This window comes from Myotis daubentonii, chromosome 3 (assembly GCF_963259705.1).
Source record: "Myotis daubentonii chromosome 3, mMyoDau2.1, whole genome shotgun sequence".
NCBI lineage: Eukaryota > Metazoa > Chordata > Mammalia > Chiroptera > Vespertilionidae > Myotis > Myotis daubentonii.
In genome coordinates, this window is record NC_081842.1 from 65548116 (window position 1) to 66681523 (window position 1133408).

The 1133408-nt window shown below is 40.4% G+C and overlaps 4 protein-coding genes and 1 non-coding gene across 17 annotated transcripts; 2 read left to right on the forward strand and 3 right to left on the reverse strand.

Annotated features, from left to right (window-relative positions):
• Window positions 1-19161: 19161 nt before the first annotated feature.
• On the forward strand, window positions 19162-938545 carry ZBTB20 (zinc finger and BTB domain containing 20). Of its 12 annotated transcripts, XM_059687788.1 has the most exons (14): window positions 19162-19296; window positions 21327-21421; window positions 95917-95971; window positions 212242-212292; window positions 292083-292125; window positions 398749-398821; window positions 525669-525718; window positions 648651-648750; window positions 738718-738757; window positions 856425-856525; window positions 865732-865895; window positions 866273-866460; window positions 901933-903537; window positions 914543-938545. In XM_059687788.1, the coding sequence occupies exons 11-14, from the start codon at window positions 865885-865887 to the stop codon at window positions 914962-914964; spliced, it is 2226 nt and encodes a 741-aa protein (XP_059543771.1). In that variant the 5' UTR covers window positions 19162-19296; window positions 21327-21421; window positions 95917-95971; window positions 212242-212292; window positions 292083-292125; window positions 398749-398821; window positions 525669-525718; window positions 648651-648750; window positions 738718-738757; window positions 856425-856525; window positions 865732-865884; the 3' UTR covers window positions 914965-938545. The 12 variants fall into 12 exon arrangements, with proteins under 12 accessions (XP_059543771.1, XP_059543769.1, XP_059543770.1 ...); XM_059687786.1 differs by lacking the exon at window positions 95917-95971; XM_059687787.1 differs by lacking the exons at window positions 95917-95971; window positions 648651-648750.
• A 4298-nt stretch (window positions 938546-942843) lies between these two features.
• TIGIT (T cell immunoreceptor with Ig and ITIM domains) lies at window positions 942844-956055 on the reverse strand. The gene is made up of 4 exons (XM_059687799.1): window positions 955812-956055; window positions 954589-954918; window positions 950006-950106; window positions 942844-945151 (listed from the first exon to the last, which is right to left on the reverse strand). The coding sequence occupies exons 1-4, from the start codon at window positions 955873-955875 to the stop codon at window positions 944915-944917; spliced, it is 732 nt and encodes a 243-aa protein (XP_059543782.1). The 5' UTR covers window positions 955876-956055; the 3' UTR covers window positions 942844-944914.
• Window positions 956056-984548: 28493 nt separating this feature from the next.
• LOC132232084 (U6 spliceosomal RNA) lies at window positions 984549-984654 on the reverse strand. The gene has a single exon (XR_009452244.1). It is a non-coding gene; the product is annotated as a U6 spliceosomal RNA (small nuclear RNA).
• A 68473-nt stretch (window positions 984655-1053127) lies between these two features.
• On the forward strand, window positions 1053128-1087433 carry DRD3 (dopamine receptor D3). Of its 2 annotated transcripts, XM_059686000.1 has the most exons (7): window positions 1053128-1053397; window positions 1064778-1064890; window positions 1072689-1072831; window positions 1080200-1080396; window positions 1083860-1083995; window positions 1084095-1084142; window positions 1087237-1087433. In XM_059686000.1, exons 1-7 carry the CDS (start codon window positions 1053128-1053130, stop codon window positions 1087431-1087433), a joined length of 1104 nt encoding a protein of 367 aa, XP_059541983.1. The 2 variants fall into 2 exon arrangements, with proteins under 2 accessions (XP_059541983.1, XP_059541982.1); XM_059685999.1 differs by having other exon boundaries at window positions 1083860-1084142.
• Window positions 1087434-1113385: 25952 nt separating this feature from the next.
• Window positions 1113386-1132647, reverse strand: QTRT2 (queuine tRNA-ribosyltransferase accessory subunit 2). The gene is made up of 8 exons (XM_059687800.1): window positions 1132431-1132647; window positions 1131482-1131537; window positions 1129489-1129565; window positions 1127103-1127315; window positions 1122439-1122638; window positions 1119945-1120096; window positions 1117422-1117539; window positions 1113386-1115796 (listed from the first exon to the last, which is right to left on the reverse strand). Exons 1-8 carry the CDS (start codon window positions 1132628-1132630, stop codon window positions 1115565-1115567), a joined length of 1248 nt encoding a protein of 415 aa, XP_059543783.1. The 5' UTR covers window positions 1132631-1132647; the 3' UTR covers window positions 1113386-1115564.
• Between the last annotated feature and the right edge of the window lie 761 nt (window positions 1132648-1133408).

Below are 1133408 nucleotides of genomic sequence, written 5' to 3' on the forward strand. Positions count from 1 at the left end.
TTTTAACATTAAACACATTCGTCCTTGGACTTGAAAATGCTAATGCTTTCTTATGCCCATATGCTGAATAAAATTGAAAGTAAACAGAGCTAGCATATTTTAGGAGTTGCTACTATAGTTATCAAACCAATTAAAAACTCATTTAAGGTAGTTATTATAGTAATAGTTATTATTTATATGTCTGAAAAAGAGACACTTCTGTAGTGATACATTATATTACATATATTAACAGTATAAAATAATCAAGAAAACTTATCTATTTCATAAATGCCAGAATTGATTCTAAATTTTTCAAAATCAACATCTTAAGAATTAAGTTCTTTCTGAGCTATCATGAGTTTAACATTTTCATGTAAAACTACATGTATGTCATAAAAGCATGGTAGATTAAGAATAATAATGTTAGAAACCAAGATGGCGGCATAGGTAAACACCGGAGATTGGTGCCTCGCACAACCACTTCAAAAATACAACTAAAAGACAGAACGGACATCACCAGAACCACAGGAAGGCTGGCTGAGTGGAAATTCTACAACTAGAAAGAAAGAGAAAAGCATACCAAGACTCAGAGGATGCGCAGTGCGGAAGTAAAATACTAAGGTGAGGTGAGTGCGGAGTTAATAATCATTCTTATATGCAGAATTTCATCTCCTCAACCACAGAGTAAACACGGAGGATGGAGAAAAAGTTGAACATTGTTCTTTATACCTCTTCCTGTCACATACTTCTCATGTTTGCCCAATACCTTAAGCCTGAGAAAATCTCATTCTACATTTCAGGAAGCTTCTCATGCATGCCTCTCATTTATTTGAAAACACATTAACCATAGAGTACCAGCAGACATTATTTAAATAAAATAAAGCTAAATTTATTAAATAGCTTGTGAGAGGCAAATTGCAATAGTGGCTATCATACTCACAAATGACCCAAACATATTAATTGTGGTCATTCTTGCCCTATGCCATGAGAAGTGGTGGATGTGAAAAGTCTCTGTGTAGTCTTAGCCTTCTTCAAGATACTGTGACAACTGTACTGACATTCCTGGCCCATTTCAGAAAGCTAAGATCCCTCCCTAGAAAAAATCCTGCTGCTGGATCCTGAGTTTCTGGCTCAAGTCTCACTTGAAACTCCATGTGCACTTCCTTATCCTATCAAATATCTGTGTTGTCCTGCATTATCTACAGCTCTCCATGAGTGTTGCTTAACTTGATGAAAAGGCATGAAAACATCTCTATTTCCAATAGATTTGCCATTCCAATAGATGCATGGGACTCAGTCCCTAATGGATATACTGCTTGGTTTTATGACATCACATTTGATTTATCAGCCACATTCAGAGCCTAGAACACCAAGGATTGAGATTTTGTATATGTACTCACAAAAGGAGACACATTCTTCCTTAACAGAGTTTTTTGTGTTATCAGTCTTTTGAGTTGTTTGCAGTCTCTTTGTCTTGAGCTTTGAGGGAACCACCTCGTTGCTGCAGGGAAGTCTGTGCCATTTTGTGTGACTCTCATTCCCTTATGTAACCCCATTTTAGTTAAAGCTATCCCATCTACAGACTTATGTTGGAGAAATCTGTCTGTCAGTTAGCTCTTGCTGTGTGAAAAGGACCTCTAAACCTGAATGACATCTATTTAGCTCATGCATCAGTGGGTTGACTAGGGAGGGGTTGGGTAATCTAGAAGGGACCAAGAGTAACCCACTTGGAGCACCTATACTCTGCACGTCTCTCATTCTTTTCCTGGGGCTGGCCCAGGTCTTGTCTTCCCATAGCAATAAGTGCACAAAGATAAGAAAAAACATGCAAGTCTTTTTGACCTCAGCTCAGCACTGGCATTTTGCCATTTCTGCCTCATTCTATTGGACATGTGTCACTTGGCCAAGCCCTAAATGTGACATTATATTCTGCCTCTTCAGCAGGAAAAAATGTGTATCTCGTGGTAAACAGCATGGATACAGGGAAGGGTAAAGAACTAGAGCCACTAATGCAATTTACTACACTGCCACAGCTTTACCTTACACATAAATTACCTTGCCATAACCCCCAGGATCACACTATCTTTGCATCACTAAGTTAGGAATTAGCATCTGATCAACAGCAGCCATCTTTTGGGTTTATCAACTTATGGTACAAGACTTCTGATCAACGAGAGAACTTTTTGTTGAATGATAATTAGCTAATACAATTAGATATTTTCCCTGGGGGAATTTTTGAAACATACATAAAGGGACACGGATAGCTGAATAGCACAGAAACTGAATGATACAGTGAATGAAGGCAATGAGGGGAGATATTAGGTGTTAGAAGCTGTGGTAAGCTGAACAATGGCCCAAAAGGATGTCCACATCCTAATCCCTGAAACCTGTGTGTGTTATTTTATCTGACAAAAGGGACTTTGCAGGTGTGATTAAATTAAGGATTTTAAGAAGGGAGGATCATCCTGGATTATCCAGGTAGGCCTGATGTTATCATGATGGTCCTTATAAGGAGGACTCAGAAGTTAGAGTCAGAGGAGAAGGCAATTTGATGACATAAGCAAAGATTAGCTTGATGTACTTTGAAGATGAAAGAAATACAGGCAGCCACTAGAAGCTGAAAAAGCCAAGGAAAAGTATTCTCCTCTCAGAGTCTCCAGAAGGAGCCAGCCAATACCTTGAATTAGCCTACTGATTTCTGACTTCTGACCTCCAGAACTGTAAGAGAATACATTTGTTTTGTTGTAAGCTATTAAATGTATGATAATTTGCTACAGCAGCAATAGAAAACTAATGCAGAATCTGTGAGTAAAAAATGCCATACAGTAGAAGGTGTACAGATGAGGGGAACCCGTTAATTGACGCCAGTAGTCACCACAGAAATGGCAGTAGCTGAGAGAGGAAGTAGTTGAGTGTCCTTTATAATGGACCATTGAAGTTGGGAGGAATAGGCTTCTGCTTCTAGTAGAAATACTCTGTACTCTAAAGGATCTTCCACTTCTCAAAAACCTATCTCTTTAGCCACCAACATTACTTTCACTTTTTTCTAATTTTGCTGTGTTCCCTATATGTCAATTACCTGAGGTAAACATAGGGAGTCAATGTTTATTATAAGTCAAAAGGGCTGAATCTGCCTTATGATTAGAGTATATCAGGAGTCCTCAGTGAAATTATTGACATTTCGAGCCAGATAATTCTTAGTTCTCCTGTGTATTGTAGGATGTTTTGCTATATCTCTGGCCTCTACCCTCTAGATGCCAATAGTGTTGGCCTCCCTAGTTGAGACAACCAAAAATGTCTGTAGACATCACCAAATGTCCAGAAGTCAAAATGCCCCTGGCTGAGAACGAATGAACTTTACCAACCTGAGCCCTCATTACCTTACTAATGTTAACATTAGGATTTTGATGTACATTAGCTGACACTCTGAGAAGACAGCACTCACTAGCTATGTGACCTTGGGGAAGTTTTCAACCTTTCTCTGCTTCAGTTTTCTCATCTGTAAAACAGCAATGAAGAAAATAGTAATTACCTCATGAGATGGTTGTGAGAATTAGATTAGATACACATCATGTGCTTAAAACAGGTCAGCAAACTTTTTCTAAAAAGGGCCACATAGTAAATTTTTTAGACTTTTCTAGGACATGGGGCCTCTGTTGCAACTTCTCAGCTCTAGGGCAAAAGCAGTGGAGGACAGTACTATGTAAACAAATAGTACTGGCTCTGTTTCAGTAAAACTTTATTTACAAAAACAGGTAGCAGGCTGAATTTGACCTGGGCCAATCTGTAGTAGTTTGCTCAGCATGTGATTAGAAGATGCCTGGCACATAATAAGTACTCAATAGTATTATCTATTTTTAATATTATTACTCTTACGTGGTTTCACAGCAGGTAGATCCACAAATGAGGAACAAAGGTTCTCAAGGAAACCTTAATGTTTGGTTTGGATCACTTTCTTTTTGAAGAGCCCATGGTTCTCTCTAGTAAACTATAAAGACCAAAGAAGAAAATGGGAATCTATACAGATAATAGGTCCCTTTCCTCATATTACAAGTCATGCCTCCCTTGAAGAAATGCCCAGGAATGGTACAAAATGTTGCCCAGTTTCCCATATTTATCGGAGATCATTGAAAGATATTTTGAAAAGAAACTATACAGTAGTTCTTTATGGTGCCTAAGGGATCCTACAATCTGACTAATGTGGAATATCAACAAGAATTAGAGTCTAAGTTTCCTCACAAACTTTCTTTAGTCTAGATAACTGTAGCTAATCAATTACATCAGTAGTTCTGATTTTGAAGGAAGGAAAGTCATAATGAAGCCCCATAGGAAAGGGGAGTCTTGATTTCATTAGTGTGAAATAGATCACTAAATTAACAATTTTTGTTGTGTCTGCTCAGCACCCCTTTTCCAAGTATTGCTTCATTCAACTCCCCAACCATAAGTTTGCAGAGAGAGATGGCTCATTTCTAAAAATGTGACCCATCTCAAGGCCACAGATGATTTGCTCTGGGGTGGACACTAGTTCTAGTTGAGCAAATCAGTTCTTGTCCTTAAAATTTTGTATTAGGGATACAAAGAGAATGGTTTTCTACCTAGGGGCTTAGAGTACCAATAATAGGCAAGTACAAAAGCTAATGACAAATATGGTTTTTACCAGCGGATGGGGAAACAAAGAACATTGATCCATACCTTTCCTGGAATGGTTACAAACTGTACTTCCTAATGCTTTGTCTTTGCTAAGGATTCTCCCCTTTTTTCCCTTCTAGTTCATGTGAAGATCCTGTGTATGCTTATTTCCACTTTGAGATCACATCTCTGCATTAAAGAACTATTTGATTGTTGTGTTGGCTATTTTCATTTTTTTTAATTTGACAATCTAAGGTAAAAGAGGTCAGTGCCCTTGACTAAATAGTCAGATATTGTGTTTTAAAAATTCTTGTGGCACACCAGTGTGCCATGGGCACAATGGTTGAACATCACTGTCCCGGAGCATTTACTAGCAATATGCTTACTGCCATGTTCATATTGGTTATGGTGCCATCTGCCACATAGTCACAAAGCCTTGTAGAAGAGGCAGCCCAAGGGAGCAGTGTCCTTCTTCACAGATTATTCACCACCACCTTCTGTCCCATCTCCAATAGCCAGGTTATCTACTTTTCCACTAATGGCTAGGTGAGAAAAGCTCAGGCTAAATGAGGCTTGAATAATAAGTCAAACAGACTCTCAGAATTTGAACTTGAACTTTAGAAAAGAGAGGGGCAGAAATTAAGACAGAGAAAAATAAACCCAGAGAGAACCATTATCATATTAATGTAGAACATTGGAGCAGGGGTCCTACCAGCTGCCTTGAATCCAGATCAAGCCTCCACTCTTATCTTTCTATAATGCCATGGCATGGATCTTTATCCTAGAGCTCCATCACATCCCACATCTCTTATTATTACATGAATTCTAATGAACCCTCCTCCCCTCCCCACCGTGAGTCTCTATGGCTAGAAATGAAAATAACTATTTTCAATAAAAACACTAGCCATTTATTATATCCTCTGTTGTCTTTTGTTGCATGTTGCATGCCTATTTACTGAGATTATCAGCTCTTTGAAGGCAGAGATATTATGTATCTTCCCAAAGGAACTAACACAGTCTTCCCACACATTGAGATCCTCAGGAAGAACATATTAAATTGTAGTGACATCCAATCCCAATATTCTTTCTAAAACCAATTTAAAAATTATCCCAAATGTATTTGTTATATGCTATTTTAAATAATGACAGTTGAATTCCTTCTTTCAGATGTAGGATGTCCTACAAGATTTCTTCCCAGAGAGCAAAAAGAACAGAACACTTTATCTAATCTATTATTTTCTCCTGCATTTAATTTACCTCCACTAGAGATAGAGAATGAGCTAGCAACATCCTTAAATCACTACTGTGTATTCACAGAACCAAATGTCTGCTGGCAAAACTTTTGTCCCTGGATTCTCTGCAGAAGTAAAAATCATACTTGGAGGTGAAAAAATACTATGGACAGAGTGAGAAATGATAGTGAGCCAGAAACTATCAGGTAAGTGTACTGCCAGCTGTTTGAAGTCTCCATCACTAGCTATACTCACCTTGGGAAATAGAAGTAGGCAGTAGAGTATTTTCTCTCAGCCTTCATCTCCACAATGCATTCTGACAGCACACTGGGGGCTCATCATATATAAGTATACAGAGTAATTCTATGAGGCTTAAGTTTTTCTCAAGTCTGTGATGTTCTGACATTTCAAATGATTAATCTTTGATAGAAAAGATAAATCAAAGGCAGGTTACCTTGGAAGTATTTTATTTAGCAATATTTTTAAATTACATCTCATAACTTTGATCCTTCCCTAGAAGTCTATAGTTAAATCTGAAACTTTTACAGAGTTTTAAAGCTTCAACTTTTAAAATACTCAATAAAGATGCAAGGAAGGCAATAATATATTTTTAAAATGTATTCAGGATCAAATTACTTGTTCCATTTTTTTTCCTAGTAAAGAAAAAGAAAAAATTGCATAAATAATTCTTCCTAATACTGGAGACTATCTGTGTCTCCTTTCATTAGAATTAAGTTCCTGTATCAGCCACACATTTCTGTCCTCTGAAAGCCATGCTAATTCTTACATTTTAGGAAAGAATTAGGAGAAACTTTTTCTACCAATTTCTCCTAAAACATGATTCATTCTCTTGCAGCTTTCATTTCCAGAAAAACAGATATTGCTTCTTTCTGTGTAAAAAACGCTATTGCTATAAATCTCAATTTTCCTCTCCCATTGGAAAGTATTATCTAATCTTTTCATATTCTAAATAAAAATTCAGCTGTTAGTGTTCAAGAATTCTAAAATGTAATTTTTCTAGTCTGTGTGTCCACGGCAGCAGACAAGACTAACTTCTATCCAGAATATAAAATAGAGCAATTGGGGATGTGATCTAAAATATGTTATATTGCACAACTGTTGCTTGGCTTGCTCCCAAAACTCTTTTCTGCCTATGGAGACCCTTTCATTCTCCACTTTTAGTCCAATGAGGCCTAGAGGATCCTGAGACTTACATCAGCCAATGGAATTCTCCCAATGGGAACTTCTCCCTCCCCCAGGACTTTTGCTGGAATCATAGAGAAATATGATTCTGTCCTTCTGTGAATGTGGGCACTATTTTATCTGGTATCCATCTCACCTTATATGGAAGCCTTTTGGCTTGGGTTGGACTGATACAACCCCCAACTCCAGAAGTGTGTTCTGATTAGGATAAGCCAATCAGTGGAGTTCCTATCCGCTTTGCCCTAGAAATTGGTTCCAGCATGGACAAATACCTAAGTTGGTCCTCCACAGAATGAAATTCAGAACTTCTGTCCTATAATCAAGGAGAAAGATTTGTTCTCTTGCTCTCATTGGCATGGCGTACATCTGTGAGGCCTAGGACCAGTTGACATACAAAGAAGGGCTAAGAGAGTCCAGAGAGTTTGATCAAATTGCCTCCAAGTGAATTCAAATCACTGTACCACATCTGGACTTCTATCTCTTATGGAAGCTGGTACATTTATTATTTAAACCAGTTTGTGTTGGAGATTATGTATGGCTGATGTTTTTGTTACCATCTTTGCCATACATAATCTCCTGAGACATAGTCCACCTGAGCATAAAGTTAAAGTGGAGAAAAGCAGAGCCAGGAAAGTGAGGAGCAGATACTGATTGCTGGTAACACCACTTGTGGTTCTTTCTTCAGATGCAAATTAATACAGTATCCTTTCTTATTTAAATCAATTTGAGTTGTGCTTCTTCCACCCTTAAATGTGAAATCCTGACTAATTCAGTACTGTTTCTGGTTTGTACAGTTTATGTTTCCAAGCCTGGATTATTCTCCCATTGAAAGAAGCATTATAAGAACCAGATTTCAAAACAACACAAAGACGAAAATATCATAATCTTTCAGAACTAAGTTGAGTATAATAGAACCAATAGTCAGAAAACCGTAATTTATTATTCAGACAGATCACCAATTTGCTACTTTAAAGGATAGTTCGGGCTAAAAAATAAAATTAGAGAAAAATGGCTTAGATAAATTCCATCATCTTCCTAATACCTAGTTAAGTGCCCATTCTATATGCTCCTATTGCATGATTATTGTTATCTACATTACATTCCAGGCTCCAAAGAAGATTCAAAGCTCTCTCTCTCTAATGCTACTATCACAACTAAAGAAATATTGTATGGATCAAGACCAGAGCACTGCTAGGCAACAGTGCTAATACTTCCAATCTGACACAAGAGGTTTGACATCCCTATGGCTTCATTCTTCTCTCTACAGTCATCAAAAACTCTCTTTTGGTGCTGTCTTGATGGGGTGGGGTCCTCTATTGGGCTTTTTCTTCTCCCATGCAACTGTTATTGTCAGAGGAGGTTAGCCCCTTCTTTCCAAGCATTTTTCTACTCCCATTACTTATAGGCCCTGATAAATGTACAGAATATCAGGGAAGTCAAATAAGCAGGACAGAAGTTTGATGGTTAAAAGAGGGGTTGAAAGAGAAAGCAGCTATATTAGTTAATATTGTAATCAGCTTATCAAAAAAAAAAAAACACTCATAAGTCAATTCTATCCCAAAATGAGGAATACCTCAACTATAACCTAGCTGTCAGTCACCGTAAACTACTTAACATTCCCTGATTTTACTATATTTTTAACTTTTCTAAGCCTCAATTCCTCATCTGTATTAATGGATATAATAATTATACTTAACTCATAAAACTATTGAAAAAATTAACTATACATATAGTCCCTAGGCACAGAGTTAGCATTAGGTATTAAAACATATCTCTACCAAGGCTTGTATTAGATTGTGATAGAATTATCATGTTTTTTTTTAGTAGACTATGTGATTTGTGAGGGTAGGACAGCAGAACCTTGACCGATTTGTATTGATACATGCAATATTTAGCAAAATTAGGAAGTTCTCAATAAACATATGTCCAATACATAAATAACTGAATGTTTAGAGTTCAAGACTTCCATTGGCCACGAGGGAGAATGGGAAAATGACTTTTCCTAAAAATATTTAAGCCATATACAAATCATGTTTAAATCACCATATATAAATGCAAATAATAATGTAATAATGTGATAATTTTTAAAAGATGTGCTTTGCATTCCTTCCAAATTTAAATTTTATAGTATCTCTGAATTTGAAGGATAGATAGTAGAGGCTACAAAGAAAGCAAGCACTGATCTAGCACATACAGATTAAAGTAAATCAGGGTGTTCATAATGAGAATCAGGAAATAGGTCTGATGTCTTTTCTTCCCTTTCACTTGTTCTTCCTCTTCTCTAGGAAGGAACTCAAATTAACCTTAGGCATATGCACCACTTCTCTTAAACTACTGATTTAGGGAAGCATTAAAATGTTTAAGGATTGACAGGAAGTAGAAGAGTTAGCAAGGTGTTCAGCGAAAAGGCTGTGTATGCAAAAGCAGTCCCCAAATGCTAAAGGAGGCCAGAGACCAAAGAACCAGGAAGCCAAGTCCAACTTGTCTGTTAATGGATTCTTTTGTTTAGTTTTTGTTAATCTTCACCCGATGATATTTTTTTTCCCCATTGATTTTTTAGGGAGAGTACAAGAGGTAAAGATAGAGAGAAACATGATGTGAGAGAAACACATCCATTGGTTGCCTTGGGCACAAGCCCCTGACCAGGGCCGGGGCCAAGATGGAGCCTGCAACAAGGTGCATGCCCTTGACAGAAATCGAACCCTGGACCCTTTGGTCCACATGCTAATGCTCTATACACTGAGCCAAACCAGCTAGGGCTGTTAATGGGTTTAATAGGGAACTTAGGATGGGTCCTAGGCGGCCCTGGACCTTCAGGTCTCTGCATCTTTCACCCTCTGTTAGCCCCCCTTAGGGATGGGCCTACGTGCTAGAAAAGGAGTGCATGGGTAGTCAGAGGAGACCAAGAAGCCAGAAACTGACAAGCCTGGGTGCCAGGGAGAGCTAAGAGATAGATAATAACTAGGGCTCCTTGCCCCAGAGGATGGAGTAATGGAAATGTCATGACTAGCCTTAAATCTCTGTACACATCTCAGAGTCCACTGAGGCGGGAGAAGAAGAGGTTAAAGGTCCAGGCTCTTTCACACAGAAGTTAAGCCAAAGATTTGCTTCAAAGATGGAGTTAGCTTTTTAAGATGGGATCAGCTCTGTCCACACACAAGGGTTGTAATTATATGCTCTTGGACCTCTTTATAATGAACCTTTGCTTGTCCCCCAAATTTAAATCATCCCAATTTCCCAAGAATATAACCACCTGTTGTAAGTGCTGAGTCCTGATATGCTTTCAATAGTATCCATCTTTCAACAAAATCCTTGCACGTTTTTAAAGCTCTTGGCTCCCAAACCAGCCTTTTGCCTTATAGTGAGCATATCAGTACCAGCCATAATGACAGATGTGTATGGATCCAATGAAGAAATTTCATTCAGAATGACAGTACTGCCATCTCACAGTTTTGAACATTATTTTCAAAGTACATAGTCTATGAAGGTTTGAAGAAAATGCTAAACTTAGAAGGTAAGGAAACCATTTTTCATGATGACTTGGTTAAAAACTAGGAAAAAAACACACACCCTTGTTTATATATTTACTAGTGGCCTGGTGCATCTTTTATTTTCCTTTAAAATATCCATCTTTTGAACTTAAAAGTTTATCATTATCCCTGTGACATATGTACTTTCCAATGATTTCTATGAGGATCATTTTTAAAATTTGAATCTCAAAAATGCATTCTGATTTGAAACTTAAAATGTCCCTGGCATTTAAAATATCATTTATTTAGGTGCATTTTTAAATCTAGAAATATTAAAATTCTAACTAAAATATTGAAGAGTTACTAAAAGAGGTTTTAAACAAATTTTCTCTGGAGATTTAATACAGAACAGATTAATTTTCTGCACAAATAGTTTAGGGATTCAGTTTGAGGAGAGAGAGAGAGAGAGAGAGAGAGAGAGAGAGAGAGAGAGAGAGATGCTGTGATTCTGGCTTTGAAGATAGAGGAGAGGACCATGAGCTAAGGAATGCAGGTGGCCACCAGAAACAAGAAAAGGCAAGGAAATGAGTTAATTCTCTCCCGGAACCTCCAGGAGGTACTCAGTCATGTGACACCTTGAATTTAGCTCACTGAGATTGACTTTGGACTTCTGATGTCAGGAACTGTGAGATAATAAATTTGTGTTAAGTCACTACATTTAGGCAATTTGTTACAACAGCAACAGTAAACTAATACATTTCCTCTATTAGCTTTCCAATGTATATCAGGTCTATGGACAATTCTTTAACACTAAAAGTGGTCCTCTTAGGCATTCAACGAACAACAGAGCCACAGAGAGGGAAAATCTTGCTGGGTAAATCACATTCAGATGATTGCTCTTTGGTATAATTGTAAATTTTTCCTTAGCTGAACTGTGATTGATCCAGTGACAGAAATTGCAACAGCCTTTAGGGCAATGAGGGAAAGAATTCCATCTTTACTTGAGGATTAGGAAACACAGTGTACATGAAAGGGCTTGTTCTGGTCCAGCATGTGATTAAGGCAAGAAATTCTTCTGATGCAACCACCCATCCATTACATGAATACCAGGAGTAAACTATTTCTCTGTCTTTTTTTTTTCCCTGAACAATCTCTATAATGAAATAACTGTAAGATTTGAAATCTAGGTTTGTGAGTCCATAAATTTTACTGAGACAGAGAAAGGGGGTTTCTTCACCAATCCTGACCTCTAGGAGATCAGGGTGGGACTATTTATAGTGACACAGGTGTCAGGCACTAGAGTACAATTTATTTTAGAGAGAGAGATCCATCAGTTTTCAAAGCAATCCTGAATGAAAGTAACAGCATCAATAGAAGTCCTGGTGAATAAACCAGATAGATACTCTGGTCATGATACAATAAGTAGAAATGACACCTTGCACTCAGTAAGCATCTCTGAGAATCTTAGACTTTCATTGGGACATCCTGAGTTGGGATGAAAGACATCTATGGCCCTATTTGATGATAGTTGGGAATTTTAATTTGAATATTAAAAGATATGTGACCTGGTTTTGTATGCTTTACTTGGTAAATTGATATATATTCATTCATCAAAGTTCCAGTCATGATGGAATGGCTTATTGCAGACTAATTTTATGCCAGAAACAACTATAAAAGCTGAATAAAATATAAGTATATAAAACATTTGTTTGAAGACAACTGATGTAGTGTTTGAGGAGCTATGATTCCTGAGAGAAGGAAAGCATAACAAGGAGAGCTTTACAGTCAATCTGGCCTTTTCTCTGAAGCATTTACTAATTCACAAAATGAGGAAATAAGTTCTGATTAAAAAGTTACAGGCTTGCCCTAGTCAGTTTGGCTCTGTGGATAGAGCACTGGTCTATGGACCGAAGGGTCCCGGGTTCAATTCCAGTCAAGGGCATATACCTCAGTTTCAGGCTCAATTCTGGCCCTGGTTGGGAGGCAACCAATCAATGTGTCTCTTCCATTGATATTTCCCTCTGTCTTTCCCTCTCTCTAAAAATCAATGGAAAAACAAAAATAAAAACAAAACAATAACACTTCACATCTGTAAAAAAAGAAAAAAAAAAAAGCTACAGGCTCACTGGGTAGAGGCAAGAGAGGATAGGGTTTGACTCTGCCAAAGTGGTTGACATTTGAGGGGCAAAATTTCAGAAAGAAATGACAGATAACTTGATTTTCTCTTGAGGAGTCTGTGAACTTTAAGATGTATATGCACAGAGTAACACCAACAAATCCATCAGGAAACAGCAGCTATGAGGCTAGAGCTGAGCAGGCATTTCTTGCTAGGGATACACAGGATGGAGTTCAGAGAATACTAAAATAGAGGAGAAATTGTAAATGCCCAGACTTTCATTTGAGACCCCAGAAAGGCGATGTCTATGGAAATAAATCTGCCTGGAACAGACTTGCCCAATTAAACATTAATGCCAACCTTCCTCAGGATTATTGTGATCTACCTGCATCCTATGTGCCTCCCAAAAGAAAACTTTTTGCCATAAATGTTCATTAAATATCCAGAATTCAGTAAAAAATTACGGGGCATGCTTAAGAACAGGATGACTGACTCAAAGAGAAAAGCAATAGAAACACATCCACAGGTATGGAGTTTTACTTAAATAAGTATTTTATACTAAACTAGAGGCTCGTTCACTCTCGGGTTGGGGGTGGGGGGGGAGAGGTCCCTCAGCCTGGCCTGTGCCCTCTCGCAGTCCAGGACCCCTCAGGGGATGTTCACCTGCCTGCTTAGGCCTGCTCCCCAAGGGATCAGGCCTAAGCTGCAGTCGGACATCCTTAGCGCTGCTGAGGAGGCAGGAGAGTCTCCTACCACCACCACTGCACTCACAGCTGTCAGCCCAGTGTGGCTGAGCAAAGCTCCCCCTGTGGGAGCACACTGACCACCAGGGGGCAGGTCCTTTGTTGAGCGTCTGCCCCATGGTGGTCAATGTGGCTCATAGCCACCAGTTGTTCCTCCCTTAGAGTCAACTTGCATATTACCCTTTTATTATATAGGATCAGAGGCCCAGTCCATGAATTCGTGCATGGGTAGGGTCCCTTGGGGTGGCCTGCGGCGATTGGGCAAAACCTGCAATCCAACACTCCCTGCAGCTCCTATCTGCCGCTCCCGCTCATCCCAGCCCCACTGTGCCTGCTGTGGGCTCACACTCAATCAGTCCTGATCAGGAGAGGCTCGCATCACCATAGCAGCGCTTGCCAGCCATAAGCCCTGCGTCTGGTGCCCTCCCGAGGGGAGTGGCCTGCGGGATGGGGCTGAAACTGGCTCTCCGACATCTGCCAAGGGGTCCCGGATTGAGAGAGGGTGCAGGCCAGGCTGAGAGACCCCACCAGTGCATGATCCGGGCTGGGGAGGGACCATGGGAGGGCTCCAGGGCATGTTCAGCCCAGTCTCTCCCAGTCCTGACCAGCTGGACCCCAGCAGCAAGCTAACCTACTAGTTGGAGCGTCTGACCCCTGGTGGTCAGTGCATATCATAGTGAGCGGTTGAGCAGCCTTAGCATATCATTAGCATATTACGCTTTGATTGGTTGAACAGTTGACTGGTCACCAGACAACCGGACACTTAGCATATTGGGCTTTTATTATATAGGATAAGCATATTTAGTATGTTTAGATTAAGAGGGAACGATGGAAAATTTCAGCATAGACGTGACTCCATCAACAGGAATCGAACAGAAATTCTACAACTGAGAAATACTGTATCTGAAATAAAAACTTTAGTATGTGAAAATTTTGCCTCCAGATAGGATGGAGAAGATAGCAATAGGCCATAATGCCACTTGAATTAAAAAAAAAATCGTCAGATAAATTACAAAAACTGTTAAAAACACCAGAGACTTGTGGACACAAAGAGGAATTAATGAATTAAAATACCAGAGAATCAGAAAATGCACAGACTCAACAGATACTTCCCCAGGAAAATGTAGTTGGCAAATTCAGCTCACCTCTGCAAATTCAGTAAGACATCAAGGGCTTTAGACTTCTGCCATATTGTGCATTTGGGGGTTCAAGGAAAATTTTGTATGTCTCCAGGGACAGAAAAACTTGTATCACAGGTGGATTTATGGAAATCTTCCTTTTGCTGCTTTAAAGGCAGTTGTCTAACCTTAATTATTGGCAAGTTGTCCTAACACATTTTTATGTTTAACTCAGTTTTACTTGACTCTGAAAGGCTCATTTTTCTCTTAATATCCTTTTACTGGGTATCATCTGTTCAAATTATTGGTGAGAACTTGTATAGAAAAGCCATACCTGTCTTTTGAGTAAATGGCAAAAAATATCAAGAAATGTGTAGTTCATATCTGTTGTGCGTGAGGAAGGGTGGCAAGTTCTCTAATACATCCTTCAAAGACCATCTCAAAAATTGTCTTCCATTAAGATTTTTCTGATTTCCTATCCTTTACTCCTCAAGATGTAAATAGTATTTCTTTTCTGATCTCCCATAACAGTTTATTTATAATGAAGACTCTTCTTGTCCTGGCTGGTTGCTCAGTGGTTAGAGCGTTGATCTACAGACCCAAGGGTCATGGGGTTGATTCCCAATGTATCTCTCTCATGTGGATGTTTCTTTCCCTTTCTCTACCTCCTCTCTCCCTTCTACTCTCTCTAAAATCAATGGAAAAAGTATCCTAGAATTAGGATTTACAAAAACCCACAAACTTCTTATGTTGGCTAGTAACACAGATTCCTTCCCCCCTCCCCCCAATATATGTCTAATTAGTGCCCTTATTAGAATCTAAGCCCCTTGAGAGCATGATCTAATTTGATTAACTTTTGAATTCACTCTAGTGATGAGTACAGTGTATTATACATATTCCCAAATTCTTAAGAGTTAGGCATTCTCTTTTCTACATTCCCACTTTGTACTAGTATATACCACATATGTACACAGCATATTTTATCCCTTTACTTCTCTCCCAGTACACAGTAAACTCTTTGCAGAAAAATGCCAAATCTTATCTTTAGTTCCTAAGTTCTTTGCACTTTTTAAAAAATATGTTTTTGACTTTTAGAGAGAGAGGGAGGGAGAGGGAGAGATGGAAACATTGGTGTGAAACAACATTGATCTGCTGCCTCCTGCACACCCCATACTGGGAATTGAGCCTGCAACCCATTCATGTGCCCTGACCAGAATAGAGCCAGTGACCTCTTGGTTCATGGGTCGATGCTCAACCACTAAGCCACACCGGCCTGGCAGTTTTTAGCACTTTTAAGCACTCAACAAATATATCTAATATGAATAATATGCACTTAATATTTTTAATGAATGAGTACATAGCATTTTGAAGAGAGGCAGACAACTTGAGTTTGAAAACAAGGTCCGCCACTTGTGACATGACATTTAAAGTCAAAGTGTCCTCATTTGTAACATAGGCAAAGCACATTTACTACTAGTTTGGCCTCTTTTGAAGCACTTTTGAAACTTTAGAGTATATTTAGGATCTGTAAAGGCACTAGGTTAGGGGACTAATGAGAATTCCTTGTAAAGTCTTTTCTTAAGCAATCATCACTTTTATTTTAATTTCTATCAATCATGCCTTCATCATTCTTCCAAGCTTCCTTATTACATCATCTGTATTGTAGCCTTTTCCTCAATTCTGCTAATTGCTAACCAAGAAAACATGTCTTTTGCCTCAACATAATTATGGAATTCTTGCTACAACTTTTGTGACATTTGTATTTCCGTATGTGTGGGATTGATGGCTGAGGTATATATGTATGTAATGTAAAGATAAAGACTGATATAGATAGAGCATTCTAACCCAGATTCTAGTATCAGGAGAATTGGACACAACCACCATCTCTTACAGGGGCAGTAATGTCCAAGGCTTCACATTAGAATATTTTACACTGATTTCTTAATGCCCTACTGTTATAATCCTAACAACTCTCATGGCAACACATTGAATACCTTTAAAAATTTGTTGGAAAGGATGAGTTTTAAGGAGTATTTAGAGTCACCAGTGCCCCTTGGAAAAATTATGGGAATAACTAAATTTTGTTAAATTTTACTTAACTTTCTAATTTGAAACTGATTATTATGGATGTAATACTTATTACAGTCACTACCTAAGTGATGTAGTGACATCAGTTTTTAGCTAAGATTTATACATAAATTCTAAAATGTTTCAGCTTACAGACTCAATAGAAATTTGCACACTTTACTGGACTTCAAATTTGACAGCTGATGCAATAATTTTGTAAATTCTGAGGCCCTCATACATATAGTCCACAAAAAATAGATCTAATAGCATTTATGAGGTTAAGGCCTTTTACATATTTTTTCACTAGAGCCAATTTATTTTAAGTTCTGCCAAAAATCCCCTAATCAAAGCCAGGCCTCTGGCACTTTCTTGTAAAACCCAATTTTAGCAAGAACCCTGCTAAGTCAGTTTAGCAAAACCATTCCCAACCCACCCCCACATCTGATCCCCTGGACGTATCATCAGGTTCCTCTTCCTCCACCTCCCTCAGGTGATGTCTGATCACTCTAATGTAACCTGTCCTCAGCAAGAATCCTGTTAGGTTGGTTTAGCTAGAATTCCATCCACTCCCTCCCTTACCTCTGTTTCCTTGGTAATTTTCCATTCACTGACCCCCCCACCCCGGCTCCTTGGCTAAAATTTCCACTTGCTCATACTGTCTTGGGAGTCCAGGACAATCTCTCTCCCGCACCGCAAAATTCTAGCGGCACTGGTCCCCATTGATGGCCCTGAATAGAGTCTGCCTAACCATTTTTTGACAAGTGCCATCAACAATTTTTTCCTTGAATGCACGCTGTGTCCAAGGAAGCCTAGGATAAAATTCAGAGGATTTAACACACGCCTATTGGAAACTATACATCAGATGCATATCCTATAATAATATTGTTTTAAAATGGCAAATACAGAGTATACTCTTTGCATGCGTGCTATCTTTTCAAATTTACTTTATTGGAGTGACACTGGTTCACAATACCCATACATGTTTCAAGTGCACAACTCAATAAAACGTTAGCTGCACACTGCACCTGCGTGCCCACCGCCCCAAGCAAAGCTCTTTCTGTCCCCATCCCCCCCCCCATCCCCTCTGCCCTCCTCCACCGGACCCCACCTCCCTTTCCTTGGGGCTATCACCACACCGATGGATGCCGTTTTTGATCAAGCCCCTTATTTTGTGATAAGTCATTGCTATCCGAGTTCCCCAAAATGTCCAACATCTTATTTTGGCAGGATTGTGTGTTTTTTCCTTGTAGAGTGAAAGAAGATCCCCCTTCTCCCCGCCCCCCCCACAACCTTTTTAGGAATCTTCCCTGAGCCTCATCCACCCACCCGCCCCCCCCCCCCCCCCCCGCCCCCGCATGTCTGAGGACTGGACCAACACTTGGTAAGAATCTGGCTCTGGGGAGTGCTGTGCTGAGTGACAAATGGACGAGGGAGAAGGTTTTAGGGAAGCATCTGAACCGCATTTAATTTTCCGTGTTGCTTTATTTGTTCCTTAGCCCCGAGGATATTGAATCTTGTGGGCTTCAGTTGGGTCGCTGGTGCTTCAGGCGTTTAGTAAAACGACACGGAATCTGCCTTTCCCGTTAGGTTAACATCCTCATTTACATGAAGGGCGGCTGGTTCGGAACTGTTGTCCATGGCATGTTTCTAAACCTCCGGAGCGAACACATTTTCCCCTTGGAGCGCTGGCTCCGCTTCCGCGGCCTCCGGTGACCTCCGGGCTTGGCAGCCCCGCTCCGCAGGAATCGAGCCTGACCCTGGACGGCCCCGGGCGCCGCCGCCTCGCCAGACCCCCCTCTCCTAGGTCCCGCCCACCGCCCGGGACCTAGCTTCCCTCCGGCTGCCTCCGCCGTGGGCGATGGCGACATCACCTCCTCCCCGGCCGGCTCCCCCCTGAGCCCGCCGCGCCAGACAGCGGGTAACCGCCGCCTCCGCTGGGGCACCCCGGCTCCACAGGCCTAGCGCGCTCCAGACACCTGTCTCTCACTGGTCACCGCCGCTGCCCCTCACCCCGCCGTCCCCTCGGCAATTGGACCCAGGCGGCCCTTCGTCATTCCCGGTCTCTTGTGGAGTCCCGCCTCCGTCGCCGGGTCATTTAAGTTTATCACAAATAAATAAATAAAGGAGGAAATAGAAATGCGTAGAAAGTAAAAGCAGCCGGGAGGGGGCGGGGGCGTGGAGGGAAAAGGGGGAGGCGGGGCGGAGGACAGCCAAACTTTATAGTGTCTGTTGTTGACCAATCACGGGTCAGTCCAGTCCGGTCCGATGGGCTTTCTCAACCAATAGCCTCCCACCTCTAGGATCACTGAACAACCAGATGCGACTGACCTCTCCAGACTGGGGGAAGGTGCGGCGAGGGGGGGGGGCGGAGTTGGGAGAGTGTTGACCAATTGCCTGTTAACAGTCTTCTGAGCGAAGTTTCGACGCCCCAATAGGTGTTTGAGATAGCGGATTGGGCTTCTTCTAGCCCAATCGACGGTGGTACAGATGAGGGGAAAGGAGGTGGGGCGGGGACAGAGAGGGGCGGAGAAGGAGCGCATTTTGTTTATGGGCGGCAACCTCACGAGGAGCGTCCCATTCTTATAGGCTCACTGAAGCTGAGAGTGGCAGCAGAATCACCCAATAGTGGGGGGGTAGAGAGGGTTCGCGGCGTGAGGCGCCCAATGTGGACCTTCTGCCGAAGAAGTAAGGGCGGGGAAGTTTAGGAGTTGAGGAAAGAAGATTAAAGAGCGCGAGGAGGTAACGCCAAAAACTCTAATTTGTTGCTGGGCGGGCGGGAGGGAGGGGTGTGTGCTTACGGTGGGGGATGAGGCGTCCGCGAGGCGCTGGGAGTCGGGGGCGGCGGGACGGGGAAGGAGGGGAGTGGGGTGAGGTCGGCAGGGGGAGCGAGCTGGCGCGGCGAGCCCGCGGGCCGTCGGCCGGCAGAGAGCGCGCGCCCCTGCGCTCCGCCCCGCTCGCGCCTCCTCTCCCCGGGCGCCCCTCCTCGCGTCCGGCTGTGGCGACGTCCTCACCCGACCCGGCTGGGAGGAAGGGAGCGCGGGAGGGTCTCCGGTTCCAGGAGCGGGCGGGGCGTCCTGCAGCTGGAAACGCGTGTTCTACCTACTTCTTTCCACTCCTTGCGCCTGGAGCTGCCGCTTCCAAGAAGAGGAGCCGAGGGCGACTAGCCTGGGCTCCGGAGCTGCTGCTAAAAGCGTCCGCTTGTCTTCCGCCCCCCTCCCTCCTGTCCCCCCCCCAATACCCCCGCCCCCCATTGCCTTGGCCCTTGCGGGCTCTGGAGCGTCTGCAGAGAACTGGGGAGCGGGACATGTCCTGGCCCCAGAGCCGCTGGACGCCTCTCCAGACCTCGGAGCTACCGGCCCCCGCCTGCTTCGCTACTGCGACTGGAGAGGAGGGGGCTTGGGGAAGGAATACACACCTTCCCTTTTCGGCTCCTTTGAAAACATTAAAACATGTTGACTCTTTTCCAGTAGCTGAGATAAAAACGGTTGGAAGCCTTGTGAGAGTTTAGAAGCAACGCACTCTGTTACCCTGTGGGATGCATGACTTTAAATCTGTGGGTTTCTGGTCCTCTCGCACCCCCCAGCCCACGCCCCCTACCTCTGCGAAGCGGTTAAACCGTTTGAAAGCGGTTGCAGAGGCAGGGATTTTCTCAAAGTTCTATTGATAAACACACTTGCACAGCATATGCCAGGCACACACACAAACTATAAACACCAGCTAAAAACACAATATGGCGAACAGCTACGCTCCCTCGCGCTGTTACCCGCTGATCTCGAGCGCTGAGCCAGTTGAATGGGGTCAGTGGTAGGATGATAGTCCTCCAGTTAAAAATCCGAATGAAAGCAAAAGTGATTTGGCAGCCTGTGGCTTAGGTGCTGTCCTCAGAATCAGCATCGGCCCAAGCTAAATTGAACATGTTGACTTTCTAGTCGTGTGAAAATTGTCTTCATCATTTACCATTAAAAATAACAAAATGTTGCTAAAGGCGAGAGTTTTTTGTTTGTTTTTTTTTTTTGTTTTTTTTTACTGTGTGGTCATATATGTGTGAATTTCAGCTCGTAAAAAGAGCCGAGGACAGTTGTTATCCCAATGTTTACGAGTGAACTCAAATCTAAAGTTACTATATAGTAACTCGTTGCTTTTGAAAATGTTGAAACCTAGATTATAACGACCATCTTGTAAATAAATTCTGTAGCTGTAAACACTAAGTTATTAACAAACTCATAAATGGTTTGCTCTCCTACCTGTTGCTCCTAATCCCAAGTAACCTTTGCTATCACGTGGGACTAGTTAACATGAACCCTCCTCCCTCCCCGCACCCTACACATGTAAATTTGACCAGGCCAGATTTGGCTGCTTTATGCATTTTATGCTTTATAATTAGGTGTTTCTAGGAAAAGAACAAAACCCTCAAAAACAATTTACATTGATTTTTCATCCCTTTGTTTTCTCTTTGTTATTTTTATTCAGACTGCATCCAAGTTGTCCATGCACATGTGGTGCTCCGGCATCATTGTGCCCTCTCAGGAATAGTCTTCTCTCAAGAAAGCTTTTGGAATTGTCTTTGAAGAATTGCTAATGTTACTCATTGTTTAGTGCTCAAGATTCAGTTCCCTAAAATCGGGGTGGTGAGTTCCATTGAGCTCAATTTTGGAGGGCTTTAGGCTTGAGAATACTCAACAGGAGAGAAGTAGAAATGTGAGTTTTATAGAAATTTATTAGCTGCTCAGTGAGTCCAGCAGTTCGGTTGTTTGGCTTTGTGATTTCAGATCTCACAGACCAGGGGAATACAGGCCTTTTGCATATGAAGATCAAGTGACAAGTTAACTGGCTACCAGTCTCCAAAGCAGTACACCCTTTCATGGTGAGGTCCTGATTTTAACAGACTAAAGAAACAAGTTTAAGGTTAAAATGGTCAAATTTTATTCACTTGCAGGAAGAAGTCTTTATGCTTAATGTCTAGTCCAGTTAAGATGCCAGTATTTTGAGATTCCCACTGCACCAAGAAAATACAGATATAATTCATGTGTACACTGACTAGCCACTGAAAGACAATATGAGTTTAGAAGGAATACTAGAGGAAAGAACTTTCATGTGAGGGTTCTAATTTGGGGTGTGTGTGTATGCTTAGAACTACTAGTTGATGTGATGCCAGAAAGTTTTTGAGACCCACAGATATACAACTACTTTTACTGTCAAATTAATACAAATTTGACTGCTTTGTATAGGAATAAAGTCTATGAAAAAAGTCATTTTAAATGAATTGCTTTTATCTCAGAAGTGAAAGTCTTCAGACTTTCTCTGACAAAATTGGAGTTCCTAGGAAAAAGAAAAAACTACACTGAACAATTCTATCATTTTAGAAGAGCAATAAAAGGTACAACTAAGTTCCTTTAGGATCTGACATTTGTAAATGAATTACAAATTCTGAATATTTTAGAATGAGTGGTAAATAGATACTTCTTTAAACATTTGGAGTAAAAAACGTGGAACTTGATGAGCTCTGCTTTATTCTGAAATAATCATGTTTTTCTGAAATGATTGTTTAAATTCAACAACTTGTTTTAGACAGTCTTGTAGACACTTGGGAGGTAAGGTGAACAAGAGATGAAATTATCTGCATTCTAGAGTTTACATTCTAATGTCACATATACTTTGTGTGCTTTAGATTGTTAGGAGGAGACATTTTTGAATGAAACTTTAAAACCTAGCTGTTTTCTCCATTTTGGGGAATACGTTCTGAAAGAGCTTACAGTTTGAGGGGCAAGGAAGTGTTTAGCAATTGCCAATGATAAAGGAAAAGCTTATTTTGTTTCTCATTTTTACCCTTTGTTATTGTTATGAAATGTCCTCCATATACTAGGGTAGATTAAAAAAAAACACACACACACCAGAATAGGGGATTTATTTTTTTCTTATTTTTAAGCATGCCTTTGAAATAAATAAAATGTTTATATATAGAGATATTTTAAATCTGTGGTTTGAAATTTACTGTAAAATTCTTGTGGAACTTTTGTTAGTAAATTGTGGTAGAACATCACCTAGAATATCTGAAATGTTTTAGTTAGAATGAATAGAAATAGGTGTGAAAATCAAGTGCCTAAGTTTTTTTCAGTTGGAAATTTGTTGTAATTAATTTACAGGTGACATTAAAGAGAGGCCTGCATTAAAAAAAAAGAGAAAGCTTTGTTATTTAAACCTTTCTTTCAAACTACAAGCATTTGATTGGCACTTCTCTTATTTAATAGACCATTTGTAATGCAAGAGGAACATTACAGAAGATTTTAGCATTACTTTAAATCTAATCATTTAGTCTGTAGGTGTAAAAATCCTAGGTTTCTAACAGAAGGAAAGTTGGTGCCTGGTTAAGGGTGTATATGATTTAACAGTGAGTTTGTTGCTTCAAGTAGTGGGTGTCTCACCTTTCCAAAAGCGAGTTTATAGTTCTCAAATAACAAGTTCTGATTTTCTTCATGTTTCTTTGTCATGGTGAGTCTTATATCGTTAGCCAAATGTGAGTTGTTTTCTCAAGTAGGATAACTCTTTTTATACAGCCCCTCCATCCCTGGTCTTCCCATCCCCTGCTGTGAAGGGTTTGTGTTTCTTTATACCTACATTAGACCTCTATCTTCTATGCTAACTTGTAGAATAATCGCCTCTTCCAAAAAGGGTGCATATTAATGAACTTTAGAGAAAGTTGAGGTTGCCTCTATTTGTGTACAGACTTGCCAGCATCTGAACATTATAAATAGGAAGATTTAGGAAAAAAAGCAGAGACTATAACTAACCGAATATGTTGTTTTAGCTGAAATCCTTTTTAAAGAGCAAAGTGGAAGAATGGTTGATAGAACGTTAAAAATGAAGAACTTTTCCTAATTTAGTGAGGATGGTTGATGTATGTGTGTTTATGTACATGTGAGTATATATTTTTATATGAGCAGTTTGTGAATAAAGACATATTTCAGTACTGGATAAATAATTCCAGTCCCGCCTGTGGTCCTTGACATGGAAGACATTCAAAGTTCCCAGGTGATATTGTTTAACTCACTTTGTTAGTTACCAGAAGTTTACTCTGAGCAACATGAAACACAAGCTAATTAAATCTTTGTAAATTTTGTAATAATTTTGGATTCAAATATATTTTGGAAGTTTTTTTTTTTTTAAAGCATGATTACCAAGCAGCTCATAAAATAAATGAAATCTAAAGTGAAGAGTTCTTAAGTCCTGGATCCATATAAGAAGACAATTGAGAGTTTCCAAAAGAGGTATTCATAGGGCAAAAATTAAAATCTTGACATCTATCAAATTTTTATAGTATTAAATAAGCATGACTAGTTCTATTAATATTCATATTTTTAGGTACATGTAAGTATGTGTACACTGCATTTTAAGTCAAAATTTGCGGTGTTATTGGCTACACACAGTTATTTCTTTGCCAGAGACACTAGGCTGTGTGAAGGCTAACCATCTGTCAAGTGATAGAGACAAAGAAAGGTTTAATATACTAGTCTAAAATTTCCACAAACTTGTTTTGAATTGTATTGTCATTTTGTTTTGGCCTTCATACTCTGTGTTGAATATGCACTGGGTCAGTCACCCCACTTTGTTTTATGAACAAACTATTCAAGGTCTGGATGAGGTTATTGTCACAGCTGATGTGATCTAGAGGCAAGATAAAATATGTTTTGATTTTGCTTTCATGTAAAGATAAAAATTCACAAGTGGGCCACCCACTAGCAGTTATACAAATGACTTCAAGCACACGTATTTCCACCCACTGATTCTGAATTTTGGGTGTCTTAATTCTTTTGCTTTATATATTCAAGCCTTGTATTTCAAACCCATGCCTGAGCTGGTAGGGGGAAGTAGCAACAGGAATCCAGATTGCCTGTTTTAGGTACAATATGGTGTGATGTGAAATTGAAATAGCAGATTGGTGAGAAACTTTAGTTTCAAACAAATATAAACTAGTTTGCTCAGTGAAGTCATACACAAAACAGTAGTCTCTATTGACAAGGCAAACTTTTTTTATTTCTATTTTTTTTCAGTAATTTCCACATCATGAGGTCACTGTTTCTTTAGGCCAGCAGTCTATTACCAAGGCATTATATAAGAAAAAGAAGCCCTAATATTTCTGACTGTAATGATATACTTAGTTATGGCAGACTGAGAAATTATTTATAGCAGTGCTAATTATATCAATAAAAATAGCAATATTAATGCTGTGAGTGTCAAAATCCATTTCTGACAGTATGTGGTAAACAGAACTATAGTCAAACAAAGCAGCCAGCTTGTCTCCACTGTCAGCTCATGAATATGTACTTCAGGAAAAAATATACACACAGTTTAGAGAATTGGGTGTACTGATTTAATCTTTTTCAATTTTAACTTTTTAAAAGATGTTCTTTATTTCTAATTCACACGATATTAAAATGACTTGGATTTTTAGTTTTAAAATTCTTGGTGTCTATTTTACTGTGAGTAGTAAGATTCTAGAGATTTATTTATAGTTAAGTGCACTAACAATTTAAAAAACAATGCAAGACAAAACAAAAACCATTACTACAGTTCACACACACACACACTAAATCTCTGGCTTCCTTTTTACACTAAAAAGTATCCTTTTCCATGGTTTTGATTTAAGGAAGTGCATACATTTCCTTTGATGTTTTTATTACTTTTGAATTTATGATATTTCATCCTTTTATTGAAATAAAGGAAAGGTGAGGGAGAGACAGATAGAAACATCAATGATTAGCTGCCTCCTGCCTGCCCACCACTGGGAATTGAGCCTGCAACTTAGGCATGTGCCCAGACCAGGAATCAAACTATGAACTCTTGATTCATAGGTCAGTGCTTAACCACTGAGCAACACTGGCTGGGCTGAATTTTATGATATTTTAAACTTACTTTCCTAGGAATATAAAATCAAGTTAGTAGAAATCATTAAATTTAAAGCTTTTTAACTTAAAGGGACAACATCTAAGTTTTCTATCACCCCCTCAATATATTATGTTTAACTTTCTCATTTTACTACACATTGTCAAAAGTCTCAGGTGTAGAGTTAGGAAGGATTATCCTAGGTCTAGTGCTCCCACTATCCTAGGTCTAGTTGTATGATCTTGGGCATGTCATATAATCTGTTTGGATCTCTCCCTGAGCTTCATCTTCAGGGTTCCTTTTAGTTTTAATAATATGAGTATGTTTCTTTCAACAATCAAATATTTTAGTTTCAGATCATGTTAGTGGAAGTGATGGTTAGGGTTCCAGAAAAGAGTATATGTAAAATATTTGACTTTGCTTTTGATTTTTAGTCCTTGATAAAACTTTTTAAAAATGATATTTTCTTTTAAATATGTCATAGTATTATAAGTACTATATAATATTAAGTATAGGTAGTTAACATTAAGTACTTACAATCTTTTATAATTGGTAATTATAATAAATTTATTAGTTTACATAAGTAAACTTTTTTACCAATCCTTCACTCATGAAGATATGTTGATAATAGAATTTATAAATATGACTAGAGGCCCGGTGCACAAAAATTTGTGCACTCGGGGGGGAGGGGGGGCGTCCCTCAGCCTGGCCTGTGCCCTCTCGAAGTCTGGGACCCCTCGGGGAGATAACGACCTGCTGGCTTAGGCCTGCTCCCGGGTGGCAGAGGGCAGGCCCAATCCCTAGGTGCAGCCCATGGTCGGGCTCAGAGCAGGGCCGATTGGGGAGTTGGGGCGCTGCCCCCTGTCATGCACAGAGCAGGGAGATTGGGAGGTTGTGATGCCACCCTCAGTCACACTCAGAGTAGGGCCGATTGGGGGGTTGGGGCACCGTCCCCTGTCACACTCAAGGCAGGGTCGATGGGGAGGTTGCGGCACCACCCTCGGTCTCGCACAGAGCAGGGCCCATCAGGGGGTTGGGGCACTGCCCCCTGTCACACACAGAGCAGGGCCCATCAGGGGGTTGGGGAGCCACCACTCTCACACTCAGGGCAGGGCCGATGGGGAGGTTATGGCTCTACCCCATCACACACAGAGCAGGGCCCGTGGGGGGGGTGGTTGGGGCACCGCACCCTGTCACACACAGAACCGCAGGGCGATCAGGGGGTTGGGGCGCCTTCCTCTCTCACGAACAGAGCAGGGTGGATAGGGAGGTCGTGGCCCCACCCCGTCACACACAGAGCCGCAGGGCGATCAGGGGGTTTGGGCGCTGCCCCCTGTCATGCTTATCCCGGTGCCGGGAGGCCTCATGGCTCCGCTGATCCCAGTGCTGGGAGGCATATTACCCTTTTACTATATAGGGTAGAGGCCTGGTGCAAGGGTGGGGCCGGCTCGTTTGCCCTGAAGAGTGTCCTGGATCAGGATGGGGGTCCCCACTGGGGTGCCTGGCCAGCCTGGGTGAGGGGATGATGGCTGTTTGCAGCTGGTCACACACCCTCCAGGGTGGGGGTCCCCACTGGGGTGCCTGGCCAGTCGGGGTGAGGGGCTGAGGGCTGTTTTCAGGCTGGGGGTGACTGACGCTCCCAACTGCTCCTTTTTTTCTTTTTCTTTATTTTTATTCTGGGCCAGCTTTAGCTTTGAGGCTTGGCTCCAGCTCTTAGGCCTCCGCAGCTAAAAGTAGGTTTCTGGCCTTTGCTTACAATGTTGCGAATCTGCTGGCTGAAGTCAGGCGGTATTTGTTACAGAGTTTCTTAAACTGCCCCCTCAGAGGTCTGCAGCCACAGGTGGGGAACGTTGGTTTCCTCCGTCACTGAGGCAACCAAGCCTCATGTTAGTTTCAAGCTGCCTGGCTGCCGGCCGCCATCTTGGCTGACAGTTAATTTGCATATCTCGCTGATTAGCCAATGAAAAGGGTAGCGGTCGTATGCCAATTACCATGTTTCTCTTTTATTAGTGTAGATATTTTTGCATTTCACTCTCCCTAAAGTTGATTAACTGGGGAAGGCAGGTAATACTAACTCAGTCATTTTCTAATTCCATAAAATAATATAGTCAGATAAATAGATATATTTCTTCAAAGTGAAAAGATAAACTTGGTTTTTGTGCCTCTCTAAGCAAAAAGTCAGGAGCCATCTCCATATAGATCTTATAAAATTGGTAATTTTTAACTACTGCTTGATTATTGATCAGTATAACATACCCATCTGGAGATAGATTTACATAAAAGGGTTGATAAGACAGACAAAAGAAGTTGACCATTTTGATGAAGAATAGTGGAAAGAATCTGTATTAGAAAAGACTTTACAAATATTTCACTGTTTTATATAGAAACAAACTGCACACAATTCTCACATCCCCACTTGATAGGTCTTTATTTAAACCTCAAAGTTTTCATTTAACATTGAAAATAAAAATCACTCTCAGTTTTGTTTTAATTGACTCATATTCCTTTTGCTGGTAGTGAGAGGCTCAAAACCATCAAATACTTTGCTGTTTCCATTTGTGAATAGGTAATGTGGAGAAAGCTATACTATCTGGGTCCCCCACCCCCTTCCCTACATCCACCCACAGCTCTAGATATTCCTGGTACTGGTCGTAACATTTTTATAAATCACCTCATAGACAGAATATACAGCACACTCTCTAATACAGGGTGGAAGAAAAGTAGGTTTACAGTTATGAGTTTATGAAAGTTTATTCTCCCATTATTACTTATTAATTATTGTATTATTTTCCATATGCACAACTGTAACTCACCCTGTATATTAGATAAGGGTAACTTATTCAGGCCTTCTTAATGTCTAGTTGACAGACATGGCAAGAAAATTTAGATCGATTGGACACAAAAGTGATAATGAGTGTTTTAATGCGTGCAAATAAAATAAAAATTATTCTAATGATATTTTGAAGGGAAGCTGAGTCCTGGCCAGTTTGGCTCAGTGGAAAGAGCATTGGCCCTCAGACTGAAGCGTTGCGAGTTCAATTCCTGTCAAGGGCACGTCCTTGGTTGCAGGCTCAATCCCCAGCTCTGGTCGGGAGTGTGTGCTGGAAGCAACCAATCTATGTGTCTCTCTCACGTTTCTCTCTCTGTCTCTCCCCCTCCCTTCCACTCCCTCTAAAAATTAATGGAAAAATATCCTCTGATGAGGATTAACAAAAATAAATAAATTAATAAAATAGAAGGGAAGCTGAGTTTAGTCTTACTTATTAGCTTTATATCCAGCACCTGTAATGAGGAATTAATATAGATTCTTTCTAAAGACAATGGTACAAAAAAGACTAGTTAAAAATATTGGTGGACAATGGACATAAGACACTGGGGGGTAGGGGAGGCCGGGGTAATGTCAAGGGGGCGGGGGGAGGGAAAGGAGACATATGTAATACTCTTTGTAATACCTTAAGCAATAAAACAAAAAAAAATATTGGTGGAAAACATAGTGAAAATAAAACAAATACATTCTGCCCTTGTACTAAACAACAATAATAACAATAGCAAGAGTATCCAATATTTATTAAGAATTTACTCTGTACCAGGCATTGGTTATATCTACATTTTCTCAGTTAATTCCATAATCCTATGAGACAGGTACTTTCATTGTGCCCTTTTAAAAGAGATACTAAGGCTCAGAAAGGTTAAGTAACTTGTTCAAAGTCACACAGCTAGTATATAACAGCTGGGAATGCAAACTCAAATTCAGCTTTAGAGAACCTAAAGCTTTTAATCACCATTCCATCATGCTTCTATTCTGGGACCATTTTCACTCAATGCTTGCCCATATTTGTACTGGTAATTTTATTTTAAGAAAGTTATAGTGGCTTTGGAGAAGGGAACAAGGTGAAAGGTATAAGTGGAAGAAATGGTTGCTATGATAGAGTCTGCTTTTAAAATTTAACTCTTCAGTTTAGAAGAACAAATGCTGAGAGAGAATTTGTCTAAAGGTTTTACAGTGGGTGGACTGGGTACTGCTGCACGATTTGGTTCAATGAACAACAGTATTTCCTAAGACTGTTAAAATAGAAGCAGTTCAAAGGAAGCATTAGATACTGGGAAGACTGGGAAGGTAAAGAAAAAAGAAGTAAACCTAAGTAGATTGAGTAACTAAGAACTAGGGATCATACAGGGAAAAAAAAAAGGTGAAGTAGGACAGAAATGCAATATATTAAAAACTGTGGCAGATCCTCAGACTGTGGAAAGTCCTTACATTTATTTGTTGTTTGTGCCCTTACATTTGTTTCAGAAACCAACAGCTGGCTTAAATAGGGACCACCTAAAGCATTGATGGCGAACCTATGACACACGTGTCAGAGGTGGCACACGAACTCATTTTTTTGGTTGATTTTTCTTTGTTAAATGGCATTTAAATATATAAAATAAATATCAAAAATGCAAGTCTTTGTTTTACTATGGTTGCAAATATCAAAAAATTTCTATATGTGACACGGCACCAGAGTTAAGTTAGGGTTTTTCAAAATGCTGACACGCCGAGCTCAAAAGGTTTACCATCACTGCCTAGAGCATTGGTTCTCAACCTTCCTAATGCCATGACCCTTTAATACAGTTCCTCATATTGTGGTGACCCCCAATTTCATTGTTACAAATTGAACATAATTAAAGCATAGTGATTAATCACAAAAACAATATGTAATTATATATGTGTTTTCGATGGTCTTAGGCAACCCCTGTGAAAGGGTCGTTCAACCCCCAAAGGGGTCGCGACCCACAGGTTGAGAACCGCTGGCCTAGAGTTTGGGATAGAAAGACTGCTCAGGTTTTGACACAAAACAGACATGATTACCAGTATTAATTAAGAATTATTCAATAAGTTGAGGTGCATTACAGAGAAATGCAATTTAGTACAAAAAATGTATGTGGTAAACCTGAGAATAGTTGTTACATATAAGTGCCTACTGTGTGCCACTCCATTATGAGATCACTGTTTCTGGGAAATTTATAAGTTGCTATTTGCTCTTCATTTGCCAAATATAAGAAAACACTTGTTAGCTTTTCTAGGGATTGGATAGGTGAAATAAATAGTACTTTAATTTTATTTCATTTCATTATGTAGTTTAACTTTTTATCTCCTCCTTAACATATTCATTGAGTTTTAAACCAGGCTATCCCAGGTTTAGGTGGAATAGAGCCTATTTCTCTTAGATAACTTTAACTTTTCCTTAATTTGTCACCATATTGAAAGAAAGGTTTACTTTTATGTGATAGGATAAATACATTTCTATCAGAGTTATAGGCTCAAATCATCAAAAGTCAGTTTATATGAGTTTGGGTTATATTTAGGATCGCCAGCATGAATTAATGGAAAGCGAATTATAGAAACTTTAAAATGAATTTTTATTTCAAATAATTTTAATGATATCAAATCAAGCATAAACTGATATGTATGCCATGTATACATATTAACTCACCCTTTTATATAAGGTATTGTAGACTTCAAAAGTTTTTAAGAGTTAATATTCATTGTTGATATATATATGCATATATATGAGTTAGATCATCTGAATGGAGTAAAAAAAAGAAAGTACTTATACCTTTACTTTTGTGACTACTTTTCCTAATGACAATATTTTTGATTTTTTAGACTTATTTTAGTGCATTAGGAAATATGGTGCAATAATCATTTTGTATGTTTCAAATGAATACATCATTAAGAAAAATATACTGTGATTTTAAAAAGGAGATCAGTGTTCAGTTTATGCATGATACCTTTTCCCTTTAAGTTCATTGTCATTGGAACTCTTTTGTTCTTGTTCTTTTGACATCTTATAGTACCTAGTCTTTTAAACAGCTATGTTGTTTGCACCTGACCCGTAGAGAAATACCTTTGAAAACTAGTGCTCTCAAGAATGTTTCTTGTTCTAGTAAAGGGTTGAGAACAAGGCAATACTATGTTCAGGAGTGATTTGAACTGAAAAGCAGTATGGAGAATAATGAGCAGAAGTCCAGACTCTTCTGATTCAGATATTCTACATTATAATCTCAACATTTGTTATAAAGTGAATTGCCAAGGTGTATAAAAGCCAAAAATAAAAGGTGTTTTTTTCCCTGTAATTTTCTTTTATGCATACCTCCACTTCTGTCTGTTATTTGTGTAATGGTGAGTTTTATTATGTAAAAATGGGTGCATTCAGTGTAAAGTGATTTGATTTGGTTTGATGTTTTATATGAAGTTTCACTCTTGACTCAAATTCTTTGACATTCATCACTCAGGAAAAGTAGTATTTAGAACTGCAGTTCCTTAAGGACAGATACCATGTTTTATTATCTTTAAAGCCTTGGTGCTTATTACCTATTACAGGCTTTCTCTGTACTTCTCTCAGTTACGAACATTTTTACACATGCTTATGATCTTTTCTCTTTTTATTTAATGAAATTCTATCATCACAGAGGTTCCAATAAAAAATTATATTTACCGTGATGCAGAAAAGAAATATATCAGATATCACCCATCAGCGGTAAAGCAAATCTACTACAATCAATTCAGGATATTGTGTTGACTAGAGTACACAGAATTATACTACCTAGTGATTCAAGGATGAAACCCAAATTTCATATCCTATATGATTCCTATCTGGATAATAGGACAAACAACCCATAGTATTTTTTACACTTAATAGATGGCCATTGGGATTTGAAACGTTCTGTATGATCTTTCTAATTCTTAACAAAACAAAAAAATAAAGTTCATAAAATTTCATGCAACTAAAAAGCAGAGGAGTTTTTGCTTATTTTAATTTATTATCTAAGTTGTTTAGAAGTCTGGTCTGGTGAAACATTTTAATATTGGGTGATATTATATCCTTAGCTCTTCTAAGGAGCAAAAAATGTAATTGGCTGTGAACAACATGGAGGGTGATGTCATGTAAACCACCATGTAGAATGTATGTTTAATTCCTATATAGTGGCTGACATTCTTTTTCATAATTATAAGACTTGCTAGTTAGACATTGGGAAAGTTACATGATTAGCTAAGGTCATAATTTGTCTTTCTACTAACTGAAGCTACAGTAAATTGATTTGAAGTTGTTTCCAAACAAAAGATAATTATGTCCTGAATAATTAAAACTGGGATTGCATTGAAGCTTACTGCAAGTGATTAATAGCTGTAGTATGTTTTGGGATCTGTATCTAAGCATAAAGAAAACATGTTATCATTTTCATATATTCAGGGATATGTTTTCTGAGAAAAGTATTGATTCTTGGGAATAATTATAATGAAGTCCCAGACACACCGCAGACTCATACCTCCCTTCCTCAATGTTTTTAAAATTAAGGATTCTGAAAACCAGATGACCTTTGTATGGCTACCTTCCCCTTCATTTTCAATTTCTGGCTGCTTTTCTGAATCAAATAACTGCTGAGATCTGTGAACAATTGTCACGACACCCTGGGCAGGAAAACACTGCTTTGAAACTTTTCTACTTTTCAGTTGGCAAGCAACTAGAGAACACTACTAGAGTCAAAAGGTAAAGATCAGAAAACAGGAGATATTGGGAAGAAGAGCTTGGGCTTCAGAAGTCTGTGAACCACCGTGGGAGAAGATCAGTGATCACCTATTTTAAGTTTCCAAGTCTCCTCAACTAGCTAAAAAGCCAAAGTAGCTAAATATGCTAGCTGAGTTTTCTTTGTTTCTGAGGATGCAAAGAAGTAACGAGAGAGGACAACAGAGATTCTCCTCCTCTTGCCTTGGCAGGGAACTGATTGGCTATCTACCTTTTCTTTTCACTAAGTGTGATACTTCTGCCATTTAGGATACTCCGACAACCAGACCTGTGTTGTCAATGAAAAAATAACAGTCCATTGAAAGGGATTTAGTGGAGGAGAGAGGAAGATCAGGTAGGAAAATCAGAGTAGACATTCCAAGCAACTAGTGTTATTGGCAAAATAAATGAAACCTGAATTTGAAAATAAGCATTTGAGGAAATTCAAATATAGAACAAAAAGAATTTTAGGTACTAAGAAAAATATATCAGCTAAACAACTCAGTGGAAAAATCAAAGGAGAACATCATCACTGTTGAAACATAAATCAGTGAAAGAACAAGTGCAAGAATTATATCAAAGCACATAGAACAAAAACATGATGAAAATATTGCATAAAAGGATGAGTCTTGAAGGATGGATTAGAAGTCAAAACGTGAATAATAGTTACAGAGGGAGAAATAAAAACAGAAGTATAATTTAATAAGAGAAAATTTCTATGAGATTCAGAAAGATCAGAGTCTGGATTGAAAGGGTTTGCTGATTTTTACATTTCAGGCCAAATAAACTTTTCCACAAATGATTTATAGTTTGAGGTCAAATCAAACTCTAGTCATACCCATGTCAAGGCTGACATGCAGCTTATATCCTTTGATAAAACTTAGGTGGTATATTTCAGTTCATTCAGTGTTTGTTTTCTTTGGTTGGTACCTTCTGTGTCAGTTTTTAAATATTTCTAATAATTAGCCCTGTTAATGTTACAAATCCTATCTAATAATAGACAAACATGGTAATTAACCGAACCTCCGACATGCTTCCCATTGGCTAATCAGGGCGATATGCAAATTAACTGCCAACCAAGATGGCGGCCAGCAGCCAGGAAGCTGAAGCAAAAGGAGGCTTGCTTGCTCCAGTGATGGAGGAAGCCAAGGTTCCTCGCCTGCTGCTGCCAGCCTCTGAGCTGCACTCTAAGAAACAATGTTGCAATTATAGAAGCTAAACAATCCCCAGAAATCTGGTTTCAGCCAGCTGGCCTCGGAGCTGGAGCTGCAACAGTGTTTCAATTATAGAAGCCAAACAAACCCAGATACCTGCTTTCAGCAGCCGAGGCCTCAGAGCTGGAGCCGAGCCTCAGAACTAAAGCCGGCTCTCAGCTCCAGTGACAGCCATAGAAGGTAAATAAATCCCAGAATAAAAGAAAGAAAAGCAAAAAAGGAGAGGTTGGGAGCTTCAGTCACCCGCCAACCTGAAAACGGCCCTCAGCACCTCACCCAGATTGGCCAGGCACCCCAGTGGGGACCCCACCCTGAAAGGGGTGTGACCAGCTGCAAACAGCCATCATCCCCTCATCCAGGCTGGCCAGGCACCCAAGTGGGACCCCCACCCTGATCCGGGACACCCTTCAGGGTAAACCAGCCGGCCCCCACCCGTGTACCAGGCCTCTATCCTATATAGTAAAAGGGTAATACGCAAACTGACCCTAACAGCAGAAGGACTGGGAATGACTGGTCGCTATGACACACACTGACCACCAGGGGGCAGACACTCAATGCAGGAGCTGCCCTCTGGTGTTCAGGGCACTCTCACATGGGAGGAGCTCTGCTCAGCCACAAGCCAGGCTGATGGCTGCCAGTACAGCGGTGGTGGTGGGAGCCTCTCCTGCCTCCTCAGCAGCGCTAAGGATGTCCAACTGCAGTTTAGGCCTGCTCCCCGCTGGCAAGTGGACATCCCCCGAGGGCTGCTGGGCTGCCAGAGAGATGTCTGATTGCCATCTTAGGCCCAATCCCTTGGGGAGCGGGCCTAAGCCAGCAGGTGGTCATCCCCTGAGGGGTCCCAGACTGCAAGAGGGCACAGGCCGGGCTGTGGGGCCCCCCCTCTCCCCCGAGTACACAAATTTTTGTGCCCCGGGCCTCTAGTTAATTATAACAACAGTTATGTATCAATTGAGGAATTGCATGTAGAAATTGCTTAATAAATACTTGCTATTTTTACATAATATATCTTAGGTACCGTAACGATTTTAACTAGGTAACAATATAGAAGTGAAAACATTTAATAATATTTAATAATGTAACTAGAAATCAGCATATAATATGATTTTACACTAACCCATTGACTTCTGTGTATCAGAATCTTCATCTTTAAAAGTATATTTTTTCTCATTTATTTCACACAATTCTTTGTGACGGTCAAGTGAAATAACAAGTGTCTAAGTGCTTTGAAAAACATAACACTTTGTGCAAAGGATGATAATGAAAATCTGAAGGCGGTCAAGTTTTACATTTAATGGTCAAGTATTTTTTTTATATATATCTATACTGTTTCAAGTTGCATGTTGGATATTAAGCCCCTTCACATTTTATAATATATTACTGATGAAGGTATCAAAGCTTCAAAAAGAAAAAACAGTGGGATCCATGGAAGGTGTGAATACATTTAATTGCTCAAAATCCAAAATTAGTCTGTAGAAATGTATATTTACCTGGTCATTGAGGGGAATTTCTTATTCAGGGATATCTCCTGATGACCTTTTGTTCTATAGAGATATTAATGTTTTATGTGAAATCTGGGCTTTTGTCACATCTGGATAAAATGATAATATTGACTTTTGTTTGGAATTACTAGTAAATGGCCTTGGACAGCTAAGCACAGCTGTGAAATCTGTTGTTATATTTCATTAGAAATTCTCCTTGTAATTTGTAGCTGCAGTTAATAGTGACTATAGCCTGAATACTTTAGTAAAATTTTTATTGTTTTTTGGTAACCAGACAGTAAATTTGCCATTGGGTAATTTGGGGTGTTGGTGCTAAAATAGGGAAATCCCTACATTAGATTTATTGGTTAAAAACAACACTACAGAAGAATTAAAACATTTACATTCTTTTATTATAATCTTCATATACTAGAGTCCATACTGTATTATTAAATACTTGCAGCCTAGGCTTCGTCTGGAAGGTCGTCCTGAAGGACGTCTGGTCTAATTAGCATATTATGCTTTTATTATTATAGATTATTATAGATGCCTAGATTTTGGTTTGGAGAATGGATGAATGTGTTTCTCTAAGTGTAAATCAGTTATTATATCTGACTCTTTTCAAGGATACATCCTCATTATATCTATATCTACCTATCTGTCTATCTACCCATTTAAAAATTTTCTTTTCCTTTATGTCTAAAATGGTACTTTATTTTCCAATTGAATATATTTAGAAGATATAAAGAAAGATCATTGTACTTGGTTCCATATTTTAAAGTACTTTTATCAATATATGTTAATAATAGAATTTTTTAATTGTTGCACAACTCCAAAGCCAAATAAAGTAAAGCTACCATTAAACCTTTTCAGTGGTTCTCTATGAAAAAAAAATTTTTCTTTCCCCAGTAGTTTTGTTTTTACTTTTTCCATAACTATTCTTGCAACTTCATTAGTCTAATTTTCTTCAGCTTCTTAACTATTCCTCCAGTAAGGGAGACAATGTTATAAGAACATTGAAAAGATAGATCTTAAAAGAGTTAATTTCTCCGCATTTCTTTCAATAGACATTACCCAAGGCTACCAGTAAAAACAACCTGAATTGATTTTCTTTGATATTATATATTTCACTTAATGAAATCATTTGGTCAGGCATATTTGCACTTATTATTTGTGTATTGATTATTGTTATTAAGTATTAAATTAACAGCAATATTGAAAGATATATCTTTTTTTTTTTTTTTTCGTTCAAGCACATAGTTTATCAAAGCAGATACTCTGGCCATCTGTCATTTTCGAAAGAGCTGACGAGATATGAGAATTTCTCCATAACCTTCCACTGGACAGAACTCGGCACCTGGCGAATCTAACTTTTTCTTCTTCTTCCTCTTCTTAAAGGATACCTTTCAGCATTTCATATAATACTGGTTGGGTGGTGATGAACTCCTTTAGCTTTTCCTTATCTGTGAAGCTCTTTATCTGACCTTCAGTTCTGAATGATAGCTTTGCTGGATAAAGTAATCTTGGTTGTAGGTTCTTGGTATTCATCACTTTGAATATTTCTTGCCATTCCCTTCTGGCCTGCAAAGTTTCTGTTGAGAAATCAGCTGACAGTCGTATGGGTACTCCCTTGTAGGTAACTGAGTTTCTTTCTCTTGCTGCTTTTAGGATTTTCTCTTTGTCTTTTGCTCTTGGCATTTTAATTATGATGTGTCTTGGTGTGGTCCTCTTTGGATTCCTTTTGTTTGGGGTTCTCTGTGCTTCCTGGACCTGTAAGTCTATTTCTTTCAACAGGTGGGGGAAGTTTTCTGTCATTATTTCTTCAAATAGGTTTTCAATATCTTGGTCTCTCTCATCTTCTGGCACCCCTATAATTCTGATGTTGGTACGCTTGAAGCTGTTTCAGAGGCTCCTTACACTATCTTCGTATTTTCGGATTCTTTTTTCATTTTGCTTTTCCAGTTGGGTGTTTTTGCTTCTTCACATTTCAAATCTTTGACTTGATTCTTGCGCTCCTCGGGTCTGCTGTTGGGAGTCTGTATAGTATTCTTTATTTTAGTCAGTGTATGCTTAATTTCTAGTTGGTTCTTTATCATAACATCGAGGGTCTCATTAGATTTCTTGTAGATCTCATTAAGTTTATCGGCAGCTTCTAGACAGTTCTTGAGAGACCTTAAAAGTGTGGTTCTGAACTCTATATCTTCCATTGACAATTTTGTCCTGTTTCTTTGTCTCTGCATTTTTTTTTTATGCTTTCTTGGTGCACCCCCTAGTGGTCTTTGTGCGCAGTCTTGTTGTAGTTAAGCCTTGATTGTTGTAGTTAATACTGGGGGGATTTGACCTCCAGGCCAACCGAAAGATATATCTTTTTAATATATCTCTTCACTCTTGCTTAGCAATACTAGTGTTACTACAGTAGTAGGACTTTTCCGAATATACTGTATGCATTCTTGGATGTATGTCATTGAAAGTCATCTTTTAATTCTGTTCTTTTTCTGCCTCCTTTCAAGAAAATTTCTCCTCACCAATGATTGCTCTCCCAAATGGAAGTTGCAGTTTGGTAGAGAACAGCAAGGAAATCTTTAAGTAATCTGTTTATTCTGATCCTTAAGAAACCTAAGTGATATTCCCTTAATTATTAATAGTCTTTAAGTCTCTTGTAACTCAGCAAAAGTTTCTTTCACTTCAAAGTAGACCCTGAATCCCAGAATCTTTCATCAATATCTTCAGGTTCACTTTGGAATGGGCTGAAACCAAATCATTATTTCTTAACACTGTAAGTAAACTTTCCAAAATAATGGCACCAGTCATCCCATTCAGTGGTCAGGCCAGTTTATATCCCAAGTCTTGAGTCATGGATGCTCAGACCATGGTTTCATTTTTTTCTGCTTAGTTTTTTTTTTCAAACTAAGTTTTAACTTGACTGAATGAAAATGTTTACCTGTTCCATTTACTATTTTTTATTTCATTCTTCTTTCATTTGTTATTTTTCATAAAAAAGTGATGATTGTATATGTGACATGGCATCAGAACTCAGGTCATATGTGATCTTTTATTTTCTCAGATGTCCAGAGCTTGTATAGTGGCATATTTATCAGAGGATTGACAAGTATTCTGCTTAATGTGTCTGGTAAAGATAGTCTTTGACAATTTAATCTGCCTCCATCCTTAATCCTTTGTGTTTCCAGAATACTTGCATTCTCTGTGTCTACTTTGATTTTTAAAATAAAATACATAATCAGATAGTAAATAATTGTTTTATTAATAATTTATATTAATACATTAAATGATAAATCTGCTATTCTAGGTATTTGTTAAATTACATGAAAAGCAAAGTTAAGAAAGAAGTTTCTGTGGGATGGAATGAAAATAGATGCCCACAAAAATATTAAAATAATATTTTTATATTAATAATATAAATAGCAAATAGTTGATTTATGAGACTCCAGTTATTTCTTACAGGTGAAGATATCTTAGGGGGATGTAGATCTGAGAAAGTAGAGGAAAGAACTTTCACTGACCTGGAGTGGATGCAATAGGGAGAGGTGTATGATGACACAGTCCACAGAACTAGCTTGTGATGGATCATTGGAAAGGCACAAGAGTTGGAAATTTATGGAAAACCATGTATGTTTTTCATAGTAATTGGAGGTATGAGGTAAATTACTAGGTCCTGACATATTTTTTTAATCTTCACCTGAGGATTGTGTGTGTGTGTGTGTGTGTATGTATGTTATTGATTTTAGAAATGGGGCGGGGGGAGAAAAACATCAATGTGAGTGAGAAACATTGATTCGTTGCCTCTTGGTACATACCTGACTGGGGATCGAACCCACAACCTAAGTATGTAACCTGACCAGGAATTGAACCCGCAACCTTTTGGTGTATGGGTCAGTTCCAAACAACTGAGCCACCTGACCAGAGCAACCCTGACTTTTTAGTTGATACATTTTTGCCTCAAGAGTGGATGTTTGCATCGCACCAAAAAAATTAAGCTACCTAGGAATAAACTTAACTAAAGAGGTAAAAGACCTTTACTCAGAAAACTACAGGACGTTGAAAAAAGAGATAGAGGAAGACATAAACAGATGGAAGAACATACCGTGTTCATGGATTGGTAGAATCAACATCATTAAAATGTCCATACTACCCAAAGCAATCTATAAATTCAACACACTTCCCATTAAAATACCAACGGCATACTTCACAGATCTAGAACAAACTCTCCAAAAATTCATCTGGAATAAAAAAAGACCCCGAATAGCTGTAGCAATCCTGAAAAAGAACAAAGTAGGTGGGATCTCAATACCAGATATCAAGATGTATTACAAAGCCACTGTTCTCAAAACTGCCTGGTACTGACACAAGAACAGGCATATAGATCAATGGAATAGAATAGAGAGCCCAGAAATCGGCCCGAGCCAATATGCTCAATTAATATTTGACAAAGGAGGCAAGAACATACAATGAAGCCAAGATAGTCTCTTCAATAAATGGTGTTGGGAAAATTGGACAGATTTATGCAAGAAAATGAAACTAGACCACCAACTTACACCATACACAAAAATAAACTCAAAATGGATAAAGGACTTAAATGTACGACAGGAAACCATAAAAATTCTAGAAGAATCCAAAGGCAACAAAATCTCAGAAATATGCCGAAGCAATTTCTTCACTGATACAGCTCCTAGGGCACTTGAAACTAAAGAGAAAATGAACAAATGGGACTACATCAAAATAAAAAGCTTCTGCACAGCAAAAGAAACCATCAACAAAACAACGAGAAAACCCACTGCGTGGGAAAACATATTTGCCAATGTCATACCTGATAAGGTCCTAATCTCCAAAATTTATAGGGAACTCATACAACTTAACAAAAGGAAGATAAACAATCCAATCAAAAAATGGGCAAAGGACCTAAATAGACACCTTTCAAAAGAGGACATTCAGAAAGCCAAGAGACATATGAAAACATGCTCAAAGTCACTAATCATCCGAGAGAGGCAAATCAAAACAACAATGAGGTACCATCTCACACCTGTCAGACTGGCTATCATCAACAAATCAACAAACGACAAGTGCTGGAGAGGATGTGGAGAAAAAGGAACACTCGTGCACTGCTGGTGGGAATGCAGACTGGTGCAGCCACTATGGAAGACAGTATGGTGTTTCCTCACAAAACTGAAAATGGAACTCCCATTTGACCCTGTGATTCCACTTCTAGGAGTATATCCCAAGAAACCAGAAACACCAATCAGAAAGGATATATGCACCCCTATGTTCATAGCAGCACAATTCACCATAGCTAAGATCTGGAAACAGCCTAAGTGCCCATCAGTAGATGAATGGATTAGAAAACTGTGGTACATCTACATGATGGAATACTATGCTGCTGTAAAAAGGAAGGAACTCTTACCATTTGCAACGGCATGTATGGAACTGGAGAGCATTATGCTAAGTGAAATAAGCCAGTCAATGAAGGAAAAATACCACATGATCTCACTCATTCATGGATAATAGAGACCAGTATAAACTTTTGAACAATAATAGATACAGAGGCAGAGCTGCCTCAAACAGATTGTCAAACTGCAGCGGGAAGGCCGGGGAGGGTTAGGGGGAAGGAGGGAGGGGGGAAAGAGATCAACCAAAGGACTTGTATGCATGCATATAAGCATAACCAATGGACATAAGACACTGGGGGATAAGGGAGGCTAGGGGACTGTCAAGGGCTGGGGGAAAAAAAGGACACATGTAATACCCTTTGTAATACTTTAAGCAATAAAAAAAAAAGAGTGGATGTTTGATATTGGAAATGAGAAGCTAGAGAAGGTAGAATTTGGAGTGGTAAACAATAGTTGGAAAGTGAGTTAGCTATGTGAATGTAGGCTTATGGAAAGGTGATTGTCTGGGGCAGCGGTTCTCAACCTGTGGGGGTCAAACGACCCTTTCACAGGGGTCGCCTAAGACCATCAGAAAACACATATATAATTACATATTGTTTTTGTGATCACTATGCTTTAATTATGTTCAATTTGTAACAATGAAAATACATTCTGCATATCAGATATTTACATTACGATTCATAACAGTAGCAAAATTACAGTTATGAAGTAGCAACAAAAATAATTTTATGGTTGGGGTCACCACAACATGAGGAACTGTATTAAAGGGTCGCGGCATTAGGAAGGTTGAGAACCACTGGCCTAGGGGATGGGCACTTATTAAAATGGGATATACCCTGCAAGGGATGGGAATATATTAGAATGTATAGCAATTGTAGGGATGTGTAGTCAGAAAGAACAAAGTGTGTAGACAATCTTTATGGACACGCATTAGAAATGCAAGAGATTAGACTTTAGGAGAAGCAGGGCACATAAAGGCATTATGGGATTGTGGTATCTTTTGAATGAATTAACTGTGGAGAACCAAGGCTCTCCTCAGAAGTATAAGATTGTACAGAGATATAATTTCACTGTATTTGCATGAAATATAAGAAGGAATAATTTTGATTGAGGACTTTTTTTAAAAAACATTTAAGGGAGAACGGAGAGCAGTAGACAACAATATACTAACGTTTTGCTAATGAAAATAGAGGAGAGAATTAGACAATCTCTGTTGTTTGGATTTGCAATCTAAATGCATAGCCCACTGACACAGACAACAGTGTGGTAAAGGCCAGGTGTAGGGCCTGGGTGGAAGTGGGCTAAGTGGGAAGAAATGAGGGACATCTGTAAAGGTGTCAACAATTTTTTAAAAAGTCAATTGGGAGGACCCAGATTTGAGGGGAAAAAACACATTTATTAGATATTTAGATCCATGCTTTAAAAATTCATTTGGGCCTTGTGATTTTATAATTTAAACTCCCTTCTCCCCATCACTTCCCATCTCTACCTAGTTTTTGCTTTTTGTTTCATGATTAAAATTGAGATAGTTTAGCATGATATTGTTCACATTTTCCTTTCAATTATGATGTTTTAGATATACTTATATTTGCCACATAGCCATCTTCTAATATTCTCTACCTTCAACATTTAGACAGGAAGATAAATTGAGATTCTAAATGCTCAGAAGAATCCTCCAAAGTTTACGAATAAAGTATTTTCATTAAGATTACAAGAAAGACCATTGGTCTTGATAAAGTCGCTTTATATTCTAATTTAAACTTTCAAAATAAGAAATGGAAACATTCTCAAATACATGAGACTTCATAGGAAATAAGTAATTTTACTTATACTGTAAAAATAAATCATTGAGCTGTAAAAATAAACTGATACTTAGTGATACTAAAATTTTGTAAATGCAAACTGTTCTTTCTTTAGGTGCTTATTGGACTATGGTTGGTTAGTGACTATGTGAATCTATAATAATAAAAGCATAATATGCAAATCGACCAAACAGCAGGGCAACCGTCTGGAAGACCATGCTATGACACGCATTGTCACCAGGCCAGCCAAGGCGGGTGCAATGCAATTGGTCAAGGGGTCCTGCCATCGCCCCACGATCACCCCGCAGAGGGAGGCCCAGGCCACCAGCCGGTGGGGCGATCAATGGGGGGTAGGGGGGTGGCAGTGATCGATTGCAGAGCCCCAGATGAGTGGTTATGGCCTTCCTCAACTGAGCGATCAATCTGGGAGCCCTGAGATCAATCACCCCACAGAGGGAGGCCCAGGCCAGCCAGGTGATTGCACCCCACACCTGTTGCCTGCAGAGGAAGGTGACCGGTGGCGGGGAAGGAGGGGGCAGTACTACACAGATGGCAAGCAGTGGCAGCAGCGGGGGCAGGCCCAGCTTCTGGCAGCCGGGGGAAGGAAAGCCCCAATAGGCCTTGATTGCCAGCCAGGCTTTGGGACCCTACCCGAGGGGTCCCGGATTGCAAGAGCACAGGCCGGGCTGAGGGACATACTCCTCCGCATCCCGTGCATGAATTTCATGCACCAGGCCTCTAGTTTAGAGATAATGAAAGAAATCTGCTGGGAGCCGGTCCATCCTTGCTGTTTCAAAGGACCTGGCATATATGGCATACTGTTCTTAAAATGTTTGCTCACCTTCTTGGCACTATTTGTTTTAACCAAGGTCTCCTCTCTGAGAAAGGTTGTTTCCCCAGGTAGGGATTTTCCCCTGAAGTTAGGGAGGGAATAAAACCCCTCAACTAAGTGCCAGGCGGGTAATTAATCACTTTAACTACAAACAATCATGCTTAAGCTACATAATCTTTACTCCCTGGAATGGAGATAAGAAACGCCCTAACCTTTGTAATAGAGATTGATAGGATTGAATCAACTGGTATAAATATAGATGTAACAAGACAGCAGAACACAGAACTTAGGAGACAGGACTTAGAAGAAAGAACCAAGAGAGACAGAACCTAGGCACAGAGCCTACACAGAACGTTCTCTAGAGACAGAAGAACTTCGCTGGAGAGAACATGGCAAAAGATCCTGGACAGAAACTGGCCTCAGAACCTAGAGACAGAACCTAGCGAGAGAACATGGCAAAAGATCCCGGACTGAACCTGACTACAGAAATTGCCAAGAGAACCTGACTAGAACCTGGTGACTGAACCTGGCTGGAGAACCCGGACAGAACCTGGCTGGAGAACCTAGCGAGGGAACATGGCGACCAAACCTGGCTGGAGAAGTCCCTGTGTCATTCCTTCTTTGCCGACTCCGTCCACACCTTTGGGGACCCCTGGACCTGCTGGGGTTGGACCCCGGCGGAAATCCTAATATTCCTCAAACATAAGCCAATGTTTAGAAACTATAACCTCAATGAAGCTTTATAATCTTTCTTGTCAAAATAAAAAAGGTTGGAAAATAATTCTTTAAAATGCTTTTCCTTATTATAGTCAAAAGTTCTATTTGTTGTCAAATAACATATCTAGACTATCTTCCTAACACACTTTTACTTTATTATTCCTGCCTTTTACATTTATTTGCTTCACAGTCTAGAATCTTTCTGGTTCAAGTATTAATGGATAACAGACTGAAAATATTCCTTCAATCCTTTCTTTTCCCTTTTCTCAAAGACGGTTCTATTCTTCATCTTAAATTAGTTCAGTCATCTAAATAAAGGGTGGTGGTGGCAATAGGTAAAATATGAAAAGTAAAATGTTGTGAATTATTGAAATTGGATAATGGATATAACACATTCAGTACACACTATTTTTGTATGTTTGAAAATTTTTATAAAAAAAATTTTAAATTGTAATCAGAAAAATAAAATGAAATAAATTAGCCCAATCAACAGATGGATTTATTGCCCAGTTGTAACTTGATATGAACTCACGAAATTTCAGGGCACAGACTTGAAAGTTGGCCTTATCTCAACAGGTTATAATTTTTTACTAGAGGCCTGCCCAGTGCACGAATTTGTGCATGGGTGGGGTCTAGCTGGCCTGCCCCGATGGGAGCCCATCAGGCTGGGCCAGCGGAGGGGAGGGGCCGCGAGCGGTTGGCTGGCCAGCCCCACCCCTGATCAGGGTGTTGGGGGCCGATCCGGGGCAGGGCCGTCCTGGGGGAGGGGCCGTAGGTGGTTGGCAGCTGGCCCCACCCCCAATCAGGGTGTTGGGGGCTGATTGGGGGCCAAGCCGGCTGCAGTGGGGCCAATCAGGGTCCAGATCAGGCTGGTTGGCTGTTGCAGTGCGTGTCATAGCCACTGGTTGGTCTAGTCGTTTTGCGGTTTTGGTTGCTGGGCTTTTATATCTCTAGATCATTTAGTGCTTTATGTTATTTTCTGTCATTTAGTCCAGGCTTGAAAGCACTTTGAATTATTATTTCAAAGGCAAAAACTCAGGTCTAAAACTACCAAAATTTCCACTAGTGAGTCTCTGTTCCTGGAAGGTATGACTCCCTGTATTTGTTTATCTCTTTCCCATCTTGGTTCAATGGTTTGCCCTATTTTCTGCCCTCTTATGGATCCAAGAAAATCTAGTTGATTTTTTGAATCTGTTCAGCTTTTTACTTGTTATTAGGACTTCCAAGTTCCTTACATGTGGAACCAGAAACCAGAAGTTCTTCTATTGAATTTTATTAGTTAAGTGACATATGAGAAATCTGATCCTTATTCATAACTGTAAATAAGTAATTCACAATTTAGTGCTCATGTTCTCTCTCTGGTTTTTTATCTCCCCCTTTCTTCCTTTTTTAGAATGAAGTTAAAATTTTTGGGAACTATTTTATTTTCTTTGGAACTATTAAATAAGAAGTTGACACGTAGGTAAAAGAGAATTAAACACAAAAAACATAAGCTGAGATTAATTAAGTACTTCCTGGGTGCCTGGCATGGAGCTTAATTGGTTAATACTCTTGAATTAGTCTGTTGGTTTTATTGATTTTGTTTATTTTTTAATTTTATTTTTTAAATTTATCTTTATTGTTGAGAATATTATAGGTGTCCACCTTTTTTCCTCCATTGTCCCCCTCCAACCAGTTCTCACTCCACCCCAGGCCTTCAACTCACTATTGTCTGTGTTAATCTGTTGGATTTAAATCCTGATGATGGCCTGTAGCTGTGGGACCTTGGGCCTCACTTTTCTCAACTGTAAAAAGGTATAATACTATAGTACTTAATAGAGTTTTGTGATGATTAAATGAGAAAATGTGTAAAATTTTTATCATAGTGTCCTCTATATGGTCAAGTGCTTGATAAATGCACTTATTTTCAGTACTTGAGTGATCACATTTAGTTATCACAAAAGCTCTGGTCTATAGGTACTTTTATTTCCTCCATTTTATAGATGAGGGAAAAAAACTTTTGATGATATTAAGGTCTTTGTCTAAAGCAGTTAGGTCAAGATTTGACTGAATCTAGAAACTACACACACACCTTTAACTTTTATGCTCTATTTCCTCCTAATTAGTAAGAAACAGATATAAGTTAAGGGCTCAAAGAAATATTTCTTTTTTTTAATTAAATGTATTTTATTTTCTAAAAAATATTTTTATTGATTTCAGAGAGGAAGGGATAAGGAGAGAGAGATAGATACATCAATGATGAGAGAGAATCAGATTGTCTGCCTCCTGGAGGTCCCCTACTTGGGAATGATCCTGCAACCCCGGCATGTGCTCTGACCAGGAATCAAAATGTGACCTCCTGGATCATAGGTTGAAGCTCAACTACTGTGCCACACTGACCGGGCCAAAGAAATATTTAGCAGTGGCCTTAAGATTCTTGTGCTCATGCAAGTGAGTAATCAGTTGTTCTCTCAGAGTTGGTTACATGAAATGGGAGTCTTATTTTAATGGACCGTTAAATATTTTAGACATACCTATTTTGCCAATATTAGTTTTTTTTATGATTAAGTAATTATTTTATTAAGATATTTTTTTAATTATAAAAATAATATATACTTTATACAGAAAATATTGAAAATTCAGAAAAGTACTCCAAAGTAATGGGTATGTTTCTAGTACTTAGAGACAGCTGTTTTTAAAAAAGGTTATGTACACTTTTTATCCTAAAAAGGTTTCCCCAGTTTTATTGAGGTATGATTGACAAAATTGTATACTTACATTTTACAATTTGATATTTTTAAGAAGTAACTACATGATTTCATGTACATACATATTGTGAAATGATTACCACAATTAATTAACACATCTGTATCATCTCACATAGTTACCATTTTTTTTTCCTTTGTGGTGAGAACTTAAGATCTATTCTCAGCATATTACAAGTATATAATACAGTATTATTAAGTATAATCACCACACTGTGTATTAAATCCCCAGAATTTACTCATTTTATAATGTCATTAAGAAATAAATAAATTGGTTACTGAGGAAATTTACTGCATTACTGAAGAATAAAAAATTACACTCTAAATTTTATTTGAAAGTTATTCCCTACCTTGAAGAACCGCACTAGATATTACACGTTTTCATATGGGAATATCTTCCTTAACTCAGTGTTCTCTCATAAAAACTATTTTCTAGGAAAGTGTTACAAAAACATTTGACTGTACCAACTAAATCTCAGGTCCTAGAACCACAAGTGATAATAATGTGAATATGCCTTTCCTTACTTCAATTTAGGGCTAGGTAAATAGTTTAATAATACTCATTATCATTAGATATCAGTTTCTTAGTATAAAACATTCTTCTTATTTAGTTCTGGATAGAACTATTTTTTAGTATTTGGGAAATCAAGTTTGATGGAATGGTAAGTGAAATTTCAATCTTTTAAATTTCTACTTGCAAAATCTTACAAAAATTATTTAATTTCTCTGAAGCTTAATTAACTATTGTGAATGAATAGAATAATGTCAAATTACTATATTGATAGTAAGGATTAAATTCAGTAGTTGCTGTGAAAAACTTTTGTAAGCTGTCATATGAAAGACAAATATAAACTGTTGATGAAGTCATCCATAAATTGAGAACCTCTTGTTTATGAAAAAAAGGAAGAAATGGATTATCATTTAGGGGATTTTTGCTATGGGTCAAACAAGACTTCATATCCATTTTCATTTAATACCTTTGTCCCATTTTTCCTAATGAGAAAACTGAAATTCAGGGGAAATGAGTAACTTGTTTCAGTTCATACCTTGTGAATGTGGAAGCTTGATTCATATCTGGGTTTGTTTGACATTCTGCTTCTCATCCACCTAGAGAAGGAGTGTACTGTCCATGAATAATTGAGAGTGAGATGAAAAGCTAATCTTTCAGGTTCTCATTAAGATACAGTGATGCCTTACATTTATTATTCCTCCTTTTACTATTTCTAAATATTTCAAAATGATTTGCTCATTTTTCTTTTTAACAGCAGTATTAGTTGGGTAGAAAACTGCGAGATTTCTGATGTGATTAAACAACTACATATTGTACATCACAAATGACCTCAGGTCATTTAGCTGAAAAGAGAGTCATGAAGAACATTTATGGTTTGTAATGCAGTTCACAAGTCAATAAAATACTTAAAAAAAATCAAAATTGTTAATTTTAGTGAAGCAGATGGTATATATCACAATACATTTCAACTGATTTTTTGGTAATACTTAGGTAATCAAGATTTCAAATTCATTGATTAGAATTGCCTACCTTATGCAGAAAATATCCCCACAGAAACCAACATTTAAACATTTCTTATCTTTGGGGAGGGTCTGGAAAAAGGCAAATTCCACATAGTTTGAGTATGTTACACAGAGGGGTTAAGAGGGAAAAAAAAATCACAGAAACTAAATTACATTCAATTTATTTCTAAGTCAGCTTTTCATAGTGCAGCTTATTTTGTTGGAAGTGCATTCTCTTTTATAGAACATTAGGCATATCTATACTCACATAAATATGAAACATTTAAAAATCCCCCCAAAATTATTTTTTGATTATCCATACCTTATTTTCCATCTGTTAGTACAAATAATCAAGGTTATTGTATTTTCAAAAGCTCTGGAGAGTGTTATGCTTCCTGCAAAGGTATAATAGAATATGTATCAAAACAGTAGTATGTTTTGCAATGCTTGTGCAATTAATTGATTATTCCTGCTGATAATGGAGTTGCCAGAAGTTATGGTGGCATCCTATGTACATTCATTAAAAAACATTTATTTAATTATACAGCACTTAATACATTCAAAACATTGTACTTTGCACTCTATTAAGATACAGGGATGGCTACAATATGACTTTCGCTCCAGGAACATTGAAGTTTCATGGAAGAGATAGGCCTGTAAACAACCAACTGTATTTGCCCTAATAAATGTTCCTGTTTTTGTACAATTACTCTTTCTCTTTCCTGGGAAAGAAACTAATTTTTATTGCGTATTCATTATTTGTAGACATTATACTCCAAAAATTAATACATTTTACTGTGCTTTGAATAGTACCTTACACTTTGTAAGCACTCAACAAAGATTATGTTATTATTACCAATTTAATATGATAATCAAAACAACTCTATGAGATAGCTCTTCTTATTCTCATTTTATAGATGAGCTATACAAGACTTGGATAAATAACTTGCTTAAGGATACATAGCTAATAAGTATTATTCAGATCTGAGTCCATGGCCCATGCTGCAGAATAGTGGTCTCAAAAGTAGTGTACATGCACTCTAGGAAATATGCAAGATGGTTTATTAGGGCTTGAGAAGATACCAGATCTTTTGTATATATTTTTTTATTTTAAAGAAATTATTGGTGACTAATATTTAATATGTAGATTGTTGCTGGCAATGTCAAAGTATTATTTACACACAATGTAAGTTATACAAAGCATCTTTGTTTTAAAATTGATTTCAGAGAAGAAGGGAGAGGGAGAGAGAGATAGAAACATAAATGAGAAGAGAGAATCACTGATCTACTTCTTCCTGCACGCCTTCTACTGGGGATCAAAACCTGGGACCCTTCCATCCGCAGGCTGACGCTCTATCCACTGAGGCAGACCTGCTAGGGCTATACAAAGCATCTTGAGGGGAGAGTGGGACTTGGTTTCTTTTAAGATTTGGAGGTAATGAATTTTATTTGTGCCTTGTTATAAGAAGTCACAGAGTACATTATCTGCTTTTAGCTAAACCAACACTTAGAAAACAGACAACTAAAAATATAGCAAAATAAAGATACTACTAATAATCCATGCACATTTGAACAAGAATATATCTCTCTAATACATATTATGAACACTTTGTCAGCTACATTACAAAGTAAAGGCAATGCCGATTTAATCATATTTGATAATAAATGAACCAAAAATAATGATCAAGAAGTCTATTTGAAATGTGGATATATATTCATTCTCATTAAGGATGAACCTCATCCTTAGTGTATGGTGTACCTTGAAGTATAGAAAACGAGATGGTGGAAGGCCTTCTCATTGGTAAGGCATTAAAATTTAAATATCTAGGTCATGAAGCAAGCAGTGTTTAATGTCACATGATTTTCAGTCCAGACTTTACAAAGTCATTAAGTTAATGTTTAAAATTCTTTTGGGGATTATTTTTAACTGATTAGGAAAAGACAAACACATATATCATTAGAAACACTGTGCTTCCCTCAATAGCAAAAATGGTTAAAGTTATGCATGAAAAATAATATAGTAACAAACTAGCACATTTATTTGTTAGCAAATGCTGTTAGAAGATTGTAGAAAACAGTCCTGAAGATTTAAAGAAATAATTACTTGAACATATGATACAGTTAGAAAGGTTTACTATATAGTTAAAGTACCAATATTTGTAAATATTTCAGCCAATGGTATTTGTTACATTTAATCTAAGTAATGTTAAGAACTGTATTTTTAGAAATCACTAAAAGAATTACTGGAGAAGATACCTAGCAAAGCATCAAAATTCTAAGTAAAACAATGCATTTCTACAAAAAATATCCTATATAATAAAACCCTAAAATGCAAATCGACCAAACTGCAGAATGACCGGTTGCTGTGATGCGCACTGACCACCAGGGGGCAGACAGTCGACCGGTCGACCAGTCATTATGACATGCACTGACCATCAGGGGGCAGATGCTCCGACTGGTAGGTTAGATTGCTGCTGGGGTCTGGCCAATTGGGACTTTACGAGACAGGCCGGACACGCCCTGGAGCCTTCCCGTTGTCCCTCCCCGGCTGGCCAACCTCCCGCGTCCCTCCCTGGCCCCAATTGTGCACCTGTGGGGGGCCTCGGCATGCCCTGCACCCTCTCAGAATCTAGGACCTCTTGGGGATGTCAGAGAGCCAGTTTCGGCTCAATCCCACAGGCCAGGCTGAGGGACCCCACTGGTGCACGAATTCTTGCACTGGGCCTCTAGTAATTTATAAGCAAGCTATTTTAACGAATCAGTTGAAGTTAAAAGTGCTGTAGGATGTCATTGATATGATTAATTTGTTGTGTTTTTCAAATAAAAGCTTTTAAATGGTAGAAAATAATAATAAAATTGGAAGAACAGTAATTTGTAATAAGATTGATAGTGGCCATGAATATTGTTTGCACCATATCAGGTTCACTGGTTAGTCAGTGGCAGACTATTGAGAAGCAATATCAAATTTATGCAGTCATGCATTTTTCTTTTACACACTGACAAAGAATTCTGTTTTACTGCCCTCTTCAATGATGACAGGTGGCTGACATTACTATACCTTATAACATATATGCATTTTCAAAAAAACAAACACTTTTCTCTATTTTTAAAGTAATAAGTACCTATAATGAATGAGAAGGTAACTACTTTTTGAAAAGCTCATGTTATGAATGTTTGTAATTATGTTCTTTTTTATGTTATTTTTATGGATTTATTGTGATGACATTGTTTAACAAAATTATACAGGTTTTAGGTGCCCAATTCTACAACATCTGTACACTGCAGTATGTGTTCACCACCCTAAGTCAAGTCTCAGTCCATCACTTTCTATCCCCCTTATACCCTCCTCCTCTTCTCCCACCCCTCCTTGTAATTATTTTCATTATAATGTAATTTTGTTGCTAAGACCAATGTTAATTGTAAAACTCTGGTTTCTATATAATTTAAAAACTATACAAAACTGTACCTGACTACCAGGAACCAAATTTTATAACTTGTTTTAAAAATCTTCTAAATGAAATCTTTAAATCAATTTAAAATTTTTTTTGTTGAAAAATAAAAATGCTAAAATACCCTGGTTAATAAGAATGACTGATTGACATCCGGGAAGATGGAAACTTACTAGCCAGATTTCAACAAAATCTTTTACATAATTGGTGGTTAGGAATGAAAATTGAATATTGTGATTTAATAATCACATTTGGATCTACTATTTTATGAAGCCACCCACCCCCACCATGGCAACCTGGATAGTTAAGTATCACAATAACCTGAACATAGTATCAGATTTTAAATGACTGTTTTACAAAGTGTAAAACCAAGCCAAGATATAAAGAGTGACAAATATTTAATCAAATTACTCTGTCTAAATATTTTGTTTTTTAGTAAGAGCAAAAATGTTTTCCAGTTGTTGATAAATACAACAAAATTAAAATTTGAGTATTGTTTAATTCTTATTTATCTCATCCTTTATTTATTTATTTAATATATTTTTATTGATTTCAGAGAGGAAGGGAGAGGTTGAGAGAGATAGAAATATCAATGATGAGAGAGAATCATTGATTGGCTGCCTCCTGCATGCCCCCTACTGGGAATTGAGCCTACAACCCGGGCATATGCCCCTGACCAGAATCGAACCCAGGACCCTTCAGTCTGCAGGCCGACAATCTCCACTGAGCCAAACCAGCTAGGGCTATCTCATCCTTTAGAATGCCTGCTACTTCATTCTATGTTTATAATATAGTAGTATATATCTATAACTATATATATATATATATATATATATATATATATATATATATGTATATATATATATATGTATATGTATATGTATATATGTATAACTATATATATATATATACTAGAGGCCCGGTGCACAAAAATTTGTGCACTCGGGGGAAAGGGGGTACCTCAGCCCGGCCTGTGCCCTCTCGCAGTCTGGGACCCCTCGGGAGATAACAACCTGCTGGCTTAGGCCCGCTCCCGGGTGGCAGAGGGCAGGCCTAATCCCTAGGTGCAGCCCCTGGTCGGGCTCAGAGCAGGGCCGACTGGGGAATTGGGGCGCCACCCCCTGTCATGCACAGAGCAGGGCGGATTGGGAGGTTGCGATGCCACCCTCAGTCACGCTCAGGGTAGGGCCAATTGGGGGGTTGGGGCACCGCCCCCTGTCACACTCAAGGCAGGGTCCATGGGGAGGTTGTGGCGCCACCCCCTGTCACGCACAGAGCAGGGCCAATCGGGGGTTGGGGCGCTGCCCCCTGTCACGCACAGAGCAGGGTCCATCAGGGGGTTGGGGAGCTCCCCCGTCACGCACAGAGCAGGGCGGATCAGGGGGTTGGGGCGCCGCCCTCTATCACCCACAGAGCAGGGCCGATCAGGGGGTTGGGGCGCGGCCACTGTCACACTCAGGGCAGGGCCGATGGGGAGGTTATGGCTCTACCCCATCAACACAGAGCAGGGCCCGTGGGGTGGGGGGATTGGGGCGCCGCCCTCTATCACCCACAGAGCCGCAGGGCGATCAGGGGTTTGGGGAGCTCCCTCCTATCAGGCACAGCGCAGGGCCAATCAGGGGGTTGGGGCGCCTTCCCCTGTCAGGAACAGAGCAGGGCCGATAGGGAGGTTTTGGCCCCACCCCCTGTCACACATAGAGCCACAGGGCGATCAGGGGGTTTGAGTGCTGCCCCCTGTTATGCTGATTCTGGTGCCGGGAGACCTCGTGGCTGCGCTGATCCCAGTGCTGGGAGTCATATTACCCTTTTACTATATAGAATAGAGGCCTGATGCATGGGTGGGGGCTGGCTGGTTTGCCCTGAAGGGTGTCCCGGATCAGGGTGAGGGTCCCCACTGGGGTGCCTGGCCAGCCTGGATGAGGGGATGATGGCTGTTTGCAGCTGGTCACACACCCTTCAGGGCGAGGGTCCCCACTGGGGTGCCTGGCCAGTCTGGGTGAGGGGCTGAGGGCTGTTTTCAGGCTGGGACTGAAGCTCCCAACTGCTCGTTTTTTTCTTTTTCTTTTTTTATTCTGAGCCAGCTTTAGCTCTGAGGCTCCAGCTCTTAGGCCTCTGCTCCTGAAAGCAGGTATCTGGTTTGTTTAGGTTCTACAGTCGAAACTCTGTTTCAACTCCAGCTCTGAGATCCCAGGCGGGCTCGCTGAAAGCTGGTTTCTGGGGTTTTGTTTAGCTTCTATTTTTGTAACTATGTTTCAAACTTCCAGCTCAGAGGCCTGCAGCGGTAGGCGGGGAATGTTGGAGTCCTCCGTCACTGAAGCAAGCAAGCCTCATGTTCGTTTCAAGCTGCCTAGCTGCCGGCCGCTATCTTGGCTGGCAGTTAATTTGCATATCGCCCTGATTAGCCAATGGGAAGGGTAGCGGTCATATGCCAATTACCATGTTTCTCTTTTATTAGATAGGATATATAACTATATATATATAACTATACATATTTAACTATATATATGTGTGTGTGTGTGTGTGTGTGTGTGTGTGTGTGTGTGTGTGTGTGTGTGAGCTTAAAGAAGCAGGGGCCGTCACATCTGAAACAACCAAACGGACCGAACAGGCTGAGTGGAGCGACAAGGCCAGCAGGGAGGTTAGTGAGGGACAACCAAACGACTGAACAGCAGGCTACGTAGGGCGACCAGGCTGTCGGGATGGGGGGCAGTGAGGGGTGACCAGGCTGGCAGAGCGGGGCAGTGAGGGGCAATGAGGCCGGCGGGGGGGGGGGCAGTTGGGGGCGACCAGGTCTGCAGGGGGGGCAGTTAGTGGTGTCCAGGCCGGCACAGGGGGGCAGGGAGGGGTGACCAGGCCTGCATGGGGGGCAGTTGGGAGCAACCAGGCTGGCAGGGGGGGAAGTTAGGGATGATCAGGCCAGCAGAGGGGGACAGTTGGGGGCAACCAGGCTAGCAGGAGGGCAGTAAGGGGTGGTCAGGCTGGCGTGGGGGGCAGTTGGGGGCGACCAGGCAGGCAGGGGGGCAGTTAGGGGAGGTCAGGCAGGCAGGCAGGAGAGGAGTTAGGAGCCAGCGGTCCTGGATTGTGAGAGGCAGTTGGACATCCCCTGAGGGTCCTAGAGTGGAGAGGGTACAGGCTGTGCTGAGGGGATCCCTCCCCCCCGTGCACGAATTTCTTGCAATGGGCCTCTAATGCCGCAACCCTTTAATACAGTTCCTCATGTTGTGGTGACCCCCAAGCATAAAATTATTTTCATTGCTACTTCATAAGTGTAATTTTGCTACTGTTATGAATCGTAATGTAAATATCTGATATGCAGGATGTATTTTCATTGTTACAAATTGAGCATAATTAAAGCATAGTGATTAATCACAAAAACTATATGTAATTATATATGTGTTTTCTGATGGTCTTAGGCGACCCCTGTGAAAGGGTCGTTCGACCCCAAAAGGGGTTGCGACCCACAGGTTGGCGACCCGGAGGTTGAGAACTGCTGATATATACACTTACATTAATCAGTGCCCAGTCAGTAAAACAGATATGATTCAAAACAGTGACTTTAATCTAGAGAATTGTTTACAAGTGTTGGAAAATCTGGTGGAAGGAATAAAAGGTGGCACTGTTATTTAGCTGAGTACCTGTAGAAGCAAGGGAAAGTTTTGTTACACAGAGCTTACAACAGCACTGTGATGCTCACTCAGGCAGCTGGAGCTCTGCTGCAGCTGTAGCTGTTGGAATCACCATTACCACTGCTTTTCAGGAAGCCAGGTGCCTGCATGCCTACTGACACCAAGAGCCCAGGAGTCTACTGTTCCACTGAAGCTGGTGGGATTTATCAAGGCTGCTAAAGCTTCCAGTCACCTGTGATGGCTGCTACTGTTCTACAACTGCAGTCCCATTGCTGCAATCAGCAGTCATGAGGGCCAGATCCCGAGTTCTGTGTCACAGAGGCTGCTGAAGCACCATTGCTGAGATTTCTAGTGTCAAAAGCCAAAGGGGGGGGGGGGGGGGAAATTCTCTCTGATTTTCTGCCAGTGCTTTCCATTCTGACAAAGCAATCTGGGAAATGTAGTTTTCAGGTTCCACCACAGAAGAGAGCTTGGAAAGGGTGGGATGTAGTTGAGAATCACAGACAAATGATCTACATAGAGTTCAAAATATTTTTACTGATGGATGTATAACTTTTGAAAATTGAAGAATCCATTGCTCTAGAGTACAAGGGTAGTAGCTCAATAGTAAAACTATGTGTAACTTCAAAGTTTATTAGCTTGTTAAAGAGTCAGATTCTGGTTGTTATTCAGGAAGCACACATTGGTAACATATCATTTATTTACAGTCACTATCTGTTTTAATTAGTTACTTTAACATTTCTTATTGGTCTATGCCCATGCCTTATCAACTATAAATATTTTACCTATTAACTATCACTGCCTAAAAACTGTGCTGATTTATTATTTATTTCTATATATTTATTAATTTAACTTTAAAAATAAAAATAATAGTGAAAATGTAGCCCTAGAAAAGTTCAGAATTTGCTTTATTTATAACATCTAATATTTTGTAATATAAAATATTTTATATTATTTTATTGTAAACATTTTAAACATATAATTAAATTGCTAAAGCACAAATTAATTATTGAATGGCATATTGAACTTAGTGGATTTATTGGTAGAGGGAGTTTAAGTAGAGAGGTTTAATTATTTTAGTCAAAATCATGAATTTTATTAAATTGCTTGCAGTTTATTTCAGTTGCAGACTTTTAGATAAGACAAAGTAAGAAGTGTGTAATATTATAGTCCAAGACCATTATATTTATAAAATGAAATCCACAATGATGATTTATTTCTTCCATAGCCCTTTTCATAATTAATACAAATTTAATTATGGGCAGTGTTCTTCTCTTATTGATTATTAATAAAACTGTTTCCTCAACTGGTGAAATACTTATGTTTATATTCTACATAGGTTTAAATGATGTTCAGAGCATATTTTTGTCTTGTGGAAGGACTGGTTATTACATTTTCATTTGTGAAATGTCATCAGTTTGAAGTAGAGTAGACATCTTACGTAATTAATGATGATAAGTTCAAGTTTATGGATATTCACCCTGAAGTTGAATTTGTTTATTTGATAATTTTAAAATACCCAATGTGATTATTGAAATAAAATTTAATTTAATGTAATTCATTTTAAATTTTCTATTTAAAAAGAATCCTGTAAAACATATCTGATACATTATAAATTGTGAATGCACATAATCTGATTAAAGAGGTTTTTCTGTATTTTTTATTAGTAGAAATGAAGATTAAAATTTTATGTAGATTCTTTTTAAAAAATTGGTATGACCATGTATATTTGAAAGGTTATGGTTGTGACCCTATAATGTATTGGGGTTAAATGAACTTTCTTAAACAAAATTAAAATATACTGTTTCTATCCATTTTGAATCATCCCAATGGCCTGTTGCCTCAGAGGAATTAGCAAGCTGCTATCCTGCTGACTCTATTATTAATAACTGGCTTCAAAATTACTGGACAGATTGTTATTAATGTTTCCAACCCTTTAATCAAACTGGTTCATGATATGTTTCTTTTGTCACTTTCGAAAATTATTTATTTATACGCTGCTTTTCTTCATTATCCTTTCTTTAAATTTTACTTTGAGACACAATATACATTAAAACACACACACACACACACACACACACATACACACACACACATATATTAGAAGCCTGTTGCACGAAGATTCGTGCAATAGGTCTTCCTTCCCCCTAGCTGCTGGCACCGGTTTTCCTCCGGCACCCAGGACCCCCGCCTTTGGTTCGGCCGCAGCGGAGAAGCCAAGCCTCTTCAGTCTTCAGTTTTCAGTCTTCACTCCTGGCCAGAGCTTTCAGTCTTTGCTCCGTGCCTGCATATGCAAATTGATCTCCATCTTTGTTGGGTTAATTTGCATAATCACTCTGATTGGCTGGTGGGTGTACTGGAGTGACATCAATTTGCATGTTTCTCTTTTATTAGTGTAGATATAATATATATATATATATATATATATGTATATATATATATATATATATATATATATATATATCTGCTTATATAAAAGTATTGAAATTATTTGGTGAATGCTTTCAAACCTGTTCCCCATTATTAGTCTTCTTCCTATATTTCTCCTTATTGTTACCAGTTGTTTATTCTAGAACATTTTTGGAGTAATTTTGTCAAGTCCCTTCCTCAATACCTTGCAATTTCATTTGGATTGAATTTAGGCCTGAACTCTACCACTTCTTAGTTATGTGACTTTGTACTTCAGTTTTCTTATAAATGAAAGCACTACCTTTTTAATAATGCTCTTGGGAAGATTAAATGAGATAGTGTATGTAGCACTACACACAATTTCTGACAGCTTTTGTAGATTGGAAGAACTGAAGACAGCTTTTTCATTTAGTCACCATGCAGGTTCTCACCAATCTGCTGGACATACAACAGCTACAATTAAGATGCCTCTTTTATATCTTCTGTGGGGCTTTTAACTTTCCTATATTATACACTGTAGTTTCTGTTTATTTCACAAAATTTAATATAACCTGTACATATGAATAAATTATTGTGTCAGCATTGAAACTTTAAAGACAGTTGCTAGCACACACTGTCTTAGATTGTTTAGCAGAGAGGATTGAGCAGGGAGCTGGAAGAATTCATGTAATATATGTCTAACATTATCTTAGAGCATAAGTACAATGACACTTATGTTTTTTAATTCTTTAATTCAAAATTTTTTTGTTGTGTCATGAAAGTACTTTCACCCCCTAAATTTCTGATGATATATCATTTAAGATTAGTTTATAGGTATAGTAACAACAATAACCATTATGTTATAATTCAGACAGTAATTTCTATGCCTCTTCTTCACTTGGCCATATTTGTCCCATATATTTGTGGGAAAAGGTGATTGACTAGTAGTAATATCTGAGTGATTCTATGCTAAACACACTTTTGACTTTTTACTATTCACTATTAGCCATTTACTGGTCACTCTTCACAATACCACTGGTTACTTCTTGGAACTCCTGGAGTATTTTCTCATTAGGGAGTTTCTATGTTTGCAAAGGTGTGGTAGTATGGCAGTACCTTCATTTTTTATCCTCTTATTTCTCATTACATTACTAAGCAAGGCTGTAGAATATATCAAGCTATCCATAGGTTTAGAGAGTAGAATATTTGCATTGCAAAATGTAAAATTCTTAGAATTTAATATTAGGCATCACTTTAATAAAATCTTTTGGCCATCTTGACATTGGGAATTTCTTACTGTCCACCTTTCCTGTCATTCTCCTCTCATTTCCTTTCATTTCTATGCTTCCCTTCCTTCAAATTGTTACTTCTTAGGCAGTTCACTTTAACCCCACAAAAATCATTATTCAAGCTTCACTCCCTGACCCCAGCTAGCTTACCTAGGTGTTCTCAAAGGAGATGCTTCCATTCCTATGAAGAATACTCAGGCCAACTTCATACTTACACTTGCATTCTTAACATTGTAGATGTGCAAGAAATAATGGGTAAATGAAATGTAAAAGCAAGCTGAATTTTCTTCTTAGAGATAATGTGAATTAAAATTCTGCTATCTATAGGGCAGTACTATTTTTTAGAATATATTTTATTGATTTTTTTGCAGAGAGGAAGGGAGAGGGATAGAGAGTTAGAAACATCGATGAGAGAGAAACATAGATCAGCTGCCTCCTACACACCCCCTATTGGGGATGTGCCTGCAACCGAGGTACATGCCCTTGACCGGAATCGAACCTGGGACCTTTCAGTCCGCAGGCCAACGCTCTATCCACTGAGCCAAATCAATTAGGGTGGGCAGTACCTTTTTATTCAAATTTTATTATGGCATTTTTCCAATGCACAGAAAATTTGAAGAGTATTACTTTACCACCCCCCACTATAACCATTTTTTCCCCACAAGATCTAAAAGTAAGAATGTTTTCTATATTATTTAACGTATTATTAAATGCTATTTACAAGGTGTTTATATAATCCTTAGAATTCAAATTTATTAAAGTTTTTAATTAATCAAGATTTATAATACCACTAGGGGCCCGGTGCATGAAATTCGTGCACTGGGTGTGTGTGTGGGGGGAGTGTCCCTCAGCCCAGCCTGCCCCCTCTCACATACTGGGAGCCCTCAGGCGTTGACCCCCCATCACCTTCCAATCGCAGGATCGGCCCCTTGCCCAGCCTGGGCAGGGGACCCTCATTTCCCCCCATCACTGGTTCTGCCCCCAGCCCAGGCCTGATGCCTCTGGCCCAGGCATCAGGCCTGGGCAGGGGACCCCCAGACCCCTCCGATTGCTAGCTCTGCCCCTTGCCCAGGCCTGATGCCTCAGCCAGAGGCGAAGACCCCCATCACCCTCAGATCGCCTGATCGGCCCCTTGCCCAGGCCTGATGCCTCCGCCAGAGGTGTCAGACTTGGACAGGGGACCCCCATCTACCCCCGATCACTGGTTCTGACCCCCGCCCAGGCCTGAGGCCTCTGGCCCAGGAATCATGCCTGGGCAGGGGACCCCCATCTCCCTCTGATCGCTTGCTCCACCCCCCGCCCAAGCCTGATGCCTCTGACCCAGGCTTCAGGCCTGAGCAAGGGGACCATCATATCCCCCCAATCCCCGGCTCCGCCCCCCACCCAGGCCTGATGCCTCTGGCCCAGGCATCAGTCCTGGGCAGGGGACCCCCAGCCCCCTGCCCAGGCCTGATGCCTCGACCAGAGGAGTTGACTCTCATCACCCTCAGATCACCAATCACCGGATCGGCCCCTTGACCAGGCCTGAGGTCTCGGGCAGAGATGTCAGGCCTGGGCAGGGGACCCCCAGCTCCCCGCGGTTGCAGGCTCCACCCCTGCCCAGGCCTAATGCCTCTGGCCTAGGCGTCCGGCCCGGGCAGTGGGGACCTGCAGCTGCAGCGGCCCTGTGATCGTGGGCTTCACTTTAGGCCCAGGCAAGGGACCCCTAGCTCCTGGGACTGCCAGCTTCGACCGTGCCCAGCTCCCATCGCTGGCTCCACCCCTACTTCCTGCTATCACTGGCCAGGGCGGAAAAGGCACCTTATTCTCCAATCATGGCTGAGGGGCAGGGCAAAGGCGGCCCCAGGGCCGCCTTTGCCCTGCCCCCCAGCTCTTAGCTCCCCCCTGGGTTTCTGATCACTGTCAGTGGCAGGGGGCCTCTTCCTGCTTTACCTTTCGCCTCCCTGCATTGTGCCTACATATGCAAATTAACTGCCATCTTGTTGGCAGTTAATTTGCATATAGCCCTGATTAGCCAATGAAAAGGGTAGCGCCGTACGCCAATTACCATTTTTCTCTTTTATTAGTGTAGATGTATTGTTGCTTTGTTCATTTGTTCTGTGATTCATTCATTCAAGAAAACTTTATGGAGCTTCAACTGTATTTCAGGTGTTTTGCCAGGTATTGGGTTGACAAAGCTTAATAAGTAGAGCCTCTTCCTCAGCCCAGTGGAGAAAGGAAAAATGACTACAGCACTGCAAAAGGCATAGTAGATGTACTCCCAGTGATATAGTTTACATGTAATACTTTGTTTTTGTCTTAAACTCAAATATTTGTTGACTAGAATTGAAATTAGAAATGCATCTCTTCTCACATAAGAATCATATTACTAGCCTACTGTTAGTAAACTACCATTTATCTATACTTTTTGTTTTGGGGGTTCTGATGGGATACAATTTTAAAAGAGATGACCAAGATTAGGGCTTATTATCTAACTAGAGGCCCAGTGCACGAAATTTGTGCATGGGTAAGGTCCCTAGGCCTGGCTGGCAATCAGGGCTGATCGGGGGCCTTGCCTGCCGGGGCCTTCCTTCGTTCCGCGCTGCCCCCTGGTGGCCAGCACATGTCATAGCAAGCAATCAAACTCCTGGTCTCCCAGTTGAATTCCCAAGGGGACACTTGGAATATTAGTTATATATATATATATATATATATATATATATATATATATATATATATATATATATATATATTAGGCCACATAAAATTGACTTTATGATGGTTACCTGAATGACAGCGCCAGTAATTCATTAGCATTTATTCATTTTGTTGCACTAATACCAGACTTGGCTTTTCCACTCATTTATTAGAGCTAAAAACTTTTGTTCTGTACATCATTGCAACATACTCTTATTTTTATGCCTCCTTTTAAACCCGACAATAAAAATACCTTTTGGGAATGTTCTTGTGAACAGTCTTAAACTATCAACATGTTTTCCAGTTTCCTCAGGTAATATAAAAACATTTATAATACCTGAGAAAGGATGTAGCAAAAGTATATTTGGGACAGTGGTAAATACTTCTGAAAATTAGTTGACTTTCCTTTAAAAAGGTAAAAAACAAATTCTTACCTGTTAAGTACTTTTGAAAGTACTTATTTGCCAAGACAACAATCTCTGATCAAAGTACAGTACATTATAACTTTTAAAATTAATGAAATTTTATGCTCCAGGGCAGTAGCTATCATTGATTTCTATACTCATGTAAGTACTGTGTACTTGTAGAAGACACTTTACTAGGCACCTTGGGGACTATGGATAAAATGTACTCAAGGGGTCTATAAACTGTTAGAGAATAACAATTTGTGGGAAAATCTATCTTTAATACCTCCCCCCTGCTCCAGGAATTGCTGGGGTCCAGCCCCAGCGGGTCCAGGGGTCCCCAAAGGTGTGGACAGAGTCGACGAAGAAGGAATGACACAGAGACAGCATTCAGTTGATCAGCAGCCTAGCCAGGATCTCCAGCCAAGTTCTGGTCAGGATCTCCAGTGAAGTTCTGGTTAGGATCTCCAGAGAGGTTCTGCTGTTTATTGTCTTGTTACATCCGTATTTATACCAGTTGATTTTAATCCTGTCAATTTCTATTACAAAGGTTAGGGCATTTCTTATCTCTATTCCAGGGAGTAAAGATTATGTAGCTTAAGCATGATTGTTTGTAGTTAAAGTGATTAACTACCCACCTGGCACTTAGTTAAGGAGTTTCATCCCCTCACTAACTTCAGGGAAAAATCCCTACCTGGGGAAACAACATTTCTCGGAGAGGTGACCTTGGTTAAAACACACAGCGCTAAGGGGAGCAAACATATTAAGAACAGTATGCTATATACGCCAGGTCCCTTGAAACATATGCTGTGCAGATGTTTCTATCCTGCAGCGACTGTGTCAAGCAGCAAGGATGGACCGGCTTCCGGCAAGGAATGAATGCATGTGAGCAAAAACACACACCTATTTCATAAGACATATTTTAAATTTAGGTATTTCTATTTGATTTGTTGAATTTTATTTTTAGCTTTTTGAGGGAAGAGCACAAAGTTGAAGGCACTGTATTACATGGGATATCACAGTATGTAGTTGGAAGATTATTTGCTTGCACTAATATTTACATGTCTGTCCCCCAGCAGCCTGTGAAGTTTGCAAAAGCAGAAAGTACATCACACATTTTATCTTCACTTTCTAAAGTGAAATGGCAGTGCACATAATGGGCATGCAATGTCTATTTAGTTAATGCACAACGATCAGAGCAAGGGTAAATTCTTTCTTGTAGAATGAATCTATCATAATCTTCAAAATACAACTATTAATAGTTCAAAGTTAAAACCAACTGTTTAAAGTCACATGTTGATATTATTCAGCATCTCTTACAAATAATTTATAATTGAATTCCTTGCTTTTTCTATGCCTGTTTCAGGCTATGGGCAAGACATTTTTATTGTATTTTATTTAATATTTAGTTTTTTAATAATTATTTGCATTAGTATTAGCTATTGTACTTGAACTAAGAAACTTTAAAAAAACTATATAGAGATGTGTGTTTTTTTCCCTTAACACAGCATTCAAAAGAAGAATCTGTGGGAACTATATATAATGCAAGTAGGCTTCATAAATTGAGTACTTTATTGATTATAGGTTATTTTCCAGTTAAAGCGAATGGAAGCACATACTTGGATATATTTGGTAATAAAAAAGGTGGTTAAATGTATAATTTAAACTTTTAAATATTGTTGCTAGACTCAAACCAAATGTATTGAGAGCTCTGGGTATAAATTTATAAGGGCAAATTTGCACTATGCTGTATTAGTAATTAAGGTAGGGTGAAGAATCATCAGGATATGTTATGTTGGGTTTTACTCATATCCACAGAATCTTATGGCTAGATGAGGCCTTAGTTATTATTAGATATTGGGAGATGGTATGACACAGGGATTAAATACATGAGCTCTAAACCAGACAGGTGAGTTCAAATCATATTACTGCTATACTGTGTGATCTTAGGCAAATCTTAACCTCTCTATCACCTGGGAAATGCAACAAAAACAATCTACGTTATAAGATTATTAGGATTTAATGAGTTAATAAATGGAAAGTACTTAGAAGAGTACCTGGCACATAGTAAGCACCTAAACACTAGCTATCATAGTAATTACTGTTATCCAGTTCTATTCCTTTAATTTTTTTTTTTATAATATAAAGAAATGGAAGCTGAGGACAGTTACATGCCTTGCCCAGGGCATGCAGACTACTCATGGCAATGCTGAGAACAAAACCAGTTTTTAACTTTCACTTTAGGATTGATTTTTCTACAGCATGAAATTTCTTCATGGCATATCAACATACTAAATTTAATAACTTTATAAGTTTCAGAATATGATAGTCATCTAAGATGATGATTTCACGTCATGCTGTGGTTAATTCAATACCTGGGTCTTCTGTCCCAGCAGGGAGAATGTATCTTGAACTCTAGAAAGTATTAAGAATGTGCCACTTACTGTGCTTGGAATCCAGTAGAGTGTGCAGATATGGAGAAAGTGTTGAGATGCTGTGCGTTTTTCAGCTAGCTGGTTCTTTAGAAAAGGTGAATAGCCTTATGGTCCTTAAATTCCTTTTGGCTCCTGCTGGTAAAAATAAAATACTCTCTTATTCTCCTTGGGTTAAAACAAAATGAAACTATCAAGAACCTTATTTTAAAAAGTTATGGCATACTAATTTGAATATCTAATTTGAATCAGTCTGTCAAACTATGAGACTTGTGTTCTTTTTTTTTTTTTAATATGTTTTCATTTATTTTATTTTATTTATTTATTTATTTATTTATTTAAGAATTTTGTGAGTTTATTTGAGCCAAACTGTAGACATATGCCGGGAAGCAGAACCTCAATGAATTGAGATAGTGCTCCCTGTTTTCATTGATTTTAGAGAGATAGGAAGAGGGAGGGAGGGAGGGAGGGAGGGAGGGAGAGAAAGAGAGAGAGAGAGAGAGAGAGAGAGAGAGAGAGAAAGAAACATCAGTGATGAGAGAGAATCATTGACTGGCTGCCTCCAGCACACCCCACACCGGGGTCAGCCCGCAACCTGGGCATATGCCCTGACTGGGAATCACACTGTGACTTCCTGGTTCATAGGTCAACAGTCAACCACTGAACCATGCCATTTGGGCTTGTATTATTTTATAAGTGGCATTTTTCTTCATACATTTCAATAAAGCTTCAGAGAAACAGTAGGAGAATAGTAGAAAACCAGAACTGCCAGGCTGAGCAGTAAAGGGAGGGGCAAGATGCCTGCTGGTCCCTTAGTCACACTAATTGTGTTTCAGAAAGTTGTTTTTTTAAAGACGTGACCAAAAGTAAGGATCAGTTACATCTCCTTTCCTGTGTGTCTGTACCTGGAGAGGGGAAAACACTACTGCAGCACCAGATAATTAGAATTGGTGGTTTACAACGAGAGTGGAGGTTCTGGACTCTTGGTTTGTTTGTTTTTTTCTTTCTTTCTTTTTCTTTTTTTAAATGTTTTTATTGATTTTAGAGAGGGACAAAGGGAGGCGAAACATCTATGGGCTGCCCCTTGGACGCCCTCTACTGGGGATGAGCCCACAACCTGGGCATGTGCTCTGACTGGGAATTGAACCAGCAACCTCTCAGTGCATGGGCTGATGCGCAACCAACTGAACACTGGCCAGGGCTGGACTCTTGATTTCTTGACAGAATTTTCCCAGGACAGTTTGCATAATGTTTGGCTGGCCACTGCCTTCTAATTTTTATGCTATACATTATCTACTCTTAAAATAGCTAAAACAAAATTGATCTCTGTTCTGAACATGACCCAAGATTTCACTGACATTCTAAAAACTTTTTGTGAATCAGGTGAAGATGTATAATTTATATATTGAAAAAATTAAGTTATTTACTTTATTAACTGAAAACATACTTTTAAACGAAGGAACTGATGCTTATATAGTAAAGTAGTTTTATTTATGCAAAGGAACACATTCTAATTTTGAAGCATGGTAAAACACTAAACAATATAAAAGGGTGCTTTTACAATTAATATATAATTAATTATTGATGTCCAAATGCAGGGTTTGAGTAGGTTAGATCCACTCATATTTTTTATTTAACTTTTTAAAATAATATTTAACCTCTAGTATAATGTTTCTAAGTCCCATCTAAGTGGCTCACAACCAAACTTCATAAAAATATTTTAAGGAAGGTGCTGTCTAGGCAAACAAGCAGAGTCTAGTCTCAAAATATTGGGGGACAGGGGGAAGGGCATTAAACTAATTCCATTTTCTGATATTTGTAATTCCATAGCTGCAAATAGATCACTTATGGGAGAAAATACACCTGGGAGTGGGGGAGAAGGGTGGGGAGCACGTGATGGAGTGAGGAGTGTAATACCATCATTATTTTGATTCTAACATATGAATAAAATTAGAGTTATCAGGCAAAGAAAAACACCTTTTTTTCCCTTTTAAGAATGGTTTTGAATATTTTTATTTTTCCTTCTTGATAAAAGAACAAGGGATTTCTGTTATGGTTCAGACCCATATTCTATTAAGTCTTATCCTGCTTGTGAGGGAAGCTCCTTATGGGATTTATTTCTGTTGTTATAACACTATGTACTATATGCATTGCACCTGTTCACACAGGGTACGTTGCATTGTGATGTTTGTACAGATAGGTGCTCCAAATAAGAATCTAGTCTGCCTTCTTCTAAAGCACTAGTCTATTAGGTACTTAATTAAACTTAATTCTGTTTTTATCTGCAATATTGCATATAGTCTTGACTTATTTACTGAGCATTGATTTCTTCTTTGCAGTTATCAGTTTTGTCTGGGATCAGTTTTCCTATTGTTTTGAATCTGTTTCTTTCAGAGCCTCCTTTAAGACTGCTCTGACTTTAAAATCATTACTAGGCTTTTGTCAGAGCAGATTTGTTGACACTCTTCTCACATTAAAAGAATAAATTTAAAAGATTGCACAAATAAGCTGTGCATTTCACTATTTCCTGCTAATATGCAAGAAATATATTTATGATAATTACATGTACTGTGTGCCAGAACTGAAACAATACATTCCTCATAATGGAGCATAAATAAAGAAGGTGGAGCCAGCTGCTCTTAAACTGTTTATTTGCAAGCTGTAATGATATAGAGAATATACCTTTTTTCACTCTGTTAGTCTGGCAATACTGAACCTGTTGCTGCATTAGACGAGTTGCATTTTGCTGGATAGGGGAAGGAAGGCTGTCTGCTGTCTGGTAGGAGGGCTTTGTCTGTGCCTTTCTCTCTGTTTCTTTCTGTTTTTCTTTCTCTCTCCTCTCTCTCTCTCTCTCTCTTTCTCACTCGCTTGCTCTGTCTCTCTCTCCCTCACTGACCCCCCTCTCCCTCCCTCTCTTGCTCTCTTTCTCTTCCCGTCTCTGTGGTTTGTAAGGTAGGTTGCAGTGTGTGTATATACACAACATCAAGAGCAGGAAAATGGACTCATTAGGGAGGCAGGCAGTCATTACCACTCACACTGTACTTCCAGGGAGACACCGATTATGAGAAGAGAAACTCAGCGCTGGGGAAGAAGGTAGGGCAGACAACTTTCATAAAAAAAATCCTGCTTCCTCAATTCCCCCCTCCACCTATCATCTCCTTTAGCCCCCAATGCTTTTATTCTTTCTCCCTTGGATTTTAATATCCAGATTTAAGTTTGACAGAGCTGTTGCTACCTTAAAATTTGGAACCTTTATAGGAGGCCTACCCTTTGCTAATTTTCTTCCTACTTATTTAAGGGTGTGCCCTTGTGATTCAGTTTAATTACTTTAAGAATAATTACAAACAAACCTATTTTTCTCACTAAAGTACCAAATAAATCAGTATCTTTCACTCTTTTAAAACAGACCCCTCCGTATGTTTGTTAGTCTCTTTGCTTTTCTTGTCTGTTTATGCACTTCCATCTGTCTGTCTATATATCATGTTGTCCTTATTTATTGCTAATTGGGTTTTGTCAGTTATGTGCCAATGAGTTTTAGCTGTAGTGCCAGTGTGGGTATTACCAAAGTGAGACTCTTGTTCTTTGTTTTACATTGAAGTTTAAAGTCCATATTTACAGTTTAAGTCCTTGAAGCAGGTTGAAGACTTTTTGCCCAGCATATTTATTTGATGGCATTGGCCATAAGATGAGGGGAGTCACCGAGGGTGGGTGAGAATCTAGTAATTATTTTTATCATCACACACTCTTCTGTATTACATCTGGGGGATGTATTTAGAAAGGAATAAGGTACTCTGTTTTGTAACTTTTATTTTGCAGATGGACTTTTATAGGGATATCACTGTGATTAGTAAGAATGCAAACTTTCTTAACAAGCAGTTTTTATCCTAGGACAGTTTCCTTTTAGTATGTTACTGTTTATTTATGCTTGGGGAGGGAGGAATGGGGGGGCTGGCCATCTTTTTACAAAGTGGAAGCTATGGAGTATTTCAGGCCATCTTGTGCAACAACTGTAAGTATTCTCTTAACATTTTGGGGACTATAAATAATGTATTTGTTATTTCAAACATAGTTTTGAGGTATTTTTCCCCCTTTATATTTTTTATTTTTTATGGTGGGAAAAGTTGCATTTCACAACTAGCTGACATTGTTGAAGAGTTTTCCCAGAACAGAGTTCTTCGAAACTCAAGAGTAGTTAAATAAGTCCATTTGAAATGGACTTCTCAATTGAGTTTTATTCTAATTTGTTCAAAAGTAAACTGCTATTCATTTGAGAAAAATTAAGTCAGCTAGTAAGATACAGAAATATTTTCAGCATGTATGTGTGCAACGATAGAAAATGGATGCTGATCTATAGAGATCTTTGCTAACAATCACCTTTTTCATAATACATTATTTATTTAATAGAAGTGGCAGACTTTTTTTTAATTCCATTAGGCCTCTCTGACAACACAAAGAAGTCCATAAAGCAATATTCTTAACCCACCTGGGACACCAGAGCAAATTCCCAAACACATTCTCAATGTTCAAACCTAGTAAAATGTTTATTAAAAATCCATTATTCCAAGTAGGTGGTGAACTTTTGCTGTTAAGTCTTTTTTCACTTTCTTCTAAAAAATTTATTCGGAGACCTTAAATTTGCTTATATTGCCTAAACTGTCTTCTCAGCTGGAAAGGCCAGCTTTGATCAAGAGTAGTACAAATAGCCCGTATACTCAGGTTCTAGCAGAGATTTTTTTCTTAAATGGGAACTTCTGGGGGAAGTCAGTCGAAAGTGCATGTTAACAGTGGGTACAAGGGGATTGTGTTTCATATATAATTTTCTTCATTTCAGATTCTTGATCCAAAATTTTGTTTTAAAACTAATATGTCAAAAGTGTGCATGTGTCATGCACCTGTTATTTTCTACATTAACATGAGTACTATCTAAAATTCTGTGCCTTTTTTCAAAAGGAAATTTTCACATGTCTCTTGATCAGTAATTCTCTTTTTCTGTACATATGTATGTGTGGAGATATCTGTGTGCTTATATGTGCCCTTATGTACAATATTCTCATACATGTATGAAGGAAGGAATCACAGATATTTTTTCACTTATGACATTTAAAAATTTTCATATGAAGCATATTAATTTAGCCTTCCCTTAAATGGAGAGGCTTTTAAGGGAAGATGAAAATGTCTTTTAGCTTTCTAGAAAGAATATAAAAGAAAGTTAAATTTTAATGATTTTTATGGTTGGCTTGATTTTTAGAATGTGTATATGTTTTCTTCTGAATTATAACTCAGCCTTCAGTAGATCTAAAATATTTTTAGTAGGAAAAATAATCTCGGCATTTTCTGGGAAGAACTGTCACAATCTAAATACAGCAGGACATTGTAAAATGTGTGTAAGTAAACTTAAAACCAGTGTGCTCTGCTGTATAGGGAGGGGTTTGGAAAGCTGAAAGGCTTGAGTCATAGGAAGGCTATAGAATGCCAGAAAAATTCATTAACCAGCCTTGCTGGTTACGGTGGGCTCTTTCTATCAGCACATAAGATTTGCCTATTGAGAACTCTGAAGTCTTGGTCCGATCACTGTGTGTTTCATTTTAATGTTGGAGCAGACAGTTATCTAACACACCCACATGAGGAAGTGCTCTAAAGCAGTTATTTCATGCTCTGCCATGCCCTGTAGCTAAAACAATTTGGTATTGAATGACGTGTGTGTGCTTTTTAACTCCTATCTTGATGAAAATCATCATTGGCTCCTCTAGAAGGACCGAAACAGTAGAATGCAGGACAGTATAATTCATGCTAAGTACATTGCTGGTTTAAACTTTTTTTTTTTTAAACTAAGGGGAGAATCACTATGATTATTTTAAATATAAAGACCATAGAGTAATTTCTTGGATTTTACTCATTAAGATTTCAAAAATTATGAATACTTTTCTTTTTCACATTTTTCTCCAGAAGCCATTCATCAAAAGGATAGCAGCTGCAGACTTTCCCCTGAAACGTGAACAAATAAATGGCATCCCTGTTTATCTATTTTTGAATTTTAATGATTAGTCCATGTGCTAATGAACAAATTCCTATATTCATAAAATTTGGCACTTCATAAATATCCAATTGTGTGATTATCTACACATGTTCTGGCCTTCTATGTAAATATAGAAATTATCAGTGGACGTGTTTATGGACTTGCCCAGCCTCAGTAGTGGCTGGTCATGCTGCCACATCAGAAGACAGGTTCAGGCTCTGAGCAAATGTGTTGCTCCAGGGTCTGGCAAGGTATATGGGAGCAGCATCTGGCTGATACTGCTAACTAGTGAGTGATCCTTCCGGCAAAGGAAGGACTGATGTTGACATTCTTTGAATGCCACTAGTTCCATGCTTCTTCAGTCCCAAGGGTAGCCTGTTTAGGTCTATAAGTTAATAATGAAGCATATTAATTTAGCCTTCCCTTAAATGGAGGCCACGTTAGAAATATATTTTAACAAATTACATTTTTCACTGGAAAATATACTTTACTAAGCTTCTACAAAAGAAGCAAAATAGTATGCCTATCCTAAGTTCCTTAATCAACGAGGATATAATTAGCATGAAAAGTCACATAGCACAAAAAATCTAAATATTTTCATTTGTACGGCTGTGTAACTATTGCAAGCAAATTATAGAAATCAAATATTACTTACATAGTACACCCTGCAGCAAAGATAATAAACAGTCATACATGCAGGAGTTATTATTAAATTGGAAAACAAACAATTTAAATTATTTTTTCATATTGTATAAGCCATTGGTTATCTTGTACAAGTACTAGATATTATTTACAATGTTAGTAGAGTCAGTATTGGTCAATTGATTCTTTGCTGTAAACTTTCAAATTACATACAGGATTCTTGGGCATTTGGCAAAACTTGAAACTTGTAATTTTCTTGAAAACCCATGTTTCATGCATTTGCATTGCTTAAGTATTTTCTAGCATTTTGTAGAATCCTTAGGGATTATAGCCAATGTCAAATAACTGGCAAAACCCATTTAATTCTCTACCAAAACCCCAAGGGGGTATATCTATATCCTAGAAATTCTAGGGAGTGCCTGAATTCATATGCTTTCCTGTAACATAGATACTATATATTTAATCATCAGAAAACATTGATGACATTATTTTAATGTATTAAAACATATATTTCTTGAGCTCTTGTAATTTCAACATAGGCAAACTTCTGAGGCTGTGGGAAGAAATAATGCTATCTATTATTACTATCATGTACATGTAAGTACTACAGCAGATGTTGGAAAAAACTTTCAAGGGCCTATAAGAAAAAGGGCTTTTCTGACGCTGTAGCTATATAACTGTAGTAATGAGTAAGTAGCATGCTATTTCTGCACTAAACTGTGGAAAAATTATGCTCAACTTTGGCTTCATAACCTCTCTTCTACTCCAAGATCAAACCTTTTGGTGATTCTACAGTTCACTTGAAAGTAATCAACTTGAGGACATGGAACTTATCTTTCTGGAATCTTTTGACACTCAACTGAAACTTCAGCCTGGGGTGTTTTGTAGTTCAGTTAACCAATGTAAACCTTATATAACTGCTTTGATTTAGGAAAAGTTAGCTACTAACTTCCAAGTGAGAATACTGAGGTAAGGAGCAAGAGTTGAGTTAGTTAACCCATGTAGTTACCAGATGGGAAATGAAGATATTGTTATTAATTTCTTAGTATTCAGTCTCACCTTTGAAACCTTGTTGGAGAGGGTGGTAATTATAGCATAATGTGTTTACCTTCTTGACATTAGAAGTCATTTTGGCACTGAATACTTCTGTGTCTCAAGGTAGGAATTTAACAAATATTACACAGTATACATTTAGAATATTAAGAATTTATTTTAAAACTTTTCATATTAAATAACTAATATAAGGATTCACATTTAATAAATAGAAAACTATATAATGAAGTTTGAGGTTTTTGAAAATTAAAAAGATGTTCAATAAATTGAAACTAAAATTGGCAATAATTATAACTCATACATAATAGTTTTATTTAGTTATTTGTAAATTCTTAATCTAAACTTTTTTTAAAGCCATGTTTGAATTTAAATTATTTAAATTTTATGTATTTCTAATCTTTAGAAGGCTTTAATTTGATTTTATTAAATGAGCCTGGTTATTTGCTATTTTTACCTTTTCTTTCAGAAATATTCTCTGAATTACTGTTGTAATCAAATTGTGATTTGTTATTGGCAAATTCCTTTTATAGTATGAGATTCTTTCCAGTAAATGAAATGCAACTTGGAGAAAATAAGGTATTATTGTCAGGTACCAAATTAAAAGTTATTAAAAAAACTGTTATTAGTAGAACACTATCAATGCTTTAGGCTATGTAATCTTTCTGGTAGATGTGTGTATGTATGTATGTATGTATATATATGGTAACTGTACTTTTTTATTATAAACAAACAATATCCCTTATTTAGACACCAAGACATTTAAACAGTGAGAATATGGTCCTCTCTGTTATTATTTAAATACTAAAGGCCCGGTGCATGATATTTGTGCACTCGCAGGCAGGGGTGGGGGGGGTGTCACTCGCCTGGCTGCGCCCTCTTGAAGTCTGGGAGCCCTTAGGGGATGTCCAACTGACGGCTTAGGTGGGCCTAAGTCGTCAGTTGGACATCCTTAGTGCTGCCGTGGAGGTGGGAGAGACTCCCGCCACCGCCACTGCACTCGCCAGCCTTGAGCCTGGCTTCTGGCTGAGCAGAACTCCCCTTGTGGGAGCGCACTGACCACGAGGGTGCAGCTCCTGCATTGAGCATCTGCCCCCTGGCCTGGTGGTCAGTGCATGTCATAGCAACCTGTCATTCTGCTGTTTGGTCTATTTGCATATTAGCCTTTTATTATATAGGATGAACTAGGCAAATATCTCAAGAGTGGCTTTATGCTGTTGGTTTTCTTTTTGTTGTTGGGTTTCTTTCTATTTCTATTTCTTTCTTTTTTTTAAACTCTGGACATAATAAAATTCATTTTGGCCCAGTAAATGTACTTTGGTTCTGCACATATTTACTAATGTCTTCATATTCTTGGTTATTTACACCCATGCCCAGGCTTTGGGCTGGGCAAAAAGAATTGGAATAATTCTTACTTTTTATAGTTCCCCAAATCAACAATGATCTTTTATCCCCTCACCTCATGTTTAGAGGGGAAAAGAATAGAGATGATTAAGCAAATGGAGATGAAAATATACATAAAGCTGAGGGTGGAAGGGGTGGGTGCTTTTGAAACTTCAAAATCCTATCTAATAAAAGAGAAACATGGTAATTGGCGTACGACCGATACCCTTTTCACTGGCTAATCAGCGAGATATGCAAATTAACTGTCAGCCAAGATGGCCGCCGGCAGCCAGGCAGCTTGAAACTAACATGAGGCTTGGTTGCCTCAGTGATGGAGGACGCCAACGTTCCCCGCCTGCGGCTGCAGGCCTCTGAGCGGGCAGTTTAAGAAACTCTGTAACAAATACGCCCAACTTCAGCCAGCAGATTCGCAACATTGTAAGCAAAGGCCAGAAACCTACTTTCAGCCAGAGGCCTAAGAGCTGGAGCCAAGCCTCAAGCTAAAGCTGGCCCAGAATAAAAAAAAAAAAAAAAAAAGGAAAAAAGGAGCGTTTGGGAGTTCAGTCACCCCCAGCCTGAAAACAGCCCTCAGCCCCTCACCCAGGCTGGCCAGGCACCCCAGTAGGGACCCCCACCCTGATCCAGGACACCCTTCAGGGCAAACCAGCCAGCCCCACCCATGCACCAGGCCTCAATCCTATATAGTAAAAGGGTAATATGCCTCCCAGAACCGGGATCAGCGGAGCCGTGAGACCTCCTGGCACTGGAATCAGCATGACAGGGGGCAGCACCCAAACCCCCTGATCGCCCTGCGGCTCTGTGTGTGACAGGGGGCGGGGCCACAACCTCCCTATCCACCCTGCTCTGTGCCTGATAGGGGGGAGCTCCCCCCCCCCCACGGGCCCTGCTCTGTGTGTGACGGGGTAGAGCCATAACCTCCCCATCAGCCCTGCCCTGAGTGTGAGAGTGGCGGTGCCCCAACCCCCTGATCCGCCCTGCTCTGTGGGTGATAGAGGGCAGCACCCCAACCCCCTGATGGGCCCTGCTCTGTGCGTGACAGGGTACAGAGCCCCAACCCCCCTGATGGGCCCTGCTCTGTGTGTGACAGGGGGTTGCTCCACAACCTCCCCATCGACCCTGCCTTGAGTGTGACAGGGGGCGGCGCCCCAACTCCCCAATTGGCCCTGCTCTGAGCCCGACCAGGGGCTGCACCTAGGGATTGGGCCTGCCCTCTGCCACCCGGGAGCAGGCCTAAGCCAGCAGGTCATTATCTCCCGAGGGGTCCTAGACTGCGAGAGGGCACAGGCCAGGCTGAGGGACCCCCCTCCCCCCCCCGAGTGCACAAATTTTTGTGCACCGGGCCTCTAGTGTATAAATATAATAAAAGAAAAAGACTTTCCTCAATAAAAGCCCTCTGACCTTTTTGACATGGAATTATCTTCTCCCTATGCCTGCCTAAATTTCTTCTCCACTTCAAGAGATTCCATTGGTACCACCAAAAGAAAATAGAAGAGAAAGTCCTAACATCTCACATTTCTACTGCAGATTTTAGTTGTTTTGATAAAATGCCTTCACAACAAGGCAGTCCCAAGGCATGTCACAAAACAGCATCATTAGTTTAATTAGAACAGGTGAAATGATTGACTGAATAAGTTTGTGTGTGTTTCTTCTCTTAAAGTAAAAATACCTTTTATATAAAACAAACAATTCTAAACTTCCGCAGTCCGAATGGATTCAGTTTTGTTTTTTTTACAAAATGGCTTTCTGAAACCATTTTTGTATAGTGGTTTTGACCAGCACATTCTACACCAGGGGTCCTCAAACTACGGCCCGCGGGCCACATGCAAATACAAATATTGTATTTGTTCCCGTTTTGTTTTTTTTATTTCAAAATAAGATATGTGCAGTGTGCATAGGAATTTGTTCATAGTTTTTTTTTTAAACTATAGTCCGGCCCTCCAACGATCTGAGTGACAGTGAATTGGCCCCCTGTTTAAAAAGTTTGAGGACCCCTGTTCTACACCTTACTTTGCCCACTGCTACTTTGCTTTCTAAATGTTGATGAATGTGAATAATTTGTTAGTTATAAAAAAAAAGAAGCATGTTTTTATTACAGGCTCAGAATATGGCCATAAATATGAAGATATGCTAGGATTTATATACAGTAGTTTCAATCTTATCAACTTAGCATGAAAAATGTGCATTACAGTTTTAGAAAATAATTATTTCTCTAATATGTTGAGGGAAGCCCTATGGTGTGGTAAGATAAAACAAAACAAACAAAAAGCACTGAAGTACTGCTTTGGAGAGCAGGCGGCATTAATTAATGCTAAAAGGAGTTTAAAGTGCTTAAATCCAGAGGCTTGGTTTTTAGTCTTAACTGACTATACGATTTTGAATAAATCATAATCTCTCTAGCCTCAGTTTCCTTGCCTGTAAATAAAGGGGAAAGTTCCTTATTAGATTTTCTTTTATTTTCAAGAATGTGTGATTTTATTTTAAATAGGCATATAGGTAGTTAATTCTGCTTGCATTTTCTACCTGTAAATCATTTTCTACCTATAAATCCTTTTTTGCCTGTATGGAGAAACATGTAGGTTGGTAGTGATGGAAGGACGAAGGGAAGTTGGGTGATCTGAGAAAGCAATGCATAATTTAATTTTTTTGTGGTGGTTGTTTTCGACCTAAGTAGATGTCACAATATATTATTGGGTCTATTTAATGATTCAATGAATGCAGTGTCCCCCAAATTCTCATTTGTCAGACTTAGTGACATATTTGCCTGTGGATGGTTTGATAAAAGCGTTGCTTTTAAGGGAGTGAAGCACAATGTGGTTGCTATGGCCACTAGATGTCCATGGTCTTACACAGGGTAAAGAGTTTACTTCTGAGTTTCTATTCACCAAGCTATACTATATGTCTTTGGACATTTCTATGAACAAATAAAATTTGCAGAAACCATCAGGTAATAATTCTCTTCTAGACCGGCCTGATGTGATATTCACAAAACGCAAAATGATTTGATCCTTCTTTAACTGCTATTAATGCTAGTAGAGCTAGGAGGAGGCCAGTGTTAAAACTCTGGTTTTAATTTTCAAAATAGGGCCTTTTGCCTCTTTCTAATTTGTCCATTTAGAAAGGACCCTGAAGTGAATGTCAGCACCACAGTGCCACCTTGTGTCCCTGTTGCTGTGAGATTAACTGATGCCTGAGCCAATGAAAAGGAAAGAACAGGACATTTGCAAAAATTTGTCAAATTGTTTCAAGTTCTGATTTTGTAATAGCTGCACAAAAATCTATGTCTTAGTGTGTTTGGCAATTTTCACTATACAAGGAGAAGTTATGATGTATGCATTTTACTCCTCTCATGCCAGGGTATATTAAAAATACTTTAAAAATTCCAGGCACAATTTAGAATTCGGGATGATGAAGGCAGGGATTATTGGAGATATTCACTTAATTCTTATCACTTATAAAGCCTCAGTTCAATCATTTCAGATAGTGAAGGGCTCTTTCCTGCATATTCTCAGAGCAACTTTTATATGCATACCTTGATACTACCACTTTTCACATTGTATTGCCATTGTTTATAAGCATATTGGGGATGGTGTCTGTGTCTTACTCATCCTTCTGCTTCCAGGACTTTCTATGGAATTTAGCCCAGAGGCATTCAAATGTTTGAGGTCTGAGTAAATGATTATGTTGCTTGGTTTATAATGTCTCATTTGCTTTATTTTTATTTCTGAGTTTTAAATAAATTTAGAGTCCTTTCTCTTCAGAAAAACACATTCTGATGTCACCTCCTTTCCAAGCATCCCTTTATAAATTTACTTTGCCTTATATGAAAACTAGCGGCTGCCTGCTGCTGGCTGGGACCTCCCTACCTTCCCCTGGTCGGCCCTGCCCCTGGTTGAATTCCTGGACAAACTCCCTTCGAGGGGACAATTTGCATAGTGCGCTTTTATTATATAGAATGACTATTTCTGTTTTTGATTATGAAAACAAGTTTATTGCCATTTTACTAGTGCATTATTGTAGTTAACTTTGGGGTAAAGATACATCATTTCTAGTTCTAGTACTACAAGAAATATACTATGTTATCTTGGGTAAGATATTTAACCTTTCTAGCTCTGTTTCCCATGTATGAAATGAGCAGGCTGGACTAGTAAATCTTAAAGTACTTTTTGTTGTTATTGTTAATCCTCACTCAAGGATATTTTTTCCCATTCATTTTTAGAGAGAGGGAAGGAGCAGAGAGAGAGAAAGGAAAGGAGAGAGAGATGTGAGAGAGATATATCAATTGGTTGCCTCCTGCACACCCCCTGATCTGGGCTGGGGATGGAACCTGCAACCTAGACTGGGAAATGAATCCACAACCAACTCTAACCACTTAGCCACACCAGGCAGGGCAATCTTAAAGTACTTTTCACTTTTTTTTTTTTTTTTTTAGGGATTGGGCACATGTTAATATTATTCTCGTTGTATATTTGTTTTAACAGTTTTTAAAGTACCATGATAACTGAAAAATAAATTGCTAGTTTTTGAAATTACTATTTGATATCCCATTTTTAGAGAAGGAAACTGAGGCACAGGGACTTTTCATATAGAGGGCTGAACTGCAGATGAACATGGTAAATAATATTTTAACTGATGGGTATTCCAATTTCTTGTTTTATTTTATTTTGTTTGTTTGATGGTGGTTAATTGATCTTCACTTTACCTCGTTCCTTTCGCCATAAAATAAATAAATGACAACACATTTAAACAGCAAGATAAACTCATCTTTGGTATAGGACAATAGACAACTTGTAATTTAGAGATTCTGAATTTTTAATTACACTTAAAAATGAGTTCTAAGTATTAAATTTCAGATTTTTTTTGCATAGAATTCACATCTGGAGTTTTCAGTTCATATATTGCCATCAAACACCACCAAATTACTTAAGCTTCTTAAACTCGGTTTTCCGATTTGCAGAAAAATGATAATAAATGTTACCCTTCTTGTCTACCTTGTGAGGGTTAAATGCGTTAATGTGTTTGGAATTTCTTTAAGATAGTAAAGCCCTATACTAATTTAATAGCATGTTGTTATTACTGCTCTAGTTAAAGAAGGACTACATAATAGAAGCCTCAGTCAAAGCAAAGCACACAGACACATTTAAAAAACACTGAAATTCATAGCATTTCTTAGTTGGATGCTTCTCAGTGGTGATAGGTTCTCTGGAGATCACTTGCTATGTTTGTCCCGTTTCCTATAGCTTTGGTTTAAAAAACTGTAATAATAATAATAATAATAATAATAATAATAATAATGAGCCTAAAGTTAGTGTTTCATTTAAATTACCCTTCATTCATAAATTCATTCTGGCAGTGATAACTGATAAAATAGAAGGTGATAAATTTAAAATAACAGAATATGAAGAAGTAAATTGTATATACCTTTAAAATTCTTTTTAAATTAATTTTTAAAAATTTATCTTTATTGTTGAAAGTATTACGGATGTTCCCTCCCCCCCACCCCCATTGGCTCCCTCTGACCCTGTACCTGCCCCATCCAAGTCTTTAATTTGTAGTATTGGATGCTAGTCCAGTAGTTCTTAAATTTTATTGTACTTAAAATTACCTAGGGAGTTTGTTACAATTCAAATTTCTGAGCTCCATCCCTAATATGTCTGGGGTTTCGGAACTCAGGCATCCTGAGTTCTAGTTGGTCTAAAACTGTTAGAAAATGCTACTTTTCTTGTCTGTTTTATATCATAATCAGCCAGGGGCTTTTAAAATGTAGATTTGTAGGTCCTACTCCCAGATATCTTAAATAAAAATATTTAGACACATGTTAGAGCATCTATATTTTCAAAAACTACTTCATAAATTCTAATACTGCTCTTGTTTTTAGGGTATATTGCTAAAATACATTTCCTATAGCACCTGAATTCATTTTCATTGTTCATATTATTTTTATTTTTTTTAAATATATTTTTACTAGAGACCTGGTGCACAAATTCGTGCACTGGTGGGGTCCGGCTGGCCCACCCTGATAGGGGCTGATAGGGGCCAGGCTGGCTGGAGGGAGGGGCCATGGGAGGTTGGCCACCAGCCCCGCCCCCTGATCTGGGTGGCGGGGCTGATTGGGGGCGGACCGGTGGGTTGAAGGGCTGCGGGAAGTTGGGGGGTGGGGTGATTGGGGCCCCAATTGGGTTGGTTGGCTGCTGCAGTGTGTGCCATAGTGGTCAGTTGTTCTGGTTGTTCCGGTGTTCCGGACACTTGGCTTTTATATACCAGTATATAGATTGATTTCAGAGAGGAAGGGAGAGGGAGAGATAGAAACATCGATGAGAGAGAATCATTGATTGGCTGCCTCCTGTACGCCCCCCACGGGGGATCGAGCCTGCAACCTGAGCATGTGTTCTTGACTGGAATTGTACCTGGAATCCTTCAAGTCCATAGGCCGATGCTCTATCCACTGAGCCAAACCAGCTAGATCCATATTATTTTTAAATTAAACACAAACTCACTTTATATAAAAGGGTAAAATTGAAACTGCTATGTATGAAAAGTTTAGGCTTGCCCTAGCCAGTTTGGTCAGTGGGTAGAGCATTGGCCCAAGGACTGAAGAGTCCTGGGTTTTGTCAAGGGTGTGTACCCCTATTGCAGGCCCAATCCCCAGCTCTGGTCGGGGTTCATGTGGGAGGCAACCAATCAATCAGTCTATCTCACATCGATATTTCTCTCTGTTTCTCCCCCTCTCTTCCACTCTCTCTCTCTCAAAAAAAAAAAATAAATAAATGGAAAAATATCCTGGGGTGAGGATTAACAACAGTAAAAGAAGAGTTTAGGCTTGAAAAACAGCAATTATCACTGTTACCCTATAAACCCAAAATTAAAGAAAAGTACTCAGCACCTTTTGATAATTGCTTAATTTATCTTTATAAAAACTATATTTTATCCCCTGGTTTTCTGCCTATGTTATAGAACAAAAACAAAAAAACTGAAGCTCATAAAGTAAATTGCTAAGTTTACATAGCTGTTAAATGTTAAAGCCAGGATTCAGAGCCTATACTCTTTCTATATCATATTATTTCCTCCCAAATTCAATAAAGCTTTACCAGGTTTCTATTATGTTAAATGGTAATGTCTAGCTTTAAGGGCTTCAAAGTGCATTACTGAGATGGTATAATAATTATTCTTACACCAGTAAAATAAATTGATATATTTTTCTATTGAGAAATAATTTTTAGCTGGAGGTAGAATTCAAGTTTTGTGAGCAGTCAGAAGTGTTCTAAGTAGTAATCCTATATAATAAAGAGCTAATATGCAAATTAACCCTCACACCCTCACAAGATGGCTGCCTACGACCAGGCCGGCAGGGGGGTTAGTGAGGGATGACCAAATGACTGAACAAGCAGGCTGTGTGGGGTGACCAGGCCGGCTGGAGGGTCAGTTGGGGGCAACCAGGCCAGCAGGGGGGCAATTGGGGGCAATTAGGCTGGCGGGGGGGGGCAGTTAGGGTCTATCAGGCTGGCATGCAGAGCAGTGAGGGGTGATCAAGCTGGTGGGGGGGGGGCAGTTAATTGCGACCAGGCAGGCAGGCAGGTGCGTGATTAGGAGCCAGCGGTCCAGGACTGTGAGAGGGATGTCTGACTGCTAGTTTAGGCCTGGCCCCTGGGATCGGGCCTAAACCAGCAGTTGGACATCCCCCGAGGGGTCCTGGATTGGAGAGGGTGCAGGCTGGACTGAGGGGACCCCCCCACCCCCCTGCACGAATTTTGTGCACTGGGCCTCTAGTAGTAATAATAATTATTGAACTGTTAAAGAACAATGTCTAATGGATCTTTTAATCCCCCCACCCCCACTCCTGTGCCTTTGCTGTGAGGTATTTCTTAACCCAGTTTACAGATAAAGCCAGAAGTGGGAGAGTGACTTACCCAAGATTGCAGATTTAGTAAGTGGTACAACCAGAATTGAACTCTGGTTCAGTCTAACTTTGATAGCTTTGAACTAGTATATCTAATTTCTGACTGCACTTTATAGTTATCCTCCAGAATCATTAGGCTGTTCCTCCATTTGATAAGTACAAGCCACTAAATACTAATTAAACTTTGTGGGATTTAAGTTCATTTCTTTTGTGGGGAACAAACTTGGTTTGGCACATTGAATCAGTCTAGTAAGTTCTTTTGTCTTGTAAAGTTTGGCATTAAGGTGAATAATGTCTTTGGGAAGTCACTTGACATGAACAATCTTTTGTTTATGTTTTTATTTGATATTTGAAATTCTTTGATAGGATAGATTATGTGAATGAAAAATTTCAATCTTATGTATTATGACACATCATGAAACACAATTTCATGACATAGCCATTGTTATTGGTCTTAAAATAATTGATTTGCATATAAAATCCAATGACAGTATTAGTAGATTCAGTGCAGCAGTGCTTCATAACATCTAAAAACTGAATCCTGTCCTAGCTGTTTTGGCTCTGTGGATTGAAGGGTCCCGGGTTCAATTCCAGTCAAGGGCATATGCTCAGGTTGCAGGCTCAATCCCCAGTAGGGGGCATGCAAGAGGCAGCTGATCAGTGATTCTCTCTCATCATTGATGTTTCTCTTTCTCCGCCTTTCCCTTCCTCTCTGAAATCAATAAAAATATATTTAAAAACACACACAATTCCTGAGCATTCCTGATGTTCTTATTTTTAAAAAGTGCCTCAAAGTATAAAATGACAGCTTGGGTACACAGTGTGGTGTGCAACCTAACACAATTTCTCATTTACCCATTACCTGAATTGTAAAAACATTGTTTGTACATTTTTATAGATTTAATACTACTTTATATAAAACAGGGTGTTGACAATTTAAAGGAGTCCTGAAATGTATAGTTTAATGTGAAGATAATCATCTATATATATAAAAAGCCAGCAACCATAACACTGTAACAACCAGAACAACCAGTTGCTATGACTCCCACTGCGGCCAGCCAACAGGCCTGTTTTGGGGGGTGGGGCTGGCATGTCAACCTCCTTCGGCCCTTCCCCCCAGCTGCCCTGCCCCAATCGGCCTCTCCCACCCCGATCAGGGGGCGGGGCCTGCGGCCCCTTCCCCCGACTGGCCCCACCTCCAATCAGCCACCCCACCCTGATAGGCCGGTGGCCCCTCCCCCCAGCCAGCCTGGGCCTGAACGCCCGGATCAGTGCGGGCCAACTGGCCAATCTCCCACTGTCTCTTCCTCCCGCCAGGCCCGGTACTGATCTGCCGATTGGGGCCAGGCCAGCCGGACCCCACCCATGCATGAATTCATGCACTGGTCCTCTAGTGGTTTTATAAATTTTGATATACATATATTATGCCTCTGTACTTATGAAAAAAGATACATTTTTAAAAAGACCCACAAAGTCACTAACCAGAGGATTTAGTGTTGTCATTAGCAGACTTTCAAGTTTATTGGAAATTTGGGTTCTGTTTCAACTTTCTTCTCAAAGGGTGGTCTTTTCCCAAATGGCATTCTTTTAAATTTTATCAAGTGAATGGATGCTACCATGAAGTGAGAAGGGTAAAAATATAAAGTGAAGAACTGTACCTTAATTCCTTTTTCAGATATAGAAATTAAAATATGATTTTAAAAATAAAGTTCCATTTAGTAGCAGAGCATAAATTGGAAAATTTGGTCAGTGATTTATTTAGGTTCCACAGGGAAAATCTTGTAGGGTGTTTTTGAATATCCTAAATTTATTTTGATTTGAGACCAACTTAAAGGGCATGTCTATCTTAAAACAGTTCTCCATTTTCCTGAGAAAAATTCCAGTAGGGCTAGTTGTGGGAGGTAGTATCCCAACAATGAACCTTTTGGGGCCAAATAAGCACTTTAACACAACTTACTCCATCCCTTTCCTTAAACCAAAGTCTGTCCTGACCACTGGGCTTGTTTAACTTTGACCGCTAATTTTATTTCTCTGGAGAGGCAAAGGAGACAGGAAAAAGGAGGGAAAATAACTGATGGCATGTTTGTGAGGTTTTGGTTCAGGAAATATATTTTAAAAGATCCTAGGCAGTGTAGGGATGCATAAAGCAATTGGTCTCTGAAACGTACCCCTGTTTTACAGATTAAGAAATAAAAGTCAATAGAGGTTGAATTACTTGCCTAAAGTTTCACCATAGATTACAGTGTTGGGATTGGTTGTAGGAACTAGGTTACTCATTATTTCAATAAGACAGTTGGACAGTACAGTCAGTTTCTTTTTTGATTAAGATGCCTTTCTAATATCCCTGACCTACTCCCTTTCCTTACCTTTTTTTTTTTTTTTTGCTACTTTCTTTCAATATCCAAAAAACTATTCTGCTTATAAATTCAGGTTTAGAAGCTGGTTGAATAAATATATTTTACTAGCAAGGCTGTTTAGAATTAGCTGAGTTGTGAGGACAGTATGCATCATGTTAAGCCTTCTACCTCTGTTTTATTGGGATTGTGTAAGTAATGAACATGGAAGCAGAAAATAAAGATGGCTTTGAATAAATTGGGTCTGAGCTCATAGCAGAGCTCTAAACATGAAAAATGTGATGGACATCTCATAAAGGATAGGCCATTTTTAAAAATTCTAATTACAATTGATCATAGGATTCTGAAATTAACCTATGCTGTTTTGATACTTTTTCTCCTAAGTGGCTGTCATTATATGGCATTAAGGTGGAAAAGGGACTATGATAGAAATGTGAATCAGAACTTTAGTCCTCCTTAAATGGTCTATAACTGTCCACAAATATCTCCTTTGTTTGGACTTTGTGGGAAGGTTGTTTCTTAGCCCTAGTATCACTCTGTCAGAGTTGTGAATATATATTGAGTCAATTTCTCACCGAAATAATAAATATTTGCTTTAAAAAAATTGGCAAAACATTTTGATGTTGGGTTGCTTGGTGAGTATTGCCATTCACCTCTTAGTGCCATTAGTGTGGTCCCAGATATCAGTCAAACTCAACTACAATATGAGTTTATTTGGTTACGAGCAACTAACTTAGAAGTGATGCCATTATATCAGACATGGTATGAACAGGCCACAGTGTACTAATGTACCCTCTACATTTTTATTAGGAAATATTTAAGAGTTTTTAAAGCTTCAAAACCCAAATGAAATCCAGGTATATATCCTCATGTTGACACATCTGCAGCCTTGATTTCTATTCTAAGAATTGCAGTTTGAATTAATTGAGGTCAGAAGCAGCTACATATTTGATTCACCAAATGTGTCCTATCTACTTGCAAATAGCAGTTCGTTTCCTTTTAGAGGAGGTGGTTGTTTTTTTTATGTAGCAGCACACACAGGCTAATTGTTAGAATATAAGGCTTTGATAGAAATGGAATATAGGCTTCTGGTAATACCAATTCACACCAATTGGCAGGAAATTAAATATGATTCTCTAAGAAATATATTGCAGAAGGCTTAAACTACAAATGGTTAAAAAAGAAACAACACCACACAAATCCTCTTCATGGGCATTTAGTTATTTCCTACCCCAAAAAAGTAATTTTAAAAAATCTATATTTTTACTAAATCTTTAAGATTAAAGAGGACAGCTGTAGAATGGCAGTGACCTAAAAGCGTTAGTGGACTTTGGGTAATCTTGAGGACAAATGTTATCCAGGGTATTTATCAGTGAGCTAAGAGAGGCAATACTACCTACAGCATTCTGCAAATAGAATGCTTCATTAAAATTCTCCTAAATAGTAACAACTTGGCCCTGGCCATGTGGCTCAGTTGATTGTAGCATTGTCCTGTACACCAAAAGGTTTCGGGTTTGATTCCCAGTCAAGACACATACCTAGGTTGCCTGTTCAATCTCCATTTGGGCTCATATGGGAGACAACCAATCTATGTTTCTCTCTCTTTCTCCCTTCCTGTCTTTCTAAAATCAATAAAAACAACCCCCCTGGTGATGATTAAAGAAATTACTTTGTTTTGAAGAAATTAAGATGTGGGGGGCAGCGGGGGAGGAAGGGGTAAGAAAAAAGAAACTAGTGGTTACAATTTTTTTTTTACATTTAGATACTTTTAAAAATTGTTTTTATTCTTAAATTTTAATATTAGGAAGATGGGATTAGATTAATTGTCATTTAAATAGGCAATTCCAGGGTTGTAAGCAACTTACTGAACCAGGATGGGAAGACCACAGAAAAGAATTTAGTGTGGAAATTATGTCTCATGTGGTGAACAAAAATTCAAGAAGTTTCCTGTTATAATAAGGTGACAGTGGTTACCAAAGGAACAAAAGTTTCTTATCATTCTGCCTGAGGCAAATATGGCATATTAAGCTTAAAATGAATCCTCCTCTCCTGAATGCACACAACTGTTATTAAGGTCTTGGAAATTATGCACAATAGGAAAAGAGGAATAAGAATTTCCGGATGCATTTGAATAAGCATCCTTTTGGGGTATAGGACCTATCTAATACCTATGGATACTTTAGTGCTGAGCTGGCCAAAAATCAGTTTTTGCTATTTTACCTTTTACTTGGGTTCAACTGTAAACGGAATGACTTGTTTTCATCTTAAAAGAGGACTTTCTTTTAGTGCAAGTTAGGTTCCCTGGTGGCCTGAAAGAGTTAATGCAGTTTCCAAGAGTGTCCAACTTACTTCCAGGGAGTACTGCTGTGCATGTGAGAGTCTGGCTCCAGGATATTTGTTCACATCCCAAAACCAATTTGGCACAACTTAAAATGTCTGCTAGGGAGAGGATTCAGAGTGTTGTTAGGCCACGCAATTAGTGCTTTATTTCATGAACACCAAATTCACCCAATAGTGTTTTGTTTTAAAGAAGAGCTTGAAATTCACAATAATAGGTTTCATTTATCAGAGCCATATGGGACTCACCATCTTTGGATATATTTGTAAGGCTTTCACAAAGAAGATTCCTTAGGCATCTCCGATTTCACGGATTGGAGGGCAATCTGGATGAATATCTTTTTTGGAAAGGATGAACTGTCTTTTTCATATGTAGCCTCCAATTTCAGCAATCCTTGAGAAGCCCCCACACCCCTTCAAACAGGAAAGAGTTAAGTAAACCTCAGCTTAATAGCTTTTAGTGGAAAACAAAGACTGATTTTTAGACTTGGTTCAAATGCCAAGTATACCACTGATAATGAAATTTGACCATCTAAGCATTACATTTTCTGATGTGGGACTTAGTAGAGGGAAGGTGGGTTCTAAGTCTCAACCTGTTTTTGTACTTTTTGCTGGTTCTGTCATTGTCATTTATCAGTGGATTGTTGGGAAGCTATCTGCAACACAGCAGACAGTAATATAGCATTGTGGTTATTTTGATGTTTGCCTAAGATTATTTATTTTCTGCCTTCTCCTTTTCCATACTTCTCTGATCATTAGAGATCTGTCTTTATGCACATATTCTTGAAAATGTTGTTAATTGATTTTTTGAGAAATATCTTTTTCCACTCATCTGTACATTTAGAGATTTAAAAATAAAATCAAAATGACCTTCATTCAACAGTGGTTGCTAATACTTTAATTTTTGGTACCTAGTTTCTCTTAAGCTATTATTGACCTACAAACAACTATTTAAGTGTTTATCATTGAAAAATGAATGTATTTTCAAAACAAAGTGGTATTGTAAGTCACTATTTTTTTTTCAGATTTTTGTTTTCTCATTTCTGTAGGCTTTCTTGTAAAGGGCACACTTAATTCTGTTGGATAAATCTGGTAAATCAGAATATTTACCAATATATATAAACTTCATAAGAAGGTAATTTCAGTTTTTTAAGAGGCGATTACTAAAAGTAACTTTTGCTTATTTTTAAATACCATTTTATTGTGTATTCAGCCTTATTTTATTATCCTCTAGTTTATTTTTTAAAAAAACCTTTAACACTTTATTTTCTAATGATGTTTACATTAATATGTTTTAGGTTTCCCAGAGAATGTCCATTATATTTTGTTCAGTTTTGAGCATGTTGAATAACATTACATTAAAATAAAATTCAGAGTATTATTGACTACCATTTAAACTTTATATTGATACCAGTGACATATATTTTAAATACTATTTCATAAAAACTCTAAATTCTACTCCCAACTGCTGGTATTTATTCTCTAAAAGACATTATACCCTATAGAGACAGCTCTTAGACCTTTGTTATATAGCAGTCCTGAAGGGTACGAACTTGTGTAGCTATATGTCATTGACCCCAAACTGTAGGCTGATGAGGCTGCTGGACAATAGGTAGAACATAGAATGAGCTATAATTGCTTAAATCAACTTGAGCATTAATTGTGCTGGATGGTTAACTGTCTTGTACTTTTCTACATTTTTTTTTTAAATTTTATTGATTTTTTACAGAGAGAAAGGGAGAGAGATAGATAGTTAGAAACATCGATGAGAGAGAAACATCGATCAGCTGCCTCCTGCACATCTCCCACTGGGGATGTGCCCGCAACCCAGGTACATGCCCTCGACCGGAATCGAACCCGGGACCCTTCGGTCCGCAGGCTGACGCTCTATCCACTGAGCCAAACCGGTTTCGGCAACTTTTCTACATTTTATTCTTTTATTCTTGTTTATACAAATATGGGCATTGGGACCCAATGAAGTTAAGTGTTTTTCTCACTGAAAAAGTTATTATGGAACTGAACATGAACTCTTTTTTTTTTTGGCTGATGCTCTGGTGTTTTCTATAGAAATTTTGAAATATTTTCTTCAAGAAAACAATATAGTAAGAATGTTGAAACAGTGGTCAATGACAAAAATTAAAGATGACAGACTCAGAATGTATAGATATAGATACAATGGTATTTCATAGGTCTTAGTTTTAGTATAAACCATAGCCTGTGAGGAGAAGATGGGATCAAATAAGAAAATGCGGATGTAAGGGCCAGTAGTTAATTACTTGTGAATATTCGTTTTAAAGGAAAGATGAGGATGGAGAGAAGGACATAATTTGATGGACTATATATATGAATGGTAAAATAGTTGGATGCTGAGTGAAGAAAAGAGATAAGGATTATACATATGAAGTTTTGTGCCTGTAACTGCCTAGTTTTTTACATTTACATTGAGTTTCATAGGATGAGTAATTCCTATATGTAATGTTGTTTGTATAAATAGAATCCATAAATCATTGGGATTGAGCAGGACAACCTGTTTGATTTTTAGGTGTTGTGTGCTATTATTTTTACCTTATGGCCAGAGTAAAGTTTGTATTATTCACATTATAATTTGAATATAATTATATGAAGCAAATGTGTATATGTGTTGTGTGTACATGCATATATACACATGTAAAGAGGGACCCTTTCATTTCTGTATATTTGTTTATCTGTCTCTTTCTACCTCTTCTGTGCTTGCTGCTTTTTGCTTGCCAGTTTTTCTTTGTCTATCATTTTTATCTTTGAACCCATTTGTGTAGGACAGAGAACGTTTGGTTTTCTAATTTTTAATGATTTTTTAAATTTATTTTTTTGTTACTTTCTTCTCCCAACTTGTTTTCACCTCAAAAATTAAGGCTCAAGTATAAAGCATTTTAGTTCTCACATTCACGAGATATTTCTGCTTTCTTTCCCATCCGTTTGTCCATATGTTTACTGGTTTCTGATAGGCTCTGCAGTGAGACAGCAGTTTACTCTGTGTGTGTGTGTGTGTGTGTGTGTGTGAAATTAGCTAATTGGTGTTAGCAGAAATATTTTCATATATTTTATAAGCAAAGTGCAGCAAGGTATATAAATGTAGATATGATCCAGACACGCGCACGCTCACAACTGTTACTGCTCATGCATAGGCGCTCAGAAGTAATTAATGTTAATAAGATTTTAATGTGCTTGTGAGATCATAATGAGGAGAAATGAATGCTCTGATTAGGAAAAGGTAACTGTGTGTGTGTTTTGGCTTAGAACAAGATTTCAATTTTTATAAACCGCAATTTTAGAACTTGTTTGTGATTGCACCAATTGGTTTTTATTTTCAAATTAGAGGTCTGTTTAGCCATTTGAATGATTAACCAAATAAATGGGTGAAACCCTGATCATAAGGAATAGTGCAGGTTTTCATTTGCAAAGCAATGTTGGCTTACAGCAAGGCTGTGATCATATCTTTTGCCAATGTACCATTTTTATGTTGTTTCTTAGAAAGCTTGTTCAGAAGCTACTTGTGGGGACACTATTCATTTTTATAAATGTAGATGTTATCTATATGTTCAGAGACACTAATCAGACACTGTAACTATTGTGTCTGAGATATATTCCTGCCAGTCAGTGATGGTGTATTCAGTGCGCAAAGAATGTATATATATCATGCTTGTTGAAATGTTTATTGGGAAAAACATAAAACAACCAAGATTTTTCTTCTTAAACATAATCTTTAAAAATTTTAGAGGCTGAACACTTTCAGGGTGAAGTACAATACCTCAAAGTAAGCAAAGATAACTGTCTTATCGTGGTGGACTCAAGTGCTATGCAATCAATAGCCACTGTAGACTGGCTTGAATCCAGCTGGACACCAGAGGTCCTTCTCCACAACAAATTTTTTGAAAATATTGTTTACAGAGCTTTTGCATACATTTGCATTATTATTATTTTTTAATTATAGGATAAATCTAAATATCTATTAAAGGCCCTTACCCTTTAGCACATAGAAATCCCTTTTGCATTTTTTAATATAAATAGTGGATTAAGATATTCAAAGATTGTAATCCCTTTTAAAGTAAGTATAGTCCAGAAATGCAATAAGAAGTCTTTGAAATGAAGAATTGGAATATGAGGTAGTGTACTTTATTTCTAACTAAGTCCTACAGATGTGGTTTAGGTTCTTGGAAGTTTGGGTCATATTACTACAATCTTTCTGCTGCTGTTTTAACATGATGGTGAAGAAGGTGAAGGTGTTAGAGTTTGTTCTACTGAATTAAGTCCATAGTTTCTGTGATTCCCAGAAGTATGTTGGATTTTGCTTTCCATAGAATCCATGAGAATGACAATTATCTGACCAAAAGAGGCATTGGCTTTTAATATTGTTTGGTTGACTTCATTGGGTCTTATGTAATTGAGGCATAATTGGGAAAAAATTTCCCACTTATAGTTTGTAAAAGGAATTCATTTATGTTTTCTTCCAGTACTTACATGGTTTCCTATTATACATTTTTCTAAACAGTAATACATGTTTTTATATTTTATGTTTTGTGCAATTAGTCTGTCTATTCATATGCAATTATCACATTATTTTAATTATAGAGGCTTTAGAATATGTTTTAGTATCTGAAGTGTTAACCTATCCCACCTCTGCCATTGTAGACCTTGAAGTAAAAAAAACCTGATAGTATTTTTATTGGAATTATGATAAAATATGAATTAACATAGGGACAATTAATATCTTTATGAGGTAGAATCTTCTTACCTAAGAACCTGCTTCTCCCCACCCCCATTTGCTCAGTAAGTTTTGTGTTCTTTAGAAATGTTTTATAGTTTTCCTTATTGAGGTTTTAAACATTTGTTACTGTTTGTTCCTTGGTGTTCTATTCATTTATGTATTTACCTGCTTGCTTACCTTTTTACATATATAATATTCTAAACAGACTCTTCTCTTCCATATATTTTCTAAGTGGCCTTTTGTTTCAGTATAGGGAAGCTGTTGATTTTTGTAGTTTAATTTTGCAAAATCCCACTTTGCAAAATTCTCTTATTGTTGGTGTTACATGAGGTGAGTTTGAGTACCCAGTCTAGCAGTGCTTGGTATCTGTGAGACCATGGACAAGTTATTCTGAACTATTTCTCATATGTAAAATGCAAATAAGAAAACCAAACTCCCAGAGTGATGGAGAGTAAATGAGATCATATAGTAAAGCACCTAATATTTTGCATAGCAGATAATAAGCACTTGACTACTGATATTTATTAAATAATGTGATATGAAATGATGTAATATAATGTTATCATTATTATTAAACTACTACTAACATGTTATTGGATTTTTGAAGGTTTGTTAAATCAAGATTTTTACTGTAAGAATGGAGTGAATTATAGAAATAAAAAAACTTTAACTTTCTGATAAAATTTTGATTTAAGACACTTGGACTGAAGATTAATTCTGAGATTAGGATATTTTTTAGCTGTGCACATATATTTCCGTTACTTATAATTATTGTATGCATGACTCTTTAATTCTGGAGAATAAGTAGAGGGAACTTCTTGATCACCTAATCCGTGGTCGGCAAACTGCGGCTCGCGAGCCACATGCGGCTTTTTGGCCCCTTGAGTGTGGCTCTTCCTAAGCCTTAGGAGTACCCTAATTAAGTTAATAACAATGTACTTACCTATATAGTTTAAATTTAAAAAATTTGGCTCTCAAAAGAAATTTCAGTTGTTGTACTGTTGATATTTGGCTCTGTTGACTAATGAGTTTGCCGACCACTGACCTAAACCAGTGGTCAGCAAACTGCGGCTCGTGAGCCACATGCAGCTCTTTGGCCCCTTGAGTGTGGCTCTTCCACAAAATACCATGTGCGGGCGCGCATGTACAGTGCGATTGAAACTTCGTGGCCCATGCTCAGAAGTTGGTATTTTGTGGAAGAGCCACACTCAAGGGGCCGAAGAGCCGCATGTGGCTCGTGAGCCACAGTTTGCTGACCACTGAATTACAGTGATTAGTCAGTTTACTTAATGTATTGATTCTAGCACTTGTTAACTATGTAAGTGAATGTGAGCATCTAATTTAAAGTCCTGTAACCATGATGTTCAACCTCAAGAATCTTGCAACTTTACTACATTTTATTAGTAAACAATGCACTGATTTGCAAATGAGCTCTTGTGCAGTAAATATTGAACATATATGAACTCATGATGATGGTATTGATGTAAGCAGAATAATAGTGCTTGCCAGCCCATTATGTAACTTTTTGATAAAGTTTATGAAAAACAATAATTGATTAAAAATGTAGTCCAAAGTGGTAGTCCTATGACCTTTAATAAAATGGATACTAACATTGCAAATTGCTCTTTTAATTCATCTGAAAAAATCTATTGTTAAAAATGGGAATGCTAGAATTTCAGGGCTCATCTTATTCCTCATTGTTGTTGTGAGGGTTAAGCAAAATAATGCACTGGCATTATGTAATGCCATTAACAATGATAATACAGGTGCTTGGCCTCGTGGTAAGTGCTGGGAAATTATAGTTGTTTTTATTGCTATTATTTTATTGTTACCTTTGTTAGTTCTTCACTCACACCCACACACATATTTTTCACTTATATGTATTTTTACTAGAACATTATTTTATGTTTATAATAACTGTATGAAATATGTCTCATAATGGTAGTTAAAAATAAACATACAAGTATATATCTGTTATTTGCCAATATTGAAACTAGTTAAGGGTGAAGTAAGACTCCATCATTGGAGCATGTAAGAGCTTTGATTGCTGTGGATGAAATTTCTGAGGAGCTGCAAGGATGAGAAATAATTTCTCAGAATTATAGGTACATTTTTGTCCATAGTTTAGTTTTCCCACATTCTGGTTTATTACTTAGTGTAAGTACTCCTCCACAGCTTCAAAGTGTCTCTTTGGTCACTCATTCATATGGAAAACAACATAGAGTATCTATTAGATATAAAATATTGCTTGGGTTGTATGAGATATATAAATAGCAAGATCAGTTAAATGAACTGTCTTTATTCAGGAAGTCCAGTAGACAGTAAAAAACTGGGTAATGTGTACTGATTTTGGAGCCAGATTATTTGGTTTGAATCCCTGCTCTGAAGCTTACTAGTTGTGTAACTTTAGGCAAGTTATTTTGTCTCTGTGTTTCAGTTTCAGTTTTCTTACCTACAAAATAATGCCTACTGCATAGGATTGTCCAGAGGATTAAATGATTTGGTATGTGTACAGCATTTATAGTAACAATGTAGTGAGCACTCAATAAATTTTAATTAATATTAGCATTATTATTAGATAAAGCAGAATAAAAGTAATTCCATAAAACAATAAAAATAAATAAACACAGTATTATAGAGGATGATAATACTAATTTTTACTGTGCCTACGTGCAATAGAATTGGCGGAGCTTTGTTGGGTGAAGTAATGTTTAAACTGAAACCTTGAAGCATAATTTCTATAGGGCAAGGAAGACTATTAGAGTAGGAGTGAGTTCATTGGTAGGCTGAGGTATGTATAGTCTATGCAAATATTTAAAGGTGGTAGGAAAGTAAAAATTGAAACTTCTGGGGACTTTGTAGTCACTCCTTCCTGAAGCCCAACTCTACTCCTTGTTAGCAGTGTGGCCCTGGGCAAGGCAGGCTGTTTGGTTCTCCCTCTCAGGGTACGTTAAAACAGTTGTAGGGCTGACCTTGTCATGTGCTGCCTCTTGTCCAATGCCTGTAAACCATTATTTGTCTACTTCTTAGTTGTTTAAGGCAGGAGGCTAAATCCTGTTTCTGTCACTCTTTCATTTTTGGAAGCAGAATACCATCATATTACTTTTACTTTTCTCATTGAGTTTAGGATTTACCATCTAATTCTGTTAGCACCATGTATTCAGTTACCCTTTGCAAGTGTTAGTTTTTATCTGCCTCCGCACTCCACTGGCATCTTTGGGAAGGAGGACTATGTCTGGTTCATCTTTATTTCCACTACCAGCCCACTACTCTGTTTAGAGTCTGGAACATAACAGGCAGTTGGTATCTTCTGAATTGAATGATAAGCTAGAGCTTGGATTTTAATCAGTAAAACACTCAGGGTTTTTAAGGGAAACTCCATGAACCCTCCAACCCCCCTTTTTGAAGCAGGTAACTAGAAGCATAAAGATGGATGGCAGAAGACAGTAGTTCAAAATAATTAAACTACATATTTAGGATTTGGGGCAGTACAAATGGGAACAGAAAGAGAACATTGACAGGATCTGGTGACTAATTAGATGGGTGCTACTAAAAAGGATTCTGAGAAAAATGCTGTCTGATTTTCACAAATAGTTGATCAATTCCTTTAGAATGAAAAAGAATTTTTTGTCTTTGAAGGATTTTAGTATAATAATTTGAAAATAAAATTTCATGTTATAAAGAAATAATTAATGGTAGAAATTTATCTAAAGCCCATTTTAGTGTTTTTATTAGACTAAAACTTGAATTTAAAATATTTTATATGAAATGAATTATGTATTTTATTTTACTGCGTATGGATAAATTTCTATTGTACTACAAATATCATTGTCTCTTTTTATATACATTTTTATTATAATCTCTTTATTTGAATACTATATATATATATACATATATTTTTTTTCTTTCCCTGTTGTTAGGTTTTTCTGAAAGATTGCATCTGTCCTTAGAATATGTTGGTAATGGGCTCAGGGTCAAAAGTTTATTTTGTGCAATTGAATGAGATGGTACCTGTAGAATGAAAGAGTGAGATTAATTTTTCGCAAATATATTTTAACTTTGGTTTTGTAGTATCAATTTCCATCCAAATTGTCTTCTCTTTTTGAAAGAAGTTATAAGAGCTACTGAAAGAGTAGAAGTGGTGGTAGAGTGGGGGAACAAGAAACATTAGAACAATTATGGATACCCTTCAATGCCAAACATTTCTGCATAGAATATAATAGTGGCTCTTTGAAAAGTTAAAACACTTGTACCAAGAACTTGTTTACAGTGGTCTGAAAGACATTAATTAGAACTAATGGATTGAATATGTGCAACGGAAATATTTCTCCAATGAGTTCTGTTCCCTTCGGCATAATCCTCAAGGAAGTAATGCTTCTTGTAAAGTGTGATCTAACCTGAGAAAAATGACACAATGTTTGAATCAACAATAGCGTGCTGACAAGGTAGGAGAATATTTTTTATATTATACCCCCTTTCTCAGTTCAGTTTCTTATGTGAACTATTTGTTACTCCTCTTGTAGACACAATGACTACTATTTATTGAATCACCCTTTGCACTGGTAACTGAACTACGAGGTAAATATTATCTTCTTACTCTTCACAACATTCTCATAAGACAGATATTTATTTATATTTTGTCAATAAGAAACCTAAGGCAGAATTAGATTAAGTAACTTCCAAAAGGCTACACATCTACTTATGACAGAGTTATTTGGAATCAGTGGTGTAAGAGGTAAAAATGGATTTCTGAGTCTAATGTGTGTACCATTATGTGCAACAAAAGGAATTTTTTACTTTAATTTAATAAACAGAGAAAGATGAATTTTTTGGAACAGGAGGGGGGAAGGACTAGGGAGGGAGAGCAAATGTTTATAGTTTGGGAAGGTGCAAGTAAATTCATTATGGGATAGAAGGCTGGTGTTTCCCCATATCTTTCCAAAGTCTTAGGAGCTGCTTTTGACTGGGCTTTAGACGCTGACGTTCAGGGAACCTGAAAAACTGCATTACATCTTGCTGGGACCAGTTGAGGGGCAGGAGCAATGGCGGCTGCAGGGAAGGTTCTGATAACTTTTAACTCTATTTGGAACACCTTTTGTGGGCAAACTCACTCTATACAACTATTCCACGCTATTAGAGCGCATTGGACCTGATGCCATATGATGAGTGTCCCTTCAGTTTCACTGCTGATCTGCCCTCAACATCTGTGGTCTTAACTACTGTGCTGTTTTGTATAACAAACGTATTATTTAGTGCACTTGAATCATTTGCAGAAAACAACATCTATTCCTGTATACATTTTTAAGCTCTGAAGTAGCATTGAGCTCTAATCCAGAGGGAAACAAATCAATTATATAATATGGTCTCTTACTATAAACGGGGAACCCCAAATGACTATAACCAATTAGAAAATTTTTAAGTTTCTTTTAATCACAAGAATATTTATACCTGGTGAATTGCAGAGATGAAAAAACCCCGACTCTCCAAGTTCTGTTATAAAGAAGTCTAGTTATTTGCCTTAGTTTCAAAAGAACAGTTTCCTAAGTATTTCAAAATGTCCAGTTGGCTGCCACAGCCATCCTCTTTGGAAGCTTCTTTCTCATCCTCATGGCACAACCCTCTGGCATGCATGACCAGCTGCAAGCTAAACCCTGTGGAATAAGAATTCTTTCATCCCTTTGTATGATGTGTTTCATTTTCAGAGTTTGGATGATCCTCTTCGGTAGCAGCAGCAGGCATTGTTAGTTTCAATAGGCGGCCTGGATGCACAAGAACAGTCATCATAGAGAGACAGGCTCTCAGGGTCTGTCCCTTCATGCCGTAGTGCTGTGTTAGATAATTTTCCCCTGCTGAATTAATGGCCAGAAAAAAAGGGAAACAAACTATACCCAAAGGAATCCAATTAAAGTGCTTGAACTTCACTGACGTCCATCCTATTGTTTTCTTAACTTCCTAACCTATGGGTAATTATTCTGACCAGGAGAAAGGAATAACATAAATAAGAGAATTATCTCAAGTTCATCACTTTTTTGTATTTTGAAAAGGCAACAAAATTTTATTGTGTAAGGTAAATAGTTATCTGTATTTGATATAGTTGAATTTTGTTGTTGTTGATGTTTTAAATCTCTTCTCTAATATCTTTACCACACTGCTAGGACTTATTGTATAAAACTGCTCAGCCTTTAACATTTTATCTCTGATGACAGTTTACACTGCAGCATTAGTTCATTCTGGGACTTCTGTTTCCTTGAATCTCCAATTGATCCCACTCCCTGGACTGTGATATTCTTTTCCTGGTTAATCAAGAATTCTCTATTTCTGCTCTATCATCCATGCTACTGTAAGTAGAAAAGGAATTTAAACTTTTGGCTATCAGCCTCGTCACTTGTGAAATGGCCTCCCCTGACTCTTAAGTTCTGTGTCCAAAATACAAAGTAGGATTTTCCAATAATAATAACTTATATGTGTATGATGGTTGATAGTTTCCTTATGTTTTATTTTATATAATTCTGATTATAATTCTGTGAGATGGGAAAGGTATTATTGTCTTCTTTTTAAGATAGGGTACTGTAGCTCTGGGAAAAGTAACTTACCCCACAGCAAACAAGTAGTACGTGGCTGAACCTGACCTTTCAATCTAGTTTTTTCCATTAGGTGATGGTTTCCTTTATTAGGAAGTTTATTTATTAAAGCCTAAGTTTCTTCATTTATTATAAGTTTTTGTGTGGTCTGGTTGGGGATGTTCATGCTTTGGGAAGTGGCTTTCTTATACTTAATTCAGTTTGGGATAAAAATTTGTGACTAGTTTTTATCAGTGAAGGAATCTCTGAGGATTTCTAATTGAGAAAGATAAGAAAAATGTTACCTTTTTAGTGTAGAATTTTGGTATTATTATAAACCCCTCTATCAAATCTGATTATATTTTTCAATTGTAAATTAATTCTGCGAGAAACATAATATACTTATTAAATAGTATTCTTTGAGAATTAGGGAAGCTATGAATAAGCAGTCCTCTTAGCGCCAATCCCTGCTTCAGACCAATAGAATACATTCTGAAAATGGTGCATTTCTGTTTATCTGCTTATCAGCTGGTATGGTTACCTATAGTTATTTGTGTGTGTTTTCAATTTTTTTAGTCCAATCAAATTTGCAATTATAATTTAATTATGCAAACCGATGAAATGTGAATAAAAAGTATAAAAGGTTGTTGATTTAATGACATTTAAGTTGAATGATATATAAAGACTTTTTAAAGGTGAATCACTAGCCGGTCCAGTATTGCTCAGTGGTTGAGCATGGACCTATGAATCAGCAGGTCACAGTTTGATTCCTGGTCAGGGCACATGCCTGGGCTGCGGGCTTGATGCCCAGGGGTCATCCAGGAGGCAGCCAATCAATGATTCTCATCACTGATGTTTCTATCTCTCTCTCTCCCTCTTCCTTCCTCTCTGAAATCAATAAAAATATATTTAAAAAATAAAGGTAAATTACTAAATAAATTATAGTCTAAATAGCTGTGCCCTAGACATCCAGGAAATATTGCCTAGGGTGGGGAAAAGGATTAAAGTAAAAACTCTGGAAGGATCCTGCATTCACTTGTAAGTTCCTTAAGCACTTCCTAACTTAAAAAACCTCAAAACCTTTAAACTCTCACTGACTTTAAATAGATGATACATTGTGTGATACAGTTTAAGCAAGAAGAACAATGAGACAGCAAATCTAGTGTCAGTGACAGCCCTTGGTCCTGCTACAAACAGTTGGCCAAACAGGTGTACATTTTGTTTCAACTTAAATAAGCTAAATATATTAAAATTGCTTTAACTAGCTTCTTTCTGTGTCTCAGAATCCTGTATAAAGTGAAGATGAAAATAATTTTACCTAAGAAGGACATTTTTTTAGAGTGTGAGGATTAAATGAGATAATACATACATAACATAACACCTAGAACAATGCTTGGCACAGGTACTAAAAGAGGTCGCTATCATCATCCTCAACATCATTGTCATCATCATCAGCATCAGCAGCATTTGAGATTATCTGCAGTGAGGCTTATGTACACTTATATAACAAACATAATCTTCCGGACCACTCCTACCAGCTATTGAAATATTTTATTAGCAAGATGTAATAGTTCTGATTGGATTGGCAGCAAAACTATCTTATTTCCTACCCCCACTCCACCTCTTTTTTCAGGATTTCTCAGAAGAGGAAGTTTGACTATTAACTACCTGCTCTCAGGAAATGCTGAGACTTGGAAATGTATTTGAGATATAAGTGAAAGGACTACATGGATGTAGTCTCAGCTGAAGACTATCAAAAGGATTGAGATATGGAGAGATTAAGGAGTATTGGTGGAGTTGTATGGACTTCCTACAGGGCACCTATCCACATTGAGCCTAGTTATCTAGCTACGGTGTCTCTCACTTCAGTAAAAACTAAGCTTCACATAGTTCTATCACAATTGTAAATAGAGAACAAACAAAGGAAATGAAAATGCAATCTTGACAAAAATTCCTGGCAGCTAAACTCCAACAGTTGTGGGGTAGTTGAATACTGATTGAAAGGGTAGGTATTGTACTGTTTCCATCAGTTTCTAAATGCTTATGCTGATTGGTAGGTGACAGGTTTTAATAATGAATCCACATTTCAGAACTGCTTTTCAGAGGAGAATTAAGCTTTTTCTTTCCTTCTTTCTGAATGTTGCCACACACATCTTCATATCATTTCACATCCTGTTTTCCTAACCTACACATGTGCTCTTCATAGAAAAGGGGCTCCAGTCCAACTTCAGGGTAAGAAACAATGCCAACCCTGCTCATCGTTTTCTCCTTGGTTTGAATGTTATAATAGTTGATTCAGTGTCAGTGGCATTATAAGAATGAATGTGCTATCAACTGTTTCTTTTATTATTATTTAGATAAGTGATACCATTCACCTTCTATAGATGACTTATATGGCACTTCCATAATTTTTTTAAAATATATTTTATTGATTTTTTACAGAGAGGAAGGGAGAGAGATAGAGAGTTAGAAACATCGATGAGAGAGAAACATCGATCAGCTGCCTCCTGCACACTCCCCAGTGGGGATGTGCCCGCAACCCAGGCACATGCCCTTGACCGGAATCGAACCTGGGACCCCCGAGTCCGCAAGCCGACGCTCTATCCACTGAGCCAAACCGGTTTTGGCCACTTCCATAATTTTTAAAAATAAAGCAAGTGGGTAGCAAAGTGGAATTTAAGATGTTTTCCACAGTTAAAAATTTTAAATGGTATGAAGTTATTAACTACCCTTTTGTGTTCCTAAATAAGTATCACTTTTTGTGCCTATTATGAAGGTTAGAACTATTTGTTTTGTATATTGTAGCCAATCCTTACCTGTCATAAAGCTTTTGGGTAAAAGAAATGTTGTCTTCCTATTTCATAGCTCATTATAACATTGGGATTATTCCTCAGCTCATAGAACATACATTTTCCTACCTATGATATTATTCAAATATCTCCTCTACTCTGTCTTTCCTGTGCTTTTCTTTAAATCATTACATGTCCTTTCAATTTTGCCTGTCCTCAGGCCTTGGCCTTCGGTGTGTCCTCATATATTTTTCTTTGCTCTTCTGTGTGTCAGCATTTGTTAACATGTATTTCTTTTTCTAACTTATACTTTTATTCCTTAATTTGTTGATTACTCATGTTTTTCTTTATCTACACAATTTTACATGAGGACAACAGTGGAACTTATAAAAACAAGGTAGTATTCCAGGAAATAGCTGTCTTTATACTGAAGTACAATAGGCTAGGTATTCAGGCTTTGAACCCAGTGAGGATCTACTCATTGTATCCTTTTGTTATACATGGTGTTTTTAAGGTGGTAGGATTCAAGGGAATTTTCCTCTTCATATTAAATTTCTGTTAGTCAACACAATATTCAGGACCCCTTGCTAAGGACATTTCCAGGCAGAGAAAAGAGCCAATCTCAGTTTGGATACTCAGAATGCTCTGTTCTTGACTCAAATCCCTGCAGCTCAGCCCCTTGATATTTTAAATTTCAGGTTGTGGATTAAGGCATTTCTATAACTGGCCTGGGATGCATTGCCAAACTTCAGGTGATGGGTTAATACTAGCAGAGTTTTGCTGCAACTAAAATTGAGGTAGGCAGGCAAGTTGGCTTTAATCCATAACAGTGGTCAGAATATCATGGAACCTGAGGTTGGTAAGATAGAAAAAATGATCAATTAGGTATATGTGCATATACAATGGTGCTGTTTCTATTTTGCTTAGAAGGCAGTTTGGATATAATTGCAATAATATGAAAGGCAGTAACTTAAAGTTCTAGCTAAGAAGATTCTCATTTCTCTGTATTGGATAAATGCGTGTTGGCCAATTTAAAGAGAAGAATACTAACAACGGGATCATCTTTCTTTTTTACTTGTTTTTCAAATAGTATGTTTTTTTTTATGTTGAAAATGTTTGCTGTTACTCATTGAAAGATTTAACAATTGCCCAAATAAAGATCAGACTAATGGTCCATATAAAGATCTGCTGAATAGATACACACACTTTAAAAAAAGATATATTCATGCCATTTTGATTAAGTTGATCAACTATAGTAATAAGTTCCATTGAATTATTTGGCTTATCATCTAGAGCAGTGGTCAGCAAACTGGCCCCTTGAATGTAGCTCTTCCAAAAAATACCATGTGCAGGCGCGCACATACAGTACGATTGAAACTTCGTAACCCGTACCACGGGGCCAAAGAGCTGCATGTGGCTCGCAAGCTGTGGTTTGCCGACCACTGACCTAGAAGATAAGATATTGCTGACTTTATTGCTGGGTCTGCTGGCCTGATGTTATCAATCATTTCATTTAATCATTCATTCATTCACTGAGCACCTATTATGTTGGGATAGTATTTGTCACTGTAGGGAATTAAAGGTGATTAATACATGGCCCTTATTTAAATTTGTAATTCTAGTGGCTATTGTATAAAATATCCTTAGATTTGGCCTGTACTATAATAATGTGTTGATCTCTTAATTATTTCACATCCAAAAGGTCCAGTTATTATTGTCATGTTCATATATGTAATTCGCATCTTCAGTGTTCTGGGTACTGAATTTAATGTACTTCCAATGCATTTAGACATTTTATAACCCCTAAAAGATAAAATATTATAAAAGTAAATATAAAATGTTATGGTAAACTGAACTTTATCAAATACTTTTTCTAGGATTACAATTGGGTTTTAATCATATCACCCTCTTTTCTTTCATCTGATTCCTTCTTTATTTGGGAGAGGAGATGGGAAAGGACAGTTGGCACTTAGTAATGAAAATCCATTGTGAGTAGAAAACCCAACAAAAGCCTTTTGGTTTTTACCTAGTTCCTACTTCAATAAAATGCAAGCTTAGAAGCTACAGGAGATGAAGATGGAAAGCTGCGCAGGTGCCTGATATATATATATCTTATATATGGCATGCTAAGGAAATGACTCCTTAGTTATATTGAGAAAAAAACATTTCAACAATTGAGTGAGGAAGAAAGGATATAAAGAGAAGAGACTGGTCTGTGAGACCAGTTGGAAGACAGTTAATAGTAATCAGAATTAAATACAGTGAAGGCTGGGACTGAAACAGTAGCTGTGAGGCTGTGAGAACCATCACCAGGAATGGATTCAAGAGATTTTTAGGAAGTAGAAATGATAAGATTTGGGGACTACCTAGATGGAGGAGTGGGGGGTGGGTACTATTAAGGGAAAAGAAGTTTAGGATGACTCTCAAGATTTTTCCTTGAGTACCTGGGTGTGCTATTCATGAGGGAAGGATTATTTTAGGAGAAGCAGGCTGCTGGCCAGGTTGAGGTCAGGGAGAATGTGAGAGGGAGAGATAAGAAAGGATATAAATAATTCAGTTGAATTTCAAACATTACTTTGCTTTGAGAAAACATGGTGGAATCCTGTGACCTGAAAGAATAAAAATTAGGGTAACTGGCATGTTGAAGCAGGCTAAGGAGAGTGAGTTTCATGGGACAGTACTGATTAGGAAATTTTAGTGGAAAATAAAGTCTAGAATCAGATACTTATTCTTGGAGTAATTTTTTCCCAAATTTTCTTTCATGGCATCCTTCCCCCATTTCGTTAACCAAAAAGTAGACTGGCTTATTCAAATGGTTTAACCTTATGATGTGTCTGAGAGTCCTTGGAGAGTAGCTGCTTTAAAGAGTTATCTATGTGATGAGGCAGTACGGTAATGAGGCAAGTTCAAGTACCAGCTGTATGAATTGCTAGTTAAATAACCTTGTGTAAACCACTTAACCTTTTAGGGTTTCCATTTGCTCTCCTCTAAAATAAGAAGTTGAATAGTATGATCTCTGAGAAGGCTTTTAAATAATAAAAACCCTATGATTTTATGACTGTGAATAACTTGATGATACCTGTAGGATTAACATCTTTAGAAACTTTAACAGAAGCCCTAACCGGTTTGGCTTAGTGGATAGAGCGTCGGCCTGTGGACTGAAGGGTTCCAGGTATTCTGGTCAAGGGCATGTACCTTGGTTGTGGGTACATCTCCAGTGGGGAGCATGAAGGAGGCAGCTGATTGATGTTTCTCTCTCATCGATGTTTCTAACTCTCTATTCCTCCTCCTTCTTCTCTGTAAAAAATCAATAAAATATATTTTAAAAAAAGAAACTTTAACAGCAGACTTCTAGTTAAACATGGTGATTTAAACATATGTTTTTTTCTCATTCCTTCCTAGGAAGGGATTAAAAGTGTGAGTAAAAGACTAATATATAGTCTTCACAAGGAAGAGGAAGCAACGTATGAAAGAGATACCATTTTTGGAAGATGTAAGATGGATGGAGGAATCAGTATAACTGAGAAAGCTGCATACAAATGCCTAGCGAGGATTGTGCCAATGAGAAAGCAGCCCAGTCATGTGCCAGGTCTGACTCAAGAACTGGAAGCAGTACTTTCTAGGGAATACAATAGGTGAAGTAAAATATAACTATTATACTCACAGAGATAAGATAAGATAGCACTTTTATGAAACATGTCAGGGTGGATTAAAAAAAGAATAATCAGAATAAGCACTCTTAAAATAGCTGAAATATTTTTAATAGAAGAATTGAATCTTTCCTAAAAATATAGCAAAAAGTGAAATAAATGGAAAATGGGAGAAAAAAACAAAATTAGACAAACAGTCTAACAATTCTGTAGATAGAGTGTTGGCACGTGGACTGAAGAGTAGCGGGTTCCATTCTGGCCAAGAGCATGTACCTAGGTTGCAGGCTCAATCCCAGCCTTGGTTGGGGTGTGCAGGAGGCAACCAATCAATGTGTCTCTCTCACATCAATGTTTCTCTCTCTGTCTTTCCACCTCCCTTTCACTCTCTCTAAAAATTAATGGAAAATATCCTTGGGTGAGGATTAACAACTACAAAAAATATGATTAATAAAAGTCCTAGAAAACAGGAGAGCAAAGAAAATGATAGGAAAGAGGTTATCCTAAAATTATATTGTAAAAATTTTCAGAACTGAAGAACATGAGTTCTGCTGGGTGCACGTTAAAATATATATAAAGCAGATCTATGACAAGTACATAACTGGACTGTTTTAGAATGCCAGCAATATAGAGATAATAATACTAGTTTCTAGAGAGAAAATATAAACCGTACATATACATGTGCTCAAGAAGCAGCATGGTATTTGCTCTCTTAATGGCAATAAAAGCCAGAAGACATGGCTAAAATTCTGAGGGAAATTACTTTTAACTTGTGCCCTATACCTAGCCAAACCACTAATCAGGTGTGAGGATAGGAAAAAAAGACATTTTTAGATGCATGATTCTCTAAATGTACCTTCCCTGGTTGCTTCCTCAGGGATCTTTTTACATGCAAATGAGGGTAATAGGAGAAAAGAGGAAAACAGTTTTTAGGAAATAAGTAATGAGGATGAGGTAAGGGTGAAGGGAATGGAAGTTCGTGGGCAGCAGCTGTGCATTGATCCTAAGAGTAATTAGTCTGCAGTTGAGCAGGAAGATGGAAAAATCCAGAAAGAGATATTTTTAAAAGGAAGAGTTGGAATTAATAGAATGCTTCATGCTTAAGAGTATGAAATAGAAGGGATTGGAAGTACTGATTCATAGTTATAAACTAGTTACAGGGACAACGGTTTAAAGCACAGGGAATATAGTCAACACTATTGTAATAACTCCGTATGGTGCCAGGTGGGTACCTGAAATATCGGGGGAGCACTTTGTACAGTAGATGTTTGTCTAACCACTATGCTGTACACCTGAAACTAATACAAAATAATGTTGAATGCAAACTGTAATTGAAAATAATAAATGAAATTTTAAAAAGAGTGTGAAATATATTCAGAGAGGTTTCACATTTCTGTTGCATAACTTGGGAGTTGGGGACAAAAGTGGCATTATTAACTCTAGGAAAACTTACTCAAGGAAGGAAATGTATTAAAAATATAGTAGTTCACTGAACATTAGGAGGATGAAAAGAAAGGAAGTGTGGGTGGTAGAAGAGCAAAAAACTAAGAATATAATCATATTATTTAGAGAGAAAGAGATAAATACTAGAAAGGTTATGGGCTGCTTTTTTTGTGTGTCTTTTTGTTTGTCTTTATGAGTTTATGTGAGCCAAACTGACGACATACATGCCAGGGAGCAAATATACATTTAAAATTAAGGAGGGAGACAGTAGGGGGGGCAAGGGCATGTGCTGGGGGGTGAGAGTGGCTGGAGAGAGGTCAATGGGAAAAAAAAGGAGACATATGTAATACTTTAAACAATAAAGAATTTAAATTAAAAAAATTAAATTAAGGAGGAAACTTAGGGAAAATTATGTGAAGATGGGCAAAAGCAAAGCGGGGATTGGATGCAGGGGTGGGGAACCTTTCTTTCTGCCAAGGGCCACTTAGATATTTATAACATCATTCCCGGGCCATACGAAATTATCAACTTAAAAATTAGCCTGCTATATTTGGTCAAACATTTAATTAATCACCCCTAATGCCTCGTCTGGGCCAGACCTAATGATTTCTTGGGCCTTATATGGCCGACAGGCTGGATGTTCCCACCCCTGGTCATTACAAAATAGTTAACAAGATTATGTGCTCTCTTGAGATTGGTTACAGTTTATTTCAACTGTGTGTTAACCTAGATGCACAGAAGCTAGGGACAGGGTTTGTGTAAGACAAAGATAAAACCTTTTACTAAAGAAATTATATGCCTGGGCATGACTGCCTGCCATGACTTGCCCAGTTAGGAATTTATGATCAGATTACACTGTGAGGTTACTTTTCATAGAACCCCCTTTTTTTGTTAATAATCCCCACTTGTAATCATAAATTGAGAGACCAGTCAGGAGCCGAAAACCAGGATTACAGGCTTTATTAGGGGAAAGAGACCTGCGGGCTGTCTCGCAATAGGAGAACAGCAAACTGTGCAGAGGTGAACACACCTTTTGAGGGGAGAAATGGGAAGGAATGGGGGCTTAGTGTACTTGGCGCGTGCTAATTGGTGGCTTAATGTATGGTCCATACAGGCACAAGGGCTTAGGGTATTTGGCAGGTATTGATTGGTGGTTCAATGTATAGTTCATATAAGGTACATGGTTAGTCACTCAGGTATTTCTGGGCTGCAGGGTACATCATACTCTGCCCACCAGTTGGGGGAAGGGAGGATCTATCATTCCAGGCTTTTCGTAATAGTGAAAAAAAATTGAGAGTCTGGGCAAGATGAGGGGGCTAAGGTCCGTCTTCTGTAGCTACTTCCTGCCGAGAGGGGATTTCGTCAGGGGCATCTACCCGGGGTCTCAAAGATTTCGGTGACATAGGTGTCTCTAGGTTCTGAATCCAAGGCCAGATAGATCTCTCCCACCTTCTGGTTGGTGAACGCCTGCATTCTGTTCTGCAAAAAACTAGTGAAACAGCACATGAGACAGGGGCCAAAGAGCAAAATTAAAAGAATAAATACCAGTGGGCCTAATAGTGGGAGGAGCTATGGGGTAAGTGAGCCCAAAATGGCATACCGTCCTTCCTGCTGGTTATGGTGTCTTTGGTCAATCCTGTCCCGGTGGGATTTAATGTGATCTTTGACAATTCCTGATTCATTTACAAAGTAGCATTCTTCCCCAAGAAAGACACAACTACCCCCTTTTTCTGCTGTCAAGAGATCTAAAGCACGCCAGTTCTGTAGGGCTACCACTGCTAAGGAGTCTACCTGCCTTTGAAGGGTTTCAAGGGAATTGCTAATGATGGAGAGATCCTCTGAAAATTCAGACAATTTGTGGTAGAAATGAACAGAGGAGGAAATGCCTCCTACTCCTGTCCCTACTGCAGTGAGGACTCCCATACCCACTAAGAGGGGAACAAGGGCCACCCTTTTGTGGCGAGGTCTGAGAAGACCAAGAGAGGATTCGAGTTCTCCCTCTGTTCTGCTAGAAAGATTGGGGTTAGGAAGAAATAAAGGCAGAGCGAGTGTGACAGGTCTTGGGGAACACAGGTGTAGGCCGTAGTCCCACAGAGGAGAAAAATACCCGGTGGAGGGCAGGCTAAGGGAGGGGGTAAATTTATAGATTGTGCACAGTAGTAAGGTGTAGGAGTAGTTGAGGTAGTGGTTTGAGAAGTATTTGTTAAACAGGTAGTGTTTTCCGTATTAAAGAGAGATGTTGTATAGGGTGCGTTGAGGTCTGGTATAGGTAAGAGTTAAGTTAGTTGTCCAATAGGTTGGGATTGGAGTGGCTGTGATGAGGGTTCCAGCCAGTGGCAAACAAATCCAGCAGGATGTAGAGAAGGAAGGATTGATGTTAGAGAGTAGATGGAAGGTTGTGTTGATGAGGTTGGGTAAAGGAGTAGGCACAGGGTTCATAGGGCGAGAGAGAATGTCCTTTAGTGGGGGAGGGATAGGTTGGGGATTAATATAGGTTTTGATAAAGACAGTTATACCCCCAGGGTTCCTACCTCCCCATCTATTCTAATTCCTGCTGGCTGAGCCTGGTTCCAGAGTGGGTCTGCTGGGTTTGATATGGTAAAGCTGACAGGATTACACGTTAGGGGGCCACAGTCCGAGGGGGGTCTGAAGTTTACTACCAGACTACGTAAAGCACCAGAGTGGTAGTGAGAACAATGCCAATATGGACAATAGAACTCCCCTACATCGTCACAGTCCCCTTTCTGGTGATATTTCATACATAGATATTTGTGGTTGGTGGCATAGCTCTGATACCACCACCGCAGCTAGACCACCCTGGGGTCATGGCTGCACAGGCATTGAAATAGAGAGTGACACTAGAGGATTTCCCATCCCAGACAGTAGAATTGATGACTTCCTCATCGTCCCATGTCCGTTTCACCTGAAAAGACCAAAAACCTTCATTGGTGCATTCATTGTTTGCTGACTGTAGGAGGATTATGGTGAGGAGTCGAGACATGTAAAAAGGAATTCGAAAACCTGAACTTCTTGGGCAGGGCCCAGGCGGGGGTCTTGGGTTTGAGCAGGACTTGGCTCAGTGTCCTTCCTTGTTGCATTTGAAGCATGGGCCCGGAGGAGGCTTAGCCCCTGACTTACCTGCAGTTGGAGGACCAGCACTTTGTTTGAGGTTTATGAGAGTGGTGGCTATGAGCTGGAAGGCCTCCTACTGGGCCTCAGCCTTGGCCTGATCTCCACTTTATTTTTTGGATTTCAGTTTCCTAGTCTCTATTATCAAAGACCTTAAAGGTTAGGTTAAGGAGGTCTTTTTGAGGGATTTGTGGACCTGTATCTATTTTTTGAAGTTTGCAGTGTATGTCGGGGAATAAAGGTGGTCAGGTCAGTGGAAAAAGACCTGAGATGCCTCTTAATCTGTGTGAGGCTGGACATAGAGAATGGGACATGGACTCAGACCATGCCCTCAGTTCCTGCTGCCTCTCTCAGGGGTAGAATGGACGCGGGAATAGAAGAGGCTGTTGAGGAAGGCAGTCTTTGGGTGGCCTGAGAATGAGTGTTAGATGGGAAAGGTTGTTTTGGAGCTCACGTTCTCAAGATCTGGGCTCTCAGGGACGTGGGAGAAGGCGGCTGCTGGTTAAGAGGGTCTGAAGAGAAAGAACCGAGGCGTTTTTCAATTTGAGAAAGATCAGAGAGTGAGAAGGGAATGGCAGCGAATAATACCCTCCCCCTTTCAACCTCGCGCAAAGGGAACTGGCCAGCCACCTGTGAATTCCGTTGCTGGCAGTCACAGGGGCAGAGATTAGGTGGAGAGCGCACAGGGAAAGGTAGGTGGTTAGAATTCTCAGAGGGAGTAGAGCATGGGGTGCAGGTTTCATGGTGGGGTTGTAAGGAGGTGGCGGGGGCTGGCAAGGTGGAGAGGAATGAGCAGCTGGGTCGAAAGAGTCAGAAGACAGAGAAAGGGGCTGAGGACCGGTTTGAGAGGGTGAAGGAGACTTTGCGAGGAGGATCTGATGGGTGGAACATGAGGAGTAAAGCGAGGGGCAGGAGTGGAGGGGAAAGAAAGCCTGTACATAGGGATCCCTGAGGCCTTTCTGTCCGGTAGCAAAAATTATCTATGTCTCGAAGGATATTGAAATCGAAAGTGCCGTTTTCGGGCCACTGAGAGCCATTGTCGAGTTTATATTGTGGCCAGGCAGTGTTACAGAAAAAAAAAAAAAAAAAAGAGCTTCTTTGGTTTGATGTAGCCAGAAAGACCAAGGGTCGAAAGATTGGCAAGGAGATACCCTGAAGGTGTGTTTCGAGGGGTTTGGATTGGGAGGTCCCCATGACTGGAGGGAAGGGCTATCGGAAGTTGGGGAAGGAGCAAGGAGCATCCTCCTGTTCCCTCAACCAACATGTAGAGAGAGGGGGCTGAGAAAAGGTTTCGAGATCGTCACCCCGAGACACCTTTCTCATGGAGTAGAAGAGAATTCCCTGGCCAGGCACCTGGGCTTTCATAGAACGAGTAGCCGAGTAGACGGGAAACTCTGTAGACCCTAATGCCCCTCCAGGTCACAGGGAGAGAGAGAAAAAAAGGGGGGGGGGTAAGTTGGGTCTGAAGGCCTACCAGAAGGCGGGAGGTGAAGATATCCTCACGGGTCCTGGTTCGGCAGGGTCCGAGGGAGGGTCCAGGGTGGACCAATCAACTCAGAACTGCACCTTCGAGCAGAGCCAGAGAAGCTTGGGGCTAGGTCTGAGGATCGTCCACGCTCCTATTCACCTCTCGCGAGTTTCGGCACCCGAATGAGAGACCAGTCCGGAGCCAAAAACCAGGATTACAGGCTTTATTAGGGGAAAGAGACCTGCTGGGCTGTCTTGCAATAGGAGAATAGCAAACTGTGCAGAGGTGAACACACCTTTTGAGGGGAGAAATGGGAAGGAATGGGGGCTTAGTGTACTTGGCGTGTGCTAATTGGTGGCTTAATGTATGGTCCATATAGGCACAAGGGCTTAGGGTATTTGGCAGGTATTAATTGGTGGTTCAGTGTATAGTCCATATAAGGTACATGTTTAGTCACTCAGGTATTTCCAGGCTGCAGGTTACCTCATATTCCGCCCACCAGTTGGGGGAAGGGAGGATATATCATAAATCACTTTGAAATATTAATTGATGACTAACATTTTGGTAGGATTGTATGGTCTCACAGTGCCAGGAAGGCTCATTTGTAGGGAGTCTCATTATAGACAGCATCTTATGACCATTGAGGATGGGGCCATACTGCAACCATGGCATTTGAGTTGAGACTGAATTTTCCCAAATCCTGAGGGGCAAGTAAAAAGAAGGAAGTCAGGTGTTACAACCTTCATTGTGAAAAAACACACTGGATTGTGCATGTCTATCCTGTGAACTGTCATGATCCCAGTTTTGCCTTCTGTCTCCTTTTTTTTTTTTTTTTTTGTATTTGGCATCAAATGTAACATTTACATAAGCCATAAAAAGAGTATTAAGTTATCTTATTTATGTTCAGTAATCATAAACAGTTGGGCTGTATAGAAAAACCCAAAGAACAAGTATAACTATTATAACTAACTAGGGGCCCGGTGCACGAAATTCGTGCACTGGGTGTGTGTGTGGCGGGGAGTGTCCCTCAGCCCAGCCTGCCCCCTCTCATATACTGGGATCCCTCAGGCATTGACCCCCATCACCCTCCAATCGCAGGATCGGCCCCTTGCCCAGGCCTGACGCCTCTGGCCTAGGCATCCGGCCCGGGCAGCGGGGACCTGCAGTGGCAGCGGGGGGCACCGTGATCGCACGGGCTCTGCCCCTGCCCCTGCAGGATGCCTCTGGCTGAGGCATCCGGCCTGGGCAGTGGGGACCCACAGCTGCAGTGGCCCCACGATTGTGGGCTTCGCTTTAGGCCCAGGCAAGGGACGCCTAGCTCCTGGGACTGCCAGCTTCGACCGTGCCCAGCTCCCATCGCTGGCTCCACCCCTACTTCCTGCTATCACTGGCCAGGGCGGAAAAGGCACCTGATTCTCCAATCATGGCTGGGGGGCAGGGCAAAGGCGGCCCCAGGGCCGCCTTTGCCCTGCCCCCCAGCTCTTAGCTCCCCCCTGGGTTTCCGATCACTGTCAGTGGCAGGGGGCTTCTTCCTGCTTTCCCTTTCACCTCCCTGCATTGTGCCTACATATGCAAATTAACCGCCATCTTGTTGGCAGTTAACTGCCAATCTTAGTTGGCAGTTAATTTGCATATAGCCCTGATTAGCCAATGAAAAGGGTATCGTCGTACGCCAATTACCATTTTTCTCTTTTATTAGTGTAGATACTATTAGCAGACAGGTAAAGATAAACAGTTTCTGAGTTCAATATCAATATACAGGCCTTGTCAATGTCTTTGTATAGCTGTTTACCTCTGAAGTTGGCAACTTCGCATCCTAGAGGACTTTGATGACCATTGTAGGCAGAGGCGAGTGTCAGAAATATTAGGTATCAATTTGTGGTTAGGTGCCTGACAGGATTCCTTCTAGTGAGTTTGGAGAGTATCTTTTATTTGATGTCCTTTCCACAAAAACAATATCTAAAGTCTGTCTCCTGGGAGCTTGCTGGGAAACTTTTTGTTTTTATTAAAAATAAATATTGTGGTACTATTTAACTAGTAAGCTATACAGATGTATTACTTGGAAAATTATGAGAACTGATCATTTAAAAATTATAACAGTAGGAATATAAGTATTTTGGCTTTTGATTTTTCAGATAGAAGGGTAATTATTGGTGAAGTGTACATATTTGACTTATCTGGAGGAATTAAATGGTTTATACCATGGTATTGCAGAAATTTGGACATTCTGTCTCTGGAGCATAAAATTTAGTTACAGGAGTTTCTTCTTATATAGTACACATGTCATTTCCTTGTTAAAAGTTATGGTGAGAAATCTAAAAGTTGTTGCTGCAATTCCCATACCCTAAATATGTGTTCCAAATAAAAGCAAGTTAACTACTGATGGCTAAGGAGAAATAGAAAACACATGAGTAAACTTTCATTTAACTTTGTAGGTACAGTCATATAAGACAAATTAAACAGTTCACTTGTTAAACAAAGAATAGTTTTCCCTTATTCTAAGTAATGTCTGAATACTTAAGATCAAAAACTTCACATGGCTAGTTTATGCATTCTCATGGAATGCTTTTAACTGTTCACTGACTCATTACCTATTCATCTATAGCTAATGTAAAACCACTTTTGTTGTGGTTTCAAAAATATGGAGGTTATGTGATTCAGTGCATGCAATTTAGAAGTTAGATTATCTTTCAGTAATCAAAAACATCCTTTGCCAAAAAATCCAGTATGAGTGTGCTCAAAATATCAAGTGCTTTTGAAGTTTTAAAATAAAAACTCCAACAAAAATCCAACAACAAACGAACAAAAAGCCCAGTACATGTCTTGTAAACAAAAGTGTTTAGCAGACACCCTTAAACCTCCTTGAGAAAATTTTTAGAACATAAGAGGGCAGAAACAGAGACTGAGGTAGAAAAGGAGGAAATTTCTCCTTGAATTTTTTTTTTTAAACCAAGGACATTTGGTGTTGAGAGGAGAAAAAGGAGAGGAAAAATGAATAAAGAACATGATTTATTTCAAAGATTTATTTTGTAATTGATTGTAGCTTATAAAGGTTTTCATTGATAGTTGTAATGGGAGGGAGAATTCTAAGTTTCAATGCTGACACTTTGAAGAGTTGCCCTGTTGTTGCAGCTGCTTGGGCAGCCTTGCTCAAACATCAATGGTGCATTGTGGCAGCTTGCTCCGCTTCCCTGTTTCTGATGGACGTTCTCCAGGCAGTGAAGGGCAAAGGGGCTGGCAATGCTGGTAACTGGCATAATAGAAGTTGTTGGACCAGTTTAGAGTGTATGTGTGTGAACTGAACACTTAATGACAGATTCTGTATTATGGTCAGTATAAGTTCAGGGTCAGAAAGTACTTAATAGGGATGAAATATATATTTTCTTTCTGTGGCACAGAGTGCATATTATTTTGTTTTTGTTTAGTGATTGGTAGAAGGGACTAATGCTTGTGGCCTGGCGGGGGGGGTGGGGGGGGCAGGAATCAGTGTATACTCAGATATAGCTACATTGAAATATTTTCATCATAAAAATAAATAATTAAATTTACTGTTCATAATATTTTATTACTGATTTTTAGGATATTCTAATTAAAGTTTTCTGCTATTTGTGAAAATCTGTTTCAGTTTTTAGCCCCATTCTATATGTCCAATGATACTCTAATATATTCTTTTAGATTCATAATCTTTTAGAAGGGATATGAAAAGTGGCCCCATTCTGAATAGATAGGGTCATTATTTGGAAGTATATGACATAATGTTAGGAGGTAATGCAGAGAAGGAAGAGATGATGGATATTTATTTTGCATATATATATATATTTTTTTTTTTGCTAAGAGGAATAACCTTCATATTGGAAGGAGGGAATGGAAATCAATGGTTTGTAGACGCTGATTTGTCAAAATTAAAATTTCACAAAGTTTGACACATTTTATTTTAGAATGATAATCATATTAAAAAAATCCTGCACATTTATGTAGTGTGTGTTTTTCAAAGCATTGTCAATATATGTTTTTACTGAATCCTTATAGTGATGCTGAGAAGTAATACATTGTGATAATTCCCATTTCATAGGGGTGAGGAAAGAGAAAAGCAATCAACTAAAGAATTTTGAATATCAGGCCGTAGGTCAGATCTTTGCACTTAATCTCATTTATTATTCACTGTACCCAGGAAGATGCTATCCATTTATAGATATGTTTATTAAAATTAAATAATATTTTCAAGCCACATAGCTGTCCATCAAAGCACCTGAAATCCAAACCTAAGGATTTTGGCTCTAAAGCCTATGCTTTTTCCACTGAAATTCATAACTTTCAGATATGATTACATTGGGGAGTTGGAAGATATATAATACTGTTTATAAGCAAATGTGTAAAGTCTTAAAGATAAAATAAAGACAAATTTTGTAATCTACACAAACTATTAACTTTGTTTATCTTTGGCAAAGTTATAAAATGAAATATTGAATACATTATTTGTAATCTATGTAGAAACCAAGGTGATTCCTAAGAGCCTCTTCATGATTTCACAAAGAGCAAGTCATGTCATTCTAATCTCATTTTCCTTTTTTGATAAAGTTAACTAGGTTATCAGATGAGAACAGTTTGCAGCCATACCTATCTTGGTATAAACATGGGATTTGACAAAATGATGGCAGTAGATTTAGGTAGATTCATAAGCTATTTGAAAAACTTTACTCAAGTAGTCATTTATTCTTGTTTATTTTTGGTAAATATTTATTAATGAAGAAAACATACTCTCAACTTGGATCTAGAATGGCATTTAAACTGTACCTTGAATTATAGGATTTGTATTAAAAAATAGGGAAAAGGTTTGCAAGTAATAGCATTAGCTAACCTTTACTGACTAAATGCTCTTCTATTTATTCTTCATGAGAATCCTTTTGAAGTAGGTTCTGTATTATCATTACTATTTTGATGATACTAAAAGTACAGAAAGTTTTAGTGTAACTTGCTCTGTAAACTGCTGGAGTCAGGATTTGAACTTCAGCAGTTTATCCTAGAGCCTGTACTCTTAAGAAATAAAATCAAGAAGATGGGTATTAAGAGGAGGTTGTTTAGGTAATGATACACAATTCAGTATGGTTAGAACATAGGTATGCCTAGAGCAGTGATGTTGAACCTATGACATGCGTGTCAGAAGTGACACGTGAACTCATTTTTTTGGTTGATTTTTCTTTGTTAAATGGCATTTAAATATATAAAATAAATATCAAAAATATAAATCTTTGTTTTACTATGGTTGCAAATATCAAAACATTTCTATATGTGACACGGCACCAGTGTTAAGAGGGTTTTTCAAAATGCTGACATGCCGAGCTCAAAAGGTTCGCCATCATTGGCCAAGATATCAGGTAATGTCTTTGACTTTCTTGTCATCAATGTTATTTTATATAGCAGTGATTTGGATGAAAGAATGAGAATTTCTATAAAATTTTAAAATTATTCAAAGATGAACTTTAATAGGAATGAATATAACTTCTGTATTTTTTGAAATATTTATAACATAAGTAGGTGTCACATAAAATATATGGTTCTTGAAAATAAACCCTGAAATTTAATGAGACGATAGGGAGAGGCAGATACTTAAAAAAAAAAAAAAACCCGAATGCCATCTTCTGCATTGAAATAATTATGTTTTACACCTGGATTTACGTTGCTGACCGTGATGCAGAGAAGGGGAACCAAAGAAGAGCACAATAATCACCTTGAGTTGAGAAGACAGAACTTGAAGGTCAGGGCGACTGTGGAAGTGGAAATAGCAGAGTGGTGAGAGTAATAGAGGGGAGGGAGGTATACTAGTAAAGAGAAAGAGCTGCAGCAATTTGCAAAGGCATTGCTGTGAGTCTGTTGCTAAATACTAAACTGCATACTTTGGGTGAACCTCCAGAAGGCTGGGCAAAGAGCAATCAGAGAACTGAGAGATAAACCAAGCCCAGACCTTATATAAGGATTGGAGATACCTCGTTTTGTTCAGCCAAAGTGAGAGATCTTGTTAATAGTGTGGGGAATGAGTACCCAAAAGAATCACCCTTTTGCCTTATCAGGTAATATTGACAGATTTCAGGAATTAGGATGTAGACATGTCTTTGGGGCTATCATTCAACCCACCATACCAGGGAAATTTAAAAATATTCTTAACTAGTGCTCGCTTTGGCAGCACATATACTAAAACTATTCTTAACTAAATTATAATGAAATCATTATTTTGAGATGCAGCTAATGCAATGGTTAGAAGCAAAAATTGTAGCTTTAAATTATTATATTAGAAATGAGAAAGATGTACAATCAATGATCTAAGCTTCTGCCTTAAGGAGTCAGACAAAAAATATCAATTTGACCACAAAGTAAGTAGCAGTGAGGAAATAATAAAGTAGAAATAAAATTAATAAAAATATATGAACAGAAGAAATAATAAAGGAAACATAGTTCTTACTTTGAAATTATGAATAAAATTGATAAACTTTTAGGAACTCTGATTTTGAAAAAAGAAGATACAGATTGTCAGTATTAGTAATGAAAGAGGGAAAATAACTACAAATCTTACAGATATTGCATGGATAATAATATTGTGATCAATTTTATGCTAGTAATTCAGTAACTTAAATGAAATGGAGAAATTCCCTAAAACACACAGCTAACTTAATACTTAGTGTTGAACAACTAAGTGCTTTCCTATGATTATCAATAACAAGGTAATCATACCCACTCAAACTACTTCTACTTGATATTTTTTGGAGATCTATAAGTGCAATAAAACAGGAAAAAGAAAGGCATAAATGTTGAAAGGAAGAAATAAACTTTATTTATTGACAAATGACATGATCTTGTTTTTCAAGATTCATATAAGTGCTATGAATCTACAAAAGCTAATAGAACTAATAAGATAATTTTTCATCCTTGCACAGTATAATATACAAAATCCATTATATTGCATGTTAACAGCAAACAATTAGAAAAAATATAAAATTCCATTTATCATAGCATAAAAATCAGGTATATTTAGGCATAAAATTAATTCTCTGTATAGATAGGTAGGATATAGATATAGATATATATGACTTATACATTGAAAACTAAAAAAATATTACTCAGGGAAAGTAAAGATGACCAAAATATAAGGAATGATAAACCATGTTCATGGATCCAGAAACTCAATATTGTTAATAATGTTGATTTTTCCTGATGCAATCTGTAGAATCAGTGCAGTCCCCATTAAAATTAAAGCAAGCTTTTTATAAAAATTGATAAGGTATTTCTAAAATTTATTTGGAAATGTAAATGACACAGAGTAGTTGAGATAATTTTTAAAAATGAAGAATAAAGTAGAAGGACTTGTATTACTTGATTTCAAAATTTATTCTAAAGCAACAGTAATCAATAGGCTGTTTTTCTGCATAAAGATAGATGTATAGGTGAATGCATAAAAATAGAGAACCCAGAAACTGACTCACATATACATGGCTAGTAGATTTTTGATAAAGGTACCAAGATAATTGAGCAGGGAGAGAAAAGTCACCCTAACCAATAATGCTAGTACAACTGGTTAAATCTAAATATTTTCTAGAACACAGGGGAAAATGTTTGCAACCTTGGAGTAGGCAAAACTTTCTGGAAAAGGATAACGAACCATGAAAGAAAATAAAAGATAAAATAAGCCTTATCACAATAAAAAGTGTAAAAATTGGCTCTTTGAAAAATGAGAATGTAAGTGATATATACTATAGGAAAATATTTACAGTATTCATCTGACAATTTATTTGTATTCAGAATGCTTAAAAACTTTTTCACCCAATAAATAAGACAACACTGCATAAGAAAGTGGACAAAATATTTGAATCCTTCACTAAATAAGATACAAGAATGGTCAATAAGTACATGAAAATATGCTCAGCATTTTTCATTATCAGGAAATTGAAAATAGAAGCTACAAGATTCCACTACATATCTCTCTATATAAAAGCCTAAGCAACCATCTGTTCGATAGCTATGATGTGGATTAACCATCAGGGGGCAGACGCTCAATGCAGGAGCTGCCGAGCTGTGGTGACTTGGCAGCTGCAGTTCTGAGTGATGCACCCAGAACCAGAGAGGAGGGTGCCTGATTCCGGGTTGCGTCACCCAAGAACTCTTGTCGCAATCCAGGACCCCTCCAGGGATGTCGGAGAGCTGGTTTTGGCCTGGTCCTCTCAGGCCAGGCTGAGGGACCCCACCAGTGCATGAACCTATGCACCAGGCCTCTAGTTTAATACAATAGCTGAAATTTAAAACTCTTTTTTTTTAAAATTAAATCTTTATTCAGATTATTACATTTGTTCCTCTTTTTTTCCCCCCATAACTCCCCTCCTCCCAGTTCCCACCCCACCCTCCGCCCTCACTGCCCACCCACTGTCCTCATCCATAGGTGCACGATTTTTGTCCAGTCTCTTCCCGCATCTCCCACACCCCTTTCCCCCCTAAGAATAGTCAGTCCATTCCCTTTCTATGTCTCTGATTCTATTATACTCACTATTTCATTCTGTTCATCAGATTATTTATTCACTTGATTCTTATATTCACTTGTTGATAGATGCATATTTGTTGTTCATAATTTGTATCTTTACCTTTTTCTTCTTCTTCCTCTTCTTAAAGGATATCTTTCAGCATTTCATATAATACTGGTTTGGTGGTGATGAACTCCTTTAGCTTTTCCTTATCTGTGAAGCTCTTTATCTGACCTTCAATTCTGAATGATAGCTTTGCTGGATAAAGTAATCTTGGTTGTAGGTTCTTGGTATTCATTACTTTGAATATTTCTTGCCACTCCCTTCTGGCCTGCAAAGTTTCTGTTGAGAAATCAGCTGACAGTCGTATGGGTACTCCCTTGTAGGTAACTGGGTTTCTTTCTCTTGCTGCTTTGAAGATTCTCTCTTTGTCTTTTGCTCTTGGCATTTTAATTATGATGTGTCTTGGTGTGGTCCTCTTTGGATTCCTTTTGTTTGGGGTTCTCTGCACTTCCTGGACTTGTAAGTCTATTTCTTTCACCAGGTAGGGGAAGTTTTCTGTCATTATTTCTTCAAAAAGGTTTTCAATATCTTGCTCTCTCTCATCTTCTGGCACCCCTATAATTCTGATGTTGGTACGCTTGAAGCTGTTACAGAGGCTCCTTACACTATCTTCGTATTTTCGGATTCTTTTTTCATTTTGCTTTTCCGGTTGGGTGTTTTTTGCTTCTTTGCATTTCAAATCTTTGACTTGATTCTTGCGCTCCTCTGGTCTGCTGTTGGGAGTCTGTGTAGTATTCTTTATTTCAGTCAGTGTATGCTTAATTTCTAGTTGGTTCTTTATCACAACATTGAGGGTCTCATTAGATTTCTTGCAGATCTCATTAAGTTTATTGGCAGTTTCTAGAAGATTTTTGAAAGACCTTAAAAGTGTTGTTCTGAATTCTATATCCTCCATCGACATTTGTGTCCTGTTTCTTTGTCTCCGCATTTTTTATGCTTTCTTGGTGCACCCCCTAGTGGTCTTTGTGCGCAGTCTTGTTGTAGTTAAGCCTTGATTGTTGTAGGAAATACTGGGGGTGATTTGACCTCCAGGCCAACTGGCTGTGAGAATCAGCTGTGTCTGCAGTGGGAGAACTTTTGTCCTCTATGGAGGTGCTAATCTAGCCCTTGCCTGAGGCTATCCGGCAAATGGCTCTGTGCAGGGCTTGGGCAGGGTGGGTCCCAGGGGATCAACAGGGCGGGTGGAGCGAGCAGTTATGGCTGCTCTCAGTCCTGTTCCCAAAGGCTCTGCCTCTCAGAGTCCCAGCAACCCCTGCAAACCTCGGAGAGAAAGCTGCCCTCGAGTTCCGACCGATGCCAGATAGTCCTGCTTCTCCTGTTTGAGTCTGGGTCCCTAGAGACTCGCCCAGAACTGGAGCTCAGAGCCTGAGACTCCCTCCCGATTGAAACAGACAACCGCGCCCTCAGCCACCAGCCCGCTCCACGCGCACCTCCGTGCCTTTGTATTTTCCGCACTGCGCCTCCTCTGAGTCTCGGTATGCTGTTCTCTTTCCTTCTAGTTGAAGAATTTCCCCTCAGCCAGCCTTCCTGTGGTTCTGGGTGATGTCCATTCTGTCTTTTAGTTGTATTTTTTCAAATTTAAAACTCTTGCTGATACTATCTATGGTAAGGATATGGAGCAACTAGAATTCTCATTCATTGCTGGTGAAAAATGTAAAAGAGTAGAACCACTTTGGAAAACTGTTTGACTCTTTTTTATAAAGTTTTACTATACAGTACATTCACCATATAGTCTAGCAATTCCTCTCCTAAAGTGTTTACCCAAGATAAATTAACATGTCCACCTGAAAGATTTGTAAATGAATGTTATTCATAGCTGCTTTATTCATAATAGTCTAAAATGTACATCAGCTCAAATATCCTACATCAGTCTATTGGACAAAAATTGTGGCATATTTATGTAATGGAATACTACTCAGCAATAAAAAATGAATAAACTGTATGTGTGGTTTTTATTTTTATTTTATTTATTTATTTTAATTTAAAATTTTTTTCTTTTTTATTGAATTTATTGGGGTGACACTGGTTAACAAAATTATATGGGTTTCAGGTGCACAAGTCCACAACACATCATCTGTATACTATATTCTGTGTTTACTACCCCAAGTCAAGTCTCTTTCCATCACTATTCATTTCTTTATACCTTCCTCCCTCACTCTCCTCCCCTTGGCAATCACCACACTTGTCCATGTCCATGGGGTTTTTTTAGCCTTTTTTTTCTTTTTTGCTCAATCCGTCCACACACACCCCCACCTAGCCCCCCTACCCTCCTTTCCCTAATAGTTGTCAGCCTGCTCTCTCTATATAAGTTGTCTCTGTTTTGCTTGCTAGTTCATTTTTTTTCCCATTGGATTCCACATATTAGTGAAATCATACTTGTTTTGCCTTTCTCTGACTGGATTATTTCACTTAGAATAGTGCTGTCCAGGTTCATCCATGCTGTCACAAAGGGTAAGATCTCTTTCTTTTTTACAGCCTAGTAGTATACCATTGTGTAAATGTATCACAGCTTTTTTACCCACTCATCTACTGACAGACACAGGTTGTTTCCAAATCTTGCCTATTGTAAATAGCGCTGCTGCAATGTCTATTGGCACCTGTATGCCATTTTTGGAGAAGTGTCTATTCAGATCCTTTGGCCATTTTTTAAATTGGATTGTTTTCTTTGTGTTTTGTTAACTTATTTATAAATTTTGGATATTAACCCATTATCAAATGTATCATTGGCAAATATGTTCTCCCAATCAGTGGATTGTCTTTTTATTTTGTTTATGGTTCCTTTGTTGTGCAAAAACTTTTTAGTTTGATGTAGTCCCATTTGTGTATTTTCTTTTGTTTCCCTTGCCTGAGGAGACATATCAGAAAACAATACTGCTACAAGAAATGTTTGAGATTTTACTGCCTATGTCTTCTTCTAGGATTTTTATGGTTTTGAGTCTTACATTTAAGTCTTTACTCCATTTGGAGTTTAGTCTTGTGTATGGTGTAAGAAGGTGGTCTAATTTTATTTTTTTTACATGTTATCTGTCCAATTTTCCCAACAACATTACCCTGTTGTATGTTCTTGCCTCCTTTGTCAAATACTAAATGAACATAAAGGCGTGGGTTTATTTCTGAGATCTCTATTCTGTTTCATTGATATACTAGTATATGTTTGTTTTTATGCCAGTACAATGCTATTTTGATTACTATGGCCTTGTAGTATAGTTTGATATCAGGCTGTGTGATTCCTCCAACTTCGTTCTTCTTTCTCAAGATTTCAGTGGCTATTCAGAGTCTTTTGTAGTTCCATATCTTTGGACTTTTTGTTCTAGTTCTGCAAAATATTGTTATCTTGATAGGAATAATCTATAGATTGCTTTGGGTAGCATGGGCATTTCAATGATGTTAATTTTTCCTATTCAAGAACATAGTATATGCTTCCACTTAGTAACTTTTTCAATTTATTTCTATGGTGTCTTATAATTTTCCCAGTACAGATATTTTAAATCCTTGGTTAAATTTATTCCAAAGTATTTTATTCTTTTGGAAGCATTGTGAATAGGATTGTTTTCTTAGTTTCCCTTTCTGATAGTTCATTATTGGTGTATAAAAATGCAGCTGATTTCTGGATATTTATTTTGTATCCTGCTACTTTATTGAATTCATTTTTTTGTTTTAGAATTTTCTTTTAGTGGAATCTTTAAGGTTCTCTGTATACAGTATCATGTCATCTGCAAATAATGACAGTTTTACTTTTTCCTTTCTAATTTGGATGCCTTTTATTTCTTCTTCCTGTCTGATTGCTTTGGCTAGGATTTCCAGTATTTACATGTATGGGTTTTAAAAACATTATACTGAGGAAAAGAAGCTCGACCTCAAAGAGTCCATACTGTATTAATTTAATCTACATGACATTTATAACAGGCAAAACTAATCTTTAGATGCAGGAAGCATATCAGTGTTTGCCTAGGGCCATGAAGGGATGGAGTATTGAATGGGAGGGGGCACATTAAGATGTTCTATGTCTTGGCTGTGCTGGAAGTTAAATGGGTGTACACATTCATCAAAATGCAGCAAATTGTGCACTCAAAGTATGTCCATTATATTGTATATAATTTATGCAGCAATAAAGTTGATTTAAAAATTATTCCAATCTTAGTGTGCATAAAAAGAAATATACTGTCCCAGTCAGGAAAGATGCTTGTTCTATTGAAGATGAATGAAGTTGCAATGGCCACTCATTCACTAGAGGCTTTGGAGAAGGCAGAAGGGTAATGAGATGATGTTTAATTCTGTGGCTTTATAATAATTTAAAAAATTACATGTGAGTAATTGGAATATGATGATTATTTTATTCTCAGTGGAGAATTTTTATGACCATATACTCTGGAATAGATAAGCGTAAAGATTGCTCCAAAACAATAAATCATACTCTTTGAAGTACTAATTGGATACAACCTATTGTTAAGCAGCTACTTTTAATCTTCAGTTGTATTGTAAAGTAAAAGAAGAAATATATTTCTTTTTCTATTTTTTCTCTTTCTCTTCTCATATTAAGCTCAAACATCCCCTAAATAAATAATTGATAGCGTATGTAAATGAAATGCCACAAAATTGAGAAGGAAATGCCACAAAATTGAGAAGGAAGGATTTGGCTGTGAAAAACTAGATAGCTGTATGATTTAATTATCTGAATATAAACTGGGAATCCTCTGAATACTCTCATTGGAGAATATTATTTATAGTTCTGTTTATCTTTTTTTATAAATTTGAAGAGAAGACACTTTAAAAAAATCAAAGTGACAACATGTAATACATATTCTATACATTAGTTTAAAAAATCTTAGCAATAGAAGAAACTTGTTTGTTTTTTAAGAATATACAGTATATATATATATATATATATATATATATATCCCACGTTCAAAGGCTCTTAAATCATGTTGTTTACCCATATCTTCAGAAAAAAATCACTTCTGTTGTGGTAAACAACATGCTTCCCTATTTATAATGGTCTGGCCCTCTAGCAACTTTAGCACGAAATTATATCTTATTTGCCTACAAACGTTAGGTGGTCATAATAATCTGGCCACTCAGTGTATTTGCATCGTTGTAGATGACTCTTGCATACTGTGTGATTTTTTTTTTTTATGATAAAATCATTGCCAGCTCCAATGGGAAGTGCACATACAAGATTGTGATATATATTGCAAGAGTGCTTTTCAGAAATTCTGGACCAGTTCACCCCCTCAAAATGTTGTGTTAATTTCTCCACTCCCTCAGAAATACTTAATAATTTTTATCTAACGATAGGTAAAAAGTGATACTCTCTGGCATTTTGATTTTATATTTTATTTTGTAGCATCTATTTTTGTTTATTAATAATTTGAACTTTTGCAGAATTCTTATTCACTTAACAGTTTTTTAAAAATATATTTTCATCCCTTTGTCACTTGACTTTAACTCTTGTATAAAATCAGTTATTTTACATGTAGTTTCAATTTTATGTAGTCCCATCTCTTAATATTTTCTTTTAAGGTTTTTTACCTTGGCATTATGCTAAGGAAAATTTTCCTACTTCAAGGGTATAAAAATATTCTTTATAGCTTCTTCCAAAACTTTTATTATTTCATTCTCTACAATTAATGTTAATTCTCTGTGTGTGAATTTTAACCACTTAGGTTTATGGAGTAAAAATGAGCTAACAAATGATTATGAAACACGATAAACTTTTGTGATTAATAATGGTATTATTTTATAATAATAATGAAAAACAATAAATAACATTTATGGAGCTTTTAGTGTCAGCTAGAAATGGTGTTTTTATATTTTTATATAGGTTTGGTATTAGTATGTCTATTATCTCTCAGGAGTGAAGAAATAGATTCAGAGAGCTAGGTAATTTACCTATTATCTCATTTTGGGTTTTAGCTTATCTATTGCAGTTTAACAGGTTACCCCAAACTTAGGGATATAAAACAACAAACATTCATTACATAATTATTTCTGTAATCAGGAATTAGAGAGCTACTTAGATGAGTGGTCCTAGCTCAGAGTTTCTTATGTGTTGTAGTTAAGATATTAGCAAGGCCCTGACTCAGTGGATAAAGCATCGGCCTATGGACTGAAGGTTCCCAGGTTCGATGCCAATTCAGTTGCAGGCTTGGTCCCCTGTCCTGGTCTGGGTGTGTTCGGGAGGCAATCAATGTGTCTGTCTCACATAGATGTTACTCTGTCTCTCCCCCTTCCTTCAACTCTCTAAAAATTAATGGAGAAATATCCTCTGGTGAGGATTAACAACAACAACAAAAAAGATATTAGCAAGGATAGCAGTCTGGGAGATCTGTTTCCACAATAGCTTACTCACATGATATTGGCAAGAGGCCTCAGTTCCCTGTTGACTGTTGATCAGAAGTCTCTCCATAGGGTTGCTTGGATGTCATGATGACATGGCAGCTGACTTCTTCCCAAGCAAGTTAGAGAGAGAGAGAGAGAGAGAGAGAGAGTTTGTGGTAGTTAAAATTGCTTCATGGGTGAACATATTTGTAATAACAAAAGGAAAGCCAAACATGGCTCTGATCTCAGGGAACCTCTGCAATGTTTGTGTTATCAGGAAAACATGAACTATAAAAATTCCGACTTCTACAACTCTGACTTGAGGCTAAAATCCTTAAACATGAACTAGCATGAGAACTGGAGGCAGGTCCTTAGAGTTATAATTAGTTTCTACATTTTTCTAATGCCTGTAAAGCACTGTAAGAGTAAAATTATTGAGTGTGCAAAGGATAAAGTGCTAAGAAAAGTCAAGATTGTGTTACTTTTAGGAATAATTGTAGTGACAACGCTAAGGATAATTTCCATACTTCAAGGGTATAAAAAATTCTTTACATTTTCTTCTAAAACTTTTATTATTTCATTCTCTGTACTTATTTTAGTGTATGAAGTTGAACCACCTGGGAGCTATTTCTAGTTGTTTTTTTGTTTGTTTTTATGTGTGTGCTTGTTTAGGTTTTGTGTAGATCAGAGTGTGAACTCAACCAATTATGTATTATCCAACTATTTGTTCTTGCATGATAGTGTGTAACTTAAAATACTATAAATTCCTGAATTATTCCTGTTTTGGAAAATAATTAATTATGCTTTGTTAATTGGTGCTTGAACTGTGTAGATTTACCTTAGAGAGACTTAACACAGAACATGATGTAGTGTTCTTTAGAACACTGAACTGGAAAAAGATTTGGGTTTGAGTTCTAAAGCAGCTACCAAGTAACTAAAAAATCTGAGGTGCAATTAATATCACCTCTCAACCTAAATTCTTTATTTTTAATAATAGGAAGTGGGTGAGAAATTTGCAAATTTGCTATGATTCCAATTGTTGAGCCTAAATTAGCAAAGCTTAAAGAAGAGTTAAATTGCATGACTCTTATAGGTTACTAGAGGCCTGGTACATGAATTAGTGCATGGGTAGGGTCCCTAGGCCTGGCCGATGATGAGGGCCAATCGGGGGCCCCCTGGTGGTCAGTGCACATCATAGCGAGCGATAGAACTCCCAGTCTCCTGGTTGAACTCCCTAGGGAACACTTCGCATATTAGCCTTTTATATATATAGATTTCAGTCCTTCCTAGGAAAGATGAATGAAAAAGAATGGCCTATACTGAAAGTTGAAATAGTGTCTTTTACTGCTCAGTATGAACAGATTATTTGATATTTTTATCTTAATAAGAAATGTTTTCATTCACAGCTATTTCTCTGTTGTTTACTCATCAGTTGAGTGATAGGCTTTCTGTCTTGGGTATATAAAAAGTGTAGTATATTTCAATGCCTCATATGTTAAAATTTTGATTTTTTATTTCTTCAAAGCAGATATTGACTAATGGGAGAGAATTGACTGTGATTGTGCCTACAGAGTAAATAATTTAAACAATTGAACATGAAAGCCCAATTTAATTGAAATTACAGTCATTAGTAGTTTTTATGCTAAAGATGGAGGTTTTATTTTCATTATAATGCCAAACTGACCACAAACTAAACCAAATAAAAACTTTGCAATATAGTCTGATAACTATACATTCTGTTACAGTTTTCATCCTTTTTTACATGTATTTCAGTGTTATCATATTGAACCTCTTATGTTTGATTCAGAATTTAAGTATAATGGACTGATACACAGGGCATTGAGATAATTTAAGAAGAAAAATGGCTCTCAGCTTTCATTATTGAAATTCCTGAATTATAGTCTGAATATACATATTACAATGCAAGTTAGAATAAGATACAGTAAAATCTCATTAATAAATATGTTAATATAAGCATATGTAATTTACATGAATTTAATCATGTGCATTAAGTAAAAGAAAAAATATCTAGTTATTGTGCAAGTACTTGATACATATTCTACTAAAATGAGCTCTTGCTTATTAGTGAGCTCATCACTCTCAGAATGAAACAGGTGAAATGGTTGAACCCTGTATCCTTTTCATGTGAGCATCTTTTCATTCTGAATTATTCTAATATTTCTAATATTTGATGACACTTAAATAAATTATGCATAGTCCCTGAAATCAATTCAACTATTTTCTATGGTGCTTAACCGAAAGAAAAATAAAAACAAACAAACAAGCAATACAACAGAAAAACAGTTCTAATGATGGAGGGAAAAAAAGGCTGGTTAGATTTATTGAAAGAGGTGTATATTTTCCAGTGTGCTACATCTTTTAAAGAGATATCTCAAATGATTTCGAAGAGTACTTCTCTTGTTTGGAGCTCACATTTTAAAAAACCATATAGGTTTTGTTTTGTACTTTTTTTATCTGTATTGACAATATTTATTTTAGGGAAAAATTACTATTCCTGAAAAGAGAGCGAAAGTGGCTACTCAAATGAGAGAATCATGGGCACTGATTTCAGCATTAAGTTTGCTCTGTATTGTAGATTTTACTACAGTGTAATAAAAATTAAATAACTAGTGATATTGATTAATTATAAAGATTTTAAATTTTAATAAAAAACCTGATTAAAAAGTGAAACTTATTGCTAATAGTAACTAAAAACAATTTAAATACCATTGCAGTGCTTGTTTTGCAGTAGTGGGATTCTGGACAGTTATTTCTTATGAAATTTCTACGTTTTTACATTTTAAAAAAGTCTTATAAAAGTATTTATAGTTTTATAATAGAAAATTAAATATACTTCAAAATTATAATAAAATAGAAATTTAAGTTTATGAATTTTTAAATTAAATTGTTTTTTTGTTTGTAGAGGATAATCAGTGGTAGAAATGAAAGCTTGCCAACTTCTTCTAAAGAGAGAGTTTGTCTTTCAGTTATAAACTTTGCAGGAGGAAAGATGATGAATTCCTGTTTAATAATACAACTTAATTCTAATTTTATCTAGTTGACTTCATGTTTTTTTCAAAAATTTATTCATTTGCTAATTCTTAACTGAGGATATTTTTTCCATTGATTTTTAAAGAGAGGGGGAAGGAGGGAGGGAGAGAGAGGAACAGGAAGAGAGAGAGAGAGAGAGAGAGAGAGAGAGAGAGAGAAATATCAAATGAGAGAGGCACATCCATTGGTTGGGGTCGAACTTGTAACTCAGGTATCTGCTGTTGACTGGTAATTGAACCTGCCACCCTTCAATGCATGGGCCAACACTCTATTAGCCACATCAGCCAGGGCTATTTATTTATTTACTAGAGGTCTGGTGCATGAAATTTGAGAACTTGGGGGGGGTCCCTTAGCCTAGCCGGTGCCCTCTTGCAGTCTGGGAGCCCTTGGGGGATGTCTGACTGATGGAGCGGGCGTAAACCGGCAGTTGGACATCCTTATCATTGCCGCAGAAGCAGGGGAGGCTTCTGCCACTGCTGTTATGCTTGCCAGCCTTGAGCCTGGCTTCTGACTGAGTGGTGCTCCCCTTGTGGGAGCGCTCTGACCATCAGGGGGCAGGTTCTGCATTGAGCGTCTGCCCCCTGGTAGTCAGTGCACATCATAGTGACTGGTCGACCGGTCGACTGTCTGCCCCCTGGTGGTCAGTGCATGTCATAGCGAGCGGTTGAGAGTCCTTAGCACAGCGGTTCTCAACCACAGGTTCTCTTTCACAGGGGTTGCCTAAGACCATCGGAAAACACATATATAATTACATATTGTTTTGTGATTAATCACTATGCTTTAATTATGTTCAATTTGTAACAATGAAAATACATCCTGCATATCAGATATTTACATTACGATTCATAACAGTAGCAAAATTGCAGTTATGAAGTAGCAACGAAAATAATTTTATGGTTGGGGGTCACCATAACATGAGGAACTGTATTAAAGGGTCGTGGCATTAGGAAGGTTGAGAACCACTGCCTTAGCATATCATTAGCATATTACACTTTGATTGGTTGAATGGACAACTGGATGATCGGACACTTAGCATAGTAGGCTTTTATTATATAGGATTTTAAAGAGAGAAAGGAAGGGAGAAAGTGAGGGAGAAACATCAGTTGTTCCACTTATTTTTGCATCTATTGGTTTAATTCTTGTATGTATCCTTGGATTGAACCCTCTATCTTGGCATAACGTAAGGTCTCTAACCAACTGAGCCTCCTGGCCTGGGCTTTCATATTTCTTTAGTACACAAGATAGATGATTAGGCCTCTTGCATTAAGATATTACTAATTTTAGACCTGTGATAATTGGAAAAAGAGTTTACAGAAATTTCTTAGGAAAATGGGCTGGTGAAGCACAGTGAGATTGTGACCAACATTACTAGAATAATTTCTAGCCTATTTAGGAGAATATATTATCTTTAAGATATTATTTTAGCACTATTAATTTCTATTCTAACAATCAAATAACTCTTATTAGCCTATATATTTCTTTAAGAAAAAAACAAAACCCTCTAAATCTTTATCCTGGCCCCTACCAGCTTTAGCTTACCAGCCTTCAAACTCCTACCCAACCATCATATCTCAGCTTAAACATCATTCAAGGGAATCTTCATGATCATATGTCAGATTCCTTTCTCAAATCATATCATAAAATCTCATTTTTTCCTTCTAAAATGTTCTCTCTACTGATAATTATTTAATTGTTTATATGATTTTTTATTAATATCTGGCTCCCACTGTGCATTAGTTAAATGAAAACAAATTGTGTCTATTTTTTCTTATTATTATTTTAGGAACTAACATAGTACCCCAAATATAATAGGATCACAATATTATTTATTGAATTAGTATTTTGTATTAAATGTTTTTGCTTCCATTTTCAACTATTCTATCAGAATGACCTGTAAGACCATCCAAAGCCAAGACTGATTGAAGTCATTTCAAGCTATTAGATCTTTCTCAAGTAGTACTTTGTTGTTTAAAATTAAGTAATTGTTAGTGTGCCCCAATACATGGAGCCTCTCTTCTGTGCAAAAATATTGAGTAAACTGCCTTATATTCTGAAATATACTATATTTGGTTAATACCTACTATTTGTCTAGTTGCTAGAGGCGTATAGGAGGGGCACCTAACTCAAGCCAGGGAAGCTTCCTGTAGGGCATGATGGCTAAGATGTTACTGAAAAGATGAGTAAGAATTAGCCAGAGGTAGAAGTCTTAAGGGTATTATACAAAGAGGAAATTACTTGTCCAAAAACTTGGATGTTAAAAAAATAAGTGTGTGACAGGTCCATGCTTATGCAAATACTTTAATAAGGCTGGAATGGAGTTTGCAGGCAAGAGTGTGTCTATTAAAGGTGAAGTTGTGCAGATAAACTAGAACATGCATGGATTATTATAAATGCCTCTTTATTTATTTATTTATTTTAATTTTTTTAATTTTTTTATTTCAGAGAGGAAAGGAGAGGGAAAGAGATAGAAACATCAATGATGAGAGAGAATCATTGATTGCCTACCTCCTGCACACCCCACACGGGGGATCAAGCCCCTAACCTGAGCATATGCCCTGACTGGGAATCTAACAGTGAACTCCTGGTTCATAGGTCAATACTCAACCACTGAGCCATGCCAGCCTGGTTAAATGCCCTTTTAGATAATAATCTTTAGTACATGATCTTTTGTAGATCATCCAAAAAGTACTGTTTTAAGACAGAAGTATTTAAGACATGCTCAACTAAAATGTAAATAAAAATTTAAAAGTAGTCACATCTTGCCCAACTGGTGTGGCATAATGGTTGAGCATTAATCCATGCACCGAGAGCAAATTGATATTTCATCAGTATTTCTATCTCTCTCTCCCTTTCTCTTCCCCCTTTCTAAAATCAATAAAAGCATTTTTTAGGAAGTCACATACTTATAAACAAAGGTTAAATCATGGTTTTTACTTCCTGTGTATGTGAGAAAAGACTGATGGATGACCCTTCAGAGCAGCCCTTAATATATAAGCTCTGTGAGAATAGCACTTGTGAGTTTAATTCATTTTGTGAAGCTCTGGTTGCTTTGAAAGATAAAAAGTAATAATTATCTCAACATTTGTTTTAATTCAGCCGAGATTATTTATCTTACCTGAAATGACAGACACTTCCGTTGACATATTATTATAATTATCGTTATTATTTACCAATATAAATCAGAATCCCAAGACCCTGACTTTAGCATAGGATTTAAACCCGCATTAAGTAGACAGGCCTTGAGATGATTTAGAAAAGGGATCTTGCACAGGCTTGTGCGGGAACTTTTCTCTCTTAGCTAGAGTAATTCAGGCATAAAAGACTAATTGCATTAAATAAAAATAGTAGATTTTTCTTGTGTGCATAGATGCACTTCAAGTGAAAAGATAGTTGGTATTTGATAGAGAAAAAAATGATCAGCTATTAGTAATTATTTGTGTTTTTTTTTCATGCCAACATCATGATCATATTATTTCTGGGGTCAAAACAGTGCCACAATTCCAGGTATCTTCATAAGGAACAAGCTTTGTAAACACTCTATTCCACCATGCATGAGGTACGTTTATGTATAGAGCAAGCTGTTTGCCATCAATTCAATTGTGATTTATTTGTGTTAAGTAAATTGTGACAACATTTTGACACAGCTTCAGAATATTTGTTTTTCTAAGTGTTTCCTGCAAAATATAATAATTCCAACCATATATCAAAAAACACTCAGAATTTAATAACTAGAGAAAAAAGTCAGAGTCTGTACTTTGAGTACATCTTTTTTCCTAAGGAAAATTTGTTTGTAATATGTGTAGAGTAAGCAAACTCAACAAAGAGTAAGAGGTAGCTTCTCCATGTCATATTTGAGCACCACATAAGCTTACAGAAAATCCATATTTGGAGCAGAAATGTCTGGTATCACCCCAAACAAAACCTCTTACACTGTCCCTTTAATGCTTAGAAACAAAGTTATTACCGCCCTAGCTGGTTTTGCTCAGTGGATAGAGCGTCAGCCTGCAGACTGAAGTGTTCTAGGTTGGATTCTGGTCAGGGGCACATGCTGGGGTTGTGGGCTTGATCCCCTAGTGTGGGGTGTGCAGGAGGCAGCCAGTCAATGGTTCTCTCTCATCAATGTTTCTGTCTCTCTCTCCATCTCCCTTCCTCTCTGAAATCAATAAAAGTGTATTAAAAAAGAAAAAAAAAACAAAGTTATTACCACTTCAGACATTATATCAATACTGCAAGAGAAAAATAATGAAGAATCAATGAAAGGTGATATCAAGGGAGAAAGGAAGTAACATTTGGCTTTGAAAGAACCTGCATTGCCTATCTATAATCATCATTGCTGTGATTCTATGGACATACCCTCTTGGCCTCTCATTTTGCAATATGTTTTTAGAAGTCGTGTTACTAAGACTGAAGTGTATGCCCATAAGAAGGTGGAAATTTACATAAGGATTTGTATCTTCATGTGCCACACACTATGCATGAGCTTGCTGTAAAAATAAAATGAACATTGAGAAAGAAAATCCACTGAAATTATATTTACAATGTGGTATTCTGCTCTGCTGTTTGAGCTGTTGCTCAAAAGAAGATCCTTTTCAGATGCCATCCAAGCCATTTCATACCAAGGAAGTTCACTTATATACAGACTAGACTGTTCATCTGAGTTTTATTACTCAAGAGATTCATTGAATGTGATTATGGCTGGTGTTTTCTTTCACAGTGATTTATAATAAAGTATTTAGATGAGCATATTTTTTAGTCTTGGGTGAAGGTTAGGAGGGTTGCTTATGATGTGGATGGGTTGCTATTCTTGAAAGTTGCTCAATTACTTAGAGTAGTTTTCTTATATGTAGTGAAGATCTGTCTTTGCTGCATTGCCTATCCTAATTCAGACTTCTGGTTTTTGTCCTTTATAGCAGTATTTCTCTAATTTGTTGCCTGGGCACCATGAATTTTGGTAGTCTTAGAGAAAAAGAAGAAATGAAATAATTTTGTTCACATTAATTTCACAACATAAATATTTTCACACGTTTGTACTTCAAGTTCACATACATATCGCAAAGACAGTTTGTCTCAACCAATACTCAGATAATCGGATACAGTATATGATATGTTTTAGATAGTATGTCTATATAACTTATAGATTGTTTACGTTTGCTAAATTTTGCATTGTTACTTTTCTGTTATAGTCCTAATTCATAAAAATGGATTTATAGTCAAAAATAGGTTCATTGAATATAAAAGTATTAATGAAAAATTTAAATAAAATTTCACAATATTATAAATATAAATAGTGAATATTCTGGAGCAATCTAGAACACATATTGAGTATATGCAGGGAAAAAGTGAATATGCAGTTGTGGCGATTTCATACAAACATTAAAAGTACAAATCGCCCTAACCGGTTTGGCTCAGTGGATAGAGTGTCGGCCTGCGGACTGAAAGGTCCCAGGTTCGATTATGGTCAAGGGCTTGGTGTGCAGGAGGCAGCTGATTGATGTTTCTCTCCCTTCGATGTTTCTAACTATCCCTCTCCCTTCCTCTCTGTAAAAAAATCAATAAAATATATTTAAAAAGAACGAAAGAAAGAAAGAAAGAAAGAAAGAAAGAAAGAAAGAAAGAAAGAAAGAAAGAAAGAAAGGAAGGAAAAGGAAGAGAAAGGAAGAGAAAGAAAGAAAAGACAAATCGAAAAGCCCAATGATGAATACCAGCAATTCTTTTTCCTCTTAGTTCTTAGTGCTATCTTTTCTTAAAATTTGTCAAATAATTAAAGGAAGCCATTGAAGATTTTTGTTTTTGGTCATTTACAAGCTTTCTGGTACAAAACTTGATGACTTTTATTGCCAAAAGTAGAAAGATCAAAACTACAAAGGCTTAATTCAGAGTTTTATTCCTCAAAGCAAAAATAGATACAAGTGATGCACAGGATTGTTTTAAAACTGGTAAATGAACCTTAAAGTTAGTGACAGATATGCTTACATATAAGGTACAAGAACCTATTGATAAAATTTCTTAAACAAGCTATATTGATTCATTTTGGATCATATCAACATAGAAATACATTATGGAAAATAGATATCATTGCATTTTAATATATACTCACTAAAGTTCACAAACCAACATCATTTGGTTTAGTTTTGTTTTAAAAAATATTTAAGAATTAAATTGTTTTTTTTTTTAGATTAACTAGGTAATAGGCCTGAGCCACATTAGGCTTTAACTTTTCATTTATGTCTGAAGCTTAGAGATAAGTATGTGTGGTGTGATATCAAGAAAGTAAATGACTTTACCTCTACAATGCAAATCAGATTTGTGGATTAAATGATTTTTTTCCTTACTACCGAATAAAAGAGGGTAAACCTAGGCTGGCTGTAAGCAACATGCTAATTTTAGTTTTATATGATTTGAAATATTTTGGAGAGTAATTCCTGATAATAGGACTTATAAATTCAAGGAAGTAAAAAATAATAAAGGAGGAATAAAGAAACAAAGAAAATATGAAGTAAGACAGTATCTCAAAACTACTCCATTGTAGTTGACCTCTTCTGGTTTCAACTACCTTTTTATAGTTCATTTAAGGATGCCATCAATTGTTTTAGAGAATATGTTTTCAGAGTTAAAATACATTTTTTAAACTTAACAAATATGAAATGTGCTAATTCCTTCTGATATCATGGGGAATTTATAACTTAATATTTGAAACATTGTCAATATGAGACTTTATGGGTAGAGACAATATTTTCAGGATAAGGCAAGAAAAGAATGTATGTTTCTAGAAAGATGTAGATAGAAACTGGGAAAACCAGACTTTCAGAAAAATTTATGAAACTTTCAGGAGTTTGTGAAAATTTTTCAAATGACATATATTTAATGAATTATTTTCTCCCTTTGTGTTAAAATGAAAAATTAGACTTCACTTTGGATCATAGATATTAATTTCTAATGTTGTTTGCATAACTTTGCGTGGTTGCAAAGATGGAGTATGATGGTAAGGCATGGGAAGGGTATGAATTCTTGGTAGAGATCCCACAGACATTTTTCAAATTTGCAAAAAAAAAAAAAAAAAAAAAAAAAAAAAAAAAAAGAAAGGAGTTACCTATCACTGTTGGAATAAACTCTCTGAAAAAAGAAAAACTCTTATAGGAGGACTTATAGCTTCTTTCCTTTAGGAAATAGAGGGAGACATCCCATACTACTAAAGTTAGAGACAGATATCCTTAGAGATAAGGTACAAGAACCTATTGCTAAAATTTCTTCAAATTAACTGGATAAAAAGACTGAGCCTATTTCATTGTTAAATCTTCAAACTTTTGTGTCTAATTCTAAAGGTATAATGCAGGGAGGCAGAACTAATTGCTACATAAGGAATTTGTAGTCATTTAAAAATTTTTAGGTACTAAATTACAAATTTATGTGTTTCTTGCTAATCACCTCATCCTATCTAATAAAACAGAAACATGGTAATTGGCGTACGACCGCTACCATTTTCATTGGCTAATCAGCGAGATATGCAAATTAGTCAACAGCCAAGATGGCGGCTAATTTGCATATGTCAGCCCCAATCCTCAGACTGAGGCTTTAGGCTGGGGCCTGGGCTGAGCCATCCAGCAATCATTGATGGCGGCAGCGGAGGGGAACCAGGCGGATCCAGCCAGCTATGCTTGATGGCAGCAGCCGCAGGAAGCTGGGGGTGCTCGGGCCCAAGCCTAAAGCCTCCGCCAGAAGCTTTAGGCTTGGGCCAGTCCAGCCAGCCAGGGATCCTTGATGGCAGTTGCAGGGGGGAACCAGGACGGAGCCAGCCAGCAATCGGTGGCGGCGGGTTGCTGGGGGTGCCCCAGTCCAGGCCTAAAGCCTTGGCCAGAGGCTTTAGGCTTGGGCTGGGGAGGAGCCAGCCAGCGATTGTTGATGGCTGCGGCTGCAGGGAGCTGGGGGTGCCCCGGCCCAGGCCTAAACCCTCAGCCTGAGGCGTTAGGCCTGGGTCAGGGAGGAGCCAGCCAGAGATCGTTGATGGTGGGGAGCATGGGGGGTCCGGCCCAGGCCTAACGCCTCAGCCAGAGGCTTTAGGCTTGGACTGGGGCGGAGCCAGCCAGCGTTCATTAATGGCGGCTTTGGCGGGGAACGGGGCGGAGCCAGCCGGCGATTGGCGGCGGAGAGCTGGTGGTGCCCAGGTCCAGGCCTAAAGCCTCAGCCTGAGGCTTTAGGCTTGGGCCGGGGAGGAGCCAACCAGCAATCATGAACCAGCGATCCTTGATGGCCGAGGCGGCTGCAGGGAGCTGGGGGTGCCTCAGCCCAGGCCTAAACCCTCGGCCTGAGGCTTTAGGCCAGGGCCTGGGCAGAGCCAGCCATCGATCACTGATGGCAGAGGTGGCGGTGGGGAGCTGGGGGTGCCCCGGCCCAGGCCTAAAACCTCGGCCTGAGGCTTTCGGTTTGGGCCGGGGAGTAGCCAGCCAGCGATCTTGATGGCGGGGAGCATGGCAGCGGGGGGGGGGGGGGGGTCCAGCCCAGGCCTAACACCTCAGCCAGAGGCTTTAGGCTTGGGCCGGGGAGGAGCCAACCAGCAATCATGAACCAGCGATCCTTGATGGCCGAGGCGGCTGCAGGGAGCTGGGGGTGCCTCAGCCCAGGCCTAAACCCTCGGCCTGAGGCTTTAGGCCAGGGCCGGGGCAGAGCCAGCCATCGATCACTGATGGCAGAGGTGGCGGTGGGGAGCTGGGGGTGCCCCGGCCCAGGCCTAAAACCTCGGCCTGAGGCTTTCGGTTTGGGCCGGGGAGTAGCCAGCCAGCGATCTTGATGGCGGGGAGCATGGCAGCGGGGGGGGGGGGGGGGTCCAGCCCAGGCCTAACACCTCAGCCAGAGGCTTTAGGCTTGGGCCGGGGAGGAGCCAGCCAGCGATCGTTGATGGCAGCAAAGATGGGGAGCATGGGGGTTGGGTCCCCGGCCCAGGCCTAACACCTCAGCCAGAGGCTTTAGGCTTGGACCGGGACGGAGCCAGCAAGTGATTCTCATGGCGACTTTGGCAGGGAACCGGGTCGGAGCTAGTCAGTGATTGGTGGCGGGGAGCTGGGGGTGCCCCGGTCCAGGTCTAAAGCCTCGGCCTGAGGCTTTAGGCCGGGGCCGGGGGGGAGCCAGCCAGCGATCAGCGGCAGGGAGCTGGGGGGGCAGGGGGTGCCGGCCCAGGCCCAGGCCTAGGCCTAACACCTCAACCAGAGGCTTTAGGCTTGGGCCGGGGAGGAGCCAGCCAGGGATCATTGATGGCTGCAGCGGCGGGAAATCAGGGCAGAGCCAGCCAGCGATCCTTGATGGCGGTGGCAGCTGCTGTGGGGAGCTGGGGGTGCCCCAGCCCAGGCCTAAAACCTCGGCCTGAGGCTTTCGGTTTGGGCCGGGGAGGAGCCAGCCAGCGATCATTGAGCCAGCGATCATTGATGGTGGCCCAGGCCTAACACCTCAGCCTGAGGCTTTAAGCTTGGGCCAAGGAGGAGCCAGCCAGCAATCGATGGTGGCAGCGGTGGGGAGCTGGGGGTGACCCAGCCCAGGGCTAATGACTCGCCAGAGGCGTTAGGCCCAGGCAGGGGCCATACTGGCAATTGGTGTGAACTACAGAGGAAACACCTTTTCTGACTGCTGATTGGCTAAGCTCCCTGTGGTCACTGGTAATATTCTTAGTAACTTGGGTAATGAGAGTCCAAATAAGTGATCTAGGGTTTTTTTTACTACACTCCTGGAGAAAAAAAGGAAGGTCTGCTGCTGGAGGGTTAAGAAATGTCATATCCTGCCCTAGCTGGTTTGGCTCAGTGGGTAATGCCTCAGCCTGCCCAACACAGATTCTGGGTTCAGTTCTGACCAAGGGCATGTACCTAGGTTGCAGGTTCCTCCCTGGCCCGGGGCCAAGGTCAGGGCTCATGCAGGAGGCAACCAATCAAAGTGTTCCTCTCACTTTGATGTTTCTCTCTGTCTTTCCCTTTCCCCTCCACATTCTCTAAAAATCAATGGAAACATATCCTCAGGTGAGGAGAAGGAAGGAAGAAGGAAGGAAGGAAGGAAGGAAGGAAGGAAGGAAGGAAGGAAGGAAGGAAGGAAGGAAGGAAGGATTTTTTCATGGTAAAGGGACTGGAGTCCGTGTTGATGAAAACATCTTGGTGGCTGCCCTGACTGGCAGTGGCTGCAACAGTGCGGTGATGGGGCTGCGGCCTTCCCCTGATCAGCCTGGTTGACTCCCACAAAGGGAGGCAAGACTGTGGCTTAGGCCCACTCCCCAAGGGGAGCAGGGAGCAGGTAGTAGGACATCCCCTAGGGCTCCCAGTATGTGATAGGGGGCAAGCTGGGCTGAGGGACCCCCCCCCCCCCGCCAGTGCACAAATTTTTGTGCACCGGGCCTCTAGTTAATAAATGAACATCTCCAACCAAAAACTGTAGATATTCTCCAATGTATATTCCCTAGTGGCACTAAATATTGGTCATCATACTCTTTGGCATGCAAATTCTCCCAAAATAATTCTCAGAAAAGTATGCAAGCTAATTCATAATATTTGCATTCTCTTTCTCATAATTTTTCCACAAAATTACAAAGAATCATTTGGTTCTGTCATCTCCTTGTCTTAACCTTGTCCTAGTTCTCAATTGTTTTCAGTTGTGAAATATGACAAAGGGAACCAAGGATTGAACTAGAGATTTGGTTTTGGCACTATCATTTTTTAATTGTAACATATGAACTGGGAAAGTAATTTAAGTTATATGAGCCTCAGGTTCATTTCTGCTAAAATGGGGGATAGTCATGTTGGTTCATATGGTCATGGTGGGATCAAGGCAGAGAGAGGAGATGATGAAAATAAAATGCCTTTAAAATTTTTATGTGGTATGGAAATACATGTATTAATATTATTTTAAGATAAATAGCAACTTCTGAAAGATAAATGTAAAAGCCCATTGAACTTAAGGTTTTACTTTTAATTTGATCTATTTTTATCCTCCTTGAGTTAATTGCCTTTTCCCTATTATGCACCAATATAATATGGTCTTTAATGCTTTAAAAATGATTATTTCCTATACAGTACTCTACTTTGTACCAATCAGTCCAAATAGTGTTCACTAATTTAATGGAACTTTTGAATAAAGGAATTATTTAAGTAAAACATACAGACTCAGAAATAATAACTGATATTATAAAGAATGGGTGCTCTGTGCTGCCATCTGGTGCCTATTAACTCATCCTTGGTGGTGCTAATAGTTGGAGGACTGAATCCATCCCCCCCCCCCCCAAAAAAAAATATTTCAAAGCAAAAACTAATCTTTGAAAAAAATGTATTTCTCACACTGATGCTCATAAATTTTCTAAAATGCAAATCTCATTATATCATCTTTCTACCTGGAAACATCTTCCCTTTGTGCTCAAGGTTAACCCAAATCCTTATATTGTCTTAGGTATTTAACCACAAACTATTTCGTCGATCTTTTTTTCAATTTTCTTTTTACTCTATGTCTTATACTTACTTTAGTCTTACCTTTATTTTTGTCACTTTCTACTACACACAACACTTAACTTGTGCCTCAGAGAACATGTTTCCTCTGCCTAAAATACCATTCTCTCCTCTTACTATCTAGTGCAGGGGTTCTCAACCTGTGGGTCACGACCCCTTTGGGGGTCAAACGACCCTTTCACAGGGGTTGCCTAAGACCATCTGAAAACACATATATAATTACATACCGTTTTTGGAATTAATCACTGTGCTTTAATTATGTTCAATTTGTAACAATGAAAATACATCCTGCATATCAGATGTTTACATTACGATTCATAACAGTAGCAAAATTACAGTTATGAAGTAGCAACGAAAATACTTTTATGGTTGGGGGTCATCACAGCATGAAGAACTGTATTAAAGGGTCACAGCATTAGGAAGGTTGAGAACCACTGATCTAGTGAAACCCTAGTCATCTTTTAAAACACAGCCTAAATATCACCTCCTCTGTGAAGTCTTCCCTGATTCTCCTGGGAAAAGCAAACATCATTTTAGTATGCTCTCAGAGCACACACTTCTAGAATAAGACCTATGAGTACTTTAGAAAGTGATCTGTGTGTGTGTCCACTTACCCCAATAGATTATCAATTGAGGCCTATCTTGTTCTCTCTTTTTATCTGCCACCATGCAGTTTTGGAATATATCAGACTCTGAATAAATATGTGTTAAATGAATGACTGAATGATTCATTCAGTCAGTCATTTAGCTCTTTGTCAGGCCATATGACTTGAAGTAAAAAACAGGCAATCACCATTGTAGAAACTACTTATTAAAGGGCAAAAACCCCAACTTTTTCATGTTTTGCTATTCAAAATCAAATAATAGTAGATTGGTAACTGCAGATTCCAGGCACCATCAGAAAAACATTTTCATCTTAGCAGAATTAAATATTTCAGTTCTTTGCTTTGAGAAGAATCTTTTTTTTTATTATTTTTTTAAAAATATATTTTATTGATTTTTTACAGAGAGGAAGGGAGAGAGACAGAGAGCTAGAAACATCGATGAGAGAGAAACATCGATCAGCCGCCTCCTGCACATCTCCTACTGGGGATGTGCCCGCAACCCAGGTACGTGCCCTTGACCGGAATCGAACCTAGGACCTTCCAGTCCACAGGCCGACGCTCTATCCACTGAGCCAAACCGGTTTCGGCTTGAGAAGAATCTTAAACTCATGTGGTAAATTTGCTCTTAAGAGTAATCTAGTCTGATTTCCTACATTTTTAACAAACACCTTCAGTCTCCTTATGCTCACTTATATCTTGGTGAGATATCATATAATCTGTGAACAATTCTAATTTTAAGATGTTCTTATTTACTTTGAATGGAAATCTATATCTAGTAGTCTCAATACGTTATTTTAGTATATCCTTTGAGACGATGCAGAGTAAAACTAATAGGAAGTTTTCAAACATTTGAAACCTTGCCTACTCTAATTATTTCCCTAATCCCATAAATAGTTGCCTGCAATGCCCTTGATTCTTTCAACTATTCCTCGCCTGTTATAATTTCAGTCTTGTACCTTTTTTTAGAATACTATAGTGATTCTGGGTCATTCTGTATCACAATATTGATCATGTCATCTGACCATTGCTGAAGAGAGTGGGACTCTTATCTCCTTCATTCTAGATACTGTTATTCGGTTAGTACAGTTTACGATTTAATCTGACTTCTCTTAATGTTCATATCACACAGTTGACTCATGCTGACCTAACTAGAGATACTATCTCTTCCTATCCAAGGATACAATAACAGGTCACCGAGATATTACCTAATAATGATTTCAGAGAAGGAGCCTTTAACACTTCAGTAGACAGAATTGACAAAAAGAAAGAAAATTTTAAATAGAATGGTAAAAAATGTGTGGATTAAATATAAATATCATACAATGACCTAAAGCTGCTAAAAATGCTAAATGTTTATATTTTGAAACTTTCATATTGTAGACGTGTAACACAAATGTTGAAAGTATTATAGCTTTAGAATTATAATAGGATATAAATTTCAATATTTTTTGCATTTCCCAAATATCATACAATGTGTTATATTGTCTTATATTGTGTAGATTTTATAATAAAATTCAAGAAAATATGATTTACATAGCAAAAAAATATAAAGAAAACTTCACTGGGATGAGTTTATCCATTGAACAAGTAATGTATATTATTTTCATCCCTTAACTTTCTTGAATACTTATTAATTTCCATCTATTTATTTGAGATTTTTAAACATTCTGTTTAGATTATAAAATCTGTAAAGCTAAGTCAGTTTTGTTTTATATTTGCTCTTACGGTGTTTTATGGTTTTACTATGCACACAAGGAACAAGGTCTGTTATTGAAGATTTTGAAGATTGTTAGCTGGGTTTGTGAGTATCTTTAGAATGTAGGATGTTGTATAGTACTCACCTTGCTTTTAACAAGTGCATTTTGGATTAAGCATGTACTGGTTAATTCACCTTAAAGCTTACATGATTTTCCTTTTAAGTCTTTGACCCCATGACATTTGTCATCTTGCATAGGCTTGGATGGTAGATTGGAAGTCTAATCCTGAACAGATGCTTATTTTTTGTGTGTACATTGACCAAAACTTGGTAATGGGTGCCTTATGCATATGGAAGTGGCACCTATGCAAAGCTTCATTTTTTTAATATAGCTAAGTTTTCTATAGTTAGGGTGAGTGATTTAATTAAGATTTTCAATTCATTTGTGCTGTTTAGAAAATAAAAGAGAACTCTCTGTATTAAAATGGCAAAGAATTAATGTTTTCTAGTGGATATATTTATTTAAAAACTAAAACCTAAAGGCAGCTTTAATGGAATAGCCACATCTAGATAGTTATGTTTTTGTGTTTGTTTGTTTTTTCAATTGATGAGAAAGAGAGAGAGATTGAGAGAGAGATTTGTTATTCCACTTATGCATTCATTGATTGATTCTTTTTTTTTAAAATTCTTTTTTTTTAATTAAATCTTTATTGTTCAGATTATTACATTTGTTCCTTTTTTTTCCCCCATAACTACCCTCCTCCCAGTTCCCGCCCCACCCTCCGCCCTCACTCCCCACCCACTGTCCTCATCCATAGATGCACGATTTTTGTCCAGTCTCTTCCCACATCTCCCACACCCCTTTCCCCCCCAAGAATAGTCAGTCCATTCCCTTTCTATGTCCCTGATTCTATTATAATCAACAGTTCATTCTGTTCATCAGATTATTTATTCACTTGATTCTTAGATTCACTTGTTGATAGATGCATATTTGTTGTTCATAATTTGTATCTTTACCTTTTTCTTCCTCTTCCTCTTCTTAAAGGATACCTTTCAGCATTTCATATAATCCTGGTTTGGTGGTGATGAACTCCTTTAGCTTTTCCTCATCTGTGAAGCTCTTTATCTGACCTTCAATTCTGAATGATAGCTTTGCTGGATAAAGTAATCTTGGTTGTAGGTTCTTGGTATTCATCACTTTGAATATTTCTTGCCACTCCCTTCTGGCCTGCAAAGTTTCTGTTGAGAAATCAGCTGACAGTCGTATGGGTATTCCCTTGTAGGTAACTGAGTTTCTTTCTCTTGCTGTTTTTAAGATTCTCTCTTTATCTTTTGCTCTTGGCATTTTAATGATGATGTGTCTTGGTGTGGTCCTCTTTGGATTCCTTTTGTTTGGGGTTCTCCGCGCTTCTTGGACCTGTAAGTCCATTTCTTTCACCAGGTGGGGGAAGTTTTCTGTCATTATTTCTTCAAATAGGTTTTCAACATCTTGCTCTCTCTCATCTTCTGGCACCCCTATAATTCTGATGTTGGTACGCTTGAAGCTGTCCCAGAGGCTCCTTACACTATCCTCGCATTTTTGGATTCTTTTTTCATTTTGCTTTTCCGGTTGGATGTTTTTTGCTTCCTCGCATTTCAAATCATTGACTTGATTCTTGCGCTCCTCTGGTCTGCTGTCGGGCGTCTGTATAATATTCGTTATTTCAGTCTGTGTGTGCTTAATTTCTAGTTGGTTCCCCAATATAAGATCGAGGGTCTTATTAGTTTTCGTGTAGATCTCATTAAGTTTATCGGCAGCTTCTAAACAGTTCTTGAGAGACCTTAAAAGTGTGGTTCTGAACTCTATTTCTTCCATTGACAATTTTGTCCTGTTTCTTTGTCTCCGCATTTTGTTATGCTTCCTTGGTGCACCCCCTAGTGGTCTTTGTTCGAAGTCTTATAGATAAATCTTGATTGTTGTAGCTAATTCCAGGGAGGATTTGACCTCCAGGCCAAGTGGCTATGAGAATCAGCTGTGTCAGCAGTGAGAGAACTTCTGTCCTCTAGGGAGGTGCTAATCTAGCCTTTGCCTGAGGCTATCCGGCAAATGGTTCTGCGCTGGGCTTGGGCGGGGCGGGTCGCACAGGATCAACAGGGTGGGCCAGAGAGAGCAGTTATGGCGGCTCTCAGTCCTGTCCCAAGGGGCTCTGCCTCTCTGAGTCCCAGCACCCGCTGCAAAGCTCGGAGAGAAAGCTGCACTCGCTCTGACCGAAGCCAGACAGTCCCGCTTCTCCCGTGTTTGAGTCTGGGTCCCTAAAGACTCGCCTGGATCTGGTGCTCAGAGTCTGCGACTCCCTCCCGATTGAAAACAACAACCGCGCCCTCTGCTGCCAGCCCGGTCCGAGCACTCCGCACCTCAGAATTTGACTTCAGCACTGCGCCTCCTCTGAGTGTCCGTGTGCGTTTCTCTTTCCTCCTAGTTGTAGGACTTCCACTCAGCCAGCGTTCCTGTGGTTCTGGGTGATGTCCCTTCCGTTTTTTGGTTACACTTTTGAAGTAGTTGTTCAAAGCAGCAAACTCCGGCGTTAACCTGTGCCGCCATCTTGGTTCTCCCCTTGATTGATTCTTTATGTGCCCTGACCAGGGACCAAACACACAACCCTGGCTTTCTGGACAACTCTTTAACTAGCTGAGCTATCTGGCCAAGGAACACTTGTGTGTTTTTTATACTAATAGTCTTCTATAAACCCACTTCCTCACACCCGATTGTCATCCAATGTATTCATATTTCTACTGAAAGCCTACTAGCTTGCATGCAGCTCAGCTCCAGTTGTGTTTTTTATATCAAGTGGGCTTTTATTTTAAATTACCAACTATGCCTCAGTTTTGAAAGTCCTATTTACTTAGTTAAATTCCTTGACTTTGGCTTGAGATATATGTAAGTTTCACAATCACTCTTTTTGTGTCTTTGGGTATTCTTGAGCTCACGATCTTTGTTTCTGAAATAGGTGAACCTTATCATGTTGTTAAGAGAAAAAAAATGATATTTCATTAAGAATGCTGAACATGTGCTTGCCATTAGTAAGAACTCAAATACTTATCATACCTATATATTACTATCCAATAAAATTTCTCTGTGTCATCTATTTAAATCATAAATTTCTCTGACCCTTTAGGTTTGTTCTGAATATAGTTCTAGTTTTATGGTAAACTTTCTACAGAGATGAAGCTGAATTTTATTTTGGATTACTTTCTGTTAATCCTAGGGAATGTTCTTAGTTTACTTTTTGTGCATTACTTATAAGTTCTTTGAGGGCTTAGAGTTCTTCCTGAGAACTTCTTTTTTTTCTCAGTCAAATTAGAAAAAAGAAAGTAATAACTGTTTTACTATTTTTTTATACCAATGCTTACTAGGTAAATTTTCCACACATTTATTTTTATTTTTTGTCTTTTTGTTTGGTAGGGGAAAGGGCAAGTAAAAAATTACAAAGCATTACTACCATTTCTTTCATTTTTAAAAGTTGTGATAAAATACCCATAACACAGTTATTAAACAGAGGCCTGGTGCATGAAAATTCATGAACTGGAGGGGGGGGGTCGCTCAGCCCAGCCTGCCCCTTCTCACAGTCTGGGAGCCCTCGGGCAGGAGGCGACTTGGCAATCAGGGGAAGGTGATGCCCCTATCAAACCTCTGTTGCTGCCATTGCCAGCAGTGCAAGCCTTGGTCAGCCCTGGTTACCTAAGCCTCGGGTGGAGGCTTGCCTGCACCTCGGGTGGCCCTGAGCAGCTGGGGGGCTGAGGGGACAGGGGGACTCCGGAGGCAGGTGCGCGGGCAAGGCCGGGCCCTCCAGCCGCCCCAGCAGGGCTGAGGGGACTAGGTGCCGTCATCTTGTGGCTGTGGGTGCTGCCATCTTTGCAACAGTGTGAGGGTCAATTAGCATATTCCCTCTTTATTAGATAGGATTTTTAAAATATATTCTATTGATTTTTTTACAGAGAGGAAGGGAGAGGGATAGAGAGTTAGAAACATTGATGAGAGTGAAACATCAATTAGCTGCCTCCTGCACACCCCCTGCTGGGGATGTGCCCACAACCAAGGTACATGCCCTTGACTGGAATCAAACCTGGGACCCTTCAGTCTGCAGGCCGACATTCTATCCACTGAGCCAAACCGGTTAGGGCTAGATAGGATTTTTAAGTGGCTCTCATATTGTTGTCCAACCACATAATCACCATTCTTCTCCAGAACTCTAGTATTTATGAAAAACTGAAATTCTGTATGCATTAAGCAATAACTCTCTATAGCTTGCTCCCTCCAGCTCCTGGAAACAACCATTTTACTTTCTGTCTATGATTTTGTCTAACCTATTTTCCTCATATAAGCACAATCATACAGTATTTGTCTTTTTGTGATTGAGTTATTTCATTTAGCATAATATCTTCAAGGTTCAATATGTAGCATATGTGAGAACTTCCTTTCCTTTTTAAGGCTGAATAATATTACATTGTATGTATATACTGCATATTGCTTATCCACTCATCCATCCATGGACACTAGGGTTGTTTCTGTGTTGAAGCTATTGTGAATAATGATGCTGTGAGCATGGGTGTACAAATATCTATTTGAGACCCAGTTTTCCATTTTATTTTATTTTTTTAGTAAATACCAAGAAATGGAATTGCTGGTTCATATAATAGTTCTATTTATACTTTTTTGAGGAATTGTCATAATGTTTTCCAAAGTGGCTACAACATTTTACATTCCCACCAATAGTATAGAAGTGCTCTTATTTCTCCACGTTCTTTCCTACACTTGTTATATATTTTGATATTAGTCATCCTAATTGGTGTGAAGTGGTATCTTATTGTAGTTTTGATTTGCATTTCCCTAGTGATTTGTGATGTTAAGTATGTTTTTGTGTGTTTCTTGGCCATTTGTAGACTTTCTTTTGAGAAATGCCTATTTTTGAATAAGGTGGTTGTTGTTGTTGAATTTTAGGTGCTCTTTATATATTCCAGATATTAATCCCTTATTTGATATATGATTTGCAAATATTTTATCCCATTCTGTGAGTTCCTTCTTTGCTCTGTTGATATTGTCTTTTGATGCAAGATATTTTTAAATTTCCATGAAGTCCAATTTGCCTCCTTTTTCTTTTGTTGTCTTGGTGCCATATACATAAATCATTGCCACATTCAATGGTATGGAAGCTTTCATGTTTTCTTTTAAGATTTTATAGTTCTAAGTCTTGCATTTAGGTTATGAATTCATTTTGAGTTATTTTTTGTATATAGTTGTTAGGTAAGGTCCAACTTTAGTCTTTTGTGTATGGATATCAAGTTTTCCTAGTACCATTTATTGAAAAGACTGTTTTTCCCCCCAATTGAATGATCTAGGCACCCTTGTTGAAAACCATTTGATATAAAAGCAAAGATTTATGTACTAATTATCTAGTCTATTTCATTATTCTATATAACTGTCTTTATGCCACTACAACACTGATTTGAATACTGTGGTTTTTTAGTAAGTTTTGAAACCAGGAGTTATAAGTACTCCAGCTTTATTTTTCCCCCAGGTCTATTTTGGCTATTTGTGGTCCCTTGATATCCCATATGAATTTTAGTTTAGGTTTTCCTATTTCTGTAAAAAACACCATTGGGACTTTGGGATTGCTTTAAATATATAGATCACTTTGAAGAATGTAGATATCTTAACAATTTTCATATCCATGAACATGGACTCTTTCCATTTATTTCTGTACTAGGGGCTCAGTGCATGACTTTGTGCACTTTGAAAGGAACTGTGGGCCACGAGGCTGCAGGGGACACAGGGGCAGGTCTTGGCCCTGTGCTCCACTCCCCCATCCGGCCCCTCCCACTGTGGCCCCCAGTCCCCTCTCTGCTGGCAGCCCCGCTCCTACTGCCATAGCTCCCATGTGCTGACAGTGCCAGCCCTGCTCACACCAGCTAACGGCGCCAGCAATGGGTGCGAGCCGTGTCTGCTGGCCTGATCGCCTCCTAAGAGCAGGGGGAGGTAGAAAAGCCCTCAGTGGCAATCAGGGCCAGCAACCATGGCTCTCATCCACTGATGGCGCCGAGCGATCGGGACAGGCGCCAGGCGCCGGTGGCGGGTGTGAGTGGCGGCTCCAGCACCGACAGTGGGTGCAGGCGGGGCTAGTGCTGGCAGCAGGTGAAAGCGCCGGCTGGGACCGTGATGCGTGGGAGCAAAGAATTTTCAGAAACCACCAGAGGCTTGCCTCAGTGACAGTGACCGGTGCCCTGCCTTGTCTGACACTGCTTACCTGCTCCACCATCCCACCACGGCTACGGCTGCCGCCCATCATGTTCTGTGCTCTGTTGCCTGCTGGAAATGCCCACCATGTTCCACGTGCGCCCCCTGGCAGTCAGTGCACATCATAGTGGCCAATTGTTCAGTTGTTCCTCCATTCAATCTATTTGCATATTAGGGTTTTATATATATAGATTTCTTTCTGAAATGTCTTGTAGTTTTCATTGTGCAAGTCTTTTACCTTCTTGGTTAAGTTAATTCCTAAGATTTTATCCTTGTTGATATTATTGTAAATGGAATTGTATTATTAATTTCTTTTTGGATTGTTCCTTCTTACTGTATAGAAATAAAACTTATTTTTATGGGTTGACTTTGTATCTTGCTACTTTGCTGAAATCATTTTTCATTTCTAACAGTTTCTTCGTATGAAATCTTCAGGGCTTTCTACATATAAGATTACATCATGGTGAGCATAGATAATTTTACTTCTTCCTTTCCAATTTAGATATTTAAATTTATTTTTCTTGACTAACTGTGCTGGCAAGGACTTCCAGGAGTGGCGAAAACATGCATCCTTACTAATCTTAGAGGAAAAAACTTTCAGTTTGTCAGTATTAGGATATTAATTGAGTTTTTGAGTTCTCTTGTATTATAAATTTGTTGATTTTTTAAAATCATGAAACGGTGTTGAATTTTATCAAATGCCTTTTTCACATCAACTGAGATGATCATGTGCTTCCTATCCCCCCCGCACTCCCCCCCCCCCCAACTTCATTCTGTTAATGTGGTGTAGTGCATCAATTGACTTCCATAAGTGAACCATCCTTGCATTCCAGGAATATATCACAACTTGGTCATGGTGTGTAATCCTTTTAATATACTGCTGAATTCAATTTGCTAGTCTTTGTTGAAGATTTTTGCATCAATCCTTTCCAGAAGCCGTTCCATCCTTACTGCTTGACACAGTCGCTGCAGGAAAGACACATCTGCACAGCATATGTTCCAAGGGACCTGGCGTATATGGCATACTGTTTTTAATATGTTTTCTCCCCTTCTTAGCGCTATGTGTTCTTACCAGGGCCACCTCTTCGGGAAAGGTTGTTTCCCTAGCTGGGAATGTTTCTGTAGAGTTAGGGATTAACGGGACTAGGGAAGGGAATGAATCAGTTAAACCCCCTAGTGTTACAGAAATACCGTGTACCACTTATGAGGAACTTAGACTAAGACTGTTAGCAATAAATTTAGGACTTGCTAGGCCCACATCCCTAGGATCTACCCACCAGAGAAAGTACCATAGCCTATACCCCTAAAAACTCGCCGACGCAGGGCAGTCCCAAGGAAGACCACCAGTAAGGCTAAAAGGACAGCTATCAAACAGCTAAAGAAATACCGCTGCAAACAATGCAGGCAGGCTCCTTATCTAAAAATCTTAGGCGAGCTATGCAAGCAGAAAGACTTAAACTAAGTGCCAGACAGGTAGTTAATCACCATAGCTAAGAATTATCACGCTTAAGCTACATAACCTTTACTTAGGCCATAGAATAGGAAAACCTCCTTCAGTTATTTCCTTATAGCTTAACAGTAGAGCAATAGAATAGTAACCTTAGACTAGAAATAACAAACTAGCCCTCATAATGGAACACAGAGACTAACCTTTAGAATAGAATGTAGAAACATAGAAAATAGATAAGATTAAAATCAGCAGAGCTAAATAGAAATAAGATTTTTAGCAAAGGTCAGATAAGAAACTGTAAACATAAAACAAGAAACTAAAAGGTCAAAGGAGGAACCAAAATATACCATGATGTAACTATATACGCATGCTTATAGAATCAAATAGTAAAATACAGTTGTAACAGGGCAATAAAAAAGAACCTGATTATGCTATGCTGATCATCTGAACGCTGTCTCCGTGTCCTTCATTCTTCGCCGACGCCATCCACACCTTTGGTGACCCCTGGACCGCTGGGGCTGGACCCCGGCAAATGCTCATATGAGATAATGGTCTGTGGTTCCTTTTTTATATTATCCTTGTCTGGCTTTGGTATTGGTAATTCTTGTTTCATAGAATGAGTTAGGGTGTGTTCCCTACTCATAAAACCTTTTTGAAAAGTTTGAGAAGGATTGGTGTTAGTTCTTTAAATGTTTGGTAGAATTCACCAGTGAAGCCATCAGATCCAGGGGTTTTCTTTGTCAGGAGATATTTTGTTACTGATTCAATCCTATATAATAAAGAGGTAATATGCAAATTAACCCTCACACCCTCACACGATGGCTACCTATGACCAGGCCAGCAGGGGAGTTAGTGAGGGACAACCAAACAACTGAACAAGCAGGCTGCATGGGGCGACCAGGCCGGAAAGGGAGCTAGTGAGGGACGACCAAATGACTGAACAAGCAGGCTGAGTGGGGTGACCAGACCGGCAGGGGGTCAGTTGGGGGCAACCAGGCCAGCCGGGGGGCAGTTGGGAGTGACCAGGCTGGCAGAGGGGGGCGGTAAGGGGTGACCAGGCCGGCGGAGGGGGTGCAGTTAGGAGCAACCAGACCAGCAGGGAGGGGGAAGTTGGGGGCAACCTGGCCACCAGGGGGGGCAGTTAGGGGTGATCAGGTCAGCTCACAGAGGCAGTGAGGGGTGATCAGGCTGGCAGGAGGGGCAGTTAAAGGCGACCAGGCAGGCAGACAGGTGAGCGGCTAGGAGCCAGCGGTCCAGGATTGTGAGAGGGATGTCCGACTGCCGATTTAGGCCCGATCTCTGAGATCGGGCCTTAACCGGCAGTCGGACATCCCCTGAGGGGTCCTGGATTGGAGAGGGTGCAAGCTGGGCTAAGGGGACCCCCTCCTATGCACGAAGTTTGTGTACCAGGCCTCTAGTCTTCTTAATAATTACAGTAGGTTCTATTCCTTCAAGGTAGGTTTTGTGTTTCTAGAAATTTGTGATTTTACCTAGGTTAGCTAATTTGTTGGCATACAATTGCTCATAGAGCTGTGTTATAATTCTTTTTATTTCTGTAGAATCAGTAGTAATGTCTCCACTTTGATGTCTGGTTTTAATAATCTGAGCCTTCTCTCTCTCTTTTTTTTTTCTTCTTAATCTGTCTGTCTAAACATTCATCAATTTTGTTGATTGTTTTAAAGAGCCAACTTTTGGTTTTGTTGATTTTTATCTATTATTTTTCTGTTCTCTATTTCATTTATTTTTCATCTTTATTACTTTCTTCCACTAATTTTAGGCTTAGTTTATTCTTCTATTTCTGGTTCTTTAAATTATAAAGTTATATATATATATATATTTTTTTTCTTTTTTTTAAATATATTTTATTGATTTTTTAACAGAGAGGAAGGGAGAGGGAGAGAGAACTAGAAACATCGATCAGCTGCCTCCTGCACACCCCCTACTGGGGATGTGCTCGTGACCAAGGTACATGCCCTTGACCGGAATCGAACCTCGGACCCTTCAGTTCGCAGGCCGACGCTCTGTCCACTGAGCCAAACCGGTTAGGGCAAGTTATATTGTTAATTTGATATTTTTCTTGGTTAATGTAAGCATTTGTAGCTATAAATTCTCTGTTAGCTTTTGGTATGTTATATTTTCATTTTCATTCATTTCTATGTAATTTCTAGATTTTCTATGCTTTATTCTTTGATTCATTTTTTTAAACAGTGTGTTTTTTAATTTCCAAAAATCTGTGAATTTTCTCATTTTCTTTCTGTTGTTGATTTCTAATTTTATTGTGTTGTGGCCAGATCTTTATCTTTTTAAATATATTGAGAATTAATTTATGGCCTAACAATTGGTCTGTCTTGGAAAAGGTACCATATGCCCTTGAGGAATATGCAATCTATTATGGTGGAATAGACTGTTCTGTCTAGGTCCATTACCCCATAATCGATTTTTGTGTTACTAATAACAAGTGATTTTTATAGTTTTTAATGATTTAAAAATCCCCATTTGTACCCCCAGGAAATATCTAAAATATTTAATGCAATTCTCTTTGTAATGATTATAACTTATCCCCTTCTGCTCCCCCCCCCCCCCTTCATATCTCCCATGTCTACACACTTCCCTTTCCCCATTACTCAGGTTAAAAAACAGACCTATAAAATTATTTCTTCATAATATCCAATGATACTACTAACTTAAACAATAAATTATTATGTGTTTACTGTACAGGTCATTATGTAGTAAGAAATCAGTCTTGATCATATCATATAAAAATATGCTATTATTTTGCCTTTTATTTCATCCTAAATATACGTATATGTTTATACTGAATATATATGAATTTTAAAGGATTGGGATAATCAAATAGGCCCAAGAAATAATTATTTTTACCACTGGTTAATTTATCTCATTTAAGCATTTAATTAGAATTTTCCTACTTCTCTTGAAAGCTCATAGGAAGAAAATTTTGTCTTGGTAATATGACATTAGCTTATTTTTTGATAAAGATGTTAAAAGCAACCAGTCTGATGTACTCAGGGTTGGATAGCCTGCCCTAATTTTTGTTGACTAGTGACCTCTAAAACTTATTACATTTGAGCCCACTTAATATCAAGTCACCTAATGGAAGCACATTCCTTTCCAGCAAATCATTTTCTACTAATTCAGTACAATTTTGCCCATTTAATATCAATTGACACTAAACGATTTCCTGTGCAATGTCAATTGAAAATCACTGATTTCCTGTTAATATAGCACTTAGTGTCAATTTCTGTGTGCAGCAAAAGCATTTTTTCAATTAACTACACCATATAATTTTTTGTTTTTAGTTATTTGCATGGCTTGTCTGATAATAATTTTGTGAAACAAAGACATAAGAAGGAGAAAAAGAGGACTTTTCCCCTTGGCATTAAATAATTTAAATCTAATGATTTTATTTTCAGTCTATAGGAGGTTAGGTAGTTCATTGGAAAACTTTGGAATATATTAAATAGTATGATAGAAAATTGACGTTAGCTGTAAATAGGGTGTGTGTTATGAGATATTGTATATACTAAGCTATATGTAGAACAAATGTTTTGACTAACAAGAAAATTCTTACTAATACCTGTCACGATCTAGCTCAAGAAGATCTACTGTTGAATCCTTAGTAATAATTTTTTTCTATTCATTGTGGAGAGATGAGCTCATTTAAAAATCCTCATATATTCTACTAGAAAGGGGTTGGTGCAACCTTATCTCCACTAATTCATGAAAATTAGGAAAGCTTTGTGGCCTGGCACAGTTAGCAGAAACATAGCCAAAGCTGTTCTGATTTAATACTGTCAGGTTTACTTAGCAAGTGTAAGTATTTCCATAATATTCAGTATATAACTACCATTTAGATGGTGATAGAGAAAGGATGAAATTGGAGTTGATCCTCCCTGTCCTAGAGAATTATGAAGAAAAGCATGTATATAAAAACATATAAATTATTCAAAGCTATATATCTGTATATATTGATTTTTATTAAAGTACTAAGCTGTCTAGATGAACACGTTGTAGGATACCTAACTAGAATAAGCTAAGGCCTTTTTCTATAGCAGAGCTCAAAATATGATGAGAAAGAAAAGATCCATAAGTGAGAAATAATTAAATAACAATAAACTTTAAACAATAAATTGTGGGACGCAATCTGTAAATAGTAAATGTCTTTAGATTTTTGAAAAGATCACTATATACCTGGAATACTCTAGGGTGAATCATTGAGTTGTACCCTGAAGGAAGCTACTGGTATGTCTTGGAAAGGAGTACAGAATGAATTCTCATTAAGTAGCTGACTCTTTTATTTTTATTTTCTCTCAGCCTTCTCATACTGTTTGATTCTTCTTATATTGTTTGGCTCCCTACTGACATTCATTTTGGAATAATCCTGATTAGAAGACATTTCAGCAATAATTCAAACTAATCTTTTTTGAATGTGTACTACCTAGGTATAGTAGTAGACACTCGTGATGCAGAGAGGAGTAAATAGAGTTTTTATTCTCTTGAGGAACTTTAATAATAAGAGTGGAGTGATATATAAATATATATAATGTTAATAGTATATAATGCTAATTTGATGGTGTGCAACATTGTGCTATGAGCAAACACACATATTTATTGCAGCCTAAAAATTCAGGCAAAAATTCTGAATGTCTGAAGAGATGTCTGAAATGATCCTTGAAAAATGAAGAGTAGCCATGGCCAGTTTCACTCAGTGGATAGAGCGCTGGCCCACGCACCTAAGGGTTGTGGGTTTGATTCCCAGTCAAGGGCACATATACCCGGTAAGGGTATCAGGGTACCTGCAGGAGGTAACCAGTCCATTTCTTTTCTCTCTCTCTCTCTCTCTCTCTCTCTCTCTCCCTTTCTCCCTTTCTCCCTCTCTCCCTCTCTTCCTCCTCTCTCCCTCTCTCCTCTTCCCTACCCTTCCCTCCCTCCCTCCCTTCCATTCTCTCTCAAAAGCAGGGTTAACAGTACCAACAACAAAAGAATAGTTGACTGAACAATGAGAGAGGAAAGATTTGTTTGGTCAGTGCTAACTGCATGAATAAAAGCATGGAGATTACAAACAACATGATGTGTATGGGAAGCCATTATACCCAAATGTGCATATATTTTACAAAGTTGGGATCAGGACATATACTGTTGTGTAATGCTTTCTTCATTTCTGTATTTGTTGATCATATTTCTCAGGTTCTTACTTATTTTTCATAGAAAAAATTAAATTGCTACACGGTATTCTGTCATGTTTCAAATAATTTTTCTGAATTTATTGTTGTCTTTTATTTTTGCTTATTTTTGTTATATAGATCTTTTTATTTCTTTATGTGTTTAAATCTACCATTTTAAAAAATCTTGTTACATTTTCTTTATATCTACTGCCTTTGCTTTTATGGTTAGAAAGAACTTCTTCAACTTTGATTAAAAATTCTTCTATATTTGCTTCTAGTTTTTTATGGTTTTATTGTTTGCACAATACTCTTTAAACCATCTGGAATTTTATTTTGATATACAGTGTGAGATAGGCTCTAAATTTACTCTGTTCTAAATATTTAACCAGTTGTCCCAGCATCATCAATAGAAAAAAATCTGTTTTCCCTGTTGATTTGAAATGCATTATTTATCATATGCTAAATACTTAATTTACAAATGGGTTTGTTTCATGCCTTTCTATTTGATTTCTAGCCTTTCTATTTTTTCTCTGCTGTTCTATCAGTTTCTTTATTCTTTACTTGGACTATGCTATTTTAATTATTGTGGCTTTTACAATACAGTTTAAACTTATTAATGAGAGTTTTGTTTTATTATTTTTATTTTAAAATATTACTATTTTTTCCAGTTAATCTTCTATAAGAACTTTAAAATAAATTAATCAATCCCATTTCCTGTCCCGCCTTCAATTTAATTGGTTCTCTGATAGGGTTTGAGTTAAATTTATGAATTATTTTGGGGAGAATTGACATGGGTTTATTAGCTTAAAATGCTGAAATTCAAAACTTTAGATGATGGGTTCAATTTAGTTATATGTAACTACATATTATACCTGGAAAGAAGTGCCTATACTTAATAATAGGTGTTTTGCCGTAGCCGGTTTTGCTCAGTGGACAGAGCTTCAGCCCTCAGACTGAAGGGCCTTGGGATAATTCTGGACAAGGACATGTACCTCGGTTTCAGACTGAATCCTGCAATTGATCAATGTGTCTCTCTCACATTGATGTGTCTTTCTCTCTTTCTCTCCTCCTCCCTTTCACTTTCTCTAAAAATCAATTGAAAAATATCATTGGGTGAGTTTTAACCGAAAAAACACACCAATAGTGTTTTATGTTATTGTGTTTTGCTATTGTTATTATTGCTTTCTGTTCTCTGTATTTTCCTTTTTAAAAACCCACATATGTTTTTCATACTGAAAAGTAAATCCTTTGAATTTTGTTGTTTGTTTATTCAAGGAACAGAGAAGAGGAGAGAGAATTCTTGCCTAAGGGAAGCACAGGGTCAAGTGAGATTTGTATTAGGATGAGGGTGATTTACATATTCTGAAAAATAAAGAGGCAGTAGAGAAGAAGGCATGAAGATAAGGAGAGAGACTTTATAATTGATAGAACAAAAACCTAGAGACTTTAGGAGATTATAAAAACCAAGTATATAAGTGGAAGGATTGGCCTTAAGTAGAACAATAATGATAGTGAGTTGGAAGATAAATGAATAAAACTATGACATGTAGTGAGTCTATCTGATTATCACAGTAATGCTGAAATATGGGTATTATTGTCCTACAGATAAGGAAATTTAGTTTTAAAGATGTTAGGTGAAGTATAAGTAATTTCCATAAAACTTTGGTAAGCTGAGACCTGGGATTTGTATTATCAAAGTAAGCAAGGCATTTATATATGGTAGATGAAGTGATTTCAGACTACCAGGAGTAATTTGGAATAGATTATTAGTAAGCACAGTAGAGTGAACAAACAGAAAGTAGATGAGGGGAAATGTCATAAACAATCCTAGTCAAAATGGACCTTATTTAACTTTAATTTTCTTAATTTTTTAATTTCTTGTTTTGCCTCCCACCCCAAACTGTTAATAATTTATTAAACTGTCCATAGAGCCTTTTACAGATGAGAAATCTGTAAAAATACCCAATCCTGAGTCTTTCGTGTGTCTCATTAAATGTCTTTAGATATTTAGATATGCCCCTGACTTTGCAACATTCATTTACATCAGTGTGGTTTTTGATTTATCTAATCTTCAGACTGTCCAGCTAAATTTTATTAAGCCTAGGCATTCAGTTAGTGTTTGGAGAAACAAATATAAAAGAGGTCTCTGTTATTTATGCAGACTCTTTAATTATGATATTATAGAATCAGTAAAAATTTCATGTCATAGGAGAATTGGGAAATATTTATGCAGACCATTCACATATGTATCAAGCCTGGAAGCAAACATAGATTTTATTCTAATTTAAGCCATTTGTTTTATAGTGGAGGAACCCAACTCCACAAATATTAAATTATTTTTATAGACATTATATTAAGTAATCTCTGTTTTCCTAAGTAGTTACACTTTTGATTATGTGATTCTATGAATCATATTCTTCATATATTTAAAAATATCTGATTTTGTTTTATTCTTATTATTGTGGGAATCATGATTTCCAATTAGAAAACAATTGGAAATTTTTGTGGGCTATTTTTGTGTCTCTGAGGTAAACCTTCATAATAACATCAAAGAATAAAGGCAAAGTTTTATAATTTTTAACCAATATAATATCTATTTTAGTAATAGTTCCTAACAGTAACAGTTGATTGAATTGCATTAGATTAACTTCAGTTGTATTTCCTAAGTGAATAAGTATAAAGCATGCTCTGTTGTTTAAAAAACAATAATGTCAAGACATATAAATGCAGTTTTATGTGGAAGAGTTAACTGCTCACTGTTGTGATTGAAGTGTATGAGGAGTTCTTACTAAAATTTCTCTCCTGACAGCTTATTTACTATACAGTTCTGGAAATCTCCACCATTAGCAACCAGTTTTTTTCAAATGGAGTGACTTGTTAAAATGCAAGAGAGATATAATGTACATGCTTTGCTCTTTTAATATATATATATATATATATATATATATATATATATAATGTATATATTAAAATACATTATACATATATATATATAAAATTAATTTGTAAGATTGTTTTCCCAAAACACCTAAGAGGTGTGCCTCGAGGGAATAAAGGTTTAACCAACAGTTGAGTTTTAATGAGGAGATAAAAGTACAGAGAAAACCCTAGAAATAAAGTAGAGGACTCTGAGTAGCCAAATTCATAATGAGGGGAGCAATCTGCTCTTACTTCCATTAAGGGCCATATCGAATTATATTACAGTATGTTCCTACCTCTCTGCCTAAGTTATAAACTTGTCCATGTCAGAGAAGGCCTAATTCATCTGGTTGTCAATAGCACTTACTCTAGTTCCTTACAAATAGGTAAGGGTCAGTAAATATTTATTGAATGAAAAAGGAAAAGGAGGGAATCTAGGAGATCAGGTATATCAAGGATGAAAAAGTGAGAGTCTGAAGACAAGCACTACCAGGTCCAATTTTTTTTTTTTTTTTTTTTTGCCTTGACCAACTTTGCCTTCTGCCAACAATGGCCTTTTGATTTAGACCTGCCAAAGTGCAGAGCTACAGAAACTTTCTGTATACTCAGATTAAACTGTGTAGCATAGTTGGCAAATAATATGTTGATAGCAAATATAAATGACAAATTTTCTTTAAAAATAATTTAATAAAATATGTTCATCTCCAAAATACTTGTCATTTAATATTTGATTTAGAAAAGAGATATAATTTTGAGTCATCATTAAAATCCTAACTTATGTGATTGAACTAGCAATGCTTGGAAGTATCATTTAGCAATGTTCTGATTAAAAAGACATTTGCTTTATTTTAGCACAATTTTTTCTTCTTATGTCCATCAGCAGTGTAATGTAAAAATCAGGAAGGAGAAAAAGGGAAAAAGTTTAAAATTTTTAGATAGTGCTAAGAAATGAAGTGAGAGAGAAGAAAAATTTAAAAAGACAGAAGTACAAAGAGAAAGGAGTTGTTGACAGTGCCATAATGTAAAGGTTAACCCAAGTTTGGGTATGCCAATGAGAAGTATTTTCAACTCTCAGGTAAAATGTATTCTTTCCCCCTTATCTCTATTTCCTGTCTAATGGCATTAAAGATAAATACCTAGTAAATTTTACTTATTGTAGACAACAATTAAATTTCAGTGCTAGAAACAAACCTTTTGGAAAATGATATAGATTTTAAAAAACTATAGAAAACATAACAAAATTATTTCTTCATTGTTATACTGACCCTAGCCTAAGGATTCAGATTATCTGTAAAATTTTTTTAAAAAATTTGTTTTTTTATCTAGGATTATGCTCACTTAAAAAATAATGCTGCTGCCCTAACCGGTTTGGCTCAGCGGATAGAGCGTCGGCCTGCAGACTCAAGGGTCCCAGGTTTGATCCAGTCAAGGGCGTGTACCTTGGTTGCGGGCACATACCCAGTAGGGAGTGTGCAGGAGGCAGCTGATCGATGGTTCTCTTTCATCGATGTTTCTAACTCTCTATCCCTCTCCCTTCCTCTCTGTAAAAAATCAATAAAATATATTTAAAAAAAATAATGCTGCTGATAAGATGAAGGAAAGAAACTCCAATAATTTTCAAGCAACCTGCTCTTGGGCTCTCTGCAGAATTTGGGTCTCTACTGTCATAAGAATTTGGGGGTTGAATATGTTCATAGGCTCTGTCTCCACTAGGCCAGCAGGAACTCTACTCTGTATTATTTCCCCAAACTAAAACTCAGTGTAGGTCATCTGCCTCGAAGCATGCATATTATTTCCTGAAAAGAGTATGGCAGACTATATTTATGTACCTAGCATTACCATGGTTTAAAATTACTAAAATGTGTCTTACCTACAATCTCTGTGTATGCAGACTGACCACTCCATTATATGGAAGTATTCTGTGATTGCCTTAAACTTTCTCTCACTCCTTCTTCGATCCCTCTCACTCCTCCTCATATCCTTCCCCTTTCTTTCCTCCTGTCCCTCTCTTTCAGGAAGCAGGGTATGTAGACTTCTTTAGAATATAGCTATTTGGAACTATTTCGCAAGATTTGACACTAACAAAAAAATTTTCTATGTAATGTAGTTTGTGCTTCCTTTCTTTTTTCAGTTTTATCCTATACTAGAAGCCCGGTGCACAAAAATTTGAGCACTCGGGAGGGAGGGAGGTCCCTCAGCCCGGCCTGTGCCCTCTCACAGTCTGGGACCCCTCGGGAGATAACGACCTGCTGGCTTAGGCCTGCTCCTGGGTGGCAGAGGGCAGGCCCAATCCCTAGGTGCAGCCCCTGGTCAGGCTCAGAGCAGGGCTGATTGGGGAGTTGGGGCGCCGCCCACTGTCATGCACAGAGCAGGGCGGATCAGGAGGTTGCGATGCCACCCTCAGTAACTCTCAGGGTAGGGCCGATTGGGGGGTTGGGGCGCCACACCCTGTCACACACAGAGCCGCAGGATGATCAGTGGGTTGGGGAGCTCCCCCCTATCAGGCACAGAGCAGGGTTGGGGCACCTTCCCCTGTCATGAACAGAGCAGGGCAGATAGGGAGGTTATGGCCCCACCCCCTGTCACACACAGAGCCGCAGGGCAATCAGGGGGTTTGGGTGCTGCCCCCTGTCACACTGATCCCAGTGGCGGGAAGCCTCACGGCTCCACTGATCCCGGTGCTGGGAGGTATATTACCCTTTTACTATATAGGATAGAGGCCTGGTGCTGGCTGGTTTGGGTGGGGCTGGCTGGTTTGCCCTGAAGGGTGTCCTGGATCAGGGTGGGAGTCCCCACTGGGGTGCCTGGCCAGCCTGGGTGAGGGGATGATGGCTGTTTGCAGCTGGTCATACACCCTTCAGGGTGGGGGTCCCCACTGGGGTGCCTGGCCAGTCTGGGTGAGGGGATGATGGCTGTTTGCAGCTGGTCACACACCCTTCAGGGTGGGGTCCCCACTGGGGTGCCTGGCCAGTCTGGCTGAGGGGCTGAGGGCCGTTTTCAGGCTGGCGGGTGACGGAAGCTCCCAACCGCTCCTTTTTTTCTTTTTTTTTTTTTTTATTCTGGGCCAGCTCTAACTTTGAGGCTTGGCTCCAGCTCTTAGGCCTCCACTGCTGAAAGTAGGTTTCTGGCCTTTGTTTACCTTCTGTATTTGAAACAATGTTGCGATCCTGCTGGGCTGAAGCCCGGCGGACTAAAGGGGGTTTCTGGGGTTTTGTTTAGCTTCTATATTTGTTACATAGCTGCTTAGAGTTGCAGGTCAGAGGCCTGCCGCGGCAGGCGGCAGGTGGGGAATGTTGGAGTCCTCCGTCACTGAAGTAAGCAAGCCTCATTTAAGTTTCAAGCTGCCTGGCTGCCGGCTGCCATCTTGGCTGGCAGTTAATTTGCATATCGCCCTGATTAGCCAATGGGAAGGGTAGCGGTCGTATGCCAATTACCATGTTTCTCTTTTATTAGATAGGATAATAAAAGCCTAATGTGCTAAGTGTTCGGTTGTCTGGTCGGCCATTCAACCAATCAAAGCTTAATATGCTAATGATATGCTAAGGCCGCTCAACTGCTCCCTATGACATGCACTGACCATCAGGGGTCAGACAGTCAACCGGTCAACCAGTCCCTATGATGTGCACTGACCACTAGGGGGCAGACACTCTGACCAGTGGGTTAGCTTGCTGCTGGGGTCCAGCCTATCGGGACTGAGCTAGATGGGCTGTATATGCCCTGGAGCTCTCCCACGGCCCTTCCCTGGCTGGCCAACCTCCCACATCACTTCCTGGCCCTGATCGTGCACCGGTGGGGTCCCTTGGCCTGGCCTGCGCCCTCTCTCAATCCAGGACCACTTGGGGGATGTTGGAGAGCCAGTTTTGGCCAGACTGCCAAACGACCAGTTGCTGTGACACGCACTGACCACCAGGGGCAGATGTTCAATGCAGGAGCTGCCTCCTGGTGGTCAGTGTGCTCCCACAGCGGGAGCACCGCTCAGCCAGAAGCCAGGCTCATGGCTGGCGAGTGCAGTGACGGTGGAAGGAGCCTGACTGATGGCTCCCTGTGGGGAGCTGTCCTAAGCCATCAGTCGGACATCCCCACAAGGGTTCCCGGACTGCAAGAGGGCGCAGGCCAGGCTGAGGGACACCCCCCCCCCCCCCCCCCCGTGCACGAGTGCACAAATTTCATGCTCCAGTCCTCTAGTACATACATAAAGGAAAGAAAAAACAAGAGCATCTTTCATTTGCAACAATGCTCTTCCTTGGGTGCCATCCCTTTCTTTGTTCAGAGATGAAGATTCTGGGTATTCTCAGACAGAACACAGCTGGTTTTTCTTTTGCTCTATTGTAAAGGGTGTAGTGTTTCTTCAACTGAAGGACACCTTGATATAATTTCAAAGTGAGATTTTATTTAGTTATTATTTTCATGGACGATTTCTCTAAATTTTTGGCAAGAAATAATTTGGCTATAATTGGTCACATTTATCTGTCTTCATTTCAAGGATCTCCATGGCACTGAAATTTCTGTTTAAGGAATTTGAAAAATGTTCAATTATATACAGCCCATGTAACGTATTTACTTATTCCTCTTATTTCGTGTCAGCTATTTGCAAATGTGAAACACTTGCTAAAGCTCTGTGTGTGTGTGTGCGCGCACATGCATGCATGCCTGTGTCTCTTGATAGGAGAAGCAGAAAGACGGAAAGTAGGTAGTCATTGCATTTGAGCCAATAGATGCATTTCTAGGATGAGATACTTTTTGTTGTAATAAATTGGACATTGAGTTAATATCTGTATAACTTTTGTATAATCACCAATATTTTATGAATAGAAATCTAAACATTTTCCTTTGTTATCTAAAAAATTAAAATATGTGTGTGAAAGCCAAATAGTTCATATTTGAGTGGATATTTAGTTGTTATTACTATTTCTAACTTGGAGTGAACATTATTTTTAAACTAGAGGCCTGGTGCACGAAATTCATACCTGGGGGTTGTCCCTCTGTCTAGCCTGCTCCCTCTCATAATCTGGGACTCCATGGGTAGGGTTCCTAGGCCTGGCTGGTGATTAGGGCCTGTTGGGGCTGTCCTTCCCCTGGCTGCCAGCAGATGGCCCTGCCCACGCCACTGCCACTACTTACTATTTTTGTGGCCTGTCCCTCTCCTCCCACCCCCCAACCACTGGTCGCCTCCCTCTGCAGGCGACAGGCATTGGGTGTGATCACTTGGCTGGTCTGGGCCTTCCTCTGAGGGGTGATCGCTGGCCGGCCCCACATACCCGCCACAGAGTCACTGGCCAGAGGCCTGGGCCTCCCTCTGTGGGGTGATCAATTGCGGGGCCCCAGATTGATCACCCCGTAGAGGAAGGCCCCACCCACTCACCACAGTGACACTAGATGGGTGGCCTGGGCCTCCCTCTGTGGTGGGCAGCCAGGTGGCCTGGGCCTCTGCCGGCCAGGTATTGCAGGGCTCTGCAATTGATCACCCAGCAGAGGGAGGCCCCGCCTATCCGGCTGGGGCTTCGCGATCGATTGCCATGCAGAGGGTGGCCTGGTCCTACCTTTTTGGGGCAATCGCAGAGCTCCCCCTGCCCCAATGACCCAATCAATCGTCCTACCAGCCGATGACCTGGGCCTCCCTCTTTGGTGTGATTGATCGTGGAGCCCCTCCATTGATTGCCCCATAGAGGGTGGCCTGGGCCTCCCTCTGCAGGGCTATCATGGGGCGATGGCAGGGCCCCGACCAATCGCATCACACCCACCTTGGCTGGCCTGGCGCCAGTGTGTGTCATAGCGTGGTCGTCCTGACAGTTGTTCGGTTGATTTGCATATTACGCTTTTATTATCCTATCTAATAAAAGACAAACATGGTAATCGGCGTACGACCGCTACCCTTCCCATTGGCTAATCAGGGCAATATGCAAATTAACTGTCAGCCAATATGGCTGCCGGCAGCCAGGCAGCTTGAAACTTAAATGAGGCTTGCTTGCTTCAGTGATGGAGGACTCCAATGTTCCCTGCCTGCCACTGCAGGCCTCTGAGCTGCAAGCAACTATGTAACAATCATAGAAGCTAAACAAAACCCCAGAAACCTGCTGGGCTTTAGCCAGCAGGATCGCAACATTGTAAGCAAAGGCCAGAAACCTACTTTTAGCAGCGGAGGCCTAAGAGCAGAAGCCAAGCCTCAGAGCTAAAGCTGGCCCAGAATAAAAAAGAAAAAAGAAAAAAAGGAGCAGTTGGGAGCTTCAGTCACCCCCAGCCTGAAAACAGCCCTCATCTCCTCACCCAGACTGGCCAGGCACCCAGTGGGGGACCCCCACCGTGATCCAGGACACCCTTCAGGGCAAACCAGCGGGCACACACTCATGCACCAGGCCTCTACCCTATATAGTAAAGGGGTAATATGCCTGCCGGCACCAGGATCAGTGTGACAGGGGGCAGCGCCCAAACCCCCTGATCGCCCTGCGTCTCTGTTTTGACAGGGTGCGGCGCCCCAACCCCCTGATCGGCCCTGCTCTGTGTGTGACAGGGTGAGGCGCCCCAATCCCCCCACCCCCACGGGCCCTGCTCTGTGTGTGACAGGGTAGAGCCATAACCTCACCATCAGTCCTGCCCTGAGTGTGAGAGTGGCGGCACCCCAACCCTCTTATCGGCCCTGCTCTTTGCGTGACAGGGGGCTGCGCCCCAACCCCCTGGTTGGCCCTGCTCTGTGCGTGACAGGGTACAGAGCCCAACCCCCTGATTGGCCCTGCTCTGTTCATGACGGGGTGGCGCCGCAACCTCCCCATCGACCCTGCCTTGAGTGTGACAGGGAGTGGTGCCCCAACCCCCCAATTGGCCCTACCCTGAGTGTGACTGAGGGTGGAATCACACCCTCCCGATCGCCCTGCTCTGTGTATGACAGGGGGCGGCGCCCCAACTCCCCAATCGGCCCTGCTCTGAACCCGACCAGGGGCTGCACCTAGGGATTGGGCCTGCCCTCTGCCACCCGGGAGCAGGCCTAAGCCAGCAGGTCGTTATCTCCCAAGGGGTCCCAGACTGCGAGAGGGCACAGGCCGGGCTGAGGGACCCTCCCTCCCCCCTAGTGCACAAATTTTTGTGCACCGGACCTCTAGTTATAGATAAGTATAAAGAACAGATTTATTGCACTATTTCTTATGCCAAGTACTTATCATTTCTGTCTCACATAATGCTCTGAAAATCTCTTTGCATTAATGTAATTAACCCCGGCCAGTGTGACTCAGTGGCTGAGCTTTGAGCCAGGAACCAAGAGGCCACAGGTTCAATTCCCAGTCAGGGCACAGGCCCGGGTTGTGGGTTGCTTGCTCGATCCCCTATTGAGGGTGTGCAGGAGACAGCGGATCGATGGTGTTTCTCTCTCATCTATGTTTCTAACTCACTATCCCCCTCCCTTCCTGTATTGCTAAAAAAACAATAAAATGTATTTATATATATATATGTAATTAACCCCAGTTTTTAGAAGATGAAGTTGAGGCTCAGAGAGAGTAGATAACAACTAAGGTGGTTCAGGACCTAACTACAGATTTCTGCTCACTTCTCTCCATCTTGACTGCTGCTTTCTTGATAGAGGTGACATGATCTCCATTCTAGACCAAAGCGTAAAATGCTAATGTATGTCCACCACCCACAGTCACATAATCTGTCACCATATATTTAGCCCCCTTTACCCTTTAGTACCCTCCCCCTTCCCTCTGGAGTTTCAGTTTTATAATCCCACATTCTCTTTACATCATCTCAAATCAACTTTCTTTTTAGCTCACAACACTAGCCACACCGATTTTTTTTCAGTCCATGTCTAGTGCTTTTCTTTTTTGGAGCATTCATACATACTGCTTGCTGCCCTACTTTCTGCATCATTGGATGCTTCCACCCTTGAAGTCTCAACTAAAATACAACTCCTAAAACAATTACCCTTTTCCCTTTACCTGAATTTTTGTTCATTATTGTCAGATGATCTTCTTATTTTGTAATTTTTTTTTTTTTGTCTATCCTTTTCCACTCTCCACATTATACTGAAATCTGTATGATACAGCACTGTAGGCACTCTGAATATTTGGTGGATGACAAAATGACTAAATAAATAAATAAATACCTTCTTCACTTTAATATGTTTTCATATTATTTAGGTGTACTCATAAAATTTATCCACTTGGCAATGTATATTTTGTTCTTTTACACAGCATTTCTGTTGTCCTTTAGTAAAGTTTGGAATATGGGAAATGATGGCACTTCTTTTATTCCTTTGGATATTATTCCTTGCTCAGTACATGTCATCTTACTGCCATCCCATAATATATTGTGGCTTTATGTTTTAGCAAAATATCTCAAAAAATCATAAAATCCTTAAGGAGCTGCAGTCCACCTTAAATCCCATTTATCCCATCACCTTCCTGAACCCCGAGCCTCCTCTAGAGACTGTCCACCAAGTGGCCTTGGAGACTATGCTTGGACATCACCAGGCTAAGGAACTAAGTACCTTTCAAGGCAACCCATATAAATCTTACTTTGTTTTAATAGTCTGATATCTATGTTTAGAGTTTTAGTTGTTAGTACATTCCAAGAGTCTCCTGTCTATTGAATTTTCACTATTTATGCCCTTAGATTCTTTTGACTTTTTCAGTTTAACCTTAGTTGCTTTTTTTAATTTAGAAACTCAGTTAAGGTAACTTTGTCCTGAATTAATACAGCAATTTTTAATGATGCAAGTAGTAGTATTTGGAATTTTTCTGGAAAACATTTCCATCTATGGTTGTTTTCATTTTTATCGTGACAGTTCTATTTTCTCAGTCACTGTAGTAATAGCTTCAATACAATAAACCACATCCATGAAAAATTATATTGAAGCAAATATAAAATATACAGTTTCATTCATGAAAGTGTCAGTATTTCAGATGCAGTTTTTAAACTTCTTTCTCAGTCCTAAAAAGATATTTCTAGAGAAATTCTTTTTCTTGGCTTTCTTTAAGTTAGATTACCATATGATTCATCTGTAGCCTATTTTATGACTTTATCTAATCAGAATACCCAGAAACATAGAGGCCCAGACAGCATTTATAGCTTTACACTGCTTGCCTCGTTTAGGCCCTGGTCTGTTGTATTTTTGTCATCAAAGTATGTATGCAAAGTAATCCAATTAAGTAAGTACTTCTAGAGGTTTCACTGTGAATCTTACAGTTTCCTAGGTATTGCAGTGAACCAAAAAAATGCTTTCATGGAGTGTACAGTTTAACTTTGAGAGGTGGCTCTAAAGTTCAGACTGTTTATCAGAGTGGTTCTCAGTGTATTTCTGTTTTTTTTGTTACCGTTTAATTTCTTTTCATTTGAGGCTTAAAACATTTCTTGTTAAAGCATTGGCTTAAGTATCTTGTCAAGGAGTCTGGTGAAACAAAAATGCTCTGTATTGTGTGGTATCACTTACAAACTTTTAAAGTCCATGTTACTTTATAAGAGACCGAGGAAACAGTTTCAATGAAAGCTTTATTGGCTGTTTTAGTGACATCGCATTTTGTAGTTCTACTAGAAACATAACACAGAGGAGTGGGGAGAAGTGTAGTTGGAACTATGTTTGTTTACATGCTGTGTGATGAGTCTCAGGTGCCCTATATGCTATTGTAGATAGAAAGCATTGCTTATTTTTTAAAATGTAAGTTTGATTGCAATGTGACTAATTGCATAAAAGAGTTATACAGGGAACAAAAACAGGATATTCTAGATCTGCTAATTAAGATAAGCAGTATGAAGTAAAAATAAAGTATGGTTTGTGCACAAATAAAGGAACATACTGTGTCTTTACTGTGTGATAAGGTTGATAAAGTTATTTTGGACTGAATTGCCAATAAACATCCCTAAGAAAAATTTATGGTATACATTAATAGTTTAAGATGGCAATCTTCATTGCAGTAGGCCAAGAAAAAGACAACAATGAGCTGTCACAGAGGAAAAACTACCTCTTGAGGAAATATGTTGTCACTATGCTTTCCCAGGATTTCTTTTATTAAGGACTTTAAAAATCTCACATTGTGTACTGTTGCATTCATGTTATTCCCTTCTTATAATTTCTTCAACAAATACATATTGAGTAAATATGTCATAGGCATTGTGCTGGAAATTTGTAGATACTGTGGTGATTAAATTAAGGATGGCTCATAGGTCTTACAGACTAACTGAGATAGATATATATTTACACACACAAACACACATATACTCACACACATAATCATATCAAATAATCACAGAAATACACAAATATTTACTTTCAGATAATGCTACTAAATTGTGGTTAGTCTGTGCTAGGAAGAAATATCTAGTATATAAAGATATATATAGTATTTCAAGGACTTTTAAAAAATTTAAACCTGTTTATGCCTAAAGTTTTTTTTCTCTTTGTCTTACAGTTTCAGTTACAAATTGAATCATTGCTGATTTGTATATGTGAATGTTACTAAGACTTCCTACTTTTTGGGAAGTTTTTATGTTATAATATTTTTCACTAGTACAACACATTGAAAGATGCCTTAGTTGCTTGGAATTTATTCAACCAATAGAAAACTTAATTAAAATAGTTTTTCTTGAGATATTAATGTTTATTGCATGTATTATTATATTTAAGATAGTTTTTCTTAAAATATAAATGTTTATTGCATGTTACATTAAAAAAAAAGAGAGAACAGTGAAAAGTGAGTTAAAAGCATTAGATCACTGGGTTAATCATGTTCTGCCAGAGTATCATTACTGTCCTTTAAATAAGAAAATAAATTCAGTTAGAAAATTTTTAACAAGTTAAAATTAACCAGGGACTGTAAAGGAAAACAATTTTAGCAGGGTTATTTATGTCCTCAATCAAAGTTTAAAACAAACAAAGAAAGCAAAAAAAAAATAAATAAATAAAGGTGTATATGTGGTAGCATCTTCTTATATTTGGAAGATGATTCTTTCCATTATTTGTTCTTTGATTTCTATATGAGCAGAAACACATGAAGTGGCAGTGGGGGCCAGGGTGCTAGCTGTCTTGGCACTCATTAACTATGGCAATTAGTACTGTTTAGATTGATTTATTTCCAAGATGAAAACAGACTTGGCCAAACAAAAGATGATGATAGCATTTGTGAAGGTGGAATGACATTGACCAACAAGAAGCAGAAAAGAAGCAGAGCTCACCTTAAAAGACTTGGAGTATTTGAAAAATTGATTACATGATAAGACTGTTTCGACATAACTACAATTCTCCCAGGACTTATTAATACTAGTACTTCGGTAGCATTAAAGTATAATGAAAAGACACCATGCCAGTCCGCTTTAATAGTTTGCTGGCTTGAACCCTGATACATAATGTTCTTGTAATAGTTTATGGGTGACTGCAGTAAATTGGTAGTGAATGTTTTCCAATTTTTGTCTGTTCATATCAGATCTACTCTTAGAGAACATTTTGTTCTGAGAATGTTATGAAGTCAATTGATCTAGTTTAGAAGTCGCTTGACAATTTCAGTATAGTGCTAACTTTTCTCCCCTCCAGATTGTCTGATTTTTGTCCTTTGAGCTGAAGTCAAATTAGAGTTAGTTGGATGTAAGCAATTTACTCATTTATATTTCACCTATCCTACCTAAATATTTTGTAAGTACTGCCACAAGGAAAGAAAAATTTAACTTTTCCCAATGCTTTTGTTTGTGATGTCTATTTAGATAGCAATTTAAATCCATTTTTCTCCTTGGCAGAAGAAACAATTTGAGATGGATTAATTTTGAACCTAAATATTTTGTTGATGAATCATTAATGATCTTATTCAGGGGTTGTATTTGAAATAAAAAGATAATTATAATGCACCAAAAGAAATGACTGTATTTTAAACAAAATAAAGGCTAAGAATTGCCTGGGTTATAATGAACTGAATTATGTAATATGGAGTGCCATGGGGCATTTAGTGCATACCCTAAATGTTTATTAGTTTTTCAAGCAGAAAATATTCATGCTCTATATACAATAAAAACATGTTACAGATTTACTAGAAATCAAAATGGTAACAATGTTAACATTAGATTCATGAAAAATTAGAGGATATCTTAGTAGCTTATTCATTGTTTTAGTCTTCATGTGTCTAGAAACATTTCTTTCATATAAAAGTTATACAAAGTTAATGTACTGAGAGTGGAAATGGAATTTGAAGGAATGTGAATTAGAGTCTGGACATATACTGAATACAAGTCGAAGATGTTTGAGGAACATTTTTTGGAAGAAAGTGCAATCTCTTTCTACTAAGGACTAGGCATTCAAAAGCAACAGGAAGAGTCAATGTGGTAATATAAAATTGCAAAAAAATTCTGGTCGGACAGAAAGTTCTGAAGAAGTGGCAATGAGGCAGTAAAAGGAAAAACTGAGCACATAAGAAAATGCAAAGAGGGGTTAGAAATAATTAGAGAAGAAATAAAATGCCTCAACAAAAATGGGAATAACAAAAATTCAGGGGATTTCAATACAGAGCAGTCTAGCTGACAGAAAAGAATTTTAAAATCGTATGTGCAACAAGCAGATAACATGATTGGAAATGAAATACTTGCTTTTTCCGGTAAGAGTTGCAGGGCAAGATATTCCTAAGCAGCACAACTCTGCACTAGAATTAGTTGCACGTTCTCAAAAGTATTTTGAAGTAAAAAGCTGAAAGCCAAATGGCTTCAGCCACCTGAAGCACCCCAAGTCTTACGTAATACATTGCCTTTAGTGTTTTATGGCTTATACAAGAAAGACAGATTATATTTTAAAATTGATATGTGTGTGAGCATGGTTTTGCTACACCTATGGATTACCAAAAGTAATACCAATAACAATCAACAGAGTCAACTCAGTCTCAGTATTAAAAAACAAAACAAAACCCTTAAAAATGTTTTGTTAAATCTTAAGAAAGTGGTTTCAATGACAAAGGTTTCAGATCTTTGCAAATGGTAATGACTTCGGAGACATAATGACAAACTCTATATTCAGGTCTAGACAGATTTAGATAAATAATGACCCACTAGTTGATGGCAGCCATAGTCTTTAACTTTGAGTAAAAGGATCTTAAAAGCAATTCAACTAAGAAACGTTTTCTTTCCTTTTTCTTTTTAAAACATTTAATTGTTTTTTTGAGGGTGATAAAGAAAAGATGAAATGTAGAGACTTCATCTTATATTATACTCACTAGAGTCCTGGTGCACAAATTCATGCACCAGTGGGGTCTCTCGGCCTGGCCTGCGGGGTCAGGCCAAAACCAGCTCTCTGACATCCCCCGAGGGGTCCTGGATTGTGAGAGGGCGTAGGCCAGGCCGAGGGACCCCACCAGTGCATGATTGGGGCCATGGAGAGACTTGGGAGGTTGGCCAGCCAGGGAGGGACCATGGGAGGGCTCCAGGGCATGTACAGGCCATCTCCCTCAGTCTTAATTGGCTGGACCCCAGCAGCAAGATAACCTACCTGTCAGAATGTATGCCCCCTGGTGGTAGTGCGCATTATAGCGGCTGGTCGACAGGTTAGCTGTCTGCCCCCTAGTGGTCAGTGCACATCATAGCTAGTGGTTGAGCAGCCTTAATGTATCATTAACATATTACACTTTGATTGGTTAAACGGCTAACTGGATGGGGGGACACTTAGCATATTAGGCTTTTATTATATAGGACTAGGGGCCCGGTGCACGAAATTCGTGCACTGGGTGTGTGTGGGGAGGGGAGTGTCCCTCAGCCCAGCCTGCCCCCTCTCACATACTGGGAGCCCTCAGGCGTTGACCCCCATCACCCTCCGATCGCCTGATCGGCCCCTTGCCCAGGCCTGACGCCTCCGCCAGAGGTGTCAGGCTTGGACAGGGGACCCCCATCTCCCCCTGATCACTGGCTCTGGCCCCCGCCCAGGCCTGAGGCCTCTGGCCCAGGAATCATGCCTGGGCAGGGACCCCCATCTCCCTCTGATCGCTTGCTCCACCCCCCACCCCCAAACCTGACGCCTCTGACCCAGGCTTCAGGCCTGGGCAAGGGGACCATCATATCCCCCCAATCGCCGGCCCCACCCCCCGCCCAGGCCTGATGCCTCGGCCAGAGGAGTTGACCCTCATCACCCTCCGATCACCAATCACCGGATCGACCCCTTGCCCAGGCCTGAGGCCTCCGGCAGAGGTGTCAGGCCTGGGCAGGGGACCCCCAGCTCCCCGCGGTTGCAGGCTCCGCCCCTGCCCAGGCCTAACGCCTCTGGCCTAGGCGTCCGGCTCGGGCAGCGGGGACCCGCAGCTGCAGCGGCCCCGTGATTGTGGGCTCCGCTTTAGGCCCAGGCAAGGGACCCCTAGCTCCTGGGACTGCCAGCTTCAACCGTGCCCAGCTCCCATCGCTGGCTCCACCCCTACTTCCTGCTATCACTGGCCAGGGCGGCAAAGGCGCCTGATTCTCTGATCATGGCTGGGGGGCAGGGCAAAGGCGGCCCCAGGGCCGCCTTTGCCCTGCCCCCCGGCTCTTAGCTCCCCCCTGCGTTTCCGATCCCACTGTCAGTGGCAGGGGGCTTCTTCCTGCTTTCCCTTTCGCCTCCCTGCATTGTGCCTACATATGCAAATTAACCTCCATCTTGTTGGTAGTTAATTTGCATATAGCCCTGATTAGCCAATGAAAAGGGTATCGTCGTACGCCAATTACCATTTTTCTCTTTTATTAGATAGGATTATATTCCCTCTGATGCTTTACACATAACTCTGTTTTGCATTTTTATGTTTATGTTTCTTTAAGTAAACATATTTTATATCCTATATAATAAAGTAGTAATATGCAAATTACCCCTCACGCCCTCACAAGATGGCTGCCTATGACAAGGCTGGCAGAGGGGTTAGTGAGGGACAACCAAATGACTGAACAAGCAGTCTGCATGGAGCGACCAGGGCAGCAGGGGGGTTAGTGAGGGACGACCAAACGACTGAACAAGCAGGCTGCGTGTGGCGACCAAGCCGACCGGGGGAGGGGGGGGCGCAGTTGGAGGCGATTAGGCTGACAGAGAAGGCAGTGACAGGCAACTAGGGCAGTGTGTGTGGGGTGGAAGTTGGGGGTGACTTGGCCGGTAGGGGAGCCAGTTAAGGGTGACCAGGCAGGCAGGCCGGTGAGTGATTAGGAGCCAATCAGTGGTCCAGGATTGTGAGAGGGATGTCCAACTTCCGAGGATGTCCGCAGGGATCGGGCCTAAACCAGCAGTTGGACATCCCCCAAGGGGTCCCAGGGGAGAATGCAGGCTGGGCTGAGGGGACCCCCCACCCTGTGCATGAATTTTGTGCACCAGGCCTCTAGTGTTATCTATACACCTATATATATATCACATATATATGGGTACACATATATATAGGTATGGGGTATATATATATGTACTATTTCCATATGTATATGGATGTGGATGCATATATACATATATATGTGTGTGTATATATATATATATATATATATATATATATATATACACATACACACACACACACACATAAATGCATATTCTCTTCCATTTAGGCTCATGTAGTCTTTTAAAACATTCACTGAAATAATAATTTTGGGTGGATTGGGTTTACATTAAGTAGTTTTATTACAAACTAGAGGCCCAGTACATGGATTCCTGCACTGGTGGGGTCCTTTGGCATGACCTATGGGGATTGGCTGAAACTTGCAGTCCTATATCCCTTGAGGGATGTAGTAGTGCCAAAGTGGCAGGCAGCCAGGGAGGAGCCTGAGCCCAGGCCCGGCGCCACGCTGCTCCTATTCATCCAGGTTATGCTGCGCCTGCCACTGCCACTGCTCGGTAGGCTCCCTGCCACTCCACTGAGGTCTCCGTGCACCTGTCCTAGGGCAATACTGGTGTGCCCATGACCAAGAAGGGGCTGTGGGCTAGCGCCACGTCAGTCCCGATGCTGGTCCGATTCCGGTCCTGGTCCAGTTGGGTGAGGGGCGCGCAGGGGGAGTGTCCACGGGAGAGGCTCATGCTGCCGCAGCTGTGCTCACCAGCCATGAGTCCGGTATCTGGCGCCCGTTGGTCAGTTGAGCGATGCTCCCGCTACAGGAGCGCACTGACCACCAGGGGCCAGCTCCTGTGTCTAGTGTCTGCCCCCTGGTGGTCAGTGTGCATCATAGCTACCAGTCGACCTGTTGCTTAGGCTTTTATATATATTTGTGTGTGTGTGTGTGTGTGTGTGTGTGTGTGTGTGTATATAAGACTTCCCTTTTATTAACCCCTTGCGGTCATTTATCTACTCTCAGCCACTAAACCTTTTTTACCGTTCCAGTCATATGTCTGCTCCCAGCCACCACAGCAAGGAACCGTACGAATCTTAACTCTATTCATTCATGTATCAGTTCATAATTTCTCTGAAAGCTTTTAAGTGTCTAAGCGACCTTGTCATGAACCAAAACATTGCCCCGACAAATCGGAGATATCGAAACTCAATATAAACAAATGCGGTCGTTCCACACTCGCCATGCAAAACACTGTGGCGAGTCAGTCGCCTTTTGAGAGTGAAGAAATCGACAAGTTTCGGAGATACTTCACAGAATTTCAAATAAAGCTTTACAAATTACATTTAACTGTAATTAGGCATTCTCGCTTTTTAATATATTTCAAAATAATACTACAAAATGACAAAAAGGAAGTTACCAAAAGAAGTGTACTGCGAATCTGAAAGTAACGATGAAGAGTTTTATTTTGGCACCTTGAATACTGACTCTGACGTAGAAAGTGATAACGTTTGTAGTGATTCTATTAGTAGTGATGTAGTTCCAAAAAAGAATTAATAAATCTTCTTTATCCTTCATAATCTTGCATGTTATGTATCACTCCTCTTTCAATGGAAATTAATTCCGACCAGTATGACACCCATGTCCAAATTTAATACGACCGCAAAGGGTTAAATGAAAGCTTCTTTTAATTCTAGAATGAGGCAGAACATTATTGCTACTGTATAACTTTGTATGGTTGGATGTCCTATTGGTTCTAGATCTCTTAGTTGAAAAATTTACAGGCTGTTAGATGGAGTTAAGGGCAAGATGCAGTCATGGACTGCAGGTTTTTATCCCTTCATTATTTCTATAGTTTGTACTTTACATTAATGGAAAATTTTTATCTTGTGACAAGAGTCAACTTATTATATTGTTTGCTATTTGATTTTCCCCTCATATTTTGAATTAATTTTGAGTTTTTTAAAGGCTATTCTTTATCTATTCTTTACCTGCATAATGGCTTGGATGGGTACATAGAACTTGACGTTTGAATTTTAGATATACTCATCTTAATTTCTCATTGAAATTAGGGATAAACCTAAGCAAGGACAAAAGCAGCCTCTTATCTACTAAAAAATCACTATCACTATCATTTTCTAACAATCTTACTGTAAAGATGGGGACAGTATATTTATATTTTCAGTGTTTTGTATATATTGTACTTATGTGTACATTCACACATACAGGGAAAGTTTGTTTGTAAAATATATAAACCAACAAACAAAATTGAAACAGACTTATAAACACAGAGAGTGGACTGGTATTTGCCAGAATGGAGGGAAGGTGAGGGGTTGAGTGAAAAAGGTGAGGGGATTAAGAAGTAAAAATTGGTAGTTACAAAATAGTCATGGAGATGAAAAGTACAGCATAGGGAATATAGTCAAAATTATGATAACTATCTCTGGTGCCAGATGGGTACTGGAAATATCTGAGGGAACACTTTGAAAGTATATGATTGTCTAACCACTATGCTGTACACCTGAAATTAATACAATCTTATATTGAGTGTAAACTGTAATTGAAAAATAAAATTTAAAGTTCTTTTAGAAATACTATACTTATGCAGCATGAAAATATCCTATCTAATAAAAGAGAAACATGGTAATTAGCGTATGACCGCTACCCTTCCCATTGGCTAATCAGGGCGATATGCAAATTAACTGCCAGCCAAGATGGTGGCCAGCAGCCAGGTAGCTTAAAACGAACATGAGGCTTGCTTGCTTCAGTGACGGAGGACTCCAACGTTCCCTGCCTGCTGCTGCAGGCCTCTGAGCTGCAACTCTAAGCAACTATGTTACAAATATAGAAGCTAAACAAAACCCCAGAAACTTGCTTTAGTCAGCGGGCTTCAGCCAGCAGGATCGCAACATTGTTTCAAATACAGAAGGTAAACAAAGGCCAGAAACCTGTTTTCAGCAGAGGAGGCCTAAGAGCTAGAGCCAAGCCTCAAAGCTAAAGCTGGCCCAGAATAAAAAAACAAATTTAAAAAAGAAAAAAAGGAGTGATTGGGAGCTTCAGTCACCCGCCAGCCTGAAAACAGCCCTCAGCCCATCAGCCAGACTGGCCAGGCACCCCAGTGGGGACCCCCACCCTGAAGGGTGTGTGACCAGCTGCAAACAGCCATCATCCCCTCACCCAGGCTGGCCAGGCACCCCAGTGGGGACCCCCACCCTGATCCGGGACACCCTTCAGGGCAAACCAGCTGGCCCCCACCCGTGCACCAAGCCTCTATCCCAGGGGTGGGCAAACTTTTTGACTCGAGGGCCACAATGGGTTCTTAAACTGGACCGGAGGGCTGGAACAAAAGCATGGATGGAGTGTTTGTGTGAACTAATATAAATTCAAAGTAAACATCATTACATAAAAGGGTAGGGTCTTTTTTTTTTTTAGTTTTATTCATTTCAAACAGGCCGGATCCGGCCCGTGGGCCGTAGTTTGCCCACGGCTGCTCTATCCTATATAGTAAAAGGGTAATATGCCCCCCAGCACCGGGATCAGCGGAGCCGCGAGGCCTCCCAGCACCGGGATCAGTGTGACAGGGGGCAGCGCCCAAACCCCCTGATCGCCCTGCGGCTCTGTGTGTGACGGGGGGCGGGGCCACAACCTCCCTATCGGCCCTGCTCTGTTCGTGACAGGAGAAGGTGCCCCACCCCCCTGATCAGCCCTGCTCTGTGCCTGATAGGGGGGAGCTCACCAACCCCCTGATCGCCCTGCGGCTCTGTGTGTGACAGGGTGCGGTGCCCCAAACCCCTGATCGGCCCTGCTCTGTGTGTGACAGGGTCCAGCGCCCCAACCTCCTCCACCACCCCACCCCCCACGGGCCCTGCTCTGTGTGTGAAGGGGTAGAGCCATAACCTCCCCATTGGCCCTGCCCTGAGTGTGACAGTGGCGGCGCCCCAACCCCCTGATCGGCCCTGCTCTGTGGGTGATAGAGGGCGATGCCCCAACCGCCCCCTACGGGCCTTGCTCTGTGTGTGACGGGGTAGAGCCATAACCTCCCCATCGGCCCTGCCCTGAGTGTGACAGGATGCGGCTCCCCAACCCCCTGATCCGTCCTGCTCTGTTTGTGACGGGGTGGTGCCCCAACTCCCCTATCGGCCCTACTCTGTGAGTGACAGGGGGGAGCTCCCCAATCCCCTGATGGGCCCTGCTGTGTGCGTGACAGGGGGGGGCTCCCCAACCCCCTGATCAACCCTGCTCTGTGCGTGACAGGGTACGGAGCCCCAACCTCCCTGATGGGCCCTGCTCTGTGAGTGACAGGGGGGAGCTCCCCAACCCCCTGATTGGCCCTGCACTTTGTGTGACAGGAGGTGCCGCCACAACCTGCCCATCGACCCTGCCTTGAGTGTGACAGGGGGCAGTGCCCCAACCCCCCAATCGGCCCTACCCTGAGGATGGCATTGCAACCTCCTGATCCGCCCTGCTCTGTGCATGACAGGGGCGGCGCCCCAACTCCCCAATCAGCCCTGCTCTGAGCCCGACCAAGGGCTGCACCTAGGGATTGGGCCTGCCCTCTGCCACCCGGGAGCAGGCCTAAGCCAGCAGTTCGTTATCTCCTGAGGGATCCCAGACTACAAAAGGGCACAGGCCGGGCTGAGGGACCCTCCGCTTCCCCCGAGTGCACATATTTTTGTGCACCGGGCCTCTAGTTATTAAATAAAGCTTTTGGGTTACAAAGCTGTTATGTACATTGATGTTCTATAGTGCAGAAATTTGTTTAAAAATTTTAATACAATTAATTCACTTGAGTCACTGTCCAAACATGAATCCCTATTAAAATAAACATATTTAGATTTGATGTTCTATACAAATTGAGATTTCTAAAAAAGATAATACCATTATATTTGTGTTCTGTCATGAAGAAGTTCTGCTTTTACAATTCATTCTATTCTCCTCCATACTCAAAAAAGTCACCATCACGTAACTGGTGTATTCTAACAGTAGAAAGTTGGTATCCTCATCTAATTAAATATTACCTTATAATACTTTACACATTTGCATGGAGAATGCTGTTCTCATAAAGAATATTAAATTTGAGTAGAGACATTTTGAAACTGGCTAGATTTTCAGTCCCCAGCATATATGCAATTTATACACTAGTATGCTTATTCAGTAATTCATTCCATTTTGAAACCTTTTTTTTTTTCCTGAATAATAGCAGTATTTTTGGTCATTAGGGCACATTGTTCAAAGTATTTTGAATAAAACTTAAGAGACATTTGTCACAAAGGTTAGAATCTGTCCACATAATAACTCAAGTGATCTCCATCTTTAAAAACCAAATTTATGGAAATTTAGGATTTGCCAAAGAGATAAATTAAGGAATGATGGTTTGATACATAGAAGAATTATGGTTTGCAAAATATTTTAAAAGTGTAACTTGTATACAAATTTGATTTATACCTATTTAATATATAAAAACAATCAACTTCATATTCTGAAACATTTAAAAAAACACAAATGCAACTGGCTATTATGGAATGGATTTCTATGCATCCGGATGAGTATTATTCTTTGCAAAGTAGTCACCTTGGGAGATATTTCTTCATTTAAATAGTATAGCTATTGTTCTAAACATTCTGCTATATTGGAGTTGCCTTCAGAACCAATGACATATCCTTTTGAGTATTTTCATTGACAACTACCCTTTAATTTGATTTGATTTTTAGAAAAAGTCAAGAATAATTTAGAGTAATGTTTACCAAATAGAAAGAAGTGTGCCCTTGCCAGTTTGGCCCAGTGGATAAAAGGAAAGGCCCCAGGTTCGATTCCTCTCAAGGGCATATGCCTGGGTTGCAGGCTCAATCTCCAGAGTGGGCAGTGCAGGAGGGAGCCCATCAATAATTCTCTCACATCAATGATGTTTCTGTCTCTCTCTCCCTCTCCCTCTCTGAAATCAATAAAAATATATTTAAAAGAAAAAGAAAGAAGTGTGTTGCCATAGCAAAATCTGGCCTATTCTGACTGGTACAGTTCTCTCAATACCTTATCTTCATTTCCTCACCTCCAACTCTGCAACCTACTCCACTTTAGTGCCCTTTGCCCTATCCACTTCATCCAGACAACTGTTTTTAAGTTTATTGCCTATTTTGGATGATCACAAGGGCATTTATTTTTTACAGTTGTCCATCTGAATTTGCTAGTATCCTAAACAATAAATTAAGACTAATCTTGAAATAATATGTTAGTTCTATTTTTAAATTTTTTAGGAACATCCATATGGTTTTTCATAGTGGCTGCACCAATTTACAATCTCACAACAGTGCACAGGGTTTCCTTTTCTTTGTATTCTTGCCAACCCTTGTTATTTATTCACTTATTTATAATAGCCATTCTGAAAGGTGTGAGGTGATATCTTATTGTGGTTTTTGATTTGCATTGCTGCTATAATTAGTGATGTTGAACATCTTTTCATGTGTCTGCTGGCCATCTGTATATCATCTTTACATGAAGCAAATAAAAATACTAACTTGAAAGATATTTACTTTGCTATGTTCATTGAGGCATTATTTAATACAATAGCCATGATAAGGAACTAACTTAAATGTCCATCAATAGATGAGTGGATAAAGAAGACAATTTTATTCAGTAATAAAATATTGAAATCTCAACATTTTTGCAAACGTGGCTGGACTAGAGGGTATTATGCTGTCTACAACAGACCCACCCCAGAAAAGGGACTCACACAGACTGAAAGTGAATGGATGGAAAAATATTTTTCAGGCAAATGGAAATGAAAAAAAAAAGCTGGGGTCGCAATAATTATATCTGACAAAATACACCTCAAAGTGAAGACCATAGCAAGAGATAAGGAAGGCATTTCATAATATTAAAGGGATCAATACAACAAGAGGATATAACTCTGATAAATATATATGCACCCAATGCATGAGCACCCAAACACACACACACACACACACACACACACACACACACACACACACAAAACAAAACAACAAAACTTCTGGAAGATATCAATAGAGAGATCCACAGCAATATAATCATAGTAGGGGACTTGAATACCCCACTGACATCACTGGATAAATCCTCTAGATAAAAAATCACTAAAGAAACAGCAATCTAAATGACTCACTAGATCAGATGAACTTAATCAACATCTTCAGAATATTTCACCCCGAAGCTACAGAATATATATTCTTCTCAAGTGCACATGGGACATTTTCAAATTACCACATATTGTTAAGCAGGCAAAGTCTCTTCAAATTCAAGAAGATTGAAATCATATCAAGCATCTTCTCAGACCACAATGGCATAAATTAGAAATCAACTACAATAAAAACACTAAAAAATATCAAACACTTGGAGGCTAAATAACATGTTATTAAACAATGATTGTGTTACCAAAGAGATCAAAGAAGAAATAAAAAAAATCACGGAAACAAAAGACAATGAAAACACAACCATCCAAAATTTATGGGACACAGTGAAAGCAGTCCTGAGAGGGAAGTTCGTAGCAGTACATGTCTACCTCAAAAAAACAAGAAAAACTGGTAATAAATTATCTAACTCTACAACTTAAAAAACTAGAAAGAGAGCAACAAGATAAGCCCAGAGTGAGAAAAAGGAAGGAAATAGTAAAGATCAGAGTGGAAATAAATAACATAGAGACCAAAAAAAAAAAAAAATACAAAAGATCAATGAAACCAAGAGCTGGTTCTTTGAAAGGATAAACAAGATTGATGAACCTCTAGCCAGGCTCACCAAGAAGCATAGAGAGAGGACCCAAATAAACAAAATCAGAAATGAAAGAGGTGAAGTAACAACAGAACCCACAGAAATGCAAAGAATTGTAAAAAAATACTATGAACAACTCTATTGCAACAAACTGGACAACCTAGATGAAATGGACCTATTCCTAGAAAAATACAATCTTCCAAAACTCAATCAGGAAGAATAAAAAAATTTGAATAGGTTGATAACTATGGAGGAAATTGGAGCAGTAATCAAAAAACTTCCAGCAAACAAACGCCCTGGTCTGGATGGCTTCATAGGGGAGTTTTACCAAACATTCAAAGAAGTACTAAAACTTATCCCAGACTGTTCCAGAAAATTCAAGAGGAGGTACACTTCCAAGCTCTTTCTATGAAGCCAGCATTACGCTAATCCCCAAACAGATAAAGACAATACAAAGATAGAGAATTACAGGCCAATATCCCTGATGAACATAGATGCTAAAATCCTCAACGAAGTTTTAGCAAATTGGATCCAGCATTACATTAGAAAGATCATACAACTTGATCAAGTGGGACTGATTCTGGGAATTCAAGGCTGGTACAATATCTGCAAATTAATAAACGTGATACATCATATAAACAAATTGAGAGACAAAATCACATAATCATATCAGTTGATGCAGAAAAAGCATTTGACAATATCCAACACCCTTTCTTGATAAAATCAGCAGTGTGGCAATAGAGGCATCATACCTCAACATATATAAAGCCTTGTATGCCAAACCTACAGCCAACATACTCAATGGGCAAAAAGTAAAACCATTTCTCCAAAGAACAGGAACAAGACAGGGATGCCCACTCTCACCACTTCTGCTCCATTTAGTAATGGAAGTGCTAGCCATAGAGATCAGACAAGAAGCATCGAAATTGGAAAAGAAGAGGTAAAACTGTCATTATTCACAGATGACATGATATTGTACATAACAAACCCTAAGGACTCCATCAAAAAACTACTAGACTTAATAAATGAATTTGGCAATATAGCAGGATACAAAATTAACACCCAGAAATCTAAGGCTTTTTTATACACCAACTAGAGACCCAGTGAACAGAATTCGTGTACTCGGGGTGGTCCCTCAGCCAGGCCTGCGCCCACTTGCAGTCCAGAAGCTCTCAGGGGAAGTCCAACTGATGACCAGCAGTCAGACATCCTTAGCGCTGCCACAGAGGCGGGAGGGCCTCCTGCAACCTCTTCTGCACTTGTCGGCTGTGAGCCTGGTTTCTAGCTGAATGGCGCTCTCCCCCTGTGGGAGCGCACTGACCACCAGGGGGCAGCTCCTGCATTGAGTGTCTGCCCCTTGGTGGTCAGTGCACGTCATAGTGACCAGTCTTTCTGCAATTCAGTCGATTTGTATATTAGCTTTTATTATATAGGACTAGAGGCCCGGTGCATGAATTTTGTGCACTGGGGGGTGGGGGGGTTGTCCCTCTGCCCAGCCTGCACCCTCTCCAATCTGGTACCCCTTGGGAGATGTCTGACTGCCAGGGGATGTCCACAGGGATCGGGCCTAAACCAGCAGTCGGACATCCCTCTCACCATCCGGGACTGCTGGCTCCCAACCGCTCACCTGCCTGCCAGCCTTATTACCCCCTAACCATTCCCCTGCCAGCCTGATTGACACCTAACTGCTCCCCTGCTGGCCCATTTGCTCCCAACTGCCTTCCCCTACCAGCCCGATTGCCTCCAACTGTCCTCCCCTGCCTGCCTGGTCACACCAACTGCCCTCCTCTGCTGGCCTGGTCGCCTCCAACTTGCCCTTCTCTGCCGGCCTGGTTGCCCCCAACTGCCCTCCCCTGCTCTCCTGGTCACCCCTAATTGCCCTCCCCTGCCGGCCGTCTTGTGGCTGTGGGCGCCACCATCTTTGAGGGTGGGGCAGTCAATTAGCATATTCCCTCCTTATTGGCTGTGGGCGCTGCCTTCTTTGAGGGTGGGACAGTCAATTAGCATATTCCCTCCTTATTGGCTGTGGGTATTGCCATCTTTTGTGATGGCACGAGGGTCAATTAGCATATTTCCTCTTTATTAGATAGGATAATGAACTCACAGAAATAGGTACAAACAAAAAACAAAGCAATCCCTATTACCATTGCATCAAAAAAAATATTAAGATATCTAGAAATAAACTTAACTAAGGAGTCAAAGACCTGTACTTGGAAAACTACAGGACATTGAAAAAAGAGATAGAGGAAGACATAAACAAATGGAAGAATATACCATGTTTAAGGATTGGTAGAATCAACATCATTAAAATGTCCATACTACCCAAAGCAATCTATATATTTAATGCAATCCCCATTAAAATACTAACGACATATTTCACAGACCTGGAACAAAACTCTGCAAAGATTTATATGAAACCAAAAAGACCCTGAATAGCCACAGCAGTCTGTAGAAAGAAGAACAAAGTTGGAGGGATCTCAATACCAGAATCAAGCTGTACTACAAAGACACTGTTGTGAAAACTGCCTCATACTGGCACAGGAACAAACACAAAGGAGGCAAGAGCATTCAATGGAGTCATGACAGTGTCTTCAGTAAGTGGTGTGGGAAAATTGGATAGATACATGCAAAAAAATGAAGCTACACCACCAACTTACACCATACACAAAAACAAACTCAAAATAGATGAGACTTAAATGTAAGACAGGAAACCGGAAAGACCTTTGAAGGCTCCATAGACAGCAGAATATCAGGCATATTTCATAGAAATATCTTTATCAATATATTTCCTAGGGCAATGGAAACTAAGGAGAAATTAAACAAATGGGACTACATTAAAATAAAAAGCTTCTGCATAGCAAAAGAAGCCATCAAACAAAAAAACAAGAAAGACCACTGCATGGGAGAACATATTTGCCAATTATCTGATAAGGTCCTAATTTCCAAAATTTATAGGGAACTCATACATCTTAACAAAAGGGAGATAAACAATCCAATCAAAAAATTGGCAAAGGATCTAAATAGACACTTTTTGAAATAGGACACACAGAAGGCTGAGAGACATATGAAAACATGCTCGAAGTCACTAATCATCTGAGAGATGAAAATCAAAACAATGAGGTACCATCTCACACCTGTCAGAATAGCTATCATCAACAAACCAACAACAATGAGTGCTGGGGAGGATGTGGAGAAAAAGGAACCCTCTTTCACTGCTGGTGGGAATGCAGATTCGTGCAGCCACTGTGGAAAACAGTATGACGTTTCCTCAAAAAATTAAAAATGGAACTGCCATTTGACCTAGTAATTCCACTTCTAGTAATATGTCCCAAGAAATCAGAAACACCAATCATAAAGGATATATGCACCCCTATGTTCATAGCAGCACAACTTACAATAGCTAAGATTTAGAAACAGCCTAAGTACCCATCAGCAGATGAGTGGATTAAAAAAACAGTGGTACATCTATACAATGGAATACTATGCTGCTGTAAAAAAGAAATAACTCTTACTATTCACAACAGCATGGATCACTTGGAGAGCATTATACTAAGTGAAACAAGCCAGTTGGAGAAAGATAAATATCACATGATCTCACTCATTTGTGGAATATAATGATCAACATAAACTGATGAACAAAAATAGAACCAGAGACAGAGAAGCAATGAACAGACTGTCCAACCTATGAGGGAAGGTGGGGCGAGGGGGTAAGAGATCAACCAAAGGATTTGTATGTATGCATGTAAGCATAACCACTGGACACAGACACTAGGCGGGGTGAGGGCATGTGCTGGAGAGTCAGGATGGCTGGGGAAAGGTCAATGGGGAAAAAGGAGACACATGTAATACTATATTTAACACTTTCAAAAATAAAGAATTTAAAAAAGAATTAAGCCATGGTATGTAAGGTACAGCCAGATAATCTATCTATCTATCGATCTGTCTATCTATTTACTATCTATCTATCTATCTATCTATCTATCTATCTATCTATCTATCATCATCTAAAAGCCTAACTGACCCAACGACCCAACGACCAGTCAATACGATGCACACTGACCACCAGGGGGCAGATGCTCAGTGCAGGAGCTTCCCCCTGGTGGTCAGTGCACTCCCACAGTAGGAGCACTGCTCAGCTGAGCGACGGGCAACAGATGCCGGGTTCATGGCTGGTAAGAGCCACTGCAGCAGCACAAGCCTCTCCCACCTCCATGGCAGTGCTACCGAGCTGTGGCAGCTGCAGGTGCAGTGGGGACTGGATGATCTGGAGTGGCTTGGTGCCCAGCCTGGGCTCAGGCTCCTCCCAGGCTGCCAGCTGATTTGCGTACTACTACCTCCCTCTAGGGATATCGGACTGTTGGTTTCAGCCTGATCCCAGGCCTGCGGGGATTAGACTGTAGCTGGCAGTCCGACATCCCCTGAGGGGTCCCTGATTGCGAGAGAGCGCAGGCTAGGCTGAGGACCCTACCAGTGCAAGAAATTGGGAAACCGGGTCTCTAGGTTAGTCAATAATATCATAATAACTTTGTATGGTGACAGGTGACAGATGATTTCTAGACGTGCCATAGTGTTTACATCATAAGGTATCTAAATTATATTAGTTTGTACACCTAAATCTAATATAATATTGCATGTCACCTATATTTTAGTATAATTTTTTAAAAAGTGACTAAGTTTGGAAATAGGTCTATATCTTGCAATGGGCCAGACATTTGTGTGGTTTGTGATAGCACTAAATGAATAAACGTTATGTTTTGATGTTATTTTCAACAAATAAAATGGGCAAGTAATTATATTTCTAAGGCAGAAGATAAAAAATGCTTATATCCCATTTCTGCTGAGAAATTTTCCAGAGTTACTAAATAAAAGCAAACATTTGTGATTTAGGGTGGAGCTAAGGAAATAGAGGTCTTTGCACTGAAATTTCTTTTCTTTCAGTGTTAGACTACTCCCAGCTGATAGTTTAATGATTCTAAATGGAAACTGTGGAAAAGCAGGTCTAACAGTAACCAGATGTTTTTGGATTTAGAATGGTATGCTAAAAGTAGCAGCCTGTATAAAGCTTTTGAAAACTTACAATCTTTGCCATTTCTTGTTTTCTTTTATAAAGTATTTCAAAAATATCATAAGGTCCAGAGTTAATATAAATACCAAACATCCATCCCTCATTTTAAGAATGTTAGCATTTACTATATTTGCTTAAGAAAATTCTTAAGAAATTAATCTTTACATTCTCCTTGTGTTCTATTTCTCTATTTTCCCCCCAGAGATAGCCACTCTCTCAAGGTTAATATATATGCATTCAGTCCATACTTTTAATAATTTTTACATTTTTTATGCACATTTTGTCCATGAACACTTGGTGTAGTTTTGTATAATCAAAAAGTTATATGAATCATATCTCAACTTAATGCCATGGTTTCCAATCTAGGTCCCAAGGTGCTTCTGGAGTGCACAGTTAACTCCCAGGTGCTGTGGGTTGTTTTAACATATTCTAGAAGAACATGGCAATAGTCAACATCTGTCATATGCCAGGTCAACCACTGGCTAGTGATATTTCACAGTCTCCACATTTAATTTTAGTACCTTCTTCTTCATGGTGTCATGTCTTTGAGAAGCTGGATTTTTGGCAGTTGCTATCATAGAAAGCAGTTACTGTGGGACAATCAGTAAATGACAGGAAATAAGGGTGGCCTGGTCCAATCTAATTTTCAGGTTTGAGAAATTTCATCATGCTCAATAGGCACACAGATTCCAATAATAAGTAATTTAAGAATCTATATATATATATATAAAACCCTAATATGCAAATAGACCAAACAGCAGAACAACCAAACAACCAGTTGCTATGACTTGCGCTGACCACCAGGTGGCGCACGTAGAACATGGTGGGCATTGGCCGTGGCGGGATGGTGGAGCAGGTGAGCTGGGGCACCAGTTGCTGTCATCACTGTGAGCCTCTGGTGGTTACTGAAAATTTGTTGCTCCCATGCACCGGGTCCCACCTGGCTCTCACACCTGCTGCCTGTGCCAGCCCCGCTCACACCCGCTGCTGGTGCCCGAGCCGCTGCTTGCACCCACTGCTGGCACCGGTCCTGATCACTCGGCGCCATCAGTAGGTGCTAATGGCGGCTGTGGGTCCTGATCACCCCTGAGGGCTTCTCCACCTCCCCCTGCTCCTGAGGGGTGATCATGGCAGCAGCCGCTGCTTGCACCCACAGGCGACACCAGCCTCGCTTGCACCTGCTGCTGATGCTGGCCTCAATTGCCCTACTCCTCAGTGGGTGTGAGCGAGGCTGGAGCCTTCAGTGCATGGGAGCACCAGAGGCAGGAGCAGGGCTGCTGCCAGACAGGGTACCGGGAGCCGTGATGGGAGGGGTTGGGCCGGAGGGCAGAGGATGGGCCAAGACCCACCCCTGTGCCCACCACAGCCTTGTAGCCCACAATTCCTTTCAAGATGCATGAATTAGTGCACTGGGCCTCTAGTGATTATATAAGAATGGAATGAAAATATTTCCATTGAACATATGTTTATTAATCCTATATAATAAAGAGGTTGTATGGAAATTGACCGTCACACCCTGACACAAAGATGACCGCCCCTATGTGGTCAAAGATGGCCACCCCCATGTGGCCACAAGATGGCCACCACAAGATGGCCAGCAGAGGAGGGCAGTTGTGGGTGATCAGGTTTTCAGGGGAGGGCAGTTGGGGGGGACCAGTCCTGCAGGGGCTGGCAGTTATGGGGGGACCAGTCCTGCAGGGGAGGGCAGTTGGGGGCGATCAGGCCAGCAGGGAAGTAGTTAGGTGTCGATCAGGCTGGCAGAGGAGTGGTTAGGGGGTGATCAGGCTGGCAGGCAGAAGCAGTTAGGGGCAATCAGGCAGGCAGGCAGGCAGGCGAGTGGTTGGAAGCCAGCATTCCGGATTGTGAGAGGGATGTTCGACTGCTGGTTTAGGCCCGATCCCTATGGCGTCGGACATCCCCTGAGGAGTCCCCAATTGGAGAGGGTGCAGGCTGGGCTGAGGGACACCTCCCCCTCCCTCAGTGCATGAATTTCATGTACCAGGCCTCTAGTTTTTATATAATTACCAAGTTTCTGGGACATAAAAATTTATTGAGTTGTTAGAACTAAACTACTCAATAAGTGGATCTGTTCAGTACTCTTTAGGCTACATTTGGTGTGAAAACTAGGGACTTTATAAAAAAAAGTACTAATGAGATGCTGGAAGCTCTTGTGAACTGAGAAATTTTGTGTCATTCTGGAACATATTTTAGTTTCACTTGCATTGTGCTCATTCATAGTTATCTATGTCAGTTCCTTCAGACCCAAGGCATTTTAGCCGCTGTATATAGTGCTGTTTATTATTTCATTGTATGACTGAGCCTCAATTTGTCCATTTCTTATTGATGTATGTTTGTGTTTCTTCCCTCGTCTTCACTTCACACCCCTCACCTTCACTCTCTTCTTTATACCCTCTCTCCCTTCCTCTCTTCTTTCCTTTAACTCTTCCCTCCCTCCCTCCCTCCCTCCCTCCCTCCCTCCCTCCCTCCCTCCCTCCCTCCCTCCCTCCCTTCCTTCCTTCCTTCCTTCCTTCCTTCCTTCCTTCCTTCCTTCCTTCTTTCATAAAAAAGAGCAGTAAAAGCATTTCTGTTTGCTGCTTTTGTTTCATTTCTTTTGAGTAAAGTTGAGCTTCTGTTCATATTTTTATTGGCCAATCAGATTTTATTTTCTCTTAATTTTTTGGATTATATTCCCAGCAGTTTAAAAATTATAATGTTTATGCTTTTTCTTATTGATTTGTTGTAGCTTGTTATATATACTGGTTAGAAATGCTTCATTGATTATGTATATTGCAAATATCTACTCAGTCTCTTTGTCCTTGTATCCATGTTTATAGTGTTTTGTGTTTTATTTTATTTTGTTTTCCTTATATTGGGAGAACAATAGTTTTTCTAATTTAATTTCTAAATATGGCATGTATCATGATGTATTTTCTGGTGTTGAATGAATCTTATATTCCTGATATAAATTCTCTGTAATTATTATGGATTTAATATGCACACACGCATTGCTTTATTTGTCTTGCTCTTATTTAGAATTTTGCATCTAAGTTCTGTTTTTTCTTTTTTTAATTATATATATTGGGTTGTCATTGGTTAATAAAATTATATGTGTTTCAAGTGTATAATTCTGTAATACATCATTTGTATATTGCATTGAGTTTTATCATCCCAAAGCAAATCTTTTTCTGTAACAGTATCTTTGACCCCCTTTCCCCATTGTTACCCACCTCTTCCCTCTAGTATCCACCATACTGTTGTCTGTGTCTATGAGTTTTTGTTTGTTTTTCTCCTTTGTTCATTTGTTGTTTTCAGTTTTATGTCCCACATATGTGTGAAGTCATATGGTTCTTGATTTTCTCTGAGACTTATTTCACTTTGCACGATATTTTCAAGATCCATCCATATTGTTACAAATGGTAATATTTCATCTTTTCTTATGGCTGAATAGCATTCCAGTGTGTGTGTGTGTGTGTGTGTGTGTGTGTGTGTGTGTGTGTGTGAGATATCTTCTCTATCCAGTTATCTATTGAGGGATACTTTGGTTGTTTCTGTAGCTTTGCCCACTGCAATGAATATAGGGTGCGTATATCTTTGTGAATAAGTGTTTTCAAAAATTTTAGGTAAATACCCAGAAGAGGGGCTGCTGTTTCAAACTGTATTCTCAATTTATTGAGGAACCTTCAAACCAACCAAAAAGTAAAAGCCCAGAACTAGATGATTTCACTAGTGAATTATACCCAACAGTCAAAGAAGATTTAATATCAGACCTTCTCAAACACTTCCAAAAAATTGAAGAGGCAATACTTCCTTACACATTTTATGAAGCCAACATAACTCTACCAAAACCCGGCAAGGATAACACAAAAAAGGAAAACTACAGACCAATATCTCTGATGAATACAGATGCAAAAATCCTAAAAAAATACTAGCAAATCGAATACAATAATACATTAAAAAATAATACATCATGATCAAATGGGGCTCATTCAAGGGTCACATCGATGCTTCAACATATGCAAATCAATCAATGTAACACATCACATTAACAAAATAAAAATCATATGATCATTGATAGATGCAGGAAAATCATTTGAAAATATACAATGTCCATTTATGATTAAATCACTCAATAAAATGGGTACAGAAGGAAAGTACCTTAACATAATAAAGACCACATATGACAACCCCTCAGCTAATATCATATTCAATGGTGAAAACTCAAAGCTTTTCCTCTAAGATGAGGAACAAGAGAAGGGCGCTCACTCTCATCACTGTTATTCAGCATAGTACTGTAAGTCCTAGCCAGAACTGTAAGGCAAGAGAAATATTTAAAGGATTTCAAACTGGGAATGAAGAAGTAAAATTGTCATTTTTTGCATCTATGTTCTTAAAACAAGATTGTATATACTTGTCCTTTCTCATGCTCTCTAGTTTTAGTATCAAGTTTGCTATCAATCATTGATCATAAAGTTATTCATTTTCCATTTTTTATTGTATTGATTTTTTATGTTATACTTTTCTAGGAAATTGCCCACTTTATTTGAGTTTGTAAGTTGATTGACATTTAGTTGTTTAGTATATTCTCTTATGATATTTAATGTGTCTTCTATCTTTAGAGATTCATTCTTTTCACTCCTGAAGTATTTAATTAGTGCCCTTTTTGCTCAATATTTAAAAAGTAATAATAATTTGATCAATATAGACTTTATTGTTAGGTTGAATATTGGCAATTTCATATGGTTTAATCTAACATTTTGTTTGTCTTTTAAAAAGACCAATTTTGTCTGTTGAACAACCAGTTTTGGCTCTCTGTTGTATATTCATTTTATACCACTGACTTTTCTTCTAATCTTATTAATTTCCTTCTCCCTTTTTTTGCCTTTTTCTGATATTATTTTTAACTTGCTAAATTAGATTCTCAACTAATTAATTTTACAACTTTTTTTTAAATATATTCTATTGATTTTCCACAGAGAGGAAGGGAGAGAGACAGAGAGCCAGAAACATCGATGAGAGAGAAACATCGATCAGCTGCCTCCTGCACATCTCCCACTGGGGATGTGCCCGCAACCCAGGTACATGCCCTTGACCGGAATCGAACCTGGGACCTTCCAGTCCGCAGGCTGACGCTCTATCCACTGAGCCAAACCGGTTCTGGCAATTTTACAACTTTTTAACATCTAATATATTCATTAAGGCCATAAAATTTCCACTAACTACCATTTTAGCTGTATCCCACAGGCTTTAATATATAATGTCTTTATTGTTGTGTCTTCATTTAATACTCCCATTATGATTTTTTCTTTGATTCATGTATTATTTATAAACTTTTTTGTTTGTTTTTTACTTTCCATATATATAGGGATTTAAAATCCATCTTGTGGTCCTAATTTCTGATCTTATTGCATTGTAGTCAGATAACATTTTTTGTATGATATAAATTCTTTGGTGTCTGTTGAGACTTCTTTTAATGGATCAATAATGTTGAATTTTATAAATTCTACATTAGGGTTGGAAAAAACATGAAATTCTTGAAATTCTTGAGATGAAAGTTCTATATTTCAGTTAGTTCAGAATTATTAATTATATTGAATAAATATTCTGTGTCTTTACTCATTTTTTAGTAAAAATTGAAGTATCTTCTGAAGATGTTGTTGAAGTATCTTCTGCTTCATGATTTACTCCTTTACTTTGTTTATTGTTCTACTGGAATTTTACCTTCTCAGGGAAACTTTCTGTCAACATTCCATCTAAAGTTTCTGCTTCTCCATATCATCTCCCTCTTTTCCCTTATTCTGCTTTTTCTGTGACATTTATTAGTACTGGACATTATATTTTTAATATATTTGTGTATGTTCATTCTCTTCCTTACAAGAACATAAACTTGCTGAAGACAGGAACTGTGTTTTATTCACTACTGTATCTTCTAAAATAGTGCCTACCTAAACAGGCACTTAGTATGTCGTTGTGGAATGAACGAACAAAATAATTGCAATTTTCAGTTGAAGGAGGTTGTTTTCTATGAGTGTTTTGTGTGTTCTTCCAAAGGGATTTAGCATTTCTTTCTGTCCTATGACCCAATCTTTGCCCATAAGAATTTAAGGAAATCCTGATCATTTGGGGTTAAATTTTAAATTTGGATTTTATATTCCCAAAATATAATGTAAATGCTGATTTCTAAGGTGCCCATGGAGCATATCTGGGTTTCATATTTTTGTGTGTGACTTTTTACCACCCTGAGCCCTAAGAATAATTCAGGTTTTCATACTACTTCTCCATGCTAATCTATAGAATTATTCTCAATCTTATGGGTAGGACATCCATTAATAAGCATGTCTCAGTTGTAATAAGCTCCGCCCATCTTACTGGCTTTAGGTATTGTCTGTTGTCTATACATTGCTGCTAATACTCTATACATCATCCCACATATCTAGGTATGCATGAGTACAATGCCCTAGGGCCGTGGTCAGCAAACTGCGGCTCACGAGCCACATGCAGCTCTTTGGCCCCTTGAGTGTGGCTCTTCCTAAGCCTTAGGAGTACCCTAATTAAGTTAATAACAATGTACCTACCTATATAGTTTAAGTTTAAAAAATGTGGCTCTCAAAAGAAATTTCAATCATTGTACTGTTGATATTTGGCTCTGTTGACTAATGAGTTTGCCGACCACTGCCCTAGGGCCCAACAAGTCTTCAGCCCCACCCTTGGCTCTAGATTTAAGTTCTCTCCTGACACTCAGAGATATTCCTTTCCAGCTTTCATTCTAACTTGGTTCAGTGAGTTGAACTATCAAAATTGTCCTAAATGTCTTGAGTATTTGAATTGAAAAAGATAAAATATGCCAAATTCACTGTAATTATTAGCATTTTACAATAACTTGTCTTTACTTCTAGTAGGTCATCCATTAGGATTTTTATAGTTTATTTATAGCACGGCAGTCCCCCTATAGAAGATGCACAATAAGTATGTTAATGTATTTAGTACTTGAATTGGATTTTATTGCCCTAATACTTCAATAGCTGATATACTTCTATACTGTCATATTAACATTCACATGTTATTTTTTTCAAAGAAAATATCCTTTAAGTTAACAGTTCACATCATGCAGTGAGTATTTCTGTGTGTGTGTGTGTGTGTGTGTGTGTGTGTGTGTGTGTGTGGTATGAAGGAGGGAGAGGGAGAGAAAGAGAGAGGTTAAGAGTTTAGGTGGAGAGACTATTATAGAGAAAAAGATAGTTTAGGAAAAGAGAAGAGAGATAGGGAGAGCATAAGGTGGATGAGATTGCATTGATAAGATACTTGTACCTAAACAAGACAAATCTTTGGCAAGGTTGGTTTAATTCTTTTCAGTGAGGCAGGTAACTGTAGCAGAAGCAGATAAATTATTCTAATTCCTTCTCATTCCAGTCTGTTCTCCCCTTCAACTCCTTGGCCCTGACTTCTTTTCATATGAATCTCAACTGGTGCTTTTTGCTGATACCTGAGTGAAGTTGAGAGGTTTGCATTTATACTCAATTTTTGGCACTTGATGATTTGTGCTGTACTCATGACTACAGGGGAAAATTGGTTCCTCTGAGTACAGAATAAGTGACTGACTGCTTGTTTGTATGTGAAAGCTTCTATTCTATTATGTGATATTAACAGAACTCAGGATCAGCAACCGGTGTTGTTTTGGAATGGCTTTTTTTCAATGTTCTCAATACAGAGCAAGAAAATAGGTGAAAAGGGTATTCAGATTTCACGAGTGAACCATGAACACTTCATCCTGTTTTGTAAACATTGCAGTTTTTTTTATTCTCCTTCATATCAGGAGAGAGAAAGAATTTTCCCAATTATTTTTTAATGAATCAGTTACTATTAGAGCTTTTGAAAATGTTATTCTTCAGATAGATTCAACAAGCTCACTCCAATTGTGTAATTTCTTGGTAAGCTTTCCACATTCATCTGACCTGGGAAGGTCAGGCATTTTATGACCTCAAAAAGCCTGATCCTTGTTTTGTACAGACAATTACCTAAATGTTCCCATTATTTAGAATGGCTATTTCAACTCTCTCAAGGTTTAATTTTACTAGGATTCTCAAATGTTTTCATTTATTGAATACTAAATCCAATTGAAGTGGCTTTTATAAGAGTATCTAAAATCTTATATTTTCTCATTTTATTTTAAAACTAGAGGCCTGGTGCATGAAAATTCATGCACAGGGTTGGGGGTAGTCCCTCAGCCCAGACTGCCCCCTCTCACAGTCCGGGAGCCCTCAGGGGCAGGAGGACACCCCGTGATTAGGGGAAGGCGACACCCCCATCACACCTCTGCTGCTGCCACTGCCAGCAGTGCAAGCCTCGGCCAGCCCTAGTTACCTGAGCCTCTGGCCAGCCCTGGGTGGCTGGGGGCTGAGGGGACTGGGGGATTCTGAGGGCACTGGGCACCACCATCTTGTGGCTGTGGGTGCCGCCATCTTTGAGGGCGTGACAGTCAATTAGCATATTCCCTCCTATTGGCTGTGGGCACCGCCATCTTTGAGGGTGGGGCAGTCAATTAGCATATCCCCTCCTTATTGGCTGTGGGCACCGCCATCTTTGCGATGGCATAAGGGTCAATTAGCATGTTCCCTCTTTATTAGATAGGATTTGTGTAAGTACCGTGCGCTAACCGATTGCGCCACTGGAGCTCCAGATAGGATTTGTGGTTGTATGACATGCTGATGTAACTTAATGTTAAACTTTACATTTAAATATTATAGTTTTAGTGTGTTTGCAAAAGCCTAATTGAGGCTAAAAAAATAATTTGACACCATAGGCTCTAGAGATTTATGTAGCCAGAACAGATAGAGCAGAATTGAGTGTCAGAAAAGTAGAGTACAGCTTATTGGTTATCACAAATAGAAGGGCTGATTACTTAATGAAAGCTGGTTGGCAATAGAATCCTATCTAATAAAGATGTAATATGCAAATTAACCATCATCCAACACACAAGATGGCCAGCAGGGGAGGGCTGTTGGGGGCAACCAGGCCAGCAGGGGAGGGCAGTTGTGGGCAACCAGGCCTGCAGGGGAGGGCAGTTGTGGGCAACCAGGCCTGCAGGGGAGGGCAGTTGGGGGCAACCAGGCCTGCAGGGGAGGGCAGTTAGGGGTGACCGGGCCAGCAGGGGAGGGCAGTTGGGGATGATCAGGCTTTCAGGGGAGGATAGTTAGGGGTGACTGGGCCAGCAGGGGAGGGCATTTAGGGGCAATTGGGCTGGCAGGGGAGCAATTAGGTGTCGATCAGGCTGGCAGGGGAGTGGTTAGGGGGTGATCAGGCTGGCAGGCAGAAGCAGTGAGCAGCAATCAGGCAGTCAAGCAGGCGAGCAGTTAGGAGCCTGCAGTCCTGGATTGTGAGAGGGATATCTGACTGCCCGTGTAGGCCCGATCCCACCGGGGTCCCTCGAGGGATCCCAGATTGGAGAGGGTGCAGGCTGGGCTGAGGGACACACACCACCCCCTTCTCCCCCCATGCATGAATTTTATGCACCGGGCCTCTAGTTTATTATACTATAAGTTGGAGAATAGAAAATGAAAAACACGTCTCATGACAACATGGATGAATGTACTGTTATTTAGAATTTTCACCAGCCAGGTTTTAATTTAATTTTTTATCTATTTTGGTGTTGGAATACAATTTTTAGAAGCATGAAATTAGTTTAAAATAGGTGAAAATAGTTATCAACTAGAATCCGATAAAGGAGTATTTAGTACTTTGGGTTATATGAAGATATATTCTAATTGGGAAATTTAGAAGATAAAAGATTTGAAGAACATTTTTATAATAGATGTAATGAAATGTAACTTAAAATGGCCTGACAACATTTTCAATAAAACACTGGAAGAAAAATCAGTAAACATTATGAAGACAAAGAAATCATGAATAACGAACAGGATGAGTTTATTACAAACAAATTATGTCTGACAAAATTAATAGTTGTTTAAAATAGAATTGCAGAATTAGTATGGAAAAAGGGAATGTACTTTTTAAGCTTCAACCTAGTATTTCTAGTAGCATTTTAAAAAATAATTTTAAAACAGGGATACACATAATCTGATAGATTGAATAATTATGGAAAGAAGATGCATCTACATAAGGCCAAATGTAATACCCAAAATATCCCAAAATTGATTGCAGGATTGGATGGCAGCACCAAGGGTGATCTCACGGGTTTGGATCTTCCATAATTTTCATCAATCCCTCAATCCTTGTACAATTTATGTGAAAGCAACATGCATATCATGCAAAGGAAGTTCTAACATAAGTTCGGCTAGCACCCCTTCTAATCAAATTTTGTTTCTAAGTCTCCCATATTGAAATTTTGTAGACTTCACTAGTGGGTTTAGGTCAATAAATATTCCACTCTCTCTCTCTCTCTCTCTCTCTCTTTATCCTATCTAATAAAAGAGAAACATGGTAATTGGTGTACGACCGCTACCCTTCCCATTGGCTAATCAGGGTGATATGCAAATTAACTGCCAGCCAAGATGGCGGCGGACAGCCAGGTAGCTTGAAACTAACATGAGGCTTGCTTGCTTCATTGATGGAGGAAACCAACGTTCCCCGCCTGCGGCGTTCCCCGCCTGCCTTGCCGGCCTCTGAGCTTGCAGTTTAAGAAACATTGTAACAAATATAGAAGCTAAACAAAACCCCAGAAACCTGCTTTCAGCGAGCCCGGGATCTCAGAGCTGGAGTTATACATTGTTTCAATTATAGAACCGAAACAAACCAGATACCTGCTTTCAGCAGCAGCAGAGGCCTCAGAGCTGGAGCCTCAGAGCTAAAGCTGGCCCAGAATAAAAAAAAAAGAAAAAAAGGAGCAGTTGGGAGCTTCAGCCCTCAGCCCCTCACCCAGACTGGCCAGGCACCCCAGTGGGGACCCCCACCCTGAAGGGTGTGTGACCAGCTGCAAACAGCCATCATCCCCTCACCCAGGCTGGCCAGGCACCCTAGTGGGGACCCCCACCCTGATCCAGGACACCCTTCAGGGCAAAACAGCCAGCCCCACCCATGCACCAGGCCTCTATCCTATATAGTAAAAGGGTAATATGCCTCCCAGCACCGGGATCAGCGTGACAGGGGGCAGCGCCCAAACCACCTGATCGCCCTGCGGCTCTGTGTGTGACAGGGGGCGGGGCCACAACCTCCCTATCAGCCCTGCTCTGTTCGTGACAGGGGAAGACGCCCCCCCCCCCCCCCACAGGCCCTGCTCTGTGTGTGACAGGGTAGAACCATAACCTCCCCATCGGCCCTGCCCTGAGTGTGAGAGTGGTGGTGCCCCAACCCCCTGATTGGCCCTGCTCTGTGGGTGATAGAGGGCGGCGCCCCAACCCCCCCCCCCCCATGGGCCCTGCTCTGTGTGTGATAGGGTAGAGCCATAACCTCCCCATCGGCCCTGCCCTGAGTGTGACAGTGGCGGCCCCCCAACCCCCTGATTCGCCCTGCTCTGTGGGTGATAGAGGGTGGCGCCCCAACCCCCTGATCCGCCCTGCTCTGTGTGTGACAGGGGGCGGTGCCCCAACTCCCCTATCGGCCCTACTCGGTGCGTGATGACAGAGGGGAGCTCCCCAACCCCCTGATGGGCTCTGCTCTGTGCGTGACAGGGAGGAGCTCCCCAACCCCCTGATGGGCCCTGCTCAGTGCATGACAGGGGGGAGCTCCCCAACCCCCTGATTGGCCCTGCTCTGTGCGTGACAGAGGGTGGCGCCGCAACCTCCCTATAGACCCTGCCTTGGGTGTGACAGGGGGCGGTGCCCCAACCCCCAATTGGCCCTACCCTGAGCGTGACTGAGGGTGGCATCGCAACCTCCCAATCTGCCCTGCTCTGTGCATGACAGGGGGTGGTGCCCCAACTCCCCAATCGGCCCTCCTCTGAGCCCAACCAGGGGCTGCACCTAGGGATTGGGCCTGCCCTCTGCCACCCGGGAGCAGGCTTAAGCCAGCAGGGCGTTATCTCCTGAGGGGTCCCAGACTGCAAGAGGGCACAGGCCGGGCTGAGTGACCCCCCCTTCCCGCCCGAGTGCACAAATTTTTGTTTACCGGGCCTCTAGTATATAACATTAAATAAGTTTCAGGTATACAACATAATTATTCAATTCATGTATATATGTATATGTATGTGTGTGTGTGTGTATATACATATACACACACACACACACACATATACATATATGTATACATATGTATATATATATTAGAATGATCACCACCATAACTGTAGTTAACTGGCATCACACATTGTTAAAAATGTTTTTATTGTAATGAGAACTTTTAAGATCTACTCTTTTAGCAATTTTCAAATATACAATACAGTATTATTACCTATAGTCACCATGACATATATTTCATTCCCAAGACTTATTTTATAACTGGAAGTTTGTATATTAGACTACCTTCCTCCATCCACCCCCACCACCAATCTATCTTCTATATATATGAGTTTAGTTTGTTTTTTGAATTTCATAAGATTCCATTAAGTAAAAATGATATTATATGGTATTTGTCTTTCTTTAACTGACTTATTTTATTTAGCTTAATGCCCTCACGGTCCATATGTTGTTGCAAATGGCAGGATTTTCTTTTCTTTTTTTTGTGGCTGGATAAGGTTCTGTTGTGTATATATGCACTATTTTTTCTTTATTCATTCATCCATTGGTGGATACTTAGATTGTTTAATGTCTTGACTATTGTAAACAATGCTACAGTGAATATGGGGGAACATATATCTTTTTAAAATTAAATTTATTGGGGTGACATTGGTTAATAAAATTACATAGGTTTCATGGAATACTACTCAGCCATAAGAAAAGGTAAAATACTGCCATTCATGACACATGAGTGGATCTTGAGAATATCATGCTAAGCTAAATAAGTCAGACAGAAAAAGTCAAGATTTCACTCATATGTGGAACATAAAACTGAAAGAAACAAATGAACAAACAAGAAAAACAAATAAGAAGATATCTTTTCGAGTTAGTGTTTTCATTTCTTTTGGATAAATGCCCAGAAGTAGAATTGCTGGGTCGTACAGTTCCTTAATTTTTTGAGGAACCTCCATACTGTTTTCCATAGTGGCTGTACCAATTTACATTCCCATCAACAGTGCACAAAGGTTCCCTTTCTCCACATTCTTGCCAAAACTTGTTAATTCTTCTTGTCTTTTTAAAAATAGTACTCATTTAAACAGGTGTGAAGTGAGATCACATTGTGGTTTTGGTTTGCAGTTCCCTTATGGTCACTCTATTTTTGTAAATAAATTTTTGTTGAAATACAAGCATGCTTTTTTGTTTATACATTTGTCTAAGGTTGCTTTCATGCCATAGTAGCAGAGTTGAATGGTTGAGTCAAAAAATATATGATTGACAAAGGCTAATGTATTTATAATTTGGCCTTTAACAGAAAGTTTGCTAATGCCTAGTTTAAATAAATAATTTATTATTTTTAAACCTTTATATGTATTATAATTATTGTCACATGTGGACATAGATACATTGACAATACATCTTGTTCTATGGAAAATAATACAATAATTAATAAATAATAATACAATATTAAACTTTTGCATACTCACAACTGTAAACCTACATTTGCCTCACCATTATAAAGAAGACCAGTGTGTCTGCATCCTGGTGAAAGAGTTAGTGTGTATGTGTTCATGTGTGTTATGTTAATTTAGGGTCCACTATGTTTGTGCTTGTGTGAGAGTACTGGGGACAGAGCATAAGTTTAGCCTTCTGTATTTTTTTCTAAAGTATCCAAATTGTCAGTATTTTCTAAAGAGAAATATAGGTGTCTGAGCTAAAATGAGAGTGATTGAATTGATTGTATCTGACTCAGTTTTTGCTGAATCCAAGAGAAAGCCATGAATAGATGTCTGCATAAGAATAAGACAAGAGTGAGAGGGAGAAAGCATAGATAGACTGAGTGTTTTAGAGAAACTGGAGATTAGTGCTTGACTCTTTAGCTCCAAGACTATGTAGATTTTAGTTATGTGAATACCCCTTTACACATTGTAAAGCTGAATAAATGTTTGTTGAATCAATGTATATTGGTTTAAAATTGTATATGATTGGATTAGAGGCTACAACTTCTGCATTTGAAGAAAAGTTACAAAATAGAATCAAGTTATGGAGGACTTTGAAAACTCAGCATGTAGGATTCCATATCATGATTAGAATCATTATAAGGAATAAGGTAATAACTAGTTGATTTCCAAATATTTGTTTTACTGTGGTATGTGGGATGATTTAGAGACAGAAGGAGCTGAGGATGGTATTTTTATTCCAGGCATACTTTCAGTTTTAACCAGGTTCTCATTTCCAGCTGGCTTAGCTGCATTGGAATCAATTACTCTGTAGAAGTCCCTGGGTCTAATGAAGAAAAGTTTCCTCAGTTACCAAGGTTCTTTCTTGTTATGAATTCTTTTAAAAATTTCATTATTGATTGATTGATTGATTGATTGATTTTAGAGAAAGGAAGGGAGAGGGAGAGAGAGAGAGAGAGAGAGAGAAAGAGAGAGAGAGAGAGAGAGAGAGAGAGAGAGAGAGAGAGAGAGAGAGAGAAAGAGAGAGAGAGAGAGAGAAAGGGATAGATAGAGATGTATTTGTTGTGCCACTTATTTATGCATTCATTGGTTGATTCTTATATGTACCCTGACTGGGGATCAAACCCAAAACCTTGTCTATTGGGATGATGCTCTAACCAACTGAGCTACCCAGCCAAGACTTCTTATGAATTCTTGCATCTGCATGTCTATCTGCCTTGTGCTGTACTTTTTTTTTAAAATTGGGTATTTAATGTTTGACCATGTTTCAGGACTCTGAATATTCTGCCTTATTTTGGCCTTAATGTTTGTGTCTCAAAGGTAACCTGCTTGATTGCATTTATATGTAGGAAATAATTCAATAAAAATAAAATGGAATAAATTTATCACTGAAAACTTTAAGGATAGGAACCTTTTCTGTCTTTTTTTTCCTCATCATTTGCTCTTTGTGGGATCACTCAAAATGCAAAGGTTGGTACACTAAAAGCAAACCCTGAGATACAAATTAGCTGTTATCTCTGGGAACACTCAATCTGTCAGTGAGAAGGATATGCCAAGACAATTTTTATGTTTTTGCAGCTTTAGCCACTGAAGCAACTTGCCTGCCCTCACTAAATATGCATTTTATTTTAATACTTTAATTCACAGACTCTATTTAAGACTACAAAGTAAAAATCAATTAATCTGGTTTGTTCCTCTCTTCTCAAGAACTAGGAATTACAGACAGTCTCACCTTTAGATGCTGTTAGGATAACATGGCCCATTTGTCTTGGTTGGCCCTTCAAATGCATAATTATTCAATTTTATATCCCATCAGAACTATTTCCCAAAAGGAAATGAGGGGTCTGCTTTTATTGTAGAGTTCCACATTTACTGAGATCATTGTGACTTATTTTTCAATCTTGGCATTTAACTCTGGGAAATTTACAGTGGCAGATTATTGCCAGCTTCACAATGGTGGTGCCAGTTTTGTCAACAACGTAAGAAAAACTCCCTAAATGGACATGTCTGAGCAAAGCAGTATGGATGTTTCTTGCATGGTAGTGAAGAGGTAGACTTGTGCTAAATATAAAATCACATAGGAAAACCCATCAGATCATGACATATTGGGACTGGAAATGTCGTATGGTTTGTAGGAGTGCAGATTCTGCAGCCAGATTGAATGGGTGTGCATCCTGGTTCTGTCACTTAGTAGAAAGATGATCTTTGGCAAATCACTTACTAGTAATCTCCTTGTGCCTTAGTTTACACAAAAATAAAGTAGGGATAGTGACATTTGATATCAAGGTATCTACTTCCTAGAGCTTTTGTGAGGTCTAAATAAGTAAATATACATAAAAGCATTTAGTGGAAAACCTGAATATAGGGAATGCTTATGTAGTTGCTATTATCTGATAATCTTTAGAAATAAAGAGGAAAGTTAAGAAGCTTTCTCTCTGACATTGCCTCCTCTGAGAGTTACAAAAGTATAAGAAAATTGTTGCCACTTCTCACATGTGGAATGATTTGAAAACAGCACTATTTTGTTTTAAAGCTCAAAATACTGACAATGCCATTGTCCTAAAAGGAGACTCACATTTAACCTTTTACCAAGACTACATTAAGCAGAATTGTTTTTACACTGCCCTTTCAGAAAGGATATATGCACTCCTATGTTCATAGCAGCACAATTTACAATAGTAAGATTTGGAAACAGCCTAATTGTCCATTATCAGATGAGTGGAGTAGAAAACTATGGTACATCTACACAATGGAATAGTATGCTGCTGTAAAAAGAAGGAATTCTTACCATTTGCAACAGCACGGATGGAACTGGAGAGCATTATGCTAAGCGAAATAAGCCAGTGAGAAAAAGAAAAATATTACATGATCTCAGTCATTTGTGGAATATAATGAACAACATAAATTGATGAACAAAAATAGAACCAGAGACATAGAAGCATAGAGCAGACTGTTCAACCTATGAGGGAAGGCATAGAAGCTTTGAACAGACTATTCAACCTATAAGGAAGTAAGAGATCAACCAAAGGACTTGTATGCATGCATATGAGCATAACCAATAGACACAGACAGTAGGGGGGTGAGGGCATGTGCTGGGGGCGCGGTGGGAGTGGTGGGGGAGAAGTCAATGGGGGAAAAAGGAGACTCATGTAATACTTTAAACAATAAAGGATTTAAATTTAAAAAATTAATAGGGAAAAATTAGTTTAAAAATGCACTCCCCTTTTAGAAAGAAGGAGACAACTCATAAGAAAATAGTTAACAAGTAGGGTTGTCTTTATAAGGCATCTTAAAAATCCTTGTTATGTCCTGGGGTCACTATGTAGTGAGTACAATCTCCTATGTGTACATATTTAGAAATTTGTAACATTAGAAGACAAGTGGTCTTTATGTGGGTCCCTGGCTTCTTGAAATATTATACAAAATTTCGTGAACAGGCCCTTGGTTTTTATTATCTCCACAGAGGGACTTATGACCCCCCAAAAGATTAAGAGCCATCCTCTAAAGTAGTATAACATTTTCATCTTTAATGAAGATAAAATTACAAGCCATTTACCAAGGCAGAACAAACCTACTAGTGTATCTTAGGTTTTTAGTTAAAATGATCAAAACATAAACTTTATTCACCCTTAGCTAGCCAAAAATTTTAATTAACCTGTATTCCAGGTAAGTGATGTTAAATTGCCTCAAGTACAATCATTCTTCAGTATATTAGCTGAACTGGTTTTTGGTCCAGAGGAAATGATGATTTTTGTCTGCTGTTCATTCTTTCTTTTTGTCCTTCTAGTTTCAGAGTTATTAACATTTTCCATAATTTCATAATTGTTTTTTTCATATGATATGCTTAGAAGTAAGAGCGTTCTATAAATGTTTGCTCCAAAACCATTACTATATCAATCTCAATTATATAATTTAGTACAGAGTATTTCAACTCATTCTGTTCAAAGGTATTGTGGAATAAAATATCTGAAAGAGGACAATGGGGCATTGGCATGAGTGAATTTTTTAAAATTTATCTTTATTGTTGAAATTTTATAGATGTCCCTTTTTATCCCCCATTCACCCCTGCTCCCTCTTTCCCACAGCCTTCACCACACTATTGTCTGTGTCCATGGGTTAGGGCATGAAGGGAATTTTACAGACCTCTGAAATCTTAATGTTTTGCATTTCTTATGTACTTGTGCAACTGCGTAAATTTACATTTGCTTTGGTGTTTTTTAATTATTTTTATTAAAACATTTTAATAGAATATTTAAGAGTAATTGTTTTATGGATCCTTAGCAAGAGCATACATTCCAGGCTCAAAAACTTTAAAGTTTTAGTTGAAGAAGATTAAGTAAATAATTTAGAAATACATTCTGCTTACCTGTTTTTTAATTTTTATTAGGCCAATTGGACTGTGTGCCTTTTATATAGTCAATGAGTTTTAATTTATTTATTTGTTGGTGTGTTGGTTTTTAATTAATTTATCTAAGGCATTCTGCTATTGGGAAATAAAAATAAACAGGGTAAAGCTGCACCGTGATAAAGGAATGGGCTTGGGTTACTTTTAAAGAGACAAGTGAGAAAAAAAGAAAATGATTGGATTTTCAGGTTAAATGCAGTATTTAGTACATAATCTTTCTGAACTTTTTCTCTCTGTTTGGAAGGGAAACTGAAATACCTAACATCAAGTATAATTGAGTCAAGTGAATGGTCTTTTGTTGTTGCCCTAGAGCTCTGCTCAGTGGAATTTGATTTTAAATGGCTTTAGTATGGGGTTTCTGAATCACTATTACAGATTCTTGGAGGATGTCTGCCATAGAACTTGTTAGATTTGTCTGGTGTTTTAAAAACTATAATAATATCCAAAGCCAGAATGAATACCTCCACTAGAACTAAATTAGTCTTTTCCAGACTTAGAGGGAATGCATCTTGTTCTCTTGACCATGTATGTACACTTTTTCTGACATTGTTTAATGATTATAAATTGGTTTTCATTTGCCAGTTTTGATGAAATACACCAAACTTAGTATTTAAATTTTTATTTAATAAGAAGACTTCATTTTACCTAACAATTGATAGAGAAGGAACAGTCTTTAGGAGTTTCCATTTATTTTGTCCTAATGTGTCATTTGCTTACCGTACTTTGAATTTTTACTTATTTGAAATTATACTCCTCCTACTTTCAAAACTGATTTGACATAGCTTCATCTGTTCTCTCTTATGGAATATATGGTTTGTCTCTTAATAGTGGTCCTACTATGTTTTATGTGGTTTCTCTTACAATAGTATGCTTACTATATAAATATAATCTCAAACTTCATATTTTCTACATTCTAGGTTGTGGCTTTAAAAAAATTAATTAAAATTAGCTTTTTAGGAATCTGATAAATACCATTATAGGTAGTTGATTTTAAAAATACTTACAAATCTTTTTTTTTTCTTTTTTTAAATTGATATTTCAAGAGAGGAAGGGAGAGAGAGAGAGAAGCATTTATGTGTGAGAGAAACATCTATCAGCCACCTCCACATGCTCCCTGACCAGAGATTGAAACCACAGCCTGTGTGTGTGCCCTGTCTGGTATCAGACCCACCACCTTTGTGGTGTACTGGATGAAGCTCCAACCAATGACACTACTGGCCAGGGTTCTTTTTCTTTTATTGTTGTTCTGTTTCTTCACCCATCTTCTTTTCTCAAATTTAACCTATGCAGTTAATAAAGGTGGCTTTTGCAGAAATAGGGACAGATAGACATTTTCAAATGGCTTTCTTAACTTTCAGGAAATCTAATAATATATCATCAATTTTTTTTCTTCTGAAACGTAGAGCAAGTGTCTTGTTAAAGTGCTTTTTTGTTTATAAAAGGGTGGCTCAGTTGGTTGGAGCATTGTCCTATATACCAAGAGATTGCAGGTTTGATTCCTGGTCAGAGCACATACCCAGGTTTTGGGTTCAATCCCTGGTCAAGGCACATACAGGAGGCAACCAATTGATGTTTCTCACAACGATGTTTCTTTCTCTCTTTCCCTTCCTCTCTAAATTCAATAAAAACATATCCTTGAGTGAGGATTTAAAAAAAAGGTAATTTGTGTTTATTGTAGAAACTTTGAAAATAAATTATAAGAAGAAAAATGTCTGCCATAGCCTTAGTGTCTGAGATAGGTATCAGGAATAATCTACACTAATAAAAGAGAAAGATGCAAATTGACCGTACCTTGGCGATGCCCACCAGCCAATCAGGAGTGAGCATGCAAATTAACCAAACAAAGATGGCAGGTTAATTTGCATATGCAGGCACCAAGCGACAGGGGGCAGAGCGGGGCGCTTGCGTCATTGTGATGGTGAAGATGCAGGTGTTTTGCACCGCCCCAGCTGCTCCGGGCCTCTGGGCAGCGTGGGAAGGCGGAAAGGAGGCTCTGGGCTGGAGCAAAGGCAGAAAGGCAGCTCTGTCCAGAGCGAAGGTGGTGCTGGCAGCCAGGGAAAGGAAAGCCTATTCTTGCATGAATCTTCGTGCATCGGGCCTCTAGTTTAGTCTATAAGTCCTTACATGCTTTTGCTAATACATACATGTTTTTTTCTAATACATACATACAAACACATACATACAGATCTGCATTTATATATACACTAGGGGCCCGGTGCATGAAATTTATGCACTGGGTGTGTGGGGGGGAGTGTCCCTCAGCCCAGTCTGCCCCCTCTCACATACTGGGAGCCCTCAGGCGTTGACCCCAATCACCCTCCAATCGCAGGATCGGCCCCTTGCCCAGGCCTGACGCCTCTGACAGAGGCGTCAGGCCTGGGCAGGGGACCCTCATTTCCCCCCATGACTGGTTCTGCCCCCAGCCCAGGCCTGATGCCTCTAGCCCAGGCATCAGGCCTGGGCAGGGGACCCCCAGACCCCTCCGATTGCTGGCTCTGCCCCTTGCCCAGGCCTGATGCCTCAGCCAGAGGCGTAGACCCCCATCACCCTCTGATCACCTGATCGGCCCCTTGCCCAGGCCTGACGCCTCCGCCAGAGGTGTCAGGCTTGGACAGGGGACCCCCATCTCCCCCCGATCACTGGCTCTGCCCCCCGCCCAGGCCTGAGGCCTCTGGCCCAGGAATCATGCCTGGGCAGGGGACCCCCATCTCCCTCTGATCGCTTGCTCCACCCCCCGCCCAAGCCTGACGCCTCTGACCCAGGCTTCAGGCCTGGGCAAGGGGACCATCATATCCCCCCAAACCCCGGCTCAGCCCCCCGCCCAGGCCTGATGCCTCGGCCAGAGGAGTTGACCCTCATCACCCTCCGATCACCAATCACCGGATCGGCCCCTTGACCAGGCCTGAGGCCTCCGGCAGAGGTGTCAGGCCTGGGTAGGGGACCCCCAGCTCCCCGCGGTTGCAGGCTCCGCCCCTGCCCAGGCCTAATGCCTCTGGCTGAGGCGTCCGGCTCGAGCAGCGGGGACCCGCAGCTGCAGCGGCCCCGCGATCGTGGGCTCCGCTTTAGGCCCATGCAAGGGACCCCTAGCTCCCGGGACTGCCAGCTTCGACTGTGTCCTGCTCCCATCGCTGGCTCCACCCCTACTTCCTGCTATCACTGGCCAGGGCGGCAAAGGCGCCTGATTCTCCGATCATGGCTGGGGGGCAGGGCAAAGGCGGCCCCAGGGCCGCCTTTGCCCTGCCCCCCAGCTCTTAGCTCCCCCCTGGGTTTCCGATCACTGTCAGTGGCAGGGGGCTTCTTCCTGCTTTCCCTTTCGCCTCCCTGCATTGTGCCTACATATGCAAATTAACCGCCATCTTGTTGGCAGTTAACTGCCAATCTTAGTTGGCAGTTAACTGCCAATCTTAGTTGGCAGTTAACTGCCAATCATAGTTGGCAGTTAATTTGCATATAGCCCTGATTAGCCAATGAAAAGGGTATCGTCATACGCCAATTACCATTTTTCTCTTTTATTAGTGTAGATATGACCAAATATTATCATAGTCTCTCTTTGTCTCTTCCCATATATTAAATATTAAAATTGGTATCTTATTATCATTTTATAACCTGCTTCTTAAGCTTAATGGCATATTGTAAATTTTCACTTAACACATTTAATGAAAGTTTATCATTATATCACATATAATTTATTTAACCAGCTCACTACTATGGAATTTTTAAGTTATTTTAATTTGCATTTCTTTCATTGGTATTACAAATTAATATTGCTTTATATATGTCTTAGCTTTTGATTCTTCTATTATGAAATACATGTTTATTTGAAAAAAAGATTCTTTTCATTTATTTATAGGTAAAAGTTATTAAACATGAATATCATATACATTAAAATATTTTTATTTGTTGTTGGCTTCTTAATTTTTTGAAAATACTTTTGGACTTGTAAAACATTTTTATTTTCAGTAGTTACATTCATAAATCTTTGTGCTTAGGTATATACTACTGTCATGTGCCTCAAAAGGTCTTCTCTCCTTGAAGTACATAAAATTATATACATATTTTTTCTTAAAGCTCTTGAGCTTTAGCTATACTAATCCAATTTATATTTTGATGTCTGATAGGAGCTAGAAGACAAAATTCCACCCCCCCCCCCCATAAATTAGTCTATTATTTCAAAACTGTGGAAATGCTAACTGTAGCATTTACCTCATACTAAGTCCCTATGGGCTGTTCTAATTATTTGTCTCTTCTACTGCCAATATTACAGTCATATATAATTCAATCTTTGTTAAAAACTAACCTTGTTCGCTATTCCTTTGCTACATTTAACAAAACCTAACACTTGATATTTTTTTTATTGTAATCTCCTATTTTGCTGTATTTTTAAAAATGTGAAATAACTTAAAAGCATCAGAAGTACTAAAGATCATTTTGGTTTAATTCAGTTCAACAAAGATGTATTGAATGTTTGCTATACAGTATCAGACACTGTGCTTGTAATAGGAACACATAAATACATCAGATACCTGTGTAGTAGATTCCTTAGCCTGATCGAGTCAGATGGAGTATGTAAATGGTCAAGAAGTGGACTAATGTTGAAAAATTCATTTTTTTCTGATTCTTCCTTATTACTTTCTTTAATCTATGATTTACTGGATGTAGATATATATATACACACATACACATACATATATATGGTTCATTTTTTTCTTTCTTTTTAATCCATATAGGATTAATTATTAAGCAACTTTGATTTAACAGAATTAAATTGACTCAAGCATATTAAATATGGTGACTTTTTCATGTTCGTATAGTCTGTTTACTTTTTCTAATTAATGAACTGGTAATGTGTAATTCTATTTTTAGTTCTATAAATGTTTACTGAATTCTTGCTAACCACTACTTAAGGAGTTGTAGGAAAATAAAAATGAATGTCTGACAAATTTATAATCTAGTGGGAGAATTTACCATTTATAAAAATAATAGCAACATAAAACAATAGTCATTGAGAATACTGTTTGCTGAGTACTAGCCATGTTATGAGAAAGGTAATATATGTCTTGTTTAATCCTTGTAAGAGCTAACATAGTCTACCAGATATTTTTTTACTGTATTCCTCACTTTACTGAGGTCTTTTCTTATTGTCATCTCCTCTGAGAAGTTTTTCTGTTCAAACCCATTTAAAAATGCTGTTACCTTGTGTTTTTTTTCCTTCATAGTACTAATTATATAACACTAGAGGCTGGGTACACAAAATTCCTGCACTGGGGGAGGGAGGTGTCTCTCAGCCCGGCCTGTACCCTCTCACAATCTGGGACCCCTCGGGGGGGGGGGGGGATGTAGCAGTGCTCTAAGCAGCAGGCAGCCAGGGAGGAGTCAGAACCAGGGCTGGGCACTGTGCTGCTCATACTCATCTCGGCCCGCTGTGCCTGCTTCCACCACCTGTAGTGCTGCTGCGGAGTCAGGAGAGGCTCCCGCTGCTGCAGCTGTGCTCACCAGCTGTAAGACTGGCTTTTGGCTGAGCGGTGCTCCCTTTGTGGGAGCGCGCTGACCACCAGGGGGCATCCTTGAGCATCCCCCCCCCCCACCCCGTTGGTTAGTGCTTATCATGGGTATTGGTTGACCGGTCATTCTGGTCGTTTCGGTCATTCCATCATAATGGTCGCTTAGGCTTTTATATATATAGATTATAAGCTTTGACATTATATATGCTTGTTTGTTTCCCTGCTAGAATGAATATTGAATGGAAGACTATAAACAATGGGTTGTAGCAATTTGGGGTTGCAAAGGGCAAAGTTTAATTTAATTCATAACATTTTACTTCCTTAAGCATAAATTTCTTCATCTGTAAATAGGTGTAGACTTAGTGTCTGTTTCATAGGTTGGTCAGGTTGTTCATTCTTTTATTCAATAAATATTCATTGATCTCCTACTCTGTAGCAAACACCATTTATGAAAATGGGGTAATACAGTGAAAAAGACAGTACTGACCTCATGACACTTTCATCCTAGTGGGAGAAACAGACAATAAATAAATAAAAATTAATTTCATAACATATCATGTAGTAGCCAAATTAGTTTTCTCCCAATTGTCCTTCCCTACTTCATCCCTACAATCTGAACATTTTTTTCTTTTCCATTCCTAGTTATCCCTTGTTTATCCATGAATAATGGTTCTTACCTCAGTCCTCCTAAGAAATTCTAATTCTCAGTGCCTCTTCTAAAGTTTGGTGTTGCAGAATAAGTGTGATATTACTCACATAGCCTGAATATAATAGGATCATCACCTTCCTTTTCTGGATCCTGTTTATATCTATCAGTAGAGTCTACACTCAGGATTCTTTTGATTTACTGGTGTGGTTTGTTGTTTGATTATTTGTTTTCCCTTTGTAAAATATTGTTTATGCATATTAAAGATCCCAGCAATTAAAATTCTTGACTTTTTTATTTTATTTTAATAGGTCTTTCAGTATAGATGCACTGTTTTATAGGATTGGGATATATATATACACATTTCCATTAGCAAAACTGCTTTTGAGACTTTATTTTTTAAAAAATATATTTTATTGATTTTCTACAGAGAGGAAGGGAGAGAGATAGAGAGCCAGAAACATAGATGAGAGAGAAACATTGATCAGCTGCCTCCTGCACATCTCCTACTGGGGATGTGCCCGCAACCCAGGTACATGCCCTTGACCGGAATCGAACCTGGGACCTTTCAGTCCGCAGGCTGACGCTCTATCCACTGAGCCAAACCGGTTTTGGCTGCTTTTTAGACTTTAAATGGCTGAGTCTCTGTGGAGATTATTAGTAAATATGACCTGAAGGTCATAACTGAGATTTCATAGCAAATTTGGATCACATTCCAAAGACATATAATATCAAACTGAATTTTTAATAGGAGAATTGCTTCTAGTTAACTTTTTTCAAGTTCAAATTCACTGAATTGGCTTCAAAGGCACCTCAACATCCTGCCTGCTTAACTGCTCCCAGTCCCAGCTTTGATTCTATACAATTCATTTATTTGACATCCCTCCCTCCAAATCTGGGTAGGATTTTAAGATTACCCTTACTTGCTAGGACAGGAAACATGACACCATGTTATCACTTCCATGCCTTAGGTGCTGTAGACCAGTTCCAGCTATTTTGAACATGTTACCCTCTGCTTCCTATTTCTTTCCACCCACTTATTTTTTTTATCCTTTCTGGATTGTCTTTTTTTGCACATCTCTCTGACTTCACTCACTATTTTGAGGATAGGGCCTGGGTCTTTCCTACTTGTATATTTTCTAACTCACCAGTAATTACCAGTATATTGTGTCTAGTAGATCAGAGAGTCTTTGCAAACTCTCTGATAATTAAGAATAAAAAAATAAATGGGGTAAAGACTATTTGGAATTCGTTTTTTAAAATTATCCTAATATATAAAGAGCCAGGGTCCGTCACGACCATCTGGATGAACAACCGAACGCCAGGCTAGGGTCCTGGCTGGTGCAGCAGAAGTCAGTCCTGGGTCCCAGCCTTGTGGCGGGAGTCAGTCCTGAGTCCTGGCTGCCTGCAGTGTGGCGGCGGGAGGGAGCTGTGGGCCGCAGCCGCCCTTGGCTTGGCGGCCTGAGAGAGCTGTGGGAAAGGAGACATGCTGCCATCAGACTGGCCTCTTGGTCCCCGCCCGCAGGCTCTGGGGAACTGGAGCCATGCTGAGATCAGATTGGCCTCTTGATCCCTCCCCACTGGCCTGCAGGCCCAGGGAACTAGAGCCTTGCTGCAATTGGACTGGCCTCTTAGTCCCTCCCCCCACCTGCAGGCTCTGGAGAACTGGAGTCATGCTGCGATCTGGGAATCTTGGTCCCTCCCCCCAACCACAGGCTCCAGGGAAACCAGAGCCATGCTGCAGTGGGACTGGACTATACCAATGGGTCCCAGATTGTGAGAGCATGCAGGCTGGGCTTAGAGACCCCCCCCCCCCACGAGTGCACGAATTTTTGTGCACCGGCCTCTAGTAGAAATATAAATGTAAAAGCCTTTATTTGTGTAGATTAAGAAATCTTTTAGTAATACTATAATAAGTAACCTATTCTCCATATAAACCCTGTATATATAGTGGTTTATATTATATATTTGTGCCACATTTTACTGAGTACTTGTTCTGCACATACACAAATGAACATGTTAGCCTATTTTATAAAAACTATAAATATTAATTGACATATACAAACTCAGCTATCTACTTTTTATAACTAGTAATAAAGATATTATGAAAATCTAAATTGTTTCCTTAGCAGACTTCTAATTCTAAGTTTTTCTTTTTACAGTCACACAAAAGAAGTGATAAGACTTGCCTTTTGAGACCCTGAAGGCTAAAGGTAATAGTCAATGAGATTTCCTTGAATGGGTTTTATCTTATTGAAAAGTTTTATAATATTTAAGTGTTTGGGTTTATAAGCTCAAGTCTTTCCTTTATTGCCCTTTAATGCAATAATATCCTTTTCTATGTCTGCTTAAAGAATAATCTGAAATTATAAGTCAAAAAAGAAGAAAGCTTGTGTCATCTGAGAATATGTCAGCCTAATTAGGTGTTGTTGTATCCTTTCTTCCTTCTATATGGGAATGTATTATGGCCCCTCCCCTTATTAAAATCAGTTTGGAATTCTTCTAATTCCATACCTTTTCCTTTTCTTAAATAGGCTTATTGACTCAAAACTAATAACTCAGCACCTATTCCTCATCAGAAAGAGCTTTATAACTAACTATAAAAAAATAAAAATGCATTTTTTGGGGAACAGCAAAACTGTTCAGATGAGATTTCATGGCTACCAAGTCCAGAATTGCAGGCAAGAAGTTTACAATCGACTTGTGTCCCTTCATTGTGTATAAAGAGCTCATAGGGATTAAAGAAGGTTTCTTAGACAAGAGGGGGCTATAATTACTTTGCTTCTTACATACATGGTTAGATCTTCCAATGAGAATAACATGGTAGGGTAATTTATTATAGAAGAGTAAATCATAGATTACATTGGAGGGATGGGGTGGTATGCTCCAACCATCAGTTTTGTGAATACATACACTTAAACATGTGTGATAGCTTGTTTTTCATTTCTTTACACCAGTGCACACCTCAAACATTCTATTTAGCAGTGGGATATGCAAATTGTTCCAAATGCAGCAGCAGTACTTTCACCTGAATGTCAAAACTGTCAGGGAGCTTTAAATCAAATCTTTATAACACTTAAAAAAAGTACCCAGCCCCAAGATTGAGGCATCAAACTAACTGCAAAAACTTGACTCCCATACTTTCAAACAGCTCTTATATGTCAACAGGGTAATGTCAAAGTTCTAATTCACCTGCTTTCTAATTTTAACCTTTTAAGGGCTTTAGTTTCTTTGGCTTAATTACGATATTTTCAACAAATTAATGATAAATGCCTTGATTAATAAAATCAAATGTCAGAGAAAATGACAACTTGATGAAAAATTAATACTCAGCAATATTTTAAGGTACAGAGTACTAAAGATGTATCTTAAACTTCATCAGCTCTTTTTGAAAGTGTGTAACTAGAATTTTTCTTGAGCCTAAGTTTTCATAACCACATGTGTAGATGCATTTTAGCAATATAATTTTCAGCTGTTGCTTTTACTATTAGCTGTTATAGATAGAAATGTATTCTTACATTCTCTCTCCTTGACCCCATAATCTTTTTTTAAATAATATTTTTATTGATTTTAGAGAGAAAGGGTGAAGGAGAGAGACAAAGAAACATCAACGATGAGAGAGAATCATTAATCGGCTGCCTCCTGCATACCCCCTAGTGGGGATTGAGCCTGCAACTAGGGCATGTACCCTTGACTGGAACCAAACCCAGGATCCTTCAGTCCACAGGCCAATGCTCTATCCACTGAGCCAAACCAGCTAGGGCCCCATAATATTTTTTTATTTCACAGAATCAAGGTAATATTTTCTATTTGCGTTAGTTCTAGAGATGAAGCTGTCATACCGAGTCTACATAGCAACATGTGTGTGTGTGTGTATTTCAAGAGATTTCATGGTGTAAAATGTAGTAATTAGTGATTGGATACCTGCTAGACTATTAATTAATTTGTTTATGAATATTTCAGCTGTTAGATTTTAAAATTATTCAGTAAAATAATATATACACAGAGAGAGCATAGCCTTTCAAAGAGAAATTGATTTTAACAAGGGGATTGCTTTTTTAAAATATCTCTTTTTCTAACATTTTATTAAAATACCTAAATAACAATAAAGAATTGTAACTTGCTTCCCCCCTATAAACTGTTGTTTAAATTAAAAACAAAACAGAACACTGAAGTATAAGAAATATGACTTTTATGTTTCTCCTTTAACTGGAGATCATGTAGTTGAAAGATTTTTAAAAACCTCATGTATTTTTTTTATCTTCACAAATACCAGGATGACTTTTTAATATGAATACTTAAATATTCTATTAAATGTTATGTGGAAATGGTAGTATGCAGGATTACAGTCCATGTTGTTTTTTTATTTTCATATATCAAAGATTAAGCTGCCAACCAAACGCAGGAAGGTATGACGGCTTCTTCTGTGTTGTACTTTTGTTTGGTTTGGTTGTTCAGGGATAAAAAGACCCACATAATATACTGTCAGTAAAATGAACTCACTTTGACCATCTGTTCGTGTAATGACATGATGGTTATACCCATCAACAGACATTTTTGCCAACTAATGATAAAGTCACTTTTTTCCTGTATATCCTGACAATTTCCAAGTAGTTGTTTCAGGTATGCTACTATGCATAGTAAGATAAATAGAGGTAAGTGCTGGCAACATTCTGTAAATACAGTATATGCCAATCACAAGGGGAAACATTATTGAAGAGAGATTTCTAGTACTATTAAAAACTGGAGTTGGATTGTGCTGACTCTTCCCTTAGCTGGCAATAGGCTTTATTGTTTTTGTGTCATGCCTGGTTCCAAGCCTCCAGTCTGTCCTGGCAAAGCTGCTTGATGAGGAGAAGCCACCAGCATAACTGCCCTGACTGCTTACATACCTGTCATGAATAATAGATTCATCAGCTAGTTAATCATTGCATTGTATCTGTCTCTGTTCCTTCTTAGCTGATCACTGCCCAGAGGAGTTTAAGTTCCATTGTAACACAAAGCTTTTATTATGTTTCTATACTTGCATTTATTTGTATGCAAAAGCATTCATTCTTTCATTTTTCATATACCAGTAATAAGATATGCCCCACTTCTTTGACAGGTCTCAAATTAGATATTAAACAAAGTGCATCCGCTAATCCCCTTTTCCCTGTTTATTCTATTTTTTTGGCCTTTCATCAATTTATTTTCTCATGTGAACCAATTAACTTTTATTTATTAGTTAAAAATTTAATTAAGGAAATACTAATATTTATCTCACAATCCACAACTTTATAAGTTTTTAGCTAAGATTCTAGTTATTTGGGATAAGTACTATAATTGAATGTCATCCTTTTCCCAAAATGTCTATAAATAAAGAAGTTAGACTGAAACAAAAAATAATCTCGAAAAGGCTTTTGCTTCATATTACATTTTTTTATTTTAGCAATGAGGACAATGGACTTGACTTTACTCAGAATTGTTAGTTTCAGGGAGTTGAGTTATAATAATTTATACTTGATGCTTGAATTAACACATATAACTATCAGTTGATGTTCTTTGAGGAATCTAAATCTCATGGAAAATTAAAGTTTTACACTCTCTCTTAAAAAAAACCCCCACATCGCCAGAACCGGTTTGGCTCAGTGGATAGAGCGTCGGCCTGTGGACTGAAAGGTCCCAGGTTCAATTCGGGCCAAGGGCATGTACCTTGGTTGTGGGCACATCCCTAGTAGGGGGCGTGCAGGAGGCAGCTGATCGATGTTTCTCTCTCATCGATGTTTCTGGCTCTCTATCCCTCTCCCTTCCTCTCTGTAAAAAATCAATAAAATGTATTAAAAAAACACACACACAAAGAAACCCCCACAAATATTATTTTAAAAAAGTTCTTTAATGGACTTACGATACCATAATTCCCAGTTTCAGTACTTAAGTTAGATAATATCTTCTCTCTAAATGACTTTTTAGCACCTTTGGAAACTGTGTTCTCTCCTTTAAGCCTACTGTATTTTATTACGGAGCACAACTGAATGAGACCTTACTAGCTTTCAAAGTTGCCTAATGTATATCTTAAGTATCAGAAGAACTATCAGTCCATTTAAGTAGGATTTATTTACCTTATTTGTTTTTTTGGAAGCTTGTGTTTATTAATTGAGTAAAGTATGCTCATGAAACACACTGATGAATAGAGCAATCAAAAGATATCAAGAGAAACCATGAACATTGTCTACCATGTGTAGGGGATTTGTGTTTCTTGCCTGAATGCTGCATTTATTCTTCCTCCCTATCTACTGTTTCCTCCAATATTCAGATCTCTCTTTATATCCTTTAATGATGACAAGATGTTTTTTTATTTCTCTAATGAAGTGGGAAGCAGATTAACATGCTTTCTTCCTGGGAATTAGACTACTTATTGTAGTACCGCTCAACATATCTTTGTAATACTCCCCAACCCCTACCCACAGCTAATTAGTGACTTTAAGAATTAGGGAAAATGTTGGTTGTGCGGTGGCTCTATATTTACCAGTGATCATGGAAGTGTTACTAATACACTTGTCAGTATTAAAAAAGAATTAAGTAAATAAAGAGCCAGATGGTGGAGCCCAGGACCTATGAAGAGCCCAGTACGTGTGGGCTGGTCCAATGGAATGACAGAAACATATTACCAGACTAAGTGGAATCAGAGTTAGGCTTTCACTTATAAGAAAAAGGCCATTTTTCAAATGTGTTTTCTTATGGTAGCATGACTTACATGTTCAGATCTCCCTTTTACTAGTAATATTTCCCTGTACATCAAAAGCCAGCAGTGTCTACATGTACCAGAAAAGTCTCTTGGAATTGGACGTAGTAGCATCAAAGTACAGCAATTACCACGTGAGCATTTTTTCTGGTTAAGAGAAGAATCCTGCTTTATTCTCTCACAAAAACCTATGTTATTACTATTATTTATTTATTACATTTTATTATAATTGAACATTTGTGTCCTCCAATAGACTCTTTGGCTCATGATATAAGGAATCTGGTTATATAGCAGCTGTAGTGCATCGCCATATGAGGAAGTAATAAATATTCTTAGTATTTTGTTATAATAAAAGCATTATAATAATGGTTATAATAAAATTAACCCAAAGAAACAAAGAAAGCAAACTTTCTTTCTTTCCTATGATTTGTCTTTACATGTATACATATATAAACATCTTGTTTCCCACTCTAATTTCCATCTTTTTCATTTTTCATCTATTTTAGTTTTAAATGTGTTTCAAATCTTCTCAGTTTCTAGGTTAAGTGGATGGCTCAGTGAATTACTGGGTACGTAAAATGCCTAAATAGACTGTACATTTAAAACAACTTTCCCCCCCATAATCACACAAATAATACTAGAGGATATTAAGTGCCGGAAGCCGGTCCATCCTTGCTGCCTGACACAGTCGCTGCAGGAAAGAAACATCTGCACAGCATATGTTTCAAGGGACCTGGCGTATATAGCATACTGTTCTTAATATGTTTGCTCCCCTTAGCGCTGTGTGTTTTAACCAAGGTCACCTCTCCGAGAAAGGTTGTTTCCCCAGGTAGGATTTTTTCCCTGAAGTCAGGGAGGGGATGAAACTCCTTAACTAAGTGCCAGGCGGGTAGTTAATCACTACAAACAATCATGCTTAAGCTACATAATCTTTACTCCCTGGAATGGAGATAAGAAACGCCCTAACCTTTGTAATAGAGATTGATAGGATTGAATCAACTGGTATAAATACAGATGTAACTAGACAGCAAGACACAGAACTTAGGAGACAGGACTTAGAAGACAGGACCAAGAGAGACAGAACCTAGGCACAGAACCTACACAGAACGTTCTCTAGAGACGGAAGGACTTCGCTGGAGAGAACATGGCAAAAGATCCTGGACTGAACCTGACTACAGAAATTGCCAAGAGAACCTGACTAGAACCTGGTGACTGAACCTGGCTGGAGAACCTGGACAGAACCTGGCTGGAGAACCTAGCGAGGGAACATGGCTACAGAACCTCGCTGGAGATCCAAAGCAGAACCTCTCTGGAGATCAAGACCAGAACTTGGCTGGAGATCCTGGCTAGGCTGCTGATCAACTGAACGCTGTCTCCGTGTCCTTCCTTCTTCGCCGACTCCATCCACACCTTTGGGGACCCCTGGACCTGCTGGGGCTGGACCCCGGCACTTAAGCTAAACATAGGTCTCCCACCTTGCATCGCTTCATCCATCTTTCAATCATACAGCAAGTATTTATTGAATTTCTGCTCTGTGCCAGGAACTTCCGAGGTGTTAGATATAACTGTTGAACATAAAAGTACATCGTCTTTAAACTTGTGGAGTTTACAGTCTAGTAGGAAAATATAATAAACACATAAATATTACACACATGGCTATATAATTAAATTAAAAATTTAAATTTTGCTGGACTTCTCAATTTTGGCACAGTTAGGGAATTTGGTCTGCAATGGGAGTATTAGCTTCAGTAGCCTGCCTTATTAATAGTAGATCACTTCTAGATTAAAAAATGCAGGCAGGCCAAATTAATTCAAATTGTATTTTAAGGTACAAGTGGCCTTGGGATGATAGGTGGAGCAATATTTGTTTTCAAGGTGAGTAATAAAGAAAAGCGTTGTAAACTTCGGCTTAATATATATCAATATATATATTTTCAAATCTCAAATTGAAAAATCAGAGGGATAATTTCTAACATTTTTTAATTACAAAAGATATTTATTTTAAGTATTGTTTATTGATAGTTCTGTGAATTGGGTTGTAGGAATAGTGATGGAGGAACAGGTGATGGAAATGTATATTTATTTATTCTTCTCTTCAGACATGTGTGTAGAATATTCTTGTGTTCTGATCAGATTGTTTATTATGCTCTCTTTGGATATGTGTCCTGTTTGGCCTTCCTGCCTTGCATGCTCATTCAGAGGCATACCAACTCATTATGCTGGACTTAGCCTTGTTCAGTAAAAAGGCCATTTTCTCCATCAGCTGTCCACTTGGACATACATTCTTTTTACTCTCAAAAAGATTTTATATTCATTCAGCATGTATTAGATGGATTTGTCAAATTACTCACAGATAATCAGTTTTTTAAAGTTATAATTTGAGCTATGACCTCTCAAACTGTGAATTATAAGGTTTGACCCTTTGGTTCACTGTTTGACACAGCAGCCATTAATTACAGTTTTTAAAGGACATTTTATTTCATTTAGAATTTGTATGATGAAAAAAGTTGGAGTATTTTCCATTTAACTTTCAAGAATAAGTTCTGAAATGTAAATATAAAAATGTGTACATTGGAATATAATAAATAGCTGGCTTGCATATGCATGCTATATTGAAATGTATTTATGCATATTTCTAGCAGCACATTAAGTCTGTTATACTACCTATAGAAATAAAAATTTCAGTATAATAAGCTGTGACTTACACAAAGATTATACTTATTTTATATAACTCTTGTTATCAGGATGAGACCGACTTTTAAATATGTTTATCATGGTGATAGAAACTTTACTACCATTTGAATCTAGTCTTTCTCTTTTCCTTGCGCAGGAATTCAGAAGTAGGTGCCTATGAATGCCCAGTGTCTGACAGTAATTTGGAAGTCCTCAGGGTGGTTCAGAGTAGCATGGTAGGGGAGACTATAAGTTTATAGTGATTTGAAGGACATAGCGGAAAGCTCAGTTTAGCTAAGTGCAGAAAGACTCTCAGATGTGTGGGTCTTTTTGATAGTTTGGGTTGCACTCTTTTCTTTTAGACCCATTAGTTTGTGGTTTTTAAGGAAATGTTTGCCTCTATTTTTTTTTTCTATAAGCAGTCAGGATATACTGACTAAAGGTAGAATTTTCAAAAGGCAAAAATGTTTCTGAAACTAACCGTAAACACTTTCTATTTAAAGAACATTGAATCATGTTTATATTTTCCAGAATGCCCTGAGATATGTATCTACCAGTTCCTCTCCCCGCTAGCTTCTCTTAATATGTAATCATCCAGTCTTTTAGGTGGGTAACATCTTAGGAATCTTATTTTCCTATTACAAAAAAACAATTCTTTGAACTAAATGTAAGGACTTGTAAATACATTATGGGGATTTTTAAATATGAAAACAGTTTTCAGAGATCAGTAGGCTCAGAAAAGTTCATTTCAATTTTCAGGGTTTATACTGGTCTCATTTTGTTTGGTAGATATTTTTTTGCCTTTTCCTATATCTCATATTAGTTAATAGCTAATACAGGATGACAGAATTTTTTTTAATTTAGTAATTTTTATTTTATTTTATATTTTTGGAGAGAGAGAGAGAAAGAGAAAGGGTGAAAAAGAGAAACATCAGTTTGTTGTTAACATCCACTTACAAATGCATTAGTTGTTTCTTGTTATGTTCCTTGATTGGAGATCAGACTTGCATCCTTGGCATATCAGGACAACACTCTAACCAAGGAGCTACCCAGCCAGGACCGACATTAAAATTTTAAAAAATTTTGTCCCAATCTACTTTCTGAGCACCTAACTTGAAAATTTCTCTTCCATCTCATCTCCTTTCCCTAAGCTCACAATTCGTTCTGCCTACACTGCACTACTAGCTGCCTCAACACACCATGGTCTGCCATGCTTTGCGCCTGTTCTCAATGCTCATTCAGCCTTTTGTGGCCTTCCTGTAACCCAGAAAAATGCTATGTCCCTAGAGGAGGCCTAATTTATCCTCTACTACAGAATCAACACATCTTTCTTAGTGCCTCCTTCACATTTATGCACATGAGTATAACACTTAACCCATTGTGTCATAGTTTTTACCTATGTACATCTCCTTTCCCAGAGGATAAGCTTCATTAGGGGAAGGAATATGCCTTCTTCATTTTTGTGATTAGTTCAGACCAGGTTCTCAATAAATGTTTTTTGAAAACTGGCCTGTCAGACTTAGAGGAACTATATCATCAGTTATACTAAGAATTTATCTACAACACAAACATGGCAAAAAAAGGATCCTTTAAAGATTGTGTGTACTAAATTTCCTTTGGGTCAACATGATTTCCTTAAAGTCTGGGTATTTGTTTTGGTGCTTATTTTTATAGCTTAGTAAGGAAACAGAAGTTTTCCCCTATCTATATATATAAAAGCCAAGAGACTGAACGGCACAAGGACCAGAATGACCAGAATGACCAAAACGACCAGTGGCTATGATGTGCACTGCGGTGGCCAACCTGCCCGATCGGGGGCGGGGCTAGCCAGCCAACCACCTGCGGCCCCTCCCCCCTGCCAGCCCCGCCCCTGATCAGACCCCCCCACCCTGATTGGGGCCAGGCGGCTGGACCTCACCTGTGCATGAAATTGTGCACTGGGCTTCTAGTATACTATAATAAGTTTAAATACAATTTTAAGACAAAAGACATTTTTAGTTAAAAAAAACCCAGTGACTTGTAAAAGTAGTTTTAGATCTTAACACTTGAAATGATAACATTAAAGGATTAATATGGAAAGTCTTAGGAGTGTTTGATACTCTAATTTTATACAAACCACTATTGATGATTGTACTTAGTTTGAGATAGCTTTTTATATGTAGACTTACCAAAGCTCTGAAATTTAGGCAATAATTAGCTTCTCAAATGGATCTGTTTGGAAAGCATTATAAAATAATAGCTCTCTTCCCAAAGAAAGATATAGTTTTGTGAAGGCTGCACTTACTTAATGGTGTCTCAGCTGAAACAGGTGCCTTACTTGCTTTGTTCCCTAGGAGCAGCTTTATAGGTTTAAGCACTAAGTATATCGCCCACAGTGGCCCTATTAACAAATCTGAATGAGGCCAAGGGAAAGCTCATCTAGGACCCACACACCTCAATGCAGTTAGTAAACAGAGAAACTAACTCTCATTAAGCATAATTAAACCTACTATTGACTGTAAACTGTTACTTACCTTAAACTTCTCTGTGGAGAGTGTGGAAAGGGATTAACCTAACAGATTGGGACATTAATTACTACCTCTTTCACATTAAAGTTACCATCAAGAATGGCTGTATTCATAAATAAAACATAGAAGGGATTGAGAGACTGAAAATATGTAAATTTACTTTATGGAAAGGAAAAAAAAGCCTAAATTTAAAAAGAGAAAAAGAGAGAGAGAGAGCTGTGAGCGATGCTAGCCCTAGCAAAATGGAACTCTTGCTAATTATTACAAAAAATAGGCCGAAATGATTGCAAAAATGTGTCCTTGCCTCTGACTGACATACCATTTCACAGGAGACTGTGGGTCAGCAAGTCCTCTTTTCTCATTAGAGCTTCCTCCCCTGCTCAACTAACCTGAGATGTTGAAGGGGCTTGTGAGAAAGAGAATTTCTTCCCCACCCCAGCTGCTAATAGCTCTTTATTTATGAAATTGATTTTAATGTTTGTACATATGTTTGATATGTCAGCAAGAAAGCACAGTGGTGTTTTTTGTTCAATTACAATGGTCTGGTAACTGGTCTCCTGTTACTCTTTAATAATCTCCTTCTTGGGTGCAATCTAAAGAGTATGTTGTGAAGGATATAAAAATATCAGCTACATTTAAGATCTATTGTTAAGTTTTCATATTATATTGCTGCCCTAAGGCAGGAGGCCAGGGTCCGGGAGATAAGAATCCTATTTAATAAAAGAGAATCATGTAAATTGACCGTCCCTCCACTACGCTCACCAGCCAATCAGGAGTGAGTATCCAAATTAACTCGACAAAGATGGTGGGCCTGTGGGCAGCACGCATGTGCACAGGTGCCGAGCGGCTGTGGGCAGGCATACCGCCTTGCCCTGCCCCAGCTGCTCTGGGCCTGTGCGCAGCACACAAAGGCAGGAGCGGTCAGGGCGGGGCAGGATGCCTGGCTTCCACCCCACCCTGGTCACTCCGAGCAGGTGAGCAGCGCATGCCAGCGTCCTGCCCTGCCCAGGCCACTCCAGGCCTGTGGGTAGCGCTTGCGGAGAGCCTCTGGGCAGGGGAGGTGGGCCGGCAGAGGGCGGCCTGTACTCCCAACATGGCGGCAGTGGTGGCTGTGAGAGCACCAAGCAGAGCCTGTGGGCTGAGCTGAAGTAGTGCCTGCAGGCCATCAGCGCCTAGGAGTGGCTGCGCAAGTTCCGCCTCCTGGCCCAAAAGGTGTGCAATTGCTGGGACAGCCACCGTGGCAGGCCAGATTGACACCCTCCTGGCCGCGCCACAGGGGTTTGCAAATCTGCGAAGCCACAGGCCTTCGGTGCGCACATCCTCTCCTCTCCCCCTGGCGTGTGAATGTCCCCCAGCATGCTGTCACTCTCGAGCGCCTGCAGCAGTCCCGGACCAAGGCAGGCGCAAGTTCTCCCCCGCCCCTCCACCACACTTCCATCAACCCCAGCATGCCTAAGTCCCCCTCCGGCACACTCATGCCCTTTGGAGAGTGTCTGGGTGTTCTGGGTGCTGAGGGTGGGCACCTGTGAGAGGGCGGAGTGGTGATGCCCTGTTCCCGCGGAGGCCAGTGCAGCTACGAGATCACCTCCCTGGGGCTAATGCAGGTGCTGAGGCAGGAGCAGGTGCAGACAGACATACCTGCTGGGCGTGGGCGGCCCTCACTGAGGTGCCTTCTGTCGGCGTTCAAGATCAAGAACCCAGGAATTCTGTCCTCTCAGTGAAATGGTGGGATAGTCGGGGGCAACTGCAGATGAGGAATGTGCACTTTGGGTGCCAGCACCCATGAGTGAAGGCTGTCCTGACTGAGCCTTGCTCACTTGGGGCGTAGCGCACTCCTGCCGGGCAGTGGGTGACAGGATGTGCTTTTCCAAGTTAATGAGAGAAAACTGATTCTCCTGCTGCCCGTGAAGGCGGAAAGTGGAGTGGGGAGACATGTGGGGAGTGAGCAAGATTCCCTGTCTGGGGGTTCCAAATCTGCTGTTGGTTCCTTTCACTGCTGATTAGAGATATACAGGGTGTCCCCCAAAATGTGTACACACTTTGAATACCTACTAATTCCAATGGGTTTAAGCATGAAAGAAAGAAACAGCAATGGAGCTGTCATCTGTTAAAAGTGTGGGCACAAACCTGCAGTCGGACATTTCCTGAGGGGTCCCGGATTGGAGAAGGTGCAGGCCAGACTGAGGGGCCTCCTTTCCCCCCACCCCCGTGCACAAGTTTCTTGCCCTGAGCCTGTAGTCTTATATAATAAAAGCCTAATAGGCTAAGTGTCCAGTCATCCGGTCATCTGTTCAACCAACCAAAGCGTAATATGCTAATGATATGCTAAGGCCGTTTAACCACTCGCTATGACATGCACTGACTACCAGGGTACAGTCAACCAGTCGACCAGTCGCTATGACGTGCACTGACCACCAGGGGTCAGACAGTCAGCTGGTCGACAAGTCGCTATGATGTGCACTGACCACCAGGGGAAAGATGCTCCAACTGGTAGGTTAGCTTGTTGCTGGGGTCCGGCTGATCGGGACTAGTGAGATGGACCGGACACGCCCTGGAGTCCTCCCATGGTCCCTCCCCAACTGGCCAACCCAACCCTCGCATCCCTCCCCAGCCCTGATCATGCACCGGGGGGGTGGGGGGGGGCGATCCCTCAGCCTGGCCTGCATCCTCTCGCAATCTGGGACTCCTTGAGGGATGTTGGAGAGCTGGTTTCGGCCCGATCCTGCCGGCCAGGCCAAAGGACCCCACTGGTGCACAAATTCGTGCACTGGGCCTCTATTCCTATATAATAAAAGGCTAACATGCAAATTGACCCCTCAGGAGTTCAACTGACCAGTTCAACTGCTCGCTGTCATGTGCAGTGACCACCAGGTGGTGGTGCAGAACAAAGGAAGGCCCTGGCCTGCAGCTGGCAGCCGGAGACACAAGGCTGGCAACCAGCAGCAGGGGGAAAGAAGTCCGCGATGGGCCCTGATCACCAGCCAAGTTTAGAGACCCTACCTGTGCAGAATTTCGTGCACCGGGCCTCTAGTTTAAAGGGAAAAGCAAAGTAATGACAGTACAAACTTATCTACCAGCTTTAGAATTGTGTTCAAAATCTATCAGCCTGTCTGTTAGCCCTGAATATATGTTGTTATCTATTACTTGTTTTCTATTTCCTTTCCAATAGGAGACTGCATACTCATTTCTGGATTTTCTTATTACTCCAGGGTGGGGTTCTAAGTTTTAGAACTGAACCCCACATACAACATGGCTTATGATTTGTTGAACTGAGCCATAGTTTTTACATGTTAGGCTTCTAACCAGGTCCTAGTGCTGTGATGCTAAATTTTATCTTTCAGGTGTTCATGAGCACCAGGGTAATATAGTAGTCATGCATGTGGAAAAGGGAGCCTAGAAATTAAGCTTGGAGTACGTATTTTTATTTAAAGAATGAGGTTTAATTTTAGAATAAAACCCTTAATTTCTCCCCCCTCCCCTTGGCCCCCAAATTTAAAGCTAGTTTCACAACTTTCTTGAGATGAACTAATGAAAAAGAAATAATTCATGGACAAAAATCTATCCTTCATTTCCCCAATTGAATAAAAATTTGAAAACTGGTTGGGTGACAGAGGATGAACAAAAACAGTGAGAGTAAGAGTACTTCTGTCCTCTGTTCTTGTAACAATGCTGACGTTACGAAATAACCATAACAATGGCACTCTTATTAATCAGACATATTTATACAGAATTAGTGTTGGCTTCTACTCTATATTACCTTTAGTTTTACATGAACTTTTATTATCTGTGCATATCAAAAGAGACATAAGTGAACAAAGAAGCCCTATTATGAGACAAGTATTTGACATTTTGGGAAGCTCTTATTATAGGGTTTCCTCTTAAGTGAGAATAACAGCAAGGTTGTCATTAGTTGCACTATTACAGACACTGGGTTTTTAAAAACAAAAATGGAGCTGACCTTTTTTCTTGAAGAAGGTTCATTAGAACAATTAGAATGATCTATTACCTCTAACCAGAGTTGTGTCCATAGTCTTCTTCTTTTATCATGTAAACCAATGATCCCATAAGGCATCTTTTAAGATAATTGTTTTTTCCCTTGGTTTACAGAGCTAGGTAGCTATAAGTTTATCTTATTCTTTTAAAGAGGTATAATCATCTTTAGACTTTTGGAAAGTCTCTAAACCAAAATCCCCCACCATAATATGAACTGAAGCAGGGGATATATATCATTTATAAGTTTACATCCTCCTTAGTGCTTTGGATATTATAGGTATGCAGTACATTTTTAAGGTTATTTTTGTTTTAAATTTGGACAAGATGAGGTCAGTGAGGAGAGTCACCAAATTGAAAGGTAGTTCAGTTAACTATATTTTACACTAGAATGTGATTCATCTTAATTTTGAAGTACATAAAATTTTCAAGGTAATAAATTCACCTGTGTCTCACAAATCACTAAGTTTCCCTTAGTAGCCATTTATGTGTATCCCACTTATTACCTATCCTAAAGCTAGTTATACTTTGGGTTTGTACCATGCTTTTAGTAACAAATCCATTCTTTCATTCACTTAAAAGACATTTATGAGTGCTAGCTATATGTGAAGCATAGAGATATACAAATGAAAATATAGGGTGTCTGCTCTCAAGAGACCAATGGACAGGTGGATTCTCAAACTCAAGAAGAATTCTATAAGTTTTAATATTTTAAGAGAGGCCTAAAATGTTATGATGGGAACATGAACTCTACTTTGGAAAGCAAGAAATAATTCATAAAGATAATACTTGAATGGAGATTTGAAAGATGAATAGGAGTTGATAGATGAAGGGGAGGTAGGGAAGATAATTGTATTGGGGAAGAACATTCTATAAAAAAGTAGCAGTATGCAAGAAGGCTTAGATGAATGAGAAAGCTTGGCTCATTCAGCCATGGTGACTGATTCAGTATAGCTGCATCTTAGGGTGGAAGTAAGAAGTAAAGTTAGATTGCTAATGCTGTTCAGACCAAAAGAGACCATGAATCCTGTACTAAAGATTTTACCCTATCATTGTTGGTAAGTCATCGAAAGGTGAATATAAGATGATATATTTGAGTGTGTAGCTATAACTTACACTGCATAATGATCAAATACGTATGAAGAATGATTGAAGAGTCTTGAATGAGTCAGCTTCATAGTGAGTTTTAGTCATTTATAAAAGTTAGAATAGGCTACTAGCTGCTGTCTTCTCTCTTTTTCCAGTCTACACTCAGATTTCTGCAAATACGTGTTTATTCTATGTTTTCATTTCTTCACCAGTGCATTCATCAATTTACTCCCTGTGCTTTTGAGGCCTTGCCAATTTACCAAACTAACTCTTATTGAGATCTCATTGAGCATTTTTTATCTTGCTGACAACTTCTTCCTTTTTGAAATGTTGTTTGCCCTTATCTTCCATGGCATCATGCTCTCCTGATTTTGTCCCTAAGTCCCTTGTTATTCCCCTGATATATTATTTGCCAGCATATTCTATCATATCCAGCTATTAAATGTTGGAGATCCTAAAGGCTGGATCCAAAGCACTTCTGTTGATCCCCAGCATTTTGGATATCTTTATAGCCACAATATGTTGACATGCTTTCAGAGAGTGTACTATAATTCTTTTAAGGTTCTTTTTTGGGGACCATGTTTCAAAGTGATATTTGAGTACCTAGTCTTATATTCTTTATTACTAGTGATTTTTAATACTCAACACATGCCTACAGGGGAACTCATATGATAACTTTGGTTCTAATTTGAACATCTTATAAATTATGTTCTGATATTTACGTTTTAACCTGGGGCAGTTATTGATTATCTTAAAATCTGTTTATTAATATTTAGTATATGGGTAGTCATCAAGCTCTTTAGGATTCCTTGATGCTGTGGTTTGGTATTTTACTATCTGAAGAGGGTAGTGAAATCTAAAGGATGTGCAGATGACACTTAGAATTCCATAGTCAAAGTTTATAAAAATGTTTACTTGTCTGCACTTCACACTTTGCTTCCTATATCTAAGACAACTCCATGCTGTGGAAATATATATTCCTAATTCCATGTTTACTTAAAATTTCTATGCACAATTTTTGCTATAAAATTTTATGAGAAAGAAATATTGTGTATTCTGGTTACTGCAATTACAGATGCTTATTTAACCCTACAAGAATCCCAGATGTAATTAACCAAATGGGGCTTAAGTTTTGCAGAAATCTTATTCTTTTGTACTAAATATTCCCTTATTTGTCTTTGGTTACCAAGCTGCTTCTAAACCTTTTTCTTTCTTTCTTTCTTTTTTTTTGTGATTGGGTCACATTGCCAATGTAATTTCAGTTCTCTGAAAATGGCCACTATTAAGGACAGGTTAATTAGATATTTGGGCACAGTTTTATTCTTAATAAACTCCAGTTTAATGCTAGTGATTCATCTACATCTAGCTTATTAATTTTAGAATGACTGTTGTCTTTGTCACTACTTTGAATTGACAGCCTCCTAATTTGTGTGCTTCAAAGTATATTTAATGCATGGGAATCTCCTAAAGTCTTCCTAGTATATGTGTGTGTGTGTGTACGTGTGTATGTTTACATACATGTTTTTTAATTGCTAGTTTAGTAAAGCTAAACTTTAAATTTTCCTTCTTATTGCTAATTGGTGTTCCCTTGGTATACAAAAGACAAACAAACAAACAAAACAACAATTAAAAAACTTGCTGTTGGTGTTTTTATCCCTTGCAAATTGGGCTTCATTGTTCTTATTTATTTAATTACTAGAGGCCTGACGCACAAAATTCATGCAAGAGGAGGCCTTCCTTCCCCTGGCTGCCAGTACCTGGCTTCCTTCTGACACCCGGGACCCGGGCTTTCCTCACAGCCCCGGCTTCATCCGGAACGTCGTCTGGTCTAATTAGCATATTACGTTTTTATTATTATAGATTGCTGGGGCTGACCAGCAGACCCTGAGCTATGGATGAATGGAATACTCAGATACAAAGTTTGCTGTAAAAGAGAGGGCTAAGGGACTGCCTGGCTAAAGTAACCAGACAACCTCAATTGCCTGCCTTGTTAGCCTTTACTGTAACAGCAATTTGAAATAAAGTTTATCTTTTAGATACAATCAGCAGGGTAAGTGATATTGGGAGGGCACATGTGTTTGTAATGTCCTTTAAGCAAGGACACCGAAAAGATTAAGCATAAGGATTCCAGTAAATACCCGGGGGTCTGCTTGTGCATGGACTTGTTTGGAAAGGTCAAATAATAATTAGGGGCACTGCCTTCGGCACTCCCCTCAGTCGGAATTCCGATAAAAAGGGTAGGCCGCCTTCCGCACACTTCCCTTTTATCAGAATGTCCTTCTTACAAACTTTCCAACCAAGTCTCATGCTTCCCCACAATTTATCTTACCCAATAGCTAATGGATTTCCTTTCCTCCTTTGGATAATATTTACTGAACACTTACAATGTATAACCTACCTGGATTTCCCCCTACTAACCCCCATGCCCCATGCCCCAGGTCTTCTACAAGGTGGCCTTCCTTTACTCATTTGAGCAATCTTTTTTTTTTTTTTTCATTTAAAAAATTAATGGGCCTTTCTCTCAGATTTCTTTGTTCATTTAAACCTATATGATATACTCCATTTCCACTTTTCTCTTCCTGTATGTTCATGTTTTTATTCTTTACATTTTATCAATGAAATGTTTGAAGGTAAGCCTTGAGCAACCTGTGTCATTTTCTGTCTTAAAAACACTCCTTTTGGATTGCTTATCCATTTTAATTGTCCGTTAGTGCTCATTAGGGGAAGTGAGAGGTTAGCTACTTCACTTCCTTTGGAGTTCTGGAAGGAAAATAGGTGAGTATTTGTGATTTTTAGTTTTTGGTCTCTTTAATTCTTGTTTCCGCATGATTTGATCCCATGCTAGTCAGATATGGGAGTTTGTGAAGAATTTAAGTGAAATGTTGTAATTTCTGGATTATTCAGACTATTTCTGTTTATATCTTTAAAATGTTTATTATTTCAATCTTGGAAAAGATATCTAAGTTTTAAAAATCTATAGGGTAAAGACTTCATTATTCTCTGAATAAGAAAAATTCCCCCACTCAAGTGCAAGTGTAAATACTGTCTTTCAATAGGAAGCTACCAGCTGATTTTAACTTCATTTAAAAAAAATTTATGTATTATACTGCTGCTTGGTTTTGTGGGTAAGGATGGCAGATGAAGCTTTATGAACTGTTTGTCACTATCACACAAAGTGAATCACAGGAAGTAAGAAATATCAGTTAAAAATATTATAAGTTCTTTAGACGAGAAGCTGTGGTTTTTCTTTATTCAGTTTTATCTGTAGAATACAGGATCCTCCAAACAGTAAATAATCAGTCAATATAAATTGATGGTGAAAATTCCTAATGGTGAAAAGCCTTGAAACAGTAGCTTTATAATTATATTTGAAGCTTTAAGGAAAAACCTCACTCCTGAAATGCTATTTATTGAAAAGCACAAATATTTGTGTGGAGACACTCAAGTAAAGATGAGTCAATTTTTAGTACATTGTGTGGGGTGTGACATGCCTGAAACTCCATTAATAGCAATGTATGTTGTGTTCTTTTCATTTTTCTAATGAATTTATTATCAGATTAATGGGTTCTCGGAACAGAAAACTTAATTTGCAGAATAAGTTAACAAAGAAGAGGAGTATATATACCAGACATAAGGGCCTAGAAAGCAATTTCTATTGCAGGTCAAGCTCTGGATACAAAGGATACTTGGAACCACTTGCTTCTCATTAGGTATGAATTGAGTTGGTGACCTTATATCTGTGGATTCATTTTCTTTATAGAGGGTGATGTCATCTCCCAGGTAGCATTAGAAAGTGTGTGGTTGTTATAGTGACTGAAAAGCACTATTGGAATGTAGTGGATAGGGGAAAGAGGTGACTTTAAGTTCTACCATAGGTGGGCAGATTACTTAGAAAGGGGACTTGACCAGTTTCCTAAGCCAATAGAATTATTGTTGAGAAATGCTATTTATGCAATATAGGTATCCTTTATGGCAGTGGTTTTTGAACACATTTTCATAATAACCCACAGAAAGAAATCTATTTAAATCATGGCTTAGTATACTCAACAGCTATATGAAATTGAAACAAAAATTTCATTTCATAAGACAATAATTACCCTTCCTATGTGTGATGTCTGCTGCTATTTTTATTCTATCCTGTCACATTCTATCCCATCTTATCCTATCCTACCTTATCTGTTTTTTTTCTTTTAAAGTCTACAACCCACTATCTTAATTTCAAGACCATTGTTCGTATACCCTACAGTTTGAAAAACAATGTTTTAGAGATCTTTAAATTTCCTGATGAGTACAGGATAAAAGGCAAAATAACTGAAGAGTTAGTTGCCTGTAATATGACTTAGTTTCCTTTTACCTTAAGCAGAGTTCAAAACCTCCATGTTTGACTATGGCTCAGTTTTTTTTTATTTATTCACTTTTTATTATTATCTATAAATTGCTTTGGGTAGTATGGACATTTTAATGATGTTGATTCTACCAATCCATGAACATGGTATGTTCTTCCATTTGTTTATGTCTTCCTCTATCTCTTTTTTCAATGCCCTATAGTTTTCTGAGTACAGGTCTTTTACCTCCTTAGTTAAGTTTATTCCTAGGTATCTTAATATTTTTGTTGCAATATAAATGGGATTGTTTTTTTTAGTCTCTCTTTCTGTGAGTTCATTATTGGTGTATAAAAAAGCTATAGATTTCTGGGTATTAATTTTGTATCCTGCTACATTACCAAATTCATTTATTAAGTCTGATAGTTTTTTTATGGAATCTTTAGGGTTTTCTATGTACAATATCATTTAATCTCTATATATAAAAGCCTAAGTGACCAAATGACCGAATGACCAGTCGACTGGTCACGATGATGTGCACTGACCACCAGGAAGCAGATGCTCAATGCAGGAGCTGCCCCCTGGTGGACAGTGTACTCCCACGCCAAAATCCCATGGCCGTCCAATCTCCCACAGTCCCTCCCCCTAGCCGGCTGTCCAGATGAGCCCTGATCGGGCCAGCTGGCCAACTTCCTGTGGTCCCTCCTCCTGGCTGCCGATGGCCATCGGCCTTGATCACCAGCCAGGCCAAGGGACCCCACCTGTGCACGAATTTGTGCACCAGGCCTCTAGTCTCTGAATAATGACAGTTTTACTTCTACTTTTCCAATTTGGATGCCTTTTATTTCTTCTTCTTGCCTGATTGCTATGGCTAGCACTTCCAGTATTTTGTCAAACAGGAGTGGTGAAAGTAGGCATCCTGTCATTTCCCCTGTTCGTAGGGGAAATGGTTTTTTTAGCTTTTAGCCATTGAGTATGTTAGTTGTAGGTTTGTTATATAAGGCTTTTATTGTGTTGAGGTATGATCCTTCTATTCCCACTTTGCTGAGAGTTTTTATCAAGAAAGGGTGTTGGATTTTGTCAAATGCTTTTTCTGCATCAATTGATATGATTATGTGATTTTTTGTCTCAATTTGTTTATACAATGTATCACATTTATTGATTTGTGGATATTGTACCAGCCTTGCATCCCCGGAATAAATCCCACTTGGTCATGGTGTATGATCTTTCTAATGTAATGCTGGATCCGATTTGCTAAAATTTTATTGAGGATTTTAGCATCTATGTTTATCAGGGATATTGGCCTGTAGTTCTCTTTCTTTGTGGTGTCTTTATCTGGGTTTGGAAGTAGGTAATGCTGGCTTCATAGAAAGAGCTTGGAAGTGTGCCTTCCTCTTGAATTTTTTGGAATAGCCTGAGGAGGACAGGTTTTAGTTCTTCTTTGAATGTTTGGTAGAACTCCCCTGTAAAGCCGTCTGGACCGGGGCTTTTTTTTGTTGGAAGATTTTTGATTATTGCTTTAATTTCATCAGTAGTTATCGGTCTGTTCAGATTTTTGATTCTTCCTGATTGAGCTTTGGAAGTTTGTATTTTTCTAAGAATATGTCCATTTAGTAGATTGTCCAGATTGTTGGAGTAGAGTTGTTAGTAGCATTTTTTAAAAATCCTTTGTATTTCTGTGGGGTCTGTTGTTACTTCACCTCTTTCATTTCTGATTTTATTTATTTGGGTCATCTCTCTTTGTTTCTTGGTGAGTCTGGCTAGAGGTTCATCAATCTTATTTATCCTTTCAAAGAACTAGCTCTTGGTTTTATTGACCTTTTGTATTGTTATTTTGGTCTCTATGTCATTTATTTTCGCTCTGATCTCTATTTCCTTCCTTCTGCTTACTCTGGGCTTTTCTTGACGCTCTCTTTCTAATTCTTTACGTTGTATGGTTAAATAATATATTACAATTTTTTCTTGTTTCTTTGAGGTAGTCCTGTAGAGCTTATGAATTTCCTTCTCAAGACTGCTTTCACTATGTCCCATAGATTTTGGATTGTTGCCAGGATGCTTTTTATTATTTCTTTGATCTCTTTAGTAACCCAGTCATTGTTTAGTAGCATGCTATTTCACCTCCAAGTGTTTGATTTTTTTTCTCATTGTTTTTTTATGGCCCAATTTCTTTTTGGGAGAGGCCTTGTCAGCAGTTCAGGTATAAAGCCTGACTGCACCCCTGCCCTCTGTTGTCATACCAGTGAGGTTAGAGAAGCAGAGAACACTATCCCAGCTCACTCACAGCACTTAGATCCAAAAATTCAAAGTTACCTTGTGGTACATATATTAGGAACCATGCGGTCTTACGTTAAAATGAAAAATTCCGAAAAGAATTAGGAATTAGGGTTTAGTGAAATGAGAATAAAACACTTTGCCCATCCTTGTCAAAGTGAGTAATTCCTACCAGTAAGCTGTGAGATAGTCACTTGGCATATTGGTCTCTCTCTTGCATGCTGTTGATTGAGGCAGATGAGGGTTAAGTAGTCTGCATATTTTGGTACAGTGTCCAATTTATCATGGTTGTTTAAATTTAACCAAGATTCTTGGCTTCTCAGAATATTGTCAAAATATTGGCTGTTCAGAGTACTTTTAAGGACATAGTTGCTGATGGGTAGCTTTCCATTATATCTTAACTTTCTTTATATCCTTCACTTGAAGTTCTTGTAACAATTGAATCAGTTCTAAGCTGAAGGAGGGAAAGGTTAATTTGAAAAAAAGCTTCCCTAGTGATTTCAGTATGTCTTCCTAGAAGAGGATCATTATTTGGACTGGGATACCTACCCTGCTATCTTAAGTCAGCAGACGACCTTCAGCAAATGGTTTAGTAACAGAGGTGAGCTGAGTATGGTCAATTTTCTGCTGTCATCTTCCTGGTCTATGCGTTATTTTCATGAATATATATCTACCCGTTTGACTCAAAAGGCCCAGATTTTCCTTCATTCCTTGCTTTAGTTTTGTTGGCCTAGTAACAATTGCAGAATACCTTGAGTAATTAATTAGAGATTTATATTTGGGGGATGAAAGATTACAACCATCTCTCCTTTCTAGCAGCTGAGTTTGATTACATTCAGGCACTCTTTTGTCAATATGCTGGTTGTTCAGAGATATTGGTCTTATTCCGGTAGTAGACCTCCTTTACTAGTAAACCTTTGGCATGATAAATGGATGTTTTAAATCTATCAATAAAATAAAACCAACACTATTTGCCACCAAACTTTAAAATGAATTTAAACAATTAGGTTTAGTGTGCCACAAAATTTTCCTTTTCCTATTTCACTTTACTAGAACCCTCTCCCAGTTATTTTCCATTCATGTTGTTTCATCTATGGAAATAGGCCCATTTCCTCACAAACAAAGCAAAATAAATGTATCCCCTCCCTCCATTTCTTTTGGTCCCACTTTACCCAGAAACACAGATTATCTAGAAAAGTTGAAGTCAGACTTGGGGTGATGGAGTGACATTTGTTTTCCTGTTTCTCTTTTAGAGCCATCATTTCTGACTTGAATATTTTGACTTATCAGGGCTTTGACCTTCCCTTATAGTGTAAAATACCTTACCTGGAAGACATCTTTGTCAATGATTTCAGACTTAAGTACAAGAGCTAAAACAATGAAGTCTTGTCCTACTTGAGTTGGACAGAGTGAAAAAGAAACACAGTGGTGTTTTGTTGTTTTGTTTTGTTTTGTTTTGTTTTGTTTTGTTTTGTCAGAGTTCTCGGAGAGTGATTTTCATTAAGTCCATGAGGCCAAGATCAAAAGACGTGCTCAAAGTACAATAGTGCAACACTTAGATTTCAAATCAAGAATTAGGAATGAAGCAAAGCCATGTGGAGGGGAAAAGAAATAAGGTTCTGGCTGGCTGAGCTCTATGAACAGAACTCAGGAAACTGTATCTTGTTTATATTGGCCCTCAATCACTTGGTACAAGGATAGATATGTCTGACTTTTAGTTAGAATGTGCAGGTAGGTAGGAGGAGGCACAGCTATCCTGTCTCTGGCTACTGCAATTTAGGAACTTGCCCAGGAGTCTCTGGAGCTGGAGTTGTTAGAATTATTTCACAGTCATGGGGTGGCTCATTGTGTTGGTTACCATGGCCTAGTGAGGGGCTGAATGCTTCATTTCCTAGTGGCACTAGCACTGTTCACATCAGGACCCACCTGATCTATGGGATAGTTGTGGGATGAAGTGGAGTCCCAGACTTCTACTTGGCAGCCATGGTAAAATTGGTTTTCTTAGGAATGACTATTAGACCTTCTGTGGCAGAGGAGGTTTGTCACCAGAAATGGCAGCTGCAAGTAAAGGAACTTTTGTTTTCCCTATTCTGCCATGTCAGCCTGGGCAGGGTCGAATCTACCTAGGTTCATAAGATATTGTTTCAGTCAGAACCCAGTGAAGTTTTCTCTTCCTCTGTTATTTCCTCCAGAGAGTGATTGGTTTCTAATGGTGTATTAGCTGAAGAGTGCACTTGAGGCACCACAAATCTTCTCTTACTTTGGAAGAGACCTTTGACTATTTCACTTTCTTTTATTAAAAAATATATTTTTATTGATTTCAGAGAGGTAGTAACTGGGAGAGAGAGATAGGAACATCAGTGATGAGAGAGAATCATTGATTGGCTGCCTCCTGAACACTCCCTACTGGGGATCGAACCTGAAACCCAGGCATGTGTCCTGAATAGGAATCGAGCTGTGCCTTCCTGGTTCATGGGCCTATGCTCAAAAACGGAGCCACCCAGGCCAGGCTATTTCACTTTCATTGTTCTCATTAAGTATGCTGGAACAGGCTCATAAACTCTCTGTTTGTGTGGGTCCTTGTTGACTATAGTCTCAGCTTAATTGATACCTCTCCAAAGCAGCTTTTTCAGATCATTCTATCTAAAATAGGACCCTCTTGCTAATCCATAGCACAGTATAGTGTTTACTTCTTTCTTAGCATACATGGCTCTAGGAACTTGTAAGTGTGTGTGTGTGTGTGTGTGTGTGTGTGTGTGTGTGTGTGTGTGTATCAATAATCGCATTTATATTAAATGCGATTATTGATACGTTTGGATTTGTCTACCATTTTATATTCTGTTCCCTGTTTTCCATTCCTCTGTTTCCCATTTCCTGCCTTGTTTTGAAGTTATTTGAAAAATTTTTAATTTGTGTATTGTGCTTTTGACTATATATTTTTGGGTAGTTTTTTTGTTTTTTTTTCTAATGTTTGCAATATACATACTTAACTTTTCATAGTATTTTCAGAATCAATATTTTATCACTTCAAGTAGAATGTAGAAATCTTGCCACAGTATAAACTTTTTTACTCTCAAAGTTTTGCATTATTGTTAATATCTATATACATTGAAAACCTACCAGATATTAAGTTTTTTGCTTTCAACTGTGAAACATCTATATATATAAAGAGCCAGGGGTTGTCACATCTGAAACAACTGAACAGACGACCGAACAGGCTGAGTGGGGCAACAAAGCTGGCAGGGGGGTTAGTGAGGGATGACCAAATGACTGAACAAGCAGGCTGCGTGGGGCGACCAGGCTGGCAGGGTATTAGTGAGGGACAACCAAACAACTGAGCAGCAGGCTGCGTGGGGTGACCAGGCCAGCAGGGGTGTTAGTGAGGGACGACCAAACGACTAAACAGCAGGCTGTGTGGGGCAACCAGGCTGGCAGGGGGTTAGTGAGGGACAACCAAACGACTAAACAGCAGGCTGTGTGGGGAGACCAGGCTGTCAGGGGGGGCATTGAGGGGCAACCAAATGACCAAACAGCAGGCTGCGTGGGGCGACCAGCCCGGCGGGGGCAGTGAGGGGCAACCAGGCCGGCAGGGAGCACAGTTTGTGGCAACCAGGCCGGTAGGGGGGGCAGTGAGGGGCGACCAGGCTGGCAGAGGGGGGCAGTGAGGGGTGACCAGGCCAGCAGGGGAGGATGTTGGGGGTGAGCAGGCCAGCGGGGGGGCCATGAGGGGTGACCAAGCCAGAAGGGGGGCAGTAAGGGGTGACCAGGCCAGCGGGGAGGGGACAGTTGGGGGCAACCAGGCTGGTGGGGGAGGCAGTTGGTGGCATTCAGGCTGGCAGGAGGGCAGTTAGGGGCATTCAGGTCAGCAGGCAGAGGCGGTTAGGGGCAATCAGACAGGTAGGCAGGCAGGTGAGCAGTTAGGAGCCGACAGTCCCAGATTGTGAGAGGGATGTCCGACTGCCAGTTTACGCCCAATCCTAAACCGGCAGTCGGACATCCCCCGAGCGGTCCCGGATTGGAGAGGGTGCAGGCTGGGCTGAGGGGACCCCTCGTGCACGAATTTCGTGCACTGAGCCTCTAGTCCAGTGGTTCTCAACCTTCTGGCCCTTTAAATACAGTTCCTCATGTTGTGACCCAACCATAAAGTTATTTTCATTGCTACTTCATAACTGTAATGTTGCTACTGTTATGAATCATAATGTAAATATCTGACATTCAGGATGGTCTTAGGTGACCCCTGTGAAAGGGTCGTTTTACTGCCAAAGGGTTTGCGACCCACAGGTTGAGAACCGCTGCTCTAGTCTATATAATAAAAGCCTAAGTGACCATTAGGGTGGGACAACCAGAATGACCGGTCGTTATGATGTACACTGACCATCAGGGGCAGACGCCCAATGCAGAAGCTGCCCCTTGATGGTCAGTGTGATCCACCAGGGGGAGTGCTGCTCAGCCAGAAACTGGGCTCATGGCTGGTGAGCTCAGCAGTGGTGGCGGGAGCCTCTCCCGCATCTGCGGCAGCACTAATGAGCAGCGAGCGGAGTGGTAAGGAACAGCGAGCAGGTGGGTGGTAAGGAGCAAGGGGTCCCATACTGTGAGAGGGCACAGGCCAGGCTGAAGGACCCCCCTTCCAGTGCATGAATTTTGTGCATCAGGCCTCTAGTATTTTTTAAAACTCTAAAGCAGAATATTTATTATGTTTACTCATGTTGTTACTGTTGTTTTTTCTTTATTTTTTTAAATTTATCTTTATTGTTCAAAGTATCACATATTATCCCCTTTTTACCTCATTGACCCACCTTCACCTGTCCCCAGTCCTACTGCACTATTCTCTGTGTCTGTGAGTTCTGCATATAATATGCATATAAGTTCTTTGGCTAATCTTCTTAATGTATAATGTTTCTTTCTGGTATCCTTTTCCTTCTATCTGTAGAACTTCCTTTAGCAATTCTTTTAGAGAACTTCTCCTGGCAACAGATTTTTATTTTTTAGTTCCTTTTTCTCTGACAAGGTGTTTATTTCACTTGGTTCTGTAAAGATATTTTAAGTGGGTATACGATTTTATGTTGACAGTTCTTTTCTCTCAGCACTTTAAAAAGAGTTGTGTCATTTCCTTTTGGCTTTTATGGATTCTGATGAGAAATCCACAGTTATTTGAATCATTGTTCCTCTAATGTGTGATTTCCTCTGAATGCTTTCAAGATATTACTTCTTACCTTTAGTTTCCACAGCTTCCTTTTGATGTATTTGGACTTGCTGTTTTTTTTTTTATTCTATTCGGAGTTTTCTATACTTCTTAAATCTATAGGTTAATGTATTTTACAAAATTTGGGATGTTTTCAGCCATTATTTCTTCAAAAATTTTTTCAGCACTGTACTTTTTCTCTTTTTCTTCTGATCCTCTGATAACATGAATGCTAGACTTCTTGTCCCACAAATCTTTGAACCCCTTTTTATTTTTCCTCTTTGTTCATATTGGATCATTTCAATTGATATAACTTAAAGCTCAGTGGCTCGTTTCTTTGTCATCTTCATTGTTATTGAGAGCATACAGTGATTTGTTGCTGTTGTTTATTTTATTTTTTTGTTTCAAGACTGTTCCTTGTTGGAAAAATTTTATAAGAGCGAATTTAAAATCTTTGCATATAATTTCAACATCTGTCTCATTTCAGTGTTTGTGAGTGTTAATTATCTTTTCTCATGTTTGTTGAGATTTTTCTGGTTCTTCATATGCCTAGTAATTTTGGTTGTTTTCTGGATATTTTAAATATTATGTTATGAGATTTTGAATCTTATTTAAATTCTGTGGAGAATGTTGGTATTTTTGTTTCGGCAGGCAATTGATTTGGTTAGATTTAGATCATAAGTTACAAGCTGCCTTCTGTGATTCCTGTGTCAGTTTTATTTTCAGTGCTTGTCAGATTTCTCCATGTGTACCAGTGGCCAGTCTTGGACCTGTGTGCTGGTCTTTTAATTTAGTACATAATTTCTTTTGCACACTGATTAAAAACAGATCCATGTATGTGCAGGTCAGGGTGAGCCCAGAATTTTATAACTTTATGGAGTTACTTTCTTAAGCTCTTTTCTCCCCATGATACAACTGATATTTTTTAGTTCCCTAGAGTTTTCCTTTGTGGTCCTCCAGTCAATAAGCTGAGGCTTAATTTACTCCACTCTGATGCACATTTCTGTTACTGCACCCATGGAATAAGTTGTGAGAGGACAGAGAGAGAAACATGAAAGTAATGATATTTCACCAACCCTCTTGTGACCACAACTATAGGATATATGCACCCCTATGTTCATAGCAGCACAATTTACTAAGATTTGGAAACAGCCTAAGTGCCCATCAGCAGATGAGTGGATTAAAAAACTGTGGTACATCTACACAATGAAATACTATGCTGCAGTAAAAAAGAAGGAATTCTTGCCATTTGCAACAGCATGGATGGAAATGGAGAGCATTATGCTAAGTGAAATAAGCCAATCAGAGGAAGATAAATACCACATGATCTCACTCATTTGTGGAATAGAGTGAACAACATAGATTGATGAACAGGAACAGATTCAGAGACAGAGAAGCAGCAATCAGACTGTCAAACTTCAGAGGGAAAGTAGGGGAGGGTGGGGGTAAGGGTGAGAGATCAACCAAAGGACTTGTATGCATGCATATAAGCCCAACCAATGGACACAGACAACAGTGGGATGAGAGCATGAGTGTGTGTGTGTGTGTGTGTGGGGGGGCAATGGGGGGGATAAGGACACATATGTAAGACCTTAACCAATAAAGAAATGAAAGATTAAAAAAAAGATTTTTATTGATTTCTGAGAGGAAGGAAGAGGGAGAGAGATAGAAACATTAATGATGAGAGAATCATTGGTTGGATTTTGGGGATCTAGCCTGCAACCCAGGCCTGTGCCCTGACTGGGAATTGAACTGTGACCTTCTGGTTCATAGGTCAATGCTTAACTACTGAGCAACACCAGCCAGGCTAAGCTGTTTTTAATGAAATGTTTTCCTGCAATAAAACATACATATAAAAATGGGCAGAAATCTTAAGTATATACCTAGGTGAATTGTCGAAAAGTCAACATACCCAAGTAAGCAATACCCAGATCGAGAAACAAAGCATTGCCATACCACAGAAGTCTTCTCATGTCTCCTTCCACTCCTATTCCCCCAGGATAACTTATCTATTACATATAATAGATAAGTTTTGACTTTTTGAGTAATATATAAATAAAATCATGTGATAAATCTTCTTTGCTTATGTTTGTGGAATTTATCCATGTTGTGTTACATCTATGTATAGTTACAGACTTTAAAATACATTTTTTTGCTTTGTAATATTCCTGTGTATGAATATATCACAATTTTGTTTTAAGCTATTCTTCAGTAGATGGACATTTGGTCATTTATAGTTTAGGGCCATTCTAAATAGTGGACATTCTAGTTCAGCAATCGCTTCATGGACCACCAGTCGTCTGTGGACCACTGGTTGGCGACCCTGTTAATTGCATGTTTTGTGGTATATGTCTAAGTATTTCTGTTGGATATATACCAAAGGATGATAATGACGATGTTCAGCTTTAGTCAATACTGACAAAAGTTTCCAGAATTATTATAGCTATTTCCTTTTTTAAAGTGTTTTTATTAATTTCATAGAGAGAAAGAGAGGAGAAAGAGATAGAAACATCAATGATGAGAGAGAAACATCCATCAGCTTCCTCCTGCAGGCCCCCTACTGGGGATCAAGCCCTCAATCTGGGCATGTGCCATGATTAGGAATTGAACAGTGACCTCCTGGTTCTTGTGATGATACTCAACCATGGAGCCACACCAACCAGGCAGATTATACCAATTTCTACTCTTATTATCAGTACCAGGTGTACTGGTTAATAATGTGGATTTTGCAATCAAAGAAAACATGATAATTTCAAGAGAAACATAAAAAGTGCTTTATTCAAAGTAATGTCCATCGCTAGCTACACATTTCCCCCATCTTTCAGGTAATTTGTGGATACCGTCCCTATAGAACTTTTCTTGTTTTGAGGCAGACCATTCAGAGGCCCAATTTTCCATTTCTTCGTACATTTTGAAGCGCTGCTCAGAAAGTGCATGTGCCATCGATCAGAACAAGTGATAATCTGAAGGAGCAAGGTCTGGTGAATACAGCGGGTGGGTTAATACTTCCCAGGCAAGATCTTTTAATGTGTCTTTAACTGGTTTTGAAGTGTACGATGGTGTGTCATCATGAAGCAAAATTACTTTGCTGTGTCTTCTGGCCCATTCTGGTTGTTTTACGATCAAAATGTTGTTCAAATTGATTATTTGTTGTCCGTAGCGATCATATTAACAGTTTCACCTGGTTTTAGACGCTCACAATATACCACACCTTCCTGATCCCACCAAACGCAGAGCATTGTCTTCCTTCCGAAGTGATTTGGTCTCACAGTTGATGTTGATGGTTGACCTGGATCAACCTATGATTTTGTGCATTTGGGATTCTCAAAATAAATCCACTTTTCATCACCAGTCACAATTCGATGCAAAGAAGACTTTCGTGCCGTTGAAGCAACATTTTACTGATGTCCATTTGTCTTTCGTTCAGTTGATGTGGCACCCATTTTCCTTCCTTTAAAATCTTTCCTATTGCATGTAAACAATTGGGAATAGTTTGCTGATTAATGTTTAATCTTTCTGTAAGTTGTTTTTGAGTTTGACACGCATCTTCATCCAGTACTGCTTGTAATTGTTGTCTTCAAACTTTTTTGGTTGACCTAGATGTTCTTTAACTTTCACATCGAAATCATTTCTTTTAAAGCGTTTAAACCAGCGTTCATAAGTATTGTGAGATGGAGGATGTTCATCATAAGCCTCCCGAGTATACGATAACTTTCAGCAGCACTTTGCTTCAAATAAAGTAATTAATTAAAACTTTCCGCAAATGCTCTTTTTTTGGGCACGAAATTCGACATTTTTAAGTGTAAAAATATCTATGATGTTAACACCTTCAGAAAATTTGACATAAGACATTTTGAAGCTTCCTGTCAATACAACAAAATAACATACATATCAAATTGCATGTATATCAACATATGTGTAACTCCATCTATTGAAAAAAATCCGCATTATTAACCGGTATACCTGGTATATGAGATTGTCAATTGCTTAGTATTAGCTGTCTTTTTAATTTTACTTTTCAATACTTGACAACACTTAGTATTAGCTGTCTTTTTAAGTTTAGTTTTTCTTGTATATGTGGCATGGTAGTCCAGTATGATTTTAGTTTGTATTTTTTAAGTCACTGATGAAATGAAATATCTTTTCATGTGTTTATTTTCTGTTTAGATATCCTTTACTATAATGCATGTGTTGAAATTTATTGCTCACGTTATAGTTGGATTTGTTACTATTTCTGTTATTGAGTTGTAGGTGTTTCTTTATATAATGTGAATATCAAATATGCATATTACTTCTGTCTTCTCTTACTCTGAGACTTATCTTTTCATTCTTGTACTAGAGGTCTGGTGCATGAAATTCATGCACAGGTAAGGGTTCCTAGGCCTAGGCCGGCGACCAGGGCCGATCAGGGCCTTCCTTCCCCCGGCTTCTGGCTTCTGTCTGGGGCCTTCCTTCATTCCGTGCTACCCCCTGGTGGACAGCACATGTCATAGCAAGTGGTCAAACTCTCGGTCGGTCAAATCCCTTAGGGGACATTTTGCATATTAGCCTTTTATTATATAGGATAATTCTTTCAATAAGCATTTTTTTTCCCATTCTTATTAACTTTAGTTTATCATTCTCTTATTTTATACTTAGTGCTTTTTATATTGTGGGGTTTTTTTTTGCTTATTTGCATTGTTTTTTTTTTTGTTTGTTTGTTTGTTTTTAATTCTTTATTAGTTAAGGTATTACAAATGTGTCCTCATCCCCTCCATTAAGCCCCCATCCCCCCCCCCCCACTTATGCTCTCATCCCCCTGTTGTCCATGTCCATTGGTTTGGCATATATGTATGCATACATATCCTTTATATTGTGTTTTAAAAAGAAAAACCTCTATCTACCACAAGATCATGAAGACATTTTTCTTTGTTATTTTCTTGAAATTTTATTGTTGGCATTAACATTTAGGTCTCCATTACATAGATTTCATTTCTTTTTGTGTGGGCGTCAACTGTGAGTTGAGGATTGGGGTGGATAGGATTCATTTTATTTATTTGTTTGTTTATTTTTGATGAGGTATCTAATTGATCTAGTAGCATTTGCTGACAATTGTCCTTTCCCCAGGTACTTCAGGAGTATCTTTATCATAATTCAAGTACTTACATATTTTTGGGTCTACTTCTGAACTCTGTTCAGTTGCATTGGTTTATTATTATACTTTTATTAATAATACATTGCTATTGCTAATTAATGTGTATTTAGAAGTGTTATACCTGGTTTTATAAATCACTCAGATTGGTTCTTTTTTTCTATAGTTTTGGTTATTCTTGGTATCATGTTTCGATCAAAATTTTGGAGTTTACTTGTCAGTATCCACAAAATAAAATTTTATGGAATTTTGATTGCAATTTTATTTTGGAAAAAATAGTATCCAATCTATAAATGCATTATATTTACCACTTATTTTAGTCTTCTGTAATTTTTCACAGGATTGTTTTATAGTTTTTTTATGCAGAGGATGTGCATACTTTTTGTTAGATTTATGCCTGGTATTCAATTTTATTTTATGATCTTGTAAAGGATATTGTTTTAAGCTTCATTTTTAAAATGGCTGTTGCTAGTGTATAAAAAACCAACTCATGTATATATATTTTTTCACCGTGTAGCCACAGATCTTGCTATATTCATTTATTATTTCTATTAGATTCTATGGTTTCTTTTAGAGTTTTTAGATGTGAATAATTACAATTTGATGTCTAACTTTCCATTCCATATGTCTTTATTTTTTATATCTTTATTGAGATATAATTGATATGTAAAACTGTAGAAGTATAATTGTACAATTAATGATTTAATATCTTTATATGTTTTGAAATTATTACTATAGTCGGGGTAGTTAATACCTTCATAACCTGCCGTAATTATCATTTCTTTATTTTTTATCTTTTTTAGTGAGAAAATTTATGATCTCTCTTAGCAACTTTCAAGTATACTATACAGTACTGTTATGTTAAACCCCTATAATTCATTTATTTACTTATTTTAAAATTAATCTTATTGTTGAGATTATTACAGATGTCCCTCTTTTTTCCCCCCATAGCTCCCCTCCACCTGGTTGCACTCCACGCCAGGCCAGGCCCTCACCACCCTATTGTCTGTGTCTATAGGTAATGCATACATGCATATAAGATCTTTCTCTAATCTCTTCTTACACCCTCCACACCCCTTTCCTTCTGAGAATTGTCAGTCTGTTCCATTTCCATGCCCCTGATTCTATTTCATTCATAAGTTTATTCTGTTCATCAGATTGTTTATTTGTTTGATTTTTAAATTCAATTGTTGGTAGATATGTATTTGTTGCCAATTTGTTGTTCATGTTTTTTATCTTTACCTTCTTTTAAAGAATACCCTTCAGCATCTTATCCTATCTAATAAAAGAGAAACATGGTAATTGGCGTACGACCGCTACCCTTCCCATTGGCTAATCAGGGCAATATGCAAATTAACTGTCAGCCAAGATGGCGGCCGGCAGCCAGGCAGCTTGAAACTAACATGAGGCTTGCTTGCTTCAGTGCCAGAGGACTCCAACATTCCCCGCCTGCCGCTGCAGACCTCTGAGCTGCAAGCAACTATGTAACAAACATAGAAGCTAAACAAAACCCCAGAAACCTGCATTAGTCCGCCGGGCTTCAGCCAGCAGGATCGCAACATTGTAAGCAAAGGCCAGAAACCTACTTTCAGCAGCCGAGGCCTAAGAGCTGGAGCCAAGCCTCAAAGCTAAAGCTGGCCCAGAATAAAAAAAAGAAAAAAAGGAGCGGTTGGGAGCTTCAGTCACCCCCAGCCTGAAAACAGCCCTCAGCTCCTCACCTAGACTGGCCAGGCACCCCAGTGGGAACCCCCACCCTGAAGGATGTGTGACCAGCTGCAAACAGCCATCATCCCCTCACCCAGGTTGGCCAGGCACCCCAGTGGGAACCCCCACCCTGAATGATGTGTGACCAGCTGCAAACAGCCATCATCCTCTCACCCAGGCTGGCCAGGCACCCCAGTGGGGACCACCACCCTGATCCAGGACACCCTTCAGGGCAAACCAGCCAGCACCCACCCATGCACCAGGCCTCTACCTTATATAGTAAAAGGGTAATATGCCTCCCAGCACTGGGATCAGCGGAGCCGCAAGGCCTCCCGGCACTGGGATCTGTGTGACAGGGGGCAGCGCCCAAACCCCCTGATCGCCCTGTGGCTCTTTGTGTGACAGGGTGTGGCGCCCCAACCGCCCCCCCCCCAACAGGCCCTGCTCTGTGAGTGACAGGGGGCTGCGCCCCAACCCCCTTATTGGCCCTGCTCTGTGCATGACAGGGTACAGAGCCCCAACCCCCCTGATGGGCCCTGCTCTGTGAGTGACAGGGGGAAATGCCCCAACCCCCTGATTGGCCCTGCTCTGTGCATGACAGGGGGTGGCGCCGCAACTTCCCCATTGACCCTGCCTTGAGTATGAAAGGGGATGGTGCCCCAACCCCCCAATCGGCCCTATCCTGAGCGTGACTGAGGGTGGCATCACAACCTCCCAATCGCCCTGCTCTGTGTATGACAGGGGGTGGCGCCCCAACTCCCCAATCGGCCCTGCTCTGAGCCCGACCAGGGGCTGCACCTAGGGATTGGGCCTGCCCTCTGCCACCCGGGAGCAGGCCTAAGCCAGCAGGTCGTTATCTCCCGAGGGGTCCCAGACTGCGAGAGGGCACAGTCCGGGTTGAGGGGGCCCCCCTCCCCTCCAAGTGCACAAATTTTTGTGCACCGGGCCTCTAGTAAATTTTATAATATTTGTTTGGTGGTGATGAACTCTTTTAGCTTTTTCTTGTCTGTGAAGTTCTTTATCTTACCTTCAATTCTTAATGGTAGCTTTGCTGGGTAGAGTAATTTTGGTTGTAGGTTCTTGCAATTCACTACTTTGAATGTTTCTTGCCGCTCAACTTCTGGCCTCCATATTTTCTGTTGAGAAATCAGTTGACAGTCGTATGGGCACTTCCCTGTAAGTAACTAACTGCTTTTCTCTTGCTGCTTTTAAGATTCACTCTTTGTCTTTTGTCCTTGGCATTTTAATTATGATGTGTCTTGGTGTGGTCCTCTTTGGGTTCCTCTTTCTTAGGGTTCTCTGTGCTTCTTGGACTTGGAAGTCTATTTCTTTTACCAGGTAGGGGGAATTTTCTGTCATTATTTCTTCAAATAGGTTTTCAATATCTTGCTCTCGCTTCCTCTGGCACCCCCATAATTCAGATGTTGGTATGTTTGAAGTTGTCCCAGAGGCTCCTTACACTATCTTCATATTTTTGGATTATTTTTTCTTTTAGCTTTTCTTGTTGGGTGTTTTTTGCTTCCTCATATTTCATGGAGATGAGTGAAATTAAACCTGGGCCCATTGTAATAGAACTATACAAGAAACCCACTGATTTTAAAAGAAAGAAATGATAATTACTGACCAAGAAACCACTTTATCTTCATCTACATCAAACTTTGCACAAGGAATGACCCTGCCATGAATAACATGGAACTTCTGTGAATTTTATCATTCGCTAGAAACATCGTAGCTCTGTGTAGAATCCTCTCCCTTTAGGCAGGAAGCAGGCTGTGCCAGGCCAGTGGGCCTAAGGGAGCCCACTGCAAAGCTGTAGCACAGAACCCATGTCCAGCACGTCACTGACATGTAAGACTCCTTTGGATACAGGCTTATTGTAGGTTTTGAAACATGTTTTTACTTTTCTATTGATTGTGCAGTTACTATTCTCTTTTCTAATTGACCACTACTGCCCTCTTTATGGAACAACACTGTTGTGGGTAGGATGTGTTCATCTTCAAACTTATTACAGCAATAAGAATGTACTAGAGTTTACATGTCTGTTCCCTTCTGCTCCACTATGCTCTTGGTTTTTTGAATTAATGTCAATCTTTTGGCTGATGTGGGTAGGATAGTATGAAACTGCTTTGGAGAGTCTGGACCAGTTATGCTGTCCAAGAAGTAAATTTCTAGGCTGCTCCTCGAAAGTGGCCTAAGTTCATCTGATCTCATCCTTTTCCTGCTTAGAGTGTGCCTTGGCCAGATCAGTATCCACATGGGAGTGTTCCCAGGTTGTAGCTGTGATTTTTCCATATGACAAGATTGTTTCTGAAAGTGAGCATATTTTTGGTCATGTTGATTTGCTGTTCTTCTACATCATATTGTTATTCTTTCTGATAGTGAATCTAGGGTTAACACAGAACCATCTCAGAATAATTACCAATTTTTAGATGGATTAATAATGTCTTCTAAATCATTTAATCTAAAAATAATTTGAGTCAGATGCTAATAAGATACTTCAGGAATAACTGCTGTTTTTCTGACAACTGATTGTGAGACCTGGAAACCTGCATACCTCTTATAGCGATGAGTATGCAAAATTTGGAGATACTCTATTTTTTTTTTTTACATAGGTAGATAGGATTGCCATTTATTTTCTGTTTAGATATATCACCATTCATCCATATGGAAATATGCAAGTCATTAACTTGTTATAATTTGACTATTTACATTATTTTTGACTTAATGGGGCATAAATAAAACTTTCGTAGTATACACAAGGTGCCTGTTTGATACACAGAACATTAAATCTGCAGTGGGCTTTCTATGCGTCAGATGTAGAGCTCACATATTTAATAGCACTACTTTCAATGACCAGTGCTAGCACGAGGGGAATGTAGTGCAGTACTTGGCTTGTTTTTAAACTAGTGTAATAACCTGTCATACTGTTCAATATATTTGCTTTTTAAAATAAGTAACCACAATTAAGTTGTCCTAGCCCTTGCACTTCAAGAGATCTAGTCTTTCATTTGTCTGTTGGGTCAATTCCGTTTACTGAGATGGATATCAGAAACTTTAGGAGCCTGAAAGAATTCTCAGCCAGATTTAGTCTGGTCTCTCATCTTGATTAGATTAATTTCAAAATGGTTCTGTCCACAATAGCTGGAGGGGATGAGGAATTGCCTTAAATAACTTTGTTATTCACTCAACTCTTAGACTGTGAGTTGTCAGCCCCTCAGACTGTAAGTTCCTCAAGGGGCAAGAACCACACTTTTCTCCACGTCATGTAAACTGAGGTGCAGGGCAGCACTCTGTACCCTGCGGGACTCAGGACTTTTGTTTGATGTCACAGACAAGACCCAAAAAATTCTCCCTCAAAAAACCTGTTAAAGTGTAGCAAAACTGACATTTTGTTCTTTCTCTTTTCTCATAGACCATAAGACATGTATATCAAAGTAGTAATTTATATGAAGCATCTGCTACTGTTCATTAAGTATGTTTTATTTGAACTACACATACCTTTCATCAGTATTAAAGAAGCTTAAAAAAACAACCTAATATGCAAATTGTCCCCCTGGCTGACTGTTGAACCATTTGACCATTCTACCTGTTGCTATGATGCACACTGACTACCAGGGGGAAGATGCTCAACACACAGGCATGGAAACATGGAACAGACAGATGAATCTCAGAGGGAAGAGATTAACCAAAGTTATTATATGCATACTAGAGGCCCGGTGCACAGATTTATGCACTGGTGGGTTCCCTCAGCCTGGCCTGCGGGGATCGGGCCGAAACCAGCTGTCCGACATCCCTTGAGGGGTCCTGGATTGCAAGAGGGCGCAGTTCCGGCTGAGGGACCCCACTGGTGGACGAATCTGTGCACCGGGCCTCTAGTATTGACTTAGTTCCTTTTGATTCTTCAGTTTGCTGAGTTGGTTGTGTGTTTGTGTGTGTGTGTGTGTGTGTGTGTGTGTGTGTGTGTGTGTGTTTAAATCATGAAGGGGCATTGAATTTTATCACAAATATTTATGGAGCTATTTGAAGTTGTAAAGATTTTTCCTTTAATATATTAATGTGGTAAATTCAATTATTTTTTTTAAAAATGTTAATCCACCCTTGCATTCCTAGAATCAACCCAACTTGCTGTTGATGTGCTATCCTTTTTTTAAAAAAAAACAAATCCACACACACAGGGAACTGAAATGAGTTTCCTCATTTTTTAAAATATATTTATTGATTTCAGAGAGGAAGGGAGAAGGAGAGAGAGATAGAAACGGCAATGATGAGAGAGAACCATTGATTGGCTGCCTCTTGCACACCCCCCACTGGAGACCAAGCCCACAACCCAGGCATATGCCATTGGCCAGAATCGAACCTGGGACTCTTCAAACCACAGGCTGACACTCTATCCACTGAGCCAAGCCGGCCAGGGCTCCTTATATTTTTTTAAAGATATTTCTGTGCAGTGAAGGCCTGGGGAGAAGGTGGGGGTAGAGAGGAGGGGTTTATTGAGGTGGGAAGGTGACATTTGAAATACTTTCAACAACAAAGATTGTAAAAAAATAAAATAAAGTATTTCTGGGTAGAAAAAAGATATGTGTACATTCAATAGATAGATTGGCTTGTAATATTATTTTTAATATCCTTATCAGGTTTTGTTTGCACAGTCCTACTATTTTCATACAATGAGTTGGAAAGTATTTGGGTTTTTTTGTTTGTTTGTTTGTTTTTCTACTCTTGGAGTAATTTGTGTAGGATTAGTGCTATCTTTTTTTTTTTTTTCCTTTAGGTACTTGCAAGAATTTACCTGATTGGGCCAGAGCTGGCTTTTGGCTTTATGGAAAGGTTTTAAATTAAATATTCAATTTGGGCCAGAAGTTTTTTCTTATGGAAAGGTTTAAAATTAAATATTCAATTTTTATTTTTGTTTTTAAATATATTTTACTGATTTTTTACAGAGAGGAAGGGAGAGGGATAGAGAGTTAGAAACATCGATGAGAGAGAAACATCAATCAGCTGCCTCCCGCACACTCCCCACAGGGTATGTGCCTGCAACTAAGGTACATGCCCTTGACCGGAATCGAACCTGGGACCTTTCAGTCCGCAGGCTGACGCTCTGTCCACTGATCCAAACCGGTCAGGGCTAAATATTCAGTTTTTAAAAAGATGTACAAAAAGATATACTGAAAGAGACATGCTAAAATTTCCTATTTTGATTGTGAATTTGTCTTTCTCCTTTTGTTCTACTAGAGGCCTGGTGCACAAAATTTTGTGCACTGGCTGGGGCGGGGGGTGTCCCTCAGCCCCACTTGTGCCCTCTCACAGTCTGGGACCCCTCGGGAGATAACGACCTACTGGCTTAGGCCCACTCCCGGGTGGCAGAGGACAGGCCCAATACCTAGGTGCCTGCCCCGCAGCTCCTTGTCGGGCTCAGAGCAGGGCCAACTGGAGAGTTGGGGCACCGCCCCCTGTCACGCACAGAGCAGGGTGGATCAGGAGGTTGTGATGCCATCCTCAGTCACGCTCAGGGTAGGGCCAATTGGGGGGTTGGTGGGCCGCCCCCTGTCACGCTCAAGGCAGGGTCGATGGGGAGATTGAGGCGCCACCCCCTGTCACACACAGACCAGGGCGGATCACGGGGTTGTGGTGCCACCCCTCTCACAGAGCCGGCCGATCAGGGGGTTGGGGTGCTGCCCCCTGTCATGAACAGAGCAGCGCCCATCGGGGGTTAGGGCTCCGTACCCTGTCACACACAGAGCAGGGCCGATCAGGGGGTTGGGGAGCCTCCCTCTGTCACGCACAAAGCAGGGCCAATCAGAGGGTTGGGGAACTCCCCCCTGTCACTCACAGAGCAGGGCCCATCAGGGGGTTGGGGAGCTCCCCGCTGTCAAGCACAGAGCAGGGCTGATCAGAAGGTTGTGATGCCACCCTCAGTCACGCTCAGGGTAGGACTGTTTGGGGGGTTGGGGCACCGCCCCCATGTCACACTCAGGGCAGGGCCGATGGGGAGGTTGTGGCTCCACCTTGTGACACAAGAGCAGGGCCCATGGCGGGGGGGGCGGGGGGGCGCCGCACCCTGTCACACACAGAGCAGGGCCAAACGGGGTTGGAGAGCTGCCCCATATCTGGAACACAGCAGGGCCGATCAGGGGGTTGGGGCGCCTTCCACTGTCACGAACAGAGCAGGGCAGATAGGGAGGTTGTGATCCCGTCCCCTGTCACACAAAGAGCCGCAGGGCAATCAGGGGGTTTGGGTGCTGCCCCCTGTCACGCTGCTCCAGGGGCCAGGAGGCCTTGCTGCTCCGCTGATCCCGGTGCTGGGCGGCCTCGCTGCTCCGCTGATCCCGGTGCTGGGAGGCATATTACCCTTTTACTATATAGGATAGAGGCCTGGTGCACGGGTGGGGGCCGGCTGGTTTGCCCTGAGGAGTGTCCCGGATCAAGGTGGGGGTCCCCACTGGGGTGCCTGGACAGTCTGGGTGAGGGGCTGAGGGCTGTTTTCAGGCTGGCGGGTGACTGAAGCTCCCAGCCTCTCCTTTTTTCCTTTTTTTTTATTCTTGGATTTACTTACCTTCTATAGCTGTCACTGGAGCTGAGAGCCGGCTTTAGGTCAGACCTTGGCTGCTAAAAGCAGGTTTCTGTGCCTTGTTTACCTTCTGTATTTGAAACTTTGTTGCGACTACAGCTCTGAGATCCTGACCGGCTGAAAGCAGGTTTCTGCGGTTTTGTTTAGCTTCTATATTTGTAACAATGTTTCTTAGAGAGCAGCTCAGAGCCCAGCAGCAGCAGGCAGGGAAGGTTGGCTTCCTCCATCACTGGAGCAAGCAATCCTCCTGTTTGTGTCAGTAGCCTGGCTGCTGGCCGCCTTCTTGGTTGGCAGTTAATTTGCATATCGCCCTGATTAGCCAATGGGAAGGGTAGCGAAGTTGTGGCTAATTACCATGTTTGTTTTTCCTTTGTAAGGTTATATTACTATGTTCAAATTTAGAATGGTAATATCTTCCTAGTAGATTAGTTAGTACCTCTTTTCATCCTATCTAATAAAAGATAGTAATTAGCGTACTCCCGCTACCCTTCCCATTGGCTAATCAGGGCTATATGCAAATTAACTGCCAGCCAAGATGGCGGCCGGCAGCCAGGCAGCTTGAAACTAACATGAGGCTTGCTTGCTTAAGTGACGGAGGAAACCAACGTTCCCCGCCTGCCTTGCCGGCCTCTGAGCGGGCAGTTTGAAACATTGTAATAAATATAAAAGCTAAACAAAACCCCAGAAACCTGCTTTCAGCGAGCCAGGATCTCAGAGCTGGAGTTATACACTGTTTCGATTATAGAACCCAAACAAACCAGATACCTGTTTTCAGCAGCAGAGGCCACAGAGCTGAAGCCAGAGCTAAAGCTGGCCCAGAATAAAAAAAGAAAAGAAATTAGGAGCAGTTGGGAGCTTCAGTCACCTGCGAGCCTGAAAACAGCCCTTAGCCCCTCACCCAGACTGGCCAGGCACACCAGTGGGGACCCCCACCGTGAAGGGTGTGTGACCAGCTGCAAACAGCCATCATCCCCTCACCCAGGCTGGCCAGGCACCCCAGTGGGGACCCCCTCCCTGGTCCAGGACACCCTTCAGGGCAAACCAGCCAACCCCACCCATGCGCCAGGCCTCTATCCTATATAGTAAAATGGTAATATGCCTCCCAGCACCAGGATCAGCGGAGCGGGAAGGCCTCCCAGCACCGGGATCAGCGGAGCCAAGAGGCCTCCCAGCACTGGGATCAGTGTGATGGGGCAGCGCCCAAACCCCCTGATTGCCCTGCGGCTCTGTGTGTGACACGGGGCGGGGCCACAACCTCCCTATCCATCCTGCTCTGTTCGTGACAGGGGAAGGCGCCCCAACCTCCTGATCAGCTCTGCTCTGTGCCTGAAACGGGGGAGCTCCCCAACCGCCTGATCGCCCTGTGGCTCTGTGAGTGACAGAGGCTGCGCCCAAGGCCCCTGATCAGCCCTGCTCTGTGTGTGACAGGGTGCGGCGCCCCAACACCCCCCCCCCATGTGCCCTGCTCTGTGTGTGACAGGGTAGAGACATAACCTCCCCATCAGCCCTGCCCTGAGTGTGAGAGTGGCGGCGCCCCAACTCCCTGATCGGCCCTGCTCTGTGGGTGGTAGAGGGCAGCGCCCCAACTCCCCCTCCCCCCACGGGCCCTGCTCTGTGTGTGATGGGATAGAGCCATAACCTCACCATCAGCCCTGCCCTGAGTGTGACAGTGGCGGCGCCTTAACCCCTGATCGGCCCTGCTCTGTGGGTGATAGAGGGCGGTGCCCCAACCCCCTGATGGGCCCTGCTCTCTGTGTGACAGGGGGGAGCTCCCCAACCGCCCTGATGGTCCCTGCTCTGTGCGTGACAGGGGGCAGCGCCCCAAACCCCTGATTGGCCCTGCTCTGTGCATGACAGGGGGCGGAGTCCCAACTCCCCAATTGGCCCTGCTCTGAGCCAGACCAGGAGCTGCACCTAGGGATTGGGCCTGCCCTCTGCCACCCAGGAGCAGGCCTAAGCCAGCAGGGGGTTATCTCCCTAGGGGTTCCAGACTGCGAGAGGGCACAGGCCAGGCTGAGGCACCCCCCTTTCCCCCCGAGTGCACAAATTTTTGTGCACCGGGCCTCTAGTTATTAAATAATCTTCTTGTTCTGTATCTTGTCTTAAATTCTACTTATGCTATTATATGTAGCTATACCAGCTTTCCAAAAGAAAGTGACATCCGACAAATAATTTTTTTATCCTTTTACTTTCAATTTTTCTGTATGCTTATATTTAAGACTAGAGGCCAGGCACATGAAATTTGTGCGTGGGTACGGTCCCTAGACCTGACCTGTGATCAGGGCCATCTTCCCCAGCTGCCCACAACCAGTCCCACCCCCTGCTGCCACCCACCCCCAGTTCCCTGTTCGCCATCGGGTAATTGGTGCCTGATAGCTTGGGGGAGGAACTGAGAGCTTGGCTGTTCCACCTGCTCGCCAGCCCCCGACCCTGCCGCGGGGTGCCCTTTGTGTGTGGGGCGACTGGTGTGGTGGGGCCCTTGGCCTGGCACCACAGGCATCCCCCGCCACCCATCCCTGGTTCCCTGTTCACCACTGAGCGATCGGAGCCTGCTGGCTGGGGAAAGGTACCGAGAGGTCGTCAGTGTGCCTCATAGTGACTGGTTGAGTGGTTGTTCTGGTCATTCCACCATTAGGGCCAATTTGCATATCACTCTTTTATTATATAGGATAGAGGCCCAGTGCATGGGTGGGGGCCAGTCCTCCTGCCCTGATCGGGGCCCAGGATCGGGGTGGGGGTCCCGCTGGGGGGTGGGGCCGGCTGGGGAAATGGGCCCCGGGCAGGTTGCATGCTGGCCACACCCCTGATCTGGTTGGGGATACCCACTGGGAGGTGGGGCTGGCTGGGGCAAGGGGCCAGGCGCGGTTTGCTGGCCGTACTCACCCCTGATCGGGATACGGTTCCCCGCTGGGGGGCAGGGCTGCCCGGGGCAATGGGCTGCAGGTCCTTTGCAGTATGTCCATGCCCCCGATCAGGGTTGGGGTCACCCCGGGGGATTGGGGCCAGCCAGGGCAAGTAGCAGCAGTCATTCTGGTCTCTGGGTGTTCTGGTTGTTACACCGTTTTGGTCACTGGGCTTTTATGATATAGGATGTGTTTCTTCTGAACAGCATATTGTGGTTGTTCTTAAATTGAAGTTTGACAGTATTTGTCTTTCAAGTACAATATTTAGTCAGTTTACATTAAATACAATTAGTAATGTTTGTGTATTTAATCTTATCATCTTATTATATTTTCCTACTTTTTCTATCTTTTTTGTTTCCCATTTCTTCCTCCTTTATTTCCTCATTATTAGTCAATATTTTTATTTCATTCCCCTTATTTTATCTTACTAAGCTATATTTTTAATTTTTTTCATGGTTATCCAAATAAAGCCTATTATAAATAACAAGAGGCCTGGTGCATGAATTCGTGCATGGGGGTGGGGGAAGGTCCATAGGAGGTTGGCCATGGGGGGGAGGGACAATGGGAGGTTGGCCGACTGGGGCAGGGGCCATGGGAGTTTGGCCGCTGACCCCGAGGAGGGAGCCGGCCCTCCGTCTCCCTGGGAAAGGGGCTACATCCACCACCACACACCCCTGGTTCCCTGTCCCAGCTCGGCCTGTGCCCTCTCGCAGTCTGGGACCCCTTGGGAGATAACGACCTGCTGGCTTAGGCCTGCTCCTGGGTGGCAGAGGGCAGGCCCAATCCCTAGGTGCAGCCCCTGGTCGGGTTCAGAGCAGGGCTGATTGGGGAGTTGGTGCACCACCCCCTGTCATTCACAGATCAGGGCGGATCGGGAGGTTGCGATACCACCCTCAGTCACACTCAGGGTAGGGCCGATTGGGGGGTTGGGGCACCGCCCCCTGTCACACTCAAGGCAGGGTCCATGGGCAGGTTGCGGCACCACCCCCTGTCAGGCACAGAGCAGGGCCAATAAGGGGGTTGGGGCGCTGCCCCCTGTCACTCACAGAGCAGGGCCCATCAGGGGGGTTGGGGCTCCATACCCTGTCACGCACAGAGCAGGGTCGATCAGGGGGTTGGGGAGCTCCCCTCTGTCACGCACAGAGCAGGGCCGATCAGGGGGTTGGGGAGCTCCCCCCTGTCACAGAGTAGGGCCGATAGGGGAGTTGGGGCACCACCCCCTTTCACACACAGAGCAGGGCTGTCAGGAACAGAGCAGGGCAGATAGGAAGGTTGTGGCCCCGCCCCTTGTCACACACAGAGCCGCAGGGCGATCCAGGGGTTTGGGTGCTGCCCCCTGTCACGCTGATCCCCGTGCTGGGAGGCCTCGCGGCTCCGCTGATCCCGGTGCTGGGAGGCATATTACCCTTTTACTATATAGGATAGACGTCTGGTGCATGGGTGGGGCCTGCTGGTTTGCCCTGAAGGGTTCCTGGATCAGGGTGGGGGTCCCCACTGGGGTGCCTGGCCAGCCTGGGTGAGGGGATGATGGCTGTTTGCAACTGGTCACACACCCTTCACGGTGGGGGTCCCCACTGTGGTGCCTGGCCAGTCTGGGTGAGGGGCTGAGGGCTGTTTTCAGGCTCGCGGGTGACTGAAGCTCCCAACCGCTCCTTTTTTTCTTTTTTTTTTATTCCGGGCCAGCTTTAGCTCTGAGGCTCCAGCTCTTAGGCCTCTGCTGCTGAAAGCAGGTTTCTGGCCTTTGTTTACCTTCTGTATTTGAAACAATGTTGCGATCCTGCTGGCTGAAGCCCAGCGGACTAAAGCAGGTTTCTGGGGTTTTGTTTAGCTCCTATATTTGTAACATAGTTGCTTAGAGTTGTAGCTCAGAGGCCGGCAGCGGCACACGGGGAACGTTGGAGTCCTCTGTCACTGAAGCAAGCAAGCCTCATGTTTGCTTTAATGTGCCTGGCTGTCGGCTGCCATCTTGGCTGGCAGTTAATTTGCATATCACCCTGATTAGCCAATGGGAAGGGTAGCGGTCATACGCTAATTACCATGTTTCTCTTTTATTAGATAGGATTCCTTTTATCTCTTTCCAGTAAGGAAAGTGTATTTGTTCCCCTCTCACAATTTCTGTTATTGTCCTGTATTCGAATCCTATATTATATATAGGAATTAGGTGATCTAATTCCTGTATATAATAACCTTACATTTCTTCCTGCATTTATTTTCTTAATCTTCACCCGAGGATATATTTTTATTGATTTAAAGAGAGAGGAAAGAAGAGAGAAAAAACATTGATGTGAGAGAGAAACATTGATTATTTGCCACACATATGCACTCTGAGTGGGAATCAAACCTGCAATCTAGGAGTGTGCCCTGACTGGGAATCGAACCCACAACCTTTTGGTGGATGGAATGATGCTCTAACCAACTGAGCTACTCAGCCAGAGCTCTTCCCAAATTTCTGTCTCATGGTCTAAGACAATTTTTTTTCTACCTGAAAGATATCCTTTAGTATTGTTAAAATTTTTTCTCAGTTTTGTTTTCCTGAAACTATTTCTTTTGGCCTTCATTTTGAAGGCTGGATTCATTTGTTACGGAATTCTAGGTTGGCAATTAGTTTTTAAAAGTACGTTAAAGTTATCATTGCTTTGTTTCTGATTTCCATTGTTTTTCATGAAAAATCAGCTATCAAATTTACTACTCCTTAGAAAGTAATGCATTTTATTTCTCTCACTTTTGAGATTTCTTCTTTGATTATTTTTATTTTAAGAAGTTTTGTTAGAAATGTATGTCCTTTTGTGTCGGTTTCTTTTTATCATGTTTGGAGTTCTTAGACATTCTTGAATATATGGATTGATAAGTTTTGTCAATTTGAAAAATTCTTGATTATTATTGTTTTGAATATTTTTCCACCTATTCTTTCTACCATTTCCTTCTGGAACTGGAATTATTTGTATGTTAGACATTTTTTCATTATAACCCTGTTCCATATATCTTTTTTCTTGACTTTCCCATTCTTATTTCTTTTTTGTTTTAGTCTGGCTTTTTTTAAATTGACCTATTTCAAGTTTATGACTCCCTTCTTTTTTGTGTGTCTAACCTGCTATTATTAAATCAAGTGATGGTAATCTTAATTTGTAATTTTATTTTTAAGGCTAGAATATCATTTGACATTTTTATAGATCCTCGTTCTTTGGTAATTCTGTTTTCTCCTTCATGTTTCTAACTATATTAATCATAGCTTTTAAATGTCTGTACCAGTTATTTTCTTGTGTCATCTTTTGAATTTGTGTTTATTTTTTTCTCTTAGTTTTTGGTTATTTGATCATAACTCCTGGCATCCCTGATGCTTTTGTATATGAAAAACTGAGAAGGCTTTGTGTGATACATTTTTCCAAGAAGGATTTCAGTTTCTTCTTGCAAATAGCTAGTGTAAAGGTAATTCACCTTAATCTAATCAGGAATTAAGATTAAAGATTGTGTTTCTACCATTGTGATAACTAATCTCTTTCCATTTTGCCTTTCCTCATATAAATAGCCATTTAGAGGTTCAAATAAAATTCTGGAATGATTTTTAAGTAGTTCGTAAACTCTACTTTTTTACTTCTTGGGAACAAAAGAACATAAAACCTTGGCACTGAACATTCTAACATTTTAGTATTCAGGTTGATGTTTTCTGCTTGATTTTGTGTTTTTAACCCCATGAAAAGGAATCTGAAAATGCCCCAGGGGTTAAAAGCGAAAAAAATGATAGAAGTTTCACCTCATTGCATTTACCTTCTGTCCAGGACCTTGGCTCCTCATGTTGTGGCTATCTTGACAGCTACAAAGTACACTTTTTGCCTTTCTCCTCTCCATTAGACTACTTAATGTTCTTATCAAGAGCTTTGTGCTCTATTAGTCCTATGCTACTTAGGAATCACTAAATGATTGAGTTTAAAAGTGGTAGATATCATATGGCTTACTTCAATGATTTCCCCTTTTTTTACTGGATCTTGAGTTTTAAGTTGAAACCACTTTGGTTGATTTCTGGTGCCTTCAAATAGGTTTTAAATTAGTTTATTTTATTCAACTTTTATGGTTTTGATCAGTAGGAGGGATGGTTTGATACTGGCCATGCTATCATGGTAGCTCTGGGTATTCTCTTTTCATGCTAATTTTATTAGCAGGTTATTTGGGGGTAGGTGGAAGTTAAGTACATTGTTTCTTTACTATCAACTACATAGATGATGGAAATTTATGGCTCTAAATGGCTTATATAAACTATAGAAAACCATTGCAAATCATGGATTATTTTTATTTGAAAGTACTGAAAAACAAACCCTGGAGTAGGAGTCAGGTGACCAATAACCTCGCACCAATTACATATTGCTATCAGACAAGCCTCTTTCCTTTTCTGATCTCTAATTTTCTTCTTATTAAAGTGAGATAATGTATACCATTTACCTTAGATTCTCAGAGAGTCATTATGAGGACAAATGAAATAATGTATATGAAGTTTTTTTCTCAAAGTTAAGACTATTATGTAAGTGTATGAGATTAATATCATCATTATTGGTGCTAATAAGACTGAATGACTAGAATGCTCAGTAGCTTAAACTAGTTTTGATATAGATTTCTCTCATTTTTCTGATAATAAATATGAAGTTTGTCTTCCTATCTGTAACTTATTAGTATCCTTTATATATATATTTTAAATAGCACCAAATTTGCTCTGTGGATTTTAGGAGATCAATCCAGTAACAAGCTTGGATTAATTTCTTTGTCAGTAACAGTGAGTTTTAAATTCAGTGAATTTAACAAACAGGAACAGGATTTTATCTTATTAAGAATAGGTCCCCTAAGGTCCCTGAGTGCATTTTACTCACTCTTGAGTGGAGAAGCAATAGGGTCCTCTGCAGCAAACTTACTGAATTACAAAGGGGAAGCAGTTTATCCTTGAACCATTATGAAATTCAAGGGATGGATGATATTCACTCATGGCCAATTTTGTAACATGATCAAGAAAAGATTAACTCCTTTAAAGGGGTATGTATTATTTTAATTCATGTAATCATTAATTATTTAAAAGTCACAGATCATTAAGTGATGGATTTTAAATGAAAAAAGAAACATGCACAAGCTGAATAAGAGGATAGGTATGCATTACATCAGAGATGTCATTCAAATAGACCTGGAAACCATGTTTTTCTAATTAGAGAGTATGACAACAATCTAGGCAACCAGTGCCTGTGAGTAAATAGAGTTCTACTCTGAGAGCATTTGGCACAATATAGCAGAATTCAGGATACTTTCCATGATCCAACGAGAGTCAGAAATGAATGGATAACATCCTCTGTTCTTCATTTGTGTGAGTTAGTCAAGTTGTAATCAGACTCGTTACTGATGTGCATATTGAAGACAGTGTGAAAAGCAATGAAATGTACTGTACTCAATGGACAGATAGTCCTAGGGCATAGACATATGTGGACTTCCTATAAATGATTTTAGAATACAGGGCTAAAGCATACATTTTATACTGTGACATTTTGTTTACTTGTATAGTGCCTGGCATGTGACTCTCAAAAGTTTGTTTAGTTGTATGTTGAAGAATGAATGCTCTATGGAATACACACACACACACACACACACACACACACACACACACACAGGGAAGACACTCCTTGGGGTGATGATAGAATAACAATACTGAATAGTCATAAAGGAGGGTTTGAAAGATCAATGAAACATCAATTTTCATTCAAAAACCTAATACCATGATTAAAATGAAAACACTTCCCCATCCTAGTTTTTGTTTTGTTTAACAATATGTTGGATTCATGAATTTTCCAAAATTCTTAAAGATACTAGTCTTTACATTTTTTGTCATTTTTTTTTCCTTTGGTTTTTCTACCATATCTCTATGTTGTACTTCCTTTCCATTCTAAATCATTTTAAATATTATGCATTTTTCTTTCACTTTTCTTTATTCCCCCAAATAAAAATTATATACTTTATTAAAGAAAAGTTAGAAAATTTAAAAAAGCAAGAAAAAGAAAATATTACTATTACTGTATTGGTTAACTTTTTTCCAGTCTCAAAATGTATCTTTTCAAAGGTTTTAATCTGTTGTATCTTAATTTTGAATTTTATTTCAAATATGATAACCTTTTCTATTTTAGTAGGTACAGTATATTCTATTGAGTATATAAGCTATAGTTAGATACTCAATCCTTATGCTTGGACATTTAAATTGTTTCCAGCTTTCAGTTATTTTTTTTTAAAAGACTACTAGAGGCCCAGTGCACAAAAATTTGTGCACTGGGGGTGGGGGGAGTGCCGGGAGCCGGTCCATCCTTGCTGTTTCAAGGGACCTGGCATATATGGCATACGGTTCTTAATATGTTTGCTCACCTTCTTGGCGCTGTGTTTTAACCAAGGTCACCTCTCCGAGAAAGGTTGAATCCCCAGGTAGGGATTTTCCCCTGAAGTTAGGGAGGGAATAAAACCCCTCAACTAAGTGCCAGGTGGGTAATTAATCCCTTTAACTACAAACAATCATGCTTAAACTACATAATCTTTTCTCCCTGGAATGGAGATAAGAAACACCCTAACCTTTGGAATAGAAATTGACAGGATTAAAATCAACTGGTATAAATACAGATGTAACAAGACAGCAAGACACAGAACTTATAAAACAGAATCAAGAACACAGGGCTTGGAAGACAGGACCAAGAGAGACAGAGCCTAGGCACAGAACCTACACAGAACGTTCTCTAGAGACAGAAGAACTTCGCTGGAGAGAGCATGGCAGGGGATCCTGGACTGAACCTGACTAGAACCTGGTGACTGAACCTGACTGGAGAACCTGGACAGAACCTCTCTGGAGATCCTAAGCAGAACCTCTCTGGAGATCGAGACCAGAACTTGGCTGGAGATCCTGGCTAGGCTGCTGATCAACTGAACACTGTCTCCGTGTCCTTCCTTTGCCGACTCCATCCACACCTTTGGGGACCCCTGGACCTGCTGGGGTTGGACCCCGGCAGGGGAGGTCCCTCAGCCCAACCTGTGCCCTCTTGCAGTCTGGGAGCCCTCGGGGGATGATCACTTGCTGGCTTAGGCCTGCTCCCCGGGGGATTGGGCCTAAGCTGGCAATCAGACATCCCTCTGGCAGCTCGAGAGCCCTCGAGGGATGTCCACTTGCCAGCGGGGAGCAGGCCTAAGCTGCAGTTGGACATCCTTAGTGCTGCTGAGGAGGCAGGAGAGGCTCCCACCACCACCGCTGTACTGGCAGCCATCAGCCTGGCTTGTGGCTGAGCAGAGCTCCCCCTGTGGGAGGGCACTGACCACCAGGGGGCAGCTCCTGCATTGAGCGTCTGCCCCTGGTGGTCAGTGTGTGTCATAGTGACCAGTCATTCCCAGTCTTTCTGCTGTTAGGGTCAATTTGCATATTACCCTTTTACTATATAGGATAGAGACCTGGTGAATGTGTGGGGGCTGGCTGGTTTGCCTTGAAGAGTGTCCTGGATCAGGGTGGGGGTCCTGCTGGGGTGCCTGGCCAGCCTGGGTGAGGGGCTGCTGGCTGTTTGCAGGCTGGTCACACCCCCTTCAGGGTGGGGTTCCCCACTGGGGTGCCTGGCCAGCCTGGGTGAGGGGCTGAAGGCTGTTTGCAGGCTTGGCAAGTCCCCCACCACCCAGTGGGGACCCCTCACCCCATGGAGGTTTGGCCAGCCTGGGTGAGGGGCTGATGGCTGTTTTCAGGCTGGCCACACCCCCTTTAGGGTGGGGGGTCCCCACTGGGGTGCCTGGCCAGTCTGGGTGAGGGGCTGAGGGCCGTTTTCAGGCTGGCCAAGCCTCCCGGCGACAGAAGCACCCAGCCTCTCCTTTTTTCTTTTCTTTTTTTTTATTCTGGGATTTATTTAGCTTCTATAATTGAAACTTTGTTGCCTTCAGTGGAGCTCAGAGCCAGCCAGGAAGCTTGGCTTCCTCCATCACTGGGACAACCAAGCCTCCTTCTCGCTCCAGCTCCATGGCTGCCGGCCGCCATCTTGGTTGGGTTAATTTGCATATAGTCTCTCTGATTGGCTGGTGAGCATGGCTTAAGGCATAGTGAAGGTACAGTCAATTTGCATGTTTGTCTTTTATTAGATTAGATTATGAGCTTCTTTGTGGTCAAAGCTTCCTTTTCCCCAGTATTTAGATTATTTCCTTGGGATAGATTCATAGGTTTGGAATAAAGCCATATATGTTGTCCGTTGAGGTCCCTTTCTTAGGTTTTCTTTCAAGAGAAGCTAATGTGGAGAGTATAGATGATTGGCAGCTTCCAGTTACTACACCTTTGGATCCATCATGGGATTCAGGCATTCACACCGCAGCTGTGCTTCTCTTGGGCTGCTCCCAGCCAGTGACTGAGCATGTTGAGGGTAGTAGAACCAACATGTTCCTGTACAACTCAAGATTATTCTAAGGGAAAACTTTGACACAAAGACTCCCCACCAGCTTGGCTGAGACTTTCTCAGAACTAATCTGTGTACAAATAAACTCTTCCTTTCCTATCTCCTTTCATATGTGTCAGACTTGCAATCATGGTCTGAGCACTCTTCCTGCCTAAACCTCTCCCCCTTCATCATTCATAGGTTATTCTTCCAATAAATAGCTCACACATCCAACTGCTCTTGTAACCTGAGGACTGAAACTGACACAACATATAGTCATTATTCAGGCTCTTGAAATATAGTGCTTGATTTTGTGTTGTTTTTTTAATATATTTTTATTTATTTCAGAGATGAAGAGAGAGAGAGGAGAGTTGATGAGAATCATTGATCAGCTGCCTCCTACATGCCTCCTACTGGGGATTGAACCTGCAACTCTGGCATGAGCTCTGACTGGGAATCAAACCCTGACCTCCTGGTTCATAGGTCAATGCTCAATCACTGAGCCAAGTTGGCAGATCAATGCTTGATTTTCTTTCAAAAAAAATTGTACCAATTTATACCCCCACTGCAGTGCAGGTTTTCAACATTGGATTTTTCTTTCCTTCTTTTACTCTCATTGATTTGATAGGTGAGAGAATGGTATTCTACTTTTTAAATTTCTGTTTCCTTTATGAGATTCAACATCTTTTATTTTCCATTTGACCTATGAAAATTTATTCATTTTTTTCACTAAGAAACTTTTCTTTTAATTTATAATTATAATTATAACTAGGGGCCCGGTGCACGAAATTCGTGCACTGGGTGTGGGGGGGGGAGTGTCCCTCAGCCCAGCCTGCCCCCTCTCACATACTGGGAGCCCTCAGGCGTTGACCCCCATCACCCTCCAATCGCAGGATCGGCCCCTTGCCCAGGCCTGACGCCTCTGACAGAGGTGTCAGGCCTGGGCAGGGGACCCTCATTTCCCCCCATGACTGGTTCTGCCCCCAGCCCAGGCCTGATGCCTCTGGCTCAGGCATCAGGCCTGGGCAGGGGACCCCCAGACCCCTCCGATTGCTGGCTCTGCCCCTTGCCCAGGCCTGATGCCTCAGCCAGAGGTGTAGACCCCCATCACCCTCTGATCACCTGATCGGCCCCTTGCCCAGGCCTGATGCCTCGGCCAGAGGTGGCAGGCTTGGACAGGGGACCCCCATCTCCCCCCGATCACTGGCTCTGGCCCCCGCCCAGGCCTGAGGCCTCTGGCCCAGGAATCATGCCTGGGCAGGGGACCCCCATCTCCCTCTGATCGCTTGCTCCACCCCCCGCCCATGCCTGACGCCTCTGACCCAGGCTTCAGGCCTGGGCAAGGGGACCATCATATCTCCCCAATCCCCGGCTCAGCCCCCCGCCCAGGCCTGATGCCTCGGCCAGAGGAGTTGACCCTCATCACCCTCCGATCACCAGTCACCGGATCTGCCCCTTGACCAGGCCTGAGGCCTCCGGCAGAGGTGTCAGGCCTGGGCAGAGGACCCCCTGCTCCCCGTGGCTGCAGGCTCCGCCCCTGCCCAGGCCTAATGCCTCTGGCTGAGGCTTCCGGCCCGGGCAGCGGGGACCCACAGCTGCAGTGGCCCCGCAACCATGGGCTCCGCTTTAGGCCCAGGCAAGGGACCCCTAGCTCCCAGGACTGCCAGCTTCGACCGTGTCCAGCTCCCATCGCTGGCTCCACCCCTACTTCCTGCTATCACTGGCCAGGGCAGCAAAGGCGCCTGATTCTCCGATCATGGCTGCGGGGCAGGGCAAAGGCGGCCCCAGGGCCACCTTTGCCCTGCCCCCCAGCTCTTAGCTCCCCCCTGGGTTTCCGATCACTGTCAGTGGCAGGGGGCTTCTTCCTGCTTTCCCTTTCGCCTCCCTGCATTGTGCCTACATATGCAAATTAACCGCCATCTTGTTGGCAGTTAACTGTCAATCTTAGTTGGCAGTTAATTTGCATATAGCCCTGATTAGCCAATGAAAAGGGTATCGTCGTACGCCAATTACCATTTTTCTCTTTTATTAGTCTAGATAATGCTTTTTTGTGGCCTTTTGATAGTGTATTTGAATAAAGGTCTCGTTCAGTATTCACTTACTAGTACTTGGGGTCAGTGAAGAATACAGGGCAACTATCATGATCCATCATTTAGTCAAGGATAAACTAAAACCATTGATACTATATAAGATTTGCCAGCAGCAATAGTAGTAGAATCCAGGCCTCCTGTATGTCTCTTAAGAAAGCCATATAGTAACATTTCTCTTATTAAAGTGTGTGTGTGTGTGTGTGTATGCCCACACCTGAGGTTGAGGATGTGTGTAAATGCAAAATTTTTTGAGTGAGAGGTAAGGCTTAAATGTCTTCATTTAGTTGTCTTATATTTTTTTCTGTTAGCATCTTGCTTTTCTCCTTTGTTTTTCCTTCATTATTTTTCTGTCATCTTTATTTTCAAGGTGTTCCTGATCATCTGATACTTCGATACTTTTTGGTGGTTAAATTATGCACGTGCCAATCTCTGTGTTCCCAAACTCACATAGCTAATCAAGAATAAAATCATTTATTGTAAATTTACCTCTAGCATGAGTCCTGCTTTCTCTGCTTTTGAGGATGGATAGATGCTCATTATGATCTGGTAGATGATTAAAACATGCACATTTAGAGTGTAGGTGGATAGAAAAGTACTGTGTTAGGTGTTAAGAGTTTTATTTTACTCATTTAAAGACAAAGATTTAAATGTGCTTGTTTAAATTCAACAAGCCCTTAAAGCCATGAGGCCTTGGGGGTAAGAGGTGCTTAAAACCAAATAGCACAGGAGCTGAAGAAGTAATTATATGCCAGACTGAAGACAGAACTGAACAAAGAGTGAGCTGATCTGGGAATAGGGGACGGAAAACTAAATTATGTCCTAGGTACCCACAGACCAAGAAAACAGACTGGGAAACATGCTTCTTCCTACATTTTACCAAATTTTGTAAGGTTTGCTATTCTGATTTTACACTTCTCTGCATTTTTACTTTAATCTACATTTTTAAGAATCTTAACTGAAATGACGCTTTTACTGAAAATTACAAAGACTTTGTAACATCGCATGTATATAGGATTTGAGGTAACAGAAATAAAAAATAATTGGAGTGGAATTTTATTGTCCTTATATCCCAGAAGACCAGCTTTTAAAAGCCACCTCGCCTCTCTCACCTCTTCCAAAGTGGGGAAGATGGAAGGTGGGAAGCACTCTGACTAGATTTTAGACATTCTAAGGCAGTAGGATTAATATTATATTAAATGCTTAAAATGTACTACATTCTCCAGTTGCAAGATTGTGGTAGGGAGGAGGCATATATATATTCTTTGTTCTAAATCCTTTCCAAGGAAATCTGGCCTATGGTTTAAGAAAAGACTCCAGACTGGGTAGCAGGGCTCAGAAGTGACCATAAGTCCCAAATGACTTTTTTCCCCCCATTTCTCTTAGGTTGATTCTCATTCTTTGTGAAAGTTAAAAATAATATCTATAAAATCTGATGTTGATAGGCCCATCATTCTAACTACAAAAAAGGGGATTGTTTTACAATTATAAAAAAAAATTCTTAAATAAGCTCACTGTGAATATATAAGTACACATTTTTTGCAATGGGAATCCTTTTAAAACTTAATAAATTCTCAATTTTTGGTGATGAGAAATAGAGAGTCCATTTTAGAAGCCAGTGTTGAAGTCTGTTTTGCCATAGCACTGTAACAGGACAAAAAGTTCAAGTTCACAATGAATTCCTGAGCTCCTAAGCACGTGCATTTTGCTCTGTTAGTTTTTGCTAAATTGTATGCAAACTGAAAAGGGACTTATGATACTTTATAGAAGACTGAAAGGAGAAAAACAAGAGAATGGAAAGAGGAAGGGCCACAGTATGCTATGTCTTGCATGTGGATTTTACTAAAGTTACTGGATGGTGAGGACAGGACCACATTTATTTATTTATTCAGTAAATATTTATTAGGCACCAACTGTGTTCCAGGCATAGAGACTGTAGTTCAAAATTTTATAAGATAAATACCTTATTTGGAGTGTCTTAAATTCAGTGGGAGAGAAAGGGGGAATATCAAGAAATGAAATGATGCAATTTCAATACAAAGCAAATTGCTGTGACAGGGCTAAGTATAGATTTGCCAAGTTAGAGAATACTTTCCTGAGAAAGTGATAGCTATTGAGAACTGAAGGTTGAAGAGGATTTTGCCAGGGAAGAGGCAGAGGGTGGCAAGGTGGATGAGGAAGAAAATAGTACATTTTAGGTAATAGGAACAGTATGTAGTATTTCAATAGACCAAATAGATCAATCCCTCCCTCAGGTTTATGTGTTCAGAGAGACAGCCAGGGGCAATCACACAGGAGGGGCAAAAGCCCTAAGGTGAGGGGTAGGTGTTTCCACTAATGGAGAGGTAGGTGCCTTTACTCTGGATTAAGGTTGATCCTTTTCCTGAGCTGTTAGTAGGGACTGAGGAATGGATGGGTGTAAGTGCAGTTGTTTGTAAGTGAGACTGTACAAAGTCCATCTAATGTCCTTAATTTTCTCATTGAGATAGCAGATTTCTTTGCAGATACTGAAGGGGGAGAGTAGAATAAATTTCAGGAAAGAGGGAAACTTGGAAGGCTTATTAAACAACATTTAGGGCCCAACTACATGTGGAGGCTATGGATGAGTAGTGTTTATAGTCTTTGAATTTGGGAGACTATGTTTAGTTTCTGAAATCTAGGAGTGGAGAAGGCAAGTAGCTGGATTGCTCCAAAATTGGGTTTTCACTGATGTTGGTGCCCTTTCCATTTCTCTCCAACACTCATCTCTTGTCACTGAAGATTTCTGGATGATACTCGAGACTCTCTGCTTGAAGGCTTCTCCCCCCACCCCCTCCACCCCCTCCACCCCCTTACCCACCCTGCCTCCAGGAAGGGGGGAGGGCAAATTTGGCTCAAGTGTTGGACTGGCTTCAAGCTCCAAAGAGTTCATGTCACTAGAAGAAGCCTTAAGCAAATAACTAGTGGCAAAGTTAGTGGATAAATAAATAGCCTAGCATTCTCATCCTTAAGCTGGGGTTTACTGTGAGGCATGTTCCACAGTTTCCCAGAATATCCTAGTAGGATTGAAGTCCAGTTTACCGTAGCAGGAAGTTGCTTAATAAACACATCCCCTATTGATTTTTCTACCTGTTTCATTTATGGCTGTATAACAAACTACCCTAAAACTTAGTTGCTTAAAACAACAAGGATTTATTATTTTTCACAATTCTGTGAGGTAGCTGGACTTAGTTGCGGAGTTCTGCTTCACCTAGAATGCCAGAGGTTAGTCATGTAGCTGCACTTGCCTGTCTGGGCCAGGAATGTCCTCAGGCTTTCCTTACTGATTTGGGGTCTCAGGGCGATGGGTGAAACGGCCAGGCACTGCCTTGGCTTCATTTCTCCGCATTGTTTCTTACTATTCACTAAGCTAGTTAAAGCTTCTTTACATGTTGTCTTGTATCCCGATAAAGCAAAATAGAAGGTTGCTAGGATCTTTCCGACCTTAACTCAGAAGTGTGACTTCTGTTGCAATTAGTTGTTCAAAACAAGGTACAGTAAAAGGCCAGCCCAGGTTCAAGATGGGGGGGATGCTGGGAGCCAATTCCAACATGACAGCAGGGCTGAATCATCTGGTGTGGCTGATGGCATTTCCCCAAACCTGAAAAGGATGCATTAAATTGATTGCTTGCTGCCAGACAGCTCAGGGCATCTTAATCTACATGTTATTGCCTCCTACTGGCCAAACACCTGAACAGCCGAAGGCATTTCCTCAAATCTGACAATGGACTGTGTATATGAAACCCTACCATTTGAAATGTATATCTTCACCTCACCTCAGGACAATTTGTGTTAATAAAAAGCATGGGGTCCTGAGAGGAGGAGATCTTAGTTTCTTTAGCTAGGCTCCTCTGACCCCCAAATGCCTTTCAAAATTATGCTTGTCTCTGGACTCTTTATTAAGTTACACACAGCCCTTCTCCAGATTGCTGAACCCTTCTTAATGCCAGAACAAGAACCCAGGCAAGGGGAAACAAACTCTGTCTCTTGATGGAAAAGGCAACAGGCAAGAACATGGATCTAGAAACATGGATGGTTATTTTTGCAGGCTATCTTATTTCCCTTTTCTGCCTTACTCCTTTCTCCCTTACCAGTGTTTCCTGGTGTCTTCTCCCAAATAAACTACTTAACATGCAAATTTTTGTCTCAAGATCTCAACCAAGAGGTCTAAGTAAGGTGACAGAGGAAAACCAGGTAGTGAATTGAGGATATTAGTAAAGGAATAAAGTAATAGGCCTTGGGGCTGGTTGAGAAAGACAGTGTACAAGGGATTAAAAGAGTAGAAAACTCTTGACAATATCTATATCAAACCTGATAAGTTTGGCAGGGAGGTAAGTCTGGAGAGAAAGGAGACTATGGTGGTAGGTCCTGCAGGGGCAGAGTATATCTTGGGGACTTCAAGGAGCAAATTTCAGTGGAGCAAAGACGAGATTTCATCCATTGGCCTCTGGACAGGCTGCTGCCACCACCTTGGGAGTAAGGCTTATCACTTTTGAGATACATTCTCTGGTTGTACATTAGGCAAATAGTCCTTCAGCTGTGTTACAGGTGACCCATGACACTAGATCTGGTGTCCATTAATACAATCAGTGTGCAACTGCTGGGAAGCGAGGTTGCCCAAAAGAGCTGAAGGGGAATCCCCTGCCTACTGAAGTTACAATCCTATGGAAGTATGCTACTTTTTAAAACTTGGTCTTGAACAAAAATACATATGGGAAAGAATAGAAGCTTCAGAGTCAGTTTGGGGTCACCAGTTAGGTGATAACATGGTGTTGCAAAAGTAACTTAGCCTTTTTTAACCTCAGCCTTTCTTGTATTGCATGGCATAAGTACCTCATTTGATTGTGATGATATTAAACAGTAAAACACTTGCTAAGTGCCTAGCTCAAAATAGGGTATAACTAAATATTAGTTCCCTTCCTTCTATTTTTTCTTCCCTCATCCTATAAACCAAGATTCACAGGAAAAATAGAACACACCTTTTACTGCTGTTGTTTTTGTTTCTGAAGGAGCACAGCCCATGTGGTTTACTATCTAGGACCCTAGTGGCCAAAGGGTTTACTCTGTCTCCTGTATTTCTTGTTTGCTACTAATCACTGTTAGGGAGACTGCATTTTACTGCCCAATCTGAGGAAATGTTTTCTTAGTTTAAATGGAAGACAAGAGGATTCATTTGACTAAGTATCCAAACAAACTGCTTGGAAGGTATTTGGCATTCATATAGATTTTGGCAAGAAATAAGCTTCATTTGAACTCTGTTGCACTTTCATTCAATTTGTTAAAAACAGATTACAGTTATATTCAAGTAAGAATAAGGGAAATTTTCACGATGTAATTTGTTTATGGATTTTTGTGAATTGTAAATTAAGCATGGTGGCTTTTGGCTGAAGTATGTGTCTCTTCATTTCAAAGGAAGGAGTTAAAATTCTGATTCTTGTCATTAGTGTAGTTATAGATTAATTCATTCTTACTGCCCTTTCAAAACTAAATGAAGCCTGGTGATATTGATCCAACCTTTTTACATTTAAGTAGAATGATTTAGAAAGGACAGTAACTCACTTGCACATATGAGATATATAAATAGCTTTTAGGGGATAGGAAATTGTAAACAGAAACTTGAAGGTAATTTTGTCCTTATCCGCTCATTTAATTTAGCCTGCCAGTATTTGCAAACTGATAGAAATCGTTACTTTTTCAGATACTTTCTGCATATGGTGAGGGGTTTATGAGGTAGAAAACAAAAACATTTCAAAATTCCTTCTCCCATGATAGCAATTTGCTCTTGATATTTCCTCAACTAGGAATACCCTTCTTCCCATAACAGAATACTTAACTCGATTGTTCTTTTTTCTCAACTCCCAGTTGCAGAGAATCATCCTTGATTCCGGCCTTCTGTCCAGGAATTAGATCCTATTTTCTAGGTGAGCAGCTGTTAGATCTTCAACTGATGGCTGGTCCTCTAGGTCCACATCTCTGCCCTGTTTATCCACGCCCCTCTAGCGACTCCATCATTGGCTTCCCTGGCCACCTCTAACTCTCCTGCATGCTGTGTGGTTGGCCACCTCCTGAAGTGTGATTCCTACTAGCCTAATTTCCTGCATGGAGTAAAGCCTGAGGCACAGGTTTCTCCCTATTTTTTGCTCATAGTATTTACTTCCTCCTGCTATGCACTATTATTATTTATGTATGAATGTCTTCTAGTATGTGTTGCTTCTGGTAGATCATAATCTCCCTAAAGACAAAACCAAAATTCTTTGTTATATGTATGTGTCTCGCAGGGGATAGTACAGCACCTTGTACTAACGAGGTGTTCAATATGTTTATTAAGGTTATTTGAATGAATGTAATCCAAACAGTTGTAAATAGCGTTGTAGTATTTATACTGTTTTCCTTTTTGATTCTAAGCAGTTTTTTTTATAAGGTGATAGATCTAAAGTTCTCAGAATCTTAATATTGCAGCATATTTTTCTTAAAATTCATAACAAATGTCCAATTACTTTATTTTCAAATTTAAAATTATTTTTAACACACCATTTACAAAATTATCTCATTCACCTGAAGTACTGAGGTAAATAACTGTAAGTATCACAACTTCAGATGCCAGTTCATGATTTACTTGAGATTGTATGTGGGTGCCTGCATTTCCACCCCTTCATTTTCTGCAAAGGATAATCAGTCTCTCCTGAATATTTTTTTCATAGGCCTGAGATTTGAGGACTTTGCCAGACCTGTTTCATAGAAATTCCACAAGACCTCAAAAATTTTAAGAATTCAGAACTAAGGCAATTTATAGTCATAGAATGGGTCAATTGCAAAGTAGAAACCATTTGTTCTAGCATCACATTTTACATGAGTAAACTAAAGCCTTAAGTGAAGGGACATGTCCAATGTCCCAAAGATGCTTAATGGTGAAGCCATATCCTCTCATGGCTGATGGAGAAGTGAGGCATAAACTTTTACTGTAATATAATAGAATTAGATCCAGAGGAATACCAAAAGAAAAAAAAAGTATAATAAAATTATTTGAAATGATAGCTCTCTTGCAGAGATTAGGTTCATGCGGAGTTTTAAATGAGATACTTTCTTCTACTACCTGATGTTACCATGTCCTATATTGCATCAAGTCTAAAAGCAGATCTTGTAATGATAGAGATGAATGGGCTCAATTTTCAGCTTATTTTTAAATATTTTTTATTGATTTCAGAGAGGGAACAGAGAGAGAAAGAGATAGAAACATCAATGATCAGAATCATTATGGGCTGCCTTCTGCACAGCACACACCAGGGATTGAGCCCTCAACTTGGGCCTGTGCCCTGACTGACAGGGAATCGATCCGCAACCTCCTGGTTCATTAGATCGATGCTCAATCACTGAGCCATGCTGACCAACCTTCAGGTTATTTTTAAAAATTTTTTTACACTTGAGTGTGTGCTTATTTTTAATTTAGAAAATATAATTTAGTTGGGAACTTAATCATTGCCAGTTCTTTAGATAATTTCTCAAGCTTTGAGATGTGTTGTGGGTTATTGTGAATCTTGACAAAGAAATTTCGGACAGGGATTCTTTTAATTAATTTATTCTCCTACTTTGGTTCTGGGATCTGGCAAGAGTATTGCGCTTAAAGCATTTGGCTGATATTTTTTCCATTTCCAAAACTTTTGAGAATTTTCTATATATAAATTTCATTTGCTTTCTTTCCTAATTTGTAACATATATTCCTCTAAGTTTATTTATTGCCCACTTCCTTGTCCATTTGCTTCATGTGTCATGCTTCTCTAAGAAGCAAGTGGCATGTGTCTAGCCCATTTACTCCAATTCTTTTCTGCATTTCTTTGTACCTTTTTAGAGCTTTCTATTCCCAGAATACATCATAATATAAGATTTTTAGTTCTGGTATGGAGAAATAAACTTATAATCAAACAGCCTAACTGCAAATAACAGCCATAAACTATGAACAAAAACAAAACAAAATATAATACAATAATCTGAAGGTTTTAATCTGAACAATAGTAGAAAGGTTTTAGAGAGGAAATGAAACTTGGATAAAGCAACTGACATGGGGTGAAGTGAATTCCTGAGAGTATCTGAAGTTGTAGTGGCAACATAGGAAAAGTAAACTTCAAAAGAAATCCCACTGCTTTCTGACTAGAGGAACCCTGGGTAAGAGCAGAGATACCAGAGAGTGAGGGGTAGCACAGGAAAGGAAAGAGACAGAGATGGGGAAACTCAAATACAGTATATAAATTCCGCCTAAGTCTTTGGCTAACCCCTGAATCACACATGTATAGGGCAGACTGAACACAGGGCAGAGATTAAAGTTTCAGACTGGTTAAGTTAATGGCCTGCTAAAACAAAAATTTCAGCACTGTCTGGATGTATATAATACAATCCATAATATCCACAATTATCACTGACAGTGTTCATTTAACCCCAAATTAGTTTTTTTTTTTAAACAAATGGCAAACTGTAACCCTTTCTCAAAGAAAAAGAAAATCAACAGATGACAATTATGAAATGACCCAAATGTTGGAAGTATCAGACAAGAAAATTAAAGCAGGTGTTACAACTATACCAAATGAGGTAGAAGAAAATATGGTTAACCCATTGCACGCCATAAGTGTCTGTAGATGCAAGCAGCAGACCTTCCCCACATGCCATGCGTGTCTGTAAAATAATGTCCCTAAGTGGCAACCCTGACCAACTTTAAATTCATTTTTCATGAGAATTTTCAGCTGAAAATATTCAAGAACACCTGAATTGTGAGTAATATATTTATTTTCATAACTAGAGGCCCAGTGCACAAAAATTTGTGCACTCGGGGGGGAGCGGGGTCCCTCAGCCCTGCCTGTGCCCTCTCTAAGTCTGGGACCCCTCAGGAGATAACGACCTGCTGGCGTAGGCCTGCTCCCGGGTGGCAGAGGGCAGGCCAAATCCCTAGGTGCAGCCCCTGGTCGGGCACAGAGCAGGGCTGATTGGGGAGTTGGGGCGCCGCCCCTGTCATGCACAGAGCAGGGCGGATCAGGAGGTTGCGATGCCACCCTCAGTCACGCTCAGGGTAGGGCCGATTGGAGGGTTGGGGCACTGCCCCCTGTGACACTCAAGGCAGGGTCAATGGTGAGGTTGCGGCGCCACCCCCTGTCATGCACAGAGCAGGGCCAATCAGGGGGTTGGGGCGCTGCCCCCTGTCACGCACAGAGCAGGGCCCATCAGGGGGGTTGGGGCTCCATACCCTGTCATGCACAGAGCAGGGTCAATCCGGGGGGTTGGGGAGCTCCCCTGTCACTCACAGAGTAAGGCCGATAGGGGAATTGGGGCACCGTCCCCTCCCCTGTCACGCACAGAGCAGGGCGGATCAGGGGGTTGGGGTGCCACCACTCTCACACTCAGGGCAGGGCTTATGGGGAGGTTATTGCTCTACCCCGTTGCCGGGGTCCAACCCCAGCGGGTCCAGGGGTCCCCAAAGGTGTGGACGGAGTCGGCGAAGAAGGAAGGACACGGAGGCAGAGTTCAGTTGATCAGCAGCCTAGCCAGGATCTCCAGCCAGGATCTGCAGGTTCTCCAGCCAGGTCCAGTCACCAGGTTCCAGTCAGGCTCTCCTGCCAATCTCCGCAGTCAGGTTCAGTCCAGGATCCCCAGCCATGCTCTCTTGCCAGGCTCCGCCTCCAGGCTCCGAGGCCAGTCCCTGTCCAGGATCCTCTGGCATGCTCTCTCCAGTGAAGTTCTTCTGTCCCTAGAGAACGTTCTGTGTAGGTTCTGTGCCTAGGCTGTCTCTCTTGGTCCTGTCTTCCAAGCCCTGTGTCCTTAGTTCTGTGTTCTGAGTTCTGTCTTCTGAATTCTGTGTTCTAAGTTCTGTGTTCTAAATTCTGTCTCTCTGTCTGGTTACATCTGTATTTATACCAGTTGATTCAATCCTATCAATCTCTATTACAAAGGTTAGGGCGTTTCTTATCTCCATTCCAGGGAGTAAAGATTATGTAGTTTAAGCATGATTGTTTGTAGTTAAAGGGATTAATTACCCGCCTGGCACTTAGTTGAGGGGTTTTATTCCCTCCATAACTTCAGAGGAAAATCCCTACCTGGGGATTCAACCTTTCTCGGAGAGGTGACCTTGGTTAAAACACAGCACCAAGAAGGTGAGCAAACATATTAAGAACCGTATGCCATATATGCCAGGTCCCTTGAAACAGCAAGGATGGACCGGCTCCCGGCACCCCGTCACCCACAGAGCAGGGCTGATCAGGGGGTTGGGGCGCCGCCACTCTCACACTCAGGGCAGGGCCTATGGGGAGGTTATGGCTCTACCCCGACACACACAGAGCAGGGCCCTTGGGGGCGGGGGTTGGGGCACCACACCCTGTCACACAGAGCAGGGCCAATCAGGGGGTTGGGGAGCCGCACCCTGTCACACACAGAGCCGCAGGGCGATCAGGGGGTTGGGGAGCTCCCCCCGTCAGGCACAGAGCATGGCTGATCAGGGGGTTGGGGCGCCTTCCCCTGTCACGAAAAGTGCAGGGCAGATAGGGAGGTTGTGGCCCCGCCCCCTGTCACACACAGAGCCTCAGGGCGATCAGAGGGTTTGGACGCTGCCCCGTCACGCTGATCCCGGTGCCAGGAGGCCTCGCGGCTCGGCTGATTCTGGTGCTGGGAGGCATATTACCCTTCTACTATATAGGATAGAGGCCTGGTGCATGGGTGGGGCTGGCTGGTTTGCCCTGAAGGGTGTCCTGGATCAGGTTGGGGGTCCCCACTGAGGTGCCTGGCCAGCCTGGATGAGGGGATGATGGTTGTTTGCAGCTGGTCACACACTCTTCAGGGTGGGGGTCCTCACTGGGGTGCCTGGCCAGCCTGGGTGAGGGGATAATGGCTGTTTGCAGGTGGTCACACACCCTTCAGGGTGGGGGTCCCCACTGGGGTGCCTGGCCAGTCTGGGTGAGGGGCTGATGGCTGTTTGTAGGCTGGTGGGTGACTGAAGCTCCCAACTGCTCCTTTTTTTCTTTTTGTTTTTATTCTGGGCCAGCTTTAGCTCTGACTCCAGCTCTGAGGCCTCTGCTGCTGAAAGCAGGTATCTGGTTTGTTTGTGTTCTATAATCGAAACACTATATCAACTCCAGCTCTGAGATCCCTGCTCACTGAAAGCAGGTTTCTGGGGTTTTGTTTAGCTTCTATATTTGTAACTATGTTTCAAACTGCAGGCTCAGAGGCTGGCAAGGCAGGTGGGGAACGTTGGTTTCCTCCGTCACTTAAGCAAGCAAGTCTCATGTTAGTTTCAAGCTGCCTGGCTGCCGGCCGCCATCTTGGCTGGCAGTTAATTTGCATATAGCCCTGATTAGCCAATGGGAAGGGTAGCGGTAGTACGCTAATTACCATGTTTCTTTTTTATTAGATAGGATATTCTTTGCAAAATATTCATTTCACTTTCAAAGTTGAGCTATCAGATGTTAAAGCATGCATACATTTTGGCGGACACCCTGTATATATGTACTAACTAAATAAAAATTTGAGAACAGAAAAGTACATTGTCTGAAACAAATAAATCACTGAATAGGCTTAATAATGTAATGGAAAAGGCAGAAGAAAAAGTGAGTAAACTTGAAGAGCCATAGATATCATCCAATCTAAAAAGAAGTGAGGAGAAAAACAGTAGAAAAATAAGCAGAACCTGAAGAACAGTTTGAAAAGATGTGTCATATAAGTAATTTAAGAACAAGGATAGAGAAAATATTTAAATATTTTAAGAATAAAAGTTAAAGCTTCACAAATTTTGTGGAATACATACATACATTTAAGTTTAGTGAACCTGAAACACAATAAATTTGAAGAAAACAATGCCTTGGAATCTATACTAATAAAAGAGAAAGATGCAAATTGACTGTACCTTTGTGATGCCCAACAGCCATTCAGGAGTGAGTATGCAAATTAACCCAACAAAGATGGTGTGTTAATTTGCATATGTAGGCGCTGAGCGGCTGGTGGTGGGGCGGGATGCTTGCGTCATCACCATGGTGACAACGCAGGTGTTCCATACCATCCCAGCTGCTCCGGGCCTCTGGGCAGCATAGGAAGGCAGAAAGGTGGATCTGGGCAGGAGTGAAGGCAGAAAGGTGGCTCTGGCCACAGTGAAGGCGGTGCTGGCAGCCAAGGGAAGGAAGGCCCATTCTTGCACAAATCTTCATGCATCAGGCCTCTAGTATTATTTAAAAGGGCTGAAAACCAAAAATAATACTGCATTCAAAATAGGATTTAGTTTTGTGGAGAGATTATAATGTTGTTTGAATATACTTTTAAAAACATGAGGAAGCCTGGCTGGAGTGACTCAGTAGTTGAGCATCGACCTATGGACTAGGAAGTCAGGGTTTGATTCCTGGTCAAGGCACACGCCTGGGTTGCAGGCTCAAACCCTAGTTTGGGGCATGCAGGAGACAGCCCATCAATGATTCTCTCTCATTATTGATATTTCTATCTCTCTCTCTTTCTCCCTTCCTCTCTGAATTCAAATATATATATATATATTTAAAAGATGAGGAAGCATTAGAAGGTAGTGTTTAAGTAACAGGTTTTAGTCACATAACATAATCTCTGTCAGCTATTAGCTCTGTGACTTTGATCCAGTTCTTTTCTTTAAGCATCATGTTTTCTTTATAAAATGGTGATGAAAATCAAAATAAGACTACCTCATATGGCTGATGCACATATTAAATTAAATATATGTAAAACTCTTGGCAAAGCACTTAGTAGGAGCTAAACAAATGATAGCTGTTGTTACCTCTCCCCACTCAGTGTTCTTTGCTTGATTTTTCTTCTTAATCCTAATTGCAAGTAATTTTCTTTCTCATAAGTCCTCTGTAGAGTTTTGATATAATTGATTAATCACCCTATGCAATGAGTTTAGATGCTTTTTTGTTTCCTATGGTGCAGTTTTTATAACATAGACCTTAACTGGTTTCTGAAGTTTTAGTAAATCTTGCCTTTATTAAAAACATGTTTTTTTGTTTCAGATTTTAGACAGAAAGATTTTATTCTTTCTTTATTACTGAGTTATATATGTAGAACTCAATGACAATGAATACAATACATTATGAAAACTCAAGGGATGTAGCTAAAGAAGTTCATAGGGGAAAATGTGTAGCTTTAAATTTATATGTTAAAAATGACTAAAATTATTAAGTTAGAAAAGATACAATAATGTAAAACTAAAAAAATATAAAATCAGGAACATAGCAAAATAATATCAGAAATAAGTGAAATGAAAAAGTAATGCAGTTAACAAAATAAACCATTGGTTCTTTGAAAAGACAAGTATGATAGACAAATTTCTGGGAAATTTTATCATAAAGAAGGTACAAATAAACAGAATTAAAAAGAAAAAATCTATTTTGAGATTTAAAATAATTACTGAATACTGTGAACAAATTTGTACTGTTTATTTGAACTAAATATTCAACCTACTTTAAAACTTAGATTAAATGGACAATTTTATAGAAAAATATAACTGAATTCAAAGGAACTGGTAAATCTGAATAGACTATTATAAATAAAAATATTACATAAGTGGCTAAAATTACATAAGCATACACAGACATACACACACCTGCACACACACATTCTTAGCAAAGTCCTAATATATTTAAAGGCAACGTTTAGTCTCATTTGTTCATTTTTGCTTTTGTTGCCATTGCTCTACATCAAACTAAAAAGTTTTGCACCATCAACAAAATGAAAAGACCGTCTACTGAATGGAAGAAGATATTTGCAAGTGATAAATCAATAAGGGGCTAATATCCAAAATATATAAGCAACTCATGCAACTTAGCAACAAAAACAAACAATTGAATTTAAAAATGGGCAGAGAACCTGAATAGACATTTCTCCAAAGAGGATATACAGATGACCAACAAACATGTAAAAAGCTGTTCAACATCACTAATCATCATGGAAATGCAAACCAAAACCACAATGAGATATCACCTCACACTTGCCAGAATGGCTATCATAAAAAATCAGCAGATAACAAGTGATGGCAAGAATGTGGAGAAAAGGGAACCCTTGTACACTGTTGGTGGAATTGTAAATGGTGCAACCACTATGGGAAACACTATGGAGAATCCTCAAAAAATTAAAAATATAACTGCCAAATTATTCAGCAGTTCCACTTATGGGTATTTATCCAAAGAAAACAAAAACACTAATCCAAAATGATATATGGACCCCTATGTTTATTGCAGCATTATTTACAACTAGAGGCCTGGTGCACAAAATTCATGTGTGTTTTCTCTTTTAAATATAGCACCTCTATGTCTTAACAGGAGAATTCTGTGAAGATCTAGCCTGACATCCTATATAATTTACCATATGCAAATTGACCCTCACACTGTAACACCATTACAGGATGGCAGCGTGTACAGCAGGGGGTGGGGCAGCAGGGGTGGGGGTCACAACCACTCCTCAGAGCTTCTGCCGGGTTTCCTGCGGCCCTCAGGGGCACCGGGGTCCTGGCGGCCTCTTCACACAATTTCTGCCGGGGGTTTTGTGGCCCCACGTGTGGGCTGCATGGACGGGGCCTAGCAGCTGCTACACACAGCCCTGAGGCGGGGCATTGGGGCGGCACTCCAGGACTCGGGGCCATCCTGCGGCCTCATGGCACTGGGGTGGGGGGAGGGTTCCGGGTCTCGCGCGATTTCCTGAGACAGGTCACTAGTTTTAATAGGAAACAGAAGAGAATACTCCTTTGAGGTGCCCTTTACACTTTCCTTTCTTTTGGCTTGAATGCTCTTCCTCCAAGGATATCTTTCTAACTCATTTCCTCATTTATCTTAAGCCTTTACCTGAATGTGATCTTTCAGTGATATCATCACTGGCCTCCTATTTAAAATTTCACCCCCAACTCTCTCATCCCAGCATTTATTTCTCTGTTCCTTGATTCATTTTAATTCCTTAGAATAGACCAGTGGTCGGCAAACTGCGGCTCACAAGCCACATGTGGCTCTTTGGCCCCTTGAGTGTGGCTCTTCCACAAAATTCCAACTTCTGCGCATGGGCCACGAAGTTTCCATCGCACTGTATGTGTGTGCCCACACATGGTATTTTGTGGAAGAGCCACACTCAAGGGGCCAAAGAGCCGCATGTGACTCATGAGCCGCAGTTTGCCAACCACTGGAATAGACCATTGCCTTATTATCTACACTAATAAAAGAGAAAAATGGTAATTGGCGTACGAGCTACCCTTTTCATTGGCTAATCAGGGCTATATGCAAATTAACTGCCAACTAAGATTGGCAGTTAACTGCCAACAAGATGGCAGTTAATTTGCATATGTAGGCACAATGCAGGGAGGTGAAAGGGAAAGCAGGAAGAATCCCCCTGCCACTGACAGTGATCGGAAACCCAGGGGGGAGCTAAGAGCTGGGGGGCAGGGCAAAGGCGGCCCTGGGGCCACCTTTGCCCTGCCCCCCAGCCATGATAGGAGAATCAGGTGCCTTTTCCGCCCTGGCCAGTGATAGCAGGAAGTAGGGGTGGAGCCAGCGATGGGAGCTGGGCACGGTCGAAGCTGGCAGTCCCAGGAGCTAGGCGTCCCTTGCCTGGGCCTAAAGCGAAGCCCATGATTGTGGGGCCGCTGCAGCTGTGGGTCCCCGCTGCCCGGGCCGGACGCCTCAGCCAGAGGTGTCCTGCAGGAGCAGGGGCGGAGCCCGCACAATCGCGGCGCCCCCCGCTGCCACTGCAGGTCCCCGCTGCCTGGGCCGGACGCCTAGGCCAGAGGCGTCAGGCCTGGGCAAGGGGCTGATCCTGCGATCGGAGGGTGATGGGGGTCAACGCCTGAGGGCTCCCAGTATGTGAGAGGGGGAAGGCTGGGCTTAGGGACACTCCCCCCCCACACACACCCAGTGCACGAATTTCGTGCACCAGGCCCCTAGTATTGTATATTTAACTTGTTTGTCTTGCTTATTATCAATTGCCCACACAAAAATATAGTCTGTGTGGGATCAGAAATTTTTGTTCATTTTGTTTACTCCTATATTTTCACCACCTAGAACAGTGTCTGGCACATAGTAGTGATCAATAAGTATTGGTTTAACAAATAAATGAAATATCTAACAGCTGTACTATGTGCCTGTCCCTGAACTAGGCTATATGATCTACACTAATAAAAGAGAAAGATGCAAATTGACTGCACCTTCGCAATGCCCACCAGCCAATCATGAGTGAATATGCAAATTAACCCAACAAAGTTGGTGGGTCAATTTGCATATGCAGGTGCTGAGGGGGCGGGGCGGTACACAGGCGTTCCCCACTGCCCCAGCCGCCCCGGGCCTCTGGGCAGTGTGGGAAGGCGGAAAGGTGGCTCTGGGCCAGAATGAAGGCGGAAAGGTGGCTCAGGCTAGAGTGAAGGCGGTGCCGGCAGCCAGGGGAAGGAAGGCCCATTCTTGCACAAATCTTCGGGCATCGGGCCTCTAGTATAAAAGAAAGAAAGATAGGCAGATTCCAGCCCTCATGAAGATGACGGGCTTGTAGAGAACACAGACTATGAAAAAAACAGTTTATCACTTCAAGTACACAAAGGCTGTGAATTCAAATGAATTTTTGATAAGCTTATTGGTACCAGGTGGGCAACTCCTGAAGAAAAATATAGAAGCATAGTGGTTACTTTTGGTGTGCAATGCATCTAACACTTCTTATCCTGTTTCTTTATCTGAGAACAAAGGAAAGGACACACACACACACACACACACACACACACATACACACACTCCAACTTACATACGCTAAAAGATAATGACTTAGACAGAAAATAATTTTATTGAGGGAACTGACATAAGCTTTAAAGTAGTGAAAAAATAAAAGCAATTATGTGTGAAATAAAGAATTCCAAAAAAGTTTTCATGATACCTAGCTTTCCTTCCCATGGTAGCCACTATTTGATAAGCACAAAATGCAATGAAAGGGCCTAACTCTATATTCTGCTGCCTCATAATTGTACCTAAAGAGCAAATACACATTTGTCTTTTATAACTCTGCAGGTAGTACATAGAGGAGGATATGCTATTACTTTATCATAGTAAATAATAAAGTTCATGGCTATATTTACACAGGCTGAGTTTCCAGCTTGATAAATCATGTGAAGAATGTTAAATCTCTAATATGTGTTTAATGTACATTTCAGTTTATTTTTTTCCTAACTGTAATAGTAGCAATTATTTTATATGTTATATATAGGAGGGGAAGGCTGTGTTACCTAAGGGCAGAGTTAATAGATTTCTTGGCAATTTTTCTACCATGTTAAAATCTCTTCCATTTCTTACTGCTGTTTTCTTTTCTACCACTCTGACTTACACTTTTTTAAAAACGTATCATCCTAAATACCTTACTTTTTTTCTACCTTTGAGCCCTGTTTCTTCCATTTTTCTCTATCTAAAATGCCTGCTCCTGGGTTAGTCAAATCATATCTATCTTTCTGCAGAAACTGGCTGGCCAATGTAAAGGAACTAATTTGTAGTGAGCCCTTCTCCTAAATACCAGCTGCTTTCAGATATACACCTTCATTTAATCGCCGTTCAACACTATGGTGTTAGATAAAATTCTCACATTTTCTATAAGATGAAACTGAGTATTAGGGAGTTTATGTAAGTTTCCTCTAGGATACACACTTGTAAGCTGGAATTCAGATCCTAAACTTTTAATTGGAAGTGGTAGCTGTCCTCATTACAATTCCATTGCTTCTCCTACACATTCTAGACCTCCAGACGACCTAGAATTGCTTTGAATTGTTCCTGACTTGCTACTGGTTGAATGAAATTTATAATAGATGAGTACCAATAGTATCAAGGCTTTCATGTGGTAGATAGGGTTGGAATGTAGAGAAAACAAGGCTAGGAGTAGCTGTTAACTACTTAGTTTTAGTTTCTTGATTGAAAGCTGCTGCTCTACACCTAATATCTATACATCTGACAAATACTTATGGAGTGTTTATTGTGTGCCTGGCACTAACCTAGACCCTGGATAGAGTGCCAAGGAAAATGATGTGACCTCATTAGGTGTACAACCTCATGGGGGAGAGAGATAATAAACACATACACCAATAACTACATGAATTATTCAAACTCTCATAAATGCCAACAGGAATAAAATAATGGAGGTTCTGTTTCAGGAAAAGTAGCCAGAAGTGGCCTCTTAGGGAGAGTAGAAGAAACAAACAATAGTTTGGGAGCTGCAGAACTCTCTCAGAGAACTGAGTCTCAACTTCGGCCACACCAGGTGTCTATTAACAAGTGGGATTTGGATGGCTCACCTCTCTCCACTGTGGGTCCAAACCAACCAGACTTCCTAATCCGTTGTAAACATTTGATACTCAGATTCTCATCATTTAGTTTCATAATGATTAAGAGGAAAAGAAGGAAGGAAAAGTGAAAGAGGTTGGAAGATTATTACTCTTTCAAAGTCTGCAAAACAACTTGTTTAAGAATGTTATTTCCCCTTGGCCAGAGTGGCTCTGGCCAAGTGTCAGCCTATGAACCAGGAGGTCATGGTTCGATTCCCTGTCAGGGCACATGCCTGGGGTTGTGGGCTTGATCCTTAGTAGGGAGTGTGCAGGAGGCAGCTGATCAGTTTTTTCCCCTCATTGATGTTTCTATCTGTCCCTCTCCCTTCCTCTCAGAAATTAATAAAAATATGTATTTTTTTTAAAAAAATGTCATTCCCTAATTTTATGCAGTGTGAATTTTCTTAATCATCATAAATAGATGGAAACACAATTTATTCAAAATTCCTTTAATTCCTTTAACTGATATTAAAGCCACCTACTGTTTATTAAGTCCTGTGGTAAGGACTAGAGTTGTAATAGTGAATAATATAGAAACGCTACGCCCAAGTTTACAGTCTTTGGTGAAAGTCAGGTACAATGTAGCGTGATGATAATTAGAACAAGATGAAGCCCAGAACGTCAGATTCTGGAGCAGATAATGCCTATCTAAGACCCCAAAATGTATGTGCACAAGCAGGTCAATAGAATTTTCACATTCTCCAAGAGCAAATAATTCCTTTCCATAGTTGAGAGTATTTTGAAAATGTAATTCTTTTTTTTAAAAATATATTTTATTGATTTTTTACAGAGAGGAAGGGAGAGAGAGAGAGAGAGTTAGAAACATCGATCAGCTGCCTCCTGCACATCTCCCACTGGGGATGTGCCCGCAACCCAGGTACACGCCCTTGACCTGAATCGAACCTGGGACCCTTAAGTCCGCAGGCCGACGTTCTATCCACTGAGCCAAACCGGTTTTGGCGAAAATGTAATTCTTAATGTTTATCTAAATTCTAGTTTTGTTCATTTTTTTGACTAGCGCTTCCATTTTTATATAAGAATTTTTAAAAAAACCACCTAATTTAAAATAAAAAACACATGGTTTTCCTCTTAATACACTTTGAAGTGTGGATTACAGGATAAATAGAGTTATTAACAATTAGTGTTTTGTAGTTCAGGTTTCTACCTGAGAGTTTAAATTCATCATGTTTACACCTAAACTTTGATATAAAATTTGTTTCATTTTAGGAAGTAGCCATTAATGCTAGAAAACTCAAATATAGCATTTTTTTATAAACTTAGTTTTTCATGCATTTTGTAGGTTTATTATAGCTGGTCTGACTTAATATCTAGACAGATCAAACTATGCCCTTGGGATAAGGGGTGTTTTTGGATAATTTCCTTCTTCTTTCCTTACTGTACTTTCTTTATCTGTTTCCAACTCACAGAGTTGATAAATAGATAACTGTTGCTTCTCATGCTTCCTTTGTCTGACAGAAAGGCAGATTTTTAAGCATAAAGGTCTAATTCTCAGTAATTTATAAAATTACGTATAATTAATAAGTTTTTCAAGTCTACTTTTAAAATTATAATTCCTCTTACTCCTCATAGTCTTTCTGTTCAAAAAAACCACAGAAGTTAGGGAACTTCAATTTTTAAACATTAATTGGATTTATTGATGATTAAAGTCTATATTTTTACAATAACAATATAAAAATGATAGAGCACCCAGCTCAGTAGTGGGTCTAGAAGAAGTAAATACATATTAAATAAAATTAGAGTATTTGGGATTAAATGGAATCTTTTCTCAAAATAGATCAAATTTTAAATGTAAAGCACTTAAAATGTTTGTGAGGATGCTTATTCAGTCATAAGGGAACTGTTTTTTAGTCTAAATTTAGGTTTACAGCCCATTAATGGAGCCAATGGCCTTGCAGACCTGGCCAAAGCCCTTTTCAGTGTCCTAAGTGAATTAGCTATGAGATTTATTAATGGCTCCAGAGGCACCATTAAGAATTCCTTCTTTCACCTCTAGCCAGGCTCAGTGTGGAGGACAAATATATTTCCTAAACTTCACAATAGTGTTGGATCTATTCAGTTCCCACTGGGGAAACAGCTGTGCCAACCTAGAAGTGAAAAGAACTTAAAAAACAAATCCTCTACAGTGTAACTCCATTTGGGATGGCACTGATAGTAAGTAACTTCACCCTCACGTGACCCAAACAGTTTTAGAGATTAGATAACTGCATGGGATTCTAAAGACACCATTAACTGTTCTGGATCTGTGCTGTCCTCCAAATCACAGCAGAAATGAGGATGAGAACAACAGCAGTATGCATTCTGTCCACAAGTGATTGTTAAGGAACCCACAACACCTCAGCCTGATTCCAGTTGGATAATTACATTTATTTTGTCCTTGTTTTTCAAATCCTGTTGTTTTAGTTAAATATGGAAATTGATCCTTCATTTTTCACCCAGAAAAATGTACAGAATTGCTGCACATGTTACTATTTAGATCCTACTATCTTCCTCTTTACAAAAAGGGATGGTGTTTAAAAAAACTGTTTAGAATTGCTTATTGTGGCTATCAATATTGTTACAATTTCCTGATTCAGAAATGTTCGGTGAACATCCAGCACATGATTGGCTCGTGAATGAGTTGTGGAATACAGAGTGATATCTCAAGAAAGCCATTTTTTTCTATCTCCCTAAGGCCTGCTTAGCTTAGCCCCTTATCTTAAAGCAGCGGTTCTCAACCTGTGGGTCGCGACCCCTTTGGCGGTTGAACGACCCTTTTACAGGGGTCGCCTAAGACCATCCTGCATATCAGATATTTACATTACGATTCATAACAGTAGCAACATTACAGTTATGAAGTAGCAACGAAAATAATCTTATGGTTGGGTCACAACATGAGGAACTGTATTTAAAGGGCCAGAAGGTTGAGAACCACTGCCTTAAAGAGACAGACATTCCCTCTTTTTCTCATACAACTAGGACAGTACTAGTAGCTCCCATTTAGCAATGCTTGCTTTCAAGCAGGCACTGCGCTAGATCTTTTAAATGACTGTAACATAATACACACAAACAATCCTATAGGGTAGATAACATGATTATCATTTTACAGACAGAGAAAATGTACCTTGTTCAAGATCACACAATTGAAGAGACAGGGGTGGGGGGGGGGGTGGGGGGCTGGAATTTGATCCCAGGTTTGTCTGACAGCAAAAGCTAATCACTTAACCACCACCCTGCCTCACAGAACTGTTGCTGTCCAGAACTCTGTGAGACCCAGATCTACGGATCATTGACCCCATGAACAGCCTCTCTCAGTGCTTGGTTCCACTCCACACGGGCTGACCCACTGGCTGAACCTCAGAACCATCATGTGGCACTAGCATCAGAAGGGGCAAATAACAATTATGGGTCCAGGCCACAAGGAAATTGAGCTGTTGAGAGAAACTCTATGCTGCATCACTCTATCAGCACAACTGAAATGGTACCCTTACCACCGCCATTACCTACCTTTAGTTGTTAGTGATTCTCTCAGCACTTGTCTACATTCCTATCCTCCTTTTCTTTCCCTGGTGGTGGGGTTATAATAGTGTCTTTGGCAAGGTTAGCAAGAAACTTACTTATTTACTTTGGTTGCCAATAAATAACTAGCTTGTTAATAATTGTGCATATGTTTTATGTGGCCTTAGATAATCTGAGATAATTTTACAAATCTGGCATTAGAGATTGGATCAATATCCCTTCATACCTGGTCTCCTATTACATAATTCTCTATTAACAAAAAGTAGATTATGTAAGGAAAAAAATTACAATTTAAAGTAATTTACTAGGGCATTTTATAAGTGATACACACTCATGTACTCATAACTTTTTTTTTAACCCTCATGCAAGGATATTTTTCCACTGATTTTTAGAGAGAGTGAAAGGGAGGGGGAGAGAAAGAGAGAAACATCGATGTGACAGAGACATATCGAATGGTTGCCTCCTGCATGTGCCCCAACCAGGGCCAAGGATCATGCCTGCAATCAAGGTATGTCCCTTTGACCCAAATGAAACCCAGGACTCTTCAGTTTGTGAGTCATTGCTCTATCCATTGAACCAAACTGTCTAGGATAACTTTTTAATTACTTAAATATCAGTTTTTGCTTAATAATATAAAATAATAAATCTGATAGTTTTCTTGCTTTAAAGTATACCAGATCTGTCACAAATGCCTTAAACTGTAGCATGTTTACATCTTTATGTAAGCTGTATGTACATTTTTTTGTCTTGTTTTTCCAGGTTGTTGGGTTTTTTTCTTTTTTTCTTTTTTTTGGCTATTTTTAGAGCAATTTGGGTTTACAGTAAAAATAATAGGAAAGTATATTAACATTTTTAGCACTTTTAAATTGTTAGCTCTATGAAAGTAAGATGTATTCCAGTTTATATTTTAGCATATCATAGCGCCAAGCACAGTACTTTGCATGTAATAGACACTCATTACATATCATTTACTTAGTGAATAAATTAGTGTGTACTAGGTTGAACAGATTTGCAATCCTAAATTGCTCTTGTCATCATTTCATTCTGAATAATTAAAGATACTTTACTAAAATGATTAAAATGTGCTATTGAATTACTGGAATAGGTTCTAAAGCAGTGGGATGAAAGAGACTGTGGCTGCACCCCTGTGTGGAAACAGGAGGATGAGTTTCTCACTGTGGGGTATACTTGGTGGATTTTATGTATAACTCAAGTAATTGACTTCCCTTAGGAAGGTTAGATTTATGATTTCCATATGGCACTTTATAACTTTTCTTTTACTGCTATCTGCCAACTAAAATTTTTCCCTATTATGAAATAACTAGAGGCCCGGTGCATGAATTCCTGCACCAGTGGGGTCCCTTGGCCTGGCCTGCAGGATCGGGCCGATACTGGCTCTTTGACATCTCCTGAGGGATCCTAGATTGTGAGAAGGCGCAGGCCAGGCCAAGGGACCCCACCCGTGCACTATTGGGGCCAGGGAGGGATGCGGGAGGTTGGCCAGCTGGGGAGGGACCACAGGAGGGCTCCAGAGGATGTCCAGCCTGATTCGCTCAGTCCCAATCAGCTGGATCCCAGCAGCAAGCTAACCTACTGGTCGGAGCATCTGCCCTGTGGTGGTCAGTGCACGTCTTAGCGACTGGTCAGCCAGTTGACTGTCTGCCCCTTGGTGGTTAGTGCACTTCATAGCGAGTGCTTGAGCAGCCTTAGCATATCATTAGCATATTACACTTTGATTGGTTGGATGGATGACTGGACACTTAGCATATTAGGCTTTTATTATATAGGACTAGAAGCCCAGTGCACAAAGTTCGTGCATGGGTGGGGTCCCTAGGTCTGGCTGGCAATTAGGGCTGATCAGGGCCTTCCAGCTGCTGGCCAGGGCCTTCCTTCCTGCTGGCTGCCGATTGCTGCCCAGGTCCTGCCAGACATGGGGAGGGACCAAGGGAGGTTGGCTGACCACAGGAGGTTGGCTGTGGGAGCGCACTGACTGCCAGAGGGCAGCTCCTGCATTGACCATCTGCCTCCTGGTGGTCAGTGTGTGCAAGCTACCAGTTGTTCCAGTCATTCCAGTTGTTTTGGTCATTCTGGCGTTCGTCGCTTAGGCTTTTATATATATAGACTAGAGGCCTGGTAAATGGGTAGGGTCTCTAGGCGTGGCCGGCGATCAGAGCCGATCTGTGGGGCGACCAGCGGGGTGATTAGGGCCCCTGCTTGCAGCTGCCTTGGCTGGCTTGGTGCCACCCACTCACCAGCCCCATCCCCCACCGCCACCACCAGTTGCCTCTCTCTGTGGGGCAACCTGCGGGGCAATCAGGGGGCTCCCTGCTGGCACCCACCTTGGCTGGTGGCCTAGCACTGCCCGCTTGCCAGCCCTGCCCCTCATTGCCGCCACCGTTCACCTTCCTCAGCGGGGTGACTGGCAGAGTGACTGGGGACCCCCTGCTGGCACCCCCTTTGGCTGGTGGCGACCTGGCGCTACCTGCCTGCCAGCCCCGCCTCCAGTGGCTGGTCAGGGCCTGCAAGCTGGGGGCAGTTCCTGCATTGAGCGTCTGCCCCTGGTGGTTAGTGCGTGTCATAGCAACCGGTCATTCTGCCAGTCATTCCGCTGTTTGGTCAATTTGCATATTAGGGTTTTATTATATAGGATGTTTTTGTACACATTACCTATACATAAAAATAAATAGAACATTAAAATCAGTCATCACCCTATTATCCAGATATAATTACTCAACATTTTTGTGTGCTCTATTTTTCATCTTCTAAGCCATTTCATCATGTCCATGCAAATGCTACTCTATATCTACACTAATAAAAGAGAAAAATGGTAATTGGCGTACGACGCTACCCTTTTCATTGGCTAATCAGGGCTATATGCAAATTAACTGCCAACTAAGATTGGCAGTTAACTGCCAACAAGATGGCGGTTAATTTGCATATGTAGGCACAATGCAGGGAGGCGAAAGGGAAAGCAGGAAGAAGCCCCCTGCCACTGACAGTGATGGAAACCCAGGGGGGAGCTAAGAGCTGGGGGGCAGGGCAAAGGCCGCCTTTGCCCTGCCCCCCAGCCATGATCAGAGAATCAGGTGCCTTTTCCGCCCTGGCCAGTGATAGCAGGAAGTAAGGGTGGAGCCAGCGATGGGAGCTGGGCACGGTCGAAGCTGGCAGTCCCGGGAGCTAGGGGTCCCTTGCCTGGGCCTAAAGCGAAGCCCATGATTGTGGGGCCGCTGCAGCTGCGGGTCCCCGCTGCCCGGGCCGGACGCCTCAGCCAGAGGCGTCAGGCCTGGGCAAGGGGCCGATCCTGCGATTGGAGGGTGATGGGGGTCAACGCCTGAGGGCTCCCAGTATGTGAGAGGGGGCAGGCTGGGCTGAGGGACACTCCCCCCCACACACACCCCGTGCACGAATTTCGTGCACCGGGCCCCTAGTGTTTATATAACATTATAGTACCACCAGTTACCCTGTGGATTATTACAAAATATTTCTTTACATTGATATGTTGTCTTATATTATTTTTCTACTATTGGACATTTAGGTTGCGTTTAGTTTTTCTCTATCATAAATATTACCATTTTAACATAAATCTTTTTGTTTTCAGTTATGTAAGATAGATTTCTAGAGCTAATTAATGACTACAGATTTTGAACTTTAAGTTCTTGATACATACTACCCAGTAGTTTTCCGAGAACATTTTAGCAATTCACACACTCATCAGAAGTGTATAAAAAGGGTGTTCTATTGAACCATCATCAACATTGATTATTACCTTTATATACTCTTAAGCAAGTATTTGACCTACTGATTTTAATATTACTGTCATTCACTATGCTAAAAAAAGTATATAAATTAAACACTTCAGTTTGCTTTCAGAAAGAATTATGAAATATTTTTAAGGGTCATAGTAGTGTGGAGGCTGCATGTTACATTACAGTTTCCAAGTACATGCAGATGTGTTTCAGGTCTAATTGTAAATTCTGCATATTTTTGCCTAAGCTGGACTTATGTTTTCTGTATTGACACTCACTTCATTGTCAGTTTTCCAAAAGTGTTTGGTGTGGTTTTAACATTCCCTCTTGTAACAAGCAATGTCATATCTATTTGCTGTTGTAACTGAAGTTAATGAACATTCCAAATTTACTTTATTTATTTATGCATTTTTTGTGGACTGCTCTACAAAAGCAACTTTCTTCCTCACCAATATACTAAACTGAATACAGATGAATCTGAGTGGTTTCATTTTAGAGATTAGTAGTCATATGTGTATTAGGAAGGCAATAGTCTTGGAAGAATACCAAAAAAAAAAAAAAATCATTTTAAAGTGTTTGCCTCGTTCTCTAGTGAAAGCATTTTCGTTTCAGAGGCCATGGTGAGTCTTAGTCCCTTGCTGGTGCTTGTCTTGATAACACTGTGAGGGACTCTATGAGTGTATATATTCACACACATGAATTTAAGGTGATTTGAAATATCCTCTAGGGAAGATATAGGTATACAATAACTCACCTCTTTAAACGCTGCAGTATTTCCTACTTCTCTGCAGAAATTGTCTCAGCATAAAACTGATTCTAATTAGAAAATGAATTTTTACTTATATATTTGTTTTGCATTTCAGGTACCTGGTAAATCTCATCTGTCTGTTTTCCATAGCTGCACAGGTATGTATATGAATTACCTATAGTTACATAAATCTATGTGTGAACTGACATGTTATTATATTTTTGTGTATTAAAATTGTTTACAGATTTCATAATGTGAAAATGTTAATTTTTGAGTCCTTGTAAATATTGACAGTTTCAAAGGCTAGTACATTTTATATACACCTTGCACTTCACTCTATTGTAAGAAGCAAAGAAACATTTCTAAGATTTGATGAGGCAGAGTAATTTTAATTACAAAACATTCAGCTGGTGAAGCATTAGAGAATGTTTTATGGAACTGTACTATTAAAGCCAAATTATGGGGCCAAATTATTGCAGAACCACTGTTTTTGACATTATTGCTTTATTTTCAAACTTTTTCTGCTTTAGAGTTTATATTCTGTGGTCATTGCTGTAGGTAAGGAATGGCTGCAGATGTACTGTCTGCTGCACTGTCTCAAGCAGAAGGGAAATGGAAAAAGATGTTTGCACCTGTTTAAAATCTCAGCTGTACGGTGTTGTGGTTCCCGGGCAACAGGCAGGAATTCTCAGAAGCTAGGTTGCACCTGCTCAGTTGTGGATTGCAGCTGTGTCTTATGAGTGAGCGCACAGAGAAGCATGTCAGCAGTTTGCTTGTGCTGTTACGTATTTTGTATACTCTTGAGTTCAAAAGATTCTTACTTGATGTAGACCTTGAACTATTATATTGATTACTTGTAAAACTCACTGATTTTAGCTCCCAAATATTTTCTCCCAAATCTGTCATTCTGAGTCTCAAATATTTTTTTAGTTAACTGTCCTAGATTATATGTATGTTCACTTCTTTAAAGGATACCTGTGGAAAGGAGATCTCTCCAGATAAGTGGGTTGCTAATAATTTTTGTCCTGATAGACACATTTTGTGTTTGGCTCAATTTCACCATGTTGGCAACCCCACTATGTGAGGCTGGATGTAGTTATTGATCTATTTAACTGAACAGATTTGAAAGCATTTGGCTATTAGTGGACACATGGGGCATATTCAGAAAATTTAAGGGTATATTGTAGGATGAATTCTGGATTTGGGCATGTGTCTCTCTTGCAGTTGGGTGTAAGTGAGAAAGAAGAAAAAGTGAAAATTAAATAGCACTCTTAGAAAAGGGGATACAGCTCAGATATAGTTTTCAAGGCTGGAACATTATTCTTTACTTTCATCAAATTCTAGGCACTTGGTATTTTCCTAAGTGCTGTCAGTGATGTTTCTTTTAGTTGATAGTTCTGTATATTTTCTGATAAATATCTATATTTTAATATAAACAAGCTACTATAGACTGTATCTTATATTAGTTAAGTTTTATAAATGCACTATAAAAAGCTGCAACTCAATATAAAAAGTATAGTTAAATAATTTATTTAGTAATCCCAATCTCCCCATATTGAAAATTTATTCAAATGACTGGCATTAATCTCATTAACATATTAAATTGCTGAGGAGTTTCTATCAGTATTTAGTAACAAAGTTTTAGAGCTGGTGTATCCTTTTCATTTCTTGACCTATTTAAATCTGTTTTTAAAAATAAATCACCATAATATAAATTTAACATCTTTGGAAGTAGGAAACATAGGTGCTGTGATAAGTAGAGATTGTGCACAGCCCCTTAATGCAATGCCTTGTACATAGTAGGCGGTCAATAAATTTTAAATGAAGGTATACATGAATAAAACATGTTTGAATTATATTAAAAATAGAGGGCTAGAGAGTCCTAGAAACTTCTTCCTCATTAAATATTTTGGATGGGTCTTTATGGCGTTCCTTTAGTTTTCATACTGCTGATTAGACAGAGATGAGACTACTGATAAATTCTTTCCTTAAAATGAGAAATGAATATGTAAGAATTGATCCTCATTATCACTAAGAATTGACATCACACTATTCATAATATACTTTATATTCATTTTTGTTGACTATGAGAAAATTCTTTATATTATCCTTATTCTACACACAGTGCTGAGATATTTAATATGACTAAGTTAAATGGAACTTGTCACTGTGGAAATATGTTGCAGCATAGGAATAAACTAATCTCTTGTGTTATATAATTAATGCTATAGGTTTCTGAGCAACCGCTTATTCTCTTTGACCTCTCTCTCTCTCTCTCCCTCTACCTGTCCTTCTTCTTTCTTCCCCACTCCTACCCCCATCTGTACCTTCCTGAAACACACAGAAAAATGTATGTTGACTTTCTTTGGCTCAGGTGAGATCAGGTCATATTAAAGATATGTGACTGTTTTGGTAAACAGAAGTAATGAGCCCTGTGTTTACTGTATACATGTTTATAATTATGGTTTCTATTATTTACTAAATTTTAACTGTAAATAGATAAAGTCAAGAGTAGATAATTAAAACCTGCTTTTGATAGGCTACTCTAAAGTTCCATTTTGTGTGGCATGGGTCAGTCACATAAGAATGGCAGAAGTTGCATAATGAGTCAATATCTATTGTATCAAACCATCTTGTTTAGGCTTCTCAAATTTTGGTACCACTGGTATGTGATATTCACGGGTGCTGCTAGGCTGGGAAGGACCTTTCCACTGGGACCAGTTTTTCTTTTTCCTTAGTTGACACCAATGGGTGAAAGGCCAATATCAAGGACATAATAATAATAATAATAATTATTATTATTATTATTAGAACTTTAGTGTGGTAGATTAAACTATATACCTCTGTTGATCTCAACATTAGAAACTAAGAGACAAGACAAAAACATGTATTAACTAGAATATTAAACCAGTAACAGCAGCTTCTTCCGTGACTTGTTCCAAAATTAGTATGGAATACCAAGGAGGGATAAATCACCAAGCCCCAGGATTCCTGGGCACAATTGAAGAATTTTCTGTGATTTCAGGGTTAAAGAAATAAAGTAAGAAAATCAACATTTATTTAGAACATAGCATGTCTAGATATAATTTCCTTCATTCCTCCCTTCTCTCCTTCTCCCCTCCTCATTTCCTTCATTCCTTTTATTCCACATAGTAAATGGACCCCTACCATTTTTCTGACACAGTGCTAGGCTAACAATAAAACACAGTCCTTGCTGGCCTTGGCCGAGTAGCTCAGTTGGTTAGAGCATTGTCCCAATACGCCAAGGTTGCAGGTTTGATCCAAAGTCAGGGAACATAAAAAAATCAACCTATGAATGCATAAATATGTGGAACAACAAATTGATGTCTCTCTCTCTCTCTCTTCTTCCCTCTCTCTCTCTCTCTCAAATCAATAAAAATAAATAGGGAAATAAATAAAGAAATAAAGCAAAGTGCCTGCCTTCAGAGAGCATACAGGCTAGTAGAAGACAAGGGTATATCAACAAAGATTGTATTGGCCTCACCACTTGTTTATTATTATAGACTTAGTCAAGTTACCTAACCTTTCTGTTCCTTTATTAGTTCATTTTTAAAATTGGAGAAATAATAGTATCTACCTCATATACTGTTATGTTGAGTTAGATATAACACAATACAGGTAAAATTCTTAGTTTGGTGCTTGGCACATAGCAAGTGCTCAATGAATCTTAGTGACACTACTGTTATTTCTATCATCACTATCTTCACTGCTATCACTTTGATACTGAAGAAAGACTATCTAATTGTCCGAAAAGAGTGATCCTGGTCTGGGCATTGTCACTTGATTGTCTTAAAGGTTCTATCCAAAGTTACCTCTGCTTCTAGGGGTGGAAGAGATTCTAAAAATCATCTAGCATTAGAACTTGAAGGACCTTTATAGTCGTCTATCTAACATCTTTATTTCATCCATGGTAAGAAAATAAGCTCAGAAAAGTTCATGTAATTGTCAGGGTTATATAGTCTACTAGGATTTGAACCCAGAGCTCTAGATTCTTGGTGTAATGTGAGATAACTCATGTGTAAAAATATTACAATTAAACATTTTTTTCTACTAGTGATTGGAGAGTTGATTGCTTATCTCCAAGAAATAAATGGATTGTTTCAAGTTGCTGGAACACTAACCATAGAATAGGTATCACTGTACTGAATCTAAAAGACCTTCAGATATTCTTATAATGGGATTAATTTGATATATATTTATTGAAGCCTTTTAGTTTGTGTTTGTGAATAACTAGTTTCTTTATAAGGAGAATAAACCAAGTCAGGTTTAGCAAGATATTACTAAATGACTTCAGATGCTTTAAAGGAGTCTGTGCATACCTTAAATAAATCAACATCTTGAATGCCAGGGATCTCTGAACTCTAAATCTCTTGCATGAGTTTGAATTTAAAATCTTTGAGGTCCAAATGATGTGCATTGAAATCCCAGTTCCACAGTGTAATAGCTATGTGACCGAATTAGGGTTGCCTAACCTTACTAAGCCTCATGTTTTCTTGTCCAAAATATGGTGGTAACAATGTCTATCTTTTAACAATGGATATAAGGAGTAAGTGGATTATATAAAATATTTAGTGCATGACATCCACTACATATTACTTTTTTCCTCTTTCCTTATGTTAAAACTAGAGGCCCAGTGAACGAAAATTCGTGCACTTGGGGGATACAGGTCCCTCAGCCCAACCTGTGCCCTCTTGCAGTCTGGGACCCCTCAGGGGATGTCCGACTGATGGCTGGAAGTCAGACATCCCTCTGGCAGCCTGGGAGCCCTCAAGGGATGTCTGACTAACAGCTTAGGCCTGCTCCCAAGCTGTTAGTTGGACATCGTTAGTGCTGCTGCGGAGGCGGGAAAGGCTCCTGCCACTGCCACTATGCTGGCCAGCAATGAGCCGGCTTCTGGCTGAGCAGTGCTCCCCCTGTGGAAGCACACTGAACACCAGGGGGAAGCTCCTGCGTTGAGCATCTGCCCCCTGGTGGTCAGTGCGTGTCATAGCAACCGGTCGTTCCACTGTTAGGGTCAATTTGCATATTACCCTTTTATTATATAGGATATAAAGATTGTTATGATAGGCAATATAAGAATTTGGAGGAAGTGTGAGATTCACCCATTAAGAAAGTTAATTTTGGCAAAGTTATGTCTTTGATGATAATAGTTGAGTATCTCAGTTCAGTGTGGTTAGACTCACCATTTCTATCTATGCATACTACTTTCTGTAGAAGGCAAGGTCTATTTAAAGAAACATTTAAGATGAGGATAATCACATCACTAGAAGGTCCAATGGTTTTAGAAATGTACTTTGCAAAAGAAAGGCGGTTGATACAACTCCCGGCAACTATCAGTTCTTGTTGAAAGTCAGACACCCAATCTTTTGCAAACAATGAAGAATCCAAACCTGCCAATTAATCCATGTACTCTTGCATGCATCCTGTTTAATTGAAGGTGGTTCTGTTGGCAAGGTTGTTGCAGTCTAAGCAGCCCCTGGTGTAGTGTTGATAGTTGGCATTTAGAAGCTGGCTGTCTTTTTTTTTGGTGAGAAGGAAATTAGGGTAGTAAAATGTCCTGATATCCTCCTTTGCAAACTCCCTCAACAGTAGAAAAGTAGATTTGTAAATTTGTGTGTATGATTTTCCCTAATTATATTTAATAAAAACTAGATGATCGTAATTATAGTAAACCAATTTTATTTTGTTATATATTTTTTCCTGCCAGGCTGTTTTTAGTGTAGTAATCAGAAAACAAGCATGTGAAAAAGTACTAGATTTAATTTAATTTATGGATAGGCCATTACTTAGCAGAGTTGATAAAGTTGACTTGCCTAATGTCAAGTGTACAGTTTTTACCATGATTAGTCAAGGTAAATATTAATGACCAATGAAATGTTTACTTAGTTGAGTATTAGTTTTGTAATAAAGTATCACAAACTGAATGGCTTAAAAAAGAGAAGTTTGTTTTGTCACAAACTGGAAGTATGAACTCAATGTTTCAGCAAGGTTGGTTCCTTCTAGGGCTGTGAGGGAAAGATTTGCTCCAGCCCCACTCCTTGACTTGTAGATCATCGTTTTCTCCCTGTGTCTCTTCACATCAACTTCCCTCTGGGTGTATATGTCTCTGTGTCTAAATTTCCCTTTTTAAAAATAAAGGCACCAGTCCCATTAGATTAGGGTCCTCTCTAATGATCTCACTTTTAATTTGATTACCTCTGTAAAAGCCCTGTCTCCAAACAAGGTCACATTTTGAGATACTTGGGATTAGAAATCAAACATATCTTTTTTTTTTTTTTTTTACTTTTTAGGGTAGGATCACAATTCAACTCAATAATTGTGTTAATAGTTAACATTGATCAAGTGACTTTTATATTTCAGATGTTTGACATATATTACATTGATAATTTTTTAAAAATAAATTGTATCGATTTTTTTACAGAGAGGAAGGGAGAGGGATAGAGAGTTAGAAACATCGATGAGAGAGAAACATCGATCAGCTGCCTCCTGCACACACCCTGCTGGGTATGTGCCTGCAACCAAGGTACATGCCCTTGACCAGAATTGAACTTGGGACCCTTGAGTCTGCAGGCCGATGCGCTACCCACTGAGCCAAACCGGTTAGGGCAACAATGATAATTTTTACAACAGTCTATTAAGTAGACATCATTTTCTGCATTTTACAGGTGAAAAAAGTGAAACAGGAGAGAATAAGCAATTTTTTCAAGATCACACAACTAGTAAATGTTCAATGCCAATATTTAAGCCCAGAATTACTTGCCACATTTTTAATGGATAAGCTGCATAACAATTCAGTCAAAAATCTAAAAAGTACTTTGAGCATTTAAGGTGGATTTTTGTTGGTCAGTAGTACTTGTGCCAAAGGACATTTTATCTATCAAAAATGGTTCATTATGCCATTGCATAAGTACCCAACACTGACTGCCTGCATCAGTGATGGCGAACCTTTTGAGCTCGGCGTGTCAGCATTTTGAAAAACCCTAACTTAACTCTGGTGCCATGTCACATATAGAAATGTTTTGATATTTGCAGCCATAGTAAAACAAAGATTTATATTTTTGATATTTATTTTATATATTTAAATGCCATTTAACAAAGAAAAATCAACCAAAAAAATGAGTTTGTGTGTCACCTCTGACACGTGTGTCATAGGTTTGCCATCACTGGCCTACATCTTCACTCCTGATATATATTTTTAAATCCTCACCCGAGGATATGTCTATGGATTTGAGAGAAAGAGAGAGAGAAACATCAATGTGAGCCAGGGATCGAACCTGCAACCTAGGTGTGTGCCCTGACCAGAAATTGAACCCACAACCTTCTTGGTGTATAAGGGATAACACTCCAAACAACTGAGCCATTTGGCCGGGCATTCACTCCTGATATTTTGCTGACCATTGTCTTGAAGTCTTAGTGTGTTAGCTCTCCTGCACTGATGAAGCTTTTGTACAGGAAGAATGCTGAGCATAGACTGCATGGATTATTCTGGCCTCAATTTGTGTGGATGGCATGAAGAGCCAAGTCATGCCCAGGGTTTGCTACTAAGTACGTGTGCACTCTGCTCTCCTTTTCTCTCTCTCCTTCCTCTCCCTTATCTTTTAACAGGCAGTTTGTGATTTCGTTTTCTTTTCTGCAATCATTCCATGAGTGATAAACATGAAGCACCTAGGTGTGAAGAGTGACAGTACAGGGACTGTCTATGCTTATGTGCTCCTGTAGGTGTTTACTGTAAACAGGCCACACCGTCAATGTTACTCATTCACACTAAAGAGCAAGGGGCGCTGTGTACCTTATTTAACTTTCCTATCTCGCTAATGGAACAGTTTGTTTCTCACTTTGAAGTTTGAAAGCAGAACTTGTTCATGACCCATTTTTGCAAATAATTCTCTTAAGTAACCCTTGTACTCATTTATAAGATTTTTTTCCACCCACTGTCTGTGTAGCCTGGTTTAAAAATTTTATATATGTACTTTTAAAAAATTGATTAGCTGGAGAGCTGCCCATTCCTCTGTGCTGTATAATAAGGATTTAAAAACTGCACACTGAATTCTGTATAGTGTAATTAAAACTGACCCACATTTGGACCTGAGTACACCAGGACTTAGCCAAACTTGCCATGAGCTGAGTTCTGGTGGCAGATGGGAACTAATGAGGACACACTCCACTCCAGAATTTCCCAGCTGCTTGGCCCCTTTTTGTACAAACAAGGTTTGGAGCGAAGTCCGGATCCCAAGAGCATGTTCTGTAAATGTGCTGTACCCAGTGATTTGGGAAATGTTCTCACGAAATCAGGCTGTTTCAAGATAATTCTTAAAACCTCAGCTACTGTCAGATTTTAAACATGAAAATTCAAAGGGGCCATTTATGCTCTCTCCAATCAATTTTTAACTTTAAAGTTAATTAAAATTACATTTTTTCTGTCTTTTTTTTCCCCTTGTGACTAGGGATAAATGATCACTTATATCCAAACCTGGAGATTTGCAGGTGGTTGGTCCAGGATAGACTAGGTCTCCTTACAACCTATGGATCTCTTCAACTGGTTTGATGTCCTGGGACTATTCAGGCAGATGTAATTGAATCAGTTTGAAGCAGCTGTAGCTGGCATGTGGTCTCTCAGATTGCTAGCACCTGCTTGTTTTTTTGCAACTCACTGAAGTGAGAGAAGTGCCAAAACCAGCATTGGTCTTGGAGCAGATAAAGCACTTCAGATCCTATATTTCATTCTCCTTCCAAACTAGCCACGTCATCATTGGTGCTTGAATAAATAAAACCCCTTTTCATGATTGTGGCTGAGGTATACTTTTCCTTCTCATTCTCCTCAGTATTGAGATCCTGACAGTCTTGACCATGCTAGTCCAAAAAAATAAGGGAGTATAATGTGATCAGGTGGCTTTGGGGCTTTCTTATCATTATACAACTGGGTAGCCTGTGGTTTGCAGAATCATTTAAATGAACACACCAAATTTATTTGCTGTTCCAGCACAGTCTTATTGGCACAGAGAATGAGCAGTTAATGTATAACAAACTGTGAGCTGTTCTGAAATATGATAAATACATTTGCTTAACAGGCGGAATGTAAAATGTAACTCTAAAATAATCAGCATACATTTCTTCAACACTTACTATGTGCAAGAAGATGCAGTCTGTTAAAATGGATAAAAATTTTAGGACATAATGAACAAAGTATGTCTTAAAAGACATAAATTTGGAACTTTTTAAAGGTTTATATACATTTAAAATGCTTGTTTATCTTTCCTTTGTTCCACTATATTATTTGGCAGGCATCTACTTAATTCTTAAATATTACTATTTTCCTGATGTTTAATTTGAACCTGGAGATGATAAAGACAACATATTTACACCCTGCTTGGGTAGTTCAGTTGGTTAGGGCATCTTCCCGATATGCTGAGGTTGTGGGTTCCATCTCCAGTTAGTGCACATAAAAGAAGCAACAAATGAATGCATAAATACATGGAACAACACATTGATGTTTCTTCCTCTCTCTCTAAAAAAAAAAAATCAATAAAAAATTAAAGACAACATATTTACTTAGTTTTTAGTTTGTGTTACAAATTTCCTTCACAATAGCTTTAATATTAATAATCTTTTGAGAGAAGCAGAGAGATAAATGGAGTTTATGAATAATAGTAATAACAGGGAATTCTAAAAATTTCAACATTATCAACAGCAGATTTCTATTTTGCAAGGCATGGCTAATTGCTATGGACATAAAGAAGCATATATGATCCTTGCTTACAAGAATCTTATGGCACACCTGAAGAGATGTTATATACATCTCAGTATTAAGTGCATGCTCTACACCTGTACTTGGTGTCAAATTAACACTATAAAGTAAAAAAAAGTTACGTACTTTTGTAAATAAATGTTCTAGACCTGATGGCCGTCACTAATCCATCATGGTTCTTTTTGCTGTCAAACCAGCACTTGACCTCAAAATCTTGCTGAAGACAACACTTTCGATAACCATTACCAACTGATGGAATTTGGATTTAAGATTGAAATCCATTTGCCATGACTGAAAAGTCATTACGTGCTAAAGATATTCAGTGGAGGTAGAGGGCTTGGTGAGATGTAAGTAAGACTTGAGATAAACCTTGAAAAAATATAAAACATAGGACTTAGGTAAGTAGCAAGGAGAAAGGAAATAATTTTAAGATTCAGGAGTAACATCACCAAATGAGTTAAATTTGGAATTATGTGGTATATTTACGGATTGCGAGTAGACCTCAGATGTAAATAAGTGGTGATGTGGTTACTACTTTAATGTTTTTCTCCTCTGCTAGACTGTAAACATGTGAAGTATCATATTAAAATTTATTATAAAATATCTCCTCAGAGGGAAATTCACCGACTCTTCCTATCTGAATTAAGTCTTTCCTATGTTTCTATAAGTTCTTATTTTTTTTCCTCCATAGTGTACAATTCACCTGAAGCCAAGATTCTATATTAAGAATTGAGGGGATTCAAAGATTAATTGTCCTCTTTAAACTTATATAACAACAATAATTTTTAAAATGATGATTTTGATTTTTATAAATGTGGCACTCTCAACAGTGGTTTGGGGGGATTTCTATTTTAACGATGATTTAAGAATTTTAGTGCATAATTCTGGTTTCCAGGAAAAAAGAGGCAATATTATTCTGGAAAAAGTATGGGGTTTTAGAGAGAAGGCAGGGGAAGGGGGAGGGGTTTAGAGATCAACCAAAGGACTTGTATGCATGCATATTAGCATAACCAATGGACACAGTCACTGGGGCGGTGGGGGCTTGCCCTCGGGTGTGGGAGTGGCTGGGGGGTCGGTCAGTGGGGAAAAAAGGAGACATGTAATACTTTAAACAATAAAAAAAAAGTATGGGGTTTTAGAAATAAAAGATTTGGATTCAAGTGTCTGCAATATCACTCATTAACTATGATATGTTGGGCAGTCTCTCTTGTGCTTTTAGGCTCAATTTGCTAATCTGTAAATTAGATGTGACCATATAACATATATAACAAAGCACTTTGATATTAAAATGAGCCCTTCTCCTCCTCCTCCTCCTCCTCCTCTTCCTCCTCCTCCTCCTCCTCCTCTTCCATCACCTCCTCTTCCTCCTCCTTTTTCTTCCTTCTCCTCCGCCTCCTTTGCCTCTGCCTCCGCCTCCTCTGTCTCCTCCTCCTTTTGTTCCTTCTCTTCCTCCTCCTCCTTTTTTCTCTTTATTATCATCATTGTGATTCTACTTTGAAACCATACAATAAAATGTTTAACATGGTCTACTTTATAGATCCTTTTTTCTCTACCTATTTGCTCTAGCTCTCACAGATTTACTAGTACTGTCTACTTTGACTAGAGCATGTAGCTTATCTAAAAAGATGCAAGAATTTAAGAAACACTCCATAACCTATTCATTACAAATATTTACTTTTGAATCACTTGCTCCTCAATAACAATTCTCGTATTTGTAGTATAACTATTTAATATTAATAATTGATAAATTTAAGGTATCTGTTTTATAGTGATCCTATTTAAACATTCTTCTTTGTTTTAATCATTCATTCAATGAAAATTGTTCTAGCAATTTATGTAACTGTATTCACCTTCCACCTGATTATATACTTTTAATCTACTAGAGGCCCAGTGCACCAGTGAGGTCCCTCAGCCTGGCCTGCGCCCTGTCCCAATCCAGGACCTGTCAGGGGATGTAGTAGTGCATAAAGAAACAGGAGGCTGGGGAGGAGCCAGGAGCCACCCCTGCTAACCCTGGCCTCACTGTGCCTGCTGCCACCGCCACTTGGTAGTGCTGCCACAGAGGTGGGAGAGGCTCGCACCACCTGCGTGAACCCAGCGTCTGGCACCCGTTGGTAAGCTGAGCGGTGCTCCCACTGTGGGAGCACACTGACCAGCAGGGGGCAACTCCTGGGTTGAGTGTCTGCCCCCTGGTGGTCAGTGTGCATCATAGTGACCAGTCGTTCTGTCACTTAGGCTTTTATATATATAGACTAGAGGCCTGGTGCACTAAATTCATGCACGGGGGGGGGTGTCCCTCAGCCCAGCCTGCACCCTCTCCAATCTGGGACCCTTTGGGGGATGTCTAACTGACGATCAGACCTTCCTCTCACAATCGAGGACTGCTGGCTCCTAACCACTCGCCTGCCTGATTGCCCCTAACTGCTTCTGTCTGCCAGCCTGATCACCCCCTAACCGCTCCCCTGCCAGCCTGATTGACACCTAACTGCTCCCCTGCCGGCCTGATCACTCCAACCCAACTGCCCTCCCCTGCTGGCCCAATCTCCCCCAACTTCCACCCCCTGCAAGCCTGGTCACCCCCAACTGCCCTCCCCTGCAGGCCTGGTCCCCCCCAACTGCCCTCCCCTGCCGGCCATCTTGTGACAACGTGGGGGTGGCCATCTTGTGATGATGTGAGGGCATGAGGGTCAATTTGCATATTACCTCTTTATTATATAGAATATCTTGCTGAGCTTATGTGGTGTTAAGAGACCAGTATCTTTAAAAACAACGCAAATACAAATAGGTTCACCTCTTAAGTTGTAAGAGTCATTTATTTCCACCTCCGGAATATTTGTTGACTAGAAGGTTGGTCAGAAGGTTGACTAACAAAAATTTATTAACTATAGAAACAATTTTATTTACTAATAGTTATTAGTGCCCATCTCTTAAGTAAAAGAATAATATAATTTATATTTTCTATTCCTTAGATAAATTCTTCAATATTTCTTGCTTTAAACATATAATATTTAATGATGAATATTCAAATGTGTCATCCTAATGATTTTGAGGGTCTTTAAAAGAATTTATGAAAATAATTTATAATTTTGTAAATATGTGCATTCCTATATATTTAGGGTACAAATGTGTGGCTAGACCTTTCACCCTAAAAATATTTTTTCCTAAAGTATTTGAACTTTTCACACTATTTATTATTCTCTCTTTTATGAGAAGAACATCAAAACAAGATTGTACTGTATGTTGTGACTTTTTGAAGATAAAAATGTAAATGAGTTAGAGTCTTCTGAATTTTGAGATTAAGTAAGTACATGATGATATATACAGAAAAACAAGTAAACTAACAATTAACCAATTAACCAAGTGTCTTGCTTTTATAATGTCTTCATCTTACGTAGCAAATAAGCTAGCTGAGTTTAGTGATGCTTTAAGAAATGGTTAATTTTGGATATTTGGAGACAGTTCAGACAATCATTAATCATTAATCATGCTAGTTTGATGTCTCAAGCTGACCAATGTATACTTATTGTGTCAGGATAGGATATATCCTAGGCCAAAAAAAAGTTGATTATTTTTCTCCTGTAAATTTGTCATTTGATACTATATTTAAATTTTCATTGATCAAAATAGTAATACTTACTTGTAAATGCAGTTTTTCAACCACATACTTTTTCATTTGACAACTGATTTAAATTATGTTTAATTTAAGAATAACTTTTTTATTAATCATGCACTATAGAGAATAACTTTATTTTACTGTAGTGAATATCTGTGAAGGCTTATTTACGTACTCATATCGTAATCCTTTCTCCTCTCTGTGGTTGACCGAGTTTATCTGTTCATTTATAGAGTACATGTTGCCTTGGCACTCTGATATTTTTTATGGACTTAATTGAATTATGAGTCATTCTCTTTCATACTCTTTTAAACTACTGAATTTTCTCTTCATTATAGATGTTAAACTTGAGACACAGAAGAGGTAACCAACAGGGATACCACAAAATACAGTGCAAAATTAAAAACTAATGTTGGTATCACTCAGCTTTTCTGTGACTCCATGTGTGTTGAGAAACCAAATATACTTTTTTTTAGTCCATAGGACTTTCAAATAACTTTACTCATGATCTAAATCACGAGTTACAAAAAAGTTTTTTATAATGATTACTAGAGGCCCTGTGCTCGAAATTCGTGCACGGGGGGAGGGGGGTTCCCCTCAGCCCAGCCTGCACCCTCTCCAATCCAGGACCCCTTGGGGGATATCTGCAGGGATCGGGCCTAAACCGGCAGTCGGACATCCCTCTCACAATCCGGGACCACTGGCTCCTAACTGCTCACCTGCCTGCTGGCCTGATCACCCCTAACTGCCCCCCAGATGGCCTGGTCGCCCCCAATTTCCCCCCCTCAATGGCCTGGTTGCCCCTATCTCACCCCCCCACCCCCCGCCAGCCTGGTCACCCCCAACTGCCTGCCCCCGCCAGCCTGGTTGCCCCATGCAGCCTCCTGTTCAGTCATTTGGTCGGCCCTCACTAACCCCCCTGCCGGCCTGGTCATCCCACGCAGCCTATTCAGTCATCCGTTCAGTTGTTTTGGTTGTGATGGTTACTTAGGCTTTTATATATATATAGATAAACCTACTATGCACCTCAAATTTAGTGTCTTAAAGTCTGAAAAAACATTGTGCTAGATGATTGTGTATTGAAATAATGAGATAATCTAATCTCTCTATTTAACATAAGCAAGGTCTCTATTAGAGAATTATGAATCTGGCTATATATAAAGAATACACATTCATTAAGTGATAACTGAAAGTGATGAATGTTCAGTACTAGATTGAAAAAGCAAGACTTAGAGAGGTCGATTTCTAACTTTCTATAGCTAGTAAGTGCTGAGACAAAATTTAATCTCAGCTGTGCCCAACTGAAACACTTGCATTCTTTTTACTTCTCCCAAATTGATTCTCAAGCTGTTGAAATGTTTCCTTTTCTTGAAATAAAGAGTAACCTACTATTAGGGTAAGAGTGGACAGAGAGAACAGAGCAAAATAAGCCATTCCTAAAATAATTGGAATAGAACTAGAAGCTTTGTTGGTCCTTTCACCTCATGATTGTGGGATATTACCAGTGTGTATTCTTTAACAATACCCAATAAAACTTTGAATTTTATAAGTCAGTAAATAGTAGAGTGTTTATAGAATTGTGACAGGTCTTCCCTACTGAACAATTCTTTCAAGTTGCGGGTCTTCTGGTACACTTCTGTTTTGGATAGCACATAATTGTATGCTCATAGGACATAAATATTGAGAAGGAAGCATTCTAAGGAAATAATGCTTGAACTAAGAACTAAATAATATGAAGGAGTTGGTAAAGGGAAGATCTGGAACATAGGAAATTCGATTTCTGTATTCTTACAGGCTGTTCAGGGTTATGTCTCCAAGGTGTGTATGCATTAGAGTAGAGGAGCAAGGGCATGCACATCCTGTCTGTTAGCTATTAACAACATACAATTAGGAAGTCTGCTTTAGGGACAACCAAGTGACATGCCCCCCCGGCCCCCTACCCGCCTCCTTGCCTCTTTATCCTGATAGTAAACATGGCAATAATAAGCATTTAGGAATGGATTTAAAATGTTTAAATATATATCACTAACATTTTATAGATTTGTTATTTGTGAAAGCCGAAGTTAGTTGGCCACAAAGAGAGGGACTGAATTCATTGCTACTCTTAGCTGTTCTTGTCAGTTAATTCCATTGCCCACTCTGGTGTCTGGGTAGAGGAGCCATAGGGATTCTTAAATCATCATTTCTCCCTTTGACAAATTATCTTTTCTAGTAGTATCATCACACCGTTTTTTCCCTATATATAAAGGCTGTGAATGAAAATGGAAGTTCAAACTGAATATCCTTATATTTGACTTTTTATGTTAGTCTCATAGTAGGCCACAATTTAACATTGAGCTCTTTAGTTATATTTCCATGTGAATTGAGCACAGGAAATCTGTTCTTCTCATCTTACTTTTGTTCTGAAGCAGATATTTCTCCAAATGCTTCATTCAAAATTAAATTGTTTATCCATAACTAGAAAAGGACATGTGGTGGTAAATTATTGAAATTGATGAGATTTGATTGAATTTTCCTGAGTTTAATGTGTCTAATCAACATTGCACTCATGGCATTATTACTTTCCCATCGCTTGCTGCTATAACAGATGACAGTATTACCATGACCTAGGCTGATACTATATGAAAAAAAATTGCACACGGAAGTAGACAGTCTACAGTGAGCATTTGAAAAACAGAGACAGATTAATATTTTCAAAAATGGTTATTTTAGGTGGTTGGGTTAAAAAATTTTTTTTTCACTAGATAAACTAAAAGTGTCTCAGTATAATGTTTATAGGCTTTACTTACATTCTAATTTATAAAACAAATTATGGTGGGATTAATAACACAACATTGTTATCACTTATACCATTGAATCTTACCAAGGAAATTTTTATGATTCTTTTCTTATCACAATAATGGGAACCAGAAATGGAGGAAAGAACTACTTTCTTTCTCAGAAATTCCGCAGTGTACAATTTCTACTGTGTAACTTAGGTGACCATGTAATTTGTCCTCCAGACCATAACTGAGAGATTTTGGTTTAAAAATAACTATTCAAGTGACAAATAATATTAACTCACAATAGAAGAAGGTCATTATAATACTAAAGCCTCAAATACCACATATTAAAAAGATTCAGAGTACCCCTTATACCTTGTGATATAGTGTAACCTTGTGCTATTCTATAATACTATAGCACTATAGTGTTATAGAATATCACAAATTATTAAAGAGTGTTTGTGGCAATATATACCTGAATTATAAACCAACTTTGATATTTTATTCTACTCAAGCTGTATATTTGAGAGCACATATCAAGAATAGATTCAAGGCCCTGGCCAGGTAGCTCAGTTGGTTAGAGCACGGTCCTGAGGTTGCAGGTTTGATCCCCGGTTGGGGCACATACAAGAATCAACCAATGACTGCTTAAATAAGTGGAACAACAAATCTCTCTCTCTCTTTCGCTCTCTCTCATCTCTCTCTCTCTCACTTTCCTCCCGCTCTAAAATCAATCAATCAATAATAAAAAAAGAATACATTCAAGAAATCTCCTGGGCCATGGCTGGAAGTTATCAGTGAATATATAAGAAATACATTTCTGATCAATCTTGTTTGGCATATTTCAACACCTTGGCAGAACTAAACCATTGAGATCAAGAAACACTATTTGCATAGTGAGTGTAGTATTTAAGATAGTATTTAGTTTATTCAGTTTGTCTAAATTTTCCGCATATACATTGTTTTCTGTTGTCATAAAGACATGCCTACACTCTGTCTATAAAGTACTAAATAGAGATTTGTTAATAGTGGTAGCTATGGAAGCTCAACATAAATATTTCAGTCTCAAACATATTTTATGACTATTCTGGATTGGATTATAAAGTATAAACTGTTAGAATTATAAGATAATTTACATATTATCTTTAAAGTCTAATTCCATTATTTTACACATGCGGAAATGGAAACACTGTTGAATAGATCTAGACAGAGTGGGGAACTGAGTAATGCAGCACTTCTTATTTCCATTTAGTATACTTTTCGCCATTTACTACTACACTGAACAATTTCTTTTGGTACTTTTATTTTAAAATATATACACATGAAAAAAAATTTAAAAAATACTACACAGGATATAAAATGAAAAGTATGTCTTTACCAACATACAGTGTTATTATCAGAGATATAATTTCATGTATATTCATTTGTAGAAATATACCTATATAGCTGCATTTTTAAAAACAGAGAGGGAATCTTGCTATTTGTTTTCTTTGTATTTTGCTATTTTATCCTTAATACTATATCTTAGAGATTTTATATTATTTAAAATATGGTACATCATGCCATCTCATCTTCTTATTGGTGTCTAATATTTCCATTTTATGAATGTAACAATATGTATTTAACTACTGTCTAATTTATGAACATTTAGTTATTTCTAATTTGTTTTCTATTAAAATATTATAATAAATAGCCTTCTAAATATAGCGTGTACTTATTTAAATTTATACATACTTTTCTAAATACACTTGTATAATTAAAATTATGTTAACTACTAAAAATTGCCCTTTAAAAACATTGTTCTAATATATACATCTATCAGTAGTATATTAGAATTTCTGGGGGAAAAATAACAAAACCAAGATGGCTGCATAGGTAAACACCGGAGATTGCTGCTTAGCACAACCACTTTAAGAATACAACTAAAAGACGGAACGGACATCATCCAGAACCACAGGAAGGCTGGCTGAGTGGAAATTCTACAACAAGAAGAAAAGAGAAAAGCATACCGAGACTCAGAGGAGGTGCAGTGCGGAAGTAAAGTACAGAGGTATGGAGGTGCATGTGGAGAGGGCTGGCGGCTGAGGACACGGTTGTCTTTTTCAATTGGTAGGGGGTCTCAAGCTCTGCGCTCTAGTTATGTGTGAGTCTCTGGGGACCCAGACTCATATGGGAGAAACTGGACTGTCTGGCATTGGTCAGAACTCGAGGGCAGCTTTCTCTTGGAGGTGCTTGCAGTGATTGCCAGGACACTGAGAAGTGGGACCTCTGAGGGCAGCCATAGCTGCTTGCTCCACCCTGTTGATCCCCTGGAACCTCTGCCCAAGCTGTGCGCCGGCTTTTGCATATGAAAGGCCTGGCCCTTTGCAATCTGAAAATTACCTAAGAAACTGCAGCTGGCCCAATGCCCCAGGGCAACTCGCATTGCTTCACAGCTGAACTCCTGCTGGGTAGCCTCAGGCAGAGGCTAGGTTAGCACCTCCTTAGAGATCCAGGAGCCAGTGTGCCTGGTGGTCAGAGTGGAACCATCCAGATTGCAGCTCCTTGGATCCATAAAGGACACACTCAGGGGGCAGACTCAGTGAGCACCAAAGCCACATCGAAGCAAGTCTTGCCCCAGAGAGGTGTTTCAAGCACAGAAGTTCTCCCACTGCAGACACAGCTGATTCTCACAGCCAATGGGCCTGGAGGTCAATTCCTCCCAATGATAACTACAACAGTCCAGGCTTAACTACAACAAGACTGTGCACAAAGACCACAAGGGTGTGCACCAAGAGTGTCCTCCTCAGGTAATTGGGGAGGCTGAGCAACTGGGCCCTATAGGACACCTAGCACAGAAAGCCATTCTATCAACACAGGGAAGCATAAAAAATGTGGATACAAAGAAACAGGACACAAATGACAGAAATGGAGGAAAGCAAACTACTGGATATAGAGTTCAAAACCACACTTTTAAGGTTTTTCAAGAACTTTCTATAAACGGCCGATAAATTTAGTAAGACCCTCAAAAAGTCTGGTGAGACCGCCGATAAATGTAGTGAGACCCTCAAGGTTATGAAAAAGGACCAACTAGAAATTAAGCATACACGGACGGAAATAAAGGATATGCAGAGTTCCAACAGCAGACGAGAGGATGACAAGAATCACGTCAAAGATTTGAAATACGAAGAAGCAAAAAACACCCAACCGGAAAAGCAAAACGAAAAAAGAATCCAAAAATATGAAGATAGTGTAAAGAGCTTTTGGGACAACTTCAAGCATACCAACATCCGAATTATAGGGTTGCCAGAAGATGAGAGAGAGCAAGATATTGAAAACCTATTTGAAGAAATAATGACAGGAAACTTCCCCAGTCTGGTGAAAGAAATAGACTTAGAAGTCCAGGAAGCGCAGAGAACCCCAAACAAAAGGAATCCAAACAGAACCACACCAAGACACATCATAATTAAAATGCCAAGAGCAAAAGACAAAGAGAGAATCTTAAAAGCAGCAAGAGAAAGAAAATCAGTTACCGACAAGGGAGTACCCATACGACTGTCAGCTGATTTCTCAACAGAAACTTTGCAGGCCAGAAGGGAGTGGCAAGAAATATTCAAAGTGATGAATGCCAAGAACCTACAACCAAGATTACTTTATCCAGCAAAGCTATCATTCAGAATTCAAGGTCAGATAAAGAGCTTCACAGATAAGGAAAAGCTAAAGGAGTTCATCACCACCAAACCAGTATTATATGAAATGCTGAAAGGTATCCTTTAAGAAGAGGAAGAAGAAGAAAAAGGTAAAGATACAAATTATGAACAACTAATACACATCTATCAACAAGTGAACCTGAAAATCAAATGAATAAATAATCTGATGAACAGAATAAACTGGTGACTATAATAGAATCAGGGGTATAGAAAGGGAGTAGACTGACTATTCTTGGGGGGAAAAGGGTGTGGGGGATGCGGGAAGAGACTGGACAAAAATCGTGCACCTATGCCTGAGGACAGTGGGGGGGGGCAAAGGGTGGGGTGGGAACTGGGTGGAGGGGAGCTATGGGGGGAAAAAAGAGGAACAACTGTAATAATCTGAACAATAAAGATTTAATTAAAAAAAAAAGAATTTCTGCTTTCCCACAGCCTAACCAATACTGGGTTTTAACAATTTGTTTTTCTACTCTGAAAATAAAAATGATATTTTATCATTGTTTTGATTTGAATTTATTTATGAGTTAGATTAAAAAACATTTTAAAGTTTTATTGGCCATTTTCATTTATTTTTCCTGGAAATGGCTATAAGTACTTTTTAAGTTTTTTCTATGAAGTTTTTAAAATCTTGTATTAATTTGAATAACCTCTTTGTATATTATGAAAAAATAACACTTTCCTGTAATAGGAGTTTAAATATCTCTCAGTTTTAAATTTGCTGTTTGACTTTTACTCTTCTTTTTATATGGCTGTATCTATCAGTCATTTCCTTTATCGTATAAAAAACTCATATAAAAAATTACCTATGTTTTCTTCTAATACATTTGATTAATCTTTCAATATTTACATTTTTAGTTCAACAACAATTTATTTTTATATGCTACATATTTTTAAATTTATTAACACTTTTAGAAATGAAAATAATTTTATCATTTGAATAAAAAAATGATTTTTTTAAACCCACAATTATTTTTAGGAAGACCGAGATCAGGACTAAGATAAAAATGAAGTGCTACAATGAGCACTAAAATGTCAAAATTGACATTTTTTATTTATCAATCAGTGATATCTATTGTTTATAAAAGAAAAATTTCAAGAAACTTTTTTACTTATGATAATGTATTATTATATTTTAATAATCTATGTAATAATTAAATAATTGAAAGTACCATATAATAAATCAAAACCCTAGGAAGATACTATTAACAGCAATTCCAGTTCATATACTTATGTTAATTTTACTTAAGAGAAGCTCTTACTTCTCAGTAAGACTCTATAACTATACAACTAAAGTCAAAATGTGAACATTGTAATTTAAGCAGGATGCAATAGCCAGATGAATAGGTATGTTTGTACTTTGAAAAGTTCACTTCACGTCGTCATCTTTACTGAGTAAAAAGGCAATTGCTTCCTATGGTTTTTCTAAATTTAAAAAGCAGCCCGGAGACTTTAAGGATTCTGATGGCTGATGTCATTGTAAGGTTTGTAAATAAGTAAATGATCCATTCACTTAGAAAACTTGAATATTTAGCAATAAAAGAACATTATTGAGCTTAACATCTATTATATTTATGACTGGACTTGACAATGAGAGAAGTAAAGACAGGTGAAATGTGAAACCAAAGTGGGGGAGAGGAATCAGTAAACACATTTTAACCTTTTCTCTTATATCATTTAATTTATTTTTAATAGGATATTCTTTTTTATTATAAAAGTAATATACCACCATGTTAAAACTATTTGGAAAACACAAAAAGGCAGAAAGAAGACAATAAAATCACCCTTGATATTACTGTTAGAAAAAAAGTCATTATCAACATTAGGATGTGTGTGTATGTGTGCATGCAAAGAAACATAGGATTATACTCTACATGACTGTAGATTCTGATTTTTCAACTACAATATATTATGAGCATGTGTTTGTGTTAAGAATTAATTTTTCTGTGACATGATTTCTGTTATTTATATAGTATTCCATGCTGTGGTTTTGTTATAATAATTTAGCCAGTCTTTTAAAAAATTATTGAATTTACTGGGGTGACATTGGTTAAACAAATTATATAGGTTTCAGATATATAATTCTGTAATGCCTAATGTGTGTGTTGTATTGTGTGTTTGTGTGTTCACCACCCAAAGTCATGTCTCCTTCTATCACCATTTATCCTTTCTTTACCTCCTTCTACCTCCCCCACCCAGCTTTCCGTCTGGAAAGCACCATTCTGTTGTCTGTGTCTATGAATTCTTCTTTTCTTCTTCTTTATCCCTTTACCTTTTCACCCACCCCAACCCCTATCTCCTCTAACAACTGTCAAGTTGTCTTCTGCATCTATGGGTCTCTATTTTGTTCATTAGATTCTGCATATAAGTGAGATCATATTGTATTTGTCTTTCTCTGACTGGCTTATTTCATAGTATAATACTCTACAGGTCCATCCATGCTATCACAAAAGGTAAGATTTCCTTCTTTTTTACAGCTGATTAGTATTCCATTGTGTAAATGTACCACAAATTTTATCCACTCATCTACTGATGGGCATTTGGGCTGCTTCTAAATCTTGGCTCTTGTAAATAAGGCTGCAGTTAACATAGAGGTGCATATATTCTCTCAGTGTTTTGTGTTTCTTTGGATATATTCTAAGAAGAGAATCACTGGGTCAAAGGCAGTTCCATTTTTAATTTTTTGAGAAAATGTCATACTGTTTTCCACAGTGGCTGCACCATTCTGTATTCCCACCAACAGTGTACAAGGATTCCCTTTTCTCTGTATCCTTGTCAACACTTGTTTGTTACTGTATTGATGATACCCATTCTTACACATGTGAGGTAACATTTCATTGTGATTTTAGTTTGCATTTCTCTGATGATTATTAACTTTGAGCATCTTTTCGTGTCTATTGGCCATCTATATGTCCTCTTTGGAGAAGTGTCTATTCAAGTCATTTGCCCATTTTTAAATTAGATTGTTGTGTTTTTTTGGTGTTGAGTTGTATAAGTTCATTATAAATTTTGGATATTAACACTTATCAGATATATTACTGGCAAATATGGTCTTCCATTCAGTAGGTTGTCTTTTCATTTTGTTGATGGTTTTGTTTTGTTTTGTTTTGTTTTTGCTGTGGAAAAAACTTTTGTTTGAAGTAGTCCCATTTGTTTATTTTTTTCCTTTGATTTTCTTGCCTAAAGAGACATATCAGAAAAAAAATACTATTATGAGAAATGTCTGAGATTTTTTTTTGACTAATTAAATCTTGATTCTTCAAATTATTACATTTGTTCCTCTTTTTACTCCCCATATCTCCCCTCCACCCAGTTCCCACCCCACCCTCCTCCCTCAGTCCCCACCCAATGTCCTCATCAATAGGTGCACGATTTTTGTCCAATCTCTTCCCGCATCTCCCTCACTCATTCCCCCCCCAAGAATAGTCAGTCCACTCCCTTTCTATGCCCCTGATTCTATTATAATCACCAGTTCATTCTGTTCATCAGATTATTCACTTGATTTTCAGATTCACTTGTTGATAGATGTGTACTTGTTGTTCATAATTTGTATCTTTACCTTTTTCTTCTTCTTCCTCTTCTTAAAGGATACCTTTCAGCATTTCATTTAATACTGGTTTGGTGGTGATGAACTCCTTTAGCTTTTTCTTATCTGTGAGGCTCTTAATCTGACCTTCAATTCTGAATGACAGCTTTGCTGGATAAAGTAATCTTGGTTGTAGGTTCTTGGCATTCATCACTTTGAATATTTCTTGCCACTCCCTTCTGGCCTGCAAAGTTTCTGTTGAGAAATCAGCTGACAGTCGTATGGGTACTCCCTTGTCGGTAACTGATTTTCTTTCTCTTGCTGCTTTTAAGATTCTCTCTTTGTCTTTTGCTCTTGGCATTTTAATTATGATGTATCTTGGTGTGGTTCTGTTTGGATTCCTTTTGTTTGGGGTTCTCTGCGCTTCCTGGACTCCTAAGTCTATTTCTTTCACCAGATCGGGGAAGTTTCCTGTCATTATTTCTTCAAATAGGTTTTCAATATCTTGCTCTCTCTCTTCTTCTGGCAACCCTATAATTTGGATGTTGGTACGCTTGAATGTTGTCCCAGAGGCTCCTTACACTATCTTCATATTTTTGGATTCTTTTTTCATTTTGCTTTTCTGGTTGGGTGTTTTTTGCTTCTTCGTATTTCAAATTATTGACTTCATTCTTGCGATTCTCCAGTCTGCTGTTGGGATTCTGTATAATATTCTTTATTTCAGTCAGTGTATGCTTAATTTCTAGTTGGTCCTTTATCACAACCTCTAGGGTCTCATTAGATTTCTTGTAGGTCTCATTAAGGTTATCGGCAGTTTCTAGAAAGTTCTTGAAAAACCTTAAAAGTGTGGTTTTGAACTCTATATCCAGTAGTTTGCTTTCCTCCATTTCTGTCATTTGTGTCCTTTTTCTTTGTCTCCGCCTTTTTATGCTTCCCTTTGTTGATAAAGTGGTTTTCTGTGCTAAGTGTCCTCTAGGGCCCAGTAGTTCAGCCTCCCCAGTTACCTGAGGAGGACACTCTTGGTGCACACCCTTGTGGTCTTTGTGCACAGTCTTGTTGTAGTTAAGCCTTGATTGTTGTAGGTATCACTGGGAGGAATTGACCTCCAGGCCAGTTGGCTGTGAGAATCAGTTGTGTCTGCAGTGGAAGAACTTCTGTGCTGGAGACACCCCTCCGGGGCAAGACTTGCTTCAATGGGCCTTTGGTGATCACTGAGTTTGCCCCCTGAGTGTGTCCTTTATTTTTCCACGGAGTTGCAAACTGGATGGTCCCACTCTGACCTCTGGGTATACTGGCTCCTGGATCTCTAGGGAGGTGCTAATCTAGCCTCTGCCTTAGGCTATCCAGCAAAAGCCTCCCTGCAGGGCTTGGGCGGGGCAGTCCCACGCGATCAACATGGTGTCCCTAGCAGTTATGGCTGCCCTCAGAGGCTCCGCTTCTCAATGTCCTGGCAATTGCTGCAAGCCCCTCTGAGAAAGCTGCCCTCGAGTTCTGACCGATGCCAGATAGTCCCACTTCTCCTGTATGAGTCTGGGTCCCCAGAGACTCGCCTGTAACTGGAGCGCAGAGTCTGAGACTCCCTCCGGATTGAAAACGACTACCGCGCCCTCAGCCGCCAGCCCAGTCCGTGTGCGCCTCTGTACCTTAGTATTTTACTTCCGCACTGTGCCTCCTCTGAGTCTCGGTATGCTTTTCTCTTTCCTTCTGGTTGTAGAATTTCCACTCAGCCAGCCTTCCTGTGGTTCTGGATGATGTCCATTACATCTTTTAGTTGCATTTTTGAAGTGGTTGTTCCAGGCAGCAAACTCCGGTGTTTACCTATGCCGCCATCTTGGTTTCCCCTCAAATATATATATAAAAATTTTTTTGAGAAATGTCTGAGATTTTAATGTCTATAATTTCTTCTAGGATTTTTATGTTTTTGAGTCTTACATTTAAGTCTTTAACCCATTTTCAGTTTATGTTTGTGTATGATGTAAGAAGGTGGTCTAATTTCATTTTTTTGCATGTATCTGTCCAATTTTTCCAACAACATTTATTGAATAGACTGTCTTTACACCATTGTATGTTTTTGCCTCCTTTATAAAATATTAATTGGCCATAAAGGCATTGATTTATTCCTGGGCTCTCTATTCTGTTCCATTGATCTATATGTCTGTTTTTAAGCCAGTACCATGTTATTTTGATTACTATGGCCTTGCAGTATAGTTTGATATCAGGCAGTGTTATTCCTTCAACTTTGTTCTTCTTTCTCATGATTTCTGTGGCTGTTTGGGGTCTTTTATGCTTCCATATGAATGTTTTGAGTATTTATTGTAGTTCTGTGAAATACGCTTTTGGTATCTTGATAGGAATTGCATGGAATCTTTAGATTACTTTGGGTTGTATGGACATTTTAATGATATTAATTCTTCCTATCCATGAATACTGTATATGCTTCCATTTATTTGTATCTTCTTCAGTTTAGTTCTTCAGTGTCTGATAATTTTTCGAGTACAGGTCTTACATCCTTGGTTAAGTTTACTCCTATGTATTTTATTTTTTCTGAAGCAATTGTGAATGGGATTTTTTTAGTTTTCCTTTCTGACAGCTCATTATTGATGTATAAAAATGCAACTGATTTTTGGATATTTATTTTGTATCCTGCTACTTTACTGAATTCATTTATTAATTCTAGTAGTCTTTAGTGGTATCTTTAGGTTACTCTATACATAGTATCATGTCATCTACAAATAATGAAAGTTTTATTTGTTCCTTTCCAATTTGGATGCCTTTTATTTCTTTTTCTTGTCTGATTTCTGTGGCTAAGACTTCCAGTACTGTATTGAATAAGAGTTGTGATAGCAGACATCCCTGTCTTGTTCCTGATCTTATGGGAAACACTTTTAGTTTTGCCTATTGAGTCTGAAGTTGGGTGTGGGTTTGCCATATATGACCTTTATTATGTCCTCTCTATCCCAGTTTTTTTCTATTAAAAATAATTATGATGAATATCACTATGCACACTTTTTTGAATAATCCTGATTTTGTTCTTAAGATAAATTACTATAAGTAGGATAGTTGAGTTCAAGATACATGGATTTTTTTTTCAAGATTTGAGTGCATTTGGCTACGCCACTTACACATTACTGTAGTTTACCAGCAGTCTCTGAGAATGTCTGTTTTCTCATATCCTCATCAGTTCTTGGTATATAACATATGGCTCAAAGAAAAGCTATCAATGGTCTGGGAAGGATGAAGACACAGAGGTGGGAAGAGTTTAAGCATAGGTAAGTGATGTTTTTGTCTAAGATATGTTGCAGGCTGCCACAGGCTATGGAGAGCAGCTTTCTCCAAAGCAAACTTCCATTTCATTGCTGCTCAGACTGCCGGTGTTAAGTTGGCACAGTTGAAATGTCCCTATTTGCTTCGAGGCAGTGACCTGACCCTTCAAGTACACCCCATGTATTCAGTGATTGAGACCACTTACTCATACTAATCATTGCACACAGAAAATACATAAAAGAGTTGTATTCATCACTCAATATATTTTGCTACTCAAGTGTCATGAAACATTCAGGGTATATTAACTGGAAAATGCACACCTGGAGTATGTTACTTAGCTTTAGAAACTGCTTATTTAAAACATCAATTTAATTTTGAAGAAAAAAATCAGTTTTGGATTTTGAGGATATATATCATCTTTCATTTTGGCCCAATTAACCCAGCAGGTGTGTGCAAATTAGGTCACTACTTTGTCACCGTGGTAACATGCTTTGGGGAGGTGGATCTTAACCACCTCCAGCACAGGTGATGGTGATGTTGGCTGAGTTAGTATTAAGAGATGCTTTACAAACAAGGCAGAATTTAATATGTTAGAGTGTACAAAATAGGTCTGATGCTGGTTACCAAGTGATACCATTCTATGATATGAAAATAAGTACAGAACCACCTCAAGATTATATTAGCAAGAGAGATTAATGAGCCTTAGAAACAGAACTTTATACATAAAAATTTATAATCTCTGAAAGGGCAGTAAAACTTACTATCAATCATTCATGAGGTCATTATCTCATTCCCTCATTGAGCAAGAGGCCAGATTCAGGTTCCCTGGAATTTAAGGATGTTTTTAGAGTTGGGCCATGGTTTTCAGAGGGTCAGTTCCCTTTTGTTTACTCATTCTAATGACTAGATTTTAGTCGGTCCTAGCAGTTGTTTTTTTTTTTTTTTTTAAAGACAGTGTCTAATCCTTTCTTTTAAGTGCTTTTTTGGTCATTATTCATAATTGCTTATGGGTTAAGAAGTTGGCAGACTTGATCTATGCCAGCACTCCAGCTTTAATACAAGTCTCTACTTCTTCTCACCAGGTGGAAAATCAGACATGTTTTAAGATTGCTGGTAGAGATTGTGCAATCTGTTTGGCTGCTGAAGGTTCCAAATCATGTGGGCATTCTGCAGCCCCACAGAGTGGTAGAATTTCTTCACTTATCACTGACAAGTTAACGCTTCTTTTGGTCATTAAAATTGTAAATCTGGATTATCAGATGCAGAAAATAGGCCAAATTAATGATATTAAATATGTTTCCAAGGAAGTGCATCTCCCCTGACCACTTTTAGCTCCCAGGCATGATGAGCCTGTGAGGCCAAGGCTTCATGTTTTTCAGTGTGCCCAAGTATCCCGCCTTATATTTTTATCACTTGTTATAATTCTGAAGCAGTTTTGTATATCCTGTTTCATTTTTTGGATATTTTACACATGGCATTTCAGAAACTTGAATCCCTCTAGTGTTTATTTTCAATTGCTTGTGACCACAGCTTTATTATTTATTTCGTGTGTTTTCAATAGTGAATATTTACAAAACACTGAATAAACTCTTCAAGATTCCTTTTCATAATTTCCCTCTCCATGTTCAAAGATGAGATGAACAGAGAAGAGTCATAGTGACTTACCCTGTGTCAGAGAGTATGTGGATTCACTTTCAAATGAATAAAAGGCCCCTGGCTGGTTTTCAGGTCTCCTCGTTCCCCCATCCCTCACCCCTTATCTTCCAAGAGTCTTCCAGGTTTGGAGAGTTACAAAGGGATAGCATTGCTAAGTGGAGAAACAGTTGACTCAAGTACTCTTTTACCTCCAACTTCTCTTTCAGCATATACTCCCTCTGTATGTTTAAGTCTTCTTGCCCTATCCAACTCCCCTGTTCACATGGCAAACCATTTTTTTAAGAGCTAGTTCATAGCATAAAGACCAGAAGTCTCAGTAAAATCTATTAACTGACTAAGGCAAGGGTATATGCCTTGTTCACTGAAGAAGTATGCCATATTCTACCCTTTCTGTTTGAGGAACAAGGTGGATGGTAGCACACATTAGCATTAGAACAGTTTTATCATAGTGGAACCCCAGGTTGTTTCAGGAATAAGACTCAAAACAAAAATATGTGAAGGGATTCAATCCATCAAATCTAATAGGGAAATTGTAATATATTTAGGGAGCTTGGATCCCTGAATTATAGTAACCAAGCTGGAGAGGAAATGGGCAAACAAAGTAGTGCTGTATCTTTCATTCATTGTTTGATGAAATAATTTTTTTGCCCCTTTTAACTGGTAAGTTAAAAAAAAAAAAAGAGCTTGAGGTATCTGAGACAAAGAGCTTACACAGCCATCGAGCTGGTTGTTTTGTATAACTTCCTTTACTGAGTATTGTCCTTTAGCACAATACAGAGCCATTTCTTTGTTCTCACAAGCTAGCAGTTAAATTGTATGTAAATGTATGCAAATTAGATGCTGTCTAATAAAGAGAGTCATTAGATGGAAGAAATATTTAGTTTAGGGAAAAAAAGCAGGTGTATTGTGTAAAAGAAAATGTAAGGCTACAAAAAAGCCCAAACTTTTGTGGACAGTTATAGAAAAAACTATTAACATAGATTTTTAAAAGGCTTACATCTTCCTGACCTTTTCTTTGTGCTTATATATATTTGTGTGTTTTTTTAAATATTTACATATAAAACTAGGGTATTGGCTTTTTTCCCAGAATTACTGGAAGCACCTTCACCAGGAACATTTGGACTTGAATAATCTCCACAGCAGCATTTTCTTTCTTGAATTAAATGAATTGTAAAATGGATGATTGGTCCAGAAACACTGACTGCTTATCTGTGTTCCTTTCCTTTAAGTCAGTAGAGGCTAGCAGTGGTTCTCAACCTGTGGGTCGTGACCCCTTTGGGGGTCGAATGGCCCTTTCACAGGGGTCGCCTAAGACCATTGGAAAACACATATATAATTACATATTGTTTTTGTGATTAATCACTATGCTTTAATTATGTTCAATTTGTAACAATGAAAATACATCCTGCATATCAGATATTTACATTATGATTCATAACAGTAGCAAAATTACAGTTATGAAGTAGCAACGACAGTAATTTTATGGTTGGAGGTCACCACAACATGAGGAACTGTATTAAAGGATCGCGGCATTAGGAAGGTTGAGAACCACTGGGATAGTAGCTCCATATTGAGTTGGTCATCTTGACTACTTTAAGGTCCCCTTCTATACCACTTCACCCTAGCTTCTTAAAGGCTACTGGAGGCCTTTTAAAATATATGTAGACTATAAGTTCCTTGAGAGGAACCAGTAGTTCCTTTTGAGCTTGACCAATGCTGTATTAAATGTTGAGCACAAAGCATAACCCTTACTAGGCACTCACATTTACTTTTCAATGACTAAGTGAATGACTGAATGAGTAAATAAATGAAACATAATTTTACATACATTAAACATTTTAAGGGTAAGTTAAGTAGTTATGGGTATGTCAAATACTGTTGTAGTTCTTAGCAAACAATTAGTAAAGTAATTCCTCAGGTTTGCAGATAGCAGTTATGTGATAGATGCACACTGAAAAAAAGACTTTGCTGTAGAGTTTTTCAAGTCAATTGTAACAAATGTGTTGGCTGCTCAGCATGTGCATCACTCATTGTGGCAGCTATTATAGAGTAAAGAGTAGGCATAGTAGTTTCTCTCTAGGAGTTCCTAGTATTCCAGAGGAATCACACACACACACATACTTCATACATAGCAAATGGTACAAAGTAGAGTTACAGATAAAATATTATGGGATCATGAGAGAGAAATTCTCTTTAAAGAGTTTCTGAGATCATATTTTGAAAGAAATTAAACTGAACTAAGCCATGTAGGTCTCAAGGAGCAGATGGTTGGCTATGGTGGGGTGGAGTTGCAGAATTCTCTAAGTTGCAGTCCCAAGTAAATAGAAATATACTAGATTTTTTTCCTATTTTCTTATGAGTTTCCAGCAATAGCTTGATTTCAACCTCTGTGAAACACAAATGAGGGCTGTGATGGATACAATAATGACTGAAGTTAAATTATCACTCCAAGTCAAAATTTTAATCACATTCAGCCATTGAATAGGAAATAAGATAAAATATGCAAAATGACTTTGTAACTTCTTAATTCTAAGGCATTAAAATATAAATTTTTAGTATTAATCATAATGTATAAGGTTGTCTATGGTATGAAATAAAATTTAGGGGATAAGTGGTATAGGGACATAGAATGGTATACATCATATATGTATAATACCTTAGATCATACAGCAAGTGTCAGAGCCAGGTTTTCCTGACAGGTTGTCTAGTATTTTTTCATATACTGCATTATCATCCTGAAACAATGCACGGGTAATTACATGTCTATAGCAGCAGCAACTATCTTGGCTCTAATTTTATTCCAAATATTTTTTACTGATTTGGTTTTATATCCACATTTTCTTCATTTTGGCATGGGTAAAATATGCAAGTATGGGCAAGAAGAGCTTATTTTGGTAACTGATATGGATATGAAAATCATAATGGGTCTATGGATTGAAAACACGTTTATTTTCTTGACTTTTGAGGTAAAGAAAAAATTTCTATGTGAAGATGCAAAATAGGCTGCACTGAACTTATCTTGGAGGTAACCAAAGGGCTGTAGGACTAACAGCTTTTGATATTACTTAGTGCTTATTATTGTTATTATTATTATTTCTTTTTAATTATGCAAAGTGCTAATCAGTTTGATTATGCACAGCGCTAATCAGGTTAATTATGCAAAGTGCTAATCAGTTCTTCTTGGAGCACATGAGGAGAGCAGAGGTGCTGGCAGTGAATGGTGTCCCTGTATGGGGGTAGTCACGGCAGTCATTCCTCATTAAGATACTAGTAGACAAGATAGCAAGGGGGATTTATCCACAAAAGTAAAGAGGAAAGGAAAGAGAACTATGAGCACACAAAAGAGTGTGGTTTTGGCAGGACGGTGCTTACGCATAGAAAGCTGTTTTTCCCCATTTCATAGTTTAGTTGGGTAATCTCTGCTATATTTTGAAGGCACTTACTTGAAGCAAAAAAGACTGCAGAGGGAAAGAAACAAGAGTATTGTATAGCTAGACAAGTTGTCAAAACAACTTATTGTAGTTGGCAAGCACCAATTCCTGGGAGGACAGTAGAGGAAGTAGAATCTAATAGACCTATACAAGAAAGAGGATATCAATAAAGAGAATTGAAAAATTAAGGGACTGCCATTCTGATAACATAAACAGGGCCATCTCACCACTGTATTGTTATTGGAATGGTCATCTGTGTACCATATTTCCTGAGATGAACTGAGGACTTCTTGGTGCTGGCAGTGGTCTCTACTGAGAGTGGTGATGATGACAAATATGACAATAAGGGTTTTATGTAATAGCTCCTAGTTAGATGAGCTTTGTTCCTGCTGAAATCAAAGTGGATTTCAATATTAACTTGCAGGTCTGGGCTTATTAAGCTTGGTGACTTCCTGTGAAGATGCGTTTATAGTAATATGTTCACATGTTTTTATAGAACAATGGTCATGGAACTCCCCTAGGAAAGCCCTTTTTATTCTGTCCTGTTCTATTCTGTGGTCTGATAAGCTGTCAATGAAATGCTGCGATACCTACTTGTTTAAATATATTCAAAGAGCAGAAAGCATTTCAGGATTACTATGTGAATATTCATTTGCAAAAGTGTTTTCAGTTCATACGACTTTTCCTTTACTCTGGAATCTGAATAGGAGATTTATAAATCATTTATAAAAAGGAGGATCTGCTTTTCCCTTTATAATGGACAGAGTGTTTACTTACCATTCCTTTTTAGGCTTATATGTAATCATGACTCATCTTCACAAACACCTGTAGTGAGCTTGATTTCTGGAAATGTCCAAATAATGTTAAGAATGCTGCAAAGTCATCGGTGGTGTCTATATTAATGAGGTATTTGTCCAGGTAGCATTGGTATTAGGAATAAAGACACACTTTCAGTTTCCATTTTTATTTTAACCAGGACCACTTTTATTTCAAAATATGAAGAAAAGGATATAAATCTTTGGTTTCCAAGGAGAATCTGGAAAGAAATAGATTGTTAAAGGACAGTGCCCACAAATTGAAAAGCCTGTTGGGGGCCCTTGGAGAATTTGGCTGGGAAATTCTGTTATAAGCGGTCCTTCTGCTCAGCTTCATGGGAGCATGGTTTTAGAAATAAAACATTGCTTCTGTGTTCCCCACCCCCTGAAACTAAGATAAAGATGAAATTTTCATATTACCACTTTACTAATTAAAATTTGTTGAGTTATTTCTTAATACGTTTAAATTATTTTTTAATGATTTTAACCAAAGGACGCCTTGAAAATTCCATTCATTGATGGTACACTAAACTCTTGATTCCTGAAAAAGGCATTTGAAACCATTTAAAATGTAACTGGAAAGTTTTAAGTAGAAAATGATGTTATTAAAGTAGCAAATAAAATTAATTTAGTAACATCTAACATGGCCGGTCTCCTAATTAATTGTGTACTTGAACCCACATCACACAACTCCTATGCACAAACCCGTCTATCCTTTCATGAAACAAATATTATTTGAGCACATTCTTTCATAAAATGTGTATTGTGTTTTAGTAACAGTACCATTTACTGTCTTAGATCATGGAGATGTTGGTCAAAAAGAGACAAGATCCCTGGCATTGTGGAACTCAGCTACACAGGATGAGATGGGATTTTTCTCATGATCTTCAATCTTAAGGACAAAGATTTTTGCACTCTTTTTTCTCTTTAGTACTTCTCTCCCTAGTAATCTATGATTCAACTAGCTGGTCTTAGTGTCTTTAATATTTGCAAAAAGAGGTTTAGGCCGGATGGTTTCCAAGGTAAGCTGTGCTAGAGTTTATTAGCTGGTTATGCTACAAAATAAATTTATTCTCTATTACCTCTGAAGAGCTTTAGGATCATATAAAGTCTCTCTTAGACTTTAATCATTGAGAAAATAAAGTAATTTTTGGTTAATTTTGTTGACACCACTTTCTTGTATTTAGGCCAGAATTGAATGCGTAAAAGGTAGACTTTTGAATTAGTCCTGAGTTTGAATCTTGGCTCTTCAGTTGCTAGCGAGCAAGTATGGCTGCTGTGAGCCTCTGTTTCCTCACAGTTCCTGCTGCACAGGGTGGTTATGAGTATTAGCTGAAATAAACTGTATAAATCACTGAACTCAGTGCCCGGTGGCACACTGGAACATAGCTTTGCTCCATTGTCAGTCCCTTTTTCATTTCTGGCAACTGTAGCCTTTCTGGCTCTCACTACCAAAAATATCTTGAACTAATTCAACTTCTTCTCCCCAAGCTGCTTTTTCTTGCATTAAGTCTGTACTTCAATTAACTTAGTATTTTTTTTCTCTCATTACATCTTCATAGATTATTTCTCTTTGTTTTCTTATTTGTATACTTTGACCATTTCCTGCTTATTCTGAGTCCATTTTTAGCTACTTATTTTTACCATATGTAACATAGCCTTGATTATAACAAAAATATGTGTGCAATTAGAATTCAAGCCAATTACATAGAAATATGCTGTCTGGGTGAGAGCTGGCCTATAATTTTTTATGGTTTTGGCCTCCTGACTACAGTAGAAACTTCTTGAGGGCAAGGATAGTGTCCTTAATTAACCTCTGTATTCCTAATATTTAGCATGTGCTCTACCAGTAAAATCGCACAATCTAGCAAGGGACAGGAAGTATAGAGCAGTAGCACACATGATGTACCAGTGGGAATATATTGTGCAAGTGAAGATGTTGAAAACTTCATGGAGCAGATATTAGGAAGGCTTCCTGGAGAAAATAATATCTGAGTTTGACCTTTAAAAAAAGTTCTTAAAGTGTATTTTTTCTTATGGAAAAAGGGAAGAGAAAATGAACTCTAGGTGGAGATAAGAGCTTAGGTGTACAAAAAGTTGATTGGTAGCTGGAAGGCAGGGAATTAGATGACACAATGGGAGATTAGATATGTAGATTGGCAGCATATTATGAAGGGTCTAAGAGCTGTTTAAAGTATTGTGTGACTAATCCTAGCTTTCCAAAATAAGTGTATATTTGTGGTAAAAAGAACATTGTGTTGCAACAATATGGACATCAGTTTTGTGTTGTTGTTTTTTTTAATGAAGAAAAAAGAGGGGGAAGATTTAACAGCCAATTAATACAGGAAAAAGGACAATAAAGGATCATGTGATAAAGAAGGTCCAAATCTGAATCCAAGCTCTACTCCACATTTGCTGTATGACCTTAGACAATTCACTTCATCTTCCTAAACCATATATTTTTTAATACTGCTTGCTGTATCTCATTTAAACTTACAAGAGTTTAAGTCAACTTTAATGATTATAATTAAAGAGAGTTCCTGCACTGGATGGTTTGGATCCCAGAAGTTGAAGATGATTGGTCTTATTTAGTGAGGAAGATAAATTTTGTACTAGTAGCATATTTAGCTTCAGCCAGTGGTAGGAAATTTGGGACAAAAAGGAAGATAAATAAGAACAATATTGTTCTGACCAAAGGAGATGAAAGGGACCTCTAAAAGTAAAAGTAAGATTATGACTTACACTATTCAAGAAGTCAGAGATACTGAAAAATGGATTTAACAGAGCTGCGCATTTGGGGGATGGACATAGACTAGAAGAAAAAAGGAGACCATCTGGTACCCTAATTTTTCTACCCAATGTTGAAAGTTAATACCTAATGTTAATAAGTAACTATAATATGAGATAGGTGGGGGAGATGGGCAGAGAAGATTATAAGAGTGCACTTGCCAGTGGTTTGCAAAGCTTTGAGGTCTGCATGCATGTGGTTGGTATAAAAATATTGTCATGTAAGTGTTCATAACCTTCCTCTTTTCTTCTGTCACAGAAGAGAATTATTCCCAGTTTTCCCCCCTTTCTTTCTTTCTTTCTAAGAACTCAGTCATGCCAACTGGGTGTCAAGACTTTGATAACATAGTATCAGGGGAATGGGAAACAGACTGAAAAGTGATAATGGCAGTGGGGAGGGCAGAGGTTACCCCTCATAAAGTGCCAGAATTTTACTAGACTAAGAGGAAAAAAATAAAGATGGAAAGAAAAATGAATGGGAAGGGTGTGTGGAATGCTTGTGAGGGATACATGGAATGGAGAGACATTTCATCTGGGAGGTGAAAGTAAGAGCAGAGAGGATTTTGCTGTCTATATTGAATGTGACCAAGACTGACCAAGGGATTTTTTCCTCCCCCTCTTTGGTATTTTCTTAAGAAAAAAAAATATATATTTAAATATATATATATATATATATACATATATATATATATATATATATTTCTTTTTCCTGGCTACTATTTCTTTGCATCAAAACTAGGTATAAATAACCTGGGACATAACTTTGTTCTCACATTTTTACCACCATAACACAGTGAAAAGTGAAATTCAGAAGTTCAGAATTGCTCCACTGTTTCATGTAAATAGTCTATAAAAACTTTTTCTATGACTTATGCTCTGATGTTAAGTTTAACTCTTTAAAAAATATAAAAGTGGAGTGATGATGGCCAATCAATATGTATGGTACAATTCATACTAGACAGCAGTCCCCTGAAGATGGCCTAATTTCTAGGGCATTTCACCTACATGCTAATCTTAATTTATTTCCTTTTACTTGTTAGGGGTCAAATAAGCAAAGCAATTTCATGTTAACCACAAGGTTCAGAGGAAAAAGGTCTTCTCTTCAGGCATTGCTATGTCAGAATAATTTTCTGATGGATATGTGGTCAATAATCAATATTCCTATAAGAAATGTTAGCAAGTAAACATTTTCTAATAAAACAGTTAGTTAATGTTATTTAGGAATTAAAGTTCCAGGGTAAATGTTGAGTCATGAAACTATTCTCTGTGAGATGGATTACAACCACTGACATATGTGAATGTGCTTGAGAGCGTGGTGCCACCCCAGGGCTGGGATTTCAAGGACTATGTGAAGACTTGCTGACATAACACATTTTTTATAAGGTGGATTTTTTACTTTAGCTAATGTCCATTTTGGAAACTTTCTTTTGTTTTTATTTTTTGGTATTAAAAAAGAAATGCAATTTCATAAATCTACACTTTATATTTTTAAAAATGGAATTCCCACTGGATTATGTAACATTAAATATATGACTACACAAAAGTTAGAAAAGCTGCGGCCATCAGGACAAAATATTGGTAGTAACACTCATGGAATATTACACATGTAGTTGATTGTGAGAAAAGTAGAAAATAATACATAGAACTTAGATAACGAACTAGGCTTGTTTTTTAATAAAAATAAAAATGGAAGCATTTGTTGTTAAGTGGTAGGCCTTGAAATTAGCTTTCTGCTTTCATGTAAGAGGAAACAACTTAAGTCAGATGATATTTTTTCCTCTGATAAGAGTGAAAAATAATCAAACCAATCTATACACATTTTATTATGAAAAAATATTTGGAAGAATTCTATTGGTATAAGCTAATGCAAGATGACACTTTGTTTAATAAAAAGTATTTTGAATATCCTCTTTCATTGATCATGTTCAACTTGTATAAACAAAGATCTTGTGTATGGTAGGGGACTTATTTGCATCCCTTTGCATGTTTAGATATTCTTAAGCAGGACTTATTTTCCTGTTTATTGATAGTACTCCTCAGAATTGGTACAATTTTAATGTGTACCTTAGTAGTGGCAATATTTGAGTTTGTCTGGATGGTAGGTTCTAAAGTCAATGTAGCCAGAAGAATATAAAAACTTATTGTATTGGTTTAGATGCTTTGGGTAGAACAGGTTTTTTCTATGGGCTTCCCATTGCACAGGACAAAATGCTTAGGAGACATAAAGGGAGCTGGAGAAAAGCTGCATTGGTTTTGTTTGGGGAGTGCCTAGCTTTTCATCTGCTTGGAAAAGGAGCAGGCCTTATTGCCAGTTGCCAAGTGCTCTAATGCTAGGAAATATGTCAGCTGTGGTTACTCTGGGGATTTTGGCAACAATAAGCACTTTTCCTTGAGAAAAATCAGCATAGATGCCACACATTGGAATTGGATGAATTGCTTTTATTTTATATTTTCTTTAAAAATCAATTTGCTTTTTCTTCCTTTCCTAGCTGTTGTAGCTTTCTTAATTTTTATCTTAGATGATGAGAGAAACACATGTTCACTAAGACCAAAAGGAGAGCTCACTTATTTTCTTCGTGAACACCTTGAAGTAGGATACTGACTAACCCTAACTGAATAATGATATTCAGAAGGAGATTTATCAGGAGTTGGTGTTCCTGAGTGATGAACACAGAGGGTGAGGGGTCATAGAATCAGTATTTCAAGGATACCAATGTAAATCACATGTGTTAAGAAATTTAAATTTGCCATCTTCATCATATTTTTTAACTGAAAACCTTGGGGACCTAACCTGTTCCATAGTCTTTTCATTCATTGTAGTTTGTAGCTGGGAAGAAAATGCACTTGTAGGAGTTGGACTGGTTGGATTAGTGCTCTGTAATTAAGGTGTTAAAATATCTCTGTTAATTCTTTCGCTTTCCCTGTAACTTCTTACCTATCAAAGGGGAAGGTTACATCTGTATTTTCACTGACCTTGCAGTCAAGAACCAAAATTCCCTTCCAGGTCAGTGTAGGGGAAGAGAGGAATAGCTTTTACCAGTATTCTGATGTCTGGAGCAAACTAGTTTTGCTACCTTCTTTTACTTTGCATAAAGAAGCTAATCATCTGATCTAGCCACAGATTGCGTTTTAAAATTTGCATCCTCCATTTATAAGATCCCTGTGCCCAGATTATTCATTCTTCTCTGGACCTATCTTGGTTCTCATTCATCAAAGAGGTTTAGCTATCCTGCAGTTCTTTTCTGTTGGATCATTTATTGACTATTGTATGTCAGACACAATGTACTTTACATGCTATATTGGTCAGACATCTACAGAGAAAAAGAGAGATAGAGATGATGATAGATGATAGATAGATAGATATATAGATAGATAGATAGATAGATAGATAGATAGATAGATAGATAGATAATAGATAGTAGATAAGGAGAAAGAGAAGAAAAGAAAAGAGAGATTGAGGGAAAGATGGCTTTATTGTAAGAACTGGCTCACACAGTTATGGAGGTTGGCAAGTCCCAAGATCTGCGGATGACAAGCTGGAGACCTGAGAGAAGCAGCGGTATAGTTCCAATCTAAGTCTGAAGGTCTGAGAATCAGCGGGGCTGATGGTGTAGTTCCTGTCTGAAAGCTGGCAGGCTCAAAACTCAGGATGAGCCAAGGTTTTAGTTTGAGTCCAAAGACAGAAACAAAACAAAACACAGATGTCCCAGTCAGGAGGAATTCACTGTTACTCTTAGTAGAGCCTGTCTTTTTGTTCTATGCAGGCCTTCAACTGACTAGATAGGGCCCATCCACTTCAGGGAGGTAATCTGCTTTACTTTGTCTATCAATTCAAATGCTAACCTTCTCCAAAAACACCCTCACACACACACACACACATAGAATAACATTTGATCAAATATCTGGGTACTATGTGGCCCAGTCAAGGTGACACATAAAAAAGATCATTATTCATCCTTTATCTAATTTAATTCTGACCAAAACACAGCCAAAAACCCCAGAGGTAGATATTATTACCAAAATAATGATTAAACATATGGTTTGTGGAGTGTGATTACCCTTATTCAGATTCTATCTCCACCACTTACTGATAACAATAGACAAGTTACTTGATCTCATTTTTCTCATCTCTAAATTGAGCATCATAGTACTGAATATCTTGCTGAGTTATTGTGGAATTAAATGATATATGTAACAGACTTAACACTGATGACTACTTACTACTTTTTTTGTTGTTATTTAACTCTTTTTTTAAAATTTTGTTTTATTGCTTAAAGTATTACAAAGAGTATTGCATATGTCTCCTTTTTTTCTTCCCCTTAACATTCCCCTGGCCTCCCTACTTACTACTTTTTATAGCCCCAAGGAAATAAAGGTTCATACAGGTTAAGATCCTTGCCCAAGGCCACACAGATAGTAAGTGGTAAAATTAGGATTTGAATTTATACTGACTCCACAATAATGCATTTAATCATCTCTCTCTATTAATGTCTACTTTTCAGGAAAGCCTGTAATATCATGGTTAAGGCTCTGATATTAGATTCCATGAGTTTAAATCTTGGCTCTTTACCTGAAAACTGTAGGCAAGTTATTTCACTTCTCTGTACCTTAGTTTCCTCATCTCTAATAGGAGTAAAATAGTACCCTTCCCAGAGTAATATAGAACTGAAGGATTTTTAGCAACACAGCTGTCATCTATGAATTTTAAGAGACAAAATTTCAAGCAAAGAAAAGTTGTAGAGGAGAGCTGTCATCTATGAATTTAAAGAGACAAAATTTCAAGCGAAGGAAAGTTGTAGAGGAGAGATTTCTTCAGTTTTCCTCAAATTATATCAGTTGGTACTGGAATGGATAAGTAAGATTTATGAAATCTAGAGAGGTATTGAAACCATATGAACATATTTTTAATGCTGTAGGTAGCCTTATTTTGAAATACATCTCTTAGGAAACAGTTTTTGAGAGAAAATGAAAATGATGCTTTTAATTCAGCTTGATTGTATGTATACTCAAAATGAAGTTAAAACCAATGACTGGGAGGCAGAAGGAAGCCAAGGTCTATTACAGGACAAAAAGTCTAGGTCCTCTTTTTGCCCATTTAATAGAAGACATGTAGGGTCCACTTCCTGGGACCAAATATTTCCTCCAGTACATAAAGACAAAAAGACTCAGAATTTCAGAATGTTGTGTCTGACTTCTCATCTGTCAACCACAAGCAGCTAAAAAGGCACGCACCCTGGAGAACTGTTTTCCTACATATGTATTTGTTTTTAGACAAATGTGTTTGTTTGAAGGTCTAAACACCATGGAAATGGCACCATGGAAATGCTTGATTGGAATGGGGTGAAAGCCCTAGAAGTGTTGACTCAATCCTTGATCCTTCTGTGTGATGGATTAAATGCCACATGCTTCAGTTTGGTGTGTGTGTGGGGTCTTTCAGCACAATTTATAATAAATGGCAATCCTGTATGAAGGACTTAAGAAATTTACTGATTTCCCCCTCCCGAGAGATTAATGAGAGGTTGGCTGTCATCTGGCTGTTGCTTATGGAACTTGAACTCCAGAGAAATTCATATTGTATCTTACTGCACTTTCACCCAGAATATTTACATATACATGAAATCAGGTTAAAATTAATATTAAGGGCAACCTTGATGGTGGAATGTAAAATTCATGTACTGGTTGAAGAGAATGAGGAAATGAAGGGGAGAAATGTAGGGTTACCCTCTTACCTGAAAGAAGTGAGAGAAATCATAAGCCAGTTTCATGTCATCCTCAACACTTTTGTGTCTTTCTTAGCTCCTTTTTAATGTCAGTTCCTGAAGGCATAGCTAGAAACCTGTCTTCCTTACTAAGTTTCCCCCTGAGTTACCTCCCACCCATCTGCCTGCTACAATTTGGAATCTTCTCACAATAGGCAATAGTTATGGATATCATGTGAAAACTATTGGAATGAGATGAACATTTTATGGTAAACATCAGATGGAAATGTTCTCTCTGCTATATGATAGCAATTACTTTATTATACTCTTATTATTTTCATAGAATTACAAGGCTTGTATTTTTTGGCAATTGACATGAACAAATTTATTTCAAAGGAAAAAAATAAGAAATAGGAGACTAATAGGGAAAAGGTAATTGAGTCTGGAAACCTTTTTGCCTTGGCTAAATAAATAAGAAATGATAAGGAGTAAAATACAGTAAGAGAAGAGAAATACTGAGATTCATGCTGAATATTTTATTTAATGCTATTCAGTTTTACTGGATTGAATTTGAGAGAGACAATGTCAATGGACATGTACAAGGAGATTGGTAGTGGAATGCCTGGGGCTGTTGCATCATTGACATGAACCTGTATAAACAGAAAAGAAATGTTGAATAATTTTGAATAGTGAATTTAGATATCAGATTTCAGCTTTACAAATGCACAGAGCAAGCAGGTTGAAGCAGACCTGTCACCTGTATCTCATTCTTAATTTCAATGTTCTTGAAAATCAAATACATCGATATCACATTTTTTTTATTTTCTTCCTTTGCCAACAGGTGTTTAGAGTGTTTTCCCAGCATTACTGAACTCGCAGCAAAAAGATATTTCAGCTTAATTTTAGAGGAGGAATAAGTCTCAAGTGGGTTTCTAGCAGTGGTTAAACATCAAATGTAGGTTGCCTAGGCCTCCTTGGTTTTCTTATAAAGCTAAGCTTCCCTAGCATATTTTACGAATCAGTTTACAAGCAAAAATATTTACAAAAGCTTGATTTCATGTCCTAAAAGTGAAGCCAAAAGAACTGAGATGTTTTCGTAAAACTAAACATCTCAAGTGGATTATCAGAGTGAAATGAAGTCAATTATGCATGCTCCTCAACAAGCTATGCTTTGGTCAGTTGTGCTTTGATAGAATTTGTGTAGTCAACAGGGATAGCACATGTTATAATCCCATGGTGTGACCACAGATGAGATTGCCAGCCTTTGTATCAGTAACTTTTATAATTAGCCCACATGTGATAGGGAATTTGTAAACCCTTATTTATATTCTAATATTTTGTGCATTTCTTTATTTCTTTCATTGAAGTGGCCTCCTTTTAAAAAAAATGCTTTTATTGACTTCAGAGAAAAAGGAAGGGAGAGGAGGGTGAGAGAGAGAAACAAAAATCAATGTGAGAGAGAAACACTGATTGGTTGCCTCCAGTATACACCCCTACCAGGGGTTGAACCTGCAACCTAGACATGTGCCCTGACCAGGAATCTAACTAGTGGCCTTTTGGTGTACGGTACGATGCTAAACCAACTGATAGCCACACCAGCCAGGACGAAATGGCCTCATTCTTGATCTGCATCTATATTCCAAGTTTAGGCAGTCCAAATGAAATTCAAGAGTGTGTTTGCATACAGGAAGTTGGAATTGACAATGTGGGTAACATAAATAGATAACTCAAACTCTTCAGAACTTACCCTGATGCATAAGTTAACTTTAGATGCATTCATCAAATTGTCTAGGTAATTGTCAGAGAGCCACTCCTCTTTATGTATACATTAGAGGCCGGGTGCACGGATTCATGCACTGGTCGGGGGCATGACCAAATCAGCCAAGCAGCTGTGGACCCACCCTCTGAGCTGCTGCTTCCTCTGTGGGAGCACCGCTCATCCTGGTCAGCTGAGTGGTGCTCCCCCTGTGGGAGCACACTGACCCCCAGGAGGCAACTCCTGCATTGAATGTCTGCCCCCGGTGGTCAGTGTGCATCAAAGCAACTGGTTGACCGGTCGTTCTGGTTGTTTCGCCATTCGGTCTCTGGGCTTCTATTATATAGGATGTTTTAATCAATCAGTACACCTACATTTTGCTATAGTTTCCTCAGGGACACCCAGTAAAGGACTGAATTGTCAAAGCATTAGCAAATTAGGATGCTAAAAACAAACTAACAAGAATCACTGGTTTCTAGAAAATTTTTTACCTCATAATTACATTACATATAAAAACATCCTCCTCTCAGACACATAAACAATAATTTAAGTTCTGCATCAACAAGGACTTAGTCTCTATTTCAGAACCTCTTACAATACCTGACACAGTGTGTGTTCAATAAATATTCGTTAAGTAAATAAACTCTATTATAAAGAGACTCACCATTACCCTAGATTTAGTTACACACTGGTTCAAATCAAATCTCTTCCTCTCTCCTGGACTTCAAAGTGCAGACATTTATATAGGCTGTTCTCAACTTACAAAACAGATTGTGTTTAAAAATTCAGACAGTTTAGTCATTTGGAACCAAGAATGCTTCTCTCATTCATACATTTATTACAATAAGTAGTGATTCAATATTCATTCTGGCCCAGGCACAGTTCTAGGCCCTAGGGATCCAGTGATGTACAAGACAAAAAGTTCCCATACCCAAAAGCTCTTATAATAGTGCCTGGCACATAGTGAATGCTCAGTAAATGCTAACTACTATCTTAAATGACTGTAGTATTTAATTCAGAGTCATTAGCCTCTGTTCTGAGGTGTCAGCTTATTTCCCTTTCCAAAATAAAACTGAATGGAAAGAAAAAACAGGTGCTATTTTAGTTATATTCTTAGCTTATTTCATTAATCTTCACTGGACACCCACTTTCAAAAAGGTTCTCTCTCTCTCTCTCTCTCTCTCTCTCTCTCTCTCTCTCTCTCTCTCTCTCTCTCCCTCTCTCTCCCTCTCTTCCTCTCTTCCTCTCTTCCTCTCTTTAATTTTCTTGCTGTGTGGTCTTGGCAAGTCATGGGCCCTTTCGTGTGATTCTCATTTGAAAATAATGAAGATATGATAATATTTTAATTCACACAGAGAACACAGCAGAACCTAGTAAATTAATGTTTGCATGGCACTTAGAAATCTGAGGTTAAGAATGCTAAGAGAAATTTACAGAACTATTATTGCCACTAAAATTATGATAGACATTTTTTCTTTACTAAAAAATACCTCAGTTAATTGGCGTTTGTATTTTAAAAGTTGTATGCCACCTTAAAGAAAATGTTCAGTGTGTATCTAAAGGAAAAACAGATAAAGATCCTGTCATTTCATTATTATGTGATTAAAAATTTCTAAGCAGTCACTACATTGGGGTAAGTAAATGGCATTTAAGACCTCATGATTCCCCAGTCTGGACAGATGGATGATTGCCTCTTCTCACATATGTGACAGGTGGTGGCTCTGGTGAAATGCTTCCAAAGGTCTTCAGATGTTTGCCTCTCTTCTTTAGCTACTGTTGGCTTGAAATAAAGTAGCAATGCATTCCAATTCTAACATAACAGTAAGGAGGTAGGGGTGTGTGTGTGTGTGTGTGTGTGTGTGTGTGTGTGTGTGTGTGTGTGTGTGTGTTGTCAGCACTTTGGTTAACTCCATCCACTCAGTGGTCTAGCTAAAATGGCAGACCATAAATACTCCACAGCAATCGGCTGTGATTTCAAACCAGGTCCAAACACACTCTTCCTAGAATAGTCATTCTTCCATGTTGGCTTTATATATTGTATAGAGCATGAAGGTCGTTGCCTGTGATACCTTCTCTTATAAGCAGAAAATGACATGTTTTAATTGTAAAATGTAAGCTAGAGTACCTTATCCCTAAGTTTTATTTATTTGAGATGATTCTTATATGTGCCCATACCAGGGATTAAACCTGTAAAGTTGGCTTATCAGGATGATGCTCTAGCCAACTGTGCTACCTGGCCAGGGTAAGAAAGACAGATAATAAGCAAATAAATATATAATTTTAGGAAATAATACTATGAAGAAAACAAAACAGGGTAGGGTCGGGTGAAGGTGACAAGCTACTTTAGATATGATGATGCTTGTAGGTCTCCTGAAGAGATGGGTTTTGAATAGAGACCAGAATAGAGAAAGAGACTGAACATGCCACAATCTGGAGGAATAACTTTGTAGGCAGTGGTGAAAAGAAGTTCCCACGCTTGGAGCTGGACCTTAGCTTGGAAGGAACACTTTATGAACTTTGACAATCTTTAAAATTCTGAAGAACTAGGTAGAACCTATAATTATATGCCTTATGCAACCTATAAGGCTGGAGGACAAAATCTGATTTCCAGTCTTGGATTTTACGATGTCTTCATGATACTTTGATTTTAGTAAAACCATAAAAGGACTGGCTGCGTTCAGTCAAATGGCATAGGACTAATCTGTTCTGATAAGACCTGCAATGTACTCCTCGGAAAGTGCTTTGAGAAGGAATGCCGCAGTTAGAGCACACCAGTGAGAGAGGCAGGGTGACTGTGAGGGCAAGAAAAAAGATGAAAGCACAGCCCTGTGGGTGTGACTTTATTTTCAGCCTTTCTGCACTTAGAAAGCATCTGCCCTCCCAGTCACCTGTAGGCATCTCCTACCCATTGGTTTAATTTATATTGTTAAATTCATGAATATGAGGGCTGTCTGTTGTAATGCTGTAACCCATAATGATGTTCTGCTTCTGGAAATATCTGATTGTTCTGAAAATACTGACATTCCTTATATTATGGCAACCTTTCTTAAAAAGTGTTAAGAAGATAAAAAATTAAACATACTTGGATTTGCTGTCTCCTCAAAGGAGGCCAATGGCAAATTATTTTGTAAAACAATATAATCAGATCCTATTTCAGAATTTTGTATATTGGGTGTTCATAGTGATAGACACTTGTAGAAGTAGATTATTCTCCAGTATCTTCATTGGTTTTGGCAGATGAAAGAAGAGTTAGACCCTCACCCTGTTTTGCCTGTAAAAGAGTCTTCAAAGCCTCAGACATGACTCTAGCATGTAGAACAGTTGGGGGGATGGTGTCTGTTAGTGACATTGCCCCTTTAAAGTGCAGTTTGAACCCTTGCTTGGTTTATGCACATACTCCCTTGTCACTGACTCTGTTAAAAGTAATGGAAAATATACTTTTTCACCAGCTATTGCAGCCTTGTATAAAGACGGCCTTTGTTTGGTGTACATCACAGAGTGCTGTGTGTAGCATTGGAGGCCATGATAGGAATGTTTGGAAATAGCTTGATCTCTGAAGGAGATAGACTATAAGAAAAAAAAAAGTCATGAGAACTCATCCAAACTTTCCCCTTAAATCAACACTTTGAGGAATAAAAGCGTATGGATTCTGGAACATAAGTGTTATTTTCTTTCTAAAAGTTTACCACCTTCTCCCCCAAATTTAAGAGAGAGGTGGGGTGGAGGGAGGGAAGAAAAGAGGGAAGGATAGAGGAAAAGAAAGAGCAAGGAAAAGGAAGGTAAAGGCGGGGGATGCTTCTCTTGGCATGTAAAGTGCTTCTATTAAATTCTTCAGACATTTTCTGTTTTTCGAAAAAATATTGTTTTGCCTCATTATACAGCTTTGAAAGTTTCAAATTATCTGGTTTACTGTAAGAAGAATTAAGTAAATGCAATTTCTGTTTTTAATGATAGCTCAAATTTCATGTGAGATCACATAGCTCTCCAATGTAATTAAGTTTATGGCTTCCTTATGCACTTCAAATCTCCACGATGTATAGTTAATAGTATTTTTAGGTAAGTATTAGGATACCACAACAGTGATGCTGCAGTGGCTGGTGTCTGTTGTAAAGTAGATGTTACCAAGTAATGAAAGTACACGGCATCTTGGTGTAATTTGTCTAAGAAGGATCATGACAGAGAAGTCTGTTTTAGCTGAATGTCCAAAGTGATAAGGGGCTGACGTGTTTGAATGGAGAAAAAGGGTGTGGAACAAAGACTGTACTTTGCCAGCTGCAGAGCCTCTCTGCTCCGCACAGGTATTCCTGGAGGGCTCAAATGAAATTTTACGGTTCGGGAGTGTATACTTGAGATTAGACTAGTAGCTCCTAAAGCAAATATGATGCCCCATGATTTCTTTTAACACCAGAAGAAGAAGGGGGGAAAAACCCATAAGTAGAAACTGCAGGTGCTCCCTTTTTATTGCACGATGTAAAGAGAAAAATGTAAAATGGACAAGCTTTCGACAATCATGTTCTCTTCATCAAGCTGTTATTGTTATTTTAGTGAGTCCACTAAAAGGAATTATCTAGAGCTCCTTGTTTTTACTTCTTTGTGTACTTGATGAATATGATTACCATTTTTACCTCATGTATTTAAACCCCTCTGCCATAATCCCACATTCTGCCTAAAAGCCATGTCTGTGGGAGCTTCCCCCCTTCCCTGCAACAGTTTTTAGGGATATGACTGCATGTAAGCAGGTGCAGTGCATGCATTTTTGGTGATTTTTCACTGTGTGTGCAAATGTAAAATATCTGACATAATCGAGCTGACATTAATAGAGACTGTTGGTAAAATAAGCTTGTTTTATGAATGAAGACCTCACACTCATTCAGCATCGCCCCTCTTTGACAATGCACTGCCTTCAACTCTGTCGCACAGCACTCTGTGCCTGGAGAGTGATGCACATCTGGCTGGTTACCTTCTAGAGTTTTCCATTAACTGTCTTCTAATCCCCCCTCGGGTCTGCAAAGGGAATCCACTTTTATTCTTAAATGAGACAGAGGGATTGACCTAGCATCACAAGGGCCAGTGATTGTCAGAATCACAAAAAATCTTTAGTTAATTTTGGTCTTGGATTGTTCTTAGTCCTGTGTTTTTTTCTCATTTTAGAATTTAAATCATCCTTTTCAAAATGGCCACCACATAGGGGAGGAGGGAGTGAAGGAAAATAATAAAGAGCAGTGGCAACTGAGCTGATGCTGTATAAATAAGCACATTTGCAGTGCCTCTGTTCTGCTGTTTTTATGTCCCACTGATGAGAGAACTGGTTTGAGATGTAAATTGCTTTCCTTTGATTGAACCAGGGAGGAGATGTCATGTAACTCAACTCATCAGCATAGAGCATTGTGCGCCTTTGGTGAATTATAGGAAACAGAGCTGGGAAGAATTCCTTAACCTCTCTCTGCAGCCTGACCCCATGTTTAATAACCATGGACAGGAAGTACTTCCCTTTACTCCACCTGACTTCTGTGGTTTGAGCTCATTCCTTCTGATCCTGTGCTTACATATTTTGTAAAGGATCATGGGAAAGTGCCACTGTTTTAACTTGTCAAGTATATCCTGTAAATCAAAATATCAAGTTTTAGGGAGGTGTTTTGCTTGCTTGTTTGTTTTAGGTAGGGAGCATTTAAAAGATGGCTTTGGAAAATGAGAAAGGGGATAAAGAAATGATCTGAAGGCATTGTTTTCGATAGTGCATCTTACTTGTTTAGATTTAGGATTAACCTGGGTGGCAGGCAGCTCTACATAAAACTGAGAAAGGAGGAGGGGGTAGGAGTAGAGGTAGAAGTAGGGGGTCGAAACTTACTGTGACATCCATGAGATGATATGCTATATGCACAATTAGAAAATGGATTTAAGACAAAAGAATTGGAAATAAGGCTGCAATCAATCTAGCCTGGTATCTCAACAAACCAGGGACTCTATATATATATGAAATTTAGGACAGATATCACAGCCCTGTGATGACAGCACGACCTTTTCTTCCTCCCCTTCTATTAAATCTACATTTTGAAGGTGGATGGTGTGCTGACTCATAAATTAAATTGGAGTAATACATACAGTGTATATATATTTCTGTCACTTTGTCTCAAATTAAACACGAACCTTCTCCCCTGACAAGATGATAGAAAAGTTAATTGCTCGCCCTGGCTTTAAATTGGAATTTGAATTTGCAAAATGCTAAAGGTTTATGAGATCTAAATCATGAGGAGCTTAAATTACATTCCTGTGATAAAATATTAATAAATCAATTAAAACATAAGCCGAGTATAATATTACTTTTTTTTTTGTAGGAACCTTGAACACAATAATTCATTAGGGTGTAGTGCAGTAACAATTATTGTATCTTTTTTTAATTTTCTTTTTATTAGTTTTTTTTTTTGATAAATACATCATCAGATAACATTCCACATGGTGCATTAGCATTACCCCACTGCAGCATCCAGAAATTTTGTTGCACCCTTAAAATGAGAGCTCACCGCCTAAATCGTCTGCTGTTACTTACCCTTGTCAGCATCAGCTGCTTCTCTTACCATAGGGGTATTTTCCTCTTGAGAACATCTGTTCAATGCCAGCTCTGCCATTTTGTGGTTTCTAAATCTCTTCCCTAAAAATGGGCACAGTCATAATACTACTACCATGGAACTGGCATGAGGATCAAATTAGATAATGTACGGGGAAGCCATTTGTAGATAGTAAAGCACCATCAAATGTTAATTACTACTGTCATAAATTGGAGAATTTTTATTACCAAAAGAATTCTTAGACATCACTTAGTAACCAATCCCCTCATATTAAATATGAAGGATCAGAGGTCCAGAGAGGTTAAGTCATTTGTCTCAAGTAACACAGTTAGATAGTAAAACTGCTGAAACTAAGATCAAAGACTCCTAAATCCCAACTCAGGGTGTTTTCCACAAAAATACTTGGAAGATCACATCAAGTTTGGTACTTTATTTACTCTCTCCATCTTGTTTTCTCTTTGATGCTGTGATTTTTTGACTTACTAAACATTAACAATTTTCAGGGATAATTTTCTAAAGGGCCTGGTGGCACAAACACATATCCTCACAGCTGTCAGGAAAGGTTCATCTGGCTAAGGAGCTACTCCTTTTCCTGCTACTCCCCAAATGAAGACTCAGCAGTATGTCTTCCTCTCCTACAGGCCCTAGAGCAGTGGTTCTCAACCTGTGGGTCGCCAACCTGTGGGTCGCCAACCTGTGGGTCGCGACCCCTTTGGGGGTCAAACGACCCTTTCACAGGGGTCGCCTAAGACCATTGGAAAACACATATATAATTACATATTGTTTTTGTGATTAATCACTATGCTTTAATTATGTTCAATTTGTAACAATGAAAATACATCCTGCATATCAGATATGTACATTATGATTCATAACAGTAGCAAAATTACAGTTATGAAGTAGCAACGAAAATAATTTTATGGTTGGGGGTCACCACAACATGAGGAAGTGTGTTAAAGGGTTGTGGCATTAGGAAGGTTGAGAACCACTGCCCTAGAGGAAGCCTCAGATGAGGAAAGGCAGTGGCCTTGCTTTTCAAATACTGCTTCCATGAGGACTCATCCACCACCATTTTTATCTCCTTCACCTCCTTTCTGTCCTCTAGGCCTAGCCTGCAGTTTTCCTACCTCTCTCTACTCCCAAGTCCCAGGAATCACTGGGATTTGCTCTTTATTTATTTTTTAAAATAAAGATAACCTCCTCTTCAATACCAAACAGGCCCTTTTCAAATAATAGTACTTGGAAATGAAGATATATGTTTCTTACTCTGATGCTAAGATAACTCTAGCTTAACAAAACACCAGCACATCAGAGATTAAGAAACTGAGCTGCTGATCCTGTTTTTCCTGTTGGCATGGGATGTGGTTCCTGACAGGTTTTCATCCTTCCATCTTTTTTTAAAATATATTTTTATTGTTTTCAAGAGAGGGAGAGATAGAAACATCAGTGATGAGAGAGAATCAATGATTGGCTGCCTCCTGCACATCCACCCTGACGATCAAGCCCACAACCCGGGCATGTGCCCTGATCAGGAATTGAACTGTGACCTTCTGGTTCATAGGTCCACATTCAACCACTGAGCTACACCAGCTGGGCTCATCATTCCATCTTTGTTTCCTTTTCTTGCCAAAAGTAATGACAAGATGAATCTATACAAGTGTTGTGAAGACTTCTGTTACATGATTATGAAATTTTGCAAAATGATAAAGGATTCTATAAATATTATATAATAATCTGTGATCTTCTATGAATGAGCTCAGGCAGAGCTCATTCTGTGGAATCCATAATATCCACATGCAAAATCATTACTTAATAGTGGTATAGTTCTTACAGAATATAGTGTATTGTGAACAGAGGCGATATGGTCTCTGTTGTGAAGGCTTATGATTAGGATATATTATTTTATAAGAGAAAAAATAAGTTAATTAACAAAAACGTAATTGAAATAGAGAAACTATTGGAAATATAAGATTAGTCATGGACATCAAAAAAAGAGTAGATTTTAAGAAAAAGTAGATTCTGTGGTGGAATTTAGAAAAGAAAGTGAAATGGTTCATGAAATAACAAAGCTATTGATCAAAGTACAACAATATATTAGTTCTCCAGTGTCATAAAACCCAATTAAGAAAATAGAAATAAGCAAAATATGCTTTTAATAAGGCAACTGATATTTGATAAAATCAAAGAGCTTTACATATATACTTCTTCAGGGTATCTTTGGTTTTGAAATCCATTTATTGAGCCCATACTATGTACTGGATCTCATGTAGATAGGCTGTAATTTCCTCATAACATACTCATAACATTCACTATACAGATGAGAAAAATTCAGGGACATTGAATGATGAGCACAAGGACAGAGAGCCAGGTCAAACAGGTCTGTCTGACTCTCTTCTCATTACTCTATCCTACCTTTCACAGCAGACATAAGGCAATAGAAAACACAACAAACAAGAACAATAAAAATGTCCTGGGGAGGAGGAAGCAGGAAGAGAGAAAGTGTTGTTCCTGAGGGCAGTTCACTGAGAGCAATGTGAAGTGAAACGGAAGCTCAGGCTTAGCTGAACAATTGGAAAAAGCCCACAAAGGACTCACAAAAGCATATCATCTTGTGTAGGATGAACTGCCCTGTTCCTGCATTATCTCTGACAGCATCATCACACGTTATTGTGATCTGGGTCATCTTTTATCATTAGATGCACCTTTCAACAATAAAGAAAGGTGTGCCTAATAAGAAATAAATAATCAGAAAGGAACCAGCATTGGACCCATGCTTAGCTAATTATGAAACAAAAGTAACAGAAGGAAAATCAGATCAATATATATACCAGAAAATAACATACTAGTATTTTCATAGTAAAAAAGAAATAGAAGATATTGTGTCCTCTTTAAAATAAGAGACAAAGCCCTGGCCAGGTGGCTTAGCTGTTTGGAGCATCATCCCATGCACCAAAAATGTTGGGGGTTAGATTGACAGTTAGGGCACATATCTAGGTTGTGGGTTTGGTCTCTGGTCATGGCATATATAGGAGGCTATCTATTGATGTTTCTCTCCCCTCTCCCCTCTCCCTCTCCCTCTCCCTCTCCCTCTCCCTCTCCCTCTCCCTCTCCCTCTCCCTCTCCCTCTCCCTCTCCCTCTCCCTCTTTCCTCATTCCCTCTCTCCTTACTTCCTTTCATCTCTCTCTCTCTCTCTCTCTCTCTCTCTCTCTCTCTCTCTCTCTCTCTCAGAATCAATGAAAACATGTCCTGCCCTGACTGGTTTGGCTCAGTGAATAGAGCGTTGGCCTGCGGACTGAAAGGTCCCAGGTTTGATTCTGGTCAAGGGCATGTGCCTTGGTTGCTGGCACATCCCCAGTGGGAGGTGTGCAGGAGGCAGCTGATGGATGTTTCTCTCTCATCGATGTTTCTAACTCCCTATCTCTTTTCCTCTCTGTAAAAAATCAATAAAATATATTCTAAAAAAAGAAAACATGTCCTTGGGTGAGGATTTTTAAAAAAGAAAAAGATAAGAGGTCAAATTATATCTATAATAATAAAAGTGTAATATGCTAATTATACATATGACCTTCCAGATGAAGCCCTGGCAGGTGGGGGCCGAGGCAGAGGCAGACTAGGTGGTGGCGGGGGCCAGGCCCCAGAAAGAGAAATAAAATGAGCTATGAGAGAAAAGGAAAGAAGTAGAAGAAAAAAATAAAACTATTATAGAACTAAAAGCAATATTATATCTCGAAAGTAGCAGAAGGAAAGAACTGCTACTAATGCCACCAGATTATGGATGAGAAAACACACAAAAAAAATTAAAAATAGTTTTAAAATGATTTGAGAAAATGATAATTATGATAGGCAACTTATATCTCAGATAAAAATATTATCTCTTTAGGGAATTAGAGCCCCTGAAAATAAAACCAACAACTCAATAGGAAAGCTGGCACTGAACGTTCATTCAAATGGCCCTTAAACATACTGATAGATAGTCAACACATAGATAAGAGAGATGAAGATTAAAATATGCATCATAAGTGCAAATTTGAAATATACTGAGATATATATATTCACCCATAAAATGCCAAAAATAACTTCAAATTGAGATAAATTTTGTAATATCTACAAAAATAAGTACATAAAGTGGGGCAAAAGTAGGTTTACAGTTGTTCATATGGAAAATAATGCAATAATTGATAAATCTCTCAGCCCTGAGCCTGAGAATAGAACATGCAGGTGTGGCCCAGAGCCTGAGAGATCAACACAGTGGGGTCCCTGCTCCGAGTCTCTGCGGTGCGGCTGGGGGCAGGCCCCCAGCGGGGACACACACACACACACACACACACACACACACACACACACACGGCGCCTGCTCCGAGCCTCCTCAGCCAGACTGCGGCCTAAGCTGTCAGTAGGACATCCTCTAAGGGCTCCTGGACTGTGAGAGGGGGCAGGCTGGGCTGAGGGACCTCCACCCCCCAGTGCACGAATTTCATGCACTGGGCCTCTAGTAATAATATAAGAATAAACTCTATCTCATGTACTCACAACTGTAAACCTACTTTTGATGCACCCAGTATGTTCTTTGACCATGTATTTAGGTCAAAGAACTTAATCCACATGTGTAAAATAACATATGCAAAGAATTATTCACTACAGCATTGTTTGTTGTTGGCAATATTGGAAACAATCTAAATATTTGTCATTAGGGGATTAGATTAATTAACTATCGGATATCCATCATTATATATATTTTAATTGAAAAATACAAGATATGGAGCAGTGTGTATAATATAAAAATATATACATGAAGAATATACTTTTGTTTTTACTGGGATATGCAAACAAACAAATAGCAATGATTACCTGTCAGAGGATGGTGTAAAAAATGGGTGGGTGGAACACAGGTTCAAAAAGAGATTCTTTTTTTTCTGTATCATTTCATAGTTTGTATTTTGGAATCGTGTTATCTATTAAAATTGAATAAATAAAATTTTGTGTTATACCTTTGGAAGGCAAATAAAATGTAGAAACAACTGATATCTGTGAAGGAGAAAAAGAATAGAACAAATGGAAAAATAATTTGACATGTAATAGAATAATTTTTTTTTCTGGAATAAAGATATTCCTGTATTTTTATGTTGAAAAAGGCTCCCTATATCCCAGGAAAAGCATGATCCTGAGTGATCATCTATCTTGATGAAGTTATAGAACTTCAAGGTCGGAAGAAAGAAACTTGTAAGTAAAACAGGAAAAAATATCAAGAAAGGGAGAGATTGGATGTGCCTCAAAATTTAAAATACAGATATTATCACACCATGAACTATTCTAGTAAACAAACAACGCAAAACAAAACAATGTGTTTAATGATGAATCTAGGCTACCAAAAGTTTGAAAGGAGCTATCAGAAGTAAATGTAGTGTATCTCAAATCAACTTAACAATAGATTTATGGCTAAATAGTGGGCATGGGTGGGAAGAATGTTATAGAATAAATTGGGAATGGTGTAAACCTCAATGATATAGAAATAACAACATGACAGAAACTGAGAGGTTAGAAGGTTAAAGAGGAGGTAGGAAGACACAAGGGTAGATTAATTTCGTAGAAGACAATGAGGGATCAATACTGCCTAAGCTGGCAAACTAAATAATAGTTTTAGTATTAGTAATAGTACATGTATTATTTAATAGGAAATGAAAATAATTATAATGGATACGTATATACTAGTATATGTATAAATTAAACATTTTTAGTAATAGTACATGTATTACTTAAAGCTATAAAGACAAATACTTGAACAATTAAAAGTAGCAATTTTACCAAATTCCACTGGTGAAGAAGAAGGAGAGAGTGGAGGGCAAATTAAATGTAAAAAAATATTCAGAAATTTGTAGAATACTTCTTTTAGAGAATCTGAAGTGGTGTTCTAAAATCATCAAATTAAAAAGTAGAACTTTATGACCTTATTAAAACGTATAAAATTAAGCATTAGAATAGGGTACTCAAGTTGTGGTCATTAGACCACTAGGATGAGTATTATAAAAGGCCTTTAAAAAATACAAAGCCTGCATCTCAATACAGATCTACTAAATCTTTTGGTACTGAGGGGTGCGTCTTAAAATCTGTACTTTTAACATATCTGCTGCATTTGAGGAACATTGCAATAGAAGAATTAATAATCTGTGATACAACTTTCAAACTATTAGAAAAAAATCATAGTAATAAAGCAAATGATTAGAAAAGAAAGTAAACATTTTTAAAATAATATAAATAAGATACAGAATTAAGATCAAGCATGTATTTTATAGCAGTAAATACAGGGCTAAAGGCTTCTATTTAAAATGGTTGAATATTAGAAAGACCACTAATACAATTAGCAGTGTTAATCAATCTAAGAAAAAAATCTGATGCCCAAAGAACATTTGAGAAAAGTCAGGCTATGTTCTATCAAAGTGTAATGAGTTAGAGATTAATATTGGAAAGAAAAAATTAAAATCATATCTCCTACAAATTTTAAACTTTTAAAATTTATTTTGAATGAAGAGGGATTACCTAATTAACAGAAAATAAGCACATAGGGGTATAGATAAAGCAGTATTCAGAGGAAAATCCATATACTAATACTAATGTTACAGTAAAATAATGATAAATAAATTAGCATTTATCTCAAGAAGTAAGTTAAAAGGAAAAAAAATCTTCTAAGCGGAAAGAAAGAATTGATAAAAATAAAACCAGCATTAAAAAATGAAAGAGAGACACTAATAAAATAAAAAGTTGTGTTTTTTTCAAAGAGAATAACAAAACAATAAATAAATCAATATCATGTGATTTAATTACCAAAATGAGAAAGCCCACAAATGCACAAAATTAGAAATACAAATGGGGAAGTAAACATAGAATAAAAGGAAATGAAAATAATTATAATGGATACGTATATACTAGTATATGTATAAATTAAACATTTTTTGACATAATGGATGATTTATATGTAAATATAAATTACCATAAAAGAGCAAAGATAAATATAATTAAATTTATAAAAGTTTTAGGGCTACCAGTAAATAAGTAAGTAAAGTGTGTGTGTGTGTGTGTGTGTTTGTGTGTGTGTTTGTATTTGCTAAATAAATGAATCAGTCAACTTTGTAAACAATTTTTTCTTCTTATGTCTTTAATGTGTCCACAACTTTTTCCCTTTAACCCTGAGTAGCCAGGAATAGACTCCACTAGAATTTCTGTTCTGTTTGTATCGGTGGACATCTGCCTCATTGCTCTGCTTTACTAAGTTCTGGGAGCCAGGTAGAGAAGTACAGATCATTTCTGTTTTCACTCCAGATCTTCTGCCTTGAAGGTTAGACACCTGAGGGTAGCACTGTGAGGATAATGAAAGGAACCTGGTTTCTAGGCTTGGTTCTTCTACCATCTATATATATAAAAGGCTAATATGCAAAGTGTTCCCTTGGGAGTTCAACCTGGAGACCGGGAGTTCGATCGCTTGCTATGATGTGCGCTGACCACCAGGAGGCATCGGGGAACGAAAGAAGGCCCTGGCCGGCAGCTGGGGAAGGGATGCCCTGGCCAGCAACCAGAAAGCCCCGATTGGCCCTGATCGCCAGCCAGGCCTAGGGACCCTACCCACACATGAATTTCGTGCACCGGGCCTCTAGTTAATCTAATAAAAGAGAAATATGCAAATTGACCATGCCTTCGCCATGCCATAAGCCACGCCCACCCACCAATCAGAGCAACTATATGCAAATTAACCCAACCAAGATGGCGGCCGGCAGCCACGGAGCTGGAGCAAGCAGGAGGCTTGGTTGCCCCGGTGATGGAGGAAGCCAAGCTCCCTGCCTGCCCTGGCTGGCTCTGGCCTCCGCTGAAGGCAACAAAGTTTCAATTATAGAAGATGAATAAACCCCAGATACCTGCTTCCAGCCAGCCTCCACTGGGAGCTTGGGTGGCTGGGGGCTGTGGCCAACCTGCAAACAGCCATCAGCCCCTCACCCAGGCTGGCCAGACACCGCAGCGGAGACCCCACCCTGAAGGGGCTGTAGCCAGCCTGCGAACAGCCATCAGCCACTCACCCATTCTGACCAGGCACCCCAGCAGGATCCCCCTCCCGGAAGGAGGTGTAGCCAGCCTGCAAACAGCCCTCAGCCTCTCACCCAAGCTGGCCAGGCACCCCAGCGGGGATCCCCACACTGAAGAGGCTGTGGCCAGCCTGCAAACAGCCATCAGCCCCTCACCCAGGCTGGCCAGGCACCCCAGCGGGGACCTTCACCCTGAAGGGACTGTAGCCTGTCTGAAAACAGCCCTCAGCCCCTCACCCAGGCTGGCTAGGCACTCCAGCGGGACCCTGACCCAGATCCGGGACACCCTTCAGGGCAAACCAGCCAGCCCCCACCCATGCACCAGGCCTCTATCCTATATAATAAAAGGGTAATATGCAAATTGACCCTAACAGCAGAACGACTGGGAATGACTGGTCACTGACACACACTGACCACCGGGGGCAGATGCTCAATGCAGGAGCTGCCCCCTGGTGGTCAGTGCGCTCCAACAGGGGGTGCTCTGCTCAGCCACAAGCCAGGCTGACGCTGCCAGTACAGCAGTGGTGGTGGGAGCCTCTCCCGCCTCCTCAGCAGTGCTAAGGATGTCCAACTGCAGCTTAGGCCTGCTCCCTGCTGGCAAGTGGACATCCCTGGGGCCAGGTCTGGGTCTCCTGCAATTTCGAAGTGCATTTGGGTGGGCCGGGACTTGACTCTGGGTCCCATGATGCACCCCAGACTCTGACAAGAAGGAGATTTTCATGTACATTTTACTAATTTTCTTTCATCTCTGACACTTCTGTTATAGAGAAAGGGCAAATAGCAATGTTAAAATATTTCCTCTAATTAATTCCCTTTTAATGTGCATGAATTTCGTGCACCGGGCCACTAGTTCTATATAATAAAACCCTAATATGCAAATGGCAGAATGACTGGTCACTATGATGTGCACTGACCACCAGGGGGCAGATGCTCAATGCAAAAGCTGCCCCCTGGTGGTCATTGTGCTCTCATTGGGAGCGCTGCTAAGCCAAAAGCCGGGCTCAGGCTGGCGAGCGCAGTGTCGGTGGCAGGAGCCTCTACCCCCTCCACTGCAGGCGGGCAGTAAGGAGTGAGGGGTCCCAGCCTGGGTGAGACCTGGACTGGGAGAGGGATGTCTGACTGCTGGCTGATGTCTGATCGGGCCCACGCCAGCAGGCGGATATCCCTCTAGGGGTCCTGGACTGCAAGAGGGCACAGGCCAGGCTGAGGGGACCCCCCTTCAATGCATGAATTTTGTGCACCGGGCCTCTAGTTTGCTTATAATATGTAACATTTACATGTGTTGCTTTATTTTTTTTAATCTCTCAACTGAGATATTCTTTTTCCCAGAAAAGTGTACCTATCCACAAAATATTGAAGCTTCACTGTCTTCCCAAACCTCCTCCCTTCACTGGAGTTCTAGAGCCATGTGCTAGATAATTTTAAATTGCTTCACCTCTACCATTTTACAGCCTGAGGGACCACATAGCTTTAAATTAAACACAGTCATCATATGGAATGATCATTATTGAGAGAAGTAGAATATGGTGATTACCATTACCTTCTGCCTTGGGCAAGTTACTTGACCTCTCTTGCCTCAGTTTCCTCGTCTGTAACATGGAGAAAATAATAGTACTTACTTTATAGGCTTGTTCTGAGGATTAAATGAACATATAAAGCTCTTAGAAAAGTGCCTAGCACACAGTAACCTCTTCACAAGTGTGAACTATTACTGATGTCTCCTACTAGCTGAGAAGTAGCTTAGCACAGTTAAACACTTTAATCGTGAAAAATCCTTGTTCACATTTTGGTCATCGCTGAAATAGCACTTTTCTCCTTATGTACCTATGATTGGATCCATTGCTTTGCTTTTAATGGTAGTTATGCATGTCCATATATGCAGGGGTGCTTTGGGAGAAGCATCTTGACTTTAGAATTAACTTCCTTAATTTGGGGTGGTTTACTAAGTATTCTCTGGTTAGTAGAGGAAGTGATTGAACTAGGGATTAATTTCATCCTGAGTAGAAATTATTTTTTTTTACTTTCTCTGTTTTTGTAAAGTTTTATTTATTATGTATAATCTATGACCCATGGAAAACAACTTTCTTTAAAAACCACAATAAAATAAAAAATATAAAGTCATGATTTTATTTAACTATACTCAGCATATGTTGTTCTCTTTCAGTGGTGTTTAAAGTTGAGAGATTATTAAGGAAAAACAAGCAGTATGTTGATATTTCAGCATATAAATATCAACTGTCAATTAGAAAACAAAAATGCAAAAATTAATATATATACTTGCCAGTAAGACATAGTGTGCTGTGCCATTATCTTCATTGGTAGAAAGTATTTTGGTGTTATACTCATGATCATAAAGTATATCCAAGGTACAAGGAGGTTTTAAAATATTGAACTAGCTTATATCGAGCCAATTTTATCTCAAATTTATAAACAGTTGTATAAAGTCACATAAATATCAAAGGCTGCCTTGGTTATATATGGAAGATAAAAGCCAAGGATCTTATACTTTATTTTTTTTATTTTTATTTTTAAAATATATTTTATTGATTTTTTACAGAGAGGAAGGGAGAGAGGTAGAGAGTTAGAAACATCGATGAGAGAGAAACATCGATCAGCTGCCTCCTGCACATCCCCCACTGGGAATGTGCCCGCAACCCAGGTACATGCCCTTGACCGGAATCGAACCTGGGACCTTTCAGTCCACAGGCCGACGCTCTATCCACTGAGCCAAACCGGTTTTGGCAAAGGATCTTATACTTTAAAGAAATGTTGATTTATGCTGAATTTCAAAGGAAATGATTAGATTATCTTGCTTGTCTGGTTATCAAGATTGTCTCATATGCTCTGACCTTAGCCTATTTTTCCAAAAGCACAGTTAGTGCTTTTCTAGAAAGCTAGTAACAATCTCAATATTTTCTCATTTTTATATTTTTATATTAAATTTAATATTTTGGAAATATGTGAATCTAACATGACCACTTTCTCTACAGGTTTTAGGTTGGGCTGGCGCCGTCGGTGGTTCTATTGGGGCAGAACAATCAAATCACAGTTAATGGGGTGACTGCCAAGCAGGGGCCTTTGTCATTAGGGTCCACTCTTGTGCTAGCAGCACATTATCCTGCTGATTGGATTTGTAGGAAGGCATCCCCCTGTGGCCCACATTGGCAGAGGAAAGACATCAGAGGCAGTCCTGGTGAAGTAGGAGGTAGCCATCCTGGGCAGTAGATTCTTTTGCTGGAAAGCCAAAGCATGCAGGACAGCATAAACAATATTAGTAGATGGTGATTCCCACATTAGTTGGTTAATGTAGGTCCCATAGTAAAGTAACCAAAAGCAGAGGAGCAGGAACTATATCGTTAGAGAGGAATGACGGGTGTTGAGCTGGAGAAAAGCAAGTAGGACACATAGAGACATTGAGCACTTGATCAGACAAGATTTAAGCACATGGAGGCCTTTACCTCCATCTCAGGAAGGATATTCTGTGTTTGGATGAGAGTTATTGTAAGAATTTCCATGTCTGTTGGGGTCACTGAGGTTCTCACACACAATGGTAAACACGGTTTGGCTCAAAGGCTCTCATAATCAGGCTGACTTTCTCTGAAAACGAGAATGCTGTATAGCACTGCCAGGCCTCTAGCCATACCAACTGTTAAATAATAAACAGGCCCTGTTTGTTGGCAACCTCTTCCCTTCCCACCAAGATGGAGTGCCCATTCTCTGGGTTTACCTGCCTGCATTTGCTCAGAACAGTGTGCATGTAGTGTGAGATGGTGGTGGTGTGGAGGCATCAGTCTACATCTAATCTGCTTAGTTTATTATTCTCCCAGGACCTCTGTGAGCGAGCAAACATGCAGGGCTCTGGCAGCCTGAACAATGGCTATGCAGTCATTCTAGATAATGTTACAGACTTTGCAGAGTACATTGGCGAATTGTTTTTCTTATGTTCATTTTCTCTTCATATTCTATCTCTTCCTTTGAATTGGTTTGGAGTGAGTGGGGATTAGGAAGGGTGAGAGTGGTTCTGCTAATTCAGTACTTTACTTCTGAGAAGTTAGAAAGTATTTTTGTCAATTGCTTTATTTATTTTTTCTTTTTAATTAAATTTATTGGGGTGACATTGGTTAGTAAAATTATATAGGTTTCAAGTGTACAATTCTCTGATATATCATCTGTATATTGCATTGTGTGCTCACCACCCAAAGTCAAATCATCTTCTATCTCCATATATTTGACGCCCTTTAGGATTTACTATCCCTCCCACCCACTTTCTCTCTGGTAACCACCATACTGTTGTCCGTGTCTATATAGAGCTTTTGCTTGTTTTTCTTATTTGTTCATTTGTTTCATTTAGTTTTATATCCCACATATGAGTGAAATCATATGGTTTGATTGTTTTATTTTAATGGCAAGATGTATGTGGTTTATTCACATCAGTAGTGAGTCAGACATTTGATCAATCAACAAATGCTTACCGAAGGCCCACAGTGTACACAAAACCCTAGACTAGGTGCTTTAATTTCAGTCATTGTTCTTTATATATTGCCTTACTGAACAATTGCCAGGCTGAGCTCTGAATTTTCCCTCGAATTCCAGGTACCAAAGGCTGCAGTAGATTCCGGAAGAGCAGTTCCATTAAGAGCCAAGCTCAAAACACACACTCAAACCTCAGAAGAATACAATTTGTAAAAGTCCTTCATTTGGTTATTGAAAATTTTCCCAAGTCCCAGAAGGGTTGCTTGGTGATCTTTATTTTATATTGTTTTTTGGCCAAAGGACTTTGGTATGCTTCACAGATGCAGTGCTCAAAAATAGACTCTCTTAATTCCCATAAACCCTCTCCAACTCCCATCCCCAGCAAAGCTCAGGATAAATAGGCATGATACCAATCTCTGGGAGGAGGCTTTCATTAATCAGTGTAAATGAGGACCATTCAAATAGGGTAATCTGGGGCATGTGGTGGAGGAGAGGGGTAACTAAAGCAAAAAGACTGTTGTTTTTTTTGTTTTGTTTTGTTTTTAAATGAACTACTTCTAAAGGCAATGCCTCAATTTTCAAGTAATCTCTGGTGTGAGTTTCTATCAGGATGACCACTATGAAAAATAGTGGTCTTGCCGAAACCGGTTTGGCTCAGTGGATAGAGCGTCGGCCCGTGGACTGAAGGGTCCCAGGTTCGATTCCGGTCAGGGGCATGTGCCTGGGTTGCGGGCACATCCCCAGTGGGGGGTGTGCAGAAGGCCGCTGATCGATGTTTCTCATCATTGTTTCTAACTCTCTATCTCTCTCCCTTCCTCTCTGTAAAATATCAATAAAATATATTTTAAAAAAAAGAAAGAAAAAAGAAAGAAAAATAGCGGTCTTTTTAGAGCCTCTGTTGCAATACACTTGTTTAGAAATTCAGTCACATTCCTTTATAATGATGGCTCCCACATGAAGAAGCTATCCTTTGGTGAGAATACCAAAACCATTTGATTGAGTTAAATGAAACTTCCCTATCTCATATCTCTGAATATGCTTTCAACTGTGGGGTAATCATTCAGTTTCTTGAACTTTTTGTAATTTTTAGGTCAAGAGTATATATTTGAATTAAAAACTCTGGTGACAGCACAGGGGATGTTGCAGACTACTGGAGGTATACTTGTTGTGGTATTTTCCTTTATGAGAAATGCAAGGTCTTATCTTCTCAGAGAGATTTGGTTAATTTATAGTGTCAAAAATGGTTTAAAAATTACACAGTGTTGAATTCACTCAGAATGGTTTACAAATACCTTATGGTAAAAATTCATAGGAACCAAGCAACCATTTAAAAATTAACTACCATTATATAACAAAATAAAGCATTCATATTCACCATTCTCTTGTTGGGTCCATATCCACTTGTTAACTCTCAAAGGTTTCATCCAAAGGAACTAGATCCAGATTAATTACCCTTCACCCAAGAAATGCTGCCTATGTCCACTACGCCTCCTCTTAACCAGCCTCAGAGCCCCCTCTGGGGGCTACTAGGAAAGAGCCTGAATGGGCCCTGTTAGAGCTCTCATTTCTTCCTACATCAGACTGCTTGCAGCCAGTATTGACCACAGGCTCATCTGCACTCTCAAATTCTCAATGTTTCATCTGTTGTGCACGGGAAAGCACAGGCCCAAAGATTTTAGAATTGTGTCTAAATGGAGAATCTGGAGGCTCTGACTAGGGCTTGAGCGGCTCTCTGAAGACTGAAGCGCATCGATGTGGTGAATTCTGTTGGTGACTTGACTATTTTATCTCCTGTGTTCCAATGGATTGAGTTTTTATTTCAAACACACACATACAAATGCACACCACATGTAATGTAGGTCTATATAGTTATACATGCAGCAGATATTATATGCTATATGATATGTATAGTTATAATATTGTGTATTTATCTATCCATCTATCTATATCTCTGGTAATTGTTCCTAGTGACTTAGATGCTAAAATCCATGAAAATAAGCTATTTTTTGGTGGTGGTGGTGGTGGTGGTGGGGAGATAATATATTTAAGCTCTCACATATCTGAAAGTCCCAGGTGCTTATAAGATCCCACCAAACCATGTAGTCAAGACATGTGCAAATAAAGACCAATATAGTACATTACCTTACTACTTATTAGAAAAGCCTTTCACTGCCTAATTTAGTGTTTTGCATAATGTAAAAATGTTTTGGTGTATTTAATAGAAAATATGTATATAGTTACAGTTAACTTTGTTTGTTGGGGAAATGGGATTGCTGGAACAGCACTTAAATAAAACGAATAGTACTGACCTACTTAGAAAAATTAATTATGAAAGAAAAAATAATGGATTATAGTTGCAGATAATGGTTTTGGGGAAGCTGCTGGTTGCAATCCATCCTGAGGCTTATTCATAATTGGCACAATTGAAGTTTTCGAGAATTCAGCAGCTTTGATTTATTTACAGGGATTCATATACTAGTAGGATTGGAGTTATTGAGGAGGTGGGGAATGGAAATGGGTAGTGGACTTATTGCTTTACAGTTAAGTTCTACAGAATTTCAAACTCACAGGTTTTGGAGAAAAGAATTGTCTTCAGGAAAAGTGTACCAGGCTCTTTAACAGATAATTTAATACATTTGGGTCCTTTTATCAATAAACTTTTATATTAGGTCACATAATAAGAATTGAACATGCCTTTGCATTTAAGACTACTTTATTTATTTATTTATTTATTTATTTATTTATTTATTTATTATTATCATCATCATCATCATCATCATCGTTTTTAATCTTCACTTGAGAATATTTTTTCATTGATTTTCAGAAAGAGTAGAAGGAAGAGAGGTTTTGATACCATGTGTGCACAAAGATTAACACCTTTACAGATGACACCTCGGCTATTTCCCAGGCTAACACTAAGGAAGAAGCTATAAGTCTCTGATGCATGAGAATAGTGTATGGAAAGAAACTAAGCCGGAAATAAAGAGGCCCAAGTTCTGGTCTTACCATTGATGTGCAATTACCTCAGGCCTGACTTTTTGGAACTTAGAGTATGATCTGTAAAGAGTTATACTGCCCACACTGCTTATCCCATATTCTTGTTTGAGAGCCAAAAGACAGAATATATGTTAAGAGTAAATGTTGAATTGCTATAGACATGTAAGGGTTTGTTATGAAGGGGGTTAAAAATTCCCCTGGTCAATCTCATTTAGTTCCATAGTTTGATTAGTACCTTCATATGGATAACCACCACATTATTTTCTTCAGCTCATACTTATCTCTGTTCACTGCCTTCCAGACCTTTTCTTGAATGCGCCATAGACACCCCAAACTCAATATGTTCCAAACTAAACTCATACTCTTCCCTCCAAACATGCTCTTACCACCCATGTTTCCACATAATAGCTTATATTAGAAATTTGGCATTAAATTTCCTTATTCATATTAATTACTGTGATACATTTATTCAATCTCTTAATCCTTTTGATCTTCCTCCTAAATATGTTAATATCTGTTCACTCCTCTCCATACCAAAGCTACTACTCTAGTCTATGGTACCATCTTATCTCACCAAATTATTGCTACATTCTCCTGATGTCCTTAGTATTAATCTTACAACCTGGCCCCTGTCTAGCCTGATTTGGATCACTTTCCTTAGCATTTATGTGCCAGTTGTACTGAACTTTTTTTGTACCTTCAGTGCACCACACTCACGCTCATTTCTGGTCTTTGCATCTCTTCTCTTTGTTTTGAATACCACTCTATTTCTCTCTTCCCCCGCCTTCTGCTCAGCTACACTGAAAAAACTTAGCAAGTCTCAACTTAAAGTTCATTTTTTCTGGATGCCTTTCCTAATTCCTAGATTTATTAGAATTGCCTTACATTGTACACTGAAAGTGTAAGCCTTTTATCTTTTACTAGAGGCCCGGTGCACAAAAATTTGTGCACTCGGGGGGTAGGGGGATCCCTCAGCCCGGCCTGTGCCCTCTCGCAGTCTGGGACCCCTCGGGAGATAACTACCTGCTGGCAGAGGGCAGGCCCAATCCCTAGGTGCAGCCCCTGGTGCTGCCCAATCCCTCAGAGCAGCGCCGATTGGGGAGTTGGGGCGCCTTCCCCTGTCATGCACAGAGCAGGGCAATCGGGAGGTTGTGATGCCACCCTCAGTCACGCTCAGGGTAGGGCCAATTGGGGGGTTGGGGCACCGTCCCCTGTCACACTCAAGGCAGGGTCGATGGGGAGGTTGTGGTGCCACCCCCTGTCATGCACAGAGCAGGGTCAATCAGGGGGTTGGGGCACTGCCCCCTGTCATTCACAGAGCAGGGCCCATCAAGGGGGTTGGAGCTCTGTACCCTGTCACACACAGAGCAGGGCCAATCAGGGGGTTGGGGTGCTGCCCCCTGTCACGCACAGAGCAGGGCCGATCAGGGGGTTGGGGCGCCGTCACTCTCACACTAAGGGCAGGGCCGATGGGGAGGTTATGGCTCTACCCTGTCACACACAGAGCGGGGCCCGTGGTGGTGGTGGGGGGGGGGTTGGGGCGCCACATCCTGTCACACACAGAGCCGCAGGGCAATCAGGGGGTTGGGGAGCTCCCCCCTATCAGGCACAGAGCAGGGCTGATCAGGGGGTTGGGGCGCCTTCCCCTGTCACAAACAGAGCAGGGTGGATATGGAGGTTGTGGCCCTGGCCCCTGTCACACACAGAGCCGCAGGGCGATCAGGGGGTTTGGGCGCTGCCCCCTGTCACACTGATCCCGGTCCCGGGAGGCCTTGCGGCTCCGCTGATCCCGGTGCTGGGAGGAATATTACCCTTTTACTATATAGGATAGAGGCCTGGTGCACGGGTGGGGGCCGGCTGGTTTGCTCTGAAGGGTGTCCTGGATCAGGGTGGGGGTCCCCACTGGGTGCCTGGCCAGCCTGGGTGAGGGGATGATGGCTGTTTGCAGCTGGTCACACATTCTTCAGTGTGGGGGTCCCCACTTGGGTGCCTGGCCAGTCTGGGTGAGGGGCTGAGGGCTGTTTTCATGCTGGGGGTGACTGAAGCTCCCAACCGCTCCTTTTTTTCTTTTTTATTCTGGGCCAGCTTTAGCTTTGAGGCTTGGCTCCAGCTCTTAGGCCTCTGCTGCTGAAAGTAGGTTTCTGGCCTTTGCTTACAATGTTGCGATCCTGCTGGCTGAAGCCCGGCGGACTAATGCAGGTTTCTGGGGTTTTGTTTAGCTTCTATATTTGTTACATAGTTGCTTAGAGTTGCAGCTCAGAGGCCTGCAGCGGCCGGCGGGGAACGTTGGAGTCCTCCGTCACTGAAGCAAGCAAGCCTCATGTTAGTTTCAAGCTGCCTAGCTGCCGGCCGCCACCTTGGCTGGCAGTTAATTTGCATACCGCCCTGATTAGCCAATGGGAAGGGTAGCGGTCGTACGCCAATTACCATGTTTCTCTTTTATTAGATAGGATTTTTTAAATATATTTTTTGATTTTTTTACAGAGAGGAAGGGAGAGAGATAGAGAGTTAGAAACATTGATGAGAGAGAAATATCGATCAGCCGCCTCCTGCACACTTCCCACTGGGGATGCGCCCGCAACCAAGGCACATGCCCTTGACTGGAATCGAACCCGGGACCTTTCAGTCCACAGGCCGACGCTCCATCCACTGAGCCAAACCGGCCACGGCAAGTGTAAGCCTTTTAAAAATTTGATTGTTTTGCCTATATCTCTTTTAAGATGGGGAATGGTATACCTCATTCAAGGCTGTATTTCTAGTGCTTAACACACTGCCTGGTATTGACTAGGTATTTAATAAATATTTGTTGAGTGAATAAATAAATACATAAATTTTACCAGCCATAATAATGATATAGCTAATATATTACATTTTTCCACTTTCACGTTTTATTTTTTGTAATATTTGCTCAGTTTGTCCTTAGAAAAATAAAAAACACACACAGCAATTCTTGAAAATTTATTTCACTTTTGCCCTAACCAGTTTGGCTCAGTGGATAGAGTGTCGGCCTGCGGACTGAAGGGTCCCAGGTTCGATTACGGTCAAGGGCATGTACCTTGGTTGCAGGCACATCCCCAGTAGGGGGTGTGCAGGAGGCAGCTGATTTATGTTTCTCTCTCATTGATGTTTCTAACTCTCTATCCTTCTCCCTTCCTCTCTGTAAAAAATCAATAAAGTATATTTAAAAAAAAAACGAAAAAGAAAATTTATTTCACTTTTGTTTTTTGTTATATTTTGACTAGCTCTCAGTAGTCTCAATTTTTTGATATGAAAGATTTATTCTAGGATGTGAAATACCTAGAATGCATGATTCTTATATTTTTCCTCTAGGAAATTATTGTTAGAACTTCTTTTGTTTTGTTTTTCTCTGCCTTAATGTCAGGGATAATTGAAGGTGTCCATGAATGGTATGAATTTGACAACTCTGTCCTAGAGATTATTATGCTGTTGTCAATTTTTTAGACAAACATTTAGGAAAATTCTATTATCACAATTTTTGCTTCTCTATCTAGCTGTCTTAAATCCACGCAAGATGCAAATATTATTTAGTAATACTCTGGCATTGCTTTTCCACTATTTGTCTATAAGAAACTAGGGAGGATATTAAAAATGAGACAGTAAAGGAACCTGATCTGACTGTGGTGCCATGGCTTAAAATGGTATGAATACTCGATTTGAAATGAAGGTTTATTGAAACATTTTGTATCACACAACCAGTTTCCACATTAATCAATCTCTTACGCTCTAAATAATACCTTCCTAAAATGTTGATTCTCAAGAAAAAGAACAGTGTTTAACTTTTATAGATATGTGGCACACTTTGACTTTATTGTTAGCAGGTTGATCAAGTATTGAATATTGAGCAGAATAATATTCTGCTGTTGGAATGCTTAGAGTGAATGAGGTACTTTACTTACTATCATTTTACTAATGAGGAACCTGGAGATCAGAGATATAAAGTAGCTTGATGTTTCATTTCACAATTTGTATAGAGAAAGCCCATGTTTAAATCTCAACGTGTCTTGCTTAAATGTTCTTTCTACTCCAATCCATTACCTCTCTGAGAAACAATTAGTTGTTCTGGGATGTTAGTATATTACCTCAGGGTAGTTAATCTGCAAAGACCCCTTTTTCCAAATAAGGTCACATTCACAGGTTCTGGCAATTAAAATGTGGGCATATCATTTAAAGAGACACCATTCAACTCTACACTGGATATTGTAGGAACTGTTTTGGTCTCAAAATAGTAAATATATTGTCCACATACTTAGTAGTCAAAGTGCAGTGGCTGGTTAATGCTAATTCTCCATTAGACAGTGAGTGTCAGTCACTCTGTCAATAATAGGACAGGAATGATATTATTCTTACAGGGATGCTCCTCATGCTTTTGGAGTGGCTTAACTAATGCTGTGATCCATCCTGCCAGTTTGGTTGCAAATGGAGACTTCAGTAAATAGGTTGAAAGGCATAGTTTTCCTTTCCATGCTAACCACAAATCTCTGTGAAGGCAGTGTTTAAATTTAAACTAAGAATAAGGAGGAGCCAGTCTTGTGAAGATATAGGGGCAGGACAATACAAGCAGAAGAGAGAGCCAGACTATGGATGGCAGAAATTGGCTTGGTTTGTTTGAGGGATGTCATAGGCCACTGAGGCAGAAGCACAATGAGCAAGGGAAGAGAGTAGGAGATGAGATCAGAGAAGTGGGCAGGGACAGATAATGGAGGGACTTTTTAGGCATAGCTTTGATTTTGAATTTTATTCTTATTGAAACATATATACTTTGTAGATTTTATACAAGGGAATGATATGATCTGCCTTGCATTTCAAGACCCTTTGGCTTCTGTTTAGAAAATGGATTGTAAGAGGCAAGAATGGAAGCAGATAAATCAATCAGGAGAGCAAATAAGAGATAATTATGACTTAGGTTGGTGATAGCAGAAATGGTAAGAAATGATTGGGTTTAAATGTGCTTTTGGGGTTGAGTTAATGGGGATCATTGGTAGATTAGATGTGTTGGATGAGGCAAAAGGAATTTGGAGGCTCCTAATGTTTGGCATGATCAACTGGGTTGATGGTGGTACCTTTCAGAGTAAATAGGTACAGTTTAATTGCCGGTGAAGGTGGTGAAGTGGGTGTTATGGAATCAGTTTATTCTGGATGTGTTATGTTAGTCTGTGATATGTAGAAATATCAAGAGAAGCACCCATTAATCTCTTTTCTGTGCTTTGACCAAGTGTCTTGCTTCAAAAACAACCTCTAACATCCCATATATCTTGTTTCTTCATGAATTTTATTTTTATAAAATCTTTGCGGTGGAATTTTGTCACAGGCTATTTGAATACTTGAATAGACACATTGACTCCATCCCTTCAATATAGTGAGTTAATCAGACATAATTTCTTTTACAGAGTGCTGCAAATTCCACTGAGGGAAAAAATCAGGGTAGTATTTTGCTTATCACTTATTATAACAAGTATCAAATACAAGGTAACTTTTGCTCTCTCCTTGATTTAGACTTTGTTATAACTTTAATCACACCTTCCTATAGTCATTAGTAATACATTCATGGCATTCCACTCACCTTAGAAGTTTGTAGCAGTGTTGCTGTAAGTCCTGTGAATGCAGTGGGTAATTTGAATGGATCATTGTTTTCCTTCTTCTGTAATAAGTAGTGAGAGTAATTATGGTTACATACATGCATTTGTCTAATAAGACAAAGTGATCAGAAAATTACAGAGAAAATGCTAATAATTCCAACAGCATTTTGCCATGAGAGGGTGAACAGCAGTCACAATCTACGTCTTAAAGAATAAAAAAAACTCCAAGGTAAATACTATCTAGGCTAGTTGAACATCAGTGCCCTGCATGAGTAGCTAGCAAAAATATCTTTAGATATCTTTGTGCTGACAAGTATGGAGTGATTCTCTAGTCCACTGAAAAATTTAGAATTGACTCTCAGATACTATGAAACTGAGGGGCATAGAGTTGATCGGCTAATTCAGAGCCAGTGTATTGTAACTGCTGTGCATGGGGAGATACTTGTGAGCTGGCATATTATAAAATTAAATTGTATGATATAGTGCATTGCATTGTTCCATCAGATTTTGATATCCTCACTTTAAATAATTCATGGGAAGAAATGATCACTTCATAATGCCACAAACTCGCAGCAGGCAAAACTAATTTTACACAATATGAAAACAGATTTTATTTATTTAAAAGGAATATTAAAAAACACACAACAACAACTTTTTGGACACCAGCTGCTGAGAAATAAATAGAATTCTTTATGACAAAAAATATCTAAATCTATAAAAGCTGTTCCTGGGAGATCAAGTTAAGAATTGTAAGGATAAATTTAAATGCCCTGGTCAATGCTATAAGCCTTATTTTGAGGAAAAAGAACCCTTCCATCTTGCTCACTCCCTCTGGGAATAAAACAGTATTGGGAGAAAATCAGCTTTACAAAAACCCTCCTGACACCTACAACGTAGTGCCAATGAAATGGTAAGCTTTAGGTATCACTCCAAGACCCCCATTAGTCCAAATGATATCTACAGGTAAACAATAACTGGAATCTTTAAGTACAAACTAAAAATTATTGCTTAGCTTTATCCAAACTAGACCTTAACTGGAAATGGAAAAAATATTTTGGTGTGACCACAACAATTTTCTTTTCACTGGGCTTTAAGAGTGGAATGAGAAAATAAGGTGAAAATATGATGATACTATTTTTGGGGGGTGGAGAGTTTGTTAGACATTTTTATACAAATATGCAAATATCATACATTTTTATGCTAATAGTAAAAATCCAGGCTTCCTGTTCAATTTGATAATACATAACTTCATATCTGACTCAATCAGATGCTGCCTTCAGACAAAGAGTGGGACCCATGCCATGGGTGGGTCTGGGTTTAATCTCAGAAGCATGAAGGTCCAGGCATTCAGGCGGTGTGCAGTCCTCTTCTCTGAAGCCTCAGAGAGAGAGAGAGAACATCGTGTGCAGAAGGGGCAGGGGTTGGCGTGAGGGAACTGAGAGGTGGAGAAAAGAAAGAAGAGAGCAAAGTCTAAAAGAATCAGACATTTTAGCACCAAAGCAATGAAAACACATTCTATTGGTAATATAAATGCAGTTTATTGAATTTTTTTACTTTAAAAATAATGTTTAACTTAAAAACTCTTACTGACAGTGGGAATGTAAATCTGAGGCTAAGAGGCTGACTCACCAGCAGTTTATTATTGTATCTTTAATAACAGCTGAATTCCAGTCTTCTTTGTGTATTGTAAAATGGGGCAGATTTGTATATCCATGGTGTCATAGGCACCATGGGAAGGGCTTGTCTCTAGTTTTGTTATAAGTTTCCTTCCTCAGGGTAAGTTTTATAAGTCAGGAGTTAGAAATTCATTTTAAATTTCAAAAGGTTAACAAATTTGGAGGGGCACAAATTAAGCGCTGTTATTCTTTAACTTTTCATGATTTAAATACTTTAGAATGTAGCTGAGGTTTTTGATGGGATGGTGTTTTTAGTAGCTTTCTGTAGCATACACAGAGATGGTGGATTTCCTTTACCTTTAGTTTATAAGTGTAGTCTAATATGTATATTAGCAAGGTTGCTTTGGGAGTAATAGAAAGAGCACTGATATTCCAATATAGAGGGTCTAAGTTCAGATTCCGGCTTAATTCCACTAGTAAGTTGTTGACCTTATGCAATTCATTTAACCTTTCTTTGTCTTATGATTATTTTACTAGGGGCCCGGTGCACGAAATTCGTGCACTGTGTGTGTGTGGGGGGGGAGTGTCCCTCAGCCCAGCCTGCCCCCTCTCACATACTGGGAGCCCTCAGGCGTTGACCCCCATCACCCTCCAATCGCAGGATCGGCCCCTGGGCAGGGGACCCTCATTTCCCCCCATCACTGGTTCTGCCCCCAGGCTTCAGGCCTGGGCAAGGGGACCATCATATCCCCCCAATCCCCGGCTCAGCCCCCCGCCCAGGCCTGATGCCTCAGCCAGAGGAGTTGACCCTCATCACCCTCCGATCACCAGTCACCGGATCTGCCCCTTGACCAGGCCTGAGGCCTCCGGCAGAGGTGTCAGGCCTGGGCAGGGGACCCCGAGCTCCCCGCGGTTGCAGGCTCCGCCCTTGCCCAGGCCTAACGCCTCTGGCCTAGGCGTCCGGCCCGGGCAGCGGGGACCCGCAGCTGCAGTGGCCCCGCGATCATGGGCTTCGCTTTAGGCCCAGGCAAGGGACCCCTAGCTCCTGGGACTGCCAGCTTCTACCGTGCCCAGCTCCCATCGCTGGCTCCACCCCTACTTCCTGCTATCACTGGCCAGGGCGGAAAAGGAACCTGATTCTCCGATCATGGCTGGGGGGCAGGGCAAAGGCGGCCCCAGGGCCGCCTTTGCCCTGCCCCCCAGCTCTTAGCTCCCCCCTGGGTTTCTGATCACTGTCAGTGGCAGGGGGCTTCTTCCTGCTTTCCCTTTCGCCTCCCTGCATTGTGCCCACATATGCAAATTAACCGCCATCTTGTTGGCAGTTAACTGCCAATCTTAGTTGGCAGTTAACTGCCAATCTTAGTTGGCAGTTAATTTGCATATAGCCCTGATTAGCCAATGAAAAGGGTAGCTCGTACGCCAATTACCATTTTTCTCTTTTATTAGTGTTGATTTGTAAACTGGGTTAACAATACCTATCTATAAGGTTCTAATTCAGTTGATATAAGTTTTTAGGAACGCTTAAAGTGCTATGAAGTGTTGCTTTAATCCTTTTAATGAAAATTATATAAATTCTGTTTCTCAAAGGCAACAGTGTTGAATATTAAGGGACAATTTTGCACATATATAATGTAATATATGTGAAAATGAGTGTTTCTGCTGAGCATTTTATATAACACAACTAGAGTCACTATGCAAACATTCACCAAAACAAAGCTGGCATAGCAATGTTAGTATTAGACAATCCAAGCAATATTGAAATGGCTTTTCAATAAATCAATATATGGGCCAGACTATTTTCTAATTTAATTTCTTTGATTTTCCTAAGATTTCTATCTTCCAGAATATAAAGCTCATATCCTTTTTACTCAAATATTTACTTCAGCATCAATTTTCTCTTCACAATGCATGGGCTACAGATAGAATGGGACAAATATTATTTAAGCAGAATTATTTAAAGGCAATCTTAATTTTATGAAATTGTGTATATCCTGAAATATGTTGTCACCTTTTCACCTGATCAAACAAATGCTATACATCAATATCAAACCAGAACATCTGTTTTTATGTAGAAATGGGAATGTTCACATCTAAGTGGAGAGGGGCGGTTCATTCAATGCACAGATTTAATATCTAAAATTTGAAACATTATGGCTGTTCATGCAATTAAGAGCACTTAATTAAACTTAGATGTTAACTTTGAATTTAGAGAATTTTAGAAATAAAAAAAGATGTCTTACAGCTTTTAGGAATATAATTATGTCATTTTTATTTATAGAAAAGTTAATTATGCTTAGTTATAAAATTTCAAAGATTTTGTCATTTGTGAATTTGGGGTGATTGTCTCTTTGCCCCCTTGTGAAATTTACTTTGTTAAAAAAGATTATCACATACTTTGAAGACAACTGCTTTGTTACTGACACCAGTCACTACACCTTTATTAAATCTAGAGATGAACAATAAGTAATACATACTAGTATGAGTAGCACTGGCCATAATAAAATTTGCTGAACATGATATATATCACATACGAGGTGGTTTTTGGTAGCAAATAAGTAGTTTAACCTGGATGCACTATTGTGGAAAAGAACATTTATTGATTGTTGTATTAACCTGGCGTTCCATCCAAACTTGGAATTAGTGTTTATCCAAAGGGCTGATCTGAGATTCAGCAAAGATGCCTGAGAATGAACTGGGCAGCACAGGCAGAAGGAGGGTGGGATTCTGCTGACCTGGCGGAATAGGGCTTTGGGTTATCACCTCCAAAGTAATACTAAGTCCCTTTCTATGCAATTATAACAGCTTTTATTTTCTGGGAGACTTGTCTATAGAATCTAAGAGGCTTATTCTCTTTCATGGAAATAATGCAGTTAAGCTGTTTGAAATCTCAGATTAATATAAATGTTCAGATAAAAAGTTAATGTTTTAATGGTAGTATTCAAACATAATTAGTAATGAAATTTAAGCAGCGCCTGTGAGAATAGGACCATAGAATCCTAGAATCTTAGAATAAAATCATATTATTTTAGAGGTAGAAGTATAGTCATGTAAAATGACTAGTTTAATATCTCTAAGTTGGGGTATGCGGAAGACCCAGCATCTTGCACAGACCCTAAGAAGCAGGTCTCTCTGGTATATCAACTTATTTAACATGCACTTGAGCAGCCTATGATTTAAAAGCATCCTGTGGTGAGTCCTTTTATAATGTGAATAATCACCCCCTAATTTATCTGTTTGCTAAGTTCAGTTTGCTTAGTGAATCTTAAGCAAAGAGTACATCTATACTCTTATTCCCACAAGGTAGACAGTATTTTCATGCTGGGCTGGCTTTCAGGAAAATACAGGGTACCTCTTGGATTCAGGATGGCATAGGATACCTGCTGAAACATATAAGGCTCTGCAGTCACTATGAACATTAACCCTACTTTGCTATGCATACATTTTTATGAGCATGCTAGCTCATATAGGTCAGTGAACCACTAGACCATTGAACATAGGAATATTGCCTGAGTTGAAGAGTTGGTTAATTAAGAGTAATTTTCCTTATATCTCTTTTTATCTCACTGAAATTTTAATAAAAATCAACATGAAATTATGACATGGTACATAGGTCCTTCAGGAAAATCCAAACAGCATCAGGAAGTTGTGCAATAGAAAGAACTCTGAATAAGACCTGCCATGTACTTATTGCATGGTATGGGAGAAGACACCTCTATTTTCTCTTAGTGTCCTAATTATAAAAGAATTAGGTTAAACTTAGATCTTTTATGTAACTCTGGCTATGTATTTTTGGTGCATTTGATTCATAAAATTAGGTGAAACTATTTTTTTTTAATATATTTTATTGATTTTTTACAGAGAAGAAGGGAGAGAGATAGAGAGTTAGAAACATCGATGAGAGAGAAACATCGATCAGCTGCCTCCTGCACATCTCCTACTGGGGATGTGCCCGCAACCCAGGTACATGCCCTTGACCGGAATCGAACCTGGGACCTTTCAGTCCGCAGGCCGACGCTCTATCCACTGAGCCAAACCGGTTTCGGCAGGTGAAACTATTTTGTTTCTTTCTAATAGAAAGGATAGAACAGGAAATTATATAAAAAAAGAACACTTAAGAATAGTTAAGAAATTTTCTTATTCCCAATCAACAATACTTGTCCCTCTGCCTCAGCTTGAATCCTCTTTTGCAGATGTGAAGATTTATACCACATTTTATTTTATCATGATATAGAAATGAATATGAACATAGGCAAACTGAAACCAAATAGGTCTTTTCTCCCATCAGCCTGCTCAAACATTGACCTGTGTTTGGAGACACTTGAATGCATTTGAGAGAAAATGACCTCAATCATAAATTAATTACATCGAAGGCTAAAATAATTATATCTTTTCATTGTTTCCTTTTATTTTCACAGTATCCATGGGGATTTTGCCAATTCTTTATAGAGTGCTTTAAGCTTATTTATAACCAACTTGGATGAAGTACATTTTAAATATATGCTGGGGACTGTCCTCTGCAAGTAGAGTGGGGGACTAAGATAGCATGCTTAAGCTATCTGGTGCTTCTTATAGATGGCCCCTTAAGAGCTCAGATGACTGTTTTACAAGAGCTCAAATCCACTTCCAATTTTCCCAAGTTTTTGTGCTCATTGCCATCCATGCAGGATGTGAACAGAGTCGGGATTCATAAATGACACTGGCTTATCTTTTATCAAGCAATAATTTAAAACACATTTTTATACAGATTTATGCATTATAAAGGGCTACTATTCAGTGTTGAATTTCTTATTGTCAAACGCTTCAAGCTGATTTTTAAGAGAAACTGTTAAAACTTAATTCAATTAAGGAATAATGAAACTTCAAATTTAACCAAATTGGAAATGCAGACAAAGCCTTCGTATTCCACAGTTATTTTCAGAATGATTCCATCAACCCCTAAAGATGCTAAAGCCATCAAGATTGCAAGCATATGAGATGAAAAGGTCACCATGATGCCAGGCATACTGGCCAGTGGCCACAAGTGGTTCACAAGGTTCTTCACATTCTGAAGGTGAAAAAGAATTTTACTTAAGGCTTTTATTTTGATTCTTAAGAACGTTGCTATGTATGGTTAAATCCCATAGCAAAAATTTTAACACGTAGGCAAACAAAAATCCTTAGTTTTCCTAGTAAATAAAAAAATAAACATTAAGTAGTTATTCATATAACAAAATAATTTCCATGTTCCATTTTGTTTTAAGAATGTAGTAAAGCCGAAACCGGTTTGGCTCAGTGGATAGAGCGTCGGCCTGCGGACTGAAAGGTCCCAGGTTCGATTCCGGTCAATGGCATGTACCTGGGTTGCGGGCACATCCCCAGTAGGAGATGTGCAGGAGGCAGCTGATCGATGTTTCTCTCTCATCGATGTTTCTAACTATCTCTCTCCCTTCCTCTCTGTAAAAAATCAATAAAATTATATTAAAAAAAAAGAATGTAGTAAAAACAGGAAGCATATAGAGAACAGCTCACATCAGGAATGATTAGAATTAATCATTTAATATGAATTCCAGATAGGTAAAACTACATTTTAAAAAAATATTCTAACATATGGAGTAGAAATTAAGATTTAATTACATATCACCCTATCAGAAACATAGTACAGAAATTTCTCTATGCAATAAATGATCCAGAAATAATTATTGAGTACTTACTCAGTGTTCAATATTTGATGTCATTAAAAATATGAATAATAAATATATAATATTTGCTCAAGATTCTATATGACAATAAGATTGCATATACAGGTCCTGTAAACTAATGAAAATATTTTAAGTAGATATATAAATCATGAACCTATTTATTATAAGATTAAAATATATTTGCAAAAGTAGCTTCATTGGTTACACTCACTTAATCTCACTTTGATGTGTAGAAATTTCTGTAGTTATCAAATGTAGACTTTTGGAGACCTCTAAGATCTCTTGTGGATTTACATTTGTGAAGCCTACAACTGTACTGCCAGTAGAAACAAGGGAATAACAAAGGAAAATAAGAGTTAGGCCCAGGTCTGCTTGAGTTATTCTTATATCTATATTGAAGCATTGGTTATGGGTTCCATGATGAAGTCCAATTTGTGCTAAAGCAGGGTATATATATTTTTAAATATATTTTATTGATTTTTTTTACAGAGAGGAAGGGAGAGGGATAGAGAGTTAGAAACATCGATGGGAGAGAAACATCAATCATCTGCCTCCTGCACACCCCCCACTGGGGATTTTCCGGCAACCAAGGTACATGCCCTTGACCGGAATTGAACCTGGGACCCTTCAGTCTGCAAGCCGATGCTCTATCCTCTGAGCCAAACCGGTTGCAGTGGTTCTCAACCTTCTGGCCCTTTAAATACAGTTCCTCATGTTGTGACCCAACCATAAAATTATTTTCGTTGCTACTTCATAACTGTAATGTTGCTACTGTTATGAATCGTAATGTAAATATCTGATATGCAGGATGGTCTTAGGCGACCCCTGTGAAAGGGTGGTTCCACTGCTAAAGAGGTCACGACCCACAGGTTGAGAACCGCTGGTTAGGGCCAGAATACATTTTTTAAGCAATACTGACAACGGACAAAAGCCCAAGAGCACCCTCTAGTGAAATTCTGTAGTAGACTTAAGGTGTTTGCTCTTGACCTAGGTTCTCTTTTTCAAATGACCTTTGGTTGCCCAAAAAATAGAAGTGGATTTTTAGTCTGGCTTTATCTTAAAACAATTTCCAGATCAAAAAGAAGGTGGTATTCTTATCAAGTTTTTCTAGTGCTAGAAATGCTTAAATGCTAATACTTGCTATTCCATTATTGCCATGATTCTTTGCTTTTACTTACAATACCAGCCAACCACATAAGACTTCTAATGTAGTAATGTGTTAAAATAGTTTCTGGAACTACTATAAGTAAAGAAATTGTAATAATGATGAGAAATGTATTACTGAATTATAAATACTCCTGCCCGTTCCTCCATCTTTTCATACCTCTCACTCTTGGCTCAAGTACACTACACTCAGGAAATGTTTTAGTCCTTGTCAATATTAGAGGTCAAGAGTAGCAGGCTGAGATTTTAAGTAGATGTCAAAAGTTATAGGAGGGGGTCAAGAAGATTAAGTCCTAGCACTTATACACTTCCAAGTTTTTACATTATCCGATTACTGCAAACATATTTTCACTTAAATCTTGAGCAGAAAGGAAAATGATATATCCCACAATGTGCAAGATAGTGCCTTATATATCAGAGCTGCAGTTAGATGATTGCAAAGCAGGCCTGATCTTTGCTGTAAATTAGTTAAATCTGTACTTATAATACCACTCATTTAGATTAGTAACTATTACATAATAAATGAAACAAAGTATATAATTACTTGACTTTGTAGGTAGCTTGTTATAGAATGCTGTTATTAGAAGGAACCTTTTAGATCTACATATTCCAACTTTAGGAAAACAAAAAACCAAAAAACTGATACACCTAAATGTTAAGTAACATTCCCAAGATGATACATTTGGATAGTGGCAGCTTCAGGATTATAATGCAGGTCCCTCGTGCCCATTCTGGTATTCATTATGCTTTTATAATCCACTTATTAAAGAGCTTGCAATGTAATTTCAAACAGTTTCACTCCACTGGTTATCAGTTTTTATGCCTCTAATAATTTATGGGTATGTCTTTACACTTATAGTGATAAAAAAATGTGTACCTCTCCATTTCATCTCTTTTCTATATCGTTTCATTTATTGTAGGCTAAATGGTTACTATTAGGAAGAATACAAAAACAATGATTTGATATGAGTCATATTTCTTCTTGAAACACAGTGTCACACTGTTAACTTTTCAGAATGAAAAAAGTGGGGGAGACCCATAAGTCAGTTTGATATTCTAGCATTACTGATAACCACCTCTATGATTCTGTGTTCTAACAGTACTTACCTCCTAGTGTTGATGGAAGGATTACATGGGTGAATGCAAATCATGTGAAACATGTTGGCATTAATTAAGGACATTACCTGTATTGAAGGTTAATGTCTAATTTTTTTTTAAAAGAACATAATACTTACTATCCAGTAGAGGTCAAAGCTATGAACTGTGTTAATACCTTTTTAAGGATATGGTCTGATTTCTTGAGAAATAATAACAAACTCCAAGGTCTCTCCAAGTTGTTGTTTTAATACAGAATGATTGGATAAGAAATGGCCATTTGTAAAGGCATATTACAGCTTAATATGGCTTTAAGCTTAATATTACTACATGTGACCTTAATATTCAATCTTTCTTTCATATTATTGATGATGTTTAGTAGGCAAGGTGGTTGAATATGGCAATTCAGCTCACAATTATATAACTTCAATTTTGCTGTAAAGTTAGTAATTTAATGAAATCATTCTTTGTTTTTTGCTTACTTTGGTATGCCTCAACACACAGTGTTGGTATTTAGAATCATAAACCCAGAAAATATTAGATGAGATCATAGATATTAACAGGTCTAATTCCTTCATCTTACAAATGAAGAAACTGACACCCCAACAAGGGAGATAATTGGTTGAGTTTTATTCTACATACTGAGTTTCAGTGATAGAATATCGTATTTCCTTATTTTTCTGCAAACAAATGAATCTGGAGGAACTATTGATTTTTTAAATTTACATTAATATTCTGAACCAATATATTGACAATATAAATCATTGTTATCTATGAATAGACAATACAGAGTATTTTAAACCTATTTATTCAGTAGTAAAGAATGCCATATATGCCTACTGGTTTTGTAATTCTTGTCACTTTATAATGATATTAAAGCCCACATGGAAACTCTTAAGAGATTATGTTTAAGGATTTTTCTCCTCCAGCTATAAACTAAGCAGTCTGAGTAAAGAGACTGCATGTCTCTGCATGGTCTACTAAATACTTCTAGGAAGTAGAACCCCTTCTGGAGTTACGAGAGAAACATCACTTCTAAAATGCCTTTAAAAGTGCTCCAGTGTAAACATTACACTGGAACATTTCATTAGCTTTTTGAGAACAATAAAGAAATGGGGAGCATAATAGGCTAATACGTTTAAGTGGCCTTAGTAGAACCCTATTTAACTCAGTGGGATTTTCTGCAGCATGCAGAGGTGGAAAACTATTCCATACATATTTATTGTGTAGGACTGCCTCCTCATTTATTGCATGCAGTTAATATAAAAGAGAAGTTACTTTCCACCTGTGATTCTAAAATGAAGGAAGTCTCAACAAATAACTTTTGGAAGAATCAATATTTGGATATGATGATTAGCAACCAGCAGCGTTGGCATTTGGCACTTAGGATTTCTGTCAAAAAGTCCTAAGAGAGGTCAACTTCAATCTCAGTGTTTTAGGATGTAAATAGCCATCAGGGTATAAAGACTGTGAAGTTTCTATATTCCTGAAGAAAAAGGCAAGATGTAAGCCAAACCTTATTGGTCACAAGTTAAAGAAAAAGAAATGAAATTAATAAAAACTTTCAGTCACTTAAGCCAGCAATAAAACTTATCTGCACAATATTTTGAATTAAATAAATTGACAATTGAACGGAAAATGTTAATTTTTATGGTTTTATTAAGATTCTAAGTGACTGTACTGAGTATATTGCTGGGCTTGCAGCACGATTGTTGCCAATACTTCTTATCTCTCTGAGCTTGTCTGACATAAATAGGGACTCATAGTTTTTAAAACACTGTGATCATTGAGATTTTCTTGAGCTTTTAGGAGAAACTATGTATAAATTAAGCCATAGTTATAATATTTTAAGTAATGTCAGACAAATGATGACAAATTAGAAGTTTTCCTATGGTTATTGGTTTCCTTTGTGTAAACAAGTCATCACCAACATTTATTGAAAAGGATTCCTGTTTGTGTGGCATTGAATTAATGATACAAAAAAAAAGCCTCTTGAATGACAGCTCTGGTGGTTGAAATGGCATATTTAAATCATTATGTTTGCTTGTTTCACTTACTGTCAAACTCTGCCTTAGAAATAGTATCAATTGGTTATACTGATAGATGGAATCTGTCTTTCAGCTCCAGGATGTGTTTTGTATCAAAGTTTCTCGTCATTGATTTTTGGAATCTATAGGGAAAATAACACATAAATACAAATGTAAATCCCAGCTGTAATTGTTTCTCAGCATTTGGTGACATCGTAAATTTCTTAAGATTTATATTCACATTTTATTGTAAATATCACCAGATTCACTTTGTAGGAAAATGAAAACTATACAAAACTTGAAAATAATGCATATGCTGCTTTCTCACTACATGGAGCGTTTCCTAGCTACCCTATTTACCCCAGTGGAATTTTACAAAAATGTTCCTGGCACTCACAGTGGATCTAACAAAGAATCAAGTGGGCTTATTTTAAAATTCACCCCTAAATATGTTTGCTAGTTTTGAAATTCTGTGCTTATGTAATACCAAAACAGCTTTGGTTTTAAAACTGAAATTGGCAAAAATACTAGTGCATTATGTGTTCTAATCACGTATGGTGTTTTGAAAAAAAAAAAGATTTAAAATTGACAAAATTGTTTTATTGTCATTGCAGCTCAAATGTGTGACTTTTTCTTTCTCATAAGTTGCATAAAATAAAAGTAGAATAAACAGATTTTTCTTAAGTGAGTAGTATATGAACTTAATTGATTTTCATAATATCTAACAACTGCACTACAGACATAAATTTTCATCTTGTGTTTTTTGCATCCTTTGTTTTACGGTTTACTATGTTTCAGTTTATGGTCAATTGTGTAATATGCCTTAGCACCAATTTTAAAATGTCTGAGATTCTCAAAAATGTTTGTCCCAGTGACATGAATACTGCTCACCTTCTAGTATCAATGGCCCAGCTTTCTTTGATTTTTCTTTAAGTGCTTTTTTTAGTAAAATACATACACTTAGAAAAAGAAGTTTCCCTGGCTCATATTACACTCAAGAGACAAAGATGATACTGAAGTCCTCTTCATAATCAGGGCCTTTGTAAGGATTGTCCAGGTATTCTTAGCCAAAATATCCCTCTCATTGTATACCACTCCAGGGCAACATGTGGTGTGCCAGCTGGATGCCCTCCCTACATGCCTCAGGTGGCCACATTTCAATGGCGTCTATAGAGCACAGGCCAAATTCTCATTCTCTGTGTTAATCAGTGGGAGAATTCCCATAGAAAATGGGACGGGAACATATTTTAGGAAAACTCAAAGAGATTATCCAGATGATTAGGTCAGGACATTGTAAGTTGGGGTTTTATGTAAGATTCCTATAGTATTATCTTACTTGACCAGAGAATGATAGAAAATTTGGAGATATTGAGAAATTAAAAATAATCATGTTTTTTATTCCACTGTAATTTCTCCAAACATAATCCTACAAAAATTCTCTTTAGATACAAGAGGAACTCATCTTGATTCATAACATCAAAGACAACTGATATATCTAGTAATATAAATTGAGTTTTTCCCATGATCTTGAAAGGATCTGAATTCTACTTATAGAAGTTTCATTATACATCTCTTTTCAATTAAATTCTGACATTTCGTAAGTACTATGTACAAAGCACTCTGATAGATGCTCTTAATAATTCTGTGTATGTGCTTTATGGTGTATAATGTATTTTCACATTCATTATCTCATTTGTGTGGTGAAGATTTCCCTTACAATTATTATTAAAATTGCCTAGAGTTTTAGATGATGCTATATTTTGAATTTGGGGTATTTTTTTGTTTGTTTTTTGGTGAGTCCAGAGAGCATTATAGAAATACATTCAGCATTCTTTGAACAAAAAATAAAGCCATATCTTTGTATCATAATATTAAATTGACTTTGGTTGGAACCAGTGGCATTTGCTAAATTTTCTGTTTGCTTTATATGCCATTAGGCTCAGTCTAAATGTAATTTTAATGACCTAATTAAAAAGTTTGTCAACATGTTCACAGAAATAATTTTATTTACTTCTTTTAAGGCAATATTGAGTAATTGTATTTTATATAGTCTTTTTTAAGTTAAAATTTTTATTTCTTCAGGAAAAAAGTGAATTTCTACTCATATTTAAGATTACATCAAATTCTACTATTCTACCATGGAGTCCATTTAAGTTCTATATAACTTCTGGAGCATTGGTCTGAGAGCTATTCTCCTTTTAGCATGTGCAATATTTTCTAATGTTATAGCATCTAATGTAGAGTAAAATGTTCTACTTCTACATTAATATTCCACTGTAAAGTCTTATTTCTACATATTTCTGAGATTATTTTTGCTTTTCTCTCAAACCTACTTTGTAGATACTTTAAATAACCTCATTTTTATTTTTATTTATTCATTTTATTTCCCCTCGTAGTATTTAAATGCAATTTACCATTTCTTTGGCATTCTTTACATTTTCAAAGAATTTAAAGGGAAACCATCTTCATGTTAAGCATTGAACACATCACTTTTTTTCACAAACTCCAACTTAAAAAAACTGGTAGGAACGTCTTTGTCTTTCTAACATCAAATTTGCAAATATGCACTCTCTAGGTAACCCGTTAGCTATGTTACCTTGGGGGCAGTCATATTGACCCCATCTGCAAACGCTGGCTAAACTAGAATCTTGGACTATTAGAATCCCATTCATCAAGGTCCATGTAAAGTAAGGTAGGTAGGAAGCAGGAGGACAGATGGTAGGGTAGGCAGCAAGGAACTTTTTGTTGACATTGATATAGACCCTCCTTCCTGCCAGAGTGACTCCATGGACTTGTTTTGGCATGGAAGACTAGACCAAAGCTATCATCTTAATAGAAGGTGAGCTGCAGGCAAACTGGAGGGATCCATGCACAGTAGGTGTTTAGGGTTGGCTTAGATTTTGTCTATCAGCTTGACTGTCATACATACTTGATTGATGTTCAGTGGGGCTTGAAAGTGCTCCATTGATGTTGAGGGCTGTGTCATAAGGTTCCTGATATGGTGCACATGTCTGAATGAAGTTGGACATTGACTATCTTTGCGTATGCCAAGCAATGCCAGACTTGAGCGCATTATTCTGCGGTTGAGTAGCAGATGGTGAGTGCAGACTTTTGGAGGGGGTGTGCCTTCAAACACAATATGGAGTCGGCAAACTTACTTAGAAGGTTATTGCATGTCTTGACTTTGGAAGCTATTTTTTAAGCACTGATAAAATAAATATTTAAGTCCTCCTCATTGTTACTCTCAGAATACTCAGTATGGTTGGTGACCCATGCAAAATGAATGTGAAAATCAAATGTATTATTCACTATGCTGGTCACAGTCAGTTGAAGGTGACTTCTTTGGTGTTGGTTAAATGGGCCAAATAAACATTCTCAGATTGACTATTACTGAGCATGGTTCCAAAACATGTTATTAACAAAATAGGTAAACTTTATCTAGAAGTGGTAGAAAACGGTCATCTGAGCACTGGAAGAATATTGTGGTCAATTATGGTACTTAAGAGTGACTTTATTTTCTTTGTTTTTTAATTCAAGAAATGTATTCTATACTTCAGAAATAAAAATAAGAGGATCAAATATCTTAATAGATGCTTTTTATATACAAAACTAGGGGCCTGGTGCATGAAATTCGTGCACTGGGTGTGTGTGTGGGGGGGAGTGTCCCTCAGCCCAGCCTGCCCCCTCTCACATACTGGGAGCCCTCAGGCGTTGACCCTCATCACCCTCCAATCACAGGATCGACCCCTTGCCCAGGCCTGACGCCTCTGGCCTAGGCGTCCGGCCCGGGCAGCGGGGACCCACAGCTGCAGCGGCCCCACGATCGTGGGCTTCTCTTTAGGCCCAGGCAAGGGACCCCTAGCTCCTGGGACTGCCAGCTTCGACCGTGCCCAGCTCTCATCGCTGGCTCCACCCCTACTTCCTGCTATCACTGGCCAGGGCGGAAAAGGCACCTGATTCTCCGATCATGGCTGGGGGGCAGGGCAAAGGCGGCCCCAGGGCCGCCTTTGCCCTGCCCCCCAGCTCTTAGCTCCCCACTGGGTTTCCGATCACTGTCAGTGGCAGGGGGCTTCTTCCTGCTTTCCCTTTCGCCTCCCTGCATTGTGCCTACATATGCAAATTAACCGCCATCTTGTTGGCAGTTAACTGCCAATCTTAGTTGGCAGTTAATTTGCATATAGCCCTGATTAGCCAATGAAAAGGGTAGCTCGTATGCCAATTACCATTTTTCTCTTTTATTAGTGTTGATTACCAAGATTTACAGATCAATGAGCATAGTTATTCCACATGTACAGGGAAAGCAGTTTTTATTGGTGTTTGATTTTGTTATCCTGGAGTGGACTCTGAACAAATATATATTCATTTTAGGTTTAAAATCATTTTTTCAGGTTAAAAAGTAAAGTGTGCACATGAATATATTACAGAAATATAAAACTATATATTGCAAATGAATTTTAAGTCAGGGATGAATAATTCTAAGATTTTGCTCTGCCTCCTTACAATTTTATATATATTTCTAAGTATATGTTTGTTTTTATATCTATGCATGTATATTTTCAAATAAAAATTTGGATCACATAGTCCATATTTTTATAATTAGCATTAATTATTAGTTCTGAATCAAAAATACTCATTTTTAATGACTTCATAATATTGTACTTATTTATGTACTAACATTTTTTTCACTATTATTCCTATTGCTCTGAGGACCATTCTTATACATACAATTTTATCTGCATCATGGATTATGTTTCCAATATATATTTTTTAAAAGTTGATTTCTGAGTTAGAAGATATAAACTTCTCAAAGTTCTCTTGATAATTCCATTTAAATTATATGCAAGAATGCTTTTTTTAAACTGTATTCTTACCTGCTTTGAATACTATCATTTTATATGAATTTCCAGTTGGCAGGTTAAAATGTGATTTATTTTGCTTTAATTTGCGTTGATTTTATTTATATAGAGCCAAATGTTTTATATGCTTATTTGCCATTGTTTTCTTCTTTTTATATATCGTTTCCTCATGTCCTTTACTCATGTTGTTTTGATGATTTGTAAGATTTTTTTAAAATGTTAAGTCACTAATTTTGTCAAACATGTTGCAAAAATGTTTCTTCCAGTTTTCATATGCCATTAAATTGTTTTTGCTATTGTTTATGTGACAAAATTTTAAGTATTTCAGCGGTTAATTGTACTTTTTGCTTTACTACTGTGGTCTTTGTTACTATTATCTTCTTTTTAATTGTTTGAAGTCTGATAAATATTCACCATTTTTCTAGCATCATCTATTATCCTCTTTTTAATTGTTTGAAGTCTGATAAATATTCACCATTTTTCTAGTATCATCATGGTTTTATTTTGTATTTGTAGCTCTCTTTTACTTTCAGAATTTATTTTCGCCTAAGGTATAAGAGAAGCATTGTACTTAATTTTCTTTTCAATAATTATGTATTGTCCCAGCATTATTTCACCATTGATTTTGGTGCCATCTTTATTGCTTACTAATTTTTATCAACATTGGGATCTATTTTTGGACTACTGTTTTGTTTAGTTTTTTCAGCAGTTACATAATATTTCCATTAGAGCCTCAGTATAATTTTACATATTTGTTAAGTCAAATATTTCCTTAATTTTTTATTTTTCAAAAATAATTTGACTATTGTCACCTACTTATTCTTCTACATTAATTTATTGCACTGAATTCATAAAAATATTTCTTTGGAATTTTATTAAACCAATGAAGTAGTGTTAATTTAAAATATTCAGTGCTCACATTTAAAAATATATGTTTCTATTTATATAATATTTCATGCATAAGTAAATTAGGTCTTTCGATTCAGATAGGCCCCCAAATTCCTTACTATATTTAAATATAAGCATGCTGTGTTCTTGTTATTGTCCTTAAATGATTGCATTCCATTTTATAATTGTTCAGTAGAAAAGTCATATTTTCTTCTTTATATTGATTATCTAGCTGTTTCCTAATAATTTTAATTTCTATAAGTTCTCTTGAGTTTTCAAGGTCATATCTTTTCTACAAACAATGATGACTTTATCTTCTTTATTTTCCTCTTATTTCTGTTTAATGTCCTATTTCATTGACTAGAATTTCCTGAAACAGGTAAATAATTCTAGTGATAGGAGATATTCTTGTTCTTGGTTATATGGTAATGTCTCCAGTTTTTTCCCTAGTTAAGGTGGAAATTAGTTGTTGATTTAAGACAGATTTTTTTTTGTTATCTTGGTTAAATGGATTAGAAGACTATTTTTTTAAAACCCTTCTTGTTGAAAGTATTACATATGTCCCCTTTTTTCTCCCGTTGACCCCTTAAAGCCTGCCCCTGCCTCCACCACCCTATTGTTTGTGTTCATGGGTTATGCATATATGCATTCAAGTTCTGTGGTTGATCTCTTCCCACTCACCCACCCACCCCCACCTTCCCTCTGAGATTGCAGAGTCTGTTCCATGAGAAGACTATTTTTTTTCAACTAAATCTTTATTGTTCAGATTATTACATTAGTTACTCCTTTTTCCCACCATAACTCCCCTCCAGCCAGTTCCCACCCCACCCTCTGCCCTCACTCCCCACCCACTGTCCTCATCCATAGGTTATTGTCCAATCTCTTCCCTCACCCCCACACCCCTTCCCCCCGCCCCCCAAGAATAGTCAGTCCATTCCCTTTCTATGTCCCTGATTCTATTACAATCACCAGTTCATACTGTTCATCAGATTATTTATTCACTTGATTTTTAGATTCACTTGTTGATAGATGTGTATTTGTTGTTCATAATTTGTATCTTTACCTTTTTCTTCTTCTTCCTCTTCTTAAAGGATACCTTTCAGCATTTCATATAATACTGGTTTGGTGGTGATGAACTCCTTTAGCTTTTCCTTATCTGTGAAGCTCTTTATCTGGCCTTCAATTCTGAATGATAGCTTTGCTGGATAAAGTAGTCTTGGTTGTAGGTTCTTGGTATTCATCACTTTGAATATTTCTTGCCACTCCCTTCTGGCCTGCAAAGTTTCTGTTGAGAAATCAGCTGACAGTCGTATGGGTACTCCCTTGTCGGTAACTGATTTTCTTTCTCTTGCTGCTTTTAGGATTCTCTCTTTGTCTTTTGCTCTTGGCATTTTAATTATGATGTGTCTTGGTGTGGTCCTCTTTGGATTCCTTTTGTTTTGGGTTCTCTGCGCTTCCTGGACTTGTAAGTCTATTTCTTTCACCAGGTGGGGGAAGATTTCTGTCATTATTTCTTCAAATAGGTTTTCAATATCTTGCTCTCTCTCATCTTCTGGCATCCCTATAATTCTGATGTTGGTACGCTTGAAGCTGTCCCAGAGGCTCCTTACACTATCTTCGTATTTTTGGATTCGTTTTTCATTTTGCTTTTCCGGTTGGGTGTTTTTTGCTTCTTCGTATTTCAAATCTTTGACTTGATTCTTGCGATCCTCTGGTCTGCTTTTGGGAGTCTGTATAGTATTTTTTATTTCAGTCCGTGTATGCTTAATTTCTAGTTGGTTTTTTATCATAACATCGAGGGTCTCATTAGATTTCTTGAGGCTCTCACTACATTTATCGGCGGTCTCACCAATCTTTTCGAGGGCCTTATTAAATTTATCGGCGGCTTCTAGACAGTTCTTTAAAGACCTTAAAAGTGTGGTTTTGAACTCTGTATCCAACAGTTTGCTTTCCTCCAATTCTGTTGTTTGTGTCCTGTTTCTTTGTCTTGGCATTTTTTATGCTTCGCTGTGTCGATAGAGTGTCTTTCTGTGCTAAGTGTCCCAATTACCTGAGGTAGACACTCTTGGTGCAGCCCCTTGTGGGCTTTGTGCACAGTCTTGTTCTAGTTAAGCCTTGATTGTTGTAGTTATCACTGTGAGGAATTCACCTCCAGGCCAATTGGCTGTGAGAATCAGCTGCGTTTGCAGTGGGAGAACTTCTGTGCTGGAGACACCCCTCTGGGGCTAGACTTGCTTTGATGGGGCTTTGGTGCTCACTGAGTCTGCCCCCTGAGTGTGTCTTTTATGGTTCCACGGAGCTGCAAACTGGATGGTCCCACTCTGACCTCTGGGCTTCCTGGCTCCTGGATCTCTAGGGAGGTGCTAATCTAGCCTCTGCCTTAGGCTACCCAGCAAAAGTCTCCCTGCAGGGCTTGGGTGGGGGGGAGGGGGTCCCACGGGATCAACAAGGCGGGGTTAGCAATTATGGCTGCTCTTAGTCTTGCCCTCAGAGGCTCTGCTTCTCAGTGTCCCAGTAATCTCTGCAAGCCCCACAGAGAGAAAGCTTCCCTAGGGTTCTGAGCGATGCCAGACAGTCCCGCTTCTCCTGTATGAGTCTGGGTCCCTAGAAACTCGCCCGGAACTGGAGCTCAGAGCCTGAGACTCCCTCCCGATTGAAATCGACAACGGTTTCCTCAGCCATCAGCCCGCTCTGCATGCACTCCGCACCTTAGTATTTTACTTCAGCACTGTGCCTCCTCTGAGTCTTGATATGTTTTTCTCTTTCCTCCTAGTTGTAGAACTTCCACTCAGCCAGCCTTCCTGTGGTTCTGGATGATGTCCGTTCCGTTCTTTTAGTTGTATTTTTGAAGTGGTTGTTCGAGGCAGCAAATTCCGGTGTTTACCTATGCCGCCATCTTGGTTTCTCCTCTAGAAGACTATTTTTTTAACCCTTTCTTTGTTTATTAGGAATGAGTGTTGAAGTATATTTCATGCTTTTTTTGGGTAAATGTCAAATACAAATTGATGAACATAGACTTTTCTTGTGATGTCTTCTTCAATTCAAATAAATTCATACAAACATTTATCCAGCTTACAACCTATTAGAAATTGCTCACTAGGCATAGTTTCTTCTCTTAAAAAGGTTATAGGATATTTTGGAATATAATAATTAACCAAGGGATTTATAGTAATTGATTTTCCATTATTAGATCGCTCCTGCATTGCTAGATAAACTCTGTAGTTTGGATTTTATTAAGAAAATTTTGAAGGCTACCTAACAGTATACCATGTCAAATTTAGAATTTTAAAAATTGCAATATGTAAAATTATGATTTTCAATGTAAATTATGAGTTTTTATATTTGAAGCAATTGTGTTCAGTTTCAAATCAAGAACACCTATAAAACTTGATAATGTCTCTGCAAATTCATAGACCTCTATAATATAGATTATCTATATCCTATATATTCAGGAAATTGGAATTTCTAATCATACTTTATCACTTCTTAACTAGTATAACAGAAATGATGTGTAATATTGGGGCAAATCACTTTCATGATGCCATCATTGTATTTTCATTTCTTTGGCAGTCTTCTGAATTATCTGTAGGATTTAAGTATACATTTACATTGATTTATTTTCAGTTGACTTTTTTTGTAATAATATTATTGCTTCAGTGTAGGTTAGCATAATTTATACTCTTTTTCCCACCGGGTGTTATACTTTATTCTGTTTTTCAGAATCCCTTTTTTTTCTTTTACATAGTATGCATGAATGAGTATCTGATATTTTTAAACTGTACCCTCTTGCCTAGATTCTTTATATTTCACACAAATCGAATCAGCACATATTGATTGAGAATGAGTTTTCTACTCAGCATCATGCTATGGATTACAGTACAGAAAAGCATGAATCACATACTTTCAAGGAATTTACTTTCTAGTTGGTAGATAGGATACAAATAAGGAAAACATGCCAAAACAACAAATTATAATGAAAGGTTTATTCTTTATAGTGGCTAACATAAATACAGTCATATTCTTGTTCTATATTTAAGCAAATGTCTTAGAACTCACAGCACACCTTTGTATATTGAACTCACTCTGGCCTCTTCATGCTTTTCCTATTGATAGTGTACCTTTACTATTATTTCTTCACTTGCTGCTTAAAAATTGTATTTACCCTTGCAAGTTTTTTTTCTCTTTTGAACAACACTCGATAGACAAATGTTATGCACATTAATCTCTGAGACATTATCAGTGATAATTTGTCTCACACCAAGTTGACCCTGCTCAGAGTTAGGAAATAGAAATAGCACATGCTACTATAATTATAGACTGAAAATCATTGCATTCTGAATTTATTTCATTAAAGAACTTGCCCTGATTTATAGAATCATTCACAAAAGAATTAACATGCAAAGTAGGAGAAATCCAAATGCTTACATGAAGTAGTATCCCTCTTGAAAGGGAATTTTAGCAGTAAACTTTGGTGTATATTAGGAAAAAAGAGTCTTTTGTAAGATTTTTATATTGTAGGGCCATTCATTTTAAGCTTTAGCTTTCAATAAGTATTCTAATTAATAACCTAAAAATTTATTATATTTTGTAAAATTTATATCCCCCCTCAATTTTTAACTCTTGCATTGAATAATGTTTGTCATGGACCATAATACCTACCCCTGTGGAACTATTATCCTATCTTAATTCAGAAGAAATACTATTGATTAAGTAATTCTTAACAGCTTCTAAACTTCAAGGCATTTTCAGCCACCATTTCTCCCTAACCTCACTATGAGCTTCCTGTATGGTATCATTCATTTGAGGTCTTATTAAAATGTAAGTAAATTACACCCAGCTCACTTCCTCTATTTGCCCATCTTGTTACTATATCGAAACAACTGTCTTAATGAAACACATATTGATGTATTGTGTATTTCCGAGCTAAACCAAACTGAGGAGGAAGTCATATGAATATATAGCAGAACCCACTTCATAACAGTTTTTGTTAAACCATTTTATGAATTGGAGATAATATGAGCCATGGGAGATGATGTAATTCTACATGACAGAGTTCACAGAAAGAGGATAGCTCCTCAGATAGAATTGGATTAGGTTTTTTAGAGATATGCATTGAAGCTTTTATGGTGCTTCACCTTTATAAGCATAGCTAACTCTCTCTTTTCCATATGAATATTGAAGTGCTATGACAAAGGCAGTTAAAAAAAATAAAGAAAAAAGAGTGTTATTTAAAATAATTTGTCTTTGGCCTTTGTATAGAATATGATTTCTTTGTATACAAAATGCTTTGGTATCAAATTTACCATTTTATTTTTGTTTTTCATGGGTTATGAATATATTTCTTACCTCCATATTATGAAACAGAAATGATCCAACACTTGTGCAGTGTCATAGTAATTTGTTATATAATAGGTAACCTTTATAGAGCAGTGATGGCGAACCTATGACACATGTGTCAGAGGTGACACACGAACTCATTTTTTTGGTTGATTTTTCTTTGTTAAATGGCATTTAAATATATAAAATAAATATCAAAAATATAAGTCTTTGTTTTACTATGGTTGCAAATATCAAAAAATTTCTCTATGTGACACGGCACCAGAGTTAAGTTAGGGTTTTTCAAAATGCTGACACACCGAGCTCAAAAGGTTCGCCATCACTGTTATAGCGCACGATCAGAGAAAACCTAATGTTTATTAATGAGCAACAATAATGAATAATCCTATCTAATAATAGGGAAACATGGTAATTAACCATACCTCCGACACGCTTCCCATTGGCTAATCAGGGCAATATGCAAATTAACTGCCAACCAGATGGCAGCTGGCAGCCAGGCAGCTGAAGCGAACAGGAGGATTGCTTGCTCCAGTGATGAAGGAGCCAAGGTTCCCCGCCTGCCGCTGCCGGCCTCTGAGCTGCACTCTAAGAAACAATGTTGCAATTATAGAAGCTAAACAAACCCCAGAAACCTGCTTTCATCCAGCTGGGCGTCAGAGCTGGAGCTGCAACAGTGTTTCAATTATAGAAGCCAAACAAACCCAGATACCTGCTTTTAGCAGCCGAGGTCTCAGAGCTGGAGCAGAGCCTCAGAGCTAAAGCCGGCTCTCAGTTCCAGTGACAGCCATAGAAGGTAAATAAATCCCAGAATAAAAAAGAAAAAAAAAAGAAAAAAAGGAGAGGTTGGGAGAGGTTGGGAGCTTAAGTCACCCGCCAGCCTGAAAATGGCCTTCAGCCCCTCACCCAGACTGGCCAGGCACCCCAGTGGGGACTCCCACCCTGAAGTGGGTGTGACCAGCTGCAAGCAGCCATCATCCCCTCATCCAGGCTGGCCAGGAACCCAGGCGGGACCCCCCTACCCTGATCCGAGACACCCTTCAGGGCAAACCAGCCGGCCCCCACCCGTGCACCAGGCCTCTATCCTATATAGTAAAAGGGTAATATGCAAACTGACCCTAACAGCAGAAGGACTGGGAATGACTGGTCACTATGACACACACTGACCACCAGGGGGCAGACGCTCAATGCAGGAGCTGCCCTCTGGTGGTCAGGGCGCTCTCATATGGGAGGAGCTCTGTTCAGCCACAAGCCAGGCTGATGGCTGCCAGTACAGCGGTGGTGGTGGGAGCCTCTCCCGCCTCCTCAGCAACGCTAAGGATGTCCGACTGCAGTTTAGGCCTGCTCCCCGCTGGCAAGTGGACATCCCCCGAGGGCTGCCGGGCTGCCAGAGGGATGTCTGATTGCCAGCTTAGGCCCAATCCCCTGGGGAGCGGGCCTAAGCCAGCAGGTGGTTATCCCCTGAGGAGTCCCAGACTGCGAGAGGGCACAGGCCTGGCTGAGGGAGCCCCTTCTCTCCCAGAGTGCACAAATTTTTGTGCCCCAGGCCTCTAGTAATAAAATAATCAGTAGTAACCCTATGAAATACAATACCACTTTATTAATTACTAAATTAATCTCTAGAAAATAGTTACTGTTACTTGAATAAATACCAAATAGTTGGAATAGGACACAATTGAGTGATGTGCAGGAGAAAAAAGAGGAAGCCAAATTGGGATTAAAATTCCTCATGTTTGAATAAAATGCTGAAGTGCCAGTGGTGGTTGATTGTCTCTGTGCAATTGGACTTTTGGCATTTATAATTTTTTCTTATACTTTTCTGTATTTGCCAATATTTTTTGCAATGGGCATGTGTTGATTTTCTAATCAGGAAAAGTTAATATAAAAATGTGTTATGAATAGAGCACTTGCAAATAATTTATTGAGAGTTAACTATATAAAATCTCCTGGGGAAAGTGGAAGCCATAAACTAAACTTAAGGGCAGTGTATTGCTTTATACAAATAATCTGCTGTCTCAGATATAATTGAAATTTTGCTCTCACTTTTCTTATTGCTTTAAAATTTCAAATGGGAGACAACTTAATCATGGATAAAATAATAATATGAATAGCATTATGCTCTGCACCCATTTCTCAACTCTACTTAGGAAGAAAAGCCTTTAGTATGTTGAGAATATGGCCATATATAAGGTATGTTATCATCTGTGGAGAAGGACATTATTCTCTTTCAAAGTCAGCCTCTCAGAGAACTATTTATATAACTAACATTCTGGGGTTTTGTTTTTTATTTATTTATTTTTTAATTGTTTTATTGCTTAAAGTATTACAAAAAGTATTATATATGTCTCCTTTTTTTTCTCCCCTTGACCTTCCCCTAGCCTCCCATACCCCCCAGTGTCTTGTGTCCATTGGTTATGCTTATATGCATGCATACAAGTCCTTCGGTTGATCTCTTACCCACCCACCCCACAACCCTCCCGCTATATTCTGATTTTAAAGCATTGTTTATTACAAGTTGTGGAGACTTAAGCTCATGAGATGAGGTCATCACTTGGAGGCTTATCTGAGTATTTATGTAACATGTGCCAGCTAAACAGTCAGCTAAATACCAAAGCAATTAATTATATTTTGTTAAAAATACTATGGGAACATTTTATAAAGGGCCTCTGTTACTTATATAGAGGTTTAGTACAACTTTTATGTAAATTATTATAAGAAACCCGTTCCTTCAGCTGATGCAACATGGGCCCGGAAGCATGGCTTCCAGAACGGAGCATCTCTGGACTTGATGACCCTGTGCAGGGCAGAATCTGCACAATCAATTATGGTTGCCCTGTGTTCCATGCTTTATTAATGACCTAAAAGTAGTTTCTGTTGCTCCATAGGTTCCAAATGGTTCTATTCTTGCACAGAAAGCCAAGAACAACCTAAAGGTGACTAAAAAGGTGCTTATCTGAGCTTCAAGTTAGTCTTAGACCCTGATGATGTATGTCTATTAATTTGCTTCAAATATCTGGTTTGAATAGCATTGAAAGTAGAAAGAAGTTAAATAAAGTCAGTACAAAGCATAGATGAGTTTATCAAGTTCAGCTCCTAGAAGAACTAAGTTGACATTTAAAAATTGCATCTAGCTCTAGCTGGTTTTGCTCAGTGGATAGAGCATCGGATTGAGGACTGAATGGTTTTGGGTTCGATCCTGGTCAAGGGCACATGCCCTGGTTGCAGACCCAATCCCTGGTAGGGAGCATGCAAGAGGCAGTTGATCAATGATTCTCTCTTATCATTGATGTTTATCTCTATCCCTCTCCCTTCCTCTCTGAAATTGTGTGTGTGTGTGTGTGTGTGTGTATAAAATAAAAATTGATAAAAATAAATAGATAAAATAAAAATTGCGTCTAAAAATTTTGGAGTATCCTAGAATAAATTTAGATGACTTGATATATGGAAACAGAGACAGATGTTCTTTCTTTATTCTAAAAGAAATGAAGATGGTTTAAAGGCATACATAAATAAATATGTACATTTAATATAACTTAAGTTATAAATGAAATACATAATCTAAATGAATTATGTACTATAAGTGAATTAAATGTAAACTAAAATGGGTAAACAAGGGCCAAAATATGAGAAAAGGGGCAGGGCTTAGACTTACATAAAAAAGCATCCTTTATAGAATCTTAAAAACATTTACAAATTGGTTTTCTACCATATGGTTTGAAGAAATACATTGCTAATACTAAGAGTAGGAAGAAATACCTTCAATATATAAAGGGATAGCTCTATTATGTCATGAATATCATGATCAATATTCACTTTTATGAGAAATGAATATCTTACTGTTGTAGCCTCAATATAGATTGACATCATCTCAGTCATGTGCAATGTGGTTTTCTGAGTCTTATAAAATACTAGTATATACCAAGTAGATAGCACTCTGTTCTTGTGTAATTCCAAGGAAGATTTTAGAATACATCTAGATTCCAATGAAAGGTTTGCACATCCTTTGGATAATTTTCTATAGGTACTGTTTCTCTAAGTTATACCTTTGATTGTTATTAGGTGACAGTAAACTCGACTTATTATTAAAAAAACACTTGAATACAGCTATTCTTTTCTCATTGATAACAGAAATACTAATCAAGTTAGAGGTGGGTTGGAATTCTCTTATAGAAATTGTGAAGCCTAACAAAAATACACAGATAAAAAAAAATCCACCCACATTACCCAAGATTCTAGCTGAAGAAGTATCATATACAGGACCAAATAATCTCTTTAAACATTAGTTTTGATTTTTTATAATATGCAGACAAATGGGAGATGGAGACTCCAAGTTTCTTCTTTGTTATAGCTTGAATATTGCCAAATTGAAAATCTCATAGTACAATTTAATGCATTTTTATTGTATACTTCCTCACCAGACTTACTCATATTCTTAAGCAATTTATGCTATATTTTACTGCTTTGTTTTATGGATTAGATTCCTTGTTTTCCAAATACAAGTAATCATATTTACTGTTACTGTTTCCTGGGTTAAAGGTGAATTATGATGACATTTTTATGAGATGAAGTTTGGTGAATACTTTGATTTCTTTGATACTTTGTAAATGTGAGGTATTAATGTTGATCCAAAAATATGAGTAAGTTATTCAGAGTTAATGCATTAAATATTCTGAATTTCTACTTCAGAAATTTTACTAATTTTTCCATTTCTTTTAGTCACTTTGAAGAAAAAAAAATGTTTTGAAAATTCCTGGAAGTAAATACTACATGTTTATCTCATTTTACATGATAGGAGTGATTTTGTAAATATATTCATAATTTAAATGTTCTAGGAGAATATGTTCTTAAGGAAATATTATTGTGGATTATCATGTAAAGCAAAAACCACTTTTAACATGTATATTACTCCCTATTTCTATAGGGGAAATTTCTGATTTACAAGAGTTATTTAAGGTCCCAGATGAGCGTATTTCCTTAGTATGTTTCTGAGGAGATATAACCTGGATGGGACATGAAATTGAAGGAATAAGTTGGTAAAAACTAACCTGCTCCAACTAAGTGTTTGGACCACTTCAGAGATCTCTGAGCTACTACTTATTTATTTTTATTTATTTGTTAATTCTCTCCAGAAGATATATTTAGAGATAGTGGAAGGGAGGGACGGAGGAAGAGAGAGAGAGAGAGAGAGAGAGAGAGAGAGAGAGAGAGAGAGAGAGAGAGAGAGAGAAACATCAATGTGAGAGAGACACATTGATTGGTTGCTCCCACACACACCGCTACCGTGGGCCGGGATTGAATCTGCAACCCAGGTATGTGCCCTTGACTGGGAATCAAACCTTTTACCCCTCAGTATGCAAGCTGATGCTCTAACCACTGAGTTACACAGGCAAGGACTGAGCTACTCTTTTGTATGAGATTAAGTCTAAATGACATATTCTCCACAATTGCTTGTAAATGGATTTATTCTAGTACAGTCCAGCTCCAAATTTACAAGAAATCCATTATGAACCATGTAATTCTAGCTGTTCTCATTGAATGTTTCCTCTCGGTTCTGTAAAGTAAGGTAAAAATTTTTATTTCCCATAGGGTAAGTTTGGCACTCTCATCCTCATCCTCCATCCAATTCCCAATCCTTATGGCCCAACTTAAGTAACAATTTTTAGAATTGGCAGACATTCTTAATCCTGCAAAGTTTTAGACTTTCTAGAGATACAGTCAACAGGCAGCTGAAAATTTCCTATACACATGCGACCATCACGGAAACTTTCATTCAATGATAGTTGGACCTCTTCACCCACCTACCCAGACACATGTACACCTGTAGCAGGGTCTCTGATTCTAGCATTATAAGGAAAAGAATTAGGCAGTGTTTTTTTGCTGAAGGAATACCATAAATTATTTATGCTCACTATATTGAAGTAGGTAACAAATTATATCACCCAAACTGGATACGTTTGAGAGTAAAACAGGCCACATTAAATATTATGCGAAGACAACAGGCATAAGTGTGATGTGGTATTGTAGCTGGACTACCTTCACCTCTTACTCCTCCCAAACTCCATTAGCACAATAGTTCTACTAGGGAAGGAGAAGCTATGAAAAGCCCCAACTTCACTGCAAAAAGGGGCTAACTTGATGGAGTAGAACATGAAAAACCACATATTCCTAGGAGCTTGCAGAAGCTATAGAAATCTCAGTGGTAAACAATCAAGGAGTATAAACAGCACAAGGTTGCAATTCATGTTGGGATAGGCAATAGACTAGCTTATTAGCCCGAAATTTAACAAGGAGAATTGGAAAAGGAGACTGGTATAGTGGCCCAATCAAAGCTAACACATATCACTGATGGTTTGGAAGGCTGCACACATATTCCAGGAAATGCCAGAGAGGGTTCAGGATATTCACATACCCCGGGCTGACCCTAATGCTTTGGGAAAAGAGGAGATATGAGATAACCCAGTGGAATGTAACAGCCAAGGAAGACTTGTAAACTGCTTGAACTTTGAATGCATTCCCCAACCCATACATATATCCATCTGCAAAGGGTGTTAGCTTATTCGTCCAAGGTGTTTAGGTAAAACTTCTGACTAATCATTGGTTGTAAACAACAAACTGTGCTGACACAGGGGCAAGTCTTAACTAAAAAATGAAAATAGGCATTATAAAAAATGACCAGAGGCATCAATGGCTGAACAGGATAAAACTGACTCCACAGAATTAGACTGGGAAATCACTAAATGAACAAACAAACAAGTAAATAAACAGCAATAAAAGCAACAACCCCCCTGGAAGGATTATCAGAAGCCAGAATTACTATAATACATTATACAGAATGTCAATTTTCAAGAAAATGAATTGTGAGATATGCACAGAAACAGGATTATAATCCACACCTGTTAAAAAAAAAGCAGTCAAGAGAAACTGTCTCTGGATCTCAGTGTGGAGAGCAGAAGTTGAATTTAGCACACAAATACTTGAAAACACCTATTATCAATATGTTCAAATAACTAAAGGAAACCTTGTTAAATAATTAAATATAGTATTATAATTATTCTTTGAATAAGAGTATAAATGTAATGATATAATTTTTTTTAAAGAAGAAACAAATTAAATTTCTGGAGTTGAAAAGTGAAACCACTAAAATGAGAAAAAAAATTTCCAAAGGGACTTAAGAACAAATTTTATGTCAGAAGAGTCAGTGAATTTTATAAATCTATAGAAACTATCCAATTTCCTGAAGAATAGAAAATAAGATAATAAAGACAATGAACAGCTTCAGAAATCCATGAGACACCATCAAGTATATTAACATATTTGTAATGGGGGAAAAGTAGAGGAGGAAAGAGAGAAAGGGCAGAAAGAGATAATGACCAAAAAACTTGCCAGCAATGATGAATAACATTAATCTACACATCTAAGAAATTCAATAAACCCCAATTTTAAAAACACAAAAGGATCCAAACATAGACAAAATATAGTCAAACATTGAAAGCCAAAGAAAAAGAGAAATTCTTGACAGAAGCAGGAGAAAAAAGACTCATTTAATAGAGGGGACAACACTATGATTAACAATTGATTTCTCATCAAAAACAATTAAAGCCAGAGAGCTGAGGGATAACATATTCAAAGTGCTGAATAAAAATGATGAAAAAAGATTGTGACAAGTAAGAATTTTATATCCATCAAAACTGTTCTTCAATAATGAAGGTAAATTAAAGATATATTCCAAGTTAAACGAAGCCTGAGGTAGTTTGTGGCTAGTAGACTGGCCTTATAAGAAACATCGAAGGAAATTTTTTAGATTAAAAGGAAATGACATCAAAAGTAACTAAAAATCCACCCAAAGAAATAAATAGAACTGATAATATAATTACGTAGGTAAAAATAGATAAGATATAAATACATGATAAAACTCAAAGGAAGGAAATAATAAAGATTAGAGCCAAAATTAATGAAATAGAAAATGATACAGAACATCAATGAAACCAAAAGTTGATTCTTTCAAAAGATCATCAGATCTTTGGCTAGAGTAACCAAAGAAAAAGGACAGAAGATAACAGATACTAAAACCAGGTATTAAATTAGACTCCATAGAAATTAAAAGGGTTAAAAGATAATACTATGAACATATATATTCAAGCAATTGGACAATTTATGTAAATTGGTCTAATTTCTGAGAGTGCACAAATTACTGAAACTGATTCAAGAAGAAATAGAAAATCTGAGTAGACCTACAATAGTAGAGATAAAATTAAGTCACCCTACAAAGAAAACTCTGGATGCAGATGGCTTTACTGCTTCCAATCCAATATTTATAGACTAAATAATACCAATATTTCACAAACTTTTCCAAAAAAATAAAGGAAGAAGAAACTATCCAGTCTGAGAATAGTATTACCCTGAGACCAAAGCCAGTCAGAACCATTAAGGAAAACACACACACACAGTATTCCTCATGAATATAGATAACAAAATCTTCAACAAAATATTTACAAACAAAATATAACAATCTATAAAAGTATTGTACACCCAGACATGTAGAATTTAGCAAGGTTAGTTTAACATCCAGTAATTAATTAATGAAATATACCATACTAGGGGCCCAGTGCATGAATTTGTGTACCTTGAAAGGATCTGTGGTCCGTGAGGATGTGGCGGGCACAGGGCAGGTCTCGGCCCATCCTCCGTGCCCCTGCTTGGCCCCTCCTGCTGCAGCCCCTGGTCTCCTGTCTGACAGCAGCCCCGTTCCAGCTGCTGCTGTTCCCACACGCTGACAGCGCCGCCCCCCCCCCCCCCACTTGCACCCGCTGATGGTGTGGAGCAATTGGGGCAGGCGCCAGCAGCTGGTGTGAGCCAGGCGGTGCTATCAGCGTCAGCGGGTGCGAGTGGTGGCTGCTGCTCCAGTCACCTCTCAGGAGCAGGAGCAGGGGCAGGTGGAGAAGCCCTCAGTTGACAGCCACTGTTTGCACCCACTGACAGTGATCGGGACCAGCTCCAGGTGCCAGCAGCAGGTGCAAGTGGGGCCATCACTGGTAGTGGGTGCTAGAGGCAGCTGCTGGCCCCAGTCGCGTCTCAGGAGCAGGGGGAAGTGGAGAAGCCCTAAGGGGCAATCGGGGTTGGCAGCTGCCACTTGTACAGGCTGATGACGCTGAGAGATCAGAGCCTGCACTGGACGCCGGCAGTGGGTGCTAGCAGCGGCTCCAGCGCTGGCAGCGGGTGCAAGTGGTGTTGGTGCCAGCCACAGGTGTGAGCACCTCATGGGACTGCGGTGCATGGGAGCAAAGAATTTTCAGTAATCACCAGAGGCTTGCCCTGATGACAGCGACTGGTGCTCTGCCTTGGTCTGGCACCCCCACTCATCTGCTCCACCTTCCCACCGCAGCTGCTGCCCGCCATGTTCCATGCTCTGCTGCCTGCTGCTGACGCCTGCCATGCTCCGCACATGCCCCCTGGTGGTCAGCATATGTCATAGCGACCAGTTGTTCAATTGTTCTGTTGTTCCGCCAATCGGTCTATTTGTATATTAGGGTTCTATATATATAGATTAGTAGAGTAAATGAGAGAACAACATGATGATCTCAATAGAGACACAAAAATCATTTGAGAAAATCCAATATCTATTCGTGACAGTAACTTTCAACTTTTGCAGCCTGATAAAGGGCATCTATGAAAAACAGCTAACATCATACTTAATGTTGAAAGATTGACTGATTTAACTCTAAGATTAGGAGCAAGGCAGGGTTGTGATAGCTCTTTTATTCAACATTGTATGGGAGTTTATGTTCAGAAAGAAAAAGAAGTAAAGAAAAGGAAAATGAAAGGTAGGTGGGAAAACAACAGAAAAGAAAGAAATCAAAAGCATCCAGATTGAAGAATAAACAAATATTTTTATTTTCAGAAAATATAGTATGTAGAAAATCTTAAGGATTGCATTCACACACACACTTATATGCAGACACACAGAAATAAATGAGTTCAGCAAATTCACTGGATACAAGAGCATTATACAGTATCAATTATATTTATATATACTAGCAACAAACAAAACTAAGAAACAATTCTCACTATAGCATCAAAAATAATAGAGGTGAGAGGGGAGAATATGGTGGCTGGCAGGACAGAGGTGAGGGAGAGTGTGTGAGTGAGTGAGGGGGTGAAAGGAGAGTATGTGGATTTGCGGTGTGTGTGTGTGAGTGAGTGAGGAACAGTTAAATCAAGCAAGTGTAGCAGGGCTGGCAGACCAGGCTCTCCTGAACAGGGAGCACCTACCACCACTGCAGGCACTTCCATTTTTTCTAAAAACCAATGGAAAAATATCATCAGCTGAGGAATAAAAAATATATATATATCAAATCTGGCCCTGGCTGGTGGCTCAGTTGTTTGGAGCATCATCCATTATGCCAAAATATTGAGATTTCAGTTTTCGGTCAAGGCACATACCTAGATTTCAGGTTTGATCCCTGGCTGGGGCATGTCTGGGAGGTATCTGATTAATGTTTCTCTTTCTCTAAAAAAATCAAATCTGAACAGGGTCATAATGAATCATAGATAGATGAGTAAACTCTCAAAAACAATCTGAGTAAGTTACAATAGATGGTGAAAGATGGGAGAGCATTAAGAGAAGTGCCTGCATTCAAATAGACCTTCTATCTATATGAGGATTTTACAAAGTAGAGTGTGTGGTCACAGTAGTCCTTTGTTCCCGGTCAATGAATATAGTTGATCACCTTCCTTCATTTTTTTTTATTATTTGGGGGCTATTTTTTATTTACACAATAGGTTACCATAATTTAATGCATTTGTTAGTTCTCTGGAGAGCCATTTAGAATCTTTACTGCAGAATATACAATTCTTTTGCTAAAGGGTCTCTGCCAAGAGAAGCATTCTTCTGGGCTTTTCAGTTTGCATTGATTACTGAGCTGTATCTCAGTGCATTACTGGGTGTTGACTGTAATCTGCAAAGCCTTACACAGTTTGGTCCTAATTAAGGAATTTTGATACTGGTGGTCAATATTATAATGACTGAGACAGATCTATGTGACTTGAAAAAAAAATGTAACAGATTTTGGAACCTGAAATGTCAGGAGCAAATTACTCTTTTTTGATGACACATAATCTGGAAATCTATTTTAGAGGTGGTTTCAGTGAATAGTACTGAACTTGAAAAGAAAACAAACAGGAAGTTGAAAAGTAGACAGTAGTGCCAAAAATAAGGTTTATGTTCCTTAATGTAATCTGACATGCCTTCAGAATATTGCATTTCTTTGATGACCATCTTTCCAAACAGCTTCTACCCAATACTTAACCCCACTACATAGTGACAGAGTTAATGATTTTCTCATGAGGCAGATATGAATAGGAACAGCATTCAAAGACAACTGGTCTCACTTCCAGGTCCATCTTTGGGCCAAGATATGTAGTCGCCAACAGTGAGTTGGCGACTGTATTTTTTGAGTCCTGGCGCAAAGTAAGATCCATCTGTTTTGCCCAGCCGTTTGCCTGAGTGCCACAAAATGGTCCTGTTATTAGTCTTATTTGTGGTCTTATTTGAGGGTAAGGGATAATGTAAATAAACTTCAGCCCTCCTTGTGATGAAGGTAGCATGGGAATTAAAAGTGTTGGTGTTGGTAGTGGTAAGTGATGTTGTGTCTCTTTTCTCAATTGCTCTGTTTTCTTTGGATTGGGAAACAGACATTTAAGAATGAGTTTGTCATCTGGAAGGAGAGTTGTGACCAAGTTTCCCTCAACAGGATACAAGATGTTATTTTTGAGCTTCATTACCCTCACCAAGGGGAAAAATAAGAGGGAAAAAATAAGGAAGAAAGCGAAAGTAAGGAAGAAAGGCAGAAACAGAAATGAAGAGAAAGGTCAGAGGAGGAGGAATGCTGTGAGGAGAGGTAGAGAATGTAACCGACTATTCATAGAAATAGCTTTATTATTTTGAACCAATAGTTAAGTTCACTCCACATCTGGTGAATTAAGAAAAGGAAATCCGACTGATTAAATTGAACTGCTAGTTGTCAGTTAAATCGTTTATATATAAATATACAATCTAGTTTCCATCACTTTTTCTTGTCTGAACTAGACAGTGAATCAGTCTCACTAACCATATTTGAGTGGTGAGTAGAACAATACCAATTGGTGATTCAGATTTAAGTAGAGGTGGGCAGTTTTTATATTTCTGAATCAGTTATTGGGCATTATTGTTATTGCATACAATTTCTAAGCCTGAGTTATTTTTGTCAGTTTCTTTTATGAATGTTTTGTTGCCTTATAAGGAAATATACACACTCCCCTCCTCTCATTCAGTTGTCCCTGGTGACGCCTTCATAATTTCTGTCTTTACACTGGTACATTTTTAGTCTAATTCAGGCATATGAGAAACAGGGGAAAAGTTTAGTCAATGTCAGTGATTTTTTTTTGATCCATTCATGGATAGATTTAGTGAATCTAAGCCAATTTGCATTTAAAATCTATATACATCAAATAGACACAATACTCAAAATATTCCTCCATATGCTTCAAGAGAAAAAGAAAACAGAATTTACAAGTGAGAACTAGATGCATTTTCTAATAATAGATGCAATTTCAGGGGGGATTTATGATCATGCTCTCAAATGTGGAAATATTAATATATTACCTTGCACTAATATGAAGGTGAACATAAACACACCACTTTAGTTTTACAAGTATATAAAAAAATGCACTGCCATGCTGTAAAGTAAAAGAAGATAATTGTATTGTCTCCATTTTACATTTAAAAACTATATTTTTCTAAATCACATCATGTCAGTTATTTGAAGCTAAAAATAGGAATGACTTAATCCCGTCTGTTTTTTTTTTTTAAACTATTATCTTTTTTATAGAGGGTGCTGTATGAAGAAAGATTGAAAAAATAGTATGACGTTTAAAGCCCAAATATTTATGACATACTTGGAGATTTTAATGCTTGGACTCTTAATTTGAATATTAGAAGTACATATTAAAAATGTGATTGCAGTTATTTAAACAAGGAGGTCTGGTTCAAATCCTGATGGTCTTCCCGTGCTGCTCCAAACAGCACTGGCTGCATGTGACAGGGTATACAATGTGTGGTATGGGGCAAGCTAAACTTACCACAATGCATTGCAGTGGGCATTTTGTATTGCTAAATATGTCCGTTTACCTCCACTTCACCATCTGCCCCACCACCTATTCATTTATTTGAAAGTAGTGGGTCTAACATTTTTTTCCAGTTCTGTTTAAAGTCACAATTTATCTTTAACATGTGATCATAGATTTTCGTCTTTATTCTCTGAAATTAATATTTTATGTAATCTTTAGGATGTGAAATTGTTTAGGAGTTGTTTTTAAATCAGATAGAATATTGCTAAAATTGAGAAGCACTGAGCTCCTAGTCATATAATTATGAAGTCCTTAACATGGAGGCATATTTTGTTTTTCAGAATTGCTTTTTTCCCCTCTTTAGATCCTTTTCTTTTCATTAAAAATCTACTCTGGGAAGAGGGTTTTTTTTTTTTTTTTCTTAACAGAAAAAAAAAGCCACGCTTGACTGATAATGCATTGCTTTGGATGGTGAAACATTATGAAAGTTTAATTTTTAATTAAATCTGAAATACCAATTATAACTGAAAGAGATTTTAACCTGTTTCTTTTCAGGCTGCCTGAAGTTACATTTAGAGACTGAAATCACTGCACCTTAAAAACAAAAGATTGAGCTGCACTGCTTCCTGTAAGTGAAAGCTTCCTGTATCTTCCTCTGTGTTTTGGTGACCAGTTCAATAAAGGACAAAAATATTGCTAACGTAGTAACCAGACATGAGTAAAAAATTTAACGCCCCTGAAGAAATATACATTTAAATGATTTTCTTCTTTAAAAATGGAAAATTTTTTGGCCTCAATATTCAGTATGTCTTTTTTACCCAGCCTAAATTGCGAATCCTTTCTTGAGGCTGGTTTGAATTGCATTAGGGAGGGTGTCACCCACTGTGCATCAGCACCGTGACATTCACCCTGTCAGGAAGGATTCTTGAATTTTTGTACAAATCTCAATGAGGGTAACAGATTTCTTATGGAATCAAAGTAAATTCCTTTTTACTTTGTGATGTCATTAGAAATCTTTAGCCTTTGTGTGAATGGAAATGGAAAGTTCATGATGACATCACAAGATTCTGTTGCCTTGAGGACTTTGGGCAAAACTAAGTAAAATGCATAATTCCCTTGTGTGCGTGTGTTCCCCATTCTGCTATGAAACAGTCAAAATAGCACATCTTATGTCTTCCCGTGAGCTACAAGGCTGTCTCTCAGAGCCCCATTGTTCCATAAATGCATGTCAGAGTCTACCACAGTCTGGTCTACCCTTATTTAGCTGCTGTTTTGTCAATGTACTTGGAAGAACAATTAACATTTGGGATTTCAATGTCTGAATAACAGGCAGTGAATAGAACCCGAGTATATAAAAGATTCAGACGCCCAGGGTAAGAAAACAGAAGCTTATCATTCATGGGGGGGAAAAAGAAAAGCATTTTAATGCTGCACTCAAAGGTTGTGAAATACTACAAGGAAAGTCAATCTGTTTTTTTTTTTTTTTAATTTAAAATAAAAATGTACATTTTGGTAGTGATATGCAAAGGGTTATGATGTCTTCCTAAGTTTTGCAATTTAATGTATTGCAAGGTCTTTTGCTAGAAAAATCTTAAAACACTTAAATAACATTCATCTGTTTGAGTCATTGTTGGGATGCCACATGTGGGGTATTTCAGTGGATTTCAGAGTATCCCAGTGCCTGTCCAACAGAGGACACAAAAGGTGATTCACAGGTTTTCTTTTATTTTCACTTTTGGTTCACTGCACTCTTTCATTATTGACTGATTCTTGCCTGTTGACTATAGACAGCTCTCAAGTTGTTAAATATCTCTGCCTATTCTTTGAATTCCTGTTAGGTCCTTTTTTTTTTTTTTTTTTTTTTTTTTTTTTTTTGAGAGCTGATGCATGAACCTCAATGTCAGGGTCTCCAGAGGAACTTTGGCAGCTTATGCATATTGCCCACTCAGCTCAGTGCCTAGTGGGTATGAGTGGATAAATGATGGTTATTGTTATTTTTGTCATAAGTACAACAGTTCAAACCCATAGATGGTAAGGTCTCTAAAAGCAGTGTCCATTTCTTATTCTTTTTTATAATCCCCAGTGCTGGACATAATAATAGTAATCAAGAATTAGCCGTTATTTGTACAATTACAAAATATATTAAAAGTCTGAACTTTGGGATGCATTCTGTCAGAAAGTATTTATTGTGAAGAGGAATTGAATAAAGTTTTTGACAGGGAGAAAATTATAAAGGAATTTGTCCAAGACAAACGTAGTATTTATCATCTCATTTTAGGCATCTGTCTTCTAGTCCTTCTCCTCTTTCACTTTACATTAATTTTTCCTGACCAGAATGAGATGTGCCCATTCGTACCATATTGTTCTTTGTGAAATGGTGTTCAGTCATTTTCTAAGCAGTGTGTCTTGCATCCCATACACTGGAGTTGTCTCCAAAGATAAATCTCCCTAAATTAGGATGGACGATGCTCTGCACCTGTTTGTCTAATTGCTATGCAAGTGAATTGTGCTTCAAGGAAATAGGGCAAATGGCACAATAGATATTGGGTCAAGAGGCCAGGGATTTGGGAAGTTGCCATTAGAAACTCCTACTTTCAGGGCGTAAAAAGGAAGGACCAGGGTCTTGGCACAACGTTCTTTAGAACTCAGAACCATATGACTCTCTTCTAAGTTTAGCCTCCTGGTTTTTGTTTGTGTCTTTCTTTCTTTTGCATAAAGGTCTCTGTCCTCCCCACCAATTTTAATTTAGCTCCAAAAGGGGTTCCTTTATTTTTATTAAATTAGCTTCTGGTGATGTAAATTAAGGCTCTCATAAAACTTAGCCCCTGAGGCAGAACTAAAATGAGAAGACTCAGGTTTAATGAATAGTACTCTTATCATGTTGGATAACATTGAAGGATACCAAAGAACTTTATAAATATACTTCACATTTTTTAAGATTAAAACTTGAGGTGAAAGGGATTTAAGGGCAGGGCACCATCAAACATTATAGGTAGAAAGGATATAAGAAATAAATGTTTAATCACCTAATTTTAAAATAAGTAAATTGAGGCCCAGTGTAGGGCATACAGGTTACCCATACGTACTGACTGACCACCAATGTATATCATCCTTAGCATCTAGGCCTGAGAGTAGATCAAAATTTAGACTCTGGGACTTTGATGTTTCCTTTACATTCAGGACTGAGAAGTGTTTCCTGAGGAACAAATTGCCTTTGGCTCATTTTATGAAACCAGTTGAACTGTATTTCCTTCCACCATGCAGTCCAAAATCTACACTAATAAAAGAGAAAAATGGTAATTGGCGTACGACGATACCCTTTTCATTGGCTAATCAGGGTTATATGCAAATTAACTGCCAACTAAGATTGGCAGTTAACTGCCAACAAGATGGCGGTTAATTTGCATATGTAGGCACAATGCAGGGAGGCGAAAGGGAAAGCAGGAAGAAGCCCCCTGCCACTGATAGTGATCCGAAACCCAGGGGGGAGCTAAGAACTGGGGGACAGGGCAAAGGCGGCCCTGGGGCCGCCTTTGCCCTGCCCCCCAGCCATGATCAGAGAATCAGGTGCCTTTTCCACCCTGGCCAGTGATGGCAGGAAGTAGGGGTGGAGCCAGCGATGGGAGCTGGGCACGGTCGAAGCTGGCAGTCCCAGGAGCTAGGGGCCCCTTGCCTGGGCCTAAAGCGGAGCCCACGATCGCAGGGCCGCTGCAGCTGTGGGTCCCCGCTGCCCGGGCTGAACGCCTCAGCCAGAGGCATCCTGCTGGGGCAGGGGCGGAGCCCGTGTGATCGCTGCGCCCCCCGCTGCCACTGCGGGTCCCCGCTGCCCGGGCCGGACGCCTAGGCCAGAGGCATCAGGACTGGGCTGGGGGCCGATCCTGCGATTGGAGGGTGATGGGGGTCAACACCTGAGGGTTCCCAGTATGTGAGAGGGGGCAGGCTGGGCTGAGGGACACTCCCCCCCCCCCCCGCCCCACACCCAGTGCACAAATTTTGTGCACCGGGCCCCTAGTTTATATATAAAAGGCATTTTTTCCTGTACATTTTGATATCATGCCTCAGGTTGTACAACAAGTCACATAGAGGCAAATTTATTTGGTTGACTTAATATTTTTTATGATGATTTACAAGGTGGGCAGAAGACCATTAAAAACCAGTAGTTTAATTTGGCTGGTAGGCATGGTGAAACCAGTAATCAGAACAGAGCCATTGTGACATGGAACTCAGACTCCACAATTGTGTGTATCACATATGGTGTCAGAATGTCACTGTTGCCAGGGGTCATTTCCATCAGAGAAAAGTTTTTTAGGGCCTGAAAAAAATGAAATAAACTTTAATAATTTAAAATGAAATACTTACTCTGGTAATTTATTTCAGGTTTCCTTTATTGGATTCTGTCATTTAGCAATCTAGAGACCAGAGTAGGAATGTTTCTATTATTTTACCTAAAGCTAAGTCCTAGATATGTCTTAGTTTCTTCCTCAAATTTATTTTATCTCCTCCATACCTTTTCACATCCCAGACCATGAACAAGCTCAAGTCACTGTGTCCAAAAAAATTACTGGCCTAAGTCTTTTGGTCCTAAACAAGGAGTCACAATGTTCTGCCTTAAGAATTTCCATGGAAGCTTTGGCACATAGAGATGAAGGGAGAATTAGAGCCTGAGGAGGCCAGAGCAGGGCCTTGGAAGTAGGTACGCAACAAGGTTCTCTCCCAGACCTCCCGTCTCTTTGCTCTATAATAATGAATTAAAATTTATTCTGTACCTCTTAAGAACAAACCATTTCTCCGGGATACATAGATACATAGCACCTGTTTCCTATCATCAAGAAGTTTATAATCCATTTGAGCAATATATAAATATTTTTATAGACAAAGTGTTATATGGGTAGAGTAAAGGAAGTAAATAGTTATTATTTCTTCTGGACCATCAAGAAGTAATATGATATTAACAAGCAGCTCAAGCAGAGGGAGTAATAAAAATGAAAGTTGAGGGAACAGTGAGTAGTAATGGTATGATTTGATTATAGGATGCTGGTTGAGACCAGTGTTTTCCAGAGTGTGGGTTGCAACCCATTCATAGGTCATGAAGTCAGTTTCAAAGATCAGAGTTAACATGCTTTTAATAAAACAGAATCAAAGGAAAAATAATTTATAAAAACTGTGTTACATATTTTAAGACAGTGACTACAAAATAAATATAGTATTTCTTACTGGGAATTATGCCATCAAAATATGAAAGCAAATCTAAAGATGATAGGTGTTTTAAATACTCAACTCATGTAATTCTCATTGAGGGATAATATTATTTTTCGCCTTTTTATATATGAGGGGATGGAGGGATTAAGCAATTTGTCCAGGTCATCCAACAGGTAAATGGTAGAGACAGAATAAGAATATGTCTATTAAACTCCACATTCATACTCTTCCCATGATTTGACACTGCTTTTTAGAATTGCATGACTTTAATTATTTCACTACTGGTAGCTCACACATTTGTATCGCTAGTCCTGATGTCACTCCCAAACTCCAGTCCTATATCTACAATATCCTTATTTAAATCTTCAACTAAATATCATATCAGTCCCTCAGAGGCAGTACATCAACACTGAATTTATCCTCCTAGTTAAAAATCATCTTCCTTTTGATTATCCTAGTTTTCTTCACCCCAGTTCCAGGTCTCTTGGATCAAAATATATTATTTTCTTTGGTTTCGCCCACCTCCCACGTCCCCTCAAGTGTCCAGTGAGTGTCTGAGCCTTACTGATTTTCGTTCTTTGGTATCTCTGTCCTAGATGGGTTGAAAGGAGACCAGCTTATCCTAAACACTGTTGCCCCATTAGGTTCTTGAAGCAGAAGCCCCAAGATCATGCCACTTTTGTTCAGACAAGACTTTAATAATTCTAAGTTAATTAATAAAAAATTCCTAACTAACACCTGTGATATTGTAAAACCTAATTAACCCCATTTCTGATTTAATCTTACCATACCCTCAGGTCAGTCCCCTCACCCACCTTCTTTATTATTTTTTCTACTACTTCCATGAAACTTTCCTTCCCTGACCTGGTCAGAAATAACCCACTCTCCCCTATTCACCAAGCTCATCACCTGTAGTAGCTCTGCCAACAATTTGATTTTTGGACTTCTAGCCTTCAAACCTGGGAGAGTATAAGTTACTGTTGTTTTAAGTCAATAAGTTTGTAAGTAATTTGTTATAGCAGCCTAAGCAACTAATACAGAACTTCCTTACACTGGTTTTTGAGATATGAATTACTATATATATACTGGTATAATAAATGAATATCCTATATCCTGTATAATAAAAGCCTAGGTGGCATCATGCGCAATGCCCTCATGTGACATCATCACAAGATGGCTACTGCGATGTCATCATAAGATGGCTACCACAAGATGGTCACCCTCATGTCGTCACAAGATGACCACCACAAGATGGCCAGCAGGGGAGGGTAGTTGTGGGCGATCAGGCCGGCAGGGGAGGGCAGTTGGGGGCAACCAGGCCTACAGGGGAGAGCAGTTGGGGGCGACTAGGCCTGCAGGGGAGGGCAGTTTGGGGCGATCAGGCCAGCAGGGGAGGGCAGTTGTGGGCAATTGGGCCAGCAGGGGAGCAGTTATGCATCAATCAGGCCAGCAGGGGAGCAGTTAGGGGGTGATCAGGCTGGCAGACAGAAGTGGTTAGGGGCAATCAGGCAGGCAGGTGAGCGGTTAGGAGCCAGGGAGCCAGTAGTCCTGGATTGTGAGAGGGATGTCTGACTGCCAGTTTAGGCCTGATCCCACAGGGGACAGCAGTCTGGCAGTCGGACATTCCCCAAGGTGTCCCAGATTGGAGAGGGTGCAGGCCGGGCTAAGGGACATCCCCTCTCTCCCAGTGCACGAATTTCATGTGCCGGGCCTCGTGTGTGTGTGTGTGTGTGTGTGTGTGTGTGTGTGTGTATATTTATATATTTATATATATATATATATATATATATATATATATATATATATATTTTATATTTATTTTTTTAAATTTTTTTATCCTCACCTGAGGATATGTGTCTGTGTGTATTTAATTGATTTTAGAAAGAGAGGAAGAAGGGAGAAAGAAAGAAATATCAATGTGAGAAACATCAATCAGTTGCCTCCTATATGCGCCTTAGCCAGGGATTGAACCCACAACCTAGGTATGTGCCCTGAATGAGAATTGGACCTTGACCTATCCATGTACTGGATGATGCTCCAACCAACTGAGCCACCTGGCCAGGGCTACTTTCTATATTTTTAAACAATATTTATGTGCACACCTTATCCTTTTACTTGAAAATAAATTCTTTACTGATAAAGTCCATATCTAATTAACATTTCCAAACCCTACAGAAATACCACAATAGATCATTAATTCATTATTCAATCATGCTTAATTTAACACTAGTAATATAGAAATGACTCTTTTGACTCTCATGGACGTTACTGTCTCCTAAGGGAATTAAACATTAAATACATAAACAAATAATTATACATTATAAATTGAAGTCCACAAAAAGAGATAATAGGTATGCAAGACAATAGTGGGTGGGGGAAATCTATTATACTGTCTATTGGGTGCTTAGGAAATAATTTTCAGAGAAAGTCTTATTTAAGTTGAGAGTTGCAGGACAGGAAGATCGGGCAGGTGAAAAATTTGGGGTGGGAATGGAAACATGTGAGGGAGAGAGCTCCAGGCAGAAGCAGCATAGACAAAGCCCTGAGGCATGAACAAACTGCATTCAGGGAAATAAAATGATTCAAGAGTGGCTAGAGCAAGTGAGCAAAGGAGAAGAGTAACTGGAGGTGAGGTCAGAGAAGTAGCCAGGATATGATTTAGATTGAACACACTTGAAAAGCACATAGTAGACCAGGTGAGGGGCGTGGGTGGGGGTTAGGGGCAGATGCATACATGTTTAAGGAGAGCTCCAGAATGAAAAAAGATTGAAATAATTCAAACCTAAATAGTATACACAAGTTCATAGCATCCACACATTTATTCTGAATTCTCACTGAGGGTTTACTTCTGATTTTGAAGAGGGCTTGAACTTCTGAAACTGAGGTCTAATAATTCACAACATATTTCCCACCTGCATAACCAACATATTTCCCACCTGCATAACCAGAGTAGATCTCTAACAACCTCTAAGATAAGGTCAAGTTAATTTTATTTCCTTTCTAGTTAATAATTATTAAAATTCTGTTGTTGGTTAATGGATCTTTTATTTTTGTTTATTTTTAAATGTTCACTATGTAAGATAGGAATGAATACAAAAAATCTGTTTTACTCCTAGAGCGTATTTTTAACTGATAAACCTTAATCTTATTTTTAATTTTTGTTCATTTTATTATATGCAGTGACCAAGGGCCTAGAGGCACAAAAAGCCTTGAAAATGAATCATAATTATCCTCATTATTACTACCTACAATATTACTGAATTTCTGGATTAAAAACAATCCATACTGTTTTCAAGTGTGGTGCATTAATACCCTGGAATGCCACTAAGTCTGAATAGAGATATTAGTTTGTTTGCAAAGTGACGGAAATGATGTCCTTTTGCAATTAAAGAAAAAATAGACTAAAGATAATGTGAAAATTAAACCATAGAGAAGTAGGTTAAGCTCTAAACATATGAGGGATTATCTGCTGTACCTCAGGCAAAAGATACTAGGATAATAAAATATTATAGTTACAGAGAATCTTAGCAATTATTTATTCCAGCCTCCTCATCTTGGAAATGAACAAAATTCAGGCCTGGAATTCTTACCCATTTAAATCTGAGGGCTAGAACTGTAACTCCAGTTCTTAGGAGCTAGATTAACACAGCTAAACCTAATTTGTGATCAAGGCTTCCACCATAACCCTTTCAAGATGTTGGGTGGAAAAAGGGATATTTACTGTAGGTCCTATAGTATAGGAGATGAGTCTACAGACAAGCTTTAGTTATTAAAAAGCTGAACAATATATATTGCTCACAATCTATTTACTTCATGTACCAGATGCCTCATAAAAGTTCTTTTAATCCTTGCTATCACACTCAGCAACCACTCCACACAGTAGGAATCATTCCTGTTTTGTAATAAGAATACCAGCTCGATTAAGTAACATTCAAGATTGCAAAGCTAGTGAGTTTGTATTAATGCCACACCTAGCTGATTCAAACTCTACTATCTCCTGCTTAGTGTTTTTATCTACTGCATTTTGTTATCAACTTAGCACATGTGATTACAGAGGTTCTCTAAAAGTGCAAATGCCTGAAAAACTTTGAAAAAGTAGTTTTTAGGAAGGTAAGGAAGAAAGTTACAGTTAAGAGAGATGCCCTCTCTGCATTAAGCTCTTTTAATTTAATAGTAATTCTCACAGGAGTGCTTCCAGATAGATGTTATAATCCTTAGTTTACAATTTAGGAAACTGAGACTTCAATGATATTTAATTGCTCCACACATTTTAGTAAAAGCCTGAGCCATAATTCAAACTTATCTGCCTGACCCCAAGTGTCCTCATATACTACCCACCTCCCTGTCTGCTCTTCTCCTGGATGCTAGCTAGCCTTCCACTGTCTGCAATCTTGGCTCCTTATCTGGCAAAGTGTAATACATGCTCTCATAGACATCCCATGAAGTAAAAGTGTGTTGAGAGGGTGCTTTTATAATTAAGTCATATCATCTGGTCCTGAAATAAATACCATACCACCTATATGTTTTAGTCTTTGAAAATTGAGGAGCTGGGAAGACTAGTCAAATTCCGGACATTGGTCTTTCATTTCTACATCATCTAGACACACTGTGTTTCTGTGCTCAAGGTCCTAATCAGATCAGATAGTGGTGCCACTAACCTAGATCAGTTTCACACCTTTGAAAGTGAAAGAAGTAAAGCCATTGTATTTCTTAGACCAATAAGAATTAATGAGCCCTGCATTTTTCCTTCTGAGGTCTAACTTATTGGAAGCCTTATAAGCCTGAGCAGCGATCCAGGTCAATGAAAGTGTTCATCATTACTGCTATTAAATATGCCAAACTGAAAATCCAAACACAATTAAGAATTATTAGTATTGTTTTCTAATTAACACTGAGGACTACATTAGAAGTGAACTTGGTAAAAATGGGGGTGGGGGAAAGCAGGGAAAAGATTTGAAAGGTTTGAAACACTTGTTGATGGCAGGCTCCACTGCAAACATGATCCTGGGTTTTCTTCCACGTGTTCATGTGAACAGCTGCATGTATACACCTCCATTTCTGAGGCATTCGTTTTCTATTATTGATACACTAGAACAGTTATTCTAAAATCAAACCCCACTGTAGAATAGCACTTGTATACATAACAAGTTTATGGTAATTAAGGCAATGCTGCATGTTATGGTTCTGGAGTTTCCCTACCTCTACTTCTTGAATTTCACTTCAGGTCTTTCTGTGTGAAAGTCCTTAGCAATCCATTCAAGTGTTCTAAAATAACTCAGTGAAAAACATCCTTCCTGCTTCACAGAAGGGATTTGTTCTTTGGCTCAGCCTTGCTCTTTCAATACATATGTTGCTGGTAGCCCTATTATATACATACATAATGCAGAAAGTGCATTAATATAGCCTTTGAATTTATGAGTCTTCAGGATAAAAAATGTTTTCAAAAATCTTATATTTTGTGAAAAATACAATTCTGATTCAATGTTTTGTTCTCAATGTTTTGCATGAATAAAACGCGTTTATAAGCGAATAGAAGTTTATCTAATCTCTTCAAGACTGATGAGAAACAAACAGGAGACTTGTGACTCTGGAACAGTGAATTTCCAGGGAATTAAGCACACATTTCTCATGAACAATAGAGTGTCGTACCCCAGGTTGCAGCACATTGGCTGTAAATACACCTTTCATGTATGGCAATTTGAAAGCACCATTCTTTGAGTCAACTGGAAAAGGGAGGAGGCCCTGCTGAATTGCCATTCTTCCAGGAGGTATGAGATCTTAAATACCATCTACCATCTTAGTTAATTTCTTGAGGGGAACCATGAGTAATTTACTAATTTTCTCAGTGAAACTAGTGCCAGATGGATGTTCAAAAGATTTCTTAGTGCCTGACCGGTTTGGCTCAGTGGATAGAGCGTCGGCCTGCGGACTGAAGGGTCCCAGGTTCGATTCTGGTCAAGAGCATGTACCTTGGTTGCGGGCACATCCCCGGTGGGGAGTGTGCAGGAGGCAGCTGATCGATGTTTCTCTCTCATCGATGTTTCTGGCTCTCTATCCCTCTCCCTTCCTCTCTGTAAAAAATCAATAAAATATATTTAAAAAATATTTCTTAGTATTCTGTGTAAAAATTCAGTAAAATTTTAATAATTTCATTTAAAGGATACTAGTTTCATTAGTTTGACTATATGTATACCATACCCTATGATATGGGCAAATATTATTGAAATGTATACAGCCATTAGAAAAATAATGAATTATACCTATTGCTATTGACCTAGAAGGATTATCACAATTTGATAAATGAAAAGAGCAAATTTTCAGGGTAATGAGTATTTATGAATAAATATGTTGTATATGTTGGTATGAACAAGGTGAAAAAAGATAAACACATACCATATTCTTCACAATGATCATCTCATGGGGTTAAGAACAGAAAATGACTCAGAAGAATATTATTATTTTTTTTAAATGTTTTATTATTTCACTTATAGTAATATCTATAATGAAAGTAAGTTTGAACATGAATATACAAAATTATTTTTTAAATTACTACTTTTATTTTTTGGAAAAGCAGCCTGAGAAAAATAATCATCATACAGAAGTTTTGTTTTGTTTTTTGTTTTTTAGTATATTTTATTGACTTTTTACAGAGAGGAGGGGAGAGAGATAGAGAGTTAGAAACATCAATGAGAGATAAACATCGATCAGCTGCCTCTTTCACAACCCCTACTGGTGATGTTCCCACAACCAAAGTACATGCTTTTGACCAGAATAGAACCTGGGACCCTTCAGTCCGCAGGTCAATGCTCTATCCACTGAGCCAAACCGGTTAGGGAACCATACAGAAGTTTTAATTTCATTGTTTCCACTTCCATAGTAAGGTACATACTCTACATAGATTGATTCATTTAATCAACAGATATTTTCTGAGCTCTATGATGGTACTAATTATTGTTAACAAGTATGATGTTATGTGTGTGTGTGCGCGCACGCGCTCTAAGCTAAACTCTTTCATGATGCAGGTTCATATAGAATCACATACAAAGAACTAATAGGTGAGCAAACAAAAGTTTTCATTCTTTGCTATAGCTTCTGAGTAGACAACCTAACAAATGCACAAAAAAACTTCCTAATATTATTTTTTATTTTGTCATCTCTCTCGTTCACATATATCTCCCCATTATAGCTACTAGCAGTGTTTCTCTTACCTTTTCCTCAGTCTTCTCTTCAACAACTCCTCCTAACTCTCCTTGGTCCAGGTCAATTAATTTTTCTGTTCACTTTCAAACTCCTTGCTGGGTCTGTTGCATTCTCTTTCTGTTGTAAATCTCACTAGACTTATTGCCTGCTATTTCTCTCATTCACTGAGGGGTTGTGGTGATGGTGGTGGAAACTTTACAAGATAAGTTTCAGGAATATATTCCCAACAGAAAATTCATAAGAGTTTAAGTAATGGAAGAGGCAGACCTAGTCTCCTTAGGTTAAAAACATAAAAGGTCCCCTTTAGAATGTACTTAAATAGACTTGATATAATGACATGGCAGAACATTTGAATTGGAATCAGGCAAGAGAAGACTGTACAGTTTGAGGCACTCTATTTCCCAGAGCTGTTCCATTCTAGATCCCATCCTGAGTAGTCCAGACAATGAACCCTCCTTTATGGATGGAGAACAGAGGCACCTGGAACTAAATTTAAAAGACAGGAAAGCCATGGCCAGGGGACTCAGTTTGTGGGAGCATCCTCCCATACACCAAAAGGTGGCAAGTTCAATTCCTGGTCAGGACACATACCTACACTTCAAGTTCTATCTCTGTTTGGGGTGCGTATGGGAGGCAATCGATTGGTGTCTCTCTCTCTCTCTCTCTCTCTCTCTCTCTCTCTCTCTCTCTCTCATCATTAAAAACATATCCTTCTGTGAGTATTAAAAAAATAATAAAGACAGGAAAGTTGTAGTATGATAAGCTTAACTAGTGATAGATACATTTTACTCCATATTATAGGCAGTTTTGATAGAGGCTTTAAGAAAAAGGGAGAGAGAGGGCAGGATCAAAGGAGGGGAAAGAGAAAGAGAATCACTCCTCCCAGATAGAAAACTGGAAACAGTGGAAAAGTGCAAGAAGGTGGTTGGTTAGGGGAGTAGGAAGCATGAAGAAAAAATAACATGTTATTTTGACATCCCAGTTCTTTCTTTATAACTGCATAAGTCTTTCCTGGTCCCTCATGAGTCCTACCCTGGGTGGGCTTGGTCTGTTTGGCACTTCCAGCCAGCCAGCTGTCCTCTCCTTCCATTTAGAGAGTGCTGACTCATAGTGAACCACTTACAGTTGTTGGAAACATTTTAAATATGCTCACAATTATGTTCGTTGCTCTCAACTCCAGGGGGCTAAAGAAGTCAATAAGCAGCTGATCATGGCAAGCTTGCTCAAAGATGTAGGTCCCCTCTCTAACCTATGCTTTCAGCCTAAGAGATTTATGCATAGAAAGAATGTAAATTATTGTTTGTCATATGACTCCTATCTATAGTCTGGTGAGAACTATAAACTCTAGCTAGAAAAATGTCAAATAATAGTGGTGTGGTTAGAAAAACAAATAATGTTTATTAAGATATTTTAATGAGATACAAATGCTTCTATAATGTCAACAGAAAAAACAATATATTAAACTTATATAAAATATTAAGTATTTATTCTGGGTAGTCGCTGCTCATTTCTCTTGCATTCTTTTTCATTTTCCAAAATAAAGAGAAAAGGAAATGTGCTATTAGGATATCCTTTCTTTTTTTATTTTATTTGTTTGGTTAGCTTGTTTTGATCATTGAATTAACGTAATGGTGTTATCTCTTAAAATGAAATATTTCATCTAAAGTTTGAATGATATATTTATTTTTAATTTTTCCATTACAATTGACGTTCAGTAGTGTATTAGTTTCAAGTATACAACATAGTGATTAAACATTTATATAACTTACAAAGTGATTCCCTCAATAAATCTAGTACCCCCAGTGACATACATAGTTATTGCAATACTGTTGACTGTATTCCCTATGCCATGCTTTTCATCCCCGTGACTATAACTGCCAATTTGTACTTGTTAATCCCTTAATCTTTGTCACCTATCCTCCCAATCCCTCTTCCATCAGTTTATCTATGAATTTATTTCTATTTTGTTTATTTTGTTTTTTTCAAACCACATATAAGTGAACCATATGGTATATGTCGTCGTTGTCACAAATGGCAAGATTTCATATTTTTTTGTGGCTGAGTAATATTCCATTGTATATATGTACCACATTTTAGTCATTATTTCTTCATTTATCTATTGATGGACACGGGTTAGTTATTGTAAATATTGTTATAATGAACCTAGGAATGCTTATGTCTTTTTTAATTAGTGTTTTGGGTTTCTTTGGATAAATATGCAGAAGTGGAAAGGCAGGGTCCTTTTTTGTCTCTTGTTATAATGTTTGTTTAAAATTCTGTTTTGTCCGATATCAGTATTAATATTTTAGCTTTGTTTTTTCTTTTTTATTTACATGATATATATTTTCTATCCCTTTACTGTCATTCAGTCTATGTGTATCTTTTGATCTAAAGTGAGTCTCTTATAGGCAGCATATGGATGGGTCTTGTTTTCTTATTCAGTTAGCCACTTTCTTCAGTCTTTTGAGTGGAACATTTAATCCATTTACACTTAAACTAATTATTTTCTAAGAAAATATGTTTTTATTGATTTCAGAGAGAGGAAGGGAGAAGGGGAGAGAGATAAAAACATCAATGATGAGAGAGAATTATCAATTGATCACGCCCTGCAAACCCAATACTGGGGATCGAGGCCACAGCTCAGGCATGTGCCCTGACCCAGAATTGAACCATGACCTCCTGGTTCATGGGTTGATGCTCAACCACTGAGGAACACCAGCCAGTCTAAAGTAATTATTGATTAGTCAGTAGGCCCTGCCCACCCGACTGGGGCTCCATGATGAATCGCCCCTGCAGAGGGAGGCCCCATCCACCGCTGCAGCTTGCTGATTGGTGGCCTGGTCCTCTCTATTTGTGGCAATAGTGGAGCCCCCTGATTGATCGATCACCCGCCGGCCAGTGGCCTGGGCCTCCCTCTGCAAGGAGATCATGGGGCAATGGCCAGGCCCCCAACCAATAGCATCACACCTGCCTTGGCTGGCCTGTCGCCAGTGGGTGCCATAGCGTGGTTGTCCAGAAGGTCGTCCAGACGGTCATTCTGCTTTTTGGTTGTTTGATTGGTTTGCATATTACGCTTTTATTATTATAGGTAGTTTGATCTTTTTCTTCTTCCTCCCTCTTCCTTCTCCTCTTCCTCCTCCTTCTTCATTTTCTTCAAATCGCTTTGACATTTCTTGTAATACTGGTTTGGTGGCGATGAATTCCTTTACCTTTTTCTTGTCTAAGAAGCACTTTATCTTGCCTTTGATTCTAAATGATAGCCTTGCTGAGCAGAGTGAATTTGGTTGTAGATCTTTTCTTTTCATCATTTGAATATTTTTTGCCAATTCCTTCTGGTCTGCAATGTTTCCAATGAGAAATCCGCTTACAGCCTTATAGGTGCTCCTTTGTAGGTAACTAACTTTTTTTTCTCTTGTTGCTTTTAAGACTCTTTTTTTGTCTTTAATCTTTGCCACTTTAATTATGATGTGTCTTAGTGTTGGCCTCTTTGGGTTCCTTTTGTTGGGGACTCTGTGCTTACTGGACTTGTATGTCTATTTCCTTTGCCAGGGTAGGGAAGATTTTAGTCATTATATTTCTTCAAACAGATTTTCAATACCTTGCTCTCTCTATTCTTCTTCTGGTACCTCTGTGGTGCAAATGTTATGCTTGATGTGGTCACAGAGGTCCCTTAAATTATCCTCATTTTTAAAAATTATTTTTTCTTTTTGTTCTTTTGACTGGGTGTTTTCTGAGTCCTTATCTTCCAAATGGCTGATTCAATCCTCTGCTTCATCTAATTTGTTGTTGATTTAATCTAATGTATTCTTCATTCCAGTTATTATATTTTTCATTTCTGACTGGTTCTTCTTTTTTGTTTATATCTCTGTTGAAGTTCTCACAGAGTTTATTTTTCTTCTAAATTCTTTGAGCATACTTGTAACTAGTGTTTTTTGAACTCTGTATTTGGTAGGTTGCTTGCCTCATTTTGATTAGTTCTTTTTTTCGAGTTTAGTCTTGACCTTTCATTTGCAACACACTGCTTTGTCTCTTTATTTTGGCTGACTCCCTGTGTTTGTTTCTATATATTAGGTATAGCTGCTACATCTCCCAATCTTGGCACAGTGGCCTTATGAAATATAAGTCCTGTGGGGCCCAGTGGCACAGTCTCCTCAGTCATCTGAGCCATTTGCTCCAGGGGTATCCCTTGTGTGGGTTGTGTTTACTCTCCTGTTGTGTTTGTGTTGTATTTAAACATTAGTGGAATTCACCCTCGGACTTACTGGCTGTGGCAAATGAGCTGTGGGGGCTGACCCTATTGAATGGGACTCAACTATAGTGGGGCTGTGGTGCCTGCTGTGTCGACCCTTTAGATGTGTTTTTTATGGAGCTAATTAGGTGGTTCTCTGGTGTATGTCTGAATCCAGTCACCAAGTATGTTGATTCCAAGGCCTTGTGGGAGGTGATCTAGCTCAGGTACAGGTCAACCACTTCCCATGCCTGGCCCGAGGCCACTTGTTATGAGCAACAAAGTGATCTGTGTTTTCTAGATACCTCTACGGGTTGGAGGCACTTGGGAGAGGCTATGCTATGAACCAAGGCTGGCTGCCACTAGTGCCAGTCTGAGGGCCACTTAGCAAGAAGTACAGGGCATGTGTAGGCCAATCGCTGTTTGTTTGGGGTTTATTATCCTGTCAGAGATTTTAGGGAAGTCCACAGCATGGGCTGAGGCCACTCACTTGTAAGAGCCACTGAAAAAGATTCCAGCCTGTGCACTAATAGGGTGAGGTGTATTCTCAAGGAATCACCAGGAGGGCTAGTTCTTGGAGACTCATATTTAACACCTGCCTATGTCTGTAGGCTGGGCTGGGGGAGGGCTCAGCAAAGAAAGAACAGAGCCTTTCTATGGGTGGAGGGCTCAACCAAAGAAGGAAATCGCAGAGAGAGCTGCCACTCGAGCCACTGCCCTAACTACAGACATTTCAGTTCCTCCCTATATGTCCCTGAGCTTTTCAAGCAGCTTTCTAGTGCTGGAGCTCAGAGCGAGTCTATCCCTCTATACTACTATGTAAGTCTGTGCATGGGCCCTTTAAGAGCAATGTCTGGGACTCCAGCAACCCTCTGTCTCATCAGGATAGAATCTCTGCTTATTTGCACAGTCAGATGTTGTAGGGATTCCTATTCCATACACTGGTGGTCCATGTTGGGGAGCATGGTGTGAGGCTGGGACCCCTCACCCCTTAGGGGGTTTTCCAGCTGAGATATACCTCCCCAATTTTTTAACACCCACACATAGGTGTGGGACTAGCTCCTTTCATGCCCCAGCTCTTCCTAACCAGTCTCAATGTGGCTTCTTCTTTATGTTCTTGGTTATAAGCTTTATACACTTGGTTATAAGAGGTCTGTTCAGCTACTTTTCAGGTAGTTTTCAAGGGTGGTTGTTCTATAATTTAGTTGTAATTTTGATGTGGTTGTGGAAGGAGGCAAGCACAGTGTTTTCTTACTCTCCCATCTTGACCAGAAGTCCCATGATATATTCTTCTTATGATTTTTTCTTCTTTTTAGACTGGGACCATAGTGTAATGTTCTGGTCATTTTTAATGACCAAACAGACTTTCATTCTGGTGGAATTATTGTGGAAATAGGCTTGTAAGGTGGATGGTTCATTATTTAATTACTGATGTTTGATTAGTGTAGCTAAGAGATCTTGTCACTTCAGATATGAACAGCTAAGAGAAGCAAGGTAGGTCAATGTGTATATTCAAAACTATGCTTTTATATATAAAATAAATATTTACTTAGGTGATAAATTACTTCTCATTCCACTGATATAACTGTTAGTATAAACATTTAAATGGAACAGAAACTATATACAGTCAAGAAAGTTGATATTTCCAAAACTCTGTAATATTTTTCTTCTAAATATTTACCTACTGATCTTATTCTCTCCTTATAACTTTCTCAAACAATTTTCATGGCTTATGTTATAGGTTCTGCAGTTCTTTAGAATCTAGATATTGCCCTGGCTGGTTTGAGCATCCGCCTGTGGGTTGAAGGGTCCCAGATTCCATTCCAGCCAGGGGCACATGCCTGGGTTGTGTGCTCGATTCCCAGTAGGGGGCGTGAGTAGGCAGCTAATCAATGATTCTCATCATTGATGTTTCCATCTTTCTCTCCCTCTCCCTTCCTCTCTAAAATCAATAAAACACATTTAAAAAATAATTTATATGTTAATTATCCCTATATAGACATACATTAGAGATATTATGAGTTTGGGTCCACACCACAACAATAAAATAATGTTGAGGGTCTTTCTTTTAATTTGTAAAAACCACATCTGTGAAGTGAAATAAAGTGAAACACAATAGAATGAGGTATGCTGGTAACAGACACCTATTCAACTTATAACTAAAAGACTATTAATTTCTTCCAGCACGAGTGGTTCTTCTACCATTTAGCATTATAAATTTCTCTTCCCTTCATCTGTATGCTCCAGGCCCTAACTGCCTTTTAAAATTACTTTCACATATTTACTTTTAGCTCCCCCTAACTCAGGATCTCTTCCTGTAGCTCAAATTCCTAATCCTGGGTGAACATTAAAATCACCTATGAAGTTTTTTGTTTGTGTGTGCGTTTTTTAATACTACTGCATTGGCTCTACCCTAGATATTCTGCTTTAATTAGTGTGGGTTAGCTACATGCTATAACAACCAAACTCTTTTCATCTTACATTTTTTTAATTCAGTTAAGTTTAAGATGCTGCTTCACAATTGAAAAATTATTTTTTCTAGGTAATGGTTATCTTCCTAACAAGATAATAATAAAGTTTTAACCGTATGCATAATACAGCTCTATGTATGTATGATGTCACACACACACACACACACACATACACACACACAAACACACACATTAGCTAATGACCAAACTTGAACAAATATTTGATGAACATAGAATTATTATTACTATAATAATTAATTAGAAGCTAAGATTAGTTGACCAAATTTTAAAGTCATCCTTAAATCTGACTCTTATAAATGAAATGTCCTGCATTGCTAAAGGGTATCAGGATATGACCTTAGAAGTTTGATGATAATATAATGGGCTTTTTAAAAATAGATTTCTTTCTTTCTTTCCCTGGATGCCTTTAGAATTATTTCATTGTCATTCATTTTAGACAGTTTTAATACAGTGTGCCTTGCAGAAGGTCTTCAGATAATCATCACACTTCTCAATAGAAACTCTATAAGCCTGAAAAGAATGGAATCAAATATTCAAACTATTGAAAAAGAGAAATTACCAGCCAAGTATAACATATCCAGCAAAATTATCATTTCCATATAAAGGAGAAATAAACACTTTTTCAAACATATAGAAACAGAGAATTTACCACCAGAAGATCTCCATTGCAGGAAATATTCAAAGGGGTTATGCTATGTGAAAGAAAGAACAAAAGGTTGCAAAACTATGAGTAAGATCACAACAAATTCACAACATAAATAGAGATAATTTGTGACAATAAAAACATCAAAGGGAAGAGGTTAAGGTCTTAATTTATGAAGGGGGCTAAAGATTAGATGCATTTAAAAGAAAAATGACTACTATATATATGAAACTTTCTACATAAACTTAATGGTAACCACACATAAACCAAAATTGAGACACATAACTTAAAAAGGGAGGAAACGGGGAAAAAATATGGAATACCACCAAACAAAAACTCCAGACAGAAACACAAATGAAAAGAACAAATGGAGGCACAAAGCTACCAGAAAACAAATGATAAAATGGCTATAGGAAATCCTCATACATCAGTAATTACCCTAAATGTAAATGGATAGAAAAAGTTGAGAACCATATGAGTTCACTCATATTTGTGCTATAAAACTGAAAGCAGCCCTAACCAGTTTGGCTCAGTGGATCGAGCATCGGCCTGCCGACTGAAAAGTCCCAGGTTCGATTCCGCCAAGGGAATGTACCTGGGTTGCGGGCACATCCCCAGTAGGAGATGTGCAGGAGGCAGCTGATCTATGTTCCTCTCTCATTGATGTTTCTAACTCTCTATCCCTCTCCCTTCCTCTCTGTGAAAAATCAATAAAATATATTAAAAAAACAAAACAACAAAAAACTGAAAACAACAAATGAATAAATAAAAAAACAAACAAAAACTAATAGACACAGAAAATAGTATGGTGGTTACCAGAGAAAAGAGCAGTAATGGGATAGTAAGGGTAAAGGGGGACAGATATATGGTGATGGAAGATGATTTGAGTTTGGGTGGTGGGCACACAATGCAATATACAGCTCATCTATCATAGAAATGTACACTTGAAACCTATATGATCTTATTAACCAATGTCACCCCAATAAATTAAAAAGTCATATATATATATATATATATATATATATATATATATATATATATACATACATATACACACACACACACACATATACATATGTATGAATGACAATGCCTTGAGACTGATTTGTGGAGAAAAAATGGTGGCTGACAATAGTGTCAAAGGTATGTACAACTGCTATTCAAAAGGTAGAAACCCAGAAAGAAGTACAATGGAGGTTACCAGGGATTTGGAGAGGGAAGAATTGGGGTTTGTTTAATGGGCACAGAATTTCACTTTGTGAAGATTAAAAAGTTCTGGTAATGGAAGATGGTGATGGTTGTACAACAATATGGAGGTAGTTAATGCAACTGAACTGTGCACCTAAATGTGGTTATTAAAATGATAAAATTTATGTTATGTATATTTACCACAATAAAAAAGGAATGTACATTTGAAAACTTTAAAGAAATTTCAGTGAAACTGAATTTCACTTTAAAGATTCAGAGGCACAATTGAACTGAGTAGTCTATTCACAAAAGCATTAGGGTTCTGTTAAATATAATAATGTATTAGTTTAAGTAATAGGTTTTACTTTGTTATTGAGACCTGTCATACTTATGAAATTTAAGCACTGGTATTATTCTTGATTCATAAGCAGCTAAGACTGTAATAAACTACAGAGACCAAATTTTAAAATAAGCAGGATTATTATTAAATGCTTGTTGCTATATTAGAATTCTCATTTTGGTCAAATGATGACAGAGGCAGAACTGCGGGTTTCTTTTTCACCAACAGTACTATCTCTTACCAAATTATCTTCTTGGTAGGTGAAGCAATGGTTTTGTATGAATCCATATTTTTCAAAAATCCAATATGTAAGCCTGTTGCTTCCCTTTTTCTCCTGAAAATGTTGAACATTTTTATTGACTTTTATAAATTTATTTGTTTACAGTCCTATGAATTTTAACACATGTACAGATTATGTAACAGCCACCACCACTATCAGGTTGCAGAGCAGTTCCATCACTCCAAAGGACTTCCTTATTCTATCGCTTTCTCTCTCCCAATCACCACCCCTGGTAACTACTAATCTCTCATTTATCACCATAGTTTTGTCTTTTTGAGATTTGTCTTATAAATGAAGTCATATAGTATGTACATTGTTGAAGTTGGCTTCTTTCACTCAGCGTAATGCATTTAAGATTCACCCATGTGTTTTATGTGTCAAAGGCTTGTTCTTCCTATTGCTGAGATGTATTCCTTTCTGTGGATGTACCACAGATGGTTTATTTATTCACCAAGTGAAGGGCATTTAGGTCTTTTTTCTAGTTTGGGCCAATTATGAGTATAACTGCTGTAAATATCTGTGTACAGGGTTTTGTGAGAACAAAAGTTTTCCTTCTCTAGGTGGTGGATTGCTGAGTCAGATGCTATGTGTATGCTTAATTTGATAAGAAACTGGCAAAGTGTTTTGGTGAGTGGCTGTGACATTTTGCATTTCCATCAGAAATGTATGAGTTTCCATTATTCCACATCCTTGTCAACACTTGATATTGTCTACATTTTTTATTTTAGTAATTGTAATAGGTGTGTAGTGGAAACATTGTTTTTCTTTTAACTACATTTTTAAAAGCTACAGCGGGATGTGATTCTGGGGCCATAATCTTTTTTTTTTTAACTCCAAATTTTACATATATTCTATTCCTATGCACCTTTTTCTATGTGAGAAAAAAAGGTGGTCTATTATTTTTATATTTATGGATAAATAATGCATTCCTTTAATTTTTCAGAAATTTCTTTCCTGAAGATCTAAAAACACACACACCTTCTTTATATCTAAATTCCAACATAGCTTAAAATAGTGTATGTACCCATTTAAATGCTAAATAACAGGTGTAAGAAAATCAGTGTGCTCATTCAATATGTTTTGTTTAATGCTTGTTATATCTCAGACAGGTGAAAAATATGTACAATAGGAGAGGGCAGACTGAAAAATATCAAATTGTAGTTCTGTTTGCACTTCTAGTGTTAAGGCAAATTATATTGAGAATATGGTTGCTAAAATAAAACTCTTGAAGAACAACACGTCACGTTTTAAATGGGTCTTAGTCTTTACTTTAAAATCACATTGTGGATAAATGAAAACAAATTTCTGTCAATGAATTCACATTTTCTTTGTGAGAAAAAGAGTCCTGTTCTGGGAGTTACAGCCCACCCTTGCCATATTGTAGTTTTGGAGCTCAAGCAAGCGATTTCCCCTTTCCAAATTTGCTTCCTTGACTATTAATTAGAATTGGTCTATTTGATCTCTAAAATACCCTCCAACTTAAAAAATGTAAACTTCCATGGTATCTTTCCAGGTCTTACATCTAGCTACCAATGATAACAATGAAGGCAATGTTTTTCTTACTTTTAACAAATATTTGACTTTACATGATAACATAATTAACTAATTGGATTATTACTCTTTCTTGCCATAGGAATTGTCAGTACCCTGATATAGAGGCCTATTGTCACCTTTAATTTTTTTCTTCAGTTACATTTTACATTCAATATCATCTTAAACTCTGGGAAAAATTTTAAAATATGATCTAATACTTTTTTCCTTTTTTTCCTTCTGCCTTACTGACACGGCAGTTTTTTAGTTAGCTCCTCCTTCTCCACTCCATTATTCACCTTAGATGAGCTTATACTATCCAATAGCTTTAAATTCTATTTATATGCTGATGACTCCCAGATATTTATCTCAAGTTCAACCTTAACCTATTACCTGAGCTCCACAATTAATAAACTCAACTATTTACTGCTGTCTTCATTGGACATTCACTACTTTAACTTTTTGATTCCCAATCCTTCTCTGTGAATAGCACTGACCTGCTAGAAGAGGTCTGCTCCAGTTATGCTCAATTTCATCTCTCTTCTTATTCTTATACTAGAGCCCCGGTGCACAAAAATTTGTGCACTCGGGGAGGAGGGGGAGTCCCTCAGCCCAGCCTGTGCCCTCTCACAGTCTGGGTCCCTTTGGGGGATGACCACCTGCTGGCTTAGGCCTGCTCCCCAGGGGATTGGGCTTAAGCTGGCAATCAGACATCCCTCTGGTAGCCCGGGAGCCCTCGGGGGATGTCCACTTGCCAGTGGGGAGCAGGCCTAAGCTGTAGTCAGACATCCTTAGTGCTGCTGAGGAAGTGGGAGAGGCTCCCACCACCACCGCTGTACTGGCAGCCGTCAGCCTGGCTTGTGGCTGAGCAGAGCTCCCCCTGTGGCATTGACCACCAGGGGGCAACTCCTGCATTGAGCATCTTCTCCCTGGTGGTCAGGGTGTGTCATAGTGACCATTCATTTCCAGTCATTCTGCTGTTAGGGTCAGTTTGCATATTACCCTTTTTTTATATAGGATAGAGGCCTGGTGCATGGGTGGGGGCTGGCTGGTTTGCCCTGAAGGGTGTCCCGGATCAGGGTAGGGGTCCCCACTGGGTTTCCTGGCCAACCTGGGTGAGGGGCTCATGGCTTTTTGCAGGCTGGTCAAGCCCATCCCCCCCAGTGGGGACCCTCACCCCATGGAGGTTTGGCCAGCCTGGGTAAGGGGCTGATGGCTGTTTTCAGGCTGGCCACACCCCCTTTAGGTGGGGGGTCCCCACTTGGGTACCTGGCCAGTCTGGGTGAGGGGCTGAGGGCCGTTTTCAGGCTGGCCAAGCCCCCCGGAGATGGAAACTCCAGCCTCTCCTTTTTTTTTTTTCCCTGGGATTTATTTACCTTCTATAATTGAAACTTTATTGCCTTCAGTGGAGCTCAGAGCCGGCCACGGCAGGCAGGAGGCTTGGCTTCCTCCATCACTGGAGCAACCAAGCCTCCTGCTCGCTCCAGCTCCGAGGCTTCTGGCCGCCATCTTGGTTGGGTTAATTTGCATATAGTCGCTCTGATTGGCTGGTGGGTGTGGCTTAAGGCATAGCGAAGGTACCGTCAATTTGCATGTTTGTCTTTTATTAGATTAGATCTGGCAATGCAGTTTCCTCAAAAACTTAGTTGGCTTCTGGTCAGTTTCTTTCAGGTCATATCCATATGTGAGTAACTACTGCAACACTTCTCAAGAAAACATAGTTTTAAGCCTGAAAACAGTGTTTATTTCTTAACTGACCCCAAGCTTTTCCCATCTCTCCTTCTCCAATTTAACAGTGGCTCTCTGGAGGCCACTGAAAACAATAGGCAATGTGGGAAAGCATATTCTCTTACCTACTCTTGCTCTGAGCTGTTGCCATTGTCTGTGTGACAGATAATACTTGAAAAGAGAGGCTTATCTCCTAAGTCTCAGAATTGTTTCACTTTGGGGTACAGAAGAAGGTGGCTGTGTTGAGCCTTCCTAAACTTCACCATCTGCAAGTATTGCCCTCCATTGTCTGGTTCCAAGCCCTCCATATACCATATGTCCCCTGCAGCTGGATTGATTGGTCTTTCCTCTCTTCTCCTCCTAGAAATGGTATATTCTGAATGAAGATGCGAAGGTCCACTACTTAGAAACTTTCAATGATTTCTCATTGCTCTTAGGTCAATCCAACTCCAAAGTGTGACAATTAAGTCTTTCATCATTTCTCTATATAATATCCCTTGTACATTGAAATATATTAATGTATTTAAAAAGCTTATCACATTGCCTAGAATATTGATAAGTAATATTACTAAGTAATAGTAATCATTTTATTAACAAAATTACTTGATGTTTTAAATGTTTAAAGAATTCTCCTTCAAAAAATTAAAGGACTAGATCTTAAGATTCAGAATCCACTTTTAATAATCTTTCTATAAGAAATACTTACATATACATTCGAATTTTTATTGCAACTTTATTCATAGTAGAAAAAATTTCAAAGCATTCTAGGTTTCCAATACTTTAATACATTTTTACACTAGACTATATTTGACTAATACAAAGCATAAAGTAGATCCATATATTCTGCTCTGAAAAGATTCACCTAGTGTATTTTAAGTGTAAATAGGAAGTTGTAGGTTAATAAAAGTAATTCTCTTATCTTCTCTTATGTTACACTGATACGGAATGAAATATTACTGTCTCAAAAAATGGGAAGGACATACTCCAAAGTGGTATCTTAGGGGCTGACTGAGGAAAATTATAGGGACACAGGATGCTTCTCTCACCTCTTGTTAAAATTTATTTTTAAGTGGTGGGATTGTTTTCAAATTTTTTTATACTTTAGTTTGTGGGGTAGGGGCAATTTTCGGTAATTTTGAATTAAACAAATTTGTAAGTTAATAAAGCCCTTGTCAAAATTAAAGATGTTGCTTGGAAGAACCATTAGGAACTATGTACAAAACAGCATGAGTTGGTTTGTTGATTGTGCTTACCTTGGAGTATAAAATGTAGTATACAGTGGGACCTTGACTTATGAGTGTCCTGACTAACGAGTTTTTCGAGATACCAGCTGTCTCTCCGCGGATTTTTTGCATTGAGTTGATAGAGTAATTTGAGTTAATGAGCTCCTTAACGAGCTCGGTCTCAGAATGAATTAAACTCGTAAGTCAAGGCCCCACTGTATTGGCAAAGTATAAAATAGACTTTGGAGAAAGTGAGGATTCTTAAAGACAATTTTATGAAGGCCAGCCTTATTTAGAACCATTAAGGAATTTGTGTGATAGTACTATTTTTCTATAGTCATCTAGAATTGTTGGCTAATTTTCTATTACTTTGATAATCACAAATTATATCTGTTCAGTGAAACCTTAAATAATTGATTAATCAAGTGACATTTGACTTCAAATGTCATAGATCAACTTTTAAAATTTTTTTTTGCTTTTTAAAAAATATATATATATTATTGATTTTTTTACAGAGAGGAAGGGAGAGGAATAGAGAGTGAGAAACATCAATGAGAGAGAAACATCTATCAGCTGCCTCCTGCACACCCCCCACTGGGGATGTGCCAGCAACCAAGGTACATGCCCTTGACCGGAAAGGAACCTGGGACCCTTTAGTACGCAGGCCAATGCCCTATCCACTGAACCAAACCGGTTAGGGCAGTTGAGTATAAATGAATGTATGCCAGTAAGTTCTTAATATTTTTACTCAAAGTAAAGGTAAGAAAGTTTTACATTTTTGGTGTATTTTGAAAAGATTGTATAAATACTGGTGACCACCTCTTTTACTAACTCCTATGAAAGCTGTACATCTGGAAGCCTTTTGAGAAATTCCCATGACTAACTATAGGAGTTTCAATACCAATAATAATAATAATAATAATAATAATAATAATACAATATAAAAACCAAAGTTTGCAAATCCATTGCTAATTTATGTGAAGTATGGATTTGAACTATTTGTTTAAAGTTCTAAATATTACCATAGAAATGTGTACTTGGATCATATGAAGATTCCTTCAGTAGGGAAACTATCGGTATGTTGTATTTACTCTTTCCCTGTTTCACTGCAGTGTTACGCTGATTTTCTCCTTGCTGCTAACTAACATTCCACTCAAATTCCTTTACAACAGAAAGCAAGTTCCTCTGTGATGGCATTCAAAGGGGCCTGTAGAAATGCAATAACATCTAAATTTTCCTAAGAAATTAAGAAAAACAGTAATCTGCTAGGCAGATATAAATATTTGATGCTATAGCTACATTCATCCATTCAATTTAATTATTAGAATATGGGGAGTAAAGGGTTTACAGATTACTTTATTTTTTTTATTTTTAATATTTTTTACTGGTTTCAGAGAGGAAGGGAGAGGGAGAGAGAGATAAACATCAATGATGAGAGAGAATCATTAACCAGCTGCCTCCTGCATGCCCCCTACTGGGACCTAGCCCGCAACCCAGGGCATGTGCCCCTGACCATTATGGAACCCGGGACCCTTCAGTCTGCAGGCCGATGCTCTATACACTGAGCTAAACCAGCTAGGGCAGATTTTATTTTTAAAATAAATGCACTGAAGACACTGGAAAAATCAAAATTATTATGCTTATAAAGAAAGATAGTACCATACAATCTTCAAGTTGAAAGAGTTCTTAGAAATCATGTAATACAGTCCTTGGTTTTCTAGATAAGTAGTTGGTAAATTATGGTCCTTGGGCCCAATCCAGCTGGCTGTTTGTTCTTAAGAATAGTTTTGTATAGATGGACATTTGCAATTCATTTCATGATAGGATCACTGTCTTGGAACACGGAGGTAGCAAAATGTTATCCTCTAAAAAAGAGTTCTGTTTTTATTAATAGACTTATATGACTATTAATAGACTTATATGACTATTATATGATATATATATGTGCTTATTATTTTTAAACTTTTGTTAATGAAATAGCAATGTGATTTATTTTAAATAAATACTTTTATTTAAAATTAATATTTTTAAGTTAAATAATTTTATTTTAAAAAGTATAATGTGATTTGTTTTTCCCCTTGTTCTATAAGTTCCTACATAATATACATTCCTAATTTTAGCTCTTGACCCACATAGCCTAAAATATTTATGATCTGGCTCTTCATAGAAAAAGTTTGCTGACCTCTGTTCTAGATGAAGGATCTAAGGCCCAGAAAAGCTGTTCCCAAGGTATTAGCTAGATCTCTTTCATCTTTTTGGGTCAGAATATTCTAATATTGAATAGGCTTTGCAATGTCTAATTTGAATCCTAAACCTCCCTTTTATTAGCTTGTTGACCTTGAACAAGTTACTTAACTTTCCTTTGCCTTAGTTTCCTTATTCGTAATATAGTGTTTTTGTAGCTTTAAGTGAGATAGTTTATATGAAATTATTATAACAGGGCCTTGCACATGGTTAGTGCTCAGTAAATGTTAGTTATTGTTATAATTAGTGTCAGTGTGTCTAATTAGTAGACTATCCTAAAGAGAAGAGATTAATCCACACTTGATCTGATCATCTCTCATTTTTGTATAAATTAAATGAGGGTATCTAATCTCAAGTTTCTGGAAGAATTGGAATTTATTCACATTCTCTTTTTTGCAGCATAATTTGTTCATTCTTTTTTACAATTGCTCCACAAGTTAATCCAAAATAGTACATCCTTCTAAAATACACACATGCATGTACAACTTATGGTATCAATGGGAAACTTAAACACACAGTATTTAAGTGACAACTACACAGTTCACCTGACCTGAGTCCCACAGGTGAGAGTGAGACCCTTTTGTTCTCTCACTCTGCATGTCCTATGGACCTTTTCACCATACTGTATTTAAGACTACTTGAACTGATCATCTTTCTTTCAGTGATGGGGCAGGTTAGCTTCTGGTTTTGTTGTTGCTTTAGTTTAAATGATTATACTTAATTGTATCCTGTGCAATGGAACAGTGTATTTCTGTTCATTATTTTCTATGCAATTCACATAAAACGTTATTTGCTCAGTTTATTGATGCTCTTCCTCTCCTGCTTAGACTGCTGAGCCATGGTCATGAACTAGATGAGATCCAGTGAGGTAAATGTCCTATCTATTGGATCATTTAATATTTTAGCTTGTTAGTCTTCTAGCCTGTGGCAGCTGTAGGTAACTAAACTTTTTCATGAAAAAGAGAGAAAAAAGACAGTTTTAGTCCTCTCTAAAACTTGAAATGAAATAGGAGAACATGCTTTCTGCACTAATAAATCCAGAAGTTTTGTTTCTAAAGCAGACCCACTGTGTGGTTTACAATTTTGAGGAAGTATTTGTTATAGGGATGTAGACTATAGATTGTATTTGAAGAACCACAAAAAGGGCCAACACAAATCTTTACTTATTAAAATGATAGGAGTTGTTATTGCCTATCATAACTTCCTCTGTGACTTCGATGCTGTGTTTGTTCAATTTACTGGTCCAAGCATGATTTTACTTTTCTCAGCCCTGTAGATATAATCTTGCAATAGAGAGTATAGTGTATCTGTTTCATCCATCATCATTGTAATCTTTCTGAGATTGCTGTTATTTATAGTAAAGGATGTCCCTTAACAGAAAAGAAATCCCGAGGTAGGAAAAATGCTGCCATGTTTAGTCTTAAAATAGTTAACAAAATAAATGTATTTTTTGTGTGCTTGATATATCCATAATTAGATAGGTAGTTCAAAAAGCAAAATTTTAAATAGCAAACAGTATACAGAGGACTCACATATGGCAGTCTACTCTGTAGATAAACTAGACCAAATCAGAAGAAATTCAAGGGAAAAAAAAAAGCCACTAGCAAGCACTTGCATTGTTCCAGTATAGTTCGGCCATACTTCTGGAATGAGTTAAAGTATAAATAGCTTACAAGTATGTATTCCCATGACATCTAGCAGTTCACCTAATATAGAATGTATCACATTGTAATTATTAATTTAATTATCTGAATCCACTTCTTGGGCAGAGAGCTTATTCTGTCTTGATCATCATGATATCCAATGTACTCAGCACAGTTCCGAATCTGATACACAGATAGAAAAAAACGAATCTGATACACAAATAGAAAAAAACAAATGGATGAATTTTTTTAAGGGGCATTCTTTTTTGTTTTATTGGACTGATTTCACCATTATAGGGACAGTTCATCAACTGATAGCCAGCTTTTCATATATATTAATACTCTGACTTGGGAATGCCTTTACAGTTTGTCATTCTTCACAGATATTTCTACTTATGTCTGCACATCAATCAACTTCCAAATTATGGTATACTACTCTTTCTTCACAGATTTAGATTATTTACATTAACATTCAGCTCAAATATTACATTGCCACTAAAATCACTTTGATTCCCCAGCTATAATAATTACTTATTCTTAATATCCCACAACACACTATTAAGGACTCTTTTTCTGATTTTACTTTCAGACTTATGCTATGGTTTAATAGTCTGATTGTATTTGTATCCCACATTATGCTTAGTCTTTTAAAGAGTCCATTCCTCTTCCTTATAAAGTGTTACATAGAAGATTCTCAAATATTTGTAATTTTTTTAAAAAGAAAGTTATGGTTATTACAACAAATGTCCAATCACTGGGTTGTGTACCTGAAACTACACTGTACCTCAACTCTAATTGAAAAATTTAAAAAAAAATTATCTATACTAATAAAAGGGTAATATGCTAATTAGAACACATGTCTTCCAGGCAACCTTCCTAACGTCCTTCCAGACAAAGCTGTGGGGAGCTGGCACGGCCATGGCATACTCATGCCAGCTCAGCCTGGTTCAGTGACCCTGAGTGGGGGCAATGAAAGGCTTAGAAAAGACAGATAAGAGAATGAAATCTGGGTCTCGGCAGGACGCTGCCCCTCGGATGGACAGCGCCAGCGCCCACAAGCCGTGTCTTTATTTTATAGCAGATGCCACGAGGCAAAGTAAGGGCGTGATCAAGTTGTTTACAACATTCTCGTGGGTTTCAGTCCCACTCAATTACATGTACCTAAACTCTATCACTCAGGCACATGGGACCACATGTTCAGACCACAGGCTCAAGCTTACAACTACAGCTGTTGGCTATAATTGTGCTGGGAAGGCTCTGCCCTCCAAGCTGGGACTTGCACGTGGCCACGAGAGGACTGCGCCCTCTCATCAGTCCAAGGCTTGAACCTGTCCAAAACACTGTAGCCGCGTCCCACACAAAGCCACAGCGGCTGCGAGGGCCGAGGCTCAGGCTGGCAGTGGCAGCAGCAGTGGGGTAATGGGAGCGGCACCTTCCCCTGATTGCCAGGTTGCCTTCTGCAGAGGGAGGTCAGATTGCAGTTTAGGGGAGCAAGTTAGGGTCAATCAGGCCAGCAGGGATGCAAGGCAGGAGTGATCAGGCTGGCAGGCAGAGGGATTAGGAGCGATCAGGCAGGCAGGCAGAGTGATTAAGGGTGATGAGGCAGGCAGGCATGCAGGCAGGCAAGCAGTTAGGAGCCAGAGATCCCAGATTGGAGATAGTGCAGGCCAGATTGAGGGACTCTCCCCATGCACAAATTTTGTGCATCGGGCCTCTAGTCCTATATAATAAAAGCCTAGGTGGCATCATGTGACACCATCGTGCGACATTGTCACAAGATGGCCTCCATAAGATGGCCGGCAGGGGAGGGCAGTTGTGGGCAAACAGGCCGGCAGGGGAGGGCAGTTGGGGGTGACGAGGCCACCAGGGGAGCAGTTAGGCGTCAATCAGGCTGGCAGGGGAGTGGTTAGGGGGAGATCAGGCTGGCAGGCAGAAGCAGTTGGGCAGTCAGGCAGGCAGGCAGACGAGCAGTTAGGAGCCAGCAGTACCAGATTGTGAGAGGGATGTCCCACTGCCAGTTTAGGCCCAATCCCTCATCTGGCCTAAACCGGCAGTGGGACATCCCCCGAGGGGTCCCAGATTAGAGAGGGTGCAGGTTGGCTGAGGAACACCACCACCACCACCCCCATGCATGAATTTCATGCACCGGGCCAATAGTTAAAAAAATAAAAAGAAAGTTATGGTTAAAAAATTTCACAAAACTTATAAATGTTTGCACTTCAAAAATATGTTATGCTTTCCAAGTGAATTTATCCCCAGAACAGAGATCAGAGATCCATTACCAGTACCTTAATGACCAGTCAGTTCTAGCTCAATACTGCCCTTGGTTGTGTAGGAGTGCCTGTGAGAGTCTTAGCTCTGCCTTTGGGAATCACTATCTACCATGCAAAGAGTCCCATTGAAATAGTTGTTACTGATTTGGTAGTTTAGCCATGTAAATATTTTACTGAGCAACTATTGAACAGCAATGAATAGAACAATTTTTTCCCCCCAAGTAGATCACTGTGTAAAAGGAGAAAGCATATGTAAAAAGATAATGACAGGTAGAAGGTTAATTGCTTTGAGACATGAATGAGATGCTGTGGGGTCATATAAGTGGGGCAATTGCTTGCTGAAGAGTCAACACCTCTATTTTCCAACTTAGTGTTCTTTTGCTTTCCCCCACATCAGAAGATACTTGCACCCTGCCAAGCCTCTCCTGTTCCCTCCCTTTCTCCTTTCCCTGGAAGCTTCACTTCTCAGTTGCTTTTAGCCAGAACAGAGTGCCACTTTTAGTTTATTCCTTTTAAAATAATGATAAACACTTCTCAGTAAACCAGACTGAGGCCTTTCTTCATTTTATTATTCATACTGAGAAGAAATATGGGCATGAATTAAACTAGGCAAAAAATTGAAAGAATACTGAAACAACTTTCATTAATGAGATGTTTATATTTATATCCTTACCCCCCAAAATATTTAATAGGTTTGTGCATATTAGTAGTAACAGCTAGCATTTACTGAGTAATTACTATGTGCCAGTCCCGGTTCTAAGAGATTTATGTGTAAAACTAGAGGCCCGGTGCATGAAATGTGTGCAAGGGTGGGGTCCCTCCACCTGGCTGGCCATCTTGCCCTGTCCTTATTGGAGCCCATCATGGCCAGTGGCCGGGGAGGGACCATGGGAGGGACCACAAAAGGGCTCCCGTGTGTGTCCTGCCCTGTCTCGCCCAGTCCCGATCAGCCGAACCCTAGTAACAAACTAACCTACTAGTTAGAGCATCTGCCCCCTGGTGGTCAGTGCACGTCATAGTGACTAGTTGGTCAACCACTCGGTTGGACACTTAGCATATTAGGCTTTTATATATATACTAGAGGCCCGGTGCACAAAAATTTGTGCACTGGGGGGGGGGGGCGTCCCTCAGCCCGGCCTGTGCCCTCTCACAGTCTGGGACCCCTCGGAGGATGTCTACCTGCTGGCTTAGGCCCGCTCCCCGGGGGATTGGGCCTAAGCTGGCAATCAGACATCCCTCTGGTAGCCCGGCAGCCCTCGGGGGATGTCCACTTGCCAGCGGGGAGCAGACCTAAGCTGCAGTCGGACACCCTTAGCTCTGCTGAGGAGGCAATAGAGGCTCCCACCACCACCGCTGTGCTGGCAGCCATCAGCCTGGCTTGTGGCTGAGCAGAGCTCCCCCATGTGGGAGTGCACTGACCACCAGAGGGGAGCTCCTGCATTGAGCATCTGCCCCCTGGTGGTCAGTGTGTGTCATAGTAACCAGTCATTCCCAGTCTTTCTGCTGTTAGGGTCAGTTTGCATATTACCCTTTTACTATATAGGATAGAGGCCTGGTGCACGGGTGGGGGCTGGCTGGTTTGCCCTGAAGGGTGTCCCGGATCAGAGGGGCTGATGGCTGTTTGCAGCTGGTCACACCCCCATCAGGGTGGGGGTCCCCACTGGGGTGCCTGGCCAGTCTGGGTGAGGGACTGAGGGCCATTTTCAGGCTGGCCCGTGACTGAAGCTCCCTGCCTCTCCTTTTTTTCTTTTTCTTTTTTTAATTCTGGGATTTATTTACCTTCTATAATTGAAACTTTGTTGCTGTCACTGGAGTTGAGAGCCAGGCTCCTGCTCGCTCCAGCTCTGAGGCCACGGCCTGCTGAAAGCAGGTATCTGGGGTTTGTTTAGCTTCTATAATTGAAACTTTGTAGCTTTCGGAGCCCAGAGCTCAGAGCCCGGCCGTGGCAGGCGGGGAACCTTGGCTTCCTCCATCACTGGTGCAAGCAAGCCTCCTGCTCGCTTCAGCTGCATGGCTGCCGGCTGCCATCTTGGTTGGGTTAATTTGCATATCTTGCTGATTAGCCAATGGGAGGTGTAGCGAAGGTACGGTCAATTACCATGTTTGTCTATTATTAGATAGGATAGATTGTAACTCACGGTACAGAATGCTCAGCACGCACTTTCCCTCCATCCCCTGGTCTTGGAGACCTCATGTCCTTCCAAGGCTCAGCTCACTCTCTTCAGCTGCCACATGAAGTAAATTGCATCATGTGCATGGAAACCCTTTGCAGGCTCCATGGGTGTTTCTTTACTTTCCTGCAGTTCCGATTACCCCAACATAAGGAGCGACACCCTCATTATCAGGTAACACCATCGTGGTAAGACCCCTGCTCAGCCTACTGCAGTGGTTTTAAATAGGCCATGGGTCGCCCTAGATGGTTTGGCTCAGTGGATAGAGCCACGGCCTATGGACTGAAGGGTCCTGAGTTCGATTCAGGTCAAGGGCACATTTCTGGGTTATGGGCTCAATCCCCAGTAGGGGGCGTGCAGGAGGCAGCAGATCGATTCTCTCTCATCATTGATGTTTCTATCTCTCTCCCCCTCTGCCTTCCTCTCTGAAATCATAAAAATATATTAACAAAATAAAAATAAATAGGCCATGAATCGAACATCACTAGTCTCCATCCACCCAGTCCCCTCACACCCTCTTTTGTCTTCGCCCTCCACACACACGCACACACACACACTCTCTGCTGGAGTCTGTAAAATGGGGTCAGGATTTCTACTTTAACCAAGGGCAATGCTTCCACACGGCCCACCTTCCCCACCCATCTCTGTCCCCAGTCCTGGGGGGTCTCTCCCTCCCTCCCTTCCATCTAACTTGGTGGGCCCTGCTCTGCCCCCGCCTCCTGTGACCTCCTGTGACCCCCTATCTGCACCCCCCCCTTTCTCCTGCGGAGGAGGTCCCCAAAGGCTGTGTGGGGCGGAACAAGGCTGTGTGAGGCGGGGCTGTGCAGGGTGGGCGAGGTGTTGTGGGTGGGGATGTTCGAACTTTACAGCAGGTGCAAAGCTGTGTGGGGTGAGCCCAGGCAGGGCCTCAGAGGAGAGCTGGGGTGATGGGTCATGGGGAGGAGGAGGTGGGGGGATGTGGAGCCTGTCCTGTGGGAGAGGCACCAGGCTCCTTGGCTGCCCCCACCAAGCAGCTTTTCTAGGCCCCTGCGCAGCTGTCACCCTCAGCCCCTTGCTGCCTCCCACTTCCTTTCAAGTTTTGGACACGGTTTCTCCGACTCGCCCCGCCCCCCTCTCTGCTGTGTCTATGGGAGCCTGAAGCAGTCCCTTGGCCTCAGGCAGGTGCGCTTGGCCTGTCCCCCCTGTAATGGTGCTACCCACTCTCCTGGAGTAGTTAGTGAAACTTAACAAATTAAAAGAAGCAGCTCTGAAGATTACATTGCACACTGAGAACGCCACAGGCTGCGGAGGGCTGTGTAGTCCAGGGCTCTCGGATCACATGTAGCAGCCTCCCACGCCACCAGGTCCCTCCTGGCTCCCATCCCCACCGGCCTCCGCCTAGGGCTCTGGCTAAACTCTGGGAGCTTCCTGAAGCCTCTCACCTCACACCTCACTTTCCAGTCCAGCCCACCAGTGCCCACAGCAAGCTAACCTATCAGTTGGAGCGTCTGCCCCCTGGTGGTCAGTGCACATCATAGTGACTGGTGAAGTGGTGGAACTCCCAGCAGAACTCCAGTGGAGTGGACAATTTGCATATTAGGCTTTTATTATATAGGACTAGGGGCCCGGTGCACGAAATTCGTGCACTGGGTGTGTGTGGGGGAGTGTCCCTCAGCCCAGCCTGCCCCCTCTCACATACTGGGAGCCCTCAGGCGTTGACCCCCATCACCCTCCAATCGCAGGATCGGCCCCTTGCCCAGGCCTGACGCCTCTGGCCTAGGCGTCCGGCCCGGGCAGCGGGGACCCACAGCTGCAGCGGCCCCACGATCGTGGGCTTCGCTTTAGGCCCAGGCAAGGGACCCCTAGCTTCTGGGACTGCCAGCTTCGACCGTGCCCAGCTCCCATCGCTGGCTCCACCCCTACTTCCTGCTATCACTGGCCAGGGCGGCAAAGGCGCCTGATTCTCTGATCATGGCTGGGGGGCAGGGCAAAGGCGGCCCTAGGGCCGCCTTTGCCCTGCCCCCCAGCTCTTAGCTCCCCCCCCCCCCCCGGGTTTCCGATCACTGTCAGTGGCAGGGGGCTTCTTCCTGCTTTCCCTTTCGCCTCCCTGCATTGTGCCTAAGTATGCAAATTAACCACCATCTTGTTGGCAGTTAACTGCCAATCTTAGTTGGCAGTTAATTTGCATATAGCCCTGATTAGCCAATGAAAAGGGTAGCTCGTACGCCAATTACCATTTTTCTCTTTTATTAGTGTTGATTAAGTCATTCTATCCCTACTACAGCTCTTTTATATAGTTACTATTATTATACTAATTTTACTGGTGAGAAAACTAAGGCACAGAAAAAGATACATTTACCAAGGTAAAGTAGGTGACAGAGCCAAGGTTCAGTCCCAGGAAGTCTGATTCTAGAGCCTGCACTTTTTTTTTTTTTTAATATATTTTATTGATTTTTTACAGAGAGGAAGGGAGAGAGATAGAGAGTTAGAAACATCGATGAGAGAGAAACATCAATCAGCCGCCTCCTGCACATCTCCCACTGGGGATGTGCCCGCAACCCAGGCACATGCCCTTGACCAGAATCGAACCCGGGACCCTTCGGTCCACAGGCCGACGCTCTATCCACTGAGCCAAACCGGTTTCGGCGAGCCGGCACTTTTAACAAGTTTACCTATTCTGTAGTAGCAAAATGCCAAATTATAACTTATCTTTATATAAATCTAAAATTATTCACACTTTCTCTGTTTTTTGTGGAATAATTTTTATTTTAAAAGAGATTTTACCAATGGCCCTTGTGTTTCCCTTCAATTTGCATATGCTGGGGAAATGAAAGGTGATATGATATGTGATTCCCTAGATGTAAATCTGTCTAAACTGTTTATATGCTAATAATCTAAGCAATTCTTTTTAAAAAAAAGGATGCTACCATCTTTGTAATTTTTAAGCCAGCCTCCAGCAAAGACATAGATGCATATAAGAGAATACATCCCAGCTTAGTACTTTACCTCCCATGACAAAGCCGTTCTCCTTTCTTTTTTATTCTCCTGCACCAACTTTCTACCTTTAAGCCCTTCTCTGCTTCACTTTTCCATATAACAGTTATTTTTATCTCAATGCAAATCTTAAAGTAGGCTTTGTTAAAACACTCACATATTGTAAAATGAGAGGTTGGATTAGATGATCTCCAAGTCCCTCTAGGAAGACTCTATGATCTATCTATATATTTGATGAAGATCCTATTTCTATGAAGAAAAAAATATATACAGTAATCTGTAACCAGCACACATCATGACAGGCAATGATGTAGAAAATTTTGATCCAGAATTTAAAGTCTGGTTATATTCATTACAGATTTTTAAAAAATTTCAATAAATTGCTTCAAAGAAAAAGATACTAATTTTACATTTGTTGTGTAATTTGCCTGTGTGGAAGGGGCAATACAAATTTACTCACTTTGAAGATCTAAGTGCATAATCAAGGGGTATTTATTAGAAAATTTATACTAAGTAACTGATAACCTGGGACTTTGATTAATTCAAGTTTCAGAAACATGACAACTAAAATGCTAGAGGCAAGTCCTTGTTCATTTAAAAGGTATGCAAGTATAGTATATCTTTCCACATGTCCTTGATTCTTGATTTTTAACACCACATACAACTCAACCACTTCTCCCCCACAGCACAGTATAGCATACTCAACTTTTCCTTCATATTTGTTATGGTACAGCATATTTGTTATGGAACAGTACAGATTAGTAGTTTTTTGGATCATTATGCTAAAGGCGTTAGGCACTTTTGTATTATGATTTTTAAAAATTATTTATGTTTTATCTCTTCAGCACTCAATGTTTTATTACAATGTTTGCAGAGTTAAACGGGCCAATTTACACTTATCCTAGCTACTTATTCCTCTGTGTCTCAAATTAATATATCAACTAGTTATCCCTTAAAAACTTATTGAGTGTCATAAAGCTAAGAGGAACTAGTTCAGAGAAAAACATGTTCCCTGCTCTCTAGGAACTCATAGAAACAGGTAGGAAGGTAAATAAATGGGAATGTTAACAATTGCTTTCTGGGTTGTTGGAAGGATTAATAAATAAGTAAAGAAAACTATAATTATATGGTACTTTGAAAACCTACACCACAACTCAATGATATGCATTCCGTCTTTCCAAATATAGGGTGTACATGGCGTTAAAGCAAATAAAACAATGGGACACTGGAATATGCAGCTGGACTTTACATTGGCTGCTCTTCAGAGTGAATCTCTTTGGAGTCCTGAGACCCTGAATGGCTTTAGGTCAGGATACAGTTGGTAGTGGTAGCGAAGGGAAAAGGCAATGCACTAAGATTCTTATTATACCTGCTTTTAAAAATGTAGGTGCATGGGGATACCTACAAGTTTCTTTAGCTTCCTGGTAATTTGAATGACCTGGGATATATTTCTTCTGTGCAATAGTTGTATTAATCATCAGTTTTTCATTTGTTTATTTTGTTAAAAATAAAGTATTGTGTTCTTTCTGTTATTAAACCTACTGTCAAATGAGTAGTCAGTGTTAATAATATGAAAGTAGTAAAATATAAATGGTAATCTTTTACATATCCTGTCATTGGGGTTTATCTTCAAAAGGAAAACTCAGTCTCTATTTACTTTTCAAAGGTAAACTCCATTCCTAGAGAAAGAGTCAGTATTCTTGATTTTCTCTGTTCTTCTTATTTGCTGATTAATCCAGAATCACTTTTGGCTCTACAAAACTTCATTTCTTCCTATTTATCAGTGGTCTAGGTCTACTGACTTCATGTTGATTATGCAGATTAATGATTTGGTTGTTGAAAAGCCCAATAGTTTAAAAGTATCATGGGAAGCGAGAAAGACTTCCTTATCCTTTTTAATGATGCAGCTACTATAGATTTTTTTATGATGAACTTGATAAAGTGATAAACTGGGCAGTTTGATTATATAATAGTCTTTTTGCTATTGGACTTTTCCAGTTTTAGGTTATGGTTTTAATGCATCTATTTAAGAATTATTGGGTTGAGGTACCAAACTATCTCTGAGTTAATCTTTAAAAATCAGTTGTTATTGAATAGCTATAGAAAAGTTACCTCAAGTGCAGACAGAGGATCTTCATTTTTATCGTATAGTACATATGTGTCCAATATAGTGTATACATGCCAAGTCAGTTATCACTAAAGTTCATTATACTGACAATTAATTTAGGGGAAAATGACTGGCAATATATTATATGTAAACATTTATTTCAAAGGGAAAATATGATAGATTTGTCCTATGTGATAAAATATGCAAACTAGTCTTAGAAAATTGGAACATTTTCATTTACAATATGAATAATCCATTAAATGCCCTCATGTATTCTCTTTGCCCTATTTAGTTTCATTCTCATTTTGTTATAGATCACAAGTTCCATAAGAACTCCTGCATATTCACAAAGAACTTTGTCTTTAAATCTTGGCAACCTATTTTCCAATCTTCCTTTCCACTCCATCAACCTAGGACTGGTGATTTCAGGAGTATGCTGAACAATGGAGTCTTTTAAAACATGATCTTGTATTAGTTTCCCATGGCTGCTTTAATAAATTACTACAAACTTGTTGACTTAAAACATCAGAAATTCATTTTCTCACAGTTGTGGAGCCCAGAGTTCCAAAATCAGTATCACTGGGCTAAAATCAAAATGTTGGCAGGGTAGTGTTCCTTCTGGAGGATCTAGGGGAGAGTGTGTTTCCTTGCCTTTTCCAGCTTCTGGGTGACTTCCAACATTTCTTGGCTTGTGGCTGCATCACTTAAATCTCTGCTTCCATCGTCTCATTGACTTGTCCTCCTGTGTCTGGGTGAAATATCCCTATTATAAAGATACATGTTATTACATTTAGGGCCCATATAGATAATCCAGAATAACCACCTTTTCTCAAAACCTTAACTTAATTGCATCTGCAAAGTCCTTTCCTGCCATGTAAGGTAACATTCATAGGACCCAGGGTTGAGGATGTAGATATTATTTGGAGAGAACAGTGTTCAGCCCACTACACCACCTGAACCTGTGCACCTACTCTCCATCTCCTGCCTTGTCTTTTCTGCTAGCACCCTCAGCCAAACCAAGAAAATATGAGTAATGTCCAAATATTTAAATTTCCCATGCACTCTCTGTACTTTAGATGGAACAATTGGACAAATGACATAGCAGATCCAAGCATTAAGACTTTATAGGGTTGCATAAGGCTCGTCCATGAGCAATGGTCTGCAGATTTGTATATTTTCTTTGGACTGGCCCACATAATTTCTATCCTAACTCTGAGGACAGTTGCCTGAAGAAACCCGGTTCTGCTTTTCTCACTGTTAACCTTTCTCTATCATTGCGCCTAAGGCACACAGAACCGTATAGCTCAATCAAATGTTAACTCCCTGTCACACTCCATTCAGGAAAACTGTATGCCAAAGCAGTGGGTCTTGAGTGTTTATTCTTATGCTACATAATGAAGAGGGACATTGCAGAAAGGTGGCTGTGGGGAAAACATCTGGAAGAAATAAATTTCCTAGGATCAAAGGGCTCCGTGTGCAGCCCAGAGGGTCCTCAGGGTGCTCCTTAGAGCAAACAAACAATTCTCTTGATGAGTCACTGCAATTTTCTTCTGCCAAAAGCCCACATGTGTTGCAAGATCTCAAGGAAAAGGGGTGGAGTAAGGAGAGAAAAGGAAAATTAAAGAGGCCAACAAAAGTGATTTTAAAAAGAACTTAACCAAAACACTAAAGGAAATTTCAACATGATTACAGTCCTTTAATACACCTAACCATCCTCAACATTGTATCACTTATTAATTTTTGCAGAGTAAAATTAAGTATAACAAAATATTTTAAAAAAACACAAAATACAGAGATGCAAAGAAAGGATGTTGGGCAAGAATACCGCCTCTGAAACAACATATTTTTTTTTCTTTGCTCTAACATGAAAATTGGCAGAGGAGCGTAAAGCTTAGGACTATGTCTCGAACCCTAGCCAGTGGCATTTTACTGAGGAAAAAAAAAGTTACTTATGAATCAGTACAGCCATGCTTTGTTCTGCATGAGTGTTTTAATAGAGCTGGTGTAATATAAGGATCAGGTGGGCTCATGGGAATGGAACAAAAGGTTTTGTAAAATTAAAGCAAAATAATTATAGCTCTAGGTGCAAAGCGAACATACTCCAGCAGTTGATAGCAAGGACCTGCTCAAAATGGAGAAGGGAGGGGGCATGCTGGAAGTTTTTCTTTCTTTTTTTTTTTTTCCACTAACAAAGGCTTTTAATAGGTAACAGTTGTAAAGCGTCTTTGAAAGTAATTAACGCACCCACACAAAAAATTATTAAAATGAAAATTTAAGGAATTGTCTAAAATGAATTAATTAACAAAAAAAGGAACATTATGCCTTATTTTTTTTAAGAAGGAGAGAAGGTTAAGCAAACCAGATTTTTATGAGATTGCATTTTAAAATGTTCTTGGTTTACTTAGTATCTGAATAGCCCTAAAAAAGAGAGTTGGCAAGATTTATTATTATTCACTCCCTTTAGAAATATTAAATTGGGACGGATATAAAATGGGAATTAATTTGCTCTACCTGAACCTCAAAGCCCCTCAAAATTATGATATCTTTATAAGATGCCCAAAGTTTTTAATAAGTTTCTAGGGACCTGTAGGAAGCAGAACATAGTGTTCAAAAGAAGAGAAAGGTGAGTGCTTTTTCCTCAAGTGGCCTCCTTCCCACACTCCTCTTAACCAGTCTCGTAGAACTATGCTTCCTGTTTTGGCCTCATGGAATACAAAAAGAAAGCTGCAAGGTATGGTGTTAGGAATTTGTGCCTCAATGTGTTTTCTGTCTCTACAGAAAAAAAAAATTAACTGCATTTATCCTGTTTCTACAAGAATTTAGTAATCGCTATATTTATTTTTCCTTCTATTTTCTTTTGTATTATTTCATACTGTGATGTAATTACGAAGTGGAATATGTATAACCTGCTGAGAATTTACCCTTTAACATGAGAGTCATTTCCAGTTGATTGCGAAAGTAGATGTTTTCAGCATGTTGTTGTTATACCTCCAAAAGTTTTAGGTTCTAAAGTTGAGTAATTCTTCAAAGGTCAAAGTTCTCTAAACCTTCCATGCTGAAAAAGATCACCAGAAATCATTGTCTTTTTGACAATATTCTTTTGTTCGGTTGAGACCAGAAACTGGCTTTGTGAAAAATGTGAATAAGAAAGAAAATTCATTTTGAAAGGTATATTTGAAAGATAGCTCTGGTGATGCCATATAAAATACATAATTGTAGCTTTGCAAATCATTTCCTTTAAGTGCATCGTGGTGAGACAGCTCATGTAGTGGTGAAAGCACACCCTTGTATCCATATGATCTGTGAATTTTGAATAGGATTGCTTGGATCTTCTTTGTCTTGTTTTCATTATCACTTCATAGGTTGTTATAGTCAGTCTTTATAATCCTTTGCACTATTGTCAGATTTCTCGTTTCCATTTTCAAGACAGTGGATTTAGGTGTTGTGAGCAGTGAAGCACCATTAATGTAGTATTCTTGCCTGTGAAGAAAAGGCGCATTTGTGAAGCAACTTGGAGAGGACACTCTGCACTCCTCATGATATTTGTTTGTCCTTCAGTTCTGTATCATTCCACTTTATCCGTGAAAATGATTGAAAAAAAGGAAAATCAAGAAAAAAATGTGTTTGTAGTACCAAGAACTCTCTGTTAAAATATTCCTCACTAGAGGATAGTTTTTCCATTGAGTTATAGAGTGGAAGGGAAGGAAAGAAGGGGAAAGAGATAAAGAAAGGAACATCAATGTGAGAGACACACATCAATTGGTTGCCTCCTGCATGAGTCTGGACTAGAGCCAGGGATTGAACCTGCAACCTAGGTATGTGCCCTTGCCTGGGAATCAAACCCAAGACTCTCTGGTGCATGGGAGACGCTCTAACCACTGAGCACACCGGCCAGGGCTGTGTTTTTCTTTTTCTTTTTTAATTAAATTTATTGGGGTGACATTGGTTAATAGTAGTTTCTGATCCAACTCTTTAGTATATAATTTTAAACTATTATGTCCATTGGCCATTGAACTGAAATGGTCTATTACTTTCCTGTTGCTGCTATAACATATGACCACAAACTTATCAGTTTATAACATTACAAATTTATTATTTCATAATTCTATAGAACAGAAGCTTGAGTTGGCTCAACCAGCTTTCTTGGTCCCAGTTTTATAAGACCAAAATCAAGATGTCCGTTGGTTGGATTATTTATTAGGGGCACTGGGAAGAATCCTTTTCCAAGCTCATTCAATTCTTGTGGTTGTGGGAACAAGATCTCCATTTCTTTGATGGCTGTCAGCTGGAGGCCATCCTTAGCTTTTTGCATGCAGGATCCTATATCTCAGAGCCAGCCAGAGTGCCTTGAATTATTATCATACTTGGAATCTCTCAGACTTTCCCTCTACAATATTTTTCCCCAAAATTTCAGCCAGAAAAATTTCTCTGCTTTTAAGGTAGATTGCGCCCCCTTAGATAATCTAGGATTCTCTTCCTATTTTAAAGTCCATAATATTTTTAAAGAAAAACTTTATTTTATTTACTTATGTATTTATTTATTATTGATTTCAGAGAGGAAGGGAGAGGGAGAGAGAGATAAAAATATCAATGATGAGAGAGAATCATTGATTGTCTTCTCCTGCAGGCTCCCTACTGAGGATTGATCCCACAACCCAGGCATGTGCCCTTGACTGGAATCAAACCTAGTACCCTTTAGTCCACAGGCTGATGCTCTATCCACTGAGCCAAACTGGCTAGGGCAAAAGTCCATAATCTTAATTACATCTACAAAGTTCCTTTTCCAAGTAACCTAACATTTTGCTATGTAATGGAGGTTCTGGGTATTAGAATGTGAACATTTTTGGGATGTAATTATTTTGCCTACCACAGATCAATTCAAGAAGGATGGGTCACCCCAGTTAAGAATTTCTTAATATTCTTTTTTTTTCTCTAGAAGTAGAAGTAAATACTTAGTTTGAATACTTATAAAATGTACCCATATGTTTACTCCTAGGAATTTAAACATCTATCCTTATATATGTCATTGAGCTTGGTAGAGTGGGTTTTTTTTCTTTTTCTTCTTTTTTTTTTTTTTTTCTCACTTGATAAATACAATGGCTAGGGCACAGGAAAAACCGAGTTGACCAAAATTGCCTGAGCTAGAGCAGAGGTTTTCTGATTTATGGTACAGGTTCTAGGCCTCAACACCCTTTTATTCTCCACAAAGCATGCTAGAAACCATAGTGATAGACCAACTGGAAAAAGGAAGTAAGACTGAGTGAACCAACAATGAGATTACTAAAATATTAGCAGAGATGATGTACATGGAGGGCTGAGATAAATGCAGTTATAACTTTCCAAGAAATAGGAAAATCTCCAGTCTTTCACTGGTATATAAGAGAGTATGATCTGATATGTGAAAACATGACACAAACCATAGTGAAATTGGTCAGGTAGGTGGCAGCATTTTGATACAGGGGTTGGCAAGGTAGACAAAAGATGCAGTAGTAAAAATCCAAGTTGAATAAGGACCTCATTTAGTTTACAACTGAAATTAAGGAGAAATATTCTAGCACCCTAGGGAAAGGGACCAGAAATAAATCTTTTGATAAGATTGAAGAAAGGGCTAAGAAAGTCAAAAGGAAACAAGGTCAAAGGGAGATAAGGGAGAGGAACTGGGGACAAAGTTATCTACACTTTACGGTTTTACCCAAGGTGGGTTTTGATGTCTAAGATGTAGGGGTTGCTTTGGATATTAGAGATAAATTCAGGTAAATTTACTAGTTTGTAATTTCTGTTATTCCCTTTCCTTTCCTCCCCTCCTTCCTTACTTCCTCTTCCCCATAGTTCTTTTTTTTTTCTTTCTTTTCCTTTTCAAGTACTCTTCAGAGAAGAAAGTTTAAGCAAAGGTTATTTTGAGTAAGCCCTGCCCCCCATTTAAAAAAATGCCTAATGAGGTAATATCTATATAAAAATATCTCTCCATCTTCTTTTTCAACATTTTGTTTTCTACTTTATAATTATCATCTATGCTAAAATTTTCCCCAATTAATAAATAAAACAAATAATTAATTGATTTGTGAATTAACATAGAAATTGATGAAATTACACTGTAATTTTTTTCAGTGGTCTAAGTTATTTTTAGAGATGCGGGCAAGGCCATCTCCAACTTCAGTGAAGAGTAGAAAAAGATTCCAGCTTTGGCTGTCTTGAATAAAAACTTCCTATTACCATAGGAGTGAAGAGAGACTCCATCATTTCATACAAGACTCTCTTTGTACCATCATTAATTCTTTTTTTAGAGAATGATTTTGGGAAAGCAAGAAAAAGATGACTGTTATTATGGATTTCTGTTAGCAGTTCAAAACGTTGCTCTGCAGTTTCCCCTATGCCCTGTTCTTGTAGGATTTGAATTTTCCAGGTGGATTGACTTGACTATCAAAAAGTCAAGTTGATTTTTCTTTATGCAGATTAAGTTGATAACTGGCTGAATAAAATGTTAAGAAGAATTAGGAAAGGTAGGATTTTAAAGCTATTTAACACAACAAACAAATTTTCTGCGGCTATTTTGATCTTTTTTTTCTTTTAACTTCTCCAGGGAACACATTGTGAAGTTACAGCTTCCTGTTCCATGAAGTATTTCTTCCTTGACCTACCTACCATAACTACTTAGCTTTCACTTAAAGAAAAAAATGTTTCCATTCCACTATTGAATCTTTTTAAAGAAAAATCAAGGCAGAGTCTTGTTCACACAAAAGCATTCAGAACACTAGTTTTAAAGAGACATTAATTGTTGCACTAGATGTTTTTAACTTTGTTCTTGTTCAGAATACAGGAGTGCAACCCTGTCTTGTCTTTCTTTTAGCCTGCAGACTTTTTATTATTTTCTGTGACCATGTCAGATTGTTTCACTGTCAATCCCAGCTAGCCTCCTCATATTTCCTCTCCTCCTGTTTTCATAACTTTCCTCTTATTCTTGCTTTGCCTCCATCTTCTTATGTCCCCCAATATTCCTCATACTTAGAATCATCTGTAACTTCTCATCTAGACGAATACCTCTTAATTATGATCTAGACTAAAATCCCATTTCTTAATAGTTCTTGTCTACATAGGCAGCCTCTTTTCTATCAATAACTTCTCTTGGTAACCATTCTGCACTCATTAGGCTAGGTATATTAAACAAACAAAAATAAATTCACGCCAAAACCGGTTTGGCTCAGTGGATAGAGCGTCGGCCTGCAGACTGAAGGGTCCCAGGTTCGATTCCAGTCAAGGGCATGTACCTGGGTTGCGGGCACATCCCCAGTAGGGGATGTGCAGGAGGCAGCTGATCGATGTTTCTCTCTCATCGATGTTTCTAACTCTCTATTTCTCGCCCTTCCTCTCTGTAAAAAATCAATAAAATATATTTTCAAAAATAAATAAATAAATAAATAAATAAATTCACATTTATCTGCTTTGCTAATCAAAATACTTCTTAGAGATTGCAGACTCTTTCTTTGATGTCTTCTATAGAGTGCGTATCACTTTGTCTTTATTTAGTAAAGTGGTGATATCTTGTTGCATTAGCAAAAATTAGAGAGTGTATGTTCCACCTTTGTTAGTCACCTAGATGCCACTCAAACATCAAATGGTTTATTTATTTAGAGCATATTAATGACACTTTTTTTTGCAATGAATCTTATATTTTTCAGCTTTCTTAAAGTGTCCTGAACATGATTTAATCTTTACATTATTGTATTAGTTTTCTAGGCCTGGTTTAACAAAGTACCACAAACTAGGTGCTTGAACAACAAAATGTATTGGGTCAGAGATCAAGGCATTACAGGGTCGGTTTCCTTTGAGAGATGTAAGACTGAATCTGTTGCATGCCTCCTGTCAAAATTCTGATGGTTCACTGGCATCTTGGTCTTCCATGGCTTGTGGAAGTATCTCCCTGATCTCTGCCTTCACCTTTTTTTTTTTTTTTAAATTAAATCCTTATTGTTCAGATTATTACATTTGTTCCTCTTTTTTCCCCCCATAACTCCCCTCCTCCCAGTTCCCGCCCCACCCTCTGCCCTCACTCCCCACCCACTGTCCTCATCCATAGGTGCATGATTTTTGTCCAGTCTCTTTCCGCATCTCCCACACCCCTTTCCCCCCCAAGAATAGTCAGTCCATTCCCTTTCTATGTCCCTGATTCTATTATGATCACCAGATTATTTATTCACTTGATTCTTAGATTCACTTGTTGATAGATGCATGTTTGTTGTTCATAATTTGTATCTTTACCTTTTTCTTCTTCTTCCTCTTCTTAAAGGATACCTTTCAGCATTTCATATAATACTAGTTTGGTGGTGATGAACTCCTTTAGCTTTTCTTTATCCTTGAAGCTCTTTATCTGACCTTCAGTTCTGAATGATAGCTTTGCTGGATAAAGTAATCTTGGTTGTAGGTTCTTGGTATTCATCACTTTGAGTATTTCTTGCCATTCCCTTCTGGCCTGCAAAGTTTCTGTTGAGAAATCAGCTGACAGTCGTATGGGTATTCCCTTGTAGGTAACTGAGTTTCTTTCTCTTGCTGCTTTTAAGATTCTCTCTTTGTCTTTTGCTCTTGGCATTTTAATTATGATGTGTCTTGGTGTGGTCCTGTTTGGATTCCTTTTGTTTTGGGTTCTCTGCACTTCCTGGACTTGTAAGTCTATTTCTTTCACCAGATCGGGGAAGTTTTCTGTCATTATTTCTTCAAATAGGTTTTCAATATCTTGCTCTCTCTCATCTTCTGGCACCCCTATAATTCTGATGTTGGTACGCTTGAAGCTGTCCCAGAGGCTCCTTACACTATCTTCATATTTTCGGATTCTTTTTTCATTTTGCTTTTTTGGTTGGGTGTTTTTTGCTTCTTTGCATTTCAAATCTTTGACTTGATTCTTGCGCTCCTCTGGTCTGCTGTTGGGAGTCTGTATAGTATTCGTTATTTCAGTCCGTGTGTGCTTAATTTGTAGTTGGTTCTTTATCATAACATCGAGGGTCTCATTAGATTTCTTGAGGATCTCACTACATTTATCGGCGGCTTCTAGACAGTTCTTAAGAGACCTTAAACCTGTGGTTCTGAACTCAATATCCTCCATTGACAGTTTTGTCCTGTTTCTTTGTCTCTGCATTTTTTATGCTTTCTTGGTGCACCCCCTAGTGGTCTTTGTGCGCAGTCTTGTTGTAGTTAAGCCTTGATTGTTGTCGGCAATACCAGGGGTGATTTGACCTCCAGGCTAACTGACTATGAGAGTCCACTATGTCTGCAGTGGGAGAGCTTCTGTGCTGGATCTCTAGGGCGGTGCTAATCTAGCGTTTGCCTGAGGCTATCCGGCAAATGGCTCTGTGCAGGGCTTGGGCGGGGCGGGTCCCCGGGGATCTACAGGGCTGGCCAGAGCTAGCAGTTATGGCTGCTCTCAGTTCCGTCCCTAGGGGCTCTGCCTCACAGAGTCCCAGCAACCGCTGCAAACCTCGGAGAGAAGGCTGCCTTTGAGTTCCGAATGAGGCCAGACAGTCCAGCTTCTCCTGTTTGAGTCTGGGTCCCTAGAGACTAGTCTGGGTCCCTAGAGACTCGCCCGGATCTGGAGCTCAGAGTCTGAAACTCCCTCCCGATTGAAAACAACAACCGTGCCCTCCGCCGCCAGCCTGCTCCGCGGGCACTCCGCGCCTTAGCATTTCACTTCAGCACTGCGCCTCCTCTGAGTCTGGGTATGATATTCTCTTTCCTCCTAGTTGTAGAATTTCCACTCAGCCAGCCTTCCTGTGTTTCTGGATGATGTCCGTTCCATCTTTTAGTTGTTTTTTGAAGTGGTTGTTCGAGGCAGCAATCTCCGGCGTTAACCTATGCCGCCATCTTGGTTTCCTCCCTAACTTCTCCAGGTTCTGTGTCTGCCTTCACCTTTTCATAGTGTTCACCTGTGTGCATGTCTGTGTCCAAATCCACCCTTTTGATAAGGACACAGTTATGCTGGATTATGAGCCCACCTTATCTAATTATACCTGCAATGACCCTGTTTCCAAATAAGGTCACATTCTGAGGTAATGGGGGTATGAATTTTGAGGGAATACAATTTAACCCATAAAAATTGTGAACATTATTTTTTTCTTTATAGCTCTACCACACTGATTTCTGCAGGACTCCATTATGGACGTGTTTCAAGGTCAATGTAGTTCTCAGCCTTGGATACCTCATCCCTCCCCTACCCACTCTGCCTCCTCTTCATTCAGAGGTTCAGATTATTTCATACTAGGGGCTCAGTGCACGAATTTGTGCACCTTGAAAGGAATTGTGGGCAGCGAGGCTGTGGTAGGCACAAGGGTGGTCTCAGCCCATCCTCTACACCCCTGCCCAGCCCCTCCTGCCACAGCCCTCTGGCCCCTCTCTGCCAGCAGCCCTGCTCCCACCATCGTCACTCCCATTTGCTGATGACACCAGCCCCACTCACACCTGCTGACAGCACAGAGCAATTGTGGCTGGCGCCAGCAGCAGGTGCAAGCAAGGCCAGTGCCATCAGCGGGTGCCATCTGCAGCTGCTGCCCTAATCACTCCTCAGGAGCAGAGGGAGGTAGAGAAGTTCTGAGGGGCAGTCGGGGCTGCTGCTGGGCACCGGCAGCGGGTGCGAGCAGTGTCTCCAGTGCTGGCAGTGAGTGCAAGCGGGGCTGGTGCTGGCAGCAGGTGCGAGCGCTGGGTGGGACTGCAGCATATGGGAGCAAAGAATTTTCAGAAACCACCAGAGGCTCACTCTGATGATAGCGACCGGCACCCTGCCTTGGTCTGATGCCCCCGCTCACCTGCTCCACCATCCCGCTGTGGCTGATGCCCAGTATGTTCTGTGTGCGCCCCCTGGTGGTCAGTGCTGGTCATAGCAACCGGTTGTTCGGTTGTGACCAGTTGTTCCACCGTTCGGTCCATTTGCATATTAGGGTTTTATATATATGTAGATAGTTGTCACTGTGATTTATTCTGGAAGTGTTCTATCTTCCCATGTGTATTAAGGGAGAATATATTGGTTCCTAGTTCAAGTCTCACTGTTGAATAAAGATGACTTTGGCAATCACATGTATTTTTGGAAACTTTTTGTTTAAGGATTCTATTTTCTTTTTCCTGGATTCTTGACCATGTTAAATCAAGATAGATCTATAAGTACATTGGAGAATGCTGGTAATTGAGGTATTAATGTATTATTTTCCCATGACAGACATAAAAACTAAAGAAATATATTTGATAAAAATATTAGAAATTGAATTATCTTATCGACTAGTTGCCCCAAGTTTTACTCATCAGTGTAGGAAAATGAGAGTTTTCTTATAGGATATGAAATTTGACTGGACAGGAACTATGCTTTTGTGTGGCTTGTATAGTGTCTATCAGACTGAAATCATTCAATAAACATAATCCTAGCACAGAATTGTGTTGAAATCAAATGCTGTGAGTGGGTAAGGAAATGTGCACATTTAGTTCTTTTTTAAAAAAATATTTTATTGATTTTTTTACAGAGAGGAAGAGAGAGGGATAGAAAGTTAGAAACATCGATGAGCGAGAAACATCAATCAGCTGCTCCTGCACGCCCCCTACTGGGGATGTGCCTGCAGCCAAGGTACGTTTCCTTGACCGGAATCGAACCTGGGACTCTTGAGTCCGCAGGCCGACGCTCTATCCACTGAGCCAAACCGGTTAGGGCCACATTTAGTTCTTTGCAGGTAGTCCTCCCACGTAGGATGAGGGTGCTGACCTGCCAGGAGTGGCTCATGTAGTTTTCAGGGCACCTGCTGATGAGCCACCCACGGTGGTTCCAGTTTTGGCAGGCATAGCCAAATTGGCTCTTTGATCCTTAGAGTGGTTCCTGCCACAGTGAGTGCCTGTGTTTGTCTTGCCCTCCCTTTGGTCATTACTCCCACCTGGCATTATAGGACAAAAAAATGAGAGGTGGGAGGGGGTTGTGAGGTGACACTTCAGAAACAGGACTCTGCCAAGTAGAAAAGCTGCTTAAGTAGTTCTGGTTCTAAAAGTACATATATAACATTTCTGCCAACCCATTAGTGAATACGTTTTATTTTCTATATCGTGCAACAGTCTGCTAAAAGTTATTTTTCCTGATTCTGTTTTCTCATTACTGGAGTCATGGATCCAACCTAAAATGCAGCCAGCAATACAAATAAAAGACAGTATTGTTCCCTGTCTTTTAATACTTTTTTCATAAGTATCTGAATATGCTTGGAAATATTTACTTCATTTTATGTCTTGATATTTTAAAACCAATTCTTCTACTATATTTGAAAATCAACTTCAGTGACTTGATTATATGGGTCAATTTTTTTTTCACCTTTTATAAAATTTTTGCTGAGAAATTTTAATAGATGTTGCAGTAGTCTCTGCCTTTCCATACACTATTTGGTAAAAATGTACATGACATACCCATTTTATAGCTGAAAAAGTAGAGCCTGAGGTGCTAAATATGACATATAAGATTGTACAGGGTGTTAATCTCATTCTACCAATTTGATATTGGTAGTGTTGGGATAATCTGGGATTTAGGGCTTTCACACATCCTCTGTGATATGAAATTTGCTCCACATTATTGTAATAACGTCATTTAGGTATCATAGATAAAAAGTGAGAAAATCGAAACATAGGGATATTAAATGACTTGTAGCAAATCATAAAGCAAGGTCACAGGAAAGCTGATAAGATCTTGGATTCCTTCACTCTGTGAACTAGTCCTGGCTAGTTTTCTGACAAGAAACATTTTTCTCCTTCAAGAAATCCGAATTTTCACAGTTGTGAAAGCTGGAAACCTTCACTGAGAAAGAATGCCTCAAAGGACAAGGAACTTTTGAAAAAAATTAGGTTTTTAACCTAGGATAGCACAATATATCAACCACCACTTAACCATTTTCTAATACTAGGTTTCTAAAATTCTTGTTTAGACAACAATCTAAATTTGAAACTGGAATTTAATTATATTTTTTCTCCTTCATTATCTAGTTATCACTTAGTAAGACATTTCAAAATTAAGTATTTATATATTTATGTACAAATGCATGAGTTTTGAACTTGATATATGGAATTTATTGGGGGAAAGTTTATCAAAGTAGCATCTACTTTGAAATGTTTGTGTAGTAACTTCTGCTTGTCTTCATTTTCAACCCGAAGAAAAAATGTCCCTATATAAGGCTGGAGACTTAGACAATTAGTTAATAAGGAAACAGGGACTAAACCAGGCCAAAAGTTTACTAAATTGTTACCAATGCAGATATCCAGGCTTAAAAGTACATGAAGTAGTCTTCATATGTTCACTTCCTACTCATTATAATTTCCTTTTAGGAAATAAGCAGATTCTAGAAAGCTCTACCGGCCCAGGATGTGCCGCTCAGATTAGGATGGCTCAGGCAGTACCTATGCTCATTAACTCATCTGCTAGTTTCCCATACAGACCTGATCTCCACCAGTGGCGATAAAGTAAAAACCAGTAATGGAAGGTATAGGCAGTCCCTTATTCCAAAGGAATCCCTAACGAGAAACTTTACATACACATTCAAGTAAATGAGCCTTTGTGAAGTTCCTCTACAGACTCCTCCGTGAAGAAATACCCCAGTTCACCTAGGTGGAACCAACTTTACCAACATGAAATGTGCATGCACTAACATTTGTTCCATACATTAGGTCAAGAACTGGAGATGGCTGGATTTACTAGTAATTCATGTCAAGAGAGAAGTATGTGGAGAGGGCATCGGAGAGCCTGGAGTTGGAGAATGCTGGTAGTTAGCTGGGAGTTAGTTAAGTTAGCAGCATTGGATTATCTGAGAAGAGTGTATGGTTGTACTGAGTGGTTGCTTTCCCCATGATTCCAAGTAAACTTCTCCATCTCCATTAAATAAAATATAATATTATATAAGCCACTTGGAAAAGTAAGATTTTTTTCTATTATTAACTGGTAAATTCCTGTGTCATCTATCTCAATTTTCTCTGTCAGCTCTGTTTTCTACAAACACAACCTTTTCAGCTGCATTATTAACATTTTCAAAGGCAATTCTACCAGACTACCAAGTGCAATTTACTTTAGCTAAGACTTATTTACATTTATTGTCCAAGGCAGACTTAGATAATATATGTGTCATTTGGTTCACAAATAGTAAATCTTAGTATGTGATAAGCTTTAACTCAGTATAATTCAAACACTATATATTGTGCACCTATTCTGGACTAGTTTCTGTGCTATACACCTACATGCATTTCCTGCTTAAATTTTCATAACAAACCATTTTAGATATGACAGTTGAGCCTCAGAGAACCTAATTAATTTGACCAAGGACATACAGATAGCAAGTGCCAAACTCTAGTTCAAACCAAATTCCTCCTCCCCCCCTTTGTAAACCACTATCTCATGCTGCTTCTAAGGATGTGGAAGATTTTGAATTATCTACTAAGAGTCTATGCTGTTTTAGTAAGGGAGAAGTGGGCTGCCATCATATGTGGTTCTGTGCTGCTATGCAATTTTTAGGAGCATTTGTTGACTCTGAAAGAGCCCTTTTGGGGGATTGGAGGTATCATTTCTTTGATTCAACATTTCAACCTTAGTACCACGCAGAGTGAACTCTTTGGCTTAGAGTTATCTGTGTGATCACTAAATGGTTATAGATTTCCCCCATCCTAATGGTCATACAGATATGATTTATCTTATATGGTACTATGAAAATAGAAGCTGTACAAGTATGTATATTGGAAAAGACGATAAATGTATTATAGAAAGCAAAAAGACAGCATGTGTCACAAATGCTTCCTATTTATCTAAGACAAACAAAACACACTGAAAGCAAGAGAGACCTATATTGTTGTTATTTGTACCAGTTCTAGAGGTGCTGCATATTTCTCTGAGCAGGTCAAGATAGTCTAGTTTGGGGGAACCTTTTATTCTTAAACAATTTATTTTTAAACCACAAAATGTTTAGTGTTATGGATCTTAAATTATCATGCTTTAAATACCATAGTTCCTAAATGGTAACCTCATTCTAGTAAGAGTTTTAGAACGGGTTCAAATGTTCTTCCTACACTGGTATTCAACTCACCTTTAGAAACAGTTCGTGCATCACTTTTAGGAGCTCTGCCTTGTACTTTTAGGCATAGTTGTGTCAGTGCTCTTGCTATGTTGTATTACAGTTTTCTGTTTAGGTGTGTATTCTTTCTTTTAGAGTCTAGTGATAAAATGGTGAGCTTCTTGAAAGGCTGTGCTTTATGTATCTCTTAGTACCTGGTATTATTCCATCCCTGCGATGGAGTAGGTGCTCAATAAATACGTGTCCAATCAATTAATGACTTGCAGTCACACACACATATTAGGCACATGAACAAAATTTCCTAAGTATTAGCATGTTTCTCAAGTGCTTGTGAATCTTTTAACATTTTCTATGATCAGATAGATATATTTCTGACTGCTCTAGCCACTTTTCAGTACATTTTCTAAAAAAAATAATGTTTAACCCAGCCGTGGGCAAACTACGGCCCGCGGGCCGGATCCGGCCCATTTGAAATGAATAAAACTAAAAAATAAAAAGACCGTACCCTTTTATGTAATGATGTTTACTTTGAATTTATATTAGTTCACACAAACACTACATCCATGCTTTTGTTCCGGCCCTCCGGTCCAGTTTAAGAACCCATTGTGGCCCTCGAGTCAAAAAGTTTGCTCACCCCTGGTTTAACCTGTTGGTAGCTTTTGTTTTCACTTTGAGAATCACTTTTGCACACAAATTCATGTGTGCTCTCTAGTACTTACTACTTGGTTGAACCACACAGATAGTGTTATGAATATTTTTATTCATGTGCCACCTGTTTGGTGGCTTTGTTCAGGCACGTTATCTGTGTGTTCATAAAAATACAGTTGTGTCAGTTAACTGGAAAAGTCTTACTTTCAAAAAACTTCTCGGCATTTAATACAGCGCTTGGCATATAGTTGGGATTCAAAAAATGCTTGTGGAATGCCTGAACAAATCAGCCATTATTGTTATCTGTTTTGAAATGAGGTATAAGATTAAAAAAAAAAGGAAATAAATAAATGGTCAGTATCAGACAACAAGCTACAAGTACAGCTGACATTCCAATCCTTACCTCTGTGTTTCTAGACTGTTACTCAGGCTCACTGAGAAGTGCCGAATATTTCTGATTTCTCAACCTCACCCTGCAGTAAACTTTTGCAATCTGGAGGCTGGAGACCTCTTTTGTAAATGTTGTCTACCCGATGCCTGCGTTGGCACCGAGGAGGCCTTAGCAGATAGAGTGGAGGAACATATGGCTCCCATCTGAATACAAATTGGTGGACATAGCATGGTAATTCAGCTGAGATGTCCTCTATATTGTAAGCTGAAAGAGTATGATTAGAGGTGTTTATAAACGGTGTCTGATTCCCCCCTTCCCTCCTCCCCACCCCCTTTTCACTGTAGTTTTATCTGCCTGAATCATAGCCATCTAGCATCCCAGGTTCACTGCATTATTTGTTAAAGTGGCCAGCGTGAGGAATTATTAATTAAAGCTAACAAATCACCCTGACGAGCTGTGCCCTGGCATGGCTGAAGGTTGATTGGCGAAAGTGTTCTCCTTTGGAGAAAAGACTTTTTGTGCTCGTGACGCAGTCAGGGACGGATTACTGAATATTCAAGTTAGAAGAAAAATCACAGGACAAGCAAATTGAGTATTTACTGGCAAATAATTGCTCTCTTAAGCTGTGGCTCTCTTCCTAAATTCTTAACATTCCCGAGGGTTAGAAAGAAACACAGAAAAATGCATCGGTACAGAGTGCATTTCAAAAAATATATATAGACTGATGTTTCAGACTTGTGCAGGTAAGTGTGATTGTGTGTGCATGGAAAGTGAAAGAACAAGGGAAGCGGGGAAGATGGGGAAATTTTGAATATGGTGAGTTTTTAAAAATCCATTTGTTGTTTATTGGAATACTGCTCGGCGTATTTCTAAGTGGACTGAGAATTTAGTTTCAGTGCTGCATTTGTTGTGAAAGTTAGAGAAATGAGAAGCAGGGAGGGTTTTCTCAGTTACTTTATGTCTTTATCAGTAGAAGAAAATTAATGTTTTGCCCCAATAATAGTTATAAACTTTGCTCAGATATTTGTGGATATATGTATGAGATTATGGTTTGATTTAAGGATTTTGAGTTATTCTCAACCTCGTTAATAATGACCTGTCTAACAGTGTCTCAGACATTTGGATACAACTGTTGCATTTATTTTTAAAGTAAATTCTGTTTTACATTAGCACCAAGCTAGTCCTTGTTGAAAATTTGAAAGGGACATTACGTTTTTGGAATACGTAGTTACTTGGGCTTTGGGCTTCTGTAATAAGCAAAGTGTTCTTATTGTCAATTGTGTGGTCTTTTTATCTGAAATGTTGATCAGACTGCTAAGATTTGTGGACATTTTGAGATAAGTGAAACTAGTTTAGAGGCTTTTCCAAAACCAAATTTAAATATATAAAAATATGGTAAGTATGGAAATAAAGTCTCATTATATGTATACAATGTAGACATTAAGAAAGAGAGATACTCTCCTAAGTATAGCTAGATTATGTGAACAGCATTATCAAAACATGTATATCCACTGAGGATAAATTTCATATCCTGTGAAAACCTGTAAACTGTGCTTTCATCGACGACAAACTATTTTTCAAATGAGAATAACTGGCTGGCGAAATAGCATTTTAGGGTTGTAATAACTAAGAATAACATGGATTTAAAACAAATGCAAAAACATAATTTAAACTAAATTAACTAATTAATAATTGCAAAGTGCTTTAACAATAAAGCATCTACATGATAGTAATAGGAATAATAATAAAAATGAAAATCTGGCAATCACCCAGAAATTAAATCAGATGACTCTCATTAGGTTTTAGAGAATCAGAATTTTAAAATATAAGTATATTATACTTATATTTACCTTCTAGTATATTTCTTGAACCATACAAGATTGTGCTGATTAAGATTCTTCCTTACTCTATTCTATGTTTTTTTTAAAAATATAGTTTACCTTAGTATGTAGAATAGAGCATATAAGAAGGTTTAAGACACATATTTTTTAAGGTTTAATTCTCACTGGATAACATTTTGTCTTCAGATTTCAAGAGGCAGCCTTTTTAAAGTTTCTCGTGGCAATTTGAGGGCACAATTTGGTCCATTATTTTGATATTGCAAAGGGGGCATTTAAAGCATATGTTCAGAGACTAAACCATCTGCCTGCTTTATTATGGATACCACAAAATTACGAGGACTTGGAAAGGCTCAAAAATTGAACCAGAGTCCTATGCAAGATTAAAAATATACAGCACTTTGATTTTTAAAAGTGTTTTATAACCACTTACTTTTGCTAAGTATTTCACTAGTCTTCTGTGGTAGAATAGTATAATTACACCCTTTTGATATATGGGTAACGAATAGTAAAGTGTAGTTGAATGACATGAACCTATGGCAAGTTAATGGTAATATTTCCTCTGTGATTTAACGCACTAAATTTAAATACCTTTTGGAGTTTGGGATTTACCTGTCAATAGTGAAACTCACAGTAAATTGGAGAAACATTATAAAATGGTGACTGCTGGAACAAAAATGAAGTCCAGCTGCTAGCTCTGGACTATCTACAGATGAGTTGCAAGAGGCATGCAGAGGTCAGACTGAAAGCACTCTGTAGTCCAACTGTGATGTAATAGAAGTATGAATCAGCTATTGGTTGCCCATGCTGGGGAGGGGGGCAAAAAATGAGCACTACTTGGCATTATTATAGAGTAGTACTGTATTCCTTTGGTATCTGGAAGGATATGAGATTCAGAAATTAATACTAGAGCCAAAATCATTTTTCGGTCTGAAACATAATACTATTTCAGCCCAGACTGGTCATACAAAGACACATCAAGATGAGTATCATTGTTAAGATGCCTAGTGCCCAATTAGAGTTCTTCTAACTTATCTGAGTTTTATTGAACCAGATTTAGACTAGCTGGATCATAATAATCAGAAATGCAGAAAATAAGCTAAACCCAGCCTGAAGATCAGCTTTCAGTGTTGAGATTACTTATCACTATTTGTTACTTAATGAAAATTATTTAAAGAGAATAATAATGGAGACAAAGGACTCAATTGTTTGGTTTGAAGATTCTAAGTTAAAAATATGCATAGATATGTGTATATATATACACACATGTATATGTTTCAAATACATGTAAGTCAATAGGATGTACATATTTTATTACATGCATACATATATCATTTTTAAAAGAAAAATATTTTCAAAATTATTACTTTGGCTTATTAAGCCTCTGGACTTTTTATGTACAGTCAGTCTGGAGATTGAACACACAGCTTTTAACACAGCTATAGTTGGCTTTCAGGACTTAAGGATGTCAGAAAAATAATCTGTTGTGGAAAATACCTTTGTCCAGTTTCATATGGATCTCCTCACAGTGGTATTTAATTTTATGCCTCCTTAAATTGCAATCCTATTAATAATCAAGCGAGCCTCATAGCACAAGGACTACAAAATATCTCCATTATTTGAGTAGGTTAGTTTTTATTTTATACTTGGGGTGTGTTTGATATATATATCTAACACACACACACACACACACACACACACACACACAATTGTTTTTTTTTTGGTTTGGTTTCTTTATTTATATCAGCCACATTGCTCCAATATGGTAATTAAAATGGCTGACAAATAAAAAGAAACAGATAATACAGTAAAATACATGAATTAGAAGTAGATGAGAAAGATAAAATAAAACAAAAACAATAAACAAGGGCAAGGATATAAAAATGGAGTCAGGACTGAAGTCAACACACAAACTACATTCAGTAAAATGCTATGCATTTGTCTTTGCACTTTACTGCAGCTAAGTCAAGGGGAAAACTATGACAGGTTATGCAATTTACAACATTCATAAGAATAATACAATAATTTCCATCATTCATTAACTAGAGCTTCTGAAAAATGACAGACTCTGAATTTAGAGAACTCAGTGCTGAGACAACTCCCATGGAAATAATTATAGGCTGCAGAGACCTAGAGGTCAGGGCAGAGCAGAACAGTGCCTTCCCTGGGACAGGTGTGGAGGGGCAGACTTCCAATTCCAGGAGATACATCTCAGGGAGGGCTGTGAGGGAAGCAATGATGTTGGCAAGGCCAAGATCTTATGGTAAATTGGTGAGTTAAAGAGGGACTTTTTTTGTTGTTAATCCTCGTCCGAGGATATTTTTCCATTGATTTTTAGAGCGAGTGGAAGGAAAGGGGAGAGACAGAGAGAAACATCTATTTGAGAGAGACACACCATTGGTTGCCTCTCCGATGCGCCAGGAACCAAGCCTGCAACCCAGGTACGTGCCCTTGAAAGGAATTGAACTGGGCCCTTTAGTCTGATGCTCTATCCACTGAGACAAACCAGCTATGGCAAAGAAGGATTTTTTTAAACAATTCACTTATATAAATATAAACATACATATCTTATAGTACATCTACGATTTAAGAGGCATCCACTTTTATAATACACATTAAAACACATTTTATCAAAATAAACCTGTTGAATCAACATTGCTTCCCTAAGTTGTTCATAAATATTGCTGCATGGCTGCCATACTTCTCCCAGTTTTACTTTAAACACACTGTCAATCTTTGTGAAGTTTTAAAAAAGATCCCCTTCTGGCTGCAAATGTATAATTTCTTGCCCTAGTACCTTCTCTTGGTTCATTTTCAAAAGTCTTAGCAAATTGCATCGTCTTTTCACAATTTTAATGGTTAAGTCACATTGAATAAGCTAGACTTTTCTCCACATAGAAAAAGTGAAGCATAAAGATTTCTTTTCATATTTCCTTTATAGCCCAATCCACAGTTAAGTAGTCAAAGGACCACCTGTATCATGATTACCTAGGGTGGTTGTCCAAAGGAAGAGTCCTGGACCCCATTCCGGAATTTCTGAATTAGAAGTTCTGAGGATAGTGCCTGGGGATCAGTAGTTTAGGAAGCTATCCAGGTTTGTTATGCGCACTAAAGTTTGAAAACCACTGTTTCAATATTGTAACTTTAAATTTTCTAGTATGTGAACATAAAATGGTAAGATTTCCATACCACAGTTGGTGAGGATTTATTATATTAACACTGATGCATGTTCAGTAATAAATGATGATTGCCTGCTAATAAAACTGGAAAAATCTAGCTTAGGAAAATACTCTGAATTTGTTTGAATCTTTTAAGCCATATCTCACCATTATAAGGAAACATTCTTTAATTTTTTAGTTATCATTTATTGAAAACACATTGGTGCTGGGCATGGAGGTACAAAGATGAAAAAGAACAAGTCAGTCTGTTTTTTGAGAAAAACTCATAATTCAGGATAATTTATTATTACTAGGGTATTATCTTTTCTAAACTAGGATGAATGGTCACCTAAATTCCTTTTGAGTAAAACTGAAAATTTCCATTGTATTTTATCAGTATAAGTATACATTCATTGATAGCTTCATATAGTAGGGCTGTGCTATAATTTGGAAGCTGCAAAACATAAGAAAACCTTGTAGGTTCATCCCTTCTCCCCTCCAGGGGACAGTGTCTCCCAGAATAGGATGGAATGTATCATGGGGACCTTCTAATTTTATTTCTTCCATCATCAGAGTTTTGTTACTAGGATCTGTTTAAAAAATGTTTTTATTGATTTTATTTTTTAAAATTTTTAAATCTTTATTGTTGAAAGTGTTAAATATGCCCCTCTATTCCCCCATTGACCCCTTCTAGCCCGCCCCTGCACTCTGCACCAGGTTTTCACCACACTATTGTCTGTGTTCATGGGTTATGCATATATGCATACACGTTATTTGGCAGATCAGTTTCCACCCAATTTTAAAGAGAGAGGAAGGGAGAGGGAGAGAGAAACATGGATGAGAGAGAAACATCTATAGGCTGCCTCCTGTATACCCCCTACTGAGGATCGAACCCACAACCTGGGCATGTGCCCTGACCTGGAATCGAATCAGTGATGTCTTGGTCCATGGGATGATGTTCAATCAACTGAGCCACATGGGCCAGGGCCAGGATACTTTTTGAGAGAAGGAGAGAAATCTGTGAGTGAGTGTGCCTGACATTATGAAGACTTTCGTATCTCTTTCTACTGCCCCTCTGGGGGCTCAGCTGACCTGTGGGAAATGCTGGAGCCTCCCTTGTTGACACATGGGGCTGCTTCCGCCTAATACTCTGCTCCCAAGTCTTAGCAGTGCAAGAGATTGGGTATGGACAGGCTAGAAGGGACAACTTGTGCATAAAGGAATGTGTTGGTGGTCAGAGGAATAGGATGAGAGCTTGAAATTTCATTGGCAATTCATGTTTTCCTGGGAAAATACCAGAGATATCCACCCCCTCTATTATTTTTCAGATCAATATGAAGAATATTGTAAGAACGTCTGTATTTCTTTTTCCTTTTCTTCCTTTCCTTTCAAGACATATTTATTGAGTGTTTGGTACCAGGCTCTCTTCTAGGAACTAGGAATACAGTGGTGAATAAAATAAAGTTTCTACGTTCATGATACATATTAGGTATAAAGTATATTAGGGTATATAACATATTAGGGGTAGAGAGGGAATAAAATTACTAAATAAAAATGTAAAGTAATTTAAATATAATAAGCTTTATTTTGAAGACATTGCCTACTGCTTTCTCCCTTCCAGTTATATTTATGTTATTGTATAATAAGTATGTATGTGTATTTTTTTAAATATATTTTATGGATTTTTTACAGAGAGGAAGGGAGAGAGTTAGAAACATCGATGAGAGAGAAACATCGATCAGCTGCCTTCTGCACATCTCCTACTGGGGATGTGCCCGCAACCCAGGTACATGCCCTTGACTGGAATCAAACCTGGGACTTTTCAGTCTGCAAGTCGACACTCTATCTACTGAGCCAAACCGGTTTCGGCGTATGTATGTGTATTAATAAAGATATATATTCCTTGGTACATTAATAAACTTCTCTGGGGAACATACCACTCAATTCAAATTATCCTCTGCTCTGGGAAGCTCTTTTTCATGAAGACTTGTACATAATATAAGGGGAGAAACAAGCCACCAAAAAGTGTGCACAGTCAACCACAAGATCATTCTTTTTCTTCTCTTTGAATCTTCTAGTGCGTGTTGTTCATTGGTTGGTTATTGTTGTTTTTTAACTTAATGCTAGCATTCAGGACTCCTGGGGGTCTAAAACGTAGATAAGTTATGGGGTCAATCTTCAAGGGACTAAAGATAAAGTAGAGGGGACAGTGAACAAAACAGTATGTGGTTTTGATAAGGTTCTGTGGAAGACAGAGCAAGGCACACTGTGCTCTCCTAGGAACAGATCAGAGAGTACAGGAGGAATGGTTTCCCAGAGAGTGTCATGTTTAACTGAGCCTAGCAACCTAAAAGCAAAACAAAACAAAATGAATTTTTAAAGTTATAATTTTTCAACTGATAACCTAAGTAATACATGCCCTTGGTGAAAATATTTTAGACAATAGGACAACATATTTTTTAAAGGGGTTGGGAGATTAAAATCACCTATTAACTAAGCACTTATAGGAACAATTGTTAACATTCATCAGACTTTCTTGAGCATGTATTATGTCCTAGGATTATCCAGCCACACTGTCTTCTCAGAAGGGAACACTTTAATTAGCAGGCAATATGAATAAATAGCAACAACTCGAACTTCAACTCCTATTAGCTGTCTTCAGATCTGGGCTTACAAATGAGCTGGGTCCCAAACCTAGTTGATGTGGATAGAACATCACAGAATGCAGTCTTCTTCTGAACACGCATTAGAGAGTCTGCTAGAATCCCCACCTCATGTAGGCATGAGAGGCAAACTCATTGGATCTGCTCCTGTATGTGTGTGATCTTGGGCAATTTTTCTGACTTCTCTGTGTCTCAATACCCTTCTCTGTTAAATTGGACTACTTATAGTACATACCTCATGAGATATTTTGAGAAACGAATAAGATAATGTATATAAACTGCTAATCACAGTACTTGGCACATAGGAAAGTATTTAATAAATACTGTCATTATTGTGATGCTGATTATTATTATTGTTACTATTATAGTTATTTTTATTACCAAGGAAACTTGCTGAAAATATATTTTGTTCAGTACCACTCCATTATCACTACCGACAAACAACTCAAAACACATTTCCTACTGAGGGTGGGTCAGAGATATAATCTTTGCAGCACACATTAAGAATTTGGGTTTATAGATGACAATTATAATTTAGCTCAGGAGATAAATGACATTATGCAGACTAATTTTCTGTTTCTAGGTAGAAATGATGTTTACATCTGCCATAAATGCCCTTCATGTTACAGATTTTGTTTCAACAATTTGTTACCAGCTAGGTTTATTTTATTGAAAGGAATTTTTAAATCCAAATTCCTAATTCTTTTCGCTTAGTGCTATATTTCTTTATACAAATCAGTGACTAAAAAGGATTAGAAATACAATTTTACCTAAAGCGCATCTTCAAGAAGAAGAGGATTCTACATTGTCAAGTTCTGTATTTTAGTATGATTGTGAGCAAAGATATCTAGCCCAATAGGTACCGCATAGTAGGTGCTTAAAGCAGCATCATTTAGTTCTGAATTACATTTTGTAAGAAAAGGCATGTAAACATCAGTGTAGATATTCTGTACAAGAGTAAACAATTTGAAGAGAATGTTGATTCAGTGGAATAACAGTGTATTAGGAAAAAAGCAATTGTGTGGAACTTGACAACACATTATGTTAGCTTTTAAAACTGTAGGCTTGTGTCAATATGAAAGACAGAGGTAGATAGTGAAAATAATGTAGACTCTCTAGTTGCACAGCCATTTGTTGTCACCTCTATATGAACAAATTACTATATGACCACAGGCATGCTGTCTCTCTTGTCTAAGTCCTCAAATGGAAAATGGAGCAATGATGGCTGCATTGAATGGTATGTGTGCATAGTGCATGGAAGAGTTTTTTAGCATAATAGGTACTCAGTAAGTGATATTCACTAACAACAGCAATAATGATGATAATACATAAAAGCCCTGTTAACAATGAACTCAAGCTCATTATATATAGTATATATAATATATATGACTCATGTATATTAATATACACTGAGTGGCCAGATTATTATAACCGGCCAGATTATTATAACCACCCCATCAATACTTCGTTGGGCCACCTTTACCTTCAATACTGCAGCGATTCTTCTTGGCATTGACTCCACAAGATGTTGAAAGGTGATGCGAGGAATCTGACACCATGCCTGATGAATAGCACTGTCCAGTTCTGTGAGATTTGATGGTTGTGGAACCAGCTGCCTGATTGCTCTTTTAACTTCGTCCCACAAATGCTCAATTGGATTGAGATCTGGTAATTGTGGGGGCCACCTAAGCAAGGTAAAGTCTCCCTCATGTTCTTGAAAGCACTCCTGCACAATACGAGCACTGTGGCATGGCGCATTGTCTTGTTGGAAGAAGCCATCTCCATTGGGATACACCATCAACATGATAGGATGAACTTGATCAGCAGCGAAACTTAGATATGTTGTGCTATTCAGACGTTTATAATGATCTGGCCCTCTAGCAACTTCAGCGCAATATTATAGCTAATTTGCCTACAAATGTCAGGTGGTCATAATAATCTGGCCACTCAGTGTATAAGTACTAATACTTAAAATTGCATTGCTTGTTTGACACAAAATGGGAACCCTGTCTAAATTTGTCCTATTTAAATGCATTTACAAAAAGATTTGCTTTAGTTATTCTAGTTATATGAAAATAGAAGTCTAAAACTAACTTTATTTTGAAAAATGACAGTAAAAGCAGACGTTACCAAAGGACTTATTTCTAAAATAACTTGGATTTTGTTCAAAGAAAGAATAGGGGTAATACTCTACTTCAAAAGGTATAAAAAGTGACCCCAAATTTCAATAGTATTAATTGGAAGTTTTTTAAAGATCAAAAAGGCTATTATTTCTAGTTGCAGTGGTAGCTACATATGGAAAATGGCTCCAGAGATTCACAATACAAAAATAGTTCATTGCTAAATTCGAAATTCTGTTAATGTCACAAACAGTGGGATGTGAAACACAAATGAATTGTGATGACAGTTGAGTCCCAAGCTGCCTATTTTATTCCCTTAAAGCTGCCCATATTTGGCTTTATATTTTCCTCAGTCCTGATTTAACCCATCAATATTTGTATTTTCTGAAGCTGGCCCTATCTTGGATCATACCACTTAAGGGTTTAATTTCTAAATACTCTCCAACCCTAGGAATTTGGCTCTCACTGTTCTTCTTCCCACGGATAAGTATTCTGAAATTGTTCTTTACCTCTCACCTAGAGTTGGTTTTGATCACTTTTTAATCTGCAGTCTTTTAGGGCTTGATACTATTCTCTACTCCTCCATTTCCATCCAGTGTTTATTTAAAGTCATTCCAGTCTCCTTCATCTGCAGGATGTTTCCATAGGACACATTTCTTTTCCATATGCTTTGAGTTGGGGACTTCCTGTCATCTCAATGACCTATATGCTATTCCAGTTTTTGAAAATCTGGTTTTCTAAATGTCACTCATCCTTTGTGGTGGAAGGCCTTTATCATCCTGGATTTGGGGAACAAGACTAGATACACTATTTTACAAACTGAATGGAACTCCTTTATTTTTATTTTTTTTGTTAATCCTCACCCAAGGATATTTTTTCCATTGGCTTTTAGAGAGAGTGGAAGGGAGGAAGGAAGGGATGGGAGAGAGATTGAGAGAGAGAAACATCCATGTGAGAGAGACACATTGATTGGTTACCTCCAGCATGCACCCTACATTCCAGGTGTGTGCCCTTGACTGGGAATCAAACCTTGAGCCTTCGATGCTGGGCCAGCACTACATACAACGACTGAGCAACACTGGCCAGGGCATGAAGCTCCTTTATTTATTTATCTATCTATCTATCTATCTATCTATCTATCTATTTATATTTTTATTGATTTCGAAGAGGGAGGGAGGGAGGAAGAGAGAGAGAGAGAGAAACATTAATGATGAGAGAGAATCATTGATTAGCTGCCTCCTGCATGCCCCTCAGGAAGGATCAAGACCCAACCTAGGCATGTGCTCTTGACCGGAATTTAACCTGGGACCCTTCAAGGGCTGATGCTCTATCCACTGAGCCAAATCAGCTAGGGCTAAGCTCCTTTTTAAATACAGGAATTCCATATAACCTAAGCTAGCTTGTGTTTAGAGAAATGTCATTAAAATTTTTCTAAAGGGTATTGTTTAAATGACCAAATTATTTTGACTTAATGGATTTTGTAGCATAGATAACAGACCTACCTCCCAGTGCATCTGTCCTGGCTAAATGTGTTTTATCTGAATTTCACTGCAGGCAGTGCTTTGGCTGCCATTTATGGAGAGACCTCTCTACACCAACCATTTTTCATTTAAGTTTTCAAACAATCCTTTGAGATAGGCACCATTATCTTCACTTAATGGATGAGAAAACTTTGACCTAGAAAGGTTAAATGACTTGTTAGGGGTGGAAATAGGATACAATCATAAGGTTCTAAGGCTAAAACTCGTCCTTTCTTCATTACCACATGCCTGTGCTTGGTTCTTTATTTACATTATTGGTAGTGGGAAAGAAGTTTGTAATATAATTTAATTGGAGGCATAGCCAATTTCATCAAAGAAAACAAAGTGATGAGGTTTTACTGTTATTTTTATAGAAATAGGAACCCAAGGCTATGGATTCATTAGATCTTAAGAAGGGTGAAGCACACAAGATAGGCAACTTTCTGTACAGCTTATTCCTAGTTCAGGATAAACTGGATCTTAAAATGGGGGGTTCACAGACCAAGGGTTTCTGATTTCACATCAAAAGCCTCCTGTGACGTGTCCTGGTTTTGTTCTCTAAAATTAAAACTCGCTGATTATTTACAGCAAATGTATTCTGGAGACATTTTCCCCACCAAATTTCTGACTTAGTACTAGTGGTAGTATGCAGTACTTTTATAAAGCAAACAAAAAATATTTTTAATTTTTATGTTTCTCTTATGAGACATTAATGCCACTTTCCTTTTATATAGCACTTACTGTTTACAGTTTGAAAAATACACACCAGGAAAAAACAACACAAAATACATTGTCTTTCTCAAGCTCATCAAAAGTAGAGATAAATAATTTAGCCACAATTTTCACAGACAGTAAAGCAGTGGTAGGAGTAACCTTCAGATCAGAATATTTATTTTCTAGGGTAGTCCTCAGGCCTGGTTTGCCAATCTGCCCTTGTGTAGTTGGACCATTGAGTTTCCTAGTCTGCATTCCAAGCCCCCAAACTCTTGCTTTGAGCAAGCATTTGGGGCCTACTGGGGATTGGCTATGTCACTTTGTCACAACCACTTAAGTTGGTTCAGAACCTCTAAGAGGAGCTCCTGAAATTTCCCTATAATTTTTTTAAATAAAGAAAAGAAATTACAACAAAAGCCCCATGAAACCATATTTCTTTAAATATTCTCCTAAAAAATTATGAAAACTGTACTGTATGATGTTCGGTTTTGGCTTACACATAATGAGTGCTTTTCCTGGGCTGCATTCCTCATGCTTACCCTCCTTCTGGTCACAATGAATGTTCAATTTCTTTCTCTCAAAGTCTGGTCATTGCCAATTTTGATATGTATCTTCACTGAAATTTACTACTCTAAATTTAAAATGGGGTTGATGTTTCACTCTTTCACTTTTTGAAGATTCAGGAAGTTTTATTGTACATTTATCAAAAAAATCACTGTAGAACTTGGCTCTAAATCCTATTTTTTAAACAAATATATCATTTTCTAAAAACCTGAATACCATTAGCTATTTTCACCCTTTCTCTTAATCTCAAATTTCTTCAACTTTTATTCTAAGTAATTGGGTCCTGGAAATATACTAATAAGTAAAAATTAAGAGTTCTAGAATATTATCAAAGTTTGCTATTCTTAGTTCTATTAAAAATGGACTTGCTATCATGCTGTTTGTAACCTTTATAGTGTATCATTTTTATAAATGTAAATTATGTAAATATTAAGGCATATTCACAGATGCTCATTAGCAAAAGTATGGAGGAAAATCCCGCATATAAACACTCACCTTCCCCCTGCACTGTGAATCTTGGACATGAGAAAATATCTTTCCAACAGTGCAATATCATGTTGTGCTTGGTGAATTTTAACATTTGCATTCCTTAGTGTTCATGTTTATGAAGCATTGAAGACTTATGACCTCTTTTTCTTCTTAGCTGCACATGGCTCAATCTAATAAATTTTGAATACAGATTCAATATGGTTATTATCCCAATCATACCATATTTAAAAACAATGTTCTAGACTGTGTTTCTCTGACAGCATGACTCCACAAAGAAAATGAAACCAGCCCTAACAAAACCCTCCTTAAAACGGAGAGTGAAATGGAGCTTGCAGGAACTGCTTTGAAAAATGGTTTGAACAGCTACTAACAACCAATTTTTCAAACACTGTTGTAGCCATTTCAAGCTGTAGAGTGGACGGTACACAGGAAAAATCAATAAAAGGAAAAGATCTCTATCTGTCACAGATGCAACCTAAAAATACCTTTAAGACCAATTCCTTCTCTATGTAACTATTATTGCATTCCACCAAAAGGTGTTGAAAAAAAACCAGCTAACTTCTACTAGAACAAAGTGTCCAGAGAAGCAAGTCTGTAAATAATTAAAAGAACAAACTAGAGTAGAAGAAGGGAATTGAGAGGTTGGGGGAGGAGATTAGGCACTTAAAATGTTGAGTGTACCAAAACCAGAAAATCCAGGGAAAGAAAGAATGTGTTCTTCAAAAGAAGATATTTTCCATCCTTCACCAGTAACAGAGTTGATAGTCTGATAATGGAAGCCCTCTGGGTGAAGTTGGGGGAAGAACACTGTCTTCGCAAAGGCTTCACTAGGTTTTCAATGCCCAGGGCAATCTGATCAGTGCGTCCTTGTTTCTAGAATTGAGTAAACCAAACCAGGATGAACAACATATGGTTTAATAGTTAACTTGTAGAACAAGGGACAGGGAGATGCTTTTATGCCATGGTCCCAATGTTCATTCCAATCTCATTGCTAAAATCTGTTCTGAGAGCATTTACAGCTTTCCGGAGAGTCTGATTTTGGCTGAATCGTGAAGATAGAAATATAGCCTTAATGACCTCCTTGTTCTGGAGTCTCCCTTATTACAGGTGAATCTTTGGGATAAATCATGCTCTAGAATCCAAAGTATTGGTATTACTAATATTATTATTACTACTTTCTTATGTTGGCAGTGATCTCTCCATTTTCCTTTTCTAGAAATAAGTGAATTTTGTGAATATGCAGAGTTGTTTTCTCTGAGTTTCTCTGAGAAAGTGTGTGTCTTCTTCTAAGTTAGAATTTGAGATATTCTGAAATATAGTTGTATGTGCAAGTCCAATCCTGCTTTTTAATGACCATGGACAGAAAAGGTCCTAAAAACAACCTTTTATTTCACAAAGGGAGAGGACAAAGGAAGGGAGAGAATTTTGTCTGATTGTATTGTTTGGATAGTGGTATTTTTCTAAGAGCTCTGCTTTCTTAGAATCCTAATCAGACGCTTCCCCTATGACTAAAAGAACCTTCCCAGCTCTTAGCATCAAACATGGAAATTGAAGGTGAATGAGGTTCTGAAATTGTTGGAAAACTCAAGTATGGAGTTGCTGTTAGTGTTATAGATAAAGTAAACAGCAATAGTAACAACAAACAAAAAATTATACTTCTCCCTCCTTTCTCTCTAGTTCCATTTAAAAACCACCACCACTATAAAAATAGCCTAGGAAAGAGAAAATGCAATCTGTAGTTTGGGTGTATGACCATAGAGTGTATTAGTATATCTTCATTGTAGTTCCTCTGCCACACATTGAGTTATTTGTTTCTGATGTTTTTCAAAGTTCACCTTTATGTATGTCTCCTCAGCTGCTCTAATAGTGTCAGTATTTTCTCTTCATTCTCTCCTGTTATTTGAGCTCTTTTTTTCCCCTGCGTACAAAAAGGCTCTTTTCTCTAGCCATTTTGCATACATTCTCCATTTTACTGGGACAATTGGGTGTTTCTATATGATGCCTTTTAAAGTGATAAGCTAGCAAGAAAAGATTGCAAACAATAGTTTACCCGTATCATTGAAAAATTAGCAACTGTATATTCTATATACACACACAGTGGCTGCATAAAATGAAGATTCTATTCATGCCTGATCTCTTCTGCATTTAATAGTGACTATTGCAGTGGCATCCAGGCACTTTATGTTATTTCCTCTTATTATTATTTACCACCTGATCATTCCAAAGTGCTTTTACATCAGAGAATTTCATTAGCAACCCATTCCCTCGCTCTTTGTTTTTCTGCACCCTTGCATGTAAAAATATCAAGCAGCTATATCAGATAAATTACAGTAAAAAGATCGAGTGCTGCTGACAGGAGGTTGGGGAGAAAAATCCCAAAGCATCTCCTAAAATCTAGCTTATATTTTATAGTATCTAAATAATAATATTACAGAAATATATATACTTGAAGCACAGTGTCTACACACCTATTTATTATGGTTTCCACCATTGCAAAATCAGAAATGTGAGGTAAGCAAGGGGAATACTGTCTGCACTTCACGTATTGAGAGGTCTGAGCAATTGTACCTATTCACTGTAGAACACTTGTAATTTTTTATTGCTTCTTGAGCTGCTGGTAGCCCAGAATTATACAAGTCAATTTATTTTAAAATCCAAAAAGTTAGTTTTATTTTTTAGCTAAAAAGATAGAGACTTGTTTATAAAAAGGTTCATTGTGATTATAGATGAAAGTGCGTGGTTGGTACCTTAACAGTTTGATTGAATTAAAATCAAGTTCACTCTGGGGTTTCCTTCTCAGCTTTACTCCTTGCTTTCTCTTTGACTCCAAGCTAATTGCATAACCTCTGGTTGACTTGTGCCTCATCTACACAGTCAAAGTAAAATTCAGAAATGAGGTTATTAATCTTAACTAATGTAGGCTAAAACATTATTTTAAGAATTTTAGATTTTTGACTTAAGCTGATAGTAGTAAAAGCTAACAATTTTATGCACAGGCTCCTTTTATTCTTAGACAACAACCCTAATGAAGTAGGTGCATCAGAACCATCTGGAGATGGTGAATCACCGCTTGGGCTTGTTACAACACATTGCTGGGACAGACCCCAGAGTTTCTGATTCTGAGTCTAGGAGAGATTGGTAATTTGCATTTCTAACAAGTTTCTAGGTAATGCTGGTGGGTAGGACACTTTTAAAATCACTGCACTACAATCAGATAGCTGTGTCTTCAGTACAGAAGAGGAAACAAAGGCTAAGAGGGCCTCAGTCATGGAAGAGTGGCAGAGTGCAGAAGAAAACCTAGGGCATCTCATATAAAATCTTGTGGTCTTTGTACTATCCACATTTTTTTCTTTACTTCCACGGCTTTTATGATTTTAATGACTTTCACTTGCCTTGAGATCCTGAGTAAAATAGCATTGTAAAGGAGTGGGAATTGGGTCTTTCCCCCTGGGATCTGGTTGCTGCTCTTATTGGATTTGTGAAAGGAGAGCGGCAGGCCATTCCAAATGTTAGTGATTAGCTGTGGTATGAAGGGCTTTTAAGGTCAGTCTTTACTTCCCTTTTGGGAATGAGAGTAATAAATTTGAGTCTTCCTTGTGTTCATTCATTATAGCCTGTAGATAGATATAAGCAGGTTCTCTTTGGGGGAATTGTAACCTATTCTGCTGTGACAATGCTTTGTAAAAATTTCCCACATTTATGTTACTTCTACAGAAAGGCATAACAATCAAATGTGGCAAAGAGTACCTGGCAGGGCCACAGAAAAGCCATTTTAAAGAGATCGAGGACACTTGGTTTCAGTGCTGTCTTACCCTCGCACAGGTCTGCTGACCTTCATGGGAGGCCCAACAGCATAGTGCAGTGATTGGCAGTCCAGCCTGCATGTTACAGTCACCCAGGGGAGCTCTGAAACAAACAACCATGTCTGGGCCCCATGCACAAGAATTTCTGATTAATTGTTCTTGGGATAGGGACTGGATATAAGTAGTTTTTAAAAGTTTTCCAGGTGATTCTAATCTGCAATTTGAGTTAAGAACTACTAACCTACTGGTTAAGGGCATGGAGTTTGAAATCAGACACATATCTGAGTTCATATCTTGGCTCTTCCACTTAACTGTGAACCCTGGAACAAGTTATTTAATCTCTTTCAGATTTATTTTTCTCATTTGTAAATACAATAATAATGCTTGCCTTGTAGGCTATTTGTGAGAATTCAATGAGATGATATATTTAAATGTTTAACATAGTTCCTGGCTTGCCATATGGATCTAATGCATGGTAGCTGTTGTTATTGTTGTAATGTACATTTGGTTTCCATATCTGTAAGTGAGTAGGACACTTTAATATATGAGATGGAGGACAAATGTCACAGAATTATCTATAGATCCTTGTCTGTCACTTTATTCACAATGTCCTGCTCAGTTCTATCACGTCCTTTCACTTCATAAATATACATATTTTGTTAGGTGCAGTCTTTGACAGACTCAAAGTTTATTACCATAGTTTACTATTTTTTATTGCTACTCTGTCCTACTCCTTTTCATTAAGACTGAAAACTTGAAAAATAAAATAAATCCACTGAAATTCCCATAGGAGGTAATGGAGGTTGATGTTTGGTTGACATATAGGCATAAGAAACAAATGGCAAAGCTTGTGTAAACATCTACAGATACTAACATGCCTCCTCAGTGATTGCTATTTTTCTGCCATCACCCATTCTAAGAGTTCAATCATTGGTCACTTTCATCACAGAGGAGGAAGCTCCTTAGACTACAACCCTAATGAAGTAGGTGTATCAGAACCACTTGGAGATCACTGCAGTTTGTTATTTCCCTTCATTTTCCCCGACTTCCTCTGGTAAGTCTTAAATAAAGCTAAGTGCACAGATGAGCAGTAATGACTTCTTAAGGCAGTCATGGTTTTCTAAGCCCATTTGCTATGTTTACAAGGTTATACTTTTTAGATCATTTTACAACATTAATTTTAAAAATTAGATCCTTTGGGAAAAAAATCTCCTCTTGTATCTCCCTTAAAGTATACAAATTATGTCTTTGGATGGACAGAGAGGAATTATTTGACTGTCCAATAAAAGTACAGATGGTTCCATTTTCCTTGACTCATCTTACAGCACACATTAGTCAGGTCACATGCCTATTTCGGAATTTTTGTAGCACTAGGTCACTTGCCGAGCTTTGGGGCACATAAAAGACTATTTGCCTGGCTTTTAAGTTTGTGGATCTTACACTGTGCCTGGCATGGAGATAGGAAGGACATTTTTTTTCCATTAAGCTTTTTCACTGTGTTTTGAAAGGAAAAGTTGAAACAGAGTCCCTACTGAGATTTTAACGTGTTCCATGGTGGTAACCATAGGAAATAGGGAAACAGAAAAATTTTGGACAGAAGGAAGCCAAGGAGTCTATCTCAGCTTGTCCTCACCTCTCAGATACCAGTTGGATTCTACAATATTATTTTTATCTAGGTGTATATCTAATGCTTTGTATTTCTGTAGCTTGCCTTCTGACAGAAGAGAAACATTGCTACTGATCATCATGAAAAAGATTGCTCTCTAAACCATACGCAGTTCCCTATTCTGGAAAACTCAATGGAAACATTCATTCAGATGTTAATAAAGCTAAATCATGGACCTTTTTATTTGGAAAAATCCATTTTGATGTTTAATGGAATTCTCACAGGGTGTTAAGATAGAGCCTATGTAAACTCCAGTTAAGGAGAAAAGTACTTGTTTCACACAAAGATATATAAACACAGTAATGGCTTTTTTCCCCCATTAAATTCAGAGTGGTTAAATTCACACAAGTGTATACACATACACACACACATCTTACACACTTATTCTCTACCTATACTCTCTTCCCTCACCTACCCCTGTCCTTACCTGGACAATAAAAAATGCTGAAAGCTAAATCAGTCCCCATTTTTAAAAGATTTTATAATACCAAGTAAAAGTGTTTAAACACTTCCCTAAAATGTAATTATGAACATTTTGATGTATGCTTGTGTATGTGTTGTGTATGTATTGTGTGTGTGTGTTCTTTCAGTCTGCAGGGAACATATTTCAAATAGTCTCATCCGATAGAGCTCTGTTGAAAAGTCACCAGTTCATTAACATTACATCAGTGCTAATAGTTTCTATTTTTTTATTATATGGCAGTTATTATAAATGAGATCCTAGATACCACTTTTCATTGTTACATTCGAATAGTGAAATAGAGTTAACCAAGTAGTAGTCATGGCTATTAGTAATTTTTTGATACACATTCAGTGTGGCAGCAGTTATATTTTCTTTCTCATATCCACACTAGCACCAAACCTTAAAATGAATTTTGAAAATTAAGAATTATAAGTTTTTTAAAATGTAGCTATTACCATGTCAGAAATAATACCTCACAAGACTGCTATTAATATCATTATCAATAATCAAAATTGCCATTTCAAACTAGATCACCCTAGATTGCATAATCCTATACTAACACAATAAAATTCGTTTTTCCTAGTCCATTTTTGAAATATAAACACCATGTACACATAGTATATGTGAAATATCTCAGAGATACAGAACTCATAGCATGGGCATAGTCCATAAAGGCAGGGGAAGGTTTGCTTAAGGAGCCGACTGAAAGGCAGGGTGGTATATCCTCAGAATGCCTGTGCTCTGGTTCAGACATCCACCACTTAATGAGTTAACCATTGTTAAAAGGATTGAACTTCCTGTGCATTAGTTCCACATCTGGCCCAATGTCAACATAAAGCCTCCTACATTTTAATAATCTTCAAAATAATTAAGGTCTTAAAATTATTTTGAAATGGTTAATATTATATGCAAATATAGTCTGTCAAAGGTCAAGTTTTAAATGGGAATTGGAACCAAATTGCTGAGAAAAGTTTCCTTGTTCCAAATGTTAGACAAATTAAATGATGTCAAAGCCTCAAGGATTTGCACAGTTGACAATAAACGTAGAGACAGAGAGAAGAGGCTGGCTAACTAAGGCAGTGACAGCGGATTATGTTTTATTTTTAAATTTTTTTTATTGTTGACACCATGCAGATGCCCCCCCCCCACCCCCTTCCTTTGCCCATCTCCACCCAACCCCTGTCAGCCTTCACCACATTGTTGTCTGTGTCCATGGGCTATGCATAGATGCATGTATGTTCTTTGGCTAATCTCTCCCAGAGTAGACTATGGTTTTTAAATTCATAGTTCTAAGAAATCAGAGACACTGGAATCTTTGAGGAAGCACATAACTTAATCAAATGTGTTCAAGTCTACTGAATTCTCTACTGTTTGATGCAAAGGATCAATTGAAAGGGTTTATCTCACTATAGGAAGCTTTTGTGAGATACAGGGATTTTGCCCTAAGGCTGTTCTCATACTTATTGTATCTCACTAGCTGATTTAAACTGCAAATTCTAGCCATATTCCTCATCTGATTCCTTGGTAGATCATGAGTGGGCCTATGATTTTTTATTCTAACCTACTTCCCTGGCGATTTGGTTGTTGATGTCCTTGGAAACACACTTTGAAATTGTTTGCCACAGCTATTCAATGCTCTAGCCTTTAGGTATGTAGTTTTAGGTTATGAGAAATACTGAAGGGGTTATTTAATGCTCTGTAAAGCCCCTGCAGACAGAACTTTTCATTTGTTTCAATGGAAATTCAATATCTTTGAAATTTTCTCTGTTTGTTCCTACTAAATTTGCATGTTTTAGCATTTAGGAAAGAATGCAAATAGATCTGTTTGGTCAGAATTTTTACTTAATTGGCACTATAGAATTTATTAGTTTAGAGAGTCTTTTACACATTTTGGTATTTTTTTGTCCTCTTTTTATGCATGTGCCCAGCTGTCTTGACAATACTAAAATGAATTTTAAAAGCATAAATGAACAGTTCCATTTAGTATATTTATCACATATTGTCATATGAGGTACTAATGCCATCTGATTTAACCTCTCTAAAATCTTTGAGTCCATAAGGGTAAGCAAGAAATATCCCCATTACTGAGAAAATTTTGTCATATGAAAGAAATATCTATCTTGTTCCACATATTCAATCCCTTGTCATTTTACATTATAAATAAATAACAAACCAATTTGGCACATGCCCACCGATTAAAAATAAAAGTTGTCAGAGTGAGAGGAGAAAGACAAAAATATGAATTATTAATTATAATATTGAGCAGCACAAAAAAGCCTAATATGAAATAATGTCACTTAAAAGATCTTATGAAAATAAAAATAGGACCATGATATAGTCTTTATCATACAATTTGCATTGTTGTCATTTAAACTCAGAAATTTATTTATCATATCTAGTGTATCTATATGAAATTTTATGAAAATATATTTTAACCATGGAAAAATTGTTATTTATAGAAGGGTAGCATAAAAGAAAAGCTCCTTTATAAAGTGATACATTAAATTATCATATTGGCCATATTCTCACATATTATTATTTTCTAAATATCCACTACTAGAAAAAGAAAGAACGTTTTATCAGAAGAAAGAGTGATATTTTTCTTTTTAAGATGATTTTAGAAGTTAGTATAGTTCATATTGAATGGGAGTGAATGTGTTTGTTGTTGTTTTTACCTAAATGAAGATATCAAATGATTATACATTGAATACTGGTTTATAACTAAATATAGGTTTTCAGCAGAGTAGAGTGAGTTCTTTCCAAGAAGGGAAGATATCAAGGCATTAATAGAAATCCAGATATACAATATTTGTGACAGGTGACCATTCTTTTCCTCAACAGGCTAGCCTTTTATTTTGGATATTTTAAAAGTTTTATTTCTGATAAAGTTTCATTCGTTTCAAAAAAAAAAAAAGGTCTTAAAATGTCATTAGGAAACAAAAGCAATTATGAAAAAATGTCCCACATTTGGAGTAATTTCATAGGAGTTATTAACATAAATTCTGAGAAAAAAATTTTTATTTGCTATTTCCATGGATATCAAGATTGGTTCTGTTTAGTAGTATTTTTATTTTAACACTAGAGGCCCAGTGCATGGATTTGTGCACTGTAGGGTCCCTTGGCCTGGCCTGTGCCCTCTCGCAATCTGGGACCCCTTGGGTGTGTCAGAGAGCCAGTTTTGCTCCATCCCTGCAGGCCTGATCCAGACAGGAGGGAGCCCAATCCTGTGCATTGAGGGTCTTCCCCCTAGTGGTCAGTGTGCGTCATAGCAACCAGTTGACCAGTCGCTTAGGCTTTTATATATATATATACTAGAGGCCCGGTGCACAAAAATTTGTGCACTCCAGGGGGGTCCCTCAGCCCGGCCTGTGCCCTCTCGCAGTCTGGGACCCCTCAGGGGATGACCACCTGCTGGCTTAGGCCCGCTCCCTGGGGGATTGGGCCTAAGATGGCAATCAGACATCCCTCTGGCAGCCCGGCAGCCCTTGGGGGATGTCCACTTGCCAGCGGGGAGCAGGCCTAAACTGCAGTCGGACATCCTTAGCGCTGCTGAGGATGCGGGAGAGGCTCCCACCACCACCGCTGTACTGGCAGCCATCAGCCTGGCTTGTGGCTGAGCAGAGCTTCTCCCATGTGAGAGCGCACTGACCACCAGAGGGCAGCTCCTGCATTGAGCGTCTTCCCCCTGGTGGTCAGTGTGTATCATAGTGACCAGTCATTCCCAGTCATTCTGCTGTTAGGGTCAGTTTGCATATTACCCTTTTACTATATAGGATAGAGGCCTGGTGCACGGGTGGGGGCCGGCTGGTTTGCCCTGAAGAGTGTCCTGGATCAGGGTGGGGGTCCCGCTTGGGTGCCTGGCCAGCCTGGATGACGGGCTGATGGCTGTTTGCAGCTGGTCACACCCCCTTCAGGGTGGGGGTCCCAACTGGGGTTCCTGGCCAGTCTGGGTGAGGGGCTGAGGGCCGTTTTCAGGCTGGCGGGTGACTGAAGCTCCCAACCTCTCCTTTTCATCTTCTTCTTTTTTTATTTTTTATTCTGGGATTTATTTACCTTCCTTGACTGTCACTGGAGCTGAGAGCCGGCTTCAGCTCTGAGGCTGTGGCTGGCTGAAAGCATTTATCTGGGTTTGTTTAGCTTCTGTAATTGAAACACTGTTGCCATCACTGCTGCTCTGAGCTCTGAGGCCGAAGCTGGCTGAAAGCAGGTATCTGGAGCTTGTTTAGCTTCTATAATTGCAACTATGTTGCTTAGAGTGTAGCTTAGAGCAGGGGGAGGCAGGCGGGGAAGTTGGCTTCCTCCGTCACTGGAGCAAGCAAGCAAGCCTCATGTTCGCTTCAGATGCGTGGCTGCCGGCCGCCATCTTTGTTGGCAGTTAATTTGCATATCTTGCTGATTAGCCAATGGGAAGGGTAGTGAAGTTATGGTTAATTACCATGTTTCTCTTTTATTAGATAGGACTAGAGGCCCGGTGCACAAAAATTTGTGCACTCCAGGGGGAGGGGGTTCCCTCAGCCTGGCCTGTGCCCTCTCACAGTCTGGGACCCCTCGGGGGATGACCACCTGCTGGCTTAGGCCCGCTCCCTGGGGGATTGGGCCTAAGATGGCAATCAGACATCCCTCTGGCAGCCCGGCAGCCCTTGGGGGATGTCCACTTGCCAGTGGGGAGCAGGCCTAAACTGCAGTCGGACATCCTTAGCGCTGCTGAGGATGCGGGAGAGGCTCCCACCACCACCGCTGTACTGGCAGCCATCAGCCTGGCTTGTGGCTGAGCAGAGCTTCTCCCATGTGAGAGCGCACTGACCACCAGAGGGCAGCTCCTGCATTGAGCGTCTTCCCCCTGGTGGTCAGTGTGTATCATAGTGACCAGTCATTCCCAGTCATTCTGCTGTTAGGGTCAGTTTGCATATTACCCTTTTACTATATAGGATAGAGGCCTGGTGCACGGGTGGAGGCCGGCTGGTTTGCCCTGAAGAGTGTCCTGGATCAGGGTGGGGGTCCCGCTTGGGTGCCTGGCCAGCCTGGATGACGGGCTGATGGCTGTTTGCAGCTGGTCACACCCCCTTCAGGGTGGGGGTCCCAACTGGGGTGCCTGGACAGTCTGGGTGAGGGGCTGAGGGCCGTTTTCAGGCTGGTGGGTGACTGAAGCTCCCAACCTCTCCTTTTCATCTTCTTCTTTTTTTTTTTTTATTCTGGGATTTATTTACCTTCCTTGGCTGTCACTGGAGCTGAGAGCCGGCTTCAGCTCTGAGGCTGTGGCTGGCTGAAAGCATTTATCTGGGTTTGTTTAGCTTCTATAATTGTAACTCTGTTGCCATCACTGGCACTCTAAGCTCTGAGCCCACTGTCGGCTGAAAGCAGGTTTCTGGGTTTTTTTAGCTTCTATAATTGCAACATTGTTGCATCTGGAGCTCAGAGCTAGGCTGCAGCAGGTGGGGAATCTTGGCTTCCTCTGTCACTGGAGCCTCATGTTCTCTTCAGCTGCGTGGCTGCCGGCTGCCATCTTTGTTGGCAGTTAATTTGCATATCCCACTGATTTGCCTATGGGAAGGGTAGGGAAGTTACAGTTAATTACCATGTTTCTCTATTATTAGATAGGACTTGAGGCCCAGTGCATGAAATTTGTGCACGGGGTTGGGGGGGGGGGTCCCTCAACCAGGCCTGCACCCTCTTCAATTTGTCCCTCTCATAATCCAGAACCACTGTCTCCTAACTGCTCACCTGCCTTCCTCCCTGATGTCCCTAACTGCTCTCCCCTACTGGCCTGATCCCCCTAACTGCCACCTTCTCCCTTCTCCCGCAGCTCTGGCCTTCTCACCTTCTCCCCTCTTGCGTGCTGCCGGCCTTCTCCCTTCACCCTTCTCCCGCAGTGCCGCCTTCTCCCTTCTGCCTTCTCCTGCGGCACCTTCTCCCGTGGCCTCTGCAAAAGGGACTGCGGCGCTGGACCGGCCCTCACAGCCACTGCGGCTGCAGGCCTTTGGCCCTTGTAGCTCCTGTTGCTTTGTCTAGAAGGACGTCTGGAAGGATGTCTGCAAGACGTCCAGTCTAACTAACATATTACCCTTTTATTAGTATAGATAGATTCTATAAAGCTTCTTTGACTTGTATAAAGTTTGCTTGTTCCATTTCAGTTGGTTTTGTTTATCCTGTCTTGATAGTTTATTCTCTCAGGCATGATGTTATATTGCCATCTCAATTTCCTTGGCAGTATCTTTTTTTTAGTTTTTAACTGAATTTAATGCTCATGGAAGTTGAGAAGCAGGTTCATATTCAGGCCCAAGGCAAAAAGTCACCCATCTGCTTGCATCTTTGCAATAAACCATTTGATTTTTACTTGCCTACATGAAATATTTTTTCAACTACAAAATCCCTAGAATTCTATTGAAGAAACATTTTTGTGTCATAGGATACCATGTTCCAATGTCTGCCAACATGGTGTTATAATTTTAATTTATTTTGTCAATGAATTTCTAACTTTGGCTCTTAAAAATATGTCATCCTCATTGCTATTGCCATTATCACCATGCATTTTTTAAACATCCCATCTATATTTTTATACACAAAGATATTGTCCCTTAATGTAGGTTATGCAGTAAAGAAATAAAATACAGTAAAATGTTATACTTGTCTTATTTCTCATTATATACTTACTAGTAGTTCCCATTTGATCAGAGAACACCGTCCCTTCATTGTTATTGTCTTGTCCAAATATTCATCCAGAGGTGCCTTTCCTGGCTCCTCTCATCTTCAGAGACTGGCTTCCCATGTAAATCATGTAAGTTTCATGGCCTTCCATTTCTTTTTTTGTTTTTTTCGTTGGAGTTCACTGATTCCCACCATTTCACAGCTGCTGTCAAAAGCTGCTCTCTCTTGGTGTGATTTATACAGGGTGGGGCAAAAGTAGGTTACGGTTTGAGTAGGTGAAACAATTTATTCTTGTATCATTATTTATTAATTGTATTGTTTTCCATATGAGCAGCTATAAACCTTTTTTCCCACCCTGTATTTAATAACATCACTTTTTGCCTAATTTTGATAACCATTTATCTCAATAAATTCCTTATAATGTTTAGTTCTTCCTTAAGTTTTATGTTCTAAACCACTGAGTAAGGAACAAGAAAATAACAGAAGCAGTGACCACAAAAGCAAGTACAGAACGACCAAAATGAAGTGGAGCAATCCTGCCTGATGATTGTGGTGGAGGTGAAGAGATATCAACCATAGATCATTCTGGAAGCAAAGAAAAAGAAATCTAAATAGAACATTGTTCCAAAAGGGAAAAACATGCAGTCAGTAAATTATGAGTAAAATCAGGTCATAGAAAAAATAACCAGAAGAAAACAGCTAGCTTTTAGGTGTTGAGCAATTTTAATAGTTAAAGTTAATATTTATTGAGATTTTTTAAGTGCTAGGCAACATGCTAACCAACATTTATTTATTTATTTGTTTATTTATTTATTTATTTATTTATTTATTTATTTCCTTACTTATTACAAATCTATGAGGCTAGGTATTCTTTTTATTTCCTCCATTTTACAGAAATGAAAACTGAGGCTTCAACAGTTTAAATAATTTGCCCAAGGTCACATAGGTGGGACTGTGCAGCCAGAAGAGAAACTCTTTAACCTTGATACTGGTACCATTCATTAGATAGCTTTTGAAAAATGCATATATACATAATTCTTATTTGACTTCTCTGTATAGCCACTATGAAACACCTCAAGTCAGTTTCTTCTTTTGGCTTGAATTCTCAACCTAAGTATGTGCCCTGACCAGGAATCGAACCCACAACATTTTCGGTGTACCAGAGGATGCTCCAACTAATGGAGCCAACCCGTCAGGGCTCAATTTATTCTTGAATTATACTTCAGTGTTCTAAAAGTTCAAAGTGTTTTATAGTAGAGCAGAGTTCAGGTTTCAGAAAATGCATTTTTTCCTGAAGTTTACTAGTTTCATTCTCTGTAGTGGTGAAAAGCCATTTTTGGCTCAGTCTTTCCCTAACTATAGAAGATGGCTGATTAATGTTTGGGGGAAAAAACTTTTGGAAGCTTTTAATATAATATATCTTGAGTAATTGTAAAATAAATGAATAAATGCCCATGTATTACATAATTAATATAAGCAATGCTTCTTAGATCATTAAAGAAGTTTCCATTGACTTATTTCTTGGTTATTACTGGTTAAATTTTAAACTAATATATTAAATTCTGATAATCTGGCTTTCTAAAAATATCTGATAAATTTCATGTACTGGTTAAATTTAAGACAAGGTGACCTTTTTTGATGTCTGATGATTTTATGATAATCTAAAATATGTATTTTTTTATTGATTTCAGACAGGAAGGGAGTGGGAGAGAGAGATAGAAACATCAGTGATGAGAGAGAATCATTGATCAGCTGCCTCCTGCATGCCCCCAACTGGGGATCGAGCCTGCAACCGGGCGTATGCCCTTGACTGGAATCAAACCTGGGACCCTTCAGTCCACAGTCCGACGCTCTATCCACTGAGCAAAACCAGCTAGGGCAAATAATCTATTCCTCAGTGTAAAAGTATCATCTTTCTTAAGCTTGAAGGAATAGTAGTCAGCATATGAACTTGAGTTTATCTGCTGTATACAGTGGCCTGAACCAGCAAGTAGATAAATTCAGAAACCGAGTCTCCTGGAGCCAGAAATTGAGAATCAAACTGCCTTGAGTTGGAGGGTTCATACAAATCATTTGATACAAAGATTTTTCATGTGTTTTTTTTTTAAACCACAGAACCCTCTTTTCAAAATAAATCTTTTTAGAAACTTTACACATAAAATAAGTAGTATTTTATTAAAATAAGCTCATTTTATAAATTCAAATTATTTATCATATGTTAATAAGAATATAATGACAAATATGCAAATAAATAGAAACTCACAATTTATTATATTGGCTTAAGCATTCAGTATATTTTTGTATAGGAATAGAGTACTGTATGGTGTGAAGAAAATCATAAAACCTAGGTTAAGTAGTTGCATATAGTAACAGTTTTTTTGTTGTTTGTGTTTGTTTTATAAACAGCTTGCCTTCCAATCTCAGGGCCTTAATTTGAGGCCTGCATAAAAACTAGTTAACCATATAAAAACAAGTTAACATATTTAATATGTAACAACACATTGGTCTCCAATGTGTTTTAAAAATGTATACGATATATTTAAATTTTGCACGTCATTCTTCTCATACTGTTAAATTGATGCAAATATATAAGTTTTGAAATTTACATTTTAATTTAATATTAAGTTATTCAATCATCTCTTTGTAAGCTTGGGGACTATGAAGCATATTCTGAAATCCAGTAATTTGGTTCAAATTTTTTATTTGGTTCAAATAAGGAAGTAGCTTTATTTTCTCTTTCAGTTCCTCTATTATCTAAGGGCAGTTCTACCTCTGGGCATGCTTTATTTTGTGGATTTTGGTATATAGTAGTTGCCCCTTATCCATTGTTTGTCTTTCTGCAATTTTAGTTATCAGTGGTCAACTGCTGTCTGAAAATATTTAATGGAAAATTTCAGAAATAAACAAATCATACACTTTAAATTGCATACCATTCTCTACAGCATGATGGAATCTCTCATCAGCCTTCTCTGTCTCACCTGAATGTGAATCATCCCTTTGTCCAGCATCTTCAGGCTGTATATGCTTCCCACCTGTTAGTCACTTAGTTCTCTTGATTATCAGATTGACTATTGTGATATCACAGTGCTTATGTTCAAGTAAGCTTGTATTTGAGCATTTTACTTGCTAATGGCCCCTAAATGCAAGAATAGTGATGTTGGCTATTCAGATAAACCAAAGAGAAGCCATAAAGTGCTCCAAGTGAAAATTTATGTATGTAGAGTATGTAGAGGATAACACATAGTGCACAAATATAGTGGTCAGTGTTATCTGTGGTTTCAGACATTCACTGGGAGGTCTTGGAACATATTCACTGCAGATAACAGGGGGACTACTGTATTTGAATTATTTCTTCAAGTAGGTAAAACTCCTGAGGGGCAAGAATCTTTTTTTGTTTTGTTTTGTTTTGTTTTGTTTGCTATGCAAGCCTAATATTACACGTTGTACATAGACATAGAGTGTGTCCAGATGCATTTGGTTACCATCTGTATTCACTAGAGAATTTGGAAGAGGAGCCCAAATTTCAGTCTCATCCTGCTCTGATCTCCTATTCTATATTTCTACTTCTGTTTCTGCATGATGCTGTTGATAGCAAAAGCAATCCAGTGAATTCCCTAGGCTTCCAGTTTTCAAAGTTCCCAAAGTGGGGCTATGAATTAATAAACTGTGGCTTTGAGAGGGTGGAGCTTTGAAAGAATAAGATTGATAGAGTAGGAGTACCAGGTTCAGGGACATAACTTCTGATGAACTAGAGCAAAGAGAAGGAGGAAGAGAGGGTTAAGAGGTAGAAAAGATGTGAAAAAGGGTAAAAACTAGTGTAGAAGAAGAAAGAATCATTATATGGTAGAAGCAAGTAGTTCTGGTAAAACAATAAAGCATAAAGTGGTGGTTTATAATCCAAAATAGTTCTGTAGAAAACTTTGAAATGTTAAAAAGAATGACCAAAAATCAGAATTGACTACCTTGGCCAAAAATGAAAAAAAAAAAAAAAAATTAAGTCCAAAGAGAGAATGTGGTATAAAATGTGATATCAACCAAATGACACCAGAGCCAGAACTAGAAAAAACTGTGGAATCTGGAATACTCTGCTTCTTTTCAGCCTTCCATCAAGTATGGGTGTCCAGGTGGGCTAAACCATTAGGGACCAACCTATTATGAACGTCAAGCCACATTGAAACTATTACTTGATAAGCCAGTGAGGAAATGAGAGCAAATATAGTATACTGTGAATCCACAGAACCCGAACTAAGTCTGGTCTTTTGGTGGTTTTTTGTTGGTTTGTTTTTTTCTTTATAAATGGGTAACATTTACTTACGAATGTATTTGGAAAAAATATATTTATAATATATGTGTTTACACAAAACCAGTGTCTTGTTATGTTAGAACATTTTGATTTATGTTTGGTAAACCATTTACTTTACCTTTTATTCTGTGTCTGTTGGAATATTTATTTTATATTCTCTATTTCATTCCTGTTGGAGCATTTATGTATGATTTGTTTGTTACTTTTATCAGTTGATCTTGCCCTCTCCATATGCTCATGTCTGACTGGCCTAGTTTCCCACATTCAGTATGTGATCTCTAGCCTTTCTTAAATATTAATTAGTGTAATTGAATTCCCTCCAGTATTTCTAACCTCAGGCACCCAAATCTCAGTGTTTTTATTATAACTGATTTGTTCATTTAAAGTCCAACCTGCCTCCCATCTCCCATCCCCTAAACAACTTTTCTTGATTAGGTAAGGGTCGGGATTCACGCCTGCCTCAGAGAAAGTCTTCATGGCAAAATAAAAGCATTATACACCTCAGCCTTTCTCAGTTAAAACTAAAAATGCAAAGCTGTCTTAAATATTTGGAAGAGGAAATCATCCAGAGTGAATAGAAAAAAGGATGTAACCTTGTCCAGGTGCACAGCTAGATGTGAAAACCAGAAGATAGGCAGAGCCATGGGCAGAGATGAATACAAAGGCCTACATAATCATAGCCTGTTCTGCTCTGACAGCCCAGTCAGGGACCCAAGGACACCACCTCCTGTAAGTCCTCTCTGTTCTTCCACTTTCAGATCTCTGACCAGCATACCATCTCTGGATACAGTCCATGATTGCACATGAGTGGTTCTATTCCTTGGAAAGAAACAGGAAAAAGGAGAGGAGCCAAGAAACAGGGTTAGAGAACCATAGGCTGGTGAGAGGGTCTGTGGGTGAGATCATTACCTATTGCCATTCATAACTGAGGTGAAGACAGCTAGAGGTGTGAAAAATGTTCTGATTTTCAGTTTACAAGGACAAACAGCTTGTTGTCAGTTCCAAACGAGTGCCTAAATGTATTATTAAAACAATAAAGCATAAAGCAGTGGTTTATAAACCCTTGAAAGAAGTGCTGCTTGCTAGGAACCACAGTGGCTTTATGAAAGCATGTGGACAATATATGATCTGATATCACCTGGGCTAGATGCACAGATAGATTAGTAACTAATCTAAGCAAAGATAGATCTCTAACTAGTTGAATGACCACACTATTAAGTGCAAACCAATGGCCCAGTGTCAAAAAGTAGAAGGGCCTATTGCAGGAATATAATAAGGCTTATCTTGGCTGCCATTTTTTTTCAATGTCTTGGATGAAAGCATGCTCAACAGAGTTGTAGAATGCCATGAATCCAAAACCATAGAAAAGTTTTTGAATGAAGTAAAAGTTCCAAAGACATCTTGAAATACTAAATGATGGGCTATACCTAAACCCGATGAAATTTCTAAAATGGATAAATAAGACTTTGTCTTCATATCTTGAAAAGACTATTCATGAATAACATAGGGGAGATATGCTTTAACAAGCTAGTACAAAACAATCTAAACAAACAAGGACATCTTCAGGGGTCTGTGACCAGGATATTAACAATGAAACGTGTGATATGAGGAATGGTTATTTGAACTGGGGTTGTTTGGAAATTTATGAGGAAGAAATATGATAACTATGTTCAAGTATATTAAGGACACTCTCATAGAAAATAAATCATGTTGTTTTCTCTGACTCCAATAAGTAGAACACAAGCCAGTGATGAGACATACAAGAATAAAATATTCAGGTCAATACAAAAACTAACTTTTAACACCCTTATGTGTTCAAAGGTAGAAAACAGAGAAAGAAGAAAAATACTGGTCTGGAAGAAAGTTAAGTCTTGGTTATGGCACTTTTGATTCTTTGTCTTCTGGGACATTTTCAAATCCCCCATAATCTATTTTTGTACCTGTAAAGTAGACTTAATCAATTTTTACATTGCAAGTTATTGTGAGAACTCTAGTGCCTATAATACTCTGCTGGGACAGCCATAACAAAATAGCATCACCGACTAAGAGGTTTACACAGAAATGTATTTCTCAGTTTTGGAGACCAGAGAAGTCCAGGATCCATGTAACAGCGTGGTTAGTTTACACTGAGGCCTCTCTTGGCTTTCAGATGACCTTCTTCTCAGTGCCTCTCCCCCCATGGCCTTTTCTTTGTGTGTGCTCATCTCTGGTATCTCTTCCTCTTTTTATAAGGATGCCAGTCCTATTGGATTAGAGCCCACCCTTATGACCTTAATTAACCTTAATTACTTCTTTAAAGGCTCTATCACCAAATACAGCTACATTGGGGGTTAGGATTTCAACATGTAATGTGGGATGTAAGGGGAAGGGACATAAGTCCATAAGAGCCCCTGATATCAGTAAATATTAATTCCCAAAGTTCAAGGTGTTTTAGTATGGACAGCCACTTAACAGAGATGTTTTATAGGATGTTCAAGACTTAGAAGATTGTAATATATAACAATAATGAACTCCACTAACTCTAGTATTCCGTCATCATAAAAATAAAATCCCCAGGATAGCATCAACTCTGAAATTCTGCAATTTTCTGAAAATGCTCAGTAACAATTTAGTTGTTCAGCTCATACAGCAATCTTCTTTCAGTAAATGTTTTCATCTAATATTCAAAATTTCAATTTAATTTCACAAATACTTACTTATATACTAGACTTCCCTTAACCTCTGCTGCCCCAACTCCCAAGATGCCTTCCAGGTCAGACCTTTGTCTCTTTTGTAGTGTTAGCATAAAAACATTCAAACCTGTAAAGAATTTTTGTGAGTTTATTTGAGCCAAACTGTCAACATATGCCAGGAAGCAGAACCTCAACAAATTGAGATAATGCTCTGGAGAATGGTGGGTTACATCTGTATTTATACATTTCAATCAAAGGAAGGGGCGTAGGTGGGTTACATGAAATCCATTGGTGATAGACTAGAGCGGCTGGAGAAAGCAAAGCGGGGAAACCCCTGGGATTGTATAAAAGGTAAAATGTTAGAAGGTGGGTGCAGGAACAATTAACATGATAATGAATGAATTTGTGGTATCTGTCCTGGTGCCCAGGCGCATTAGGTTGTGCCCTAAGGGGTCCAGAAAAAGAGAAGTTATAAGTTACCCAGACATTTCAATGTTATCTATAATAATAAAAGTGTAATATGCTAATTAGACCGGACAAACTTCCAGACGAAGCTGGGGCTGCCAGAGAAGCCTGGGTCCCGGGTGTCAGAGGGAAGCTGGTGCTGGCAGCCAGGGGAAGGAAGGCCTACTCTTGCACGAATTTCATGCATTGGGCCTCTAGTGTTATTATAGATACAAAAAGACAGCTAGGCTTAGTTAAGGTAAAGGTTGACTTTTACAGTGAAGATACCAGCCTAGGATGTAACTGCTTTTAGTTAAAGTTTAATTTCAGACCATCCTTTGTGGTTACTTTAAGTCTCTGAGTTTGCAAGACTGCCACGCAGGCCTTCCCTGAGCTTGTCAGGTTAACATGTGGCCCCTTTGGTCCACAGTGGGAAGACATTGCTTCATTCAACCTCTCAATGCTCTAAATCAGAAGTTAGGCACACATAAGTACAGCAAGAATATAACCATCTTAAAACAGAAAACAAAACAGATAAGTTATATGGGTAAATGCATGTAAAAAAGTAAATTTTTATATTAATTGTACAAGTAAATGCATGTAAAAAATAAAAAGACATGATAATTTGGTCAAAAGGTTTCAAAGTCTGAATCTATATGGCTTTGAGATTTTTGAGTTCATAATAGTGAGTGGTTTATTTTGTTCATACACCCTTTATTGTTATTCCTCATCTATATATATAAAGAGACAGGGGTCATCACTACCAAATGGACGACTGAACGGACGACCGAACAGGCTTTATGGGGAAACCAGGCCGGCAGGGGGTTTAATGAGGGGCGACCAGACGACCGAACAGCAGGCTGTGTGGGGTGACCAGGACAGCAGGGGGGGCAGTGATGGGTGACCAGGCTGGCAGGGGCGCAGTTAGGGGCGACCAGGCCAGCAGAGGGGGACTGTTGGGAATGGCAAGGCCGGCTGGGTGGGGGGCAGTAAGGGGCGACCATGCTGGTGGGGGGGCAAGTTAGGGGCGACCAGACCAGCAGGGAGGGGCAGTTGGGGGTGACCAGGACAGCAGGCAGAGGTGGTTAGAGGTGATCAGGCTGTCAGGGAGGCCAGTAGGGACGATAAGGCAGGCAGGCAGGTGAGCAGTTAGGAGCCAGCAGTCCCGGATTGTAAAAGGGATCCCGGATTGGAGAGGGTGTAGGCTGGGCTGAGTGGAATCCCCCCCCCCCCGCATGAATTTCATGCACCAGGCCTCTAGTTTTAATATATATGCATGTACTAATCACTTATTTAGAAATTAGTGGTTGAAAGTTGAGCCTTTGCCAGAATCTAAACTCTGAGATTGGTTAGCCCTTTGGTTTCTTTCTTGTAAGGAGAATTTTCATGGAAATGGGGCAATGTTGTTTCTTGTGTCTGTAGTAGTTGGAGTGACTTTTAAAAGTTACTATTCTTGGCCATTGAAATAATACATTCTCTTCTTTTTTTCTTGACAGACTAATATTACAAAGATGCACATCTACTCAAGAAATGTGTATCTCTTTTTTTGTCAAACAAACTAAAAACAAATGAAAACTCTTTACACTAATAGTGGTGGTAGCACCTGGCAGTTGAACATGCCACCTCTTGACAGGACCTTTGCTATGACACCACTGACGTGCGTAGCTGAGAATAAATGTACAGCTCACTGGAAAGATCATGCATCTTATAGGGGATATTTGCTTTCAAGTCCCAGCTCTGCCATCTGTGACTTTGAGGAGGGGTCAGATTCTCTGAGCCTATTTCATGTCATAAAAACTCTGTACCTGGCTTCTTTTCAGGTCTGTACAGAGTTTGACTCAATGTAGATATTCAGTAAAGATTAACTTATTTCCTTCTTCTCTGATCCTTAATTCTCTCACCTTCTGATGGGTATAATATTAATATTTTTCCTACTTACCTATCCCATAGGATTGTTAAGACAGTCAAATAATATAATGTTTGTGAAAGTGCTTTTATAAACTGTGAAACCCTACTATATAAATGGTATTTCTTTCTTCTTATGAGTGGTTGGGGATGCTAAACTAGAAATGGAATTGGGACCAGCCAGGAATTAATGTTGATACTATTTCCTAAGAGACGTTAGAGGCCTCGTGTTGTTGTCTATTTAAATTGCCAGAACCGATCTGTAAAATGAAGATCCTTAACAACAGGTATTAAAGTTTATCATCTGTTTTTCTGTAGTATTTTCAAGGGAGCATAGGAAGGGATTTTTTTTTTCTTTCCTTTCCCCCCTGTATTATTGGTCTACTGTCTGTTCTTAAAAATACTGAGACTTATTCTTTGTAACTATGGGGGGAATCTAGGCCCGTGGTGCTTAGTATAATTATTTCTGTTGTTCCGCTGGTAATTGTTGTTATTATTATTAATTATGCTTTGTAATAATATAGCTTATTATTTTAAGGAAAGATAAAATGACTAGGAAATAAACAAGCTGCTGTCATTGAGAGATTTTTGGAGTTTTGAACATTTTAAATCCACTACTAACCTTTTTTCACAATACAAATTTTACAACACAATACTTTTTTTTTTGTCTGCCATTGAAAATAAAGCACTAACTTGTAGAATAGTGTCCTTGGAGACATGCTTGAGAAAATAGTTTCTCAGAGCCTTTCTTTTTCTCCCTCTGCTTTTTAAAATATTTCTTTTTTAAAAAAATATATTTTATTGATTTTTTACAGAGAGGAAGGGAGAGGGATAGAGAGTTAGAAACATCGATGAGAGAGAAACATCGATCAGCTGCCTCCTGCACACCCCCCACCGGGAATGTGCCCACAACCAAGGTACATGCCCTTGACTGGAATCGAACCTGGGACCTTTCAGTTCGCAGGCCGACGCTCTATTCACTGAGCCAAACCAGTCAGTGCTAAAATACTTCTTTATGTATGGCTACTACACAGTGGAAGTTCACTTTGGAGAAAGACTTTGAAGCAGGAAGTAGAGATACGTAAATAGTAACCCACGCTGAAGTGGAGAGATCTTGCTTCCCATTTCACTCCTGATTTCCTGAAGAAAATGAAAAGGTGAATGAAGGTGAGCTGGAAACAGTCTCTGGATTAGGGCCAGGCAGTTAGGTGTAGCCCAAGTACAGAATGTCCAGCATGGATTGATAGAAGCTCTGAAATAAAATGTCCACTCACCTTCTTCAATCACTTGGCGCCATCATTTTCAATTCCTGAATGTCCTTGATGCTGATTCAGTTCCAGGCCGGGTGGCCTGGGCTTCTTCGGATCATGGTTTTCCTATTCCCATAGCTCATGACTTGAGCCTAGTAGAGAGGTCAGGAGGTCAGAGTAAACATCTTTTTTCACAGGTCATCTCCGTGTAGGGTCTTCGATGACTTGGTATGAAAGTGGGGATGAAACTTTATAGGAAATGAATAGGGTCATTCAGTTATTGAATTTTTTCTTTTAGGAAAAACCGCCTCCATCTAACTCTGTTTTACCATCTGCTAAAGCAGTGATTCTCAAGGTCACCAGCAGCATTAGTATCACCTGGGAATATGCTATAAACACAAGCTCTCAGGACTCACCCAAACCTACTGACTCAGAAACTTTGGGGTGGACTAGAGCAATTTGTTTTGAATAAGCCCTCTAAGTGATTCTGATGCATGCTACTAAAATTTGAGAACCACTGTTCTAAAGAGATGTTGAATTATACTGAAAAAAAATTGGGCAATTAAAATTTTTATCAAGAAAAAAAACCTGACTTGAAATTCAGAACCCTCTACTGCTTTACCACAAAGTATATTTTATAGCTTTATCCTAAACTTATTTAACAGTCCCTAAAATGTTTTACCTCTGACCTATGGCTCCTGTCAACACACACACACACACACACACACACACACACACACACACACACAAAACACACCCCGCCTAAAATGATCTTTGTCTCTCTGTCTAGCCAAAGCTTGTTTATTCTGAATTATCCAACTCAAATACTACTCCTTGCAGAAATATTACCAAGTCAAGATGACATTCTCTTTATTTGGGGTTTCTATAGCTCACAATGCCAGTACCTCTCATTTAGCCTTACCTGTGACATGGCTTGTATAATAAACTGTCAAGTATTACAATAAACAATAGCTTGCATTTATTTCAGTACCCACTGTGGTCACCACAGCCCTCTCAGAGCAGTACTGTGCCTGAATTTTTGAGATCCTAAGTAGCTACTCTTAGCTCACCCAGTATGTATTAAGAAGATTCTCCTCTGGCCTCACACTTGACTGGTAGGCAATACTGTCTTGTAATGTTGATAAACTTTTATCATATTGGTATATGCTTTTTTCCTCTCCAGCTCAACTGTATGCTCAATTGCAACCAGAGACCATAATTCTCATCTTGTAATGATAACTTTTAGAATATAGAGAGTTTATGCACATCTTTAGGCATACTGTAGTACAAACTTAAAATATATTTCTAGCTTTTGTCTCATTGTCTTTTCCTTAGGAAAATCTTGAAAGTGAAAATGTTTAAAATTTCCTTAGATCCATGATAGTCTCTATTTATAGGTGGAGTATCTTCATTTTAGCAAATTAATTGATCGATTGCATTAAAATATTTAACTCATGATTGTGCATTGATTTTTATCAATTTTTATTAATGCATTTTAAAAATATTTTATTCTGTAATGCATTTAAATGAGGAAATTACTATTTTGTTTACTTAAATAATTTACCAATTTTCAAAAAGTTATTTTGTGAGAAAATAGATGAATTTACAATGAATTTTTACTCATGCCTATAAAGTAACATGCACCTAGTAGTGTCAAAGAAGCTAAAGATAATATTAGTGTCTATGTAATCAGTATTCAGGATGTGTATTTAGTTGAAGAACAAATAGATTTTTTTTTAACTCTGTGAACATAATCATACCTGTGAACATGTTCCATTTGTATGTAACTAAAATTCATCTAACTGAATTCTGACCTAAGGAATACTAGTAGATGCTTGTTCTCTTCCAGGTCAGCCCACACTGTGTGGTTTTGTTGTTGTTGTTTTAAAATAAGTGTTCGGCTAATTTTGATTCCTTCATAGCTATTTTATCTAAGTGAGGATCCTCAACTCTGAATCAGAATCACCGGAATGGTTGTTAAAATGCACCTTTTTGGATTCCACCCTTATCCACTGCATCAGAATCCTGGGGAAGAGCCCAGCAAATTACATTTTTCACATTCACTTTCAGGCAACACTTATGCATAATAAAATTTGAAAGTAATTTCTATTTAGATTCATCCTCTGTTTTCATGGTGGATCAAAGTTTTTAGAAAACTGATCTCTGAGACTCAAAACTGAGGGTTTTTAGACACAGAGGTTCAGTGAAAACCTTAAGTAATTGTATTTGCCTTCAACGGGCTTTTATTTCATTCTACTACTTTAAAAAAAAATTCTCACCCAAGGATATGTTTTCTATTGATGAGGAGGAGAGAGAGAGAGAGAGAGAGAGAGAGAGAGAGAGAGAGAGAGAGAGAGAGAGAGAGAGAGAGAAGCATCCATGTAAGAGAGAAACATTGATTGGTCACCTCCCATATGTACCCAACCAAGTAGGTGCCCTGATCAGGAATCAAACCCAAGACCCTTTGATTCACAGGATGATGGGATGATGCTCTAACCAACTGAGCCCACACTGGCCAGGGCTATTTCTGATACTTTTGTTTATAGTTTCTCATATCTATATTAATAAATATAAACCTGACTGGCTATGTATGGGAGATAAGTATTCTTGGCCCCATTTTAAAGATATGGTAATTGAGGCTTAGAGAAGTAAATACATTTCCGAAAGCCATCCAACTAATAATTGTACTTAGTTTAACTCTAGAATGTGTGTTCTTAACTCCAAAATAAGGCTGAGTCAGACTTTGAAATCATATCTTTTCAATCCTGCCTTTTTTAAAGAGAGAGAGAGAGAAAGAGAGAGAGAGAGAGAGAGAGAGAGAGAGCTGAATAGTAAAGATTAAAGCTATTTCCAAGTTTCTGTACAAACTCTAAGATTTTATAATATTATTCAAAAGTCAGAGTATATGGCTGGTAGCTATCCTGTTATGTGATGAGCTCAGTCAGTAAGCCATCATCATCAATGTTATTAGATGAATCAGTGGAATCTTCTTCAACATAAACCTGTGTATTTTTTAAATTTTATTTTATTGTTGAAAGTATTATAAGTAGTAGTACATATGTCTCATTTTCCCCCCATTGACCTTCCCCCGGTCTCCCCTACCCCCCGGCACATGCCCTCACCACCCTCCCCAGTGTCTTGCGTCCATTGGTTATGCTTACATGCATGCATACAAGTTGTTGGGTTGATCTCTTACCCTCTGCAACCCCTCCAGCCTTCCCACTATAGTTTGACAGTCTGTTTGATGCTTCTTTGTCTCTGCATCTATTTTTGTTCATCAGTTTATAATGTTACTTATATTCCACAAATGAGTGAAATCATGTGGTATTTTTCTTTCACTGACTGGCTTATTTCACTTAGCATAATGCTTTCCACTTCCATCCATGCTGTTGCAAATGGTAAGACTTCCTTCTTTTTTACAGCAGTGTAGTATTCCATGTGTAAATGTCCCACAGTTTTCTAATCCACTCATCTGCTGATGGGCATTTAGGCTGTTTCCAAATCTTAGCTATTGTATATTTTATAGTCTTCTTCATCTTCCATTGCCCTTTAGAGATATGATATGTATCATTCCATGCAAATATTACTAGAAAAAAAGCTTTCTATCATTTTATGAAGAGAATTTCCACAATAATATCAGGTGGCTTCATTTCCCTTAAAGTGGCTTGTTTTGGTAATATTTTGTAAATATAGCTCATGCACTGTAGAGATGACACAATGGTTCTCAACCCTGGCAGCACACTCAAATCACCTAGGGACTTTTAAAAATATACAGACGTTGAGTCTCTTGCTACAGGCCCTGAATCATTGTGTCTGGCATGGGGGCTAGATGGATGATTGTTTACAGAGCTTCACGGGTGTTTCTATAGGAATCCAGAATTGAGAATCAGTGATGTAGCTCATTATCTGATATAGAATTTAGAAACATCTTATACACTAAAGAACCAATTGAAGGAAACAAAATTTCATCATAAATCCTACAATGAGTTCTTTGAAATAAATGTGAAACTATGAGCAGTTTGAGAAGCTATTGCTTGGGCCATCCAAATATTCAGATTTGGGTGTCAGATAATGAAAAGGCAGGAAGTAAGAATCCATTAGAGCATGGTGCTAAGTGGAATTATAGGAAAACATTTATAAATGCAGTGGAGCTTGGAAGGGCGCCTTTTTTAAAATTGACATTTTTGTAATAGAAATCGGGGTAATGGAAATGGTAGCATATTTAAATCTATCTACATTTCCTTTATATAAAAATAAAAGAGAAGGGTGTAACCTACAACTGTTTCTTGATCTGATATTATTTTTCCAAGTTAGACAGATATGAAGCTACCAGTCAGCCTGATCAGGGCTAGTTATCAAATCAGAGCTCACTCTTCAAATCCCAGTACTAATCGAAATGATAAAGAGCTACCTTTCGATTAATCCTGCCCTGGACTTTGGACAAAAGATAGTGCAGTTTAATTACTGAGTGAAATTCACTTTGTCTGATCTGCCTGTCTTTGCTGTAATGTCATAATATACTCAGCATCACTCCCATCTGAAACACGGGCCTGAGAAGTCCAAGGACCTGTATGATTGGAAGAAATAAAATGATGCTCAAACAACAACCAGCTGCAGTGCAGTAATTATTCAGACCTTGTTTTCATCTATGTGTCATTCTCTCATTGGCTTGTCATGACAGAAACTGAAGAAAGGATGGGCGAGAGTGTGATTGAAAAAGAGATTGACCCGGTAAAATCAGACTAGGTGTGGGAGGGAAGAGCCAAGCTGTATAAAATCTAGGGCTAATTAAACTTGGTTTTTCTTCACTATTTATCTCACCGGCTGATACTGATCCCACAAGTCTAAGCTAAACTATTCAGCTGATATGTCTTCCTGCAATTAAAATCTCCCCTTCGGTTGAAACTCTGTAGTTTTTACTTCTCTGAAAATAATATATTTTTCTTTTAAAACAGGCAATTAGTTGGCAGATTTTTTTGTGTAGGTCTCATTGTAGTTTTTTATAAATGCAACTCAATAAGAGAAGAGGGTTGCAGATTTTCTTTTGTCAGAGATAATGGCCTTTGGGGGTATTCTTTTCTAGGTTTTCATGGGCCCACTGCCTTATTATATAGGAGCCCTGAACCCAGAAAGATACCTGGCTTTCCCATGAATGCTTACCCCATATGATACAAAATCTTTGAGGTAACCTGCCCTAGATCCTGTTGTTGGAAAGTTGCTAAGCCAAGATTTGTCTGACTCTGGGTCATGCTCTTCCTTCCCTTCTCACTTATTTATGATAAAAACTCCTCCAGTTGGTCATTTAGCACATTAGTGCTGACCATCTATATATCAAGATCTGTACTATACTTTATACTTACATTAGTGAAATTAGGAAGGAAAAGTCAGCTCATATCTATCTTGAAAACACTTTTAAGTTTGATGGTTTAGTTACTTTTTTGACTCCTTTATAAATTGACATTTTAATTCTAAAAATCAATTAAGGACAAATGTAAAATCTGAAGTCTAGAAGGTCTATTTTATTTCATTGCTTTTATTCATTGTACCACCATTATACCCATCACCCCAAATCTCAGAATCAAGATTCCCAAGAATCTCGGGTTCTTATGACTAATATGTAATTATCAGTCATCAAGTTCAGTATTTTGTCACATGTGCTTCATCATCACCATCCCTAAGCTCAGGAAAAACAGAAAGCATAGAGATTAAGCAGGCAGGCTCTGGAGTCAGTTGACCTGGGTTTGAATCCCGGTTTATTACTTATTAACTGTATAAACTAGATTAAGTTGCTTAATCCTTGTCTGTAAAATAGAAACAAGTTACTTGCCCTTTAGAGCTGCATGCAGATTAAATGGGTTAACCTCAGTAAAGCACATAGTTCAGTGCCTGGTACATAGTAGAGGTTTTGTAAGTATTATTTATCACATCTTTATTCACAATGTCTCTAGAATATTTCATTTCTTTTCCATTTCTAGTGTGACACTATCGAGATCAGATGGTACCTGGGTTTTTACAATGGATTTCTCTCTCAATCTCTCTTTCTTACTCTTATTCTTACTACTTCTCCCTGTTTCAATTTATTCTGCTCATCATTCCCAATTACTTATAATAAAATACCACTGTAGTGATGCCAGTTCCCTACTTACAAGCCTTTAATAGACCTCTTTTGCGCACAGAACAAAGTGAATTATTCAACCCAATATTCACATTCCAAGCTCAACCTCTCTTTTCAACATTATTTCCTATTATAATTACAGCTAACTTGTTTATTTGCTGCTCCAAATATATTTTTCAATGATCTGCTTCCATGTTTTTCTCATGCCCTTCACATAACCTAAAATTTCTTATCACTTTCTAAATCTTACACATTTTTTAAAGTATTCAACTGTATTTCTTCACTGTAGTAAAGCTTTCCATCCAACCTACCTGTAAGAGATCATTTTCTCTAAACCCCTATTCTAAATATCTGAATTGCTTTGTATTGCAATTATTTTTGGGTGTTATCTCAATAACTAGATATTAAGTACCTCAGACATAGGTCAGTTGTTTCAGTACACATTATTGTTTTCCCAGTGGTATCCAGAGAAACTCAAAACATAGTAGCCATACAATTAATATATGCCAAATGAATTAGTGGCCTGAAAATTTCAGAGTTTCTCCCTTACTCTAACCACTTTTTTATTCCCACAAGTCACTCTGAACTTTACCCTTTATTCCTACTGTTTGTCCATACTTTCTTTTGACTATTTTTAAATGTCTCCTTTTTTATTCCCACTTCTCTGATCACTCACTTGTATAGTCCTTCTATTGCACTGTTATCACACTGTCCCCTCACTCATCATGTTCACATGATTATCCAGGCTGCTAATGGGTTCTGGGTCTTCTGTTCTAGGTCATGCTGTGCCAACTACATCAATGTTAGAGTGATATGTGCTTATCTATAGAACAGAGATGACAGAACCTACTCTTCTTACTTTTTGGAGTTGTCAGGAAAGCAAAAGATGACGTAATGTGAAAGTATTTTAAACACTATGGAACGCTCTGCAAGGTATAGTCTCCTGTGTCTAAATATTTCCAGTAAGCATGTATTAAATGCATACTTAAAAATATCAAAAGTAAGGTCTGATGAGCTGTATCATATCTCTTGAATCTAAATAAGATATACATGTGTACCTAAGGACTATTCCTTCTACTGTTCCTTCATGTATCTTTCCCTTTTTTCCCCATCTAGTCTAACCCCTCTCTTGAGCAACTTATTTTATTTGGCCTTACTCTTTCCATCTACAGGGCAAATGGGAATCTTCCTTAAAATGCCTCACTGGGAAGATTTTTTTTTAAATCATCAAGCACAATTTATCTTTAACAGACTGACAGGAAGAATCTTAAGAGTTTCTAACCATTCCTAAAACATCATTTAAAATAAATCAACCTAACTTATATCACAGATATAAGATTCTGAAAATTATCTGGCCATGTGGATTTTCTTGAAATTTTTGAGTAAAAACTTAACCATAAGCAATATTGATGGTAATACCATTCAGAAATTGGTCTACTGCCTTGATCAGATTTTTTTGCTTAGGTGATATGTTTCTATTAATCAGGGGTGGATTGATGGATAGTTTGGTAATGGCTTAGAATTTGAAATCACAGTCCCTAACAACAGTACTTCAGGGAGACAGTTCAGCTTTGTTTTATTACTATTAAATGGAGCCTGGACAGACAGCCTTCATTCATTTTTTTCTTGTGGGAGAGTGGTCCCAGAATGCTTCACATGAGTTCCGTAGCAGGCAGGCAGTGTGGGCCAGCCAACCTTGTATTGGATATCTTACCTGTGTTGGTTAACAAAAAAGAAAAGGTGCCTATGTCTTGAAGTACATACCTTTATTATCCCAGAATTCCTATGGAAATTATTAGTAGATTCATATTCCTATGAATGTTTTAACATTGCTCTAAGTTTTATGATTTTGGTAATAAGCAGCAGGTGTCTTCCAAGCATTTTTCTTGCTCCCCCGCACACCCCCTGACCTCAATCCTACACATAATCCAGCTGCCACCGAAGTACTTCCTTCCCTTACTGTATCACTCTCTTCCAAGGGAACCTGATACATCAGAGGCAGTGAAATCTTTAGTCCTTTCTACTGGCCTTTTTGCTCCTCCTGCTTGTTTGGAGTTTTGAGTTAAATTTTTCAAGTTAATATTTAACTCGTGAGATACCTGTTTACAAAATTGTTGGTTGATAATCAGGGATTTTTCCCCCCTGCATTAATATGGTTAAAGTTTAACTTAGTGGAACAGCTCATAAAAAAGTAAATATATATGTATATAATTAAATAAAAGTATTAACTCTGGGAATTTTGCTGATGTGTTCTGATGACTTGAAATGGAATATTTGTTCTGGCCTAGATAAAAGAAACACATTGGTTATAGGCCAGGCAAGCTGACTTCATGAGAGAATTTAAGCAGAAAGATGAGCCAGATTCTACTCCTAGGTGGCAGGTGACACATAAAGAATGGGAACATCTCTTTTATTCTTAAGAAAATGTTCTTTGTTCTCGTTCTTGGTAATATCACATTCAAAATATGGTGCTGGGATTTTTCTACAAATAGTATATTTTGTGTAGTTTTTGCTTTGATCAGCCCTGTACTATCTTGGGCTATTTTATCATGTCAATGACCTTGTGTCTTACAACATGATAGACAGGGGGTGAAAAAACACTCTTCAGCTATTGCCCTCCAGCCATTCTAGTAAGTCAGAAAGGACTGTTTTTTTCCCTGAGACAAAGACAAATGCAAGCTCCAGCTGATGATTGTGAGAGTATGCCTTGTGTTCTAAAAAGAAATCTTCATGCTTTTGCTAGGATTCAGTAGTACAGTCTAGGACAGAAACCATGTTCAGGTCACTTTGGTTTACTTGGGAATAGGTTTCATCTTTGTTTCTTGCAGTGTAGACCTCGAGGAAAAATTGTTGGAAGAAATTGTGTGGAACAATTATGTGAATCCAGCAGAACTATGAGGTGTGGTATAGATGGGAATTTCAAGTTTAATATGGAGGTCTCTGAAATCTAGGCCATAGAAGATATTCTGTACTTTGCCCACATGAAGAAATCTGTCCATTCAGTGACTTTCTAGTTAAAGGATCATTTATGGTTATCCAAAAGTTAGTTCCTAATAATTTTTGCTACAAGAATAAACAAACTTCAAGCCAAACCAAGAACTAGATTTTCTGCTCTATTCTCATTTCAAGCTCATAAAACCAGACATTCAAAACCTGGATATCTCACAAACACCTTCTAAGGGCTCATTGTTTTGCCAAATATGCTACATTTACTCCAAATCAGAACTAACTTGAGCTTGAATTACTAGTAACCGATTTCATATTTGATGAGACTTAAATGGGTTTTAAGTGCTCAATAAGGTAGTAGGAAAAACTAGAAAGAGAGTTGCCCCAGAAGATAGCCAGTATTTTAAGGATGTGGTTAACCATGTTAAATTGTTGCTGAGAAGTTGAGTAAGATGAGAATAAAAATGTGACCATTGAATTTGGCAGCAACAGATATGGTGGAATGAAATGGATAAAGCTTAATTGGAATAGGTTGAAGAAAGAATAGAAAGTGAAGATTGGTGATAGCTAATGTAGACAATTCTTCAATAAATTGTGTTATGAAAGGAAGAAGGCAAATAGGAGGCGTCCAGAGAGAAATTTGGGATCAAGAGAGTATCATAAAGGTTTGCAAAGCATGGTAGTTTTTTGTCTTCTTGTTTTGTGTTTTGTTTGTTTGTTTATTCTGCTTCCCCAGTCAAAAAATAACATGAATCAAAGAATCAAAGCCTCAAATCTGGAGTAAAAAAAAAAAAAAAAGATGTGGAAAAGGCAAAACCAGTCTGGTAAGATGTAAAAGATATTGGCTAAGATTCAATAGCTCTTGGTTCTAGTTCAAGTTCTAAGAGCAACTGGTAAAATAACCCCAACTAACATTTCTGTGACTATCAGTCTGATTACTTGTTGATAACATCTAAATTCCATGTATAATATTCTAGTTCTACCAAGAGAAAAATAAAAAACTATTTCAGAAATCTCTTTCTAGTAGAAATAAAATTTATGTAATTTTTAACCATTTACCATTTAACCACTTTATCATTTAGATAGCACATCGTGTTAGTTAAGCCTCACAAGACTGCTATAAGGTTGGTGGTTATATTGTTTTATTTAACAGATAAGGAAGCCAAGTCTCTAAAAGATTAAATAACTGGCAAAATCATGCATTGTGCAGATAGCAGAGGCAGAATTTAAAACAAAATCTTTAGAATATAATTTAAAGGTTCTTGCCACCAAACAGTTCTCTCCTTCTGCTTCCCCTGTAGTCTTTTGTTTTGTTTTGTTTTTTCCTCTTACTCTTCAGTGAATTCGCTTTTTGTCCATTTCTGGGCCAGGTTTCCATTATTTTTCTTTCCATTTCACATTCGCCAGGACTTTTTGGGTATCACCACCTCTCTAAATATCTACATTTCTTCATAAAACAGAACCAAGTGCACAGGGTTGGGGTCTGTGTTAAGTGCATAGGAAGAACAATCCCACCCCAAAACGTTTTACCAGTCTAGTGAAAAGGCGTTTCAAACAGTGCATGGAAAATCAAGGCTCTGACCACAATGGCCAGTGTTAGCAGTCAAAACGCCTTTGTAGTGTCTTGTCATTTGGGCTTACAGGCTTTTAAAACCAGAGAATGGAAATGGAAGAGCAAGAAGGTAGGAGGGGGAAGTGGGAATTGTGAAGTAAGAGAAGAGGTGACACAGAGGGGTACCATGTGTTCCTTAGTGTAGGCCCTGCAGACTAAAAATTATAGTGTTTCTAACACTATTGATTTTTTTCAGCAGCTGATATTTCAATCTGGGTGCAGTGTGTCTGTGAGTCTACGCACACTGTCAAGAAGAAATATGATAGTGTCTTAAAAGATTAATAATATCGCTGGTCCTCTGGAGGCCTGTCTTAATTCACTGGCCTGTTCCCTGGCATGTACTGTAATTTATCTAGTCTGATTTGAATAGCAAATGGCAATCGGCTGCCATTAGGGAAATGGGCATCATTCTTATTGATCCAGCATGGGCTGGATTTTATTTAAGGAGAACTGCAAAATGTTATTACCTTCAGGAAGAGAAACTGAAAAGGGAGCTTTTCCCTCGTGTATTTTGGGAGTGTTCTACCTTAAAAAGGGGAGAATGGTTTGTGGATTTAGGAGCACAGAGGGAGAAGATGATCCTATTGTGTGATCAGAGACATGTACAGGCTGTTTTCAGCATAATTGTTTACCAGCAGGAAAGAGTGCTTGGGCCTCAGAGGTAGAACGTTGGACCTAGTCAGATATGACCTCTTTCATTGTCCAACTTAGTGAAAAATCTCTGGTTGTTAAGAAACAATTTGTCAGTCTGTAAAATGGGTTAAAAAAATCTACTGGCCAGGTGAAGGTTTATTTAGTGTTTGTTTCACATCCTGGGAGCATTGGGTAAAGGATGCTATGAACTAAAACAGAAAACACAAAGAGGCCTATTTCACATGGGGGTGGGGTTTCAATGTTCATAATTGCTCTTCACTTAGAACTACTGAAAGGACAGGTTGTGCAGTGAGTGAAGCATGACGAACTAGCCCCATAATTCTCATTAACCATAATGGGCATCTCTCAGGTTCACACAGAATATATTGACTTTAATGTTCACCTGTTAGTGGCAAATCTAAACCTGCACTTTTACCTTATTTTACAGAATCAAGGAAAACTGTTAGCATTCTACCAACTGTTATGGTAGAAACTGTGGGGACAATTAGACCTTTCTACCTTCTCCCGTAACCCCTTTTGCCACAGAAATAGGGACTGAATGTGCCATCCGGTTAGAGTTTGTTGGATATTTGCTGTGAAGAAGCACATGCATACCCTATTTTAACCTTCCTTAGCAGTCCCAGGAAGGGAAAAAGGTATGACAAAGGTGGCTAAAGGAAGTGCTCATTGCTACTTAAATTCTTCTCCATTCCACCTCGGGTTGTTATGGAAAGAAACGATAATGTGCTGCAGGAAATGGCCAAGTATAAAAGCAATAAAATAAATTGAAAATGACTTTGTTTTTTTGAGCGGCAGTAATTGCTATATGTTGTGATGTTTGCATAAGGAATTAGTTAATGTGTAGCAGAATGGCATGTGATACTTTTTATTTGCCTGATGACTATAGTCTCTGAGTGAATGACTTATTAAGGTTAATAAAGAAAAATTTGCTTGTGACTTGTAATGATCCAATTGCTAGAATTTAGCATCCCCTTATGCATTGTTGCCTAAAGGGGAGAAGGGAAAAAAAACCCACACACACACATTAATGGCCGACTGGCTATGATTTTTATAGTGGTGTGAGAACAAACAATGTCTTCTAAATTGTTGGTCTGTCTCTCTTTCTGCCTGCCTGGGCAGGAACGTTATGGCTTTCTTAATTCTCCTGTGTGATTTATCATCCTAAATTCATTGTTTTGCATAACTCTGCTCAAAATGAAGAAATGTCATTATTTTGCAGCGAAAAAGTTGTCATTTGCATAATGCCTGCCATTAATTATTGTGAGACTAATGCAGTTGTTGATATTTTTAGGGCACAGTGGTACAGCCTGCACCTTGTATAATGTCATTCTGAAAACATTGGTAGTTAATAGGTGCCACAACATTGCACAAATGGAAAAGAAGATGATGAAGAAGAAGGGGACACAATGGGACAGACTGTGATCTTTATTTAGCTTTTTTCTTTCTCTTTTTCCACCCTGAAATGCTTGGTGAGGAAAGACTATAAAAGGAATTGAATAGAGCAGGGAGCTGTGACATCCAGGAGAACAAAGGGATTGAAATGTAGAGGTTTTCTATTTAGGCTGAATTGATATAACCTGGGTTCCAGCAGTTTAATGGATGAAGTCGTGTCTCCTCTGTTTTGGCTTACCTACTAAACCTAAACCTGGAGCAGAATGTAGGGTTGGGCCTTTTTAAACCATCAATTAGGATAAGGGTTTGCTCTGAAACATTGTCATCTTGGGGAAGAATTCTCTTAACTGGGGCACTTGGCCAGGGTTAAGAGAACATACCAGGGTTTCATGGAAGAGAGCTGAAGACTATGACTTTCAGGTTTTGATTAATCAGCCTTCTGTACTTCACTTATTTCCATATTCATATAGGGGCATAGCTTTCCTTTTAAGCAAAAAGCAGAGGAATACTGTAGTAATATATTAGGGTAATGATTCCTCACCCCCCACCCTCACCCCTGCCGCCTCTGTTTCTCACAATGGAAAAAACTTACAGATCTGATTCTTTAGGGCATGAACCTACTATTACTATGCCTTTCTATTTCACAGGTAAATGAAAGTTAGTTATAAAAATTCAATCAGATGAAACTCATTACACTGAGTCTGGGAGGCATAAATATTACAAATGTAGGTAACTGTTGATGTTTTTAATCATGGAAACTTAAAAAAAGATTCACATCAAATAGAATTTTTCTCCTAATTTTACTGTTTCATGTGTATTATAAATTTAGATCCTTCTTTTTTTATTATTAAACTAGAGGTCCAGTGCATGAAATTCATGCACTCGGGAGTGGGGGTAGGGGCGGGGGCATCCCTTAGCCCAGCCTGTGCCCTCTCCCAGTCCAGGAGCCCTCAGCGAGAAGCAGACCTAAGCCATTGGTTGGACATCCTTAGTGCTGCTGCCACCACCACTGCACTCACTAGCCTTGAACCCAGCTTCTGGTTGAGCAGTGCTCCCCCTGTGGGAGCACACTGACCACCAGGGGGCAGCTCCTGCATTGAGCATCTGTCTGCCCCTTGGTGGTCAGTGCGCATCATAGTGACCAGTCATTCCACCATTAGGTGGGTTTGCATATTAACCTTTTATTATATAGGATTTAAAAGGCATAAAAGAAATGGAACCTCAAAAGTAGGTCTAGTTGTTAAGACTGACCAGAGACATTTAGAAAGAAGGTGCATTACCCTTCAATATTTAAAGCCTGGCATTGTAAACTCTGAAAAAGGCATTATTTCTCAGACTGTAATCCAGATTCTGATGGCTGTTCTGTGCCCCCAAACCAGCTCCTCTTTTGGAGCCTGCTAAAAGGAGCTCCTGCCCAGGAGGGGGTGCCTAGGAGCTGGAGGAGTCCCCAGGGACTGCCCCAGTTTGTCTTAGAACAAATGCCCCAGCAGAACTTGGGCCAGGATAGTTCTGTAGACCTCACCTTGAGTTTTGGAACTTAATCTGCATGTGCTCAGTTCTGGAATATGTAGAAAACACACATTCTGGGTTAGGAAAATTTTACTTCCCCACAGTGACATCACCATCATAAATTACCACATTTAGGGTTGTAGAAAACAGAGGAGCCCATGCGTCAATCCAGACCAGTCTCTGTTGCTAATTCTCACTTTTCCCTTTCTTCTGAAGAAAAGGAAATTGCCCCAACACCCTAAATTAATGTCCCTTGACTATAATAAAATCAGGCCAAGCATACAATTTTAAAACCTAAGGAAGAGGTCCAAATTGGGGGCTAGAGGAAATGAAAGGAGGGATTTACACTTTACATGGTCTGCTAGGACAAGACTAATTCTTAGTCTTCTTGGATTTGTAGCCTACTTGTCTATCATATATTCTATATCTATATATAAATCCTATGCATAAATATTTATGAATACCTGATCATTAAATTAGCAGGTTATATACCATGACTAGGGTGGCCAACTCATCTTGGCTAGACCAGAATTTTTCCTATTTTAACATTGAAAGTCCCACATCCCAGGAATCTCCTCAATCTCAGAGAGTCCAAGGTAGCTGGTTACCTTAACCATGATGGATACTCACAAGACATATTGATTTAATAGTTGCAGTATCTATTTCATCTAAAATTTTATGAGGCTTCCATATTTATTGAAAAAAGCTGCTGTTGGGAACCCTTTTTTATAACATTTATGTACTAAAGCATTTCACCTTCATAAAGAGAGTTGAATGAAGAGGAGTGTGGACTTTTGTGCACTAAATATCTAGAACTTCAAGTAGCACTATTCTGGGAAGTAGTCTCAGATTCAGTTCTCAGCATCAGCTCTCACCCCCCGTGTTCAGGAAATGATTTTTGAGCTGAAATCTTCCATAGAGACAAGAGAGGAATCCATATGTTAGTTGGCATGATTTTCATCACCTAACATCTAATAATCATGTCAGACCAGCATTCTTTAATACAGACTGATCCCTGCCAGAACTTTTAACTTCTCTATCCTTTGCTTTGGAGTTTTTCTTCTTTTATAGCCAGACACTGTGCTAAGAACTGGGATACAAGGTGGATAAAACATGGTCCTTAACAATGAGTTTTTCATTTTAATCTATAAAAGAGAAAAGTTGCAAGAATGAATTTTATATAGCATATGTCTAATTGCGGCAATTGCTTTATTCACTGAGATTAGTTAACACTATCACAAAGCCTAGACAAAGAGAATAGCACTTATAATGTTGTTCTACTTTGTTTCATGAATCAATTTGTTCATTTATTTAATGAACGTTGATTGAAGCTCTTCTATCTGTTCAGCAATTTTCTGAACACTATGGGCACAAAGATGAGTTATACTTTACAAAACAAAAAGTACGAAAAGATACTTTACTCCTTCACCACATGGGAAGTCCTTAAGCACAGATTGCCACATCTGCATGCCATGCCAGTCCCATCACCAGGACCAGTTGGGCTGGGAAAACTTCTCCTCTGTACACTCAAAGGAGACATTATTTTTAGTTAACTGATTTCACTTTACTTCTCCCAAGCTCTACCATGTAGCTGGGTGCCTCAGGGACAATCCAGAGTAGCCACTACAGCACGCAGAATAAAGCTTTTCCATTTAAAGTTCATGTGACTAGGATAAGATTTATAAGCACTGAAACACTTTACTTCTCCATTTATTCATTTCATTTAATATCTATCTAACACCTATAATGTTTCAAACATTGTTCTTATTCTTGCGAATATAGTGAGAAATTAAACAAAGTCCCCTATAAAACTTACGTTACAGTGGAAGGAAACAGAGCCAATAATTAAGTAAACACAAAATATGCCATTTTAAATAATGATAAAAGGTGGGAGGAAGATAATGCAGAGAAGGGGGGTAGAATACAGGGATAGATGATAGGTAAAGTGCTGTGTGAAATAGATATGTAGGGAAGGTCTCACTGAGCAGGAGACATTTTAGCAAATATTTAAATAATGAGAAGAAGCTAAATATTTGGTGATTAGTATGAAGAAGTTTTAGACAGAAGGAATAGATATTGTAAAGTAAATTAAGAACAATTTGAAATATTCCAAGAGTAAGAAGAAATGTATGGCTTAAGTGGAGTGAAGCAAGCATGATCATGTAGCTAGATAGGGACTGGGTTGCATAGGCCATGGTAAGGACCAACAGGAAGCAGTTAGAAGGTTTTAAAGGGGCCTGTGATCTAATTTATAGATTAAAATACATCTGTGGCTACTCCATGGAGAATAGACTAAAGGGATCTAGGGTAGAACAGGAAGATCAGAGAGGAGTTATTGTGGTTGCACAGTATTAGATGGGCAATGGCAGTGAAGGAGAGGAAAAGTGGCTCAATTCAAAATAATTTGGAGATAATTTTAAGGCAATATCTGACGAATTTGACATGGTGTAGATTAGAAAGAGAAACATCAGGTGCAATGAGTCCTGTGTGTTTGGCTTGAGCAACTGGATGAATGTTAATATCAGTAACTCAGTGTAGTTGGGAGCTATGGGGGATATGGAGGGAAGAGCAGGTGTAGAGGAAGAGATAATTATGAAGTAACTAGTGGCCTGGTGCATGAATTTGTGCACATTGAAAGGAAATTAATTAAAAGAAATATTTTAATATTGCTATTCGCCCTTTCTCTATAATAGAAGTGTCAACCAAATTCATGATCAACAATGACAGATCAAAACACACCTGTGTGATTGGCGCCAGCGAGAGATTTATATATATAGAGAGAAACTTGCTTAATTAGAACTGCTTTCTGATTTAGCTAAACTTTTTCTAGCCCAGTGAAGCACCCCAACTTCTCTTTCAGGTAATTGTCAGCAACACAGCAGTAAATATCAACATGAAGCAGATTATTATTGTGGATCATGCAGGGAGAACAAAGGGTAAAATATTTAACTGCAGCAGTGTTTGGCTATATTCTGTGCAGTGAGAAAACTTGAAGTCATTTTCAAGGTCAACCATTTCTTAAGTCTTTTCAGTAGGGTCAAGTTTCTAAGCTTTCTAAATCTCCGTTTTCTGGCTAATGAAAAGAAAATAGGATTACACCAAGTCTTCTGTCTACCTACTCCAGGACTTCTGTGAGGATCAAATGAGATAAGGCATGGGAAAACACTTCACAGACATTTGGTTAAAGTGTAAAATGTTTCCACCTGGCTATATAGCAAGTATGTTCCTGGGCTGAAGAAACTCCAAGGAGGCTAGTCACTAGGGAGAGGAAACCGGGCGTTGCTACGTGAAGTCATTACCCGACACCCACAGCCACCATTTCTGGGCTGCGTTGGGCTGTGGGCCACATTTTGCGCCAGGGGGTCTCGGCAGCATTGGCTGCGATTTGGTGGGCTGTAGCTCTGGGGTGGTGGCGGGGCCTGTGTCCCACTTGGGGGAGGCTGAGTATTGCTTTGTGGGCACCAAGTCCGCTTGCTGTTTCTCTGTAAATAGCCAGTGAGTGTCACAGCAGCTCCTGCATTCAGTGTCTACCCCCTAGTGGTCAGTGCACGTCATAGTGACTGGTTGGATGGTTAGACACAGCATATTAGCCTTTTATATATATAGATTTGGGAGCATATTGACTTTGAGATCCATATCCAAGTGAAGAAATTGAGTAGGCATTGGGATTTATCACTCAGCAGCTCAGAGAAGGAACTGGGGCTAGAGATGTAAGCTTTTTTCTTTTTAATTTCTACATATGTATTTTCTGTAATATGTATGCCTATAAAGTACAAGGAATGTATTCTGAGCAGTGTTTGGAGGTAAAAACGAATACCCTCTGTTATCTGATGATGAGTGTACAAATGCTACTTTATTCATTCTGCTGTTTGGAAAGTCCTGGATGTCGATATCAAAGAGGTACCAACAAAGCCATGTGGACACTTCCTGAAGATGGATATATATTAGAGGCCCAGTGCAGGACATTTGTGCACTAGGGGTGTGGAGGTTCCTCTGCCCGACCTGCACCCTCTCCAATCCGGGAGTTTCTGTCTTTGCAATCATATGAGCAAATTGTCTGAGACCCCAACCCAGTTTAGTTTGTTGCTCACAGAATAATAGAGCCTTTTTTTTTTCTTTGCTTCATTGGTGGAGATTTCCTGGAAGTTTTAGGATATCTTCCCTTTAATTTTATCTAGACACTCTGATTTTACTTATCCCCCTTTGCTTTCCCTCCATCCCCCATCACAACAGTAAGTTGCTCTAGGCTCACTTTCCTCTAGTGTCTAGGAGATCTGTCTGCCACGAGAACTACGACTCCCAGCATTCCTGGTGCTCCCTGCACTCTGGGCTTCCGCTTCTGGCCCTGGGGCTGCCACCAGAACCACTATTCCCAGAATTTCTGGTGCTCCCTGTGCTCTTCGTTTTCCCTTCCTGCTCTGTCTCTGTCCCCTGGCCTCCCACTCTGCCAAGTCCTCTAAGCTGCCAGCTCTCCCTCTCTGCTCTCCGTCTGGCGGCTTGGGGAGCCAAGTTCCCCAAGCCGCTCCACTCTCCGCCGGCTCTCCCGCTCTGCTTTCAGCCTGGCAGCTTGGGGGGCATGGCTCCCTCGGTCACTGGGAGTGACCGAGGGAGCCATGTCCCCCCAAGCCTCTGGCTCTCCTGCTCTGTTCTCCACCTGGTGGCTTGGTGGGAGCGACAGAGGAAGCTACGTCTTCCCAAGCCCCTGGCTCTCCTGCTCTGCTCTCCGCTTGGCGCCTGTATATGCAAATTAACTTATCAGCTTTGTTGGGTTAATTTGCATATCCATCCCTGATTGGCTGGTGAGCGTAGCGGAGGGGTGGTCAATTTACATGTTTCTCTTTTATTATATAGGATGGTTTATGATCTCACTGAGATGTAAACAAACATCATTATTATTTCTATCATGAAATAAGACAGAAGAGAAAATGCATTGTTAATGTGAGGAGAATCAGTGTGAGTTAGAAGAAGGAGGTAAAACTTGAACCCAATTTCGGTAGGGAGGTTTTAAACAAGCATTAAGGAAAGGCAGATCATCCAAGATAGGGAGAAGTTAGGAACTGACATAAAAGACATAAATTAACGTTCTCTTTGCAGGGCACCAAGTATGGAGAACAAGGATACTGGCATGGCCCAAGAAGAATTTTTGTGTTGGGAAGTTAAGGGAGATGAATTTTTTTTAGTTGAACTTACCCAGTAGTACATTGGTCCTCATCTCTGGGATATTTTACTATCAGTTTTGGAGCTTAAACAATGTGGATGCCTGTGTATAACTTCTGGAAAGTTAGTTCCATAGGTCTTGGAAGGGCCCTGGAATTTATTTGGTTTATTTTACAGGGAGCTTGTTCCAGAACACACCTCCTTCCAAAAACTGATTATGTACTAGGGTTAATTGTCCTATCGTACTCCTAGATAGAGTTGTCTCTAGTCACTATTCTAGTGTGGGCTCCCAGGCTGGTTCTTCTTGTTAGTTTTAACTATATTGCCTCAAACACTTAGTATGTATACATACTATCTATAAAACAGAAGAGGGAAGATTCCTAAAGACAAAAAATTCCTATAGAAAGTCATTTTTAGGCCTTTAAAGAAGGAAGCTTGGTGTAAATGAATATTTTAAGTAATATTTTGCTATAAAATAAATATGCTTTCATTATGGAAAAATTAAAAATAAATAAAAATTATTTTAAGTTCCCCTGCCCCAAAACAATGACTTTCATTGTTTTCATACATATTTTGTAGTCTCTTTCCACTGTATACACATCTATCATTTCTTAAACAATATTTAACTTAGCAATATTTACTTAAACAATAGATCAATCTTTACATATTGTTGGTTAATATCTCTTTTCATTTAACTATATTCCAAAAACATTTCTTTATGCCATTAAGTAATATTAAAAATATGATTTTTAATGACTACATAGTATTCCAATAAATGGATGTGCTACTATTTATCAACCCTCTATTATCAGTTTTCAGTTTTTCACAATTGTATGGAATGCCATGATAAACACTCTTGCTTCTAAATCTTTGTGTAGATCTTGATTATTTTCTTTATTAAAGTTCCTAGACATGAAATTTCTGGTTAAATAGTATTCATATCTTTTTAAGTCTTTGATGCATAATGCTAAGGTGCTCTCCAGAGAGCCATGCCAATTTTATTCTTCCTGGTAACATGTTAATGTTTCCTTCCAAAACAAACAATATAAAGCTTGCCCTTACTCTTCTCCAAGTCCTATCTGATCCACCAGTTATAGCTGACTCATATAATTCAAGGTTATAGTAATGGAAACATTGTAGATTATTTATGCTGCAAATGAAACAGTTTGAAGCATATAATTTGGCATTGGGATTGGAATGTGTTTCTGCCTTGTGCCGGCTTTCTGCAAGCATGCCATTTATCTTGGGGGTGGAGTGGGTTAAGAGAGAGAGAGAGAGAGAGAGAGAGAGAGAGAGAGAGAGAGAGAGAGATAGGAAGAGGAGGAGGAAGTGAAAGAAGAGGAGGAGGAGGAGGAGGACGAGAAGGAGGAGGAGAGGGAGAGTGGGTGGGTGGAAAGAAAGAAGGAAGGGGAAAAGAAAGAAAAAAAGGAAAGAGGGAGCCAAGGAGGAGGGAGAAGGAGCAAAGGCAGGGAAGTGGGGGAGGGAGGGAGAAAAGGTATTTCTTTATTTGGACTGATTGAGCACTCACAATATGCTAGGCACTGAATTGAACATTCAAGAGATATGAGTGCTGCCTTCTGAAGCCCTACAGTTCTATATGCCATGATTCATAAGGCACAATATGAATACCGGGATCCTAGGACAATCCCCTATTGTTAAAGTGCTTGAACCGTATGGTGCAGGCAATGTACAGGACACCTGTGATCCACATTTGCAGCTGGCTTTTGTATGTCTTAATATCTATAGGTTCTAGAAGTCAACATTTGGGTCTATGTTTCAACTCTAGAATAATATTGAAAACTCAAGGAATTCATGCAGGGATAAAGGCAGATAAATGGTAAGCTAGAAAGTGGTGATGGTGAAGAGGAGAGAAAAAATCTACTCATTCCCACTTTTCCTACTCTGTCACCCCCACACACCCCCAGGGAAGCCTGTGTCACTGTTAGAAGGCCAGTTCCTCCATCTGGTAGCTTTGAGTAGCTGAGGTTTTAAAAATGCTTAGGGGAGGGTATAGCATGAATGTACTGACTATTTTCTTGTATGACAATAGGACAGTATCTGAAATTGGGCCTCTCATGAATAATCAGAAAGGTTGTGGTGGACCTGCAGTATTGGAATACTTTAGTGCAGCTTGTCACACTGCCAGGAGGTGTGATGGGGGATGGGAACTGCTTGATTGTGGATTAAAGAAGCTAGAGTCCCTATCCCACTGCTTGGATAGGGAAGACTTTCTGACAGTTACTTGTTTAGCTGAAACTGGCATTAATTAGAGGGACAATTGTAACAGTTACATAAAAATTCCAAATAGCCCTTCTGAATAGATATGCACACATTTAGAAAATGCATAACAAATGACATATAGTGAAAATGTAAACAAGCCGTTTAATAACATTTTAATGCTTGATTCTGATCTCTTAATTAAAATGTGCATAAAAGAAAACAATGGTGGAACATCTGTGTGTGTTATGGGGATAGCAGGATTTATGCTGCACCCTGGGCTTTTTTGTTCCCTTCTCAGTATGTGTGAACGTGGGAAGGTTTCCTCTTTGAGGCAAGGTTACCCTTGCCCTTTGGAGACCCAGAAAGTCTGTGTTCCCACCCACCTTCTCTTGGCTGTGGTTGTCTCCCCTTTTCTTTCCTCTTATATTAAATACTGTATGGCTTGTTCTCTGCAAAATTAAACTGCTCTCATCATTTGATCTGAAAACCACTCTTCACTCCACCCCTATAACCTGAAACCCTGACCTAACCCTGACTCACCCTCCTTATCTCAGCAGATGTCCACAGCATTACCTAATGTTTTTGGACTGAGTGAATGATCTCAAAAAGCCTTGGGGAAAGCATGGGCCTTTGTGTCTGTGACCTTGCAGTAGTTATTACTCAGCTGGACACTCTGGGTTTTAGATGTTAAAGACAGAAATTCCACTCACCGTTGCTGGTGATTTTTAAAAAAATTCTTATTCATTTGGAGGATGTATTTCTGAGTTTTATTTTGCCCACTTGTTAAAATGAGAGCACCAGCAATCATGAAAGTCGAGGTTATTAAGTGCTTTGAGATCTTCCAGTGAAAATGTTACATCATAATATGCTTTTATTTTTATCATTATTTCAAACATACCTGATCACCAAAAAGTTTGCCTTTGATTAAACCAGCACATGAAGTACCTCATATCTTCTTTTACTCCCAGGAGAGTTCTGTACTTTTATTGCTGAGAGTATTACAGATGTCCGCCGGTTCCCCCGTTGCCCGCCTCCACTCAGCTCCCACTCCACCCCAGGCCTTTACTACACTATTGTCTGTGTCCATGGGCTATGCATATGTGCCTATACTTTCTTTGATTAATCTCTTCCTGTCTATCCTCCCCCATCCCTCTGAGATCTGGCAGAGATATGGGAGCATGGAACAGAGTAACATAATTTAATGACCTCTTTATGAGGGGAATATCTCTGGGACTATCTCTAATCCTAAAAATGTTTCTGTAAAATATGTGATTTTATTGTTCATTTCACAGGTGCTGCTTAAATCTACATTATTAATAAGTGGACAACCTGAGATTCAACTCAAGTCAACTTTTCTCTCTCCAAGCTATAATCTATCCAGAGTATCAGGCCCTGTCCCATGATGGCTCCCATTTCCTGTAGCCAGTAGTTAGATGGTGTTCTGAAAGAGTTAAGTAAAATGTAACCTTGTTTGTGACAAGTGTCTGAAACTTGTTTTTATAACTTGGATTCAATTCACAAATCAAGAGTAATTATCAATATGTCACAAATCAAGAGCTGCGTGGATGAATCAGTGTGATTTCTATACCTTGGTTTATGGATGTGGAATGCCCTGGGAGTTTCACAAATCCACATGGCATCTCTAGCACTGGGTTCTGTGTGAGCTGCACAAAGTATACAACTTCTGTATGTTCTGTGTCGGAATAGCTCACAACTAGTGACTATCTGAGGAAATTTGTATAAAATTACCTTATCATATGTAAATATAGTTTCTTTTCTGAATCTGTTCTTAGCATATGAATTGCAGGTGGAATACCAATTTTTGGTTCTGGCTTTTATTTTTCATAAATGCTGGTTTTTGGAAGTGTTGTCCCTAAAGATGAAGAATAGAAGCTGTGGTTCTTCTTTCCTTTTGCTACTCTCCCTTTGCCTTCTCATGCCTCTGTTTCCCATCTGATTCAGTTTTATAAGTTTGCTATAACCCTTTGATAAAAAAAACATAAAATGTTCAGACTAGAAGTTATTAGGACTTTAAATTCCATAAGACTACCCTTGGGGTTATTTTTGGCATGAATTTTGCATATTTCAGTTTTCTAGTTCAGGATACAGGCTGTACACTGGGGATGTGTAAGTTACACCTGTTCCACTCCCCTTTCTTCTTTTCTCAGTCTGAGAGAATCTCTGCTTTAGGCTTGTGATACATCCTGAAACAGACCAGTTGTTAGATTCATGTGATGGTTAGGCTGTGGTGGCGGTGGGATTTCCTGGGACATTCAGATGTGTATAAAGGAAAATATCATGATCTAGTGGGGGAAACATGGGCCTTGGAGTAGCCCAGGAGCTCACCTTTTCTTCTTACTAGCTGTGTAGCTCTGGGTGACTCATCTTAGCAAGCCTTGGATTTTTCATCTGTAAAATGGACATTGGACATAAAGAATAATGCCTACTTTCTATTGTGCAGAATGAGATAGCACATGTAAAATATTTAGAGCAGTGCCTGGCCCTCAGTGAATATTGATTGCTTATATTTCATGCAGTAAAGAAAGGAAAACATAGGAAAGAGTGGAAATTAGAAGATGATACTGGGTTTGAGAAAAAAACCCATTTCAATTCAGCATAGCAGAAAGAGTGTCTGTCAAGAAAGCAGGGACCTGGGTTCTGCTTCCAGCTCTGCCACAAGTAAAATGTTTGCTCTTAGCCTCTCAGTGTATGTTTCCTCATCTTTGAAATGACTGAGTTGGAATGCATGATCTCTATTTAGTCATATAGTTTTGCCTTCAGAAGGTTTTTCTCCTTCCCAGATAGTCACATAAGTCAGCAGTGTGTCTCAGAGGCCAACAGCCAAATATCATAGACAGGCCCATTGTTAAGATGCGCTTTTCCCTGTGCAACTGTTTACATGTTACATTTATGGTTTTTGTATATTTGTCATGTGTCTGAGTATTTCTGCACCTGCCTGCTTGTTAAAGCAATAACACTATCATGCATTCATACATTTTTGTGGGTATGTGTGTTTATATATAACATATATATATATATATATATATATATATATACATATATATGTATATATATATATATAGTATGTGTGTATATATATAAATATATGTCTCTGTGTATGAGAAACAGATGTACTGTAGGCAGATAAATATAGATTCTAATAGAGGCCAAGCATATAAATATAGACATTATATAGAGTGAAAGCAAACAGATCAGCACCGTTTCATTAGTGCTTGTGGTCTTTGTAACAGAATAGTTGAAAATCAGTGACTGACATTGAAAATATTGATTGAATGACACTGTCAGATCAGAAGGCATGGTGTAAGGTAAGAAAATAACCTTTCGACTTTGAGAAACAATTAACAGGAAGATATATTAATTTCAATTATTTGATTCATTAAAGCTTTCAGATGATATGTAGTATGATGTACAGATATTTTGCCCTCCATAAACATACTACCAGATAACAAAAAGTAATACACAGAAGAATACCTGTCCCAGTCCTGAGATAGGACTTGACAAAGAAGACAAAATGACTTTTATTTACGGGCTGGGGTTGGCAGTTCTTTCCTCTTTGTAGGTGTGGACAGATGAATTGGATTCATTCTACATTATTTTTTACAAGCCCAGTGAAGTCTTTAAGGAAACCCTCCTGAAAGAAGTTTCCTAAAGCACAAGGCCAAAGTCACCATTTTTAAGTTATTTTTGTGAGTGTGCTGTGTGAGTAAAACTGGGCTTCCATCTGCTACTTTCATGTCACTGTTCTCACCAGTCAAAATAATTGGTAGTGAGATTTTGCTTTATTTTGTTTTGTTTTAGTGAGGAAGGTATTGTGAGTTAATTTCAGCAGGTTCAAGTTAAATGTGTCAGTGTTTTTTAATGTTGCAAGTTATATCTTGGTCACTTTCATAAACACTATATTACAAGAAAGAGTAGTTCCATGTATCCCCCAAATCTCATCTGTTTCTCTAAACAGATTGCATTTCTTGTTCAGCTTTGTTGCAAGAGCACCCCAGGAAGCTAAAATTTGTAGAAAGCTCCTGAAATTGTGCAGATACAAAGTATGCTTTTGCCTAATTCCAGAAAACTGCCAAAGTTGTTGTTGTTGCTTTTTCTGTTGTTTAGATTACTATTGCTTTTCCTTGTAAAGATGAGAAAAGGAGACCAGGAAGATGTTCAGTTCTCTCCTCTTTTGTGCTTCTTTGAACCTTATTAGTGTTTCTTCCTTCCTGCTCCCAATCCAGTTTAGGCTTGAGGAAGAGAAGGTGGTAAGGACAAAGCAATAGGACTATTAGAAGTTGTGGGATAAATTAGTGCTGCCTAAAGAACTATGAATTCTTCCTTTCAAATGTGCTTGCTTGCTATTACTTGGTTGTTAAGTTCTTCAGCAAATTATTATTTTAAACATTATTTTAAAAAGTGTCCCAATGGCCCTAGCCAGTTTCACTCAATGGATAGAGCAATGGCCCATGGACTGAAGGGTCCCAGGTTTGATTCCAATTAAGGCCAGTGCCTCAGTTGGAGGTTCAATATTGCCCTGCTCAGGTCATGTGCCAGAAGCAACCAATCAATGTGTCTTTCTCATGTTGATGTTTCTCTCTGTGTGTCTCTCTCTCTTCCTCCAACCCCCTCTAAATATCAATGGAAAAAATATCTTCGGGTGAGGATTAACATAAAAAGAAAAAAATGCCTCAGTGATCTTAAGAATAGTATACAGACACACACACACACACACACACACACACGTGCATGCAAACACACACAAGCCCACTTAATAAAGTTTTAGTAAAAGATTTATTCCAAAAAAATTGTATTGTATGAGGAAATGGACTATACTTTCCATTTTACAAATTATTTTGAAAGAATGTTCCATAACAATATATAAGCTAGTAAACTAAAACACTTCAAACTATAGACTTTTCAAAACTGTTGCTATTTACCTGATGAGTTCTAATGTTATCTTCAACAAGTATTAATTTATACGATTATTATAAGTAATTATTTGCCAAATTAATATAGTAAAACTTCTTTATCATTATACACGCACACATATACACACACAAAATCTAGACTTAAATTCGTATGACCTATTTATCTTAAGCAATATTTTAGGATTAAAATTCTCAGGGAAGTTATGCATACACACACATTCCTCTTCTCTTGTTCTTTGTTTCTTTTCTTTTCTCCTGCCCTAACATAATTACTGTTTAGTATTTTGTCAAATACTTTATAGTAATTACTAAAAATGTTTGCAAGGAGAAAAATATTATATACACACATACACACACATACACATAGACACATAGACACACATACACACATATTAATTTGTTAATATATGAATCATTTGATTTTATGTGCATTATATCTTTAAACTTTTATTTAGTATAAATCTTTTAAAGGAATTTTTATCAACACTCATGTATCTGATCTGATTTAAAAGTTCCTGTGAGATTGTACATTTCCTTATCTATGTGACAAAGAACATTTTCCAAATACGTGTTTAGAAAACAGGAACTTATCAGAGCCAAGAACAGAGTAAGAACCTGTTTCTCTCTAGGAGTCATTTACCCTTCCCACTTCTACCAGAGCATGCGGTGACTCTCATTATTGGCATGGAAAATTTTTTTCTTGTTAGATTGCTTCATATTCTGCTCTGGCTTTGTGGTATATGACAGAACGTGGGGCCTGGGAATACATGATCCTGATCCTCACCTGCCCAACTTTTTAATTAGTTCTGTGTCCTCAAGAAGGTTAGCTAATGGCTCTGTAACTCGGTTGCTAATCTATGAAATTTAGGCCAAATTACTTCACAGGGGTTAGTATTAACTGGTATAATATTAGTGAAGTATATGGCATGTAATATGTACTCAATAAATGCTATTTTTTTCTGGCCTATTAACTTTAACTTATGTCAATGATTTCCTCCTCGTATCCCTCCTCACCACTGCATGGTATAGGAAAATACTGTAACCATTAGACATTATAGCCAATGCTAGAAAAATAGGAGCAAGGGGTTTTAAAAATTATTATCTAATATGCACCCTAAGGATGGGTCTTTGAAGAAGGAGATGTAAGGAAACCAATATGAATTCCTGTCTCCTGTAACTGCAATGTTTTCTAGTCAACAGGAGTGGGAGAATTTTCAGCAAAGTGTTGCTGAAATTCTATTTGCATCAATAAAGTGGAATGAAATATCCATCCAAATGGTGGGCATTAAGCGATTTAAAATAATAGAATGCCCTTCCATTGGCTATTTATATACCAAGTTAATATCCTTCATTCCACAGTGGATGTTGCTCACTTTAGTTTACTGTGGATTAGGCTTCTTAATAAGCACCTACAATTTTTTAGGGAAAAGTGTGTGCTCAGAATTCAAATGTCATTGGAATTACTGAATAGTTACTGTATATTTTGTTTTTTAAGGAATAGGGAGAAAAAAGTACCGCTCACTCTAAGACAGTGGTTCTCAACTTTCCTAATGCTGCGACCCTTTAATACAGTTCCTCATGTTGTGGTGACCCCCAATTTCATTGTTACAAATTGAACATAATTAAAGCATAGTGTTTAATCACAAAACCAATATGTAATTATATATGTGTTTTCCGATGATCTTAGGTGAACCCTGTGAAAGGGTCTTTCGACCCCCAAAGGGTCGTGACCCACAGGTTGAGAACCGCTGCTCAAGATAATCTGGAGCTGTGTTTCAGCCTAGAGTTGATCATTTTAGCTGAATTATAAATCCCATAGGAGTCAAGGTTTAGAAGGGAAACAGTGACACAGTCTTAATGACATGGATTGGGGCAGCCAAGTCCCTGTTACAAGTTCTCTTTTAACTTCCTTACCCTTCACTTTCTGCATAACTGCAATTTTACTGTGCAACTCTTTCTGACTTTTTTGGAATTGAGTTTGGCCTGTATCATCAAGCGACATTATGTCACTAGGATTTCTCTGTATCTCCTCTGTCTATGCCATTGTTAGTCTCACAATAGTTTTATCTATAGAATGGAAAGAAAGCAAATGGAAAAGCAAAGTGACCTGGTGTAATGAGAATGTGGGACCTGGAGATCCTCACCCTTTGCTCTCATCTGTGAGGAGAGTCCGGTGTCATGTCACTAGGCCCCAGTCTGCTAACTGACAGTGCAGAGGTCTAGACAATGGTCAACCTCTGTTTCCCTCAGGTTGTAAGTATCTTGTTGTAGTTTTCTTTATTTTTTTAAATATAAATATATACCATAGGCCTATTTATTGTATAATGCTAAATTTAATCGTTTTCTTCTTTTATGATTTCTGAGGATCTCAAAGCACATTAACAAGAAAAATATTTTTATGAGGAGGAGTAATGAAAAGTGAGAGAAAGGTACAAATTTGAGGTCAGGAATGGGCAAACATGAGGTAGAAACAGGAAAAGTGATTCTCCTCACACATCCAAAGAATGGGAGGAGGAAGGACAAGAGGAGAAAGAGACTTAGATTAAAGATAAAAAATTAGGTAGAAGAGAGCTCTGAGGTGAACATTTTACATTACATAAGGATTCCTTATCTTATAAAAATATCTTTTGAAAAAATTCCTTATCTTATAAAAAATCTATTGTATTTAAAATGAGATTCAATTTATACAACTTTCACTTATGTTATGTTGTGGAGAAATGATTTGTAAACTTTAAATACTAGTCCTCAATCTGTCCCCAAATATATACCCTTGTGAAAATTACCTTCTGAACTTCAGAATATTCATTTATGAAATGAGGCTAGGCAAGTTCTCAATCACTTTTAAGAATCTATGAAATGAAAAAGCATATGGATGGTCTTGTTGACATGCTGCTAGGATTCTTTTTTTTTTTTCTTTTGCTGCAATGATTCTTATTGAAGAAAGTTGCTGAAATTGATTGGATTATAACAATGACCAGTTTTTTGAAGGTTTTGACTGAAATGTATGTGCTTCTATAGAGTTAGCAAGATGATAGCGCCACTTTGTAAAATACTACTATGGCTACCCATTGCAGAACTTGCTTTCAGCTGAATTTTCAACTGGCATTTTTTGAGAAATTATACTTGCAACTCTTTCTCTAAAGGTCTTATTCTCTAATTAACTGAAAGATGGCATTTATGATTTTCTAATCCAGAATTTTTTTCTCATAAAACTCCTGTTTAACCAAGAAAATGAAAATCAGTAAGTTCTTGGTTGCTCTTCTACTAATTTAAATTTGCATAACCTAATCAAAACTTAACCTGCCTTGCTCTTCAACAAAAAAGCTATATTCTCTCCGATTACTAAATGGCTACATTCTTAGTCTTTTTGTAAAGATGAATTATGTTGATATCCCATGACTTTTCCTTTAGAATGTGTCCAGGAAAATGAAAATGGACTTTACTATGCCCAAGACTGAAATGAAAATAGTCCAAAAAAGACTGGTGGGCATGAACACAAAACTTAGCCGATGTTATCAGTATTATAATTTTATTTAAGCCTTTTTCCTAATAAAGTGGAACTTAGGTAAACTGATCCCCAAACAACTGATACTTCCTCTCTACCATGATTTTATGTCTACAGCCTAAGTCCAGCCTACAATTTCCTGTGAACAACTAGAATATATTTTTCTGAGGCTTTTCTACAGAAATGTGTATCCCATAATCATTTTACTGTTTCAACAAATATTTGCTGAGCATAGAGAATGTGCCAAGCACTGTAGTATGTGTTATGTCCATAGGGCACATAGCCAATCGGTCATTAAAGCATTACTGACAAATGGGTGGAGTAGGCATCTTTTTAATATTTTCTGAACTAAAATGGGTGAAAAGACATCTTGGATGACCAAAAATGAAACCCTAGATTCTTGTTCTCTCTTGTAACTGACCTCCTGTGATTTTACCAGTCACCATTTTACAAACCCACACCTGGGAAGGAAACAAGCTCCCTGTCTTGCTCTCTAGCTGGATGCTAATAACTCCTATTTCTCTTGCTCATCTCAGTGGTTGTTTTCAGCCATAGGAGGGCACTCGGGTACAGGAAGGTCCTGCGCACAGCAGCAGAATCAACTTGACCTGTGGAACTGGGTACATGGCATGGAAAGCACTGAGCTGCCTCGGGGAACTGGAAATGTCTATAATCACCCAGATACAAAGTTAAGATTTAAGTGTTCTCCATAAGCATAATTTAAGAAGTTATTTAAAGTTCTCTTACAAATATTGTTTATTAGTTTAGAATCTTTCCCAATTTTCTCTATCATTATCTTATATTGAGCTGTTCTGTGTAAAGAAATAATTTGTGGCATTTCTTCTTTCAAGGTAAAATAGTGACATATTCAAATATTTCTAGATTCTTTGTGCATTTTTAAAGGAGATGGGTAAAATAGGGCATATTGTTCTTTTCCCTGATGTGTGCCTTGCAAAATAATAATTGTGACTTGGTAAACTAGTTGGACCATAGCACTGGCTCTTACAGGTACACATTTATAAATGTATAGAGAGAATGATTATATGGAGAAGTCTGACAGGTTAGTGGAATTACTATCAAGTAATTTGACACATTAGTATTTTCAGACATTCACCTGCCAGTAATCCTCATTAGATATAAGATTGGAATATTGGGGTCACTAGCGCAAGCCCATTTATCTGAGACCTGAACAATAACAAGAAATCAGAGCTAAAGGGAATGAATGAAACTATTCCAGGCATTAGAATTGTTTCTGCAAATGAGCTCTTTCTCTCTCCCCTCTGTTCTTCCTTTTTCCTCTCCATGTTTTTCTCTTTCTTCTTTTCCCTCCCTCCCCCTCCCACTCCTTTCTTTTCAGTGTTCTGAATTCATTAGATGGCATAGTGTAAATCAATAGTAAACGCTAACCGCCTACTCTACACTCAGTTACACAACATCACATAACCAGTACCCAGAGACAAAAAGGGAAAAAGCACACACAGCCTTTACATTCAAACGCTCTTGCATAATTTTACTTTTCCACAGCCAAAAAGGAAAAAAAAAAAAAAGGAAATAACAGATGGGAAACTTACAGGTTTTTTTCCTCCTTTTCTCAGACTGTTGAAAGGGAGTTAGTTAATATCCATGGCCATTTCTAGTTGCCCTAGGCTGCAGCAAAACATCCCATAATTGCCAGTGCCTTCACTGGCTTCAAAACAGGCGTTTGTGACCCTCCATGACATGGTACATTTTCCAGGTCATATAAGAGTAAAATTATTCTGAGGTGTTTAATGCTGACTTGGCTTTTACTTATTTTATGAAAAATCAACATCATGTAAAATATGAAATGAATTTTAAAATAGAAAGAGGATAAGGAAGACAGCTGTGTGTGTATGTGTTTTCATTTGAAATGTATCCTGATGTAACATTTATGTAAAAACGCCGGTTATATAAACTCTGTCTTTGGGGGCTGTATGAAGCTCTAATATTTTGATTTGTTTTTCCTCCTGACAAAGTATATTCAAACCCAAAGTCATAATTAAAGAGAAAACATCTAGAAGCTATAGAGACACTTACTTCAAACTTCCTATAGACTCCATCCCCTAAGCAGTAGTTCAGTTGAAGAGACTGTAGTTTCTGGAGTTCTAATTTAGAACTTTCTGTCACACGATTCCCTGGAACACCGTTTGATTTATTGTACTGCCTTTAAGTCCCCTATGTATAATAAACATTGTTATCTCTCTCTCTCCCTTTGTAGCTCTTTTTTTTTTTTAAATATATTTTATTGATTTTTTACAGAGAGGAAGGGAGAGGGATAGAGAGTTAGAAACATCGATGAGAGAGAAACATCGATCAGCTGCCTCCTGCACACCCCATACTGGGGATGTGCCCACAACCCAGGTACATGCCCTAGACCGGAATCGAACCTGGGACCTTTCAGTCCGCAGGCCGACGCTCTATCCACTGAGCCAAACCGGTTTTGGCCCTTTGTAGCTCTTTACTCCTTTCCCAGACCCCTGACTTTTTCATTGAAGCAACTCCCTTCCCAGTTTAAATAGGAACACCGTGAGATTTGTATGAGATTGATCAGTTTTCCTTCTCAGGTTTACTATTTTGTTTTGCTTAACTGATGTCCTCTGGGAACCAAGGGAGGTTGGAGGAATTTTTTACTTTGTTTTGTTCTTTCTTTTTAGTTCTTAATGGTTATAAAATGGATACAAAATTATCAAAAGCACAGCACTAGGCATTACTAGACATCTGCTTTAAGAAAGTTAGATACAGTGTACGAGCGGTGGTGGTGGTGGTGGTGGTGGTGGTGGTGGTGGTGGTGGTGGTGGTGGTAGTTCTGATTATTCACAATGCAGTCAGGAAAGATGAAAGTGCACAGGAGAGAGGATGGATCTGAGTAGTAACTACTCAGACGCTTCACCTCCTTGTATTTGGGGTCAGTATCATTACTTTAGGTCATACTTTACTTCTGGATGGTAAGGTCCAATGAAATTGGCTTATTTGATTTTACAGAAGGTAAGAGATTGTTTTTATTTACTTAAAAAAAAGTCAGGTTCTTTCCTAGTTTGTTTAACTTTCTCTTATGTGTTAGAATTTAGGGTTCCTTTGTATGGAAAAATCTGGTGCATAAAGATAAAAATCAAATCCAGGAGAGTTTTTTCAGGTGTTTCAGGTTTTACTATCTGAATGTGTGGCTCTCTGTTAACAACTTCCAGATTAAGACCCTTGGGATTATCATTTCTCTGTATTTCTGATGGCATGGAGACATCTTTTGTTGTCTTAAATATGAATAATCACTAGGCTATTATATCTTTCAAGTACTTTATAAACACATTTTATTTCTGCTTTTCTTCCTTAAAAGAATCTATAGCTCAGAAAAGTTTGTGTCTGGAAAAATAATGAAAATTGGTTAGAATATTCTAGTCTTTAACCAGGAAATTATATTCTCAGGTATATTTTCTCTAAGTGTTCCTCTACATGGATTATAGCTAAATTTGGATTCCAAATTGCAATTTTGTATGTATGTTCCTGATTATCAAAATAAATTCTAAACCATGTAAAATGTATTCTCTATAATATAATTTTAACATGTTTCATCATCTGTAACCAAGCACTTATGTTTAGATGTGTCATTCTGTACATAGGAAGTCATTTAGAGTACCCTGGCTTTAAAATGCGTTGCCTGGATTTAAAATAAAACTTAGAACTCTATACAGTAGTATTTTCTTGGTTGTCAAAAATAGGTGGAGCTATCTGGTTATGAAAGAATAGAGGAAAATGTCTTTGAGTAAAACATCTTTGAACATTTTTTCCTGTCCCAGTTTGTCTAAGTAGCTTCCATTTTTATCTTGGTGGATTTTTAGTCTCTCTGAACCATTGTCAGGACAAAACTGGCCTTTCAATATCCAAGGGGGCCAGCAAATGCATTTCAGCCCCCATTTTCAGTTGTAACCATGGCCCTGGGAACATATAGGCTACTTGTGTTTTTTCATTTGCACTTTGGGATCCAGGCTTAGGAAGGACTGGCAGGCCTAGACTATTTCCTGGACATGCAAGACTTTAGGGAGAGTTTTAAGTATTTTCCAATTTTTCAAAAGTCCTTCACAACTATTTCAACCTTGCTTCGAGTTGCTGTTGGCAGTACTAATAGATACTTTTAAATATTGCAACAAGAACCTCAGTCACTGACTCACCCCTCAAACAGAATCACTCTAGTTGTGCCTGGCACATAGTATAGTAGCTGCTTCGCAGATATTTTACCATGTTTTGGTGAGCTGGTCTCTTCCCTCCTAGTGCTTATGCAGGTAAGCAGTAAGCCATATGAGTAACCCAGGGGTAAGATGAAAGAGAATACAGAGTTCTTTAAGCTTCAGAAATGGACAGATCATTTTATAAGAAAGCCCTTATTGTCCTGTCTCTGTCTTTGTAAAAGTAGCAAATTGCAGAAGGTAATTTTATATTTTTTGTAGAGGTCCTCTGTGCTGCATAGACCATTGGATCATTTAAAAAGCATAATTTTTGGAAAGCTACTTTGGTGATCTTCATTAAGTTTCATATGCAGATGTATTAGGGACTTATGATTCTGGGTCTCAAATAATTCCCTTTGCATTCTGCCACAGGGTCCTTTGGATCTTGGCTTTTCTCATTTTCTCTGGTCACTTATATTTTAGACTTTTTATTTATATAGGTCCTAGAGTGAAGACTATAGACAAATTTCATATGGAATTCTTCTTTCATATAGTGTTTCATTACTTATAGCACAATAATTCCTGATCTTTATGAGTCAATTTTGGCTTAAATTAGTTATGCTGGTTATTATCAAGGCTTCATTCTGGTGTTAATGTTGGGGGTGGGAGGTGATCTCTGGTAAGAACCACCTATGGCTTCTAAATTATACAACAGTGAAAAGACAAGCATGTGGAGTTATTGACATACTGCTGCCTGTTAGGCAAGCAATTTTTAAAATGCAGATTATATAATATTTGGGGATTTTTGTTGCTCCACAGTAGAAGCTTTTTAAATGTTAATTTGGGGTTTGTTTTGTTGCTCTGTGACTTAGCATAAAAGGTTTTGGTTTGAAAAGGTTTCAGTTCACTTATTCCTTTTGTGTTACAGGCCTAGGAATATAATACTATACATTTACTCATGAAGGAGTATAAGACCAGTAACAAACAACTCATGAAGCAAGGGGTAAATAATCCATAGTTTGTTCTCCAACCACTGCCACAATATTTATATCCAGAACACAAGTAACAAAGAACCAAAAACAAGGAAAAACCAGTTTGTTGTTATTTATAAAATGTTTAACCAAAAGTAAAGTAAAGTTCAAATGGAGCTGCAAATCCTGGTGGTTCACAATGGTTTGATTTATTTTTTTAAGCAGACCATGGAAAATTAACCATAAAGCATAATTTTCTCAACACAAGTCACAGTGAATTGCAGAAATGGGCAACAAGTCAGTCACAACCGGTTGGAGCCCTTAAACATGCAGGCAGTTACAGATGCCACTTTCTCATGCAGAATTGTATTTTCATTTTCAAAGGGAGGCATCCTTTACTTTATATAGTTTCATCAAGTCAGCGTCCCAAAGGGAGAAGCAAATGGGTTATTTTCTATGAACACCACGTTGCCATGCCTTTATTAAATACCTAGTATTTATGATTCTCTTTTCATTTCAGGATGTTTCACCATCACTGACTGAGTATTCCTCACAAGACATTGCTGCCTGGTAAGTCACTTCCATTATCTCTAAATGACCGTCCAAAATATTGTAAAAACAGGTAAAGGCGTGGCAAGTCCGCCACAAGCATAGAATTTGAGCAGAATATATTTTGACTTTGGTAGAGGGTATATATTTCATATCCTGTTTATTCATTTGAAATGCCAGCATTTAGAATGGTGAGAAACTATGACCCTAAGAACCTATTATCACAGATTTTGAAAAACATCTTACAATGATTCTGCCACACAGAGGTGCAAGTACCCAAAGGATTTGTTTGGAAGACTCTTCAAAGATATACAGTATATTTTTGCAAAGGTGACACTGTGTGGAAAGAGAGGGTGATGCGGCGAAGTTGGTGCTGACATTTCCCATGTGGAACATTGGATGGCTTGGCATTAAGCAAACAAACACAAAACCCCTCCAAACCTATTTTGTGATGCTTTGAAATACCTGTTATTATTCTGTGGCATGCTGCAAATGTGAATTGTGCTTTCTTCATTTGGATCAATCTTAAATTCAGACATGACTGCTCTTATTTATGCACAGCGACAAACAGCAGGGGAACATGTCCTTTCGGAACTGACACCCCTTGCCCCTGCCTTTAGCAGTTAAGTAAAAGGACCAAGACCAGGGCTGCAAGTGAGCCTTAGTCTGAAACTGAGGTCTCTATGTCTTTTTGTGAGGTTTCTAAAAGGTTGGTTTTGTGGCCTTCTGGAATTGTGGAGATTTCAGTGTCTGGAAGGAGGGTGCAGGTCAGGACTGAAGGTATATTGGTAGATCATTGTGTAGTCAGTCAGAGCCTGAAAGAGCCGAATTTGCTGGGGTTGGCCTGCAGTGAAATGCACTGGTGAATACACTGAACACAGAGGAGCAGGGAAGTGGTAACTTGCCTGGCATCTTGCAGAATTCCTCCTGGTCCAGCTTGGCCTGTTTAGTCATGAACATCATATTCATCCAAACCATTAAAAGTTACACTCTTGACTTCACTTTATATGAATTTGCATAAAATGAGGAAAATAATATCTTGGGGTAATAAAGATAGCTTTCTAACAGGGACTTTCCATATCCATTGCACAGAATCCATAGTTGTCACGGTATTACTCCCTAATTGTGTTGCACATCGATCTGCTTCTCTGAACTTGAAGGCCACAAGCCTTTAGGATTGTACCTCGCCCTCCTTCCACACTCCCACTCCCACTCTTACTTGCTGCACTGCCCCAAAAGAAACATATCAGTGCAAGTGTTAGCAGCTCAGGAAACAGGCTTATTGGTAATTTTAATTTGTGGCTACCATTACATTCGTTGCAAAATGATCTCATCACAAAATGACCTGAATTTCACACTCTTTCTGGCTTGCAAAGAAGCCAGGTCCTCCCCTATTTCTATCCAACACACAGAAAGCCCTTTATGTCTATGATCAGATAAATTTGGTACTGACGTTTCTTTTCCTGTGGGTGTACTTCCCTTCTAGGTATGAAGATTTAAACTCTCAGGGCAGTGCTGTGTGTTTGCAGTTTCTCTGTTTTAGTAGATGAAAAGCTCCTTGGGAAAGGAGAGCACATCTTACCCACTAATGAATAAATATTTATTTTCATTTTAAAATGATACATGCTCATTAAAAATAATTTGGAAAAACACATAAGATTAAAATGAAGAAAAATTAAAGCAATTATTTCTATAATTTAAATCCAATCATTAATAACCATTTGATATATTTATTTCCTTACTCTCATTTTCCCCTGAGGACATATTTTTAAAAACACACTGTAATCATGCTTTCTATATCATTTTTTGTCTTGCTTTCAAAAGTTAACCTAAGAATTCTACATGTAATTACACAGTTTTTATAAATATCATTTTAAATCAACATATACTATCCATGAAGAGCAATAGCTTACTTAACCTAAATGTCCAGTAATAGCATGTTTTGGTTTTTGTCTTATTTTTTACTTATGACATTTCCACAATATCTTGCATATAAAGAGTAAAAGAATCAAGCAATAAATAATGAGTAAATGAATAAATGTTCAAATTGGTATATATTTCTTAAATTTTTATAATGAAAATATTTAAACACATTAATTTGTCTACATTGAACTCCATCAATGTACCTATCACCCAGCTTGCACAATGATTAACTCATGATCTATCATTTCCCAGTGCTACTACCATGTTATGTTGAAGCAAACCCCAGACAACATAACATTTAGTCCATCAATATTTTAGCCCCATCAGGACTTTTTAATATTTTAATGTTAAAAACATTTAGATAAATAGTTGTAATCATTGTATTAGGAGTATTTTTCTTCTGCATATACTCTCATCATATATTCTGAAATGTAACAATTGATCATAAAATCTCATTAGTGTGTTTCATAATATTCTTCAGGATATCTGTAAGTCAAAGGGCAGTTTTGTTTACTAGAGAAACATTTTACAGATTTGGCTAGGTTTCCTGGAGGAACTATTATGTTGGGGATAGGGGACACTTTCTTTACTTGATTTAAATTTAGGATGATAATTTGCATGCCAGATCTGTGCAGCATTGATTATATTCATTATTAGATGTATGATGTGTTATCTGGAGTGAAAGGAAAACATAGTCTTTGACTACCTAGAAGTGCAGTGTGGCTTCAGGCAACCAATACTAGATAAATATGGTGAACTTACTCCAATCAAATGTAACACTGGATTTTAAAGTTTATAATTTTTAAAGATTTCTCGGTAGAAATGGAAGATTTCCTCCTAACTGAGGACTTAGGAAGTCTGAAAAGGGAGGAATTATATATTAATAGTCTGGATAAATTTTTTAAGTGCTGTGTTTCAGAAGTGGAAGTCGAGGGAGATAGTGTATTGCGGGACAAAGGGCCTTTCCTATGTGCCTGTATGTATTGCTCTAGTTTTTCCTAAGAATATTTCAAGAACCCGCTATGAGCCAGAGCTCCACAGATGAGGAATGCTCTATGCAAGTTGGGCTCTCCATAGAGACCCTACAGTTGGGGTTTTGTCCTGCCCCTCTGTCTTTAAATTGTAGATCAGGGAGTCTCAGTCAGTAGCAGTGTGTTGTCCAACAGGTGTATTCCACTCATCAGAAATTCAGGATGTGAATAACTATGTAACATACTGCATCAGTATAAACTGAATTTATGTGTTACTCAGGTCTATTTAATCTTAGGAACACATTTTCCATTGGCCTCGAAAGTGAGTAGCTAGAATATTGATGTGTCTAACCCTTAGGGAAGAAAAAAAAGGAGTTTCTGCATCACACTAAATCTATAGAAAAATATGAGGTTTACAGTAGAGACACACACAAAATATTTCCAGCCAAATTTGGTAGAGGCACGCACATGGGGGCGGGGTGGGGGGGTGGAGAAAGCGAAGAAATAACATAAGCAATAAACTATCCCAAGCGAACAGAAAGCATCTGTAAAATTTGCCATACTGGATGGTATAAACAATGCAAAATCCTTCTTTCTGTTTTGTTGTTGTTGTTGTTTGTTTGTTTGTTTTTGGTCCTCTCAGCCTTCTGCTTCTCATTTACCCTGACTTGGCATTATCATAATTAAAATGTCCTCAAAGGTCAGGAATGAAGCAAATGTTTGACATTGAGGTAGGCATTCAAAGAAAAGATATGTAGGAACTAGCCACTATCGTATTTTAAAGCTCTAAGGATATTTTACCATAACCTATAATACCCATGTTTTAAAGCAGGTGATCTTTCCATCATTAATTTAAGATTGATATCTACAACACAAATCTGAAATAAAGGCATGAGTCTTTACTTCTTCCTGGATTCTTTTCTTACATGTGGTTTTGAATTATGTAGTTTATATCATATAAACCTAAAATATAAACTGCCTTTTAAAGAGAATAATAAGTTTACCCATGGTTCTTTCTAGCTAATGTATTCTACATTGCACCCAAGTGAACTATCAGTGCCTCATCATGATAATAGCTATACTACTACTACTAATTATTATTAATGATAGTATTTGCTTCTTGGGTATCTGTATGGCATTTCTTTATGTTTTTAGTCTTTGGATCTGGTGTTTGTACAATTGTTGTTACATTTGTGACCTTATGTATTCTCAAGCTACAAGACAACATTTTTTTGGAGTAAAGTAGTATTCCATATCTTCCCCCCCCCCCCTTCCATCCCTAGTCAAGTTTAGAATCATGGTTGGATAATTCTCCTTATATAGGGCAGGGAATCCTTCGCCAAATACCACCATTAAGCCAAGATTTTCATTCTAGACCTAAAGAAAAAGAAAATTGCAAAAGAAAAACTGGTTTGTTCATATCCATGTTCCATAAAGTTGGCATATTTTCTGGATAAACTTTGTTGGACATGTGACACACCATCACATACAACTATTATAAAGATGGGAATTTTGGACTCTCTTACTGCGATAACTTTTATTATTCTGTTTCACCGGAAGTTGTGAGGGAAGGATGAAAGCTCCACTCAAGGCAAAGCTACTCCATGAGATGATTTTGGAGCCAGCTCAGTAAGGTTTTACCTTGGAAATGCTTAGGAAAAGTCTTCATTTTGCCCCCCCCCCCCCCACACACACACACACCCTGCACTAGATAGCGCGCAAAGGCTCTGATATAAAGAACATACTTTGGATATGGTCTTCTCTTTTAAGGACTGCTCCATTAGCAAACTATGCTAGGCTCCACAGAGAATTGGTTCTGTTTGTCCTATCCTACTCTATGAAATATTGTTAATGTGCTGTTGATGTATACTTTTGGTCAAACATAATTTGCTTTCTGGGTTTTTGATGACCACTCTGTAAATCAACCATATATTTATGGTGTGGGGCTCTGTAACCTCTGAAAATACTAAGATTAAAGATTTTTATAGTTCATTATTTAAAGACATTTTAGCCCTTAACTCTTTCTTGCTCTTTGTTGCCAAACAAGCTGATTGGTTAATTATGTCTTTGTTTATTTTTATTGTTGTTGCTGTACACATTACACATAAAACAGGAAAGAGGAAAGGCTGTTTGTAAGAGGTAATTACAATGGCAAAATTGTACTTTCTCTAACTGTTCTCATTTTCTAATGTTTGATTACATCAAGTCCTGCACTCTAAAAGTATGTTTTTGTTTTTCTAGAAAAATGATAGAGGAGAATGATAAATGTGGTTCTATAAAGTGATGTCAAGCACAACCTGGCACAACTACAAATATCAATATTTCATTCAAACCCTATTCCTCCACTCCTGGAGGACTTTGATTTCTGGTCATCCTTTGATAATAAGGATCCAGAGCAAGGCAAAAAAAAAAAAACCCAGAGACTATTTTTGAGACCCTTGGAGGTCTAATCTTTTATGAGGACATGATGCGTTGAATGGATTCTTAGAAGCCTGAGTTAATTCTGGAATGGCTTATATAGTCCTGGGTAGAATCAGAACTCACAGTTTTCTGCAGATCAAATAAAAAACCCAGAGGCTTAGTGAATCTTTAAGATTTCCTCCAGGTCATTCTTTCAACAAACTTTTGTCCATGCCTTCTATGTGACAAGTAAATGTAAACCCATTAATTTTACTTTCTAACTCATTTTACTTACTTTTTTATTTTTAAAGACAGGACAGATCTCTTTTTAGATTGCTAAGGGCCTATGCACATTTGCATGTAACCAAAGTTCCGTCCCTTCCAGGAATTCTGGTTGTCAACCAGTGATCTTGCCTTTGTCTTTTCTCAGAGTTCTGCCTGTGGCGCCTGTCACTAGCAGTCAAATAAGGACAATTTTGCCATTCTCTCCTGCTGCTCTAATTTCTTTTTTAGTGCCGGTACAAGAATTTGTTATTCTTTATAATTCTCTTTGAAGTTAGAAATCCAAGGGGAATCTAAAACCGACCAGATGTTTCTGCTGCTGGAACGGGAAAAGAGTAAGGATTAAGTTTAACAAAAACTTGGTCTCTAGGAAAGAAAAAAATTATTTCAGATGGAAATCATCTTTAAATCCACTCATTTTCTACATATCTATTAGTTAATTTACATTTATTAATCTGTTGTAGAAAATATCATCTAGTGATTTACTCTGGGAAAAATCTATAAATTTTGTGAACAAATAGACTCATGTTGTGGTTTGTTCAAGTCTATTACCCTTTTGGAGTTTTAGTTCTATTGCTCTACATATTTTCCTCTCATGCTTTACAGTGAAGGTTTTTTGTTGTCATTGCTGTTGTTGTTGAATGATCACTATCATTTTACTTCAGGCTGAGAGGCCCATTCTGCCTACGATCCAAGAGAGGGATGTCAGTGCAGCCTGCAGTTAGGGAGAGAAGAAAAGGAGAATTGCCAAAAATGCTTAAGCTTGCCCTGGCCAATTTGGCTCAGTGGATAGAGCATCAGCCTACGGACTAAAAGGTCCCAGGTTCGATTCCGGTCAAGGGCGTGTACCTTGGTTGTGGGCTTAATCCCCAATAGGGGGTGTGCAAAAGGCAGCCAATCAATGATTCTCTCTTATCATTGATGTTTCTATCTCTCTCTCTCTTCCTTCCTCTCTGAAATTAATAAAAATATGTTAAAAAAATGCTTAGCCTTTATGGAATACTTGAACCTCATTCAAAATATGTAAATCAAACAAGAATAAGCGTAATGAAGACCTTCAGGGTAAATAAAGAAAAGTCTTGTAGTCTTTCAAGGAATCAGATTATGTCAGAGACAACATGAATAAATAGGGTGTGATATAGAAAAATTTAAATACAGTGAAAGGCAAAAGAGAAAAAGGTACAAGTGAGGTGACATTTGTGGGGTTTCTCAGACTGTGTTTCCAAGGCTTCAGGCCCTTATACAAGAGGGAAGAATCCTATCTAATAAAAGAGTAATATGCAAATTAACCATCACTCCACGACAAAGATGGTGGCACCCATAGCGGCTGCGCAGGACTCTGGCAGCATCACCCCGTCAACGTGAGCCCAGCAGGCAAACAGGGCCACAGGCAGCACCCAGCAAGGCCTGCTGGGCGGTGGTGGCAGCGACCCGCAGGCAGGCAAGGGGGGCTCGCATGCAGCACCCAGCAGGGCCTGATGGGCGGGCCCCGCAGGCAGGCAAGCGGGGCCCGCAGGCAGCACCCAACAGGGTCTGCTGGGTGGTGGCAGCAGCGACCTGCAGCAGGCAAGCGGGGCCTGCAGGCAGCACACAGCAGGGCCTTCTGGGCGGTGGTGGCGGCGACTAGCGAGCAGGCAAGTGGGCCCCCAGGCAGGACCCAGCAGGGCCTGCTGGGTGGTGGTGGTGGCGACCCAGCAAGCAGGCAAGTGGACCTGCACGCAGCACCCTGCAGGGCCTGCTCACCCGTCCCCATGGTGTGAAGCAGGCAGGCCCTGCAGAGAACCACGGGGAGTGGGCCCAAGCCATCAGTAGCATATCCCCTGAGGGCTCCCAAATTAGAGAGGGTGCAGGTCGGGCTGAGGGACCTCCCCAGACATCCTCCCCCCAACCCCCGTGCATGAATTCCATGCACCAGGCCTCTAGTTAAAAATAAAATTGGAAAGCAGTGGGTCTATGTTGGGGATGCACCTCCTTCCACAGATACATCTTATATGGTATACACTGACATATAGAGAATTCCTCCTAAATTTCAATTGAGGGCTTATATAACAGCTTCTGAACAATAAATGAGAGAGGGACCACATGAAGGTAGGAGAGACCCAACAGGACAACCTTCACTCTAGAATGATATAACTGAGACTCCTCTGTACAGACCTGCCTACTCTGGAGCACAGTGATAAAACAGCAATTTAAAGGGCACCTAACAGATGATGACTAGGCTTATCATGGTCAATACTTCATAAGCTATTTAGAGGTCTAATTACTATGTTGTATACCTTAAACATAATATTGTATGCCAACTATAATTTAAAATATAAATAAAAAATAAAGGATACTCAGACTATATGTGAAAAAGATTCATTTATTAACTCCAAAGCATCTTCCAAATAGTGAGGAAATGCAGAAATTCTCTGGAAACTCTCCAGGATCAGAGGTGCCGGGGAGCAGCATTGTTTACATTCACTTCCCACCTATATAGTGCAGGGTGGGATCTTGGTCCAAGCAGTCTATCCAGTCTACAAAGCTGCCACATTTTGTCCTGGGCCACCTTGGCCAGCATCCACCCCATCTCCAGCCCGGCTGCCAGAGTGTACTCAGAGCTATGTGCTCTGGGACACCTCAGCTTTTGCCTGCCCCAGATTTCCCCAGTTGGCCTGCCAAAATATCCTCAGAGACATGAACCCTAGGACACCACACCCAACACTCACTTCTTAGCCAGTTGATTCCACCATTGTAACCTTGTCACTGCACATACAGTTTATATAGATGTTGCTCCTCCACAAAACCACTTTCAAGATCAGGAAGGATAGCTGTTTTATCTAATTTATAAAACAAACACAAAAAGGCAAACAAAATGAAGAGACAAAGAAATATGTTCCAAATGAAAGAACTCCCTACCTCCAAGAAAACTCTTCAATGAAATGGAGAAAAGTAAAAATAAAAAATTTAAAGTAATAGTCAAAAGGATGCTCATTGAACTTGGGAAAAGAATAGAATATCACAGTGATAATTGTAACAAAATGTTAGAAAATATAAAATGAACCAATCAGAGCTGAAGAATAAATACAATAATTAATTGTATTAAAATATCCTCAAAGACATGAACCCTGTGAAAAAAAATACACTAGAGGGAATCACATTAGATCAATTAATACAGAAGAATGGATTAGTTACCTGAAAAGCAGAACAGTTGAAATCTCCTAATCAGAACAGCAAAGAGTAACAAGAATTGAAAAAAATAAGGATAGTTTAAGGGCCCTTTGGGATAACATCAAGAATACTAACATTTGAATTATAGGAGTCCCAGAAGAAGAAGAGAAAGGAAGGGACAGACAATATTTGAAAACTTTGCTAACTTGAGGAAGGAAACATACACTTAGGTTCAGAAAGCACAGACTCCCACACAAGGTGAACCCAAAGAGATCCAAACCAAGACATAGTATAATTGAAGTTGAAAAAGTAAAGATAAAGTATCTTCAAGGCAGCTAGTGGACAGGCAGCTTGTGGACAGGCAATAGAAAACCCATAAGTCCATCAGTTGACTTCTCAACAGAAACTTTATAAGCCAGAAGGGAGTGGCAGGAATATTTAAAATATTGAAAAGAAAGAATCTGTAACCAGTAATACTTTACCTGGCAAGACTATCATTTAGAATTGAAGAAGAGATAAAGAGTTTTCTAGACAAGCAAAAACTAAAGCACTTTATCACCAGTAAACAAGCTTTTGAAGAAGTGTTAAAGGGTCTTTAATCACAAAAGAAAAGATCATTACCATAAATTAGAAAATATATGAAAGAAAAAAATCTCACTGATAAAATGGCAAATATATAGTAAAGGCCACTTAAAAAGTTAGTGTGAAACTTTATCTATAAAAGACAATATTGACTACAACTAACAAGTAGTTAGGGGATTCACAAAACAAAAAAGATCTAAAATATAATCCAATATATATAAATACCATGGTAGCTACAAACTAAAAACTTATAAAATTAAAGATAAAGGAGCTGAAACATAACACTAAAGAAAACCAGCATAGCACAAGGAAGGAGGCCAAGAGTAGAAGAAAGGAATAGAGAAAGACTATAAAAACTAACCCCAAAACAATGAACAAAATGGTAATAAATGCATACCTATCAGTAATTACTTTACATATTTGTAGACTAAATGCTCCAATCAAAAGACATTAGGTGGCTGCATGGATATAAAAACAAGATCCATCTATATGAAACCTATAAGGAACTCACTCAGATAGAAAGACATATACACACTGAAAGTGAAGGGATAGAAAAATATATTATATGCAGGTGGAAATTTAAAAAAAGTTGGGGTAGCAATACTTATATCAGACAAAATTGACTTATTTCATTTTATTTTAAAATATATTTTTATTGTTGATAATGTTACAGATATCTTCCATTTGAAAATAAAAGGGGAAATCAAACAATACCTTGAGAGAAATGAAAATGGAAACAGAAGTACCAACTTTTATGGGATTCAGCAAAAGCAGTTCTTGGAGGTTAGTGCACAGAGATACAGGCCAACCACAAGAAATAAGAAATATCCCAAATAAGCCATCTAACTTTATATCTAAAGGATCTAGAGAATGAAATACAAACAAACACCCAAAGTTAGTAGAAGAAAGACATAATAAAGATCAGAGTGGAAATAAGTGAAATCAAAACTAAAAAAAAAAAATAGAAAAGATCAATGAAACTATGAGCTGCTTTAAAAACAAAAGAAAACACACGCAAGCAAACTTGATAACCCTTTGGCCAAACTCATTAGTAAAAAAGGAGAGAGCCCCAAATAAATAAAATCCGAAATGAAAGAGGAAAAGTTACAACTGACACTACAGACATACAAAGGATATAGGTATGTAACATATTGGACAACCTAGAAGGAATGGATACATTTATAAACACATATATAACCTTTTAAGACTGAATCAGGAAAAAGCAGAATATTTGAACCAGCATTTCTCAATCTGTGGGTCGCGACCATCGGAAAACACATCCTGCATATCAGATATTTACATTACGATTCATAACAGTAGCAAAATTAAAGTTATGAAATAGCAACGAAAATAATTTTATGGTTGGGGGTCACCACAACATGATGAACTGTATTAAAGAGTCGCGGCATTAGGAAGGTTCAGAACCACTGCATAGACCAATTACAAGGAACAAAATTGAATCAGTAATAAAAAAGAAAACAACTCCCCAAAATATTAAAGAACAGGACCAGCCAGCTTCACAAATAATTTCTACCCAAAATTTAAAGAAGAATTGATACATATACTTATCAAACAATTTCAAAAAATGGGAGAGAAATAAAGTGCTTCCAAACTCATTGCATGAGGCCAGCAATAGCCCGATACCAAAATTAGACAAAGACACTACTAAACAAGAAAATTACATACCATTATTCCTGACAAATATAAATGCAGACAGTCTCAACGAAGTGTTACCAAACCAAATTTAACAATACATTGAAAGGATGATATACTATGATCAGTTGGGATTTATTCCAGGGATGCAAGGATGGTTCAATATCCACAAATCAATCAATGTGATCTACTACGTTAACACAATCAAAGATAGAAATCATATGATTATCACATTAGATGCAGAAAGAGCATTTGACAAAATGCAACATTCATTTATGATTTTTTAAAAGCTCTCAACAAAGAGGGTAGAGAGGGAATGTACTTTAATATAATAAAGGCTGTGTATGGCAAATCCAGTTAACATCTTACTCTATGGTGAAAGCTAAAAGCTTTTCCTCTGAGATCAGGAACAAGACAAGGATGCCCACTCTCGCCACTTTTATTAGCATAGTTTTGAAAGTCTTAATCACAGCAATCAGAAAAGGAAAGAAACAAAAGGCATCCAAATTGGAAAGGATAAATTAAAACTGTCACTATTTACAGGTGACATCATAGTATATGTAGAAAACTGTAAGACATCATACAAAAAACTGTTAGAATTAATAAATTTAGTAAAGCTTCAGGATACAAATTTATTATGTGTTTTTAGAAACTAATAAACAATTATCACAAAGATAAATTATTATCTATGTTTTTATAGACTAACTAGAGGCCCCATGCACAAAAATTTGTGCACTCGGTGGGGTCCTCAGCCTGCCCTGTGCCCTCTCACAGTCTGGGACCCCTTGGGGGATGACCACCAGCTGGTTTAGGCCTGCTCCCTGGGGAATTGGGCCTAAACTGGCAGTCAGACATCACTCTGGCAGCCCGGGAGCACTCGGGGGATGTCCACTTGCCAGCGGGGAACAGGCCTAAGCTGCAGTCGGACATCCTTAGTGCTGCTGAGGAGGCGGGAGAGGCTCCTACCACCACCGCTGTACTGGCAGCCATTAGCCTGGCTTGTGGCTGAGCAGAGCTTCCCCTGTGGGAGCGCACTGACCACCAGAGGGCAGCTCCTGCATTGAGCGTCTGCCCCCTGGTGGTCAGTGTGTGTCATAGTGACCAGTCATTCCCAGTCGTTCTGCTGTTAGGGTCAGTTTGCATATTACCCTTTTACTATATAGGATAGAGGCCTGGTGCACGGGTGGGGGCCGGCTGGTTTGCCCTGAAGGGTGTCTCGGATCAGGGTGGGGGTCCTGCTGGGGTGCCTGGCCAGCCTGGGTGAGGGGCTGATGACTGTTTGCAGGCTGGTCACAACCCCTTCAGGGTTGGGGTCCCCACCGGGGTGCCTGGCCTTCCTGGGTGAGGGGCTGATGGCTGTTTGCAGGCTGGTCAAGCCTCCCCCCCAGTGTGGACCTTCACCCCATGGAGGTTTGGCCAGCCTGGGTGAGGGGCTGATGGCTGTTTTCAGGCTGGCTGCACCCCCTTTAGGGTGGGGGATTCCCACTGGAGTGCCTGGCCAGTTTGGGTGAGGGGCTGAGGGCCGTTTGCAGCCTGGCTTAAACCTTGGTTGTTGCCTTCAGTGGAGCCTAGAGCCGGCTGCTGCTCGCTCCAGCTCCATGGCCATGGCTGGCTGAAAGCAGGTATCTGGGGTTTATTTATCTTCTGTAATTGAAACTTTCTTGCTTTGAGTGGAGCTCAGAGCCGGCCGGGAAGCTTGGCTTCCTCCATCACTGGAGCAACCAAGCCTCCTGCTTGCTTTAGCTCCCTGGCTGCCAGCCGCAATCTTAGTTGGGTTAATTTGCATATAGTCGCTCTGATTGGCTGGTGGGCGTGGCTTAAGGCATAGTGAAGGCATGATCAATTTGCATGTTTATCTTTTATTAGTGTAGACTAGAGGCCCGGTGCACAAAAATTTGTGCACTTCGGGGGGGGGGGTCCCTCAGCCCAGCCTGTGTCCTCTCGCAGTCTGGGACCCCTCGGGAGATAACGACCTGCTGGCTTAGGCCTGCTCCCGGGTGGCAGAGGGCAGGCCCAATCCCTAGGTGCAGCCCCTGATCAGGCTTAGAGCAGGGCTGATTGGGGAGTTGGTGCGCCGCCCCCTGTCATGCACAGAGCAGGGCGGATCAGGAGGTTACGATGCCACCCTCAGTCACGCTCAGGGTAGGGCCGATTAGGGGGTTCGGGCACCGCCCCCGGTCACACTCAAGGCAGGGTCGATGGGGAGGTTGCGGCGCCACCCCCTGTCACGCACAGAGCAGGGCTGATCAGGGGGTTGGGGCGCTGCCCCCTGTCACTCACAGAGCAGGGCCCATCAGGGGGGTTGGGGCTCCGTACCCTGTCACACACAGAGCAGGGTCGATCAGGGGGTTGGGGAGCTCCTCCCTGTCACACACAAAGCAGGGCCCATCAGGGGGTTGGGCAGCTCTCCCCTGTCACAGCGTAGGGCCGATAGGGGAGTTGGGGCATTGCCCTGGTCATACAAAGAGCAGGGCTGATCAGGGGGTTGGGGCGCCGCACCCTGTCACACTCATGGCAGGGCCGATGAGGAGGTTATGGCTCTACCCCGTCACACACAGAGCAGGGCCCGTGGGGGGCGGTTGGGGCATCACCCTCTATCACCCACAGAGCAGGGCCAATCAGGGGGTTGGGGCGCCGCCACTCTCACACTCAGGGCAGGGCTGATGGGTAGGTTATGGCTCTACCCCGTCACACACAAAGCAGGGCCCGTGGGGGGGTGGGAGGGTTTGGGGCGCTGCACCCTGTCACACACAGAGCAGGGCCGATCAGGGGGTTGGATGTGCCGCACCCTGTCACACACAGAGCCGCAGGGCAATCGGGGTTTGGGCGCTGCCCCCTGTCAGGTTGATCCTGGTGCCAGGAGGCCTCGTGGCTCCACTGATCCCAGTGCTGGGAGGCATATTACCCTTTAACTATATAGGATAGAGGCCTGGTGCATGTGTGGGGGCCGGCTGGTTTGCCCTGAAGGGTGTCCTAGATCAGGGTGGGGGTCCCTACTGGGGTGCCTGGCCAGCCTGGTTGAGGGATGATGGCTGTTTGCAGCTGGTCACGCACCCTTCAGGGTGGGGTCCCCCCTGGGGTGCCTGGCCAGTCTGGGTGAGGGGCTGAGGGCTGTTTTCAGGCTGGCGGGTGACTGAAGCTCCCAACGGCTCCTTTTTTTCTTTTTTTGTTTATTCTGGGCCAGCTATAGCTCTGAGGCTTGGCTCCAGCTCTTAGGCCTCCGCTGCTGATAGCAGGTATCTGGTTTGTTTGGGTTCTATAATGGAAACACTGTTGCAACTCCAGCTCTGAGATCCTGGCTGGCTGAAAGCTGGTTTCTGGGGTTTTGTTTAGCTTTGATATTTGTAACAATGTTTCAGACTGCAAGCTCATAGGCTGGCAGCTGCAGGCGGGGAACGTTGGAGTCCTCCGTCACTGAAGCAAGCAAGCCTCATGTTTGCTTCAAGCTGCCTGGCTGCCGGCTGCTATCTTGGCTGGCAGTTAATTTGCATATTGCCCTGATTAGCCAATGGGAAGGGTAGCGAACATACAGCTATTTACCATGTTTCTCTTTGATTAGATAGGATAACCAGTTATCACAAAGAGAACTTAAGAAAACAATCCGATTTTCAAGTGCATCGAAAAGAATAAAATACCTAGGGATAAATTTAACCAAGGAGATGAAAGACCTGTTCTCTGAAAACAATAAAATATTGTTAAAAGAAACTGAAGATAACACAAATAAATGGAAGGTTATTCCATGATAGTGGACTGGAAGGATTAATATTGTTCAGATATCCATAATACCAAAGCAATCTACAGATTCAATGCAATCTCTATGAAATTATCAAAGAACTAGAACAAATAATTTCCAAATTTATATAAAACTACACATACCCTGAATAGCCAGTTATCTTGAGAAAGAACAAAGTTGAAGGTAATGCATTCCCTAATTTCAGACTGTATACAAAACTATACTAATCAAAACAATATGGTATTAGCACAAAAACAGAGACATAAAGAAATGGAACAGAATAGATAGCATGGAAATAAACTAACATTTAGATGATTTATAAATCTACTAGAGGCCCAGTACACAAAATTTGTGCACGGGTAGGGTCCCTAGGCCTGGCCGCGATCAGGGCCGATTAGGGCCTTCCTTTCCCCGGCTGCCGGCCAGGACCTTCCTTCATTCTGCGCCACCCCCGGTAGTCAGTGCATGTCATAGCGAGTGGTCGAACTCCCCGTTGGTCGAACTCCCGAGGGGTCAATTTACATATTTGCCTTTTATTATATAGGATGACAATCAAGGTAAGAATATACCATGTGGAAAAGACAGTCCCTTCAGTAAATGGTGTTGGAAAAACTGGACACATATACCCAAAGAATAAAACTGGGCTACTTTGTTACACTATATACAAATATAAACTCAAAATAATTAAAAACTTAATGTAAGCCTGAAACCACAGAACTCTTAGAAGAAACATAGGCAGTAAACTCTTTGACATCTGTCTTAGCAATATATGTTTTTATATGTCTCCCTGGGCAAGGGCAACAAAACTAAAAATAAACAAATAGGACTAAATCAAATTAGAAAGGTTTTTCACAGTGAAGGAAACCATCAACAAACAAAAAGACAAGGTATTTAGAACAGATTTTGCAAAGGATACATCCAATAAGGGGTTAACATCCAAAATATATAAAGAACTGATACTTCTCAATATCACAGAAACCCAAACTTATGAAAAAAATGGGCAGAGGACTTGAAGAGACATTTTTCCAAAGAAGACAGACATATGATGGACAATAGACATGAAAAAATGCTCACATCACTAAACATCAGGGAAATTCAATTCAAAACCATAATTAGTATCACCTGTCAAAATAGTTATTATCAAAGAGTCAACAAATAATAAGAGACAAGGATGTGGAGAAAAGCAAAACCTTGTCAACAGTTGGTAGGACTATAAATTGTTATAGCCGCTATGGAAAACAGTATGGAGGTTCCTCAAAAACTTTAAAAAAGAACTACCATACCACCCAACAATTCTACTTCTGGATATTTATCCCAAGAACATGAAATCAATAATTCAAAAAGATATGTGCACCCATATGTTCATTGCAGCATTACAATAGCCAAGATATGGAAGCAACTTAGTGTCAATTGACAGATGAATGGATAAAGATTATATATATATATATGGTAATAATAGTCATAAAAAGAAATAAATATTGTGATTTGCAACAACATGAATGGACCTACAGGATATTATGCTAAATGAAATGAGTCAGAGAAAGACAAATATCATATGATTTCCCTTATATGTGGAATATAAACAAACAAACAAAAAAACCCAAAAACAGATGCATACATACAGAAAACAAATTGACATAAAAGAGGAGGGTGAGGGGAAGGGTGAAGAAGGTAATGTGGAATAAGAAATACAAATTTCCAGTGATAAAATAAGTTATGGGGATATAATGTACAGTACAGGGAATATAGTCAATAATATCATAATAACTTTGATGACATGGTTACTAGACTTATTGTGGTGATCACATAATAAGGTATATAAATGTTGAATATGTTGTGCAATTGAAGCTAATATACTAGTGTATGTCAATTCTATTAAATTTTTTTAAAAATTTTAATTGGAGAAGAGTCTTAGAAACCAATCAAAGTGTTTTGGTGCTTAGTACTTTACAAAAGTGTTCGATTGCAGAGATGGATTTTTTTATTTGCTCAAATTCTGCCCAGGGTCTGGATGTCAGAGTCATCCCGAGCATGCTCTCTGGATTTCCCATGTTTCACTAGGCTTCCAGGAGCACAGAAAAATCCATGAATAATTGCTTTGCACCCCTAACTTGCTCTGTTGATTAAAAGTTTGGAAATATTTCCCACACATCACAAGGAATGAATACTCACAATTCATAGTTTCTATTGCCCCAGCTATCTTATTTTTAAATATAAACTATGAGACCTTTGGAATCAGATTAAGCTTCTTAAGTGGTACATACCAATTGCATATACCATTTTAAACATTTTTTTCAGCCTTTTGAAAAAGAGTAGGGGAAGAGACAGAGAAAAATCACTTAGCAGCTGATTCACTTATTTTAAGCAGTTTTCCCCATCTTAAAATATAAAAAATTCAGGTCCTGGAACATTGGGTGATTTGAATGTTCTGTAAGAATTTGGAAAAAAAAGATTTTTTAAAAAATCATATGTTCTACATTTAGGGACCCAGATTTTTAATTATGTCTTTGAAATAGGTTGAAATAAGAGAGTTTCAACCCAAACAGTTTCTCTTCTTCTTCTCTACTTATTTAACATTATTTTGTTGTAGTTGCTGTTATTATTATTGTTGTCAAAGCAGATGGTATGAAAAGTGTTTTTGTTCATCTCACTGCTGACGACGGAGCTCACCCTGATAATCCAAGACTTGGGACTGGGTGTTTCAATAAAGGGAACACAGTTTGAGGTATTTTCCATTCATACCAGAATCAAAAGTTTTTAATTAACACCATCAGAAATTAATGGGCTAAATTCAGGACATGGTTCCTACATACCCCACTACTGGGAACAAGACATGAAGAGGGCCCCATTGTGCATGTTTGTTTTGTAATGTAGTTTTATTTACTCCCTGAAGCCGAGGCCCAGCTGCACATTGCATGCAGAGCCACAGGAGTGAAACCTGCCCAGGGCTGCTTCACTCCAGCAGTTTCATTTTGCTCACTGATTATTGTCCTGAGTCCTTTGTGATTGTAATTGGTTAGAAAGTTTAAAATTAGCAAGTCCTTGTCAGCCCTTGGAAGCTTTGAAATTTGGAGGCTTGATACAGCTATCAAGTCCACTGAAGCCTAATGGCTTGTTGGGCTAAGAGCCTCAGAGCCCCGAGCACTCTCCTTCTTCAGGCTTTGCCCCAATCAGCACCCACCACCTCTGCAGTTCCAGGCTTTGCAAGAGGGCTTTGTGTGAGGCCCTTTCTTTTCCATCACTGAAGCCTATTTGGGGATGAACAGATTGTGGACTGACTAATGGGGGTGGGGGTAATGAGAGCAAATGGGGTAAAGAGTGAAGTAGAGGCTCAAGGGCATTGGAAGGAAGGAAAGGGAAGAGAAAGCATAAAAGAAAAAGGAAGCAGGATATAAGATGGAAAGAGCATTGTGATGTTGGTGTCTGTGTAACTGCACGTGACGTCTCAGGATGGGACTCACTGACAGTTTAAGTGGTCCCTGGGTCTTGTTTTTTTCTTTTTCAGAATTTTTGATACTTGCCCACTTACTGTCAAAGGGAACCCATATATAATTATAAAAGGTACTATAATCTACCTAACACCACTACCACGGCATTTTCTAGCAATTAGGTATACAGTTACTTCCTTTATACATTAAAATAGAAGAATGAAGAGTTTATCAATTATTCTGCTGTAACCATAAAAATAGCTATTGTTTAATCTTATGCTCTGGCCCCAGACCAGAAGTCCCCAGAAACTCCTACACTGTGTGGCGAATTTCAGTATAAATTCACCTTCAACCATTGAACCCACAAGAACTTCCTGGGCAGGGTTAGGTAAGGTAGATATTGATGAAATGTTTATAGTCTGAATAACTTCCTATAAATCTTCTCATTTATATTGAAAGCCTTCAAGCTTAATACAGTTAGGTGCAATCCTTAATATCCCCCCCCCATTCCTCCTCCTCTGTAATACAAAACAAACAAACAAAATACAAACCAATTACAACAAAACAGGTATTATTGACATGAATTCAGAATGTGAGGAAATTTTTCAATAGGCCCAGTCGTGACAAAACAATGCAAAAATGTATCACTGTTTTTAGAAAAGCTCCCTAAAGTAGTTGAAGATTTCTTCCCTGAAACAGAAAGGTCAATACATATCAACTTCTAGAGGATAATTGATGAATAAGTATCAGGGTTTTCATGAGAATTGCTAAGTGTTCTATCTTGACATCATAGCCAGAGAATCAGGTGAGCATATTAGCAAATCATCATTTTTCTGTTTCTTAGATGGACAGTGTCAGGATTTGCTGGTCCAAAGTTTGACCTCTTGCAGGAATCAGAGACCACCCTTTAGGGTCTGTGAGAGTCTGTTGCACTGTGTATTATGTCCAAGCCCTCAAAAGTCTTTATAGATTATTATAGAAAATATGTCTGGCACTTTGCCATAGTCCCTAAGCTCGCCTCTGATTTCACACCCAAAGCAGTTCTGTTGTTAGCCCAGACACCTACCTCAAGAGTATTTTTCTGCATTCTACACCAGGACCTTTTTCAATGCTGTGAGAGCTTGATAAATCTACATAGGCTTAAGAAACGGGGATTGGCAGCTTAATGTCCTGCAAGTAACTCAACCAAAGGAGGAATAGAGCTGGAGAAAACAGTGTTCCAGCCTCTATTTATTTCAAATGGATACCTTGGGAGGCATTATGCACAAATCTCAGAGATCCTGGTAGATTTGTGTTTCAGTTGCCTAACTGGTAGCCTCTTTGACACATACTTATTGCCTTGTCATCTTCTCTGACTCACTTGCTCCTCTCTGTCACTCCTGCCTCTGAGGTCACCTTCCAAATTGCTACCTGTACCCAAGTTCTTGTCTCAGAGTCTTTTCTTTGAAGGAAACCCAAAATTAGACAAGTACTCAGATTTGTTATTGTTGTTTTAAACATTCAGTTTAAAGAATCTTCTTCTCTACTGTCTACCCGACACAATGAATCGTTACTTATGCTGCATAGGTTGGTCCAAAAGCTGGATAGAAGCCCAATTACTTACATCAATAGATTGTAACATTTAGATGGAGAAACATTGTTTTGTTTATCTGTGGGCTTCTGTATCTACCACTTCCCCAGCACATAGTGCGTACTCAATTAATGTTTCTTAGTATAAATGCTTAACTTATACCAATGACTTTTAATGGCAGAAATAAGATATACTGTTGTGCTTCAATTATGAGATGTGTTATAACAAATTTGTTACAAATAATAAATTAATGATATATGTATGTATGATTAACATTTTTAAAAAATTAAATTAAAACAAATGCAAGATTATTTCTATAATGAAGTTACACACTTATTTTTTATAATATGCTTTATTAAGTTGGAGAAAATGGGGACTGGACTGCCATCATTTGAAGTATTTGGTCAAATTCAACAGGTTTTTCTGTGTTTTTAAAAAACATCAACACTAATAAAAGAGAAAAATGGTAATTGGCGTACGATGATACCCTTTTCATTGGCTAATCAGGGCTATATGCAAATTAACTGCCAACTAAGATTGGCAGTTAACTGTCAACAAGATGGCGGTTAATTTGCATATGTAGGCACAATGCAGGGAGGCGAAAGGGAAAGCAGGAAGAAGCCCCCTGCCACTGACAGTGATCGGAAACCCAGGGGGGAGCTAAGAGCTGGGGGGCAGGGCAAAGGCGGCCCTGGGGCCCCCCAGCCATGATCGGAGAATCAGGTGCCTTTTCCGCCCTGGCCAGTGATAGCAGGAAGTAGGGGTGGAGCCAGTGATGGGAGCTGGGCACGGTCGAAGCTGGCAGTCCCAGGAGCTAGGGGCCCCTTGCCTGGGCCTAAAGCGAAGCCCACGATCCCGGGGCCACTGCAGCTGTGGGTCCCCGCTGCCCGGGCCGGACGCCTAGGCCAGAGGCGTCAGGCCTGGGCAAGGGGCCGATCCTGCGATTGGAGGGTGATGGGGGTCAACGCCTGAGGGCTCCCAGTATGTGAGAGGGGGCAGGCTGGGCTGAGGGACACGCCCCCCCCACACACACCCAGTGCACGAATTTCGTGCACCGGGCCCCTAGTATGTTTATAAATTTCAGAGAGGGGAGAGAGAGGGAGAGAGAGATAGAAACATCAATGATGAGAAAGAATTATTGATTGGCTTACCTTCTGCATGCACCCTACTGAGGATCAAGCTCTCAATCTGGGCTTGTACTCTGACCTGGAATTGAACTGTGACCTCCTAGTTCCTAGATCGATGCAGAAAGTAAACTTATATGAAAGATATTTTAATTTGACAGTACTGCAAGGTCACAAGTTTATCAGCATGTATGTTCATATAGAATGCACTGGGATGCTAATTAGGGGGCTCTAGTCCTAGTCATTAACAGGCATGTGCATATATGTGATTGGGAACATTTGTTCACCATTAGCATTAGGGCTGGCATTTTATTTGTTTTTAGGGCCTATTTCCTTTGTCTTTCTGTCTCTTACCTGAATTGTTAAATTATCAGATAAATTTAATAAAACTTTTCATCAAAAGTGTCTGCATTTTTATTTGCTTTGTTCCAGACTGTCTTTCTTGCTTGTGTTGGTTTCTTGCAACAACCAGCTAGTTACATCACTGGACGCTCTGGTTCCCTTCACTTTTCCTTTTGAGATAGCCTCGGTTCACCTTACTTATGTCTGTATGGCTACCACTATCTGTCCTCCATGCCTTAGCCTCTCAGAGTGTTGTAGTATTAGTACTACTAGTACCACCTGGGAACTTGTTGGAATTATAGAATCTGAGGTCCCTCCTCTGACCTACTGAAAGGGAATGTGCATTTTAATAAGGTCTCAGATTATTTGTCCAGTCAGGAAAATGTCAGAAGCATGTGCCTATCTGAATAAAAAGCATTGTAGCAGCTTCTCCATTTATGAACTTCCAACTGACAACCTTTTAAAAAATATATGTAAAGTATTTATATATCTACTCAAGGCCCGGTGCACGAATTCATCCATGGGAGGGATCCAGCTGGCCCACTCTGATCAGGCAATCAAGCTGGGCAGGCAGGGGGAAGGGGACAAGGGAGGTTAGTCGGCCAGCCTGCCACCCAATCGGGGGCAGGGCTGGGGGGTGGGGGAGAGGGCCGCGAGCAGCTGGGCTGGCCAGCCCTACCCCCTGGTTGAACTCCTGGTGGAACTCCCCATTGAGGGGACAATTTGCATATTAGCCTTTTATTATATAGGATATGAAATATGGATATATATATATATATATATATATATATATATATATATCAGCAAAAGTGTATAATTTATATATATATGCAAAAGTGTAGACAATGTGCCCCACAGAAAGCATTAATAGCTGTCGGAACATTAGTTATTGTTATGATAATGCTGCATAACAAGCAACCCCAAGTTTAAGTGGCTTATAACTATATTTCTTACTTATGGATCTGTGTAGCAACTAGGTACCTCTGTTTCAGAATGTGTTTGGGTTCATATCTTCTCTATATGCTTCTCATTCTGAGACCCAGGATGAAGGAATGAGAAGCCTGGGACAAAGTTTTCTTATTGCAAATTCTACGGGCACGAAGCCATGCCAGGTCACACAATCAAAATTAAATCTGCTCATGGTATGTCTGCTAACATTCTAATTGGTCAAAGCATGCTGCTTACCAAACGCAAAACCAAGGGACAGAGATACATATCCCAACCCCACATTAATACACACTGTACGAGAGTTATGATAAAGGCAGATGGTAAAGTGTATGGATACACAGCTATGTTATAGAGACAGTGTGAAGAATTAGTGAAAATCAATCCACCACATATAGCTTTAGTTTGGACTCAGAAACAAAATGACTTATGCAGTTGCATAAGCAATTTAAGAAGCCTGATATGGTGTAAGGGACTTTCTCTGTGTGTGTGCTAATAGCACATTTGCAATCACAGTATCTCTAACCACCCTCCAGAGGTCTACTTTATAGATTACTTTTGAATTCCTCAATAATGATAACCACTGAATAGAGACTAGGATGTCAGAGAAAACACACTCGGTTAGAAATGAGGAGCCTTGGGTTCTATTCAAGCTCTATCTCTAAATAAGTGTGGCATCTCACACAGTTCTAATGCTGCTGCTTAGTATTATCTCCAAAATAGGAATGTTCCTGTCCCAGCTATTTTATTTTATTTTTTATTATAAAAGCATACATGGGCACTGGAGTATATGTAGAATAAACTATAAGAGGACAATTAAAATCACCCACAATCATCCAGATATAATCTTTCAGACTTTGAGGATATACATTTCTAGTCATTTTTTTCTCTGCCTTTTTTTTGTTGTTGTTAAAATACTGTGCACACTATTTTGTATCATACTTTATCTCTTCAATTTATGTTATGAATAAAATTATATACTGTTAAATACTCTTTAACACCATTTTATTATTAGCTTTCTATGGTCTACATTCACTATCCTATTTTGTGAAATTAAATGTTATGAAGTCTTTAAAAAGCAGAATATACTTTAAAAATAAAGATAGTATTATTATAATTATAGAATTTTAGAGATTGAATAAAAAAAAGAGAAAATAACTAAAATTTCATAAAGGCCTGCTCTGTGCCTGGAACTTTATTTAAGCCATTTCATTTAATAATCTTTCAGCCCAATAAGCTGTATAGCATGATAGTTCAATTCTGTGGGCTGTAGGCAGTGAAGTCTGACTACATAGCCACTTTATGACTTTCTGAAAGTTTATTATTTTCTCTTTGGTTCTGTTTCCATAATTTAAAACGGTAACAGTAAGTCCTGGCTGGTGTGTCTTGGTTGGTTGGAATGTTGTCCTATGTACATGCCCAGGTCGTGAGTTTGATTCCAAATTGGGGTACATACATAAGGTAGGCGATTGATATCTCTCTCTATCTCTCTCCCTCCCTCCTTTCATCTCTCTCTTAAAAAGCAATCCATATTTCTCTCTCACATTTCCCTCTTTCTCTCCCTCTCCCTTCTTTTCTTTCTAAATGTCAATAAAAACCTTCCCTTGGGTGAGGATTAAAAAAATCATGATATATGGCAACAATAAAAATAAATTGTAGTAAGGATTAAATGAGTGAATACATCCAACATTTTTAGAACAGTAGTAGGTACTCAATAAATATTGGCTATTATTTTCTTCCATTCAATAACTCTACTAAAGTTCCACTCTGCCATGAATCCTTTCATTAAAATATAAATTCATTTTTATTTCAACTTATTTGGTTTGAAAGTAGGTTCTAAGAAGAAGTAACATAATATAAATGGGAAAGTTCTAAGCTTTTTAATTCCAGCTCCCCAAGCCTCCATTTAGTAATGTGGCCTCTGGGAATTTAGTTAAGATTCTCACAGTCAGTTATGCTTTTATTTAAAATGGGTAAATACTAGCCATCTTAGTGTTAGTGTTTTTATGAGAATGCAAATGAGATAATATATCTTTAGAGTCTGCTACCTTGCCTAGTCAATAAATGGCTTTTTAAATTTTAGACTTTTCTCCCTTGTATTGCTATATCATTTATTTGTTTTAACAGCTAGTATCCCTGAGAAGAAAATCCACATACTTTTTCTGGTAGCACGGGCACTCACACATCAGTTCAAGACAATAAATAAATATCTATAGGCTGTGCGGAGACAGTGATGCTACATGGTGAGCTGGTGATACAGTTTATCACCACTTTTCCTGACTCTGTCGTGGCATATATTCTTTAGATATACCCGTTATTTGTTTGATTCAATAACCATCTTGTTCACCTAACAGTTATTGAGCATTGGTTATAGCCCTTGGACATCTATACTTGACCAAGTATATCAGTACAGTTCTTATCTTTTTTGTTTGTAAAACTTCTGTGAAAGACTTAAGGTCAATACTAACTAGCTTCTAGAAGGAGTGAGACATAGAACAAATATTTTTAATGTAAAGTAGAATGAAAAAGTAGCTGTTAGAGAAAGATAAGCAAGGTGCTGTAGGAAACCAAAGAAGCAGGTTGATTCTAAGGTGAATGAGAAGAAAATCTTTGGAAAGGAAGTCATCTTTCAAGTAGATGTTGGAGAATGAATGAGAATTTCACCTGCTAGAAGAAAGGAATAAGGCAGTCTGGGCTGATGAAACATCAGGAGAACTAAGGCAGGAAGCCATAATAGAATCTGGTGTGTTTTGGAAATGGCGAGGAGACAAGTATGACAAGGCATTAATGGCATTGTGGAATTTAGTGGTGATCAGGTTGTACACTTTTCGAGAGCAGATGTCTCAGAATGAAGTTCTACTGGTTAGTTAATAGGAATCATTAACGGTAACTTTTTTAGAAATAATGAATAGTGACATGCAATCTATGTTTTTCAGAAGGCAGATATTACATTACTTAACTCTTAGTGGACTCCATTGGTAATGAACTTTGGGTCAGTTAGAGAATCATGTGGTTCCAGCAAAAATAAAAATCATATCTTTGTAGGATAGACATTTTAGTCAGTGAGAATGGTACTAAATCAAAAATGGATGCAACACCAAAGTTTCCTTTCTAAAACAAAATTTGGTCATATTATTGCTCAACTTGAAGATGTTTCCTCATTACTTATAAAATCTTCCACATAGAATAAATAATTACAGTGATTCAAAATAAAATAAAATCTAAGCTTTTTTGTAAGTCATTACAAAATCATTTATAATCAATCAACCTTTTGGTTTTCTCATCTTTGAGATTATGATCCCTGTACTGCCTGTTTGATGTAAGTGGTTCATATGAAGCACCTATACATGATAGGCCCTCAGCTCATGGCAACTCTGATTATAATCACTGTATTCACTCATCTCTGTTTGTTTTTACCATCCCCCTCTATACTCCTATTACTGTTTTTCAGATAAAGTTGATTGCTTTTTGTATTTTTTATTGTGGATTATAATGATTAGGACAGAGTAGGTACACACCAAATGTATCTTTAATGAATTAATAAATTATGCTAACTTCCTAAGGTCACTCTTATGCTTATGTACTCTAGATAAATATAAAACTTTCTTTTTTGGCATTATATTTTAAATAATTCTCCATAATTGAGCTATTTAATGACAGAATTTCAGGAGGGTCTTCTGTTATTAAAAATCCCTCCTTTTGAAATTATGAACTCCTTATAACTTAAAGTCATATATGAGAAATAATGATGCTGTAAAGTATACCTCAAGACTACTGACTTTAGAATTATTCAATTCAAAACCTTAAATAGATATTGTTTAAAATAATAGATAAGATGCCACCCATGCCTTCAGTGTGGAGGTGAAGGAAATAATGACAAGACCTGCTCCCTGATCAGAGAGTTGGTTACAGCAATCATATGGTCTCCCATTGCCCTTAAATTTATTCTCTCCTTAAGATAGCAAGCTTGTTTTGAGTGAGTTTTTTTGTGTGTGCATTAACCAACTCTTATTTTTAAAAAAGAATAAGAACACAGTTTTCAGAGTGATGCTGATAATAGTTAATGATGCAAGGCACCAATGAAGAGTATATTTTTTAAGTTGAATATGTGCTTATTTTTTTGGTTTGTTGATTTTAAAGCCAATCTAAACATGTGAAGGGAAAAAATCAAATTTTGCCAATTTGAAAAGAACAAAAACAGCTAAAACCTCCTTTCAAAATTTCTAAGCCATTATGAGACTATTAGACAAAAGATTGTACATGAAAGAATTTTTTTTAAATCAGGTTGCTTTGCCTTTCTTTAGTCACTTCAAAAGTCTTTGTCAGATATGAAAAAGAAATATAATCAAAATGAAGAGTAAATATAATTAAAATGGTTCTTTGCCTTGACATATAAGCTTCTTATGGGCAAAAATCTGTATAAATTTAATACTATGAAACTTAGGTTTAAAAGAAGGAATAAGAGGAGTGGGCAGGGAGAGAAAAGGAGAGAGAAGAGAGGAAGAAGTTTGATTTTTTTACAAGTAGACATAGACATGATTGTAAGTGAAATGACATTAAATCTTTAATTGCTTTTGACAAGAATATTTTATATCCATAATATTGTCTTGCCAGTAACTGGCGTACACCTAACACACAATATCCTTTTTACAAGTTAATGGGATAGGCCACATTAGTTTGCTATAAGCACAAGATTTCTGATAACAGAAATAATTAAGAATTTAATTGATTCATCATCAAGACCTAATCCTTACTGCACACCTACCTCAAATTCATTCTTTCACAGGTAGGATAGAGTTGTGGTTGGACGTTCACATTCTTGAACACTTAGTTGTGTGACTTTCATGAGCCTCTCTTTTCTCCTGTGTAACGTGAAGACTTTGAACGTCCTTAATTCAGAGGCTTGTGAGGAGTAATATACTTGGCACATAGGAAGAGTTCCTGGCACATAGGAAGTGCTCACTGAATTTTAGGTGTTGGTATAAATGTTATGTTACTTAGATATTATAAATAAATGTATTACCTGATAGAATTGTTATGGAGATGTAATAAGTTAATACATGTTATTATAGGGAGGGACATCTAGAACTTCTAAAAGTTCAGCAGCATATATTAAATATCCTGAAAGCCCTGCCAAAAACCATGAGGATTCATGTTGCTCATTTCCCTGAAAAGAAATACAGTCTAAAGAGGGGAAGGATTATGTGTATTAAGAGATAAAAATCAGTAGAAATGAAGCTAACATTTATTAAGCATTGACCCTCCACTGAGCTCTGATGTGGATTATCCCATTTAACCCTCACAACAACTACATGAAATTGGTGTTATTGCTTCTGTTTTACACAGGAGGAAACTGAGGCATATATATCAGTAAGTGAAGCATTACTGATTTCCAGGGTTAAACCCTTTTATCTGACTTCAAATCTGGAGCTTCTACCTACCATGTTATTGAAAACAGGCTCTGTGCAAACAAGTATGTAACTGTTCAGAAGGGGATTGAGCACTGAGAGTGGGTCCTTTGGGGAAGAGCTTCAGGGGAGGTAAGAAGGATTCAGTCTTAGGGGACCTAATTTCATCAGTTGGTAGAGTCTGGCTCCCTCTGTTTGAATCCTGACTCCTCTACTTACTGGCTATGTGATCTTGGGCACATTCTTCTACTCTCTGTCCCAATGTTTTCTTATCTATAAAATGGGAGTAATACTAGGATTACCTGGTAGGATTGTTGTGAGGACTTAATAAGTCAATATGTGTGATTCCAGTGGTGCTAGGACATCTATGACCTCAGTAAATGTTACCTGATGTTAATATTGTTGTTGTTGCTGCTGGTGTTGTATTTAGTGATGCCAATACTTTGAAATTTTTCTTTCCTCATGCCTTAGCATTTGAAATGCCAGGAGAAGCTAGTATTTCAAAGGAGTAAGTATTAGAAGACTTAAAGTATGCTTTTTTATGTTCAGCCCAAGACTATGCTTCAGCCTAACAGGATAGGAGGGGAAAGCACATGATGTCAGAGGATTCCTTTGTATATTTAGGTGAAAGAAACTCAGTAAGATAGTAAGTATGTTTGCTATCTTCACGTGTTTTTCTTTGTTCGGTGGCTGATATTCTCAACCTTCTTATGAAAATAATATCAAGTAAGAAATTAGTGTCATTTTTACTTTTTGTGGACATAAGCAGGTTGTTTTTTAAATATGCACAGAGAGCCTTTAAAACAGAATATTGGGAATGCCAAGCCACAGCTCACCCTGTCACGTACAGTCCATTTCATTAAAGAAACAGTAATGTGCTTAGCGGCTAATGTTTAGAAATGCAAAAAAAAAAAAAAGTACAGTAACCTTATTCGTGAGATGAATACGATAATGTTCATTAACAAGGGAACTACAAGGAGCAGTTATCCTGAGCTGTGTCTTTCAGACAATACTGTCAGTTTTTCCACTTTGATGAGTACAGCTGCGCTTGCAATGCAAGGGCAAGAAATGCCACCGTCACTGGAAGACCAGGCCCTTGGCTGCCATCTTTGCTGTACCAAAGGAACAGTGTCTGTCATGGAAAGATGGGTTTCAAAAACATTTGTGATAAGTGATTACTGGCAGCACTTGACTGGTCTTGCTCTCTGCTGGCAACCCCAGCAGAGGCATTTTATCAGACATTCTTTTACTCCTGTCCTTTTCAGAGGCTCTTTGAATTCAGAAAGCTATACCAGAACACCCATATTTTTGACCTGTGTGTGTTTATGCATGTATGTGTTTAAACATACATCACACTTGGAATATTTCAAAATGTTGAATATTATGCCTCAAATGACATTTTATAAAACAAATGGCATTTCTAATATTTACTACTTCATGGAAAGAAAATCAGTTATAACTCTGGCTTTCTTATTTTTGCCTACCTGTTTCCTTTCCTTCCTCCTTCTTTTTCTCTTTCTTTCTCTTCCTACCTTATACACAGAGTAAAGCTTAATTTCAGCATTTACAAGATAATTAGAGTTATAGTTATTAACTTTATTTTGTGGTACTCATTCACCTTAGTCTACACCTGTTTTTACTCACTTACTATTGGATTTTTTTTAAAGATGTAAATCTTTGAGCTAGAAGTTAATAATTAAAAATAGAACAAGGTACCACATGTTCATTCCTCTCCTTGCTTGCTTTCTTTCCCTTTTCAAAATGCTCAACTACAAACTTTATTGCATGGAAGTACAGTACCTCTTTACATACACATCGAAACTACTTTGTTTGTGAGCTATAAAACAAGTAGAATTAAAATGTGTCTAAGGCCCCAAAGCTGTTCTTCACAAAAGAACCTTTCTTGCCTGACTTAGTGTTTTGAACGGTGCATAACTAAGTAGAATAACTAAACAATTGCTTTTGAGCATCTGAAGCTTGCCCATTAAGATTTCTATAGCCTTTTCTTTTGCTTTTTGTCATTTAAGAAGTGATTCATGTTCAGTATATGAAAGTTCAGGGCTCAGGCCCTTGAGCTTTTAGTGGAAGGGTCTCCATGAATCTAATAAATAAAACAAATAAATGTAAGTACTTGGGGCGGTTGAACTCATGTGAGTTTATGCACAAAAAAATGTCCTTTCTGGAGAAAAATAAAGGTATCTCTTGTATGCTTTTGTTTCCTAAATTCATACAGAAATACACCCTAGTTTTCTTTGAAAGATACACAAAAGTCAAATTAATTGCAAACAACTGATTCAAATTTCAGAGAATAACCTCAATAATTTTCAGACAGAAAAATCATTACATACTAATAAGGATGAATTATGAATATATATCACCTAAGCAAAAGCATAGACAGGTGCCTTAATGATGCTTAATTTTAGATGTTGCGCTGGTGAGATATTTTCTATACAAAAAAAAAAAGGGCCAAAGTATATGAAACCTCAGGATGTTTGCCTGAGTTAGAATTATAATGTCCCTGTCATTTTTGCATTTCGTGGCTTTTATGAAACTTTACTACTGATCCTCTGTCATTTAAAATCAGTGGAGAACATGGATTTATCTCCATTTCACCCTTTGTTTCCCCTTTTTGTGATAACATTTATGAGATATGATGATGTAAAGTGTTTCTACTTATGATGGTCTTAGCCTGTCCCTTGGCAGCCTAAATCTTCTGCCTAATTCACTTAAATAGTCAAGATTATTACTATTATAATTATTATTTTATATTTAGAGAGCACTTTTCTCCAAGGGTCTCAAGGCATTTTACACAGTAAATTACCAAATAGGAATTAATCCTTATATCGCCCTGTGGGTTAGGTACAGTCCCGTAAATGAAATCCCATAGAAGTCCCGCCTGTGTCACAGCTCTGAGCTGTACTTTCCCAACCCACAGCGAACTTGCCTAACTGGAGATAAAGCGGAATGCTGTTGTCATGGCAAGGAATGGTTTGAAGCAAGATCTTTGGGAAAATGGTCCTGTGCTTTTTCTTTGGTGCTCTGAGCTATCCCGGAAAAGATCACTAATCAGAGCAGCTAAGAATCTATGTCTTGATTTGCAGTTTACAGATAAGTTTCACCTACATAGTGTAATTTAATTCTGACTCAAGACAAGTTAGAATGTTATCCTACAGAAATTATTTGGGAAGTGGGTTTCAAAGGGAGATTCCAAAGCTTTCTTGCTCAGAGAGTCTAACTTAATGGGTCAGAAAAGGGCCCTGGAATTTGTATTTTCACCCCCTGGCAACTGTGAGGCAGGTGATGCTGACCATCCTTTGAGAAACTTGAGCTTGAAGAAGAATTCTTGGTCTCTATCATGCCTATCAGAAAATGATGGTGCAGGAAAAGAATATGTCGCAGGATTTGGCAGAGCTGGTGCTAAAACCCAAATTTTCGAATTCCAACACCTGTATTCTTTTTATCATGCAATAGTGCTTCCCAGAAAGGGGAAAAAGAGGTACACATTAAACAGGATTAGAATGTAAAGGATAGGAGAGAAGAGTTCCATGGACATGAGAAACACTTTGCTCTATCATGGACTGGCATCTCCCTCTCCTTTGATTTGTGATGCCTGGGCAGAGAAGACAGACCATCTATATCTATAGGGCAGGGCTAGACTTAATGAAGCCAGTTTCTTAATCTTAGAGTGACCTTGCTACCCCAAGCCTTTAAGTCAGTCAGCTAGCTGTAATGCACAGGGTGCCTCATAGATTTGCAGTGTTTAATTTTTCACTCTGCCCACAAAAAGAGTCCTCTCCTTAATCGGTGCTACACCAAAATAAAAAGTGGGTTTTGCCGGGAAACCTAGAAAAGCTCTTTTAATGAGCTTCCTGTTTACATGAGTGGGCCCTTTATGGAATGGGATGGGTTTTACATTTTTTATTTGCAGCTTCTTACTCCATTTCTAAGAGAGAGAGAGAGGAAAAAAATATAACAGGAAATGGTTATGAACAATTTAACTATTATTTTTCAATTTAGTATTCCATTTGGGGTAATTTTATTCATTTTTTCTTGAATTAATTTTTATTCAGTTTTCTTCAAAAAAAACCTAGGACATGGCATTATAGGAAAAACTGCAGACAGATACAGTGCATCCAAAGCTTTTATTTCGTTCTGAAGTTCTTACTCTAAAGGTCAAAATTCCACACTGGGGTTTAGAGGTGCTTGTAGGATATATTTGGGGTTTTCGGAAACCAGAAAAACAGGCCCGTGATGTTACGCATAGCAAAAATTCCCACGCTCTGCAAAAACTCACCATACTTTCAGCAGGTACTACTATAAATTGTATTAAGAGAATTTCCATGCCCTTCTACTTCTCAAATGCATGTATCCCTTAGATATGAATAAAAATTATGTTAGTGAAAAATTTTGTGTCTCATGTACCTTTTTATTTTTTAGAAATTACGTTCTATCTCTGAATTTTTTGTCTTAAAAAAAACCACAACACAACACAGTGATGACTCTTCCAGTAATTGAAGAGACAGATTTTATTTCAGAGGATCCAGTAACCCTGCTGCTGTGGGACAAGATAGCATTTGTCTTTGGCAGGGTGAAGGGCAGCAGCAACAGGAAGAATAGATCTGGTGTCAGGTATAGGATATCCTCCTAGAAATGCCTTTTGTATACTTCTCAGCATTGGCCTCACAGGACTGTCAGGTTTGATCCCTTAAAGATTACTTTATACCTAGGGTGGATCAAGATTTTGCCAGAAGCTTAAACTATTTGGGAGATCCTCCTTAAGAAAAGGAATACAAAATTATGATTTCAAATTAACTACAGGACCTTGGAAGGAGCCATACAAGTGAGGGGCTCTGACGTATAAGCTCGATTAAATTTACAGTAAATCCACTAATGCATGTCCCCATTTAGGGCTTTACAGAGGCACCCTTAATAAATTTTATTGTTTCATATAAGAACAAGATTATCTAATCCAGGGGTCCTCAAACTACGGCCTGCGGGCCACATGCGGCCCGCTGAAAACATTTATCCGGCCCGCCGGGTGTTTTTGCCGCTGCTGCCTGTTGCTTAGCAGAGGACTCGCCCCAGGCCCTCAGTGCATGTGTGGAATGTGCGCCGCACTATCCGACTCCCCTCCTTCTCTCTGTCTCTCGACTCCTCCTCTCAGTCTCGGGTGTGATCGGACAAGTCACGAGCTTGACTGTGCAGAGCCTGCTGCTGCCTGAGGACCTAGGTAAGAACAAATTAGGATTTTTATTTTTTTTTTGAAGTTAGGAGGTCTATTTTTTTTTTTTTTTTTGCAGTTAGTAGGGCCTTTTTTTTTGAAGTTAGGAGAGCCTTTTATTTTGAAGTTTTGTTTTTTTACTTCAAAATAAGATATGTGCAGTGTGCATAGGAATGTGCTCATAGTTGTTTTTTTTTAAACTATAGTCCGGCCCTCCAATGGTCTGTGGGACAGTGAACTGGCCCCCTGTTTAAAAAGTTTGAGGACCCCTGATCTAATCTAATAAAAGAGAAACATGCAAATTGACCATAACTTTGCTACGCCCCAAGCCACACCCACTAGCCAGTCAGAGCGACTATATGCAAATTAACCCAACCAAGATGGTGGCCGGCAGGCACGGAGCTAGAGCAAGCAGGAGGCTTGGTTGCCCCAGTGGTGGAGGAAGCCAAGCTTCCCGCCTGCCCTGGCCTGCTGTGGCCTCCGCTAAAGGCAAAGTTTCAATTATAGAAGATAAATAAGTCCCAGATACCTGCTTCCAGCCAGCCTCCACTGGGAGCTTGGGTGGCTGGGGGCCATGGCCAGCCTGCAAACAGTAGCCCCTCACCCAGGCTGGCCAGGCACCCCAGCAGGGACTCCCACCCTGAAGGGGCTGTGGCCAGCCTGCAAACAACCATCAATCCCTCACTGAGGCTGACCACACCCTCAAGGGGTGAGGGTCCCTGCTGGGGGGCTTGACCAGCCTGCAAACAGCCCTCAGCCCCTCACCCAGGCTGGCCAGGCACTCCAGCAGTGACCCCCACCCTAATCTGGGACACCCTTCGGGCAAACCAGCCAGCCCCCACCCATACACCAGGCATATAATAAAAGGGTAATATGCAAATTGACCCTAACAGCAGAACGACTGGGAATGACTGGTCACTATGACACACACTGACCACCAGGGGGCAGATGCTCAATGCAGGAGCTGCCCCCTGGTGGTCAGTGTGCTCCCACAGGGGGAGCTCTGCTCAGCCACAAGCCAGGCTGACAGCTGCTAGCACAGCAGTGATGACGGGAGCCTCTTCCACCTCCTCAGCAGCACTAAGGATGTCCGACTGCAGCTTAGGCCTGGTTCCTGCTAGCAAGTAGACATCCCCCGAGGGCTCCTGGGCTGCCAGAGGGATGTCTGACTGCCAGCTTAGCCCCGATCCCCCAGGGAGCGGGCCTAAGCCAGCAGGTGGACATCTCCTGAGGGGTCCCAGACTGTGAGAGGGCACAGGCTAGGCTGAGGGGGACCCCCCCCAGTGAACTAATTTTTGTGCACTGGGCCTCTAGTTTGAGGATAATGCTCTGTTTTAAATGTTTAGTCTTTAGGTGAAAAGTAATAGGACATTATAAAAATAATGCAATAGTCTGACTAACTGCTTCTCTGTAGTGTTCCTCTCCGTTTATTCAGGCTAGCCCTAATTTGACACAGGTCAACAAATGCCTTTTGAACAAACATCCCTGCATGTAGTCTGTTATTTCAAGCAATACTTGAGATAATAAACTATAGGGCAGCCAAAAAACTTCAACAGTTTCTTGAAGTTCTTTATAATGGGATTATAGCTGTATTATGAAACTAATGTCAGAAACTAGAGGAGGTTGCATTTGATCCATTGTCTCTCTTCTTCAAGTTGAAAAAGATGTAAGAGACACGGTTTCCCTACAGCATTTTGCTTCTGCCACCCAATTTTACACTTAATTGTGCTGTTTCTTCTTGTTCTTCAGCTAAGTGGATTCATCTTTTTCTCTAGAACAAGATTATAAGCATCTTGAAAGCAGACATGATTTTTTTTCTGATCTTTTATAGTGCCAGAATGTTGCTGTTTCCTTCCTATTTATTTCCTTATTTAAATCCCTCCCCTTTGCCTGTTTTAGGAGAAAATTTTAGTGGTGGTCTCTTGGCAGGAGGTACTTAACAATTTTGAATTTAACTGCTATGAAAACATTAAAAACATCTCTACCCTCCCCTCTACTGTCCTTCTGACCTTAGGACTTCCCCTTAAGGGGGAAAGAGCAAATATTTGGAACTAAATCTAGAAATTAAAATGGAAAAGATTAAAGGAAAAGATACTGACAGATCAGAAATGAGTGAGTTTCCATTCTCTGTATGGCTAAGCCAATCATCTCACCTCTTGTTTCCTTCTCATCAGTAAAAAGTGCCTGCCTAGGAAGCAACTTCTCGTGGTTCTAAGGGGAAAGCATTACAAACCAATTTTTTTCTGATGCCATCAAAACAATTTTAACTCCTGTTACCACTCACCAAAATGAAAATTCAAAAGGAAGAGGTGAGGGAAATGTGCAATATCACACACAATGCTCAGATGCTCACCTGAATGTCAGTTTCTGGTGTCCTTTTTCATCAAAAAAATATGTGTTGCTTTTGACAGGGACACCCTTGAGAAATTAAATGTCAGTGATTGAATTTTAGTCATTAAAATAATTGTCATGTATTTTATTTTTTTCATTTTCAAATTTCATTTATATTGGTTCTTTCTTTCCCATGTAATCAACATTCTTTAACAGTGGCGTAGTACTGAGTTAAATATTTGCAGAATAGTTGTGGCTTCTTTAAAAAATAAATTTCACACCTTAGCGCTTCTGTTGTGCTCACTTAGCTGAAAATGACTCTTGTGCAGAAAGGGCTCTTACACACCCATAGCTTTAGCCTGCTTTGTCTGTAGAGAGAAGCAGTGTCAGAAGTGTGCTGCTCCAATCTGCACAAACGAATGCTTGGGATACATATGGAAGATACTATGTGTAGGAAAAATCTGTCCAGAGAAAATGACTCCTAACTTTCATAAATCATTTAGGCTTTTTTTTTCAGTGTGTTCACTACTTTTTACAAACCATTTCAAAATGTCTCTGTGTCAGGATAATGTTGCATAGTCTATAACTTCATCTTTTTAAACCCCCTGGAATGAAAGAAAAAAAAAAGGATATTAGTTTGTAGTGATGTAAAATTACATGACTGAGTGATGTAAAATTATCTGTTTATAATATCTGACATAATTATCTGCAGAACAGCTACTTGCTTTATCAGTTCTTTCCTTAGAAATATATCCAGATTTATCAGATTATATATGTATTTGAGGTGGCGCTCCTTCTGCTGTATTCTTCAACTGCTAGACTGTCCCATAGACTAAGTAGCTTAAATGTGGATGTAGCTGATGGTTTAAGGCCTGCATCTCTGAGAGATACCAAGTCAGTGAAAGGTTTCTCAATAACAGCATAGTACTCAATAACAGCATTGTACTCAATAACAGCATTATTGACATTTTGGACCAGATATAGCAGGTAGATGCATTGTAGGACAATTAGCAGTGTTCTTGGCCTCTACCCACTAGATGCCAATAGCATCCTTTAGTTATGATCATCAAAATTGCTTCCAACATTATCAATTGTCTCTTAGGGGTAGGGGGCAAAATTTTCTCCCCATTAAGAACCACTGGATTAGTAGTATACATTACATGAACGAGAGGCACTGTTATTGTTCATTTGTTTGTTTTGGTCATCGTTTTTAGTGGAGTACAGGAAAACTGATCCGAAGAAAGTCAGTAGTTCTTAGCTATGAATTTTTTTCATAGAACTGTGATGGGTTCTATTTTACATGTCAAATTACATAGGCAGGACTCAGAGTTTCCTTAAATGGCTTATGTGTTGGAGAAAAGGTAGTAAGAGTCTACATAGATGTTTATTTTCTTCTTTTCATTTAGTTATTGGTCTCCTTATTACAGTGATCTTCTGAAAGGCAGACCAACCTGGCAAATTGCTATTGACTTAACTAAACTCCCCTTTCAACATTTACTTCCTTCAAATAGTTTAATAGGTGATATTTTACCCTTAGCAGCGATCCAGTGAAAACTAAAAACAACAGGTAAATCCATCTTGGGCTTTGAGGCAGAATGATGGCAAATACACAAACAGGGCTTAACTCCACGGATTTTAGAAGGTCAGAGGCCAGAAGTGATATTTGGAGATCACTAGCAAAACAAAGAAACCAAAGCTTTCCTTAACTAACCTGATTTCATGTACTTCTAAAGTCTCAGAGAAGCAACCTCACCTTGACTGTGTGAAACTCATTAATCCTCATGGTAACCTTAGGAGGTAGGTACTGCTACATGCCATTCTCACAGATGAGGAAACTTAGCTTGCTCTAAGTCACACAGCCTGCAAGAGATAGAAGCACATTCCAAATTAGTCAGTACTCCTCAGTTCATGGTCTTTTTAAGTCCTTGAAAATATGTTAGAATTTAAACAGAACTCATAGGTGGATTTCAAGTATCTAAGAACAAAGTGTTTACCCAAAAAAATAAATGAAGAAAATAATTGAACTTTCAGATTTAAGGGAGGGAGATGATTGGAAAGAAAGGGTTTTATTTAATACTAAATAGGCAATCGGACATCCCTCTCGCAATCTGGGAGGCTCCATGCACCAGTGACCATACTTTTCATACAGGTGAAAGCATCTTGCTGTTGGATGGGCAGCTACATTTTTTTGGCCCTGATTATAAAAAGTAGTACATAACATGATCTTTCTGAGGCAGTAGTACCATTTTCCCCATCTTATGGGTGGAAAAACTGAAGCAGAGAGAAGTTAAGTAATTGGCTTTATCACACAAAGTGTCAGAATCAGGGCTGACCACAAAATGTGCAAGCCAGAGTCCATGCATGTCATGGCTGCATCATCCTGCTTTTTCTGTGTTAGAGTAGCCTTGCCAGGTTTTAATTTTTAAATCTAAGAGACTGCTCCCAATATATAGGGTAGGGTCCCTAGGCCAGGCCAATGATCAGGGCTGATCTGTGGGGTGACTGGCAGGTGGGGCAGTTGGGGCCCCCACTGGCACCCACCTTGGCTGGTGGTCTGGCACCGCCTGCTGGTTGGCCCCACCCCCCAGTCGACAGCCCCAATTGCCTCCCTCCGGGGGGGGGGGGCAGATGCTTAACACAGGAGCTTCCCCTGGCCAGGAGCAGCTCCATTGTTGACCATCTGCCCCCTTGTGGTGAGTGTGCATCATAGTGACCAGTCGTTCTGTGGTCGTTCCACCATTCAGTTGATTTACATATTAGGGTTTTATTATATAGGATATAAATAAAGGTTTATATTTAATATATTTAATAATCAGTTATATTATAATTGTACTACACTATTTTTTAAAATACATAACACAAAATTTTCATAGTACTTCAGTTCTTCCCCAGAGTCTCGTGATATTGTGTAATTCCCCATTTCTGTTTGAGAACTGAGAGAATATTGTCTTGCTGAGCAGGGTGACCTACAGCAGAGGATTTCCACTCTCCAGGAACAGTCAGATAATGGTGCTTCTCATTAATACTTTTTCCAGAAAATACAAGAACTTAGATTATAAATAAAGCAAATATCATTATTTCTTAAATTATGCATTTCTGTGCATCATTTTTAAATATATTATACCCACTAAAAATTCCTGGATCTAGAATACTATGATTGAAAAGTTTTCTTGATAAGTAAAATTTTCTAAGCATCAATATTAGTCAATAGGTAAATGCCCTTGATTGTTCATTTATGCTCACATAATATTCACTAAACCATGTCACCATTTTTTATTAATTGTAATTAAAAAAATAATTCCCAAATGATGTTTTACCCAATTCTCTAATTTGTTAGCTAGAGGTTAGGCTGCTGTTAATCTATGGAGGAAGAGGAGCAGAGGCATGGGCACTTTGAAAAATATAGGATTGACCCATTTCCAAATGTGTTTATCACTGCAGCCTGCAATTAGATCATGTTTTGGTTTATCTCATAATAAATTGATTCAATCAACTGGTTATTTTCAAGTCTAATGATACCCATGTTTCTAAAAATGATGAAATCACACAGATATATGTATATATGCACATGTACATATATTCTTTTATATATATACTAGAGACCTGGTGCACAAATTTGTGCACGGGTGGGGCCCGAGCAGCCCGCCTTGATGAGGGCCAATTGGGCCAGGCCAGCAGAGGGGAGGGGATGCAGGAGGTTGGCTGGCTGGTACTGCCCCCAATCAGGCCAGTTGACCAGTCTCAGTGCACATGATAGCAAATGGTTGTTCTGGTCGTTCCACCATTCTGGTCGCTTGGCTTTTATATATATCATATCTATATCTATATCTATATCTATATCTCTATCTCTATCTCTATCTCTATCTCTATCTCTATATCTATATGTATAGATATATAGATAGATAGATTAGGGGCCCAGTGCATGAATTTGTGCACAGGTAGGGTCCTAGGCCTGGCCGGCGATCAGGGCCGATCAGGGCCATCTCACCCAGTCCCAAATGAGGCTGGGCTGATCAGGGCCAGGCTGATTGGGGCCTCCTGGCCAGGGGAAAGGGCAGGGGAAGGGACTGCAGGAAGTTGTCCAGACTCGAGGAGAGACAGCAGGAGGTTGGCCAGCAGGCTAGGGAGAGGGATCAGCTGGGGCGAGGGACCTCAGGAGGTTGGCCGACTGTGGGGAGGAACTGGGAAAAGTTGGCCGGCCACCGGGGGGGGGGGGGGGGGGGGGGGGGCAGCTCCTGCATTGAGTGTCTGCCCCCTGGTGGTCAGTGTGTGTCATAGCAACTATAGCAACTGGTTGACTGTTATTCCGGTCACTCGGTCATAATGGTTGCTTAGGCATATATATATATATATATATATATATATATATATATATATATATATATATTTAGAGAGAGAGAGAGAGAGAGACTCATTCTTTTAAAAATTCTTTTGCTGACAGTTGTGCTGTGCTTATCAAGATCATTTATATATATATATATATATATATATATAGAGAGAGAGAGAGAGAGAGAGAGAGAGACTCATTCTTTTAAAAATTATTTTGCTGACAGTTGTGCTGTGCTTATCAAGGTCATTCGTTATGAACATAGCAAAGTTACTTTTGATACATTTTAAGATGCATGATTACAGAAAGGAGGAAAATTCTGATGCAGCTCAAAAAAATATAGAACTTTCATTTTATTGTTGTTACATGTCACATGTAATCTAGACCAGTGGTCAGCAAACTCATTAGTCAACAGAGCCAAATATCAACAGTACAATGATTGAAATTTCTTTTGAGAGCCAGATTTTTTAAGCTTAAACTATATAGGTAGGTACATTGTTATTAACTTAATTAGGGTACTCCTAAGGCTTAGGAAGAGCCACACTCAAGGGGGAAAAGAGCTGCATGTGGCTCGCGTGCCACAGTTTGCCGACCACGGATCTAGACTATTGTTTCTAACTATTTTTTAAAATTATCTTCCTAACCCATATGTTTACTATTTGTATCTCACTAAAAAAGGTATTGGTAATATGTGTCTTTGCAAAACACTATTACAGGTGGAATATTCACCCATAGAAAAGAGATATATTTACCATAGCCTGCCCTAATTATATTGAGAAACTCATGGATAGTTTTTAAAAAGAAACCCAAGCATTTTTCATATATTCCAGGTGCTCTAAAACCCCTTTTTTTAAAATTAATTCTTTATTGTTCAGATTATTACATTTGTTCCTCTTTTTCCCCCCCATAACTCCCCTCCTCCCAGTTCCCGCCCCACCCTCCTTCCTCACTCCCCACCCACTGTCCTCATCCATAGGTGCACGATTTTTGTCCAGTCTCTTCCCACATCTCCCACACCCCTTTCCCCGCCAAGAATAGTCAGTCCATTCCCTTTCTATGTCCCTGATTCTATTATGATCACCAGATTATTTATTCACTTGATTCTTAGATTCACTTGTGGATAGATGCATGTTTGTTGTTCATAATTTGTATCTTTACCTTTTTCTTCTTCTTCCTCTTCTTAAAGGATACCTTTCAGCATTTCATATAATACTGGTTTGGTGGTGATGAACTCCTTTAGATTTTCCTTATCTGTGAAGCTCTGTATCTGACCTTCAATTCTGAATGATAGCTTTGCTGGATAAAGTAATCTTGGTTGTAGGTTCTTGGTATTCATCACTTTGAATATTTCTTGCCACTCCCTTCTGGCCTGCAAAGTTTCTGTTGAGAAATCGGCTGACAGTCGTATGGGTATTCCCTTGTAGGTAACTGAGTTTCTTTCTCTTGCTGCTTTTAAGATTCTCTCTTTGTCTTTTGCTCTTGGCATTTTAATTATGATGTGTCTTGGTGTGGTCCTGTTTGGATTCCTTTTGTTTGGGGTTCTCTGCGCTTCCTGGACCTGTAAGTCTATTTCTTTCACCAGGTGGGGGAAGTTTTCTGTCATTATTTCTTCAAATAGGTTTTCAATATCTTGCTCTCTCTCATCTTCTGGCACCCCTGTAATTCTGATGTTGGTATGCTTGAAGCTGTCCCAGAGGCTCCTTACACTATCTTCGTATTTTCGGATTCTTTTTTCATTTTGCTTTTCTGGTTGGGTGTTTTTTGCTTCTTCGCATTTCAAATTTTTGCCTTGATTCTTGCGCTCCTCTGGTCTGCTGTTGGGAGTCTGTATAGTATTTGTTATTTCAGTCCGTATATTCTTAATTTGTAGTTGGTTCTTTATCATAACATCGAGGGTCTCATTAGATTTCTTGAGGATCTCACTACATTTATCGGTGGCTCCTAGACAGTTCTTAAGAGACCTTAAAAGTGTGGTTCTGAACTCAATATCCTCCATTGGCAGTTTTGTCCTGTTTCTTTGTCTCCACATTTTTTATGCTTTCTTGGTGCATCCCCTAGTGGTCTTTATGCGCAGTCTTGTTGTAGTTAAGCCTTGATTATTGTCGGCAATACCGGGGGTGATTTGACCTCCAGGCTAACTGGCTATGAGAGTCCGCTGTGTCTGCAGTGGGAGAGCTTCTATGCTGGATCTCTAGGGCGGTGCTAATCTAGTGTTTGCCTGAGGCTATCCGGCAAATGGCTCTGCGCAGGGCTTGGGCAGGGCAGGTCCCCAGGGATCTACAGGGCGGGCCAGAGCTAACAGTTATGGCTGCTCTCAGTTCTGTCCCTAGGGGGCTCTGCCTCACAGAGTCCCAGCAACCGCTGCAAACCTCGGAGAGAAAGCTGCCTTTGAGTTCTGATCGAAGCCAGACAGTCCTGCTTCTCCCATTTGAGTCTGGGTCCCTAGAGACTCGCCCGGATCTGGAGCTCAGAGTCTGAAACTCCCTCCTGATTGAAAACAACAACCGCGCCCTCCGCCGCCAGCCCGCTCCGCGAGCGCACTCCGCACCTGAGTATTTCACTTCAGCACTGCACCTCCTCTGAGTCTGGGTATGATATTCTCTTTCCTCCTAGTTGTAGAATTTCCACTCAGCCAGCCTTCCTGTGGTTCTGGATGATGTCCGTTCCGTCTTTTAGTTGTTTTTTGAAGTGGTTGTTCGAGTCAGCAATCTCCGGCGTTAACCTATTCCACCATCTTGGTTTCTCGCCTTTTCATTCTTTAAAACCCCTTTTCATGTGCATGTTTTTTTCTTACAAATGAAGAGAACAGTTTACCTCCTCTTTTTATTTTAAAAAAAAGCTGTTAGCAATTTACCAATTTCTAGCACAGAACAGAATCGCTGTTCTCAGATTTTGAACTTAGAGTTCCTGATAACTGAACCATGGTTGCCTAATAAGAAAAGGGTTGTGAAACTTATCGCCACTCATCAAAAGTTTTTATATGCAAAGAAAGATCATAAAGAAGTGGCTAACCAGTCTTTGTTGCCAGGTGAATTAACCATATTCGTAGGAAATAGGCAACTTATAGAAAGAAAGTCTAACAGGTATTTATTATAGAATCCTCTCATAATATGATTTTGTAACTGATATTTGTGAGCAGGTTGTTGTTGTCCTTTATAATAGGAGAACCACTGTTAACTTTTAATATTTCTACTGAGTCAAAGGAAATCAATTATTTTGAGTCGAAGGATGTTATACCTCTTCCACAGGAAATGTGTTTGAGGCTGATGGAATTCCACTCAAGACATCACTATAATCATTGCTAAGAACTATACAGTCTTTTGGCACTTCTTATGAAGAGAGACATACAGTGAAAGGAAATAAATCAAGAAAAACAAGTGGAAAGGAGCTAGGGTCAGGATCTGGATGTACAATCATGGTGGATACCCCCAGTAAAAATCAGAGAATGCAAGGTACAAAGGAAGCATGGAGTCCATTTCGGATAGTTACAATATCAAAAGGATCCAGTCTGGTCTTCCCAGGCTGTCACAGCTGGAGGAAGCAATCAATAAAAGTTAGCCGAATGAGCCCTAACCTGTTTGGCTCTGTGAATAGAGTATTGGCCTGCGGACTCAAGCATCCCAGGTTCGATTCTGGTCAAGGGCATGTACCTTGGTTGCAGGCACATCCCCAGTAGGGACTCTGCAGGAAGCAGCTGATTGATGTTTCTCTTTTATCAATGTTTCTAACTCTCTATCCCTCTCCCTTCCTCTCTGTAAAAACTCAATAAAATATACGTTAAAAAAAGTTTGCCAAATGAATAAATGAATGTAAGTACCCAGAGCTACCAGATCACTAGTTCATAGGTTCAGATAGTGTGGAAAATTAGACTTATTTAGGAGGTTGCTATGGTAGCCAGTTACTAACAAATGTCAGTATGACGTCTGCTAAATAACATTTATTAACAACCATGTTTGTTTGCATATTTCTCATAGTCAGTGAATTGTTCTGATGTCACAAAATATTTTGTTTTTTACTAGCTTACATTATGGTAATCTAGGTTGAATTCTTTAATGACTGCTCTGCTTAAGAGACTCTGGGGTATTATGCATAGGAACATGGTACTCTAAGTGCAAATGACTTGACATAAGTGCAGAGGGTTTAATAGAAGAAAAGTATGACACTATTTTCCTTACTTCTCTTAATAACAGCTAACATTTTCAAGGCCTTTTTCTCTGAAAGAGCCCAGTGACCTTCAAGTCAGTTTTCTGGTTAAGACTTAAAGCTATCCTTTTTGTGTATTTGAATATTTTGGTTGTCCACATTCACACTGACACCTTTCTGCTCATGTGGACAAATACTCTGTCATCAGCTTAGCCTTTTCCTGTCCGGAAAGTTTAATTTCATCCACATATTAGATAATTTATTGTGTAATCCTTGTTTTAGATTATCCATTCATTCATTCAGCAAAACTTAACTGAGCTTCTACTTTACATCAGGCATAGTGCAAAAGCTGGGGGTGAGCAAGTCAGTTATAAATGTGTTTGGCAAGGTTAGTCCTATTACCAATTCCTAAGGAATCCTAACGTGGTCTCAATATTCACCACTTTCCAATTTACCTTTAACTTGTTCCAATCCTATTTTCTTTCCTTGCAGTATTACAGAAAAACCATGGCTATGCCAATTTTCTCACTTTCATTTTTCTGCAGTGCATATAAAGCAACTGCATAGTGGCTCACAAATGCAAATTTAACACTAGACCTAGTCTAGTACTATGTGTGTATATGCATGTGTGTGTGTGTGTGAGTGTATGTGTTGGAGAGAAAGGTGAGTAAGAGACCTATGGGAGCTGTTTCTTGCAGATCCAATTCAAGCAGTGCTTCAAGAACTGTACACAAAAAATACCTTCATTGGTGCTGAGGCTGACCTTTGGTTAGTTTTGTTGTAATGGCTGTCTGCATAGTAACATACTGACACAGTACTACCTTTGTTTCTAAACTCCAGTATTGTTTAATCCTCTTCTTCTTGGGGTTGGTATATTTACAGGCTCTAAGTTTCTTAGTTTTTAGCATGCATCCTGATGTTCTGTTTAAAGTATAGTAAAGGCTTCTTTGTACTTCAGTTCACTACAGGGCTTGAGGGGGAGTCACCATAAGTAATGATTTTGCTTTATTCCTTGGCAGTGCAACCATGAAATAGAGACAGTGGTTCAAAAGCTCAGGTTTTGCAAGAGATTGTGAGAGATTCATATGCAACCTCAGGAAACTGCTAGGGTGCTCAGATTAACCATCTAAATACAAGTTTATGAATCTCATGAACATTTACCTTAGAAGAAACTCTGAAGTCACTAAGCCACTATTTAATGTCAGCATAAACTACTTGGTTTTACTAGAAGAAAATGGCATCCATTTAAGAAGCAAAATCATAATTTTAAGATAAACTTAATGTAAATAGAACATGAAAGGGAAGCATCCATGAGACCTGTGACAGTAATTTTGTCCTCAGTAGACTTTCTTCCATGTAGCTGCTCTCTCCTTTTCCAAATTCACATTTCCAACAGATTTTTGTTTATTCACATCAGTAGATAAACTCATGAAATGGTCTCAAGCAGCAAATGGTGTTGGAAGCCAGATAGAGTGAGCTAATCTTTGTTTATCAATGTGCTGTGACCCTCAAGGAATGGCTGCATTATCAATCAGCATTAACTAGGAAGCTGGGGCGGAGGATGAGAAGCTGAAAGGGGTAAAACACAACAATGCTCAGAGAAAATGACATGCCTGGAGAGTAGACTTGGTTATTTGAAGGAGATTATGCAAAAACCAGCTTGAAACTAATGAATGATAGGGCCAACTTGATATGTTTTAAAGAGAGTTGGTTCAGACAAGGCCTCACCTTGGCTTTGACAGGCTATTGCTAAATGTGGGGGGAGAGAGGTTCACATCCCCTAAAATCACATCTTTCAAACTTTGTTTAAACTGAGCAAAAATAGTAAGAAGTACATTTTCTTTTCTCATTACCAGACCTATTATTATTATTATTATTATTATTATTATTATTGTTATTATTATTAGGTCCCAGACTATAAACTAGGCAGGGTCATTTTTGAGAGTTTTCGTAATTCCAAGAGACACCAAATGGTAAGGTAGATCAAAGAGACAAAAAAATAGAAGCTTTGCGCCATTTTCCTTTGGACCCTGAGTACAATGTGTATAGTCTACTGAGCTCCAGGCCTCAAATCAAGTATTTTGCAGCAGACCAGTTTGGATTTCTTGGGAAGTTCTCCCTGTTACTTTTCATAGTTTAGATAATCCACAGGAACAATCCTGATTAAATCAGTTACCCCAGGCTATGGGCAAAAGCCTAAGTCGCTTTCAAAAGCCAGTCTCTCTCCCTCTCCCTCTCCCTCTCCCTCTCCCTCTCCCTCTCCCTCTCCCTCTCCCTCTCCCTCTCCCTCTCCCTCTCCCTCTCCCTCTCCCTCTCCCTCTCCCTCTCCCTCTCCCTCATCCCACTCCCCTACTCTTTTATTTCTGTCTTTATATTTCTTAGTTTTTTTTCAGTTATTCTATCCCTTCCCTCCCCCCCATCTAAAATTCTGTCTATCCGATGTAATGCTTTAGTAGAGGATCTTACTTAAAATGTGCTGTTTCCCTCATCATTTCATGATTCAGGTTTTGATTTTGAATTACATTTCTGATCTGGTTGTACTTAGTATGAACAGTTTTTTAAAAGTCTGTTATCTAGGGGCTGCTTATCCAAAAATATCATGGACGCTCACCAGCCATTTGTTTCTCATGTCTGATTCTTTTTAAACCAGGCAATTACTCTATCATTTAATAATTCTTACCTCAAACTTCACTTGAAAGAAAGCTCATAAGATTTGAGGGGAAAAAAATCCCTAAAAATAAAAGTTAGGCTAGTCTAGGCCAGGGTGGGAAATTCCATTGTGGCTTGAAGCCCATGGCAGGTAGAGTGGAATTTAATGAAGGAAACTGCTGTGTTTTTGTGTCTTTCTGTATGTTTTTCCTTTAAAACCAAGAGCTGGGCAGGCATCCCATTCGACCTGACGTGACCCAAGCAAATTACTTCTTATATAAAAACAACTGTAGACTTTGAGAATGTGAAAATGCACTGTATCCTTCTCCAACTGAGGGAAATGAAAGCCTGAGAAACAGGACAGCCCTGTCAATACTTGTTGAGCAGAACTATCACTCAAACCCGATAAAGGGCGATTAGAACAGGCTTCCTTGTGCCATAGAGATTCATTATAAGTCAGACTTCTTTATTTTTTGTTTTCTTAAAGAAGCACAGTGTTCTATGGAAAATGCATTTTTAAAAGGCATGTTTTATTTAGGAGTCAATAGTATGCACAATTTTTAAGACTTTTCATAGAACTAGTATTTTTATATTTTTAGGAAGTTAAATTAAATTACAAAGAGAGACTTTCCTTGGCTAATTTTTTTTTTTTTTTTTTGCCACAGTCTTGGATTAGCAAAGGAGAAGAGATTCAGGGTGTGTCCACTGATATTGCATTCAGATGTGTTGTCTTGGCTTGTGTACTGACAGATTTATTTTAAAAACAAAGTTTAAAAAATGCATTGTGTGCGAGTGAAGTCACTTCATAAATCTTTTCCTTTATGAATTATTTTGATCACAAGGCTCGTTCTTTGAATCACTGAAGGACTATTCTCCCTAAAAGAAAAATGCCTTCATTTCCAAACTGTCAGTTCAAAAGCCAGCAACTTCCCCTGAACAGTATGCAGGGATCCAGGGGGCAGAGAAAAGGGACCACATGAGTCCTGGGTCTAACGTAAGGCATAATCCGGTTTAGATTTGCTGTGGTTCACAGAAGAGACATGTTTCGAAAATTTAGATCCATATTTTTTACTTTATGAAAGATGACTTAGTTTAAAATAGTGATTTTGCTTTGGGGGAAAAACAAACAAATAAGGGAGCACAGTCTTTGATGCAACTGGTCCATCAGAGGACGGAAGGTTAGTTAGAATGCTCTTCAAGCTGTTGCTGAATAATGAAGGGTAGGGCTTCCTAGCTGGGCAGTTACCACAGTCTCCTGGGAGTACAGGGACAAATATTATTACCGAATGTGTACAAAGACTTTAAAAGTTACTTAATTACAAACTCAGTGAGGAAAGTTGGAAAAGGCAGCAAGGACTGAATTCCACCAGAAGGGCCTGATAGGAGTCACAGGGCTTTACTGAGCCCTTAGTTCCTAGGTTTAAATGAATGGGTACCAATAGGAAGTCAGTTAGGTTCTTAATATGAATATCCTGCATGAAATAATTACAAGAAAGAAAGAAGGGAAGTGACATATTGAAATATATGCATACGTAGAGATTGATAAGTTGGATGAAGGTTACACTGTAGTGACTGTGTGATGGGTAAGAATCTCCCAAACCAAAGTGTAATGTGCTTGCGATTAAGGACCTTGTCTTGTTCATTTTTCCCCCCCACACAGCACCTAGAATGTTGTTGAGGAATAAAAGTAAATAATTAACAATTGGCCTGTTACATCAATTTGCGAAGGTAATGGTCAGGTAGAATGGTAGGTGGTTCCAAGTTCAATATTGGAGGCTCTCCAGGAGAGATTAATTTGAAACTGATTTCTAAGGACAAGATAGGTAGACAGAGCTGGACAGGCTGTTTCAGGTTCATTGATTCCTGAGGAATTTCTTGAGTGCTCAGTGCTTCAATCCTGCGATCTCCATTTTACTAGTGTTCCATGAAATGAATAAGAATTGTATGGTAAGGATGGAGAGCGAGTTTACATTACATAGGAAGCAAGTTGCTAATGTAGGAGATGGGAAGAATATTAACAGGAGATGCATATTGTTAGAACAAGTGATGAGAGCTTTGAATGATTTTGATCTCAATTCTCAGTAAGCAATAAGAGAAAATTGTTAGAATTTAACTACTTTATAAGTTCATGTATATAAAATACGTACCCCATGCCTGTGTTAGAATAAGCTTTAAAAATGGTAAGGATGGTGTTACCCATTTTCCTTGCACAATGATACTACATGTTCAGATTCCCTGTCATAATTGGAAATATCTCATACCACTAATCTCCCAAGCACATTCCTTATGGTAGTTTTATTTGTAACTCATTTCATTTCACTCATATAGATTATTCTGTTGAATTGAGTTATACAAATATTCATTGGTCATATTTAGTAGGTACAATATATATGGTTTTCCTAGACACTGTGAATTATTTTTTAAGAGATAGAAAATACTATTTTCTCATAATGAACTAGCTATCTTTTAGGAGAGGAAAGCCTATTGAACTTTGATTATAACACAACTATCCAAATCAAAATTCTAAATAATATCTAACAACACTTATGGTAATTCTAATTTTGATAATAAAGAAGTGACTTGTACAATTCCAGGACAAACATTTCTGCAGGTAACAATTCCAAATTCAGATTATGATATTTTGATATTTTAGGAACAACTAAACTACAATTAAAAACCAACACAATTATTTGAAGACATTGGAGAATGAGCAGAAGCGGAAAGAATGTGGAGTGAACAGTAGTGGGTGAAATTCACATTTATTATAGACTTTCCTATCAAGGAACTCCCCAGCATCTATGGTGTGGGACAGTTAGAATCCAAACAGCCAGCCACAATCTTATTGGATAAAGGTGTCAGAGGATGGATTTTGGAGTTGGCAGAGTGGCTGAAACTGAGGGGGGAAATCTTAGAAAGGATAGAGACACATAGGGAAGCGACCTGTAAATCTGCATATACTAGTAAACTCTCCTGTTGTCTTGGCTGACTGGTGAACTGTGCATGTGGAGGGGAAGCTATAAGGACCTGGAGAAAAGGAACAACTGGAACCCTAAAATGAATGAGCAAATATATTTGATAAAGGGGAGACAAAATTAGAAGTTTTAGGTTTTACTAAGTTAGAAGGGTTTGGTAAATGTCTGAGGCTTAATTAAAACCCAGAAGGGCCACAACTTAGGGATGTAGATGATGACTCAGGACTGAGAAATTAATTCAAGAAAAAGGGACAAAATGGCAATGTTGAAAGGACCTAATGAAGCATAAAACTGTCACCACAATGCCAACTGATCAACCAGTAATTTAATTGCCTGCTAAAATAGAAATTCATTCTTTAGAGGAAGATAACAGAACCCAGAGTTTCTATCATATGTTATACACAAGGTCCAAAAGCCATTAAGTAATGACTGGACATGGAAACAGGAAAATGTGACTTCTAACTTAAAAACACAAAATAGTTCATAGAAACAACTCCACAGACGGTGCGGATTTTTAAATCAGCAGACAAGGACTTTACAGTAAAAGTTGTCAGTACATTCAGGACCTAAAGGAAAATATGGTACTAATGAGAGAACAAATGCAGAAAAAGGGCAGAGAAATGGAAATTATTTTTAAAAGAACTAAAATGTTAAGAAACAATATCTGAAACCTACAAATAGAAAATAATTGGAGAGGCTTAAAAGCAGATTGGAGATGGAAAAAGAAAGTGTCATTAAACTTGAACACAGATCAATACAGTTTATAAGGAATGTACTATCTTGAGAGTGAAAAAATGGGGAGAAATGGAGAATATAAGTAATAAGCATTAAAAAGTTATATTGACTATATTAGTAGTAGAGTAGACTTTAAGAGAAGGCATATTATTGAAGATAAACAAGGATATTTTTAAATGGTATCTGTGAAATTATTATGAAGGCATAAGCATTATGTAATGTAGAAACTGAAAGAAAGAAAAAAAAACACCAGAAAAATAGTTAAATTCATAATATCAATTAGAAATTTTAATACTCCCCCCTCAGTACTTGGTAGAATAAGTAGACAGAAAATCACTCAAGATATTCAAGATATTCAAAACATCATCAAACCCCTTGACCTAGTTGATATTTATACAACACTACACCTGAAAATATACATTCTTTACAACTATATATGGAACTTTCATCAAGGTACACCACAATCTGGGCCATCAAATTAGTTTCAAATATTTTCAAAAGATTGAAATACAATGTGTTCCCTGACCATAATGTAATTAAATTAGAAATTAAAAACGATAAAATATCTAGAAAAGAGCATTTGGAAATTGAACAGCAAACTTATAAATATCCCATAGTTGAACAGATAAATTCATGTGGAAAATTATAAAATATTTTAAATCAAGTTATACTGAAAATGTAATATATTGTAATTTATAGCATGGGTTTAAGAAGGGCTCAGCACAAATCTAGAGGTTTTATTCCTAAATTAGAAGAAAGAAGAAAGGTTTAAAATCAATGAGATAGATTTCCACTTCAATAAAGAAGAAAAATATGGTCATATTAAACCCAAAAGTAGTTGAAGAAAAAAATCCTATCTAATAAAAGAGAAACATGGTAATTGGCGTACGTCCGCTACCCTTTCCATTGGCTAATCAGGGCAATATACAAATTAACTGCCAGCCAAGATGGCGGCCGGCAGCCAGGCAGCTTGAAGTTAACATGAGGCTTGCTTGCTTCAGTGACGGAGGACTCCAACGTTCCCCGCCTGCCGCTGCTGGGCTCTGAGCTGCTAAGAAACATTATTACAAATATAGAAGCTAAACAAAACCCCAGAAACCTGTTTTCAGTCAGCTGGGATCTCAGAGCTGGAGTCGCAACAAAGTTTCAAATACAGAAAGTAAACAAAGCCAGAAACCTGCTTTCAGCAGCGAGGTCTCAGCTACAGTGACAGCCGTAAATCCAAGAATAAAAAAAAAAAAAAAGGAAAAAAGGAGCGGCTGGGAGCTTCAGTCACCTGCCAGCCTGAAAACAGCCCTCAGCCCCTCACCCAGACTGGCCAGGCACCCCAGTGGGGGTGTGACCAGATGCAAACAGCCATCATCGCCTCATCCAGGCTGGCCAGGCACCCAAGCGGGACACCGCCCTGATCCAGGACACCTTTCAGGGCAAACCAGCCGGCCCCCACCCATGCACCAGGCCTCTATCTGATATAGTAAAAGGGTAATATGCCTCCCAGCACCGGGATCAGCGGAGCCGCGAGGCCTCCTGGCCCCTGGAGCAGCATGACAGGGGCAGCACCCAAACCCCCTGATCGCCCTGCGGCTCTGTGTGTGACAGGGGGTGGGGCCACAACCTCCCTATCCGCCCTGCTCTGTTTATGACAGGGGAAGGCACCCCAATCCCCTGATCAGCCCTGCTCTGTGCATAACAGGGGGGAGCTCCCCAACTCCCCAATCGGCCCGGCTCTGAGCTGGACCAGGGGCTGCGGGGCAGGCACCTAGGGATTGGGCCTGCCCTCTGCCACCCGGGAGTGGGCCTAAGCCAGCAGGTCATTATCTCCCGAGGGGTCCCAGACTGTGAGAGGGCACAGGCCGGGCTGAGGGACCCCCCCCCCCTCCAGTCACAAATTTTTGTGCACCGGGCCTCTAGTAAATAATAAGACAAAAATCCAAAAGATAGAAAACAAACAACATTTATAAAGGCAAAGCTTGATTTTTTTAAAAAAGACAATTAGGATTGATAAGCCTCTAACAAGAATGATCAAAAAGAAAAGATACAAATTACCAATAGCAATAATGAAAGAGGAGATATCATTACATATTCCAAACACTGAAAGGATAACAAGGAAATATAATGAAACCTTCATGCAAATAATTTCCACAACTGTAATGAAATAGATAAGTTCCTTAGAAAACTGACACAGAAAACAGAAAATCTGAATAACCCTATTTTTATTAAAGAAATTGAATTTATCAAAAACATTCCTAAAATGACAACCCCAGGCTCAACAGTTTCCTTGGAGAATATATTTCCTACAAAACTCTCAGAAAATATAGCAGAAGAAAACACTTCCCTACTTGTTTCATGAGAACAACATAAACCTGTTAGCAAAACCTGAAAAAAGATGTAAGAAAATCATAGGACAGTATCCCTCATGAATCTGGATGTAATAATCTTTTAAAAATATTAGCTAATAAAGTCTAACAGTAAATAAAATGGGTAATACCTCATGGCCAATTGGAATTTATCTTGGGAGTGCAAGTTTTGTTTAACATTTAAAAATAAATCAATGTATATTCATCATATTAGTAGAATAAAAGAGAAAAATATTATCTTCTCAATAGATGCAAAAAATCATTTGAAATTATTTAACAAGAATATATAATAAAAACTCTCAGAAAACTGGAAGAGATAGGAACTTCCTTAATCTAATGAAACGGTTCTATGAAACCCTATAATTGATATCATACTTAATGAAAGATTGAATAAATGCTTTCTAGTACAGGAAAAGGATATCTATTCTTACTATTTCTGATCAATAGTGTACTAAAAATCCTAGCCAGAGTAATAAAGCAGGAAAAATAAATTAAAGGTATACAGATAGGAAAGAAGAAAAGTATACCGCATATAACGTGATTGTTTACATTAGAAAATCTTAAGGAATATACAAAACAATTACTGGAGCCCAGAGGTGCATTTAGGAAGGTCACAGAATCATAATACAAAAAAATTGATTACATTTTTATGTAGTAGTGCCAGATAATATGCATATGAACTTTGAAGTCTATTTACAAAAGCAAGAAATATAAAACACTTAGGAATAAGTGTGTTAAAGAAATATAAGGCCTCTACAATAAAAACTAACTAGGCCTTAGGAAATACCCATTGTTCATGGATGAACACTCAGTGTTGTTAAAGTGTCATTTCTTTCCAAACTGATCTATAGAGACAACAATCTTAGTCAAAATCTCAACAGTTTGTGTGCTTTTTGTAATTTCTAGAGAAATCATCAAACTAATTTTAAAATTCATATTGAATTGCAAATAAGCTAGACAAAAAAGAATAAGTTTTGATATTCACATTATCTAACTTATAGGCTTTCCATAAATATAGTAATAAAGACAGATTATACCAACCCCATTAAAAAAACACAAACAGATAATTGTAACAAAATTGAGAGTCCAGATATCACCTCCGAATATATGTTCAATTGATATCAACAACTGTGACAACATAGTTTAAGTGGGAGAAGGAAACTCTTTTCAACGAATGTGGTTGAACAACTGGATAGACATAAGGAAAAATATTAATTCTTGGGCTCTGTCTTACACACTACGCATTAAAATTAATTTAATAGAACTAAATTAGACGATTGTAATGCTTCTAAAATGACTCATAAGGGGGAAAAATCTCATAACCTTTGTTTAAATCTCATAACCTACACATAAAAGAAAAAAATTGATAAATCAGACCTTATCCAAATTAAAGACTTCTAATTTTCAAGACAATAAGAGAATGAAGCCAAAGCCGGTTTGGCTCAGTGGATAGAGCGTCGGCCTGCAGACTGAAGGGTCCCAGGTTCGATTCCGGTCAAGGGCATGTACCTTGGCTGCGGGCACATCCCCGGTGGGAGATGTGCAGGAGGCAGCTGATCGATGTTTCTCTCTCATCGATGTTTCTCTCTCATCGATGTTTCTGGCTCTCTATCTCTCTCTCTTCCTCTCTGTAAAAAAAAAAAAAAAAGAAAAGAAAATGAAAAGGCATGCAACAGATTGGGTGAAATATTTGTGACTCGTATAATAACAAAGAATTCATGTCCAGAATATGTAAGGAATGACTAAAAATTAATAACAAGTAGACAAGCAAAATTTTGAAATGACTTGAGTAGATGTTTCACAATGGAAGATATAAGATGGCAATAAGCTCATAAAAAAGGCATTCAGCGCCACTAGTTATTACTGAAATTCAAAATAAAACCACAAAACCATAGTTCTTGTTTACTAAAATAACTAAAATTTTAAAAAACCTGACACATTCAGTGTTGACAAGGATGTAGATTGAATACTTGGCATTCTTACATTTACTACTGAGAATGTTCCACTTTGGAACATTGGGTCAGTATCTTATAAATTTAAACAAATATCTAACCTTTTATTTTGTAATGCATTTTTTGTGAATTTACCAATAACACATGAAAACCGTGCACTCAAAAAGACTTATACAAGAACATTATAGTAACTTTATTCATAATTACTTAAAACTAAAAACAGCCTAATATAGAAAACTGTTATGCAAAATTTGGTATATTCATAGAATAAAATGCTAATAAGCAAACAAAACAAAATGGAATGGACTATCACACGGGCAATAATGTGGATGAATTTCAGAAACACATTATGTAGAAGAAGCCAGGACCCAAAATACTACACATTGTATGATTCCGTTTATGTGAAGGCAGAACTAATCTATGGTGATAAGAATCAGGATATTGGTTATTTATAAGAGGTGGAAATTGATTGAAAGGGCACACAAAAAAAGGTTCTATATCTTTTTTAGGATGGTGATCACACAAATGTATACAGTTGTCCTTCATTATCCATCCACAGGGGATTGGTTCCACAATTCCCCATAGATACCAAGATCTGAGGGTGCTTAAGTCCCTTATGTAAAATGCCATTGTATTTGCATATAACCCCCGCACCTCCTTCTGTATACTCTAGATCAGTGGTTCTCAATCTTGGCTGCACATTAGAATCACCTGGGAATCTTTTTAAAATCCTGATTCCTGAGCCTCATCCTCCGGAAATTCAGTTTCTTTGTTATGGGGTGGAGCCACAACATTAGTAACAAAGAAACATTTACTTTTTATTTGATTATATATTGCAAAGTTAATAGCAAACTCTAGCTTAAAACTTCAAAGGGCTTTTTGGTTTCTCCTTCTTTCTACTATCCAACCAAATTTTCTTTAGTCTCTGGTTTATTATATATCTTTAAATAGTAATAGGCAAAGAAAAGAATAACTGAATATTCAAAGGTGACAATAAGCAGGATTTCGGTTTCTTTCTAAATATAGGCTTCCCACTTCCCTTTGTTTAGCTGTGAGGTTGGTGTCCTGGAAGTATTGACATATGATGGAGAATTCTGCTTTACCTAAAACACTTTTTTGTTTGTAGCTTATGTAGGTGTCATCAGGTCTTATGTTATTTTACTCCTCTCTACCCACCCCCAACAAATATTGCCCAAATCTGACTATAATGCAGCCTTTCTTTTGTAGTGAATATTTATTAAAGCACTTAATACCTGAATTATGAAATGTAGACAAGAGCACATTAACCTGGCTGAGTTATTTCCTTTCTTGTTGTTTTTTTTTTTAACACATATTCTAAGTCTATCAACACCAGATGGCAAGTACATTTTGATACACTGAATATTTACCAAGTCATGTGGTGTGCTTTTGAAGTATTTTTTACCCTTTCCATCAAACGAGCTGACTCATCCCTCATTCATTTATTCCTGCTTTTAACAAGTTGCATTTTTAGAAACCTGACCTCAGCCTTATCACAATGATAAATGATGTTTTAAAGTGAAGCATCAAAAATTCTGAAGGCCTGACTGCCTCTTACATCCTATGACTACCATGTATATTGTTCAACTTTTAAATCTTCATAATGTACCAATTTACATCATATATTTTAATAAAACTTTACTTCACCTACATTACCAGGTTAGCATACAGGAATGTCATGGGAGTGTATTTGTACTGAGACAGCTTAGGATATTTGGGGAATTAAAACACTTATGGTTGAAATAACTTAAAATGACCATGAAAATAACAATTAAGCAACTAATATTTATGTTCAAGTCATAAATTAAGAGCCCTATATTTTAGGCCTAATGAAATATTTAGCCTATGAGATATAAGCACTAGGTTCCTGGCTGGTTATAGCTTAGTGGTTGGAGCATCAGCCTGCTCACTGAAAGGTTGTGGGTTCAGTTTCGGTTGAGGCACATACCTGGGTTTTGGGTTTGATCCCAGCCCCAGTTGGGGTGTGTGCAGGAGGCAACCAATGGATGTGTCTTCAACATTGATGTTTCTCTCTCTCTCTCTCTCTCTCTCTCTCTCTCTCTCTCTCTCTCCCCCCCCCCCAGCGCCTCCCTCCCTTCTACTCTCTCTAAAAATCAGTGGGAGAATATCCTCAGGTGAGAACTAGCAAAAAAGGAAGGGAGGGAGGGGGAGGGAGGGAGGGAGGAAGGGAGGGAGGGAGGGAGGGAGGGAGGGAGGGAGGGAGGGAGGGAGGAAGGAAGGAAGGAAGGAAGGAAGGAAGGAAGGAAGGAAGGAAGGAAGGAAGGAAGGAAGGAAGGAAGGAAGGAGCAATAGGTAGGCCTAATAATTACATTTATGGTTGAGTGTTTTGAGAAAAAAGAAGAAAACTAAAAGGACTTCAGAATACTATAATTCTCATGTTTTTATCTTGTTTTCTTGGTCTTCATAGGAATATATGCATTTGTGGGAACACTCAGAATATTGCTGTAAATGCTGATATTCCTTAGTTTAGGGATACAAAAATATAACAGAAGAAAATGTTGCCAGATAAAAGTACATGACATCGGAAACTGTGGATGGAGTTCAATGTATAATATAAGAATTCATCTGGGGCTGTGCATCTCTGAAAACTATTTTTATGGCTACTTGACAGTGATTTTTCAGAAATAGTAGAAAATACTATGTGTGTTAAAAAGTTAAGAATCAGTGCTTTAAATAAAAGAGTGGGAGTCTTCTTTCTGAATAGTTTTTTTTTTTAATTATTATAGTATTTTTTTTAAGTAGACAGATATTTGGAGCAAGTCAGTGGAAGAAATATGAAGGAACCTCCTCAGAAGTACCAAAAATTCTTTCATGATACTCTTATCCATTATATTTTCAGCTCAGTTGCATAATTAAAATGGCTCCTATCTTTTGTGTGACTACATTTTGTGTAGTACCTAGTCTGAAGTAGGTTCTCAAAAGTATCGATAGCTTTATTAATTTATTAATGCATATAAAACACTAAATATAGTGCCTAATGCATAGTGTGCATTTAGTTATTAATCAGTATTATCTTAATACTGCTATTCTTATTATTACTACTTTTAAAAGGAAATCTCCAACTTGCCTTTAGAAGTTATTTCTTTTAGCATATATATATATATATATATGCCTAAGTGACCGAACAACTGGCCGACCAGTTGCTATGATGAACACTGACTACAAGGGGACAGACGCTTAACACACAGGATCGGGCTCCCTCCTGTCTGGATCGGTCCTGCAAGGATCAGGCTGAAACTGGCTATCCAATATCCTCCGGGGGGTCCTGGATTACAAGAGGCTGCAGGCCAGGCTGAGGGACCCTACTGGTGCATGAATCCATGCACCAGGCCTCTAGTCCTTTTATAAAAGAGTTGGGAAATGTGTATAACTTACTAGTGTAAATTTAAAGTAATTTGAACTATGTTCTAGAGGCAAAAAGGAAAAACATTCTAGAGCAGCCATGGGCAAACTACGGCCCGCGGGCCGGATACGGCCCGTTTGAAATGAATAAAACTATTGAAAAAAAAGACCGTACCCTTTTATGTAATGATGTTTACTTTGAATTTATATTAGTTCACACAAACACTCCATCCATGCTTTTGTTCCGGCCCTCCTGTCCAGTTTAAGAACCCATTGTGGCCCTCGAGTCAAAAAGTTTGCCCACCCCTGTTCTAGAGGCAAAATACTACCAACGGTACTGAATTCATTGTTTGGATTGCAATTAGTTTTTATATATAAGAATTTGAGATTGAGTAATTTTCTTCCTATGACACATGTGGAATTTCTGTCTCAATGTGACCCTCCAACAGAGGAAGTACATCCTGATGAAGTATACTGAGTCACCAGCAGAGGCTGGGCTCCATTGTGCACCCTTTTAGGCTGTGAGGATCTCCAGCATTGTTAGCAGTTAGAAAAGAATCTCAGGGAATTCCACGTTCTTTTTTTAAAAGAAACGAGGATTTTCTACTAACCCTTTCACTTTTAAGCCCTTTTGTGTGTAATCAGCTTTTCAAGAACTGGAATTTCTGGAGTCTGTTTGTTTACTTTACTTTATGAAGTTGACTTAACAATGTTTCTAACTTTGTGGAGACTCATCTGATTGAATGGTAACATTTTGCATTTGGTCAGCATCAGAGTGAGTAGTAAAAGCATTGTGGTTGATACAGGCACAAAAGTAAGGTTGTCCATATTGTTTATATTGCATTTCTTCCCTTGAAGTAAAATAACAATGAAAGCATATCCTATCTTCTTTGGCTTCTCTGCCAGATTAAACTATGGGATAAATAAGTTACTGTATTATTTGGGAAGGTAGAAAATAGATGGACATAGGTTACATTTTTGAACTGTGAGACACTTGGAATGCTATGAAGATAATTTTATTTAGTAATATATTGGTCAACTGCTTGAAAGTAGTATTAGATTTAAATCATTAAATCTTTAATTTCTGAGGCTGCTGGTAAGTCAAAAGAGTAGGAACTGGAAGAAATTGTGGTACTTGCTTTACTTTTATTTTAGGAAGCACTATTTTCTATATTTGTATTGCCTGAGTTTGTTGCCTTTGGGTTGAAATTTAATGATAACCCCCTGACAGTGTACATGATCTTCACCTACTATATTTATGAACTGTGAAATACATCGGGATGAATTCCAGTCAAGCTAATGTGTTTGATTTTTCTAAATTTTCTCTGTTATTTCAGATGAAATTTTGCTCTGTTCTTAAATTGTTATTTTCATGGATTATTATGTAAAATTGATCAAATGCTATCTTTTTGTGGACAGTCCTGAGTGATGTCACATTACTATTGCATAGAGTATAAATTAGTAAAAGTAGTTAACAGTACACTTTTATGAATGACACTTTCTAAATTTAAGATTTTGCCATTCTATTCTATCAGTGCTTGGAAAATTTGGACATGGTGAGTTTTCTTTAACAAGAAAATATTGTCCTATCTCCTCATTTAACTAATGATACTTAGCTCATTAGGTCTTTGAATATGAACTGTGAAAATTTATATGAAATGTTTAGCATAAAATGTGGTACACAGTAAGCATTCAATAAATGGTTCCTACTGTTACTATCTAATCCAGGGGTGGGCAAACTTTTTGACTCGAGGGCCACAATGGGTTCTTAAACTGGACCGGAGGGCTGGAACAAAAGCATGGATGTAGTATTTGTGTGAACTAATATAAATTCAAAGTAAACATCATTACATAAAAGGGTACGGTCTTTTTTTTTTTTTAGTTTTATTCATTTCAAACGGGCCGGATCTGGCCCGCGGGCCATAGTTTGCCCACGGCTGATTCTAATCTAATAAAAGACAAACATGCAAATTGACCATACCTTTGCTACACCTTAAGCCACGCCCACCAGCCAGAGTGACTATATGCAAATTAACCCAACCATGATGGTGGCCGGCAGCCACGGAGCTGGAGCAAGCAGGAAGCTTGGTTGCTCCAGTGATGGAGGAAGCCAAGCCTCCCGCCTGCCATGGCCGGCTCTGAGCTCCACTCAAGGCAACAAAGTTTCAATTATAAAAGATAAATAAACCCCAGATACCTCCTTTCTGCCAGCCGTGGCCATGGAGCTGGAGCAAGCAAGAGGCTTGGGTTGCCCCTGGTGATGGAGGAAGCCAAACTTCCCGCCCGCCCTGGCCGGCTCTGAGTTCCACTCAAGGCTACAAAGTTTCAATTATAGAAGGTAAATAAATCTCAGAATAAAAAGAAAAAAGAAAATAAAGGAGAGGCTGGGAGCTTCCATCACCAGGGTGCTTGGCCAGCCTGAAAACGGCCCACAGCCCCAGACTGGTCAGGCAACCCAGTGGGGACCCCCCACCCTAAAGGGGGTGTGACCAGCTGCAAACAGCCATCAGCACCTCACCCAGGCTTGTCAGGCACTCCAGCGGGACCCTCACCCTGATCCAGGACACCCTTCAGGGCAAACCAGCCCGCCCCCACCCATGCACCAGGCCTCTATCCTAACAGCAGAACGACTGGGAATGACTGGTCACTATGATACACACTGAACACCAGGGGGCAGACGCTCAATGCAGGAGCTGCCCCCTGGTGGTCACTGCACTCCCACAGGGGGAGCTCTGCTCAGCCACAAGCCAGGCTGAGGGCTTCCAGTACAGCAGTAGTGGTGGGAGCCTCTCCCACCTCCTCAGCAGTGCTAAGGATGTCTGACTGCAGCTTAGGCCTGCTCCCCGCTGGCAAGTGGACATCCCCCAAGGGCTCCCGGGCTGCCAGAGGAATGTCTGATTGCCAGCTTAGGCCCAATCCCCTGGGGGAGCGGGCCTAAGCCAGCAGGTGGTCATCCCCCGAGGGGTCCCAAGAGGGCACAAGCGGGCTGAGTGACCCCCCCCCCCCCGAGTGCACATATTTTTGTGCACTGGGCCTCTAGTCCTATATACTAAAATCCTAATATGCAAATCAACTGAACAGTGGAACAACCGATTGCTACAACACGCACTGACCACCAGGGTGCAGAAGCTCAATGCAGGAGCTTCCCCCTGATGGTCAGTGCACTCCCACAGGGGGAGCACTGCTCAGCTAGAAGCTGGACTCACAGCTGGCGAGCCCAGCGGTGGCGGGAGCCTCACCTTCCTCTGCTGAAGGCAGGCAGTAAGGAGCAAGGGGTCCTGGACTGTGAGACTGTGACAGGGATGTCTGACTGCTGGCAGATGGACATCTCACGAGTGGTCCTGGAATGAGAGAGGGCGCAAGCCATACTGAACCTCCCCCTCCCCCCCAGTGTGCGAATTTCGTGTACCAGGCCTCTAGTACATAATATGTTTAATGCTATTAATGATATTTAAAATACTAATAGTGTGATTGGTACAATGTCTAATATGTAATAAGTAATAAATATTAATTATGTTAAGTAATAGGTTCCTTAGTAAAATTTTTATTAACTGGGGTGCTGAGACAATAATCAAAGGAATATTATAACACATTCAGTAGTCAAAGATAGCACAACGTTTCATTACAATTTACAGGTAAGGTGCCTCCTTTTACTCTTCTGATAGATAGCCATATCATTGTATAGGTAGAGAGCATGATCTATAATGTGGGAATACTGAACCACCATATGCTTATAAAACAATCCCTAAAAGATTAACCTTATGCTTATCTAGCATTATCTTCTGTTTCTTAGGTCTGATCCTTTCCCCACACCCCCAAATGATAGATGTTAGAATATAATCCTTTATCTTCCACTTCTAAGATTTTATTAATTAGTAAATGAATAGATGTCAGCAAAGTCCACTGGTCAATTGTCAAATGATTGTTACCACCAGATAGTGCTCTGGGATCAAATATCTCTTCCTTTTCCCCATAAATGTATGATTACTAGCTCCTTACTCCCAATCCAGTTTAGAAAGATATTAAAGAAGTACTCAGTACCAACTGAGTGCCTGCATAATACAGGCTGGGACAAATTAGGTTTACAGTTATTTGTATGCAAAATACAATAATTAATAATACAAGAATAAATTCTAAGTTTCAAGTATTCGCAACTGTAAACCTATTGTTGCCCCACCTATATGTGTAACACAGGCCTCATAGTTGATCATCAATTTAGAGATGACTAAACTGAAGTTTAAACAGGTTGGCTAACTTGCTCAAGATGATGCTGATGATAAGTACTGAAATTTGGTTTTAAATTCATAGCTATCCGATCTAAACTCATGCTTTGCCTACCATATCACATTACTTCTTTTACTCAGCCTAAATAAGTTGCCAAAAGCTTTCCCACAAGTTTAACCTCACTTAAAACCTTTGCGACCTCCCAGCTGCCACTGTGGCTTCCTTTGAGTCACCCAAGGAAGAGCTGTGTAGCTGGAGGAAGAAGAAAAAGAACATTTCTCTCTGTGATAACTCTTACCTTTATTCCCAAGAGGAAAAATATAAAAGTCCTCCCTTTTTTGGAAAGTGTAAAACTACCCTGACCAAATTTCTTCCAATTAGTGATTAACCAGCAACTCTAGCCCAGAATTCTAAATCTTTTCCTTTCTAAAGGTAATTCTTAATCCTTCTCTTCTACTTGCTCTGCATATTGTACTGAGGTCATTTATCTTGCAACATTTTGCAGGTTTCCCTTAGGGATAATCTTAGCAACTGACTTTCATACAAACTGCCTGGGAAAGTTTAAGAGCAGCAAATCCCTTGTAACTAAACAAAATAGAGCATTTGAATGGAAATTTAATAGCAAATTAGACTGGCATCTTTACAGAAAGATGAATGAAACTTTTGTTTTCTTTACATTTGCAGTATAAAAGTCAACTCACTCTCCATTACACAATAGACTGCAAGAAAGAGATTATTCTATTTTTTGGCTTATTGTACAATATAGCTTGTTCTCACCACATTCTATCAGTTCAACCTCCAAAGCAAACCTTAAACCTGGTCTCCCTTTCTCTTTGCCATTGCCCAGTGCCTTGTGCCTTGACCATTGCAAACGCCCCTAATCGGATTTTCATTAGGAGGGAAGTTTTGTTAGAAGTCGACTCTTCTTTCTCCAAATATAAACTCTAGTACAGAGGAGGAAATGTGGCTTTCATTTTTCTTATGTTAGGGCTTCCACTTTTTCTCATCCCCCATAAAAGTTTCCCAAACTTCTTTCATCTGCCTCAGTCCTACAGAGAGAGGGCGTCAAGGCAAGGGCGGCTTCCTTTTTGGCCCACAGAATCGTATTACTCTCCCACTTAGCTGCTTTTCAAATAGCCCTTTCTTGTGTAGAGGTTTTTTGAAAACTGAAAAATTTGAGAAAAAAATTATTCCTAAAATGGTATGTCCTATTATTTATGACTAAGGATGAAAAGGTGACTGACTGCTCCAGTAGTACTTCCAGCCACTTTTGGGAATTCCACTACAAGTCCTCTGTGTTCTTTGACCTGCTCCATGCTTCGGACCTGATGCCATAGCTGAGGGCTCATCAACATTTCTCTTCTTTCTAGTTCTCATGTCCACACATTTTGTTCAGTGAAGAACTAAGAAAGAAATATTCCTGCTTTGTAGATAGTTTTCACATGCATTCTTTGTAATTGTGTCATGTCAGAGAAAAGTGTCTGTGTCTATTTGGTAAAGCCAATTGTCTAAAATAAATCCAAATTTAATGGGTAAAGTTAATTTGGCTGCTCCAAAACAAAAGTCTTCTTGTACTAGAAGTCTATTTAGCTCAAGGAGTCATATTAAATATCCATGACTCAACATCCCTCTTTGAGGCACTGGGGAGGAGGGCCAATGCAGGGGAACTAATAATAATATTAAAATAAAATAACTTTGACATTCAACAATACTATTCACTGTAAGCTAATGCCAGCCAGAAAGATATTAGGAAACAGCTGCTGAAACAAATATAGTTTAAACATTTCTGGAATTAACAAATGAGGCCTGTTTCTGGATAGTACTATTAAGACAAAAGAATATAATCTTTGTGTGATTGGGAAGAAGGTGAGATGTGAGGTTGAAAGATCCTCATCATTTGGTTGTACAATTAATTACATTTGTCAGTAATACTTTAGATTATATTCATAAAGTTTTAAGGTGGATATTAAGTAATCATGGATAGGAATTCTTTGATAATTGTGTTTGAGAGCAGTTATTAGTAAAAAAAATCTCATTACATAAATATTATTTAAATTAAAATATATTATATAAATTCTGAGTAGAATATATTCAGTATTCACATACCCATAATGTAGTGCCCCACAATGGGTTCTTTAGAACACTATGTTTTATTTTTATCTAGGCAACTTCTATTATATTTTTATAGGTCTTTGAGCTTTGTAATATCACTTTAGCAAACATTGGTAGGGCCCATAGTTTGTGTGTGAGTGTGTATGTGTGTGTATAATAAACTATTATATTAACGATAAACATATATGGTTTACTAAAATATGCTATTGAATATCCATTATCCATAGGGAAAGAAATTTTTTTAATTTCTAAATTAATTTTTGTTTATTTTTTATTTCTAGAGTTAGTGAATTCATTTAAATTATACCCAAAATATGCATTATCCTGACTACCCATACTACATAATTCTTAGATGTTAGGGCTTATTAGTCTCATTTTTCTTTCTTACCGAACACCTTGGCAACATCAATAATTAGAACCAAAATGAATGAATTGCAGTAATATGCACCAACTTGCATATACCTTAACAGTATAATATTAAGTGAAATTAATTAAATCCCAAAAGCATTATATAGAGCATAACACCAGTTTATAAAGTTAAAAGCACCCATACATACATATTGCCCACATGATATATACGTATATGTATATACACAAACATAAATTTACAAAGAGCTAGAGATGTAGTAAAGCATAAAAAGAAAAATAGACATGATAAATAATCAGGATAGTGGTTATCTTAGGTGGAAGAGGCAAGAAAATAAGATGGGGTAAACTATATGGATAGATGTAAATTATTATAAAGCTCCAAGATCTTTTTTCAAAGGCTTAGTTTGCGGTGTTTATTAATTCACTAGAAAATAACTATGTGAATAAAAGTAAACCAAGCATGGACCAGTACTAAGTATGCATCAAATACCAAGGATTACGATTACTCTAACTCTGTGCACCTGAGATACCAAAGAAAAGCCATAGTCACTATATCAGCTATCTATTGCTTGAAAAAGTTACTTCAAAACCTAGTGACTTGCAACAATAAGCATGTATTATCTCTCAGGAATCTCTCATCGTCAGGAATTCAGGAGCAGCTTAGTCGGGTGGTTGTGGTTTCAGAACTTTCATGATGTAGCAATCAAGATGTCAGCGGGAGTTGCAGTCATAGGAGGCTTGGCTGGTGCTTGAGAATTCACTTCCAGGGAGGCTCACTTACATGGCCCCAAAGCCAGTATTGCCTGCTGGTTTCAGTTCCTTGCCACATGGACCTTTCCATAGGGCTGCTTGAGTGCCCTCACAACACAGAAGTGGGCTTCCCCAGAGTGAGTGCTGCAGAGAGTAAGGATAAGCAGTAATGGCTATTCTGACCTGGCAGTGACACTCACAGCTCATTACTTGTCCCATATAGTATTGGTCACACAGACCAACCCTGATACACTGTAGACAAGACTATACAAACGTTGTGAGGAACCAGGAGGCAGGGATCATAAGGGGTCATCGTGGAAGCTGGTTACCACACAAGCCATGTGGCTTATCTTGAACATATAGTTTGTTTGTTTGTTTTCTACTGCAGTTCTTAAATTCCAAACATCTTTCCCTGTTCTGCTTTTGGTGGCATTAGAGAATTGTTCTCTCTAAAGTTGGAGCAGAAAGAACTGATTTTTTGCTTCTTTTTTAAAAAATTTTATGAGTTTATTTGAACCAAACTAATGACAATTGCTGGAAAGCAAAATATCAAAGAATTGAGAAAATGCCAGTTTTACAGTTTATTTTATACATTAGAATCAAATGAGGAGACAAAGAGGATTATATAAAATCCATTGGTGGTAGATTAAGGAGGTGGAAGAAAGCAAAGTGGGGAAATCTCTGGAACTGGATAAAAGCAAAATGGAGACACACATGCTTCTTTTACATTGGTGCATACAGGATAGTTAAGAATAATACTTACAGCACATAGAGATGGTATTCTGGGAACAAGGTAATGAGAGTTTTTGTAGATTCCTGTTCTAGTGGTGGGTGTGCCCTGAGAGTTCTGGAAAAGGAGATTACTCTGACATTTCAAAGGTATGTTATACTAGATGCAAAAAAACCCCCACAAACAAACAATAGACTTACTTTACGTAAAGATTGACCTTTATCAAGGAAGCTACAGGCCTATCATGTGACTACCTGTCATGACATGCTTTTAGTTAGGAATTTTTATGTTCAGATCATCCAATATGATTATTTTCTGCCTCCCCTGGGTTTGTCATGTTTACTCTATGGCCCCTTTTTTGTCCATAATTCACCCTTTTGGTCATAAATCAATCTGAAGGATGCACTGACAACCAACCTTTGGTGGATAACAGGGTCCCATGGTGCTAGGAAGGCGTATTCCTAGGAAGTCTTACTGTTGTAATTTGTTTTGCCTAAAATGGAGGTCCACTGGGGATGAGCAAGGTTGAAACCTTGGATGGAAATTAAAGGCCAACTTTTCCTCAAAAGGAAAAAGCAAGTAAATGGGAGGCAGTAAGTCTTATAGAGAAAAAACATGCTGGGTCATTTCTTACCTGCAAGCTATCATGATCCAAGTTAGCTATCTGTCTCACTTTTCTATATTTTGTATCTAGTATCACATTTACTTATAGTTTGAGGGCATATCATATACTCTTCAGTACATACACACATCCCTTTCCTCCTGCAATAAAATTCCTTCTAAATTTCAAAAGAAACACCAAAAGAAAGTATTCTTGATCATACAAAAGTTATCTTATATACCATCAGCAACTATTAACAGTTGGGCTATATAAGAACAAGGTTTGAGAAAAGCCAAAAGAACAATTATAGCTATTATGATGACTAACATTATTATTAGACAGGTAAATACAATCAAACAAGCGGGTTTTTAATTTCAATATCAATTATGTAGATATACAGGCCTCCTCGATGTCTTGGGATAGCTGTCTAACTGATTCTGGCAGCTTCTCATTCTTGAGGGGTGTTTGTTGCCCACTGCAGGATGAGGAAAGTGTCAGAAACAGGCAGATTCGAGGATAGGCTCCTTTTTGTTATCTTTAAATTCTTTATTAGTTAAGGTATTACAAATGTGTCCCCATCCCCCCATTAACCCCCATCCTCCTCCCCACTCATGCTTTCATCCCCCTGTTGTCCATGTCCATTTTTTTAATGAAAAATGTGAATCCATGAGTTAACACCTTTAAATTTAGCTGCACATGGATTAGTTAGTATAATACCCGATAAGGTCTCTTCCAACAAGGTTAGAGAGAGTCTTTAATTGGTATCTTTCCCAATGGACAAAGTCTCCTGTTACAGGTTATGGTCTTTGAAGTCTTTGTCTCCCTGGAGCACAGAGATCACCAGTTTATAATAAAAGGACGTAACACAGAACAGCCAGATGGAGGAGCTGCATAGTGTCAGATATGGGGAAGGGGCACAGGGCTCCTAGGCCCGCTCTAGGCACGCTACCCACTGTACATCTTCATGCATTCACCAACCTGGAAGCTCATGACTTTCTGCTTTGATACTGTAACACCAGCTAGCATTCTAATTCCAGTCTTTCGATTTAATTTTTAATAAACAATAGATTATCTTCCTTATATATGTGCTTTCAATTCTGTTGAGCTTTATTATTTTTTTCTTTTCTGATTATAGAATTTCTCATTTTTAACCTTTTAGGCTTTGTCTTTCCTAAATATTTTTAGAATTTTTAATCACATTTTACTATCATGTACTTTTCCCCAAAGGTGGACCTTTATTAATTTGCCTAATTAAGATTTTCTATTGTTTACTTTATAATTCTTCCAGTTATTTATTCTTGCATTTACCAAATCTTTATAGAGAACCTATCATGTGCCAAAACAGTATAGTCTCCTGTCAGGCAGAATTCAGAAGGTGTGAGAATAAAATATGTAGGGAAAGGAGAAGTGTGGTAAGAAAAAGTAAGGGCAAATACAAGGTGAGAAATCAAATTAAATAGTTGGAGGGATTCTCAGTTGTTCTACATTAGCCTCTACATTTGAACGAACTGCACTTCAACCATGTCAACTTAATAGCTATCACACTCCAAGGTAAACTGAGAATCATATACCAAAACTTCAGGGTCGGGCTTTGTGAAATTTTAATGCTGCAGGGACTTCTCACTCCTCCTTATGAGCGAGATACCTTAAAAATGGTGATTCACTCACCTGATGGAAATAAAAATGTGTATATTTATGTTTAATAATAAGAAAAATGTGTCTAGTACTTCATAGGTAACTGAAAATTAGCCACACAAAAAATCCCTTTCCTGCCAATGCTTCACTGCTTGTCAAAATGCATTCAGGTGAATAAACCACAAAGGGACCAATTGATTGAAGAACGTGCAACATAATGTTGGCTGTCCCCTTATGTCCTACATCAGTTCCCAGCCCTACAAGAAAGGGATTTTCATTAGAGGGTTTTATTTTCCTTATTAGAATTTATTTCATTAACAATGGAAAAGGAAGAAAATTATTTAGAACAACAAGCCATCAGCACAACAAAATAGCACATGGAACAACTGAGGAAAAATTTTTCATCCCCAAAAGAGGAACTCTCATGAAGGAAGAAGCATGTTCCAACCATATGTTTTCATGTAATAGTTTACAAATGTATCCAACCACATAAAAACTAAAATTAGCCATTTTGGCAGGAGAGATGACCTCTTTTCTTAACAGTGAAGATTTTAGCATATTTATTTTTCATATAAAAGGAGAGGTGATTAATAATGTTATAAGATGTCATAAAATATTTTTCCTTGAATTTCTGCCCAGCTAATATTTGTAGCTTAAGTCAACTGAAGTCTAATTTAAATTTTTAAACCTTTTGATATCAGATGAAATGGCACTTACTAAAATAGATATAGAATTAATATATCAACTTATATTCTTTTGAAACTTCTTCCAGTATGTTCTAGGATTACATACCATGATCTCCAAAAAGGTAAAGAACTAGAGAGACAATGAAAGAAGACTGGATCACATTTTTTAAAAATTCATTTATCAGTTGAGCTTCAAACCTGGGAGGTTGAACCAGAGGAATCTTAGAGTCCAAGGTTGATGAGTTCTGGAGATAGTGAGAATTAGCTAGAAAGCTTTCCAGGAAAGACTAAACACAATTAACTTGCTATGGCTAAGTGTTTAAAACTTGAAGTTTGCAGGTTTCCAGACCTGTTCTGATCTCAGCCAGACATTAGTAATCAGAAAAGTGTTCATTTTGTGGTACCCAAGCTATTGCCACTCTCCTAGACAAAACTGAAAAATATCGGTATGTTCTACTGCCCACAAATGAAACCCCTACACTACTGCCTCCACCCCACTCCACCAAAGTTACTCTTTTTCCATCCAGAGCTATTTGCTTATTCCTAGATTGCCAATCCTATATAATAAAGAGCTAATATGCTAATTAGACCAAACAGCCAAATGACCATCTGGACGACATTCCAAACGACCGTCGGGACCACCTTCCAGAGGAAGCCGGGACTGTGAGGGCTGGCTGAGGCTGTGAGGGGCTTCCAGGGCCTATCCCCTTGCATGAATTCCATGTATCAGGCCTCTAGTATCAGATAAGTGTTGATCATATCCTAGAACATCAAAGTAATTAACAATAAGGTGCGAATGAGGTTTACAGGTTCACAAGGCAGATTTGCATTTTACAAGAGGGGCTTGTTAAATACAACTGAATTAATAGATGGAATGTGTGAGAGATATTTTCTCTCCAAGGGACAGGGGAAGGTTTCTAGTGCTCTTTTTCAGCCCAGGGATATCAAGTCCAGTCCTGTTAGCATTCCTTTCCCCCTCTGCAGTCTCTTGCCATTCACTCCTATTTTTATCCTATCACATTTGAAAGCAGAATATGTTTTTTTAAATATATTTTTATTGATTTCAGAGAGGAAGAGAGAGATAGAAATATCAATGATGAGAGGGAATCATTGATTGGCTGCCTCCCACACGCCCCCACTGGGGACTGAGCTCACAACCTGGGCATGTACCCTTGGCTGGAATCAAACTCAGGACCCTCGAGTCTGCAGGCCGACGCTCTACACACTGAGCCAAACTGCCTAGGACTAGAATATGTTTAAAATAAAGAATCATTAGAGAGTTGCCTGATAGAACCTTGTTCAAGCTTAAAGATCTTGAGGCCTCAAATTAGGTACTAGAGCCTTAAATCTCAGAGTAGTCAATTTAAACAGCCACAAATGCCATACATTACAGAATTAGTTCTCCATTTAGTGTATTTACCTGTTTAGTTATTTAGATGAAGAATAACTTATAATAACTTTTTCTACAATTACTAAAAGCTCCAAAGAAATGTCTCTTAAACAATGGGGAGGAAGAGTGTCAGAAACTTTTCTAAAAAAATAAAATTATTTTATTACATTTATAAAGATGAGAAAATAAAAACATTTTTTTCATATAATTGTGATGTCTGCTAGACTAAGAAAATGAAGTCTGAACACCCAATTTTTTTTTCTGGGCCAAAGAATTTAGAATCTCAGAGGATAAAAGAGGAGAACAGCAACAAAAGAAAGAAGGATATATCTGTATGGATCCAGGAACTCATTTAACAATGTGACAAGTGAAAAGAATTTTTTTCTGCTCCATGAACTAGCCTTTCTACTCCAACTCCTCTTTGTCTCAGTTTCCCTTTCCTTCTAGAAAGAATATCTATAGCAGAAACTCACGGGAGCACTAACAAAACTTTTGACCAAAGTCATATCCTTTAAACTCCAGCCTTTTATTTTCTGGCCACAGTGCACAAGGTCCATAGTCTTTCCTCCCTAGATTGTTAGGGGCCATAAATGTATCTGCACAGGTGTCACCTAGAAATGACAGAGAGCTGTGTCAGAGGACCAGCAAAAGGCCAGCTCCAGTGTGGCTCAATCTCAGCTGCCGGGGGCAGTTTCTCTGCAGTCAATTCAAGTGCCTAGGAATTGAAAAGGGAAAAATCTGTCTTTATTATAAAAAGAAAAAATAGTAACTATGTTGCAATTATGTTAGCTTCTTACAGTATATATAACTATTTCTTGTCTGGTTTTGGTTGTTTGTTTGTTTGTTTGTTTTTATGTCCTTAAAGACATTTTAGAAAGGGTTAATAATAACATTCACAGAGATTATCTGAATTTGCCAACTGAGCAAATAGTTGATTAGGACTCAAATCTAAGATTCAAGAATTTCATTTCAGATCTTGTGCTTTCTTCATTACAACAAATTTTAATGGCAGATATGCCTTCTTATATGAAATAGGACTTAAAAAAACAGTACTGCCTAAAGTTAGGAATCCTAAGTCATAGAAATAAAATTTTCCAAAATTCTCATTTTAAAATGAGATGGAAAGATTTCTCTGAATGAAGCATTGGGACTAAAATCATGAAGTTTTAGTTTATCGCTTCACTTTTGTTGACCAATAGTAATTATTTTAATTTGTCTTAAAGAGAATGGCACTGTTAATGGTGTTACAACTTTTTTTTTTAGCTCATATGTAGGGTAACTCTATAATTTGTCAATCAAACTGGGGCACTTTTGAGAGTGAGAGTGGTCACTATTAATAATTGTGCCTGTAATATGGAACTGGAACTATCTTAGGTAAACTGAGAGATATGGTCACCCAACTTATAGGCCAGTGATGGCGAACCTATGACACGCATGTCAGGGGTGACTCGCAAATTCATTTTTTTGGTTGATTTTTCTTTGTTAAATGGCATTTAAATATATAAAATAAATATAAAAAATATAAGTGTTTGTTTTACTGTGGTTGCAAATATCAAAAAATTTCTATATGTGACACGGCACCAGAGTTAAGTTAGGGTTTTTCAAAATGCTGACACGCCGAGCTCAAAAGGTTCGCCATCACTGGTATAGGACATAATTCTGAGTCTGAAGGTGGTGAGTTTTGAATTTAAAAAAAGCCAGTGGAATGAAAATCCATATGACCTGCCTTGACTCTACAGTTCCTGTGAAGTTGTTTCATAAGCGCAATGAGCACTGTTGAATGCTTCATTCTCCTGCTTTGCTCAAGAGATGGCAGAGTGTTGGGGCATCCATTTAGTACCAAGTTAGAGGAAGAGCGCAACCTGCTGAGATTCAAACGCTCAATATTTTATACCTCTTGGTCCTGGGGGGCTCTCATCTAAACGTTAATTATGCACAACCCATATTCTCAGACCAAAAGACATGTCCTGTGAAGTATTGCCCAGTAAACCTTAGTCACTTTCATAGGGGTCTAAGTGACAAATACTAAACTAGCATTTGACATGTCAGAAGGAAAAAAAATCTATTTCAGCACTTAAATTATTTTTACAGTTGATCAAAATAATATTATATAATGGAAGTCTCTTAAGTTAGTAATCGATGAAAGAATTAAACTGCTAAAAATATATTTTTATACACCAAAGCTAAATTTGATAGCATAGGGAGTAACTTAATCTAAGAATATCCTCGTAACAGGCATAAAAATAAGTTTTATTTTGAAAAGAGATACTATTTATGAGAATGTATTGCTGTGTGCCATCCATGGAACATGCTGACTTTCAATTTCACAAATAAAATGCTGTATTGAAAGGTGACCCTGTATGAATAGTACACTTAACAGACTAACACTACCATAAAATGATAGACTAAGGGAGAGTGTAAAATTATTGCTAACGATTGCTGAATTATTTGGAAATTCTTCCTATGAGATTACTTTTGTCCACCTAACTTAAGAAGTATTTTCCCAGTGAGTATAAAGTTCAAATTAATTTGGTTTGATTTGTAGAAGAAAAAAATCCTATTTTCCTTGCAATTTAAACTTTTATTTAAGATAAAAAGCTTCCCTTCTGGACAACAAGGAGTCACAGCTTGGAATTGGTAAAATGTCTACAAGGGGAGGGGTGGGGGGAGTACTAATGAAACTTCGTTCGTTGTGGAATAGTTCACAAAGGAATACAAGATGCATTACATAATGCAGCCCTTTGTTTGTGGAGCCTCTGACCAAATCCTGCAGTGTTAGCTCAGGCTGAATGCTGCCACCAAAGTCCTCCCTAACTCCAGGCAGCTCCGAGTCTTTTTCCCCACTTCCTGCCATGATTACTCTGGCTTCTGATTAAATCGCACCTTATATTTAAGGTCACTAACCTAAAACGACCCAGAGCTGCTTATTTCTCTCTTCAGCCGTTCCCCTGTACTTGTAATATTTGGAAGCCTTGAAAATAGCTTCTGTCCCAACTTATGTAGTCTTTTCTCCAAAAGCAAATGCTATAATAGTTTCCTCACTAGTGGGTTCAAACATCAGGTGAAAGATTTTTGGAAGCTAATTAGCATGCTAAGGAGTCTGGAGCATTTGGGTGAGTCACAGTCATGCTGCCTAAGGGACAGAGAAAATGTCGTTGCTAGTGGTATTTAACAAGTGCTGTTTCCTCACTCCATTTATATAGAGCAAGAATTGCATTGCATTGTCTTCTTTATATTTAATAAAAATCGTGTTTGTATCATCTCTTCTTTCAAACAACTATCCCTTTGGGGCTTTCTTAAAATATATTTTACTAATTTTTGAAAACTGAAAGTTTGTTTTTATTGTATTAATAATTATGCCAGGTTGTAACATTATTCTCATGGAATTTATTATAGACTCAAATGTTTCTTTTTTAACCTAGTTTAACCCTCTTTTCTTAGCTTAATACAAATTTCCTCCTTGCTTTCAGAGTGAGAATTTTATTACATATATTGAATGTCTACTGTATATCTGAGAAAATTAATATTTATTAAATGCTCAGAATGTGGCCGATGTATGCCATGCAGTTAGGAAGGACAGTTTGGGCAATTCAAATTATAAAAGTTATTTCTTGGTTAGAAATATGTTCCTGACTTAAGTGGCCTAAATAAATAGGGATTTGTGTTTCTCATGTAACAAGAGGTCCAGAAGTAAGGAAGTACTGATGTGTAATAAAATCGGAGACAATGTCTCTGGAATTGTTTGCCTTTTTGCATGCTTGTTGCTTTATGATCACAAAATAGCTGCTGCAACTCCTAGCATCATGTCCATCTTCAGAGAGGGAGGAAGGAGAAGGAGAAGGATTGCCTTTACCTCTACCTTTATCAAAAAAGAAAAAAATTTTCTCAAAAACCAGCCTCTCGTACAGATTGCCACGTAGACCATACTGACTAGAACTGGGTCACAAGGCCACCCTTGGTTGCTAGGGAGGCAAGGAAGTCAGGGAACAGATTTGTCATAATTGGTTTAGAAATAGCATAACTCATCCCGGACTGAGCACATTGTGACTCTGAACACAGGGGTCTGTAGCTAGGAAGAATTGGGGGAATGTATATTGGGTGAGCAGTAGTGTTTATTCCAGTTGTACTAGTCAAAAAAAAAAAAAAAAGGAAAGTTAATGTGGACTACAAAACTAAAACATGATTTATAGCAGAGGTAGCATGTAGCTGGACTATAAGATAACTAAAATAATTAGATTCATTAAAGAATAAGGGCACTTTGAGGAAGAGCAGAGCCTAAAATCAGGAACATATATACTATCTATGGAAAGTAGCCACTACATTGTAAATAAATTCCTAATTCTTCGAGGGCAGGAAGTAAGGCTTATTCCTATTTATTTTCCTAGCATCTCAGACACATAATAGATGCTTATAGAATCATAGTGAATTAATTCATAATATTCCAACTCAGAAGTCTAGACATGATTTAACAGATTATGGAGATAATAGAACAGAAAATGTAAGATTTAGGACTCCTTGACAATACACCGGTGAAAGGAAACATTAATATAGTCTGAGAACACTCCTTAATATTGGTTCAGAAATAGTGGAACCTGGAATGCCTAAGCAGATAGAGCAAGAAATAAAGTCCAAGTTCAGAATTGGAACTTGATCTGTGAATGCCTGGCTATGTTTCTGGAATCAAATCTTGGTAATACACAAGCAAGTCTAAAACAGGCCCTCCAACTGTTACAGGTAGTTAGCCTATTGCTGTCACTTGCTCCCCTTTTCTCCCAGTTCTGTTCACCATGACCTTTCAATGTGAAAAGGGGCTTTGGAAAAATGAAAAGTAGTTCATTGGAGATTCCTAGAGTCCTACTTGACAATAATTGAAATTTTACATTTCTTCAGTTTCTGTTTTATCCCAATCACTCTGCTACAGTTTTCAGGAGATTATTAAAAACAAAGCCCTGCCTACAAACTGTTTACATTTTAGTCAAGAATTTAAATATCTTGACTGACTTAAGATAAAGAAAAGGAAAAAATATTATAATACTGTTCAGAAAATAAAACAACCAAGTCAGTCAAAAGGATAGTTTGACTTGCTTTTATTGTTATGGTGCTGATTTAACCAGACAACTTAGCCAAGAGTCAAACTTTTTTCTGCAAATACCACACAAGTAACTTCTCCTAAAGGGAAATTGCCTTACTCACTCTAGCCCTGCTTATTTTTTATTTAACAAAGGCCAAAGTGTCTTGTCCTATTTTGTTTACTGAACTCTAGAATTTAGATTTGGCATGCAATCTACAATATGGCTTAATAGTAGACTGAAATAATAAATAAAAGTAATTGTATTTTTGAATTGTACCTCCATGAGTCTCATATAATTTCAAGTATCTGACATTACTTTTTTTTTGATGACCTTAATTTTACCTGAAAAATATGCCAATAGAAAGGGGGATAAACAGTGTTAAAATGTTCAACTTTAGTCACTCGGCATTTCTAGCACACTTATGGGCTATGGCCACTTAATGAGGTTCCCTTGTGACTTTAAGTTTCAACCTCCCTGGTTAGATTAGAATACTTCAAATTATTTGAACTGAAGAGTACTTTTTATTTTGAGAAAAGAACATCCATTTTGTTTAATTGATTGAGAAATATATTTTCTTTTTAAAAAAATATATTTTATTGATTTTTTACAGAGAGGAAGGGAGAGGGAGAGAGAGTTAGAAACATCCATGAGAGAGAAACATCGATCAGCTGCCTCCTGCACACCCCCTACTGGGGATGTGCCCACAACCAAGGTACATGCCCTTGACCCAAATCGAACCTGGGACTCTTCAGTCCACAGGCCGACGCTCTAGCCACTGAGCCAAACTGGTCAGGGCAGAACTTTAATAACTCCTCTAAAGACTTGTAGCATTATTAATATTGCATTTGGATGAGTAAGTCAATTTATTTGGGCATCGGTTTTATCATCTGCAAAATGAGGTAACTGTCCTTACATGGTTCAGTTCTGAAGTTGTATGATTTCATCTTTTAATTCAATTCAACAAATATTAATGAAATACTTATATAAGGCAAACCAATATGGTAGGGTACAAGGATTATTAATGTGATCTTTTAATGCAAATAGCTTATAATTTGATACATACAAGACGAAAATGTGTATTTCTCAACACATATTAGCTTCTTCCTTTTGGGAATGTCACTTATAAATGAAAGTATATGATTTATTCCCCTCATTAATGTTTTTCATATCTGAATTTAGATAACAAAAAAGGGGGGGCAGAACTATCATTTTAATAATGTGCCTTTGTATCCCACCTTTGGTGCAGAAAATTTAGAGCATTCCCGAACCATAATCTCATTCATCCCTGAAGAAGCTCAATGCATATAGAAAAAAATAAATGTAGTTATTTCCATGTTAATGATTAGATAACTAGACCTAAATTTCCTCGAATTATATAATGAGCCAGTGAGTAAGCACAGGTAAAAATCTAGGAGCTCACTCCAGGACTGCCCAGCCAGCTTCCTTTATGTGTGACAGATTCTTTTAGCAAGTTCTGCGGAGCCGGGTTGGTAAACCACATTCCACACTTGCTCCCTCCTTGCTCCCTTTCCAAACAGCAGCTTAGCTATTGAGGATTTCATATCTATCAACAGGAGAAACAAAAAGGTGGAGGGGGAAAATGGAATGTATGGAACAACAGATGTGATATGCAAGCTCTGATACAGTAATGTTTCAGTCTGTGGTTTGCATTAAAATTAGCAGTAAAAGAAGTTGGGGACACCCCCATCATAAAGTTGGAGACTAGTCCATGAACATTTGACTATAGGCCCAGCATCTGTAAAGAAACCTGCACTCTTGCTAGGTATCACTAGGATTTTCTTCGCCTGCTTTGAGAGGAGTCAGGAACATAAAGAATTTCTTTCTTTCTTACAAACCTCGAGAGCAGCTCCTTGGAAACAGGTGATTCTATTTTCCTTCTTTACCTAAATCTTCCTAGGTAATAAAAAAAGTCAGATCCATGTTTCATCTCCTGGTTTCCTTAGTCAGAAAATTTGCATCTGATGCCTAGGAAAATGTTTGGCCTTCCACAATTGAATGTTTAAACAGGTGCACGCCACACTGGTCTGGCTGAGGAGAGGGAGTCGATGCCTTCTGGAAACCCTGACGTTCAGAGAATGGTTCTTGTGCCAGCTTTCAAGAGTGCTTGTATGGGGAAGTTCAGGTGATGCTTAGATCACATTACCTGGTTACCAGCCCACTGCCTCACTCCCATTCTGTGTTCTCAGGAAGAAATTGATTTAATAGATTCAAGATATTATTAAATACATTCTGCATTAATATTATATGTCCTCTTTGAATCCAAGTGGCAATACAATAGAACTTCATTTTATAAATAACACCTTTCAAGCTCACACCACAGGGCACAGTACAAAAGAATCAAAATAGAACACAAATGCTGTAATCAAATGCAGACCCCAGGAAGGCTGATTAAAAAGGCATGTTGCTGGTAAGAGCAGCCGACAGGGTAAGTGTAGTGGGTCAGAGCAGAAAAGCCAGCTGAACAGAAGGGCGAACTGAAACCAAAGGACGAGGCTGCCTGATACACAGGGACTTCCTCCTTTGTCACCATCTCCTTTCGGACTTGGGAATTGCAGGGGAGGGGAGTGTGCTTATGTTGGTTGGGGAGGTGGGGATCAAATATATGTAGGGTCACAAGGTTTATCCTCAGTCCTTAAACACAACACAAACCAAAGAAAATCCTAAATACAATAGCAGGCAGCTCTTGTCTACAATATGATTGTGAGACAACGGAGTGAGGCTTGCTCTGCTTAACAATACCTCTGCTTTTCAGAAAACACAACTGTGAGGATACAAGTAGAACCCTTCCATAACAGTGAGATCATATAGTACCCAAATGGCCAGGCATAGGAAGACATGGAAAGTGAGTGAGGCGGGTGCTTTGTGGTCTTAGCCTGGTGGTAGTCTTCTCCACACAGGACCTCTTCTCATCCAATTGCTTTTAGCTCCTCACCACCACCACAGCCTCTTCTAAAGTCAAGGTCTTGTGCTTTAAAACTCTGCCTCTAATTCTAGGATAAAAGGTTCTGTTCTCTTCTTAAATGAATTAGGAATTGGGCAAAAACTGGGGAGGTATTTTGGCACATACCTCCCCATCTATAAGTAAAACCAATCCTAAAAGTGATCACTATATACCTTGATGAATGCCCAAATTGGTCTTTACTGATGCTTCTCTATTTAACATTGAGGGTAGAACAATATAGGACAGGAATCATGAGAAAAATTCTCTACAAAATACATTTCTTTTTCTGAAAAATAGCAACCCATAGTCGACAAGCATGGAACACCAAATATGGGTCTACAGTCAATAAAAAGAAAAGGAGAGAGAAAGGGAAATGATAATTGAGGCCACTTTTACCACTTTTGAAAAAGAGTGACTCCTGATTGCCCAGTTAGTTGAAACTCTGGACTGAGATCACTGATGCATAAATTTAGGTCAATAGTTTAGTATTTCTGTACATCTTTTTCTTAATTTTTCAGTTATAAACAATTTAAATATGTGGGCAGTATTTAGGGGTAATATTGTACAAATGCTACTTTTATTTAATAGAATGTTATTTTCTTTGATTCTGTCAGTATTTATTTGGCTATGCAGAGAGCTAATTTATTATCAAAGGCGAAGAGTAGTATAATAAATTGAGAACACTGGATTTTGTCTCCAGAGTGAGTTTTTTCATAAAGTATGTGAACAAATAATAACTATGCTGGTTATCAATGTGCTGCCCCACAGATTTACCCTTCCTTGCCTACTCCACAAACGTGTATCTGGGACCTTTAAATACTTTTCCTTGCTCCAGGGTATGAGTACACCTTGTCAGTAGAGGGTTCGGCGAGACATTAGAGAGGAAGAAATTTTTCCCTCCTGGTTCCCCTGTACTCTTTTGTCAGGCTCCTGCAGTGTGCAAGATTTCTCCAGGGTCTGGTTCCTGCCAACACACACAGCTGCCTTGGTGCCAAGCAGCTGAGGCACAGGTAGTTTCTCCAGTGCCTGGTGGCCAGCAGCTCCCACCAACACCCACCACACAACAGCTCCCAGCTATTTCTCTGCCTTTCATTCATTCAATGGCTGGGCCTTGTCCAACCATGTCTGTATCCCAGTCCAGGGGTGCAGAGGACTCTTCCTTGAACACTCTATCTCAGCCCTACAAATAGTTATGCTCTTTATATTTGCTTATTCTTATATAATTTTGAATTCTCTTCACTTCTTACTAGCTACTCCCTCATCACTCCAATCCTCTATTATAGTTAATAATTCTTTATATTAAACTTTGCCTATTCAAATTGCTATGTGGTTTCTTTCTCCTGATGGACTCCAACTGGCACATAATCAAAGAATATTAAAATAATCTATATTCTTTGGGAGTAAGGGAAAGTAAATATGATAAGCCATCTCTTTATGGAATGGATTAGCATTGGTACCATGCGCCTTATCTAGGTCTGACTGTTAGATGAAAAAAACTTGTGAGAATTTAATGCTAGACTGAAAGGTGAAATAAAAATATGATACTATATGCTATTTTTAATTATACATATGCTTCTAAGGACCAATTTTTAAATATTTTACTTAATATCACAGACAGTTCTTGAAAATGTAAACTATAATAACGTAAACAACAAGTCTGCACTCAAAAGTAATTTATTGGTCTTTAAAATATGTTGCAAAATAATAACCCTTTAATGCAAATGTGTAGATTATTAATGCTAAGGTAATAATGATACCCATTATTTATTGATAACTCAGACAGCCCTAGCACCTTACATTGGTTTATGGAATCCTTTTAGCAATAGAGGTGGCCATTATTATTATTTCTGTTTTGAAAATTGGAAAACAGAGACTGGGGAGATTAAAGAACTGGCCTAATGTGATGCCTGCAGCAAGTTTCTGAGCTATAATTTGAACCTAGATCTGCCTGGGAGCCCTGGTTCTTAACCGCTGCACTCTGCTCCCAGAGTGACACCACTGAAGCAGATGGCAAGTAGCCTGGGCAAACAGAAACAACAACAATAACCAAAAAAAAAAACCACAACAGAATAATTATGTTCTTCTCATCAAAGATCCAGAACAAGAGACTTTGAAGAAGTCCTAGAATGTACTAGTATAGCGCACCCTGAGATATTTCTGATTCAGGCAGTCTATTACTTACATGTAACAAGATCCAGACAAATTGGGCGAACATTGGTGATCAAATCCCCAGAACCAAAGTGTTAACAGTGTATCAAAAACCCAGCAGCCTTTATTCCGAGCTGAATTGAAGGCAGATGAAATATTAACAGCAGTTATAGCAGCACAAAATGAAATATGAGATCCTGCATCAGAAATTATTAGTAACCTGTTAAAAGAAATGCTGAAAAATGGCAGTTAACAAATTAAAACTGAGAAACAGAGCTCAAATGGGAAATTTCAAAAAGTTTGGAGGAAAATAAATGACAGATTGTCCTCTTGGCTCTTATTACTATGCCATCCTAAATCCTACTTGGCAATACATGTGGAGGTGAAATAAGAACTGCATCACTGCCAGTGCTGGCCCTCAAATTTGTAGTCCTAAGTGTTTGCTATGGTGTCTGGGATTGATTAGAAAAGTAGTTGGAATTTGGTAGCATTTAGCTTTTGAAGAGTCTAGAGACTCTTATTATGAAAGGCTTCCTCTCATTTGTGAATTGGCCCCTTTGCTCCACTTTTGGATGGCTGGCTTCCTCCATGCTGAGCTGCACTAAATGTTCTACATGGGAAAGCTATTCTCCTTAAACGCCTTCAAATTTAAAGCATCTATCTGGATGTGTTCATATTTATGACTCAAAATATCTAGCATCGAAAAAAGAAAGAGAGGTTACAAATACCAAATACCGGGTAGTAAATGAAGGAGATATTTTTCCATCAGGAACTGAGAGCAGAGAAATGACTGTAAGCAGAGTTGTTGAGTAGTTGATGCCAGAGAGAAAAAGGAAATGAGCTATAGAACCATAGAATCTCTGTGTTGGCAGAGACCGTGGAGTTCATGCAGTCCTACCCTATCATTTTTCAATGAAGACACTGAGACATAGGGAGTTAAGGGACTTGACTTGCCCTAGACACATAGTTGTTTACTGACAGTCAGGCCAAAAACATTTCCCAACTCCCAGTCTGGAACTCTGCAGTTCAGCATGCTACTGCCATCCTCTACTGAAAGTTAACACTGACCCAGCCTGGAACGCAGAAGAACTCAGCACAGATGGGAGCAAGGAAAATGGTGACTTTTGAGATGGTAATCAGTCTGGGGAAAGAAGAGGGGAAACAGAGGATCCTCCTTTGTTGTGACTTGTTGGAAAAGCTTGTGCAGGACAGTTTGTGTCAGTTTACTTCCCACAAAAAAATAGTAAAATATTTGGGTTGTAATTCCTCAGAGTTTATATCTATGCATTCAGATTTTATTTGCTTAGTGAATTCTCTCTCGTACAGGTTAGCTCCATGTAGATTGGTTTGTGGGGGGCACTGCTATGGATCCCTGTCATTTACATGCACTTGACCTTCTCGCTCCAGAGAACTTGTGGGGAGAATCTTCTTCATGGGACACTACTAATCAAGGGTCAGATGTAGGTTTGAGATGTAAGAACTATCTGCTATTAACCCTTGTAGTCTATTAACTTCATGCAGAACTCAGACCATATGTGTGGGGGCCTTTTAATCAGGCTCATGAATTAGGTAAAATAATTTTCTTTACTTGGAAGCACAGGGTCATTTGAAGTAAACCAGTGGCAAAGGGGATATAATAAGAGTGTCTCAGTAGGAGTCCTTGTGAAATAGCAATACAGTCTTTCAGACCAGTCAAATATTTTTCTGAATAGAGTAACCGGAAATGAGAGAACCAGACAGTATGATGGAAACTACAGATGGAATGCTGTGCCTGGAAAGTGATTATATACAAGAGAGGGTTCAGGAGAGGGTAGGTGTGGAGCTGGGAAGGAGGGGGTAACTGAAATCAGAGAAGATCCTGCTTGACCAGGTCTAGTAAAATATTCCCTGCCACAGTCACTGTTCCATGAAGAGATTGAGCCAAGAGGCCTGAATACACTCAGCTCAAGTTCAGAGCTGCCATTATTGTGGGAAGCATCAGGGAGAGCACATCCGGATTCGTGTTACACAGCAATCACTGTTGGGTGTCAGCATTCATCAGCCAGATGGTCAGACCCACAATTAATCAATTAGGCTGGGATGATCAGCTGGACTGTTTCCCCCTTTGGTGAAAAGCCCTCATCATGCGGTCAGGGCAATAGCACTTTCATCCTGTTGCTTTTGGAGAAGCTTCTAAACATCCCTCTTCTTTTCTAGGCCTCTAGTTATAGGACTCCGGTAAGCTCCAAGCTGCTTTGACAACATAGATACCCCAAATCGAGATTGTAACATAATAGATTTTCACCATCCTCTGTGTTTAAGTATGTTCAGCTGATAGAAATAAGCTTTTGAAAGCAGCATTCTCTGAGGAATGTTACACAACTGATTTTACTAGTCTTTATATTGGCTCTACCCAGTGTTGACTGGAAATGATTCGTTCACGGGGCACTTATGAGGATGATATGATAGTCAAATAAAAATGATAGTGATTTATTGAGTGTTCATCATGTGACCAATACTGCTGTGATAAGGACCAAACATTGGCCAAACATAGATTCAGCCCTTGTAATAATTCAATGAGTGTGATAATGTTCCATTTCAAAGAGAAGGAAACTGAGCCCAGAAAATTCATTAGCCCAAGGTTAAATGTTTATTAAAGACGTGTTAAGATGATTTAACACTCTCTAAAGTGCTAAACGAAATTTACTCTACATTTTCTTACACCATGCATCTCTAAGGGACAGCCATTAGAAATATATGGTAGGTTCTTATTCCTTTTCAAAGAATGTTACAGAAATATTTTACTGGTGTTTCCCAACTCTGTTGATCTTGTTCTCTTTGCCATGCTATTCCTGCTGTGCACCATTTTACTTGGGATGGCTTTCTTCCTTATTTTGGGGCCATCACTGCTATTTGCTGTTAATTCTGTTTCCACTTCAGTCTCCTGGATACAGTTCCTCTAAGTTTGTTTCAGACACTAAGACTTTCCTTTATCAGTTGGCTTCTAAGGCAAGTTGCCTCCTCCCAAACAAAATGTTGCATTACTGATTAATTGCTTACGTTGAACCTTATCTCCCCTCTCCTCTTGCTATATCACTGTACTACTGCTCAGGAGAGGTGTTGGGAACTCCTCGTGGTGGGAAATATCGCTTCCTGATGGAGGTCTGTGCTGACCCCATTGAGTCAAAATATGGGCACAGCATATTTCCCTAGTGTTTCATCGTTGAAAATATGCCTTTCATTTTTCTCAGCTCTTCTCTACTCTCACTCAGTCTTTATTTGAGGAGTGCTTCTCTTTACCCATGTGTTACCTGTGTTCTGCAGGCTATTCAAGGACACTATTGTCCCAAATATGCCTTTTTGAGATATTGGGCTCTTATTTTATGCAGATGAGGCTTCTTTTTGATACTTTAACTGCAGCACTTTGCTTTTATTTGTTGGTTTCATTACTTACCAAATCAAGAAAGAATACCAAAATACTATGATAGTATATAGGTAACCACCTGATTTCTCAAATCAAGCTCAGAGCACATGGAAGAAAAGGTATTCCAGAAATCTTAATGAGCATCTTTTCTCCTCCAGGACTCTACCGGTGCCCTCTCTTTCTGACTGTGGTACTCTAATTTGTTCTGTCTGTGTTTGGTAGGCAGCTGTTTTGCTTTTTTTCCCTTGCTGCTCTCTTTTTCTACAATCCTACAGTCTTTACCCACTAGCTGATGAGGCTCTTTCATTGTGACCTGCAGTGTCTCCGCACATTGCAGAGCCGAGAGTACTGCCGCCCAGACGGCCTCTGCTTCAGTTCGCTCCTGACCTAAACCCCCCTGCTATTCCAGGCCTGGCCTCTCATGACCAGAGACTGCTGACTCATCCTGGCCTGTGCCAAGCTGTGCAGTCGCTTAGCGATGTGGACAGGAGTCGAAGGACTAGAATGAGATCACTGAACTCATTTCACTTGTTGCTTACGGTACAGTCCAGCATGAGCTGGAAATATAGGAACCTCAGCCTCCCGAGCAGAAAGAGTAAGTAGATTAAACACACCTCATCACCAAGTCCTCAACAAGCAGCAGTTGGGTGGAGGGTGGGGCTGGCTTTCTCATGGCTGGGGCTAGGGCATTGGGGTTCACCAGGAGTGTTCCTTTGTCCTCTCTTCTTCCTCTCCTCCAGAGTCAAACCTTCCCCCACCCCTCCCTGAACTTCCCTTCTGAAAATGTCCGGATGGCACAGCAATGATCTGGGCAGAAATGAAATTTTGCTAACAAGCAGCCTCCGCAAGAAATCCTGGAACAGTGACACTGTTGAAACTGCTTAGTTTAGTTTGTCTACTGGGAACGCACACGAACTTCCTAACAGAATTCAAGAGGATGAAAAAACCTTTTTTTTTTTTTTTGTTCTCCTTTTCTCCTTGATTCTCCTTTTTCTTTCTGTTTCGAGGGAGGTAGTTTCAGGAGACATGGCTGCATTCTGGTGTGGTGTAAAGTTTTCCGTCCGGAGACAATAATGTACATTCCTCTGGCAGGACGGGATGGTGTTTTTTTTTTTGTTTCTGTTGCTGTTGTTTATTTATAAGACATTTCCTCTCAGTTAGTGGAAGTTCGATCGTAAGAGGCTCCAGTGATTTTCCTTCCACCTCCCCTCCCTAATTTCTGTGCTTCAGCACTCTGGAACACTGTGAACTCGACAAGCTAATCAGAGCAGGGAGCTTAGCAGCCAGGCCTGGACACTCTCAAGAGACTGTGCTGATTCTCAGTCGGCACTCCTTGGATCAGGAACCACAGTCTTGGTGAGTGGTGAGGTTCCAGAATTTGATGTGTCAAGGATTCTATTCTTGGTGTCTCTGAGGCAGTCAGGAAATAACGGGTGTTTTTAAAAAAAGAGGGGGGAAACACAATTCTTTTAAAAAGCTACCAAACAGTCCACCGTAATGGCGAAGATTTCAGTGTGCACAGCCGAGACCACTCTATACACAGTGGCAGCGTGTGTGCCAGGAGGACCCGCAGCATAGGTTTCATGCTGCCCACATGGATGTCAGCCTTGACATGCCTAGCACACATGCTGGTAGGAGGAGGAAGATAGGTGAGTGAGTGGGGAGGTTGGTCTTATTCGGGGTGGTAGGAGGGGGAAGTGAAAGTGGGATTCATTGTGCATTTGAAGTTTCTCTGTGCCAACTTTTCAGGCATCTCTATTCTGAACACTTACATTATGCTCAGAATACTTCTGTACCCAGCTAAGCAAGACAGAAAAGTGGATGCTTAGCAAAAGAATATTGTGAATACTGTTCTTTTAAAGATCTCTTTGCTAAAAACTGGTTGCTTTTCAATGTTAGGGAACCTCCCCCAACCCAACCTTTTGGAAAATATTATTTGTCACACCTTCTTCTTTATTCTTCTGCATTCATGGTATCTAACAGAAGGATGCAATGAGAATCCTTATTTGGTTTCAGGGAAATTTATCATCCTGACATAGGAAAACTAGATGACTGTCCTCACAGTATTAAACCCAAATATAGTATTGTCCTCAATACAAGAGACTCTGATTGAATGTGCTCTGGGAAGTTGTCGAAGGAGTGGAATGGGGGTGGTTGCGTCCTGTCGAGTATAAGACTAACAGAGGAGTCAACAGACCTGCTTTTGGAGTCAATTTCAGCTGAAACGTGTGTGTCCTTTACCATCAGGTCTCGTTGCTCCTCCAGGGTCATTTGATCTTACAGTGTTTTCTTGTCTTCTTTTCAATTTCAAGAATCGAGCATGTTCCAAAATATTGAGTGGAAACAAACAAACAAAAAACATGGTGGCCATAAAAGCATTTGGCTCTGTGGCAGCATCTGAACTGAATTGCTCTTTGGAGAGAGGGAGGAGCCTTTGATGTCCCCAATATGGTTCTCATAGGCTGAGACTTCCAAGAACCACAACCCAGCCTAAGGGGCATTTACTCGATGTTCTTAAATATTTGGAAAGAGATGCTATTTAATTGTTTTCGCTTTCCTTGCTATTAACACACTGCCAGTAGATTCCTCCTAAAAGTTGAAAATGCTTTAGCAATAGTTATTTTGCATTTAACCAGATGTGTGCTGTGTATGTCTATTGTATACTCTGTCCAAGCCGGTGGAGTCATCCAACATATTACATTGGTACTCAGCTTTGGGATTTTGTCTGCCACTCTCGGCGATTCACATTCTTAACCATGTAACTCATGTGTGTTCATATATAACCGAGTTCCCTACAGAGACTGCCCCCTGCTGCAGCCTCTTCAGGCTCTGTCAGTGACTCTCTGGAACAGAGTCCACTTCCTATCACAATTCCTGTAGTTTAGAAGGCACACCAAACTCCTCAGGTGTCACTGTGACAGGAGGCAGTCTTCAAGTTTTATTAAGACCAATATGTGCTATAAATTTAATATATATAATTTGCCTATTTTGGTTAGGCACATTAGTTATGATCATACTATTTGTAAATATAATGTTTCTTGGGGGTTTGCCATTAGGTTTCTTGTTTGCTAAGGAAATAAGTTGAATTGGAAAATGATGATATAAAATTTTAGTTACGGTCTAAAAAATGTAAGTAGCTTTTAGCTCATTACTGCCAAGACATACACAGGAGGTTGTGTCTTCCTCAGTTAATACTCAGGTTGCACAGACTCCCAGGAGAAATGTCTTTTAGTCTAGGGATGTCTATTAGGACTGCCTTAAGGGCAAGCTGGATTTTTAACACTTGGAAGACATTTTTTTTTGAAATCTTCTATGTTTGTATATAAAATTTTGTCAGTGTTGTTAAGCAGAGAATAGGTAAACACAAATATCTAAGAAATGGCATTTAACAAGGATAACCTGCCAGAGAGATTTTCCTTATTGCTGCCAAGATCTGGAGTTCCACGTGGCTGTGGAAGAATCACATAGCTAAGCTAGTGTCTAAGAGTCAGAATTTGATCAGTATACCTCTAATAGAAAGGCAGGATAATGATGTATTTCATTCTGCTTAAATGGTTGTGTTAATAGTACCTATTTTTTTTCAAAACCTGTCTTTAAACCTTTATAGTATACTATTCAGAATTCAGTTTTCTGGTGCTCATTCTGAATTTTTTTATTTCATAAGATGCATGTTTTAAAATGTATATCTCCTTGCATGCACATTGGCTATAAGTACTTCCTATATGTTATAGTCATTTAATGAGACAGTCATAATTAGACACAAATGACATTGCTAAATAACAGAATTATGATTGACCCAATAAGGAATTATTCTTTCTTATTTGTATACAAAAGAGTTTTTATACTTACGTGATTCATTTATAAAGATACATGTTTTAAAAGTTAAGAAAAGGTTGATTCATTGTATCATGTGATTGTGTATCTTTGTTATAAATGCATATGTACATTCATAATCATATACCTATATTCAAGATTAAAATATAACCAAATATTAGCTAGGCTTACTTTCTTTGAATTCAATGAAACATTTTTTTTAAAATTGATCATAAGTAAAGTATAGTTGACATTTTATCACACTTATAACAGAAATTTTACCCAAATATTTATGAACAGTACCTGTAAGAGGTAAGATTTGTTTAGCTGGTAAGATTAGTAATTATTCTTTATCAAATATGCATGTTAGATGATAAATCTAAATTCTGTTATGCACAACATAAAAGTATTAATTGCTATATACATAAAGTAGTTTAAAATTAAATGGAAAGAAAATAAATTTCTATTATCTTAAAATTGAGAATGTATTTAGTGAATTCACTCTATATTGTAAGAATGAGTATATGCACAAATGACACAGTTTATTCTAGTTTCTCATCTATTTAGTTATACTTGAAATACTTTGATGCTTTACTTACATATCAGCATCAGCAACTACAATTTTTCAGATACCTTTAAAGATACTGAGGCAAGTCACATCCTTGTCAAGTTCCATTTTTTCTCTGAAGCTTTTCATAATAACCTGAATGAAGAGTGAATTTCCCCTTCTCCATTGATAGCATTTTAAAAATCTAGAGCTTTCATTTATCACTTATGATATACAGCAAGATGTATTCACTGTCAATGTATTGGCATATGGACAGTCATGCAATCATTCATTCACTCACTCATCACCTGTTCATTGCTCTTCCATTCAGATTGAGGCAATTTGACATTATTTGGGAAGGAGATAAATAAATATAAAATGCAGTACCTGTCCTCTAACCACTTATACCAGTGGTTCTCAACCTTCCTAATTTCACGACCTTTTAATACAGTTCCTCATGTTGTGGTGACCCCCAACCATAAAATTATTTTCGGTGCTACTTCATAACTGTAATTTTGCTACATTATGAATCATAATGTAAATATCTGATATGCAGGATGTATTTTCATTGTTACAAATTGAACATAATTAAAGCATAATGATTAATCACAAAAACAGTGTGGAATTATATATGTGTTTTCCGATGGTCTTAGGCAACCCCTGTGAAAGGGTCGTTCAACCCCCCCAAAGGGATCGCGACCCACAGGTTGGCGAGCCACAGGTTGAGAACCGCTGACTTATACGTAGTTTCATACATTAAAAAAAACCACTTCAAAGAATCTGCAGTGCTCTTGGACATCGGAGGAAAGGGCCCCTTTCACACCCTAAATGGTTTGCTGTTGACATGAAGCACAGCCAGGGAGTAACTTCATATACTACAATCTGATTGTAACAAACAAAACCAAAATATTGTGTAAGATATGCTTTAATAATATCTATTATCTATGATCAATCAACTTGGCAATCCCCAAACTATATCAAATTCTGTCTTCTATATGGGAGTCTTTTCTAGAGCTTCCAATATATATAACTGAATTGTACTGATTTCATTTTCATCTTTTTATTTTTCCTGCTTATCCTCCAGTACACTAAATTTCTAGTGGTAAGAGCCAGAGGGAGAAGGAGAAGTGATTCACATAATGGATAATTAACCCTTGAACAATGGAAAGTTAACTCTCTACAGACATGCCAAAAACCGAAGTGTTTTGTTGTTGAATTTGTTCTCCTTTGGGTGTTAACACATAGAGGACATCTCCATTAGCACTGACTTGGCACCAAACAGCCTGTGCATCATCAAGCTATGAATGCTATGCTCACCTTCCAGTTCATTCTGGCAGGATTTATAGTATGACATCCTCTTGGGTAGTCATGTACAATCCACTGTGAGGGGTAAAATTGTATGAGTGCCTAATCCACTTTTGAAAAGGATATGTTTTATGAAAAGGACCTAATAAGGAAAGACACACATTGTAATAAAAAGTATTAGCACCTTGAACCTCCTGTTAATTGCCTTCCTAGTCAAGAGGAATCAAAACAGTGTAGTAAATGTTAGAGGTTCATACTGAACCTAGTGCAAAGGATCATTTTTACCTTTTAATAGTGGATTGAAAAGAGGAGCAAACATTAGGCTACCCGTGTAGCTTTAATTTAGGCTCCTAACCATCCTGGGACTCATCTACTTCATTTGTCTAATGAAGATAATAGTACCCATTCTATTTATTTTCCAGCATTCTTATGAGGATCGGATTACAAAGACTGTCTCTTCATTGCATTCATTAAACATGGATTTAACATTAATTCATTCATTCACTAATTTATTTATTAATTTGAGAACATTTTTGAACCCGTACTGTGTGTCAGGTATAGTTCTAGACGCTAAAGACTGATTCATTTAATAACAAGTATTTATTGAGGAACACATACTATGCATCCAACACGTTTCCAAGATCTGGGATACTACAGTAAACAAAACAAAGAAGTCTCCAATCTCATAATGCTTACTTATTTTTTAGGCAGGGGAGAAAGATGGCAAACAAGTACATATGTAAAATATATAGCATGTAACACAGTGACCAGTGTTATGGAGAAAAGTGAAAGAGGAAAAAGAGAGAAAGATTGAGAGAGTGTGTGTATGTTTGTTAAGGGCAAAGTTGCAATTTTAAGTTGGGTGGAGCTGGAATGCCTCATTGAAGGGACAACATTTGAGAAAGGTGGAGAACCGAGTTTTGCGGATATCTAGTCCAAAGCATTTTTGGTAGTGGAACCACCAATGCAAAGTCCCTGGACAATAATGTATGTGGCAAGTTTGAGTGTAACAGGGTAGTGTGTGTGGCAGGATCAGAGTGAGATGGTAGGAGATGAGGTAGGCGAGGTCATGGGGCCTAAGCACTTGGCCTTGATATGCTGTTGTGAAGGTTTTGGCTTTTCCATTGACAATACAAAATAATACTACCGGGCCTCTAACTACTCACTGGGGAAGAGACAGCTAGGGAAATAAGTCTGTATAATGCCCTATGCTAAGTATTATAATTGAAGGATGTTTAAGGAACCTCGGAAGCACAAAATAGTGAGTGTTTTAGCTGAATGTACTTCTGAGTGGAGGGTCAGGAAAAACTTGAGAGAAGAGCTAATAAACCCATGCTGGGCCTTGAAGGATTTCCCTGGATAGTCAAAAAGAGGAAGAGCATTCAGTAAGTGGACCAGCAGAGGTGAAGCACTTAAATAGGAAATGGCATGGCCAAGTTGGGGACCAGTATCACTGATGTTTAGTAGAGGAGTTGGGAGAAATGATGCTGTAGATGTAGGCAGGCAACAATCATGTTGGCCCATGATTTCCATGCAAAGAAGTTTTAGCTTCATCTTGTGGCATTTAGGGAGCCATTGAAAGATTTTAAGTAGAGAAGGTTAATTATCAAATTGTGTGATAGAAGATCACCCTGGCGGAAAGGTGGAGGGTAAATTGGAGGGCTGGGAGAATTGAGACAGGAAAATGAATTAGAAGGCAACTGAAATTGTTCAGACAGGAAACAGTGAAGCCCTGAACTAGGACAATAACTGTGGGAACAGAAAGGAGGAGACACATGCAAGAGATAAGAGGCAGAATGGACACAATTTAATAACCTTTGGGCTGGGCATCGAGAGAAGAATGAATTTTGGATTGCTCCCAGCATTCTGCCTTATACAGCTAAACCAGAAAAATTATGAGGAGGAGAAGGAGGTTTGTAGGCTCAGGAAAGATGATAAATTTTGCTTTTGAATGTGTTGATTTTGAGATGTTGGGGGGAAATTCAGACTGATATCTGGTAGGCTGTTGGATTTGGTCAGGAAAGCTGGAGATAAGTTTGGCAGTCATCTGAATTAACAGCATCATGGTAATAGTTAAAATTGTGTTGTGTAGTTTTCTCAAGGAAAGTATGTGGACAAAAAGCAAAAGGGTATATCACATGATTATACAGAGAGGAAGAGGAGCCTTAGAGAAAATTATTATGAGCAACTAATACAGGGTTCCTCAAACTTTTTAAACAGGGGGCCAGTTCACTGTCCCTCAGACCGTTGGAGGGCCGGACTATAGTTTAAAAAAAAAAAAAACTACGAACAAATTCCTATGCACACTGCACATATCTGATTTTGAAGTAAAAAAACAAAACGGGAACAAATACAATATTTGTATTTGCATGTGGCCCGCGGGCCGTAGTTTGAGGACCCCTGAACTAATACATCCCACTACTTCTGCTAGGTGGAGGTGGACCAAGATGATGGCACTCAGATGCTGCCCTGGCAGTTTGTACAAACATAAGAGATTATTGTTACTGTCACCACCAACCGTGGGACAGTACTAATAGAGGAAATGCTCAAACATAGCCAGAAAGTCTTACAGAATATTTTATTAGCCTCAAGTGATATTATTATAATGGCAGAATCCTAGAAAGTTTGCTGCATGCATTTTTGCTGTACAGTTCTTTCCTGATTCCTCTAATACTTGAGTGTGTGTGTTCCAGTGTTAGCATGGGTTCAAGCTATTGGCAAAACAAGCCAGGTGTAAATTATGGTAGAATTGAAATCGATAGCGCTTTGAAGCACTGGAGTGCCCAGTTCACATCAGGGCGTGCGTCTGTGTTCACTGAAACATGGCTATCAAGTGCACCCTAAGTCATTAGATGTGTTATCCAGTGAATAACAGCATAATTATATTTTAGCAGAGCAGCCTTATGATAAATTCCCCTTTAGTGAAACTCCATATACAGAGCAATTTCTCCCGTCCGTGTACATTGCATGGCAAAGAAAGGATATCCTGCTGTGTATCAGAAGGCTGTAATTTCATTTAGGGGTTCTATTGACATCGTAAACGGCAAGAGCAGAGCTCAAGTGGCTATTTAAGTCATAGGAACTTCAAGCTAAAATTACTGCCTGGTCCTAATCGCCACCTCCAGGGGACTCCTGCCTATACATACATGCTTTATGTTTCTATCTTTGTGTCTATAAATACTCGGTCACTTCAGAGGCTGAGGTGATAAGCTGTTCTAAAATATGACAGGTATCTGTCACCTTTGCAGCTGGTACAGGATTACGGATAAAAGCAGTTTTATTATTCACTGAAGGTCAAATGCTAAAAGGGGCCAGCCTCTCCTGACAAGTTCAGGGTATAGGAGTTCCTGTTTCTCTCCTTGAAGAATTCTCTACTCAGTTTAAGGTCAGGGTCTTCCAACATGTTAAGGCTAGAAGAGGGGAGTTTAGACTTACCTGTACAGCAGGCCTTCCAGCCTATGAGTCCTTGCCCAACTCTTTCCCCTCTTTGCCTTGACCCAGCTCACTTGTGAAAACAACAGTACAGGGTAGTCATAGCATCCAGTAAGGTCCAGGTTATACAGGGCCCCACACAAGTCACTTCCTAAAAGTCTGAAGGGGACATTCTGTCTTGAGATATAGTCAAGCTGAAAATCGGAAGCCATAATAATTGACCTGAATCTTTATACTCTTAGGAAAATAAATTTATATAAAATTGAAAATTCTTATAAATAGTAATTATTAGGTGATACTTTGGAATTGACTCCAGGAGACCAACTAGGAAAGACTCAAGGCTAAGTACATTTCCCCTTGGTTTTAAATGAAAATTTCATGTTCATGCCGCTATGTTAACAATCAACTTTGTTAATAAAATTGGACACTAGAGTCCAAACTTATTCAGTCGCTATGGTGCTGATGTTTTATTTGGTCACTCTTTCCTGGGCTTGAGAGTCATCTGTGTTCAGAAAATCACAGTAGTAATAGAACTTATGGCTTCTCATATGGTAAATGTTTTATAATCATCGTATTAACCCTTATTCACTCTGTAGAGAAATGGAATATGGAGAGATAGAGAGCAGAACCCACATTTAGTGGCTGGCTGAGACTAAAATTTTACTTTCCATATTACCCTGTCTGTTGTTCTACTGCTTCATAACAATATTTCTTTATTGCTTAAATAGTATAATTAAAATGTAGAGTATAATTAAAAAGAGCCAAATCTCTCATCTGTTACCATGATGTTTTTATCATCTGCTGAACAACATAACATGACATTGTCATGTATCTGAGAAGAGCTACTGCTCCAGTAAGAGTAGCCTGAAATCATTTCTATCCCTGGGGATGTAAAAAAAGAAGATATCATTTAGATATAGGTAAACTTCTACAACTCTCTCATTGTTCTCTTGGATTTAGGCAGTGTAGCAGAGTGATTAAGTATGCAGACTGCCTGGGTTCTACAACTTACAAGCTGTGTGACCTTGGGAATGCTTTAATTTTTACTGCCTCAGTTTTTTAATCTATAAAATGGGGGTGGTGCCTTCATCATAAAATTACTGTGGGGAATAAATAATCTAATAAAGGTAAAGTATCTAAACTAAAACCTGGAATATTGTGAGCTACAATAAACATTATAATCATCATTATTATCCTCATGCTCAGTTTTTTTGTTTTTCTTGTTTGTTTTTTAATATATTTTTATTGATTTCAGAGATAAAGTGAGAGAGAGATAGAAACATCAATGATGAGAGAGAATTATTGATTGGCTGTTTCCTGCACGCCCCCTACTGGGGATTGAGCCCCCACCTGGGCATGTGCCCTTGACCAGAATCAAACCCAGAACCCTTTGGTCTGCAGGCTGAAGCTCTATCCACTGAGTCAAACTGGCTAAGGCTTGTGCTCAGTTTTTAGGGTCATGGGTAATACCTGTCAGGACACAACCTACACACATGCAGATATGCATTCACACACACACACACACACACACACACACACACACACACACACCTCCCGCATTCACCTAGGAATGCTTGCTGCCCCAGCTGTGGGCATAAGCTTCACCAACATGTTGATCTGAATGTCTTTGTAGGCAGAGAACACATGAGGAATCCATGTTTTGGCTGAGGTGATCTTTGTACTGAGTTCTGCCTTAACACTGGTTTCAAGTACCTGATGCAGAATTACTCAGTTGCTGGACCTCACTCATTGTTCTTAATGTTCTTAATGCTGACATCATTGTCCTCCTAGGCCATTGTATTCACTATCCCTCGTTATTATTCCCAGTCTTCCAATCCAAACTTTCCTAGTTATTTTTGTCTTCTTTGACAAAGTTTGAAACTCTGAATACTTATATCCAGTCATTATAGAGGCCTATCCTCCTATCTGCTTCATCTTTTCCTTCATGAAACCATGATACCATCCTTATTTATGTCTCTGCTGATGCCTTTTCCCATTTGAAATTTGTGAACTTTAATCTTAACAAGTGATTCATTACCCATTTGCATTTTAATCTGTTGCCCTTGGTTATAACCTTGATTTTGATCTCCATATCACCTTATACAAACTTTTCTACACTTATTATATTTTGGAAAAAAATGTGCTTATATAAATAATAAGTAAGTGAAAGCTGATATCAAACCCTATCTGCAAAAAACAGCATTCAGCAACCTGGGCATACTATATGTCATATTATTTGTTATGCCTCCCACAATGTCATTAAATTAGCTGCTTGATGAATATGAGCTCATATATCCTGAACTTAGTCTCTGTTGCCCTACCTGCTCTAACTGAAGGCTGATGCTAACAACAGTCAAAGCTCAATTATTATAAAATTTAATTGGGCACTGTTGGCTTATATAGAGTGTGTCTAATAGTAAATATCACACATAAAAGGTAGAGGAACTAACAACAAAATGCAGCACTGTTTTTGCAGCCAGTAAAGACCACTGATCAATACATGTTGATATATTTATTGTGTTTCCATTATTGTCTCTATTTTTTTACTATTATAAAAAAGGAAAAATATTTTTAAAAAGAGGAAAATATACAATTTAAATTTAGAAACAGGTATGAGCTAATCTTAATTAGTATCTATCATAATAGTTAACAGAGACACAATACCTGCTTACAGGGAGCTTCTGGTTTGTTTAATCTTATTGTGGAGATTTCTATTTTAAATACTAAGACTAGTTAGATAGAAATTATTATTCTATTATTATGCACCAAAATGAGCAGTAAAGAAAGGCGGTGAGTGCTGCAGGAATTCTCATCAGGATGACCTCTAGTGGTACATGGATGGCTTGAGAATAGAGGGAGAACTTTAGATATAAAAGCTGAGTGTTGGAGGATGAAGAAAAAATGGTCTTTTGGAGAGAAAGGGACATGGAATATGGTGGTGTGGTGTCAGAAACCAGGGAAGGAGGGAAAATGTAGAAAAATTTCAACCTAGAAGAAGGCAAGGTGGTGGGGATGCAAGTAATGAAATTAGAGATGAGATACATGTGGAGATTAGGATATGAATTGGGAAAACTCAGGTGGAATTCAGAATTTATTTTTTCAGTGATGAGAACAATGGCTGTCATAGAGTTAGAACTCAATAAGCGTTTGCTAAATAATGGAAACATTTTAGAGATGCAAACAAAACTAATAAAAACTGTGTTTTAGGAGTAGCCTGGCTATAGTGCTCAGGGTGGATTTAGGGGATTGAGACTAGTCTGATGCCAGCTGGGCAGCAATTGCAGTCCTGCAGATGTGGAGCACTCAAAACTAAAATACAATGATAACTGTGGAGATTTTTTTTAAAAAGGATATTTAAAACACGCATATGAACAGCACTCTCCATTTCTCTTCCCTACCAACCATAACCCCAGTCCCTCCTAATCATAACTTGAACTGGAAAATATCTCCTAAATTTGGGATCCTCTTTGCCTTTTGATTGATTTTAGCAAAGCCTATTTCTGCTTAGAGGGTAGGGGCAGGTTGGGAACTGGGCACTAAGGCTCACTCAAGCCTCCAAACAGTGAAGGCTTTACTATAGTATATTCCTGAACAACATAATAATTTGCTCTCAAAATTTCAAGCTTGAGAGTAAACTCAGGGGACACAGCCTCCTCTGCATTCCCATTTATGAGTTCCTGCTATTCAGGCCTCTGGGAACTTCATATGACATGGAGTACTGATCAGCTCAGGGGGATCTGGGACTCATTCTGGGTTCTAAACTTTTAAGTTCTTTGTTTTTTGATTGACTTTTTATTTTAAAATACTTTAGAAAATAAATATTTATAGAAAATCTGCAAAGATAACACAGTTTCCATATACCCCTCACCCAGATCCCCCTGTTGATAACATCTTATATTACTATGCTACATCTGTCATAGCTAAGAACCCAACATTGGTAAGCACTTTAATATTAAGTAGACTTCACACTTCATTCAGATTTTACTAGTTCCCTCCCCACCAGTGTCTTTTTCTGTCCTAGGATCCCATCCAGGAATACATTACATTTAGTTGCCCATCTCTCTAGGCTTCTCTGGTCTGTGTCAGTTTCACAGATGTTCCTTGTTTTTCACAACCTCAAAAAATTGAGGAGAACTGATCAGGTATCTTGTAGAATATCCCTCAGTGTGGGTTTGTCTGATGTTTTTTCTCATAGCCTGGGCTTATGTTTTATTGCTGTTTGTTTGTTTTTAAAAAATCTTTATTGTTGAAAGTATTACATATATCCCCTTTTCCCCCCATTGACCTCTCACAGACCCCCGCACCCCCAGGCCTTCACCATTTTATCGTCTGTGTCCATGGGCTTTACATATATGCATACAAGTTCATTGGTTGATCTCTTCCCACCAATCCACCCCGCCCTGCCTTCCCTCTGAGGTTTGTCCATCTGTTCGATGCTTCTTTGTCTCTGTATCTATTTTTATTCATCAGTTTATGTTGTTCATTAGATTCCACATATGAGTGAGATCATGTGATTGGACTTATGAGTTTTGGGAGGAAGACCACAGAGGTGAAGTGCTATTCTCACTATATTATATCAAAACTACCATTAATATTTTAAAGCTCAATATTTCATTCTCCCTTTGGTTGTATTCTTGATTCTCACTGACTCCTGAAATAGCAATAGAACCCTTCTCCTACATTTTCTCCATTCCTTCCTAGTTCAGCAGATCAGCACCAAAAGGAAACTGCCAGAGAGACTCTATGCTCGCAGATATTTCAATGCCATCTCAAGCTCTTTCTCTACCCCTGAGACAGTCTCAGAAATCCCAAGAGTATTGTGGGACTTGGTCATGAGAAACAATGCTCATCACCTTGTCTTTTGCCGTGTGCCTAGTTCACCTATTCTTATCATGCATCTAGTTGGTCTTTCTTTGGACAGTTCTGACATTTCTTGAAAGGTAACAAAGTGCCAGTATATCATGTCTATATTCAGCTTCCTGTTGACTAAGCATTATATGTACACATCTTAAGGCAAGTGCCCCATTTTATATTGTGGTTACTTGATTGGATGCCTTTTATTGCCTACTCAGAGCTCCTTCTAGATTGGGACCATGCCCTACTTTTCTCTTTATCTCTGGATTCAGTATCAGATATGCCCCAGAGTAGACCACCATACATATTTTTGGACTTTCCTGATTTGATGAGCTTTGAAAAGGAACAACCCTCCTTGAGTATTCCATCCCAAGATCTGAGTCTTTAATGTGGAAAATACCTTCTAAGTGCCTCCCCAGCTAGTGAATCCCGGGTACATACTAGCCTAATTTTCCCCAGCAGTTGGCATAGGGAATGTGAAATTGATGGCTCTGCTTGTCAAATCTGTATGTCTGCACAGTGTAGAGTAGCACCATTTAGAGGAAGGGTGTTTGGAAAATTAAACAAGGACTGTCTGAATAGGAGACCTGTCGGCCTGCAATGGAATGACAGGTTTCTGCCCACAAACTGGGGTTAAGACCTGCATATTGATGCTTCTTTTCACTCATTTGTGAGTAATGGGTCTCACCCCATTAGTGGGTGAATGTGTTACACACTGGAAGCTGTTAGGCATTCTCTGCAGGTCTGTATGAGGGAGCTGTAGATACACATAAATATGCACTTGCAGACAGATCTCTGTATTTATCTGCCTGTCAGTGCAAGCAGACAGGGCACAGCTCTTCGATGGACAAGAACTACAGGTCGAAGCCATGCTGGTATTGCTGCTGCTGCTGCTGTGATTGCTGAGGCTTTATCGCCTGAGTCCCAAAGGAGGCTAGGGGCAGCTTGTTAGTGGTCGTTCCAGCCTAACCTGGAAGACTAGCTCTGGTCACTGACATAGTTAAAGAGAGTTTGAAAATGTGGACTGCAAATGCTATGGCCAGTGAGATGGACACTTAAAACCATGGTTACCTGCCATCTGTAATCTTTCAAATATGTCTCGAGCGTCCATACCTCTCTTCTATCTCTAGGCACCGTCCCTAGTGCTGTTCTGAGGTTGTCTGACTCTCCTGGATTCTGCCTGCCAGGCATGCTTCCTGCTGCAGGATGGACTCCTCACTGTCTCTCAGCCTCTACTCCACCTAAGAGACACATTCTCTCCCAGCAGGAAAAAATTATTGTGCCTCAATATTCTAAGGGAAATAGCCTATGAAACTAGGTGCTTATTTTTGCAGCAGTTAAACAACTATATATATATAATTGACCTTGGACTTTACCATCTCAATATTCAGTATGCCTTGTGAGGAAAAAGATCCCCCCCCCAAGTTAAAACATACTTGTGATGGCAAACTTAATTTGTGATTACTTTGTAGGGGGGTGGGCAAAAGTGGGTTAGTAATAATATTACATAATTAATGAATAAATAACTGTACTCACAACTGTAAACCTACTTTTGCCCACCCCTGTATATAACTGAGGAAAGCAAGCAGAGCAAACTTGTGTTTTTAATCTAGCCCCATTTAACAGTTTAATTTGATAGTGGGAATTAATTGTATAATGCTTAATATAACTATAGTACAACAATAATTAACAGACATTCTTTACAGTTATGGCCCCTCCTGCTCATGCTTAGAAGAGGGCATGGACCATTCTTTTCCCCTAACTTAATTTCTCTCAAGACCGTAGAATTATTGCAAAAATGTTACAGTAGTATTTTTGTTTTCTGGTTGGTTTGTGTAGTATCCATTGAATAAAATGTGACTACGAGACACTAGATGGTGGTCTAGAAGGAACTCCTACCATTTGCAGCAGCATGGATGGACCTGGAGAGCATTATGCTAAGTGAAATAAGTCAGTTGGAGAAAGATAAATATCACATGATCTCACTCATTTGTGGAATATAATGAACAACATAAACTGATGAACAAAAACAGATCCAGAGACAGAGAAGCATCGATCAGACCGTCAAACCTCAGCGGGAAGGCAGGGGAGGGTGGGGGTAAGGGGGAGAGACCAACCAAAGGACGTGTATGCAAGCATATAGGCCTAACCAATGGACACAGACACCAGGTAGGGTGAGGGCATGAGTGGGCGGGTGAGGGAGAATGGGCGATAAGGACACATATGTAATACCTTAATCAATAAAGAAAATAAAAATAAGACACTAGGTGAACTCATTTTAGGCAGCATTTCCTGGTTGTGCCTTTCTAAAAGGTGAGTGACAGCGTGGCAAGTTTTGTCTCAGACAGAATTTAGAAGGAAAGTGACTGACTTATCAAAGAAAGGTGGGCTGATGTGAAAAGGCTTATTTTTATGTGTCAAAAGGTTTAAGGGAGAGGGGGACTGGGCTCAAATACAGAGGTTTTTTGTTGTTGTTTTTTTCCCCTACTGATTTTTGTGTGGAATGCATTCTTCTTCTTCTTCTTAATATTTCTGGGATGCAACAAAGGCAGACTGGTTTTTCTAAAGATCACCACCATCAGGATATAAATTAGTAATTTGATCAACCAGATTGACAGACAAAATAAATGTTTTAAAAAAAGAAACCCTGTATTCAGTTAATGTTTCAGTTAATATTGACTAAGCACAGGCTTTAAAAAAAAATTAGGCATTGATACTTGTAAAGTATAAGTAGATGCTTCAGTGGGAGAGAGCTAGGTGAGAACCCCATTTGACTTTTTGCTATTGCTAAAAGCTTTAAAATTCAGTAAATGTATCTAAAATTATTTTAAAGAAAACATTAGGTCATGTTTTGATATACAAGTATGTGCCTGCTTAAAAGGCACAGCAGTAAGAAAAAAAAAAAAGAAAGAAAAAGGCGCAACAGAGACATTGAAATGGGACAATTCATTAAGAATGAACAATTTTTTAGATGCTGTGGCAAGGGTTTCTGTGTTACCTGATCCTATGAATCAACATGTGAAGAATGCATATTTCTGAGCCCCACATAGTCCTAGAGAATCAGAAACTTCCATGGGGCAACCTTGGCATTTGTATCTGAAACAAGATATAAATGCCAAATATTATGATCAGGGAAGCTTGGGAAACTGCTCTATGAGATTTTTTAGAGCACGTTGAAGTGGGAGAATGATGTATTATTTCATACAAAGGGGAAAATATATATATATATATATACACACACACACACATACATCACACACACACACACACACACACACACACGCACACACTTCTCCTATGCCATTGGTTCTCAACCTTCCTAATGCCACGACCCTTTAATACAGTTCCTCATGCTGTGGTGACTCCCAACCATAAAATTATTTTTGTTGCTACTTCATAACTGTAATTTTGCTACTGTTATGAATCGTAATGTAAATATCTGATATGCAGGATGTATTTTCATTGTTACAAATGGAACATAATTAAAGCATAGTGATTAATCACAAAAACAATATGTAATTATATATGTGTTTTCTGATGGTTTTAGGCGACCCCTGTGAAAGGGTCGTTCGACCCCCAAAGGGGTCGCGACCCACAGGTTGAGAACCGCTGTCCTATGCTCTTCCCTATAATTCAGAGGCATTTAAAATGAGTAGTTTTTCTCTAGACCAATGTTGTTGTTTTTAAGCATCTTATATCTCTCCTTGTCCCTCCATATCAGTGACCTTCAGATTTTGTATCCCCCTCTTTCTCACTCCTCGCACCTACCTAATAAATGGTCATCACATAAAAGTCCCTAGATTAGGAATTTGGAACTTGAGTTCTAGTTCTGGCTGGAACTTCGAGCTAGTGACTTCTTATCACTTTAGTTTTACATCAGAAACCCCAGGGAGGTTACACAGAATGTCATTTTTTGAACCGTACCAGTTCCACATGTTTACAAAGATTATCTTCTCTAGACTTGTTTGGGGATCATAACCATATAAGATTTTTGTGTTTGATTGGAATGTAAGTTCAGGTTTAGACATGTGTGTAAGTATTATTTATAGACTTATACTTATCTCCAAAACTAAGTTGAGTTACAATTTAATCTAAGATAAACTGCGGAAAATGTATTTTCTGCTACTTTTAAAAGCATCTTCCAAGGACATTATTGACCAGGGATTTCATATTGACAGCCGCCACATGATGGATACTGATTTATAAAAAGAGTAGGGAAATAAATGAATGAATGGACTACCTGGTAGCTGCTCTATGTGCTAACACCTTCAGGTCCATGGAGGCAAGGAGAATTACACTCTTCCAATAAAGTATGGGGACTGGCAGTGAAAATAATTTTTTTAAATACATTTAAATGGGCTATGGCTTGGGGTTGCTACAAAGCTATATGGAAAGTACTTGACTGAGCACAAGAATAAAAAGAAAGTGCCGCTGCCATTTCAAATGGAGGATAGAGAGATGCAGTTGTAGAGGTTCATGTTTCCTAAAGCCCCTTGTCAGCTCAGCATGGCCTCCGTGTGAATCCACATGCGACAGTGGCCTGTGCACCCTTTCACACTTCAGGGAAGCCTGGGTTTCCTTTTCCTTCTCCATTTTAGCAATGGGCAGCCTGCAACCTTTTGATTAAGATAACTTAGTACTTTACATGACTGAACTCAGTGATGCCAAACATCCTTGAGGAAGTTGACATTTGTGTACTTTGAAACAAAAAAAAAGAAAAGTGAATCCCAACTGCTTCCTCCTGCCCTTTTGATTAAGGGAAGGGTAAGTCAGCAGGAGAGGTGCTGCTTTTAACAAGCAGGGATATGCAGAACTGATTGGTATCTTTCTTTGAAAAAATGTAGGAAAGATTGATGTTAAACAACACTAATCAGAGTTGATTACAGGGACTGAATGAATTCATTGATGGGAAAGAGCCATGGTTCCAGAGGCAACAAAATAGATTAGGTAACCTCATCTCTGCAACCAGGAAGAAGTGTTCCAGGCCGTTCACCACTTCCTGGTACAGACCTGACTGTCTGCTCAGTGCAGTTCTCTGCAGGCAGAGCTCTTCTCCTTCAGCTTTGCCTGGCTGACCCTTTCTCTTCATTGAGGCCTCAGCTTCCCTTGATCACCTTATCTAAAGTAGTACTTCCTTCACCACCTGGGAGGTCCCTACCCACTTCTGAAATCTCATTTCCTGCTGTTCCAATGTCACCCACAGTTCTGTCTGAACCACCTGCAGTTTCCTCAATGGACTAGACTATGCCTTGCTCTGTGATATTTTTTGTGTGTGTTACCTCTATCTGATGTCCCTTTCTATCCTATTTAGTCTTTGCCTGACCTACTCCTCCCAGCCTTCAAGTTTCAGCTCAAGCATCATCTCCTCTAAACTTTTATATAAATTTCTCATTAAAACCCATACCTCTGTTTTCTAACGATACTAAAATACCCAGAATGTATTGTATCTTTAATTAAGAAAGAATCTATATTAATTAATCAACACTCCTTTTCTACCTCCATGTTCTAAAATAATTGCCTCAAACAAATAACAGAACCCAGAGGAAGAAATTCTTACACAGAATGGGTAACTCATTGGTTATCTGTTTACCAAAAAAATAATGGGACAAAGGAAATGGCAAGTCATATTTAGGAGCTTCTATGACTGCTCTTTTCTGTGACTTCTAGGTTGTTCCAGTGAGTACCTGACTATAAATATGAGGAAAGCTTGGAGGAACAGTTTCTTGGACTGATGCTATAATTTCTGACCAGTGTATGAATGTGTTGCTTATCTTACAAAAATTAGGCTGCTGCCATCTAATTTATTATTAAATAAAATAAGGCTTCTACTTTAGGAACTCTCAAGTATTCAACATACATCATCAGCTTAATGCTGTCTTCTTCTGCCTAGTGCTAATAATCATATGCATACTGAATACATCACCTGAGCACTTTAAAATCCTGATACATATTACCTAATAAGTGACTATATTATACGTATTATTTTTAATAATCTCATATATTTACACTCTTAGAGAAGTATGTTTTCTTCTTCTTATGTAGCAATAAGTAGATAACCCGATCTTCTCCAACCAACACATGGAAAGTAGAACATATGGGAAATAACCCTAGGCTTTTAAATTAGATTTGTCCCAATTAGTTCATAGTTGAAACATTCTAATGTCATTTTAGATTTTACCAGTAACACCATTGGGCTTAGAAAGGGGCAGTTGTTTAATAACATCATAAGAATGCTGCCATGCTAGGGAGGGAGGAACCTGAGGCATTTTATGGTCTAAGGTGACGGAGTCTCAGGGATGCCAAATATTGGCCACATTTGCCCAAATGTTGACTGTTAGTGGCTAAAAGATAGGGAACGTGGGAAGCATTTTATTATTGCCATGACACTTTCATTTTTACTCTTATTTGAGATCATTATTGAATTAGTCAGTCTTGCATTTTACAATGCAGTTCTCAATCTTGCATTCTCCATGCATATCTTGGGGATCTTTCCATATCAGTACATAGAGAACTACCACAATCATTTATCCAATTCCACACTATTTCATTATGTACATGTATCATAGTTCATCCTACCTTTCCCTATTTATAAACAATTGTTATTTCCAACAACATTCCCCAGTGAACCACCTTGTGTATAAAACATTTCCAAGATGTGCAGGCTTTCTGGAGGATAAATCCTGAGAAGTAAGTAAATTTTGGTCAAATGGTTTTATGCATCTTAAATTTTGCCAAATAGATCTCAACAGGAGTTCTATTACTGAACAGACCTATTATCAATACACAGAAGTGCCTCTTTACCCCCAGCCTGAACAAAATAGTGGTTTTGTAGACATTGGATTTCTGCCAAATGCATAGGTATAAAAGGGCATCTCCCTGTATTTTAAATAGGTATCTTTTGATATGTATGACTTTGGTGTTTATTTTTTCTATAAGGTGTTTATTTATCTACTTTTCTATCAGTTTCTTGCTCTTTTCCATTGTTTCTTGCGATTTATACATTAAGGAGATAATCCATTTATCTCCATGTGTTGCCAATGTTTTTTCCAGTTTTTCATTTTTAAAATTATTTTCCTTACGAGATATATATATATATATACACACACACATACTAGGGGCCCGGTGCACAAAATTCGTGCACTGGGTGTGTGTGTGGGGGGGAGTGTCCCTCAGCCCAGCCTGCCCCCTCTCACATACTGGGGAGCCCTCAGGCGTTGACCCCTATCACCCTCCAATCGCAGGATCGGCCCCTTGCTGAGGCGTCCGGCCCGGGCAGCGGGGACCCTCAGCTGCAGCGGCCCCACGATCGTGGGCTTCGCTTTAGGCCCAGGCAAGGGGCCCCTAGCTCCTGGGACTGCCAGCTTCGACCGTGCCCAGCTCCCATCGCTGGCTCCACCCCTACTTCCTGCTATCACTGGCCAGGGCGGAAAAGGCACCTGATTCTCCGATCATGGCTGGGGGGCAGGGCAAAGGCGGCCCCAGGGCCGCCTTTGCCCTGCCCCCCAGCTCTTAGCTCCCCCCTGGGTTTCCGATCACTGTCAGTGGCAGGGGGCTTCTTCCTGCTTTCCCTTTCGCCTCCCTGCATTGTGCCTACATATGCAAATTAACCGCCATCTTGTTGGCAGTTAACTGCCAATCTTAGTTGGCAGTTAATTTGCATATAGCCCTGATTAGCCAATGAAAAGGGTAGCTCGTACGCCAATTACCATTTTTCTCTTTTATTAGTGTTGATATATATATACAGATATATATATATATATATATATATATATATATATACAGATATATATATATATATGCCATACAGAAGTTTTTTTTAAAAAATATAATCCAATTTACCTATCTTTTTATATGATGGCTTCTGAATATTGAGTCATAGGTAGAAAGTCTTTCCCATGCCAAGATTATGAAAGAATTTCCAAGTTTTTTCTTTTAGGACTTTAATAATTTAGATTTTTATATTGAAAAATATGATCCATTGAATGAGGTTTTTAATCCAGAAGATATTTTCAGGATAAAGGAGGATTTGACAAAAGGGAAGCCATAATGTTCCCAGAGCTTGATGAGCAGTGGCTGACCTACCATCATTTGCATGGTATACTAAATCTCATTCCTCTCTGCCAGTATGATGCAATACAATTATGATGAAAAAAGAGAATATGGATTTCAAAGTGAAAATTAAGAAATACCCATGTTTAGCTTTTGAAGGTGTTTACCTTTCTGCTTTCTTTATTGCTGTTTGTTAGTTTGTTTTTGTTCGTTTCTTTGTTTCTGTGAGAAAGCTGTGTGCTAGCAGAGTTCATAAGCTAATTGCAGTATTTATTGGTTTAAATTCTAGTAGCTTGTGCAGTTCAGCTCTAAAATCTCATTAACAGTGCACAGAAACCAGCCCTTGGAGTCAGAAACCCCAAATTCATCTGCTGTACCCCCAGAAAATCTCTATACAATGGAAGGAATGAGACCAGTATTTCCATAAGTAAGAAAGCAATAGAAACATGTTTAAAAGTGCTTTGAGTTCCATAGAAAATTAGTTCATGAAGTTACTAGCTAAAGATATTTTTGAATTATATGCTACATGAATTTTTGGAGAGAGCTTTTATGTAGAAAGCTTGCCCCCCCCCACTCTAGTTCATATTTGCTTACCCTCTTCAATAGTTTGCTTTCATTGTCAAAAGTGGTCTTTCAACAAGTATTTGTTCTAGATGCTGAGGTTACAACAGTGAACAAAACAGACACCTACATAAAAAGCTCTTCAAAGAGCTAATATTTGGAGGGGAAGGACAGAAAATAAATAAATACACATAAAATATTAAGCATGTCAGAAGTCGGTAAGTGAATTAGGAGCAGTAAAGGGGCAGATAGGAAGTGCTGAGAAAGGAGTGTTTCTATGATGACTAGAATCCAAGAGTCCTACACATTTAGCAGTGAACCTTTAAGGATATATAAGGATATTTCAGAGTTCCAAATACACTGAGATGAGTTTTGATATCCTAGGGAGAACCTGAACTAGACATATTCATGAAAATAGTCATTCATGAACATATTGGCTCTATTCAAGGTCAAATGACAGCAAATGTCAAACTTTTCTATAGATATTTCACATTTGCTCAGGATACTCGCCTCTCTCATATGAGCCAGACTCAACATCAGCCCTTGGCAACTATAGGATTTGTTATTGAGAATGAAGGACCAATGGCAATGTGATTAAGAGCTGGTGAGAGTCTTGTTTATGTCATGTAACATGATTAACCTCAATAGATGAAGCATGATAATCTCTGCTGGAGTAATACTCATTTGCCATGAGTACCCTTTTCCTATCCCTAATGTAGCACCTTCCCTGTGGACACCAAAGCCTCATAGTTGTGACATATTATCGTCCTCTACTGAAATTATGATGTGAGTGGGTTGTTTAAAGAACTTTCTTCAGACCTAGATTATTGACAGAGATGTTCTTTGATTGGCACTGGAGTCCCCCTATTATCTAGCCCTAATTTACCTCAAATCATCAGTTTTACTTCTTGCTACTTCCTTTCACAAACCAAAAGATTTATTTTATCAGTGCATAATAACCTTTCCTCTCTATACTTATATCCCTTCTATTCTTCAATATTTAGTTTGAAGGATTCTTTATCTGGAATCTCCTTCCTTAGCCATTTCTTGAGGTCATTACTCCTATTTTAACTAGCTAGCTATTTATTATTTATCTATTTATTGATCAACCTGTTTATCAATCATCTATCTATTTACTTATCCTCCTAATGTACTTGATCATTATTGTATAATGAATAAGTGTGAAAATGGATGATAGCAGACAGATGTGGGGATATGGGCAAGCAATAAAATAAAGGTGGGCTTAAGTAGGTCCTGTGGTTTCCTTGTGACAAAATATTAAATAAAATATAAGAACAGCTTTTATGAATTAGTCCAGAATCAGAGAGGCTGTCTGGTGACCTCCCAGAGAGCTGTCGTGTGTGAAATAATCTGGAATGTGGTCTCCTTTAGCATTTATGAAGAATATTTCTAGCTGATATATCCAAGCTGCCTGTAGGAGTATAGACCATGCTGACCTCTCTCGCTTGATACCTGTTGGCATGCTGAGATTGAATCTTGTTTCCTACCTGAGCTCTAAAGATAAGAAAGTTGATACACTTAATAAGGCTTTTGTGCCCCTGATTAGTTGGCTCCGATGTTTTCAAACAACACTGCTTTTCCCAAGGTCTGGATAACATGTGGTTTATTTTTAAAATTCCATTATTTTTGAATATTTTCCACAAGTAAAGGATGTTCTGAGGGAAAAATATATTTAAAGCATTAATTTAAGACTAAGTCCCCGGCACGACAAGAAAATCCAAGGACCAAGTTTCATCTGGTTGTTCGGAAGAAGTGCATGCTGGAAGCATATAGCTTGGCCTCAGTCAGTAACACAACATACTCATATCTGATTAGACAAGGGGGAGAAAATAGCACTTCAAGCCCAGAGTCAGGCTTAGTTATGAGTTGAAGGTGAAGTCAGTACTATTTAAAGTTTCATTTTATTTATAGGACTCACCTGTAAGTGTAGGGTTTCCAAGAAAGTAGAAGACATGGTTCCTGACCCAGAAGCCTTTCAATAGAATGAATATGATGAAGGTAACACAAGTATTGTTGATACATATATAACAGAAACTTATAACCAAACAGAGTACAAAGGACACTAGTGAGTTTACCTAATTGGAAATCACAAATTAAAGGAATTTTTCTAACTATTCTTTATCAGTGCGGGGTAGGGCCATCAAGTGAAGTACTGTTGTTGCATACAAATTTTATTGAATGAAAGGAAAAGAAGGAAATCATCTCTGGAAACTGCTGGAGTAGATTCAGGAATTACCAGACCAAGGAGGCTGAGGAGAGGGAGATAAGAGGACCTAGAAAGTGCTGCCAACACAGAGACTGCTTCCAGTATAATTCTCACAGACCCAACCTGCACCTGAACCCCTGCCGTACAAATCTTCATTTCAATCTGTTAGGAATCTTTTTCCTATGATTTCATAATGTAATTGCTCTTTGATTTGATAATAGAAGTTAAGCCTATACATTTTCATAATCACCTTCCCTAGAACACATCCATTATGCAAAGAAGGGAAACTTGTATAGCAATAATGATAATGTTTTATTTTAGGTATACTAAGTGCTTTCACTTATATTATCTCATTTGGTCCTCACAATAAACCTGAGGTAGGTGCTATCCATTTTAGAGGTGAGGAAGGAACATGAGATCCTAGAGAAATTTTATAACATTTTATTTGGAGTTCTCTCTCTCTCTCTCTCTCTCTCTCTCTCTCTCTCTCTCTCACACACACACACACACACACACACACACACACACACACACACACACACACACAGTCATAGAAAGATAGGATAGCTCTGGGCATGGTTTTCCCTCTGAATAAGGAATCATGTAAACCTAACCTGGAAGATGATCTTAAGGAAGGTTTGGAATCAGCTTGATGCAGATTTGAGTCTTCACTTGCCTCTTACAGATTTCTGACATTTGGAAAGTTTTTCAACATTTCTAAATCTGGGTTTTCTCATCTATAAAACATGAATAATAATAACAAGAACAGCTACAGAAAATTTTGAGAATTAAATGGCAAGAGTGTACATAAACATCAACCCATAAGAAGCACAATGGGAATGAGCCATAACTAAAATAATGGTTGTCATTATTATCTTATTTTCAATAAAAGAAGCAACAAAAGTGAGAAAATTCTTAAATTTTGAAAGGAGGATAAGTTATTTAAATGATAAATAATAGCACCAGTTGTTTACATGGAAGAGAGGGTTAATACCCTTCTTCAGAAAAGGATCCTCAACAAATGAAGTATTAAAAGGTGTTGTAATCATTAGGTCAATTGCCTGAGAAATATCACTAAGTATATACTTCCTTCAGCTTCCTTAGTCTTTGAAGAAGTGCTAGGGCTGAGTACCTTGCAGGAAAGGATTGCTGTGTATTCAGAAGAATAGAGCATTTCTGAGTCCTCCAAAAATGATTCCAGCAAGAACTCTCTCATAACTGTGGAGTATCATGGGGCCACCTCTGCTCCATCATGAGATGTCATGTACTATTATTATGAGGTGGCACAGGGATCATGCTGTTCAGTGAGTAATACCAGATGAAGGGAGAGATCTGTATAATTTGGAGAAGTGTCACATATGGCCTGTGCTGCTCCCACAGTGTACTGGCTAACAAAAACAGTGCAGTGATGAAGAGTGTCTAGGAAGGTACAAAGCAGAATGGCTCCCCCATCCTAAACCTATGAAAAGAATCTTTTTTACTCCCAAAGAACAGGCGCAAAGGGACTTTGCAAACTGGACATAACCCACCAAAAATTCAATGGTGGTTATTGTTGGATCAGAGAAGTATAAGTTGTTGGGTTTCTTAAAACTTAATTTATGCTTTTCTAGCACTTTCAAATTTTTATAACTATCATGAATTACTTTTATATGATTTATTTTGGAGATGTTTCCTTCTAAAATATCGTATATTAATTTTTTAATACAGGGAAAAGTAAAGGAGAAAATTTCTTAATAACCTTGCCACTCAGATACCCTTGTTGGCATTATTTTGTAAACAAATAGTTGGAAAATTCAAATGGAATAGGAAAATACATAAATTAGAGGAAATATTTTTATCCCTCTAGTCAAAAGTGTCTTGTATAACCTCTCATAAAAAGTATAATTATGTATATTCCAGTATGCATATGTATATTATGTATGCATATGTGTCCTCATTTTATTCATACAAGAGATTGTACCATATATGTCATATCTTGTCATGTAGCATATACATCTACTTTATTCTTTTTTAGCAACTTCACAATACTTCTTATAGGAATGTACCTCAGTTGTTTAGCTAGTCACTGAATATGTAGTAAATATTTTTAATCTTATAACCAGAAAAATTCAGCACCCTTTTTTTAAAATGTGTTTGCTAGACCTTAGCCTGGAATAAACCAAAACCTCTCTGCTTATTGTATGGTCACAGCTGAAAGATCACTCTATGTATGTCTGTACATATAGTATGTATAAATGTATGCATGAATGTGTTAACATATTAGAGATTAATGTCTTGAGCTCTAATTTTACTGTATAAAATGTCAGAATGGCCACAGGCAAAGTGAATAATGTCTTTGTGATCTGACTGAATTGTGGCTCACATGGAAGTTGGCATACTTCTCGAAAGTTTTAATGCAGTCACTGATTACAGTGTCTGATATTTTACTGCAGTTTCCATTTGGGTTAAAATTGATTTTGTCCTCAAAATAAAAGCTTTTAAAAACAGAGAAAATAATTATTTTTTCCATGGCAGGAAGTCTAAATCCTTCCATTTTATCTCCTAATATAAAAAAGAAGAGTACTAAGAAATCATTGAGAAGTTGATGCAAAAACAAAATCCCTTTTGAATGGTTGAGCTTTAGAACTTTATTCTCCAAGTACCTGCTCATGTCCCAGGTACCCAAGACAGAGAAAGCCAGATGCAGAAAAAACATTTATACCAAGGCCTTACAGGATGCTAGCAAAAAGGCAGCTGAGGCTTTTCAAAACCATTTTGTTACAGGTTAAAACATATTTTTTTTTATCCAGGTGCGTTTGAATAGGAGGAAGAATTTTGTTTGTGGTCATTGGCCTGATTGCCCTGTGTTAAATGTGGAGATTGCACAACTCTAATACAGAAAAAAAGTGCATACACAAGCCATATTCTAGCCTTGAAAATGTGGTTGCTTTTACAGTGCATGAGGGTCAAGAGATGGTGCCTTCCGCAGATGACTTTCCAAGTGAAGAAGCTTCATCTACATATAAAACATATTGAATTACATTTGATTTCTAAGGAGCCCTTGGTTGTTCTGGTTATGTCCCTGGTTGGTTTCTGTTATCGTGTATCAAGTAATGGATTTACCTCACGTATTTCCCTGGCAGGTTTCTTCTATGGAAAGGCAGTGAGAGGCAGGAGAAGGAAGAAGGTATTTCTCAATATCTTGTAATAAACCCACTAGGTGTCACTGCTTTTAGTGGGACTCTGGCAAGAAAACTGTCAGAGGACACATTGGTGTCTTGGTGAAAAATGAATTTCATGGCACCTTGAATTTTAACCTCTAATGTATGTGAAGAACTGCTTAGGAGACTTCCTCATAATTATTTGCACCTATGGTTCCCTTACTTTATTTTGAAATTTTAAAAGAAGTTTTGCAATATTTATACTTGAACCATATTTTGTTGAGAAATCATTTATTCAAGCTATTCCATAGCATGTATCTTCCTAAACTTTGTGAATACACAATGAAATTAGTAAAGGTATTGGAGGGCTTCGGGAGCAGAATGCATTCAGGAAGCTTGCTCTCACATCCTTTGTGAGGAACTTGAGAGATGCCACATTCTTTTATGTCAGTGGTATGGGAGTGACTTTCTTCTTTCCTTTTTTCTTATCCTGCCTCTTGTTCCATGTTCTTTTCTCTCTTCTTGCTCTTCCTTTTTCTCTCCCAGTTTCATGAAAATTCATTTATCTGTGACATTTAAAGACTCTGTGTGAAAGGTGTCTGGAGCTGTGGCCGCTGTGTACGTCAATAGTGTATCTTAGAGTCTGGCACTCTGTCAATATTTGGGGGCCTCGGTAACTGCACTTAAATGCAGTGTCTGCCAGCTATCACACTCTTCGTGTCTCAGTAAGGAATCCGAATGAGTGGATATTAGCATGTCAGATCCTTCCACAACTGGCAACACTTTGTAGACAGTATGTGGGCATCCCCCATTTGCCCTCCGCACCTCTCTGTCTGATTCACTTCTATGATGTTATTTTCCCTCTATATAAAAAATAGGAATCTTCAAAAAATACTGGTAAGAAGCTGAAGAAAACAGCATCATTGTACAATATTTATTCCGTGGTTTTATAGTATACAGCTATACATGTAGGCGTTACATTTTATTTTTATTTTTTAAATATATTTTATTGATTTTTCACAGAGAGGAAGGGAGAGGGATAGAGAGTTAGAAACAGTAAAGAGAGAGAAACATCGATCAGCTGCCTCCTGCACACCTCCCACTGGGGATGTGCTCGCAACCAAGGTACATGCCCTTGGCCGGAATCGAACCAGGGACCTTTCAGTCCACAGGCCGACGCTCTATCCACTGAGCCAAACCGGTTAGGGCAGGATTACATTTTAAAAATTATATTCTATGTATTTCTTTTTTGCTTAGGTTATGATATTTGGATAAAATTATTGTTGCTATTTCATGGTAGGTAAATATAGATTTCTTAGGTAAATTTCTCTAGTTTATGTATGAATTAGTTGAAGAGACAAGGTATTTCTCTGAAACTAAACTATTTACATTTTCAAATGTTTCTTAGTGTCCTCTCTATTAGGCCAATGAAATGGCCCATTTCTAAATTGAACCATTAAAGCATTATTATGACAATTTTCCCATGTACTTCCCCCAGATAACTTATTGGTCTTTCAAGGTTTGTAAGGGAAACCAATAGTTGCAACATGTTCGTTCCTGAACTACTATGTGCTCTCAACCCACCTGTAATCTTGACCATATCTGTATCAAGAATCTGAACTTTAAAGAAAGAAACAAGGAAACTAGGGAGTTTACCGGATACCAGTTTTATCTTAGAGATCTGCATTCAACCTAGGACAAATATGGAAGAACTTGTTTAGGTCATGCTCAGAACAAATAATCCATGTGTCCAGAATCCAAGAGAATATCCTGGAACTCTTAATGCTCCTTGATGGATTCATTAATAATAGCTTCTTCCTTGGACCCACTGGATCGGCAAGAATTCCTGAGTTTAATGAATTCACCCAAGCTTCATGCCAATGACAGATCTTTCCCAGACTGTATTTTTAAGTCAGGTCCCTAACATGTGAGCACGTGCTGCCAGCATCTGCTATACACTATAGAGATCTTAAGATGGCTCTTATTGGGACTGAGAAATGAACTGCCTAATCGACAGCATTAACAGTGCAGTTTCCGTACAACCACTGAAGACAAACTCAGGCCCTCTAGAGCCTTTAGCTATACCTCAGAAAGGGAAATATGCAGATTTATTTGCCTTATAATTATGAGTCATTTGTAAGGTTAAAAGTTCATTTGACCAGTTACAAATGCTGCCTCCAGATTTTACATCATAATATGGCAGACATTTTTTAGGTTCATTCAGTCACCATGTTTGTAAGCGAAATGCCATTGGGAGTTTGTTTTGAACTAGACAGCATGGATGGACAAAGGGATGTCCCATGAACTCCAACCACCAGAAATCATCTGGCAATATAAGAACACGCCTCAAACTCAAAAATGAAAAATGAGCATGAGGACTGAGAGAATAGCAAAAAGAAAATTTATAGATATACAAGGATCTGTACCTGGTCTACATCAATGGATGTGGTATTTTTCTGTCTAGCTCATTTTTAATTGAATATAGTAACATGTACAGCTTCTAATGAAGAAATAAACATGTTCTCCTGCCTCTGTCTGTACTTAGAGCTGTTTTTGTGGTCCCAGAGAGGAGGGAGAAAAACCCTACAATACGCCACATTAACCACAAGGTTTTTAAACCACCAAAACTTTATCTCAAGATATAATAGAGAACATTTTCAGTACCTTTCATGAATGAATCATGTCTCTATTACTGCCAGTAAGACTCATCTGCTGGGCTAAGAACTTAATCTCCTATTGCTCTGGATTCAGAATTTAAGAATATATATTATATCTGTTCTTTATTGTACACTGTTTGTTTAATGTTAGACAATATTCCTTTCCAGGGCAAAGGGAGAAATAAGAATGAGATGAGAATACAGAACCAGCCTGAAGAATTTATAGCTAAGAACAGGAGGAATTTTAGGTTTTCTTGGATCACTTTAGACACACATTGGAATTGTATTTGAAATTTGATGGGCTCTACAATTTAACCATCTATTTTTGTTAATACTAAAATATTCTCTTGCCTAAAGCAGGTAAGATTTGGGTTCTTCCTCAGGAATCCTAAAAACTTCTTCAGCTCTTTCTTCTCTAGTGTGTATTTTGTCTACTGATCACAGAGTGAAATGAGAGAAATGAGCACAGCAGAATGAAGGTGATGAAAGTAGGTCTGATCCCACCTCAACATGGAAGACACATATAAATAGTTTTCAACTTTGGCTGCCCCTGCCAGAAAAGAAAGATCTGCTTGACTCTATAGCTAGAGTCAACAAAGCACTCAAAGGGGTTGTCAAAAAGGTCTATCTTAACATAAAGTAGAATCTACTGTTATTGTAGAGATGAGTTTTGTTAGTGTCACTGTGATCCCTTAGTGAAGACACCACTCAAATAAAGATCCACCATCCCGCCCCAAAAGACAGAGGTAAATGACCTATCTAGTTCCAGGTCTGTGTTATGTGCCAGTCACAGGACACCTTTATTCAGAGATCTGCCCTCTCTGTTTTTGGACAATAAGTTGCTATTCTTGTTTTTAGTTTTGAAGGATTGGATGATTTTGTAATGATTACTACCTCCGCCTTCCTAAAATGTCCACTTGCTAGCTTTTAACTCAAAAGGATCCCAAGTAAAAGGTGTTATAACTACTAAAGGAATCCTTCTTAGTACTCACCTCAAGATCTACTTTAAAAAAAAATGTTAGGCCCTGACCTGGTGGCTCAGTTGGTTGGAGCATCATCTCTTACACCAGAAGATTGTGGGTTTGTTACCTGTTCAGAACACATACCTGGATTGTGGATTTGATCCACAGTCGGGACGTGTACAAGGAGGCAACTGATTGATATTTCTCTCTCACCTCTCTCTCTCTCTCTCTCTCTCTCTCTCTCTCTCTCTCTCTCTCTCTCTCTCTCTTATTCTCTCTGAAAATCAATAAAAACATATTCTCAGATGAGGATTTAAAAAAAGGTTAGTACTAAATTTCTGATGTAACTGCACCAGAATGGGGGCCATTGTCATTGTTCTGAGGAAATATGCTGGTGAAATAGCTATATGTTTCTCCATAATCAAAGTCCTTTTCCCTCAATAGGTATAATGCATATACTTTTCAGTTTCTGCTCATGTAATAGTGGCCTGGAAGCTACCAGTTTAACTAGCAGTCATGAGCCCAGTGATCATTTATGCGTCCAGACTGATGAATGTTGAGTGATGTATGTGAATCTCTTGGAATTGCATGGCTCAGCAGATAAAGCATTGGCCCATAGACTTAAGGGTTCAGGGTTTGATTCAGGTCAAGGGCACGTACCTTGGTTGCAGGTTCCCCAGCTCTGATCATGGTGCATGCAGGAGGCAACCAATCAATGTCTTTCTCTCACATTGATGTTTCTCTCTGTCTCTACCTCTCACTTCCATTCTCTCTAAAAATCAATGGAATAATATCCATTCACCTTAAACCATTCCCTTCCTATGGCACTAACTGAAGTATTTTTAAAAATTTATTATTTTTTTATTGATTTGAGAGAGAGAGAGAGAGAGAGAGAGAGACAGAGACAGAGACAGAGACAGAGACAGAGACAGAGATAAATCGATGTGCGAGAGAAATATCAATTGGTTGCCTCCCTTACATGCCCCAACAGGGCATTAAAACCTCAACCTGGGTATGTGCCCTGACTGGTGATCAAACCTGCCACCTTTTGGTGAATGGAATGACACTCTAACTCCTGAGCCATACTAGCCAGGGATGAAGTATTTTTGATTCATCTTCAAATATAAGAAGCTAATATGTGTTGGTGGTATTTGTTATAAAATAGGGAGAGAATTTCACAGAATGGAATTAGGGAAAAAGATCCCTTAGTTAAAAAAAATCTACCAAGTTCTTTGTACTTGCCAAGTACTCTTCTGGGAACAAGAGATAGGCAGGTAAGTAAATGTCTATCACTAAAGAGTGCTCAAAGGATGGTGGGAGAGACAGACATGGAGTTAGATAACTACAGTGCAGTGGAATAGGCATTGCAATAAAGGTATGTGCAAGGTAGTATGACATTTATGGGTTATGTCTGTGGCCATGGTATAATTATTCATAGGGTCCTTTAAAATAGCTATAGCAGTCAAGTCTGCCTGAACTTGACTAGCAACATTTCCACAGGATAGGACAGAATATCAGAGATTAAGATGTTTTGCCACACATGTTATCGACATCCAAACGGAAATGAAAAACTAGGTACACTAACTTTCCTTTCTACCATGGTTTGGGGGGAGATGGGATGTACAGTGGGAATTTAATGAGCTCTTAAGCTATTAATTCCCTGAAGCTCTCGGGATTGAAAGATAGAGTGAGAAAAAACTAGAAGCCATGAGGAGAATTGTAGAAACACAGGTTAAGGTTCAATGTCAGGAAGAATATTTTGTACAAATAGAAGAGTCTATTTGGGTTGCCTATGATGGTGAGAGCCCCATGATCCCAGCAGTCCCTACAAACAAACTTAGGCACCAGATCAAGACTCAGACAACAGTTTATTTGGGTCCTCTGCACATTGCCTTGTGGTCTAATGACTCAACATTATGCATAGTATCTTTTTGAGTACTGTTTAAGTAAGAATGCTATGTTTGGAGAAACCACTACAAGTAAAAAAAAAATTAGAAATATCATTAAAATATTCAATTTGTGTGAGCTAAAACCTCTTGTAATCTACTCTGAACATACACTAAAAAGAGGCAAAGGAATGATACAGAGCACCCTGAGCTTATTCTTAGCCACTCATACAAGAAAGCCACCATTAGGCAGGTAATATTCAGAAGACATGCCTCACTCAGAAGTCTCCACCTCTAAGACACATTCATTTTAAGATAGAGTAGCAGCAGAGTCTTGCTTACCAGTGTGATTTACATAGCTCTGAATTACACACGAATGGGAACCTGTGGCAAAGCTATCATTAAAGAAAACAAAGTAGAAGACAGAACAAAGGATGCATTCTGTGCAAAGTTGGAAGTTTAGACTGTTTCAGGAATCCCTGTCATGGAAAGAAAGATGCCTGACCCTTCCCCCACCTAAAAAGAACAGCAGATGAGTGACAAAAGGAGGGTCCCTGAAGGTAGCATGGGAGCAGAGGGTAGGGTGAGCTAAAGGCTGTCCACACGAAGAGAGAGAAAGGAGTTGGCATGGATACAAGATGTGGCCAAACCCCCTGCATTTACAGCACAGATACATGATTAGGTTAGAATCAGTTTCACCTCCCCCCCAGGGTATAAAAGCAGGAACAGGCCAGGCCAGGGCTAAAGAAATGGCATCGTGATGGTGCTGTGATTGTGCTAGCTTTCCCAGAGGCCTCAGAAGGATAGCAGCAGCAAATCTGAGGCCAGGATATGCTCATTGGTCCTTTTAAATCAAATTCTTGAGTATCTATATTTATAGATTAAAATGTCTTCCAGTAAACTCGAGAGAAAAGCCTTTGGAAGGCAGTGGAAATGACTAGTTCTTCCGTGGTTTAAGAGTATGAGAGCTCCAGATAAGGGAACTCATTTCAAATCTCTGCTACTTACAAATTGATGGTAAAGTATTTATATTTCTCTGACTTTTAGTTCCAACATGTGAAAAAATGATTGCCCATACACCATCGAGTTAGGTAGATTATATTACACATGTAAATTGTATAACACATGTAGTGCTGGTGAATGATTATCTATAATAATAAAAGTGTAATATGCAAATAGACCAAATGGCTGAACAGTGGAATGACCATCAACCATCCAAATGTCCTTCAGGACGACCTTCCAGACGAAACCAGGGCTGTGAGGTTCAAGGCAGCCGGGGCTGTGAAGGCCTACTCTTGCAGGAATTGCGTGCATAGGGCCTCTAGTTAACAATAAAATCTTGATTTAGCAAAGGCTGTCATCCATTTCGATAATATTCTGTGTCACCCACACCAAGCACTGCCTCGCTTCACGGCATGACTTTCTGTCGAGTCCTGACACTTCACCCTGGGGTCCAGCTTTGCTCTGCTTCTCCAAATACTGAGAGCATCTGTCTCCCTGCCTTCAAACCTCAAGCTTTCACGTTCTTTAAGAGTGAGTGCTAGAATTATTTACAAAGTTAGCACCAACAACAGACAAAACAATTTAAATCAAAGATAGGACACTACATGACTTATAGGAAGTACTACTCTTGTTCTTGAGTTCTGAATGCACTCTTCTTCTTCTATAACATTGACCCTGAGAACACTCATGTCAGGTGAACAAGGAATAGGCATTATTTTGTACCTTCCCTCCCAAGGGGTAAAGATGACTCACCAAAAGCCAGGCACTGATATCAGATGAAGAATCCAATGCGGCATTCTTGAATTCTTGATTCAAAACCTACCAGAGTCTCCATTTACTATGGAAAAGTCAACCTAGAGAGGATAACCCTAGCTGTTAATTTTCTATTATGATACTACTTTTTATACTCATAGCATTTTCTGGATTTGGATGGGCCCTCTGGTTACCCCCAGAATACAGGGAGGAAGCCATGTAAATTCCCTTCTCAACAGTTAAAGCAGTCCTTGTTCCAAAAACTCTCACATGTGTGATCACATGTCAGTGTCTGCAACTCAGTCAGGCCTTGGCTTCTTGGGATCTATTCATTACAAGTGAGTTTATGTGTCTTGAAGCATATGGCCTTGATAAATGATCCCGGAGCAAAGGAGCAAGGTATTTTAAGCTGGCCACAATTTTATTGAATCTCACAGGCTTGCTTTGTAGTCACTCCAATAAACTAAATGAGAAATTTCTGATGCTCCAAGCTATCCAGTCCCTGGGACTCCATGTCATGATTCAGAGTCCAACGAGACAACTCAAGAGTGTGCTGTTGTGTGACACTGTGACCACAGGGATAAATAATCGTTTAGTAATTCTCTTTGAGGCAGAAAATTCTAAACATGGAGGAACCATTTCCCCTTAATGGGAGCCAGAAATCCTGTAAGTGCTTGCAATGGCATTCACACGTCTGAATGGTAAACAGACAAAAACAGGAGTGCACCAGTTGCACAAATGACTTGCTTGTCACAAACTTGTCATTGCAGTCATCTAACATTTCTTTCACAGAGCCCGATGGAAAGTATGGAACAAACAGACCCTGCTGACGTTTTGGCTCTGCTAAGCCTTCCTCTGAGCTAAAGCATCTGCAGCATCTTCCTGTTCTAGACCCTTTATCTGCTGAAGTTAGCTGATGCTGTACATGTCAAAGAGACGCTTGACTATTACATTAACAAGTTGATGACAAGCAAGTTATTCCTGCCGATAAAATACTGCTGCTTTTAGCAGGCTGCCATTTTGACCTTCATCTTATTATACAGGAGAACCCTAACAGAGCAGAGCACAGGGGAGATACCAGCGTGTTGCCCAGGCCTGTCAGATAAACAGGGACCAACTGTCTAGGGCTTAGGTGCAGTGGATGCACCAGGCAGTTGCATCAGGGTTATACATGGGATTTCCTAGTAAAACTGTAAATGTCTCAAATGCTTCAGACCATCTCAAGCATTCCTGAGATAAAAGGAGCTGAACAGAAATTCATTTCCACCCCCTACCCCCTCAACCCCTGATACATGTGTCCACACATAGGCCTGTATATACTTTATCAAACGTTAATGTCCGGAAACGTTAATGAAAACCATATACCAGCTTCACAGATAGTTTTTGCCAGTTCTTGGAGTTCCTCCTATCAGTAGCCTCTCCTCAGCTCTTCCTCATTAAGCATAACATCTGGAACTGTCTCAACCTAATCAGAACCATGCTCTTATCCCCTGAAAAGCAACGAATGTCCATTAGCCTCCTTGCAGAAACCTTCAAGAGCCCTAAAGCAACACCGGTTCATCTCCAACCTTGGCTGCCAGCAGGGAGTGCTCATACACTATGCTACATCTGACTCCTGTCTTTCTGTTTAAAGAGCCTTTGAACCCCCCCCCCCCCAGGAGGACCCACCCATGGTGTCCCCGGAGTGTGCACACTGGTGGGTCTCAGGCTTATCAGCACACAGACCCTAACTGGAGCTGTAACAGGAGCCTTGCCTGTTGCTTGAGTATTCTGCCTCTGCTGGTGCCATAGGCTACCAGACCTTGGAACAATGGAACATTTGCCCTCAGACTTTGGCCTCTTTTCATAAAGCTGAGCTTCTCTTATTCACCAAGGTGTCGGGTGCCCTGTATTCTTTTTAGACCCCTCCTTAAGGGTGCATTGATAGTGTCTTATCTGGTTTAAATATTGACAGAAACACTTGCATTCTCAGGCATTTTCCGGTTGGTGCCCTAGGTGCTTTCATTTTTTAAAGTCTTGTGTAAAAATGATGATTGTTGTTTAACCATGAGAACCCAAATTTCTTGCCAAAGTAGTGATGGGGCTTAACTTTATTTTATATTTGGCAAGTTGACCATAGCCATCTCCCAAATGAAATGTTTTAAGCCCATCCCAAATATCTCACGCTGTAATCTATACCTCAGCTTTGTTATCTCAGAAGACAGGTGGGAAGGGTGTGAGAAGAGGATCCTATGTTTTACACAGCTACATATATTGGCCTTGAAAAAGGAAATGAAAGTAGTTTGAGGCGGCACTTATATTTCTGTAAAAGAAAACAGAAACAAACGATTTGAATTTTAAATGGAGTTTTAGTGACTTTTTCTTTTGAAAGTTCCTAATAGGATTTCTGTAATGATTTTGTGTTTTCTTTTTTTAATAGAACTTAAATGGCAAAGAAACGATATGCTATTTTTGATTTAGGGAAAAAAATTAAAATATTTCTTTATGGGAGCTCTCTTTTTAAATACACATTAGGGAATAGATAATGGCAACAACAAAAAGTGTTCTTGCTTCCTATTTAGAGGATAGCTCATTAGTGTATGTGTATGTGCTTTTTTAAAATAATTCTTTATTGTTGAAAGTATTACCTATGTCCCCTTTTCCCCCCATTGATCCCCCTCCAGCCCACCCTTGCTCCACCCCCGCCCCCACCCCAGGCCTTCAGCACCCTATTGTCAGTGTCCATGGTTATCCATGTATGTATACAATGTCTTTGGTTGATTACCTCCCACCCACCTACCCTCCCCTGCCTTCCCTCTGAGATTCCCTACTCTGTTCCATGCTTTGAGTCTCTGGATCCACTCTGTTCATCTTTTTATTTGTTACTTAGATTTAATATATATTTCCTTACTTGAGTGTTTATTTTCTATTTATTTTAAGAAAGCAAGAAAGGCTGTGGCCGGTTTGGCTCAGTGGATAGAGCGTCGGCCTGCGGACTGAAAGGTCCCAGGTTCGATTTCGGTCAAGGGCATGTACCTTGGTTGCGGGCACATCCTCAGTGAGAAGTGTACAGGAGGCGGCTTATCACTGTTTCTCTCTCATCGATGTTTCTAACTCTCTATCTCGCTCCCTTCCTCTCTGTAAAAAATCAATAAAGAGAGAAAGAAAGAAAGAAAGAAAGAAAGAAAGAAAGAAAGAAAGAAAGAAAGAAAGAAAGAAAGAAAGAAAGAAAGAGAAGAAAAATACTTAGCTGGAGCAATTTCATTAGATTCATAGGTTTTTAGGACAAGAAAGGAGCCTCACGGTAGGACTATGACTATATCACACTCCCACGTTAGGGATATGGATACTGAGATGCAAAGATGTTTAATAACATCAGCAAAGACACACAACAGGATTGTGGCAGAGCTGCACCTAAGTCAAGATCTGACTTTCAATGTAGACAATACTCTCAGAAATTAAATTAAAATTTTAAAAACTTTATTTTAAACAGGACAGTCTTACGTGAATGATTTACATTGATGTGCTTAAATCTCATAGGATATTTGCTTTTGGAATAACTAGGACTATGAACTGGCTAAGCCAACTTAGGGATATATACTTGAATCATTTGGAGACATTTCTTCCTAAACTGTGTTTTATCTGAGTAATGTAAGGAATTGGTATTATTTCAATTAATTTCTTTTCTTTCACAAGATTTCAAAGAAATACTCCATACCCATGTAGGCACCTGAAAGCAAGTATTTTTAAATGGGTCTGTTCCTTTAGTAAGTACTCATTTAAATAGGTCATATTCTAACATTCTTGGAGATAAAAGGCCTTTTATTAGATTAAAAGAAATCTATTCTTTATTCCCACTTGCAGCCATGTTTTGGTTGATTCTCATAATTGCCAGTTTCAACAAAACACTGATTAAGTCAAAACATCAATGATTTTGTTTGTTTTGGTTCTTTTAGTTTAACACAAGGGGATAAATAAAAAATGCATTTACCTTTTTGTAGCTATGATAATTATATACCCTATTTTTCATTTATGCAAAACTTATTTTTGAGGGTTTTCTCTTTGTTTCATTTCTCCATTTTTTCATTTTCCAAACATCTGTACCATGGCTGGTGGTGAGAGTAGCAGCGACTGGCACTTTTCCTCCACATTTTGAGAGAAAGAGAATTGGCTGGAATAAAACCTTGCTTTCCATGTGGTCGACTTGAAATACTGCATTGAAAAGGTATTGTCTCTTTTTCTTTTCTGAAACCAGAGGTGAAACCCACAAATAAATAGCTATATTGATGCCGAACCACCTGTTGATTCACATCAGAAAAGTCCTAGGCAGTGCATTCCCCACTTGAATAGTTGAAAGATCTAAATGAATGGATGTTTTTTGTGCATTGGTAGCATCATAACAACAATATATGCTGCTGGTCACTCACTTAAGAAAGCCTAGATTCTATAGGCAGTCAAGAAGTTAATTGAGTGCTGCTTTTGCTTCAACAAAATGATCACTTTGTAAGTATGTTTGACTATGAAGTGCTTATTGATTCCTCGAATATTGGGATATGTTGTCAGGGACAGTGAAGAGATCACACTGGTGTGTTCTGTTACCTTGACTAATTCTAGTTAGGAAAAGCAGTAGTCTTTGTCTTATCAGTTCTCTTAATGTAAAATATTTCAAACACATGAAAGTATAAGGAATAATGTGAGCATGCAAGAATTCAGGACCCAGGTTAAAAAATGCTTAATTAATTTGGAACACTTATTTTGAACCTTTTTTATCTTCTATTTTTCCATTATAAGTCATATATACTGAAGTGCACAAATGAAATGTATAGCTTGATGAGTGTTTATGTAAAGATACATCCATGTGACAACATCTAATCCAAGATACAAAACATTTATCACACCCTAGGAAGGTCCCTCATGTCCCCTTGCAGGTAACATTCTCCAAAGCTTTAACAAAAGGTTTAAAACAAGCAAAACTATTCTGGCCTCTGTAATCAAGAATAACTTTACATAAGCCATATATTAGGGCTTATATAAAATGCATCCTACTATATGCAAAACTAGAATTTGTTTGTTGAGTCTCTCATTGTTAGACATTATTTCTAGTGTTCCCCAACCACAACCTATACTGCAATTAAAATGTTTATACATGTTTAAACACATAGAGGAATTGCTAAACTGTAAGAGGCAATGCATTTTCAACTTTATTAGGGATTGTAAAACTTCTCTCCAAAGTGATAGTGTCCATTTATATTCTCATGAGAAATCTCTGAGAGCTTCTCCTTGTGCTTCACATTTGGAATGGGAAGATTTAAAATTTTTGTCAGGCAATTGGGTATTAAATAATATCTCATTTAAAAATTTTTCGCTTATAATCCATTAGGATTTGCTCATGTATTTTGACTATTTGTATCTTTGCACATCTTTCTATTGGGTTATTTGTTGGCTATTATTGTTTGGATGGCTTTTGATTTTGGCTTTTGTTGTTGTAATATTCTGGATTCCCATCCTTTGAGCAATATAGAATACAAATATCTCTTCCTAATTTGTAGTTTCTCTTTTAACCGTGTCTGTAGTAGCATTTTTAAAGAGCTTCTTATTTAAATCAGTTATGTTTATTGGTATTTTCCTTTATGATGTGTGCTTTTATGTCATTTAAGAAATCCTTCCATATAAACCTTCCTAAAATTCTAATAATTTTAAAATTTTGCCTTACTACCTCTTTAATATTGGCATTTGTTTTGTATATGGTATCTTACATACAACCTATTTTAATTCTTTTTCATGTGTTAACCTTATTATTCTACCATTTATCAAATTAGTCGTCTTTACCAATAATTTAGAATGCAATCTGCCCCCTACATCTGATCTGTTTTTAGTATCTTTATTTCATCAGTGGACTGTTTCTCTGCTCTTACACTAACACTGTGGTGCCTTAATTACCAAAATTTTATAACATCCTAGTTATTTAGTGAGGTAAATATCTGCATTGTTTTCTTTAAAGTCCTCTTGGCCTTTTTCAATTCAATATGAATTTTAGGGTAAGCTAGTCAAGTTTGACAAAAGCCCTGCTGAATTTTATTTATAATTACCTTGACTTTAGAGAATACTCTGAAGTTTGTGAAACAATGCTATAAAAACTGTCAATTAACATACTATATTCCTCTACTTAATCAGATCTTCCTCCATGTTCCTTAATGTTTTATAGTTTTTAATCTACAGGTCTTGCTTGACTATTTTGTCTATTACATAGATAATTTGTTTTTATTTCATTGTTTACTGGTTATTATTGGTGAATATTTAGCAACTTTGCTGAACTCTCTTATTAACTCTACAGACTAAACTGGAAATTCTCTTAGGTTTTCTACATAGACTCATATTCCATCAGTAAATAATGACAGCTCTTCCCCTTAAATTTCAATCCTTAAATGCTTAATTTCCTTTTCCTGTCATATTTCATTACTAGGACTTCTATACAGTGTTGAATACAAACTGTGATAATAGGAATATCTATTCCATTTCTCATTTTAATAACAATGTTTTGGAAATGTGATATTTGCTTAAAGATTTTGATAAATCAAAATTATTGTGTCAAGGAAATTTTAACCATCTTACCTAATAATAGAAAAGCATGCAAATTGACCATACCTTCATCACACATTAAGCCATGCCCACAAGCCAATCATAGCGACTATATGCAAATTAACCCAACCAAAATGGCGGCCAGCAGCCATGGAGCTGGAGCAAGCAGGAGGCTTGGTTGCCCCAATGATGGAGGAAGCCAAGCTTCCCGGCCGGCTCTGAGCTCCACTCAACGCAACAAAGTTTCAATTATAGAAGGTAAATAAACCCCAGATACCTGCTTCCAGTCGCCATGGCCACGGAGCTGGAGCGAATAGAAAAAAACAAAAAAAAGAAAGGCTGGGAGCTTTGGTCGCCAGGGGGCTTGGTCAGTCTGAAAACAGCCATCAACCCCTCACCCCGGCTGTCCAGGCACCCCAGTGGGGACCCCCACCCCGAAGGGGGTTTGGGCAGCCTGAAAACAGCCATCAGCCCCTCACCCAGGCTGGCCAAACCCCCATGGGGTGAGGGTCCCCACTAGGGGGCTTGACCAGCCTGCAAACAGCCCCTCACCCAAGCTGGCCAGGCACCCCAACGAGACCCCCACCCTGATCCAGGACACCCTTCAGGGCAAACCAGTTGGCCCCCACCCATGCACCAGGCCTCTATTCTATATAATAAAAGGGTAATATGCAAACTGACCCTAACAGCAGAATGACTGGGAATGACTGGTCACTATGACACACACTGACCACCAGGGGGCAGATGCTCAATGTAGGAGCTGCCCCCTGGTGGTCAGTGCACTCCCACAGGGGGAGCTCTGATCAGCCACAAGCCAGGCTGATGGCTGCCAGCACAATGGTGGTGGTGGGAGCCTCTCCTGCCTCCTCAGCAGCACTAAGGATGTCCGACTGAAGCTTAGGTCTGCTCCCCATTAGCAAGTGGACATCCCCCAAGGGCTGCCGGGCTGCCAGAGGGATGTCTAACTGCCAGCATGGGCCCAATCCCCCAGGGAGCAGGCCTAAGCCAGCAGGTGGACATCCTCCGAGGGGTCCCAGACTGCAAGAGGGCATAGGCCGGGCTGAGGGACCCTCCGAGTGCAGAAATTTTTGTGCACTGGGCCTCTAGTCTGTTTTTAATTTTCTAGCATTTTTAATCATAAAAATATGTTATGCATTTTCTGCATTAACCCTATATAATAAAAGCATTGCATGCAAATTGTCCCCTCGACCGGGAGTTCGTCCAGGAGTTCGATCAGTGGGTGGGGCCGACCAAGGGAAGGAAGGGAGTACCCAGCCAGAAGCCAGCAGCTGCTAGGGACCCTACCAGTGCACAAATTTTATGCACTGGTCCTCTAGCAATATAATAAAATTTCCCATTCATATGTTAAGATTTTATATGACATCAATTAATTTATTTCCTGATATTAAATATTTTTTTAAATTCCTGGAGAAAAATTTACTTGGTCTTGGTGTGGTTTTTAATCCACTATTGAGTTTAATTTGCTGATATTTTATGTAGTTTGTCTGCTGGGGAAGATTTGTTTTTAGTTTTCCTTTTTAAACTGTTATTGTAGAGTTTTGATGTCATAGTAATACCAGCCTCATAAAATAAGTTGAGCAGCATTTCTTTCTTTCTATTTCTGAAACTGGTTTTATATTAAAAGGATTATGTATTCTAAAGATTTGGTTAAATTTGCCTGTAAAATCATTTGGACTTGGCATTGTCTGTCAGTAGGGAATAAGTAGTTTATGGTGGATTTTTATTATCAGTTCAATTACTTCCATGGATATTGGTTTATTCGAGTGTTCTATTTCCTCTTAAGTCATTTTTGGGAAGTTTTTTTGTTCGTTTTTTTCAGGAAAAAAAGGTACAATTAACAGTTAATCTATACTTTTACATTTTTATTTGCATAAAATTGTTTTGTAACAGTCTGATGATGCTTAATTTATCTCTACGCCCCCTCTTATTCCTAATATTGTTCATCTGAGCCTTTTCTCTTCCTTTACTAGTTGTTAGACCTTATTCTGTTTTATTTGCTTTTCTCAAAATCTGGCTTTTGATTTTGCTTATCTACTTTATTGTGTCTTTTTATATTCTTTACTGGAGGCCTGGTGCACAAAAATTTGTGCACTCGGGGGGGGGGGGGGGGTGAGTCCCTCAGCCTGGCCTGTGCCCATTTGTAGTCCAAGACCCCTTGAGGGATGCCCACCTGTCAACTTAGGTCCACTCCCCGGGGGATCAGGCCTAAGCTTGCAGTCAGACATCCTTCTGGCAGCCAGGGAGCCCTTGGGGGGTGACCAACTAAAGGCTTAGGCCCCCAAGGGAGCTGTGATGAGAAAGCTGAGGTGACAGAGGAGCCACTCTGTCCCGCCCCGCCGCCCCGGGTCGGGTCGCACACGGGACGCCCGGGCGGGCCGGCCGATGGGTGCTGCCCCACCTGGTCGCCCCGGGTCGGATTGCACATGGGACACTTGCCGCCCCGGGTCGCAAATAGCAGGCCCGGATGGCGGCAGGGCAGGCAGGATGGTGCTGACCCGCCCTTCCTGCAGTATGCAAATTAACCACCATCTTTGTTGGTGGTTAATTTGCATATCATGCAGATTAGCCAATGGGAGGTATAGCAAAGGTATGGTCAATTACCATGTTTGTCTATTATTAGATAGGATCATTACTTTCTGCTTTCATCAATATTGTTATCTTCATTCTACTTTCTTATATTTTAGACCATTTTTCTTTCCTGAGTTGAATTATTACTCATTTAAATTCAATACTTTTATTATTTTTAAAAATGAATTCCTGTCTCTAAATTCTTCAAGTTTCTGATTAACATGTTTTCATATGTAGTTTTGTTCGGTTTTAAATATTTTATAATGTCTGTTTTGATTCATTTTTACCCCTTAAGTTATTTAGGGATGTGTCTTTTTCCTTTCTAAACACATATTTGCTTTATTTCTATTATTGATTCTGAATTTAATTGCATTATTATGATAGTATTTGTTTTATAGTGTTTTAAATAAAAAAAGATCTTTTTGAAATATTTTTTGTGACCTGGTACATGGATTTTACTGCTCATAAAATCTATAGGTGATTTATCTGTTTCTTTAGTGATCATGCTAACATTTTTATATGTACACATAACTACTTTGTTGTTGTTGTTGATTTTTATACTCAATACTTAATTACCTTTATTCATATATTTTAGTTAACACTGTGCCCACCTTTATTCTTGGATTCAATGGCTTTGTTTCTTCTTGTGGAATTACACATTTTAGTAATTCTCTAGGAAGGTGCTTGGGTAGTACACTCTTTTTGTATATCTAAATACATCTATATTTTATATTAAATAACAATTTATCTGGGAATATTTGCTAAGCATTTGAAGATACTACTCAATTATATCTTAGACTATTGTTCTGTCAATTATCATTACTTAAGAGAAATCTGTTATCAGTCTATTTTTCATCTCTTTGTAGAGAGTCTGCCTTTTTCCTCTAGTAACTTTTAAGAATATTTCTATATCTTTGATATATTACCATTCTGAAATTTGTCTAAATATTGAATTATTTTGAAATATTAGATTTGAATACAAGATATATTTTCTAATCTCAGGACTCTAATTCCGGAAAATTCTCAGCTATTATTGTTTTGTTTATTGTTTTGGGGTTTTTTGGTAATTGCCTTCATTTTCTTTTGGGATTCTTATAAGATATATGCATTGGTGTTCTGAAAATATATTTTACTTTCTGTGACTTTTGTTCTATGTTAATTTCTCAATATTATCATCTTTTCTTTCTTTTTAATTTTATTTTCTTTATTGATTAAGGTATTACATATGTGTCCTTATCCCCATTGTTCTTCCACCCTCCGCTTATACCCTCACCCCCCTGGTGTCTGTTTCCATTGGTTAGGCTTATATGTATGCATACAAGTCCTTTGGTTGATCTCTCCCCCTTACCCCCACCCTCCCCTACCTTCCCTCTGAGGTTCAATGGTCTGATCGATGCTTCTCTGTCTCTGGATCTGTTTTTGTTCATCAGTTTATGTTGTTCATTATATTCCACAAATGAGTGAGATCAAGTGATACTTATCTTTTTCTGACTGGCTTATTTCGCTTAGCACAGTGCTATCCAGTTCCATCCATGCTGTTGCAAATGGAAAGAATTCCTTCTTTTTTGCTGCAGCTTAGTACTCCATTGTGTAGATGTACCACAGTTTATTAATTCACTCATCTACTGATGGACACTTAGGCTGTTTCCAAATCTTAGCTATGGTAAATTGGGCTGCTATGAACATAGGGGTGCATGTATCCTTTCTGATTGGTGTTTCTGATTTCTTGGGATATATTCCTAGAAGTGGGATCACTGGGTCAAATGGGAGTTCCATTTTTAACTTTTTGAGGAAACTCCATTCTGTCTTCCATAGTGGCTGCACCAGTTTGCATTCCCATCAGCAGTGCACAAGTATTCCTTTTTCTCTGCATCCTCGCCAGAACTTGTCATTTGTGGATTTGTTGATGATTGCCATCCTGACAGGTGTGAGATGGTACCACATTTTCATTTTGATTTGCATCTCTAGGATGATTAGTGACTTTGAGCATGTTTTCATATGTTTCTTGGCCTTCCTCATGTCCTGTTTCGAAAAGTATCTATTTAGTTGTGTTGCCCATTTTTTTTTAACTGAATATGTCCAGAGGATCTTTTTTTTAAATTGGTTTATTGCTTAAAGTATTACAAAGGGTATTACATATGTGTCCTTTTTTTCCCCCACCCTTGATAATCCCCTGGCCTCCCCTACCCCCCAGTGTCTTATGTCCATTGGTTATGCTTATATGCATGCATACAAGTCCTTCGGTTGATCTCTTACCCCCCTCCCTCCTGCCCCCCAACCCTTCCTGGCATTCCCGCTGCAGTTTGACAATCTGTTTGAGGCAGCTCTGCCTCTGTATCTATTATTGTTCAAAAGTTTATAATGGTCTCTATTATCCATGAATGAATGAGATCATGTGGTATTTTTCCTTCATTGACTGGCTTATTTCACTTAGCATAATGCTCTCCAGTTCCATCCATGCTGTTGCAAATGGTAAGAGTTCCTTCTTTTTTACAGCAGCATAGTATTCCATCGTGCAGATGTACCACAGTTTTCTAATCCATTCATCTACTGATGGGCACTTAGGCTGTTTTCAGATTTTAGCTATGATGAATTGTGCTGCTATGAACATATGGGTGCATATATTCTTTCTGATTGGTGTTTCTGGTTTCTTGGGATATATTCCTAGAAGTGGGATCACAGGGTCAAATAGGAGTTCCAATTTTTAGTTTTTTGAGGAAACTCCATTCTGTCTTCCATAGTGGCTGCACCAGTCTGCATTCCCACCAGCAGTGCACGAGTGCTCCTTTTTCTCCACATCCTCTCCAGCACTTGAACCAATATGCTCAATTAATATTTGACAAAGGAGACAAGAACATACAATGGAGCCAAGATAGTCTCTTCAATAAATGGTATTGGGAAAATTGGACAGATATATGCAAGAAAATGAAACTAGACCACCAACTTACACCATACACAAGAATAAACTCAAAATGGATAAAGGACTTAAATGTACGACGGGAAACCATAAAAATTCTAGAATAATTCTAAGGCAACAAAATCTCAGACGTATGCCGAAACAATTTCTTCACTGATACAGCTCCTAGGGCACTTGAAACTAAAGAGAAAATGAACAAATGGGACTACAACAAAATACAAAGCTTCTGCACAGCAAAAGAAACCATCAACAAAACAACAAGAAAGCCCACTGTGTGGGAAAACATATTTGCCAACGTCATATCTGATAAGGGCCTAATCTCCAAAATTTATAGGGAACTCATACAACTTAACAAAAAGAAGATAAACAATCCAATCAAAAAATAGGCAAAGGATCTAAATAGTCACCTCTCAAAAGAGGACATTCAGAAAGCCAAGAGACATATGAAAACATGCTCAAAGTCACTAATCATCCAAGAGATGCAAATCAAAGCAACAATGAGGTACCATCTCACACCTGTCAGACTGGCTATCATCAACAAATAAACAAACGACAAGTGCTGTGTTGCCCATTTTTTGATTGAGTTATCTTCCTTTTGTTAAGTTGTATGAGTTCCTTGTAAATGTTGGAGATTAAACTGTTATCAGTGATAGCATTGGCAAATACGTTCTCCCATGCAGTGGGCTTTCTTGTTGTTTTTGTTGATGATTTATTTTGCTATACAGAAGCTTTTTATTTTGATGTAGTCCCATTTGTTTATTTTCTCTTTAGTTTCCATTGCCCTAAGAGCTGTATTGTTGAAGATATTGCTTTGGCATATGTCTGAGATTTTGCTGCCTGTGAATTCCTCTAATATGTTTATGGTTTCCTGTCTTATGTTTAAGTCCTTCATCCATTTTGAGTTTATTTTTCTGTGTGGTGTAAGTTGGTGGTCTAGTTTCTTTTCTTTCTTTCTTTCTTTCTTTCTTTCTTTCTTTCTTTCTTTCTTTCTTTCTTTTTTTTTTGCATGTATCTGTCCAATTTTCCCAACACCATTTACTGAAGAGACTGTCTTGACTCCATTGTATGTTCTTACCTCCTTTGTCAAATATTAATTGAGCATAGTGGTTTGAGTCGATTTCTCGGTTCTCTATTCTATTCCATTGGTCTATATGTCTGTTGTTGTGCCAGTACTAGGCAGTTTTGAAAACAGTGGCTTTGTAATACAACTTGATATCTTGTATTGAAATCCCTCCTAGTTTGTTCTTCTTTCTCAGGATTGCTGCAGCTATTCGGGGTCTTTTTTATTAGATGAATTTTTGGAAAGTTCATTCTAGGTCTTTGAATATATGCCATTGGTATTTTAATGGGGAGTGCATTGAATCTATAGATTGTTTTGGGTAGCATGGACATTTTAATGATGTTGATTCTACCAATCCATGAACATGGTATGTTCTTCCATCTGTTTATGTCTTCCTCTATTTCTTTTTTCAGTGTCCTGTAGTTTTCTGAGTACAGCTCTTTTACCTCCTTAGTTAAGTTTATTCCTAGGTATCTTAATTTTTTTGGTACAATGGTAAATGGGATTTTTTTAAATCTCTCTTTCTGTAAGGTCACTATTGGTGAATAAAAATGCCATAGATTTCTTGGCATTAATTTTGTACCCTACTACATTGCCAAATTCATTTATTAAGTCTAATTTTTTGATGGAGTCTTTAGGGTTTTCTATGTACAGTATCATGTCACCTGTGAATAATGACATTTTTATGTCGTCTTTTCCAATTTGGATACCTTTATTTCTTCTTTTTGACTAATTTCTATGGCTAGCACTTTCAGTACTATTTCGAACAGGAGTGGTGAGAGTGGGCATCCCTGTCTCTTTCCTGTTCTTAGGTGAAATGGTTTTAGATTTTGCCTATTGAGCATGATGTTGTCTGTAGGTTTGTCATATAAGGCTATTATTATGTTGAGGTATGATCCTTCTATTCCCATTTTGCTGAAGAATTTTATCAAGAAAGGGTGTTGGATTTTGTCAAATGCTTTTTCTGCATCAATTGATATGACTATGTGATTTTTATCTCTCATTTTGTTTATGTGATGTATCACGTTTATTGATTTGAGGATATTGTACCATCTTTGCATCCCCAGGATAAATCCTACTTGGTCATGGTGTATGATCTTTTGATGTAATGCTGGTTCTGATTCGCTAGAATTTTGTTGAGGATTTTGGCATGAATGTTCATAAGGGATATTGGCCTGTAATTCTCTTTCATTATGTTGTCTTTATCTGGTTTTGGTAGTAGGGTAATTCTGGCTTCATAGAATGAGCTTGGAAGTGTTCCTTCCTCTTGAATTTTTTGGAATAGTCTGAGCAGGATAGGTTTTAGTTCTTCTTTGAATGTTTGATAAAACTTCCCTGTGAAGCTGTCTGGCCCCTGGCTTTTGTTACCTGGAAGCTTTTTTATGACTGCTTCAATTTCCTCCATAGTTATCAGCCTATTCAGATTTTTAGATTCTTCCTGATTGAGTTTTGGAAGGTTGTACTAGTATTTTTCTTGGAATATGTTCATTTCATCTAGGTTGTCCAGTTTGTTGGAATAGAGTTGTTCATAATATTTTCTTAACAATCCTTTGTATTTCTGTGGGGTCTGTTATTATTTTGCCTCTTTCATTTCTGATTTTGTTTATTTGGGTCCTCACTCTTTCTTGGTGAGCCTGGCTAGAGGTTCATCAATCTTGTTTGTCTTTTCAAAGAACTAGCTCTTGGTTTCATTGATCTTTTGTATTTTTTTTTTTTGGTCTCTATGTCATTTATTTCTGCTTTGATCTTTATTATTTCCTTCCTTCTGGATACTGTAGGCTTTTCTTGTTGCTCTCTTTCTAATTCTTTAAGTTGCAAGGTTAGATAATTTATTCTCAGTTTTTCTTGTTTTTTTGAGGTAGGCCTGTAGAGCTATGAACTTCCCTCTCAGGACTGCTTTCATTGTGTCCCATAGATTTTGGATTGTTGTGGTTTTATTGTCATTCATTTTGAGGATGTTTTTCATTTCTTCTTTAATCTCTTTGGTAATCCAATCATTGTTTTTTTGTTTATATGTTTGTTTTTTAAAATGGCTCTGATTTCTGACAATTTTATTTATTTATTTTTAATATATCTTTATTGATTTCAGAGAAGAAGGGAGAGGTAAAGAGGGATAGAAACATCAATGATGAGAGAGAATCATTGATCTGCTGCCTTCTGCACATCCCCCACTGGAGATCAAGCCTGCAACCCAGGCATGTGCCCTTGACTGGAATTGAACCCAGGAACCTTAGGCTGATGCTCTATCCACTGAGCCAACCCAGCTAGGGCCCAATCATTGTTTAATAGCATGCTATTCAGCTTCCAAGTGTTTGAATTTTTTTAATTGTTTTTATTGTAGTTTATTTCAAATATTATGCCATTGTGGTCTGAAAAGATGCTTGATATGATTTCAATCTTCTTAAATTTGGAGAGACTTTGCCTCTCACCCAATGTGTGGTCTATCTTTGAAAATGTCCCATGTGCACTTGAGAAGAACGTATATCCCGTGGCTTTGGGGTGAAATGTTCTGAAGATGTCAATTAAGTCCATCTGATCTAGTGAGTCATTTAGGATTGCTGTTTCTTTGCTGATGCTGATTTTTTTGTCTAAAGAATTTATCCAGTGATGTCAGTGGGGTATTAAAGTCCCCTACTATGATTGTATTGTTGTTGATCTCTCCCTTGATATCTTCCAGGAGTTTTTTTCTAATGTATTTGGGTGCTCCTGCATTGGGTGCATATATGTTTACCAGGGTTATATCCTCTTGTTGTATCGATCCCTTTAGTATTATGAAGTGGCCTTCCTTATCTCTTATTATGGCCTTCACTTTGAGGTCTATTTTGTCAGATATAAGTATTGCTACCACAGCTTTTTTTTTTCATTTCCATTTGCCTGAAAGATATTTTCCCATCCCTTCACTTTCAGTCTTTGTGAGTCCCTTGTTCTGAGGTGGATCTCTTGTACACAGCATATATATGAGTCATGGTTTTTTATCCATTCAGCCACTTGATATCTTTTGATTGGAGCATTTAGTCCATTTACATTTAAAGTTATTATTATTTTTTTAAAATATATTTTATTGATTTTTTACAGAGAGGAAGGGAGAGAGAGAGAGAGTCAGAAACATCGATGAGAGAGAAACATTGATCAGCCGCCTCCTGCACATCCCCCATTTGGGATGTGCCTGCAACCCAGGTACATGCCCTTGACTGGAATCGAACCCGGGACCCTCCAGTCCGCAGGCCGACGCTCTATCCACTGAGCCAAACCGCTTTCGGCTTAAAGTTATTATTGATAGGTACTTGTTTCTAGCCATTTTTATTTTTTGTGCCTGTGTCCCTTCTTCCCTTTTTATGTCTTTTTTTACACCAGTCCCTTTAGCATTTCTTGCATTGCTGCCTTGGTAGTGATAAACTCCCTTAGCCATTTTTTGTCTATGAAGCTCCTTATATCCTCTTCAATTCTGAAGATAGCCTTGCTGGGTAGAGTATTCTTGGATTCAGTCCATTGCTTTGCATCACTTTGTAAATTTCCTTCCATTCCTTTCTGGCCTGATGTGTTTCTGTTGAGAAATCATTTGATAATCTAATGGGAGAGCCCTTGTATGTAACTATCTGTCTCTCTCTTGCAGCCTTTAAGATTCTCTCTTTGTCCTGAACGTTTGCATGGTAATTATGATGTGTCTTGGTGTGAGTCTTTTCAGGTTCATCTTGTTTGGGACTCTCTGTGTTTGTGTGATTTTTCCTTCCCCACCTCAGGGAAGTTTTTTGACATTATTTATTCAAATAGGTTTTCTAACCCTTGTTCCTCTTCCTGTTGTTCTGGCACCCCTATTACTCATATGTTGCTTCGTTTCATGTTGTCCCAAAGCTCCCTTAGGCTCTCCTCCTGTCTTTTACTTTTTTCCTCCAATTGCAGTTCAGTATGGGTGTGTTTTGCTTCCTTGTCTTCTAATTAGCTAATTTGGTCCTCTGATTCTCCTAGTCTACTGTTGAAACTTTCCATGGTGTTTGCAGCCATTTCACTCTTTATTTCTTCTTGATGCTTACATAAGTTTTTCATCCATCTGGTTTATGAACTGCATGACCCTTATTCTGAATTTGTTTTCTGACATATTGCATGTCTCTGTTTCACTTAGCTGCTTTTCTGCCGGTTCCTCCTTTTCTTTCCTTTGGGGGTGTCTTTGTCTCCCCATTTTTCTCTCATCGAAGGATCTAGGTGTCGAGTCATGCAGGGCTTGCTCCTTGGGCAGCAGCTGCTCCTCAGGCGGTCACAGTAGTGGCTGCTCCTCAATTGGTAGCAGCTACTCTGGAGGGTGGTGCTCACAGCAGTGGTGTCTCCTCTGGCTCGTGGGAGCAGGCTTCTCACGAGGCTGCTGCTCCTCGGAAAGGGGCGGACTGTGTGTGGCTGCTGCTGCTTTGATGGAGGCGGGCTGCTCATGCAGCTGCCACTTCTCGGATGTGGGTGGGCTGCTCATGTGGCTGTTGCTCCTTGGGAGTGGACGGGCTGTGTGGTGTTGCTATTCTTCGGAAATGGGCGGGCTGCTCATAGGGCTGCTGCTCCTTGTATGGGGCAGGTCACGTGAGGCTGCTGCTCCTTGGACTGGGGTGGGCTGCTTGCAAGGCTGCTGCTCCTCAGATAGGAATGGTCTGTGCATGAGGCTGCTGCTCCTTGGATGGGGGTGGGCTGCTCATGTGACTGCTGCTCCTTGTGCAGGGATGGGCTGCGTGAGACTGCCACTCCTCAGACTGGGACAGGCTGCTCATGGGGCTTGCTACTCATCAGACAGGGGAAGGCCACATGAGGCTGCTGCTCCTCAGACCTCAGACAGGGACGGGCTGCTCACATGGCTGTTGCTCATGTGGTCGCAGTTCCCTGGGCTAAAGCAATGGTCCAGCCAAAGGAAAGCGCACTTTGTAACTCACAGGTGCCCGCGCCCAGGGTGGCTGGAGTCTTGGTGACCATGGGACCGCAGCAAGGCAGCAGGTCCCTGGCAGGGCTGGCTGTAGAGTCCCCGGTACTATCTGAGGGCACCCTGGGTGGAGGTGAGACTGGGCTCCCAGTCACAGTAGTTCTCCCCTTCAAAAAAGCACAGTGTCTATGGAAGAGCTGGCCTCTCTGGGACTGTTTGCCATGGTAGCAGAGGCTGCCTGGTTAGGCGAGCCAGGTCAGCCTTCCCAGGAAGGTCCTGCAGGATCTAACTGTGACACACACACACACACACACACACACACACACAAACACAAACACACACAACCCACAGGTCCACACACTCCTCTTTTGCTTCCTCGCTCACTCACTCACTCAGGCTCGCTCCCTCACTGCCACCTTCTCTGCCTCTGTAGTTGGGTCTGGAGTGTTATTGACCCATTCGTGGATGGACTCTCCTCTCCAGGTGTCTGGTTATGTGGCTCACTCTCTACCACATTGGCCAAACAGGATAATTCACCTCAACAAGACACGACACAAAGGGAACAAAATACAAATGTACTCATGACACCAAGAACCCCAATATAAGTGACCACCAGAGAAAAGAGAATTAGGGGAGAGAAAAGAGAGCACAAATGATATCAAAGAGAGGAAAAAATAATATAAGAGAAAAAGGAAAAGAAAAGGGGATAAAAAGGAAAAAAATATATATATATGTGTGTGTGTGGAGAAAACAGCAGAGAACAAACAGATAAACCAAAACATACAAACACCAAATACCCAGTAAAGAGGTTGGAGGCAGAATCTTATATACAGAAAGTAAAGTTAAGGAATTGGATGAATATGGAGAGGACCTCAGTTCAGTATAGAGGAAGTAGAAAGAGGATGAGTGGATAAGAAGAAAGAGAAAGAGAAGAAAAAAATAGTAATAAAATTTTTAAAAAAATAAATTTAAAAAATAGGATAAAATAAAAAAAAATAGAATGATGCAAAAAGAAATAGAAAACAAAGAAACAAATGAAAAAAGGAAAATAAAGAAAAAGATAAAATAATTATAAAATTAAAAAAAAATAAAAATGAGGGCTGGTTTAAGATCCCACTCTTCTATACTGTCTGCCTCTTCTCAGTTTCCTGTTGCTGGGACTGAAGGCCTCTCTTTAGGCAAGTCCCTGATGGCTCTCATGGACTATTCAGATTTTTTTGTGTGTGTGTCTCCTTTGTACCACTCAGGGTATAGTCTGTGTGTGGCTATATTGGTTGTCTGGAGACTATAGGGCGGGACTATCTCTTCAGGAGAAAATGGCTGTCTAGGTTCCACATGTCAGGTATGACTCAGCACCAGACTTGCGGCCATCTCTCCCTGACCCTCTCCTCTCCCTGGCCTCTCCCCAGATTCCACAAGTCCGCACCTCCACTTGCACCTCAGTCACGGTGAATGTCTGTATTTGAAAGGTCCTATGAACTAGGTTCAGTGAACCAAAGCAAAGACCAAAAAGAGGGGCAAGAGCTGTGCCACTGTGAGCCCCTCTCCCCCTCTGGGCTCAGTCTTGCATGGCTGTGGGCTCCGATTTAGAATCCCCTGATGTCAGCAGTCCTGCGGATCTCCTTTCCACAGTCAGACGCTATGCCTCTCCTGAAGGATGCGGCCTCTGTGCCATAAGGTTTCCCTCTGACCCTCTGGGCTCAGAGGTGTCACAGTTCTCTCCAGCCCAGATCCCTGATTTTATCATTCTCCAGGCATCCTCTGCCCTTCCTTGCTGCGAATTGTCTCACCAGCTGTGTCTCCTTTGCCAGTTTGGGGTGAATGTTATTTTATTTAGTTGCTCATTCTGTCTACTCCAGGACACGACTTGGGACACGTCCATCTATTCCGCTGCATTTTGTCCCTCAATATTATCTTCTAACTCACTTAATCCTCCTCTTGAAATTGCCCAATCTTAAATTATCCCATTTATTACATGTTTATATCAATGAACATCTTTTTCATTTTGTATATTTGTGTTTGGTTCTTTATTCACTTATTCTTATTACTGTGTGTTTTTAATAATGTCTTGTTCTTTCATAGTATGATTATTTTATTTATCTCTGAGCAATGTAAACATACTATTGTTGAAGTCATTGTCAAGCAATTCTATAAAATCAAATTCATCTGGAGTGAATGTTCCAGTGATTAGTTTTATTATTTTTTTCCTTATTATTCCTTTTTTATTGAATTTATTGAGGTTATATTGATCAATAAAATTATACAGATTTCAAGTGTGCAGTTCTATAATACATCACCTTCACATTGCATTGTGCTCTCACCATCCAAGCTCTAGTCTCCTTCCGTCACCATCACCATTTATCTCCCATTTACCCTCTTCCATCTCCTCCCACCCCACCTCACCCTTCCCTTTGGTAATCACCAGACTATTGTGTGTGTCCATGAGGTATATTTGTTATTTGGGTTTTTTTTGCTTAATCCCTTTACCTATTTCACCCACCCCTCTAGTCCCCCTCCCCTCTGACAACTGTTAGTCTACTCTCTGTATCTATGAGTCTGTTTCTATTTTGTTTGTTTCTTTTGTTCATTATGTTCCTCACATAAGTGAAATCATGTGGTATTTGTCTTTCTCTAGCTGATTTATTTCACTTAGCATAATACTCTCTAGGTCAGTGGTCGGCAAACTCATTAGTCAACAGAGCCAAATATCAACAGTACAACGATTGAAATTTCTTTTGAGAGCCAAATTTTTTAAACTTAAACTATATAGGTAGGTACATTGTTATTAACTTAATTAGGGTACTCCTAAGGCTTAGGAAGAGCCACACTCAAGGGGCCAAAGAGCCGCATGTGGCTCACGAGCCGCAGTTTGCCGACCATGGCTCTAGGTCCATCCAAGCTGCTATGAAAGGTAAGATTTTCTTTTTTATGGCTGAGTAGTATTCCATGTGTAAATGTACCATTTTTTACCCACTCATCTACTGTGGGACAGTTTGGCTGCTTCCAAATATTGGCTATTATAAGTAGCACTGCAATGATCACAGGGGTGCATATATTCTTTCAAATCCGTGTTTTGGGATTCTTTGGATATATTCCCAGAAGTGGAATCACTGGGTCATAAGCCAGTTCCATTTTTAATTTTTTTAGGAAACTTCATACTGTTTTCCACAGTGGCTGTACCAACCTGCATTCCCACCAACAGTACATGAAGGTTCCCTTTTTTCCACATCCTCTCTAATACTTGTTGGTTGATTTATTGATGATAGCCATTCTGATAGGTATGAGGTGAAAAATCTCCTTGTGATTTTATTTTGTATTTCTCTGTGGATTAGTGATGTTGAGGATCCTTTCATGTATATTGTCCATCCGTATGTCCTCTGACGTACTATTCTTTTCTTTTAAGCAACATTTGACCCTTTGAAACTGTTCTCCCTTGGCATCCCTCGTATTAGACTATTATGTCCCTCTGCCTAAATTGGAGACTCCTTTAATGTACACTCATAGGGTCTTTTCTAATGATCAACATATATGTCTCCTTACTAATAGCTTCTCATTTGCCTTTTGTGCAGTTAGTTGTGTTTGCCATTCTCCAATGTGTTCAGTCTTAGTGGGACTGTAAATTTTGGTGCCTGTCCTCTGTTAGTGAGGGGTAGGTGGGCGACTCAAGCCAAATCTATTGAACTCCTATTCCTGGGCCTTGAAACTTGAGTGAAAGACCCAGGATTGGGAAAAGGTGGTTAAATGTATTTATTCTAGTAGCAATGACTGGATAAGATAGTTGAATAGTTTCTACTCTAGATAGCTGAAGTGATACTATTTCTACTAATGAATTACTTCATTAGTCCTCCCATAAATTATTTCTTTGTTTAAATCTGCCATAATTGGCTTCTGTTTATAATGAATGAATCTCTTTGGATGTGGACTTTTCTCTCCAACCTTACAAGAATTACCCTGTTTCCTTATTTTAGTTTCCATGTTAATCCTTTTTTGTGTCCCAAATTATCATATTAAACTCTATCAACCATGCTCCAAACCACTGCATTTCATTTTTAATTAACAGTGTTGAAGTTCTGTCAAATAGTTGACATATTTAAAACCAACCCCATTTTCTCCTCAAAACTGGGTTTCTTTACTACTTTGTTTCTCTTAATGTCAGAACCTTTCTCAAAGACTTACACTTATGATAGCAGCACATCTAATCAGTTGCCAAATTATTAATTCTATAAGAGATACACTCAAGTGACAGCAAGTTGTACTCTAAAACTTGGAAATTAAAGACATAGGTTTCCTCTCAGAATTAAACCATTGAAATCTTTAAGACCCTTGCTAATAGTAGCTATAACATTTATTGCATGATTACTACATTCCAGGAATGATGCTAAGTCCTTTACATATATTATTACAAGTATCCATTCATTAATTTTGTTTGGGATAGGTATTTTTATTCTCAGAGAAGTTATATCTATTAAGATACTTTAGTTGTAAATAATGGAAACTCAACTGGCAATTTAAACAGAAAAGAATGTATTGCAAAAATACTAGAAACTTACAGAAACAGTAGGAAGGCATAAGAAGCCAGTTTGGAAATTGGGTTCCTAATCGCAATCCAAATCTTAGAATGGTAGCTTTCAGCGTCTTCCTCTTTAAGAAGATCCATGAAGCTGTGGTTGTATCCTCCAACCTTTCAGTACCTGCAGCTCTATATAAGCTATTGCCCCAGGCAGAGTTGGACACATTTTTTACAGCCTCTTGCTGAAGTAGTGAGCCAGGCTAAGGTCCACCATTTCACATGGAGCCTTTTTTGCCACATTGCTTACTCCAAAGAGCTAAACTCTCAGCCACCTCTGTATGCTTCTGGATCCAGATTTCAGCAGTTTATGTCTTCAGCACCCTTTGCTGCTTTTGGTTGTTTTACAGAAATGATCACCTTTTTTTATTTATTTTTATTTTTTGTTAATCTTCACCCAAGGTAATTTTTCCATTGATTTTTAAAGAGTGCAAGGGAAGGAAGGTGGGAGGGAGGGAGAATGGGAGAGTGAAAGGGAGAGAGAGAGAGAGAGAGAGAGAGAGAGAGAGAGAGAGAGAGAGAGAGAGAAATGGGACAGAGATACATTAATTGGTTGCCCCTTGCTCATATCTGGGCCCTGGGCCAAGGCTGGATGGAGAAGGATCCTGAAACCCAGGTATGTGCCCTTGACTGGGAATCAAACTTGAGGCCCTTCAGTGCATGGACTAACACTCTAACCACTGAAAAACACCAGCCAGGGCAATGATTACCTTCTTTAAGAATCTCCATCTGGCCCTCGCTGGTTTTGCTCAGTGGATAGAGCGTAGGCCTGTGGACTGAAGGGTCCTGGATTCAATTCTGGTTGCAGGCTCGATCCCCAGTTGAGGGGCATGACGGTCAATGATTCTCTCTCATCATTGATGTTTCTATCTGTCTCTCTCCTTTCCTCTCTGAAATCAGTTAAAAAATAATTTTAAAAAATCTCAATCTGCCTCTTTGGTTTTTTTGTTTTGTATTGTATCAACATTTTCAGTTAATAATATATCTTGGACAATGCTCTTGGTATTTTACATCTCTAATATTTAGATACATTATTTTAAAACAAATACTTTATATAATACTTATTATTGAATATATAGTTGTGCTAAGCACTGAATTTTATTTTATTCAATCCTCTCTATAATCAGTAATTTTTATTCCCATTTTATAAACTGGGAAATTGAGGCAAATAGGCTAAATAATTCCACCTTAGGAAAAAGGTTATAACTAGTAAATGGCAAAAGTAAGATTTGAACTCAGTTTTTTCCACTATTAAAATCAGTGATCTTAAAGTACTATCCTATGTTTAGATTTTGTGGAGGTTTTATTAAACCTGTGGTATGGTGTTTATTTCTAATACATTAATTAAATTAATATCTATTGTAAAAAAATATCTGGTTCTATCTCAGAAATTTCACTTAATATCTTCTGTGTTTTTATGCATCGTTGGTTCTCTCTATCTCTTTCTGTCTCTCTTAACATATGAATGCTTTATTTGTTATCAATCTAGTACTTTGGCAGTTTTAAAGCATAATTTTTCTTCTAGTAATGATTGCTTTTATTAAAAAAAAACACATGTAGGCCTATTTCCTGTAATTATTATCATTTATGAAATGATATGCTATATGAAATTAGAAATTTAGGCTGCTCCTTCTTCATTCCTTCCCTCAAAAATTTCCCATATCTATCCTATCTAATAAAAGAGTGATATGCAAATTGACCATCACTACAACACACAAGATGGCCGCCCACATGTGGTCAAAGATGACCACCACAAGATGGCCGGCAGAATAGGGCAGTTACAGGCAACCAGGTTGGCAAGGGAGGGCAGTTGGGGATGATCAGGCCAGCAGAGGAGGACAGTTGGGGACCCAGGCCTGCAGGGGAGGGCAGTTGGGGGCGACCAGGCTGGCAGGGGAGAGCAGTTAGGCATCAGTCAGGCTGGTAGGGGAGGGAAGTTAGGGGCAACCAGGCCTGGAGGGGAGGGCAGTTGGGGGCAACCAGGCTGGCAGGGGAGAGCAGTTAGGTGTCGATCAGGCTGGCAAGGGAGTGGTTAGGGGGCAATCAGGCTGGCAGGCAGAAGCGGTTAGGGGCAATCAGGCAGGCAGGCAGGAGAGCGGTTTGGAGCCAGCAGTCCTGGATTGTGAGAGGGATGTCCCAGATTGGAGAGAGTGCAGGCTGGGCTGAGGGACACACACGCCCCCCCCCCCGTGCATGAATTTCATGCACCAGGTCTCTAGTATATATATAAAAGCCTAAGTGACTGATCACCCATTCGACTGGTAGCTATGATGTGCACTGACCACCAGGGGGCAGACAGTCAATGCACAGGCATGGAAACATGGAACAAACTGATGAATCTCAGAAGGAAGGGGGGAGGGCGGGAAGAGATTAACCAAAGATCTTATATGCATACTGGAGGCCCGGTGCATGGATTTGTGCACTGGTGGAGTCCCTCAGCCTGGCCTGCAGGGATTGGGCCGAAAACCAGCTCTCCAACATCCCCCAAGGGGTCCTGAATTGCAAAAAGGCACAGGCCAGGCCGAGGGACCTCATCAGTGCTTAAATCTGTGCACCAGGCCTCTAGATTTGTTAGAATATATTCTCTCATGTATAAGTTGTTATCCATTTTTATGATATAGCTGTGGAGAGTATAATCAAAAAGAGCTACATCATTTATTTTGGTAGTAGAGAGCTTCTAGCACAAAGTAGGTGCTCAGTAAATATTTGTTATGTATGAATGAATGGACCTGCTTTGCATGTACACACATGTACACAGAGAAAAAAAGCACAGCTGAGATCTCTTTAGAGTCTTCCTCTACTGCTGGGTGACCCACCTATTCATTTAAACCTTAGATTTTGTAAATGATTGAATAGGCATATGATTTAATAAATACTCTTGATGTCAATACTTTTGTTAGACAAACACATTTTTTATGAACCAACTCTTTATAAACAATAAACCCCAATTCTAGTTAGTCCCATTCATAGTTATTTCCACATTTTTCCCTTCTGCCATACCCTGCCCCTACAGATAATAAATATGTTTGGCAACTCCCATTCTCACATCAGTGACTATTGTTAAGTTTTCATTTGACAAATACTGTGTGCTTCTTAAATATGAAGTAGTGATTAAATAGCAATAGTTGTATCATATTCAATTGCTAATAGCCCATGTTCTTCCAGAATAGTTCATGTTGTTAAATATTTAAATAGAGGCATTTTAAAGTAGTTTTATTGTTTTATTTTTTAAGGATAGTTCTTAAAATTCCCAATTATATTCAAAGGAAATTCTTTATAGAAGTTGCTAAGAAAATTTGATTTTTCATTGAATATTACTAGCTGTTACCAAGAAACTTAATGATGATCAGCAAGATTCTAGAATAAAAATTTTGATGCTTCTATTATAGTAAATCTGACTAATAAAACAATGTAGACTAATAAGGAAAAGTAAGACAATACAAACTAGGTAATTTGCTAACGTGCAAATTTTATCAAAATTTTAATGACATTGATCGATTTATAAGAAGTGCAAATTATTTGTGTTTATAAAAACACTAGATTCTTCTATTTGGCATGATTTTAACAATCTTTTATATGTAAGAACAGATTAAAAATTACACTGTCTCCCTAGCTGTTTCTATTCTTGAAATTGTAAAAAATGATTTTTATTATTCTCTGTTTAAAAGGCACTCAACTTGGAATCAGGAAACTTGACTTCTAGTCCCAGTTCTGTCATTTAGCTAGCTCTATGACCTTGAGTAATTCTTGAACTCTGAATCAGTTTCTTCATTTTAAATATAAACAGTTAGGTTTGATGATCTGTAAAGCCCCTTCCAGTGTGTATGTCTAGTGTTGCGCATTCTTGCTCTCTCCCTCATATATACATATATATATACTAGGGGCCCGGTGCACGAAATTCGTGCACTGGGTGTGTGTGTGGGGCGGGGGGGGAGTGTCCCTCAGCCCAGCCTGCCCCCTCTCACATACTGGGAGCCCTCAGGTGTTGACCCCCATCACCCTCCAATCGCAGGATCGGCCCCTTGCCCAGGCCTGACGCCTCTGGCCTAGGCGTCCGGCCCGGGCAGCGGGGACCTGCAGTGGCAGCGGGGGGCGCGGCAATCGCGCGGGCTCCGCCCCTGCCCCTGCAGGACGCCTCTGGCTGAGGCATCCGGCCCGGGCAGCGGGGACCCACAGCTGCAGCGGCCCCGCAATCGTGGGCTTTGCTTTAGGCCCAGGCAAGGGACCCCTAGCTCCTGGGACTAGCAGCTTCGACCGTGCCCAGCTCCCATCGCTGGATCCACCCCTACTTCCTGCTATCACTGGCCAGGTCGGAAAAGGCGCCTGATTCTCTGATCATGGCTGGGGGTCAGGGCAAAGGCGGCCCCAGGGCCGCCTTTGCCCTGCCCCCCAGCTCTTAGCTCCCCCCTGGGTTTCCGATCACTGTCAGTGGCAGGGGGCTTCTTCCTGCTTTCCCTTTCGCCTCCCTGCATTGTGCCTACATATGCAAATTAACCGCCATCTTGTTGGCAGTTAACTGCCAATCTTAGTTGGCAGTTAATTTGCATAAAGCCCTGATTAGCCAATGAAAATGGTAGCTCGTACGCCAATTACCATTTTTCTCTTTTATTAGTGTAGATATATATACACACACACACACACACACACGAGAGGCCCGGTGCACAAAAATTTGTGCACTTGGGGGTGGTGGGGGGCAGGGGGGTCCCTCAGCCAGGCCTGTGCCCTCTTCGCAGTATGGGACCCCTCGGGAGATAACGACCTGCTGGCTTAGGCCTATTCCCTGGTGGCAGAGGGCAGGCCCAACCCCTAGGTGCAGCCCCTGGTCGGGCTCAGAGCAGGGCCGATTGGGGAGTTGGGGCGCCGCCCCCTGTCATGCACAGAGCAGGGCGGATTGGGAGGTTGCGATGCCACCCTCAGTCACGCTCAGGGTAGGGCTGATTGGGGGGTTGGGGCATCGCCCCCTGTCAACACTCAAGGCAGGGTCGATGGGGAGGTTGCAGCTCCACCCCCTGTCACACACAGAACAGGGCCAATCGGGTTGGGGTGCTGCCCCCTGTCACGCACAGAGCAGGGCCCATCAGGAGGGTTGGGGCTCCGTACCCTGTCATGCACAGAGCAGGGCCGATCAGGGGGTTGGGGAGCTCCCCCCTGTCATGCACAGAGCAGGGCCAATCAGGGGGTTGAGGAGCTCCCCCCCGTCACTCACAGAGTAGGGCCGATAGGGGAGTTGGGGCACCTTCAACTGTCACCCACAGAGCAGGTCGGATCAGGGGGTTGGGGCGCCGCCACTCTCACACTCAGGGCAGGGCCGATGGGGAGGTTATGGCTCTACCCCGTCACACACAGAGCAGGGCTGATCAGGGGGTTGGGGCGCTGCCCCCTGTCACACACAGAGCAGGGCCGATCAGGGGGTTGGGGCACCACACCCTGTCACACACAGAGCCGCAGGGCGATCATGGGGTTGGGGAGCTCCCCCTATCAGGCACAGAGTAAGGCTGATGAGGGGGTTGGGGCACCTTCCCCTGTCATGAACAGAGCAGGGCCGATAGGGAGGTTGTGGCTCTGCCCCCTGTCACACACAGAGCCGCAGGGCGATCAGGGAGTTTGGGTGCTGCCCCCTGTCACACTGATCCCGGTGCCGGGAGGCCTCGCGGCTCCGCTGATCCCGGTGCTGGGAGGCATATTACCCTTTTACTATATAGGATAGAGGCCTGGTGCACAGGTTGGGGCTGGCTGGTTTGCCCTGAAGGGTGTCCTGGATCAGGGTGGTGTCCCGCTTGGGTGCCTGGCCAGCCTGGGTGAGGGGATGATGGCTGTTTGCAGCTGGTCACACACCCTTCAGGGTGGGGGTCCCCACTGGGGTGCCTGGCCAGTCTGGGTGAGGGGCTGAGGGCTGTTTTCCGGCTGGTGGGTGACTGAAGCTCCCAACCGCTACTTTTTTCCTTTTTTTTTTATTCTGGGCCAGCTTTAGCTTTGAGGCTTGGCTCCAGCTCTTAGGCCTCCGCTGCTGAAAGCAGGTTTCTGGCCTTTGTTTACCTTCTGTATTTGAAACAATGTTGCGATCCTGCTGGCTGAAGCCCGATGGACTAAAGCAGGTTTCTGGGGTTTTGTTTAGCTTCTATATTTGTAACATAGTTGCTTAGAGTTGCAGCTCAGAGGCCTGCAGCGGCAGGCTGGGAACGTTGGAGTCCTCCGTCACTGAAGCAAGCAAGCCTCATGTTCGCTTTAAGCTGCCTGGCTGCGGGCCGCCATCTTGGCTGGCAATTAATTTGCATATTGCCCTGATTAGCCAATGGGAAGGGTAGCGGTCGTACGCTAATTACCATGTTTCTCTTTTATTAGATAGGAGATAGATAGATAGATAGATAGATAGATAGATAGATAGATAGATAGATATACCAACCTGTATAAACTTACTTGCATATAGGTTTCATATATCAATAACCTAAGCTATTCAACAGAATTCATAAGGAAATATCCAAAAATGGGATTAATTTTTCCCTGAATAAGGCAGTTTAGACAATATAAAAATAACTTGGAGCTACTGTTGGTTCTTGCAGAACTGACATGATAAAAGCAGTATTTTCAAAAGTGCTGTTAGAGAGCAGTATACAGAATGGATCAGAATGGAAGAAATCTGGACTAGAGACCAGGCAGGCATGATGCTATGGTTCAGAATGAGGTAAGAAGAGTCCAGAGTATATGATAGCATCAGAGATGAAGTGGAAGCAAATGATGTGAAGATACTGAGATGTTCCATTTGAACAAATGGAACATCTGAAAAGATTATTAAAAATCATGAATGAGGAAAAATAAATGTAAATAACTGGCATTCATATAATAGGGATAATGGGGATATATTTTGACATAAAATTCTGTAAAGTAATATGGTATTATAGTATCAAGACCTTTTTTTAAAAATGTATCCTTCGGCCCAGTAATTTTATTTCTAGAAATCTATCTGCAGGAAATAAAACTCAGACAAAGATTTATATACTAAGATATTTGTCAGACTGTCATTTATAAAAGTGAAAGAAGAGAACAACAATCTTAAGTATTTCATCAGGAAAATTATTAAACAATCTATGGAGCATCCATATATATTGTTGCTTATAATAATTATTAATTATATAGTTATTAAATAAATTTTGAAGAAATTTTAACTAGGAAATGCTCATGAAATAATGTAACTAAAAAATATCTGATCCAAAAGAAACTTGTATACCTAACATGATCCCAAATTAGAAAAATGAAAGTATTTGCTTATAATTAAAGGAAGCATATTAAAATATGAACAATAGTTACCTCTGTATGGTACAATTGACATTTATTTATTTTTTCTTAAAATTTTTTAATGTTCTAAAAAATACTCTGAATAAAGAAAATAAAAATTTGAACAAATAGCAAATAATCTAATTAATTCCAAATTTGATATAATTCACCTTATGAATTCATGTCTACTATTTGTTATGTCTTAAAGGGATTTAAGTGTTTTGCTTTTCCTATTTACTAAGCTTCCGAAATGTCTAAGATGGAGATTTTAGGAATCATACCATAGTGACTGTGATATTTTTTTTTTTCCTTTTGGATTCCTGTACATTTACCTTAGGTTATCAGTCTGCACTAGCCTCATTTTCCTTAGTCTGTCAGTCATTTCTGACTTTAATATGCTCAAACTGTTATCACTGGATGAAATTCCCCATCATTTTGGGGAGCCAGGTTCTTGAGGTGGGGGTTGCTGAAAGAAGCATCTTCAGAAGCCCCTATGGGAGGATGGAATGTGGAAGAGGCTTTATTGCATAGTTCCATTTCTGGGGTTCTGGAAAAGGTGCCTCTGGGGTTTCAGCAGAGCCAGAAATAGGGCCAATGTCCAGAGTTTCCATTCCATGTTACAGCCGATTGTGGTTCAGCATTGAGGCCAGATTAAAGTCCAAGTGTGTAGTCCTGCATGGCCGGGCGCCATTCGGGCAGAGGTGAGCATGCCCTTGTGACAAAACCACATTTACATGTATATGAGATTATCACAAGGGAAGAAATCTAGATCACACTTTATGTTTCCAATTGTTTTTTGACTTCTAAATTTCTCATTGTTTAAAAAGTTCATAATCTAATAATAGAATTATGAGTAATTGAAATATGAAAAATGAAGTAAAGAACACAGCCAATGTCACTGTAGACTCACCTTTATTGGGTGGAACGAACCACTACTGATAAAATTTATCAGGCACCAATCTTGAGAATTGAATCTCGACTGCTTTTTGTAAGAGTGAATAAACATAACAACTAAACTTGGCTCTGTACCCAGAATTTAGCCAAAAAGGAACCCCATTTGGAATGCCAGAAAGAATGAACTAGATAAAGTCTTATCAGCTCCAACTATACAATCAATTTAGTCTGCCTCTTTTCTAACAAAACTGTGTAAGTAAAAAAAAGTTATTTTTTAAGTCTAAATTCCTTACACTAGCCAATGGCAAAGTGCTGGAGTAACTAAAAATTTCCAGACCGCACCCTCTTTTTCTTCTTCTGCCAGGGGAATGAGCCACTCCCACTCCAGTTCTGCTCTCTCCTGACTCCCTGATTATAAGTGAACCCAGAACCATTTGTGCACAAGCTCATCTCTTTTTCAGAACTTAAAGTCCAGTCAAGGCAGAGGCTATGTCCTGTTTGTCTTTGTTACCTCAGGTTCTGGCAAAGTGCATGATTGCTGGATGACCTAATGAAAGATTAGCAGTTTAATTTAGATCATTTTAGTAACTATAAAAATAATCTAAGGGAAAAGTTACTGGGATACAAATGCCCACACCCTATGTATTATATAACCAATTCTACTAGCATTTAGGCAAGTTCTTTTACAAGGATGCTATCACCAAATCATGAACATCTTTGGGAGTAAACATCTTTCAAGAACAGATTTTCCTGCAAGGCTATGAGTAAAGCAATGTAGTTCTTAAGAGCTCTTGCAATGATTAATGTGACACCCATAACAAATTACTAAATCTCTTTGAGTCTCAATTTCCTCATCTGAAAGATGGGAATAGCAATAATACTTACCTCGTAGTCCTTGCTGTGGGGATTGGATGAGATCTCACATATTAAGCATCTTATGCCTGGCTAGGCCCTGGGGCTGTCATTACTAGAATTAATGCCTCCCAGGAAAACTGCTTGTACTTGCACACCCATCTTGACAACTAGGACAGAGGGTACATGTATATCAGCAGGGTTCTCCATGGATATAGAATTAGAGAGCTTAAGTGCGCAAACCAGTGCTTTTCAGGCTTCCATAGCAATGAGTTACTTGGGAAGCTCATTTAAAATGTGATGTTTGGGTTTCACCTCAAGACACACTCATTCAGTTTATTTGCTCTTAGGTGAGACCCTGAAATATATGCCCTTTTCCCATGCTCATCATGTGATTCTGGTGTAGCTTGTCCCAGACAAATTCTTAGTAACCCTGGAAATCCTGGCTCCATCCCAGGCTTGATTCCAGATCACCTCCAGTCTCCCAGCATCCATCCCCAGGAATCGCCCTGTCAATATATATGGCTTGGCTGCACCCACCCCATTGCCCTATCCCACTGAAAGCAGACAAGAAGAATAGGGAAGACTAGGTTAATTGGTGAAACTTGAGTAACAATAATAAATTATCTGTTATTTTGTATTATTTTGACTAATGGTCTTCTGCATTCCTCTGAAAGTGAGCTAGCTTTGTGAAGTAAGCTTGAACTTTAGAACAATAGTAACTGTGGAATGACTGGCTCTATAGTGAAGTTCTTCTCTTTTTCCATGGAATTGCTATCTATAGAACTTAGATGAATAAGCACAATCGAAGTGCAAAGTGTTAAATGCATGCTTCAATTTAGTCAATGCATTTGCACATTGAAGCAATTAGGATGTATTTAAAAGCATTCTGCTTGCAATACTTTGTTCTCCATTTCCTACAAATCAAATTAGTGAGGGGCAGATTTGATTTTGACATCATTTTGAAAATATTTTCTTTTTCTTTTTTTAATTTTCTTATTATTACATTTTTACAAAGTTCAAAACACAACCAACTGTGACTAAATTCATAAAAACAAAACAAAAAGTTTCACAGTGCAAGAAAATGAAAAACAGCACAGAGTAATATGCAGTAGAACAACGTAAATCATATCTTACAAATATAGTTGTAATAACACACCTTATCCATGTCTGATTAATTAATAGCAAATGCTTATTCAAATAGTAAATAGCACATTCTTTTATTTTGAGAGCCCCAAAGTAATTTTTCATCTCCGTTGAAATAAATATTAAAGGACTGTCAGATCCATTGAGAAAAATCTTAACTATCTCCTGTTTTCATTGTACTATGTGTAAGGCTAGGAATGAATGTAAACAAAGATTATGAAAGGGTGTTTCCTTTGTTTGCTAACAAAGCATTCAAGCAAGATTGCTTATTTTTTAAACAGTTATATTTGTCAAAACCAAGAAATGTTACGGAGACAAACATGGACCTGAGCTTATATCCCAAGTCTCCACAATGTCTGTATTATCTGTAATAATTGACAAGTGGTCCTCAGTTTTCACATCTGTAAAGTGAAGGTAATAATATCTCCATTGCAGAGTTATGTTCTTAATATGCAACAATGTACTTGAAGTGCCTGGAGTTTAATATGTACTTAATAAATGGCAGTTATTATTAATGCAGGAAGAAAATTTGGAGGGATAAGAACTCAAAATCCTCATAGAGCAGGGGTGGGCAAACTTTTTGACTCTAGGGCTACAATGGGTTCTTAAATTGGACCGGAGGGGCGGAACAAAAGCATGGATGGAGTGTTTGTGTGAACTAATATAAATTCAAAGTAAACATCATTACATAAAAGGGTACGGTCTTTTTTTTCAATAGTTTTATTCATTTCAAATGGGCCGGATCCGGCCTGCGGGCCATAGTTTGCCCACGGCTGTCATAGAGAATAAGACTAAACAAAAAACATTCTGTCTTTTCACTTTCCCACAGGCTATATACAGGAGTCATATAATTTTATGGGATTTCAACAAAAGGGCTGTTTTACCTTTATAATCTTCTTGCCACCCAAATTGTTGTCCTTAATGTAAATCAGTGACCTCAAAATACATGTTGAGAAATTCCCTTCATACTGTTAAAGTACATATTTGAATTACTATAATTTCTAATATAAATTATCAATCTAGAGGCTCCATGCACAAAATTCGTGCAAGGGCCTCAGCCCCCACAGCCCCAGCTTTGTCCAAAAGGTTGTCTGGAAGGACATCTGGCTGTCCAGTCTAATTAGCATATTACACTTTTATTATTATAGATTCTTTTGTGGAAAATAAACAGTATTTTGGATTGGGTGCAGATTACTTAAATCTAATTCCTTCTATTTTTCTATACTAATTTTATAGTTTTAGAAACGTATGTGTTTCTGGATAGAAGTGAAGGAAGGTAGAATCAATTAAAAGAGTAGATTCATTTGTGCTTCTTAGGAAACAGAGATAGTATCCTGTTCAGCCCTATCTTCAATAACTAGCTGCTCATTCGATGTTTGTTGAATTAAGTAAACGATCAGAAACAAAATACTGAGAAAATATTTATAGAATATCAAGAAGCCAGTTCAAGGTAGTATGTGCAGGTAGCAGGCAGAGAGTTTGAGACTTACTTATGGGCATCACTACCCCATTACTTAGGAGGCCCTATGTGGAATAATAGCCACCTTTATTCAGAACCTCTAATTCTTAACTGGAGGAAGCTGCTGAACCAGAAGACCCAATTAACCTTCAGTCAGAGCCATGACATGAGGGACCATAGAGATTTTCTAATCGAAGGGCCTCATTTCTCAGTTGAAGGAACTGAATGCCTTGCTCAAACACTTGGTGGCAAAGTTTATTGATACCCAAACTTTGGTTTCCGGGTCTTGTCCAATTAGTTTGGTATTGTAAATGTTGCCTTTATGTCCTCACTGTCCCCTTGGGGGCCCCATATGCCCACAGTGACTTCTCTTCCTTTGACCAAGACAATCCAATGGAAGATCCAGCCATGGCTCTGATTAGAATCCTCTCACCCATTATGGCATTTTCCATAGAGCCTAAAAGGCCACAATAAAGGGATTATTTTATTGACTCTTAAATTCATTTTTTTACCAATAAATAATCTATATTAAAATGTTACTAACTATTAACAGTTCATCAAAATTACTTTAGCTCCTTTTCAAGTGATTATTAGGTAGAGCTAAAAGGAATAGAAAAGAGAGAACTGTTATCATTTGCGTGAGGAGAAACTGTTAGAAGACTTCTGCCCTTGTGTGTTACTCAGGGAGAGGCAAGGCCAGCTTGGCTGTAGCAGGAGATGGGAAGGGAGGAAAGGGGTGTCCAGAGTACCAAGGAAATAACCCAAGGATTTGAGTCTTTGAGAAGGAGAAGGGAGACATAGAAGCATGGAACAGACGGTGGAATCTCAGAGGGAAGGTGGGGGATGGTGAGTGGGAGGGAAGAGATCAACCAAAGAACTTGTATGCATACATGCATAACCCATGGACACAGACAATAGGGTGGTGAAGGCTTGGGGTGGGGGTGTGCTGGGAAGGAGGGCTAGAAGGGATCAATGGGGGAGGAAGGGGGACATGTGTAATACATCCAACAATAAAGATTTTTTAAAATAAAAAAGAGAAGGATAGGGGAGAAATGAAGAGGTGAAGGAATAGGAAAAATAAAAGAAATAAAATGGGGGGAAGAGTACTTTAGGTAGACTTAATAATTTGGTCTTTTGATTCACTATTTCTATATTTGTGATTCTTCCATTCAATGGAGAAGCCTTATGTTCAGGTCATTTTTGTCCTGTTACAATTAACACTGCTACTATCAAGTAATGACAAGAATTCCTTGAAACCAGTATAAGTGACATCCATGAAACAATAAATAAAACATTTGGTAGGTAAATCCTCAAGAGTGGAGGCAGTGCTGATGGTCTGTTGATGGTGACTTAAACTGGCATACCAGGAATTTTTATAAATGGTTTCCCATGCTTCATTGGATCTGTTGCTGAGACTTTAGTTGTATACCAGCTGTGCGTGCAAAATCTCATAATTATTCTTACTGTATTAAGCATTTTATAGCAATTTTAGCTCTAAAATGCTATGCAATAGTTTTTAGGCAAGTGTACCAGACATGTAAGCTGTTCCAATGAAAACATTTCCTTTCATAGAGACACGTGCTTTCAGGATTCCAAACTTAGCTGTCTGCAACGACAGGAGCATCTCTAGGACAGACATCAGGCTTTTGGTGGGGGAAGAAGGGGCAAGTGGGTTTTCTTGTACAAGCTTTAATTCTCCAAGCAGCCTCATCAGAGCGGGGGCATTTCACTAATTCTACAAAACACTGATATTAGCAAATACTGCTGCTGCGCCCAGCTCCTCCCCAGCCTGCACTATGGAGAGAGGCACTGGAGAAGAGCTGGGGCGATCTCCGCACCCCTCTGGGGTATAATGACAAACAGGCAGAAGGACTTGGACTTAACCTCTCTGCAGAAGGCTGACACCTTTAACACTGCTGCACACGCACACACAGGCTGCTGAGCCCTGTGGTGGCAAATCTTGGGCCTGAGCCCAATGCTGGTGTGGAGTTTGAACCCTTGGCATTCTGGCCCAGGGCCAAGTGCTATCAATGGAACCCCACTGACACCTTTAGTTATTCTTCCTAGATTAGGATAGTAATTTACTTGTCTCTTTGATTTCAAGTGTCTGGTTTTGTTTCCAGATGCCTCCCAGCTCATCTGTATTCCAGGGGTTTCAAAAGACTTTAACCCCATTGGTTCTTTCCTTTGTCGGTTCCATTTGGCCCACACAGGAGGGATACAGAACTAGAGAGGCAAGGGAGGGGCTGTGTGTGTGTGTGATGTATGGGGGCCTGTGGGGAGGGCTTGGTGAGACTGCAGGAATAAATGAAAGGCGTATTCACTTTTAGAAGATGAGCTATTATGCCAGAGCAAGTCAGGATGGAGAATAAGAGGTGATGTGCAGGACAATGTAGTGAGAAGTATAATTATATAGATCCATGTGTCAAAGCCCTCCAACCAGCGGTAATCTCAAACTCCCCCAAATGATTGCAGTATAGGAACAAGATGGAGAGACTATAGAAATGTTATTCCAGTGCCAACAGCCCTTGGATTTTAACATGTATGGTAGGAAAAGGCATTTATGCAGGAGTGTCATTTCGTGTTTACAAGGGCCTGTCTAGCACTGTTTATTGATTTTACTGCATTTCTTTCCCCAGGACCCTGAAGATAGATAATTGCTAGAAATGTCCATCATTAGCAGAGCAACGAGTGCAACCATCACACTAGGAAAAATATACACACAGGACCCTGCAAGCAGGCACCAAATGGGGGAAAGAGTCACACAATAACACGTGCAGCTGTAACTCCAGGCAAACACACACACACAACACCCTGTGTAGCCATTGCACTGAGAAAATACACAGAGCCCCCTGTGCAGCCATCACACATCAGGAAAATACACACATGACACCCCTATGCTACCATCACACCAGGTAAAAGCACAGACATAAAATGCTAAGTCAATGGGAATGAACAGCTCATAAAAGCCTACTGGAATAGATCACATCACAGCCAGGTACATCTGTTCTCAGCACTAACCATTATCGTTAGCTTAAAATGCTTAAAATCACTGCACATCCTCAGGTCTTGGGACAGATTATTCCAAGTAGATTCTGCTAAATTGACTTGGCAATGCAGTGAAGGGGACCTCTACTACATTAAAGTGATGCATTTTGCATCTCAAAGGCTGTCAACTGTATTTAGGAGACTGTGTGATTGAAGAACAATACTCTAGGATGGGATAGCAATTTTAGCAGCCCTTCTAACTCTGAGGGTGATTTTTTACCCCAACATGATGAGTTAAGTGTACAATTGAAGGGGCAGCTATCAGATAGGGAGGTGACTAATAAAAGCAGAATTGGAATGAGCTTTCATCTGTGCTGTTTTAAACTAGAACTCTCAGGGGAGATGTCATATCTAGAGGTCTCAGTGAGGTCAGACTTCAAGCCATCAGCTTGAGATAAATAAGTAGTAACTACAGTCCTTGCTTCATAGGGTTGTCTGCCCAACTGGAGGGAACAAAGGAACCACCCACCTCTTCTTCTGCCAGTGCCTTCTCTTTATCCTCCTGCTGTGGTCTGTGATGTGATCCTAGCTGTGTGACACAGGGGTTAGTTACAGCACTGCCAGGGAAACACCGCGGGCCATTCTGAAGAGTGGCCCAAAAAAATAGAAAGAGGTTCAGGCTTCCCGTCCTGCGTTTCCATTACAGGGGCCGTTATGCATTTCTACTGAGCAAGACAAGTTTCAAGCGAGCTTGTTAAGAATGATTTACACCATAATTCTAGGAAAAAACAAATGTGACTGAGATTTGAAAGGGAAGAGTGGGGGGAGGAAGTGCTAGACAAAACGAATCTTAAGTAAATAGGGTGGAGTTGGATTGGTTGGTTTGTTTTCTCTTTGGTGTTTTTTGTTTGTTTGTTTCTTTGCTTTTTTAAACAACAAAAGAGAAGATGTATGTATTGTTGGTAATTACTTCACTCACCTGGGTGGAATGAAGTGAAAGAAAGCAGAGTTGCTCCGTGTAAAAGCGCATTTTCAGGAGAGGACAGGTGTTCCTCTTAAATTCACATGACAACATCTTACTGGGAATGAGCAGGACTGGAAATGAAAACTAAGACTTCCACTTCCATTTTTCCCCCCAAATATGGCGGGAAATGTTTTGTTAGGGTGAGATGAGCATTTCCCATAAAATAGTGCAGCAGTGACATGAAGTAATTACATGGTGACTGGGATACACCGCATGGCATGCAGGAGAAACTGCATGATACCTATGTGATAACTACAGTAACTAGTTATCACTACCGTATCATCTCCTGGTAACTATATAATTAGTTTGTGTCACCAAAGCACCCTAAATATATGTCTATTCCAGCTACTCTGGTAGGAAAAAAAAAAAGAGTAAACTTCTTTGCAAGGGGGTTGGGGGAGAAAAAGCTAATGAAGAAAGTTGCCAAGAACAGATATTTTGTAATCTGTGCTAAATCTCTGCTGGAAAACATGAACAGTAACGAAGCTGAGAAGACAGTAAAAGAAAATCGGGGCAAGGTGCCAGACGCCCAGACGGAAGGAGAATGTGGACCAAAAGATTGCGACAATCGGGTAATTATGGTTTATGAATTTCAGCTTTAATCTGTAGTTCAGTGAGTCCTGATTAAATATCTGTTAAACACAATTAAAGTTTGTTTTTGTATTTCACCGTCTTGATCAGAATAATTAGAGACTGCGTGTTTCATGTCAAAAGTAGCAAGAGGAATTTTAGTGAATGAACATCGTTTTTAAAAGCCATTTGTAGCACCAGCTGTTGGCATTATTTTATATTTTAGTGTTATCAGCATAAAGATGGTCCTCTGGATGCTGAATAGTTTCCAGCAGGACAAGGATGCTATGCTGCCGTGATAGGCACGTGCTGATGAAGCTTAAATGTTTAAGGACCGTTGTCCACTGGAGATCGGGAACAGGGAGTTGTAGGTCAGGGAAGCAGACATTTTAGGGGAGAGAAAAGGAAAGACAGTTACGTTTATCGAAGCAAGGAGGTGAGGGTGGACAATTTTCATGGGATAGTCATTTGTATTAACACCTGTAAATGCTGGTTAGCTTATTGAGACAGGATGCACATAGCGCCTGAGGAAGGGGCCCAAGCAAGGTGTGGTGAGAAGTGTTGGAGCTCTGACCTGGTTGGATCTTGGCTAAAGAAACATGTATCTTTTATTCCTAGAGTTAGTAGAAGGTATAGCTGGAAGAACTTACCATATCAATAATTATTTGGCTAGGGATAGCAGTATGAATTCTGCAAAAAGGACAAGTAGGGATATAAGTAGGATTAACTGAAACTAGGGGAAGAGGTAAAATAAGACTCCATAAACCAAAACTAAGATGATGGTTTCCATATACATGTGCCAAAAAGTGAGGCTGGAGAGTTGTCAGGTACTGTATCTTTAAAAATTATATGAAGGTACATGTAAAACTTTCTATGTAGCTCACCATGACATGAGCTTTAAAGAAACAAGACAAAACCTTGCTTGCTATTTGAAATTTGTGTACTTGGAATATTTTGGTTCTTATGATAAACAGAATAATGACCCCTCTACCCCCAAGATGTCTATGTCCTAATTCTCAGCACCTGTGAGTGTGTTGCCTTAAATGGTAAAAGGGACTTTGCAGATGTAAATTAAGGATCTTGAAGTAGGAAAATTATCCTGGATTATTTGGGTAAGCCCAACATAACCACAAGAATCCTTTTAAGGAAAAGAAAGAGATAGGAGGGTCAGAGAAGGAAATGTGACAATAGAAGCAGAATCAGAGTGAGAGCGAGAGTGAGAGAGAGAGATATTCAAAGATGCTACATTGCTGCCTTTGAAGATGGAGGAAGGGGCCATGAGCCAAGGAATGCTGGCAGCCTCTACTGGAGAAGACAAGGAGAAGAATTCTCCCCTAGAGTTTGCTTTCTTTCTAAGCAGCCTGGCTGACACCATCATTTAAGAACTACTGACCTTAACAACTATAATAAATTTCTGTTGTTTAAGCTATTAATTTGTGGCACTTTGTTATAGAAGCAAAAGGAAACCAGTACAGTCCTCATGAACCTGCTCCATGAGTTTGATATCCATTTAGAAGTTTTTCTGTTAGAAGTTCATCAAGGTATAAGAAAAATGAGCCTCTGTAAGTTTAATTTTCTAAGGCCATTCTTCAGGCTTTCTCTGTGGTATCATTTGGAAGTAGCTGAAATGTTAAGAATTAAGAAAGCCTATGTATTATAAATTTAAATTGTGGACACATTCAACCCCACCCCAGCACCACTTCCAGCAGTACATTCTACATGGGTAGAAATGTTAACAGGAAGAGAGGGTTGTGGAGTGAGAATAATTTCTCTAACAATGATAGCAGTTAACATTTGAATACTTACCAAAGGTTGAACATTTCACTTTACCGATATTTAACCATTTTTACCTACAGAAATGACAATTTCATATGGTTCAACAAACCCAGTGTTATCTCATTTAAACCTTCTAGGACTTAAATTAAAATTTTTTCCCAAAATAATAGCATTAATAAATGTCATAGTTAGGTACATTTTAGGCTAATAACATGGTTCTATCCAACATATTCAGGTAAAAATGAGATTAAATCCCAATTTCATTAATTATATTAAGATCTCTCTAATTATAAGTTTCTCTTCCCAGGAAAGTGTGAGTCCCATTACTAGAAATATTAATAATCATAATATTGTGAAGACCAAAAGAATAGTTAAGTTGGGCATAACTCTGAACTGCCAAGGGAAAAGAGAACTTCCAAGTAGAAAGAGCTCTCCTAACTATAATGATTTCACAAATTCATACTTAGTAAATTTTATTAACATAAAATGAGTCAATGTGAGTAAAATATTTGGTTTCCCTTCATTTATGTTGAGCCATTCAACTCATTCAGGTTCAAGGGCAACTTGTGTTTAGTGACTTTACCTGGATGCTGCATCCTGAAAGGTATTCTTTATTTTCCTTTCAGTTTTGGCTATATCTACTCTACATTACAACTATCAGTGCTTAAAAAAATATTATAATCTAATAAAGTAACAGAACTTTCAAAACTTACTTACTAAAAAATAAACTGTAGTCATTAGTGTTTAATGTTATCAGGGTTACTGACACAAAAGCTTGGACAGAAACTTAAAATCAAAGGTACATTAGGAAATAATATACCTTTTCTAGAATCTAAAAGCCCTGAAGACATAGCATTACTAGTAGAACTAAGGGAGATAGAATCGAATGAGAAATCACAAGAGACTATCCAGGTTTCAAATGCGATATATTTTGGGTTAACTTTTATAGTGAGAGGGCATTTACCAAGAAATGAATAGTCTATAGAGTGCAAGTTCTCCTATTTCTGAAGAACATATGATAGTAAATGTAGGTGAGATTGGGAGAGAAGGGAGGATTTAAAGGAAAAGGTCAGTGTAGGTTAGATGAAGAAATAGACCTGTTGGAAGATGTTTTGAAAATCATGAGTTCATACCATGAACTATTGTTCATCTTTATCCTACTTTGTAGAAACAATGCATGAACAAATTCAGAGATGAAGGGAAGCCCACAGGAAGGAAACAAACAGTTAACTTTTCACTGGCATGCTTATTCTGTGTTGTTGTTTTTTTATTGTATTTATATTGGATGGTGGGATGTTGTTACCTTCCATTGATAGAGAGGATTTAAAAAAGAAAATAAAAAGGAGTAGAAGGCAACAATGCCTGTGTTATCTCCCAGTGTATTTTTTAATGACTCTGATCCAACTTTCAGTTTCAAGCTGTTTAAATCTATCTCACTGATGGGTCCAAATCTAGTGCTCACATGTTTGGGACAATTAAAGTCAGCAGGGCCTGTGGTTCCCTAACCCAGGCTTTATTGTATAAGGAGTAAACAGCCACTTGTAATTTAGTGAGTAAGTGCAGGTCTTTCACAATGCGCATACCAGCCCCACTGAAAACTGATCAATTTCTGTGCTTGGCAGTGGCATTCATAAGGCCCCTATGGAGCATTATCTCATGCCTGAGGGTCATTACTCTTCCACAGAAGCACTGACAGTTGTGATGAATGGCTGTACCTGGGAAGAGGAGTGTTTGGATGTTTAAACAGATTACATTTTCCTTTTAGAGCAGTAGACATTAGATCACATCTTAGACTGTCTGCCCAGGTGGACAGTGAGAATGCAATCAGGGTACATGTGAGCTAGTGGGCTTCAGGTGTACCAATCATCATTTCTATTGGGGTAAGTGGACTTGACTTTGCATCCTGTCACAATATTGTATGTGCTGCATAGCAATGGGTGGTAGCCATATACAGTTGCTCAGATGCTGGGCTGTCAACAGGCATGAGATTCCGTCGATCACTATTATCTACAACAAGACTCATTACCTGTCAGCCAGTAAACATCCATTTGCACCATCTGCAGTGAATTAAAAAGTGACGAAAAGAATCAGGATCTGTTTTAGTTGCAGCATGATTGTCAAGTTCATTTTTGTCTCTGGAAGTCCTTCAGTTCTTTGAGAGATGTTAGGGGAAATATATATGATGAAGACACCCAGAAATAGCCTGCCAGTGACAACTTTCAGGTTTTTAACCAGGAATTTACAAATACAATTAGCTTCTCAAAGTGTAAGCAAGGTCCAGGCCTTTGTCAGTTCTTCTCAGTGCTTCCTTCTCTTGGGTTTTCTGGTGTGCTGAAGCTGAGAATCAGTGTTTCATTCTCCTAAATTGATGCTGACTACAGTGAGAACTATTTCATAAAAATATATATTTCAACATGAACTCTTAGGCAAAGCTGCCCCTGTATTCAGGGAGGAAGTGATGATTACTTTCTAATTTACACGTGCAGTGATTTCTTTGGCAAGTGTGAATCCATGTCCTGCGGTAAGGTTCTGTTCCTGCTTGAAGAAGTTATTGGGGTATTAACAAGAATCAAAGGTCTATTGGCCCTTGAGGCTATTTAATTTATATATAAGCAAACTAACTGCCTGTCCAGATTACACAGGTGAGTTGTGTTTTTGTAGAAATTGCAGAGGGAAAAATCAGAAGTGTCACACAAAAACCACATGAAAAATAGCAGAAAGATTTGACAGTTATTCACTTGCATCATCTTTATTAGCAGAATCTCTTTTTTTCATCTCCTTTTTTTCTTCATTATATATTTCAACAGCAAGGAAATGACTTTCCTTTTTGCCTGGAAGGTGGGGATTCTTGGTGTTTTCCAAAGTACTGCTCTGAGGAAAGAGACCAGTTCTGAACTGAGGACATTGAAGAGAAGCCCTTCTGAAAATAGCCCTGGCCATGCAGTGGCATTTCACTCCCAGAAATCCATCTCTTCCTCCCACAAATGGCCCTTATGATAGTAATACAGAAAGGAGATTATATATTACCTCATCTCCTTACAGAGGAAAGGACAAGTGCTATGGGAAAGCTTTGTTTCTTTTAATCATTCCAAGCATCCCCTGCCTTCAATATCTCACTGAAGAGGTCCTCCGTTGCCTTTAGAAAGACACTCTAGCGAGAGAGGAAGCAGCAGAGTAATGAGAACGATGACCTGATCTGGAAAGGCTATCTAACCAACAGGGAAAAACTAGCTGTGCCCGCCCCCCAGCCTCAAATCTGTGAAGCAGACACAGGTAGAGGGATAGCATGAAGTTGTGAGTACTTCTTCAAAATGTTGCTTAGTAAATTTTCTATCTGATACTGCAATTGAGTAGGAGACATCATCTTTTTATCACAAGCTCATCTTTATGTTTGGGGCGGAAAAATGCAAACCTCTATGTAGATGATTTTTAGGATTACTGACTTTAGCCATGCTAGAAATAAGGAAGAGAAATGTTCCACTGTGGGAATAAGGAAGCTGTTTTGCAGAACCTAGCAAGGGAGTGAATGAGTTTCATTCTCCCTTCCTCTTAATGTCTACCCATTCCTGTACTTGTACATTGTGTTAATTCCATTAGGGCAAAGTTAATTGCTGATGGGATTATATAGAAGTATAGATTTTGTTCCCCAGGAATAAATTCTGATTATATTTGAGTCATTTCAGTACTGAACAGCACATGTTCAAACTATAAGAAGAAGGAATGTACATGATTATACTATGAATTTATGATGTTCATTTTAATATATTTGACCAGCCTAATACTAAGGTTGGGTTAGAAAAGCTGTAACCCATCTCTAATAGCAATAGAAAAGGGAAGCTCAGTATACTTTTCATAAATACACATATAATAAAAATCCTGACTTTTCACTGATTTGCTAAGGACCAAAGAAGGATGGTAAGAAGAGACTGAGTGTTTAGGAAAATGGAAGCTAGATTATACTTTAATTTATTACATATTTTCCTACTAATTAACTTAATATACATGACAGATATTGTTATAAATTGAGCCACTGTGCTCATGAAGTGTTGATTAATACTTTATGTACCACGCATATACATATATATACATATATATTTCATATTAATAAAAGCCTATGTGGTCATCATGCCCTCACACCGTGACACCCTCACGCCGTAAGGAGCGATCACCAGGAGGCTGCATGCACAGCAGGCACGTGCGGGTGGGAGGGCTGTGTGTGTGCATGGGTGGGTGGGGGCTTCACGCTGCGTGTGTGGCACAGAGGCGGGTCCCGCGGCCCCACACGGCAAGGCCAGGGGTCCTGCGGCTCTGCGCACGTGAAGGCGGGTCCCGTGGCTCCAGCCTACCTCTTTGGGGCAATCTATCAAGGAGCCCTGGATGGGTGGGTGGGGCCCACCTCTTTGGGGTGATCAATCACAGGGATCTCGCACTGTGAGAGGGCACCGGCCAGGGTGGGGAACCCCACACCCAGTGCATGAATTTCATGCACCAGGCCTCAGCAACGATACTTAGGTATGTTGTGCTATTCAGAAATTTATAATTGTCTGACCCTCTAGCAACTTCATCGCGAAATTATAGCTAATTTGCCTACAAACATCAGGTGGTCATAATCTGGCCACTCAGTGTGTGTGTGTGTGGAGAGAGAGAGAGAGAGAGAGAGAGAGAGAGAGAGAGAGAGAGAATACAAAATGGTGAAGTTCTTAAAGTCTTACATATGTCACTAATTTCCAGTTGCTTTGGCAATCTTATAGTAAAGTCTTGGACCAAATTGCTTCTCTAGTCACAATGCCCAATTAAACATGAGATATTACTTCCAGTTGCTTTCTTGACAAAACACCATATAACTATTTCATGAAATAAACCTAGATTTATAGAGAGGAGGATAAATGTTTGAAGCTATGTTGAGGACACTTCTAGGAGTGATCCAACATCAGTACTCCAGCTTGGACATATTTTGTGTGTTTATGCAAAGTAATGTTTAAAATTGTAATTCTGAGGGCAAAAATGTAACACAAAGTGATAGATGCAGTCTTCACGTGCATTAAACTTCTAAGCTCCCACCTTGGTTATGAAAAAGCAAATCGAGAAACAATATTGGAAAACCTAGCCTCTGTGTTTAGGTTCATCTTACTCTACCGAATACAAGTGTGTGTGTGTGTGTGTGTGTGTGTGCGTGTGTGTGTGTCAAAAAGAAACATGGATCAAATTGCCTGGTATAGCAGCCAGTGACCACATCTGCAGCAAAGACATTTATGTGGGAGCTCCTAAACCTCAGAACCATGGAGTGAACCATCACTATACTGTTTAGAAATCTATGTCAGAGTAAAAACTTTTGACTTCAACCATTTTCCCTATTAATTTAGGGTGTTTGGAAACTGTTTTCTTTACTTGGTCCTTGTATATACCTTTATCTTTATTTTCATCTTTCAAATGTTATTTATCCTTGAGGCCCATCTTCAATACCATTACTTTTATGAAGCCCTTCTTGCCTACTTCTTTTTACCTCTCATGCAGCAAAAGTCATTATTTCTCCTATAGACCTCCCACCCAAACAAACTTTTTGGTGGTGCTTTTATGAAATTTAGTGTTTAATTTGCATTATCATCTGCAATTTGTCTGATCCTTCTGCTAGGTGTAAATTCTTTAAGTGAAAAAAGTTCTCTCGGTATAATGTCTTAGACATAGTAGATTCTCAATAAATACTAGTATTATAACTCAAATTGAATCTTTCATTGTAAACAGAATTTTTTTGAGCATATTCCATACTACTTAGAGAAGGAAAGACAATTTAAAAAATAAGCATCTCTGATATTCAAAATTAGAAAGACAAGAAAAATAATTTTTAATCCTTGTGAGTCTACAAATTCCCCTTGTTTCCGATACTTAAGCATTTTCTACTACAGATTCTCTTTAAAAAAAAAAATTATCTTAGACCAGTGATGGCGAAACTTTTGAGCTCGGCTTGTCAGCATTTTGAAAAACCCTAACTTAACTCTGGTGCTGTGTCACATATAGAAATTTTTTGATATTTGCAACCATAGTAAAACAAAGACATATTTTTGATATTTATTTTATATATTTAAATGCCATTTAACAAAGAAAAATCAACCAAAAAAATTAGTTCGCGTGTCACCTCTGACACGTATGTCATAGGTTCGCCATCACTGTCTTAGACTCTGTGTGTTCAAAATATAACTCACAAAATACAACTTTTTAAAAAGAGAACCAATGTACAACTGGAAAATAATAAGGAAATAAAAATGGGACTAGAAAATAAGAAATTACAATTATAATTTTCTTTCTAAACATTGAATGAATGTTCTTAAAGACAACCAAAAGGAAAACAAAGTAGAAAGCTAATCAGCACACCTATTATTTCCAAGGCTTCCTCCATAAGTGAAGAGGAGATGGTGTTGAAGAATGGCAGGCTGTTCATTTTCATGCTTACAGATTGCTAAAGACAAATCCACTTGCAATTTAAACTTCAGTCTATTCATAGTGAATGTGAATCAGTTTGATAAATGTATATGCTCTATGCAGTCATCAACCCAACTATGGAATAAGTGATGAAAATACCACTAACCACTGAACCAAGATGTACACAGGAAATATGTTCATTTCATAGGAAAAATAGGATTAAATATGATAAGTGAAGGAAAAATAATAAAAAAGATAGAGTTATATAGAAGTAGGAAGAATATTTTATAGAAGGAAAATTGAGGAAGCACAATAATAAAAGCAAAATAGTAGAAATGGAGTGGTTGGGGTCAGTCAGTCATGCAAGGAAAATGCCAGGTACACAGTACACTTTGTAAGTTTACCAAAAAATAATATCAACATAAGTTTAAAAGAAAAAGTCAACTTGTAACTTGTTATGAAATGAACCATGCCCACAGCTTTCTAGGAAAGAGTATCTTAGGATGATGAGTAGAGAAATGAAAACAGAGGAAAGCTCAAAGGAGGACAATAGTAAATTGTTTATGTCCTAAATTGGGCATCATTAGCATTTTTATAGTTTGGTGGAAATGGCTCTGCAAAAGCCAAATTTCTGTTTACAAAAAGAAAATGCTGCTATAGTAGAGATGGGATTGTACTATATAAGACATAATGAACCATTGTGATACCAGTAATAGTACCATGCTGAAAAAAGTTAAGTGAGAATATACGCTGAACATTTAACAGGATTTTTCCATTAATTTGATAAATTTTTACTAAAGGAAGTAGAAATAGGACTGAGAAGAATTGTTGTATATAATGGTCCCACTGTACTAGGTCATGCACTACAAATTTAACACTGAATCCATCTTCAAGTATTTAACACACACACAAGGTAACCTACTTAAGAAAAGGTCTCATTTTTAGTTATCAGGACTGGTGGATGAGACTATCTAAAAATGAACACAAAATGCCTTTTGATTGGACAAATATTTAGTTACATTTTATAAAAGTGTTTTGTTTCCATGAATAAGAGGAGCATCTGCCATTTAAAGAACAAGAGTCTCTGTGCACGAAATTCATGCATGGGGGGGAGGAGGGGCCCTCAGCCCAGCCTGCACCCTCTCCAATCTGGGACCGCTCGGGGGATGTCCGACTGCCTCTCACAATCCGGGACCATTGGCTCCTAATTGCTCACCTGTCTTCCTGCCTGATCACCCCTATCCACTTCTACCTGCCTGATCACCCCTAAGTGCTCCCCTGCTGGCCTAATTGCCCCTAACCACCTCACCCCACACCCAGGACCTAGGATTCTCTCCTGCTGGTGATAGGCACCTGGGAGCTGGGCTTCCCTCCCTCTGGCCGGCCGCAGGCACCCAGGACCCTGGCCTGCTTCACCAGGGCCGGCCCCAGCCGCAGGGGACCGTGAGCATGCGGCTTCACCCGGGCAGTAGCCTCAGGCACCCGGGACCACAGGGCGGGCAGCTTGTCCCTCTCCTGGGCCGCAGCCTGGCTGGTCCCCATTCCTCTTTTGAGTGCTCATTTGTGCCTGGCTGGTCCCCTTTCCTTTCTTGGGAGCTCATTTATGCCTGGCTGATCCCTATTCCTATCTTGCGAGCACATTCATGCCCGGCTGGTCCCCATTCCTCTCTCCCCAGTGTTGAGTGTCTGAGCAGTTACCGCGTGAGGTCGTGATGACATGAGGGCATGATGACCATTTGCATATTAGCTCTTTATTATATAGGATAGTTATAGATTGTCATCCTTCATATCTTCTCAGTTACCAAAAGTCAGAAATAAATATAGTAATACCTTGGGTATATTAAGAGACTTTCATATGTTTATTTGTTTCTTTGGGTACTTTTTTATTTAACCACTTCAAAGAACTTATTTTCTTTACCATGACCAGTTTTCTTCAAAGTAGGTTTTTAGGTCTTAATAATCATGGAGATTTCTTCTCCCATTTTTTGTACTCCTTTTGCTTTATACAGGGAGGGACAGAAGTAGGTTTACAGTGTGAGTACAGGGAACACAGAATTTATTATTATGTTATTATTTATTAATTATTGTATTATTTCCCATACAAACAACTGTAAACCTACTTTTGCCTCACCCTATATTAATGTTTAAGAAATAATTCAGCCACATTTTTAAAACTTGATTTCCTTATGGTGCAGTTATAGTGGACTCAATTCTGAGCCTACCTGATCTCCCAAGCCTCTTCAGTTCCTTAGACTCAGTTGCATGAGAGAAGAGAGTTGATGTAAGAAATCAGGCCTGCAGGTCGACTCCCACAGGTGTCCATCATATCTCAATTGATGGTGAACAGAGGCCACAGCCATTGGATTCCTGCAGTGCTTTGTGAAAAATAAGTGTGAATGTCCCTTTCTCCTCTCATCCCCAAGCAAGCAGGATCCACAGTATAATTGGTGGTAGTTCCAATACCATGGCCATAAGGCCAGAATCTGAGTGAAGCACAGAGACTGTACATAGACATGTATCCCTTCCAGACAACCACATGGTTTTCCATCAGGACTGATCATAGTGGAAACTGAAGCCTGCTGTAACCCAAAGCTATCTTATTCAGTGCTTCATTTAAATGCGTAAATGCTATTTGAGAAAAATAGATGCTATCCAAGTACACTAAGAGAAATTACTTGATTATAAATTGTGTAGAGATGGCACATCCATCACTAATAAAAGCACTGCTATGTCAGTGGTCTGAGAATTGCAAACAATAGAAAATTAATACAAAAAATGAAATGCACCCTTTAAGTAATGTTGCAATAAGGTTTAAACCAAGCATGTCAAACTTGCGGCTGGCGGGCCGCATGCCTCCTTTCTCAGTGATAGAACTTTCTGTCTCCTTATTGTAAGCCTTACACATAGTTTTATTGTAAACTTAATACATACGTGCTTAATAAAGAATTGGGTAATTGAATGAATGTGGTAAGCTCTTATCTAATATTAGGGAAAAAGAGGCATTGCTCCTAAATCTGCATGTCTATACCTTACACCACACACACACACACACACACACACACACACACACACACACACCATACTCCTAATCATTTGGATGATCCATCACGCGCCATATGCCGGGGTCCAACCCCAGCAGGTCCAGGGGTCCCCAAAGGTGTGGACGGAGTCGGCGAAGAGGGAAAGACTCAGAGGCAGCGTTCAGTTGATCAGCAGCCTAGCCAGGATCTCTAGCCAGGATCTCCAGCCAAGTTCTGGTTAGGATCTCCAGAGAGGTTCTGCTTCAGATCTCCAGCCAGGTTCTGTCCAGGCTCTCCAGTCAGGTTCAGTGTCCAGGTTCCAGTCAGGTTCTCCTGCCAATCTCTGTAGTCAGGTTCAGTCCAGGATCCCTTGCCATGTTCTCCCGCTAGGCTCTGTCTCTAGGCTCCGAGGCCAGTCCCTCTCCAGGATCCTTCGGCATGCTCTCTCCAGCGAAGTTCTTCTGTCTCTAGGCTCCTTGTAGGTTCTGTCTTCTTGATTCTGTTCTAAGTTCTGAGTGTTTCTGTCTTGTTACAACTGTATTTATACCAGTTGATTCAATCCTATCAATCTCTATTACAAAGGTTAGGGCGTTTCTTATCTCCATTCCAGGGAGAAAAGATTATGTAGTTTAAGCATGATTGTTCGTAGTTAAAGGGATTAATTACCCGCCTGGCACTTAGTTGAGGGGTTTTATTCCCTCCCTAACTTCAGGGGAAAATCCCTACCTGGGGAAAACAACCTTTCTCAGAGACCTTGGTTAAAACACATAGTGCCAAGAAGGTGAGCAAACATATTAAGAACAGTATGCCATATATGCCAGGTCCCTTGAAACAGCAAGCATGGACCGGCTCCCGGCAAAAGAATTGGGTAATTGAATGAATGTGGTAAGCTCTTATCTAATATTAGGGAAAAAGAGGCATTGCTCCTAAATCTGCATGTCTATACCTTACACCACACACACACACACACACACACACACACACACACACACACACACACACACCATACTCCTAATCATTTGGATGATCCATCACTGCCCAAAGCATCCTCCACTCCAGCCATCCATTTTATTTTCTCCCATTTACCGTCCATAGGATCCTTTCCTCAGGCCCTAGAACTGGAACATTTTAATTCTCTTCTTTTGCCCTTTACTTAGATTCTGTTAGTCACTAAATTCTGCCAGTTATCCTCAAACAATATCTTCTCGTTTTCTCCTGTCATCTCTTTATTTTCAGGATTTCACAGTGGGTCTTGGAAAGGATGGCTCTGAACCCCTGAAAATAGGCCATTTCAGGCTATTTCCATAAAGCAGTCCTTTTAAGTACCTGAAATAATTGCTTCCATCCACCATTTTCCTCATCTCATGCCTTGGCTGAGGATTCTACACTGTTTCTTTTCTACCTGTAGGTTAAAATCCAAAAGTTCTCACCTGGCTGTAAAGCTTCTCTACTACCAGTTATTCCCCTTGGCCTCTTTTCCTCCCACAACTCCAAGGTCCCATCAACTTCTTTTTCCCCTAAAGTAAAATGAACAAGGTTTTGGTCTAGCAGCTTGGCAATCTTTATGAGCCAGCTGAGTCTGTACCTCAAAGAGCTCCATGCACCTGTGGTGAGCCTTCTGCTCTTGATTGACCTGCTCTTCCCACCTCAGCCAAGTTCACTCACTTCCCCTTCCCACTGCCAGACTGTAGTTCATGCTCTGTCTCCACTCTGTGATTCTCTTCTCCCTCACTTCAGAAAATTTCTATCTGCCACTTTCTTCTACCTTCTTTCTTTTATCCTATTTATCACCCCAAAGTCCTTATATCCTCTGTGTTCTCACTTTGTGTTGATCTGTAAGTGTTAAGCAGTTTTGCCTGTCTAGGTTTTGTAGCTCCTTCATTCCCAGCAACATTATAAACATCTTGAGGCAGTAGAGAGCATTTTCTTAAGTATGGTACAGAATTCTCCATTTAGAACTTCAGTAAATGTTTTCTGACTTCTGATGAAACATGTGACCACTAGATCTCAATGAAACATTTGGATTCTTCATTCATGATTTATTTAAAAAATAGTTGTAAACTGACTCACTGCACATCTAAAACCCACTAATCCAGACTGGAAGCATGGGAGTGTTCACTGACCAGGTGAGGCTCCCAGGATGCTTACATAGCGTATTGAGTTGGGAGGCACTGGATGTGGTCTATCATGGGAAGAACATCAAAGGACCTGTTTCCTGGACGAGCAATCACTCTCAGAGGCAGTGGGCCAGCCTTGCCATTCGGTAAAGGAAGTTTGCCAAATGTTGTCATATATTCAAATGGGTTTGTCCTTAAATGAACACATCTGATGAGCATCCCCACCCAGGCTGCTCTCTGAAGATGTAAGTGGGCAACAAAGCACAAGTGTGACTCAGTCAGCTGCCATAGACTGCCTGGCTCCAAAAACATCCACACCCACCCTTCCGCACTGTGCAAAATGTGCTGTTTTACTCGTTGTGCCAGCTCAAAGTTTCAGAATTATCAATGAGTCAGTAAGAGAGAGAGACCACCAAGATTTTTCCTCTGCTTATGGATCTTGAGAATCTTCATTAGGAAATCTCAACTGACTTTCTGAAGGTCCCATGGGGACAGCTATTACTTAGGGAAACTTCCTTCTGACTCCAATTTAGCCCACCTAATAAAACCTGATGGCAGCACACAGCTTGCTTCAGGGCACATAATTTCAGGGTTAAAGAAAAACTTGAATTAAATTCTGAATCTTGCTCCCAAAGAAGGACTGTCTCTTGAGAGTATATGGAAAGGCCTCTCATGGCCATGAATTAAAGAACCATTTTATGGAGATGGTTTAGATCTAAGACTTAAAGAACTTACTATTTTAACTAGAGGCTTGGATAGTATAGTCTTAAGTAACAGGGAAGACCCTCTTCCTCCCCTGAAAAAGAGAAACATCATTGAGAAGCCCTTGGTATCCCTGCCGTGGGTTCTCAATGCTCACATTTTTACTGTGCTATAGCTAACCTCTAACTTACTGCAAGGTAGGAGTTATTATCCCCCATTTACAAATAAGAAAATCGTGGCTAAAGTGCTGAGGCAGCTTGCACCCTGGTGTATAACTAGTAAGTGGTTGTGGTGAACATCTAGGTGTCTCTGGTGCCAAAGCCAGTGCTCTTCATCCCCACCACTGCTGCCTTCTAACTGAGCAACACAATGCCCAGGAAAGCTCTTTGCAAACTATAATGGTAGTTCATGTGAGAAATAGAAAGTCCTGAGGACAATTTCCAGACTACCCTTAAAAGAGAGTAAATGGCTTTTATTCTGAACACTTTAAAGATATAGCAGCCCTTTTGGTTATATACCAGTACAAAAGGCCATAAGTTATTCTTCTGTGGCATCCAGAAGCACCCAGTAACAAGAGTCCATATTCCTAATCTGGAACACAAATGGCCAAAGCAGGTTTTCCCTCCTTCATGTGCAAGTACTCTCATGGCTAATCCATCCCAAGGAGAAGGAAGAAGTGTGAGCAGAATTCTTGTATTTTAATGTATGCCTCAACTTCATGAGCCATTTCATTCAGATTTCTGACAGGGTCTCTTCATGGTAATCACAACAAATAGGTAGTAATTCTTCTAAATTTATTGATGAAATAAAATCATCTCCTAGTGATACTGCCTTCCATGTTCTAGAAACTAAGCAAATACAGACTGAATGAGTGAATCACAGTTTTTGACATGAATTTTTTGAATTTTCCTACATATTGGAAAATCTAGTATTTAAGAACACGTCACATAATTTTTATTGGCCTTAGGTTACATGCCTTTTTTTTTTGTAGATTTCTTCTCCTAAACCATTGTGTTTTTTATTGGTTTGTTTTTGTTATTTCAAAAATGGCTCTAGTTGGCAATTCTCAGCATTTTAGCAAGAAAATAATTTGTAAACAAATACTTATATGATATAAATAAACTATTATTTAAAAAATTCTTTAATGAAAGAAAACTTAAATGATGAGTATTTTTTAACTTCATTTATCTCTATGATCAAATTTACTAATCCTGTCTATTGTTAGTCTTTCCTTAATGATAATAGCAGATAGAATTGAGCACAGTAGGTGCTCAGTAAATAGTTGCTGAATGAATTAATAAATTAATTGCCTCTAATTTATTTGTCATTAGCTTTATGATGTTTCCTGGAGTAGGGAAGGAAGTGTTTAAACTAACCTTTACCTATTTCTTGAGATTTTTCATGCTTACTCTCAAAAAAATTTTTGTAGAAAATCTTTAAAGAAAAAAACTTCAAAAGTTTTTGAGTTACATTCTCATATAAAGAAAAGTCTTTTCTGTCTCAGAAAATACTCATTACTTTTAATTTTGCTTTTATGGCCTTTGAGACCTTAACTTCTTTCTTGGTCTAAAAAGTGTAAACTATTCTATCTAATAAAAGAGAAACATGGTAATTAGCGTACGACCGCTACCCTTCCCATTGGCTAATCAGGGCGATATGCAAATTAACTGCCAGCCAAGATGCGGCTGGCAGCCAAGCAGCTTGAAACTAACATGAGGCTTGCTTGCTTCAGTGATGGAGGACTCCAAGTTCCCCGCCTGCTGCTGCCGGCCTCTGAGCCTGCAGTTTGAGACATTGTAACAAATATAGAAGCTAAACAAAACCCCAGAAACCTGCTTTCAGCAAGCCGGGATCTCAGAGCTGGAGTTATACATTGTTTCGATTATAGAACCGAAACAAACCAGATACCTGCTTTCAGGAGCGGAGGCCTAAGAGCTGGACCCAGAGCTAAAGCTGGCCCAGAATAAAAAGAAAAAAGAAAAAAAGGAGCGGTTGGGAGCTTCCTCAACCCAGACTGGCCAGGCACCCCAGTGGGGACCCCCACCGTGAAGGGTGTGTGACCAGCTGCAAACAGCCATCATCCCCTCACCCAGGCTGGCCAGGCACCCCAGTGGGGACCCCCACCCTGATCCAGGACACCCTTCAGGGCAAACCAGCCAGCCTCCACACGTGCACCAGGCCTCTAACCTATATAGTAAAAGGGTAATATGCCTCCCAGCACCGGGATCAGCGTGACAGGGGGCAGTGCCCAAACCCCCTGATCACCCTGCGGCTCTGTGTGTGACGGGGGGCAGGGCCACAACCTCCCTATCGGCCCTGCTCTATTCGTAACAGGGGAAGGCGCCCCAACCCCCTGATCAGCCCTGCTCTGTGCCTGATACGGGGGAGCTCCCCAACCCCTGGTCGCCCTGTGGCTCTGTGTGTGACAGGGTGTGGCGCCCCAACCCCCTGATAGGCCCTGCTCTGTGTGTGACAGGGTGTGGCGCCCCAACCCCCCCCCCCCACGGGCCCTGCTCTGTGTGTGACAGGGTAGAGCCATAACCTCCCCATTGGCCCTGCCCTGAGTGTGACAGTGGCAGCACCCCAACCCCATGATCGGCCCTGCTCTGTCGGTAATAGAGGGTGATGCCCCAACCGCCCCCCACGGGCCCTGCTCTGTGTGTGATGGGGTAGAGCCATAACCTCCCCATTGGCCCTGCCCTGAGTGTGACAGGGTGCGGCATCCCAACCTCCTGATCCTCCCTGCTCTGTGTGTGACAGGGGGCGGTGCCCCAACTCCCCTATCGGCCCTACTCTGTGAGTGACAGGGGGAAGCTCCCCAACCCCCTGATTGGCCCTGCTCTGTGCGTGACAGGGGGAGCTCCCCAACCCCCTGATTGGCACTTCTCTGTGCGTGACATGGGGGAGCTCCCCAACCCCCTGATTGACCCTGCTCTGTGCGTGACAGGGTACGGAGCCCCAACCCCCCTAATGGGCCCTGCTCTGTGAGTGACAGGGGGCAACGCCCCAACCCCTGATTGGCCCTGCTCTGTGCATGACGGGGTGGCACTGCAACCTCCCCATCGACCCTGCCTTGAGTGTGACAGGGGGCGGTGCCCCAACCCCCCAATCAGCCCTACCCTGAGCGTGACTGAGTGTGGCATCGCAACCTCCCGATCTTCCCTGCTCTGTGCATGACAGGGGCGGCACCCCAACTCCCCAATCGGCCCTGCTTTGAGCCCGACCAGGGGCTGCACCTAGGGATTGGGCCTGCCCTCTGCCACCCGGAAGCAGGCCTAAGCCAGCAGGTTGTTATCTCCCGAGGGGTCCCAGACTGCGAGAGGGCACAGGCTGGGCTGAGGGACCCCGCCTTCCCCCCGAGTGCACAAATTTTTGTGCACCGGGCCTCTAGTATATTTATAACTATATGCTGATGTTATTTAATAAAAACTTGGGAATATAAGTCTTTGGGTGTAGACACATAGGGTCCTTGTTTTTTTTTCTAGCAGAAAGACCATTTTCTAATAGAATTTATAGTAGCTAAGTGTTTTGTAGTCAGTTTGTTAATTGTTGTTAAGTAAATGAAGTATCAAGAAGTAGACAAGTTGGTCCACATCATAGTAAGTTAGAAATGATAAGTGGTGATGTACTCATTGATCCAACTACTCCCCTTTCTTCAAAAGCTCATCTCACCATTGATAACATAGGGACTAGGAATTTAGTGGTTATTTATGTTTTTCTGGGTGGTGTAGATATGTGAGGTTTATATTGGTTTTAGTAATTTTTATCATTTGTGAGTCATGGTTTCAGTATAGATCTGCCCACCTTTCATTTTAACCCATTTATGACATTGTAGTACTCCCAGCAGCAAGCCCTGGCTGGGGATATGCCAAGAACTGTGCTGGGGATATCCCCTGGCTGGGGATATGCTAAGTTATCAGTCTATTGAAGAAAGCTATTGAAGAATCATATTTATACCTTTGAAAAGGAATGTGGTTATGTTATTCTGAATGGGTCTGATTCACCTCAACCCTACCTGTGTACCTCGCTGCCAGAGGAGACAAACCAAGGAAAGTAGGTGGAACACGTGTATCTTTTGTGTACCACTCTGCTAGACCTCAAATGAGATTACTGTTGACAGGGAAAAACAAATTTCCTTTTTATTCCACAAGGTAACTTAGCTGCTTTCAGATGCAAAAGCCCTTTCCCCCACCTCCATGCTCCCTCCCTCACCCTCTTCCCTTTAATTCCTGCCTGGAATGGATTCCTCCCAAATGAGGATAATCCTGCCTTAGCTATTTACTCACTTGGTTACCTTCCTGGGCTCTGCACAGTCTGCAACAAGCTTTGCCGCTTGTATTTATTCCTGCCAGAATGCACTTAGGAGTTTTTATTATTGTTATGGTTGAGGTGGCACTTTAGCTCTAAGCCCTTATATTTATGATTTATAACTTTCTCTCTAAATTGCATGTTGGACTAGAATTTCTCAAGCATGGTCTCTGTTTAGTTACAGATGTTTCATAAAATGTGAACAAAATATTGGGCATGGTAGCACAATATTCAAAAATTCACTTCACTCCCCTGCCTTCAGCTGTTACACCTCGATGTCTCATGTATTAAACATACATGGGTGCTCAGTAATAAGCCACAGACACATACCTAACCTAAGGAAACTATTATGGACAAAACACTATGTGTACCTTTCAAGAAAATTAATTTAAATGATCAGTATTTTGTATTTCAGAAATACCTTTGGACAGTCAAGTAATGGTTAAATTATGCTTTAATGGTAGAAGTTGATATAGCGCTATAAACTCCGAGAGAGCTTTGCAAAGCCTGAGCTACATATATTACTGTAATCTTCATAACAAGCCTAAGAAGTAGGTATTATTACTGAGATAATAAGACTCAAAGAGGTTAAAAAATTTGCTCAGCTGCCTTGGCTAGTAAATAGCATTAAAATGATTAAATCCCTATCTACTCATCTCTAGAGCCTTTGCTTGTTCTAGTAGTTATACCCCTGAGCCTAAATATTCTGTTACTCCAGTAAATAATAGTCCCACTTGAATATATTTTGTTATATGTTGAAAGAATACATATACTATCACAGCCCATAGATTGTTTTGTTCGTTTGTTTTATGTACCTTCTCTTTCCTTCTCTAGAAGATGGCTAACTTATAATAAGTAAAGTTTAGCCCAGCCGGTATGGCCCCGTGGTTGAACATCAATTTATGAACCAGGAGGTCACAGTTTGATTCCTGGTCAGGACACATGCCTGGGTTGTAGGCTTGATCGCCACTAGGGGGCGTGCAGGAGACAGCTGATCCATGTTTCTCTAATCTATATCTCTCTCTTCCTTTCTCTCTAGCTGAAATAAATAAAAACATATTTAAAAAGAAGTAAAGGTTAAGGAACTTAGAGGAGAAGTGGACAAATTCGTATATAGAGATATGGTATTCACTCAAATGAGGCATTAAAATTTAAAAATAATTGCGCTTTTCTAGTATTATTGATTATATAAAACTCTAAGCAGACATCTATAAGTTGAATCCTAATCTGTTGACCTTTATATTCTTCCCTAGAAGCTTGTCACAGACACATTTGAATTAAACATATATTGCAGAAAATCATGTGAGGAACGTTGTAAAACTGACAGAGAATGACACTAGAAACCTTCATTTTGCATTTTATGACTTTTGTGCAATTAGAATCTCAATCTTAACCTTGCATTAACTTACTTTTTTTGCATTTAAGTATCTATATTGGGTTAAAGTTATGGAAGTTAATATTTTAAGCCTCTATTAATAGTTGTAATCAATTTTTGTATTATTTTTGCCATAATAATCAAAAGAGCATATAACCTGGACAGGAAATAAATCTGGGATTCTAGAGATTAATATTAAATCTTCTAATGTACTGTTCTACCATTCTCTGGAGCCTCGGTTATCTGATGCTATGTGCAAGAGCTTATTGATGACAGAGCCTCTGGAAAATGGCTTGGGTTTCTATATATCTCTTAGAATTGTCATAGTAGCATTGTGTGTATTTTTTAGTTTCATAGTGGGATGTATTTTAAGCAAAGGAAGGGTTGAGATTCAAATATAAAAAAATCAACATAAAAACTAAAGGAATTGCTTAATTTGTACATTTAACCCTGTACCATGACTCTTCATTAGGAATATTTGTGATACTGATTCAGTCCCAAGCACAGGGGGCAAATGGGACAGAAAGGGCACTAACGGTATTGAAGATGGCACTAGAAATTTGGAGGGCTCTTAATAATTAGGTACTTAAGCTCACCTAGAGAAGTGATTAGTGTTTAGAAGTGGAGACGTGGCCACAGGAACATAGATAAACCAGAAGGGAGCAAAATGTCCAGCTTGCCTCAGTTATTTTAAACAAGCGCAGCCTGCACAGCGATGTGGGAATGACCTCATGCTGCTTGCACAGACACCACAGTCTGTTTGGTCCCATACACTTGACTGTGGTGGTACAGAAGTAGCCTGAGCATGAAGATCTAGAGTGGGTTGTGTTGTTTCTTTTCCGTATCTCTATTACTGACTTACCAGATACTCTCAAATAAACCATTCTCTCTCTTGATTTTTCCACTCTCCTACCTGTGACAGGTATGAAATGCCTTCTGCTCAGATGACACTACCATTTGGAACGTATCTTTTAAAATTGTGGGTTGAAGACAGTTTACAACTAAGAAAAGATGAACATTTATAGTACAGAGTCACTCGCAAGCACGTGGCAGGAGCTCACCAGGGACTAGAGATACAAACATGGATGAAACATTGTCCTGGAGTGGCTCACCGCCTAGAGGGGCCTGTGGGGCGGAGAGGGTGGGTAAGATCTGGGAAAGACAGAAGCAGAATATGACAGGAATGGTATTAGTACAGTGCAAAGGACGATGTGATGTTGAGTATTTGAAAAGCAATAATAAGTACGTAATGGTGAGTAAATATTAATAATAATGTGATGTAGTGGAAAGAACACTGGACAAGGAGTTTGGTCTGGCCTTGCTGCTTACTTAGTGCTCTCCAGAGCAGTGCCCTCTGTTCCTGTTTCTTTATCTCTATTATGGGTGTAATAGCTGATCACTTATGCCACAAAGTATATTGAGAATCATATAAACTTTGAAAACTTCATAGTGCTATGCAAACGCCCAGCATTATAACTATCATATCACCAAAAATGGTGGAGAGCCAACATAATTAAATGGGTGATTCAGACCAAAATGCACTTCACCAAAAAGCCAAATGACTGTGGCAGAAGTAAACTTTGATGCTTCAATTGTATGGATGATGCCTCTGACTACATTTTTATTATATGGAATTTATATGTTCTGGCCACACACTAGCAAAATAATTGTAACTTTCAAAAATTATAACCTCCTGAAACTAAGATAGAGAAAATTAAAATTGGAAAGATCCTGAACACTTATACTTTTAAAATGACAGGATGAAAAAGAGGAGGATTGTGCTTTCCCAAATGTCAAAATTTAAAATGCTAATAAAATCCAATAAACAGGATATTTACCATGGTGACAACAACCAGCAAAGGTTAGCCTGGACAGGGACTGCGAACCATTGGAGGTACTGAAGGACAGCAATCAATGAGAATACCAGCCCTGAATGAGTTTTAATCTCATTGGCATGCACTCAAGTCACGGAGCTGCTTCTTTCATAGACTGAACCTCGCCATAATCGTTATTTATAAGAGATTTTTTTAATGCACGTATTATTTCATTACTATGTTTTTTGTTTTTGGCACAGCAGAAGTTACTTTTGAATCTAAGTGAAAAACCCTTCTTACATGATTTAACTCCAACAGTTTGAGTAAGAAGACAGAATACTCACACACAAATAGGACCTATCTCTACACAGCTTAGGCAGAGAGCAGAATATTCAAACATGTGTATCTTGCACTTAATTTAAACTGTGTGGTTGGTTACCTATCTCTTTGGCAATTCAGTATAAAGTTTTATTACTGTGAAATAGAATAGGGTAGGGATTTATGTCACAAAAAAATGAATTTCCATGGATGGGAACACACATGAAATAATTTAGGTAAGCAGTATGTCAAATGAAAATTTGAGATGTTAGAGCTGGTGATGCAAAAGGAGGAAGCCAAGAGGAGGTTTGTGTAATAGTTGATAAATATATCACCAGGGAAAGAAAAAGGACCATAGTTGCTATAAAAAGTTATTATTAATATTGAAGAATTGTGAAAAATATTGAAAATGAGTTTTAGGACCAAGAAACCAAAGCAACTGATCAGATGAAGGGGATGTATTATTTGAATGCCAATGAAAATTATACCAATTAAAATAAATGTGAACCTTTACCATTATACCTAGGAATGAATGAAAACCACAAGCCCACCCAGAGTTTCTGTAGGTTTAGCCATCAGGGGTATTTTTTTTTAACTTTTCTTAAAAAGAAAAGGTTACCAAAGGAATAGCCATGAGCAAAGGTCCTGTCACCTCTGCAAAAATCCTTCCATTCCCTTGATTCAATTTTGTTTCAAAGCTCTTCTAATAGTCAGAAACAGGGTGTGAGAATGCTCACTCTCAGGAAAGCTCTCCTGGTCCCATGCTGGCTTACTGCGCAAGTCAGTTATGATGGAAGGATATGTCTTTGTGTACTTCTTACCTTTTTGATATGTGTGAAGAAAGTCATGGTAGTAGGTCTCTGACATTGAGCTAAAAGAAATCCTACTATGAATCTGCTTTCAGTTCTCTAGTCCTCAAAGTTAGGCTAAAAATTTCAAACAGGCTGTAAAAGCATAGCATTTGACATTTAATTAGCTAATTTGGATAAGGGACAGAGGAGAAGGACTAGGGGATCTTAATGTGTCTGACTTGATGTCATCCACGAGGAGAGGGAACACAGAGAGGAAGAAGAGGTTTGCCAAGCAAAAGTAAATAATGCTTTTGATTTAGGACCACTTGTACATAAGGTGGCTGCAAATTGTGCAGATTTTGGTAAAATGTTCAGGAGCTTATAAACAACACAGAAGCTCTCAAGAAAGTTCTGGGCTGGAGAGAGGGATTCGGGAGTCATATGTGAGGAAATGGTGGGTGGAGCCCTGAGACTGGGTGTGATGACTCCAGGAGAATTTGTGAGGGAAAAACCAGAGGAGACTACAAGTAGATTCCAGTACTTAACGAGTTGACTAGAAAAAGGAGCCAAAGAAAAGATCGGAGAGAATTGTGAGAGATAGAGAATGGGAAAATCAAGCCAGTATTGAGGAAACCAAGGGTAATGTGTTTCAGGGAGGGGCTGTGGTGAGGCCAACTAAAAATAAAACAGAAAATGTCTAAGGAATCTGGTTCATAAGACGTCAGTACTAACACGGAGAGTAAAGTACCAAAAGTGCAGTGATCTCTTTGAGACAGTGGTTTATAGCTATAATTTTTTAAGTGATAGTGGTAGTAGAAGTCCCATGTAACTCAAGATATTTTCTTAAAAATCGCTCAGTTCTCATATTTCTCAATTTATCTCTTCACTTATCCCTCCCTTTGGTACTGTTTCAATTTTTAAAAATATTGAGTTTTCACTTTATTTTGAGAGCATGATTATTAGGAAGGCAGTACACAAAATATATTAAAAGGCTATGGTTGTTCACAATAACACTTTCACGTGTGCACATATGTGCACACGCACACACACACACACACACATACACACTTATCATCCCTACTGTCTACTAAATAGAACAAGACAAAAAACTAGGATTTTTAAAATCAAAACTGCTTTGCCACCTTTTATCATTTTCAAATTAGGTATGTCCTATTCAGAGTTCTGTGGAGAATGAGAAAATGAATAAAACACGTATAGTCCTGGACGATCAGCCAATCTCTGGTTTAAGGGGTTTCTTGGCTCAGTTAATATTATTTTCTATAATACATGAACCTCCCAATCTTAGCAGCTGGATACTATAGAAGTTTATCTTTTGCTCATGTAAATACTGGTCAGGGGTCCAGGTTGGCAGAGGCTCTATCATCATTAGCTCATAACTTCCAAGTTCACCTTGGAGGTGACATCAGCTAGCGGGTCAGGAGAGAGAGCAGTCACTGCACAGGAACTTTGCATGGACTAGGCCTGGAAAGGCACATGTCACATGTCCCATCCCACTGGCCAGAATTCAGTCACAAGGCTATGGCCATCTTCAGGGAGTGTGGGATGGAGGTTAGCTCTGTACCCAAGAGGAAAGGTATTTTTTTTAATAACTAGCCAGTGACTACCTATGGGTCTGAGAAGGCCTGTTGGGTAGGATTTAGACTTATAGACAGTGGGGAAGTCCATGGAAGAGTGATGCAGAACAGGAAAGTGGGAGATGGGATTGATGGGAGAATCAATTCCAGCTTCCTCTCCATGCGTAGGATCACAGTGTTGGTTAGAGCATTAGCTTTCAATATAAACTCCTTAACAACATTGTTCTCTCATCTGAGACAATTAGTGTATTTCGGAGAAAATATCTGCAGCACATAGTAATTTAGTGGATATTGAATGTTAAAGCAGAGAGGAAGCATAGACTTTCTCCTTAAAACCCCTCATTTTGGAGATGAGGAAGAGGATCCTGCTGAGACCATGCCCTTGGCTTGGACTCAGTGAAGCATCATCAAAACCAGGACAGAACCCAGACCTCAGCTTCCATTCCAATGCTCTTTCTGTGAGGGAGGTACAGGTTTTAGTCTTGGGGGAAGGGAGGTTAAATTCTATTCACCACAAGTATGTAGAAATAACCATGGAGCTTCATCCTAAATTGTTTCTGTCATTGTGTTTTAAATTCTACTCTTAAACCAAAGGAAGTCAGCTGATGCAAAATATATTTTTTGTTTATTTCTTATTTTTAAAAATTTTGTTTTTATTCTATGGACTACTATATATGTCCTATTCTTTTGTCTCATGTGGACATTTAACAATCCAAATATGCAGAACAAGGGTAGATGAAATCAACATGTTTGCTGTTATTTTTTTACCTAAATATTAGCAGAAAGGGGACACAGAAGGTGAGTGATGAGTGTGTTGTATGGTATAATTGAGTTTGTGTTGCTTTTATTGCTACAAAATTTTAATTGGCATGATACTAAAATGTATATCAAAATGCATGTCACAGCTTTTGTACAAAAATAAATTTTGACTTTAGAACATATTTTCTTATGTGAGAATGATAAATTATCTCCAAACTCATGATTCTTTACTGTTAAAAATCATAAGGTCAGTTCTTTAATTAAAAGATAAAGAAAAGTACTCTGTGTACATGTAGTCAAATCATTTATATAAGGATAATTTAGTAACAAAAAAATAAGAAAAAATTATGAAGGGAGAGATCCAGTCTATCTTCAGAATAATTGGCCTAAGAATTACTTCTTTTATGGTTTCATAAGGTTCACTTCTAGCAGTCTCCCATCTCAGTGCAAGAAAATAGAAGTAACACTGGGTACATCAAAGAATTTGTTGTAAGTTTTACTCACTTCACCTTCAATCATGAGGTTTAATTATATTTTCTATTTAATAATAGGTTTCTTATATGTAGACATTCTCCTTTCCAAAATAATTAATATGAGTATATGGTATTGGAAATATAGATACAGTCAGCCCTCCATGTCTGTGGTTTTTATATCCTGGATTCCCAATTGCAGAGCTGCAGATGTGAAGGGCCTACAGTGAACATTGTTCTACGCCATTTTGTATAAGGGACTTGAGCATCGAGGATTTGGGTATCTGTAGGGGAGCCCTGGAACCAATCCTCCACAGATACCCAGGGACTGGGTGTGTGTTTGTGTGTGTGTGTGTGTGTGTGTGTGTGTTTGTGTGTAAAATACTAAATTGGAATTGCAATTGACCTTTGAACAATGTGTGGGTTAGAGATGCTAACCTTCCACGTAGTGAAAAGTATAACCTTTGACTCCCCAGAAACTTAACTGCAGCCTGTTCTTTGTATCCATGGCTTTCCCATCCACAGATTCAACCAACTGTGGCTCTAAAGCGGTGATTTTTACCTGCGGTTGGGAATCTGGGGGTGTGGAGGGCGGGCTGCACTAATAGCCTACTATTGACTGGATGCCTCACCAGTAAACAGTGATTAACACATATTTTGCATGTTATATGTGTTACATGCTGTATTCTTACTGTAAAGTAAGCCTATGAAAAAATGTTATTAAAATCATAACGAAGAGAAAATACACTTACTTTATTTGTGGAGGAAAATCTGCATATAAGTGGACACATGCTGTTCAAACCCATATGGTTCAAGGGTCAAGTGTACTAGTAAATACGTATTGTTAAATGGTACAGAATACAGCTGTGTATACCCCTGCCCCATCCTGTTTGGTAGTCTTCTCCATGTGTTTCTACAGAGACAGGTTAGACAACTACTTTTTATACTCTGTAGATTATGGTGTTGCAAAGGCTATTAGGTAATGAAATACAGCTGAACATATGAAAACCAGACCTGAGAATGCCTGTTGATAAATGTCTAGCGGTAACTGATGTGTGAGTCTGTGATGGCAGTGCTCTCTACAAGCCTAGCTATCAAAGGCCTTCCTTCTCACCACAGTCCTGGGAAGTGATGTGGACAATGTCTTATCCACCCAATATGTTGGCAAGCAGCAGAGGCTTATGGATAAACTAATGCTCATTGAGTGCAAGAAACATTCCATTTCCCAAGTTAAGAATTGCCCTCCTTTGAGGCTCCAATCAGATTCTTGGACCTGCCATCTAGTGGCCACTGCAGGAATAAGGCAGTGGTAACATTATGGTCCTGTGTCTCATCTGCAGATAACTGTGGAGGCACTCCTCTTATTAAGCTGTATTCCTCTCCTCTTTCATTAGACACTGCTGTTTTCACGAGCAGCTTCAAATCAGAACATTTGTTATATTCACAGGAAAAACAGATTTTTCACACAAAGTGGTATACTTCCCACCTGGAATTTAAAAAAGAAGAAAAGAAAGAAAGCCAGTCTTCCATTATAGAAAAGAGATCTGGAATGGGCAGGGAAGGGGGGGGGGTGGGAAGGAGGGGATGCTGGACAGTAGGCAAATATTCCGTCAAGTAGTGCTACTTGTGAGACTAATTCTGACAAACTGTGCACCCAGCAGAGCAAACCTCTTATTTTGCTGCTTTTGCTCCGATTCCCCACATAGCTGTAATATTCTAGTTGTTTTCCCTGTCCTATAAACCACATAGGCATTTGATATGATGCATAATGTTGGCAAAGGGACAATTTACAAATGACTTAAGTAGGTAGTTATTTATTGGAATATAGTCTATAGAAGTCTATGGTAGTGTAGTGAAACGTGATAAGAGGTTACTTTTTTTTACTGTTTTTATTATAATCCCTAATTATTAGTTTTCTTTTTTCCAGGGACTTAAGAGTGGAATGTAGAAATGCACAGTAGGCTATTATTATTATTTATTATTTGTCAAAGAAACATGAAATCACAGAGCAGAGGCCAGTTTGTGAAATATGTCAGGCAGTCTCCAGCCCCAAATACCTCACAATACAGCTCTTAAGCAGGTCTGAAAAATGCAAGACAGAATGAAAACAGATGGATGAATGATACTTATTCAATATCTTAAATATAGAACTCAGTGGTGCAGGTGTATCTTCAGATGTTATTTGAAAGAAGAGACAGAATATCTTGGCATTGTGTCATTTATTCATAAATATTATAAATTTTACATTATTTGAGAAACTATTCTAAATATACAGGATGGTTTGAAAAAAGGTGTGAAAACTGATCCCCTCAAATGAGACAAAGGGCCAATCAAGTAAGAAGCAGGGACTGAACATAGAGAAAATGGAGAAGAACCATGTCAAGGATGGAGCCAGGGAAAAATAAATTTCAAGGGAATACATCAAGTTGGATGCAAAATAATTGCAAGGATTTTTTTTAGAAAGATTCATATCAACCAAGAAAAACGATTGTCTTGGCAGCTATGTCCTGAAATACTAAAATTGCCAAGCGTCTCCAGGAACAATGATGGGAAAGACAATGATTTAGTTATGAAAATAGCAATGCAAGGGTGTAGACTTTTGTCTGGTGGACAAAGGGCATGCATGGCCCTGAAGATGATATGAAATAGAAGGAAGAATGGTCAGATTTATACTAAAGCAGAATAAATGGTGGGAATGAAGTCAACTTTTTCAGACTATTGACAAAGATAGAAGTTAATGAAACCATTCAGTGAAGCCATGGTATTTGTTTTGAACATCCATTACCGATCATGTATCCATGTGTCCATTATGGCTACATTATGTTAGTTGTTATGGAGTGTACCACAGATGTTAGTCAGAATCACTGAGCTGAAAACAAACCTATGTTCAAAGTAAAAAATATAATAAGATTAGCACACCACAAACAATCAGAAAGTGTGAGGCAGCTGACATAATTAGGCATAGCAGCATTTTCAAGAAGGGAGAAATCAGCAGGCCTCGGAGTAATGATGGAAAAGCCATCCAGGGGATGAGACCCAAGCCAAGCCTTAAAGAATTGGTGTGTAGGGGAACTGACAAAAACAAGGGAGAAATATGATGAAATCATCAGAATAGAAATGAACAGTAGGTTTGGGGAAGTAGTGAAATGCCCTTTAACTGAGGGAAACGGATGGTTTGAGCAGGATTGTGAGGAGAAACACATAAAATGGTAAAGTGAGGCCAGTGTGTGGAACTGAGATGGGGCCATTCATTAATTCATTCTAGAAATATTAATTGACAGTATATTATGTTTTAGGCACAAAATAGGCAAGGCTTTCCCCCTTAAGGACTTATATTCCAACAAGGGAAAATAGAACCTCTTTCCAACAAAAAGCAAACAAATAAATTAAAAAGATAATTTTATAGTGATTAGTACCATGAAAAACCAACTGAGTTGACAGGAAGGAGTGACTGGCAAGAGTGGTGAGGGCCCAACATAGTAAAAATTTGAAAGTGGAAATTTTTAGGAATTGGAGATCATTTGAATAGAAGGAACAAAGGGACATCACGGATGACTTATAGCTGTCTAATCTGAGAAATAAAAAGTTTGCTAATTCCAGCCACTTAAACTGGGAAGATGTAAAGTAAGAAGAGTTCACTGTTCTGATAGCCACACCTTGTGGCAGTGATGTGCTTTATAAACCTATGGAGGCCACCCCCAATTTCTTGAGATTTTAGCCACTAACTTACTAATGCCCTTTTTAATTTCTAGGTCATCACAATTCTTGGTCATGTCTCTGTTTAAATATATAATCCTTCCAACACCTTGCCTCTCAATTCCCTGATTCTCTCGTGATTTGTCTTCTGTCCTACCATAGCTACTTACTCCCAAGGTTGCGTTCTTAGTTTTGTTTTAACCTTTTTTAAAATTACTAACAATTATAACTTTTCCATAAACTTCATTTATCTTTTTCCTTTTTATTGAATTTATTGGGATGACACTGGTTAACAGAATGATACAGGTTTCAGACTCTGTACTGTGTGTTCACCACCCCAAATCAAGTCTCCTTCCATCACCATTTATCCTCCCTTTACCCTCCTCCCCCTCCCCCACCTACCCTTCCCTCTGATCACCACATTGTTATCCATGACCATGAGTTCTCTCTCTCTCTCTCTCTCTCTCTCTCTCTCTCTCTCTCTCTCTCTCTCTCTCTCTCTCTCTCTCCCCCTCTCTCTCTCTTTCCCTATCCCTATCTCTATCTCTCGTCAATCCCTCTGTCCATAAATTTGATTTCAAGTATCACACTCTCCACCCCCCACCTATTATTTTCACAGCCCAATCGCTCTGTTCCCTGTATTACAACAATTTCTGAAGCCCACTAGGATCTCTAATTCATTGATTCTAATCATATATCCTCACATTCCCACTTCCATATTTGGCTTAGAGTCCATGGACAATGATTTTAATCATTTCCCTGCATACACTCTGAATTCCCATGATCTTCTCTTGCTTCACTGTCCTTTCCTGATGGATCTCACTTATAGCGATCATATGCAATGCCCTGTCTATTACATGCCTGCATGTCTGCTGAATGTGGCTGAAGAAAAACACAAATAAACTGATGGCTCTCACTTTAAACTTATGATCACTCAAAGGAGCTCTTAATGCTGCTCTGCAGTTAAATCATGCTTCCCTGTCCATTCACTTTCCCATATCTCTACAAAAATATTTCAGATCTTTCCCTCTTTCAGACTTCCAGCATGTCCTCCCCTATTCTTCCTCTCAACTTGTGACCTTCTGCCTACTTCACTGAGAAAATAGAAACAATCTAAAAAGAACTTACACAAACGTTAACTCTCCAGCACACCTACCCTCCCATCTGTATCCATGCCCACACCCTCTGGTTTCTCTCCTATAACTATGGGATGTTCCTGGCTCAGCCCACCCCTCATTGTGCATTAGATTGCACCCCCTCTCACATACTCATAAACAGTGGCCCAGAAAGAGCTTCCCTCTTTCTCTTACTTTAGCAGTTTTTCCCTATTTACCAAATCTTTCTAAACATGTTGTAATTTCTCTCATGCTAAAAATACTCTGGTCTGACCAACACTCTCCAGCAGTTACTGTCCCATTTCTTTGATTCCCATTATACCAAAACTTCTCAAGAAATGGCTATAATCACCATAGACACTCTCCAATTCTGTTTTCTAATCCTCTCTTGATTCTTCTCTATCTTTTGCACTCACCAGTATAGTAAAACTGTTCACACTAGGCTCACCAGGACCTTCCATGTCAAAAATCCATGGGCCAATTTGCAGTCTTCATCTTTCCTGATCTCTCAGCAGCATTTCACATGGCTATTTATTCTTCCTCCATTAAAACACTTTCTTCACTTGGCTTTAATTCTCTCACACTCACCTGATTTTTTCCCTACCTGAAAGACCTCCTTTGCTGGCATAGTCTCGCTTCCCCGATGTGGAAACACCAGAGAGTCCTAGGGCTCAATCCTTGAATCCTCTTCTTTATTTCTAATCACTCCCTTAATTATCACACACAAGCTTATGGCTCAAGCTTGTATCTCTAATTGAAGCCTTTACTCTGAAGTCTCACATATTCAACTACCTACTCAATATCTCACTGTAAGTCTGATAGTTATCACAAATTTAACATCCTCACGTGGAATTTATTTTACCCAACAAATGACAGTCTTCCCCACCTCAGCAAACAGCAACTCCAATCCTTAGAGTTGCTCAAGTAAAATTTTATTTATCTCCAGGCCCTTTATTTCTCTCACAAATCCAACCTATCAACAAATTCTCCAGGTCTGTCTTCAAAGTACACCCACGTCTAACCACTTCTCATTTTTACCACTACTACTACCCTGAATCAAATTATTATCATCTCTTGCCTGGATTATTGCAATAGCTTCCTAATTATCTTCCCTGCTTCTGGCCTTACCACTTATAGTCTACTCTCAAAATGGCAGCCAGAGTGATTCTTTGTAATTATGTGATGTAACTGCATGTCACTTCTCTGCTCAGAACTCTCTAATGGCTCCCCATCTACCCAGAGGAAAAGCCAAAGCCTTTACAATTGTCCAGGAAACTGCACTCTCAGTTTCCCTGTTACTTATGGGCCCTCGCTCACTCCTCTCAAGTTTCATTACCCTCCTTGCTTTCTTAACTACCATATATTTCACCTCAGGGCCTTTGCACTTGCTTCTCTCACTGCCTGCAATGCTTCCCCAAGATAAAACCTCGTTTGCTCACCATCTTCAGGACTTTATTTTTTACTCCTAAGTAAGGCCTTTCATAACCACCATGTTTAAAATTGTACCAACTCCTCTGATTCATTCTTCTTAATAGCACTCTTCCCTTCAGATATAATGTATTATTAATATATTTATATCCTTTTACCCCGGGATATACTAGTAAATCCCCATGATGGCAGGTTTTTGGTTTTTTGGTTTGGAGTTGTTGTTTATTTTCCTGTATTATACTTGAAGAAATCCTCAGTGTCTAGATCAGTGCCTGGTTCATAAAGGGTGTTCGGTAAATATTTGCTAGATGAACTAAGAAAAAGAATGAATGTTTTTTCCCTGAGTTCGCAGGTGTTTCTATTAATGTAAAACTTAATATTGTGGCATGGGCCCCATGATTCTCCATGGCAAAATTTTCAGATTTTTCAAAATTAATTTTGAAAGCAAAAACATTTTATGCAGGCTCATCCAGAATATTAGATAGGCTACTACTTCTGTTCAGAACCCAAAGCAGCAACATCTAAAACATTTATTACTTTCTCATTTGGTAAATGTTTATCAGGGAATAAAGGTATTTTAGACACAAGTAGTGACATGTGCAAAAGGCTCAGAAATCCAAGAGAACTTAGTACAATGGACTGTTACAGTATTACAAGTGACAGATAATGGAGGCCCGAGCTAATGTGGTGCAGTGGGAATGAGAGACCTAGAAATGTGAGAAACATCAATAAGTAAAAGGTCAGTAGAATCAAGAAACCTGGCTGATGGGGGAAACAAAATAGTGTCTACCTTTATCATGCTATACAGCAGAAAATGACTGGAAAAGAATTGGGTAAAAGGAAATTGAACATAGAGGACATGAGTTGTAAAATTCTCTTTGTATAATATAGACTCAGAATCCCTCATTATTCTAGTTATTACAAATACATTTGGTGTATTCATTGATGACTCTGATAGAATCATTCTGGAAGATTTTTCCAGGTTAGACCCTCTCATTCTTCCAGCCCCCTGACAGGTGAAATAGTTTGAGATCCCAAATTTTCTACCTAGTAACCTCACCCTTCCCAAAAGTGGTATTTCTTATACTGAAATTACTGGATTAATAAATAGAATAATATATGTGTGTTTAGATAGACACAGGCACATAATAGTTTAAAAACCAATTAACTATAAATATTGGTTTTTATGCCAAAACCTCCTTTGGTTATTAAAGAAATTCCATTAGAATTGCAGATCTGGTGATTATTTGAGGGGTGATGAAAAGCAATAAATGATTCCCAAGTGGGGAGCTTGGGCATTGGGCAAATGATGGTGCGATTTGACTACATAGGGAACATAGAAGGAAGAGAAACTTTGAAGAGTAAATGATTCAGCTTTAGACATGTTGGGGTATCCAATTGGTGTTGTTCAGTAGGTTGTTTGATATAGAGGACTAGAGGTCAGGAGAGAACTAATGGCTCAAAAAATATATTTGAGACATATTAACATGATAGTAATTAAAAGTGGGAGATGGGGATTCCAATGAGCAGTGGATATATGTGTAATACATTTCCAAATAGAGACCTGGACATCAAGGAAATTATAATCACTCATGTGACATTTTTGTAGATTGGTTTTGTCTTCGATTCACCCCCACTCATCCCCTATACCCGTGGTCGGCAAACTGCGGCTGGCGAGCCACATGCGACTCTGGCCCCTTGAGTGTGGCTCTTCCTAAGCCTTAGGAGTACCCTAATTAATTTAATAACAATGTACTTACCTATATAGTTTAAGTTTAAAATTTGGCTCTCAAAAGAAATTTCAATCGTTGTACTGTTGATATTTGGCTCTGTTGACTAATGAGTTTGCCCTCCACTGCCCTATACCAACCTGCATCCTATCTCCAGCCTTCGTTTCATTTTAAAATATCTACGCAACACCTGCACACTTTACACTGCAGACATGCTTTTATCTCTGTAATAACTGTATACCTCAAAATTGTGCACAGAGAAAAGGTATATACTTGAGACCACAGTGTCAGTGAACTCTGAGTTCTCATTATTTTAAGAAACTATGGAATGAGCCTGCTGGCATTGTGAACAATGTTCCATAATTTATGTATCCTCTAAGAGTTTTTGTCAGGTTTTATTTGACTGGTGTGCATCATATTCATTTGTTAGAACATCAAACCATTGGGATGTTTAAGGAGAAACTTGTTTAAAAGTGAAAGGGAAGTTATCTGTATTCTTTTTCTCTCTACTTGTGGGGAAGGAAACAGGCACTCAGTTATTCTTTGAAGGCCAGCCTCCCTGTAAGTCAGCCACCCTATAGAAATGTAACTTTCAATTTTATTTTTCTCCTAGATTAATTTATTTCTTGCCTTGAATCATTTATTTATTTTATTTTTATTAAATTTATTGTGTGGCATTTGTTAATAAAATTATACAGGTTCAGGTATACAATTCTACTATCATCTGTATGTCATAGTGTATGTTTACCACCCCAAGTCAAGTCTCCTTCCATTCCCTTTACCGTCTACTTTTCCACAACCCCCTTTCCTCTAGTAATCACCATATTGTTGTCTGTGTCCATGAGTCTTTTTTTTTTCCTTTGTTTAATTCCTTCACCCTTCTGACCCAGCCCCCAGCCCCTGCCCTCTGACAGCTGTCAGTCTGTCCTCTGTATCCATGAGTCTGTCTCCAGTTTGTTTGTTAGGTTATTTTGTTCATCAGATTCCACATATAAGTGAGATTATACCACTTTTGTCACCTCTACATCATGGTAGGTTCACTTATTTACTTTTTTATTTTAGAATACCTTCTGCCTGTTCTTTCTCCTCGACTTGAAATTTTCCTGACAGAGGCAACCTTTGCATGGGAAGTTTGTTGGTTGTATAGTAGTAGTTGTAATCTCTGCTGCCCCACATTTCTAGAACTATGATTATCAAGGACTCATTTTTGCAGTGCCTCTTTATTGACAGTCTCCGTTCTTTCTTGTGTTTGTATTCCTCCCAAAAAAAGGTACAAAATGTGTCTTCCCCATCAATTGTAAGGCTTCACTGTTGGTGTGTGCAGTCTCTATGGCAATGGGTCATATGCCACATTACCAAGACTATAGGTGCGACCATTATTGGGGAAATTGGCACGTACACTCCTCTGGCACCATGGATGTCTCCCCACTGAAACCAGAATCGGATACTACTCTTTCATATGCAGGGCAAGGTTATAATCCCAGGCTCTCTGCAGGCACAACAGTGGGTTGTGCTGGAATTCTTGAAGTTGACTATATATATATATATATATAGTTAATATGCTAAGTGTCCAACTGTCTGACCGGTTGCTATGATGTGCACTGACCACCCGGGTGCAGACACTCAATGCAGAAGCTGCCAGTTCTCAGTGATGCACCCCAAAACTAGAGAGGAGGGAGCCGATTCCTCATGGGGCCGCACAATTACACCTTCGACCATGGGTTATGTTTTTGCTAGGACACAGTCGCCCCCAATCTGGTTTACTGCACACTTGTGTTTGCGTTTCACACCCTGTACAACAGCAACTTTGCAGAATGCCCTCTTGCACTCTGGGACCCCTCAGAGGATGTCAGAGAGCCGGTTTAAGCCCGATCCCTGCAGGCCAGGCCGAGGGACCCCACCTGCCTGAGGGACTCCACTCATTCTGCAGATGCCCTTCTAGCCACAGCACCACTCCAGGTGCAGCTGACCAGGGAGAGACCATGGGAGGTTGGTTCCAGGGCATGTCCGGCCATCTCACCCATTCCCGCTCCACCGGCCACCTTCTAATTAATTTCCTTTCAATGTGCATGAATCTGTGCACCGGGTCACTAGTCATGAATAAAACGGGACTTGTGTGCAGATCCCGACCAGAGGTGGATAAACTGGTTGAGTTAGGGGTGGATGTTCCTTCTTCTTACAGATTCATAACTAGTCTCTAAGTAAGCTCATTTTACTGAAATGGGGATATATTCTTAAATAAGCTCAGGCTAATTCCAATAAGCTATAGAAATTACTCACTGACATTGTAGAGATGGACTTTTTCAGGTGCTTTCCCCAACAACTGCATATAGACCCAGGAAGGACAAAAGGCAGAAATGCCTGTCTCTGAGCATGGTTTAGGTGGGACAGTTCCTTGGGTCCTGAAGGGAATGCGAATGAAGCCAGAAGGCTCCAGGACTGAACTTCCTCCCAAAGGTATGGAGGCCACACTGCCAGGTACAGTCCAATAGAAACAGAGGGCCTGAAGCAGGGCTTTATAACATTGGCCTGCTGCGATTTGGGGGCCAGGTATATCTTCACTGTGCAGGGCTGTCCTGTCATTGCAGGAGTTTAGCAGCATCTCTAGCCTCTGCCAAAGATCCCCTGATGAGGCAAACATTGCCCAGTGTGCCTAAAGCACAGTGTGGTGTGCGTATGAAATGCGAGCTGGAGTGTTCCTTCAAATGCCCAAGCTATTCATGCAGTTAGTCACTCCGCAGGTATTCACTGGGTCCCTGCTATCTTCCAGGCACTCCTCTGTGTATCAGGGGTACAGCTCTGCACAAACAATGCCCTGATCTCGCGGAGCTTGCATTCTGCCACACATGTCTGACCAATGAATTCCTCTCCCTTCCTACAACCTCACAGCAAATACTTCAAGCCAACTGAGGGCCAGGAAAAGAAAAATACGAGTTCATATTTGAGGACTCTTTTTTCAGTTTATGAACCTCAAAAATGACTCTGATTTAAAAATGAAACTTGGCAAGTGATTAGTTCATATGTTTTAGTTTAAAATATGTTTTAATCATTTGGGGTGTTTTCAAAACAAATAGTGAGATTAGGAGGGTTTTTCCCCCTTCTATTTTTGGCCCCTTTCTTCTGGAGAGTCCTTCTCTCATGTTTAGTTTTGGTGTTCTTTATATATTTGAAGTACACTTTCAAGTATTTGAAATGTGTGCACGTGGATGAAAGGAGATGAGGAACAGAAAACAGAACCGCATGATCCCTGCTCTAACAAATGCCCATACTTTGTCCCCAAAGTGGTATTCAGGCATCACTTTCTCAGGAAGCCTCCAAGGCCCCTGACCCAGGTGCTCTGCTGCACTCATCCTGTAGCCTCACCATATTTGTAGTTAAGGAATGCACTGGAAAGGTAGCTGTTCAGGTGTTCCCTTTAGAATGTGAGCTCAGTGGGGCTCAGAGACATACCAGTTATGTCCACAGTTGTACTATCTTCAGCAAGGGGCTGGCACATCGTAAGTGCTTAAGAAACACATGTTCAATAACTGACTAACTGAGAAACCCAGCTTTTGGGGATGTTTACCCAAATACTTTCAACCTGTGCCCTCTCTGTGCAGTACACCTCCCCCACTCTCAGACTTCATTGTGTTGATCATTATTTTATAGATGCTGAAGTAACATGTAAACTCCTTAAATCAGAAAATCTAGAGAACTGTTTTAGTTCGTATATCTTAGGGATATTTCAGGCTTATATAGAGATTGTCGGAATGGAAGCAGTCTATCAGAACATGATATTTAGGAATATTTTTAAATATTACTAATGCCCTGAACATTGTTCAAGAGTTAGGGCTTTAGAGAATAAATGCTTATGATTGTCAGTGGGGCACAGAGTGGAATTACACAATTTGTCTTGTTTTCTTGTTTGATGTTTGTTTCCCCTATTCGAATTTAAGCTTCATGAAGGTGAAGAGCTTGGCCTATCAATAATGTTTTCCTCTTTGGTATTTTACACATAGGAGGTATTCATTAAATATTGGTTAAATAAATAAATGGTAGGATTCAATCAATCCTATGTTGATTGATAAATTGCTCATTAGTACACCAAAACTTCAGTAACATGATGTGTTTATTAATTCATTCAACAAGTAAATTTTGAGTTTTTGAGATGCCACACATCTTAATATCCTACCTAGAACCGTGCCTAGCACATTGTAGGTACCCAATAAGTATCTGATGAGTGAATAAGCTAATTAGTATTTCAGTATATTCAAATATGATTTATTTTCTAAGTATGTTAAACTACAGGGCTGCCTAGCAAAGTGCCACAAAACTGGATATCTTAACAACAAACTTATTGCTCTCAGTTCTTGGGGCTAGATACCCAAATTAAAGTATCAACAGACTTGATTCTTTCTGAGGGCTCCAAGAGGAATCTGTTCCATGCCTCTCTCCTAACTTCTGATGGTTTACTAGAATCTTTAGTGTTTTTTGACTCGTAGAAACATTACCCTGTTCTCTTGTATAAGGATACCAGTCATATACTTATACCTTAGGGACCCACCCTACTTCAGGATTATTTTGTCTTTATTAATCATGTTTATAATAACACTATTCCCAAATAAGGTCACATTCTGTTACTAAAGGCTAGAACTCCAACAAATGAATTTGGTGGTGGGGGGGAGACACAGTTCAACTCATGACACTAAAGTAATGGAGATCTTCAAGTAGCAATATTTTAAAGGTTAACTTCTATTTTGAAAAAAATCAACTTCTCAAAATAACATCCAGTTTTATGATTCTGTTGGAAATTGACATCATGATATTAATATCATTTGCTATATTAAATGAAAACGTGTGTATTTATAGAGGAAACATGAAGAAAGTCCAAGAGGCATGAATGTACATAGCACACTTTGTTAAATGGTTGTGACCAGACAGTGAGTTGTGTGGGTAACACTGCTTGAGATTCTGAAGGGATTTGTATTGAATCAAAGGCATTTGGACTTGACTTTATAATCATCAAGGAACCAGCACAGAAGTCAAAACTTCTTGAACTGTAGAAGGGTATAAAAAGGGTGAATTTAATGTATGTAAAATATTCATCAATGAACCTTACTTTAAAAAGAAATAAATAAAACAAGGAGGTTAAAGAATAAACCTTGGGAATTAGCAATTCAGAGATTTTGGGATTATGTCATTCTTCTCATTAGAACCTTCTCTTGAAACTGCTAAAGATAAGGAGGAGCCTGTGGGTCTTTCTTAGCAGTGTAATAAGAAACAGCTAGACAGATAAACCAGATTTTACTGTGTTGAGAAATAAATATATTTAGGAAACTTGAGGGTGGTACAAAAGAGGGAAAAATTAGGTCCATAAAATATGGTCTTTTGTTTGTTAGTTACGGTTATGGCTGCCGAAGCATGTTGGCAGGCAGTAGGAAAATACAGAAGAAAGAAGGAGTAATTGGTACAATAAGATTCTGGAAGAGGCCATTGGTGACAGAGAAAAGTCTTTGAAATGTTATGGGTGGGTTATGACAGAAGTGATGGAAATGCCGTTTGATGGCCTCTGTCTTCTCTAAAAAAAAGAGGCGAGGTTAATGAAGGGTAGGAGGTGAGTTATAAGGAGTTAATTGGAGTGATAAATGGAAACTGAGAAATGAAAAGGAAACTGAATAGGAACAAATAAAGGAGTTGTAAAGTACTTCTGAACCCCCAGCTCAAATTGGAAACCAGGACTCTGGTGAAGCATCAATCTGTACAGTTGTTGTTGTTTTTTCCTTTTTCTCCTGCTTTGCTCAGCATCCTGGGAACTGAGGAGGACACACAGGAACGGGTTCATCTAGGCTGAAGAATTGGCTAGGTACAGTTGAGAACCACAGATGAGGGATCCGATGAAGCTGGTAGATGTCTTTATAGTTAACCAATGTGGTCTGGACTGGTAGAGAAGAAATTGGAAATTATTAGTGTAGGAGAAAAGAAAACACAAATGAAAATCAAAAAGTCATAGTGAGAAGATAGAGTACTTGTTTTCTGGAGGCATATATATCCCAAGAAAGGGCCTGCTGCTGATACACATACCTTTTGCCATTGGTTCCAGAGAAACCACCAAAAACAGACTGAATACTTTGAAGGTCATAGACTGGAGTCAGGAACATAGCCTGGAAGTCAAGGTTTCATTCCCAACTTTGCCAATAACTTAAGGTTGCCATCATTACCACCATTAGCATGGAAGGCTGGTTCTTAGGAAAAGAGTGTCCTCATGTATGTAAAAGTAGACAAATAGGAACTTCCCATGGGGCAATGAAGATAACTGACAAGAGGCAACTGCTTTATAGTTTTTCCCTCAGATTCCAAAAATGTACTGATATTTCCCTCAAATTATGCTCTTTTATTTCTCTTATTTTAAGATCCTTTATTTTTTCGGTTAGACTCCCCAGAGTTGGCACTCTTCTCCTTGCTTCCTCCTGGCTTTTAGGCATTGAATTTTTTGTCATATGTCTCAGCAACCTTACCCACCCAATGACCAAATAAAGTATTCCCATAAGCTTTATATTGGAATTTGAATTTTTCCCCAAGAAGACAGGGTAACAAATTGATGTTTAATTAGGAAATACTTTGTATATACCTTGCAGATGACACTATTGGCTAATCCTTCATGTACTATGTATTCGCATAAACACGGGTGTCTCTGTATGGTTTTCATAAGGAGACCACCGCTCCTGTGGGCCCTACCTCTGTAGGTCAGACTGGCAAAGTAAACCACTGCTCTTACTCACCGCCAGGTTCCATGCTGTAGTTATCCTTTACTTGCTTTAGTGACTATGATGAACATAATGCTCAGGGTTTAGAAGTTTCCTAAACCCTGTGAGAATTTCTAAGCTGCTTCTCTTGATATTGTTTACATCTAAGTTCAAAAAACAATTTGGAGGGCATTTCAATACACAAATTGAAGAAGTCCCTTTTTCTTTTCAAATATAAATCTTTACATAATTTCACCACCACCCCCCGCCCTTGTTTCTTTTCCTGCTCATGATTCTCTTATAGCTCTTTCCTGCAGTGCTAAAAACCAACTAGTCTGGAGATTAATATGACTAGACATACCATGAATTTTTTAAATCTCAAAAGTCCTAAATTCTAGTTCATGGTTAATCATATATAGGTTGTATTCTCTTGTATATATAAATGTGCAATATATTATCACATTGTCTCTAAATTCCTTTTTTTTTGGTCTCACTGTCACCTAAGTTGTTTCTAAATGCTTCTTTGTTATAAAGAGGCAGAGCAAAGACCTGAAGGATGGAGGGGGAAGAGTATGAAGTGATGATGGAAAGAGAAAGCACTCTAGGGAAGAAGGGAAACCAATGAGGAGAAGGAAAAATAGAGATTTCCCTTTTGCCCAGTCCCCTTGGAGCACATCTATGTTTGGTTTTGATGTTCCTCTCTCTCTTATGCCCCCAGATGACCTCTTCTTGGTCACTTGTTCTACAAAAAATATTCCTTTCACTGCCAGGAAATATCTACTACCTACCCAGTCATTCAAAATCCCTTGCCCTACCAGCTTAACATTATCTCCTGCCTGCCAAGCAAGTCCCTTAACCCCTGCCCCCCTTTCCCACTGACCCTGAGGACTTGGACCCAGTGCCATTAGTTCCCCCCAACCCCATGCTGAAAGGAGAGTGTTAATGGCTGCTGTGAGTCTGAAAAGAACTTAAGCAGTAATTTGGTTTTACTTTTATCAACATTCAAAATATAAGCAGGTAAACTACATGTTGAATTCATTCATTCTTCCTCCACTGTTTAGAAAGCTGAAACCTGCATTTTTTAAAGAGGGATTGATTGGTGTCATGTACGTATTTATTCACTTCTGTTTATGCAAGGTAATAGGAATTTTAACATGGAGGTAGAACAATGGTGTTTATAATTCCACCAACACTGTTTATGTTAGAAGGAAATATCTAAAAAGAACCAAGGAGAGAATATTTGCTGCTCTGTACATTATTAAATTCTTCCATTTTTGTTTAAAAGGATATGAGGAGGAATAAAAAGCTGAGCAAGCTAAGGAGGGTTTATACCAAGTTCACTGACATTGACCTAAGTTATCTAGGTTCGGAAACGATGAAAATAGATGGGGAGGCACCTCCTTATAAGGAGCACAGGGACCAGGGACAGGTGTTCCATTCATTCCTCTCTGAGAATGAGATGACTTTGCATAAGATTATGACCCATTATAAATACTTAAATAGTTCTGGGAAGACTTTTATAATATTTTCTTGACTGTTTGAGGAATGATAGTTGGGAGTGAAGGGGTTTCTTATCTAAGAGAAAATTAGCTAAGTTAATAATATAGGATACAAAGGGTCAGATCACTCAGGAGGGCTTACTGGATAACATGGGGCAGTTGAAAAGACTGAATAAGAAATAGGAAGAGAGGTTGTTATATTTATCATAATTTACCTAAGTGGGCTAATAACCTCCCAGTAACCATGGAGACATGAAAACTCTCTAAAACATTCATAAGAGTGGAAGATCCTTGCGAGCAGGAATGGAGTCTAATTAGCACAGTAATTAATAATAAACTAAAAAAAATATCTGTTAAATTAATGGATGAATACCTGCCTCCATCTGGGCAATGGTTTGCATGTTCTTCCTTATCTAAAGCAATTCCTCAAGGTAAACTCAGTTATAAATACAATTATCTCTCCATGAGAGAGCTGAATTTTAACAAGGGCATAATTACTAATTTTTATTGATTTATTCCTTTTAATTTCCATTCACATTCCTATTCCTGTCCACTCCCTTAGGTTGCCAGTTGGAGCATCTTGACATGAAAAGGATGGGAAATAAGGTCAGAGAGGTAGTGAGGATTTGGCCTCATAGACCATGATAAAGCTTGGAATCCTAAACATCAGAGAACCTGGAAAATCTGATGGGCAGGAAGGAGTCTTTGACATCAGAACAACCCTACTGAAGGATGACCAGTTCCAGCCAAAGACTGGAATTAGGCTGCATGTCAAATATAAAATGTCTGACCAGTGTAAATAAAAACAAACTGTGCCTCATTGTACCCTATGTTTTGCCTTTGGGGCCAGTTTTACCCATCTGACACTCCCAGTTGGCAGCCATGCCTTTGAGAAGCTTAAATCACTTTTCAGAGGAAAATGAGGTCAAAAGTTCAAACAAGACTTTGCACTCTCTATGACCAAGTCTTACCAAAATGGGCAAATTTGCCACTCATGCTTTTGAGAGCGATCTGATAGTTGGCCTAACTAAGATGGGAAAAGGAGAGGTCATTTTCTTGTCCATTTATGTGTAACTCTTTAAAACTCTGAGACCATGAATAAGTATAGCTGAGGGAATAGCCCAGAATTTTTCTTATCATGTACCAGATATGGCAGACTTAAAATCTGATAGCTCTTTGGGAAGTTTGTAAAAGAACTAGAAATTGTCTGGCTCCACTTGCCTGTCCAGGATGTAGTGCTGTGATTCTTTCATGGAGGTTTTTAACAGAACCTCACACCTACTGTCTAAATTAATGATATTAATTTCTTTTGTCATGACAAAAACCATTCTGCACTATATACATGATGTTAAAGATTCTTTATTTCAGCATGTGGACACGTTCTGTAAAAGCTTTTCCCGTTTCATCACGTTGACAAGCTGATTCCATTAAGTCACCCTCCATCATGTTCCCCCTTTTTTTTTCTTTTTAGAAAAGTTAGACAACAGTGATCATCTTAGAGTTTTCAAGGTACTCACTTTGGCGAAAATTAAAAACTTGAAAATCATAAGCCTATTCCTTAGAATTGAAAAAAATGAGTTATGTCATTCTTCTCGTTGGAACCTTTTGTTCAAACTGCTAAAGATAAGGAGGAGGCTGTGGGTCTTTTCAAAATTTTTCCAGTAAAATGGGATATTTATTTATTTATTTATTTATTTTTGTTAATCCTCACCCGAAGATATTTTTCCATTGATTTTTAGAGAGGGTAGAAGGAAGGGGGGGGAGAGAGAGAGATAGAGAGAGAGAGAGAGAGAGAGAGAGAGAGAGAGAGAGAGAGAGAGATGAAAGATACACATCAACTGGTTGCCTTCCACACATGCCCGCCTGGGGCGGGGATTGAACTGAAGCATATACCCTTGACTGGAATAGAACCTGGAACCCTTCAGTCCATAGGCTGATACTCTATCCACTGAGAAAAACTGGCCAGGGCAAAATGGGATTTTTTAAAAGAATTTTCTCTGGATGTTGATCTAATTTTTCTACCTCAGTATTTATTATGTATTACTTATTTAAAATAGAAACAACAGGGTTTAATTCAAATATATTTTAGCATTTCCACACCTTGGAATAAAATGTTATTTGGTAATGTTTTAGGGTCACATGTAGTTTTGAATTAGAGCAGCTACATCCCAGCCCTCCCATCACCATGCTTTCCTCACTGAGAAGAAAAAAAAATCCCCTGCTCATACACTGCTGGGTCCTTTAAAGCGTGGAGTGGATGTGTGAAATGAGAAAAAATGCTCAGTATGGAGTTAATTAGCTCTAGAGTTGTGGATGGGTCACTTCCTCTGGACCAAATCCTGCAGGAGAAACCATGCATGTGCAGACTTACAAAATGGAAAGAAAGCTATGAACCTGCAGACTCTGGGGCACAAATGGACCACCTTTAGAGACAAGAAAGTGAGGACTTTGCTCAGTTTCTTTTAATGTGCCTTATTTTCTAGGTCTCCTCTTGTAAACAATATCATTTCTTTCTGAAAGTGTGGGTGAATCCTTCCCCTTTCCATAATTGCCTTCGGAGACTGCCACAGGTTGCCTGCCTGCTGAGATCAGCTCTGCCATGGTTTGCCCTGAAGGATTCCCAGGGCTAGGTTGTTTACAACCTAATCCTTTCATGAAGTGGGAGAGAGCAGACAACATCCTCAATTCCTAGGTAGTGAATGCAGGAATGCAGGTATTAATAAGGAAATTTCACAGGCAGGATTTTCTAGGGCAGTCAGATATTGTGTGTGAAAAGTCTCCTTGAGCGGAGGCTAACAAAGAGCCAGGAACCAATGGAGATGAACCCTGAGGAAATCACTAAAAGAGAACTGTTAGTAAAGTTTTAGTGTATTTATGTTTTCTTACATTCCTGCCTAAATTACTCTGACATCAGTAGGCAGTGTATGGATAGAAAGTCCCTAAATGATTATAACTGCTGATAGAAAAAAATATATATGATGTATGTATGTCTTCCTTTGCAGTTGAACTATAAGTAACATTGACTTCTTGAGCTGAGGAAGCAGGTGACCCCCTTGACTGAGAAATTGGAAGAGTCCAGTACAGAGTCCACCACCGCACACAGTCACCAAATACCTCCTCAGACCTCACCACCTGAGTTTGGAACTTAGAGTAGAGATAGTTGAGAAAATGCAAATTCTCATGAGAGGAAGTATCAAGCAATTAAGTTTAATAACTTTTCAGAGAACTGAGAGCAAGTTGGGGTTAGGAGGGTGGAGAGTGACCGAGAGGGTACCCAAAGAGGCAGTCTCAGTCACCTCTGTTTGTTTCTCTTCAATGGCCGATGGATGTGGAAATAAGAAGGGAGTCAGGAGTAAGTTTTATGAATTCTAACAACCTACATTATCAGCATATTGTACCATAGCTTTTCAAAATTCAAGTTGCTGGTTAGTTTGACACCTTTGCTGTTCCATTCATTCCTGTCTTTTGAAACAGCACAGCAATGGCTACGTGCACCAGCCATTGTCCTAGTTAGTTTGTCAGTTAGCTTAATGCTGCCTTTATTTTCTGTGGATACTGAACAAAATCTTTCTTTTCAAAGGCCTTAGACCTCTGTCCTCCCAACTCCTGATCACAGTAATAACCAATCTCAAGCAGTCATTAGTGAAGACTAGAACAATATCCTGTAACAAATCAGCTATGGAGAAATTGGCATAGTTTATCTCTTTTATTCGTGTTCTTATGAAAATAATGGGTTGCAAAATAAAACTGCATTTCTCTCTCTCAATCTCTTTTTTTCTAACTGGATCTTTACAAGTTACACGGACTGATTTTTTTCCCTAACAAAGGTTGAATAACAGCACTTAAAAGCTTTAACAGCCAAAGTCCGTCTTTAGAAATAGCTTTCTTCTATAATGTACTGCCAATTTCTTATGTGTGTGTATTTTGACCTTCCTGATGCCTCTGCTATGGGCTGCCTGTTGATTGGTACATGTTAGTGCTTTGCTTATAAGAGTTGGGCAATAGTTCAGTGATCCAGTCCAAATCTGGGCCACAGAGAGAATGGGCTCATCTTCTATTTAAGATATGTGGCAAACTGCTTTAAGTGAATTTGGTTCAGACAAGGTCATTGGAACTGTTCATCTAATCCTGTGTGCTGTATGCAATGGACACTTCAGCCGAGCTCCAAGCTACAAGGTAAAGACAAGAAAGCCAGTAACTTGCCACCCCTGTTAGAGCTTTTTCTGGGTCTATTGTGAGATTTACGTTCTTAGTCACATGGGACCCATTTGGGTCACTGAAAGGACTCGTTTCCTGATTCTACTGATGTCTTCAAAGATAGTCCTGGGAATAATGATAGTAAGTTCTTATATTATTTTCTGGTCATTTTTTTAACTTTTTTTTTAATTGGAGATTGAGCTTATATGCATATTCATACCAGGTTTATGAAATATTCAGCTAAATTTCTCAGACATGAAAGAATTAATTGTTAGAATGTTTTACTTTTAGGTAATTATTATATTAAAACTATAGTAGATTGAAGTGTTTTTTTCCCTCAATTCTATTTGTGTCATATACACTTGGCAAATTGAATCATAATTCCCAAATTGAAACATAAGCATTTTTATACTATTTTGAATTTAGTAACTTACAGACTCTCTGTGTTGCCTAATACTTTTCAAACTGTAATATATTTTATTCAACTGTGTTGGTGATTCTGTACAACTTTTAGAGTCAATGTCTTATGGGATTTTGTAATAATTTAGAGCTAAACAAGATGAAAGAAGTTATTGAATTCATCCTCCTGAGTGGAGGCAGAGCTGCCTTTATTCCAACCAAAATAGATGAGGATCTTTCTTATTTTTAAATTTCTTGACTGCCCTTAGCAATCTACTTTGTTATTTACCACTTGTACATTTAGGTTGTTCATCTTTAAGTCTTAATTTTATTTCTTCACTAGACAGTTTAATACCATTTTTCTCTAGGACAAAAATAACAATAATTATCCTCTTTATAACAGCTCTTCTTATAGTCAGAAAACTATGAAGATATACCTCAGCTCTTTTTTTTCCTAAGTGAAATTATCCCAGTCCAGTTTTTAAACATTTACTCTTGTTTTTATAGCTCTTTCTGTACAAGAGTGGCAAAGAGAACTATTTTTAAAAGTTCTGTCATATACGATGCCTCTGAGTTCAGCATTGCATGTTTTCATGTTACTGTGCTGATGTGGAAATAGCCACAGCTTTTTCATTATATGCTGATGGACAGAGCATTTGTGTTCATTTAACCTTGAGGCTGAAACTTGTTCCCCAAAAAAGTAACTGACTCATAGGATTGGCTAGACCCAAGAATAAAGAACATCAGTTTTCTTAATCTTCAAACTCATCTTGCCCCCACTCCTAAAACTCACTAAAATTAACTTTTCCTTGACCTCTCTCTGGTGCTATTTATTTACTGATTTAGCAACGTTTTTTATACCATCTTTGTCTCCTAAAATAGAAAGACAGCATTTATTCAACAAACGAAGTGTCATGCTGTGTATAGGTTATGCTAGGCTTGGGAGATTCAAGTGTAAACCACCAACAAAGGCTCAGTGTCCAAGATTCCCTAGGTATGTTCAGAGAGGAGCAAATAGCCTGTCACAGAATGTAAAGAAACAGTAGTGGGGGAAAAAATGAGAGAGGTGGATTGGGGCCAGATTGTGAAACATCTTGGATGCTCTTAAGCAAATAGTTGGTGGTGACAAGGACAAAAGTAACATTTTTAATCTATATTATGGAAATTGATTGATGAATCTTTAAACCACAGATTGTGCCCATGTTGTCCTCGAGGTTTAGTATCTAATAGACCATTAGGTATAAGTACCTGCTTAACGTATTTTTTGTTATAAATTCTGTGTCATGATTTTTCTCTTTGTATTTAAAAAAAGAAAAAAAAACATTTGAATGAACCATTTGAGTAAAGAGAGCCTTCTTTTCACACTCTTCTGGATGTTTCTTTTTCCTGCTGTACCCATATTTATTCCAAAACCCTCTGTCCCACTAACATGCTAATTTCTGTGTGACAGACTAAGGAGTCTCTGGATGAGTTTGCCCTATAATAGGCACAACCTTTTTTGTACCAAATGTCATTAATGGTGGTTTGTGAGCAGCATTGTGACCAAGTGTTTCCAAATGATTGCACCACATGAGAGCAATGCCAGACCTTTTCAGTATCCCCTAAAGCAGTGGTTCTCAACCTTGGCTGCACATTAGAATCACCTGGGAATCTTTTTAAAATCTTGATTTCTGGGCCTCATCCTATGGAAATTCTGTTTCTTTTTTACTAATATTGTGGCCCCACCCCATAACAAAGAAACAGAATTTCCGGAGGATGAGGCCCAGAAATCAGGATTTTAAAAAGATTCCCAGGTGATTCTAATGTGCAGTCAAGGTTGAGAACCACTGCCCTAAAGTATATCAGTGTACTATGGTAAATGGTCCTGGTATCCATTTGGAATCCATAAAGCTACAACTTCAGGACTTTGAGGTATGGAGGGAAAAGTTACTAGTGTTGGGGATCAGATTATAGCGAGCTCCTGAATATCATCATACCATAGACTTTGGTCTATTTTAGGAGGTATAAAAAATCATCCTAAATGCAATAAACAAATTCAGTCCCTGCCACCCCTTCCAGTACTACTGCTTTTACTTCATTCTAATTCCTCAGACCCGATACCTCTAAGAATCAGAAAGGCTCAGGAGGATTTGTGTGTGGTAGGATGGAGTAGCCAGTTGTATCTCAACAATGTCTCAGGTCAGAAACAGCCTCAGACCTAATTACTGAACTTTAGTTTCTGAATTCTCTAATTTTATTAATCACTTAGAGACCCCAGTGCATGAAGTTAGTGCACTGGGGTGGGGGGGTGTCCCTCAGCCCAGCCTGAACCCTCTCAAATCTGGGACCCCTCAGGGGATGTCCAACTTCCGGGACATCCAGCAGTCGGACATCCCTCTCACAATCCAGAACTGCTGGCTCCCAACCGCTTGCCTGCCTGCCTACCTGATTGCCCCTAACCACTCCCCTGCCAGCCTGATCAATGCCTAACTGCTCCCCTGCCAACCGATTGCCCCTAACTGCCCTCCCCTGCAGGCCCGGTTGCCCCCAACTGCCCTTCCCTGCTGGCCGTCTTGTGGTGGCCATCTTGTGACAGTATGAGGGGCGGTCATCTTGTGATGACATGGGGGTGGCCATCATGTGATGACATGGGGATGGTCATCTTGTGATGACATGGGGGTAGTCATCTTGTGATGACATGGGGGTGGCCATCTTGTGATGGCATGGGGGCGGTCATCTTGTGATGACATGGGGGTGGCCATCATGTGATGACATGGGGGTGGCCATCTTGTGATGACATGGGGGTAGTCATCTTGTGATGACATTGGGGTGGCCATCTTGTGATGACATGGGGGCGGTCATCTTGTGATGACATGGGGGTGGCCATCATGTGATGACATGGGGGTGGCCATCTTGTGATGACATGGGGGTAGTCATCTTGTGATGACATTGGGGTGGCCATCTTGTGATGACATGGGGGCGGTCATCTTGTGATGACATGGGGGTGGCCATCTTGTGATGACATGGGGGTAGCCATCTTGTTATGACATGGGGTGGCCATCTTGTGATGACATGGGGGTGGCCATCTTGTTATGACATGGGGGTGGCCATCTTGTGATGACATGGGGCGGCCATCTTGTGTGGGGTGTGACAGTCAATTTGCATATTATCTCTTTATAATATAGGATGATTTGATCATCTTAGTTTTTAAAGGTAGACTTCATTCAGAGTTATCATAGCTTATTAAGGAAAGGTAAGGCATCACTGTGATTTTCTTATTGTTCTTCTCAAGATAGATTTAAAAAAATGGATGGTCTTGAAAAGCGGATCCCAAAATATGAATGACCATTTTTGGCATTTTATAGCCTTCTTAAGACTGACAAAAATGAATGAAAATACTTCAAGAAACTTGTCTGCAGAAGACCCCAATGTACCTAGTTGGCAATTGCACCTGCTATTTGTGCACATCTGATTAACCCTTCCATCTGACTTTAACTTATAAATCTTTGCCAGGTAGGAAACAGAGAATTAAAAGTTTCCACATCTAGGGTGCATGAAATGTCATTAAATCAAGCAGAAAATTTATTGAATCTGTCAGATAAAGGAAATCATGTATCCAGAGTGAAGATGGAATATCAATTGACAGGAACCTATGAAGCTGGCGCTCACTCTAACAGGCATGTGAATCTAAAGACCCCACAGTACCTCATCCTTAGAAAACACTGGGAGCCAGAAAGGGATTAGGAAAATCAATAAGGTAAAAATCTTCATCCTGCTATTTGGAATGACTCCCACATAATAATTAATTAACACAATACTTCTACAACATTAAAAGGATATCAAAATATTCTCTTGGCCCATAAAAAACAAAGATGTAAACCCACCTAGCTTCTAGAGACAGTCGTTGAAGAAAGAAGATCAGAAAGATTAAAGGCCTAAGAGGTCATTTCTGTCCTGTTGTCATTACATTTACCCTCTTCAGATGGAATGATAAGTGTTGAACTTCAGGTCTTCTGAATTCCTCAGTTCTGTCATCAGTGCTGTGACACATTCTAATTTTCTGATTCATTTGTGATGAATAAGCTCTCCCTTTGCTCTTCACAATGCTTAAAAGTAACCAATTTTTATTTCCATATTTTTATTGCACTATTATTTTTTTTAGCAAAGTCTGTCTCACTCATTATCAGCCGGGGTGAATTCCATGTGCAGAAAAGCCCTTGGACAGTACCAGCACTTAGTCTTGGGGTTAGTCAAGAGGAATGAGAAACTGACGACTGGGATTCTGTTTTTAACCCAGCCAGATACCTCAGCTGGCAAGTGGCTCAGCTTCCGCACCATAAAATGGGTATAATAATAGCTTTCCCTTACCACTGTGAAATATTTAGAATGTAAATCAAGCCAAACCTGTCTTCTTCCAAAGGCGAAGCTTAAACTAGCCTCCGAAATCCTGAATGAGCCCAGATTTCAAGGGAAAATATAAAGTGGGAACCACCTAGAGGTAGTGTAATTTAGTGGTTAAAAATATGTAGACTTTGGAATGGTACAGCCTCATTCAGATCCCAGCAACTGTGTGATTTGGGGTAAGTTTCCCAATTTTTCAAATCTCCTTTTTTTTTTCTCTCTTGTCAATTGGAAGTAACGATATATACTTGTGTAGTTAGGATTAAGTGATAGACAATTAATGCTGCTCTTCAAATTCTTCTAGTAGGTGATCTTCAAGTTAGAGTGACTGAACTAATACTCAGGATACTAGGGACATTGCCTGAAGCAGTGTGCCACAAATGAGACTTGTCAGCCAGGTCTCAGGTTTCACCCTAAAAATACATACAGATTTGCATTCTACTCCTCAATATAGTCTTGTTTATTTCACTAAAATGGAAATTCCACGAAGCCAAGAAGAGTATCTGTTTTATTTCTTCTATAACATTAAAAAATAGTTATTGGATAAATGAATACATGTACAAATAAGAGTTTAAATTATGTACTTAGCCACAAGGGCAACTGCCCCACCAAATACACAACCGTGTCTTTATTATTTATTTTGTGGCTTTTGTACTCCAGTTGCTTGACTCCACCTCCCTGGATAGGCCCATAATCAAATTTGAGAAGCATTTATTTAGCAGGATGCCAGAAGCCATAGAGGAACTCATTAATAGTAACACTATCATTTCTCTGCTCACTACTTCTCTACCTCAGTGTTCCTAAGGCTCTATGGACTTAAAAAAAAGTATATATATATAATTAGGAAGGTCTGGGAGGCCTTTAATCTGTGTTTCTCTAGTCATACTCACTCTCCCAGGTAATTTCTATACATTTGGTTACTCCTGGCTTCAGCATATAGCAACTTGGTAAAACTTCCTAGAACAAGCATGTGAAACTCAAAGGCTAACACAGGCCAAATAAACAAGGCTTAAGTATATGTGGGCCGCAAAAAAAAAAAAAAAAGCTTCTATTTTCATAGAAATGTAGGTTTATTTTGATAGAGACATGCTGAATACAAAGGGCTGAAATAAATGAGTAATCATTAACATGAAATAATAGAACATTTTAATAAAAATTAATTATTTTTCTTGAACATTAACTAAGACACTGAATAACTGCACAAATTAATAAGCGTAACACAAAGAAACCTATTTTTCTTGTTCTACAAAAGCAAAATATTTCCTGTTGAGCACACCAAACAAGTCAGTACAAGACTAATGACATGGCAATCGGCTGCTAAAATACTCGCTGCTAGTATTAGTGCAGAGTAATGGTGCGCCTACATGTAAGGCGCGTAAGGGAAATGAATGCAACATGATTATAGTAATCAGTCATCAGCAAACTTTGTAGTTCATTATTAATAATATATACTAATAAAAAGGTAATTTGCTAATTAGACCGGATAGACTGGACATCTTCTGGTTGTCCAGTCTTCCTTCTGGACAAAGCCATGGTGGTGGGGGCCGAGGCAGAAGCGGTTAGGGGTGATCAAGCTGGCAAGTGAGCAGTGAGGGGTGATCAGGCTGGCAGGCAGAGTGGTTAGGGGTGATCAGGCAGGCAGGCAGAAGGGTTAGGGGAGATCAGGCAGGCAGGCAGAGGGGTTAGGGGCGATCAGGCAGGCAGGCAGAGGGGTTAGGGGTGATCAGGCAGGCAGGCAGAGTGGTTAGGGGCAATCAGGCAGGCAAGCAGGTGAGCTGTTAGGAGCCAGCAGTCCCGGATTGCAAGAAGGATGTCCGACTGACTAAACCAACAGTCAGATATCCCTCGAGGGGTCCCAGACTGGAGAGGGTGCAGGCCAGGCTGAGGGATTCCCCCTCCCCCATGCATGAATTTTGTGCACCGGGCCTCTAGTTATGTATAACAAGATATTGTAAAAAATAAGTTATGAAATTTCTATTGAAACTTTTCTTACATACCGTTATATTGGCTGGGCCACAAAAATATTCATTGTAGGCTGTGAGTTTGACATGCTTGTCCTAGACACAATGAGCAGTAGAATTGAAAGAGCGTTATCTCCTCCTCCACTTAGGGTTACTAACCTGGAATTCCTGGATGACTTTCATGGAGTCTGGGAGCTCCTTGAAACTGGGTGTTTTGGGGGAGTTTCTAAGGAAAGGATTCTCACTGAGATCTTTATCACTATTACCCTGAACATTACATAAATTGGAATCAGAATTGACTGATATTTAAGTTACAATTAATAATACTTTTAGTTCCTTGGAGATTGATAGTATATAATAATTTCCACTTGGAAATCACAAAACTAAGATTAGACTTCCACAGTCACCCCCTCTCTGTTCTTGCCTCTTTCACCATGTTTCAAGGTCCTGATTCCTCTGGGCTTTGCAGTTACATATTCTTTGCTAGATATTTATGCTTGGAACCTAGCATGCTCAATGCAAATGTTTTTAATCTTATGCAAAACTATTATAGATAATTCTTTGCATTCCAGATGAAAACAACTTACAGACGTATAAGGTGAATATCACTTAGGCAGAAAGGATGCATATCAATAAAATCACAATTTGAACTGAACAAAAATAAACCTATAGAGATTAATATATAGTCACAAAATTGCCTAGCAGATTGCAATTCAATCAAGAAGTTGGAGCCTTTTGACATTTATAAACATTTATGAATTGTATAAGAACTCTGAGATTAAATATTTAGCTTTAATATTAAAATTGGGATAGGTATTATTGGTTTTCCTTAATATATAAAGACAACAATTATATCCAATAAAATCTTTTATTTCACTTTCCTTGAATTTGTCTTAGACTGTGACATAACACACTGATTTTTCTTTCCATCTTGGATTCCTGTCATGGACAGTCTGTGTGTCATTTGACATCCAGAAAAGTTTTGTTTTATTCCAGGCCTTGGATTTATTAGTCAATCTGGGTACAATTTACATTGATCTCTTCTGATCACATCAAAAAATTAATTTTGATTGATTAACTTTTATGAAAAAAATGCTCCTTGAAATTTAGAAAGGGTTATTATGTGCTTAGATATAAGAACATAAATACAAAGTACAATTTAAAAATAGCATATTATATTATTGGGAGTTATTGAGTTTATAACATGCAACAGAGAAATGATAAGCAAGCATATTTCATAGATAACCACTAATCATATTTTTTGTCTTTCTCTTTAAAGCAAGCTCAAAAAAAGTTGGGGGAGAGGGCGGAAAAAGAAGGAAGGGATGGAGGGAGAAGAAGGAGAAAGGAAGGATGGAGGGAGGGAAAGAAAAATATTTTAAAAGATGCAGCCTACAATGGTCTAGGATCCTGGCTTGCAGAAGAGACTAGAATGTAATAAAACTTAGAGTTTTGAAGACTTTGAAGATTAGTCAGTCATATATGATATTCATTTCAGGTTTGTATGTACTTTCAATGAATCATAAATAATCTAATTATCTTGCTTAAAATTTTAATTGGGCTCATCAATTTTGTGAAACACTTTGAAAGCATTGTAAACCCCAACTTCTCTTCGCATACGTTATGCCTGGATTTTCATCTTAGCCCTTCTTGTCCATGGAGCGCAACATCACCTTTACACTTGCATGTGCATGGACAGGGTTTCACCTTGGAAATGAAGAAGAAACTCTCTCTTTGGAGGAACTTCTGCAATCGGCATTTGTCCAGAAAATGTGCTGAGAAGTGAAATCTCTTTAATTGCCATTTTTCTGCTTTAGCCTTATTCTATGCTGAGTTGTCTAATCAGACCCTTCTTGATCTCTTTTAATATGGTTTTTTTTTTTTGCATATTTCTGGAAGCCTTATGTGAAGTAGTTAAAATCATGGTGTCAGAGAGACAAGAATGCAATCAGTGTTAAGTCCTTGATACATTTGAGTGGGATGGAGGTGGGGATACCTACTTTGTTTTCTCAGCATCTTTGTTTGGTTTATTAATTTCTCATGGATCTTCTGTTACTTCAATCTTATTCTTCTATAAGAGAAGCTATCAAAACAATGGTGAGCAGATCAGTCCCTATAGCTTATTTGGCTTGTGAGTTGAAGATTAAAAAGGGGAATTATTAAATTTGGAATAAGGAATGAGAAACTGTTTAGGTCAACTCCCCCAAACCTAAATTTGTTATCATTAGAGATATGTTTTGGGAGACAGATGTATTATCTTAATATAATTTTTTCAGAGGGGACATTGCTTGGCTGGTGAGACGTGGTACAGGAGGCAGTACCAAGTCCTCAGCCAGCACCAACCCAGGTCCTCAATTGAGGTTGACAACACATGGAAGTGGTGAATTTGTCCAGAGAATCTTCTGGGCACTGAATATGTCGCTAGTGTGATAGAGGAACTAAACATTTACGTTTTCATTAAATTGTAATTATATATTTAAATAAATAAATGTGGCTAGTGACTGCTCTAGTGCACAGCACAACCCTACAAAATACTCATATGATTCAGATCAGAATGAAGGTCCTGAAGAATTAGGTTGGCACTTCTTGGGGTGGGGAGCACTGTGTTGGTCGGAGAACAGAAGGTCGCGCCTTTGGAAAATGTTATGAAGTTGGAACTCCTTCTTTGGGCTCCTGCAGCTCGTCCTTTAGGAGCAACCACCCCTGTCTATACAGTATTTAGATTTGCTTTTCTTCTCCCCATAGTACCATTGGGTTAATTTTTAATTCCTTGTTTTTTCTTTGATTTTCAGTTCCTTGACCATCAGTCTGCAGCCTGCCCCTTCTCTGTATGTAAGTAGAAGTGGTTTCTTTATTTTTCAAAACAGTGTCAGATGTGGGAAATTTGGATCTTTCTTAGCATGTTATCTAGTTGACTTCGTTGTGGTTTCCGGCACTTCTTCAGCATGCATTAGATTGTTCTGTGTTTGGAGTCGATGCTGTTGTGGGGGTAGCAGTTGCCATCCATGAGGGGCCTGAAAAGACCAGTGGCCCCAGCGACTAGACTTCTGTAAAGACTGCTCTTTACTCTGTCACAGCTGCGGTTTGCAAAAGTCACTGCTCCTCAACACTGTAGCTCACATTCTTCAGCCAGATACCCGCAACAACTAGGCTGTTGCTCCACTGTCGGTCAATGGCCAATTATGTATTCTTCAGTTATACACCCCTTCCTAGGTTCAAAGTTGTTGTGGTTGTTGTTGTTTAAATATGTTTTCTATTGATTTTAGAGAGAGAGGAAGGGAGATGGAAAGAGAGATAGAAACATAGATGAGAGAAAAACTTTGATTGTCTGCCTCCTGCACAGCCCCCACGGGATCGAAACTGAAACCCCAGGCATGTGCCCTGACTGAGAATTGAACCTGCGACCTCCTGGTGCGTGGGACAACGCTCAATCCACTGAGCCACACTGGCCAGGTGGTTCAATTGTTTTTAATTTCAGCTTCTAGATCAGAGCTTTCATTTATTGACCAAATTTCTAATATCCTTTTACTGAGAAGGACAAGACTTCAACCATTTAGGTAAAATTATATGTGAAATTATAAAGTTCAGGAAAAGAAATGGAGAGAGAAATCCAGGATTACATGCACCAGGAGGTTTATAAAAGGTGCCATTCTGTTGTAGAAAAGATGCAGGTCATTTGGAGGGAAAAAAACAACTTGATTGCAGATGATACCATAGTAATATTTATTATTTGAAGCCCAAACTAGGCTGCACTGAATGATTTTGGATAAATTTTACTTTGAGCTACTTGAAAGAGATTCTAGGGCAATGAACCTAAATAATTAAAGTCACTGCATGAGACCCCACCCAAGAGATGCTACAGGTAGTGGCATCACCTTCTGTGATAAGTAATCATTTATTTATTTAAATAAACGATTTCTTCCAGCTGTTTTCCACTCTTCGGTGAGCACAGCTGGTTCCTTATTCACAACGTCCTATCTTACCTCACTGAGTCCTCACTCCCAGGTATTTCTGGTGTTATAATCATTTGCACAGAAGAGGGGTTCCCGTGGCTCTTTTGCTTGTGTGTGGATTCCAGTAATATTCTTAGAAGCTAGTTAAATATATTTAGGGGAGCAGAATCCTCCAAAGGATGCCCAGGCAAAAGTCTAAACTGACAGTTATTTGACAGAGAAAGGAGATTGATTAAACTCCCCGAAGACTGGTGCTGTGCATAATGCATTTATGCAGCAGGGGTGGGTCCTCCCTGCCCTGACAGTCTTGTTGTTTCCTATTCTCGGTGTTGACAGAGTGGGTCTGTCAGTGCTTCAGAGGGTGTCAATGTACGTGCTGATGGTTACCACTTTATGTCTCTGCATCCCTTCCCCAGCTACCTCGCACTGCCTATTTCTAGTCCTCTGGCTGGCAAATCATTTTTGTTACAGTTCTTTGTGTAAAAACAGTTCACATAATAGCTCTGTGTTAGACAAGGCATTAATCCTCACATCACCGGGATGAGTCAGCACAGTGCACTCCTGCCCGCATGGCTCAGCTATTATGACGTCAGCACTGTAGAGCGAGCCTCAGACACAACAGTACAGGGGACTGAAGGCCTGTGTCATGGATTAGAGATCAAGAGGGAGACCTTGGAGATAAAAAATGTAATTGAAAGGCTGTCTCTGGCTCATCGGAAAATGTGAAAGTGATTCTATGCTGTCAACCATCAGCTGAGCAGCTTGTAGAGAGATCCTAGTTTTTAACTAGAAATGAGGCTGGAGAATGACCTGTAATGGGCTGATAAATCATTCATGTACCCACTAACCTGGTCTTACCCCTGGGCCAATCTTCATGCTCGCAGGGATTGTTCCAAATCCTGAGGCCTGCCTTTATCTCAAGGGTGGCAGGGCCTGTGACAGTCCTGTTGTCCTCAAGTGCCCCACAGACACTGCTGATGTCTCCAGAGGTGGTGTCCCAGATGCCCATCAGAGGGAAAGGAAAGGTTCCTGGAAATAGATCAGAGCATTATCTCCCCAGTGCTTCCAGCTCTTGGGGTCTCTGCAATGGCCTCCTTCAGACAGGGGTTAAGTTCTGCCTGCTTGACCTTCTCTTCTTGGCACTGCAGTTAGTCCAAAGTCCTAATCTGGATGTGATACGGATTTCAATAGGATAAATAGGTTCCAGATGTTCCCCCTAGAGTTTTCCATTTCATCATTATTTAGCAGAAATGAGGCAGAGCCCTCGATAACCTACCCTGCTGCCTTAAAGCAGGTATCACAGACCTGCCCTATTTGGGAAACCGGTTCTTACACGTTAGGCCTCTATGCAGTTCATACCCTGATCATTCTCTGAATAATACCTATTAATACTAAGTGTTGAAGTAGCAGAAAATTCACTGCTTTAGTGACATTCTCTATTAACAAGACATTCTCCGTCCCACCATCTACCTCTCCCTCTTACAATCCCCCTGTGATAACCTTCAGAAAGTACCTTACTTCTGGGATCTTCTAGCTTCATTAGATTGCTAAGAGGCTCCTAACATGCCTATAGAAGCTGACTCTACTGCTTGGTTTGTAATTATCATGCACAGCTCTTTATTCAGTTTTTAGTCAACAAACATTTATGGGAAGCTAGTCACTAGGCTTGATACCTGGAACTCCAAAATAAATAAAAAGTGCTGCCTGTTGTTAGGAATCTCAGAGTATGATAGCGGAGATAAATAGTAAACAAAGGTTATACCGTATGGTAGAAGCTGAGATGGAGGTATATACAAGATGTAGCGAGGGTTATGAGAAAGGAATGCCTACATACATGTGAAGGGGTACTCAAGCTGGCCCTTAAAGTCTGAAGAATGAATTGCAGTTTCCTAGGTGGATGTAGAGGAGGGGAAAGCAGAAGAGGATCATAATTAAGAAAAAAGTGAAAGTATTTGCAAAGTCAGGAGGCGTCGAACAGCAGCAAGCTGCAGAGGACAGTGGTTAGTGTGGAGGAACATGTGGTGGGAAGAGGAGCCTGGAGACAAATCTGAAAGTGGGAGGAGGCAGATCTCAGAAGGCCTGCCTGGTCTGCTGTGCACAGGAAGGAGCCTAGACTTGACGTTGAAGGCTTCAGGAGCCTGTGAAGAATTGTAACCAGATTTGTATTTTATTTTATTTTTTTTAAATACATTCCATTGAGTTTTTACAGAGAGGAAAGGAGAGAGATAGAGAGTTAGAAACATCGATGAGAGAGAAACATCGACCAGCCGCCTCCTGCACACTTCCCACTGGGGATGTGCCCGCAACCAAGGTACATGCCCTTGACTGGAATCGAACCTGGGACCTTTCAGTCCGCAGGCCGACGCTCTATCCACTGAGCCAAACCGGCCTTGGCCAGATTTGTATTTTAGAAAAAAAAAAAAAAATGCTCTGCCCTCACTGCTGTGGCTCAGTTGGTGGGAATATTGGCTCTGTACACAGAAAGGTGGTGGGTTTGGTTCTCAGTCAGGGCACTTACCTAGGTTGCAAGTTTGATCCCTGGTTGGGGAGTGTATAGGAGGCAACTGATCGATGTTTCTCTCTCTCTCTCTTTTTTTTTCTCTCTCTCCCTCTCCCTTCCTCTCTCTAAAATAAATAAATAATAAAAACGAAAAAGAGCGCTCTGGTAATGGCAGAGGTAGTTGACTAAAAAACAAAGGAGACCAGGTCAAAGGTGAAGACCAAGGGCTGAACTGTACAGTGGGGGTGGGAGTGGAGAGGCGAGCCCATATGGTAGTGTTGATATAGGCATTGGCACTGCATTATGCCAGCATATCTTGGCCCAATGCAAAGTCCTTGCCTTCTAAGGGAAAGAATGATGTATTGTGTGGGGCCAAATTTCAGATCAAAGTATATCTTCATGGGAGCTTCACCAGAGAGCTCAGTGTAAGTCTGACCTCACTCTGAGCTGTTTGCCTACTAGTCTCCAGGGATGTGTGACTCCTTCTCCCCGAGTGGACTTGGGGGTGGAGCAGGCAGATATGGAGAAGCCATTCCCAGTGTCCTGCTTTTCTCATCTTTCATCTGAAAATGAAACCATTTCTTAAGAATGTCCCCCTAAAGTCAGTCAATGCCCCAATCTTCTATCATTTTCCCTTTGCTGCCTTTTTTAAGCAGAAGTTTCAAGCCATTGAGCTGAGTTCCAACTTATGCACAGCCGGGTGTTGAAACAATTCAGTATATTCATTCCTGCTTTCTGAATTAGAGTTCACCATAAGTGTGCTTTTCTCTTGTTCACTTTGGGCTGCCAGGACAGTTTAAAGGAAATTTTCAACAGCTTTTGTTTCATGTACCACGTTCTCTTTTGCAAATGGGAGTATATATGTGGGTATGTTTAAGTCTTCTCTATGTTGCTGTCTGGAGAAAGGGTTGAGAAGATGAGCAAGACAAGGACTGGGGACCCACAGAAAGCTCAGGTCCTTTCAGTGACCTGAGTGCAGAATGTAGGCTGGTGATCAGATGGTCAATTATGTGTTTGTCAAAACACAGTGGGCCGCATTCCAGACTGCCAGCTTTGGAGGCCCAGCTTCTGCCAACCAAATGTCATCTGGGAACATGCAACACTGGGCACTGTGAAGGAGTTTGAAATAGACCATGCCACAGCCAACCTACTGCCAGTCTTATAGCACCAATATGGCATGCACAGCCGGGCCCCATGTTTCAGAGCTCAGGAATTCGCTGCACTAAATTCAGGAGGTCAGATGGGTTCATGTTTTCAAAGCCTATGTTCTCTGCTTTGAACATTGTGACTTGCTCCTCAGCAATTTCCAAGGGATTTTTCCAGTCACATCTCTGTGGAAACCACTCTTTTTGTGATGGTTATGAAAGCCTTGTAAATGTCCCTTAGGAGAGAAAAAAAAATAAACTTGCTCTGACAATGACTGTGATTCCAACAGAGAGATTCCAACCCTTAGGAAATTACATGAAAGGTGCATAGCTTTTAAAATACCAGGAACCACCTTGGCAACTTATAAAAAGCAGAAGGGCTTTGCCTATTTTATAAAGTGATTTGCATATACCTGCATAAATAATGTCCCCACCTGTACTTTCATGCATTTAGGTTGAATAAATTAAATGCAGTGATCTTTAAAACATTCACTGTCTTTCATTCGCAGATACCATTTTCAAGACCCTTCCTTCTGATTTTTTTTTTCATGTGGTAATAGTAGGGGCTATTTTTTCAATATGTCAGCTAATTCAGAGAATCCAAACACTCTGAAGACCAGTTTACCATGCCAGGAGCATTGCCTCCCTCTGCTTACATTTCTCTCAGCCTTTCTACCTAAGACTATGGCTTCCATATGATTTTCATAAAGGAGAATGGTGATGTGTATTACTAAGATGAAACACGGCATAAGAGAGAATTAAGCTCCACTATCTATATGTGTATACAGACTTACATTGATTCACATATCAGGGGCACACTCCTATTAAGCTTTTCTTTATTTGTCACTGCCACCACCCCTTCAAGAACCATCCAGCCGCTAAGTCATGTCAGTTGTAACATGGGCCTTCAAATCAAAGCCTGATCAGTGGGCCAGCCTCAAGCATAATCATCCCATAAGATATTATTGAGTACTAACTATATACAAAGAATCATGATTAGTGGGGGGTTAAAACAGAATCTAGATTACTGCCCTTGCTTGCTCTTAAGGAAGTTAAAATTGAATTAGGAAAAGAAGTCATACCTTTGAGTATTCTATAGGTGTATAAGACAATAAGTGACAATTCCAAAAGGAATGATACAGTCCAGTAAGTACTGTAGAATTTATTCATGAGAGAGCCTTGAGGGCTGGAAAGCTTCATGTAAAATGTGATTGAGCTGGGTCTTGGAAAATGGCTAGAATGTAAAAAAGATGAAGAGCAAAAGAAAGGTATTTCAAGCAAAAGTACAAACCTAAGTGTTGGAATTATTGAGGGCATCCAATAAATAGTATTGCTCTTCTCCACTCAAATTCTAAACCCATTGAAAAATAAGATAAAATAACTGATGGCGCCCGGCCGGTATTGCTCAGTGGTTGAGAATTGACCCATGCACCAAAAGGTGGCTGGTTCGATTCCTGGACCTAGCACATGCCCAGTATGTGGGATCAATCCCCAGTAGGTGGCGTGCCGGAGGCTGCCAATTGATGTTTCTATCTCTCTATCCCTCTAACTTTCTTTATCTAAAAATCAATAACAATATATTTTAAAAGAAAAAAGAAGAACTGATGGCTGGGGAACTAAAAGTTTTTATAAAGCCCAGGTTGAAGAATGTAGCTTAATTTGAGTGGTAAAACAGACTTGCTGACTCCCTTCCCTTCTATCTAAATATTGGAAAAACCTGTCCAAAGGAAAATTTAGATCCGCATAAGAGCAATACTTTTCCAGGTCATTAACTTTAACTAGTTTTAGTTGGAAAAGAAGGAGAAAGAGGCTAAACTTCTGCGCTTATAAACTTTGATAGATCAGTTCCACCTAACTCAGAAACATAGACGACATGCTGTCTCACCAACAGGGTGATTTTCCTCCATCGGGAACTATAAGGATTGAGGCAAGAGACAAGGTGTGTTTAGAAAACTTCTTCTGGAAATGAGGAGTCGGGAAGAGGCATTCCTACCAACTCTATGTCCCACAGGCTGGAGAACAAGAGGAGGAAGTGCTGAGTGAAATGAAACTCAGAGCCAGAGCCAAGAGGCCAAATGAGGCTCTATTTGTCTAAGGGGATATACCTGTGGTTGGAACCAGTAGCCATAGCATTATCGAAGTTTTAAGCTAAGGGTTTCTTTTCAAAGTTACCAGGACCAAAACCCCAGGGAAGAGTCATGAAATGAAGATAGTGGACTAAAACCTCATTAGGAGAAAAATACAAAAACTCTCATCTTTTGTTAAATTAATGAGAAGAAGAAGAGAGAACATCTTTTGAGTGCTTGTCTTGCTTTAGGCACTGGACAAAATAATGTTAATGGTTATATGATTTAACCTTTAAAATTACTCTTATTAATTAGATGCTATGATAATCCTAATTTTGAAGATGAAGTGGAGATTTTGCATGTTTGAGTAAATTTTCCAAGAATGCCTCGTGAGTAATAGACATAGAACTTGAATCCAAGACCATATGTCTTAAAAGCCTTGGCCTAGTTTTGTTAAACAGAAAATGGGTGTCTAACTAAATGCTGAAGATATAATGGTGAGCAATGCAGACATCATTTCTTCCCTTCTAGAGTTTATAATCTGGGGGGATGGGAGACAAATATTAATCAGATGTTCACACAGAAGAGCTTAGCATTAGACATGTTGCTTACTGCTGTGAAATAAAAGTGCCAGGTGCTCTAAGAGTAAGTGTAAGAGGGGAATCAAAGTGAATCTGGATGTTCAGGAGAAGCTTCACTGGGGAGGTGACATTTGAGCTAACATTGGAAGACAAAAAACAAGAGGTGAGATTAGGTGATGGAAGAGGTTTCCAGGCACAAGGAACAGAGTGGGTGAAGCCCCTGAACACAGCTAGATAGAGTGAATGAGATAAAGAGCAGCCCAGGTTGAGGTTGAAGAGATACTTGGGGCCTGATAATGAGATCTTTGTAGGCTGTGTTAGGGATTTTCCTCAGTGGGGTGGGAAAGCAAACTTAAGACAGACTGTGGTACAATCAATTTTGTATTCTAAAACGATAGGCTACTCTTGGGTATTTATCTCAGGGAAATGGAAATATATGCACAAAAACCTACACACCAGTATTCATAGCAGCTTTATTTGTAATGGCCCCAAACTGAAAGCAACCCAGATTACCCTCTATAAGTGAGTAGCTCAATAAACTGGTACAATCATACTGTGGAATACTTCTCAGCACTAAAAAGTAATGAACTCTTGATACATACAACAACATGGATTAACCGCAAAGATATTATGCTGAATAACAAAAGCCAATCTCAAGATTATATACTTTATTATTCCATTTATAAAGCATTCTTGAAATGACAAAATTATATAGATGGAGGACAGATTAGTGGTTGATAGAAGTTAGGCTGTGGGGGAAAGATGGACCTGACTGTGGATATAAAAGGGTAGCAAGAAATATCCTTATGATGAAAGGATATTTACACACATACACATATACACAAGTGAGTGCATATAAAACTGGTAAAATCCGAATAAAGTGAATGGATTGTACCACTGATAATTTCCTGGATGTAATATCGTACTGTAGTTACATAAGATTATTACTACTGGGCAAAACTGGGTAAAGAGTATGCCAGGTCTCTGTATTATCTCTTCCAACTGTATTATCTCTTTAAACTTCACTAATCATGAAAGTAGAAGTTTAAAAAAGATCAAGCAACCTTTATTGTGGTGAATGGTTTGGAAGGAGTAAAAGTAAAAAGGCTATGGTAGTAGACTAGACAAAAGAGGGATTAGGGTAGTCACAGTGGGAATGGAGGTAAATAAATGGAACTGACAGGTCAGAAGTAAAATATACAGGATTTTCTTATGAAGAAGAAATAAGTGGCCACTCTGACTACTGGCTTCATGATTTTAAAATTATATGGAGGATTGAGGTGGAGGGAAGATTATAAGATCTGTTTTATAGGGTACCCGGTGTGCAATACTTTTGAAATAAGAAAGCATATTGAATAGGCATTTGGATGCATACAACTGGAACTCAGAAGAACAGTAAAGGCAAATGAAGCTGTTGGCATGGATGATATTTCCTAGGGACGGGGTTAAATTGAGAAGAAGGCCCAAACTGAGGCTTAAATAACTCTTAATATTTCCCCAGCTGGTAGAGGAAAACGAGGTTGCGAATGCCCTCAGAAGGAACAGCTAAAGAGGTAGTGGCAAATCAGAAAATAGTGGCCCAGAACCCAAGAGAAGAGAGTGTTTTAAAGAGAGCGGGAAGTAATGGGAAGTGCTACTGAGAGGTCAAGTAAGTTACAGACTGAAAAATATACTTTTGATATATTAATTTGGAAGTTGTTGTTGACCTTAGCAAAAGCTGTTTGGTTGAAAGTGATTGAAGCAGTTGCTTGTTTGCAGTGGAATAGAGAAAAAGTGAGAGGTGAAGAATTAGCAATGGCCAGTGTGGATAACTCTTAGTTTTATTGCAAAGGGAAGGAAAGTGAGCTAGTGTGATATTTTGGGAAGGGGAGAGTGAAGTCAAAAAGAAGGTTTGGATAAATGGAAACATTGGTGTTTTTATATGCTCATGGGGAGAATTCAGTAGAGAGGAGAGATTCGGTGTTCAGAAGAGAGACAAGGATGGGATGATTGGTAGTATAAGATTCCTCATAGGGCTGGAGACCTGGAATACAAAAGAGAAAAGGAGGGTTACCTGATCTATTATTACAAGAACAAAGAAAGGACAGAGGAAGATGCAAGCCCTGTGTAGATTTGGTGCTGTGAGGTTGAGAAGTTCCCCCGCAAGATGGCTCCTAGGGAACAAGGTCTTCCGAGAATCAATAGAGACCGGATTTGAGGAAAGTAGAGGTTTAAAATGCTTGTTGGGGAAAAGGGCCAGCAAGTTGACCAGAGAAGCACAGGAGGATCCTCCCTGGCAGAGTGGAAGTCCTGGGTGTGTGGATGTTGATAATCCGTTGCCTTGTGTGGTTTTCTCTAGTAATTCAGTGACCAGGGTAGAAGCTCAGAGGTGTGTATTTGAGTTGAAATTAGGATGTGATTCTTCCAGTATGTGTGAAATGACATTAGGGTTTTTAGCTTCTTTTCTGGTTCTGGCTGAGGCCAGAAGGAAAGGGCAGTAAATTGGCTCAGTGCAAGTCTCCAAGTCTCTGGCGAGCACAGCCATTGCACAGACACAGTGTCTGCTACAGAACAATCGGAGGTGAACAATCTATGACCTCAAATAGCTCAGTCAAGGATATTTGAAGGTTACCATTTGGTTAAAAAACCAACAACAACAAAAACGGAACAGGCAATCAGAAAACCTTTGCCAAAAGGCACAGTGACCAATATCATTCCTTTTTTTTTATCTTATGCTGCTTCTTCCTCCCATCCTGGCATCACCCAGTTATTTCCTTGCTTTCACAAAAAAATATCAACTTTATGCCTCTGGAGGCAAATATCTACTATTGCCTCTAATATGTAGGTATCATACATATATGAGCGACAGCTCAAATTTCATCATCATTTTGCTAAAATATGATCATTTAGAAAGAATTAGATAACCTATTTGAAGTGTGGTATTGCCATCTAACTATACAGAAAAGCTATTTACTTAAAAGTGGGTTGAAGAGAAGAAGAGTAGGTAAGAGTGGGGGGGGGGAGAATAATAGTATCTTTAGAAGACCTTGTATAGCAGCTCGTCCTTATTATTCATGGAAACTCCCATTCAAAATTAATAGATGAGCCTCTATTTCTAATGGTGGCCTATACACATCGGCCTCCCAAAACAGCTCCAGACCTGGAGACTTTCCAGAGGACTATATATTATTAAATTCCAGCTTCTAAGAAAGTAAGATAAGATGTGAAGAAGACATGAAGAATGTGGATATTTCTAATTTCCACTATAAGTGAGATTCCCTACTCTGATTTATCCTAAGCATTATAAAATGTGGCCTGGAAAGAGGTGATGGCAATGAAGGCTTTCCTGTATGTCAGTACATTCCATTCCAATAGATTCCCTCTAGGAAATAACATTAGGGCCATTAGACTCAAAAGTAAATTGCAGATACATCTGGGGTAAAATTTGGCAGCTGTTGAGCAAAGCAGCTGTATTTTTTTAATATTTACTTTTCATGATTCTATAATTCACACTTATTGTAAAATATTAAGAAAGTATAGGGTAAGGGGAAAACATCCATAATCCCACTACACAGAAACAACTATCATTAACAACTTTTTAGATCGCTCTCAAGTCTCTTCTCTGAATTTTGACGTAATTGAGCATACATTGTACCTATATGGTTGTACCCTATTTTTAAAGTAAATATTATATAATGAGTATTTCCCAGTGTAATTGCAAACTCTGTAATGTCTGAATTCTTTTCTATTATATAAAACCCCCTAAATTTACCCAACAATGTCCTAGATATAAATATTTGGGTTATTTCCAGAATTTGAGCTTTAAAGTCCTTTAAGATGAGAACTTCAATGTATCACCTGAATTGTCAAAGTTGGAGGAAAATTGAGGCAGGCGGTGATGTCATCCATAAAGAAAATGGACGGGCAATGATGTCACCCTATTGTGAGAGTTACTAATCTATAATAATAAAAGCTTAATATGCTAATTAGACCGGATGACCTTCCAGATGAAGCTGGGGCTGCAAGGAAAGCCTGGGTCTCAGGTGCCTGCTGGCGGCCGGAGGAAGCCTGGGTCCTGGGTGCGAGAGGGAAGCCAGTGCCAGCAGCCAGGGGAAGGAAGGCCTACTCTTGCATGAATTTTTGTGCATCGGGCCTCTAGTTGCTAATGATCATGGAACTCATATTTGAATTTTTAAGTAATTGTTGCAAGGTTCATCTAGGATCTTTTTCTCCCCAGAGTAAAAGATCTAATTTTTATTTCTAAAAAGTGTACATTTAGTTTTGTTTGAATTTGTTACAACACAGATGTATAAAGAAGGCAAAATTCATTCAAAATCTCACCTCCCAAAGATAATCACTTATTAACACCTTAGCAAATATATTTTCACATATATTTGCCTGTCTCTTTGTCTTTGTCTTTCCAAAATGAAAGGAAAAGCTACTTGCTGTTTTATTTTATAATCTGTTTGTTTCACTCAACATTGTAATAGGCATTTTCTGTTTAATAAATATAGATCTATATTATCTTTTTGACAGCTCTATTGTACTCCAGTATATGAATAATTTATGGAATCAATTACTTACTGGTGGGTATTTAAGATATTTGGAATTTTTTCTAACTGAACGATGTTACAGTAACTATTTTTATACATATAAGCATCTTATAAAATGCACTTGCCTAATAACCTCCTTAGAATAAATTTCTACTAGTGGAAATGCCAAAGTTAAATGTATCTATTGCTTAAATTGTCCTCCAGTGAAATTGTGTCAATGAACACCTCCGCCAACAAAGAAAAAGATTGCCCATTTCTCTGCATCTTCACGAATTCTATGATTGTTCATTGTAATTTTTGCCCTGTATGTGTATTTTTCATATTGGGCTATGAGATGCTTTATCCAAGCATAAAACAAAAAATCTGAAAATGTAAATAAAAACATATTACATTTTATTACAGTAAAAAAAAATCACTATGGTAGAAAATATTTTTTTAAAAAAAACTGGGAAATATATTTGTGACACATTGCTAATATTTTAGTAATGGTTATAATTCAACAATAAAAAGGTGATAACATAAAAATTTGGAAAGGGCCCTGACCAGTTTGGCTCAGTGGATAGAGCGTCGGCCTACGGACTGAGGGATCCCGGGTTTGATTCCAGTCAAGGGCATGTACCTTGGTTGCGGGCACATCCCCAGTGGGGGGTGTGCAGGAGGCAGCTGATCGATGTTTCTCTCTCATCGATGTTTCTGGCCCTCTCTCCCTCTCCCTTCCTCTCTGTAGAAAATCAATAAAATATATTTTTTTAAAAAATTGGAAAGGGCAAATGAGCAGCCTAAACATGTATTTCATGGCTTCCTTTTATTCTTTACTGCAAAAGCAGTGCTCTCTAAAGTCCTGCGAAGCCAGCTCAAGCGCCGTTCTCTATGCTCTGATAGCAATGCCCACCTCAGTGCCCTCCTGGGAATGCTGTGGGAGCAAAGCATTCAGGGCACATGCAGAGTTTCTGGGTGGGAGGCGGTTAGCACTTCTCCTGGTTATATATATTTATGTTCATTTGGCATCACCATCCCCCAAAGGGCAGGCTAATCATTCCCTCACAAATGTAAAAAGGATCATCTGAGTCTGCCATCAGACTCCAGAATCAGTGAATTATTGGGAAGGGAGAAATACTCACTGGCAATCTTGCCTGATCCATGTCTCCAGGGCAGAATTGACACTGTTCTTCCACCAGATGTAGATAGAGATTTCTGAATGTTCTCATAAATAAAGTGCTAGAGGCCATGTCATCAATGTCCTCTGCCTTCCCCTCCCTCTCTCTCATTCCCATGTGGATTACTACACACTTAATGAAATGGAATTTTTTCAGCAACTTCAGGGAGAGTGTAAGATGCTAGGGAGGCAGAAATGCCACACTGACAGCGTCAGTCCCTCCTCCACAATATGAACTGTGACAGGACGTCTCCCCTGTGTTTGGGGCTAGGAGCATCTTTCAAAGGGGCAGAGGCTGTGCCGAGCTGTCTGAGTGGTAACTGGAGCATCCCTCAGCACATCCATTTGCAGATGACAAGGGGTAGCATGTTCTCTGGGGCCTTCTCTTTCCCCCTGTGGTGGAAACCTGTGTATATTGAGGTTGTGCTTAAATCCATAGGCCATGTCCAGAAAGGGAGAAGAGAGACAAAACATGGTACAGATTATATGGAAGGCCTTCAGACCAACCACAAGCTGAGGAGAGTGGAAGAAACCAAGCTAGTGAGCGGCTTGTTCTCCACCTGAGCAGTGGAGCACCCAGAAGGTGGGGTGTGGTTACAGCCAGGCCTCCTGCAGGGCTGCTAGAGGCCTCCCAGCCAGATCAGTGCCAAATGTCTGGCTTTCTTAGTGATGCTCTTAGCAAACTTCACATATTATAACACCTGCCTCCATACCATAGCCCATACATGAAGCCAAGTGGGGACACAGGTAATGATGAGTAATGTTGAGGGCTACTAATTGGCATTATGCGTGTTCCTTATTCAAAGTCTCCACTAGGGCACTTGTGAAGGCATCTTGTACAAGATGTGTGTTCAGTGATAAAATTAAGATTTCTTTCTTTCATTAAATTCTTCTTTTAAGCACTCTTTCTGTATTCTCTGTTATTCCTCATTTCTCCAAGGTGGGGTCATTGAGGACAAATCAGGCATATCTACCTTATCCCAGAAAATCACTTCCAGATATTTACTTCAAATGGGCTGCCTTACCTCTCACACTTGGACAGGCTAAAGTGATTTCTACCTTTATTTCCTTCCTGTCAATTTCTAGGCTTTTTGGTACATGGTAAATAATTGTCACCTCTAATTTAAATTTTACCCTGTATTTTGGGTGAAAGAAACATGTATCTCACGACAGAATTTGAGAAAGAGGTACATGTGAATTTTTTGACAATGTCCTTGGGTCTTTCTGGTCCTTACAAGCCAGTCAAGGATGCATAAGAAAAGGATAGGGACTCTCCCTGGGATTTCCCCTGCTCTTTTCCATCATCACCCGCTTGCATAATGTCCGCTACATTGGTTCTTCACTGACAGGTATGCCTCTCCACGCAGTTTCATAACTGTGTGGAAAGGCAGGGATGGTTAGGAAGAATCTTAATACGGTTTACTTTTCCCATATCTAGGAAGTATCTGTTGACAGTGCCTAAGCACTCTCTATCCTCTACTTCTAAAGAATCAGTTTCTTCATCTTATCACCATGTCACTAGCATCACTCTCCTAGAACAGGCACAGAAGCCACACCTCACAGAATGTTCACCCTCCACCCAGCTCTCCGACAGCCCTGGGAAAAGAGTTTTAGAAACGCCCACTCACGCCCAGAAAACCACTGCAGGGACTTGAGTCACTTGAGTCTCTGTGCAGGAATCTAAAAGAAATCTTACTGGCCACCATTGTTTGGAAATTTCTCCTTTTACCAAAAAAGCAAAGAACGACAGCCAAAACACTGTGAAGGATTTCTTTTGAGCCATTTTGATGTTGGAGTCTAGATTATTTTTTCTGAGAACATGGGGGAGCCAGGGGTACATTTAAATTTCAGATAAATGCTCTTACCTAGTAAGAAATGAATGTATAATAATTGACTGTTGGGATAAAATGATCTTTCGTGAAAGGCAGTGTCTAATATTCATCTCCACTCCAGTAATGACCAAGCGATGGAGGCTTCTTCAAAGAGGAGGCGGGAGCCCTGGGGGAGCCCGCCAGAGGGATGCAGACTGAAACTGGAAGGGGTGCGGCTAGAAGCCAGGAAAACAATGGAGAGCTGTGTTCATATTAACAGCACCAGCTATCCAAAGATGAGCTAGGCTTTAGTTAAGATGGAGTCAAAATCATACACTGTAGATATTCATCCATTTCTAGGATTGTGCAGGGCTTTAGTTTCTTCTCGTCTCCTAGCAAATTTTTTTTTGTAAAAATAACTTGATCTAAAAAGAAAGACTTACCCACACGCCAGTCAGATTATTTCATGGGAACAGTACACCCCTTGGCAGACCACACTGACTTGTGGACCAGCCTCACATCCAGGGAAAATAGACTGAGTGACCCACAGGGAGAGCGTCAGGGCCAGCTGTGGACATGAGCCTTCACCATCTTCCAAACGCCACCCAAAAGCAGCCGTTGATTTCCTTTCTCAACAATGGGCATTGGAAAACTTAAAGATCAAAGTTCCTTTTGAGGCCTGAGCTGCTGATGTGTTTATGGAGAGATTATTTCTAGGTCAGCTACAGTTACCTTTGGGTCTCAGGACCTCAGAGCAGTCCCACACAGGAACACGCGCACATACACGTGCACACGCACACAAAGTCTATCGGTGTGGGCTTTTCTCCTGCCTATTAGATGCATTACAAATTTGCTTTTAATGGGGCCTCTCTGAATTCCAACAATAATATTTCTGGAGCTCTCCTGGCTCCCACTACATTTGCTGGGTGCACATTTAATATGTTTTAGCTTTACTGCCTGAAGATGGAATCAGGGACATCTACCTGCACATGACAGTGCTTTGGCTCTTGCAGTTGCAGAACTTAATGTATGTATCAGTAATGAAAATCTTAATTAAGAAAGCTGCATCATTGTCCATGAGCACTCATTTTTCTCCCCTTGCACAGCCCTTTGTGCATAGCAGTGTATACCTGGTCCAGACAGACAGAGCCCTCAAAGAGCTTGTCTGGCAGATCTTCTCTTGATTATTAACAGCTACTGAATGACAAAGTCTCCCTCTCCTTTTGTCTTGAAGCTGAGGCTTGGAACAGCAGAGCACACAGTGTACTGGAGGGTTTGTTTGTGTGTGTTTTTAACTTACTTTGTCACGTTGGTGGGTTTAAAAATTCGACAGCGTTGATCAAAACTAACTTAGGTAACTAAGAGTTGCTGAAACACTAGCAAATGCATATTTATATGTATACTCCCAGAGAAATGTAATTTTCCATATAGAAACAATGAACAAACATTAAAAACTAGAAGCCTGGTGCGGGGGGGTCCCTCAGCCCATCCTGCCCCCTCTCACAGTCTGGGAGCCCTCAGGGGATGTCCCCTGGGGGGCGGGCCTAAGCCACAGTCTGGCCTTCCTCTGTGGGAGGCAACCGGGCTGATCAGGGGAAGGTGCCACCCCCATCACCCCGCTGCTGCTGCCACTGCTGGCTGTCGCAGCCAACAAGGTGTTTTCATCAACACGGACTCCAGTCCCTTCACCATTAAAAAATGACAACTTTGTCTAGGCATTTTTAAGATGTCTCTTATAACATTTTATTTTTTTAATCCTCACCTGAGGATATGTTTCCATTGATTTTTAGAGAGCATGGAAGAGAGAGGGAAAGACAGAGAGAAATATCAATGTGGGAGGGACACTTTGATTGATTGTCTCCTGCATGATCCCTGACCTAGGCCCCGGCCAGGGAGGAGCCTGCCCTTGATCAGAATAGAACCCTTACCCTGCGGTTGGCAGGCTGAAGCTCTATCCACTGAGCCAAACCGGCTAGGGCAGGATATGACATTCCTTAGCCCCTCCAGCAGTGGACCTTTGTTTTTTCCTCCAGCAGTGAGCTAGCAAAACCCTAGATCACCCTCTTGGATTCTTATTACCCAAGTTACCAAGAATAACTGCAAGTGGCATACTGGGAGCTTAGCCAATGAGTGGTCAGAAAAGGTGTTTCCTCTGACGCTCATGTGCAGAGGCAGGACTGCTGGCCCATGGCAGCTGGCAGGCCCCCTGTCTCTGCTCGGGGCCTGCTCACGCTGCCGCGGCATTCGTGGCTTGCCTCACCTCCACGCAGTCCCCTCCTGCCCACCTGTGCGCACAGCCTCCTCCTGAGCGGTCGTGACATTACGGTGTCCTGGACAATTTGCATATTGCCTCTTTATAAATATAGATGGAACATTTAAGTTGCCTGCCCATGTTTCTGGTGCCTTTGGCCTCTGGTGCTTGAGGCCTGTCATACCCTAACTTAGGTGACTTCAGTGGTCGCTTCTTTTCTTGCACCCATGGCATGCGCCAATTTGTCCTTTGCTCAGAGAGTAAGAAGCTTTAGAAGATGGAATAACTTCAGGCAGACAAATACCTTTACCCTAGGCTCTGGGTGCTGCGTAGACAATATAATATACAGATGATGTATTGTAGAAGTACACACTTGAAACATATAATCTTATTAACTAATATCCCCCCTAACGAATTTAATTTAAAAAGGTCTTTTAAAAAGGTAGCCTACAATTATGTTTATGGAGCAGTGTCCACTCATGATGTTTTAATAATGGCCAAGTCATAATTCCCAAATTAAAAAGTTAATTCATTTGCAATTCCAGAATAGAAGGATCTGCCCACCTAAATAAGATCATTTAATATATATATATATTATTATTGATTTTTTACAGAGAGGGAAGGAGAGGAATAGAGAGTTAGAAACATCGAAGAGTGAGAAACATCGATCAGCTGCCTCCTGCAAACCCCCTACTGGGGATGTGCCGGCAACCCAGGTACATGACCTTGACCTGAATCGAACCTGGGACCCTTTGTTCCACAGGCCAACGCTCTATCCACTGAGACAAACCGGTTAGGGCCTAAATAAGGTCTTTTGATAAGTATTTAGGACCTGTCTTCCTACCATACCTACACTGTCCTCATCAAGAAGGGAGCAAACACTCGGGCTGGTGGCACTACTATACTCTGTTTATTTGTGCTACTTCTTAGTGCTCCACATGCTTCAGCTCATTTATTTTATAAATCACTGTAAAGTAGGCCATGGTCAGATTTCTGCCTATCGAAAGCTTGAGAGAGTTTGGGTAAATATTCTCTGTGTGTTAGGTAAGATATGAGGAAAACCTGATGATGGGAAAATTATTGTGTAATATTCTGACATTAAAATCTCATGATTGCACTCAACATTTTAATTAAGGTTAAATATGAAAAGTAAATAAAAATAGACATGATTTTATACTAGAACCATAATAAAATGTCAGAAGAGATGTCACCAGGGCTCTTGGCTGCTAGATGGGAAATCCTGTGAGTACATTGCTTTACTCTGGAAGGTTTTTCTTTTCAAGAACCATCTGGACAACCCTCCTATAAATCCTAAAACAGCTATGAAGTAATTTCCTAGAAATGTACTGTAGGTATGTACTACAAGGCATATAGTAGCCTATCAGTAAATGTTTAGAGAATGAATAAATGGGTATTTCTGAATGAATAAGGGAAAGAATGAGTTTTCTTGGCATTTCAAAGACCAAATTAGATGATCAGGTTCATTTTTTAATTTTGGAAAGTCCTTGATTAGAAGTTTGAAGGGTGCTGAATTTATAGACCTTGATCTTCAACTTTCCAAATAATAAAACACTCAACAGACTGATGAAGAATTTGAAGGTTTAAAATTTGGATAGATAAGTTACTTTCTGTCTCTGGAACACTCCCCCCACCCCCCCCCCCCACACACACACATGCACACATGTATGATATAAACAGTCAGTGGATCACAATGTAAAATGTATTTCTTACTGTGAATCATAAATAGAGATGTTTAAAAACAACAACAAAAGAAGGGGTGGGTAGAACAAGATTATATTTTCCCCATTCAACGTGTCTACAATTTGCTAAAAATTGAAGCGCGACAAGACCCATTAAAAATGGCAGGTGACAGGCCTTCTGAGGATATCCTCTCATTGCTGCTTCTTTGCAGAGACCTCGGTGCATTTCCTCATAGTTTTTGTGCTTGAAATACCATATGTTGTATCAACTTTGGCCCAGTTAACAGCTGAGGAATCAAGCAGATTTAGGGCCAAGAAATGGCATGCAACTGGAGTAAAAGGTCTTCCGAAAGCTGACCGCAAGGATGCTCTACAGTGCAGATCTGGTCACCCTCTGCTCACACACAGAATTATGTCCACTAGCAGTTCAGTTCATAAGTGATCTTGTCGGCAGTCGTGTGCCCCAGTGGCCCTCAAAACATTGCACTTATATTAGTGGTTAATGAGATGTTGATGAGACAGTGTGTAGGTTGTTATATTTAAATTCCTCTGACTTCCTTATTTCAAAAGCGAGTATCCTTAAATATAGTACTAGCATTTCTCTATATGCAAACCTCTGTACATAAAAGAGTTTACATTTTAAAACAAACATGTTTTTGAGTTTTATCCAAATTCAAAAAAAGCATCTGAAAAATTTAACAGCTGAAAAACACTTTCTCCTTGCTGAGAAAACTTAAACCTTGCTAGGCTTTATGCAACTTAAAAAAAAAAAATCACTTCTGTGCTGAGAACTAGCATGAGAAATCTCAGCATGAAAGGTTGTTGGAATTTTTTTTTTCTTCGTGGAGCTAAAACCATTTGTTGGTTTTAGAATGATGCCACAATATTCATATGCTTTGTCAGGAATAAATATACAATTTCAAGGGCACCTTCAACAAAAATTAGGGGAAATGATAAAGGCTACTTACTTAAGCAGTGACCTAGAGTCTGAAAGCTAATGATGTCGAGGACATCATTGTACCATCAAGGTCTAGGAATGCTGCTAACCCTGAGCTGGTTGTTACTGTTCAAAAGCCTATGGGTATTTTCTTTATTATTGTCTCACTCAATCCTTACTTAGCCCTTAGCCAGGAGGACCTCACAAGCAAAGCGCTGCTCTGTGATAGTGTCCTGGACTTCACTATTTGCTTCAGCACTTCAATAAATGGTCTGCTGCCGCCATATGACCTGCATGCATTTGCTGAGGTGTTTTTCAAAACAAATCATGTGGCTGTGTTTCTAGAAAGCCGAACCATTTTCAAGATAATATGGAATTTGAAACACACATAGACATGTCCATGCAGTTGCATGTTTATACTGACACATGTGTTCAGGCATATTCAGGAAAATAAGAAAGTAGACTGGACAGTGCAAATGTAGAAATACAACTTGCTCAAACATTCGTAGCCCATGCCTACCAGTGCACATATGTAGAAAGGAGTTTATAAAGAAAGCCATCCTTCAAGCATGTTCTTCTCAGTATTCTGGGAGTAAAGGATACAAAGTAAATTTTTAAAATATCATACTGGCAACTTTTAAAGTGTAATAGTCTCGCTAGTGAGTTAGATGGGCCATGGATGGGAGAATAGACAATGGTAGCTATTGTTTACAGGATGATTTTTGAGACAAGTTCTTCCTTGAAGACAGGCTTAGATATTTCAAGACCTCCTCAGAAAAACTTTTCAGCACCTTCTGTGCTTCAAATCGAGGCAGTTTGTATCATGTTTCAGTATATCTGAGTAGCAGGCTGGCAAATTCCCTGCTTTCTTATTCACCAAAATCCAAAATAGAACTCACAAAATCTCCCTCCTTCAAACCCCCACCCCACGAACCACCCCATTGTGGCCCCACCCCGGGGAAGAAACAGACAAAAAAAAAAAATATATCCAGTAGAGCCAGCCTGAAAGACAAATTCCCAGCTACAACTGTAGCACTTTGCTGGGTACTGTGAGCTTGCAAGAGCTGTCACATTTTTTATAATACAGATGCATAAATGGGCTATCTGAGGCGGAGGCGTTGCAGCAGCCCCTTCGGTGTTTCTTGTCTACAGTATATTGCACAAGAGTAGCCTCCCCAGACCCAGGAAAAAAAGACTTAATTTGCCATCTGACTTTTTTTTTTAGTTCTGATCTTCTGTGACTTAATTTTTTATGTTTGTAGAAAATCACCTTTTTCAGACTTTCACAGCATTTTTTATATTCAGACTTTCGCTCTCTGAGTCTTACATGTACACACATACGCACACCTATTTACAGTTTACACATTTAAAATAAAATTTGTAAATATAGACAAGTTTATAGGTTTTCTGAAGAGTGTACATATATGTGTTTGTGATAATTAGTTATATTACAGTGGACATAAGATAAACCAATGGGAAACCATTGTTTAAAACCAAGATGGATGGAAAAACATATACACCCCTATGTTCATTAGAAAGGCAGCATTACTTACAATAACCAAGATATGTAAGCAACCTAGGTTTCCATTAATAGATGAATAGATAAAGAAGATGTGATATATACAATGGAATACTTGTCAGCCATAAAAAAGAATGAAATTGTGCCATTTGCAACAACATGGAACATGGATGGACCTGGAAGATATCATGCTAAGTGAAATAAGTCAGACAGAGAAAGACAAATGCCAGATGATTTCACTTATATGTGGAATCTAAAAGACAAAGCAAATAAATAAACAGAAACAGAACCATAGATATAAAGGACAAGCTGATGGTTGCCAAATGGGAGGGGGAGTCTGTGGGAACAATAAATAAATTAATTAAATCATGAAGAGTATTAATCTTTTTGGACCATGAGATAGGCATTCTTAAAAGGCAGCTTATATTAAGGAGTACCCCTTTTTATATTTTTTACAAATATTTTCTAAAATAATTTTTGAAACAATACTGTTAAAGTGAAAGGAAAGAAACATAGGCTTAGATTAGAGGCTCAGTTAAACTTCCAAAATTGGTCCAAAATTTTGTCCAAAATTCAAATCTGGCCTCTGAAGGAAAAAGATGAGAAACACTGAGGTCTGTGCAAAAGAACATAAGATCCAAAGGCCATTTCCAGTAGCTTGGGGGTGAATTCCAGAGGTTCCAAGGACTAGGACCTGTGTTTGACAGCAGGCGCTGCCTGTTCCTTGTGTTCTTTGGGACAAGTTAGTTAACCTTTAAGCCTCAGTTGTTTTAGCTATAAAATAACAATAATAGAATTGCTTCAGGGAACTTTTGTAAAGACTAAATGAGCTAATACATGGGAAGCATTAGCCCAGTATTGGCCACATAGAAAATGCTCCCTAACGGTACTCATCTAAATTGTTTCAGCTTTGGCAGTACCTTTGGAATAAGAGCCTAACCAGGAAGTAGAGAGGATATACACTTCAGTGTGCTATTTCTGGCATGTTTCTCAATTTATACATCATGATTTTTTATAATCACAACACTTATAAATATGCAACCAGAATCTTGTTTCTTCAAGGTAATATTTACTACCCACTAACACTATGCTTGGTACTGTGGAAGGCTGATGCACATCGTCTTATATAATTCTTACCACAGCTATTTACCTTACCACTGCTGTGCCAGTTTCAGGTGAAGGAAGTGAAGCTCAGGAGCATAGGTAGTTTGCCCACAGTTCCATCACTAGGCAATAATGGAGTCAAACTTTGAACTAGGCAGCCAGTATTAAGCTTGAACAATGAAAATAATTACAGATAAGCAGAAACCATTGTACATAGATGTTTATCATAGATCGCTATATTTTTACCTTTTCATTATAGACATTTCAAACATACACAAAAGTAGAAAGAACATCACAGTAAACCCTCACTAAGTTTCAACAATTATCAGCTTATGGCAAATCTTGTTAGACATAGCCGTATTATAAAACAGAAAATAAGCTCTATGTTTAACTAGAGGGGACTGGTTGAGTGTATTATGGCATACCCACTAAATATAATTTTTAATCATTAAAATGTGCCACACATTAATGAAAAGGCAGCTTTCATAATTATGCATATTGTTTCATCACAACTATTTTTTAAATAATAGACTTTGGATCTTGGAAATCTAAGATTTTTTTAAAAAATGGTCTTACTACTTTCCTATAAGCCCTAAGTTTTATATCATGAGCATATTTTATTTTTAATGATACAAAAATTATTTTTCTAATATTCAGAAAAATGTATAGGTGCACTCATGTGAAAAGAGAGAGAACTTATATATCTGACTTAACAATGGAAATCAGTTTATTTAACAGAACATCCCATAGAACAGAAATGTACCACCTCTTAATTATTAATTTTATTAAGTTTTATGTAATTGTCTTACATTTATATGTATATTCAGCTTTCTTAGAATATACTTATGATAATTTAAACTGTCATTGTCTTGAACAATAATTGTGTTAAGTTTCTACTGATGCTGATGTGAATGTGGAAGTATAAAAGTAATGCTATATATTTGAGTATTATTTTGTGATTTCCAAACAGTTCATAATGTCAGTAACCATTGTCTTTAGTCTATAATATGATTATTTGCTTCTTTGCTTCTTTACCACCAGACTGCTCTAATATTTTCAGTCTTTATATCTTCTTTTTACAGGTTTTATCTTCTTTAGCTATCAAGTTACTTCTTGTTGTGCCAGCCTTCAAGATTCTCATTCCTTCTCTCATGCATTATTTCTAATCTGCTTTGGACAAGGAAAACTAACAACCAAATTGTTAAGTTTGCATATACAGGCTTTAACCCACTCAAACACTGGTGAGCAGTGTGCTTAGCATTGGGGGGTTGGAGGGACAAACATAGAGAAACAAAACTCCAATCCTGCCCTCCTAACAGGTTTAATCCCGCAGCAGAGCTGAAACATATGCCTGCTTTGCTAGAATCCAGAGTAGAAGGTGATATGCTCTATAAAAGTAGTTCAGAGAAAGTATTATTGGAGTTCAGAGGGGGCTGACAGGGGGTTTTACCAGAAGAGGTGACACTGGACTTGGGCCTTGAAAAGCAAGGAGAACTTGAGCATACAAAGGTTGAAAAAAGAATATTTCTGAATGTTCTGGAAGAATCAGAGGGTAAAGGCTCTTTTGGGAAGTAGGTGAATTTAACTAGAGCATGGAGTGTATAGAGGTGAGTGGTGGGAAATAAAGTGGTAAAAGCAGATTGGGACCAGAAAGTGAAAGGACTTGATTACCAGGCCGAGGAATGTGGACTTTATTCAGTGGACAATGGGGAGCTATTGAAAGTTTTTAGTAGGAGAGTAACATCATCAGAGCTGCACCTCAGAAAGATTAATCTGGCCACAGTGAGAAAATGGATTGGAGTGGGAAGACACCAAGGACGCAGACCAGGTAGGAGACTATCACAGTGGTCCGGGAAGAGGCACTAGGGCCGGGGCAGAGGGAGCGGACTGGGAGCTGATTGATGAGACAGGGCCGGATAAGAATAAATTCATTACATTAGGGGAGCAAGGGAGAGGAAGGCATCAAAGACATCGGTACGGTTTGAGCCTGTGTGGGGCCATAAACAGAAGCAGGGGCAGCAGAGCAGAAGAGGTTTGGGAGGAGAGTGCATGAGTGTAATTTTGAACACACTGAGTGAAGATGCTGACGGGGCATCTTGGAGAGGCTGGCTGGGCTTTCGGAGACAGGAGACTGCAGTGCAGCCAGAAGGCCAGGCTTGGAGATGAAGATTTGGAGTCATATCTGTCTCGAAATCAAGGAGGCAAAGAGTCCAGAGTCAGAGCTTATCAGAGAGACTTCGGGGACTCAGGTGTGGTCTACTTGATGCTAGTTTTGGCTGCTTGCAGGTCTTTCTCACTTTCTTTCTGTCCTTAGCCATATTCAGAATGCCACAAAAGTGACTTGAGGATGAGTGGTTTATTGCTTTGTACATGCAAATACACAAAATATATTCCAAAGTAATAAAGTAATTTGGAATATAGTTAATGAGGTCAATTTCACAATATGCAGTCTTTTCTTTACATATAGTATATTCCTGTGTGACCATAGGGAAGTCAGTGTACCACTCTGGGCCTCAGAGATAAAAGTATCCAGCAGCTCTTCCCCTTCACTATATACCTTCATGAACAACAAAAGGGGCCACATACCAAACCTGACAAGCTCAGAGGGGGGCCCAAATGACAGGCCTTAAAAATTCTAACAACATGTAACTCCACAGGATGGTTTGAACATGAAAATTCCTCACTGGGAAGGTCATGGTGATGACATCATGTCCAAGCCTATAGCTTCCTCAGCAAAGGTCAGTCTCTACCTTCAGTGAGCCCTATCCATTGTTCGTATGCATCTAGGATAATAAACCCCTGAAATGTCAGAGTGATTTTCTTTTCTAGACCCCCCGAAGGCACAACCACAGAGCACAAGACCACAGAACTCAGATCTCTCCTGGGTTCAGGATCCTTGGCCTCCATAACTGGCTGCAAGCACCTAGCGCCGACATTACATTAGAATCACTTGGGAAGGGAGGGAGGAGGCCAAGGTTCAGGAATCTGCATTTTTTAACACCCCCCCCCCCCCAGGTGAGTCTGATAAGCAGCCTCGGTTAGTAACCACTGGGCTAAACATTCCAGCTCTCACATTTTAAAGCAGGGGTGGAGAATGTCTGGCCTGAGAAACATTTGATCTGGCCCTGTCCAGGCATTAGAGGTGAGTTAATTAAATGTTTAACCAAATATAGCAGGCTAATTTTTAAGTTGATAATTTTGTATGGCCCAAGAATGATGTTATAAATATCCAAATGGCCCTTGGCAGAAAAAAAGGCTCCCCACCCCTGTAATCTAAAGTGTTATCAATATTTAGACAAAATGTGGGGTTTTTTGGTTTTTTTGCCACAACTCAAAAATAAGGAAACATATCCAAAATAACAAATTTAGTGTCAAATTAAATTTGTCTATAACTCCCCCTCTCCCCTTTAATCCAGGAGTAAGATATTCAGTATATTTGGAAAGCATTATAATTTAGAAGGCTCTTGGGATGTTATAAAATGTGGAAGATTGCCGGGGGGGGGGGAGAGAAATGGAGGGGGAAGAAAAGCAGAGAGGGTGAGACTGTGCACACATACAGTATGTTCCTCTCCAGCCCCACCCGGGGACCAGCCCCGAACCAGGATTCACTATGCCTGCAATGGATTTTGATGCTCCAGCTGTGCTTGCTGAGGCGTGGAGTCTTGTGCTATCTCTGATTGTACCTGTCAGATTGTATACTAAGCATTTCAGAAGTACCTGTGCAGACTGCCTTAGTCTGTCCAGGCTGCTATAACAAAATACCACGGACAGGTTGGCTTATAAACAACAGAAATTTATTGAATTTGGAGGTTGAAAATCCAAGACTGGGTGCCAGCATGGCCACATGAGGGCCCTCTCCAAGGTCCAGACTCCCATAACAGAAGGGGTGAGGGATCTCTGTGGGGCCTCTTTTATAAGAGCAGTAATCCCACTCATAAGGGCTCTGTTCTCATGGCCCAACCACTTCCCAAAGGCTCCACCTACCTTCTCACACTATCACATTGGGCGTTAGGATTCCAACATGTGAGTGTGGGGGACACAAACAGTCCGACCACAGCACAAATCCAGCCCAGATCCAGAGTGGACTGAAAGAGCCTATTGGCATTCCAGTGGGGGCTGATGAGAATGCTCATTAATGGGCTCATCTTTAACATAACCTGTGTTAATTTTCCATCATACAGTTCATAATGTAACTTTCATATAGCTCCACTGTTACAGCATTGCCTCCAGTTCATAGGAGACACATTCTGAAGGCCCCACAGATTCTAAGGTGTGCTGTCCTGGGCCACACAGGTGGGAAGAGGACTAAGGTATCAATTCTTTCCTCACTTTCTATATTTTTTCTTCCTTCCTTCCACTGAGGAAACGCTTTGCTGAACTTGACAGGTTGGGCAGGATGAACCTACATTGGAGAAACAGATTGGAATTTGGCAAATCTGAAAGTTTCCAACTTCCAAACTACTTCTGACATCTTATTTGCGCAACAAGCTTTACTGAGGAGCTGCTACGCGTAGGGCATTCTACTCAGTATTTATGTCAGAAATTAGCAACTGGCTGTGATTCTGACTGCACACCAGCTACTACCAAAATTCTAGACATAATTGCAGGTAGGATGGGTAATAATAATGTGGCTACTACTTCACATTGATGTAGCTCTTAACAGTGTTTTCACGGAGTTATATTTGGTACCCTCCCTCTCCCCCATGGAAATCCTTCTCTCATCCTCATGTACCCCCTTCCCGCTTCAACTCCATAGTTATCCACTGCCTTTCCCTCAGACTGGGGCTTTATGACTTTAATTACACTCAGTCAAGTGGTCTGCTAACCTCTTTAAAGTAATTTACTCCAAGGTGTAAATGACGTTTAACCCTCTTGGAGATATTCATGTTTTTAAAAAGAAGTTTAATAAGCAACTGGGTATTTTCCCCCTTCGGTTAGTAACATGTGCAAAGAAATATTTGCAGGGCTCTGAGCCACATCCTCTTTGCCCTCTGTTCAGAAACACACAAATTTCATTTACATTCCTAAAAGAGAATAACAGGAAATCAGCCAAGCAGCCCAACTTCTTTAGGTACCCCTCCCGCACGCACAAATTCTCTCTCTTCCCTCTTCTCTCCCTCTCTCTCAGCTCTGGGTGTCACTACACTGTGAATGTCACAGGACAACCCTGTGTGTCAAGACCCCTGCTGGCCACCCCCATGCTGGACCCATACCTTAGTTCCTAATCTGTTCCTACTCTGAACCTTGAGTTTTGGTTCCATCTGCTATTTATAATCTGATAAGTGCTCTTTAAATGTACCTGTTTAGATTCGGTCACTCTGCTCTGGGAGATGGTTTTAGTAAAATAAGCGAAGCATAAGCCCTGGAAGCAAATGCCACTTACTCAGCATGTGAGTTATTTATCATCTCTGAGCCTCTGTTTCCTCATATGTAATGGGCATATTAGGAGGATTAAATATGATATATAAATTGGATCAGCAACATTTGGTTAAGAATTCAATACATGTTATTACTATTACTAATATTATTTTTTACCTCCACTTCTATCAACTTTGATTGGTTTCCTGCTGCTGGTTCTGCCTTGCAGGATCTAATTCTTGAGTGTTATGTGCTAGTTAGAACTTCTTTCCTGGACCTGACCTTTTCAGCTGCAGTTTACACACAAAGTAGATAATGATAGAAACAAAGACAGGACATCATTTTACAGGTATGGCATATTTGTGGGGATAGTAAAGGTAAGATTTGAAACCACGTCTGTTACAGGCAATCAGAGACCCATGGCTTCTATACCTGTCCTTACCATGTGAATTTTCTACTCTGGAGGAAGATGAATTTCTGAGTCATGCGGTAGTGCTAAACATAAGACCTCACTGATAACAGATTGTATTGAGAAAGCAAGGTTGATTCCATGGGGAAAAGTTGTGTACATTTCAGGGAGGTATTTTTCTCCCCCCAAAGAGAAAGCAGCACCCTTTGAAGTCAGATCTGGGTTTATATCTGAACTCCACCACTTAAAACCCCTGGACAGAAAGACTCCAAAGCCCCTATTGTTAATCTGCTGTTAATAAGGAAGCTGAGGCTCAGATACATAATTTAACCAAGGTTAACGACACCCATCTTGTAGACATATTATGAAGATTAGTGTATAAAAGGTTGGCATACTGTTTGGTCTAAATAATACATTTCCTGGAAATCTAGAACCATGTTCCTCTTCAAGATAAAAAGAACTGAAAAATGCCCGCCTTCCATATGACCAAGCTCTATATTTAAAAACTTACCTAGCTAGTATAAAACCTGGAAGTAAACATCTTCCATATTTACAGTTTTAACCCTAATTTGTCTAATATGTATATCCAGATAGATAGGTTAGGTGTAAACTAAGTACTTTTTCAACATTGATTTCTAAAAAGGAAATAGTGAAAGGATCCCTGATTTACTTGGCAGAATAGAAGTGTCTTGTTATTATGTAAGGAAACCATAGGGTAATCTGAAGGTTTGTCATTTAAAAAAAAAAAGCCATAAGAAATGATCACAACATTTCATGGAGAAATATGGAGGCACTTAATGAAAGCTCACAAAAAAGAGACTCCATATTTCAATATATTTCATGCCTAATTTCCAAGTAGAAATATTTCTCTTATCTAAATAAATCTTGAACATTTTAGGTAAGTTGAAAAATTGTATGCTGAGTGGTTTTTGTTTTTTATTTCTAATGAATCAGTGATTTTGACCTTCGTTCCATATGCCCCTTTAATTTATGGTGAATAAAGTAATACTGATTTTTCAAAAATTAATACTCAAGCCACCAAGTTTCCAAATTATGATATTTCCATTGGCAAATGAAATAACATGCTGTCCGTGCAGTTAGTGATTTGAGGCAATTTGAACATCATGATAAAAGGAGGGGGATTACAAGCAGTGTTATAATTAAAGGTCTGTTGATTCTTCAGTTTAAATGCCATTGTTGAAAGATTTTTCACTCAGATGTCAAAGTCTGTGGCCAGCCAAAACTTGGCATGCTAGAACTCAGCCCAGGGAAACATTGTGTTCTACAGATTTAAAAACCAAAATCTGTCAAGAACAGAAATGTTGGGCTTGGGCTAGATTCTCATGAATCAGAACCAGCACACAGCCAAACACCACCTCCTCTTTACAAAAGGAAGTAGTGCAGGTGGATGTTAATGGGAAATGTTTGTTCAGATGGAAAACGGAGGGAAATTATCGTTAGATGCCATCATAAAGAGCACCGGGTTAAAGTTATATGTAATTAAATCAAGTTTCTTTGGGAAGTCTGAAACATTTTAGAAGTTTCTAGTTGATATTTCATGGGAGATTTAATGGGGAGCAGTTTTTGGCCCATCATCCAAGATTCACATATCAAGGCTCAGTTTCTCCACATCTCATTTCCTTGTTACAGGAAAAATGTGAAGCAAAACTTTATTTGCTTAACTCATCACCTAGAAATATATTTCCATATAACAGGCTTTCCTTTCTTTAATTTGAAGGTTACCATTGGCTTTTGAGCTGCATCTAGCTAGCCCATAGTCTGTTTTTTATTTAAAGATTATTTTTAAAATAATTTGAGAGCTTGAGAGATCTCACCAAAAAATATCCAGGTTTTTTTCAGCTTCTCATGAAAATGTGAAGATCTGGCAGTATTAGACCTACATTTTTACATGGCACGAGTTTTTGGAACTGAGTAATGGCTGTTCCTTCAGACAAGCCATTTCCTTTCCAGTTTGACAACGTCTCTATCACCCCAGATTTCATGCCATACCTACTTCACTCATTTACCAGCCTGACTCCTAGAGCATTGACTTTTCTTTCTTTTCTTGTGGTAAATATTTTCTTGCCTTTTTTTCTCTTTGTGGTATTAGGTTTTAAAGCTTCTAAAAATTTCTTCCCGATAAATAATAGCATAGCAAAGGCTGTACCAGTACATACCTAGTGCTTAACAGAGCACTACTGAAAATGACAAAAATTGAAATGTAACCAAAATGTCCAAAAATAAGGGTTTGCTTAAATGCATGCTGATATATACATGGAATGGAATACTATGCAAGGGGTTAAAAAATATGTCTTGAAAGAATGCAAGTTACAAAGCAATGTATACAGCAAGAATCTTATTTTGTAGGAGAAAAAATATTTGTACATACAGTGAAATGCTAAAGTGATCTCTGGCCAATATTAGAAAAATATGTACATATACAAATATAAGTTAATAAATAAAGCCCAGGGGTAGCTTTTGTAGATCCCCTCCCATATGACTTCCTTATTTCATTTGACCCAACAGTTGGAACATTTCCTGAAGCTATTTTTTAATTCTCTATGTAAAGCTGATTCTTCTTCTTCATTTATTTCATTTATTCTTTAGAGGTACAATCCAGAATAAGACTTCTATAGCTGTTTTAAACACTTGAAAAAGTATTATTGCTTGCCTACAATCTAGACTAACCACCATGGCAGAGCAAGAGATGGCCTGGAGTTGGTTTGTCCTTTTGCTAACACTAAATATTCAAAACTTTTTAAGAGCATCTTGAAACAAAAAATTAAACATAAATATGTAACTTAATAATCTGAACACAGAAACTCTTAGGGGCTGGAAATGAAACTCATCATCACAAAAGCATCAACTTTGTACCAACCATAGGTAGCAAAGCTCACAGGTAAAAGCCAGCTAAGCATTTATGTAAATTCTCCTGATCCCAGCACTTAGCACAATGCCTCACAGATATGAAAGTCCCCCAAAGTATTCATTGAATAAAATATGAATATATTTGCACTTCCGTTATGGAACAATTGACCTGTGCACAAAAAAAGTCAGTCGTCTTTTAAATAAAACTCAAACAATAAAATTCAGACTTTACTCAAAAAATTTCCAGATATTATTTGAGTGCTTCAAAGTTAATAATGCCACAGGAAAAAAATGTTTGTGTTTTTGTGTGGTTGAGCACATGTATGAGTTTGGGGAAAGAGCAGAAAGGAGTAAGAGGCAGCTCTTCAGAGATGAGTATAGTGATGAAGACTCTAGCTCTTAGTGCCTCTTCCTCCTGTTAACACTAGCTTCAGTGTTTCTGATTTGACTGTTGACCATCTATCTCCACTTCTCTAGAGCAGGGGTGGGCAACCTTTTTGTGAGTGCGTGCCAAAACCAGCAAAATCTCTGACTCAAAATTCTTCTGCGTGCCAACCCTAATTTTTTGAGAACATGTTACGCCTACTTGATATCGCTTAAGGTGTACGTATGTGAAGAACCTTGAAGAAATAATAAAATTCATTCGAGCGACAAAAACACAGTATATGATAATGAAAAATACATTTATTTTTTAATGTATACATGTACACTGATAGTCCGACAGAAAACTGTATGAATCCGTTTGATATTATCAGTGGGACTTTTGCTGCTGCATCACTGACGACAGAGATTTTACATCAGGTTTATATTTCGTGACCTTCAGAGATATGCACAAGCTACTACTTTCATCCGTCAGGCTACTTCTATTACGAGACTTAACAAAATCCATCACTGAGAACAAAGATTCACAAGCGTATGTGGGTGAAAACATGGAGAGTAACGCTGTTGCAAAGTTTTTTAAACAGAAAAAATTTTCTGGAATGGCATTCCAAGTCCTCAGTAGTTCGTTTTTGACACTTCTCTCTGGTACTCCTGTCTCTAATCGCTTTTTTTCAATGTTTTCCAAGTCAACTCTAAGGTCAATAAATTTCTGCTTCTAAATTGAGCTACTCTGAAATTCAATCAACTGCATTTCAAAGTCAGCCATGTCTATGGTCTTTAAGATAATTTGTTATGTAAAATTATTTATTTATCTAAGATGCACCTACACTGAATTTATCTGAAAAATAAAAAAGTCGATATTAAGAAAAAAATTGTAAATGGAAGATTATAAGAGAGGGTTTCGCGTGCCAGCAAAAGTTACTGGCATGCCATGTTTGGCACGCTTGCCAGGGGTTGCCCACCCCTGCTCTAGAGCATTCTTCACCTTTGGGCTCCACAGCATCTGTTGTTATGGTATCTAAATGATCTTTGCTCCTTCATCCTCCCTCCCTTCATCTGCCCATGATTTACTTTTCTGTCTCCCATTCCTTCATTCTTGCCATCTGTGGGCAATTTTGCAGAACCATGCAGCTTCAGCCACACATCCACATCCCCTTCCTGGAGATGTGAGTGTCTGGTCCTGGCCTACATGCTCTGCTACTGCAGAGAGTCATGGGTTTCCAGATGCCACCTGGACATTTCCCCCTAGCTGTGTCACCCACAACGTCTCAAACTCTGCTGTTATCCTTTGAGTATTCCAGAGGCAAATCACACCAACCCCCGATATATGTTGTGCTTTTCTATCCCTATGCTTTTATTCTGTGCCCCCTTGCCTAAACCCTATCTCACCAGATTCTGTTGGAACTTTTCCCAGGTTCCAAAGTCCATCTCAGACACTCCCTTCATCAAGTAGCTTTTCTCAGTGTCCATCACAAATGATGTTCCTCAGCCACTGTACTGACAGAGTTTTGTTAGCAACCCTTTGCAGTATTCACTTTATTTTGCATTGTATTTTAGTTGTGTGGTGTTTATTTTCTCCCATGTTCTAAACATTAGATTTACGGCTTCTTACTTACCTGTTCCACTATTTTCTAGAGCTTGGTTCCTAGCAAAGTCCTTTGTTCATAGCAGGTGCTCATAAATATATGTTGAATTAAATGAGGTTTCTATAATAATGGTTGTACATGTGGTATGATTTGAAAGACCCAGAAAGTTCACCTAACCAACGTGTCTCCCCTACTTTCCAGGACATGAGATCTGGCTTTGGGGGGCTTTCTCTTTTCCAAATGTGGATTTTCCACTAAATTGTGTCTCTTTGCCCCTAGCAAGTAAATTGTTGACTAATTAATAGTCGAGTTCCCCGACCTTGTAAGATCCATCACTATCACCTAAGAGGAATAAAGTTTTAAAAGAATAGGCCAGAGGTCAAGTATGTCCTCAAGGGGTAGCAAGCAGGAAAAGGACCATGAGAGGGGTCAGTAGTAGGAAGTAGCTTAGGCTATGCCACCTATAAGCTGTAAAACTAGAAGATAATAATGTCTATCTTATAGAGATATTATGAGGAGTAAGTAAATAGTACTAAATACTAATTAATAAATAATAAAGTGCTTAGAATATCTGACACATTGTAAGTGCTAATAAGCATTCGCTATTAAGTATTTATATATATGGCCAACATAGTATATATTTCATATTTAGATTAAGCATATATGTGTATACTTAATAGATAATACATATACATATATATTTAACAATTGTTATAATTGTTTTAATTGTTATTTCACTATATGAACTTGATGGTAGATTCCAAAGAAACTCCTGGATAGCCAAAAACCTGAAGTGTCTGGGGCTGGAGCATGTTAAAGAAAAGAACATACAGATAGAAATCTGATAGTGGCCAGTGGAGAGGGAGATGGGGGAATGAGTAAAAAAAATGAAGGGGAATAAGAGACACAAACTTCCAGGCAGGAATGTAATGTACAACGTAGGGAATAGAGTCAATAGGATCGTAATAACTTATTACTGAAACAGATGGTTACTGGACTTGCAATGATCACATCATAAGGTACATAAGTGTCAAATCGCTATGTTGTTCACCTGAAACTAACATAATATTATATGTTAACGATGTTTTAATAAAAAGAAAAATTAAAAAAAGAAAAGAGAACAGGCTTTGTGAGACAGGGGCCTGACAGCCCTGCCACCTCTAAACTGCATGTTTAGGAAGTTACTCAACCTCTCTGGGCCTCAACTTCTTCATCTATAAAACCAGCCAGAAGGCCTTATCTATACTAATAAAAGGGTAATATGCTAATTAGACTGGATGTCTTCCAGATGTCCTCCCTGACATAGCCAGGGGCGTGGCCGGCTTGCAAAACCACCCAGGCCCCTCGCCCAGGCCAGCCTCACCACCCAGCAGGAACCCCCACCCCAATCTGGGGCTTCCTTCAGGGCAGGCCAGTTGGCCCCCACCCATGCACCAGACCTCTATCCTATATAATAATCCTATATAATAAAAGAGTAATATGCAAATTAACACTAACGGCAGAACGACCACTGGACCAGTCACTATGAGGCACACTGACCACCTCTTGGTCCCTTTCCCCAGCTGGCAGGCTTCGATCTCTTGATGGCCACCTGCTGCGGGGGTGGGGCTGGCGAGTGGGCAGGAACAGCCAACCTCCCAGTAGCTTCCCCTGGCCGTCAGGCACTGATCACCTGATGGCGAACAGGGACCCAGGGGTGGGGGGGGGGGGCGGGACCGGCTGCGGGCAGCTGGGGAAGATGGCCCTGATCACAGGCCAGGCCTAGGGACCATACACACGCACGAATTTTGTGCTCCAGACCTCTATCTATATATATAAAAGCCTAAGTGACCAGAGGACCAGATGACAACTGACTGGTAGCTATGATGCTACTCACCACCAGGGGGCAGATGCTCAATGCGGGAGCTTCACCCTGGTAGTCAGTGCACTCCCACAGCAGGAGCACTACTCAGCTGACAGACGGGTGCAAGCCTCTCCCGCGGACACTCCCCCTGAGCACCTGAGCAGCAGTGGAGGCAGGTGCAGCGGGGCCTGGATGCTTCTCCCTGGCCACCTGCCACTTTGCGCACTACTTCATGCTATGCGGGATCAATGCAGACAGCGGGTTGGAGCCCAGCAAGCTGGCAGGTAAGGCCAGGCTGTGTCAGCGCAGAGATCCACTAATCCCCGCAGGCCAGGCCAAGGGACTCCACCAGTGCATGAATCCGTGCACTGGGCCTCTAGTCTTTTATATTTGCTTTGAGGATTAAGTGAGCTTTTGTTCTCCCTAATCATTTTGAGATGGAATCTCATTCTTTTAGTGATCCTATTCTTTTTCTGAACATCACTTTTGTTTTCTTGACAAAGTAAATACCACACTTTTTATTTTGAACCAAGCTTACAAGAACAGGTGGCAGTTTCGGGGAGGGGGGGGTGGGAGAGCAGAAATTGTGGCCATATCAGCTAATAATTTTAAATTATTAATAATTTTATGCAGTGGTGAAATGTTAAAATATGTGCCAATTAATATGCACCAAGCCTAATAGTGAACAAATACCAAACCGGCTAAATCCTTAATCTAGAACAAACTTACCAGTCAGACCCAGGTTTTCTTTTTTATTAATGAAATATATTCTACCACTGAAAATAATTAACGGTACTATCCACAGGTTTTGCAGTTGGTCATTTTTTATAAGTACAAGAATTCAGATTGCACATAGTCCTATAGAAAGGTGGGGAGGCAGTTGATGGAAGAAGGAAAAAATGATATTGAAAATATTTCCAAACTCCTGGATATTTGGATCTGAAAGAAAAAGAAGCTTGTAATGTCCCTTCTCACATTCAGTCCTGTTCTTGTAGTGCTATGATGTTACACTAATGCTCTAGGGGACCCAGAGCAAGTGTTACAAATGCAACCAAAAGTCTCATGAAAATGAGCCTCTTAACAGTATGTGAGCTGGTCTGCAATGGCCTCAGGAAATCCCCCCAGCTATTCACGTCCTTTTTATCCACTGCATTCTGTGACTCTGAGGGAAACTTCACTTCACCTCCTTGACCAGAATTGAGCAGACATTGATTTGGTTACTCAGTGCTTTATTTATTCACTTATTAGCCTTCATCATTTGTATTCCACCAGAACAAAAGAATATATCTTTTCTTTGCATTAATTTAAATTTAAGGATGTGCAAATGTGTGTTTGTGGGAGAATGCGTATTTATGTTTATGTAATTTTATGGGGAGCTTGCTTTAATTTAAAATATTTTCCATCAAAGCTGTATTACATAAATCCTCACCATCACCATCAGTGTGCAGAATGGCTCTGCTTGACATATTAGCTGGATTTCTTAAAATGTTGCATGGAAAGTGAGGTTTTTAAAAGAGAATCATGTTTTTCTATTCACTTCTATAATTAGTCGGGTTAAGTGTCGCATGGGGGAAAAAATAAGTGGCCCAATGCATAATTTAAAAAAAAAAATTAAGAACCACAACTTCACCTTAGTGATAATGATGCATTTATCTATGGGCACTTTGTGTGCTTTAATTGTCCCCAAGTAATGCCAGTAAAAAGTGGATCCAATTAAACAGCAGGTATTTTGGAAGCATATGCTATGTGTAAACCTCTGTACTGGAGGCAATGGGAAATTCAGAGAAATATAAGTCAGGTTTATCTTCAGGGAGCATATAGTCTAGATAAGGAGCAGATGGGACAGAACACGTGGGATTGTATATAACAGTGGAAGATTTAAGTAACCGTACAAGATATTCAGACATGTTCTTTGCACAATTATGTTAATGACTTATTTTAAAATACACCACACAATTAATTGCCCATCCATTGGAAGGACTCACTGATTGGGTACCATATATACTTACAGCTACTTAAAAAGCAACAGTGCATGTGATCTTCATGTCAACTCAACTCATACATTTGTTTAAACAAAATTTGGGCAATTTAAGCAATAATAAGTTGCACTGTGGCAGAACACATGTTCCTTTCCCTTTAAATGTTGAATGTCCAATAGCTTTACTACAAATCTTCTTTCAGGAATGTGTGTTGAGCTAGTAGACATTTCTAAGTAGATGTTTGAGGTTAAGCAACCAAGGAATGGCCTTTGAAGATATTTTCACTCCTCAATACCAGCCTTGGATGCCATGATTTCTTCAATTTTGTAATCTTCAATTTGCCTTTACTTGGGGAATACATTTAAAGCAGAGTTGGCCAGAGCACAGCCATAATAAATTCTGCAGTAGTGTCTATTTACTGATCAGAACCAACCCAGAGATCACTTAGGGACTTAATCTTCAGTTACCGCTTTAGTTATTCCTGACAAAGAGATTAATAAAAATTCAGGAGAAAACCATGAAAGTATGTACAACTTAAATATTTAAAAATATGCAGGCTACCATACCCAATATTTCTATACATACATTTACTCTTCTGCTGAAGTGTAAATAATAACATTGATAATGCCGGGGGAAAAAATGGGATCTTTAGCTTACAAAGCACTCTGGATACATCACTCACTTTTGATCTTCAACTTGTGATGTCAACAACTTATGAGATTGGTTAGACAAATATTATCATAAAGTTTAGAAGGACAGATGAGTTGCTTAATGATACCTAACTCTTAAAAGGTGCAACCGCTTCTGCTGCACATGTGACTGGCTCAGAGGAAGCAGCAAGGCAAACAGAACCTTTGCTTCAACCATGCTGTGCAGCACAGAGGTGGGTTCCAGAATGTGCACCTGTGGTCTCTTAGTCTTCAGAGGATGGAAGGGCCCTCAGGCCAAAAGGCATATCTGCCATGATTTCATGCAAGACTAAAAAGGTATAGTTAGCTCTCTTTTATGTGATGTTTTCTTCCCAATTATACAGCACCATTGGTAAATACTGTGAATTTTTATTACTCAGAGATTGGCTAAAATCTTGATGATTTTCCATGAAAATCATGGTAGTGTCTCCAATCAGCCCCCTAAGAACTTCAATATCTACAAAGGTCTCAGTCCTGATCTGGACCTACCAGGATATATGGTTTTGGTTTTTTTCCGTTGAAAAATCTGTGAATATAATCAGTTGCCATTGAGTTGGCTTCCTGGAGCTTTCTGCTTATTTAAAAATATGGAATGGAAATGATGGAGATCATGGACTTTACTAAAAACAAGTGTCTCTGAGAATGGATAAAGAAGTGTGCTTCTGAATCCCACAAAAAAGCTCTCCTTGGCAATATAGAATTCAAAGCTGTCACTAAATTTTGCAACCTGATGAGTAGGAAAAGTAGAGAGACCAATAAAAAGGTGGAATTTCAAAACAAGAAACCAGCACTTAGTTCCAGAAACTTGGTTCCAGTAACATTGGCCAGTGAGTCCTCCATCCTATCTAATAAAGAGGGAATATGCTAATTGACTACCCCACCCTCAAAGATGGCAGCACCCACAGTGACAAGATGGCAGCGCCCAGTCCCCTCAGCCCCGCCGGGGAGGCAGGCATGTAGCAAGGCAGGCCCGGCCACTCTACACACCTGCCTCAAGTTCCCCAGTCCCCTAAGCCCCCCAGCCACCCAGGGCCGGCCTGAGGAACAGGCTAGCCTCAGATGGCAGTTGCCTAGCCACCCAGGGCCTCCCGAGACTCAGGTAGCCAGGGCCACCCAAGGCTTGCACTGCCGGCAGGCAGCAGCAGAGGTGTGATGGGGTGTTGCCTTCCCCTGATCACTGGGTTGCCTCCCACCCCTGAGGGCTCCTGGACTGTGAGAGGGGGCAGGCAGGGCTGAGGGACCCCCCCCCTCCAGTGCATGAATTTTCATGCACTGGGCCTCTAGAAATACCTAATAAAAGAGAAACATGGTAATTAACCGTACTTCCGCTACCCTTCCCATTGGCTAATCAGGGCAATATGAAAATTAACTGCCAGCCAAGATGGCGGCCGGCAGCCAGGCTACTGACACGAACAGGAGGCTTGCTTGCTTCAGTGACAGAGGACTCCAACGTTCCCCGCCTGCCGCTGCTGGGCTCTGAGCTGCTAAGAAACATTGTTACAAATATAGAAGCTAAACAAAACCCCGGAAACCTGTTTTCAGTCAGCCGGGATCTCAGAGCTGGAGTCGCAACAAAGTTTAAAATACAGAAAGTAAACAAAGCCAGAAACCTGCTTTCAGCAGCCGAGGTCTCAGCTACAGTGACAGCCGTAAATCCAAGAATAAAAAAAAAAAAAGGAAAAAAGGAGCGGTTGGGAGCTTCAGTCACCCACCAGCCTGAAAACGGCCCTCAGCCCCTCACCCAGACTGGCCAGGCAGCCCAGTGGGGACCCCCACCCTGATCCAGGACACCCTTCAGGGCAAACCAGCCAGCCCCACCTGTGCACCAGGCCTCTATCCTATATAGTAAAAGGGTAATATGCCTCCCAGCACCAGGATCAGCGGAGCCACGAGGCCTCCTGGCCCCTGGAGCAGCGTGACAGGGGGCAGCGCCCAAACCCCCTGATCGCCCTGCGGCTCTGTGTGTGACAGGGGGCGGGGCCACAACCTCCCTATCCGCCCTGCTCTGTTCATGACAGGGGAAGGCACCCCAACCCCCTGATCAGCCCTGCTCTGTGCCTGATAGGGGGGAGCTCCCCAACCCCCTGATCGGCCTTGCTCTGTGGGTGACAGGGTGCGACCCCCCAATCCCCCCATGCGCCCTGCTCTGTGTGTGACAGGATGGAGCCGCAACCTCCCCACCGGCCCTGCCCTGAGTGTGACAGGGGGGAGTGCCCCAACACCCTGATTGGCCCTGCTCTGTGGGTGATGGGGTGGCGCCCCAACCTCCCCATCGACCCTGCCTTGAGTGTGACAGGGCGGCTCCCCAACCCCCCAATTGGCCCTACCCTGAGTGTGACTTAGAGTGGCATCACAAGCTCCTGATCAGCCCTGCTCTGTGTGTGACAGGGTACAGAGCCCCAACCCCCCTGATGGGCCCTGCTCTGTGTGTGACAGGGTGTGGAGCCCCAACCCCCCTGATGGGCCCTGCTCTGTGCGTGCGTGACAGGGGGCAGTGCCCCAACCCCCTGATCGGCTGGCTCTGTATGTGACAGGGGTGGCACCACAACCCCCTGATCTGCCCTGCTCTGTGTGTGACAGGGGGTGGCGCCACAACCTCCCCATCGACCCTGCCTTGAATGTGACAGAGGGCGGCTCCCCAACCCCCCAATCGCCCCTACCCTGAGCGTGACTGAGGGTGGCATCGCAACCTCCTGATCCGCCCTGCTCTGTGCATGACAGGGGGCAGCGCCCCAACTCCTCAATTGGCCCTGCTCTGAGCCTGACCAGGGGCTGCGGGACAGGCACCTAGGGATTGGGCCTGCCCTCTGCCACCCGGGAGTGGGCCTAAGCCAGCAGGTCGTTATCTCCCGAGGGTTCCCAGACTGTGAGAGGGCACAAGTGAGGCTGAGGGACACCCCCCACCCCCCGCCAGTGCACAAATTTTTGTGCACCGGGCCTCTAGTTCAATATAATAGCCTTTGAAAGTATACAGACTTTCAGCCTTCATTTTGGCTTGAAGAATTGGACCTGACATCTTGAGAGGTTTTTTATTTTTTTTAACTTTTTTATTGTTATTACTTCAAAGCCTCAGTTAATATCAAGGCGATATCCCTAACACCTTTGTCTCAGGACACTCACAATCCAAATTAATGTTTTTTCCATAATAATAGTCCTGCACTTATAAAATATTTTCATATTTATGATTTTACTAAGTCCTACTTTAGCCTTTTGCATAGACAGAGGGTTTGTTGTTGTTGTTGTTACCATCATTCCCATATTGTAGATGAAGAGGTAAGTAGATTAAGAACATGATCCAATGTCACATAGATGGTGACAGATCCACAATTACATCCAGGTGAGCAGGTGACCTTACTCATGTACTTCAGTAACCTTGCCGAACCTCATAGATTTGCTCTATGACAGTGATCCTCAGCCAGGCTCTAAAATTACCTAGAAGGCTTTTAAAATATAGGTACTTATATATCTACTTTAGTAGTCTGTAATAGGGCCCAAGGATGTATTCCTCTGACAAATTTCTAGGCAATGCTGATGCTGCCAAAGACCATTCTTTTAGGAACCCTATCCTACTGATCATATGCAGTAACTTAATGGCAATGATAAGTTAAAGCAAGACAGACAAGAAGGAAGTTTATTTTGCCTGATGCTTCCTCGTGCTGTTTATTTTCTCTATTCCTACCTTTTGGGGGAAAGAACAGAACAAATGTGGGAGGGGACTAGCAAGAGAATACCTCATTGTTTAGAATGAGTTTAGACCTTTGACACTCAAGATTGAACAGCAAAACCCTTCAGTTTGCTTCTAATAAGAAACTGTTGTATATTATCTTGGAGATATGATTGCCAACCCTCTAATGAAGAGCCATAATAAGACTGGACATGGGCAAATATGGTTAGATGGAGCTATAGACAACTGATCCATTAACCAACAACCTTCAGATAGATACTTCCATGTCAACCTAAAAGGAAGTTCTTAATGGCCAGAGGGAGAGCCCCATTCTTGGCCTATCCAAGTCAATACTTTTCTGAAGACTGGTAAGAAGTTCTTGTATCACAAGCTCAGTTTGAGCAAACAGGGTCATATGTCAGCTTTTTTGAAAGCTAAGAAACATTTCAGCTGTGTTGTGAGATAATGTTCAGACCAAGGTAGGGGAATCTGGTAGGGCTGGTTCCTCTGGAAGTTCTAGGGGATAATTCATTTATTTGCCTTTTCTAGCTTCTGAAAGCCATCTGCAATCTTTGGGTCATGACCCCTTCTTCAAATAACTCCAACCTCTTGCTTATGTCATCACATCTCATACTATTAGCTCTGATCCTCCTGCCTCTCATGAGAACCCTTGTGATTACATTTAGAGGCTACCTAGATAATCCAGGATAATCTGCCCATTTCAGTGCCCTTAATGTAATCACATTCACGAGATCCCTTTGCCATGTAAGGTTCTGGGGTAGGACACGGATATATTGTGTGGGGTCATTATTCAGCCCACCATGGCCCCTTTTAGTGTGTTTATCAGACTACACTAGGAATATAGTACCCCTTTCTCAGCCTCAGAATGTAAGAGTTTCTTTAATAAAATATGTCCTAAAGGGGAGCAGCAGGACTATGAGAGACAAGAGTATGGTTGTGAAAGCATGGAAGCAGGAAACAGCAGAACCCACTTTCAGTACTAGTTTTGCTTCTACCAAGTTGTGTGAACTTAAGTTTATCCAATAAAATATCTCTGCCACTTAGTTCTTTTCTATAAACTAAAAACAAAACAAAACAAACAAAAACAGAGAATCTCCTGAATATCTTATAGATCTAAGATTCTATGCTTCTATAAGACCTATCAGGCTGTTTCCAGATGACATTTAAATTTATAACCAAGTGATTAAGTTACCTCTAATGTGCAACATAAATTTTGTTCAATTTTCTTGTGAATACAAAATTCACTTAAATTTTGAATTTGAAATGTGCTACCCAAGGACTTCTTGCTGTTAAAATAGTCGTGAGGCTATGAAAATTGCCAATACAAGTGCTTTTTGCTACCTAATTCTTAAATATCCTACCCAATGATACTACTTTAATCTAAACATCACATTTCCTGCTTCCATGCTTTCACAACCATACTCTTGTCTCTCATAGTCCTGCTGCTCCCCTTTAGGACATATTTTATTAAAGAAACTAGTCTTAGGGTAATAGTATACCCCTTTTGCATATTAGAGAGAGTAAATTATAATTGCATATAAAGAACTAAGAGAATTAACAGTTGTTGCCTCCAGCTTTTCTGAGATATCATCTACCACCTTGGATAGGTGTGATACCAGGTGATACATTAAATATGCCAAGCAGAGTGCAAAGACCTTGTCCCAAAAATCTCAATCTCAAGACATGACTGACAAACTAGAAGTCATCACTGAGTGACTGCTGTCATTATCACTGGGGTCAAAGAGGTGGTAAGGACTGGCATTTGATTCTTTTTTAATTGAAATTTAATTTGGCCTGGAACTGGACCACTGATTCTCAAAAGGAAATAGGCTAGTTTGATACAAATCTCTCTACACCATTAGAGTTATCCCACAAACACCAATTTTAAATGATGATTTACAGAGGTCCACGAAGAATAATTTTGAGGAAGTTTATAGGAAGGAAAGGTTTGAGAGCTAAACCAGAAAAGGTTCCTGAAAGTAAATCAAATTATGACATACATTGAATTATGGCATTTATTATTAAGTGGGGAGTATACATGGAATTTTGAGCTGAAAGCTGAGGAAGCAAAGGTCTAGAAACTCTCATGCATAGTAAATAAATTAACCTTTTATTCCCTGACTTTCTATGCATCCTGTATTTGGTGACTTGTTCATACAGATGTACTCTGAAAATGACTAAGAAACCATGCTCTTCCATGGGTGCATTTAACTATTTGTGTTCATAATTAAAATATATGCTTCCAGGAGATTTTCTTTGGTATCATATAGACACAGTCTTTTCAATTATTTCAAAGGCAAGAATTCTTTGGGAAAAAGAGAAGTGTTTTGTCTGTTTGTGACTGACAAACTTTCCTAAACATATTAAATGGGGATCCGTTATTCTTTTCCCCTATGAGTTGAAGACTAGTCTAGTGATATGTTTAGCAAGGAAAAAAATCTGCCAAATAATGACTGGATTAATGACTGTTCTAAGACCCACGGGCTCAATATACTGTGCCATTCAGCACCTACCCTCCTCACTTCCTACTTTAAAAGATAACTTTTCATTGCTATTTTTTATGCTGAAAACTACATAGCATCAGGAAATGAGCTTATCATGAGGAGGTTATCAGCTCTTGAAATATCTGCCCATGAGGAAAAAAATATGACTGGAATCCTATCACCAAGAAAATGGTTTAAAAATCTGCTTATTTCAGAGCCACGCAAAAATTTTAGCTTCAACTAGTTATCTTTATTTTGCAATGACATTCCTTCTTTTGCCCATTCATTCATTTACCACATGGCTGCTATCCACTAATCATTTAGGAAAAAAGAACACCCTGTGGATTATGCAAACCTTAAATATAACTACATGTTTGTGTGCGTTCATGTGCTTTTCAAAAGAGCACATTTGTGACAGGAAGTGAAGAATGGCATGGTCAGGGAAAAATTAAAGAGACACGATGTAATTATCTGAACTGGAATTAAGCCAATTAATAACCCGTGTGCTAACACTACCCTCAAAGTGTTGAAAATGCCTTCAGATATTTCAATGCCCTGGGTGGTCATAGTCAGTGATCTTCACCTCATCCATTTTCAACACCACACAGGGACATGGCTCAGCCCAGTTCTGGGGAAGGGCTGCCACCCAAAGTGAGCTAGAGAAGAGATACAGCTTGTACAATCTGAGCGTAGGGTTCTCTCAAGAGATTGTGCACAGATTTTTACTTCTTTTTTAGTGAAATCAAAACACTGGTGTTGTATGCATATGCTCATTTATTCAACTCATATTTACCAATACCTACTCTGTGTCAGCCCAGCTTTGTGGCTGAGGATGAGGGCTTTGAAGTTAGTTAACTGGATTTCATCTCCAGCTCCACACTTACTAGTTGTGTGCTTTTAAGCAAGTTACCTAACCCTTCTGACTTGATTTTCTTTTGCACGAAATGGGGCTTTGCAGCACCTAATTGATAGGGTTGTTGTGACACTCAAGTACAATAACAGTGTGGAAAGTACTAAGCAAAGTGCTTAGCACAAATCAAGTGTTCAGTAATATGTTGATTATTGTTATCATTATGAGCCAGGAAATATCCCCAAGTCTGGGAACAAGGGATCACACAACCCTGAGATGATCCTTGAGTTTAGATTCTGGAACTTTGGGATTCTAGCCTTTATATTGCCAACTCTTTCTAATAGAAGTCCTCCGTATATGACATCCCTGCTTTGCTATGTGTGTTCATGTCTTGTGCCTGCTGCTTTGAATAGAACACACTCAGCACATCCATAGTATTCAGTTTGCAGATTTCCAACCTCATATCAAGCCTTCCTCAATAGTAATCACCATGTAATGACCAGCCATGGACTTTATATATGTTAGCTCATGTCATCCTGAAAGCACCCTTATGCAATCAATTGTATCACCTTTCACAAATAGGGAAGCTGAGTCTCTGAGAGTGTCTGCGACTTAGGCAATGTTATAATGATCTATTTGACCCCAAAGTGCATTCCCTTGTTCCCTCCGTTCACCCCGCACGCATTTACCAGGCACTTCACTGCTCTGCTCTGGGCTCTTGCCTGTCAGGTGCTCTGAGACCTGCAGGAGGACCCACCAGTGTCAAAATCACTGATCACTCCTCCCTCCAAACTGATTGACTGTGGAGCACGTGTTTTAGACCTGCCACAAGAGCCATGCTTAAAGAGGTTGGTGTGCAAATAAACTAAATTACTCTGGCTATGACTTCGCTCAGATTACTTGCCTTTGAGTGGGCTCCCAGGTGTCTGACATTTTTCAGTTTTATTCTCTCACCCTAAGTAGCAACATCATTGCTGAAGCATGACTGAGAGATAGTTTTCGCTTTTCCATACTCTGTGATTCTTGTTCTAGGACGGGAGACTTAATCTCTCCAGTAACATCTGATGGCACTGTTCTCTTCATAAGCACCTCTTTTCCCCTTAAAGAAATTACCTTCATTTATCTGTTGTCAAGAGGGAAATCCTTCCTGAATATGATCATATGTGTCCCCAAAAAAGATACCATCAAGTACGTGGGCAGATACTACAGTTTCCCCTTTCTATTTTAGTAGCTCATTTCAATTGAATATATTGGAAAAGTCGCCCATAGCTTATCTTTCAGGTAGAACATCTCAGTCGTGATTTCAAATGACACAGTAAGCTGAAAAACTCAATCTCTTTCACCCACAGTGTGCCTATATTTTAAAAATGAGTTGTATGAGAGCACCACATCTCTTTACATGGTGACATATAGCACATATTCACAGAGAGAATTGCAAATGCTAGACGAGGTCTTTGTAGATTGATGTGCTGGCCTTTGCCAGCCTGGAGTGCCATGCCTAAAATCTGTCTCAGCTACACCTTGCTACAAGGTTATAATTTTTTTGCTTTTCTCTGAGAAGAAATTAAGGAGTTGCATTCCTAGAATTCAAAATGGACAAAAATATTGCTACTTAGACATGTTTAAAAATTGAAGGTTTGTGCACCAGCTGTATAGATGGAGGAATCGTGTTATTCTGAAGACAAGGGTGATTTTCATACCTGTTGGGCCAGAATCTTTAGAGAGCTGCAGGTTAGCTGGTGTTCGGGAAAGCTCTGCCCTGTGGGCTGCTGGAGCCAGGGTTCCAGTGTCGTTGGCATTACTATTGCCTTCATGATTTATGAGCCCCAGTCTCTGGGCCTCAGTTTCCTTATCTGCCACATTAGGGCGTCAGAGAGATGGATCTCTGTGGCTTTGCCTGGCTCCGGTATCCTCTGGGTCTGTGAATCGCCTTCAGTGCCTGCCATCGTCTGCCTTGCCAGCTCTGTTTGTCACAAAGATTAATCCATTTTAACTGTACCTTTGAGTGCTCCCGAGAGATGAGACTGGATGGATTGTTTTGCACCTATTATTGCATCAGAACTTTTGCCTTTTTAGAGGAGATCATGCCGTGCCTAAAATCTGCCTGCCTCTCTGCCCACTGACTTTGTCTGTGCTGCTCTCTTGCCACGGCGCCGCTTCTTCCAGCATCCATCTCCCTCCAAGATCTAGGCTCAGCATCCGGCTGTACCTGTCTTGTTCTCTGCAGCATCTGTCTGCTGCCCTCCTAGACCATCCTTAATAAACTTTCACACATTACACACAGACCCTAATTTGTGGGCACCTGCACGTAAATATCCACCGTTCATAAAACTAGGGGAGAACACTCACTCCATTTTTTAAAAAGACCTCTATCTAGTGCCATTTGTATTTGCACTTTTTGTTTAGTTGTAAGTTTTAATAGTTCCCCCTTTGAGGATTTGTCAGTACGAGCAGTATTGCTTATCAGAACACACCAACAGTCTTTTTGTAATATTCGCTTTTCCCCTTTGGTTCAGCCGAGCCTGCTGACAGATCATTCAAATTCAATTGTTTTATGTCTAAGCCGAACAGCTAATTAAAGTGGGGATGATTAACCTGACTGGCAGTGTCGCTCTCCCTCTCGCGCTCTCTCCCCCTCTCCCTTTCTCTCTCCCTCCCTCCTGTTCCAATCAGTCTTTTCTCACACTCTCTCTCCCTCCGTGTCTCTCTCTCTCTCTCTCTCTCTCTCTCTCTCTCTCTCTCTCTCTCTCTCTCCCTCCCTCTCTCCCCCCTCCTCTCTCTCCGTCTCTCCCTCCCTCGGTTGGTGTCTCTCTCTCTCTCTCTCTCTCTCTCTCTCTCTCTCTCTCTCTCTCTCTCTGTCTCTTGCTCTACTGTGTGTGTGTTTTTTTTCCCTCTCTCTCTCTCTCTCTCTCCTCTCTCTCCTAAACGTGGTCTGCTTGCTGATGGCAGAATGGCACTCGGAGATTTGTGCATTGTGTCTGGTTTCCTACGGGCAGGCTGACCCAGTGCCTCCAGGGACTTATCAATAGACCACTCAGAAGAGACACAGACAGGAGAGAGGAGGAGGGGTGGGGGGAGAGAGAGAATCAATATCAAGAATAGAAGGAGCTCCGAAGCCATTTTTTTTTTAAAGAAGTATCGGGACTTGGGAGAGGGTGACAAAGAAGGTTTTTCAAAGAGGCAGTGGAGGAGGTTCTAATAAATTTGGAAGGAAACAGTTCCCTGTCTTGGGAAAAGGAGAACTCCTGACTGATTAGCATTCACACCAGGTATGAGATGTTCGCTACCCCTTATCACTGTGTCGCAACCAAGATGGAAAAGCCTTTTTTTTTTTTTTTTTTTTTTTTAGGAGACCGAGGGAGCATGTATTTTGCTGTGTTTGTTGTTGGGGGGCAAGGAGGGTGGTGTGAGATCTGTGGGCATTTGTGTATGGGAACAGAAAGAATGGAAGCAGTATAGCGGAGGTGGGAAAGAGTATGGAGTGGGTTCCTGTCTTCCCTGTCTTTGTGCACCCCTGGGGGGTTACCCAAGTTCATTTCTAGCAGGTGGATTTAGACGGGAGTTACTTAACGCTTGACCGCCAGTTTTGAAAAAAAGAAAAAGAAAAAAAAAAGCTGCTTCCTATGTCTATTAAAGGAAGCTCCAATTTCTCTCTCTCTCTCTCTCTCTCTCTCTCTCTCTCTCTCCCCCCTTTCTCTCTCTCCCCCTCTCTCTCTCTCTCTGCCCCCCCCCCCTCATCTCTCTTCCCCTCTCTCCCGCTCCCTCTCTCTCCTTTTTTTTCCTCTTCTAACCAGACAGCGGGAGGGTTCCTGGCTCCCAGCCAGCCCAAAAGCCTCTAAGTGTTTTGCACTTGTTTCAGGGAGTAGCTGCCCGGGGATTTTTCAGCATTTTCACTAGAGAACAAAGAGTTCTTTACAAAGGGAAGGGGGGTGGGGGGAGTCAGCTTAATGTCTGATATATGTTTTTCTATTTTTATTAGTTTTTTTGCCTAAAAAGAAAGAGATGGGAACAGAACATTCACTCTGTAAAGACACAAAGACATTCAAAAGAAACCCAGTTTTCTCCCCATCACCTCAATATATATATATAGCTAGATAGATAGATAGATAGATAGATATACATAAAAAATAAAAAGGAAATAGACTAATTAAGTTGGGTATGTTGCTCTTTTCTCCACTTTTAATCTTTCTAAACCCCAGTGTCCTACGCTCACTCTATGCTGTATTTTTCTACTCACAATGAAAGTTGTTCAGGATGCATCTCCTCAGACCCTCTCTTTCCCTTTTCCGGGCCCCCAAATCCCGTGGAGGACAGAAGGAGAGTCCACCGAATGATCCATTTAGTGTTGAGAACGTCTTCTACTTTTGCCACTTGGGCAAAAAGTTAATCGTGGATTTGGGGTTCCCAAAATACCGATGGGGTGCAGTAGTTCATTCGGTCTCACAAGTTTTTGCGTTCATATGTCTAAAAGGTACCGCTTGTGTCACCTGTCAGTTATTCAGAAAGGTATGAAGTGAGTTGATATTTGTATTTTATTTTTGTTTCTATCTAATTATCTAAAGGACAAAACGCCCGGAGTGGTGACTGCCCCATCCGTGATCCCTTAGTTCAACTGAGATTTGCCAGTGATTCTGGCCACGGAGCTTTGTGTTCTCTAAGCGATTTTTTGCCTCCGCATGTGTATTTTTGCCGTGAATTTGTGTTTGTAGCAAACATTCCAGAGTGCTTATCATTTTCAAATTAATGCTCCAACAAAAGAAAAAATAATCAGCATGTGAACTGTATGTGCAAAATATAATAAACAATCCCATCTTTTCTATCTGCTGTACATTTATATCTTTATACTAATATTTTTGAATTATACACCCACGAAAAGGTTTTCTTTCTAAAAGTTCTCCTAATGCATTTATATTTTGATTGGCATTTGGAGATCATTTTGAGGTACATAATAGACACAAAACTGAAGAAGGGGTAAATTTATAAGGGCCAAAAATTTCTTATAAGTGATGTGCAGTACCTAGCTACAGATAACTGTTTTTAGGAACTAGCTACAGTGATTTCAAGATTCAGAAACTCTTTTTTTTTTTTTTTACTCACTGAAAATATATTTCTGTCCTTGGGAAGGGAAAACATAGAGAAAATAGAGATATATACATGTTCCCATATTTTTTAGAATGCATTTATATAATTGCTTCTTAAGGGTGTAATTCATATCAGGGCAAGTGTGATGTCTAGTTAGTAAACCCTACTTGCTGTGAGGTGTGAGCACCTCACGTTTGAAGTAACTTGATAACTAGGAATTTTTAGGGGGAAACTGTACTGTGTATGTGTTGCCTCAGTAATGAACCTTCAGAGAAAAAAAAATAAGAGTTCGGGGGCCAGTGTTTGCACTTGAACTCACTGAAAGACATTAGAATTAGGGGAACTTTTGACAAATCCAAAATTTTCTAGGGTAGCTCACTTCTTACAGTTGTGTGTTTTCTTCAGGAAAATTTTTGTATTGCCTTCAGATTTTTCTATACTTTTGTAGAGATCCCGAATGCTTTTAATAATGCTGAAGGAGGAAAAGATCTTTAAAGAGAAAGTCATCAAAATAAGGAAAAAGAAACTCAGTCTTTAAAAAGTTTTATATTGAAAGCAAGAGCTTTCCGCCCCCCCCCCCATTAGCTTGTTTCTGATTCCCCCCCCCCCCCAAACTCTTTTGTTGCTGTGGGCTGTTGTTATACATGTGTTTTTGTTTTTTTTGTGTGTGTTGCTTTTGCTTTTTTTTGCGGGGGGGGGGGGGGTGGGTGTCTATTTTTGATGTGGCCAAGGAGTGTCTTTGAAAGGGCAGAGGGTTGTTTGTAGTAAAAGGCTGCTCCTGAAACCTGCATCAGCCCCTCTTGATCCCAACTCAGTCAGCTCCTATCAGCTGGTTGTGCCGCCAGGAGGACAGTGAAAGGTGATAGCTGTCATTCTGGGATTCCTCGTGGATCTGACCTGAGAGTAACACATTCACAGTCGAGGAGAAAAGGGAAAAAAAATAGAGGAGGAGGAAAGAAAAGCTCTTTGAGCTGGAATACACTGGCCCTTTCTTCCTGTAGGCAATCCGCTCCAGTTCTTGGCGACGTGTCCTGCACTATCAGATATCATATGACTTTTTATTTAGATTCCTTTTCGGAGAATGGCCTGTTTGGACTCTGTTTGTTTTCTTTTATTTAATTTCCTTCTCCCCCTCACCCGCTAGTTTTGTGTATCTGTGTGTGAAAGAGTGTGTGTACGCGTATGCATATGGGTGTGCAATTTTTATCTTTGTTTTTGTTCTGTTGATCTGATGCTTTATTTGAGGACAAAGCTTTAATTATTTCAGTATACTGGCTTCATCATTTGCCAAAAGAAACCTCATTCTAGGCTTTTTGGGGGGTCAATTTTTAAACACATCCATTAACACATGAGGCTGGAAATCCTAAATCCTTGCTGGTCTGGCCCCTGGCCCACTCCCTCACCTGGATAGAACCCTCCCCCTCGTCAGCATGCACAGTGGTATAAGTTAGGAAACACCTGTGCTGAGTTGCAAGGGAAATAAAAGTAGAAGCAACTTCTTCAAATCAGCACTCCTAGTTTCACTTTAATAAACTTTTTTTTAATCGTTGATTTTTTTTTTTTGTTACACCCTCTGCTGAGCTTGAAAGCATCAGAGACACTGAGAGATGTGTCTGGGAGCTTTGGTGAGGCTGGCTGAGCACCCCTGGAAAGTAGAGAAGGGGCTGAAAGTCATTCAGAGACTTAAGAATTAAGTGAGAGATTTAAATAAAATCTGTGAGATTTGTGGGGCGTGCAGGGTTTGGTGTGGTGATAGATGGTAAAATGGAATACTTAGGGGAACTCAAGGAGGAAAAAGAAATCCCAGCCAGGGGTACCAGGCATTCCTGCTGCAATTAACACTTTAAAAACCATATTTAATCATTTTTAAATTTTATATAACATGAGGTTTAACCAGTTGGTATGCTTTCCTCTTCATGATTGCTATGTAAAGCAGAGGAATTCTACTGACATTATTATGGGGTTTCTCCTATATTTTTGATGTATTTCTTTTTCAGTTTTGAAGAGTTCAGATTTTAATTAGCAAAAGAAAAACGTAACTTCCCTAGGTATGCAAATATTTGTCTATACATTATTCTTATTACTACATAAGAATATGTACATAATATATTCTGTTTGTATCAGGATTTTTTTTTTTTGTATAGTAAAAAGCAAGTCTGCCTTGAAGATTCAGATGACCATTGCATTCTTTAAAACCCATAGTTTTTAGTTCCTTGTTACTTTCTCTAAATTTATTTCTTTCAGACCTTAAGTTTCTAATGCCTTGTCTTAACTGGGGGTGAATTTGGTTGAATACTTGGAGGAAAATCTATTCCACCCCTTTAAGAGTACCCAAAAGGGAAGGGAGAACTATTTTTTATTCAACAAAAAATTTTAGAAGCCTTTTTTTCCCCAGCGGAAAACTCCAAAACAGCTTTGTCTCAGAATGTTAAACTTGGCATGGATCAGAAATGTGAGTTTTGCTTTGTTTGAGGAAATTTGTTTTTGAAACAACAATGTTATAAATATTTTTAAATTGCCTGCTGAGCATGCGCTGTCTCTGACTTTATTCATAGTTTTAAACACACACCAAAGTGCAGTCTTCTGAATGGCCACAGGTAAGGCTGTTGATTTGTATGATCTTGCTCAGAGCCACCTTCAGTGAGTCTTCTCAGTTTTCCAGAAGGGAAAAGGGCGAAAGCTGAGTGTAGACCTGGACTCCCTCCTAAAAATCATAGAGCAAGAGTAGATTCCCTCATTAAGGCTTGCACTTTATTCTTAGGGTAAGTACTAATCAACTTTCCTTCCTTATAGGAGTCGCCTGCCTTAACTTTTCGGCTTAATACTAACAGAGTACGCTTTTTTAAAAAAAAATTAATTCAAGGAGGCATTTGAGTGAAGTAGAAAATTTGCAGATTTTTAAGGGCATCTATTGTGCATAAATTTGGGGATACGAGAATTTGCCAGTGAAATGATAGCAGCTCTATGCTTACAGAGCAAAGATGTGCTAGTCTGAACATGCCTGATCTCATCTAGAATCGAAAGCTAAATCTAGGTGGGCCCGTAATAATACCAGAAAAGAAACACATGTATCTTTTGTGCAACTTTTTTTTTTCTTTTATAAACCAAGCTTCCAAAGGGAATGACAAAGAAGTAGGTTCTCTCTTGCTTAACAAGTAGTCAGACTTTGCTTCTGGAGCTAGATATTTCTAGTTGTTTTGTTTTGTTGTTGTCATCACTGTTGAAGTATATTTTTTCTTGTCAGTGATTGTTAACACTTTCCATTTTTCAGAATGCTTTATCTCCATTAACTCCATTTGATGTTTCCTCACTTGGTTACCTTTCTCAGGTCTGCGATGACCCTCCCAGGCTTTGCAATTCTTATTGCTTCTTGCCAGAATATATTTGTTCACTAGCTGTTTATTATAGTTATGGTGGAGATATCGTTTTTCAGGCCTTTACAACTATACAAGAATATTTTCATTTTTAGGTGAAATTTCTCATAGTTATTTTTGATTCAGAACTGAACTTGTCTTGCAAAAACTTGAAGAAAATCCAATTAGCCATTTTTCAAGAACTAAATATTCTAATAATGCAAATGATATTTTTACAAAGTACATATTGATATGCAATGCTTTTCTAATTTGTTTTTCTCGTGCTTTAAAACAGAACCTGAAAATTAAATGTATTTTTTTATAAAAGGAAAGAAATCTGCCAAATTAATGCTGATATTTTAAATGCCCAGTTTAAAAGAATTCAGTTTTTATTTCTATGCAACATACCATCTTTCGGAGTAATTCATTAATACTTGGTACAGATATATATACATGCGCACAGAGAAACGAATCCACTTTTCATTTATATTAATTCTATTTTTGCATAAAAGAGGATTGATTAGCATTAATGCAAATTTTTATTAATTTACTATATTATTATTTTTCTGTAATTTAAAAATCCAGCTGTCGCTTCCATCTGATTATTTAATATATGCATATATTTATCAATAGCTATTTATATTCTAATAATTTAGCTTAACTTATAAAATATTTGTATAAGTTTATACACTCCTGAATATTATGCAGCTGTATTAACATCCAAGTTCAGAACAATTTGCTTTGTTCCACATCTGTTACTGTGTTAAAAAATCTTTTACTTTTCCAATCTAGAACGACTATGACCATTTTTTCTTGTATGTGATCTCTATATGTCTTCAGTATTCTGAAGAAAAGCTTTCTAACCTCGTAATCTGGAAAGCTTTCAAACAAGTGGGAAAAGTAATTTTTACCTTGCTACTCTCTGGTCTGTCTGTTTGCTCTTACTCACTGTACCACCCTCACCACCAGCAATCCTAAAAATACAACAATAATAAACATGATATGATCATTTTTCTGATCACAGAATTAGGAAATACCAAAGAAAACTGTGGCATATGAAGGAAAAGGCCAAGAGCTTCTCCAATAAGATCAGCTGTTTTCCTACTTTTTTTTTTCTTTTTCTGAATTTTGTTTGTGACTTTTTTGGCTTGTTGAAGCATATAACCATAATCTTACGAAGCCACAGCAGATTCCCAATGCCACAACTACACTGTGCAGCGCGGGAGAGCCCAGGAGCGCTGGTCCTGGGTGGCTGCAGACATCCCCAGCAATGATGCAAGGCAGGCGGACTAAGTTGGCTGGCTACTGTTTGCTTCTTACCTGGGCTGCTCAACTGGCCAGGTGGAGTGATTTTCTTTCTGTCACTTTTCCCTTCAGTAACCAGTGGCTTTTTACCTCTTTCCATGGATGGTTTACATAGCAATGCATCCCATTATTCTTTTATATTGAGACATGGAAAACTTTGGAAACTGGGAAGGGCAAAGGAAAGGGGCTCAGGCTATCTGGGAAATATTCAGTGGTATCAGATTCAAAGCCCAGTGGTTTTGGTCTGTAACTTTTCTGTTCTCTCCAAAGCCTCTGAGAGGTGAAAGTAGTGAATGGGATAACTATAGGGTGCAAACAATGATCTAACTGATTCAGTAGATGGAGCTCTTACCCCTAAGTCTGTATTTAAATTATCGTCCCACTCTGGTTTGTGGGGCTCTCTGCTTTAAGGTGTGTTCAACTACACATGTAAAATCAAGGCAGCTGAAGAAGAGATTTCCTGGCATTTTTCAAAAGAAGTGAAGCATTTGTTCTAAGACACAAAGAAGGGCAGCGAGAAGTAAAGACGGTGGAAAATGAAGTTTACAAACCTAAATTTCTCCCTGTCTGTTGATATTCTTAAGTATGAAGTTAAATCCTTGCACGTATTATACAAGTGATTATTACTGGGAATGTAAGAAATGTACGGAACATATAATAGTTTGGTTGTGTTCATTGCAAATCTTTCAGGCTCTCTGAACTGTGCAGATCTCCTCTCATTTGATCCTGCAGTGGAATCTTAATACTGCAATACAATTGTTTCATCCAATTAGTCTGCAGACCTGGCTGAAATGTTACGGGTTCTGAATTGTGACAGTGCAGAGGAAGGCAAAGCAGCTGTGTTAGTAAGGTGCTTTAGGAAGCCAAAATATTTTCAGCAATAAGTGAAAATAGATCTGCAGTGTCTGGTTTAATATGGAAAGAAGTGCTTGTTTATTTTTTAATTAATTGGAAGGAATAACTGCCATGAAATTTGTGTCAGTATTATGTTATTCTCAGTACCAAGAGAATATGTTTGATTAGGTCTCTCCTTGGTTTCAGAAGGGAAAAGATATGTATACTGTATGTAATAAATTATCATCCTTAGTTCTGTGTCTTCTCACAGATTGGAGATATTACTGACTATCTCTTGTTAAATCTTGATAAGATCATTTGGCCAAAGTAGAACTGGCTTGGCTTTAGTACGAAAAGAAATAGCATTTTTAAAGGACTTGGATTTCCTTTGCATACCACGTGTCAGAGTCTGATATGGTCCAGGAAAATAGAGAGGATGAGACAAAATTATTCCTAAGCAGCCGCCGTAGGCCAAACACTGAAACAGTGCCAACCTGGACCAATCAGGCCGGCTTCTCAGAAGATACATGCCTTTGTCAAACACTTACATGAAGAAAAAGAGGGAGGAAGCCCTTGACATTGCATTCGTATGGATGACTCTTCACTAATTTCAATAAAGTCCATGGTAATAAATTCAATGATTTTTTTAAAAAAATTTTTTAAAGCAGAAAATGTGAATTTTCTTGTCCAGCTAAGGATCTCCAAATGTTGCATTCTGACATATTTTAAACAAAACTATCCTTTTGAATTTAACCGAGTGAAAAACTTCTCACAGAGAGCATAGAGTAAAATTGATGGAAACTCAAAATCAATTCCAAACCCATTTCTGGCATGATGAGAATAACATTTGTGCTGTGTTTAAAGCAGTTTAAAACAAGAAAATGATAAAATGATCAATATCCTTGCAGCCAAAAATAACCAGGAGAGAATGATCTGCAATTCATTCTCAGACCTGAGATCCTACACTTCTGACTGAACATGAAAATAAGCGAACATATATTTTATAAGGTGACATAATAAGCCTTATAATATAAAGCACTGCTGAGATGCCAAGCTTTCAACTCTATTTAAGCTATGTCTTCAGAGTTTAGCCAAACAAAAATTCCTAGACTTAAACTATTGTGGGTTTATTTGTTAATACATAACCTGACCATACAGATAGCAAAAGCTAGGGAATATAGAGACTGTCATAGTGAACTACATTGCCATTCACAGTCTATGTACTCTATATACTCTATTTTCTTTTTTTAAAAAAAGTTTAAGCTACAAGCAAAGAGAATATTTTAAGCTAGAGCTGAAAGAGAATTAGTCAATGTAGAACAGCCTGAACATTTCTTTAAAAATACCTTGACTTTTGACTAATTTATTAAGTTCAATACACACATAAATATAAATCATGCATATTTTATGTTTATTGCTGCAATAGATTGAAAGACTAAGTTGACACTAATAAATTTTGAAACTGTGGATTCAAGGTCAGTGAAATGCCACTGTCCAGGCTTATCTAAAACCTCTCTAAACTTAAGATTTTGCCCCAGTGAACTATGTTCTACCAATTTTTTCAGAGTATGTAATGGGCTATCTATTGATTAGATAAAATAAAATTATCCTCTGGATGAAGAAATCCTACCCGAAAAATTAAAATGACAACAAATTGCATAAACACATTTAATTTGGTTGGCCGAAGGTACAGTAGGAATGATGATAATTCTAATAAGCACTGTAACGAATGTAACCACAAAAAGCATGTATGATTGCATCAGTAAGAGTAAACTCAGTGGGCAAGGTCAGAAGGGTGAGACACAGGAGCCATGACAGAGTGGAGGCTAATGATAAAAGTTACTGGAGATGTTAAAGTTTATGGCTGACTGCAAAATTCACAGATACCCAAAAGAAGAGCCAACCAATTTTAAAAGTAGATAGATAGCACAATACTTGTCCCTATAGGATGTAATCAGCTATAGAATTCAGTTTTGCAGAGATCATTGGGCCAACCTCACAAGTTTTGACTGTCCAGTGTGAAAATAATTGTAAAGGGCTGTTATGCCCATCACTTAAAGATTCATATAAGAGTAATTGTTATAGGAACCTGTTACATTATTGTTTGAAGTTGAAAAGCTCTGCTTTAAGTGTCAACAAAGCAAATGTCAGCATCCTGAAATCATAATCATTGCATCTTAAAGCTTGAAGGAGCCTTAGATATCTCAATATGTGTGTGGAGGTGAACAAACCTGCCAGAAAGAAATATTGGGATATCTGATGTAGGACTATGTAGAATTGCATACTTTACAATGATTTGTATTTGGAAACACAATCTAAAGAAAAGCTTAAAAAATAGAGAGAGGAAAGCTCTACAAATTCATTCTGACTGGTGGTGCTATACGTTGGTTTCTATGAACCAGGGTTTCTACACAGGAAGAGTGGTAGAATTTATAGAAAAGCACAAGGTTTTATTTTCATCAAAAGGAGCGGGGAGCTTAGCAGGTTAAGAAATGCTATTAGGGCTTAAACCATTCACTTTGCCATAAGAAAACTTAAACTGAAGTGGCAAAACTTTCTCAAGACATGAAAAACAAATTGTACTTCAATTTACGTTTTCTAGCTATTATATCACAAGCCTGACCCCTAAAACAGATTTATAAAAATAAAAAGTAAATGATATTTCAGAAGTAATTGAAGAACAGAGCAAAGGAACCAAGCCCTTGGGGTTTCTATTTCTGTACCAATGAGCCCACATTAGATAGGGCAGGAGCAAATATGTGTGGTAAGGATAGGCATTCTGAGATATAAAAGGAAGTGTACCCAGATCACGTACTCCCTGGACACCCTCTGCTGCTAGCAGAGCTCCCCAACCTGCATACTCCCTCCAAGGTAACCTTGCATCTCATTCCTATTCTTTCCTTTACCCCACCCCCCAAAACAAAGAAAAGAAATAAAAAATTAAAGAAAATAAAAATATTTTTGAGAAATTGTAGTGAGACGATCTTTTAGAAAGAACTTTTTCTTAGAAATCATCCTATACAGATCAGTGTACCGTTTTATCTTTTTAAGGTATGAGTTCTAATCAGACAGTGCTGATTCAACAAGTTCAAACACATTATCACCTGGGCTGCTCCTCATTTCCTAAACACACACCATGTACATTAACACGTCCCATTCCTTTTCCCCTAGTGTTTCCAAATAGGAGCAAATTCTGCCTCCCATATTTCTGTAATACTCTATCTTTTAATGGCTGTTATCATATTCTTAGAGATTAGCCATTTGTGTGTTTATTTGTAATGTGAGGAACTTGTCTATGTAATTTTGGGCAATGTCTTTAATTTCACCGGGCCTCACTTTCCTCATCTGTAAATAGGAAAATTATAACTACCTTGCTGGGATACTGTAAGGATTCCATAAAAAGGAATATATAAAGTGCTTTGTACAATGACCAGCACATGGTCATCACTCAGTATCATTGTTGGTATTGCTACATATTAATGTTATTAATATTCCCTCGCCCCTAGTTCTTTCCCAACAATATTCTTCTTGAGGTCATAGATTTATCTTATTGAGGTCAGTTTCTCCTCAAACAACAAACACAATGACTTTCACAAACTAGGCACTGAATGAAAATGTATTCAATCATTTTATGCAAGTCTATTACTTCCTACAAAAATCCTAAAATCCTCTCCTGGAAGTTTAGAACAATGGATAGCTGTGGCCAGTGCCAACCTATGTACACCATGACAGATAGCAGTATTGCTCACTGTCAACTGTCAGTACCACCCTCTCCTCTCTCACAGGTTCCCCAAAGACCCTCCAACCACTTAGGATCATTCTTTGCAGCATCTCCAGAAGTGTCAGCTTATAGTTCTGGCTCATGTGATTAATGAGCTTGTTATATCTCTGTCTGTAGCCTGAACTAGAAACTTTCACTTTGGAGAGCAGGTCAAGATATTGAATTTAATTTTAGTTGCATCTGTTATAAGCCAATTGTGTATTCATTACATTTATAGATCCCCTCTCCAGCCATATATTTTCATGGCTGTTGAGAGCACCTGAATCTGTGTTGAATGTCCTTAGATTTTACTTTGGGGACCAGAAAATGAGGCAACGAGACATTTTTGATAGCTAGCTGTCATCTTTGGCATTTCTTCCCTTTAGCGTCTAATCTAGTCTGTTTGAAAAAGGGGGCAAGTATATAATTTTTATCTGCCTTGAGTATGCATGGTAATTCTGTATTAATGAGGTCTGTAGTCGAAGCAGTCCATCTACACCTTTCTGTTTTTCCTGTCATGCAACCACATTCAGTGGAAATAGGAAACTTCTGAAAAGTGAAAATGATAACTTGAGGCATGTCAGGGTAGAGATGTAGCGTTGAATGCACGGGTTTAGATGTTGGCAAGAAGGACTACAAAATAGACTTGGTGTGTATGTGGACCTTGCCGGTCTTTCGAGGTTACAGTGAATAGTGAGAAAATTAAAAAGGGGGGCAGATCACATGGCCATGGCCAAGGAGACGCTGACAGCAGAGTGTGCTCAAGTCGGAAGAATGTTGCATCTTAATCAGCCAGAAGTTCCATTTATTTGCGAGTGAGCTGGTATTTGTGAGGGGAACAAGGTCACATTTAATAAAACTGGTAATTCAATAAAGGGTTCTGACTTCGCCAGAGTAATGGTGTTGGCATCAAGAGCAGAAAGTTTTGCAGATTTCTGTGTGTGCACTTGCTGTTACTGGTGTTCCTGGTGGGTGGCTGAATCATCCTGATGGCATTCAACGGGAACCAGCTGCTGAGAATATTAAAATGCAAGCATTTATTCCTCTAGAGAGACAGTAGCATCTGCAAAGTTTTCCTATCTCGATAGTGCAGATAATCCCACGGAGCATTCTCTAGGAGTTTTAACTCTCTATTCATTTATAATTTTTTTTCTTAATCATTATCGACAGTATCTCAGGTTCTAACTGGAGAGAAGAGTGCCTGAGCTGCACCAGGTTGTAGATACAGATAGTGAGCACTTGGCCAAGGACAGGCATTACCTCTTGGGATTTACCTGGAATTTATGATTCTCTAGAGAAGTTGGCATCCCCTCCCTTGGCTGGTCCTCATGGCAAAGAGCTGCCCATATCCCAGTCCTCAGTGAGCTCCACCAGTGGCCTGGAAGGGCCTTGGGTTTCCCCCACTCAATACAGGCTTCTTCTGAGCTCTCCTTTTCACATGTAAAACTTGTGAATTTGTTGCTTTCTTAGTGTGATTTGTCGTTGTTTTCGGTTTTGTTTTTTTGAGCTGGTATCAACAGTTGGGGGAAAGGGAGGAGCAGAAAGGAGGTTTGAATTCAGTAATCTACTGTCTTTTCCATCTCAACTATTTATGAATAATGTATTGAACTGATGGAAAAAATGTTGAATATGTTCATTATGAATTATAGTCACCGGTGTGTTGCCTAGAATATTAAAGAGCAAAGCAGTTGCAGCATAACTAGTTTCTTACAATAAATGTGCTGGTAGGACAGAGCTCTGTACCCTTTCCTATTCCACTGTGTGTTGTCCCCAAACACACGCTACATGTCTGAGTGGCTACTGCAGACTGGGTACCTGATGGCATGAACCAGGACATTTCTTGTGGAGTCTGGGTCCTAAACAGAAGCAGCTTCCTCCCTCCCTCCCTCCCTCCCTCCCTCCCTCCCTCCCTCCCTCCCTTCCTTCCTTCCTTCCTTCCTTCCTTCCTTCCTCTCTCCTTCCCATCCTTCCTTTCTTTCTTCCTTTCTTTCTTTTTAATCCTCACCCGAGGATATGCTTTTATTGATTTGAGAGAGAGAGGAAGGGGAAGAGAGAGAGAGAGAGAGAGAAACATGGATGTGAGAAACATCTATCAGTTACCTTCCCGAACTGCCCCAAATGTTACGAATCAGGGTGGAGCCCACAACCTGGGTTTGTGCCCTGACTAGAAATCGAACTTCCAACCTTTTGGTGTACCAGAGGACACTCCAACCAACTGAGCCACCTGGCCAGAGCCTGAAGCAGCTTTCTTCAATGTGTTGATAGTCCAGTCTCCTTCATGAGAAATCCCTGAAGCCAGTATCACCAAGCAGACTGTACTCAGGCTGTTATTTTGCAGGGTTACAGTTCTTATCGTCAGAAAAGAAACTTTTAATTCTGTCCCTTCACTTTAAAAAATTAAGTATGGATAATTAACTTGTTGGCAATGTTACATAAATGAGTAAGAATGGCAGATATTTCAGAATAAAGTAACTTACATTTAACTTGAAAATTCATTATATGTTTCTCTCTATTTTCTCACAATTACACTTTGTTCAGGATTTATTAAAATAAAACTGTGTTTCCTAAGCATTTACCAGATAACATTTGGAAGCATGAACCAGAAGCATGAAAAAGAGACAAGGAATCTGGGATTTTTTTTTTAATTCACACAAATAAACAACAAAATAAATAAGACAGATAAAAAAAGATAGTCTTTCCCTGACCAAATAACAGTTGGGCCCATTTTTTAAAAATTAGATACAGCACTGTAAGTGACATGCAAAGAGGTACCAAAATAGAAAAAGACTATCTGAGGTCAAGAACGTGGAGGACGCAGCCTCGGCCCAGGAGGGAACAGTTCAAGCTGGAGCCGTTCACAGAAGGAGCAGCAGAAAGCCCTGCCCTCTCTGTGGCCCCTGGAGGGCAGCAGGGCCTGGATGAGTGAGTTCTGCTTCCCAGAAGCCTTTGCTGCATCTTTATCACTTCAGAGCTGATGGACTAGTTCTTCCGAAAGAGGAGTCCCAGACGTCACACGTACCAATGCCATTTCTCATTGTGACATTAGGTCAGACTCCCTGTCCCAGCATCATTTGCACTCCAGAGGTGATTTTTTTTCCCTTATGCTCTCTTAAGAGCTGAAACCCATCAGAGCACATGAGGAGCAAGTATAAACTTAGAGCAGCCACATTTAGCAATAGTTTATCATCTTAGAGGAGAGGAAGAGAGAGGGAAAGAGAATGTATGAGGGAAAGAGAGAAGAAGGGAGGGAGGGAGGAAGGAAGGGAGGGAGAGAGAAAGAAAGAAAGAGAAAGAAAGAGAGAGAGAGAGAAAGAAAGAAGTATTTTCTCAGGATATTGCCTGGCCCAACATTTAGACCAGGTCACTCAGAAACAAGAATGGCTCCCCAGTTCCAGAGATAGAACAGGAGAGCGGATGTGGCAGGATTTCCCCACAGAGCACATCACTTAACCTGTCTGTGTAATAGTGTGTTTGTCGAATAAATAGAAAGCTATCTATCCTCATCTCCTTCACAGCAGTATTGCCAAGGCTGATTGTGCACATATATATAAATGGTATATATTAGAGTTGTCTGTTTACAGCAGGGGAGAATGATTTAAAAATAAATGAATCTGGATTTTACACATGCATCTGTTGTGAAGGTCGGCCATTTCCTTTTTTAATGTTAAAACCTCCTCTGCTAATTACTAATTGTTAAAACACTTGTAAATAATGACTGATGCTATATCACCTCTTTGATACGAAAGAATATTTTTTAGAAATCTAGGCATGATTATAGAGATCCAAACACATTTCCATCTACTTATGGACCCTAGTGTCTTACTCAAGGGAGTACAGACTTATTAAGCAAAATAAAAGGTTAGTTTTGCCAAGAGATATCAAAAAAATCCTAAATCAGGGTCTAGTATCAACATATAATTCCGGCTGTAGAAGTGAGCTGGTTCTTTACATTAGACACTTGTATTTTAGAAAATGGGACAAAGATACATGGCAAGGAGAGACGAAGCCTCGGCCTAACCCAACATCCTCGATAACTGCCAGGCTCTGGTCTGTCCGACGTGAATCGGGCTCAGTATATATAAAGGCCCTAAGATCAGTGGAAAAGAAGTCAGCTTTATCTATTTTGTGCTGCTGTTATTCTCTTGATGTTGCTCTTGGCTATTTGATCTCTGCTTTCTATATACAGACCTCAGCGGAATGATAATGACATGAGGAGGACATAAGTGTGATTTTTTAGACATGGCCGTTACCCTCTAATAGCTTCTCTTTGCTCCATTCCAAGCACCCATGAGAGAGAAACTGAGCTTCCATGGAGGGTGAAGTCAGGCTCCCACTTAGTATGATAAGGAAAGGGAGCAAGTGTTCTGTAGTGAAACGAGTGAGTTTCTGCTGGGCGAGGACCAGCTTCTCCTGTTTCCTCTGTTTTCTCCCAACCTGAAAAGAGTTATTGTGGTAATTCACCTGTGCTCCGAGCCTGTGCGCACATGCCCAAGACCTGCTCAAGGTAAGGCCAGGCAGAAAGCAGGGACAGGACTGCCATGCAGGGACCTGAGCTGCTTTTCAGTGGCGTCTGCTTGCTTTGTTTTCCAGGGAAATTTGTGTTTTGAGAAATGATGTTTCAATTCCCGGACATCGATATCCTGGGCATCTTTTGGTTGTGACACAAGCGGGAATTGGTGGCTGTGGCAAATGTAGCAGAAGTTGGTGCAATTGCAGTCTGTCAGTTCTGGTGGCGGAATCCTGCTGCGGCATCCCGGGGCACCCTGGTCCTAGGAGACAGTGAAGTGGGAGTGTTGAGAATGGAGGTGCATCTTGCTTAATTTTGGTCTTGGTAACTGTGGGACTGGACTGCCTTGGTGAAAACAATAACTAGAATGAGGGCTGCCTTCCTGGAGGTATGACCTGTGCAGTTAGTTACGCAGGACCCCACACTGAGAAGGGGCCTCTGCTTGGTTTAATGTTCTGCTGTTGCTGTCTTGAAATTCCTAATGTGTTTGTTTGTTTGTTTGTTTGTTTGTTTGTTTGTTTGTTTCATAAGGGGCTCTACAGTTTCATTTTGCCCTGAACCCCAAAAATTATGCAGATGGTCCTGCCCAGAATGTGTCTTTCCCTGGCATGGCCACTGAAGGTATCATCCACATGTGTTTTCCTACCGAAAATGGTTCCCTTTTTTGATTCCTTGGGAGCTAATTCCTGTGTTAAATTCTGAAGATTTCTGTCCATTCAGTGTGGTTAAAAAGAACACATCTCTTCTTCCTCCAGACACCTTGAGATGATTATAATCAAGATGGTCTTGATTTGTAATTAGAAACTCTATAGTTGTCTCAGCCAAGTATTTCTTGCTAGAGGTTAAAACTTGGGAGAAATAGTGTGGTGGTGAAGTCTTTGCCCTTTATTGGATAGTTAAAATAGGTTCAACCATTAAATTGAGATTTTAGCAAAGAACATCTAACATTCAGGCTATTTCAGAGCAGTACTTCCAAGCCATTACCATACACAGTGTATTCTAATACTAAGCTGATCTCCTCAAGCTGGGCCTGGGCTTCTGTCCCTCTCAGACACCACCCCCCTTGCTGCTGCTGGCCGTTCTATGTCCTCTTTGTTTTCCTTCTGCCATCAGCTCATATCAATCCTTTCATCCTTCTTACTCAGAATGGGCACTAATGGGAGGGAGCTGCTCTCTTTAGTCTATATGTGACATCTAATGAGAATAGTTCTTGCTATATTCTGTACTGTACAAACACACTAGCCCACCACCACTTTGGTGAATGTGATGACAGACTGTAAGGTCTAGCTTAGATCCCACAGAGGTTCATGGGCCTGTCACAGTGACAGTTTGTTAGGACCCAGTCTTAACCAGGAAAATCCAGGCCTCCTGACTCCCAGTCAGACTGGCTTCCGATGACTCTGGACATCCTCAGCATTTCTAAGAGAACATTCTGCATGGCTCGCCCATTGGCCAGTTGTTAATCCCCTGTAACCAGGAGGAGGAGGAAATACGCTGCAGGAACCAGGAACTGGGAGAGTCATATTAGAGAAAGAACCTGACTGGCCACCCTAAGCCAGTTAGGTGGACCTACACAATGCTTCCTACCGCTAATGATGTCTCCAGGATTGTTGGGAGGACTTGGAGAGTCGAACTCAGGAAGGCTTAGCTTCTTCCACCTCCTTCTCCTTCTCCTCCTCTTCCACACATCTGACCCTCCTCCACTATGAAAGAAAGGAATCTGATTGAGAGGTGCCACACTGGGTAGTCTTCCTGAGTTTAGATTGTAGATCAGAATAACCTGTCCTTGCCTAAACCAGGTGGGCTGAACTTTGCAGGTTTTTAAGTCAGTGCAGGCCTCCTGTCTGGTGACAACACAGCATGACTCAGCACAAGGGTCAAATCATTACTCATTTCCCCAGGAATGCACAGTGGGTCACCAGCCCCAAACAAGGCCTAGGGCAAAAACTGCAAGGGAGAGTGAGTCCTTTTCAGTCCTGGCCGCTCCCTTCCTCCTCTGCTCTGCCTCCAGAGCCCAGGGTCCTCCTGTTAATCCGATTCCCTCCCAACCACCCCTGTTCCAAAATTATCCCAATCCCTTCCCCCTGCTCCAATTTAAAACTTTACACTGAGGTAGAGGCTTAGGGTTGAAGTGATTAGAGCACCGAGGCACAAATGGCTTAGCCCCCCTACGGGATGTTTGCATCTCAGAAGTGTTGGGAATTGAAATGTTCCTCATTAGCGAGGGGGCTTCTTATGCTCCTTTCTTACTGTAAGTGCCTGCCCCTTCTGAGCCAAACATGTCTGCATAGAGTCAGTCCTGTCCTGATGCAGCTGTATCCACCCACCCCCTTCGTTTTGGTCACATATGTAATATGAACTCAGAAAAGCAAACTTTCTTCCTCAGAGTGGGGAGGGGTGGGGGGAATGTAGGTTCACACAGTGAATAATCTAACCCTGGATGATTGCAGAGAGTCTTTGTCACAAAAATATGCCACCGTATCATTTTTTAAAATACAAAAATAAGTTTCTAGTATGGACAAAAAAGGGGCCACATACTAAACCTGACAAGCTCAGGGAAGACTTGCATGGTGGCCTTAAACTCAGACCTAAAGTAACCACATAGGATGGTCTGAACATAAAAATTTCTAACTGAAAGCAGGTCATGACAGGTAGTCACATCCTAGGCCTGCATCTCCCGTGACAAAGGCTACTCTTTAAGTGAGCCTGTCTATTGTCCTTTTGCATCTACAGTAACACACCTTTGGAAGTCAGAGTAATACCCTTTTTCCAGATGTCTCAGGGCACAACCCCCACCAGAGCAGAGACCACAGTACCCGTCATTGTTATCTTGTTCCCCAAACTCCATCTCTATGTGCTGAAATGTTCAGTGTTAACTGTCCTGCACCGACCAATGTAAAAGAAGTCTCTTCATTTCACTTTTTTTCTAATCTCAGAGATTTCCCCACTTTGCTTTCTTGCACCTTCTTAGTCTACTACCAATGAATTCCATGTAACCCCCCTAATGTCTTCTCTGATTCTAATGTATAAAAAGCTGTAGAACTGCCATTCTCCAGAGCATTTTCTCAATTTGTTGAGATTTTGCTTCCTGCAATTGTCAGTTTGGCTCAAATAAACTCTGACCAGACTTTCTCTTAGGCTGAGCATTCTTTCGTGGACACTGTCTTGGATAGCCAAGTCCCTAATGGGTATCATTGTGAAAGTCGTGTATATAAGTTTAAAAGCTGGCAACTTTGCAGTAAATCAAGGCTCCTACCTCCTGTGAACTCTGAGCACTTTGAAAATTTGAATAATCAGTCATTTTGAGTTTCCTCTGTTTGTAGAGGAAACCCAAATGGGACAGGGCTTTTTTCCTGGTCACCCACCTCACCTGCAGAGCTGGGTGTGGGGCCCCTAGGGACGTGTAACGTTTATATTTGCTAGCTAGGGGAACTCCTGAGAGCACCTTCGGCCGCTGTGGCCAGCTGTTCCATTTTTCAGTCATTTCTCTTTACTAGTTGTTGCTCCTGCAATGTGAGAGAAAATGTTAGCAGGAGAATCAAAGGGAGGCGAAGGAGCATTAAGGGAGCATCAGCAACTATTGAAAAGACATTTTGACCTATTTCTGAGTTATCAATTTAATAGTATTTGTTGCCAGGAAATGCACCGGTGGCGGGTGGGAGGCCGGCTTGCACCAGCAGCCTGCTCTCAGGGGCCCTCCCGTTACAGGAGGTGGTAATTCCAGTTAATAAAAGGGTGAACTTCAAACACATTTTAACCAAATCAAATTGTAGTGGGAAATATCATATTACTCATGTTCAAACCGACTCACAGCTGGGAACATTCGTCAGTATAGAGGCCCCAAATTCTGATTTTTCAGCATTTTCAGAGGAGTTTCTGGCAGTGAAAGAGTTCCCCAGACACATTGTTATGTAGGAATAGGAGATTTTTAACTAACGTAGGAGCTAGCCTAAGTGAAAATTGTTTTATTCTTGTTAGACTTTTTATACTATTGTCAGATATTTAAATAATATGTAATCCAGACAAACTTCAGGTGGTTGATAGGAAATCTGCTAGAGCCAGGAGTTTTAATTTTTTGGTTGTTTTGGTTTTTTTCTATGACATGTTGGCAAATGATAAAAGCAATTCACTCTGCTCACCAGAGCTGCTGGGCAGAGTTCCCCCAACACTGGTTTCATGCCATGAAAAGCACAAGGCGTGGCGAAGAGCATGGGCTTTGTGTCCTGCTGCTCGGATCTGAAACCCAGTTTAGCCCCACATAGAAAATGGGTAAAGCTGTGTGACCCAAGGACATTCACCTACCCTCTCTGAACCTTAGGGCCCCACATAGAAAATGGGTAAATTATCAGTCTTTCATATTGGTATGAGGACCAAATAAGATAATGTGTAAAGAAATCCATGTATAAAGGGGAACTGCTGGTCATGCAACAAGCTTTCAAAGGTGATCATTATTATCTTCTACCCTTTTTGTCTATGGTTTGCAAGGCTCTTCCTTTCTAAGAGTCAATTTTTTGCAATAAAATGCATAGCTTTTAATATAAGAAAAGGAAACACTGCTATGAACCCTGAAAACTGATCTGAACAATCCTTTTTGTGAGAATATATGTTGGCCACTTCACATTAGCACCCTTTCTGAGCCTCCTCTGGGTTCATGCAGTCAAATAATAGGACTCATTAACCAAATCAACAGGACCTCCTGGTAACACAGACACATGTTACATGGGCACAGGTGAGACAGTGGAGCATATGGGGGCTGGAACTCTGTGCCCCTTCCCCACCTGTCCTACCCCAGCTAACCTTGAATTAGGAGAGATGTCAGACATCTTTCTGTGGGGTTGCCTCCTGCCCAGATTTTTTTTCTAAACTTTTTCCATGTGTCTGAGTCTCCGTTTTCACCAGAGATTAGTTCTGATTTGGTTCGCCTACACTTTTGAAGCTCTAAAAGCTTTCCATTGTGGGCAGATTGTCTCGGATACTGTATTTGAGGATGGAAAAAGAAAACTCGGCCCAAATGTAAGCACCATTGAATCAAAGAAACAGTATTTTTTTTAAATTGCATTCTTTGAGGATCCAGACAACCTTGAATCCTTTACAAAAGCATATCAGTAATGCCATCCTCCCCCTTAAAAAGGCACACATGCACACACATACATACGTACACACACACACACACACACACACACACACACCACGGAAGCCCACTATTCATGATGTAAAGGGCTAGAGTGTCCAAGAGAAGTAAACATAGAAAAAGAAAGTGAGTCTATAGATAAGACTCAGAACTAGACGTCAGGACGTCCACATTCTGCTTCCTACAGCACGGAAACCTGCCTTCTCAGATAAATCCCAGCATATTGGCTGCACCCCAAGCCCATTGTCATTATTTCCAGGGAGCATGGATTCTGACTCATCCTCCTTAAGGACTATCGGGGAATTCATTTCTTCCTGTTGAAAGATATGTAATACCTGTGCCAGGGGCACTTTACATGGGTAAAGTGTTTCCCTCACTTGTAAGGATGAAGCCCTGAATCATGCCTCCCATCACTCTGGAATGGATAAAAGACAGAACTTTCCACACAGTGTGGGAAGAAAATGGTGTCATCATAAGGCCAACTTCTTAGGAGATACTAGTAATCACCTTACTACTACCTAAGGCTGATGCAAACCCACTGAGCTGGCCCATATCCATATTAACTCCTCCTTCCCCCATGCATGTGTTTGGTAAACATGAATAACAGGACCACTCAGTGTGATAAGTGTTGCCTGTGCAGAGTATATATCCCTCCTCTCACAGCCTAGCTAAACCCTGTGCTCACTGATGGCTAGTGGACTTAGAGCTTGGTCCAGATCTCTTCCCTTTTGTGCACTGAGCCATGTTAGTAAGTCTACAGAAGGTTGTTCCACAGCAGGAGGTCTAGCTTCTTCTGAGGTGTTAAAGCACATATTTATGTGTCTCATGTGGCACTGATTATTCTTCCATCCTCTACTACAGTGGTTCTCAACCTTGGTTGCACATTAGAATCACCTGGGAATCTTTTTAAAATCCTGATTTCTGGGCCTCATCCTCTGGAAATTCTGTTTCTTTGTTATGGGGTAGGGCCACAACATTAGTAACAAAGAAACAGAATTTCCGTAGGATGAGGCCAAGAAATCAGGATTTTAAAAAGATTCCCAGGTGATTCTAATGTGCAGCCAAGGTTGAGAACCACTGCTCTACTAGCATACATTTATACGGGTCTCGTCCCTCCCACCACTGCACAGTAAGCTTCATAAAAGTGAGATTATATTTATACACAGTGTGCATCCCCTTCAACACCTAGAACTAAAATGTGCATAGTGAATATCGCAATTTTAACGAATGAAATTAACAATTGCATATACATATTTGGCAAAAAGCTATCTTTTTGAACTCCATAAATTCCTTCCCAGAAAAGAGCATCACTCAGTTATATCTGTTGACCTTAAGGATTTTATCCAATTTAGTATTTATAGGCTTTATTCTTTCCTACTCTTGGGTGACAGTATTTGCACATAGTAGGTTTTTAATAAATAGTTACTGATTTATTAATTGAAACCATAGAATAAAGCAGTGATTTCACATGTCTTTTTGGTTAAAGTAGTCATTTTGATTCCATCTACATCTCTATCTTCAGACCTGGTCAACCCCTGCAGCACAGGTATCCTGGGATTTCTCTCCAAGTGGCACTTGGTTTAGACTTAAATGTGATCATGAGCTTTATTTTGGCCTCTTTATCAGTCCTCTTATGGGGCAGAAGGAAATTTATTTTTCTGTCTCCTCTTTTTCATAGGATTGTTATATAGTTGAATGAGACTTATCTATAATAATAAAAGTGTAATATGATAATTAGATCAGATATCCTTCTGGATGACCTTCCATAGAAGCCAGGGCTGCAAGGGAAGCCTGGGTCCCAGATGCCTGCTCCTGGCCAGAGGGAAGCCCGGGTCCCAGGTGCCAGAGGGAAGCCGGTGCCGGCAGCCAGGGAAAGGAAGGCCTAGTCTTGCATGAATTTTGTGCATTGGGCCTCTAGTGTCTATATAAAAATCATTTAATTCCTGCAATAAAATAATAGCAGATGAATAACGCCAAGTTGAGGGAACTTTGGCATCCCAGCACACCAGATCATTTTGTACATCCTGTTTTTTGTGCTTATCCGTGGACCTGAGGGCCGAGCTTTTAGGTTGGGTGCACATGATCGGTAGCAGCTGCAATAAATGGTGTGCTCAGCCCAGAGACAGCTGATTCAATAGGTCCTCTCCAGCCACACAAAAGCTTCACCATGACTCTCCAACCTGATTAGAGTCTAAATTTCATTCACACAAAATGATCTGAAGCCAGTCACTCTCATGCTAGGTCACAGGACGTGAATTAGCAAAGAAGTACAAAATAGATACATTATTCCAGTTTTTCTTCATTTCTTCCTCAGAGAGATTGTCTCCCAGAAAGCGGGGCGTGCGGGAGAGCCAGTCCCTCCTCGGCTAGACATTCTGTTGAGTCATGTTTACTGTCCCCCGCAGAAAGGTTCCAAAAGCAAATGCAAGAGGTTGCCGAATGCAGGGACATGTGGCGTGCATGCTACTGAAGTGAGAGGCATAGCACACACCTGCTTTCTGGCTGTGGCAGGCCATCTTGACTGTGCCATGCCACAAGTTAGCATTTTGGATGAGCAATTGCCATTCTGTTGTTTTCTTCTCAACACATGGTGTTCAAAAACAGTTAAAAGAAAACTGTACCCATTTGCTCATCCCAGAAATCTGAAATTTCACAGAAGCATGCCAAATTAATTTTCACATAATATTTTCCAAGCTTTTTTCTTGCACTGAGAAATGATATTTCACTTTTGAACTCTTGGTGTCCCGGCCTGAGGTAAATGGGTGCAGTTTCTCTTTAAATGGCATTAAACATATCAAGGCAGGATTATATCTGTCACCGTCTTTATTTTTTTTTTTTCTAATGGAATCAAAATCCTTCAGGGAGTGTCCCAAATCCGCATTAATGTCTTTGAGTGCTAATGTTTCCACTGGGACTTTTACATTAGCAAAATACAAGAGTGTGGTTTCCGCCCCCTCTGCTGTCTGTGTAAGAAAGAGATGATTGCGCATCCGTTATTCTCCACGGCCTTCAGCTCACCCGTGTCAAGGTGGTAGAGGATGACTGGAGATTTTTGGTGCTAATGTTTCCTTTTTCACTCCCATGTGTGACTCGCCCACAAAGCTAATGTGAATGCTGTTTTCAGCATGGGTGAGTCTTTGGAATCCCAGCAGTAAATTTTATTCAGAAATGACTCAACTGAAGTAACCATCAATACTGTCTATTGAGGACCTGTGGAGCCTGCATTTCACCTTTGGTTCTGATTGTGAAAGAATTAGACAAACACCCATAATTTCAGAGCCACGCTATTGACATTTTTCGTTGTTGCTTTAGGGATGATGGTCATGTGCTCTTATTCTTGCAATACAATTTCTATCTACCTCAGTCACCCTTTCTTCTTCCTTTAACAAAGCAATTAAAGTGATGTGTTGTCAGGTCTTGATTTTCAAGTGGCAATGAAACATTGCAGTGTCAGAGGAAGATAATAATTATAAATAAACTAGGGGCCCGGTGCACGAAATTCGTGCACTGGGTGTGTGTGTGGGGGGGGGGAGAGTGTCCCTCAGCCCAGCCTGCCCCCTCTCACATACTGGGATCCCTCAGGCATTGACCCCCATCACCCTCCAATCGAAGGATTGGCCCCTTGCCCAGGCCTGACGCCTCTGACAGAGGCGTCAGGCCTGGGCAGGGGACCCTCATTTCCCCCCATCACTGGTTCTGCCCCCAGCCCAGGCCTGATGCCTCTGGCCCAGGCATCAGGCCTGGGCAGGGGACCCCCAGACCCCTCTGATTGCTGGCTCTGCCCCTTGCCCAGGCCTGATGCCTCAGCCAGAGGAGTAGACCCCCATCACCCTCTGATCACCTGATCAGCCACTTGCCCAGGCCTGACGCCTCCACCAGAGGTGTCAGGCTTGGACAGGGGACCCCCATTCCCCCCTAATCACTGGCTCTGGCCCCCTCCCAGGCCTGAGGCCTCTGGCCCAGGAATCATGCCTGGGCAGGGGACCCCCATCTCCCTCTGATCGCTTGCTCCACCCCCCGCCCAAGCCTGACGCCTCTGACCTAGGCTTCAGGCCTGGGCAAGGGGACCATCATATCCCCCCAATCCCCGGCTCAGCCCACCCCGCCCCAGGCCTGATGTCTCGGCCAGAGGAGTTGACCCTCATCACCCTCCAATCACCAATCACCGGATCGGCCCCTTGACCAGGCCTGAGGCCTCCGGCAGAGGTGTCAGGCCTGGGCAGGGGACCCCCAGCTCCCCGCGGCTGCAGGCTCCGCCCCTGCCCAGGCCTAACGCCTCTGGCTGAGGCGTCCGGCTCAGGCAGCGGGGACCCGCAGCTGCAGCGGCCCCCCGATCGTGGGCTTCGCTTTAGGCCCAGGCAAGGGACCCCTAGCTCCCGGGACTGCCAGCTTCGACCGTGTCCAGCTCCCATTGCTGGCTCCACCCCTACTTCCTGCTATCACTGGCCAGGGCAGCAAAGGCGCCTGATTCTCGGATCATGGCTGGGGGGCAGGGCAAAGGAAGCCCCAGGGCCGCCTTTGCCCTGCCCCCCAGCTCTTAGCTCCCCCCTGGGTTTCCGATCACTGTCAGTGGCAGGGGGCTTCTTCCTGCTTTCCCTTTCGCCTCCCTGCATTGTGCCTACATATGCAAATTAACCGCCATCTTGTTGGCAGTTAACTGCCAATCTTAGTTGGCAGTTAATTTGCATATAGCCCTGATTAGCCAATGAAAGGGTATCGTCGTACGCCAATTACCATTTTTCTCTTTTATTAGTGTAGATAATTGTAGCATAATAAAAATAATAAATAATTCTCACATCACTATTCACCTTAAAGTGCACCTTTTTCTTGCATTTGAATATATTCCACGAAGTTACCCTATTTCTAGGATAGTAGTTTTATGTGAGGCATAGAAGGGGCTGGAAAGCTCTTGGGTGGCCCCCTCTGACCCCTGTGCAGCGTCTTCCTTCTCTCATCAGCACCCTCCTTGCCACAGAGGGCTTTCTGGAGCTGGGAGAGAGCCAGCCCAGGAGCCAAACTCGCTCTGCATACTTTCACTTTCCAGAGGATTCTGGAGAAGGACACCACTTCCTGAGACACTCTTCCTATCCCTTCCTCTTTCCACCTCTTCTGTTTCCCACTTTTCATGTCTTCCCTTTCTTTTTCTACCCAGCATGGAACTAGGTGGGGACACTTGACCGGGGCTGCGTGTCTGTGTGGATGGTGGAGCAGAGAGAAGGGCGATCTCCCAATGCCCAAGCCTACCACTAGGAAAGAAACACACTGTTTTTATTTAAACAACCTATCCCACAGCTAAGGCTGCATATGTGGAAGACAAGCTCAAACCTTTTCCTTTCCCACACTGTAAGGAAGTCAAGGTAAGCAGAGGTAGTGATAATGTCAACCCTGGGTTGAGAATGAAGCCTTTATGCAGTCTATATGCTCACCTTAAACATGTTTTAGGGTAAATCCTTTATCTATTGGCAATTAATAGAGAAGTGACTTTGCTATATCTTTGTGGAGATGATGCATGATTCTTTTAGTAATGGAAGAGCTTTGGGGTTCTTTATGTTTTTTAAAAGCATTAGTTATACAAAAGCTTTGTAATGTCCCAAAGACTATCCTATGTAATAAAAGCCCAGCAACCAAATGGCGGAATGACCAGAACGACCAGTCGAGCAGTCGCTATGATGTGCACTGACCACCAAGGGGCAGACGTTCAGCTGACCTGGATGAGCGGCACTCCCACAGCGGCCAATCCCCGCAGGCCACGCCCCCCACCAGTGCATGAATCCTGTGCATCAGGCCTCTAGTATTCTATAACTGGGAAAAGATACCCTTTGCACATGAATCATTGGAATTTACTACATTAATATTCTTTGTGCTGGGCCCAGTATCCATTTTTTTGTGTGAGCATATTAATATACCAAGGTGGCAGAAAATGTGTATTTGTATAAACTTCTGCACACAATATAGCACCACATAGAAGATGCTCACTAAAAATATTGCCAACAATATTCACAGTTATTTCATCTTTGGAAATTGGACAGTGATCTCTGCTCTGGAAGGTTTTTATAAGGATTAAATGAAATGATAGGTGTAAATCCCTTAGCATAGTACCTGAAGCATGGTAGGCACTCAAATATTATTTCTCTCCTCCATTCCTTTTAAGGGAAACATCTAGGTGACATGGTCAGTCTTTGGTCTTAAGCTTAATATTAGCAATTTTTTTCTCCATAGCATAGTAATCAGATTTTAGCCACTCAATTTGTATTCATTTCAAAAGAAATCACTATGCCTTGCCATATACTAAAATATAATTCTAAGTGAAATGACTCACAGATGAGGGTGTGTTGGTGATAGATGTGGCTCAGCCAGGTTCTTTGCTTAACCCCCACCTGCACGCTCATCTTTCTGCTAAATACCCTCTCAGAGACCATGCAGACGCCCAACAGCAGAGCCCTCTTTCTGAGCTACGTAGGGAGTGAATCTGGGGTACATACTGAATGGGAAAACGTGTCCAAATGCATAGAACAGTGGCAATCAGTGGCTCAACCTTTAGACTTTGGGTACCAGGAACATTCCAAATAAACCCAGTCATCTCTGACTAAAATGTGATGTAGGATTTATGCCTTCTCTCCTGATTCAAAAGTTAACAATTATGTTTTCTATTCATCCAAGGAGAATGAGTTTGGCCACTCTATTATTTTAGGTGGTATGTGTTGCAGCAGTAAAACACCTATATTATAAACTCTTTAAAACAATACCAGCTATGTGTAATCATACATTTTTTACTTTCATAATACTTGCACATAGTTGGAACTAAATAAATCTTTGTCAAATGAATCTAATCCAGTGGTTTCGTGACTGTGACAGTGACAATGCTACAACACAGAGTCCTATTTCTACAGGCCAGCAATACATCTACACTAATAAAAGAGAAAAATGGTAATTGGCGTACGGCGCTACCGTTTTCATTGGCTAATCAGGGCTATATGCAAATTAACTGCCAACTAAGATTGGCAGTTAACTGCCAACAAGATGGCGGCTAATTTGCATATGTAGGCACAATGCAGGGAGGCGAAAGGGAAAGCAGGAAGAAGCCCCCTGCCACTGACAGTGATCGGAAACCCAGGGGGGAGCTAAGAGCTGGGGGGCAGGGCAAAGGTGGCCCTGGGGCCGCCTTTGCCCTGCCCTCCAGCCATGATCGGAGAATCAGGCACCTTTGCCGCCCTGGCCAGTGATAGCAGGAAGTAGGGGTGGAGCCAGCAATGGGAGCTGGGCACTGTCGAAGCTGGCAGTCCCAGGAGCTAGGGGTCCCTTGCCTGGGCCTAAAGCAGAGCCCATGATTGCGGGGCTGCTGCAGCTGCGGGTCCCCGCTGCCCGAGCCAGACGCCTCAGCCAGAGGCGTTAGGCCTGGGCAGGGGCAGAGCCTGCAACCGCGGGGAGCTGGGGGGGCGGAGCCGGGGATTAGGGGGATATGATGGTCCCCTTGCCCAGGCCTGAAGCCTGGGTCAGAGGTGTCAGGCTTGGGCGGGGGGTGGAGCAAGCGATCAGAGGGAGATGGGGGTCCCCTGCCCAGGCATGATTCCTGGGCCAGAGGCCTCAGGCCTGGGCGGGGGTCAGAGCCAGTGATCGGGGGAAGATGGGGGTCCCCCGTCCAAGCCTGACACCTCTGGCGGAGGCGTCAGGCCTGGGCAAGGGGCCGATCAGGCGATCAGAGGGTGATGGGGGTCTACGCCTGAGGGCTCCCAGTATGTGAGAGGGGGCAGGCTGGGCTGAGGGACACCCCCCCACACACACACACACACCCAGTGCACGAATTTCGTGCACCAGGCCCCTAGTTTTATATAAACACTAGAGGCCCGGTGCACAAAAATTTGTGCACTCGGGGGTGAGGGGGGTCCCTCAGTCTGGCCTGTGCCCTCTCGCAGTCTGGGACCCCTCGGGAGATAACGACCTGCTGGCTTAGGCCTGCTCCCGGGTGGCAGAGAGCAGGCCCAATCCCTAGGTGCAGCCCCTGGTCGGGCTCAGAGCAGGGCCAATTGGGGAATTGGGGCGCCGCCCCGTCATGCACAGAGCAGGGAGATTGGGAGGTTGTGATGCCACCCTCAGTCACGCTCAGGGTAGGGCCGATTGGGGGGTTGGGGCACCGTCGCCTGTCACACTCAAGGCAGGGTCGATGGGGAGGTTGCAGCGCCACCCCCTGTCATGCACAGAGCAGGGCCAATCAGGGGGTTGGGGCGCTGCCCCCTGTCACTCACAGAGCAGGGCCCATCAGGGGGATTGGGGCTCTGTACCCTGTCACGCACAGAGCAGGGCCAATCAGGGGGTTGGGGCGCTGCCCTCTGTCACGCACAGAGCAGGGGCAATAGGGGAGTTGGGGCACCGCCCTCTGTCACCCACAGAGCAGGGCCGATCAGGGGGTTGGGGCGCTGCCACTCTCACACTCAGGGCAGGGCCGATGGGGAGGTTATGGCTCTACCCCGTCACACACAGAGCAGGGCCCATGGGGGGGGGGTGTTGGGGAGCTCCCCCCTATCAGGCACAGAGCAGGGCTGCTCAGGGGGTTGGGGCGCCTTCCCCTGTCATGAACAGAGCAGGATGGATAGGGAGGTTGTGGCCCCGCCCCCTGTCACACACAGAGCCGCAGGGCGATCAGGGGGTTTGGGCGCTGCCCCCTGTCACGCTGATCCCGGTGCCGGGAGGCATATTACCCTTTTACTATATAGGGTAGAGGCCTGGTGCATGGGTGGGGCCGGCTGGTTTGCCCTGAAGGGTGTCCTGGATCAGGTTGGGGGTCCCCACTGGGGTGCCTGGCCAGCTTGGGTGAGGGGATGATGGCTGTTTGCAGCTGGTCACACATTCTTCAGGGTAGGGGTCCCCACTGGGGTGCCTGGCCAGTCTGGGTGAGGGGCTGAGGGCTGTTTTCAGGCTGGCAGATGACTGAAGCTCCCAACCGCTCCTTTTTTTCTTTTTTTACTTTTTTTATTCTGGGCCAGCTTTAGCTTGAGGCTTGGTTCCAGCTCTTAGGCCTTGGCTGAAAGTAGGTTTCTGGCCTTTGCATACAATGTTGCGAATCTGCTGGCTGAAGTCCCGCGGTATCTGTTACAATGTTTGAAACTGCAGGCTCAGAGGCCTGCAGCTGCAGGCGGGGAACGTTGGTTTCCTCCATCACTGAGGCAAGCAAGCCTCATGTTAGTTTCAAGCTGCCTGGCTGCCGGCAGCCATCTTGGCTGACAGTTAATTTGCATATAGCCCTGATTAGCCAATGAAAAGGGTTGCGGTCATACGCCAATTACCATGTTTCTCTTTTATTAGTGTAGACTAGTGGCCTGGTACACGGATTCATGCACATTGAAAGGGAATTAATTAGAAGAAATATTTTAATATCGCTATTTGCCCTTTCTCTATAATAGAAGTGTCAGAGATGAAAGAAAATTAGTAAAATGTATATGGAAATAATATATAAATTGATTAATAAATAAACAATAACAACATGATATAACAATAACAAAAACATGATATAAAAACAACAAAAACATGATATAAAACAACAAAAACATGATATAAAACAACAAAAACACGATGTAAAAGCATTGATAAAAACAATGACTAATAAATTTATTAAATTTATTCTAAAATTTCCCTGTATACCACATTAAGAGTAAAAACACTTTCAGAATGCTTGACTAATTTCCCTTGTGATGAAGTATTTACAACTTTAACTTTAACGTCACACACTCTTCGAACTTGAGAGAAAGCAACATATAACTGACCAGATCCAAAAACGGGTTTAGGTAGGGATATTCCTACTCTGTCTAGATTGGTGTCTGCAAGAGCTTTATATGTATCATGCATGTGCAAGTCAACATTTATTTTTCAATTGCCAGTGTGCATCATATGTACTCGCTGGTCGGTCAGTCAGATGGACAAACAGTTGGTCACTTAGCCTTTTATATAGATAGATAGATAGATAGATAGATAGATAGATAGATAGATAGATAGATATTTTTATGTATCGATCTCTCCCTCTCTGTCTATATGTGTGTGTGTTTATACATGTATATACATATATAATTGTTCAAGTAAAAGGCCTTAGGGACCCAATTCCATTGGATCACTAATAGTCTGGAATCCATCTGTGGAGTCATTACTGATAAATTTGTCAGCTGTGTAATTAACTCTGTGACCATTGGCAAGTCCTCAGTTTCCGCATTTACAAAATGACCAGATTAAATAATCACTAAGGTAGAAAACCCTTCCAACTCCACAATTCTATTCTTTCTCTCTAGTAAGAAACAGCATGTGTTTTTGAGAGATATGCTATTGTGTGAAGTGCAAGTTTTATCCTAGTGCAAGATTCACAATGAAATCTACTGAGGGGGGCTAGGAATTTGTACTTGCTTTTAAAACTCAGGGTAGCCATTGAAATAGGTGTCTTTTCCTTTGTTACTTATTACTTGGACACGGGGACTCAACATGCTGCTGCCACTCTGACCCCCAGAGGAGCCTGCCTAACTCTGTCATTCCAGAAGAAAACAAACTGCCCAGATTCCCCTGTGGAAATCCTTAAGGGTACTTCCTCTACAGTGGGCTAGGCCTGCTAGTTCCAGTCTAGCTTTGTGTTTGCTTTTCTAGGACTGTGGGGTGTACGTGGTATGAATGACACAGTCTGCCTTAGTCAGCCTCACCATTTCCAGAGAGAGGTGTTTCTTGTGTTTGTTTGTTTGTTTTCTTTTAATAGCTGCATATTTAATGTTGTGTGTGATAGAGCCTGATTGTCCCCATCAGGAAAGTAGGCTTTCATATCATTAATATGCTGATTTGGATTCATGAAAGAGAGGGTAAGCTGCCCGTATGGTACAGTACTTCTGGATTGTGTGTTTTTTATTCCTCTCCTTTTTTTTTCTCTTTCATTAATAAGAATAAAAAGGCCTTAAGTGTGACCTATGGATTATAATCTTCTCCTTGTATATTTGAACTTTAAAATCCTGTTTGGATGAACAGTTCTTGAAACTTCCATCAGGACAGCTGCTTTTGGGCGTGTCCCTGGTGACTTTATGGCTGTGGGCGCTTCTTCCTCTCAGCTCTTTGTGAATATTGTGCATCCTGGCCCTCTCTCAGAGTCACATGGCATTCGCACAGTCACCTCTCCCCTAGTTGGAGCTTCTTGATTACCAAAATCACCACTCTGCCTATATTGCTTCATCTCTCTTCCAGATGCTCCCACATTTCTGAAGAAAAAGACAATCTTAACATTTAATGGCTTACATGATATATTTTGATATGCACCCAAGTAGTATTAGATTTTGATGAGTGCTAAGGGGAAGACCCAGACAACAGACACCAAATTTTATTTTTGGAGACTATTTTGCAGTAAATGTACAATACACGGGGGTTGCCAAGTCTTGCACATTTGAATGGAAGAATAGAGTTGTTGCCTTGTCTGTGTCAGGATTTCTTCTTGGTCTGCAGTGCAGTCCTGCTTTGGTTTAATTAATCCATTAAGGTCTATCTCAACCCTAGTCAGTAATGATGGAGGGGCTCACCGGAGCTATCGAGAATGGGAGAAATTAGATGGATAATGATTTTTGTGCTGATGATGTGTTCTGTCTTTTTATATAGTTGATCCCGTGAGGGACATATTTCTTTGGTGTATTCCTGCTGATGTTCTCAAGACAGATATATTACAGAGAAATAAATCAGACTGAGATTCTGCCAGTGTCTAATTCCTAGTGTGTAAATTTAGTGTTTTAAAATAAAAGCTATTTTTAAAACTATATTTTTTATCAATATAATATTAAATAATCAAGAGGATGAGAGAAATTTGAGAAACTCTCATTTGGGTATTATTTTTTATTACGCTTTGATGTTGTTATGGAATATTTATGTTAATAGTCTTCTTCTGATTGCTCCCTCCTCCATGAGTTAAACTGTTTAAGATGATTTTTCCTCAATCCAGTTCAACAAGTGTTTACTGATACCTACCACATGCATAGCAGTTGACAGTGCTCAAAAATTGGGAGACTTAAATAGCTTTACAGTAATAAAACAATGCAGTTGTTTTTTCTTTAATATAGCTATTTGAAATCAAGGCCTAAGTTGCAAGGCAGTAAATTAATCAGACTCTATTGGTTGAGTACCCACTATATCAGAGGTCCTCAAACTTTTTAAACAGGGGGTCAGTTTACTGTCCCTCAGACATTCCGCACATGCGCACTGTGGGCCCAGGATGAGTTGGCTGCTAAGCAGTACAGGCAGCGTCGGCAAAAACACCCGGGGGGCCGGATAAATGTTTTCAGCGGGCCGCATATCCCGCGGGCCGTAGTTTGAGGACGCCTGCACTATATATTTATTTCCCACTATTAGTAAAATTTATATGTTGCTACAATATATATTTAAAAATACAATAAATTCATTTAAAGTGTGGTTAGACAGAGGGAGTGCTTTTTACCTTGTTTTAGGGGGTTGGCAATTAGCTGATAATGATCTTGGAAATCTCTCTAGCAAAGCAAGGTCTAAGTTATAATTTGAAAGAAGGAAAGATGTTCATTAGTGCATGAGGGTTTATGTGGGAATGGTTCAGAGATGAAGCCAGAAGGCAGAGGAGATTTGCTTAGTGGATGGGTATAGGTGGGCCTTAAGTGGCATTATTTTCTAACAGATTATATGAGCAAACATACAGGGGGCTTTCAGTGCTGAGAGTTTGGAATTCACAATTGATCTGAAGTAGGACAGAAACCTAGTGGAAGAATGAAAAGAGAACTATGACCATCAAACCACTGAGAATATGTTTGGAGTGAAGAGGTAATTTTCATATCTTAGGTACAATGTGGTCAGAAGCTGGCCAAGATAATAGTAAGAAATGCTTATTTGAATTAAGATCAAAGAGAGAATGCTCTGTGTGGAATTTGAGGTGCTAACAAAACATCTAATCAGAGATATTCCGAAGAGGAAGTAGTAACTAAATTAACTTAATTAACCATAACTAAGAGAAGTAGTTTATAGAAAAGGGTGAGTGCAGACACCCCTCAAATGTATGAATATACCAAGAAAAAAACAATGGGCCTTAAGGTGTGCCTTTTGAAGGACAGATAGGAAAGGAATGTTGAGGAGATAGTGGAAGGGGTAAGATTGAGCCAAGATTTTAAACTACAGAAACCAAAGACAAAGAAAGAACCATTTTGAGAAGCTTTTTACAGAAACAGTAACAACAAATGAAGGAATGTTGCAGGATCATCTCAGCCAATACCCAAATTCTGTGCACAGGGGAAAGAAGGCCAAGAGGAGAGAAGTGGTCCAGGGCAGTATGACTTAGGAGAACCGGGACTTGGATCTGGGGGTCTTTGGTCAGGGCCAAGTGCTCCTTCTATTGTGCTATGCTGCCTCAGTGAGGGACTTGTCTAGTTACCTCTTGCAAATGTCATGAGTTAAGCAAAGAAAGGCTGAATTTCTAGTAGGCCAGACTGAGACAAACTAACCTATGTAAATCCATTAATGAGAGAAAAGGAGAGGGTGGTATTAAAATCTATCACTGTTTGGGCTGTGGCCGGAATGGTCAACAGAAGAAGGGAATGACTAGTTTTGAGTATTTCAGAGCAACCTCTTATTGCCTGCTAAGTATCAGAATCACGTGTGTATGAGGGCACTAAGAGACATACAGCTACACAATTTTGCAAATGTAGAAGCATAGTTATATTTGGTTTAAATATCAACTCCTTTCAACATGGTCCTTAATATTGACGGAAAATTCTAGGGGTTGCATGTCAAATTAAAATAATTAAATTGAACCTAGATTTAGTTGGTTTAAAAAAAAAAAAAAAAAGACTGAAACTGAAGAATCCTTTTTTTCTAAGCTGAACTGAAAGACTGGTTTGCTTTGGACCTTGACTGGCTTTCTTCAGGCCAGCCATGCGAAGACTTGGCCAGTGCTGTCGTCCCGAAAACATACCGTGCTTTGCTTGCTAAATATTTTTAAATTGGCCCCTTTTCTTCAGGAAGACCTCCTGGGTTTTGCCTGAGTAAGGCCCATAAACTTGAGCCCATGCTAACCACCACCATGAAGGCCTCGCGCAGGTTGGAGGACATTCTCTGTGACTATGACATGTTGAAGGGGGCTCCCCTGCATAATGTGATCCATGTCTGTAGGAATAGAGCTTTGTGCCCATACTAATACATTCTGGAAATTGCTCAAGAGGCAGCTTTGGCATTAGAATAGCAACTTTCAAAGCAGTGAACGTCAGCACTTCTATTTCTCCTTCTTCTTGGCGTGCGTTACATGAAGCTGGAAAGACTAATTGGCTAAATGAAGGGACTCAGTGTCGCAGAGTTGAAATCCTGGCATGTAAATAGAGAGGTGGGGAGAGACTTTGCATGCATAGCTATATGGCCTCCCTTTGTGAATTATCATAATAGAAATGGTTCTGCCCCTTCTTTCATTCCCCCGTGAGATGAGTTGGGGTGTGAAGTGCATGGCATAGGGATTCACCGTGCTTTGTATCTGTGATGACTTGTCTCTGTGTGCATCTTTTCCACTCCTAAATTGCATGCTTCCCTAAGGTTGCTGAATAATACATTGTTTTAAAAGATGTGTCCCTGAATTAAAGTTTTTATGTGACAATTATAATATGGCTGCATACAGCTGAAGACTATAAAGAAAAAACTAGCAAGTGTCATTTTTAAAAGCAAACAAGGAAATCTCTTATTTGTTTTATAGGTGTTAGATTTGCTTCCTTGACCTCTGCCAAGCATTTATAAGGACTGATCAACATTGGGATCGAGCGGTTCATACAAAATTAGTTCCCTATGACAGCGGTCACCCTGGCACGGAAGGTGTATAAGTCCTTCTATCACACAGATGCTTAGTGTGGACGTATTTTCAGACAAACTGTGCAAGCACATTGTTAACTTTCATGAAAAGCCAAGGTCTAGAACACATTTGGTTCTCTGCTCTGCCGTCTAGCAACACTTTATCTAAATTGTCACAGACAAAAGGAGACCAAATGTAATGTTATAGAACTTATAATAGGATATCACAGTATTTCAAGTGAGGATTTAACATCTCCTGAAATATGTCAGAATTGTATAACTAAACTAAATCCCTGATCTTCTTAAGCCCCCCTTTTTAAATTTTTAATGTGAATTATACATAAAGAACATCTATTAACACATCATCTTAACTGATAACCATTATCAAATCACCTCTTAAAATATTTTGGGCCAGGAAGGAGGAAAGCTCTTTGACCTTTGCCCTGAAGCCTCTCTAAGCTTTTCCCATTTCCATTAATTATGGAACTTTGAATCCCACGGTTGATATAACACATGGGGTGAATTTAAAGTTTTCCACTTCTTTGTTAACTTTTGTCATCATTTTATGTTTAAAGCACATTTTATGCTTAGTCACATTCATGAGAGCTGAACCTGACACGTGATAGTCTGGATTATAAGCACCTCACAGACTAATAATGCTTAAAGGGTTGATCATTGAGAGAGTAATTTGAAGTCACTGGATACCATTATCTGAATTGTTGTGGCTGAAGAGTGTGCCCTGGACGCTTGATGCTGGAAGAGGGTCGGGTGACGCAACTAAAAGCTCGGTGAACTTTAAACATTGGTACAACCAAATTTGAGGATGCTGAACCTGATTCAGAGATCAGGTTTTAAAGTGCTGCCCTTTGGCCATGGAAGAAAAGGGTTTACCTACAGAAGAACATGGTAGGGCTCACCCTTACAGCCAATTAGTAGGAAATGCCATTTCATGTTGCGTTCTACCCAAGAGGGGATGGAAGGCAGTGAACTCCAACTATTGTCAGTCACTGTCATGCCAATCTAAAGGCAACTCACTTTAAATACATATAACATCTTTTGTACAGCAGCTTATCGTATGATTCCATTCATCTCCTCAGTAAATGAATATGAATGAGTATGCATATGAATGAATAGGAATGTATAGGTAATCAGTGGGAGAGCTGAGGTTCCCTGAGGTTAAGGACCTCACTCAGTGTTACCTGTCTGAGCAGTGGTAGAATCCCAACCAGAACCAGGCTCATTGTCTGGGATCTGCAGTGTTGTTTTCAAGGCCAAGTGGAGCAAGTGATGGTTAGTTTGATTTTAATCTATTTCAGAATCTGGGCAGTATCTTACAAAATGTCTGATGGTGTCCTGTTTTTCCTGTAGATTTCTAGAAAGGGAGCCACAATTGCAGGTGAAGGGTAAATCTATTTTCTGACAGTGAAATGTCTTTGCTCTTACAATCTCATCAGCTAAATTACCAGAAAATTCATATTCTGTGTCAAACTTGCACAAGGTGAGTAATGACAGGTAGCGATAGAGTCACAAAATGTACCTTCTTGCTGTGTGTTCCTCACACGTCAGACGGGAATGGCTTTTGCAGAGCTCGCCCTGGTGCTTACATAAGGTCCTGATTCACTGTCGCCGAGTTTGCAGATCTCTGGCACCAGGGAAGAGGCAGCAACAAGCCCAAGGGACCTCGGGTCACCCTGAATCCCATTGTGAGAAACCCCCGGGACAAGGTAGGGAAGCCACAGTGTGAGCAGTGGTCTAAGCAACATGTAATCCATCTTCCATTTTTTCTTTATTTTTGACCCTGCTGCCATGCCTAGGGGAAAGAGAACAACTGATTTCAATAGAATAAGAAGCCTCCAAATTTCTTCTCCTTCTGTGTTCAACAGGACTAGTGAGGGCTACAGAAGGAGCTGTGGACTAGAGATTCCCTCATGCCCAGACCATGCCTTGCCAAGCATTGGTCCTTGGGTCATTCTGTGAGAGACTGCATGAGGATGTGGCCACAAACTAAGTGAGGTGGTTGGGGGGGGGGGTGTCGGGGGAGACCAAGAGATGTCAACTCAATGAGGGACATTGAAAGAGAGGGAATCTTTTCCCTGAGAGGTTTCCAACCACAGAGAATTTTGTTTTAAAAATAACAGCTATGGTCTGAAACGACCCTAATGTCTTTTTCTTCCCTTCTTCAGGAAATTAGCATCCTGAAAGTTAGGTTTTGAGTGTGTCCTGATGTATGTCTAAACCCAGAGTGCATTTTTATGGCTGGATGATAAACTCACCATAATCGCGAGGGGTTAAAACAGAATGCCTTCCAAAGATAACCTATACCTACTGCAGGCTTGAAACTCGATTAGCCCAGCTATTAAAATCAGGAGGACAAACTGTTTCTTCCCTGGATACAAAAGATGTTAGGCTACGGCCTGACCCAGTACAAAAGTTTCCTGAATCTCTCTCCACTTTACTAAACGCCGGCTCGTTGCTGCCGTCTGCAGTGAAGCTGTTTACAGCTCTTTGCTAAGTGGAAAGTTCAAATCAATTATTGTCCATTAGAGTTTAGGTATAACTGATGAAATATCCCCAGAGGAGTATTGTAAATGTATCAAGCCGTCCTTCCCCATTATAGAAATGGGGACGCACAGTGAATTACTTACCTTCTCTCTTACCCTTAATGCCTCTGAAAGGCTGCAGGGCTAACAGAGCCTATCTTGTCTTGCTGGCTGTAAAGCGAGGGCTTCATCATTTGCTGAACATGTGTAGTGAGCTGACAGAAGTTTTAGATTCCAACTCCCCTCCGAGCCTCCCTAAACTCCCTTGTGGGCATAAATGTCTAAGAAACAAAAAATATAAAGAACACCCTAAAAAATGATTACAACTGCCACCCCAAAGGGCCCTAAACCAGATGCTTTTGGAAATGATACGTTTCTTGTTAACATTCAAAGTGGAAAAACTTGGACTCCAGATTTTCAGCACGTGACAGTAAGATTTAGTGTCAAATAATTTGTGCCAGGATGCTTTCTTTCCTAAAACCAGGTCTCTGCATCAAGCTTCAGCAAGGCAGAAAAGGAGACCCACTCACACTCAGATGTGAGGATAGCACTCATTTTCCAGATTCTGTTTTGTAGGTACAGCCTCGAACACTGCCTTTCCCCATAAAGACCAGACCCGGAGGAGAAGGAAGCTCTCATTTGTGATCCGCTATGATGGGGGATGGGACAGAGGTTCTTAACTTCCTTTAAAGTCATCTCTTCTCCTCCCTTAGTTCTGCCCCATAGCAGTCTCCACGCCCCAGAGACCCTAATACAGTGGTCCTCAACCTTCCTAATGCCACGACCCTTTAATACAGTTCCTCATGTTGTGGTGACCCCCAATTTCATTGTTATAAATTGAACATAATTAAAGCATAGTGATTAATCACAAAAACAATATGTAATTATATATGCGTTTTCCGATGGTCTTAGGCGACCCCTGTGAAAGGATCGTTCAACCCCCAAAAGGGGTCGCGACCCACAGGTTGAGAACCGCTGCCCTAATACAGATATGTGTGGACTAATCTTATCCGGACACCACCTGGGTATTATTCCTCTGAGTACTATGGTTTTTTCAAAACCAGAAAGTGACAGAGAAAGGCCAATGAGACATCATTCTCCCTTATCAACCTCTCCTTCCTCCATGTGCACAGGTGGGCAAAATGCCTTCTTATTCCCAGCTAGTCCTGTTCAGCTCCAATGGCTGTGGGAAACAGCCGACACAATTCCAACAATTCCATAACCAGTCATGCTGGAGATAAGAAGCATCTTTAAAACGCAGACTGATTTCTTTGGGTTTCTCATAACTCCAAGGATAACCTCCAGAATGTTTCTTTCTGCTGGCAGCTCTGTCCGTGGTGCTAAGTAGGAAATTGGCTCTATTTCTTCCCTGTGGCCTATACTGCTTACCCCCAGCTCTCCTGGGGCTTCCAGTCATCTGTCAATAGAGATGCTAATTGCTGTACAGTAAATCTGGTTGAGATGAAAACCAAGCTTCCAGGATGCTTATAGGGTCAAATTTTCTTCTAGGCTCTTAGGTGATGAAAGGTTGTGTGTTGTTTTTCACCTTTGTCTAGATAGGTCTGTTGCTTTTTTTTTTTTTTTTTTAGTTGACAAGAAGTCCTCTGGAATCTACCTCTGACTATTAAACCATCACTCCTGCCCTAACTGGTTTGGCTCAGTGGATAGCGCGTCGGCCTGTGGACTGAAGGGTCCCGGGTTCGATTCCGGTCAAGGGCGTGTGCCTTGGTTGTGGGCACATCCCCAGTGGGGGGTGTGCAGGAGGCAGCTGATCGATGTTTCTCTTTCATCGATGTTTCTGACTCTCTATCCCTCTCCCTTCCTCTCTGTAAAAAGTTAATAAAATATATATTTAAAAAAAAAAACCATCACTCCTTTACCAAATGATGTACTGTGTCACTCACACAAAGGGAGCAATATGGCTCTGTGCCCATCCAAATCTCTCCCCTCAAATGTTCATCTAGCCCGACATCACCAGCTCCTGATAATTTAAGGAATCTGTTCATTTGTACCAGTGCCCTTGGCCTGCGGCACTCAGCAAGCATAGGATATGTTTCTCTTCATTCAGGTTGCCTTTACTCTTCCTGATATATCAGTTGCTTTTGAAATTCAGGTTGAGTAGTTGTGTCCTCTCTGTATTTTAGGAGAATTATTTTTCATGACAAATTTGAGGCTAAAATAATATTTTGCCACAACTATACAAGTCCATATCTTCCTTAGTGGAGCAGAGCATGTGAACTCTCTACCTAAAAGGCTGCCCAAATATGATAGACTGAAATATGTACCCACGGTACCAAATGTGGGTTTAAAATGATCTTCCTGACCCACTACTATCTAAGAGTGTGTTTAGTCAGTCCCTTTCAAATCAGCTTCCCTGTCTTGAAGCCCATTCGGCCTGCCCTCCTTTGAGGATCAGCCAGCACACCCTAGATTGCTAATTTGCTTGCTCACATTTAAGGAGCAGTCCTGATTTTCACGTTTCTTCTAGCCATTATTTGTGTTCCAAATTATCTAACTGTGTCTGTATTAATTTTCTGTTTCTAAAAGCAAACTCCATGTATTTTAAGGCAGCACGGTTTCTTTTTTACATTTTCCAGGGAACTGGTGTTTTTAATGTCATGTGAGGACAACATTACACAATGGATCTTTGGCAGGGATACACAGAAATGAATACCGTGTGCGAACAAACATTAAATGGCAGTCTTAATTACAGAGTTTGACTCTGTTGTTTTTAATGCCCTTCAATTTTATAATTTGATGGAAAATGCATCAACACAGCTATTTTCTTTCTACCCTAAATGATTAAGGATTGATATACCCCCCGAGCCGTATTAACTTGTTAGATCTGTCTGATCAGGTAGGTCCTACATTTCACCCACTAGAGGGCAGTAAGGATACACATCCACACCAGCCAATATGTGCAACATATGGTCGATGTGGAAACATAGTAGCCATAGCTTTCCTGTGTATGAAAAATTCCCATTACAGTGTTGCTTCACTTATAATTATATTGAAAGTAAACACTAATTCACAGACGGACTACGCATATTTTATTTCAACATACCCCACTAGTGTTTTGTCTATTCTAGTTTTAAATGCCCTGAGTAATGAAACTTCTACTACTTCCCTTGGGAAGCTGTATCAAAACCCAACTGTTTTTACTGCTTGAATTTTCTTACATGTACTCAGATCTACTATTCCTCCTCCAAGTTCATTTAGAACTCTATTATTTACTCCCTTTTCCCTTACAATAAGGTTAACTCCATTCTGGAAAGCAAATGTTTACTGAGCTCCTACTATGTGTAAGACACCACTAAGTGAATGAATGGCCACTCAAGGGTTGCAGCACTGCACTAGATGGGTTTGCCTGAGTCAGAAAGCTGAAGGGGAAGCTCTCCCAGGTCAAACATCCAAAGACAAGTTGGTCTGCGTTTGAAAGTGAGATCCATAAAGCTGTCACAGTGCTGGGAAATTTGTATTTGTGCTTAGGTTTCTGTAGCAGAGTATTACAAACGCATGGCAACATCAGATATCACGTGGAGAACAGTGAGGTGTGCAGCTGACACGGCAGTGGGCTCATGCCAAGCAAATGACCTGGATTCTTACTAATTAAGGTTTGCTCCTTCCTTTTGCAGCTGGTTGTCGGCTTCACCAGGAAGCATCAGAACCTATTCTGGGGTTCTTTATACCCATTTACCAAGGATAGGAAATGGGTCTGTGAGTCTCTCCACGGAAGTGGCACCTTGCTGTACATTGTGTTCTATTGGCCATTTTCTATTATTGACTTTCTGGGTCCAGTCTGGGCACACTACACAGTGGGAAAGAAGTCCAAGTTCATGTGCAATAGTCTGGTTTGCATCATTAAGTTCTTGGCATATACTTTGATTATTAAGTATCTGAGGGGGAGGGTGGAAGAAAGTCAAGCCAAGAAAGTTCCTTTAAGACTAAAACTCATAATTACACAGTTGTTTAAATCCCCCCCCCTTTACATTAGAGACATTGCAAGATTTTTTGCTCTGTTGGCTATATTCATCTGGAAGGATTTCTATAAGGCTGTCCTAATCACCAAGAGCAAGAGCCAGATGGATGTGTGTGCAAACAAGAACACAGTTCGGACTCCAAGAGCAAAATGTGAACATTGCAGAAACTCTAAAAATAATACTATTTTTTTCATTAACATCCTTTGAGCCTCTATAGGAAGTAACGTATTCTCCCAAATTTTTGAAATGAAGGGCTTTTCTTTGACAATTATGAGAGCGAAAATGTGGTTTCACAGACTCTTTCTTGAGGAAAATCTTAGGGAAGAATACAGAATCTACACAATACCCTAGCCCAGGTGTTCTATCTCAAACAAAGCTTAGATTTGAAATTTATGTCACCTGTAATAAAATCCACATGGGTATTTTATATGGAAGTAATTAAGGGCAAATGTGCAACAGCCATTTTTGTGTTTTTGTTTGTTCCAAAGTACCGAAGGTGATTAGGTTATATTGTGAACTAATTACTTAATTTATTTAAGTTGAAACGAGATTTTGAGTTATACACGAGCCAAACACAAGAACTCATTAATTCATTCCGCACATCACTGAAAGAAACAAAACAAAGAAGTTAACGCCTTTATTTTATTATGTTACAACACACCAATGTCTGAACACTGATGAGGACCCAAGTGGTCAAAACATCTGCATTTGGTAAAAAAATAAAACAAATAAACTTTTTCTCCAGCATTTGGTACTTTCAGTGGTGTGCTGAAATTCAGAAAGAATTACTAAAGGTACTAAAATGGTGTGTCTTTTTTAGTACATTTTCCTATTGAAAGTTTAAAAGACTCTGCAAACATATTTGAAAACAGTACATAAATAACCTACAAGACTCAATATTTTCTTAAACTTGGAAGTAAACCACAGTCATTCTGGAGCTTGGGACTCTGTACACCAAGTTTCAAACCGGAGCATATTTTGGTATTTTGATGGTTGAGTTATAATCCCCTGAAAAGAGGGACTGCTTGTGTACAGTAAAGACAGCTGCCGGGGAACTACAACGGAGCTGCTAAAATAAAGCCAGTGTTTACTGGCCACTGCTGGCCAGGGGGCCCGAGGCTCAGTAGGCCCGTTCTGTAGGCCACAGAGCAGCTCTGTGGGCACTCTGCGATCGGGGTTCACCCTCCGCGTCCATACTTGGCCAGACTGTAAAAGGAGAGGAGAGGGAAACACAATACACTCGTGGAACCAAAAACAAAAGAAAACAAAACAAAACCCTAGATGTGAGAAGCAAATTGAAGATGTCAGAGACATTTGTGACCCGAGGTTACTTGTTCTAATCTTTGATCCTCCATCTTCCAGCTTTGAGTCCCTCTTTTTTGATTTCAAAGTATTGCTGAAGAATTCAAAATATGTATAGTATATCTGACCATGGATCAGTGGTTGATATTCTTGTCTTACTTAATTTTTATTTTTAGGTGCTCTGTTATGCCATGAATCTCATTAGCTGAGGCAAAATCCTGGCCTGTGAATACCTCCTAAGTCATTGGGTGTCCTACACATGGTCAAAGTCAAGGCTCAGATATTTTCCAAAGATGTATTGGCTCAAGTTTTAATACTGGTTGACTTGTTTCCTACCACTGTAGGAACTGGGGCGGTCTGCAATAGAAGCAGGCTTCTCTTTCCCAAGTGAAAATGGAGAGGAAAATATCTGTCATTTTCATACCTCAATTGAATGCTGTGCGGATTTGATGAGCTATTTATGTAATCTTAAATTCATGGAATTCTCTTGGGATTCACATCTTTTTGGAAGAATACTCTCAGCTGATTTTAGGGGTAACAAATGATAACCTTGTTCTTATACCACAACTAGCTATAGCAATACCATTGGTTCAACATTAGTTTTGAATTATTTTGCCCAGGGGCTCAGAACCATTGGTGCTAGGCCTATAGTCTCTCTTGGCAGCTCTTTACTTTAATTTAAATTAGAATCTTTGACTATGAAATAGTTTTTCTCTATACCAAAAACATTTATTCATTGAGCAAATATTTACTTAGCAAGTAGTAAGTGTGAGCCACTATACAGAACCATCATATTTGTATGAGAACTGAGTTTATGATGTTAACCTCAGTGAACCCACGCTCTAACCAAGAAAACCAGCCAGACAAGACTCACAAAACTGGAACTTTAGATTTGAAAGGAGTCCTTCACTTTACAGATGAAGGCATTTATGCATAGACAGTTAGGTCATTTTGTCCAACTCCACACATCTAATTGGTATCAAGAACCAGAACCAGAGTGCAGAGCTATGGTCACCACTCTGATGTTCTGTCCACTATATGCCCCTCCTCCCCACGTCAAAGGGCACCAGCCAAGTAGAGATCATCCTCATCCCCTTAGCTTTATCAGGATGAAATCCAAGGGGCTGAGTTGGCCAGTCTTCATTGAAGTTTCTTCAATAGGAAGAAGCTATAAAAGTTAAGTATTATAGTTAAGATTGCTGCATGGAAGAAAAGGAAAGACCAGTCAACACATGATGTTGTGAATCTATTAATACATATAACGTCATTGAGAAGTTTTTCTGTGGGTTTAGACAATAACCCCTCACACTTTCCTCTTCTTTGAGCTTATCAGTCCCTTTAGTTCAGTTCAGCAGTGACATCATGACATAGCTTTGCCAGGTTCAGGCCTCATTTGCAGTGAGATTGTCAAATTAGCATTGAGGGAAAATAAGTCTTTAGGTAGGAAGTGTTCTTAAAGAGTAAAATAATTGCTGCTCAGAGAATTATTTCAGTACTTTCCAAATGATTTTTATTGGCCAATGGGTAGTCATTATTTGGCTAGTCCATCTCCAAGGGAATATTTGTGAAAGCAATGAGTTGCCCATCAGTGTTACAAAAACCCAATTATATCTGTGGCTAAAATCCTGGAAAAAAAAGAGGGGCGGGGGGGGGGGCGGTAGGAAGTAGAAATATAAAGAAGGAAAGAGAAGAGAACCCTAGAAAAAAAGATTGTAGATGACTCTACTTGTACCTGAACTTTCAATAATACACTTCAACAGTATTGTATTTACTTGTAAACATATAATTCTGAATATACAAAAAAATGACTGGCCCCATGTCACAAGTGCGGAAATTAAGATACAAGTATTCACCACCATACAAGGGCACAAATAATTTCGAAAGGTTTTTTATTTTTATTATGAGAGGCTGAGGGCTCCTAAAATATATTATCACAGCCTTTATGTTAGCAACACTCTTGCATAACAACAAGCCAACTAGTATTAAAACTTGCATCCTGTAACTAAATTTAAACTCTTCAAAATAAGGAGGAAATCAATCACCCAGAGTCCGGGAAAGTAAACTGAATTTTTCTCTAATTTCTCTTCTCCTTACCGTGCTTTCTCTCACCACCCAGATATTTCTCATCTTCCATTTTATAATCCATTCAACGTTATCACTAATAAGGCAAGGAGGTTGCTGAAGTCTGTGATAATCCCACACTTCTGAGATGTTAGTTTCATTGAAATATGTGCATTTAGATTGGGAAAACTAAGGATGACTCTTAGATGAGTCGGATAGAGAAAATTGCATTGTGGTCTGAGGTACTCTGTAGTAATCCATAACTGCATGCATTGCTAGCCATACGTCTTCACCGTCTCATAATCTGTTTATTTTTGTTCCCTCTTAATAAAAGCTGGAGGCATCTTAATGTAAAGGGTTAGATGTCCACATGGTTTCATAGCAAGAAGCTCCTGCACACACAATTTAGATACTGAGGGAAATGAAGAACAAGGCTTCCTATAGCTCTAACAGGTTTCCCTGGTCTTCTTAAACTGTTAATGGATCAGGTTGCTCTGCAGAAAACAGCAGCAGTATGGCCCTGTTGCCTATAGCTTTGGAAGCAGATAATCCTGAGTTCAAATCCCAGGTCTGCCACTTACCAACTGTGTGACCTTTGTTAACTCACTTTCCCTCTCTGAACTTCTCTGATCCTTAGTTCTCTGATCTGTACCATGGAGATAACAGTTGCTGCCGAGAAAGAGTGGTATGACATGACTTAGGCAGTGTGATATGTGTGACTGTGGTTCAAGAGCTGGTGGCACCTTGGCCCCCGTGTGTCTAATGCCAGCACTGCAGTTGGCCCCTGGTTTTTATGAGCATGTGGTTATAAGAAGAGCACCACTTGGTCAGGCCATGGACCTTTCAGCTCTGCCTTCACCTTCTGATCACAGGACCAGGAAATTGTTATGTAAGACACAGTTGTCCTTGTTCCTAATTTCAGGAATTAGAGTTGCTTTCCTCCAGACATCCTAGTTTCCCTGAATAAACATGATAGACTTATTACCCATGAACTTAGCTGAGCCTTTGTGATGCTATTTCTGTCATTGACCTTTAATGGATTTTATAAGTTTACTGCCTACCATGTAAAGTAGTTTTTTACTTTGTCTTAAATTGTTCCTTTAAGGAGTAATAAAATGACTTATAATAAATATCTGCATATACTAGAATTTGATAAACAAATCCATATTCACTTTACCCGGGGTTTTCATTTCTTGATAGACATTTACTGTATCCCTTCCTGTATTTGATCATTCTAAATGCAAATCTTCATCTTCTATCATGACTATTTTAACTGAGTTTGAGCTTTCCCCTGTCCTTATTTGTTTATTTATTTATTGAAGTACTTCATCCCGAAACAGTGTCCCACACACGGGCTGCCATTATGTTGTGCTCAAGTGGTTGTGATTTAACTCCCCCCTTCCTCTGTCAAAATTACATCCTAAATATGCTCTGGGCTCAAACCAGAATGATCTTATTGTGAATGCGATTGTATTTGAGCCAAGGTTCAGCGTGGGGGCAGCTGGCAAAATGTTCAACCAACAGGACCAAAGAGGAAGAAACATAACAGAAAATATGATTCTGTCTGTACGGAGGTGAGCCTTAAGGAATAGGTAGAGACTGGAATGTTTACTCACTCTGGACGTCTTTAGGAAGAGGGACAAGGCAATGCTTCCCTAGCCAGTTTGCTCCCTGGAATTGGGACTTGGACGGGGAGCACGAGTGGGCCCAGGACCAAGCCTTGGTTGGGCTGGCTGGCCCTTGTTGCAGGAAGAGGCGGGGGCTACCATTTTGACAATGCCAGCAGAAATCAGACACTGAAGACCCTAAAACTGCTTACCTCTCCCATTAGCATTGCTAGCATGAAGTCAGATTTGAACTTTATGTGACTCATTATGAGTGGGTGGCAGCCTACTCTGGAGGCAATCATGAACCCAAGGTCAGCATCCTGGTGAGAAATCCCTGCAGGTAGCAGGTGATACCACCAGTCAGCACTGAGATGGGAGAGCTGTGTCCTCCTCAGCTTTGTCAGAGCACTTCCTGCTTTGCTTCCAATCCAGTTTCTAAGGATATTTGTCACCGTGTTTGGCCTGTACTTGGCGCCACAGACTTCAGGAACTAGGGATGGTCTTCTGTTTGTACAGTGCTGTAGAGAATACTTCTGTATAGATTATCTCACTTCGTCCTAACAACTCACGGTAACTGTTCATACTGCCATTTTATGAATGGGAAAAGCTGGTTAAATCCAAGTATGTGTAAAAGTGTAGCTAGCACATGGAACAGCAAGAACTGGTCTCATGATACTAAAGCTTATGGCCTTTCCATGCTACCACCACAATGATAACTAGGTCTTCCCCAGACACCATCCTAAAAATATGCTTTAATTTTCCCTACATGTATTGTATTATACTTGCCTAGACTGAAGTTGATCTTAATTATTTTGGACAACTGCAAAGCTCGTGAGATCATCCTGAAGACATGGCATTTTAATGCCCAGAATACCAATAAGGCTGAGATTTCCCTGTGTTCCATAACACCCATGTCATATGGAGAGTGGGGAATGGGCAGTATATCTAGCACCAACCTTATGTGAACATGTGATCCAGAGAAGGGGCTGTTAATCCCAATCTTTTCTTCTTTTCCTGAACTTCCTTTCCATATTACAATCCCACTGCCACTCCTCAATTTAAATGTGTTTCAATATTATTTTCATAGCTCTGTAGCATCTGTACCTTACATTTTTCTGTTTCCTTCCCTTCCTTCTGGGGGCAGGATCCCTGAATGATCCCAGGAAATGCTGAAAAGCCCTAGCAGGATGGATACTGGGGAAAGATCCTTGCATTTCAGCTCCCAGATCCATTACACTCCTGCTTTTCACCAGCATGCAGAGTGCTGTGTTTTTTTCCTAACAGAATAAATTAAATATGAAAGAGAAGGACTAATGTAATTCAAATAAACATGTTAATGACCCTATTTTTCCATTTGGTAACTAGACCGGATGTGGTGGAATGCCAGTTTTTTACTGAGCCTGTAATTTAAAACTTTCAACAAGGACACTTTTTTTCCCCTTTTATTTCCATCCTCCACTCCCACCCCTTTTTATTCTTACAGACACTCCTTACTGTCCAATTAGTTTTGGAACATGAAAACTGTGCTCAGAGCTGCCTGGAGTCACAGGGGACCTAGGGTGGTTTATCTCTGTGGGATGGCTTGTAAGACAGGTTTTCCTGGTGATTACCCTGCCAGGGCTCTGGGCTTTTGAGGGGACTGGGAAAGGAGGCGACCAGTGCATTTCATGCACCTCTTTTCTGGCCCTGCACCCCCATTTTGTGGATCTTTGATGTTTTGCGTGTACATGCTTGCTGCTCTGGGCAGTACTTTCGCATTCAGATTTGGGGATGGAGGAGCTTTTAGTGTGTTTTTAACCCTGTAAGTAGGCATCGATTGCCTCGACATTTTTATGAGTCAAAGCTGAGAGCCTGTTGTCATCCAAACTGAAACCCTAACTGACTTTATGTGCCCCCAGATGACTCCCTAATTTATTCCCTCCCCTGCCACCTCTGAGCCACTGACTCCTTCTGCACCCTAAAAGGAGTCATTGCCCCAGCACCCCCGCCCCTCCTGCAGAAAATGGACTGCCCAACATTAAACCCTTCCTCTCCTCCAGACCTCACATTCGCCACCTGTCTGCTGTATTTACAGGTGGTTAGCTGTGGAGCCTGACTTTTCTCCAGTGTGCATGTTTAACCCCCAATTTCTCTTCCATCCCCAAATGTGATGTCCCTTTGGCATTTTATCTGCTAGACCAGCTCTCTCTTATTTCTTTTACTTTGGTCACTTTCCAGTGTTTGCAGGAAAACTTTTTGATCTAAACACATTTCAGTTTTTTCCAATTTGCACGCCATGGAGGGGAGAGGGGGCCCTGGCCCTGCTACTTCCTGTTTGTTTCTGTTCTGGAGAATCCAGACCATCTGTGTCTCTCAGAAGCTAGTCTACAGCCTTCGAGCTCATTCTGATATTTAACTTCTTCCTTTTTCTCTCTAAATAATTTTATATTCCTCCTCCAAAAACTCCTAAACCCCTCATTAAATCTTTCTTCCTGAAATTTCTTATCTTAATAGTACCTCTGGACACAGTTCCGTCCCCATTAAGGCCAGGATTCTAATTAAGTAAACAATAATGGGAGAGGGAAAAGGGGAGAGGGGGAGAGAGGAAGCAGTAGGCGAAAGAAAAAAAAAAAAAAGCAGGCTTACTTTTTAAAATTGGATTTCACTAATTCCCAGACCCAGTTCCAGTTCTCAGATCCATGCTGAACTGCAGCCTCACCTCACCTGTCCGAGGGGCTGTGCCTTTTTCTGAAGAAACACCGTGGATGTTGAGTGTAAGGGGCCTAAGAGGGTTCCTCCCAAGTTTATTTTTCAGCCACACAGACTTTGGTTAAGGTTGTACTTTTTCATAATGATTAAACAGTTATTTTCCAGAACTAGTAGAGATCTCGCTTTTCTAAGGGCTGCCCCATGAATCCCAATATATGTCACCCTATATAAAAGTCCTGTATTCTGTCTGTGGTGGTTTTGTTGTTGTTGTTTTCGTGCAATTTCAGCAATCAAGGTCTCTAAACAACTAGATCCCTTTGGACTTTCTCACAGTGCAGTCAAATGGCTTGGTTTCCCATCTTCATTTCAGATGCCATTGCAATTTAGAACACAATATTTCTCCATTTGCTTTATTTTTTTAAAATCAAAGAACTTCACTTTTTTTAAAATTCCTAAGGTCAGAATTAAAAAGCTAAATGGATTCCAGGCTTCAGCCTCCCAGGATTACATTTCAGCAATGTGCTAGGGACAGTCCACTGTGCAGGGCCGAGGCCGCCCTCCGTGGCGTGCCCAGCACAGTGGCGGCCTGCCAGCTTTCTGGAGCTCTGGCTTTTGGTCTCCCAATCCTGTTCCTTCACAGTGCCTGCTGGTTCCTGCTGTAGGACCTGCAGCCACGAACATACCATTTAATCAGTGGTGTCTGAAAATGGACGTGGCGCAGTCAGCAACAGCTAGGCCAAAATCAATGGGCTATTTTTAAAAGGGAAAACAGGATGGGAAATTGCTCTCTCAATCTAGGTAGATCAGATCGTGCCTGCTTGCTTTCCACCTGTAGCTCAGTGTAGGCAATGCATTCGCATTGAGGATGGTACTTTCTAGTGTTTCTTTATTCACACTTATCTGCAGGGTTTCTGCAGAACTGAGTGTTCACATTCACATGAGAAAGCTTGTCCCTTTTCCTCGTAGGGAAAAAAAAAATCTTCCATTTTGCCCCCTCTTAGGAGATTTGAATAAAAGCAGAATACATTCAGCCTTTTCTGCCCTTTTGTTTTTTTTCTGCCATGAAATCATATCTGACTGTGACATCACAGTGTGTTGCTCTGGGCAGCCGTGTGCTGTGTACAGGCGAGGCCTTAATTGGGTTAACAGAACCCACCAGGAGCGGTGGCCACGGAGCGCCGCACTCCCCGGAGGCGCGTCTCTGCTCCAGGCAGTGCGCAGGCAGCAGCCGAGACCAGCGTGGGAGGGGCTCCTTTTCCCGTGGACTTGTTTTCGTAATGCTGGGCTTTCTCTTTTAGAATATTACCAACCAATGAAATTAATTTTTTAAACGAAAACTGTGCTTTGTTTTGCAAACTGCGGGGGGGCGGTGAGGGGCAAAGTGGGAATGTGCTGCCAGGTTTCTTCTATAGCATTGATTTGTAACCAACAAAGGAAACGTCTACTTACGAGACACAAATCAATGCAACCAGACTGCTAAAGCGCAAACAGAGATGTGAGAAAATTATTCAATCGTTCGTGTTCTATGGAATTTAAACACGTACAATTTCAACATTGTTCCAGTCCCCGAAAAGAAAAAAAAGCAAGTAAATGACTAGCGCAAAGGAAGGGAGGACGTGATGACCGGTTCTAAATTCGTCAAGGTTTTTCTCTCCTGATTATGGAAAGGTCAGGCAAGGTTATGTGACTCCTAAAAGATTAGCAGTGTTGTGAATGAATTTCAGAACTCATTAACCATGTCCTCAGACGCTGTTGTGGAAAACTGGTGAAAAGCCAGTTTATGCCTGAACTTCTGCTTTCGTCTGCCTAACTGTGGCTGCTGTAAAATTGACAGTTCCTTTATCCCAAAATAATCTATAACAAGTAGACCTAACTCTCACATGGTATTTTTAATCATATAAACACATTGAAAATTAACAAATGAATCAAACAAGTGAAAATATAACTCTAGGAAGCTAAAGATATTTATTTTGTAAAACTTAACCAGTTGAGAGAAACTGGGAAAGAGACAACTGACCTGAGCTGACTTAGCTGAAAGTATGAATCATGGAATATTTTATGTAGTCTGAACTGAGATTTCAAAGTGTTAACAAGTTTCTTGGGTACTGGCTTCAAATAAATAAGAATTGTCAGTAGCTTATTAGATGTGTTTATTTTAAAGTTACACTAAAAGGTTCCTCTCCCCTCCCATAGGTTAAACATGGTTCTCCATTTTCCCCCTCCCAACACTCTTAACACTACTAGTCTGATTAGCAATCCTATTTTCAGAGTTAGGGAATAGGTAAATGTCAACACAATCAGCATCCTAACTATCACAGATTGTGAATTACACTGATTTCTCCTTTGGGGGAAAGGGAGAAAAGATCAGCTGTTACTTTTCTAAACGCTTAAATTAATATAAGTAGCTTCACAATTTTTTGGCTTTCCTAATGTCCAGTAATGCTAGCATCCTGTTCCAAATCTAGGGAGAAATTGGAAACGCAGAGAAATTTTCTACCTTGCCTATATGCTTTTGCTTCTGTTCCCATGATAAAGTCAATTACCAAGAGTCTCACCTCATCCTAAGAAATGTGCTATTTCTCTCACCCTTATTATCTTAGTTGCGTTGCCTGTGAAATGGAATGGATGAGAGATCTGCAAACACAGTAATCAGGAATGGATTTCTGGGCAACCCCTTTGAAAGTAAGAACTCTTGCAATAAAAAAGCATAAATGTCACTCTTGAGTTGCACAATAATACCTCGATGTCTGATTTCTGGCAGTTCAGACTTGTGAATTACAACCCTGAACAAAGGAGTAAACGAAGACCTTCGAACCCCAAATGAGTGTGCAAAGTCTCTGACCAAACTCTGCTTTCAAGCAATATTGTCTCTATAGCACTCATTTGTCTGCTTTCCCAACCCAGAGCAGACTAGAAACTACATCCAGAGGAGAGGGTAGGAAGGAGATGGCTCTCGAAAACTGGGACAGTGACGCCAGTGAACTATGACAGAGTGGGCTGCCGCTCAGCCTGTGCCGTTAGACTGAGTGGGGAGGGACGAGGTCAATTCTCAAGAGAAACAAAAGCGTGTTACTAGTGTATTACTGAGAAACGGGAGCAGTGAGTAATCACAAGGATGACACTGTATCTTAAGAAAAAAATGTGGTATCAGTACACCCCATTTAGGAATACAGGATATGTAAAACTTTTATACTAAAAAGCAATGTAAAATATATTGTATTGTTTAAGAGGCAAGCTTATGTCATTAAATATATATATGGACCCTGGCCGGGTGGCTCAGTTGTTCGGGCATCATCCAGTGCACTGAAGGTCATGGATTGGATTCGTAGTCAGGACACATACCCGGGTGGCGGTTTTGATCCCCGGTCCCGGTGCATACAGGAGGCAACCGATTGATGTTTCTCACATCAATGTTTCTCTCCCTCTCCCTTTCTTTCTCTCTAAAATCATTAAAAACATACCATCGGGTAGGCATTAAAATATACAGGGTGGACAAAAGTAGGTTTACAATTGTTTGTATGGAAAATAATACAATAATTAATAAATAATAACATAAGAATAAACTTTCATGTATTCACAACTGTAAACCTACTTTCGCCTCACCCTGTGTGGGCGGGGGGGGGGGAGACATTTCATTTCCCAGTATAGCTGCTTTTTAAAATATATATATTTTTTTATTGATTATAGAGAAGAAGGAAGAGGGAGAGAGAGGTAGAAAAAAACATCAATGATGAGAGAGAATCATTGATCTGCTGCCTCCTGCATGCCCCACATTGGGGATCGAGCCCATAACCTGGGCATGTACCTGACCAGGAATCAAACTGTTCATAGGTTGATGCTCAGCCACTAAGCCATGCTGGCCGGGCAGTATAGAAAAAATTCCAAACAATAATTTTATAAAATAGGGGTTAGCCTTCACAATTCTTTTTATAGTTTTGTAGTGACATTACAAAACCAATCTATCCAAAACTACTCAAAACAAACACCTTAGAAGGAGAGAGATTTTTTCTTAAACCCAGATTCCTTAAAATAGAGATGTCCTCTGTCATTTATCTTATTTACATAATATACGTTGTCATCTGGCGTAAGGCACGGTTGCTCATATTTAGCTGGTTTACTTTGTAATGCGTCATTATAAGTGACCGAAAGCATGCTACAGGAAGTTGTTTGTGTGTTTTTTCATTGCTTATGCAACTTCCAAGCAGAAAATGTTCTTGAGACCAGATGGTAAAGAACAGTCAATTGCAAGTCTTATTCTCCAGATGTATTGATGTTTTATGTCTTCTTGAAGCCAGTTCAAATACATTTGTGAATTCAAGTCTTAACTCTGAGTAACCCTTTCACTTCTGCCAGCTCTTATTTCAGTTGACAAAGAAGTGGGCTAGAATGTTTAATCATGGGCTCTCTGAAGCCAATGTGGCATGGAGTAGCAGAGCCATGGCCACACAGCTCTGATGAGTAGCTCCTGCACATATCTGGTCACCCTGCAGCAATGACTGCTCTGGGTTTATGTTCACTGCACCAAACCTCTTTTCAACTTTATCCTTTTCAATGGTGTATTTTTTTAAGATTAAAAAAAAACAACACACAAACATTTACCCAGTATTTTTACTTGGCATATAGGTTTTTTGTTTGTTTGTTTGTTGTTTGTAATGTACTCACAAATTGGGAGTTTGCTGGAACACAGATGAGTTAAGATAAAAAGCTGTTTGTTTGTTTTAAAAAAATGCCTCTAGTAAGTAAAAATGAAGATACTATATCTGAATGAATGTGAAAAGTTATCCCCTTGTATATTTTTAAAGCTTCCCAAACCATCCTCAGTTCTCAGCCAAATGCAGCCTACCCAGATTGTCTTTAGGAAAGTAGCAATTCATAGAGATTTGCAGTTAACGGTATATCAAACTGCACTCTCTCTTCAGTCCCTGCTCACAGCTCACCATTTTAGAATATAGTGAGATATGCCAGAGCCCTACCATCTGTTTAATGGGCTAATTATGTTTGCCACATGCCTACTTCACAGGAATACCATGAGCAAGGTTGCCAAACATCATACAAATATATATGTTTGTATATATAGTTATAAAAATAACACATAAATAAAATCATATACATATATAACAGCATCCAGCATTTCTGAGTTTCATTCTATCTTTTGCTATCAGAATATATCCAGGACCATCACTTAAAACCCAGCCAGGCACTGTCAGAGTTTATTATAATGCATGGTGTGGCCTTCACACTGGGAGGGGCTGGGGATAGAAATCAGATTCTATATACATACGTCTGTCTTTGCCTTTTGTAGCTGTGCCCATATTCTCCCTATTAAAATCTTGACATTTTAGCTCCATAATTAAGACAATTAAATTTTATGATACTTGATGTTGTTGTATCCAATGTTTTAACTCCTTTTTAGAAGGAATATTTTTCCCTTATTTAAAAAATAAGTCAAGCTCTTCAGTCCCTTTCATACAATACTACAACTTTTCGTTACAAGGCTATACTTTTTCTCTTATGTACCACATCTCTTCTATTGGGCCTGTTCTGGAAGCTAGCATGTTTAGCCTTTTAGGAGGATCCTGCAACTCTTAGCAATCTTTTTCTCTGGTGTTCTCTAAGCACTTTCTAGATAAGTGTTTTCAGCGACTCCAGTTACCACAAGGGTTAATTATCATTTGCCAGCCATGAAAATTTTCACTGGGCCCCAAGGTGAGTCAACGTGACTTGATTCTTGGAAATAGGGCTTGACCTGGGTGGGTCTTGAAAGATGGGGAGGATTGTAAGTAGTAAATGGAGGTAAGCGAAGGGCATTCTAGGTGCGGGGAATTAAACCAGCAAAGGAACAGCACAGAGATGGAAAAAAGGGAGCCCTGAGTAACTGGAGTGCCTAGTCAGGATATGATATACGCTCAGGGTACTGGGTTTTCTGTGTGGCACCTGTGTCCATGTAGAGCCGGCTCAGCAAGCTCTGAGCCTTCTTGGCTTCAAGGATGCAATGGTCTGAGAAACGTTGAAAGAAATATCCATACCAGACTATAAATCCAATATGTATCATTTTCTTTAAAATTGAAAACAATAACAACATATTAAACTATTATTGCTGTAACATTTTATTTAGTCTTTTGTAAGCTACAGAAATATTTGAAAAGCTTTATTTTTCCATGAATGTTAGAATGTCTTCGTATACTGCCTTAAATGAAGTAAATTATTCAAACAGAGCTGTTTTGTTTTATTTGTTTGTTTTGCTTTTGCAGCATTATGCTTACCAGAGATTTCGCAAACAAGTTGGAAGAGAAAAAATAGCCAGGGTGTAAATATAGAAATAACTCAATCAGATAAGCTTGCATGAGCATGAATGAGGGTCTGTGACAAGGATGAGGAAGAATCTTAGTCAGCGCCAGAATGGTCATGTTTTTGTCTTAGGCATGTAAGTCAGATTTCAGAAGACACACTGACATAGAAAGAAAGGGGGAGAGAAAGGGAGCATAAGTGGTGATTGAGACAACTTGGGGTGATGAACACACAATACAATATACAGATGATGTATTGAAGAATTGTACATATGGAACCTATATAATTTTATTAACCAATGCCATCCCAGTAAATTTAATTTTTAAAAAAATTGTAAAAAAAATTGTAAAAAGAAAGAAAGGGAGAATTATTCTGCTATTATTTTCCAATGTATACAAGGAAAAGTGACTTGCATATTTACTGTGTGACTTCTGGAAGCCAGAAACCTCACACCCGATACAAACCACCTAGGCAGATCAGGAGAAAGCAAGGTATTTACCAAAATGAGAAGAAAGGGGGTGGCTTATTCTGTCATCTTGTCTTTGTCGTCATCAAATGTTATGACCAAAAGTATTCTTAAAGACTGTCTGATCCAGCACTCACGTTTTACATGAGAAGGGTGAGACTTGGGAGAAGTTTGATGACTTGTCATATTGTGCAACAGGTGGCAGACATGGCCGGGGACACAGATCTTCTGATGCCTTCCACCCAAACCTCGCCATCATTTCTTCAGTTTCTCTGTAATCATTATAGAGAACTCTTCTTCATAAAAATCCTACCATTACTATAAAAAATGGCGTGATCATATTATCAGGGTTTTCAAGGCTTCTGGATTTCCAGACGTTTCTTGGAATGCATAAATAGGTCAGACCAGATCTGCTCACTTACCCCCTCTGAACTGTCCCTGAGATCTTCTTAAGCTGCTGTGCCTTCTTGAGGAAGGAAGTCATTCCCACTGTCATCACTATCACCAGTTCCTTCTATCCTACTGATTACCTGTCCAGATCAAAAGAAGCTGTGCTTGGTGTTTTATTGATATTTTGTTTTGTGATGTAAGGGAAAAACATGGTGAGAGTCTGGCATAGTCCAGCTCCCTTCTGAGAATGAAGAGTCCGTCCTGACAATAGGCATTCAATAATTGCTTACTGAAAGGAGAGGGAAAGCAGCCACCTCTCCTCTTTTGCTAAGAAGTCTGTTTCATTTGAAAGTTAACTCCAAGCTTCTGATACAATCTCATGCGTTTGGTTGCACCACACATGGTTATTATGATTGATTTGTTGGCAAAAACCCAGAAATAATTATTGTTGCAATGCAAGATAATATAATAATCCACTTTTACCTTTTAAATGTGTCTGGCCCACTGAGTCCTTGCTCAGGTGCCATACACACACTGTGAAGGAACAGGCTGACACAGTGCCCCGAAATTTCAGGTCCAGATAATTGCCTCTGATGCATAGATTGGCCTGGATTTTGAGGCCAAGAGGAGAAGAGGCAAGTTTCCCACTCTTGCAGAAGCAGGAACCATTCGGCAATATATTCGCAGTAGTTAGAGGGAAAAACCTTTTGTGAAGAAAGCTGTGTCATCTCATGGCTGTTTTTATCAGAACCTTTAGTCCACCAGCATTCCAACTCTAAGAAAAATTTTACTCACAAAGCGGACGAAATAAGCGGCAGAGTCTAGCCCTGTCGGCCACATCCCACCACTGTGGTTCTGCTGTTATGTGGGATGATTTACTGGTCAAGATCCCTACTGTTCTGCATTTGGATATTTGTGAGAAAAACCTAGAACTCCTTTCCTCCAGAAACCACATCCGTATGGCATGGAGCAAAGACCAGCAGAGAGAAGTGTAGAGGGTTTGTTACCGACTCCAGCCAGGTTTTCAGGTGGGGATAATGGGACCTGAGTAATCGCCCTTCCTCTTCCTCTCTTTTTTATGCTTTTTCTTTCTCTTCTTTTCTGCTTCTACTCAAAATTCTTTTGATTATTGATTTGGAGAATATTCCAAAAAGAAATAGGCAGCGTTAAATCCTATTTTGAGGGAACACACATCCATCTTGACATATAACTATATCCATATGGCTTTTTCTAGTTCTAAACATCTGAAGAGCATGCAGAGTAGCCCAGGTGCTGGTCTTCAAAGTGGGTGTGCCCTAGGACATTCTTTGCTGAAGTAGCCTCGTTCACTGTTTCATGCTGTTGAACAGTCAAAACAGGGAGGCAAATTTTCCTTCTGTGGTCCCAGCCCAAATGAGTGGCATGGTGTAGTCTCCACCTGTAATTTCCATAAACTTCTCCCCTGTCCAATTTACATGGTGTCCAGAGCTCCTGCGCTCTTGGGAATGAATACACAGTCAAAAATATATCTGCAGGGATATTTCTTAGGATGGCTATGATGAGGCAGTGAGGAAATGAAGACAGGGATGTTACAAATTTATGATCTTTTATGAGGGATGTTACAAATTTATGATCTTTTTTTGCCTCCTACACGTTTTAATTTGCTATCTAGAGCCTGTGTTGTTGTTTTGTTTTGTTTTGTTTTTACCAAATTAGTGATTTACAGAAAAACTTCATAATTTTCTAATAGTCCTTCTTTCAGCCTGGCCTATTGTTATGTGGGGGGGTTTGGTAATCACCTTAACAGGTGGCTAAGTGGGGATCATGAAAAGACCTCATCATGTCTTACAAGGCAGAGATTATGCTCATGAGAGAAATACAAGTCTTCAGACTCAGGGTTCTCTCTGCCAAAGAAAGCGGCTCAGGTAACAGTGCCCCACACTGTGTAGCCTGCAGAGTGGGGTCATTGAAGCCACCTTCTCTGTTGCTTTTCACTCTCTGGAATTTTGTGCAATGACTGTAGCCAAGAACCATTGGAATAGCTGTCTCTGGTCAAACAAACAGGAGAGGAGGAAAAAGTCCTTTGAAAATTAAGCCGAATTGATGCAAACTAGTAGCCAGTCTAAGGAAACTGCTGCCCCACCTCCACCCCCCTACACTTCCCTTCTCATCTTTGGGGTTTTTATATAGTAGTAGTGTATTAGAGAACATGTTTGTCTGGTATGTTTGGGGTTCCTTGCTGTTCAAATACTTTGAAGAAGAATGCTTATTTTCTACAGTTTATTAAACTAGCTCAGTTAAAAATATTGGACATCAGGCCCTGTGATACATCATTATTCAATATATTTTAAAATCCAAATAAAATCAATTTTTCTGGCCCCTTTCTCCCTCTGCTTCCTCCCTGTCTGTCTCGCTTTACTGTGAAGCATTGGGAGTAGTGTGTATCTGTGCCGATGTCTGTGAGTGTGTGTGTGTGTGTGTGTGTGTGTGTGTGTGTGTGTGTCTGGGAGGAAGACAGACTCCCTACCTGTAAATGGCTTGCTATTATTAGACGTTCAGTTACCAGGGGTTATGTAAGACAATTGAAGCTCTGTTTTTTAACAGAGACATGATTCATGCTGCTTGTAGTAACAGTAACCACCTCCAAACGAGACAGAAAGCAGACGCAGACAAAGGCTGGAGAAATCAATGCCGGCGCGGTACAGCCACTCTGCTGATGCCCTCTGCCTCTCCGTCAGAGCACTTGGGGAGCAGGAGAGGAGGCTCTGCTCATGCTGGATCTTTTCTGTCTCCTGGGGCTGCCGGGTTAAACAGTGTGGGCTGGAGCTGTGTGCACGAGAAACCAGGCCCAGGACCAGTGGTGTCTGTCTGACCTGCCCCTGGTCTCCCAGTGTGTCCGACTCACCTGGGGGAGCAGTATTGGTCACTGCACTGGGGCTCAGAATGCGCTGTAGCTTCTGCTCAGAAAGGCTGAAACCTGAGTGTTTGGCTCAGCTGCTGAGCTAACTTTGCTCAAGTGGTGCTCTGCAGCATTGCTAGGAGAGAGAGGACAGGAGTGGGGTTTGAGCTGGTGCCAGTGCCTTAGTACAGCTTCTCTCCGAACCCGAGTGGAAGTGGCCTGGCTGTCAGCCCCCAACACAGGTAACTCTTTCCTCCTTCCTCCAGAAGCACTCCCGAGGCTGCACCCATTCAGCACCTCAAAGAGTGCAAAGCATTTTCACACGCATCTGCTTATTTAGCCTCGCAACTTTATGAGATAGACCAAGCACACACCATTAACCACTACTGTATTACAGGTGAGAGGTTACGCAGTGCGAAGGAAATCATGGCATTCATTGGCTCCTTGGTCATGGTTTTATAGGGTTCGGAAAAGTTAGTGACTTGACAGAGTCACACTGCTAGTTCTTATCAGGTCCAGGAAGACAAGGCCAAAGTGTGATTCTCCATCTAGTGCCCTGCTCCTCAGAGGTGCTACAACCCTTGTTGGCAACTGTGGCATTGTGGGGGGGCGGGGGGGGGGAGACAGGAGTCCCTACTGAAAACTTTGGTTTTAGACTAAGCACCTCTTCTCATTAGCTGGGCAACTGAAACCTCCCCCACCTCCTCAATCTTCTCATCTATGTAACTCATGATGGGGAGAGCTCATTTCTAAAGAGTGTTTGTGAAAGAACCACACAACCTTTAATGTATCTAGATCAGTGAAAAACATTGCCTATAGTACCCCATCTCCACTGTGGGTGACACCCAGGAGAGAGGTGGAGAGATCTCAGACTTCACCCAGAACATAAAAAAAGTAAATATCTATTTTTACTACAAAAAGAAGAAACCACGCTACTTGACTACAGAAACTGTCCATGGCTCTCAGATAACAGTAGCCTGACCCAGTGGCCCGTAACACATCCCAAAAGCAGGCCACCCTTCATTTCCATGTAAATATGTAAACTGTCCAAACAGGCAACTCTAAACAGAGGCAGGACAGAAATATATCTGAGCCACTTAGCCTGACCCACCGAATAGTCCCCCACAATAAAAATTCCAGTTCTAAAAGCACTTATTTATTGGTTACTAGTACTAATAAATTCTCTACTGTGTTGTTAGGAATTTTAACTAAGGACCAACACAGAATTTTCTATTATAGAATTTGTACCATTACCCTACTATTTTCACACATTACAAAATATAGTCTACACCTATTTGAAAGTAAAGATAAATAAACATTCTCATTTATAAATAGTTCTTAATTAAATCTTTTGTTTGGGAACCACTTTGTGTACAGGAAGGTAGCAAAATACTTCACAGACTGTACTTTCATGAAATGCATCTTCTTTTCTGCTAGCACATGAAAATCATTTGTTGCTGCAGTTTTAAGGAAGAAAGCTATACTCTGTTCTCTCAGAATAAAACTCCCTGACTAGGCATCAAGATACCAAATTTCTAATCCTAACTTCACTACAAATTCACTTTCAGGAAACCCATTAAGTCCCAACTTCAGATAACATCTGATCTGAAAAACTCAAAGCCCCTTAATATCTGCATGTTGCACACTCACCTGTGACTGCACACCTACTCTGTGTCATGTGATGTGACCATAAAAGAGCTTTATGGGAAGATGGAAATTCACAGTTTGGGGCTTACAGATTGTACGAGTGGCAGCCAAGTTGCCTTGACTTCCCCACACAGACCCAGAGACAGAGGTTGGACGGTAGGAGCACATTCTGTACCTTGTTGCCGAGTCCTCTGTGTACCAGGCACAGGGATAGGCAGTGGATCCTCACACAAGACTGCCCCCAACTTCCTCACATAGGAAAACAGCCTTTTCTTTTTCATCAGGCTACCTGATTCAGTGATCATGAGTGGTGATCTTATCATTAGACAGGCATTTATTGCAGTGGTTCCTTTCATGAGTTCTTTGATGTTCCCAGATCATCCTACACTTCTCCCTAATTGGTGTCAACTAATGCAAATTCTTATTTGTATCTGAGGATAGAGCCACCTTTGCTCTTCTAGATGTAGCCCAAAGCACACACGTTATCATTTGCAGAAGTGATGACGGTGATGGTGGGCGGTGTTTCTTCCCAACAAGATGGTGGTACATTCCATCTGGGTCTACAACATCCTAAAGTGTCCCAGTAGTTACAGAATGCAAGTTTCCATCTGCCAAACCCCAATGTCATCCATTTCTGTCTATGGCAATCATTAACATGGTGATAGCCCCATACTACGCACAAAGGGTATGCTAGGTGCTGGAGTTTCTGAAATTTATAAAACAAGTTCTATACCCTAGATTAGTATAGTCTCACCTATAATATAGAAAACAGGTGTTAAACTATAGCCATTTGTCTAAGTGCTGAATGGGTGGCAGGAGTCTATATGGGCCAAAGCAATTTTCAGAGAAAAAGTTTCAGAAGGGATACATGATCTAATACGGGTCTTGAAGGAGGGGAGAGGCCTAGCTGAGAAAAAAGTTATAGAGACATTCCAAGCAGCCAAAATGTTCAGGGGCTCAGAGATACAAATGTGCTCTATAAGTTAACTGGTTTAGACCAAATGGAGTATTGATGGGAAGGAAATCTGAGAGGGCTTATTTGACATAGATTCAGTGAACTTACATACCCAGGCTAAAAAATTTGGAACCATGCCCTGCCGGTGTGCTCAGTGGTTGAACATCAACCTATGAACTAGGAGGTCACAGTTCAATGCCCAGTCAGGGACATACCCAGATTGTGAGCTCAATCCCCAGTGGGGGACATGCAAGAGGCAGCTGATCAATGATTCTCTCATCCTTGATGTTTCTATCTTTCTCTCCCCCCTTCCTCTCTGAAATCAATAAAAATATTTGTGAAAGGACTTGTATGCATGCATATAAGTCTAACCAATGGACGCAGGGGGGTGAGGGCATGAGTGGGGGTGTGGGGGGCAATGGGGGAATAAGGACACATGTAATACCTTAATCAATAAAGAAAAAAATTAAAAAATTAAATAAAATACTTGTATTGATTTTAGAGAGGAAGGGAGAGGGATAGAAACATTAAAAAAATAATTTGGAACCAGGGGAAATCCATTAAAGCATATTTTCTCCAAATATAGCCTAGGGTTAATAAGTGTTCCATTAAAAAGGGTGGGGATTGAGGGGAGAGATCTGTAGTCCAATAAGTGTGAACAATGCTGAGGTCTTCAGCACCTTTAATATTCTTATGTGCATTATGAGTTTGCAAGAAGGACATATAATATGCAGTGTTTCCTACATTTCTTAGACCAAAGAACTTTTTTTGAGATGCATCGTGAAGTTCTAGTGTTCTGTAAAACTCACTTTGAGATAAACCACCTGGAATGATTTAGAAGGGCAGGAGTTGAAGGCACAGCCAAACACTGCATTGTGACGATTAATCTCTCACTGTTATGAGTGGATATGTCATCAAGAACAGAGAAGAAGATAAAACTGATGGAACCAGAGGGATGGCTGAAGATTACAGGCTAGGTATAGTTAAGATGTAGAGCATATGATTATAACCTGGCTTTAAACCCTGCTTTGCTATGCTCTGACTTCATGATCTATGACAAATAATCTCATCTGTCTTAAGCATCAGTTTCCTCATCTATAAAATTAGAATATAATTCCCACCCCAAAGGGTGATTATAAGAATAACAAACAATGTGTGAAAAGTGCCCAGCACAGGACCTGCCACACAGTGTGATGAAGCAGGAAAAGAGACATGACCTTCACTTTGGAGACAGTGATATTGTGTTCTCCAGTGTAATGCCATTTCAGTGTTCTTGGTACCTGTTTTTCTATTTAGGCACAAACTGCAATAATTAGTCCAGAAAACATACTCAGTGCAAGGGGCAAAGCATAACACCAGTAACATGCTGCACCATAAATGGTGCTCGTGTTGGAATCCTCATCACAGAGTTATAATGATGTAATAACCAGGACCTGTGGCTGGCTTTCCTAAGCAGGGAGATTCCACTGTCAAATGACTTAGAGAAGGTGTTTCCATCATCAGGTATTCATGAAACCAGACAAATCAATATCATATGTATATATGTATGCATACATGCATATATGTGTATATATTGAGATATGTGCATCTAGCTCACCTGATCCCAAAGACCTCTTATTTTAAAAACAAGAATCAACAGTACCTGACAGCAAGAAGGCTCCTAGGATGTGCAAATCTTAACAGAGTTTGTGAATTGTCAAAGAGGAATCAAGAGGTCTCTATGGAGAAAATTAACATAGATTTAATGTGACAGTGGGCCCTTCTATTGGCAGGGCCATCCCAGGGGTCTCCAAGCCATCCGAGGTATTTCTTCTGGACATGGGTATTAACTAGTGGTTAATTAAGGAGCTGCAGTTCCTTGAAGTAAAACATTTATTAGAGCCTCCGAAAGCTGAGGCTTGGCTCCAGAGTGGTTTGTCTGGCCATGATGCCTGTGGTGCCTTGATTCATTAAATGGTTTTCTCACCAGTTTCCAGAGAGGTGGGATTTGTGATGTAGACTTGGGAATTCCTTTTAGGTAATTAGTTAAAAAGTTAAAAGTCAAATAGATTTCTTTAACAGGTTTAATGGTTTAACAGGTTGATGAGCTATTTAATTCCCACATCTTTCTGCTCACGGGACTATTAGAGTTTTAAGGGACCTTCAAAATCATAAAATCCACCTCCTTTGCTACAGAAAAGCTGAGCCACCTAGAGGTGAAATGACTTATCCAAGGTCATCCAGCTAGTTCTAGGATCTTGTCTCTATTCCTACTTCTTTTAACTCTCCTTCCTTTTTTCTCTGACCATCATTCTGGTCCCCCACAACACACCTCTCTGCTGATTATTTCTTGGATTGACCCTTACTTTATGAAGTTCCCTGTGCATAAAATTATAATATAGTGGGTCTTTGCCAATTAGTAACCCCTCATCACTAATTCATCACTACATTTGGGACGAAGAGAGGAGGGAAGTGGCACAATTTTAAATTTACTATGATCTTTGAGTCAGCTTTATCTACACCTGGGAATTGCAGTTAGACAATTAAGGTTAGTAAAGCTCATTGAATTTCTCAGAGGAAAGGTGTTATTTGAATTATTACCAGATAATTATTGTTAAAAATAATAATAATGTAAAAAATAGGAACTTTACATGTTAGAGACATTATCATTTTAATTTCCAATGTGGGGAGGAAAGCCCTAGGGGACCTAAAAATGATTATTTTCATAATGTGCTTTATGCCGGAAACTCCTCAAATTCTGTCTAATGCCTGATGACCTGACACACTGGCCCAGAATCAGAAGGCAGTCGAGCCTTGTGAGCTGTTAGTCAAGTTGTTCAGTTGGACCTGCTCCTTAAACACAGCCCTAGGTGAGAAGGCGAGTGTCAGATGCCAGACCTGTGGTGCCCGGACCAGTGTCAGCAGCCTCACCTGGGTGCTCCTTAGAAATGCAGAATTACAGAGCTCCTTAGAAATGCAGAATTCACCTCCACCATTCCAGTTTGAAAAGACCGCTGTAAGGTAGATGAGAAGACTTTTCATCTTCTGATAAGGAGGAGCTAGGAAGAAGTCATATGTATTGACAGCATCTGAAAGAGTTCCTTCACCGGAGGTCTGTGCTCTCAGTTCTTTCAGTGGCTCTGAGTCATCATGGAAACAGCATAAGCATCTTTCTTGCACTGAGCTCACAGTGGGAACTAGAATGTGTCCCTGCTGGGTTGGAACAGTGACTGTATAGTGAAAAAAAGCACAGCTTTGGAGTCAGAGAGGTCTTGGTTTGACTGTACACCGCTTCCTAATCTTGGAATGGTTATTTGAGCTCTCTGAGCCTCACTTTTCCTCATCTGCAAAATAGTTATGGCAACACCTACAGGATGACATTGCTGTGAGGGTCAAATGAGAATGTATTTACATATCAAAATGCCTGGCATGGCCCCTGACAACATTTAGAGGTGTAATAAATGGCAGCTATTATTGTTACTATTATCATTTTTGTAAGCTTTAATCATGAAGGCCCCAGCTGTCACTTTAGAATGACTTGGTGTGGTTTCTAAAGAATGGGAATAAGACCTCTGCAGGAAGTGCCTCACAGTAATATATGGCTGTGTGTTACATAACAGCTCTGTTCCCCAAGGGCTTCCAAGACAGAGCTGCAGAGATGTCAGAAACACAGGCGGGAATGGAAAGGACTCCAGTCTCCTGCCTCTGACACCAGCAAGAGCTGTGCCAGCTGGGTTGCCAGAGCAGACTATTACAGGGATGATGTAAGAGGCAAGGAGCACAGCTGTATTTCCGATATGGGAGGCATGTGCGGCCCTAGCAGCCTCTCAAAATTTGCCCAGCAGCCTCTCAAAATTATCTTTTGCTTTAAAAAATGTGACTACATTGGTTATGGAAATCATTGAAAAAGAATAAATATTAAACTTCATGAAGTCATTTTCACTGGGTCTTTTTTAGAGGAGAACCACCCTTTAAGCAATAGAACATGACACAGCAGGTGGTAATTCTGATCAATAGACCCTCAGGTGTGTGCTAAGGCATGAGGGGAAAAAAGAAGAAGGGGATAGGTGACAATTTGCCAAAAAAAATGAAAGCAGGATGTAGGATTGGGAAAAGGGAGTTGGATTAGGGAACGGGGAGATTATGTCTCCATTTAATTATAAAATGCACAATTCAAATCAAATGCTAGGCATATTTAAAATGTACACTCATCTAATTACACAATGGATTTGTAGGCTTCCAGGCAATGTTTCACTGCAATGTCCTAGACATATCGATCAGTGATTTCCCTTATCATTTTAATGTAGTTGCCAGGGGAGAAAAGACAAGGCTTGTCTGGTGAAGTGTTGATGGCCTGTCCAGCCATGTGATGGTTTAGTAAGAAGAGCTCTATGAAGAGCTCTTGAGCCCCATTTACTGTTTATGTGGCTCCTGGGGTGTGGAGAGTTAATGGACATTTCGGTGCATAGCATGGATCTACCGTACTGGCTGCAAAGAATGTGATTAATAGTGCCAAGTTGTCCTCTGGCGAGTAGCGGTGAGCAAAGTACTCGCCTGGGAGTCAGAGGAAGTCCTGTAGCTCTTTAGGCTGCCATTTAAAGGCTGAGTTTTTGTGGCCAAGGAAAAACTACTGAGATCTCCTGGAAAAACTACTGAGATTTCCTAACCTGGGAAAACACTGCTATCCCTACAGTGTGTTAGGTTCGGCTTTCTCATCTCCGGTGAGAGAAAACGACTCTGTTTGGGGATAGAGATGAGATTAAACGATTAATGTTTCTTCTACCACAAGAGGAGAACAAGGGAAGGAAATTAGACACGGGAGGAGTCGTCAACGTATTTCTAGAAGTAAATTCGTGATCTAATGGGGGAAAAATAAGTAAAACTTTAAAGTTGTAAATACTGGGCAAAGCTAGATTGAAAAAAGTGTTGAGGTGGCATAATAGCAAAATTGTCAATAACCTGTGTTTCCATAAGGTCATAAATTGAAGCATAGAATTGCTGCAGCATGTTCTCACCAAGAACTTCAGCTGAACCCATTGCGTTTGCAAAGCGTGAGAAATTCCTTCATTCTGGTTTTCACCTTGAGTTTATCGCCCCAGTGGTATCTGCAATATTGTAGTGATTGTTTCTGCTGGTAATGTTAGCAAGGTTTGCTTCTTTCTACTTTAAATCACCTCAATTTTAAAACATTATTTAACTATAAAAAGATATTTATGAGTTCAGTTTATTGAGGTGAATAAGTAAAGCAAAATTCTTTATTTTTTTGGACCCTAGCATGTCTTTACAGGTAGTGCACTCCCTACCCCTGAGTCTGTCTTGTCTGGTCAATACTGATGGTCTGCTGGGCCTATTGGTGCTGAGCAAGCACTGAGAGATCGTTAGAGATTTGTGAGCTTTTATATAAGTTATCATTGCCCAGCCAGCAACAAGGATGTGGTGTTGAGCAAGTCAGTGCCTTTCATCTCCTCATCTGAAAGAATGAGGGGTTGGAATAGATGAGCTTTCCAATTCAGTCTCAGCTTCCATTGACTCTGAGCAAGAGTCTTTTTTTCCTTTTAAATGCAGTTCAGCAGACATCAGCTGAGCGCAAACCTGTGTGCTGGGCATTGCGCACTACAGGGCATACAAAGTAAAAACTGTCTCTGCTTTCAAGGCCTTTAGAGAGGGGGAGAGATAGTACACAAATAATTATTAGAGTCCATAGAATGTGCAAAGAGCTTAGTGCAAACGTGCTTCAGGATTCAAGCACCAAGTGCAAAAGTGCTTCGGGATTCACTTTCCTTTGGGAAATGCTTCATAACTGAGGTAGCATTTGGATGGCCCTTGAAGCTACTAGTTTATATGGACATTGGGAAAGGGATGCATCACCATGAGCATGGTGGGAAGGGGTGGGACTTTGCAGAAGTGGAGAATGGACTGTAGAGCTAAGACTAGGAAATTAGATTGGGGCTATGTTATAAGGGCTTTGAATGCCAAACTGAAAAGTAAGCAAATGAGCAAAAAAGTGGTATGTTTAGAGTGGTACTTTAGAAAAATGAATGTAATATTGATTATGAAGAATGGGCTAGTGGTAAAGAGAATCTAGATTCTAGAGGAAGTGAAGGCAGTTAGGAGGCTCCCCCAGCAATCCTGGTAACAGGTGATAAAAGGATAAATCAGTATTGAGATAGAAAGCAGGTATTGATTAAGGAAGCACAGCCTGAGTAAAATCCACAGAACTTGGCAGCTGATTAGATTTGGGAAGCAAAAGAAAAGGAGTTGTTAGAGAAGACTCCTCAGTTGTATGTCCAAGTAACTGGAGGAAGATGGTACCAATGGCAGGAGAGGAGGAGGCTGGAGAAGGAACATATTTTGAGGGAGAAGCGATAAATTCTGTTTAAAACTTTCTGAATTTGAAATGCCCATGCAGTATTTCATGGAGTATTCATATTTTCCAGGTGTGTATATAAATACTGAATGAATGAATGAATGAATGAGCCCATTACCAGCAATTATTTAGAATGTTGGTCTGGAGCTCTGTAGACAAAAGCAAACACTAAAGATAGCAATGTGGGTGTTCTCTGTAGAGAAGGGATTGTTGAGGTCATGGAGGGTGGGTGTAGGCAAAGCCTGAGGAGAGAATCTTGAGGAATATCTAAACTTAGGAACAGGAGAAAGAAGACCAGCCAGTGAGTGAGGCAGAAAAGAGAACTGAAGGTAGGAGGGAAGTCAGAGTAACGCAGGGTCCCTATGAGAAGGGAGGAGAGCTTCAAGAATCATTTCAGCCCAATGTGGCCAAAGATGCAAAACCTGGGAAAAGGCCTCTGAGTTGTGGCTCTGAGACAGGTGGTAGTTCATTCAGTAGCTCCTGAGGCTGAACTCCACAGGTTAGAGGACATGGAGCCTTTTCAGTGAAGTGTACAGAGAAGATAAGAGCTCAGAAATTTGGCCAGGTCAGTGGGTGTCTTGAAAATAGGTAAGAGCTGCCTGGCCAGTGTTGCTCAATGGTTGAGCATCAACCCATGCACCAAGAAGTCAACAGTTCCGTTCCAGTCAGGGCACATGCCTGGGTTGCGGGCTTGATCCCTAGTGGGGGCTGTGCAGGAGGCAGCCAATAGATGTTACTCTCTTATCATTGATCTTTCTCTCTCTCTCTAAAAATCAATAAAAACATTTTAAAAAAAGAAAATAGGTAAGAATTGAGCACTAAAGAGAGAGAGAGAGAGAGAGAGACTGCAGTGGAATCAGGAACACTGGAGAAGAGTAGGCTATGGCAAAGTTGTCTGACACTCCCTCCTCTTCCCCAAACCTTACCCTCCACCACAGCTTCCAACTCAGAGCCATAAAATCAATTCCACCTGCGCTACCAGGGCTGCCAATGCTGTCGGACCAGACAGGCCCGCAGGTGGGAACACTAAAAAGGGAACCTGGAGGACATCCTCTTCCAGCCCCTTCCCTGACTTGCCTCCTCTGGTGCCAAGGTGCTCACCAGCCTCTCAACCAAGTCCTGTTCTGTGTTTATCCGAACAAATGATCACCATGACCTGTTCACTTAGCAGCCTGATTTTTGTTTGTCTCTCCTCTGATCTAGATGCAGCCGCGCTCTGCCCCCTGCCCCAATGAACATCTGCACTAGGCCCAAGCCTTGGAGTGATTTACCTGAAGAGTGACACCATTTATTTGGAAACTACTGTGAGTACATTATGCTCCAATGAAAGGCCTCTTAGTTCACTTTAATTAAAAAAAACAAAACACACAATTGTAAAAGCAGATGAAATTTTAGATGGCTTCACCTGTTGGATGCAGTGAGGTAATCGGACTCAGTCCTGAGGTGCCTGCAGCGGTTCTCAGCTTCTAACCTGTAGTGCACGCCTGGGCGGCATCGCGCCCTCCTCTCCAGGGGCTGCGCCTAGCTGGACCTGAGCGCACTGTGCATGAGTGGTGCTGCTCTGCTCGCTCATCTGCACCTCTACCCAAAGCAGTGGCAGCTCCTGCCCAACTTGTTGGCCTCTCGCCACCTCACTGTGACACTCTGCTGCACCTCCCTGGAGCTTCATGCCACCCTGGTCAAATCCAGGCCTGCTTTCCTTGCCCGTTTCTATCTGTTGTCTGAGTATCTCTGTGCCTGTGCTGTTGCCTCCTTGTTACTCTCGGGGACCAAGGCCACATCTCTCAGCCTTTGTATCTAGCTCAGCTCTGCCGTCTGAATGCATAGCTCTGTGTACTGGGTTTAGTTCCCTCTGTAACAGGCATGTATGTAGGAGCAGTACAGCTCTTTCAAGGCACGGTACAGAAATATGTTGGAGTAGGAGGTAGGATGCCTATAGGAAGACACTGATGAGAGATTGATATAAAGTATTCATTAATCATTGCTAAAAATAACAGATGAATATTTGGGGTTATTTTATTTTCTTCTTACTAGAAAAGCCAGGCATTTACATTATTTAGAGGCTATGCGTGCAAAGTAACCTAATTTCACACTTTGAAACAAAAACTTACTCTATGTGTCACAGTCACAAATTCTCCTATATGGTGTGAGGCAGGTGATGGGATAATATTTTCCAGGCATCTCTGTTAGTGGAAAATGGTAAGCCTGGTAGGCTAACGCCCCTCCTAGGCTTCAGGTAGGATTTTCACATTTTCATTTTCTATGTCTTTATAGCTATTCTGGCAAATATCAAACCCAAAGGGATAAAGCCAGAGGTTTTTGTCTTGTCTTGTTTTGTGTTGTGTTGCTTTATACCTTGAATGCTTTGCCACCTGAATTGTGATTGATGGTAGCGGACGTGCAGGTGACAGGCAGGCCACCTGCCCGAATGGAGAGGGAGCCATCGGAGGGCTCTGCAGTACAATGGGGTCAGGTGACTAGGGACTGAAGATGTGACACCAGATCAAACAGAGTTCTTCATTTCCTACCTATGCAAGGAACATACTTGTGTGAGCACCTTCCTTCATCCTCATGTTCCAGTGCAAGGTGTGCCTTAGGATTCCCACATCAGGTGTTTCTCTGAGTTTTTCTCCATCCTGGAATAACTGTGCCAGTGCAGGTAGCACAGCAGTACTGGGACGCAGGCAGGTGTTGAGGTATCTGTATCCTTTGGGAGAGGAGAGCGTCTCCACCACTCCCACCTCCCTGTGCTGCATAGAGCCGAGATCCAGACCCAGAAATCAGGACCTAAGGTTTCATGAAAATCGCCAGGCAGCCCCCAAGTGAGCGTCTGTTTCTGCCACTGAAAGTATTTCACCTGAGCAGAAAGCCAGCGCCTGCTTTCACATTTCACAGGTCCTAGAGAACGGACAGATTGGGTCCCATTCTTGCAGCCTGTGCTTTTCAGAAACTCAGCTCCCTCATATATGAAAGAGAAATAATGACAAAACTTAGAGTGACCTGCTAGGTGCAAAAAGCAAAAAGGTGATTAAAGTATAAAAATGTGGACTAATTACAAAACTTTGTCCCTTCCTGTGGGTTGACAATACCCTGGGCCAGGTCTCAAGACTTGGGGGTGGGTATAAAGGGGGTGAGTGTTAGATTTTAAAACCTACCCACTCCCACACCACCTGGACGAGCATGCCCAGTGGCCCAGCCTATTTGCCTGGACTGTTGTGAAAATTAAATGAGAGAATGTATATATAGTGTCTGGCCCAACAGAGATGAGTGTATTTGCTCAGTCGACTAAAATTCACTGGACATCTAATATGTGCCAGGCACTCTTCTAGACAACAGAGTTATGGCAGCACACACCAACACCTGCTGTCGTCGAGCTTACACTCAGTTTTCTTCTCCTGTAAATGGCAAGTAGACAAAATAGGTAGGTGGACGCTAAAAGAGAATTGATTCCCTTTTATTTTGTTGTGCCTCTTTCCTTCCAGCAAGTAAGATTGAGAGGCAAAGGGTGAAGAAACGGAGAGGGAAAGAATAGACATGTCTGTTAGTCTCCCTCCATCCCCGATGGACACAAACAAAACCCCAGAACCATTCTCTGCCTTGATTTGTGGCCCAGAGGCTGACCTTTCTGAACTCCGTTGCCCAGCTGTCTTTTCTTCTGGCTTCCTCCTGACTTTGGCCTAAAGGAGAGATCAGCAAGAGGTGTGAGAGTGGGAGGAGAGTGAGGTCACGGCATTATTAACCTAGCCTCCTTCCCAGCCACACCTTTCCTTGCTCCTTCGGGGTAACAGTTTAAAGCTGAGATTTAACAGCTTCCCACAACTGTTAGTCCCTGATGCTCACCATCCCTTGAGGGTCCCTTAACCTCATATGAACCTCAGTATAATCCTCTCATTGAATTCTCTTCAGTTCAAACCTTTGAGTGTACCATCTGTTTCTTGCCAGGATCCTGCCTGATACAGTGGGGGAGATATACACTGAAAAACACTGTATGTCAGCCTTGCCAAGAAAGTTTTAAAAAAAGAGAGAGAATAAAATGTTTTAATCACAAAAACATCTTAAATTGATATGAGAACATTAGACCAAGTAGTGAAAGAGTAAATTGTAAGAACACATGATGAGAGAGTGCCAAAGGTTGGTTTTAATGAATAGACCATGGTGCTCAGGTTTGATGGGCTTCCATAGGCCAAGGGTAGCCTGTTCAAGCCTCAGCGTGAAGAATAGCTCTTGGTACAGCAGCAGCAGGACCAATGTGAGCAGACAGGAGGTGTCAGGAGGGTAATACAGTGAGATCATAGCGCTCAAGAGGAGGTGCTTGTCCCAGCATTTTTTCCACCTTTGCTACAATTACAGCCCATTTGCCTCTGCCCAAATCTATATATTAAAAAAGATTACTGAACAAAAAAGATTACTAACATAAAGGAAGTGCTCTGTTATAGCAGAAAAGACAGAACCATAGAAATGACACTCTCTGTGAAAAGAGCTACCATCACTGGGCACTGACCATATGCCAGGATGTGCCACCCACTTGACATGAATTATCTCATTTCTCACATCAGCCCTAGAAGGTATTATTATTATTTCTACTTTTTCAATGAAGAAACAGAGGCCCAGAGAAGCAGAGTGGCCTGTCTAGAGCACACAGCTACGAGGTGGTAGAACACAATCCTGCCACCAACTCTCACTGGATGCCTTGTTTCCACCTGCCCTTTGCCCCCAAACCCAAACATTCCCTAAGCCTTCCCCCAAGGCACTGTTGGGAAGGAGCGTAAGGAAATGGTTACCAGTCCAAAAAGATTGGGGGGGGGGGGGGCATCACTGGTCTAAATTATCATGATCTAATGACTGAGTAATTATTCATCCAGAGGAGGTTCTCACTAATTCTTTCCGATCCAAGCAGACTGGTGAGTGGAAGGCACGCTTAATGAGCGGGAGAGGGGGAGCCTGGCGGAGAGAAAATTGGGAGAGGGAGATAGAAGAGAGCACTCTGCTCTCCAAAGCCCCTGGAGACTGATAAGAGCTCACACAGATAAAATATTTATTTTCCATATGTTGTAGAAAGCACTGCCATCACTGTATGTGCGCAATGTGTGCGAAGAAGTGTGAGATGTATACGTGAAATGCCGCCTCTCTGGTTAATTTCCATGCATTTCACATGCATGATACCTACATCTCATCAATATGTTTTAATGCATATTTCCTTCCACATACAATATGGTCTAGTAAGGAAAGAGCCAACTCCTCCACAGCCTTTCTCACTGCTATGTTTCAGTCCAAAACTTGTTGCCAGGGCCAGCACAGTGAGAGTTAAAAACCAGAAGGGCCCGCTGGCTAACCCAATTGCCAGTCACCTTAGAATGCCTTCCCAGCCTTGAAGCAGTCTTTTTCTCTTAACAGAACTGTTTGCAGTGGGAAGATCAAATGGTTTTGTTCTCCTTGGACAATTGGGAGATATTCAGTCAGGGTGTCAGAACTAACCGTTGAAAGGCAGGTGCCTGCAGCCACACTTTTTTTTTTTTTTTTAAATGCAGAGCTCCCACCAGAGTGGCGGGAGGAAGTGCACAATGATTGGTCTGTTTCTCAGTGGAAGTGTTCAGGGTACACCCAGTTTTGCTTTGCATATATTTACAAAACATCTGCCCTTTTCTTGTTCTTAAATCCTTCCCCCTCACCAGCCTCCTTTCCCCTTTCTCCCAGTTTCTTTCTTTGTTATTGTTGGCTTGTCTAACTTTTTCATTGGAGCTTTCATTTTCCGGTTGAGGGGCGACTTCATCAGAGTGTATAATTTTAACACTGGGAGGGAGGAAAGGAGGGAGAGAGAAAAGGGGAGTGGGGTAGGGGAGAGAGAGAGAGAGGGAGAGAGCGCTGAAAAGAAAGAAAGAGGCCTAGCGGCCAGAGCTTGGCAAAGCAACCTTTGGCATGGTGACCAGGAGAGGAAGGTTCTGGTCTGGTGGGGAGGTGCCTCTCCAAAAGGCTGCCAGGAGCCAGCCAGTGTGCTGCTGCCCTCTAATGGCTCCGGGCAGGAATGCAGAGCCACAGGGGCTGAAAGAGACTGGTCCTCAGATGTGCTGTTTGTATAATTATTTTTCACACAACCAAAGAAGGTATTTTAAATGAATTACTATAGGACTTGCTCTTCCCTTCTTAATAAACTATTAATTGAAAAAATAGGGTCAGAATAACCCACCTGGGCATTTGTAGACATAGACTGAGGCTAGATTTCAGTGTTACTCAACTCTGGGAAAAGGAGTCCAGAAGGACTTTCGGAGAAGGTGGGATGGGAATGAACTGCTTCTGAGAACACTGAGTGGCTCTCTGCTCTCTGGCAGCTGGGAAACAGCCTAATGGCATACAGACAAGCAAAGTGATATTAGGCAAATGGGGGTATGAACCAATTAAGGTTCAGTTTTCAATACTTTCTGTTCATAGAGATGACCCCAATGCCTCTTTGTTTTGAATGTACCCCAAAGGTGATCTTTAAGATAACAAGTAGGAGAGTGTGGTGCAAGATATCAGGTAGGAAGCTGGGTGAAATCTAGGGAAGGAAGCAAGGGCATTTATCCTATCTAATAAAAGAGAAACATGGTAATTGGCGTACGACCGCTACCCTTCCCATTGGCTAATCAGCGAGATATGCAAATTAACTGCCAGCCAAGATGGCAGCCAGCAGCCAGGCAGCTTGAAACTAACATGAGGCTTGCTTGCTTCAGTGACGGAGGACTCCAACGTTTCCCGCCTGCCGCTGCAGGCCTCTGAGCTGCAACTCTAAGCAACTATGTAACAAATATAGAAGCTAAACAAAACCCCAGAAACCTGCTTTAGTCACCAGGCTTCAGCCAGCAGGATCACAACATTGTAAGCAAAGGCCAGAAACCTACTTTCAGCAGTGGAGACCTAAAAGCTGGAGCCAAGCCTCAAAGCTAAAGCTGGCCCAGAATAAAAAAAAAAAAAAAAAAGAAAAAAAGGAGCGGTTGGGAGCTTCAGTCACCCCCAGCCTGAAAACAGCCCTCAGCCCCTCACCCAGACTGGCCAGGCACCCCAGTGGGGAACCCCACCCTGATCCAGGACACCCTTCAGGGCAAACCAGCCAGCCCCACCTGTGCACCAGGCCTCTATCCTATATAGTAAAAGGGTAATATGCCTCCCAGCACCGGGATCAGCGTGACAGGGGGCAGTGCCCAAACCCCATGATTGCCTGCGGCTCTGTGTGTGACAGGGGGTGGGGCCACAACCTCCCTATTGGCCCTGCTCTGTTCATGACAGGGGAAGGTGCCCCAACCCCCTGATCAGCCCTGCTCTGTGCGTGACAGGAAGGAGCTCCCCAACCCCCTGATCGGCCCTGCTCTGTGTGTGACAGGGTACAGCGCCCCAACCCCCCCCCCATGGGCCCTGCTCTGTGTGTGACAGGGGGCGGGGCCACAGCCTCCCCATCAGCCCTGCTCTGAGCCCGACCAGGGACTGCACCTAGGGATTGGGCCTGCCCTCTACCACCCGGGAGCAGGCCTAAGCCAGCAGGGCATTTTCTCCCGAGGGGTCCCAGACTGGGAGAGGGCACAGGCCAGTCTGAGGGACCCCCCTTTCCCCCCCGAGTGCACAAATTTTTGTGCACCGGGCCTCTAGTATAAAGAATAATACAATTTGTGCAATCATAAAAATAAAAGAGTAATGTTGGGCATATGCTCATTTTTGAAAGAACTTCCTTAATTCTGAAAGCTCACATCTGAAATAGTGTAGGCCTTACTAAGAGCAGCCAGGATAAATATTTTTTCTGTTGTGATTGTCATTAGTATTTCATCCCTGTATTTAAATGAATCGTGAGGAGCAGCCTAACTTTAGTGAGCAAAATGTCCCTACTCCTACCGAGTGCCCTTCATGGATTCAAAGTAAAAGCAGCCATTCAAGGTAGATTTCACTGCTGTATAAAGAGTAGCAAACTTAATTGGGATTCAGACTATGACTATTCTCAAAATATACTTTAATTTCTTCACCATTTCATTCTATCAACAAGTATATATTGAATTATGCTGTGTCTAACCTATTGGCTTAACAGTACACACTAGACAGCAAACACTGGGAAGGTAGAAACCAGGCTTGTTCTATTCCCTAATCCACGCTGGCACACCATAGCCACATAACAAGTATTTGGAAAATGAATACATGAATAAATGAATGGTGGGAGGGAAGGAAGAGGGGGAAAGTGCATGAACACAGAGAATTCAATAATAACAAGGACATTTCCTAACCCTCAGAGTTTACAGTGTCCTAGAGGAGGGATAATCTATATATATAAAAGCCTAAGTGACTGTCTGACCATCCGACTGGTAGCTATGACACACACTGACCACCAGGGTGCAGACACTCAACACAGGAGCTGCTGAGCTGCAGTGTCTTGGCAGCAGTGGTTCTCAGGTGATGCACCTGGAACCAGAGAGGAGGGAGCCCAATTCTGGGGTGCGTCACCCAAGAACCGCCCTCTCGCAATCCAGGGCCCCTCGGGGGATGTCGGAGAGCTGGTTTCGGCCTGATCCCCACAGGCCAGGCCGAAGGACCCCACCAGTGCACGAATCCATGCACCAGACCTCTAATAAGTACATAATTGCAGCAAAATTGAGTAAGTAAAATAAAATAAGGAAAAAGTGTTCGGTGTTTCAAAGAAAGATAGGAGGCAGAAGAATTTGAGAGACAGAGGGTGAGGTCTTATCGGACAGAGAGAAATCAAGACAGTTATAAGATGGAGACAACATTTAATAAATATAAAGGGTAAATAGGATTTCAATATAGTTGAAATAGGGGCATTCAAAGCAAGAGAAATAACTTGACCAAGGATGAAGATTCCCCAGGACGTTCTGGAAATATTCACAAAATTTGAGAGTTCAAGATGGCCAACATATAGGGCATGTGAGCTAAGGTAGAATAGGGTCAGGCTGATGTGGTCACCTCAGATTTAGTGAATGTCAAGAAGTGAGACTAGGAGTCAAGGAGAATAGAGAGCCAGGAAGTGAGCAACAGCCCAAATAAAAGGTGTTCGGGCAATTGCAATGGAAATGGAATGGAAACACGGATGATAAAATATAAAGGAAGCAGAACTGTCGGGACTTGATGAGTTGACTTTAAGGCAGAGGAAGGTGTGTGACCCTGGGGTTTCCAACCTGGGCACAGACAGCAGTAATAGAAATAAGGACCTTAGAGGAGCTGCTGGTTTTCTTAGGGAAAGAAAGGAGTTGGGGACCTCATTAAACTAAAACCTAGAAACCTGGTTTTTGCAGGTCCATGTAGACACTCAGAATCTGGGGGTTAGTTCCACAGTCACCCACTCAACAAACAGTGGGTAAAGCGCTACAATTTGTCCCTTCTCTTACATTGGCTTCCTCCATCCTGAAAAATATGTCTGAAAGCTTCCCTCTGTTTTCATCCATGCCACCCCACCTCTGCCTCCTGCCCTCTGGAAAAGCAGATTTATTTCACAGCCAACTGGACCAGAAACACAGTATGCTAATCAGAACACCATATTCTGTGAGGGCAGATTTAACTGCCCCGCACAGCAAATCCCAAGAGAAGATATTCTGAGTAACAAGTTCATTGCTATGCTTATAGAAATAAGGAAAGCATGGAAACTGGACTTACAACAGGGTATGTACCACACATGATCTTCGACCAAAAAGAAAGCACTTTCTCTGGTCACCATGCATATAGTTCTAGAAGCACAGAGCCAAGGAAATTGGGGAGAATTTTCAGGGTATGATTAATAATTCAATTTGACTGAGGCCTAGGGTATGTGCAGTCTAAGTTAAGCATTTATTTGTTTATATCAGTTGCATTGTCCAAGGGAGTGAAGACTGGACTTGATCAATAACTTAGCTCTTTTGCTTCCTATTCCTGACCCCAAATAACTATTAGCAATAATTACTTTCTAATTCCCTTTACCAATCTCTTCATCACATCTCAGACACCCTGTCACATTCCTATACCAAGAGTCATGAAGCCCTGGCCAGGTTGCTCAGAGTGTCATCACAGTAACACCAAGGTAGCAGGTTGGATCCTTGGTCAGGACACATACAAGAATCACCCATGAATGCATAAACAAGAGGAACTACAAATCGATGTTTCTCTCTTTCACTCTTGCTCTCACTTTCTAAAAATCAATAAGTAAACTTGTTAAAAAGCAGTTCATGCACTAAATAAAAAAGGAGGGCGGGGGAAATCTCAAGCTTTGGGTGAGTAATGAGTTTGGAATAGAGGATCTCCAGTGACACCTTCCCCCTACCTATGGAATCTAAGTCTTCTTTTCACTGTCCATTTGCTATCTTAACAAAAACCTCCATCACTAAACCTCCAAACCTCTCTCATCTGTACAGCCTGAACATTTAGATTGTGATTTGAAATTATGTATTGATCTAAAATAAAACCTAATAAAACTGCAAAAAAGTTGAATGTTCATAATGTGTTCCATGAAGAGAAATTAAAGCTGGAAGGAACCTTTAAGGCCTTCTAATCCAAGCCCTTTATTTTACAGATGAGGAAACTGAAGCCCAGAGAGGTGAAGTGAGGTGCCCAAGGCCACACAGCAAGTTAGAGGCACAGCTAGTACGATAGCTCAAGTCTCCTGACTCCCAGTCCAGTGCTCCTCCCATTACTCCACGAGTCCTGTCTCTAAGCTTCCTGACAAATGCTAGAACGGTAAACCTCCACTAGTATTTTTCCAGACCATGTTAAAACTCTGAAGGGGGAAAAGGATGCCTTCTTGGATAATGTCAGCCATACGTAGCTCAAGCTGTCTAAAGTTCCGGGACAGGGTCTTTTTATGCAGCCAACGGAGTCCAAATGTGGTGCTGTTTGCTTGGCCCATATGCTTTCATGTGTTCCCAGTTAGGCCATTACTGGAGGGAAAAGAAAAAGAAAAAACAAGAATCAGCTTGTTTTAAAACAAGGGACATACTGGACTCCCTCCCATCCCCCCTCAAAAAAAAAAATCAAGTTATCTTTAACAGATTCTAAAAATGCCTTTTCCCAAATATGCATTCAGTTCCTTCAAAGGGCCCTTTGTTTATTTTCAGGAAGAAACCCAAGACAGCTGAAAACCAGAAGGCATCTGAGGAGAATGAGATTACTCAGCCGGGTGGATCCAGCGCCAAGCCGGGCCTTCCCTGCCTGAACTTTGAAGCTGTTTTGTCTCCAGACCCAGCCCTCATCCACTCAACACGTTCACTGACAAACTCTCACGCTCACACCGGGTCATCTGATTGTGAGTACACCAGTACAGTGGCGCTGTCTCTCGGGGCGTGGAGTGGGCTTCTCCCCTGGCTCTGGCTCTGGCTCAGTCGCCTTCAGAGCAGGCTGTTTCCATTCGGTCTAAAGTAGCCAAAAATCACTTGCCACCATTTTGTTTCAGCCAACATCTCTATTTTCAAAACGGGATGTTAAAACCAGGTGACCAGCCATTTGGCCTCAAAAGGATGATTAATTACACAGAAACTACATCATCTCCCATAACATTAACTCAAAAAAAGAAGTTGTGAAGTTGTGTAGCTAATTCTTTTGTCCCCCGGATCGGAATAAGGGCACTTTCCACCTTGACTTAATTGAGCAGCCAAATGTGGATCTCATACGGCCAGTTAGATGCAAGGAAACATCCATTTTGAAATTACTTAACACAAATCAGCTTTGCATTAGTTATTGGAGTCTCATGTAGCTTGGCTGAATTTCTGTCTTTCCAGTTTTTAATTTATTTTTGAAGTGGTTAAAGGATAGCATAAATTTACAGAGGAAAAGAGAATGGCTTCCAAGAATTCAGAAGCCACCCAGGCCTCACGTAGCCAATAGAAACTCAGGTTAAAAATATTTTTTAATTAAAAAAACTGCCTACAGGCTAAATTTGGAAATGGGCAGCTTAATGAGATCGTCGCTATTAAAATCACTCCATTGCTGTTTATTTTTGCTGTCTTCTCACTAATCTGGGAGTCACTTGTTTAAATTCTATTTTAAGAAAGTTGATAAATCACATTTAGGAGACTTCTTTCTCTTTTTGCAATGTAACCCAATACGTGAAAGAGAAAGATATATGTGTGTTAACAAAGGAAAGTAATGGGAAAACTTTGGGTTCCAATCCCAAAGAATATTCCTTTTAGTCTTGAAGTACCTAACAACTATTCTGATCTTATCTCCATTAGGGAAATCTGGTAACAGGCAAACAGCTGGCGTATTCTTCTTTAAAATGACAAAAAAAAAAAAAAGTCTTATAAAAAAAAAAAAAGACTCCATTTATTCTGTCCACAAAGACAAAAATTATTAATTAGGAAATGACATTCTAAGTTTCCTAGTGTCATTATTCTGGCAAAACAAATGCAAAATTCTGCAAAGAGGGCCAGAGGTGAATTCATTCCTGCAAGAGATTGCATTCCTTCCTTGCTTCATCATAATAGTCTCTAGATAGAGGGACAAGACCCAGGGGTGGAGTTGGGGTGAAGGAAGATGGTTCTGAGACCACACTCCAGCTGCCCCGAGAAAATGAAATCCAGATCTCCACAGCCAGAGTAATTTGTACAGAGTGGCCGCCTCTCTGGAGAAACCTGGGGGTCAGAAGCGGGGACTGTGTTCTGCTGGCCATTGTAATAGGAACATCCTTGGCCCTTCTTGCCTGGCAGTCTCCAGCCCAATAGTAATTACAGGAAGGATTGGAAAACAGTGTGGCACAGTGCCCGTAGACATGTGCACACTGTCCCGGCCTACTAGGAGGGTAGCCTGTTCCTGTGGCCAAAGGCCTGGAGCCCTGCGTGCAGACCTTCCCGCCTGTCTTGCTGCCAGACCTTGTGGGAAGATTACATAGAATGGCCTTCAACCAGAAATCCCCTGTTGCAGCAAAGTGTTTTTCTAACTAGAGGAGGCACTGAGCTCCATTTATTGTACTTTCCTATAAGCATCCTCTGAGCAGGCCTTGGCGTTACCACGGGAGATGTGCAAGGAACTGAACAAGCATGGTAGCCGTACAGTTCCCTGCGGCGAGGAGGCCAGTCAGTAGGGTGTCCGAACAGGGAGGAGAAACCTAATCTCCAGCTGTTTGAAGTCAGTTTGATTTTGCCATTAAGATGTGAAAGTCTTTTCTGCTCCAACCTGTTGTTTAATTGATTCTACTTTTCTCCAAATATATTCGGATCGTAGTTTGTCCTGAGTTGAGCTTACACTTCGAAGACAATTGTTTTTAGGAAGAATTCGCAGAAATCTGGCCATTTGGAGAGAAGATAGGAAAGAGGTTTATTTTAAGCTGTTAAACTTTTGGGTATTCTTCTTGCTTTCAAGAGGATTTTTTCTTTTCTTTTTACTTTCAAATGTCATTCTTTCCTTAGATTAATTTAAAAGCCTAATTTCTTTAAGGTGAAATATTCAGTTCCTATTTAGAACTAACAGATTTGGGGCATTTATAAACAGTGCCCTTGACTTGTTATCTCTTTAATTTTGGAAACATCCGCCAGCATGTGGAATGCCCAGCTTGCACAGGTGCCTGAATTTTTACAGTACTGTTTCATTTGTCATGTGTTTAGCAAAATGATTCTTAGTCATGCTTTAATGCCCATTTCCTGTCAGTCAGTATAATTCTTCCCAGTGTACAGATGAGAAAACTGACAGACAGATGAATGACTTGCTCATAATTAACTCATTCAGATACTGAGGGATGTCTGTGGCTTTGTTCTCACTGTGGGCAGCCTGGATTCTTTGTTCCAAGCCTAGAGATGGCATTCCAGGCTGTAAACGGGCATCTTGAAAATGTGCAATTACTCATTTTGGTGAGTGGGTTATAAAACACGATATATAAACATCCCCACAGAAGAAGTCAGCTCTGAATATGGACCAGTAAGGGTGGGTAGGCCACAGCGTCATTGCCTCTGAAGGGCACAGGCCAAATTGTAGAGGGAAGAGGATAAGTAAGTCTGACCCCTGACATTCTCAATTGACTATGTAACCTGCCCAGCCACTTCAGATTTGGCCAAAGATCCCAGCAATGTTCAAACTAAGAAGGAATATGGTTGAGAAGCGCCTTCTGTTGTGAGATGATGATGTTAAATTAGTCCTAAGGTTACTATTACCCACACTAACAATTTCCTTTAGTATACTCCTCCATTACCTCCTAGTTTGTCACCTCTTTACCTTTCAAACTCAGATGATGACAATGGAAGGCACTGAGATAAGGTTTGAAATGGATACAAAACTGAATAGGCTCTCCCTTCAAATGCTGAAACAGGACTAAACCACATCAGGAGAGCAGGCGAGGCTCTCTAAGTGAAAGACCTTTCTTGTCAAATAGCAAGCTGTAGCCTAGCACAGTCATGTACACGTGACAGAGGCCACCCGAACTATCACTTGCATATTTCTCCCATATCACTTGCCCCAAAATAAGCGCCCCCTTGAAGGAGTGGAGGGGTGCCTCTTCCCTGGGTCAGTGCTCCCTGCTTTTGACTGTAGGCCCAGGATGCTGTTGTCTTTCTTTTGTTGGGAGCTGGCATCCGTGGTTGCTTACCTTCCCACGTTTTGCACTGGTCTCATCAAACTGCCTTACTTTTGTGTGTCCTTGACAAGATGCACTTACGCATTCACAGTTTTTGTTTATTTTTAATTTAACCTTTGCACATTACCAAAGTGTTGTGTGGGTGGGGTTAACTTTAGCTCTGCAGGTAGCATGACTTGCTGGGGCCAAACGCTGGCCAGGAGACTCCTGGGCTCGTCCCTCTCTTTCCTGCCATCCACCTCCATTGGCCTTCCTACCCCCAGCCCTTTGCTTCACCAGTCCAAGTTCCCGAGATTAAAATTTTTAGTACACTTGGTTCAGTTTGAACTTTTAAGCAATTTTTTTAGAGGACAAAACAAAGGATTTTTTATGGCAAGCTTCATTAATGCCACATTAAGGCTGACATTTTAATTACCCCAAAGTCAGGAAATGCAAAGTCCGGGTTCCCACAGCAACAGAAACTGTCCCCCTAAGTGCCGGCCTCACAGCAGATTCTTTCATCTCTGATTACACAGCGCGGGGCGCAGGGCCATTGTTTTTATCCACACGCGGACAGGCGCGCAGCTGATGGCCTTTGTTTTCTTCCTGTAACTACAGTTGAGGATATGGGTCGTTAGCCTCCCGCCCAGACCATCTATATGTATGATCCTGGAGCGGAGGCCGTTACAGCCCGCATGTGCACACGGTCGGAATTAAAGTTGCTGTGGGAACATTAACGCTGATTTCCGGACTTCCGTGCCAATCACATTTAAACCATAATGCTGTAATTTTTGGCATGTAATAAATGTGCATTTCATGTACACAGACAGAAAGAAGCATAAAATGTATTTTAAAGAGCAATTAATTACTAACTTTGTGATTAAAAAACATTTGGTGCATGTTCCTTCCCATTTAGCATCAGCTGCTGGTCTTAGCCAGGCCTAATAGATGACATACTGTGTCTCATCCTGTATCTCAGATGTACTTACTGTATGTTCCTGTTCTTCTAGATAATTAATTCCCTTAGTAAAGCTGTAGGGGGAAAACAACATAGAAGGAATATGCAGGCATGTAAATAGGGTAAAGGATATTTAGAAGGAAATGATCCATTTCTGCAAATAAACCTCTTAGTCCCTGATAGAAAGCCAGAAATCTGCTAAGTGGGCGTAGACTAAGGTTCCTGGCCACCTCAGAGCATCTGGTCTGGGCCATAGAACAACGAAAGCTGATTTCCCCTGGAATTCCGGCCATGCCCAGTGGGGGGTGATTTTGCTCCTAATAACTATTCTGACTTCAGGCAAAAGCGTTATTTTACTCTGCAACAACTTTTCAGTTTATATTCAAACTGAAAAAGAAAGATTGTAGGGAATCAAGTAAGGTACGGGTTTTGCTGGAAAACTCACAATTTAGAGGGTAGCATTGTGTCCTTCGTTTAGATTTGAATCCGGTTGACCTATTTGTGTTGGAGAAGGAAGTGTTTCAAAATCACTGACCAAATTTGCGAGCAAAAGGAATTGGTAGCAGTACTCGAAGGTGCAGTGTTGTAAAGGGCAAATGCTTGGGCACTTACTCGGAAATGAGACAGACTTTTACGGAAAGGATGTGTAGCTTAAACTCTCAGGTAAAGCTTTAAGGTTTTCAGCTCTAAGGGGAACGTGCCCATGAGGAATCGGAACCTCGGTTCTTGCTCTTTAGTCACTACCTCTCCTGCTGCCGTTTCCTTTTGCTCAGTTCGGTTGCATGTGGTAGTTACCCTCTGAGACAGACACTTCAGTTTACAGGGCTCTGACTCACTCTCGCTCTGGCTGTCTGTATGTGTGAACGTGTGTCTGTGTGAGTGAAAACTGCTCCAGCAAGTTTGAAGGTCTCTTTGGCACATCTGACTGCGTGTTCAGAAAGTTTCCAATCAGAAAGCTGATTCAGTGTAAAACCTTCCAAAAACTTCCAGACGCACCTGCTCACATGAAAAGATTGGGTTCCTGCGAAGGGGTGGGGGAGGGGCGCTTCGAAGGCGGTGTTTAGGACTGAAGAGCTCTTTTTGGAGTGCCAAAAAAATGGAAAACATTTGCCTCCCCCCCCCAAAGAAAACCTCCACAAATGCTCAAGATATATAATCAAACAGAATCTTCATTTGGATTCAGATGCATGCATCTCAGCAGATGTGACTAAACTGACTGGAATCCCCCAGGAGCAGCTGAACTGGATTCGGTATGTCTTGATAACTCAACGAGTTATTCTTAGACTTTGGAAGGACAAAAATGGTCCATCTGTGAAGAACCGTAATAGAGACATGGCAAAAAAAACAGCATCCTCTGAAAGCGTGTATTTATGGAATGTAGGACAAGTTGGACAATCCTGAAAACATTTTGGGGTCACACTAATTTGCAGAGGAGAGAGAGTCAAAGTGGGATGGAATTAGCAGCCGCAGACAGTTACTATCCTATGGCTTGCTATTAACTTTTAGTGGATTCCCTGTCAGTTAAACAGTACACAGAGCATCTTTGGTACAACTGAGTGCTCTCAGTATCTCCAGAATGTCCTGCCTTCCTCTTCATTCTACTTCCTGTAAAGAATTATACATTTACCTTTTCATTGCTAGCAGTTTAAACTGATTTTCTGCTGTTTCATTAACCAAGTAAGCCTCTTGCCTGCTAGTGTGGTTTCATTTCTTTAAAGGTAGTGTTTCCCTTTTTAAAAAGTCACCTTTCTGCCTCTGAGTTAATTGATAGACAATCTCTTTGGCATTCTTTTTATTATTTTTGATAACCTCTTGTTTAGAGATGTCAGTGCTTAGTCCAGCCTTTATTCATTGTCAGGATTTTTTTCTTTAATTTCTTAGAATTTGGACTTAGCATAGTTAGGAATGCATTGATTTTTGCCTCTTTTATAAAATGTTTCCTCTTTTTATAAAACCTGCCCCTCTCTACAATGCTCATTTAATTGGCTGTCTTCCAGGGTCACTTAATGCAGTAATTTCTATTTGTCAGTCTTACCTCATGCAGTCATGCGTCCTCCATTTACTCATTCATCAAATGTTATTGAGTCCCAGCTTCTGTGTCAAGTCTTTAGCTAGGACAGGAGTAAAGACACAAACAAGATGCTATCCCTCATTTTAGGAACTCACAAAGTTCCCCAACACTTTCCTAAACCTGTTGTCCAAAAGGGGGACATACAAACGCAATATTAACGTGCTTAAGAGACACAAAAACTAGCAAGCTCCTGAGGAGGGCGTGGAGCAGTGGGGAGGGCTGCATCGGGAAGGTGAGTTGATCATGAAGGAGTAGGAGGCGTGTGTCTGGTAGAAGGGGAGAGGAATGGCACTCCAGGTAGAAGGAACAGAGGCAAAACCACAGCATGGTGGTCTCAGAAATAGCACAGTTCAGTTATAATACTCTGACCTTCTTAGGCCTCATTTTAATCACAGGACAGTTTGCATTTAGGTAAAATTATCTGTCATTAAAATTCAGCTGGGCTGAGGTGTATGTCTCTTTTAGAGACATTTGCTTTCTAAATATATAATAAAACAAGATCCCCATTTGTTTTCAAATAGGCAGAGTGCCCTTCTTTCCATGTATTCAGTAGACATAGGGAAGTATTATAAGGGACTTAATGATAATTTATTGATGGGCAAAGTTTAGAATAATTTTTCTTATTGAGAAATGTTCCTTCTTGGAGCCCCATAGTCACCTTTGTCATATGGGACCTCTGTCCCTGACCCATTGTCTCTCAGATTCTAGCAATCTGTCCTCTCATGCACTCCTCCCAGGTCCCTGGCAGACCTGGCCTCATGGCCCCTGGCCTCAAGTTACACCATGCACATTGCTCTCCCAGATACTGCACAAATGGGGTTGTGATTGTCCACATGTAATTATTGGGACAGACTGCTGATTTTCAGGGCTCTATTCTTCATCTTGTCATCTCATATCTTGCAGGAGCACATCTTTAATTCTTATCTGCAGCTGCTAGTGACAGTTTCATATGTGCTTCCTGCACTCGTAGCAGATTTCATTAAATAAAATTAGTGTTCCTCCATATCTGTCAGGCTTCTCACATCAGACTTTTAAAAAATCACATGCACCACTGCCCTCAGAAATGGATCATTTATGACCAATTGAGAGCACGCATGAAGATTCTAGGAATTCCTTGCTTTTAGGAAATTTTAAGTCAAATCCTTCCACCAATCACCTCACACTAGGTACAACGCAGTCAAACCCCTCATTACCTCACCAGCTTTCGTTTTTGCTTTACTTCTGTCTCTGCATCCTTTGTTCTCTCTAAGGATTGCGTACCCGTTAGAACTTTCCATCAGTACTGAGAAGGAGTAAAGATGACCTGGTCTCAGCTCATTATTATACAGATGAGGAAACCAAGGCCCAAAGAGGGCCAGTCTCATACCAAAAGGTTCCCAGCAGAGGGGAAAACCCCCAATTAGAACCCTATTAAGTATGGACTCATACTCTACTGCCTGTGACTGAGTCTGGTTCTAAGAGAATGTATGTTTTCTGAATATAAAGGGAGTCAGGACTATTCATCCCATCAGTTTCCTGAATGCTTTCAATGTGGAGGACCACGGCTAGAAACCGGAGCCTTATGCTCACAGTCTCACAGAGAAGATAGAGTTCCGCCCCTCATACCTGGGTGCACCAGAGCAGGGATCACTCACTGGCAATCATATGAGCACGTCTGTGTGCCCAACACTACACCGAGTTCTCTGTGGGTACAAAACAAAAGTGGAACCAAATACACTCTGCCACCAGGAATTTTAAAATTTAGTATATGTCCTCAAATCACCTTTATCTTAGAAGTTAGAAAGTTAATAAGATCCATCCTAATCCAGTTAACAGTAACATCCAGTGCAGTGTATCAGAGAAGGTTCCATTCACGCTCTCTTAAAAGATGAATGAAACTTCATGAGAGGTGAGGCACAGAGCAAGGTACGAAGATTTTGCATTCTGCTGCAGATCTGTGAGAGGCTTGAAGAAGGAGTTGCCAGGATCAGGACTTTGCAGTGGGAAGATCTACTTTAGCAACAGGCATGTGGGGCGTGCATGTATGTCGGAGGGGGTGACTGGAGGGAGGAGAGAGTCCTGAAGCCTTTCAGTAGCTCAGACTATTGGTAACTTGAGGGGTGCTGGTGACAGGGAGTGGAGAGAAGCCAGACTATGGATGAGGGTGGACAGCTCTGGGAGCTGACTGTTTAGTGAGAGAGGAAGTCATGAAAGATATGGCCAAGATATCGACAAAAGAAGATGAGGAAGAAGTGTTTAGAGGAAAAGAATACAGTTCAGTTTTCTGCAGTGCCGAGTATGAGCTACCAGGGAAGGCTGACACTGTGTCACACATGGGGTGGTGGAGTGCAGCAGAAGGTTTGAAATTAGGGCTAACAAATACTTTGGTCAAGAGGCCTTACTTTAGGCCATGAATGTGAGAGTAAACTCCATGATGGTTTTTGTTGACAGAAAAAAGAGAGATGGAGCCTTGGGGAATATTTATAATAACTGATAAAAAAGAGAATGAGTATCATCGAAGGAAGAAAAAAACAGAGGGTCTGAGACATAGGAGGAAAACCAGGATACTGCAGAGGGACCATCAGGGAGGGTGGGTCAGCAGTGTTGGTGGTTTCCTAGTGGTTGTCAAGAGAGAAGTCAAGTACATCCCAGAAACACCATAAAAAGGGGTTCAGGAGCACACAGGATAAGTGGGAAGGCAACAATTATGAACTACTTTTTAAAGAAGTTTAATGGTTTCAAAAGAAATGATAAACAGATTACACAAAAGCAGGGTAGTGAATATTTTTATGTTACAGGAATCCCAAGCCCAATTATAGGCTGAGGAACAGAATCCATTGTTAAGGGATACTGCGGTTAAACAGGCAGGTGAGGAAGAACTAGAGCTCCCATTTTGCAGGGCAATTGGAATGATAAATATATGTAAATGAAATTTGAAGTCATTACCCAAGCCCGAGGAATCAGTAATTTTATTATATTAATTCTCTCTCCACTCCCTTCCAACATTGCTTTCTCTTTCCTTTAGCTAATAAGTAGCAATGTTTAAAAAGAATTGTTACCTGTCTTCTTCAGATGACTTCACAAATATCCGCTCACCCTCTCCAGTCTCTGAGCATTAGGCAGACGACAGGTGTCAAATACTTGGAACATTTACATTTTCTAAAAATTTTCAAATAAGTTATCTCAAAGCAGAATCTTTTTTAAATTCCGCATTCTGTGAATTCCTTTCCTAAGAGGTCCGTTTCAAGCTCTGTAGTAATTAATAACAAACCTATGTGTTGTTCTCACGTTCTGCATCATTGTCACAAGATATCCTCAGGTTCATTATTTGTGGAATTTTTTGAAACTTGTTTACCTCCACCGTATTGCTTTTTTGATGGTCGAGGACATCCCTAAGGCCCTGTCATCTGGACACACAGTATCTGCAGTTACTCTGCTCTAGGACTGGAACCAAGTGAATTAAATGGTTTTTTATTCTGCTATTAAATTACCTATAAAACTAATAAGGAATTTTTTTCACTATTGTAAGATATATAAACAACTGCATGGAAGAATTTTGAATATGAGTCTTTATAATTTCCCAGGGAAGAATGAATTCAGGGTCCATCAAAATGGACCTGTCCTCTCCAACTTCAAAAAAGGATGTCCTGCCCTAGCTGGTTTGGCTCAGTGGATAGAGCGTCAGCCTGCGGACTGAAGGATCCCAGGTTCGATTCCGGTCAAGTTCATGTGCCTTGGTTGCGGGCACATCCCCAGTGGGGAGTGTGCAGGAGGCAGCTGATCGATGTTTCTCTCTCATCGATGTTTCTAACTCTCTATCCCTCTCCCCTCCTCTCTGTAAAAAATCAATAAAATATATTTAAAAAAAAAAAAAAAAAGGATGTCCTTCTACTCACTTATCCTCAGTGGTTTTAGGGAGGTTCATGTTATCAGTTTTATTCCAAAATTTCATGCAGTATTATTCCAGACTATGCATAATTTTTAAGAAAGTTTGGTGTGGCACTTAGAACACCACATGAAAACTTTAAAAAGTAGTAACTAAGTTAACGTTGTCATTTAGTTTTTTGCTGTAATCATTTCCTTTCCTTTATAATTAGGTATTATCTCTTTGCCTCATATCTCAACTGGGCATATAAAAGAGATACTGGAGGAAAAGTGTATCTAATTTGAGCTGCATAGCCTGATTCCATGTCTCATGGAAAATACACATGCAAATTCTGAACTTCAGCCATTAGACATTAACCCCAGGGAAGAGGATGCATATGCTTTCCTCAGGGAAGTTCTGTAGGCCTCTCCAGGCAGGCCTGGGTGCTTTTTGCTAATTTTAAGAAAACCCCCAGAAATATAGCTTTTTCTATTTTATCCCTGACCTAAAGGTCCCAGAGGGATGGTGAGATCCCAGGCTCTTGGAGTGGCCTCATAACCCTGGGTTCACATGCGGAGACACGCATGGCAGACTTGCTGTCCCACTGCTAGCATGACTGAGAGCCACCCCTGAGCCGATGTGCCCACACGTACATGCTTCTGCGTGTGCTGCTCTGGGACACGATGTCTGACTTTCATTAGATTAGGGCCAGGGCACTATAAGAATGAAAGGGCCACTTCCCCAGGACATGTTCCAATCAGAATCTGCATCTCCAAGCCTGGCCCCACGAGTAAACTAAGAAACACGGAGTCCGACGTGAACATCCAAAGGCAGCTGACTCCTGGAGCTCTTTCAGGTCCCTTCACTCTGCCCGCAGGGCCGGGCAGGTATGATAGCAGACTTCTAATGCGGTTTCTGGAACATGGTAATGGACTAATTTGCAACACACGTTGCTCAGAAAATGTTTTTTCACCCCCATGGTCTAGTTATTTGCTCTTTTTAATGTGAACTTCAGCCTATGAATGCATTTCCATGCCTTTACTTCACCTCCCATGCTGCCATTTCCTCATATGCATAATGAGAATGAAAAAAGTATCTTTCTCTCTCTGGGTTATTATAGGAATTGGATGGAATTTTGCATGTAAAGCCCCTAAAACAGCATCAGACAGCAGCCAGCACTCAGTGAATCTGAGCATTATTAGCTATAGTTTAAGTGTTTTAAATTATTAAGTAAATATGTACTAAAATTGATGTGCCATGAAGGAAGGCTGTGGCAGGTGTCCTATCCTTCCTCCTGAGAATGGCAGAGCCCAAAGCTCCGGGTCGGTAGGAGAGTGTGTGAGGACCCCACCTCTGCACCTCAGGACAAAGCAGGCTCTCTTTTTGTCCCTTCTTGGAGTCAGGCCTGGATAGACAGGGAAGCCCCTCTATTTGTCTTGTTTTTCTCTAAATTCAAAAGAGGACTAATATTCACTAAGCATCTACTTCGTGTCAAAACATTTCATCATCATTACAAAACACCCCATTTTACAGATAAAGAAACTGTGACACAGAGAAGTTAAAAAAAAACAAACACCTTTCTGAATGTTTTCTTCTTCGTATAGGGAAGGTTTAGAATATTATCTATATTATAGTGTTAACCTATTAAGTTCCTTCTTGTCCTCAAGTGCATTGTAATCAATGAGGGATTTCCTAATTGTAGAGAATGGATTTGTGTCTCTCTTATTTCAAAATGCAAAGTAGAACCTATCCAGGCCCCTACCGTGTACCCTCAGGTGTCCTTTAACTGTAGCCACCTTCCTGCCCTAATGCCTGAAGAGGCCAAAGCATCAGGTCCATAGCATGGGCAAATGGCTGTGCTGCACAACACAGAGCCCTTTCCAAAGAGAGCTACTTACAACCAAAGAAATGCACCTTTTACTTTTTGAAAGACGGTCTCCCTGATGGCTTCAAAGTATTTTGAAATAATTCAAAATAGAGGTAAAGTTAGGAGAGTAAATGTATTTCACGGCACAGGAGGATTGCTTGTAATCACCCACTCACTAGCCTTTTTCCATGCTGAAGCAGGTTGTAGTAATTGAAAAAAATATATAGTAAGGTATTCAGAAAGACTTGTTGGCTTGTTGTACCTAGTGAGGCTTTCCTATCCCATGGTGCCCACATAGTTATTGGTAATGCGTGGAGATAATTTCAGACATTTGCTTCTCTTAACTCCTGAGCACCTTTGCTGAGAATACAATTTCAGGGACGCATGGGCATAAAACTGGAGCTATAAATCTCTCAATAATAGTTGCAGATCCAATGCTCAAGGAGATTGGATACAAGTCTATGTAAATCCCAAGTCAGACCCTTAAAGTGATAACTTACTGAGTCATGATGTCTGCATCTCATATGCAGTATTCCTTAAGTCATATGTTGATGGCTAATCAGCAGAATCCAAAGACACAAATTAGATGGTACAATATTTACAGAGAAAATATATGTGTAGCATGAAAAGCAAAGATCCTCAATCTTCAGGGTTATAAGTCCCACGGGGTTGTGGGGGGAGGGGGGTGGAAGGTAGCAGTTGCAATCTGAGCTGTCAACACTGTGGCCAAGAAAGGAATGAATATAACAGTAGAAAGAGAGGGCTTTAAGATAGAACTTCTTGATTAAAGAAGTTTGGAACTTTAGGAAATACATTTGAGAAAATTAAGAAGAAATACTGAGTAAGATGAATTATTCCTGTTCCTCAAATAACAATCTAGTGGTTAAATTATTGAATGTTTATTCCGGCGAGGTGGGAACATTTGTGAGGACAGAAATCCTGTCTGTCTTATTCACTGCTGGGTCCTTAGCAGACTGCTTCACCATAGTAGGTGCTCAGCAAAATCTTGTTGAATGAATGAATGAGGTGGGGTGAACTGAGCGAAAGCGTATAATGCATTTGTGAGCATTCAGCCATTGATAAAGTATAGGCACTGATTTCTTGTTTTTTATTTTTTTATTCAGCAGACCTACAAAATGAAGTGCATCCCAGATACCCTCTGGTTTTTATGCTGGGAAAACATAATCACTTTCTGTTGGATGTAGGCTGCTACATGTTTTGATTCTAGTAGCAATATGGCAGGGTTAAGGTCAACTTTGTAGTATAATCTGGTGCCTGTTTTTGATAGATATCATGAAAATAGATACTTATTTTCAAGATGCTCAAACAGATGATTAGATGAAAAGCCCATCAAACCTTGAAACAACAAACAGGAAAGGTTTTCCCACTCCCACCTCCCATGACTGTACCATCCCGCAGTTTTCTGTAACCCCACACCCTCCTCCTGGTTTCACCCTTTTCCTGGTCTCATCTTTGTCTAGAGAATATAGCACGTGACTGGCAGGATAGCAAGGAGACAGTTCTTGAAATACCCACCCCCACGCTGTGCTCTTAAGCTTCTATGGTGGGAAGGGCATGCTGTGACCCACAGCAGGCAGAGCTGGCTCAGGGATACAGGAGCTCAGCACAGAATCTCAGTACCTTCCCGCTGGAAGGCCCTCCAGAGTTCACACCCACCCTCACTCAGCTGGCTGGACAGTAGAGGGACGTGTAGGAAAACAAATTCCTGGCTGAATGAAGAGTGGATTAAATGAATGAGACATGAGTTCACTCCTCCAGAAGTCTCTGCCATCCTACTTGAATAGAAAGCTAACTTTGAAGCCACCCTATTCTCCATGGCACAGTTTTGTATATATTCAGCATTGGACTGTAGTTACCATCTGCTGCCAGTGCATAGGGCTAAGGAAGTATTGGGGTGGGTAGGAGGAGGCCAGGAGGGAAGAAAAGAGACACTTAAAACGAACTCATGATCTCCTTTGTGTTGGAGTCTAGATTTCAGAACATCAGTCTGGTACTTCAAGAACAAAAACACCAGTGTGTCTTCGACCACACCAGGCGCCGGCACATCAGATAAGACCTGCGCTGTGTGGAGTTCAGGCACCAAGCCTCAAGAAACTCTAAAAGTAAAATTAAAGGGGCAAACTGAGGAAGCTGAAAGGCGCAAAAGCATAGGGGAAAACACAACCACAAGGGCTCCGCAGATATAAGCCATCAGGGTTACAGTAGTTCAAAAACGAATCTACTAATTAAGGAGGTGAGAAATGCTATAAATCCCCAGAATTTAAGGATCTTTAAAAGAAATGAGACACTTCTCTGTACACTCTGAGTACACTGTGATCCTAGCAGAACCGCACGGTGAAAGTGACCTGACTATTGTGCATCGCTGAGGATTTAAATGGCTGATTGAGAGTTACAGGCGGTTGTGCTAGAGGCACAACAGAAAAAGTTGTTCAGCAAAGCGAGTAAGACCAGAGTACATCTTTGGAAGGCAGTGAATAGCTCACATAGCTTCCTCTAGTTTCCCTAATATTACCTGTGTAAATTGTTGGTTTGGGCACAGAATCATATCAATCATTCATATACTGAAATGGCATGTCAGAGAATACTGATTAAGCTGGGGGGTTTACACCAGTGGAAAAAAAATATTACAGTAAAGTTAACTTTGCCTTTGAAAAAGGCAAGTACTGCTATGTATTATATAGTGGTTCTGTATCTCAAGTTTGAGAAAGTTACAAGGTGGAGAGGTAGACATCTTTTGGCTGTGCAAGGAAAGAATCTCTTCAGATATGTATGAATATAAATTTGCTAGTAGAAGCATTGACAATCCTAGGTGTGCAGAACTCACTTTAGGGAGCAAAGTGACTACCCAGCAGGGGTCACGCTCGGTGCTTGGAGTGGCCCAGTCAGTAAATGTGTGTTAGCTGCATGAGCTCTGTCCTTGGCACCTGTCTGCCATCAGGGGCAAGTCACACAACTATGGCTGAGCCACATTTAGAATATTAGCAATATCTTCAGTCTATCTGGTGTATGGTTTCTCTTCCTAGCAACCCTGTGTGCCTCCACATTCTATTTTATTTGTCCTCCAGCATCTCTGTGAAGCCCCAGTATCTTCATGTTACAGGTAGGGTAACTGGTCCACACAGCAATAACTGAATTCTCTGTCTTTAAATATAAAATTATTAGTAATCATTATATGACCCAGCTGCTTGTACTATTTTTCACATTACCTCCGGTTTCCCAAGTAAAGGACATATTTTCTCTTTCTCATTATTTTTTTGTAATTGGTTTTCAGAAAAATTGAGATAAAAACAGAATCTAACAAATATCCCATAGAGATATTTGGTGTTCTCTTTTCTTTCAAGAATAAATTAAGACTTTCTCTGTTCTTCTCTCCTGGCTCTCTCTGTAGATAGTCAAAATTCCATGCCAATTTCCAAATGAACAAGGATTCATTCTAATAGCCAGATCACAGTCCCCTCTATTGAGGAAACAGTCTTGTAAATTCATGTCTGGAACCCGAAGAAGTTACTTTTGGTTATAAACTTCAGCATTTTGACCTGAAGGTTTTTAAACAGTACTAATATGTGACCTGGTTGTGAGTTCAGCAATAAATTATACTCAGAAATGTGAAAGGCCAAAAAGAAAACTAGTGTCTTTTATCCTCTCTGGTGACCTACACTAAATATTGCATATTTACTTTGTAAATGAGGACACCCAGTGGCCACCAAGTGAAAATATTCCAAACAATCCCTGACATTGTTTAGGCAAATATAAATCCCCATTATCAAAGCTGATTGATAGATACCTCTATAACATCTATCACCAAGCAGCATAGCGTCCCTAAGGTAGGCGAGAGTGGTGGGAGTTTGGCCTGATCATGTTTATATCATTTCACAGATTGTTTTTTTCTCTCAGGGTGGTATAAGGTATGGCTGAGCTTTGAATTCCACTGAATTCTCAGCTGACAGAAGGACCATTGAGGTGCCTCTTGGAAATGGAATCAGAAAGATGGGGACAGTGTGGCATGTGTCAGAAATGAATGAGCACAGTTTGTGGGAAAATCAGTGAACACATGAGAAACCAATTGCCTTAGACCTTAAATTCATACTGAAAAGAGAACTGTGGCTATTCCCTGATGAGAGGAGGTAGAGTAACAAAGGGCAGGAGAAGAACATTACATGGAATCTCAGGGATGGAAAGACCCCCTGGAACTACAACATGTAGACATACCTCAGAGGAAAGGTGTCCCCTGAGATTGTCTCTTATTCTCAGCATTGGAGAGTTGACCAAACAAATACTCAAATAGGAACTACTCAGTGTAAAGAAAAGTATTGGGCAGTGTGAGCGATTCATTCATTTGGAATCATAGTTGTAGGTATAACAATGCAAGGCAGTAGCCTTCTGGAAGCTTAGAGTCTTCTCATAGAGATAAGACAGGCACAAATGACCAAAAAAAAAAAAAAGATAACAATATACTATGAAGGACTAAATGTGCTACTTGTGTAAAAAGTTCAGATTGTTCTTCAAAATTCAGGTACAAGAAATATTTCCTTATTTTTCTAAAGCAAATCAAACCCAAGACCACCAATTGAGCAAGAAATTCAGTGAAGTTCCAGGGTTCCTTTCCCCACCCCCACCCTCAGACCTTCACAAGACTCATGAAATCTAGGGTAGAATCAGACCATTAGTCCATGGTGGTCTCCATCATTGACATTGCTTGTCCACCGACAAAGATGCCATTGAGCCTTGTCCATCTGACTGCCTGAAACTAGTACATTAGTTGGTTTTAGAGCAGCCCTTCACGGAGGTCCTCGGGCATGGGCCCAGCCCCAAGATCATCACTGTTAATCTCAAGTCAGTGCCTTTTCCTTTGAGCTTCTAAACGTGTGACTTGACATGCAATTGCCCCAACTAGAATCCTGTACAAGCAGAGACCTCAAACCTTGTCATATTCCCCCTTTGGGGGGAAGTTGTTTTTCTCACTGTCAGGCCACCTCAATCTATCTCCAAAGCATCATGCCCTGGCCTGTGTGGTTCAGTTGGTTGAGCACTGGAAGGTTCAATTCCTAGTCAGGGCACATGTCCCAGTTGTGGACTTGATCCCAGGTAGGGGGCTACAGGAGGCAGCCCATCGATGTTACGCTCTCTCTTTTCCTCTCCCTTCCTCCCTCTCTAAAAATCAATAAAAACATCTTTTAAAAAAGCATCAGCCTTCTGCTCCTCACCCCAGAAAGAGACCAGAATAATTCTCCATAGAGAAGGTAGATTCCAAAAATGAAACTCTTTGTCTTGAGGTTTTGCTTTTAGGGCTTAATTTCTGATTTGGGCTCTGAAGCCACACCTCCCAAGGGCAAGGAAGCCCAGAACTGTGCACAAGGCTTGGCCTTTCTTAATTGCCTTATTATTATGAAAGTTCTCTAATTCAGTGAAGTAAAAAAAAAAAAAAAAAAAAAAAAAAAAAAAAAAAAACTTGTTTCAGTTTATTACCTCACCAAGCAATGGGAACTAGGAAAAGAGAACTCAGGATGGACTAGTAATCAAAGTCTCCACAGAGAATGAAGAACTTTAAATAGGGTTCTCGAATGTACTTAAGATTTGGTAAATAGAGAAAGCACAATAATTTCAGAACCCAGGGAAAATTCAGCAGAAGAGAATGAAGAATGGATGCAATACATGCAAGGGATGGCAAAGTGTCCAGCTTCTTGGATTAGCACAGAGATTTTATTTCAGTAAAATAAGATGAGATGATTAGATTAGTACCTGTAGCTCCAGAAGATTACTGCTTACTATCCTTTTTCCTATAATATGTAAATAATATAATAAAATATATAAATTTACAAATATACTATAAACATATACATAGAGAATCCTATACAGACAGTCCTCAGGTTATGTCGGACTCGATGTACATCATTTCATGGTTACATCGCCATCTCTCATTTATTTAATAGAAAAAAAAAAGTTCCATCATTTCGACGTATGTCCATATGTGCTTTATATTTTTTATTATTTATTTACCACAAGTAAAGGTCAGGAATTGTTATCTTTCTTTTAAATTTTTTTTACTGTTTCACTTCATTATTGCTGTGTATGTGCTCCATGTGAGTGGCGTAGGTGTTTATGTAGGTGGGTTCCAACTTACAGCGAAAATTGCCTTACATTGCGCTGTAGGAATGGACATAACCCGAGGACCTACTGTATAATAAACAGTAGAACTGAACAGTAGAACAACAAGAACGGCCAGTCGACCAGTCACTATGACACACACTGACCACCAGGGGGCAGACACTCAACGCAGGAGCTGCCCCCTGGTGGTCAGTATGCTCCCACAGTAGGAGCACCGCTTGGCTGACAGGGATGAGTGGCTGCTCTCATAGTGGCCGCTCAGAGGGCGAGCCCACAGCCGTGCAGCTGACCGGGATGAGCAGCGCTCCCACAGTGGGCCGATCCCTACAGGCCACACTCCCCACCAGTGCACGAATCCCGTGCACTGGGCCTCTTGTATAAAAATAAAATACTTCTTAGTAGAATAATTACAAAGTATGCCTTCCCCTTCACTTATTTATCAGTGATTCCCAAGGCTTTACATTCTGACAACACTTATTTAGGATCTTCTTCATCCTGGCATGAGCCAAAAGGAACTTCCTTCTTATTTTTTCTTAAGGAAATCCTGTGCCTGGTTCTATAATGGATCACCCTAAGTGGGCTGTTGAGATGTAGTTTCAGCTATGCTCTTAAACTGGCCACATTAACTCACCACTGTGCTTCCCTGTTAACTAGTCATTCAGCAAAACAGTTATTTTTTTTTTCTTTGGCTTTTCTTTGTTGCTTTGAGATAAAAAACCTTCATCCCTCAGTAAAACAGCCCAGCAGGTTCAAGTCCACACCTTCCACGGAGAAATAGTGCAGCCACTCCTACCAGCAAACAGCTATGCTTGAAAATCAGCTGTCACTTTTGAAGCAGCTTATTTTTTCTAGGAAGGCACAGGCAAAAACAATGTCAGACCTGCGCAGCAACAGAGGACAAAAGGAAGTTCTATGAATTGGGAAGCTCTGATTATTTTAGTCAAAAAGCTTTTTCTAAATGACACTATGGAGTTCTGTTTTCTCACTCAGTGAAGTTCAATTAAGTAAAAAAAAAAATTAATTTCTACCTAATTTCATTGATGATATTTAAAAAAAGAGAGAGAGTGCCATTCCTGGGAGTTATGCGTGATATTCAAACTCACTAGAGTTAAAAATTTATTTTTCTTTTAAAAGTAAGCATATGATGTTGTAGAGATTAAAAGAAGAACAGATTAATAAGAAAATGCTGGTTTTTATATAAACACTTTTTAAATTTAATGATTCCTTTTCAAGCAAAATAAAGAACAGGACTTGTTAACTTGTGCATTTGAATATATGGATCCTTCTTCAAGGCCTATGCAAAGCCACGTTCAAACTGCGTACTTTGTGAATTTAAGTAGAACCCTTTGTTCACTTTTGTATCCCACCCACAGATGTAGCATCTCTGTGTTTTTGTTCCCCAGATTTAGTGAACAAAAGAAAAGGTTACAATAGGGCAGCAGCTAAATTTGTAAGGAAAGAGCTTTAGGAAAAAAAATCAAACTCCTAAAAGGTGCCTCAAAAGGTTTATGATATAAGAGGATTTAAAGGCATCAACCTCAGATTTCATTGCCTTTTCTCCTTCGTCACAGCAGGTCCTCCCTCTTCAAGAAGCCATTTCATTTCAGCTTTAGAATGAGGGCATAGGTGTCTCTCAGAATGCTGTCTACAATTATAGCTACCCAATGCCTTTGTTCACAGAGTAAAACTTGGCTTTCACAAGAGAGGAAAGAAGGTGTTTGAACTTCCGCTGGAATCAAATGCTCAAAGTATAGAATTTAGAAAGCATGTAGCTTGGTAGTACCCCAAACTGAATATTTAGATTGGTTCCATAAAGTGGATAGTCAATTACTTGCTGATTGTTTGACTGTATTCTTACCACATAACTATAGGTATTTAAGTTAATTTAAAAGAATTTTCAATACATTAGTAAATATGTAGGAAGATATACTTTTTTACCATTTTTTAAATTTTTATTTTTTCAATACAGTTGGCATTCAATATTATTTTATATTAATTTTAGGTATGTCACATAGTGGTTAGACATTTATATAATTTTGAAGTTATCCCCCCATAAGTCTAATACCCACCTGGCACCAAACATGGTTATTACAACATTATAATATTATTGACTATATTCCCTGTACTGTACTTCACATCCCCATAACTATTTTGTAACTACCAATTGTATTTATTATTCCCTTCACCATTTTTACCCATCCCCGCCACCCACCTCCCATCTGGCAACAATCAGTTTGTTCTCTGTATCTATGAGTCTGTTTCTGTTTTACTTGTTCATTTGTATTGTTCTTTAGATTCCACATATAAGTGGTATCTCTTTCTCTGACTTATTTTACTTAGCATAATATTCTCTAGGTCCATCCATGTTTTGCAAATGTAAGATTTCATTGTGTATTTTTTTTACGCCCAAGTAATATTTCATTGTATATATGTACCACTTCTTTATCTAATTGTATATTGATGGGCACTTAGGTTGCTTCCATATCTTGGCTATCCTATATAATAAAGAGGTAATATGCAAATTAACCCTCATGCCATCACAAGATGGATGCCTATGACCAGGCCAGCAGTGGGGTTAGTGAGGGACGACCAAACAACTGAACAAGCAGGCTGCGTGGAGCAACCAGACTGGCAGGGGGGTTAGTGAGGGACGACCAGACGACTGAAGAGCAGGCTGTGTGGGGAGACCAGGCTGGCAGGGGGGCCGTGAGGGGTGACCAGGCCGGCGGGGGGGGGTCCGCAGTAAGAGGCGACCAAGCCAGAAGTGGGGGCAGTTGGGAGCGATTAGGCTGGCAGGGGGGGCAGTGAGGGGCAACTAGGCTGGTGGAGGGGTAAGTTAGAGGTCACCAGGCCGGCATGGGGGGGCAGTGAGGAGCGATCAGGCCAGCAGTTGGGGCAGTTAGGGATGACCAGGCAGGCAGGCAGGTGAGCGATTAGGAGCCAGCAGTCCAGGATTGTTAGAGGGATGTCCAACTGCCCCGAGGGGTTCCAAATTGGAGAGGGTGCAGGCTGGGCTGAGGGGACCCCCCATCCCACCCCCCCCCCCAGTGCACGAATTTCATGCATCGGGCCTCTAGTTGTAAATAATGCTGTAGTGAACATAGGGATGCATATATTTTCAAATTAGTGTTTTGTATTTCATTCAATAAATAACCAAAAGTGGAATTTATATGTCATGTGGTAGTTCTGTTTTTAATTTTCAGAGAAATACCCATACAGCTTTCCACAGGGGCTGCACCAATTTGCAATCCCACCAACAATGCAGGAAGGTTCACTTGCCCCATACCCTCACTACCACTTGTTGATTTATTGCTGATAGCCATTCTGACAGGTATGAAGTGATATCTCATTGTTGTTTCAATTGGCACTTCCCCAATTAATAATGTTGAGCATCTTTTCATATATCCATTGTCTGTCTGTTTGTCCTCTTTGGAGAAATGTCTGTTCAGTTTCTCTGCCCTTTTTTAAAAAAAATCCTCACCTGAAGGTATGTTTTTACTGATTTTAGAGAGAAAGAAAGGGGGCGAGAGAGAAACATCAATCAGTTGCCTCCTCTATGTGCCCCAACTGGGGAATGAACCTGCAACCTAGGTATGTGCCCTGACCTAGAATTGAATCATCAACCTTTTGGTGTACGGCCAGGGCCCTAGGTTTCTTTCTTTCTTTTTTTTAATGCAATTGTAATAAGATTGTTTTCTTAATTACTCTTACTGGTAGTTCATTATTGGTGTATAGAAATGCAACCAATTGCTGAACATTAATTTTGTATCCTGCTACTTTACTGTGTTCATTTATCAGTTCCAGTAGTTTCTTGGTGGAATCTTTAGCATTCTCTTTATATAGTACTAGAGGCCCGGTGCACAAAAATTTGTGCACTGGCGGGGGGGATATCCCTCAGCCCCACTTGTGCCCTCTCACAATCTGGGACCCCTTGGGAGATAACGACCTGCTGGCTTAGGCCCACTCCCAGGTGGCAGAAGGCAGGCCCAATCCCTAGGTGCCTGCCCTGCAGCCCCTGGTCGGGCTCAGAGCAGGGCCGATTGGGGAGTTGGGGCGCCTTCCCCTGTCATGCACAGAGCAGGGCAGATTGGGAGGTTGAGATGCCACCCTCAGTCACGCTCAGGGTAGGGCCAATTGGGGGGTTGGGGCACCGCCCCCTGTCACACTCTAGGCAGGGCCGATGGGGAGGTTGCGGCTCCACCCTGTCACACACAGAGCAGGGCCGATCAGGGGGTTGGGGAGCTCCCCCCTATCAGGTGCAGAGCAGGGCCGATCAGGGGGTTGGGGCGTCTTCCCCTGGCACGAACAGAGCAGGGCAGATAGGGAGGTTGTGACCCCGCCCTCTGTCACACACAGAGCCACAGGGCGATCAGGGGGTTTGGGCGCTGCCCCCTGTCACGCTGCTCCAGGGGCCAGGAGGCCTCGCGGCTCAGCTGATCCCGGGTTCAGGAGGCCTTGTGGCTCTGCTGATCCCGGTACTGGGAGGCATATTACCCTTTTACTATATAGGATAGAGGCCTGGTGCACAGGTGGGGGCCAGCTGGTTTGCCCTGAAGGGTGTCCCGGATCAGGGTGGGGGTCCCGCTTGGGTGCCTGGCCAGCCTGGATGAGGGGATGATGGCTGTTTGCAGCTAGTCACACCCCCTTCAGGGTGGGGGTCCCACTTGGGTGCCTGGTCAGTCTGGGTGAGGGGATGATGGCTGTTTGCAGCTGGTCACAGCCCTTTCAGGGTGGGGGTCCCCACTGGGGTGCCTGGCCAGTCTGGGTGAGGGGCTGAGGGCCATTTTCAGGCTGGCGGGTGACTGAAGCTCCCAACCTCTCTTTTATTTCTTTTTTCTTTTTTATTCTGGGATTTTATTTACCTTCTATGGCTGTCACTGGAGCTGAGAGCCGTCTTTAGTTCTGAGGCTCGGCTCCAGCTCTGAGACCTCGGCTGCTGAAAGCAGATTTCTGGACTTTGTTTACCTTCTGTATTTGAAACTTTGTTGTGACTCCAGCTCTGAGATCCTGGCTGACTGAAAGCTGGTTTCTGGGTTTTGTTTGGCTTCTATATTTGTAACAATGTTTCTTAGAGAGGAGCTGAGAGGCCGGCAGCAGCAAGCGGGGAACCTGGCTTCCTCCGTCACTGGAGCAAGCAAGCCTCCATGTTCGTGTCAGCTGCCTGGCTGCCGGCCGCCATCTTGGTTGGCAGTTAATTTGCATATCTCACTGATTAGCCAATGGGAAGGGTAGCGAAGTTATGGCTAATTACCATGTTTCTCTTTTATTAGATAGGATGATGTAATCTGCAAATACCAACAGTTATGTAGTCTTCTTCCTTCCAGTCTGGATGCCATTTCTTTCTTTTCTTTACTTTTTTTTTTTGTCTGACTTCTGTGGCTAGGTCTTCCAGTACTATGTTGAATAAGGGTGGTGAGAGTGGACATTCTTAATTCTTATGTTATTCCTGATCTTAAGGAAAATCCTTTCAACTTTTCACCATTGAATAGGATGTTAACTGTGGATTTGTGATATTATATTGAGGCATGTTCCCTCTAGTCCCACTTTGCTGAGAGTTTTTATTATAAATGAATGCCAGATTTTATCAAATGCTTTTTCTGACTCTATTATATGATCATATGATTTTGAACCTTCGTTTTGTTTATGTGGTGTGTCACATTAATTGATTTGTGAATATTGAATCAAGCTTGCATCCCAGTATGAAAATCCAACTTGCTTATGGTATATGATATTTTTAATGTATTGCTGAATTCTGTTTGCTAATATTTTGTTGAGAATTTTTGCATCTTCAGGGATATTGGCCTCTAATTTTCTTTTCATTGTTGTGTTTTTGTCAAGTTTTAGAATCAAGAAAATCCTGGCCTTGTAAAATCAACTTGGAAGCCATCCATCTTTTGGAATTTTTTGGAATAGTTTGAGAAGGACAGGTGTTAATTCTTCTTGGAATATTTGGTAAACGTTATCTGTGAAACCAGGACTTTTGTTTGTTGGGAGTTGTTTTATTACTGATTCAATTTGTTAGTGGTTATTGGTCTGTTCAGATTTTGTTTCTTGATTCAGTCTTGGAAGATTGTATGTATTTAGGAATTTATCCATTTTTTCCAGATTGTCCAATTTGTTGGCATATGATTGTTCATAGTATTTTCTTATAATACTTTGTATTTTGGTAGTATCAGATGTCATTCTCCTCTTTCATTTATGATTTTATTTATTTGGGTCCTCTCTTTTTTCTTGATGAGTTTGATTCAAGGTTTATCAACCTTGTTTATCTGTTCAAAGAACTTGGTTTCATTGATCTTTTTTTTTTAGAATTTATTTTGCTTATTTCTGCTCTGATGTTTATTGTTTCCTCCATTCTATAAACTTTAGCCTTTGTTGTTCTTTTTTCTAGTTCCTTTAGGTGTAAGATTAGATGGTTTCTTTTAGAATTTTTTCCTGTTTTTTGAGGTAGGTCTGTAATGCTATGAATTTTCCTCTTAGGACTGCTTTCACTGTGTCCCATAGATTTGGGGGTTGTTGGGTTGTTCATTTTTCTTAAGGTACCTTTTGATTTCTTTCTTGATCCCATTGTTCACCTATTAATTGTTTAGAAAAGTTTTAGTTAGCCTTAAATACATGTGTTTGTGTATTTTTCAGTTTTCTTCTTGTAGTTGATTTCTAGTTTCATACTACTGTGGTTGAAGATGCTTGGTAGGATTTTAATCTTCTTAAATTGATGGAGACTTGTTTTATGTCCTAGCATGTAGTCTATCCTGGAAAATGTTCCATGTGTACTTGAAAATAATGTATATTCTGATGCTTTGTGAAATGCTCTACACATACTAATTTAATCCATCTGGTCTAAAATGCCATTTAAGGCCACTGTTTCCTTTTCATTTTCTGTCTGTGTGTTAAAGTCCCCTACTATAACTGTACTAGAGGCGTGGTGGACAAAATTCATGCCGGGGTGGGGGAAGGGCAGGTGGGGAGGTCCCTCAGCCCGACTTGTACCCTCTCCAATTCGGGAGCCCTCAGGGGATGTGCTGCTGACGGCTTGGGCCCACTCTCCATGGTTCTCTGCTCTCTGCAGTGTCTGCCTGCTCTACACCACAGGGATGGGCAAGCAGGCCCTGCTGGGTGCTGCCTGCAGGCCCCACTTGCCTGCTCACCGGTCACTGTGGCAACCACCCAGCAGGCCTTGCTGGGTGTTGCCTGTGACCCCGCTTGCCTGCTGGGCTCACGTTGCCAGGGTGACACTGCCAGCATCCTGCCCAGCTGCTATGGGCGCCACCATCTTTGTTGTGGAGTGATGGTTAATTTGCATATTATTCTTTTATTAGATAGAATTACTATCACTCTCTCCCTTTATGTCCACAATATTATCTAGCTATATAAACAGGGAATATGCTAATTAGCCGAGCATCACAACTGCGCAGGAGGAGCTGCATGTGCAGATGGGCATGAGGGGACTGTGTGCCACACCCACCCCAGCGGCTGCAGGGAGGGGGCGGGCTGCAGCGGAGACACAACACACAGGAGCACCTGCCCCCACCCCAGCAGACACAACGTGGCGGCCAGGGGCGTGCTCCAAGCAGCCGCGCAGGCTGGCAGGCAGAAGTGGTTAGGGGCAATCAGGCAGCCAGACAGGCGAGCGGTTGGGAGCAACACAATGCTGCAACCAGTGCTACGTGGGTGAGGCACGGGTCCCGGCTCACTGCGGGGTGCCTCCTTGCGTGATTTCAATCGCGCGCCGGGCCTCTATTAACCTATATAATAAAAGGGTAATATGCAAATTGACCATTACTCCAACACACAAGATGGCCGCCCCATGTGGTCAAAGATAGCCGCCCCCATGTGGACACCAAATGGCCGCCACAAGATGGCCAGCAGGGGAGGGCAGCTGGGGGCGATCAGGCCTGCAGGGGAGGGCAGTTGTGGGTGACCAGGCCAGCAGGAGAGGGCAGTTAGAGGCAATTGGGCCAGCAGGGGAGCAGTACGCATCGATCAGGCTGGCAGGCAGAAGTGATTAGGGGCAATCAGGCAGCCAGACAGGTGAGCGGTTGAGAGCCAGCAGTCCTGGATTGTGAGAGGGGTGTCAGACTGCCCATTTAGGCCCAATTCTATTGGGCCTAAATGGGCAGTCAGACAACCAGGATTGGGCCTAAATGGGCAGTCGGACATCCCTCAAGGGGTCCCAGATTGGAGAGGGTGCAGGCTGGGCTGAGGGACACACACCCTCATGCACAAACTTTGTGCACTGGGCCTCTAGTATATAATAAAAGGCTAATATGCAAATAGACTGAACTGCAGAACAACCAAACAACTGGTTGCTATGACATGCACTGACCACCAGGGGGCATGTGCGGAACATGGGCACTGGCCGCAGCAGGATGGTGGAGCAGGTGAGCGGGCGTGCCAAACCAAGATGGTGCGCCAGTCGCTATCACTTTGAATAGTTTGTGCAAATCCCTCTGGCATGCAAAGTTTCTGATGAGAAATCAGTTGAAAGTCTTATGGAAACTCCCTTGTAGGTAACTAACTGCTTTTCTCTTGCCATTTTTAGTATTCTCTTTGTCTTTAACCTTGGTGTTTTAATTATGTTGTTTCTTTGTGTGGGCCTCTTCGGGATCATCTTGTTTGGCACTTCCTGGACTTTTGTGTGTATTTCCTTCACCCAAGATTAAGTAAGTTTTCAGTCATATTTTCATTAAGTAGGTTTTCAATTCCTTGCTCTCTCTTCATCTCTTTCTGTTACTTCTATATGTGAATGTCGTTATGCTTGATGTTGTCCCAGAGGTCCCTTAAAATATCTTCATGTTTGTTTGGTTTTTGCTGTTTTGATTGCATGTTTTCTGCTACCTTGCCTCCCAAATTGCTGATTCAATCCTCTGTTTCATCTAATCTGCTCTTGATTCCTTCTAGTATGGTATTTATTTCAGTTATTGTATTCTTAATTTCTGACTTTTTAATGGTTTCTATGTCTCTTTTTATGTCTCCTATCTATTCATTGATCTATTCTTCTCCTAAGTTCATTGAGCATCCTATAACCAATGTTTTTCTATCTGGTAATTTGCTTGCTTCCATTTAGTGTAGTTCTTTTGGGGGAGTTTTCATTTGGGACACATTTCTTTGTCTCCTCATTTTGGCTGCCTTTGTATGTTTGTTTCTATTTATTAGTTGGACCTGCTACATCTTCAAGTCTTGGCCAGGTGGCTTTATGTAGTAGGTGTCCTGTGGGGCCCAGTGGCATAGCCTCCTTGGTCAGAGGAGTTTGGTACTCTAAGAGTATCCCTTGTGTAGATTTTGTGTGCCCTCCTGTTGTAATTTAGCTTTCATTGCTGCTTAAGCACCAGTGAATGGGATTGACCCTCAGATTGACTGTCTGTGAGGACTAGCCACAACCATAGCATGAGCTGACCCCATGGAGCAAGATTAACAGCATGGATTTAGTGCCTTCTGAGATCACTCTTTGGGTATGTCATTTGTGGAGCTATTTGGGTGGTGCTTTTTTGTGGTCTGAGGCTGGCCACCGGGTTGTTGGTTTTGTGGCCACTTGGGAAGTGTTCCAGTGCAGACTAAGGTCAGCCAGTGCCTGTGCCTGACCCAAGGCCACCTAGTAGAAGTTACTGAGTGATCAATAGTTGACAGCTGCATGTGTTGGGCCTGGAGGTGCATGGGAGAGGTCATGCTGCAACTCAAAGCCAGGCCTCGGGGCACTCGGCAAAAGGCACAGTGCACACTAAGGGCAGCCACCACCTGCCTGAGCCTGCAGACCTTGGGGAGTTTTTAAGAAAGCTTGTAGCTGCCTGTGAGGCACAACCCCTAAAAGAGCCAGGGCAATATGTGAATTGGGTGGAACTTGGCCTCAGGGAATCACCAGAGTGGTGTGAGCTGTGTTCACCAGGTTAATGCTGATTCAGATTTGGCCCTCATCTGCCCCTATGCTGTATGAGGGGAGGGATCAATACAGGGACAATGGCATCCCTCATCCTGAAGCCACACAATTCATTTTCTACCTGCAAACTCTGATGCCTTTTGAGCTGCTGTCCCTTCGCTGGAGCTTAGGGTGAGTGTCTGTGAGCGATTGAGTCTCTGTGTGGGCCCTTTAAGAGTACAGCTTGGTTTCCAGCAGCCCTTGTTGAGTGTTTCCTTCCACGACTCGCGTGGAGTAGGGTTCAGTATCTGAAAGAGGAGCCGTACAACAAATGAGAGAAAAAGACACGAGATAATTTTGCAATATTGGGGGACCAGGCGACAAGTCCCGAAGGACTTCCTCTCTGTGCTCAGGCCTCACCAAGCTTTTATTGATCTGGGATGCACCCATAGCATAGCCCTAGGCAGGTGACCCCCTGCAACAGGCAGACTAGCCCATCAGCAAGGATTTACATAATAATAAATGGGGGAGTAGTTTCAGCTACCACTGTCTGGACAAACAGAGGTGGCGCCTAGCTCTGACCTTTGGGAGGGCTTCAAAGGCACCCAGCCTTCAGGGGGTTCTCTGTCTATGCTTATCAGATAGTGAAGGCAATAAACAGTTTCCCACAGCCCTCTGTCTCACTGGGGGGAATTGCTACAGAGTTGGGTGGGACCAGGTCTCAGGGAGTCACCAGGGTAAGAATAGGGGGTAAATTTTACATAGAAAAGCATATCATGTAAATTTTACATAGAAAAGCATATCATGAAGTCCAATGAAATTGGCCTAAAAATTTATTCTAAGTTCGTTATGATATTCACAGGGTCCAGAAAGATAAAAGTAGAATGAGCTTCACCTGGGCACTGAGGTCTGGGAGAAGTTGATTGATTAATGTACATTTCAAATACCAAAGGTGCTTAAGGATGAATTTCTTCCACTGTGAGTCCATCAGTGAATGTTTCCATTTTTAATGGCTGAAAATTCAAGTGACCCCAAAAACAACTTCACCCGTCAGTTGTATTTGCAATGTTAGACATATGGTCAGGCATTTCTTAGTCCCCTCCGAGAAATAACAGCAGACCTCATTTGAAATAAGGCAAACCGAAGACCTGGGCAACCTGAAGGGCACTGAGCCTTCAGAGCCCAGTGAAAAGACTTCCCTAGAATTACTTCTTCCTTTGGATCCCACTGGTAATATCAGTCTAGCCCCATCCTTCAGACAAAGTTTAAGGCTTTTACCTGTGGGTAGAATGAAAGCAGGAAAGGAGGAGCAGTCCCGTTTTTTAGATGAGCCTGAAAACATGAGGCATGTTGTCCAGCTTCACCATTTTGGCCTCTTGTTGCCCATATATGAAGCTTAGTGAAACTTAATGGTTTAATAGAAGAAAAGAGGGAAAGAGAGGAAGGAGGGAGGAAGGATGGAAAGAAAAGCAAGGAAGGGAGAGAGAAAAGTATGAGCAAGTGGCCTCTTTGAAGTACAACAGAGCTTGCAGATGAACTCTATCTTGTTGGCTATATTTGAATTACATATTAAGTTTTTATTTTTTATTCAACGTATACCATAAAATCTTATTTTTACAATAAAAAAAGTTAAACATTGTTTCCTAGTTCTTCTCTGGATTTGTGTTAACTGTCCAAGGGGATCCACTCTGATAAAAACATGATTCAAACCAAGTTTTGCTAAATAATAATTGGCTTCAACAATCATAAAACTATGTGGCTCTGTTATATTCCACCCTATTTCAGCGAGGGTTAGTATTATCTACATCTGCCTTCTCTTTTTTTTCTCTCTTTTCTTTCAGTCTCATTTTTATTTTTAAATCATTCTCTTCTGAAAGGTAATAACTTCTGTCAGTTTGGCTAAGGTTGTTGAGCTTATCATATAAAATAACATCAGCTCAACTTGAAGTAAATGGGAAACATCAGCTCAGCAGACCTGATGCATCAGATACAGTGGTGAAGGTTGCATTAGTTACAAAGGCTTTAATTATTGAAAGTTTTTAAGAGCTGCTTAAAGAGAGAGAATTGAATCTCTCAATCCATGGGTCTTAACTTGGGAGAACACAGACCTGTTTGAGATTCTAATAAAAGCCACTGACCTTATTCCTGTGAAAGTAGGAACATGTCCATTCATGAAAAAAATGTAGATGCACCCCCGAAAGCCTTGTATACATCTTAAGGACTTATGAATACTTAAAATGTGTTCCAGAAATGTTACATGTATGAATAACATTTTAAGTAATATGAAAGACATACTCAAGTACAATATTGAGATCATAGATATAATGGTGTTGTAAACACTTTAAACCAGTTAATATCTCTATCCAGCTAACCTAAGAAGTCATGCCTACAAAATTATATATGGGCTATCCTCAACTTTCATAGGTGGTATATTTCTGAAAATATGTTTGAAAGTTAAATTTCTGAAAGTTGAACAATTTATTTATGTTTTATGAGAAGAATTCTGTTACCGATTATTTAAAAGAACGCACACAAAACCATGATGATCTCTAATGGTTCTTGTACCCTGGGCCTAGATAATCTGGAAGATAGAGGAGAACAGCCCCTGGCAGCTGGCCCAAAGCATCCCCTTTCCACTCAGGAATGGGTAAGTAAAGCAGGGCTGCGCTCCTTCCCACAGGCTGATAACCCTCCCATGGTTCACTCACAGGGGCAATGGCACCTGCCGTATGCAAGGTGTATGGAGCCAGGGTAGGAAATGAGGTCCTGCTCTGCCTGTTGCCTTCCATTCACAAAGTGATTTCCTCAGTATCACCAGCCACCCTCCCTCCAAAGAGTGTGAAGAAGCCTTTGAGACGGAGAGGGCCATCTGCTCTAGATGGTGGAAACTGCGCCAGCAACCACTCTCCTCCTGTAGCACATGGCCTCAGCTCGTCGCCCTCAGAATTTAGGTGAAGTAGACACTGAAGTCCGCCCCTGGCAGGGCAGCGGATGTTGCTTTAGGAGTAAAGGACCTGAGTCACCACGCGCATCCCTGTGTTATCCAGAGAGGAATGGCTCTTTTCTGGTGTGACCAACATGTGGTGGCTTAAGATCATCACTTATCAGCTCATCTAGGAAAGAACAGCTTCAGCATAAAGGTATCGAGGTACAAGGTGGAAAAGAGAGTGATGGCAGAGGCTGAGTTGTGGAGGCCTGGCCACCCTGGCCCTATTTCATGTACTGACCCACTTTCCTCTCGTGAACCTGATGGCCCAGATTGAAAGCTCAAGAGCTTTTTGGCCCTTTGGACTTAGGGCTGTTAACCGAAATTCCTATTGGTTTTAATTTGAGGGCTGGTGTTTCCTCCCAAGTCACAGAGACTTCAAATTTCCATCTCCCTCTACAGCATCTCTGGCACTATTCTCATTTTACATATCCGGATGGAGGAAGCACTGGATTTCACACCTAATTAAAAGAGAGTGTATTGCCTGCTGTTTCCTTTCTTGTTCATTTTCCCTTGTGCACTGGCTGCTTTTTATTCTCATGCTAAGTCCTATCCCGGACCCCTGCAGCTTAAGGGACAGAGCAGCTGGGTTCCTACAAAACAGAGAGCTGGGCCCTCTGTCACCTATTTCAACACAAGCAGGCGTTTCCTTTTGGGCTCATTCCTGTTTCAGCCCCATCCATACTGTGCTCACCCAAGGAACATAGTAACTTAGAATGCATGATCACTTTCAGAGTAGAATTCCTCGCATGTTTCTAGTGAATGCCATCACAGGCTGCCTCTGTATGCGTACTCCAGTGAAAAGGAGACAGGTTAGTATTTTAAAACACTCAAGAACTATTTTTATTCACTTTTTTTCACTGCCATCATTTCTGTGTTCATACCACTGTGGGGGTTTAAGTGGGGTGGCCTTCCCAACTACGCATCATCTTTGTAAAGTTGTATGGTTTTTGTAGAGTGAGAGATTTTTTTTTCTTTTTTCTTTTACTTTTTTTCTTTTTTTTTTTCTTTTCTTTTTTTTTTTCTTTTTTTTTTTGAATAGCCCAAATGCCTATTCAGTGCCAATCTAGGAAAGAATGGAGTCAGCATTTTCACACCATTCCTCCCTATACAGTCCCTGAATAATCATCTAATCAAGATTTGTTTTCAATGGGGACAAATCTTCTACAGTAGAGTATTTCAGATTTATTCCATTAGAATCTATACATTATTTTGCCCATTGGATGAAAAGGACATGTTTCACAAAAGCCTGGACATTGCTTTGCTGTGGCCGAAACTTTTTCACACTGTACTAATGTTAAAAAATAAAAGAAAGCCTGGGAAAGGAATTGCTTCAGCATTGTGTGCTGAAGGAACGAGACGCGCTTGAATGGAGAGGCAGGGTCCCCCATCGCATCTGTTCCCATTTCAGCAAACCCACTCAGCCCTCCATGGCTGTTCACTGCCATGCAGGACTGTGCACGCGAGAGATATTTGGAAAGGTTTTCTGTAAAAACCCAAAGAGGCTTGTCAGGTTGTATATGAGTGCAGGTTTGAGTTTGTCTCTGTGGTTTTTAATGAAGTTGGTGACACCATTATTGCAATAATCGGAACTCAGACCATTTAACAAATATTGTGTGTGTGTGATCACCTTTACAGTGTTACCTGATTGTTTAGATAGACTCAACCACTAAAGCCAAACAAGCAGTTTGAATTTTCCTCATGAGACTCTGTGTGTGTGTGTGTGTGTGTGTGTGTGTGTGTGTGTGTGATATAATGATAGTTTTTGCTGTTAACCATTTCCATCTCTAACGTAACCTTCTTCATCCCTTTTAGTGTCTGCTTCTTCTTCTTTGTACTGAGAACTAGGACAGCCCTCGATCTTTGGGCAATTCAAGTTTTTAATATAGCAATGGGCCAGGCTGCCCACAGCCTCCATGTAGCTGACTGTTGCATTCTACTGGGAGCTGTTCGATACTTCCCTCAGAGACAGTGATTTTATCAGAGACTCAACTAGTTTTAGTGGTTATGGTTTTACTTAAATGAAAGAGACCTTGGTGATGTTAACATTGTATTTAGAAAACTCTACATGTTAGTGCCAAGACAAGTTGTTTCACCTCTTGCATTTTTCCATTTATAAACTTAAATATATGTTCTTTATTAGATAACTGAGGCTCTGTTGGAGTCCCAAGATTTCAACAAAGATGAATGCCATGCTAATTCATGGACATGTATAGAAGTAGCTGGAGGGCATGCTAGACAAACCTTTTCACACAGCTTTACAGCAGCAGTGGATATCAAAGGACCAGACTTCATTCAGGGGCAAAGCATGCAAAAATAGTTAAGGAGATAAGAGTATGAACTCTAGAACCAGACTGCCTGGACTCAAATCCAGCTCTACCACCAACTGCCTGTTTGACCTTGAGCAAATTTCTATTTTTTCTGTTTTGTTCATTTTTACAAACCCTTGTGTCAAGGGCTGACTTTCAATAGATCGCAGCAAGGGAGCTGCTCTGCTACGTACAAAACCCTGACCCAGAAGCAGGTCTTCTACAAATGGTTTAGCACCAGTTGAGCAAATTTCTTAATTTCTCTGGCCTGCTTTCATCATCTGAAAAATGGAACTAATCATATTACCTACATCATAGGGTTGTTCTGAAGATTAAATAAAATAATATACATATAGTAGTTAGACCAGTAGATAGGATTTGACACAAGGTAAGCTCTACTGGTTAAAAAAAAAGTAAATAAAAGTTTGCTCTTATTATCATCATGGTACAAATACATGGGGGGTCTCAGAAAGAGCATAGAGTTTGGTCTGCTGATTTTTCTCCTTAATATTCCTTCCTGGGTTATTGGGGCCTCCCTCTGGGGCCATATTTTGTATTAACACTATTATAGAGGATTCACCATGATTCTTTAATCTGGCAAAGAAAATTTGTTTTACATGAGTGAAAAAAATTAATAACAGTATCCTAATGAACTGTTTTAGGAAGGAACTTTAGGAAGTTGAAACAAAAAGCAATTCTCTTCTGTAAAAACTTGTGCAAGTCATATCACTGAGAGTGAACAAAGAGCCTGTAGGCATTTATTACATTAAGTGGATATATGTGAAGCTGACTAAATGTAAAAATGGGAACCAAAGAAATGAATGGCTATATAAAAAGATGTGGTCCCACGACTGAGCGAGGACAATGTGAGGAGATTGAGTAAAGCAACATAGAACTTATAGCTGAGCTCAGACTTCCCTGTGCAAGTCCTCTCCTAAGGCAGAGGGGAAAGACCCCAAGGAGCTGTCTGCAGGCCATTACCTCTGGGGTTCTGTCCAACAAGACACAGGGAGCTGGGTCACAGGCCTACAGTCAGTAGTACTTGCATCACGTGGTTTTGAAAGCCCACCTACATGGTCTCCCTCTCTCAAGCTGTCTATTCAGTCAGGAAGCAAGAATGGGGAATCTGACTGAAGAGTGGTTTGGAGAGAGGGATTCTTTAGAGCCATTTGAGAGGTGAGATAGAAAAAGAAGGAAGCCCTAAGACTGATCATTATAGCCATCTGTTTTCTTTCTCAATCTGTGATGCAAATGTCACTAACATTATTCCTCACCTGCACAGCCCGGGGCATAAAGGTGGTGATGAGTCAGGCTGTCCACTGCCTCTGCAGAGCTGACCGTTGCCTTCCGACCAAGAGTGTTTGGTATTTCCCTCTAGCAAGTACATGGAGCACCCAGTTACCTAAGGTGTTCAGACATCCCACTCCTGGTTTAGTCCTGCTGTCCCAACTTATTAACAGTGTTCCTTTCACTCTCACAGTGCCCAGTTGGAATGTAAATATGATCAGTGTGCCAGTCTCCCAGATCAATGTTGCCATCTCTGACCTTTTCAACATTCCTTCCTCATTAAGCCTCCAAAAATTCAGAAAACCGTCACATGGTATACAGCCACCCTAGAAAGTTCTGACTGTCAGAGATGACAAGAAAAATGTCATCGGTAGAATGTTCTGTAGATACAGAAAGCAAATGCCCCTGCAGCTAGCAGGTTGCATTCTATAACTCATCCCTCTCTTGGAAAATGTGGTAGCAGCTGTTGGGTGAACATCTTAGTCTGGGTTGACTTTTCCAAGAATCTTTGTATACATGGTGTGGGTTTGCGGAATATGCCACATACATTAACAGCAAGGACATTTATTTTTTACTATGAATATTATTGTAGTTTATGAATAAAATAAGGAACTTTGATAAGTTGGGGAAAATATAAGCTTTCCCAAAGGACATGGACTTAGGACTGTCCAACGTCGTACTGTTCCTTGAGAATAAGTCTTCCAGTTCTTAGTTTGATTCAATACCCCAAAATAGCTGGGGCACTGTTGGGGCACAATTCAAGGACTTCTTCCCATAGGACATCATACCTGAAGCGTGACCTCTGTGCAAATCCTGTCCATCTCCCACAGAGCCCTTTTGTGTCTGCCAAGGGGGTGCTTCTAGGAGCCATGAGCATTTCCCTCCTGAGTAGCTAGCTCTGACCCACGCACTGTTTTGTGTCTGTCTTGCCGCGCAGGTGACATCAGTTGCAAGGGGATGACCGAGCGCATTCACAGCATCAACCTTCACAACTTCAGCAATTCCGTGCTCGAGACCCTCAACGAGCAGCGCAACCGTGGCCACTTCTGTGACGTGACGGTGCGCATCCACGGGAGCATGCTGCGCGCACACCGCTGCGTGCTGGCCGCCGGCAGCCCCTTCTTCCAGGACAAGCTGCTGCTGGGCTACAGCGACATCGAGATCCCGTCGGTGGTGTCGGTGCAGTCGGTGCAAAAGCTCATTGACTTCATGTACAGCGGTGTGCTGCGCGTCTCGCAGTCAGAAGCCCTGCAGATCCTGACGGCTGCCAGCATCCTGCAGATCAAAACAGTCATCGATGAGTGCACGCGCATCGTGTCCCAGAATGTGGGCGATGTGTTCCCGGGGATCCAGGACTCAGGCCAGGACACCCCGCGGGGCACGCCTGAGTCAGGCACATCGGGTCAGAGCAGCGACACGGAGTCTGGCTACCTGCAGAGCCATTCCCAGCACAGCGTGGACAGGATCTACTCCGCGCTCTACGCGTGCTCCATGCAGAACGGCAGCGGCGAGCGCTCCTTCTACAGCGGCGCGGTGGTCAGCCACCACGAGACCGCGCTCGGCCTGCCCCGCGACCACCACATGGAAGACCCCAGCTGGATCACGCGCATCCATGAGCGCTCGCAGCAGATGGAGCGCTACCTGTCCACCACCCCCGAGACCACGCACTGCCGCAAGCAGCCCCGGCCCGTGCGCATCCAGACCCTGGTCGGCAATATCCACATCAAGCAGGAGATGGAGGACGATTACGACTACTACGGGCAGCAAAGGGTGCAGATCCTGGAGCGCAATGAGTCCGAGGAGTGCACGGAAGACACCGACCAGGCCGAGGGCACAGAGAGTGAGCCCAAGGGTGAAAGCTTCGACTCGGGCGTCAGCTCCTCCATAGGCACCGAGCCCGACTCCGTGGAGCAGCAGTTCGGGCCTGGGGTGGCGCGGGATGGCCAGGCTGAGCCCGCCCAACCGGAGCAGGCTTCGGAAGCCGCTGCAGAGGGCAGTGCGCAGCCACACCAGCTAGAGACAGGCGCCTCCTCTCCAGAAAGAAGCAATGAGGCAGAGATGGACAACACGGTCATCACTGTCAGCAACAGCTCTGACAAGAGCGTCCTGCAGCAGCCTTCGGTCAACACGTCCATCGGGCAGCCATTGCCAGGCACCCAGCTCTACTTACGCCAGACAGAAACCCTCACCAGCAACTTGAGGATGCCTCTGACCTTGACCAGCAACACACAGGTCATTGGCACAGCCGGCAACACCTACCTGCCGGCCCTCTTCACTACCCAGCCCGCAGGCAGCGGCCCCAAGCCTTTCCTCTTCAGCCTGCCACAACCCTTGACAGGTCAGCAGACCCAGTTTGTGACAGTGTCCCAGCCCGGCCTGTCCACCTTTACTGCACAGCTGCCAGCGCCACAGCCCCTGGCCCCATCTGCAGGCCACAGCACAGCCAGTGGGCAGGGCGAAAAAAAGCCTTACGAGTGCACTCTCTGCAACAAGACTTTCACCGCCAAACAGAACTACGTCAAGCACATGTTTGTCCACACAGGTGAGTGCAGGCCCCCGGAAATCTGGCAGTGGGTGGGTGTGAGGGGACAGTGGGAAGGGAGGGGCAGGACAGCAGGTAGAAGGGAAGGTTTGGAGTCACATTTCAGATTTTTAAGGAGACGCCACTATAAGCCATCCTTTAGAAGTCCCAACTGTGCCCCCATCATAGAAACAAAGCATCCTGCCACCAAAAGACAAACTCACAGAAACCCTTTCGGAGAAAGGCCAAATGGGGAAAAGCCTGATAAAGAATTTACAGGCACAACATCCTTTAAATACATTGAACTTTGACTCAAGATGCTTGTAACTGGAAAAGTCCTTGGAGATCCTATACTACAATAACCTCATTTTACAGACAAAAGTCATTAGGTAGAGCAGGAATGAGGGTTTTAGTCTGCAGTAAGTTCTATATGAACCATTAGCTCGAAGAGGCCACAGCAAGGTTGATGCAAGCTTAAGCTGCATTTGTGGTCCCTGAAATGAAGAGGAGTGATAGACTCACTCTATTTTCTATTGCTTATTCTCCATTTCAACATCTAGAGACCACAGTCTGTTCTGGGTACAGCCTTTTAAAAGGACAATAGACTAATTCAGAGGAGTGTGACTAGGGACGCAAAGCCTTAGCATATGAATCACAGTTGAAGGGTCTGGGATGCTCAGACTGCAGAAAAGAAGACACGGGGCATCATATAAGCCATCCTCAGTCCAGCTTCAGGGACAGCATAATGTAGTAGTTAAGCTGGAGCTCTGGAGCCAGATTGATTCGGTTTGAATTTAGATTTACTGTCTACTGAACTTTGTCACCCTGGGAAAATTACTTAACCTTTCTATACTCCAGTGTTCTTGTCAATATAATGGCAACAGTAGTGATAGATCTTTAATTTAGTGCTGTTTTTAGGGTTAAATGAATTAATCTGTAATGAAGTTATTAAAAATAATTCCTAACACATAAGCACTCTGTGATAGCTGTTGTTAGCACTATTAAGTTTATGTATGGGAGGGAAGAAAGAGTAAGCTTGTTTTGTTTGGGGCCAAAGGTAGAACTGGACCAATGACTGGAAACAATAAGGAGATTCTTTCCACAAAATAAAATGACTGTTGACAGAGCCGCTCTAAGATGGGATAGACAGCCTCCAGAGGGAGTGAGTTTCTATAATTAGAGGTGTTCAAGGAGAAAATGGATGATCATTTTCTAAGGATGTTGTAGAAGCGATTCAATCATCAGATGAGTAGTTGGACAAGATGGTATTTATTCCCTGGATTCTGATTCTAGAGCAGCGGTTCTCAACTTGGGTCATGACCCCTTTGGGGGTCGAACGACCCTTTTACAGCGGTCGCCTAAGACCATCGGAAAACACATATATGATTACATATTGTTTTTGTGATTAATCACTATGCTTTAATTATGTTCAATTTGTAACAATGAAATTGGGGCTCACCACAACATGAGGAACTGTATTAAAGGGTCGCGACATTAGGAAGGTTGAGAACCAATGTTCTAGAGCTAAGATATGGCCTCCCAGCTAGTGCTCTTTCCTAGCTCCATAATGGGACAGACATAGAAGCAAGAACCACGAATATCTTTCATATTAGGGACTACATATGTGATGAGATTTCTCATAGAGTCTCTTATCCCTAAAAAATACCTTTTCCAACAATGATCACTATTTTTGAAATTCTGATTATGAGAGTCACTCTTCTGGTAAACCTCTGTTTCCAGAATATCCCTGTTAAATACAAATACGTTGCCAGGGGAAAGTTACACGTTGAATTACATACAATACATGAAATCAAATTAGCTCCTCAAAGCAACCTTGTTTCTCAGATCAGCTACCAAGAATAGCCAGAGCAACAGACTCTGAGACAAGGTGCACAACAAGGAAGGGAGCAGCTACACTAGAACATTAAGGTGAACTTTTCCTTCTTTGCAGTTCAACTTAAGTCAGGATGTCATGTACGTACCTTTATGCAAATGAGTTGTTTCTAAAGGTGACAGTTTTCACACCTCTTAAAGAACATACTGATGCACTGCTGAATTTAGGAAGAAAATCAGGTAGCGGTGTGTCATGATGTTTACTTGGGGTAAATGTGAATGCGCTAATAACCTGAGATCAACCAAGGAAATTTTTCATGTGGTATGGGTATCATCATTATTTGGTAAATTAACCAAATAGTAATATTTTTATTTATGTGGCAATTTATGGTTTACAGAGTACTCTCACATAGTTTATGTTCTTTCCTTCTCTAAATAGCTGTCTTATAAACCATAAAACTAAGGATTAAGGGCAAAAAGAAACCATTTGTGGAAGTTTCTTCTTAGCCAAACTTAACTTTGCTGGTCTTGAAAAAACATTTCTATTCTCCTGTGCATCTCTTCCAGTAGACCTAGCAGAGATGAAATTCACACATTCTAGTAGATAAGATATTGAAATAAGGCTTTAAATTTGCAACTTAAAATTTTCAGTGTACTACCAGAAATTGTCTTTTTGGTGCATAAACATTTATCCAATGGATTCACCAGAGAATTCCGTGGTTAACCCAAATAATTAGATTTGCCCATAAGAAAACCAGCAATGGGTTTGCACATTTATGCATCATAGGTTCAAAAGCTATAAGTAAAAGCATTTTATAAATCTAAGTAATGCTTAAAGTGTAGCCTTTGGATATATAGTAAACTATGAGAGTCCTCAGTAAATTATGAAGGTGTTTGTATTGGTGTGTATAGCTTGGCGACATCTGAGAACAATTAATAATGTTCAATATCACTCTAGCACCTCATTTAAAAGAAACACTCTTCTCTTTCATCCCAGAATTATTTGTCAGTTCGGAAGGACCATCTATCTATCCAGACTTTGTCTCACTGAAGAGACCATAACCTAACTAACAAAGTTTAAGAATAAGTGGTCGAGATTTTCAAAAGGCAAGACAGCCTGGTCTATGGAAGTAATGCAGGACCTGGATTCCCTGTGGCCCACATTTTAAAACAAAGTTCTCTTAAATTTCTTGGGAAAACATCACAAAAGTGGGGCCTCTCAACTTCACAGAAGCCCAGTAGAAATGGTAGAAATTTAGAACAAAAGTCCAAATGTTGGTCTAGAAAGACTCTAGGAAGTACTGGGGATACCTGGAAGAGTAGGAATGGATTTTGTGTTCTCACCTGTAGTCTAATGAAAAGAATCCTGCCAATAAAGAGTATTAACAGAGCTCAACGAAAAGAAATGTGGGTCCTTGGCATCACAACTGCTATGCATGGTAACTGGCTTTGCATTTCAGTAGCTCCAAGGTTTAGTGTAAATGATACTTGCTTTCAACAACTGCAGAAAATCAATTTTGAAATTGTATTCCAATAAAATTCTGTGTAGCTGTATGTTAATGATCCACATATTCATTGAAAGGAAGTGTTTGAGACAAATAAATAGTCTATGGTATTTACTTTGGAGTAAAGCTCTACCTTAGAGAACCAAGGAAGTCCTGGTTATAAAACATATTCCAAAATGATTATAATACTAAAACATAGAGTGAGGACATAAGTGAAAGATGATTGTACTGGAATTAGATTATTTGGGTTGAGTTTGGTTCCTCTAATTGTGGCCTTACACAAGCCACTTAATTTCATAACCCTCAGTTTCTTTGAGTTTAAGATGGAAATAATAATTTGCCTGCCATTTGAGTAGCTGTAAAGGTATGATGCATGGGAGAGCTTTTCATGAAAGGTAAAGTACTACTTAATGTTAAAAAAGATTATCATCATTATTACTTTATCCCCTCCTCCCAGGAGACCTTAAGTTTCTTTGACTGTATCCAACCTCTGAATAATAAGCTCTCAACGTGTTTCCTTCCTCCATGGAATTCAAGTATTGAGGCAATGTGATACTCCTTAGGTTTCCCTTGAACTGCCTTCATAAAATGAACATTTTTTCTCTGATTTCTTAAGGATAATTTTAAGAATAAAAGAAAATCTCTCACCTACTTGCTCTTTCTTCTGCCAAACAAACTATAGTAGGACTTCATCTCTTCTAGGAGTTTCTCAGTTCACTTTAAGGCATCTTTATAAAATGTGTGAGGAAGGACACCAAGAGTTAGGGTAATCAAAGAGAAAAACAAAGATAAGACAAAACATCCTCCCGTGGAATAAAGCAGGACTCCTCTATGCTTCTTCCCAAGAGAAAAAACAAAAATCAGAGGAATGGGGATGAGAGGGAAAGACTGGGGACATGGAGGTGTCAGTGTGGATTGGAAGGCAAGCAACAGGGAAAATTCAAGGATAACTTTGGTTCTGGAAGTGTGAGCCCATGCCAGCTGCATGCAAGTTCTCCAGTCCAACCCAGATCTGCATCAGAACTTCTGGGAATGGGGCCCAGAATATGTTTTAATGAGCCCTGCTTCACAAGTTCAGAATCACTTCCCTAGATAGTCTATAGGTGATCAGGAGGATGGCATCTGGATGCTTTTGTTACACAGCATTGTTCTCTAAAATACCACTCATAAGAATCCATGTGTTTGGAAAAAGTAACATGGAGTTATGGATAGCAGCTTGACTTCATTATGGAAGCAAGTATCTCTCATATAAGAGGTGAGCTAAGTTTCTCAAACTGCCAAGCACCGTGGCACAAGTACTCCTTCTGTCACGTAACAAGCTGACCAGTTTTCCATTATGTGGGTGTCTTTACACCTTCCCATTATAATGTAAACTCTGTGAGAACATAAACAACTTTATATATAATTATATATCTGTAAAAGATACTTCAAATATACTCAGCATAATACCTTATCTATAATAGTAAAAGTGTAATATGCTAATTAGCCCAGACGTCCTTCCAGATGAGGCCAGGGTTGCTAGGGAAGCCTGGGTCCCAGGTGCCAGAGGGAAGCCGGTGCTGGCAACCAGGGGAAGGAGGGCCTATTCCTGCATGAATTTCATGCATCAGGCCTCTAGTAGACAATAAACATTCAACAAATATTGATCAATGAATGAATTAAATTCTTCTCTGATGATGTCTAAATCACTTCCAAAAGGAAAAGTGGTCTATTTCTAGAGTAGTTTACTTACTCTGTAACATACCTCCATAGAAATAATGCAAAAATGCTTTGCTCATTTATATATTGTTCTCTTTGTGGATGTGAACATGTTTCATATATCATGTTCTTTTTGTTCTTACTGCTCTATATAACAAATTGCACATATAATAAGGCTGACCAAGATGTCATTCAAGATATTTATTTACCACCAGGTCTAGGGTTATCAAACTCAGCAACAACAAAAAATGCAGGATACCCAGTGAAATTTGAATTTTGGATAAACAGTAAGTATTTTTTAGTCTAAGTATGTCTCATACAATATTTGTGACAGACTAAAAAATCATTGTTTATCAGAAATTCAGCTTTTACTGGGTGTCATGTATTTTATCTGGCAATGCTATCCAGGTAGAAATTTATTTTAAAACCTAACCTTAAGACTTTTCACTTTAAAATCTATAATTAATAGAGGTTAGCATATAGGTAGTTGCTTAAAAAATATTTGTTGAGTAAGTGAGTGAATGTTCAGAAATGTCCAGAAGAATTTAATTTAAGGAATGTATACATAAATACATTATTTTCTCAGCAAGGCTTGAATTTCTTTTTCTTTTTTCCTTTTTCATTTTTATCTGCTAGGGGATATATTGTGTCTGTGTTCCCACTTATGTTTTCTTCACCAACAAATGGTAGATGTTTGGGTCTTTTTCAGAATTATTTTATCAATAGCCCATTCAGTGGTTTTTAGCCCATTAGTGTCCTCTGCACAGATGATAATCTTTTTACTTTAAGAAGCTCAGCAATTTCAGCATGAACTTGATATAAATAGATATAACAAGGATAGTAACATAACAATGTCATCAATAGAATAAGAATAGTGAAATCAAAATAACAAAATGATAATTCTCAAACAGAGGTTGAGTTTTTAATTATATCAAGCTGTGGAATAATGAATGAGTATAAAGTTTGAAGTAAGAAAGTGCTAGTTTTACCACTTTTTGACTGAGTGACTTTAGGGAAATTCCATCATCAATCTGAGCCTCAGATTTCTGTCACATAAGATACAGATCTTAATAGTAGTTACTTTACATAGTTGCTCTGAGAACCAAATAACATAATTTATGTAAAAGCACTTAACTATAAATGATGTAAGTTATCAAACCATTTAAGAACATCTATGTTATGTATTATAGCAGCATCATACATTTTGCAGCAGAATCCAAAGAGCAGGAAATTGCTTGGGCTGGCTGGGATCATACTCTCAGCTATTACTGACTTGTTGAGTGACCTTCAGGATGTTACTATACCTCTCTAATGGAGATACCATCTTCTGGGGAGGTTAATATCTAGCCCACTCCTAAAGTTGTAAGAAAAGTCAAGTAATATGGGTGAAATTCCCTGAAATCTTCAAAATTCTGCTTAACACCAAAATATTTTAGTTATTATTAAAGCCACTGATGTTTTGTGAATGCAGTGTGTCCCCAGGAGGCAATGCTCCTCCCCCAGCAGAGTTTCCTAGACCAAGCTGGCACTGGGTTGCACCCCGGAACTAGAGAGAAAGGCTGGAAGGCAATTTACACCTCAGGTGTGCAGGCCCATCACCAACTGGACTTCTCAGTAGAGAGCAGACTCTGCAGTCAGTGAGGGCTGATTCCCTCTGAGCACCTTTCCATGTTGTCACTGAACCTTTCCCATTTTCTGCTCCAATCTTGACTTTCCCCATTCAGAGGACCTGTAATTTCAGGGACCCCTCTGCTTTCTTTGCCCATAGCCACCTTCCCTGATGCCTGCTCTCTCACCATGCACCCAGATTTGGTCTTCTGACCCCTCACGGTGCTTATCTGAGGAGGTGCTGTGCCAGAGAAGATGATGGGGAAGCCTAGAGCATGAGAGAGACAGGTGGGAACAGTGCTCAGAAAAGTATTCACTTTCCTTTCTGCAGCCCAGGAAAAGCCTAGTTAGAATGAGAAAGAATTAGCAAAATAAATGAGTTCTTGTTGAGCCCCCATATAGAGGTCACTTCAGAATTGGGGTGGCTGAGCCCATTAGAATACCTTTTACTTGAACTTTGGGCAGACTCTCTGCAGCTATTAACCTAACAGTGTCTTTCCTCCTCTCTCTCTCTCTCTCTCTCTCTCTCTCTCTCAATTCACTCCCTTCCCCCGCCCCTCCCCCCTCCCCCCAGTGGTGGTAAAGTAAGTGTCAGTGCTGGTGCATGAGAAGGAGCTGAAAAGTGGATCTTTAGAGAACATGCATCAAAAAAGAGAGAAAAGTTAGGCGTTCACCACCCTCCCATCGTTGGAGTAGTAAAGACTAGTAAAGGACACTGCCCGCCCCCCCGCCCCCCCAACCTCGATTCCTCTGCTTGCTGTCTGGTTTCTCCATCCCCAGAGCTCAGTTGTTGCTTGATAAGAAATCCTCTGTCTGTGCTAATTGCTGACATTTTATTCATGGCACCACTTCTCTCCATGAGCATAAGTAACTGAGAAGAGTCTATATGCCTTTAACTCTGAATTACGTAGTGCAGTGTTGACTATCTGACACATTGTTTTCCAAATCCTGAGTTGGCTTCCCCACACCACCCAGTCCGTTTCTCCACTGAGTTCATTTATTGTCAGTTCCTTTGTGCCAAAGGGAACATTTGAATTTTTCTTAAAATGGTCACATACTCTATGCTAAGTGCCTTATCTATTTAATTTTCAAAATACCTTCACAAGACAGGTACTTACTGTATTATTCTCAAATTACAGATAAGGAAACTGAGGCTTAGAGAGGTTAAGTAACATGCCCGAGTCACCAGCCAAGGAAATTGAATTCATATCTGACTCCTACATCTGATTAGCCTCAAAGTGGATCATTTTAAAGCTAAGGGGCTTATGTGAGCTTCCCCCTCACATTATAATTCTAGTGTCTGTTTTGTACTTCATGGTGTGGTGTTTTAGGTTTTTTGTTTTGTTTTGTTTTTGCTTTGAATCTAACAAATGGGACTTGCCATTTCTGGCCTGGAAAACCATCCACCACCACTCATCTTAACTTCAATTCTCCACCCAAAGCAGCAGCCAGCAGACCATGTCCCTGCCATATACAATGCTGAAAGCGCCTGTGTGATTGCTATAAGTAACATGCAGGAAAATAATGGAAAGGAAAAATATTACCATTTCCACTGAGTGATATTGTTTCAAATCCAAACATATAGAAATGAAATTTGTGGATACCCGACTACTCTAAAAATACACCCCATTTAGTAAGACAGTCCCTTTCCTCTAAGGGGCTCCCAAGTGCTTACTTTGCAAACATGTCTCCTCATTAACTATGATACCATTTTCTGTGGCAGGGAAGGGAACAGCACACTTTGCCCCATTTAAAAAGCAGGACTGCGGATGCACTGAGGGATTTAAGCAGGTTGCGCTCAGGTCATACACTGATGAGTCCTCAGGGGTGGTGGGCCGCGGTGGCCACCAAATCTGCAAAGGACTGTGACAGAGGTTCCGTCCCGCTCCTCACTTTCAGAAGGGACACACACCCGGAGAGATGAACACACTGGGAAAGCCCGGGATTGCACAGGTAGCTAACTGCCAAAACAACACTCAGTGCATGCAAACTACATACAGATCTGTGCTATGAAGGGAAAGCTAACTGTGAAGAAATAACTTAAAGGCAGATGAGAAGGGTGTGAAAGTAAAAAGCCTTCACCAATGACCTTGCCTGGAGGAAAAACGCACTAGAAGGTAAAAGTTTCAAAGAGTGAGAGCTCTTAAACATAGACAAAGTTTTAACTTCCTAGCAGCCAAATACCATCTGGAACCTAAGAAGGCGTGTGTCCCATTAAAGGTGACAGGTGGACATGTTTTAAAGATAGTTGGCTGGCCTGTCATGGCCTCTAGAAAGTGTCCCGAGAGCACCAGGAAGGCAAGACCAGCGGGAGTTCCAAACGTGTTTACAGCTGACAGAAACATTTCAACTAAAAATAACAGGCATGACTCTCTCCCCTAGAGTCTCTCATTTCAAAAAAATGTATCTATGTAAATAAATACCATGCTGAGGCAGAACTCTTCATTTAGGAATGAGGCTTCCTGAAATTCCCTCATTTTAGTGTAAAAGCGAAACAAATGTTTCTCTTCTAACCCTGTGGTCCTATGGATCATTCTGTCCCAACATTAAGAAAATGGGAAAGGCAATCAGAAGAGAGTTGAGAAGAGCAGGCAGCAGGCCAAAATGTTAGTGAATAAGTAAAGGAAAAAGAGTGCAAAGGTCCATGAAATTAAGAAATTTGTGGAGTAATTCCTGAACAAAACAGCCATTTCTTACAATCGTGTGCTTTGAAACATACCCTTTTATGCTTACAAACACAATGAAGAAGCTGTCTGGTAGGATAAACTTTCATAAAACAGATCATGAGCGTAAAGCACCAACACTGAGTCTGGCACATATTAAGCACCCAATACATGGTGAGTGTTTTCATCACCATTATTACTGTCTAGAAGTCCAATGCGCTATCCATTGCGCCACAGAGCCAAGCGCCATTATTACTATGACTCATAATGGGGGGAAATGGAAACACAGAGGTGCAAATTTTAATTGAAGTTAACTCAAATTTAAGACAGATTCCCTACCTTGAGGCACTGTCCAGATGTTGAAATATTACCTTTAAGAACTTCAAAGCCTTTGGGGTCTTTAGGCTCAATTGAGGTGGACAATCAGAAATGATGTGGGAGATGGAAACACCGTAATGTAGTTCATCTCACCTGTCAAGAGCAGAGCTGAGAATGAACAGTACTAACAAGAAAAACAAGTCCCTATTTATCCAAAGAGATGTCACAGGTCTATGGACTTTACTTAGATCAGAACACCTCATGTGGCCATTCATTGACAATACTCATACTTATCTTACTGTTTTTAACATGCTCAATAGTTTGGTTTCTTAAGTCAACAGCAAACCAAAGCAGTAAACTGAGGGGAAAGAGTTCCAGCCAACAGACTGAGAGTAAAGGGGAGAACTATTTTTAAAATTGACCCAAGAGTTCACAAAAAGCATATGGAAACATTTAATGGGCAGCGGAGAGAGGGAGGGTAGTGCTGTAATAAGAATACCATGCAAGTATTCCCATACCACTCTTGGTGGTCTGCAAAGTGATTTCACATGTGTGGTGTGTGTTTTTATGTCAACACCAGCACAGTGAGGTAAGTAGGACTGTGTACCTCAGAGGCACTGGGAGGTTTGTCAGAGTGACGGCCATATGTTGGGGCCTGGATTGGAGCAGGACCATTGGAGAGCATCGTGTTTTCACCACCTACCCAACCTCCACACCAGGTGAGGCCTATCTGCAGTTCAGTGAAGTCAAGACAGAAGAGCCAATTAACTCTTAAGTTGTGTTTTAGGAAGCTTTCCATCTAAACTAGATAAACTTGAAAGTGTAGCTCTTTAAAATGACTTATTCCTATGTTGGCCAATGTTTGCCAGGCCTAAAATCAAGGCACGAGCGTGTTTACTGAATAGAATACTGGAAATGGAGAGGTGAGCTACGTGATCATTGTGCTTAGTTCCCAAAGATTGCAGAGAACCCCATGTCTCCAAAGATCTTCCCTCTCTCTTAGTTCGTATATTTTTTGATAATGTTAATGGGAAACACATATAAATCCCCTAATGGTGACACTGAAAATTACCCCCTTAAAGTAGCCCTTCCTTTTCTCCACAGGATGACCTTGGAAGACTTTTAGTGGGGAATGTCTTAGAGCTTTCCAAGAAAGCCATTTCTGACACAGGGAAACAGGAAACTCTAGACTTCCCTGGCATCACCTTAAAGCAAGGTTTCTCAGCACACAAGAGGCCAGGAAGGACTGGATCTTTCCAATCAAGAGGGATCCATTAATGAATCAGACTATTTTTTTAATTTTTTTGTTTTTGTTTTTTGTTGTCTTGTTTTTCTGTCTCTTTCTCCCTCCCTTGCTATGTCTCGCTCTGTCCTGCCTGCTGTCTGTTCCCACCTCAACAGGTGAGAAGCCCCACCAATGCAGCATCTGTTGGCGCTCCTTCTCCTTAAAGGATTACCTTATCAAGCACATGGTGACACACACAGGAGTGAGGGCATACCAGTGCAGCATCTGCAACAAGCGCTTCACCCAGAAGAGCTCGCTCAATGTGCACATGCGCCTCCACCGGGGGGAGAAGTCCTATGAGTGCTACATCTGCAAAAAGAAGTTCTCCCACAAGACCCTCCTGGAGCGACACGTGGCCCTGCACAGTGCCAGTAACGGGACCCCTCCCACAGGCACAGCCCCGGGAGCCCGTGCTGGCCCCCCAGGTGTGGTGGCCTGCACGGAGGGGACCACCTACGTCTGCTCCGTCTGTCCAGCAAAGTTTGACCAAATCGAGCAGTTCAACGACCACATGAGGATGCATGTGTCTGACGGATAAGTAATATCTTTCTCTCTTTCTTATGAACAAAACAACAAAAAACAAACAACAAAAAAAAGCTATGGCACTAGAATTTAAGAAATGTTTTGGTTTCATTTTTACTTTCTTGTTTTTGTTTTTGTTTCGTTTCGTTTTGTACTACATGAAGAACTGTTTTTTGCCTGCTGGTACATTACATTTCCGGAGGCTCGGGTGAATAATAGTTTTCCCGGCCTCCCTCGGATGGTGGCCTTAAGGCCTGGTAGTGCTTCAAGGGGTCCACTGGTTGGATCTCTAGCTACTGGCCTCTAAATACAACCCTTCTTTACAAAAAAAATCTTTTTTAAAAAATTTAAAAAAATTTTTTTTTTCACTTGTGAAGAGCACTACAAAATATATACCGAAATCTAAAAGGCCGACTGTCTTTAAGTACACCGCTTGCAGTGTTTCAGTGGACATTTTCACAATTCTGGCCACTTGGACTTCACAGTAACCAGTTAAAACTGTGGAATATCACTTCTGGTTGAAAACCCAGAGGAAAGGCCCTGCTGTTTTCCACCTACCATGTTGTCTGATTTCATAAAAGGGCTGTGGAGGTGGGAAGGGGCAGTGGGTTTGGTGATGTGGGAATGGGGAATGGCAGGCTTCTCCCCCAGATTCCGCTTGGGCCCACACACCCCAGCCCACCTCCTCCATGCCCCCCGCTTTCAGCAGAAGCCAGGAAGACTTGGACAAGCATCAAGCAACAGTGGCTATCGTATTTATTCAGTGTCTTTGCTGAGCCACAGCCTCAGCACAATCAAGAGGGACTTTCATGAAAGGCAGGAATGCAGATAAAACAAAGATATCAGAGGTTTGCACCTATGTTTCTAGGTACAAGAGAAGGATTATTTCCAACAATCTTTGCAAAAAAAAAACAAAAAAAAAGTGTCAGGATATATTCTTGTGGAAGAGAAAGAGAAATGGAGGGTGGGGGGAATAATAAAAAGTTCTTGAGGCTTTTTTAATTCAAAATTTTATAGAGGGGCAAAAGTGACGTTTACCAGATAGAATGCTGATTTTTTTAATATATTTACAACAGTATTTGTGTAAAAAAAAAACAAAAAAAAAGTGAGATTGTTAAAAGTAATTTTTTTTCCATTTTGGTTTTGCATACACTGCCACCAATCCCTTCTCTTTTATTTTATTTCACACACATATATATATTTTTTGGTAAGTCAAGACTGTTAAGGTTAGCGATACTGCTTCCAGATAGAAAGAATAAAAGGCAATTAAAGTTATATTTGAAAGAGAGGAAGGATATTTTCTTCATATTTTTTTTAATTTTTCTTAATTTTTATTATTGTAAGTGTTGCCTGGGTTGATGAGGGCCTCTGTGGCCGCCCATCCCTGCTGTAATTTGAACTGCTGCTTTGTATTTTGATATGTAGTTCTTTGACTTTTAGCAAGCTTAGGTTGCTCCACTGATTTTTTTTCCAACTGATCCATTTAGAATTCTGTTCTTTTTCATGGGAGGGACTTTAACTTTCAGAAACAGATTTCTTGGTTCTCTAAAAGTTTATTGAGATTGAATGATTCTAGAATTTCCATGGACTTTACTGTTTTCTTTGATGAAACACTAGTAGATTAGAGGTCTTGACAAATGGCTTCTTTCCCTTTGTGGTCAGCCTGGGGGAGGAGCTTACAGAACTGCAGTAGCTCCTCACCCTTCACATCTACAGAGAGCAGTGATAGCAGAGCCTGTGACAGAGCAGGAAGCCTTGATGCCAAAATTACTTTCTTCTTTTCAGATGTTACCTTCCGACTATTTCCACTGTGGTTGAGAGGGCAAAGTAAAATGATCGTTCTCTATCTGATTTATTACCTCTTGCTTTTTGGAAAGGTTTTCAAGAAAGTAACACACTTTCCAGATGCCAATATCCATCATTCAAAGGCCACCAATCCATTGCATCATCCTAGGTGCCACTCTCTCTTCCTAATTGGGATTTCTCTCTTCGGTCCTGATCAAGGTATTATAATAGGGATTTTTCTATCTATAGACAGTGTCCTGAGGGGATTCCAACCCAACTGTAGGAATTCTTAAACCTAACAAAAATGCCAAAGGTGGTTGCATTGCTGGGCATATTTTTAACACACTTAAGGGGGAAAATTAAAACTTTAAACAAAGCAGAAACACCAAACTAGAATTGTGAAAGAGAAAAAAAATAGATTATTTTAGTTTCAAAATTACTTTTCATTTAACCGATTTTTCTTTTAGCAACTTATTTTCAAAAACTGTGCAGCAAAGGAGAAGTCTTCCAAGGGAAATAGCTCTGTAATGACTAAATTGGTTTTACCCATATATATTTTAGACTTTTGGTTAAATGAGATCTTTTCCATAAGTTCTTGGTGATGTTTAGTAGGGTTAGTGCAGCTGGAGTATATGTGAGTGTGATTTGTTCCTGTGTCCTTAATTCAGTAAATATTTTGCTAGAAGTTTTAATGTAGACTTGGATGGTTAATTGACTGTTGCATATCACCCATCATGATTTCTAAGAGGAGTACTGCCAAGAACTGTGTGTCCAAATTGACGTGTTTTAAAAGTTAGTAGAGAACAGATTTTAACTAAGAAAAAGTCCATTTTTCTCTTGAAAACTTGGCTTTTTAAAATAGCAGTGTGTAAGATTCTCATATTTCCACTTAAAACCAACAGGGGGAGCATTAGTTAACTAACCCTGTCATGAAATTGTTTTGATATTTTGAAAACAAGTCATTCAACCCACAAAATAAGAAAGAAAAAAATTGACATTAAGAAAGATTCTTTAATCCAGAGGGAAATTACATATTGCTTAGTATACGTTATAAATAAAAGCCAAAAGTCCCATTAAAATGTTTTCAATTATTTGACAGTAGCTTTTAAAATAGTGTCCTTATTTATTTAAACCTTAGCAAAGTAGACAGAATTCATAATACCTCCAGAAAAGTTGAATTTGGATGCCATTATGGGCCACAGATTTAGCTATCTGCTTCTCAAATTCAAAGGAGACCCATTTGCCGTAATGCTAATTTGCCATGTGAAAAGCTAAGCAATTGGGTTAGAATCTACCTTTAGTTATAGAACATGTAGGGGGGAAATTCCAGTTGGGCTTGAAAACCTAATATTCATTAGTTTCCTTCAAAGGAAGTATGTCTTTTTTTAACAATGCCAGAGGATCCTTAAAGATTTTTTGGTGAGGTGATGTTATCATTAGGACAGCAGGGACCATCCAGGTTTGCATAGCAGTAGACTTTTTCTGCTTGTCATCATGTGTGTCTATTCCTTTCAAACATCTCACAGCCTAAAGTCATTGGCAGACTGTTCTCTGGAGGGGACAATCTAACCTGGAGGAGCAATGAGCTTGCTGTGGGGCCATTGCCGCGTGTTCTAGCCTCTGAAAGGGCTGCTTTCCAAACTGACCTGCATTTTAGAAAGTAAGCGAGTCATACCTCTTTCAAAAGGATAGAGATGCATCCAGATTATCAATCTTTACTTTTAAATATTCACAAACGTCTTAGGAAATAGGGAAACATATTTTGCTTTGAGAATAGAGGATGAACATGAATCCTTTTATTTTGTGACTTCAAATCCAACAATCTTCTTGCATTTAGAACTTCATGCTAGGATGCTATAAGTGCAAGGAAAAATTTTTTCAGTAGCCAGGGGGTAATAAATAGATAAAACAGAAGCAAATGTTCCAGATTTAACACCTCTTAGAATAAGTATGGGATGAGTACAAGAACTGGTATGGAAAATAATATTTTTTAGCAATTTATGATTTTAAAACTGGGTCAGCTGAACAAGGGTAAGAAAAATGTCAAAAATAAATGTTTCCCAAAGCATTTAGATAAAGTTTATGAAGAATAAAATTTCCAGGCACTAAAAACTTGGTAGCATCTCAGCATAGTGAACAATTTCCCCCTATTAAATGCTGATATTTTTATCCCCAAGACCCCAAATGTGTAGAATACAGCCCTAAAAAGGAAGGAATTGGAACACCTGGATCTGATTGAGAAATAAGCCAGGTCAAAAAAAAAAAACACCCAAAAAAACAAAAAACCTTAAATAAAACTATATCAAAATGTTTTTTACTATATATTTTAATTGAGTTATAAACTTTAGCTCTTAATAAGACTTTCTCTCCCCCAAATTTCCAATGCTCTGAATCTGTTTGTGCCATGAGAAACTGGTGGATAGTTTCCTGTTTATGTTCTAGCTGCAGGCCATCCCTTCTTCCTGGGCATCTTGGAGGTCATGATAGCTCCTGAAATTAGAAAGAATGACTGTATTTGCTTTGTTTAGGACTCATAGAGGTTTTATTTCATATCGCCCCAATATTCTATAAGGACCAAGAAATCCCGTTCCCAGCCTGTGAGCAGTTAGAGTTTGGGCATTCTGATGTGAACGGAGAAAAGGTTTCCTCTGGGTGGGTTTGTTTCACGTAGTCCTAATGACTTGAGCTACATGTACTAGTACTTTCACCCTACAAGCACACCAGCAGCATGTGTCCAGTCTATGCCCCAAAACAGTGTTTTTCCTCAGCACAGAAGTTCAGAATGAGGTGTGCTCCTTATAAATCCCTCAGATCCCCAAGAGAACATAATAAAGGTTCAAGTTGCTACCTAGTGTGGCTCCCATAATGCTCCTAACACCTGTTGCCCTTAGAAAAGGGGGCAATGAAATAGATCTGGCCAAGCTTCACACTAGACGTGCCCATTCTGGAGCCTTCCTCTGTTGTAGATGTTATTCAATGAGCTGGGCCTGGGAGCAAAGGATATGTGAGTCTACAGCAAAGGTATTAGATAAACCATCTGCCTCTGCTACAGCCAGTGTACTGCTGCAGCAAAAAGAAACACAACGAAGGTGCAACGTAAGAGCAGACACAACCGAGATGCCCTCGGGATTGAGAAGAATGGGAGAGTGCCCTTTCTGTTGTGACATGACTCTTAAAAGAAATCTCCTGAAAGAATTCTTTAATTTAGGAATGAGTTGAAGTCCTGAGTAATGGAAGCCCTAGGGAAGAGAACAAAAGGATTTCAAAGTGTATTCAGCACCCAATAATGCAAAACCAAAAAACATCCAATCACAACACAAGGAAGTTTGGCAAGAGGTATTTAGAGAAATCTCTGGGCCTTTCCATGGGTAGGGTCAAAGACTTTCTTTTGAGTGATTTCTGTCTCCAAGATCCCTCTTTATTCACTAGAAAAGAACTTTATTTAAATGGCTAATTTTGTCCCCCAGAAAAAGAAATTTAAAAAAAGAAAAATAGGACACTGAAGACAGAACCATGTGACTTGGTGACAAACAAAAGGAAGGGCGCACTAGCTTTTCAATAGACTCCCTACTCCATAGAAAAAGCAAAGCAGCCCAGTGCCTCCAGTCTGCAGTGCCTGAGGAGGGTGCTTGAGCCGACCAGGCCACCGGGCGGGCTTCTGGGGCTACACACAACTTCCCAGCTGGGATGGCGACAACTCTTTCTCTCTCTGTTTTCACGAAGAAAAGGGCTGTTCTCTTAGGTGCCCAGGAAATACAATGACATGGAATAAACTTTCAAAGCAATCTCTATCCTGGTGCTCAGGCTTCATATGAAGGCAGAAAAGGGACACAGATGCGCCCTTGCTTTAGAGAAAGAATATCTTCCTATTCCCAAGGGCTCTCTGTGTAGAGCTGCCATTTCTGAACCAGCTTAAGTCTCCCCAGGAGGAGAAGCTGTGGTGACCCGCAAACATAGACTGTGGAAATTACTGACCAAAGCATCATTTCTAGCACTAGGAATTAAGATGATTAGCCTGACCAAAATACTCCAAAGATTTCTCTAAGCCTCTGAATACTTTTTCTCCTTGGACATTGAATCCATAGTGGCCAGTGGTGTACATTAACAGATCCCAGAAAATGGCACAGGTTCTTTTTCAGAACCGGGTTGAAACCAGAAACATCATCTTTTCACACCACTGACTGAAACACCTGGATTCCAGGGTTTCTTCAGGTCCAGCCTGCTGTTCCATAAACTGAATACTTTCAGACTAAAACCTAATCTAAAGTGACCTCGGCTAAGGTATTTTCACAAGAAGCCACTTGTAGTAAAGAATTATTGCCTTAAATCAGAAAGCCCAGGGGAGAGGACTGAAGAGAGAGAGATTGGAAGGGTGCGGAGACATGGACAGTTCTTGGTTTTTAATAGTTGCATTATCACAAAAATGTTTCTGACTGAAGACTATGTTTGGGGGGAGGCAACAGACTTGTCCAGAACTGGCTACTCAGGAAGCAGCTGCTATTTCCTATCCTATTTCTGTGACATAGATCTGGGCCAGGTGTGAAATAGACATCATCTTATCTAACTAGTGAATTGCATAAGACAGGATCACAGGTGTCTGGGATTCCATTTTTAATCATTTTCTTAACGGAGAACAATCTCAACAAAATATTTCCTCTTGTTTTTTTCTCAGTTTTAGTGAGCATCTGGTTTATCTGACGGTTCTTTGTTAAATGCAAACTCACAACTTTCAAGTCTTCAATGAAGGAGCCTAATCTGAGATCATAGGGAAAATCTAGCCACAATCATGGGAGTCCTAGTTTTGAGATACCTAATTAGGGTGCAAAAAGTCCCTACTAGTCCTCTTTCAAATTCAGAGGTTTCCTTTGTTCAAAATGCCTCAATGAAATCCTGATACACCCAAGATACAAAAAAAAAAAATTTCTTTTACCTCATAGTAGACATCTGTTTCTACTACTGTTGCAACAGAAGTTTGTTACTGCCCAGAAATATCAGTGCAATTTATATGTAGATTCTAGTAATGAAAGGGACTTAACCCAACCAGCATGTCAGCTGCTATCCAAAATGTGCAAATAAGTGTACATTATGCATGTACACACCCAGCATGGGATGCTCTCAGCACAAAAGTGTTCCAAATTCATATTCCCCGACGACAAGATGGGTTCTGGAACTTCTAGTCAGTCAAAAGTCTCACATGTCTGCTTCTGCTCAGCTGCCTTAGTCAGGTGTATCAGTGCCGACCGCTGTCTGTGGTGGGGCTTTGGGTCATGTCATTCTGCAGGAGCCCTGCCCATCAGTCATTTCTAGGACCCCTTCCCTGAAAACTTGAAGGTACTTGTGTGGAGCAGGAGAGTGCACTTAACCACCTCTGCACTTCTGTGGGATTTACTGATGTGTGTGTGAGCGTGTGTGTTTGTGTGTATACTTGTAGTCTGGGAGAGTGTATGTGTCTCCCACCGAGCACACACAGCAGTAGGTCCTGTGCATAGATTCAATTGCTTCTCCTCACTGTTGCGCTCCAGACTTGTGGCTCCCTTCCCAGGAAGCAGTCACCTGCCCACTCTGTTGCTTTTTGTAGCGTTTCAGAGTTGGTAGAAACAAGGCAGCTTGTTGGATCCACAGCAAACCCACAGTGACAGGCTGTTTTTCTCCAGAAGAAGGTAGAACAGAAGTACTCAACTGGTGAGGAGACGAGAGGGAGCAGCCGTCTGGGGCACCTGCCGAGGCCTGGGAGGAAGGAGCACAGAGGCCATGCAGGCAAGGCCCATACAAGCTTGGCCTAAGCCATTCCAGGTTTTTCCTCTGCAACCCAGTGTGTGCCCACAAACACCCAGCCACTTGTAAGTTTTACTCCCAAACTAAAGCTTCCTAATCCTGTCTGCAGCTGCAGGACACCATCAACTGTGTCTCCTGACACCAGTGTGGCCTTTGCCGAAGTCTTTCCAGGAGTGGCTTGTTTACCATGCCTAGCAAACCAATGGACTCTCGGGGGAAATAATTTTTGGTAAGAATTGATGGCTCTTGCCTGTCTCAGACATTCAAGTAGGAACTGTTCTGAGTAAATGGGCCTGGCTCTCAGAGCTGACTTTGAAGGTGGCCTGGAAACAGATTCAATTTCCTTACTCCCATGTCTTTCTTTTATAGGTAGTTTATTATTTTTTATGACATGTAGATTATTTCTGCTAATTTACAGAATTCAGAGGACATTTTCTTTCCTCTTCTATTTTGGTGACTTTCCCCTCCCCCATTAAGTAAGGCTACTACTTATGGTTGCGATCTTTTCCTTGTTACTATTTTTTAAATGTATATTGTCTTTCTTTATCCAAAATAAGTCTGTGACTGTAACCATAGTTATTTCTTTTTACTGGAAAAAAAGGTGTGTTTTTTTTTAATTAACAGTACTAGTGACTTTGTGGAAGAATATGAGTTACTATTAAAGTATGCTTACTTAAGTACAGTACACTACATTGCAGTATTTCTGAAAGCTAGAACATGCACATTATATATAACAGCTCTATATTGAAGTATATGTTACATTATACTCACTTTAACTTTTTAATCTGCCTGTGATCATGAGTTGATTGCAATATTATTTCTTTGCATTTGTCACCCATCACCAACCTGCCGCAGTTAATCTGGTGCATTTCATAATAATCATTACTGCTCTAGTTTGCCTTTTATATTATCAGCTTCAGTATTGTCTTTACAGGTTTTTAGAATTTTTTTTAAGCTCAGACTTAGCAAATGTAGGAAAGTGAAAACTTTTCGTAAAAAAAAAAAAATGTTTGGTGTGGCTGATACAAAGAGGTTCATAGTATAAGTGATCTTGTTTCGCTGACTCTCTCAATATCTAAAGAACAAAAGAAAGTGCATATGAATGTATCTGTGATTTTCCCCTCTAGGACTGTCACTGCCTGTATTTGCTTTTAAAAATATGACCAAGCACCTGCTTACCCTCCGTGTGACCTGACCAACAATTACAGGCTGTGTTTCAAAGGGCTGCTCATCTGAAAAGCATCAGGCAGTAAAATGCCTAGTTTTCCTGGCTCTGTTTTCAAACATTGATTTTTAAGATTGGTTCTGTACTGACAGCTTCCTGTTTTCAGTATGCTTGCAGTTCTAACTAGTCTTTAATGCTTCCCTGAAGGCAGCTTGGCAGTAGAATATTCATTTCCCTAGGAGCTTTTTAAAAAAATAAAACCTGAATTTGAAGAACTTTTCATGACAGAGGCTAATAGAAGTAGAACTCAGAAAGTTTTATGTAATTTTTTTAGTCTGAAGAATCAATAAAATAAATGGTGGCTCTTGGGTACCTGGCCCTCAGTATCTCCATTTGTCTGTTGAGATGGGGACTTGGTTCCTTCTAATTTAACCAGGCCATCGTGGAAACTTCAGAAATCAGGCATCCAGTCTTCCTAGCAAGAAATATTGTCAAATATTATTTTCAGAAAAAAGAGCTTCTTCAGCTTCCCACAGCTATTTAATCCAATGCCTAGAAAACTCCACAGTTGGATAAACTTTACATCCATCCTGGGTGCCTGAAACCAGCCTCACTCTCTCCATTCTATATTCAGGACAAAATAAAAACAGCTGTTCACAGTACTCAGTGTGAAAGCCCTTCCCACACTGGACCAATAGTGAGGCTTTTTTTCAGTGTGAATAACACCAATTTCTTCCTTTCATCTTCCCCGATATGTTTTTATTTTCAAATCCCACCCCGCTCTGCTGTGCCCCTCCAACAAGTTCGCCCCCACCCTTTTATCCAGGCTCCCCTCCATGCCCTCTGCTTCTGAAGCCTGGTATCATTAAGGATCTACCTACTCTAACCACTTTGAAGGGCTAACATTGAGTCTAATAGCAAAATTATTCATCTGCCTCTCCAAATTTTTCAACTAAATATATTTCTACTAGACAAACGTAATTGTAAATTAAGAGTTAGGGAAGCTGTTCCTTTTCCAACGATCACATAACACCCAAATTATATCAACTTTATTATTTTCCTCACCCTTTCTCTTTAGTTCTTGGTTCTCCTTAAGACTCCTTTAAATTACCTCTTCATATTATTACCACCCCAGGAACTCTAATAATTAGGCCCCTGAGTGCCCATTTCCCTTCCTTTTCCCAAACCCATTGTGAATGCCCTTCTTCAAGCTGTAGGTGTTTAAAGAGCATTGACATGAGCTCATCCACTTGAGACTGGCAGGCAGAGTGAAGCAAGTGTACACTGCACCTTCTCATTCTAAAAGTTATCAATATTCTTTGGAGAGTGGGAGGACCTGACTCACAGTTTTAAATGTCATCTGCACTAGCTGAGGTCATTAATTCCTCTCACCTTCACATTTGGCCAATGATAAAGAGAAAAATATTTTCTGGTGTGTTGTTTTTTTCTTTAAATACCACAGTGTTCAAATTCCTGATATGAGTAGACTATATCTCTGAGGGAGGGAAAAAAATGTTAACTATTTCAATACCTGCCAAGTGACATATTACCAGATACTAGATTTACAGAAATCAAGCAAAGGGGGTGACATTTCAAAATAATTTTGGCAACTGTTCAAGCCTTAAATGAGCTCTTCTAAAACCACTGCCATTTAAACACATTGTAGGAGACAATCAGGAGGAATTTTTGTCATTTGTTATCTTTTGGAGAAACATAATTATTAATTTAGAGTTTTAAGCAGTAATTTACTAAGAAATTAAAAGATTCAAAAAGTTTCTAAAGTATCTGTTTTTAAACATAAACTTAATATATGTTTAAATAAAATAAGGCTTACTAGATACTTGAAGGACCATGTAATACACTCCCCAGTTCCTAAACATTCACCATATAATTTGGTCATCGTACTAGATCTCATTTCAGTGAGTTACAGTTGCCTGGTCGCTGGAGCATTGCCCAAAGGACTGATGCTGTTCTGGATCTGCCCCTGTACAGGATGTTTAGAATGCGATCTTAGCAGCTCCAACACAGTGCTTCCTGACTCCCAGTCCAACACTCTTCCCATGATGCTACGTTGCCTCTCCGCTCTTATGAAGACAAATTCTGAAGCATTTAAAGTGTTACCTGGTTTTTAGTGCACAGGGGTGTGCATTCATTCCTTGTTTTACCCATTGACAAACAGAATCAACATTTAATATCAGAAATGGAGTCTTAATTGGACTTGAGGGTTAACTCAGCATTTTTCCTAATCAAACCAGTGTGTAACATCAGATCACACCACAGAGAGCAATGCAATAATGAGAAGGTTCAGAAGCTTTCCCAAGTCGCAAATCCAGTAGGAAACCAACCTTTCCTAAAGCCAGAATGTATGGAGCTGAGGACCATGATCTTCACTCGGCATGTTCTCCCAACAGGTCCTCTCTTCTTCTCTTCTTTTGTCCATTCTGACCCCTGCATCTTTTTTTAAAGTACTCTGCATCTAAAGTGCTCATCTCCCCAAGCACTGGCTTCTAGCATCCTAAATACTATCATTTAAAGTATAATGTAGAGTAGGAGGGGATCTGGTTCTGATAGGTTCCAGGTGGTCCAGGTAATAAAAAAGGTTTCTCCAGGAGGCCTTCTTGGCATTGTTCCCTCTAGTCCCCCAAGAAGAGTTCCAACCCTGACACCGGGGTTTCTCGCCACAATCTGCATTAGTCTCTAGAGTAGAGTAATGGCTAAATTCTGTTTCATATTCTAGAGACTCCAGGGTGTGGATCTCTTACTGCTTACAAGCCTCCTGCTTTTCTAAGCTGACCCCTGCCAGGAGCACCAATAGCCCTCACAGTGTCTAATGCAGCAAAATCATGGTCAGAAACATTATGAAATGTATTTGGGAGGACAGGAAGGGATTTCTTTCTGCCTTCCCCCACTAACAGCTTGCTTCCTTCCCCAAATCCCACCACAGTGCGTTTCAGAAAGTCTGCATCTCATTTTACAGATCTGTAGTTTTAGTATTTACCAGTATAGCTTAGGAAATGTTCTGAGATTGAGGCTGGTAGCAAACCAGTTTGTTTTCTGCACTGGACTTTAGGGCACGTGTGACAGATGCAATTCCTTCAAAGAAAGTGAAACTAACATAGTCAAGCCAAGGGATGATACTTGTACACATTAAAACAGTTGTCTGCTATCTATAAACCTTGATTGAAGCATAATTATTATTTCTTTAGAAACCTGAAACTGGAGGGATGTGTATTTCCATAAAGCTTGTTTGTTAATTTATTTGTTTCCCTTTATCTCTTTCTTCTCAAGATAGTAAAAGATTTTGATTCTTCAACCTGATGGCATAGGCAGCAGTCAGATACCTGCAGGCCCTGCCGCCTCCTTTCCCTCTGAGAATGAAAAGCCTCCCTTCTGGAGTCTTTGTCCACGAAAACCTTCTCTTTCTTTTCTAGCAGCACTTGAGAGCCTTGTGAGAGAAGTTGTCTCTGCACCTTGAGGAGAGAATAGTTGCAACTATTCCCTGAGAAAGAAGCCCCATTTAACCTAAACTGATAGGTCTTGGGCCAAAGAATAGGAGTTGATTGCAGGTGAAAGCCATGTATTTTATACTGTAAATCCTTATTGTCCCCTCATATTTTAGAAATGCAGCTGGGAATAAGTTATTTTAATGAAAATTCTCTTTGGGTATTTCTTACCGCTATCTAGTGATGAATACCCAGAAAAGGAAAAGAAACAGGAAGGACGCTATTGAAAAGCTAAAATCCATTGATCTATCGATTTCTAAAATTGTTTAGATTTCTTTTCTGTTCATTTCAAACCTATATGTGCTCCCGAGGTCTTCAATGGAGAAACATCCACTTCTCCACTGTTTCTCATCTCCTCACCCAGTGCTGGGGGTGGTGGTCACAGGGAGATGGGCTGCAGGGCCCATACCTCACCACCCAGACCCACCGCCACACGAGAAGGAGAAGCCAAACTAGAAACTTTTTTTTAAAAGGAAATTGTAGTGTTTCATTTGAAAGCATACTGCTTTCAACTCAATCCAATTTACAGATAGCCTGACAGCCTTTTTATGACCTGCCGTTTGTGCTATAATTTGCGCTCTTAGCTCACTCTTTAAAATAATCGCAATTAAGTGAACAGAGGAAAAGCAAGAGGGAAACAGGACAATTGATGGGGCAAATCTGAGACAGTTCTGGATCCTAAAGCTGATTCTCAGGGTTACCAGAAAGTCAGCACCACCCACCCTTTGCCACCCTTGCCCATCTCTCACCATTACAGTCCCAAGACTTGGTAAGATAACCTCACTTCTTTGTCATTTAAGTCTTAATACTATCAAACCCCTCTGGAGATGTTGTAGACACCTGTGACTGCTCTGAGATCTAACCTGCTTTCGAGGAGGCATATGCAGAGAGATGACTGAAAATAAAATAATAGTTCAAATTTAGTTCCAGATTTAGACATAGTCTAAGGTGCTCTATGGGTGTGCACTGCCAGGAGTTCATAAGGCTGGTTACTCTTCTCCTGCTCCCCTTGGGACAAACTTTGATTTGGAACCATCTGTGTGTCACTTGGTAGAAGAAAATGGTCTCTAGACCCTAGACCCTAGGGCATTGTCAGCACGGACACTCCTTCCGTAGTCCCACTGATTTGAACCTCAGCTTTGCTGAGGGGCCTATTAAGATATGAATAAAGGCTAACTTTTTTATATCTTAATATTAACTGATTTTTGCACTCTTCTTGAAAGAATTGTGCTCTTCAGAGTCAAAGGCAAACGAAGGCAAAGAGTTGATGGACTCGAGAAAATCTAACTTTATGTTTTAAAGTAATTTGAGTGTATCAAACCCACTATGCCACACACCCTTGTTTCTATAATCTATTCTGAACTAATGGTGATTCTCCTGAGACTTCAGCGTGCATGTGTGGGTACGAGCAGAGAAGCAGATTTACATTTGGAGAGTGGGGACCCAGACACACTGAAAGGCTTATTCCTGAGGATTATCAAATGTCAAGCATTTCTCCAGAATCACTCAATACTGTCATATCCCAAACTAATGCCAGACTAATACCAAGCAAGAAGTACACCCCATTAGATATCCTACTATGAATGTTTTCTCTTACAGAATAATACAATAAGAGGTACAATGCAGACTCTTAATAATTCACTTTTATATTTAGTAGCAAGACTTTGTGTGTGAGTGTGCCATTGAGCTATTTGTATCAATTTCCAACCTATCATCCTGAGAGGGGCCTTGAGATTTTATGTGTATGTGTATTTAGATCTGTATTTTGTGTGTATTCAGTAAAAAAAATAGTGAATATTCAGAAAAAATAAGAGAAGAATGAGGCGAGGGAGATGGTGGTCAGTAAGGAAGCGCGAGTTCCTCGCGTCCCTGTTTCTGCGAGGTAAGGCGCTGCTGTCTGCAGCCCTGGGGAGTAGCTGATTGCACTATTCAGAAACAAGAGCTCATCACTGTTAAATCTAGGACCTGTTTTGAGAGACAGGAAAGCTTTATCTTTTCCTGTACCCACTCCCTTTAGCATCAGAGCCATTTGACATCATGAAAACCATTCAATAAAAACCACTACTGACCTTTGCATTAAGTAGTCATTGCCCTCTTCTAAATACTACCCTGGTTTCCACTCCACTATTACCCTTTGTTTCCTGCTGATTGGCTTAACATTTTACAGAATAATACATAGGTGCATGTGAATTGTTTCTCTCCCTTGAGCTGAAACAAACAGAGGCAACAAAAGAGATGACTCACTGAAGTGTGAGGCAGAGACTGAATTTCCCACTTTGTGGCACTGGTAACCTTTGTAGAGCTGTGTAGGGTTGAGCTTGGGTTTGTAATAGGGCTTTTTTTTTTCTTTGCACTAAATATGACTGCACTGCATTGCACTACTGAAATGTATTTACTTGTGCTGGGAGAGAGTGTGTGAGGTATGACAAAGAAAGAAAAAAGTTATGAAACTAGAAGCATCACAAAAATAGAGGGTTATTTCCATCATGCTTGGTGGTAGCAGGTTTGGTGAAAATCTGTAGAATGCCAGTCCTTAATCGGGCTTAGAAACTGCCATGTGGATAGGATCTGTTTTCATATCATAAGGAAGTTGGCTTAGTGTCGTGAGCTTAGGATGTTTGGCCAATGTCATCTCCAACTAAGCTTTCAGTAAGAGTTGCAATGGTGAAGCCAACCGAGGTGCTGTGAACACCCTTGCTCTGCCCTGCACCGCGGAGGCTGATGCACATTTCCGTGCCACAGAGGGCAGTGCCCTCTTTCAAAAAACACACAACCATTTTCATGCTAGAGAGAGATTTCCAGCCGGGGCATGCTTTTCCATCCATGGGTGAAACCTAGATCAGGCTAACCAAAGAGGGAGGCCATGGGTGTGATGACAGTAAGGGAACAGTGCAATAACCACTGAGAACCATGAAGTGAAAGGCTTGTTTTGAAACATGCTAGGCCCACTTTGACACTGGAGGAAGAGTCGGAGGACAAAAACAGAACCTACTTACTAACTTCTCTGTCGTAGACGGTCCTTTATTAAGCAGAAGACCTTAACAGTGCCTAAAAGTTTAGTTTTGAAGTTATTGGGGTTTTTCAATTTTTAATTGGATTTTCTTTTATTACCTTGTTTAATCTTAGATGGAATTAGAGTTTATGGCTCTGTAGTGTCTATTAATAAAAGAATCTTACACCACAAGCAATAGTGAAGATGCTGAAGTCTTCTCAGATCCAAAGTGACAGCTTTGAAGGTTCTGGTTCAGTGAGAAAGGATCACAACCCGTCTAAATGGCTAGTGCTGGATTTCTCTGAACATTATCATATAGAGGGATATTATTTGGAATACTCTGTGTCCTAAGATTGCCACATTGACACCTATCTCTCTCTCCTCCTTAGGATCCATCAAGTCTACTATTCCAAGATTTAAAAAAAAATATTAAGGAAGCTGTCAGCCTTGCTAGCCAGAAAAACTCTATTTAGAGCTTTCAGAACTAACATAACCAAACCCTTAAGCACTTAAAGCATTATTTCCATTTTAAATAAGAATCTCTAAATTCAGAATTCAAACAGACATTGATTGCACCAAACCAAAGTGATAGAAAGAAATAATTGACCTTTTAAAATATATCCACATTGACTGACCTAGGATACTTCTCTGGAGGCTTTGGGAAAACACCTTCTTCCTTGACACTCACATACCCACTGCAGTTTTGTCACCAAAGATTTTAATCTCTAGAGCCGGACCTCCTCTCTCTAAGACAAAATACAAGGAGCTCAAGAGATATGCCTTGGTGGTCAAGGGATGACACTGTGGTTTTCATTCTGTTCACAGTGATATTTACAGAAGATTTGTTCTTAGAGGAGCTGCTGAACTATCTTTAAGACTTAGGGTTTGGTCAGAGGTTTAAGAAATAGGAAAATACTAAACAATAGTACCTGACACTGTAAACTAGTCTTTATATGAGTCATGACCTGGAGACTGGTGGAGAGAAAGAAACTTCCATGGAAGAGAATGAGCTCAATCATTTCAGAACCAAGCAAGGGTCATTGGTAAAATGTGGGGTCACATGGACACAGAGCAGATCAGTTCTCTGTGTGGCCAGAGCCAACAGCGGTGGCATAATTCATATGGGCAATGAATTAGAGTATTGAAAAAGCCACAGGCTGGGTTTCACCATGGTAACCAGAGTGGTTGAAAATGTCCAGGCCCATGACAAGGGCCGTGCTTAGGCTGAGCTGTTGTGATAGTGCCTTTCTTGTTGCAGTGAGTACCATGTCAATAATTTGTTCAGTTACACTTCTCTGGATCATTGCCCCCTGGTCTTCGGAGGAGGTCTGAAGGGATAGTGTTCACTTGGAATGAAGGGATAGGATATTGCTCCTGGAATGCTGTGATTTGATGATATTTGCACTAGATTCTAAACTCTACTTTAAACTGGAGCAAGTGAATGAGAGAAAAACCAAGGATGGTTTGAAGTGAAAAGAAACCAAAAGCAGTATTTTCTGACTGATGCCATTTCTTTTTCTTCTTCCTTTTTTTCTGAAAGAAAAACTTCATACTTGCTGATTACCGAGCTCAACTCTTACCAGTTCTTTCCCTTCATATTCATTTCCTACACTGGGACCTCGGTGTGCGCTTACCGTCAGGTGGGGATGGTCACTACAGCTTCGCATCTCTCCTCGGCCTCCTCAAGGCCCGGGACGGGGGTGCGACCCCCCAGAGCCACCTAGCCCTTCGGAAGGCCAGAAAGCATAGGTGTCATATTGAGAGCTGAGATGACAAATGTTTGCTCAGAGGACATTAGCCTGTAGCTAATCCTAAAGGATGCTCAGAAAGAGAAAGAAAACAATGTGTTGAAGAAAACAAATGGAGGTGGAGGTGGTGCCCAAAGTTTGCCTATTGCAACTCTCCTCTTTCCCATCTCACTGCCATGTGCCCTCTATCGGAATTATGTCTCATCCCATGTATTTTATGTTACCAAAAGAATTATTTGGTTCCTTGGTTTCTCTCTTTATCAGTGGGCTGGGAACTCCTCCAAAATTAAAAACAGACACCATCAGCCGCTCCCCTGTGGCCTACCAGCTTCTCAGATGCTGTCCACCTGGTCTTGGCCAGTCAGCTAAGATAACATGGAAGCTCTGGCTGGTTCAACCACCTGTCCACTTTATTTTTGTTTTGTTTCCATTTCCGTTTGAATTTTGAGTGGTCCTATGGAAAGGTGGAAATCATGGGAAAGGTTTGGAGGCTGAAATTCTAGGGCATAGCTTGTCAGGAGTTTGTATGATCCAAAATATATCTTTCTGTATTTTCAGTTTAATCGGTTGCCCTGATTATAATTTCTATTGTATTTGTGGTTATTTTTATAAGGCTAGAGTGCATTTGCTATGTCTATTTGAGTACCTTTTTCTATTTCCCCCATATGGATGCAGTACCAACCTGTTCATGAAACACTTTTTTATTATATTATTAATATGTAATTCTACTGTAGACCAAAAATATAAAAACAAATTTGTCCATTTTAAAGATATAAAGAACTAGTGAGTTAAAGATTAAGAATTGAAGGAAAAGACAGAAGAGCAGTGGTTAACTATGTTGAGTTAGAAATCTAAGAGTAGCCTTACCTATTTTTTAACCAGTGCTTGCCAATCATACCATAGTTGAGATTATATAGTCTTGGCTCCTTCATTCTTATGTTCTATAATTCTTGTTTGTCTGTTTGTTTTTCTTTTATATAATTGAGGTTGCACATCATGCTATTTTTGGAAATGCCTGATTTTATTATATTGTACTTTTATCAGTCATTTTCTTTAGAAGGATGGGGGGAAAGTTTTATTTCTTCTTTTAATTTAAAATTTGTTTAATGCACTGGAAATAAAATTGGACACATTTCACTGTTTAAAAAATCAGAAACAAAACAAAACAAAAACCACAAAGAAAAAACCAGCAATCTAATAAGCAACGGGGAAAAAAGCTATGAAAAAAATCAATTTATACACACAATGAATACACATACAAAATGAGAAATACCACACAAAAGAGAAATACCATCAAATAAGAAAAATACATCACCTTCAGCTACATTGCTGAAAATATAAAACAAAAACAGCATTCCTTTGAGGTTTGAGATCTTGTCATTGTTCCAGTTAATGCCCAACCAGGTTAAATGTAGGAGAGGCGACTGTGGAAGAAGTCACCCAGCCTTCCTCATACCACTGGAGCTCTTCATCACCTTGTATCCCATGCCCGAGCTCCATTTTGAGTAAGAAAGAAAAAAGACATGATATGGTTGAGAAAGTGGCTTGTATAGAGATGTGTGTACCATACATGTGGATAGAGCTTAGTCCTCTGCCCATGTGCTACCTCACGTGATTCTTTTCTCCGTGAGGATTTACAGCAGATAGACCGGCAACATGGGAGACTGTAAATGACTCATAGGACATCAGCTATTGCTAAACAACCTCTTGATTTGGCTTCTTCAGCAGTCCCAGGTGCCAGCAGAGCCGTTAGCCCACACATGTGCACAGTAGTGGAAAGGCAGAGATAGTTTTCCTAGCCAACTGGCTGTACCATTTGTTCAATGTTTGCTGGGTTTTTCTGGGTTTGTTTTGTTTTAGAGTAGGGGTGGAGTGGATGTAACTTTACAATCCTAATACAGTAAATTTTTTGCATCTTCCATGTTTTATGCAAAAACAGACATTTAAATCAATAAATAATTGTGCCCTAGACTGAAAGTTAATGTTTAGGAAAGGAAAAAAAATTGTTGGAATTTTTTCTACATTTTTTTGTGAAGAATCTTTTTTGGAAAGGAAGGATACATATTTTTGTTGTGTAATATTTTCTATTTTTGAATGCATTTTATTGGTACAAGACTGTTTTTTTGGTGAAGACATTATTTAAAAAAAAAAAAAAGAAAAAAACTAATCGAAAAGTTTGCCCTTAAGGATATGCTGCAGTTTTGAGGTTAAAAAAAAAATAACTGATTCAAGATGCGTGTTAAAAGTTGGGATTATATTGTTGTTTTTTGTAATTGTTACAAGAAGAAGTTTGTACCCACTGCTGTTTATTTTGTTTCAGATAAGTAAGTAAAGGGATTGTTCTTGTTTTATTCTTTTTTTAGAGAAAAAAGCTATTTATGAAATGTCAAAAACACTGGACTGTGAGTTTAAGTGTGGAAGCATTTACCACCCTGTGTCTTCGACCAATTATGGGAACCCTTTTCTCTTCCCCCCGCCTTAGCCTTGCCAAATGAGAAAAAAATATACCACCAGTCAGATGATGGAAGCCTCTGGAGCCCTGCTTTAATTTGTACGGTTTGACTAAGTCAGAAAACCAAAGTTAAATTTGTTTCTGAAATCCCACTGTCCATAGCCCTTTTGTGTGATGCAGCCAGCTGCCCCTGCCTCTCTGTCTTGGACCAGTGCCTTCTTCAGGAACTGGGGCCAACTCTGATGCCAAGAGAGGCACCAAGGTGGTGGGCCTGCGAGCTGAGGTCTCATGAAGTAAATGTGAATGGGACTTCAGCCTCTCAGTGGGCAGCCACGCTTTCCCGTCCTGGGGCCGGGCTGCTGAGAGCACGCTGCTTACGGTGCCTGAGGAGAGAGCTTCTAGCCTGTCAGACCCTCTCCTATTACCATCGCTCTCCGGAGTGGCTTTGCCTTTCCAGCGCCCACAGTCCCTGGATGGGGCGGGAGAAGAGTGGTTCTGCTGGAAGAAAGACTGTGGGTGCTGGGAAGGCAGCTGCCCCAGGGAAGACGGTGCGAGGGACCCTCCTGCACAAGGATCCTGCTCGCTCCTCTTGGGTTCTGTGGGTCCCTCCATCTGCTCACTGTGAGGCTGGAGAGGCAGAGGGCCCTGAGGCTGTTCAATAGCTTTTCCATATTTTTTCAACATTGAAAAAATAATTTTTAAAAACTGTGATTTTTTTAAAAAAAAAAAACCATTTGGCTGGAGGGAAGGGAAAAGGGGAACACCAAAAGCTGTATCATAATTAACTGGAGATATGTAACTGGGGGCACTTTCTAGACCAAGACAAATGAATTCCGTTCTGGACCTTAAAGCAGCCAAAATCTTGAGACTGTCAATGACAGAAAGCCGAAGAGAGGCTTCCTTCCCTCCTTTCTCCTTTCTTCTCTGTCTCAGAACCCTCCTCCTCCTCCTCCTTCCCCAGCTTCCTCTGGACGACTGCCCCGGCAGCCCCCGGACTCCCATGTCGTGTGTCTGCACTCGCGTTCACACACACACACACACACACACACACACACACACACACACACGAACTTGCAAAATGCCATTTTTCTGGGACCGAATAAAATCATGTGCCTTCATTTTTTCCTTTTATAGATAGGTGAATCTCTTCCTTTTTACAGTGTTTAAAAACAAACGGGAGGTTGAAGTGTTATTGGAGTATGCGGGCATCATCTGAGAAGTAGTTTTTTTTAGCACATTCCCCCTAAACATTGAACGCAAATATGTTCGGGAGGCTCTTTGGACATTGAGAACATGACATAACTAGATACCTGACGGCCCAAACCCTTTTGATCTCAGAGCAGTTCCTGAAAATTCTATTTCATGGACTTCTTTGATTTTTATCAAAAATGAGGTAAGCAATGGCAAGCAGCCTTGCTCTCCCGATCTGGTGCTTTGTGTGTGGCGTGGGGTGGGCGTCGGGGGCGTGGGTGTGTTTAGACAAAGGGTGCATTCCTACAGATCTCTGGTGCTGAAGGGCCTCAAGTTCCTTTCAGAGACTGCATTTGACACATTTAAGTCACACAAATGAGTGGTATCACATGCAATATTTTAATGGAACCATGGGAGAGGCTCTTTGAAATGGGTTTTTGCATCTTTTGTAACATTTTGATTTCTCTGGTGCCTTATTCCTTCTCAGTGCTGGCACTCACATACCCACAGGGAACTGACAGGAAGTCAGCCTTGGGAGTGGGGACGCATGGGCGATGCTTGAACGTGCGGGCACATGGGGAGGCTGGTGTCAGTGGGTGGGCAGGGGACTCGATGGGATCTCTCAGCTGGAGCCAAGCAGGAACTGCACAAATCCATACAAAGTTAATTCTGACCGTGAACACCCCGCAGACTCATCCTTCCTCATCTGAGCTTTCCTTCCTTCCCCCTCTTCTGTCTCTGCCTTCTCCTAAAGGTGCTGCTGCTGCTGCTAAGGTGCCCAGAGTCCAGAATGCCCAGTAATCACTCAGGCTCAAGCCTGGCACTGCCACGTCAGCCCCTGGCATGACCAAACACAAGTTTCTCTTGCTTGGGGCTGAGAACCGTCAGATTTTTCTCATCAAAAATGTTTTCCAAGAAATCAGTGAATTACAGTTATTCTGCATTGAAAATGCACTTTAAAAAAATAAATGGAAGCTCCATCCTGTTTAAAATAGGCAGAGGGAGCAGGGGAAAGATAAACATGTGCTAGTGTGGGAACCCAGTTCAGTTTATCTCCAGTTGAAACAATATACACTATATGATGTATAAATGTATACACACTTCCTGTATCTCCATGTATACAGTGTATATATTATACATGTATAGGTGTGTATGTGTGCACATGTACACACATGCACACAACCAATCCAGATGCTCATCACAAATCCAGATGCTACACAAACAGCAGCAGAGGAAACAAGGTTGGACTCTTGCAACAGATCACAAAAAATAAAAACAGCTCTTTGCAGTGACTGGTCATTTCTGTATGTTCACAAGGAATGGATTGTAACAGAAAAAAAAGGAACAGTGCTAGTGAAAGAGGAAAAATGGGCGAGACCATCTTGATCCAATGGGAATGCAGTAATGTTCTATACTATTTCATCTGTTATTTCTTTTAGTCATATTGATTTGATTTCCGTTTCTGGCTATTAAATACATTTTTAAGCTCAAGTGACCCACAACAAACTGAATAAATCAACTACAGTGAAAGCCCTTTTCAATGGAAGATGTCAGAAATCTCAAAACCATTGGCCTGGCTCAGAACTACCATGTGCAAATCAGTACTCTTAATGTTTGAAATAAAAACTGAAAAAAGAGAAAAACTTTTTTGAAGCACCTTACTGTGGCCATCCATTCGAGGAGTGGGTGCCACTTTTTTCTTTGAGCACCTTATTGACGTGTTTTGCTATCTGCTGTCTTTCTGTTACCTGTTGGCTGAATGGCTAGCTGTTAACACTCACATGTGCACAGACCGGACGTCTGGGCAGGTGTGTTCTCAATGAAGTTTACTGTGGTGACTGCTGAAAGGTGAACCCATTTCCTGATGTTCCCGCCACAGTGTTGTGATAAGATGCGAAGAGACCCTATTTCCTGCACAGAAATGTTTCTTATCACATTGTATCGTCATATGGAAAGGAATATGGTCCCTTTTTTGCAATTGCTACTGTACACATGCGCGCGCGCACACACACATGCATAAACATATCCATTCATCCAAGTGGTATTTTCAATGTCTGTGTGGGTGTCACTGTTTATGCAGTTTCTATTTCCCAGTGAATTTCGAGGGGAGGGTAACTTTTTTCACCAGATTGTCTTTTCAGACTGAAGACCTGGGAATTGGGGAAGAGTTTGGAAAGAGGGAAGGGCAAGGAAAAAGAGAGCTTTAAATTAAAAGAATAACTTCCCAAGAGGAACCGGGGCTCAATGACTGCAGAGACACTAGCCTCCTATCTTGGCAGGTGGGCATGGAACACTGCTTGTATCAATCTGTGTACCGTATGAACCCATGGACACACAAACACACATCCATCCATCCGTATATACGTGGTGTGGGATGAGCAGGTCAATCGTTTTGAGAGGGAGTTTGTTCCTTTTTTTTTTCTTCATTATACTCTTAAATTGTTGTCAGTTATCAAACAAACAAAATTGTTTTTCAAAAACCTTGCATACGCCTTTTCTATCAAGTGCTTTAAAATATAGACTAAATACACACATCCTGCCAGTTTTTTCTTACAGTGACAGTATCCTTACCTGCCATTTAATATTAGCCTCGTATTTTTCTCACGTATATTTACCTGTGACTTGTATTTGTTATTTAAACAGGAAAAAAAACATTCAAAAAAAGAAAAATTAACTGTAGCGCTTCATTATACTATTATATTATTATTGTGACATTTTGGAATACTGTGAAGTTTTATCTCTTGCATATACTTTATACGGAAGTATTACGCCTTAAAAATACGAAAATAAATTTTACAAGGTTTCTGTTTTGTGTGGAAGAGTAATTGATGTTGCTAAGAATGATGTTTGTTTTTTGGGGTTTTTGTTGTTTTTTTTAAATGTTACCAGCACTTTTTTTGTAAGTTTCACTTTCCGAGGTATTGTACAAGTTCACACTGTTTGTGAAGTTTGAATATGAAGGAATAATTAAAAAAAAAAAAAACTTCTCTTGGTTTCCTACTGTGTCTTCTTTACATTGTGACAGTTTTTCTGTTTTAGGCCGTTCTCCCCATTCTTTTATCTATTGTGATCTAGGTCTAGAGATTATCCAAATAAGAATTACCCCTAAAAGGCCCCGAAAAATTCCTAATATATTCTCCTCTTGGCACAAGAGATAGGAATTCCAAGATTGGTAACATTGAGGTCGTTTAGGGAAATATAATGTAAATTCAGGCATTTTCCTTCTCCTATCCAAACCTCACAAATGATCACGTGGCTCATTCACTGTTATCTAAATCATCCACCTTTGTTCCTTCCTCACATGCAAATGGGTCTCTCTCTGCCTCTTGTAGAAATAACCAATCCTATATAACACTGTGCCCATCGATCCTGTATCCTTGTACCCAAGGAACATTCAGGCTCAAAATGCATCCCCATCTGATGACTTTGGAGACTCCTAAGGGACTACAATCAGCCGTGGGCAAACTACAGCCCGAGGGCCGGATCCGGCCCGTTTGAAATGAATAAAACTAAAAAAAAAAAAAAAAAAAAGACCGTACCCTTTTATGTAATGATGTTTACTTTGAATTTATATTAGTTCACACAAACACTCCATCCATGCTTTTGTTCTGGCCCTCCCGTCCAGTTTAAGAACCCTTTGTGGCTCTCGAGTCAAAAAGTTTGCCCACCCCTGGTCTACATAGACCCTTTCTCAGATGCCACTCTACTCAGGGAGCTCTCTAACCTCATCCCTCTCGCAGAAGTTGCTGATGCAATGGAGAAGACGTACATCTCATTTGTCCCTGGGAAGTCAATCCAATTGAATTAGATTCACTAACTCTTCAGTAAAGCATCTCTATTCCACTCAGCACTGCAGTGTGTGAAGGAAACAGAGCACGTTATTTCAGGCCTGATAAACCTTAAAATCTAACCACTGAAATAAAGGTTCGTATAAAATCAAAAGCTAGATTTTACCATTCAAACTTGCAGTGTCATGGGAATTTATAAATTAGCAAAGATAAATGAGCAGGGCAAGTCAAGGAAGGACCCAAGAAATAAGCAGTCTAGCTTGGGGGCTCCCCCGGACATGCAGGCTTTGGGTTGGAGGAGTTGAGTGCAGGCAGACATTTCCACCAGTGTGAGCACACACAGAGACCTAGGCCTGGGCATGTGGCGGGGAGAGGCTTAAGGAGAACTCTGGGCTGAAAGGTGACCTCTGCGAATTTAAATGGTGACTTCTTGCAGCTCAATCACTGAACGACTAAGTTTACCTGATAGTCTATGAAATAGAAAATAAAGAGGGAGAAAACACTTTCATGATGCAAAATTTGTCCCTATTTGATTTCTGTGAATCCTAGCAACATCCTGATGATGCCAGCCAACTTCACCCGGAGCTTTTGATCTCTCTGTGCACAACCCCCAAACACTTCAGGCCTCCTCGCTGCCTGCTGAAACATATGGGCTACAGTAATAGTCAGTGGCACCTAGGTTGTTCATATGGCACTTAACAGTTGACAAAGTTCTCCTTCATTTACTTTAATCCATCCTCACAATTTCCCTGTGAAACATTGTGAAGTAGTTATTACACCAGTTTATAGGAACAGAGGCTCAGAAATATGTGCTTTTCCCATTACAAAATCATTAATAAACTAATACTTGAAGTCAAGTTTTCTGAAACCCAATGATATGTATATCACACCAGGGTCTCTCAAACTTGAGTAATCAATATACCTTCACAAAAGGAAAAAATGATACTTCCCACAGACCATCCCTCAGAGGAGGAATCTAATTATTTTTATTATAATGTTTAAAAATAAATTAATAACTAATATAGGCTATAACCATTTTATTATAATCTTTCTTAAATATGCTCAAACATACAACCAGGTAAACCTTATAGCTGTTACAGAATTATGATATTAAAATGAAAATAAATAAAAGTATATTTTAAATAAACTTAAAATACAAGTAAAAAAATTTTTTTAAAAAACTATAAAATTCATAGATTAAAATAATAACATGGATTTGCTGTATTGGGTGGTGCCTTGCTGAGCCTGAGTCCCTGCTCCCTGAGTGAGGAGCACTGCAGGCCCCGCACCATCCTTCCAGCCATCCCTACACTGTGCTGTGCCCAGTGAACACACTCCTCCCACCCCTTCCCTGACTCGCGACTGCTGCAAAATCCTCACTTGGAGCAAATGAATTATTTATTAATCGAGCCTCCATATCTTGAAATCAACTTAATTATAAATATGGATTCTGAAGAGAATGACAGCCCTCTGTTATAGGAAGGTCATAGGTATCCAAGATATGTTTGACTTTTTAAAAAGATTATCATCTCACAACACAACGTTTTAAAACACAGATAACTTGCAGGCCCGAGGATATAGCTGCAATTCTTAGCATTCCGTCAACCCCAGTATTTAGGAGTTGGATCATTACACCTTGATTGATCCCAACAAGTTGGTGCTCCCTTGGGGACCTCTGTGGCATCATAAGCAGAGCCAGGCACACATGCTTGTGGGGCATCATACAATATTCATATGAATTCAGCGTTTTACAGCTTACAAAGAGTGAACCACATTATCTTACTGTGTCTTCCTAAGGACACTGTACACTAGATATTGTTATTACCACTGTATAAGTGAGGAAACATTTGTAACGAGGATTGGGAAGGGAAGGTACTCATTTCAAAGCGAAATGTCAATGCTCAGCACATGGACAAGTCTTGACTCCCAGTCCATGACACATCGTAGCTACTTCTCTGTTGATCTCTATAACATCAGCCAGACTTTTGGCCCCAGAGAAAGTGTTCTTCACAAGCTACATGACATCAGAATGACCAGGGCAAGTCTTGTGCTGCGTGTCTCTTCCTGCTTAACACGTATCAATTGCAAACTTCTAGACAGCCTTGACCCTGGGCACCTTACCTGGACCACTTACCTACCTCAGGTATCTTTTGGAAAGAGTCTGAAATAAATAAATTCACATCCTGCTTTTGGCCTCATGGTTTGTCTTGATCAAAGGAAGGCTACAGGACTAAAAGACAACCTCCATGTTTCTCCCTGGTCAGAGTTCTTTCAAATGCATAACATCTGTAGAGCCATCCAATAGCCTATAAACACATCTTCCTGTGTTTTCTCCATTTGCAAGGCAATCACTGCAATGTCTAATATACTAGCTACCAGTCACATCACTACTTACCTACATTTGAATTTAAGTTAATTAAAATTAAATACAATTTTAAATTCTGTTTCTTAGTCACATTAGCCACCTTTCAAGTGCTCAATAGCTATGTGTGTCTAGTGGCTACTACATTCAACAGCAAAGACACAGAACTTTCATCACAGAAAGTTCTGTTGGATAGTATTGTCCTAGACCCTATCTATGCAAATTAGTTTATCTGAAACATCAAGGTATATAGTTCTGACCTCCAGAAAGCTCAGGCTCTTGTACATATAATGCTCCCCTGGGCCTTTTGACAGGTCTGCGATGGAGTGGAGGTGGGGGATTACTAGTTACAGCATTGAAGCAGGACTAGGAAGAACCAGAGTCTGACCAAAACTCACACCCCATGCTGACAGCCACAGCCATGCTGCTGGTTCCCTCCTCTCTGTGGCGTGTGGTTTGCCCACCAGAACACTCCATTCATGCGCTGGGCCGCCCTTCCTGTCCAGTCAACACTGATGGGACCTGTATGAACCTAATTGTGTGATGATTCAGAGGAACTCCAGTGTGGTGTAGAAGGGACAAGTCATGATACAAAACTGCACAGTAAAGTTGTGTCCACTCATGAAGATCATTTACGTCAAAGCTCCATGACTCAAATGTCTCATACCTGTTCAATATAGTTCTTCGGATTATAGATCAGACTCTACATGCCCAGGCTTAGGATGTGGAGTGGTAAGGGGTAAGGAATCAACAAATTTATTTCTCCCTGAACTCTCATCATTCAATGATTCCCCTTTTATTCTCCTCTCCTCCTGAAGGAATTCAAGAGGGGATTCAAGACAGCCTAAGGTCTCTTCCTGTCTGTATTTAGTGGTCCCCTACCTCAACCTCCCATGTGATTCTTCCCTATATATTTCTAGGAAGACATAATGAAAGGAAAAAAGTATAATCAACCCCTACTATGAATGAGAGAGAGACCATCAGTCAGAAACAGATACCATCCCTAGGTACCAGCTTGGCTCAGGTTTAGAGTCTGAGCAACATGGTCCAGTAAACATACAATGGAAGCCACATATGCAATTTTATATTTTCCAGTAGTTCACATTAAGAGAGTAAAAAGAAACAGGGGAAATAAATTTTAATAATATGTTTTATTTAACCCAACATATCCAAAATATTGTCATTTTGACATGTAATCAATATTTTAAGTGACTGATGTGATCATTCACATTCTTATTATTCACACTAAGTCTTCAAAACCTGATGTGTATTTTACACTCACAACACATCTGCCTTGCTCATAGCTGCATGTGGAGAGTGGCTATTGGCCTGGACTGACCCCAGGAATCTGGCTTTGACGGGATTGTCTCCTCTGGTTCTCCAAGGAAAATCTAGCTCATTGAATTCCACTTTAAAATTTATTTTCGTTGAATTCCATCTTATTTTAGTCACCTGTCCCACTTACGACATATCTGGGTACTTCTGTGTTTTTATCAACTCCAAATGGAATTTGTAAATGTTTCCAGTTGCCACAATCGTGTTCAATAACACCCAACTCTCAGTCTACCTGGACCCAATAGGTGTCTCCATCAAAGCAAAACAACACTCCCTTTTCGTCATCCCATCTTCATTCATTTCCTGTCTGTGGATTGTGTTCTACTACCAACAAATTTGCACTAGTTTTGCAAGAAAAGTGCTGTGTACTGACTGCCATGGCAAATAACAGTGTTGTCCATGTGTCTCTCTTTCTTCCAAACAAAATGGCACTCTGGACAGATTTCAGCTCATTGCTCCTAACGACAGACCTGTTTGGTTGAAAAGTGAGAACATAAAAATAAAAATCCAAGGAGGAGTAGGAGTTCCATTGTCTTCTTGCTCAACCAGCCTGATTCTGGGGAGCAGAGCAATGCGTTATTGTAATGGTTGGCAGGAGACAGCTTTGCTTCGCATTCTCTCTCGGTTCCTGTGCCCGTGGAAGAAAATCACTCACCTGTAAGTCAGCCTCCCTCCTCGTTTCTCTGAGAGACAGTGGGAGCATAAAAGCCTAAATGCCACCTGAACACAAGTGAGCAGCTCCGATGCCACCCAACCCCAGCACGAAGAGGCCTGGACTGAATGTAAGCATTCAGAGAAGATAGCGTGGGGGTGTACATTTTTAGAAACTATCGCGCTCATTTTATATCTTTTCCTAGGAAGAGTCCTTGTTTTAAAAATCTAGGTTTCCCTTTTAGAGGGAAACAGATTCTTTCTTAAAAGTTTGGTGTTGGATTGACAGAGAAAACGTGGGTCACACAGGCCCCTCGGTGAACATGCACCATTTCCGTGGCTCCCCCAGTGCTCGGCTGGAAGAGGCTGAAGCCCCCATACAGCCCATCGCTATACGCTGAGTAGGTCCAACAAGAGGAGACTTGAATCGCTGCCCAGAGAATAGAATCTGAAGTCTCGTTGGTTCCCTTGGCACCAGGGTCTTCCTTGTGAGGCTTTAGCTCCCGACTTTGTTTTCTGCAAGTTCCTTGGATAAAAACCTGCTCTCACCAGACCAGCCCCTCTGTTCCCCATCCTCCTGGGCCACTTCACCACAGGTATGCCTATGCTGACCACCTCCACCAAACTGGCATATGTTCCCACAGGCCTGGGTCTTACATCCTTACCCCTTACCACCTTTCCATGGGAATGTTATCTCCGCACTTAACGGAAGTTCTCAAAGGGCTGGGACTCAAGACCTTGGTTTAGTCATCCTCCTTTCTCCCCTCAGAAGCTTGGGACCAAGCTTAATCCTAAAATGCCTTGAATGTGTAACTGCTGATGGAAAGGACAGTGAGAAATGAGAAGAATGTGTTTTTGCAATCACATCAATGTGTTTTTGTCATCATCATCCCCCACAAAACCCTGTCACCTGGGCCCCGACCCAGTGCTGTTAGGAGGAACACATTGTCCAGAGCCACAGAATTGGCTTAAACTGCCAGACTCAAAATCAGGTCACACTGTTTTCAACATCGCATTCATAATCAAGACTCAAGCTGCTCACCCTGGTCTGCCACAATGGAGTGGAAGGGAGGGGGAGAGGAAATGCAGACAGAGATGAGGATGGCAATCATTCACACACACACACACACACACACACACACACACACACACAGCAGTGATGGAGAGTGCAGACCCTACACATAGTCAGGCTGTGTCTCCCAGAAGATGCCCCTTGCCGCTAACCAGTCTCTGCTGGGAAGCTGATGTCCCCAAGGCTTCTGTAGCTCAGGACGTTGAAGTAGTCGTGCGGCTCATCATAGTCATCATCCCTCTGCTCTCTGCATGGGCCGGCAGCTGCAGCTTCTGTCAGGACGCAGCTTGTAGGGGAGGCCGGAACCCTGAGCCCCCATTCCTCCTGTCCACAGGGCACTCTCCTGAGGCCACTTTCTGCAGAACGAATTCTGAGAAATTTCTTCTAAAAACAAACAAATGACAGAGTATGTAGGGGTGACATTCAAAAGTTACTCCCCAACTGATACGTAATTATAATGATCTCTCTTCCTTTCTTACACACACACACACACACACACACACACACACACACACACGTGAAGTTGTATTCTGACCAACACCAATCTCTTGACCTTTCTTTCTCAGTTTTGTCATGGCTGGATTTCAGTACTAACCACTCCACCAAAACAAAACTTCTACACACGCAATGCACCTGTCACCATTCCTCCCTATACACAAAGCCCAGTGAGGCAGCTTGCACCCCACTTCTCTCTTACTCTTTGTCACCCCAAACACTGATGACCTCTTCTTTTTTAAAATGCTCTCCTTCCCCAGCTTCCATGGCACCTCCTCTCTGGTTCTCTTCCTCCTCCCCTGAATCCCACCTGCACCTTCAGCCAGCCCTGCTCTTTTTCCTGCTTGCACATCAGCTCCCCAATTAAAGGGGTTTCCCAGGGTCTGTCCTCTGCCTTCCCACATTCAACACTCTGAGACACTTCTTCTAAATGTACATCTACAACCACCCTCTTCCCTCTGGTGATTCCCAAATCTCCACCCACGGAAGTCCAGGCCTCTGCCCTGAACTCCAGACTGAGATGCCCACTTGCTAACTGGGCATGGCCACCTGATGACACACAGAAAGCTCAGGACCAGCCTGTCTCAGAGGAACCCAACATACTTCCTCCTCCACAGACGGCTCCGGCCCCACAGTCCCTAAACTGATTTATGGCACCAGCTGAGACCTGGAGGCCAATGTTAAATTCCAAGTGGCCATAAAATCCTATCCAACAAAACTCTAAAACCTACTCCCTTTTCTAGCCCTACTTTTATGTCCTGTCTCTGGACTGTACTTCCACACTCGCCTGCCTCGAGAGCCCCTCTTACCTCTAGTCCAACTTCCACATGGCCACCCACAGAGTGAGCTTTCAAAAATGAAAATTGGATCATGCCATGCTTCTGCTGACAACCCTTTAACGTCACTCATTGTCTACAGGAGCCACAGGAGGAGTTTAAGGGATTTACAAAACCACTTAAGTTGTGTAAAAAACCTTGTCTGAGATGCATTCTTCAAGAGACTGAGTGTGATGCCCTCAAAATGCCTCTTGTGACTTGGTCACTCTCACTTTCTCAGCTTCATGCCCCACCAGCACCCCAAATTCTGGTACAGGGCCTCATGCCAGAGAGCTGCCCTGAGCATGGGCTGGGGCCAGTGGTTGGCAAACTGCGACTCTTTGGCCCCTTGAGTGTGGCTCTTCCTGAGCCTTAGGAGTACCCTAATTAAGTTAATAACAATGTACCTACCTATATAGTTTAAGTTTAAAAAATTTGGCTCTCAAAATAAATTTCAATCGTTGTACTGTTGATATTTGGCTCTGTTGACTAATGAGTTTGCCGACCACTGGGCTGGGCTACCTTCTCATATAACCTCACCAATACCTCTATCGAAGTCTTTGAATTAGCTCCGAGGCACAGACAGGTGCAGTCACTTGCCCAAGGACAAGTCCAATTCTGACTTGGGTTTGTCTGACCCCAGGCTCTCTATGCTCTTTCCCCTCGACCAAGCTGCCTCTCATCCTGTGGTTTCTAGAATGCAGGCATTGTGTCCTGACTCCCCGGTTTTATATATGTTACACCCATCGTCCACCCTCTGTAGTTCCCTGAAAAGGTTGTGTACTCCATCCTGCCGATGCAGCTCTGCAGCACGTTGTCTGAGAGGCCTTCTCTGACCCTTCCAGGGAGCTGCGTTCTCCCCTGCACTGGGATGCGCTCTTAGATGTTCCCTGTTGTAACACTGAATCCTGTCTTCTCCAGACTGTGAGCTCCCTGGGGGAAGAGGCTATGTCTGTTTAACCTCAGAGCCCATAACAGATGCTCAGTATATGTTGTAGGACTGAAATGTGCGTGCAGGCATGCACACACAGACACACACATACACGCTCCTGCACATGTGCGCACGCACACATTTTTACACAGCCCCATACCTAAAAGAACTGGATTTTCTGAATCTAAGTAGGGACTCATGGTCAGACAACCACAGTTGCACTTGCGGGGCAATAGGCCAGAACAGTGAAATATGTTGGGGAAACCAAGGACCTGAAGTCAGCCATCACATCCATATGAGAGTAGCATCGGTGAGGGCTGAGCTAAGGCAAGGAGTCAAGACACCGTGGGCAGCCCTGGCTGGTTTGGCTCAGTGGATTGAGCATTGGCCTGCGGACTGAAGGGTGCCAGGTTTGATCCTTGTCAAGGGAACATGCCCAGGTTGCAGGCTCAATCCCCACTAGGGGGCATGCAGGAGGCAGCCAAGCAATGATTCTTTCTCATCATTGGTATTTCTCTCTTGCTTCCAGCATAGGAAACAGAAGCACCATTACTGGTAGCGTCAAGCTCTGAGGTGCACAAATATATGCAGGGAACTGCGCAGGAGAGTGGATAGGGCCACATGGAGGCTCACCGGAAACAAACATGGAAGAGCAAAGTGACACACAACTGCAGACCCTGAGGAGCTGGGCCTGGAGAGAGGCCATAGTCTCAGAAGCACACACAGGAAGTCTCTCACCACGTACTATTCCATTCATTCCTTTTCAGGAGGAGTGGCTGCACCTTATCTACCAAAAGTATGAAGAAAGGGGGGCAGTTATCATAGGTGGACACTGACGCTGGGCTTAACGAAGTGCTGCGTCCCTTGGCGCAACCCCACCCATTTGGAAGCATGGATGCCCAACTCATCCTCAAGGGAATGGTGTGACCTTGTGCTCTTGTGCTCTTGCTCCCACTCTCGGCCTGGCCCCCCTTGCCTTTGAACCTTAGGACTCTTCTGGCTTCCAGAGTCCTCTGGGAATTGGAGATATGCCTGAGGTGGGTCTCTCGCTGTTCCGTTTGCATTGCATCCTACATGGGGGACTCTGTAACTGTGATCTGTGCGGAAAAATAGTTTGGGATCAAGGCACTGACGTCCTGAAGGATCAAAGGCAGCTACTGGGATTGCAGCTGGGGCTGCAGGACAAACACTGCCCCCCACCCCACCCCACCCCCCGGAACCCGAGGAGAAGGACAGCGCATGGCAGTCACGGTTCTGGTGGGGACACAGCCACCTCTGCTGTGCTTCTCGGAAGGTCCCCTGGGACACTCTGCCAACAGCTGCCTGGCAGGTAACAATCACTCATTTGGTCTAGTTGATCCATGCGATACAAATATTTATTGAGCACCAAGTATTATGAGGTGCTATGATAAATAAAGTGCATAATGATAAGAACATATATTTATAAGAATAATGGTTATTAATGTATGCCAGGAAAAATGCCCAAGCAGCTTACTTGAATTATTTGACTTAAATTTTCTCGCAACCCCACAAGGATGGCACCATACTTATTTCTGATTTACAGATGAGAAAGCTGAGACTCAGCAAGGTCAGGTGACATAGCTGCTCACGTGGTAGAGCCAGGATTCCAACCTAGGCCTGTCTGATTCCAACGCCATATTCCTCGAGACTGCAATCTGCTGGCTCTCGGGGTCTGTGGGGAGCACTCTTGGTGCCCCACTCAGATCCTCAGTACCTGACCTGTGCTCCCACTCCCCCGGCCTGGGCGTATAGGCTGTGAGCGGCTCACAGCTGCCCCTTCTCTGCAGAATTGCTCTTGGACCCTCCCTGCTGCACAGCCTGCAGTCAACGACTGAGGAAGGTGGGTTTTTAAAAGGCCAGCTCCCTGCCTTAGGATGCAACCAACTCTGCATACAAGACTGGCTTCAACCGAGTCTCCAGCTGAGACCACATCATGTGGAGTGTTCTTCACCCATTCCGCTTCCTTCAGCACCTTCACCTGAGAGCTCGTGCAGGTAAATCCCTGTCGCCAGAATCCACGAGTCCGGCCCTAGTTCCTGGGCCTGCTCTAACACAGTTGTCCTGGGAACGGCCCTGGATGGGATGTGGAAGGAGAGCCCTCACCACTGGATGGGAACAGGGACCCCACCGCGGGGTGCGGAGGGGGGGGAGGGAAATGGACGGGACACAGATGGAGGGGGTTGTGAGCTGAAGCCGCGGCTCTGACATTGGAGAAGTGCGGGGTAAGCAGTGATTATGAGGACTGTGGGGTTGGGTGGCTTTTGCTAAACCCTCTGGTGCACGAAAGAGAAAGGGAAACAGATCTGTCAGCAACTGAAAGCAAAACGAGAGTCAGAGGTCCTCCTGGAGGCAGCATTTACAGAGCATCCTCCCCACTGCAGGCCGGCAGGGCCCCTCCTCGCTGGGGAGACGGAACTTCTGGGGGGGGGGGGGGGTTGGGGGCAGGGAGGCAAAGCGGGAAGGGAGAACATATGTAAAAATAGTGCCAACAATAAATTTTAAGAACAGAGACCGAACTTCAAAGAAGGCTTAGGCCTGGGCAAGTCGTATATGAGGGTCCTGCTCTGAAAACAGGGTCCTCGTCCTCCTTCCTTCTCATCCTGCAGAATCGTGGGCAGCCAGGCACCACTGGGGGACTGTTAACACTAAGTGGGCTGATGTACAACATCCCCCTCACAGAGCAGATGCCCCAGATGCATCACAGCCAAAGCAGGTAAATCTAAGGCCGGGGACCGGCGGAAGGGACAGGCAGGACCTCGGAGCTGCAGGTGACAGCCAGACTGGAGGAAGATGGTCCAACCTTTCCGGCTCCCAGATAAGGGAGGCACAGGAGAATGCAAACAACTTCCCCAACAGGCGGAACAAGGACCACAAAAAAGGCACGAAGGGCAGTGGGGGATCCCGTCCATGTCTGTCTCTGGACAGAAGGAGAATCAGAAAGGGCCAGGGTGGCCGGCGTGGGGTCCAGAGTCTTACCTTTCTGGCCAACGTGACCACCATGGTGGCCGCTGTGCAGATGACCACCAGCAACAGGACTCCCAGCAGCGGGATCAGGAACCCAGCGCTGTGCCCAGCCCCTAGTGGGAGGACAAAATAAGGGAAACGGACTGAGGCCAGAAGCAAAGGGCAGCCATTTCCCAGGGAGGCCTGAGCTCAGGGCACAGAGGTGGAGGCTGGCCAGGCCTTTCTCCGGCCACAAACTGGACCACTAGCCCAGCTGCTTGGACCACAGAGCGTCTGCCTGGCCCACCATGAGCCACTGACACGCAAGCGGTTGTGTGCCTCACACGTTTACACCACAGCGGGCCATTGTTAACCCCCCTCCTCGACTCAACAGCCTCACTTTGGGAAATACTCATGAAACAAAACAAATGGTAGCATCCAGAAAAAATGGAAAAGGAATATTTTATTTCATTAAACTTCATATTTGTAATCATACTAGTAGGAATATGTTAACTTAAAAATTAAAATACAATTAATATTAAAGTGCAAAAAAAGCAAAAAGCACATAACCTTTCACCTTAAGCCCATGACACTTATTCCTCCTGGGCGGTGAGACCTGGTGGGAGGAAGGTCCTGGGACTGTGTCCTTTACTATTTTCCTTCGTTCATACCACAAATTCTTTTTATATATGTACTAGAGGCCCGGTGCACAAAAATTTGTGCACTCGGGGGGGAGGGGGGGTCCCTCAGCCTGGCCTGTGCCCTCTAGCAGTCTGGGACCCCTCGGGAGATAACGACCTGCTGCCTTAGGCCTGCTCCCGGGTGGCAGAGGGCAGGCCCAATCCCTAGGTGCAGCCCCTGGTCGGGCTCAGAGCAGGGCCGATTGGGGGGTTGGGGCGCCGTCCCCTGTCACACTCAAGGCAGGGTCGATGGGGAGGTTGTGGAGCAACCCCCTGTCACACACAGAGCAGGGCCCATCAGTGGGGTTGGGGCTCTGTACCCTGTCACGCACAGAGCAGGGCCCATCAGGGGGTTGGGGTGCTGCCCTCTATCACCCACAGAGCAGGGCGGATCAGGGGGTTGGGGCGCCACCACTCTCACACTCAGGGCAGGGCTGATGGGGAGGTTATGGCTCTACCCCGTCACACACAGAGCAGGGCCGGGGGCGGGGGGGTTGGGGCGCCGCACCCTGTCACACACAGAGCAGGGCCCGTGGGGGGAGGGGAGCTCCCCCCTATCAGGCACAGAGCAGGGTGGATAGAGAGGTTGTGGCCCCGCCCCCTGTCACACACAGAGCCGCAGGGCGATCAGGGGGTTTGGGCGCTGCCCCCTGTCACGCTGATCCCGGTGCCGGGAGACATATTACCCTTTTACTATATAGGGTAGAGGCCTGGTGCACGGGTGGGGCCGGCTGGTTTGCCCTGAAGGGTGTCCTGGATCAGGGTGGGGGTCCCCACTGGGGTGCCTGGCCAGTCTGGGTGAGGGGCTGAGGGCTGTTTTCAGGCTGGGGGTGACTGAAGCTCCCAACTGCTCCTTTTTTCCTTTTTTTTTCTTCTTTTTTTATTCTGGGCCAGCTTTAGCTTGAGGCTTGGCTCCAGCTCTTAGGCCTCCGGCTGAAAGTAGGTTTCTGGCCTTTGCTTACAATGTTGCCAATCTGCTGGCTGAAGTTGGGCGTATTTGTTACAATGTTTCTTAAACTGCCCGCTCAGAGGCCTGCAGCCGCAGGCGGGGAACGTTGGCGTCCTCCGTCACTGAGGCAACCAAGCCTCATGTTAGTTTCAAGCTGCCTGGCTGCCGGCCGCCATCTTGGCTGACAGTTAATTTGCATATCTCGCTGATTAGCCAATGAAAAGGGTATCGATCATACGCCAATTACCATGTTTCTCTTTTATTAGATAGGATTTTATTGATTTCAGAGAAGAAGGGAGAGGGAGAGAGAGATAGAAACGTCAATGATGAGAATCATTGGCCGGCTGCCCCCTGCAGGCCCCCTGCTGGGGATCCAGCCCACCACCCAGGCATGTGCCCTGACCAGGAGTGGAACTGTGACCTCAACCGCTGAGCCACGCCGGCCAGGCCCAGACCACAAATATTTATCAAGCACCTGGCACATAACTGGTGCTTCATCAATGTTTGTGATATGAATTAAACATGAACAAGAGAATTTCTACGAACATAAAATGGAACTGGAAGGAGGAAGAGGCAGGAAGGGAGTTTTGAAGAGATGATATTTTATCCAAGGAGCATGTGAGAGAAACAGGACGGTTACCCCTGTGTGCTTGCTGCGGGGGGAGGTTTCCAGGCCGCTTCCCGTCCCAGAAGGTCGGGGGAACCCAGGCGCCCGGGGAGAAAAGAGGAGGGCATAGCAGAGGCCGGCCCTCTTCCCTCTGATTAAAGGCTGCGATGCCGGCAAGGTGGCCTAGGAATGCAGTCCCTTAGAACAAGGGCAGTGCCCACAGTCCCCACACGGCACCAGGAGGGGCAGGAGAGGGAGCCCAAACCCCCGGCAGGTGCTTCTCCTGCCCTGAGGATTCCATTCCCTGCTTTGGCCACGGGGGGGGGGGGGTGGAAACAGATGGGGAGCAGAGGGGTCATGGAGGGCAGTGGCAGGGGGCAGGGGGCCTGCAGAGGGCTGTCCACAGAACAGAAAAACATGTAGGCTCTTGTCCGCATGCATAATTGGCCTATGTGGGGGCAAGCATTTGAAAAGAAACTTTAAGGTAACAGTTTCACAGATTTTGCCAACTCATAAAGCTTAATCTCTAGCACAATCAGCAAATAGAAGTTCAGAGGGAACCAGAACACCTGTGTTAAAGTCAGCGCTAATGCTCTGAGCCCCACAAGCCTCAGCTTCCACCGCATCAGTCAGACAAGCAGTGCATTCATCACTGAGACGTACGTGGTGCTTCCCATGCTTGTTCCAGGTGCCAAGCGGCTTGTGGTAAGTAATTCAAGCCTGTCAGCACCTCACAAGGTCTGACAACCACCTCCTTTCACAGAGGAGAAAACCAACGCACTGAGCGGCGACCTAATCCTGTCTGTGGCACCAGCAGCACCGGGATTTGGACACCGGCTGCCTGGCATCCATCTGAACTCATAGCCACTCCACTCCACTGTCTCTCAGATACGGTCAGAATCCTTTCCCCCCGCCCCAACGTCTGGTTCAAGTGTCCAGGTGGATAACAAATGTGAGATTATTTTGGAAGCTATGAAGCACGAACAAATGTAAATTATCGTAAACTTAAAAATAGAACTATCATTGTGACCCAGCAATTCCACTTCTGGGTATTGATCCAAAGACATTCAAAACACTAATTCAACAAGACATAAGCACCCTTGTGCTCATCGCAGCACTATTTGCAATAGCCAAGATGCGGACGCAACCTAAGCGTCCATGCATGCACACAGAAGGTGCGGTACACTGGCACAGTGGAATACTAATCAGCCATAAAGAAGAATGAAATCTTGCCTTTGTGACAACATGGATGGACCTAAAGGGTATTATGCTAAGTGAAATAAGGCAGACAAAGAAAGACAAATATCATATGATTTCACTTATATGCGGAATCTAAAAAGAAAAAAAACAAATAAATGAACCAAAAAAACTCATAGATACAGAGAATAAACTGATGGTTGCCAGTTGGGGGGATGAATGAAAAAGGAGGAGAGGTTAAGACGTAGAATTGCCAGGTATAAAACCATCACAAGGATGTAAAGCACAGCACAGGGGACACAGGTAATGATAGCGCCATAACCGTGTGTGGCCCCAGGCGGGCACTAGACTTATCAGGGTGATCACTTTGTAAAGTACGCAAATGCCTATCACCATTTGGTTCACCTGAAACGAATATAATATTGCATGTCAACTGTAATTTAAAAAAATTCAATAACCTTTCTAAAATGCAAATTATTGTACATTTACACTTAGCACACAGCTTTGTTTCTAACCAGCTCTAATCCCTTATAAATTTGGGAGCTAATTCTAACCTGCATGATCCATGCTAACCTCATAAATGAGAACGTTTTCTAGATGACCATATCTATATATATAAAAGCCTAAGCAACCGTTACAACCAGACAACTGATGACCGGACGACCAACAACAGGACAACCAGCTGGTAGCTATGATGCGCACTGATCGCCAGGGGGCAGATGCTCAATGCGGAAGCTGCCCCCTGGTGGTCAGTGTGCTCCCACAGCCAACCTCCCCCTGGCTGGCCAGCCATGATCAGCCCCTGGACTGGGCGAGACGGCCCCAATCTGCCCTGATTTCTGGCCTGGTCGAGGGACCCCACCCATGCACGAATTCATGCACCAGGCCTCTAGTCAATACATATACACAAAATGTCCTTTTTATACCCAAAAGTGTGGTTATCAATGTTGGCTGCTCATTGGAATCACAAGGGATGCTCGTAGCACCTATCAGGTCCTGGCTCCACTCCTAGAGATTCCTACTGAATTGTTCTGGGATGGGCGCTGACACCAACATTATTTAAAAGCCCCAGGTGATGTGAGTGTGAGCAGGTTGGGTGGCCCTCCTCCACTGTGCATGGCAGGGATGCATTTTCTATCCTAGAGGATGAAGTTCGTCCTCTGCTCTGCTCCAGAGGGCATACCTGAGCTTCGTAGGACCTCCAGGAAGAATCTCCCTCTGTAAATGCCATCAGGGAAGGTGTGATAGACACAGGAGTACACCCCTGTGTCGTTCGTAGTCAGGGACTGCAGGGTGAGGCCCAGGTTGGGGCGGGGGACCACTCGCTCCCTGAAAGCTGGGTAGATGGACCACCCGGACTCCGCGTGATGAATGGCCAGAAATTGGTCCTGCTGCTTCCAGTCGACCTGAGTCACCGTGGCTGTGGTGGAGGACAGGTGGCATTGTAAGGTGACAGAGCCGCCTTCCTCTGCAGAAATGTTCCCCACGGTCGCTATTCTGCCTGTCACCGCTCCTGGGGAAGGGAGAACGCGTGCGTGAGTCCCGGTCAGCAGCTGGCCCGCTCCTTCCCGTAGAAATCCCAAGGGGCTTGGTGACCAGGACTGGCTTTTGGAATGGTCGTCTCTCTGGTCCGCCTGTCACTCCGCCCGCCCGGGAGATGGAGCACATCCCAGGTGCTCTGCTGTGATGCAGCGTCATGACCAGCGCATGGGTGATTTTCAGCTGCTTACTTTACAATATAAACCCTGGCAGCCACTGCTTCTGTTTTATTATATCTTCCAGCAGCCCAGGGCTGGGCTGGACACATTACCCTTTAAAATAAAACCTGGCTGTTTGGTTGGTTGCCACTGGGATGCCTGGAAAACCCTTCAGGAAAGTCATGAACTCCAAAGGGAAGGAGCGTTGGTGAGAAACTGGGTCTCCACGCAAAACCACCCTTTTGGCACTTACCACCCTCAGGTGGCTCAGAAAGCAAAACAAAAACCAACACTGCCGTTTTTAAACATTTGTGCCGCCTTTTAAAGCAGAAGGACATAGATTTACCATGAATTCAATCTAAAATGTTAGGATCTCTAGAATCTGTTAAGAAAACATGTTGATCCATAGAAGATCCATAGAAGGGGCAGGAGTGAACGTCTTTAAGTAAATGGATCGCCCCCCTGCTTAATCCTTTCTCTCCCCCTTCTTCCTTTCTGGGGTTGGCCAGTCAGGCTCCCCCGCCCCCACCTCCTTCATCTGCCGCCCAAAACAGACCTGTGCCTTCTTCTCAGGGGAGAAAAGTAGGACACAGGGCTCTGAACGCTGTGGTTTCCTTCCGACAAGATAGAGCATTCACTCCCTGCCTCCCCTTCCCGCCTCCGGGCTCTCCCTCTTCCTCGGGTTCTAGGCTGGAGTTTCAGTCCCTACCTGACGCCAGGAGGGGAGCCTGCCTCAGCCACTGAGCCCAGATCAGGAGGAGACACCACTGCATGCTTCTGCCCAGGGGCCCTCAGGAAGCAGATGTGGCCTCCTCTGCCACAGAAACTGGCCGGGTGCAGCTGGCAAGGCAAAACTGAGCCTATGAGCAGCGAGGGTCTCGGAAAAACCGAGTTCAGCAAAACCAGAGGCAGATGCGGTTCTCAACAAGCACACAAACTGCACAGCGAGCCACAAGAAAGACCGTGAAGGAAACACATTAAAAAAATAAGCGGCGATACGGTGAGCGGTACACTGCACTGGTCTTTGGATACTATTAGTCAATCTACTCATTTAAATTCTCTTACTGCACTTTCTTTTTTTAAATCAGCCTTTATGTAACAAGCTCAGGGCATCAGTGTCATGCCCAGGCTTTATAGAACCCGTTACCGATGGGCTTCCCTGACTTCATCCTACGAAAGAATGTGCAGAACTAAGAGAAACTTAAGTGTGTGCACTCTCAGGCCAGGCACTGCCCCGGCACTCTGAGCCAGTGAGCAAGAGGCAGTGACTACGGAGACAAGACCTGGGTGGGACAAAGTCTTGGACAAACATAGCCACACTTTCCTTGAATGAGGTCCTCTCCTTGAATCTTGTATCTTCTTTCTTGTTTATCTGGACTGAGACTTTGTTGAATTCGCTTGAAGCTCCAGTTCATTGACAAATCCTACTGTTGGCTCATCCTCCCTCCCACCGCCCGTCCCTCGCTTTCTCCCTCCCTCCCTCCCTCCCTCCCTCCCTTCATTTATTTGAAAGTCCCTGAGTCCCTACAAAGGACCAGACTCGACTGCAGGCTCTGGAGATATGAGACACATTAGTCAAAGCTTGCTCTCCAGTGAAGCCACACTCAGGAGAGGAGGTGGAGGGCCCACATTCACCTGCCCCCAGGGCTCACCCTGCTCCTTTGGACATACTCCGTGGTGTATGTGCTGGAACTAGCTCCACCAAGGGGAGCATCGCAAGCCCCGGCTCTGCCCTCTCCAGTCCAGCCAAGCGCCCTGAGCTTCCACCCGCCCCCCCCCCCAGGCTCCTGTCCCCTTCTCCCCTGACGCTTCATCGAAGACCAGCTTCTTCTCCTCCCTGGGTTCTTCCGTGAGGGAAAGCCAAGTGTGGCTGGAGCACTGAGAGGTGCATGCTGGGGTTTGGGCTATCATAGATGCACAGCCTGTGTTCCTGCTGTGGGGGTGGTTGGAAACTGTACAGGCAGGACCTGTCTTCAATAATGAGGAATCCGAAGAAATTTAGACTTGGTGAAAAAAATAAATAAATAGTTAAAGAAGTGTTCCATTTGTTTCTAAGCAATCAGTCCAAAGAGGAACACAGTCGAGTCCATTCTGATGAATGATGCTCTCCAGAGACATTTGAGGTGATGAACAGACTGTAGGCTAAGAAATACCTGGGTCCAGATTCATCCTGGTTTGGTGACCTTGAGAAAGTTACTCAGCTTCCTTAAGAGCCAGTTTCCTCATCTGCAGTGAGAAGAACAGCCCCCCCTCCCGCCCTTCATAAGGTCCTTGGGGAGGTTCCGCGAACGGTGCTAGCTGGTGTTTAGCACAGTGCCTGGAGCACAGGAAGGGCTCCACACATCAACGATAGTGTTGATAATAACAGCACTTAAGGAAGTAAAAGGGAAACCAGAGAAGAATATCTATCTATGTAATGTGTTTTGCCAGGAGTAAAACCCTGGTCTCTGGACTCCAAGTTCTCTACGCAACCTCTTCATTCTGTCGTGTGCATCTGATATAAGACTATGGGAAGGAAATGCTCCTGCAGAAAAGCCGACCAGCCAGACCCAGAGGAGGCCTGGGAGAAAGGCAAATGACCCAAGAGTCTCCCCAGGGAACCTCCCAGAGTCCCTCTTGGCGCCTTTCACTGATGGGACTCCACCTGGGAACCTCGGGTGCGGCCACCTCAGCAGAGGCTGCACACAGCTCAGCAGCGCAGCTCCGAGGCGCAGGTCTGGACTGGGAGCTCCCAGGGCCACCGGAGCCTCGGGGGCCAGCGGCAGCCTCGGTGGCACAGCATGAACCCCTGTGGTCACTCATATTCTGACTCACATTTCCACTTTAAAGTTCTAAAAGGAGCCACCTTAGTTTTCCTGCCCTTGTTTTTTTAAATATATATACTAGTAGCCCTGCGCACAAATCTGAGCGCCAGGAGTTCTCTGCGGGGCCTGGCCGCTCTGAGCCCACTGCCAAGAGGCTCTCCACAGCCCATAGGCCCATCCACGCCCCGGCCTGGCCAGAGGCCCATCTGCAGCCAGGTGCGGAACGCTTGCCTCGTCGCCGGGGCGATGACGCAGCAGTCCCCCCTCACCGCTCTGTGCCTGCTGCCCAGAGGCCCTCCATGGCCAGGGTGGAATGCTTGCCTCATTGCCATGGTGACAAAGCAAACATTCTGCCAGGCTACTCACACTGCCCACTCTCAGCCGCTGCCCCCTGGGACTGGGGACTCCGGCGGGACTGAGAGGACTGGGCGCTGCCATCTGGTGGCTATGGACACCACCATCTTTGTGACAGAGTGATGGTTAATTTGCATATTACCCTTTTATTAGATAGGATATTACTATTAACAGCATTACATATGTCCCCCATCCCCCCCTTTGTCCCCATCTGCCCAGCTCTTACCCCGCCTAGGCCTTCATCACACTATTGTCTGTGCCATGGGCTATGCATGTAAGTAAACAAGTTCTTTGGTTTATCTTTTCTCATTCCCCCACCCTGACACATGTCCGTCTTCCCTCACTGTTGTGGTTGTGGGATGAACAGGTCTAGTTAGTCTTGAGGCAACTGGATGGGTGTGGGCACTGAGGAAGGGACTCCATTTGCATGTAAAGGGAAGAAGGGCTGGCCGGGGATGTAAAACACTCCCCTGCCCCCTCCAGTCCTTTCACAGCCCAGCCTACCCTTGCCCTTTGAGCCCCACGTGAGCCTAGTCACTCTACCCTCTGCAAACCTGTGGCCTGACAGAGATCACAGAACTGTGAACAGAGCTGAAAGAGGTTGCACTTTCTGTGAGACCTGTGACTTACGCACTAGAGACACTACCGAGCAAGCGTTCTCTCAGGGCACAGACCACGCTCTCAGCTGTGTCTTTAGTCTTCCCCCTGGCGGGGGCTTCGGGGATATCAAGGCTTTCTTCCCTCTTTTCCCGGCCTCTAACCCAGTGCATGTCCTGCAGCTGCAGGGCCGGTGACCTTCTCAGCCAAGGGTTCTCACCCTGTCTCGCAGCCCAACGCCTCCTGGCAGTTGGCTGTCTTGTGGCCCAGGGGGCACAAGGCCCCTGAGGCCTGCGGGTCTGCAGAGGCCTGTGGGAGCAGAGACAGGGAAGGGAAAGAGAAGAGAACACAGCTGCCCAGGCACCCAGGAGAGCGTGTCCTGTGTCCCCTCACCCCCATCTACCATTTGTCATAGCAAAGCCACCTCAGTGATGCCATCTGAGTAATGCGGGGGTGGGGGGCGGGCGTTGAAAGCCCCTGTGGAGAGAGCTGCCTCAGAAAATCAAAGACAGTGTGACAGGAATGTCTGTCACCTGAAGCGTTTTTAAGTCTGTGAGCCACAGGGTTTGCTGGCTGCAACCGGCTCATGGTGAATGTATGTGGGAGAACGTGGGGGTGGGATCGCTGACCATTAGCCCACGCTCCCTCCAGTGAGGTGACTCCGAGGACCTCCCTGACAAAGGCTGCCAAGGACTTCAGTGGACCATGGGAAGCTTCCTTTGCCTTCCCAGCTGTGAAAACAGACACACACCCCGCCTCCCAGCCGAGGGTGGAATGCAGAGCCAGAAGAAGTCTTTGGGAAGAAGCCACTGATCTCTCCTGTACCTCCCTTCATAGCCCTCCCACCCCCCCACCCCCCACATCATGCCCTGCTATCCCTCCCCCGCCCTAGACGTGGCTATACTATCAATCCAGCCCTAGTCCCGTCTGCCTTGAGAAAGTACCCTCCACCCCTGGAAACGTACTTGCTGCTTCCTTCTCCCTAGAGTCCTCACTCAGCACTGAGGACCACAGAGATTGGAATGGAAGTTCAAGCGAACGTATCAACCCACCAATGTTTCTCTCTCACATCAATGTCTCTCCCTCTCTCTCTCTCTCTCTCTCTCTCTCTCTCTCTCTCTCTCTCTCCCCCCCCCCCTTCCTCTCTCTAAAATCAACAAAAACCTAGCCCCAGGAGAGAATTAAAATTAATAATGATATAAAGCCCTGGCCGGTTTGGCTCAGTGGATAGAGCGTTGGCCTGCGGACTCAAGGGTCACAGGTTCGATTCCGGTCAAGGGCATGTACCTTGGTTGCGGGCACATACCCAGTAGGAGGTGTGCAGGAGGCAGCTGATCGATGTTTCTGTCTCATCGATGTTTCTAACTCTCTATCCCTCTCTCTTCCTCTCTGTAAAAAATCAATAAAATATATTTTAAAAAAATAATGATATAAAACTATTTCTAGCCCTAACTGGTTTGGCTCAGTGGATACAGCGTCGGCCTGCAGACTGAAGGGTCCCAGGTTCAAGGGCATGTACCTTGGTTGTGGGCACATCCCCAGTAGGGGGTATGTAGGAGGCAGCTGATCGATGTTTCTCTCTCATAGATGTTTCTAACTCTCTATCCCTCTCCCTTCCTCTCTGTAAAAAAATCAATGATGCCAAAACCGGTTTGGCTCAGTGGATGGAGCGTAGGCCTGCGGACTGAAGGGTCCCGGATTTGATTCCGGTCAAGGGCCTGTGCCTGGGTTGCGGGCACATCCCCAGTGGGAGATGTGCAGGAGGCAGCTGGTCGATGTTTCTCTCTCATCGATGTTTCTGGCTCTCTGTCTCTCTCCCTTCCTCTCTGTAGAAAGTCAATGGAATATATTTTAAAATAAAAATCAGTGAAACATATATATTAAAAAAAAACCATTTCTAGTTGTTGATGCTTATATAAATGTAAAACCCAATGAATCAACTGGGGGGGAAAGACACACACAAAAATAAAACTCTGTAAAATTTGCAGGATATTCAAAGAACTGCTCAATCACCAAGTGCTCTCCCCACACCACCAAAGTGTCAGGCCTAGAAGGTTTCACAGGAGGACTATAACAAACCTTCAGAGGGCAGATAATTTCATTGTTAGTTAATATGTACACACATAAGACATAAAGAAAACTTCCAAATTAGTTTCATGAAATGAATTTCAAAATGATATAAACATTATTAGGATTGTACACAACTGAAGAAAATCAGACCCTAATCTCACAAATGTTGAGGGGGAAAATTCTATATAAAATATTGTCACATGGATTCCAATAGCATATTTAGCAAAATATGTAATAATGAGGTAGAATGTATTCCAGGATTGCAAGAATAATTCAAAACTAAGCAATCTATTAATATTAAATACTAGATCTACACAGAAGAGGCATATGGTTATTTCCTTTGATGCTGAAAAGAAAATACAACCCCCATTTCTGATTAAATAAAAAATAGTAAAATAAAAAATGGTAAATTATTTTTTAACATAATTACACACGCACATACACCAGCTCCAAAGCCAACATCTCTCTTTTTTTAAAATATATTTTTATTGATTTCAGAGAGGAAGGGAGAGGGAGAGAGAGAAGGAAACATCAATGATGAGAGAGAATCACCAATCAGCTGCCCCCCACACGCCCCATACAGGGGATCCAGCCAGCCACCCAGGCATGTTCCCTGACCGGGAACCAAACTGTGACTTCCTGGTTCATAGATTGATGCTCAACCAGCCCGGCAGTTGCCAAAATCTCTTTTGATGGGAACACATTTGAGGTATTCCCATGGAAGTCAGGAGTGAGACAAGGATAGTCACTATTGCCACAATTAGTTAACTTTTCAGAACTATTAGCCAATTTAATTAAGAGCAGCAGTTTAAGGCATAAGAATTAAAAATAAGCATATAGCCTGGGGGCGGGGAGGAGGGGGCTCAATTGGTTGATGAGTCGTCCTGTACACCAAAATGTTGTGGGTTGGATTCCTGGTCAGAGCACCTACCTAGGTTATGAATTTAATTCCCAGTCGGGGAGCATAAGGAAGGCAACCCATCAATGTTTCTCTCTCACATCAATATTTCTCTCTCTCCCCCTTCCTCTCTCTAAAATCAATAAAAACATAGCCTCAGGTGAGGATTAAAAATAGTAAAGATATAAAACCATTGCTAGTTATTGGTGCTTATATGAATGGAAAAGCCAAGAGAATCAATTGGGGGGGGGGGGGACCCATACAAAAATAAATTTGCAGGATATAAGATGAATATAAATAAATAAATAAATAAATAAATAAATAAATAAATAAATAGTTTTCCTATGTACAATCATTAACCAGTTAACAGATATTTTGGAAGACAATCCCCATTTACAGTCGCAGCCCCAAAAAAGATAAAATACATAGGAATAAATTTGACCAGAGGTGTGCAAAAGACATATGAAAAAAACTTTACTCAAATGAATTATCTATCCAAATATACTTTTAAAGGAAACCATACAAATTCTAAAGGAAAACCTAGATGCCTTCCTTTAACTCCTGGAAGGAGAGAAAACCTTTTTAACTAGGATTCAAACTAGAATTATAAATACAATTTTGTGAGGAGTTTGACTACATACATTTTCATTTAAAAAAAAAAAAAAAAGCTTTTGCCTTTAAAACAATCATAAAGGTCAAACGACAAGGGCAAGCTAGAAAAGATTATTTGGAACTTAATTCACAAACAAATGATTCATCTCCTTAACATAAAGAGATTCTAGATATCAAGAAGAAAAAGACCAAGAACACTAAACAGGTCAAAATTCATGAACTGACAATTCCTGGAAAAATATATACAAATATTCTTTAAACATATGGAAAGTTCCTCAATCCCAGTCATAAAAGGGAGATAGGCAATAAAACTACACTGTGAAACCATTTCTCACCCACCAAATTAGCAAAAAATCAAAAATATGCTCTACTGGCAAGGCTGCAGAGAAACGGGTGCTATCATATATTGCTGTTAAAATTAAAAAAGGATACAACTTTTTAAAATCCGATTTTGTCAATATCTATTCGGATCTCAGCTGTGTTTACTGTTTGACCCAAGAGTCCTACTTCTAGAAATCTGTTCTAAGGATAGAAGTGCACAAATATGAAATGACATATGCACAAAGTTATTCATTGAGGCATTATATGTACTAGCAAAAAAGAAAACAAAACAACAAAATTAAAAAAAAAAAAAACAAGAAAGAACTCAAATGTCTATCAATGGGGGCCTAGTTGAATAAACTATGGTGCCAAGTTCCTTGCCGAATAAATTGTTACCTCCACATAATGGGAAACTAGACAATCAAAGAATGAGAGCATCTCAATGCATTGACATGGAGTGATCTCCAGAGGCTTTCTTAAATAAAACAGCAAGGTGCCAAACTATGCTACCGTAGGCTACCTTTGTGGAAAGGGATAAAAGGGAATAAGTATGTAAGTACAAAGTTGCTTATGTTTATAGTAAGAAACAAGTAAGAATTAATCAGAATTTTGTTTTAATCCTCACCCAAAGGTATGTTTTTATTGATTTTTTTAGAGAGAGGGAAAGAAAGAGTGGGAAGGGGGAGAGTGACAGAGATAGATAGATAGAGAGAGAGAGAGATCAGTGTGAGAGAGACAGAGAGACACATCAATTTGTTGCCTCCCATATGGGCCCCAACCCAGGATCGAACCCACAACCTCGGTATGTGCCCTGACCAGGAATCAAACCTTCAACTTTTTGGTGAATGGGACAACACTTCAACCAACTAAGCCACCCAACCAGAGCCAGAAAATAATGTTTTTAATTGGTTACCATTAGGTGGTAGGAAAGGGGGTGAGAGGAGGGAATTGGAATGGAAAGAAACTTATTTGGGTATAGCTTTTAACTTCTAAGACATGTAACTCTTTTAAATATTCAAATCATAATTTTGTATAAGAACAAAAAAACTAGTCTATCCTTAAAATTGGAAAAAAAAAAAAAAAGAAACAAAGTAATCTAATTGCATATAAAGTTAACTAGGGGCCCAGTGCACAAATTCGTGAACCTTGAAAGGAACTGTGGGCTGCGAGGCTGTGGTGGGCGCAGGGGCGGGTCTTGGCCCATCCTCCATGCTCCCACTGCAACCCCTGGTCCCCTGTTGGCCTGCAGCCCCACTTCGGCCGCCGCTCCCACATGCTGATGGCATCAGCCCCTTTCACTCTCAATGACAGTGCAGAGTGATCGGGACCAGTGCCAGCAGTGGGTGCGAGTGGCAGCTGCTGCCCCAATTGTCCCTCAGGAGTAGGGGGACATGGAGAAGCCTTCAGGGGCAATTGGGGCTGGTGCCAGGCACCAGCAGCAGGTGTGAGCGGCAGGTGGGAGCAAAGAATTTTCAGTAACCACCAAAGGCTGGCCCTGATGACAGTGATCAGCACCCCGCCTTGGTCTAGCACCCCCACTCACCTGCTCCACCATCCCGCCACAACTAATGCCTGTCATGTTCCGCATGCACCCCCTGGTGGTCAGCGCACATCATAGCAACAGGTTGTTCCATTGTTCCCCCTTTCAGTCTATTTGCATATTAGGGTTTTATATATATAAACAATCACACAGAGAAGATAATCATTTCAACTGAATTTAAAACTTAAATCTTTTATTTTTTGGTGGGATATATTTTAGGATAAGAAATATATTTTATTCATTCAATGGTATTATTATTTTGAAATACCAAAACAACAAATAAGTAACAACATTAAAGTTGTTTAAAACCAAGCTGTTCAGACTAAGAGAAAATAGAAGTATCAACACTAATAAAAGAGAAAAATGGTAATTGGCGTACGATGATACCCTTTTCATTGGCTAATCAGGGCTATATGCAAATTAACTGCCAACTATGATTGGCAGTTAACTGCCAACTAAGATTGGCAGTTAACTGTCAACAAGATGGCGGTTAATTTGCATATGTAGGCACAATGCAGGGAGGCGAAAGGGAAAGCAGGAAGAAGCCCCCTGCCACTGACAGTGATCGGAAACCCAGGGGGGAGCTAAGAGCTGGGGGGCAGGGCAAAGGCGGCCCTGGGGCTGCCTTTGCCCTGCCCCCCAGCCATGATCGGAGAATCAGGTGCCTTTGCTGCCCTGGCCAGTGATAGCAGGAAGTAGGGGTGGAGCCAGCGATGGGAGCTGGGCACAGTCGAAGCTGGCAGTCCCAGGAGCTAGGGGTCCCTTGCCTGGGCCTAAAGCGAAGCCCACGATCGTGGGGCCGCTGCAGCTGTGGGTCCCCGCTGCCCGGGCTGGACGCCTAGGCCAGAGGCGTCAGGCCTGGGCAAGGGGCCGATCCTGCGATTGGAGGGTGATGGGGGTCAATGCCTGAGGGCTCCCAGTATGTGAGAGGGGGCAGGCTGGGCTGAGGGACACTCCCCCCCCCCACACACACACCCAGTGCACGAATTTCGTGCACCGGGCCCCTAGTAAATTAAAATAAGTAAGTAAAACCCTGTAATGCTAAATTTGAATTATCAATGCAAAACCATGATTTAATAGAATATACACATTGTCTAGCTAAGCCCATTGAAAGAACTGAAAAACAACAATCCTCCAGGAGCCAGAACACAGTTGAGAAACCAGAGTTTCTGAGGGAAATGGCTGACTCCAGGTTTGGGGCAAGGAATATACAAGGCAAGTGTGGGGTATCTCATTCTCGTAGGAAATAAATATCTTTCAAAGATTAATGGGATCATGTCAAAAAGACCAGGCTAATTTGTAGGGGCCACAATTGGGCCAGAGTTGGGCCAATTAAACTGTGAAAAAGAAAAATGGCTATAAGAATATATTAAAGGCCATAAATCTATAAGTGACACTCTCAAAACAAAAAACTACCCCCCAAAAAACCAAGCCTCATTTGTCACTATTGGAGATAGTTGCTACATCAACTGCTTGTTCTGAAAATTGGTAATTAAAGTTAAAAGCATTTATTTTGTCTTTCCGTTTGGAACTGTATATAAGGGTAATTAAATAGTCCCAGTTGCTGAGGGAAACGGCTCCTTTGCACAATAATTCCAGCTAATAAATGTAGAATAAATTTGGTAAATGGGAAGGGAATAGTTGATTTAGTTACCAATCACCAATAGAAACCAAAACTATTACATGAAATGTGATGGCAACGCTGATGTTTTCAAGGTGCCAAGGCTACACTCAGGGATCGCCTGCTGCCACAAAGTGGGCATGTAACTGCTCAAAAGAAGAATCAAGCTGTCCCCACTCTATCCAGGGACTAAATCTAAACATCACTTAAATTGCTATGTATGTATATATTTAAGTTCATCTCAGAGAGGAAGGGTGGGGGAGAAAGAGATAGAAACATCAATAATGAGGGAGAATAATTGATCAGCTGCCTCCTACACGTCCCCTACTGGGGATCCAGCCCACAACTTGGGCATATGGCCTGACTTGGAATCAAATCATGACCTCCTGGTTCTTAGATCAATACACAACCACTGAGCCACACTGGCTGGCCAAACATCACTTGTATTTGAACAACCACACACACTATGTTGTGCAATGGGACCCAATATGACGTGTACAATATTATCTATGAAATCTTCTTGCCTAAAATGTATAACCTGAATCTAATCAGGCCTTTAGGCCTAACTTCTAGTTAATAGGAAACCCCATACAGCACGTAGGTAAACAAGTTAAATTATTCCACTACAAAGCAGAGAAATATGCAAAATGTGGGGCAATTGCTTCAACAAGACAATGTGGGGAGAAAAAGAGGGGAGGAAGATTGTTTTAGATCAGTGATTCTCAACCTGTGTGTCGCGACCCCTTTGGCAGTCGAATGACCCTTTCACAAGGGTTGCCTAAGACCATCCTGCATATCAGATATTTACGTTATGATTCATAACAGTAGCAACATTACAGTTATGAAGTAGCAATGAAAATAATTTTATGGTTGGGTCACAACATGAGGAACTGTATTTAAAGGGCCAGAAGGTTGAGAACCACTATTTTAGATTAACGTAAATTTAGGAGATATAACAGCCAAATGTAGTTCATGGTCCTTGATTGACTTTTGGTTTAAACCAGTGGTTCTCAACCTTGGCTGCACATTAGGATCACCTGGGAATCTTTATAAAATCCTGATTTCTGGGCCTCATCCTCCAGAAATTGTTTTTTTGTTTTGGGGTGAGGCCACAACATTAGTAACAAAGAAACAGAATTTCCAGAGGATGAGGCCCAGAAATCAGGATTTTTAAAAAGATTCCCAGGTGATTCTAATGTGCAGCCAAGGTTGAGAACCACTGATTTAAACAAAGACATTTTGGGAACAACTGTAAGAAATCAAACATGGATTGAGCACGAGTTATATGAATAAACTATTACTAGTTTGGTGAAGTGTGTGTTATGACCTGAATTGTGTCCCTCCCCTCCCCAAACTGACATGTTGAAGTTCTAATTCCTAGTGCCTCAGAATGTAACTGTAATTAGAGATAAGATCTTTGAAGGGATGATTAAGTTAAAAATGAGGTCTTTACAGTGGGTCCTAATCCAGTATGATTGCTGTCCTTATAAAGAGAGGAAATTTGGACAGAGCTGTTGGCATCTGGGCGGAGGGACAAGCAGGAAGAGACAGACCGTGAGAAGGCGGCCATCTGCAAGCCAAGGAGCGAGGCCTCAGAAGCAGTCAGCCCTGCGGACACCTTGCTCTGATTTCCAGCCCTCACGGAGACAATAAAGCTGCCATTGAAGCCACCCAGCGTGTGGTATTTTGTTATGGCAGCCCTAGCAAACTTATAGAGGGGGGAAGTCATAATTCCTGTAGTAAAAAATGTTTTAGAGATTTCTACTGAAATTTTTAAGTGTAAAATGTCATAATGTCTATAATTTTTAAGTCCTTAAAAAAAAACAGTGAGGAAAAGGTGGCAACATGATTGGTAAATCTGGGCGATGGGAATGTGGGTATTAATTATCTTTCTACCTCAAAATTCAAAGAAAATGTTAAAGTTAAAAGAAAGGAAATGTTCAAATGCAGCTGGGAGAAGGAAGGCACCAGGCAGGATGGGGGAGCCGGAGGACAGAAAACCCAGCGGGAAACCCCTGCCTGTTGCAGGACTGAACTCAGCACCCCCATCTTTCAACACATCTCAGCTGACAGAGGGAGATTAGAGTGAAAGTGCACATTGCACCCGGGAAATTGCCAGCAGCAAGGCTGTGAGAAAGGAACAATTAAAAACGAATTTCGTTTGGCTGTAAAACATTACTAATTTCAGTCGCTTACATGAACTACTAAACATTTAAGTATAAATACTGTTTAGTGTAATAATAATTATGCAAGCAACTGGAAAATACAGTTGGAAATATATAATTAATTTAAATGTCATCATAATTAATGGGGCTTTTCAGTACGTAGCCAGCTTCCTCGTATCGGACGGGCAGTTCTAGTCTGAGCTCAGGCTGCTTGATTCTCTGTCATAACAAGTCTAGCAGCTGACACATTTCTCCACGTCAGTCAGTCAACAAATATTGAGCACTTAACATTGCAAAACTGCTATGCAAGGCACCATGGTCGAGATGAAGAAGAGAAAGTTTACTCAAGGGGTTTACAATCTAATTAGGAAGCTTAATACCCAAACAAAAATATTGTAAAATGTAGAGTAAGGTCTACGTGCCAATGACTGGTAGAGACGAGCAGAGGTCGGCTTATAGGATAGTTACTCCAGGTAAAAGGTGAAAGAGGTAGCTGTGTGGATGCAGCAAGGATGTCTAGTCTCGGAGCAAGGAGATGACGCCTGAATAACACAAGGTCCCACGTGGGAGCAGCAACCTGCAGTGCAGTCAGGGCCCCGCCAGAGCCGCGGGACGGTGCTAACCCACCCGCGCAGGCCCCCGGCTCCTGGGCGACAGCTCAGAGGCAGGACGGGACCCGCGGGCAGCTTACACTGGACGCTTGCAAGCGTGTATTAGGAAACACAAGGCATATGATGGCTGCGGATGGCTTGTGGCTCCAGGGGAGGTGTGAACAAAGTCTCAGGGAAAACGGGTGACTGATTCCTAAGGCCGCTGGTCTCACGGGGGTTCCTGGACATTGCGAGCTCCTTTGGTCAAGCAGGTCGAGTGCTAACAAGTGCTCGGTGCTCCTCTGAAAGCAGCGGGGGGTCCATGCCTCCGTGGGGCTGCAGGGCCCGTGGAAGGGACAGATGGTGCCCACGGTCATCCCGGCTCAGCCTGAAGGAATTGAAGCTGCCCTTCAGGAGTCTGAGGAAAAACTTTAAAGAGCTGAGATGTGACCCGAGGTCTGACTAGCATCTCCCAGGGGGGGAACGGGTCAAAACTGAACTGCAGCCTTCCGACCTCTATGTGGGTCTCAGTAAGGCCTTGCACGCTGGCCCACCCGCCAGCCAAACCACCCCCGCCCCCGCCCCCCCATTCTGCAGTGAAGAGCTCTGCCAAGGGAAGGTTTCATGCAGGGCTAAGCCCGGCGTGGCTTAGCTTCCTCCACGTCAACCAGCTTCAGAATCCAAGCCTCCAAGGCCAGCGCTGGCCACCGGGTTCCTCTTCCTTTCAGGCCTGCTCTGGGGGGGGGGGGGGGGGGGGACGGAGTGGGGCGGGAACGTGGGCCCCAAGGTCTCCTAAGGTCCGTGAAATCATTCTGTCTGGCCCTGCCAAGGGGTGAGTTAATTAAATGTTTGACCAAATATAGCAGGCTAATTTTTAAGTTCATAATTTTGAATGGCCCTCAACTGATGTTACAAATATCCAAATGGAGACGGACATGCCTCAATGTGAGGTTGGGGGGGACAAGAAGAGATAAACCAAAAACTTATATACTTATATGCATAGTCCACGGACACAGGCAATAGGGTAGTGAAGACCTGGGGTGGGGTAGGTAGGGGTTGGGAGGAGGGGAGAAAGGGGGAGAAAATGGGAGCTACCTGTAATACTATCAACAATAACAAAATATGTAATGGCAGAAAAAAAGTCCCCCACCCCTGCTTCTGACCCAGTTTCCCACCCTTACTGCCCCCCCGCCCCACTCCAAACTCTCCCATTCTGCCCTTGATTCTCATCAGCAATATTGTCTTTTTTAAATCACTGGTTTCAAAGGGTGCACCTGGCTAGGAGCATGACATTATTTAAAAACTTAGAAAAAATGCCAATTCCCAGGCCCCCTCCCGGGACAGGAGACAGGGGGCGGCGTGGAGGATCGGGGTGGGGAGAGGTTGGGGGAGGGGACAGGAGGGTCAGAAGTCTACACTGTAAGGAGCCCTCCAGGTGATGGGTCAGTTGCTGAAGTCCGTCTCCCTCCAGGTCTTAAGGAGCAGCCTGGCACTGCCTCAGCCACTGCAGTGGCCCACCTCCCTTCCTGCATAATAATTGAAGTATCCCAGGCCCTGGCCAGTGTGGCTCAGTTGGGTGGGTGTCTCCCGTTCACAAGAGGTCGCCAGTTAGATTCTGGGTAAAGGCACAAATAATTTTCGGGAGGCAGCCAATCATGTTTCCCTCTCACATCAGTGTTTCTTCCTCTCTCCCTCTCTCTCTCTAAAAAAAAAAAAGGTAATAACTATTCTTAAAAAAACAAACAAACAAACAAACAAAAAACACTATTCTTTAAATATATCCCAGCCTGAATCAGCAATGAAGCCTCCTTTTTACCTTTATCCTCACCTCTAACTTCTAATGTCACTGCCCCACCCCCATCCACACACACTGCTCCTGATTCATCCCATCTGGATTTCTTAGCAATAGTTATCTTTTCTTTTACCCTAAGAACGGTGGTCTCCACATTTTCTCCTTTTTATTTCATACACCATCATCTAAAAAGAATTTAAGCAGCGACCTCCCAAGTGTGTATATTTATATAAAGTATGCACACAGATGGCTGTAGTTATATTTTGCACATTATAAAACTCAAACTGAGAACAGGAAAAATTAGAGATTAGGTAAAATATTTAAATAACAAGTGTGAGGTCTTCATGACACACCCCAGTGACTCATCGTGTGCAGATTACTTCGGCGATATCAGCTTCGAAGAAATCGAGACGTTCATTGCACGGACCCCGCTTCCACTGCAGGTTTCCACACCAGAGACACGTGGGCCCGCTGACCAGGAGCACAGGTTAGATTTTTGCAGCTGTGTGACAGTCAATGGTTAACGACAGATCTCAGAGAAGAAGAAAAAAGTGCCAGGTTTGTAGCCTTTGTCAATGTCAGTGGCGTAAATATTCCCACCGTGGTGATTTCAAGCTACCAACATGACCGTGAAGTTGGGGGGTGCACAATTGTCTGGAGCAAGCCAGCTCCGGCCAGCTCCAGCTCTGGGTTTTGTGCCCAAAGCTTCTTGTCAGGTCTATTTTTCAGGTAATTCCCTTTCTTCTAGGGCAGTGGTCGGCAAACTGCGGCTCGCGAGCTACATGTGGCTCTTTGGCCCCTTGAGTGTGGCCACAAAGTTTCAATCACACTGTATGTGTGCGCCCACACGTGGTATTTTGTGGAAGAGCCACACTCAAGGGGCCACAGTTTGCCGACCACTGTTCTAGGGAACTGGTTTCCTAATTAAGCTTGTTCTAATTAACTTGCTCCCTTTCAATGTCTCAAAGCCCCTGCTATGGTTGGGGTAATTCTTTTTTCTTTTTTTAAAATATATTTTATTGATTTTTTTACAGAGAGGAAGGGAGAGGGATAGAAAGCTAGAAACATTGATGAGAGAGAAACATCGATCAGCTGCCTCCTGCACACTCCCTACTGGGGATGTGCCCGCAACCAAGGTACATGCCCTTGACTGGAATCAAACCTGGAGACCCTTGAGTCCGCAGGCCGACGCTCTATCCACTGAGCGAAACTGGTCAGGGCAAGTTGGGATAATTCTTTAGTCCTTCTGGCTTCAGTGGGGGCCTGCAGGTCTGATACAGGAGCCAGAGGATCACCTGGGATTTGTTCACTTGGGAGAGAGAGTAGAGGGAGAGAGCAACAGGGACAGCCGGGCCTTGGAAGTTCCTACCACCAGGCTCTATGTTGAAGATGTGGGTTTAGCCTGGCCAGCATGCCCCAGTGGTTGAGCATCAACCTATGAACCAGGAGGTCACGGTTCGATTCCTGGTCAGGGCACACGCCTGGGTTGCAGGCTCAATCCCCAGTACGGGGTGTGCAGGAGGCAGCCAATCAAGGATTCTCTCTCATCATCGATGTTTCTATCTCTTTCTCCCTCTCCCTTCCTTTCTGAATTCAGTAAAAATACATTTTAAATAAAAATGTGGGTTTATGCAAATTCACCACCTATATAGGGGACGCTGGGATTTAGACTTCTCCAAGATCCATGCTCCTTAATTCCAATAGCTTTTGCCTCCTGCTGCCCCTTCCCCACATGAAGACCCCAAACCTGACATTTGAACTTTTAGAGTCAAATGAAAGAAAAAATGTTTATTAATGTGAGTATCACTAATGTGGATGGAGGATGTACTAGGTGCCAGGCACAGTTGCAACCGCTTTCTATGGTAGGTACTGGTAGTAGTCCCATCTTGCAGATCAGGAAACAGGTTTGGGGAGGTTAGACAACTGCCCAAGGTCACACAGCTAATAAGAAGTAAGACTTGGATTTGAACCCACTCAGGCTGCCCTGCTTACAGTAACTCATGCTCTCCTGCTGACCTCTGCGGTCCGACGTCCTTGCGGTGGCTGGCATGGAGCTGGGCTCCGCAGGGGTAGAAAACCCAGAGAAGTGTGGCCCTGTCCTCAAGATGCATTCGGAAAGCTCACAGGCTCCTCAGGAAAGCAAGACTAACGAAAGTGAAGTAATTAGACCATCTTAGCAGACAGCCTGTAATTAGCTGTAATGTAATATCCCCCACGGCATGGAAAAGTGCTGCCTGGTGGAGGTGGAGACCTAACCTCTGCCCCCGGAGCTATAATCACTCTTTTAAAAACCCAGAATCTAGGTCAGACGGGCCCTCAGCCTGCAGTCGGGTGCTGCATTCTCTCCCCCAAGGAATCCCACCTGACCAAACGACATAGCCATAAAGCGACATAAAGCTGCATTGTGTGCACAGTTTTCCCAGTTTTCTCAGACTAATGAGAAAATATTTTTAAACCTCTTTTTAAAAGGTCTTGGTTCTCATTAGCCACAAAACTCCTAAGTCAGCTCTGGCCCTTCACCAGCCTCTCCCTCTGCTCGTATCAATTCTCCAAAGTCACCCACAGGGCTCCATCCTAGATGGACAAGGTGGGTAGAAAATTAGATACACCTAGAGAGAGAGGAACGTTAGAAGCCCAGGCTTGTTCCTGTTCCCACTGCTGTGGAACAAACTGCCCCCAAACTCAGTGGCTTAGAACAGCAGCCATTTCTTATCTTTCACAGTGTCTTGGCTGGGTGAGTGTATTAGTGTGCTACGGCTGCCATAACAAAGGACCACAGACTGGGTGGTTTAAACAACAGAAATCTACATTGTCCCACAGTTTTGGAAGCTAGAAGTCTAAGACCAAGGTGTTAGCAGGAAGGGTTGATCTCTTCTGAGGCCCAAGACGAAGCCGCTCATGCTAAGACCCACATCAGCAAACCAAATCTCATTTCAGTTTCTGTGCTCAGCTCTCCCAGGAAAGGAAGCCCTGGGTCAGCCCATCAGGGCTTGGCTGCTCAGTACAGGCTGCCTGGCCTGGCGCTCCTCCAAATAAGCAAAGTAACCCAACCAGGAAATGCCCAGTATAACGTCTGTGTCCTCCCTCTTGCTTTGTACAGTTCTTTGGAGCCCCTTTCTATCGGCTAGATTGGATGCTGCCTGATTCATGTATCATTAAATAAAAACCTACCAGATCAGTAAATGGTCCGGGGAAATTTTTCTTTAACAGGCTTGTATATATTCTCCACATGTCTTCACACAGTCTTCCCTCTGTGTGTCTATGTCCTAATCTCTTCCTGTAAGGACACCAGTCACATTGGTGTAAGGCCCCCCTCTATAACCTCATTTTACCTGAATCACCTCTCTACAAGCTCCATCTCCAAATGCGCTCACATTCTGTGGTACTGGGAGTGTGGGGTGGGGGTGTTACAATTTCAACATGTGCACTTGAAGGGATATAATTTAGGCTATAACAGTAAGGTTTTTTGTTCCTTGTGCAAGTACTGCTGCCACTGAGTGGGATAATCAGATATTCTACCTTTAAAAATCTAGCCTCAAAAGTCACATGGCACCACCTCTGTCATGCTCTATCGGTCAGATCAATCACAAATCTGCCCTGATTTGAGGGGAGATAACATGGGCCATTCACATGGACCCCTCACCTCTCAATGGGAGGAGTCTCAAAGAATTTGGGGCATTGTTTTAAACTGCCACAATTGTTTACAGTTCAGCCACATTTCCACAAACTTCATCTTGTCCCAGATGAAAAGATTTTAATAAACACCACATTATTCTCGATCCTCTGGGTTCCTCTCTGCTTCTTGAGGAATGGTGGGGGTGGCTCAGGGTTATAAGAACCAACGGTGCCTCTCCGGCCCTGATCTGCCATATGACCTCATTAATCCTTCAGTCGCTTTTCTAATGGTCCAAACCCTAGGACCTGGGGGTCCTTCTTCACTAACTTGGCTGCTATGCCGGGTCCTGACTTCCTTCCGTCTCCATCTCACCCATCTCTTCTTTGTGATCCCTTCATTGTCCTTTGTGAGCTATTTTCTGGGCTCAGACCTCTCACTCCTGCACCTCAGAGCTACCGTTTAGTATCTTGCATTCCACTTGCTCTCTTTCCGTCTTTTTGTTATAAAAATTGGAATTCGGGTATGTCTGACCCAGACGGGACAGGCCTGCCAGAAAACTACTTTCTGGAGAGACTGGAAATCCCAGGGGGAAGCTTCCCTAAGAGAACACAGTGGGCGGGCGCTGGCAGACTGACTGAGGAGCAGCAGTGCCTCTGTTCTCAGAACCTCTGTCGTCAGAGCCTGTCAGACCCTGAATGACAGCGTCTCTCGGATACATCCCAGCTCGCATTGCTTAGGCACAATCTGAACCCTGGATCCTGGTGAGACACGGGGCTTGAAATAAAAACTGAAAGGTCTGTTCCCCTCCCTGATTTAAGACTCCTTGTAACCGAGGGTATCACTGAGAAAGGGGCTATTCTTCCCTGTTTCCGGGGAAGAGGGGTTCCCAGGCACCCTGTGAGATGCCTGTTTTCAGGGGCATAAAGACTCCACCAAAAAGTGAACCAAATGGGGGGATTCCAAGAAGTCACCAGAAGAGAATGTTCCAGGGGCAGGGAGCCCACACCAATGGTTAGGGGCACCAGGAGTGACACACATTTGTTTCTACAGAGGAGGCCTGGGAAACTCAAGTAGAGAAAAATCACCACTCTGCTCCCTCTTCTGCCCTGGCTCCCTTTTCCTTCCCCTGGTGGCCAGTGTGTCCTGGCCCAGTGGTCTCCCTCACATTCTACCAGCAAGCTCCTTCCATGAAGCAAGCCAATTCTACCCCTTGTAACCTCATGCACTAGGAGTTGTCTGAACTCCATTTCTGAAAATTGTGAGTTACACCACCTGCACATTAACTTCACAGGGCTGCTTTAAGAAGCAACATTTTTAAAATGAGTCACTGTGTAAATATAAGCATCCTAACTAACCTGTCTTTGAATATCTCCTTTGTGACTTGGAGGGCAAAGAACAATTTTAACAGCAACTTCTAGACTTCACCTTCACCTATGTATATCGCTCTTTCCCCGCCACAGTGTAGACCAGTGATGGCGAACCTATGACACGCGTGTCAGAGGTGACACGCGAACTCATTTTTTTGGTTGATTTTTCTTTGTTAAATGGCATTTAAATATATAAAATAAATATCAAAAATATAAGTCTTTGTTTTACTATGGTTGAAAATATCAAAAAATTTCTATATGTGACACAGCCCCAGAATTAAGTTAGGGTTTTTCAAAATGCCAACATGCTGAGCTCAAAAGGTTTGCCATCACTGGTGTAGACCTTTTGAATGCAGCGACGAGGTCTTATGTATCTTCATATTCCCTCATGCACCAACCGCAGAGCTTAGCAAACCACTTGGACTTAACAAATCATTAATAACTAACTTAATTTTAAAACCAACCCACCCTGTTCTTCCTCAGCATGAGGCATCTCTTTAATTCATAACCAACCACCGTTATCTCTTTTCTGGATTAAGGCATAGCATTAATGATCAATGATTAAGTTTCGCTATCACCTCTGTGGGACCAGGGGGCTGCAATTGTTTCTTTCCCTAGTGACTGATCGTTCTGATCCTTCTGATCAGAGGTTGTGAGTGTGAATCACGCGCTCCCTGCTCCTGCGCACAGAGCAGTTTCTGCAGGGCCTGGGAGCAGCACGCCGGAGCTGCTCACTTGACATCAGCACATCCGCAGATCCGGCTGCTGCTGGCTGCCTCTGCAGAGGCCTCTCAATCCAAGGGGATTAAGACTGGCTGGGTCTTCAGAGAAAGGCACATGGTCAAGTCTGCTTCCGGCTGTCTTCCCAGGGGGTGATAGCAGAGGGGGGTCTAGGAAGTGAGCACGGGGCCGAGTGCTGCCATTTTCCTTCATAGGCAAACGTTCCCTTCTTCCTTCAACACAACTAAAACGAAAGTCCTCTCCAGCTCGCATTTGAGATGTCTACCATCGCAGCAGTGACTCATTCTTCCCCTCTCCTGGCAGATGTCTGAGGGGTATTTTCGGTGGGAGGGTGGGGAGTGGGGAGGTAATGTGGGGGAGGAGTTGTCGGGGTGCTCCCATTTGAATGGTCTTAAAAAAAATTCTTACTTCTGTTCAAAGATCTTGAGTTAAAACAGGAGCTACCTGAGAGTTTAATTTAATCTAATTAAATGTACTACATAGATACTGGGCACGCAGGTCTTAAAAGAAAAAACCTGGCGCGGGGGGGGGGGGGCAGGAGGGGAGGGAACGAGCATGCAGGAGGCAGCTGATCAGTGATTCTTTCTCATCATTGATGTTTCTAGCTTTCCCTCCCTTTCCCTTCCTCTCTGAAATCAATAAAAAAATATTTTTAAAAAATCCTGGGCTCCTTCTTAGGTGTGTAGTACCATGGAAAGAAAATGACAGGAAGGCCCTGGTTGAACTTGAACAGGATAACTCTGCTCCAGTTATGACCATGCACCCAGACTCATTTGCATAGATGAGTCATTATGGGTGAGTCTGGACCATGTACCCCCAGCTCATTTGCATAGGACAAGGAGTCCCAGGTTGTCAGTGACATGCTAATTGGGTACTAATCTACTTTTTCCACGCAGACAGATCCCTTCGGGCCTGTACAATTGATGATGTGGGGGAGATTCTCTATGTGGGTGACCCACAGGCACTTCAAACTCACCATGTTCAAAGCTGAACTCAGCATTTCCACCCCAAACCTGCTCATTCCCTTGTGCTTTCTATTTCAGTTGGTGGCACCCCATCTACACAGTCATCCAAGTTAGAAACCTGGAAGTCGTTCTTAATGCCTAGTTTTTCTCCACCACTGCACCGAACATCCAATTGCCAAGTTCTTAAACTTTTGGAACCTTTCCCACTTCCACATCCCCAATGCCCCCGCCCAGATGCAAGCTCTCATCATCTCTAACTTGGAATACTGCCATTGCCTCCCCAGGAGCCCTTGGAATGATCCACCTAAAACTCACATCTGTACCTGTTGTTATTTCCTTAAGTCTGTAGTTCCCCTAAATCTATAAAGGAGAGTCCGAAGATTTTTAACAGTGGTGCTTCATCTGGCACTCAAGATCCTCCACCTGCATAGGGCCTGCCTACATCTTCAGTCATGTGTCTCTTCATTCACTTTTGTACTTTATGCATCTGCCACCACAAATTGATCATTGTTTTTCCTTTGGTACTTGGCTGGAGTATACCTGGTATTATCTAAATTAAGATTTTCTATTCTACTTAGGATACTCTTTTCCTGGTCTTTCACTAGAGAGAGAAGAATTGGGGGAGGTGGGTTTTCTTGGTCTTTGCCTCTGGGGGTTTCTAGGTTGATGGCGTCTCCACCACCCTGCAATTTGGGACACAGGAAAAAGGAAAGCCCAGGGAACTCACCATGGTGTTGTTCCCCAAGCCCTGAGGTTCAAGGCAGTACTCCTTTGTCCTTCTACCTTTCAGCATCTTCCTGTGTTTGTTGTGTTACATCTGGGAAGTTCTTCGCTATAAGAGAAGGGCTACTGAGAAATGCAGCTATTCTATCTTGGCCGGGACAAAAGTCCACCAAATAAGCTATAATGAATAAATCAAAGGAGCTGCTTGAGAAAGTTATAGCCCAGCTGGGTAGTTTGAAGGATGTATTATCCCCTATTTTGGAGAATATTGAAGAGAAAACTCTGCTCTGGGGTTTTGGGATATACTCTGAATATCAGAGTGATGAAGAGTTATTCTCTAGCAAATTCCAGAGAGGAGTTTATCGAAGAAAAACCTATAAAACTGAACACTGTTTTATGAAGAGTCTGGGAAGAGAGAGTGGGCTGGGATTAATCAGACTGTCTTAATAAGGCTAACCAGAGACCCTCACCACAGTCCTATCTCCACTGAAGGTCAAAAAAAAACCTCTACAGCAGCGGTTCTCAACCTGTGGGTCGCGACCCCTTTGGGGGTCGAATGACCCTTTCACAAGGGTCGCCTAAATACACCCTGCATATCAGATATTTACATTATGATTCATAACAGTAGCAAAATTACAGTTATGAAGTAGCAATGAAAATAATTTTATGGTTGGGGGTTACCACAACATGAGGAACTGTATTAAAGGGTCTTGGCATTAGGAAGGTTGAGAACCACTGCTCTAAGGCATCCCCAGATGAGCTTCATTAACTCCCCTTGTGGAAGGGAGGCCGAAAATCTACATAGGGACAGTTTAAGTTCTCATATAGTAACAGCCACACACGTCCAGCCACTAATAAAAGAGACTTCAAGTTGACAACTTTGGGCAACAGTATGCAGCAGCCTTTAAGTGGACAAGAAAACAAGAAGCTATGGGCAAGGACTGTGTAGTCCAGAAGGAAGGCATAGTTTGGGAAGTCCCCTACTTAGACTCTAGTATGGACTGTATTCCAGATCCCTCCTTCTTCCCCTCTGCCCATGTCCTGTGGCTAGGAATGTCTTGTTAGGAAGGATAGAAGAGGGAGAAGTTAGTGACTTCTTAGAGGTGACATGATCACCCCTATCCAGACACTGAAAGAGTGCCAAGACTGCACCCCACTCTTCGGCAAGGACTTTGAGAGTTTTGGAGTAGGGAATCCTGAAATATATTGAATTAAAATGGAACACAGTGGTCCATCTGATATTTTCCCCCTTTAAATCCCAAATTGGAGTTACAAATGTAATTATGACTCTATGAATTAATGAATTCTGCACTGAAAGCATTTTCTCTTTCATATTCCCTTCCCACCTGGAAACTTATTAATGGTTCACTCTTGGACTTATATGACCCATATCCTACCATCTCACTGCAGACTTAGATAGCCTAAAAGTGGTAAAAGGCAAGTTCATAGATCTGGATAATCTGATCTACTTCCTCATTTTCCAGGTAACGAAACTGAAGTATAAGGTGAATTTCTCAAGGTTGTTTAACAAGTCAGTCCTATCTCAAAACTAGGCCGCCCTACTTTGAATTACCAAACCCTCCTAGCCCAAGAAACAGTGAAACTTTCTCTTTCCTATTCATGAATCTTCTTAGTGGCATATTACACAGGGAGACTTTGACATCTCCTAACAACCTCTGAAGCATCTGCTGTTGGCCTGGTGATGGGAAACATGCCAGGAAATAAACGTTTATTTATTTGTAAATGAATAATTGAGGAGTCGGGCAATCTGTCAGCAAATGGTAGACAAGTAGAACAGACAAAAAGCACATGGGAACCCTCCAGTCAGAAAGAATATTTCCTGAGAAATACAGAAACTCACTCTCCCCACCGCAGCCACCATGGGGAGGGGCTTCAGAGCCCGCTGGGCATCGGGGAGACAGGTGTTAGCTCATCGCCGCAGCACCAGGGCCCAAAGGCAACTCCCACAAGCAGAAAAGGAGGAACTGGTCCTAAGACTGAGGCAGAAGCAGTGATTTGCTTTTGTGTTCAGAGTGAAGGGCTCTCATGAGGCAGAGACGGAGCTGTCCCACACAAGGGGAAGAAGTGTTGGGCCGGGGCGGGGGGGCGGGGGTTGTTTGTTGCTCATTAGCCTTTATATTTTTTGAAGCAGTAAGTGGTGGTGAAAGACCTCTACATAGGCAGGTCATTCTCATCTTTGGGCCACACTCCTCTTAGTCAAAGGGCATAAAACACCTTTTTCTGACGTATAAGAAGAATCAAATTAGACATGTGTTTGCTCATGGACCACACGCAAGGCACATACATGCAAGTGTTTCTCATTCTGGGAAATAAAGATGAATTCAACAGGAGCTTAGCATCTGGAGAGGGTCAAGCTGCACACACCATGAGCCTTATCTCCAGGCAGGAGGTGAAAAGTGATGCTATGAGATAAAGGATGAAGGACGGGAGGAATTCAAAGGGGAGTTCATTCCTAACATGGACAATGAAGGAGCATCCACGTTTTCCGAGGAAATGACATTGCTTGGACATTTAGAGAAGGAATAAAACATCCCAGGTAGGGGCAGGCATGCTGAGTCTGGGAAGGGAAGATACTGCAAGAGATTCATTCCACAGGGGAAAGAAAGAAACTGAGTTAAAAAAAAAAAAAAAGTTTCTAGAATCTGGCTCACGCCACAGAGCTTGGGGAGAGTTAGTTGTTTACTTGTTTCCTTTTGCTTTAAATACACTCTTAAGCTCCCATTAGGCTCTTCTCCCCCGGAGCCTGGGATGGATGGGGCCGGGGGGGGGGGCGGTGAGGGGGGGCGGGCAATCAAAAGACCACCAGCACTTAAAGCTGTTTGAACTCACCTCTAAAAATATTTCGGGACAGAAAGTGTGCCAGCATTGAAATTCATCCACCACGTCCGTCTCTTTAAAAGTCACTATTTTGATTTCCATGTTCTTGCCTGCATGCCATGGGACCCTGTTGCTAAGAGCCCAGGGCCCATCAGCTTTTTCAGTTTCCCTTCCACTATCTCCTTCCAGAGCATTTAAAGGGCCAGCTGCACAGACTTGCTGTGGTGGAAGGAGTGGGGCCTGCTGCCTGGAAGATACCTGTGCGATGTGGCTGGGGCGAGGAATGGCCGCCCACTGGGCAGTTGGGTGAAGAGGTTGGCAGCAGCAGGAACAAAGTGTCTGAGCAGGACCAGGTGCTACCTACTTCTCTGCCATTTTCCAGACCTGCTCCTGACCCCTCGCCTCCCCTCCTCTCAACCAGCACCAGGGAAAAGGGGAGAGAGGGAGGGTGGCTCCGCAATAGGGCCCTGGATGTGCTCATCCTGGGAGTTCCTCTTCCTCCTCCTCATCTGTGCTTCACCCAGATTCACGGTAGACAGATCCCATGCCGAGGGAGGATCTCTCTGAGCGTGTGGGGGATAAATTTGGAGCAGGCTCTAGGCCTGTCAGCACAGATGAACCCAGGAAGGGCCCACTGCTAAGTAGGAGAGACCTCCAAAGGCACCCGGCCATGCTCAGGGGCCTCCGGTGGAAATGGCCTGCTCCAGGTCTCCTCAGTGACAGAACTGGGACTCTTCGCTGCTGTACAGCTGGAAGCATGGACCAGATTCTAAGACATAGAGATGGAAATACTTTGTTTCTACCAACTGGCAACAGAACAGATCTAGAAAATAACGTGCACACTGAAGCACAGAGCTCACCAGTTAACCAGATTGAAACACCTCCGAAAAGAGGAGGGGACCACAGAGAAGTGGAGGTGATAGAGCAGCTGTGGTTCCAAGAAGCTGAATTTCCTGTGTGATCCTGTGGCTTGTAGACAGAAAGACCTTCACCTCTCTCAGGGCTTCTGCAGGGAGATCCCCACAGGGCTTGTGGAAACAGCCTGGATTTCACGGTGGATATCCTACACAAGGTGCTCTTCAAAACTGAGCAAACCAGCCTTTGGGAAAGTTAAAAATAAAAGGAGTAATATTAATATAAATGTTATACCCTATATAATAACAGCCTAGATGGCATCGCGTGACATCATCACAAGATGGCCATCAGGGGAGGGCATTTGTGGGTGATCAGGCTGGCAGGGGAGGGTAGTTGGGGGCAATTGGGCTGGCAGGGGAGGGAAGTTGGGGATGAGATCAGGCCTGCAGGGGAGGGCAGTTAGGTGTCAATCAGGCTGGCAGGGGAGCGCAGTTAGGGGTAATCAGACAGGCAGGCAGGAGAGTGGTTAGCCAGCTGTCCCGGATTATGAGAGGGATGTCCGACTGCTGGTTTAGGCCCAATCCCACAGGGATCCCAGATAGGAGAGGGTGGAAGCTGGGCTGAGGGGCACCACCCCCCTCCTTGCATGAATTTCATGCACCAGGCCTCTAGTATTGTTTATAAATGAAAACACGTTTTTATATATACACTAGGGCAGGGCCGATGGGGAAGTTATGGCTCTACCCCGTCACACACAGAGCAGGGCCCGTGGGGGGGGGGGCGGGGGGAGGGTTGGGCGCTACACCCTGTCACACACAGAGCAGGGCCGATCAGAGGGTTGGGGCGCCACACCCTGTCACACACAGAGCCGCAGGACGACCAGGGGGTTGGGGAGCTTCCCACTATCAGGCACAGAGTAGGGCTGATCAGGGGGTTGGGGCACCTTCCCCTGTCCCGAACAGAGCAGGGCAGATAGGGAGGTTGTGGCCCTGCCCCCTTTCACACACAGAGCTGCAGGACGATCAGGGGGTTTGGGCGCTGCCCCCTGTCACGCTGATCCCGGTGCTGGGAGGCCTCGCGGCTCCGCTGATCCCGGTGCTGGGAGGCATATTACCCTTTTACTATATAGGATAGAGGCCTGGTGCACGGGTGGGGGCCGGCTGGTTTGCCCTGAAGGGTGTCCTGGATCAGGGTGGGGGTCCCCACTGGGGTGCCTGGCCAGCCTGGATGAGGGGATGATGGCTGTTTGCAGCTGGTCACACACCCTTCAGGGTGGGGGTCCCGCTTGGGTGCCTGGCCAGTCTGGGTGATGGGCTGAGGGCTGTTTTCAGGCTGGCGGGTGACTGAAGCTCCCAACCGCTCCTTTTTTTCTTTTTTTTTTATTCTGGGCCAGCTTTAGCTCTGAGGCTTGGCTCCAGCTCTGAGGCCTCTGCTGCTGAAAGCAGGTATCTGGTCTGTTTGGGTTCTATAATCGAAACACTGTTTCAACTCCAGCTCTGCAATCCCGGCTGGCTGAAAGCAGGTTCCTGGGGTTTTGTTTAGCTTCTATATTTGTAACAATGTTTCAAACTGCAAGCTCAGAGGCTGGCAGCGGCAGGCAGAGAACGTTGGAGTCCTCCATCACTGAAGCAAGCAAGCCTCATGTTTGCTTCAAGCTGCCTGGCTGCCGGCCGCCATCTTGGCTGGCAGTTGATTTGCATATCGCCCTGATTAGCCAATGGGAAGGGTAGCGGATGTACGGCTAATTACCATGTTTCTCTTTTATTAGATAGGATATCTAAATACAAATATAGCAAATGTATAAAATATTCAAGAAATGATAAATATCAAGTTTACCTCTAGAAAAAAACATAGTTACTTCCAGAGGTGGCATAAGGTTAATTGAATCAAGAAGAAATACACAAGAGGTTTCCATGACATCTGTAGGATTTTCTTTATTAAACAGCATGGTAAGTATATGGGTGCTCATTATATGATTGTGTATACTGGAGGCCCGATGCATGAAATTCATGCAAGAGAAGGCCTTCCTTCTGCTGGCTGCTCACACCGGCTTCCCTCTGGCACCCGGGACCTGGGCTTCCCTCCCAGCTCTGGCTTCATCTGGAAGGTCATCCAGAAGGATGTCCAATCTAATTAGCATATTATGCTTTCATTATTATAGATGTTTGAAATGAAATGTTTTTAGAACATTTGAATATGGTTCATTTAAAATAATTTGAGATATAGTTCTCATACTGAAATTCAGCCATTTAAAGTGTATAATTCAATGGTTTTTAGTATATTCACAGAGCTGTACAACCATCACCACAATCTAATTTTATAACATATTTCTCACCACCAGAAGAAACGCCATACCCACTAGCAGTGAATCACCATGCCTTCCTCCCAACCACCACCCTACTTCCTGTCTCTATAAATGTACCTATTCTAGATAACTCATATAGATTCATCCATATTGTAGCAAGTATCAATATGTCACTCCAGGTGGCTGAATAATATTATACTGTACAGATTAACCACATTTTGCTTATCCTTTTATCAATTGATATATATTTGGGTTATTTCCTCTTTTCCTATTAGGAATCATGCTGTTATAAACACTCATGTACAGATTTTTGTGTGGACATAATTTCAAATTTCTTTTGGGTATCTACCTAGGAGTAAAATTTTTGAGCCTTACAATAACTCTATGTTTAAATTTTTGAGGCACTACCAGATTGCTTCTGAAAATGGCTGTATCATTGTACATTCCCGCCAGCAATGAGGTTTCCAGTTTCTCCACATTCTTACCAATACTTGTTATTGTCTTTTCAATTTTAGTCATTTCAGTGGGTGTGAAGTGATATCTCGTGGGTTTGATTTTCACTTCCCGAATGGCTAATAACATTGAGCACCTTTTCATGTGCCATTGGCCATTTATATGTCCTTTATGTAGAAATATCTATTCAAATTCTTTGCCTATTTTAACTGGGCTTTTGTCTTCTTTTTTTCCCCCACGAATTTGCGTGTCATCCTTGCACAGGGACATGCTAATCTTCTCTGTATCATTCCAATTTTAGTATATGTGCTGCTGAAGGGAGCAACAGGGCTTTTTGTCTTTTGAGTACTGAGTTGTAAGACTTATTTATATATTCTGGATACAAATCCTTTTTCAAATATATAATGTACAAATATTTTCCCTATTCCATAGGTTGTCTTTTCACTTTATCAGTGGTGTTCTTTGAAGCACAAAACTTTGTAATTTTAGTGAAGCCAAATTTATTTATTTGTTTTTGCTGCTCATGCTCTTACTGCCATGTCTAAAAAATGATTACCTAACCCAATATCACAGAAATTTACTCCTATGTTTTCCACTGAGTTTTATAGATTTGTCTCTTACATTTGGGTCTATGGCCCATTTTGAGTTAATTTTTTTGTGTCTAGTGTAAGGTAAGACTCCACCTATCTTTTACATGTGGATTTGGTTAACCCAGCACCATTTGTTGAAAATATTATTTTTAATATTATTCATTCCCAGCATAATTATTCTTTTTAATGAAAGAAGCTTTCATTGTTTTTCTAAAACTTGTTTATAAGGACACAGTCGTACTAGACTAGGGCCCACCTTAATGACCTCATTTTAACTTGATCTTCTTCTGAGACAATATTCCCAAATACAGTCATAGTCACAGGAACTGGAGGTTAAGACTTCAACAGGAAGACCAAAGACTGGTGGAGGACCCAGTGCTCAGAGAGTCAATGGCCATCAATCCTCTTCTTCCCACTGCTTCCCAGAACCTTCAAACTGGCCTCTCCTTCTCCAGTCCCCAGACCCCCTCTTCATGTTCATAACCAGCTCTGGCTTGGGCAAGGGAGGGCAGTGGTCAGGTCCTGCTCAAAGTGCTGTCACCATCCTCCACATGATGGTCTCCCCTCCTCACCGGGTCCAGGGGGTCTTGGCACAGCTGGGCCCTTAGTTCTGGAAGATTCTGCAACGTAAGTTGTGAGCCTTCTGATTACCCGACCAGAGCACCCTCGGGCTGCTGAACAATGGTCCAGTCTGTGGAGAAGCTGTTCACTCATCCTCTTTCCTGGACTCTCTCTGGCTGTTTGCTGTTGTTAAGGAGAGTGCTGTAGAAAAGGAGAGGAGGGGAGGGGAAGGGAGGGGAGGGGAGGGAAAAAGAATGCATGCACAGCTTCTTTCACACTTTACCGAAAGCCAAGCCTATGGAAATTTGAATGCATTTCTCTATTTGGAGACATCTGAAGTACAAGGGCCTTGTCCCTTTATTGGCATATCTGTCACTTCTGTCTAGTGGCAGGAGAGTTTGGCAATTGAGGGCAGAGTTATTGAAAGCACTCACTCTTTGTTTCAAAACATTGTCTCTAATCTTGGGGAACATAGTCTTTGCGAGAAATATACAGGTTTAAGTCATGAAATACTTGAAACTTGTAAGAAATTTGAATATTAAAAATACTGCCAAATGCGATTATTGTATATTTAGGCTCTAAAGATCCACATATGAATGGCACATTCTACCTATATCATTTAAGACTAAGGCTTTAATTTTTTTTAATCTTTCCTCATGTGGTTTTGAACACTCGGCACTCACTTTTTTTCGTGTTCACTTTGATATACTTGTTTCTTTTGATTCGTTTTCCTCGGGACGTTGGGATGATTGTGTAGCTGTGTGGCTTTCCCAGGTGAGCCTTAATTCTTTTCTCGGTGGTTTCTCAGCTTATTTAGTCCTCTATAGAGGGGCTTCTCCAACCCATGCCAGCAGTCACCTGAAAGTTTAACTAGAGCTAAAATAAACTAAATAAGATACAGCTACTTTAAACTAATGAAAAACTCGGGACTTTTTTAAATTTAAAAAAAAATGAACACAATGTATTAACATGTAAAAATGTTTTATATTTGAAATGTTAATTCAAGTTCTAGAAATCTAGTTCAGAGAAATTGTCTAACAAATATGCAGAGAGGTATGTATACAAAAAATAATCACTGGAAACTGAAAACAAAATTTTGATCAACAAGAAAATAAATTATGGCACATCTGTTCTATGAAATACTATGAAGCAATAAGGCATCTCTGTATGCACTGAGGTTAAGACACCTCCCAGATATGGTGTTGGTAAAGAGCAAGTTGAATGTAATAAACCTAGATCTGGAAAGATTAACATAGCATTGTCAACAGCAGCTCTCTGTGGGGACTGGGATGGAACAGGACTGTAGGGAACTTCCAATTTTTACCTTATATGCTTCAGTATTGTTTGCATTTTTTAATAAAGAGCATGCATTATTTTGACAATAATTGTTTCAAACCATTTAATTAAAATGGCATCTTGGAATAAAAGTGACTCCTATTATTTCTTAAAAAGCATGAATTTTACAGGATTTTTAAAGTCCTGGTGTTATTATGTCATCCCCAACTGCCCCCCGTTGCAGGCCTGGTTCCCCCCAGCTTCCCTCCCCTGCTGGCCTGGTCCCCCCCCCAGCTGCCCTGGTCACCCCTAACTGCCCTCCCCTGTAGGCCTGGGTCCCCCCCAACTGCCCTCCCTTACAGGCCTGGTCCCTACCAACTGCCCTCCCCTGCCAGCCATCTTGTGTCCACATGGGGGCAGCCACCTTGTGTGTTGGAGTGATGGTCAATTTGCATATAACCTCTTTATTATATAGGATGTATTTTGTGATTTTTATTTATGAGCTAATGCTAATTGAAGTTATATCTATGGGAATTCTTGGAGGCCTAAAATCAAGGTGCATGCCTTCAGAGAAAATTTATGTGTCCTCCTACCAGGCACCTGGAGGCACTACCCAACTCAGACTATTTTGAATTCTCAACTTGGGATTTTTCAGCTCATATTAGTAATGAGAATTCCAGTCTTAAGTCCTATGACAGTGACTCATGGTTATGAATTTCTCAGGAGAAATTTATCCTTCCTAGTATCTCAGGGCTAAGATAGGCAGTTGGACTTACTGGGCTTTCTTTGATAGGCACGTTTTTTCCTATTCTCTCTTTTCAACAAGGATGCCATCTTTGGGGAGCACTAGCTTTAAGCAAGAGTCTTTGATCCTTCTTCCCACCTTGCTCACACCTTGAGATTTGTCTTCTTTCTCCCAAATGTCGCTTTCTTTGACTTGTGCTTTCTTGTCATTTTTGTCCTCTAGGAATTTTCCTTTCTTGCCAATGCAACTATGCATTTTTCTAAGTATATAATTTTTCCAACTTTACATTCTTTTTTAGGTGCATGGCATCAGAAGGATTTTTTAAATATATAGTATTCCATATTGTCAGAAACAGAACTTGTATTTTTCATTTAGTTTCCTATATCAGGTTTCCCCAGCCTTTAGAATTTACCAAAGAGTAAATTTATATATATATATATATATGTATGTATTGACAGAGATAGGCTTGCAAACTTTTCATTGTATAAAACAACATTTTAAAACAATAAACAAGCAAATAAAAACTTAACTACCTCCTACTAACACTATCATTTCATAGTAGAATGTTGGAAAGACAAATTATAACTTAAATTCACTTTATTTTGTATTTTTCTGAAATTGGTGACAACTTTGTTGTACACCATCATTGGTCCATGGAATAGCATTTGGAAAGTGCTAAGCTATGTAACATGTCATGAAGATTAGTCTACTTGTGCTCACTGTAAAATTATTAGCCAGAAATTTCAACTACCAACATCAAGTCAACTTCCGACTGGGCAAATGCCATTAAATTATGTTTACAATTGAGCAAATAACGCCCAATTTATACAAGAAAGAAAGCATGAGGTATCAAGTCAAAATCTTGAGTCCCACCTCTATTATCCTCTTAGCCTCAGTTTCTTCCTCTGTGACAATACCAGATACATTAATCTTATGGATACCTTGAGGACTAGTAGGAGGAGGCTTCATTGGGGTTATTAACTTCTCTATTATTCCTCTCCCTTACAAAATACAAACTGAATTCCCCCCAAAAGGAGTAAGCGCCAAACTCCAAACAATAGGACTTTCTTTTCAATATGGATCTAGAACAGGCAATGTGTCCCATTGGTTCTTTTTATTCCTATCAAAGGAAGAAGTTAGGGCCAACTCAGACTTCCAGGAGAATAAAATTTGCTGGCAAGAGAGATTAGCCTGTCAAAATTTAAGCTCCACAGAAGCTGGGACTTTGTTCATGGCTGTATCCCAGTACCTGTAACAGTGCTTGGCACATGATAAATGTTCAGTAACTGAATGAGTAATAAAACAAATCAGAGCCCTGCAAGAAAATGAGCCAAAACAAAATGACTATCAAAATCACCCAACAGGACAGAAATCTTGTGTTCTACTTCTCAGTCAGATCGATCCTTATCCCCCGCTCTGCTCCCCATCCTCCCACCATGCAGTGCTTCTCCAACAAGTTCTGACAGTCCCAGAGGCAGAACCTGGCTTTGAGAGAAAACAGGCAAAATTAAAATCAACATGTTGAACCACCTATTCAGAGTCCTTGCAATCTGTGCAAGAGTCTGGCATACAGAGACTGCCTGTACTGTGCTCGGTGCTGGCTCTGAAGGCTCCCATGAGCATCCATCAGTGACGTAGAGGATGGCCAGCTAAACACAATGAAAAATAATGCTAGTTAACATTCATTTAGCATTTTCATTATGCCAGACTCTATACTAATGGGCTTACATGGATTATCTCATGTAATTGTCAGAGCAGCCCACCCAGTTAGGTATTATTTTTATTCCCATTTTATAGAAGCTTAGGAAGGTGAAATAGCTGTTCAGGGGTAACATAGCTCATACTCTTATCTGCAAAAGCCATGCTCTTATGGCACTATGTCTGATACAGATTTTATATCACTTCAAAGTCTTTGGCATGGGCCATATGTAAGCATATCCATATTGTGATGTGACTTTGTTTAAATGAATCTATTCCCTTTGATTTTCTTATCCTCAGATAGAAGTTGAAAAGATAAATATGGGAAAAGAAAACCAAGTTTAAAAGTGAAAATAGAGTTTGAAGTGACTTGGAGTAGAGAGAAAAGAACAAAACTGGTCTCCTTTCTCATCTTGTCTTTGTCCTCCTCTAAATATCTTTGTCCTGTCCCTTTCTCTTCTTTACCCCTACCCCCGCCCTCTGTCTGACTTATTGTTTCTTACCTCCACCACTGCTGCAAAGGTTTCTCAACTGCTCTCCCTATATCTACTTTGCCCCTCCCCATCCTAGTGATCCTTCAAGAAAGAAAGAAATCATGGAGTGTTTTTAAAATTGTAGAGCAATTTTTTAAAAAATATGTTTTTATTGATTTTACAGAGAGAGAGGAAGGGGGAGAGAGAGAGAGATAGAAACATTAATGAGAGAAACATCGATCTGAGAAACATTCATTGGCTGCTTCCTACACACACCCCTTCCAGGAGATCGAGCCCACAACCTGGGCATGTGCCCTGGGCCAGGAATCAAACCTGCCATTTCTTGGTGCATGGGATGACACTCAACCAATTGAGCCACACCAGCCAGGCTGTAGAGCAACTTTCAAATACTGATCTGATCCTGTTCATTCTCCCACTTAAAACCCTTTTCAATGGCTTCCCTTTTCCCTTAGGAAAAGGCAAAAATCCCTAATGGGGCCCTTAGGGCCCTGCTTGTTCTGCCCTTACCCATCCCCCAGCCATGCTGCCTCTGGATTCTTCCACTTCAGCTACAGTGCTCCGCACTTCCGGTTCACTCGCCTGATTCGCTCTTCCATCACTTCTCTCAGGGAGTCTGACTCATATTTCAGACTGCTCACCTTGTGTCACTACGCAGGGCACACAGGTGTCTGCTGCACATGGAGATGTGGTTGAGTGAGTGAGTAAAGGCATGAATCCATGGTGGTCCACATACCAGGCCTGTCAGCATCTGGTTTTCATTTTGAATCCTCCTAAATGAGAGGCTGGAGCTCTTTCACCTCCTGCCTCTGCCATGATTGGCTCCAGTCTGGATCAGACTGGGCCTGCAGGTGGGTCTCATGGCTTAGGTTTGTATGACTTCAGCGGCTAGGAGTATTCTTGGAAGCTCATCCTAGAGCCAGTTCAAATAATTTTGTAGCCACTTAGTATCTGGTAGTATTTCTGCTTAACCTCATCAGAGTGGTTTCTGTTATATGAAGCTTTATCCACCAATATGAGGCTCAAGGAGTAAACTGTAAGCCTCTGGGGCACTGGGCATAGACTTGTTCAGTCTACCTGGAGGCCGTGTTCCAGGCCCGGGCCAATTCACATCTGTGAGAACTGGCAGCACCCTTAAGACACAGCAAACCCATGTCCAGCCTTTAGGGACACCAGACTAAAGGATCATCCCCAAGAATTATCACCCAGAGGCTAGTCCTTAAATTGATTCCTCTAATTGCCTTTTTTGCTATCCCTGTTTACTGACTGGCTTCCTCTTTGTCTGTCCCATGAGTCAGTTCATGGACTTTCTTAAAGCACTCATTACCCTTACTTCTTAGGCCATAAAAAAAAAAAAGGCTGAGGCTACTTCTATCAATCACTTCAAGTGTAAATAGCTACCCCTCTTATATGCCTCATACACTCTGTGTACTATACTTCTATACAGTTTCCCACATTGTATTAGACTTACCTGTTTACTTTTCCATAATTCCCACTAGACTGTATCTACATCAGAGTGAGGTCAGAGAGAGCCTATTTTGTGGAGTATTGACTCCTGGTGCTTAACACCATGCTTGGCATGTAGCAGATGCTCAACAAATAGTTCTATAATTGGTTAATGAATACTTAAATATCTGATGTAAATGTGGCTTTTCTTTCTAAATCCCAGGGACTTTGCCCAACTCCTCTGACTAAACTGAACAAAACACTGTTACAGTGGGGGGAGAGAATTGCTAAAAGTCCACTGCTTGAATAAATAGACTCTTCTAGATTTTGTCACTCATATAAAAATTGCATAATTTCACACTTCCTTCAGGGAATGGAAAAATTCTATAAAGGTAAGTTATTGTTTAGCCTCTGCAAAGCCTTTTATTCAGGTTATGGTTTTCTTTGGGTTGGAATTGAATATATCTCAATATTGTCTATTAAGGTATAATTGTGATGAGAATTCTGAAATGCAAAATAAAATTCTTTGACCACATCACAGTCCTCCTTGGCAGCTCCTTGTCTTAAAGATTGGCATTCACAGATCTTCTGTTATACTCATGTTTCTGCTCTAGCAAGCAACACACAAATGAATAGCAAATGGTGTAAAAAAAAAAAAAAAACAATCTCAAACACCTGTGTGTGTGTGTGTGTGTGTTTGCTTTTGGCATTTCATTCAACTGCTAGCTATAAATTAATTCTCCAAGTCCAAATTAATGTCTCCTTCTTCCTGCCCAATACTACTTCTTGTATTCTGCAATAATAGCACCTAGCACCTTTTCTCATGTATTGCAGAATCAAGTTCCCCAGTATACTTGCTTAGGAACCGCTATACCATTTATTCAAAGACTGGAGGAGAACAACCAACTACCATTAAAATGAGTGTCCTTGATGGTTAATTAGCTTCGCTCACTAGCTACATGACTGGTTCTCACACACCAGGCTCAAAGCACTTGCATTCACATTAATACTACAGCAGTATTATAAATGATATTCATTACATTCATATAAGGTATAAGTCTACTCAATGAGTGTGTCTCTGACCATGGAATCAGAATCGCCCATTGTTATGATTTAGGTTGTAATGAATTAATACACACAGGTTCTCAGGCTCCATGGTAGAGCTACTGAACCAGAGATCCCACCTGGAAGAGAGGACTCAATAACATAAAATGCTTCCAGGACCCCATCTATTTGGTATCCCACTATTCTTCCAGTCCTAGACTTGCACATCATAGGTGCTCAATTGAGTGTTGTTACCGCTGCTGCTTTTAAATTATTCTGCCCACTGAAGTTTAGCTATATAACACACTACAATAGAAGAAATAAGTATAGATAATAAAATCAGATAATAAATTAAATATTAGTAAAATAAAAAATAAAATAAGAGAGATAAGTATGAACAAAATATTAGCACCAAGGTAGAGATAATCAATTCTGCGCAGAAGGCTCTAGAACAGTGGTTCTCTACCTTCCTAATGCCACAACCCTTTAATACAGTTCCTCATGCTGTGGTGACCCCCAACCATAAAATTATTTTCGTTGCTACTTCATAACTGTAATTTTGCTACTGTTATGAATCGTAATGTAAATATCTGATATGCAGGATGTATTTTGGTTGTTACAAATTGAACATAATTAATGCATAGTGATTAATCACAAAAACAATATGTAATTATATATGTGTTTTCTGATGGTCTTAGTCGACCTCTGTGACAGGGTCATTCGATCCCCAAAGGGGTCGCAACCCACAGGTTGAGAACTGCTGCTCTAGAAAGACATAGAGCAGATTTTCTTTGAACTGGGTCACTCAGAAGGCACTGGAAATAGCCAATCAGAGAAGCAACACAAAAACTCTATAAATGGGCAAGCTTGAGCTGGTTTGGAGAGCCAAACATGTCTTGTGTGGCAGAAATGGGCGAGTCTATCATGATAGCTAAGAGGGATGGGGCGGAGAGCAGAGATGGGGCCAGGGAAATTGGTAGACGTGAAACTGGATGTAGTGTCTGGGACTAGACTGTGCGGCCTCTAGGCCATATGTGCTTCCCCTGTATTCTCAGAGCTGTGAGCGATCTCAAAAGGCAAACTGGCATAGCTGCGGCCTAACCTAGTAAGAGAATGGGTTGCCCTCAGACATGGAGCTTCCACACACTCCATTGATTTGAAGTGTGTACTTGTCCGTCGATGGCCCCCAGGTGACCATTTCCAGTTACTTAGAGGCCTTTCTGTTACATTAACCAGTCAAGTCAAAGAGCCAAGCACACTGGACTTGTCTGGCTTATGATTTATCTGAAAATAAATCCTAAATGGGGCCATGAGTTGTTTTCAGCAACCACAGCTTTCAAGCCCAACAGTAAATTGGGCAGAACCCAGCTCCTGATGTCTGATCATTTGTTCAAGATTCAGAATGAGGGAAGTTGGGGAAAGACTGGATGGCAGGTTCAGCCTGACCTGATTTGCTCAGGGGATTTCAGATCTTAGAGAAGAGGTTCCCTTGTCCCTGCCTCTCAGGGGAGTAGGGTGAGGGCAGGCTTTCTACTGAAACATCCAGACTTCACTCCCAGATAATAAGGCAAGAGTGAGGCCTGCAGGAGGGAGGAAAGCCTTGCTGGACCACAAGAAAGGTGGGCAGGAGCCCAAACCAAAGGGTTATTCTGTACCTTTCCCTGTGGTTCTACTGAGAGAGGAAAAGCACCCTGGGCGAGGTCCCACCACTACTCTACTCTCATCCTATCGACCTGTTTCTGCCTCCAGCCAGGTCCTGTCCCTCCAGGGTCTGATGAAGACAGCCAGCACCAGCCCGTACCCCTTTGCTCAGCATCAGCCTGTACCCCTGAGCTTGATCTTCGCTGTAAGTAGGCCACACTCAACAGCAATGACCAATGCCTCCCAAATCCTGACCACACTCTTTACATAAAGGGTCTCACTTATCCTCCCAGCACCTCATGGAGTATGTACTGTTACTATCTCCACGTTTTCTTGTTTTGTTTTGTTTTTTAAACTTTTATTGTTGAAAGTATTACATATATCCCCCTTCCCCCCCATTAACTCCTCCTAGTCCGCCTCTGTCCCCCACCCCAGGCCTTCACCACCCTATGGTCTGCATCAATGGGTTATGCATTTATGCATACAAGGTCTTTGGCTGATTGCCTCCCACCCACCCCCACTCTGTCCTATGCTTCTATGTCTCTGGCTCTATCTTGGAAATAGTAGCGCAGAGAGGTGAGGCGGCCCCCACCGCAGAGCATCAGGCTGGGATGTGGACCCAGACAGTCCAGCTCCAGGCCATAGGCTTGGCCTGACTCCGCCCTGCTTCTCGGGCAGAAATGAAGCTTGATCAGAGAAGCAACACAGGTCCATTCTAGGAAATTTGAAAAAAATATAAGAAAGCCACAAAAAGGAAAAAGAAAATCACCTAATCCCACCACTTTCACCTTTTGGGAAAAGGTAAAAATAAAGGAAAACTGAAAATCCCTTCTTATTTCTAACGTTAGCTCTCAAAGGTATCCACTGTCCTTCCAGACTTTTTTCCTTTCATGTTTACCCAAAGATGGGTAGGCATATAATGTCTGTTGGCACATTGCACAATAAGATTACTTGTGTATGCCTTGCTCTTTCACTTAATATGACATCTATTTTAATGATTGCATAGTTACCCACTATCTGCTGGACCACAATTTACTGGACCAGAGTTATAATAAATATCTTTGTCCACATATCTTTATGTACTCATGCTAGTAATTCCAAAAGATACATTTCAACAACTCGCAGCGCATGTGCATTTTTCATTTTGCCAATTGTTAAATAACCCAGTGGATTTTAACTCTTTATGTTGTGATGGCAAAACTGGGGTTGTTGATAATGAATCTGCATTATGTAATGAAAATCACACATAACTTATTTAAGCATAATTATATACAGCACTGAATAAGTGATATAAAAGGGGTTTCTCGTGCACATTTCTAATTCTTCCTCCCTAGATAACTGGAGAAATACCTTCGTTTGTTGTGGGTAAGAAACTGTGTCTCCTGTTGGCCCTGCAAAACTTTTCCCAATCTTGCCCCCATATAAGTCCACATTGGGGTGTAACTTTCTTGTATATGTGACTTCATTTATAATTTTCTGAAAATGTTCATTCTCGATACCTTTACTAGTTCAAAATGAGGGTTTTTTTTCATTCACACATTTTATATGTTTATTCTTAGCAACAGTGAAAGAGTCTTAATTTACTAGAAACAAGCAACACTGAGCACAATTTTTTACTCTTCTTGGAATAGATCCTTGTACTTTATTAAAGAACACTACTCAGAATGGAGTTCAAATACCAAATCTTCACCGATAACTCTCCTCAAATGGCTGCACCCTCCAACACCCTCCACAGCATGCTTGCTGTGGATTTTTCTGTCTGTTTGCCTGGCCTGCTCCTCTGTTCCAGAGCTGGTGACTCTGAGGGCTCCATGTACTCTGGTCAGCGAGGGGAGGGCAATGGCATTGTTTTGTTTTCACAAAGAGTAACTTGCAGATTGAGTTGAATCTGGTCATCATCTTCGTCTTCCCTCCTGACAGCTCCCCCCACCATTGCTCCTCTCAGCCAGCTTCCACTCACTGCCCTTCCAGCCAAACGCTCATCTCCTTAGGGGCCCTCTGCTGTCAGCCAAGCCCAGGACGCCCACTTTCGGATCAGCACAAACCCCTCTCCTTGACCCACACCTCCTTGCATTAGTTACTCTCCCTGCCTGAGAGACAGTGTAGCCAAATGCAGAGCTCATGGGGCTTTGGAATCAGAAACTTGGGGATGGGAATCCTGACTCTGAACCCTGTGGGCTGTGGGATCTTAGGCAAGGCGTTGAGCCTCTCTGTACCGCAATTTCCTCAACTATAAAATGGGGTCAGGAAAGCAGGAAACTCACAGGACTGCTGAAAGAAACCGGCACACACACAGACGTAATAATGTATAACTATTCCTGACACTACTCCACAGTCAAACTTCTCAAATGAGGCGTTAGTGGTCATGTCACATAAAACTTTAGAATTGTTTCAAATTTGGGGATTTTATCAAGTTTCTTTCATGCAAGCTCTGGAAGAGGCTCTGGCTCTTCAGCTTCATTAGCCTTCGTGTCAACGCCCCCCCTGCTGGTGGCATGTGAGGGAATGGGACATTTACACCAGGCCCTTTCAGAGAGGGTCAGGTCCCCAAGGAGGGGCCAGTCGGGATCTGCAATCCTTAAACACTTATTCATGTATGAGAGCTTTCTCTGCCAGCCTCCTCCATTCAAGACCGGCATCAGGCAGTGACCCATCTGAGCCAGGTGGCTGGCCGGCTGGCTGATAGGCAGGCAGTTTTACGAAGGACATTCTAGACATGTTGCCCCTCATGCAGTGAGGAGGTCCAGAAATGTGTGGGATCTTTCTGGTTATTGCAGCACCTGTGAGATGTGAGGCTCTACTGACATTGAGTGGGCAGAGGCCCCAGGGGCCATATATCCTGCATTGCTTGAGACAACCCCACCCAGTGCAGAATGGTCCCTCCCAAAATGCCAACAGCGCTCCTTCTGAGAATCATCTGTGGGGCTTAGACCTCAACACGTTATTATTGTTGTTTCCCATCCTGGTAAACTGACTGGAGCATGAGGTGAGCTGTCGGGCTCCCGTCACCCCTCTGCATGGAGGCTGGGTTACAATTATAGATGCCCCACCCCATGCCTCCTTCCCTGAGCCCACATCGGAGCTCACCCGGCTGCCAGCACAGAAGGGGCAGGAGGCAAATGCATATTGCCTGATCAGTAAAGCTTTGACTTCAACCCTCTAGGTCAGTGATGGCGAACTCATTTTTTTGGTTGATTTTCTTTGTTAAATGGCCTTTAAATATATAAAATAAATATCAAAAATATAAGTCTTTGTTTTACTATGGTTGCAAATATCAAAAAATTTCTATATGTGACATAGCACCAGAGTTAAGTTAGGGTTTTTCAAAATGCTGACACGCCGAGCTCAAAAGGTTCGCCATCACTGGCCTAGGTAGTACCCTTGCTGGTAAACTCTCTTTTGGCTTATTCCCGACGAAAAGGCAACTCAAGGTAAAAACCATTCCCCTGAACCCTGGGCCTCCCAAGGGGAACACAACCCACTAGCCCCATAATGGCACTGATCTCCGCCAACTCGACTCCCGTCCTCAGCGCTGGGAGTGTGCCGAATATGGGCAGCCTCTACATCTCATCAGAAGAACCCAAGGAAATAATAATTAATGATCAACACTTTCTAAGGGCTTGCTATGTGCTGGCTCTGTGCCAAGCACTTTATATACATTATCTCACTTAATACCAAGTGACATAAAGTAAAGCTCACATGAGAAAAAGGCAATGCCACTCATTCATGCTAATCCAGTCCCTCGGCCTCTGTGGGTGACTCGCTCTTGGACAGAAGCTGTGTTCTGGGCCTGCTGCACTCCCAGAATCCCTAAGTGTCTCAGAGGCTCAGGGTGTGCAGCTGGGGCCCACATGGGGAGGATTTATTGCTCATATGCCTTCTGTCATTAACAGAGATAAATCCAGGTATTGTCATTACAGTAATGGCCTCTGTGACTAAGAGGAGTTAAGTAGAAAGTCAGCGAATGTCAGAGATCTTGAAAAATCTATTCACCATGAAGTCACCTTCTAATGTGTTTGGTGGAAACAATAACATCCATTTTCACTCCAGACACTGCTCTCTGTGGTAAATAATGTCACGAGGTGCCTCTATCCTGTAAGTCCCCAGAAACTGTTTCTAATTATTGTCAGAGGCATGTCAATTACCAACAGAGCCTCCAGGCAGCCCTCGATGTGGCTCTGATTAGAAACATGTTTTACTTCCATTTCTTCAGTCAAGCCCCTCAGTCCCTACATATTAATTGTTCTCTCCTGGCTGTGGGCCTGTTTCCCTCGCCCTCCTCTCTGAACCGTACCTCTGATGGCTAAGTCCGTATCTTTGTCTGGTCTCGGCCCTGCACCTCACCCTCTTTGACAAGCAACTCAGGACCTGCGAATGGGCTCAATCTGTTTCTTCAAAAATACTGGGGCTCTGGTAATCCAGAGAGCTGATAAACCTGCTTCAATTAAAAAAAAAAAAAAAAAAGCAGGGTCAGGTACTATAATAAGCATAGGACACCACTGTATCTCATTGAGTCTTCCAGGAAGACCCTGAGAGGGAGGTACAATTATTGTCTCCATTTTACATTTAGGAAAGCTGAGGCATAGGGAGGTTAAATAATTCTCCCAGCGTCACATAACTAACAAACAGAGAACCTACAACTGCCCAAATGGAGCCTGTCTTCACTTCCACTTCTTCTTGAACCCCTGACCCAGGGATAAGTTAGTTGGGCTTTCTCTTCACTCTCCGTCCCCTTTCTTATCATGACCTCTGTTCCTCCCACTCATTCCTTGAAGATTTTGGGTTAGCTGGACTCTTTCCAAACCTCACACAGGCCCTCAACTTGCATTACAACTATTGATTCTTTCAACGTCTAACTAGACTTCATGGAGTTGGACTCTAGGGGCACCAATCTTGTCAACTACAACAGGAAGGGTGGTCCTGGAACTTTGTGCTGGCCCCCAATTATTTCACCTCCTCTCTTCTGTTATACCCTACCTCAGCGTGCCCTCCCCATGACGGTGTCCCTGCCTAGACACCACCAACAACTACAATGGCAGCTGCACCGTTTCAATGTCTCCCGCTCTGACCACTGCCTCCTCTCTTTGCAGCTCTTCTTTTCTACTCTTCTAGCTCCAACCATCCTTGGGCCATACCAGGACCTTCAAACCATTGTACTTGGCACCTTTCTATTGTCCCTCACCCTTGCCTTGCCTCCTACTCTCCTTACCCAACTGAGACTTGTGGGCCATCATTGTATTACCCACTCTGTATGCCTTCAGCTGACTCAGCCCACTCTCCTTTCATTATACTAAGCTGGAAGAACCCTACACCTACTTCAAACCAGCACTTCCCTTAACTACATGTCTGCAGCTGAGCAGTTAAGCAAGACTGAAGAAAACAGCCATGCTGACTAGTCTCATTTCCGTGTTACCACAAACCTCACACGTGCCCTCAGTGCTGCCTGGTAGCCTATGGCATTTCCCTAGTCCACACACTTGCCCAAGACTATGTCTCCTGTTCCTCTCTCTCTTCAAGCCTCCAACACTTTCTCTTCCCCCTCAGGAACTCTTAGCTGAGAACTTCGTTTCCCATTTGACTGAGAAAATTGGAGCAAGTTTCTACCATCACATCTACCATCTTCCTGCATTTCTGTCTGTCTGTGTACCTTACCTTCCCTCCTGTTGCTGTGGATGAACTGTCTGTCTTCTATCCAAAGCCAACCTTGCCAGTTTGCACAAAATCTCATCCCCTCGTGCTTTAGTATCAGTTTTCCTTCTCTACTAAATCAGTACACAAACATGATGTTATTTCTCCAGTCAGAAACACAGCTTCCTATGACCCCACATCTAAATCAAACTCCTATTCTATTTCTGTCCCCTTTATAATAAAACTCCTTAGAATGGTTACTTTTACTCACTTCAGTTTTTCTCATCTGTCTTTTCTTGAACACATCCAAGGAGACTTTTGTTCTCTCCACTATGAAACATCTCTTATTAAAACGATCAATGATCTCCCATTGCTAAATACAGCGGTAAATTCTGAGTCTAACTTGAATTGCCAGTACTATTTGACTCAGGTGCTCACCCCTTCCTTCTTAAAATGTTTTCTTCCCTTCTAGGTCACGACTCTCTCACCAGGTGATCAACTCCATTTCCTCTACTTGTTCCTCCCCATCTCCCTCAAGATTTATGTGTCGGAATCCCCTAAGGTTTTAGTCTTCAGGTTTTTCTCTTCTCTAGCTGTAGTCATTCCTTGGGTGACAGCTCCAGCCTAGACTTCTCCTTTGGCATCCAGATGCATGTAGTCAACTGGCCTCCTTGCTGTTCCTGGGACCTGCTCCTGCCACGCTGGCTTTGTGCCTGCTTCTCTCTCTGATTCTTCCCCCAAAATAGTTTGTTCCATTCAGTCTTCACTAAACTATCACCTCAGAAATAAGCTCTTCACTGCCGGATTGATGAAAGATTAAAACACTGTTATCTTCACCACCCTTTCTCCCTATCCCCACCCAATGTGTTTTTCCCATTCTGTCTATCTCTATCTGGAATATTATAAATGTAGTTGTTTATTTATTTGTATTTGTCTCCCTTCAGTGGAACCTAAGTCACATGAGAGCTTGAACTGCTCCTTCCTCAACGTCTAGAATAGTGTTGGGTTCACAGTGGGTACTCCTTTTAAATGTACTTTGAATGAATGAATTTGTTATTTGAACCCACGCAGTGTGACTCCAATGGCCTTGAGTCAGAGCAGTGGAAGAGGGACATCCCTGTCATGGGGGACTCAAAGAACCATTTGAGAATTTGAAGAATTGGAGGCCCCACCTAGTAAGGGCAGAGTCAGGAAAACAACAGTTGTTTATCATAACCTTATTTTTGTCTCCTCTCTAGTGGGCTGAGAAACCCAATTTGCACATCTGTGTTACTAAGAGATGCAAAGCACCCTGTGTCCTGAGAACATGTGATCTGACCTGGCATGTAACTGCATCCACAGACCACTAAGGGTTTTGTGTGAGGTGTTTTGTGTGTGTTTTTTAACTCAACAATTTCTATAATAACTGCCATGTTTTTGCCCCATCTCCTTCCTTTTCCCTGTGGGATTTTCCCTATCCAAGCACACCTGTGCCCAGTCACGGGTAAATCCGTGCCCATGCAGACAGTGCCATCTTGCCCTGCTTAGTTGAGAAACATGTCCGTAGCACTATAACCACAGCTGCCATCTAAGCAGAGCTGGGTGGAATCAGCCCTCACAGGTCTACTGAAGTACGGATGGGCTTTCAGCCCTGCTCTCTCTGCTTAAAAATAAATAAATAAATAAATAAAAATAACTTTTTTTTTTTTTTACATTCACCTAGATATTGGTGCCAGGACTTGCATGAGAAAAACACTTCTTTCTGACCCCTGTAGTGATCAACTTATGACTTGAAGCAGGAAATTTGATTGCCCTCGTCTCAGGCTGCGTCTCTGTTTTACCAATCACACAATGACTCAACCCCTTTTCAAAAGCCAGCTGTGACCATGGACCCTGTGACCTCCTGTGGTGGTGAATTCAGGTTAAAAAATAACAATGATAAAATAACCAAGGTTATCGATGCTATTAATGCTTCAATTATCAACTTGTTGGCTGCTGGAGAAAATAAAGCAGGTTGGCTGGTCCGGAGAAGTTGGTGATACACATTTCCCTCCTGGAGAAGCATCTAAGGGGTCCCACCCCCGCAGTGACCTCCCAGGACAGCTTTCTCCCTACTATTCCCATCAGGAAGAGCGTGCTGACACAGGCTGATGAGCAGCAAGAAACTCATCGAGTGTGTCCTTCCTGCTTCCAGCCTCAGAGCCTGTCCTCCCCTGCTGTCACAGGGCCCTTGCTCATTCACTCACCGCTCACACTGATCTAGGAGATCAAAGAAAAACTCCACCGACTCACCCCTGTCTAGACCAGTGCGGGGGCTGGTCCAGGGTGTTCGTTAAATATTACTAGATTCGAATCTATTCTTCTCACCCAGCTCGCTGACTCGCTCGCACTCTGTCTTTTCCTTGCTCTCGTTTTTCAAAATATAAATAAATGGATTCTGGGTTGGCTGAGATTTCAGCAGTGTGACTGCTGTGCAGATGGATCCTGCTGGAGCTGGTGCTGGCTCTCTAGGGAGCAGCATGAAATGCTGGTTTTCAAAACCTGAGCAGTGTGTAAATGGCAGCTAAAAAGGAAATGCAGATCGGCGCTGAGTGTTAATTGTCTCTTCCTCTCTTCTTCACACACTTCAGAGCGGGTGGCGGGTGGCGGCGGCCGACAGGAAAGCAGGCCTGCCCCCTCGTGAGGTGGGCTTTCTTTCCTTCAAGCTGGACTGAGAGAATAACACCTAGCGTCCAAGTCAAAACATGGAACAGGATTTTGTTTTCCTTCTCTCTCTGTCTTTTTTTTTTTTTTTCAAGTTCTCATCTGATGAAAGTCAGAGAGGTGGCACCGAGCTTGTAATGAAAGTAAGATTCTGCTGAGAATGAGTCGATGAGATGTGACACATAAAGGGGAAGCAGGATGTCTTTGTTTTGAAATGACAGGCGATAAGCTACAGGGGGTGCCTGGTGAGATTTTAGTCCATAACTAGGTAGCAACCTGTCAAATACAGGCCCCTTAAATGCATCACAAGAATTCTCACTTGAGATGATTTCAATTCCAGCTCTGCCTGGGTGAGTGTATGAGTGTGGGAATGCATGCATAGCAAACAATCAAATGCCCAAGAAACACCGCCATGTCCTGTTACAGGTGCAATAGTAATCACACAGGGACGAGGGCTCGAATGCCCTGCATTACCTCCCTTGCTTAGGCAGTGATAGGTCTTATGACCACACCCCAGGCTCTGAGCCATTTATTCTCTTCCCTGAAGACTCGTGTTAGCTTTCTCCCAAGATGGTCATCAAGCAGAATCTTGATGGACTGTCTTTTCTCTTTATGTGTTTTGTCTGAATGAAGTGGGGTTATTTGAATTTGTGCAGATTTGAATAAAATGGGGGCGATAGAGAAGCAACGGATACAATTGACTATCAGTTGGCAAGGAGAAAAGAAGAATCTAGAACTTTTTTTAAATCATAAAATCCTGGCTCCCTGGACCTGTGGGTGCCCCGTTTCTCCACACATCTATGAAAAGGCTGACTCCCTGCTGCTGTTGCCAAGTGACGACTCCGTTCTAGCTTGCCAGTTTGGAGGCAAAGATGAGCAATCACAAATGACAACAGCTATTGTCTGGATCCATTCTCTCCTCCATGACCTGGAAATGTGCAGGTGAACTGGTCCCCAACCTGCACTTCACCGACATGACCAAGAAGAAAGAGTTTGTGGTGACACTTTCCAAAGAAATGGTTCCCTCCCGCGGCTTCTCCAGCTCAGCTGGGTGGTGTGCTCCTCACTCCAGCCTCTCCTTGCGCCTCCCCTGACCACAGCAGAAAGTGAGCTCAGCTGAGGGTGGGAAAACCATCCACTGATCTTCCTGCTAATACAAAGTGGACTCACTCAAGCTGTGTGTGTGAAGTAAGAAGTGGACAGACAAGGAATGTCCTTTGAAGGAATTGGAAAGAAGGTAGCTGTGGGGGTGGGAGGGGGCTCATCTTGGCTGGCCCACCCCTGAAAGAGCCTCCCTGGCTCTAATGGGGCCCAGGCATGGGAGAGTGTACTGGACTGCCAGGCCTCTCTCGTTAGAAGCACCTCCTGAATCTGAGTCCAGTCACTTACCTGCCACCTTCTGGTTACAGTCTGATTTCGCAAATCTATTTTCCTCCCAAAAAGAGAATGGCCCCCACTTGCAGGTCACCTAGACAGAATGAGCACAGAGTCACCACCGGCTGTAAAGTGTGACTTAGTCCTCCCAGCCCTGTGTGCACGGGGAGAGTCTGTCCCTCGAGAGAGATCCCAGAGCAGATGTCTATGAGCTCATAATCCACTCTCTGCAGAGGTGGGATAGAATGGGGCTGACGTTTTGTCTCACCATTAACTTAATTCCAGTGGTATGTTATGTGTAAGCCAACAAGAGCCTCAGGCAAAGTCTTAAAGCTGCTTAAATGTCACTTGCTGCTTAGTGAATGCAGAAGGGAGCTGTTGTCAGAGACACCTCCTCTCTTTAGTCACATAAGCTGGCAGACCTAGCAAAGTGGCTCACCTGTAGCCTGGTTTCAAGTTGACCCTGGCAACCAAAAGAGATGACACAGTCACTGCTGCCAGTCCAGCCCTTCCCACAGGTGATACGGTGGAGCCTTGACTTATGAGTGTCCCGACTAACAAGTTTTGCAAGATACGAGCCGTCTCTCGGACGATTTTTTGCTTTGAATTGAGTTGCGAGCTAAAATTCGGGTTACGAGCCAGCTTCAGATACCCCACTGCTAGTTGGCGCAGTGAACGTCACAGTGAATGCAACAACATCAGCCCAGCATCGCGTGTCTCACTCGTTCACTTTATGATTTGACATACGAGTGATTTGAGTTACGAGCTCTGCCACGGAACGAATTAAACTCGTAAGTCAAGGCCCCACTGTATTTTAAAATATCTTTGGGGAAAATTGCATTGGCTTATAACCCAGTAAGCCTTGATAAGATTTAGCTTGTAAGTGAGTAGAAATTGCCAAGTGGTTGCTTTGTGCAGAGCATGGAACTGTGCGCCCTGTTTTTGATGTGGAATTTTATTTAAAAAAAAAAATTTTTTTTTTAAATAAAATATCTTTGCCTAGCATCTAAGCCAATTTGAGGTTCTTACCAAAAGAGCAGTAAACATCGCCGAAACTGGTTTGGCTCAGTGGATAGAGCGTCAGCCTGCGGACTGAAGGGTCCCAGGTTCGATTCCGGTCAGGGGCATGTGCCTTGGTTGCGGGCACATCCCCAGTGGGGAATGTGCAGGAGGCGGCTGATCGATGTTTCTCTCTCATCGATGTTTCTGACTATCTCTCTCCTTTCCTCTCTGTAAGAACTCAATAAAATATATTAAAAAAAAAAAAGAGCAGTAAACACGGTGTTAGTTATAAGTTGTTGTATAACAAATTACCCCCCAAATTAGCAACTTAAAACAGGAAGCAGATCACAGTTTTCGTGGATTGAGAATTGGTACAGCTCACCCAGAAGCCTGTATCTCAAGGTCTCTCACAGGCTGCAATCAAGGTGCTGGCTAGGGCTGCAGCCTCATCCAAAAGCTTGACTGAGGGAGTATCCACTTCTAGGTCTTTACATGGTTGTTGGCAGAAATCAATTCCTCACTGTCTTCTGGACTGAAGGCCTCACGTCCTCGCTGGCTTCCCTCAGTTTTTTGCCACATTTTTTCCCCTCAGTTTTCTTCACCACAAAGGTCACAACGTGGCAACTAGCTTCCCTCAGAGCAAACAAGCCAGAGGATAAAAGAGAGCAAACAAGATGGAAGTCGCATTTTTTTTGCAACCTAATCTCAGAAGTGGCATCCCATCTCTTTTGCTGCATTCTACTTATTATAAACGAGTCATTGACATTAGCCCACACTCAAGGGAGAGGATTAGATAAAGGTGTGAATACCCTGAGCAAGGCATCATAGACACTTTCCACCACACATGGGCCCAAATTATGGCTCTGCCACTTATTGCAGGACCTCAAGCAAGTGACCCAACCTCTCCCAGGCGTGGTGTTCTCCTCAGTGAAGTTAGGGTAATAATGCCTAATTTGCAGGGTTGTGATGAAGATGAAAAATAATGAATGTGACTCCTATACCTGAAAACAAAAGGACAGCAACGCAATTAAAAAATGGGCAAAGCACTTGAATAGGCATTTCTTCAAAGAAGATATACAGTGGACAATAAACACATAAAAAAGATGCTTAATATTATTAGGCATTAGGGAAATGCAAATCAAAACCAAAATGAGATGCTATTTCATACTTAGTAATATGGCTATCATTTAAGAAAAATGAGGAAGCAAGTGTTGGTAAGGATATGGAGTCATTGGAACCTTTATATGTTGCTTGTAGGAATGTAAATGGTACATGGCTGTAGAGTTTTACTGTTCCTCAAAAGTTTAAACAGAATTATCATAAGACCAAGCAATTCTACCCCTAGATAAACATTCAAAAGAATTGAAAAAATGGGACTCAAATATTTGTATGCAATGTTCATAACAGCATTATTCACAATAATCGAAGGTAGAAATAACCCAAGTGTCCATCAACAGATGAACAGATAAACAAATTGTGATACACATACAATGCTCTTCATATACATACATACCCAGAGTAGAATCATGGAATATTTTTCAATCATAAAAAAGAGCGAGGTTCTGAAATATGCTATAAAATGGGTGAACCTTGAAAATAATGTCAGTGAAGTGATCCAGACACAAAAAGACAAATATTGTATGCAATATCCACTTATACGCAATATCTAAAATAGTCAAATTAGCTGGCTGGTGTAGTTCAGTGTTGACCTATGAACCAGGAGGTCAAGGTTTGATTCCTGGTCTGGGCACATGCCCAGGTTGTGGGCTCAATTCCCAATAGGAGGCAGTGGAATAATGATTCTCTCTCATCATTGTTTCTATCTCTCTCTCCTTCTCCCTTCCTCTCTGAAATAAATAAAAATATATTTAAAAATAAAATAATATAGGCAAATTCATAGAGACAGAAAGCATATTAGAGATTACCAGGGACTGGGGGAAGGGAGAAATGGGGAATTATTGCTTAAGGGGTACAGAGTTTCTCTATAGGATGATAAAAGGGTTTTGGAAACAGAATAGTGATATTCATCATTATGAATGTAATTGATGCAATTGAATTGTGTACCTAAAAATAATTTAGGCCCGGCCGGTGTGGCTCAGCAGTTGAGCATCGACCCAGGAACCAAGAGGTTGCCTGGTTAGATTCCCAGTCAGGGCACATGCCTGCGTTGTGGGCTCAATTCCCAGTAGAGGATGTGCTGGAGGCAGCCGATAAATGATGTTTTTCCCTCATCAATGTTTCTATTTCTCTATCTTCCTCTCTCTGTAAGAATCAATAAAAACATATTAAAATATATAATAATAATAATTTGAATGGCGAATTTTATGTTATATATAGTTGACCACACATTTATTAAAGATAATGAATATAGTGTAGTAGCTGCTCAACAAATTGTAGACTTAAGTACTTAACCATCAGCAGAGATCACGCAGGCAACAGCTTTGAATGCTTGGCCTATGGCCCTGCCAAATCTGGGATGTAAAAGAGGTTGTGGAGAAGGGAGTGGGGGGACGAACATGCTTCCACCAACAGCTGCTTCCTTGGTTGTCTTTTCTGGGCGCTGCACATTTTTCAGAAATTCTAAACTCTAATAATCTGAGAGGAATGAGGGGAGAGATTACTATATTCCCTGTGAAAGTCTGGTGGACAGACAAATGCTCATGGTCTCAGGTAAAACTTAAACAAAAGCAAAATTTGCCTTTGTTAGATTGTCTTCTTTTTAACTCCGTTCCCCTCAGGACTTGAAGTGATTTCACGAAGTGCTCTAGCATGGCCCAGCTGTCCTTCTGTAATGGCTGCTTTCCCAGGGCAACCTGGACCAGGGGTTAAGGGCTCGGGCTTGAAGCCAAGTGTCCTGGGGTTTGAACCCCGACTCTGACACTCTTGAAAGAGTGATCGTGAGCTGGCTACCCAATCTCTCTACTGCTTCAGCCTCTTCCTCTGTAAAATGGTGATAACAATGCCTAGCTTGGAAGGTATTATAAAGCGTAAATGAAATAATGCCTATAAATAATTCAGAAGGGAGCCTGGCACAAATCACAGTCAAAGTGGCAATAAGTGGCAGCCAATGTTACGTTAGAGCACCGTTACTTTCCCACTGAAGCTTATAAACATCTGTCTGTGCAACTTTGAGTGAGGAAAGGGTTATTTACCTCGCTTCCAGGTATCTGATGAATAAATAGACCATTGATTTCTCCATTCAAATATTTAGTGGACATTTATTATGTGAATGGTATTCTATTGTACCTTGTTATGCAATCTTGCTTCACTCAATGAAGATGTGGGAGCCAGGAAGGGAGGTGTAAATTGGATAATAGTCATGGAAGTAGTCACTGTAGGAATTAGATGAAATACCTAGAGCAATTACTATCTTCCAGGTAGATTCTAGTGTCCAGATCACCTGTGTTACGAATGGTTTTGAAAAGTCAATGTGACTGCAGACTGCTTCCTGAGTATGGCTACTTATGAAGAACAAGTCTATTCTAACCCTCCCTAGTAGGAAATAAGACTCATTTTTGGTACTGCTTATGACGATTACTTGATAGATAGAGCAGAAGGCAAAGGAACACTTGTTTGAGTTCAAATTGTGTAACACTCCATCAGACAGCTTTTCCTTTAAGAACATCTATAATAATAATAAAAGCGCAATATGCTAATGAGACCAGATGTCCTTCCAGATGTCCTTCCTTCTGGACAAAGCTGAAGCGGGTGGGGGCTGAGGCAGAAACGGTAGAGGCACCTGGCCACAGTGGTGGCAGGTGGGGGCCAGGACCAAGGCCCTTGCTACTAAATAAAAAACAAGAGAAAGATGCAGCATTGAACCTATGAACCTTTCTGGGTACTAAGGGCATGTCATGAACCATCCTATTCTGGTTTAAATTTCTCCTCCAGGATATTTTTTATATTATTTTAAAACAGGTATTATAGTAGCCAATTTCATATGCTGATTGTTCTGTATAACTGATTGTAATCAAATGAAACAGACTGACATATCTCAGAGGGTATGGGAAGAGATTAACCAAAGAACTCATGCTTGGTACTGCTTATACATATATGTATAACCAATGGACACAGACAATAGGATCATGAAGGCCTGGGGTGGGGCAGGGGTAGAGAGAAGAGGTAAAGGGAGGGGGGAGTTGGGGGACATTTGTAATACTGTAAACAATAAAATAAAATTTAATTTTAAAAAATAATTGATTTTATTTTCAAATATTTTTATACCCTATCCATGCCTCCTTACATCAAAATATTTTAAATTAAACATATTAGACAATTTTACCCTAGTCTTCAATTCCTGCTCTTCATATACTGAGCTGAGTATAGGTGAGGCTTAGCTCCAACGTAACATCTGGCATAGGTTGCCCTGCCAGGCAAAAATTAGAGACACTGCCCAGGCTATTCCATACCAAATACAGAAAAGATATCCTTTGGCACAGAGACAAAATTCTCTACAGAGTTTTCTTCTGGCTCCAGCTACTTCTTCAACTCTCTCAAGCCTTCAGCATCTCTACACTAGTAACACAGATTTATACAATACGTAAACATTCACTTTATACTTTTTCCTTCATTTTCAACTTGGAAGTTGAGAAACTAACCACCTTAATCTCTTTAAAGAACCCATTTTAACTAATATTTTACAGTAAGTTAATAATTGTTGAGCATAACTTGACTTCCTAAAGATGAGTAAGCAGAGGAAAATTATTGGATCTTTATAAAGGTTCTGGGATTCAAAAGAAAAAAATTTGGTTCCTACTCCGGTATGGCAAAGTGAGATCCAACTAGACCGATTCTCCTGCATGTAAACAGCTATAAACTTTGCACAAACTACAAAAGGCCGTCTGAAGGCACTGGGGAATGAACAAAACCAGGTAGGTTCTAGAGGGGTATTGGAACTTGTAAAGGCGAATGAGCACATGGTGAGTTTCCGTGTTTTACTATGGTGCTTATCTTAAAGGAAGGCTGCAGCCAGTAACTACTCAGAGCAGCTAAAACTCCACTAAAAATTGGAACCAACCTGGTTGGAAGAAGCATAAGACAGAGTTGGAGGAACCACAGCCACTGGAAATTGAGAGGTGAATTCCAGAGGAGAAGGAACCCCAGTGGATGAACCCTAAATTCTGTGGATAAATTCTGTGTAAACCTCTGGTTAAATCCTGGATCACACATCTGTGGCGAAAACTCCAACTAAAAGATAAAGTCTACATTTTGAATGCAATCAAGTCAATTATCTAATAAAACAACAAAAGCAAAACAAATCATTGGAAGAATATGGCAGAATCCATACCTACCATTCACAATGTCAAGATAAGATGAAAAACTACTCACCATACAGGGAACCAGGAAAATATGACACTTCAGGAGAAAAACAAATTAATGGAGAATAACTCCAAGATGATCCAAATGTTGGATTAGCAACTATTGTAACTATAATTGATGCGTTAAAGAAAATTATGCTTTTAGTGAATTAAATGTTAGGAAATCTCAGCAGAAGAGTATAAACTATATTTTTTAAATGTTAATTCAAGAACTAAAAAATTACACATTTTTAAAAATTACTGCATGGACATACAATGTGTTGGAAATGGTAAAGGAAAGATCAGTTATTTTAAAGGTAAGTCAATATGAATTATCTAATTTGCAGAAGAGAAAAATAATTAGAAGAAAAAAATGGAGCTTTCGAGACCAATGGGAGAATATCAAAAGATCAAACATTTATATAATTAGTCTCTGAAGGAGAAAAGTGTGAAAAGGGGGTATAAAAATATTTGAAAAAAACGGCCAAACTTTTCCTCATTTTGGTGAAAACCATAAATATACAGACTTAATTACAGGCAAAAATAAATACTAAAAAGCATCATAGTCAAATAGTTACAGAATAATAAGTAGCAGCAGCAGAGTCAAACTGCTGTTTATCAAAAATAAAGAGAAAATCCCTTTAATGTACTGAAAGAAAAAAGTCAATTCTGGATTTTATATATAGAAAAAAATGTTTCTCAAAAATGAAGGCATAATAAAGAAAATGAAAGAACTTATTATCAGTAGATATGCAATATCAGAAGTTATAAAGGAAGTTCTTCAAGCTAAAGGAAGATGAAACCAAATGGAAATGAAATCTTCAGCAAGTAATGAAGAGCACCAGGGGGTAGGGAGTGGTCAAAGGAGGAAGAGGGCATAGAGGGGATAAATGGTGATAGAAAAATCAAATAAGGAATGAAGAGCATCAGAAATGGTTAAATACCTGTTAAATACAGGGTGTCCCCAAAAGATGGATACATACTTTAACAGCTCATAGCTCGATTTTGAACATGAAATGTACTTTAGTAAACACTGCCTTTATAATTATTTAAAGTGTGTGTATACATTTTTGGTACACCCTATATATAGAACTACTTATTCTGTTAATTTTCATAAAATACACACAATTGTCTAAAGTAAAAACAATAATATTACCTTTTTAGAGTTTATAATGTATGTGGATAAAATACATACAACCACTATAGCATAAAAGACAGAGGTAGAGGTAAATGGACCTTATAGTTGGAAGATGTCTACATTTCATGTGAAGTGGGGCAATATGAGCTATAAGAAGAAACTGCAAAGTTAAAATGCACATTATAAACCCTATAGCAACCAATAAAATGTAATAAAAATAGGCATAGCTAAAAAAAACACCAATAAACAAATTAAAATGTAATTAAAATATATATATAAATAATCCCAAAGAAAAGGATCACTCTATCACAGGCAAAAATGTCTTCTTCAGGGGAGAAGTTTCTCCTCAATACTCTTGCTTCTTTCATAATTCTCAAGAAAGAACATTTTTCTATATGAAGTTAGAACCAATAATTAAAAGAGAAAGCAATATAGAAGAAAGACTTCATGAAGAATTAAAACAAGCAGATCATTGTGAAAATTGAAAACACTCATAAAACAAATAAATAGCAGATTGAATATTGGGGAAAAAAACCACCAAAACCTAAAGAACAAAATTAAAAACATTGCAATTAGAGGAAACAGGAATGGTGTGGCATTTTGGGGAGAAGTATAAGAGTGCAAGTCTAGGAAATCCCACCTGGGAACAATAAGTGCTATAGAGAGCAAGAGTGGACAGACGGATAAGTTGAACTGTGTTGTGTCTCCATTTCTGCTTCCAATGGAAGACTGCCTATAATAACTTATAATGAAAAATAATTTCTATTCACTGTTATAATAATAATAATAATAATAATAATAATAATAATAATGCCAAGTATAATTCTCTAGTCAGAAAGATGATGAATAATATAAAAGATAATAATAAAAATAATCTGGATAGAACACCTCCAATTTTATTAATAAAATCTGGGACTTGGGAGAAGAGACAGGAAAGAAGTAAATGAGTAATAATGTTTTTACCCATCCCAGAGATTATCAATATACATTTCTTTCCTATTTAAATTAAAGCTATGAGATGTCATTTTATATAAATACTAGAGGCCTGGTGCACAACATTCGTGCACTTGGGGGCGGGGGAGGTTCCTTAGCCTGGCCTGCTCCCTTTTGCAGTCCAGGAGCCCTCAGGGGATGTCCTACTGACTGCTTAGGCCACAGAGCAGGCCTGAGCCACAGTTGGACATCCTTACTGCTGCTGGGGAGGCGGGCTGCTGTGCTCGCATGCCAGCCGTCCACCCAGTTTCTGGCTGAGCGCACTGACCACCAGGGGGCAGCTCCTGTGTAGAGCCTCTGCCCCCTGATAGTGTGTGTCACAGCCACCGGTTGTCCCTCCCTCCATTTGGTCTATTTGCATATTACCCTTTTATTATATAGGATGACAGGAAAAAGAAAGTAAAAGGAAACCTTAGCATCACTGAACTTCAGAAATTTATTTATTCAAAACAAGAAATATTCTATACAAAAGTTTTTCTTTGAGGTTAAAAGAAAAAATTAAGAAAATAACATTAAGAGGGTTAAATGGGTGTGTGAGTTTTTCAATGTTTCCTTAAACATCAGTTTAAGTTTCTAAAGAAGATATTCATAAACTATCCTTTAAGCATCTGAAGATACCACCAAGGCTAAATGAAAAGAAAAAAAAAATGTTTTTTAATGTAAAAAATAAGTTTGAAACTTTGGAGAAAATTAATACGAACAAGCTGCTCTGAAAGGAAAAATAACCTATAAAAAAAACAAATTAGTTTCAAGGGGGAAAACTAAATACATCACAGGAATACGATTAAATCTAGTGATTATGACAAGCCCAAAGAAACTACACATGAATACAAAATAGTTGGTCCTCTCCATCTTCCTGAAATATCTAAAATTTCGCTTCATTATTTCATAAAATGTTGCTTTTTAATTTCCATCAATTGCTCAAAACAGGATAATTTACTTCAGTTTTATAACGTGACTTTCTCACATGCACTTAGTTTTCCCTGAATTTCTAATTGTATTTCTTTGTTGTTGCTGCTGTTGTGACTTTTCATTCATAGAGATTTTTTTTACCTTCCTCTTATCAGTAACATACTTCATACCTCCAGGTTCTTAATGATCAATTCATAATATTAATTCCTCTCTTTGGAGACATTTTTCATGGATCTTCTGATTTTATATTATAATTTGGACTGTTTAATTTTGGCCTGCTAATCAGTTGCTAAACTAAAAAATTTTTAAATTTCATTTTGAGGTTAGTTTCAATAGTTATTAACTCCTCATAATAGGGGCAGGGAAATCAATCAAAAATAACCTACAACTGATATAGGCATTAGATTTAGCAGATAAGGACATTAAAACAATTATGACAACTGCATTCTTCATATTCAAAAATTTAAGAAGAGGCATGCAAAAAAGAACCAATTGAATTTCTAGACACAAAAGCTACTATATGGGAGATAAAATATTTGTTGGATGGAATTAATGTCAGGTTAGACATTGCAGAAGAAAAGATTAATGAAGCTGGCATAAAACAGAAACTATCAAAAATGAAACAGTAAGAATTTTTAAATATAAGAGGCAGAGAGAGAGAAATAAAAGTTAGCCAAATTAGACAGAAATAAAACTGTCATTTTCAAGTGACATGATCATCTATGTATAAAATTCAAAAGAACCTAAAAAACAGCTACTAGAATTAATAAGTGTAAATAAATACTAGAATTAATAAATACAAGATTGTAGGATACCACATAAATATATAAAAAGCAATTGAATTTTAACATACTAGCAACAAACAATTGGAAATTAAAATTATAGAATAATATTATTTACAATAACATTAAGAATATGCCTTGGAGATATATCTGACAGAGTGAAAGAACTGTACACAAAAAACTACAAAATATTGCTGGGGGAAAAACTAAAGAAGACCTAAATAAATGAAGAACTATACTTTTGTTCACGTGTTAAAAGATTCAATATTGACTTGTAAGGCCCACCCTAACTTGAGCTATAGAATAAATACAATCCCCACCAAAATCCCTGCAGACTTTTTGGGTAGAAAGTAATAAGCTAATTTTAAAGTTCCCATGGAAATGTAAACATATCCACACAAAGATTTTTAGGTGCATGGTTATAGATGCTTTATTTGTAGTAATCAACACCTGGAAATGGATAAATAATTGAATACTACGTAACATTAAAAAGAAATGAAATTATTCACACACACACACACACACACACAAATACCAAATAACTATGCCAAGTGAAAGGCAGAAAAGAGTACATTTTGTATAATTCTATTTAAATGAAATTCTTAACAATGCAAACTAATTTATAGTGACGGCAAGCAGAGCAGTGGTTGCCTGGAGATGGATTGGATACAGAAAGAGGTAGCTTGGAGAGGTCACAAATGGGCACAGGGGAATTTTGGGGGGCGATGAATACCCTCACTATCTTGACCATAGTGAAGTTTTCAAGGGTGTCAAACTTACGTTAAAATTTATCAAGTTCCATACTTTAAATACAGGCATGCCTCGTTTTATTGTGCTTTGCTATAGTGTGCTTCACAGATGCTGCGTTTTGTACAATGTGAAGGCACGACCCTCCACCAGCAAAAAGATTAAAACTTGCCTCTTCATGATACATTATTGAGATGGCCTGGAAACGCACCCACAATATCTTCGAGGTATGCCTCTATGTGAAGCTTGTCGATTATGCTCCAGTTTTAATGAAAACTTTAGGGGTGCTTCTGAAGCATAGTTTACATAAGAGACACTGCATCGGACCTCCATCGTGGGTACCAATCCCTCCAGTAACAGTCATCCTGCTCAAAATGTGCCCTCGGTCCACACCGACCTTCCAAAGACCTGGAGCTTTGCAGCACTGAGGGACTACTCCCTTCCTGGTTTTGTAAACTTTTGTTTATAAAGCCTACGGTTGCACAGTTTTGAAGTTTTGTGAATGTTTCCTTTCTTTTCAGCAGACTGGTAAATATTTTTTAAACTTATAATGCAATCAATCATTTCCCCAACAGTCTTAGTCCCATAAGTACGAGTGAGTCAGATCTCCCTATCCTCTACTTACATCATGGTTATTTTATATGCAGTGAAGATATGTTTATCATTTTAAACTTTCATGCTAAAATCTTTTATAATATTAAAAATACGAATGCTCTCTATTTAATCCTTTTGAATCCTAATTGCACTAACATTGTAATATATTAGCTACCCCTCCCCCACTTTGAATTCACTTCAAACTGGAAAGTAAAATAATCTGGGTTTTTGACCACAAGGCCAGAACTTTTAAGAGTCATTCCATGTCTTAACTGTCTCTCTTTGCCAGTCTCTGTTACTACTAGTAATAAAGACTGCTGTGGGACTTAGTTATTGTGCTTAGTTAACTTGTGAATAATTGAAATATTTGTATAATGTTTATTGACTGTGATTGCTGACATTGAACCTGGCCTCATTTCGATGCTCACACGTTTGCTAGGGTGCGTCACCATCCTTGGGCGTGCCTGGTGAGCCAGCACACGTCAGCTTGCATCTCCTAACCAGACCAAGGCTGCACATACTTGGTCTTCATTTCACAGAGCTTTCTGAAAGTATTTCCCAGTTACTGCAAAAAAGAAAAAAATGAACTAAAGTTACTTCCATGAAATAAAATTCTCCCTTTGGAATTCAGGGTCTTCCTCTAGACAAGGTGTAGCTGGAGTTTAGTAGCAGATTCATAAGCTCCCCAGACCTCCCCTTCTTCACCCACCCTCCTCGTCCCCCCAGCCCCCCACAAGGCCAAGAGCACTTGACAAGCTGCTGGCTCCGCCTCCAGTGGCTCCGTGGAAAGGAAGTCATTGATGCGTAAGTGAGGGTTGATTGGAGATACCTGCCTGGGGGAATTGCCTAAGAATTGAGCACAGACAAGCTTTCTCCTGTCTTGGGAAAACTGTCCCTCCTTCACTGTAGATGACTAGAGAAGCAGGTTTTGCTCTAAACATTAGTGACAAATGATTTGAAAGCAAGAAGAGGCTTTGTTTTACTTGAGTGATTTCAAAAGAAAAAAAAAATCTTTGCAGTATGATCCAAGACTATGTCAGCCTTTCCTGTGGAAGAAGGTAAGGTAGGAAGTGACTTTTGTGAGACAAGACAGCATGTCAAAGGAACACAGAAGAGTGGGGAGGAAGTCCAAGTTCATCACATGGGAAACTGCAGGCAGGATGCACCGTGGTTTTGCAAGATCAGAAACACTAGCATTCCCGACACATCTTTAAAGATCACGGAAGACAGAAAGTATGACGGATTCAGGACTCAGGTGTGCCTTCTGAAACACAACTAGACAGGAAGGCCTTCATCTGGATGGAAACAGAACAAGGAGACTGAGTTGGTGCCCTGGCTGAGCAGCTGGGTTAAAGCATCTTCCCAATACACCAAGGTTGCTGGTTTGATCCCCAGTCAGGACAAACAAAAAAACAAGTTGTGAATACATTAAGTGGAACAACAAATTGATGTTTCTCTCTCTCTCAAATCAATAAATAAAATAAGAAAAAACACTGACTTGAAGGAGGACAAAAGTCACATTGGCTGTGTCATTTTGAGATATCCTTTAGCAGTGGTTCTCAACCTCTGGCTCTTTAAATACCATTCCTCATGTTGTGACCCAACCATAAAATTATTTTTGTTGCTACTTCATAACTGTAATGTTGCTACTGTTATGAATCGTAATGTAAATATCTGATATGCAGTATGGTCTTAGGCGACCCCTGTGAAAGGGTTGTTCGACCACCAAAGGGGTCGCGACCCACAGGTTGAGAACCGCTGCTTTAGAGTGAGCTATCTCAGTCACTACGGAGAAAGAGAATAGACGCTGATTGATACCTTGACCATATTTTATGAATCAAAAATCAGAACACATGACCTGTCAGCTATGAATTTACTGTTAGGACAGAATATTTTAAATTAAAATTGACCAGGAGACTCTCCAAATGTATGTTGGCAAAGGAATAGGGCAACAAGACAACCTAATTTGTGTCTACTCATAGAACTCCACAAACGAGCTAACTGAAATGGGCTTACACAATCAGACTATACGTGCGTATTTATTTATACCCAGAAAAAACTGAATAAATAACATTTAAGATGCTTAAGATTTTCTTTTCTAGACTTTGATATTGTACCCCTCTGTGTCTTTAATGAAGGAAGCCAAGATTTAGATACACATAAGCCCCAATAAGGGGAGGTGAGAGTGTTTGAGAAAAGTTCCAGTTAGGATACAAGGAAGGTATACTCCTCAGCTCCCTCCTCCTCACCCCACTTCTGCCCATCAAACCAAAAAAGGCTCTCATATGCAACAGGGATGCTCTGGGTCAGCCAACCTTGTGCAATAAAAGCCTGGAGTAGGCCCTACTGACTAGGGAAACCCTCTGAGAGGCAGGCAGAGGGGGCCTTTCAGGCTAGGAAAGCAGCCCTTCTTCAGTCCAGTCAGACACAGGTCTCTGACCGCACACATAAGTGCTATTTGCTATTCTCTTACTTCCTCTTCTCATCATAGTTATTCAAGTGCTAACCACTGTAAGGAATCTAGCCTAGTTCTTCTCAAATTATCTATAATAATAAAAGTATAATATGCTAATTAGACCAAACATCCAAACGTCCTTCTGGATGAAGCTGCAGTAGCAGGGGCTAAAGCAGAGGGGGTAGGGGTGATCAGGAAGGCAGAGGTGTTAGGGGCTATCAGGCAGGCAGACAGAGGTGGGTAGGGGCAATAAGGCAGGCAGGAGAGCAGTTAGGAGCAATCAGGCAGGCAGAGGTGGTTAGTAGTGATCAGGCAGGCAGGCAAACAGTTAGGGGCAATCAGGAAGGCAGGCCAAGGTAGTTAGGAGCGATCAGACAGGAAGACAAGCAGTTAAGGGTGATCAGGCTGGCAGAGGTGGTTAGGGGCGATCGGGCAGGCAGGTGAGCAGTTAGGGGCAATCAGGCAGACAGGCGAGTGGTTAGGGGTGATCAGGCAGGCAAGCAGTTAAGGGTGATCAGGCTGGCCGGCAGAGGTGGTTAGGGGTGATCAGGCAGGCAGGCAAGCAGTTAGGAGCAATCAGGCAGGCAGGTGAGTGGTTAGGGGCAATCGGGCAGGCAGGCAAGCAGTTAGGGGCAATCAGGCAGGTAGGCAGAGGTGGTTAGGAGCGATCAGGCAGGCAGGTGAGCAGTTAGGGGCAATCAGGCAGGCAGGCGAGTGGTTAGGGGTGATCAGGCAGGTGGGCAGAAGTGCTTAGGTGCAATCAGGCAGGCAGGTGAGCAATTAGGGGCAATCAGGCAGGTAGGCAGAGGTGGTTAGGAGCATTCAGGCAGGCAGGCAAGCAGTTAAAGGTGATCAGGCAGGTAGGCAGAGGTGGTTAGGAGCAATCAGGCAGGCAGGTGAGCAGTTAAGGGCAATCAGGCAGGCAGGCGAGTGGTTAGGGGTGATCAGGCAGGTGGGCAGAAGTGCTTAGGGGAGATCAGGCAGGCAGGTGAGCAATTAGGGGCAATTAGGCAGGCAGGCAGAGGTGGTTAGTGGTGATCAGGCAGACAAGCAGTTAGGGGCAATCAGGCAGCCAGGTGAGTGGTTAAGGGCAATCAGGCAGGCAAGTGAGCAGTTAGGGGCATCAGGCAGGCAGGCAAAGTGGTTAGGGGCAATGAGGTAGGCAGGCAAGTGGTTAGGAGCCAGTGGTCCTGGATTGTGAGAGGGATGTCCAACTGCCGGTGTGGGATCGGGCCTAAACCGGCAGCAGACATTCCCCGATGGGTCCTGGATTGCAAGAGGGTACAGGCCGGGCTGAGGGACGCCCGCCCCCCCCACCCCCCCACGCACCCCGCATGAATTTCATGCACTGGGCCTCTAGTCTGTTATAAAAGTCCAGGCTTTTTTTCTTTTAATTTACAATCCACACATTTAATTGATGAAATGGGGAGGGAGGGAAGCACATAAGCCTAACATTTAAATATTAAGTTCAACAGATATAAAATTATTTAGTCAAATTACTATAAATGTTTCCAAATGCTTACTCTCAATTTCTGTATTTATTCTGTCTCCGACCAGTAACCTTTGCCTGCCAGCACCATTTGGGAAACCACACTTTAAACTCTAGAGGATATTCTTTTGACCATTGGAATAGGTGGACATAAGGTATCATTAGGGCCCTGGCCGGGTGGCTCAGTTAGTTGGAACATCATCCCGTACAAGAAATGGGAGGCAACCAATCAAGGTTTCTTTCTCACATTGATGTTTTCCTCTCTCTCTCTTTCTCCCTTCCCTTCTCTCTAAAATCAATGAAAACATGTACTCAGGTGAGGATTAATTTAAAAAATAACCCCCCAAAAAATGTCACTAGGTAACCCCAGATCTTAGGATTGGAAGCTCAACTAATATCTGTCATAAAATAATCACCCAGTGTCAGAAGGATACTAGGCTTATCGGGGTGATCATTTCATAAGGTATATAAATGTCTAAACACTATGTTGTACACCTGAAACTAATATAATATTGTATGTCAATTGTAATTGAAAATTTTTCAATTATTAAATAAACAAATAAAACAGTCACCTGAGAATGGTGAGCGCTGTATGAACCACTGAAGGACAGTCTAGTTTCCAATGGAAAACTGAGGTATACACAGGGAACAATGAAGACATGAGGAGATATAAAACTTGCAGGAGCTTGAAGAAATACATAGAAATTTATAACCTGCTTTGAAATAAAAACAAGTATATCAAGACATTGAGAGACTGAAAACGCAATAATAACGTGGCCAGGCCAGACCATATATAAAAAAAGAACTTAATCCCACAATATGCCACAACCTGCCCTAGAATCCAACCCCTTATCTACAAACAAACAACCCAGGCAGCCAGTTTCATCCAAGTCAGACTTTCAAAAGCAGAGATTGCCGTCTCTCATGACAATCAGGAAGCTAAAAAAACAGCTTATGTAATATCAGCCCCAAATAACCAGGGCTTGATTAATAACTGACAGCTTCCCTAATTTTTGTCCCCACTTCCAACTCAGGGCCAATCAAAGAAGGCCAGACAAGTACCCTTAACCATCACATATTTGCCCCACTTCAAGGGGCATGTCTGCAGTTCCCCATGCCAACCTCCCATTGGGCCGTGCCTGAAGCCTCTTTTTGCCACCATAGGCTGCCCGCTCTTGAACCTTTGCCTAACTCTAAGGCTCTGCCAAAAACCAAGCAACAGAGGCTGACTCCTCTGCTACAGCAAGCTCCTTCGGTTGTCTTATTGCGTCGTTCTTCACTTATTTCCACAACGTGCTTATTTTTGTTTGGCGAGCTCAGTGCTATGATGGAGGTTCCATAAGCATTTCAGAGAAACCAGAGCATTCTCAATAAATGAGTCCATTTCTGTCACTGTTTTAGCAACTCCATTTTCCTCATGCCCATTTCTAATCTACTGGTAAGTCCTATCAACTCAATATCTAAAATGTAATCCAAACGTAGCCACTTCTCCCCCACCTCCAGCACCACCACTCGAATCCGGAGAATCATCAATGTGCTCCTCGGTTGCCACAATGGCCTCTGTACTGGTCGCTGCTTCCTCTCTCACTCCTGTTGTGGCCCATTCTCCTGCAGCAGCCAGAGGGACCTGCATATCAGACATAGCATTTCTCTTCTTAAGCCTCAAAATGCTTCCATCCCACTTAGAATAAAATACAAACTCCTACGCCACCTGGCATATTGCCTCCGCAGCCTCACCTTGTTGCACCCCTCACGTCATCCACTGCCTTCCAACGACACTGGCCGTCTCAAATGTGCCAAATATGTTCCCGTCCCGGGGAACATGCACCAGCTGTTCCCTCTGCGGGGAATGCTCTTCCCTGACCTTTGCATGCTTGGCTGCTTTTTGCTGTTCAGATATGAGCTTAGCCATCACCTCTTCAGAAACTCAAAGAAAGCACCTACCCTACTGTTGACACCCAATCACTGTCACATCACCCAATTCTACCTCCCTGCAGAATGCTCACCACCACCTGAGACTTTCCTTGTTAGTTGGTTTTATCCTCCACCTCTTTCTATCACAGCGGAGATCTGTGTGCCATTTATGCACTGTGTCCTAGGGCCTACAACAGGCCTGGAATAGAATCAGTGCTCAATGACTTCGTTGAATGAACAGGACGAATGGATGAATGAAGGAATGAAGTGTCTGCGGCTTTGGACTCTGGTAGGTGAACTGTTCTACCTACCACACCCTAGCTCAGGCCTCGATCCTATGCACTGTAGGTCCCAAATCAATTCCCAGCTTCTCTGGAAAGTCTTCCTGTTCCACTCGAATGCTGTGCCTTTACCTTCTCCCCACACACAGCTCTGTCTGAAGGTTCATTTGCGTTTGATCATATCTGACCTTGAAGCTATTCTCTTGCAGCCTGCTGCCTAGTCCTGTTAAACTCTTCCTTGCTTCCTAGTTTAGCACAGCTGCATTTTCTACTCACCCAAACACACTTCTTTGTCCCTTCCATAAAACAGTGCAGTAAACATGGTGGGCACTCAATAACTAGTTGCTGAATAATCTTTGAATGTATGTCAGGTAAAATTAAGGTAGCATAAAAGTTGTGCGGGATAGAGCCCACATGAAATGAGGTCAAAACTGAGAACTCAGAGCACTTCCCCATGGAGTCCCTGCTGTTATAAATGGCCCAGGTTTCCCACTGCCCATTCATTGGTTTGCTCTGTAAAAAGCCTAGTTCATCTCTTTTTTTCCTCTCCAGGATACATTCTGTGCTGCAACAGCGATGCTCTGCATGGACTGGGGTAGCATTTACTGAGGACAGGCTTATATGCCCAGTGGGCAGCCAGCCAGGAATTGCAGCTTGGATGACATTTTTTTATTGTTTGGCAAAGAGAGAGTTGCTTCACCACCCAAGAGCTTAAGCACCAGTTCACCTGGTTTGATGAAGGCTCCTTGCTAATTTATTGAAGTTACACTCCTGAAAACTCGGTACTCACTCCCCTAGAGTCTGGTTTGTGATACTGGCTCTTTCTAAAGTACGTAAAAAAGCTAAAATAATGTTTTCAGGAGTGAATTTTCAAAAAGGATCAGCAATTCCACAGGTTATTCCCGACTTTTCTCCCCATCTGCTGTGACAGCAGGTGTGATTTCACAAGCCCACTCCCATCAATCATCCTCTCCAACCTGTCTCTGGTGCCTGACAAGGTGTTTATGTGCATAACAGGGAAAGCATCGCTGGATCTTGCGAAGGACTGAGGCTGCCTTTCACAATGCTCTGAAAGAAGACTTCCATGGAAACCTGGGTGCTGTGTTCAGGTGAGTGATTCATTTCATTGTCACAGTCTCATCTCTTCCAGAGAATGCAAACTCAAAGCCCTTCAGGGGCAAAATAGATACTAGGAAAGGGTAAAGGAAACTAGTGAAGAACAACAAAAACTGGAGAAAACTGTGGCCAACATGGATAGTGCATGCTCCATCGAAAATGTATTTGCGTTCACTTTACATTAAATGTGCTGGCTAAACCCAAGGTTTCTACCACCAGTTTTCAGTCTCTGGGCCTCCGTTAAGTATTCTAGCCTGAGGCCCAAGCACTTAGGCTGTTCAAAGGATCTTAGAATTCATAAAATTGTGGACAATTGGAGCTGTAAATGATCTTGAAGTTTTATTCTAACTTTATCTTTTCCAAGTAAGGAAACTGAGGCCCAAGAGATTGATAAACTAGTGAAGGGTACACAGCAAGCATGTAGCACGGTTAACAAAACTCTAGTCTCCAACTCCAAGTCTAATGATTTTTCAGCTCCTTGCTATCATTTTTCCTGTTAGTTAATATAAATATCCCCTTTAAAGGTTTATTGCAGTGATATTAATAATAAGAAAAGACCCCTCCAAAATTTCAATAGTGCTGAGACTTAGAAACCTTGGTTTAGCAGGGGTGCGGAACATCCAGTCCCTGGGCCGTATAAGGCCTGACCGGCAAAATCATTTGCTCTGGACCTGCCAGAATATTATGAGTGAGTTACTTAAATGTTTGACCATCCTATCTAATAAAAGAGAAACATGATAATTAGCCATACGTCCGCTACCCTTCCCACTGGCTAATCAGGGTGATATGCAAATTAACTGCCAGGGAAGATGGTGGCCGGCAGCCAGGCAGCTTGAAGCAAACATGAGGCTTGCTTGCTTCAGTGACAGAGGACTCCAACGTTCCCCGACTGCCACTGCCAGCCTCTGAGCTTGCATTTTGAAACATTGTTACAAATATAGAAGCTAAACAAAACCCCAGAAACCTGCTTTCAGCAAGCCAGGATCTCAGAGCTGGAGTTGATACAGTGTTTTGATTATAGAACCCAAACAAACCAGATACCTGCTTTCAGCAGCAGAGGCCTCAGAGCTGGAGCCAGAGCTAAGGCTGGCCCAGAATAAAAAAAGAAAGAAAAAAAGGAGCAGTTGGGAGCTTCAGTCACCCGCCAGCCTGAAAACAGCCCTCAGCCCATCACCCAGACTGGCCAGGCACCCCAGTGGGGACCCCCACCCTGAAGGGTGTGTGACCAGCTGCAAACAGCCATCATTCCCTCATCCAGGCTGGCCAGGCACCCCAGTAGGGACCCCCACCCTGATCCAGGACATCCTTCAGGGCAAACCAGCCAGCCCCCACCCATGCACCAGGCCTCTATCCTATATAGTAAAAGGGTAATATGCCTCCCAGCACCAGGATCAGCGGAGCCGCGAGGCCTCCCAGCACCGGGATCAGCATGACAGGGGGCAGGGCCCAAACCCCCTGATCGCCCCGCGGCTCTGTGTGTGACAGGGGGCAGGGCCACAACCTCCCTATCTGCCCTGCTCTGTTCGGGACAGGGGAAGGTGCCCCAACCCCCTGATCAGCCCTGCTCTGTGCCTGATAGGGGGGAGCTCCCCAACCCCCTGATCGCCCTGCAGCTCTATGTGTGACAGGCTGCGGCGCCCCAACCCCCTGATCAGCCCTGCTCTGTGTGTGACTGGGTGCAGCGCCCCAACCCCCTGATCAGCCCTGCTCTGTGTGTGACAGGGTGCAGCGCCCCAACCCCCTGATCAGCCCTGATCTGTGTGTAACAGGGTGCGGCATCCCAACCCCCACCACCACGGGCCCTGCTCTGTGTGTGACAGGGTAGAGCCATAACCTCCCCATCGGCCCTGCCCTGAGTGTGACAGTGGCGGTGCCCCAAATCCCCTATTGGCCCTGCTCTGTGTGTGACAGGGGGGAGCTCCCCAACCCCCCTGATGGGCCCTGCTGTGTGCATGACAGGGGGCGGCACCCCAACTCCCCAATCGGCCCTGCTCTGAGCCCGACCAGGGGCTGCACCTAGGGATTGGGCCTGCCCTCTGCCACCCGGGAGCAGGCCTAAGCCAGCAGGTCTTTATCTCCCAAGGGGTCCCAGACTGCGAGAGGGCACAGGCTGGACTGAGGAACCCCCTCTTCCCCCCCCCCCCGAGTGCACAAATTTTTGTGCACCGGGCCTCTAGTCTATATAATAAAAGCCAGTGACCGAACGGGGAAACGATGGGTCAACCAGTCACTATGATGCACACTGACCACCAGGGGGCAGATGCTCAACACAGGAGCTGCCCCCTGGTGGTCAGTGCACTCTCACAGTGGGAGCACTGCTAGGCTGACTAGGATGAGGGGTGCTCCCACAGTGGTTAATCCCCACAGGCCACGCCCCCCACCAATGCACGAATCTGTGCATGGGGCCTCTAGTGTACATATATGCATAAGCCATGGACACGGGCAATAGGATAGTGAAGACCCTGGCGTGGGGAGGAGGGGAGACAGGGGCTGGGAAGAAGGGGGAAAATGGTGGGGAGGGGGAAATAGGAGATATCTGTAATGCTATCAACAATAAAAAGTACATTTAAAAAAGTGATGAACTTATTTACATACCTTTATATTGCTGTTCGAAATTTAAAAATAATAAAAATAAAAACTAAATGTTTGACCAATACAGCAGACTAATTTTTAAATTGATATTTTGTATGGCCCACGAATTATGTTATAAATATCAAAATGGCCCTTGGCAGAAAAAAGGTTCCCCACCCCTAGTTTAGAGGGTACCCAATAGTCCTTTAGTAATTTTATTTCTCTTACCAAGATTAAAAATAACAATTAATACCCTGGGAGGAAAAAAAGAAGAGATTCAAATGATAGAGAATGGATTAAAATGTTATATCAATTCAATAAAAGAGAATTTGATTATTAAAGATGAAGACAATAATGTAAAATGTGTCCAAATACTATTCACAATTATTTTACACTAGAGGCCCAGTGCATGAAAATTCATGCACTGCGGGGGGCAGGGATCCCTCAGCCCGACCTGCCCCCTCTCACAGTCTGGGAGCCCTCAGGGGATGTCCTACTGATGGCCACAGTCTGGCCTCCCTCTGTGGGAGGCAACCGGGATGTTCAGGGGAAGGCGCCGCCCCCATCACCCTGCTGCTGCTGCCACTGCTGGCCACGGCGGCTGTGAGGCCTGAGCCCCGGGCCTCCCAGCCACAAGGGCTCACAGCTGCCTGAGCCTCAGGCCTCGCAGCCACTGGGGCTTTGTCCAGATGAACGCCCAGATGGACATCTGGAAGATGTCCACCCTAATTAGCATATTACCCTTTTATTAGTATAGATGATAAACATACACTGAGACATTAAGATTTCAACTGTGTAAAAGTGCATGTGAACAAAGACTAAAGTTTGTAAAATGAAACTAATTCGAAAGGCAGGATTGTTGTTATTCTTTTTTTATCATTTTAATACTGTTATAATATTTTTATAGGATTTTAAAGATTCTCTGTAACATGAGGGTTCATTTTAATGTCAGGGCCTGCTCTTTGCCACTTCCTACCTTTTTCCTTGCTAGCAAAACCCTGTGTTTTGTTCAATTATCCAGACTTTTCCCTGGAGACTTCAGAATGTCCTTCTGTCAACAGCAATGTTCCCATTTCCTTGGTTCAAGTATGGACACATGATGTCAATTTAGCAAATGAAATATATAAAGAGAACTTGCTAAGGAGCTACTTGGGTAATTTGATATTTTTAAAAGCAGGTTTTTTTTCTCCACCTCCAGATGTTGCGGTGAGAATACAAAGACCTGGAGCTGCAGCAGCTATCTTTTGACTCAGAGGCAAGCCAGCCTATGCTGAGACTGGCAGAGCAGAAAGATAGAAATGATCCCTAATGGCTTAGTATGAAGTCACCTACCTCTGGACTTCTTAGGTGAGAAAAGCACCTCTTCATCATTTAATTCAGTTGAGAATGGCATTTTCTGCTGTTTGCAAAAGCCAAAACAACAAATGTGATTCTCCCCCTTGTATTTTGGAACCCACACTTGAATTATCTTTATGGAGAGGGCAGTACCCCTTCATATTTTCTTCTTCTTTCCTCTTCCTAAGGCATAGACAGCATGACTGCATTTCAATACTCAAGCGTCTGGTTTCAGGGGTGTGGCCAGGATGGATATAAGCATAATTCATTTGCCTGAGCTACCAGTTTCGGTTCTACTGCATTCTCAGATATGACCACAACCTGATGACCATCCGCACTTGTATATGGCATCTTTAAAACATAAGAGATTTGGAACCAGTTTGACAGAGAATTCATCTCTTAGGAGAAAATAAGATAAAAGAGGAAACAGACATTTCTAGGAAGAAAGATATCATCCCAATAAATCTGAGTTTTTAACTCCCCCAGGAGTTCTAGTGGCACCAAATGACCTTGTTTGGATGCTTAAATTCATCCTTTCTCAAACCAGCTACTTTGTAATAGTCTGTCACTTTTCTGTACTCAGTAAGTGACCATATTTGAGTCATGGCAGTGCAGTAGGATATCTGGACAATAATGAGAAGTTTACAATGAGGTTATAGAGGAAACAAAAGCTACCACTGAATGCAAGATTATTGTAATTAACATGAAAGTTCTACAAGTCCTATCTGCTGGGAAGAACTGAACTCTTGAGGATTAGAAAAGTATAACCTGTAGAGAATGACCGCAGTTAAACTTTATATATAATGAGTATCTTGAAAAATCAGATATGAAGTTAAAGGGGTTCCTTTGTGCTCTAGGGCAGGGATCAAACCATGACAAAGGCACTTACCCAAGACATGCATGTTGTGTGCACACTCAAACCCCAACTTATGGCAACAATAACAGTCTATTTTTATCTTAGAGAACATTTCCTCCCGGGAAATCCTAAACATCTTTAAAACTATTTTACAAAATAAACGTACACATTTTCATATATATATAGGCATTTGAAACAAAAACACCGCCTATGTTGTCAGCTATGAAAAAATTAAAGTATCTCTACTATTCCTCTACCTTATTCCCCATAATGTCCTTGGCCCACTAGAGTAAAACAGTTGAAATATGCCTCTCTCAGTCTAGAATCTCCAGGCCCCTTTTGGACTCCTCACTTTCCCAGTCGTTTCTATTTCTAGCATAACACTTCTTTTCCATCTCCCTCATCTCCAACCCCACACATACAGCCTACTGATTCCCAGGGGGGCAACAAAAGCAAATGGAAAACAAACAATAAATTCTTTGTCTAGTGTCTATAGCTGCATCTGCGTGACAGATTTGTTCCTTACACCAGTGCTTCTTACACCCTAATAACAACCCTGGGCATCTTGTTAAGATGCAGATTTTGAATTCAGTAAGTCTTGGGTAGGGCCCTAGAGTCTCCATTTCTAACAACGCCAAAAGTGAAGCTGGCATGGCTTTGTCCTGGTCTATGGCCCATACGTTGAGTAACAAGATTTTATAAAATTTGTAAGATAAACAGCACCTGAGATTCAAACAAAACATACTAAATAATTAAAGGGCAATTGCTTTAAAATATGACCAAATTTGATAGAATTTGATATGTGCTCTTCTTAATACTAACTATGACAAGTTCTAGAAAAACTGAGCTTCTGTGTATCTATTATTACCACTACACAACAAAATTCTTGGTTTAAAACTATACATTTGTTTTTCTCATGAATCTAAAATTTGGGCAGAGCTTTCAAGAGATAGGTTGTCTCTGCTGTCCACTGCATCAATTGGAGACAGCTCAATTGGAGATTGGAGAAGCCACCTTCAAAATGACTTGCTGGTTTGTTTGTTTTTTAATGATTGAATTTATTAAGGTAAGTTTGGTTAATAAAATTATATAGGTTTCAAGTGTACAATTCTATTATATGTCATCTGTATATTGTATTATGTGTTCACCACCCTAAGTCGTTTCTTTCGGTCAGCATTTACTTTCCTCTACTTCCCCATCCCCCTTTTCCTCTTGTAATCATCATTCTGTTGTCTGTGTCCATGAGTTTGTTTGTTTGTTGCTTAATCTCTTCACTTTTTCACCCAGCTCCCCAATTCCCCTCTGACAGCTATCAGTCTGTTCTCCGCATCTATAAGTCTGCTTCTATTTTGTTTGTTCATTAGATTCCACGTATAAGTGAAATCATATGGTATTTGTCTTTCTCTGACTGGCTAATTTTACTTAGCATAATAGTCTCCAGGTCCATCCATGCTGTCACAAAAGGTTAGATTTGCTTTTTTTATGACTAAGTAGTATTCCAATGTGTAAATGTACCACAGCTTTTTATCCACTCATCTACTGGTGAGCACTTGGGCTGCTTCCAAATCTTGGCTATTATAAATAACTCTGCAATAAACATAGGGGTGCATATATTCTTTGAATTAGTGTTTCAATTTCTTTGGATATATTCCCAAAAGTGGAATCATAAGGCATTTCCATTTTTAATTTTTTGAGGAAACGCCTTACTGTTTTCTAAAGTGGCTGCACCAGTCTGCATTCTCATCAGCAGTGCACAAGGGTTTCCTTTTCTTCACATCAGTACCAACATTTGCTATAAGTTGATGTATTGATGATAGCCATTCTGACAGGTGTGAGATGATTATTACCTTGTAGTTTTAATTTACATTTATCTAATGATTAATGATGTTGAGTATCTTTTCGTATGTCTATGATCCATCTGTATGTCCTCTTTAGAGAAGTGTCTATTTGGGTCCTTTGCCCATTTTTAAATTGGATTGTTTGTTTGTTTGTTTGTTTGTTTGTTTGGTGTAGAGTTGTATAAGTTCTGTATAAATTTTGAATATTAACTCCTTATCAGATGTATTATTGGTTAATATGTTCTCTCATACAGTGGGTTGTCTTTTCATTTTGTTCATGGTTTCCTTTTCTGTGAAAAAATATTTTAGTTTGATATAGTCCCATCTGTTTATTTTTTCTTTTGTTTCCCTTGCCAGAGGAGATATATCAGAAAAAAATATTGCTACGAGAAATGTTTGAAATTTTACTGCCTATGTTTTCTTTTATGGTTTTGAGTCCTACATTTAAGTCTCAAATAAGTTCATTTTAAATTCATTCTTGTGCATGGTGTAAGAAGGGGGTCTAGTTTTAATTTTTTTCATGTATCTGCCCAATTTTCCCAGCATAGTTTACTGAATTGATTGATTACTCCATTGTATGATCTTGCTTCCTTTGTCAAATATTAATTGACCCTAAGTATGTTGGCTCGCTATTCTATTTCATTTATCTATAAGTCTGTTTTTATGCCAGTACCATGATGTTTTGATTACTATGGCCTTGTAGTATAGTTTGATATCAGGTAGCGTGATTCCTCCAATTTTGTTCTTCTTTCTCAAGATTGCTGTTTCTATTTGGGGTCTTTGGTGGTTCCATATAGGTTTTTGAAATATTTGTTCTAATTCTGTGAAATATGCCATTGGTAGCTCTTTATTTATTTACTTATATTTATTGTTGAAAGTATTACAGATGTCCCCTATCTTAATAGGAATTGTGTTAAATCTATAGATTTCTTTTGGGTCATATAGACATTTTAATGATGTTAATTCTTTCTTAATAGGACATGCTTTCACTTATTTGTATCTCCTTCAATTTCTTTCTTCTTATAATTTTCTGAGTGCAGGTCTTTTACATCCTTGGTTAAAAATATTCCTCGGTATTATTTTTTATGAAGTTGTAAATTGGATTGTTTCCTTAGTCTCCCATTCTTTTTCTAAAAATAATTCTTTATTGTTGAAAGTAATACATATGTCCCTTTTTTCCCCCCACTGACTCCCTTCAGCTGTCCCCCCGCCACCCCCGCGCTCCTCCCAGGACCTTACCATCCCATTGTCTGTGTCCATAGGCCATGCGTATATGCATACAAGGCCCTTGGTTGATTACCTCCTACCCACCCACCCTCCCCCACCTTCCCTCCGAGATTCCACACTCTGTTCCATGCTTCCATGTCTCTGGATCCATTTCATTCATCAATTTATTTTGTTACTTAGATTCCACATATGAGTGAGATCATGTGATGCTTGTCTTTCTCTGACTGACTTATTTCACTTAGCATGATGCTCTCCAGGTTCCTCCATTCTGAAAGTTCATTATAGGTGTATAAAAATGCAACTAATTCCTACATATTTATTTTGTATCCTTCTTTTTTACTGAAGTCATTCATTAATTATAATAGTTTTTGGTGGAATCTTTAGGGTTCTCTATGTATAGTATCGTGTCATCTATAAATAGTCACAGTTTTACTTCTTCCTTTCTAATCTGGATGCCTTTTACTTCTTATTCTTGTCTGATTGCTGTGGCTAGGCCTTCCAGTTCCTTTCTTGTTCCTGATCTTAAGGAAAGCACTTTTAGTTTTTGCCCATTGAGTATGATGTTGGCTGTGGGTTTGTCATATGTGGCCTTTATTATGTTTAGGTATTTTCCCTCTATTACCACTTTACTGAGCATTTTTATCGTAAATTAATGCTGGATTTTATCAAATGCTTTTTGTGCATGTATTGATATGATCATGTCATTTTTTTTCTTTATTGTTGAAAGTATTGCAGATGTCTCCTTTTCCACTCTGTGCCCCCCTCTACCTGATTGCCAACTGCTTGTTAGGCTGAGAGAGCCTCTGGTAGTAAGTGAGTTACATGAGTAGGTTCTCAGTAAGTCGTAAGGTAGGGGCAAGTGGTGTTCACAGATTCAAACTCAAAGCCAGTGCTGGGCCTGAGACCACTCAGCAAAAGTTTCAATTCACATCAAGGCCAGCCACCACTTGCCTGGGACCTGCAGACTTTTGTACTGCGGCAGGGTCTCAGGGACTCATCAGGGTGAGGCCAGCAGAGTTTATCAGAGTAAAACAGATTAAGATTTGTCCATGTGGAGGGAGGGCTCTGCACAGAAACGGTGGTGCTGGTCAGGCATGTGAGGGAAAATAGCCCTCACCCCAGAGACACAAAACTCAGTCTCATCCTCCTGTCAGTCTCTGCCACTGCCTGAGTCTGCCCAGCACTTCTCCAGAGCCTTCCAATAAAGTCTGAACTAAGGGCCCAGGCTTTCCAAAGCCAGGTGACTCCTCCATAGGGAGTGAGCTTGGCAGGGCAGGGTCATAGGCAGTTGGAAGGTTGGGGCTAGTGCATTCCCCCAGGCTGATGCCAATGGAGTGGAATGTTCAACCCAGGAAAGATGGCATCTGCGGGCGGTGCAGGAGGTGGGCTCAGTACAGGGGCCTTGTTAGCTGTCCCTCCAGCCCTCTCCTTTTATGGCTCCAGTCTGCTCCAAGACACTGTCTTTCTGCCAGAGCACTGGTGAGTGCACACAAATGAGATTTTGTGTGCAGTAGCCCTTTAAAGGGGCACCTGGTTTTCTACCAAACCCCACCCACACATCCACATCTCTCCTTGGCAGATGGAATCACCGATTTTCATAGCCAGATGTTACATGAGTGCCTCTTCCTGGCTCTGGTGCCTGGGAATCTGCTGCGGCCTCTGCTTCATCACTTTGTCTCCGTGGCTGGTCGCCACCAGACCTGAAGCCTGCAGTCTGATGGCGACAGTGCTCCCTCCCCAGTGTTTACAGTGTGTGTGTCCCCATCGGGGAGGTGGGGCATCTCTGACATGTACTGTCATATGCATTGCCTCTCCTTGGAAGTGCATGGGTTGTTCCTTTAGAAAACACCGAATTTCAAGAGTGTAATGCAGCACAGGATGTTACACTTCCTCTGGCCTTGGGTTGTGAGGAATGCTTTCCAACTTGTGGCGTGTCTTTCCAGATTTTTGCATTTTTCTTGTTTTTGTTTTGGGCAAAGGAAAAGCCAGCCATTGCCTGACTGACTTCTGGCCCTGGGGTCACACTTAGCATGGTGGTCTCTACCCTGAGATTATGCACTTACTTACTAAAAGGGCTTCTTTTTCTATATCTGCTCTCTAATCCACTTGGGATTTCCCTTCAAATAACCAAAATGTGATTTCAGATAAAAACAAACAAAAATATATGAACAGGCCCTAGCCAGTTTGGCTCAGTGGATAGAGCATCAGCCTGCGGACTGAAGGGTCCCAGGTTCGATTCCGGTCAAGGGCACATGCCCAGGTTGCCAGCTTGATCCCATTGTGGGGTGTGCAGGAGGCAGCCGATCAGTGATTCTCTCCCATCATTGATGTTTCTATCTCTCTCTCCCTCTCCCTTCCTCTCTGAAATCAACAAAAACATTTTTTTTAAAAAAAAAAACAAGATTAAAAAATATATATGTGAATAAACACAAAAGGCACCTACGGTAAGATTCCATTTATAGGAAACATCCAGAGTAGGTAAAGGAACAGACAGAAAGCCAGGGAAGGAGGAGTGGAGAGTGAGTGCTTTTGGTGTAGGGTTTACTTTTGGCATGATGCAACATTCTGCAACTAGATAGTGGTGATGGTTGCACAGCATCATGAATGTAATTCATGCTCAGGAATGGAACAACTTATAATATAAATAATAACTTTTATTTTTAATTTAAAATAAATCATACCATAAAGAGCATAAAAAGAAAACATTAAAATTAACAAATAAAAAAAGGTTAAAGGAGGGGGGTGTGGAGACAAATTCTAGTGGGAGTGGGAGAGCAGGTTGAACAAATGACTCTAGAGCTGCCCTGAGGCATTTTTTAGAGCCAACTCCTTGTCTCTGGCAGGAGCCAGGGCAGGTTCCGGGCAGGGTTCTTCAGGCAGGAATGGGGAGGCCTCAGTTAAGTCAGGAGATGTTGCCCAGGCCGGCCCCGGCTCCAGAGCTGCAGCTGGAGTGGCTGCAAGAGGTGGCACAGCCCCTGTGGGTGGACATTCCTCCATGTCAGGAGTGGCCTCCAGGTCTGCCCCTGCATCTGGCTAGCATCTGGCTCCTCAAGATGTATGACAGGTGTTGGAGAAGGAACAGCTCTGCCTCCCTGGCTGGCCTTGGAATTGCAAGAGGAGAAAGGATCCCCCACCTTTTTTTGCCTTTATTTCCATGTGCCCTCCTAGCAAAGGCAGGACACAGCCAGAACCTTCCAGAGAGCCACAGCCCAGGAGCCACCACAGGATGTCTTCCTTGCTGGCAGGCGGGTGGTCTGAGGCCAGTCGTAGCTCTGTGTCCTTAGCAAGACACAGCCTCTGGGGGTCTTTCATATATGTCTGGAACCAACCCCTCCCCATAAGCTCACATGTACCTCCATCCCTCATTCCACTTCCACCTCCCCCACCCTCTTACCATTGGGCTTTGCCTCCAGGGGTTCCAGGTCCTCTGGGTCAGTGGATTGAACACAGCCACAAGCTCAAGGCTGGAGCCAGAAATAATGATCTGCCTGTGGAGCTTGGGCAGTTTAGGGGGAGGAGGCCTTCTCCAGCCATTCCTTGGCTTTGGTTCCCCAGAGTCCCGCCCCTACAGGTGGCCACACTCACTTTGAGCCTGCTCTGGCCCTCAGTGGTGGACAGCTGCTCCCTGATGTCCTCAGTTGAGCTCTGCAATGACAGTGACCAACAGCCAGTCTGGAGGCCTCAAGCCATGCCCAGCCCTAGTTGCTGCTGCTTCTACCCATTGGACGTTCTGCCTTCTGAATTAGGCCCAGTCCTGTGTCTACATAGACCTTCACACAGGGGAAATGAGGTTCACTTCCAGGCCTCAGGATAAACCTTGGGCAGACGGTGCTGCCAAGTATTTCTCAACAGAAATACTTCAGGCCAGAAGGGATTGGCATGAAATATTCGAAGTGATAAAAAGCAAGAACTTGCAGTCAAGGCTACTCAGCAAGGCTATCCTTTAAAATGGAAGGAGAAATAAAGAGCTTACCAGATAAGAAAAAGGCTAAAGGAGTTCATTACTACCCAACCAGTCTTGAAGAAGGGGGAGGAGGAGGAGGACGATGATGACTAAGAGGAGGAGGAGGAGGAGGAGAGGAAGGAAGGAAGGAAGGAAGGAAGGAAGGAAGGAAGGAAGGAAGGGAGGGAGGGAGGGAGGGAGGGAGGGAAGGGAAGGGAGAATGGGGAGAAGGAGAAGGGGAGGAAGAGGAGAAGGGAGGAGGAAGAGGAGGAGGATGGGAAGGAGAAATAAATCAGAGGAACATAGTTATAAACAATAAAATGACAACAGTGCATACCTATCAATAAACACTTTAAAGGTAAATGGCTTAAATGTTCCAATTAAAAGACATAGAGTAGCTGGATGGTTAAGAAAATCAGACCCATATATATTCTGTCTGCAAAAGACCCACCTCAGAACAAGACACACATAGCCTGAAAGTATAGGGATGGGAAAGGTGTTTCATGAAAAGAAATGAAAAATTTAAAAAGCTGGGATAGCAATACTTACACCGGACAAAAAGATTTTAAAACAAAAGCTATAATAAGAGACAGACAGGGACATTACATAATAATAAACAAGAAGATATAACCCTTATAAACATTCATGCACCCAACATAGGAGCACCTAAATATATAAAGCAAATCTTACTGGACATAGAGGAAGAGAATAACGGTAATACAGTCACAGTAGGGGATTTTAACACCCCACTGATATCAATGGGTAGATCTTTCAGACAGAAAGTCAACAAGGACACAGTGGTCTTAAAAGACACCCTAGACCAGATGGGTTTCATTGACATTTTCTCTCTCTTATAGTTACCAGTTGATGCTGGCTTTCAGCTGGAAGTTCAGCCAGAGCTTGTGCAGCCATCTTGATTTTTCTCCATGTGGGCCCACCCAGGGGCTGCTTAAGCTTTTTCATGGCACGATGAGTGAGTTCCAAGTGTAAATGTCTCAAGATAAAGAAATGGAAGCCAATGCAGGGCATTTTAATGTTCCGGCCTCAGAAATTGCATAACGTCGCTTCTGCCGTACTCTATTAGCTGAGGCAAAGTCCTACCAGGTTCAAGAGGAGAGATGTGAGACTGTACCTCTTGATGGTGAAGTGGCAAGGTTCTGGAAGAGCATGAGGATGGGAAATATAATTGTGATCATCTTTGGAAAATACAATCTGCCATACTCATGAAGCCAAAACCGTTTTTTTAAACAAGTGATAAATTAATTAAGATAAAACTTCTCGAGACGTGTCCCAGGTCGTGTCCCGGAGCAAATGGAGCGAGCAGCTGAAGCTAGTAACACTCACACCGAATTGGCGAAATTGCTCAGCTGGTGAGAGGGTTTGCAGCCGGGAAGAACAGAACTCCCCTGGAAAGGTAAAAAAAAACCCAGGGATTTGGGCAGGAAAGTTTGCCAGACCTCTGAGCCCAGAGAGTCGGAGGGAGACCACGTGGCAGACAGCCGCGTCCCTTGGGACAGGCACAGCCCCTGACGGGGGAAAGGAGAACGGCGGGATTCCTGGCGCCGCCAGGGAAATTGAGAGCTGGGTTCTGTGATCACGGAGGACTGAGCCTAAAGGGGGCAGCCTGAAGAGCTGACCTGACCATGCAGTCCCGGTAAGAGAAGAAGCTTACAGAAACCAAGCCTTCCCCGTTTCCGCGGCCGGCATTTGTTTGTTTGTTTTCACTGAATCCTGTTCATGGGACATTTCGGATACAGACACTCACCTGTGCTGAAGAGAGGGAGAGTGTGCTGAGGAGTGGAATCTGGGGAGAGACTGGGGAAAGAGGGGGAGCCGGGAGAGGTGGTAGTGAATTGAGTGCTGAGACACCCCTGAGCCCAGGACTGGGGCAGCCACCCTCTCCGGAGAGTGAGACTCCTCCCCCCATCCCCCAGGCAAGGAGCACAGCCACACCCAGATTCCACCTTGTACGAGATCAAGGATTAAGATAACCTGATCAGTCCCTGGGAGTTAACAGGGTCTGGCCTATAGGGGGATTTTCAATCCCAGCAACAACATAGCGCCGGTAACTAACTATTACGCAGTCAGCTCTGGGCAGTGAACTTCCACTGGACAGAGAGGCCCTATAGCCTCAGAGGCCAACCCCAGAACACTGCCACCCAGAGGCTGACCCACAAACTGACTCTTTGCTAAACACAAAATAAGGCAGTCTGGGAAATAAATACGGCATGCTTTAAAATAAGGACTGTGGTTTACAACACAGAGGAACAGTATATCGCAGGGAAACTCAACACTCTCCTGAATACCTGGAAGGTCTAAGGCGAGCCACACTGAAGAATAGAAGAAACGAAGGACCTTCACTACTGCAATTTTTTTTTTCTTTTTTCACTTTTTAACTAAGAAACCAATTTTTTTTCATTTTTTTTTCTGTTCTTTTTTTTTTCTTTTCTTCTTTTTCCATCACCTGATTTTACCCTTTTAATTACTACCTTCTTATTTTTAACCAGTATTATTACTGCTACCATTTTACCATTTTTTAAAGTGCCATTTTATTTTTTCTTTATTTTATTTTGGGATTAGTGTTCGCCATTCTATTTTCATCGTTATATTATTGGTTGTTTCTAGTTTGCATTCATATCCAGGGAGCTGTTGCTGGAATTTGTTGGGATTAATGGCTGTTCTATAGGAGTATTCTCCTCATATAAAAAGTCTCTTCCCCTCTTCCACTTCATTCTCTCTTTTCGCTCTTTTTTTTTTCTTTTCTTTTCTCGCTTTTATTCCCCCCCTCCTTTTTCCCAATTTCATTTTTGCACTCCCTTTTTTTGGTCCCTACTTTTCTTTTCCTTTTTCTCTTTTATCTTTTTCTCTTCCTTCTTCCTTATCCCCTAATTCTCTTAATTCAGGTGGTCACATTTAATTGGGGTTATTAATATCGTGAATATATTTGTGTATAGTGCATGGTACGTGGTGCCTTGTTGTGTTGTATTTTGTGCCTTTAAATCAACGCAGCAGATCCAAGCAACAGCAACCTCCTGAGCACCACATCCTCTGCTGAGGAACAGCAGCTGTATGTGAAACCTCGCCCCACCAGCCAGAAGAGCCACCACAGCTGTGAACAGCACCCACCAGAGGAGCTGCTGACAACTGAAGAGCAGCTGCTACCGCAACCGCCCGAAGAGCAACCACAGACCAAGGAGTCACTGCCACCAAGGGAGCAACCACTGAACGACTCAATGTCTAGATATGTCAGTGAGATCAAACATGGGTAGACAAAGAAACCCCCAAAGGAAAGAGAAGGAGGACTCTCCAGAAAAGCAGCTAAGTAATACAGAGGCATGCAACATGACAGATAAAGAATTCAGAATAAGGATCCTAGAGTGCATAAACCGGATGGAGGAAAAAATTGACAACCTCTGCAAGAAGCAAGAAGAAACAGATGAAAAAATCGATAACATATGGAAGAAGCAAGAAGAAACAGATGAAAAAATCGATAACATATGGAAGAAGCTAGAAGAAACAGATGAAAAAATCAACAACCTAAGTAAGACCCAAGAAGAAATGAAGAGTGATATAGCTGCAATGAAAAACTCCATTGAAAGTATCAACAGTAGACTAGGAGAAGCGGAGGACCGAATTAGTGAATTAGAAGACAAGGAAGCAAAACACACCCAAAATGTACTGCAATTGGAGAAAAAAATTAAAAGACAGGAGGAGAGCCTAAGGGAGCTTTGGGACAACATGAAACGAAACAACATACGAATAATAGGAGTACCAGAACAACAGAAGGATGAACAAGGATTAGAAAACCTACTCGAAGAAATAATATCAGAAAACTTTCCTGAGGTGGGGAAGAAAAAAGTCACACAAGCCCAGAGAGTCCCAAACAAGGTGAACCCGAAAAGACCCACACCAAGACACATCATAATCACCATGGCAAATGTTCAGGACAAAGAGAGAATCTTACAGGCTGCAAGAGAGAGACAGAAAGTTGCATACAAGGGATCTCCCATTAGATTGTCAAATGATTTCTCAACAGAAACACATCAGGCCAGAAAAGAATGGACTGAAATTTTACAAAGTGATGCAAAGCAAAGGACTGAACCCAAGAATACTCTATCCAGCAAGGCTATCATTCAAACTTGAAGGGGAAATAAGAAGCTTCACAGACAAAAAAAAGGCTAAGGGAGTTTGTCACCACCAAGCCAGCAATGCAAGGAATGCTAAAGGGACTGGTATAAAAATAAGAAATAAAAAGCTCAGAAAGAAAACAGCCACACAAAAAAAGAAATGGCTACAAACAAGTACCTTTCAATAATAACTTTAAACGTAAACGGACTAAATGCTCCAAACAAAAGACATCGAGTGGCTGAATGGATAAAAAAACATGACCCATACATCTGCTGTCTACAAGAAACCCACCTCATTAGAAGGGACTCACACAGACTGAAAGTGAAAGGATGGAAAAATATCTTTCAGGCAAATGGAAAGGAAAAGAAAGCTGGGGTAGCAATACTTATATCGGACAAAATAGACCTCAAAGTGAAGGCCTTAACAAGAGATAAGGAAGGCCACTTCATAATACTAAAGGGATCAATACAACAAGAAGATATAACCCTGGTAAACATATATGCACCCAATGTAGGAGCACCCAAATTCATAAAAAAAAACTCCTGGAAGATATCAAAGGAGAGATCGACAACAATACAATCATAGTAGGGGACTTTAATACACCATTGACAGCACTGGATAAGTCCTATAGACAAACAACCAGCAAAGATACAGCAATCCTAAATGACTCACTAGATCAGATGGACTTAATAGACATCTTCAGAACACTTCACCCCAAAGCCAGAGAATATACATTCTTCTCAGGTGCTCATGGGACATCTTCAAAAATAGACCACATATTGGGTCACAAGCAAAGTATCCCCAAATTCAAGAAGATTGAAATCATAAAAAGCGTCTTCGCAGACCACGATGGCATAATATTAGAAATAAACTACAATAAAAACAACCCAAAATACTCAAACACCTGGAAGCTGAATAGCATGCTATTAAATATTGATTGGGTTACCAATGAGATCAAAGAAGAAATTAAAAACATCCTGGAAACTAATGACAATGAAAACACAACAATCCAAAACCTATGGGACACATTGAAAGCAGTCCTGAGAGGGAAGTTTATAGCTCTACAGGCCTATCTCAAAAAACAAGAAAAAATGGTAGTAAATCATCTAACTCTACAACTCAAAGAATTAGAAAGAGAGCAACAAGAAAACCCCAGAGTGAGCAGAAGGAAGGAGATAATAAAGATTAGAGCAGAAATAAATGACATAGAGACCAAAAAAACAATACAGAAAATCAATGAAACCAAGAGCTGGTTCTTTGAAAGGATAAACAAGATTGATAAACCTCTAGCCAGACTCACCAAGAAGCAGAGAGAGAGGACCCAAATAAATAAAATCAGAAACGATAGAGGCGAAATAACAACAGACCCCACAGAAATACAAATGATTGTTAAAAAATACTATGGACAGCTTTACTCCAACAAACTAGACAACCTGGAGGAAATGGACAAATTCCTAGAAAAATACAACATTCCAAAACTCAATCAGGAAGAATCTAAAAATCTCAACAGGCCAATAACTATGGAAGAAATTGAAGCAGTCATCAAAAAGCTTCCATCAAACAAAAGCCCAGGACCAGATGGCTTCACAGGGGAGTTTTACCAAACATTCAAGGAAGAACTAAAACCAATCCTCCTCAGACTACTACAAAAAATTCAAGAGGAAGGAACACTTCCAAGCTCATTCTATGAAGCCAGCATCACCCTAATACCAAAACCAGGTAAAGACAACACAATGAAAGAGAATTACAGGCCAATATCCCTCATGAACATAGATGCCAAAATCCTCAACAAAATCTTAGCAAATCGGATCCAGCAGTACATCAGAAAGATCATACACCATGACCAAGTAGGATTTATCCCAGGGATGCAAGGATGGTACAATATCCGCAAATCAGTAAACGTGATACATCACATAAACAAATTGAAAGAAAAAAACCACATGGTCATATCAATTGATGCAGAAAAAGCATTTGACAAAATTCAACACCCATTTTTGATAAAAACTCTCAGCAAGGTGGGAGTAGAAGGATCATACCTCAACATAATAAAAGCCATATATGACAGGCCCACAGCCAACATCATACTCAACGGACAAAAACTAACACCATTTCCCCTACGAACAGGAACAAGACAGGGATGCCCCCTCTCACCACTCCTGTTCAACATAGTACTGGAAGTGTTAGCCATTGCAATTCTGCAAGAAGAAGAAATAAAAGGCATCCAAATTGGAAAAGAGGAAGTAAAACTGTCCTTATTTGCAGACGACATGATATTATACATACAAAACCCTAGAGATTCCATCAAAAAGCCACTAGACTTAATACATGAATTTGGCAATGTAGCAGGATACAAAATTAACCCCAAGAAATCTGAGGCATTTCTATACACCAATAGTGAACTTTCAGAAAGAGAGATTATAAAAACAATCCCGTTTACCATTGCACCAAAAAAATTAAGCTACCTAGGAATAAACTTAACTAAAGAGGTAAAAGACCTCTACTCAGAAAACTACAGGACGTTGAAAAAAGACATAGAGGAAGACATAAACAGATGGAAGAACATACCGTGTTCATGGATTGGTAGAATCAACATCATTAAAATGTCCATACTACCCAAAGCAATCTATAAATTCAACGCACTTCCCATTAAAATACCAACAGCATACTTCAGAGATCTAGAACGAACTTTCCAAAAATTCATCTGGAATAAAAGAAGACCCCGAATAGCTGCAGCAATCCTGAAAAAGAACAAAGTAGGTGGGATCTCAATACCAGATATCAAGTTGTATTACAAAGCCACTGTTCTCAAAACTGCCTGGTACTGGCACAAGAATAGGCATACAGATCAATGGAATAGAATAGAGAGCCCAGAAATCGGCCCGAACCAATATGCTCAATTAATATTTGACAAAGGAGGCAAGAACATACAATGGAGCCAAGATAGTCTCTTCAATAAATGGTGTTGGGAAAATTGGACAGATATATGCAAGAAAATGAAACTAGACCACCAACTTACACCATACACAAAAATAAACTCAAAATGGATAAAGGACTTAAATGTACGACAGGAAACCATAAAAATTCTAGAAGAATCCAAAGGCAAGAAAATCTCAGACATATGCCGAAGCAATTTCTTCACTGATACAGCTCCTAGGGCACTTGAAACTAAAGAAAAAATGAACAAATGGGACTACATCAAAATAAAAAGCTTCTGCACAGCAAAAGAAACCATCAACAAAACAACGAGAAAACCCACTGTGTGGGAAAACATATTTGCCAATGACATATCTGATAAGGGCCTAATCTCCAAAATTTATAGGGAACTCATACAACTTAACAAAAGGAAGATAAACAATCCAATCAAAAAATGGGCAAAGGACCTAAATAGACACCTTTCAAAAGAGGACATTCAGAAAGCCAAGAGACATATGAAAACATGCTCAAAGTCACTAATCATCCGAGAGATGCAAATCAAAACAGCAATGAGGTACCATCTCACACCTGTCAGACTGGCTATCATCAACAAATCAACAAACGACAAGTGCTGGAGAGGATGTGGAGAAAAAGGAACACTTGTGCACTGCTGGTGGGAATGCAGACTGGTGCAGCCACTATGGAAGACAGTATGGAGTTTCCTTAAAAAACTGAAAATGGAGCTCCCATTTGACCCTGTGATCCCACTTCTAGGAATATATCCCAAGAAACCAGAAACACCAATCAGAAAGGATATATGCACCCCTATGTTCATAGCAGCACAATTCACCATAGCTAAGATCTGGAAACAGCCTAAGTGCCCATCAGTAGATGAATGGATTAGAAAACCGTGGTACATCTACACGATGGAATACTATGCTGCTGTAAAAAGGAAGGAACTCTTACCATTTGCAACGGCATGGATGGAACTGGAGAGCATTATGCTAAGTGAAATAAGCCAGTCAATAAAAGAAAAATACCACATGATCTCACTCATTCATGGACAATAGAGACCATTATAAACTTTTGAACAATAATAGATACAGAGGCAGAGCTGCCTCAAACAGATTGTCAAACTGCAGCGGGAAGGCCGGGGAGGGTTGGGGGGCAGGAGGTAGGGGGGTAAGAGATCAACTAAAGGACTTGTATGCATGCATATAAGCATAACCAATGGACATAAGACACTGGGTGATAGGGGAGGCTAGGGGACTGTCTAGGGCGGGGGGATAAAATGGATACATATGTAATACCCTTTGTAATACTTTAAGCAATAAAAAATAAAAAATAAATAAAAAAATTAAAAAAAAGATAAAACTTCTCTAATTCTACCCCAGCCCTAGTCTATATTTCAGGAAATACAGACTATATTGGAAGAAATTGAGAAAAGTAGAAGAATATAAGATTATCTGATGGTGAGTAGACAATCGGTGAAAAATGAAGAAGGAAATGTTAAAAAGAAAGATGCAAGCACACAGAAAAGTAGATGTAAATGTGAAGGCAAATATCATTTATTTACTTCCTTCCCTACTCTTACTCTGCTACTAGTGAAAGAGTGGAGTGGGTACCAATGTGATTGGTTGGGAAGCTTCCTCTGTTATTTGTTGCCATTCTCTGGTAGAAGAGAAGCAAGAGTGGAGCCCAGTACTGGATAATAATAAATGAATTTAGCTATTCTTTTCTTTCAATACATTTTTTACAGCAGCAGAGTGAGTTTACACACAAAGCCTAGGGCTCTCTCAGACAGCTCTCATTTATGGCAAAATCATTGTGTCGTTTGAGAGGAATGGGGGCTGGTGTTGGGAGGGAGCAACAATATTGCCTGGTCCACTTACTGCTTTTTTCAAATTACGTTTACACTCTACAACTGAAGTTCTGATTCCAGTGAAAAATACACCGAGGGGCTCTTCTTTGGAGTAGATACAGGTATCCATGCAATTTAAGATCATCAATCTCAATCTACCAGTTTACAGTGAGAAATGCTGGTTTGGGTAAGAGGTGGAACCAAAGGCCCTTCTGTTGTACAGGACCCTGCAAATTGGCTCCCCACACTTCCTCCTTTGGTCTCCACACTGTCCTGCTGAGTGGGAGCTCTGGGGAGCTTTAGAGTGGTGTGAGAACATCATGTTACAGTTCATGTTTGATGCTAAAGGCAAGATTCCTGTGATTAAATCAAAGAATTGCTACCCTGGAGCAGCATTACAAAGACCAGAAAGGAATATTTTCACCAGAAGCTCACACTAATTCCCTTTCAAACAAAACCACTGAGCATGCCTATGAATCAGACACCCAATACCTCTTAACTGCACCTTTAAACCTTCCACTTCAGGTTCAAAAAATAATGCCTTCCCTGAAGAAGCACTGTTGTCTAGGACATGAGGATGTTCCAGCCATGCCATTGATATGGGTTCCTGAAAGGAAGATAGGGAAAAGAATCTGTATTTTTCTTGATTTCTGCCCAAGCATGTCTGTTCTGCATCTTGGACTTCTTCCCAGAAGGAAATCTCAACATCTTCTGTGGCAATCCTGAATAAGAGTTCTATTTTCTTAAAAGAATGAAACTTCTTCAGTGTTGTACAAATAAAATATGCCAGATTAAAAGTAAAAATTGTTGATCTTCACCTAAACTTCACCTGAAAGAAAGGACCACTTGACTCACCACTCACCTTCCAGTCTTAGGGCATGTTCAATATAGCTAACAATGCATTTATGTCTTATAAATAATGAGCAACCTTCAATATGGCACCTAAACTCTCTGAGCCTCTATTAGTTTGCTATGGCTGACAAAACAAAGTACCACAGATTGGGTGGGTTAAACAACATAAATTCATTTTCTCACCGTTTTGGAGTCTAGAAGCTCAAGATCAGCAGGTCAGCAGGTTTGATTTCTCCTGAGACCTCTCCCCTTGGCTTGTAGATGGCTCCCTTCTTGCTATGTCCCCACAAGTGTCTCCCTGGTACCTTTTTCCTCCCTTAAGGACACCAGCCAGATTAGATGAGGGCAGACCATACTGTCTTCATTTTAACTTAATCACTTCTTTAAAGATCTTATTTCCAGATATAGTCACATTCTGAGGCTGAGGATTCAATATATAATTGGTGTGGGGGAGGGATATAATTCAATCCATAACAGCCCCTGTAAAATTGGGCATCCTGAAGATTTATGTAAGATGCAATCAAGAGCATTAATTAGAAAATGCTTTATAAATTATGTCATCATACAAATATTGTATCATTGATATCATCACCTTTGTCACTATAATTATCTCTATGATATGTTGTCAGTCTTTTGGGAAGTATAAATTTTCCACCTTTTAAAGAATTATTGCATAGCAGTTAAGAGAGCATACTCTATTGTTGGCCGTGTGGCTTGGTTGGTTGGAGCATTGTCCCATGCACCAAAAGGTTGTGGGTTCAGTCACAGTCAGGGCATGTACAGGAGACAACCAATTGATGTTTCTCTCTCTCTATCTCTAAAATCAATAAAAACATATCCTCTGGTGTGAATTTTTTAAAAAGAGAGAAAACATGCCCCAGAATTAAGATGTCTAGATTCAAATCTTGGCTAGCTGTGACCTTCAAAGTTTATTTTAACCTCTCTAAGCTCAGTTTTCCTATCTATAAACTAGTGGTGTAAAAACAATACCTACCTTTGAGGGTTACTGAAACTATTAAAAGAGGGAATGCATTAAAATGACTAGCTAATAGCACATGCTCAATAAGTGATGGTTGTTAGTAGCAGCATTTAGAGCTCGTTGTTGCTGCCTCTTTCTCAGCCAGCAGAGGTCCCCATCACAGTCACACTAAGACTGGCTTCCCCATGACAGTCTATACTGCAGCTGCCAAGCACATCCCCTGTCGTCAGAGAAAGCAGTGAAAGAATTAACACTCTGTCTGAAGGAAGAAGAAATCAAAACAAGAGAACAGGGAATAATTAAGGTTCCATGGTAAATGTTATGTGAACAGGTGACTGACCATGAGTTAAGACTGCCTAAGTTCTAGTGTTGCTTCAGAAACAGACTCTCATCAGTATCATCCTTAGTTGCATCTCACTTTAGCCAATTCCAAAGTTGAGTTAATAAACATTACTCACATATACCCCAGAAGAGCAGTAAGAATGAATTGGCAAATATTTTTGTTAAGTTCTATGAAAAAAAAAGTGCTGCTAAATGAACATTTAACATTTCTCACAGTATTAAGCTTATTTCATCTCTAGCACATTATATTCCACGCCTCGGTTTTTCTTCCACTGTAATATATTTTCTTTAACCTCCTTTTCCCACACAGGCTTACACCTCCAAGTTCAATTATTCTGTCATTTGTGTTTTAAATTGTACTGATTTCTGTTAACCACTTGTGGTATGAATTTGTTGATCTGTTCCTTCTGCTGAACCAATCATCTTCACACCCACCAAAAGCTGGAACGGCAACTAAACTAAAGAAGATGAAGACATTAAAGCATAGAAGGAAAGACAGTGGGAAAGTGGGATTAAGAACAGCCTTGAGGGGAAAACACACATGTGCTGAAAAGCATAGCACGGAGCGAATAGGGGCATAGAAGGAAGAGTAGAGCAAGGTAGAAAAAGGATCCTTCATCTACCTACTACCCCTCTTTCAGCACCAAGGACAGAGGCTCTGAGGGCTGCCCCAAGCAACAGTCAGTTAGGGTCCCTCCCAAATCTTCCACAGAAAACGGATGCACTCAAAAGCAGCTATGACACATGCAGTACTGTCTATTAGGGAAGCTGGAAAAGCAGCACGCAAGTGATGTCACCTTAGAGGCAAAAATGGGTGATTTTCTTTCTGTTCATGTCCACAGTCTCTGTGTCTTGGGAAAGGCAAAGTTTGCTTTGCTTGGGCATGTCTGCTGTCAGTAAATGGCTAAAGGAGCTGAGGTGCCTAAACTTCACAGTCGTCAGAAATCAAAAGAAATCTTCAGGGTAAGTAGTTTTTCTTTTCGTTCCTACTTTAATACGCAGTATTTTTCTGGAAGGTTACTTAATCAGTTTGGGGTTCTGTGGTTCTCTAAGAATATGCATTGAAACTCTGTACTCTCTCTTAAAAACCTAAAATCCTGAGGAAACTGATTGTATTTTTTTCTCATTTGGGGGGGCAGTAGAAATCTGTTCTCTTCCCCCCCCCCAAAAAAAATTAGATCCTCATGGGTTCTAGTAGTTAAACCAAGGCAGAATTAAAAGATGGGGGGGGGGGAAACTGTTACTATTCCTGGGGTTTGTATGAAAGTTGATTGTATTCCTCTTAATAGTGTTACTTAATTATAAGGGTCTGTTATTTTCAACTCCCCCAATTCAGCACCCTGGTAATCCAGGACTGAGGGTTTGGAGAGGCACTGTTTTCAATGGTCTATTTAAAGCACGGCTCTTTCCAAGTCAGAATTCAATTATTCCCAACAGAGATATGCAGTACTTGAGATGATGATTGTGTATGTTTTCTGTAATGACGGCATATAATTTTGAGGGTATTGTTGTTGTTTAATTGTGGGACTTTCATTACTTACTGTAGCTTATTGGGTCAATGGAAGTTGTTGCAATTAGGCATTTGTTCCAGTTCATGCATTTAGTTTAATCAAACACTATTAAAATGTATGCACAAATAATAGTGCTGCAATAGCAAAGTGGAACTTGGATTTTAAATGTATTCTGCATACCAGTTTGTACTTTATAGGTGAAGTTCTTTGTTTACTAATAGTAAAAGATCAGTAGGATGTCCATCCCTGGAGGAAAGTACAGAATTGCTGCTTGACATAGCATTGGTTGAATCTCTTGTAGCCAAGGAGAAGCAGATACAATATGAGAGTCTTACTCAGACACTTGTTTATTTATAGACCATTTTCAAGGGTCTGCATGGTTAACAGTGAGCAGGGATGTTGAGCAAAGAAAATACTGACAGTATCCAAATGAATATCTGATATTAAAGCATCTATACAGAAGACTGCTATGATGAAATATGAATTAGAGCAAATACTGAACAGATTTTACTCAATATTAAATTCAATTTCTAATGCATTGAAGTTTGTCATCAATTAATATTTGCTCATTGATTGACTGATACATTGATTTCCCCATTTTATCTCTAATTAGAATGATAGGGTGCTCAGTCCTTAGTGGTTGTGATGAAAAGTGAGGATGCTCTTTGCTTTCCTGAGCAGGTTTAATTAGGGGGAAAGCATATTACCTTAGCTCTGAGATCTCAGTAACCAGCTATGGTTTTTCTCTGTACATTTGCCAATAATGTAAATGTGCTCACATATGTAAATATGCTATGTATTTCAATACACTTGTGAATATTCATTAGGAAAATAAACTAGGCTGTAATTTTCAAGAATAAAATGCCATACAAATGCTAAAGACTACATTTAGTAATAATGACAATGTAACTCCCACTGTTGCTATGTGCAGTGTGCACCTGCATTGATTTCACTGAGCTGGATCAGGTTATGTGCACAAGAGACTCTTAAAGGGGGAGGTTTTAAAATTAGTCCCCATTTCATTGTCTCTCTCACCCCAACAGTGGGTAGTGAAGAACATAAACTCTGGAAGCAGACAGCTCTTAAGTTGAATCAGCTCCATCATTTACTGATGTACAACTGCAGGAAGATACTTAACCTTTCTGTTACTTTCTCCATCTGTAAAAATGGGGATAGTAATAGCACCTACTTCCTTTATCGGGTTGTTGTGAGGTTTAAATATGATAATGCTTATAAATATTAGCTATAATTATTAACTTTTAAGGCAATATGGCAAGTCCACATTGAAGCCCAGAACCAAAAATATCTCTGGAGACTAGAGGTCAGAACGTAACTGAGACCCTGGCTGGTAGCTCAGTTTGTTGGAGCTTCACCCAGATGCAGCAAGGTTGAGGGTTTGATCCCTGGTCACGGCACATACAAGAATCAACCAATGAATGCATAAGTGGGTAGAACAACAAATTGATTGTTTCTCTCTCTCTCTCTCTCTCTCTCTCTCATAAAACAAATAAATTAAAATTTTTAAGAATGTAACTGAGTAAAAGATTAGAGACAGTAAAGAGATCCATGATACAGTGATTTGGCCATGGAACCTGCCATCTAGGTGTTTTGTTCCAGGTTTAGGAAAACCATTTCTACCTGGAAATGACTGCCACATCAATTTCACTTCCAGAATAGACATTAAATAAGTCATGAGTTTTAGATTTAAGGAAACCAGAGATCAAAGCTGGGCTCAACGTAGGCCTCCACACATTGTGTAATCTTGAAAAAGTTACTGAACCTCTATCTCTCAGTGTTTTAATCTATAAAAGGAAGATATCAATATCTATCTTCAGGGCGGCTATACACATTAAAATGAGATAATATATGGAAAGTACTAATGTTTGGCACACAGTAGCAGCCATAAGTGGCAGTGACTATTGTCTTCCGGAGGAGGTTGAGAACTAAAGGTGTTTGGTTTGGGTTTTTTAAATCAATAGCCGTAAGGAAAGAAAAAATATTATAATCCTGACCATCTTAATAAGTATCTTCCTAACAAATTCAACAGGAGCCTGGTGTGGAACCAGGTGCCAACAGGCACCCCACAAGTGTCTCAGGCAGAAGGCAGACTGTAGCTCAGAACTGAGGTATTGAATATCAGCAAAACAGGACATATAGCAGAGCTGATGGGGGCATGACCACTCTCTGTCCCTCTGCTTTTTAAAGATTATGCTCTCACTCTAAAAGATGTTAAAGTAAACTATAAAGACCAAGGTTAGTCAATACTTTGTAAGAAATTCAAAGGCTTATTAAAATTTGTAAGTGGTGTTATATATAATGAATCCAAAAGAGTAAAACCAGCAGTAATCTTCTAGTCCTTGCCTTCTCCACTTTCTCACCTCCCATCCACTCTTCACTGCTCATACTCTTTGCTGAGGTCATCAGTAATCTCCTAATTTCCAAGTCCATTAGATACTATGCAATTGTACTTTATTTGATGACCCCTTTACTTAGTCCCACTTTTCCTTTAACAATAATAGCTGCAATATTTCAAATGCTATGTGCCAGACATTATGCCAGCGCCATGATTCTCAGTGGGGAGAGCAATTTTACCCCAGAAGGGACAATTGAGAATGTCCCGAGACACTTTTGGTTGTCACAATTTAAGGGAAGGGGAGTGCTCCTGTCATCCAGTGGGTAGATGTCAGGAAAGCCGCCAATCATTCTAGGACAGATGCTCAGGCCAATCCCTCTCAACAAACTCAATAGTTACAAGCCTTTGCATCTATCATTTTATTTGATTATCATAATAACCCTGTGGAGTGGATATGATTATTCTCATTTCGCTGATGAGGAAACCAGGCTATCATTAGGAATTACTTAGAGATTGATTATTAAGTTAATGAATTCTCTAGGCTCTTTGCTTCTCCTACCTGAGACCAGTTTACTATCTGTTAGCATATCTATCAGAGGGAGAAAGAAAGGAGAAAGCCCAGCCAAGCTCTGTGTTATATAAGCTATGCTGGTTAAAAAACAAAAAAAATCTAAGGAGAGAGGAAGTTGAAACAATTAGCTGAGAAATGGGGAGTAATCTAGCATCTCATTCATTTTCTGCTTTCATCTCCCACACCCGCAACTCATCAGGAGCTGCTGGACAACCTGCTGCTATAAAGAATCCAAGACCAGAGACCGTACAATGCAAAATAAATAAATAAATCCGAAATCTTTGCAGTTGTGGTTCCAACATCAGGCTCAGAATTGATTTTCAGAGTTGAAGGTTTCCCTTCGCATAATTAGTCATTGACATTCAGCTGTACTATTTTTAATTAGCTGTCAAACCTCGGCGGAGTAAAATGTCCAGCAAGGTGGTAACAAATAGCCCCAGGTTTCCTCGTCCCTCTTACCTGACAAGTGAGAAGAGGCAAAGACATTAGCCAACCGCAGACCCCAGGAAAGAGTGATTTCTGGCCACTGCTTTCCAAGGTGGCCCCACTGCAGACGGAAAGACTTTCTGGGCCTTAGCCTACCTCAAAGGTGAAAATATCCTTAACAATCAGAAAGCATTGTATTTTTCCAAAAGCTCTTGGCAGCAGCAGTGCTATCTCCAGGATAACAGCTGCCCTTCTCCGAATAATGAGGAAATTATAATTATTATCAAAAATTATTATTATGCTTTAAAATATATCAAGTGCAAACAGTGTGCCAAAATAAAGAACAATTACTTTGAACAAGTCTCTGAATTTGATCCAAGTTGGCCTCCCCTTATAATCATTTATTCATTTTAACACTTACACATTCCAGACTGAAATATGAGGTAGGAAATGAAAGCCATGATTAGGCCAATCTCCTAATCAAAGCAGAGCTGCGGATATCAGGAGTGGTATCCGCCAGCCCCTACCTCTCCAGGGTCTGGAACAGAAGTTCCCATGGAGGCCCATATGCTCCATGTCTAATATTTTAGCCATAACCAACAAACCATTGAATAAAATGTTTCATCCTTCTGCCTTGACATATATGGCTTCCTAATCTGAAAGAACGAGTTTGAATTTAGCATTCCTGGGCCCTTAAGAGTTCCATACAAAATGTGAGAGGGCAAGAAAAGCTGTCCCCCTCACCCATCCTGTCCCAGGGACTCTGTCCTCTTCTCTCTCCACCTCAGGCTACACCCAAGCTATTCATCTGAGCTCCCAAAGAGCTACCACATGAGCCCAGGGCCCCCACATATACCTGGCACCATCTACGCTCAGGGCGACAGATCCAGAAAATACCAGTGCTGGCCTAGAAACAGGCTCCAAGCAGCTTGGGCTGAGAATTCTGTCATCTTAGTACACAGAATGTTCTAAAAGGGGAGTGTGGAACCGGCTGGTGTGGCTCCATGATTGAGCATCAACCTATGAACCAGGAGGTCATGATTTGATTCCTGGTCCAGGTTTCAGGCTCGATCCCCAGTGTGGGGCATGCAAGAGGCAGTTGATCAATGATCCTCTCTCATCGTTGATGTCTATCTCTCTCTCTCCCTTTTTCTTCCTCTATGAAATCAAGAAAAATATATTTAAAAAATAAAAGGGGAGTGTGGGCTCTTGGTGGACCTGCTTTTTGGTGCTATGGGAGGGTGTGGTCTCATCCGGTGGGGAGGATGTGACCAGATGGGGTCCAGAGTAGGGGCCTCTAAAGCACAAAGCCTGGGGCCAGAACCCCTCTTGCCCAGGTCTCAGGGCCATGCTATAGGCTGCAGCCTTCTCCCAGCACATGGTTGTAATGCTCTGCTACTCTTGGCACACAGACATTCCCATAGTTTTCTTCAGGACATGGTGACTCTTGATCCCCACAGACACACAAATTTGGCTCTACTTGCCCAGGGGGCCCCAACAGGCTGGTGTCAAGAGGGCAGCTGATGGGCTCTGATGCCTTTCCCACTCTAAGTCCAAAGTCCCCACAGCTTGAGGACTGGCTTTTCCCAGTGGGATAGTAACATGACAGTTGTTATGGCTTTCCGATGCCAAGGACAGCATTGGGAGAATTAAAAGGCCTGTGTGCTAATTCTACCACTAATAAACTGTGTCACTTAAGACATGTCATTCATCTCTATGGGTCTCAATTTCCCTGTTTGAAGAATGAGAGCATTGGACTAGGTCAGAGGGTGAATTGGGGGTGGTGCATGGGTCACTGGCCCACGGTTGTGGGATTCCTGGTGGATTAAGGTGTGGGGGAGGGGGGGCTTCATAGGGCTTAAACACTCCTCTAATTGGAAACCAATCTTTAAAATTAGGTTTCAAATGAAATTCCACACATGGAGCCTCTAGACTCTACTACTCTTGAGGTTTTCTCTCCCAGCCCTCCTAAGCCCTATGTGAGATACCAGAGAGAGACTGGGAGATTGAAGGGAGTTGAGGGAGACAGAGGGAGGCAGAGGAAATGGCAAATGGGAGCAATAGAGAATGGGAGGGAGGAAACAAGGACAGGGGGTGGGAAGCTAAGAGAAACAGACCAGTAAAAGAAAAAGAGCTAACACCTATACCACTTTGTACATGTCAGATTTGGTTTTCAATGTCTTACATATAAAATAGCTCCATTAATCCTCACAAAAACCCTATGGGATGGGTTGCATCATGTCCCCCATTTTAGAGGAGGAACATGAAGCTCAGAGAGGTCAAGTAACAGAGTTAGGAAGTGGCAGGACTGGGATTCTAATTCTGCACCAGCTCCCCATCTTACTCAGCCCTGCACAACCTCTCAACCTCATGCCCTTCCAAATGCCCCTGGCTCACTTGCTTCAGCCACACTGGCCTCCCTGCTGTCCCTCCCATATGCCAGCATCTTGTCTTTTTACCTGCTGCTCCTTCTGCCTGGACAACTCTTCCCCCAGAACTCTGCACATTCGGCTTCCTTGGGTACCCAGGTCTTGACTCAATTGTCGCCTCCTCTGTGAGGGTTTGATTACACTGATTAGAAATTGCCCTCAGATACCCTACTCACACACACTCCTCTCCCTCTCCTTACCCCCTTCCCTGATTTACTGTTCTCCAAAATACACACTACATCTTTTTATTTATCCTGGTTATTAGTCTTTTCCTCCTGAATGGAAGCTTCAAGATGGCAGGAATTTTTTTTAATCCTAACCTGAGGATATGTTTTTATTGATTTGTTTGTTTTTATTGATTTTTAAAGAGAGAGGAAGAGAGGGAGTGAAAGATAGAAAGAGAGACACGTGAGGGAGAAACATCAATCAGTTGCCTCCTATACATGCCCCCACTGGGGGATCAAACCTACAATCTAGATATGCCCTGACTGGGTATCAAACCCACAACATTTTGGTGTATAAGACAACACTTCCAACAAGCTGAGCCACCCAGCCAGGGCAAGAGGGCAGGTATTTTATTTTGCTCATTTCTGTATTTCCAGTGCTTAGAACAGTGCTTGTCATATAGAAAGTGCTCAGTAAATATTTGTTGAAACAATAATCAGATTATGTATGCAAGCAGCCCAGCTCCAAAAAGTCTGATTTTACCAACATTGTTTTCTGTCTCCTCCCAGGATACCATTGAGGTCACTGCTCTCCCTCTGGGCTATGGCGCCACTGAGTCAGCTGAGTGGTTACATCAACTCCACCTGTGGGACAGACAACTTCACGGGGGCCAACCAGACTCGACCGCATGCCTACTATGCCCTGTCCTACTGTTCGCTCATCCTTGCCATTGTCTTTGGCAATGGTCTGGTGTGTGTGGCTGTGCTGAGGGAACGGGCCCTGCAGACCACCACCAACTACCTGGTAGTGAGCCTGGCTGTGGCAGACTTGCTGGTGGCCACCTTGGTGATGCCCTGGGTGGTGTACCTGGAGGTGAGTGAGCTCAGGTTCCAGCTGCCCATGTGACTGTGTTTGTCCTTGTCTTCCTTGAGCTCCTGGCCTTCTGCGCTCAAAATGCTCCCTTCTGGGACCTGTGGTCTGGGGAAGGAAGGAGAGCTCCTGACCTCCCTTTCATGAGGGAGCTGAAGATTTTGGGAACAGTCATTATCCAGCATCACTTGCATACATCAGAACCAGGGTGCTGGGAGTGAGTCTATTCCCAGGTCTCCAGTATCCAGGTAACCAAACTTGAGTGATGGGACTCATCTTTAAAATGCATGAAGTTGACTCTCTAAACCAGGCATGTCTCAAAGACATGAGGGGTTGGGGAAGACAGTCAAAAGACACCTTCATCAGTACATAGGAGTGAGACTGTACAGGAGGGATTCAGGAGAAGGTGGGGGGAGGACAAAAGGAATTATAGAAAAAAATGAATGAACGAGGAGAAAAAGTCTGCAAATAGATCAGACTTCTTTAAATGGTTCAGCTGCCCTCAGACTTAGTTCTTTCTTCCTGAGTATCAGCTCTCCACAGACTGCTGCCGAAGGAACAGACCAAACCTTCAAAGTTGTGTATATACATATATATTTAAATACTAGAGGCCAGGTGCACAAAATTCGTGCGGAGGGGGGATGGGTCCCTCAGTTCGATCTGCACCCTCTCCAACCTGGGAGCTCTCAGGGGATGTCCTACTGGCCTCCAGTCTGCCCTCCCTCTGCAAGAGGCAACTGGGCTGACCAGGGGAAGGTGCCACCCCCATCACCCCACTGCTGCTGCCACTGCCGTCTGCTGCAGCCACCAAGGTGTTTTCATCAACACAGACTCCAGTCCCTTCACCACGAAAAAATGACAACTTTCTTTAGGCATTTTAAAGATGTCTCTTTTATAGGATATGACATTGCTTTCTTTCTTTTTTTTTTTTTAATCCTCACCTGAGGATATTTTTTCATTGATTTTTAGAGAGTGTGGAAGAGAGAGGGAAACATCAATGTGAGAGGGACACTTTGATTGGTTGCCTCCTGCATGAGCCCTGACCTGAGCCCCGGCCAGGAAGGAGCCTGCAACCGAGGTACATGCCCTTGACCAGAATCAAACTCGGACCCTGCAGTTGGCAGGCCGAGGCTCTATCCACTGAGCCAAACCAGCTAGGGCAGGATATGACATTTCTTAGCCCCTCCAGCAGCGGACCTTCATTTTTTTCCTCCAGGAGTGTGGTGGAAAAACCCTAGATCACCTTCTTGGATTCTTATTACACAAGTTACCAAGAACACTGAGAGTGGCGTACCAGGAGCTTAGCCAATGATTGGTAAGAAAAGGTGTTTCCTCTGCAGCTCATGCACAGAGGTGGGACTGCCAGCGTGCCCTGGCTGGCAGACCCTGTTCTCTGCGGGAGGGCCTTCTCTTCGCCACAGCAGCTCACAGGCAGACCTTGCTCTCTGTGGGCAGGCCCTGCTCCCTGCTCTCTGTGGGCCTGCACCATCCATGGCTTGCTTCACTGCGCATCAGTCCCTTCCCGCCCACCTGTGTGCACAGCCTCCTCCTCAGTGGTCGTGACTGTTATGATGTCCTGACTAATTTGCATATTACCTCTTTATGTTTTTACTGATTTTAGAGAGAGAGGAAGGGAGAAGGGGAGAGAGAGACATCAATGTGAAAGAGAAACATCCATTGGCTTCCTCCTGCATGCCCCCTACCGGACATTGAGCCTGCAATCCAGACATGTGCCCTGATTGGGAATCAAACTAGTGCATGGGAAGACGCCTAACCAACTGAGCTACACCAGCCAGGCCTAAATTTATATGAGAAGTGTTTCTTAAATTTCAAAGTATTTTCATTCAAAAGTGTAGAGTCAGGAGGTGACCAAGAGAAAACATCCATTTGCTAACAAAGAAATCAGGGTGCCTACAACTGTTCAAGAAATAGATATTCTTACCGAGAAAACATGCAATTTACTAAAGAGTTTTCTTAAAGACATCTTAATATACTATTCATATTTCTCCTCTGCACTGTGTATCATTCTAAAGAGGTATCCAATGAAGGATCAAAATGATGCTATGATTAAGAGAAATTAAAATTCATCAAATTAATATCTCAGTTAATATTAATAGTGAAGATGACAGTTAATTAAGTATGACATATCACGGGAGAGCAAAAACCTCCAACATAGACTGCCTAGGCTGGTTTTTGTATTAAAGAATGACTGGGAACTAAAATTAGACTTATGATCTCAACAGGAAGGTATTAAAAAAAAAAGTAACAAAGAAAAGGAAAAGGAGAAAAACAACTAGGATGATTACGAATAGGTTTAATGGCTCAAGCAGCAATTTTTAACCATTTTCATCTCATGGTATGCATAGATTAATTACTAAAATTTTGCAGCACACCAAAAAAAGTATGTTATTTTTTTTTTTGCTGATCTGACCAAAAAAATAGGTATAATTTTTATTGATTTACCAAAAAATAATAATAGTAATAGTAAATACCTACACTTTTTGCTCCAAAGTGACTTTTTTTAAAAATCAGGTGCCTACATAAAGATTGCTGGTACCAAGAATTATCAATCAGATGCAACTTTATTAGGCGACATGACCACTAAGATGCAACTCTATTTTATGACATATATTTATGGTTCGAGACAGGGCATTCACACCAGACGGCTATTGCCCTATTGGTTGTTGTCATTTTTTTTATTTGACAATCTAAGGGAAAAGAGGTCAGTGACCCTGACTCAATATTCAGGTATTGCATGTTTTAAAAATTCTTGCGGTACACTGGTTGAAAATCGCTGGGCTAAGAGAATACTCGGAGGGGAAAATATGCATTTATTCTTCCCAGTTAGGATAATCCTGATGGCAAAGGGTCTTGTAATTATCTTGACTTTTCTGTCAACCCAATTAGTCTGAGACAGTCTTAAAGTCAGAGGCTATGTGTTCTTTTTTCCTGTAGTCCAAACACACTGGTACATCATATGTGCTAAGTAAATATTTGAGACATGAATGATTAAATGAATCTTTTCTGCAATGTCTGCATTACATGGTCAATTTCTGCTTATATCAGTTGCTGCTGTGCCTATTATAACCATGAACTATTTTTTTAACATTCAATAATAATGAGGCTGAAAAGGAGTTAAAAGCATGTGATATCTCTGTCCGAAAGTGGGGCACACTCTAGGTGCTATAACCAAGTGTGGATTAGTAATAATTCAGCACACCACCATCCACCCACCAAAATGTTTCTGTCCATCCCTATACCTTACAAGGATTCTTAAGTCTTTCGGAAAGATGAACGTCAGAAACAAATGCAGGAAGAGGACTTTCAGTCTAATAAGCATTTTAATTGCCTCTGACCAGGGTTTTCGTGTCTGTGACGAGGTCACTCGGGTGTACGCTTTGGCTGTCCATTTGTGATTGCTTCCAGGACTCTGATGAACCATATTAGAAATTCTCTGTAGATATTGGTGTAGGAGAGGCATAGTGTGACTTTTCCACACAGATACTAAGGCAGCCCCTCTAGCCACACCTGCTAAAAAAGATAATGCCCCCTTCTGCTGAGCATGAAGGACAACTGAGTCTGCAGAGGGCAGGCGTGAGATCTTGCCAAAGGCTCAGTGAACCCCCTGCAGGTTGGATCTATGTGTTTTCTCCTAAGAAAAGAATTCTGGTGGAGCCCTTGATCTCCCCTCATGAAAACCAATATGCCCTCTGGTGTAAGCGTTCAGTCATCAAGAACATGGACCAGCCGTAACCAGTTTGGCTCAGTGGATAGAGCGGCGGCCTGCAGACTGAAGGGTCCCAGGTTCGATTCTGGTCAAGGGCATGTACCTTGGTTGCGGGCACATCTCCGGTAGGGAGTGTGCAGGAGGCAGCTGATCGATGTTTCTCTCTCATCGATGTTTCTAACTCTCTATCTCAATCCTTTCCTCTCTGTAAAAAAAAAAAAAAAAAAAAAAAAAAAATCAATAAAATATATTCTAAAAAAAAAAAAGAGCATGGACCAATATGCCTACAATAATAGAAAGAAGATCTGAGGCAGCAGAGACATCTATCTCTCCGCTGAGAAATGGGCTTTAGAGCCTGCATGTGGTCCTTCTCACTTGCTCCTAGGCTCTCGTCAATGCACCTGAATGTCTCTGCGTCACTCCCTCCAACAGTCACTCAGGATAGGTGGGGACTGCAGACGGAAAAAATAGCCATTCGCCCTGGCTGGTTTGGCTCAGTGGATAGAGCGTCAGCCTGTGGACTGAAGGGTCCTGGGTTTGATTCCGATCAAGGGCACATGGCCAGGTTGCGGGTTCGATCCCTAGTAGGGGCATGCAGGAGGCAGCCAATCAATGATTCTCTCTCATCATTGATGTTTCTATGTCTCTCTCCCTCTCCCTTCCTCTCTGAAATCAATAAAAATGTATTTTTTTTAAAAAATAGCCATTTCCCTAGAGGGGCTCGAAACTTCTCACTAAAGGACTTCACTTAAGTCTAATTGGCCAGAAATAGATCATAAAGCCACTTTTGGCTGAAATGGACAACAGAAAAAAAAAGTGAAAATGTGGATTTCATTGAAAAAGATGTGAAGCCCTGGTCGGTTGCTCAATGGTTAGAGCACCGACCCTTGCACCAAAGAGTCTTGGATTGGATTCTCTCTTGTGATATTTAATGCACTTATGTAAGAACAGGAAGGCAACCTAAGCAGCCAGGGCAACATCTGGAATATTAAACTCAAAGTGCTTGGGTCACAGTGTGGACAACTTGGGTTGCAGGTTTGATCCCCAGCCCTCTCACATAGATGTTTCTCTCTCTCTCTCTCTCTCTCTCTCTCTCTCTCTCTCTCTCTCTCTCTCTCTCTCTTTCACTCTTTCTTAAAATCAATGGGAAAAATATCCTTGGGTGAGGATTAACAAAACAAAAAAGATGTGGAGGCAAGGAATTGCTGTGAGGTAGGCAATAAAATGTCACATATCACATAACATCATGCTTCTGATGGAATTCACTGGGATGAATGTCATTCTAACACAGACTCATGCTATGAGAAAGACTCAGAAATTGGAGTCAGAAGATGTGGGAATTAAGTGTTTAAAACGGAGGTGACAATTATTCTTATCTCACAGGATATGTGTTAGGCTCAACTGTCATTCAATGAGGAAGTGTTTTGGTAACTAAAAAGTGCAATCTCTAAATATCTCAGTTAAGACATGTTTAGTTGTAAGTAAAAGGAAATTTACCTCCAATGGACTTAAACAGTAAACAGAATGCATTGGCTCTTACGCCAGGCACTTTAAAAGTCTGGTGATACGTGGGCTGCAGGCACAGCTGGAACAGGGGTCCATCTCCACTTCTCTATGATTCTCTCAGCTCTGTCTTTTTCCATGCATGGCCTTTATCCATCGGCAGAGGGTAAGCTATAAGCCTCATATGTGCACAACACAAGCAAGAGGGAAAGTCTATGTCCCCGAATTTCTAGTAGATGCGTCAAGATGTGCTTTGATGGAGCTGGCTTGTGGCACATGATTTTCTCTAAAAGAATCACTGAATAGAAAAGTGGGTTTCGCAAAAAAGAGTTCCTTCCGTGGAGCACATCAACTGCTCAGGAACCTCAGGGACTCCCAGTGGAATCTAAGGCCTGTTGGAAAGAGGGAAGGGGAGAGTCAGCAAGTGGGCACCATGTGCTTTCATTGTTAGTCTCATCACTGAGGCATACAGGGGAGTGGGCTTGGGCAGTGCATAAAGGTGAACGCTGACCCTCTGCAGTTTTCTCTGTCCCCAGGCCTAGCAGAGAAGTTTATGAGAAAAGCCATACAGGTGACCTCAGCATAGTTATATTCTAGAGGGCTCTGGCCTGGCTGTCTCTTTAATTCAGTTTGCAGTATTTTCTCAGAAACTCTTTTCTGTGCCACACCCAATAGCTCTATCTTAGATTCCCTCACAAGCTTTTAATTTCCAGCTTTAGAAGCTATCAGCTGTTGGGAGCTTTCCTCTCCAAGCACAACCGTCCCATTTTGTGCCACTCAGTTAAGCACCTTTTGTGGTGTTTAATGCACTTATATCAGAACAGAAAGGCAACCTAAGCAGCCAGGGCAACATCTGGAATACTAAAGTCAGAGTGCTTGGGTCACCGTGTGGACGGCAGAAAAGACTCAGGCATTCAGTACTGTAGACAAGCAAAAAAGAGCAGGGTGGGTTCAGGCAGGGAGACTCGCCACAGAGAGAGTGATAAGGATCAGAGAGTGAGGACAGGAAAGAGCAGCTCTGCTTGGGGAGAGGGGAGCCTTGGGGCCTTGTAATGATGATTATTAGAACTAAAGGAGAGTCTGCATTTCAAATGGGCTCCTCCATGATTTTGATGCACTCCAAATACAGAGTGTTGGGTTTACCCACATCTACCAAACTGGGATTTCCAGGGGTGGCCTTGGAAGTGTATAGTAATTATAACCAGGCCCCCAGCCCCAACCCCACTCCCAAGGGGTTTGTGCAGCCAGCCACCATCTGCTGCAACTGACATTTAGGAACTACTAATCTGAAAAACAAAAACACCCATTTCACAGATGAAGATATTAGAATTCAGAGAAGTAAACTTCCCATCATGCCCCACAGCAATCCCCTCTTGCCAAAAAAAAAAAAAAAATCCAAATGTGGCAAACAAAAATAAAATGAAAGAGGCTAATCTGAGAAGTAATTCTATCTTTGCCCTTTGCTGTCCCCTCAAAGCAACTAAAAATCCATCCCTTAGAGCAAGAATTCTTAATCTGGGGGGTCCATCAACTTGGTTGTAAATAAAATTACTTCCTTATTTTCACTAAACTGAAATTTAGCACATCCATCAATTGTGAATGTAGGCATCAACCCACAGCAGAGGAAACCCTTAATATCACCTGTAGAAATCACAGATATATACACTTTAGGATCGCATTGCAGTTGTTACACCTTGAAGTACCATTTAATTTGTCAGTACTTTGAAATTATAGGAATTTTGGCCCTGCCACTAGCTCTTGTCATTTAATGCATTATTGAAGAAGCACATAAACTTAAAATACTTGGGTAACTGTATTTCAATGTAATTGGTATCCTTGGTGATCCATTGTATTTTATTATATGCACGTAAAAACATTCTTCTCAGGAGGGAACGATGAGGCCAAAGATTCCCATAGAACAAAGAATGCTGAAGGAGTCCCGCTTTGGGACAACCATTTCTGAAGATAGTGCCAACACACACACACACACACACACACACACACACCCCCCACACACACACACACCCCACACACACACACACATACACACACACCACACACACACCACACACACACACACCACACACACACACACACACCACACACACACACAAACGCCACACACACACACCACACACACACACCACACACACACACACACACACCCCCCACACACACACCACACACACACCACACACACACCACACACACACACACACCTCACACACACACACACACACCACACACACCACACACACCACACACACACACACACACACCACACACACACACCACACACCACACACACACACACACACAAACACACACACACACACCACACACACCACACACACACACACCACACACACACCACACACACACCACACACACACATACACACCACACACACCACACACACACACACCACACACACACCACACACACACACCACACACACAAACACCACACACACACACACACCACACACACACCACACACACACACCACACACACACACCCCACACACACACACCACACACACACCACACACACACACACACACCCCACACACACATACACCCCACACACAAACACCACACACACCACACACACACACACACACACACACCACACACACACACACACACACACACTTCATACACACCCTCCAGACCAGCTTCCCAACTTGCCAGTCAATAGGAATCACTCCAGGGACTTAGTATTCTGAGTGGGGCCTGAGAATCATTTTGTTTAGCAAGAGCCTCAGGTGCTTTGGGAAATGCTGCCTTATAATCAGTAAATTGGGGAATGCTGCCGCAGGCTGTGTCTGTTGAAAAAAAAAAAAAGAAGAAGAAAATCAACAGCCAACTTCTGTACCTGAAGACACTTTGTTGCTTACTCCCACTTTCTGTATTGCCAAAGGGAGCTAGTTATATTCATTAGCAAGTGAGAGTAACACCACCTGGCTGCTCGATTATTCTGAAGTGAGTTATTTATTAGAATTTAGGGGAAAGGTAGAATCATGTCTCTAAAGAGGCTTAAATCAATCAGACTTTTTTTCTGCTATAATTTCAAAAATCACTTTACCTTTCAAGTTCTCCCAACACTTTCTCCTTACCTCACTGTCAGCATTTATCACTTTGTACTATAGTTATTTTCTTAGTGTCTATCTCCTGGGCCCTCAATTCACCCACACCCATTCACACATTTCTCCCCCTAACATGCACACACTATATTCTGAGGCCCTGGGGACAAAAAAAATGTTTAATTCATTTGAGTACACCTACCCAAGCAAAGTATCAGGCACATAATGGGCACTCAATAAACATTGGATGTATAGGTGGATGAATGAGCAAACGTCAGCTCTTCTTCCTCCTATGTTATCAGGATGAAGTTAAATTGTACGTCTCCCAGAAGCAGAGTGTTAAGGTGCTGACCTTTGAGAGGCAAAATAGAGTCTGGTTAATATTAAGGGTTTGAAATGCCAGCTCCTTTTACTAGCAATGTGTTCTTAGGCAAATTGTCCAACTTCTCTCAGTCACCATTTTGTTATCTATAAATTGTAAATAATGTTTACCTCATTGGGTTATTATGACTATATATATCCTTTGTAAAAAGTTTTTCAGGGTGGGAGGAGGTGGAAGAGATTATAGGGGGGATAAATGGTGATAGAGGGAAAAACAAAATAAAATAAAGAGAAAATAAAGTTTTTCATTCTCAGAATTCCTATAAATTCATATTTGGCCTTTATTTATATAGACCCAAATGGTTGAACTAAAAGACAGAAAGTAGCCCTGCTGGCGCTAGCTTAGTGGTTGAGCATCAGCCCATGAATCAAGAGGTCACTGGTTCAATTCCTGGTCAAGGCACATGCCAGGTTGTGGGCTTGATCACCAGTCAGGGGCCTGCAGGAGGCAGCTGATTGATGTTTCTCTCTCATCTATGTTTCTATCTCTCTCTCCCCCTCCCTTCCTTTCTCTCTAAAATATAAATAAATAAATAAATAAATAAAACATATTTTAAAAATAAAAGAGAGAAAGTAAATCCGCAGCCAAATGAGCAAAAATGATGACTTCAGAGCTAGTTTGGACTTCTCACTGATGCTTTAAAACAAGGTATCTTTGATCAGAGCATGTCAAAATTGGGTCTGCAGATTACCAAATATAGTGATAAAATCAAATGCTACAGCACCATCTTTTTTTTTTTTTTTATTGCTTAAAGTATTACAAAGGGTATTACATATGTATCCATTTTATCCCCCCGCCCTAGACAGTCCCCTAGCCTCCCCTATCACCCAGTGTCTTATGTCCATTGGTTATGCTTATATGCATGCATACAAGTCGTTTAGTTGATCTCTTACCCCCCTACCTCCTGCCCCCCAACCCACCCCGGCCTTCCCGCTACAGTTTGACAATCTGTTTGAGGCAGCTCTGCCTCTGTATCTATTATTGTTCAAAAGTTTATAATGGTCTCTATTGTCCATGAATGAGTGAGATCATGTGGTATTTTTCCTTTATTGACTGGCTTATTTCACTTAGCATAATGCTCTCCAGTTCCATCCATGACGTTGCAAATGGTAAGAGTTCCTTCCTTTTTACAGCAGCATAGTATTCCATCGTGTAGATGTACCACGGTTTTCTAATCCATTCATCTACTGATGGGCACTTAGGCTGTTTCCAGATCTTAGCTATGGTGAATTGTGCTGCTATGAACATAGGGGTGCATATATCCTTTCTGATTGGTGTTTCTGGTTTTATGGGATATATTCCTAGAAGTGGGATCACAGGGTCAAATGGGAGTTCCATTTTCAGTTTTTTAAGGAAACTCCATACTGTCTTCCATAGTGGCTGCACCAGTCTGCATTCCCACCAGCAGCAGCACCATCTTTAAGCACTATCATTTCAACAGTGTCTCCTTTTTTTGTGAGAAGCTACTTCAGAGGCAACTGGACCTATTTTTCACTCCCGCTTCCTCGTAATTAGCCATTGGGCCTGCCCAGCAAGGACGCCCCGCTACAGCCAGGGACACAAAGCTTCACGGGTTTGTCCTTGAGAACTATGATCCCCGAGAATGGCAGCCCTGCAGACAGGAAGCTGGCAAAGGAACAAAAGCTTGGCCCCGAGAATGGCATTTGTGGACATTCTGAAAGTGGCAGTCTCCCTGACAGATCGCTCTCGTACAATAAGATTATATAATTTTTTAATAAAATAGAAATGTGCTAGAATATAAATTAAATTGTCTGTTTTCCTGGCTGTTTACAAGTATTACAGGAAGTTCTGGAGCTTGAAACGTATGGGCAAATGCGTGAGGTCAGAGTCATCCTCACTGATTCTGCGAGTGGTAGAGAGGATCGGGGCCCCTTTTGAATGCCCTAGACCCCTGCCTTTCTCCCCACTTCTTGGTGGATGGAACCCGGTGTTGAAGGCAAGCACATTGGCACAGACTTATCTTACATAGGTTTTTAGAGATGTTGCTCCAAGATGCGTTCAAGCTTTAGAGCCAGAAGCCAGATAGAATTTCATTTTGGAGTTAAGTTTTATGAAAAGCGTGTTCGCTGCTTATTTCCTGGGTCTAGGGTGAGCTCTCCACCGGTCGGAGGGCTTCAGAGAGGCAGCTTTGGCACAGTGCCCACCTCTGGCAGTACCCCACACTCATTTACTACCAGCTATGCATCTATGGGCCTATCACTCAACCACATGAGCTTTCGCGGCCTCCTGAGTTTGAACTCAATCAGTGATTCTCAAATTTTGGTGTGATTGGGGAGGCGGGGGGGGAGTATTGATTTTAAAATGAAGACCCATGGGCCCCAGCTCCAAAAAGTCTAACTCAGAAGGTCTAGGGAAGGGTTCAGAAATCTTCATCTCTAAAGAGTTCCCCACTGTAGGCCACAGTTGAGAAACACTGAACTAATTGATTTGGAGGACCCCTTCCAGCTCTAACCTTCTAACATTCTGTGATGTCGCCCTTTCTTGTGTGTGACCAATCTTGGGCAGCCTGTCACTCCCTTGCTGTCAGCCTGCCCTAGGTAATGACGATGTACCAACAGGGAGGGCATGTCAGCGTCTGTAGGGGGCAGCCTCGGGAAGACATCTAGTTGATTGGGTTGTGTCCCTTCGCTGGGGGAGGAGCACTAACATCTTTGTCTGATGCCAGGTGACAGGTGGAGTCTGGAATTTCAGCCGCCTTTGCTGTGATGTTTTCGTCACCCTGGATGTGATGATGTGTACAGCCAGCATCCTGAACCTCTGTGCCATCAGCATCGACAGGTAGGGCTGGGGTTCCCGCCCTGGCTTAGGAGAGGGGTGGGCTGGACCTGGTGGGGGGGCTGCTCTTGCTGTACTGGAGACACAGGCTTGGCATCTGAGGGCACTGGGTCACTGCCAAGGAGAACTTCCCACTGGGACATACTTTCCTCTTTTTCTTTTAAACACTGGCTGTGGGTGAAAAGAAACCCCTGTGACAGGAGAGGAATGGTTGTTCTGTCAGCTTTTGTAGCCTTGCCTTTCCCCCAGGTCACTAAAGAAGAGGCTGCTTTTGCTTTCCACCGTCTTTGGGGTTTTGTGATTCCTAATGGGAGAAGGGAGGTGGGGGACAGGCTGAAAGGTGAGCTGATTTGGGTGGGGAAGACAATTTCCTGTTACTATTTTGTTTGGTTTGGGTAAAAGGAGGGCAGAAAGGAGTCTTTTGTGTGATTTCTGGACATTTATTACATAAATGTGATATTTACAGAAGTAACAGCCAGCCTCCGGTTTGCTGTATCATCACCTCCGCCACTAAATTCTTATACTGCTCCCTGCTGTGTCTATGACAGTGCCTTGGATAAAGAATAGTAAACTGAATTCAGTGGCCCCTGCCTGAGCATAGCCAATGCTTATGTCGCAAATAGACATCTTCAGAAAGGACAGGAGAGAGTGGGAGAAGGTGAGCCTTGGAGGGGGAGGGAAGAGCTGCAGAAAGAGAGCTTCTGAGAGGCCTGGGACAGCCCCCTCCCAGCCTCCTACTTCCTGACCTTACTGTCTACCCCCTTGAGAATGCGCCTGTGCACTCCATCCTCGCGCACTCACATGCGGCTGGTGGGGGAGGCTGTGCAGGTTGGGCCGTGCACACGGGTGTGGGGACCGAATTCGGCCAGTGCTTCACTTGCCAAGCCTGGAGTCCGCCAGGAGAGGGTGCCTGTTCGCATTTGCACGAGAGCACCATTTGCCCGCAGCAGCCACGCTTAACAAACACTTTTGTTTTCACCACTGAAGACACAACCAACAACAATAAGCCTTGAACCGGTTTCTGTCCCGAGCAGGAAAACTCCCAGAATGCATAGCACGCGCCTACCTAAACCCTGAAGCTGCTTACACCTCGGACCCCCGCGGGGGAGGACGCTCCTTTCCCGGCTTCAGTTTCTATGTGACCAAATCCTCGCCAGACCTCCAACTGGGGCCTCCTTTCTAGTCTAGGAATGAAAACCTGTCTTGGAGAAACCGTCTCCATTCTCCTCCACCGCGGTTTGCGGTGCACCGTGTTAATTTCTGTTCGTGTGTCGCCAAAGAACTGGCCAGTTCATTAAAAATGCAGTCCTAAAGGTCTCCACACAATGCTAGTCACCAGTCTGACACACTGACCCAATGGATTCAGCATTTTTGGTCATGAAGCCCTGGTCGGTAATGACAGGGGAGCAGGAGATAGGAAAGAAAGGGAAATGTTGAAAGCGTTTTTGAAAGCAAGCAATACTATTGTCATTAGGTCCTTAGGCATAGCTCTGATGCCTAAGAATTGGATTAAAGCCGCCTTTTCTTCTCAACAAAGCAGAGTGGGTGAGCACAAGGCCCCACCCCCTTGGCTCCTTGCCTCCCCAGGGGCCACATCCTAGGTCGGAACAAACTTGGGGAAAGGGCTGAGAAAGTGTCAGAGGAGAAGGACACGATGTGAGCGGGGAGAATGCCAGTCCCCCTCGAGAAGCCCGGGAATAATGCATTCACGGGAGTCCTTTAAGTGGCTCTCAAATGGCGCCCATCACACAGGCAGCCTCTGTGTCCTTGTGGGAGCACAATAGGTACCAGATGGGTCACAGGCACCTTGGAGCTTTAGTTTGCATCTAAATAAGCACTTTATATCTGCAAAGAGCTTTCCAATCATTTGCAAGAAGCGTTTTCTTCAACAATTCCATGAGGGGAGTCCACAGAACTAAAGATTTATTGAGCCCCCTGTCTGAAGAAATAAAGGGGGGTGAAAAGCAGCCCTCACAGAGCTCTGGGGCTCATTAAACCCAGGCTCTCCACCAGCCTGGCCTCCCACCTCCCCCACCGCCAGCTTCCTCAAGAGGCACCATCATCGGTTCCCCCACGCACACCTCCGCCCTGGGACAAGGCTTTATTTTTGGCGGAGGTTGAATTCTGGGAGGATCTTGAGACCTTCAGAGTGACAAGCCCACAAACCCCAGTCACAGAATTGGGACTCAGAAAAGGCATCAGTTTAGTTCATTTGTGCAGAACTGCTACAGGCTTGCACCGAGTCCTACAGCCTTTTGCTCAGGTCTGGGGCTAGAACCTGAGTGCCCCTTTCCCTGCCAGCACCTTTCCTTGGGGGAGGTGGAGAAGGGGAATCCTGGGAGGGGCCTCTGGCTACACCAGCAGCCCACCTCTATCAGTGCTATTTCCCTGGAGTAAACAGGCAGAGTTCCCATGTCTTTAATGCCCCGGCTACCTCTGTGCTCATCCTAACTTGCCTGATGATAAAAGCAACAATAAAAATAGCTACTATTTATTTAGCATATACTATGTGCCAGGCACGGCAAGCTTTTCATCACGGCTAACCCTCACCACACCCTGGCCAGGTAGGTGTATAATCCCCAGTTTGCAAACAAAGATGCTGCAGCTAGACTGTGTAGATAAGCTTGCCCAGGTCACACAGATGGCAGACACAGGACTAGGGATCCCATCAGCCTCTTGCTCCTCTGCACTTGAGCAGGCGTGCTTAGCCACACTGTGGGGCTCTGGCTCAGGGGCCACCCTGCCTGCCTGCAAATCCTGGCCCTACCACTTAACAGCAATCCGACCTTAGGCAAGTCAATTAACCTCTCTGGGCCTCAGTTTGCTTATCTGTTTAGCATAATAGCAAAATGTTGAGATGAGGATTGAATGAGTTAATATCTGTAAAGTACTTCATACAGTTGCCTAGCGCCTAGAAAGTGCTATAATGCTTGCTTGATAAATAAATAAAATGTTCCCTAAAAATCAAGAATAAGGGGCAGACACCAATAAATTAACTGATATGAACATTCACAGGTCCCTTGGGCTTGCACAATAATGACAATTACAGTACGTGCTACAATAGTGGCTTTTGAATATTTAATATGTACCAGGCATTGTGCTAAAAAGCAAACAAACAACAACAACAATAACAACAAAAAACCTTCACATTCACTATGCATAAGAGCCCTATGAAGCGAATCATTCTCCCCATTGTACAGATGAGGAAGATAAGTCTTAGAGACTCACAGTTAGGTAGAAGAACTGCAATTTAGACGCTAGTCAATCTCTTTCCGACGCCCACGGACTTAACCACCTTGCACACTGCCCGTGTTCAGGCCACACCAGAAAGAGTCCAAAGAATTAGGAGCTCAAACACCAGGGGAGAGGGCCTGGCGAGGGAGCGGCAGGGACAATGCAGCATCTGGGGAGCAGGCTGGGCCCGGAACCCCCGCGGTGAGCGCAGCGGACCAGCGTTCAGAGGCGGCCCTGGGCTGGCCTCCTGCTGCATCCAAGCCCGGCCCTGCCCTGCCCGTGCCTGTGGTCGGTCATCTACGATCGATTTAGGAGGAGATCAGAAGCTGAGCAGCCTGTTAGGTGGGAATTCAGGGCCCCTGCAGGGCTCTAGGAACCAGGGGGCTGAGCTCTGCCTCCCTCCCACTGGGCCTAGAGAGCCCCCAGGTGAGCAATGAACTTCTCACCCGGCGGAGCTGGCGGAGTTCTTGCTGCATTATGGTGCCCTCCGATGGCGGATTCCCGAACAGCCTCTGTGTCTCAGTCCCTATGGGAAACCCTGGAGGCAAGTTTGGGGGCCTCATTTATTCTAAATGTTTAATCATGTTTAAAAAATAATTAGAAAGGAGTGTAATGTAACCATGGTAAATGTAGTCTCATCTCTCACTTCTTACCCAAGTTAGCCAGAAGTTAACAAGGTATTTTCCCTAGTGCAGGCTTTCTCAAACTTGTCTAATCATCAGGTGCACTTCCTTGCTTGTTAAAAATACACATACCTGGGTTCCACTCCAGAAACAATCAAAATACCCAGGGATGTGTCCTGAGAATAAGCATTTTAACAGAGCCCCCCAGGCAAGTGATAGAATCCAGTTCACTGGGGAAACTCCGCTCTGGACATAAGCACAAGCCACCCTTCAAGCCACCTTTCCTGAGGACACACCCTTGACTCCACAAGGCCTCAGAGTTGGGAGATCTGGCTTTGCCACGACCAGTTGTGGGACCGCAGGTTCATCATGTAGCCTCTCTGTGTCTCTGACTCCAACGTTAAAATGGAGCTAGTGTTCCCTACACTTGCTGGCTTATTAAAAATTAACAGGAGCCTGCATGGAGTTGCTAAACATTAAACCATGTTTAGGAACGTACGCCACTCTCAGTGGTGTGCTTGGAGCCGGCTGGTGATGGCTAGCAGAAGCTAATGGGCAAAATTTTAAGAATTTTTTGAGCTGGTTATTGAACCTTTGGTGTATCTTTAAACAAGTAAGGTGGGAGATTTGTACCATGGAAATTGACAAATGGTACAAACTAGGGCTTTCTTTACCCAGAGAGCCAGTTGTTGGCCATTTAACGGCACACCACTGAATGTATGGGATAATCAAGCTTTTATGACGTCAAAGGACATTGTGTAAATGGAAGGCCTGGGCCTAACCGCTGGTCTGGACAAGAGGAAGTGGATCATATTTTTCCTTCCCAGCCCTGACAGCTGCTTCCCTATGACAGCTGCAGGACTCAAGGCTCCATCTTCTCCAAGGTGCCTCAGCAATCAGTGCTAAGGGCCAGACTGGGGTGGACATATTTGACTTGAAGGCTCAGCTCACTGCCCCAGCAGGGTCTGGAGTCCTGAGAGGGGTAAAAGGCCTGGAGGAATGCCTGGTGCTACTTGCCCTGCTCCTTCATCACCAAGTTGGGAACTCAAGGGAAGATTCGCAATGTATGTGCATCAGGAGAAGAGACCTGGGTTGTCATGGGTCTCCCTTAGGGTTAGTGGTGGGATCTTAATTTAATCTTATTAAACAGGGGCCTCTATTTCTACCCCTCGAGAAAGAAGCCACTTCTGTCACAGACCATGGTGGCACCATGGTGCCAAGATCAAGTCCTGCAGAGTCTGACTCCATCTCAGTCCTCAGAGCTGACTCTCAAGCTGCTTTTGGGGGAATACAAATGTTGACACATGAACTCTAAGGCCAGATGCACAAAAAGCAGGTGATTCCGGAACATATAGGAGGAACATCAGGGAGCACTATTCCAGCCCCTCCAGCCAGGCGTCTGTCCTTCCCTTCCTCAACCAAAAGCCTGGGGTGCACAGAGGCTTAGCACCTCTGAGCACTTCCTGTCTGCATCTGGTCTCCAGGTTCCCTGGAAGCTGAGAAAACGAAGGAAAAATGAGCATAAGTAGACCCAGCTATATCCATTAGATCCCTTGGGCCTGGCTAAGATTAGAATTGTTCTCTTATAGGGAAAGAGGCCTTCAGGATCCATGAGGAAATCAATCAATAGCTTTTTGCTACTTGCTTCAGGCAAGGACCTATGGGGAATAGCAAGGCTATAAGATGATTTGAGCCATCAAGTAACTTAAATCATATGGGAACTACCTTCACCACGAGGCAAGTTCAATAATAAGGCAAGACAACTGCATGCAGAAGAGCTACATGATTGATTGGCATAGGAGTGCAATGTGTTCAGAGTTAGAGGTCTCTGTAAGATGAAGAGGCCTGGGAAGTTTGGAGAGCTGATCAAGAAGGAGCTCCCCAGGGAAGAAGGGATAATGATTGGACTAAGACACCAGTCTCTTCTGTTGCTCTGAAACAAATTGTCACAAATGCACTGGCTTAAATTATGCCCATTTTTTAATCTCACAGTCTCTGTATGTCAGAAGTCTGTGCATAGTGCAGGTCAGTGTCCTGCTCAGGATTTCACAAGGCTGACACCAAGGTGAGGGCTGGACTGTGTTCTCATCTGGAGCTTGGGGTCCCTTTCCAAACTCATTCAGGTCGTCAGCAGAACTCAGCTTCCTTGCAGTTGTAGCTCAGAGGTCCCCACTTTCTTGTGGTTGTCACCCAAGAGCTGTTCTCAGCTCCTGGAGGCCTTTTGCTATTCCCTGACAAATGACCTTTCCCAAACTTGACAGTTTGCTCCTTTACAGCCAGCTGGGTAATTTCTCAAGCTTTTTTAATCTCTCTGTATTCAGGAAGGGCCCCATTCTTTTTAAGGACTTATCAGGTCAGGCCCACTGCGGATAATCTCCCTTTTGATTACTTCAGTCTCTTGATCAGTAATCGAATCACGGGGGCAACATTATACTGTATTCACATGTTCGGTCTACATTCGATGGGAGAAGGTCCTACAGGGATATCATAATGGGTAAACTTACAGGACTTTTTTCCTTCTGTTTAAAATGTCCTTCCCTTATCTTACCACATGGCCGGGTCCTTCTTTACAGCCACCATCATCCTCAAACATGTCACCCAGCTTATTTCTTTCATGATACTCTGCATTGTATACTCACAATTTTTTGGTCCATCACTCCACTCAATTCCGAGTTCCATAAGGACAGGGACAATGTCCCATTTGCACATCTCTATATTTCCAGAATAGGGCCTGGCATATGGTGGGGACTCAATAAACACTGAATGAAAAGTTAAATGAATGAGTGAGAAAATTATATGGAGGGGCCAAGGGAGAGGCAAAAGGCCTGAGTATTGGGTATAGATGTCTTGAAGAAAAGCAGGAAGTAGAACCAGATTAAGAAATGTGGGGAGGTAGGCAAATCTATTTTAGATAACTTGAATTTGAGATGACTATGGAACAGGTGTCCAGGTAATAAGTCCAACAAGCAGCTGGAAATGTGTGTGAGGAGTTGCCATAGAAAAGACAACCATGTCCAACAAGAATAAAGAATGGTGCTTTGACCATGTAAAAGCACGTGCTGTAGACCGAAGATTTGTGGCCCCCCTCTCCACCCCCAAAAAGTTCATATGTTGAAACCCTAACCCCAAAAGTGATGGTATTAGGAGGTGGGGACTTTGAGTGGTGATTAGGTCATGAGGGTACAGACTTCATGACTGATATTAGTGTCCTTGTAAAAGAGACCCCATCGAGCTCCCTCACCCCTTCCACCATGTGAGGACACAGTGAGAAGACAGCCACCCATGAATCAGGAAGTGGGTCCTCACCAGACATTGACTCTTCCAGTGCCGTGATCTTGGACTACCTAGCCTTCTGAACTGAAAAAAAAAAAAAATGCATTTGTTGTTTAGGCTTCCCAGTATATGGTGTTTCTTATATAGCAGCCCAAACAGCATGAAAACTGGATTTTACTCCATTGGATAGTGTTCCTCTCTATTTTCAATATCTCTGTTATTTGGAATAGTTGTCGCTGAGAGAGTTAGGATTTATACTAGAATACAAGCAGGGATAAACATCTACTTTGGGCACAGTTCTGTCATTGTCTGAGAACTGTGGGATACAGTACAGCACACACCAGCACCCAGGGTGTTCAGGGCTCAAGGTGGTGAGTCCAGGGCTTGGATCTGCTGGGCCATCAGTCAGGACTAAATGAAGAAGCTCTCCAGCAACCCTCTGCTGCTATGCTAACTGTTGATTCTTTCTCCCTTTCTCTGATCGCCCCACTTCAATGAGTTCTTCATCTATCTTATCTCAACATTTCTACTATTTCACCTTTTCTCTCTTTCTCCATCAAAATTATTTTTCTCTTGCACATTTACCAACCTGATTATTTTTCTAGAACCTTCTTCAGCTGTCTCCCCGTCCCATCTCACCAAGTCTATCTTATCCTTCCTACCTTTCACAGGTACACTGCAGTGGTCATGCCAGTTCACTACCAACACGGCACGGGACAAAGCTCCTGTCGGCGTGTGGCCCTCATGATTACGGCCGTCTGGGTACTGGCCTTTGCTGTGTCCTGCCCGCTCCTCTTCGGCTTTAACACCACAGGTAACAATTATGGCCCCGCTTCCAAAACCCATGTGACTCACAGCACATGTGAGTGGCTACAAGCGGTGCTCAGCCCTGAAATTACTGACCTTTGGTCAGTGTACTTTGTAATCAAATGAAGATGCTGTAGACTGCAAAGCTTTGACCTCCTTTGTTGGTTATAATAAAAATATAAAGCAAACTTCATCGATTATTGGCACAGGGATAAAATTCTGCCCCTATCAATGAAAAACCTGGATTATTCCTATTTTGAAAGAAATGTCATTGTATTCGTTTGAAAAAATGCACCAGTTAAAAAATGAAGCCATATTAATAATTTAGGTGAGGTTTGCTAATGAAAATATTACAATTCATAATTGACTTACAGTGCAAAGTAACACGTAAAAGCCCTCAAGTAGGATATACATTTCTAATTTTTGCTCAGTAAGAATCATTTCTAGAATTTTGGAACTAGTACAGATCCCTAAGTTGTTGATGGTTATATTTCTTATATTTTAATATACAAAAAATTCTAGCCACGATGGTTGGCACATGGTACAACTTCTTCTGGAAGGATGGATGGATGGATGGAAGGATGGATGGACAGATGGATAAACAATGTGTATATCTGAGATATTTGAGATTTTAGACATGACACCAGTCCAAATTTACACCTCATATGGATCAGTGCCCTCTTGTATATTCCATGTCCATCTCTTGGCTCAGAAATTTCATGTGTTGAACAAAAACTATTTTCATATCGGAAAGCTATAGGTATTGGTGATAAATACTGAGTCCTTACTAAGAGAGAACTGATTGACTCCTTTTCTAATGTTAATTTGGATTTCTTATTTTGTCCATTTGAATTGGTTCATTCAATTTCTACTGCGTTCCAGGTTCGTGCTTTCTAGTATATGTATACAAGTCACATAGCTAGCTGTGTGTTTAGGTGTTATGCAGACATTCTATGTAACACATTACATATAAATACAGGAAAATTCTAACCTATAAATAGTCTTCAAAGAGCCATTTGCTGGACAATGATTTAGAAGTCAAAACACATTTAGAAAGACAGACAGAGACTCGAGTCAAAACAACTAGATTCAAACTCCAATTCTACTAGTTACCAGCTGTGTCTCCTTGAACAAGTCACCTAACTTTTCTAAGTGTCCTTATTGATCAGTTTGGAATAATAGTGTAGTGGAGCATAAACTTGAACAAATTCAAATGTGTAGACTCAGTCTGTATATTCAGTTAGGAAGATTTCAATGTTTGCTGTTATATATGACTTCCTACAAATAAGCCCGGCAACTTCATCTCTAAAATTACACGGTGCGTTTGAACTCTTTAGAATGTATCATTCATTTTACTTATTACTGTTCAGAGCTGTAATCAAATCATGTATCTTTATATGTGATTCAGGGGATTTTTCTAAGCAAATTTCAACTCTATAATTTTTACTTTACTCATTCATTGACTTTAGAATCTAACCCTACCTATGGTATAATTCCACTTTACCTCCTTCATAGACTTTTTTACAATTAAATGAGGATTAAATTGGGATAACATAGATAGACATGCCAGTACATACCAACTGTTCAAGGTCAGGCTTGTTTCTCTGCCACATTAAAGGTTAAATAGCCAAATTATTCAACAAATATTTGCCTGGTTAACTCAGGATGTTCCTAAAATACGATGTTATTATCATCTTTGCATTACTCTTTACCATGAGTTATTTTGTTATTTTCACTGAATAACACTTTATACACACAAGTATATATGTACACACACACACACACACACCCCAAAGTAACATTCCCCAACATGATGATAGAGACTGACTGGCACTAAGGTACCAGTTTTGATGAGTGTTAAGTATGCTTTCTGGGTAAGTCTGATAACTAAGCCACCTTATATATCTTTGTTTCAATACAAAAAATTCATTCTAAGTTGGTATTTTTAGCATGGGGCACTCACTACCACTGTTAGGCCAAGGCACTGCTTAACCATCCCCTCACCCCCTCCCCGGTCAGCAGCAAATCCCCACCAGCGTTTGCAGGACTAGGTAGGTCCTCTTACTTATTCTTGGAGACTGGTGGAGGGGTCTTATTCATTCTCATACACACAGGCACACACACCCTGGTAAGAGTTAAAACAGTCTCAAAATCTGGCATTAGAGGTCTCAGTTAATGTCAACATCTAAAGTGAAGAAGAATGATGAGCTCATTGCAGTGTTGTTGCCACCAATGAGATCATTATTTTTCCAGAAACAAAACTCAGAAAAAAATCCTTCCAAAAGGATTTTCAAATATAGAATTGAGATGGTAGAGAATGCCCATGACTTAGTGTGTACACTCTCACTTCTCTCGTAATCTCTCACTCTCTCTTACCTTTAAGATTACTAATAAGGCTATGGTAAGCCCTCCACTTATTCATATCTTATGTCAAAGTATTGGGTCCAGCATAAGACCCCATTAGACATTAGCTAATGGTGGTGGTGTTGTTGTTGTTGTTACGTATTAGGAATGATTTCTGTGCCTCAAAATTTAACTATGTACCTGTTCCAAGGAAAAATCTGAACAGTTGTAATTCTGGTAGTTATAGAGGAGACCAGTTGTCTCATCCAAAAACTCGGTTCAGGGATTAGTGAGCAGAACTCAAGGCAGGAGTCCCGGCATCCTTCTCGGCCTCAGTCTGTCCTTCACAGAACGGCATCATTATTTTGATAGATGTGGGTTCCTCCAGCACCTCTTCCATCTATAAGGAAGTTCCCAAGGCCATTCAAAAGCCCAATATAAACGACTTCTCTCAGCTATGTTTTTCTACTCTCTCTGTGAAAAGCAGAGGAGAAAGGGGCAGGATACTGCAATAACACCTGATATTGGAAGTAAATAAACTTCCACTAACAAGTGAAACAGAAAAGGACATTCTGACAGAGTTCTTTCTTTTTATGAAATGGGCTGCCATGCGGGATTGTGAATTGTCAGAGAACAGAAGGGAGCGAAAAGTTGAACTTCAGTTTCTTTCAACTTGGAGTTGCTACTATTGACTGAGGAAAGGTCAATATGTATTTCTGGATGTACATTTAAGGCAGGGTCTTGAGTCATAGAGAGTTTCAAGGCTGTGGGACCTGGCTGCCCAGCGTTGCCCCTGATCCCAGCAGAGGCCCCGAAGTCTAGCCCAATATCATACCATCAACAGCCCCCAACAGCCGTGGAGCATGGAGTGTTGGTGCTAGAGAAAAGCATAAAGATCCCTGAATGAGCAGCCCACTCCTTTCATTTCATAGACAACAAAAATAACTAGTATTTAAATTTTTGCTAAATCAGATAACTATTGTATTATAAAAAAAATTCTAGAGTGAATGAGCAATAGCTGGTAATGAGGGTGTAAGAAATCTTCAAGGGAGAAAAAACTTAAAGCTGAGAAAATCCTATCAGGTAGCTTAACTTTTCTTCAAAACAAAGACATGGAGGAGTGCAATTATTCGGTTTTAGCAATATAACACCTCACCTGACCTTCAGAGCACTGGAGCTGGGAGGAGTTTGGTTGAGAAGCACAAAGTTAAAAGAATAGTAGGCTCATTCTAAAATCAGACTCATCAGGATCTCCTGCCTTTGCAAACAAGTAGAGGTTAGAGACCTTTCAATGAGCTTCAAGTCCATTATCTCTCAGGTCAACCTGCTTCTGGCCTTGCTGCTCACATCACTGTGGAACCAAGTTGCCAGGCTAGCCCACAAAAGCCTTTTAGACTCATTAGCAAAGCTACTGAGCGTTTTATCACCCCACACAGTGCCTTGAACACAGTAGGTGCTCCATAAAATTATGTTGAATGACATAATTCCTCCTTCTTATCATTTCTTCCTTAAATGTCGAGATGAGGTGGGATAAACATCTCAGTCTCAGAGAATGAGGAGTAACCCCTGGCCTCCCCTTTATCCTCCAGTCAGTGACTCTATGTGTTTCTGTAAAATGCTCATCTACTTTGCGCACTTATTCATCATTCATGTATTCATTCAATAACTATTGGCGTGACCGCACAGTACTGTGTTGTTTTTTAATTCTTTATTGTTGAAAGTTTTACATATGTCTCCTTTTCCCCCCATTGACCTCTCCCCACCCACTCCCACCCCCAGCACATGCCCCCACCCCCATATTGTCTTTGAGCATAGTGCTGTTTTAATTAAATAATTAAAACAAGGTACCTCCTGGGGCATCTCCTGGGTTAGCCACAGCTCCTGTGAAGGCCTCACTGCCCTCACCTCCTCGGCACTCGGCAGAAAGAAGAGTTAAGCTACCTGATAGGATTTTCTCAGCTTTAAGTTTTTTCTCCCTGGAAGATTTCTTACACCCTCATTACCAGCTATTGTTTAGTCACTCTAGAATTTTTTATAACACAAAATTGCTGGTGTGGGGGCTTTACTCTACCCTGCAAATAGGACCTACACCCAAGTCAGACCTGGTGGGGACTGGATTAGGGTCCTACTCGCTGGCCACTTGCCTCCTATGTCACTCTGCCTGCTGACAGTCCTCCCAGGATTCGGGGAGAGGCTGCCAAACATGGTGTGAGGGCAGGCAGCAGGGGAGGAAGGATGGGATGACAATGTAGGATCAGTGATTATACATCAGGGCCTTCATTGATTAGCGACCCTGAAATCACTACATGCTCTCTTCACTCTGTTTCTTATATATATGCTTTCGCTATTTTTACTGCAAAAATAAATATCTGCACATGATAAAAACATAAGGTGTAATGGAAGACATATGCATATTTATATGTATCTCTCCCTTCTACCCCAATTGCTAATTCCTTCATCTCCCTCCCTAGAAGCAAACACAAGTACATACACTCGAGTATGCACACACGCACATACATGTTTGTGTGTATGTGTGTGTATCCATTTTTACACAAACAGAAGCACAATATACCTACTTTTGCTCCTGGCTTTTTAAAAGTAGTCGTTAATGTATAGCATTTAGAGGTCAGCCTCCCAGAACCAGAGGAGGGTAGAGAAGGGTAGAAGGTATACCTGGAGGGACAAATGGGGACTATCTAGCACACCAAGGAGGCAACAAGGGGAATAGCAGGGACGCAGCCCTGCTACCCCTCTAGCCCACTTCTTACTAGCAAAACGTGCTGAGGTGCCTCTCATCATAAATCATGGTCAGACGCTGATGACAGGAGAGCTCATGGCTGTTTAAAAGTTCAGAAGACCACCTGCTGCCACCCTATTCCTACCTCTGACCCCAGCCCTCTCAGGCCAGAAGATGCCAATCTGTGGCCACTGCTCAAAGGTTCATGAGCCATTTCCTGAAGGACACTGACACCGGCTTTGGTAGGATGGTACTAATATGACCTAAATTTCATCCCCTCTCCAGGAGAATCGGAGAATTGGCGAGTAGCTCATGAAGATTCTGGTGGCGGTGCTGTCGTTAAAATCCTCACTAAGCTCTGAGCACTCTTTTTGGTTGTTTGTTTTAATTCTTAGCTGTTACTTCCTCCCCCCTCCACCCCCCAAACATTGTTCCCTGTAAGTCTCGCTCCAAATTTCTATTCCAAGTGATCCCATCCCTTTTCAGTTCAAAAAGCTCAGAGGAGGTAAAACTTAAATAATAATAGTAAAGACTAAATAATAGTTGCCATTTATTTTCATTTCCTCTATATGATGCAATATCTTTTAGAGATACTGAAACTGAGGCTTGGCTAGTTAAGTAATTTCTCTAAGATCACACAGTTAATAAATGGCATACCTGGGTCTCACACCTTGGCTGCCTGCCCTCTGCTACCTCAGAGACCAAGAAGCAGAATGAGGGGCCATGTGGCCGCAGCCTTCTTCCTGCCAACTCACACCTGAGTCTATATCTTCTGAGACCAGATTTGGGTTGGAGAATGCCCAGCTCTTTATGAAGATTGGCCAGGTGTACCAACAGCTGTTGCTGACAGCGCTGAACAAAGCACAAATATGCCATACCCCACTGGTTAGAGGGAGGTGGAGTGTCCAAATCACAGAAAGAAGATTGGTTTGGGGGTCAGAGTGGCTAGAGGAATGTATCCTAGCTCCACCCTTTTCAAGCTGTGTGATGTTGGGTCACTTACTAAACCTCTCTGAGCCCTAGTCTGCTCATCTGAGAATGAAGTCAGTAAGAGCACCTGTGTCACATAACGTTTCCATAATGATTAGGTAAGATAATGTGGATAAAGCCGTTGGCATATCACCTGCAAGGTATTAGTTTGCTTTCCATTTCTCTTTCAAGAGGGGCAAGCTCCAGGCCCTCTTCTGGGCATTGGAAGAATCACAACATCTGCTAGTGATGAAGGCAAAGCTACAGGGCCCTCCCAGGAGGAGTGGCAGGAGCATTCCCGAACATAGAACAGAGACAAGGACCCTCCTCAATTCACACTGTCCACAATGACCATATCCTTACTGGTCCTCTTCCCATCTCACTGCTGGCCGTGGCTGGAATTCCTTGAAAAATCAAATGCCTGTCTCATATTCAGCCACCACCTGCCCCATATCTGGATTCAAAATGGAGACCTGGCATTCTCAGCAAAGAAGGCTTCCTCTATTCAGTGCGTTCAGCAATCCTTTCAGGCCTCCACTCCACAGGCCCCTTCCTGGGGCTGCATCCCTCCCGCAAGCTTCTGGCTCGTTGCTCGGTGACACTCGCCCCAGCCTCCCAGGCTGCATTCCTCCATGGCACTTAGCACAGCAAATGGAAGGGATCATCTGTCTGTCTAGACCTGTGGTTGGCAAACTGCAGCTCTTGAGCCACATGCGGCTCTTTGGCCCCTTGAGTGTGGCTCTTCCTAAGCCTTAGGAGTACCCTAATTAAGTTAATAATAATGTACCTACCTATATAGTTTAAGTTAAAAAAATTTGGCTCTCAAAAGAAATTTCAATCGTTGTACTGTTGATATTTGACTCTGTTGACTAATGAGTTTGCCAACCACTGGCTGTGAGCTCCTTCAGGGGCAGACACGGTGCCATGCTCCTTCACAGTCCCAGTGTCTGGCATGTAATCATTGATTTTTTTAAGTGAACTGTGAGCAACACAAAGCTACATGAGACCTCCTACCCTCAGTGAGCTGACAACATAGCAATCAGGACCTGTGTCCTAACTACACAAAACAGACAAAAGTAAAGAGTTGTGAGGCACAAAGAAGACAGAGTTGCTTCTGAATAACAAACTCAAGTAATCCTCCTGGATGAGGCAGCATGTGAACTGGGGCACCTTGAGGGTGTAGGTGGGACCGGGAATCCCTGCTCCTCCAAGCTCCGCGTGGATCAAAGGGTGCAGATACCACATGTGGTTTGGGGCCATATTTTGTGCTCCCCATTGAGGTCTCATATTTGGCAAACTGCTTTGCTTTCTCCTTTTCTGTCACAGGAGACCCCAGTGTCTGCTCCATCTCCAACCCTGATTTTGTCATCTACTCTTCAGTGGTGTCCTTCTATCTGCCCTTCGGAGTGACTGTCCTCGTCTATGCGAGAATCTATGTGGTACTGAGACAGAGGAGACGGAAGCGGATTCTCACTCGACAGAACAGTCAGTGCATCAGTGTCAGGCCCAGCTTCCCCCAACACGTAAGCATGTGGGTGGGGCAGAGGGAGGACAGCACCCGACTCCGTGGCCTCCCAGCTTTGTGTCCAGCAGTGAATGTTTTTGCCTGAACTGCCACTTTGGAGACACACATTTGACCCCCACCTTCTAATCTGCTGGTATTGGCTCTGCTTTAGAGATAGTAAATTCAATCCAAAAAGTTCAGTGATAGTCTTTCCTAGAGCACATCTTACTTGGAAAGATGATAGGATAGTTTCTAAACATGTTCTGCTTCCCTTCAAAGTCTTTCATTGTCCCCAAATGGCCAGAAGTTTGGATGTCACACAGGGTTCAAAGTTTTAGTGTGACAATTGCATCATGCACTTCTAGAAGGTTCCCGAGATGGACTTTCTGGCCAGATCACTCATTCCAAAATGTATTGAGGTCCATCAAAGTCTCCTTTCTTTACTATGTCAGCCCCTGTATCCAGGCATTGACAAGCTGGTAGACTGGGATGCTGATGATGCATTTTTGGGGTCTTGTTAGGCTCTGCCAAGGAAGATTGTTGCTTCAACACTGATCTTCCAATTTCTGGGGTTTTAAGTTCTGCTTATCCCAGTGCCCAGTGTCATAGTAGTTTACCCACAATGTACCTAAAGCATGAATGGAGACATACCAAACACTTGAAATCTTACAGGGAAGGGACGGCAGGAACATTATACAGCCTCTGCCTTCATGGAGTTTGGACTCTAACCAAGCAAATAAGCACACCTCCACCCAAAGTTAATGAGCAGCCCAAAAGTGAGTGAGATGTTTGCCAAATGTTAAGTGAAGACAATTGAGCCCTCAAATATTGAATGCCTTTGAAGTTATGAGAAGAAAGAGATCAATATGCTCAGGAAAGAGGTTCAGAGACAGAGTAAGAACTGAATTTGATCTTTAAGGCATTTGGATGTCTAGATCAATCTGAGTGGAGGTCGAACTTTCAAAGGTGAAGTCCCAAGGCTTGAGTAGAACAAGAATATTGGTCCTCATGAAATAGGAGGTCAGCACTGGAGGATGAGGATATGAACATACTGTATTTAAACCATTGTCATCTATATGGTTCAACTGTGTAGAGCTTAACCTACAACTATTTCTCCTTCAACCTACCCTAGTCTTCCTGTCTTCGGCTGCACCCCATTCGGCAGTTTTCACTAAGGGCCAGATTTCCATCAGATGCCACAGGGAAAATGGTAAGTAAACCACACCTTTAATTACAGGAAAAGAATAAGAGATATTTTCTCAAAGATCCTGGCTTGACTTGATTTCACTTCCATTCCAAAATAGAATCTAGCCCAATCCCACACTTGTATCTACAATATAGAACAGATCTGAGATCCTGCCTGATTTGAGCTTCGGAATAAGAGTCAGCAAATGACCCTCAAAAAGCATATGCCTATTGGGTGAGATCCCAATGACTGGAGTCAAAGACTCTTGGAAAGAAAATAGGATTCCACCGAGTCTCCTATCTACCTACTCCAGGACTTCTGTGAGGATCAAATGAGATGAGGCACGGGAAAACGCTTCACAGACATTTGGTTAAAGTGTAAAATGTTTGCACCTGGCTATAATGCAAGTTGTGTTCCTGGGCTGAAGAAACTTCAAGGAGGCTAGTAGTCGCTAGGGAGAGGAATCCGGGCATTGCTACATGACGTCATTACCTGGCGCCCACAGCCACCATTTCCAGGCTGGGCTGGGCTGTGCGCTGCATTTTGCCCCATGGGGTTTCGGCAGCATCGGCTGTGATTTGGTAGGGTGTCGCTCCAGCATGATTGCAGGGTCTGTGTCCCACTTTAGGGAAGCCGAGCGTTGCTTTGTGGGTGACAGGTCCGTTTATTGTTAAATGGCCTGTTGCTAGGGAGAGGAAGCCGGGCATTACTATGTGACGTCATTACCTGGTGCCCACAGCCACTGTTTCCAGGCTGGGCTCATGGCCAATCTTATTTCATCTCTACCCCCACTTACATTCACATAAACTCATTGGATTGTTATGAAGCATTTCAAAATACTTTGTAAGACTCTCTAAAAATATTTTGTAAAAATAAAAGAAAAATGTTGCGCCATGGGGTCTCGGCAGTGTCAACTGAGATTTGGTGGGCTGTCACTCTAGGGTGGTGGTGGGGCCTGTGTCCCACTTGGGGGAAGCCGAGTGTTGCTTTGTCGGCATCAGGTCTGTGGTGCCGTTTCTCTGTACATGGCTAGTACATGTCACAGCAGCTCCTACGTTGAGCGTCTGTCCCCTGGTGGCCAGTGCACATCATGGAGACAGGTTGGACAGTCGGACACTTAGCATATTTATATATATATATATAGGTATCCAATATGCGGATTTTTCTCAATTGTCTCATAAATTTTTTATAGTTGATTTATTTGAATCGAAATTCAAGTAAGATCCATATTTTGCAACTGGTAAATGTTACTGTTGTCATCATTGCAATTTATTTGTTGAAGAAACGGAGGAGTTTGTTCAGATTTTGTTGCTTACATCTCTGTGGTGTCAGTTAACATGTTCCTCTGTATATCCTAGCCATTCTAACGTAAAAAGGCCAGGCTATAATCCTGTGCTCTCCCCCTCCAGGGATGACTGTGATTCTCACACGTTGTACATGTGGCAGGTACTTTTAAGTGTAGAGTCAGAAGCAGATTTCACTTACCTTAACTTTCCATGGTCCAATCATTCTCAGATGCACCCTCTGCAGGTTTGTGTGTGTGTCTGTGTGTGAGGGTGTCTGTGTCTGTGTGTGTGTGTGTGTGTGTGTGTGTGTGTGTGTGTGTGTTCCAATAAATTTTTATTCACCAAAACAAGTAGCGGGCCAAATTTGACCTGCAGGCTATATAGCCTGTCAATGCCTGGCCTTTATAAATCAAAGGGGAAAAAATTATTGCACTATTATTGATCAGGTCATGAAAATGTGTGGGGAAAAGATATATTAGCAATATTTGCATCATAAATTGATTATCTGACAATAACACATTTTTTCTTTTTTTATTTTTCTTTATCAAAGTATTACATATATGTCCTTATCCCCCCATTGCTCCCCATGCCCCCCCAGTCATGCCCTCACACCCATAATGCTCTCCAGTTCCATCCATGCCATTGCAACAGTATGGATGGAACTGGAGAGCATTATGCTAAATGAAACAAGCCAGTCAGAGAAAGATAAATATCACATGATCTCACTCATTTGTGGAATATAATGAGCAGCATAAACTAATGAACAAAAACAGAGACAGAGAAGCATCTATCAGACCATCAAACCTCAGAGGGAAGGCAGGGGAAGGGGGGGTGGGGTAAGGAGGAGAGATCAACCAAAGGACTTGTATGCATGCATATAAGCCTAACCTCTGCAGGTTTTACACAATGATGGATTCCCCTTCCTTTGTTGCCTCCTCTTCTTTCAGGGGCATTCAGAAGATAAGCAATATCCCCAGAAATGTCAAGACCCTCTCTTGTCACACCTGCAGCCCCTCTCCCCTGGCCGGGCACACATGGGGCTGAGGCGTTACTATAGCATCTGCCAAGATACAGCCTTCGGGCCACCAGGCTTCCAAGAGGGAGAAGGAGAGTTGAAAAAGGACGCGAGCACTCGGAACTCCCTCAGCCCCACCATGGCACCCAAGCTCAGCTTAGAGGTTCGAAAACTCAGCAACGGCAGGTTGTCAACGTCCCTGAAACTGGGGCCCTTGCGACCTCGGGGAGTGCCACTTCGGGAGAAGAAGGCAACCCAGATGTTGGTCATTGTGCTCGGTGAGTTTGGGTCAGGCCGAGCCGGGTCAGGCCGAGCCGGGCTAGGCTGAGCTGGGTTAGGCGGAGCTGGGTTAGGCTGAGCTGGGCTAGGCTGAGTTGGGTTAGGCTGAGCTGGGTCAGGCTGAGCTGGGTTAGGCTGAGCTGGGTTAGGCTGAGCTGGGTTAGGCTGAGCTGGGTTAGGCCGAGCTGGCTCAGGCCGAGCTGGGTCAGGCTGAGCTGGGTTAGGCTGAGCTGGGCTAGGTCAGGCTGAGCTGGGTCAGGCTGAGCTGGGTTGAGCTGAGCTGGGTTGAGCTGAGCTGGGTTAGGCTGAGCTGGGTTAGGCTGAGCTGGGTCAGGCTGAGCTGGGTTAGGCTGAGCTGGCTCAGGCCGAGCTGGGTTAGGCTGAGCTGGGTTAGGCTGAGCTGGGTCAGGCTGAGCTGGGTTAGGCTGAGCTGGGCTAGGCTGAGCTGGGTTAGGCTGAGCTGGGTTAGGCTGAGCTGGGTCAGGCTGAGCTGGGTTGAGCTGAGCTGGGTCAGGCTGAGCTGGGTTAGGCTGAGTTGGGTCAGGTTGAGCTGAGCTGGGTTAGGCTGAGTTGGGTCAGGTTGAGCTGAGCTGGGTTAGGCTGGGTTAGGCTGAGCTGGGTTAGGCTGAGTTGGGTTAGGCTGAGCTGGGTTAGGCTGAGTTGGGTTAGGCTGAGCTGCGTTAGGCTGAGTTGGGTCAGGTTGAGCTGAGCTGGGTTAGGCTGAGCTGGGTTAGGCTGAGCTGGGTTAGGCTGAGTTGGGTTAGGCTGAGCTGGGTTAGGCTGAGCTGGGTTAGGCTGAGCTGGGTTAGGCTGAGTTGGGTTAGCCTGAACTGGGTTAGGCTGAGCTGGGTTAGGCTGAGCTGGGTTAGGCTGAGTTGGGTCAGGTTGAGCTGAGCTGGGTTCGGCTGAGCTGGGTTAGGCTGGGTTAGGCTGAGTTGGGTTAGGCTGAGCTGGGTTAGGCTGAGCTGGGTTCGGCTGAGCTGGGTTAGGCTGGGTTAGGCTGAGTTGGGTTAGGCTGAGCTGGGTTAGGCTGAGCTGGGTTAGGCTGAGCTGGGTTAGGCTGGGTTAGGCTGAGCTTGGTTAGGCTGAGCTGGGTTCGGCTGAGCTTGGTTAGGCTGAGCTGGGTTCGGCTGAGCTGGGTTACGCTGAGCGGGGTTAGGCTGGGTTAGGCTGAGCTTGGTTAGGCTGAGCTGGGTTCGGCTGAGCTGGGTTAGGCTGGGTTAGGCTGAGCTTGGTTAGGCTGTGCTGGGTTAGGCTGAGCTGGGTTGAGCTGAGCTGGGTTAAGCTGAGCTGGGTTAGGCTGAGTTGGGTTAGGCTGAGCTGGGTTAGGCTGAGCTGGGTTAGGCAGAGCTGGGTTGAGCTGAGCTGGGTTAGGCTGAGCTGGGTTAGGCTGAGTTGGGTTAGGCTGAGCTGGGTTAGGCAGAGCTGGGTTGAGCTGAGCTGGGTTAGGCTGAGCTGGGTTAGGCTGAGTTGGGTTAGCCTGAGCTGGGTTAGGCTGAGCTGGTTAGGCTGAGCTGGGTTAGGCTGAGTTGGGTCAGGTTGAGCTGAGCTGGGTTAGGCTGAGCTGGGTTAGGTTGAGCTGAGCTGGGTTGAGCTGAGCTGGGTTAGGCTGAGCTGGGTTAGGCTGAGTTGGGTTAGCCTGAGCTGGGTTAGGCTGAGCTGGGTTAGGCTGAGTTGGGTTAGGCTGAGCTGGGTTAGGCTGAGCTGGGTTAGGCTGAGTTGGGTTAGGCTGAGCTGGGTTAGGCTGAGTTGGGTCAGGTTGAGCTGAGCTGGGTTAGGCTGAGTTGAGTTGAGCTGAGCTGGGTTAGGCTGAGCTGCGTTAGGCTGAGCTGGGTTAGGCTGAGTTGGGTTAGGCTGAGCTGGGTTAGGCTGAGCTGGGTTAGGCTGAGTTGGGTTAGGCTGAGCTGGGTTAGGCTGAGTTGGGTCAGGTTGAGCTGAGCTGGGTTAGGCTGAGTTGGGTTGAGCTGAGCTGGGTTAGGCTGAGCTGGGTTAGGCTGAGTTTAGTGCAGCTGGCAGAGGGTTAAGGTAACCACATTTGACAGAATTGGAAATCCAATGACGCTTATATTTATAAATGTTTATCATATGACTGAAAAGGATTTGTGTATAAATGTTAACTGGTGGAAATTGCAAGACCTAGACCAAAATTTATGAAACTTAGCCGGACACCTTATCAGGCTGCTCTTATCCATTGTGTTTGTTGTCTATCGCATGGACTTACAATAATGGATAAATTAAATAATAAGTAAGATAATGATTAAGTAAAAGTGTGTGGTATTTACCAGATATTTAACAAATGCTTACTCTAAAATATTAAGTAAAAACCATAGGGATGCAAAAAACGATGGTCATGTGGTCTGATAAAATCTAGATTATATGAAATACAGAGAGAAAAAAACCCTGAAAATTAATTCACCAAGATGTCAAAAGTGATTGACTTTGCGTGGTGGGTATTTTTCTTCTTTCTACTTTTCTGTATTTACCAAATTTTCCATAATATATAAAATCAGAGCTAGTTTTTATAGTAAAAAAAAAAAAATAACTTATTAAATAAATATTTATTTATTTAAATTTAAAAAATGGAGAAATCACAGGTACCATATAGAGTGGAGGTCATTCATCCTCTTATCACTGACAAACCACGCCTCCTCATACCTCAGGGACTGAATGAGAACCCCTAGAAGTAATCTCCTCGACGGCAGGAATTGTGTCAATTGTGTCTTTAGGGTCTTCTTTCCTGTCAGTGCCTAACATCAAGTCTCGATGGATAGATATTAAATAAATATTTGGTTTAAATTAACAAGTAGGAAAAACTAGTAAAGAACTACCTAAAAATCAAACTAGAAAATTGATTTAGGAACAAAGGCCTAAGATAAATCAAAGATATTTTGATGTTTTCTCATCAAAAAAAAAAAAGAAAGAAAAAGTGGCTAATCACACCTACTTCACAGGGTTGGTTTAAAAATTAAATGGGTATGTAAAACTTCCTGCATGGTAACTGGCATAAAGGAAACGTGCATGAGTCATTTTCATGTTATAACAAAACAAGTACAAAAACCTGTGACCCAGTTTTTCTCTCCCTTTGCGACCTAGGGACCTTCATTGTCTGCTGGCTGCCCTTCTTTTTGACCCACGTCCTTAATACCCACTGCCCAGCATGCCATGTGTCTCCGGGGCTTTACAGAGCCACCACATGGCTGGGCTACGTGAACAGCGCCCTCAACCCCGTGATCTACACCACCTTCAACACTGAGTTCCGTAAAGCCTTCCTCAAGATCCTGTCTTGCTGAAGGAGAGGAGAGAACACCTCCTATGTCTGCCTTCAGCTGCCATGCCATGGGGCCACTGGCCAGGGCCGGCTCCTAAAGACTCTGGCATGTAATAGGGAGAAGATTGCTGGAGCCAGGATGTCTCTGAGTGGCACATGCAATCAACTGCTTCCTGCAAAACAGAATGGTCTACCTCCCCAGCTAAAATCTGACTTCATCTTGGTAATCTTCAAATGGTTGGAAAGCCCCTGAGTGATAAGCAATAATTCAGAAAGAAGCTGATAAAACGTGACTCTACGCATCCACATAATTATCATCAGAGGCATGATCCATTACAGTGAAGGAAAAATGAACAGATCTCATAATTCTCAACTTGCCAGGAGTCCTTGAAATGTCAGCCAGTGAGCCATCTTGCAGAACAGACAGCCTTTCTTCCTTCAAACCTCTAATTCACTGTCAGGCTAACCTTGTACTGATATGAGCCCACTCCTTTTTGGTTATTCCTTTCATTCATTGTATCCTGAAATATAATGGCAAGGCCAATGCTGCTACCTCTTTATGGGATCTGTAGAGACATCACTCACCCTGAAGGAGACATTGTCCCACATTGGGACCTAAGCTTCATCTCAAACCTCGCTGCCCCTGTACTTTAGCTCTAGCTATGAGATCCTTTGATTCCATCCCCTTACACTCAAAGAGTCTCAACACCAGAGTAATTCAAGATGGGGGTGTTAAGTGAAAAAGGAATGACAATCCCACTGTAGTATTGTTCTTGAACCTTGTGGTTCAGAACATGCCTTAGATGTGCTTTTCATAATCCTACAAGGTTTTCCTCCCCAGGCATCTCCATCTCCTGTGTAACAGAGACCCAGTACTTTCAGACTCTAAAACTCATTAAGTATTAAGTGTCTGCAAAGTGCCTGTTACCTCCCAGGTTCTGCATATATGACAATGAATAATACAGATCCTATCCTCAAGGAGTGTGCCACCTGCTCCCGTGTTTGCCCATTTACTTGTAGAAGAGGCTAGGCACTCGCCTAAACCACAGAGAACCTCGGAACTGAGGCACCAGGCAGGGAAGCTGTCCAAAACCATCACATGGACAGTCTTTGTAAAGCCCTAGCACAGATCCTAAACATCACCATTCCAACAACTGAGATTAAAGGTATCCTATATAATAAAAGGCTAATACGCAAATCAACTGAATGGCAGAATGACCAGTCGCTCTGTTGTGCATTGACCACCAGGGGGCAGATGCTCAGCGCAGGAGCTGCCCCCTGGTGGTCAGTCTGCTCCCACAGGGGGAGCACTGCTCAGCCAGAAACTGGGCTCACAACTGGTGAGCGCAATGGCGGTGGCAGGAGCCTCTCCTGCCTCTGTGGCAGCGCTAAGGATGTCCGACTTCCCACAGGGAGTGGGCCTAAGCCATCAGTTGGACATCCTCCGAGGGCTCCCAGACTGCGAGAGGTTGCAGGCCGGACTGGAATGACCCCCCTCCCCCCAAGTGCACAAATTTCGTGCACCAGGCCTCTAGTATAGAAATAATGTGTAAATGTCATTCAAATTGCATTTAGAAGGAACTTGAATATTCTCATCATTTACCTTTTCACCTTCAGAAGCTATTATTGATTACAGAATTAACATATAATTTGTAGATAATTTATGAAATGTTATCATCCAAACCTCAAAAAATTTACTGTTAGTATTAGTGCATAGGCATGACATACCTGCTGCAATGCTGTTAAACTTTAAAGTGCACCAGAAATTTACAAGGTCTCCAAGGCGTCCCTTTCCCCTTTCCTCTAGCCCTTAAGTGTACAATTCAGCGGAAGGAAATATTTGGTGAGTCAGTTACCTGTTACTCCTAAATGCTTTTAATGCCAGCATTTTTAAATTTTATTCTCTATAACCATGTGTATATTGTAACTCAGTAAGCAATTCTGACTTGTGCTAGTTCTTGTACCTTGTGACATTTAACTCTGGTTTATGGTGCAAGCAGAACTGGGGACTGAAACAATTAAATATCTGAAGAAATAAAAGTACATGATTCCTAAGTTTTTCCACATAAAATCAACAGCAAACAGGTTGGACAATGGAGTAGAAGATCACAGAATTCCATGTCAAAATCAGAGTTCTAGGATAGAAACATAAACAGCATTAATATTAATAGATTTGTGAGGAATTATAGCAATTATTTATATCCTCTTTCTGCATCAAGTCATACAACCCTAGTGATAACCTTAGCAAGATAAACTCCATCTGCAGACTGAGGCAGAGGAAAGTTAAGAAATTCACCCCAAGTCACACACAGTAAGTGACAGAGCTGGGATTCAAATATATTTCTATCCAATTCCTGGCCCATACAATTAACCACTTCCTCCCACCATAGAGATAAAGGGATGGGAAGAAACAGGTGGGAAGAAAAAGATGGAACAAGATCCCTGGGAGAGCCTCGCTTTATTCCATCTGCCTCCCCCTTTAGGCTTTCCTGAGAACACAGCCCAAAGGATTACTCTCCCTCTCATGCCAAGTTCTGAAACAGTCAACGGGGAAATCCATAATCTTTTTTTTAAAATATGTTTTTATTGATTTCCTAGGGAGAGGGAGAGAAACATCAATGATGAGAGAGAATCACTGATCAGCTGCCTTCTGCATGCCCCTTACTGGGGATCGAGCCTGAAACCCAGGCCTCTGCCCTGACTGGAAATCGAACCCTGACCTCCTGGTTCATAGGTCGATGCTCAACCACTGAGCCATGCCAGCTGGGCCATAATCCAGTTTTATAAAATCATGGGACAGTCCTTAGAGAACATTTGGTTTCACCCTGTCCTTCATTTACGGAAAAGGAAATTGAGGCCTAAAACTGTTGTCCCATGTTGGTTAGTGGAAAACACTCAAATCTGCTGAATCCTAGTTCAGTGGTCTTCCCCGGGAGCCCTAGAAAAACTATGAATGCCGTACAGGTAGAAGAAGGAAGCCATATTGTCACCTCCACTGTAAACTGAGAGGAACTTTTTCCCTAGACAGTGGCAATTAGGAGACAACATTGCCTCCCTAGAATTTCCTTCTCATCTAGGAAGAGCCTCCTGGGGAATCCTAAGCACTCACATCAACCTCTTCATTCTAGGATTCTGCATTCTACCTCCTCTACTACTATAGTTCCTACATGATCCAGAAAACTTAACCTCAGAGCTCACTGCTTTCAGAGCCAACAAGGCCCAAAATCCCCGGAGAGATGTTAGCCTGATGAAGCAGAGCAGAGTTCTTGGGGCAAACCAAGTCTGGGGCCAAATGTAGCCTCATAGCTGCCTAGACCACTTGGGTGAAATGCAAATAGTATGTAAATCCAAATAGATTACAACCAACAATCAATTTGAGACCTTAAGTAAATATTTCCTTCTTCCAAGACACCATGCGCCAAAACTCCAGTCCTTAATTCATTTATTAAATCAATCACAAATGTGGATTGATTGCCTTCTGTGTCCCTGGTACAAAACTTGGTGCTCGGAAACATGATTGAAGAAGAAATAGTCCTGCCAGGCCGTCATGGCTCAGTGGTTGAGCATTGACCTATAAACCCAGAGGTCATGGTTTGATTCCCAGTCAGGGTACATGCTTGGGTTGTGGGCTCAATTCCCCATTTGGGGGCATGCAAGAGGCAGCCAATCAATGATTCTCATCATTGATGTTTCTATTTCTCTCTCCCTCTCCCTTCCTCTCTGAAATCAATAAAAATATCCTATATAATAAAAGCCTAATATGCAAATTGTCCCCTCTACTGGGAGTTCGACCCAGAGTTCAGCCACTCACTATTATGTGCGCTGACCACCAGGGGGCGGCGTGAAACATGGTGAGCGTCAGCGATGGGGTGCTGGCAGCAGGCCCTAATGGGACTCTGATGGGACCACAGCAGGATGGTGGAGCAGGTGAGCAGGCAGTACTAGGCCAAGGCGGATGCAAGCAGGGCCAATCGCCCCACCGATTGCCCTGTAGGCAGCGACCAGCATCCATTACCAAGAAAGGGCAAATGTTTTCCTTTCAATGGGCATGAATCCGTGCACCAGGCCACAAGCATATATATCCTTGCCCCCAGAAGCTTGTAGTCCGGGAGGTAAGGTGAAAGGTGGGGGGCGGGGCAGAATTCATGTGTATGGTGGTGACCCACTTTTTGTCTATAGTAAAAGGAACTGATGGTGTTTGGAAATCCCATACTCAGCCTTGAGATGGCTTCCCAGACAAGAATTGTTGGGATTGAGACACCATTAAAAGTAAGAGGGGTATTCCAGGCAGAGGAAAACCTCTGACGAGCTAAAGATAAAACAAGCAAGGAGCATGCAAGGAATCTCAAGCCCACCTGGCCACAGAGAAGGGATCCTGGGGACGGGACAGGAAAGGAAAAGGCCTCATCTTTGGAGCCCTCCTCCAGTTTTGCTCAGGTGTCAACTGAGCTGGTGGTGACACCTCTCACAAAAGACTTTCAGAACTTTCCTCCCACTTCCCTCCATGTGGGCAACATACATCATAGAACAACCATCACTGACGTACTTAACAGTGGTCTTTCTGAGCTACAGTGAATTTCAACAAATGCAGAATTCAACTTCAATTACTTCTTGTTTTCTCTACCAGAGGGGAAATGGCTACTTGAATGAATGTAGAATTATAGATGGTTAATTTTAAGGCAGTTCTGAGAGTTTGGATCTGAAATCAATAGAAGTCAAGCAAAGAGATTTGTTTTTCCTGAAAGTGTGGGTCAGAACTAAGCAGAGCGGTAAAAAGGTTAAAGGATTCGCTCAGACCTGGCTGTTTCTTGGAGGTCCTGACTCCCAGGCCTATGCTTTGGTCCTTTAGTCTCTGCTGACATCAGAAAACTGAAAAAGCTTAATTTGAATCAACACACAGAGAGCAGAGAGGGGATGACAGGCAATTAACTTGATGCCTCCTTTCTACCTAATTCTCTCCTCCTCAGGAAGGGAGTGAGTTTCCATGACTACCTCCTGACACAGAGACTCAGTTGAGGGTGATGCTGGTGTCAGCTCAGCTCTTTATCACACACTGGCAGAGGCAGAACCTGGGAGTCTGTTCAAGCACAAGATCTGGGACTTCTTGCTCCACCCACCCTCACCTCAATTAATCACCCAGTCACCTTAACTGTGCATCAAGTCCCTGGTCTGTGCGGAGTCTGCTAGGTACTGGGAGGAGAGGAGAGCTGGGTGCAGGCCTCTGAGGCTGGATGTGCCCCCAGGAGGGTGCTGTCCTGAACCACCTTATAAAAAAGACAATGGACAGAAATAAGTCAAAGGCTAGAGTTCTAGTGTTAGCATGGACAAGTGACCTTGAGCAAGTGTTTTAACCTCTGTGAACTTCAACTTTCTCATTAGTAAAATGGGAGACCTGAAGGCCTGGCTTTCCTCACTAAACCATTTGCAATTTAGATGGCCCTGGCGGGCTAGAGTGTTGGCCTGTGCACCAGAGGGTTGTGGGTTCAATTCCCAGTCAAGGGCACATACCTCCTGGTCGGGTGCATGTGGAAGGCAAACAATCAATGTGTCTCTTCCACAATGATGTTTCTCTCTTTCTCCTCTCTCTTTCTTCCTTCTCTCCCCTCCCTCTTCCCCCTCCCTTCCACTTTCTCTAAAAAAAAGTCAATGGAAAAACATATTCTCACTCCTTGGGTAAGGATTAAAAAAATAATAATAATAAAATTTAGATAAATCATGTAGTAGAAGTGCTATGTCAACCATCGAACTCTACTTACACATGTAAGAGATAATAATTATAGTTGATATTAGTATTAGCATTAGTATTATTTTCCCCCCAAGCAGCTGTTTCTATCATACCTATCTGGTTCACAGCCCACCTTTCTTTCTCTTTGCTAATTTTCTAATTGTCTCAAGTTATTAGGTGCAGTCTGTTCAGCCTCCCACATGAGATCTTATTTTTCTCTTATATTTTATTCCCTAAATGATACTTGGCTGAATGTGTAATCAGATTGTTAGGCAAATGGATAGTCCCAACAGGGCACCCTTTCCCTGTTCACACAGCCAAGTGTCCAAATATGGCCTGATCTCAAACCAGGACGATGCTGATACTCGATGCTTAAGGCAATTTTGGGGCCTCAATTCCTGTGCTGGCCAGGGAATGAGGAGCAGAGCACACCTATTCCTCAAGACTCTCCATCTTCGTTTCTCATGATGTCTGAGCCTAACACCCTTTCCTCTTATTCCATCACTTCTTGCCCTAGAAAAGTCCATTGGGTATACTGCGTTAGTTTCCCAGGTCTGCTGTCACAGACTACCACCAACTGAGTGGCTTAAAACAACAGAAACTTCTCCTCTGTCATTTCGGGAAGCTAGGAGTGCAAAATCATGGTGTTGGCTTGGCCATGCTTCCTCTGAAGATTGTAGGCGAAATACTTCTTTGACTCCTTCTAGCTTCTGGAGGTTGCCGACAATCCTTGGTGTTCCTCAGCCTGTGCAGCGTAAGTCCAGACTCTGCCTCCATCTTCACCTGTGTTCTCTCTGTGTCTGCATCCAAATTTCCATCCTATAAATCATTGCATGAAGTGTCACTTTAATTCAGCGGTTCTCAACCTGTGGGTCGCGACGCCTTTGGGGGTCAAACGACCCTTTCACAGGGGTCGCCTAAGACCATTGGAAAACACATATCCTATCTAATAAAAGAGAAAAATGGTAATTGGCGTACGACGATACCCTTTTCATTGGCTAATCAGGGCTATATGCAAATTAACTGCCAACTATGATTGACAGTTAACTGCCAACAAGATGGCGGTTAATTTGCATATGTAGGCACAATCCAGGGAGGCAAAAGGGAAAGCAGGAAGAAGCCCCCTGCCACTGACAGTGATCGGAAACCCAGGGGGGAGCTAAGAGCTGGGGGCCGCCTTTGCCCTGCCCCCAGCCATGATCGGAGAATCAGGCGCCTTTGCCGCCCTGGCCAGTGATAGCAGGAAGTAGGGGTGGAGCCAGCGATGGGAGCTGGGCACGGTCGAAGCTGGCAGTCCCAGGAGCTAGGGGTCCCTTGCCTGGGCCTAAAGCGGAGCCCACGATCGCGGGGCCACTGCAGCTGTGGGTCCCCGCTGCCTGGGCCGGACGCCTAGGCCAGAGGCCTCAGGCCTGGTCAAGGGGCCGATCCGGTGATTGGTGATCGGAGGGTGATGAGGGTCACCTCCTCTGGCTGAGGCATCAGGCCTGGGCGGGGGGCTGAGCCGGGGATTGGGGGGATATGATGGTCCCTTGCCCAGGCCTGAAGCCTGGGTCAGAGGCGTCAGGCTTGGGCGGGGGGTGGAGCAAGCGATCAGAGGGAGATGGGGGTCCCCTGCCCAGGCATGATTCCTGGGCCAGAGGCCTCAGGCCTGGGCGGGGGCCAGAGCCAGTGATCAGGGGGAGATGGGGGTCCCCTGTCCAAGCCTGACACCTCTGGCGGAGGCGTCAGGCCTGGGCAAGGGGCTGATCAGGCGATCGGAGGGTGATGGGGGTCTATGCCTCTGGCGGAGACGTCAGACCTAGGCAAGGGGCCAATCAGGCGATCGGAGGGTGATGGGGGTCTACGCCTGAGGGCTCCCAGTATGTGAGAGGGGGCAGGCTGGGCTGAGGGACACTCCCCTCCCCACACACACCCAGTGCACGAATTTCGTGCACCGGGCCCCTAGTTGAATATATAATTACATATTGTTTTTGTGATTAATCACTATGCTTTAATTATGTTCAATTTGTAACAATGAAAATACATCCTGCATATCAGATATTTACATTACGATTCATAACAGTAGCAATATTACAGTTATGAAGTAGCAACGAAAATAATTTTATGGTTGGGGGTCACCACAACATAAGAAACTGTATTAAAGGGTCGCGGCATTAGGAAGGTTGAGAACCACTGCTTTAATCCAATATGACCTCATCTTAACTTGATTACATCTGCATAGACTATTTCAAAATAAGGTCACATTTCAGGTTCCAGGGGTTAGTACTTGAACATATATTTTGGGGACACAAATCAATTGATAAAATGTGGTGAGAGTGGTCTGAAAGAAGAGAGCATGGAACTTGACAAATTAGGGAAATGTACAAAAGCTATGGCATTCGAATATGAGGATAGATTTCAGCCTTGGCATATAGTCCCTCTAGTGGTCTGAGTCAAGTCTGTAAACTTCCTGGAGCTCAGCTTTCTTATGAGTGATGTCCGGATTCCTAAACTATGATAAGGCAAGCTAACAATAATTCTAGAGGATATAAATCATCTTCTGAGTCCTAAAAACCTACAAACATGCTTTTAAAAGTCAAAACTGTAAAGGCAATCCTTAGTTGCTTCTCTGTGTCTTAAAAGGCAGCTGGGGATAGAATTCAACAGCAAACTCATTGGGGCTGAGGAAAGTTAAGAGGGAATATCATGAAGTTCTCCTGCCCTGTGTAGCACCACTCCAGACTGACTAAGGTGGAAGACTGGTTTTCCCTTTGAGAAAAACTGATGTAATTGTCTTGCATTATGCTTTGAGCAGATTCCATATTAAAGACCTTTTAAAAAGCTTGCAGTTTATCACAACTTATAATCATGGGATTTGAGAGTTGAAAGAAATGTTAGCCAGGTCCCATAGTTATTGTAGAAATTCTCTCCAACGTCTCTAACCCATGATCACCCAGCTGTATTAAGGAGTTGGCTCACTTCTTTGAAAGACATGTGACATGTCTCCTTTAAAAAATTCCTCCCTCCTTTAAGCCAAAATCTGCTTTCTTATAAAATTCATCTTTTGGTCCTTATTCTTTCCTTTAGCACGGAAACCTCTATTCCATCTTCCCAACGACCACCTTTGTGGAATTAAAACAGTTCTCTAAGGTTTCAATTCTTATGTCTCTACTTAAAGCAACATTTCCTCACACTCTCTATCTTGGTTGCTTTCTTATGGATGCTGCCATATTGTTAGTGTTTCTTTTCTAATATGAGAATACAATCTTCTTATATTTTGTTTAACCAGTTCAGAGTGCCATGGGCTCACTTTTCCATATGATTGGAATATTTGGTTTTTAATGACCCAACTCAATTTGCATAGACTCTTGGGGCTCATATTGAAACTCTAAGAAGGAGATTTAAATGCCTGATGTACAAGTTTAATGGAATATGCCCTAGGGATCAACACTTATACATGAAGGAAGTAGGATTCAGCAGAGGGAGGAGTTGAACTGTGGCGCAGTCACACGAAAAACTCAGCCCTCCAACTGGGAGTTCTAGAGGGAGCAGGGCCTTTATGGACCCAGCCAGTAATTGGATAAGAGGAAACCTCTGGGAAGGAGGTGTGACAAAGGCAAGGAGGCTCTCTTCAGTTGAAAGCTTTTAGCTGTCAACATTCTTAAGCAACTGGGAGAACAAATTCCTCAATCCTGAAGGGGGATCTGAGTGGCACACCACAGAATATATGGAAGACCATTGTAGTTTACCCTCTATGCCATTCGGCTCCACTTTCTTCATAAATTAAAATTCTATAAAGAGCTTCATCAAGAATCTAGTTGACTTATTTTCCTCTGGAAGGTTGGTGGGATGGACTATAATCTCAAGGCCAAAGTAATTGTCATCATTGTCCTCTATTTTCTATTCTAGATTCCTCTCCCTACTGATTAGCACTCTACTGGTATTGGTGGTTTAGCTGGGACATGGCAACTTTCTCAGGCCATGGCTGCTGCATTTATCCATATACCATCAAAATTAAACAAGGGGATGGAAAGTGACACCTCAATCGGTTATCCCAGTACCAAATATATTCTTCCCTATCCCCACTCCATAACAACATACCTAACTTCTTCTGAGGCAAAAGACACCATTTAGAAATAGATTGACTTGCAAAATATTTGCAAAAACACATTTCTGATAGAGGACGTGTATTCAGAATACACAAAGAACTCTTATCCTATCTAATAAAAGAGAAACATGGTAATTAGCGTATGACCGCTACCTTTCCCATTGGCTAATCAGGGTGATATGCAAATTAACTGCCAGTCAAGATGGCGGCCGGCAGCCAGGCAGCTTAATGCGAACATGAGGTTTGCTTGCTTCAGTGACGGAGGACTCCAACGTTCCCCGCCTGCTGCTGCCGGCCTCTGAGCTGCAACTCTAAGCAACTATGTTACAAATATAGAAGCTAAACAAAACCCCAGAAACCTGCTTTAGTCGCCGGGCTTCAGCCAGCAGGATCGCAACATTGTTTCAAATACAGAAGGTAAACAAAGGCCAGAAACCTGCTTTCAGCAGCAGAGGCCTAAGAGCTGGAGCCTCAGAGCTAAAGCTGGCCCAGAATAAAAAGAAAAACAAAAAAAGGAGCGGATGGGAGCTTCAGTCACCCACCAGCCTGAAAACAGCCCTCAGCCCCTCACCCAGACTGGCCAGGCAACCCAGTGGGTACTCCCACCCTGAAGGGGGTGTGACCAGCTGCAAACAGCCATCAGCCCCTCACCCAGGCTGGCCAGGCACCCCAGTGGGGACCCCCACCCTGATCCAGGACACCCTTCAGGGCAAACCAGCTGGCCCCCACCCGTGCACCAGGCCTCTATCCTATATAGTAAAAGGGTAATATGCCTCCCAGCACCGGGATCAGCGTGACAGGGGGCAGCACCCAAACCCCCTGATCGCCCTGCGACTCTGTGTGTGACAGGGGGCGGGGCCACAACCTCCCTATCGGCCCTGCTCTGTTCGTGACAGGGGAAGGCACCCCAACCCCCTGATCAGCTCTGCTCTGTGCCTGATAGGGGGAGCTCCCCAACCCCCTGATTGCCCTGCGGCTCTGTGTGTGACAGGCTGCGGTGCCCCAACCCCCTGATCGGCCCTGCTCTGTGTGTGACAGGGTGCGGCACCCCAACCCCCTGATCGGCCCTGCCCTGAGTGTGACAGGGGGCGGTGCCCCAACTCCCCTATCGGCCCTACTCTGTGAGTGACAGGGGAAGCTCCCCAACCCCCTGATGGGCCCTGCTCTGTGCATGACAGGGTATGGAGCCCCAACCCCCCTGATTGGCCCTGCTCTGTGCAAGACAGGGGGTGGCGCCGCCACCTCCCCATCGACCCTGCCTTGAGTGTGACAGGGGGCAGTGCCCCAACCCCCAAATCGGCCCTACCCTGAGCGTGACTGAGGGTGGCAACGCAACCTCCCAATCCGCCCTGCTCTGTGCATGACAGGGGCAGCGCCCCAACCCCAATCAGCCCTGCTCTGAGCCCGACCAGGGGCTGCACCTAGGGATTGGGCCTGCCCTCTGCCACCCGAGAGCGGGCCTAAGCCAGCAGGTCGTTATCTCCCGAGGGGTCCCAGACTGTGAGAGGGCACAGGCCGGGCTGAGGGACCCCCTCTTCCCCCCAAGTGCACAAATTTTTGTGCACCGGGCCTCTAGTAACTCAATAATAAGACAAACAATCCTCCAAAATTGGCAGAGTATTTTAATAAACCTTTTATTAAAAAGATATAAAAATTACTTATAAACACATTTTTTAAAAATGTGCAACATCATTTGTCACTAGAGACTGACAATAACAAATGTAGAGAGGATGCACAGGAATGAGAATCCTCATACATTGTTGATGGGAATGAAAAATGATTCCATCACTTTGGAAAATGGTTTGGCAGTCTCAAAAAGTTAAATGTAAATGTACCATATCAGCCAGTGACCTGCTCCTGGGCACCTAGCCAAGAGACATGAAAACAAATATCCAAACACTTACACTCTAATATTCTTTGCAGTACTATTCATAATAGTGAAAAGTTGGGAATACTCCAAATATCTATCAATTGGTGAATGGATGGACACAATATGGTGTATCAATACAACAAAATACTATTTAACAATGAAAAGTAACAAACCAGTGATAGATGCTGTAACATGGACAAATGTTGGAAACATTGCACTAAGTGAAAGAAGCAAGCCACAAGAGACTACATATTGTACGGTTCCAGGTAGATAAGATGTCCAGAAAAGGCAAATTTGTAGAGACAGAAAGTAGATTAGTGGTTTTCTGAGGCAGAGGGTGGGAAAGGAGACTAACTATAAATGGGAGTACGGATCTTATTGAGATGATACAAATGTTTTAAAACTGATTTGTTGTGATGGTTATACAACTTGGTAGGCTTACTAAAATTTGAAGTAGGTGAATTATATGCTATGTAAAGTATGCCTCAATAAAGTTATTTTTTAAAAAGAATAAGCACCTCTAAATCTGCAGAGTCTAGAATTGCAGGGACAAGAAGTACAAAATTCCTCAAGTGAGTCAGAGGCACTTCTACTTCCACTTATTGTTTCCCAGATTCATATATTCTACTGGTTGGGTCAGCAACGTATAATGGGCTTTGATTTAGAGTGTATACTGTGTCTAAAGGCTGGTACAGAATCATCAGAAGGTATCTCTGAGCTGATGCCTCAATTGTGCATCCAACAAGCTGTTGCACATTCCATTAGGCTAGTAATATGTCATAGAAGCAGTGTATCTCATGGTCATGTGCACACAGCCATACCTCCACTGATATAAGCAATTACCCTGTTCTGACGCAATATTTGGCAGTATTCTATTCCAATGAATTAAACGCTACATAAGCACTGTCTGGCTGAAGTTGTATGAGTAGGAAAAGTAAGTCATGCTAGAATATATATCAATTCCAGTCAATTCCGATCAAGACAAATCACAAGATGGAAGGGCCCATTGTAATAAACTTGTACATTAAGAAGCTGATTGGTGTCTTCAAGAGTTGGAGCCAATAAAGAAGAATGAAATCTTACCATTTGTGACAGCATGGATGGACCTAGAGGGTATTATGTGAAGTGAAATAAATCAGAGAAAGACAAATACCATAGGATTTCACTTATATGTGGAATCTAAGGAACAAAATAAACAAACAAACAAAATAGAAACAGGCTCATAGCTACAGAAAACAGACGGATGGTTGCCAGAGGGGAAGAGGGTTGGGGGACTGGGTGAAAAAGGTGAAGGGATTAAGAAGAACAAATTGGCAGTTACAAAATAGTCACAGGGATGCAAACAGCAGCATAGGGAATATAGTCAATAATGTTGTAATAGCTATGTATGGTGCCAGGTGAGTACTGGAAATATCACAGGGAACACTTTGTAAAGTATATGATTGTCTAGCCACTATGCTGTACACCTGAAACTAATACAAAATAATATTGAACATAAACTGTAATTGAAAAATAAAATTTAAATTAAAAAATACAGCTAATACTTGCAATATTAAAACAAGAGTTGGAGCTCTATTGGGAGCTCAGTGCTGGTGTCTGCTGCTGGCAGGCTGGGTATTCAGCAGTGGCAGTGATTATATCAGACTTATCAAGTGGGAGCCCATGTTTTGGGGCCATGCATAGCCTCCATCCTTGCCACCCTTTCTCAGGCCATGGTTGCTGTGCTTGTCTGTTGCCATCAAAATCGGGCAAAGGAGTATTCTTTTCTGTCTCCATTACTCCAGGAGCAGAAAGCGACCTTCTCCGGAGGATCAAGGTCAATTAGCCCTGTGAGGATGGTGACTCCGTTTCCCATCTGCTCATACATTAATGTGCCTGTCGTGCCAGCACTGATAGAAGTTGGCTGACATCAAACAGCTAAGACATTCTGTTTCCTATGTTCTGCAGAGTCTACTGGCCAAGTCATTCACTACTACCCACTAATGATATATGTATTCTTATGTCGAAGTACTTCTTTTGATGGGCATAGTGCCTGAGGCTTTGTCCATTAGGAAGAATTCCCCTCATTCCTATCTTTCAGAGGCACCCTGAGTGGGGCTGCACCCATGAAACACAGCATTAGTCTATTTTTTGGCTTGCAATCTCATACTGATCTTACCTATCCATAAGCCAACCTCAGCTTTTCCCCTTACTCCACGTGCCCATAAGTATGAGCTCAGTAAGGATGAGGTATCAGTTCAACAATGGTGGATGACACAGAAGTCTGGGTCACCTACTGTGCAGCTCGTTTGTGCTCTCAAGTTCTGCTCACACCTGATCCCAGATGTACAACTTCTTATCTTACGATTGTTGTTGGGGGTCTGACAAAACCGATGATGGGTAATTCTGGCTGCATGGATATTTGGTATCTCATGGTCAGGCATTCTATTTCTACCAAGAACCAGTAGCACACTGGGGACTATTTTTCACAAGGTATATAGCTCTCTGCTGCAGAATGGCCACCGATACACCCCCCAGCTGAGAGTATTATTGCTTAAGTTCTGAAGGAGGAATCTAAGAAGCAGACAATAGCATCCACTATCCATGCTCTAAAGCTCCCAGGTGTTTCCCATTAAAATTCTACTAAGCCAAGTGTCACCCACCTTGAACTTCTAGAGTAGATGTTTGGGGTCTGGGCTGGCTGGATCCCATATTTGTCACCTGTTTGACTTGTTGGTTTTATCTTAGCATTCCAGCCTGTGAAGTCATTTTGAATTTTAATTCTATCTTCTGTATTAGACTTTCCTGAGATTTAAATTATCTTCAAATGGAATGTTGCCATGTTTTTGATAAAACATTAAGGCTTATATCCTAACAGTCAGACAATATGTGTAGGTCTTGCACAGGCTAGCACAGCCAGTCGCAAATATTCTTCCAGGTATTATTATCTGGCCTGCAAGTTATTTTCATATCAGCGACACTGTGAAAATATTTGTGAGCTGTTTGGTTTTTTAATTCAATATATCCCAGTGTATCAGTTAGGATTTCTTTGCCTCAAATATTAGTAAACCCTGGCTCAAATTGCCTTACATTTTGAGGAAGTTTATTAATATCCTATCAAATAAAGAGGGAATATGCTAATTGACCCTCATGCCATCGAAAAGATGGAGGCAACCACAGCCAATAAGGAGGGAATATGCTAATTGACTGCCATGCCCTCAAAGATGGTGGCACCCACAGCCACAATATGGCCAGCAGGGGAGGGCAGTTGTGAGCAACCAGGCCTGCATGGGAGGGCAGTTGGGGGCAACCGGGCCTGCAGGGAAGGGCAGTTGGGGGGGGCAACTGGGCCAGCAGGGGAGGGCAGTTGGGGGGATGACCAGGCCAGCAGGGGAGGGCAGTTAGGAGCAAACAGGCCAGCAGGGGAGGGCAATTGGGGGCAATTGGGACAGCAGTTGGGGGCGACCGAGCCTGCGGGGAGGGCAGTTGGGGGCAATCGGGCCAGCAGGGGAGCAGTTATACGGCGATCAGGCTGGCAGGGAAGTGGTTAGAGGGTGATCAGGCTGGCAGGCAGAAGTGGTTAGGGGTGATCAGGCAGGCAGGCAGGCGAGCAGTTGGGAGCCAGCAGTCACGGATTGTAAGAGGGATGTCAGACTGCCGGGATCGGGCCTAAACCAGCAGTTGGACATCCCCCAAGGGGTCCCAGATTGGAGAGGGTGCAGGCTGGGCTGAGGGACACTCCCCTCCCTCCCCAGTGCACGAATTTCGTGCACCGGGCCTCTAGTCACTTATAAAGAAGTCTTTGGAAGTATGAGCTTCAGGCTGGCAGAGCAGTGGTTTAGCAATGCCCTCATGGGTTCAGCTTACCTCTCTACTAAGTTCACAATACTGGCTTTGCTCTCAAGCTGGCTCCCCACCACCACCTCCATAAATACAAGGTAATATGGAGCAGTTCCAAGAGTTCTATCTGATACCAAAATGGCCAACAGCAGCAGCAGAACCAGTCTTCTCCTCCTGTCATTTCTCTGCCTGTTCCCCTGGCAGATTGCCCTTTGTGTCTTATTAACCAGGATTAAGACACTATAGCACTGCAAAATCCATCCTGGCAAGGGGAATGGAAAACCAGGATTATCCAGGCCAGTGTGGCTCAGTGGTTGAGTGTCGACCTATGAACCAGGAGGTCACGGTTCAATTCCCGGTCAGGGTATATGCCCTGGTTTCAGGCTCAACCTCTAGTAGGGGGCATGAAGGAGTTAGCTGACCAATGATTCTCCCTCGTCATTGATGTTTCTATCTCTCTCTCTCTCTCCCTTCCTCTCTGAAATTAATAAAAGTATGTTTAAAAAGAAAGAAAACCAGGATTGGCTTAGCCCTAGACTGATCATTTGCAGCAGAATGGATGTCAGGGTTTACTGACCCATAGCTGGTAGATCTAATCTGTTCCCCTTTCGGAAAAGCTTTCAGTCTTCAGGCACTTCTCCTATTTGCTGTAATCCCAATGGATTACTAATAGAGGCTCTGAGAACCTCTCTGCATTGCACATTATTCCAATTCCCTGCCATTCAATTCCTCTACCTCTAGAAACCTAAATCCAGGTAGAGAGGTCCTATGTTTTCTTACACTGTCACCTATGTGGGACTTTAATTCTCACTTGACCTTCCTTTCAAAATTAAAGGTGATATATCCTGGAGTCCCTTTCCTCTGGCTCCTGCCTCTAAGAGTTGCTTTCTATTTTCCCCACATCCCATAGAAAGTCAAGCTGAGTCCATATTTTATTTCCTTAAGAAATCCATTCACACTAAGCAAGTAATAAGTTTTAGTGGAATTGACCCAAAGTCAGAGCCGAGTGGGAGGGGGCGGGGGGCTTTGTCTCTCCCATATCATCTCCTCACCCGCTTCCTCCCCATTTTGGCCCCAGGGCTTCCAACTCTTCCCGTCTTTGGTACCCAGACCCTGGGAATATCCCAAGTAGGTAAGCTCAAGTGGGTGGGTATTAACATATGCCTTCCACACCCTCTAAGGGAAATACAATTTTCTCCACCTTTTTGCATGTTGGAGAAGACAGAAGCAAAATAAACAACAGGAGAAAGTAAGGACTGCTTAACTTGTTAACATTGGACCACCTTACTTACTTAAAGAGCAAGTCGCTCCAAGTGTGGGCTCCTCCTCACCGCAAGCAAAGCTTCTAGGGTCCCTGAAACAGCCGTTAGCCCTTTTGGAAAGCTAGGTTTATTTCTGACTTTAGCCTCCTTTATTCTGTTTCTGAAGGTTCATGACGATCCTTTGTGTTCCAGTTTATCTAAATCCCCTTGCTCTGTCTTTTGTTCATGTCCTTTAAAAACCGGAGCTCTGCCAAGAGCTCCCCATACACCCACCTCCTTCTCCAGACGTCTCCCCCTTTCTGACAGGATTATTTCCTATTACATTATAATCAGAATTTTAGTATTTAAATCTCCCACCTCCCCCAAGTCATATTCCTTTCTAAACTCTCACATCAAAGAATCACACCTGTGGTAAATACTCTTTTGAAGTGGAGAGATAATTTGTAATGCAAATAATTACTTCTTTATTTATCTCATTTTCAAGGAGGAATTTTCATATATTAAATTTTCATAAAGACAAAGTTGGGGTGAATTATTTCACACATTTTCCCTTCTCTGTTGCTAATTCTCCTCCCCCTCCCGCTCTCCTCCTGTCCTTTTCCCCTCTGGTTGTTTTCCTCCTGCCACGATCCATGTAAGCCCCTTGGGTTCTCTCTCCCAGACTCTGCTTTTGTTGAACTGAAATAGTACTTTCTATTCTTGTTTTGGAGCACACCTTTGTTGTACCAGGCAAACCCATCTACTACCAGCATCTAAAGAAGTACGTGAGTGGAACCCAGTGAAGAAAACACTTCTGTAACCCCTCATCGCTGGGGAGCTCCATTTCCTAACTGTCCTGCTTCTATCAACATCAATTAAAAGACCACCTTCCACAGTTGACAAATTTTAAGGAGTAAATCCTTATCCCTTCACTTCCTCGGGAGTAAAATGAGGGCAATGATCAATGTCCTGTCCACTTTAGAGAGTTATTGAAAAAAATTATGTGTAAGAAAATATAAATTGGAAAGCATGACCTATCTATAGAGGAATATCTGCTACTTGTGCTTAATCATAGACATATTGCCTAAAAGTATCAAGGGCAGAGTTTTTAAGTATGAAGGAAAGTAGGAAGGTCTTTAGAGAGAATTTTGAGCCAGGAAGTCTGAGCAGAGAGTTCTTTAAATCATGAATTGTTCTGTCCCTGTGCACATGGGGGTGAAAGGAAAGGCTGAGAAAATAGGAGTGCTGTATGAGATAACAATTTACTGTCCCCTTAGATGACTTATTTCACTTTTTAAAAAATTATAAAGACAAAGCCATCTAGAAGACTAAGATGGAGGGAGGAGAGTAGAGATAAGGAATTGCTCAGGATTTGCTAAGGTAAAGTGAGGATGAAAACTGGAATACAGATGTGTTCGGAGCCTCGAGGTGAGTGCCACTCAGTCTGAGTCAGTGTGAGCTGATCCAGGCAGCCAGGGAAGAGGAGAACTCGGCTCATTGTTTTGGGCTGCAGTCCTAGTCCTTCAATTATAAATAGAAGAAAAAAAAAAACTTTAACAGCTTTATTTTCTTCATCTATAGATATTGTCATCTAGTGATTTTTCACATTTTCTCATCTCTTAGGACAGTTTGATCACCTACTTTAGTGGTCGGGATATGATTTGATAGATTATCTGAGCAAACTGAAGCTTTCTAACTCTGTAAAATATGTGTAATTTTGGAGTTTGCTCCTGATTTGTAAGTTCCAAGAAGGCAAGTGTTCTCTGTGGGATGTTTGTCATGGAATCCCAAGTGCTGAGAGTGCTTGACAGTTGTGAGTAAATTTTTCTTGACTGGATGAAAATTTGGTATTAGAGGGACTTAGGATGGTGATGGTGCATAAGACTGACCAATATCCCTGGTGCCAAGATTAGGGGAGTCCCTGATCAAGAGGTGGTTTTCATGCTCTGTTTGGCTGGATGGGATTCCATAGACTATCGTGGACCCATGAGAAAAAGAGAGAATCACCTGATGGGGCCCTGGAAGATGAACACTATTACTCACTCCTTCCCCTCTCCTAATGCAAACCAGCAACCCATAAAAAGCAGTGGGCACATTTTAATTCTGGGAGGGGCATAGGCCAGAGAGATTATAAATGGCATAATACTTTGGAAAGGGCTTGGTCTATATGATCTTTCTGAACTGGGCTTGAGACACCTTTGCCAATTCCCATGATGCCCACAGTCACAATGAGGTCGACGAAGCCTCCTAAAAATGTATCCACAAAGAGAATGGCCTCTGTGTTCAAGAATCACTATTATCCCAGCAGCTGCCACAGCCAGAGAAACAGAGGTAATGGGAGGGAAAGGGGGTGTGCGAGAGAGGATTTTTTATAGGAATTGGCTCACACAATTATGGAGGCTAAGAAGTCCTATAATTTGACCTGCCACCTGCAAGCTGGAGGCCCAGGAGCTGGTCATATAATTCCAGTTCAAACCCAAAGTCTTGAGAAAATTAAAGGAGCCAAAGGTGTAAGTTTCAAGTCGAAAGCTCAAGAACCAGAAACACTGATGGGGTGGGGGAGTGTGAAATGGATGTCCCAGCTCAAGCAAGAAAGCAGCAAATTCATCCTTCCTTTACCTTCTTGTTCTACTCAGGTCCTCAACAGATTGGATGAAGCCTTTTGCTTTTCATTTATATGTAAATGTATGAGTCTTTGGCCATACAAAATTGCCATCTCTGGGTCACTCCTCAGCCCTATCATCATTAAAATGCAGCTACAGATTTCTGGGACCAAAAAGGGTAAAGAAAACAGTTATTAAGTCATCGTGACTCACAGTTCTAGTGTATCAGAGAGTAATTATGGGAGTGGCCCAGAGGGCAACCAGGAGAGGTGATCACACGAGGAAGTTTTGTTTGGCACAAGCCTCCATCTACATCAAGCCTTAGTTCTTAAAGGAGAGCAGGTACTCTGTATAAGGAACATACATTTTCGGGTGGTGAGGAAGTGAAATAGAAAAATCCTGGGCTTCCAAGTCACAGTACCCAGTTGAAATCCTGGATCTCCTTCCTGCTTTGTATCCTTTAACACAGTGGTTCTCAACCGTGGCTGCACATTAGAATCACCTGGGAATCTTTTTAAAATCCTGATTTCTGGGCCTCATGCCATGAACAGTAGAGAAGGTAATATTGTAAAGCACAGGAAGTATTGAGCAATGTGTAATGAAAAGAAGCATGGGACAAGCCATGTGTTAAAGGCAGAGGGGTATAGACATACTATAGAAAACTAGCCACATGTTCCCCTTTAATTATTTCAGTGGACACATGTGTTGCAACCTGAGGCAGGAGTGGGGGGGTGGGGGCAGACAAGGAGAATATTGAGAAATTAGCCTTCCTTCAAAGAGCTGACAGTATGGTTGGGAGGGGAGGCTTACAGAATGGAAGGCCTGAGCAAAGCAAATGCCCAGTGGGCTGGTTATTGGTGCCTTTATGAACAAGGGAAGCCAGAATAAAAGCCCTTCTTCCAATCCCGAGAGTCTAGGTACCTAGAAAAGCCAACGTTTTGTGGAAGGTTTGGTTCTTGGACTGGACCTTGAAGAATGGTAGTATTAAGATATGACCATTGGGAAAAGGTGAGAAAACCGTAGCAATTGGATAGGGTCAGATTATGACAGGTCTAGAAATTCATCAGCCAGCTGAGCCTTGCTCTGGATGACATTGGGGAGCCATTGAAGGTTTTTACCAGGGAGTATCCCAATGAGATAGTATTCATGACAGCTTAGCCTCCTTGCAGTAGGACTAAAGGAGGACTAAAGGAGTGGGAGGGGACAAGGGAACAAGGGCTAGATGGGTGGTAATCTTCCTTGAATCATGTCTTACCTGCATCCTCTGAGCCAGTCATCAAGTCTTGTTGATCTCTCCCTTGAAATAACTTATCCCCATTGCTTCTATACATAATTTTATTTAGCCAAGGAAGCAGTTTTCCAGCTGGATCGACTGGAAGACTGGTGCCGTGGACAGAGGCAAGGACGTTGGAGAACTAGCTTGATTGAAGATAGACAATAACTTTGTTTTGTTTTTTTTTTAAATATATTTTATTGATTTTTTTACAGAGAGGAAGGGAGAGGGACAGAGAGTTAGAAACATCGATGAGAGAGAAACATCGATCAGCTACCTCCTGCACACCCCCCACTGGGGATGTGCCCACAACCAAGGTACATGTCCTTGACCGGAATCGAACCCGGGACCCTTGAGTCCGCAGGCTGACGCTCTATCCACTGAGCCAAACTGGTTAGGGCTACATTTGTTTTTTGACATGTTGAATTTGTGGTAGTTGCTGAATGTTCAAATGGAAAAGTAAAGTTGAACTGACTTTTCAACACGACTGGAAGCGACTTTAATACTCAGACAACGTGAAATTCGAGAGTTTAACCAAAATCAGATACCGAAAAATATTGAACATACTGTCATTCTAGTCTCTTCTCATTTGATGTGGAATTACTGTGTGGGGAACTGAGTATAGTCACATAGTTTATGTTTTCTTCAGCTGGCATTATGGGGGATAATAAATGGAATTGTGATGGAAATGTTATATAAGACTAGGGGCCCGGTGCACGAAATTCGTGCACTGGGTGTGTGTGTGGGGGGAGTGTCCCTCAGCCCAGCCTGCCCCCTCTCACATACTGGGAGCCCTCAGGCGTTGACCCCCATCACCCTCCAATCGCAGGATCGGCCCCTTGCCCAGGCCTGATGCCTCTGGCCTAGGCGTTCGGCCCGGGCAGCGGGGACCCGCAGCTGCAGCGGCCCCACGATCGTGGGCTTCACTTTAGGCCCAGGCAAGGGACCCCTAGCTCCTGGGACTGCCAGCTTTGACCGTGCCCAGCTCCCATCGCTGGCTCCACCCCTACTTCCTGCTATCACTGGCCAGGGCGGCAAAGGCACCTGATTCTCCGATCATGGCTGGGGGGCAGGGCAAAGGCGGCCCCAGGGCCGCCTTTGCCCTGCCCCCCAGCTCTTAGCTCCCCCCTGGGTTTCCGATCACTGTCAGTGGCAGGGGGCTTCTTCCTGCTTTCCCTTTCGCCTCCCTGCATTGTGCCTACGTATGCAAATTAACCGCCATCTTGTTGGCAGTTAACTGCCATCTCAGTTGGCAGTTAATTTGCATATAGCCCTGATTAGCCAATGAAAAGGGTAGCTCGTACGCCAATTACCATTTTTCTCTTTTATTAGTGTTGATTGTTAAACAAACGAACAAAAAGAGTAGGGAATATTAAATGCTGAAAAATATGGGTAAATATTTTAGCTTTTTGGAGGTGTGGTTTGAAAAGCTCCTATCCATTATGTAACTGGATTTCCTGAAAGGATTTATGACCAACATAAATGATTCTGGGATGGTTCTGAGCAATATTTTAACAATTTGGTAGATGGTCTCCTTTCACAGGGGAGAACTTAGCCTCTAAGGGGAGACCATCTTCCCATTCCATCCATAAAAACTGGAGGAAAACTTCACTAGGCCACTGGGTTCGTGATGTTCAGTCTTGAGGGCTGATCCTGCCTAGTTTCCTCATAAAAGAAGAATCTTGCAGACGCTTGCTGTTTCTGTTATTGGAGGACCTCTAACCCCCTTTTAGTTCCTCTCCCCTTTATCTCCTTCCACTCGTGCCTTATTGATAACAACTATAAAGAAGTAGTTATAAAATGGTTATGAAACTTTTACTTGAAGTAGAGATGATTACATGGTTTGGGAGGGAAGAGGGAAAGGACTAAATAAAAGAAGGTGACGCTAAGCTGTTAAAGAAAGAGATGAACATTAATAGCAACATCTTGATTTTGTTAAGAGGCGAGCTGAAGCCATCTGAAACAGGCAGGGAGCAAGGTGATAATAAGAGAAAATGTGTTTCCCCGACAAAGGAGCAGACAGCAGGGGACAGCACTTCAGGGAAAGAGGTGAACATTAGGGAAAGTGTGCAGAGCGGACGTGCTAATCCCTCGGACTCACACTGGCGGAAGCACGGGCTGTTTGAACTCCTTGGCAACTTCAGCCCGGGCTCAAAGTGGAGCGTGAGGAATGAGAACAAAAGGAAAGTTCACTCTGAGCTCCTCTTGTCAGGGCAGGGGGAATTGCTTTGAGGCCAGCACTAGAAGATGCTAATGGTAGGAAGGAGAACCCCGTAAAAGAAGAACAAAAATGTCAGGTCATCGGGAGCTTGCCTAGCATAAAGGAAATAAAAGCACCACTGACAAGACATTCAGTCAGGATCCCACCACGTACTGCTGCGCGGGTCACTCGTAACCAGTGCTCAGTAGGCTCAAGTCTGCAGCTAACGCCTCAACTGCTCAGAGGATTTGCGTTCACTTGACAAACATAATTGAGCTCTCGCTGTGTCAAAGAGGACCAATGCTGGACGGCGCAATGGGAGCCCTTCTATCTTTGTAGCAACTGGTTTTGTGAAGTCAGAAGGATCACTGGGAAGTGAGAACTGGGAAATCATTACCGCCCCTGAAAGGGCAGAGCCAGCAGAAAATAGGGTAAGATGTAGGACAGCCAGAGTGGTAACTGGGAAGAAATATGTCTGTTCAGACTCCCTAAGAGGAAAGACACAGCAACTGCTAGCCTTCCTCCCCCAGACCGAACAGTTCCCATCCATAAGACAGATCATGCTTCCTGCCCCTCTAAGCCTTTTAGAGTGGTCCTGGGAGCTGTGTGGAGGTCATGCGATGAAGTCGGGAGAACATGAGAATCTCTGCACGTGGGAACCTGTCATCAGCTGCAGGAGCTAGAAACTTGAGGTGCTTTTTCTGTGTATTTTATGAGCCACTGAGAATTTTAAACTGCTAAAAGTAACTTCCCTCCAGATTCTAACTCAAAGGTTACAAACTAGGCACACCTAGGTTTTGTTGGGCTACCAGAATATATATATATGTTATTATTGTCTAAAGTTTTACATGTCTTCTTTTTCCCCAGTTGACACCCCCCCACCCCCAGCCATCCCCATCCGGGGCAAGCCCCCACCGCCCCAGTGTCTGTGTCCATTGGTTATGCTAATATGCACGCATACAAGTCCTTTGGTTGCTCTCTAACCACCCCCCTCCCCTGCCATTTGTCTCCGGATATATTTTTGTTCATCAAATTATGTTGATCATTGAATCCCACATATGAGTGAGATCATGTGGTATTTATCTTTCTCTGACAGGCTTATTTAGCTTAGCATAATGCTCTCCAGTTCCATCCACACTGTTGCAAATGGTAAAAGTTCCTTCTTTTTTATAGCGGCACAGTATTACATTGTGTAGATGTACCACCGTTTTCTAATCCACTCATTTGCTGTTGGGCTTTAAAAATTGATCCAGCACTTAAAAATGGTGAGATTTCACCTGAAAATTCAGCTTTTTGGCTTCTCCACGAGACTGGGGAGATCTGACAGCACAGCATTGGAGGCACTGCAGCGGTTGGCGAGTGGGTAGCAACTGTCCGATTTGGGCAGACACCTGTGCTCTCTCCGGGTGGGACACCTCTACCACTCACCCTAGGGTGACCACATAACTTGTTGTCCAAACCAGGGCACTTTTGAGAGTAAAGGGGGTGCTATTAGTAATTATGCCTGCACCACAGACATAAACCGGGATTGCTGTGGACAGTGGACTGTGAGGATGTATGGTGATCCGAACTCACATAGCTTACTAGTACACTGGGCTTGCTCTTCTTCTGTACCCACTGTTATTTGGATTATGTGGTAGTAAGTCAGGAACTCTTATGAGGAATAAGGGAGATAAAAGGTATAAAATGAGAAAGAGACCTGAAAGGTATTTTTTTAAAAAAGGAAAGAAATGGAAAAGAATTTTTAAATGAATGCCAATTACACCAAACCTTCAGGTAAAGGCAGAGCCTTGCTGGTGGCTGGCTCAGCATGTGAGTTTGACCTTCCTGGCTGCCTGCCCTACACAGCACTGTCAGTTTTAATAAGCTGTAATCCCGTAGCTACGAGCGAGACTTATCAAACTGCAGAGAGCAGCCTGTTCCTAATCAGGAAGGCACAGGGTAATCATTTAACTCTGTGGGTCTCAGTGAGCTCCAAGCTGCCTCAACAGAAAAAAACATCCTGGGTAAGATAGTTGCTCTCACACTCTCATCTTGGCCTTTGGATGGTCTTTGTTTGAAGTTTTTATTAAAATCCTCTAATTATACTAACATTTGATTTTAAAATGTTTTAGAAGAATCTTTTCCCTTTATTCCCAGAGAATAAAATATTCCTCCCCCAAGGCATACAGGAAACCTCAGACTCCTATTGATTATCCAAGAGTCCACTTGAACCAATCAGAGACCCAAACCCTTTCAACACAGTTCAGGGTGGGAGTAGTCCCCAAACTGGGGGGTGAGAGGGATTTGGGGACATGGAATGGCACTTAGACCTACACGTGATAGCGTGGTACTGTAGCTACACATTGCAGTGTCGGCTATTCCGCTACAGGAGTAGGAGCGAGGGGCCGAGTGCCAGCAAGGCTCCAGAAGCATCTGTCCCTTAAGACAGAGGCCCCTCTATTCAGTCCTTGCTTCTCTTAGTCCTTTAACCCAGGAGCAAGTCACAAGCAAGAAGCTACTTAGTGCAATGGGAACTGTTGAGTTTCAGTCAGATGGAGCCAAAGTGTAACCTGGGAGCTAACTAGTGGAAGGAAGACCTTAGGCAAACTACTCAACCTTCCAGAAATTCCTGGTAGGCCCTCAGGCAGGGCCCTCAACCTTCCTGAAACTCAGTAACAGGAATAATATATCAACACCTCACAGCTTTGCTCTACAGGTCAATGAGATATATATGGAAAGCATGTACTGAGGTGCCTGGCACATTAAAAATGCTCCAAAGACTGTAGTTATTATTTTCATTATGTGCTAAGCATGGCCTTAAGGTCCCTAATTATATAATTTAAAGAGACAGATGCATCCCTGAGTCTCCCTGGATTCTGCATTTAGTGTGAGCACACTTAAAACAATGACTACAGATGGAATAAATGTAGAAAAATCTTTTTCTATTGGAGACTATTTCTGGTACCATGGAAATTTAATATTTTGTTTAGTAGATCCACTACCAGTTACAGGAAATAAGACAGTATATTTTTAGTTCAAAATGTTTACTGGCCATTGACTTTAATAGGTTTCATTAAAGAAACATTTTTTTCAAATGTGCTAATAAGAAAAAGACCCAGAAAAATGGACAATATTGGGCAGAAATTTCAGTGTTTTGAACATAAAACTCATACATTTTATACAAATTCTGGGATATTTATTAATAGTCCTCTAACAATGGATTTGGCATTGAAAAGGAATATAAACATATGAACAAGTCCCATCCAATATACTTCAAAACAATCAGATCCTTGAGAACAGAGATTCTTTCATAAGTACCCGTACCATTCATGGAGAGAGATAATAGGAATGCCCATGAATTCCAAAGTTATGAATTCCAAAACAGAATTACTCCCATCTAATAAAGGTAAACCATATAGATGGGCATCCAACACATAAAAATGTAGTAACCACATAATAACTTTTTAAAAATGCTTAGTAACACCCACTAAAATGAACAAACAGCAAAATACAGCACAATAATATAAAACAAATGTAGTTCACAGTCCTACACACAAAACAAAGGCCTCTTGCCCTAACCAGTTTGGCTCAGTGGACAGAGCGTCAGCCTGCGGACTCAAGGGTCCCAGGTTCGATTCCGGTCAAGGGCATCTACCTTGGTTGCGGGCACATCCCCAGTGGGGTGTGTGCAGGAGGCAGCTGATCGATGTTTCTCTCTCATCAATGTTTCTAACTCTCTGTCTCTCTCCCTTCCTCTCTGTAAAAAAATCAATAAAATATATTTTTTTAAAAAAACAAAAACAAAGGCCTCTTTTTGGTTCTGTTGTTGTTTTGACAAAAACTATGCGTATAAATGTCTGTATATATTTTAAATTAATTTTTAGGGAGAGGGAGAAAGAGAAAGACAGAGAGAGAGAAAAAGAGAGAGAGACGTTGATGTGAGAGCAAAACTTTGATTGGCTGCCTTCTGCATGCCCCACACCAGGGATCGAGCCCACAACCCAAGCATGTACCCTGATTGGGGATTGAACCAGCAACTTTCGGTGCATGGAACAATGCCCAACCAACTGAGCCACACCAGACAGGGCTGTGTAGGTATGTTCTTGTAGAAAACTTCATAAATATAGAAAAGCACACAAAAATATACAAATCACTTGTCACAACCATCAACACAAATGTCACTCCTTTGGGAAGAGTAAAAAAACTCACAGGATCAGAGATGATCCAGGAAGGTCTTTCCAGCCTCAGGATCTGCTAATGCCAATTCACCAACCAGTTCAAAATCCACAGCCAAACCTCTTTTTAGACTCTGAAATGTCTCTATTATTGCCTGACTCCTGGCTCCGCTGCATTTTCATCAGGCCAATGGTGATCAATAAGCAAGAACTATAAGTAAGGCTATGACTCTGATCTAAAACTATTTGTTTCCCAAATATTAGAGTTAGATGTAATCTCAGAAGTTCATTTAGTCCTATCCACATGCCTGTCCCCAATTATTCAGGAGGAAACAGGCATGAAGAGGTGGGTGGGTAGCACTGAACCCCAATCCTCTAACTGCCAGTCCGAAGCTCTATCCAAGTGAACATATGGTGGAGGAATCTCCCCAAGTGATGAGGCTACAGTTATTATGTGGTCAGACTATTACTGAACCTAAAGGGCAGACTATAGTGGACCTGCACAACCAGACGCAGCTAGGGAAGCTTCCAGTTAGCTCTAGGGAGACAAGTCAGAAATAGACCATGTAGCCATGTAGCCAAATGAAGGCGTGTGCATTGGAGCAATCGGTCAGAGGAGCAATGTGTGAGCCCCACGTTCCATGGAGATGTGCGCCTGGTTAAATCGAAAGAGCCACTGCTGACTGACTATACTGCTGGAGCAGCTTGGAAGGCAGTACCCAAAAGAGGCCCCTGAGCACCAAGAAAACGCCTGAATGAAGCAGATTCCTTCTCCAGTCAATAGGCATGAGGCCACAAGGCCATGCTGCTCATGACCAATCATCTCCCTTTAATCTCCAATGCACCTCAGTGTACCCTCAGAATCTCATCACTGCCACTTCAAGGCTGTCTCTTCACATCTAACGCTTTTGACTAAACAAATCTCTACTGACTAAAAGAGTTAGCACAGAAATATTAAAGGTCATGGTTCAATTCTTTCTGATCAATCCAGGTCACTTAAGTCTTTAGAAAAAAGCTCTTTAGCCTCCTGTGGGCAGAGTTTGGTACAGACGTTCCTTAACTGAGCAGATCGTATCCTCAAACATAAATGATGAAAGCTAAGATGGTTTCTCGTTCTCCGCTTCCCACAGAACAGCAGTGGTACTGGCTCAATGTGGAGTCAGACCTGTGTGCCAGGCTCACGATGCTTGCCTGCGGATGAGCTCCTTCAGCTGTGCCAGCCTGTCACTCTTCAGTGCTTCCCGGATAGAGTGGAAAAATCCAAAGTAGTGTTCAAAGTTGTGTATCATAAGCAGGACTCCGGCCAACAGTTCATTGGTCACCAGCAGGTGATGAATGTAAGCACGAGTGTGGTTCTTACAGCAGTAACAGGAACACCCTCTCACCAATGGGTCAAAGTCCTCCCGGTACCTGAGAAAGGAAGTTAGAATGACATTCCAGAAAGTGAGGAATATACGAACTCCACAACCTATTCTGCCGGTGCATAACGAATATGGTTAATAGCATCACTGCCAAATGTACTGCTGGGCACCTGCTTAAGAGGGCAATGCGGCCCCAGTTAGCAGTCCTCCTCAGCTGGATATAACCTTCTAGCCTGAGGCTTACAAGGGAGCAGCAAAGAGAGTCCTGTGTTCGCTCCCTCAGGCTGAGCACTGTCAGTCACACTGTAGTAACAGGAATGCTGTTCTGATGAATGCACATTTCTCCTTTGGCCACCAGAACTAGTATCAGAAGACAGGGTCCGACCTTTCACTTGCATAGCGTTTTGCAGTTTACAAACCACTTTTTTTACATACTATCTCTTTAATCTCATCAACCACCCTTGGAGACAGGCATTTTTGTTGTCATTTTACTGATGAGGACCACTAAGGGGGCTATGAGGAGGGCTCTGAATCTACAATGCCTGGGTTTGATTCCTGGATCAGAGCTTACTTGGGCAAGTCACTTAACCTTCCTCTGTTTTTGTTTCCTCATCTATAATGGTAACAGTGCCCACATTACAGAGCTGTTCCCCAGATCAAATGAGTGAATATAGGAAAAGGCTTGGACATTGCTGAGCACACACTAAGCACAATATGTGCTACCTTTTATCAGCTATTAAAACGCAAATGACCTGGAAAGTGTCAGACAGGCACGAGCAGTGCTGGGATCCCAACTCCCAAGTCTCCGTAACTTCCAATCTAGCGCTGATATAAGAAAACTCCCATTTCCAGCTAAATCTATAACATACAGAAAACTTTAGTGGTAACCATTCATATTACCGTAACATTTAAAAAATAGAAATGAAACTCCTTGGCCATTTTTTAAGACGTTAAATGTGGTAAACATTATTTCACACCTACAATTAAGAAGCCCCTAGAGCAGGGGTGGGCAAACTTTTTGACTCGAGGGCCACAATGGGTTCTTAAACTGGACCGGAGGGCCGGAACAAAAGCATGGATGGAGTGTTTGTGTGAACTAATATAAATTCAAAGTAAACATCATTACATAAAAGGGTACGGTCTTTTTTTTTTTTTTTTAGTTTTATTCGTTTCAAACGGGCCGAATCCGGCCCGCGGGCTGTAGTTTGCCCACGGCTGCCCTAGAGAATAGATGAAAACTACGATTTTCATATTCTTTCATAAACTTTCAAATCTGTACTATTACTAGATAGGCATTCCTATAGTAAGTTCCTTAAAATTTTTAAAAATGTTGTATTTTATCTTGAAATCCCTATTTTGTTCTGTCATTATTTAAAGTAATTGGAAGGAGTAAAAAACAGCAAACAATGGGTTTGGTCTAACCTTTATGACAGCTCTTCTTAAACAATAGTTAACTAGGCTCAGTTTTCTGATAAGACAAAGTACACAACTTCCTCTGCAGAAAAAGGACTTTCTGAAACTGAATTTGAGAAGGCCTAACTAATACCCAGCTATAAGTATTTTATAAAGTCATAAACTGAAAAGGGAACAGTAATGTAAACTTTTAAAACAGATTGAAATTTAAAAGTCAGAAATCAATATCTAAACTAAAAAAAAAAAAAAAAAAATCCTTACTTTTTTTCCTTCAGATTAATTTCAAATGATGTCATTTCTTGGTTGCCACTGGCTGTTTTCATTTTCTTTGACTGATCCACATATTGTTTTTCTTCCTGAGTCCCATTTTGTTGTAATACTGAAGGAGAAACCAACAAAAAGTCTTGAATGAAAGTCAGATAAAGAGTGGCCTTTGGGAGTATCTTATTTTAGTTGCTATTTCATGCCCTTAGACTCTGTAATTCCACTCCTGAATCCTATCTCAAGGAAATGACATAAGAAAAATAGCAATATGGCCCTAGCCGGTTTGGCTCAGTGGATGTGTCAGCCTGAGGACTGGAGAGTTCTGGGTTCAATTCCGGTCAAGGGTACATACTTGGTTGCAGGCTTGAATCCTGGCCATGGTTGAGGTGCATGCAGGAGGAAACCAATCAATGTCCCTCTCATCATTGATGTTTCTGTCTCTCTCTCCCTCTCTCCCCCTTCCTCTCTGAAAGCAATAAAAATATATTTAAAAAGAAAAATAGCAATATGTATATGATGATCATAGACCCATTATCTGTAAGTCTATAATATCAAAATTTGGAGATTCAACAATATCTAAACAAATTATGGTTATAAGTAAATAATATAATCTTACTGTCAAGAAATGATTTTTAAAAACTAGTTACTGTGTTTATGTGAATGTGTGTGTTGAAGTTATGTCATATCTTAATGCACATGCAAACTAATTGGGCTTTATAATTGCCTATGTTCCAAATAGATTGAAAGTAGAATATGGTTTAAATTTGTGTACTCTGTATGGAGACTCTAGTCCTCCAGGGAACTCAAATTATTCAGAATTACATGGGGACTTGAATTAGTCCCCTGAACTCTTTGCTTTAAGAAAAAAACATTCCTGTAACATGGGGATAAGGATACATATGTAATAACTTAATCAATAAAAACAAACAAAAAAACAAAAACAAATGGTTATTCCAGTCAAAAAAAGAGAAAAAAAAATTCCTGGTTTACAAGAGAAGCACCAGTTCCCAAGCACAGAGCCAGCTGCCTTAAACAGGGACAAGTAGATGAGTATTTCTAGGAACAAGTAATAACAATCTCAGGGTTGGCCCAAGGAGAATGGGCAGATGGTCCTAGGAAGGTAATTTGGTCCAAGTTAAAGGAAAAAGACGATGCGGCCCGAGCACTGAGCCCAGGGCTATACTTTGCTGCCATGAATTTGCGTGGTGACATGGGAGCCCATAAAAGCCTGGCTTTTGGGAAATCCTTCTCACCGAGGGAATTGCTGTCTACATTAGACAACTTATTCCTTTGTAATTTTCACTTTGTAATTGGCAAAGGACTATAAATTACTATACACACAAGTGTGATTAATAATACTTTAATAAGAATGTTCAAACGATTTCAATTTTCCTAATCATAAATAAAAAGCTTTCTGTGGCCAAAGAGGAACAATATCAGGTTCTTTTTCAATTTTGCATATACATGGTACGGAATGACTAATAGCTACCTATGTCCTGGTGGAAATAATTAAGCTTGTAAATAAAGTCATGAACATTTATGAAGTGTTTATGGTACACCTACCCACATACATTATATTCTGGTCTAAAAGACAGTAAAATTGACTTCCAATATATATAAGAATTTTGCCAACCTGATTTATTTTGTTTTCCGAGTAATTCCAATTAGATTAATGCTTAAGCTGCTCTATAAAAGTGTAACATCTTCTGAATGAAATTTTGATAACTTATGGGGAATAAAATGGACCTTTAAATGAAGTCTCTAGCCCTAGTCAAATTTAAGGCTGGCGGTGACAGAGGACGAGTTCAAAGGACAGCAGGACGGGAAAGGACCGCACACCTAGGGAGGCCCGAGGAAACACTGGGCATGCAACATTCTCGGGAAAAACTGGGCAGGCGCTTCAAGGGACCCAGCCCAAAGCCAGCATCCCGGTTCCTTTACTACTGCCAGTTAAATGGCAGAATCAGAAACTGATTTTCTTGACAATAAAATAAAATGGCAGTGTTCAAAGCAATAATCGCAGTAGAAAACAGCTTTCACATCTCAGTGTGCACAAAAAAGCAAAAGTAACGCTAGGATCAGGGTGGTGAGACTCCCTGTATTTTAATAGCAAAGGATTTGCAAAAAGCAGACAAGAACTCTTTTGTGAAAAAACAAATTAACTTTTACCAAGCAGTTCAAGGTTTTCTTTTCTTAGATTTTCATCACTATTCACTCTGAATGGTCTTTTTCAGGCTGTTAATAGAAGAGGTTTTGTGTGTGTGTTGTGGGTTTTTGTTTTTTTTTGCTTCTGCTAACTCCAAAATTACCTGCTAATATTGATGAGCTATGTGTATAGTATTAAGTACCTGGGTTGTGTGGACCAACATGCCAGAGCATACAGATAAGAAACAAAGATGAAGTTTTATAAAAGGCTGGCTTTATAATACGCCCATATTTCTGGCTGGCGTCACAAGCCAAAACTGATAGGAAACAGAAGAAAGTTAAGGATAACACTGAGATGAACTTCAAAAGACCTACATGTCTGCTCAGGATTCGGCTGGTAATCAAAGCTGAAAGTCAGGGCACCTCCCCGCTCTGTCACTTGATAAGGGAAAAAACTCTCAAATAAGTCCACTCCTCTTTCAATACACTCGAGCACCTCATCTGGCAGGCTAACACCACAGATGAGCCTGTGAAAATAAGAACACTGACATGAGGACAATGCCAGGACTCAAAGAGGGCATTAAAATAATAATGAAAACCATCAGTCATAGTTAGCATGGCAGGCAGCAAATAATAAGATGTGGTGGACAGAACCTTTACTTGGGAGGCAGAGAGAGCTGGGCTAGAGAGCTCTGCTATTAATTTACTTGCTGTGTTCTTTGGGAAAGTTTCTTAACCTCTCTGAGTTTTTGTTTTCTCATTTTAAAAATTAGAGGTCCAATGTACGAAATTCATACAAGAGTAGGCCTTCCTTCCCCTGGCTGCCGGCACTGGCTTCCCTCCACCCCGGTTTTGTCCTGAAGGACATCAGGTCTAATTAGCATATTACCCTTTTATTATTACAGATAAGAGCATGAATACATACCTCACAGAACTGTTTGGAGAACTAATGAGATATTTGAAAAAGCACAGTGTAAAGGTTAGTTTTCTTCCTCCTTTCATCTGTGCTGAACAACCTCCCTAGTCTTAGACTGAACTTTTATAGCCTACCTATCCACATGGATTTTAAGAGTGCAAAGCTGTGTGCTTTAGTTCCCCCTCAAATACTTCTATATTTTAACTGTATGTTGCCTATAATTCATTTTTATAATTGGTTCCAGAAAGGCATTTTTATCATAGGTTCATTTACAAAGCAACTCTTGCTCTCAGAATTTCAACTATGGCCATAGAATCTAGGAATCTAGTTGGCCTTATTTATGCTTCTTTGTATTTTCACCATGAAGAAAACGTCTGCATGGTGGGATGAGGTGGTAATTTTAGAGGTATGGGCAAGGCATTCTGAGAATATTAATACTCAACCAAGGTTTTACCACTAAAACAACACCAGAAGATGCTAGATCAGGGCTGTTTGGCTGCTGTTTTTTATGTTTGTTTTTCTACCCATAGTTCCTTTTATGAACTGGCAGAGAAAAGCTTACAGACTCTCTGATTTCTAAAAGAAGTCCAAAAAAAGGCTTATGTAATATTAAACAACCAGAACCCTTAAATATACGCTGTTTTTTCTGACTACAGTTTCCCTCAAGTAACGTAATGTCTTAGTCCTCCTCTCCAACTGAAGCTGGAGTTTCTACACACTTATAGAAAGAAAAACAATCCCAGCTTTCAAATCCAGTAACAGACATCTGTGAGCACTTAACTCAGAGAAGTCCAGAAAAAGACTAGAAATACTAACGCTAAATTGTAGTCTGTACCGGAATGGACTAGGAGAGGGAGCAATGAACAGACAATGGGGTTAAAATCGGGGCAAATGCTGCCTGGGGTGATGAAAAGATATCATTCTGGCTGGTGTTTACACAAGTGTGTGTGTGTGTAAGAAGTCATCAAGCTCTACATAAGATTCACACACTTTACTGCAAGTTGTAACTGTTTTTAAAAATTAGTAAAACTGCATGTTAGATACTAGCCAACAGCCCGAGGGGTATAAAGCAGCACATCATAATCAGACCTCTTATGGTATCTATAGGAAAGAGCATAAATATTCACACCAAGTGGAAAAAAGACTATTCTTTAAAAAAACAAAATTGGGGGTGGTCTAAGACATCAGCTGCACTCAGAAACTCAGGACTTTTAGCTTTGAATCATGTAGATCATCCCTTCTCACCAGCCCACAGTAAAACCTGGGATTTATGGAAAGAACCATAGTGCTGCCGGCCCCCTCAATTTCAAAATATGATACCACTGCCTCAAATCGACGAAGTTCTTCTTAGTAGTGCCCATCTTCATTCTGCTAGGCAGCACAAATCCATCCTCAGCTCTCCCTGAGGACGGCCAGAGTCCCCACAGCTTGTACCTGTCCCTGGAAACCATGTTCTAATGCCTAGGAACAGTGCTTGCATTTAGCACAAGAATGAGGAGAAATAGTATGGCACTTGTCCTCACTTAGAATGAGCATCAAATAAATTCATTCATATGGCAACTGTCCTCTGGTCTACATCCTGAACCAACCACAGGACAGCCTCGATGGAAATTCCCCCTGTGGTCAGCCTCAGCCCAGAAATGACATCATCAAAACATTGAAAGAGCCCTAACTGGGAGCGTTGGCCTGTGGACTGAAGGGTCCCAGGTTCGATTCCGGTCAAGGGCATGTACCTTGGTTGCAGGCACATCCCCAGTAGGGAGTGTGCAGGAGGCAGCTGATCGATGTTTCTAACTCTCTACTCTCGCCCTTCTTCTCTGTATAATCAATAAAATATATTTATTTAAAAAAACATCGAAAGACATGCCCATGTATAGACTGCACAATACTCAACCCCAGCACTCCTGTTCTGCCGCCCATGAAGCTCAGCCAGCATCCTCACTCAGCACTAGCCTCGGTTTGTCTTCCGGCAGCTCCGCGGTAACTGACGACAACAAGTCCAGTCTAGTGTCCAGAGTTGTCGGGTTCCCTTGAAAGCCATCCAGAAGGAAGCCACCTACAGGCCGCTTGGCTGTCTCTCGTGCTGACCTCAGCCTCTCCTCCATCACATCTCCACCTTCAATCACTCCAATGATCGTACTTTTCTGAAGGACCTAGGGTAAAAAAGGACTGAACAATTTTAACCGTTTCCAGGAGTGGAGACCTTTGTCTAAAATCTAAATGAACCTTACAGAGAAGCCCAATGGACAGACAAGATCTCAGTGGGAAGCATGCAGGGAATGGTGCTGTCTCTGCTCCGAAGAGCACAATTTGAAAGCCACCCAAGTATGAAAAGACTGTGTGGAGAAACTGAAGCAATAGGCAAACGCAGCCATGCTTTAGCTTAGAGTAAATTAAATGCATGCTGAGCAGGTACAAGAGGAAAAAGACAAAGGGATAGTTTTAATTTGTTTAAATGACTATCCAGGCCTGCTTGAGGTCCCCGCCAAGTCATTATTAATTAGAGTCAACTTTAGGAACTTCTAAACTATTTGGTTGGGACAATGGACTATCCATTTGGAAAACAAAAACAAACAAACAAAAAAACCCTACTGCACACCATCCTTAAAAGTAAAACTAAACATAAAAAAATATAGTTATGCAAATATTAGAAGAATATATTAAATATTTTTTTAATCTTGGTCTAAGGAAGGCCTTCCTAAGCAACCTAAAGCTTACAGTAAAAGGCTGACATATTTCAGTACAAAAACATTAAACCTTCTCTAGTAAAATATACTATCAACAAGGGCAAAGGAAAACTTACTCTTTGGAGGAATAGGTAAACATCCACACTACAGAAAAAGCTCCAAAAATCCTCTAAGGAAATGACAACCCTATTGAAATCTAGACAGATATGTAAATATGAACTTCCGAAAAAGAAATGTAAATGCCCTGTACACATATGGAGAGCTTACTAAACCTCACACAGTGAGGAAATGCAAATTGGAAACAATTAGATACCATTTTTGCCCATCACACTGACAAAAAAGCTCAAAGATAACAACACAGTGAAAGTGAAAGTGAAAAATGTACTTACATACCCCGATAACTAGAAAGTAAAAATTAGTCCAGCCTCATGGGAGGGCATGTACACAACACATATCACAATGTCTGTGGTTTCATCTTTATATCCTAAAATTTCACTTCTACAAATTTCTACTACAAATATATGCACAAGGAAAGAGTTTCAAGATATTGTTAAGCAAGGAATAAGGAAATTTCTGAACATATGATTGTATTCATGTTATAAAAACCACACATATATGTAATAACTATGTGTATGTAACTGTAAATATAAGCTTTGCAAGGAAATACACAAGTCAACAGTGGCTCTCTGGTAGAACAGAGGGGTGGGGAGGGAGCCGGGAGGCTGTGAAGAGGGAATTTTGCTTCTTAAACGGGAGGGGCATCATCACACTATTCCTCCAGAAAGAACACTTTGGATATTGTGTGGAGAGTGAAGTAAGAGGGAGTACGGCTAAAGGATGGGGCAGGAGGCAATGTAATAATCCAGGTAAAAGTCCAAGAGGACCTGGTCTAAAGCAGTGCCAGTGGGGTGAAGAGGGGTGGATCTGAAACCTAATCAGATGGAACAATCAACAACTGATTAGTTGTCCAAGAAGAGGATGAGGACAGTCTAGGTCAGGGGTGGGCAAACTTTTTGACTCGAGGGCCACAATGGGTTCTTAAACTGGACCGGAGGGCCGGAACAAAAGCATGGATGGAGTGTTTGTGTGAACTAATATAAATTCAAAGTAAACATCATTACATAAAAGGGTACGGTCTTTTTTTTTTTTTTTTTTTTAGTTTTATTCATTTCAAACGGGCCGAATCCGGCCCGCGGGCCATAGTTTGCCCACAGCTGGTCTAGGTCCTAGACTCTAGGATGACTCCTGGCTCCTTTTTGGAAGTCCAGGGAGATGCTGAGAAGAGCAGACAGATAATCCTAAAAAAAAAAAGAAAAACAGTGAGCCCTAACCAGTTTGGCTCAGTGGATAGAGCATCGGCCTGCGGGCTGAAGGGTCCCAGGTTCGATTCCAGTCAAGGGCATGTACCTTGGTTGCGGGCACATCCCCAGTTAGGGGGTGTGCAGGAGGCAGCTGATCGATGTTTCTCTCTCATCGATGTTTCTAACTCTCTATCCCTCTCCCTTCCTCTCTGTAAAAAATCAATAAAATATATTTTTTTAAAAAATAGTGAGGCTGAGACAAGATGAACCTCCTGATTTGTGTATTCTGAGTTTGAGGTATCAGTGGAACATACACATTTAGCCACGGCAGAGGCCTGATTATGGACATGTGAGATACACAAATGTGAGTGCCCAGGCTAGAACGGTAGGCCCTTGGCACGGGGCAGCCACTCCCGATTCCTACTTCCACGGCAGACATGCCTAACAGACCACTCTCTTCCTGCTCGTACTGGGCACAGCTCCAAGCACCTTGGGATGAAGCCTGTGCGCCGTCTCTGGCCTAGGGAATGTATGAAGAAGAAAAGAAGTCCAACAACAGAGCCTTCGGGAGCCTCAACACTTAAGGGCACTCAGAATAAGAGGATCCAATGAATAAGAGGGGAAGGAATCATTGGAAAAGAAAAAGATGTATGCAGACATACAAAGCAGAGTTACACAGGCTTGTTCCTTTGTGTGACTGACACAGCCCTATCTAAGGAATTCCCTCTCATGGGTATAAGAAGCAGGGTCACATATAATTATTGTCTAAAATGGAACACATTAAAGAGTATAGGAGGCACTATTAATAATCATATCAAGACACTAGGATAAACATAAGGGGTACAGAGAGGAATCCCAGCATTTGACCGGCACACGAAAATAGTATGAAATGGTGAGGCTGAGTATAACATAGAAGAAATACTTGAGGCGCATCTGGCCTTTCTAATAACCATGTCCTGTTATACTCTGTCCTTTTTACTCATCAAACATTACTCACTTTACAAGGATAATTACTGGCTCAAAACAATGGCTAGAGAGCAACACTAGCAATTCAGACCCACAGCAGTGTCCCAGGCTCAACTCCTATTGCAGATACTGAGAGTTCTATTCTGAATGACAACTAAGTTTCCTCTCATTATTTCGTGTATACTAACTGTATTAGTCAAATTACATTTTTATGGGTAAATTCAAAATGACAATGTTCCTCAAACGGAAGCACCTGCCATAGTGAAAACTAATCGGTGCTCAGGACGACCACCTAATCATCAGACCCTGATTCTCCCCTCTGGTCACTATCTCCTGAACTCCTACCTCCTCTGCGTTCTCCTAGTGAACGCGTCCTTTTCCAACGTCACTACCAACTCTGCTACCGGGAGCCCTTATTTACAGCTACAGCTCCTTCCCCAGCCATCATAACCATTCACCATCAGTATTTACGGAGGGTGTCAGGAATTTTGCTACATGATGAAGATACAAAAATAACACACAGAAATTGAGCTTAAGGAGGTCAAAGTTAATAAAGACAAACACATAAATCATTGCAGTACAATATGATTGGGGCTATAGTATAGCTAGATCCAAATGAAAGGAGTGGCAAAAGAGTGAAAAGAACTTCCTGGGAGGGTCAGGGGCAATTTCCTCGAATGAAAACAATGGAATAAATGAGCCGGAGCTGGAAGCACGAGAAATATGTCTGAGAATAAGAAAAAAGCAGCAGACCAGAAGGAAGTCTGCATGCAGGCACAGTGCCCTGAAAAGGAAATGCCTCAGGGAACTGCAAGTGCCAGCCACAGAGAAAGGAGGCCACACTGGGTGGAGAAATAGGCAGAGGCCAGGTCTGCAGGCCATCCACGCCATGTAAGAGCTGAAGTGGAGAACCTCAAATTCTTTTAGGAAAGTGGGCAACCGGTTCATATTTGTGCTTTACGAAGATCTCTTGGACGGCAGGGCTGAAGATGGATTGGGTGGAATGGAGAACAGAGGCAGAAAGAACAATTAAATAATTATTTACATAAGACAATCTGAAGTTATGAGGCCTTAAGATGGTGATAAGGGCAGTGAGGGGGCAGATTCTAGGTATATTTAGGGAGATGGAATCAAAGGAGAGTGAATATTGGAGATTAAATTGGATATTGAAAGGAGTCTTGAAAGACTCAACTTTCTGTGTTGAGAAACTTGGTGGCTGCCAAAAACTGAAGCAGAGCATTGATAGAGAACAAAAGGAAGAAGAGGTTTGAAGAGAAAAGATATGGAGTTTCTTCTCTGAGTTTAAGATGTGCATGAGGAATATTCTAGTAATAGAGCCCAGCTAAAGCCCTGTAGTTATGCGATCCTGAAGCTAAACAGTGTGATCTTGATTGTACCTAGTATTTTAGAACTATCAGCAATAAAAAAAAACTAAGGGGAGACTGCCTAATGAGAACACATACAGTGGGATGTAAAGAGAACCTTAGACAGAATCCTAGAGAGCAATTATAATTAATGGGTCAGGAAAAAAAAGAATAGGAGAGCATACAAGAGACCAAGAAGCAAGGAGCAGAGAAGTAGGAAGAACAGAAGAGGCGGTGTCATGCAATGGCAATTAGCAAGAGTTTCCAAGAAAGAGTAGCAGTGAGATGCACAGCTTTACCTCTGACTCTTCCTGCAGCCGCAGACAATGATCCAGGAACAGCAGCGATCGGTCAACAGACTTCCTGGCTCTTTTTATGGAACCTGCTTCCGCACAAGATGCTTCTCCATCTGAGAGGCACTGGAACCAGTCTGGCTGAAGGGCCTGCTGAATTGCCATGAACTTGGAAGCAGTCATTTCCACTCGTCCTCCAACACCCCACACAGACACAGACTGCCAATGAACAAGACGATGGGGAATTAGCAAGAGTGAAATGCAAATAACAAAATGCTAAAGCAATTCTGAATTTAATTCTTCTTTACAACTAGAGATGGTAGCAATTCAACATCCTAGACATGGTGAGTAAAAGAGGGTTCCTATACTAAACTCCAAATTCTCTAAGAACCTTGTTGCTCACAGAGAATCCTTTAAGGGCCATACAAGCCAACGTCTGAGCTTGCTCCCAAGAATCCTGTCACACTTTCCTAGAAGCCCAGTCTTCCAGTCTCGCCCACCCCACTCTACCCATGCTGTTCCTGAATACACAGCAGACTTTGATTCTTCTGTCTTTGATCACATCACTCCTTTTGACTGAAGTCGCTTCCCCTACTCCTTTGCCTGGGACTCTTCAAGACAGAGTTCAAATATCACCTACTCTAATGTGTTCCCCAAACTTCCCTGGCATGATCAATTGCCTCACCCACATTCTTTCAGAAATGTGTGCTTACTTCTTTTATAGAAATGATAGCCCTTAGCACACCATTGTATATTTGACTAGAGTATCCCAATTCATGTTGTGCCCCAAAAGCAGTCTAGGGCAGGGGTCCTCAAACTACGGCCCGTGGGCCACATGCAAATACAAATATTGTATTTGTTCCCGTTTTGTTTTTTTACTTTAAAATAAGATATGTGCAGTGTGCATAGGAATTTGTTCATACTTTTTTTTAAACTATAGTCTGGCCCTCCAACGGTCTGAGGGACAGTGAACTGGCCCCCTGTTTAAAAAGTTTGAGGACCCCTGGTCTAGGGCCTTACACATCATTAAGCAATTACCAAGTTGAGTTACATACAGAATTATGTGCTAAGACATAAATCCCATAGTACACAAGAACCTCTGTATCAGTGGTTCTCAACCTTCCTAATGCCGCGACCCTTTAATAGTTTCTCATGTTGTGGTGACCCCAACCATATAATTATTTTCATTGCTACTTCATAACTGTAATTTTGCTACTGTTATGAATCGTAATGTAAATATCCAATATGCAGGATGTATTTTCATTGTAACAAATTGAACATAATTAAAGCATAGTGATTAATCACAAAAACAATATGTAATTATATATGTGTTTTCCAATGGTCTTAGGCGACCCCTGTGAAAGAGTTGTTCAACCCCCAAAGGGTCGCAACCCACAGGCTGAGAACCGCTGCTCTATATGTTCCTTTGGTTACTTCTCCTACAGCTCCTCTCTTCTCTGAAAAGATTGACAAGGACATAGGTGGGGAAGCGACACGCAGTCTTTATTTTGGCATGTTTAAATGAATCCTCTCTCCTTTATAAATAGGGTAGATAACTGACATCAAATATTTTCTTTTGAATACAAATTACAAGATAAAAAGAAGTGTAAAGCAGAAGAGTAATTTAAAATAGGAATCTTAGTAAGATTAATACATATTGTTGACATCAATAAATTGGGTGCAGGGAAAGGAATTGCATTTGTAAGGTAGTAGTGTATACAGGGGTAGGCAAAGGAGGTTTGCAGTTATTCGTATGAAAAAATATATAAGAATAAGTAATAATACAAGAATAAACCTGTGTTTCACATACTCAAAACTGTGAACTTCCTTCTGCCTACACTGTACTGAAACCTTGCCACAACACTGTCCTCAAGGACAATGCAATGGGGCCATGTCTCAAGAGAAAACTTTTAATGAAGTCCTTTTGATATTCCTCTTCACTAGCTAAAAAGTGGACCCAGTTTTCTTAAATTCTGTCCTAAAAACAAGCAGTATTACACTGAGGTCCACTATATATAGTTGGACATGTGATAACACTCATCAGCAACTTTCCCCACTCCTCCTGAGGTTGTTAAAACTGCAAATAAAGCATGGTATCAAAAGACTACCGTTTTCTACCATCATAGCAATTTCTTTTTTTAGAATGTACTTAACCCTTTTCCAGCCCCAAATTTTTGTAGCAATGAGAAAGCTGAGGATACATTCTTTACCTTAATCCCATCCTCAGGCAGATCTCCTTTAACTCCTGTAAACCACCCATCCTATTATATTCATAAAAATAAAGAGAAGGCAAAAACCGGTCAGGAATGGGTCAACATCCCAGGCAGAGGGATACAGGGGGCTGACTTGCTGGGACAAAGTTGTAGCCTTGGAGGAATGTCTGAGAACATACCTTGTTTGTTACATAACCAGCTGGGCAGGGGCTGACTGGATCGTGCAGGGAGCAGTACAAGAGCGATTCTGGCATGCCTGTATAAACATAAACAAGAACCCTTTGAAAGCACTTATATCAACTATTACACTGTGTTGTACCAGAACAGCTTCATGATGTATACTGCTAGATAAAGCAACACTGAGCCCAGTAAATGGCTCATACATGCACTTAGAAATACACGAGGCCTGTCAACATGAATGAAAAATACTTTGAAACCCGCTAATCTACACAAAATAACTGCAAAGGTTCATTTCTAATGACACAGTGCATTGCTACAAAGGGAAGGTAAATCTTAAGGATGAGATACAATGAAAGTGTTTAATGACACGTTGACCCTACACGATTTGCTTTGAAGACAAATTTAGTATCAATTATGTTCATTGTAGTTACTATGCAAGGGGAACTAGCTCCTGGAAAGATGAAATGATCTAATCAAAAGATAATCTCATTAATGATAAAGCCATCCCACATCATGAGTCCCTAGAGGCAGAATTAAAAGCTGTAGGATAGTGCAAATGAATCTCATTTTCAGTAAGTTTCACTGACTCAAGATGATAGTTTCTTAGGTTCTTTAGTCAAAAAAAGTTGTTTTTTTAAAAAAAATCCAAAAAAAGCTTAGCAAACCATATGTGCTTAAATTTCATATGCTACCCTGCATTTTCATAATAAAAAAAAAAGAATTTCAATGAAAAAAGACCCCCAAAATAAAGCAAATTAAAAAAAAATCTCTGCGGTTCTTCACCTCATTTTCCACAATCTCAACTGCTACAATTATCTGTAGAAAGCTTCTATTAGTTATTTTCACTTAATTTTAGACTTTTATACTTTAAAGCTGGTTATTAAAACTGGTCTCATATCAAGAAAAACTATATTACATAAATTCCTCTACTGAAATATAGGGCCTTGTGACAAACAAGTCATCATGCAGTTTCTCTCACAAGCAGACTATTGAATAACCAATGGAAACAGGATTTTTATTCACTTAAGTGAGCCTTAGATATTGGAAAAAGCTTCAGGAGAAAATGGTCTGCAGAAGAATTTATTCTCCAGCTATCACTGCTAAGCTTTTCCTATAAATAAATGGACACATACCCCTGCATTTAAAGTCCTAGTTCTGGCCGAAACCGGTTTGGCTCAGTGGATAGAGTGTCGGCCTGCGGACTGAAAGGTCCCAGGTTCGATTCCGGTCAAGGGCATGTACCTGGGTTGCGGGCATATCCCCAGTAGGAGATGTGCAGGAGGCAGCTGATCGATGTTTCTCTCTGATCGATGTTTCTAACTCTCTATCTCTCTCCCTTCCTCTCTGTAAAAAATCAATAAAATATATTTTAAAAAAATAAAAAATCCTAGTTCTGGACCAAAAGAAAACATTAACATATCAGAAGGTAGCAGTACATAAACTCTTTGTCCTCTGCCTTATGTTTTAGGGCCAAACCTAACAAAACTCCTTTGGATCTTAGGGAAATTCCATGCAGTGTCTCACTTCTAGGTCTTTGCTCTATGCCTGGAATATCTGCCCATACCTGTCTACTACCACCCCCTCCTGGCCTGGCTAACTCTTCCTTGATCCAGCTAAGGAGCCCCTCCACTTCTCTCTCAAAAATTCTTTCTTTACTCTGACCTCCTTCCACATGTACCCTACAGCAGGTTATGTGCTTCTCCCTCTCGCTCTCATGATACATGTACATACCCCTAATCTTCAAATGTAGTCACCACTCTACTGGAATTACCTGTTTATTTTTATCCCAACTAGGTTCTGGGTTCCATGAGGGCAATAACTGTTCCCTATTCATCTTTGAATCCCCAATGTCTGGTTCTCAGATGCTCAATAAATGCTTACTAAATTAATGAACCAGCAAATGTATGAATGAAAGATCAAAGAATAAACAGCACCTCCAAACTCCAAATTAATACATCATAAGGCACACATGAATAACTTAATTAATTTTACCTATAAACTTTCCAACTCCTTCCTTATATTCTGTCAAGACTTCGTGATATTCTGCACTGTAAGTCAAACAGAAAAATACATAATAATTAATCATTCCACAGACACTCGATATAACAACTGAAGTCCTCTTCTCACCCAAACATGCTACGTGACAGTAAATGTAGTCTTGAACAACAAATACACCATTACTCAAGAGTCCCAACTCACTAGGCTAGATGCATTAGCCAGAGTAAAGGTTTTCAATCTGCAAGTGGTTCTGTGAGAAGAGAAACTGGCAAAGTTCAACTGCTCCAGAATATCTCGATTTCTTCTTCCCTGTCTCCTTCCAAATCAGTTTATTATTAACACAACTAGAGGCCCAGTGCACAAATTCGTGCAGGGGTGGGTGCAGCAAGTGAGGGTGAGGGGGAGGTGCCACAGGTGGTTGGGGGGGGGGGGGGCAGCCACCCTGCCCCCTGGTGGAACTCCCGGTGGAGGAAACAATTTGCATATTAGCCTTTTATTATATAGGAGGATATTGCAGTCATTTCATCTAGAGCAGATTATTCAATTAAGGATAAGGTCCATATGCACAATACACAAAATGGTCTAACTCCATTAGCTCTGTTTCCATAAGTAGCACATGCAAGTACACGTGCAGGGACAGAGAAATCTTTGAGGCTGGTGCATAAAGGCGGCCCCTACTTTGTCACCCTGGGAGCAGTGGCAATGAGGAACCTTGGGTTCAGAGGAAAAGTGAAGCACCTTTAACATGGAGGTCTGACCCGTGCCTTGCAGATTAGGGCCAGATGATGTATAACATTTGATATATTTCTTCTGATTTCATTCTAAAAAAATCTACAAATTTTACACATATAAGCAAGAAAGTCTTTTGCTTTGCTGTACCTTAGTTAAGGTAACTAAGCTGCTGCCAAAGTTGAAACCTGGAATGGTTGAGTCCACTACTTACAGCGATGACAGTGTGAGCTGAGCCATGGCAGGAACCCCGTGGATACTACGCAGCGTGTGATGGGTCAGGTGTGGGGCAGAGCCAGACTTGGTGTATAGAAGGCAGCCTGGAATGTCCATTGTGTGGTCCCCTGTTTTGCCCAGGTTTTTTATTTTTCCTAGGCGACAGCCATTAACTACCTTGGTGAGACTCAGCTTCATCCTGAGGGATTCTCCAGGTCCTGATAAGAAAAGATCATTAAATTCAGAAGAAGTTTCATGACATTTAAAGGCTAAACATTTTGGAAATATAACCTACAAAAAAAATTAATTATAGCCTGTTTACAACTACTTCCAGCCTCAGATTTTTCTATATATCCAGGGGAATGGGAAAAAGTCCCTGAGCAATATGATGACATCAACCCCATTTAAATTCAGTTACTGAATTTTTGTCTGACCTGATAAAATCCAAACAAATGGAAGGACGAAAGTGAAGACTAATCACAGAAAGAATGCTATGCAGCCAAGGCTCACTCTCAGCCTTGCAATGTGTAGAGAAAAGTCACACTGCTTGGGAAATACTGATCATTTTACATATGAGAAAACTGAGGCTAATGAAGTCACCATTTGGGAAGTGTCAGAGCCAGGACTTAAATCATAGAAGTCTGACTGTAGGTTGTACTCTTATAGGCTGGTAGCCCATTAGAGGTCCTGAATCTTGTCCATGAACATATGCAACATTTACTTATGTTACTCCAATGTGTACTCCAATGTTAAGATATAATTTTAAAGTCACCTATTCCGTTTTGCTCCATTTATTTGTCCCACTTATTCATACATTCATTGGTTGATTCTTGTATGTGCCCTGACCTGGATCAAACCCGCAACCTTGGGTATCAGGTCCACGCTCTAACCAACTTACTGGTAACTACCCGCCTGAGCTACCCAGCCAGGGTGTAGGTATCACAATTTAATCAACCATCGTCATTCTGACGGACCC

Bases quoted from the DNA above. Each gene is read 5' to 3' on its own strand.
- DRD3 (XM_059685999.1), top strand. From the start codon at position 1,053,128: ATGGCGCCACTGAGTCAGCTGAGTGGTTACATCAACTCCACCTGTGGG. The intron at 1,064,891-1,072,688 runs GTAGGGCTGGGG...TACCTTTCACAG, and splicing joins TGTGCCATCAGCATCGACAG to GTACACTGCAGTGGTCATGC. The intron at 1,072,832-1,080,199 runs GTAACAATTATG...TTTCTGTCACAG, and splicing joins CTTCGGCTTTAACACCACAG to GAGACCCCAGTGTCTGCTCC.
- QTRT2 (XM_059687800.1), bottom strand. From the start codon at position 1,132,630: ATGAAGCTGAGTCTCACCAAGGTAGTTAATGGCTGTCGCCTAGGAAAA. The intron at 1,122,639-1,127,102 runs GTAAAGCTGTGC...TTTTTACCCTAG, and splicing joins GGCTGCAGGAAGAGTCAGAG to GTCCTTCAGAAAAGTACGAT. The intron at 1,120,097-1,122,438 runs GCTAGTGCTGAG...TTATTTTCACAG, and splicing joins CTGCCGGAAGACAAACCGAG to GCTCATCTGTGGTGTTAGCC.
- ZBTB20 (XM_059687788.1), top strand. The intron at 866,461-901,932 runs GTGAGTACACCA...CTTGCCGCGCAG, and splicing joins TCACACCGGGTCATCTGATT to GTGACATCAGTTGCAAGGGG. The intron at 903,538-914,542 runs GTGAGTGCAGGC...CCACCTCAACAG, and splicing joins GCACATGTTTGTCCACACAG to GTGAGAAGCCCCACCAATGC.
- TIGIT (XM_059687799.1), bottom strand. From the start codon at position 955,875: ATGCAGTGGTGTCTCCTCCTGATCTGGGCTCAGTGGCTGAGGCAGGCT. The intron at 954,919-955,811 runs GTAGGGACTGAA...TCCCTTCCCCAG, and splicing joins GGCTCCCCTCCTGGCGTCAG to GAGCGGTGACAGGCAGAATA. The intron at 950,107-954,588 runs GTATGCCCTCTG...TCCTCCCACTAG, and splicing joins GGAGGTCCTACGAAGCTCAG to GGGCTGGGCACAGCGCTGGG.